This window comes from Panthera leo, chromosome B4 (genome assembly GCF_018350215.1).
Source record: "Panthera leo isolate Ple1 chromosome B4, P.leo_Ple1_pat1.1, whole genome shotgun sequence".
Taxonomy (NCBI): Eukaryota; Metazoa; Chordata; class Mammalia; order Carnivora; family Felidae; genus Panthera; species Panthera leo.
The window spans coordinates 59,308,661-60,436,446 of NC_056685.1; the positions used below are offsets into that span (position 1 = coordinate 59,308,661).

A 1,127,786-nucleotide genomic window follows, 5' to 3' on the forward strand; every position below is an offset into this window, starting at 1 on the left:
AGTTTAAATGACAACCATTCAAATGCTTCAAAATGGTCATAGCAAACCCCATCCAGACCTTAAACCTTGGCGGTAAAAACTTGAGAGTTTAAAGACTCTGGAGAGAATTGTTTGTTCCTATGGGGGCAGGGACCAGAGATCAACTTGCAAAGCATCTCCCAGAGTCTGGTGTCCTGTGCTTTCATTACCGTCAGTTTGCTTTAACATTCTAAATGTATAGTCTCAAAAAATATTACGAGCACGGCAGGTTATTTTCTCCCTCCACAAATCCTGGTTGCATAATTTAACATAGAAACAATTTGGGGAAGAGATTATTATCTTTCTACATGTTGAAAAGCTCTTACTGATACAGTTTAAAACGTGCAATTGAAATGCTGCATTTTCTTGGGCATTCAATAAATTTCTTAGTTTTTTTTTCCTAACTGCAGAAATAGGATAAATAAAACCACTCAGTTCCTTAAGCACAGCAAACATGAATCAAAAGCTTTTACTCCTTATTTATAAAAGGAAATGTGACCATCATAAGTTTCTCAATATTCCCTGTCACCTTTAAGCACTTTCATTTATTATTCTCAATATATTTTAATAGCATACATAGGTTCACAAAAATTCCTCCCTGGGGCTTCCTGTCAGCTTTTACTTCCCCCAGTCTTTAAAAAGCTTACACTATACATGACGTAAAACACATTTTGAGCAGGTTATATGAAAATCCCCTTTTGTGCTCCACATCGACAGAGCCCCTCCGAATCTCAGAGAAAGCAACCACATCTCAGTTGTGCTGTCAGCATGAGGGGCGGAAGCTCCAAAGCACGATGTTCGTGGAGCTGTAAATACATTGTGTCGCATGTGATAGATAAGAGAATTGCCCCGTGACAGCTACGGTTTGGAAGCATTAACATTTTTCTTTGCAACCCTCATTTTTAATCTTTTCCATTATTTTCCTTAGTAAAATGCAGCCCCCAGAGTCTGAATACCTGTATCACTAGCCTCTATGCCATGATGAAAAGAAAGAAGTCCCAACCAACCATGATGAAGGTTGCAGTCAGTATTTAAGACAAAACAGACTCCCTCGCTGATTTAGCAAAAGGTAGTTCTCTCTGCGCCACACCCCACCCCTTTCCACCCTGCCTCCCGTCCCCTCTGCTTCCATGTGAGCAAGCTACTTGGAGTTACATTAAGAATGCGTGATGTGTGCTTTCCAGCTTTTAAGTTTGGTCTCCTCAACCATGAAAACAGTTATAAATTGTTCTCAGAGCTAAACCACTCCACATCTTGGCACTTGGTTGTTTTTAACTTTCAACAATAGGCACTGTTCACTCCCCTCCATCTCAGTTCTTTATTCAGTGATCAGGCAGGACACTGATGAAAGGCTAGTCACGGCTTCCCCCCCATGGTATCAGTGTGGTGGCATGTGATGATTCACATGGGGTGTGTTTGATCCGAGAAAGCCCAGTCTCTGCTTATTCTTCCTTTGTTCTGTCATCTGGGGGAAAAGAGAGAGTGTGTTCAGCTCATTTTCTCACTTTTCCCCAGTGCTGGTGGGCTGCACAACTTGGGGGTAAATTTCCCAAGCACCTACAGTCTGTGTCTGGCATCATATAGAATCTATTTATCTTTAAAAAAGGGAAAATGTTTTTTTTTTAAGTGAATTTCCACAAGCAGAAAATAAGCAAACCCCTCTCTGTGGTTAAAAACAGGAACCATGGTTCTTTTAGAGCGGCTCTTTGCTTGTCAGACAATCGTCACCGTCAGCCTAGTCTTTTTAATAGCTACCACAGTTACTTTTGATAGTATTTTTACTACCACTAATAATTTTACGCGATGAAAGGGTTGATTATAGCATTGAAATGACAGATTCTGAAGATGATCTGCCGTTCCGATGTATTTAGTAATGGCTAGGATGGCACAAAATGCCAGTTTCTATCAAAAAATGCAAAGAGGCCCTTGTACTTTGGCGTTTACTCCTCTCCCCCACTTCCATGGGTGCAGAAGGGGCACACAGGTGGTAATGGGACAAATGGAAGCCTCTACTTGCGGGGATGTGGTTCATACAGCACAGTGTGAGGGTTCCTCATTGGAATTTACAGTTCCCTGTGAATAACAATCTGGCCCCCAGGAGTGTCCAGGTCTCTCCACACTCCCCTCACTGCCCTTCACTCAATGGTGGTGAATGATTCAAGCTCACCCAGCTCTAGCCCCGGCTCCCTGAGCACACTGACCTGCTCCTTGAGCTCTGCTAGCTGACCAGACAGCTGTTTGACCAGACTCATGGTGGATTCCAACTTCTCCTGCAGGTTCCGAATCTCATTTTGCTCGCTGTCACCTTCATTGCTGACGAGGGACATGGCTCGCATCCGAGGAAACCAGTCTAAATTCTTCTCCTAAAAGCAAATACGTGTTCAAGAACAAGGGAGTGATGGAAGGGAGCCTACAGTTCTGTAAAGAAGGTTTATAGGTGTTCATTAGTGTTAACATTTATTTTTTTAAGTTTATTTATTTATTTTGAGAGACATGGAGACAGCACCAGTAGGGGAGGGGCAGAGAGAGAGGGAGACAGAGAATCCTGAGCAGGCTCTGCACTGTCAGTGTGGAGCCGGGCGTGGGGCTCAAACTCCTAAAACCATGAGATCATGACAGTAGGTGAAACCAAGAGTCAGATGCTTAACCAACCGAGCCACCCAGGCGCCCCAGTATTAACATTTAGATCAAAGTTTCTTAGTATTCAAAGCAAAAGTTACTCTTTCTGGCCAGGCCTGCTGGTGGGAATGAAGTGAGGGTTAAACATTGGTTTTCATGAGCTGGGGGAAGATTTTAAATATTGGCTCCAACTTCCTACAGGCTCCCACAAAGGTCCCAGATAAAGCATTTAGAACAGCACCCCGATCCCAGAGGGCATTCAGTGAATCCTGACGAATGATGAGGTAGGGTCAGGAGGCTGAGGACAACAGATCCAAGTACGTGTGGGTACTGCAGGCATAAGCTGTTTCTCCTCCCCCGGCACGGGAGAGAGAGGGGCGGCAGGATAGGAGGGTGGTAAAAGAAATGTTTCGGTTCCAGCCACCCATGCTGAACTGGTTTACCCCCCACTTCCCCAAGACGGGCTCTGAGCTCCACTCAGGCAAGAAGGAAGTGGAAGGGCATGGCCCTGGGTTGTTCTGTCTGCTCCCTCTGGAAACATTTTATTACAGTGAGGATGAGGTTTCAGAGTTACACTTCCCCAGAGGGCAATAGCTGGTACCACTTCTGTTTTTCTAGGCAGACTGGGTGTAGGGGTGTGAGTATGTGTGCGGCCCTCTACTGCTGCAGAAACGAGTAGTTAACCAGATGCCCAGCTCTCTTGACAACTCGCTTGCTTAATGTCATAGAATCACTGTGCATTACTTAGATTACACTTTTCAAGGCTCAAAAGAGCTTGCAAGGTAAATCATATTTGCCCCACTTTACAGATGAGCCGCCCCAACAATTTAACACCCATTGGACGAGCTAGGCAATGGCCGAGCTAGGATCTGAAGCCAGGTGAGCCTTTCTTTCCACCACCAACTGGGTATGCCAACCTGCATTGCGATTCACCTACCTGTTTCTCCAGGTAACCTCCCAACATCCCTGGCAGTGATCTTCCTGCTTAAGATCACTTCCACTTTAGAAAAGCCCACCTCAGTGGCTGCCAGGACTTCTGCCTGGCCAATCACTAGAATGAGGGTCAAAAAAGTACTTTACCCGCCTGAGGAAAGGTTCAACTTATCTCTGCCCTTCTGTTTCAGTCTCGTCTACCACTTTGTAGCTATTGTCACTACCGGGAAAACAGCAAGTTCTTTATAGTTCCCTACCCCCAATATAATGAAAGGACAGATAAAAAATTAAAGATAAACATATCAAAAAGTTTTAAACTGAATTTACACAGCTGTAGCTAATTAGCATTTCAAAGGAGAATGGTAACATACTGGAGTGCACAGTGACAGCCAAATTCATTCATTCAAGCGATCCTTCCAACATCTATCTATCGCCCAGGATTTAGAGGTGAAAATCAGATAAGACAATATGTCTGCTCCAAGGGGCTTCTGGCTTAGGACAGGCTTCCGTGAAAAGGAGACTGTGCATTATGCACATCAGAATCCTCTGGGGTTGCTTGTTAACATTGCAGATTTCAATCCCACTACCTCTTTCCAAATCAGAACCTCTTTGGGGATGTGCAGGATTCCTGTGTGGACCAAAGTTTAAGAACCCTGGTCACTGGAGACAAATAAGATGAATGAGAACACCTGGAGTAGTGGCGGGGTAGGAAGATGGCCCGAAGGGGAAAGGTTTGAAGTAGCTATTGTGGGAAACAGGAAGAAGAGCCAAATGCAGGCCCATTCCGTGCTTGTAGGGCAGGATGGATGGCCTAGCAGACTGTGACCCCCACAAAAACCATTGTTTACCAACAGCCCGGGTGGATGTGTATCTGAGACAGAGAGCCAGACTGATACAGGATGGTGTGTCCAGTATCAGAAAGACAAAGGTATAGGGAAGCTATAAATGTCAGCGAGGGGCTGGCTGGAGTGAGGGACATCAGTGTGTGGCCTGGTAGGCAGGATGGAGAAGAACAGACCTGGGCCCAACTGCTCTGTAAGCACTCAGTCCTTTCAACAATCCCCTTAACTTCAGTTCTCTTATTATTTAATATCTATATTCTCTGCAGTATCATCTACTGTTGGAGCTTTATAGATGAGGAAACTGAGGTTAGCAAATGGCTTAGCTGGGACCCCAACCCAGACCTGTCTGCCACGAGGCAGCTCTCTTGGCAAGACAGAAGGTGGAACGATAACATTTAAGATTCTGAATGTAGGGGCGCCTGGGTGGCTCAGTCAGTTAAGCGTCTGACTTTGGCTCAGGTCATGATATCACGGTCCGTGAGTTCGAGCCCCGCATTGGGCTCTGTGCTGACAGCTCAGAGCCTGGAGCCTGCTTTGGATTCTGTGTCTCCCTCTCTCTCTGACCCTCCCCCATTCATGCTCTGTCTCTCTCTGTCTCAAAAATAAATAAACATGAAAAAAAAATGTAAAAAAAAGATTCTGAATGTAGAACGACTTCAGGAAATGAAGATTTTAGGATGAGAGTGCTTTAAACCTGCTAGAGTATCAGCAAACTGGGGGAGTTAGTATTTAATGGATATAGAGTTTTAGTTGGGGAAGATGCAAATTCTCTGCAGAGGGACATAGTGACAGTTGCATAGCAATGGGAATGTACTTAATGCTGTAAAACTGTATGCTTAAAAGGGTTAAACTGGTAAATTTCATATTATGTGTATTTTACTACATTTTTTTGAAATTGCTGGATTTGCAGGGGCTGATCTTTAGGATGAATTGTGTGCAAAGTCCCTGAAGTCATCCTGAAGGAGGTCACTAGTTGGGTGGATGAAGAGGCTGTGGGTGGCCAAGGGCCAAAATCTGGTCCCAGATATGACCAGGAGCTACTAGAAGGCAGTGACGGGAAAGGCTTGAAAAAGAACATTTTCACGTGAAGGTGAAGATGTGATGGCTTCTCAGTGAAGGGAAACACAGTCTGCTGACCCTCTTGCAGGGCTCTCAGTATGGAGGGGTTGGGGAAAGAGGCAGCTGCCACCAAGTGGGCTAAAAGACAAGGGGCGGTCTTGGGAGAGCCAAGAAGGCAGCATTCTGGGATGCAAGAGGTGGTCTGTACCATGACAGGGTTTCAGGGCAGGGGACAGGGCAGTTGATGGGCCAGAGGGCTGGAGAGCCTCAGACGGCTGGGCCTGGAGCGAGAAGGTCCCAGCTGACATGGTGATACCCAGGGTCGGGATGGTGGAAGCATCAACTTCCAGAAAATTTCCGAAACAGAAGCACACCATTGCTCCGAGGCTTAGCAGACTGCAGAACATCTTCAGAGAACATAGGTGAGACTCTGAAGCCACCTTCGAACAAATCCTATCACAGGTGTCCCGGGGCCGGGACTCCCTCTCCCTACACTCTCTTTCTTCACCTGTTGTTTTGTCCATCCATTCATTCACTAATTCTTCCTATGTTGACCATGTCTGTGTTGGGCACTGGCGAAACCATGGTAAGTGAGAACCTCATGGTCCCTGTGTTCGTGGAGCTGGTACTCCAGGTGGAGAGTAAGGCTTCAGCCAAATGCTGATGAAAGCCACGGACAGCTCGTGCTTACAGGCCCTGTGCTCCTTTCTTGGAGTCCCATGAAGCTGTTCTTTTCGAATCCCCTTCTGGTCCTCCTCCTCTTTCTTTCTCTTTCTGCTTGTTTCTTTCTCCATTTTTGTCTGGGTGCTGGTGTCTCCATCTATTCTCTCCCACTTCTGTGATTGTTGTTTCATTCTAGCCTTCCTCTCTACATCAACTGACCACAAACTGAAACTAAAAGATCATGTGTGATTAAGACTTTTTTCAATATTGAATGCTTTGTGGACCCTTTTCTTAATTTTTAAGGAGCCCGACTTAAGTGGTTTACATCTCTCACTAAAACCGAAAAAATAACCAAGTTAAATTGTTTTCTGTCCTCTTTTTACAACTGAAGCCAGTCTTTTAAAAATAATTTTCACAACTGATGTTTCTTCAAATTAATGAGGGAAGTACATTTTTTTTCACCAAAATAACTCAAGTACAATAGTGTTCTCAGAGTAAATCCTGCATAAGCTTTTTTGTCAAAAGTGGATCCTAAGGTCCCTCTCTCTGCTCTAATGGCAGATAGAGCAGCTTCCATGGAAGGCTCGGACCAAGGAGGGTGAGACTCTGGATATTCACCTGAGCCAGAGCCGCAGGACAGACACACGGAACAGGACACCACTTCCTTACTGCGCTAACTTGTAATGTGTCCGCCATCTAACAAAGCAGCTTGACTTGATTCGTTATTTCTCAGTTACTCATATGTGCTATGTACATCTTGTGATCATGCACATGATTAGTACATTCCCATGTTGACTTTTGTTAGTCAATATGAAATCATTTCCTTCTTTCACCAGGAATGAAAATATTTGACCACAGGGTAGCATAAAGCAGATTAACTGTTAGATTCTGTGGTTACAATGTATGAACTTGGTAACTGGGTGAGTGGAAACTCAGAGCTTCTTGAGGGTTCTAAAATGCAAAGCTCAGAAATGAACTAGTCACGTCTCTGAGAAAGGACTCACGGAGCATGCCAGCCCCCACCCTCTAGCTATCCCTACATTCTAAAAATAATGAATCTTTCTAGGTGACTAGAAATGTAAGAATCTTTCAAAATAGTACTTCCAACAGTCAGAGCCATTGGACTTATTTACTTGTGTAGTTATTCAATAACATGATTAGGGTGTCAGTGTCCCTCAAGGCTTGCTGTGCTATTCTTACATTTAGTTCTTCAGAGTGATAGCCCCATTTGTGTGAAAGAGGCAATGTGGTATAATGGAAAGAGCACTGACCTAAGACTCAGAACACCTGGTTTTGGTTTTAGCTCAGCCCCAAGCCAGCTCTGTGATACAAAGGGAGGGGGGCCTTACTCTCTGAGTCCCAGTTTCCTCATCTGTAAGACTAGAATGATACCCCAGGTCATCTCTATGTCCCCTCCGGCTCAGCATTCTGTGAGCTAGGAATTCAAGGAAAGCTTTACAACTCAAAGTGCTGAGACAAGCCTTGAGCTCGCCAAGTGAGCAAACAGAAACATTTCAGCTAGACGCAACCTTGAAACCACATAACCCAAGCTCAGCATATTATAGTTGCCCAGGCTGAAACCTAGAAAGTTTAGGTTTCCTTGAGGTCTTATATACAGTGACAGATGTCCCTGCACTTGATTGCCCCTTCTGGACAAGCTTCTCCACATTACGTACTGGGATAGATTTTATATAATCTATCCCCGTTGATGCTTAATCGGCCACAGACTCAAGGACATGTAAGATTGTGATGATTTCTCTCCACATCCTAGTGAGATTAAGAAGTAATGTGAGGGGCGCCTGGGTGGCTCAGTCAGTTAAGTGTCCTACTCTTGATTTCGACTTAGGTCATGATCTCACAGTTCGTGAGCTGATCTCACGGGCTCTGCACTGATGGTGTGGAGCCTGCTTGGGATTCTCTCTGCCTCTCTCTCTCTCTCTCTCTCTCTGTCAAAAAATAAATAAACTAAAAAAAAAGAAGAAGAAGAAGAAGAAGTAATGTGACTGATTTCAGTGAGCCAAGTTTTGGTGAAGTTGCCTTATGTGTTTTTAGCTCTACTAGGTACACATTCAAAGTTGCCAGCTGGTAAACTGAATAGAAAGCAAGGGTATATTCTATCCACACCATAGTTATAGATCCCACTTGTTGGCTGCCTAGCAAGTGTCAGGCACTTTAGCCATGCTATGGCCAATAACCACAACAACTCCATAAGTTAGAGATTGTTACCATGCCCGTTTTACAGACGACAACACTGAGGCAGGAAAAGGATCAGTTACTTGCTCGAGGTCACACAGATGGAAAGTGCCTGGGCCAGGCCTTGGCCTCCACCCTGTGCTACTGGAAATCTCATGTTCCTTTCAATACACGGGACTATTTCTCTACATCTAACAGAGCGGTCAGTGCTTAGCTTCTGACATTGCCAAGGAAAACGGACTACAGTGAGAATATAATAACTTGCACCCCTTGGTTGCCTCTGAAGCCTGCTAAAGGCTTACTTATTGAACGTGAGAAACACAAATTCTTTAGGGAGGGCATCAGATCCATATGCAGATACTTGATGACAATGCATCAATGCTTGACATTCACAGCGATTTGCTGAGTGCTCTAAAATACTGCTAACGAGGGGTAACACACTGAACATACCACGTACTGTATTGTATTATGATGGGGTACCAATAAATCATCTCATACAGCCCTGTTTCCACTTTCTCTGCTGAATGTGCTGTCCCAAGACCATGTTTGCTAAGGTCTTGCTTCTTCCCATCTCTCTCTCTTCTAAGCCTCATGTTTATACTGCATTTTCCGATCTGCAATCATTTACGATGGCTCCTAAGCTGACAAGTGTAACCATTTCCCCAAAGCCTCAGTATGACCCCCTGCATTCCTCTCTTTGCCTTCTGGTTTGAAGATGTCAGCAGAAATGGCTCTCCAAAGGAACACTAGCAATGCAAATACTACTGACTTACTGGAAGTAAGTCGGAAGGTCCCTGAGGGAAAGGCACCATTGCTGCTTTCCTGGAACTTCAAACCTACAAAAACAACCTGGAACAAGGATTCTTTCTGAAGTGGAAGTAATCATTTTGGCTACAGGGGAGTGCTTCAAGTACTCCATGCCAGTCTCAGCTTAATGACGTAGCAGTGTAGGGCACTTCTCACCCTCTCAGCAACATGGTGACCTTGATGACAGGGTAGGCATTACCTCAAAAACTTAAGGGACACCCAGGACACTGGCATCTGGGTTTCTAGTCTCATTCCCAGTCTTGAATATCCCACCTGCATATGACAAACATTGCTCAATGTAGGCAACAAAAAGGCTGGTTCTCATGGGGGTTCAGAAGAAGGAAGGGTGAGCTGGAAAATATACACTTGTCTGACAAGCTTTAGGAACTGGAGGTGACAGAAAAGATCTAGCTGTATCCTTTGAAGTTACAACACTATTCCTGGATTGGACAAATTTAGAAAAATAACATGTTATGGGACTGGAAGATTCGTTTGCCTGTCCTTATTAACTGTATCTTCCTTCTGTGGCTCTCTGTTTATTCTGTATCTGTATCTCCCTAAATTCTTCCTCTGCAACTGACGGGTTCTGACAAATGTAACGTAGAGTACCAAATTTGTGTGGTTTGAAAAGTTTTAAATGTGTTAGTTACCCAGAGCAAATCTGTATCGAATGATTTTGCAAAACAACAAAATCTCTTTAGAGTGTCATTGTCAGATGTTCAAATATGTTTAAAATCTAAATGCTCAGATATCAGGTTTGCATTATGTACGTGACAGTGGTTGGAACATTACAAAGCCCTATACAAACATAAAGTATCCTTGGACCGCTGGGGCCATACGTGTACAGGTGTGGGCCCTTACCTTGTGCCTGTGTAAGGCACCTGACAGATGCTCAGTGAGCAACAGCCACTGCTTTCGCTGCTCTGCTCCTGCCTGACCCCCTTCCATGGCATCATCTCCAGGGTGTAGATGCGAAGGGGGCTGCTGGCCTGGGAGCCTGCCAGGAAGTAGTCACTGCTCCGGAAGGCAGGGAGAGAAAAAGGTCCAGTGAAGGAGAGGTGTGTGCTTGTGAAAATGACTTAACAGGGCTGTTTGTCCCAGCAGGGCTGCAGGTTTGGAATCAAAAAGTGACAGGTGGGAGGGACTGGAAGCCGGTCCTATTCTACAGCCCCTCCACCCCCCACCCCCCCCCCGCCTTTTCCTATGCAGCATAGCTGAGGTGGGAGTGGGCATGACCTATGGCCAGTGCAGGGAGAGCAGGGGGTGGGGGTAGCGGGGGTAGCGGGGATGCTCAGCACTGCATCACGGCCTCGCAGGCTCCAGCCTCTGCAGGGGTGGAAGCATGAAGTCCCCTCTCTCTGTGGCTTCCTCACCTCAGGGAGCCAGGGTGAAACAGGGGAGCATGGACCTCCTTGACGGAAAAGCGGGTCAAAACAGTTCAAAAAAGTTTCAAAAAAGTCAAAACAGCTTTACAAAAGCTTGTTAGGAAGAGTGTTAGGCTCTGGAGTTTCAAAGACTCATGGGTCAAGATTTCTGTCATCAGACGTTTCCAGACTGGTGGAGGCACTAGGTAGTGGTAAAGGTAGCAGGTAACGGGGACTGTTCTCCTGCAACGGGCGGGAGGCACTGCAATGCACCAGGCTGACCAGAAAGTCATTCCCTAGGGGGGGGTCTGCATGCCAGATGGTGGGCCTTGGCTATTTAGGAGGTTGAGAGAACTGTGATCTTCAAAGTCCGCCTAACCAGGTAACCTGAAAATGCACCAGTGTTTGAAGAGCAGGGCTCTGGGTGGTGACCTGAAAAACAGGTGAGGATACAGGTGTGATGAGATCCCATCAGTTTAGCTTTGTGCCCGTGGTGGCTAGTGGCTGGTCTCATCACGGACAACAGGCTGGACTGTGAGCAGAGACCTCGGCCCCTGAGAACGTACCTTGTTTCCCATTCCTGTTCCCTATCCTTCCCTCCTTCCCGGCCTCCCTCACAGATTCCTTTTCTCCCTGAGGTTTCCTGAGTCAGTTGCTATTGTTTGCAATGAGGAACCCTGGCTGGTTACAAGCTTCAAGAAATTAACAGGGCCAAGTGCTACTTAACATTGGCCAGTTTTGTCCAGAATAAAGGCTGAGGGCCTTCTCCAAGTCATACAGCAAATTAATTATGACATAATAATTATATTCAGTAGCATATAATTAGATAATAATTATGATATTAATTTTTATGGAATTAAGTAAAAATAATTATCATGGATGGACCCAAAGAATCACGTAGAAGAGTTTTATCAGTGTTAGTGGTAATAGCAACAAATGGGGAATAGTTTAAGTGTCAACAAAGTGGTCAATGATCAAATGTATTATGACACATCACAGTACAGTGAGCTATAGAGCCATTATATTATTTAATGATCCTGGAAAAGATTCATAATAAATATTCTTATGCCTTTCTTTATCATGGAAAATTCCAAATATTAAGTTTGGTGACTAGACTATACACCCATCATCTAGTTTCAATGATTGTTAATTTACAACTAATCTTGTTTTATCTATACCACTTCCAGGTTACTCTCTCTCCAATTATTTTCTGGGCCACCCCCTAGGCCCTCACTTAGTCCTGGATGAACCTCTTGCAAGTAGCAAGGGGACACAAAACAAATGTCAGGTCTCAGTCCCTCTGAAATTCCTCACATTATCTGTCTTCACCTTCCTCAAAGTTGTGTTTCTTTGACTTTGTCATGGACAATCCTCTGACGCGTGGCTTTCTCATCCCCTTCACCCATGTTTATTTGTTCTCCGTACCAGGAGTCACCTTCTAACACACCATATAATATACTGATTTATTGCATGCCATGTCTATGGGCTCTGCTAAAATATGAACTCCATGAAGGCAGGAATTTGTGTCTGCCTTACTCATTCCTCTAGCTCAAGCACTGGGTATGGTAATGGGAATATTTAGTAATTGTCTAGTAAACTGGTCAATGGTTAGTAAATGAACAAGTCCTGGAAGCCTGGTGGGAGCCACCTTGCTCACGCCAGAGGTTAAACCTCTGTGGCACCTCTATAGTTCTCATCAGTGGAGGGGTCAGGGATAAGCTGGATTTGGCATATGATTTTAGGCTGAAATCTCTACCAAGGAGAAGACAGCTAGCGATTTTCATTACCTGGCTGGTATCTGATCTTCATTTTTCTTTTCTTTCTTTTTTAATCTTTATTTATTTTTGATAAAGAAAGAGACACAGAGCATGATTGGGGGAGGGGCAGAGAGTGAGAGGGAGACAGAATCTGAAGCAGTCTCCAGGCTCTGTGCTGACAGCACAGATGCAGGGCTCGAACCCACAAGCTGTGAGATCATGACCTGAGCCAAAGTCAGACGCTTAACTGACTTAGCCACCCAGGCGCCCCTGATCGTCATTTTTCATTAATTATTTTCACATCCTGCATCCAACCATGCCTGATGCTTCAGTTATTGTATATTTATCTCGTCTCCCCTCTCCCTGCCCCTGGCAATCACCAACCTCTTTTCTGTATCTATAAGCTCATGTGTTTTTTTTCTTTTGGTTCCACACAAAAGAAGGATCATTCTGTATTTCTCTCTCTGACTTACTTCATTTAGCATAATGCCCTTGAGGTCCATCCATGTTGTCACTATGGTTTCACTCTTTTTTATGGCTGAATAAAATTTCATTGCATATGTGTATGTGTGGCCTCTCTCCCCCCCCCCCCCCCCACCGTGTGTGTGTGTGTGTGTGTTGTAAAGTAGTGATCCAGTTTCATTCTCTTGCATGTAGCTGTCCAATTTTTTCCAAAACCATTTACTGAAGAGACTGTCCTTTACCCATTATATGTTCTTGGCTCCTTTGTTGCAAATTAATTGACCATATATGCATGGGTTTATTTCTGGACTCTTTCTTCCATTCCATTGATTCATGTGTTTGTTTTTATGCCAGTGCTATACTGTTTTAATTACTATAGCTTTGTAATATAGTTTGAAATCAGGGAGTGTGATGTCTCCAGCCTTGTTATTTTTTCTCAATATTGCTTGGGCTATTTGGGAATTTTTTTGTGTAATTCCATTCAAATTTTAAGATTATTTGTTCTATATCTGTGAAAACTGCCATTGGAATGTTAGTAGGGATTGCACTGAATCTCTAGATTGCTTTGGGCAATATGGATGTTTTTTTTAAAAAAAAATTTTTTTTAACGTTTACTTATTTTTGAGACAGAGAGAGAGAGAGCATGAACAGGGGAGGAGCAGAGAGAGAGGGAGACACAGAATCTGAAACAGGCTCCAGGCTCTGAGCTGTCAGCACAGAGCCCGACGTGGGGCTCGAACCCACCGACCGCGAGATCGTGACCTGAGCCGAAGTCGGACGCTCAACCGACCAAGCCACCCAGGCGCCCCCTGGATGTTTTAATAGTATTCATTCTTCTAATCTGTGAGCACGGAGTATCTTTCCATTTATTTGTGATTGCTTCCATTTCTTTCATTAATGTCTTGTAGTGTTCATTATCTCCTTGATTAAATTTATTCTTTTTGATGCAATTGCAAATGGGATTTTTTAAAATTTCTCTCTGATAGTTCATTATCAGTGTACAGAAACACAACAGAATTTTATGTACTGATTTTGTATCCTGAAACTTTTCTGAATTTGATTTGTTCTAACAGTTTTTTGATGGCGTCTTTAAGATTTTCTATATATAACATCATATCATCTGTAAATAGTGATAGTTTTACTTCTTCCTTTCTAATTTGGATACCGTTTATGCTATTATTGCTTATGGGGCCATCAATTACACAGAGGACAAATTTATGAACTGCTTAGTTTATGAACTTTTGGTTATCCACTTCTGATTTATTCTTATACCTTCCATTTGACAGAACCTGTATGACATGGGCACGTGTCACATATTGTTTGTAAAATGAATAGCTGATTAGGAGTTGTTGCATATGGTACTAATGAATATAGGTAAGCAAGGTAACCTGATTTTTTCAATAAGATATATTATTAGTACAAATTGTTTCTCTTTCTTTTTGTTCTTTACTAATCCAAATCAAAAATCCTTTTTTTTCTCTTTTTCTTCAACATATATTTAATGAGCACCTACAAGGTAGTAAATACTGTTCCAGGTACTGGCTAAAACAGTAAACAGCTCAGAAAGAGTCCTTGACCTTTTCGAGCTTATATTCTAATAGGAGATGAATGATGGAAGGGTGGGGAGATGACAATAAATAAAGATAAATGAAACAAATTCAGATAGGGATAAATACTATGAAGAAAATGATGGCTTGAAAATTATCTTGGTGAAAGCTTGGCTTCTTCTTTGCCAATTTGTATGCCTTTTATTTCCTTTTGTTGTCTAATTGCTAAGGCTAAGACTTCCAGTACTATGTTGAACAACAGTGATGAGAGTGGACATCCCCGTCAATCTTGGGGAAGAGGCCCTTACTGTCAGCTGGGCAGACCATGAAGGCTGCTGTGGGGAGATGATGTCTGATGGATAAGAAGGAAATAGCTTTACACAGAAATGAGGGGACAGAGTTTCAAGCAAAGGAAATCATAATGCAAAGGTCCCAGGGATGAAAACAATGCTGGTGTATTTGAAGAAAAGAAAGATTTGTGTAACAAGAGTGAGGCACCACGTGAGACACAGAGAGTGGTAGGAGGTAAGAAGCCAGATGTGAACAGGCATGAGTTATGGACAGCCCTGTATACAGAGGGAGATACAGGAGGATTTTGGCTCCCAACAGATGAATGGCAATTCCTGGTTTACAGCAAAAATACATACACACATACATTCGTGTACACACACACACAAATACAATAAAACTTTGGCTGCTACATGGAGAATGGACATGGTAGAGACTCTCATTGGGAGACACTGTCTTCAGGTGGGCATTAATGGTGGCTTTGGCAAGAGTGGTAGGAGCGGGGCTACCGGAATAACGTCAGCCAAGAGGGCTTCAAAGTCAGTAAATGGGTGTTTGAAAATGTATACTTGACAGCACCATTTCTTGCAGGATAAGATTGCATTCACAGAGCTTGAAATCTCTCATTAGCATGATTAATGTGAGCAAACAGACTGGATAGTCCAGACTTTAAATGAATTACTGGGCCAGAACCTCAGGGCTCTTTCCCCGGAGAAGAGAACTGGGTCATGCCATTATGTTCCAACAACTATATTCAGCGATACCGTGTTGGTAGCTTGAGATCAGCCACAGTGGGAGTATTGACACCATGGAAAGGGGCAAATGCTACCATCAGGGTTTTCCCGTTACAACCAGAAGTGGTTGTTGCACATTAAAAATCACACTACTGGATTATGTCCTTTACTAAAAGAGATGAGGGAATCCTTAAGGATAGTTTAAATTAAACCACTGACCCAAAGTGATATACCAGATGATCATGGCAGAACCAGCATGACAGTGGAAGTCTCCTAATACACCAAAGACACTCCTTTTCTTAAAGAGTACACTTAATCATGATGAGCAGTGACTAATGCATAGAACTGTTGAATCACTATATAATACACCTGAGACTAATGGAACGCTGTATGTTAACTATACTAGAATTAAAAATAAAAAAACTTAAAAAAAGACTCTTGACCTTAAAATATGCCATGATTTGAATTTACTTTTGTTGACTGGATTCAGGGTTTAATAATCTTCTTTCTGAATCTTTGTTATTCTGTATTTACATAAGTACTTTGGATATTACTCTCCTCGATTATGATAATGAAAAGCATATTTACATCAAGATCATCCTGTTTTTAAAATTAAAAAATCTCAACAATAAAAACAAAAAGTGCAGTTTATATATCCAATATGGTTGGGAAAATGCTGAGTAGCTTGTGCTGGCAGCAGACTCAGAGTGGCCTAGAGAAAGAGAAATCTGAGCATTTGGGGGCTAGGCTCTTAGGGCGGGGTCTGCCCAAACTTTATGATTAGAGTCTGTCTGGATATCGTTATGTGTTCATCTTCTAGAAGCAATCTTAAGAGACAGTTTGGGGTTTCAAGCCATGCTGAGGTTCAAATAACAATTGTTTTGTGCTTTAATCATAAAAATGATAATTTGATTTAGTGCCTGTTTCAGTTAATCTACAAGTTGATAAATTTCCTTCTAAAAGGTCACTCAGAAACGTTTTCCAAGTCTTATCTGATATCTGATATTTTGATAGGACTCCTCCGATATTTCTCTCAAATACAATCATCATATTCATCTCTGTTTTATGTGACTAACTAGTAGAATTAATAATAATAGATTTATATGTAGAGTTCAGAGAATATGTGTCTGTAATTTTCTATATAGTGTCTCTAAGAATGTCTATATAGTCAATGCAAAATATCTATATGGAAAATATTGTATCTAGAGAAAAACAATTTCCCCAAATCTTTTAACACCAGAGTCAAATGCAACAACAAATGAAATTAAAATCTGTCATAACTGCACCGACTACTGTGTGAACTGCATTGCCTTTTTTCTCCTATGTGTGTGTATGGAGCACACATGTTTGTGTCACACAAAGAAATAGGTAAATCTTCTAAAATACTACTTAAATTCCTCCTTTGGGACAATAATAGTAATAACAATAACAGCAACAACAACAACAGCAACAGCAACAACAAAGAATATTCTTTTTGTTCCTTGAGAACATGCTAATGAATGGTCACCAAATCTCAAAACCAACCAGCACAGCTCAGTGCAGAGTGCACCCTGTGGTTATCATAACTACAGAACTTTAACCAGTGTAATTGGATTATACTAAGTTTGTAGCTGGTCTGCTCACCAGCTGATGTTCTTTTACTAGTCCCTCACATTAAGACATTTTCTCAAATTGTTCTTTTAACTTTGGGGCTATATTTAAGTCTTTCCCTTTGTCCTCCAAATGCTCCCCAAGCAGAGGAAAAGAGCTGGTGGTCTGCAAAGTGTTGTGTCCTCTGGGCTAGCAGTATCGGCACTAATTGGGCAATGGTTAGAAATGCAAGTTCTCAGGCCTTACCCCCAGTCCTGCAGAATCAGAAACTCTAAGGTTGGGGCCCCCTGATGTGTGTTTTAACAACCCTCTGGGTGATTCTGAGGTGTACTAAAGTTTGGTAACAACCACTCCAGATAACTCAAGACCTAACCAGTGATACTTTAACATCACTAGTCATTGGATGAAACTTAATGAAAATCCTTAATTGTACTCATGTTACACACTGATGGGATAATCACACAATTTGTTGTCTAAATAGGGATACATCTGAGCATAAAAGGAATGTTATTAAAAATAATGCAGAGACAGGGGCATAACCTGGACCATTATAGTCAAAACTATGGTCCCTCTAGGTTCCATTAAAACCTGAACTATCACTTACGGTATCTGGACCAGTTAGTTAGGAGAATGAAAGAATTCTGTAACAGTATCTGAGTGGTCTTTTATAGATTGAAAATTTCATTTATGTATGTAAATTGCTGAGGACCCTTTTGAGGTACAATCAGCTAGGAAGTCGTTAAGTATTCTGGTCATTGTAAGTTGCCTATAGAAACGCGTTTTGACACATTTCTCATGGAAGTGGTCCATATTTGCCACTCTCATTTCATTATGTCCCATCTCTCTTTTTTTCCCCTTATAAAATGGATGTATATTAGGGCTCTTGGGTGGCTCAGTTGGTTGAGCGCCTGACTCTTGATTTTGGCTCAGGTCAAGATCTCATGGTTCATGAGATCAAGCCCTGAGTTGAGTTCCATACTGATAGCACAGAGACTGCTTGGGATTTTTTCTGTCCCTTCCCAACTCATGCTCCCTCTCAAAATAAATAAGCTTACAAAAATAAAAAAATAAAATGGATGTATGCTAACACTCCCTGAAATTTCTCCTTGATTTCCCTTTTTAGAAAATCCAATTTTTTCCCTTAGACTTTATCATTGCTGGTCTCTTTACCAGCCTCTGAATTGTTTCAAAAGTCCATCACCAAAGAGCTAGGGCATGGTCAGGATAAAGATCTGGAGTGGTTCTTTTGCGTTGACATAACACAGACCTAACAGTAAATTCAAAGTTGGACCAAGATGGTGTACCAGGTTGCACAAATTTTATTCCGAGGCCAAAATTTTCATTAGCATCAAAGAGCTAAAATTTCTTCACTAGATTCTTCAAATAGGACATCATGTGGATTGGAGGATGCTGAATTTAAAACATATGAATTAGGTCTAAATCAATATGCTCTTCTGGGATAGGAGCAAGCAGGTATGATGTCAAAATGGGAATGAACTCCCAGTTAGAGGATAGCTTTCAAGAGTATAGCTGTGACCACTGTCTAGCTGGCTCTGGGACTTGGACCAACTACAGAATGGCACACAGCTTAAAAAGAATTTCACCATGGCCTTCAATGCATCAACTGCTGACTAGCTGAGTCAATGGACCATGTCGTCCTGAACACGGTGAGGAACAGCAGCCATAGGTGATGACACACAACCGTGCCAAGCAGCTGTTACATGGTGAAAAGAAGTGAGGTAATTTCAGGTAGGATGAACAAGAGGGATTACAACAGATGAAGCAGAGCTATGGGCTGCTGGGAATGCAAGCAAGGCTGAAAGAAGAATATAATATACTGTAACTTCAGAGGATGGTGGTTCCTTTTAGATAATGGCTCCTGGCTAATTATAATTACACAATGCCAAGTCACAAAAGGCACAGAGTTTTGGTGAACAGGAATTGCAGCCATGAGCCAGAAAGCAGTTTTACACAAATGCAACGCGGAAACAATAGCTGATCCCACAGTAGGTGCTGTATACCTAATGTTTCATAAACAAAGTCCTCAATTTTTAAAAGTAGGTTATTCAGGTTTGATGCATTTTATCCATGTTTCCCTTTTTGAAACATTTCCCTGATTATTTGTTTTTACAAAGTCAATCTGAGAGAAGACTAAAAAATTCAAACAGATACTAAAGCAATTCTTACATGTAAAACTTGTTTCTGACACATGATGGAGCCAGTCAGATGAAATCATGTAATGCTTGGTTCTGATTGGCTATTGTATACAGGTACTCGGTGCTGTTGAGGACTCAGATGCTGCCCTGAGACATTTTACGATCAATATTGGCTGACTTTGAAATTGCTTCCTGATTTAAGTATATATCTTGACCCCTCAATTAGATGGTGCACATCTTGAGAGTTGAAACCACACACATACACATACACACACACACACACGTTTATGGCACCCATAGCAGCACAAGCTACCCCTAACCTTACATTTTCTCCTCCAGTTTCCTTCTACCTCTGCTGCCTTCCTCCCACTGCTGACTCACCCATTCCCAGATCCATCAGTCTCCTGGCTGGGACAGTTATTGTATACTAAGGGATCAGACCGGTCTTTGTCCCTGGTCCCTATCGGGATACTCCAAGCCCTTGGAATTTTCCCAAATGATAGAAATGTCTTTGTTCTTCACAAGCCCCTTGGATCACACCTGACCAGCTTTAGGATAGGGGATAGTCACCAAAAGACCAAGTGCACATGATTAAAAGGTTGGGACTTGGGGCTCACCTGACCTCGGGGGAGGGGAAGGAGGCTGAAGATTGAGTTCAATCATGTTGCCCATGACTCAACAAATCAGGCTTATGTAAAAAACACCTAATAAAAACCCTAGACACTGGAACTTCTTGGTTGGTAAACACACTGATGTACAGGGAGAGTGACACATCTGGATTCTATGAGGAGAGGGCATGGAAGCTCCCCCCAAACTTTGTCCCATCCATCTCTTCATTTGGCTGGTCCTCCTGGTTTATATCCTTTGTAATAGAACTGTAATTGTGAGAATAATGTTTTCCTGAGTTCTGGGTCTTGGTCTTGTGAATCATTGAACCTGTAGGGATGGTGAGAATCTCTGAATTCATATCTAGTCCATTAGGAATGCAGATGACCTGGGGACACCCAAAGTGTGGTTGGTGTCTGAAGTAAGGGCATTCTTGTTGGGGATCACATCTTCTAACTTACGAGGTTGACACTGGCTCTCAGTGGTTAGTGCCAGAGTTAAGCTGCAGTACTCCTAGTTGGGGCTAAAATGGAATACGTATGTGTTAGAATGGGCACCAACCCTGTTCACTGTCTCTGGTTGTGGGCCCTGTGGCTATCGGCTGCCGGTGGCAAGAAGGGGCAGGGTGCCATGGTAGTGATGGCGAAGGGGCCCTGCAGCCTAGATAAGTGGGCTAGGTGGGCATCTGCTGTTGCTGGTCTGAAATTTAGACATAGTCAACATTCGATTGTAGTGTTGTAAAGAGAAGAGCTACAGAAGACAGAACATACCCAGAGACCTGTAGCTATATACACACTCAGATACAACCACGCAAGGCAGAAGGAAATACGCAGGGTGTGTTTAGGGCAAAAGAATGAAGTCAAAAGGATGCTGTTGGATTGAAATCTTAAATAAGTTCTCTCTTTACCCCCTACCCATCCTGCCTTTGGGGTCAGGAGCAATTGAAAATCGACCAGCTTGTGAATGTTCTGTGGATTAAACTATTTACTCTAGTATGTTCTACCCATTTCCTTGTCAGGAGTGAATTTTGTGTACTACACATAATTAACGTTGAACCCAAAAGTGAAAGCACTGATATATTTTTTAGAATAAATTTTCCTAGTATAAAGTCTAAACCCCTTTCCTAGACTGGGGGGCCTGGCATGATCCTGTCTATCCCTCTCCCTTCTCACATCCTTGGTCACCCTTTGTTGTCTTGCCGGTCCTCTTGTGCAGCCCATTCCTGTCAGAGACTGGCTCTTTCAGGTTCTAAATCTTTCCATGGCTTGCTCACTCACTCCCTTGACAGAGCACCAGCATGGGGAGAGGCAGAGAGAGAGTGAGGGAGAGAGAGAGAGAATCCCAAGCAGGCTCTGTGCCAACAGCACAGAGCCTGACGAGGGGCTTGATCTCACGAACTGTGAGATCATGACCTTAGCCAAAATCAAGAGCTGGACTTTTAGCAAAGTGAGCCACCCAGGCTCCCCAAGTAAGCAGTGATTTAAAAGGGAAGGGTTCGGGGGGCAACTTGGTGGCTCAGTTGGTTGAGTGTCTGACTTTGGCTTAGGTCATGATTGCACGGTTCATGAGTTCGAGCCACACATGGGGCTCACTGCTGTCAGCATGAAGCCTGGAGCCTGCTTCAGATCCTATGTCTCCCTCTCTCTCTGTCCCTCTCCTGCACTTGTGCACACTTTCTCTCCCTCTCTGTCTTTCTCTGTCTCTCTCAAAAATAAATAAACATTAAAAAAATAAAAAGGGAAGGATTTTGGAGGCAGCCCAATCTCTGTCTGAATCTCAGGTTTGCCTCTCATTAGGTGTGTGATCAGAGAAGATTATTATTTAAGTTTCTTTCCCTGAAGATGCAGATAATAATGCTTACCTTTTAGGATTTCTATCAGGATTTGATAAAATGATGGAGAGGAACTAGGGCGATGCCTTTCTTTCGTGGGGAAACAGAGAACAACATGCATAACATGCTTTTGATGGGGGGAGAACAGGATGAGAGTTGGGGCAGGGCAGTGTGGGTGTAGCACGTGGGGACATAAGGTTAGGGGCAAAGAGGACAGAGAGTGGAAGGAGTCATCTGTAACTGGCCTCAGGGGACTACGACTTCCTGAAGTCAACAGGTTTTCAGGGATAAGAGCAAGGAGTCACCTGATGCGAGGTTTTAAATTTTCCCACGTCAGTTGCTATTCGGAAGTTTCAGAGGGTTTTCCCCCCACTGTGCCCCACCTCAAGGCTTAGTAACCTTGTACGAATGAGGAGCCCATTCATTTCTTCCATATCCCCAAGTACAAAGCGTCCACTTTCGAAAACGTAAATTCCTCAAGTCAACTTAGCTTTCAAAATCAACTGCTTGAAAATCACGGGCACACCACCCCAGAATGGGAAAATTCTGTTTTGTTTTGTTTTTTCTCAGTTTCTTTGCAAGAGCAGCCTGTGGTCAGGTTTCCTAGGGGGTGGTGCCCACACAGTCAGAGCTGACCCATTTGTGTATCTGGACTGTTACTCTGAGAGAAAGCTGTGAAGCTTTTTTTCCAGGGTGTTTTAGCCCTTCTGCATTTTACTAAACACACTATTAATCCTCTTTTACTTCCTCCCTTTTCTTTATCTTACCCAACAGGACGCAGAGAACCTCTTCCACACATCAGGTTTATCTCTACCCTCTCCTGTTCTGGCCTCTTTGTCACCTCTTTCCAAGGCCCGCTGTTTTGGAGAAATGATACTGACCTTTAGCTTTGCCTGGTCCCAAAGCCCATGGGCATGCGATGAATTGTGTTAAAGAAACCTTGCCCTTGAAGCCATTTTTGGCTTCGCCATAACTTTGCACTTAAAAATTAGATTATAGGGGATGTCTGCACTTTCGCCCAGTTTGCGGCTTCAGTCTACTGCCAGAGAATGCATGCCTACCTAACTTTGGAGCTGACAAGACTTTTTAATGCCCTGACAAACAAGATTTATTTGGACTTAAAATTTATCACCAGGAATGGAAAATTGATGGTTTTGCCAGTTTTAGTAGCCAAGACTTCCAAGGTCCTGTTGAACTCAAATTTATCCTTAGCTCACCAATTGATGTTCTGCTACATCCTATAAATGTCACTGGGCAGATATGAAATATACTTTTCTTTCTATTAAGATTTTAATGTAATTTGATCACATCTTTGTGTGACAGACATAAGTATTTTTAAAAGATATTATAGTTGTTCACCCCAAAGCTTAATAATTTTTTGGAATCTCGGTCCTTATTTAGAATTTAAAAGAAGGCTACCAATAGTCTCACAATTGTGTTGGGTTGGAAATGGCACTTTCTATTGGAATTATAGCAACATCTATTCAATATTACTTAAGGCATTTGGCTATGATATACATCTCTGGTCATGGTTTATGTATCCTGTGAGATTTAACAATTTTCACACATTTTTGTTCTTCAGAGTAATCTTTGTTACCCTCCCCCGTCCCACTGCTTCATAACTCTTTTTTAATTTGTTGAAAATGTGGGGAATGATTTGGTAATACCACTATATAATGCTGATTGTATTAGTTTAGATTGTGCACAACTACCAACTACTTCTGGAAAAAAGGTAATCTAATTATTTTAACTTAAGATAACAGGTGTCTTTAGGCTAATGTGACATTTATAAAAGAACCCCAAATACATTATTTACTATTCATTTCAAAAGGCTTCTTTCCTAAAGGCATAACCGCAGGATTTTTTAAAGTAACATTTTCCCCAGATGCATTAAAAGCATGCATCATTTTCAATACAAATTTTCAATACAAATTTTCAATACAATACAATTTTATTGTATTGTATTGAATAATAATCATTCAATTTTCAATACATTGAATGTATTGAATTTTCAATTCATTCAATTTTCAATTGAATCAATTTTCAATTGATTTTCAATTTTCAATACAATTGAATTTTGTATTGAATTCAATTGTCATTGAATTCAATTTTGATTGAATTCAATCAATTGAATTTTCAATACAATTTTGTATTGAATTGTATTGAATTCAATTCAATTTTCAATACAATTGAATTTTCAATTTTCAATACAATTTTCAATTTTCAATACAATTTTGAATTGTATTGAATTCAAATTTCAATTTGAACTGAAATTCAATTTTCAATTGAAAATACAATTTTCAATACAAAATACATTTATATGCAACGTTCCAAAGACATGCCTAGTGTAAAAAGTGAGAGAGAGATTATTTCGATGTGTTCTATCAGGTCAGGCAGCTAATTTAGAAAAATCTTATTTATACTGACAACCATTTTATTGCAAAGTCAAATCTTATAGGACGAAAGCAGCTGATGCAATGTGCAGTGTAAACTTCCTACCAGCTAGATCCCACTTTTAATACAGAGTCTCCTGAGCTCATTCCCTGAGTCACGGTATCACTGCCTCACTGCATAGAATTCCACTGTAATAAGTACACTTACAACCGCTGGAGCAAGGCAATGAGATGTTTCTGATATGCCCAGCTTCCAAGTGGCTTGGAATCCAGGGGCTGGAGGGCACGGCATTCCCAGGCTTCCAGCTGGGGTCAAAGTGCTAGAGCTCCATTAAAGAGGCTGGAATTACCTGTAGCCACATGTCACCAGAGGGTGTAGAGCAGCCTACCTGCCCTAGCTCATCGACAGCACTGGACGCGTTCTGCCCCAGAGCTGGCCACTGGCAATTTATCTCCAGTCTGGGCTGAAGATCAGACCCTGAGCTCACAAGGATGTGTTCTTCATCAAAAAATAAAATGATTTACATAGTGCTTCTGAAACGTAAAGGCCATCATAACATTTTAGAAAACGTCCTTCCGGGTTGCCCTGCTATCACATACGCGTAAAGACCACTTAGATTTTTTTTCTGCTTATTGGCTGGCACGTGCGGCCCAGCAAGCGCTCAGACATCTGGAGATGGATGTGCACATGCAACAATGTGGATAGACTTTTACCATCATCACTCCCATCTGCTGATTAGTCACTGATGACTTATAATTGGTTTTTATTACATCTCTCATATCACACCCTTTTCCTTTACCATAGTGCTGCCGGGGGCCTTAAAACCATCATCATGGGCTGCTCTTTTGCTCAAACACCATCACTTTCTAACCTATCTAAATCTATCTCATCTAAACTCTTTGGTCTCGTGGTATAACATTAAAGCCCTACCATTATGGAGACACCCAACTTCACTGACAGCTACCTTCACTTGTATTCTGCTTAGTATCTCACCCTCTGTAATCACTTACACTCTGTGTAATCACTCTCTGCAATGTACTTGAAGAATGCATAATTGGGAGGGCAAAAGATAGGGAGCCTCCTGGCAGATGATCTTGGGTGAGTCACTTTTGTTCTCTGATCTTCCCTTAGGAGAGGGATTCCTGAGCTGGACTGGGAGATAGGACTAGTTCTTTGCAGCCCTTAGAATCTCTAAAGCTCAGGCTTTGTCATCTCAACTCCTACTTAGGTTTGTGGGCAAAAAATCAGAATAGATATGAAAGGAAAAGTAGAGGAGAAACGATTAATAACATGAAAATTGGTACTATTTCAATCACATAATACTTTAGATAATTCATTGCTCTTCCATATTTATTCTTTCATTCTGTTCTCTCATAAACCCTGTGAAGGGCAGCCCCACGTGTCCCCAAGACACAGGAGAGAAAATTAAGGTGCAGCTGTCATTGCCTAACCAGTGTCACAGACATAATGAGAAAGTCAGAACTGGAATAGAGGCTTCTGATTTCCAGGTCCCAAGACCCTTTCTTGAGATTGTGAAGTATTAGAATCCTTTTCATGATCATACTTTAGAAGAGAGTCCTACATAATGCTCTTAAGTATAGACACCTCTAAAATGCTTGAAGTTAGCCCTAAAAACTCAAGACAAATGCAATGTGTATAATGACACCTTACAGATAAAATGTCTTTCAGCAAAGAAAAACCCAACAATGAATTAATCAATGGGATTAACACATCTAAAAGCAACTACATCGGTCAGGAGGAAGGCAGTTCGCTAGGAAAAAATAAGGCAGAAGGCAGCAGAACTGGTTTGTGTGCCCAGCACTCTCCCGGGGATATCTGGCTAGGCTCACCTGCTCCTCATGGAAGATGAAATGAAAGTAGTCGTAATAACAGTAAGTTAGAATAAAAAATATGATGGCCCGGTGCCATCATATTTACATTAAAATTTTTTCTGTATTTAAAGGAACTCCACTGTCCTGGTTTTTTCCCTTCCCCGCTTTGTTCTTCTCTGTAGCATCCATCATTATCTAGCAGACTTTTTGATTACCTGCTATTGGAACATAAACTTCATGAGGGTAGGGATTCTTGTCTGTTCTGTTTACTGCCACTCCTCAGTGCCTAAAATAATACCCAGCACATGGTAAGTGTTTAATAAGAGGGTGAAAATGAATAACAGAAGAATGTATTTTCACAATAACCCTAAGATAGGTGCTAGTCCTGACTCACTTCAAGAGAAGCAAACCGGCACATGGAGTGATTGTTTCACAAGGTCACAGAGCTGGTAAGTGGTATAGGCAGAGCTCACACACAGGATTAAACTCCAGTCTATAGCTGTGTGCAGCAGCTTATCTTAGTCTGATCCACTAAGCATTCAAATCATGCAACCAGCTAACTCCCTTTGCTCCAAACCTCTGCTCATTAAGCAAACTTCTGATTATAATCTGGCTCCTCGGGGGAAAAAAACACTGACCAGCCATCATTCATGTCTGTTCCACTTGGAAATTATAATTTATCTTGTTAAATCAATGCACAGGCATTCTGATTTATCCACATTTCTGTCTCTTGACTCTGATTAGTGTGTTCCCACCTCAATTCATTCTGTGTCCTCTGATGGCATCAAGTATCTGAGATTGCAAAATTTAGTTTAGCACAGGATCTAGAACTTTATCACATAAGAAAGTGTGTCTGAAACGCTGTCTCTGGAAAAACCACCTGGTGATCTGTGGTTGGTCAGCCTCCCCAGGTGACAGAATACTGGGATAATACTGTTATCACTGTATTCCCATCTGACCCAAGATAAAGCATTTCTAGCAGAGCACTGTTCTGACCACAGTTAGCTTGTATAATTTGGGAATGACAGCGATGAACATGAATTGTGAAATGAAGCTCATTGGTATCATGCTGGCTCAGCCGGAGTACAAAAGCAAGCCACGGTTTTATTTCAGGGTTTAGTGGCAAGGTTAAACTGGAAACTCTAAGCAAGTCAGACAGTTTTCATGCCTGAACACAGAGGACCTGAAGAAAGGCAAACGAACAATGCAGCTCGAAAGAGTGAAAATTAAATCTAAGGCTTAGTAATTCCCATAGCCTGAGTGCCTAACGATATTCTTAATATAAGAGTAGGGCATTGCACATTCCCCAAACATGCGAGGATTCAAGAAATGACTCCTGCAATCTTAATTATGCGAACCTTTTTTTTTTTCCTTTTGGAAGCTGTTATTTTTTTCCTTGACATATTTGTATTCCCAAGACACAGGAGTTCAAAGTCATAGATCAGAATTTTCATTAAGTACACACGACACACTTGAAACTTGAAATTGTTCATGCTTGTGTACCATGATATATATGAGTTTACAGTTTTAAATCTTAAAATAAGTTTGTTCATTTGCGCATTACTCTAGAAGGTAAGGAGCATAAAAGAAAATGTTCTCTGTAGGAAATAAACTGTGGAAAATATTTGCATACTACTTAAAACATACCATGTTTTAATTTAAAAAAATCTATCATTTAAAGGGTTTAAATAGGATGCTTCTTAAAAACAACTTTATCTGCTTAAGACAGTGTTAAATGATGAGAGCAGCTGAGGTGTTCAGGCATTAAGAGTCAGTGAGTGTGCAAGGGGAAACCCTTTCACCAACACTGGTCCCACAGCTGGTGCCCAAACAGAAACCATTTCTGATGTGAGTATTTTGGGGTGATAGAGTATTATTCTTGCACATTGTCCAATTTACCACGAATACTATAAATTATTTTAAACTAGAAAGTAAAAATATACATAGGATGTCTTTAAAAGGACACAAGAGAAATCTATTTTAAATTAATTACCAGTTAAATATCCTCTTGTGCTTGCCAACAGGTTTTCAGTGATTATGCAACAATCCTGCATTAGTTGGTCTCTTTTTCCTAGTTGGTCTCATTTTCCTACATTAGTTGGTCTCTTCATGAAACAGGTTAGCTTGCTTTCCTTGTTCTTTTTGCAAACTCTAAAGACATTTCTGTGTGATGTAGAAAATGTAGTTTCTGTTAGCTTAATGGCTAATTACAGCAACAGGCAGGGGAAATAAGAAAATCTAACTAAAACTGCAAGTAAGGAATGAAGGGCTATGTGAGCTTTAACTATAATTTCACACCCTGTTGCAACTGTTTTTTAATAAAGCCTTTGTCGACAATTCCTTTTGCTAATTTTAGTTTGGTATTTTGATGTTTACTAGAGATATATTTTACAAAAAGTAGCTTTGGGTTATGTTTATGGCTTTCATTAGCAGAGATGTCTTTATCGAGAGTCTCCCAACTACAGTCCAATTTTTGCTCTGTCTTCAAAATAAACACATTCTTTAGTTGTTGCAATAACTAAAACACAATCTACCATATTCTTCTTCACCATTGTTTCAGGGTTTCTTTTAGGATAAAAAGATGAAAGAGAATGCAAGTTTTTTCAAGAACACCCCTCTTCCTGTTGTACACCCCCATTCATGGTCATCATCAGAGGGTTGCAGTCACTTGATCTGGGAGGGTTTACTTTGCTTGAATGTTTGCTTTTGAGAAATAGCAATAAAGACAATCTATTGAGCGGTCACTTCTAGAAAGGATGCCTGTATTGGTAGCTCCAATAGCCATAAGGAAAGAAAAGTAATTTTATCACCTTTGCTAATTTGGGAAGAATAAATTTTCTGGCTCTATAAAACCAACATTATGACTTCTTTTCCATGGTGAACAAAAGAAGAACATAACACGACAACTTTGTCCTACAGAAGAACACTTATATGCCATCTGAACTGGGATTGATTAAAAGCAATGACAGTTAACCATGGTCTTTAAGGATTACTCAAAACCTCAACTTCCCCCAAATTTCCAAGCTATAATGCAATAATTGATCTACTGAATTTTGTGGAGTGACTAGAGGCTTCTATTATAAACAGATTGGATGAACCCAATTTACAATGTTATACACATATGTTTATTTCTGAAAGCCCTTTGAAGCAACTGTGTAAAATACTACATCAAGGATTGTTGGAAATATTGAAAGATTTCATAATGTAAAAATAATATCAATGTCATTTAAATTGAACAAAATGACTCCTTACTATTCCATATATGTTTTAACCATCTTCTCCACAAACTTGGTCAATAAATACTGCATGAAACAAGCATTTTGCACTTTATCCCATAGATGCAATTTGCCAACCTGATTGATTTCTTTCTCTATAAGCTCACCTGATTTCTACATACTCAATATATTTTCTCCTTTATTAAAAGTGATGTAATCTTAGCTCCTATCACATTCACATTCTCCAAACTACCGAGAACAAGAGAGAGATGAAAAGATGAAGATAGGAAAGGATAAGGTTTCACAAAGCAGGCTTGCAATGGAACATAAAAATCTGACAAAAATTCGTAAGGCCAGTTTGGAAGATTAATGAAACAATGAATTTATATGAAGAAAATAAATCTGGCTATAGAAACAAACTAAGACCCATACTTGGAAAAACCAAGAGAGAGCAATCAAGCAGTAGAAATAAATTATTTATTCTGGGAAGACTCACTATGTTACTCTGATTTGAATAGATCAAAAAAGTTGCATGTTGCCAGATGGAGAAATTACATTTACATGTGTTCACTCATGTTTCTACCCAATTTGCCTTAGTGCCCTGTCTTTCACTAATGATAGAAGCTAATTACTATTACTTCTTAGGTAGTGCTTGATTAGACAAAGAGTAAGAAAGAAAAGAGATGGCTGACATGGGTTGTTGATCTAAATCTGACTCCAGCTTCACCTCCATTTTCTTTGCCATTTCCCTGTACAGACCAGAGCTGGCAACCTAATTATAGCCAACCAAATGGTGATTTTCAGTGATGAGTTATGTCCTGTGAATTAAATTTAGTTGACACTGTAGGACTGCTTGGTGCCCACTTGAATGAGCAGATTATAAGGTTGGTATATGATCCTCCTAGAAACTTTTGGCTTCCAAGTCCATCCAGACTTGTGGTTTTGATTTTTAAAGCCAGAGAGTATCAGAGCTCGAAGGGTGTTTTAATAGATTTGGTAGACTGAATTCAACCCTTTTGTTTTTCACAAAAGAAAGCAAGAGGAGGTTAAATAACCTGGATAAGCTCTCTTGTGTGTCTTAATTTCTAACTCAGTCTTCTATGTACAAGAGGTCGATTTTAGATCTATTAGGTCCTCTGATCAGAGGTTCCACTTGAATGTGTGTAGACTAAAGGGTTATGATGAATGGGAGGAAGCTCTTCATTACTGGAGGTCTTCAAATAGTTTTAAGAGTCAAGGTAGACAGTACTATCTTTTCTTTTTTAACAGATGAGGACATTGAGGCAGAGAGGTTAAGCAAATTACCCAAAGTCACATAGCTAGGGAGTAGCCACACTGGGATGTAAATTCAGTCAAATACCTGTGCTTTTCTTACTACAAATTTTTGTCTTCTAGTCATCATCTGCATTATCAGGAAGCTAAACTAAGTCACTAAGGAGATATCATTACTTATTTCTTGTTCATTTCTTTGTTCATTCAGCCATCCATTCAATCAGCAAATATTTGCTAAGCATCTAGTAAGTGCCAACCACTGTTCTAAGTCCTGATGATAGAACAATGAATGAAACAAAGTTGTTATAATACAGATTACATTCATATAAGAGAGACACACAATAAAAAATATACAACATAATGTCAGACTGCAGTAAGTGTTTTGGGAAAATAAGAAAGCAGCATAAGAGGATTAAGAATAATAAAGTGGGGAGAAGGGCCCCTTTAGAAAAGGTGACCAGAGAAAGCCTCTCTGAGGTAGTAGCATTTAAGCAGAGTGATGCAGGATCTGAAAGATAAGTATAATGTTGCAGAGTGAGAGAAGAACAAATATAAAGGTCCTCAGGTGGAAACAAGCCTGACTTACTATAGGAACAGCAAGGCCAATATGGCTGGAGCCAATGAGTGAGGGAGGGGCAGAGAACAGCAGGTGTCAAAGCATATAAGCCTGGACAAGAAGTCTGCATTTTACTCTATGTACTAGGAAGCCAGTGGAGGGTTCTGAGCAGAGGAGTGCCATATTCTGATGTACATTTTCAAAGTTATCACTTTGTTCTCTGAGAGATATTCAGTAGAGGGACAAGTATAGATGCAGAAAGGCCAGCTTCATGGAACTTGTAGCAGTTCAGGTCAGAGTTGAAGGTTATTTGGACGAGAGTGGTACAAGTCTCAAGAAGCAGTAGATTCATATCTGTTTCACTGGATACTGTAGGTAGAGGAGATATTTTGATGAAGTGTATGTTGCATATAAGAAAGAGAAGAATGAGGAGGTCTAACCTTCGGTTAAGATTTAAAACTTCTTTCAGATTAAGTGCTTAAAAAAAAGCAACATGTGCATGTGCAGAAAATGGGGACTACATCTACTGCCTAATAAGCATATGACTGGTATTTGCCCCTGATTCTAGTGAGGGAGGTTCTAAAACCCTTGGGAACTTTCTACTGCTAGAAGTGTCTTTGTTATTCATGAGCCCCCTGGATCACACCTGAGCTTCTGTTAAGGGAGGAGACACCTCAGGATGGGGGCTAGTCACTGGTCAGGACCCATGATTAGAGCGTTGGGGCTTTGAGTTAGCCCAGGCTCCAGGAAGGGGAATGGGGCTGGAGACCAAGTTCAGTATTGTGGCAAATGATTAAGTCAATTGTGCCTATGTCATGAAAGTCCAGTGAAAACTCTGGGCATGGGAACTCAGTAGAGCTTCCTGGTGGTGAACACATTGCTGTGCCTGGAGGACAATGGGCCCTGTTCCACTTAGAAGGGGCACAGAAGCTCTGTTTGAAACCCACCTACGTCGCACCCCATATGTCTCTTCATTTGGCTATTCCTGATCTATGTCCTTTCTTATAAAACTGTAATTGGAGTATAGCACTTCTCTGCATATTGTATGTCATTCTAGTGAATTCTCAAACCTGAAGGAGTCATGGAAACCCTGCATGTGAAGCCAGTTGTTCAGAAGTGCTGGGGGCCTGAGGACACCCAAAGTGCCATTGGCATCTGAAGTAAGGGCAGTCTTGTTAGAAACTATTCCATCTAACTTGTGTGATCTGAGCTAACTCTGGGTGATAAGCATCAGAATGGTATTGCAAATCTTGTTCTTGGGTTGAGCTTCTGTCCAATGAGAGCAGAGTGAGGGCAGTACTGCTAATGCCAGGATGGCACTGCACAACAATAGTTGGTGTCAGTATAGCATCTCCAGTTACCGCCGCTGTGCAGGACAGAATGGACCTGGGGAGAATGATTCATCCAGAGTCCAGTCATAATGGGAAGGGAGCATTTTAGTCCCACTACCCCTCTGTCATGAACAGTGAACAAATCCATGTAAATATTACATGTTAAAATTGATTTACCATGCTAAAATCTCTCGCCATTTTCCTTTAGTGTGTTTCCCTGCATGTGGAACTTTCATTCAAATATCAATAGCTCTACTGATAGTTTTACATAAACAGACATTTGTTATTTCAGTTAGCGAACATGTGTCTTATATACCATTTCAAAAACTCTATCTTCAGTTTTGATCAGTCTTCGCTCCTAAATCCAGTTTTGTTATTTCCAAGAACCAATGGAATCGTTGCCCAGGGTCCCAATACATGGAATGGACTGGCGACCAAAGTCACTATTTCTCTGAATGTTTTGGGGGGAAGAATAACTACTGATATTTCAGTCAATAAAAGTATTCTTCTAGTCGCCCAAACTCAAAGCCTTAGCCTTCTTTTCCTTTCTCCTAAAGGCACTGTCAGTAAACATTTTTCTCATTTTATCTTGCACATGGAATTAGGGAGTTAAAAATTAGTGTGGACAAACATCAGAGATTAGTTATATCATGCATTCAATTCAACAAACATTTGCTGGGAGCCTTTTTATTCCAGAAGCTATTCTAGACTAGCTACTGGGAACAGTGACAAGGACGGTCAAGAGTCCAGAACCCAAGGAAACAAAGACATTTTATAAAAGTAGATACATGAATTCACAGGGAAATAATTTCAGGTAGTGGTGCAGATTTGGGGTAAGATATGACAAGATACTCATAGAGGGCCCGGGGTCTTCTTTAGTTGGGTTGGGCAGGAAAGGAGGATTTTAATTTCTGAAGATAAGCATTCCAGGTGAAGGGAAGAGTGGAAGACAAGTTGGCAGAACTGGAAACCTCAGAACGAAAGCCACGAAGGCTGGGGACAGGGAGGGGGTGGTCCCACCTGGTTCATGGTGGCAGAAAGAGGACAACAGCCCATCCTTGCTCTCGGTCAAATCCAGACATCCCTTGCTTTCTGTTACAGGTTTCTTCCATCACATTTTCCAGTAGTGTGTTGGCCACTGGTTTTCCTTCCTCCAGCCTCTTGTCCTTTTACTACATTTTACTACGAACTATTTGACACTTCATAAAAAAAATCCTACTTAAAAAAATCATATGCTCCCTCTACTTGAAAGTCATCAATGTCTCTCTTTTGTTGGTGGGCTCAAGCAGAAACTTCTTACCTTGAGCAATTAATTACTGCTACCATTTAGCCCCATCTTAATCCTGGGGGTGGGTCTACCTGTGCTTTGATATCAGTTACTCAAATCTGCTTTCTTTCGTACCCAGTGTCTTCTCCTCAATCTGCAGGCTAGCCCCTCATCTTTAGTTCACGAAATGTCGCTGCCTGGTGTTATCATCCAACTTTCAGGATGATCTATCATGCTCTACCAGTTAGGCCCTAGATTTGTGAAGCAGAGAATTTATTTGTCTCATTTGTGCTCCCTACCATATCTAACCCATTGCTACAGATATTATAGGCACTAAATAAAAGTTGTTGAATAAATAACCATTTTTGAGCTCTGAAATGCTATTCTGATCCTCAAACACTTATACATGCTTTAAAATTGAATATAACATTTACCACATGTCAGATACTGTATAAATATTAACTTGTTTAATCTTCATAAAAACCCTATATGTAGAGATATTCACCCATTTTATGGATGAAGAAGCTGAGACATAGGAAGGTTAAGTCACCTGCCCAAGGCTCTGAAAGTCCCCAGTCTGTGTCTAAAGCACTCAGCCATGCTATCTCTCTCATGCACAAAACACCCCTCCACCAATTCCCTTTCAACACACCTGCCTCTGACTTTATTCTTGGTTACTCAGGCACAAGAAAACAAAGTGAGGAAAACATGATACTCTCAAGTAAGAAGCAATTTTACAGTCCCCCATAAAATGAATTTCCTTATTATTTATCTGTCAGCACTAAGTCTTTGTCCTTTACAATGATATTTTCAAACTGGCTTTAGGAGTCCTGCATAGTATGAGGCCCTCAGCTCAGGAAACAAATTCTCTGAGGCCCTGAAGCACAGGTGCAGCCCAAGACGAAATTTCTCAACCTCTGCCAGAATCACAGTTTAATTTTCTCTCCGAGCATTTAGGCTTCAGGTCTTAGAGGAAAATTCATGATCTGGTGCCTTAATCGGTGTTGTCTTACAGAGATGGCTGTCGCAAGGAGGTGTAATCATGTGAACAGTAGACCCTGGGGATTTAACAAACTCCAGCCAGGGCTAGGGAAGGGGTCAATTCATATATATCCTCCCAGTGAATACAATGGAAATAGTCAAATTCTGACCACTCCAAAACTCCTGCTACAATTACTTCTCATTTGTAATATAAAACACAGAGTAACATACTCAAAATTTGATATAGAAATTCTTTAAGATATTCGATTGTCAGAACTTTCAAACTAAGACAGAAGAGACTTTGGAAACCATTCAGACTCTCATTATCAATGAAAAACTGATGTGCATGGGAGTCAAACCTCTTCTAAGTCACAGGTAGAACCAGGGCCAAGGACCTTTATATCACAACTCGGCACCAGATAGCTAGAAGAAAACCCTGGGCAATTATCTCTTTGTAAAGTTACAGGCACCTCTGCAAATAAACCACCCTTAAATTCAGCTATTTTTGTATTTCAGATTCTGGTGACCTGGTGTTTTTATGTCAGTTGCATTTGAAATGCTAATCAATAATCTCTGAGCAACATAAACACCTTGAAACCTTTCTTAAGAGTTCAAAATGACAGTAGAACACCAATGCAGAAGGAAACTTAGAGAGCTAGAATATTCGTTCTAAAGTAAAATGTGTGTGCTTTATACTGGAACTTTTTCAAATGCTGAAAGAAATGAAAAAGGTGATTACATGACTGCAAGTTCTTCACCTGAAGAAGCTTAAAAGGTACTCTTTGGAAAATGAAATAGACTTCCTTTGTTGCTCCCATCACAGAGCCAAGAAAAAGGCAAAGCTTGCCCTTCTCATTCCCCGAGGTGAACATGTCAGTAAGTGAGGTAAAATCTGTTCTTATACAATCTTTGTTCTGACTCAATGACAACTCCTACTACTCCCTTTCACAATGTCCTCGTGTGCTCTCGGGCACACTCCTGACAGTATCTCACCATACTCTCTGTCCTAAAATAGCTTGTAAAACTTAAATGGATTCATCAATGGTTCCAGCAATTAAAATAGTTAAGTGAGCTCTTGACGTTTGGGTTAACAAAGAAACAGGTGCCAAATGGACTTCAGTTTGAGTCAGGCCATGAGACAGGAAGGTTCCCCTGCCCACTCTGTCCTGGTGGTAACGCTCATTTAACCATGTAAAAACTGTGGTGACTTTTTAGGATCTGTCTTCTGCTCTGAACAGGAAACTCTGTGACAGGCCACATCTGTTCTGATGTCCTCTGTCCCCCTTTCCAGGAGCTAGCACAGTGCCTGGGACATGGTAGGTAGTAAGTGTTCATTGAACAAATAAAAGTTGACCGTTGTTTAACCTGTAAGAGGACCACTATGCAGAATCAGTAATGCATTTGAACACTAAAAGGCTTAAGAATACTCTGAATCTGCAAATTAGTATTTACATTTAGCTATAGTGAGTAGCTAAATATTTTAAGTAAAGTGGAAGGACCATTTAAATATTATAGAGCAATAACACTGAACCAGACATCATGTAAGGCACTAGGATATATGGAACTTTGTTTAAACCATCAAGAATCTTACTTACCTTCATTTACAGATGAGGAAATAGACTCAGAGAGCTGGGGTAATCTACCTCAGATGCCATTATTTCAAAACTCTTTGCTCTCTAAATCCCCCAAATGAGCAACAGACTCCACGAACATGACATTAAATAACTAATCTTTGACATACAAGTATTGAATCACTTTTGTAAAGTTCAGCAATTTTTCAGGAATTCCCTTAGCTAAAACTAGTCCAAAATCTGATGGCAATTAACTTGCCTGATAACCTTACCTAACCCAAGAGCAGTCTTTCAGCTTAATTACCATCTCAACTAATTACTCATGTTATGGCATGGGCTATGCAAGTCTATTAAAACCACTAGACAGAATTCATGGTGGCTTTACGGTACACAGCTCTCATTCCCACAACTTACATTTTGCTGGTATCTTTACTCTCTGGAAGAAAGCCAGAATTTCTTTTTTTTTTTTAATTTTTTTTTCAACGTTTTTTATTTATTTTTGGGACAGAGAGAGACAGAGCATGAACGGGGGAGGGGCAGAGAGAGAGGGAGACACAGAATCGGAAACAGGCTCCAGGCTCCGAGCCATCAGCCCAGAGCCTGACACGGGGCTCGAACTCACGGACCGCGAGATCGTGACCTGGCTGAAGTTGGACGCTTAACCGACTGCGCCACCCAGGCGCCCCGAAAGCCAGAATTTCTGAATAAAATGTATCAGTCCTAACAATGTGGACATGATTATTCCAGAAAGCCAATGGAGAATTGAACAAGATCTTACAGTAATGACTAGGACTGGGAAACAAGAATTTTCTTCAGCACAGTGGGAAGAAATCCTTTTATTAAGGTTATGAGAATCAGAGATGTGAACATCCCTTTAAGTTCAAAATAAATGACTTAGGATGGGCCTCTATTTCAAAGAGGCACTGAACAAAATACAAATCGTTTTGCTGTAAACATTTGGGTTTGCAGCATAATTCCATATTAAAACTTATTAATCAACGTTGGGTCACAAAACATCCAAAAAACTGACTTCTATGTTCACTGGCTGATGGATGAGAAGTTAAAATCCTCTTTCAGAGTCCTAGGAAAATCATTTTCTCCTTTCTGGGTCTATTTTTTGTTAAGTAAAATCTATGGGGAAGACTCTTGATACTATTATCAGCATCATCATTAGTTATTAGTGTTGATTAATGGTTATGCTGCTGTATCTTTTAGTCTAAGGGCATGTTTTGTTTTTTTTTTTTCTAATTTACTCACTAAATATAATTTCCCTTGGATAGCTTTGTCCCAGTCCCAAATGTCATGTATCATGTATTCTCTAGTGACGTAATAAATATTTATACTCATTTAATAAATCTTAATTGAGTATCTACTATATACCAGGCACTGTTCTATGCTCCTGGGACACCTTAGTGAATAAAAAAGACTGAAATCTTATCTTTGTGACACTTTATCTTTTCTAGTGGATTGTCCATTTTAGACTTCTCTCCAGAATTCCAGACTCTTTTTATTCAGCTTCTTGTTGGTCATAATGCACTTGGAGACCCAAATTGGACCTAGGCACTTGGATACTATCTGGTACACTGAGGTTATAACATTTCTTCAACTTACTCCTGTGGACCCTTGATGATTTAGGTTGAGCCCCACTGCTCCACCCGCCACCCCTAACTATCCAGGGCCAGAGACCTAAACCACGTTCCCCTCACCTTCAGTAAATGCTCCACCCGCATCCTTTCACATCTATCATTTCTTCTCAATCTCCAGTGGCCTTTCATAGCAGCTTTCATGATTGTTACTGGGGAATGAACTCTTTCTGCCTATTCTTCTTCTTGCTCCAGGATAGCCCCTTGTCTCCATTTCTTGTTGTTCCATGGAACATGCTTTCTAAAATACACATCTGACCATGTCTCTTTGGTTTAATATCCCTGAAAGGCTTCCTTTAGCTTTCAGGATCAAGTAAAGATTTCCAAGCACACCATGCCCTTGTGATCTGGCTCCTGGTGCCCCCATGGTTAGCCCCACTCTTTCTCTAGACAGACTCAACTGTTCCATTCTCATTTACCTGACTTATTTGAGCATCTGGCATGACCTTATGAAGCCTCCCTTCCCTCCATACCCATGGCAGGCTCTACCACTGCACAGAGCCATCACCTCTCCTTTAGTACGTAGATTTCTTTGTCTCCTAGATTTCATCAAAGCCTCCTGAGGGAAGCTAAACCTTGAACCCTAAGCAGCCCAGCACCTGGAGCACAGTAAGCACTCAGCCTGTGCTTGTTAAATGAACAAACCATTCACCAATGGGAAGTACTTTACTGGCCTGCTTTTTTTAAAGGCATTTTATATCTTACTTCAACTATTGCAGCTGAAGGACTAAGAATTCTAATTCCTTAAAATATTGGAGAAGACTTTTCTCCTTCCAAAGGATGTCTTTTGGTTTTGGGCTTTTTCCTACTTTTTCTCCAATACTTGACTTACATATATTTGGTCTTCGTTAAGTTTTGCCTCATTCTTCAGTAGGTGAAGCACAGAGAAAGGTAAAATCATAGACATTGGCCCCAGAAAATTTTGTATTTGGGCCCTGGTTCAAACATTTATTTGCCGAGCACCTTGGATAAGTAATGAGCTTCGTTGAGCCTCGGTGTACATAAAATGGGTATAATTAAATAACATGCAAAGCTGCTAGCACATATACACTTAGATTCCTTTCTTCCTGACTGTTCACACTTTCCCTTTAAGATACACACCTTGCCTGGAATATATTCCCCTTCTGTCAAAATCCTTTGTAAGGCCCAACTCCCCTCATAATCTTCTCTGTGCAACTGCCCCTAGTTCTTTTGGCCAGAAAGACCTGTCCTGTCCTCAGGGCTTCTGTGGCTCCACGTCTTATTCATTCTGTTCAACTAATCTATGCTGAGTACCTACGGTGTTCTGGGCCTTAATTTAGGTGCTGGGAATTTAGGTGCAGTGATCAAATCAGATGTATAAATGCTGAAGTCGTAGTGGAGAGGAATAAACACATCAATAAGTGTAAAAACAATTCTAGGGTCAGATTAATATAGGTGCTCTAAAGGGTGACAGGACAGAAGTAATTGGAACAGGGGTGTCAGGAAAGGTGCCAGGCATGGAAAGCGTTAGCAACAGCAACTGCAAAGAGAAGGCACCCCCGTGCCAAGGCTCTGACCAGGGAAGAAGTGTGAATTTCCAAGAAAAAGAAAAGGACCAATGTGGTTGAATTATAGTTGGCTAAGGAAAGTGGAATGAAGCAGACTGGGGCCAGATGGTATAAGGGGCCACGGGAAAGAGTTTGGATTTTATACTAAGTACCACTGAAGGGTTTTAAGCAGGGGGGTAACCGTATAATTTAAGATTTCTCCAGATGCTGTGTTTGTATGTCCATTATACCTCTTACTAGAGTTCGGATTTGCACTATAGTTTCTAGTGGACGTAGCTGTCTTTTCCATGACGGTGTGGTTCTGTGAGGGCAGTGACGATGTTTTATTCTTGTTTCGATCAGCACCTGTGTACAGCGCTCCTGGAAAATTCTTGCCAAATTAAATTGAAATATCCTGCAGCCTCTGTCTTTCTTGCCTGCAATTGTAATAATTGTAATTGCAGTACTTCTAATCGCTGTAGGAAGCTTGCAGTTGCCAACCCGCTCTGAACGGGTACATTTTTCCCATTTGAATTCCTCTCAGGCCTTCCTGCAATTGTAGGGATGTCAGCTGACTTCCTGTCTCCCTGGCCAGGTCTACTCCCTGCCCTGAACTGAATGTTTATAGTCCCCCCTCTGCAGAGCACGAGGCCCACTCCTTGGGGGTGCTGGGTGCAGCCGGCCTGGCCCGCTCTCAAAGGAACCACGGCTCCTAGCTTTATGCACCACACAGCATCAGATAATAACACAGTATTTATTGACCACTTGTATGTGTCAGGCACATTACAGACGCAGTGTGCTTTTCCACTGGCAGTACAACTTTGGGCAAGTAATCAGTCCTCTCTAAGCCTGCTTCCTCATGTGCAGAATGGGGACAGTATTAGCAGAGTGCTACCTAGGATTGTTACAGGGCCTCAGAAGAGATCCCGTGTCAAACACATAGCACAGCACCTGGCTCACAGTCAGCCCCTCATCAAATGTCAGTTATATTGTAGGAGTACTGTCAGTACGCATGATTTTATTTGGTTCTTACAGCAACTCTGCAAAGAAAGTCTTATTATGTCCAGGGCCCACATTTATCTAGTATGCATAGATACGGCTGTACTGGTTGCTAAAACCATTGTAATATTTCCTAGTTGCCAAATTAGCCACTGTCCCAGCCTTAAAATCCCCCTCTCCCCCTATGACCCTGCAGCCTTCTCTGCCCAGGTGCTTCCCTTGGGATCCCTGCCTCTCTCTTCTCTCCAGGATCCAGAAACCACAAGGACAGGGACAGGGACAAGGTCCCGCTCAGCAGGAGGCCTCCCAGATCCAGCCACATTCAGCAGGTTTTATTCTGAGCGCTGACTGGCTGACTGCACTTATTTCATTGATGGGTAAAGTGAAGTTTGGGGTGGGGGGGAGGTCAAGTCACCAATCTTGTAAATGGAAATCCTAAGAAGTCAAACTTCAGAATCTATTACCTAGGCTGATTCCCTCACACTGAGCTTCTCCTCCATACTGATTAGGAAAACTAACAAAACAATTTTTTGGCTTTTTTAAAAATTTTTTTTTTTTTATTTATTTTTGAGACAGAGAGAGACAGAGCATGAACGGGGGAGGGGCAGAGAGAGAGGGAGACACAGAACCGGAAGCAGGCTCCAGGCTCTGGGCCATCAGCCCAGAGCCCGACGCGGGGCTCGAACTCACGGACCGTGAGATCGTGACCTGAGCTGAAGTCGGGCGCTTAACCGACTGAGCCACCCAGGCGCCCCAATTTTTTGGCTTTTTGAACTTGCAGAACTATCTCCTGGACACCAGCAGTTTCAATTTCTGATCAGTTCAGGAAGGAGTCAATGTTATCTCGAGTCAGCGCCTTGCTCTAGTCTTGATTCCCCATCCCACTCCCATCCATGAATCTCATTTAAACACGATTTGGCCCAAATTCTTCACCCTCACTTCTAGCACTGAGGAGAATCTTTGAGATGATGACCCTATGGATAGCCACACTGTTAAGTACTTACCATTTCTATCTCTATTTTACAAACTAAAAAGAAGACAAGAAAGATGTTAACATGCACAAAAATGTGGTAACTCATGGATATTACATATGACTACTAAATCAAAAATTAGAATAATGTAGAGGGTAGACCCCACAATGACAAATGAAATCCAGAGTTGGGAACTGAAAAGGACCCTTTTTAAATTGAAGACACGTGTCTGGACTTAAAATATGGAAAGTGAAGGTGGTGTCTCCCTCAATATGCATATTTACTTCTTAATTGTGCATTCTGAGCTGCAGAGACCCCCTTGGTTTGTTCTGAAATGTAAACATTTTTAGCAGTGTCTTATGAAGTTCTAAAGTCTTTAAAATAGGTTTTAAAGATTGAGCAGTTACATAATTGGCTTAATTAGATCCAATTACACAATTAGCATAAATTGGAAACAATAGAATCAGAACATATAATTTCATAGTTATGACACATAATAATAATGCAGAAATTAGGTTGGCAAATGGTGCTAACACAGGAGGTTTGCATACAAATCCTAGAAGATTCGATGTCTTCCATGAGCCCAAACATCTCCCCCTCCAACAGTTACTGCTCAAAATGCTTAACAATAAACAAGACTGATTTTGAGATCTAGACACAGAAGACAACATCTGGAAAATTGTTACTAATGGGTGACTAGAGAGATTTCTTTCCTATCTCACTGAAAGGACCATCCCTCTTTCTGAAGTCTCAATAGATTATTGTAAGGAAGAATTCATTCTTTTTTTTTTTTTTAATGTTTATTTATGTTTGAGAGAGAGCAGGGGAGGGGCAGAGAGAGAGGGAGACACAGAACAAGAAGCAGGCTCCAGCCTCTGAGCCGTCAGCACAGAGCCTTACCCATGAGATTATGACCTGAGCCGAAGTTGGAAGCTTAACGAATAAGCCACCCAGGCCCACCAAGAAGAATTTATTCTTTTTTTTTAATGTTTATTTATTTTTGAGAGAGAGAGAGAGACAGTGTGAGAGGGGAGGGGCAGAGAGAGACAGAGACACAGAATCTGAAGCAGGCTCCAGGCTCCGAGCTGTCAGCACAGAGCCTGACGCTGGTCTAACTCACAAGCGGTGAGATCATGACCTGAACTGAAGTCAGACGCTTAACTGACTGAGCCACCCAGGTGCCCCTGGAAGAATTTATTCTTAAGTATGAGTTACATTGCAAAACCTTCCACTGTGCATGCCTCCGCCTCTGCCAGGAGAGCAGCCTCAGGCACACTTCTGAGCACATGCACGTGTGGGAGGGACCGGGTTTGAGAAACACTGCAAGAGGGGACTAAATCGTCTTTTCTCTCTCATCAGCCACGTGATTTCTAATCATACTTGGATCATTCATCATACTTGGTTCCAGTGGCCTAAGCCTTCCTGCTGCATCTTTGTCTTCTGATTTAAAGGAGGGGAAAGATGACATTTGACTAATGAGAAATTCATGTTCCAAACTCCTTGCAGCTCTTTTGGTGTATCTTTCTGTAAATTATGTACCACAACCAGAGGGCTAAGAAGAAACCATTCATTTGTTAATTGACTTGTTACTTTATTATTCACTCGCTAAACACTTTGAGCTTCCTGGGGGAAAGAGACTATTTCTTACTTATCCTTATGTATCAAACCCATACATCGCTGCTAGGATATAGGAAGCACTCACTGTTCATGAAATTGACTTTAAGGCATATTACAGATATTATTACCTGCCCTGCTATTACAAAGAACCAAGGGCTACTCTATTCCTGCTTGTGGCCTTCAAGAAACTTAACTGTTTTTAGTGTCAAAGCAATTATTATGTTAACAAAAGCATGAGTTCAATTGTCCTAGCTGACATCTCCATGCTAGCCGGAAACAGTTTTTAGTTAAGAGCCAAGTCAGTGGAAGAGTGTAAGAGTGCCGTGTACTAAAATGAGAAAGTGATCTCAAAAACCCATGCTCATGGGGGGTGGCCAGCCAGGGTCTTGGTTGCAGCCCAGTACCGCAGAGCACACGGGCAAGGCAGCAGTTCTCTGAACATGCACAATACCCCTCTCACAGACACCTGCGGTTTTGATCCCGCTATTTGCCAAATTAAGTACTAAATATCCCCAAAGGCCCCTGTCATATCTCAGCAAATGAACACTGAAAATCTGAAAATGTCCTCAAAATGTTAGAGAAACATCTAAAAGCCTTGGGCATTTTTTCTAATGATCTCTATTTTGTTTGTTCCTCCTCAGTCATCATCCTCTGGGTAATGGGAGAAGCCAAAGGGCTTAGTGATGCTCAAAGGCCATTACTAGTACAGGCTGGAGGATTTATCCTTTTATACCCTTCCCTCCGTTTATTGGGTTCCCTTTCATTACTTTTACTTTCCAGCATGGTCCTTCCTTTTCCCTTCTCATTTTCTGTTCCCCATAAATACTAGCTCAAAATATCAATTCTCTTATCAAAAATGAGGGCTCGCTTGCTGAGAGAAAATATATTCCCCCGATACCTTGATCACTCACATCTCCCCTAACTATATCCCAGAAGATGCTTTGTGTTCACTCAGATACTCAGACAGTGGTGAGACTCGAACAACTTAATGTCGCATCTGAAGGCAAGGGCAAGGAAGGTTTAAATTTCTTTTCATATTTCAGAGTCTTGAGCCTATCACTGGGTGGATGTAGAGGAACAGGTATATTTAGATTCTAACCTCTAGAAATAAATGTATTTACAATGTATGTTTTAATGCATATTCATATAAATATTCCTTATTGACATAGTAATAAAGTTGAAGCACTAAAGGTGACAAACTATACATGGAAGGGAGAGAAATATCCCCCAAAATGTTGTTATTTTTTAATATAATTAATTGTCAAATTGGCTTACATACAACACCCAGTGCTCATCCCAACAAGTGCCCTCCTCAATGCCCATCACCCATTTTCCCTCTTCCCCCACCCCCGTCCACCTTCAGTTTGTTCCCTGTATTTAAGTCTCTTGTGGTTTGCCTCCCTCTGTTATATTCTTGCTTTCCTCATGTCACCAAAAGGAAGGAGGAACTTCCTGAGGGTCCCAGAGTACAAATCAGGTGTACTTAAGCAGTGTGGTAGAATTCATATGAGTTGTCTGGTGAATATGAGGAACTTCCTCATTTTCTTTTGCATAAACACTTGAGGGTAAGAGCTACATCAATTATGAAGAATTTAAAGCTTTAAAGTTCTGCTGATAAACAAGCACTTAAATCAGCTCGGTAAATGAAGCTATTTTTAAGGACAAAAATAAAGGTGGTAGGAAAATGTCTGGAAGGTTTCCTACCAAACTATTAAAAGTAGTTACCTCTGGCTTGGAGACAGAAAAGATATAGAGTTTGAATTGAGTTATAGATGTGATTCAACTTGCTGTGTGCTCTAAAATCTCTCTCTCTCCTCTCTCTTTCTCTCTCTCTATGTAGATCAGGATTTCAAGGCCATAATCTCCACAGAGCTTAGAGTCACAGATTTTCTATATTGGGTTCATTAGCTACAGATTTTTTGAACTTTTCCAGAAAGGCTATTCCAGTAAGTGAACACTCTTTGGTGCAAATGACTTTTTGTTTCCATCAGTACTGAGCTTAATAATTTCACTCTTCCTTCTCCTGGCCATTGAAATTCAGAAACAGTGCCTGTTGTCTTGGATGTGCCCTGCTTGGATGAGAATGAGACAGTTCAGATTGGAATGAGTTTATGAGCTCTTCTCCCTCCCATCACGGTCCTGGAGAGAGCCGATGGAATAGGATGGGCAGAAACATGGATAAGTGTGTGGGCACTTAAAAATTCAGGTACAAGTGCCTGGCCAAATGCTGATTTTAATGTTAAGGCTTAACAGAGGTCAACACTGTTTTATGGTAAAAGCCACCTGTGATTTCCTTATTACAAAACCCCAAAGCTCTGTCTGACCTGTCTCTTCTTTATGGCCTCTCTACAGCAACTGATGCTGTTGAAATTGACATTGCAAGGCTTGTCTCTTGCCTTTTGACATACTCTGCTTCCTGGTTCTCCTTTTGCCCTTTTTATTGTCTTCCTACTTATTTTATGTGTCTTTCTTCTTTCTTCCTGAATGGGGATCTCGCATGTCCTGTCTCTGGCTTTCTCTGCCTTTCTCTCTACACAGTCTCCCTTCTCTCATTTCTCTCTAATTTGATGGCTTCAACTGTTACTCCATGTGGACAGTCACAGTGAAGACTGTCAATTACCGAGTACCTCCAGTATGCTAGCCATGTTTAACGTATCATCTCACTGATGTCACAGCAATTTTCTCCCTTTTGGATGAGAAGACAGAAGCCTTGTATGGTAGGTTCAAAGATTTACCCAAGATATCGCAGACCACACAGCAAATAAGTGACAGAACTAAGGCGTAAGCCCAGATCTTTTGGGCTCTAAGGCTCATGTTGTTACTACCCTGTCCCTCCTAATTTATGACTTAGCTTCTAGTATCATTTTAAAATCAAAAGTGTTCTTTTCTGACCAGCTTCTGATCTTGCGCAAGGCCTTCTGAAACTGATACACCACCTTTCTCCCAGTGACCAGGCTCACAATGTCAGGTGTCTTGGGCTCATATTGGCCCCCACCCTAATCTCATCAGTTGCCAGATAGCACCTCTGATTTCATCTTTCCCCTCTCCCAACCAGCCTACGCACCACTGCCTGACGACTGTTCTAGGCCACATCATTCCTGTAGTGAAACCCTCCAGTGCCTTCTCATTCCTAATGAAATGATGGCCCAAACGGACACTCACTACTCAAAAGTCCAGTCTACTTTCCCTATAATATCTCTCAGAGCTTCATTACAAGTTGACTCTGTGCCACTGAAACTGGGCCGGTGTCCCCCAATTCCACCTGTATGCCTTTGTGCCAGATGCTCCCTCTTACAGGAACTCAATCCATCAGACACTCCCAATCTGCACAAATCCTACTCTGTCTGATGGACTGCCCCCCAACACACCCACACCCACACACACTCTCCCTTCTACCACCTCCCAGTTGGATATCACTCTATATCTTTAAGCCTTTACAGATTTTCATTTGTTCCACCCTCGAGGAACTTGGCCTGTTCTACTTCTGGTTTGTTATTCTCTTCCCCCTCTTATTAAGCTCTAAGTTCCTTGGCAGAGAAGGAATGTGTCAGACTCTTCAGTGTATTCCCCAAAATCTTTTAGTCCAAGGGACAGAGTGGATGCCCAGTAAATACATACTAATTATATTTACTCAAATTTTGATAACATACAGCAATATGAGGTTGCATTTTAAACTTAATGCTCTATGTGTGGGGCACCTGGGTGGCTCAGTCAGTTGAGCATCTGACTTCAGCTCAAGTCATGATCTCACAGTTCGTGGGTTCGAGCCCTGCATCGGGCTCTGTGCTGACAGCTCAGAGCCTGGAGCCTTCTTCAGATTCTGTGTCTCCCTCTCTCTCTGCCCCTTCCCTGCTCATGCTCTGTCTCTCTCTGTCTCTCAAAAATGAATGAACATTAAAAATATATATATAAACTTAATGCTCTACATGTCTTTTCTCCAGTAAACAGACACAAAATATTTCACATTGATGGTCTCGAGCATCTCAAGATCAAGAATGTATAAATAATGATTATGAATGCCTATCTTCAAACTGATTAGCTTTTTCCCCCTAATGTAGAAGGGAGAGAGTGCAGAAAAGGAAACATGGAGAAAAAGAAACAATATTAGGTTCTGCCCCTGTCACATAAAGAATGACATCATAGTAGGATGCAAACTACTATGCACATGAAACAACTTATAGGAGGATGTAAGTCAAAAAGGAGAAAACATGAAAAATGCTGAACAATAAAAATTCAATTTACATGTAGCTCTGCTATGACACATAAATATTGTCAGGTAAGACAAATTACTGCAATATTTACTTGTAGGATGTTACCCTCCAAACATGCTCTTTGGTTGCTCCCTCTACTGCAGTATATGTCTTCCTATGTGCATGACCAGCTCCCAGAAGGACGGACACAGAGTCACTGTCACTTGGTTCTCTGAAGCTTTGGAACTGGTGTTTACTAAATGCTATCCTTGGGACTGGGCAGCAAGGAGGGTCATGACTCTTCTAAAGCCTCATTCTCAAATAGTGAACACTATCTTGTAAGAAGATTTTTGAGAAAAAAAAAATCCAACATATGGCCATGTTTATTATAAGAATACATGAATTTATATTGGATGCAATAATACTAAACATGTGTCATGATACCCTTAAGTTGTAACTTAGGCTTCTTTTTAAACCACTTAGTTTTAATCTTCTGTGAAACAGAAGGAACTCCAAACCATGGACAACAACAGCCTCTGCTACTGATCTTAATGAGGAGTTATAAGCAACTTAGCATGGCAGAATCAGTACCAGTCGTTACTGACAATCCAAATTGTATAGACAGGAAGACAGTGTTCTCCCATTGAGATCAAATGTCATACCCTTCTCAAACATGGTTAAATTTCTTAAACTCTTGATTTCCGAAATTCAAAGAATTTCTTAAAGCGTGAATCTTCTGTTCATATTTGCCAATGGGAAAGTTCCAGATTTGGGGAATTGAGACATTAGCGAAGACATGAGGTCAGGAGATGACAGACATGACTGAGATGGTACTACTCACTGCAGAGAGAATTCTTCAGTAAATATCATCTGTGCCCTGGAGACTTAGATTTGGTTTATATAACCAAGAAGTCCATTAGAAACCAGTGAGTTAGCTAGCCTGAGGATTCTTCAGTGATTGACAGTCCTATTTGGTAGTTAACCAAATGATTGGGAGAACTTTTCCATTTTGGGAGAAGGGTAGGGTAGAGAAGGGGAAAGTATACAAAATGCAACATAGTCATGGGTTAAAATGCTCTGATCACTCACCACAATCATTTGAGCCACATAACTTTCAGGCCCAGTGTATTCAGTGGGGTCTTTAACCTTCACCAGGACTAGGAAGTACAAATAATGCCACATGTTGTGTTCTGACTTGATGTGTTCCTCAAATGAAACAGTTTTGTTATCAAACTTGTCCCTCTCAAGTCCTGCAAGACACAGAAAACACAATGTATGTGATTTGTCATTTAATCAGCATGCGCTTCCCAGCATAAAAACAAAACATAATAATTATGTGGAAAAAATGCTTTCTGTGAGTGTGCCAATTTAGAATGTTATGATTAAAAACAACACAGTACACAAGACCTCCAGAAAAAAAGGCCATAGTTTATAGATTTCTTCTCAACTAACATTCTCCAGCCTCCTCCACCCCCTGCCCAATGGGTCCTTAGAAATGTGCGGTCCTGTTATAGATGTAACATTGGAAGATAATTTAAAATATAGTCATATCAAAACTGTCCAATGAAACTGGACCACAAGTCTAAGCAGAAGAAGTAAAAATGATTGTGCAATAAAAGGCATGCTTGCTAATCAGGACAGGAAAAAAAGGTATTTTATCCAGGAACTTGGGTAAAAAGGGGAAAGTCAGCTGCGAGAGTCATCTTGAAAACCACTCGTAATCAGTGAAGGGCAAGCCAACGTCCACGGTGATCTTTTCTCCGAGTGCAATAAGGACTCTGACTTATCCAGCCTTTAGACTACTGTGTTCCTGGCATTTTGAGGAGGGGATGGTCTGTTCAATATCCAGGGCAGATTTTCAGCTGCTGGAAGGACACTGAGGAGGCTTCTGCATAGCAAGAATATTTTCTTTCAAGGGCTGAAGAGTAGATGAAAGAAAGTGAATGGAGATGAAGAAAAACATCTATGGAAAAGTGAGTCAGATCGCCAAATAAAATGGGATGTTGGGATTCAGTCTGGTTTTGCAGTTCAGATACTGGAGAAGAAACTAGGAAATTGGATTCCAATCCTGGCTCTTCTTTTGTAAGCATTTTTTTTTAAGCCATTCAGGCATGAAGAAGACTCTTTAAATAGTAAGATATAACATACAATAAGTAAAAAAAAAAAATCTATCCCTAGTGAAAGGGTGACCTTTTATATTACCTTACTGGACATTTTAATGGAAAATACCATAAAATTAGATGAGGCCAATGGTGACGCCTCATCTTATTTGACCCATCATCAGCTCAGCATGACCCAAATAAAATCCATATTCTTCCCCAAAACTACTCCACCCACAGTCTGCCTCTTCATTCCATGGCAACTCCAGGCTTCCAGTCGTTCAAGCCAACTGAGGAGTCATCCTTGAATCCTCTCTTTCTCTCATCCATATCCAATTCATGTTGAAATTCTTTTGGGTCTACCCTCAACATAGATCTGGAATCTGGCCACTCCTCCCCACCTCCACAGCCTCCTCTCTTATCTGAGCCTTCATCATCTCTCACTTGGACAGCTGCATTAGCCTCCCAGGCCTTCCCGTTTTCACTTTAACTCTCTGTGTTGGCCTATTCCCAACACAGCAGCCACAGCGATACTTCAAAAACCTAAGTAGAATGTGTCTCTCTTCTGTTCAAAGCCCTGCAGTGGTTCTTTTCCAACTCAAGGTAAAGGTCAAAGGCCTTACAATGGCCTATGAGTAGGGTTGCCAGATAAAATACAGAATTCTGGGTTGATGCCAGGTTTTAATTTCATATAAATAATGAACAATTGTTGAGTATTAGTATATCCCATGTAATATCTACTTGCTAAACTGGAAATGATTATGCCCTATAGCCTCTCTAACCTTGTCTCTTACTCTCCTCTCCCTTGCTAACTCTTATGCAGCCACACTGGCCTCCTTGTTCCTTGCATGCAGACTCCTGCTTCAGGGCTCCTGGACTGGTGGCTTCTTCTACCCACAGAGCTCTTTCCTCTGATGTCTCTTTGATGAACTTGCTCACCTTTTGCTCAAATCTCACCTTCTCCGTGTTGCTTAACTTGATCGCCCTATTTAATTCTACAACCTGTCCCTTCCCTTTTGCCAACACCCTCAATCACTCTTTCTCTTTTATCCTCTTTTTCCTAGGGTGCTTATCACCTCCTAGCAGACTGAACACAGCCATATCAAAGTTGTGAAATTAAACCGGACCACAAGTCTAAGATAAAGAGGTAAAAATGATTGTGCCAGAAAAAGCCTGCTTGTTAATCAGCACAAAAGAAAGGAATGCAAATTTATCCAGGAACTCAGATAAGAACTTATTATGTTTATTATTTATTGTGTGTCTATGAGCAGATATATTTGTCTTTTTTTCTTCAACAACAGTCCTAATAGCTTAGATTGGTGTCTGGTTTATCGTCAGCACTGAACACAATATTTATTGAATGAATTAAGAATATTTCACTAATAAAATGTTATTCCACTTGGGTGACTATAATCAAAAACAGATTAATAACAAATCTTGGTGATGATGTGGATGAACTGGAGCCCTCATACCCTGCTGGTGGGAATCTAAAATAATGCAACTTAATTTTAATTTTAATTTCAATTTTAATTTTTATTTCCTAAAGCACTTTATTTTTTATATATTTTTAAAATATAATTTATTGTCAAGTTAGCTAATATAAGTGTATACAGGGTGCTCTTGGCTTTGGGAGTAGATTCTCATGATTCATCACTTACATACAACACCCAGTGCTCATTCCAACAAGTGCCCTCCTCAGTGCCCATCACCCATTTTCCCCTTCCCGCCCCCATCAACCCTCAGTTTGTTCTCTGTATTTAAGAGTCTCTTATGGTTTGCCTCCCTCTCTGTTTGAAACTATTTTTTCCCTTTCCCTTCCCCCGTGGTCTTCTGTTAAGTTTATCAAATTCCACACATGAGTGGAAACATATGATATCTGTCTTTCTCTGACTTATTTCACTTAGCATAATACCCTCCAGTTCCATCCACGTTGTTGCAAATGGCAAGATTTCATTCTTTTTCATTGTCAAGTAGTATACAGTTTGGCAACTCCTCAAAAGGTTAAACATAGAGTATGACCCAGAAATTCCACTTGAAGCACCTAACCAGAAGAAATAAAAACATATGTCCACACAATAACTAGTACATGAATGTTCACAGCAGCATTATTCATAATAGCTAAAAAGTAGAAGTAATCCAAACATTCATCAACTAATGAAAAGATAAATAAAATGTGGCATATCGTACAATGGAATTTTCTGCAATAAAAAGGAATGAAGTAGTGATACATGTTACAACATGAATCTTGAAAACATCATATTAAATAAAAGAAGCAGGTCACAGAAGGCCACATATTATATGATTCCATTTATGTAAAATGTCCAGGATAGGCAAATCTTCAGAGACAGAAAGTAGATCAGTGGTTGCCGAGGACTGAGGAGGAGGAAAGGTTGGGGGTGGGGGATGGTGGTGAGGGCTAAGGGGTGTGAAGTTTCTTTTGAGAGCAATGAAAATGTTCTAAAATTAATTGTGATGATGGATGCCTGACTCTGAATATATATACTAAAACCCACAGACTTGTATGCTTTAAATGGGTGAGTTGTAGGGCATATATCTCAAAAGAGGTACAGAGAGAGAGAGAGAGAGAGAATGTTAAAGTAGATGTTCCCAGAATTCAGTTCAAACAATTACCTTCCTGTTGCAAGGTACATAGGGCTATAAAAACAATGTGTCTACTATCAATTAATCTGTAATATGGTAGAGGAAACAGAAAACTTGTGTTATATCCTGAAGTGGTGATAAATTGCCAAGGAAGCACAGAGGAGGACAAAATGAATTGTGACTAGGTACATTTTAAAAGGTTTAAAAGAGGTGTAAAGCTTTAAATGTCTAGCCTTGAAACAGGATTATGGCAAGTGGAAAAGAGATGAATGGTAATAAAAGCCAACTAATTTTTATTGAGCACCTATTTGTGCTGACAACAACGTAAAGATGTGTAAATATGCTCTGGTAATTACAGTAATCCAATCTGACCTTTTAGCACATGAGGAAACAGATTCAGAGGAATTTGGTGAATTGCTCAAGTTGACGCCTCAGTAGTGGAAAAATCGGTCAGTGTTTAAATAAAAACTTTCTGGCTCTAAAGCCATGTTCTTTTGCCTCCTGGGCGGAGGAAATGGCGGGGCAAAGCTACAGGTAAAAGTGGATCCCCTGTTTGGGGGAGCATCAACTCCTCTGAAGGGAACATTTGGAAAGGAAGATGAAATGGTGCATTTGGCACAAAGCGTGAAGAGCTTTAAGCACAAAGCAATGGAGACTGCACTTTATTCTGAAGGCCTCTGAGTGGAGACCAGCATGTTCAGAGCTGTGCATCAGGTAACTTTGTGTGGTAGGATTTAGAGGAAGACTGAGAGAAGAGGCTGAGGGTGGAGAGGCCAGGGGACTAGGGCAGTGAGGGGTGTAAAAGAGGGGAACTGCTTGTCTTTCATCTTCAGTGGTTCTTGCTCGCTAAACTTTATCGGCCATTCTCATGGTTTCAACCGGCATCATACTGGTGAGGTATCTCCAGCGCTGACCTTTCTTCCCAATTTGAGGTTCTATTTCCAGCTGCCTACTGGGTAAATCGTGCTGGGTAGCTTATGGGCATGTCATGCTCTTCTTCTTCACCTCTGTTAATGAAGTCTTTGTCAACCAGGGAACTTGAAGTCATCCTCGGACTCATGCTGTGACAATCCACCCTGTGCACATTTCTTAGAGTGACTCTGACTTTCTCGCCATTCTCCAAACAAACCAAGTCCTTTGAAAATTCTATGCCTCCATCTCCTCCCTTTCCTACCTCCTACCCTTCTTCAAGACCCAGCTTAACTACTGCCACCACTGACTCTCACAAGGCACAACCAGCTAGTGGATCCTCTCTGTGCCCATAACATTGTTATGAAAATTTGTCTATTTCTATCTTAGCCTCTAGCACCGTACCGTCTGACTTATTTTTATCAGCACCAGGCATAGTATCTGGAAAACAGTAGGCATTCAACTAACATTAACAGAGTAACTGAAAAATGAATAAGACAGAGAGAGTAAAGAGAAGTTTTGGAATGAAAATTTAAGAGGGCTTGATGTCCAATTAGAGGTATAGATTTAGAAGCATCAAGCATGACCCTAAAGTCTGACCTGAATGACTGAATATATGGTAATATCACCACAGCAAGAGGAAAAAAAAGAGAAAGAAAAGACTGGGGGAAGATATGTTTGCTTTGGGGTGTGTTGAGTTTACGATGCCTGTCGAACAACCGGTGTTGGGCTGCTAGGTCTGAAGCTAGAAACTCTGAACAGAGATGTCAAGGTGTAAATATACTAATTCAAGGATAAATGACATAAAATTAACAATTAAAGCCACGGTATTGGAAGAGATGAGCAAGGCAAAAAGAAAGGAAGGTAAAAGGTACTTTGTGTGCTCAACACAAACGTTTCAGAATACCTATGTCGTATTTCCCACACAATATGACTAAGGCGAGGGCACATACCCACCCACCACCCAGGTGTGCCTGTCTATTCCTCTTCTCAGCTTTATTTTTCTGCATAGCCCTTGGCATCATGCATTCTATGTACGCTGGAAAATAAGCTCCATGATGGCAGTACACATTGTCCAGTTGTGCTCACTGCAATATCGTGGCACATAGTAGACACTCAATAAGTAATCACTGAACAAATAAATGCATAAATGACCTTAGTGTGTAAGTACAAATAAAGAACCAATATACTGAGAGAAGAACACATTGCCCCCCTCTGACAGTGCAGCCTTTATCTCCTATGAAATCACCTAGAAAGATCTTTAATTCTAGGCACCAGATTCCCATCAATCCTTTCTCCATTCTGTTATTTTGTCACATCTGCTCTGCCAACATCTCCCTCTCACTGGATTTTCAGCCACTGGTAATTCAAAATTAATAACTAATATGGATATCAGTGCCAATTTGTTCCTGTGCTTTCTGCCCCAGCTCTGGCATCTGCTCATCATCACCCTATCATGACCGCCTTCTGGATCACTAGCAATTGTTTTCTGAGTCATAATGCTCACACATCTGGTCATTGCCTTCAGGGCTAGGAATGTCCCATCTGCTCTCTTCGCCTGTCGCAGAACCTACTTCCTCCTCTGTTGCTACTTGGGTGTCACTTGGTACGTGTTGTCCTGGAGCCGATTCTCTCCTACTGCGGAGATTTTCTCCTCTGTTGTTCGATACTATATCCCTCTTTGGATCACAGTTTAACACCCAACTCTTCTAAGAATCATTTACCAAGTAATAACTATATCATAGCCTACTGGTACAACCCCCAAATATCCCAACTGTTCAAATCATTCTTTTAACTAAGTTCTTATAATGTATACGGTACGTGTTAGATCTTACATATGGTAAGCAATTCCAGGAACAGATGCATATCTAGATATACATTATCATAATGCTTTTCACACATTTCTGCTAAAGTTTCTTTGAGGGCAGAGAGCAGAGAGCCTTTATGCTACTGAGGTCACAGGGATTAATAGCTGAAAGTGCCTGAGATTGCTTTGCAAATTTTTCTTTAATTCTACATGATTTTATTTAAAACATTTTTTTAATGTTTATTTATTTTTGAGACAGAGACAGAGCATGAACGGGGGAGGGTCAGAGAGAGAGGGAGACACAGAATCCAAAGCAGGCTCCAGGCTCTGAGCCGTCAGCACAGAGCCCGACGCGGGGCTCGAACCCACAGACCGCGAGATCATGACCTGAGCCGAAGTCGGACGCTTAACTGACTGAGCCACCCAGGAGCCCCTAATTCTACATGATTTTAAATGTTCACATTAAATTTGTTTTACTTTGTAGCATTCTATTTGTTCTAATATAGAAAATACTCTTGGGGTGCCTGGGTGGCTCAGTTGGTTGAGTGTCCAGCTTCAGCTCACGTCATGATTTCACAGCTCGTGAGTTCAAGTCCTGCATCGGGCTCTGTGCTGCCAGCACAGAGCTTGGAGCCGGCTTTGGATTCTGTGTCTCCATCTCTCTGTGTCCCTCCCCTGCTCATGCTGTCCCTTTCTTTCTCTGCCTCTCTCTCTCAAAAATAAATAAACATTAAAAAAAATACTCTTTACATTTATTCTTAGGTTAAAGTACTTAAATGGCCTCTCAAATTTTAGAATAAATGTGAAGCTTCTGGAAAATAGGCCATGTTGATCTAATATCTCCTTATGCCTCCTGATAGATGACCCAATATCTCCATGGGAATGCAGATGCCACAGAAACAATACCCTGAATGTGACAAAATTTAATAACTTGGAATTGTTGCACCCAGGTTTTTTGTCTGCAGTATATGTCAGTTTAGTATTTACCCACTTTATCTTCCTTTTGTAGGTTATAAGTCACATAAATATAGAGATAATGTGGGGTGCCTGGCTGGCTCAGTTGGTTACGCATCCGACTTTGGCTCAGGTCATGGTCTCATAGTTTGTGAGTTTGAGTCCTACATCAGGCTCTGTGCTGACAGCTCAGAGCCTCAACCCTGCTTTGGATTCTGTGTCTCCCTCTCTCTCTGCCCTTTCTTTGCTTGCTCTCTGTCTCTTCCTCTCTCTCAAAAATAAACATAAAGAAAATTTTTAAAAAAATAGAGATAATGTTAATTTGGGCTGATTTATTGAATAGTCATTCAGCAAATATTGATGAATGGTCCCCAATACATACTATGGAAGCATAAAAATAAATAAGGCATGAATCTGGATCTCTTAAAGAAGGGAAATTAATGTGCATTGAAGGCTTACTCAGTTAAGCATTGAGCTAGGAATTTTGATATATGTGGTCTCAATTATACTCCCCAAACCCCACAAGATGGCATTATATTCCCCACTTTCCAGATGAGGGAACAATAGTTCAAGGTGAAAGGAAACTTGGCCAAGATCACATATCCAAGATGTGGAACCAGTGTGCCTACTTAACTATAAAGTCCATGCCCTTTCTATGATATGACAGTGCATAGCATCCAAGAGAGATATGACAAGAGACAAAATACATAGAGTACCATGGAGCAAAGTGTGATGTGAGGACTTGCTGCTGGTTAGTGAAACCAGAGAAGGATTCACGGAATAATGGCATTAGAGTTGGTCTTAGACAGAGGGTTGGAGTTCAATAGCTAAGGAGTTTGGGCATTCCGAATGGAAATACTATAACTGAGAGTCTCTACATTAAAGATGAGTAATGCAGTTAGGCTGGAAGTTGAGCTACAAACAGGAGAACATTGGGTGAAAAGGTGGGCAAAAAAAGAAGGAGGCTGATTGTGGAGCACCTCACAGGCTAGAAAATTTGGAATATTAGAGTTACAGACTGTGCCATGCTATTGATAGCCTTTTGAGTAAGAAAATGATGAATTCACACTGGAAAAATTAATCTGGCAGCATTGAGCAGGATATTTTGGATGTGAGCCAAGGTGAGCCTGCAAAATCAAGGTGTGGCTGTGGAATGTGTGGAAGAAAGAGAGTGAGACTGGGAGAGCAGATTCCTTAGCACATGGTAACTAGTGCACCTAGAATGGGAAAAAGGAGATGTTAAAAATGATGGAGAAGCTCCCAGCCCAGATAACTGAAGGCACTGTGGGATATCATCAGCTGCAATGTGGAGGTCAGGATAAACTGGCAGGTCAGAGGAAGACGATGGGAAGTCGGGATGCACTGGTTTTTAGACATGGTAAATTTGGCTGCCAGGAAGTCATGCCTGCATAGATGTCAGTCAATAATTGAAAACAAAGGACAAAAGCCTGGAGAGAGGTTGGAGCTGTGGTTGCACATTTGGCAGTAATCTGCATAAAGGTGGTATTAAAGAGGAGGGCAGAGAGAAGAGACAAGAAGTCAATGATAAAGTCCGAACTGCTTATCCAGTGGTTGGAAAAAAACATTGGGCCTTGTGATGGAACCAAAGAATGAACAATCCAAGGCAGAAGAAAAGGTCAGCAGGAAATTAATGGGGAGAGTTGAGAAAAACATTCAATTTTGTGATGAGGGTTATTGTGATGTTTTAAGGAGTGTATAGGTTATAGGTTTCTTTAATAACTGTGAAAAACCAAAGAGAATTTTGACAGCAAAGGGAAAGTTTAGAGGAGCAGAAATAGTGGTTAAGTGATGGACTTGTTTTGCTATTCATGTTTCTTGTTAGAATACAGGAGATAGGATCACGTCCTCAAATGAGGCTCGATTCTTACTGATACATTCTTCCAAACAACCCTTTCTTCCAAAGTTGAATACTGACATAATAGATATTATGATCATGAAGAAAAGGGTTTACATGAATCACTGTCGAAGCAAGATCCTGTGACACAAAGAGAGATTTTCAAGGGCAGCATCTTCTTTTCCCCCATGGGACTCATGCTTCCATACAACATTTCTCTTCCCTAAATCCCCCAAATTATTGTACAATATCTTCCTTGGCTCCATCCCAATCTTGCTTCTCTCCATCTAATTTAGATCTAGAAAGACAAGACTCTTTTTGCTGCCTCATTTCCTTCCAGCAAGTGTCCCTTCAGCATTGTGCAACTTATCCTTGTGGAAAGTTCTCCATCTTTATCTTGAGTCACCAAAGGCTCTACTTCAGTTAATATGTCTCTGGCCTTCTCTGCTTTGAAATAGTTGATAATCAGTCTCTGTCTTCCCAAGGATGCACCCTCCCCTCATGTCCACATGCCACACATTCCTGGTTCTCCTCACACCATTCTGACTGGACAGATTTGTGTGTGTGCGTGTGAGCGTGTGTGCGTGTGTGTGTGTGTGTGTGTGTGTGTGTGTTCCTCTTTCTCTCTTAACTCTTCAGTGCTAATGTTTCCCATGCTAACCCATCTTCTTCTCTTCCCCCATCAGAAGTCTTTCTCCACACTTCTGCTCCACACACAGACTGAAGATTCCCCAACTGCTGTCTCTTAGTGCAGACTCATTCTCTGAGGCTCAGACCTATGTTGACCTCTGTGCTGGGTGTGTCCCACTGGGGTGTTCAATGTATGCTGCAATTTCAGTATTTCTGAAGCCAAACTCAGCATATTCCTCTCTAAATTCTTCTTCTTCTTTTCTTCTTAAACTCAACTGTTGGTACTACCATCCACCCAGACACCCAACTATCTTTCATATCCATTTCTAACCACTGAGACTTAAAAATTCTGTCCCTAAATATTTCATGACCCAATCCTCTACCTTTAATACTGCCACCCTAACTCTCCTACATCACGGTTTCATTACTTTTCACGTGGACTACGTCCTAACAAACAACCTCTCATAGCTGCCCTATTGCTCTAAAACAAAAATTAGACCCTGTATTCCTCTCTTTAAATTCTTTAATGATTCAGCATCCTCTATAAGTCTACAGGATAAAGTCTAAGTTTTTTTTAACATAAAAGGCCACATATGATCTGGTGAATCTCTTCCTTGGACATGCCCTGCTCCAAAATTCATGCTCCAGAAACACTGAGCTCCTTAGAGTAACTGAAGACTTTCATTGTGCTGTTCTCATCCTCCATGCCTGTTCTTATGCTGGTCACTCTACTTCTACCCATTTTAATATGACTAATTACCCTCCATTTTTTACCATCAGCTCAGTGACCATTTCTCCTTGAAGCCTTTCCTGACTCTTTCTTGACTGTCCCTTACCACAACCTGAAGGGGTATAACAACCTGTGAGCTTCTCTATTATGTCTCTGAAAGTGTTTTTTTTTTTTTATTTTTTTTTTATTATGAAATTTATTGTCAAACTGGCTTCCATACAACACCCAGTGCTCATCCCAACAGGTGCCCTCAATACTCAATACCCACCCACCCTTCCCTCCCACCCCCCATAAAGCCTCAGTTTGTTCTCAGTTTTTAGGAGTCTCTTATGTTTTGGCTCCCTCCCTCTCTAACCATTTTTTTTTCTTCCCTTCCCCCATGGTCTTCTGTTAAGTTTCTCAGGATCCACATAGTGAAAACATATGGAGTCTGTCCTTCTCTGTATGACTTATTTCACTTAGCACAACACTGTCCAGTTCCATCCATGTTGCTACAAAAGGCCATATTTCATTCTTTCTCATTGCCACCTAGTATTCCATTATGTATATAAACCACAATTTCTTTATCCATTCATCAGTTGATGGGCATTTAGGCTCTTTCCATAATTTGGCTATTGTTGAGAGTGCTGCTATAAACATTGGGGTACAAGTGCCCCTATGCATCAGCACTCCTGCATCCCTTGGGTAAATTCCTAGCAGTGCTATTGCTGGGTCATAGGGTAGGTCTATTTTTAATTTTTTGAGGAACCTCCACACTGTTTTCCAGAGCGGCTGCACCAGTTTGCATTCCCACCAACAGTGCAGGAGGGTTCCCGCTTCTCCACATCCTCTCCAGCATCTATCATCTCCTGTTTTGTTCATTTTAGCCACTCTGACTGGCGTGAGGTGATATCTGAGTGTGGTTTTGATTTGTATTTCCCTGATGAGGAGCGACGTTGAGCATCTTTTCATGTGCCTGTTGGCCATCCAGAAGTCTTCTTTAGAGAAGTGTCTATTCATGTTTTCTGCCCATTTCTTCACTGGGTTATTTGTTTTTCGGGTGTGGAGTTTGGTGAGCTCTTTATAGATTTTGGATACTAGCCCTTTGTCTGATATGTCATTTGCAAATATCTTTTCCCATTCCGTTGGTTGCTTTTTAGTTTTGTTGATTGTTTCCTTTGCTGTACAGAAGCTTTTTATCTTCATGAGGTCCCAATAGTTCATTTTTGCTTAAATGTTAAATAGCCATGATACTTATTGTGTTTGTACTCCACAATAGACTGTGAATACCCTGAAGACGGGCATGTCCAATTCATGTTTGTTTCCTTGGAAGACAGTTCATTGTTACAGTTCATTATTTGGTACACCTCCAAGTGTTAGAGGAATGTTGGAAAAGTTTGGAAGATCCACTGAGGAGAATGAGATAGTTGACAAAAGGTGAACCAAGGAGGAAATGGGATTTATTGAAGGCCCAATTGGAGTTATAGAGGATAATGTTGTAGTGAAGCCTTCACTCTTGTTTTGTGACTTTAAGCAAAAGATTCTTTAGCTCAGCATGGTAAAAAAGATGGTGAAGGTAACCTGGACTTGGTGATTATTCAAGGAGGAGGAAGGATTCTAGGGTGCTAGGCCAGCTACAGAGACAACCAAAGCCAGAAAGGGCTGTGGTATATTGAGAATAGGGTAGAGCCAAAAGGAATGATGAGGCAAGGAGAAAGTTGGATGAGTCTGAGAAAGCTAACACTGGGAGAAGGAGAGGAGAGTATGGGGTGTGAAGTGTGGTGTGTGTGTGTGTGTGTGTGTGTGTGTGTGTGAGAGAGAGAGAGAGAGAGAGAGAGAGAGACAGATGAAAAACTGAGAGAAGTTACAGTCAGTGAATAGAAGTTCAAGCTGCTAGAAAAATCATCTGTGGATTCACAATCTAACAAAATAAAATAAAAATCATTCTGTCATTTAATCAATATGTTATTGTGATTAAAAATCTGTTTTCCAGTTGGTGTAACCTTTTGCAACACATTCTACAGTCAGAGAATCATACAAATTGCAGAAATAATGACAAGATAGCTTTGAGATATAATTCATCTATTTCTGGAAGCAGAGAACCCTAGTCCAATCCTCGGTTACATAGTTTTTGTCCAGCTTTCATTTTGAAATTATTTTTCCCAAAGCATGACAAATAAAAATCACTCTAGCCCCTCCTTCCTCTTGGACAGTTTCTTCATCTATTATTTTAGTATTCCGAGAACACTTACCACAGATGAAACATGTTGTCTTTAGAATTTCTTCCTTTTTCTGTTTTTCACTTCTGAGATCAGCAAAAGTATCAATGATAACACCAAAAATCAAGTTAAGAACGATGATGATAACAATGAAATAAAAAAGAAGGTCATATACCACTCGGGCAGCAAACAAGGGCTCCTGAAATAGGATATTTTAAAAGTAGATCAATATATATACACATTTTCAAGGCAAGTTGATTTGGCATATTGTCTAACATGGAGAATATATTCAATTAATGTTTCCTGAATAAATACAAATGGTACTCCAAGTTGGAAAAAAAATGACACACACTTTCTATCTTCATATTCTTTTCCTTAAGTGTCGTGAAATAAACATCACATCTGTTTCCCAGAAGCCCTTGTATTCTCTAGGACTTCTACCCCTCCCAACAATCAGACACGTACCTTTTCTTTTCTTTTTTTTTTTTTTTACTTTTTATTTATTTATTTATTTTTTATTTTTTAATTTATTTATTTTTATTTTTTATTTTTTTTCAATATATGAAATTTATTGTCAAATTGGTTTCCATACAACACCCACTGCTCATCCCAAAAGGTGCCCTCCTCACTACCCATCACCCACCCTCCCCTCCTTCCCACCCCCATCAACCCTCAGTTTGTTCTCAGTTTTTAAGAGTCTCTTATGCTTTGGCTCTCTCCCACTCTAACCTTTTCTTAAAAACCACTTCCCTGTATGATTTTGCTAACTGCATTTTGGCACATTGGGACCCTATCCCAGAAGCTACATGAAAAGCAGACAAGTAGCCATTCCAAAAGTCAGTGATTAGGGAGCTGAGAAGGACTTGCCAGTTTCTAGAGTAGATTTTGTTCTTGGCCTTATAGGGTCAAGGACACACAGCTCCAGGTTACTTCTCTTTGATGGACAGTATGAAAACACACATTAGAGATTCTAATCCAGCTGTTTCATAGATGAGGCACCATTAGATGAACTGACAATACGCTACAGCTGGCCTGTTGGAGAACTGAGATTTTTTTTTTATGTCTCCAGCCTGGCGCTTGAGAGTTTTGTAGCTAATGAGAAAATTTTCAGCCTTGCCATTTTAATATATGAAATCATGTTAGAATTTGTTCAAATTTTATATTCATCATGGATAAATAATGGTGGCCATTACTATTCAGAGACAAAGAGTAAAATCTTCATGCCTGAGAAGACTGATAGACAAGGAGCAGCATAGTTTCTGTTATTTATGTAACAATTAACTCCTGTATGAAGTTTGTAGGCATGATCTCATTGCTGTAATACAACACACAGTTCAAATTTGGAAACTTTTCATGACATACATAGATTTTTTTAGTACATTAGCTATTTCTGTGTAATTCTAGCATACAATGAATTGGTTTTAATGGCCACCATTATACTTTGAAAACAAACAACATGATATGGTATCCTGAAAACAAAAACAATACTGTTAATGCTAGTAAGAAGGTTTTAAAAAAATGATTATGTTCAGGGGCGCCTGAGTGGCTCAATTGGTTAAGTGTCCAACTCCCAGTTTCAGCTCAGGTCATGATCTCACAGTTCCTGAGCTGGAGCCCCCCGTGGGGCTCAGCGCTGACAGTGTGGAGTCTGCTTAGGATTCTTTCTCCCTCTCTCTGCTCCTCCCCTGCTCGTGCTCGTGTGCTGTCTCTCTCTCTCTCTCGAAATAAATAAATAAATTATAAAAAATGATTATATTCTCCTTGAAAAAATGTTTTTTTCTCCAGCTTACATCTTTCGATGGCCTTCTCAGAACATCTCCCACGCCGCCGCCATTCCTGAGGCCCTGGTTCAGGACAGTGACAATGCACATAAGGAGCGTGTCACACGTCCTTTCAATTCCATCTTCATACTCTTCATCTGCTATGAAAACACACAAATTAAACACCGCAGCAAGCTCATGTTTTTAAATATGCTATCGTCTACTTCCGAATCTCAATTTCATTATAATTGTGCCACGACACAATTTTTTGAGATCACACAACATGCATTAAATGTTGCAGCATGTGACTGACACAGACTGAGAAGGTCACACAATGGGATTCTGAAATATTTGTCTTCTTCCATCGGTGAAAAAATCACAGGATGAAAAGTACAAAATATAAGAAAGCTAGTATGCCTTGTGCACTGTGTCGTGTGGGGAGGCTGTGGTAAGAGCTCAGGAAAACAGCTCACCCAGGAGGCAAAGATATTGCAGGTGAAGGGACATGTGAAGGCAGTTACATGGGCGTGGCTTCAAATTCTACTCTGTCCCAGTACTGAGACTTCAGCAGTCACTTGACCTCAATATCCTCATCTATAAAATGGGGAGGTCTGATTAAGGGTGAAACCCTTCAGAACCTTATATTTAAGATATGTAAAACACTGCACAGAGATTAGCATACACCTAGTAGGTGCTTAAAAATTAGAGCAGATATTATTTCATTACTTTAGCTAAGCATCTAAGCTATTTTATTTATATATTTTTTTTATTTTAGAGAGAGAGAGATAGTGTACACACACACACGTACACACACACGAGTGGAGGAGGGGGAGGGAGAGAAGGGGAGACAGAATCTTGAGCAGGCTCCATGCTCAGTGTGGAGGCTGACGCAGGGCTCGATCTCACAACCTGAGCCAAAACCAAGAGTTGGATGCTTAACTGACTGAGCTACCCAGGTGCCCCTAAGCTCTTTTAATGTTGAGCATTGAGCTATGGACAAGAATCACAATGTATTTATGTGAACAATTTATTACATGGGAATGTACTTATGTGAAAATATTTAGTAAGAGATGGGGAGACAGAAAAGATACAATGTGACAGAAAAATTCCTGGTCTTATTTTGTTTAAAGGTAAAGTTACCAGACTTGGTAATTATTTCCCAGGCATTTAAAATAGTGAAAAGTTCATACTAAATTGGATATTAGAATCAGGATTTTCTAATATTGGTAAGTGAGCAGAAACGTATTTTTCTTGTTACAAGGTTAAAGAACCATAAAGGTATTGACTTTTGGACTTGTGTGGCCACAGTGTGTATGTCAAAGCAGGAGTATGGAAACAACCAGAGGGAAAAAAAAAGAAAGAAAGTCTAATTTTGTCTACATGATCCAACCAACAGCCTGTTTGGTACTTTGTTATAAAAAGCTTGATCTTCCTCTTGTGAACTGACTTTAACTTCACATGGATAGGGGATCCCAATACTTTCACCTTATTCAGAGCTGTTTCTTTTTAAAACATAAACACATACCTTGAGTGGAAAGCTGAAGTCAGAGATGGGCAAGTATCAAGCTCAGCTTCAAAGCTAGCAGCAGATTCTGAGCCAGACCACTTGCCTTAGAGGTGAGCCTTGAGGCACATTCTGATTGAGAAAGTAGAAGAAATAAAACTGCTTTTGGAGGAAGGAGAAATGGGGAAGAGGTGAGGCTCGCAGGGGCAGCAGCGCAGAGGAAGAGACGAATCAGACAGAGAAATCTCAGCGTGCAACATGCTAGTTAGGTCTCTGACACCTGAAGGTGGGTTCTAATGTGATGGCTAGGAAGACCATAAAGAAAACTGGTTAGAAACGCATGAGAGGGGGGCACCTGGGTGGCCCCTTCACCTAAGTGTCCAAATCTGGATTCCAGCTTGGATCAGGATCTCATGGTTTGTGAGAATGAGTATCAGGCTCTGTGCTCACAGCATGGAACCTGCTTGGGATTCTCTCTCTCCCTCTCTCTCTGCCAATCCCCTGCTCTCTCTCTCCACTCTTTCTCAAAATAAGTAAATAAACATGAGAAAAAAAAATAGAAATGTATAAGGGAATTAAAGGAATTTTAAAAAGAGAAACACGGTTTTCCAGTAATGAGGTCATATGGAATAGGTCTATATGCTACTTTGCTATGGTTAGACTTTCAATCAAAGCAACCTTATATTTAGTGGAGGGATCTGGGTTCATATATTTAATCAGAAACTACCTGGTCATGTCACATAAGTGCTTACTAATGACTTAATATGTGCCAGATTGGTCAGTACATAGAAGCCACATGAAAGTCCTCCCATCTCTCCCCAAGAATTTAAGAATGAGGTTGTTCATTCTGTCACAGGTGAGCTAGTAAAATACACACACAATTCACATGATTAGCCATTGTGAAATAAAATTCATTGGCTGCAAATATATATAATGAGAGTACTGACCTTCTGTGTGGCATATAAACAGGGGGAGAATACCCAGGTCAGGTCAATGACAACAATTGATATTCACTCTATAATATCCGGTGCAGAGGCATGCTAGTTTTATATAGCAGCCTCCAAGAGCTTGGTTTTAATAAGGCTCTATCTTTGTGAGATGGATTTATTCACAATATGTTAAGCCAAGTTCCCAGGCCTTCAGGCTGAAAGCCAGGCCCTGAGTCATAGTAAATTCACCTAAGTAAATGCCACCTTGTGGAGACCTACCTACATAACCACCTTGCCTTCTCTATGCCAAACCTGTCTCATCTCACTACCTCAACAGACCCTGTGCTAAGTGCCGGGTATACAGGTGAGGAGAGCAGAGTGTGGGGGTCCCTAGGAGATTTGTGGCTTCCTAGGAAAGATGTGTCAGCAGGTGAACAAAGACAATGCAATGTGCAGGCAGGGTGGTATGCATCTCACAGGATGGGGGGCATTGGGGACAGCATCTTGAAGGAGGTGGCGCCTGAGTTGAATATTGAAAGAGATATTGCCTGGCTAGTAATATCAGCAAAGTAAGACATTCCAGGCAGAGAAAGTGGGATGAGCAAAGGTCAACAGGCATGAATGCATATGAGGTGCTTTTGGAACCGCAGGTGTATTGTAATGACCGGGCCTTTGGTGCATGTAGACAAGTGTGAGAAGAAAAACAGGAAGGGGCCTGTTTATTATGGAGAGACTCACACACTCAGATAAAGGGTTTCAACTTTATCTGAAAGCCAAGAGAAGCCACTGGAGAACTTTAAATAGGGGCAAGGTGGTTTATCAACTAGCTGATGAAACAGTATGAGATAGAATATTTACTTAAATAATAAGGCAAATTCACATGTGTTTAAAGCCACAGAAGTGATACAAAGAAATCAGAATAGAGAAAGAACACTTAATACTAGGGATAATGAGAGGGGAGTCCCTCTAATGACTATAGCCTCTGAGTTTGCCTTGAATATTCGATGGATTAAAATAGTAGCAGAGAGGCATTCACATGGTATGGCCACAGAGCCCAAGAGGTAGAAAAACATTCACCTATATGATGAAGATAGAAGATCAAATAAACCAGTATGTAGAGGAGTGGAAGATAATTCTGGGGAGAGAAACTGGGGGCTCTCTGTGAGTTTGGGTTTTATTTGGCAGGCAATGGAGTATCATGAAAATCATGCATTGGGGTAGGGGAAAATATACCCAAAGCAGTGATTTCTGGTAAGCAGTCTAGTGGTGATACAGTAGGTGAATTGAAGAGAAGAGAATGCCTGGAGGTAGAAAGACCAGATAGGAGGCATAATGTGTGATGAGCCTCAACAGGGTGATGGCCATGAGAATGAAAAGTATGGATGAACAGGAGGTGCCATGACCCTAGGCATGAGGGAGAAGGCAATGTTACACATCCTACTGAAGCTTCCAGCCAGAGCTTACTTGGGAATGGATGGTCCCATTAAACCACAGAAATTGACAACTGAGAAGGGGGAGCTGGATGTAAGGTGTTATGATGAAGACAAAGAAAGAATTTCAGATGATTTCTGTGTGTGTAGATGAGAAGATGAGCAAACATTTTTAAATTTGTTAAATGTTTGTTTATTTTTGAGAGAGAGACACAGAGCACAAGCAGGAGAGGGGCAGAGAAAGACGGAGACACAGAATCCGAAGCAGGCTCCAGGCTCTGAGCTGTCAGCATAGAGCCTGATGTGGGGCTCAAACCCAGGAATTGCAAGATCATGACCTAAGCCAAAGTCGGGTGCTTAACCGACCAAGCCAATCAGGCACCCCAGAAAACATTTTTAAAAGCTACAGAGCACAAGACAGCTGGGAGAGTAATGTGACCTTAAATTCAGGAAGAAAATAACTTAAAGATGGAGAAGGCACAAAAAAGTGTAAAAATTACAGAAGAGTCAAAGGCAATGAGAAGCAAGAAAAGGTCGATGGATTGAACATTAAGGTCATCAGGAAACAACGGGAAGATGGTAGACAGTGAAACAGAAGACGACTGATGCAGAAATCAAGGAGAGAGGGTAGGTCAATTGTTTTATAGGAAACTTTGGTCCTGAAAGGAAGGAGATGGATTAGTTTGTGGGGATAACAGAGAGCAGAGGAAGGTTCAAGCAGATGGTAGCAAGGAGATTTCAAATGCAAGAACAATAATCTAGCTAATGGTGGCGAGGGGGTAATGATGAAAACAGGCAGTTATAAAAGAAGCGACAGCACAGGGGCACCTGGGTAGCTCAGCCAGTTAAGCATTCAACTCTTGATTTTGGCTCAGGTCATGATCTCACAAGTTTGAGCCCCATGTTGAGCTCTGTGCTGGCAGTGCAGAGCCTGCTTGAGATTCTCTCTCCCTCTCCTTCTGCCCCTCCCCTGTTCTAAATAAATGGATAGATACATAGAGAGATAGATAAATAAATAAATAGGCTTTATGGAAAAAAAACAGTGACAACACATGCTTGTGTACAGGCAAAAGTAAAGAATTCATGGAAATAGATGGGCCATGTGGACACACTTAAAAAAACTAAATATATACCTGTAAGAAACTGAGGACACACTTGGCACATGGGGGGTAACAAACGTAGGTATCATAATTTCATTATTGGTGATAGAGGGCTACAAAATCTTATACAAAGTTATAGTTTTAGTATAACAAACTTGATACTTGAACAATATGGGGTTAAATTATCCTCCTTTTCAGTTGAGTATTAGTAAAATAAAGTGGTTTTTCTTAATTCATAAAAGAAATTGAAGTGTTTTATATGAAGAAATGAATAAAAATATATTCGATTGGCTCCGATCCGAGGTGTTAATCTATAAATTTTTTCAAATATTGGGCATGCTTGAATTAAGAGCTGTTAATAAGACTATTTTTTTCTGTTTTAATAATTAAATTATCCATTTTTAATGATTTTTTAGAAACAACAGATTATCACTGAGATATATATCTGAAAGCCTGAGTGCAATTGAAAATTTCTTGTTTGTTAGTTTTAAACTTTAACTACAATCGCTTCATTATGGAAATTCTTTTTTTAAAAATTTTAACTAGAAAGAGAGACTTAAAACGCGGGGCCCCCAGTGGGAAGCCAAGACGTAGACTGGCACTAAGGCTGATTGGTTTCTGCTATTCCTCAGTCTTTTTCATTAAAGTAAAATACCAAAACATGTTACATTTGAATTACTCATTAGTGTGAGAAATCTGTGAACTTCCTCCCTTTTCTGTATATTCAAATGACCTTTCCTTGGAAAATAATTGTAACTGTGTTTTGTAAATTGCCTAAAAAAGCCCTAAGCTTTCTAGAAAATCAGTTATTAAATTTTTCTGGTGTTTCTTTGGTGATTATATTTGTCTAAGAATTCAGGTAGGTCTGCAGCAAATGAAATAAAAGTTCTTTTTATTTTTTTTTCCGACCACAGTTGGTTGCCAGTTACCGTACAAATGTGCGGCTCCTGGGACAATGACCCTACCGGCATCTGCTGGAACTTCCTCGGGGACCGGCCGCTGGGCTTCCCAGTCACCACAAGGCTTGTTATTCTGCTACTGTGTATGTGTCTGGGCCTTTTGTAACACAGACCTGCTGTCCACAAGGTAACAAACCAAGGCCGTCACAAATGCACACTAGGGTTTGCAAATTAAAATTTAATTCTGATTGTAGACATAGAAAAGTTATTTTTAAATCTCAGTGGCACATGGTGCACAGCAAACACCAGGTTCTGGCTTTTATTCACTTCTGCAGTAAATACATGTGGCCAAGGGCTAGAGGATCAAATCTGTGGACTTTTCAGCCCAATGAATTTTATCACTTAACCGTGCCAAACGCAAAACGGGCACAGGGGAAAGAGTAGGCACATTAATACAGGCATTCCTGCAGTTTTAAAGACTGCTTTAGGAATGATTGCCATCAGCTCTGGCTCCCAACAGTGTTCCTGTCACCCTCTGGGGCTGACATTCCTCTGCTGTCCTCATCTCCATTCTCTGGGAGCTTCCCTGCAAAGTCATACCTGCCTTTCCCTGCTCCCAGTGCAGGTGGAGCCTAAAAAAATGGAGACTTTGCTTCTGGCATAATAAGCCAGGAAGAATTGTCCCCATCTGTCTATCCCGAAAAGGGAAGTTCTCTTCTTTGGGTAATATATGAGGTGAGTCACAGGTTGTAGAGGTTTTTATGAGAAGCCTTTTATGAGTTTGTATTCAGAGTTGTAAATCAATATCCAAATGGACTTTGTGATGGAACAGAGTTTCTCAACCTCAACACCATTCATATTTTGGGCTGGATGGTTCTTTGCTGAGGGGGGCTGTCCCATGCATTGTAGGATGTTTAGCAGAATCCCTGGCCTCTATTCATCAGACGCCCCTAGCATTCCTCCCAGTTAATCCTTTAACTAGAAGACAATAAAACTTAGAAGACTGGAGGACAGGCCCTGGAACTGGAGGTCTAGCTTAGTCTACGAGCTATTGTGACCTTACTTAAAGTTTGTGTCCTTCAGTGTTTTTACGTATAACGTGAGGATAATTAAGAGCATCTATCTACACCCTTGACATGCCTCAGGGCCCTCACCCATGCTGTTCCCTGTGCCTAGAATGTACTTGCACTACCTCTTGGTGTGATTGGCTCCTTTTCATGCTCCAAGTCTCAATTTAAATAATCCCTCCTCAGAAAGGCCTTTCTGTTTGCTCTACCTACAGCCAAACTCTCTTGTGATTATCTATCATAGCGCCGCTTGTAGGACTCACCATATTTTATGACTTTTTATGCCTCCCCCTCAGTGTTTTATAAGTTCCATAAGGACTAGGATCATGTTTGTCTATTCAATACTATGTCTTGAACACCTAACATGGTGGCTGGCCAGTAGTACAGGCTCAACAAGTATTGCTATATGAAGGAATGAATAAGGTTTTATAATTATAATAATTAATTGATTATTAAGGTTTTATTAATTATTAATAATTCTATATATAAATATATATAGAATTATTAATTATATATAATTAATAATATCATCATGTGTACTGAACCGACTTAATGAATTTCTGGTTTTACAAAAATATTCACTTCACTTTTTTTAAAACGTTAAGATCAAAATGTCACAATTAGTAACAGCACATAAAACAATTACAATAGAATGCCTGGTTGGTTATCAATAACAATTGTATAAAGCCTAAAATTTGTAAGATTGTACAGAGCTGGGCAACCACGTCCTGGGACATGCTCACAGCACATAAGACCGGGAAGATCTCACTCCAGGACAAGAGCCTCTGGCAGCTATTTCCCCGAGTCTTAGGAGCTTCTGGCTCCCATGCTGGGGATGAGCATCACTAGCTCAGCCACTGTGCTGGGCCCCTGGGTCTCCCATCTTTATGGTCTCTGGCAGGAAGAATGCTGGCTTTGTGTTTGGTTCACTGGCAAAGTAATATTCTTTTCTTAAAATCAAACTATAGGTAACGTATATTTGCTTTAAAATAAAGGAAATAATTGTAAGGTAATATTCAGAGACAGAAGAGCAAGGCAGGAATTGAGTCACTATATACTTGGGACACTATTGTTAGAATATTTGTGCTAAAAAGAAAGTAAAATTTTTAACCCATTATTTTTCACACTGTTAAGGAGAAAGAAGGCTGTATTAAAAAGAAGATAACAAGTTCTAGTGACAATAGATTGAAGTTCAAGATGGGGTAAAGATCCTAAGAGCTATTTAGTTTTACACAGCTACTTAAACTATGCCCAAGTTTTTAAAATAGCTATGATATTTCTTTTTAAATCATGAATAATAAGAAGAGAGGAGCATTTATAGACCTGAATTTGAGATTGTGATAGATTCAGCAAACTGCTGACAAATAGGCCTGATGCTGATCCCCAAGATAACATACCAAAACGGATCATTGAAAGGATGGTGTGGGAAGAAGGAGGCGTCAAGAGAAACCAGCATGGGTTCACACTCACCTCAAATTGGGGACGTGACAGACATGTGTCTGGGATTTGGCAAGGAGACTCTGAGGAGTCCCATGATTTTTCTTTTAAAGATAGAGAAACATGGGCTCACTGATAGTTTATTTAAGACAGAGTTCTCTGTGGCTGAAGAACTGCACAGAACATGACTATGTCAGTCTGAAAGCATGTTTCTAGTAGCATGCTAAAGATTTTGAGCTTAGCACTGTCCTATGTAACATTTCTAGCACTTTTAATGAAAATCTTCCTTTGCAGAGGTGGGCAATTTTGTTTTTCAAAGAGGCAGATGGGAAATGTTATAGGCTTTGTGGGTGACATAAAGCCTCCATTGCATCTTTTTCTTTAAAGAAAATACTTTTTAAAAATGTTACAACTAGTCCTAGCCCAAGGACTGTACAAAAACAGGTGGCAAATCAGATTTCCCCGCAGGCCATAGTTTTCCAATCCCTGTTCTACAGCTTATCAACTTGAGGATGACATAAGAGAGAATGAGCATATTGCTTAACAGAATCAGGATCCATAAAGATATCATGAGCCCTGTGACAGGTTAGAACTAGAAGGTGCTGGAAACCTAGAGTTCAACCAGGCAAAACAACTCCTTGTCTATTTCCAGGACAAACTGAGATGGCCTTGGATTAGGGGTGGCAGAAATAAGTAAAAATAAATGCACCGTTTTATGCTTGAAATTCCAAACTCCCAATTACATGAGTACAGGATAGGCATTTATGGCTTAACAGCTGAACCAGTGAAGAATGGCATGTTAGCCAAGAGTCAGCCAAATCTGGGTCAAGGGTATGGTGTGATTCCCAATTCCACTATCCAGAATAAGATAACACCACTCAGCTTCTTGCCTTGGAGTGTTACATCAAAAGTCACTGCTGTTATATGTAGGGAAGGCTGAGGAAATTGGAAATGTTTAGACTGGAGGATGCATGTACCAGGATTTTAGAAATTGCAGAGCACAGTAAAGCTACACAAGCATGGAATGAGCTGGTTTGTTGTTTGGAAGCCTTAGCCCAGTAGCCAGGACTTAGGGGAGGAAAGAAGCCTGGGAGGCAGTTGCTCACAGTTCCTTTGACTACTGAGACATTAGGATGGAATGTACATGTGTTTATTTCTCCCCTTAGGTCATAAAGGTTGAAATGTTTCATTCGCCAAAGGGCACATCCATTTTTCCTCATGCAACAATCCAACATCTCAAGGAAAAAGGCAATTTAGGAAAGAAGCCCCTATCATTATGATCAGAGAAACAGTGTGCTCCCAGATGGAAAGGGGGGACTCTGTCCTCACACTGTGCTTAACTCTTCCTTCCATCATCTCCCCTGAGTCCACTGTTGCCTTTCATAGATGTAATACAGACTGGATCCACTCCTTTTTTATATATAAAACTCTTCAAATATTTAAAGATATATACTCCCTAAATCACTGCTGCTTCTGGAAAGAGATCACTAATTCCTTCTACAGTTCATTAAATTTCACATATGCCATAGTTTCCAAACCATTGAGAACAATTTAGAGTTTCAAAAATTCTTTTTATGAGCATGGTTCCCATTTGCTCCTTTGGAAGCAAGGAAAGTATCATATTCTCTCTGTCTGTCTGTCTGGTCCCTCACCCCCTCCCACTCTGGGCAAACCATGTGAACAAAGTCCAGGAAATTTGCATAACATATCTAAAACAGAGAGCTAGAAAGTGGGAAGTCCAGGATTATACCAAGTCTTTTGAGTTCCAAGCCTGTGTGTTTCCAGATTCTCTGTTAAAGGCTATACATTTAAAAGGGTGTCAAGTGTGGTATGGGTTTGCAATTTGGTAATAGTATTTTTAGCAGCAGGTACCACAAGGTAAATCTGATAAATCCTCAAGAATAGGAATAATATAAGCAATGGGGTGGGATACAAAATGACAGATATGGGAATCCTTTCTCTAGTTTGAAACTTTTTGGTTCTTTTACCCTCCATGATTCTATTTCAATCCACCACGAAATTCTTAGAGCAACTCCCTTAGCAGTAATAAACATAACTACAAAGTATCAGGTTTGTACTGTTCTGGGGTCCTTTTTACAGACCTGTATTTGAAGCTGGTATTGTGGGTGAGCAGTTGTCCTTTTCACATGTTCCCATCATTGAAGTTAAAGTCATAGTAGGAACTTCATTACTCCCTGAGAACACACAAATTAGAATATGGTATAGAGACAAATACGCAAATGACAAGAAATGAACATATAGTTACAAAGGCGTATAAATAAAAATCACTACTACCTCAACTTAGCTGTGATCCTAAAGTCTTTTAGGAACTTGGTTTGGAACTCTGAACACAGTTTTGTGTATTGAAGGCATTTTATAAATAGGGAGTAAGTTCACAAGCCAACCCACTAAAAGCCTTTTATACCTTTTTGAAGTGGCAAAGATAAAGTATTAATAATAATGCAGACCTTAACCACCATGTACAATGTTTCCATGGCCAAATGCATTCAGGATTCAGACTTGGAATGACAGAACACATTTCCCCCAGAGCAGTTGGTTTCCCAGATTCTAAGCCACTGGTTAGTCCCTATAGCAGGTAGAGACTTTCAGGTCATGGCAGTTCTAACAGTACAGTTGGGGGTGGGGGGTGGGGGGAATCTTTCTTTTCTCCCTTAGTTCCCAAGGATCCATCTGCTTGGCCTATCTCCCCAGCCAGAATGGAACAGAAAATGGTAAACTTCGTATCTGTGCGAAAGAAGCTTTATAAGAAATTTTTTTTGTTGTTAGTAACAAATACAAAGTAAAGAGGTTCATACTTCTCAAACCGATTTTTCTTTTTTTAAAAAAATTTTAATATAATTTATTGTCAAATTGGTTTCCATACAACACCCAGTGCTCATCCCAACAGGTGCCTGCCTCAATGCCCATCACCCACTTTCTCCTCTCCCCCACCCCCCATAACCCTTGGTTTGTTCTCTGTATTTAAGTCTCTTGTGGTTTGCCTCCCTCCCTCTCTTCAAACCGATTTTTCAAACAGTCATCAAAGTCCGTGAGAAGGAGGGGCAGGAGTAAGTTCATTTGTATATACAAAGGATTGAAGAAATACTCAAGTGCATATCAGAGCAACATCACACCAAGTTATCCTGGTTCTCTGATGAGATGAGGGCAGAAGTGACAAACAGGAGCTGAAGTTAGGACACGTGATTGGGGGACGGACCAGGCCTGGGGTTGCCTGCAACCCAAGCCTTGGAGCTGAGAAAGACAGAGTCCACTCAGGGAAGGGAGGTCACACATTCACCTCCACCTTTCCTTGCCCCTTGACTGGGGCAAGCTCCGGGGAAAGGGCAGGTGCACCATCTGGTGCTGGAGAGGGTTTCTGGTGGTCAGAGAAGGAGAGAGATGGGGTTTCTGAATGTGTCCTGGTGGCCATTCTCTTACTTAATATTTATTGGCTCCATGCCAGGCTCTGAGGGCCCAGAGTCGAGGCCTCAGAGACCTGATAATTCGGGAATACCAAGAGGCAAAGACAGGATTACACTTGAGTGGAGGAAGTAAAGTACAGTTAACGTAATGGAGTGCATTACGAGAGAGACGTGAATTCTAGGAACAAACAAACAAACAGACAAACAAACAGAAAGTGTTTTGGAGAAGGATACATCTAAAGACATGGGATTCACACATAGAAAGATGGGGGGGGGGGGGTGGTGGGCGGGATTCCTGGTGCAGTTTGTTATGACAAAAGGCACAGAGGCCAGCGAAGGCACAGACATGGGAGCAGAGTGACCTGAGCATCCAGGCTATTGTTTTAAACCAAACATCTCACAGCCAGTGCAGATCCCAGCAGTTTTTGAATCAATGAGACACCGAATCAATCAGAGGTTACAATGAATGAATTGGGCGGGAAGAAGGGGCTGCAGGTGGGGAAGCCACCTAAGAGGTTCCTAGTCTCCTGGGTGAGAGGAAATGAGGGTGGGAAGCCAGAGGGCAGCACTGAGAAGGGGGAAGAAAGAACACGTGAGAAATACTGTAATCTCTGCTTGTCAACAGATCCTTCTCTCCAACTCCTTGGGCTTTTCTAAGACATGGGCCCCCCTCAACCCCGTCAAGTGGCAGCTGCTTCCTCTGTGGAGCGCGGGGCCCCGCGTCTCAGAGGTAGGATCTGCGTTTTCCTAAATTCCCGATGCCATTTGCAAATTATCCATCCTCCACTCTCCTATGTGTCTGCAATGCTCTGCCGCAAGCTCTAGAACTCCCAACCTTCCCTCCTTGTTCCCACCTCCTGGCTGTCCCATGACTATTTCCTACCCCCTGAACAACTGCACATGTCTGCCCTCCAGATTTCACTTGCTACCTAGGCTGGTTATCCTCAATAAGCTTTCACTCAACTTTGGGAGCAAATAGTGTTTGGTACTTGAAAAAACAAACTTGATGCTATTTATCAATAGACAGATGGTGTTACAAATTAAATAATTAAAAATATTATGAAAATAAAGGCGCTTTCCTCAGGGCACAATATCATATTCACTCTCAGCCCTATGCAACAAACATTCTCAATCTATGAAGAGTCAAGAGTTTAACTTCTTGTATACTAGATTTTCATAGTATTTACAAATGCTTTCTCTTATTTAACAGTTTTTCATGTAAATATGCACATTTTTAAAAAAAATTTTTAACTTTTATTCACTTTTTGATAGAGACAGAGCATGAGTGGGGGAGGGGCAGAGAGAGAGGGAGACACAGAATCCGAAGCAGGCTCCAGGCCTCGACAGCACAGAGCCCGACGCAGGGCTCGACCTCACAGACAGTGAGATCATGGCCTGAGCCAAAGTCGGACTCTCAACTGACTGAGCCACCCAGGCACCCCTAAATATGAACATTTTTTAATAAAGATCTTGACATTTTAGGTCTAATGCTGCCTATTTTGTAAGAAAAAAGGAAATATATTTTTATATTTCTTTAAAAAAAATTTTTATTTTCTGGGGCACCTGGGTGGCTCAGTCAGTTAGGATCCAACTTTGGCTCAGGTCATGATCTCACGGTTTGTGAGTTCAAGCCCCACGTAGGACTCTGTGCTGACAGCTCAGAGCCTGGAGCGTGATTTGGATTCTGTGTCTCCCTCTCTCTCTGCCCCTCCCCTGTTCATGCTCTGTATCTCTCTCAAAAATAAATAAACATTAAAAATTAGAAAAATAAAAATAAAAAATAAAAATAAAAAAATTTTTAACTTTTATTCATTTCTGAAAGACAGAGCATGAGTGGGGAGGGGCAGAGAGAGAGGGAGACACACAGAATGTGAAGCAGGCTCCAGGCTCTGAGCTGTCAGCACAGAGACTAACCCGGGGCTTGAACCCATAAACTGCGAGATCATGACCTGAGCTGAAGTCAGACACTTAACCAACTGAGCCACCGAGGTGCCCCTTTTTATATTTCTAAGGAAGAAATGTTCATAATGTCACTAACATCCTTTTTAATAACACAAAAATATTTATGACTAGAGTCAGAAAACAATAACTATTGTATACATTTGGATTCAGGGATTGTGATTGCTTCAGCTTCAGACTCTCCCTGTACTGAGTAACTCATTGTGATCATGCCTGGTAAATAAGAAATAATTAAAACCTGAAGATTTTTGTTTATGATTCACAGATAGTTTGGGGGGAGTTTGAGAGGCTACTTACAAATATGAGCCCTTTCTTTAAATATATATGCCTGTAAAATTCTGGAACAAGTAACATTTATGGGAGAACAGGAAAGACAGTAACAAAATATTTCACGTTCCTCTGAATAAAGATGAATACCTAGGTATGAAATTCAGTCTCCAGTTTAATAACTTTCAATCTATGTATATGACATTTCTACTCTGTGCTTTGATCACTTAGACTTAATAACAGATCTAAACATCACCTAATTATCCCATATTCTAAGCAAGAAACTACCATCTGTCATCAATTTAATAATCAAGAAATGTTTGTTAAAGGCAAGAAAGAATATTGTTTATAAGTCACCACTAATTATGTCATACCTTTAAATTTAATGGCTTGAGGGGAGAGTCATTTTGTGGTTTCCATTCTCTACAACTCATAGGCAGCAGAATCACCCAGAGAAACAAACAGCAAAGTGCAGAACTATGATTTGTATCCAGCAAAGCAGGAGAGGAGGAAAAAGAGTAACAAAGAAATTTAACCCAAACAACAAAAGGTAGGAAAGGGGGAAAAAAAGAAACCATTAGAAAGCATGATAAATAAAAATTCAAAGTAAGATGGAAAGAATAAGCCCTATCACCACAAGAATCACAGTAAGTCTAAGTGGATGATGTCTAACCAGTCAGAAAACAGAAATATTGTACAGAAATTGTGATAGCCACATACTGATGAATTGAGCTCCTTAATGACAGCATGTTGAGCATTTTTTCAATACCAAATTTCTTACTTCCTGATGGTTTCCAAATCAAAACATTTATCATTTTCAATTATTTAAGTATAATATGATGTACCGTGAGCAAACATATGTGGAATAATGGTTGTGAATGATGCTAGATGTTGTTCTTGGGGGGAGACAGGAAAAAAGAGGAAGAAAAGATTCCAAAGCCATTCTCCTACACTGAAGTTGTTGACTGTCTTCTAGAAAATAGTTAGCATTGTTGAAACTTTCTCACTGAAACTGGGCCCAGATGATGTTTCTTAAATCAGGATTTCTCTATACACATTGACGGCTAAAAAACCGCTGAGGAGTATTGGACATTCATGAGCTCTCAGTGAACAAGAACATGTTTTCAAGGAAACATTTCCTCCATTAGTGTTTATCTGTAATGCTCTTAAGCTGTGTACAAGTCATGTCTGCCACGAGAGGAAGCTCATTTGGTGGTAATAGCAATACCTGTAACGGGAGTTCTGTTTTTCAGCCTATCCACTTCCATTGTGAAGTCATCCTTCAGAAAAAGGAATCCAATAATGGAAAACAGGTAGACAAGGATGAGAGCCAGGACTGCAGTTAGAATAATGGAGCGGCCATTCCGTGTGACACTCTTTATGACATTGAGCAGAGTCTCTTCTCTGTACACCAAATCAAACAGCTACAAACACAAAACAAAACAAGAAAAAAATGCAATGGAGCAAAAGCTGAATAAACATAAAGGTAATTATGGATACAAATGCAAGCCATTTTAGTTTGTCTGCGAAAAATAACAATCTAAGTGATACCTTAAAGGTGCACCAAAATATGTGTTTCTTCTACAGTTGGAATGTATTAATAAACTGTTTTTCAATAAAGATAACTCTAACACGGCATATAATGTGCATATGTGTGTTGGTTTCATAACCAACATAACTTTAATTTTGTAAGATACAGAAATAGCATAGTGTCACATTTGAATTTAGAAAAATTATAATACTATACTTAACCAACTTAGTTACTTATTCCTTATTTTTAATCTTACTGATGTTCTGCAGTTGCTTCTGGAATACGTAAAATGGCTAAGGTGAGAATGCTGAATTACATTTGCCTAAGTGATGAATAATTGACAGATTCATTAAATGTATTGTTTAATCGAAGGATTAGAGGAGAAACTACCAGAACAATTTGATGAGCCTGCTGCCATAGAAAAGATAGGAAATTTAAAAATATTTGAGGAATGGAAATGCATTTCCTGGCTACAGGGACATAACAAAGACAAAACCTATTATTTTAGTATGTACATTTGGAAACAGAAGTATAAGCAAAACTATAGGACACAATTTGTTAAATTTCCACTTCCTCTAATGGGTTATTATCCATTTTGTGTTTAGTAGTAGAGAATCTATGCACTGGTCAAGAACCTAGGTATGTGTTTGCTGTCTGGAGTCCACACCAAGGGCAATTTTATTTATTGCTCTATTATTAAGTTGAAATTATACATAAGCAAGTACATGTTATATTATCAAAAGCGGGTTAAAAGCAATAAATTAACATTCACTTAAAAAGGCATAAATATCTGTTTGGAAATGAATACTATTTTGGAAGTTGGAATAATTAAGGTTTGTCTCCTGCTCTCTGAGGGCACTGATTAGAATTTCTGAACTGGTTGAAATGATCCATTACCAGTATCACAAATCCCTTTGGAAACACCAGGGCCTTGTTTATACTCTGTTTTGCTGAGTACTGAGGGTTATATACTTACTTTCCAATTTAATTCTAGTCTTGCAAATAATTGCCATAAAGATATTACCTTATTTGTTCACCTTAGGAAGTTGATATTTTATCATGATCATACATAAAAAAAAGTGTTTAAATATTTTGCTATCTGCTTATCTTCTGGAGGGAGCAGAAGCTTCCAGAAATAAAGTCAATGTTCCTCAGTACAGACAAAATTAACTAATGCAAATTCAACTTCCAAATTATCGACACTCTGACTTAACTTACTTAAGCATGTCATTGACATAAAGGAGATATTCCTTTACTTTAACTCAATAGTGGCTTAAAGAAAAGGTTTGGCAATGGACTCTAGGTCACTTCTGAATGGTTTCTAAAAGTTTATCACTTCCAGAAGCCCATGGGATGCTTACTAAAAATGCTTATTTCTGGGCCCCATTCCATTCCCATGGAATCAGAATCTTGGGAAGGCAAAAAAGGTATTGACATTGGGCAGGTTGATGGTTCTTTCTATTTATATCTGAAAGGAAAATGGCTTTTATTATTTTGGATAAAGTATTGGTATTTGTGGATGTAACTAGGAATACATATTCATGTATTTTTTAAAATACAATACATATTTTAAAAAATACTTAAATGCCATTTTGGCATCACGTCCATTATAATTTCCTTCTAGTACTCTAAACATCAAAATGGACAATATCCTTGGGGTGCCTGGGTGGCCTAGTCAGTTAAGTGTCTGACTCTCGATTTTGCCCAGGTCATGATCTCATAGTTTGTGAGATAGAGCCCCACATGGGATTCTCTCTCTCTCCCTCTCTCTCTGCCTCTCTCTTGCTCTCACTCTCGTTCTCTAAATAAATAAATAATAAATAAATAAACAAACTTTTAAAAATGGATAATATCGTTTTCACAAACAACCTGGTGAAAACAAATTAGCATCAGTATTGTAAGATTTGAAAGATAAAACACAAGAAGAAAATACAACTGGAAAATGAGGTTAAGTAACGTAAATTAAAAGTAACATTACTATCAATAGCTAATATAATAATTCAAATACACCTTCATTTTGCCAAATGCCTTTTCTTGGAAAACATAAAGATTTACATACATCATTTCACATGTTTTTTTAATATTATCTCTTTAATGAATCTTGATAGTACGAGTCTATCATCCTCTCCCTATCGATTTTATAGACGAGAAGGGTTGAAGCACAAAAACATTACAGAATGTTTGTTATATATCACAGTCCGGTAAAAGTGCTGAGTATAATAAGACTTTATATATCACAGGCATGTTTTAAAAAGTGGATTCTTTATGGAAAATTAGAGCAGAAAGGGAATTCATTTGGATCCCTGGAACAGAAAAAAAAATCTACTTTTGACTGTTGAATAATCTAACTTAACTAGCTAGAAGATAGTTGTGTATCACGGGGGCTCTTTGAGAGTAAATAGAAAATTTGCCTCTTTTCAGTCTTCCTACATGGGTTTGCTAGAAAACAGGAAAGCAGTAGGCAATGGATTTGTTCCTCATGACCCAAGCAAACAGGGCCATCGTAATGTTTTTAGATCTTTACCTTAGGTTTCAGGAATTATTTTACTGGCTAGTGCTCTCCACTGCATGCCAGCCATGGGTGGGAGATATAAATAAATTTCTCCCATGACATCGTGATATTAACCTGGTAGTGTTTTAGGTTTCAAAATATTACCACATATTTATACTGTCTCCTCTCCTAGTTTATGGCTATCAAAGAGTCTATATATAGGAAGTAAAATGGATAACGTGAAAAACAAAAAACAGACCTCTAGAAGAAATCTGCAAATCCATTTAATGAGTTAGATACATGGAGATAAGCTTAGCAACAAAGACACATTAAATCTGAAATGAAGACTTAAAACAACTCACTATGTTTTTTTTTTACTAGGTTGGCAGTTTCTCCCTCATTTTATGTATACGCCATTCTAAAGTCACAATAATATTTGTTGTTGTAAACAAAATGCAATGATTCCAGTACTATGAAAATATATCCCCATACTTTCCCCCTACACTCTGTTCGAGACTCTCTAAATGTAAAGCGAAGTAAGGATTTGGCCGAAACCAAAAGCAGCTGCTATATGAAGCCTGGGTCAAGAGGTGGGGTCGTTAGTGACTTCTCAGAGAGGAAATAAAGAATTCCACCACTTATGTGGTTTCTCAGAGGAAAAGATTAAAAATAATAATAATTCACACTTTTCCTAGGAAATTCTAAAAATAACATAATTTGTCCTAAATGTCAGGCCCTGCTTTAAAAAAAAAAAAAATCAAAGGAAGAGTCAGCATTGTGTATTTTTTCAGCATTGATTGTCCACACGGAGAAGTACTCACCAGGAAGCTATAGAAGAATTCATGGACAAAGAGGCCCAGCATGCAAACCAGGACATATGCCACGTGGTAGAGAAAGGCCATATCCAGGATGACCGCTCGGTAGCCTCGGGTGAAAGTGCCACGATTTCCCACAAAACTCACCAGAAACACTATTTTATTACAAAGCTACAGGGAGGAAAAGATTAGATTTTACTGTCTTATTTATCTGGAAACTCACAAAAATAACAGTCATTGGCAAAACCTATTATTCACGAGTTCTGTGGTTTTCTTTTCTCATTTTTTTATTTGGTGATTTTTCAGCACTGCTTACAAATCTGCATGTAAACGTAATGTACACAAAAGTTGTATTGTCTGCAGTTCCAGGGAAAATGAGAATGATGAAGAGCCCCAGCTGGACAATCGAGGCAGACCTGAATTTAAACCCTGGCTGTCTCACCCCTGTCGCACCCTGGTCATGCAGCTGCAGGCCTGGACTGTTTCTTCGGAAGAATTGGAGTAAAGGAACTCCCACCGCATAGACCTCTTCAGAGTATTAAACAATTCATAATGCATTTGAAACACTTAGTACAATGATGCTTTAAATACTACTCATCATATTTTCCATATTAAAAATAATATATGTAATATTTTTATTATATTGGGTATGTAACAGAAAAGTATCTTCTCTGAAAATATCCAGAAAAGATCTATCCTTGATTTTTTTAGCCTAGACTTTCTCTACTGAATATTATTTTTAAAAAGCAAGCCATTAAAGGTGATTCTTGAATTTAATTTAAATACATGAAAATATGAATATACTTATGCAGTTAGGTTAAAATAAATATAATGTATGCATATATTTTCTAAGCTCCATGTGAAGTAATTATTCATTAGATATTTTGGAGTGTTTATTATGCTTGGTGCTATGTATTTGTGTTTAAACTATTTAAAATTGTCTTTTGTGGTGTAACTTTGGAATATAGAAATTTACACTGAGATTCTTTGGCAATAACAGTGATCTGTGTGGTGACTTCCAAAGAACACAGTTATCGTAAACTTAGTGTCATATATTTGGTTCTGGAGTCACTACTTTATTTATAAACTAAAGAGACAATTCTGCCTCTTAGTCGTCATGGAAAGAATTATAGATTTCAAATTTCAGTTCTTCCAAATTGTTTCCTGAGTTCTTCAAGTTATCTGATGGCACCATATTTGTCTTTCTAGTCCAAACTTAAGTGAGGGAAAACACGTTGCTTTTTGCAATATTGTTGACTTTAGCTATATTATATATTTAAAAAATTGCCTTATGGAATGATTTAAAATAACATAAGAAGGAGCATAACACTTTGAGGCAGAAGTGAAATTTAAGAGATGGGAAAAACCTTTTCCTTCAACTTTCTGAAGTCCAAATCAATACAGACAAAATGAGAAATGTGTTAACAGTCAAACTGAATCAATAGCATAGAAGTTCAACCTTCCCTAAAATTTCACCATGCTAATTAACTATCTTTTCAATAATCAGTATTATCAGTTCTTCCATCGTCTTTTTGAGAACTTGAATAATGTCAAGCAGAAAGTTGTACTTCATTATTTTAGTATTTCATCATCAGATCTTTATTATTAAGCATTGTTACAGTATAATGGATGTCTTTATGATTATTATCCAAGAGTAAGTTTAATATTATAAAAAGTCATCATTTAAAAAACTCAGGAAATATATACAAATATATACAGGAAATATATACAAGGTGTTCAGATAAGTGTCCTATTTGACAATAAACAACCATGAAGATGGTGAAATACAGAATGTCTAGGTGAAGCAATATTCAATGTTTTACTCTTTAAATTGTTTTGAATGGCTATTTAAGTTCAAATTATTTGCCTTGATTCACCCACTATAGTTTATCAATACAAAAAAGAAATAATAAGTTCTGTAAAAAATAAAGTTAAAACCTGGAATTATGACTTTTCAGAAGGGTGGATATGTTTAAGACAAATTGTTCATGTGTTGTTTCCTGATCTTTACTTCCCTAAACTGGATCATTAAAAAATGATTCAGGAAAACTATTTATAAATCTATACACTGAGGAAAAACAATACATTGAATTCAAGTTCTCAAAGCGATACACTTCAGTTCTCAAATAATGCAAAAGCCTTATTTCTGCCTAAAAAAGCCACTGCTACTTTTGCATGAAAAATAAAGGTTTGCCTTCTTTGTTTACAGGTTGATTTTTATTTTCCTCGAACTTTGATCTAGAGCTTGGTGTTGATGGATATGTCCCTGTTCTCTTGACTACGTCTCATACTAGAGTGGAGTTGATATTGGCAGTGACATCCATCTACTTCTGTGGAGATCAGAAGGAAGGAAATTGTCCTTTGTTCATACCAAGGAGAAATAAGTATGAGAATAAGTGATGTGGGTAGGAAAGAAGTTGAACTCTGTTTTTTCCTGCACCGTGACCCTGAAATGTATACATTGTTTTTATAGAGCATTTCCATGAAAGTTGGGAATATTTATAGTAACGAAGAAATTACAAAACTTATTCTCCCTTTTCATGCCATGACTCGCTTGATGTTGTCTAACTAGTCCTTCATTTGTCAATACTGTTACCTAGGCAATCTTCGTTTCTGAGGCAAGGGTCTGTGTGGGCAATGATAAATAGAGGGAGTGGGAACTTGACAAGGTGGTTAAAAGACCAGCCCCTTCTGAATTGGTGCTGAGAAGAGTCTTGAATCAGCATACTAATCTAAATGACCACAACTGTCCCACATATTTTTAACATTTTCCATCTATTCTTCAAAATTGCCTTTCACTGTACATTTTGTTGAGGATGAGGTGACTCGGGTGATGGTGGGGGAAAAGCAGGCAGTCGGGTAGGGAAACAGCATCAATGTAAGCTTTCTGTGTGGCCTTTTGAAAAATGATTTACCAATAGGTTTTCTAAAAGCAAAAACAAAATTAATGTCCATTTGTTAATTAATGTAGAGTGAATCAAGTTCATTAATTTTAATTGGGTAAATTAATTATATAGTACAGTACTGTTTTCATATATGCTTCATAATTCACTGATATGTCTTTACAGGACTTTTAACAGTGCAGCAGAATAGAAAGACACTGGACTAGAAGTTGGACCATCTGGGTTCCATTCTTGGCTCTGCCACCAGTTGCTTTAGTAAATCTTCCTGGTCTCTGTCGGATTCTGTATACTCATTTCTAAAATGAAATGCCTGGAAGTGAATAATCCTTAAGGTGCCTCAACGGTCTAGAATTCTATGGGATGTCCTTTAAATTTTACTGTTCTATGTGATTACAGAAATTTATAGCTGCCTTTATGTTATCCTTTTTGTCTTATTTGGTTCTATGTCCCTGATCAGGAATTCTATCCCCATCTTACGTTGTGCCTAGGGGAAAACAATAACCTATTTTCCAGGAGTAAACTATAGCATCCCCCCACCCCCACTGAAAAAGGCCATCTAGTATTTATTGAAAAGTAAAATTGAATTTATTGAACTACACATTAACTACATTACTATATTGTCATCAACCATCATCCTTACTAAAACTGATGTGATTTGATTCAAAACTCTCCATTTCAATGGTGTTACAAAAAATCTCCATTTCAGTAGTGTTACATCTTACACAGGATACGGTTGTATGGTCAAAGCATAGGAAAATCTTCAGGTAGTCAATATCACCCTGGAAATCTTTTAAACTGCTGACAAAACAGTATCATAAACAAGGGTGGTGTAAACTATACTGTCTTTTAATAAATTCAACACATGCTAGTCCTTCCTCCAGCAACTGAAGCAGTTTTCTACTACTACAACTGAATATCAGAATTAGTTATGAGCATTTAGTGACCATATTATATGAAACACAGGCTGTGTGTGTGTGTGTGTGTGTGTGTGTGTGAGAGAGAGAGAGAGAGAGAGAGAGAGAAAGAGAGAGAGAGAGAGAGAGACAGACAGAGAGAGAATGCTTTGACTCAGAATATATAATTGAATTTGTATATGTTAAATGAACATATGGTGGGCTCAACATTATAGCAGTAACATGAGCCCTACCAGGAAACTATCTGCAGGTAAGTAACTAAGGGCATGACACTACTAAATTTGAACACTGTGGCTTATTGCTAATAGACAGCTATCTGCGAAACTCCACCTGTCTCTCCTGTCTGCAAAATGGCAATACCAAGTTTCGGCAGAAGGAAACACTTTCACCTTACAAATAACTGTAGAAAGGCAAATAATTTACAAGTGCCCTAAATAAATTACACATTTCCAGGCACTACTACAGAAGAAAATAACATTGTACATAAGAGTATTTAGAAGATATTAAAAGATCTTACACAGGTATTTACTGCATTATTAGAAAAAAATATCTAAAAATGTAAATAATAAAAATTAGTGGAATGGTTAAATACATTATATAGCATCCATATGACTGGGAATATTATCATTATTAGTGGTATAGAAATATTAGGTGATCCAAAATTTATAAAATGTGTGTTTATATTTACCAAAACAATATGTTAATTTCCATTACAACGTAGACAATGAGAAGTAAACTGTACTGGGTTAGAAGGTATGCGTTTTAAGAGAAAAACACCTGAATATTTTGAAACATCTTAAACATTGAGAGAACCCTTGTGACAAGACAGAGAAATTAGTTGCAATCTAAACAAAACTTTGATTTTAGAAATGAGTGAAGATGATAAAAATGGAGCATCATAATAAACAGAAACTGATAATATTAAATGCTCAGAACAGACATTGAGGTTTTTCCTTCCACTTGTTTCCTGTTCCAGAAAAGTGACTGTCTACATTTGCTTAACATTATGAAAGACACTGAGTCAGAAACAAATAACTCTCTGTGAACCGAAACACAATTACTTTTACGATTATGGTACCAATGTTTTACAATTAAATAGCACCTCACATATTAGGAGCTTGATAAATGGCAGCCTTTTTTGGTATTATAGCATCACTGTTACTGCCCTGTTCTAAATCTTCACACTCAGCTTTTCAACAAGTGGTGGGTGAAGACTAAGCTTTAATATCTTCATTTCACTGATGAGAAAAATTACACTCAGAGGCTTGATCTGCCCATCTCGAATTCTGATTCTCCTTAAGGAATAACTGTCAGGTAGATACTTGCTTTTGTTTCTCCCTACTTCTGATACTTATAATTTTAGCACTTCTAGTTTTACCTGTTACACAATGCAAACTTTTAAGTTCCAATTAAGTAAATAAATATATTAAATCCTAAGTTACAAAATAGGGCTGATTAATGTTTGAATTTTTTTCCTGCCTCCTGGGAAATGGTAAAGCACAGGAAGAAGCCTGTTATGTTAAAGGTTAAGGTGAATGATTATTGGCTAAAACATTTTATTAATCTGTACAATATCAAAACTATAGATAAAACTTCTATCAATATTATCAAAATCACAATTATTCTATCCAGTTTGTTTGTTTCAAATTAAAGTTGATTATTTTCTTTGTCAAAATACCCTGAACTACCAAATTATAATGGGGGTGTGCAAATGGATTTTTTATGCTGTGAGAAATAGAAGAGTACTCACAGATTCATACAGTTAATAAGAAAGATACATTTCCATGTATTTTCTCCCCATGAAGAAATTAAAGTACAATACTTGCCTCTTATATGAATTTTCATTTCCTGTAATGAAACTATTCTCACCAAACCTTAGGCAGAAATCATCTTTTTAACCTGTCCCCAAGGGGGAAAGGAAAAATAATTCCAAATGTTTTTGGTTTCCACAATAGACATTAAAATGTTTTTCCTTATCTCTTTATATGTTCTTGAAGCTTCTGTATGGCAAGAACCACATTCTCCACTTCTTGGTGTTTTCAATGTCTATCAGATAACAGAGGCCCAATAAATGCTTGTTTTTTTCTGGCCCAACTCTAGCTAGCTATTATTTCAACTTATCAAACTTAGATTCTCTTTCTTGAATTAATGTCTTATTGAAGACCAGCTGCCATTTTATGAATATTATTTGCTTCTTCAAATAATCTGGCTCAAAATTGAATGTATTTTTTTAAAATAATAAGCCAGACTTCCTTAATTCAAGTTTTCTAATAGATTTAGAAAATTTTATTTTATTTTTTAATTTTTTTAATGTTTATTTATTTTTGAGAGAGAAAGACAGAGCACGAGTGGGGAAGGGGCAGAGAGAGAGAGAGGGAGACACAGAATCCAAAGCAGGCTCCAGGCTCTGAGCTGTCAGCAGAGAGCCCGACGTGGGGCTCGAACTTGGAAATGGCGAGATCATGACCTGAGCCAAAGTCGGTCGCTTAACTGACTGAGCCACCCAAGCACCCCAATTTAGAAAATTTTAGATAAATCCATGAAGATTCTTCAATTAGCTTGGTTGGCAATATTGCAAAATTAGCTTATTTTCAAAACATTCAAAGTACAAGTTCAGTTCAAGTAAATAATTTTTGAGTGTTTAAGTAGTAGGCATGAAGTGGGAGAAAAATGGAGTTGGGAATGAGGAGGGCAGGATTATACCATGAACATAACAACCCCTGCCCTCAAAAAGCTTAGGAATCGTATATTTGGTACTTGACAGAATTCTTCACTGATAGATCTCTTTGCATGTACAGTAAACTTCCCTTTATTGACAGTGATTGAGGAATAACTGGTAATTTGGTTGCCTGAATGTTCTAACTGGGACCTGTCATATATACCATGTTGAACCTTCAAAGAAGTGTAATATGCTAATGGACAGAAACACAGACTTGGTCATTCTATCTCAGCTTTATAATTCTCAAAAGTTTGGTTGACTATTTCATTTGTTCATTCTCAGTAAATACTTGCCATGTATTTTATGTACAAGGCACTGTAAATGTAGAAGAATACAAAGATAATTTTTCACTCATTCATTCACTCACTCATTAGTTAATTCATTAAAGAAATATTTGTTAGTACCAATGACAATCCAAGACACTGAATGGTCAATCATTATCCATAAGAAATGTATAATGTAGTAGGGGAGATAAGTCATTTATGCAGATACCAGAATATAGGACATTATGTTAGAAACACAGTACAAGATATAGACAGTGCTTCAGGTATTCAGCAGACATATTAGCAATATACTAATTGAACATTTTTTCTTTCATTGACCTGAGGATTTGCCCTTTTCTTAATATTCCTTTATGGATATACCATGTAGAAAGCTGTCTAATCCCTTTAAAATTTTATCTCTTGAGTACAATTATTGCTATTTGTATATGCTAATATATACATATATAATATATATGCTAATGTATACAATAATATGCTAATAATTGTATACATTAATGCTATACATTATTGCTATACAATAATAATGCTATACATATTGCTATACAATGGTACTCTGGCTTACTTATTTTAAACCTACCTAACAGAGGTTTGAAATGTGCTCCTTTGTTCTAATATTTTAAAATTTAGTGAAAAAAATATTAATTTCATCTATGTCTTTCACAAGTTTATAGGTTTTGTTCACATAAAAAGAGACCAATTTCGTATTTTCTCATATAGCAATCCTTTTTTCTTTGATCATTTTATAAAAGGTACTTACTTCTAAAATTCTACCAAATATAATTTAATCTTTCTTGGGTGGTTTAGAAGTCACTTTAGGATGTTAACAGTGGCTCAGAAGCATTTTTGTCAATAGCTTTGGGTATAGAAGGCATTAAAACTGGATTGGATTAAATTGATTGCAGAACTGGGTCACACCTCAAATGCCACCTTCTTAAATATATCAAATTTTTACTTGTCATTTTTTTCTCCTCAAAATCAAGAATGTACAAATTAAACTCTCATTAATTTGGATTCACAACACATAAGAATTTACTATGCATACCTGAGTTAAAATATATAGTTACACTTTTATAGTTAGTACATTTTTAATTAATTTATAATAGGACAAAGCTAAGTAAAGTACTTACATTAGCTGCACCAAGAAGTATTAATGTAGGCCCAAGACCTATTGTATATATTGATCTGAGCATTACTGACACAAGAAATGGCCGAATACCCACAGGCTTGGAGAAGAAAAATAGCATCGATGTGCAGATTGCAACTGCTATCCAAAGTAGAACTGAGAACAACGGGGAAAGCGTACCTGTAAAATGTGGAAGAAGTTTATTTTTACTGAGGACAAAAGTAGAAAATGTAAAACTCTTTGCCACTCCACCTTATATAACAATAGCAAGTCAAGTCATAAGACACTGAATTTCATAACAACCCACTCTACACACTATATATTTAGAGGCAATGTCTCTGAACACATCCCTCATTATTACATTTCCAGAAAGTTTGTGGTTATTTTCAGGATGTTTAAATACTCCCTAGTTAATGTTCCTTCCATTAAGTCGGAGAATTGTTCATCTTTCTCTCCTATGAGAGTTATCGGTTAAATATTTCTTCTGCTAGATGTAGCTCACTTGGGAACCTTAATTCAAAATTTAGGATTAATGACTATTAAGTGTGCAGCTACATCATATGAAACCAAGTATTTTTTTCACTGAACTCATACCTTGCTTTCTTCTATTGTTATGAAGCTTCTATATTATAGATTCTTCTAAAGAATTCAGAATGTAAAATATCCAGTCTTTAGCGGCACCTGGGTGGCTGAGTCGGTTAAGCATCCAACTTCAGCTCAGATCATAATCTCATGGTTCGTGGGTTTGAGCCCCGTGTCGGGGTCTGTGCTGACAGCTCAGAGCCTGGCGCCTGCTTCACATTCTGTGTCTCCCTCTTTCTCTGCCCCTCCCCTGCTCACACTCTCTCTTTCAAAAAATAAATAAACATTAAAAAAAAAAAAGAATGTAAAATATCCAGTCTTTAATAAAATAGACATAAGCTTTAGCTGTTAACACATACATGTGTATATATGTGTACGAATGTGTATATGTGTGTTTGAATGTATGTTCTGAGACGCAACTCAAGTTCTAAAAAGATGGTGAGCTATTTAAAGCCTCAGAAAACAAAAGTGGCCAAACACTTAAAAAAATGAACGCCATTACAAACAAAATTTCTTTAGAAATTACCCAAAACAAGTTTAAAAAATATATTTCCTTTCTAAAAAAGTATAATTCATTGATATTTGTACTCACTATGTGGATTTGAGGAATCCCTGGGTGAAGGTTGGGGGTGCTGGATTTGCAGAAGTAAAGTAAGGGGCCACATTCTTGGGCTGATTAGATCAGCTGTAGGACCTCAAACACGGGTCTATTGGCTAATGAAGTCACAGGAGAAACAACAAAATGGAGATTTTCCACTAGTTATTTCTTTTGGCCAGTTTCATTATTTATAAAATTCACTTCTGCATGCAAAACACCACAAATGCTTTGGTGTGTAGAGTTTCTGTATTATCACTGACACCCTGGGATTATTTGAATTCCTTCAATGAATTCTGTGTAAGCCTTTAGTTCATAGTGAGTGCTAATAGATCAAAAATAGGTAGGAAGAGTCTGTTAGACATTAAAAAACAAAACAAAGCAAGTCAGGAAGTAAACAGCATTAGCTGTTTTTTTTTTTTTTTTCAGTGTTTATTATTATCATGTTGCCTCAAACAAACAGTGATGAAAGAAATTTGGGAAGAGAGAACTGATCTAAGTTCCTCACCATATTTATGATCTGATTACATGACTTTGAAGATGGGGAAAGAAGAGGGGATACAATTCTCTGGAAATTAGCCTAATTCCCATCTTCTGGCAATGCTAACAAAATGGGTACCCAATTCATGTTTATTATTATGTTGGCTGATTCACACTTTATGTCTACCAAAACATAGCCTGACCACCAACAACCCTAGCTTCACAGATCTCAAAGATCCATGGAGACCATAGTGCCTTCAACTTTCTCTCATTCTTATTTGGACTCTGTCAGAATGTTAGCTTTGTAAGAGTGATCTCTGGGCCTATCACAAATGTGGCATGCAGCAATGAGTAAATATTCATTGATTAAATGAATAAACAAAAACATAATCTGTGAGCTCATTTTGAGTCCATAACTAAGTCTCTGGTTAAAAATTTGCTAGTTGTGGAGCTTCACTCTTAAGTTTACTAAAACTGCCAACATCGATGTTCATTTAACAACTTTCAGCCAGTCACTGGACTCTTCAGTATAATTCACAAGCAGTGGCTTGGTGCAACATTCTTATTTTATTTTATTATTTTTAAATTTTTATTTATTTATTTTTGAGAGAGAGAGAGAGAGAGAGAGAGAGAGAGGCAGAGAGAGGGAGACAGACAATCCCAAGCAGGCTCCACATTGTTAGTGCAGAGCCCAAACCAGGGCTTAAATTCATGAACCATGACATCATGACCTGAGCAGAAATCAATAGTCGGACGCTTAACTGAGCCACGCAAGCACCCCATGACATTCTTATTTTAAAAATCCTAGTGTTGACACTAATAGTTACACTGCTCATTGTTATTTATGCCTGATAGGCTAAACACATCTTGACTATTCTTTCCTAGACAGTATCTGGCCTGCCAAGATTTCCCCTAGATTAAATAAGAAAGTATTGTGTGTGTTTTTTTAAGTTTGTTTGTTTTTTTGTTTGTTTGTTTTGAGAGAGAGACAGCAAGAGCAAGAAGCACATGCCCATGAGTGGGAGAGGGGAAGAGACAGAGGAAGAGAGAGAATCCCAAGCAGGCTCCACGCTGTCAGCATGAACCCAATGCAGGGCCTCGATCCCACAAACCAAACTGTGAGATCATGACCTAAGCCCAAATCAAGAGTCAACATTTAATTGCCTGAGCCACCCAGGAGCCCTGATTAAACAAGAAATTGTAACCATGCACTTAAAACTGGACATTTGACCACCAAAAGACTGCTAGAACTGATACATGAATTCCACAAAGTTGCAGGGTGCAAAATCAACAAACAGATATGAGTTGCATTTTTATATACCAATAATGAAGCAACAGAATGAGAAAGAAACTGATCCCATTCACAACGGCACCAAGAGGCATAAAATACCTAGGAATAAACCTAACCAAAGATGCAAAAGATCTGTATGTTGAAAACTATAGAAAGTTTATGAAGGAAATTGAAGAAGATACAAAGAAATGGAAAAAACATTCCATGCTCATGGATTGGAAGAATAAATATTGTTAAAATGTCAATACTACCCAAAGCAATCTACACACTCAATGCAATCGCAATCAAAATTGCAACAGCATTCTTCTCGAAGCTAGAACAAGCAATTCTAAAATTTGTATGGAACCACAAAAGACACCGAATAGCCAAAGTAATACTGAAGAAAACCGAAGCGGGGGCATCACAATCCCAGACTTTTGGCCTCTACTACAAAGCTGTAATCATCAAGACAGTATGGTATTGGCACAAAAACAGACACATTGACCAATGGAATAGAATAGAAAACCTGGAATCGGATCCCCAAATGTATGGCCAACTAATCTTTGACAAAGCAGGAAAGAGTATCCAATGGAAAAAAGACAGTCTCTTTAGCAAATGATGCTGGGAGAACTGGACAGCAACATGTAGAAGAATGAAACTAGGGGCGCCTGGGTGGCTCAGTCGGTTAAGCGTCCAACTTCGGCTCAGGTCATGATCTCACAGTTCGTGAGTTCGAGCCCCGCGTTGGGCTCTGTGCTGACAGCTTGGAGCCTGGAGCCTGCTTCACATTCTGTGTCTCCCTCTCTCTCTGCCCCTTCCCTGCTCATGCTCTGTCTCTCTCTGTCTCAAAAATAAATAAACATTAAAAAAAAATTTTAAAAAAAGAATGAAACTAGACCACTTTCTTATACCATACACAAAAAGAAACTCAAAATGAATGAAAGACCTCAATGTGAGACAGGAAACCATCAAAGCACTAGAGGAGAAAGCAGGCAACAACCTCTTTGTCCTCAGCCACAGCAATTTCTTACTCCACAAATCTCTAAAGACAAGGGAATTAAAAGCAAAAATGAACTATTGGGACCTCATTAAGATAAAAACCTTCTGCACTGCAAAGGAAACAATCAACAAAACTAAAAGGCAACCAATGTAATGGGAAAAGATATTTGCAAATGACATATCAGATAAAGGGCTAGTATCCAAAATCTATAAAGAACTCACTGAACTCTACACCCAAAAAACAAATAATCCAGTGAAGAAATGGGCAGAAGACATGAATAGACATTTTTCCAAAGAAGACATCCAGATGACCAACAGACACATGAAACGATACTCAACATCACTCATCATCAGGGAAATACAAATCAAAGCCATACTGAGATACCACCTCACACTTGTCAGAGTGGCTAAAATGAACAACTCAGGAAACTATAGATGCTGGCAAGGATATGGAGAAATGGGAACCCTCTTGCACTGTTTGTGGGAATGCAAACTGGTGCAGCTGCTCTGGAAAACAGTGTGGAGGTTCCTCAAAAAATTAAAAATAGAACTACCCTATGACCCAGCAATAGCAGTACTAGGAATTTACACAAGGGATACAGGACTGCTGATGCATAGGGGCACTTGTACCCCAATGTTTATAGCAGCACTTTCAACAACAGCCAAATTATGGAAAGAGCCTAAATGTCCATCAACTGATGAATGGATAAAGAAGATGTGATTTATATATACAATGGAATACTACTTGGCAATGAGAAAGAATGAAATCATGCCATTTGCAGCAACATGGATGGAACTGGATGGTATTATGCTGAGTGAAGTAAGTCAGTCAGAGAAAGATATATGTTTTCACTCCTATGTGGATCTTGAGAAACTTAACAGAAGGCCATGGGGCAAGGGAAGGGGAAAAAAATAGTTACAGAGAGGGAGGGAGGCAAACCATGAGACTCTTAAATACAGAGAACAAACCAAGGGTTATGGGGGGGGTGGGGAAGAGGGGAAAGTGGGTGATGGGCATTGAGGAGGGCACTTGTTGGGATGAGCACTGGGTGTCATATGTAAGCCAATTTGACAATAAATTATATTTTAAAAAATTGGGCATTTGATCGCTTTGTAGAAAGAACTCAAAGAGCATCTAATGTAGTACCTTGCACATAGTTTAATGCTAGATACATATTTGTGAAGTTAATAAACTTAAAAGTTACTTAAAATGGCAATATTGCCAATTGTCAATAGGTGCAATCATATTCTGTAAGAATGGTCACATTGGCTTCAGGCTGAAGATTTAATGCAAAAATAGTAATAAATTTAAACTCTGACAACAGTATAGTACAAATTGTCAAAGACAGTTTTTACCCACTAAATGTGGGAGGGGTGACTCTTCTTAATATTTTATATTTGTATAAATTTTCCATTATAAGCATTGTTACTTTAATAATGGAATTTTTTAAAAAAATTCACTCTACATATTTTTAAGTCTTAAAAAGTATGAAGTTTGTCCTTTATGGGAGAAAATTCAAACAGCAAACTTGGCGACCTCAATTCAATTCACATAATGGGAGTATCTTATCCATTTCATAGTAACTCGTTTATAGCTTACTGTACAGAACACGCTGCTTCTTACCTCAAGTCTCTCTCCATTTCTCTGCCTTCCATGTAACCTCCTAAGACTTTCCTGTTTCTCCCACCTCATTCCAGCTAAAGTAGACATCCAGCCATAAATCCATGGGTGGTCTTCACTTATTGTGCCTTACTCATTTCTTCGTCCCTTAATTAGACCATAAGCTCCTTGAGGGCAAGGACAGCTTTACCAACCTCTGTGTCTTTAGGGCCTAGTACAGTGCCTGGCATATAGACACACTTCCTCAGTGGTTGTTATTAAATTGAATGAATTAAAATAACCTTGAAGAACTTAACTTTCTTTAACACAAAGCACTGGAGGGAAAAACAAATTGCACTCTAAATTTGAAACTGATTTAGGAAAAAAAAACATGTTCTCTGGATATAAGAAATTCCCATAGCAGCAATTTTCTCCACTAATTAGTCTGCCTTTTCCAAACTGGGCAGGGGCAGTTGGCATGGCAAATGTTCAGCTTCTGGATGGACATCTAGGATATTCTCTAGCACCAACAGCTGCAGCCATAACCTCATTACTCAACTCTGGGCACAAGTTTCCTTTTTAGAGAGGCATATGTTAAATAAATAAACCAATCAACCAAACAAAGAAGCCAAAACCAAAACCAGTAGCCATACAAATAAACCTTGCATTCCTGAATAAATGTAAACTGAGCTCACCCTTCCTAAACCTGGCATCAGTCATCTATGATTCCTGGTGGAAATGACCAATCAAAATCAATCCATACCATTGGGAAAGGTCAAAGGGAAAAAAGGGCTTCCTCTCCAAAAATGGTAAAGAGGAAATGAGAGAAAATACCCAAAATATTTAGAATGGCATAAAAAGTGACCTGTGTTAACTTCTTTTTGTTTTTACATCTAACAAAGTTTCCTACAGCCCAGTTACCAAGTTGAATCGTGTGGGACAGAGGAGAGCGGTCAAGTGGAAATGCCTTCAAGAGCTCACAGTTTCATGCTGAGAGGTCCTCCATTTCCCAAGGGTAAGAAATGTTTATCCCAAGACACAGGACCTTTCAGTTGCCCAAAGAGGCCTTCCTCAGCAACTCCTCACTGTTCAGGAGGAGATAGATCAAAGCTAGTCCATTGTCTCTCCAGTCAGAAGCCACACATTCCTGTCAGGTTCCCTCCACATAACCAGGAAAGGTAGTGACAGGATTGTTACTGCATTGAATTAGCCAGAGAAGGGAAAATATAATTGGTTCAGAAGAAAGAACACTAGGCAACATTTGAGAATCTGCCTCTGTTCTCAGAACATGCCTAAGATTAACACTCAGATCAGGGTTTCAGTCTCCTCCTTGGCACCATAGCTTAACCTGCAGTCTCTTGAGAATGCCCAAAGCCTTGTTTCCTATCACCTTAGACTGCAAACCAGTCTAGGGAAGCCTATGGGAAAGTAGCATTTAATTAAAGGGGAGAAAAAAAGTATTTCTTTGCTTCAATGTTTGAAGATTTTTGTTATTGTTTTCACTTGTTCCTGAATCCAATCTGATCCTCAACCAAATGTATAGCAATATAGTGTTACTCTAAAGTGTTACCCATCAAAAAAATTGCCATAGTTTTTGTAGTTGAATAAATAAAAACTACTGCATAATATTCCCCCAAACAAACAAACAAACAAAATTCAAACTGAGCTCTTCAAAGCCTGGCAATGAAAGGCAATGATCTACAGCAGGATTTGGGGAGAGAGTGCACTAAGCTGATCCCCTGAGAATCACCTTCCCCTTAAGTACCTCCCTTTAATTACTTCTTTTATATTTATTCTATTTATTTTATTCTCAAAAACTTTTTTGAGAAAGAAAGTACACATGCACATGGGGAAGGGGCAGCAGGCAAGGGGGGAGAGAGAGAATCTTAAGAAGTAGGGCTCTATCTCAGGAACCATGAGATCATGACCAGAGCCGAAATCAAGAGTTGGCTGCTTAACTCACTGGGCCACCCAGGTGACCCTTCTGTTAATTATTATACACCACTACTATGGTTGAAGGGAGACAATGCACTCTCAGTTAATATTACAATCCAACAGTACACTAGGTATATAAACACCAGTAATTCCCAGTTCATGTGTGATCAGGCTGGAAAACATGGTTGGAGAAAGCTTACACAGCCCATTGCCTCTGTCAGCATCCCTGTCCTCACTGCCACAGTAGCCACAATGACTCTGGAACAGCCTGTAGGGTGTGGGGTTGGGAAAAGTGGCTCATTATGACCAAAGCCTTTTTTTTTTTTTTTTTTTTTGGCACAGGATTTCCCAGGTGATTTCATGATCAATGTCTATACCCAGAATCCAGGGACTTTAGAGTTGGACAGAATCCTCATATTTATCTTTTCTTTTTTTACTTTTCATTCCAAAACACTTTCAGATTTATATAACAGCTGCAAATATAATGCAAAATTACTATATCCCCCTCACGTGGATTCCATCTTACATAACCATATTACAGTCATGAATATCAAGAAATTAATGCAATACACCATTTTTTTATTTTTATTCATCTTTTCTTTTTTAAATTGAAGTATAATTAACATGCAGTGTTATATTAGTTCCAGGTGAACAATGAAATGATTTAACAATTCTATACATTTTTCAGTGCTTATCAAGATAAATGTACTCTTAATTCTTTTTCTCTATTTCACTCATTCCCCACCCACCTCCTCTCTGGAAGCCACCAGTTTATTCTCAGTATTTAAGAGTCTTTTTGTCTGTTTTTTTCTTTGTTTGTTCACTTATTTTGTTTCTCAAATTCCACAGATGAGTGAAATTATACTGTATTTGTCTTTTTCTGACTGACTTATTTCACTTAACCATTCATTTTTGGATAAACATGGGTTCACTTCCATATCTTGGCTATTGTAAATAATGCTATAATAAACATAGGGATGCCCATATCTTTTTAAATTAGTATGTTCATTTTCTCAGGATAAATACTCAGTAGTTGAATTATTCTATTTTAACCCTATTTTTAACTTTTTGAGGAACCTCCATACTATTTTCCACAGTGACTGCACCAGTTTGCATTCCCACCAACAGCGCACAAGAGTTCCTTTATCTCCACATCTTCACCAACACTTGCTACTTCTTATTGTTTTGATTTTAGCCATTCTGACCCGTGTAAGGTGATATCTAATTGTGGTTTTAATTTGCATTTCCCTGATGATGAGTGATGTTGAGCATCTTTTCATATGTCTGCTGGCCATCTATATGTCTTCTTTGGAAAATTGTCTACTCAGGTGCTCTGTCCATTTTTTAATTGATTTTTTTGGAGGGGAGTGTTGAATTGCTTATATACCTTGATAATATAAATCAATATATTTTGAGTTTTTGAATACATTTATTAAGGGATATTAACCCCTTATCGGATATTTGCAAATATCTTCTCCTATTCAGTAGGTTGCCTTTTGGTTTTGTTGATGGTTTCCTTTTGCTGTGAAAAAGCTTTTTATTTTGGAGTAGTCTCAATAGTTTAATTTTGCTTTTGTTTCCCTTGCCTGAGGAGACAGATCTAGAAAAATATCTCTATGGCTGATGTCAAAAAGATTGCTGTCTATGTTTTCTTCTAGGACTGTTACAGTTTCAGGTCTCACATTTAGATCTTTAATCCATCTTGAGTTTATTTTTGTGATAGCGTAAGGAAGTGGTGTAGTTTCATTCTTCTGCATGTGGCTGTCCAGTTTTCCGAGCACCGTTTGTTGAAGAGACTATCTTTTTCCCATTGCATATTCTTGTCTCCTTTGTCAAAGATTAATTGACCATGAATGCAAGGGTTTATTTCTAGGCTCTCTATTCCGTTCCACTGATATATGTGTCTTTTTGTGTGTGTATGTGCTAGACCATACTGTTTTGATTATACAGCTTTGTAGTATAATAGAAATCTGGGATTGTGATGCCTCCAGCTTTGTGCGGCTTTGGATATTCCACCACTTTCGTCGTCCTATAAAATTTTAGGATTATTTGTTCTAGTTCTGTAAAACATGATGTTGGTCTTTTGATAGGGATTGAATTATATCTGTAGATTGCTTTGGGTAGTATGGACATTTTAACAATATTGGTTCTTTCAGTCTGTGAGCATGGAATATCTTTCCATTTCTTTGTGTCATTTCCAGTTTCTTTCATCAGTGTTTTATATTGTTCAGAGTACAGGTCTTTCACCTCCTTGGTTAAGTTTATTCCTAGGTACTTTATTATGATATATCACTTTTATCTAATCTATAGGCCTTATTCAAAATTTATCAGTTGCCCAATTAGTATTCTTTATCTGGACCAGGATCACATATTATATCAGTTGTCATATCTCTTTAGTCTCTATTAATTTGAAACGTTCCTCTATCTTTATCTTTCATAAGCTTAAAGATTACTAACCAATTATTTTGAAGAATGTCCCTAATTTGGGGTTTGTCTAAAATTTCCTCAGTTTATGTATTTTTGGCTAATACTGCCATGTCCTTGTCAGTGGATCATATCAAGAGGTACTTGTTATTGACATCTCATTACTGGTGACATTAACGCTGATCATTTAAAGTGATTTCTCCAAATTAAAGTTATTCTTTCTCCTCTCGTAATGAATAAGTATGTTGGGGTAAAACACTTTGAGACTATGTCAATATCCTGTGTCTCATTATGCGTTTTCATCTAACATTCACCTATGAATTTTAGCATCCATTAAATGTAGTACTAATATTCAATTGATGATTCTTACTACAGTATTGTTTGCCAAATGGTGATATTCTATATCCATCATTCCTTCTACATTTATTTTTAATTTTTCTTTTAATGCTTTTTTTTAAAGTTTATTTTGAAAGACAGAGAGCAAAGCAAAAATGGGGTGGGGACAGAGAGAGAGGGAGAGAGATTTCCAAGCAGGCTCCGCACTGTCATCACAGAACCCAACACAGAGCTTGAACTCACAAACCACGAGATCATGACCTGAGTCAAAATCAAGAGTCGGAAGCTTAACTGACTGAGCCACCCAGGTGCCCCTCCTTCTACTTTTATTAATTGGAATACTATTGTAAGGAGGAGCTTTCTTTTCTCATGATCCATATAGACTCCTAGATTCTCATTTTATTGCATGGGTTATTATGTATTATTGTCAATACATTTTTTTTTCCTCAAAATTTCTGCAGATGTGGTCACTGGGAAGCTTTGCAAGTTGGATCTTGTGTTCTTTGACATGTCTCCATCATTTTCATGTACTTTGTGGAAGGAATGTTAATGCTCAACTAATCCACCTTTAAATCACCTCCAAGTGCTCTTGGCAAGTAGTCACCCAAACTATGTCTAACAAAATCCAGCATTAGAGAACTTGCATGTCCAGCACAGGATTATCCTTCTCCAGACAGTTCTGATATCCAAGTACGCTTCTCCGTTTTGACTTTGTTTTCTCAGTCTTCCTAGCTACGCATAGTGTACAACTGAAGGTTAAAGACTGAGCTAATCCTGACCAAAATTTTAACTTTATTCATAGAATTATAATTAAATAACTCATCCAGAACTGTAATTAGGTTAGCCAAACATGACCTTGGGATTCCATATTGCCAAAATGGCAGCTCATGCCTTCTCTTCTCTCTTAGCATCAGTGCCCCTCACTCGACACGGACACCTAAGATTGAGCCTCTACCTTGGTTACTAGTATTAACTATTACCCAGTCCTTTTGGAAGAGTAAAATCTGCATCTTCACATGATGATGAGGCACCATGTTTTTCAGTCGTGTTTTTGTTAGTCCTATTTCTTTCTGACGCTGAAGCCTTACTCCAAACTGTACTATACATGTGGTTTCAAGTGCTTGCTCAATGACCAGCTGCATCAGCAATACCTTGGGAGCTTGTTAAAAAATACATATTTATGGACTCCTCTCCTGAATTATTGGGCAAATCTTCTTAAGCCTCAGATCTTCATCCATAAAGATGAAGTGCTTGCTTTATAGGATTGTCAGGAAGAGTCAATGAAATTATGTATGTGAAGTGTTTAGCATTCTGCTCGACCCAAGCTAAATAGTAAACAACATCAGCTGCTATTATTATTATATAAATATTACTGCTATAACTGTTACTAGGCAAGTATCAAAAATGTATCAGATATTTTACTTTCTCCTGAATGAGTAAAAAATAGATGTCTAGAGGGGTGGCATTGCCCATTACCATTATATTTCATGTACAATAGGTGGCAGCAGAGGCTATATACATTGGCTCTAGTGGTCAAGTAAGGGATACCATAGAATGGAACTCAGAAAAAATAATCTTCTATATGAAGATTTGTCATCTTCCTGTTATCTATATGCTCCCAACCCAATTATCTATGTAGAAAAGTCCTGGATTGGAAACAAAGGAGTTAACTTTCTACTAAAGAGAGGCTACCATTTTTTAGCCTCTCTGGGATTCCATCTCTTTATCTGTCAAATGAGGATTTGATATCAGAGGATTTCCAGAATTGCTTCCATATCTAAGACCTTATGCTTCTATTAACTGAGACTCTACAACCTACTCTCAACGTTCTGTGTGCAGATGATACCAATTTATCATTTCATGCTGGACTTCTCTTCTTACGAGAGTTACATTCTTCTCTGCCAAGAGGGCTGTCATCACTAAATAAGACTAAACAGTGAAAAGAAAGCTGTTTCCACTTCCTGGTGTATTTGCAACTTCCCACAACGGATGGCCAAATATTTGCTATGTTTTCTATTTCACTCCTCACCCATCTGCTCCACTGTTGAGTATTCTTCTTTCAGTACAAGCATGCCTTCTAAAATATCAAACTTTTTTAAAAGGCATTCAAATTATACCTAAAGGTTTGGATTTTGATGTCTATTAACTGTAAGAGAGCTTTGAAATAGCAAATTAGTCCTGGATTCTCATTTCCCTCCATGCTCACTTTCAGTTCATCTGAAATCGGCTTAAATACCTGTTGCTCTCATTGTACTATTATTTTCACTGGGCTTCCCTTTGTTGTACTAATATTTAACAACAGTGACATCAACAACAACTAAGCTTCATGGAATGCTTGCCAGGTACTGTTCCAAATGCTTTACCTACATAGCATCTCATTCAATTCTTACAATAATTCTATGAACAGGTGAAATATAAAAGCACTTTGTGGTTCTTGTTTATTAATGTTTCTCATCTTTTCCTTCAATCAATTCTCTCCACACACATTTCAGAGCTATTTACCGAATGTATCCAAAGCCTGCAACATATTTTCCCATGCGCTTTGGGAGACTTAAACAAAACTTTCTTTCCACAGTCCCACCCTTCAGCATATTCCACTTCTACTTCCCATTTCATGTAAAATGAGATATCTCTTATCTTTGCTTTTGTAAAACTTCATTTATTGTTAGTTTAATAATATTAATTTCAGTCAGTCATCATGTAGACAAGTCCTAGATTGGAAACAAGAATTAGCTTCTAATCTGAGAATGTGAGATATTCTCTATGATCATATTCTGCTCTATGCTGTACATTAAAAAAATTTTTTTTCAGAGTCCATGTGTGTTCACTATCGAAAACTAAAACAAAACAAAAAGAAAGGAAGAGAGCAAATTACAAATTCCACCATTTAAGGTAATCGTAATGGATATTTTTGCAGAAACCTCTCATTTTCCCATATATTTATATAATTAAGATGATACCATATTAAAAATGCTTTCAGTAAGACTAATCAGGTAGAAATAATAATTCTTTTTCATTGCTTTGTTTGCCAGTCTAGCATACCTCTAATAGCTCTTCTGTATATGAGGTTTTGGAAAACTAACATTTCTATTGACCATTGTTTTCTGCCTAATCTACTTACCACCATTGTCTACTTCCAATGAATACAGAAAAGTTTATGTAACAAGAATTAACTTATTGTTATTTTGAAGCTCTAACTAGTTAAGGGATGTATTTTTAAGAGTATTATTTTTAGAACTTTAAAATTATTTATCATTTAAAGAAAGACAAGCACTTGCCTTCATCTCCATCATCCCCAAATGGGTAGAAGAGAGCAACAGCTAAATTGATGAACACAGCCAAGTTGAAGGAAATGCTCCCCCACAGGGATATGTGCCTTGAGAACCAGAACAGGGCAGGGTTACCTAGTGAGCAAAAAGTGTGATGGGACAAAACAGAAGAATTAATTTTGATCTCAACACAAGAACCCTACTGAAACAACATTTTACTAAATTGTGTTTTTGTAAAGTAGTATAAAAGCACATTTAAATAAACATCCAAAGTGACTTATTTAAGAAAGTTTATAATCAGTACCATAAGGGAGTTTTCTATTTGATTCCTTCTTTATTCTTCAGCCAATTTACACCCAAGCCATTATAAAGGGGTGGGTAATTTTGCAATTGCTAAACACAGTCAGAAAAGGTGATTCTGTAATAATTCCCTCTGACACATCCCTAGAGCAGATTAGGGGAAAGACAGGTTAGTGGATGCCTGGGGCCCCCCTTAACAGAACAGTATGTATCACTTTGTAAGTCAGTAATATTGATTAATTGGTCCCACTCCCATGCCTTACAGTCAAAAGAAGAAGAAGAAGAAGAAGAAGAAGAAGAAGAAGAAGAAGAAGAAAAGAAGAAGTAAAAGAAGAAGCAAAGAAGAGAAAAGAAAAGAAAAGAAAAGAAAAGTAAAAGAAAAGGAAAAGGAAAAAAAAAGCCCAAACCAGACTCATGTCTGATGAATATTCCTATGACCCAAAGTAACCTGAAATTCTGAACCTTAATAGCATGGTATAATACTGCTTACTGGGAACTCATGATTTATAATATCTAAGTTTTATTTATTTTTGAGAGAGAGAGAGAGAGAAAGAGAGAACGATTGGGGGGAAGGGCAAAAAGAGAGGGAAAGAGAATCCCATGAATGTGGGATCAATCCCATGAACTGTGACATCATGACCTGAGCTGAAATCAACAGTTGGATGCTTAACCAACTGAACCACTCAGGTGCCCCTTACAATATCTAAGTTTTAAACCTTAACACTTCCTAAAAACTTGGGTTTTTAACAGCAGAAAAACATGAAAGATACAATAGGAAGTACTAATAAGTGGGAGAGGCTTTACTGAATATTTTCAGAAATGAGATTCTGTATTTATCTTCAGAAATGAATTAGTAGGTGCATCTACTAAATCTACGTCTCCTAAATAACTGAACAAATATGAAATGCATACAAATTTGACCACATGACTTTTTCAGAGCTTGTCCATTCTCTAACTCTTACTATCTAAACATCACATCTAAAATATTGGAGTTACATGAGGGAGAAAGGAACATCAAATTTCAAGGAGAAATTATAAACTTTTCAAATTATGTTCTGTGAATTCCAATCTGGGATCTGCTGCTCACTTATAAACTGCACTTCCCTTCAGTATATGTTGTTTTCCTTCTCTTGGAATAAAGGATCCCAAAGCTGAAACAGGCTATGATTTGCTATGGCATTTAGTTGACTGATGTATCTTAAATTGTAAATATCTGCATCTCCATCATTTTTATTAGGAGTCTTCATTTTAAAAAGCAGAATATTGGGGCACCCAGATGACTCAGTTGGTTAAGTGCCCAACTCTTGACTTTGGTTCAAGTCATGATCTCGTGGTTCTTGAGATCGAGCCCCACACTGGGCTCTGTGATGGCAGCATGGAGCCTGTTTGGGATTCTCTCTCTCCCTCTCTCTCTGCCTTTCCTCCCTCACATGCTCTCCCCCCCACTCAAAATAAATAAACTTAAAAAAATGAAAAGTTGAACATTAAGACAAAATAGAAGATGTTGATACATACATTTGTAGTACATCCAATGAATCATTCTATCTATAACCTCATAGTAAGTTGCTTCCAAACTTTAAATGTAAGATGTACATTGAAATTCATTTTAAGATTTGTTTTTTAATAATTGATAAAATATTTATCCAAAAAAGAACAAACCCCACAAGCACTAGTTCATTATTCAACTTAGTTTAGTCAGGGATAAAATGTGTGCTTTTCCAATGTCCCAAATAAAATTGTTGAATTTTCATGTATGTGTTCTAGAGACCCTAAATTTTCTCTGAATTCCATAAGGTTCTATATGGCAAAATGCTAAGGGAGAGTCATTTCTTTATTTTTCAAATATTCTGATAAGAAAGCCTAACAGTGGATACCATAATCTTATAGCCAAAGATGGTATGTCACAAGCTCCACTCAAATCCATAAACCACACTCAGTAAAGTTCCTAGGAAACTGGAATGATGAAACACTGTTGAATGGAGGTATTGAGAACATATGCCTGCTGGTCTGGAAAACATCCCCCAAGGATAGGAAAGACCTAATCTAGAGTTCCCCCCTAATAATTTTTGTTTAAAACTCATGATATCCCTTATCTGGGGAAGCAAACTAAAGTGTATTATAAACTTTAAAATGTTGAAATTTTAGGTGTGCCTCGGTGGCTCAGTTGGTTAAGTGTCCAACTTCAGCTCAGGTTCTCATGGTTCTCAAGGTTTGTGACTTCAAGTCCCACATCAGTTTCTCTGCTGTCAGCACAGAACCCACTTCAGATCTTCTGCCCCCTCTCACTCTGACCCTACCCCCCAAATAAATAAACTTTAAAAAAAGAATTTAAAAATTTTAAAACTCAATATTTGCATATAGAGTTGACTGCTGTGATGTAAGTAATGGAAACTGTATTATATTAATTTGGGGGGAGGGGAGGGGCAGAGGCGAGGCAGAGAAAGAGAATCTCAAGCAGGCTCCACAGTGTGGATCCCAACACGAGTTACAGTTTCACAACTATGAGATTATGACGTAGGCTGAAATCAAGAACGATGCTCAAGTGACTGAGCTACCCAGGCGCTCCTGCATTATATTAATTTTTAACTGTAAAGTTATAACATTGCTTTATTTTTATACAAGTGCCATAGAATTTTTAGTCTGACTTGGCAAGGTAAAGATATTTTGAAAGAAAGAATGACTTTCAAGAAAACATTAAACAATCTATTCACTCATAGGATCTTAAGATAAGAGAGGACAAGCATGCTGGTGCCGATGTCTCTCCATCCCATTCACTGATCGTTAAGGCCAGTCAGAGCCCATTCAAGGACAGCAGACTTGCAGCTGTTCAGCAGTTGAAACATACAGCTGCAAGCTTGCATTTCATAATATTTATAAAACTACAGGATCAGCACTAAAAGATGATCTAATGTAGTCTTCTGTTTCTGTTAAGCCACAGGTGTCTCAGCTCTCACTCAGGTGTGGACTGAGATTATATTCTTAAGCTTATAAGTGATTTGAGTACCATCAAATGGCAAGAAATTAAAAGCCAATTTAGGGATGCCTGGGTGGCTCAGTCAGTTAAGCGTCCAACTCTTGGTTTGCGCTCAGGTCATGATCTCATAGTCATGATCTCATGGATCAAGCCCTGCGTCAGACTCTGCACTAACAGCATAAAGCCTACTTGGGATTCTCTCTCTACCTCTCTCTCTGTCCCTGCTCTACTCACACTCTCGCTCAGAATAAATAAATAAGCTGTAAAAAAAATTTAAATGAATCCTGTTATGTATCCTAAAGTACCAACTTATCTACCATTATGCTCAAAACTAACCATTTTACTTTATTGTACTTACTCCTGATTTTCTTCTGCCACTTCATTTCATTGTAGAGATCTTCAGTTTGCTGGAAAAAGTCATTCACTTTACTTCCTTGTTCATCCCTTTCAGTTGTGTTGAACACACGGCTCTTGGATTCTCGCGTAAGGTATTCACATATATTGGGGACAGGAAAAACTATTTGTTCCATTGTCCTATCATGCCGAACAATCTGAAAATATTAATGTGCATTTGCTTTAGCTTTTGGGCACTTCAGTCTTAGACTATTTTGTGTTTTTAGCATGAGTTTATGAATGATATTTTATTAATTAAGTTTGAAAAAACATGCCAGCATGAAATCCCTAGAATAATCCTTTAGTGCACTACTTTTCATTGGTGTCTTTAAGAAAAATTAGGGACACCTGGGTGGCTCAGTCGGTTAAGCATCCGACTTTGGCTCAGGTCATGATCTCACAGTTTGTGAGTTCAAGCCCATGTCAGGCTCTGGGTGGACAGCTCATAGCCTGAAGCCTGCTTCAGATTCTGTGTCTCCCTCTCTCTCTGCCCCTGTCCCACTCACACTAGGTCTCTCTCTCTCTCTCAAAAGTAAATGAACATTAAAAAAAGAATAAATGAATAATAAATAATAAATGAATATTAAAAAATAATAAAAAAAGAAAAATTAACTGATGACTGTATCATAAATACTGTTATAAATAACAAAACCCCAAATCTTTATTCTTTCTGGAATAACATTAAACTTCTGTCACCCATTTTTTATTTTCATGAGTTACATCAGAGAATTAAGAACTAAGTGATTGGCTGCATAACCTTAAACACAGCACTTGGTATATCTGCATCTTATTCTTAGCTTGTTCTTCCTAAAAAGATCTGTTGGAGACCAAATGACATACTCAACGTGATGTGCCCTGAGTTCTATAGAAAAAGGTGCTTTATATCATTAAAATGTTTCCTACTCATGGCAAAACATATTTTTGTAGGTATAATATCCATTTAAATATATAACTAGATGTAAGTACTCCTTATTTTCAATTTGTCTTATTTGGTACTTGTGACAGTTTAATGTTAGACTAAACAAAACAAAAACCAGCTGAATATTTTCATACGAATTCACCATGCAACAAGGGTTTGTTTAGACTAAATCTCAAGGTACATGTTTATATACTCTGCTTATCCCTCAAGAATGAATCAGGATTGGTCTAAGCCAGAAAGGCCACCCTACTACTCCCCTTCACCACAGGCTGGTATAGTGGGGCAAGCATGTGACCTAGTTCCAGGAAATGAGGCATAAGTAGAAATATCCTGGTGGCAGGGGAGAGGGAATCAGGAAAGATTTTGCTTCCTGAAAAAACAGAGAGTCACATGAAAGAAACAAAATAATAAAGCCAAAAAACTAAATACAAAATACAAAAAACTCTTGTTTTGGCCTGTATTCTTTTTCTTCCCACTTAGAACAAAAGGTAATAGAAGGGCATGATGCTTAAAACTCTGGCAGCCCTTTTGCAATCTTGAGGTGAGATATCACCAGCATAATAAGGAAGACACAAAGTACGATAGGAAAGGCTTGCATGTCTGAAGACATCACTTGAGTTATTGAATCAATTGTAGAACTACCGGTACCTACAGATTTCATTTTATGTGGGATAATCAAATATTTTTATTGTTCAAACAATGGTCAATCTGGTGTTCTGTTACTTGTAATATAAGCTATCCTAAATGATATGTAAATATGCAAACTAAATGCTAGAATACTATCATATAAACAAACAAAAAAGGGGCACCTGGTTGGCTCAGTCGGTTAAGCATCCGACTTTGGCTCAGGTCATGATCTCACAGTTCGTGGCTTTGAGCCCCATGTCGACTCTGTGCTGACAGTTCACAGCGTAGAGCCTGTTTCAGATTTTGTGTCTCCCGCTCTTGCTGCCCCTCCCCTATTCATGCACTATTTCTGTCTCTGTCTCTGTCTCTTTATCAAAAATAAATAAACATTAAAAAATGAAAAAAAATACACACACAGAATGAAATTTAGTAGCAGTAAATAAAATTCCCAAACACAGGTTAAAGAAGTCAATTATACAAAAGAAAAATTGGACCTATTTATATTGCAGGGGGAAAAAAACGTTGTTTTTTTTTTTTCTTGATCCAAAAGTATAAAACCATAAAAAAAAATTCTCAGGATGCATTTAAGAAATAGTGTCTGTATACCATGATCAAGTGGGATATACTCCAGGGACGCAAGGGATGTTCAACATCCACAAATCAGTCAATGTGATGTAGTACAGTAACAAAATAAAACATTAAAATCATATAATCAGTTCAACAGATGCAGAAAAAGCATTTGAGAAAGTTCAACATCCATTTATGGTAAAAACTTTCAACAAAGTGGGTATAGAGGGAACATATCTCAACATAAAAGCCATACCTGACAAAGTCACACAGCTATCATAATATACCAACAGTACAAAGCTGAAAGTTCCTCCTCTAAGATCAGTACCAAGACAATGATGTGTTGCAATCAACATTAATTCTTCTGTTTTGTCCCATCACACTTTTTGCTCACTAGGTAACCCTGCCCTGTTCTGGTTCTCAAGACACATATCACTTTTATTCAACATAGTATTAGAAGTCCTAACCAGAGCCATTAGACAAGAAAACAAAATAAAAGGCATCCAAATTGGAAAAAAAGAAGTTAAATGGTCACTATATCTAGAGGACATGATATTAGGTATAGAAAACCCTAAATACTCCAACAAAAAAGTGTTAGGAATACTAAACAAATTCAGTAAAGTGGCAAGACACAAAAATTAATACACAAAACTCTGTTGTATTGCTATGCACTCATAATGAACTATCAGAAAGAGAAATAAAGAAAACAACCTCATTCAGAATTTCATCAAAAAGAACACAACAGTGGCTCCTAGGTGGCTCAGTCATTTGAGCATCCAACTCTAGATTTTGGCTGAGGTCATGATCCCAGGGTCATGGGATCAAGCCCCACATGGAGTTCTGCACTGAGCATAAAGCCTGTTTAAGATATTCTCTCTCTGTCTGTCTTTCTCTCCCTCTGCTCCTCTCCCCCACTTGTGTGCTCGCTCTCTCTCTCTCTCTCTCTCCAATACCTAGAAATAAATTTAATCAAGGAGCTAAAAGATCTATGTATTAAAAACTGTAAGACACCAATGAAAGAAATTGAAGAAGCCACAAATAAATGGAAAAATATTTCATGCTCATTGTTTGGAAAAACTAATATTTTTAAAAAATATCCATACTACCCTAAGCAATATACAGATTCAATGCAATCCCTGTCAAAATTTCCATGATATTTTTCAAATGGAACAAACACTCCTAACAAAAAAGGAACAGTCTTAAAATTTGTATGGAACCACTGAAGACCCCAGATAGCCAAAGCAAGTTACAGACAGAAATTACACTCCCTGATTTCAAACAGTATTACAAAGCTATAGTAATGAAACAGTGTGGTATTGGCATAAAAACAGAAACACAGATGAATGGATCACAATAGAGACCCCAGAAATAAATCCATGCATATGTGGTCAATTAGTTAACCATGAAGGAACCAAGAACACAAAATGAGGAAAGGACAGTCTCTTCAATAAATGGTTTGGAAAATTGGACAGCTACATGCAAAAGAATGAAACTGGACCACTACCTTACACAGTACACAAAAATTAACTCAAAATGATCAAAACTTAAACAGAAGACTTGAAACCACAAAAAGTCTTAGAAGAAAACAGGTAGTAAGTTCCTTGACATAGGTCTTGAAGATGATGATTTAAATCACATGACAAAAGCTAAGGCAACAAAAGCAAAAATAAACAAGTGGGACTACATCGAACTAAAAAGCTTTTGCACATCAAAGGAAACCATCAACAAAGTGAAAAAGCAAGTTACTGAATGGGAGAAAATATATGCAAATCAAATATCCAATAAGGGGCTAATAGCCAAACTATATAAAGAATTCATACAACTCAATAGCGGAAAAACCCAATCTGATTAAAAAATGGGCAGAAGATCTGAATAGATAATTTTCTGAAGAAGATAGACAAATGGGCAATAAATACATGAAAAGATGCCCTACATCATTCATCATCAAGAAACTTCAAATCAAAACCACAATGTGATATGATCTCACACATGTTAGAATGACTATTATCAAAAAGACTAGAAATATTAAGTATTGGTGAAGATGTGGAGAAAAGGGAACCTTTGTGCACTCTTGGTGGAAATGTAAATTGGTGTGGCCACTGTAGAAAACAATATGGAGGTTCCTCAAAAATTAAAATTGGAACTACTATGTGATCCAGCAATTCCACTTTTGCATATTTATCCAAAATAAACAAAAATACTAATTTGAAAAATATCTGCACCCCCATGTTCACTGCAACACTATTTACAATAGTCGGATTATGGAAACAACCTAAGTGTCTGTCAATGGATGAATGGGTAAAGAAAATGGTGGTATATATACACAGAGGAATATTTGCCATAAAGAATAACAAAATCTCACCATTTATGACAACAAATGAATGGACCTCAAGGGTCCATTTATATTATTCATATAAATGAAAAAAGTCAGATAGAGAAAGACAAATAGCACATGATCTCTCTTATATGTGGACTCTGAATATAAATAGATACATACAATAGATATACATAGATACAGACAATAGATTGGTGGTTGCCAGAGTCAGGGGACGGGATGTGGGAAAAATGGGTGCATTGCTTTTGACTTTTTAAAAATTTAAATCAAAAATTAAAATTAAGATTAATTTTGAAAAATAAATAGAGCCTTATTTATTACAAACCAAACTATTCAGTCCTTTATGAGATGCTATGTTTGATTCTGGTTGTCACATTTTACAAGGGGGCACCTACAAACTAGAGGGATTGCTGCAGACAAGGGGGATGTATTAACTGTAAAAAGCCAAAATGGATAATGTTTTCAATATATTTATTCAACAAATGACTATTCACTCCTTAGGTAAGGAGCTCTGGGGAATTCAAAGTGAAAAAACATCATGAATCCCAATCTATAGGAGGCTATAGCTTAGTGATCATCATGGGTCTTCAAATGGTACAGCCAAGCTATCATGCTGATGGAGGAGCAAATGTTCTGAACACTGGGTAAACATTAAAGTGGGCTGATGTGCACTCTTTATAAAAAAATAACTTTCTAATTATTCAAATTGTTCAAAATTGGATCTGTTTCCTTCTGAAGTAGTGAGATCTCTATCACAGGAAGAATTGGAAGTGGAAGCAGGATCATTACAGAATAATTTCTCTTTGGATGGGTGACCCACAAGGTCCTTCAAATTTCCCAGTGTCTTTCAGTCTATAACTTTAGAAAACCTATTATTTTCAACAATAATCATTATTATGGTGGTGCTCCAGGCACAGTGTCAGTTTTGGAAACATAGAGATGATCAAGAATGGGCCCTGTCTCAAGGAAGGGACAAGTGATACATAATACACATATTCCAATATGATATATTTAACAGCATGATCAAACTGTTGTGGGAGGTGCAGTGGGATGAAACTAATGAATGCCTGATAGAAGGGTGAGAGGCCTCTCTGCGTGGGGCATATGAGCTGGTCTTCCAATGAGCATGAGGACTGGTCAACATGTATAAGTTAGATCATCAGTCCAGACTGTTCCTTTGAACCCTGGACTTCTGTACCCAACTTCATGCATGCCTCAAAGTCACCTCAAGTTCTATTTATCCAAGAACCAACAAATGGTCTTCCTTTCTCTGGGGTCTCAGAGCTAGGCCCCCAATGCGCAACACCAGTTCTGCTTATTTATTCAGACCAGAAGCCCAGGGGTGTCCTTTTCCATACCCTTTTCCTTAGGTGATCACATTTTATAAGGAGCATTATAAATATCCTACACACACACAGAGACGTGCACGCACGCATGCGTGCATGCACACACACACACACACACACACACACACACACACACGTTTTTCTCCAGTGTAGTCATCTTCAATACCATCATCTTTCACAGTTGTTCTTTTGAAAAGAGACACCCCCACTCATATGTTCTTTCACATCTTTCTTTCATTTACTTCTATCTGAAATTCTGTGCCCAATCTTTAATGAAGAAACTTCTACTCAATCTTTAATATATTTTTTTGGCAACTGTCTGTAAAATCCATCCTGAAACTCCCCAGGCACAGTTAATTGCTGTTTTCTCTACATTTCCTTCGCCCTTTGTTTATGCACTTATTACACAGAATTATCTTCTGTATGTGATGGAGAGTAAGTGATCTGCTAACAAATTACTAAAGTTGTGTATTTGCAGTGAAATACCTCCTCATTGCTGGGAAACCAGTAAAAATCCAACCTCAAATGATAGCTGCCATCTCTCACACAGGTATTAACTGGACCCTTCCTCTGACCCACCCAGCCCACCTCCTATTCCTACCTCTTCTAATCCTGTAGCTTTGTACTGTGACTTCTGGGACCTTCCTCAGAACCTAAGTGGTTTGGTGATAAATTTGTATCAATTTCCCCAGCTTCCTGACTTGGCCAGCCTCTCTGTCTCTAAGCACCTGATGCAATAAAGAATGTTTCTGCTTCTGGTCCAGCTCATGGGTTCTACCAGGGTCAAATCTCCCACCAAGGCTGCAGTATTATTCATGTCTATAAACGTGAGCAAGAGATCCATCCTGTGATATGAGGTAATAATGCTCATTATTCCAAATGTTTGGCAATAGGAAACAACAAGGTGTAGTGATAATATACCCTGAGAGTTAATAGCAGTGTTACCCATCATGCATTCTGCTGAAAACTAAAAAAATACCTGCCAAAGTGAATAAATGTATGAATGTAAATTACGAGTGACAAGCGTCAACTACTCTGCTCACTTCTGCCTGATTAGCTCTGCCAACTAGTGTCAAAATGATACCATAGCTAGTAAATGACAGCCAGATGGGTCTCACAACACATAATGATAAGTCCATGTTGACCTCCACCTTCTGAGTTGCCACCAGCTATTAAATAATGTTTCATTTAGGGGGTAGGGCATCAATTGCTGCATACTGAAAATGGAAACTGCTATAAATCATTCCAAGTTTATGCTATCAATATGAAAACTTTATAGCGCCTTCCATACTTTTGAACACTGTCTTACACAGAGATCTCTTTTAATTAGCCTTTTAGAGTTTTGACCGAGCATGCTTTTCTTGAATGATACTTCTATTATAATAATCTTTTCATGAAAACACCACTGCTCTGCAATGATTGCTTCTATGACCAAAATAAAACAAAAGTCACATTAATTACAAAAGAAAATTTAGATATAGTTCTGGCCAAAAGCTAAAGACTGCTTTATCTGCCAAAATCAAAGACTGCTTTGAAAGATATGCACCTCGATTTCTTATAGATGACTCTTCACATCTTATCTTTTGATATATACTTTTCCAGTTTATATTTTTAAATTCTGCTTCATTGTTCTAGGAAACAATTATGAAAATGTCCTGAAATAGAAAGTGAACATATATTTTCACAGTTGATCCCTTTCAAGAAATAATTGATGGTTACCTCAATCTGTGCAGTGTGATTGGCATAATATTTTAAGGCTTCATCCCCATCATCTGGATCTGATCCTGGTTTGAGCATCTGTTGTAAGAGTTTGTTGTGACGGGCCAACTAGAGGGAAAGAGAAGAGAAAAGGATTTAGGTCTCTTTTTCCCCCTTTCCTGGGATTAAACTTTGAAATTACTTTGTCCACTTGTACACATAGCTTCACAGTTCTGGGGTTAACGGTGATTAATTACACTTCAGTAAGGCATGTCCATTTGAAAGCTATAAATAATGAAACTATAAGGATCAGCTGTTATTACCATATCAATTTTACATTTTTTTGTTTGGCAATATATATGTTCCTCTCATGAGAAGACCGTGTCTCTCCCAGAGTAGGTGTTCACTTACTATCTGTTGATTAAATTTATATCTTAGATAAATGTATAATTGAGCCAGGAAGAAGAAACACCTGCAGAGATATATAACTGATACTCCCTATAATAGATTTAAAATACATGCATATCTAAAACAACTTGATCAGCAGTGTGATACTTCAGTAGGTAACAGTACCAATATAAATGGCAGCTTCTATATACACAAATAAATAGGTATTTATATTTCAGAGGAATTTCTCTTATAGAATCTAATCAAAGCTCTCTACATTAGCAGTTTGTACTAAAGTCCTATGCTTCTGAATATTCATATGTCAGAATTCATACTTTTCTCAGTTTTATTAGGAGTGGAAATGGCATTTACAGAATAAAAATTTCACCACAAATTGTCTTAAACTTCTGTTGATAGAAGTAATCTTTCTCTCCCATTTGAATGTCTATGACATTTGTTGCCAGTTCTCTCACGTTGTAAATAACTAATACATGATGCCTTCACATATCACTTTTATGGCTGTCTTGAACAATTCCTGAAACCCTGCAATGTCTTTAACCTTTCAGGTATTCTACTTATGCCTCAAGTTTCCTGAGGGCTTCTAGTAAAAAGAATCCACATATAATTCTTATTCCTGGCACCATTCCTATCTCTTACCCTGTGCCAGCCACTAATCCTAAACACTTAAGTGCATGGTCTCATTTGATCCTTCTAGGAAATCCTAAAGTAGGCACTCGTATTATCCCCATTTTACAGATAAGGAAACTGAGGCACAGAGCATTTAAGGGAGTTGCCCATGATAATGTCTCTAGAAAATGATAGAGCCAGTATTGAACTCAAGCAGTATGGTTTCATAGTATTCTTATCAACTTACAGAGCAATAAATAAGTCTTTGTACTATTCTTAAGATGTTAACTCAAATTGTGATTATTAAGAATGGAGATAAATTTTAAACAATAATCCAGGACCTATAAAACCTCATAAACATTATACTTGTAAGTGGTAACGTGGTAAATTAAATATTCATTCCATTGATGCTGCTCTAAAGCAAATCATTTCCAAAGCTATTATTTTAGATTGGCTTTCAGGGATATTTATAATTCACTCAAGAAAACCATTTACATTTCATTCTTGACTAAATGTGAATTACACAGATTTTTATTACAAACTGTAGTCATGAAATTTGTTGTGACTTATAGGTGCTTGTAAAATTCTAAATATGTTTCAAAGGATAGAATTATTATAATCATTTAGGCACATTAGCATGTGTTTTAAGAAGTTTGTTGAAGGTAAAATTGGCATGACTTGTTTACAGTTTGCATCTAGGGCATGAAGGAGTTAGGATTGACCCCAACGGTATAGACCTGAGCAACTGAAGGCTTAGAAATTCCAGTAACTAAGGAAAAATGCAGAAGGACCATATTTAGGGAGAGAAAATCAAGACTTTGATTTTGGACACATGAAACTTTATATATCATGCAAAAGGAGACGATGAGCAGGCTGTTGGATGGACGTGTTTATCAAGAGTTCTGTGCAGAGTTCGGGAATGGAACTATGTACCGAGGTGTCATCAGTATATGTGTCATACTTAAAATCATGAGCTTAATGAGATGACCTAAAAGTGAGCTCAGACAGAGAAAAGAGATCCAAAGAACACCAATAGAATTTAGGAAGAGGAGGGGAATCAGAAAAGAAGACTGAGAAATTTGCGCCAGGGAGGTGGGAACAAAACCAGTGAAATCAGGGGTCCTGGCAGCCAAATGAAGAAAGAACTTCAGGATGGAGGGAGTGATCATTTGTGTCAAAAGTTGATGACAGTTGAATCAAATGATGACCAGGAAGTGACAGTTAAAAGTCACTGATAACCTCGACAGCAACAGTTTCAGAGAATGGTGGACAGCAAAGCCTAATGTAACAAGTAAGAATGCGTGGATAAGAAGTATAAACAATGAGTATAGGCAACTCTTGAAAAGCACCACTATAAGGGGGAGCCAAGAGACAGGGTGGTAGCTAGACAAATGGATAAGGCAAAAGGGAGGTATTTTTAAAGATGAGAATTGTAACATCATGTTCGTTTAATTTTGAGAGAGCTGGAACGTTTGCTAAAGCAACATCTTGACTAGGTGAGAATGGAATAATCTAAGATGTAAGTGGAAGGTTTTTGCCTTAGATAGAAACAAATTCAACCATACTGACAGCAGAGCTATGGGCGCAGAGTCAGGAGGGTGTTAGTTTTGATGATGGGAACACAGAAAAGTTTTGGGTTTTTTCCTGGTTACTTTTATTTTCTCAGTGTAGTAGGAAGCTGATAATGAGGATGAGAAAGGAGGTGTTGGAAATTTGAGGAAGAGAAGATATGAGATGGTGAGCTAGGGAAAGTGAACACACTTGGAAAATGTAGTAGGATTGTCAGGAAGTCCTAAGAGCTCCCTTTCTGTGATGGTGAAAGCGAGGTCAGTAAGCATGTTTGTGTGTTTTTCTCCAGTGAGGTTCAGCTGTCTGGGTCCAGGCATAAGTAGACAGCATTGTAATTAATGGGATTTGTGGTTTTTCAGGACAAGGTCAACAACACACCAAAAAGAGATACGTGGAAATTAAGAGTCCATGCTAGGACTTTCAATGGGTCCATGGAAGCTAAGCTGAATTACAAAGGTAATGAAGCCAAGAGGGACAATGAAAAGGTGGTAGGATCAATGAATTGTAGCTTCTAATGTCTTTAAAAAAATGTGTTGCAGTTGAAGTGCTAGAAGAAAGTACTAGTTAGAAAAGGCAAGCCAGCCTGAGATACTTAAAGTGGAACTCACTGATGGGGGGCAGGGAGCAGTGACTAGTAATGATCAGGTTTTAGGTGTAACCATATATCTATCATCTGGTCTCCATCACCACACTGCCCTGAGCCACCATCTTCTCTCACCTGGAATATTGCAATAGCCTTTAACTGGTCTCCCTGAGTCACCCTGGTCTCCCAGAGTTTAGCCTTAACACAGGAGCCAGAGTCATCTTTTTGGTACAATCATGCCTCTTCGACTCAAAACCCTCCAATGGCTGCCATCTCAGTTAGAGTTAGAGCCAAGTCTTCACCATGGCCAACGAGGCCAATAGAATCTGGCCTTGTTACACCTTTCTCATTACTCTCCTGGTACCTCCCCAAGATCCCAGCCCTTCTGGGCTCCTGACTGTTCCTTCAACCTGAGAAGCGTGTATCCATCTCAAGGCTTTGTAGGTGTTCCCTTTCTGGATCCTCTTCCTCTAGACACCTGCATGGTTTGCTTCCTCACCTTCTTCAGGACTCCTTTCAAATACTGGCTTATCAATAAACATGCTTTGAATAATGACCTCGTCCATCTTTCCTAATACATCCAACAACATTTCCTCCTTTATTTTTCCCCATAGCATACTATGATCTGACATACCATATTTTATTATCAATGTCTTCATTAACTATCCCTACCACAACAGAGTAAGCTTATGTTCTTAGAGAACAGAGATTTTCATCCATTTTGTTCACTGTTATATTTCCAAGGCTTAGAACAGTGTCTGGCACATAGTAGATATTCAATACATGTTTGTTTAATAAATTAAATATAAATATCAGAACTCTTAAATCATAAACAAAGGATAGCTTTCCAATGTAAGACATTAATTTGAATAATTTCTTATAAATTTATTTATTAAAAACTTTTACTTCTTTATAGTTACTTTATAGTATTAAAATTAACATAATGATTTTAAGAAATCAACAATGCCATTTTATGTGATATAATGAATAGTACAAATCTATACAGATAATTTTCATTTAGTATGTACTACTTAACAGAAACAGCAGGACTTCTCTCTTTCCTGCAGTGTTAATGAGATGATTCTACATTTTCTTGTTTTATTGAAGATAATGGCACTCTCAAAGACACTTTAAAAAAATAAGATGTGGAGGCCTCTCTCACATGTTCAAACATTTAAAATAAAATTTATTCATAATTATATGTGTAACCTACACATACATTGGAAAATTAAAAATATATAATAAGAAAAAACAAAATAGAAATAACTGTACCATTTTTTTTCTGCCTGGATATCTTTTACATTATTTTGTGACTGAGAGCCTTTCCTGACTAATTAGCCTAGTTTGCTCTTGCTTGTTCTGTGTTCAGATGGTGCCCTGTAACATACCTATATAGCAAAATTTCTCATATTGTATCTTAGTTAATATTATGTCTCTCCAAGGAAAAGGACCTTGTCTTAACCTCTACATTCTCAGAGGAAAAAACAGAACTTGGTACACCAAATAGACACAATAGATATTTGCTAAAGAAACAAGTTAGTGAATGACATTCATTATGTATTTATTGGGCAAAAACTCTTAAATCTCGATGAAATATCTCTCTGTTTCCTCCTTGATAAAATACAAAGGCCAAAGAAATATAGTTAGACATCAGATGATGGTAGAATTCCCAGGGTTTGTAGAAATAAAATACTTTAATATTCTGTTCTTATTTCATAGTTAATTCATGTACTTATATCTCTTCTGCTGTATTGTAAGCTATTTGGAGAAGAAGGACCTGAATACTCAATAAATGTGGGCTTGAACCCTGTGAAGCAAGGATAGCATCCCTATTTTATAAACAAAATACAAAAGTAAATAATATCTCAATGATTCTGAAACATGTGAAAATAACTGGTATCGATACAGAGCTCTCTGCTCCAAGTTTACAGTGTACTAGAAGCACAGTATAAATTCTCAGAGACCAATTAACATATGCTCAATAGTTTGGGGTTTTTTTTAAAGATTTAGTCCCCTTTATATGCACTCCTATTAAAAATGTTACCCAGAATGACCATGCTGCCAATCATAAACATCAGTTTTTTCTTAGTGATGGGCTCTTTACTTTAGCCAATTTTCTCTACCATTCCCTGCCACATACTTTTTTATATGACACAAATAAAGAAAAACAACCCCAGAATTCAAAGAAGCAACAGCATCATTTAATATCATGTGCTTTGGAAACCAAATGTGAAAAAAAAAAACAAAACGGTAAGTTTCTAGACAAGTATAGCACATCTGTGGAGATCCATCACAATGAGAAATGTAATTTAAATCTTAATTAAAAACTTGAAAAGAGTTAATGAAGACATACAAGGACAGTCATCTTATGATATATAACTTTAGCTCACAGAGACCCTCACAACAGTATTTGAAATTACCTGATGTCACTATACAACATGGTCTGGAAAACCAACCATCCATCAATGTTACTAATAATGAGAATCTGAACATGGGCATCATCACTGAATACTAAAAAGGAATAATGTTACAGTTAGAAAATCTCTGGGACCTAGAAATACTTACAATCCACAACAGTCTTTATTAGGTGAAATTGTAGCAATCGTTTTATACATGGCATGGACATGATGCCTACATTCGCCATACCTGCTTGGTAAATGGTGATGAAAGAATTTTACCAATAAAAAACTCTTATTAGCTCATTACTACAAACAGAAAAACTAGCCTGAGATAATCTATCCCTTTCATAATATTAAAGTTTTAAAAAATGCAATGTAATACATGTGCAGATATATGCATATATATATCAGGGAGAAAGAAATCAAAACATTGGCAGTTAGTCTTATAAAAGAATAAAGACATAACTCCCACAAGGAAAGACTCCCTTGAATGCATAGAGATCTTTCATTATGTGTTGGGGGGGAAGGAAAATCATGCACTTCATTACTAGTCATGACATATTTGCAATTTAAATACATATACAACTTTAAACAGGAATAAAAATTTGTGCATGTATATAAAATACATACACACTCATAAGTACCATATACACAACCATATACACAAACATATATAACCTACAGCTAAGTCTTTAAGTAACACCGTGCAGCTTTTTAAATCCAAGATTAGGGAATAAAGATGACAGATTTAGGCTTTTTATTTTTAGCAGCACCCCTTATTAAACCATTCACATTTATCTTCCCATCATTAGAATTCTGATTCATTTCAGTTTTGGTCCAAATAGGGATGGAGTAAAAAAAAAAAAAAATCAAGCAATTGCACTTGAATGATATTCAACAATAATTATTCTTTGGCACTTCTCATGTGATTTTTTTCATGTGAGTTCCACTTGTATTAATTGGTAAAACTGACAGAGCAACTGCCTTTCCAAAGATCACAAAGTGCGCTGGAGCCTGAAGTCAGAATAATTGGCTTGTACGTTTACGTTAATAATTGTACAATGCTTTTATAGCAAACACTCTTCCTGTTAGAAGCAGAGAGAAATCAGCAGGAGAAGATAAACTAAGGTGTTTACCTTTTCTAACATGCTTAAAATACACAAACCTGTTTTCAAAACATGTATCTTTCTCTGATTTGGTGTTTCTTTTATGTAGAAAGCAAAAAACACTACTGTGGGATTATAGAGATAAGTAAGACTTATTCTCTTTCTTTAAGCAATCTACTTTCTAGTTGGAGGAATGAAAATAATTATAGAAATGTAATTAATATGAAGGAAAATACAGGCAGGAATGCAAGAGATCACATTTGGTGGTAGCACTAGGAAAAGAATCATGTAAAAAATGCATCTGATAAAGGTTTTAAAGAATGGATAAAATGTCCATAGGCAGGAAGGGGGAGGTGAGGATGTCATGAGGAAGCCGTTCTTAGGGGAGATGGGGACATGCATGAAGAAAGTCACAGAAGATGGGTAGAGAGAGACAGGTCTGGAAGGTGCAATCATACTAAATGCCCACGTAGGAGTTTGAGCAGAGAATACTATTGAAGTTGAACTGTGTCCACCAAAAAGACATACTCAAGTCCTAACCCCCAATAGCTGTGAGTGTGATCTTACTTGAATATAGGGTCTTTGCAGATGTATTCAGTTAAGATGAGGTCATACTGGATGAAGGTGGGTCCTAATGCAAAGACTAGTGTCCTTGTAAGAAGAGGGAAATTTGGACACAGACACAGACACATAGGGAGAATGCCATGTAATAACAGGAGACAGGGACTGATACAAGGCCAACAGCACCAAGGGTTGCTGTTACCAGCAGAAGCAAAGAAGACGCAGGTGAGGACCCTACCTTAGAGCTTTCAGGGAAAGCATGGCTCTGCCAATACCTTCATTTAGGACTTGCAGCCCCCAGAACTGGAAGGGAATAAATGTCTGCCATTTTAGACTATCAAAATTGTGGTAATTGGGGGCGCCTGGGTGGCTCCATCGGTTAAGCGTCCAACTCTTGGTTTCAGCTCAGGTCATGATCTCACAGCTTCGTGGGTTCAAGCCCCACATTGGGCTCAGTGCTGGCAGCACGGAGCCTGCTTGGGACTCTCTCTCTCTCTCCCTCTCTAGCTGCCCTTCCTCCACTCGTGCTGTCTGTGTCTCTCTCAAAATAAATAAACAAACTTAAAAAAAATTCAAAATTGTGGTAATTTGGTACAGCAGTCCTAGCATGCTGTATCAGTCTGTTTGGGATGCTAAACAGAAATACCAGAGCCTGGATGGCTTATATATCATACAGATTTACTTCTCACACTTCTAGAGGCTGGGAAGTTGAAGGGAAAAAGCACCAGCAGATTTGGTGTCTGGGGAGAGCTCACTTCCTCATAGACAGGCGTCTTTTCACTAAAACCTCATTGGTGGAAAGGGCAAGGGATCTTTCAGGTCTCTGGTATAAGGGCATTAATCCCATTCATGAGGGCTCTACCACCATGACCTAATCACCTCTCAAAGGCAAAAATTCCAAACACCATTGCACTGGACGTTGGGATTCAACATACGAATTTGGGGGTGGTGGGTGGCACAAACATTCAATCTATAGCAGAAGCTAATACAAATGCAAGCCATTAAGGAATTTTTCTCTTAATTTTGACATGATAAACTAAGATCTTCTTATTCTTTTCCCCTTCTATTAGAAAAAGAATTGGGGGATAGAGAGAAACCATTTGAGAATGGTGCCAACTGTCCAGAGCTGCTCTCAGTACTACAAAGTCCCTTATAAAGAAAATAACCCAAAGAAGAAATAACTGTCCCTCTAGAACATTGAAACCAGGATTATGATTGTATTCGGAGAAGGGTCAAACTCATGTTAAGAAGAAAAGGCTTTCTCACATGAGACTGAACTGTGTGGTCTCAGCAAGAAAATATTCACTGTGGCAGGGTATGTGCACTTAGACCCTTTATAAGCATATAAACTTCTGGCATTTCTAAAAGAGAGGATCACTTGCTCTCTACTTCAATCAGTAAATCAAGGCTGCAGGACCCCCCCAGTAATTTTCAAATTAAATCTGAGGTTAAATAGTGAAAGATGCAGAAATGGTGGCATTTCCAGAAGAGGGTGAGCACATTAGAGAGTTGGGGGTGAGGGGTAAAGTGAGGGGAGAAAATGTGGACGAGTATTACAGACATGGGTTTGATATTATGTATACAATATCTATATAGTATTATAGATAAGGCTATGGGAAGCAGACGAAAGTACTGATTCTCCACCAAAGAGTGTAAAGAAATGGATTAGCTGGAAAACCTCAGTCTTTCTTAAAGTTAATGCTAGTTCTTTTTTCTCCTTCCCAGACTTTCTTGTTCCCTAGTCAAGCATGGTTGTCCATAATGTCTTGCAGAATTTGGATTTTAACTAGAGTGGAAAGAGAAAGACCTAATGTTTATTTTTCTGGACTTCCAAAAGAATCTGAAGAGCACGCCTCAGGGGCGCCTGGGTGGCTCAGTCAGTTAACCATCTCGATTTCAGCTCAGGTCATGATCTTGTGGTTTGTGAGATGGAGCCCTGCATCGGGCTCTGTTCTGACAGCCTGGAGCCTGCCTGGGATTCTCTCTCTCTCTCTCTCTCTCTCTCTGCCTCTCCCCTGCTCTTGCACACACACATTCTCTCTCTCTCTCAAAATAAATTAATAAAGTTTAAAAAACACACACACAAAAAAACAGAGAATGCCTCAAAGAAAGCATGGCCAAGAGGAAAGCATAGCAATGGAGAGGAAGGTGAACAGAGGGAGTGTCACTCTGAGAAATACAAATCAGTAAGCCTGGGAAAGAGACGACACAAACCCCTGAGCACCTTGAGAGGCAGTTGTAGAGGACGGGTGGACTGCCAGACCAACGACCTCAGACACAAAGGAAAGCATGAGATCTCAGGACTGTTTCCTCATACCTACAACCATAGGGAAGTAATGACCTGGTTCCTTCCCTCCTCCTACAGGACTAAAGTAGCCTAGAATGCCAACATTACTCTATACTTTATCAAAGGAGTTGATAAAGGAGCATGTTTATAAAAGGAGTTTAAAAAATATATAGGTTTTATTCATCCAATATCCAAAATAAATTCTTTACGGTTCTTAGAAAACAGTTAATTTTTTCCATTGTGGCCAAACTAAGACAAAGATGGACAAAATGACAAGAAATTCACCAAAACCAACCAACCAAACGGACAACCCCCGCACCCCTCCCCCAAAAAAACCACTCAATTTTCAGATGGTCTGGACTCCTATTCATTAGGGTCTATCTAAAATCACAGTAAAATCAATAAAAGACCTTTCGTTATTATAATGAAGATACGTTTGATAGCTCAAACTTCAAAGCAAAGCAAAGTAGGAAAGAAAGAAAAAACCCCCGACATAAATGGCCCACCAGCAACAATGCATTTTTAAATGATTTAAGGTAGTAGGTTATATTTGCACTATGGTTTTGACATAAAGCATTCAAAGTGTTGCTATGAAAACTCCAGCTTTCCTAGTGGTTGCTGAATTTCATCCTAATGGAGTGGTTTTCAAAATGTGGTTCCTGAACCAGCTGCATCAGCATCACCTGGGAACTCCTCAGAAACCCAAATTCCTAGGTACTGCCTCAGGGCCCTTTAGAATCAGAAACTCTGTGGGTGGGGCCCAGCAACCACTTTAGCAAGCCCTCTGGGTGATTTCAATCCTGACTACATTTAAGAACCACTGTCTTCTTGGAGAGGAAATTTTACCACCAGGACCAATTTAAATACTGGACAGGAATCCACTTTCCATTTAAATCTATAACTAAAAGGGGCGCCTGGGTGGCTCAGTCGGTTAAGCGACCCACTTCAGCTCAGGTCACCATCTCGCTGTCCGTGAGTTCGAGACCCGCGTCGCGCTCTGGGCTGATGGCTCAGAGCCTGGAGCCTGCTTCCGATTCTGTGTCTCCCTCTCTCTCTGCCCCTCCCCCGTTCATGCTCTGTCTCTCTCTGTCTCAAAAATAAATTTAAAAAACATTAAAAAAAATTAAAAAAAAATCTAAAACTAAAGAAGCAACGGGTTTTAAAGGAGTTTTTTTTTTCCCTTCCCTACAAGAAAAATGTAAACAATATTAGATAGCCTTAATAACAGTAATTTCCTGAACAATTTTTTTTCAATTGTAACTGAGATCAGACGTATGAAAAGTATTCCATTTAGCTTTTAAAAATTGGTCATTTATCTACTATATGATTTCACTCATATGTAGAATTTAAGCAACAAAACAGATGAACATAAGGAAATGAAAGGAAAAAAAAGAGAGGGAGGCAAACCATAAACTCTTAAGGACAGAGAATAAATTGAGGGTTGATGGAGGGGTGCTGGGTAGGGGGATGGGCTAAATGGGTGATGGGCATTAAGGAGGGCATTTGTGATGAGCACTGGGTGTTATATGTAAGTGATGAATTGCTAAATTCTACTCCTGAAAACCAATGTTATACTATATGTTAACTAACTGGAATTTAAATAAAAACTTGAAAGAAAAATAAATTATAAGTAAGTAAATAAATAAGTAAATAAGTAAAAAACCAAACAAATAAATAAATATTGGTCATTTATCACTCATAGCTTTAATTTCTGAGCTCATTTTACACTTTTAAAAATATTTCTGTACTAGAACCCCATTCAAGTAAAAAAATTGCTAATAAGGAGGTTTCTATAATATTTATCAAAATATATAGTACACGTATTAGTTTATAAAATTAGTTTATATGCTTATTCTCATGAAAAGAGTAGATGAACAAAATTACCTTCTAAAACAAACTTTTTCCCTACAATTATTTAAGTCAAACTTATTCTTGAGTTTGATTTTGCTCAACTAGAACAGGTCATACTTTCTTTTACTTCAATACTTCAAAAGCTATATATATTAGAATTTTATAAAAAATTTTTTCACTTTTAGAAAAAAATACCTGTCATTTTATATTTTTCATGCAAAGTTTAATGAAGTATCATGCTTAATTGCTTCTGATATCATAGTAAGAATATACATCAATATTTTCTGAATGACTAAAACTACATGAAAAAAACTACATAAAAATAGTAAGTAGATCATCTTATCTGAAATCAGTATTTCACAAAAATATTCTACATTAATCATCGTTGTAGTGTCCTATTCAAAACGGATAAAATATTTGGGGGTGAGAAGCAAAAAATGAAACCAATTCTCCATGTTTCGTGTGATTATACAAAACACAAATAAACATTAATAAACAGAGAAAGTAGCAACTAATCTCTAGGAAACCCCCAAATGATGTACACTTGTAGTTTTTATTTTTGTTCCGTAGAATTGATGAAACACAGATGTTCATCCAAACTCTATTTCTTTCTGATGATCATAAAGATAAGTCTTCGAAATTTCTGGGTCTTACTATTCCTATAAGGAAGTAATGTATTTATTTCTTCAGATCCAGAGACGAGAGGATAAGACTACTTTGGTAGCTCCATCAAGCATTTACAAATCAGCGTGTTGGATATTTCCCATCCGCGTTCCCTCCCGAGTGATTTTTCAAATGTGGTCTGGATAGGAACAGCAGAACACAAGGATCCTTCTCTATGACAATTCAGATGATGATATGCGAGTGTGAAATACTATTTATTTGATTTTAGTGTGTCTCCCTCACCTAAACTATAAGTTTCAGGATGACAGGAATTTTGTGTTCACTGTTGTATCCCATGCCTCCAGAATAGTGTCCAGTACCGAACAGGTCCTTAATAAATATCTATTGAATGGATGGATGGCATAGAATGTTCCTGTCTGACCTATTTTTAATGGTATATGTTTCTAATTTTCCAGAGGAGATTGATTTTTATGAAATGTTGAATTACAATTTGTAAATGTGAAAGATATTTTAGTTCGTATTTATGGAATAAAGTGATTAGTCATTTACTTACAACATAAAGAAAATAAGAATTATACTGTCCCTTATCTCTTCAAAAGCATTCTAATTCTTTCACTGTTTCTAGTGATTCTTTTTTTCCAAGGCCAGCACAGAGAGGTGAAAAGAAGCATCTTTTTGAGACCTCTGACCATATTAAAATAGGTCTTGCAGTTGACTGAAAAAAAAGTTAGGGTCCTTGCTCTCAAAGCAATTGTTGGAGAGAGTGGTCTTATCATTCACACCGAGGGATTACCTCTGGTTCTGCCACTGACCTTTCATGGGCACACGTACAAATCACTCGACCTTTCTATGTCTAATTTACCTAGCTGTGAGAAAACAGTAATACCTACACTATTGTATCAAAGAGAATTACTGGAGGATCTGTGTTCTTAATGTTCCTTATGCTCCTGGACCGATGAGGCTTTAGTGAAGAGCACAGTATTACTCATTACTCTCCCCTATGATACACCTATTCTAAGAATGAGTCAATTGCTTTTCTGTTGCTCATAGACATGACAAAGCCACTTTCAAGTGGGTTAATTAAAGGCTTGGAATGATAATGATGAGTTCCACAACAGTTCTCACACTGCCAGTGTGCTCAGGAATCCAATCTGAAGTGTGCAAATTAGCCAGATGTAAAATCGGGGGGGGGGGGGGGGTGGAATGTGGGGAATTGAGAAGAAGCCCTACAAGATAATTTTCAGGAACTTTAAGCTCAATTGCTTGAAAGCATTTCAACCTCAGGTTGTTATAGCTTTCTATTTCCAAGTTACATCAGACTGAGAACTATCATGCGAGTGCTGCCTCGATGTTTAACTGTCTAATCAACAGCTGCTTAAAAAAAAGGTCAGCTTTTGTTAGAGTGGTTCTCAAAAGTGAGAGAATTATTGCTCAAGTGAACTTCTGCATTTCAAAGGCAAACCTAATAAAGGAGGAAATGAGGTGGCAAGGTGAATTTCAACTCTAAGTAAGGATACAGATCACTTGAATCAAAGTGAAAAGAGACAAAGAATTTTGAACAGATGTATTTTGTTACTTGTTCATTCTGTGACATCCAACACCCTTTTAAATGCTATCTAGTCATTCAGAAGTTAAATTGCCCAGGTTGTAAATGAAAATACAAAGGAGGGCATGAAAAGAAGGGAGGAAATACAATTTAGAGACAAACTCATTTAGGAAATCCTGTTCTACTTTCTCAGAAAATTATACAGCTAGCTGGTAGAAAAGACATTTAAGGGTACAGGTATTGATCACAAACATAGATGCTATAGACAGTTACTGCCTGTGTTATAAGCTTCTTTGGTACTATATGATGAGGTCACGAATTATCTATAAATGGAACATAAAATTGTTAGATCCATAAAGCATGTTATATGCAATTTTTATACAACGAAGGACTCATAATCCCAATCCAAAATAACAAAAAAAGTTTTCCTTATAACTTAAGCAATCATGAGCAAATACAATGATGGGTGTATGTCTTGTATGCTCGTTCTAAAATAGTTCATGAACCCCTGATGTGTGCCCAGTGATTCCCCAGGAAATGGAGTTATAAAAGTGAACAAGACAGTCAAATCTTCAGCCTTTATGGATTGACTTTCTGGTAATGGAGAAGACACAAACTAACGAGCAAATGCTAAGAAGAAAATAAATCAGAGGACGGGAGTAAGGAGCACCGGGCAATGGAAGTTGCCATTTTATTATTATTTTATTTTATTTTATTTTATTTTATTTTATTTATTTTATTTTATTTTATTTTATTTTTAAGCAGGCCAATGCCCAGCAAGGAGCCCAAGGCAGGGCTCCAACTCATGACCCCAAGATCAAGATGTGAGCTGAGATCAAGAGATGGATGCTTAACCAACTGAGGCACCCCCAGGAAGTTACCATTTTAAATCAAATGATCAGAAGGGTTTAGCAGAAAGCTAAAAGGGAGAAGAAACAGTAAATTCAACAACACAAAGCAATACTTCTTGACTTCAAAGCACAGCCATGAGACCCGTGTGGCTTGAGCAGGTAAGGAGGAAGGTAGCCAGAGAGATGGGTGAAGGGGGAAAAGGGGCCAGGCCATATTGAGAGGCTTTTGAGGCCAATGCCAAGATTTGAGTTTTGCTCAGAAATTGGATATTGGGAAGTTATGAGCAGACAGATGACATACTCTATTTAAGGGCTAGTGCTGTCACTGTGTTAGAGAAGACATAAAGGCAGGCACAGGTGAATGGAAGCAGGGAGAACAGACGCTCATTGCAATAATCCCAGTGAGAGATGGCAGTTTGGGACCAGGTGGTGGTGAGGAATGTGGCCAGATTCTGAAACATATAGTGCAAGAAGAGGGATGATGCCAGAGATGGCTAGGGAGTAGGACTGCATAGTTAGCATCATGGGCTCTGGAGAGACCTGGGTTCAAATCCTTTCTATCCCACTTGTTAATCAAGCATCGTGGACAAAGTAACAGCCTCACTGAGCTTCACTTTCTTCTTCAGCAAAATGAGGTTAATAACAGTGCTTTTTAATATTTACCTATGAGATGATTAGATGAGACACCGCACCTCATACAGAGTAAGATGTTGCTAAATGTGAGCTAACATAATAGAAAGAAGGAAGAGTAATCAGGAACATGACATTAAAATGTCTCCTAAGTCATGCCAGTGGGTGCATACTCTGTTCTATTGGAAGCTACTGAAGTGTTTAATGAAGAGACAGACACTTTTGAGAATAATCCCTTTGACTTCCCTGTGGAAAGTGACTGAAAGGACTCTAACCAGAGGCAAAGAAACAAGAGGCTGCTGCAGTTGTCCAGGCAGGAAACGAGGATGGCCAAGAGGAGGAAATGCAGAAAGAGTAAGAAGCAGAGAGGATCCCAGCGACATTCAGGAGGTAGAACCGAGGGGATGTGCTCTCTGGATGGCAGCCATGGAAGGGTCAAGACGAATGCCAGCTTTCTAGCTTGATAACTGGTTAAAGAACCATGCCACTCACTAGAAAGAGAGCTCAGAGTAACTCTCGGGAGGGACAGATGAGGACTTCAAGACTTAGCTTCCCTGTGCCACAGTGGGCTCAGATTGCCACATAGAAGAAAGGAGAATGTCAGGGCCTTGGGGGAAGCTAGCAAGGGCCTGGCTGCCTGTCACCACCAACACCAAAGCATTGATCTTTTCCTGATAAGTGTGTTCAATTTATTGCTTTGGAAAACTTCTCCTCAGTCTGTGTCAATGTGGAACATGTGGGAGTGCTCAACTTTAAAAACAAGTTAAATATGAGGCACTTCTAGAATCTGTGATGCAGTCAATAAAATTAGGGGCGACGGAGGGGAACAACTGCAAGGAAACCTTGCCCTAATAAATTGTTTTCTGTTAAAGCTATAAAGAGGTATGCTGTTTATTCCTTTTGGAGCTCATTTGTGGGCCCTCTTGCAGCATCCATTTAGAGCCTGATGCTGACGCTGTCTGAATTCGAGCCCTACCTTGCCCTAATGAGCTTCCGGAGGGTTGATGCGCCTCTCCTTCCTGCCTCCGTCTCAGCAGTCAGAGCGGGAAGGCCTCACTGCAGCTCCCAAGCCCACTGACATTTCATTAGCACTGTTGCTGCGATCCCAGAGCACGTCTTACCAGATGAGAGCCATGAAGCACCACCCAGGGTGGGTACAAGCTAAAACAAATCCCCGTCTGACAGAACAAGATGTGCTTTTGCAAACTGGAACCTGTGAGTATTTCCTATTGGCCCTTTACTGATACTGTTTTTTTGGTAAGGCCACGGAGCTGAAAGGAAAGCAAGGATAAATACGAGGAGGCTTAGGACATCTTGGAGGACGTTTTAAACCAAACACATACCCGCAAACACACACCACTTCTTCTGAAGAGTAACTGTAGTGTATTGAGGGTTATCAATAAAGTTGCTCAGCGGGACAACAGTGAATTGTAATGGCACCATTGTTTATACCTTGTTTTCCCTCCCCTCCATGTTTTAGAACTAATATTTCACTTCTGTTCTGCATAAGATTGGGGTCAGAATGGGACATTTTGGCTGAGGTGCTTTGAATCATTGCTCCTTTGACTCTAATGTACACTTTGGAGTGTATCTACTTTTTAGGTAGTAATCATTCAGCCTCCTCCGTTTGCTGCTGCCCATTTGGGGCCCCCAGCACTCAGTGTGGATTGCTCTTGGTAAGACTGTTGGTGACCTGCTGAGTGCCAAATCCCGGAATCAGATTTATGGCTGCACCTTGTGTGTTGAATTCTTTGGAGCCCCTGGTCCCTCCCCTTTGTGAGTCTGCGTCCTACCTCACGTTCACATCCCGTTCCTCAGACCACTCATTCTCAGCCCATTTCTGCAGGTTTCTCCTCGTCCTTTCTTTTAAAGTGTGATATTACTCAGAGTTCCATTCTCTTCTTTTTTGAACATTTTTTAAATGTTTATTTATTTTTGAGAGAAAGAGTGTGAGCAGGGGAGGGAGAGAGAGGGAGAGAGACACAGAATCCAAAGCAGGCTGCAGGTTCTGAGCTGTCAGCACAGAGCCTGATGAGGGGCTCCAACTCACCAATGGTGAGATCGTGACCTGAGCTGAAGTTGGATGCTTAACTGGTGGAGCTACCCAGATGCCCTCAGGGTTCTGTTCTTGATGGTTTACCCCTCTCTTTCCAGTGGTTCTTCCTGGACATTTGCAAAATGTTGGCAAAATCTCAACTACACCCACCATTTCCAACAGCATCTATACTAACGTCTCTGTACATCGATGTTCCAAGCCTGGCTCTCTTTTCTGAGAATCAAGTACATGTAATCAACTGCACGTTGTACACCTCCAACCTAATGTCCCCTAGGTTCTCAGATACCAAAGATCTAGAACCAGGCTTCTCCTCTCCACACTGTACCTCCAAGCCTTTTCTATTTCCAATCTTGTGAAATGCACCATCATCTACTCACCCACCAACTCTGTACCTGGGAGTTATCCAAGACTCACACATGATTCCCACTCTCCTCATACCTTTCCCACTCATTAAATTGGCCAGGGATGCAGCAGTGCTTGGGTTAAGGAGGTGGTGATGGCTTCTCCTTGCCAAGATCTACACACCCTCCGGACCTGACCCTGCCTGCCTACCTCCTCAGCCTCATCTGTGTCCCTCTCCCTCTTTTGCCCGACATTCTGGCCTTCTCTTCATATTTGGCCATTAGAGACTTTATATGTAAAGCAGTAGGAGGCTTGGGATTCTCACATTGCCTTATAGGGCCAAGGAATAGTTGCCTACAAAAGAGTTATGGTTTTCATTTGTTTTGGTGCAAGTTTTTAAAAGGTCTCTTCCTATTACAAAATAGCAAAGATCAATTCCTATAATTTCTGAGAAAGGGTGGTTTAACAGAAACGAAAGTTAGGTGATAATCAAATTAGCCTGATATCTGGAAGGTGGAAAGCACAAAAGTAGAAGGAAGGGAATGAAATGAAATAGCTGTATCTGGATCAGGTGATCAGGCTCTCAGACAATTAGGGAAGGAAGCTGAGGAGGGAGAAAATCTGGAGTAGCTTTTTTGAAACTTTTTGGCCTGCAGACAACTCGAGTAAAAATATCCAGGATGTATTGTAAAAAAGCAATTTGGGGCTCTGACCCAGACCGACTCAAAGTCTCTGGGGATGGGGTCCAGAATTTGAGGCACACTACAATTTGAGAACCACTGCTTTTGACCTCAACTTTAACACACAGTTTGTCCCAAGTTGTATATCAGATGCAAACAGAAAACTACATTTTTCCCCAGCTAAGTTTCTTCAAGTTTGACCCCTAATTCTCTCTCATTCCAATTGCTTCTGCCTTCCTGTTCCCCTCTTCTGCTTCTGCTACTTGATTCATGCATACTCCTGTTTCATACTTCATTCATTCATTTGCTCAATTTGATGAATGAACATATGTCTGCCCCGTCGATTGCTTAGTCAATTCTCATTTATGATCAAAATCTCACTGTTCACAGAACAATGAAATCAGAGTCATAGCAATGGAAGGAAAGAATGGCCAGTGTGCTCTCTTTTATCCAGTCAGAAACTCTATGTCTCTCTCTATGTGTGTGTGTGTGTGTGTTACACTCACATACAAAATGAGTTAAACATTATAAATATAAACATGAAAAATACTTACAAACACATGACCTATTGATTCTTCTGCATAAAGATACTTCAATGTTTGGGGCACCTGGGTGGCTCAATCGGTTGAGCGTCCAACTTCAGCTTGGGTCATGATCTCACAGTCTGTGAGTTTGAGCCCCGCGTCGGGCTCTGTGCTGACAGCTCAGAGCCTGAGGCCTGTTTCAGATACTGTGTGTCCCTCTCTCTCTGACCCTCCCCCGTTCATGCTCTGTCTCTCTCTGTCTCAAAAATAAATAAACGTTAAAAAAAAAAAAAGATACTTCAACGTTTTTCACATTTTTATTTATTATTGAGAGACAGAGAGAGACAGGGCATGAGCAGGGGAGGGGCAGAGAGAGAGGGAGACACAGAATCTGAAGCAGGCTCCAGGCTCCCAGCTGTCGGCACAGAACCTGACGTGGGGCTCAAACTCACAAACCACAAGATCACGACCTGAGCCAAAGTCGGACACTTAACTGAGTCACCCAGGCGCCCCGTGCATAAAGACACTTCAAATGTGGGACACACGGGAAACTTTTTGACTGTGAAGATTGTAAAAATCATCTAAAGCAGGGTTTGGAAAACTACAGCTCATGGGTCAAATCGGACTTGCCACCTGTTGTTTTTTTAAGTGAAGTTTCACTTTAACACAGCCATGCTCATTTGTTTACGTATTCTCTATGACTGTTTTTACAGTAGAATGGCAAAGTTGAGTATCTACAGCAGAGACAGCCCAAAATATTTACTATGGGACCCTTTGCAAAATGTCGGCAAACTCTTTATAAATGTAACGCATATTTATGGTTTGCGGGTCTCATACAGCTGACAAGATGTTAAAATGATAGAAACATAGAGAAATAGATACACACATACATAGGTTTCTAGAAGCTAGGTTTTGAACCAACCAATTTTATATGTCTAAAAATGATTCTATTTTATCAATAACATAAATCTTAACAAGGGACTTTCCAGAAATTTCCCCCGCTGTATAATTTCATATAACTACTTGGTTGTGACGTAGAAGGGGGACTTTTTTGGTCTGGCCGAGGATAACTATTTCCCCTTCTGAAACTTGACTTTTTAGCCCAACAGTTTATCTTCCAGAATGATTTTGTTATAATGGTCTGTCATTTTTCTGTGCCTCTGTAAGTAATTCTGAAATTCAGAATGTACCAATAGCCACAAAACACAAGTGCTGAGCAAGCTCACTACATTACTAGTAAGATTCACATCCCTATATGAGTCTCTCAGCTCTTAAATCAGAAGAGAATTGTTTTCATATACTAGCTTAATATGTTCTAGAACTGGATCTACTGACTAAAAGGTATTATTTGGATCTCTCTCATGCCATCCTGTCTTATACTTCTACAATGCGTCTTCAGAATAAAGTGTCAGCTGTATAGTTTATCTTTCTTACATTTATGTTTTAGCTAGAAAAACAAGTTAATCAATATGCATAGGCAGATACATGCAAGCACGTGTATAAACATGCAGGCCCAGAATATTATTCAGTGCTTTGATGTCAATGTTTTTATACTGGCTCATGTGTTCACTAATTATATTTTCTCTTGGGTTCATTTTTAATTGATTTATCTTTAAACACTTGCTTAATGTCAGGGTATGAATTAGTGCATGAATAAAAGTACAATCATTAAAAGATCTTTTTAAGACTTGTAATAATACTTTTGAGTCAGTGGATACCTTCTAAGGCAGATTTCTGTGCCATTTGTTTTTGTGTTATTGTTTCAGCATTCTACAAGATCATTAATATCTCATTAATTTTATGGCACCATAAATAAGAACTAAGTACCCTAAGGAGCAGTTTAGCAGAAATTTATGTTATGTCACATTTCAATATATATTTACACTTAATTATTTTTTGGTACTTAAAGCCCTCTAGAATTTGCTAAGATGTGCCCTCCACTGCTACTTCTCACATCGGCACCACACTGTTTCCTCTGTCCCTTTAATGTAATGTCCCAGAGCATTTAACCTCCGCATACGTATTATGGTGAATATTTCCTCTACTCATGCTCATTCTTTCCCTATGATGGAGAACCCCCCCTCCTCACTTTTTTTCTGCCTATCTAAAACTCATCCATATGTAAGATTCATCTAAAATATCAGCCCCTCCACAAAGCCCATTGCAGTAACTCCAGCCAAGATTAGCTATTTCCTTTTAAGTCATCTATGGCGCTCACTTGTTGACTGTAATAGTCACTCATCCACTTAATCAATCAAGAGTATTTGTCATATCAAACACAAGTATTATGTTATGCGTTTCGCAACACATTCATGAATAATACATAACACCCGCTTTTACTGAATTCGGAGTCCAGAAGAGAAGACAAACAACTAAATAGGCCACAATAATTCACTGATAGATGTAAGCACAGTGTGCAATGGGAACACCCAGGAACAGACGGGGTAAAGTAATGATAAGGAGCTCAGGTTCTGGAGTCACAGTGCCTGGATTTGCATCAGAGTTAGAAAAACTGGGAAATCTAGAGTTCCATTATGGATATGTAAAGTGTGAGATGCCTAAAAAGACATTTAGATGCAGATCTCAAACAAGCAGTTGGATGTACCAGTCCGGTGTTCAGAAGAGAGGCCCACGCCGAAGATATAAATTTGGGACTTATTGTGGTACAGCTGGTGTTTAAAGTCACGTGACTGAATGAGATTATCTCCGGAGTGAGTGTCAGTTGAGGAGACAAGAGATCCATGGAATGAGTCCTAGAACACACTGACTAGAACACTTCTGACAGAAGCAGGAGAGAGCAATAGGAACCAGTAAGAGAAATTGAGAAGGGCCAATAAGGAAGCAGAAAGACCAGGAAACTGTGCTGTGTGAAAGCTAAGTGGAGGAATTATTTCAAAAAGAAGAGAGTGACCCACTGTGTCAAATGTTAGTGACAGGCTAGATAAGATGAGGAATGAGAACAAATCAGATGTAACAAGACGGCAGTCACTGGTGACCTCACCATGAGCTGTTTTGGTGCCATGCTGAGGATGAAAGCCTGGCAGGGATGGATTCCAGAGAGAAGAGAAAGAGAAGAATTGGAGATAGCAATTGTGTACAATCTTTTGAGAAGTTTTGGTATAAAAGGGAGCAGAGTAATGGCCCAGTGGACTAGGGGCTTTAGAGAAGCAGATTTTCATGCTTGAATGCTGAGCAAATGATGGAATGATCGAGTATAGAAAGAAATTATTCTCTCTCTATTCCTCTGGCTCTTCCCTTGTCTCTGCCACCAGCTCACTTTCCGAGGCCCACTCCTAACCCGACACCCCAGGGCACTCCAGATATACATATTCTACAGGAGCTGCCACACTGTGATTGTTTTTATGTCTCCCTGTAACGAATGGTAAATTTCATGAGGGTAGAGACTATATCTCATTTGCACACCTTAATCTTCATGTCCATGGCACAGATGATACCTGTAGATTATCTGCCCCCGAAAGGAGCAAATGATGTAGTCACAAGGAGAGACCTATCCCCATGAGAATGCAAGCTCATTGAGGGGAGGGATTTTCGTCTGTCTGCTCACTACTTTATCCCGAGCACGGAACAGAGCCTGGTTACAGCAGGTAACCAGTAAATATGCACTGAATAAAGAACGAATTAAGAATGAATTTAGCTGGGGAAAGTTATGAAAGGAATTCTGATGAGACTTAATGTCTATGGAGCACTTCCTGTGCACCAGGCTCCATGTAGATGCTGGACGCATGGGCTGTTGATCGAAAAATTTTCAACCTTTATATTACATTAAAATTTTAATTGAAAATCTGCTTACTTTTTTTACTACAGAGAATGTATGGCAACAGGATACAGCAAGATTTTTATTTATTTTTTTTAATTTGGTGTCTGAGAGGCATTTTTTATTTCCAAATTATACTAGTGAGAAAGGCCTGCTAATCCCAACCTCTGTCACACCACCAAAAATTAATATTACTACATGAGAGTTCCCTCAATGAATTCCTCTTAAAATTAAGTGCAAAGAAATTTTGTGCTACACCAATAATCAACAGGAGTGGCTTTTTGTTGTTGTTTTTTTGCATTATATATGAATCATGTAAAGTATTTCTCTTTGCCTTGGTTGCCAAGAAACACAGAATAATTAATGCTCAAAGTAGCATTAGTTAATAATCATGCATTTTACTACCTCAAACTGCTTTGTGAAGGCAACACAGAAAAATATCTTTTGGTAGGGGGAAAATAGTTGATCCCGAATTTTTTTTTTGGAAAGAATTTCTTTTAGAAAAGAAAACTTACAATTATGCTAAGTTTTCAGGCAAAGTTCCTTCAGTTGCTTATATTTCTACATATCTGCTGCCAAGACTTAACAATAGTTTTTCTTCATGTAGCTGGGCAATTAAGTTTAGTCCATTTTCTGCGATTTTAGTAAAATAATCTCTTGACATTAGAAAAGGTTTTTTTCTACTAAGTTTACATATTGGAAAGTTTCTACATTATCGAAGTCTCTCTACGAAGTGACCTTACATATCTACTTTCACAATGACTATTGTACTGTAAATACTTCCAGTTTATTTATACTCACTTTTGATTGTAACTCAGAAGTGCTGAACATTATTCATCCCCGAAGACTGAAAAACAGCTCTGTGCACTTGTATAAAATCTGGTGTGTTCTGTAGAACTGCTTAGAAAACACCATCTACCATGCTGTCCTATGCCCTTACATAGTTTTCTTTTAGAATTAAATACCAGAAAAAAGTTGGCCATTAACGAACTGTAAAGATGTTAATTGTATTGCACATGATTTTTCACTCTTGGTTACCAAGAAGCTCAGAGTCCTACTGATAAGCAGTAAGAATATCAGCCAAGACCCTTAGCATACTTAGATTCCTTTTCCTTCTCAGGGCTTTTGATCTTGAATTCTAACAATCTAATTATACAAGTGCATTTCTTACTTGACCTCAGATTCCTTTCATGAGTAGGAAAGGTATAAATAAATATGTAAATATCCAGGAGCTGGTTAGTTTCTCTGTTACATTATTTAAAACATAATCTAATCCGGTAAAAGAGCCATCATGGTCCAACTATTCTCTAAGTGTCCATAAAAGTCTCTGAAAGTTTACTCTGGAAACACAGTTGATGGATACCCCTCAGATTTTTATAGACAAGAAAGGTAAAGTCAGAGAAGTTGAGTGACGTAATCAGCTAATGGAGAAAATGGAGGGTGAATAACAACTAAGCTATTTGTATAATATTCTAGCCAACATATTACTGAGTTACAAGTGCCTCTGTGAGCTGAAAAGCCCAGCTGTGTTTTCTACTTTCTGCACTACAAGCAATAATAAAGATGAAGTAATTGTAAATCAGTTAAAACCCTTCAAAGATATTAAAGATGGAAGTTATGTATCCAATTACAAACCCATCCTTCTGTTTCTACAAATAAAGTAAACGAAGCAATGCTGATTACTATATATTAACATAACAAAATAGAAATTGCAAAGAGGTGAGTGGCAAAGTCTCTAAGGAAAACATTTTAAGTAGTCTGAGTAATATATACATTTCATTCCACTTCAGTATAAATTAAAATTTAGCTGCTTAGAGTATGTATATGCGCATCCCTTAAAATGAATATAGCTCAAGCAATTGCAGCTCTGAGGTCAAATACTTAAGGAAAAGAAAATGGATTAATGAGGACTATCAGGACATCCAGCAAATTCCTTCAGCATAACGTAACATTAAGAATCCTAGTCCTTGAGGGGCACCTAGGTGGCTCAGTCAGTTAAGTTTGACTTCAGCTCAGGTCATAATCTCACTCAGGTCAAGATCTTATTCAGGTCATAATCTCAAGGTTCACCAGTTCAAGTCCCACAACAGGCTCACTGTTAGTGCAGAGGCTGCTTTGGATCCTCTGTCTCCCTCTTTCTTTGCCTCTCGCTCTCTCTCTCTCTTTCTCAAAAATAAATAAACATTAAAAAAAAAGATTTGGGGTGCCTGGGTGGCTCAGTTGGTTGTGTGTCCAACTTTGGTTCAGGTCAAGATCTCACGGCTTATGAGTTCAAGCCCCACATCAGGCTCTGTGCTGCCATTCAGAGCTTGGAGCCTGCTCGGGATTCTGTGTCTCCCTCTCTCTTTGCCCCTCCCCCACTCTCGCTCTCTCTCAAGAATAAATAAACATTAAAAAATTTTTATAAAGGGGTGCCTGGGTGGCTCAGTCAGTTAAGCGTCCGACTTCAGCTCAGGTCATGATCTCACTGTTTGTGAGTTTGAGCCCCGCGTCGGGCTCTGTGCTGCCATTCAGAGCTTGGAGCCTGCTTGGAATTCTGTGTCTCCCTCTCTCTCTGCCCCTCCCCTGCTCACGCTCTGTCTCTCTCTCTCTCTCTCTCAAAAATAAATAAAACATTAAAAAAAATTTTTTTAATTAAAATAAAAAAGATTTAAGGGGCGCCTGGGTGGTTCAGTTGGTTGAGCTTCCAACTTTGGCTCAGGTCATGATCAAGAGGTTCGTGAATTCGAGCCCCAGTTTGGGCTTTGCGCTGACAGTCCAGAGACTGCTTGGGATTATCTATCTCTCTCAGCCCCTTCCTGACTCGCACTTTCGCTCTCTCTCAGAGTAAATAAATAAACTTAAAAAAAATTTTAAGAACCCTATTCCTTGAAACATGACTATTCCTACCATTCGTTCTCTCTCTCCTGAAAGGAAAGAAAGAGATACTGTCTTCTATTGGGGGCAGTGTAACAATCCAAGCGTTTAAAATATGTTAGGAAATGCTATGTACTTTTCTGCATGGAAAAAAAAAATACATATAGAAGCACCCCTGCCTGATATCTCCAGCTTTCCTATTAGACTTTGAATTCAGTGGATATGGTTGAAATCAGAGCAGACATAAGAAGGAGCCAAGATATGGCAAAGGCTTTCTAAGTTGCTAGAATTCAGATTGATGCTGTAACATAACAATTATGTCGCTCAGAAATAAATACATATCTACCAAACATGAAATGTTAAGCAGAAAAATAATTGCTTCCACTGAACTTGGCTTCATGATCCTTACACCAAACTAACAATTAGAGAGTCCAATTTCAATCCATTTCCTGGATTGCATTTTTTATTACTCCCATTAACCATGAATTTGAGAGGTCATGTAAGTGGAAGTAATCCAAAGAGTCTTTGTTGCTTGGTGAAAGATATGTAGGTGCCCATTAAAGGATTTAAATCTAATATGTCAAGTATTTTCCCCCAAGATATTTTTCTTTGTGGAAAGTTTCCTTTCATTTTTTTAAATGAGGCCTCATGGGTGCCCCGATTTGGAGAATCTACTACTAATTAAGTAGCCAAGACCTACACATATGAAACAAAGAACAATTCTAGGATGATATACAGCATAGGCTATTATGAAAGTATGTATGCAGTTTGGGGTGAACATTACAGCTGTAGGAATTCAATACAAAGAGAAGATCATTGTTGGTTGGATTCATCTAAGAAATGGGGTAAGTCCATCTCAATTTGAAACCTTAGAAAAACTAATGTAGTACTAAAATGAGTTTTAAGAGAAGGAGATATTTTATTAGTTCTGAGGTGGCATCATGAACAAAAGTAAGAAAAGTGCCTGGAAAATATTATATGGCTGTGTCTATCTATGTAGAGTTTGCTGATATGATTGGTAAAGGGTGATCTACAGAATTAAAAACTCCATCAAAGTTGAATAAGATCTTGGCTCCCAGAAAGCTAGTACCAGTTTGGTAGGATTATTTCTATTAATCCTACATAGTACCTGTATTACATAAAAATAATATCAGCCTGCATGCATTTTTGCAAGAAATTATTCCCCCAAACTCATCTTGAGTATGTGCTATATGCTAAGGTGTAGCTGGCACAGGATGAGAAAAAAAATACTGCCTGTGCACACAGAATTTATATTCCAGTGGAAACATTTATCATTAGTTTTGATCATGATAAGGATGATGATGATAACAAGAAATTACATTTATTCAGTTTTTTAATTATAATACTGAAATTATAAACACTGACATTTTAGAGTACATCATGTCTTAATCATTAATTCATTCGTTTATTCATTTTTCATTCATTCATTCATACATTTGTTAAACGCCTATAATCAAGGTCTTCACAGTTATCAAAGATGTTGATTTAATTCAAATGATTACAATTCATTTCTTATAAAGACATGAGCAGCTATCACACAAGAGCCCTACCAATTTTCCCCAAAGAAGTTCCTTCCTCTAAAATATCTATGGTGCATTTTTGCAGAACTTGTTGCCTCTGATGGAATGTCTTCCCCCTTTATCTATCCTTCAAGATTCAGTTCAAGTGTTGCCTCTTCCATGAACCCTCTCCTGACTCCTAGGGAAAATGTATTTTGTGCATGCTTCCATTTTAACAAAAGCATATTAAATTATGATTTATCTATCCCCCTGTTAGAGCTGCGAGCTCTTAACTGCGAGCTCCTTGATGGCATCTTTATTCATCTTTCCATTTTAGCAACTGAAACGATGCCTAATGTAAGAAGTGCTCAATGAATATTCTTGAATGACTATCTTATAATAAAGGAGACTTAGGTGCACTGTACGTGATTATTATAATATTTGAGTGCTAACAGCTGGTTGAGGGTCTAGTCTCACAGATCTTCTGTCCCTCTAAACACGCCAAGCTCATTGCCACTTTCAAGCCACTCTCTGCTCTGGGATGTCCCCCACCCTCCCCATTTCATACCGCTGGCATTAGCTTTCTCACTTAGAGCTAGCTTCAATTTCAGCTCCTCAGAGAAAACCCTCCTGATCCCCAATCTACAATGGCATTTCACCACTGTCTTTCATCACACCCTGTTCTCATTCACCACAGAGCTTATATCACACTCTCCTGTCTTTCTGGTTTGTCTACTCTTCATTGCTCCCAGTCAGAATGTAAATTCCCTGAGAGCTGATCTCTTAGTTTCCACTGCTGTACTCCTACCATCTAGCACAGTGCCTGCCATCGAGTAAGCACGCAAGAAATCCATGCAATTGAATGAAGAATAAATGAGAAATTTGGATCCTCTTTTCCATAAGTGGCAAACTATGGCTTATGGGCTACGTTCCACTTGCTGGCGAGCTTTGTTTGGACTGCTCATGTTTTGTTTTTTTTTTTTTTTTTAATACTGAATGAGTTGTCAAATTTAAAAATTAAAAGATTTTACATTTTTCAAAAATTTCAAAATTCAGGTTTCTGTTGAAATGTTGAAAGAAGTGGAAATCTAGGGCCTACAATCCCAATTGGAAAGTCAGCAGAGGTGAGTAATGGTTGCCTGCTTTGGACGAGGATCACCAGACTGTCCCAGCCTCACCTGCTCCCTCAGCACTCAGTCACATGCCCCGTCTGACCATGAAGGTGGTCTCGATTTGGCCCTGACCTCTTCTGCTAAAGCTGTCTCTGTGACCCATGCTCTACATCACACTCACATGACTCCTATAAACCCTGTCCTCATGGACTGCTGTTACTACTAAATCTGAGACTGTATCTTCAGAGATAACTTAGCATCAGAACTTACTTTTTTATTATTTCTGCATTATGACATGGAAAGATTATATAATCAAATACAAAACTGAATTCATTATATACCAGAAGAAAATCTAGGTGAGTGTTTAAGAGATCTCAACGTGGCAAAAGAAACCTATCATTAAAACATTAAAAAACAGCGCAGGTCATGATCTCGCGGTCTGTGAGTTTGAGCCCCACGTCGGGCTCTGTGCTGACAGCTCAGAGCCTGGAGCCTGTTTCAGATTCTGTGTCTCCCTCTCTCTGACCCTCCCCCGTTCATGCTCTGTCTCTCTCTGTCTCAAAAATAAACGTTAAAAAAAAAAAAAAACATTAAAAAGCAAATTAATCAGGAAAAAGTAGATATAACTACTATGACTAAGATTTGTTACTGTTAATTAAAATTCACTAACAAAAAATGGACGCTGTCAGAAGAATGGATAAACACATTTTCAAATAATTCACAGAAAATAGAAATATCAAATAGCATTAAAAGATAGTCCATTTTATTTATAATCCAAAAGATGTGAATTAAAATGAGATTCCCTTTCGGGGCACCTGGGTGGCTCAGTCGGTTAAACGTCCGACTTTGGCTCAGTTCATAGTCTCACGGTTTGTAAGTTCAAGCCCTGCATGGGGCTCTGTGCTGACCGCTCAGAGCCTGGAGCCTGCTTCGGATTCTGTGTCTCCCTCTCTCCCTCTGCCTCTCCCCTGCTCATGCTCTGTCTCTCTCTGTCTCTCAAAAATGAATAAATGTTAACTAAATTTTTTTTAATGAGATCCCCTTTCATCTATAATTGATTAACTCATTTAACAAACATTTGCGGAGTGGTCACTATGTTCCAAACACTGTAAGTTTGGCAAATATTTTTTTAAACGGTAGTAATTTTAGGATTCAGTAAAATTAATACCATCACACATTGTGAAAAACAATTTTATGATATGCATCAATAACCATAAAATAGTTCCTATCCTGTGACCTAGTAATTAAACTTCTTGGAATTTATCCTAGGGAAGTAATCAGTGTAGCAGACAAAGATTAATGTATGAGGATGTTAATCATAGCATAATTTATAATACCAACACATTAGAAATCTAAATGTCCAACAATAGGAGTGATTAAATAAATTATGGTACATTCAAATGATGAATGATTATGCACACATTAAAATTATGTTTTCAAAGACCATTTAGTGACATAGGGAAATGCTTACTAAAACTTTTAAAACCTATATTTTAAAAATAATTTCGGGGCGCCTGGGTGGCTCAGTTGGTTAAGCATCCGACTTTAGCTCAGGTCATGATCTCACAGTCTGTGAGTTCGAGCCCCGCATCAGGCTCTGTGCTGACAGCTCAGAGCCTGGAGGCTGCTTCAGATTCTGTGTCTCCCTCTCTCTCTGCCCCTTCCCCACTCATGCTCTGTCTCTCTCTGTCTCAAAAATAAATAAAAATATTTAAAAAAAATAATAATAATAATTTCATATAGCCAATTATAATGATCCCTTCTTTCTTGCCTCATGAGACAGAAAGAAGTTTCTCCATATAAATCTTAGTTCTGGTAGGTATTAAAATAGAAGGTCTCGCATGTTCACTGAAGCATTATTTACAATAGCCAAGATATGGAAACAACATAGGTGGTGGTGTATATATTTACACAATGGAATACTATTTAGCTCTAAGAAAGAAGGAAATCCTGCCGTTTGCAACAACCTGGATGGACCCTGAGGGCATTATGCTCAGTTACATAAGTCAGAGAAAGACAAATATCATATGATCTCTTACATGTGGAATCTAAAAATGTGGAACTCATAGAAACAGTGTAAGTATGGTTGCCAGGGGTTGGAGGTGGGAAAAATAAGAAGATGTTGGTCAAAGGATACAAATGTACGGTTATAAGATTAACAAGTTCCAGGGATCTAATGTATAGAGTGGTGAATATAGCTAATAATACTGTATCATATACTTGAATGTTGCCAAGAGAGTATACCTTAAATGTTCTCAGCAAATAAGAAATAATGATGCAATGAGATGAAGCTAATGGTTGGTGGTAATCATTTTGCAACACACAAATGTGCCAAATCAACACATTATACACCTTAAACTTATACAGTGTTATGTGTCAATTATATCTCAATAAGGTTTGGGGGAAAATAAAATAAAAAAAAATTTCAGACACAAAAAACAGAAATTGCTACATGGGATCAGAAAAGCAATATGGTTTAATACAAGTTAAACATACACAAAGCACTGAAGAATGTCCTAGATTGCAGGTAGTGACTATTCTATAGAAAGAGAGGAAAGATGGGAGAAGGAACAGGAAGAAAGCAAAATATAAAAGAACAAGACCACAGCAGAAAGAAGAGACAGAAATGCGTAAGGAGAACATGTGGAGGACAGAAAATCAAAAAGGACACATAGCTGAATTTTAAGGAAATTCTCTGCACACACCATAGTATTAGAACTTAAGAAATTCCCTTTTTGATGTATTTATAGTATTATGTAGATCAGACAAGACACTTACAAGAAGCATTATTTGTTTCTTGTAACACCAACCACAGGAAGGGCCAAAAAGGATGTCATGGCAGAAAAGCAGAACTACCTCAATACCATGAAAAGAATAACAACAAAAATTGAAAGTCTCAGTGCACCAAAATAAACTGTCTGTACAAAAGATGATTATAGTAAAACAAGGAGGAAGTTGAACCTTGGTTTTAGAATTACTGAATTGTGCAAAGGCAGAAACCAATCTGCATGGTCATCAGTGTTCAGGAGGCAAATAATTCCATGTCCACAATGAAAGCAGTGAAACCTGGGCTCCACCAAACCCTTGGAGCACAGCTACATGGCTCCTCCTGAAGCCAAGTATACACCCCCTGCTCTTTGCATTTGTGCTTCGGTGAGGGAGCTGTTTGGGTAACAGATTCATAATGCACTTAACCAAATATAACATCCAAGCCTAGAGAAAGCTGAAGGAGTCACTTGTGGAAAGATCAAAAGAGCACAGAGGATTCTCTTCTATGAGTGAAAACTGAATTTTTCATTAAAAGATGGTGGGAAGAGTCACCCAAGAGAATGCATTTAAAAGTAATAAGGTAACAATGTTCTGCGTCACTGTAACTAAGAGGACAATTGCGTAACCCGACACTGTCAGCTGCACATACCCCGTTCCATATATTTTGCCATTCCTACCCCGTTTTGAGTTCCTAGAAGAATGTGCATGGACTCTCATTTCATATTTACTCCTAACAATTTAATCACAAGGCTTAGAGTGTTCAGCAATTCCGAATCTCCTTCCCTTTACCCCTCTGATGTACTCCCTCTTCCTGAAATCGGGCTTCATTTATGTATATCCACACTGTACCATCTTGGTTCTGCAAACTGTTGCTTTTTCAACGTTTTGGTTTTGTGAAATTGAGAAACCTCTACATATCCATGCAAGCCATTTTCACATCTGTAATTTTATCTCTTTGTTTCAGTAAGTTGTTTTTATCCCCTTGTTCCCTTTTTTTTTTTTTTTTTTACTACTTCTGAACTCCCACTTTTGGACAACTCCACCATAATTTTTGAATCTAAGCTATTCTCTTCAAGAACTGTCATAAACTTAAATCCATCAAGACCATTGACCCTTGCACCATGTTCGCTTTTAACATTGTTTGTATTTTGTGTCATTACCTTTCAATCTGTGACTAGCTCTTGCATTCTTTATTCTCATTCTTCATTCTTTTCAACATCCCCCATAGCCTGTTTTTAAAATTTGTATTCTCTACTCTATACTTAGTCTGCTTAAAAATGAACTGACCTAGAAAAGTCTCTTCTTGACCTTGACATTTTTACTATTACATACATCATACTGGTAATCTGAGGTTGCATTTTTAAACCTCCTCTTCATGGATCTGGGTGATTGGTTCAAACATCTGCCATTCTACTGGTTCCAAGGCTGCCTTAGCTGGTCTGGTTGTTCATTTCCCATTGAAAGGCTGCAAGGTCAGGACTTGTTCGTGTAACTGCTCACTCGGGCAGAGGGGACAGCCTCTCCAGACAGAGCAAAATTAGCCTTCAGTCAAGAGCACATGGGTGGCTGGACTCCTCTACTTCCTTCTTCTAAAATTTTCACTGCTCATTCTCGCCCATTCTTCCCTGTTGTTTTCCTTCCACCATGCTACAGCTTGTGAAATAACTCCTTGCCCATGTCCATGTTGGGCCATCAGGTTTCTCTATTCATTCTAGTAGCCAATTTGATTTTCATTCTCAGCCTGTGATTTTTTTTCTTTCCATTCACATTCAATCTTTAGTCACTCCTTTTCTAGACTGACTCAATTCCTATTATCTGAATTTCTCTTTCTCTCAAAAACACCTTTTCCACATCCTAAACCTCTGTGTTCTACTTCCTTCAACTTGCCCTTCATTCCGTCCTTTATCCTTCAATACCTAAAATCCTCTTTTGTCTTTCTAGCTATAATCTATCTGCCCTTACCTGTTTCCATTCTATATATGCATTTTGCTATACTATGAGAGACCCAAAAATCTTGTCAGTGATTGAAATGTATTAAAAAAAAACAGAGCAACCTCTTTTGTTAATATATCCTAGAATGTGACACCTTCCCAGAATCTTTTGTAAAAGTTATATTCAAGTTTACGTATATTAGATAGTTATGCAAAGAAGAGAAGGGCAAGAAGTGTCTAAAGAGCAACCTTTCAACACCTTAAACTTACATAGTGCTGTATATGTCAATTATATCTCAATAAAACTGGAAAAATAAAAAAAGTAAAAATAAATAAATGTACTCAGGATCTTACTTTATATCTACCAATGTCTGTTCAATTAACTGTTAAGATGTATGGGAAGAAGGAAGAGGGAGAGGTTGACAATGTGAGAAAATGACTGGAGAGAAAGACTGGGAAAGTCCAGAAAGTTTGGACTTTAACCTGTAAAAAAAAAAAAAAAAAAAAAAAAAGAAGCTACTATGGAAAAAATCAAATTGGCATTGTGCATTCAATATTTTTAACTTTTAAACAAATCTGTGTTAGAAGATGCAAATTTCAAGTTGATCTTCATGTTAATAAAATTAAATTAATCAAACAACACTTATTAAGCACCTATTTTCATGAGGTACTATAAAATGAAAATGGTTCCTCTAAAAGAATTTAAAATTTAGCCTAATATCTGTTAGAAGTCCAATGGAAACTAATTACAGGCTGATACTTACAGCTTCTGTATGAAACATGCCAACCTACGACTCCAAGAGGCCAAAAGCCATCCTCAAGGTTTATCCTGATTAGACCTGAACATACCCCCTTCCTTCACACTCTCTATTTTCTCAGCCTCTCCTCCTCTCTCCTTCAAACTGCCGTTAGTTGCCATGGTTTTCCTATTTTTCAGGCTCTGACCTGGGACTGTTTCCTCCCTCCTGGCCCAGCAGTTTTTGGTGGCAAGTATAATTTTCTTGTAGATCAGCCCCTAGCATAACTCCCGGAACACAACTGGGCATTCTGAGAGCATTTTCTTCTCCTTGGCCCAGAACAAGGGGGCAGGTGCTGAAGAAATGAAGGGACCAGAACATGAAAATATAACAAGCCATGGCACAAAACACAACTGTTAAGATTAACAAAATAATATTGGACATAAAATGTGATACCTGATGGGCCAGAATATAGATATTGTGTCCAACATCTTTTGGGGAAACACCGTCATCTCCTCCATCATCATCCCCATGGTCACATTCCAATCCTTGGTTATAGGCGTTCTTCATCACATCCACCTATCAAAAAAACAAATAGGAAGAACAGGCATTTTACGTTGTCTATGAGGTATAATGAAAAATTGGAACACTTCTGGGGCACCTGGGTGGCTCAGTCGGTTAAGCATCCGACTTCAGCTCAGGTCATGATCTCACAGTTTGTGGGTTTGAGCTCTGCATCGTGGGTTTGAGCCTGTTTCAGATTCTGTGTCTCCCCCTCTCTATGCCCCTCCCCCACTAGCGTTCTGTCTCCCACTGTCTCAAAAATAAATAAACATTAAAAAAAATTTTTTTAAATAAAAAAATTTTAAAAACTGGAACACTTCCAAAGACTTGAAAACTACGAAAGAACTATAAATGAAAATGGCCTTAGAAATCATCTTTATTTAAATAAACATGAACAATATTTTCTGTCTTCCTTGAACATTTTTGCTTTGATGTTTGAATACTGACAATGCCAAAGTTCCAATGAATTAGGCAACTCTAGAACCCTGAGACACATCCATTATTTATTAAGCTTCCACTAGGTACAGGGACAAATGGTGCTGGACGTCGTCCTCTGTACTGAGGACCCAACAGTGGGTACAACACAGTATATGCTCTCAAGGAACTTACTGTCCAGTGGGAGAGTCAGTACATCAAGAGGTGAACACAACAGTTCTACGGCAGCACTAAGTGTGAGGCACCTAGTGAGCACACAGTAGGTACATGAACTCAGGCAAGAGACTGATGGGGGGCCACAAGAAGGAAGTGGATCTTGAGAATAAGGTGTTGTAGGCAGAGGGCTATTGTACATTGCTGCTGTTGAATGAACATGTAACTCTTAGCCCCATTTAACCATAAGAATAGAGAATGTCTTGGTCCTCTTAGTCCACTACCTACAGATATGAGGCTCTCAGTAAATATATGTTAAATAAAACTGTATCTTACATTTTTATCTGCCCTCCTCAACTTCATTCCTCACTATTAAAGAGAGAGCAATGCTTTTGAAACCCCATGCTTTCAAGGACAAAAAGGGAGAGGCAAACCAAGAAACAGACTCTTAACTATAGAGAACAAACTTATGGTTACCAGAAGTGAGATGATGGGGGGGGGGGTGGGGGAGGGGCGGTGAAATAGGTGGTGGGGATTAAGGAGGGCACATGTCGTGAAGAGCCCTGGATGATGCATGGAATTGTTCAATCACTATATTGTGCACCTGGAACTAAAATAACGCTGTATGTTAAATATACTGGAATTAAAATTAAAAAAAAAAAAGCCCAGTGCTTTTAAAGCATGCTGATATTACTTCATAATTTTTATGTTACAAGCGAGGAGGAAAATATAACTTCTACAATAATGATCTCTGTGGAATCCCCAGTCAAGTCTTCAGATAATTTTCTTTAGGCCAAGCATGGTGTAACATTTCAATGATACAAACAAGCACAGAAGGAATTGGTTTTATTCTTATTGTTCAGAAAGAGATAAAAATAAAATTTTCGAGGAGTACAAACATTTTTCACATAACTTTCTCAAATATTCCAATACACAAACTAAAGAAAACTTGCTTTTTTTTCTGGCAAAAAGCATTTGCAGACAGTTTAATAGACTGTGACAGTTTGATTAAGAAAAGTACTTAGAGGAGCGTCTGGGTGGCTCGGCCAGTTAACTGTCCAACTCTTGGTTGTGGCTCAGGTCATGAACTCACAGTTTGTGAGATTGAGCCCCACATCGGGCTCTGCACTGACAGCATGGACCCTGCTTGGGATTCTCTCTCTCCCTCTCTCTCTCTGTCCCTCTCCTGTTCATGCACTCTCTATCTGTTTCTCTCACTCAAAATAAATAAACTTAAAAGAAAAGTGCCTAGAGTGGATAAAACCAATGAAGTAAGGACCCAAATCACAAAGGTCTTTTGCATCATGGGAACTCCTGAGTTACTTTTAAAGGTAGGTTGTGATGTGCCATCATGCCTGGTAGGGCAGTGAAAGCCACTAGACTTGTTTCATGACATGCATACTACAAATTTGTCCCTTTTTGGATGCACATTATTAGCACAGTTTCAAAAGTTTTCTTACCAGTTCTCTGGGTCTCATGTTAAAAAGAATTCTTTCCGCATTCTCACTGTCGTGTCTGCTTTCCATGATGGCCAGCAAAAGCTTGGAGGCATTGTTCTAGAGATACAGATTTAGTTAATGCACATGAAAAGTCTATTTCATGGATTAACAATCCCTGCATTTGTTTTGATTGACATTACCAGGAGCATTTTTTAAAAAATAAACACAATTTTAAACTGCTAATTTCATTTGGCTAACTAACATTTTAAAATAGAATGTTTTTAGGGGCACCTGGGTGGCTCGGTCAGTTTAGCATCCAACTCTTGATTTGGGCTCAGGTCATGATCTCACAGTCATGGAATCCACTGAGCATGAAACCTGCTTAAGATTCTCTCTCTCCCTCTCCTGCCTCTCCCCTGCTCACCTGCACATGTGCACACGCATATGCTCTCTCTCAATAAATAAATAAATAAATAAATAAATAAATAAAAACAAAAAATAAATTAAATAGAATGCTTTACTTCATTGTCAACACGAAATAAAAATAATGAATCATGAGAGGTATGTTACAAAGAATATTTTAAATATTGGTGAAAGGGTGTTTTAAATACAAAATTGACTTTGTACGTAATGCATTAAAATATAATATTTTCCTTCACTATTTTCTAAATAGGCATTGCCATGATGCCATTTTAATAAGAAAGTAAGGTGAGGGGTGCCTGGGTGGCTCAGTCGGTTAAACATCTGACTTCAGCTCAGGTCATGATCTCATGGTTCGTGGGTTCAAGCCCTGCATTGGGCTCTGTGCTGACAGTGCAGAGCCTGCAGCCTGCTTTGGATTCTGTGTCTCCCTCTCTCTCTCTGCCCCTCCCCTGCTTTCTCTCTTTTTCTCTCAAAAATAAACATTTAAAACAATTTAAAAAAATGACAGTAAGGTGAACCAGTAGCAACAATGTATTTTATAGAAATGGTATATAATTTAAAGAATTTAGTGTAATAGTTTGTAACATGTTAGCATATTAGCATACCAAAACTTTAAATAAATTTAAGCAATAATTGCTGAGAATTAATCTAAAATTCTAAATTCACAAGTTAGAAGTAAAATATAAATTTACTGATAATAGTTTATTCGTCTCACTATATGCCAGTATATATGCATCATGTTTATCATCTGGGTTGTTGAAGAATAATATTTTCTAATTTTGTTTAATAGAGACTAAAAATAGTTTATGTTGTCTTTAATGTTCCAATTTGGTTTATAAATATGTATTCTCAAACATTTAACCTATGGATTCCAAAAATGTTTCTGATATAGTTGATTTATGATCCAAAGAATTACAGAAAGTCTTATTACACAAAGCACAATATCCTCAACATGTGGGAAGATGTTTCTTTACACTGTTTTCAATAGCACCGCTCCAGAATTGTGGCCACCTGTGAAATGATAAAAACCACCTGGGAGATATTTCTACAGTGTTTTTGCAATATTTATTTCGATAAAAATCTCAACTTCCACACAATCTTTGATAGGAGCACAAGAGAAGTAGAGTCAAATGGCTTTAAGATGTTTCTCAGTGAGTCAAAATTAACATCTTACAGGATAAAAACCTGAACTGAATCAGTTGCTTGATGTATGCAGATATTCACTACATAAATTTTGTTAATTTTATACAAATTAATTTTATCGAGTAGTTTAATACTAAATTCTCTCCACTTTTCTCTTTCACGAGTACAGCCTAAAGACTGTCTTTAAATGACTAATATTAGTAGCAATGATGTCTGATGATGATGGTAGCAATGTCCTGAAAAAGCTTTAGAATTTTGTAAGGGAAGTGGCATTATTTTTTTTTTTCTGTTCCAGTTTCAATTTTTAAGGATTGGTACTAAATCCTAAAAATCCATTTTTATAATCTAGCATCCTATACAAACAACGTACCTAAAAAAAATAAGGTTCCAGGATTAGTGGAGCTGAGATCCTCAGACCAATCTGAACTGACCCCACAGAAGTTAAAGCTAAAACCTTGGTAACACTCACAGTATTCTCTAATGAACCTTACTTAGCAGGCCCAGTACATAATAGCTTAAAAATACATCCAACTTCAGAATACCATTGGCAAGATGATATTTTTTCCAACCAATCTTCTTTTTATACTATGTTGGAAGAATAGAAATCTTGTAAATGACCTACAGAAATCTGAATCAAATTGAAAGTACAAGAGCCTACATACACTAAGAAATCAAATGTGTGTGCCAGTGTTAACAGAAGATTTTCTTCCAAAGGGAGCTAGGGACCTTTATAAAAAAAAAAGCTACCTATTGACACATTCAACACTTTACAGTCACAGCTCAGCTATGAAATATAAATTAAAAATGAAAGGATAAGACATATGCATAAAAAATTCATAAACCTATATAGTAAATGAGTATATAAAATTAAGTACAGTTAAAATTATAAATAATTAAGCAATTAAATTTAAGAATGACTGATATAAAATAAAACTTAATTTAGCACTTTTGCTATGGCATACTCTATGTTATGGAGAATTTATAATTAAAAGCATTCTACCCATGGAAGCCCCCTAAAATTTGCCACTTTGTATTGCTCTGCTTTAAAAACATTGTTCTCATATTGGCCATTATACATAAAGCTTCATAGATTGTTTGGAAAGGTATATATGCCTTGTTCCTTAAGTAGAAGACTATATTTTAAATATTTCAAGTTAAATCCATCCCTCTGGTATTTTATACATATCTTGATTTAGCCAACTGTCATATTTTGAAAAGATATACATAATAGTGCCTAGTAACATAAGTGAAATTTTAAATAATCCTTTATCAAAAAAGCATTTTCATTTGAATAGATAAAAATATTTATATACGGTTAAGTAATACCCCATCATTTAGTTTTTTAATAGGTCTGGATTTGTAAATAATCTATACGCCCATACTTTGTTCTAATCGATGAATCACTCAGTATTTCCCTCCATTAAGTTATATCAATTAAAAATGAGTTTTTAGGCCAATAAAGGACTTTAAAAGCCAAAGGTCAAGGCTTCTGTATGTTGTTTTTTTATGAATTATGATTAAAGATGAATATAAGATGAAATAAACATTTTTCTTGTAACTCAACCTAAGCTATCTGTCACATGGTCCTAGCTTGGCTTCATTAACTAAAGCATGATGTTAACGAAGAAAAGGATACAAGTTCAATCTATGTAAGGATCATCTTCATTCTATTCTATGAACAGAAAGACTGAAGGCTTATACATATTGCCAATGAAAACAGTGAAAAAAATACAAATTCATCTCGTCTATGAAAAGAAACATTTGCTTATTAGGAGCTCTTAGCACAATCTACACATAAGCACAACATATGATTCCATTATATATCTAAATCCATATTTAGAAACAAAATTATAGGGGTGCCTGGGTGGCTCAGTCAGTTAAGCATCTGACTTCGGCTCAGGTCATGATCTCATGGTTCATGGGTTCAAGCCCTGTCTCGGGCTCTGTGCTGACAGCCCAGAGCCTGGGGAGCCTGTTAGGGAATCTGTGTCTCCCTCTCTCTCTCTGCCCCTCCCTCTGCTCATGCTCTGTCTCTCTGTGTCTCAAAAATAAATAAAAATGTTTAAAAATTTTTTTAATAAAAAAGAAACAAAATTATAAAAATGTCATTCCTATTCTCCCTAGCCATAAATTTACCTACACAAAGTTTAACTTAATTATACTTGCTGTGATATTGGATAGACCTGTCTTTACAGAAAAATTGTATTCAACCAATTTTTTTTTTACCTCTTTAACACTAAACACAATAATGTGGTCTTTAATAATTCATCTGTATTGAATATCATGCCTTTGGATTTGGGATTTATATAGCTTCTTGTGTATATTCATTTGTCTGTTTCCATTTGAACAAAAACTTGATGAAATTTTTTTTAAATGCCATTTTCTTCCTGATCTCTGATAAATGTAACTGCTGGGAAGTATGTGCACAGCTTAAGTTAAGGCAGCTTCTCAAAGGGAGTGTGAAAATAGCTCGCAGTATTTGGGGAAAAAAATAAGATTCTGATTTAAAAGAAAACAACTTTTAGAAGAGAGCAGAATAAAACTAGAATGCAGCCCTTTTTTAAATAGTCTAATTCATTGTGACTTGCTAGATAGAATTCTGTAGTCAAGATGAATTAAAAAATATATGGCATGATGAATTTTTAACACCTTATCTTCCTCTATATAATAAAAAGTGTAAAATAAAAACAAAGGGAAGTAGTGAAACAAAGTAGCTACTTAAAAGACCTTTCAGTAAAGTACCCTCTAGCCAAACATTATCTCGAAGCTTGTTGGACATTTCATTAGGAATTTAGTGCACATTGTGCTTTTGCTATTCCTTTCTGTCAAGTCATTAGCTGAAAATAGGATAATATCTGGGGTTTTACAAGAGCTATTTGAAGATTCAGAGTCAATTCAGAAAGCAAGTTTTATATAGAACATGTCACTCCCTATCCCCGCCCCTCCACATAGTGGATTTACTCTACCTTTAGTTGGAGCACCAGATCCATTCGATATTTTCCAAGAGGGTTTATGTCATTTAGAATCAAAGCAATGATGATATCAATCCCATTGGATTCATGAGTAGCAATACACGTCTAGAAAGCAAAATGTTTGTAAACAATATTTTATTTACAACATAAAACAACTAGAAATTATCTAACATAAAATAACAGTCACCTTAGTTTTTTTGACCTTTAAAATATAATTAAGATTTAACTTTGAAGTCAAGGATTTAAGTTTCCTTTGTTCTTTTATATAGAATCTTTTAATTGATTAGTTTTGATTAAATGGCTTTGAATGCAGAACACTGAAAGAGACCGTGTGTAACAGGTGTCTTTTATTTTTAACATGTTTATTTATTTATTTTGAGAGACAGAAAGAGAGAGTGAATGGTAGAGGAGCAGAGAGAGGGAGAGAGAGAATCCCAAGCAGACTCCGTGCTGTAAGCATAGAGCCTGGTGCCGGACTTGATCTCACAACTGTGGGATCATGACCTGAGCCAAAATCAAGAGGAACGCTTAACCAACTGAACTCACCCAATAGGAGCACTCTATGTATTATAATGAACTCACCCAGGGACCCCAGGTATCTTTTAAAATGAACCACTTTTATAGACTTTCAAAGAATTTCAAAAATTAAGTTAAATACTCTTTCAACCAACAAATTCCAATATTCCCTACAATAGAGGAGTGCCTTAAATTCAGAATTTTAAGACCTGATCTCTCCTGGCTAAGAGAATATTCCCATTTATGAAAGTAGTGTTTGTGATATGCCTAAGGTCTGCAAGTCAATGTTATTGGCACTGATGTAGCATACCAATTTATCTGGTACTTAGTACTCAGTGAGTCACAAATGATGTTGCCGCACGTGCTGGGTGGCAGCAGACAAGGCATACAGGTGCCTTCCAATGTTCCGGGGACATCCTGTCCATGATGATGGCTAATGAAAAGTTGCAGATTCCTTAAACCTGAGTGATTTAGAGAGGAACCTTACTTGGGGAAAGTTTATAAAACATCCTGAGAGATAAATATCAGTATTTTGAAGTTAAGGTCTACTGTGCCCCGATTCTGAACTTAATTCAATTTATAGAACTTGAAAAACAGAAACCTGTGGGTTGGAGTTTGTGGAATTACATGTTATAATGCAGCACCCAGTCAAGGGGGTTGAAAAATGGAAACTCGGGTGGAGTTAAATGAGCAAGAGTAAAATCAAGGTAACTCTGGAATGACTGCTATTTTTCAGAATGGGCTTCATTTCTCCTTTTGCACAAAATTTTTTTCACTCCCATGACACAAAGGAAAGGTGTCCTCTATTCATCTTCTACATTTCCTGAGGTTCTGATCATTAAAACACTTGCTAGACTTAGAGGCAATCGATTTGCAGATCATTTCTGGAATTTTCTGGCAACCTTCTTTTCTCGCACACATTTTCAGAGCACGGGGTTCAAAGTAAGTATATTTTTAGATATGGGATTCATGTTCATTATTATTACTTATATTGTTTTATTATGTTATTTTATTATTAGTTTTTACTTTTAGAGCTTACCTGACTTAATAAATGATTTTTAAAACTCAATTTCATCCATTTATAAGACCAAAAGTGGGGAATATGTGTTTGGCATTACAGGTATACATGTTTTCACCAACAACAAAACCAAATCTCTAAATCTACATATTTTTCCTTAACTTTAAATCAATAGTTAAGTTTTCTTGTATCATTACCCTAGGAGACTGAAATACAATCCAGGAAAATCCAGGGCAAAATCTGAAAAGTCCTTTATCAGGGAACATGTGCATTGCAGAGGGGAGAAGAGTATCCTCATAACAAATTCTTTATGTCAGCAATTGTTGAGTTTTTATCCTACATACCTCTGTATGTATGCATATGTGTGTGCACATGTTTATGCATTTTTTGTGCATATGTCATATAGTTTGCAATAGAAAAGCAGCAGTTTTTTTCACACTTCTTTCTACGTTATGCACTGATGTTTGGTCCCAATGGCTACTTTAAAATTTATTTCCAAAGACGTTTACAACCCGAAAACTTTTTCTTTCAGGGTGAATCCATGCTTGCAATGGTAGCCCCATAATTAAGTGGATGTGAATGGTCAATTAATAAACTCTAGGGTGGCTCCCCTCCCTTTACTAGTTCACGTGTCCTATCTTCTACTCCCACAATGTGTCCTTGATATCCAAGAAAATGGAATCAGGCAAACATTCTGGAAGAGAGAGGTAAAATTTCACCCCGGAAAAGGTAATACAGTCAAAAGCGCACTCTTTTTAGACTCCATCAAAATCCTGAGTTTTAGGAACAGCTCTACAATTTACTGATTCCATCACTCTGAGACAATAGAACATCACTTAACCTCTGAGTCAGAGCCTATTCATCCACAAATGGGAGCAAGAAGACCTATTTCCTAATTTTGTGAATATAAAGGAGATAATATATACTGCCCACTGCAGTGCAGTGGAAGGAGCCAAAGGGAGTGTGTTCTACGAATCCTGGAAAAGAATCATTGAAGATGAAAACTGAGCAACGATGAAGAAATGCCTTTTACTCTTTTTGGTAGGTCTGATTTTTATCTGGAACATTTTCATGGGAAATTTCTTTTACAATGAAATTAAATAAAAATATGGCATAGTATTTGCTAGTCTATAATTCAGTCTTTGTATGTTTTGTGAGAAAAGTAAAAATATCTGGCAAAGCAAGAAGAAAGACCTTTTAAATGTAGACAAAGGTTGGCTCCTTCACCAATTTGATCCTTTTGCTAATTCGTCATGAATACTTTTGCGTGAAGAGCTGCTTTCACGGTTACCTGATTTTCATGGCATGGGCCCTGGCAATACTCCGTCAAGCTCTCCAGAGTCTGGTTGACCAGCACTACATTCTTCTCATTGATGTAGAGACCCAATAGGCCCAGGCCACCGGTGGTACTTCCACAAATGCAGTCCAAAAACTGAAGGGTCTCACAGACAAGGTTATAATTTGTTTTGTTGTTTTGATTCCGCAAGAAGTTCTGAAGGCAAAAGAAAATATACCTGAGGGGTTAAAAGAAATCACTGTGCTAATTGTTTTCAGCTCTCTCACTATGTGTGTTTTTCTAACTCAAAAATATCCCCGTGGCAATGTGGAATGGAATTGCTTTTTATAAGAAAGTGTTCACATTTATTAAATTTCCCCTGGGTTTAAGAAAAAGACTCTTAAGTTTTTCCTCAAGAATCTAAATTTCTCAGTATAGTTCATAACAAACATTTCTCAGTGTCATTATCTTCAAACTATATGGACAAGGCAAAAACAAACAAACAAACAAAGAAGTAGTAGGAAAAGGAGAAGGGAAAAAGAAACTAGAAAGAAGTTCTTTAGGGAAGGAAGCAATCAAATTTTCAAGTAAAGGATCCCTCGTAAACAGTGCAGCTTCAAACAGTGGATGATACAACCGTTATGGAGGGCAAGTTGGAAGCACCTATTAAAATTTTCAGTTAATATACAATTCCACTTCCTAAGTTACCATATTATATCTATATCTATATCTATATCTATATCTATATCTATATCTATATCTATATCTATATTATATACCATATATATGGTAACTTATATGTATATATATAATACATGCACATAAGACTACAAAGAGGTTCCCTGCACACTGCTTATTAATAGCAAAAACTGGAAACCATACCATACCTATTATAATGCAACTGGTTTAACAAATAATAGTACATCTAAACATTGGAATACTGCAAAGCTATAAAAATGAGGTACTTCAATATATACTGATATAAACACAGTCTAGTAATAATTTCGTAATAAGATGTATTACTAAATGAAAAAAGTAACTCGAAGAACATTATATAATCTAGTTTTTTTTTAAGTTTACATGTACAGATCGATATGCTTCTATGTACGTAGAAATTTCTCGAAGGAAGTACAACTGTTAACGTAATTTCTTTGGGAGAGTAAACCTGGTGAAAGGGGAGGCAGAGAGGGAAAGTTTTATTTTTATTTTATTTATTATTTATTTTTATTGATTTATTATGTAATTTACTTATTTGAATTTATTCCAACCACTTATCTTTGTTTAGGGGTTTTTTTTGTGTGATTTTTTTCCACTTTTTTATTGTGGCAAAATAGATATAAAATTTACCATCTTAAACATTTTTAAGTGTATAGTTCAGTGGTATTAAATATATTCATAATGTTGAGCTACCATCACCATCATCCATTTCTAAACCTCTTTTCATCTTGTAAAACTGAAACTCTATACCTATTAACGTCTCATTCTCCCCTCCCCCTCCCCCTGGCAACCACTACTCTACTTTCTGTCTCTGTCATTTTGACTACTCTAAATATGTCATAAAAATAGAATCACACGGTATTTGTCTTTATGTGACTGATTTCATGTCACTTGGCATAATATCTCAAGGGTGATACATGTTGTAGCCTATGTCATAATTTTCTTCCTTGGTAAGGTTGAACAGTATTCCATTGCACCCATATACCACATTTTGTATACCTATCTGTTGATGGACATTGGGGCAATTCTATATATTAGCTATTGTGAGTAAGTCTACCATTTGTCCTATTAAAACAAAGGTTTTTTTTTATAAGTAGCATTTTCCAAACTGTTTGATCCCACACTCCTGTAAGAAAAATATTTGATCAGATACTATGTATCTATCTGCTACATGGACAGACCAAGTGGATCAGCATAAGCATGTAGGCATATATCCAGTATCTTCCCTCTGGAAGTAATACGCTGGTCTCTGCCCGGCCCAGGTCTGCAGCAGCCCTCTCCACGATGTGGTCCACAAGACTCATAGCTTCTACCACTTATTAATTCCTGAGCTTCTCCTCTCCTTGAAGGATATTTAATGCAATTTACATGAATCTACTATCTCTTACCAACTCAGAACACCTGCACTCTAGGCTCTTACTAGAGAACACAACTTCAAACTCTGCTCTCTCTAATCCTGGACATATGCTGTTAGAGACTATTGCACCTTTCACGTAATTATGCCACAGTGACATAAGCAGTGTGCACCAACAACGAAAAAAACAAGAGGCGAAAATTCCTAAGCACTGCTAAGTCCACCTACTTGACAAAGAAAAATGTACCAAAGAAGATGTAAGACCGGGATCATATTCATCTACAAAGGTATCAACCTTTACTGTCCTAAAAAATCCTCTTGTATATTAACTGTCTCTAATGAAGACATAAATATACTCTGTATCTTCACTCAAGATATATGAATTGAAAAAAAAAAAAGATATATGAACTGATTTGGAAATGATGAAAGCCCCTGTATTTACAAAACCATGAGAGGTATAGTTGAGGCAAATGTGACCTTACTCAACAAATACCAGAATATTAGGAATAGATAATGCTGAGGCTAAACAGATGTGAATTGAGGATACAAAGGATGATACTGTACAAGCCTGATTTTTTCACACATAAAGGAATTTTCCCTTCATTTTCCTTCACTTAGATGCAAAAGTTTCTTCCTGGCTCAGAAGAGCACCATTGGTTTTATTGATTATCTCTCCAGAGCTACACATTAGTTTCATTGGAATTTAGTTACCTACAATCACAGGCTGTATTCTCAACTATTACACAAAATAGAACAAATACCTGCAGCTCCCGGTTGTGATTCTCACACAGCAACTGCAGAAACCTCAGTATGGGCTGCATGATGGCAATTGCAGGACTCATGGTTACTTCCTCGGCAGACTTTTCCTCGGCATTTCCTGCTTCGGATCCTGCACACATCATGTCGATTTCTGGATCCATTTCTCTTCGGTAAGCACAATACGCTTTGGAGGTTGCCGAAGAAGCTTCTGTTAATTGCCCTTTCATTCCCTCTTTTAAAAGTAATGATGAATCTCTCACTGAAATAAAACAGTACTCTTAGATTTCTGAATTAGCTTCCTTTTGCCAATTAAAAAACAAGACCTCCAGTTACCCAAATACTCTAACAACTGAATCAAAAAACATTTGACAAGAGGTGCAACAATTTCTCCCAAAATAATCTAGCAACTACAGAATTAAATTTGCACAGGACATTAAAAAAAAAAAAATCTGAATGTTCAGCCAATTTCAGAAGGGCTTGTGTCTTTCTGATAAATATAAAATATGAGAATTCTTGAATACAAGAAGGTGGGGGAAAATATGGCAAACTTCAAAATGTTATGTTTATATGATTTGTATTAACTTCACTGATGACTTTGTTATTCCAAATACCAAGAATCTTTCATTACAGTAAGGTGCTGTAACTCCTATTCTTAAAATTTGGGTTTCATGAATACTCAAAAGGTTTGGGCAGTTGCTCTTTACCATGCCTTCCACAATGAAGTCAAACTTTTCAATGTCACTTGTTCCTTTGCGTTAATAATGCCTTGTTTGAATTTGGTCCTACAAAGCTGTTTCAAGGTCAGCCCCATGGCCATAGGATTTTAAGGATGGAGCTCCATACACAGAACCACAGATGGGATATTGAGATGAAGGTAAGTGAGATCTAAAGGTGGTGTGACCTTCTTTTTTCTCTATTCCCCCACGTACTCAACTATCTCTTTACCTCTCATTCGTGGACCAGATGTCATCAATTCATTGTCATCATCCCTTTTTTTGTTACCTAAGTCTATGGTATTAACGGTCACTGTTGATCTTATCTCTTTCTGAGCAGCCTTCATTCGGTCATACAGAACTTTGAAGAATTTTTCTGATTTTTTTTGTTCATGTAATTGCTGGTAGAAGGAGTACTGCAAGAAAGCATATTTTAAGATATCAACACCCAAGGGGAGAAAAATAGTGCTTTCTTGCTTGAAATAAATATAAACATTATGAATAAAAGCACACATTTCATGTGCTGCCCATTATTTCATAAATTAGCAGCCTTTGCCAGTCTCCTGTACTATTTAACATATACTAATAATAACTTGTGTTTGCTTAGCACTTTCCAGTAAAATCCAATATATTTTCCTGTTATTTAATTCACCTTTAGTGATTATTTTATTTTAAAAATTTATAAGTGCATTGTAAGAAGTTGTATGCAAGGAGTGCCTTGATTTTTATAATATTGTAAACTCATGTCTTGATTCAACACATATTTATTGAGTGCCTACTATGTGCCAGGCCCTTGCTACTACGAGGCATAGAGCAAAAAGGAAAAGCCACCACAATCCCTCCCCTCATAAGTGTGTCACCTAGAGTGGAAAACAGCCACTAATCCAATGATCATGCTGTCTAAATGCGGGTTTACGTAGAGTTACAAAGAGTTATTTTTCTCTTTATCTAAATTATAGTACATTTAATTTAGAATGTGTTACCATGGCAGCCTCACTCACAGGAACCCACTGATAGATAGGCCCTAAGTTTTTTTGGTACTTCATTAGCTACACTGCTTTGCATGGGGTCTAGGACAAGCCTGCCATAAGATGCATAAAATGGATTCTGCTTTAAGAGTGAATAATGATGTAGAAAGAGCTCAACACCAAAACAATGATAAAATATGTCTTAGTGAGAGGTAGAAATACTAAGCCTTGAGAATATCTATCTAATCACTGTCTGCTTAGTGACTTGTGGCAGTATCCAGAAGAGGTAGGAGATGGGAAAGGTGATATGTACCAGGTAAAATAGAATTTGAAATAAAGTAAAAAAAATAAATGAAAATAATTCTAGTAACTATACTGATGGAAAGAAAGTTATATAACCTTAATGAGAGATAGTGTGAAGAAAACATGAAAAGTAATGACTACCTAATCAAGTACAATGAACCATAATCCAGCAAATGGAAACAACTAATTCTGGTGAGTTTGGCTCCTGTACATAGGCTTTCTTAAAAGAATGCTTAGAACCATGACCCATAGGTCCTGGGACTTGCAGGTAAAACTAATGACATCAAGTCTTGAAATGGATGTCTGTCCTGCAATTTTCAATGTGAACAATGTATGAGTAAAGAGCAATTTATGAAGACTTAGGAGTCGCCTTCATACCTAAAAGGTGGAAGCTCTAAGCAGGAGGCTAGCAAACCCTCAAGAAAGCAGGACAAAAAGCCACAGTAACCATAGCAACTACAGGAAACAGTCACACTGGTTCCATTAATTCAAAGGATAAATGCAGCATTTACAGACCTCTACAGTCCCACAAATTAAGCTGATGCTTAAATCCTAATATTTTCAATATAACCAGGTTAAAAGGTGAAAGGAGTTCCCAATATATTAATGAGGAAGTTATAGGAAATTTGTGGCTCTATTAAAGCAAAGTTTTATAATTTATTTAGTTCCTTGAAATACATGATCTCATTGATACTTTCAATACAACTGTGTGATAGAGAGTAATCTTATTTCCATTTTATAGATCAATAAGATAAAGTTTAGTAAAGGTAAATGACTTGCCCAACATTACATAACTAGTAAGTGGTAAAGCTAGGATTTCAATCTAGATTCTCTGTCTTTAAATCATTAAATTTATAAAGTAACCTCTTAAGCTCAAAATAATTGGTCATTTACATAGACCACACCTTTTTAAAACCAGGGCACTACAAAGCTGAACAGTGTGTCTTTAACAAAAATAAAAAGTATGTTTTATATATACATATATAATCTCAACAGGCAGCATAAGGATTTCCCTTGTAGAAGATATGGTTTTTGATTAGGAAACTGTTTCCATAAGCTTGAGAGTATAAGGGGAAACTCTTGAGGCTTTTTTCAGGAACCAAGGATGATGGACCAACAGATCTATATGGGAGAGGAAAGACTTTCCCCCCAAGAAGGATGGGGAAGAGTAGAAGAGCGAAGGCAGAGAAGGAACATGAAGTGAGGAACTAGAGATGAAGTGGGCTTAGGATAATGACGCAGGGTGAATCAGCCAGCAAAATTTACCAGGAGTCAGGAAGTAGAAGGTTATTTCAGAAAGGAGATGTTTATAGTGGTTAAGAGCACCAATCCTGGAGCCAGTCCACATGGGTTCGAGTCCTGACTCTCCCTATAACTAGCCATGTGAGCTTGGTAAGGAGCTTAGACTGTCTACCTCAAATTCTTCTTTGGTAAAATGAGATGATATATGTTACCCCACCAGCTGTTGTGAGAATTAACCAAGTTAGTACATATAAAGCACTAAGAACGGTGCCTGGTATTTAGTAGGTATTATCTTCATTATTGTTATTGGTGTTCAGTTTGAAATTAAAATAGAAATACCTCTCCTATCCTCCCCTTCAACCAATCTTCAATAATGTACATTAGACACATAAATTGGCTTATGTAGCTAGAAGGGTATAAAGTAAGGAGGGGAATCAGATTCCTACCCCAGTACTATAGACGTAGGAGTGTCAAGTCACTAGTGCTTAAGGGCACCGTGACAATGTACAACCCTCTGGGGACTGCCAGGAGTCTTGGGGAGGAGTGGATTTTAGACTGCTAAAGGTCAAGGAACAGGATTCAAGTTGACCTCAGTGAGGCCTTTTAGAGACAGAAGCACACAGCTGCTCTCTGGGTTACACCATGATATAGTTAAGTGACAAACCTAAAAAAGGGATGGCTGGTAAATGACATTGTCATAACCCATCTTTAAAAAAGGCTTTCATATACAAAAATAATTTAATGCTTTTTCATCAACAAATATTTGCTGAATGGCGATAAAGCACATAAATGTCAGAGACCGGACATGATCTACTTTAAGAAAGATGAAATTTAATTGGAGAGGCAAAATGCCATACAAATAACAACAAAACAAAGTAGCACAGGAAGAGTGCCAAATAAATATTAAGGAAACAAGTGTTATGGGAGCTCAGATAAAGGAGTGGTTGTCAAGGCCCATGCCAGATAAGGAAGATTTTGTGAAGGGGGTAGAATTTGATTCAAACCATTCATTCATACAGCCATCACTCCTGAACATTTACTGGGCCAGACATGGTGTCAGACACAAGGGATCCAAAGATGAACCACATGGGGTCTCAATTTTTTAAGGACTTTCCATTTTGTAGATCAATAAGATAAAGTTTAGTAAAGGTAAATGACTTGCCCAACATTACATAACTAGTAAGTGGTAAAGCTAGGATTTCAATCTAGATTCTCTGTCTTTAAATCATTAAATTTATAAAGTAACCTCTTAAGTTAGAGCCTGGTGCACACATGAAAAGGCACAATAAAGTGGCCAAAAATGTCACTGAAGGCATCTGCAGGAAACAGCAGGAGCATATAGTAACCACTGGACAATTCTGCCCAGGGGGACATGGGATCAGAGAAGGCTTCCAAGAGAAGCTCATGAGTTGGGTCCTCCTGGAGGAGAAAACAACGTAAGAGAAATAACACAACACATATGAGAAACGATGAAGAGCTTAGTATAGCTGGTGTGCAGGAGACAGGACAGAGGAGGGAGGAGGTGGGATAAGAAAGGAAAATGGGAAAATGTAAAGAGATTAAATCATGAAGATCTTATGGACTTTGTTAGGGAGTTTACCTTTATAGGGCAAGTGACTGATTTTAAGCAGAAGAAAAACATGTTTTTTGGAAAGATAGCTTTGGAGGCAAAGTGTAGAATGATTTGGAGAAGCACAGAACTGGGATCAGGGATACCTCCTGAAAGACACCATGGCCCAGGAAAAGATAAGAAGGATGGATAATGAAGGCTGGATACGGAGAGATCGAAAGCAGAGTGTGGGTATGAGACATGTTAACAGGGCAGAATCACAGAGATTGGCCTTCAATGAGACGTTCAGGAAGGGAGTGAGGATGAGTAGGCTGAGGTCAAGGTGGGTTTTCAACTTCTGGCCAGATATCCGTGTGGATGGACTGCCAGTCACTGAGGGAGGCAAAGTAAGAGGAGAAGTGGGTGGATGGAGAATAAGAGTGGATTCAGTGTGGGACATGTTGAGTTTAAGGTACCTGTGGGACATCCCACAAGATATTTCTGGAAGATAGCTGGAGGTAGAGTCTATTGGTGCACAGAGTGGGGAATCATCAGCATCGAATGGAAGTTAAAGATGCAGAAATGAATGAGGTCAGGCTGAAGGAACAAGCAAAATAAACAGAGGAGAGCCCAAAGAAACTTGGGAGACATCAGGATTCAACAGTTAAGTAAATCAAGAAGAGCTTACACAGAAGGCTAAGAAGAAATGGCAGGAGGTGAGAAGAGAGTGGTGTCCCAAGACCTAAGCTGAAAAGGTTTCAAAACCAAAGAAAAAGTCATCAGTGACAACTGCCACAGAAACATCATGTGAAAAGGGACTAAAAGGTATTTGAGGGTTCAGGGAACTTGTCAAGAATCTTAAAGTAGAACAGGAAGCTTCTGACAGAAGCTGGGTTATTCTGTAGCAATATGAGGACATAAATAGACGTACATATGTATGGAGGGTGAAAGATGATCTCATCTGATGACCCTATGTGGTCCAATAACAGGAATCTAGAAGATACTTTATCGGCAAGGATTGCTTCTATCTTGAGATGCAAAAAAAAAAAAAAAAAAAAAAAAAAAAAAAAAAAAAAAAAAAAAAAAAAAAAAAAGAATTCCTTCACTACTGTCTGGATAATCTACATCTCATATTATGTAGTTGCCTAGACAATTTCTTTAGAAAGTCCCAAGTGAATATCTGGTTGTGGAAGACAAGACTACTTCCAAGAAAACCCACACAAATCCCTCCACCACCCACTTTCCCCAACGTCCCTCAGAGGAGTTTGTGCTGAAGCTTCACCACCACAAGACTTTTCAAAATTTGTTTTTCGACTAAGAGGGATCGGCGTTTGGGAGATGCTTTTTGGTCACCGTGACATCTGTTGCTCATGAGGCCTTTATTCCTAAAGCCACCTGCTATTAGATATAGTGAAACTTCTGTTGTTCATTGCATCTAGTGGATTAATAAAGGAAAATATCCTGGCTTTCAATTAGATAGGGTTTCTATTTGCCATGAATAGGAAAGGTTGATTCTGCCATTTCCAATTAGCTGTAAGCATAGCTTCCTTCTCCAACCGAGACAAACCTGGAAAGAGCAGGTTTAGTGAGTGGCAGGACAAGGAGGAAGATGTGTGTTCTCTGGGAACACTCGCCAGCACTGTCCTCTAGCTCACCCAGTGTGCTCTGCCTTTGGGAGTGCAGGAGCCCAGGGGCAACTGGTAAGAGTTTCAAAGTGAAGTGTGTGCTTTTTGAGAAAGCGTGGCTGATGATCCCTGCATGCAGGTGGTAACAGCTTTCAACTCTCCTCTCCTAGGATAAATGAATGAATGAAATTGTTCTTCTCTCCCTGGACCAGTGAGAATTCACTTACTCAGAGGGATCAGGGTAATAAGCACTGGGAGATTTGGGGCATCGAGTAAAGGTGCTATTCTAAACTTCTAGAAAAGTAAATGGAAGGGGATGTGCTGATAGGGGTGGTCAATGTTACTAAAACCTGATTGATGCCAAATACTGTGTGAGGTGTTTATATATATTAGCTCATTGAATGAATCTATCTATCTATTTTTACATTTAATTCTTAGATGAGTCAAAATGTTGTTTTTCTCTGCTGAAAGTTCCCCTCAACAAATCAGAATTTCTGGTATGATGTTAGAAAGGATGCTTCTGAGGAATGTTCAGCTTCACTGAATAATTTGTGAAGGTCTGTAGTTTCTACAGTAAATTAAATAAATTTATAAGGAAAATATGAAAGTTGCTAGGTTTTTTTTTTAAGATAGTCATGAGAAGGTAAGAGAAAAAGACATTACTTTCCTTGGTTTCTATGACAAGTAAATAAGAAATACAAATAACCAACATAACGCTCATCATGATAAACAGATACCTGAGTTTGTGTATTTCCTCCTTCGAGCAAGGCAATGCCAAGTAAAATTCCTTCTGAAAAAATTCTGTCATTTTTGGTGTTCACTATAACATCAATGACAAGTTCAGATGCACCTTCTTTATCCAGTAGACACTGAATATCTGACATTGATATCCCCATCTTATCTGAATCTTGTCCCGAAAAGCTCCCTGTGATTAGCAAAAATAAATAAGTAAAACTTAATTACAGACATTATTAGTACGTAACATTTTTGAATTCTTAAACCTTAAAAATATTTATCATTGAGGGCGCCTGGGTGTCTCAGTTGGTTAAGTGTCCAACTTCGGCTCAGGTCATGATCTCACGGTTGGCGGGTTCAAGCCCTGTGTCAGGCTCTGTGCTGACATGACAGCTCAGAGCCTGGAGCCTGTTTTAGATTCTGTGTCCTCTTCTCTCTCTGCCCCTTGCCAGCTCACATTCTCTCTCTCTCTCTCTCAAAACTAAATAAACATTTAAAAAAAATTTTTTTAAAAGAATATTTATCATTGGAATTTTTTCCCTTCCCCATTAAATATAATAGGGGCTTGGGTTTAAAAAATGTCAAAAGTTTGTAATAGTGCTTTTCAAGTGAATTTTTTATATTTATGCTATTTTAAGTTAAATACCAGCATAGCACCAGCAGAAAGACATGTGACTAGAATCCTAGAACGAGGGGCAAATGATCAGTCTTACCTCCCCCTTGTGCAGATTTGCTGTAGGTTCCAGAGAGGTGTCCATTGATACCAACTCCATAGTCTCCTTTAAAGTAGCGATTCAGGAGTATTTTTCTTAATGTGTTGCCCTAATAAAAGGGATAAGAAAAGTGTTTCTTATTGTTTCTCTTTCTAATGAAAAGGGAAAGTAGCGGTACATTAAAATGCCCACTCAAGATGCATTTTATCAATGGTGTTGATATGGAAGAATTAATTTTATATAGAATATTTTCCGAGATGAAAATTTGCAAATGCTTCCTAAGAAAATGATTTTGCTTCTCCCAGAAATAAAGAACAAACTAGAGTACTTTCCATGAAATGTACTGAGAAAATCACAACAGATTGTACTAAGAAAATCTATGCACTATAAATTTAAGATTGCCTCAAAGGCTGAGGGTCCTAGTGTTGTTAAGAATATTAGTGATGCCTAAAGAAGACACAGTTTAATAAACACCCTGAGAATTGGAAACCAAAAGCCCTATTTAAGAGGAGATTGGTAAATAGAGTCAGGAAAGTGCTGGGTATACAACAGGTGCTCAAAAAATTAAGCTTGATAAGACAGAGTGAATATATTTAAATTCCAAGGGCTTTATTCAGAAACTGATGGGCAAAAGACAAGTGTATTCCTTTATAAAATATGTAATTCAGAAGTTCCTAAGTCTTCAATGTTATACTGATTACAAGACATTTTAAAAATACTATATTTTGGGGCACCTGGGTGGCTCAGTCAGTTAAGCATCCGATTCTCGATGCTCTTCAGCTCAGGTCAGTATCCCAGGGTTGTGGGATTGAGCACCGCATTGAGCCCCACTTTGGGCTCTGCACTGAGTGTGGAGCCTCCTTAAGATTTTCTCTCTCTCTCTCTCTTTCTCTCTCTCTCTCCCTCTCTCCAAATCATGCTCTCCCTCTCTTTCTCTTTAAAAAAATTAAAGTAAAAAAAATAAAATACTATATTTTGTTGGTGTACCTGGGTGACTCAATCGTTTAAATGACCAACTCTTAATTTTGGCTCAAGTCATGATCTCATGGTTCCTGAGATCGAGTCCCTGCATAGGGCTCCATCTGCTTGGGATTCTCTCTCTCCCTGTCTCTCTGCTCCTCCCTGGCTTATGTGCTCTCTCTCTCAAAACAAATAAATAAACAACAACAAAAAAAAATACAATGTTTTGCAATATAGTTCCTTGATGTACATAAGACATACAGATAACTCTAGATCTTCCATTTTATTGGTCTTATTATTTCAATAGACAAGTGATTTTAAGGTATTATTAAAGAATACTTTTAAAAACTAAATTAACACAGCAACTACTGAGGTGTTAGTCCCATCTTGTGGGTAAGAACACTGGGGCCCAAGAGCTCAGGTAACCGGATGTAGATCGTGCAGCTAACAGGTGGTACAGCAAAGAGCTGAACTCAATGCTTGACAGAGTCGCCCAGGCCATTTCCACACACGGTACCCAGGGTCACTCCCCAGGCACACCTTCCAATGCTGTGACACTTTGACACGTGGCCCTCACCGTTTCCTCTCTCTCTCTTGCTCTGGTTAGACCTCCTTCTCATGCTCTGAGGTTTCATCCTCAGCTCTCTTGTCCTGCTGCTCTCCTCGCCTTCCCTCTCCCTGTCAGCAAATTTATCTGATCCCTGGTTGCATAACCACTTCTGCAGTCTGACTGCCAAATGTCTTTCCTCCAGCTCGACCTGGCTCCCCTAAGCTTTTCATCCTGTTTCCACTTAGATTTCCTTATCTTCATCTGGAGTTTCTACTGGCACCTCAAACTCAATTTGTCACAATGGAATGACCTCCTCTTTTTTATTCTTTTTTTTCTTGGAAGTATAATTAACAAAATATATTAGTTTCACGTGTACAATATAGTGATTCGCTAATTCTATATATTACTCCGTGCTCATCAAGATGAGTACATTCTTAATTCCCTCTACCTATTTCACCCATCCCCCCACCCACTTCCCTTCTGGCGACCACAAGTTTGCTTTAAGAGTCTGTTTTTCTGTTTGTCTCTTTTTTCCTTTGTTTGCTTGTTCATTTGTTTTGTTTCTTAAATTCCAGATATGAGTGAAATCATATGGTATTTGTCTTTCTCCAACTGATTTATTTCACTTATCATTATACCCTCTAGGCCCATCCATGTTGGTCAAATGGCACAATCTCATTCTATTGTATGGTTTAGTAATATTCCATTGTATATATATATATATATATATATATATATATATATATATATATACACACACACACACACACACACACACACACACACCACCTCTTTATCCATTCATTTATCTATCTATCCATGGACACTTGGGTTGCTTCTATATCTTGGCTATTGTACTCCTTGTTTTCTTTCATAGTCTTTTTTTAAGATTCTTTATTTTTGAGAGAGAGAGAGAGAGAGAAGGGACAGAGAGGGGAAGACAAAGAATCCCAAGCAGGATCTGCCCTATCAGCACAGAACCCGATGTGGGACTTGAACTCACACACTGTGAGATCACAACCTGAGCCTAAATCAAGAGTCGGATTCTTAACCGACCGACCCACCCAGGCTCCCCTCTTAGCTATTGGAAACAATGCTGCAATAAACATAGGGGTGCATGTATTTTTTCAAACTAGTGTTTTTGTTTTCTTTGGGTAAATACTCACTAATTCAATCACTGGATCATATGAAAACTTACTTTCATTTTTTGAGAAACCTCTATACTGTTTTCCACAGTGGCTATACCAGTTTGCATTCCCACCAGCAGTGCACAAGGATTCCTTTTTCTCCACATTCTTGCCAACACTTTTTATTTCTTGTAATTTTGATTTTAGCCATTCTGACAGGTGTAAACTGGTATCTTATGGCTTTAATTTGCATTTCCCTGATGAGTAGTACAATCTACAGATTTAAGGCAACCCCTATCAAAATACCAATAACATTTTTCACAGAACTAAAACAAATAATCCTAAAATTTGTACGGACCCATAAAAGACCCCAAATATCCAAAGCAATGTTGAGAAAGGAAATCAAAGCGAGAGGTATCACAATTCCAGATATCAAGTTATACCACAAAGCTTTGGTAATCAAAATAGTGTGGTACTAAAGAACAAAAACAGACACATAGGAGATCCCAGAAATGAACCCATGCCTGTATGGTCAATTAATCTATTAAAAAGGAGGCAGTAAGATAAAATGGGAAAAAGACAGTCTCTTCAAAAATGGTGCTGGGAAAACTGGACAGCTACATGCAAATGAATGAAACTGGACCACTTTCTTACACTACATACAAAAATAAACTCAAAATGGATTAAAGATCTAAATGCGAGATCTGAAACTATAACACTCCTAGAAGAAAACATAGGCAGTAATACCTTTGACATTAGCTGTAGAAACATTTTTCTAGACATGTCACTTCATGCAAGAGAAATAAAAATGAAATAAATTATTGGGACTACTCCAGAATAAAAGGCTCTTAAGCAGCAAAGTAAACTATCAACAAAACAAAAAGGTAACCTACTGAATGGGAGAAGATATTTGTAAATGATACATCCAATAAAAGGTTAATATCCAAACTATATAAAGAACTTCTACAACTCAACACCAAGAAAAAACAAACAACCCGATTAAAAAATGGGCAGAGGACCTAAACAGACATTTTTCCAAAGAAGACATACATATGGCCAACAGACACATGAAAAGATGTTCAACATCACTTATTGTCCTTTCTTAAACCTGTTTTCCTTTCAATTTCAATTTATTTTTACATCAGAACCATGTTGATCATTTAAGGCCCCAAACCTAAGAGATCATCTACTAACCCCTTATCTTGACAATGATTTGTGAAATCCTACCTATTCTATCTTTTCAGGTGTAGCTTCCAATAGTGTCTTCGCACATAATATTTTAACTGAACTGAACTATATGATGATTTCTCAACCACAGTTTTCTCAGTCTTTCTGCTTTCTCATATGTCATGTTCTTTTCTTCCACCTTATGGATACCACCTATCCCCCCTCTTCATTCTACAGATATTCATTAAGTACCTACTCTGTTTTAGACACTATTCTTTTTTTTTTAAGTTTATTTATTTTTGAGAGAGACAGAGAGTGTACGAGCAAGGGAGGGGCAGAGAGAGAGGGAGAGAGAGAGAATCCCAAACTGGCTCTGCATTATCAGCACAGAGCCCAGCACAGGGCTCAACCTCACGATTCACCTGAGCCAAAATCAAGAGTGGGACACTTAACCTACTGAGTCACCCAGGTACTCCTAGACACTATTCTAAGTGAATAATATGTAATCTTCCAGTCAAAGTGTTTACAATAAGGTCAGTACCATAATAGGCACATATATTAGGCCCTGTGGAAGCATGTAAAACTTTGAAGAGGCTTGACTTTGAAGAGGCTTTATATGCAAATCTCCTCTACTAACCATACAATCATCAGCGCAAAGCTGTCCTGTGCATAGTCGATGCACAACAAATATGCCCTAAATGTCACAGTGCCAAGAATTTTAATAGACACTTAGAGTGTCTGGAGTTCTTTATCCTTAGAGTGACTTTTATTTATCGATAATTAAAATTTTAGCACACAGACATTTGCCATTGTTCCCTATTTCATGTTTTCTTCCTTTAAGACTTTTTCATATAATATTATAGTGAGTAAAGGTGATGCCCAGTCTTGGAAGAAATAGAGAACCTAGAGAATACGTAAGAAAAAAAGAGTCTGTCTCTTTTTTCTATTAAGAGAAAGCCTTTCGAGTTGAACTAATTTCATCAGACCAAAAAAAAAAAAAAAAATGATCTTTCCAAAAGGAAAGGGAAAACAAAATAAAATATTTCTTTGAAGTCAAATGGGCTTTTGCTGTGCATCTTGTTATAGCAGAAGGAGATGTTCTAAGAGAGCTTTGAGACCCATTAACTATGGAGCTATAGTTGTATGTTGGGAAGAAAAATATGAGAATATTTTTACTTAAGTACTAAATTTCTATAAAGGGTAGCTCAGTTTGTTATAGTAACCATGCTTCTCACCTCTACAGGCCAATGTACTGCTTCTCACTCAAACTCTGTAAGATACAGTTGGCCCACCTACAATAAATAAAGCTGAAAAACATGAAAATGCAGGCCTGTTTTTCTTAAAATCACTCAAGTCCGTGTCACTGTCTGGAAGAGAACCTGCTGTAAACAGAGCTCCTGGGTCCTTGTGAATTAGCTCTCTTTTTAGTCTATGTAAGAGAGCCTTTTAACCACATTACTCCAAGAACCCAACCAAAAGATAAGACAATGGTGTATCTTTTTTAAAAAGGAGAATAGAAAGCTGCATTTTATCCTTTGTTTTTAAAAATGCCCTTTATATTGCGAGAAGAATAAAGCTGTTCAAAATCAACTGCAGAGTAGAAGTGTGTCATATCAAATTAAGACAAGCCTCATATTTGCTATTATTCCTAAATTTTCTTTGGGAAGATAAAATAAAATCACAGATACTTGTCAGATTCATAAACATCAAAATCAAATGAGTAATTTGATTTTTTTAAATCTTTCTTATCCAATTCCAGCCTTGTCAACAGCATCCATTTTCTAACTATGTAATATTCAGAATGCCATGGAAGGAGGAAAGGACTTCCTCTATCCCTGTTCTTAACTCTGGAGCCACACTGCCTGGGTTCCACTTCTCTTCATGCCACATATCAACTGGGGGACCTTAAGCAAGTTATTCCATCCCCCTCGCCCTCAGTCCCATAACTGTCAAATGGAATAGTCATAATGCTTATCCTCCTTGGGTTTCTGTGATGATTAAATAGGTAAAAACTTATAAGATACTCAGAATAGTTCCCAGCACATAGGAGGTGCGACGTAAGTTGTGCAGAGCTGGTGCTATTGCTGCCAGTATTGATATTATCCAGATCACACAACAGTGTTCGATTTACAAAGTGCTTTTGTACAGACTTTCTCACTTCATACCAAACCTTCCCATGTAAGTGACAAAGTTTCTATATCCACTAACGAAAGAGCAAAAATAATAAATGATAAACTACCTGAAAATCCTAATTCGTCCACTATTAACCAGTCCTTGGAATTCTGTCTGTGTGAGCTAATATGTGTACACTGCACTATATAAAATGGACCTTTCTAGAAGTCCAACTAAAGTGGAAAAACTCTACTGTGGCTCCAACTCCGTGGTTTTCAACAGACACAAACTTCGGCACTAAAAATGAACAAGAATAGGTGCAGATGAATGGGACTCTATTGTTTGTCTTAGTTATCCTCGTTTAAGCTTTGAAAACTCCCGATATTGCGACATGACGAGTCGAGCACAACTGATTTCTTCTGCCAAACACCAAATTCTGACTTGAGGATCAAGGCAAGTCCTGTGTTCACACTTGTCTTAGGGTATCCTTAGTGGCCTGCACTATCGGTGATGGGTTACAGTGGTGATAATTCAGATGACAGTCATTTCCACAAATTCCTTTAACTCCAATAAATTAATTTTAGAATTACTGGCAGAAATTCTGGTGCCAGGGTTGTAAATTCTGGTGCCATGGAGCTATAACTGTCAAGGCAGAAATTCGGGAAAGAACGAAAAGCACATTAAGCCATTTTGAAAAGAATTCTACAACAATTGAGAAGTTTGACTTCTATTATACTCACTCTTCAATTCCAAAATGAATTCCTGACTGGGCTTCCCATGGAAGGTGTCCTTGCTGGATGAGGCCAACTAGCAAGAAATGTCCTTTCCAGTCTTTTCAATATCAGAGTCAATTCCAGGCCACAAGACACAGCTTTTAGCCAATGTCTTCATGTGAACACATCCCAGATGTGCTAAATGTAATGGAGCCAAGATAACTAACAACCACCTTCTGAAATTACAACAAAACATCTCCATAAAAAGACATCTTTTGTGGCCAGAGCAATCATGCTGACAGTTTGTGAATATCTGGGAGGACCGTTTTTTTTCCTGGCCACTTCCTGTTGCACCAACTCCAGTGTATCAAAAATTAAGCTTAGAAATTATTTCTTTTCATGGGTAGAAAGAATAACAAAAGTTTACTAGTCTTAGAAAGGACCAAGGATTTTCTTTGATTTTCCAGAAAGCACAACACTGTTTGCCATAATAGGTTAATAGATTTAAGAGTGAAAAGTTCAAGGACATGATATTTGAGGTACTGAATCCACATGTGTTCCCTTTCCCTTGGAAAAATGACACATTGAAATAATATTTTTTCCACTGTGGAAAATATAATGAAGACACCATCAAACCATGACAACCACAACCGGAATCCTCGAAAACAAGTCCTCCGTTGGAAATTCGAAAGGTAATGACAACTGCAAACTGGAGATGCTTAATTTAGGGTTTTCCCTCAAAGACTATCGCTTAGCTACTAATCAGTGTGGATGAGATCTGTAAGGAAGTTATTGTATGTACCTGTAGACTCCACATAGACTCTTTTTAACATTAAACCTGGTTTAGCCTAATTGATATTTCCTTAACCTTTTTGTTTAATGATAGCATGTCTGCTTAGATATTTTTCCTCACTTGAATTCCCAGGGGTAAAAAGGTACATTTTTAATTTCAAATAAATTCTTGCAATAGCTGTACCCTAATTGGAATTACATTAGGTCCATGATTATACTCAACTACATCTTCAAGGAACTCCTTTGGGAAAAATGTAGCCAGTCTCCTATAATCTAGCTGTCTAATGGTTTGAATTTCTTAGTCCCTGACTCCAAGCAGTGAAGTCCATTCCTACCCTGGATGCTTCTTCCCAGCTTTCACAAGATGAAACACACAAACTTCAACAGGAGTAGTTATTATATACATCCACAAAATGCTCTTCATCAATATAACAACATAATCATTGTAATCTTGAAAAACATATGGATGTCTCAACAATTCTAGGAAAAGGGCTTATAAAAAAGACTGGAAAATGTTAAAACAAATTATTCATACACTACTGTGGCAATATACTTCTATCTTCCTTCCTTTTTTTTTTTCTTATTCATTGTAAGAACATCCTGCATTTCTACCACATGTCAGGAACTGTTAGGAAAGGGAAGGGGGCAAAAACTTCGGCAGCATATGCTGAAAGAATTTCCAAATATGTAGAGTTAAGGCACATGGCACTGTTTTTCAATATAAATAATCCTCACCAGACCATTTGATTCCATTTGTGAAATTTAAACATTTAAACAGTAAATCATATGTAAACATTTGATGATGATGCTGAAGCTAAAAATGACTTCGGTCATCACTCCAGAATGATCAAAAAACCTAGCCTCTCAGCAAACAGGGTTGCTGAAAAGGCTGTGTTAGGGGATGAGCCTGCACCCCATAACTAGCGAGGAAAAAAGGAAACTATTTCTTTTCTTGGGGTATAATAAAAGCCTCTCGGTATTTGATTTCCAAGAAGCACGCTGACTGATATCAAACTCAATGGACTCAAACACCTCAGCAATTTAAATACAGGGTCTGCTTAAATTCAGAGTTTGAGAACATATGCAATCCCTCACCCTTGGTACTGGAGAATGGATTTTTTTTTTCTGCTTGTGATTGGTTAGTGTTCTGTGTAAGCAGTCTTTATCTGATCTGCAGAACATAAAGCGTTGAAAGAAGGGTAAATAAACAAGAAATAAACAGGTAAGTTTTAGCTACCATTTCACTATTGAAGTCCAACTACCAGATTCACACATCATAAGTCACTACCTCATAAAATTACACTCAAATGGCAGTGCGCACAACCACTAATACTAAGCCCATAATCCCTTGGTACATAGTGTAGAAACCTACTGAGCGCTATTTGTTTCTGGAAAAATGGGATCAATATGCTGCCAATGCAAGCATGTGCTCTCACACCAAAGGTTGGGAAAAATGGAATTTCAAGTGGTCATTTCAAAGCTTCTGCAAAGACTATGTCCCTGAGGGATAATACAGTGAGGTATGTAGTTCAATAACAGACTCAGTTTATGGGAGGTCCCAGAGAAAATGAGAGGATAAAGCAGGAGTGGGAAGAGATGAGAATAAATGAGAGAACCAACTCGGATCTGAATAACAATATGAAGTATAATGGGAGAGGTTTCCTCTCGAATAATGGGAAGGCTCCTATTTAGCTTGCTGTTTTAAATCCTCACATGCTGTGGGGCACTTGGGTGGCTCAGTTGGTTTAGCATCCGACTTTGGCTCAGGTCCTGGTTCATGGGTTCAAGCCCTGCGTCGGGTTCTGTGCTGACAGCTCAAAGTCTGGAGCCTGCTTCATGGATTCTGTGTCTCCCTCTCTCTCTGCACCTCCCCCACTCATATTCTGTCTCTCTCTCTCTCAAAAATAAATAAAACATTAAAAAAACAAAAAAATTCAAATCCTCACCTGCTGTGATTCCTGTTATATTTCCACAACTATTTAGTAAAGATTGATATATGCGTACCACTTTGCAAGCTGGTGTCACAAGAGGTAAGAAACATACAGAAAGACACAGAAGACCAGCACTCTTCAGCCTTGCATAGACCTGCCTATTTCTCTAAAGTCTCATGTTCCCAGTGCCATCTATGAGCTCCAAGCTGTGAACTACTGATCATAACCAAGAGAGTGTTGGCCCACAGGGCAGTGAGAGGAAGACATGACCTTGAAGTTGTCAAGGGAACAACATTGTAGAGAATCCTCCCCCACTCCCCTGAACACACACAGAGTAAGGAGGGGGGAGGGCGGGGGACTCATCTCTTTTCCCATATACAATGAAAGAAATTGTCTTTAGAAGGGAGGAAGAAAACTAACGCATTACTCATAATCAGTGCAAATATTTTGACAAAAGAAAGCCAAATTTTAACAAATTCAGAATATATTTAGAAGTTCCTCAGGTAGGAGAGAAATGTTTATGGAGCTGCTGGAATGATGAGGAGCTCTGCATAGCACAATTTCAAAGGAAGATCTTGAGAATTAAATGAGATAATATTTATATACACAGCTTGACATGGAATAAATTTAGTTTATGAAACTCTGGGAATGAAAAGCCTGTATACTTAGTAGAAAAGATGATGTCTTGGAGACCAATGCAATTGGTTTGGATCCAGGTTCTGCCACTGGCTTTGCAATCTCAAGAACTTTATTTAACTGCCCTGACACTCAATTTCCCTATCTGTGAATAATAATGTCCATACCGCAGGGCTATATGTAAAGTATATATGAAAAGCTTTAAGTCCTTAATCTATAATAAGTGCTAAGTAAACAGTTATTATAATAGTTTTTAATGTTTACAGGAAAATAAGACTTGTCAAACTCACAGCATGTACAGGACATTACAATGCCCAGTGCCATGAAGACAGAAATAGCTTTACCCACTCATATCTATATCCAGATCTGACCTTCCACAAGTTTTTAAGAGAAGGAAAATGAAAACAGCATTAATTCTGAAGAATATTACTTCAGAGCCAATTTGATCAGTAGGTTTTTTTCATAAAAACAACACCTACACGTGCGTAGGTTTCAATCATCCCTACTGCATGCACAAAGTGGAATTCATCAGAAGCCAATTGAGACCAACTTTTCTTAAAGTACCGTCAGTAGGAAAACCAATGTTCCATGTTCCTGATATTCATTTTTAACATGAGAAATATAAGGTTATTAAATACATTTATAAAATTATCATGCAATAATCGTTCATTAAGAAAGGGTATACTTCCTAACTATTCTCCTTATATTCATTTGGTGCCCCTCTAATTCATTTTGCACTCAGTATTCAGAGGCTTTTGAAACAACAGAGAACTAAAATTCAGAATGCAGTAAAACCCTGGATTGCGAGTAGCTTGTTCTGTGAGTGTTCCCCAAGAGGAGCAAACATGTCTAATAAATTTTAACTTGATAAATGAGCGATGTCTTGCAAAAGGAGTATATGATGCAGAATGTCACATGATCACAACTGAGCCAATGGTTCTTGAAATTCGTTTTGATACATGAGTGCTTTGGATTACAAACATGTTTCCAGAATGAATTTTGCTCACAAACTGAGGTTTTACTGTATATGAATATATGAATAATGCTTACAAATCAATGAAAAAAATAATCCAGTAGAAAAGTGAACAAAAGAATTGAGCTGGCATTTTATATTTATATAAGTACCACATCACAGGCATTCATACAAGCATTGATAGCAAATACAATGACAACAACAACACAAAAACAAACAAACAAATCAACCCAAATACCTACTGACAGGAAAATGGATCAATAAATTGTGGTGTATTCCCAGAGCAGAATATTATACAATGTAAACACGAATGAACCAGAGTCTCACAGCAATATACAACCACCTTGATGAATCTTAGAAACATAATATTCAGAGAAAGGGGAAAAAGCAAGTCCTAGTGTGGTATTAAAATGTGAGCTACCTGTTGTCTCTGGAAGGGAAGACAGAGTACATAGGTAGATACAAGGTATTGATAATTTTTTCATTCTTTACTTGGCTGAGGGGTTCATGGCTCTTCATTATATTACTATGCTTTACAATTAAAAATGATGTTGTCCCTATTATTTCGAATAAATTCAACATCCTATTAAAAGAAAATACTCAAAAAATGTTGAATCTCAAAATGGCAATAGCTTCCTACATTTGACGTTCTGTTGCTTTTCACCCCTCTGAATACTGACCACGATCCATCACATGGCTTAGGCGAGGATCCAGGATACAACACCCACAAATCTTGAACCGTTATCCACATTGTTTTCTCAACCAATCCACATCTTCCTCCCGCCACACAAGCCATTTAGTGTCTCACCATGTTCCCTTCTGCCTCAGGACATTAGCAGATAATGTTCCCTTTTGCCAGTCATGCTTTCAGTGCCCAACCCCTCAACACCAATACTCCCAACTTTGCTTACTTAACTCCCACTCAACTTTAGGTCTCAGCTCATCCATATCAGGGTCATCCTCTCCAGCTGCACCAAGTCAGCTCTCATTCAATCGCCTCAAACACCACATGCTTCACCATGTGTTTGAGTTATATATGTATTTATTTCAATCTTTGAATGATCTCAGTATCCTTCTACTGGACTGTAAACACCACGAGGATAGGGACTGCCTTTTTCTTCTTTATTTGCTGATCAGTGACTCTAAGATCTATGCAAAACTTGGCACATTAACTACTCAATAAATAATTTTGAGTAAGTGTATGAAGAAATGATTCTGCATTAGAGATCACCATGTTTACCAACAAAATTTGATGCTGAGTGCCATCTATTTAAAGGCTGTGATATACATTGTATATCATGTCTTATAACTTTGGCAAATATTTGAGATGCATTCAATGTTACTTGCAAACTAAATATTTTTAGTGTATAAGCTCATTAACTATGGTTCTATGGCTGAAAGAAGGAAATTATGTTAGAATCCAATAAGCGAAATGTTAGAAAAGACTTAAAAATAAAGATGAACAATTTCTTTGAATTGTCAGAAGGTAAAATATGAACTAATGGTCACAGATATGACCTAAGGCAAAAGAACACATTAATATGCCAAGAGACTAGTCAAGGCCTTCCTTGTTACAATATGTCTATGGGAATAGGATTTTTTATGTTTTATTGACAAACATAGAAACCACCTTGATCACACACAAGGCTGTGACTTAGCGACATAATTTCTAGTATTATGTGAATATGTCATTTCAAAATATACAAAGCCACTATTGTCTTTTTAAGATATTATGTTTGGGTGTGTCATAATTTTATTTATTTTATTTTTTTAATGTCTATTTATTTTTGAGAGAGAGACAGAGCACAAGTGGGGGAGGGGCAGAGAGAGAGAGGAAGAAACAGAATCCAAAGTAGGCTCCAGGTTCTGCACTGTCAGCACAGAGTCCGACACCCGGCTCGAACCCACAAACCATGAGATCATGACCTGAGCTGAAGTTGGAAGCTTAAACAACTGAGCCACCCAGGCGCTCCTAGTGTGTCATAATTTTAATGCAGGATAAAATTAAAGATAATTCTTTTATTTCACTTTTCCCTCATAAAATGAAAATCATTTTCTTTCTTTAGTGTTTGTTGTTATGACATTAAAAAAATATGTAGACCTGATTTTGATCATTTCCTGCATCAAATTGTCCATGAGACCATATATTTTGCCTGCTTTAATATCTAGTATCTTCCCCCATGAGCTCCTCATTGTGTGCCATGTTAATCATAATTTTCAAAGAATTTCACAGTGAAAAACTATGAGATAATGATTTAGAGCTAGTGGAAACTAGGAATTCCTTAAATATTCATCAGTGTTTCAGAGTACCAATACAATTATTGCCCACCCCCTCCAAACAAAAGAGGTATTAATTCAAACAAACCTAAAGCTGCCTGAGCTGATTAAAGGCCATATGCCTAACTCAGGAGCAGACTTTTTCAGAAAGTCCTTGAGTAGGTTTATTAAACACTAGGTATCCTTAAACACTAGTAGGTCTTTTAAACCCTATTTTTAAAATCATTTTGATTCCCTCTGGCATATACCCCAGCAGATATTACACTACCTTATATATCTAAGACTGTAACTAGAATCCAGGTACTAAAAAGGTTATTTTCGATAACATGCAAAGCACATTTGTTGTTATGAAAAGGTAGTTTCTTGGTAAAGCTGGGGTGCCAGGCATCTGCATTATAAACACAATTTTCACAAGCTTATGAATCGCCTGCTGATGTCGGCTTCCGAAAGAAACAAAACAAAGCATCCTTGGGCTGAAAAGAAAACTTACACACTTTAATAAATATGATTTGAGGTAAACATCCAGCTATTTTTAATTAGTACATTGAAGAGGAGAGGGGAAAGAATCATTTCAGTGAACTATAGGTTGCTGATCTCATACCCCTAAACTAACAACTACCTCTCTCCACTTTTCCTGTGTGTGGTCTGGGTAATATACCATTTTTTTTAATTCCTAGTTATTAATGCATATTTGTAAAAGGTACTTATCAAGTCTTGAATTGTTAAAAGTCTTGTTTTCTCCCCTGGGTATAGGTAAGCATAGATGACTGGGTTGCCTCCAAGGCAGGGGGTAGAGGGGGCAAGAAGTGCACATCACACCTCCTTCTCTATTATATTTCAATCTCAATGATTCTTTTTAAAATTTTTTTTAATGTTTATTCATTTTTGAGAGAGAGAGACAGAGCACAAGCGGGAGAGGGCCAGAGAGAGAGGGAGATACAGAATCGGAAGCAGGCTCCAGGCTCTGAGCTGTCAGCACAGAGCCCGACACAGGACTCGAACTCATGAACAGTGAGATCATGACCTGAACCAAAGTCAGACACTTAAGTGACTGAGCCACCCAGGCGCCCCTCAATCTCAATGATTGTAACAGACATTTTTTTCTCCACATTTTAACATTTCTGAAAGACAGGTCAATCCAAAATCAATAGTGTGTTATAGCTCAATTGGCAGTGCTCTTTATCTTTCCAGCAATACAACTGATGGCAGATTAGAATTGGAAGATATATTATATTGAATGGATTTAATCTGACATTGGAAACAACTAAGGTTCAGAGCAGGTGGCATCACTAACATACCCATTTTTCAGTTCACATAAAGCAAGATTAAATTAAGCCAGAAATTTAGGAAATAATTTTTTAATCAAACTATTTGTTTTCAGTGTTTGCCTTTGTTCATTGCTCCACATTCTATACGATACTTCAATTTACCACCAACTTAAGTTTTGATGTCATATGTTGAGTTGGGCCCGCATTAAGATTAGTAAAGAAAACAACAGTATGGATAGAGATAAGAGGTATATTTACTTACAAATCAAGAGCAGTGGATAAGTGAATAAGTAATATAAATTCATTTAATTAATTTAGAAGCTTGCACAATACTAAATTGCTCTCCTTAAAAAAAAACCTGCCCCTTCATACCCCTGCATATCTGCTAGGATGATTAAGATAAAAAAGAGAGACAATAACAAGTCTGTGGATGTAGAAAAATAGGGACCCTTATACATTGTTGATTGAAATATTAAATGGTACAACCACTTTGGAAAACTATTTTACAATCCCTAAAAATTGAACAGTTATCATGTGACCTAGCAACTCTCGAGAGAGAGGGAGAGAAAGAGAGGGGGGAGGGAGAGGGAGAGTCCTGGGGCTATACAAAAGAGAAATAAAAAGATACGTCTGCACAAAGACTTGTACATGAATGTTAATGGAGGCAGTATTCATAATAGCTGAAAAGTAGAAACAACCCAAATGTCCATCAAATGCTAAATGGGTACATAAAATGTGGTATACCATACAATGGAATATTATTTGGCAACAAAAAGGGAATGAGGTACTGATTCATGTTACAACAATAGATGAGCCTTGAAAATATTGCTCTCAGTGGAAGAAGGCAGTTATAAAAGATCACATATTTTATTATTACATTTACATGAGATTTCTACAAGAGGAGAATCCATTGAGATAGAAAGTAGATTAGTGGTAGCCAGGAGTTAGGGGTGGGAGAGTGGAGAGTGATTCCCAGTGGGTATGGGGTTTCTTTCTGGAGTAATGAAAATGTTCTAAAATAAGCCAGTGGGCATTGTCTGCAAATCTGTGAATATACTAAAAACCACTGAACTGGATACTTCAGCAGGGTGAATTTTACAGTGTGTGAATATCTCAAAAAAGCTGTTATAGAAATAGAAAATCCATTAGATTGGTTGAGAAGACTGACTCTTTAAGTATTTTCTAAAAACACATCTTAAAGAAAATAATGTCAGTTCTGTCCAAATTTTTGCTAGGCAGCCGAGGCATTAATACTATTTGCCACAAAGTCCCTTCCGTTAAATGCATCTGTACAACAGATGTATTACAATGGCACATGTTTTGAATGTTACATCTGTTAGTAAAATGTAGAGGCTCAAACTGCTAATTAAAAATGAAAATGTACGTGTCAATTAGAAGCCAATTTCTTGTTAAAACTGCCTAATGGCTAAGGCACCAAAATCGAGCTAGTACCTAGGATTATTTGTGTCTTGACCTGTGTGGGAAGGCAGTCCAGTGCACTGAATATAGGCTAGACAGTTTCCATGGATACCTCACATTGCTGGAGGTGTAGAAACTAAAAATTATAAACAACTTCACAAAAATTATGCTTCAAAAATACATTAACAAAAAAATACTAATCTTCCTGATGAAAGATGTTAGAATCTATTTTGTTGACAAGTAGATAGGGGATTTTTTTTAGGGAGAGGGAGCCAAAATTTTTAAAAGGCTGGTTTTTAAGTTGCTTTATAATTCATAGGAGAGAGAGAGAGAGAGAGATTCAAAATGCTTCTATCATCATAAGGTTTACAGCAAACCTCAAGAGTTTTAAAGATGTTTAGCTTTTATAGGAACCAACTAGATTGAATTATCCCAGCTGAGTTTAATTAATCTGGCCACTGCATACTAATATGCTGATCTTTCCAAATAAATGTACACTGTAATTACAACCAGGTTACTCCGCCCACCGTCCTTTTGCTCCTTCCCATGAAATAAGACTGCATATCTTCCAGATGTAGCATAAAAGCCACAGTGTTATTAACGAACCATTTTGGAATCAGACAAAATAAAGCATAAGAAAAATACATGTAGTGTCCATAAGAAAAGGAGATATTTCCCACACCACTTTGTTGAGAAGACCTGACCACACACCTGTTTGTTCATACCGTTAACAGGTTAGAGAAGGAAGAACAAGAAAGTTATAGCATTAGCTTTTTCCATGTCCCCAAATCTCTTCCACTATTAGGCAATCGAGTTGGGATTTATTCCCAGAACTCAAGAGATAATCAGCGTGCGTGGAAATGTAGCTGTTTTCTATGGACCATTCAGTCCAGTCATTACATGAGCTCCAGCATAAATGAGGGAAAAGGACACAACTTGTTTTAACAAAGGAGACAAATGAATCAGTAAATCTGAATCAAATTAAACCAATATAGTAAAACCTTGACTTGCCAGCATAATTCGTTTCAGAAACATGCTTGTAATCCAAAGCACTTGTATATCAAAGTGAATTTCATGAACCATTGGCTCAGATGTGATCATGTGACATTCGGCGTCAGGAACTACTCCTATTGCAAGACATGGCTCGTTTATCAAGTTAAAATTTATTAGAAATGCTGGTCTTGTGGAACACTCACAGAACAAGTTACTCACAATCCAGGGTTTTACTGTATTTGGTTATGTATAAGGACAATTTGACAAATATTTCATTCAATGCTCATAGCAAACTAAGATATCACCTAGCTTAGCAGCAAGAGTCAACTGTGTTATTCTGTTCGCAAATATTTTTGAGAAGTATGTATTTGTTTTAATTCAATGTTAAAGACAACCTTGTGAAAAATTAGAAAATGTTCATTCAAAGTATTGGGGAGAGGAATTAGTAGCAGAAAAATGCAAAAAGAACATTCTCTAGAGAAATAACTATATTAAATAGAACTCTGCTCTAATCAAGTTTTCTTTACTGTTGTCAACTCTCTTCCCCTACTTCTTATTCACCATCATTTCGATTCACTAAAATTCTTCCTGTTTTCTCAGTTTCTTTTTACCTGAACTGTAACCAAATTCTTCCGTCAGTCCCTTTTGCTTCCATATGTCTAATTGTTTTAAAGGTAGAAGAGTATCACCCCATCAGCAGTGCGGTGGCCTTGAAACCTGTTCCTCCCTGCCCCCTTCCCCCCCCCCCCCCCCCCACTGTGCATCATTGCAAGGCTCTTCCTGCTTTCTCCAAAGACCCACATCTTTCAGGTCTCAGGTTCCATGTCACCTTCTTGGGAAAACCATCTTCTGGATATTTCTGCCCTAGCCTCCAGGGACACACTCTTACAGCACTCAGGACTTCTCCTTCAAAGTAATTAAATAAAGTCACCAGGGTGGCTCGGTCAGTTAAGCAACCAACTCTTGAGTTTGGGTCAGGTCATGACATCATGGTCACGAGATCCAGCCCAGTGCTTGGGCTTCTGCCAAGCAGGGAGCCAGCTTAAGATTGTCTCTATCCCTCTCCCCCTGCCCCTCCCCTGCTCACGTGCATGCCCTCTCTCATTCTCTCTCTCTCAAACAAAACAAAACAAAAACAAAAAAAAAAAAGAGAGAAACTAGTCAATCCTTGTTCATTTCGGTTGGTACCTGACTTTCTCACTAACCCCTCAACTCTATGGGGGTATATTAGGTTGTTTAGCAACACATCTCCAGTACTTAGCAGACATTCAATAATTTTTTGTAAGTATATTCTGTCTCATCCCTTTTTCTCTATTTCCAAACACCTCTGTTTTCTATCATTTTTATGACTTCCTAACGAGAAAATTTCCTTAGAATCAGATTCCTGTTTTCAAAATCACCTAAAAAGTCATACTATGAAATAAATACTATCCATCCTATTTTGGCCCGTTGGACAGAAAATAATCACTTGGAAGCACTTGTGGGACCAACATACAAACATCTGTGTGGCCACGTTTGGGACATGTGTGGGACCAACGTACAAACAACCGGAGGATGGTAGGGTGGAAGGGAATTTCCACATGTCCACTCTAGCTGAAGATGAAGTCTTGAAGCCCAAGCCCTCTCTGTCTTCCACTCTGACCCTTTAGACTTCATCAGTGTCTTTAGCTCTGACCTCTGACTTCCTGGATGCCTTTGCACACAGGCTTGCCATTCTTGGCAGTAACCTCCCGTGCTTTGCAACTTCTGTCATCTGGAAGAAGCTCCTGGTACCTCTCTGCCTCAGTTACCCTTCACCTCTTTCAAACCTCCACTGAAAACATCCCTCTGCCCTTGTCTTACCTCTCAGTGAACAGAGAAGGGAACCAATTATTAACTCTGAAGCATCTGAGCAGACACTTTGCAGGAAGGCACACTGCAGTATCATCGTAAAGCACAGTGTGCTGCATTTATGCCCAGGGGATTTCTCAGGTTTGTGAAAGCCATTTCCATCCTACATTTTAAAAGCCTCTGCTTAAGTCAGAATTAAGATTCATTATGACACTGCCATGATGCTAACATTTTAACTCCCTGCAAAAAGAATCTTAGTATAGCTGTTCCTTCCAGAAAACATAACATTTTTTTTTGGCAAAAATCCATGGTTAAAAGATACCATCAGATATCCCTGCCCTGTAAAATTTGTCATTACCAACACAAGAGAGTAAAAGACAAACACTCTGGTGTACTGCCAGAGGAGGCAGAGGCTGACCAGCTGTTCACCAAATCCTCTCCCTCTGCATACAACTAGACTACACGGCCCAGCCTTCTGTGCAGTCAGGTGGGGCCACATGACTGAGGATGAACAAACTGAAGGTGAGCAGAAGTGACACGAATCTGGCCCACGTGGGAATCTTGCGTTCTTTGCAGCCTGATGCAAAAAGGTAAAGGCAGCCTAGGAAGATGCAGACCCCCAAAACAGAAGGAACCTAGGGCTCCAAATTGCTAGGGGAGCTAAGTAGGGGGGAGTACTGCCCAGCGGAAACGCTCACGTTGGGATTTTAACTTTTCTAACACTGATGTAAGTAAGCTTTTATTAGATTAAGCCCCAGAGGTTCCCAGGTTTATGTTTCATCACCTAGTGCTACCATAAACAATATAAGCTAGTGAGGGTCAGTCGGGATGGGCAATCGCCAGTCTTGTCCTGGGCAGCTTCGGTTGTGACTCTTCTTAAGGTATTTTGTCCAGACCCACTGGTGTCTGGAGAACTTCGGACTCTGAGCACAAGCTAGTCACGAAGCTGCCGTGAAAAGTCATCTGGGAATACAATTTCATCAACACGGGAGTCTCTCCAGGTGTCCCTTAACTTGTCACAGCATTCCCTCTTTCCCATATCTTTGCCTGATCTCTGCTAGCCAATTTTTCCATGATCTCTCAATCCCCAGTACTACAGTTCACACACACACACACACACACACACACACACACACACACACACACATTCCCTTTCTCTCTTTCCCCTGTAGCTGTCCCTGAATAGGTCCAGTTTAGATCATAAAAGCTACTCAGAAGGAAAATCACCTGACTGCAGGCCACATGTACATTATCAACTGTTTCAAACTAGCTTTCAGCTATTTTCCACCAACCTTGTCATTTGTCCGTTTTCATTTGTCCTGCCTTTGAACCTCTGAAAATATTTTCCTTCCACGGTGATAGCTTAAGGATTAATACGCCTCTGAAAGTGCTCAGAAATCCCTCAATTAACTTTATATCCCAAGAACAATGTGATACTTATGCACAATATGAAGTAAGATTTTGTTTTTAGTTTTTTTATGATTCTACCCACTATGGAAGAAATACGAGCTAAATTCCTTAGTATAATCAACCCTCATATAAAAAGCTTCTAGTTAACTGTAATTTTTTCTAAATGAGAGAGAGGAAAAAAGAAAGAGTGAAGCAAAGAGAGAACAGGACAAATGAATGGATGGATCATAGTGGCTGGAGTTCGTATCAGTTTAGTTTGATACAGAAGGAATGAAGTGATTATTGCCATTTCTTCTAATAAAGTCCAGAAAATGATTTACAGGAATATTTACTGCAGTCATGATGTTTTTTGGCCTTGAAATAAATCCATACAAAAGATATTCTTCTGTACTGGATCAATCAAGTTCCAGCCTGGCTAGAGGTGATGATAATTATTGGAAAGTAAATTGTTATGTTTTCGTCTGACTGCCTGTTGCCTTGGCACGTGTTATTTCCAATTCTGTCTGGAAATAATAGTACATTAAGCCATCTTGGGTGACTTATATAACCAGCTACTATCATTTGGAAATTGCCAGCTCCAGTAACTTGCCACTGTATGCATAGTTATACGGTTGGAACACTGACTTCAGTTCATTTATTTTCTGAGTGTTGCTGAGAACTATATTTTAAAGGGAAATCCATTTTAAAGCTTTACTTTTCATCTTAATCCAACCTAGTTTAACCTTGGTTACTAACAATCACCAAAAAGGAATAAGATTTAATGAACATCTGACCTTAAATTTTTTATTTTAATTTATCAATTAAAACTTGCCTTGAAACTATGATTAATTCTTCAGGCGAAGTATAATTATCTACCAGTGTCTGGATTTATAACAACAGACTGAAAAAAAATAGCCCTCAAACGGGACAGGTCTGTGTATTTTCCTATTAACTAAAAGTAAGATGGTAGAAAACTATTCTCCTAAACAAGGAAAAGTTTAACAAATATACAAATTAATTTCTACCCCAGGACTCAGTAACATATTCTGCACTGTCAAAAGTAAGAAGACATTTATAAGAACAGTGAAAAGGGACCATAAAATCTTACTCAGATTGAACCAATTTGCTCCAGTACTAGCAGGAGAATAAGAGAAAGAGAAAAAAAGAACTTATGGGTTAAAAAAAAAATGGAAACTGCAGGGGTAAAAATAACTCAAAAATCCCAAAAGCTTTGTATCATTTATTAACGAAAATAATCTTCCTGCACTACACAAATACTACCATCAAATTTCAATACTAAAGTTTTTGGATTTGTTTGTTTGTTTGTTTGTTTTTAAGGAAAGGAGAAAGAGAAAAGTAGCATCTCTCTCATTTTCTACAGTGACTTTTTTGGGGCAGTCTGAACATTATTTTGCTTCGACATTTGTACAGCACCTGCTGTAATTACTGTATTACCAGTGTAGACTATCAAAGCCCTAATATAAATAATGCTATTCTTTAAAAGCACATAGTGACTTCCAGTGTATGCATGGCTAATTAATTTATCATCATTCTACTTCCCTGTAAATCAATAAAATCAACAAGGAGAATAAAATGAAACCCTGAAAATTCCATTTTCAGTAGAAGGAAAAGACAGATATAATCTGAAGACTACAGAGGACATGTGAGTCCTGCTGCCCATGTCAGCAGCCATCAGGCAGAAACCATGTAGGACAAAGCCAAGGGAGGAAACAATAACAGCGGTAACATGGCCCAGCAGCAGCACCAGAAAGGAAAAGCAAAGTGAGATGTCCTGAAGTTAAGAAGCCCATCAGAAGTACAAAAGCTCCATTCCATATTGTATCACTAGAAGTCAGAATGGGGGTGAGGAAAGGCAATGTCAGAAATGCAGAGACACTACAGCTGAACAGGAATCAAGAGAGCAGCCATATTTATAGGCTATGTCCTATCTTTGTGATGGCAGAAAAGGAAAGAGCTTTGGGAACTTCAAAGACCTCCTGTAAATTGCTGGTTGTATCAACAGAAAAATATATAAAAAGGATATGAAAGTATTGAGTAATGTGTAGAAGTGTTGAATCCCTGTGTTGTACATGTGAATCTAATATAACATTATAAGTCAACTATAATCCAATAATAAAAAAAATTAAATCCCTTGTGTCTGGAAAATAATAAACTCTCCTTAAACAACTTTTGGGCCAGAGAAAATTCAAACTAAATTTCAGAATTTCTAGGAAACAACAATAAATAAATTCCTATATAGAAAGAAGACTATAGGAGATAGCTAAAGTAGTGCAGGGAGAAAACTCCAGAGCCTTAAACATTTATAGCAATTAAAAGTGAATTAAATATCATATTCAAAAATTAAAAACAGCAAAAATTTAAGCCAGATAAATTTTTAAATATAGAAGTACAATGTAATGTGTTACAAAAGGAAGTAAATATTATTTTTGTTTCCCTTTCCTTATGTTCATCTGTTTCGTATCTGAAAGTCCTCATATGAGTGAAGTCATATGATTTTTGTCTTTCCCCGACTGACTCATTTCACTTAGCATAATACCCTCCAGTTCCATCCACGTAGTTGTAAATGGCAAGATTTCATTCTTTTTGACTGCCAAGTAATACTCCGTTGTATGTATATATATATATATATATATATATATATATATATATATATATATATATACCACATTTTCTTTAAGGAATCTACTCCTGAAATCATTGTTTCGCTATATGCTAACTAATTTGGATGCAAATTTTAAAAAATAAAAAATAAAATAAAAAAAAAGGTTTTAGAGGAAACACCCTTGAAAGAAATAAATAGTCTCTGTTCAGAACAACAAAAAAAAAAGAAACAAAGTAAGTGGCACTAATAAATTTTTGAATACTTGCCTTTTGGGAAGAAAAAAGAAAAATATTAACCATCAGGCAACCCAGTAAAGAAAGAAACTAAAACGCTAAACCACTAAGGAGTACACTGCAAAGGGGCAATAACCAAAGAAACAAACAAAAAACATATAAATGATCATAAGATTCTCTATGATAAACAGAGTTTTCACATCTCCATATAAAAATTTTCTTGAAAGCCAAAACGAATAATTTTCTAGAAAATATAATTTCTAAAATTGAGCCAAAATGACGCAGAAAATCTCAAAGGACCGTTTCCAACAGAGGAAACTATCAAAGAGCTAAACACCCAAGAAGTACAAAGCCCAGATAGTTTCACAGGGAAATTCTACCAAACTAAAGGAGAGTTCATTCCAATGTTCTTTAACTGGTTCAGAGCAGAGGAAAACAAGAAAATCTTCCAAATTCTTCTTATGAAACAAGTAAAACTGATATAAAACCCTGACAAATAGTGATTAACAATCATGAATCCCTACACCCTTCTTAGAGTGTGTGTGTGTGTGCGTGTGTGTGTGTGTGTGCAAATTCCATGACCCACTGGACTTTGTTCCAGGAATACAAAACTCAATATTAGAAACATTAGAAAATCTATTATCAATGTAGGATATGTAAGGAAATATATTGCATAGTATATTAGGTGTAAAAAGAAAAGTCATATGGTCATGCTTGATGTTGAAAAGCCATTTGTCAAAATTCAACATCATTTCTGATTTAAAAAAATAATCTCAACAAATGGATACTTCCTTAACAAAATAAAATATGTTTCTCTTATCCCCAAATCCAGCATCATGCTTAATGGGATATATTAGAAGCACTCCCAATAAGGCCGGAAAGAGACAAAGATGTTCACCATTACCATTAATATTTAACATTGCGTTAGATGTACAAGCCAAAACAATTAGCAGAGACAAATGATTTTAGAGATAGAAAATTTGGAAACTATCAGTATTTGCAGATGATGTCATGTTATCCTATGAACACCAAAGAGAATAAAGTGAAAACCTATGAAAACAGTAAAAGGATCTGTTAAGGTAATGAAATTTAAAAACACAAAGACACTCTCTGAGTACTGATACAGCAAGATCAACAAGATATATGATTAAGTAAAAAGAGCAAGGTGCAAAATAGGGGTATGATAACTAATATGATTAGGAAGATAAGATTATATATTTATGTTTGCTTGTGTACGTATAAGAAACTACCCGCAATGATTATCTAGGTGGAGGTGGGTGGCAGGGTGGGAAGTTCCTAAGGGCCATGACGGTGAGAGAGAAACTATTCTCTTTATATTTTTGTACCATGTGGTATATTACCTAAAAATTTAAAACACTTGGAGAAAATTTTCTTAAGATTCTCAAAGACACTTGAGCATGCCAGTTATTAAGCTATTGCCTCTCAGCTCCAACAAGGCCCTTGTGATGGTGGGGTTGGAATTTTATAAATCACATTTCTTCTTTGGTGACTGACTACAGGCAAGGCATGAAAGGGGAGCTGCAAGGCTGGAGGAAGACACTTGTTATTTCTTGCCTGCTTCTGTTGAGCTTCCTGTTGACTTCCTGGTTTTACTTCCTGTTCCTATGAGTTGCATTCCAGCCATACATTATTCTGGCAGGGGTGGTTCCTGCCATAGCTAGTTAGTTAACCCAGTATGTAGTTTTTCTGTTGTGCCTTTCCCTAAGAAACATCTGTACTTGGCTTTTGCTGGAGATCTCAGAAGTCTGCATCCAGCCACACAAGTCCCCTCTTCCGCATTGTTAACGTTTTAGTAATTCCAATCTCTTCCCTTGGCTCCAGCCCTAGAGGTCATAGCTGCTTATTAAATTTGCTATCTGTGTGACACTTTAGTGTTCTCTTTCCTTTCTTCAATTCCCAGTTAGCAATTCTTTATATTAAATAATCTGTTAAAATAACTTGTGTTTATTCTGTTCCTCACTCAAACCTGACCAGTATAGCAAGCAAATCTTTCTTTTTATTTTTTAAGCACATACTATTATGAATTTGATTAGGTATTCATGGGAATGGATCTTCTATAGGCTGATAGAACTTTTAAAAATCATAGCAGAACAATTCAGGTGCTGGGGAGAATTCATTTACATAAGGAACGAAATTTGTTTCTTTTTGGAGTACCTTGATAAATTATATACTGGACCAAACTTCATCATATTAATGTTGCAATGTTAGCTACTGTGAAAGAAAATACATTGAAGACCCCGAGTCTGCCCTTCAGTAGCTTCCTTTATATGGTATAAATCCTCAGGAAGAAACCCCACCTAACCAACCTGTATAATGCTGATTTCACTTGTTTTATTACCTGAAGACATTTTGGCGAGGCAGTGCATTTTCAGTAGTTATGCAAAGCTGACATTAATATTTGGTTCATTTGCAAAGAAAAATTTATTCACTCATGACTGAAGTTCACAAAACCATAACACTTTATTATTATTTATTTTTATAAGTACAACACATGAAAAATTATTGCTACTTATTATGTAATACTGGTATTATGTAAATAATAAAATTAAAGCAAAAAAAAAATGCCTTAACTGCTAGTCATACACTTGGTAAATGCACTATGACAGTTGAAGCATTAAGAATGTGTTTCTCGAAAGTGCGTGTTCTGCAAAGTTATCTGTACCCTGCTTGTTAACTTAGAACTGTCAAAATTTTTCAGATTCATTGTGTGCATTCAGAGCCCCCTCTGGAGTCTATTCAAAGCCTGAGCCATGATACTTTGGTCATGAAACATGTAGATTCACAGACTTAATTTGGCCTTTGAAGACATTCCCCTTTAAAACACATGTTTGTCGTACAAAACAAGATGATCTTCGCGAAAAGACGGCAGGGGCGGGGAAGGGAGGTAAAGAAAAGAAAGATGTTCATGGAGCCCCAGCCTCAGCAGTGATGGATTATATATCATGTTTTAAACAAACAAACAGGAAAAGGTGGGGGCGGGGGGAGACTCAATTATGGTAGGGTAGGGGATGAACTAGTCCCTTTTTATTATTTTCTAAAGAAGCATCAGCAAGTTATATTCACTGACGATAACGAGCCATCACTCTATCACCAACTCATTAAACCAACTCTGAATTCATTCATTAACAAAGTTACACCAGCTGGCATCAATTTAAGACCTAGAGACTAGCCTTTTTATAGCAGATGTCATTATTGAATTACATTTCCCACTATATTCTTTCAACTATTAAAAACTGCTATGCTAGCCACAGAATATTTCATGTCTATTCTATAAAAATATATTTTTACTAAAGTTTTACAAAGAAACAAAAAAGGCTGAACTATATTTTTACAGTTTGGTTTGAGTTTGAGTTTATAGGTATTGTATATATGGAGATTATATATTTATATATAAGGAGGATGAACAGAAAAAAATATATGTGAAGTACAGCATAAATAGAGATGTTCTAATGCTATCTCTACAGTTCAGAATATTGGACATGAAGTAGCTACCAATTCTGATCTTACATCAGGATCATCTGGAAAGCTTTTTAAAAATGACAGATTCCCAGGCCTTTATTCCAGGCATAATAAAATAGAATTTCCTTGAAATATGGGCTAGCCTGGTATCAGTCCCTGGAACTGCATTTGGGGGCCATTATTATAATGGGATGAAAAGCTTACAATCTGCTGTGGAACCCTCTCCAGTCACCTCCTTGCACTGTGCCTCTGGCAGCTCACCGTACCTCTTTATAAATCTGTTTTTCAATAGCATCTACTGCAGACGGTTAGAAAAATTAATGAATGGTAAATACACGTGCCTGTTAAATCTCACAAAATTTAGATAATCCACTAAAATAAAAACCTGTTAAAATCTGGGATTTAATATGACTCAGTAGGAAAAAACCCACTCGTGAATAGCCACTTAGATTAAAAGTCAGGATATAAGGTTACATTGAGCAAATTTGTGTCCTGAAAAGGTTTTCAAGAGATAGAAATAAAAGCCTTTTTCCAACAAGGAGAAAACAAAATAGCACTGGTTTTGCTACAGTTCAAGCCCTCTTCACCTAAAATCACAAAGGAACTGTACACCTAATCCCCATCGATATAACAGAAGGGAAGCTCTCTGTATAATATTTCAGGGCCTTAGGCTTCAACTCAGAGTCCCTAATGATTCTAATGAACATCAACTTCTTACCAGGGCTTTTGGCAAAAACCTTAAATCCTATTTGGAGGAAAATGGGGGTAGAAGGAGGAAAGTCAAACTCACATCATTGATTTTGGTGATTTCCCAGTGTCTCTTTAAAGCCCTTAATATGATAATAACCCTCAAATTCTTCCCAAGATCTCAATATCCCAACACTTACTATTACCTTCTCTCCTCCATCCAGATCTCCTTTTGTGAAAAGATATCAAAAGGTCTCAGTCAAACAATATGAGGTTAATTTCTGATGGTTCCCAATTCCTTAAATTGATCAACTATAAGTTCGCAATGAAAGTAAATCTGCTCACTATTAAAAGGCTACTTGAACTATTGAAAATCCATTCTAATAGAAGTTCCTTCCCCCCACCAAAATTATCACTCTGTCAATTTCTTTACTCTCGTTCACAGATCACGGCATTAAAAAAAACCACCGGCAGCCATTAAGCAGATTCCCCCAAACAATGGCAAAACCTATAAAAACAAATAACAACAACAAAAAACTATTGCTAAGTGTCTGTAAGAAAATATTTTTTCTCTAGTCGTGACAGTTGGGTTTTTCTGCCCCATTATCTTTCCAGGTTACATAATGCTTAAATTCTGCTCCTCCGTGGCATGACGATGTACATATAATGCAAATATCCTTGCTCGAATTACAATGGCAATTTATCAATTTATGTGCAGCTAATCAACCCATTTGCTTTCTAGTGTGGAGCAGTAAAAGCTTATCTCATGCAGACTCACGGATCGTTCAAAGCAATCTAATTGAATTTCAGGGCCAAGAGCATTGCACAACACGTGATGTGTCTCCAGTGGAACACAGTGCCAGACACTGCAGGCGTTACATAAGCCCATGCTGTCGTTGGCAGAGGACGCCTTCTTAGCCGCCTCGGTGGCTTGGCAGTTTGTGTCTCCTCCAATCATGCCCTGCAGTTTTAATCTGCACAGAGTGTTCACATGGACAGTCACATGTTTTGAGACTTTCATAGCCGCAAATAAAACAGGGACCATTTCCCTACTGGTAGAAACAGTTCATTAGAACCAGTCATTCAGCACACAAGATTTACCAGGATAAAAGACACATAGAACACTGCAGCTTCTAAGCAAGCCAGAGAGAAAGCACATATCAAATATTCTACTGTACTTTCCAAACAACCATATGGGGAATAATAAGAAATACGTATAAGGGTTTCTGTCTCCCTGCTAATATTTGGTCTTCGACCCTGGTTCCTAACAAGAAGCCCCTAAAACTCTTGTAATTTCCTGAATGACAGGAGCATCTAACACAGAGCTCCTAAATCCCTTGCAATTTCCTGAGTGACAGAAGCATCTTTCATTCTAATGAGGCGACTCTTGGTGGGCTGCTGGATGAGGGTTGGTCACCATAGAGACTAACTCATGATCAGAAGTTTGGAACTCTCAGCCCCCATGCCCCATTCTCCGGAGAGGGGAGAGGGACCGGAAATGGACTTAACAACTGATTGTGCCTACATGATGAAGCTTCCATAAAAATCCCCGAAGTATGCATCTAGAAAGCTTCCAGGCTGGTGAACATGTGGCGGTACTGGGAGGGTGGTGTGTCCGGAGAGGGCATGGAAGCACCACTCCCCTTCCCATCTACCTTGCCCGATGTGGCCCTTTCATCTGGCTATTCCTGAGTTGTATCTTTTCACAATACACTTGTAATTTAGTAAGTGAACTGTTTTTCCTGAGTTCTGTGAGCCACAATGGCAAATTATCAGACCTGAGGAGAGGGTCCTGAGAACCTCAGGTTTATAGCTGGTTGTTCAGAAGCACAGGTGATGACCTAGACTTATGATTGGCATCTGAAAGAGGGGAGCAGCCTTGTGGGTCTGAGCCTTTAGCCTGTGTGGTTTGACACTCCACATAGTGCAGAACTGAGTTACACTGAAGGACACCTAGCTTGTGGTGGAGAATTAGTCGATGGGGAAGAAACTCACACATTTGGTGGCCAGAAATAAAGTGTGAAGGTAAAGGAAAACAGTGTGCCTTTCCTAGACACTAAGGATATATGTTATCTCTGCCATTTCAAATGAATTTTCAAATGGGGAAGGCAGGCGAATAACATTTTTAGCACACGACATAGAGTCTGGCCAATTGTCTCACATGAGTCGTCTATTCCTCAACATGAGCCACGGGGGTTCCTAGGCTTGTATTCTCATCATTTTATATCCAAGGATCAATTAGAACATGCATTTTTAAAGTATTGAGTAATATTACTATGCATTTTCAAATATTAAGTAATTTTCAAGTAATGCTATTAGATTTATAAATAATAGAGCTATTTTTTCATACTTTTATTTAAATTCCAATTAGTTAACATAAAGTGTAATATTAGTTTCAGGTGTAGAATTTATTGATTCATCACTTACAGACAACACCCGGTGCTCATCACAAGTGCCCTCCTTAATCCCCATCACCCATTTAACCCATCCCTCTGTCCACATCCCCTCCAGTAACCCTCAGTTTCTTCTCTGTCGTTAAGAGTCTGTTTCCTGGTTTCCCTCTCTTTTTTTTTCCTCCACTACGCTCATCTGTTTTGTATCTTAAATTCCACATATGAGTGAAATCATGGTGTTTTTCTCTAACTCTTATTTCCCTTAGCATTAATACTCTCTAGCTCCATCCATGTCATTACAAATGGCAAGATTTCATTCTTTTTAATGGCTGAGTAATACTCCATTGTATAAATAAATAAATAGATATTGAGCTATTATATACACCTAGACATTTAACCTTTGCCTTCTTTCCATTTTATTACTAACCTGTGCCCTAATATAAAACAAATCTCTAAAACTAAGAATAAAATGTACTAAGAAAATACATTCCTAGCCATATTTTAATTTTTTTAAGCATATCTGTGTGTAAGATCCTGAACCCAGGCACAGAGTAATATCTGCATTTTTTTTTATGAATGAGATAAGTTTGATCTATGCCAGGGCTAATAGAACTTCTATGCCAGTTCTAATAGAATTTTCTGTGATGGTAGAAATGCTACATGGAGAGAATAAAAATGAAAACAAAGTATAGAAGCGATACTTTTTCTGGTTCTAGGATGTGTCTATAGCTCTACCAATATTAAAATATTATAAAAATAAATAATGTAACATTACAGTAACTAAAATTAAGCAGGCTATCAATTGTATAAAAGTATCACCCTGCATAAAATGTGACTGTTACTTTAAGTAGCTAGATTAAGAAAAAAAGTTGATTTCCTGTGACCTGAATAAATATTTACGACTGTGGAGAACTCAAAATATGTGGGATACAATAAAACATTATTTTATATAATTTAAAACTGTGGACTTGAGAAATTCTAAGATTGGGAAAAAGCGTTTGTGAGACGGTGACACCTACTGACGCATTGTAATATTGCAGCCCAGCTTTACAGGCTTTGTCCACCAATCTCCTCAGAGACAGGAAAAGGAAATTTCAAAAGATTTCAAGGCAAAACACCAGTATCTCTAGGGTGAAGAGAGTGCAAACATGGAAGGCAAGGAATGGCAAAGAAGAGATACTTCTATGTTTGTGCCAATTTTTCTATTCATAAAGCTCCTCAAAGCCCAAGTCCTCATTCCCTTCACTGCATAATAAGTTCCTTTGAGTAGTTTTTAGTTTGGGATCCATGTCCGACATAAAAAGTCCATCCTTTTAAATGAATGGCCTTAGAAATACATCTCCTAAGCTCTCAGCTGGACTGCAACAATCCTCTCCAACCTGACCTCTCAGCTCACAGCATTTCTCACCAATGGTATCCGCAGGATTAACTCTAAAGAGTCACTCCCTGATTAAAACTCTTTCTCAGTGGCCTCAAGTTGACTGAAAGGTAAATTCTACTCCCACAGCTTTGATGTTAAGACCTTCTACAAGTTAGTTTTACTTTCCAAATTTATATCCTAGCATTAACAAAATAAAACTCTGCACCACATAAACAGGATTACTCTCAAACAGCGCTACGGACGATTTGTTCACAAACCACAGCCTGAATTATTTTGCATTTATTCTCTTGTCTTCTATACTATGCCCTACTCCTAACGTTCTCTGGTATCTTCTCTCTACAACCTGAACTCACCCTATCGGACCTGTTGCTTAATATGGTTCTTCTGCTATTAATCTCTTGTTTCCTTCTTTGAACACAATTCACACTCACCATTGACACTCTCACTTTCAGCCATTCTAGCCCAGCCCCAGGCCCCAAACTCCAACCCCAGCCACCACTGCTAATCCCTGCTAGGCTTCCCCGGCCCTAAAGCAGGAGGACCCCACTGCTACTGCTAAGATGCTACACACTGTCTCCAGCTCTTTCCTTGCACTAACCCAGCCTGGTGTGGCCTTTCTTTCTCCTCTGCTTACGCAGGCTGCCTTCTTTATTCATTTTACAAACAACTAGTGAGTAATCTAAGACTGTGATAATGCACAGCAGATTCAGTAATAAATACAAAGACAAGATTCTTACCCTACTGGAGTTGCAGGCCTCCTGAGGAAAACAAACAACAAACAAGTAAACAAGAACAAAAAATGAAACCAGATTCTAAAATGTGCTGTGAAAAATAATGAACAGGATATTGTAATAAAGAACAAATGGAAAAAAGTTCTGTTAGATAGAGTTGTCAAGAAAGGCATTTGAGCTGAGCATGTGATACTTGAGCTGATATCTGAAGGATAAAAGGAGTCAGGTGCACAAATAGGCAGAGGAACAGCATTCCAGACAGAAGGAATGGCAAACAAAAAGCCTCTAAATGGAAAGAGATTATCTTGTTTGAGGAACAGAAAGGATACCATTGTAGCTACACTCTAGGAAAATAAGGGAGAGAAGTTAAAAAGATGGCACAAACTAGGTCACATAGGGCCTTGTTTATTCTGGCAAGAGATGTGAATTTTGGGGGCGCCTGGGTGGCTCAGTCCATTAAGCATCCAACTTTGGCTCAGGTCATGATCTCACAGTTTACAAGTTTGAGCCCCGCATCGGGCTCTGTGCTGACAGCTCAGAGCCTGGAGCCTGCTTCGGATTCTGTGTCTCCCTCACTCTCTGCCCCTCCCCGTGCTCACTCGCTCTCTCTCTCTCTCTCTCTCTCTCAAAAACAAACATTAAAAAAAAATTAAAAAAAAAGAAATGTGGATTTTCTTTTAAAGAGCAATAGAAAAACATCAAAGGGTTTTAACAGGGGAATGACATAATGTGACTTATGATTTATGACTCTAAGTCTATAGAAATAATGGGTTGGAGGTTACAAACACTGGAAGCAGGGAGATGAATTAGGAGATCGTGGGATAGCCCATGCAGGAGATGATGATGTCTTCATTCAGGATAACAGGCTTAGGCCAGGGGACAGCAGGGCCGACAGGCAGCTGGGTGTGTTCGAGAAACATTTATAGGCAGAATCATTGGGACTTGCTGATGCATTTGCCATGTGGGGTGGGAGACAAAGAGGAAACAAGAATGACACTTAAGGTTCTGATTGAACAGCTTGGAGGAGGGGGATGCTATTTATTAATCAGAGGAATTCGGGGGGATGTGAGGAGGGCACACACAAACAGTTCATCCTTGGGTTATTTGAGGACCAGCTAAAATTCTATCCCATCCTGAAATTTCCTAGGACCAAAAAGCCCATAATGATCAATTTCTAAAAAGGTAACAGTAACACTCATTTCTAGTGTCGCAAGCTTTATGAATAATTCCTAAGAAAGGGCTTATACACATTCCAAATCTGTCAAAAATGTCTTTGGTTCATGACATCACATTCTGCCTCTAACACCTATATAATTCACTTAGCAAATAGCACAGGCCTAACATATTATTTATTTTTTACACGGACTCACATGGCATGCATTCTATACTGCAGCACAAACATCTGTGGAAAGTTAATTGCTGCTTCCTGTTGGCTCAGAACTTGATACTGTATTTGGTATGAAGGAGGCTCTGATAAATGTTTGTTGTTAATGATGAAGAGTATAATGTTTTAACAGTGGCATCCAATTTTGAAAATTCTACTAAACACTGCACCACCAGCCAATATGGTTCTGATATAGTTTAACACTCAGCATTTGGGGAATGGAAAGCAAATGCCTTTCAATTCAGGTATACTGGCAAACTTTTGGGGAAATAAATTCCAAATATTCATTTTAAAGAAGTTTTCTTGGGGTGCCTGGGTGGCTCAGTCAGTTAAGCTTCCGACTTCGGCTCAGGTCATGATCTCACAGCTCGTGGGTTTGGGCCCCACATCAGGCTCTGTGCTGACAGCTCGGAGCCTGGAGCCTGCTTCAGATTCTGTGTCTCCCTCTCTCTCTGTCCCTCCCCCGCTCACATTCTCAATCTCTCTCTCTCAATCTCTCTCTCTCTCTCTCTCTCTCTCTCAAAATAAATAAACATTAAAAAAAAGTTTGAAAAAAATAATTTTTCTTGAGCCAGTCTTTACTGAAACATGCCTTATGCTAGTGGTTCTCAAGCTCACAGAGAAAAGAAACGATTGTCAATAAAACTGACAATTACACATGGCTTAGCAGAAGCACATAGTGAGGTGTGACAAATGACTTGTTATTGATCAAGGTTTCTATGGGGAAAAGCTAAGACCTACTGCTCCTATAGTACAAAGTAAATAATATACATATACAGTATCTCTCATAAAAATGTGAACTTAGCATGGAGAAAGGCAATGGAACCCTATGTAATGAGAAAAGCTCCTGATAGGGAAAGGTAAATGGAGAAGTTCCTCACCTCATATGTCACAGGGGAAGGACTCCAATTAGTGACATTCTAACCTCTCTCTGCCCACCCACTCAGTCACTCACTCCCCTGAAAAAGGGAAGTACTTTATGTGATTAGTGAGTTGGAAAGAAGGAATGAGGGGATGCTTAGGAACACCTCTCCCAAGTTCTTTTCCGACCACAAGAGCATGTGAATTCTGGACCACTCTCTGCCATAGTCTTAGAGTCTTGTCCCTTTGGGGGAACGTGGGGTTGTTCCTGAGTTGGGGCAAAATACCACCAAAAACATCCGCAGATCTAAACTATGTTTTCCAGTTGGACACTGAGGGTATTAAGCTACATTCTGACTTTGATCTGAATGGTTCCTGTCTCTCAACTGTTCCAAATCCTGGGAGAGGGACGTGACTCAAAGAGCTTCCCAAAGCCCTAATACTAACATTAGCTTGAATTAGAGCTATACAGGGTGTTGAACTTTCTTTGGAAGCTACAAAGCTAATCATAGGATCCAACACATTTGCCTGTTCTAGGAACGCTGCACATATCGCAGGAAATAGTGTCTATCCTATCATCCTCTTCCAAATTCTTCCTTAGTCACTTATTATAACAATGTCCATCCTTATGAAAGCCCCAAGAAAGAAGTTGTACTGGAATAACATTTCTTCACCAGTCCCTGAAATCCTGCTCAAAATCACTCAACACATTGTAGAAGAGTGAAACTTTTTGTTACATACCTATCTTAAATTCAGGTTCACCACTCATGAAAGTCGATCTCCCTCCAAACTAAAACTGTATTTTCCCTTTTGATGTGGCTGCCACTTGCATGCTCAAAATACCTTGTAAAGGGGACATGGTGTCTTGGCTAGAATTCATTGCCTTAGCTTTCTGTATTCATTTGAGGAAGCCTGGCAGGAGAAGGAATAATTCTGCACTGAACCGGTTCAGTTCCATAATACACCTATTCGCTGTGCTGAGCACCAGGGGCACAAGGTAAGTAAGGCTCTTCCCATGGTCTTCTCCTTCACAATAAATGGCACCTCCATTCTTCCAGTTATTTGGTCCACACTCGTTAGAGTCATTTTTGACTCATCTTTCTATTAATACCTCCCTCAAATATTACGTGTCAAAGAGACGTTGTCTTAACAGCTCACATGAAACACAAACCCCTATCACTTTTCTCCTTCCCCTGCTTTTGCTCAAAGACAGGCATCAGAGTAACCTAGTATTAAAGAGCAAAGATCCTATTAACCATGCTGCCTGGGTTCTAATCCCAGCTGGGTCACCTGGGCCTGTCTGTGCAACCTGAGGCAAATGACTTAACATCTCTATACTTCAGTTCTGTCACTTATAAAATGGAGATTGAAATGACATCTATCTGATACAACTGTCATGAGGATTAAATATCTCAGTAAATTTTTATTATAATTTTTATTATAATCTTGGGGAGCAGCTTAATAAAATTTTTATTATGATGGGGGGGGGAGCTTAAGTCTACCCTCTGCTACTTCTGAATAGAATTTTATTTATTGTTTAGTCACACTCAGAATCTAAATCCAGAAAACAGAAGGAAAGTCAGAGAAACATGAGAGAAGGGACCTCAGAAGATATCTGGTTCAGTTTGGGTTTTTCATTTAACTTGATGGGTAAAGCAGGTGAGAGCCAAGGGGCCTAAGATCCCACAGCTAGTAATGATACAGAGAGAGCCCCTATGTCCCAGACCAGTGCTGTTCACATTGTACAAGGTTACCTTAAATGCCATATTTGGTCTGTGTACAGAGTCAGGTTGATTAAGTTAATGTTTAATAGTATTGTATAGTCAAGAATCCATAGATGATACTTTGTTTTCTCATACATGGGGCTCAAACTCATTCATATGGGGTCAGAATACCAGCTAATTTCCCAATCATTTGTTCTGGAATTTGTAGTTCTGAAGTCCTTACAAAAACAAAGACCCAGAGACCACAGAATACTTGAAATTATTTGGGTCATTCTTTTGTGTTCATGGTTATGTGATGGAAACTTCATTTTTGTGTTGCCAAACGTTAATAATCTTCTGATGATATTATTTGCTGAGGATCATTTTCACCATTAATCCTGGAGACTTTTTTCTTTCTTGATTGTTCAGGAGTAAATGTAGGAGGACTCTTATTCTTTAGCCCACCTATAGGGGCCAAGAACAACAGGAATCCACACAGCGAGAACCTCCACACACAATGTCTCCTGCCTTCTACTCCCTAAATCAGGAACTGTACTTGGTGTGGGAATCTCTGGGGTCGATCTCAACCTTAAATATCCCCCTACTAGGTTCTTAAATGGTAAGAATATAGTTCTGGATAGAAAGGCTACAGGTATGTAGCCTTGTCAAACACTGTAGTTTATCTACATTGGACTACAACAATACATTCAGAGAAAAAAAAGAATACTTCTTTCCAGGAATATTTTATTTTCTCATTTTGGGTTTTCCAAATGAATGCCATCCAATTTATAAATATTAAATCATAAAAATTACATCCAACAAAGAGCTGATGATAGATAAAAGCCAAAAATGAGCCTTTTAAGAGTAAACACTTTTATGATTCAATTTAAACCTACTTTTAGTGTTGAACTATCAACATTTTTAGGTTTGGATATAGCCACTGAAATCTCAGTATACTTGGTAAAATAAATCGACTACAACAAATTATTTTTTTGTTAAATACCCTTAAGAATAAAATGAAAGATAGATGTCTGGGAAGCAAGCAACTTCATTTCTGTGTGTGGCTCCCTTCGATCACCATAAATATTCATTGGGCTTTCCTAATTTTCCTTATTGTATTCTGCTCACTGAAATATCTGAGGCGAATGTGAACTACAAACATGTGTAACACTCCAGAGCATGAAGTGTGTAAGACATTTCAATAAATACACAGAAAATGCCAACACTGAACTATAAAATCCAACAAATGATTTCCACATTAAATTCTGTAACCTGCTTCTAACCATTTACCACATACTGGTCATGTGTATCAACTTGAAGTAAAAACCAAATTTAGAGAAATACTGGTTTTTAAAACTGCTTCTGGATTTTTCCACTCCCCTTGGCTTCGTGATACATCTCTAACAATACTCTGATGATTATTATTCTTATATGGCTTCAACTGACTCTCCACTTCCAGAATAATGAACTTCACTCTCATTTTTAACAGGTGGTATTTTCTCATTTACACCATTGATTTCCTGCTACCAAGTTCTATGTCTCACATTTACTGCATTTACATAAGCGTATGTCTGAACGATCCATGAAATTCCCTTTCCTCGAGAAACTAGTGAAGTAACCAATGACTTAAAATCTCATGGGAAAGATGATACCTGCATCAAAACACAAATGATCAATAATCTTAACTTGGCTATGCAAATAGCCACTTGTTGGAGGACGGAAGGAATTAGTCTGGAATGTATCCTGAACTCTATTTTTCTGACGCTGATTGTCCTAGTTTTGTTGGTATGAGAGAACTAGTTTAAAACATATAAGAAGCAGGAAAATTTTGCACCTAAGAAAATAAAACAATGGTACCTTAAAATAACAGAAAAATATTCTATAAACCAGGGTATTTACAAAAGTAATTAGCCCTGTAACTTGAGTCATTTTCTTTCTTAAAATAATGAGAACTTATTATTTTGTTGTTATCTCCCACATACAGGTGCAAAGAATAAGGCATTGAGACTAGGCTTAAAGTAGTGTCCCTGTTTGTGCCACATTTCTTTTAAAATTCACTTTAGCCTTATGTGGGTATTAGAAATAACTTTTTTTAATGTTTATTTATTTATTTTTGAGAGAGAGGGGGAGAGCGAGAGAGAGAGAGAGAGAGAGAGAGAGAGAGAGAGAGAGAGAGCGCATAAGCAGGGGAAGGGCAGAGAGAGAGAAAGAGACAGAATCCCAAGCAGGCTCCAGGCTCTGAGCTGTCAGCACAGAGCCCAACGCGGGGCTCGAACTCACGAACCAGGAGATTATGACCCAAGCTAAAGTTGGATGTATAACCAACTGAGCCACCCAGGTGTCCCAGAAACAACCATTTTAAAAACTGGTCACTTAGCAAACTAAATAGTAAAATTGTGCATGTATAGTTTACAAATACTTGTAAATAGTACGAAGCCCTCCTCCAGAAAAGGTACATTTTTTAGTGAAGGATTTTAAGTGTAAATTTTGCTCTGAGAGAAATACAATGATAAATTGCCAAAACAGTAGCCCAGAATAATTTTTTTTAACCCAACTTGTAAAAATACAGAAACTCCGAAGATCATATCTGAAACTTGCCATTTTTCATGACTGCTGACACATTTATGAAAAGTGCTCAGAAAATAAACTGGACTATGCTATTGAGAGATGGCCCGAAGCTGAAGAATGTAACAAATACTAAAATTAAACTTTTATCAAATGTTCCCATTTTTTGTTTTCAAAACCAGTCAGATCTACATGTTTCAGTTTTATTCTCAAACATCTACCCATGTACTTCTCGGTGTCACTGGAGCTTTTTTTTTTTTTAAGTTTTTATTTATTTATTTTGAAAGAGAGAGCCCAAGTGGAGAAGGGGCAGAGAGAGAGGAAGAGAGAGAGAGAGAGAGAGAGAGAGAGAGAGAGAATCCCAAGCAGGCTCCAAACTGCCAGTGCAGAGCCTGATGTGGGGCTTAACCCACGAACCATGAGATCATAACCTGAGTCGAAGTTGGATACTCAACCGACTGAGCCACCCAGGCATCCGGGTGCCCCCGGAGTTTTATGCCAATCAACTGTTTTCTTTTAACATCAGTCTAAGTTATAAATAAGAGAAAAGCAAAATCACTGTTCTATGTTTCTGTGTTGGTTTAGACTGACTTAAATAATAAAGTTTAGAAGTAACTGCCTCAATTTCTGTGGATGCCAGCCATCTGCTCAGGGCATTTAACTGCCCTCAACAAAATGAGCACAGGAGAAGCACACAGAAAACATTTGCACATGTCTTATCTATGAGTAGATGAAAGACTGAAGTGGTATTATGGGCTGAATTGCATCACCCAAAACTTCATGTTGAAGTCCTAAATCCTGTTACCAAAGAACAGAACCGTATTTGGAGACAGACTTTCAAGAGGTAATTAAATTGAAATGAGGTCATTAGGGTGGGTCCTAATCCACTATTACTGGTGTCCTTATAGGAAGAGGACATTTGGACACAGAAAAATGTACAGAGGGAAGACCACATGAAGACACAGGGAGAAGACGGCCAACTAGAAACAAGGAGAGAAGCCTGGAACACATTCTTCCCTCATAAGGAGCCAACCCTGCTAGCATCTGGATCTTGGACATCTAGCTTCCAGAGCTCCCAAAGAGCTTATTTCTGTTGTTTGCCAGTCTGTGGTTCATTGTTATGACAGCCACAGAAAACGAATACAGGCAGTATCATTTCATTCCTTTGTGTCTTACCACAGAGTGCGATATAACACTCAATAGGTATTGGTCATTGACAGAAACCATGCAAGTGAGGCCAGGCTTCTCTCCAAATAATCCTCTCTCTGGTGCTAATCTCTGACATGGCGGAACAGGGCTCAACACCTCCATCCTCCTACCTGCATGGAATCACTAGCTGCCCCAGCAGCAGCCTCCCTGGAATGAGCCCTGCATCTACTCCTCAACTTCTGGCCCAATCCCGGAACAGCTCCCAATTTTTCTGAGATTCTCTTTTCTCCCTAAAATAGAGGCACAGCAGAAATATTCAGTATGCTCTTTACAGAAAGTATCCCTGGCAAGGATTAGCAAGATGGTATGCAAACATGTGAATCTCATTTTATTCTCAGAAAATGGCAGATGTAGGAGAGAGCTGACTCTTGCCAATAGACCTCAGAGGAAACTGTGCTTGATCTCAACTGTGAGATACATTCCCAATCCCTGACAGAGCCTCTAGAGATAGCACAATATGAAAATCTCTTCTACTCTAAATATAATTTTACATGATTCTAGATGGAGCCGAGGACAAAACAATTTCATCGCACATTGATAAGCAACTATATTTTCCAGTTTATTAACTCTCCTTTGATAATGGAGTACTCTTAATTTAAAACAAAAATAAATAAAAACAACTAAGCCTCTTATGAAAACCTGACCATGAAGCATTCCTCTCAAGATCTTGTAAAGAGACCTTGTAATGTATTTGTAAAGACAAAGATGAATTCAATGTTGAAAAGGTAGTTCACTGAGGACAGAAGATCCAACGGCATCGTTTTCAAATAAACTTCCCTCTAAACTAAGCACCAGATGTGTTTGGTGTCCATGGCTTCACGCACATGACTATGCTAACAGGCCTTACAATCAAGTATCTGTAGGAAAGGATTCTGCTGTTTCAGTTGATTTATTAATTGAAAAATAATTGAAACAATTTAAACTGTGCTGAATTGCTGATTCTTAGAGGTAATAGTAAAATAAATCAGGAAATACCATGCATAATAAAAATGGGCCCCCACAAAGCTGCACATAGCACTTACAGTTCTTTATATGTGCTACTTGGAGCATGGTCGAGAACAATAAAACTTTGTCAACAGTGCAAAGTGTGCTCAGTGGAAAGTGCTCATTGTATCTTCCATCGCAGACTTTTCAGTTATCTCTTCATGCAAACGTATGAGTAGAAATTAACATGCATTGACTGCCACTAGTAAACATATTTACTAGGCGATTCATAGTCCAGTTCAAACTCCTGACCTAGCTCTAGCGCTCCTATTATCTGACTAAGAAGGAATAGTCAACTACCTTGGGACTAAATCAATCACGTGCTTGGGGAAGTTAAGTTTAAATGTCTTCCTGAGGTACTTCTAAGAGCTGAAGTGAAAGACTACAACATTAATGCAGAAGCAGTATTCCAACAGCAATAAATCACTTAGTTAAGTAAAGGAAAAGCAAGGAGAATTCAAATGTAAAAAGAGAGAGAGAGAGGAGAAGAAGAAGAAGAAGAAGAAGAAGAGAGAAACCACAGGTTTTTTAATTAGATATTTTAGCTTCCAGTTTTAAAATAGGCATTTTTCATAAGAAAATCCTTGTTTATTATATTGTGACACAATTATTTAAAGATGGTGCATATAAAGAAGAAAAGAAACCAAAAAGGAACAACTTATATGTCAGTCAAGATTTCAAGGATTAATATTTATGAAAACAATTGGCAAACAACAGTCCATGATGCAAGAACAAAAAATGTTGTAGCAGATGTCTTGTCAAAAGGCTGCAGACTATGAGAAGTAGCATACTCTCGTCCATATGTTTTCTCAGCCTTGAGAAAAGATATCCTCAGTCATTTCAATTTTGGAGAACACAGAGTGCCTGTGTATATAGTGGAGTAGAGAAGCTTTTTTTGTATGGGAACTTTGAGCCAAGATTTCTGGTTTCATTTGGAAAGAAGTGGCATACATGTTGACGTGGAACATGAACAGAAAATGAGCCAAATAACTCAAATAATCTAAATAACTCAATCTGTCAGGAAGAAATTGCAGAAGAAATTGGTGGGGTCATTGGTTGTGTCTTGGCCCCCTGGCATCCTTTCTACTATCTTTTGGCAACCACATTCTGATTCTCTTCCGAAAAACATTTCTTCCCCTCACCCATGCTGTTTTGTTGGGACTCTTTGTTTCTGCCTGGTCTTAAACAGCTGTTCCATAGCTGAACTTGTGACTATGAAATCTAGGCTTAATAAGCAGAAGAAGGGAGCAAACTGAGCAACTGGGAACTCAGAGGGGTCAGTGGATCTGACTAGGTAAAAGGATAGTCATAATGGGTGCAAACAAGGACGCTGAATGGGAGAAAGTAAAGGTCAGCCAGTGGGATGCCTGGATTGGCTATGGTGGAAAAGAAGCAGTTCTTGGTGACGAAAACTTCCAAGGTGTTACAGAAGATGTGGGTGATGGACATGGAGAAGAGAAGGTCAGAAGCAGCCAGCATGTGGGAAACACAGCCCATGAGAACTAAAGTCCCGTCTGATGATAGCAGGTCTGGAAACCAAAACACAGAATGTGAGCCAGGTTCCAAAGTCCTGGGTGGAGGAGAGGGAATGCCCAGAATGTTGGCAGATGCCGGGGTGATACAGTGAGAGAGGCTTAACCTCAAAGGAGTTTTGGACTTTAAGAGGGCAGAGGAATCAGGCTATGAGGAACAAGGAGAAGCAACAGGGACACCAAGTCTCTTCACATAAGAAAGAAACACTCTTTGACAGAGCTGCTGAGAAAGCGAGGAGGCCTTCACGGAGAGTGAGTCTTCATTTAAAGCAAGAAGGTGGAAGGAACAGTTGAAGAAGTTCAGGACACAGGAGCATTTCCTGAATAGGACAGAGCAGGAGAAGAAGAGTCTGAGAGACTGAGGAGGACAGAAATGGCAGGGTCGGGGCAGGGTCCAGTATACACTGGGGCCAGGCCTGGAAGGATTTTGTGCTTACCCTTTGTGCACTGATGGGTAAAAGCATGGTAGAATCGATACCAGCCGCTTCTCTCAAGAGAGTGAGCAACCAGTAGCCAGAGGTCGTATCTAACTCTATCAAGGCGATGAGGGACTCAGCCAGTCTGCACACAGTGCAGCCTATTCATTGAATGTATAGATGAATAAATGACTACACACCATGGTGGTAGGTAGGGAGAAGCCTAAAGCAAGCACCCCTCTCAAAGGTGTGCCCAAGTGTGAGATTATTGCTGGTTGCCACTTACCTTTCGGCAAGTACTTCCCTGATCGCTACACTCTGGTATGTTGAGCGCGAAATCAATGCAATACTTGGAGCAGAATTTAACTGAATGTCTCTGAGTCACTATCTTCACCATTCTGCCATCTATCTGATATTAATTAAAAGTATTTGATCTGATTATAATTGTCCACATGCTCTCATTTGGATTTCGTGCCACCAACTCATTATACCAAGGTGCTATGTTGTGTTCATTAACATATCATGTTGGTTTTCCCTATTCCAGAACAGAAGAACTAGTATAGTCTATAATTTGCATTTTGTTTAGAAATTCAGCCAACGGTCAGGAACAACTAAGTAAAGAGAAACCCAACAGTTGCGCTGAGCAATCTGCAAGTATTCAAAATGTTGTGTGTTGTTTCATTTTCAAGCACCAGACAGCATGTGCAGAAACCAAGCCTACCCTGAATAACTCAGTAAACAGTAGATGTTCAAAATCATTACACACAAGAAGAAATATCTTAAGGTTTTTGGGTGTTATTTTAAACAGGAAAATCATTTTCCTTTGAAAGCCACGGGTGACGGCCCTACAGCTTTGCAAATTGATACCAGAATAGAATGAAGACAGTCTGACATAGTGATGGTAAACACCAGCACTGGAGCCAGATGCCCAGTTTTCATCCGTTTTTCTTTTTTTCTGTGTGACTTTGATCAAGATCCTTAACTTTTCTGTGCTACAATTTCCTCAATGTGTTGTTAATGAGAGTTAAATGAAGTAACATTGTAAAGTATTTATGCAAGCAACTGGCTTTTATAACATAGTAAACACCATACAAGGGTTAGCTGTTACTATTACTTAGAGCATGTACCTAAAAGTTGATAAGAATACATTTCCTTTTTTAATATTTTTATTTTAAGATTTCTTGAGCCCTCAGATTCAAACTCCTATAAAAGAAGTAAAAGCCTCAGATAGTGGTTTCAAAAGGTAAAAGCAAATTTAAGTTATAATTGATTTTCCCCAGCATTACTTAATTCTCTGCCATGTGGAGAAGCATCACATGTAGAGTAGACTCAGAAAACCTTGATTCACATCCCTGTTCCGTCAGTTACTAACAGTATGGTTCTTACTAGATCATTGCACCTCCTGGGCCTTAGTCTTCCTATAAAATGGAGATTAAAAATTACTTTCCTATCTCTGAGAGTTACAGTGGGGATCCAAGAGCACACACATTGTTGCTTTGCAAATAGCTTCCCTAGAGATGCACAGTCAGCAAACTTAAGTAACAACAACATCAATAATAATAATGTAGCTTTAGTACCTCACATACAGATTATACACACACACACACACACACACACACACACACACACACACCGTCTCTGACGACCTGTTCAAATAGGAGTCCAGAAATAAACGTACTGATAGAAAAGGTAACACGTATCAGGCCCAATCTGCTCCACAACCTTTCTATGTCCCTTTTCTTCCTTACGATAGGAACAACACAGAGCAGCTCCAAATACCAACTTTCCCCGTGGCAGGAGATCCTGATGCTACTCGAGATCACAGCTGGACATTGCAGCTAATTACTCTAGCTAAACTCACTCAATGTCCCAGTTTGGATGACTGGGCCTCAGCCTCTCTCCAGAGCCCCAGTTGCTCCCATATTCCCTTGGTTTTCCAGGGGGCTTTTCCTGCTTCTTCTGCAGCCTGAATCGCTTTTTAGTTCTTTCTGGGTCCCTTTCAGCCCTTCCTGAAAGAGAAGCACAGTGGCTGGAGCCTTCCTTCCATTTGCTTGCCTCCAGATCTGGTCATCCTTCTTTAGCTCCAGCCTCCCTTGGCTGAGCTTCCATCATTACTGTGCAGGGTCTGGGGACCCTGCATCCACTCCTCCTTTTGCTTTCCAAGTCAGACAGCAACAAGGATGTCACAGCCACTCCAACATAGTGCTTGCTGCAAGATAATCTCCTCATTGGCCCTCTCTGCCATTGCTCTGTCCACTGCTGGCCCAACTCTGCATGCCAACTATTAAGAAATCTACTATTTCCTGGGCTACAAAGAGATGTAAAGTGAAACTTGAAGTGATAATTCTAGAAGCTACTCCTTGGATACCACTAGTGAAGATCAATGCATTGTTCTTGCAGTAGTCGATAACATTTATTGCTACCATGTGCAAATAAGTCAGTCCATGAACATTTATTGAGCAACGACTCTGTGCAGAGAACAATGCCAGACAATGGGAATACCCCAGTGAATAAGATCACCAGTCTATGCCCTCAATAAGTACAACACTTTATGGAGAATGGAGTGGGACTGAAGAGAGATACACAACCACACCCTCAAAGAATCTCAGCACTCAAGGCCTTCTGGACATTTCTTCATCTTATACATCTTATACATAGGCTAGATGAATAAGATAGATATGCCTATCAAGGAGTTTCTAGTTTATTTAAAATAACAACATAAAGAAAAAAAAACCTTCATAAAGCATGATAATAAAGGTTCTATGCTAATAAGACAGACAGGATTTTATAAGAGCTGAAATGTTCATAAACTAGAATAACATGGAGTTATAAGAAACGAATCATGGAATGCTTCCTGAAAAGTTGTTTAACTTAGATTTAGGTGGAAAGAACTAGCATCATAGTTTCATAATATATTAATTTTTATGTGCTTTTCTTTTTGTTCTTCTTTCTTTTCTTTAATCACAATACCATTTTTCATCTACAATCATTACCTACCAAATGTCTTACACTTACTAGAAGCAATGAATGGTTGGCTAAATTTTGAGTACTGATAATGTTTTCATCATGATATTTTAGTCATTGATCCCTACAGAATCACAGCATATCTCAAAAACTACTGAGGCAATGCTGTCAGATTTTAAAACAGAAAAGTAAAGACAAGGTGTAATTAAGAATTTTATAAATTTTTTAGGGGCGCCTGGGTGGCTCAGTCGGTTAAGCATCTGACTTCGGCTCAGGCCATGATCTCATGGTTCGTGGGTTTGAGCTCCGCATCAGGCTCTGTGCTGACAGGTTAGAGCCTGAAGCCTGCTTCAGATTCTGTGTCTCCCTCTCTCTCTGCTCCTCCCCCACTCATACTCTGTCTCTCAAAAATAAATAAACATTTAAAATTAAAAAAAAAAAAGAATTTTATAAATTTTTGCAACAATGAGGTTATAATGACTATAATTGGGTAAACTTAGCAATTTCATAGCTTAACCAGTCACCAGGCAGCTCAGCAATTGAAAGAAGTACATTTCTATAAACAATTATTGCTTTTATGTCCATCTTAATGATCATTGCCTAGATGAAAATATAATCAAGATTCCAAAGTGAAAGAGTATATTAATTATGTTCTTAAAAAGATCTCTTATTTTAAGGAGACATCAACATATTTTCATATTTCCAACCATCTAGTTATCTAAATTTAAATAACACACACACTCCCAACATACGAATGATTAAGATAGAACAGTATGTGTGCAACATCACTTCTTGTATGTACATAGTTTAAAACAGCATTAGAACATTGCAAAAAAAAGTTGCATTCACCTCTAAAATGTATTTAGTAAGAAAGTCTACAAAACACAGCTGATACTAAAAACTGAAATTTATTTTCCCCTAGCAAAACAGTTATTATCAAATTCTTAAGCTACTGTGCACTCTGTATAGCAATTCTACTTAAATTTGTTTATTTGCCTGCTAGAGAGTAAAATTAGTATGTGCGTAGAAGGTGAATGATTCTGCACAGACTCTTATGATAAGAGTAGCTTGATACAGTTTATAAATTTGCAACAATGTGATTACTGTCGAGACTGACAGGTCTGCATATTTGAAGTAGGAGGTAAGCTCCTTAGTATAATTCCTTATTCTTTTTTTGCTGCTCCTCAAAATATGAAATAAAAGATTAGTTACAATGATTTTTTTTCCTGCTGAGGGGAAGAATAAATTCTTGTTAACTCAGCTGACAGTAAATTTTAGAGTTAAAAAAAATGATGGAAGATATCTTAAAAATAATTGAAGGCAACATTTCTTAAAGACCTTTATTCCATATCACTCCAGATACCAACTTTTAAATCAAGAAGCCACTATCTGCCATTATTGTTCAATGTGTAAATACCACCTACCCCACCTGGGCATTGGTAAAGATCACAGCTCTCAATTAGATGCTGTGCTGTTTGTTGAATGCCACATTTCCGCAAGGGGCTGCCTATGATGGTCATCTTATAAAGCACTGTTTAGAACTTTTAAATCTAATATTCAGGGTACTAACAATTCAGACCATGATCACAGGGTGGGATGTGGGGAGCTCTGATACTGATCTGTAGGGCTGTTAACAATAAAACCCGAAAAAACCCCACAGCTATTGTGTCATAAACTGTTCCCAATCAACTTGGTCTGAAATCTCAAGCCTCTTCCTTAGCAGCTCACTGAATAAAAGGCTTATGCTTTCCAGTATATATGTATGCAAATTTTATCAAGAATAAAATCAAAGAACTCATTTTATTTAGCTGAATATCTGAGAAAATAAAAGGTTATGATTATAAGTCATATAACCTGTGTGGCTCCAATATGCTGATTAAGAGTGTGAGCTCAGGAGCCAAAATGTCTGGGCTGGTTTACCAGCTCTCTTCCGCCTGTTGGATGTGTGACCTTATACTCCATACCTGTTTCCTCACTAGTGAAAGGGAGGTAAGAGGACCTCCTATAACATGGGCTTGAAGATGAAAATAATAATACATATAAAGGATCAGGAACAGGATCTGATACACAGTAAGCTCCTGATAAATGCTGGGCTGTTACCATTTATAAAAACCAGTGGTTAAAACCACTCCATAGCTATTATAGAGGAAGTTTCTATTAATTCCAAGGATATTGGCATTTTAACCCGAACATTTTAAGAATATTGAATTTGACTAAAATATCTTTGTTGTCCTGTAGATTATATGTATGTCAGTGTAATTTATGAGTAGATAGCAATATATTCTCAGGGGAAATTATGACTGGCATTCCACATAGGTCAACTTCTCTGACTACCGCCTAAGTAAAGTAACTTTACCAGTTCCACAGGCTATCAGCGAATACTTTCAGGACTCATTATCTTTTCCAGTTCTAAACTACAGAAGCTACATGTTATGTATTTAGGATCAGAGTTTATAGGCTATATTTATGATTTATATATGTTTTTTTATGAGAGGAATAATTCATAATGCTCTATAAATCTTAATGGACATGTCTACTAAAGAGTGTAAGATGAAGAAAAAAAATCTTTAAACCAAACCAATCCTCTGAACAAAGTCCTTATTGTTTCCTGCTCCCCCTCATCAGCTCACCTCTAACGAACCCACAAAAGCTTATATCTCCATTACCACCTCAGGTAAATGCTTATCAGGTATAGACCTGAAATGTCTTTAAATACATAAAACAGGGGCGCCTGGCTGGCTCTGTCCGTTGAGCATCCGACTCAATTTCGGCTCAGGTCATGATCTCATGGTTCATGAGATTGAGCCTTGCATCAATCTCTGTGCTATCAGCAGGTGGAGGCTGCTTGGGATTCTCTCTTCCTCTCTCTGCCCCTCCCCCCAACATAAATAAACATTTAAAAAACATGCAAAATAATGGTGTGGTGCTATAATTACACTGCTCTGTTCAACAGCACACATATGCTATCAAGTTATGACTTTTTTTGTGGTAGAGAGGTCATAGAAATAAGAGTGGGACAAAATAGCTTAAAGGATCGAGAACATTTGAAATCTCACTGCCCTAAAGCCATTTTAAAACATTCCTTCTCTTGCTTCTCTCCCCAGATTGTCAACATACATTTTTATTTTTTTTATTTTTTAAATGTTTTTATTTATTTATTTTGAGCGAGAGAGAGAGAGAGAGAATGCCCGTGTGAGTGGGGGAGGGGCAGAGAAAGAATCCCAAGTAGGCTCCACACTGTCAGCACTGAGCCTGATGCAGGGCTTGAAGCCACAAACTGTGAGATCATGACCTGAGACAAAAACAAGTTGGATGTTGAACCAACTGAGCTACTCACGCACCCCTACATATTTTTTAATGCAAATAAATATACCAGCTGTTGTTACCTGTAAAATGCTTCCAAACATGACCAATCCTAAAGGGATTTCAAGGTTGTTAGAATTATATCCTTTGTAATTTTTTTTTTTGCTTTCCTACCAGAATCACCTAAGCAAACAATACTTACATGGAATTTTTATAAAACTCTAGTAATTTTTCCCTTTAAGGACTTTTTATATATAATTTTCATGTTTTATCCTTCAATAAAAATAAGTACTATAATTTATACTATAACATATGGTACATGTATGATCACTAGATGATTCACACAGAGACACACATAACAGAAAATTAAATTTTCCTCTACTTATAATAGTCTATTGGAAATCTTCAAGCTATTGCCCATCGTATTTCTCAAATTTTTGGCACAAACTAAGAAACATGAAACAAGGAACAATACTAAGTAAAATTCATCTAGGAATTGCAATCATAGTATTATAAAGTATAAATGTTTTTAAATAATTGACTACCACATAAAATGTAATTACATGATGATTCTACTTAATATATCACACAGAGAATTGGGGCGCCTAGGTGGCTCAGTCGGTTAAGCATTCACTTTTGGTTCGGGTATGATCTCATAGTTCATGAGTTCAAGCCCCACATCAGGCTCTCTGCTGTCAGCGCAAAGCCTGGAGCCTGCTTCGGATTCTGTGTCTCACTCTCTCTCTGCCCTTTCCCCACTCGTGCTTTGTCTCTCTTCCTCTCTCAAAAGTAAATAAACATTTTTAAAAAATTTTTTAAATATATCATACAGAGAAGGCAAATAAAATCAGAAAACTGAGATCTTAAAGTTGGAAATTGCTTCAAAGAGCATCAAACTCAACCATGAAGTAAATTTGTGCTTCATTGTTCTATTTTATTTTATCAGCTACACAAACAGACACAACTTCGGATATCAGAGACCAAAGAAACATAAATGTAAATGGTGATTTTTTTTAAGGTTTTAAATTTAAACAGGTGGAGTCTCAAATGTATCCCTGCACTTTTTGCAAGTTCATGGCACATCACTTTGCATTTATAAAAGACCTATATTAGTACCTGTTTTTGCTAACTGAAAGAACTCTGAAGATTTTCACTTCTACAACAAAAGGCAAAAGCAAAAAAGGCATTCAACATTTGCTTTGCCGGAGAGCTGGACAGCTCTTATAGAGGCAGCAGGGACCTCAAGCAGTGGGAATGGCCCCACCAAACTCCCTCCCTGGGAACCACACTCAGCATCGCGACATGAAGTCACCAGAGTTTTGAGTTGTGTCTGTGAGCACCTGTGCTTTGTTTTTATTTATTCTGTGCATTCATTAGCAAGGTGCGCCCTGAGGTATTAGAAAAGCCTTAGAGAGACTGTATTTTAGGCCTAGGAATGCATGAAAAATTTCCTTATAAATTAATGGTGCAGGGGTGCCTGGGTGGCTCGGTCAGTTCAGCATCTGACTCTTGATTTCAGCTCAGGTCATAATCTCAAGATTGTGAGACTGAGCCCCGCATTGGGCTCTATACTGAGTGTCGAGCCTGTGGGGGAATCTCTCTCTCCCTTTTTTTTTCTGCCCCTCTTCTGCTCTCTCTCTCTCTCTGTCTGTCTCAAAATAAATAAACATTTAAAATCGATTAATTAATTAATGGTAATCGCTTATTTATTTTACACCATTTTGGCCTATGAAAGGTTTTAGAGAACATTCCACTTTGGGATAGCAGAGGAAACCTGTATTAGGATAGCTAGTGTGAAAAACCCTGGTATGAATTTGCTGTTTTGACTTCTGAGAGATCTTTTGGAAATGCTTTGATACACAGATAGTAGAAAAACAGTTGATGGTAGAAATCCAGATATTAGACAAGATATTAGGTACCTTCTGTGACTTCACACCATTCCGAGTGTCTCCACATTACAAATGTGGAGATAACACCACCAGCCCCACGTATTTCCTAGAACTGTCCAAAGGTAGCAAAGTATTTTAAAATACTTTGAAAACAGCAAAGGGCTATAAATTCAAAGCATTTTTTGTTACATTCATTTACATTTATACTGTCCTACCCAGCAATTTTAATCAGCCACAAGTAAACACTCCATCTACGTACTACGTGTCATTTCTCACTGTCAGTAAAAGAATCATTGTGATATAGTGAATGGTGGCCCTCCACAAATGTGTCTATGTCCTAACCTCCAGAACCAGTGAATATGCTACATGGCAAGAGGATTTTGCAGATGTGATTAAGAATCCTAAGATAGGGGGAGTATACTGGATTATCTAGGTGGGTCCGATATAAGCCTAAGTATAAGAGGGAGGCAGAAGGGTCAGAGTAAGAGAAGGAGATATGACAATGGAGTGTGTATGTCTGAGAGAGAGCACGTGGTGGTGGTTGGGGGCCGGGGAGGTTGGAAGATGCAACGTTGCTGGCTTTGAAGATGGAGGACTGAGTCACAAGCCAAGGAATGCAGGAGACTCTAGAAACTAGAAAAGGCAAAGAAAGAAATTCTCCCTTACAGTCTCCAGATAGAATGTATCCCTGCCAATACCTTGATTTCAGGCTTTTGACATCCCAAACTATAAGGTAATAAACTTGTGTGATTTTAAACCACTAAATTTTTGGTAAATGGAAAACTAATACAATCATGAAAACAGCCTATGATCCTGCTACCGATAATCAGGCTTTTTTTTTTTTTTTTCCTGAGAGCATACAATGAGTGTAAAATAATAGTTTTGATCATTTTCTGAATCTATCGTGAGAGTCATTTCACCCAGAGTGGTGAATCATTTAACTCCCCTCCACTGACACGAATAATTGACCTAATTTAAGTCCTGGTCTGGAATTTGCTGTGTGACCTCAGGCAAATCACATAACCTCTCTGGGTCTCAATGACATTATTTATAAATACTTGGGCTACATACTCAGAAATAGCCTGAAGTGTCATAAAAGAGAGGCACAATGTATTTTGGTAATTCTATTGAGAAAGTCATCATCGCTGACTGGAACAACTGATAAGTACCACCCATCAGAGCTCCTCCACAAAAATATCACTAGGAGTTATTGAGGTTTGTCTGGATTTTAGCAATACATGATTCCAAATGTTCAGTGCAGGATAAGCCTGAGGGACATGTCAGGCACACATTAACACAGATTTCTGGAGGTAAATGGATGAGGAAGGGTGGGAGGAGAAAGCACTAGGGACATAAGAGAGAGTCTGGAATATGAAAGCAGTGCAGAGCCCCTGGAAGTTTCTGAAAGGCTTTTATGATCACTGCAGACTATTCCAGGAGTCGTCCAGCACGTGAGCTGTGGCATGTGCAGTGGCTCTTGGCAAGCTGTGTCACTCATCTCCTTATCCCCAGTGACCAGGCACAATAACCAGTATTTAATATGTCTCACAGTATATGTGTTAAATGACTGAGTGAATAAGCCCAACTAGCCTTTCTCATCTTAACTCCTCCCTAAGGGCTATGTCCTGGTGGTGCCATTCACATAATATCATGTCAATGGCGCCTCTTGGACTTTTGAAAACAGCATCTCTGCCTCCCTTCCAGCTCTGTCTCAGAGAGGCAGGCTACTGGAGTCTTGTAGGCAAGGGATAGTGAAAGCCTGAACCAGTGAGAGCAGTGGGAATGGAAAGGAGAAACAGGCACCAGCATGATTTAGGGTGGTTTGGGAGATACACTCAAATACTCTTGACTAGTCAAAGTAAAATCTTCTTTGATTTCTTTCTTATTTTCCTTGAGAATAGTTCAATAATAATCTGTTACATAAAAGTGCAACTCTTATCATGTATCTCCTGTTAACCACAAGTTACTATTACCGTAAACCTCACTCCTCTGTCAAAAATTTATATTGACCCCATTTTTCTATTTAGGATCTAGTACTTCAGTCAAAATCAAACCATCTAGAGCAATATTTTAAGGAACTGGAAAAAGACAACAAGGAAGTCTGAAATTTACCATTTTTTACAAGTATGCCAAAAACTCAGACCTATGAGCATTTTTCTTGAGTCCTAGGTCATAGAAGCATTTGCCAAAATAGCACTAACAACCTTTATTTCCATAATTTGCTTCCCAAAGATAGATGATATGATGAAGAGAATTAATGCAAAGCAAGAGTCATTTTGAGTATAAAGCAAGCCTCTGATTCAAATGGAGTATTTTGAAGTTACACCCCTTCAATGAATACCCAAGATGCCATTACATTTATTTTCTATGGATTAAGTTAAAAATGACAACAACAACAACAAAAAACCAACACTATGATCTTTTTGGAATTAGATAGCATATACATAAATTAATAAATAAATTCTTCCAATTTTAAATATATCAGATGATGAGTATTTATGGAATCATACCAAAAGTTATTAAGGAACATGTACACATTTTGTTTGATACCTAAGAGTTATAGGTATAGGTAGCTAGCTTAAAAAAAAAAAACCTCCCCTGGATTTATATTTTATACTTAAGTGTATCACCTTGGGTATTAAACATGCTGCTAGCTATCTCCTAATGAGCGCCTGAGCTGTCATTTTTAATAACAGAATGACAATTATTATCTCTAAGTTCTACTCCCTGAGAATCATTTGTGCAATACTTAATACAGGTAAGAATAGAAACATACTATTTCGCTTATAAAAAATAGTATTATTTTATAGTACCTGTCATAACATTATAGAAAATGGAACAGACAATTATTTACAATAAAAGATCAACATGTGCCCAAGTGCATGGGCCATTTCAATACTCAGCAGAACTTTATACGAAATTTTAATCATGAATCTCAGTTGTTCATTGTAAAAAAGGTCATTGGTCTACATGAGAAAAATACACATATTCAATATTTGTTTTATTATTAAAACAAATAACCCAAATATTTAGCCATTCTAATCTTAGTTGTTTTTTTTCTCAATTCAAAGCAGACACGAAAGACGAATGCCATAAAAACTGAGATTATCTAATTCATCTAAGTACACATGCCATCAGTACGTAATACAAGCAATCGTATCATAGCCTGTGTAATTCATTGGTTACAGTATTCTAGAAATTTTACTTGATTTTCAAGTACTAAACATTAAAACCATATTACCTCTTCCACAAAGCTGTCTTTCTTCTCTAGCATTTCTCGTAAAGTCTGGAGAATTTTAATGCACAACTTTTCTTCCTTCTCCATCAGTTTCTTTGTATGATTAATCAACCTGAAAGCAAAACATGAAACCTTAAATACAACAGTGATTTCTCTTTGAGCTATATACTAACATATACTAGAGGGAAAAAAACATCACACTATTACTTGAAAATATGAAGTAAACAAGATACCTATTTTAAAAACTTTTAAAATTACACTTAAGCTCATAAACTTTGTATTACAAACCATCCTTTCTTTTATAGGTGGTATATCTCAGTGCTTTTAAATTTATTCAAGTAGCGTACTTTTAGTGGGACACAATACTCTAAAAGACAATGAGACACTGATGATGTTTAATCCCATCGTATGAACTAAAGCAATTTGAGTAGTAGAGAAATATGAGTATTTGTAGCATATTACATTTCATTATGTTGTACTATATTATTTTCTCTGTACTGTGTTACCTTAATGATACAGGTGCTGTAGCAGTATACAACACTGCAACCTTAGCATAATGGGCTGCTTTCCAGTTTGCATTAATAATAATAATGTGCTATTTTTCACTGCTAGGACTTGGTAGAAATCGGCGGTTTTGTAATTAGAAGCAGAAAACAACAACAAAGTAACATCAAGACAGTCTATCCATTTATTTATTTTTTATTTTTTTATTTTAGAGAGGGATGGGAGAGGGGCAGAGGGGGAGAGAGGGAGAGAGAGAGAGAGAGAGAGAGAGAGAGAGAGAGAGAGAGAGAGAACCTTAAGTAGGCTCCATGTTTAACATGGATCCTGATGCAGGGCTCAATCCCATGACCCTGGGATCATGACCTGAGCTGAAATCAAGAGTCAGATGCTCAACTGATTGAGCCACCCAGGTGCCCCTCCATTGACTATTTTACTATAATTTGGGCATAAACTCTAATTTTGTAGTGGTAACCTTTGCACTGGTGTCCTCTCAGGAGAAGAGTTTGAGGATCACATCCTCAAGAACTCAAAACCAAGCAAAATATTTATAATCACTATTTATAGTTTAACATATATAACTCTTAAAAAGCTGGCTCCTACAATGACCCTGTGAGATATGTCTTCCTAGAAAAACAAAATGATGTCAAACATAATGTAATGGTCCCATTTCAGTGACATAACAGGAGTACCATGGGGAAACCCTGAGGAAAAGTGAGCTTTCACTAGATAATAGTCAGTGGTTATCAGGCATCAAGGTGAAGTACGAGGACTTCCCATGGATTCTCTCAGTTCATCCTCACAACAATGCTACACGTTCTATTATCAGGCTCATGAGAAAACTGAGGTCCAAAGAGATAAAGCAACTTGCCTGCAGTTACACAATCATTAAGTGGTGGGATCTGGAAACAGACCCACATCCATCTGACTACAGAGCCAAGATTCTGAAGCACCATTCTGTGGTGACACCATGCATTTACTAATCTCTTGAGTCTCAGAGTTACTGTGAAGAGAGTCCCCACACAGCCACCTCTATATGATATGATAAGTGTTACAGTACAGGTAATGACAAATACCATAAACTAGACAAAGAAATGATTACGTTCTGTTGGGGGAGTTTCCTAGGGCTGATCAGAGGTTTCAGTGAGGAGATAACTTCTAACAATGAAGATTTCACCTGGCAGAGAAAGGTGGGGAGGGAAGGCATCCTTCCAAAGGGCACAATATGAACAAAGGGCAGAGGCAGAAAGCTGACCATCATGTCCAGGACATGATAAGTACTCCAACTGCCAGCTGACACATGAAGACATGAAAGAAGACAGGGTAAGACATGCAATCTGAAAAGAAGGAACTGGGAATATTATGCTAAACAGTGGACTTTACTCTATAGAAAATAGGGAACCACTATTATCAAGGACCTGAATGGCCCTGCCCACATGTGAAAGACAACATGGAAGAGTGAGAACAAGGCCAGGGGTGAACAGGGCATGTGATGGGGTTATGATGCAAGAAGTAATAGAGAAATAAAATAGCCAGGACTTGGTAAGTAATGACAAATGGGAAATAGAAGAAGAGGAGGAAGGGCAGATCATAGACACCTGAAATTTATAGACTGGGTGAACAGATGGACAGCAATACTTTTCAATGATACCTAGGTCATGCTGAAGGAATAGCATGCAGGAAAGGAAAAGTGATTTCCTCTTAGACATGTGAACTCGGACAAGGTGTTCTAGATCCACGCGGTCAGGCTCAGCAGGCAGAATAATTCTTCTAGAGTTCTCCTTGCAAGGAAAATATCTGCCTTCCCGAAACTTCTGTTATTTGGTCTTTTCTTTCACGTAGTAGTCTTTGAATCCATTAAAATAGTTTTGGTGGGCATTGTCAATTTCTTTTTATTTTTTTCTCTCAGACTATTTTAATTTTCTTTAACTCCTCTTAGATAAATACTTAATTTACTAACGATTTGCAAAGAGCAAGCATAAGGGTGAATACCATCTTCTAGGGGTTTATACAAGGTATTTGCCCATTACGTAATGTTTGGTTGAGTAAAATCCATGGCCTTCTAATATTTTTTCTATGATCTATGCAAAAATAAATTTCATGAAACAACTCACCATATAAATACAGGTGTATTAAACTAACACAAAAGTTACTTTTACTATATGAGATGCACTCTGATTTTTATATCTTCCCCTAATTCATTTTTTAAATTAGTGGCTGCCTCTCCTTCTAAATTAATTTTTAAACTCATAAGTGAAACACATCCCACAGTGTGATAAACACTGAGATTATCCTTCATAAGGGAGGACTAAGTGGTGATTTGAATATTGTAACCAGATGCCTTAAAGGTTAACACCCACATTGACCTGTTCTCTCTTTATTCTCTTCTCTCTCCATATGACAAAATAGACATATGCATTTGGGTTCTTTCCTGGGATCTATCCCTCACATTCTCCAGCAGACCCATCTGAGTCAACATGTTCCAAGAATGAAATTCATTTGAGGAAGTCAGAAGCCCCACTAAGGCCTTGGACCTAAGCTGTATTCTCTAGCTAAGCTTTACCAGAGAGCTCTGCACAGTAATACAAGGGCTCTTGCATAGCTATTAATAAAGTTGGATTCTAATTTCATTAGATATCCTTGCAAATAAAACCCTTGGTTCTTCACAGAGTTAGGGAAAGGGTAGGATAATCACTAGAGCAGAAAACAGATATTCCCAAGTCGCTGGCCATACTAAAATCATAATAACACAAAAATCTCTTCTCTAACCACTAAAGTATGTGACATTTTTTTCCCATCTCGGTGTATTATCTGTAATATGTTCCCACTATTATTTCGCTCTGTTTCTCTCCTTTTAGATACCGGGTGTTGCAACGGATTTGCTTTCAGCACATTTGCAGCACAGGTCAATATTTTTTTGGCATTTTGAGTTAACTTTATATCATCTTTGCATAGATGTATATCTTTAAGATCTAGACTGGTGCCATCCAACATAACATTTTCTGCAATAATTGAAATGTTGCGTACCTGTGCTATAAATTTGTTGGCTACTAGTTACATATGGCTCTTAAGCACTTAAAATGTGGCAAATGTGACTGAGGAACTGAATATTTTATTTTTATTTTTTTTTTAATTTTTTTTAATGTTTATTTTTTTTTTTTTAATTTTTTTTTTCAACGTTTTTTATTTATTTTTGGGACAGAGAGAGACAGAGCATGAACGGGGGAGGGGCAGAGAGAGATGGAGACACAGAATCGGAAACAGGCTCCAGGCTCAGAGCCATCAGCTCAGAGCCTGACGCGGGGCTCGAACTCACAGACTGCGAGATCGTGACCTGGCTGAAGTCGGACGCTTAACCGACTGCGCCACCCAGGCGCCCCTGTTTATTTATTTTTGAGACAGAGAGAGACAGAGCATGAACGGGGGAGGGTCAGAGAGAGGGAGACACAGAATCTGAAACAGGCTCCAGGCTCTGAGCTGTCAGCACAGAGCCCGATGCGGGGCTCGAACTCACAGACCACGAGATCATGACCTGAGCCGAAGTAGGACGCTTAACTGACTGAGCCACCCAGGCACCCCTATTTTATTTTTATTTTTATTAACTTAAATTTTAACTTGAATAGCTATGTGTAGTTCGTAACTATTGTATTGACAGCCTCATTCTTGACACTGAGCCAGCCAACTTTTTTCCTCAAGAGCCAAAGAGTAAACGATTAGGCTGTGTGGGCCGTATATACAACCTATGTGGCCACCAGCTGACGCTGGTATGATAGCCACACAGACAATATGTAAATGAAAGTGTGTAGCTATGTTTCAAAAAACTTTATTTGTAAAAATGATCAAAAGGACCACTGTACCCTGAAGCCAGGGGTTGCCAGTCCTGTTCTAGATTATCAACCCTCTGGGATATATCTGTAGTATCATATGAATTTCCTGGAGTTAAAATTCTCATTTATTACCCACTTTTTATTTTTTATATTTTTATTACCCACTTTCTAATTAATATTCTATGCATTGAAATACATTCACAGGAGGTAAAGGATATTTCCCAAAGGCCCTATTTTTTATATTGAATTACTACCCAATATCTCTACTGAATTTTTTTTCTAATGGCTTCCACAGTCATCAGTTTTGCAGATACTCTGGACCTCTTCATTTAAAAATTCTTGTTAGGAGACTGGCAAGTGTCCAGACAAACACATTCTTTCCAGTCCCTATAAGACGGAGAGGGTCTAGAGCCAAGAATCCATGATTCAGGACATAATACAGAAACACCACCCATTCAACATGATTCTTGTAGTCAGTTCTTCTCATCCTGTATCTTGTTTTCTCTCTGCAAATCCCAGCTTTAATTGGAAAAAGCAAGAACACACTTCTTGTGTCCCCCAGTCCTTCCATTTCTGCCTCAGTGCATCACAGTCAACAGAGGGGGTTTTGAGACCTCTTTGAGCAATGTCCTCAATGACACAGGAATTAGCTGTGATGGATAATGGTCAAGGGGTTGGCAGCCAATTAGCTGTGATGGATAATGGTCAAGGGGTTGGCAGCCTCCTCCGACTGTCCATCCAGATACTCTTCCCAAGAAGACCAAGTACACCTGACCAGCCATCATGAGTGAATTACTCAATGAGCGCCCTCAGCATTATGATATGTCTCTTTTTTTTCTGGAGATGGTTACATTTTCTGTCAGAACTTGCAGCTCTTCCTTGAGAATTGCTCATTTACCACAAAAATGGAAATATTCTAGGATAAACACATCAGCTATACTAGATCTGACAATTCCACAAAAATGCTGAGAGAAACAAGTAAATGAGAGGGCTGCAGACGAGGAAGATCAAGGCAGCATGGCCGAGTGCTGGGCAGAGACGTCACAGCTCTTCATCTGAAGCATGCCTCAGCCTTCTCACCACTAAAATGAGGCTGAGACGTCAATCTCTCAGAGTGTTCATGCAGATAGATGATACAAGAGGTAAGCACACGGAGGACAACGATGCACACAGTAAGACCTCAATAAATGCTAGTTCCCCTTCCTTCCTCTCTGTTAAAGAAAATAAGTGACTTGAAACAGGAATCTTTTGGAAGGTCACCCCATATGGTTATAGCGAGGAATTAGAACCAAAAAAACAATTGCATGTGAAATTTTGTGCCCAATAATGACACATTTCATTTTCAGGAAATTTCAGCAAAATATAACTTGACCTTCATCAAAGAGAAATTTCAATTGAATCAAGTTAATTATTTTGGAAGTATATTTTAACATGCATTTCAGACCTTTCACGTACTCTGTGGACTATCATTATGTACCAGCAGAGTAAAAAGCAGAAATGTGTTAGAGGCCGTCTTGGTTTGGTAACACAAGCAGAATCTCCGATTGTACACACTTACTTGGACATGAAAGCACCACATCTTATTCTTGCATCACTCCCCTCAGGGAACAGTAGTTCTGGACTATACAACACATCAACCAACACCGAGAACTCAGCCTGCATCATTGGGCTGAACTGTTGTTCCAAGGAGGCCACGACATCCTGAGAAATAAAGCACAAGAGAACCCATGTGAAGATCTAAATCAGACTTCATACTTTTAAGATATGACAGGCCTAAGAATACTAACCAGAAATGAGACTTGGAATTTCAGAGATGCACCCTACCTTCCCATGGCATCAAAAGTCTGTGCTTTAAGTACAGTCTGGTTTTCTATATGAGTACTGCTTGGGCCACCTTTTTCATTTACAAGATAAGAGAAGGGTGGGTAGGTAGATGATTTCTAAGGATATATATACAAAGTGAAAAGTCAGTAAAGCCACTGTGATGAGCCCTATAGTATCTAGGATTTTAACAGAGACCCGGTAGGTATTCAGCAAATTAGGCTAAAGTGGGATATTCTTTGAGGAACAGCTAAAAAATAAAAAGATTCTCCATGTGTTTCTGGTCATCTAGAACTAACCATATCTTCCAACAGGGAAATTCCTTGATATGATATTTGAAGCAGTATTAGCACTTCACAGGGATTTTATGACATTTAATACTATTTCAAATTACTTTTTTTTTTCCAATTTTTCTAGAGAGAGAGCACACAGGCAGGGAGAAGGGCAAAGGGAGAAGGAGGGAGAGAATCTCAAGCAGTCTCCATGCCCAGTGCAGAGCCTGACATGGGGCGTGATCCAACGACCATGAGATCATGACCTGAGCCCAAATCAAAAGTCAGACACTCCACTGACTGAGCCACCCAAGTGCCCCTCAAATTACATTTTTTGATAGACATTACTGGTCACCTAACCAAGAGCTTTTCTTCACCCTTCTTGCTAACAGAATTCCCATGTTGTTTCTCAATTAGGGAGCAACGTCCTCAGGGAGATGAGGCCCCTCAGCCTAGGGTCATGGTTGATTAGTATAAGCCAATAATGGTCATTCCAGTTCCCCTCCCAGTGATTAGTCTAAGCATGATTACGTGACACAGTCCTGGCTAACAGGACATCGGGTGAGGCTTGCTAAGCAGAGACGGTGGTGTGTGTTAGGGGAGGAAGGGGCATACTCTTTGGAAACTACCTAAGGCTCTCAAGACAGCTTGAGAATGTGAACCCAAAATGTGAGGCAGCCCTCATAAGACCTTTGGAGACCAGCCTTAAGCTGAAAGCCAACAGACCAACAGTGTCAGTGCCCTGATCTATTGAGCTACTAAATTAACCAATGCAGGAAGAGTCCCAACTCCAGATTCCTTGCTATGTGGAATGATGTATTTTTTTTTTATTGTTTAAGCCACTTTTAGTTAAAATCGTGTTAATTATAGCTGAATGCCTTCACACCGACATGTTTCTAAAATGGTCTGTGGGCAGTGACAATTTACTGAACATTCTTTAATGACTAACGCATCCCTTTTTTGTTTTTAAAATAACTGTGTTAAAAGACAAAAAAAAATCTCACACAAAGCAATATTATTTTTCCTTTTATTTATTTATTTTTATTTAAATCCAAGTTAGTGAACATATAGTGTAATGATGGTTTCAGGAGTAATTTCACCCATACCCGTGACATATTTTGTTAAGCAGAAAACTGGTGTCAATTGTTTTTTGTTACTTTCAGCTATAGCAGCACAGATGGGGGTACCACCTCTCTTCATTTCTTATGTCTAGATTTCGGGAGTTAACTCTTGCTGGATTCTTTGTTTCCTTTTTAGCAAAAGTGACCATTTCTACTTCAACTATTCTAATAAGCTTTCTGAGAAAATTCTGACGACAGGTAAAAGAAACTACCAGGAAGGAAATAACATAAATCGGAAACTAGATATTATAAAGGTGGGAAGAAAATCTGCTTATCAACTATAACCATATTTAATAAAATGTCACTAAAAGGTGCCTATTTTTCAGATTACCTCTCTTCATTTTATTTACTAAGCAAATTGTGCTCAGGTTCCTATGATGTGAATTCTGTCTTCATCGTTTATTTTGATCATGGGCCAATATGTAATCTCTCTAACTTGTTATTCCCCCATATTAAAAGTCGAGATAATTATACTCCCAATCACATGGGTTTGCCGGGAGAATTAAAGGTAAGTATGTAGAACCTCCTCTAACACATACTGGCCTCTTTTTATTCCTTGATACATGTTTGTAATCATTACTGTGGAGTACCAGTTAGCTGCAATCATCACCCTATTAATAAACCCAGTGCTTATTTTGCTGTCCTCATCTTACCCAACCACTGCTAAGCATTTTACACACTTGCTTCTACTCTGTCAAACACTTTCTGCTCTTGGCTTCTGTGACATCATACTTTCTCTATTTTCCACCGCCAACTCCCAGTAGCTCCTGGTCGTTTCTTATGAGGGATCTCATCCAAGTCCATGGTTTTAATATCCTATATGTGCTTGAACATCCCACATTTATATTTCCTGCATGGACATCTTGCCAAGATGTCCACTCTGGATTCCTATTCAACTGCCTGTTTGACAAACCCACGTGGACACGTAAACAGGTATCTCGCACTTAAAATCCCCCCAAAAGAATTCCTGATTATAATTCTCCCATTCCTATCTTAGCAAATGATTCAATCATATCATATCCTCTATTCTTTCCAACACCCCACAACTCATCCACCCATCTACCAAGTCCTGCTGGCCTTACAACCAAACATATCCAAAATTCATCTACCTCTCTTCACTACTATCACTATCCACTTAAGCCACACTGCCACCATCCTTTGCCTGAATTAATGCAAGAGACTCACTGCTTCCATGTCTGGACCCTATAATCTATTTATCTCTCAAAATCCAGTAAGTAAATCATGTCATGCTTATCCTCTACTGAAAAATCTCCAATGATTTGCCATCTCACTTAGAATAAAATCCAAATGCCTTACCAAGCAAGTCTCTACATGACTGAGTTCCTAATTTCATAATCCTCTCTTCCTTTGCTCACTAAACTTCCACCCCAATGGGCTTCTCTTGGTTCCTCAAAACTGCCAAATTCATTCCGGTCTAAATACGTTTGAATTTACTATTTTCTCCCAATAAAAATCTCTGTCCTCAAATCTTTGAATAGATTATTCCTCTTCATTAATTCGAATCTCAATTCAAATGTCACCTCAACAGAGTAGAGTTCCCTGCTAAAAGATCTTTCTCCCAGTATTTCTTCACCATGTTGTTACCATGCTTTATTTTATTCATAGCATTTTTTTAAATGTTTATTTATTTATTTTGAGAGAGAGAGAGAGAGAGAGAGAGAGAGAGAGCACGTGTGCACACACACGAGTGGTGGAGGGGCAGAGAGAGAGGGAGAGGAAGAATCCCAAGCAGGCTCCTTGTTGTCAGTGCAGAGCCAAACGTGGGGCTCTATCTCATGAACCTTGAGATCATGCCCTGAGCCAAGATCAAGAGTCAGATGCTGAGCTGACAGAGGCACCCAGGTGCCCCTCATAGTTTTAATTACCTAACATTAAAGCATCCATCTAATGGGTGAGGATAGACCTTCCATGAGAGCACAGAGCCCACAGCTCTATCTCCAGCACACAGTAGCTGGTATCGTTTTCACCAAAGACATATTTATTTAATGAATGCCAGTGAGTGTTCCAAAAGAAGTCCAAGGAACTCCTTCTCTATGCTGTTCTACTCATTTGGCTCTCACGAACCTGACTCCTCTCCTTTTTGACCCTGCCATTTGTCTCTCTTACTTGGCCATTCTGCCACCCTGGCCTCTTACAAGATGTTCTTTGTTTTTCCTATCACTATATTCTCTCTTTTAGCAACACCATCTGCTGTCCTTGCTCCAACTAATATCTCCAAATATAGACTTAATTTCCCATACATTTCACAGTCTGTTAATGTGATTCAGCATATTATCAATGAACATGGCCAACCTCCTTTTACTGTATTCTTTCCTTCCCTGCTACAATAAAAAGTCTTAATAATATCACCCGGTTTCCAAACAGCATTGCCTCTTATATGCCTCTCACTGTCTCTCTCTTATCTCCATCTAGGAGCCACCAGGTCTGTTGACCCTGCTTTCATTATTGGATGCAAGGCCTTTTTCTTCATTTCATTCATACCGCCACCTGGCTGAGATATCTAGTGATTCTTAACTAATCTGTCCTCTTCTAGTCTCTTCCTGATAATTCTTTCCTGAAAACTAGTAACTGTTTAATCACTTATAATGACATTTCCACCAAATTTTTAATGACTCATAGCCTTCAAGCTTTTCATACTGAGTCTAACTTGTCTTTTTAATCACATATAACACTCAGCTATTAAAACTCTGGACCTCTACCAATTATTCTACATGTGACCTCTTGCAATATTTATTCCAGTTCATGTCTTGACTATTCTCCAAGCCAAACAATTTCCTTAAACCATACCCTAATTGACTCCATGAAATCGTCTACAATTATGTGGGTGGGAAGATTTCTGTTATGGGTTGAATTGTGTCTCCCTAACAAAACTCATATGTTGAAGTACTTCAGAATGTGACTATTATTGTATATAGGGCCTTTAAAGAGGTAATTAAGGTAAAATGAATTCATATGGGCAGGCTTTAATCCAATATGACTGATGTCCTTACAACAAGAAGCGATTAGGATACAGACATGTACGCGCACAGAAGAATGACCACAGGAAGACACAGTGACCAGGTGGCCACCCGGTCAAGGAGAGGGGATTCAGAAGGAAAGAAACCTTGAACTTGGGCCAACACCTTGAACTTGGGCTTCTAGCTCCAGAACTATCATAAAATAAATTTCTGTTGCTTAAACCACCCAGTCTGTGGTATTTTGTGATGGCAGCCTGAGTAAATGAATGTAATGTCTCTCTTTACTTGATGTCCCCAGAATGTCCAGGCCAAACACAGGATTGGGATACTATGTAAAAATTTGGGACTAAAGGTGGTTATATCATTTTCACCAATAGGACTAGAAGAGAATACTAAGAGATAAACTGAAACAAGGTTATGAATATTTAATTTATTACATGAGAATTTATGGTAACTTATTTCTCCAAATCTTATTATTATGGTATTGTTTTGATATTACAACTCATTACTATACTATCAAACACATTAAGTAATACATACTCACTAAAAATAACTAAACAACATTTACATAGAAGCTATGTTTTTAAAAAGAATAGTATTGGGTGCCTGAGTGGCTCAGTTGGTTAAGTGTCCGACTTCAGCTCAGGTCATGATCTCGCGGTTTGTGAGTTGAAACCCCCGTGTCAGGCTCTGTGCTGACAGCTCAAAGCCTGGAGCCTGCTTTGGATTCTGTGTCTCCCCTCCCATGCTCATGCTCTGTCTCTCTTTCTCTCTCAAAAACAAATAAAGATACCCCCAAAACCAAAATCACACTGTATACACTGTGTATTAGCCAACTTGACAACAAATTATATTAATAAATAAATAAATAAATAAATAAATAAATAAACAAACATTAATAAAAATTGAAAAGAGTAGTATTGGTAGGGAATTGTAAAGTAAAGCCTGGTCCCCAATTAGAATTTGACATTTCTAACCATATTTTATTTGTGTTACTACATATATTAAAAATTATAATTTAGAAAATAGTAAGCCATTGCATGCTATTATTGTACCTGTAACTTTTCAATGATGTTTCTATAATCCCAAGCAGGCCCTCCAAGAGCTTCCTTAAAACGTGGTCCAGAGCGAGCAGATAGTCTCCAACCCATAGCTGCTCTCTGCACCATATTAGAATGGCTCTTCAGGAAAAGAGTATTCACTTGGCTGTCCAAATCCACTGGAATGGCAATCCCGCGATTCTTTGCTGAAAAAGAAAGGTTTAAAATATTTTTCTCTTAATCTGACTAAAGCTTCTTACACATTACTAAAATGGTCTTATAAGCATAGAATAAAAAAGAAAAAAAATATAAGTTCTATGATGTAATGAACAGTATGGTGACTATAGTTAACAATACTGTATCATATATTTGAAATTTGTTAAAGAGAATAAATATTAAAAGGTCTCATACAAGAAAAACATTCTAACTACCTAAGGTGATGAATGTTAACTAAATATATTGTGGTAATCATTTTGCAATATATTCATATATTAAGTCATTATGTTGTATACTCTAAACCAATATATCAATTATATTTAAGTAAAACTAGGAAAAAAAGAAAAAAATCAAATCTTTAAACTCTGCCATTGAATTATTTTCTATAAATACAAAAGCATTTAACCTGAAAGTATTTCAATTCTTATGACCAATTATTAAACTGGGCTCATTAAACATTCAAGAACTTATTTGATTTCTTGATGATTAATGTTTGAAATGAACTTCATAGAGCATCAATATAGAAAAACAGTGTATAACAACCATGAAAATTTGTACTTTCCCAACTGCCAAGGAAAATATGAAACGAGACACAAAACACATGATAAAATCCTGCCAGTCCGCTCATTAGTACAACTGATGTGCATGTGTGTATGCACACACATGAGCACTCATGCAGAATTCCAGCTAGTGAAACGTCTTAAGAAAAAAATAAAAACTTGAAGAGTACTTAAAAATTTGCATTTGAAGAGGGCACGCGGTACATGTCCTTCTTCCCAAAATTTACTGAAATGTGTATTTCATCAGACTTACGTCACAGTACTAAAAAATGAGAATACTTGCCATAAGGAAAACAGAAATGTTGAGGCATTTTTACAAGCAGAATGAGGATATGACTGGTCCCTCAGAAAAGGAGAGAATATACACCGCTCTACAAGAGCTAAGAGTTAGAACAGGTCTTCCTCAGAATATAGTGAATGAACACCAAGAGTGGTAATGGGGTACAGGGGAGTCATCAGGGCAACTCGTTAAAGCATAGCATGTGAACCGCTGGGAAGCCAAGGCCCTCCTCCCTCTCACTAGCATAAGCAGAGAAGTTAGCAGCAGCAAGTTTTATCCAGAGGATAAAGTTAGGGAACTGCAGAAATGTTTTCTCATGAAAGTGAAATACCTGTCTGGAGAGAATGCCAAATGAAGGTGTCGGGACTTGACAGAGAAGCAGAACAGGGCTTGAAGTAACTCCAAAGATCCTCATCAAATAAGGAGTCGAATAGGGAAGAGAGAAGAGGCAGCTCCAGCAAAAAGAGAAAATATACAAAAGACTCTAACCCCTGAGCAAAGCTCTCCTATTTTAACACTTGTCAGTATTCTCAGCTGGTCTTCTGCTTCACACACACACACACACACACACACACACACACACTCCAAAGGAAAGCTTGAATCATTTATTCAGCCCCTCACTCAGAACTCTGGGTCAGACCTGTCATTTACACAGGAAATGCTAGTAGAGAAACCCCTCAAAACTGAAGTGGAGCCCATGTAGTCATTAAAGACCTTTATAACCATGAACACACCACCAAGAATCACAGGGAAAACTATCATCATTAAGAATAACTGGCCCCATGGGGTGTCTGGGTGGCTCAGTTGGTTAAATATCTGACTCTTGGTTTTGGCTCAGGTCATGATCTCATGGTTTGTGAGTTCGAGCCCCATATAGGCTCCATGCTGACAGTGCAGAGCCTGCTTGACATTCTCTCTTTCCCTCTCTCTGTCTCTCTCTCAAAAATAAATAAATAAACTTAAAAAAAAAAAAGAGTAACTGGCCCCAGTAAAAAACAGAAATGATTCAAAGAAGTACAAAAAATATTTAAATAATTCTAATTATCATCCTCGGAAAATGTGAGCATTAGCAAATTAGCAAATCAGAAAAATAAAGAAATCTTGGAAATGAAAATATAGTTGCACATATAAAGATTTCAAACTGGCTGAAAAAGAAAAGAATAAGAATAAATACCAAGTTCATAATCTGGGAATGTCGAAGAATCTTCTAGAACATAAAGCATAAAAGATGAAAAGGGAGAATAAAACAGAGAGAATATGAAACAGAAAGAGTCATCCAGGAAGTCAAATATCTAAAATGTATAAGTTTCATCAAAAAACGTAAGAGACAAAGGAAGGGAAAAAATTATTAAGAAAATAATAAATGACAATTTACCTGATCTGAAGAAAGACCTATGTCTTCAGACTGAAAGGGCCCACTGTGTGTTAAAAGGATTAAATAAGCAAGCATATTGACCATATTCTGATAAAAACTGACAATGCTATCGTGGGTTGAATTGTGCCTCCCAAGAATATTCAAGTCTAAATCATAGGTACCTGTAAATGTGATTTTATTTGGAAATAGGGTCTTTGCAAATGTAATCAAGTTAAGATAAAGTAATACTAAATTAGGGTGGGCCCTTATCCAATACAACTGGTGTCCTTATAAGAAAGGGGTAAGGGAAACACACACACACACACACACACACACACACACACACACACACAGAGACAGAGAGAGAGAAGAACGCCACGTGAAAATGAAAGCAGAGACTGGACGTACACAGCTTCAACTCAAGGAATGCCAAGGACTGCCAAGGAACACTGGAAGCTAAGAGAAAGGTATGAAGTCTCAGAGAGTATGGTGCCACTCACATCTTGATTAGACTTTCCACCTCCAAAACTGTGAAATAGTACATTTCTATTATTGTAAGCCACCTAGTTCTGGAAATTTGTTATGGTGGCCCTATGAAAGTAATATAAATGCCAATAGCCAAGAGAAAATGGCAAGAACTCCTAGGGGAAAAAAAATAGGATTCCTACAGAAAAAAATACTGGCACCAAACTTCTCACCATCAATATTGAAGGCTAGAATCAGTAGTATTATACCTTTAAGAGCTAATGGACAACAAACTTTGAAACTAGGAGTTTACACCCATCTAAACTGAAAATCAAAAGTGATACTCAAATAAAAACATTTCAGAACATGTCTCAGAAAATTTTCTCAAAACCAGCTATGAAAATCACTAAAAAAAAAGAGAGACAGGAATCCAAGAAAATGTCAGTGTGAATATGAGAAATCATGGCAACTGAGTATGAACCTGAAGAAGAGAATAAAGCAAGACACAAATGAAAGAAGATCCATTAAACATTAATGGCTGGAAAATTTCCTTCCAGTTGGAAAAGTTTCAATATCATTACATGACATCCTTGTCTCTAATGGTTACAGAGTGAAAAATATTTACATCTCATAATATTGTAAAGTCTGATCACTGATTTTTAAATTTTATCACCCTATAAAATATTTCATTATATTTCCAAATAGAATACAAATTCCATATATCATAACGATGTAAAAGCAATAATCTACCTAACAATAGTTAGAACATAGAGTGGGAGAGAAGAAATAAAAACAAAGTCAACATGTTAAGTTCCTCATTTTTCAGCGTGGAGATATGGACATTATTTACAGCTGTTAAATCAAGATACAGAGATGTAAGGATATTATTTAAAGTTACTGTGATTGGGGCACCTGGGTTGCTCAGTCAGTTGAGCAACCAACTTGGGCTCAGGTCATAATCTCACAGTTCATGGGTTCGAGCCCCACATCAGGCTCTGTGCCAATAGCTCAAAGCCTGGAGTCTGCTTTAGTTTCTTTGTCTCCCTCTCTCTGCCCCTCCCCCACTTGTTCTCTCTCTCTCTCTTTCTCTCTCTCTCTCTCAAAAAAAAAAAAAAAGAATAAACTTTTAGAAAATTTAAAAAAAATACTGTGATAGTCCCTGGAAGACTTTTTTAAATGAATGGAAGTAGGAAAGAAAGAATAAAGAGAGACAGAGAGAATACAGCTTCCTTCATATAATGGAAGCAGCAATAATACTAGTTATGCTGGTGAAAATTCTCTGAAGTTGAGAGATACTTTGAAACTTCTTTGAAAACAGGTAATTTTAGCTACCAATATAAAAAGTTACTGATTTAAACAAGAGCTCTAGCTGAAGTTTAAGGAAATAATAAAGCTCTAAGGCAACCCTAAACAATTAATTGTACCACTGCCTAGATTTCCCTAGTGAATGTTTTCCCGATATTCATTATAAACGTCCTTTTCTCCAAAGCATACAATGTCGCTGTCTATGTCCATCACACACAGCAGAGCAACCTCACTCCTGTTCCATCTGAAGGACAGACGGCCTCGACACCGCCAAGCTGCACATATTTGTGTAAATACTCAGTCCTGCGCCACGATCAAGCCCTGGCGAGACTTTCTTCCTTTTCTGGCTCCTTAACAAATAAGCTGGGCTTGCTCTAAACATCCGAAAGTCAAACAGAAGACAATACTGTTCTGTGTTCTTTTCTAAGCAACAAAAAAATAAAAATTGATAAACTTCAATGTTCCTCAAAATATATCATAGCCAAGTTTACACTAACATTTAAAAAAAAAAAATAGAGGAGGGGATTGGGATGTATCTCCCCTTTAGGAATCAGGTACATTAGGTACAACTGACCATCAAGGAAGTGCTGTTGCTGTGAATAGAATGTACACAAAGAAGTATTCAATGAATATTTTTCTTTTTTAAAAATATTTATTTATTTATTTATTTTTGGGAGAGAGAAAGAGAGAGAGAGCGCACAAGCCAGGGAGGAGCAGAGAGGGAGACACAGAATCCGAAGCAGGCTCCAGGCTCTGAGCTGTCAGCACAGAGCCCCATGCGTGGCTTGAACTCATGAACTGCTAGATGAGGAGGACCTGAGCTAAAGTCGGACGCTCAACCTTACTGAGCCACCCAGGTGCCCCTCAATGAATTATTTTTCTAATGACACCAGTGGAGATGCAGTCCAATGACAGCACTTCTATTCATCTCAGCAGGGCAGGCTTCTAATTAGCCATCTCAGGGGAATCTCACCCATCCCAGATGTTGCGGCCACTATTCCACCACGACCAACAGCATGGACACACCAGCTTCAGGAGAATTCACTGGCCCAGACTTTGCCGATAGGGGTTTTTGTTTGCTTGCTTTCCTCAAATTGTACTACTTTCATTGGTATTTTTCTAGTCTCCTATCTTAGCACAAATTGTACATTATAGATTAACTGAGTAAAATACACTACTCTGTCATGCCTAAGGTTAACTCTAGCCGAGGGCTAGATCACAATTTTTAAGTAATAAAAGAAAATTAACTATGCAATGGGGAAAAGAGAATTTGAGTTAAAATAAGTCAGCTGTGGAGATAATGATAAAAATTTTTCAAGCAATTATAAAAATATGAATCCTTTTAAAGATATGGCCTGACATAGATTCTCTACACTGTCAAAATATTATAAATAGTAATTCAAAAGCAAAGCTGACAATGCTAATTAGCTTTCCATATATTATTTAAAAATTAAAGCAGAAAAGAAAATTGTGACTAGAAAAAGAAAAGGCTTACAAAAACCTAAAAGCTAGAATGCAACCAAAAAAATAATCCAAATTTATCTTACTTTTGTTAAATTAGGGAAATTATGGTATGAATAGTACAGTATATCGACATGTGAACTAGGCTGTATTTTGGATTACTGGCTGTCCACTGCCCCCCTCTCTCTCTCATTAAGGGACAACTAATGAATTTACTACAGTCAGTCACTCTTCTGGCCTATAGCATTAACTCCAACTGTGTGCTTTAATGGAATGAGTCACGTTAAAGTTTAAAACATTTAAAAAAGAAATCCTCCTATTTCTCTTCTGAATTAGAATGCAATTGGGATCATACCTTGTTAATGATATTTTGTCAGAGAGTAAGTATATGGAGTTCTTAAAAAAACTAATGGTAGAAAGGATGGGTTGTTATTAATACATTTATCTTTTGTAGAGCTCTGCCTAGCAATAGCTAGTTCTCTAAAATGAGCTATCTTGACTCACAGGTATTTTGATGATTCGGCTAACCTACTAATTAGGCTTATAAATTCTGAAAATTCTCTGGATATGACTAGTCTTTGCAGTGATCTTAAGATATAATCGAAATCTACTTCTAATTATTATTCATTAAATATTGCCTATTGTGTGAAAATTTTTAATTAGACAACATCACTGATGGTGTCTGCCAGAACAAAATCTCTGAGAACACACATATTGCAGTGATGGGTGCCGTGGAAAAAAATGCTTAGAGAGATAAACTGACAGGTTGGGGGAAAGAAAGGCAACAGAAAGAATCAGCACTAATTAGAACACTTGGTTGGTTGTCTAGCCTGACTGTGTGGGCCCACAAGAACCACAACAGTTGGCCCACAAAGAAGGTGTGATGGGGTGGGCAGTGTGGTGTCTTTTCTGTATCATGTCATAATATCCATGGTAAGTCTCTATTGAAGCACGAGTGCTGTTAAATGTGAAGAACATTAAAGATACAAAATGCATCTTTCCTGTTTGGCACTCAACATACACTCAATTAATGCCCAAATTGAATAATTTTATAATTTTATGGGTTATGCAATAACTACTATTGGCACACCTGACTGATCATCTGGAAAAAATAAAGTTGACTCCATACCTTCTACCTTATAACATAATATATTCCAGACAGCTTGAAATTGTAAACAGCCACACCAAGAACACAAACAGACAGACAGAAAAATCAAAATCATGAAAATTCTCAACGGGAATTAAAAACAAAAACAAAACTCAGTCTGATCAAGGCCATTCTGAAGATGAAAGAAAACCTAAAAAGCCTGAAAGAAACTAAATTTCTGCATGCCAAAAAAATAAAACAAAATAAAAATTCAAATGACAAATGAAAAACTTTTTAAAAATGTTACTTATAGGCAAAGAACATATTTTCTTAATAAATTAATGATTGAGAAAGTATTAAGGTTAAAAAAACAAAACCTTTAGGGAAAGTGGGCAAAACACAAGTAAATCCACAGAAAAGGAAATATCAAGGACTCCATCATACGGACAGATTTTTTTCTTCATTCATAAAAAGAGAAACACATATATAACAATACTGTTATTTAGAATGATATCGTCTATAACAATATTTGTAATTATCTATAATGACATGTTAAAATTGGCAAAGATCTAAGAATTTGGCAACAACATGCTATCGAGGAGGAAGATGCTCTCCTACATCACTGGTGATATGTAAATTAAACAATCTCTTCAGAGGACAGTGTCTGTCAAAATTAAAATACCCAGAAAAAACTGAAGATTCCCCGAAGGGGAGGTGGGTAGGGGGATGGGCTAAATAGGTGATGGGCTAGGAGGGCACATGTGATGAGCACAGGTGTTGTATGGAAGTGATGAGTCAGTAAATTCTACACCTGAAACTAATATTACACTGTATGTTAACTAACTGGATTTAAATAAAAACATGAAACTAACTAAATAAATGAATAAAAAATAAATAACCCAGAAATCCTACTCCTAGGTATTTACCTTATTCTTCCTCATAGGCAAAATAATTTGAAACAAAATAAATATTCAGCAATGGGGTTAAATAAATTAGAATATAGGCCCATAATAAGATCTTATGCAGCCAATGACAAGAGTAGGATATTCATTCATTTACGTATATTCATCCATTTATTTTATTCATGTAATAAATATTCACTGAGTACCTACAGAGGCTCCAGGCACTATCTATCTCAGGCTCTAAAATTTTGTAACAGATAGGATACTTAGCACTGCTAGTTAAGATACTTATTCTGCTTTGTGATCTCTGTACATGTTGTTTACTCCCAATGTACTAGAAATTCATTGAGGACAGGAAATACAGTTTGACAGATTGTTTTTCCAAACAACTAAAATAATAACATTGCAGATAACGAACAGTCATTATAAATCCAATGAACCAATGAATATGTGAAAAATTTATAAGATTTTGTCCCATCTTGTAACTTATTCAGATTTAATTTTTCAAAAGTAATAATGACAGTTTGAAAAATCAGAATTACAGGAGTGCATTATGTCAAACTCATCACACAGTCAACTACAACACCATAGGTAGATTAAAATGGATTTGTTTGTTTAATAGAGACTGAATTTCTCTTCTCAAAGAGTTACTATTTTCTACATTTCAAATTTTTGGGGCAAAATTGGCTTGAAGATTGATGTTCATTATTCAAACCATTTGTAGAAGATATTTTACAGAATTTCCATTTGGAAAAAAGATTCTGTTGCCAACAAAGTACCCAACATTAATCCCCCCCAAATCATTTGAAGATTATGAAACACATGGAACAAAATTCTTTTTTAAGTGAAATAATATGGAAGTAATTTTTGGATGCTTTTTCTCAAAGTACTTCTAACATGTGCTATTGTGTCTTATGTAAAAGAGTAAACTGAGGAACAGGTACTGACCAAGCGCATTTAAAACTGTACATGGCCTTAGGGCGCCTGGGTGGCTCAGTCGGCTGAGTGTCCAACTTCAGCTCAGGTCGTGATCTCATGGTTTGTGGGTCTGAGTCCCGTGTCAAGCTCTGTGCTGACAGCTCAGAGCCTGGAGCCTGTTTGGATTCCATATCCCCACCTCTCTCTCTGCTTCTCCCCCGGTCAAGCTCTGTCTCTCTCAAGACTAAAATAAACATTTAAAAACATAAAAAACAAAAACAAAAAAAACTTTCCCTGGCCTTAATGGCCCTATCATTTCTCAAATCTCAGTGCATTTATGGTGTGCATTTATTCCAGAGATCCCCATCCATACTTGCTTCTAAACCAGCCTTAACTTACCTCACTGAGGAGAGAATGATAGAGATATATATATCTTATTCCAGGTAGCCCTCTGCCCCCTGCCTATGACATTACCTGGGAATTTGCATTTATTACCATTTAAGACCCTGTATCTTCCTATCAATTTCAAATTCCACATAACTTGGGAAAAAGTGTAGCAATGGAGGTAACTATCAGTAATTTCTGCAGATACAAATCACTCAAAAGCACCTCAGCTTTTAAAAGATTAGGAAGTTTATTCAGATAAACCTAATATGATATACATGGTACATTCACAACTGATCACAGCTTCAACTTTAAATGCTTATGAAGTTCTATCAGACAAATTGAACATGACATAAGGAATGCACAACTGATCAAGGCCTCAACACATTTGATAGTAACTGATAAAACTGTAGCATATTTCTGGAGTATTCATGAAGGAAAAAGAGACAAATGATAGGAAGCACTCTTTTTTCTATAAGGACTTCCTCCAAACCCTTACTAACTTAACTCACAATCTCCTTATATTCTTTTTAAGTTATTTGAAAGCTGTATGCATTCGTTTCACGTACAGCTTAAATTACCATTTTGATCTACATTTTGTGTCTTAAAGGCATAAAACAAATAATGCTTGTTGAAACTGATTTGACAGTGGGGCATCACAAATGCCTGGTAGCATGTGTCAGCATTGAAGATCCTGGCTCTGTCCTCATGTACCTGTGTGACCTTGGGCAAGCTGCCTCACCTTGCTGAACTCACATCCCCATCATGAGATGGGGTAAGAATTATGTCCACATCGTAAGGTTTACCACACCGTCCAACACTCAATAAATACTTACTGCTCTCAGCAGCGTAAGCACTAATGAAGGAAGTGCTCTTGTCTTTTACTACTTTTTGTATCTAATGTACAAATAATGAAGAGAACTAAGAATTTTTGGTAATAAATGAGTTGAGTTTATGTACTTGAGAGCACATTACAAATTGCAAAGTGTTATGTAAATGTAACTACACAGAAAGTTCTTGAGCTATGGTGGTCTGACTTACCAATTTTTCAACTTTACGATAGTGCAAAAGTGGTACACACTCAGTAGAAAAATCGTACTTTGAATTTTGAATTTGGATCTTTTCCCTTTTCCCAGGCTAGTGATATGCAGTAAAATCCTCTCTCACAATGCTAGGCAGGTGACAGCGAGCCACAGCTCCCAGCCAGCCACGTGATCATGAGGGCCCTGCACCCGTGCAACCATTCTGTTTTTCAATTTCAGGATAATATTCAATAAATACATGAGGGGCGCCTGGGTGGCTCAGTCGGTTAAGTGTCCGACTTCAGCTCAGGTCACGATCTCGCGGTCTGAGAGTTCGAGCCCCGCGTCGGGCTCTGGGCTGATGGCTCAGAGCCTGGAGCCTGCTTCCGATTCTGTGTCTCCCTCTCTCTCTGCCCCTCCCCCGTTCATGCTGTGTCTCTCTCTGTCTCAAAAATAAATAAACGTTAAAAAAAATTTTTTTAAAAATAAATACATGAGATATTTGGCACTTTATTAAAGAATAAGAGCTTTGTGTTGGATGATTTTCCCAACTGTAGGCTAATGTAAGTGTTCTGCACACATTTAAGGCAGCCTAGGCTAAGTTAAGATGTTTGGTAGGTTAGGTTGTATTAAGTGTATTTTTGATTTATGATATTTTCAAGTTAGGAGGTGTTTATAGGATGTAACCCCATCATAAGTCAAGGAAGATCTGTAATAAATATTTGCATTACAGGAGTGTGTTTACCAACTTATAAATGCACTGGACATTTGCTTTATGAAAAGAGTGTACTCTTGACTTTTTCTTAAATATGTATCCTCTTTGTTCTCTCCAATATTACAAATTCTTACATATATGAATTGTGTTAAATTGTAGCACCTCTTTGCATTCTTAAAGGGTTGGTGAAGCACAAAAATGATTTTGCACCTGAGTTGTAAAATTTCAGGTAAATCCCTACTCAGCAAGCCAAACTGCCAAGTTCTAGTTTATTTTTTAGGGCTTCCTAAGATAGGACTTCTGGGGGAACACAGTATGGCATACTGTGGCATACTCAGAGAAACCTGGATTTTAAACCCAACTCAACTACTTATTAATTGGACAAGTTATTTAACCTTTCTAAGCCTAAATTTCACTATCTGCAAAATTCCTAGCCCGTGAATTACTGTCAGTCAACAAACACTCATTAACCTGATCATCCAGACGCTTTCAGGACCTACCAGTCAGTGAATAAGGCAAAGTCCCTGCTTTCATAGTTTACATTCTAATGAGAGAAGCAGACAACAAGAAGGAAAAATAAATAAACAAACAAGATGGTTTCAAACAGTGTTAAGTTCTAAGAAGAAAATAAAATAATAGAATAGGATAAGGAGCAGGAAGAAGGTGGGACACTGTCTATGGAATGTTCTGGAACATTTCACCGAGAACTTACATTCTGAGCATATGACAATCGGGCCGAGGTGGGGGGATGCCGAGGGAGAGGATCCAGACGGAAGAAATGGCGTGTGAAAATGCCCTGAGATGAGAACAAACCTGGTGTAGATTAGAAACAGAAGGAAAGCCAGTGTGGGTGGACCAGCAGAATTGGGCGAGGAGTGAAGGAAAGGTAGAAAAAGAAGACGAGGCTCAGACGATAAAGGGCTTTCTAAGCCACGGTAAGGAATACAGTTTCAAGTGCAGTGGAGAGTAGGTGAGTGATAACGACTTGACGTACATTTTAAGATTGTTCTAACCGCTGTGTAGGGAATGGATGGTAGTGAGATGGGGGGTGAGGGATTCAGTAAGAAGATGCTTCTGTAGTCCACGTCACATGAAGGTGAATTTGGAGAAGAGTGTCACACAGGAAAAGAAAAAAGATATATTTTGGAAATGGAGCCAATAGAGCCTGAACAACATAGAAAAATCAAATGTGACCCCTAAGGTTTTAAAAGAGTACCAACTGTAAAATAGTTATCCTTTATATTAGGACAAAAATCTGCCTCTTACAGCTGACACATGTTAGTTATAACCCTTTCCCTGTAAAAGAAGTTCCTTATCACCTTCAAATGTCAAAAGATTCTTATGTTCACCCTCAGCTTTCTCTTCTTTGTCTAAATAGTTCAAATGTTTGCAATCACCATTCAAGTAAGTTGGGTTTAGATCACTTTACTACTGTGGAGGCTCACTTCTGAGCACCTTTCATTTTGAGTATGTTTTTCTATGAACAGCATCCATGCCCAAGCAAAAAGAGATGTGGTCTCACTATCACAAAGCAGACTTTGCTTTCTACCTTCTTAATCCCAGACAATAGTTTTTTATCAATGTCTTTGTGATCGGCACTTCATAATAATTGTCCCTCAAAGTCTAAGAGGGGAAATAAGGTTATGACTTAGGATGAGCTAAACTATGATCAAATAAAGACCATAAGAAAAGTGTGAGTGGTCAAAGGGGGGTAAGCTCAGCTCTAGATATGGGAGTTAAGAATGGCTTTTATGGAGAAATTAGAACAAAACATTTTGAATAATGGGAAAGATGCTGACAAGCGGCAATGGTGGAAACTGGAGAGAAAAAGAAAAAGAACCAAACAGAAATACAGAAAGTAAGTTACAGCGTGAGCAAGGCTAGGGCCTAATAGTTGAGTCTTCTGTCACATGAGTTGTGTGGGAACCAGCGGGCAAGGCAGTCAGAAAGGTAAGGTAGGGCTGTGCTCTAGAGACCATGAATGTTACAGTAAGAAATCTGTGCTCACAGGTGCCTGCGTGGGAAGTGTCTGACTCTTAGTTTCAGCTCAGGTCATGATCTCACGGTTCATGAGATTGAGCCCCGAGTTGGGCTCAGTGCTGACTCATGGAACCTGCTTGAGATTCTCTTTCTCCCTCTCACTCTGCCCCTCCTCCCTCAAAATAAACTTTTTTAAAAAAGGAAAGAAATCTGTTCTCAGTTTGTTAGACAAAGGGATGGTGCTGAAGGCTGGGGACTTTGTTGTTACTGTTTATAAACCAACAGAGAGAATTTCACTTCAAGAAGATTACTCTGGTAGCAGATTTATTTAAGTAAAGAAAGACAAGCGAGAACATTGCATTGCTACAGTGGTCCAGAAAGGAAGTCAAGGCTTTAATGGAAGGGAATGAAGGAGAGCTACAGATGCAAAGGGACAACAGAGATAAAGTTTCCAGAGCTTTATCTCGAGTGGAAAGGACAAATGAGGAAGTGAAAGAAAACATGCCTTCTCACAAAGATAAAACTGCGATTTTACACCAAAGCATCACCCTTCCAAACCTACCTTGATTACAGACTTAGGTATAATTAATTTTTAGACTCTTTATCACCCATGTCTTTATAGCATACAAAAAGTCACTAAAATATTCTGCTAAATCATAAGGTTCAAGCCAGTAGAGGATTGATAGAAAATGAAATCTTATAACTTAGAAAAAAAAAGAGATCTTTAGACTAATATGGTGCTGGTGACTATTTTAAATCTCCAACACTGGGCCATCCTGTTATGCAAGAACTGGTTTGACTGCACAAGAAATACCACTGATGTCAGAACTCAGACAGAAAGCATGGCGTGGGGTCTCACTTATGGCTCAAAGTTCTTCATCTCAATTTTCTTTAAGTTTATTTATTTATTTTGAGAGAGAGAGAGAGAGAGAGAGAGAGAGCGAGCGAGCAGGAGAGGGGCAGAGACAAAGGGAGGGACAGAGAATCCCACGCAGGCTCCATGCTGTCTGCACAGAGCCCAACTTGGGGCTCAGTCTGAGGAACCAGGAGATCATGACCTGAACCAAAGCCAAGAGTTGGATGCTCAACCTACTGAGCCACCCAGGCGTCCCTCTTCATCTCAATTTTTAACTGTATGAAGAGCACACTTTCCACATTCTGTGTAGGGCCAACTGGTATTTTTCCTCCATTGCATTTGCTAAATACTGAGGGAGGAAGAGGAGGAGGACAAGATGGATGAGAAGAAAAAGGAGGTGGAAGAGGAGGAGGACAGAGAGAGAAAGAAGGAAGAAGAAGGCAGGCGGCCTTAAAATGTAAAATATAGAAACATACTTGGCAGCTAAGACAATGTATTCCTATGTAAAAAAAAAAAAAAAAAAAAAAAAAAAAAAAAGCATCATCTTATTGCTTTGCTTTTCCTTTGGATTTTATCTTTTAATGACTAGAATATTTCCCAGACGATTTCATCCAAATAAAAATGCTTTTGGTAATGGTTCATTATAGCTTAAAAGTATATTATTAAAAACTAAGAAGTTATACTAAAGCATGAACAACAGAACCAGATACACCTATAATTTCACCACTCAGAGATCATCAGTGTTAATATTTTACTTATATCCTTCTGGACATTTTGTTATGTGTGTCTTTTTAAAGTAAGAATTAGGTTCTCTTTTGTGTCCTTCTTTTTATTATGGCCTCGTCCCTCATTTCTTCCTTTCTGTTCTTAAAGGATTCATTCCTAGAATCTGTAGGAGGAGAAGAGCAAAGTTAAGTGTCTGCACTAGGCAAGAAGGGCACACAGTCCTGACGTGATCCAGAGCTTCTGAGTCAAAAGGAAGCAGAGGTGCCTGTGTGGGAGGCTGCCAGGGGTGGCGAATCAGAACTTGGAGGGGTGAGGAGCATGTCAATGCTCAGGGACAGCCTGGCACAGGGTATCAAACGTGATGAGCGTATGCATGCGAAGGAGTGACCAGCAGAGTCAGGGATCACGCTGGTGGAAAGAAGGTCCCTCAGCAGCTCGAGGTAGACTGTGGGTACCCACAGGAAGTAAAGAGGGTCCCTTCATAGAAGGGCATCAGAGGCCAGGCTGCCAGGGGACACACCATTGTGGGGTCTGGCCTCGCATGTGTTACCTAAGCACAAGTAGGCTGTGTGTGTGGAGGAGGGTTCCTGACTGTTGAAGCATTATGCTTATCAGTTATGTGAGGAGAGCCAGCATCCCTAGAAAGGGAAGTTTTAAATCCAATAATAGTAAAGCTCTCTATTTATCATACATTTTTATAGCCCTCAATATAGCATTATATATTATATATAGTATATAGTATTATATAGTATATTATTCTCTCGTGTTTCTTGTTAATAACTTTTCTCTTAAGTATTTAATATTTTTATTGTTAGTGTGAATAATGCATTTTACACAGTGTAGTCTGTTTCGTTTTGGTATATAGAAAATCTATCAAGTTTACTACTTATTTATAATAAATAACTGAGATGAACTCTATTAGTTCCTTAGTTCTAAAATTTTAAAATTGATCCTCTTAGGTTATCTTAGGTTATTTATTCAAATTAAAATTGAGCAGTCATTAAATCTTGTTAATATACAGTCACTTAGGTCAATTTGCGGATGGAGGAAAGACAAAATTTAGATGGTCATTAATTAGTAAATCATTTATTCGTTTATCAAATATTTACTGAGCATACACTATAACTAACCCTAGTCAAGTTACCTAATCTAGATAGTTGTGTTTTTCCCAAGTGTAAAATGTAAATAAACAAAGAACCTATCCAGGCATTAAATGAGACAATGCAAGTAAATTGCTTAGCAATGCACAAGGCGACTGCTCAAGAAATGTCAGCGGTGATGACATACACTGTAAGTTACCCTTCCCAATGCCTGCAGAACCACCAGTAGTTGCGAGAGTGCTCAAGCTCATCTGTTTTTTAAGTCCAGTATTTCTCTTAACAGAAAGAAAGAAAGAAAGAAAGAAAGAAAGAAAGAAAGAAAGAAAGAAAGACAAAGGAAGGAAGGAAGGAAGGAAGGAGGGAGGAAGAAAGAGAAAGAGAAAGAAGGAAAGAAAGCAAGAAAGCAAGAAAGAAAGACAAAGGAAGGAAGAAAGGAAGGAAGGAACGAACGAACGAACGAACGAACGAAGGAACGAAGGAAGGAGGGAGGAAGAGAAAGAGAAAGAGAAAGAAAGAAAGAAAGAAAAGAGAAAGAGGAAGGGAGGGAGGGAGGAAGGAAGGAAGGAAGGAAGGAAGGAAGGAAGGAAGGAAGGAAGAAGGAGGGAGGGAGGAAGAGAAAGAAAGAAAGAAAGAAAGAAAGAAAGAAAGAAAGAAAGAGAGAAAATAGGAATTTATGAGAAACTCTCTCTAAAATCTACTAACCTTCCCTTAGCTATAATCCTCTCACCTTCCATTTCATTTGTAATTTCTGAAGGCTTCTATATACAACAAAACCTTAGTAAATACTGATGGATTTCAAACAACGTTGGAAAACCAAAACCCTTAAAAGGTCCCACTGCTCTATGAAGGTATTCGGATGCCAGGCTACTTAACAGAGGAAACAATTCTATAATGAAATGTGAGGCAACAAACTAAACTCCTTTCTGTAAAATCTTCTGGAGCTATGTTAGTGTCATATACAATATTAAATTTAAGTTTAGAAATACAAGAATTAAAAATATATAAATAAATTTTAAATTTTGGAAAAAAAGAAATAGAATAATTATATTCCCCTCCCCAAAAGTATGCAACATTCAGACCTGTTTGCTGCTCATTGCTCTTTCCCATACCTGCTTTCTTATTAAATTGCAAACTGGAAAGCCACTTGTATTGCCTACTAGCCAAAAGCCCAATTTCTTTAACAAAATGTAAAAATAGATAAGACCTGACATTCTGACTTACCCACTTCAGCCAAAGTTCTGATACAAGACTCCACAGATGATTTCTGTGCTGGATTTGGCCAGGTGCAATTGTAAATCCTGAAGGCAGATTGAAGCAGCTGAATAAAAACTGGCTGATGTGTCTGAAAACAGAAAGTATGCAAATAGACCATTAAACCATTCATGCTCCTGACATAGCATTTATGCATTATCAAAAATGTTCATCAAAATAAACTATGATCAGAGAGCCAAAGCATAAGAGACTGTTAAAAACTGAGAACACACTGAGGGTTGATGGGGGGTGGGAGGGAGGGCAGGGTGGGAGGGAGGGCAGGGTGGGTGATGGGTATTGAGGAGGGCACCTTTTGGGATGAGCACTGGGTGTTGTATGGAAACCAATTTGACAGTAAATTTCATATATTAAAAAATAAAAAATATATATATATATATAAATAAAATAAAGCTGATATAGGCAAAAAAAATAATAATAAACTATGATCAGGTCTTTTTGAGTGTCAGTGCCATTCACAGAATATCTCATTCAACAAATATTTATTATGTACCCAGCTCGTGACAGGCACCATGCCAGACTCTATAGAAAACCAATTATTTGCATTTTATATTCTTAATCAGAAAGAAATTGGCACTTTTTGAAGCCAATGACATGAATTTAAGTATTTACTTTAATAATCTCTGGTTTATTTCCCAGTATAAATAGAGGAGGTGTTTTGGGTTTGCTTGTTTGACTGATTGTATACTTTGGTTTCATATGACATGAAAGTACAGGAGATAATAATTATGACCTACAAAAACAATTTCATATGGTTCTAATAGTTTCAAAGTTTCCCCTAAAGAAAGTATAATTGAAATGGAATTTAAAAAAAATTTTTTTTACTGTTGATTTATTTTTGAAAGAGAGACAGAGCGTGAGTGGGGGAGGAGCAGAGACAGAAGGAGACACAGAATCTGAAGCAGGCTCCAGGCTCTGATCTGTCAGCACAGAGCCCTACATGGGGCTCAAATTCACGAACCGTGAGATCATGACCTGAGTGGAAGTCAGATGCTTAACCGACTGAGCAACCCACCGCTCCTGAAATGGTATTTTTATAAAAGTAATACACAATCAATGTAGCATATTTGGGAAACACAGAAATGAAAATCACCAATAATCCTACCATGTAGAGATAATCAGTATCGAGATTTTGAAGATATTTACTCCCTGAGTTTTTCTGTGTATACCTGCACAGAAACACACTCAGATTTGGATGATCCTATATTGCAATTCTGGGGCCTGTTTCACTTCATATTACTTCATAATCATTTTCCTTAGTCATAAATATTTCTTTTAAAACATGATTTCCAATTGCTATGTAATAAGCCACCCTACAGACACACCATAATTTATTTAGCTATTCCTCTATTCATGGACATTTAAGGTCGATATCAATTTTTAAGTACTATAAATGCTTGAATGAAAATCTTAGTATATAAATTCCTGCTAATTCTTTCAGGATAAATTACTAAAGTGGAATTATTGAGTCAGAATGCCTGTTCATTTAAAGAACTGTTCATTGCACTATTTGGCACACGGCCAATATACTGAAATGAATATTCCTATTATGCTTAGAGGGAGAAGGAATAATTCAATTTGAAGATAGAAGATGGGGCCTTTTTATTTAAAATAAAGTTTGGTAAACTCAGGGGCATAATAATAAAAAATATGAGAGAAAAATAACCTTCAGAAGTGTGATAAATGACTTCCTGGTTAGATTAAACTTTTTTCCTACTCAAACGAGGGAAGTAAATCATGCGTCAGAATGCTTTTGTATTTGTTTACGTTACCTGGAGGCTGGTACTGTTGTCTGAAAATGGGGAATTAAAGAAGCCGCTCACGATGTTCATTATTGACTCGGTAACACACTTCTCCAAGAAGATGTCTGCGTGTTTCCTGTCTGTGGTTGTGTTACAAACCTGGAGAGAAAAATAGAACAACTCAATACGTCCTATCACATCTTTGAATGCTAACTCAATACTGAGACCTTGTAGAAATTGCTCTGAAATTGTTGTTTATAACATTTCTTGTGCTTTTTAAAGTTGTTTTAAATAGACACATTTCTACCTAAAATCTATTAAAATTTTATCATTCTACTGTAGCTGCTCCTTTAAGTTTGGTTGTCATTTCATCCTTGGACCAGAGTTCTTTCATAGACCCCAGCCCCTTCCTCCTGCTCTGCTCCTACACACTCTTGCACACCAACCTTCTCCCTCTGTCCCCAAGCTTGGCTTTGCTGGAAGACACCCTTGTACACAATGTGAGCGAATCAAAGAGGAAACAGTCATTATAAGAAAGGGGTGAATGTGATTAATGGTGGTTTATATCTCTACATATTTTCACCTATAATACCTGGCCCAAATTGGAGATGCCAAGAGAAAATATTTGGCAAGGAAAATAGAAAGCTGAAAGAAGATAAAACTCTTTCCAACACTTTTGACCTTTTCATCCATAGATTAACTGGGAAGCATGGAAGTGTGCCTTTGTATGCTTCCTTCTTCATGTAAGCTAAGCAAGAAGAGATAATACACGTGCTAAGGATATATCAAAAAAGAACATAGGCCTGGTTCCTGCCCTGCTCTATGTGATTAAATGAGGCAGAAATTGGTCATTTTGTAACACAAACTACAAATTTCCAAGTATGTCAGGGGAGACAAATTGCAACAGTGAAGATACATGATTAAAAACAAATGAAAAAAAGCTGGGTAACAAAAAGAAACTTGAAGATAAAAAGAAGAAGTAGGGGAGGGTGGCTGATGGGTATTGAGGACGGCACCTGTTGGGATGAGCACTGGGTGTTGTATGGAAACCAATTTGACAATAAATTTCATATTAAAAAAAGAAGAAGAAGAAAGTGGGAGGGGGAAAGCATAGGGTGTGAGAACCTGAGGCAGAGTAACAGCATTTAAACATTCACACAGTGATGGTGGGGAAATATGGTGGCCAGATGTTCCAGACGTTCTTACACAATCCAAATTTCTACATCATTTTTTTCTTTTCAGTAAGGTGATTAATCAAAAGAACAAGTATAATTTAATTTGATATTGCTTTAAAACCTTTCACACAAATAAGTTCATGAAAGAGAAAAATTCCTTTCTGAAACGTGTGTCCCAGTGTTTTGGTTTGAAAAATAACAGTATTTGCTGAGTGGAGGTAAAAGAGCACAGGGATTGTTTTCCTTCTAGGTCATTTCCCATCAGGGCACTTCATTTTTCCCTCATCTATTAAGTGTCAACTACCTGGCAGGGTTGCATTAGAATTAATTCACAGTTATTGCAGAGAACAGTGCAATTAAAGGAAATAAATTATGTCAAATTATGTAATCTTTTGGTTAGTGTTCCAGCATATAACATAATGCCTGACATAAACAACATGGTCAGTAAATATTTGGGAAATGAATGAATCAATTAATTTTAAAAATGAAAGAATAAAAAGACTCTTACACTATTTAAGGTTAACGTTGGGTTAGGCTATATTTGTGGAACATCAGGACTAAAATCGAATGCGGTCCCAGAACTAATATAAAATTAGTTTTCCCATGATGGACATAAAGTAGGATTTATTTCATTTAGTTTCTTCCCAGCACTGGCTTTTATACTGAAATTTTCTGATTTGTAAGATAAAAATATATTAAAGTTGAAGAAGTAGCTGACCACTTCTATTATTACCAGCCCAAATAACCTTCTTCCAAATCCAGTGACATTTCACACAATAGTGTGGGGCTCTCCAGAGCTATTATAGTATCACATTGAATTGCCTGCAACTAGACATTTGCTAAAGAGCCTCTCAGAAATTTGCTTTAGTCAGTGGATTAGTAAAAGTAATCTATTTCTATACAAAGACTTTCCTCAAAATCCTGGGTAATGAAAAGTCTGGGTTTACAGAACTATCTGAATATATTCCTCAATGAATTTGAATCAGAAATTCAAATAAATTTTCAAGATATTTCTTCTGCCCCATATGAATGATAAAATTTTTGTACCTCTAGAACCTTGCATCCTACATCATAATATCATGGATAGTGAAGAGATGTAAGAAGCCACTTTTCTTATTAAAATTCTTTAAAACTTTCCAGGAAAAAAAAGAACCCAAAATATAACAGTATTTCTCTGTCCTTTTACCTCTTTCTACTGCCTCATTCCAATTGGAGGAAAGATTGGAAATGATTCAAAAACTGATATCACATTAACTTAACTTTTATGTGTAATTCATGTATTTTCAAAGTTTCAATCTATTTGCACAGATTATTCACATACCATTATTTCCTATAAGGCACATCCCACGTCATTCTTGAAACACTCACTTTAAAAGGTTATATTTATTCCATCATTTTAATGCACCATCATGCCTTAATCCATTTGGGGAATAAATTGAGATATATATAACCAAAAATACAAATCATTTTCTTATTTTCTTGGTTATTTCCTTCTTGCTAGTCTTTTGTGTGATTTCCCTAAAAATTTTTTGCAACCATAAAGAATTGTGCAAAATTATTATTTTTACTTCCAGATTTTTGGGGTACATTCCACCAAAAGAAGAATCACCAGATGAGGATATATAGATCGTTTTGTACTGTTCATGAGCTGATCCTCTAAATTAATAAATTTACAATGCTATCAACAACCTTTTTGTTCCCCCATTAGTACCAACCAGCTCTTGTGTTCAGGCTCCGGTTGGTTTCAACTGATACGGGGCACCAGCAGCAGAACAGAGTGGAAGAGAAGGAAGTCAGGTGCCTGCCAGGCCTCTGCCTCCAGCCCCAGCTCCTCCTCACAAAGGCTTTAGCAATGTCTGCATCTCTGGGGACAGCTCCTATTGAGCCCTTCTGCAGTGCCTCCAGTAACAATGGCACTGCCCTTGCCCCTCCAGGCCTGGGTGCAAACAGCTTTGCATTGTTCCCAATTCCTGAGTGCTACCCCGGGCCTTCTCAGTCCTTTACACACTGCCCGCATCTCCTGGAGTATGCCATCTGGTTCCGACTGTTCTACCAGTAAATTATCATTATTTTGCCCATTTAATGACACCTAAAAGTTATTTTGTGTTTCTGACATTGCTAATGAGGCCTGGCACTTCCCATGTAATCATTTCATGCCTATTTTGTCATGTACAGATGATCCAAATCCTCTAACCACTTTAAATAAGACCTGGATAATGACTGATACAGTATGTATCATTTTAACATATTTTTCATAGTAAGCCGTTTTTGATTGTCATTTCACATATATTCTCACATTCTGATTTTTTATTTAGAATGTTCATTCCATTACACTTCATTGTGTCAAATAATTCTTAATATTCAGAATTCTGAGCATTTTTTATTTTGATCATTTCTATTTACTTAATATAAAGAAGGAAAAACTCCCTTCCACAAAAGAAAAGGATATGCTATACGTTTTGCTCTAGTTTCTTACTAGTCTTTCTCCATCCCTGTACACATCTTGACTCCCATTAACTCTTCACACTATCTAGCAGTTTGCTGCTGTAGTGACCTGACTTATGGATTGTGATCAATTTTTCCCATTTTGATATCCAACCGTCCTCCAAAAACTTACTGAACAGCAATTTGTTGTCTCATTCTTAGGTTGCTTGAGGTTTGTCTTATAGCACGTCATTAATCACTATTTAAATATCTCTGGTATATTCCACGTGTCATTATTTTTAAAATATTTGTAAAATAAAATATTAAAACAATCCCAAACTCCACCTATTATTATTTTCAAGTTATTTGTTTAAATTATTAAACTATTATTATTTAAATGGAAGCTAAAGATTGGATTAGGAGTTAGAACAGTGAACCAAACAAAACAAAGTCCCTAATCTAGAAGAGCCTTTCTTCTAACCAGGAAAGACACACAATAGACAAACTAATAAATACATAATATAAGTGGAAAATAGAGCAGATAGAAGACTCTAGAGAAAAATAAAGGTCAGGCTGTACAGGGAGGAGTACAGCTCCTTTTTCATGCTGCAGGATGAATGGGCACAATTGAGGATTACTATTTTATATAACTTGCTTGGGGAACCTCTCTGGATAAGGTGACATTTTAATAAAAAACTGAAGGGAGGGAGGAAACAGCCCTGGAGGTTTCTGGGGGAAAGAGCAAGTGAAAATCTGTCTTCACCAGTAGAATATAAGTCCCTTGACACCAGAAACTAGTCTGACTTGCTCACCACTGCACATGCAGGCCCTCAGCACATAGTGGGTATAAAATCATTTGCTGAAAAACAAATATTAAACAATATTTCTAGACATAATTATGACTAACATTTCTCCCCTTGCATATAGAATGTCCCTTCTCCCTTTGGCTCTGAAAGCGACTGCTCCTCTTCCAAAGATGACAGGTGGGGTTAAATACATTATTATATGCTAGAGTAGCACTGTCCATTAGGACTTTCTGCAATGATGGATCTGTTTCTGCGATGTCCCATGCACATGCTTATTGGGCACTTGAAAGGTGGCTCTTGCTACTGAGGAACGGGATTTTCTATTTGATTTAATTTTACTCAATTAAAATTTAATTTTAGATGTGGCAAGTTGCTACCCTGTAGGATAGAGCAACTCTAGTGTCAGTAACATAATTGTGATCACAGACACTAAGGAATACTAGTCCTAAGGATTGTTTTTGTATTCCTCATTCACAGTAAACATGTTCCTTTGCATAGCTGAGGTCATGGCACATTTTTATTTGCATTTGCATTCCTTCACTCATGAGGCCAAAACCTCCAAACATTTGCTTTTTACACCTCCTTTTTAGGTGAGGCATCGGTTTGTACACTCAGTTGGCTTTCTCAGAATTCTAAATTCATCTTTTAAAAACATAATATTTTTCTTAATATCAGTATGTATTGATCATAGGAACCCTGAAAAAAATACAGAAAAGCACAAAATGGAAAGAAAAAATTATCCATAATACAAAAATCTAGATAAAACCATGATTAACCTCTTACAATCCTCTCTTATAATCCTTGTGCTCTACCATGTACATTTTACATAACTGAAATTATTCTAGATAACCAGTTTTGTATTCTTTTTATACTCATCATTGAACCATTAGCACCTTCCCACGTTATTAAAAATCCTCGAAAAATAATCTCAATGACTCCATAACATCAATCTTATAGATATATCATAATTTATTGAACTATTTCTCTATTATTAAAATTTGAAACTATTTCCGACTATCTATTATTATAAAAGCATGTTGAACTTCTTTGACCATAAATCTTTGATATCATTTCTAATTATTTCCCAAGGACAGATTCTTGGAAGGTAAATTATTTGACACATTAAAAAGGTATGAAGGTTTCTTTTAATGTACTACCAAAATGCTTTTCAGAAAGACGACATAAATTTACATTCTCATCAGCAAAGTATGTGAACCAACATTTAACATTATCTCTTTACTTTTATCTTTTTGCCCTTACAACTTTGATAGTTAGAAACTGGATCTTATTTTTCTTTGTTTTTTTAAAAAATTATTAGCAGTTGACTATTTTTTTCAGGGGTTCACTTGTATTTCCTCCTCTATAAATCATGAATGCCTGGGTCTTGACCATTTCATTATTAGATTTTGAGTGCTTTTCTTACCTATACATAAAAGTTCTTTATGTAAAGATTACTTAGGCCTTTTTAAAAATATTTAGTAACTTTTTCTATTTTGATTTTTTTTATTTATGCACGTGATGTTTTTATGTCCTTAAATTTGAAACTTTCAAATAGTGAAAAGTCTATTATTTTCCTTAGCTCTTCTCATTCACTGCTTTTATGCTTAAAAAGAACTTTCTCATCTAAAGACAGATAAATATCCACCTATATTCCCATCCATTTTTATTGTTCCACATTTATCTCTAAAATCTTAATCTAATTGCAATTTGCGCCATTGTATGATTTAGGTTAGGAGCGGAGTTCATTTCACCCCACATCGCCAGTGTCCTCAAATGTCATTCTGATTTAGTTCAAATCAATGATTTTTGTTGAATGCCTATTCCATGCCAAGAATGTTCTATGTACCTGAGGTCTATCGATGAATTAAATATATAAGAATCACTACCTTAATGTAGCTTCTATTATTACTTTAATAATCTAGCAGTAAGCAAACTATAGCCTAAGGGACAAATCTAGCCATATCCATTCATTTACATATTGTCTGTGGTTCCTTTCCCTTTAGTAATTGCTATAGCTGTTGTGATAATGGCCTCAAAAGCTGAAATATTAACTACCTTGCCATTTACAGAAAAAGTTTGCTCATCCCTGAAAGTAACTAATCACTTCCCTACTCTTGGGTAACAATTTCTTTATTACATAAATATCTTACATATGTAAAATCTGTTTATGCCTATTTATTTCATTCTGTTGATACATTGATTTAATTCTATGCTAAGACTACACTTATTTTGTTTTCTAATTCATCTCTTTAATATTTTTCACCTCAGTGGACATCTATTTATTTATTCCACAAATACATACTATCTACTATGTGTGAGAACCTGTTCTAGGTCAGGCGTGCAGCAATGAACCAAACAAAACCCCTTCCCATTGTTTGTTTCAGTAGAAAAAAATACAAATGCATATAAAAATGTCATATGGAGATAAGTTCTATGAAGAAAACTGGAGCAAGTGAAGGGGGGAGAAGAGGGAAGAAGCTGCTATACAGAAGGTAGTAAGTGAAGGGCTCTTGGAAGACTTTAAGTAGGAACATGAAAGAGGTCTTGAAGATACCTGGACGACCAGTGCATCCCAGGCAGACAGAAAGGTGTGTTTGGCATATTTGAGGAGCAGCAAGATGGCCAGTAGATGGAACAGAGAGCTAGGGGAAATTAAGTGGACACAGGGTAAACAGGGGAATAGCCAAATCATGTAGACATTTTACGTTCAGAGGAATCTAAGCAGAGGAGTGACCTGAGCCAGCATTCTTCTTCTTCTCCTTTTTAGTCATTATGGCTGTTGTACAGAGAATAGATGAAGAAAGAGAGCAAGCATGAAAGCATGGAAACAGGTAATGAGGTTACTGCAATAATCCAGACAAGAGTTAATCTTGGAGAAAGGTGGTAGTGAAGAACTGTTCAGAAGTAGTCATGTTTTGAATATTTTAGAGTTTGGAGAATTTGCTTAAGGAATGGATTTAGAGTATAAGAAAACAAAACTTACAGATAACACCAAGATTTTTTGCTTGAATGCCTAGAATGAATCATGGAATTGCCATTTAATGAGATGCAAAAGACTTGAGAGGGAATTAATTTTTAGTGGGACATAGGGGTAAATGAGGTTAGATGGCCAAGAGGAGATGTCATACGGGCAGTTGGAGACTAGACATCAGGCGAAGGTATTAAATCAGTCTGGTATTAAAGACAGGAGAATGATGAGATCAGCAAGCAAGTGATTGTAAATAGAAGGGAGTAAGTCCAAAGTCTGAGTCTGGCACATTCCAATATTTGGAAAGATTTGGGGGAAAGAGAAAAAAAAAACTTAAGAAAGTTGTGCCTGGATGGCTCAGTCAATTAAGCATCCGACTTCAGCTCAGGTCTCAATCTCGTGGTTTGTGAGTTCGAGCCCTGCATCAGGCTTTGTGCTGATAGCTCGGAGCCTGGAGCCTGCATCAGATTCTGTGTCTCCCTCTCTCTGTTCCCCACCCTCCGTTTCACACTCTGTCTCTCTCTCTCTCTCTCTCTCAAAAATAAATAAACACTAAAAAAATTAAAAAGTACTTTGAGCCAAATGCTCTCTCAAAAATAAATAAAAACTTAAAAAAAATTTTTTTAAACTTGAGAAAGAGTGGGCAATAAGGAGGGAGGCTTCACAACTGAAGGAAAAGTGCCACACAAAGGATAAGGTTTATAGAGTCTTTCTACTCTTCACTTCCCTGCAATACTAGCTAATAAGGCCAGACAAAAGGAACCCTTTAAAATAAGACTTGTCAATGGCTCCTTCAACTTAAGAAAGTCAAAAAAAAAAAAAAAAACAAACAAACAAACAAACAAAAAAACAAAAAAACTCTAGAATCAAATCATCAAGCAAAGAAAACTTACTCAATTCTGTCAAATTAGAGAATTTGGAAAGTGTGGTTCAAAGCGCATATAAATTCCGCCTTTACTCCTACTTCCGACCTATTCGGTAAGCTAAGTAACGGGCAGGAATGGCTCACTATTTGAAAATAAAATACTCCAATTTGTCCTGTTAAGCAGTGACTGATGGGACAATGACATGACACTACATTAGATGCACCTCTAAGTTATTTCTTGGTCTAATTTCATTCTGCCAATATGTCACTTAGAGTACCATTGGTCATTACAAAAATCTTGAAATTAATAGCAAAATTGGAAACTTCTTCAGAAGAAAAAACTACACTCTGAAGCTAACATTGACCATAGTCCACTCCTCTTAAGGTGCTTTCTAATAATGACTCAAATCCCCTGACTCTGCAAAGGAAAGTATTTCTGCCCTACGAATGCCAATTTTAGCCCAGTGGAACATGGACCAAAGTGAGCTGCCACTACATGCTCTGAAAGACAGTGGAACAGCTTTTCATGAGTCTAATACCTTTGCTGCCTACCTAAACATGGTGTCTTTACAGAACACGGATGCTGTCAGGAAATCAGAATGGAATTAAGTATGTGAAACATAGCACCAGTTTATTAAAAATGGTCTTTCAAAAAGATTTTCTTATATGGGTCTTAGCAAGATAAAAGACAAGGGGGTGAAAACAGGAATATGAAGGATATTAATAAAGAGTCTTTAGGGGTGCCTGGGTGGCTCAGTTGGTTGAGCATCCAACTCTTGATTTCAGCTCAGGTCATGATCCCAGGGTCAAGGAATCGAGCCCCATGTCAGGCTCCATGCTCTCTCCGCCCCCTGCCCATCGCCCCTGCTCACGCTCTTAAATAAATAAATAAATAAATAAATAAATAAATAAATATTTTTTTAAAAAATAAGACTCTTTAGAGAGCTTTACCCAAGAGCAAACAAAAAGAACCTGGTACAAATGACTCCAGAGAAACATGAAAAGAAAAGTGGAAGGTGGTATGAATGCCTCTCCATATTAATATTTCATTTCATTCGCCTTTTAAATAAGACTGTTCTCCAAACTTCTACTAAAATAGTCATCTGCCTTGTGCTGGCCGGACCCTGCCTGAAACACTGGGTTCCAGTCCAAATGTCATACTTTTAAAACACTGACAAATTAAAGAGAACCCAAAAGTGTATCTAAAAGAGTAAGGAGCCCAGAAACCATACCAGAAGAGGCACCACTGCAAGACATGAGCTGTCATAACAAATCTGAGGAGCTGTTAGGGAAAAGGCACTGGATTAGGCCGCAGCAGACTTCCCAGCTCTTGCTCCTAGCGAGGCAAGTCACCCCACGCTAGCAAATTAATCTTATTAACTTTAACAATTAAAGTTATGCAATAATGAAACCAGTTGTCTCAAAAAAAAAAAAAAATAGTGAGATCATTGTTACTGGAAATACACAGGCAGGTGCTGAAGACTGTGAACTATACGACTGCCAGTCTCTTCCAACCTTAAGATCCTATGATTCTTTAGGCCCAAGTTGCCACATACTTTCCCTCCAGATTCCCTCCACCATTTCTCACTGATGTGAATCAGCTGCTCTAGGACTTCATCACTTTATGGGAACATCTGAATTTAGCCCATCTCTATGTCAAGCCAGTATTGCGCATGTCCTGCTTCACGGGCATGGTTTCTGGCTCTCGCCTGCACTGCATGGTCTTCCTTTTGGTCATCCTCAACATTACTATTTGGCATAGGTATTGAGGAAGATTGTTGCAATTGCTTTAAAGGCTACATATAACCTTATAATAATCGCAGTGATGTTGCCATAATTTGGATGGAATAGATGATGTTACCAGCACTCTTAGTAAGTGCCACACATGTGCTAAGAGCCTTATACACATTATCACGTTGAATCCTCCTGGTAACCCTATGAGGAATGTGTTATTGTATTCATTTTACAAATATGGAAACTCAGAGTCAGAGGAGTAAGTACTTTGCTCAAGGGAACTGAGCTGGGAAGAGGCAGAATCTGGACTTGAACTTTGGTCTGCCTAATGCCTCTAAAGTACCTACTCTTACACTACTATATTCTACTGCAATGGTTCCCAAAGTATGGCCCCTGGACCAGCGGCTTCAGCATCACCTAGGAACTTGTTAAAAATGAAAAGACTCACATCTACTGAATCAGAAACTCTGGGGTAGAGCTCAGCAATCTGTGCTTTAACAAACTCTCCAGGTAATTCTGATGCTCACCGAAGCTTAAGAACTACTGATCTACTCAACTAGAAATTTGCCTAGAAGGCCACATTCTCCTTATTTTAACAAATTTTTGTGTTTGAATTTGAGTATGAGGTGGCTCCTTAATTTTTCTTCAAGAGGAGAAAGAGCCCAGTTATGGAAAAGTCCGGTTTCCTGTCCCTTCCCTGAAATAGGAAGGGTGATTCTTTGTCATTCTTAGTGAGGGGATAAGACAGCTGCTGTTTTAAAATATAAATAAGAGGAAAACAAGAAGGTAAAAAAAAAAATGCTTTTTGCAATATAGATAAGCTGTTGTGGTTAGACATAATGAATGAATAAACTAAAAAGATCTCAAAACTCCCCTCAAGGCTTTATAACAAATAACATTAATTGTCTACTTACTCAAAATAATTAAAATAAAAATCTTTCCTAGCAGGCACATGCTTTGAAAACACACAAACAAAAAAAGAATATATAGGTCTTAGCCTTACGAACACATCAATGAAAAGGGTGTTTCCAAGGTGGCATAACAAGTGGCAGTTACCATCAGCTTTCTATGGTTTAAAAAATAAAAATCCTTTTAGCTTTGCAGTTCATGCCACCTAGAATGTGACCTTGGTCTTTTCAAGCTTATCTTTAGTCCGTGGCACTGTGCAACTCTGCAAATCAGTCTATAATCTCTTTAATATCTTCCTGCACGCGCAGTTTTAAAGCTCAGTCATCGGCATATAAACCATCCTTTACTTCAAGGTCTCTAGAGATACTTGCAGCCGATCAGACACAAGGGCTTTCTCTAGGACACAGGGGTAAATATGAGTGGTACAAAAGTCCTGTGTAAAACAAGATGATTTCTCCACAGGTGCTGGTTTACCTGACAAAGGTAATGAGTGGCTTTTCATTCTATAGAAATGAAGTCAAATCGGAACTGCCTTACTCCACATGTGCTTGAACATAGTAGAGTTGGCTCATCCCACACCACAGCCAAGGTAAAACAAGCACACTTCACCTGAAAACTCTGACTAAATAAAAGAGTTCCTGGACTGGAATAATATGATTTATTTTATTTTCCAAGATTACTCTCAGATGTCTGAGTCTGTCTCGATGTTTTATCATACCCCCTTTGTCTTCTCTCCTTCCAGAAAGGGTTGTATGGAGGCAGTTAGCTAGTGGATAACAGTCAGCATCCATTCTTATAAGACAGTGGAAATATGGACCTCACTAATCCCTCTCCTCTAAATATATCTAAATGAGGCATAAAGCACTCAGGAATGCAGAGAGCCAAAGCACTGGGCCAGTCCACCATAAGTCATCATAGTTCTAGGGATTATCTATATACTATCTTCTATTAGTGCAACTCTTTGAACATTATATCCCATAACTTCAAAGGAAAACTAGAGAAGATCAAAAAATACTAACATAATAGAACCTGTATGTTTTGACAATTCAACATGCCAAAATGCAGGGGAGGGCCTAAGATAAACTAAATGAAATTAAGTGCTGTCTATAGAGAAGATTCCTTCCTTCCTTTCTTCAGTTGTGCATTCATTTACTCAGTTTTACTCAAAACCATATGCTGGACAATATCTAGAAAATGTCAACCAGCTCCACATGTCCTCTCCAATCCCCACCAAAAGTCAAACAAGAGGAAATGGACTCAGTAAAAAGCAAGAGATATTTTGACTGACAAGTGAAAATACCAGATGACTCAATTACTGGAGCACTCTCCCAAAGAAAATTCTGAATAGGCAACACTGAGCAATGCTAAGCCCTGGGTAGTCTGGTCAAGTACCTGTCTGTCTGAAAGCATGGGTCAAGGCTTCCCGAGATCTCTTCCGTCTATGGTTCATAATTGCACCCATGTTAAGAGGTTGAATACAAATTGACCTCTGCCAATATCTTCCTAACCACTGTAAAAATGCCACTAAAATCCCATTTCATAACAAAATGATATAGTCAGTTTTAAAAGGAAAAATGAACGCTTTGTTGCTACACACACTATACTGGGTATTTTGTGCACATGAACTCATTAAATGTCACAATCTTGTGAAATGCATTCACAACTTTTTCAATGTAATGGATTACATCCAAAGTTGGCGAGTTTAATTCCAAGTTTTCATCCAGATCTTTGATACCACCTTGTCAAAATATATATCAATAGCCTAACTAAACATGCAGTACTATTTAATGATGGAAGTGTAACTCACCCTTGCCATATCCACCAAGAAGTTCTCAAATAACTTCCAAATGTGGTTACTTGTGTAGATTTCTTTCATTTCCACTTCTGTGTCCACATAACAGTGATTAACGAAATTCACATAAGCAATTTTAACCTGTGCAAGTTTCAAATACAAAAGAAAGTTTGTTTTCTTGATTGTTCATTTTCAAATGCCAATTACGACAAGTTAAGTAAAATCTGAGTGACTATCGTGGACTATAGCATGTTTTGTTTCTACCTAGAAAGCATTCTCGTTTCCCTTTTTTTACTAAACCACTCCAGCCCCTGACCCAGGGTAAACACATGACCTAGGGGCCTGCTCCCCTGGGCCCGGTGATTGGTGTGCAAGAGTACACTTGACTTAAACCAAGTCTATTGTACCTGAGACACTGAGAGTCAAATGTGATCCCTTTCCCTGTCTTCTTTCCTCTCCCTCCCCATTTCTCTCTCTCTTTCTTTCTCTCCATCTCTGTCATTCCCCCTCCCCTCCACCCCTCTCTCTCTCTCTCTCTTATTACTAAAGTAGAACAAGGTAAACCTGAATTCCAAGAAGCCATCTTTTCCAGACGTGTGGAGGACAAACAAGCTCAGGAGAACGATGCAAAACCACAAAGGAAAAGGGACCAAGAGATGGAAGAATTCTGACATTGTTTGAATATCTTGACCCATCATAAGAACTATCCTTCAAATTTCCAAATACAAGAGCCAATAAAATTCCCTTTTTTTTATTTAAACCATTTAAGATAGGTCTCTATATTTTGAAACCAAGAGGATTCTAATATAATGTTTAAATGTATTCATTAAATACTGTTATTGCCATTCAGAAATATTTAAATTACTATTTCTGAGAAGAAACAGGCTCACAGTTTACAAAAAATTACATTATTTTAAGATGTAATAAAATTCTTTTCCATACTTAACAAAATGCCTCAAAAAGGACTGAATCTCACCAACATAGAGTGCTTCTAAAGTGTGTAGGGCAGTAGTTTTTCTTTTCTTTTCTTTCTTTTTGATGAAAATGTGATGTGTGCTATAAACCTCCCTCAAAAATGCATATAAAATACAAAATCATGTAAACAATTTCAAGGATTCATTGAATCCAACTTAGAACCATAAGGAATACAGGGCCAGCTTTCATGCCTTCAGTGCTTATCTCTACTTGACTCTGGTCAAAAACAAACCTTCAGTGACAGGGTGCCTGTGTCAAGAACTGATTATAGGAAAGGAGACATCGGAACCATTCAGTGCATTATCATAATCATCTTGACAGCAGCTTATATTTATCCATGGTTTGCTGCATGCCAAACACCTTCAGCATTTTGTAAGTAATATCTTACTTAATTTAATCCTCCAACAATCCTCTCAGATATATACTATCCTTGTTTCACTTAAAAATTGTGGAAATTGGGGCACCTAGCTGGCTCAGTCAGAAGAGCATGCGACTCTTGATCTCAGGTCATGAATTCAAGCCCCATGCTGGGTGCAGAGATTACTTACATAAGTAAAATAAACAAAACAAAATAAAATAAAGTTGTGGAAATTGAAGATCAGAAAGGTTAAGTAACCTGTTGGAATCAGTCACACAGCTAGAAGTAACGGATCCAGGATTCTGACTCATTCATTCATTCATTCACTCAAAACATATATTTTTTAAATGTTTATTTATTTACTTTGAGAGAGAAAATGATCTGGGGAGGGGCATAGAGGAAGGGAATCTCAAGCAGGCTCTGTACTGTCAGCACTGAGCCCTTCACAAGACTCCATCTCACAAACCGTGAGATCATGACCTGAGCCGAAGTCAAGAGTTGGACACTCAACCAACTGAGCCACACAGATGCCCCTCACAACATATTTATTAAGTATAGACTTAGGTTCAGACAATATAATGGTAAATAGAAACAACCTAGTTGCTATTCTCATCAAGCTTATAATCTTGAGAAAGGATGTGAAGGCTATAGACATGTGTTAACAAAATCCAAAGGCCAAATTTCAAATTGTAGACTCGTATAGACTCTATCTACTATGGGAGGCCAGGGAAGTGTTCCTTAAAGAAGTAATGCTTGAATCAAGAAGGATGAAGAGGAGCAAGGTAGGTGAATATAAGAGGTCGGAGTGGTGTGGTCAGAAAGAACTGCATGTGGGAAGAAGCACAGTGAGCTTCAGGCCTCAAATAAAGACAGAACCCATGAATTTAAGCACTACACTATGCTTCCTTTCTTTGCCATCTTCTTTCAAACTAATCAAAGCATGAAGTACCTGTCATATGAAGTGTCAATAATTCCACAAAATTTCACAAAAATATATTTTTAAGTTCATCACTACATAGCACTAGTTGGAAGTAGGGAAGTTAATCTAACACATTCTTAAGTCACTCTAACTTAAAATGTTTGGATTTACTAAAGGAGACAGGGATGCTATTTCGAAGGGACACATGCACCCCAATGTTTAGAGCAGCACTATCAACAATAGCCAAAGTATGGAAAGAGACCAAATGCCCATCGATGGATGAATGGATAACGAAGGAGTGGTATGTATATATACAATGGAGTATTACTCGGCAATCAAAAAGAATGAAATCTTGCTATTTGCAACTATGTGGATGGAACTAGAGGGTATTATGCTAAGTGAAATTAGTCAGTCAGAGAAAGACAAATATAGTATGATTTCACTCATATGAGGACTTTAAGATACAGAACAGATGAACACAAGGGAAGAGAAGCAAAAATAATATAAAAACAGGGAGGGGGACAAAACATAAGAGACTCTTAAATATGAAGAACAGAGGGTTACTGGAGGGGTTGTCGGGGCGGGGGATGGGCTAAATGGGTAAGGGGCATTAAGGAATCTACTCCTGAAATCATTGATGCATTATATGCTTACTAACTTGGATGTAAATTTAAAAAATAAATTAAAAATAAAAAGTAAAACTGATTGGAAGGACGGGAGGGAAGATTTGAAAAAGGAAGGAAGAAAGGTGGATGGGACGAGCAGGGCACTGTTATTTTTCTTCATAAACTTTTTGCTACAACCTGATTCTTTAAAAAAAAATGTTTGGACTTATATTCAATGCATCACACATTAATGAACTTTGCAGCAATACAACAGTAGAAAAAAAAAAAGAAATTATTGCAATATACATTCCTGGAAGCCTCATTAATCCTGTTGGCAGACAACCAGTTTTTAACAAGTTTTTTTTCCCCTATTATCAGCCAAAGAAGGACAGAGAGCAAAAAACAGATGTGTGAATAAAGCAAAATGCATGTCCATATTTCCATGAATGCATTTATTCCGTAAAGCAAGGTAAACCTACAGAGTCTAATCGATGATACTGCTGCCCATCCTGGCCTCTCCTATTGATGACCGTGAATTATTTATGGAGCATTTTTTACATTCTCAAGAACATACCACAGGTTACAAGTAAATCTGTTTTACCATCTTGACATACTTAGAATTTAAGAGACTTATAGTAGCTCCCAGTAAACCAACAGTGTCTCTACTTTGAAAAATGGATCATCTTTCATAGCTTCTTGTGGAACTGAAAAAGTAAACTTGTTATGCCCTTTTAAGTTTTTCTAATTACATAGCTGAGTACAATTTCTTGACTAAATACGTCATCTCGTTATAAATAGTATGGGGACTTCGGCACTTATGGACTTTATATTAATAACAATTCCATGGCTGCTAAGCTTTTGCCAGGCTTACCTCAGGGATGCAGTCATCATGGGTCACCACCCTTACTATGTCGTCCAAGGGCAGAAGGGAATTGCACTTGATTTCAGTGTAGACATTTTTCCCCTCTGTACATGCTGCCAGCAGCTCCACCAGCGTGATGTGGTAAGCTAAGGGGCCACTCTCATCCCCTCGGTCTCTCTCTGAACACATCATATGGAGAAGGATGGGAAATGAGGCTCTATCATTGTAAAATATCAGCACATCTTCACCCCCATTTATCAACTGAAACGATAATAAGAGAATCTACATAGCAGTCCAAATCGAATGTTCATCTGTGCAGTTATTTCTAAAGGCTTGGTCTATCTGGAAATACATGCATCGCTTTGTAAAAACACAAATAATGTTGCAAAAGCATAACTATACCAAGACAGAGTAGTAAAAAGATTCTGGTCATGCGCCAAGTGATTATTTATGAATACTATCAAAACCAGCCAGGGAGATATGGGGAGGATGGATAGGGACAAGAATTAAGTGACATGGATGATAGTTAATCACTCACCAGTGAGTTACCCCCTGAAATTAAACCTGCAAAATATTTGAATAAACTTACTTTCCTCTACTTCAAATAGAAGATGCCGTTGCCAAAGACATGAGAAATCTCATAAGTCTAATCTTACTAAAACAGAATAAAATATCTCCACTCCCTTCAATAGTGACAGAATAAAAAGGCAAGTATCTTGGGGCACCTGGGTGGCTCAATTTGTTAAGCATCTGACTTCGGCTCAGTTCATGATCTCACAGTTCGTGGGTTAGAGCCCCGCATCAGACTCTGCGCTGACAGCTCAGAGCCTGAGTGAGGCCTGCTTCTGATTCTGTGTCTCCCTCTCTGTCTGCCCCTCCCCCACTCGCACTCTTTCTCTTGCTCAAAAATAAACAAACAAACAAACAAAAAGCAAGTACTTTGAGCCAAATGCAGCTCAACAAGAATCTGGAAGTTCCATGTGTCATGGGCAGCAATAGGGAATGGAGGTAAAAGTGGAGATGAGAGAAAAAGAACACTTAAAAAAAGAGAGAGAGGGGAACCTGGGTGGCTCACTCAGTTAAGCGTCCAACTTCAGCTCAGGTCATGATGTCATGGTTCACAGGTTTGAGCCCCACATCAGGCTCTGTGCTGACAGCTCAGAGCCTGGAGCCTGCTTTGGATTGGGGTCTCCCTCTCTCTCTCTCTGCCCCTTCCCCCCACCCCCTCTCAAAATAAATAAATAAATATTAAAAAATTCAAGGCTTTAGGCTGAATTAATTTTAAGATTTCTATGGGGCAGGAGGGATCACATCGTGTCAATATAGAAGTCTTCCCCCATTCCCAAGTTTAAAGTATAGAATTATGAAAATCCCCTCATATCAATATAATCTATTACGTGACTGTTTAGTCGCCATGGTTGAAAGCAGCCTTAATCCATATAGGCCTTTAGAGAACCATTAGGTCACAGAGAAATGATTTACCCAAATGGGCTCAATTTCTCCAAAGTACCACTTGGTTCCTGGTGAGTAACTTATTCATTGCATAAACCTCACTCAATGTCAAACATCACAATGAAGAGGGCAAAATAAATGAGGTACTTCAACAATTTGAGTTTCTTAAGTTTTCAACTTACTCTAAATACCTACGGTTCTACCTATAATAAATCACCAATGGATAATTTCTATTAATTAATTTAATTCCCTTCAAACCTTTCTACAAATGGTAGCAGAGAATATCCACTCTATATTTGAGGAACAGAGTATCAAAAGGCAGTGGGAAAGCAAAGTTTAAACCATTGTTGTTACATACTGAAAAAATTTTAAATATAAAATGTATCGCTTCCCTTCTAAATTATAACATTTCATACAATTTTGCCATTTAAAATACATAAATTCATTAAGGATCAAAAAGAAAAATAAACTCTTGGAAAGTTATAAAATCAACATACATTATGTTCCTTCACTAGATCTAAACAAAATATATTTGTTGCTGAAGTCGTCAGGATTCAATTGCTTTCCAAACCTTTATTGTGGGGGGTTTTCTACACTATACATTCACAGAAAACACCTACTTGACCCCATTATTTCTGGGAAGCTGCTTAAAATGCAAACTGAGAACATACCTCTGTCATTACCATATCCTGGCATTTCTTCACATATTTGCCATCTGCTTTTACAATCGTTTGCAAAAACCTCAGGTACTCCACGTGGCGGCCATGTGTCTCAATGCAGTGCACAAAGTGTTGTACTACCCTCTCGCTGATCTCATTGCAGAGATGGTAATTGTTCATGAAGATGTGCCGCATGGTTTCTGCTTCAAGGAGCTAACCAGAGAGGAATGTGCCCTTGTAATTCTGACACGATCAATTTTCTATTTTACTCTACTTAGGCTAATTTCCCTGCTTGTGATCAGTTTTCTACTTTATGCAAAGCCATAGTGGGTTTCCTGTGCAAGTCTTCTACGAAATGCAGTGAGATCATTCACCATTAAAAGAAAACTGAGCTCACAAAGGAATTTAGTTGGAAGAAGGAGTTGATTGTCATAAAGGTCAGCATGTTGGCAATGGTATTCTTGAGATTAATTATTACTCAAAGTTAGCTCTTCCCCAGGATCCGCCAACACGCATTTTACAGAGTTAACTCTACCTTTGAGTTTTCCATATTTATCTCACTCAGGGCATTTCAGTTAGATCTTTGTTCTACCATATTTTTTCCCTAACATTAAACTATATACATATAAAGGAAGTTGTCACTTTCAGGTAAAATTCATGTAATATTTCAAGTGTCTGTAAATGTTTCCTTAATGGAAATAAAACATATTCACTTTTAGGGAGAGAACCTCTATGAGGAAAAAATAAGGTGGCAAAGGCTAATAAAATTCCATTCATCAATGCTGCTAAAACAAATTTGATGGAACTTTTCTATAAATATTAGAAGTCACTAAAATACTTACACCAGGAGTTAAAAACAAATTGAGATGTTTGTGAAGGAGAACTTGGTTCTGTGGATTTCCCCGACAGAAATTCTGCAGGAATGTGTGGGCCAGATGCATCACTTCATTCATCTTTTCGTCATTCTGTAAGCGAGAGAGTAGCAATGATATGAAGAAACAAACATACCATAATACCAAATATTATGAAAAAGAACCTTCTTTCCCACATGTATTCTTTTTCCTCTCTGCCACTGTTCTATGCTCCCCCTCCTCTGTGCTCTTGCTGTTTCTACACCTCTCCAGGTTACCTCACTGTTACCATCCCCCACCTCCACCATCTTCTAGATGTTTCTTACCTCCTCTTTATTTCTCCTTCTATTACCTGTTCTGCTCCACACTCTCAGCCCCTCTTTGTTTTTGTTGGTCCCCAGCCTTCCTGCTTGTTCACTACCTTCACCCAAGTCTGCCTACAGCTTCATCTTCCTCCCCTGCCTCTGTGCCCACAGCTCACCTGTCCTGCCTTCCTTTCTCTCTGTCCCCTGGACCTCTCTGTTCCCTCCTCTCTGCTTTACCCCAAATCCCTCTTACCCCTCCCTTCTCTTGGACTTGCTCTCTTTCCCAGTACTTCCATGTATCTGGATATTCCTTTTTCTTGCTTCCTCCTCTTTCCCACCTTCTAGATTCTTCTCCTTCCCAAACTCTTCCCTTCCTACTGTTTTTCCCAGCATCTGTCATCTCTCATCCTCTTGCCTTGTCCCTAGTCTCTTTCTTCTCTCCACTCACTTTTCCTCCATTCCCACCCATAAATTTCTCTTTATATATATTTCTGACCTCATCTCAACTCTACTTCCCCCTCCCCTGCTCTCTGCCCTCACCTTCTATGTACTTTGTCTCTTATTTCCATCTCTTTGTTTTCCTGTTCCTCTTTGCTCTCTGACCCCCTCCCTTCCCCAGTCTTTTTTGGGTCCCCCTCTATCTTAACACATGTACTCATAAGTTCTTTTCCTTATTTACTGTCATTTTCCAAAGTCCCACGACACTATCATTCACTTATAGAAATCTCAATAAGAAATGAAGTCTCGAAATTCACAAAGAATACAAAGTTCTCTTCTCAAAAGTGGTCTTCAACAATATCACTGGAACCACCTAAGTTTTTTCTGGGTAGTTGATTATCCGATCTGTCATGTAGGCAGTGTCAGAGAACATAATGTACTCATATTTTCAGTAGTAGTTTTAATAAATAATTTAATGTTTTCTGTTTTTCCTAATCTAAGAGTCTATAGTTTATGCTATCTATAACTAACTAAACAGCCTATGATCATTAATAGACCCATTTCCTCATACTTAACTGGAGAATAAATAAAACAAAAAAACTTCATTCCTAACTGAAAATAGAAAATTTTAATTCAAAATCTACTAACACTTTCCTTCACTTGTGTAATCCAGGGATAGATGAAAGGCATCAAAGAGACTTCAGCCACAGGAATACCCAATTCCCACTGAAAAGCTGGCCAGTATAGAACACCAGGGCCAGAACTACCGTATCTGACATTTCTTTGAAACTCTCATCTTATTCTTTTTATGTTTCTGAACAAGGCAGCTCTTAAAACTGAACAAATCAATCTATAAACATAACATAGTAGTAAAATACTGAATGCTACAGATATGTTATTAGAAAAAGGGACTTGATGACATGTCCAATGCCCACGTTACAATATCAAAGATGAAATAATTTGGATAATAAATGCTGAGGATTTAATACCTTTTGTTGCCTTTCAATAAATCTTGTATTGCATTCTATGCATTGAATGAATTATGCCACCCAAGGAATGATAGGATTTATAAGCTTACCTGTTAAAAAGTAAGCTGAATAGGGGAGCAAGCCTACATAAGGAGTGAAAGTCCAAGTCAGGAGAACATATGCACCAGGAAAGGCCTGGCAGGGCATGGTGGTGCTTGAGAGATAAAGGGGCATCCACCCTGGCGTGGGGGGTTGTCAGAGCCTGAGGTGCGGAGGGTGTCCACATGGAGTAGTAGGCAATAGCAGTAATGGAAGATTAGCTATTACAAAGTACTGACATGGGTAACTGTTTCAATACACACGTATGTTCCCTGGATTTGTCTATTTAGAGAGCCTAGAGGGACAAAACCCCAAAAGCAGTAAGTACACTTAATTTTCAGAACTTTGCTTCTAAACACATACTTCCCCAAACAGAAGCAGGGCCACTTAAAGAAATGGCCGACTCCAGAGCTGGAACAAGAAAAATGCAAGGTGACCTTGGAACGTTTTAAGGTGCAAAAAGCAAGAAACTATTCAAAGAATGATGTGGCATGTTAGAGGACAGAGAAGCTAATTCAGAGGAGTCCCAGTGGGCAGACTGGGGACAATTTGAGAATCAAATAGATAATTAGAGAAGCCTAGAATAACCTACTGAATAAAGAGCATCCACAAGTTTATACTGATCAAAATAAATAAGTGAATAAATAAATTGAAAGTTTGATGAAGAATGGTGTATTTGCTTAGTTTCAGAGCGCCTCTCCACAAAAATACTTATTAATTACCAAGGGAAAATGAGTGCTTCACAGTGGAGAATCCTGGCAGACACCGCCTTAATCAAGTGATCAAAGTAAACACCATCAGTAATGGGATCAAAATCAGAATCATGTGCCTCCTGATAGGAAGTGGTGGGAAGAATGTAGCCTCACTTGTTATGTTCCTGCCAAAGATGCATAACTGAATCTAATCATGAGGAAACATTAGCTGGCCCAAATTAAGGAACAGTTTTCAAAAGAGCTGGTCTGTCTTCAAAAGTGTCAATGTCATAGGAGCTCCAAACAGCACCTGTTTCTCAAGTGGACCTTTTTGTCACACAGGACACATTTCAGATGATGAGAAAAATGTGACCAGTGACTGAGGCTTAAGTGGCAGTAAAGTGTCATGGTCTTTCCTGACCTAGAAGGTTGTTGTGTGGTTATGTAGAAAGAAGAATGTCCTTTCTGTAGGAAGCACACGCTAAAGGGCTCAGGGCTGATCAGATCGGCAACTTACTTTCAAGTAGTTCAGGGAAAAAAATTCTTGTAACTTTGCTATATATGATAGCAGATCATATCAAAATTAAAAAAAAAATTTTAAGTAACTAAGAACTAACCTTTTCATAGGGTATCTGCAGAAGATCCAACACCACCGAATGGGCTCCCATATTTTTCAGTAATCGTTGATGTTGATTCCGACACTTTTTATTCTGTACACAGAGTTTACTTAGTCTAATCAAAATCTTGAAAAAGAGGAAAAGCATTAAATATAAAAGATATAGTATTAAATATGATACACAAGCAAAAATTATTTGCCATGCAAACATAAGCCCATATAAAAATGGTGGACATCTGCTGACCTCCTTCACGATCCGGTAGTTATTACCCCTATTGCTGTCAATCTGAGGTTTCCTTGTTCCATCCTGCACTGGACTTAAAATGCTTGATTCCTAAAACAAACACAAGTATGCATTTTTATCCCATATATAACTTTGTAATAAATAATGAGTATATTATAAAATGTTCTTAAATGTTTCCTTTGTACTTTTTTATCCCATAAAAAGTTCCTTGGTTTGAAAGAGTCATGCAAATGACTATTTCCAAATAGTCACCAAATTACAAGATAAACAGTATTACTGATAATTAAAGGATTAAGTTAAAAAGGAAAAGATAATACACATAACGTTATCAGTGTATTTCCTTATGCTAAACATATCAGATATATCATTGCTTTATATTGCCTATAGGAGAAAGAATAGTAAAAATCCAGGGCATAAAATGTGTAATTTCATCATCAGGGATAAACTACAGGGAAAAAAAGAGTGAAGAATCATATCATAACAGCTGAAAAAACACTGCAGGAATGGAAGGAAAGAACACTTTAACCCAAGAATTCCCTGCCAGGTTACCATGACATCCTTAAGAGTCATGACTTGGGGCCAGCAAAGCATGTAAAAAACCATGAAAATGAAGAAAAGAAAAGAAAATTTAAATTAAAAATAATATTCTAAAGTAGTAAATTAATAAAGTTTCCTAAGAGGTCCCAAAACACCAAAATACTTCATTGTGACAACAATTATTTGTAGCAGTACAATAAAAACACAAAGATAGGGAGTGACATATTTTATTTTTTTTTTTAATTTTTTTTAACATTTATTTATTTTTGAGACAGAGAGAGACAGAGAATGAACGGGGGAGGGTCAGAGAGAGGGAGACACAGAATTCGAAGTAGGCTCCAGGCCCTGAGCTGTCAGCACAGAGCCCAACGCGGGGCTCGAACTCACGAACCACGAGATCATGACCTGAGCCGAAGTCGGATGCCCAACCGACTGAGCCACGCAGGCGCCCCAGGGAGTGACATATTTTAAATATCAACTCTCGTAATCATTAAATAAAAATAAAATATGTCACAAATAATTTAATAAGTGAACATTTATTAAGACTTCACACATGCCTGGTAACAGACAAAATGAACAGATCGAAAAGAAATAGAATATGTGGTCCTTCCCACATGAACAGTACAGTCTAATTAGGAAAACTGGGAAAACATGAAAATAAAGATTTGAACTGAGCAGAATTCACTATTCAGAGAGGGAAAGGGAGAAAAACTATAGTTTTAGACAGCTTTATGAAGGAGGTCAAGTTGAAGCCAAGGTCTTGAAAGATGAAATTTATTTAAGTATGAGAGATGTGTGGAGGTAGAGGAGCACTTGTTAAGTGAAGAGGTCACTGCAGCCAAAGGGCTCTGCAGAAAGAACACACAGAATAGTGTATAGAGAAAGGCAAGAACTGTCCGTGCATCCTGTAGAGAACCAATTAGTAGAGTGGCGCCTGATTACCTTCCTGATTTACAACACATACAAAATGGCACTGGGATGAATGTCACATCCAACTTGTGTCAAACAACACATTGAACTCCTGACTATATTGATGGTGTTGGGTTCTCACAGTTAGAGGGGACCCCCAATCTAAACCCAGGGAAAAGAAGTGACAAACATATGCAAAGCCAGCCAATGTAATTTCATTTGTCTCCAGCTGTTGTCCAAAGCCGTCTCCATGACAAATCACAAAATTAATGCAAACCAAGAAAGAAAAGAAACAAACAAACAGACAAACCTTTGTGTGCTGGTCAAAGAATTCTGATGATGGGGTGCCTGGGTGGCTCAGTTGGTTAAGCATCCAACTTCAGCTCAGGCCATGATTTCATGGTTCCTGGGTTCGAGCCCTACATCAGGCACTGTGCTGTCAGCTCAGAAACTGGAGCCTGCTTTGGATTCTGTGTCTCCCTCTCTCTCTGCCCCTCCCCCACACTCGCTCGCTCTCTCTCTCTCTCTCTCTCTCTCAAAAATAAATAAACATTTTAAAAAAAGGAATTTTGATGAAAGGCTTCAAGTAGGGGAGTGACTCTACCAGTGCAGACCCATTACCACGCCTTAGTAAACTTTGTATTCACCTTTGCTTTTGTCAGGCAAATATTGCCCAAGATGGAGGTTCCCAATCTGAATGCCAACCTTAGTAAATAACCTCTCTCACCATTTTACAGAGGCTATGAACATCTCCTCTTTTCCATCTGCAAATTCCAGTACCATCTACAAACCTACCTTCCCTGCTGGGTCTCAGAGGAAAAAACAAAACAAAACAAAACTTCTCATGCATGGCTTTTAAAAATTCCATCTCCCCTGCCTCCTCTCCCTGCTTCATTTCTGTTTCCTGTGCGTGAGCAGTTTCTACTCTCTACTGATTCATTCTCACCTCTTTAAAAATATGGCTAAGTTGAGGCTAAACTACCATTTTTAAGTGATATGCCCAACCTTGGAAGAAGTCATGCATCTCAGATTATGGCCCCTACTACATTTCCAAAATAAGGGACGCCTGGGTAGCTCAGTCCATTAAGCTCCAGACTCTTGGTTTCGGCTCAGGTCACCATCTCACGGTTCAGGGGTTCAAGCCCCACATCAGGCTCCATGCTGATGGTGTGGGGCCTGCTTGGAATTCTCTTTCTCTCCATCTCTCTCTGCCCCTCTCCTGCTTGCTCTCTCTCTAAATAAATAAATAAACTTAAAAAAAATTTTTTTAAAAGAAAAGAATACTCTCTACCACACTGTACTAAAATTGCTTTGTGTGCCAATGACTCATAATTACCAAAACTTTCTTTAGCATTTGATTCTGTAGTTCACTACCATTTTCTTTAAACCCCACTCTCTTTTCTTTATCATGCCACGATATTCTTCAAGATTACTTTCTACCTTTCTGACCACCTTATCTCTTTCACTCAATAGTATTATAATTGCAGAAAGTAACGGATAGGGAACAGAAGCATTCACAAGGTTGCTGTTGGATTGTAGGATGGTATCACCCATCTATCTATCCTCGAATAGATAGGTGCTAGGAGGGAAAGGAAAGCAGTCCAACCTCCACCACAGGTAAATAAAAGAGAAAAAAGAATGCGAGAGAGACTGTCTACAAGACGTCACTAAGCAAATCCTAAAAAGTTGTAGGAGGAAGTGTCAAGCTATATATGTAAGTGAAGCCAGTGCAGAAGAGGGAAGGAGCCCAACTGCTGATATGAATGGAAACCATTTAGATTGAAAAAGACAGGAGGTCAGAGAATGAGACAGAGTTTCTATTTGATAGCAAAAAGTATTGATGAGAAATTGAAATTGTGAAAGCTAGAAATATAATTAAATTTCTTTTGTCTCTTAAACGTGGAGGTTGAATTTTTAAAAGGCCATGTTCTTTTTTTTCTGGAAGAGAAGAAAATTAAAGACAACCAAGTTTGTACTACAAACTAGGATTAAGATATTACAAGAGTAAAGAATGACAAATCTCCTAGGGTGGAAAGGAGATCTTTCTGATATATGTCACCTTTATAAAAAAAAAAAAAATCAGTTGAAAATACTGGCAAAGCTTTGGCAGGTATATTTAAGTCTATTTTTTCAAACAATGACCTGAAGGAAAAGCAGCTGTCTTGTTTTAAGAAAAGTAATCTCAGGCAAAATGTACTACATTACAAATCTATGCTCTTTAGTTCAGCCTGGGGAAAGACACGGACAATGCTAAACTCCCTAAGTATGGGAATTATGAAGAATAATTATTTTAATTTAAAATTGCCAGCAGTCAACAAAAGGAGGCAGCACTAGAGAATTCAAAATCAACCCCTTTTAATTTCAGAAAATAATTCAGTGTAATTAAATGGAACAAAAATATTAACCCAGAGAACATCTGGATGATTCCAAAGCAGATCAGGGGGATTTAAAAAACATGGAAATTGTATAATTACAGTCACATTTGAGTTTTTTAATTTTGATGCCAAAATGCTCTAAGTCAAGGTATTCCAAAAGTTTTCCTCCAGAAAGGGCAGAAATTGATTATACATTTTAAATCCTATATAACTTTGATCTTAGGTTAGTGGCCAACTCTACAAATCCCTGCCTTCATTCTAGTAAACAAAATATTAGTAAGCTACAAAAGGTAGAAATGTAACTTATGCAGAGCCCCAAAGCTGAGTAGGCTCAGAAAAAAAAAATGCGTAACACTAAGAACAGAGCCATGCGCATAGTAGATACCCCAATTACCCTTTTGGCAACAGTGATGAAAAATAAAAATGGCTCTCCAAAAGTATTTGCACTTTACTATAATTATTTCCTATCATCTAGAAGAATTTGAATTTATTTCCTCTAATGGAATATGGGAAACTGCTTAATTCAGTGATTTTATAGAGGAAGGTAGATTTTTAATTGCATAGCATACACTGTAACATAAAGCAGTAGGTTCAGAAACAATATAGCAAGAATAGTCTAGAAGGATCTAGACATTTCTAGAAGAGTCTAGAAATTGGATGGAGAGCAAGGTTCTAGGCAGACACTCAAAGAGCGAATACTTAAACAAATACTGGTTCTGAATAGAGCTAACCCCCAAAATTTATCTTGCATCAGTCAAGGAAATGCTTTTATATCAATAGCAAAAATCATAAAGGGAAATAATTTTATATGAACTATATGATGAGTTAAATATTGGCACCAGTTAATGGGAATCTGGCTCCTTAATTTCCACAAGGGCAATCATGCTTGTAAAACAACAACAACAACAACAACAACCTTCCAAATCCTACTATGTAGAACTGCCTGCATCTGCGGCTGCATTATTAAAATAGCTCAGTGCATGTCTTCTCTTTGTTCCCACCCCAGTGAAGTTACAGGATGTCCTTCCTCAGCAATGTTGTCAAGTCAGCAAGACTGCAAAGCATTCTGCTCACCATCTGTATCCCTAGCCTTCTCTTCCTGTAACCATTATTCAACTGAATCAGTGGCATCATTTACCAGTCACCATCCTCCCAACTTCAGAAGTCAAATGCCTTCCTTCTCCCTTCCCAGATTCTTCCAAAGCATGGGGAAAAAAATCTAATAATCAATATTTTTTATTATAATTTAGTTTAAAGCCCTTCATAATATATGTCACCTTCCTCAGACAACAGAATGATAACCTCACTGTGGGATGGCATTTTTCTCCCTCCCATCTAAGAGTAATGTCATATACCAGTCATTTAGGAAGACTTCTAGAGGGTTGCAGATCCCTAAAATCACCCTAGATCTACTTATCTGACCTTGGATGTAAAGCTAATTTGGACAATTATGGGGTCATGGTTGACAGTTTCTGCTTCTGGTTGACATGTAAGGCTGCTTGAAGACTTGGCCCAAGATCTACAGTTTGCAGAAGAGATGGTGTCCACCATCACTGGCAGATAACTTCCCTTCAGACTTCCTTCAACTCAAATCCAAATACTTTCCCTTCTAGAGGGTAAAAACATATTCCTAACCTTACCCCAAACCCATTTCCTTTCCCTTTGTCCCAAGACAAATACAATATGGACTCATTTGACAGCATTTTAATTAGTATTTGATGATGTTTAATCAGATGTCCTAGAAAACATCCCAAATCTCCTTGGCCATCTATATCTCTGATAAATAAGGTACCAAAAGAGGGTGTGCCACTAGAGGGCACTGGAGGGAATTTAGGAAAACGGAATAAATGGATGACAGGTCTTTTCAATGTAAACTCATAGTTGTTTTCATAAAAATGCATCAGGAACCCATTACAGTATAGCAATATATAACACTTTTTACAATACTGTATTTATACTATAATACTTTTTAATATAATCCTCACCAGTGATATAAAACATAGAAAGGACAGGCAACCCTTTTGTCAACAGGGTGACACAGAATAACAAAGCACAGTACAGAAAATGAAAACAGCAATATAATAGAGTCCTTAGAGACTGTGTCTGATGCCTGAGATGCTGTGTGAAAGAAGCTTCCCTAGAAACAATCATATCACAACACTCCCTGATGTAGCTGTGAGAAGGGGGATGTACACACAGAATGTAAAGGAAAGCCATCAGCACCTTCTTTTAGACTCACTCTTTAGCAAGCAAGCATTACAGAAACGTTAGTGCCTGGTCCAATGACATCTGCTCTAATGTGAATGAATCAACTTCTATCATATTCTTATAAGCTACTTGCTGAGGAAAAGAAACCACATAAAAACTTAGAATTCTCACTGACAACTTACATGAAATTGCGAACAAATGGCAAAGTGAAAAAAAAAAATAGCAAGACAGGAACTGTTCTCTATAACAAGAAGGGAAATACTAAGTTTATCCTAAAACAGCATTAATTTTAAATGTAGGCCAAAAGACAAGAAGGGAAAAGACTCTTATAGTAGAAGTAATTCAAAGAAACAAACTCAGGGGATGTAAACATTACATTTAAGAATTTGCATTATAACCAAATGGAATGAGGATGTATAAAAGTAGCATTTGGCTCAAAACCAAAAATTCATTTTCAGATGGGTATCTTGTGAAAGGACTTATTTTTGTGGCACTCACCTAAGCAATCACCTTCAGTAGCATTTGCTCAGAGGCAAAGACAGGATATGTAATGTTATATAAACAAATGAAATAAATATACAACAAGGTCGGTGGCAAAATTTAAAAAATGGAGATAAGAAAACAAATTCCAGAAAAGGAAAATTCAGGAAAGCATGCCCCGAAATCAATGGACAAAAGTTCTTAATGCAAATGTCACAGTGTCCTTCATTGGGCAGGACATGTAGGAAGGTTCTGTCTAAAGCACATGGACTCCATCTGTACCAAGTCATGAAGGTTAGAAATTGTACCCGTTGCTTTTGTCAAGAGTTAGTCAATCAGAAGTTTTGTTGAAGAAACAAAGTTTATGTAGAACTATTTTCCTGCTGTGCAGAATCAAAGTACTAACACTTGGAAAAGCACAATTTTCTTTCAAGATATCCTTCTAGAGGGATCTGCCTCCTTGCCTTCTTGCTTATCAGAGAAAAAAGATCAGAAGCAGTAGGCAAAGAATGGAAACCAGTTTTTGCTTTTAAAGAATAATAGCATATGGAGGTAATAGAAAAACCATGAGACGAGAAAGGTGTGCCCAGAGAGAAATAGAGAAAAAACAATGGAGGGAAGGGAAAAAAAGGAAGGAGAGAAGACAGGAAAGATTTAAATTCATTCTCTCACTAAGATAAATCTGCAAATGAAAATTCAAATACCTATGAGGAAAGCTGATGCTAAGAGAACAAAAATCCTTAATAATGAGTGTGTATCATTCCCAGTGAAATGCAAAATCTTCAAGGACTTATGTTTAAAATAATCATAGAGATAAAGTGAGGAATAACATCTCTCACACCACGTGGACTCCTCTGTGATTACCACATGCCCAGGGTGACTCCATAGCATCCCTTAGCATAGAGAAAGAATAGTTTCATTGGGCAAGGGGGAAAGCACAAGCTAAGTGTCAGCAAGAAAGGCACGTGTCCCCCATCCTTCCATCACCCCACGTAGGGGCTGGGTACTATGCCAAACAGCAGCATGGGTCTAGATTTCTGAGCAACTGCTCCTACTCCACCTTGTAGTAACTTCTTATGGGGCAAGTGTAAGAGCAAATCTACCAATGAAGGTGCACACTAACGTCTTGGGCACTAGGCTGTCTGGATTTAGGCGCCCACTGTTTATAGGAATGTATCAGGAACACCACCTAGGAGTCCATAGAAATTGGACGGTTCTGGCTGAGGACCGGAGCCATAGTTCTGCCCATCAGAAGCTGAACTGGGTGCAGACACTCAAAAGAGAAGACACTGCCTCCCACACTCCCTACTCTGACCTCCAAAACAGTCCAGCCAGCTTGTTGTTTGGAAATCCAAGGATATTTTTCAGTTAATTCTGTTCTTTACATTACACATCCATTAAAAGAATAGAAAATTATGAAATTAAATGGGCAGATATAAATCTAGAATGCATGGATGTGAAGGGCAATCCTGACTTAACCCCTTTGAATATGTTTTTCTGAATTAATCCCTCTTTCCTATGTTTAGAATTCGACACATATTTGAATGTGATGAATTAGTAATACTACTGATATTTGGCATCTTGTTCTATTCTAGCCTTTAATCTTTCAACAAGGAGAGTATAGTCTTCTAATGCCCTGGAAAATAAGTTTAATAAAAGAAACTATAACATACAACAGGTAATAAAACTCATAGCTGCTAACGACCAAATCCACCCCATCCTCTGCCCTATTTATAAGAGAATCAACTACAATAATAGGAGAGTTTGGGATCATATGCTGAGATTTGTTAGTATTAGTAGATGGATTGTCAATTCACATTTCTTGCCCAAGGTAAAGGTGTCTTACCATTAAGAAAAAAAAAACCTTTCATGTTATGTTATAAGAAACATGTTTTATTACTAAGATGAAGAACCACATTTAAAAATAAAGAATCACATTAATGTTATCTGGTCTTCTGATATCTAAGCAGGCACAAAGACCCTTATGAGCCATTTTAAAACAATGCTAATCATTCTGTGTTTAGACCCTTTGTAAAGATTTACTGAACAACAAAGGATTATTATCTGTTTTGGCCTGCTAGAGTGCATGCTGCCTGCTACTGGCTGTTTCCATTGATATTGTGACATATTTCACCCTGTTGACAATAAATTGTCACGAGCTTTGGCAGTTGGTTCATTGCAAAGCATAGCTTATTTGGCTGTGTATGTTAGTAACTTTGTAGTTTCTCACTTTTTTCTCCTTGTATTAGGCTATTATAAATGCAAAACTCTCCTGTCTTTGCAATCTACCCACCTATGTATATATATTTCTACCCCTGCTGCCCTAGTTCATACCTGTATAACCTCACACCTCAATGTAAGCAAGAGGCTCCTACTTGGTCCCCACCTTTAGTCTCTTGTTCTGCCAGACTAAACTTTCCAAGATAGTATACTCACCTCCGAACCCAAGAAGTTTCAGAGGCTCCCGGTTTCCAGACACTTCAAATACAGACCACTTATTCCTGTTGAACTCTGCTTCTCTTGCTACTATTCTTTAATCTATTAGCTAATTAAGTGTTCCCAACCCTTCAAAAGAGTGTAGCTTTCTCCAAGTCCTCAGGCCCACGGTGACTCCTCCCTCATTTTTACAAACACAGTTCAGTATTTAATCATGCATTTTGTCACACTGTTTGGTACACGTTCGTTCTTTGAGGACAAGAGCCATATCTTGAACATTAGTTCTGATTGCGGATATTGAATTTCAAGGAGGGAAATGAGAAGTTTAGGTGTGTACAAAGGCTTACATAGGCATGATGGGGAAGAAATTGAAATTACACTTTAAGCAGAATGTTCAAAAGAAGGATTTTGCTCTAGAGAGGCACAACAGTAATCCAACAGAGACAGTTCAGATATGGTCCACATTGCCTCAAACCTACATCAGTAAACAGATATTAAAAGGACAAATTCATGGGCTCAAAATAAAGAAGAGTTTGAAGAGTTTAAAGAAAACTTAAGAACTGTCCAATATGACAAAGTAGAAGTGTGGAGAAACCCCTCCAAGTACAACATCTAAAAGTGATAGATAAAACCTTTTAAATATCCCATTTTGGAAAAAAAAATCCTTTTTTAGTAAAAATTTAAAAAAGGAAGTAAATAGAGGCCAGAAAACATAAAAATTCATCAAAATTTCCAAGCAGTAGTTAACCACTGGATTCAAACAGGACTGGCCCTCAGGGCATCTGTCCATATCTTATAACCTGGAGACTGAGTTTAAATATGTCTCACTCACACAATGGAAAGCAAACAAAGCCTGAATCCCAAGGAAGACAGGAGTTCTGATTAGAGACCCTGCCTTCAAACCAGGAATCCTTAGAGGAGATATCCAGAATAATAAACCAGGAAAAGATGTGGCCCAAAGAAGAACAAAGGGATACCTGACTTGGCCTTGGCTTGGTCAAAGCCAAAAAACAAAAAAGAATTCTCCTGAGCTCCTGCATACAAAGACAAGCCCATTTTCACTTAAGATTTGTGACTAGAGGGGCACCTGAGTGGCTCAGTAGGTTGGGCATCTGACTTCAGCTCAGGTCATGATCTCACAGTTTGTGAGTTTGAGCCCTGCATCTGGCTCTGTGCTGACAGCTCAGAGCCTGGAGCCTATTTCAGATTCTGTGTCTCCCTCTCTCTCTGCCCTTCCCCTGCTCATGCTCTGTCTCTCTCTGTCTCAAAAATAAATAAAACATTTTAAAAAGTTATAAAAAAAAAACATTTCTGACTAGAATTCCCACTATTAAAGGGCCCTCAAAGGTCCAAAGCCAAAAAGATTGTTTAATACAGTTACAAAAAATAAAGCAACCTAAAGTGCCTCACAGAAGCAAATGAAATTTTCTCTAGATTAAACATAACCCTCAGAGGAATTACACATATAAAGTTCCATAGGATATAAGTTCATAATAAATTTTTTAAATTACTAAATATCTAAGTAAACACATTCCCATGGACTCCTGCAAGAGTCGCAAATTTAAAACTGCAAACGACCCTCCTATTACAAAACAGCTACATCCTAGATAAAGAACCTATTTGAAGTACATTTCTGTGCTCACAGAAAACAAAGGAGAACTCCAAAACCCCATCTTCCATCTACTGGGGAAAAAAAAAAAAAAAAAGAAACGAAGAAAAGAAAAGAAAAAAAAGTAACCTGAAACCAAATCAGAACTCTAAGCTTCAAGGCAACATGATAAGGTTTCCTGAAGGTAAATGCGAATGCTAGCAACACAGATGAAGTCAGTTCTAAGCAAGTGTCAAATTCGGGGAACTAAACCTGAGACTCCTGCCTTCAGACAGATGTAGGAGAAGAAAGCATCGTGGTCTCAGGCCAGCAGCGACCCCTGGCATCAGGCCAAGGCAATCACAAATACAAATACTCAGGAGAAAAATATGCCCAATTTCAACCCCCATGCCCAAAGTCAAAAACATAAGAGCTCAAATCCCACACTCGAATGTTGACAGCAGCATGATTCGTAACTGCCCCAAACTGGAAGCAACCAAGATGTCCTTCAATAGGTGAATGGATAAACTGTTGTCAATCCAACAATGGGGTGTTATTCAGTGATAAAAAGAAATGAGCTAGCAAGTTACAAAAGGGCATAAAAGAACCTCAAATGTGTACTGCTAAATGAAAGAAGCCAGTCTCCAAAAACTGTATGTTGTGCGATTCCAACCATACGACATTCTGGAGAAGGCAAAAAAATAAAGACAGTAAAGAGATCGGTGGTTTCCCGGACTCGGGGTTTCACAAGGGAAGAACAAACAGGTGGAGCACAGAGGATTTTTAGGGCAGTGAGGCTATTCTGTGTGATACCATGTGTGACGTTATGCATTTGTCAAAAGCCATAGAATTTTACAACATAAATAGTAAAACCTAAAGTAAACTTATGGACTTTAATTAATAGTGATGTATCCATATTGGCTTATCGAAGAATAAATGTGCCATATTAATGATAATATGACCATGGGGGAAGTATATGGGAATTTACTGTACTCTGTGCACAGTTTTTCTCTAAACCTTAAACTGCTCTAAAAAAGTCTATTAAAAAAAAGGTATGAGCTCATAATCAAAGATGATCAAATATATGAGGAAACAGGCAACATGAGTGAGAAATATAAAAAAATACCCAAGGTATTCTGATCCTGGAATTATTATACACAGTCTAAAAAATAGCCATATGGAATCACAAAAATTAGCAAGCAACAAAAGATGATCAAAAATGACCAAAAGGATTGTTTTAAAAATCAAATTGCAAGTATGAAAAAATATAATGACTGAAGTTACAAGCTCAGTAGGTGGACTGCAGATAAGACATATTTAAAGAGAGACTTATATGAGTCTAAAAAAATTATTCCAATTCAGCACAAAGTCCCAGGTAGGGAAAACATGAAAAGGAAATTAACAAATATTGAAGCAATCATAAATTTTAACATACACTTAATCAGTTTCAGAATTAAAGCACCACTATTCAACAGACAGCAAACTTTTCAACAGTACCAACGGAAGCCTGAAGACATGAAATATTACCATCAGAAGTGGGAGAAAATATCTTTCAACCAATAAAAGGTGTTTTCCCAGAAAAAACTAATTTTAAATTTATAGGCATCAAATAAAATAGCCTTAAAACATGTCAACTAGGGGCACCTGGGTGGCTCAGTTGGTTAAGTGTCTGACTCTTGATTTCGGCTCAGGTCATGATCTCATGGTTTGTGAGTTCAAGCCCCACATCAGGCTCTGCACTGACACTACAGAGTCTGCTTGGGATTCTCTCTCTCCTTCTCTCTCTGTCCTCTCCTGCTTGTGTGCATGTACTCTCTCTCTCTCTCCCTCAAAATAAACACATAAACATTAGTTTTTAAAACATGTCAACTATACACAAATTTTTTAAAAAAGTTAAGTGGAAGAAAACCAAGCAAACAAAAATAGCCTTAAAACATACAAAGTAAAAATTAATAAAACTACAGGAAAAAATTCATAAACCTACTATTGTAGTGGAAATGTCAACAAATCTCTCTCAATTACAGATATGTCAAGAAAACAAAAATATTAGTAAGTAGATAAATGATTCAAACACAAGAAGCTTGGGGCACCTGGGTGGCTGGGTTGGTTAAGCGTCCAACTTCAGCTCAGGTCATGATCTCATGGTGCGTGAGTTCAAGCCCTGCAGTGGCTCTGTGCTGACAGCCCCGAACCTGGAGCTTGCTTTGGATTCTGTGTTTCCCTCTTGCTCTCTGCCCTTCCCCCACTCACACTCTGTCTTTCTCTGTCTCTCAAAAATAAACATTAAGAAAAATTTTAAACACAATAAGCTTGACTTACTACCCATATACAAGGAACCCTATGCCTGTTCACATTCTTCTCAAGCCCACATAAAACATTTACAAAACCTGATGGTATATAATAGGCCAAAAAGCAAGTCTCAACAAATTTTGGATAACTGATGGCATCAGAACCACGTTCTCTTGCCACGAGTTAATTAATTAAGAATTCAATAACAAAAAGGGATAAATTTTGTCTAGACATTTGGAAATTTAAGAACTCATTTCCAAGTAATTCTGGGAGAAAGAAGAAGTCATAATGGAAATTTTAAAATATCTAATATTGAACAATAATATAAATGGCATTTGTCAAAATTTGTGGAATGCAGTTCCTTAGAAGGAAATTATACCGTTAAATTTTTTAAAATCTGAAACATAAAAGGTTATAGCAGAATAAATATAACAAAATAACAAACCAAAAGCTCAACAAAGCCAAAAATGGATTCACTAAAAAGGATGATCAAAATATGTGCAATGCTGGTAAGATGACACATGACATTGTGCATTTGTCAGAACCCACAGAAGTATACAACACAAATAGTGAAATCAAAAGGGGCAAAAGAAAAATTTAACACAAGTAAACAATATCAGGAATAAAAAAGGGGTCTGAAGCTAAAGAGATAGAAGAAATGTTAAAAGATAATGAAAGAATATCAATAAATTTAGGCCAATAAATTTGAAAACTAAAGCATATGGCCAGAAAAATAAAACAAACTGACCCAAAATAGAAAATTTGAATTAATTTATATCCATTAAAGAAATTGAATCAGTAGTTAAAATCTTCCCACAAACTAAATCCAAGGCCCAGGCAGATTCACAGATAAGCTTTGTCAAACATTTACAGAATAGGGCTCAGTCAGTTAAGTGTCTGACCTCAGCTCAGGTCATGATCTCATGGTTTGTGAGTTCAAGCCCCACATCAGGATCCATGCTGACAGCGTGGCGCCTGCTTGGAATTCTCTCTCTATCCTTCTCTCTCTGCCTCCGTCTCACTCATGCTCGCTCTCTCTCTCAAAATAAATAAATAAACTATAAAAAATATTTTTAAAAACATTTATGGAATAGATATCTAATCATATGCACAGAAAGGATTAGATCTTGCAACTCACTTTATTATGAAATCAGTCTAACCTTGCTACTGACACTTGACAGGAACAGTACAAGGAAGGAAAATTACAGGCCAGTCTCACTGACAACATAGATGTTAAATCCTAAACAAAATATTAGCAAACTGGATCTAGCAATGTAAAAATTATCACCAAGATATATTTATTTTAGAATGCAAGGTTACTATGGTAGAAGCTCTATTTATGAGTCATGCTATTAAAATTAGCAGTGCCTGAGTGGCTCAGTCAATTAAGCATTCGACTCTTGATTTCGGCTCAGGTCATGATCTCATGGTTCATGAGATCGAACCCCACAAGCCCCGCAGCGGGGTCTGCGCTGACAGCAGGGAGCCTGCTTGGGATTCTCTCTCTCTCTCTTGGGATTCTCCTCTCTTTCTGCCCCTCCCCCTTGTGCTCTCTTTCTCTCTCAAAATAAATAAAAATAAACATGTTTTTTAAAAATTAGCAGATTAGGGGAGGATGGGTGAAATAGGTGATGGGGATGAAGGAGTGCACTTGTGATGAGCACTGGCTGATGTATGGAAGTGTCGAATCACTATATCGTGCACCTGAAACTAACATTACACTATATGTTAAGTAACTAGAACTTCAATGAAAACTTTTTAAAAATTAGCAGATTAAGATTACAGAAAAAGAACATAATCTTGATAAATGCTTACACTGTATTTAATTAAAGCCAGTAACCATTCATGGTAAAAATTAGCAAACTAGAAATAGAAGGGGATTTCTATAATTGATAAAGGGTATCTACAAAACAAATGGATAATAAACATTATGTTCAACAGTGAAATATTAAAATTATTCCCTTAAAGATCAGAAGCAAGACAAGGATAGCAAGACATTATCTTTTCAACATTATACTGGAAAAATCTTACCAATACAACAAAGTAAGAGAAAAAGAAATAACAGATGAAAAGATTGTACGCAAGTTTGAACTTATAGGATAGGATAATCATGACTTGCAGTCAAAAATATTTTTAGCCTTGGGGCGCCTGGGTGGCTCAGTCAGTTAAGTGTCCAACTTCAGCTCAGGTCATGATCTCTCAGTCTGTGAGTTCGAGCCCTGCGTTGGGCTCTGTGCTGACAGCTCAGAGCCTGGAGAGTCTGTGTCTTCAGATTCTGTGTCTCCCTCTCTCTCTGCCCTCTCCCGCTCGCACTCTGTCTCTCTCTCAAAAATAAATAAATACTAAAAAAAATTTTTTTTTAATATTTTTAGCCTCAGTAGTAGGTATACATGGATTGGTAGGACCTAACTTGCCCATACAAAATTTAACCTAATCTAAAATGGAAGTGGAAGTGAAATGGCCAATAAGCATATGAAAATATGCTCAACCTCATGAGTAATGTCAGCAAAATCACAACAGAGAAAATGTGTCAATGCACCCAATTGTCAGAAATGGAAAAGCGAAAAAACCAGCAGTTATGAGGATAAGGAACTCTCATATATTGCTGGAGGGAGTGTCACTCAGTCTTTGGAAAACAACTGGCATTATTTGGTAAAAGTAAACACACTAGATGTTTTACACCTAAATATATATCCTGAAGTCTCTTTTTTAATTTTTTTTAATTTGAGGATAGTTGACACACAATGTTACATCAGTTTACGTGTGCAACATAGCGATTCAACTTCTCTCTATATTATGATACCCAGTGTAGCTACCATCTGTCACCACACCACACTATTACATTATCATTGACTATATCCCCTGTACTGTGCCTTTTATTCTGGTGGCTTATTCCTTCCCTAACTGGAAACCTAGATCTCCTATCCTTCATCCATCTTGCCCATCCCCTCTTTCTCCCTCAGTTTATTCTCTGTACTTACAGATCTGATTGCTTTTTGTTTGTGTGTTCATTGGTTTTATTTTAGATCCCACATATGAATGAAATCATGTGGTTTTTATCTTTCTCAGTCCAACCTATTTCACTTGGCATAATGCTAAGTCCATCCATGCTGTTGCAAATGGCACAATCTCATTCTTTTTTATGGCTGTGTAATATTCGTGTGTGTGTGTGTGTGTGTGTGTGTGTACACATACATACACCACATCTTTGTATCTATTCATCTATCAATGGACACTTAGGTTGCTTCCACATCATGGCTACTGTAAATAATGCTGCAATAAAAGTAAGGGGGCATATATTGCATATATCTTTTTGAATTAGTGTTTTAATTTTCATTGGGTAAATACCCACTGGTGCAATGATTGGATTATATGGTATTTTTATTTTTAATTTCTTGAGGAACCTCCATACTGTTTTCCACAGTGGCTGTATTAACATTGCTACCAACAGTTCACAAGGGTTCCTTTTTCTCCACATCCTTGTCAACACTTATTTCTTGTCTTTTTGATTTTTGGCTATTTTGACACATGTAAGGCGATATCTCATTGTGGCTTCAAATTGCATTTCCCTGATGATAAGTGATGTTGAGCATCTTATCATGCTATTCATCTGTATGTCTTCTTTGGAAAAATGTCTACTTATGTTCTCTGCCCATTTTTTTAAGTAGATTTCTTTTTTATTTAGAGAGAGAGAAAGAGTACGAGAAGGAGGAAGGGACAAGGGAGAGAGAGAGGGAGGGGGATGGAGAGAGAGAGGAAGAGAGAATCTTAAGCAGGCTCCATGCTCAGCACAAAGTCGGACATGGGGTTCAATCCCATGACCCTGGGATCATGACCTGAGCCAAAATCAAGAGTCAGATGCACAACTGACTTAGCTGCCCAGGCACCCTGGTCCTCTGCCCACCTTTAATTGGATTATTCGGTTTTTTGGTGCTGAGTTGTATAAGTTCTTTATGTATTTTGGATATTAACCTCTTAACAGATATATCATTTGCAAATATTTTCCATTCAGTAGGTTGCCTTTGTGTTTTGTTGATGGTTTCCTGTGCTGTTTAAAAGCTTTTTATTTGGGGGCACCTGGGTAGCTCAGTTGGTTGAGTGTCCGAGTTCTTGATTTCAGCTCAGGTCACGATCCCAGGGTCGTGGGATTGAGCACCATGTTGGGCTCTACACTGAGCCTACTTAATATTCTCTCTCTCTCCTTCTGCCCGTCTCCCCTGCTCATGCTCGCTCTCTCTCTCTCTCTCTCTCTCTCTCTGTCTGTCTAAAATAAAAGTAAATATAAAAGCATTTAAAAAATAAATATAAGCCTTTATTTTGATATAATCCCAGTAGTTTATTTTTGCTTTTGTTTCCCTTGTTTTAGGAGACATATGTAGAAAAATATCTACAGCCAATGTCAAAGAAATTACTGCCTGTGTTTTCCTGTAAGATTTTTATAGTTTCAGGTCTCACATCTAAGTCTTTAATTGGAAGAGTCTCTTAAACATGTGCATCGGGTGACATACAAAAGTTTTCAAAGTAGCATTTCTTTTGGTAGCAAATTTTCTTTAAAAATGCTAGAACTTTAAAAAATGAAAATGTCCACCAACAGTTAACTAGATAAACATGTGCATAAAATGTAATGCGCATTCTAATATATATTAGAAAAAAATCAATGGGTTACAGCTATATATAAACAAGGATGGAGGACAAAAATATACCCAAAACAGACTAAATGAAATATTTTTCATATTTTTTTGTTTTATTTATTTATTTTTTGAGAGGGAGTTTGTGTGTGTGCATGAAAAGGGGAGGAGCAGAAAGAGAATCTCAAGCAGGCTTCATGCCCAGTGTGGAGCCCCATGTAGGGCTCCAACTCATAGATTATGAGATCATGACCTGAGCTGAAATCAAGAGTCAGACACTGAAACAACTGAGCCACCCAAATGCCCTATGTTCCAGAAATACAAATATGTGTGATAAAACCATTAAGAAAAGCAAGGGAATAATCATAAACTCATGAGAATGATTTCTTCTGGGATATGGGGAGGGACTGCAGGGACTCCTTACCGGTAATATTCTATTTCTTAAACTACGTGTTCATTTCAGTAGAATGTGCTACCTCAAGAGCTATTGAATTTGCCATCACAGAAGGGTGGTTTGGTTTTAAGAAATATCTCATGTGAGGTATTCAGAGAGAAAATAAATATCACACAGGAATTGGACTTGATACCCCTATGAGTATATTTTAACCCTAAGATTTCATAATTCGATATCCATCATAGTCAACAGCACAATATGCTGTACATAAAAACCAATAATAATTATAACAAGCATTCACTGACTACTGACTTTGGCAGATGCTGTCGGCTGTTCTTTCTTGATAGTAGATTTCATTTTTGTTCTACTATCTATCCTTTCCCACTGTAATTTAGGGGAGGGTATCCTGGAGATTAAGGATCATCTATTACTTAGTCTGAATTAATCTTATAATCCATTGGTTTAGAGGTAAACATGTGGCCCTGCTTTGGTCAAGTAGACATGAGATAGAACCTACTAAGGGATGCCTGGAAAAGGTTTTCTTGCTCCTAAACAGGAGACTCAGAAATGCATGAAAATCATAGATACCCCTTCCTGGTGTTGTCACGCAGGGGCATAATGTCTAGGACGCTGCTGCCATGATGCAACCATGAAAAGACCAGTCTCAAAATTAAGTCTATTTGTGAATAATTACCACACTGAGAAATGAATGAATTAAAGCTGAAGCCTTACTTCTTGACGTGTTGGTAGATAACATGTCACCTTATTGTTTATATTTTCCCACCGGAGTCCTTTTCACTGACACGCCTTGTGCACAGCTTGCTCACTTAATCTTCACAGTATTTCCATGAGCTAAGTGCCATTATTGTGTCCACTGAATAGACTATTAAAAAAACACTTAGGGAATTAAAATAAGTTGCCCAAAGTCACACGTATACTTGGTGGCAAATTCTAGGGTATCCGACCTCAAAACCCATGCTCTCAATACCCTATCCATTCAAGGCCATCTTTCTGTGTCTGTAAGGGCTGAGAAGAAAATCCTGATAGACGGGAGTGTTCCATTATCTGGTCACATGTTTTTTCAGGTGTGAGTCAGTGGCGCTGGAGCAGCAGTGTCGGCAGCAACCAAAGAAGCTTCTTGACCTCTGAATCGTAGCTACGACTGTTTGACCTTGAAATCAATAGTCCAGGGGCAGCCTCCGAAGTGTACACCTCCAGACTTTCCAAAAATATAACTGCTTGTATTAAATCACTTCCTGCTTCAAGTGCCTAAAATTATCACCATTTTCTGAACTGATAAATCCTGTGCTTAACAAATAAATAAATAAATTCCAGCTTCATTGACTTATATTCGTCTGAAATCCCTAGAAAAATAGATTTATAACCCACACAGAATGCAGTTTTATTTTGAAGGCATCCTCAATCAAACACCTTCTCCTTTCTTACATCAAAACATTGCTTATTAAACTGAGAAGGGGGTACCCTGGATATTCACTACGATAGAGGGTCTTTCTCTACTTCTTTCAGTAATTAGGAACTTAAACTTCAGACTAGTGACTCACATCTTTCATGGAACATCTCACCTATACTCTTAACTGATTTTGTGCAAACTTTTACAAAGAGCATAATGCTTTTATCTCTGGTTTAGAGCTGTTCTTTATTTTTAAAAATCCAATGTTCTGGAAGGGGAAGCAACGTTATGTTTATTCCCTAGAACATGTACAAATTATGTACTTGCAAAAGGAAGAGGTATTCCAACCTTGTGAAAGCATAATACATCTCTTATTACCTTTAAATATTATATCAGAAAGCGCAGTCTTACACTAAAGAGCCTGGAATGTATCATCAGAAAGACCCAGGTTAAAATCTCAGCTGAGTCACGCAGAGCTGCCTAATAGTGACGAAATCCTTGGGTTTTCTGAGCTCCAGCTGACTCATCCTTAGAAATGTGATCTAACTCTCTCCAAAGTTTGTTGTAACATACAAAATGAGATACCGTGTATGAAAATGTCTGCTTTAAGACTTGATGTATAGCAGGTACTAAATTAATATGAAATGTCCTCTTATTTCTTAAATATGCTATGGAAGAACTCTACTTCAACAACAACAACAAATCTGGTCATGAAAGAAATTTATACGGAGTAGAAATTCTACATTCTAGTAACTTACATTATAAAATCACAGAAAAAGGTGCTAACAGATTCAGTCAAAAGTTTTGTGCAGATTAGTGGTAAGTGGTCCTGAGACAAGGAACCCACCAGAGGAACCCACCAGAGGAACTTCCCTTTCCACATGTTGAGGACTCAAATTATTTCCCACTCCGTCTTCACCTTTCACTACACAATACTTTGGGTATTCCAACAAACAGAGAAGCTGTGGTAGGCAGACCCTACCTAAATAGTCTACATTCCTACAGATTAAAAAACAACTAAATAAAACACTAGATAGGCATTTAAGAAATAATATCTTATCGATTACGATGTTGGCATTGGTCTGCTAAGTGTTACCATTAAAATACAGTTTTAAAAACTTTAGACGGTTATTTAGTATTTAGTGAAATGTGAAAACAGCAACTAATTAACCCACTGAAAACTAAAACCTATACAACAGAAGACATAGGATCACCATCTTACCACTCTTTAGAGCAAATGCAGAATTTTGCTATTTTCATGCTGTCACTAAAGCAGATTGTTCCAGTTAGCTATTTTTATGTATTATATAAGGATATGCAATAAAGAAAGGAATAATTTACAGGTTGGCAGTAAACAGCCACGGTGAATGGTGGTGACAAAACTTCACCTCTTTATTCAAGTCTATGCTTAGGACCCACTCCTTCTTTGTCCATCTGACTCCATCCTATTGTCCTGATTCCTGGACTGTCGGATGTATCGTGAAAAGGAGAGAGAGTGAAAAAGTAGGCAAATGAGCTAAGAAGTGATAGCAATTGGAGAGAACTAATCCCAAAATACAGGTGTAGGGAGTTAACTGATTTGGCAAATAAAAAGTTGATGCTGTATTACTCAGAATAAAATTTTTCTTTATGAACAACTTTGGCTAGATGGCATATGACTTAAGAAATTGAAAAATCATTATTTCCAAAAATATCTTGAAAACGAACCTCAATTGGCTCTTCACCACCTTTTACTTGACTTTCACCCATTTCTCCATTCTCATAGCTGCTGCTCTTCTCAACCCATAACTCAGATTTTTCTACAGTGAGTCGAAGCTGGTCTAGATCCGCCTTGATCTGCTTGTAGTTATCTACATCTTGATTGGACACCAGCAATTGCACCTGGAAACAGAAAACTCTGAACCCTTAATGTACTTAAGGAAATTCCTTCATTCCTATTTCAATTATGTCAAAAATCCCAGGTCTTTTAAGCTGTTCCTCAGTTGAAGTTTCATGTTTCTAGAATATTTGTGGATATTTTAGATGTATATTGAGCATGAAAACTTACCTGGAGGTATCTGTGAACACTAAGCCAATATATAAAGAATTATAAATTTTTAAAAAGTGAGTCCTAGCAAAGTGTTAAGGAGTAATGTAAAATAAAAGATACCTCAACTCTAGTTTCACTGCTAAAGTTCATTTCTCCAAGAGTCTATGTGATTGAAAAGAGGTAGAAATACAAAAATAAATGGAAGAAAATTCTGATACAGTCTAAACCTCATGGTATAAACTTTGATTTTATTATAATTTATGTGTATTATATGACATATCCAAATATATGCACTATTATGTCTATTTTTTTAGTCTTGGAATTATTTCATATTTTAATAGATTCTTATAAAACTTCCTAATGAAGATCAGCCCTCTATTAAATAAAATAAATATTAGTGAAACACATGTAAGCACTTAGGTATTATTCATGAATAGTCTCAAGACTGATGTCATTCAGATGACAAAGAAAAAGATTAGATCCAAAACAGTTCCTTTCTTTCACCTGTATACATTTTGTCCTATCCAAATTTATCAGTAAAGTCTGGGGTCAAAATAATAGCCGTGGCAACAAGATTCCTAATATGGTATTACCCCCCAGCACCTTCCTAAATCTTTGTGCCTGTCATTTACATTAAAGATATTAACTGAAAATCACTCGTGGGGAACTCTTTCTAAAATAGATCATGTCTTGGCTTAAGACAAGGCCACATCTATCTTTAAAAATAGAAAGCATCTCCAGGAAAAGCCTCACAGTCTCATTAACTCTGCAACCATGAAGTCAGGTTGGATGTTATAGACAACATTTTCGGAGCTTCTGCTCTGGCACCATGGAGGGGCTACTCAATCTTACCTGTTTAAATGCCTGTAAAACTTCGGCTCTCTGGCTAAAGTGCTTGAACAGTAGTTGCAGGGCCCCTGATAGCAGAGGCGGGTAGTCGTGCATGATCAGATGAATGAGGACCCGTAAAAATGTCCTGCCTCCTTCATCATCAAGTTGAACTGGATTTTTCTCCTTTCTATAAAACCAACAATGATTCTACAATAACTTATATTTACATAAAATCTATTCATAAGTGGTATTCAAATTATGTATACATTCTCAGAGCTATATATTCCTTTCCTCCCCAAAAAACTGGAAAATAAAAAGCAAAATAATTTTACACTTTTCTTCCCCCCTCATGTAACTGATCAAGAAACAAAGCACAAAGAAAAGCCTGTGTTATGTGTCCACGAAAAGCAGGAGTGACCAACCCTCCAAATATGTCCGAGATGGAGGGGGTTCCCAGAACGGAAGACTTTTCAGAGCTCGTACTGGGAAGGTACAAGGCCAACCAGGATGAGTTGCTCACTTCGACATAGACAAAGGCTAGAAATCTAAATCGATCCAAAAAATCTCAACTCTAGTACTGAGAAGAGATACTAGGAGGGATGTACAGCAACAGCTGACTTTCCCCAGAACCCTAGAGACCCCTCCTCCACGACAGGTAGTGACAGCTGGGAAAAGGATAAGGGCGTACACCCACACACACTCATGTGGACACAATCACCAGAACTGCTCTGGGTATTTGCTATACTCAGACACTGGGCAAGACCGCACTGGAGGAAGAGGTCCATTTACTTCAAGGTGAAAAATCATACACTGATTTATTATCTATCTCTTCTCGGGAATAATGAAATACTTGAATAGGAAAACACAACAATAACAACAACAAAATCCACCAAAACAACATGAAAACAAAGCTAAACCAAATGTTCACTAGAGATAAAAATCCTTTTTGGTTCCCTTGATTCTTCATTCTTGTTTGTCTTTCTAACCAAAGAAAATGCAACAAAGGGCTTAGTGTGAAATTTGTTTAGTTTCTCATGGCAAACCTATAACAGAAATGAATGCTAGAAACTCAGTAAGTTGTAGCTTAGACATTTCAAGTTCATTTTTTTTTCCTTTACTTTTCTTTTTTACTGCTATTAGTTTTCATTTCTGAAAAGGAAAGAAGCAACTTTAAAACAATAAACGTCGGGGCTCCCAGTAACAAAGGAGGGTAGCCATGCCAGAGGCACGTTTTCTTTAATCATGGATATTTCCAACAGGCAGCAAATAGCTTTATTTCTCACAAATAGTTAATGATAACATTGAAAGAAGTTACTTCCTTGCCTCAAATTTTTTTAGATTCAGGCAAGCGATGTTTTGCAAGACACAGTGCTACTGATACCAGGGGACTTAAAGGGCATTCGCGTGCTGTCATTATTTGAGGAAAGAAAAGCAAAAAGAATTCGGGGAAAAGTTCAATACACTGATCTCATCTCTCTTGTCTTTTTCCCCCTGGCCTATCTAAAAGAAAAGCTAGGCTTTCCTCTTCTACAGTAAATTAGCAGCTTCATTTCTGGCAGAAATTATGTTGCCAACAATAAAGGATCTAAAATTAAATAAATATCGGGAGGTAAACAATAGCAAAGTATCAATAAAATTCTAAGCAAAAATCGTATTCACAAGATAAAGCCACAGACGTGTTACTATACCTTCCAGCAAACATCGTTTCTGCCTGAGCTGCGATTTCATCTATATCAGGAACAATCGCTACAAAGACAAAGGGTAAAATCCATTCTTTATCTTATCATAATTAGGAGTCACAATATTTATATTGATATTAGCACACCTAAAAATATTTTGCCTTCATTCCTTCCTGCCAGGAAAAGTCAATAGTTTAAAAAGCCGCAATATAATTTCACTTACATATCAACGTTTTAAACAAAGTTTACATTTTGAAACATATATTGCTACAAAGATATATTTAGATCAGAAAGCACCATTTACAAAGTTGCATCACCTGTATAAACATATATATATGCATCAGCTACACACACACACACACACACACACACACACACTTATATAATTTAACTGGGTGATGACGTGGAAGGACGTTTTTTAAATATGTTTTTTAAAGAATCAAAATATAGCAGTAATGAACCTTGTAACTGTTACGGTATTTCCAAACAACATGGTCCTTTCAGAATGCTCCTCTTCTACAATTCCATCCCTTCTTCTTATGGGACATTAATTTTCTTATGTGAACCAATCGTGATTCCTCACCCATCCTCACCACCAATATTTTGAAGATATCTTTCTTAAAATAACACATTTAAATAAGTACATTATTTATTTCTCATCTCCAAAGCACAAAACAAAGCAGAGAAAGAAAGAAAGAAAGAAAGAAAGAAAGAAAGAAAGAAAGAAAGAAAGAAAAAGAATTCTCCCCAGAAAGCTCTCTCTTCCAGACTCAACCAATGAAAGAGATCAGGTAAATCAGAAAGAACTGGTTTTCTGGGGGTTCTCTCCCATACTTTACTGACACTTGGAGCTTCTATTTCCAGAAGTCTGGCTTCTGAGAGCCAATAATTTTTATGATACTGTCAATGCAACCGCCAGCTAGGCTCTCTGGTTCAGCCACGTGACTCCTGGAAATGGCCCTCTGGGGTTCTATACTTCTGGGAAACATAAAAACAATACTGTTGCAAATGTACCAGAAGTGACTTCTCACGTAGGCAAACTTAACCCATCTACAGAGGCATGCTGCCTTCTGGATGGTTCTAAGGAGTCAGAGAGCTGAGTGGTCTACCACGCATTTTTTTTTTAATTTTTTTTTAACGTTTATTTATTTTTGAGACACAGAAAGACAGAGCATGAATGGGGGAGGGGCAGAGAGAGAGGGAGACACAGAATCGGAAGCAGGCTCCAGGCTCTGAGCCATCAGAGCCCAGATGCCCGACGCGGGGCTTGAACTCACGGACCGCGAGATCATGACCTGAGCTGAAGTCGGACGCTTAACCGACTGAGCCACCCAGGCACCCCGGTCTACCACTCATTTTAACTACACACTTACAATCACAGAATCATTCCTGCCAAATCGAATGACAGGGAAAAAAGAGGAGGTTCCCTGACACTTTCATACTGGTTGCGATTAGAAGAACATTTCATATTTGTACACAAATCTGATCCTCAGAAAAAGAATTCAGTTACCTGGCTAAATCTTTAATACAGTAGTTTCTAGACTGCTGTTACTGGCCTGACCTATTCAGAAACATGGAAATGTAGTATTTCTTAGGTTTCATAAGGTATTCTCTACAGTCACAAAATTTTTACAGTAATTCTTACGCTCTTTCTTCACTATGCTCCTACACACGGAGATAAGAGTGGTTTTCATTCTTACATTTTTAAATGTGAAAAATTGACATATGGTACCAGTTCATAACCATGCAAAGTAAGTGCACGCACACACACACATCACCACCCTCATTCAGACCTTTGGGAGATACCATGTCTTTGTTCTTGAGCTGGGCAACAGCTTCCTAAAAATCACCTTTCTTCCCGAAAGCTACATTTCACACTGCTCTTTGATCAGGCAAAAAAGTCTCCCTTGGACTTTCACCAACACGGTATGGTGCTTACAAGATTCAGGCCCTGAAACTGGAGAGACCTCTGAGGGAATCCCTCCTCCACTACTTTCGTGACCTTTAGCCAGTAATTTAACCCATCTGACCTCGGTTTTCTTATCTGTAAAGTGGCACATAAACAGTACCTCTCCCTCATCGAATTGTGAAGGCTATAAAATTAACTGCATTCTGAGGACTTAGCACCAAGTAACTGCAAACATCCTCCAAGACGTTCTAGGCTCTGTCTCAGTTCCTTCATGTCATTGGTGGATATGGTTTCTGCATTTGTGTCTCCTAGAAATATTACTATGTCTTAAAATATGAACGCTACAGGGTGAATATTGTCACAAAGGAGGTACCTGATGGTAGTAATGTATCTGGAGAGCCACTGGCAGATGCTTCAGCGTTTTCATTATTCTCTCCAAATTCCTTCTTATATATTGACAGCATATATGAGATCCTATAATCCAGTCTGACACTCAGGATAAACTACAAAAGAGCATTAAAAACATAATTTTATTAGCATCATGTTTAAAACGACAGTTCATTACACCAAGAACAACGTAACTATTAACATTTCACACGAACTAATTACAAATCTCAGCTCTTAACACTCCAGTTGCATACATGCTCATCAGCCATAAAGCTAACAAGAGTGATGCATTTCCATTAGCCAATGTCAGTAAAATCCCAAAGCAGTTTTTTAGGAAAAAGAAAATGATTCCCCCGTGATTACTCTGAATATTCCAGACCAAGGTATCCAACGAGTCTGGATGAAGAGGTAATGATGACTATTTCACTGAGCATTTTGCGGAGGTAACATTGGCTCTAGGAGGAGACTGCTGGTGCTATGATTTTCATTCACGCACAGAGAGGCTAAACTTCCAGGTACTACAGTGTGGATTCTGGCTCTACCACAATCAGTTTGGGATCTAGGCTACAAAAGGACAGCTGAGGAAGCAGCATCCAAATATACCATGGATTAGCTTCATTGGTGCTTGCTTTCCCTTGGATTGTGTTGTTGACCTTGCCTCCTTAACTAACACGTTGAGAGACACTAAGGGAATAAGACAATAAGGTTCCTGCCTGTGCTGGGTACTATGAAGAATGCAAACACTTGAAACCCCTGCTCTCAAGAAGCCTATGCCTGAATTGGGAAAACAAAATATAGCATGGTTAACATAATTAGAAAATTATCGAGGGGCGCCTGGACGGCTCAGTGGGTTAAGCATCCAACTTCGGCTCAGGTCATGATTTCACAGTTCGTGAGTTCAAGCTCTGTGTCGGGCTCTGTGCTGACAGCTCAGAGCCTGGAGCCTGCTTCAGATTCTATGTCTCCTTCTCTGCCCCTCCCCTGCTCATGCTCTGTCTCTCTCTGTCTCTCAAAAATAAATAAAAACGTTAAAAAAGTGTCAAGAACTAAATCAGGCTGCACAGACTTCAGTGGAGATCAGAGAAAGAAAAAGTATGTGCTACAGATTTCTGAGTGGAGAAGGGAAACAATAAAGAAGTGGTTTAATACGAGGTTCCCTTCCATTCCAGCTTGCCTGAAATAAGCCTAGTTTAAGCTTTTGTTGCAGTAAAATTACTATTAGTGCCCCCTACACTCTCAAAAGAGCCTCGTTTGGACAATAACGTTTGGACAATTAACCAATAACGGACATGTATGGTACCATCTGACCTGATCTCCTACCATTTCTGTGACTCCTGTATCACACCCCTCCCTCCCTGGTCCTTCCCCCCTCCCTTCTTGCATTCTCCCTCTCACACTGCTCTGTTCCAATAGCACTGGATATTTCTTTCTTGCCTTCTCACATTTGTTCAGTGCCCACTTTACCTTGAAAATTCTCTTCCACCCAGAACAACTAGCCTTTGAGATACCCTCCAAGATCCAGTTTAAATCCCTTTTCTAAAGAAGCTTTCCCTGGTTCCCCAATCCAAACCAACTGTTCTCTTTTTTGCTCACCCAACCCATTATTTACACCTATTTGTCTCTTGGCTACCTAATACATCTATTATTTATTCTCTGTCTCTCTGTCTCTATCTCTCTCTCTCCTCTGCTAGCCGTCTATGCTCCTTATGGGCAACAAACATGCTTCATGTCAATAAACATTTGCTAAGCCAGGTACTAAGAAAGGTACCTGAGGGTACAAAAAAGTTGCCAAGGATATAAGACCTGCCTTTGAAGAGCATATAACATAGAAGGGTAACAAACACCAAAGAGTCTCTTTTACGAGCATGTGGTGAGTGCTACAATACATACAGGTTGAATGGATTCTAGTTAAGGGGATTTCAAAACAGGGGACAGATTGTGGGAAAACAGGCTGAGAGGGGGCCATTGGATTTGGTAGCCTTGAGCAGAAGGGTGGGGACAGAAACTGATTGCAGGTGCTTGAAAGGAAGGGTTTAAAAAAAAAACTACGTAAAGAATAAATTAATAAGACACTAATTGGTGAAATACTTATTACATTTTCGTTGAAGATTAGTGCTCATAGACTTGTATTTTATTTTTTTAAATGTTTCTTTATTTTGAAAGAGAGAGAAAGGGAGTGAGCAGGAGAGGAGCAGAGAGAGTGTGAGACAGAGAATCCCAAACAGGCTCTGCAGTGTAAACACGGAGCCCGACGCAGTGCTCGAAATCACGAACCATGAGATAGTGACCTGAGCCAAAACTAAGAGTTGGACGCTTAACCCACTGAGCCATCCCAGCACCCCTAGATTTTTATTTATAAATAGAACCAAAATAAAAACTTTCATCTTCCAATATATTTAATTGTGAAACATAAATGGAAGGTAGGAAAGGGACAAAGGGAAGAATAAAAACAAATGCAGAGAAAGATAGTTGAGAGAGGGCCAAAGATAGAGAGAATGAGAGAGAGAAATAAAAAGAGAGATACATAAAATATGGGGGAAAAGAAAGGAAGACCCCGTGAGGAGGAAGAGCTGGCAGGAAGCAGGAGACTTGCGTAAGGAATGTAGCTACAAAGAAATTCTTGAAGAGGTGTTCTAAGAAAGAAATGTATTCAAGAGCAGCACATAGGAACGCAGACAGAGTGAAGCAGACCCAGACACGGAACACAAAAATCAGAGTGAGGAAAGAGTTTCAACAAGAAATACATTAAAAGCCCGAAAGAGGCAGCAAAGAAAGGTCAGCCCTAATCTGTCCCACCGCAGTAGTATCTCCATCTCATCATTTTTGAGCTGTTAGAGAATGTTTTTCAAACGCTGATCTTCTGTAACTGAGGCTAAAATGAGGTCACATATTTTACAGGTTGTCCAGTGAGTAGGATGATGTTAAGCTATGGGCCCATTAGATCCGCAGGTCAGGTGATCACTACCTTTCTCAGTTTAAGAAGAGGAGAACTAAGTGATTTTTCAGGGTCATGAACACAGGTTTGGGAGGCCTGCCAATATTTCTCAGGATTCAGCCTTTGGAATTCCTGGAGGAAATGTGAAACCCTTTATGATTATAAATCTAATTACTTTAAATAAAAATGTACAGACCCTTCCAGGACTACTAACCCACTTCTGGTAGTTCAGTCTACATTAAATTATGATGAAAGACCTAGTAAATTGTATCCAGAATCTTAATAGACCCTTGAAAACTCCAGGCTCCATTCTCCAAATCTGGAATAAATGCTATAATTAAAGTATCATAAAACTACTTTCCAAACTTGAAAAAATATATAAGAATTCACAGCTACAGTAATAGGGAATTTATTCACTAAACCAGGGGGAATAAAATAATAATTTATCTCCTTTAAATTCACAGAGCTAGGTATTAGACTATGTTAATTTTAAATATATATATTATTCCTAGCCTCAAAAGCACAAAGATGGTCACTTATATAAAATACAAAAACCAATTATTAACATTTTGCTAATAATAAATAAAATTTTATTTCAGTTTCTTGCTACAGTGATAAACCTGGATACCCAGAATTACATATCCAATTCAATTAAAAATAGAAATAGAGTTAGAATTCAATCTCAAGTTTGCCTGCTCTGAAATCCTTAAATGAAGGTAAAATGAAATCAGGGTCAATACTAAATGAGAAAATGCATATGAAAGAGGTTTTGTCAACCTCAAAGCACTCCACAATCGTTAGATATCACCATTAATACATTTAATGGAAATGAACAAATGTAATTAATATGTTAAATAGTGTCATTAACTTAAAAGAAATAAATTAGATCAATAGCATTTCAGAATATTTCCACAGTGATGTGGAACAAAGTCTGTAAGAAAGTTAAACCAAGAAGCTCAATTAGGTGTTTGTCACTTTGCTTCCATTATGCAGCATACCTGTAAAATCTCAATAATCTTCAGTTTGGTGTCCATCACGGTCACGTCCTCAGGCTCTACAGGGCTTCCTTGCTTGCTGGGGTGGATGCTGGGCTGAACGTCAGGCACACTCATGGGGAAGATAGAGCCTCTACTGAGTACCATTTGGGTCATCATCTCTCCCACCCCATGGATGGTTCTCATGACATTGTTTCCTAGCAAAAGAAAAGCCCTTTAGTCAATACACACAACACCTGGGGAAACAGATATAATATCCAGTTGGTCAAAACCAGACTGGAAACATGACAGGAAAAGTAATGACATAAGAAAGAATAGCATCAACACTGTTCTGGCTCTTTCCTTACAGACATAGGGAAGGTCCTGACAGACGCATTTCAAACTGACAGATTTTAAAAATGAAAGTTTACTTTTCTCAGAAAATACTTTCAAATGAGGTACCAAGGATGAGTTGTGGTAGCTCTGATAACATCCAAGGCAGGTCCTTCTGGGACACAGTAAGTCCTCTCAACTGTCACACCAATAAGCTCTAACTTTTATAATAATGTGAAAGAACCCTACGATAAATGAGTTACATGAAAACATGTAAGTGGTGACTAGCATCCTAATCCTACCCTCAAACCAAGGACTTCATAGCTTTGCTTTCATAATGCTTGTGAGGAGGATTGTTATAACCTCATTTTAAGAAAAAGACAGTTTCATCTGGGGAAGAAGCATGTATTTGACGATACACTTCCCATTCCTTCATCCCATTTGAATAAAAAAATCATTATTCAAAATCCACAAAAAGCAATTATGTTTGAGGTAATCACAAAAACAATTTAGTGACAAACATGATCATTTTCGGGACATCTGGGTGGCTCAGTCAGTTAAGTGTCTGACTTTGGCTCAGGTCATGATCTCACAGTCTGTGGGTTCAAGCCCCGTGTCGGGCTCTGTGCTGACAGCTCAGAGTCTGGAGCCTGCTTCCGATTCTGTGTCTCCCTCTCTCTGCCCCTCCCACTGCTCACACTCTGTCTCTCTCTCTCTCTCTCAAAAATAAATAAGCATTAAAATTTTCTTTTAAATTATCATTTTCAAAAAGGCATCACCCTCTTTCTACATCTTCTGTGTTTGACTTCTCATTCATTTGTCCTCCAGTAAAATTGCATGTACACTCATTCCTTCACTGAGCATGAGCAGCTGTACCAAAGCAACCTCCTGACACTGCTCCAATTTATTTTCTCCAGCCTCACTGCTGTTTCTCACTTCTCAGTTCCTACAACAGGCAGGAAGGATTCAAAAGAACAATTGTCTACTTTTCTTTCAAAACAGTGGTCTTTACTTCCTGTATGTTCATGGAACTTTGCCTCAGGCAAAGGCCTAAGAATCTAGCAAATAATTTTCCTTTCCCTAAGAGTCTCAGGGTATATACCACGGAATAAATAAATACACACACACACACGCACGTACACCAGGAGAAAGGGAAATGGAAATAAGATGGGATGAGATAAAACTCTCAGCTCTAATTGAAGAGTATAATCTGTTGGAATATCTACATGATTGGAAGGCAAACCAATAAAGAAAAGGAAAATATTTAAAGGATGACCCCCAAAAACTCTTGATGGTCTTGTGCAGACCAACCTGCAATTATCATCAAGCCACTAGTAATCACTGTGAAAAGTGAAATCCCTTTTAAAACTTATTATCTTATCCATATATGAAAAAAATACATATAGTAAAGGGTAGTGCTCAAATAGTACACTTGTGAGGTGAGGTGGCAAATAAGTAACAATTTTTTTTTCTTGAGTGGCATTTTCCAGGCAGAAGTTAAGTTTGGTTTTCATTCTGAGAGTCTATAACCTTTTCTTTGACTGCTGTTTGCATAAACCAAAAAGCAGGCAGGCAATAAGAAAAAATATATGTGAAAGGTAACTTCCAGGTTTGGACGAGATTGAGACCACGGATTTGAAAGAGGCCTATTTTCTACCAGAACAACTTCGAGGAGAAGATTGCTGCATTGTCTGCGGTTCTCAAGCAATCAGAGCAGTTGACTTCTTCCAACCCCCGCCCCCCATGTTTGCCACGTGGACTGCAGGGTTGCACATCTGATTGTTGGTAATGGTTTCAGGTGACCACCATTTAACCAGTACATTTACCTGAATCTTGATTCGAATATGTATATGTGTTAGCCTCCAAGAGATGCTTTCTTACCACTAACACAGAACAGCCTCCTTTGTTATTCCTACCCCCTGATTCACACAGAAATCCTTGGCACCCACAGTCTCTGCATCTTATTTAGATTTGCATGGAAAATAATCATTTAATCCAAACGATTATTACACAGAAAGTTAGCCCAGACAATTCTTTTTCCCCAAATATAGATCCTGTCACCAAGAAATTAAAATCTAGAGACCAGAACCATAATAATACATAACACATGTTGTCAGTGACATGGACGGGTTCATTCCGGTTCCACCATATCCTTAGATGCCTGTGGCACGTGGTCACCACAAAACTCTCCTGACATCTCCATGTATGGCCAACTGAGAGGTCTCAAATTAAAAGATGCTATATTTTCTGGAGTTGCTTGGTGGTGATGAGAAGTGCTTAAATTGTGAACTATCACAGCTTGGAAAACTATAGTCAAATGCCACATAAATCACAGATGTGCAAGGCTCCCAAGTATCCATTTTTCCACAGACAAATTTCTGATTCTAGACTATTAAGATAAGTCACAGGCCATCAGTTTTCAATGCTGCCAAAGAAGAAATGTTACCATTTCTCTTCTCAACTATAATTAGTTAATACTACTAAGAAGTTTTCAGTGGAAAAGCTACTTTATTATCATATAAACCCTGTGGACAAACTAACCCCTAAAAGTCCAGCTTTTCTATGTCTTTCATTTTAACCCAGCAGCCAGAATTTGGATTTATGTATAAAGGGTGTTGAGATGGTTTGAAAAAATGGGTTTCATGTTTGTTAAGCAAAAAGAAGAAAGAAGGAGTTGCTTAGAAGTAAAAGCAGATGAGGATGCCTGGGTGGTGCAGTGTCAGACTCTTGATTTAGGTTCAGGTCATGATGTCATGGTCATGAGATCGAGCCCTGTGTGGGGCTCTGCACTGACATCATGGAACTTGCTTGGGATTCTGTCTCTCCATCTCTCTCTGCCCCTAAACTGTGTGTGCTCTCTCTCGAAATAAATACATAAACATGAGAAAGAAAGAAAGAAAGAAAGAAAGAAAGAAAGAGAAAGAAAGAGAGAAAGAAAGAAAGAAAGAGGGAAAGAAAGAAAGAGGGAAAGAAAGAAAGAAAGAGAAAGAAAGAGAGAAAGAAAGAAAGAGAGAAAGAAAGAAAGAAAGAAAGAAAGAAAGAAAGAAAGAAAGAAAGAAAAAGAAGGAAGGAAGGAAGGAAGGAAGGAAGGAAGGAAGGAAGGAAGGAAGGAAGGCAAGCAGATGGATTTTTCAGGTTCTTTTACTTTATGATTGTACGGATAGTTTTATTAATCCTAATTCCCTCAAGAGAAAAACTTGAAAGTAAGACAGGTATGCTAAATGCATAATGCGAATGGTGACTGGGGGTGGACTGAGAACACACTGTTTGTTTCTTTGTTTTTCTGATTGTTCTAATGAGTCAAGTTTCCATTACCAATTCCAGAGAAATAAAACGCAATATGAAATCTACATAACACTAAAGCTGTGCTGACCATGATTTAATTTTACCTATTCAGAAGTCATGTTACTGCTGGTGAGCACTACTGAGCTCAACAATCATTGAGAGTTTTGTGATATTCTAGAAAGTATAACTTGGTTGAAATTAACTTTATACCTATTGGTATTTTATTTAAAATCACCTTTATTTATTATCTTTTTCTATTAGAAATACTATTCTCTTTTAGATACATAAGAGTAGAAACAGTAATTTGAATTTGTTTAGATTTCAAAAAGGCATTTCTGGGATCTTCTCAGCATTTATAAGAGATAAATGAAATATTTGATTAGAAGAGTCTGGGAATAATTTTCACGGCAATTTAATTGCTCTGTGACTACTAAAGTCAGCTCAGCATTTTATAATAAAAGCCAAAAATATGGATAACCCAAAAAACCATTCTTACTTCCCTGAAACATACTTTCATAGTTGAATTTGAAAAAATGCATCTGCTGTTATCATAATTCATTTGAAACAGAATGATATTAAACCATAAAGACATGACTCAGGAAATCTTCCCTCCCTGCTCAGCAGCCTCTTATAAACCTCTACTTGCTGCTAGACGCCCACACTTTAGAATTGGAGCAGTTTTCTATTTTGAACATTCTCTGGAGCAGTGCTTCCTCCCAGTGGTTGAGGGTTTGGTTATAAAAGGACTTTTACACATGCAAAAAAAAAAAAAAAACCAAAAAGATTAACATAAGATGAAAGCCTTAATTAAGCTAGGGATACAAGCAGAATAATGGGTACCATGATATCAAAGTTAGATCATGGTATTGTAGAGAGCTAGATATCCAGTCTCTGTCAGGTTTTTAGGTTTTGTGCTGGACCTGGTGGGAATTTACTGTTCCTGCGCTTAGAGTTCCCTTAACCAGATGCTCACTTAACTTGCTTTCTCACACCTTTATGATTTCAGGTGCAACGTCACATCCTCAGATAGACTTCTTCTGGCCACTCTCTCTCTGAAAAAGGACTGCCATCATTCTGAACCCACGTACCTGCTTTACATTTCAGTCATGGGGCATTATCACCATCTCACATCATATTTTATATTTGTTTATGTGTTTATTGTATACTCCCCTCAGAAAAACATAAGCTCCATGAAAACAAAGATTCTGCCTAGTTTACTGCTCTATCTCCAACTCCTGGAATAGTACCTGACACACAGCAGTCATTCAATCACTGTTTGCTAGATTAATGCACTAATAAAAGAAAAAAAGATTTGATAAATGAGTTATTAAAAATGAGATTGACATTTTTACTTTAAAATTGGATCTTATTACATTAGAAATAGCCCATCTTTCATTAAGGTAAGTTTTTGCTTGCTTTCCTTTATACTTTCCTAAATTTTCTAAATTTTTTCAAAAAGTACGTATAATTTCATGTTACTTAAAAACTTTTCCATTAAATAGAAAGGAAGTAATAAAATAGATATCAGTGAGATAAGGGAAATAATAAAATCTGCCCTTATCAAGGGCAAATAACATCCCATGTATTTTGTTGGGCCAAATATATCCTAGTAGAGTGGGGGCTTGGGGGGCCCATCCCACTTTACTCAAGCAGAAAGTGGTTAAGCTTCTGATAGAGGTCAACCAGTAACAACATGCAGCTTTTTCCCCAATACCATGATGCTTTGCTAATAGCCCATCACCTTACAAGTTTCCAAACATTTTATACTAGAACTCAGAAAACCTACAAAATGCAGAAAGCAAAGATTCTTCTTTTAATATTGTTGTTTTTTTTTTTGAGTAGGCTCAATGCCCAACATGGGGCTTGAACACACCACCCTGAGATTAAGAGTTACATGCTCTACTGACTGAGCCAGCCAGGCACCCCCAGAAAGCAAAGATTCTAGTTAAAACTGTGTGCTAAATATGTCGAATTACTATCAATCATATAATAAACTTGGTCACATTATCCTCAAGTGAATTTATCCAACGAGTTTTTATTGTACATGATGGGCCACGCACTACTCGTAGCATTTTATTTTTATTGCACAATTTAATTTTAAGGATAGCTCTTGTTCAGAACGTATTTATTGTTTTTATAAATTTATTTTAATATTTTTTTTGAGAGAGAGAGAAAGAGAGAAAGAGAGAGAGAGAAAGAGAGAGACAGAGCACAAGTGGTGGAAGGGCAGAGAGAGAGGGAGACACAGAATCCCAAGCAGGCTCTGGGCCTGGGTGCGGCACCTGGGTGGCTCGGTCTGTTGAGAGTCTGTCAGATCATGATCTCATGGTTTGTGAGTTCGAGCCCCGTATTGGGCTCTGTGCTGCTGACAGCTTAGTGTGATCTTTCTCAAATTATTTCACCATCCTATGTACACGATTTTAATCCTAACAAAATATGTTCCAAGTCGTGTGAGAATAAGATTATATAACACGTGCAAAAAAGTCGTGAAGAATAAAAAGTATCACATAATCGTAAGATATTAGCTCATAATGAAAAGTGGAGGACATTTGTGCACTTTTGTTATATCTCTGAAAAACAGCCATTCTACTTTGCATCATGTTCTATTATCGTGGCCACCATTCTATTAATGAACGTGTGGTTCCATCACATAATCATAGCTCATAATTTCTTACACTATGGCATGATTGTCACACCTTGGAAAGGAGAAGTCCTTCAGAGAAGTGGTATGTAAAGAATACTCAGTGAACAAAATAGACAATATGACACCTAATTTTCTCCATTCTAAATAAACACTCACTGAATATAGCATGTTGATAACCCATTTACAGATTTCCAAAACCTTAGAATCAGAGCAAAGCAAAACCTATTGAAAATATATTCCCAAAATATAGTAATGTTATTATCCATCTTTTTTTGAATATCAAGTCGACTGCTCAAAAGAAAATTATTTCCCATCCCACCCACACCCTAAAGAAGTGTTATTCAAAGGATGAATTTAAAAGGCAATTCATACAAAACAGTGGTTGAGTTCTACATCCTACTTTGGATTTCATCACTGTCAAATACTGACAAAGCCATTTTGATATTCCAAACCTCAAGATTTTAATTTGCAAAACTGACTTTAATTGTTAATAATTGGTAATCCAAGCAATAATTGAATTTACACACTGTTTTACAAGCGAGATACAATTTAAAGACAATGAAATGCACAGATCTTAAATGAAAGGTTTCCGCAGTTCTGCTGAAGAAGAGCATACACCTATCTAAGCCACATGTCATTCAGATACCAAACATTCCCATTTACCCCCAGAAGCTCCTTTGTGCCTTTCTCTGCTTCATCTCCTCTACATTCCCCCACCACCATCAAGAGCAACCACTCTTCTGATTCATCACACCATAGATACATACATTTAATAATAGGTATGATTATAGTTAAATGATTGTAACCAAAGAGTACGAGTAAATTAATCATTGTTAAAGTACAGAAGGGTCTCTAGTTCCTTGCCGCTCTACTGTTGCCTCGACCAGGTAAGTATTTTTGTTGGTGATTGCTGAAGTCAGAGATAGCACGTTTCTTAAATGTAAAGGTAGCATGAAACAAGAAAGGATAGCTAATATAATGAATGATTCCATCAAATCCCCAAACTACATCAACAGGTTGAAAACATATGCTAAAATCAAAATATAAAATGTCCTGTACATAGATGTAAATAAAGCCAACTGAAGCATATGATGAAAAAAAAATGTGATGTGTCAGAGCACAAATTCAAACTTGAGTTGTGTTCAAGTTCCATGGGAATCTATTCTGTGTCACTATTACCCAAAATACCCATTTCACCTAGACTGCATTACAAAAGTAAAGTGTTCAGAATGAATGAGAAAATAACTGTCCTTGCCTCTACGCTGGTCAGGCCAGTGACCAGTGATAATTGAATCATAAGAGAAATAGTTAAAGAAACTGCAGGTGATGACACAGAGAGGAGGAGATGCTCAGGAAACACCCTGGCCATTTTCAAACGCAGAGAGAACTGACACGTGGAAGCCTTGTTCAATTTCAATGTGGCTCCAGGTAACAAAGAAGGACTGCTTATTGGAAGTTAGAGGGAGGTATATTCAGGATAATCTAACATATGAGAACTAATAACTGGAGTTCTTGGAAAGAAGAAACACTTGCCTTCTGCAGCAACAAAATCTTGGTCACTCAGGTGGTCAAGGAGATCCTAGATGACCACTTGTAATAGGTGTTATATGAAGATTTGAAGTTCATATATTGTTTAGATGATTTCAACAGTCCTTTTATATGCAAACATTCTATAAATTTATGTTTGGGTGCCAATAATGCACTTTATTGTAGATCCCTGGTGGACTCTCTTCAACAGATATTGAGAGAACTGGGGAAGCCAGTGTATTAACACTGAGGCATCAGACTCTGAGGTTCAAACTATATTTATAATTAGAGGAAATGGTTGGAGTAGAGAAGAGGTGTGGACAACGTAGTCCTCTTTAGTCATTCTCGTTATTTGTGAGAGCATCCCTCGGTATTGATTCTGTCCTATTAACTCAATATGGTAATATTAGTAGTCATCCTGGGTGCCAGGAGTCATTCATATCACTCCTAGGTAACTCCAGAGACCTTCAGAGTCACTTTTTAGCTGACACCTTTAGGAAATCAAAACCCTGAAAACCTACAGATCATGCCTTTGTTTCTGACAAATCCCACAGAAACACAGACAAACACAGAATGTGAGTCTTCTGCCTCTACTAAGTCAATTAATTATGAAGTTTAACAAAAATAATTTTATGTATTATAACTTTATGTGACTAACATCTGATTGAGAACCAAAAGGAAGTTACACAGGTACTTCGTGACTTGCTGTACTATGTAAATTATACATGCATCATACCCATTAAGTCCTTCTGAAATTTATTAACTTATACAGTTAGCAAGTGAATATTTCAATCATATTACTCTATTAAGATGGTGCATCAGAGGGCACTGAAAAAGCATAACATTAATCATTAAAGCTGCTAAAATAAAATCTCAGGAAGTATTTTAACATGAACTGGCATTTGTCATGTTCTCTCTCATTCACCGGAAGTTTGAAAAGCCAAACTAGAAGTTCATAAGTAATAAAAGAAAACAATCATATATTTGGAATGTCATGGTCTAACACATATTTTTGACATTCAAATACTTACATATTTATATAAAACATGTAATTTGCATGCATTCATCAAATGCGTTTCACTCAATAGATATTTTTGAAAGCCTAGTATGTATATAATAGTATATTATACACGGTACGAATAAGCTTAGAGAACCAGAAATAGAATCTGTTTTCACAGTTTTTCTCTCCACCTTGCTTCTCTCAGTCAATAAATCTGAATTATGATAATTATAGAATAATCCAAGTAGTAAATCTAAGAGTCATGAGCCTTTTATAAGTCTACTAGGAAAAGAAGACTTAAAAAAATAATTACAGAAATGAACAAAAGAAAGACACAAATATATATTTGGAATATTGGGATCTCTAAGAACCTTTGTCCTCCAAATGCATGCATATTTTATATAAGGCATGGCACTTGCATACATCCATCCTAATGATAAGTGAGTTATGAAAGTATATATGAGATGTAGAAACGTGTCTAGGAGAATAAAAGTGTTTAGAATTACTGGGGAAACAGCAAGAGACAGAGCTAGAGATGTCTGGTGCAGATTGTGAAGACCTTTGGGCACCAACTTAAGGAACTGAGTTACTCTCCAGAGATGATGAGAGCTAGTAAAAAAGATAGTATATGTGATTTAGAAGGATCCTCATACTGGATTGGGGGAGGGGGGGAAGAAGGCCCAAAAATGGAGTCAGGGAGATCAGTCAGAATTTATTGCAAGAAGTGAAGAGGAACATCGAGCTTCAAGAGAAATTTAAGTGGTAAAACTTTTAAGACTTGTGATTAAAACTTTGTTTCAGAGACAAGCCAACCATTCATGACGGGATGACTATCGATTTTAAAAAGTTTTCTTGATGTGACCTGTAAAATCCCTTCAAGTGAAATCGAAACTCTTTAGTAAACACCTACTGTTTAGTACTAAACTTTCTTGGGAAACTTGGAAAAAGTGGAAAACAAAGTCCCTGCAGATGAAGAAGTCATCTAAATAGAAAGTTGTGTAATAATAACAGAAAGAACATCAACTGTAGGGCTGTAGGGTATTTTTAAGGAAGTGAAGAAAAGAAACCTGAATTCAAAATTTGGCTCAGTAAGCTACAAGCTGTATGATCTTAGGCAAAGTATTTACCCTTCTATAATCTTATTTCCTGGACAAAATAGTGATCATGATACCTAATTGCTGGAGGCCAATATGGATTAAAAGTAAAAGTATGCAAAAGATCTAGAGGTGTATTAAATGTTGAATATAAATAATAAGTATCCCTTTATAGTAATCTTTTGCCAACGTGTGGCCTGGCATATGGTAGAAACTCAGTATATAGTAGACATATCACATAGTTATTCTCTACCTATTTTTAAACATGCATTTGATTTTTAAAAGGAACATGATCTCACATAGATCATCTATTTGAAACTTTCTCGACATATATAAAGAGGATTAAGCCCAGAAGGGGAAATAGTCCTTTTAGGCTTTATTGATAACTAAGAGAAAACTGGTCAGTTACAGGCACTTTTTCTAAAACTTATAAAAGCTTAAAGCCAAGGGGGGCAGGTACAGGGAGTATAAGACATTGTACATTATGCCAGAAAGAACTCAGAGGTGTAGTCAGCATAGTGCAAAGCCATGGGAGAACCAGCCTCAGAATCAGAATGTCACAGAAATCCTCCTTCATATCTGAAGAAGATGATTCCAGAAAAGACTTGCTTCCCAGAACAGGTTTCTGATGCTTATGATTCTGGGGCATTTGGAAGTAGGCAGCTTCTAGAAATTTTTTTTTTTCATATCGAGACCTTTGTTGTACATTTAAATGCTTTAATGTTTTTACTTTTCTCCCTAATCTCTATTTCCTAGAAGATCATAATCATTTTTATTTTTCTTCCTAATCTGTATTTCCTATGAGATCTTAATCTTGACCTACAAATTTTCCAATCATGGTACTTTTCTGGGAGATACCTATGGTGGACTCTGTGATGGTCTTGCCCAGATGCCCTTTCAGGGATGAAGGACAGTATACTGCCTCAGCTACTTGGAGGACAGCCCTCAAATGTCAGCCCTCTATGGGGACTGACTAGTCTGAAGAGTGCCACCTCAAGCAAGGCCACACACCCATTCCAGGGCAGCCCATGCAGGCATAAAGGCCCAGCCCCCACCCTCATTCCAATAGGAGACAATTCTGGAAGGACGTCCCAACAGCAGACCTCTCCCCTCATTCCAGAGCTTCCCACTAGGTCTGCATCACAACCTAATTTCTCCCTTTGCCCAGTCCTACTTCTTCCCATTCCATTGCACTGGTGTTGATCCTACGATTAAGCTAGTAAACCTTCATGCTAATATCCAGTTCAGGGCCTGCTTCCTGGGGAACATAACCAGCAATGAGTAACTCCAGAGGTTCAGGGACACTGGCATCATTGCTGTTGCCGTTGTTCTTATTTAAAAATTAGTGGAAGAATCTCAAGGCATTATGATAACATGCTCATCGGACACGGTACACACACACACAAAGGGACAAGAGAAAACCTAGAACCGTGAATAGGACTGCACTAGAAATACAGAATTTCTACAAATTTCCTTTACTAGAAATACATGAAATACTAGAAATACTAGAAATTTCCTTTACTAGAAATACATGGTTCACACGGAAAGAAGTAGGCAGAAGAGAACAGCATACAGGAAGTAGGGAGGTATGAGGAACAAGATACACACTGGAGATAAGACAGACGTATGTGAAGTAAAGGGACGTCACTGAAAGCAGAGTTGAAGGAAGACAGGTCAAAGAAGAAGGCCATCCAAAGGAGAATACGGAGAGGCAGAATGGTATCGGGAAAACATAAGTTCAGAAATCGCTGCAAGAGATTTTCAGATGACAAATGGAAACTGTGGTACCTTCCCCCTACAGGTAAACCTTGCTAACACTTCTGAGTACTCTGAACTCCCCTGCAAACAAATCCTTAATAGATACCTGGAAAGAACTCAATCAGATGAGAAATTAAAAGAAGATGAAGGAACACGTGAATGAGTCTTTACAATGAAAGCTGCCTTGTACCTCAGGTACTTCCTCTTCAGTTACGGTCTTTGTACTAAACCTCATTTCTGTTCATCCTCACTCCCAGCTCCCCATATATACGTCCTCAGCCTCACCCGCACCCAGGGAAATCCTTTCTTGCTTGCTTCCTTGCTTTTTTTGTGATCCACTCAAAATCTGAAGTGAACAAAGGCTTCTGGTTTCAAGGCATTCTAGCTGCTGTCTTCACAAAGAGGAATCACAGCTATTAACCAGGAGATATGCTTCATGGATATTGGCTCACAGGAGCGTTTTTGCAACACACTTTAAAAAGACACCATTCAGTGAGTGAATGAGAGTTACACACTAATCTTCAAAGAATCACAGTTTTGAACTGAAAGAGACCGTAAAGATCACAGTTAGACTAATCTAATTTCATAAAGGAAGAAACTATTTTCTGGCAGATATTCTGCCGGCAAATATTCTCTTCCTTTCCCACCCATATCACAATATTAAAAAATGTTTCTGCTCCACCTCCCATCTCAGTTTCCTTTCTTTTTAACAGCAACTATGCTGCCAGAAAAAGCATTTCAAGGTGGATCGTGTACAGTCCCTGCCAAGACAAAGCAAAAGTTAAACTGAAGAAAAAGGCTGGTTCTTTGCCGCTAGGCGGAGAGTTAGTTTGCTCTTACTCTCTTCCCCAAATCTCCTGAGGCAAAGGGGTGCCCCCAGACAGACATATATGCCAAGTGCCTCTTCCAGCCCGTCGTCTTATCTCTTCCCTACCCTGGGTTGGGCCCACAGGGCTGTAACTCACCCAGTGCAGCTCCAACCCTTTTAGGGCAGAAAGGTAATTTCAGGGCATTGTGGTTATCTGTTTCTTATTCTCTGAAACCAAAGGCACTTTAGCTCCGAGCCTGAAGCCTCAAAAGAAAGGAAATCCTAAGAGCAAATGGAATTCTCCATTTGACTTTTTTAGTGATTTCCCATTTTTAACATTATAACACATATGCCAAAAAAAGAGATTATCTGGTTACTGATTAGGGACTGGCCCACATTTCGGGGCTTGACCATGGAAACTCCCAAGAATTTGAAGTTGTAAAAAAGCAAAATGACAGAAGATTAAAAGAAACTGTTCAGCTCTGGTTTGGTCTTTTGATACTTTTCTGATATACTGCCTTTTCAAACTGTGGTGAGTTCAAGGACGGGGAGACAACTGTGAAAAGAAATGATGGTGGTGGCCTAGATGCCCTAACTAGGCCTGCATCGTATTCCATGGATAAGGCTTTCTTGCTCCCTGTTGGAGATTGAAATTTGAACCCCAGTTCCATTCAAACAACAAACAGACACATGGAAGGATACTGGCCAGATCACTAAATAAGGAGTTAGACCCAAACCATCCCCAGACTGTATCACATTCTGTACCCTGTTCAGTGGAGATGAGACTTACCCTCACCGCTCAGAGCTAACATGTAATGTTCGTTAGAAGAATGTGAGTCGTATTCACATGTCTTCCCAAATTTAATGACTCTCTAGGAGAACAAAATACACCCACCCTGCCACAAAAAGTGATCTTGATTAACCGTAGTATCAATCCTTGGATTGTACATCCTTCCATAAGCATAAAGAGAAAAAAAAGTATAATTTTTAAATAGAATGTAGTTTAAATAAATAAATAATAAATAAATAAATAAATAAATAAATAAATAAATAAATAAATAAATAAGTAAAATGTACTTTCAAAAGTATATTGAAAATATCTGACTTATCAGCCAGCATATGCATTTGCTTTTAACTTGTATACGTGACAAAAAACAGCACTGCTTGACATAATCCTTCCACCCAAAAGATCAATTACACTGAATGATGCCTGTGCACTTTAAATCACTGAGAGCAAATGATAGGTATTAGGCAAAGCAAATTGACTCAACAACATAGCCTGCTGGGAGCAAATACATTTGTTTGAAAACAGTATTTGTTTTCTTAAGTGAGAGCATAGCCAATGAAGAGTATTGGATTGATGGCTCTGAAGGTTAGGATCTTCTATTTCATGACAGCACAGGCCAGGGCAGTGCTGGCTCCCAGCGCCTCCATGTGGGGACACCTGCATAATTTTCTGAGCAGGCCACCTCTAGGGCACACAAATGAAAAGTTGCTTCGGAGCCTAGCCACTTCTGCTGAGCGTGCCAACTGAAAACCACTGTGTTGTTGAGCAGTCACGGCCTGGGAGCTACATTCAGACCCCCAACCAACTCCAGCGTGACGACAACTCACAGGGGCACAGAGGTGGGCTGTTACCCAGGACCCCAAAGAGGAAAACTTCTGTGATTGCCACTTGTCTAGCCAGCCATCCCCATCACCTCAAACACTAATTACCGACATCTAAACCTACAGGATTAAAAAAAAAAAAAAAAAGAATACTGCACACTGTGCATGCACACCCTCCTTAAGTCAGGTGCCCCTGAGGCCGGCAAGAAATGGAACTCCAGGAACTGAAAGCCCTTTCCTTCTGGACACACCTCTTCCTCCGCTCCCCTGGGTCTGACCTGCCAAACTGCTACCAAACACATTTCCCTGAATGTCCAACCCCAACTGTGCTGGAGCAGAATTAGTAAGTTGTAAGTAGATCAGAAGGATAAAAAAAAAGACCCGGTTCTCTTGCACAAAATTTTCCAGACATGGTATGAGAAAAGAAAACTATTATCACATACTTAAAGGAACTGCTTCATCTAGCAACAATGCTTATAAAATTACTTCCTGTTTTTAAAAAATCTTGCTTTGCAAATGACTTCCAATTGAATAAGGTTTCACTAAAATAGGAAAATATAATCCATATCATTTAACTATAAAAGCCAAGATGATGATACACTGAGTATTGTAATGTGGCCACAATGCTATGGCTCCCATGAGTTGTCCTTTAAACTAACAGTTATTTTTTTTCCCCCAGGTACTTTCTGTAGTCTGGGATTTCCTCTCTGGCATCAACCTCTGTCTCATCCTATACCACAGGAATTTTTCCCAGGCCTGAAAATCCTGTCTCCACATTTGGAGATTCCAGAAATGTGTTCTCTCTTGCTTTTTTTATTAAGAATTTATAGAGTCTAACAGAACTTTTGTTAGGAATTTATAGTCTAATACAATTCAGCTATAATAACACACTTCCTAGTAGAGATGCCAGATAATACTTTAAGTTTGAAGTGTCATCTTAAATACAATAAATCATTTTCCTACTTGGCTAATTATTTCAGTCATTAACTTGTTGTTTCGAAACACTTCCAAAATATGGGAAGAACTGCAAAAATAATACAAAGAACTCCTATAATATCTTCTGACCAGTTTTATGAGAGTCACAAACTCAGCCATATTTGCATCCTTTCCCACCCTCTCTCTCTCTTTACATATATCTTACATATCTTTCCTACACCCTTTAAGAGTTAGTTCCACACACCATGACCTTTTTATTCTCATTTCTTGACCTTTTATTTGGTAAAAACAAGTACATCCTCTTACATAACCACAGTACAATTATAAAATTCAGGAAATCTGATCCACTGCCACAACCTAATGTACAATTCAGATTCCAATTTCACCAATTGTGACAATAATATCTTCTGTAAATGATAGTTTCCCTGATCCAGAATCACATATTGTATCTAGTTGTCATTTCTCTTTAATCACCTGTTAATCTGGAACAGTTTCTTAGCCTTTCTTTATCTTTCATGACATGGACATTTTGAAAAGTCCAAGCCAATTGTTTCATAAAATATCCCACAATTTGTATTTGTCTCATAATTCTCCGTGATTAGCTGGAGATTCTGAATTTTTGTCAGGGACACTTACTAGGTGATGCTACGTCCTTCTTAGTGCATCATATCTAGAGGCACATGACATTGCTTTGTCTCAATTTCCTTTCATTTTAAACTCTATATTTTGTTTACTTACCTTAAAAATATCCATATTTATAAGATCCCACACAAAGCGTTTACTTAAAAAAGTTTATGAACCGAAGATTTAACCTCAGTAACAACTGTTTTAAAATATTAGCTCTCTGAACTAATACATAATCAAGTGGTACAAACAATAGGAAAACTACTTTCTTATGCTTTAACTCTTAGCAATGCTGCTAACTTACTAGCACATCTTGGGCAAGTTAATTAATCTCCCTGAATATGCTTTTCTATGTTGGTACTTTAAAATAAAACTTTCTAAAAATCTAATAATGCAAGTTAACATAAAATAAACATTGAACATTAGTAAAAGCAAAAATGATTCCTCGGGAAGGACTTCTAGAGGTTAGTGGAAGAAAGAAAGCACGGCATGACAATGTCTCTCAGAGGTATCATCTATAATTCAATCATAATTGTGATCAAATCATGCTTAACAACAAACTCTGTTTTCTCGCAGATTACATTAGGTACCCGATCATAGGAATGTATAAAAAAATAATTTACCCTGATTTGAAGGGTATCAAGAGAAGGCATCTTGAAACTATGGTCCTTAAATTCAAATTAATTTCAGTACACCAAAAACTAGGATAACAGAACTCTTGGGTATTTACTAGTAAGGGGATAAGCACATTCTTTCAGATCTCAAAAACCTAGCCAAAATCCACAAACTCCTTTCCACAAATTAGGAAAATGTATTTCCCCAAATGAAGAGACATTATTCTACTTGACATACCAGTCTCAAAAGGAAGAAACCTCTGAGTCTTGGTTGATGCAGTATGTATACAGAGATATTTCCCATCAATACAAAATGAACTTTCTTAGAGAATTGTAATTGGCTCACAAAAACTATTGTTAATCTATTTTAATACTGAGTAAAATTGTCATGTTTCATATTTTAATAATGGAGTAAAATAATGTGTGTCATTAAGCAGAAATCACTACATGGAAGGTAATCCATGTAAAACCACTTAGCATATAGAGTACTCAATGAATATTAGTTACCTAGAAAATATATGTAGATGAGCCAACAAATAATTAAAATTATCTAGTGCTACTTTTTACTTGGCTTCCAAGATATCACATTCTCCTGGTATTCTTTATTCACTGGTCTCTCTGCCCCAGTCTCTTGCTGACACTTCCTCTATTTCATAGCTCAGTATTGGAGGGTCCCAGGAGTCAATGTTTAGATCTCATTTCCTCCCGATCAATAATCACTCTGTAACTGATCTTATTCAGTCTGATATTTTGAATGATTTCTGTGCATTAATTCTCCCATTTATATTTCCTACCCCGACATTACCCTAAAATTTCATTCATATACCCAGCTGTTGACACAACCTCTCTACTTGGATGCCCCACAGGCATTTCAAACCTAACATGCCCAAACAGACATCCTGATTTTCTCTCCAACCCCCTCATCCACCAGTCTTTCCCACCTCAATAACAGTACCACATTCACCCAAATATTAATTCAAACCTAGGAATAATCTCTGACTGTCTTTCTCTTTCCACATTCAAGTCCTATCAGTTAAGACTGTAAAATTCCCAATTCATCCACTTCTCCCCTTGCCTACCACTACTCTCCTAGTTCGTCACCATTACCCAATTCCCCGACAGCTTCTTACTATGGTCTTCCTACCACTATGTCCACATCAGTATTCTCTGTTCTCTACTCAGCAGCCAAAATTATCAGATAATATCAGTCCCTTCTCAAATCCCTCCAAAAATTGCCCAACAGACTCAACAAAATTCAGATTCACAGGTCTGCAAGGCTCAACAATCCAGGCTTCTCCAACTTTCTGTCCTACTATTCTCCTCCTTCTCATTTTACCTCAGCCAAAATGGCCTTCCTGCTGCTCCTCCCACATGTCAAGCATATTCTGCCTCAGGGCTGACCTCCATGACATACGTGGGCCTCTGCTCAAATGTCAGAGGTTGTTCAGTCGATTCTGCCATCCTCCCCACTTACTCCTCTCCATATTGGCCTACTTTATTTTTCTTTACAACATTACCTGATGTAACAGTACATATTCATTTGTTTATTATCTGTTTCCCCCAATACAGAGGAGGGAGGGACTCTGCCTCTGTATTTATTAATTGTCCTCCTTGTGGCTAAGGACTTTATCTTCTTTATTTCCAGTGTGTAGAACAGTGTCTGGCATACAATAGTAACTCAATAAATTCCTGTTGAAAAAATTAACGAATGGTTCTCAGATTGCTGAAAGAATGATGAAGATATCCAGAGATGGGTGGAGTCCATGAGAAAATATGAGAATTAGAAACAATTTGAAAAAGTAAAAAATGCATCTTAGTGGTGTCTGGGTGGCTCAGCCAGTTAGGCATCTGACTCTTGATTTCAGCTCAGATCATGATCTCACAGTTCATGGGTTCTGGTCCCACACTGGGCTGTGTGCTGACAGTGCAGAGCCTGCTTGGGATTCTCTCTCTCTCTCTCTCTCTCAAAATAAATAAATAAACTTAAAAAATGCCTCTTACAGGGTAGACCTGGATATGACAGTGAAAAGTGCAAACAAGATATTATCAAATTTTGAGAGGACAAAAACTACTTTTCTTTATGGTAATACTCTGAAAGCAGACTGTGAGCACTGGGACCAACAGTCAAGATCAATTTCTAACATTTTAAGAATAGTTTAGTTCATAGTAAACTGAAGATTATAAAAGCATCACACCAAGAAATATCTTTAACACAATATCTCAACTCCTATGTACCCTCTGGGACTGTTAAGAGAAGCCTCTCACTGATGAGATTCAGGAAACAGAAACAGGATAGTCTATCAGCATGTCCCTGCTCTTTGATATACCATTGCTGTTCTTGGCTTTTCCTTTGCTTTCATTCAGATATTGTCCATAGACTTTTATTTTTATAAAATTTCAAGATTATATATAAAAGATGCAAGAACAGAATAGAATACTTATACACATTCTCATTTTTTCTCTGTTTGTTTTCATAGTGCCTCCACCCACACACCACGACTCTCTCTGAATATACACTATACATAATTTTATCATGCTATGTCTTAGAAATCACCATTCTGGACAATTTCACCATGTAGGACTTAGGTTATCTTTTATTTACAAAATGTTCTCTTGGATTGTAATTTTAAATACAAGTTCTGCTCCATGGTTTTATTTTTCTTCTTCAAAGGAGCTCCAATTATTCATATGATAGCTCTTCTTTGCCTTTCTTCCATTTCATCCACTTTCTCTCTGACTCTTTTTACTTGTTTCTCCATATCACTGACATTCTCATCATTGTTTTCCTGCCTTTCTTCAATGGTTCATATTACACTTTCATTCTAATCTACTCTTTTGATAATATAATTTAGTCTGTATTTCTAAAAAAAATAAAGTCTATATTTTATTCTATTTCTTTCCCAAATCCAATAAACTTTCATTTCATTTCTTCCTAGTTTTTTGGTCTATTTCTAACATTAGTTTTTGAATCTATGATTCAAGGTATTTTTCACATCCCAATGTCTGTTTTAAGATAGTTATTTCACTTTAGAGTCTCGTGTTATAATTTTTTTTATCTTTTATGGTTGTTTTCCAGAGAAGAATTTCCATCAACTGATATGTTTTGATTTTTTATTCTATTTTGCTCTTACAACAGTTTCATATAGAGGAGGACCAACTTCATATCTGCATTTCTTGGACAAGGTTGACAATGTGAGCTGGTTCATGTAATCTTTAGTTCAAGATCACCCTCTCCTGTCAGAGTGGTGAAGTGCAATTTCTTTAAAGTTTGGCTCTTGGTGGGGGGGCAATGGAAAGGAATTATGCACATTTCCTTCAATTTTGTGGTTTTCTTTTATCTTGTGGTACTCAGGATTTTGCCACCTTGCTTATTTTTCCCTTCACCAACAAGATTCCAAAGGGTGCCTCTCCTTCATCCCTAGGGATAAACATTAACCCTCCTCTTCCTGAGAGGCATTGCATTTCCACAATTTCTACCTATGCACTGTTAAGTCCCTTCATCTTTACTCAGTGCTCTTATCCACCTAGATTCTCTGTCAGTATTTTCACACTTAGCATAGACTTTCTCTTTCTGAGGGTGATTTGCACACAATCCCTTCTTGTCTCTTCAGCCCAGGTTTTCCAGAACCTTCTAACTGTCTACAAAGGCTTGCAGTGAGAACCTGGGAGAGAGCTCTACTGAAAACTGATGCTACTTTTCTACTTACACCTGAAGTTTGTATTGTCCTCTTTCTTCTTGTTCTGCTGAAGGTGAGGGATTTATGTGGTTTAATTTGCTTCTTATTGATCTCTACAGATTTTTGGAAGACGTAGAGATTCTTGAGATTTAGGTAGCAGCAATTAATTACTTCAGCTACCTGCAAGTTCCTCATTTAAAATCTTAACCAGATATTTCTTCCTTATGTCTGAAATTACATTTCTGGTTTCACTTTTTTAATCCTGTAGTGGACATTATAGTGGCCACACTATGCTCCACCCACGTCCCTTCTTCAGAGCTTAGGCACCTATTCCCCCAGTTGTTGAACATCATGGTGCTGACTTCCCACTATGCCTCTCACTAAGAGTGACCCCTGGCCGAAGGGAACTACCTTACCCAAGGGTACACTCCCCACTTCATGATAAAACCGTCAGTCAATGGCTGGCTAATGCAAAAACACAAAACTCAGCACCTTTGCCTTAATCTGTGACAACTACAAAGGGCCAGCCCTGCTCTAGGGCTTCCTATAGGATGAGCTGATTTGCAAGATGTACCTACAGGGTGGATCAGCTCCTCCATCTGCCCAGTCCTACCTTCCTCACTTCCTTGCAGGTGTATATCCTGTATGCACCCTTCAATATACTGCCTGCAAGCAATTCTCTATCTCTGTGTTTGCAAGGCATCCAACCTAAGATAATCACCATCAAAAGATTTTTTAATTGAGTTAGGAAACAGGCACTGTTGGAAGTACCTTGAATATATCGTAGACATTCACTAAATCTCACAAGGAAACTGTGAGGAAGATACTGTTGCTATCGTCTTCATATCTCAGACAAGAAAAAAAATAAACTCTTAAGAGAAGTACCTTGCCTAAGTTAACAAATGGCAAAGGCAGGATTTGAATACAGCACTCTAACTCAAAAACCCATTCTCTATACTGCCTCCCACACTGGTTTTGCATTCAGTGCTTCTCTGGCACAACCATTACTGTTCCAATTTTTTGTACATTTCTATTCCCTGCTATGAAGCATAGCCAGCATATGACACATACCAAACTGATCACAAATATTAAGATGTTTTTGATTCTTTAATACATAATATTTTCAATAGTAAATTAGCCATAATATTAGTTGCCAAAGACAGAACTCATTGATCTATAAATTTTTCTTTCAAAGCTTTAATTTAAAAACAGAGAAGAATGTTTAGAAATCCAGCCTATTAGCACACAGTGCTATCCTAGGATCAATTTTCATGTGTACACATACACTAGCAGGTACATGTCAATAACCACTTCCCTGTAGATATGTTTTCACCTTACCTCCAAAAAGATTATAACTTTTCTTAAAAATTCTTACCTCCATCTTGAAATTTGCTCAATCTTTCAAAATACGACGACATGGGGACCTGTACAATATCTAGGATAGCCAGAAGTGTTCTTGTTAGCCTTAGCAATTCACTGAAGCTATAAAATCCAAAGTATATAAGATTCCGAGCCAAGTGGACCACCTTAATAAAGAAAGGGAGGGGGGTGGAAAAGAAACAAAAAACATTAGAAACTGAAATTAACATTGGTTTTTTTTATAGCATCTCAATTAGCGCAGGTGTTTCTAAACTTTCTAATTCTTTAACACCTATGAATTGAAATGCCTACAAAAGCAAACACTGAACTCTGATTTATTCGAGCTTATGATTAAATCTAAATAGGGCCAGTTTGTCACCTCTATCAAAACCCAACATGACAAGATGAGGCACGTGGTCAACAGCCAATAAGGAAGCCAAAAAGAGAAGACTTTAGGTGTATCAAGGTGTTTAAAGAAACTTACACTGGAATGGTTTACTTAACTAAATATTAACTTATTTAAGTCAGTAGGATATCACTTAATAAATGGTTACATTAATGAGTTACTTTAATAAATGGATATTATCCATGAATTTGTCCAGAAATATATGTCCCTATGCTGCTTTGTGGCTTTCTGGATACTATAAGGCAATCTAGGTATGACAGTTTCCAGAGGGTCCCCAAGCTATGGTCTCCTTTCACATTGCACCAAGGATGGTCTGTGTGACCAACAGAATATGGCAGAAGTGATAGCACACTACTTCCAAGATTAGGTTATAGAAGATTGCAACTTCCATCTTGGGCTCTCTCTCTCTCTCTCTCTCTCTCTAATGGCTTGCTCTGAGTGCCATGCCATAAGGACACAGGCAGCCTATGGAAAGGCCCACATGGCAAGAAGATGAAGTGTCTGGTAAATAGCCAGCAAGGAGGTAGGGCCACCAAGAAACACATAAGCAAGCTTAGCAGCAGATCACCCAGCCCCAGATAACTGCAACCCCCGTCAACAGCTTGATTACACTTCCTAAGAGTCCCTGAGCCAGAACTACCCAATCATGCATTTCCAGATTCCTGACCCATAGAAACTGTGAGATAATAAATGCTTGTTCCTTTGGGCTAAGTTTGGGGGTAATCTGTTACACACCAGTAGATGCCTAACACACCAGGTTATCAAGTAATGGCATCTATTCTCTCGTTTTGTCACTATATTCCCCAAATGATATTAAAACCAAAGGTATTTCAATTCAGTTTAATGAGGCTAAAAATTTCATTTCCACGAGTCGGGGGCGGGGGGGATGTATCCAAACAAATGACAATGTATGCAAACTGTCTTTGTTCATTAAATGCAACAAAGTTTACATAAATGAACCCCCCCCCCAAAAATCCAGGAAAATAGTATATAACAGATAATTGTAACTAAAATATTTTGTATTGCACTTCAGGTATAATTAAAGCATCAAATCTATCTTTTAATCCATGGCAGAGGGATCATACCTTCATCAACCAAAATACCCAATTACCAAGACATCCTAAATATTAGAGGAAAAAAAATCTTTGATGCTCAATGTATCTACCTTTTCACAGAAAAAACTGAATAACCTCACAAATGAATTGTTTTTATAAAATACCTCAAATGTCAGTTTGTTTTTTTCTTTATCCCCAAAAGGAAAGGGCTGATTTACAACTTCTTTCAAGTATTCTTCAACAAATTCCATTGTCAGTGCAAATTTCCTCTTCATATCATTTCTGGAAGAGTCTGTTATAGAATCATATCTGGGAAGACAGGATGAATATGAAGCAAGTTAAATTGACTGAAATCATTTAAAACAGGAAAATATATATACTTTAACCTCCTGGCTTCTGAAGTTTAGGTAACTTAGTTACCTTTCTAGATGTTTCTACCATAATACTAAACACTTAAAACATTGTTACTCCTATCATAAATATGATTTGTTTATTGGTTTCTAAAATAATGTTTCTATTATCAAGAGTTGGGGGCATCTGGGTGGCTCAGTGGGTTAAGCATCTGACTCTCGACTTCATCTCAGGTCATGATCTCACAGTTCGTGAGTTCAAGCCCCACATGGGACTCTGAGCTAACAGTGCACAGCCTGCTTGGGTCTCTCTCTCTCTCTCTCTCTCTGCCCCTCCCCTGCTCCCTCTCTCTCTCCAAAAATAAATCAATAAATTTAAAAAAAAGAGCTGTCATTTTCCTCTCCAAAAAGAGAATTTTTTATTTTATTTTTAAAAATTTATTTATTTGTTTTTGAGAGAGAGAGAGAGAGAGCACCCACATGTGCTTGCACGTGCAATTTAGGGAGGAACAGAGAGAGACAGGGAGAGAGATAGAGAAACCCAAGCAGGCTCAGCACCTTCAGCACAAAGCCTGATGTAGGGTTCAAACTCACAGACCAAGATATCATGACCTGAGCCAAAATCAAGAGTCTGGTGGTTTTCTGAGCCACCCAGCCACTCTCCAAAAGAGTATCTTATTTGCATTTGAAAGACTAACAACCTGGGAATGAGCTAAATAGGTGATGGGGATTAAGGAGCACTGGGTATTGTATGGAAGTGTTGAATCACCATATTATACTCCTGAAATTAATATTACATTGTATGGTAACTAACTGGAATTAAAATAAAATTTTAAAAAACAGTAAAATAATAGGAGTGCCTGGGTGGCCCAGCCAATTGAGCTCCAACTCTTGACTTCAGCTCAGGGCATGGGCCCCACACTGAGCATGGAGCCCATGCTTAAGATTCTCTCTCTCTCCCTCTACCCCTCTCCCCCCTCACACTCTCTCTCTCTCTCTCTCTCTCTCTCTCTCTCTCAAATAAATAAATAAATAAATAATAAAACAGTAAAAACAAAAAAGACCAAAACCTGAGTTTGAGCACAGAAATGCCCTTCCATATACTTCATTTCAAAATTGAAGACATTTGATTTCAAGTTCATCTACTAAATTTAAAGTCCTCAAGAAATTTTTCCAAACATACTCATGAATTGTGATCTTTGTGGGGATTTCTGTCCAGAGCCTGGCATAGCGAACAGGTACCACAGACTCCTGGGGATCCCGGTCAACATGCATGTGGAGCATGAGGCGACAAAAAGACGCTCGGAGGTCAAATGGCAGGCTCTCATCCGACACACACCGCAGGATCAAATCGACAGAGAGCTGCGTAGAAATCTGGTTTATGGCCAGATACTGGCGATCTAAGCACATCCTTGCAAAGAGGTTTAGCTGGTACCTTAAAAATATTAAGCATATTACATTATTTGTCTTATCTTGAAAAAGTTCTTAAACAGCATAGTATCAGTCAGTGTCTACTATCTACTTTTATGACACCGAAACTTCCAAGGGTCTGTCACACTGGAGTCAAATTTTTTTGGTGGTAAGTGATCAAATGACAACAAATACAAGAAATTGTCTCTATGCCTGTTCAAGTTACAATTTCTGTTACTTGTTCCAGCAACATGTGTCTGATGGAAAGTATCATTAGGCTCTCCATTTTTGGTTTCCTAGGATTACACATACACTAAGCTTGAAGGCTATGGATAACGGCTCACGTGAAACCACCTCTCGCCTTCCCAGTCCCACTCGGCTCTGGCTCTATTATCTACATTCTAACCTTAGATCCACTCACTTCCCAAACCAAATGTGACCAAACCAGATGGCATCAGTTAGGCCAGTTCGTCAGCCTCCGAGATCAAGAATTAGCCTTGGCTTTGTTGCGATCGATACCTGTAGAAACCAGGGAACACGAAGCATGCTCTGCCTTTCTCAGATTCCTGCCATTTGGGCCTAACTTGTCCCCAGGGCATCTGCCGGGGTTTCTATACCTTCCACTCAAAGATACCAGCTAAGTTCTTGCTCCCAAGATACTGACCACCGGGAACTACCATCGCAACTTCTGCTGCTACCTGTTTCCAGTGAACTTTCATAACCAAAGATACCAGTTTCTCTCCAGCCCTAGGTCTCCACGTATTCATAAACACAATCACACTCCCACTGGCTAACTTTCTCCGAGGCCACCTCTGCGGCTGGATAAGCACACCCAGCTAAGTACCATCTCTCAAGTCCAACACTGGGGTCCCAACATGTCTCACATCTGCACCCACTCCAATCAGTAATGGGGGAAATTACACCAATTCGAAATTAGTGAAAAATCAGAAAACTGCAAGTGGTGTAGGTGGAAAACACAGATATTGGCTTTTATTTTGAATATTTTAAGTAATATTACATATTTTCACTACCTTAGTTTTGACAGGATTTTTTAAATTTCCTCTTCCTAGATATATGACTTCTGGAGGTTTCAGAGAATCTTCTCTCAAGGAATATGTAAGATTGACATTTATGATGATTCTTTACCTGTAATAGGTAAGAACTTCCAAATCAGCCTTGGTGCCCTCTTTCGCTTCTTGTGCAAGGTGTCTGATAGCTTTGCCGTGAGGTTCCTTGTTGCTGTCAATCCAGTAGAGCCAAACTTCTTCATCATCAATGTCATCTGAAAGGATGGCGCTCTCCAGGGGGTTGTCTACTTGCATTGAGACCAGCCTTGAAATAAATTATACATACAAAATCTATTAAGAAGCTCACTGACAGGGGCGCGCCTGGGTGGCTCAGTTGGTTAAGCATCTGACTTCGGCTCAGATCATGATCTCACGGTTCATGAGTTCAAGCCCTGCGTCAGGCTCTGTGCTGACAGCTCAGAGCCTGGAGCCTGCTTCGGATTCTGTGTCTCCCTCTCTCTCTGCCCCTTCCCCACTCATTCATTCTCTCTCTGTCTCTCTCTCTCTCTCTCTCTCTCTCTCTCAAAACTAAATAAACATAAAAAAAGAAATATGACAAATATTTCACAGTATTTCACTCACAAATATGACAAGGAGCTATAATGCTTACAAATGAACAGAAAAAGATTCCTCCCCTGCTTACTTAGTTTGAATGAGAATGTCTGCATTGCCTGGGCTCAACATAAATTTACAGATGAGTTCTTGAGTTACAGGTATAGCAGTAGTATTAGACACACACAGATCTGATAAATAATCCAAAAATCTGGCAAAAGAAAAAAAAATAAGTTGAACAGTAAGAAAACACATTTCATAAAATATCACAATAAAAATATGCTTGGGGATATAATGAAAATAACTTTTTCTATCTATTTTTAATATTACCTCCATGCCACATTTTTTAATGTGTTGCTTATCTATTGCATCATTAGAAACAAACTAAACATCCAATTATTTGTGTTTAATACAAAGCTTGTTTCAAAAAAGGATATAAGTTTGCTTCTATTTATTTGGTGATATTCATTCCAGAGCACTGTGACTTATTACATTTAGAAAATCATTTATCTGCCCTAAAATGGACTATCCAAGAATTGGATAACAAAACAAAAGCAGATGAAAGCTAATTCTGTAATGAGTAAAATAGGAATACAGCATACAGTTAATGAAAGTGAGAATGGCCTAGTTGAGTCAAAGCCCCATTTCTACCTTTTAACATTTATTTGCTGCACTACTTAGTAAAGAAAGCTGTCAATGTGCTTGATGTTTCTGCATTCACTTCTCCCACATAAAGCAGCATGGATCAATAGAAACTGAATTGGATGTAATACCCCAATAGTGACAAATATTACTATATTTTAAATATGTAATAGTAATATAATATTTCTCACTATTGGGGTATTCTTGGGCAAGTTACGATGTAGGCTTCTATTTTCTCATCTCTCAAATGTGGCTGACCATAGATAAACAGCAAACCTCACGGGATTGTGTGAGGACTTACATAAGACAATGTACACGAATACATTTTGAAAAACTATAAGTACTATACAAACATAAGTGATGAGAATGAAAGTCATTTATATTTAACTGTGTCTATAAAAGGTTTCCATCTCCTACGAGGTAATAAGTCTGTGATACATGATTATTATAACAGCAAGCTCAACATAATTTTGTCCATGAAAGCTAATGGTGTGAAACAACTCCAACTTTTACCACATTCTAAAAATAAAGCAAAAACTCTTTTCCAAAAAGCAAAAATAAAGCACTGTCCCCACTAGTAAAGAACACTGCATGAACCACTTCAAACCTTGGCTCACGATTTCTCCTGAGTAAACTGACAAATGTTTCTATTTCTTTTGCTGTGATATGTTTCTCTAGTAGTTTTCTGTTGTTGTGCAACAAAGCTGTGATGGTATCTTCTGCCAAAATATCATAGCCAATCTGGGACTGCATGACACAGAAATTCTTAGCAATATATTCCTGCAAAGAAGAAAGACTGTCAGAATGTACTGCAGCCAGCTTAGAAATAACAGGTTCTATTAGAGTCAGCAACATGGATTAATGTATTCATAACAGAAAACTCACTCAAATGTATTGTCAAAAGAGAAACAATAATCCCTCAGTAAATATGGCTTTTTGAGAAAGGAAATAAAAACATATGAACATATGCCTGACTTAAATTGTAACAGAAAATTATATACCAAAAATGTTTAACACGGGTGCTTACGTTCTGAAAGTAGAAGTGGGAAAAATAAACATAAGCCTAGTTAAAATAACAATTTCTTATGACGCGGTAACTAAAGGTTTTACCAGCCTAACAGAGGCCTTTCTTCTACCTCACAAAAAGTCATAACTGACTGTATCAAATAATAGAAAGAAAATGACTCTCTGATACTTTGTTTATGAGGCATGAGATCTATACTGTTACATGAAGATGCCAGGCAGACTTGCAGTGATTTCTTTTTTTGCACACATGCCAATTTGTTAAATCTTCTCTTTAAAACAGTGATGAAATTCTATACCATTTTTTATCTTAAAAAGCTACCAAGCAAGATAATATGATTAATCAGTCACTTTATTGACCAGATCATTCATCCAATAAATATTTCTTGGAAGCCTACTATATTCTAGGCTATTTGAGAGATTAGGCATATGGTGGTAAACAAGATAGATGAGTTCTCATGGAGCTTATATCCCAGTGTGCAAAAAGGCAGTAAATGAGCCAATAAATATGATCCTTTTAAATGTTAATAATTGAAAGAAAATAGAGGCATGGGGAAAGGTGACAACCTCAGATGGGGTAGACGCTGAAGAAATGATATTTGAGCTGGGATGGAAAAGATGGGAGTGATAAAAAGGAGACAATCATGGGGAGAGAAGCCATCTAGGCAGTAGAACCATACTCTTTATGTTCTATAAACAAAGGTGGCCATGGTAGCTACAGACTAGTAACTATGGAGAAAGCTAGAGCTGAAGTTGGAGAGGTTGGTCCTTGAGATCCCTGGTAAAGGACAAAAATGTTACTCTAAGAGCAGGAAAAGGCCATTGGGAGTTTCAATCATGCATTATTTAATCTGCTTCTCATTCTTCACACTGACTCTCCTATATTCCAAGCCGCCATTGCTCATGTCCCACATTCTGGGTACAAGTAAGAATCCCACACAACCATAGATAGACCCAGTAAGTTTAACTAACTCCTTCCACAATCCAAAGTTCTCACTTCCAATTTCTTGGGGATTCTCCTTGGGGATGTACCTCTGGTTCTATGATGGGAAAATTTATTGATTAGAAAGTGGGGTGTGGTTTTTTTTGCCTTAGGTAAAATTTACAGGAACCTATCTATTCCTTGAAAATGATACATGTTGGACAAATCTAATTATATTCTAGGCAGCAATTTTGTGGCCTTTCAAAATGATAGCTTCATATTGGGTAGCCAGTTAAGTAAAGTAAATGTTCTGTTGGTATATCATTTTAAAGACATGTATTGATTTATACACTTCTATGACTGCTGTAATCATGCTCTAGTATAAGGCAAACCTCCAAGATGTTTGATAAATAGATCAAGATGTTGATAAATCAGATCAATTTAGAGGTTGTCACCATATTCTATAAATAATAAACAGACACTCAACATTAAAGACTTGGGTTAACACTAAGTCACAAAAGAGCTCCCTATTAGGACTCTATACAATATAGAGTAGGATAAAGGAAAATAAGATAATTATGCAAAAATTAGAAAGTATTTCTACCTGTATTTTAAAAATATGTTCTAAAAACATCAGAAAGCTGCTCTATGCTTAATAAAAGCATTTTTAATTCAAAAGAAATGAGAAAAAATCTTATGCATCTATCACTGAGACTGAATTGGAGCATGCATGAGAACATGAGGGAAAATAAAATCTAACCCTCAGTAAATGCTGGACATTTATTCTTTTGTCACCTCAATGAACTACATCTTGGGGAGACATCCCAAAAGAGAAAAAGAGTGTCCCCCCACAGTCATATGCTCTAAAGAAACCCAGAAAGTAGGTCACCAAAAGTGAATAAACATTTACCTGGAGAAGTGATACACCTGGGTAGGGTGAACTAAGAACAAAGAAGAGGAATAATTATAGGCATAGAATGTGTGTGTGTGTGTGTGTGTGTGTGTGTGTGTGTGTGGTTTCCACTTATCAGGCGGATGAGTGTTTTCAGAGGAGAAATTGCACATACCTCAGCACACTAGGCACGAGTCTTCAGCTAAGACTAACAGGAGTGAGATAAAATTTGTGTGCCAGACGAAGAAAGGACATCAGTTAAGATATGCCACCCAGGGGGGCGCCTGGGTGGCTCAGTCGGTTAAGTGTCCGACTTCGGCTCAGGTCATGATCTTGTGGTTCACGGGTTCGAGCCCCGCATCGGGCTCTGTGCTGATGGCTTGGAGCCTGGAGCCTGCTTCCGATTCTGTGTCTCCCTCTCTCTCTGACCCTCCCCCCATTCATGCTCTGTCTCTCTCTGTCTCAAAAATAAATGTTAAAGAATTAAAAAAAAAAAAAAAAAAAAAAAGATATGCCACCCAGGGAATCTACTGGGGACTATCTGAACAACCAAAGCCAAGGAGATCTGACAATGAAGCATAGAGCAGTACTATAGAAAGAAGGTCCCTGAGACCTTTCCAAAGGCTAAGCACAGTCAAGATTGGTGTATATTGTGGACCTATGGGACTAAGAGCATCAGATAAACTCTGTAAACCTGGTGATTTTTCAGTAAATGCCGTCTCTCTAACACAACACAGCACCTGCATGTGGAGTGGCAGCCTACCTAGCAAAGTAGATATTTCCAGATGCAAGAAGAGAAAGGAGGCCAGGTAGAATACACTGAGCAACCTCTAAGCCCCCATCTCCACCCCAGATCTTCACAGAATAACATGATCCCTAATATTGAGTAGCTTCTGGGACATAGACTCTCTGAGTGCTGAAGATCCATCATTTAATGTTCTGGAACTTAATTTTTTTTTCCACCAAAATAGGAAGGACTCTACCTACTTTATCTTGCCATCTTAAAGGAATGCAGTGGCACTGGGGAAAATAAATCTGATGGCAGTATTTCCAATTGGAAAGAAGGCTGTTTATAACTGGGATTATATTCAAAAGTATTTAAGGATTTGTTTATATTATCCCCTCCCTCACTCTTTTGCTCTTTGCCATATTACTTATCTTCTAACTAGTTTGTTTTACATATTCTTTTTAGACTTCTCAAACTTGAAATAGAATTTCAAACCCAATGTATTTTAACATTTTTTATAAAGCAAATTCTTTGTTCTCACCAAGAAAGTTTCAAACTACTAAGAGGCCATAGTGTGATGACTAAGAGCCTAGGTTTGAATACTAGCTCCAGTGATAACACTATATAATCTTTGGTAACTTATTTAACCTCCATGTAGCCTCAGTTCCTCATCTTAACTCAGTATCACCTGAGTTAAGTTGTGAAAAGTGCTTAGAACTGAGCCTGGTAAGTAAACACTCAATAAATACCACTGACTATTCCCAAGTAACCGCTACCTTCTAGGCCTGACATCCTGGGCCTACGTGGCTCAGTCTGACCTGCCTTACCAGCCCTCTCACAAACTAAACTAATCAGTTTTCTCTCAAACTGGCTAAGAGAAACATGGGATGCTAATTTATAAAATAATGATTTTAAACAATTTTATATTACACAAATGTATATTATTAAACACATTGCAAAAAATTTTGTATTTTTAAGATAAAAATGATACTTGGGGCACTTGGGTGGCTCATTCAGTTAAGTGTCAGATTCTTGATTCCGGTTCAGGTCATGATCTCACAGTTCATGAGTTTGAGCCCCGTGTAGGGCTCTGTGCTGATGGCACGGAGCCTGGGATGCTCTCTCTTCTTCTTTCTCTGTCCCTTCCCCACACACGCTCTCTCTCAAAAATAATAAACACTTTTTTAAAGATAAAAATGACACTTTAATTTCATTTGCCATTGGTAATTTGCCATTGGCAATAGTCCAGGTTTCCTGTTCTCCATAGTTAGAACCATCTTAGGATGAAAGTGCCCTTGCTAGCATCCATCATTCTCTCTTCATAGACTCTTCTTCACTAAAAGCCTGTTCCGATACAGTTTAGGAAAATGATTGTCATCCTCCTCAAATGCTTCCTTCTCCAAACACGCTTCCTGGGCTCCCCTCTCCTGAATTCCCATGCCATCTTTTCTCTCTCATGTCCCCTCTTTGCCTCTCCCTCATGTTTCAGACATACATACCATATCTTCACCACCAGACACAGAACTCTTTGGCCTACACATGATGATCCAGAACCTCACATGTCAAGAAATGTCTCCCACCTCTTTACATAACACATCCAGCATGTCTCCTGCCTAGCAAAAGCTAATGTCATGCCCAAAGACTTCAGGTATCTTCCCCCAAAGGTTCTAACTGTACACGGAAGAATAAATACGTCTCATCACAAAAATACTCACAGGTCATTTTTTTGTGTGGCCAACATAAAACATTTCACTGCAGAGCAGAAATTCCCATTCCTATGTTATGTAGTTTGGAACAGTAACCAAAGACCCTTGCCCATACTTGAAATGTTAAATAGAGGCAAAGACGCAAGCCACCTCTGACCTGATTTTTCCTGTAGTCCTGCTGCGAATGTCTGAGCACGCGGTAACACAGCCTCAGCATGTACTTATAAGGAGCGTATCTTTGGTCCCCCAGATCTTCAAGTCTCAACATTGAGCCTTCTCCTGCTTTCTCCTTAAAGGGTGCTTTAAGAATCCCAAATACCTGTCAGGGGGAGAAAAAAAACAAAAAACAACCATCTATTCTGATGAATGGAGGTTCATGTTTTACAAATAAGCACAATGACTCAAAACCACTTTTGCAATATTTGAGCAGAATTAAGGTAAAGGAAAAAAAAGACTTAGAATACAGAAACAACACATTAAGAGAAGAAAAAAAATACCATGAAAAGGATTCCTTAAATTGACAAAGAACATTTAAATAAAACACTTAATTCTGTTTAGAAATTATATTTTATAAAATAAGAAATAGAAAGATGTTGGGATGTACCAAGTTACACGAACATATTCAAGTAAACTAAAATATAGTTCAATTTCTATGGCTTTACAATTACTTCTATTGTGTTCTATAACTTTCTAAAATCAAAATAATATAAAGAAAACATTTACTTTTCATCTGAAATTGACATCAGAATTTTAGTTCCAAATATTACTTCTAAACCTCTTTCCAAAAGAGTTTATCTATTGTTCCTGGTACATTAAGATGTCACCAAAGCATGGATATATCAGTATTCCAACAAATAAGGCACTTCATGGGAAACTGGTGATGACCAGTGACCAGCATTATAACAAAGGATAGCATCTGGGAAATATTTAATAAACATTAAGGAATATAACTCTTTTAGGCAGCAGGACAGCAGGTAAGGTCACCTAGGGATGAGCTGGTAGTATGAGTAAATTATGAAAGAGCACCTACACAAGGGCATGAGCATTAATACAAGAAAGCAAAATGGAAAGGAATCATCTTTTGTAGTTCATAAAATATAATACAAATTAAAGTTACCTCAATAATTTTATATTCACTAAACCTTGAATTTTCTATTTAAAATACTGAAATAAACAGGGCTCCTGGGTGACTTAGTCAGTTTTTGTCTGACTTCGGCTCAGGTTATGACCTTATGGTTCATGAGTTCGAGCCCCACGTTGGGCTCTGTGCTGACAGCTCAGAGCCCAGAGCCTGTGTCGTCACAGGCTCTTCAAATTCTGTGTCTCCCTCTCTCTTTGTCCCTCCCCTGCTCATGCTCTGTCTCTCTCTCTCTCAAAAATAAATAAACATTTAAAAAAAATTTAAAGACTGAAATAAACTACTAGACATGTTGGTTGACGTAATATTAATAAATTATTCAAAGTCCTAAAAGTCCTTGAAATCAAATGTTTTATACAAAAGAATGCTAATGTCAGAAAAGCCTTTGTCTCATTAGATTTGCAACCTTTATTTTCTTTGAGAGAAATGTTGATTTTACATTTTTAGACAATCAGCTATAGAATATTAATTGGCAATGTGTCTACTGTTTTCCTTTCCCAACTCCACAAGAACATGTATATTAATAACATGTTTTCTAATTTTTTAAATATCTTCCTTGAGTTCACAATTAATGCAGGAGCCCATTACTTTATACAGCAATTAACTGAATTGAAAGAAACACATAAAGGTAGGTATGCCCATATATGCATATTATCAGGAAGTGAATTAATTTACTGGTGTGTTATAAAACAATTTCAGAAGGACACAGTATAGGAGTAGATCTAGACTGCCAGGGGAAAAAAAAACTAGAATATTATACAGAGCACTTGTGAGCTGATGAGTAGACTTCCCTACTTTCTTAAGGAAGAGAGGGACAGAAGCAGAAAGTAGATGGAGATAGCATTTCCAAAGTTATCCTGTAGATTCTACCTAGAAGATTACCCCAGCACATTTTCTGGAGATAGTCTGACACTGTAGGTTTTCTGAGAGGTCTGCAGAAGGATGTCTCTAAGATGGCCATGGTGATCCCTGCCTCCTGAAATCCACAGTCTTATGCAATCCTGTCTCCTTGACTATGGGCTGGATTTACTGACTCACATCAGATTCAGTTATAAAAAAGGCTGTGGCTTCTATCTGGGTGTGCTCTCTTGTTCTCTCTTGGATCCCTCATTTCTAAGGAAAGCAAGATGCTATGGAGAGGTCGGTGTCTACAGAGAGGCCTGTGTGAGTGAGCTGGGAAGGGAAATCCTGTCCCATTCAAGCCTGAGATGACTGCAGCCCAAGCCAGCACCTTGACTGTGGTCTTGTGAAAGACCCTGAGCAAGAACCACCCACCCAAGCCACTCCCAGATTCCTAATCCACAGAAACTGTGAGACTACTATCTGTTATTTTCAGCCACAAAGTCTTGGGGTAATTTGTCACACAGTAATAGATAACTAACACGAGGACTTTCCTGATGCTATAATTCAAAACAATTCAATGTGCAAATTTAGTACATGAAAACATTCACCTGTGCCAGTATGTTTTGTTCCCTCATTAACTTTTGACGTTCTCGGTTTGGCTTAATGATAACAACATCCAAAACTTCTTGTCCGTTATTAAGTACATCAGCCACAAAGAAGATGAGGTCTTCTAATAATTTGGTTACAAACCTACCATAAAGTGAAAAAGAAACTTTACTCAAATTTTGGAAAATATTTTTTAATAAGTACTGAGGACTGAAACACTGGAACATTGAGAACATTTTATAATAAAAATTCTTTAATCAACAATATATCTAATTCAGTTAACATTTACCTAAATCTTTATGAAGAGCATGCCTTCTCCAGCTCCTCCAGCCCCCACTCCTGCTTCCAGTTCTAATCAAGTATTTGCAAAGACAATTATGACATACAGCCACGTGAGCCCAAACAGAAGATAAGTTGATAAGCTAACACCACCAGATCATTTTCTAGAACTGACTAGCAAAGAAGAGCATTTCTGCTTAAGGGAGAATGGCTCAATTTCTAAATTTCTAAATTCAAATCCTTTTTCTACTATTGACTCAAACTACATTTCCAATCTTCACCATACTTCTGCATTTCCAATGAACAGAATAGGAAACACTTAAATGATGTATGAACAGAGTCAGAGCAAGCAATCAGATGTTTTAAACTGTTCTGAAACTATTACCTGATCTATAAAAATCATGGCACTCTAAAATCATATATTAACGTTCACCTTTAACTCTACATTTTGGTTATTATTTTAACTATTACTTGAACTTCAGTGGCATTCAGAACCTAGTATGTCTTAAAAACCCTTCCTCCCTTAGCTTTCTTCTTCCTCCTTCCTCTGCCTGTTCTTCGTCATTTTCTACATGAATTTCTAAATTTGTTTCAATTTTTGAAAAATTTTGTCCAGCAAATATATATACATATATATTATCCATACACTGAGCATATTCATTCACTATTATTAGCATGCCCAATCATGATCACATCAATAATAAAACTATAGTATAAGAGATCAACAATTCCAAAAAAGTATAGAATGTATTTAGTTAAGAAGCATTTTGATCCTATCTCCAGATTTACCTCCTGAAAGAGAACGTACTTTCATAGAGTCAAATGAACATACCCAGAATCCAGAATTTAGCCACCTACAGGCAAATTTCAGCATACTTCCTAAATCATAAATTCCACTCCAAAATTTCAGGGATTCTATGCTTTCTTGGTGTACCTATGTTAAATTTGAACCCAAACTGTTTCTTTTCGAAAATGTGCCTGATAAGATTCACTCACATAAGCTCTGAGGACAATCAGAGAAATGTAAAATATGATTCATGTGCATTGAAATGTGGTGTTAATTTCTTTTGAAAAGCATAAATATATGTATTTTCTTTTTAAAATTATTAATATTCTTTTCCTCCTCTGTTTCAGATTAAGTGTATTCAGATGTTTAGATATCTAAGAAAGCACAAGTTTGGGACAACTACAAATCATTCTGTTTTAAAGTCTTCCAGGTGGCCTGAATTGGTGACAATTAATGGAATGATGATGTAGACAATTAAGTCTTAATTGAAAATCATTATACATTAACCCTGCTTGCACAGCGTGACTCCTCTGATGATGGGGCAATGGAAGGCAAGAAAACTAGTCTTCTCTTCTGACCTCAAAACTGTTGAAACTCTTTTTCTCCCTTTTCACCTCCAGCACCCCATCTGTGGTAAGCAATTGGGTTTTCTCAGGTTAGATCAAACTCCAATTCTTTTGTTTTTTTAATTTTTTTGAATGTCTACTTATTTTTGAGAGAGAGAGACAGAGATAGAGCATGAGTGGGGGAGGGGCCAAGAGAGATGGAGACACAGAATCCAAAGCAGGCTCCAGACTCTGAGCTGTCAGCACAGAGCCCAACACGGGGCTCGACCTCACGAGCCGTGAGATAATGACCTGAGCCAAAGTCGGATGCTCAACCGACTAAGCCACCCAGGCGCCCCATCAAACTCCAATTCTTTACTGAGAAGTGGTTTGGTCCTACTAATTCACCCCATTTTATTAATTTGCTTATACTAAAAACTTTCTGTGTGGCTTTGTCATATGCAGCAACGATAAATAAGATATAGTTTTTAAAAGACATACCTAAAAAAACAAAACATTTTGTGGATTAGGAACAAACTAAGAGAGACACAGCGATAAGCAAGGATAATGCTCAATCCCCGCAAGATAACTGGGACTGGAAGCACAGAGCAGGAAACTAAGTTCAAGATCTGAAAGCAGGTATTAAAGTAGGAATTTTCCACCTCTGAAGAGAACCTTAAAACTTGGGTGGCCCCTTTTCAGCTCTGGCTGTGCGGTAGGAAACTCACAGAAAGACTGGACCTAGCCACCTGTGAGGTCAACAGCTGAAGCCTCAAATTACCATAGGACGGGGAACTCTGTTCTCAACCATAAGACTGACAGAGGAGATCAGCAAAAGTAGAGAAAGGAAAAGCAAAAAACAGCCATTTAAGAAGAGCCTGCATATTCAAATTCCAAAGCACGTGAGGAAAATGGACATAAAGAAGGCCAGTCCCATCACATGTAAAAAATCAAGAGGTCGATTCATTACCAACAAAATGCAGGTAACAGAACAATTTCAAAATAACTTTTAAATAAGTCTTTTCAATCACCAAAGAGATAAAGAAAGATGGGGCGCCTGGGTGGCTCAGTCGGTTGTGCATCTGACTTCGGCTCAGGTCATCATCTCGCGGTCTGTGAGTTTGAGCCCCACGTCAGGCTCTATGCTGATAGCTGGGAGCCTGGAGCCTGCTTCAGATTCTGTGTCTCCCTCTCTCTCTGCCCTTCCCCCCATGTGCTCTGTCTCTCTCTGTCTCTCAAGAAAAAAATTATAATCATTTCAACAAAAATCTAATTCACAAAGGTAAACTATTCTATACACAAAGAAAAATTATTGATTTATAAGACAATATAAAAAATCAATGCAGAAAGCAGCACAGAGAGATATAAAAAGGCAAATGATAAAAGGAAAGTGAAAAGATAAAGAGGATGAATTAAGAGGATCCAACATGCATTTAATAGGAGTTCCAAAAGAGACAAGAGAGGGAAAAGGTAAAGAAGTAACATCTGAAAGAAAATACCAGAAAACTTTTCAGAATTAAAGAAAGATCTAAGTATACAGACTAAAAGCATACCTTAAATATCAGGTGGGAAAAACAAAAATAAAACTTCCTTATGTAAAATAATAATAATAATAATTAAACATAAATTCACAGACACAGAGAACAGATTGGTCGTGGCCAGAGGTGAAGGGTAGTGGGTGGGTGAGATGGGTGAAGGAAGTCAAAAGGTACAGACTTTCAGTTATAAAACAAATAAGCCCTGGGTGTGTAACGTACAGCATAGTGGTGACAGTTAATAATACTGTATTTGAAAGTTGCTGTGAGAGTAAATCCTTAAAGTTCTCAATACAAGAAAAAAAATGTTGTGACTCTGTATGGTGACAGATGTTAACTAGACTTATCGTGGTGACGATTTCACAATAAACACAAATATCAAATAGTTAGGTTGTAAACCCAAAACTAATATAATGTTGTACACCAACTCCACCTCAAGTTTTAAAAGTGTGTTAAAAAATTTCCTTGTAGGAGCACCTGGGTGGCTCAGTTGGTGAAGGGTCTGACTTTGGCTCAGGTCATGATCTCACGGTTCATGAGTGTGAGTGCCATGTCGGGCTCTCTGCTGACAGCTCAGAGCCTACAGACTGCTTTGAAGACTGTGTCTCCCTCTCTCTGCCTTTCTTTCTTTCTCTCTCTGTCGCTCTCTCTCTCTCTCTGTCTCTCTCTGCCTCCCTCTGTCTCTCTCTCCCTCTCTCTCAAAAATAAAGAAACATTAATTTTTTTTCAATTTCCTTGTAAACACATCATAGTAAAACTTCAGGACATCAGAGACAAAGAAAAAGTTTAGAAAATTACCAAAAAGTAAAGGAAAAATAGCCAATAAGGTAACAATTCTATCAGCAAAAAACTTCTTAATGGCAACAAAATATGTCAGAAAATCATTACCTTATAACTTTACTAAAGGAAAATAACTGCCAAGCTAAAATTCTAACACATAAAGTAGCACGTAAGAGTGGAAGTAAAACAAAGATTTTTTCATATATTTAAAAACTGAGATTTATAACCCACAGACCCTAACCAAATGTTTTAAAGAATAAATTTCAGCAAAAAGAAAAGTGAGCACAGAGAGAAGACATGAGAAGCAAGAAATAAAAGCAAGCTGAAGAAGTAAAAGATAACAAGAAATACAATTCATAGTAAAAATAATTTTTAGGAATTAAAACTTTTAATAAAAAAGGGGGTACATCATAATTTATATGACACATTTACTCCTTTGTAGATATCAACTATTAGAAAAAAAAATTTTTAATGAAAAGGATGAACACAGAACTATGATTCTAGACAAATATTCCAAGAAAGATGAGAAGGAGAATATCAGTGCATAATTAAACCATTCTGAGGTACTTTACTCCCATGAGAAGAAGAAAGGTTTAATAACTTCAAATTTTATAAGAAAGAATATGCAGCTAAAATGTGTGGCAAGAATAGTCATAATGCAATTGCTAGAGAACAGCAATAGGACCTAAAGCCTCTAAACCAGTAGAGGAAAAGAAAAAATGAGGAGAATTTACCAGCTTTATCAACCTAACAGAAAGAAGCAAGAGAGGGAACAAAAAAAGCTACATTAAGAAAAAAAGAAAGAATAAACCCAAACATTTATTAAATGAGAAATAATTGAAAGATGATCAGATTCCATTTTTGTAATTATTTTTGCAGTCTTGAGGTCTTTTCTTTTTTTTTTTTTTTTTGACACATATCATGCCACGGATTCACAGGGAATGGGTTCCATCAGCGCAGACTCTTCCCCATTGCTTCTCGCAAAGCGTGTCTTCTCTGGGTGGAGCAGCATGTGGTTTGGTTGAACCCAAGTATCTATCTCTTCCTCTTCCTTCTTAGTCTGATCATTTTCCTTCACACCCTTCAGGAAACTATCTCTGCTCTTTGAGTGCTTCATATGCTCAATAGGTACATTAATTCTCTCGGCAAGAATCTTGTCCTTAACTTGTTTGTTTACAACAACGTCAACAGCATGCTGGGTAACACTGTAGACTCTTCAAGTTTTGCCATGGTAACATCTGTGGGGTGTTCCTTTTTAAACAGAGCCAATTCCCCTGATGTCTACACTATCATCTTTCTTGCCGATTCTCATATATGTGGCTGAAGGAAGCACTCCAGGTTTCTAAGAGACCTGAGAGCACACAGCCGTGCCTCAACTCTTTCCCTTTGTGTTGGTCTTTTTGGCGAAATACCGGAAGATGAAGGCTCCAGACAAAAGGGATCAGATTAGGTGAGGAGTTAAGACAGTGGAGTAGTAGGGGGACCCTATGCTTGTCTCATGCCTCGAACACAGCTAGATAAATACCAAATCATTCTGAGCAGCCAAGAAAGTGATCTGAGGACTGAGAGAACAAACTGCACAAGTAGAGGGAGAAAAGAAAGAGATCAGATTAGATTTTTAAAATCTAGCTCTCAAAAAAATAAATAAAATAAAATAAAATAAAATAATAAAATAAAATCTAGCTCTCTGCCGCTCACAAGACACATCACTAAAACAAAATGACCAGGAAATCTGAAATAAATTGATACTTAAAAAGAAGCACCAGAGAAACACTAACCAAAAGGCAGCCAGTGTGGCGACTTTACTATCAGGCAAGTAAAAGTTAAGGAAAAATGATGTTGCTAAGGAAGATGTTAACTTTGAATGACAAAGGTATCTGATCTGAAACAAAGAAACAAACAAAAACCCAAGGATATCTGATCCGGTGATCCCATGTGGGATGACCACTATTCTAGATACTGAGCTTCCATCCTGGGGACTCGGAACCAACCTCAAACCAGTAAACAGAGTGAAGACGCGGCCGTAGTTTGTGCTGTTCACTACCACAATATCAGTGCATGTGCATGCTGCCTGGCCCAGGGCCAGGCATATACCAGGAGCTCAATAAACATGAATTAATTACATCTCCAAACTGTAAATGCTGCTGAGGAACCCCACATCTTTTTCTGTACCCTCAAAACTAACACACGGTGCAGAAATTCTGGTTTACGATTACATGCGTCACTAACTGAAAAGCAGTTAACCCCGCCTCCACTTTCCCTCCTCTCCCACCCCCACCATGTCCCCAAGACTCTCTATTTTGTTGGTGCAACTATGCACAATAAGATCAGAAACTCCACTGAAAACTATCGGAGATTGAGGATCTTGGGGCATAACACAGGAGCTTGTGCCTCCAGAGCCCATTCCTGGGGCAAGTAAAGGGTAAGCCATGAGAGAGAATTCAAACAACACAGGCATTTTGAGCTAGATCTGCAATATTCTAACACCTCCCCTTTGACCTTGTATCATTCTTTCTGGTTTTGAGTAAGAGAAGATCTAATAATAACTTCATTCTCCAGAGAGAAAAAAGTCAGAGTTGTGAGGGTATTTTCAGATAGAATTTTATATTGAATTCTAAAACAGAGAAAATAATATAAAAACACTCAACTATGCCAAGAAGTTCTATTGTATTGACAGGCAGCTTTGAGTGAATTGTGATAGGAGATGACTTTTCTAAAATTACTAAATCAAGATCAATAATTGCAACTTCATATTTCTCAAGCATATTTCTCTTTGCTCTGATGTTTCTCACTGTAAAACAGTGGGGAAAGAAGCAGGAACAATAAAAATGCACGATCCCTCATCCCTGGTCAGTCCTGGTCATCCCAGTCCTGAGAGCTCCATATGAATGCCTGCGAAATTGGTAAAAAGCTTTCTCTTGTTCAAATGTAAAGGTATGCAGCAGATCATCGGGTGGGCGGGGGGGGATATAAAAAAGGCTTGTGTTCTGGAGCACTGGAAACACAGAGACTTGAAAAACGCACACGACTGGGGGCATTTGGGTGGTTCAGTCGGTTGAACCTCCAACTTCAGCTCAGGTCATGATCCCAGAGTTCGTGACTTCGAGCCCCACATCAGGCTTGCTGCTCTCAGTGCAGAGCCTACTTTGGATCTTCTGCCCACCCCCCATGTCCCTCCCCCACTCTCCCTCTATCTCATAGAAATAAATAAAACATTTAAAAAAAAATTCAAAAACAAAACCACACATGATCGAATCCCCCACTTACATAAAATGAGAATAATGTCCATCTCAGGACTGTTTGAAGGAGTACATAAAATATGTTTACAGTACCAACACAAAATAGGAATGATATCATTGAGAGCTATCAGGATCATTCTCTTTCTCAACCATTTCCAGAACCAGAGCTGAAGAATCGAGGATCCAGTTTCTCTGCGGGAGTTGTAAGGGCAGAGTGCTGCACCCTGCAGATTATGTCCTGGCATATTTATTTCATGGTACCTGAACAGACGAACGTGTCTTGCATAAATAAGAATAGAAAAACATAAAACTTCTTTTAGGACTTTTAGAACTCTTAAATCCAAATATTAAATGAAGCCAAACAAAAGTATTACGAGTTTTTTATGAAACATTTAAAAGGAAAGATCAGCAAGCAAAAAAACAACTCCAAGCAGGCCGCCTGGGTGGCTCAGTGGGTTGAGCGTCCGACTTTAGCTCAGGTCATGATCTCACAGTCCATGAGTTCAAGCCCCGCGTTGGGCTCTGTGCTGACAGCTCAGAGCCTGGAGCCTGTTTCGGATTCTGTGTCTCCCTCTCTCTCTGACCCTCCCCCGTTCATGCTCTGTCTCTGTCTCAAAAATAAATAAACGTTAAAAAAATTTTTTTCAATAAATAAATAACTCCAAGCCCAGCTAAAATGGAAAAAAGTGAATATTCAACCAGATTTTAAAGTCCCCATTTTCATTCGCTCACCATGATCCACTCATTCAGAAGCAGGTGTGCCACTAGGGAGACCATTCTAAATATCCCCTTAGAGCCATTCATTCACTTGAGGCTTACCACAAGAGTTGATAACTGACTCTTGATGACTTAAGAGCCATTTAACAAAATTACTTACCTCCTTTCATTCTGAGTTATTGTACCATTTTCCAGCTTTTTAACTGTGGTCGCCAGCACTTTATTTGCATCATTGGCAAAGTCTAAGTCTCGGACCTCAGACAGCGGGACAGACACAATGGCAAATGCTTCTTTATCTTCTTTTGTTTGGCAGGTTCCAATCTGCAATGTGTTTTTTACACTAAGATTAGTTGTTTTTTAAAATCTGCAATATTTTTCTGGTACTAACACATCTTAATATTGTTTAAGAAATATAAGACAGGGGTGTCTGCGTAGCTCAGTCGCTTAAGCGTCTGACTCCTGATTTCCTCTCAGGTCATGACCTCAAGGCCATGAGATAGAGCCCTGCATGGGGCTCCATGCTGAGTGTGGAGCCTGCCTGGGATACTCTCTCCCTCTCCCTCTTCCACTCTCACCCCCCTCTCTAAAACAAATAAATAAATACTTAAAAAAAAGAAGTACAAGACAGGAATAGATCATCCAAATACAATAATTCCCACTTGCATCATCCACTATGAAAGACTGAAGGGACACACAGATTTTCCATGCCCATTCCTGCCTTGTTCCCAAAGCCCACTAGAAACACATCCTTGCACACTTGTCCTTTGCTTCAGTGTCAACAGAATAGAGAGAATGTACTCCTGGAATCTTCTCCCCTTTCTACATGCTGCTCCCATGCTTTTGGTATCTGTGCTAGCATCCTCCTGAATCACAGCCCCACTGCAGCCAAGCCACTTAGTTCAGCTACCTAAGCAACTGGCAGAATGAATACTTGAGGAAATGGCTTGTAATAATCTCTAATATTGGTAAGGACACATTGTAAGGGACATGTCAATCACCCCTGATCCTAATCATACATTTGTCTAAAAATTAAACAGTTCTCATAGGGTGCCTGGGTGACTCAGTCGGGTAAGCACCCAACTGTTGGCTTCAGCTCAGGTCACGATCTCACGGCTTTGTGGGTTCCAGCCCCGCATTGGGCTCTGGGCTGGCAGCACGGAGCCTCCTTGGGATTCTCTCTCTCTCTCTCTCTCTCCTCTCTCTCTCTCTCTGCCCCTCCCCTGCTCACATTGTCTCTGTCTCTCTCAAAATAAATAAACTTCAAAAGCATCAAACAATTCTCAAAAACATTTACCTTTAACATAACAGGCCTCTCTTCATCTGTGTCTATGGGGATACTGGTACTTGTTACCCACGTGTTGGTACATAAATGCCTTAACCGAACGTATGAGTTCCTAAAAGCAAAATAATACAAAAAACAGATGATTAAAAATTAGCACACTTATATATTAACATATTTAACAGTTTCATACATGATATGAATATATTAAAGACTAGTTGACTCAAGTATAGGTCAGTCTGGTTTAAGGAAAAAGTTCTGAACCAAAGACTACTTCAAAACATGTGGTATTATTACCTAGACCAGTGGTTCTCAAAGTGTGGTCCCTGGACCAGTGGTAACAGCATCACCTGGGCACTTGTTAGAAATACAAATTCTGAGGCTTTCATCCCAGTTCACTGAATCAGAAACTCCAAACGTAGGGCCAACAATGAATATTTTAGCTGCCTCTCCAGGCAATGCTGATTTGAGAACCACTGAGTGGCCATGTCAGTTAACACAGCTATCTGATCATAGTTTCTGTAGCGTAATCATTTGCGTGCAAAAGTATTCTTTCAGTGAGAGACTCTCATTATGATTTTGGGGGCAACTGTTCATGTAGAACTTGGTCAAAGTTGACAAGTAGATTTCTTCTTTTAACCTTCATCTTTTCTGTTAGGGTGGGTCAGTTGTTAGCTTGCAAAAGGGAAAACACCAGCATGTTAGTGCCCTTCTGTATCCCCATGCCTCTTCCATCGCATCTCTAACAACATGTTTACTTTTGAAAATAAATATGAAAAAAGTAAAAAAAAAAGTTGTGGTTTATATGTACAATGGAATACTACTTGGCAATGAGAAAGAATGAAATGTGGCCATTTATAGCAACGTGGATGGAACCGGAGGGTATTATGCTGAGTGAAATAAATCATACAGAGAAAGACAGATACCATATGTTTTCACTCATATGTGGATCTTGGGAAACTTAACAGAAGACCATGGGGGAGGGGAAGGAAAGGGAAAAAAAAGTTAGAGAGGGAGGGAGGCAAACCATAAGAGATTCTGAAGGACTGAGAACAAACTGAGGGTTGATGGGGGTTGGGGGAGAGGGAAAAGTGGGTGATGGGCATGGAGGAGGGCACTTGGGATTAGCACTGGGTGTTGTATGGAAACCAATTTGACTATAAATTATATTTAAAAATAATAATTGAAAAAATACAGTAGTGGCCTTAGGAAGAAAAAAAAAGTATATACAGCCAATCTTCATTATTTATGGATTCTGCACTTGTGAATTCAGCTATTCCCTAAAATGTATTTGTAACCCCAAAACCAATAGTCAGAGCACTTTTGCAATCATTCTTGGACATGAACAGAATGGCAAAAAATTTGAGTCCCCACTGTGCACATTTCCAGTGAGGCTGAACAAGGCAACACTCTGCCATCTCGTTTCTGCTCCGACTATAAATAAGCATCCTTTTCATGATCTATCCAGTGCCATGTTTTTCCAGATTTCTGTGCTTTTTGTTGATGAGTCTGCTGTTTAAAACAGCCTCAGGCATAGTGCTGCAGTGCTGTCCAGTGTTCCTAAGGACAAGACTGTGATGTGCCTTATGGAGAAAATACTTATGTTAGATAAGCTTCATTCAGGCATGATACGGTGCTGATGACTGTTAGTTTAACGTTAATGATTCAACAATAGATAAAAAAAAAATAAGGTGTCTTTAAACAAAAATACACACAGCACAAGATTACGTGTTATTGACTGATGAAAATATTGTGACCAGAGGCTCATAGGAACCTAATCCTTCATGTCTTCTAGGAGCAATGGCTCGGTATTTGCTATTTCAGTGTACCAGGAAAAAAAAACAGAACCAACTGTGTATGAACTGTGAGGGAATACTGAGAAAGGACAGCTAGAACTTGATCCAACTCAAACATTATCATCTTAGTGACCTTTTATTATTATCATTTCTTTAACAAATATGTATAAAATACCTGCTAAAACAAAAGCATTGTGATAAGTTTTCTGCCTCCAAGCTTCTGAGAGTTAAGTAGGAAATATAAGACATAAATAAATCCTACAACAGGAGGCAAAAAGCATTAAGACCATTAAGACCCAAATAAAATGCCAAGGGGCTCCAGGAAAGAGAGAGGCTCAATCAGCATCATGACTTTTTTCATTCATAAAGGCAGGTGCAATAGAGACTGATTTTCAAAACTGTAAAATAGCACAGGGGTTCCTGGATAGCTGAATTGGTTAAGTGTCCTACTTCAACTCAGGTCATGATCTCACAGTCTGTGGGTTCAAGTGCCGCGTCTGGCTCTGTGCTGACAGCTCAGAGCCTGGAGCCTGCTTTGATATCTGTGTCTCCCTCCCTCTCTGCTCCTCCCTTGCTTGTGTTCTCTCTCTCTCTCTCTCTCTCTCTCTCTCTCTCTCTCTCTCTCTCCCCCTCTCTCTCAAAATATGAATAAACATTTAAAAAAAGAATATTTAAAAAAAAAGAAGGTAAGAACATTCTCTTACCTTATGTTCTGGCTACCTCATTACCAATTCCACTTCCCCATCCCTCTCGCACTTAGGTCCCAAATGTCCTAAATTAGAGAGGCCATTTCTGAACACTAATACCTAATACAACTCTGCAGTTTTTTTTCAAAGCAGTTTTATTACCTGCTCTGGTATTGTATGTTTATTTTTCTATTATCTCTATTCCTCATTTGAAATTAAGTATAGAACCAGTTTGTTCACTGTTCACTTCCCAGTGTCAAGGGCAATGTCTGTTAAGTTCAGTAAAGGTTTGTTGACTGAATGACTAAAGAAATGAACACATGGATGAATGAATGAATGAATGAATGAATGAATGAAATCTGAAATTTGACATAATAGAAATAAATGATATAAGGATTAATAGAAATTCCCCTAGATTATTTTCATGTTAGAAAGCAAAGGCCATACCAGTAATAAGAATAAATAATCGTCATGAATTTTTCACAGTTTCTTTGGTCCTGCACATTTTAATTATTTATGAGAATAAAACAAACTATGTTAATCTTCTCACAAGAGAAGCATGATTTTTACACACTAGTTCACTTATGCTTACTCCACTGATATCACAAAAGTTCCATTAACGTTGTATTTTCATTCCTTACCTCCCACTACAATCACTCAAAGAAATGTTATTATTTAGCCGTATACATATAATTGTTTTTACCTTGGGACCAGGCAGTCAGCTCTCTGAAGAGTTGTGGCATCCAGTTCAAAGAGGGATGCAATATCGTTTCCATGGGGTACTGAGACTAAAGTGTACATGATCTTTTCCCCTGCCTGGCGTTTCTTCTTTGAAGTTGGAAGATCTCCATCTCTCTGTTGAAGAGGCACAAAGTTACCTACTTTTGTCAGGTTTCTTCCTAAACTCTTCAATGAATCAGAAGGTGGGATTTAAATGTGAACAGCGTCTCTTCATTGGATTATAGAGATGTCTGTTTTACATCATCCAAAAAGGGCAAGTGAAGCCTCACAATCTTAGAGGTAATTATTACCAAGTGATAAGTCACACATTCATGAGAGAAGGCCTGATCTGGGCAAATAACCAACGCACTAACAGTCATAAGAGTTGTGCTCCCTTACCTTGTCTTAAACCTACTTACAGAGTAGTTTTAACCATTCCACATTTAAGGCGAACAGACAAGACATAGTATGTTGAATCATCCAGATTTCAAAAACTAAAGAGTCAACATGGTAGTGTTTCAAAGTTCCTGACTAATTTCCAAAACATAACTGGGACATTATCCTGAAGAGAAAAGGAATCAACAGCAATATTCCCATTCAGTTCATCAACTTGTTCCATTAAATCTGCAAACATACTATCGTGGCATATCAAGTGAAATAAAGTGGGATCTTCACAAAAGAAGTCTTCACAATGATGTGAAACTCAGTCAACATTTCTAGTACACCCTCTCTTAAGCAAGTGGCCACACAAGAATGGTAATTACATATTTCTACTTAAACCAAGTCTCAATCCCTGTGGAAGACTATGATGAGGCACAAGAAACCAAAATGTGATAGAGCAAATGTAATAGAAGCTTGGTAATTACACGCATCCTATAAGTATACATATTTATCAAAAGAAACAAAATTCAAAAATGAGAGAAGAGAAAGAGTATCATTGTACTGTCACAGGAAGTTGAACAAAAGTGGACAAGAGAAGTGGTGTTCCAAAGGCAAATGAAAGCAGGCCGTGCCCAATGACACGCAGTTATTTAATGGCCACTATGACGATGAGATATTACAGCTGATCATTCCAAAACATTCACTCGAAGTTCCATCCCAAGATTGTGAATATTATTTCCCTTGTGGTTGCATTCTGATGTCTTCTGTAAATGGTGTGCAAATCGGTAGCACCACTGAATGTGAACGGGCAGAGGAATCACCAGGGTTCCTAAGCAGGAGCAGGGCTGTGAGCTGTTAAATCCCACATAGCCCAGAAGCACCTGGTAGCTCCTGTCATCTTTGACTAATATGTCTTCCACAGAGACTACAATTCAGAGTTGAACGAAGGCAGGGGTCTGGCAAACTCTCCCCAGATAGTTTGACCCCCCCCCCCATAATAGTTGCTTCTACTCGGTAAGCACAAACTATGTTTATTGATCAGGAAAAAGCATACTTAAAACTTTCTGTACATTATAAGTAGGCAAATGGATAAACAAACTATGGGACATCCAAACAGTGGGATATTATTCAGTGCTAAAAAGAAATGAGCTATCAAGCCACAAAGACATGACGCAGCCTTAAATGTATATTGCCAAGCAAAGAAGCCAAACTGAAAAGGCTACCTACTGTATGATTCCAACTGCATGACATTCCAAAAAAGGCAAAACTATGGAAACAATAAAAAGACCAATAGCTGCCAGACAGTAGAGGGGAGAAAGGAATGAAAAGGCAGAGCACATAGGAGTTTTAGGGCAGTGAAACTATCCTGTCTGATGGATGTGGATACATGTATGTGTAGTGGATACATGTCAAATGGTGGCTCCTTTTATCAAAACTCATAGAATGTACAAGGCCAAGAGTGAACCCAATGTAAACTATGGACTCAGGGTGATAATAATACATTAAAGTATGTTGAGCAGTGTAACAAATGTACCACTCAGGTGCCAAATGTTGATAGTGGGGGAGGCTGTGATTGTGTGGTGGCAGAGAGCATATGGGAAAGTGTACTTTCCACTGAATTTTGCCATGAACCTAAAACTGCTCTTAAAAATAGTGTCTGTTTAAAAAAGAAAAAAGCAGGATGAGAGAAAATATTTGTAAGACATATAGCTGATAAGGGGATTATACCTAGAATATATAAAGAACATAAAGAACAGTTACAACTCAAGACAACCCAATTAGGGGTGCCTGGTTAAGAGTCCAACTCTTGATTTCAGCTCAGGTCATGATCTCACAGTCTGTGGGTTCAAGCTCCATGTAGGGCTCTGTACTTACAGCACAGAGTCTGCTTGGGATTCTCCCTCCCTCTCTGTCTGCCCCTCCTGGCTCGCTTGCGCGCTCTCTCTCTCGCTCTCTCTCTCTCTCAAAATAAACAAATAAACATTAAATTTAAAAAAAAGACAACCCAATTAAAAATGGAGCAAAAGTCTCAGCGAAGAAAACAATCAGCAAAACTAAAAGGCAACCAACAGTATTGGAGAAGATATGTGCAAATGACATATCAGATAAAGGGTTGGTATCAAAAATCTATAAAGAACATACCAAACTCAACACCTGAAAAACAAATAATCCAGTGAGGAAATGGGCAAAAGACATGAATAGACACTTCTCCAAAGAAGACATCCAGATGGCCAACCAACACATGAAAAAATGCTCAACATCACTCACCATCAGGGAAATACAAATCAAAACCACAATGAGATACCACCTCACACTTGTCAGAATAGCTAAAATTAACAACTCAGGCAACAACAGATGTTGGCGAGGATGTGGAGAAAGAGGATCTCTTTGGCATTGTTGGTGGGAATGCAAACTGGTGCAGCCACTCTGGAAAAGAACGGAGACTCCTCAAAAAATTAAAAATAGAACTATCCTACAACCCAGCAATTGCACTACTAGGTATTTATCCAAGGGAGACAGGTGTGCTGCTTTGAAGGGACACACTCACCCCAAAGTTTATAGCAGCACTATCAACAATAGCCAAAGTATGGAAAGAGCCCAAATGTCCGTCGATGGATGAATGGATAAAGAAGATGTGCTATATTTTCAATGGAGTATTACTCGGCAATCAAAAAGAATGAAATCTTGCCATTTGCAACTATGTGGATGGAACTAGAGGGTATTATGCTAAGCAAAATTAATCAGTCAGAGAAAGACAAAAATATCATATGACTTCACTCATATGAGGACTTTAAGAGACAAAACAGATGAATATAAGGGAAGGGAAGCAAAAACAATATAAAAATAGGGAGGGGGACAAAAACATAAGAGACTCTTAAATATGGAGAACAAACAGAGGGTGGCTGGAGGGGTTGTGGGAGGGGGGATGGGCTAAATGGGTAAGGGGCATTAAGGAATCTACTCCTGAAATCATTATTGCACTATATGCTAACTAATTTGGATGTAAATTTTAAAAATAAAGAAAAAATTTTTAAAAATTGAGCAAAAGTTTTGAATAGACATTTCTCCATAGAAGATATTGAAATGGCCAATAAGCACATGCAAAGATGCTCAACATCATTACTAATTAGTAAAATGCACTAGGATAGCTACAGTCAAAGAGACAGACAATAGCAAGTGTTAGTGAGACTGTGGAGAAATTGTAACAGTACGTATATTGCTGAGGGAACATAAAATGGTGTGGCCATTTAAGAAGAGTGTGGCAGCTCATCAAAATGTTAAATGTATGACCAACAATTCTAACTGTAGGTAGCTATCCAAGAAAAATGAAAATACATTTCCACACCAAAACCTGTCCATGAATGTTCACAGCAGAATTTATAAAAGTCAAGATATGGAAACAACCCAAATGCCCATCAAATAAAGGATGAACAAAATGTGGCATATGCACACAATGGAATATTATTTGGTCATAAAAAGGAATGAAGTACAGATACATGCTACAACATGCGTGAACCTTGAAAACATTATGCTAAGTGAAAGAAGCCAGACACAAAAAGTCATATATTGTATGAGCCCGTATATGAAATGTCCAGTTTAGGCAAATCCATAGAGAGAGTACATTCATGGCTACCAGGGTCTGGGGAGGGGAGGATGGGGAGCAACTGATAATGGATATAGGATTTCTTTGGTAGATAATAAAAATGTTATAGAATTAGATACTGGCTATAGTTTTGGAGCTCTGTGAATGTATTAAAATAACCACTGATTGGGGCGCCTGGGTGGCTCAGTCGGTTGAGTGTCGACTTCAGCTCAGGTCATGATCTCACACTCTGTGAGTTCGAGCCCCGCATCGGGCTCTGTGCTGACAGCTCAGAGACTGGAGCCTGCTTCAGATTCTGTGTCTCCCCCTCTCTCTGCCCCTCCCCTGCTCATGCTCTGTCTCTGTCTCAAAAATAAAAATAAAAACATTTAAAAAAAAAAACACTGATTTACATTTTTTAAATAGGAGAGCTTTATGGTATGTGAATTACATATCGACAAAGTTGTGAAAGAGAAGGAGGGAGGGAGGGGAAAGGAACAAGGAAGAGAAGGAAAAAAGAGGGAGAGAGGGAAGGAAGGGGGGAAGGGAGGGAGGGAGGGAAGGAAGCAGGAAGTCAGAAGTATGCTGTTTCTGTGATGACTGCCATGTAGCTCAACAGGAAAACCCAGGTGTTATACTGAGACATGGGTGGCAAAGAAGCAGTTTTCCCTGGAATGGTGACACAAGAAGTGATAATTCTAAAGGAAAGAAAAGGAAGTTTGTTTTAATTATGTCCTCATAAGATGCAAACTTGGGGAGAAACACACCAGGAGCATTACAGTCACAAAGAAATATCACAAAAGAGCTTTTTTCTAGATTCTATAATGCTATTACAGCCAAAAGAGAAAACCACGAACATAATGAATGCTAATTAATACATGTGAGAGAAGAGTGCCTCATAACGTAGGAACACGGAAACAACAGAAAAGATCAGTCATTTGTAGAAATAATCCAAAGGATTCTTTCAATGTGGAAGCAAAGGGATTTGAGAACAAGTGGAACAAGTGGTTTCAGTGTTTTATTAGAAAGACACAATTAAAATATGACTTTAATTAAGGAAAATAAAATTTAATCAATCATATTGAGCCATGTTTGAAGACAGTCTTTATTAATACAAGATGATCACGTAACCTAAATAAGCAGAGATTCAATGAACAAAATTGAACAGTTTCTCTCATCACTGCTAGCAGAGATGCAAAAAATTAATATTCCTGTCTTTTTGGTGGAATACCATATCCCTAAAAAGAATATTTGTCATCTAATTTTCTGAGCCTCTTGCACACCAATCTTCCAATTATAACTTAGCTTTTGCTATGGATTTTCCCTTCAAAGAAAATACACTAACTAACCAAAGGATTTATATTTATTTACTTAGCAACTGAAAGGTGGCATGGAAGTTTATACATCAGTCACTTGTGAGTTCATTTAATATAAGTCAAATCCTAGTGCATACACTCTCCTTTTGGAATGTTCATAAAACTAATTTTCAAGACTTACAAAAAGAAAGCCGATCCAGGTTCCTAGATTGCCCTCCTACCACACCCCCTTTAGTATACCTCTCTGGGGTCTCCAAACAAGAGTAGTCAGGGATTTCTCTATTTTGACACTCTTATAATGAGCAATAAAATTTTTGCCAGACATAGAAAAACCTTGATTAGGGCTAATTAAAAGAGGTCACTCTGTATTATTCATACTATTTAAGACCTGTGGTTTAGTTTTAATTACATAGTATAAGTGGAATGCACAACTATACCCCCTAAAGGTATAGGTTCCTGGGGCGGGGGGGGGGAGATAAACTCCATTTATAAGTAGCATAACATAGATAAATTCCACCGATAACATAGATATTTATAAGTAGCATATTTATAAGTAGCATAACATAGTATTATTTTTTATATTTATATTTATTTATATTTATATTTATTTATTTATATTTATATATATATTACTTATATATATATTTATAAGTAGCATAACATAGATAAACATAGCATAACATAGATAAACTCCATTTATAAGTAGCATAACAATTGTTTATGTGTGAAAAGAACTTCTAACATCCATAGCAGTTTTTAAAGCAATGCCATACATTCTGCTTTTTATCTCTTGCACTCTGTTAATTTGCTTAACAAATTCTCCTTCATAAACAGTTCAAGGCAGCCCCTCAAAATCTGTAGAAAATAATACATGAATAATGAGTTATAAGTATGCAATCTTTTAAATGTATGGATCAGGTTTCAATCTATAAGACTGAAAGATGAGATCTATAGATCAATAAGATCTATAAAAATCAATATTATATTTCTACAATATGAAGGCAGTTCTGTTCAAAATTGTGTGCCTGTAGCTTTTGTTTATAAACCCACCTCTTTTTTAAGTAAGAAAAAAGCCACAAAAACACTAGTTCCCTATACAGAATTACAGAAGCGCGATGCCCTCCCTCTTGTGTCACGAAAATCCATGTAAGGTACAACAGAGCTTAGACAGGTGTTAGATTTAATATCAGCTAGGTATCCAAAATATTCTCAATTCAGGTAACGCAGAGCCTCAGGATGTTAACCTAGTCTGCTGGGCTCTTATAAAACCAGCAGTTTTACTTGGAAGAAAAGGCACACAGAATCTCGGTTCTACAAGTAGAAAATCCCCTTAGGAGGAGCCAGTCGAGTAAACCAATGGTTCACCCGGCTTCTCCCTCCGGTCCTGGGGCTGCCAGTGGAGACACAGCAGCTAGCCTCCTGGAACACCTTCTCTGTTGACTCATTTGTGAGTCATCGAATTTTTAGCGGAGACATCACGTTGCAATCTGTTGTTAGGAGCCAGAGACATTCTGTAAGAAATAATGTATGCATTTTCAGGGCTGATGCAGACCTGTGTGCGGCCACGGCCAAGGAAGCATAATGATGTGCAGGCATCTGTCTTCTTGGTCAGACTCTCCAGGGCTCTCACTGCTGACTTTATGTAACAGACACAACCCTGCCATTTAAAGCTGCAGACACTTCTCTTGCACGGTTCCTTAAAAATCTGTTACTCTTAAACTATTTCCTATGAGGACTCTTTTTCCTTTCTTTTCTTTATCACCTTACCAATGATGAATATAGAGTAAAAACTCATGGAAATGTGGGGGTCTTTGTTCATAATCTGGTCCCCCACCCCCCAAAAAAGTCTATGAGACAGAATTTTCAAATACATTTCAGCCAAGCATCATGGTTCCTAGAACATTGCTATTTATGTGTGTCTGTGCACAAAGACGTGGTTCTCAACAGGCAGAGAGTTTGGACCGCGGCGGGGGTCATTTGGCAATTTCCAGGAGCATCTTTAGTTGCCACAACTGGGGGCAGGGGAGACCACTACTGGTATCTAATACACAGAGTCCACAGATCTGCTAAACATCTTACAATGTAAAGGACAGCCCCCCCACAACAAATAATTTTCTGGGCCAATATATCAATATTGCTGAAATTGAGAGACCCCAGCATCGACAAAAGACACTCCCTTGAAAAATCAGATCACATTCCACATCAATACGGTAATGGGAAAATGGGTGGTGTTATTCCAAAAAAAAAAAAAAATCCCCTTCAAAGAGCCATTTGAAAAGATGCAGCCTTTCAAGAAGGAACTAATGACTGTCAGGTTCCCAGCTGGGCTTGACACAGTTCCAATGTTTACAGGGTCCCTGTGGATGCTGTACATTTGTAAGATTGGAAATAATAGGCTCCTTTGTAGAATAAATACAGCAATTTGGGTCTTAATGGGAGCTCTGACACACACCGCCGCATTTCAGTGGCACCATGCATTAACCTTTGAAACTTCAAAAATGGAAGGCAACATTTTGATAAAGGTTTCTAAATTACAGGAAAAAGTATTAACTGGATATTAAATAGACAACATAAGGGAAAATTTGGAAAGAAAATAATTAGCATGGTCACAGTGAACTCAGCATTACTGGAACCCAGATCTGGGGTGAGATAGCATTCTGTTTGGGGAAATTGATTTCGTTTTTCACAGGCTAAGCTCTAACTGCTCCTTTGTTTTCTTTTCTAGACAGAAACATAATTATTGCTAGGTGGCAAATGGTCTATAACATGAGAAGCCATATTGTTAGCTTTAGTGTTCCATATCTTCAGTTTTATTTACTTTCAAGCTAGGGATTAAGGATAGAAGAAAGATGAAATCAAATGTCTCCAGTTGGACATCTCTCTGAGATGGCAGATGAGATCCAGTCGTAAACTTCCACAGCAAAGCAGACCCACCTGTGCCAGATGCAATTAAAGTGCTGCTGGTAGCAACTGCTTCACAGAAAAGTACTCTTTCTCACCTTCAGAGGTGAATGAAGAACTTGTATCTCAGAATATAGAAGGAAACAAATCTACGAAGTCTAACTAAAAGCTTGATGGGCGCAAACAGCAAACTTCACCATGGATTCATTACCTATATTTTCTGTGCTGCTCCATAAACTTTCATACTCTATCACTCATACTCTCTCTCTCTCCCACTCAGCCCTGCCCAGAAGCATCAGAAGCATCACCAAACAGCATGTAGCTGAAAGGAGATAAGCTGAAAGAGATGTAATTCAATTGCACAATTCGAAGTTTGATGCAATGCCCTTTTAATCGAAACAACGTACATTTTTAGCCTACAAATATCTTTTATTCAAAAGGTTTCCCTTTATCTGATTGAATTTTAACCTCACGGCACAGAGGTGACGTATGTAGGGCAAGCATCCTCATCCCATTAGTCAGGTGGGAAATGGAGTCTCAGGAAGGCTATCTTACATGTCCAAGGCCGTACAGGTTAACCGTGGTGCTAGAAACAGAACTCCCTTGGCTGAAGAAGTCACATAGAATCTCATAAAAAAAGACCTTGAGAAAGAGAAAGGCAACTCCTGACATCCGACAGCTGGCCTGGTGTGATCGGGCAGGCTCAGTGCTGCCAAGGGCACCCTGACTCTCACAGCCAGGCCACGGTGTCCTCCTGCGAACGTGAACGATTTCACAGAACACCAACATCAGACAAGGCCGCTCCATGCCCGGGATGGATCGCGTCAAAACAACACTGCTCCATAATCATATCTGAATACTGACAACATGTCAATGTTGTCCAAGCCATAAAAATGATTCGATATCCCTTTCCCCTAGCTAAAATGAGTGTTTCTTCTTTAGCACTCACACCGTTAGCCTGGCTCTCATCGACCCTCCCTATAGATAAAAATGTATTAAGATACTTCCTCCTCCTGCCAGCATTCTTACCCACAGTGAGCCCCACTTCTTTAAATCCTCCCCAAGTCATCTTGTACAAGCCCAATTCCTACCATAGGTTCTTTCTAGCACCCTCTGAGAGGCCCCACAGTTCCCTTGGATGTAAATGCAATGTGCAATTAACCCCATTTAAGAACTGGTGTGTTCCTGGCAGTCATTGGCAAGAGACCATCGACCAGCTTATAGTAAGAACCAAAGACTCAGCTTTTAAACATGGTTATGGATGGTGTTTTCTAAATCATGGGGAAAGAAGAACCCAACAATCCTGGGCCAGCTTTTGAAAACCAAGGAGAAAAGAATCCACACAGGGGGAGAAAATTGAATTATAAATAAATGATCCAACCCATTTAATAAGCCTACTTCTATGTTTAAGGACATTTTGACACAAATTAAAGTACTCGTTGGGCCAAAGACCTGATACTTCAGTTTCACTTCTGTTGTAAACCTGATAGTCAGATGGAGAAAGAAGTCAAACAGGATTGACTCAGGTCCAGAAATTCCGATTTGATTCACCTTCCTCATATCAGTATCCTCATAAAACATAAAGCTGAGGGCCAGTGCAAAGACAGTAGTCATTTTGATTAAACGTTTCAACTCATTCTGTCAAAAGGTGGAATTTTGAATGCTGTAGTAATCATTCTTAGCAATTCCAAAAGAGATTGCCAAATTCCTAAGAAAATTAAATTATACACTGTGTCTATTTTACATCCAAATATCTAGCTAAATTGCTGAAAATACATATAGGTATATAGATACACCTTTCTAGCCAGCCCATCAACCAGGTTTTGTCTGCATCACACCAAATTGTCCTGAATTTCAGAACTTTCTATTGAATTAAGTCCTACTGTCCTCGTAACATCATCTTCTTTACAACGGTGATGAAAAAGCAGGCTGAATAATAATAAATATCTTAATGAAAATTGGCTTTTAAATAAGATTGAGATGTTTTTTGAATGGGATGCTTCATAATATCAGAAAAATCAGTCATATAGTTGTTTGATGCCTCAATTTCTCCCCGTAAATAGAACCCAAGTTATTTTTAATCAGAAAAGATTGTCCCATTGTGCCCTTTTACTATCATCATACCATAATTCAATTTGTCTTTCCTAATTTCTATGCACTTATGAAAAGTAAACCCAGACCCACCATACCTCCCAGATGCCCATGGCCATCAGTGCTCCATCATAAATGGCCTCCAAGTTGCCAGAAATCTCCCTAAATACCTATTACCAGACATCTATTTATAATGTCAGTGCATCATCTTTTACTTATTATCTGTGATTCATAGCCTCTAGTCAGAGAATCTCTCAGAATCCCTAGTCTTCAAATTTTCTATTAACTTTTCAATTTGTTCATATAAAATATGCACAATATTTTTGGAATTTGTTGGGGAAAAAACAATTCCACTCACCACAGTTTTTCCTTCATTTTGAGCATCTCGATAATCAGGATTAAGCTAAAAAAAAAAAAAAAACAGTTTTGAATTGCTATTAACAGCACATTAACAAGACCAATGATCTTCAATTCATTATTGTATCCTTAACTAAACTCAATATTAAAAAAAGCCTAAGAAAGAAACCATCACTAAATATTACAATTTAAAACATTACCTTCAAGTTCTAGCTGCAGGAGACATGAGCTAAAATGCCAAGTTTATGGCTTTTGTTTATATTAGCACAGTTGACATCTTTGCATAAGTGAGAGCTGACGATCTCACACCCTCTGAGGAAGCCTTCAAAAGAGATCATTTTGCCCACCACAAAATCTCCCACTAACCAACAACTCTGTTTTTTAAATTAGACCAAAGGAAAGTCTTAACAATGATCCGAGATCGTGCTCCACGTGCTCTATACATAAGAAAATCAAGCAAAAGAAGAGCCATATACCAGATATATATGTTGGATATGAGGGCTATTGAATGAGTATTGTGGGGTTTAGGGGTCATTCCAGTGAGGTTGATGAGTTTTAGAAATGCTGAGTGTTAATCCACATATTTCCGGCTGGCTGGAATCCATACCTCCTGACTCCCACCTGATGACACAGTCCCAAAAGGATGTCTGCATTGTACTGAAATAACCAGCTCATAATTTGTAAAACAACAGACTTGTAAGGTGTTTTTATTTAAATAATGAGTTGTTCACTCGATTTTAACCACTTCAATATGAATATGTTAGTGTATATAACATGTAACCACATAAAGTCTCCATTTAAGGGGCTCAGTCACTTAAGTGGCCGACTCCTGGTCTCAGCTCAGGTCATGATCTCACGGATCATGGGTTCGAGACCCGCGTCGGGCTCTGTGCTGGTGGCAGGGAGCCTGCTTGAGATTCTCTCTCTCTGTCTCTCTCTCTCTGCCTCCCACCCAGTTCTCTCTCTCTCTCTCTCTCTCAAAATAAATAAATTTTAAAAACTTAAAAAAAAATAAAGTCACCATTTAAAATGTAAGATCAAGAGTCTTTCTCAGAATGACACTTGGCTAGTGGCTCTGAGGAATGTCCTCTGTACTTAGTACCAAATATCAGTGAAGGTGCTGAAAAAGATCAAGAAGAAAGCAAAGCAAAGCAAAAAATCTCAATCCCATCAAAAACGAAGACTGAAAAACAACCTAAACCCAAATCTACCATGAATTGCCAGTAATTACAAAACAGTCGATGCTGGAGGAGAAGCAGATACCTCTCCAGTTTTTATCTCCTGGCATTCTTCAACCTCGCTTCAAGCTAACAGCCTTGTGAACACAAGTAAGATACATGCTGTGGTTCCCACTGTTTGTCCATCCACTCAGAGACCCCAAGTGTTTGCCCACCAAAAACCTACATAGAAGTGTCTACCGCTGAGGAGCCATTGTTAGACTGAGCGGAGACTGGTCTCCCCAGACTCCCATCCACTGTCCCACTACCTCTGTCTTTCCATGACCATCTAGATGCAACAAAGCTCAGAAAACAAATGGGCAGAAAGTCAAGGGAACAGATGATAGCAGAGGGCTTTCTGAGAAGCACTGCCCGAAGAAAGAGAAGAGAAAGGACTGTGGCTTTGTATGTGGGAATCACACTGCCTAACACTGTAGAAATAGCAGAGAATAGGAGAGAGAAGCAAGTGCAGGAGAAACCAGGGACACAGAGTCGCCATCTGCTGGGCCTGAGACCCGCACTGCAGTGTGTCCTTCAGTCGGTCCTTCAGCTGAAGACTGAAAAAGGATTGAGAATTTTCAAAAATAGAATAGGGGCACCTGGGTGATGCAGTCGGTTGAGCATCCGACTTCGGCTCAGGTCATGATCTCACAGCTGTGCCGACAGCTCAGAGCCTGGAGCCTGCTTCAGATTCTTCATCTCCCTCTCTCTCTGCCCCTCCCCAGCTCGTGCTCTCTCTCCCCGCCTCCTTCTCTCTCTGTCTCTCAAAAATGAATAAAAATTTAAAAAGATATTTTTTTAATAAAATGAAAAGGGGCACCTGAATGGTCCAGTTGGTTAAGCATCCCACTCTTGGTTTCAGCTCAGGTCATAATCTCACAGTTCGTGAGTTCAAGCCCCACATTGAGCTCCAGGCTGACAGCACAGAGCCTGCTTGGGATCCTCTCTCTCTCTCTCTCTCTCTCTCTCTGCCCCTCCCCACTCATGCATGCTCTCTCTCTCTCTCTCAAAAATAAATAAACTTAAAATAAAATAAAATTAAAATTAAAGCAAAAATAAAATAAATAAAAAATAGAATAAAAAGACCATCTACTCAATCCATCTGGCTCTGCACAGAGTCCACTTGCTGAGGATAAAAAGGAAGGAAGGAAAAAAAACAACAACATGGGACTGATTAAAAAGCATGTTAGAAGGGGAAATTCTTTTTACAGAGCCTTTCTGAATATTTTCTATGGTATAATGCAAAATAAATTTTCAGGAAATGGTTTGGCATATTCAAGAAAGCATAAGTAAACATTTCCTCTATGTAAAGACAACAAACTACACAACAAGCTAAAATATAACACAGAATTAATTACATAAATAATAATATTAAATATAAAGAATTATAAAAAGAAATTAAGAAAGATTTCACTAAAAATGAAAAGTGAATACAAAATTAAACTCCATGTTGACAGCAATAAAAATGCTATAGTAAATGAGGGATAAAAAAAAATAAACAGGCATCTCTCAATACAGAGGAAAGATATAAAGAATTAAAAATTAGGAAAAAGAAAATAGCCATGGAGGACCAGAGAAGGGCATATCAATTAACAGATAACCAGCGTCCTGAAAAGGGAAAGAGAAAATTAACAGAATACACAAGCAATAATCAAAGATAATACAAAATAAAGTTTTGCTCGGCTGACAAACTGTGTATATAGAGGTTACCATACCCCACGAAAATCAACTAAAACACCTGACACATTCATTTGAGGACAATGAGCAGGGGAGACAAAACATAAAACAACAGTAGGGACATAAAAGATGGCCAGAAATTAGGTTTAGACAAAAATACTTACCATATAATAGGAGAATGGATAAATAAACGGTGGAATATTCAAACAATGGAGTACTACTCAGCAATAAACGTGATGAGCTACAGATATAACAACAAGGATGGATCTCAAAAATATATATGCAATGGGATACTGCTCAGCTATAAAAAGGAATGAAATCCTGTCATTTGCAACGATAGGGATGGGCCTTGACAACATTGAAATAAGTCACAGAAAGTAAATACCATAAGATCTCACTTACATGTGGAATCTAAAACCAACTGAGTTCATACATAGAGAACAGATTGGTGGGTTGCCAGAGGTGGGACATGGGGACTGGGTGAAATGGGTGAAGGCTGTCAAAAGGTACAAAAGCCACTTACAAGAAAGTAAGTCGTGAGGATATAATGCCTACCATGGCGACTATAGTTAACAAGACTGTATTACATATTTGAAAGTTGCCAAGAGAATAGATCTTAAAAGCTCTCATCCAAGAAAAAAAAATTTTTATAATTACGTATGGTGATGGATGTTTTCTAGACTTAACTGTGGTAATCATTTCACGATGTATACATATACCAATCATTGTGTTGTACATGTAAACTAATATAAGTGATGTCAATTATATATTCTTAAAAATGTTGTAAGTATGTTGTAAGTACTCATATGACTCCATTTATATGAAATCTAAGATCAGATAAAACTAAACTGTGGTTAAACAAATCAGGAAGTGTGGGGAGAGGGCCCAAGGGAGAGGAATGGATAGAAAGCAGAAGCCAGCCAAGAGTCACATGACCGCAGTCTCTCAAGTTTTAGAACTAACAGTGGGAGGCAGGGGAGGGGGTAAGAAAATGGGAATCCAGTTACAAGTTGCCTGTTAGTGCTAGGCCAGCAGTTGGGGAGATTTGAGGCTGAACTTTCTTCTTCTATGGAGACACATTTCTCAGGCTCCTTAAATTCCCTTGAATTACAAATAAAAGAATTAATCCCAAAATGGGATTATTCTTGCTTTTGGAATCCAAGAGTGAAAGGTAGAAAGCCAAAAAGATAGTGAATTAACTGGTCCCCTGTCTACTGATTAATCAAACACAAAAAGACACACTTCTACTTGGTGGTGATGGCAGTTCCAGCATAGTGCCCGGGAGGGGTTTATCCGGCTGTTTTAGCCAAGTATCACTGTTTTGTATTTTTTAATTTGTTTTCAATTTGAAGAATTCAGATTTTTTTTCAAATTAAAAAACTGTGCATACTAAAATGCACATACTAAGTTACTTCCAAAAGATATGCAACATGTTTAAACATGGATATATCTTGTGATCAAAGTTTTTATTCATTAAGCATTGCAGTAGTTCACCACAGACACTGTGACGGAAATTCATACTGGAACCATGATGTAGCCTAACTAAAATGTGTACAGGAACGGGAAGTAACATACCTAAGTGAAACACACAATCACATATGCCCTCTGAAATACAAGTTATATTCTATCACAAAGACTTTCTGAAATTCAGTCTTCACATTTTTCATCCACTTTGGGTCACCCAGTTATAATCCCTAAGGGAAGTCTGGGAACTAAATTTCAGACTCTGCTCTGTGAAGACACACCCATGAGCTTTATAGAAAAGGTCACTCACCCAACCTTTCCACCTTGGAATTCAGGGTCCTCATAGGTAAAATGAGAAAAGTCTATGACCAAAGCCTAATCATACTAATTATATGTCATTAAATTTTATAACTCGAGTCTGTGGCAACAATACTAAAGATAGTGATAGATCAGTTAGATCTTGCCTCATCTTTGTGTCCCTCCAATAACTAATATGGAGTTATTGCTTCAGTAAATTCATTAAAGGATAATAATAATGAGGAGAAAGAGGAGGAAGCAGAGGGGAAGAAAGAGAAAAAGGAGGAGAAGCCACCCAAATATATCTATGACTATATAAATTTATCAGTATTAACTGAAGACCAAATAAATATATGCTTTAATGGATGTTTTAGTTATACTGATGCTTTCCTTCTCTAAATGAAATAATAGCAGTAATTATTAAAGTAATTAGACTAAGGATGAACCAAAAAAATATTATTTCTAATAGAAAGAAGAAGAAAAAAGACATGGTCATGTGAAGATTCCTGAATCTTTTAGGAGGTTAAAGGAAATATTTCCTTATGTTAAAAAATAAATTATAAATCTGGCATTGGAGAGAGAGAGATCTAATATGCTATTCAATCGTTTGTTCAATAAATATTAATAGAATATCTATAATGGGCAAAACATTGTGGCATATGGTATTTTAGCAAAGACAAAAAGAATGTGGTCCCTGACCACAAGACCTTACAATCTAAGAGGGAAAATAAGACATAAATACAGCTAGCTGTAATATAAAATAGAATGTGACAAGAGATATAAGATAAGAATGAATAATTTATAAATAATATAGGTCAGAAGAAGGAGGGATCCGTGGTGGGCAAATTTATTGAAGAATTATTCATGGAGAAGGGAGCATCTGAGATAAGCCTTGAAGGATGGGTAGAAATTTAACTTGCAGAGAAGGAAAGGAGTGAAGAATACAGGAAATGCAGGGAAGATAACGCCACATGGGTAAAAAATAAGACTTGTTCAGAGAAGACCGATAAATGTCACTTATGGAATACTTTTTATATCCTTTTAAAGGTTAATTCATTTCCCCTTATAATCATCATAGTAGAATGGATTCTTCACCCCCACTTTACAGATGAGCCCCCTGGGGCACATCAAGTGAAGTCCTCTGTGCAAAGTCACACCACTGGTGAGTGGCAGGGTCACTGGGAGCAGAGGTCTGACGATTCCAAAGCTACATCCTTTATTTACTATAGCATGTTACTTCTCTCCTGCTTCCATAACGAGGAGGGATGGGATCCAAGCCAGCCCAGACCAATGGGGCCACTAAACCATAGGCTAATGGGTTCACATCTTCAGAAAGATTTTGCATATCACTGGGGAAATGTTTGCTGAAACAATGCATTAAAAATCCTCATTGGCCATGCTTAGTAGGAGATGGAGACAAAGGATGGAAGAGGGAAAGTAACCAAGTGCGGTGGTTCAAGTGAGAGGCAGCAAAGCCCTGACAGAAATAATCATGCTGAAATGGAAAGGAAAAAGCAGACTCAGAAGATTTTACAGAGACAGAGTCAGTAGAATCTGAATGTGTAAACTGAGAGAGAAAAATATGTTTGTCATCACTTTCAAGTTTCTAACACTTAACTAAGAAAACTGCACTGTTTTATGGGGAAACAATTCAATCTTGGATACAGTTATTGAGTTTCAATGGCAGTGGGACAACTGAGATCAAATCCATGGCCCACTAAAGCCAAGGGAGTGAGTGACAGAGAGAGGATATGAAGAACAAAAACACCCAGTACTAAACCTTTGAAGGGAGCTCTCTTTTAAATGGCCAAAGAGGCTAGAAAGAAGTCAAGCAAAGCATGACACAAGTCAGAATAGAAAAGTGGCAGAGAAAGAGAGAGAGACACAGAACTATCATAAACACATGGGCAGTGAAAGCCACGATGGTACCACAATCAAGTGAAAGACAACCACAACTTTCCATGGAACACAACACCAACTGGACACAACACTTCTAATACACGTTCATTTTCTTAAAACAAAAAGGTTACTTGTTTTATGATGAAATGTGTTTTGATCAACTTTTATTATATGTAACATTAAAATCATCACTTGTGTATTTTTAAATAATTATCTATCTTCTTCTTTCCAATGACTGGCTTTTCAGAGACAACCTATAATTCTGACTGACAAGTCTAGAAAAGAAAAGAAGGGAAAAATAATCTTTATTGGATGCTAACATATGCCAGGCATGATTTACATTTCGACATATAACAGTTATGTGTGTGTGTATAGGGTCTCGTATATATATTCTTCTACTGTCCTTATTTATATATATGCCTACACACACAAACATACAAACCAGGCCCTTTTCATAAACTGTGGCTGATACAGTTGATGGCAAACTAAACATAGGGATATTTAAAACTATAGCCCTGAGATTCATAAGGTTCTATGATGATGGACAGGTTCTAGAGTACTAAGTTTTTAACTAATTAATTAAATCCAAAGTCAGTTGTATAGTCAGGAAATAAGTGTTTACTGCCATCTGGTGGAAGTCTGGCCTATCTACAAACAAGTAAGCTAGTTGTCTTTGAAAGGGCAATTACAAAATCTTTAACAAATATAATTATTTGCACTACCCAGTCTATCTTGTTTTGGAAAGGATCATTGTTGCTTTAATAATATCCAAAGAAAGAAAATGGAGAAGCAGCAGATCAGAAATTGTGATACTTGATTTATAATTGCTCCCTTGACTATGGAGGAACTATTTACTGAGGCTCTCATATCATCCCATTCAAAATATGATAAAATTACCTTCTCCCCCATTGATATGGTTGTGAACTCTCCTGTACCAATAAGGAGATATTGGGGTTTATTGATACAAGTAAAGGATCTAGGGAAAATGTCAATGAGTGTGCTTATAATTGTGCTGTGCATTAAATGCAAATGCAAACATACATGGCTGTTCACCTTCCTTCCCCTCATGTTACCTTATTTCTTGTTTGGCCCCATGGAAACTGACATCACAGGAAGACCTAACAATACGGTACTGTAAATGTACTGTAACACAGTATCTGACAAAGCCACAATTGGCTTCATTATCTAATTCACAATTAAATACTTTGTTCCACATTTTGTCCATGAGTTTCTAGCATTGGCTATTTCTCAAAAATAAATTTTGAATTACCCAAAACAAAATAGCGCTATATTTGTATTGCTATTCTTTTTGATTTATTTTTTTTAAGTTTATTTATTTTTTGACAGAGACAGAATGCAAGCATGAGCTGGGGAGGGGCAGAGAGAGAGGGAGACACAGAATCTGAAGCAGGCTCCAGGCTCCAAGCTGTCAGCACAAGGCCTGACGCTGGGCTCGAACTCACAAGCTGTGAGATCATGACCTGGGCCAAAGTCGGACGCTTAACCAACTAAGCCACACAGGCACCCTTATTGCTATTCTTAAACAGCTTGCAGTTTATGTGCTTTGTCTCCATAATTAAACTACAGAAGCCTCAGCATATGAAATGGTCTAATTTCCTTTGGATAGTGTCCCCTTCATTTCTATACAAGCAATCGCCTTACTGACATTTTTCTGAAAAACTTGGCCACCCTGGAAGTTAAAACAGAATATCATGTTTAGGAAGTATATGTTTAAGTAAAATTTTGAGGTTTTTCTTTTTTTTTCTTCATTTGTGCTTAGATTTAAGGTTGCAGCCCTTTAAACTCCCTGTGAGATTTAACATGGTCATCTATGGATATCAATAATTTTAACATTACACAAAATCAGTTGTCTCAGATGCGTACGCAGAGGAGATGTCCCAGTGACTGAATTCATATCATTCTCCTCTACACTGTAAACACACAATGATAAGGACCAACGGTTAATAACCTTTGTTTTCTTCACAACATCAAAATAGTGCTTCCACCCAGTAGGCAGTCCATAAATGCCTGTGTAATGTTGGTAAGACATAGGTCAAGGCTTCTCACCATTGGCACTATTGGCATTTGGGGCCAGATAATTCTTTGTGGTGGGGGCCATCCTAGGCATTACAAGATGTTTCCCTGCATCCCCAGCCTCTACCCACTAGATGCCAGTAGCTCCCTCTCACCAGTTCTGACAATAAAAATGTCTCCAGACATTGCCAAATATGCCCTGGGGGACAGGATCACCACTGGTGAGAACCACTGGTATAGATGAAGCAGTGCAAGTCTAGCATTGAGCCCAAAGACCATCATTATCTTGTTTTTTGTTTTTTTGTTTTTTTGTTTTTTAACTTTGGACAAAGTAAATCGCCTCTCAGAGCCTGGGTCCCTTCTTCTGTAAAGTGAAATGATTGGATGCAGACCTTCAATCTCTCTCTCTCTGATTGATCCTTTAGGTTATCTAGTGTTTACTAAATATAAATTAAATATTAGACTCTGTTCTAGGTTCAAGGCATCCCGTGGTGAGCCCCTAAACTTCACCCCCTTCAGTCATCTGACTTACAAAGAAATACCAGTTCTGGAAAAAAATTACAATCAATAATAGTAGGAGTAGTGATAGTAATAATAAACAATGCTACTCCACATTTTTTGTCCCCTCCTTCTCAATGGAAGGAAAGGGACTTAATACTTATTGAATACATTTTATGTGCAAAGTGCTAAACATTCCATATCTTCTTTAATCCCAAAATAATCCCATGAAATATATACAATCATCTTTTTTACACACAAGGCAACCAATGTTCAGAGAGGTCAAATATTTGCTTAAAGTCAGAGAGACTGTGAGCAGTATACATGGGATTTTTTTCCCCCACTACACTAGGCTGTCTTTGCCACACTGGCCAATATAAACACCATATACTCAAAGGCAATTCAAGAATTACATAATCCAATTTGCCAGAAATGCCTCAAGCACATTAAAAAGTAATATTTCAAATTATCAGTATGTGTGTTGAGAATGGAAAGGATGAGAGAAAAGGGCCTTTTCCCTGCCAAATTCTGCTCCTGTAATAGGAACTTCCCTTTAATGTAAAAACAGTTCTCTTCTCATCTAATTTTTTTTAAATAGACCTTTAGAAACCTGTCTAGTAGGACTTGCTTTCCCTTTATTACTGCTTCTCCTGCATGGCCATGATACGAAAACTCAGTTCACCTTTCCTTCCGCGTCCTGGCTCCCTTGTCATTCCTCTCCCCAAACCCCCCACCCCGGATTCCGGTCTCCATCGAAAATGCTCTCAACCACAGATGACTGTGTTCTTGCCAAATGCTGTAAATACATTTTGTTCCTGACCTTTTCGGTAGCACTCCCTCCTTCTTGAAAGCCTATCTTCCCTTGCTTGACATTGTGATTCAGCCTATTTGACCTTCCAGTTGCTTCCTTGACTTCTCAGGCTCCCAATCTGCTGTCCATCCTTTAAAAACTGGCATTCCCCACAGTTCCGCCTTCAAACATCTCCTCACTCTCCTCATACTCCCTGATGATCACACCCAGGCTGACGATGACTACATCTACTTCTCCAGGCGCACCAGTCCCCAAACTTCCAGAAGATGTGAACACTGTCCCTATCAGGCATTTTCACCTGTATACTTCACAGCACTTCCAATTAGACATAGTCAAAAGTGAATGGATTATTTTCCTCATCAACACTGCACCCCTTCCCATGTTCCCTAAATTGGTGAATGACATCGCCAGTTCTCCAAAGCCAGAATCCTACTCCTTAACCCCTAACATTCCATGGATTACCATTTTTTCCATTGCTTCCAATGTCCTAAAAATGTCTTCTCCTCTTCGCCTTCTTGCCATTACCAATGTCACCCCCTTGGTTCAAATCCTCAAAATACCCTGATGGTATCAGATCTTTCTCTCCTATCTGGGCTCCCTGCCTCTCAGGCAATCCCTTCCAGCTGCTTTACAAAGGCTCCAGAGTAGGACGCCTGGGGGGCTCAGTCAGTTAAGCATCCCACTTGGGCTCAGGTCATGATCTCATGGTTCTCAAGTTTGAGCTCCGTGTCTGGCTCTCTGCTGTCAGCCCAGAGCCCGCTTTGTATCCTCTGTCTCCCCCTCTCTCTGCCCTCCCCTCCCCTCGCACTCTGTCTCTCTCTCAAAAATAAATAAACATTACAATTTTTTAAAAACGCTCCAGAGTAGTTCTATCCACTGGAACTTTCCCTGTGATGATGGAAAATGCTCTGTATTTGTGCTACCCAATATCATGTGCTTATTGAGCCCCTTGAAATGTGGCTAGTGTAACTGACAAACTGGCTTTTTAATTTTAATAGTACTTATTTTAATTTAAATAGCCAACATGTGGCTAGTGACTACCGCATTGGACAATGCAACTCTAGAGTGGTCATCTTTAAACACAAATTTATTTAGAACACTGCTCTTTACTTTTAAAATAAAACCAATTCTCCTTAACTTAATATATATGGCCTGAAAAAAATCAGCTTCCTACATTTCTGCCCACCCCCCCACCTTCTAGCACCACGTCCAAACTCACACATATCCTGTGTGTGATACACATATGTATTATCCATATAAAACTAGTTTGTAGAATACCACACACCTCCTTGCCTGTGCAAAAGCTGTCCTCACTGCCTGCACACTCTCCTTGCCCACCTGCCTTACTCATCCACCAGGCAGCTCCTCCTCTAGCCTCTTCACCATTCCTTGTACCTCCTCGGCACCTTAGTGCTTCCCTACCAGCACGTCACTATTCCTATTGCTACAATACACTTATTGCACTGTACTCAGAGCTCCCTGAGGGCGGAAATTGAGTTTTCTAGTGACATCACTGGTGTCTACCAAATGTTTGCAAATAGGTGTCCAGCCCCAGCCTCTAAGGTAACTACTTAAATCGTTATTCCTATTACTAATTACATCAAATCCAAACCTTTCAATCAAAATCTTCAAGCAAAGGGATCTGTCACTCAATAATTCCTTTCAGAACCCCTCTCCTTGAGCCAAGCCTCCCTTTTTACATTGTCTGCCGATGATGTGGAACATTCCACAACCCTGTCTGTGCCTCCTTGATTGTCCTTCTGCTTCTCTACCAACCTGTGTCTATTACTTTCTTGGAGAACCAGGGAAAAGTTTGCCCCAAACAAGAGCCTCCTTTGGCTTACCTCACAACTCCACCTGACTGACATGATCCTGCCTCTGACCATCCTGTGGCCATTTATTGTACACTGTGTTCCAAACTAGAAGGTCAATTCTTTGAGGGCAGAGATTTTCTCCTCTGCTTCCTTTCCTATCTGCAGCATTCTCTACCATGCTATGCATTTATCAGGCACTTAAAAAGTATATGTTAAAGACGGTATGACATCTTAAAGAGGATGTCTGTTGCTGCTATGAATTCCAAAAATAATTATTCCCAACTCCTGCATTTTCAACATCCTATTATGTGTATCTTATTGTTTAAGTAGTATCTAGATATTAAAGATGAAACTGAAAGAGCAAAATAAATAAAAGCCATAGAGCCCTTTCTCTCCTATAAGTAAGGGTCTAATTAAACAAAATAAATAAGGCTAGGAAGTTACAAATCCACATGCTAGGAACTCCTTACCATACCTCAATGACATGAATAATGATTTGAAATTAAAGACCTGGGCATTTTTAAAAAGCAAAATGATAAAAAGGGTAAGCATTGTTTTTTCTTCTTTTTTTAAACATTTATTTACTTATTTATTTATTTATTTATTTATTTATTTATTTATTTATTTTTGACAGTGAGAAAGAGTGCAAGTGATGGGGTGGGTAAGAGACAGAGGGAAAGAGAGAGAGAGAGAGAGACAGAGAGAGACAGAATCTGAGGCAGACTCCAGGCTCTGAGCTGTCAGCACAGAGCCCAACGCGGGGCTCGAACTCACAAACCATGAGATCATGACCTGAGCCAAAGTCGGATGCTTAACCAACTGAGCCACCCAGCTGCCCCAACATTGTTTTTTAACTGTTGTCAGAGGCTATATCCATCTGTTGTGGAATTAGAACTGGAAGTCAATGTTTTTATCAAGTCATAGTGACTATAATAAATGTGCTTTTGCCACACCTGAAGACACTTTCACACCGTATGACAAGTGTGCTGAGATGTGACTGTACCAGGACCTTTCTGACCTGAGCTGACATATGAAATATAAAACCCCAACCTATGGATGCCAATATTCTAAAGCTAAGATTTTCTTTTGAGTTAGAATACTACACAGAAGCACCCATTCTGTTAAAATCAGTAGACAATAAATTCCTACTTTTCAATTTTCAGATAAGTATTTAATGCTTAATTCTCCTTCTCTCACCTTCTCCTAAAAAAAAAAAAAAAAAAAAAAAAAGTGCTATCTCAAGTATTAAAGGTCAAAGCAGAGATCCTACAAGTACACCAGAATCTTTAATGGACAGTATAGTATCTGGCATTTAAAGTCATATCCTCTAAAGATAGAATGAAAAGAGTCTTTCAAATTATTTTCAAGGAATGAGCTGCTTTCTATTTTTCAATTTTTAATGGACTACTTTATGTATTGAGGTCTTAGATCTTTATTAAAGTTAATAAACAATTTAATTTTCAATAATCTAGTCATTTGAATTATCAATGATACAAGTTTTAACTGTAGAAATTAACTAAGAAAACTAATAATGTTTAATCATGTCAGCTTTCTAGAGAATGTCCGTAGTTACAACAGCCATTGACTGAAAGCTGAATTATGGAAAAGAGTCACTAACACCAGATCCAAGAGAATTTTAATACGAATTTCTTATCTTTTAAAGGACATCCCGTAGACTTTTCTAATTCTTATTTTAGACAAGATTCTCCACCTTACTGTTTAATTTTACATCAAAGCATTACTTTTCAACAAAGTTACTTCAAAACATTCAAGGTGTAAACAGCCCATAAATGGCAAAGCTATACTTCATTTATTTGAACAGATTCATCAATAATAATAAAAGTATTTATATTTATACTATTTACTATACTAAATAGTAAATATATAGTACATTTATATAGTAAATTTTCTCATAATGAAATTAATCATGCCGGCACCACTTACCAGATGCCCACCATGAGGCACACATTATGCCAAGCCCTTTACCCTATTTAATTCTCTTAATACTTGTATTCTATGAATGTTGTGATTATCCCCATTTTATAGAGGAAGAAATTAGAGCTTAGAGAGATTCATTTGCCTAAATATGGCTCCAAATTCCTCTCAAATACAAATCCCCAAATCTTCTTCCTATCCTCTAAGCTTACAGAAGCCTGAATAGCTTCTTTGTACTCATTCATTCATTCATTCATTCAAGAAATAGTCATCAAATGCTCTCTAAGTTCCAGGCACTGCCCTAGATGCTGGGGACACAGTGGTGATGTAGAAAATAAAAAGAAAGTAAAAAAAATAAAAATAAAAAAATAAAACCCCCTGCCTTCAGAGAGCATACATTCCAACAGAGAATGTCAAAAAAATAAAATGTACCGTAAGTCAGAGAGTGGTAAGTACTATGAAGAAAATTACCACAGATTAATAGGATGTAAAGGGTAATGCTGTCGGGTGCTGGTTTACACAGGGGTCAGCACATTTACGGAAACTTCCTGTTTCCCATACCTTTTTCTCATCACTTCTGTGTCCCCACTTCCTTATCTTCCCTCACATCCAAAACCACAAGTTAGATAAGTCATACTAAAAATTCTAAGGCCAAATTCTGGTTTAGAATCCCAGAAGAAACTCTAAATTGAAAAACAGAAACAGACTTGAGGGGAGTAGAATGGATGCATGTTTTCATACATCTAAAAAAAACTAGTATCTTCAAAATTATTTTTGCATTTGATAGCCAAACATTAATTAAATCATTTCTAAAACATCTACGCTGTTGCTTCTTCCCACTCTTCCTATCTACCTGATTGTCAACATGCTTTTAGGATGTTGAGAAAGGAGAAAGGAAAGAAAGGAGAGAGGAAAGACCTTATTTGTTGTTACCATTTTTATTAGCAGTTTTAGGACAGTTCAGTGTCTCAGGAAGAAATGCCTTTCCTCTCCAACAGTTTGAACAATAAAAGCCAGTAAAACCAGTTTCTGTGAAAACGGCCTGAAACGATCAAGGCTCTACTACACCAAAAATGAATTGATCATGTCTCCAATGCAGACATTCTGAAAGAATGAAGCTAAATACAAAGGTTTAGACTGAATCGATACTCTCTTGCCCTTGACCTTAAAGGAAACCAACCAGTGTTCTGTTGTTACTGTTGTTTTAATTTTTAAGACAAAGATTATTTAAAGGCTTCAATTAATATTTACATCTTAAGAATAATTTATATGCCAGCCCAGATCATAATAGGCAATTGTCAAATTTTGTATCATGACTGTTCCTACAAATACAGCAATGTTTGGAGAGCCTAACTGCTTATGTCACTATCCAGAGTCGGAGATTTAATAGTACTCTATCTATTAGACTTACCTCTGCAGCTAAATAGTTCCCAGTTGCAAGGTGTTTAAATCTGAACAAGCTGTTCCATTGTCCAGCACCGCCACGGCAAGGGTCATGATGAACTACCTACAGACAAAAAGAGCAACAACGATAAAGGCTAAAAGATACTCATGTTGCTCGCAAGCAAATGCCAACATTTTACACAAAGTGCTTGCCTGTTAATACTAACTTGTCAAATCTAATATGTTTTCATAAGAGGACAATGTGGCAGAAAAACAAAATTCCCCCACAAATGAGCAAGAGACCTAACAGTTAACTCACTGTATGCATGCATGATGCTCATGCCTTAACTGTGCAAATACAGCCTTACTCCAAAAGACAGGTTTCCCAGGCCAAAACTGGAAATGCTGTGGGGTTTTTCCCCATTTGTTACTCAAATATTCTTTCAACAAATCCTATTAAAATCTTACTATGCACCAAGTACTCTTCTAGACAATAGGACGCAGCAATGAGTAAGACTAGAGCTTTTAATACATAAGATTTGGCAAGTGCTAGGAGGAAATAAACAGAGCGCATGACAGAGGTAGGGAAGGCTTCTTGAGATGTAGCGATTAGCACAGGCCACTCGGAGATGACATGGTGGCTGAAACCCGCAGGGTAAGAATAAACAGTCACGTAGAGAGATTGGAAGATATCATTCCAGGTAGAGAGAACCACAAATGCCAAGACCTGGAGCTTTCTCAACTAACTTAATTCTTGGCCCTATCCGTGGATGCTTTTTTACTAATACCATGTCCTTTCATATCTGTCCTAGGAACTGGCTGAGCCAGGAACTGGCCCAGATGCTGAGCCACCAGGCTCCCTGAGTACAAAAGAAGGTGCTCTGAAGCAGCCGCTTACACCAGGTGACCTGATGCACAGCAGCAAATCCTAGGCTTTACAGTCTGAAGATGACTGTGTTTGAGCCACAGCTCTGCCAATTACTAGGGTATGATCACAGCAAGCAACTGAACATCTTCAAGCCAGTTTCATCACGTCCAAATGATTTTAATTCATAAGACTGTTTTGAAGATTAAGTACCAGGAGAACTTTTCATTATTCTCCCCCAACAGGTTACCTTCCTTTGTTAATACTGACCACACTTAGACTCCTGCCCCCAGCCTCAAATTCTGTGTGCTGCTATACAGAACTTTCTAATACTTTCTGCTAGACTCCGGCGTCTAGGAATCCCCTACTCTGATAGCTCAAGTAAGATAATAATTATGAAAATACTTCAAAGTGGATGAAGTCTTAAAAACACTCTCCCTGTGATCAAAAACCTACCCATCCTAAAAGGCTAAGTTCTCAAATCAAACTTCTTCCACAAATCCTTTACAAATCACACTGGCTATACTCTAACTCCTTTGACAAAGACATTGATACCTTTGAGAACGCTCAAATCTATCAGCTGTCTCACATACATACACAGATTTTGCACACAAGTGCTGGAGGTTAACAAATAACTTGAAGCTCACCACAGATCGCAGGCTAAGAATTCCTTTCCTATACAGTAGTGCATCTAGCAATGCTTGTATAGCTCCCTAAAGGACAATTTGGAGATACGGAGTGTCATCATTTATCACAATGATTTTGCAAGGCTGCTCTTGGCATCATCAGGCATTGGCCAAGATACAAAAATCCTGCAAGTCACAGCCTTCTAAGTGATCCACTGCATCACAGGGGTAGGAAGCCTCATCAACAGGGTTCTGGAATCATTCCACTGGAACAGAAAGCAGAGAAAAGTAGAATAGAGCTTCTCTCTTTCTCTTTCTCCCAAAATAAATAAACTTTAAAAAAAAATTTGAAATAATAAAAATAAAGATAGGAAATATGTTTGTTGTACGATTTCATCTCCATTCTAAACCATGGCAGAATTATCCAAACCAAGCCTACAGAATTATTTTGATGTTACCATTATAATTAAGGGTCAGCTCACTGGAATAAACATCATACTTCCTCATTGTCTGTTTCAATAGTCTGTAATGTGTGCCGTTACCCCTCTTTCAGCAGGGTTACTTCCCTCTTTTTTTCATCATGTGAAAAATAAGTATGTTCTGTTATTACTTCTTCTAACACGAGATATAATTCAAGGGCCCACATTTGCCCCTGCTCGTTCATTTTCCTGTACTTGCATAGAATGTCTTCAGATCCTCATCTCCTACCACTTCTTTCAAGTCCAAATGCGTTTATTCAAGATACGTACAAATATTATACCTTCTAAAGTAATTATTTACATGTTGAAATACATATTATTTTATTACAAATCATTTTCCTTTTCTTCTTTATTTTGAAATTTAGGCATTTTATCAATTTTTAATCATGAAAATCTATAAATAACATTACCTATGAATTCTATTTTAAGCTATTAAAGGAAGTGCCACAAAATATATGCTGTAAAAGGGGAGTGATGGGTTTAAAATGATTGCAAATCACTGCTATAGCCTTAGATGTCCATTACATCAGGATGGAACTTATCAAATGTTGCCTCGTTCATGAGTAATTACATCTATCTTATCTCCTCCATGGTATAGAAAGATCCTTTAAAGAAAAATCCATACCTTACAATTCTTAATTACTCTGTCATACTGGCAATGACTTTTTAAAGGATGGATGAATTCTTAACTATGGGTCTCCTCATTCCCATAAAAATGGCATCCCCTGAAGAAATAAATGTTCTTCTCAGTTACTGTGAGGTTCTGATATCTATCTTCACTTAAAGTGAGTTGTCATATTCCAATCTTAACTCCAGTGCCATTTGAGGCACATTGCCTGCAGTCTGATCAATCTTCACAACATTTCCCAATGGATTTTTAAAAAGCAACATCTATATATGCTCTTATTAGATGAGAGAGAGAGAGAGAGAGAGAGAGAGAGAGAGAGAGAGAGAGATGCGCCAGAGAGAATAGGTAAAGGAAGTAGTAAGAATTCAAACTGATCATAGTAATGAGGAGGACAAGTTAGTTCACAAATATTACTCTTATCAACTTATCACAAATGATGCCTATAATAATAAAATAATCAGCCTAGTAAATCTGATTTACCAGTAAATTTATATATTTTTTATATAAATACTTACTAAAATCCAAAAATATTTACACACCTCTATTTCCCAGAGTGCTTTAGAACTAGTAGCAGAAGTGGCTGATTGACGCAAGGTTGTACGAAGGAAAATGTGTTGTTTTTTCTCATATTCATCGCAAGTCAGAAACTTCTCTTGTTCTGCATGAAACAATCTAACAACATCACCCTAGGAAAACAGGAAAATAAAACTGTATTTCCAAGAAAATTCTGAACAAATAGACATACGAAGCAGATATCTCTTTCTGGTTATTATACTCTGTACCCTTCTACTAGTTACTTGGCTTTTAATGATTATTTATACGTTCCAAAAAGAGGGAAACTCAATGAAACACTCAGTGTGAGTATTAAGGTCTATAACCATCTTCTGAAGTATGAATACTAGTGAATACACAGGTTTCGCATGTAGAATTTCAGTAAGACTACCTTCAGTTCTTCCGGCAAATGTTCCATGTAGCACATACTTACTCCTTTTAGTACATCCTCTCGATAGGAACTATATTTCATAAATAAAGTGATTTTCCAGCTCGTGTTGCAATTAACAGCATTCACCTATTAATGAAGACATGTTAAGTTATAAAACTATGCATTCCGTTTTGTACCAGAAATTACTCCTCCAAACAGTAAAAAGAGAGAAAAAAGATAACTTTGGACAATGAGGTATGTACCTCAATACAAATACCATCCAAAACTAGCAATCATTATCTACGTGGATCTTAGGAATATTAATTATTATAACTGGGGTTATGCTCATGAAAACAATAAATGAAGCCACATGACTTTTTTTTTCTCTCACAATGAATATAAAATTCATTTTCTTTCCACCTGAACTTACCTCTTTACACCCTGGATTATCCAGAAGCTCTATGTTGCTGGCATGCAGTGGTTGTCCTGCATTCACGGGCATCAAAACAACTTTGTCGCCTACGACAATCTAGGAATCAGAAATAAGTTGCAACCATGACACTGAGTGGATCTGTGGTGCTCCGTTTGAAGCTCAAAACAACTGCACAGAAGTCCTCATTATTGACCTAACACACAAATCTTAGTTCAATTCTTTTTCTCCTTGAGGTAAAATGTCTTCTGATTAATGATCATGTAATCATGTTCATAATGCCTATCAGCCTGGATTCATAAAGCCAGTGTAGATCCTTTTCTTATTAGTCTCCCATTTCAGTAAGAACTTTTTTTAATGTCGATAAATAAGACAATTCACCTCAACACGAGGTTCTTGCCATGTGCACACCAAAGAGAGTGAATACATCCGCCACAAACAATCTGCCTAAATATTTGAACCACTTCAAGCACGAGGAGAAAATGTCATACATGTGTATTATCTAGGGAATTAAAAACAAGTCTGTGAAATTTGATCCTTCCCATAATCTCAGAAATCTATTAAACATTCTAATGCCATCTGGATTCAGGAAATGCACAATTAGGTATGACCTGGTAGAAATATGTTTATTGTTTGGTCCTTAAGCACCTGGTTGACTTTTATCTTAAACAACCCAAACTAATATTGTTCTTTAAACTTGGTATTCATTTTTAAGTCAAAAAAAAAAAAAAAAAAACCTAAAACACTGACTCTACTGACTGGCTGGCTCAGTCGGTAGAGCACGCAACCCTTGATCTCAGGTCATAAGTTTGAGTCCCATGTTGGGAGTAGAGATCACTTAAAAGACTAATTAAAATACACATAATATTTTTTTAATTGGTTTTGGTAGAAATGCTCTAGAGAAGTAAGTCTAAGTTGATTTTTCATCTATGTTATCATTAACGATGACCAATTTACCCTCAAGAATTTCTATTCATAGGAGCGCCTGAGTGGCTCAGTCAGTTAAGCGTCCGACTTCGGCTCAGATCATGATCTCATAGTTAGTGAGTTCCAGCCCCGCATTGGGCTCTGTGCTGACAGCTCAGAGCCTGAAGCCTGCTTTGCATTCTGTGTCCCCCCCCCCACCCCGCCCCTCCCCTGATTGTGCTCTGTGTCTCTCTGTCTCTCAAAAATAAATAAATGTAAAAAAAATTTTTTTAAAGAATTTATATTCATAATTCAAATTGTGGGAAATAAAGTTATGTTTTCTTAATGATAACAAACAGTTTAATTTTGGAATTATTAAAGTCTCTCTTGTGACAATCCATTAGAAGACTTATTATTGTAGGACCTATACTCTTAATTCTCATATGAAATTTCTTACCATCTCAGAAATGAAAAACAATACCTCTCTTTGCATATTTTGTACCAACTGAATATGAGAATACATTAATTTGAGAGAAAACTGAAAAGCAAATCAGGACTCAGAAAATAAGAATAAACAAAACTTCTTCCTGTATCTTAACCTAGACCAAGGCTTTCAGGAACATAATTTCATATTTCCAATATAAATTAAGATTTTGTGGGTTATATACAGGAGTCTACATTTACACATAGTACTGCTGTCACAAACTATATCTGGAGATTCAAATATGATAGAGGAGCTTCAAGTTCACTATTCGAGCGAAGGGCAGTTGTTCTTAGTTTGCAGAAGTAGCTTCTAGAATTGGTCTCTCCTAGGAATGGTCTCTGTTAATCACCCGCCTTTCAAGTCATCATCAGTCAGGTGCTGGTGCCTAACTCACAAAAGCCACTGTAGAAGCTCTCTATGCACAGATAAGGGAACACCACCAAGAAAAGGTGTTAAGTGAGAGGGTGAGGAAACAGAGTGGGCTCTATTTGTGTTAAAAGGAGAGGGAAGGAGTAAAAGTACATGCATAAGAAATCTTTCCAGAGGTTAACTGTGGTGCAGGGAGCAAAAACTGGGGAGATGGAAAAAAGGGTAAGAGACTTTAAGTGAAACATCTTTGTATTGCTTTCTATCTGTGAACCAAAATTGGTAAGTAGTTTTAAAAATTAAATAAACAAAAACATACAAAAGCCAACATGACATAAACATATTTCCAACATCCCCTTCTACAACTCACACACACACACACACACACACACACACACACACACACTTCTTACTGCACATGACATCAAAGTGGCTCTAACTCTCAGAGCCAGACAGAAGTCCGCATCATCATCCATACCACAAATACTGGGATTTAATACACATCTTGCCAGTGCTGTGTCTGACCTTCCAATTTCTTAAGGAACAACTGGATTTGGTTTACAATGTCATTCTCATCTGCATCATATAAATATTAGTCAATAAGCTACTAAATATAATGATATATTTCAGCTGTGTCTTTTCAATTAAAAGAATATTTTTGTTTGCACCTATATCCACTGACCTAAGTCTTACTATTTTAGTGTACTTTTCTGTAAGCTTTGGGTTAATCCATATGTTCTATTTATTTCAAAACACCACCCATAAAGTCTTATACTGTATATTTTTTTAAATTTTTTTTTAACTTTTATTTATTTTTGAGACAGAGAGAGACAAAGCATGAACTGGGGAGGAGCAGAGAGAGAGGGAGACACAGAATCTGAAACAGGCTCCAGGCTCTGAGCTGTCAGCACAGAGCCTGACGCGGGGCTCAAACTCAAGGACCGTGAGATCATGACCTGAGCCAAAGTCGGACGCCCAACCGACCAAGCCACCCAGGCGCCCCTTATACTGTATATTTTTAAGAGACCAGCCATATAGCCAAAATGTTCCAAGCACCAAGGTTTCATAAGAATGGTATTCACAAAGAGAATCTAACATTAATTCACTAATTTCCAAGTCCTCTGTCTTGTTCTTGACAATGGTGACTTTGAGTAACCAAGCTGAAACAAAACAAAAACAAAACAAACAAAACAACAACTTGCAAATGAAACGGACAAGATACTAATCAAAAGAAATAAAAAGAACAGTAAGGGGTGCCAAAAAGAATACAAACATGTGAGAAATAATCCCTGTTCTTGGGGAACTTACACCTAATTGGATAAAGTGGTAAATATGGAACTTGGGGCTGATCCACCAATGTGGTCAGATGCCTTCCCAGATGCTATGTATTTAATACAGAACTTGAGGTTGCAATCATTTTCTGGCATGACACACCCACCCTAGTACAAAATCATCTTTTAAAAATCCCAATTTCAAAAGCACTTCTGTTGGTTCTAAGCAACAGCCATGTAAGATTCAAGTTGAGATTTTACTGCAAATAAAGAGCAATACAGTGCCACTGGCAGCTACCCTTCTTTTGAAGTGGCACCTGGCCTGGTGAAAAGAACACTGCAATAAAAACCAAAACACCAGGGATCTAGTCCTACCTTTGCTAGAATTCCAAGAGACCTAGTTTTGCAAAATAGCAAAATCTACTTGCTATTTGAAGAGGCTCTTTCCCTAAGAGTTGAATTTTTCTCTTGACTGGAGGAAGATCTGGGCTTTTCTCCTTTTTAAAATCTACCATCAAGGTTAAGAAGTAATAACTTCTTAGATCAAAGTTGAAAATTAAAAAAACAAACACTGAATCTTGGGAAAATAAATGAAAATGAAATATTTACATACTCTGCTATCCCCAATGACTTTCTAAATATTCAACAGCAAGGAAGAGCTTCTATACAGCTGAAAGTTGAGGGGTCCTTGAATCTCTTTTTCCCCAAAACCCATCCAACTGACAATTCTGTAAGATATGGCATAAGTGTTCTTAAATGATAGAAACCGCTCATTTTTGAGGATATGAGCGTTTTTCTCCCCAGACTATCATCAGCCTCATTTTTTCTTTTTTTAATGTTTGTTTAATTTTTAGAGAGAGAGACAGAGAGAGAGTACAGCAGTGAACCCAACGTGGGGCTCAAACTTACAAACTGTGAGATCATGACCTGAGCTGAAATCAAAAGCTCAAACAACTGAGCCACCCAGGCGCCCCTCATCAGCCTCGTTCTTAAGTTTCATTTCAGTCACCGAACATCTTATTGGATACTTACAACCTAAATCACAACTTACTAATTGCTAAATGGTAAAGTATAATTTTAAAAGTCCTTTGAACCTTTCAATTTCTTCTAAGCTTAATACACTTTTAAGAAAAATCAGCAATAATTAAATCACTTACTACGACATGATAGTATTTCCTACATTTTAGAATTTTAGAACGATACTTATTGCTAGGGAATGCCACCTATTCCTGGGGAAGAAAATGAGCATTGCTATACATTTAAGTGGCAAACAGAGGACTATGGGTGTGCTTATGTTTTCACAGCAACCTTAATCACACACAATAGCTACATAGTGGTGAGCAAAAACAATGAGCTGTTACAGCAAAAAGCAATGTGGAAGGTTGTTTTAGCCATGCTTTATGGAGCACATCTATATAAGGAGGATTTCTATATTGCACTTAACAATTACATTGTCCATTTTACCAAAATGGAGTGTTTGGGTGGTAGGTTCCCCCCACCCCAGGACAACTAATTATTTGAAATAGTTCATTACATTCAACTCTCAGTTGATCCTATAAAGGCATCTGGGAGCAAGAAGAGGAATAGACAGAATGAATAAGTAAACAGAATGAATTAATAAAATCCACAGTGAATCTAAAGGCCCTAATTTATCCAATCATTTCCTCATATTCCCTCAGAACTTGAGCTCAGGTTTTGCTTTTTTCACAGTTTGATTTTCATTGACCATCTACAGCCAGGGACACTACTCAGTGGGGGACTGGAGAGGGAAGCAAGCATTACAAGAAAGGGCACCAAAAGACATAGGTTGTTCATAAACTACATAGTCAGTCCCTAAATAATTGAGAGTTGATTGTAATTAACTACCTACTGAAGTTAAGATATATATCATGCTCACAGCACACATCACTTGATGCCAAAAAATAAACATGTAGGACTTATTTTTTTAAGGAATCCAACACAAGACTTAAAGTGCACTACATTCCTGCATGCCATGCGTCTCCCAAACCTTACCTAAAGAGGGTATCATCAGATAATTTATTAACCAAATTAAACCATGAAGCTTGCATCCTGTGGAATTGAATGTATATTTCAAAATTCACCAGAAAAAATATTCACTATAAAAGAGGACATTTCTAGGACAAGAAATATCCAAAACATATCTAAAATGTAATCAAACCACTGAGAAAACTATCAGAATAATTATATTTTTATATTGCTTGGATTTTATGTTAATTTTTTTAAGTCGCAACTATTTTCTTGATCACCTGACCCAATATTTGCAAAGTATTCTATTCATAAAAAGTTATTCAGCATTTATGGAGCATTCCCCATGTGCTAGGGACTGTCACTTGCTACTTCATTTATTACAAATGAAAATAAATAACAATGTATTGAACCATTTCACATAATTTTTATCTTCCCTACTCTATAAATTTTCTAGCAGAAAATACTTTAGCAGCTGCTAAAATCTACATGATATGACATACATGTATTCCAAATGTATTTTCAATACTGTCATCAACAAGCGCCCACCTATAGCTCCTCATACATTATGCATCTTTAAGATGTATAGACTGTAAACAGCTGACCATAGAGCCAATAAATGAAATACTGGCATAATGCATTGTTACTCTATTAACTCAAAGGGATAAACAACATTTCCTAAGCATAGCTTTCTCCTTACAACCATGCTCCCTCCTGATTAAGAAAGGAAGCAAACTTTACCCTTTGAAAGGTTCGGCCAATGTTAACATTACTTAAATTCTTTCACATGAATTCCAACTGGAAGATGATTTTTAATTAATTTCAATTTTGTCTTTTCGTGATTCCCCAGCACAATTTGCACTGTAAATAAATACTTTTAACCTATTAAACATATGACCATAAAAATAACGTGTCGATTGAAAACTACGTATCATTTCTTTGTGCTACCTGGATTCTTTCACTTATTAAGAATTATTGTCTTTATGAACATACTGTTTCTCTCTTAGTTTTATTTTTACATACATTGTCACCCTCGCTTCTCAGCTTCCAGAAGGGATGAATATAAAACCAAGACCCTTCATTTCCGGCAGCATCCAAGGACACACGCATGGCGTTCTTCTCCAATAAAGCAGGTAATCTCTTGTTGACAGTCAGATACTTGTTGCTTTTTATATGTAGCAGCTGTAGGGAAAAAGACATTACCACCTTTATTCTTTGATGTCCTCTGTTAATTACATGTGTATGTTTGTACCTATATCTTGAGCCCACATAACACCACTTGGGGTGCAAGTCAAACAAAAGAGGTCTTTTTAAACTTCACACTCACCATCGAATTTCCAAGCTGACTTTCTTTGGGTTCCTCTTCACCTCCACCCCCCGCCCCCAATGAACTGGGCACATGGAGAAATCAAACCAGAGGATACCTCTGAACCATTTTTATCTACTGATAAATAATAGGATAAAACCAAGCATCCCAAAGGAGACCAGGAAATTCCAAACATTTTTTCAATTCTTGCACAGACACAACAGAATACACGAAAAAAATAACCAAGAAACTAAAATAATGCACCAAACCACTTAGTGTTATTAACCATCCCTGCCAAGGACAGCCCTACTTCTTCCTGTGTGAGCAGGCAGGCTTTGCATCCTCAATAATCCCTGCTCACTGATCCTACTCCCTTCTCAGATGAGCATGGATGTGCCATTTCTCAGACTTTTTGGGTGCCATTTGCAAAACCTCTCCAAGACCGTATTCTACTGAGTAGGAAAGCTAAAACAAACAACCTTCCTGTCTATTATTACAATCATTCCAAAACAGAACGGTCATTTTAATATCCACAATATAAGAAAGAAATTTTCTCATGAACTGATGAAACCCTCATGGTCCAGCCCCACTCCTTTGGAATCCACCTTTTGAGAGCACATAGCTTGGCCCCTAACTGGTAATGCTAACATTTGCACTTCAGGTTCTTGACAAGAAACAACTTGCTGGCACTTAATTCTGATCAAAACTTGGTTAAGAAAAACTCTATTTAGGGAGGATTTCTCAAGGGACATGCAATCCACCCATGCCACAGGTATTGTATCATCGTTCATTAGATAAAGTCCTACATTAGGAGAGCTGCAGATTCAGGCACTCTCATCTTGTCCCAGCAGAGGGCCGCTTGGACAGTCCTGAACACTGGCATTTTGCCATTGGCCAAATACAAAACATCAGGCGATATTATTTTTTAAAACAGCTCTATGAAACACCTCATTGTAGTGCTTTCTGTAATAAGTTGTTAAGGCTAGCGCTTACTATATGAAACAGTGTCCTCTTTATGAGGGCTCATTGGAGGAATACTTCTCTGGTCTTCTTCCTGGGAACATGTGTGCTTCTAGAACCTGGACTTAGTTCTATGGTAAGGACTTCCTATGTGAGGGCTATAATATATTATGCTTTCCATACAGCAAGGTCAGCAACAAAAAGGCTTCTAGCCAAAGGTGTCCAGCCTTCAAAACATGGTATTTATAAACATGCCTCACCCTGACGTCACCTTATTCATATAAGCACTATCTTCCCTTTGACCCAGTCGCCTTATTTATTTCATTTTAGTGTATGTGGTATGTATTTTAAAAAATGTCTTCCATTCTTTTTGGAACAAGGTGGGGCATATTAACAAATAGCCAAGTAAAGAGCTGAAAGATCTAAGTGAAGCACAGGAGAGGAATGCAGCTGAGATAAATCAGTGGTGCAACTCATTGAAATAAATCTTTTAATAACAACTCAAAGACAATTCCCATCTGAAAGTACAACATGAACACTCCTCTCTCTACCAAATGCAAAGATAAAGCTTCATATGTTACATGTTAGTCCCACTAATTCTAAAGGAGGGTTTTACTATAGACCTTTAGAAAGTATGTTTCCCTGTCTTCCTCCTTTTGGTGGAATACCCTGTACCTACACCTGGATAAGTACACTTCCTATGTGTATGCTCACCAGACTTATTTGCGAACATACAGAATACTATGCTGAACATCAGCTGAAAATATCGCACAATATCCATAATTCCCATCAAAGAACAAACTGTTGTATCCCCAAATTTTAATGCAGCTTGGCATTCCTAACAGACACAAATTACCCATAAAATATTCACCTTTTTTTTAAAGAAAGTAAATAGACTTACTTGTATAACATTACTGTACTTCACAATTTCTCCCAACAGTTTCTTATTCTCTGATTCATTTTGTTTTTGTTCCAGTTCTGCAGCATGCTGGAAAATGGTTAGCAAATATTCATCGTGGAAACATAGTAAACAGAGTACAATAGTTGACAAAGAAACAAGGGTCATTTTAGGAACAAAGACGATAACCATGAATGAATTAGGCTGATTGCTCTACTCTTAGTGCTGGGGGCAGGGAACCAACAATTAAATGATTATAATATAGTATGATCATTCTCTCATGGTAATGCTGAAATGTGGCCAAAAATATCTTGGGATGCTTCTATGTTGGAAATTTCAGAAAAGTACCAGGCTCTTTGGTCTTCTACAATCAGCTTCAGAAGGAATATTGTTAGACAAACCAAGCAGAATATAGAAACAGTAGGTGAATTTCAAAAGTCTCAAAATAGTTTCAATTTCAAAAGTAACAGGAATTTTAATAACACACAATTTAAGTTCTACCAAATTTACATTCAGCCCAAACCAGAAGCAACAGACTTTCAGTTCTTTTTCTAGTCTTTCAGGAAAAAAATTAGGTACGATGCCAAGTAAAATATAACTGGATCTGATACTCCTACAGAGATTCTGAATGGTTTCCAGTTTGATGTGAATCTTTGAATTAGTCTGGCACACCCTAAAAAATAGCAGGAATATATTAGCTACATGCCAGGAAATCAGTGGTCACACCCTATAACTTAAGTCTCTTCCACTTTCAGTGTGCTGCTACCTCTATTCTAAAATCTCTGTGCATTAAGTGAAATCACTAAGATACAAAACAGATCACTTGTTATTGCTGTTCTTGGTCTAGCCTCAGCCAGACAAATGGCAACCTGGCCCTTACCTGTAATTTCTTCAGCAAGGCTGCCTCTGTGTGGTTCCCCTGTTTGGCTTGCTTAGCTTTCCAATATTGTTTCTGGGCAGAATATCGGTTCATAGGGCACACCTTAAAGAGGCAGTCTATGACAAAGCAACAAACAAAAACACTGTAACTAAGGCAACCAGCATTTCTTAGATTTTCCTTTGAGCCTAGCATTGGAATCTTGCAATCCCTGAGTAGAAAGATTAAGCCTATCTCCCAATCAACTCAAACTCCCCCTATAATATTCTTTCTAAATAATTATTTAGACTGTTAAAATACCTTCTTCTTCATTAGTTTTGGTTTTTTAAAGGGCACCATAGCTAGCGTGATTTATTTAAAAACCAAGTCAATGTAATCATTACATTATAAGATACTTCTTAATTATAATGGGGTACCTGGTGTTAGAAAGTGAAGAGAATGAGATTAGTGATTTTCACTGCCTTACCTGACCTTGCACCATTAATTATTCATTCATGGTATGTATCTTTGACAGCCAAAGTGATGCAAGAAGTAGAAACAATCAATAACAACAAAACCCATTTCAGTCATCCATTCCCCAAGTTTCCACATACCTGGGGTGAACATGGCATGGAACTCTGAGACGCAGTGTGTTATAAGGGAAAAACAAAGCAAAAACAAACAACAACAACAAAAAAACTAAACCAGGATTATAGTTCTAACTTGACTACTAAATATCAAGATAGGAAATCATAGTGGAATAATATAGCTGGTGACATCTCAGAGCCAAAAAGCTAAACATATTTTTTTCTTTTTAATGAGGAAATTGGAAATTTGAGTAAACCATTCTTCCATCACTAGTGATTTTGTATGTTTGTGAAATGGACTACAATCTACAATAAAGATCAACTCCCAAATTCTATGATAAAGGAGTAGTGATACAGAAAATCCAAACATTACCTTCATTTTTTTCACAAAAAATTGTATTAACTCAATATGACAAATGTACTTTATTTTGGTTGATGTGTTAATATTTAAGGTCACTCTCATTTTTTAAATATGTATCACAAAAATAAAATTCTGTCAACTCAAATACCTACTTTAGCTACATTCTTGACTATATATATACTCATTCTATTATTCTCTATTAAAATAATTATAAAATTGGCCATACAGAGAAAGACAGATACCATATGTGTTCACTCTTATGTGGATCCTGAGAAACTTAACAGAAACCCATGGGGGAGGGGAAGGAAAAAAAAAAAAGAGGTAAGAGTGGGAGAGAGCCAAAGCATAAGAGACTCTTAAAAACTGAGAACAAACTGAGGGCTGACGGGGGGTGGGAGGGAGGGGAGGGTGGGTGATGGGTATTGAGGAGGGCACCTTTTGGGATGAGCACTGGGTGTTGTATGGAAACCAATTTAACAATAAATTTCATATATTTAAAAAAATAAAATAAAATAAAATAAAATAATTATAAAATTAAATAATGGACTTGATCTCTTTTCAAATCTCTTATAGTTCTACTGGCATAAATTATCAAGAAATATGACTGTAGGATGGAAACCAATTTGACAGTAAATTTCATATATTAAAAAATAAATAAAAAAATTAAAAAAATAAAAACAAAAAAGAAATATGACTGTAGGTAGGGGCTCCTGGGTGGTTCAGTTGGTTAAGCATCCAACTCCTGATTTCGGCTCAGGTCATGATCTCACAAAGGTTTGTGGGATAGAGTCCCACATCAGGCTCCATACTGAAAGTGGGGCTGCTTGGGATTCTCTCTCTCTCTCTCTCTCTCTCTCTCTCTGTCTCTCAAAATAAATAAATAAACATTAAAACATAATGACTTTTTCTAGAGCTTTTAATCATAAACACAAATTCTACTGATTGTCCTCACCTTCCATATACAAACAGGCTACAGAAAACTAATTGTTAATTTTCTCGTGTAAAAGTTACTGATGTGGATGAGGAAATATCTTATACATAACAGGAAACAGACACCTTCTAAAAGGCACCACTAAAAGTAGGCTGAGAGACCATCACAATTACAGTATGATACAGATATTACCACTTGGTACATGTGTATGAACACCAAATAACTAGACCTGAAAACTGTTTCCCTTGGCAACATATTTTATAAGCCCTAAAAATATATTCTCCACATATTTGTAACTACAAAGAGAATATACAATTTTTTTCAAGCACCAGTATGGAGGCTGTTCACAGTTACCACAAAAACAATGTTCCCAATTTAATGCAGCAGACTATTCGGACTATCCTGTAGTAGGCAAGTGACTGAATTCTACATTGTCTTTTACAATGTAGACACAAATCCATATTCAAGTGGAACTGACTCCATAATCTGCAGTCTGTACTTCTGATTCCACCCATGCATGAAAAGAGAAAAATTATGTTCCTCTCCATTACTTCAGATTCCTAATTAAGTTCATTAGGAAATGGTCCTCTGAGTGAAAAAAATATTTTCACTAAATTCTAGATCACTTCAGTAGCATTCCTAATTAGCGGTATTTTTGGGTAATTAGCAAACAGACTGTGTGTGCCGTGGTCCTGATTGTTGTGGCTGAGGTTATTGTGAAATGAAGCCAAACATTCAGCCAAACCATGTTTACTGGTCTGCCTGTGTTGCTAGGTGCTAAGAATCAGGTCCTGTCCCCAAACATTCACAGTCTCGTGGATGAGACAGGCGTCTACCATGTGTTGGAAGTTTCACAATGGAGCTCAAGAGAAGGTACCATGAGGCACAAAGTTGCACGTGGCCAACCTCACCAAGGAGGTCAGGACAGTCCACCCAAAGGAGAAGACGCAAGGCATGGTTGAAAGAACCAACACCAATTCAGCACAGCGGCAAGAGGGCTCAAATGCACGGGTGTGGGGGGCATGCCAAACAGAGCCAACTGCCAGTACAAAGACAGAGAAGGAGAGTGCCAAAGGACCTGCTAAGTATACAGGAAAACCACAGCCCAGGCTGTGAAATGAGAATGGAGCGTTTGGTGAAGTCATGGTCTGTGGAGTCCTATGTGCTGGATGAGGAGAATGGACTTTATCCCTTGGAAAATGTCAAACTCTTACAGGATTTTAAGCTCTTACAGCATGTGAAAGATGATGTGAACAAGAGGCGAGGAGACCAGCAGAAAGCTCCCTGCCAGCGCTCTGGGAGCCAGCAAGGATCTGAATTTGGGCTGCATGGTAGCTGGGGGATAGCCACAGCTTCAGAGAAAGCAGCAGAAGCAACAAGCTTAATAACCTATGAGATGTGGGGTGGGGAGAGGTGAGAAGGAGAGAAAGTGAAGGTGGCCAGATGAACGAGCTGCCACCCACTGTGTCTGAGATGCAACTTCAAACGCTCTGATTTCCGAAGCTCTTTCCTCTTTCAGGGCTTTGGTTCCGTGGTCATCCTCAGCAGCCTCCCACGGATCACATCTCATTTCATACTACAGTAAATAAATAACCAATCTGTTTCTGTGTGGGAACTAGTATCTCAGGACTATTTTGGTTGATGGGAAAGAATGTAGGGCATACACAGACTTCTGTACAAATGCTTTTCTTGTTGATGGTGGTGATAGTGATCGTGATGGGTGTGTGTGTGTGTGTGTGTGTTTAATTCTCTCTTCCTCTTTTAGGAAACATAAAAAATCTACTGGTCTTGGGCTAGTCACATATTTTGTCCGATTCTAAATTGATTGCATAATAAAAGTGTTAATGATATGTGCCACACCTAATTCACAGGACTGCTGAGAGTCACAGAAAGAAAATCCGTGTGAAAGCACTCTGTGAATTTTAAAGCCTTCTTATAAATGTAAGATATTATTATTAATATTGCTTCATTGCTTCATTCATTCAGCAACAGCTTCGCCGAGATTAAGAGATGACTAAACCCTCACAGAGCTCCCAGCAAAGAGCAACAAGAAGTACAGGTCTCGGACTAAACCTGAACACAAACCAGAAATGCTCAACTCACAAGTGTATGCACCTGTGGTTTAAGAGCTGCCACAGTGTGTGATTGTATAAAATCCTTGAACTCCCTGAAATAGGACGGCAGTGAGCAGAGGAGGTAACCCGTATTACCATGCAATGCCTCTTAACGTATGCAGGTATAAGCCCTACCACCAGCAAGGGCGGAGCCTTTGAACAGACCTCCCACACTCTTCCTCCTCCAGGATAGGAATCCCGCTATTTCAGAGCCGCCCTCTCTCATCTGCCCCCTCCACACCCTGCCCTTTAGTATTCCTTGGTCTGCTCATTCTCTAAATTCAAACGTACATAAGAAAAAGTTTTCTGGGGGTTTTCCAATTAAAAAGTGGCTCAGTGTCGTTTGGGAATTAGTTGACAACATTCACTTCAGCATTTCGAGACTCAAGGAATAATTTTTAAAAGGGAAAGTTTTGCCTCATGGAGCAAACACTAAAAGCACAAATAAAAGGAAGTCATCTGAGTTAAATTTTTTAAGAAGCTTAACCTGAAGACCTAAGGCCAATAATTTTGCAAAATTATACAGTTCAGGAAACGTTAGTATTCCAACAAATCATGATATATTCAGTTAGGCAATATTATAAGGACAATGCCTTAGAATTAGAACTTTTTTTTTTTTTTACAACTCTGGAAGAAGGAAATTAAACACCCCGGAAGTGTTCGCTTTAAACTGAAAGATCCGGGGGCACCTGGGTGGCTCGGTCGGTTAAGCGTCTGACTTCGGCTCAGGTCATGGTCTCACGGTCTGTGAGTTCGAGCCCCGCGTCGGGCTCTGTGCTGACAGCTCAGAGCCTGGAGCCTGTTTCAGATTCTGTGTCTCCCTCTCTCTCTGCCCCTCCCCTGTTCATGCTCTGTCTCTCTCTGTCTCAAAAATAAATAAACGTTAAAAAAAATTTAAAAAAAAATAAACTGAAAGATCCGGCAGCATTAGGATGCTTATAAATTCTAGCGGTTTCTCCACTACAAAATATGGAAGCCATTCAAAGCATGGAGCACATAACGTGGATACCAAAAAAGTAACTTTCCCACACGATTCCACGTAAATCTTGCAGGAAAACGGTCTAAACCTCCACTTACAACACCTATCTAAATAGCTTTGAAATGTTTTGCTTTGTACCTGTAAAAGCACTTTCTAAAATATTGGTACCTAAGGCAGTTTCTGCACCCGCCAGAAACTATCTATAGTACTCCATTTGGGGCTCCTAAAGGCAAAGTTTAAGTTATGTAATGGCCAGCAACTTCCTTTGGTAATAGTGGAAAGAAAACTTTGTTTCATTTCTCTTCCCTCTGAAACATGTTGTAAGATTTAAATGACGCAAGACATATTAAACCGTCAGCAAATGCCTATCACAAAGCAGGCATTCAACAAATGGCTCTTTCATGGCAGCTTGTAAAATTACCTCATACTGATTACAGGGAACATGGTTGCCAAGGGGTTTATTATTTCCACGTGGAGAAAGGTGGGGAGGGAGGGCTCTAGAGCTTTCCTTTTTCTCTTTATGATATAAACAGGATGCAACAGAGTGCGATGAATATTATGGGACCTGCCCAATGATAAAATGGAAAGTAGTAAGAAAACTCTCCCTAGGGTACAGGAGAGGCACACAAGGGGCCATTGGACGCTAGTAATTAGAATTCAGAGTTGGTCGGAAGACAGGTACACATTCATTAGCTGAAAATTTAACTATAGCTTTCTTTTGTCTTTCAGTTTCTCTTACAATGTTAGAACATTGTAACAGTGTTTGTACAAAATTATGTGTTTGTATAAATACAGTGTTTGTACAAAATTATGCTTAGAGTGTGTTTTTAAAAGGAGTGTTGTTTTGTTTTGCTTAGGAGTGGGAAATTTCAAACCAAGCATCTACCTCCCTTGATCATGGCCTAACCCAAGTGTAGAGAAGGTATGTAAGAGAGAAAGTATACTCTAGAACGTTAGGAAGGCCAGAGAAAATTTATTAAAGGTGTTAGCAAACATTAAAGTTCATCGCAATACCTGGATGGACAACCATGAAAATGCAGAATAACTTCCTCTAGGCAAAAGTCAGCTATTTTACTGCTGAAGAGAGAGAGAGACAGCCTTTTGAAGTTGAAGGCTTGTACACTGCTGAAATGTCAGTACTCCAAGGGGCTTCAGATAAAATCTGACCTTTTCCTTCTCTCAGATAAAGAAGCAAAAACTCAGAGTGATTTACCTAGGTCATTCATGATAAAATCTCTAGATCAAAATAAATTATAAATGTGAACAAGTTCGCCCACACTTTGTACACTATACAGAGTCCTAAACATCAGTGGTAAAGATTATTTGAGACACTGAGAGTTAACCTGGATTGTTTCTCCCCAATCCCAGAGAGGGAAACTGAGCAAACTGTAATGAGCAAACCAAGTGTGGTCTCACCATCCCTACCACCAAGAGGCCAAACAGTCACCAGGGAAGGCGTCCAAGCATCCTATGTGTGGTTGAACACACATCCTAAGGTTTTTCTTAAGACTACAAAGTTGGTAAGGAATCAAGCTGGAATTTGGAGACCATCTGAACCCAATTCAATGTCTGTCTCACCGTGTGATGACACCATTCAGTAGCAGGTTTGTCATACAGAGGCAAAATTTGTCTCACTTGAAAAGCTGTTGTAATTGTACACATACACTTTGAAGCCAATTAGAACAAATCTAATCTGGGGTGCCTGGGTGGCTCAGTCTGGTAAGCATCCGACTTTGGCTCAGGTCATGATCTCACGGTTCGTGAGTTTGAGCCCTGCATCAGGCTCTGTGCTGATAGCTCAGAGCCTGGAGCCTGTTTCGGATTCTGTGTCTCCCTCTCTCTCTGCCCCTCCCCAACTCGTGCTCTGTCTCTCTCTGTCTCTCAAAAATGAATAAACGTTAAAAAAATTTAAAAAGAAAAAGAACAAATCTAATATGGCTTCAACACAATAGCCCTAAGTATGTGAAGACAGAATCCATCTGACATCTCTAGCTCATCTTTGGTTTAATTATTACATACAATGTCCTCAAAAAATTCCATTCTTATTACCAAATGCTAAGAATACTTCTTCACAATAGATGTGATTCCAGCCAATTAAAGGTTGACTTGTTAAAGCATTTATTAATGTATTTAGCAAGTATGTGCAGTGGTCAGAGAGTGAGATGTGTCTCAGTCTCCTTCTTACCGCAGTCTTACAACATAATACAATGTCTAGAGAAATGTTACGAAGATATATAAGTATGTTTACAACAGTTGTAATACTTCAAAAGAAACTAATGAACATGGAAATATGCCATCTAGGCATATGTAATTAAATAATTGTTAAAACATCAATAGGGATGTTAGCCTCAAAAACATTAATCACTTGATTCATACATTAATGGGTAAATACACAAAAACAAATGAAACTGCTAAGTTGCTTCATTTGGAGTGGGGAAAAAATAAAATTCAAATGCATCAATGCTAACTTTCATTCTAGTCAAGGCTTAAATTTTAACACTAAGTAAACCATTATACTACAAATAAGTGGAATTTCTATCAGAATATCATAATGTTTAATTTTAAATCAATTATCCCATTCTCAAAGTGTCATATGAACACTGATAATCAAGACTGTCAAAAACACACTGACTCAGAAATCTAAATGCAAGTTTATGAACCGAATTACACGAATATTAAGTCTGAAAAAAAACAGAAGTGAATTTATACATACATAAATGTGTGTATATGTATATGCAAATAGAATACAAATAGATATATACAATAGTTTTATATATAAAGTTTTATATGTTTATTTGTATTCTTATTTATGTGTATATTTCTATAGTACCTCTTATATATCAGAGGTTATCTCATATGTTTCCTCATTTAATTCTCCTAATTCTCCTAATTAGCTATTGGTTCCCAATCTGCATCATCTGAAAATCTGATAAACTTTCTTGTATATTCTTCCCAGCCATTGGTAATGACAAAGATGACTTCCTCACGCCTGTAGGGACGCTTGGGTGGCTCAGTCGGTTAAGCACCTGACTCTTGATTTAGGCTCAGGTCATTATCTCATGGTTCATGGGGTCGAGCCCCACATGGGGCTCTGCGTTGACAGTGAGGAGCCTGCTTGAGAGTCTCTCTCTCCATCTCTCTCTCTCTCTCTCTGCCCCTGCTCTCTCTCTCTCTCTCTCTCAAAATAAATAGATAAACTTAAAAAAAAAATAATCATAAGGTTTATTTATTTATTTTGAGAGAGAGAGAGAGAGAGAGAGCACCCCTGCGTGCACATGCAAGCATGGGGGGGGCAGAGAGTGAATCCAGAGCAGGTTCCGCACTGTCAGCACAGAGCCCTACGCGGGGCTCATCTCACCACCGTGAGATCAGGCCCTGAGTCAAAATCAAGAGTCAGATGCTTAACTGACTGAGCCACCCAGGCACCCCTAATTCTCCTAAAAACCTTTTGAGGTAAACATTAGTTTTATGAATGAAGAAAAACTTGGCACATTTTAGGTGTCTATCCTCAAGTCTCAAAACTAGTTTTTAGACTTAATCCACACCAATCTGTCTCCAAAGCCCACCACAATGTAACAGAAGGCACTCTGTATTTCTCCAAACACAAAATATGATAGTCTAGCTTTCCCTGGTTCCATATTCCAAGAGATACTGAACTTCTAGAAGTACCAAAAAAATTATTTTAAAAAAAGATGAAAGAATTTGCTTGCTGTTTGTTGTCTAGGTACTGAATTAACTGCTATTCTCATATGGAAAAACCTAAAACAAAATCAGTTCATTGTACTAGGTCTTTTGTGGGCAGTGATTTGTCCATATGAACAAACAGATGGAGTCCTAGTCATCATTATCATTGCTGATTTATGCCCAAGTGAGACCAACTTTCTATTGATTACTACCATGATAAAAGCATCTACTTCTATAGACAATTTAGGAGACAAGAATGGACAATAAGTTTACAACAGTGTTTTACAAACTGTAATTGTGCAAACCAGGTTTGAAATCAATTTATATGGCTTCAATCAGCTCTTTTTGAATGAAGTGAGATGGAATGGAACAGGAAGGGAACAGGAAGGGAACGGGAAGGGAGGGGAACAGGAAGGCAAGGGAACAGGAAGGGAAGGGAAGGGAAGGGAAGGGAAGGGAAGGGAAGGGAAGGGAAGGGAAGGGAAGGGAAGGGAAGGGAAGGGAAGGGAAAGGAAGGGAAAGGAAGGGAAAGGAAGGGAAAGGAAGGGAAAGGAACGAGAAGGGAACGGAAGGGAAGCGAATGGAAGGGAAGGGAAGGGAAGGGAAGAGGAGGGGAAGGGAAGGGAAGGGAAGGGAAGGGAAGGGAAGGGAAGGGAAGGGAAGGGAAGGGAAGGGAAGGACACTGTAAATAGCAAGTATTCTTTTGAGGAACTTGTTTCTGTTGTGTGTGTGTGTGTACGTGTGTGTGAGTGTGTGTGTGTGTGTGCGCGCGTGTATGTGCTGGCTTACAATGTAAAATGTATTTCTCACTGACAGATGCAACAAAAAGTATTTTTTTTTTCTTTTTTTTTTCTTTTTTTTTCAATATATGAAATTTATTGTCAAATTGGTTTCCATACAACACCCAGTGCTCATCCCAAAAGGTGCCCTCCTCAGTACCCATCACCATCACCCACCCTCCCATCCCTCCCACCCCCCATCAACCCTCAGTTCTCAGTTTTTAAGAGAGAGAGACTTTTTTTTAAAGGGACATATGCTTTTAAAAGTTCCAAATTAGATGGAGTATTTGAGTGACATTGAAGTTCTCATGATCTTTATTCTTTGAACTTCTGCTGTTCAATAAAATAGCACTGGTGTTCAAACTTTGTAGGTGCATCAACATGTTATTAGTTGTGCCTTTTATTTTGAAGCTCGAGCAAACTGTTTTGCTCAACTCTATCTTCATTTAGTTTTTTTTTTCAATATATGAAATTTATTGTCAAATTGGTTTCCATACAACACCCAGTGCTCATCCCAAAAGGTGCCCTCCTCGATACCCATCACCCACCCTTCCTTCCCTCCCACCCCCCATCAACCCTCAGTTTGTTCTCAGTTTTGAAGAGTCTCTTATGCTTTGGCTCTCTCCCACTCTAACCTCTTTTTTTTTTTTTTTTTTGTCCTTCCCCTCCCCCATGGGTTTCTGTTAAGTTTCTCAGGATCCACCTAAGAGTGAAAACATATGGTATCTGCCTTTCTCTGTATGGCTTATTTCACTTAGCATCACACTCTCCAGTTCCATCCACGTTGCTACAAAGGGCCGTATTTCATTCTTTCTCATTGCCACATAGTACTCCATTGTGTATATAAACCACAATTTCTTTATCCATTCATCAGTTGATGGACATTTAGGCTCTTTCCATAATTTGGCTATTGTTGAGAGTGCTGCTATAAACATAGGGGTACAAGTGCCCCTATGCATCAGTACTCCTGTATCCCTTGGGTAAATTCCTAGCAGTGCTATTGCTGGGTCATAGGGTAGGTCTATTTTTAATTTAACAAAAAGTATTTAAAGTTAATATTCTAAAGGAGTACATATGTGCACAAGTTAAAGTTAACAACTGAAAATTCAAAAATATATATATTATATATATACAAATGCATTATATTTGTATCCATATGCATTCTATAAATACAAATTACATGTATACATATTATATAAGTTAATACAAATGTATAATATCTACATTGTATAGATATATGATGTACTTATAATGGATATATTGTATATATAATAAGGAGAGAGACAGACAGAAAGAAATCCTGTGGTCAAGAGGAGAGGAGACCACCAAAGGAATGTTTTTTTGCTCTATGAATGGCTTCTGAAATCCACAAAAACTATCCTTTTATTAATTGCCATTTCAAATTTTTATATAAGCAATTACAACAGGCAGATGCCCCTGTCTTCCTCTTTTTTACCTCCACTCTGCTTAACCTCTGCCTTTACTAGAGCACCTATCCTGTATTAGTTACTATGTTTGCATCTAACCGCATTCAGCGCCTATTATCTGGTATATGGAAAATGCTCAGAATCTGCAGAAGGAAACTCCTGCCAAGATACCAGAGAAACAACCATTAGAATCTATTCTTTCTGTTCTGAAAGGTTTAACGGTCTTTTTTGTCTCGTATTAACATGCAAATACCTGAGAAGAGAACAGCTAAGATCTTGGCTCTCAGTTTAGGGCTGGAGCCTGATAGCTACCTGAGGTTGAGGTGGATTGATGCTACAGGCGTGAGGAAGGCACCTTTGTCATTACCAATGGCTGGGAAGAATATACAGGAAAGTTTATCAGATTTTCAGATGATGCAGATTGGGAAGCAATAGCTAATTTGACAGATAGAAATCTAGATTTTATCATCTCTACAAGGGCAAACATCAACACAATTAAACTGTAAACAAGCCTAAGTATAAAGTTTTGCATTTATGTTCAAAAACCTTCAACTGCTTAAGTGCATGATAGAAGGGAGCCAAAGCATTATTAGCAGGAAAAAAAAACAAAAAACAAACAAAGCCCTAGACCTTAGGCTTCAGTTCAAGAATATAATTACAGTGACCATACATCCCCACCCAAGACAACTCTGGTTTATGCCTGTTGCCTAAGCCTAATTATTAATTGTGTGCCCTTGCACTCTCAAAGTGTCCTGATAGCTTAGTGCCTGATAGCAAAGTGTCTCAAAGCTTACATGATAAAGTATATGATCAATCCAAATACAGCAAATGAACACGGTGATGTAGCGGCTGAAAGCTGATGCAGCCATTTTAAGCTGACTTACAGACGAATGGGATTGCAACCAGAGGAAGTAGGAACATTGTTGGGCTCAATTGTACTCAGACAGAATATTAGGCTGAATTATAGATGCCACTTAAAATGTGTAACAAATTACCTGTATCCAAAGTTAGGCAAATGGGAAGGCAAGCAAAATACAGAAGTCATGTCCTCTGAGGACAATGGTAGGAACTAGGAAATGTTGTCTAAGAGAGAAAACAAAGAGTAGGCATAATCTCACTTTTACAGCTGATGGTCTACATGTAAAAGAAGGAAGATTTTTTTCTCCATATTGATCCAGAACCAAAGCAAAATTTCTAAATGTGTAAGTATATTTATAAGTGTAGGGAGGCACGCCTGGGTGGCTAAGTTGGTTAAGCCTCCAGCTCCTGATTCTGTCTCAGGTCATGATCTCTTGGTTCGTGAAATCGAGCTCCGCGTGGGGCTCTGCGCTGAGAGAGTCTGCTTGGGATTCTCTGTCTCCCTCTCTCTCTGACTCTATCCTGATCTTGCTCTCTCTAGCTCTCTCTCAAAATAAATAAATAAATAAACATTTTTTTAAAAAGTAAGTGTAAGGAAAATATTGCTAGCAATCAGAAAAGTCTAAAAAACACAAATTAATCATAGGCATGTAAACTTTTATAATAACGTCCAGGCAGAGGCAGATGAGAAATGCTACAGAAGAGATCTTGCATCAGGAAGGATCCCCTTCCAAATACTACCTTCTGTTTAATATGATGGCAATTGTGGCAGGGGTGACTGGCATGAAAGGGTAGGGTTCATGTCCAGTATTTATGGATAAAAATCCCGGACCTCTCACTTTGCTCAGCTACGTTTATCACACCATGGTTTTGTTGGGCTTCTCCCTATTACAGAGGCCAGGAAATTCTGGCCCTGGATCCTGTAAGTCATGTACTAAATATCTGTCAGTATTAGGGTAAAATGCTCCAAGTTAAAGCACTATATAAATATTCATTATTATTATTTCCAACTTTACATTCCAGATGTGTAAACACAGTTGTGTTTATATCTTGGAGTTCCAGAAGCATGATGTTTGTTGTGATAGTCTGTCACTTAAATATTTTAATTTGGTAAGGTACTCCCCGATTAAAAGAAGATGAACAAAGAACCAAAGGTAGAAGGAATGATGACCAAGAAATACCTCCTCCCCCAACACACACGTGTGCACGTGCGCACACACACACACACACACACACACACACTCACACACACCACTAGCAGTTAACATTCAATAACCGAGCACTATGGTAAGAGCTTCCCATGGATTCTTTCATCTTCATAGAAAAACTGGAGACAGGTGGTGCTACCATGCCCCCTCTACAGTGGAGCATGAAGTTAGGTGCTGCCCAGGATCACAGAGTTAGCAAATGGCAGAGCTACGATTCAAAGCCAAACACCTAACTTCAGAGTCTGTGCTTTTATACTCTGGAGATGGAAGGGACACACACAACCCAGCTATTTTGCTTGTCTGGAAGCTGGAATAGCAAAATATTGAAGAATTGGGAGGTTCAAGGAAAAGTGAGACTTCCAGAAAACAGGCTGGACATGAGAAGTCGGAAGCAAGAGATGAGCTATCACATTAGCTGATGCAGGAGGCAAGACAAGGGAACTAGAAGAAACACTTGTGGTGTTTCCTTCTCCCTGCATTTTTTTGTCTTCTCCTTTCATATCTATTTCTCCTTTTTCCACCATAACTTCAAGTGTGTGTGTTGTTCTCTTCCCCCATGTCTTAGGATCTCTCTCGTTCCATCTTTTTTGTTTGTTTGTTTTATCAAGTTCTTTCCTTTTCCTAATCATTTTCTTCCTTTTTACTCTCTTATTTCACTCTTTCCTTTTTACTCTCTTATTTCACTCTTTCTCCAATTATTTCCTTTATTTCTTCTCTGAACTTTCTCATTACTCCTCTTTTCTTCCTTTCTCCCTTGCATGATTATAAAATTGTGCTTAAAATGTACTAGATTTTGTTCAGATAAGATTATATCTTTTGAATTTCAAATAAAAATCTAGATGAATTGAACATTTCTTATCAAAATTGAATTTAAGGGGCACCTGGATGGCTCAGTCAGTTAAGTGTCCAGCTCTGGGCCAGGTCATGATCTCACAGTTTGTGAGTTCAAGCCCCCCATCAGGCTCTGCACTGACAGCTCCGAGCCTGGATCCTGCTTCAAATTCTGTGTCTCCCTTACTCTCTGCTTCTCCCCTGCTTATTCTGTGTCTCTCTCTCTCTCTCTCTCTCTCTCTCTCTCTCCCTCTCTCAAAAATAAATAAATTTTTTTAAAAATTTGAACTTAAAACTAAGTTGCAAAAGCATAACATACATCTACCAGTGGACTTGGATTCAGAATATAGAAAGTACTCTTACAACTCAATAAAGAACACATACAACCCAATAAAACATGAATAGACACCACAAAGGAAAGACATATGGAAGGCCAACAAGCACATGAAAAGATGCTCAACATCTCTGGTCATTAGGAAAATGCAAATTAACACCTCAGTTACAGGGGTGCCTGGGTGGCTCAGTCAGTTAAGTGTCCGACTCTTGGTTTTGGCTAAGGTCATGATCTCGAGTTTCGTGAGATCAAGCCCCACGTTGGGACTGCATGGAGCCTGCTTAGGATTCTCTCTCTCCCTCTCTCTCTCTGCCCCTCCCCCACTCATGCACTTTCCTGTGCTCTTTCAAAATAAATAAATAAACTTAAAAAAAATAAACAAAACCCCAATGCATATTACTACATGCCTGCTCAGAAGGCTACAATTAAAAAGAACAACAACACCACATGTGGGAGAGGATGTGGGGCAGCTGGACCCCCGATATCTGATGCACATATACATTCTTACCCTCATTTGTGAGATGAATGTAAAATAGTTCAAATACTTTGAAAAACATACTGGTAATTTCTTGAAAAGTTAAACATATACTTAAAATACCCCATTCCCAGGTATCTACTCAAGGGAATTAAAACATATGTCCACACAAAGCCTTGTATGCAATGCTCATCTCAGCATTATTCATAACATCCCAAAAAGTGGGGGGCAGGGGGGACAACCCAACTGTAAATGTAAATGTGATGGTATAACTCAACAATGGAATACTACTCAGCAAAAAACAAAAAACAAAAAAAACACAAAAAAAACAAAAAACTTCTGATACATGCAACAGCTCAGAGATGTCTCAAAAGCATCCTACTAAGTGAAAGAAGCTAGACACAAATTTCCATTTATCAGAAATTCTAGAAAAGGCAAAACTATAGCATCCAAAAGAAGATCAGGGGTCCCTTGCAAATGGGGTGGGGACAAAGAATGACTACAAAGAGAGGACACTTTTTGTGGTAATGGAAGACTGATTGTAGTGTTGGTTGCATGACTGTAGGCATGTACCAAAACTCACTGAACTGAGCCCTTAAAATGGGTGGATTTTATTGTAAGTAAATTATTGTACAATAAAACTAAAAAAAAAAGTAAATAAATTACTGTATTTGTATATGGCTTTCAATCGCATACCTTTCCATGGATCGGTGGTTTCCCAAAAATATTCTTAAGATAAATGTTAAAGCAGGGGCGCCTGGGTGGCTCAGTCGGTTAAGCGTCCAACTTCAGCTCAGGTCATGATCTCACAGTCCGGTCCGTGGGTTCGAGCCCCGCATCGGGCTCTGTGCTGACAGCTCGGAGCCTGGAGCCTGCTTCGGATTCTGTGTCTCCCTCTCTCTCTACCCCTCCCCTGCTCATACTCTGTCTCTCTCTGTCTCAAAAATAAATAAAAACATTAAAAAAAAAGTTTAAGATAAATGTTAAAGGAATAGTAAGAACTCCTTTTTGTTGTTTGCATTCTGGTTTGCTGGGTACGGCAGCAAGAAGACGGGGGTGACTTGTTTGCTACCATAACAGGATTTAGCTGGCTTCCCCGCACATGGCCGCTCTCAAAAATATTTGATGATTGACTGATAAGGCACACCCAGTCTTGCAGCAGATAGATCTGGTTAAGCCTAGTGAGACAAATTTTCCTAAACAAAGCACAAAGTAAAATTGAGCCTTGTTTCCAAAATTTAACTTTAACCTGGGGAAACGAATAGGCTAGAATACCTTCTCATATGTGAAAGTGAGGAATTCAGCTCAGACCACTGAGTCACGTCAAAAAAGACTTGGGAAGGCTGACACCGAACAAAGATGAGACTATCGAAGCATCCAGACTAAAGACTGAATTGAACTAAAGCACATCAAATATGTTAAAATCCAAGAGTTCACAGGTACAAAAAAGTACTGTGTGGTCAACTTTGAATGCTAGGGTACCAGCTTGTTACTTTAAAAACAAGGAAAAGAAAACCAGCGCATTAGAAAAGGAAGACAAAATAAGAGGAAGTTGACCCAGCACCAACACAGCCTATGCACAAAAGCATGCCTGTGCTACCCTACAAGGTGGAAGACAGAAGCCGCACAGCACAGTGTAATGTGATCCCAGTCCAGCAGAAACAAACAGATCCACAACGTGCTTTTCCATGCTTGATAAAAACCCTGGGAAGGTAAACGGGTAACAGTGGCTCTCCGTGCAGAGCGGCAATGGGCATTGCAGGAGGGAAATGATCTTCACCTTGTACTTTCCTGTTACTTTTGTAAAACATCTCAAACCAGTAAGTTTTTAAAGAAAAAAATGTTCATTTTTCCAAGAAAAGGATCAAATTTATCATGGACTATTTAATTGTGTGCTTCATTTAGTGCACACATGTTCTCTTCCATTCTTTTCCATGAACTCTGATGCAGTAGCACCCAACCACTCACCCACTAAGAAAATACAAGACAGGAAACGCACCCAGGCTGAGGAGGAGCAGGTTCCTGGTAAGGGAGGGAACAGGAGGCGTGCACATCCCAACCGCATGCCAGCTGTCCCTGAGGCCAAGGCAAGGCCCTCTCAGCCTGGGAGGGTCCAGCTGAACTGCATTTTATTTCTTTGAATCTCTAGTCACGCAGTTTAACAAGAGTGGTGAAGGACACAGTTAGGAAACTTCTCAAATGGTCACAGAACTGAAAAGAATGAGGACTCCACAGTCATTACAATGACTTTTCTAACTGCTAATAATTCTTATGTCTTTTGCCAGATAGGTTAGACTGTCTGTATTAATCAGTTTTATATCTATGCATATATGGTCATTCATATGTCTACTTCTTTTGACAGGGACAGCTCAGAGCAGAAGATCTTGAAGAGTCAGGGTAAACGAAAGTACTGACACATTTTTAAGGCATTACAAAACAGAGAAGAGTCTTAATCTAGGCACCATGGACCCACAGTTTCCTGGAGGACCACAAATCCCCCGAAAGTGTAAGAAAAAATATAAGAAAAAGTGTGTGTGTTCACAGGGGCATTTTCTATCAGAGGGCCTATAGCTTTTATCACATTGTGAGAGGGGGAGATGTAGACCCCTCAAAAACCTGTAGCAACCACTACAGTAAGGAAATGTACCAATGTAAATCATGTTAAGCTCCCCTGCTGGTAACTGTATAAACATAGTGAGTTATAGGCAGGCATGAGCTAAACTCTGCCTTGTTAATCAACAGAAGAAAGAGAAGATTGTTGCAAGATGCTGGAGAGGGAACAGAAAAAGGGAGTCAGTCCCAAGTGTGTGCTCAGGTAGAGAAGAATTCCTAGAGCAGGTCCGCAAGAAGCCACAGGAGCTCCCAGCATCAATGTAAGCAAGCGTGCCAGAGTGATGTGGAAAGACAGAAAGAACAAAATCACACCTCCACTTCTACCCAAGGGATATAACTGCTTTTGCCCACCAAAAGACACGTAAAGGATGTTTACAGCAGTATTATTCATCGTAGCCCCCAAACTGGAAACTACTCAAATGATCATCAATTAGAGAATGGATAAATTGTGATACGTTCATACAACGGAATCCTAAAACAGTAATGAAAAAGAACAAACTGCTCCTCACGCAACAACATAAATCACACAGGCAGAGTGCTGAACAGGCGCCTTGATTGCAAACTCGAGAGCCAGCCTTGTATGCATCCCCTCTCTTGTACCTCAAGTTCCACGTAATAAAATCCCTGTAAGGCCTACCTTTAAAATATATCTAGAATCTGATTTCTCACCGACTTCTCAGCCTAACTCAGACTGCCATAATTTCTCCCCTGGCTATGGCGAAATCCTCCTACCCCGTCTCCATGTTTCCATGCCCACCCCTCTGCCTGTTAACTAACTCTCCACACAGCAGCGGGAGTGAGTCTATTAAAACACAAGTCAGGTCCGGTCCGTTTCTGCTCAAACCCAGACACAGGCCCCTGGCCTCTGCCACCCCTGACAACCTTCCTGACTTCATTTGCTACCCTCGGGGCCACTCACTAGCTCACCCCAGTCCCCCCACCTGCGTGCTATTACGGACACTTACGCAGGACCTCTGACCTGGATGCTCCCTCTGCCTCTGCCTTTTCCCCATGATGTCTGCAGAGTTGACTCTCTCTCCTACTCAGGCCTCCGCTGGAACATCAGCAAGGCCCTCCCTGCCACTGCGAAAACAGCAACCCCTTCCAGCCACACTCTGTTATGTTGCTTTACCTTCCTACATTGCACAGCACCATGAGATGGGTGCCTGGCACTTAGCACTCAAAGGATGTTTCCTACATGAGTGAACACACACATGAATAACTGAGTAAAAGAAATGCATGATGTTAGTTACATTCATTCCTGGATGTTGAATAAAATCCCACAAACTTTGGTACAATCTACATTTTTTTTTGTCCTAAATATGAATTATTTTGACCGAATAGGAAGTATAGGACACAGTCACAGGAGCCCGCAGTTTACTGGGTCCGATTCATGAGATGCCTAAAAAGTATGAGAAAAGCAATAAAGCAAAAGGAAATATGTTCTTTCTTGAGTATCTTACCATCTCCTTGGCTTTATTAAGAAAGTGGTTACTTTCAAAAGGAAAATGTGAGTATGGAGAAAAATCATTTTCAGGCAAAATGTTATTCACTTATAAATTATCAGAATAAGTTGTCTGTGAAAATCAGGCAAAAGATGGTAGGTGCAACTTTTTTCAGCTACACTGTTTCGCAAGCAGGAAGAGATGTTTCCCAGGTAGCAGCATTATAAACGTTCTCAAGGGTCATAGAGGCCTATCCTGCCTGCAGATTAGCAACGGCTTTGCCAGAACAGGCGGGCTTTGATCTTATCCAGGAATGACGAACAACAGACCTCCCGCGCTCCCTGCCTGCTAGATGAAAACATGAGAGCATAAAGGAGCCTTGGTGCTTCTTTCCTTTTATCCCTGAACAAACACAGACACAAAGCAGATGTGACTTCACTAAATATGAGCTGGTTCCACTGATGCACAGTTTTGATTGCACTTCTAAGGATCACACATCGTGATGCTCCCACTCTGTGTGACTGAATCCAGGCAGAAGGTGAAAGCAATCCTCGGCACCACAAACATAAAAGTGTATTTGAGGCAGAAATTCTGGATAGGCTAATGATCCGGTAAATGGTACGGGATTATTTTTCGAGAGCCCAAAACTGCAAAGTTGAACTATCGGCTCGTTAGAACAATTGCTACCAAGACAGCTGACTCACACTGCTTGAAGAATCACCCGTGAGGGACTTGCCAGGGCTCGAGAAAGAATAAATGCCGTCACAAAATCTTCACTTAGAGAAGGTAGAGAAGTCTACAGGAAAAACACAAGTGAACCAAGCAAAAATTAAGAAATATTTGCTTTAAAAAGGGGGGGGGGGGGGGGGAATAACAATAATATGGCCATCGTAATGTTGTTTTGTGGAACACAATTAGAAAAAAGCATTTAGATGCTTCTACCTGAACTATACAAAAACAATCACACCCGGCTGTTTTTTTCACTCACAATTCACAATTTAGTTCCATTACTGAGACTGCCACAGTAGATATTCAATAAATGCTAACTTAATTGAAATTTAATTCTAAAACATAAACCTCATTCTTCCAAGAAGGCTTCATGACTAAATCACGTCACAAAAAAAAAAAAAAATTCCTCCTCAGACCCCTAGAATACTTACTACCCAATAATGATTACAGCTGGTTTTTGCTGTTCTTTATTTTGTACATAGATGCTTATCTCCCCAACTTATTTCCCAACTCCCTCAAAATCAGAGACTGGGCATTACATTTCTTCTGAAACCTAATAATACCTAACCATGGGGAAACACAGAGTGGGATAAATATGAAACATCACACCCCATTCACCCTAAGTGAGCACAAACCACTCAAAATAGAATCTCTCTCTCTCTCTCTCTCTCTCTCTCTCTCTCTCTCTCTCTCCTCTCTGTCACACACACACACACACACACACACACACACGCGCGCGCGCGCGCGCACACACTTGCATGGCTCTTCATGAGCTGCTTCTTTGAAGACCCAATAAAATATGCATGCAAATGGAGGGAACCTGGAGAATGAGCTCATTCTACTTAGCCCCATACCCCACATTGGCTGAGCTTAGAGAAGACAGGGCTAGTGTTTCTGTGCTATTTAGGAAGCACTGGACGTGAGTTTGAATAGGAAATGGGAAGAAATAACCTGACAATTTGCCACTCAAAAACATGTAACCTTTCCTTCACTGCTACTTGGTCCTATTTAGTGTGGCATGCCTCCTTGGAGAGCTGGCTGGGCTAGTGACACATCCTTTTCAAAGCAGTCTATAGGAGATTTCCTCCAGACTCACACTACCTTGGTTTGCTGAGAACGTCACAAACTTAATCTGGAAATGCTGTTACATTCTTTATTACTGGAGTAAACATGGGCCATTTATGAATTTACACTCACCAATAAGATCTACATGGAGAAAAGTAGAGGACTGTCAAGGCAATTCACCCAAGTTGAGTATTTCAAAACAGTGCATTGTTCACTGAGATATCACCTAACACCTGTTAGAATGGCTACTTCAAAAGACAAGAAATAAGAGTTGGCAAGGACATGGAGTAAAGGGCACCCTTGTGCACTGCTGGTAGGAATGTATATTGGTGCAGCCACTATGTAAAACAGCATGGAGTTTCCACAAAAAAGTAAAGACAGAGCTATTGTATAATCCAGCATTTCCACTTCTGAGTATTTATCCAAAGAACCAAAAACACTAACTCAAAAAGATATACATACCCTCATGTTCATTGCAACATTTACAAGAGCCAAGTATGGAAATAACTTAAGTGTCCATCAACAGATGAATGGATAAATAAAATGTGGTATACACACACACACACACACACACACACACACACACTGTGGAATATTTGTTAGCCATAAAAAAGAATGAAATCTTGCCTTTTGTAACAACATGGAGATGGATTTTGAGGGCATTATGGAAGGGAACTAAATCAGACAGAAAAAAGACAAATACCATATTATCTCTTATATATGTGGAATCTAAAACAAAACAAAAAAAAAACAAGCTCATAGATATAAAGAACAGATTGGTAGTTGTCAGAGGCAGGGTGCTGAGGCTAGGCAAAACAAGTGAAGGAGTCAAAAGGTACCAACTTCCAATTTTAAAACAAATAAGTCATTTACAACATAGTGACACAATACTGTATTGTATACTTGCAGGTATTTTATTTTATTTTAAAACAAATAAGTCATTTACAACATAGTGACACAATACTGTATTGTATACTTGCAGGTTGCAAAGAGAGTAGACTTTAAAAGCTCTCATCACAACAAAAAAATATGGTGACTTATGTTAACTAGACTTACTGGGGTGATCATTTCACAATATATACAAATTCCAAATCATTATGTTGCACATCTTAAACCAATATAATGTTGTATGCCAATTATATCTCAATAAACAAACAGTGCATTATTGTATGTACCTGCCTTTTTTTTCAAAGATTTCAAGTGTTTTCTTCTCAGGGTGTGTGTGTGTGTGTGTGTGTGCGCGCGAGACCAACTGACAGACAGAGACAGAGACAGAATTACGTTTAGATTCTTAGTTAACTTGTGTCTAATTATCTTTGTGGCTACATTGGAAAACTATAAAAGTGAGAAAAACATGTTTCCAGGCTCCCTTTCAAATTCACAAAATTACTTTTTCTTGCTCAATAGCCAAATAATTCAAAACTGAGCAGTTGCCCAGGTCAGGACCAAACTGTCCAAAGAGGTAACCAATCTTCCAAAGTTTCTCTACTGAACTTTCAGCTAGTAAATTTCAGTTAGTAAATTTAAAATTCCAAAGAAAAATTATTCATGAAATTTGCATTTAGTTAGTTAGTTCTTGATTCTACAATTTACCCCACTCCCAGCTCAGAGCTCTAAAAACACCTACAATCACTTGAAATCTTTGTCTTCACATAATTGGTAATATTGTTACCCTTCCAATTCTTGGTTCCTTACTGATGCCATTACCCATTTTTTAGAGTAGTCACCTCCAACTAGTTGTGTATACAAGAAACCATATAAAACTACCACTTTGGTAGATTTAAGAAGTTCAAATTTGGTAAATCCTTACTTGAAATGTCTAGTCTTCTAGATGTTTGAAAGTGAACAACGTGTTAGAAGTAGAGAATTAAAATAACAACCCCCTTTAACTATTCTGTTAATTTACAGGAATGGTTGTATTTGGGGAATGGACGTGTTGAACCTGATGTGCTAGAGAGTGTGGTGACTGTTCAACTGGGGGGGGGGGGGGGGGGGGAGTGAGGAGAGAAGGGTTCTGTGCCCATGAGTCTTTAGACAAATTTAGATTGTCTAATCATTGTTCTGTAGGTGCATTTTAGTTAATAATACTGTGTGTTAAAGGAGAAACAACTCCTAATGCCCAAAGTATATTAAAAGTAGAGGTAGTAAAATAATCCCTTTATAAAAGCCCTTTGTTAGTTTCTAGGAAGGGCTGTTCTGGGAGTGTCTGTTAAACCACTTCTTGGAGCTAGATGTAGTCCTGTACTTACTTAGTCACTGAAATGGTGGAGGGAGCAGAGGAGGGGTGAGGGAAGGGCTTTCTTTCTGTTAGTATCTCCACATCTAGAAGACAGTTTTATGTAATAACTAGAGGTCTGTATGTGCACTTTTATGAAGTACCTGTGTTTGCTGTGGACAAGGTTCATTATTTTGTAATTTTTTTTTAATGTTTGTTTATTTTTGAGAAAGACAGACAGAACTTGAGCAGGGGAGGGGCAGAGAGAGAGGGAGACACAGAATCCGAAGCAGGCTCCAGGCTCTGAGCTGTCAGCACAGAGCCCAATGTGGGGCTTGAGCTCGCGAACTGCGAGATCATGACCTGGGCCGAAGTAGGACACCTCACCGACTGAGCCACTCAGGCACCCCGGGAATGCAGTATTTTAACTGTAACTCTGCCAAAATCTTTATCTAGAGGCCTGTTGTCTACTATGAAATTTTTGTCACCAAGAAAGGCAGGATTACGGGGCACCTGGGTGGCTCAGTCGGTTGGGCATCCGACTTCGGCTCAGGTCATGATCTCGCGGTCCGTGAGTTCGAGCCCCGCGTCGGGCTCTGTGCTGACAGCTCAGAGCCTGGAGCCTGTTTCAGATTCTGTGTCTCCCTCTCTCTCTGACCCTCCCCCGTTCATGCTCTGTCTCTCTCTGTCTCAAAAATAAATAAACGTTAAAAAAAAATTTAAAAAAAAAAAAAAGAAAGGCAGGATTACATTTTTTTTTCTTTCAGATGGAGTTGGCGTAGTGTATTCTTGGTTATCAAAATACTCATAGTTTTGGGACTTTGAAATGGTAAATATTCGTGGTGTGTAAAAAAGCATGATACATAAACATACGAGCTTAATTACATTAAAATGCTTAGTTGTGTAGATGCACACATGGGACCTAGAAATCAAACTGTAAACTGCTTGTGATTACGGATGACTTTGTTCTTTACTTCTTGTGTTTTTCAGTTTCCTTTTGTGCACATGTTAACTTTTTAAAAACTAAAAATTTTTAAGTCTAAAAAAAAGTAGTTCAAATTTGGTAATTTAACACAGCTCAAACCTAATATATGCTTTAAAACATCTTCAACTCCTCTGTTCTTCACGTTATTCATTCAAATAGTATGCAGTTTTGACTAATCAAATTCCATAAGGTTTTTTTGATACGTCTCTTGTTTCACTTTCATAGTGACCATTGTCCATTTGCTAAACTGCGCTGAAATGCACAGCTCACCACCTCTCGGGAGGACAACCTACCAACTGTGTTTGTGCCGGACTCCCCATCATTCACATCTCTTCCAGTTCAGTCTCAAGACCACCGGGTGAATTTCTTCCAATGCTGCTTTTAACATACTCTCCTGTTCAAGAATTCTGCATCAAATGGAAATGTATTTACCTCTGTTTGAGTGTCTTCCATCAAGTCGCCTGTCTCGTGTCATTACTTCACCAACCTTCCTTATTATCCTCCAGAAGATTGCCTATTCCAGGCCAGAAAACACCCTGCCACAAACCCATAGCTTCTTTTGCCTTCATAAGAGACTTATGTGTGTTAGTCTATCATCTGAATAATTCAACGTATCAGCTTTCCACCAGTTCGAGTCGCTGAAGAAAATACCTTCTATGGGAAGCCTTCCCTAATTAAAACACTCATTTAATGCTATAATATTACAAAGAGATCATCATTTCTCATTGTTTTCACATTTGTTCCCACCTGAATTTTAGATGTATTATCTCCAAACCACCTTCTCACTAAAACTTCAGTAGCATGATTTCCAAACTGCCTGCAGAACATATCCACTGGGGTGTCCCATTTTCCACAGGAGAGAAGACCTTCCTTTTAATTTTAGTGGTAATAATGATGGCCATTCCTTGATATTTGGGTAAGTTATTTTTTAAATTGCAAAAGAATGCTTGAGATTCTAAAATATCATTTTCCTCAGGAAATCCATGTGTGATGAGTCACTGCATAGGCCGGGCAAATCGTAAGTAGCTCAAAATACAAATTTTAGACACTATTAGCACAAAGACAATTATTTAAACCACAGGAACAGATGAAATTCAAAAAATGGAAGTAAAGGAATATGAAGGGAAGGGGCAAAACCTGGGGAAATTCATTCTTTTAAGTACATGTTGAGGTAAAAAAGAAGTGAAATTCATTGCTGGGATCTGACTGTAAGGTATCACACAGCACTCACATAACCCCAGCCCTTCTCCAACAGTATTAGCTTGATTCCCTATAAGGTTTTTATGGGTAATTATGTCTACTCCTCAGTTTAAAGATAGGAAACTTGAGGAAGAAACTGAACTCATGACTAGCTGGCATTGACTTATAAATGTCCTGGTCAGGAAATTAAAAATGGATTGTGATCCAAAGCAGCGATCATTCAGGCATAGTATGCATAAAGATTTCTGAAGGAAAAGTTACTGTTTATTTCATTATTTAAGATATCAAGCATTGGTGGAAAAAATCTAAATTAGAGCCATATTTTAGTCATAACAGATTTTCTAAGTGTAGTAATCACACAGTTACAATCCCTGGTTTTTTTTCCTCCTGGAGAAACAATGAGATACTGATTACGTTCCACTACATTCACGGCCTGCTCTTGATTCTATGAGAGAAAATAAAGGCCCTTGCTTTTAAATATTGTACCAGGATTTTAAGGATTCTAAAAATCACAACCAAGTATTATGTTCATTTTTGGAAACCAAGCCTACAGATCTCAGGGAATGCCAAAATTAATTTGTCCATCAGCTTCATATGTTATCAATTCCCATATATGTCATCAAAGAAGGAATAAACACCAAAAATTTCATTTTCTTTATTATGACATCTGTCCTCTATGACTCCCTAAATCACTAATCATTTTAAGTACTATGACTCAGAAACACAGTTATAGGAATCACTTGAAGATGAAGATGTACATAATTTATTTTTTTAATGTTTATTTTAGAGAGAGAGAGAAAGAGAGACAGAGTGTGAGCCGAGAAGGGGCACAGAGAGAGGGAGACACAGTATCTGAAGCAGGCTCTAGACTCTGAGCTGTCAGCACAGAGCCCGATGCAGGGCTCAAACTCACCAGCCACGAGATCATGACCTGAGCTAAAGTCAGATGCTCAACCAACTGAGCCACCCAAGCGCCCCAAGATGTACATAATTTATTAATCATGTATCTTCTCCCCCACCCTGCACTGCTAGAATAACCTTCACAATTGCTAATTAATACCTGCTGGATGTCCAACAGGGGTAAAATATGGAGCCAGACAACATGAACCATTAGAAAACAAGAAACGATCCTGCTCCTCCTAGAGAGCCTGGTGAAGAATAAGATAACCTATTTCTAACTCCTATTATGAACTTGAGAGTGACCTTACATAATAGTAGCACGTTTCATGCCAAATCAAAAGAGCTTAATCTCAGTTTGGAAAATATTTACCATAATGTTGAGCTTTAGGTTGCACAGTTAGATTTCCAAGCTCAATACCCAATAAATGCTTGATTTTCATTTTGCAATCTGGGTAGACAGTCATCATGGCTATAGACTCCAACATCCCTGCCCTTCCATAACGTAATATATCTTTAAATATATTTATAGTTAGCTCTGACACTAGACATCTCTCTAAGGGTATGTCACATTCACCACTCCCCTTGTCATCTCCTCATAGACAGTAAATTATGGAACCCTTCTCTTTGGGTAACACCTAGAGTAAACTAGAGATTTACACCTCATCTGAAGAGAACCATCTCTAGGCTGTACAGTGCCAACTAGATGGCCTTCATTTAAGAGATCTGCCTCACAGAGGTCCACTATACTTGATGGTGACTGATTAATAAATAGGGTGACCATGTGTTTTATTTTATTTCCAAACCAGGACACTTTTAAAGTTAAAAGAACCCCTGTAATTACACTGGGACAATAGGTGAAAACCAGGATTGCCTCTGAAAAAATGGGACGTGTGGTTATAAACAATGAGCCCAAACAGATCCTCTCTCTGCACATGAGAGAAGAAAGCCAGCAGAAACACACAGAGTGAATGCAGTAAGCAAAAATCCTGAGGCAAAAGGAAAGTTGGTAGGTAATCATGAATGAACAGAAGAGGTAAGACAGAAATGGAAAAACAACTTGTCAATGACATCAGGAAAATAGGTAATATTTCAGACACTGCGCTAACAACTTTAGATACCTTGTTGCCTTTAATCTCCAAAGCAATTCTATGAGACCGCTATAATCGCTTCCCACTTTACAAGTAAGTTAAGTTTGGATATCTGCTCAAGATCATGCAGCTAGTTAATATCTTCCAGGCAATGAAAATAGCTGAGTCGTCTTAATGGCTAAACACCAGAGCAGAAGGTTCCAGAAATGGTATGCACATTCCAGAAGATCACCCAAAGAGAGTAGTAGAGTGTGGAAGCAAATGCTAGAAATTAAATTTACATTTTTTATCTTCTATTTTAAATTTTATTTTTGTGTAGGTTCAATAGTATATATAAATCTGTATTAGAGTAATAAACACATAATCTATAAGTCAACACAGATCCATTTCACTCACTTTTTTCTGATGCGATCAAACTATTGAGAGACCACTGCCCTAGAATTCAGAGCAACAGACACCCACTTCTGAGGGGACATTTCCCACAGTCACTGGCATCATGAGGACTAATTTCAAGCTACTATAGCCAAGGTTGCAGCCATGAGGCACAGGTGGTGGTGACCCAGACTGATTCACGTTGTCCCTCGCTTCTCTATTACACGCTCTAACAACAAACTCCCATCAGCTCAAATACGCGGAGTGTGAAATATCAAAAGCATCATCTTATACTAGAAGCTCTAAAGGTCCTCAACCAACACTACAAAATAACATGATTTTAAAGCCAGACATGAAATTATTTTTACCACATGCATAATCCCACTGAATTACAGAGCTATGTGTCTATAGTCTTGACATAGTCAGGGAGGCCATGAGACTGAGTGGGCTCCAGTGTCTCGGTAGCCTACAGAAGCAAACCAAAACCTAAGTCAGAGTCAATGCCTGGGAATCCAAGAAAGTGAAACAAATCAAAAACAGCCAACCAGGCTTTCCCAAATTGCACAACACTGTAAAATATTAAACAATCAAATCATTGCTTTCCTTCTGCACCTTCTCTATAAAAACCTCACCCCAGCTCCTGTCGTTGGAACACTCCTGGTTTACTACTGCCCAATTCCAATTGATATTTGCCCATATAAACTTCAAATTTTTAATGTGCCTCAGTTTACCTTTTAACAGTCTGGAGGCATAAGCAGGATTAATAATTAACTACGATGGGTGAACAGTCTCCTTTTTAAAAATAGTTTAAAAGATTTCAATTTAGACATCTAAAAACTCATTTTAATTTCAACAGCACCCTTTTTTTAGTAATAAAGTGCTTTTTGCCTACAATGGCTAAGCTACTTTCTCCTATTACAGCCTCATTTGAGATAGTGACTAGTTATTATATGCATAATAACTTTTCAAATACATGAAAATGTTTCTTTAATTCAAGTGTTCTTCTTTCTCTATCTGATCCAAATTCATCTCTGATTTTATGAGACCCTCAGGAAGTACACTATGTTGTGATAATGCTTTAGGCAGAGTCCTTAAAAAAAATACTTCTTTGAGGGGCGCCTGGATGGCTCAGTTGGTGAAGCATCCGACTTCAGCTTGGGTTATGATCTCATAGTTCACGGGTTCCAGCCCCATGTTGGGCTCTGTGCTGACAGCTCGGAGCCTGGAGCCTGCTTCAGATTCTGTCTCCATCTCTCTGAACCTTCCCTACTTTCTCTCTCTCTCTCTCTCTCTCAAAAATAATAAATAAACATTAAAAAAAATTTTAAATACTTCTTTGGAATGTGGAAGATGGGAAAGTGAGGGTAGGAGCTGGCTGCTTAGATTCTCCTACTTGAGAATTTGTAGAAATTCAAAGACAGTTCTGGAAGTATTAAGAATAATTGCTTGTGTCTTAATCAGAATCCAAAGGACAATGGCAGTTACTAAAATTTGATTCTGAAGATAACTGCCCAAATTAACAGCCCAGGTGAGAACCTCTCCTATTGTCTCCTTTCCCTTCCATATGGCTTTCCCTTCCATCTCTTTCCTTGTGTCATGGAGAGCCAGTCTTTTCTTCATCCTCTTCCTACCTTCCTTACTTTTTATCTCCCACTTCTAACCTTCTTTCTTCATTAACTAGACACAGTATGTAAATCTATATTTTAAATATCCATAAATATACATTGATACCTTCTTTTCTCAATTTAAAAATACCAGCTGACCACTCTCTCTCTCTCAAAAATAAATAAACATTAAATTTTTTTTAAAAAAAATGCGGGCACCTGGGTGGCTCAGTCGGTTAAGCATCTGACTTCGGCTCAGGTCATGATCTCATGCACAGTTTGTGAGTTCGAGCCCACATTGGGCTCTGTGCTGACAGCTCAGAGCCTAAAGCCTGCTTCGGATTCCATGTCTCTGTCTCTGTCTCCCCCCACCCCCCGCACTTGCTCTCTCTCTGTCTCTCAAATAAACATTAAAAAAATTAAAAAATATACACAAATTGACCATGAAAATTTAGAAATAACCAAATACCATCTAGTACATAATAGATGATTATTAACATTAGTCCACATTATATTCCCCCCTTTGCTTGTTGTTTTTGCCTTGCAATTAGCCATTACTTGATTAATTTGTCCAGATCAATTACCCTTAATGAAGAAAAAAGGATTCCCCACCTTACCACTAGCCTTTTCCCAGTCTTTCTAGCCACAATGGCTCTTAAAAAATCCAGGTCTGTAACGTTTCTGTTAAAAGACACAAGTCCAGAATATAAAGCCTCTTGTTGGAAAAGAGGATGTCTAAGTCCTCACAGACCAGACTGTGAAGAAGAGCTCCAGGTATAGCAGGATATCTGATCCAGTAGCTGGACTATCCTTTTGAGTTTCGGGTTCCACTGAACCTACATACCCAACTTTCGAACTGGACACATGGATTTTCTATATTCTCCTGAGCTCAAATGAAATCAGCCAACATTTTTTTTATGTTTATTTATTTTTGAGAAAGACACACAGCATGAGTGGGAGAGGGGCAGAGAGAGAGGGAGGCACAGAATCCGAAGCAGGCTCCAGGCTCCGAGCTGTCAGCACAGAGCCCGATGTGGGGCTCAAACTCACAAGCCATGAGATCATGACCTGAGCCGAAGTCAGACGCTTAACTGACTGAGTCACCCAGGCACCCCTCAGTCAACATTCTTTTTAACTTTCTTATTAAATGACAAGGAAAATATCAAAGGAAATATTTACAAAATCTATAGTTTTTCCAACAACAGGTTATTGATACTCTATGGACCACCTCCAACTCTACACATGGTCTTCTCTGGGATCAAGGCCTAGAGGCCAGATTTAAACTCTGGGCATCGTAGGCCATTTGCATCATGAAGGCAGAAACAGTATCTGTATTATTTTGTAATAACATCTCCAATGTCTATCAAAGTACCTAATACTTAAAAAGGTTCAGTAAATACTTTACAAGTCAACGAATGATGCAGGCATATAAATTCTCACCTTTTGAATGAAATACCCATCCTAAGAAGTAGGTAATGGGCCATATCCATTACATGAACTAGCAGAAAGAACTTCCTTCTGTTAGTGACAAGACAGATATTCTTTCAAAATCCCCTCACAGAAATCTAACTTGTGTTACATTTGAAAACAAATTCAAATGAGGAGGGTTTTTTACCTTTTGTCCATGTAAAATCAAGACACAGTAGCAAACCCAGGTATGTTCTAAAATACATTATTCATTTCATCACAGCACAGCTCTTTGTCAAAGGGACAGAAACAGTAGTTTGTAACTGTCTGCTTTCCCTCAACAGCTGCTATTTAAATCGTGAGGCGCCATTCTGTTGCAAATTATATCTTACCTAAGGAAATTACACTAGCTTTGCAAACATCAACCAAATCTAGACAAATGAAGTACAAAATTACTGATACTATGAGTTGGCACATACAAGCGACCTAATGAAAGGTGAGAACAATGCCTTCAAAGACTAGCGCATAATTACGGGTGGTGAAGCAAGACTAAAGGACAGTGCACAAGACACGGGAACAGCAGCTCCTGGCAAGCCCAGAGGCAAAGTATGTAACTTCCACACCATCTTTTCTAGAGCTGCCCAAGATTACTGTTAATCTCTGCTACTGTTAACTTCCACCAAGCCCACGCAAAGTCTGAGCTAAGGAAACCCATAACAAGATGGAAGTCACCAGAATCAAATATGGTTACATCGAAATATCAAATATGAAATTAATTGTCAGCATCTCAAGGAAGAAAAGAAGGCAATCTTGACTTTATCTTAATATCTGCATCTCTGAGGGGCGCCTGGGTGGCTCAGTCGGTTAAGCGTCTGACTTCGGCTCAGGTCTTGATCTCGCGGCTAGTGAGTTTGAGCCCCGCGTCAGGCTCTGTGCTGACAGCTCAGAGCCTGGAGCCTGTTTCAGATTCTGTGTCTCCCTCTCTCTCTGACCCTCCCCCGTTCATGCTCTGTCTCTCTCTGTCTCAAAAATAAATAAACGTTAAAAAAAAAAAATTAAAAAAAAAATATCTGCATCTCTGATTCCTTATACTATAGGGGATGAGGTGAGGAAGAAAACAACCCTCCGTGATCCCACCTTTGCCAGTAACCATGCTAGTTACTTTACACAAACGATTTTATTTAATTTTCAAATAACCCCAGCATGTCTATATCACCATCATTTTACAGGGTGTATAGTGAGACAGAGTGGGATTAAGTAAACCCCAAAGTCACGTTCCCAGTAAGTGGCAGAGCCAGGGTCAAACCCTCAATTAGTCTGACTACATTACACCAATGCAGGAAAAAGAAGATGCCCATCAAAAACAGAATGCCAAAACTGCGGTTCCAGGAGAGAAGTGAGCCCTAACACTCTAAGGAATTCATCGTATACAACACTTTAACCTCTCTCCTCTGCATCTAGAATGGACTAATTACATCCCATCTTTTAGAGAACTGAGAAAACAGTCACTCACATTATCTGTGTTCTGTGATAGATGAGGAATCTGGGTGAGAAAGAACAGAATGTAGAGTCTGCCAGTTTCCTAGCAATGGTGTAAAAACATGTTTTCTGAGATCCGGCAATCCTACTCCTAGGGAAATACCCGAGCAAGAAGGTGCCATGGGCCTCTGGCAATCTAGTAAAGCCCTTGGACCTTTTCTCAGACTAATGTTTGATTACCTACACTCATAATTAAAGGCAATGAACCAGCAAAAATAATGCAACTCATGACAAAAAAAGGCAAGTGAAAATAAACATGTAAATTTTTTACATCCAAGTTCATGGACCCAGAAAACAATGAGACATGTACATTTAACTCAGAAATGCATGCATACATCATAAATAACAGGACGAAAGAGCAGGAATGGTTAACACAGAAGTCAGGATAGCAGTTGCCTTTGAGGGGGAAAAAAGGGGGGCACAGTAAAGTCAGGGGCACAAAGGGAGCTTCTGAGGTACTGGTAGGTTCTAGTTCTTAAACTGGTTGCAAAGCACTGGTATTGCTGTTTTTCTAATAGCACCATTAGTAAAGACTGTCCTCCCCACTTGGACTGCTTCCAAGTTGGACAGTGAAACTGTAGCATTTTTCCACCCTTGTGTTTACATGTGCCTGGGGAAGCAAAGAGGCTTCCTGATTACCTGAATGCTGCCTCTGACTGGGTAGAGAGTTCTGCCTGATTCTAAATTCAGAACTGGCACACCCACTGGGCCAAAATATTTAAAGCCTAACCTCCATACCTAGCCTCTACTATACAAAAGGTGAAATTTTGGTGTCCACCTTCCCTCCTTCAGCTCAATTTGTCCTTAGTGAAAAAAAAAAAAAAAGGGCTAACCAACTTTCAAGACTTATTATAAAACTACATAATCAAGACAGTATACTCGTGAAAAACAGAAAAATCGATCAATGGGGGCATCTGGGTGGCTCAGGTGGTTGGGCGTCCGACTTCGGCTCAGGTCACGATCTCACGCTTGTGAGTTCGAGCCCCATAGGGCTCTGTGCTGACAGTTCAGAGCCTGGAGCCTGCTTCCGATTCTGTGTCTCTCTCTCTCTCTCTGCCCCTCCCCTGCTCACACACTCTCTCTCTCTCTCTCTCTCTCAAAAGAAATAAACATAACAAAACAAATTTAAAAAGCAAAAAGAAAAATTGATCAATGGAACAAACTAGAGAGCCCAGAAATAGACCCACATGATTACAGTCAATTGTATCTTTGACAAGGGAGCAGAAGCAATACAAGGAGAAAAGACAGTCTTTTCAACAAATGGTGCTGGAAGATCCACATGCAGGGGGAAAACATGTAGACACAGACCCTACATCCTTCACAAAAGTTACACCCTTCACAAAAATGGAACACAGACCTAAATGTAAAACACAAAACTTTAAAACTCCTAGAAGACAGTGTAGGAGAAAACTCAGATGACATTGGGTATAGTGATAAGTGATAACTTTTTAGGTACAATACCAAAGGCACAATCCATGAAACAAAGAATTGATAAGCCAAACTTCATGAAAATAAAAACTTCTGGGGCGCCTGGGTGGCTCAGTCTGTTAAGCGTCCAACTTCGGCTCAGGTCATGATCTCGCGGTCCGTGAGTTCGAGCCCCGCGTCGGGCTCTGTGCTGACAGCTCAGAGCCTGGAGCCTGTTTCAGATTCTGTGTCTCCCTCTCTCTCTGCCCCTCCCCTGTTCATGCTCTGTCTCTCTCTGTCTCAAAAATAAATAAACGTTAAAAAAAATTTTTTTAAATAAATAAAAACTTCTGCTCTGCAAAAGATACTGTCAGAAGAATGGGAGACAAACTACAGAGTAAGAGAAAGTATTGCAAAAAAAAAAAAAAAAAAAACATATCTGATAAGGGACTACTATCCAAAGTACACAAAGAACTCATAAAACTCAACAATAAGAAAGCAAACAACCCAATTAAAAACTGGGCAAAAGACCTAAACAGACACCTCACCAAAAAAGATTCACATTATAACCAAATGAAAGGATGGTCGACATTTTATGAAATTAAGGAAGTGCAAATTAAAACAACGAGATACAACTACATGCCTATGAAAACACCCAAAATCCAATGCTGCTGGCAAGACTGTGGAGCAACAGGAACTCTTCATTCATTGCTGGTGAGAATGCAAAACAGTACAGCCACTTTAAAAGACCATCTGGTGGTTTCTTATAAAACTAAATGTACTCTTAACATCTGATCCAGAAATCATGCTCCTTGGTATTTACCCAAATGAGCCAAAAATCTTTGTCCACATAAAACCTGCACCCTGTCTATGGCAGCTCTGTTCATAATTGCCAACATTTAGAAGTAACCAATATGTCCTTCAGTAGATGAATGGATAAAGAAACTGGGACATCCAGACAATGGACTATTATTCAGCACTAAAAAGAAGCCCTCAAGCCATGTAAAGATATGGAGGAACCTTAAATGCAGACATACTAAGCAAAAGAAGTCAGTCTGAAAAGGCTATATACTGCATGATTTCAATTACATGATCAATGGATCAATGTACTGCATGCAATCAATATACTGCATGATTTCAATTTCCATTCTGGAAAAGGAAAAACTGGAAAAAGTAAAGGATAAAAGGCTAGAATGAGAGAAAAATTTGCAAATCACATATCTGACAAGAGATTAATATCCAAACTATATTTAAAAAACTCATATAACTCCATAGCAAAAATAAAGAGAAAAAAATCAACGTGATTAAAAAATGAGCAGAGAATCTGTATAGACATTTTCGCACAGAAGACATGTGAATGGCCAGCAGGTACATGAAAAGGTGCTCCACATCACTAGTCATCAGGGAAATGCAAACCAAAACCACAGCGAGATATCACCTCACACCTGTTAGAATGGCTATCATCAAAAACACAAACAATGACAAGTGCTGGTGAGGATGCTGAGATAAGGGAACCACTCTGCACCATTGCTGGGAATGTAAAGTGGTGCAGCCACTCTGTAAAACAGTGTGTACCTCAAAAAGTTAAAAATAGAACTACCATTTGTGATCCAGCAATCCCACTTCTGGATATATATGTGTAGGAAACAAAATCACTATCTTTAAGAGATATCTGCACTCCCAGGCACTGCACTATTTATAATATTCAAGAAATGGAAACAACCTATGTGTCTGTCAACAGATGAATGGATTAAAAATGTGGTATATATCAAATACAATGGAGTATTATTGAAATGGAGCATGATGGAATATTCTTCAGCCATTAAAAAGGAAGGAAATCTTGCCATTTGTGATAACAAGGATGGACCTTGAGGACATTACACTAAGTGAAGTAAATCAGACAGAGAAAAACAAATGCTGTATGATCTCACTTACATGTGGAATATAAAAAACCTGAGCCCACAGAAACAAAAAAACAGATTAGTGGTGGCTGGGTTAGGGGCATGGAGGAGAGAAGAACACAGGTACAAGCTTCCAGTTATAAGATAAATAAGTTCTGTAAGTGTAATGTACAGCATGATGACTAAAGTTAACAATACTCCATTGTATTTTTGAAAGTTGTTAAAAAAGTAAATCTTAAAAGTTCCCATCATGGGGTGCCTCGTGGCTCAGTCAGTTAAGCATATGACTCTTGATTTCGGCTCAGGTCATGATCTGGTTTCAGATCGTGGCTTCAAGCCCCACATCAGGCTCTGCACTGACCCTGCAGAATCTGCTTGTGATTTTCTCTCTCCCTCACTCTCTCTGCCCCACCCCTGCTCACTCTCTCTCTGCCTCTCTAAAAATAAATAAACTTTAAAAAAAATTATTTTAAAAAAAGGTTCTCATCACCAGAGGGGCACCTGACTGGCTCAGTTGGTGGAGTACGTGACCCTTGATCTCAGGGTTATAAGTTCGAACCCCACTTTGGATGTCGAGATTACCTAAAACAATAAAATCTTCCAAAAAAAAAAAAAAGGTCTCACCATAAGAAAAAAAATTGTAACTCTGTGAGGTAATGGATGTTAACTAAACTAATTAGTTATATATATATACATATATATATATATACACACACACACACACACACACACACACATATATACTAATTAGATATATATACATATTTATATCAGTTCATCATATTGTACATCTTAAACTAATACAATGTTGTGTGCCAATTATATCTCAATAAAACTAGGTGGAAAAGTATCAGGGGTTGATGGGTTAGAAAGGAGGGAAGGATGAACAGGTGGAGCACAGAAGATTTTTAGGGCACTGAAACTACTCTGTGTGATACTATACTGGTAGATACACATTTACACATTTGTATATAAATGTATAAAGAACACACACCAGCAACAGTGAACCTTAGTATAAAGTGTGGACCTTGTGATAATGATGTGTCAATGTAGGTTCATGAATTGTAACAAATGTATCACTCTTGGTAGCGGGTGTTGACAATGGGGGAGGATATGCATATGTGGGACATCTCTGTACTTTGCTTTCAATTTTGCTATGAAGCTAAAACTGCTCTGAAAAGGGTATCTATTTAAAAAAAAAAAAGAGCAGGGCTACTTTGGGGACTCTGCCCAGTTAGTTCTATTACTATATCTATATAATTTATATCCTAATACACACACATGTATCTATATACATACACAAAAAGGTATATACATTACATTTTTGAATGTATGCTTTACTTCACAATAGAAGATTTTTTTTTTAAGTAAGGGTATGGTGACTTCAAAGATAAATGATACTTATAAGAATTTCCAGCAATATGGGAAACTACTTATAAAATTAAATGAAAAAAGCAGAACATAAACCTATTAAGCCTTAAGAAAAATGGAATTAGCTTAAACAGCCCTTGGAAAACGTTCCCAGGGTCTGAAGTGAGTCCTTTGTAGGTGGCAAAGCCCAAAGTGTGGCAAAAACAACTGCAGGTAGGAGACAAACAGGAGGAAAAGTGATGGCCGGTCTAAGACTGGCAGCTCCTGTCTTTCTCCTTTCCTTTCTGCTTCTCCAACAAGTGATAATTATCAAGCAGGAGAAGCAGTTACCTTTGTCCTCTTGCTTTCTTCGTCCTCAGGAACATTTGTTTCAACTGTAAAATGATCCTAACACAATCAATCGGCCCTTCCAACAGAAAGCAGAAAAACTAATCATGGGCCCTGGATTGTGGATTCTGAATTGGGATACTCTGACTGAACAGCAAAGATCTGCACCAAATAGTAGCTGCTAATATTCTAGGATGACAGAAAGGATGTGTGGCTCTTATTTTTCCCATAATACTCACACTTTTTTTTTTACTTGAGATCTACTAACAAACATAAAGGAAAATATTTCAAAACATAAGGCAATGTATCCTCTTTGAATCCTATTCAAAACAAAATGTTACATAGTAACAATAAGGGTAGGCACATTGTTTTTTGCTTTGCTTTTAATTTTTAATGATGAACTACTTCATACATATAGAAAAACTATTAGCAAAAAATAAAGTATTCCAGACTTACATATTAGTCAGTTACTGAGTACCCAGTATATGCCAAGCACCAAGATATTTGCTAGGGATGAAAGACGAACAACACAGTTAGACTTTCTCCCTTTGTAAAGCTTTTACTTTAGTAGGGGAAATGTATACCCATGAACATGTATTGAAAAGTACACCTATTTCTTTGCGATGACGTTGACATTTCACCATTTACTAACCCATTCCTAAATTGCTGCATACTGTTTTCCCTTTGTAGCTATCATGAGGAGTATTATTTTAAATTTTTTCTGCAAATTCTTTGGCCACTTCTGGACTACTCTTAAGACCCAAGGGGAACAGAAGTTTTGACTAAGATTATCATGCCTTTCCATCTAGATCTGCTGTCAAATCAGACCATAAGGAAACTGACTGAACCAACCTGCAACAATTTTTATGTAAGTGGAACTTAAGCAATACCCAAGAATTTTGTGTGAAAATGCAACAAAATAGACAGTATCTTCTATGGGACATACATCAAAATTGGCTTCAAATTTTCCCCATCCTGTACAGACTCAACAAAGTTACATTAATTATACATTTTATGAGTCGGTAATACTTTTTATGAGATAGTTCATCATTGAACTTGTACTCATTCATGAGCAGGTGGAGATGGTACTTTATGATTTAACATTTAAGATCAGAACTCTTTGCTTGCTGGTTATTCCCCATTCTCCTCCCTTGGCAAAGCCTTATAAAGTATATCTGGTTCATTTGACAGTGTTTCAGAAAGTCTGCATCACTTTATACATTCTCCTTCAGTGCCCATTTCCACAAAGCTCCTCTCTCTTTTTTTGTACATAGCCTTTCTTAGAGCTTGTAATTTTTACATATTTTGGCTGACTAGACAGACATAATGGTACACCAAGTTGTTTCAACTTGGTAATTATTTGTGAGTCTTAGCACTTTATCACAGGTTGACTCCATACCGTTTGCCTTTATAACAGTTTTATTGATATATAATTTACATACCATTAAGTTCATTCCTTTAAAGTCTGTAATTCAGTGGTTTTGGTATATTCATAAAGTTGGGTTAACATCCCCATAAACTAATTTTAGAACATTTTTATCACCTCAAGAAGAAATCTTGCACTCAACACCATCAACCTTATGTCCTCTTCCCCTATCCCTAGGCAATCACTGATCTACTTCCTGTCTCTACATATTCGTCCTATTCTAGACATTTCATATAAATAGAATGCTACAGTATGTGTTCTTTTGTGACTGGCTTATTTCATTTAGCATAATGTTTTCAAAGTTGATCCATGTTATAACATGGATAAGTACTTCATTACATTTATGGCTAAATAATGTTCCACTGAAGGGATATATCATGTTGTGTTTACCCATTCATCACTTGATGGGCATTTGGGTTGTTTCCACTTTGGGCTATTATAAATAATGCTGCTACGAACATTGGTGTGCAAGTTTTTTATGTGGACATGTTGTCATGTCTCTTGGGCATATACCTAGGTGGTAGATGGTAGACGGTAGAGGGTTTGGCTAGGTCACATACTAACTCTATTTTAGATTTCTGGGGAATTTCTGGATTGTTTTCCAAAGTCAGGCACCATTTCATATTCCCACCAGCAGTGTATGAGGGTTCAAATATCTCCACATCCTCACCAGCACATGTTATTATCTGCATTTTTTATTACAGCCATCCTTGCAAGTGTGAACTGATACTTGTGGGCTTTATTTGCATTTCCCTGATGACTAATGATGTTTAGCATCTTTTCCTGTGCTTCTGACCATTTTTAAACCTTTTTTTTTTTTTGAAGAAATATCTATTCAGATTCTTTGTCTATTTTTTAATTGGGTTATTTATCTTTTTATTATTGACTTGAAAGAGTTCTTTATATATTCTACATACAAGTCCCTTATCAGATACATGATGTGCAAATATTTTCTCCCAGGCTGTGAGTTGTCTTTTCACTTCCTTGATGTTGTCCTTTGAGGCACAAAAGTTTTTAATTTTGATGAAGTCCAGTTTATCTATTTTTTTCTTTTGTTGTTTGTGCTTTTGGTGCAATAACTAAGAAATCAGTAAATAACCCAAGGCCACAAAAGTTTACTCCTATGTTTGCCTCTAAAAGTTTAATTTAACACTATGATGCTCTTTGAGTTAATTTTTGTGCATGGTCCTTTCACTTTTTTATCATTTTATTTTATTTTATTTGTTTTACCAAGATAAGTAAGTGCATTCTTTAATCTCCATCCCCTATCTCGCCTATCTCCCCACCCACCTCCCCTCTGGTAACCATCACTTTGTTCTTTACAGTTAAGAATCATGGGGCACTTGGGTGGTTCAGCTGGTTTAAGCATCTGACTCTTAGTCTCGACTCAGGTCATAATCTCAGTTTGTGAGATCGAACCCTACGTTAAGCTCTGTGCTGACAGCATGGAGCCTGCTTGGGATTTTCTCTCTGCCCCTTACCCCTTTCCCACGGGCGCTCTCTCTCTCTGTCTCCCTCTCTCTCTCTTAAAATAAATAAACTCCAAAAAAGAAAAAGAATCTGTTTCTTGGTTTTTCTCTTTCTCTTTTTTCCTTTGTTCCTTTGTTTCTTAAATTTCACATCTGAGTGAAATCATATGGTATTTACTTTTCTCTGACTGACTTATTTTGCTTAGCATTATATTCTTTAGCTCTCTCCATGCAGTAAATGACAAGATCTCATTCTTTTTTTATGGCTGAATAATATCTTATTATATGTACGTATATACACACATATACCACATCTTCTTTATCCATCCATCTATCAGTGGACACTTAGGTTGCTTCCACATCTTGACTATTTATAAATAATGCTGCAATAAACATAGGGGGTGCCTGTATCCCTTTGAATCAGTGTTTGTGTATTTTTGGAGTAAATACCTAGTAGGACAATTACTGAGCCATAGGGGGGGTTCTATTTTTAATTTTTAAGGAACCTCCATACTTTTTTCCACAATGGCTCCACCAATTTGCATTCCCACCAACAGTGAAAGAGAGTTCCTTTTTCTCCACACCTGCACCAACGCTTGTTATTTCTTGTGTTTTTGATTTTAGCCATTCTGACAGATGTGAGCTGATATCTCATTGTGGTTTTGATTTTCATTTCCCTAATGATGAGTGATGCAGAGCATCTTTTCATGTGTCTGGTGGCCAACTGTATGTTTTCTTTGGAAAAATGTCTGTTTATGTCTTCTGCCCATTTTTTTTTTATTATTTGGGTCTTTTTGGTGTTGAGTTGTTTAAGGTATTTATAGAGTTTGGATACTAACCCTTTATGGGATATGTTGTTTGCCAACATCTTCTCCCATTCAGTAGGTTCTCTTTTAGTTTTGTCGACCATTTCCTTTGCTTTGCAGCTTTCTATTTTGATGTCCCAAGAGTTTATTTTTGCTTTTGTTTCCCTTGCCTCAGGAGATATATCTAGAAAAAATGTCACTACAGCTGATGCCAGAAAAATTACTGCTTGTGCTCTCTTCTAAGATTTTTATGATTTCAGGTCTCACATTTAGGTCTTTAATCCATTTTGAGTTTATTTTTGTGTATAGTGTGAGAAAGTGGTCCGGTTTCATTCTTTTGCATGCAGCTTTCCAGTTTTCCCAGCACCACTTGTTGAAGAGACTCTTTCCAATTGCACATTCTTGCCTCCTTTGTTGAAGACTAATTGGCAATATAATTGTGGGGTTTTTCTGGGCTCTCTATTCTGTTCCATTAATCTATGTGTCTCTTTTTGTGCCAGTGCCATTCTGTTTTGATTACTACAGCTTTACAGTATAACTTGAAATTTGAGATTGTGATACCTCTAGTTTTATTCATCTTTTTCAAGATTGCTTTGGCTATTTGAGGTCTTCTACAGTTCCACACAAATTTTAAGATGATTTGTTCTAGTTCTGTGAAAAATGCTGTTGGTATTTTGATAGGGATTGCATTAAATCTGTAGATTACTTTGGGTAGTATGATATTTTGATAATATTGGTTCTTCCAACCCATGAGCATGGAATATCTTTCTATTTGTTTGTGTCATCTTCCATTTCTTTCATCAGTGTTTTGTAGTTTTCAAAGTACAGATCTTTCACCTTTGGTTAAGTTTATTTCTAGGTATTTTATTATTTTGATGCAATTATAAATGGGATTGTTTTATTAATTTCTTTCTGCTACTTCACTATTAGTATATAGAAATACAATGAATTTCTGTACATTGATTTTGTATTTTTTTACTTTACTGAATTCTTTTTGTCAGTTCTAGTATTTTTTTGGTGGAGTCTTTAGGGTTTTCTATATATAGTATCACATTATCAGCAAATAGTGAAAGTTTACTTCTTCCTTACCAATTTGGATGCCTTTTATTTCTTTTTCCTGTCTGAGTGCTTTGGTTAGACTTCTATTACTATGTGGAATAAAAGCGGTGACAGTGAATATCTTTGTCTCATTCCTGATCTTAAGGGGAAAGCTCTCAGTTTTTCACCACTGAGTATGATGTTGGGTGTGAGTTTTTCACATATGGCCTTTATTATATTGAGGAGTGTTCTCTCTAAACCTACTTTGTTGAGGGTTTTTATCATGAATGGATGTTGGACTTTGTCAAATGCCTTTTCTGCATCTATTGAAATGACCATATGGTTTTTTATCCTTTCTCTTGTTAATGTGATGTATCATACTGATTGATTTGTAAATTCCATGCTTGTATCTCAGGAATAAATCCCACTTGATCGCGGTGAATGACTTTTTTCATTTATTGTTGGATTCAGTTTTGAAGTGATTGCTTGAATTCACATAACCAGTGAAGAAATTTAAAAAGTTCTAAGCCTGGGACAGAAAGCTATCGTGATATGAAACGACTCTAGTTTTTTCTTTCCTAGTGGCCTAAAAAACTGTGTGTGTATGCCTGTGTATAAAAAACTTGGGTTTTTCTGGGGCACCTGGGTGGCTCAGTTGGTTAAGCGTCTTTGGCTCAGGTCATGATCTCGTGGTTCACAAGTTCGAGCCCCACATCGGGCTCTGTGCTGTCGGCTCAGAGCCTGGAGCCTTCTTCAGATTCTGTATCTCCCTCTCTCTCTGACCCTCCCCTGTTCACACCCTGTCTCTCTCTCCCTCAAAATAAATAAACATTAAAAAAAAATTTTTTTAACTTGGGTTTTTCTGAATATAAAACTGATATATGATCACTGAAAAAAATTGGAAAAATCTAAAGAGCCTAAAGGAAAAAAACCCACCTCTTTTCATGCCCCAAGGTTAACCATGTTTATCATTTTGGTGTATATCCTTACAGAGACAGGTACACAGGTACATTCGCAAAATATACACTTATACAGGCATATCATATTTTAGGTAACTAGAAATGTATTTATATGAACTGTGTATATATACATATATAGTTTCACAATAAGCATTTTTCCCAGTTCATATCCTCTAATGTCATTAAATATTACTTGAAAACATTAAATTCCCACTTAGGACACATATGATGTGTAAATCTTTTTCCTCCTTTTGTATATTCTTCCCTCTACTAAAAGTATTACTGTGATAAACACTGCACCTCATATGTTTCTCAAATTTTTATTTGGTTCTACATCTTTATACTGATAAGTTCACCCTTTCACAGATATTCATCACAGGCCTATCCTCCTGTAAGCACAGTGCTAGGGACACAAAGCTGAACCTGGAAAAGCTCACAGAAAATAGCTATTTCTCCCATCCCCTCATTTTGTTCTGCCTCTTTGGTACACCTGCGGGCATCCTCATTTCTAATTACTTTTCCTGACCACAGTTCTTGCCTATTCCCTGTGGATCCACTGCTTTTAACACATGCCTTTTCCCACAGCTCAGTGATATTTACTCCAACTCATGCTACCTGATTGTTCTTTTAGCAAAGAGTTCTCAAACTTGTTGGTACCGAGACCTCTTTACACTCAAAAATTATTGAGAACCCCAAAGAGACTTCCTTTGGTGAGCTATATCTGCCTATATTCACCATATGACAAATTAAAACTGAGCAACTCACAACACAATAAAACACAAACACATATGTCATTAGCCAACCAAGACGTGACACCACCACACTTCATGTAGCTTACAGAAAACTCCACTACACACTCAAGAAAGAGTAAGAATGAAAAAGGCAAATAGTGTGTAGCCTCATTATGAAAAAGTTTGATCCTGCAGACCATCCTGAAAGGATCTTGGGGACCCCTAACCTACAGAACCACAAGAAGGCCTTTGTCTTTCAACTTCTTGTGTTACCCGATGCACACGGTGCGTTGACCATCTCTTATGGCCGGTGGCAACCACAGGGGACTGTCTTCAGCTTGTCTGGTTGCCATACACCATGATGGCACGACTCACAGGGCACATGCAGGAAGTGCTCCTGCTTGCCTTTGCTTTCTCTGTAAAAGTGATCAGTTTCCAAGTCCCAAAGGTTTTATTCAACTAAGTGTTTCTAGGCTATTTAAATGATGAAATCCTGAATTTCAGGTTGTTAAGAAATTTTATTTAGGAGGGCAAGGAAGGACTGACAATACATCCAAAGAAGCCTCTAGAACAGTGCTGTCCATCTGTTGGGTTAGGAAGAAAGCAGGGAACTATCTTGTTCTTGTGGCTTACATATGTGTAAGCCAACCAATAGCGATACCAGCCTCTAATTTTACTAACAATGTTGGCCAAATATATAGAAAGAAACTAAGGTGAGAAAGAAATAGGGATTAAAGGACTTCCATTGTTAATGTCTTAAGTCAAAATATTGCATTTTCCCACTGGACAATCACACTTTTTTTCAACATGAAATTTGTGTATGGGATTTTTTTCTTTCATATGATAACATTACAGAACGTAACTCCCAACCTTGCCACACAATTAACTTTGTTTAACTCCCTTCCTTCCAATATTTGCCCACATGCAGGTATTTAATTACGCAGATACAATCAGAAAGAAAGTTGCATAACTATGAAGCTTCTTACAACAATCAATAATAGCTGCACTTGTGCTTTATGCAATACATCTATATAGACTCAAAAGAACAAGTTCCACAGTCCTGTTTCTGAACAGGAGCTGAAACTTCCAGCATTTAGAAAATGCTAGTTTAAAAGCTTTCAAGGTATCTATGCTATCATAGAAAGCTATCTATGCTTTCAAGATAGGACACTCTCTAGATAAGCCTATTATCTTCCAGTTCCGCATGGCCCTTGAGAGCCTGTGTGAATTTAAGTTTAACCACTTCTAAATCCATCCAGTGGAAGGTTCACACACACACACACACACACACACACACACACACACACACACACGTATGTGCACACACACAGCAGTCAGTCATGTAGCAATACATTAAACAAGTACCAAGCCTCAGTGAGTTCCTGGGGACCCACCACTTTCCTTTTCAGGGCATGTATCTCTCTTTGTAGGGGTCTCCAGTTGTAAAAGGGCAAGCAAGGTTTGGGAAGAACAAGGGTGAGTGAGTGGTGCATTGCCAAGCGAGGCTGGATCTCTACTGTGGAGGGCTGTTTTCTTAGATTTTTACCTACTTTATCCTCTAAAACACCAAGTTTCCAAACTACTTCCAAGTATTTGTAAAACAAACAATGCCACCCGCCAGCACCTCTTTGCTTTATTCTGAAATTACTGTATTTACTTTGAAAACCACAAAATGTAAACAACAGCACCTGATCAGAAAAGATCTTTAAATGGCTCACTCACTAAATCAACACCTGGGAAGGAAAGGCAGTTTACTTGAACTTGAATACACAATGTACAAATCAATCTTTTATCTGAGTAGTAGCTTGAATAGGTTAATGATTATTGAGTTTTGTGAAGATACACAGAGACTTTCATAAACAAAATATAACTTCTATTAATTTATTTAATACTCATCAGAGAGTGAAACAAGGCCCACGTACCATTAACCATAGAAGTACAATCTTAATTCACACATATTTCCACTTGATAAATATGTGTACAACATTCTCCCACATGTAGATACTTTATGCTATAAAGCATGAGAAAATTGAAGTGATTTGACTTTTTAACATGCCTTTCTATATGCCTACTACATGACAAGATGAGAAAAAATAAGAGAAATGGTTTAAAAGTCACTACTATTTACTTCACTGAAGAGTTTTTGAGTGGCCATAGGTTCAGTTCTACAAACAGCCCATGCTTCTTACCATAATGTATTCCTGGAAACTACATTATAAAAAGAAAGCATTTCCCGGGGCACCTGGGTGGCCGAGTCAGTTAAGCATCTGACTTCGACTCTGGTCATGATCTCATGGTTCCTGATCTTGAGCCCCTCATTGAGCTCTATGCTGACAGCTCAGAGCCTGAAGCCTACTTCAGAGTCTGTGTCTCCCTCTCTCTCTGTCCCTCCCCCACCCACTCTCTCTCTCTCTCTCTCTCTCTCTCAAAAATAAACATAAAAGAAAGAAAGAAAGAAAGAAAGAAAGAAAGAAAGAAAGAAAGAAAGAAAGAAAGAAAGCATTTCCCATAGGGAACTCCACTGGAATAATAAAATTGGATTATTTTCCTAAGGAATACAAAGTTTATAGTAAGTATAGCACAGGTAGAAAACCTCTAACCCTCCATATCATTTAGAAGAGCAAACATCCTATAAAAGTGATTAAAATAAATTATCGTAAAGATCATTCATTTCCCCCAAATTAATACTGTATCATATGAATATCTGAAGACCTCACCAAGGACAAAGAGTTCTGAATGAATAAGGTCTTTATCTTCCCACACAGCCAACCTTAGAGGTTAAAAAAAAAAAAAAAAGTCACACAAGTGTTGAATGGGAAGACTTTTTTTTTTTTTCAGTGAAGTCAAGAGAGTACTTCTGGGTCAACAGAACTTTTAACTACCTCAGGTCCATCCTATCTTTAACTGGCTAAATCCATCCCTCCTGCCTCAGCCTTTTGCAGAATGGCATATTAATGCAGTCATATATTACGTAGCCATTTGAAACTGGCTTCTTTTACTTAGATAACACTTTTGAGATTCATCTGTGTTGTTGGGCATATCAGTCCTTCATTCCTTTTTACTACTGAGTAATGTTCCATTATGCGGATATACCATTGCATGTATTGGTTATCCAAGACCAGTTGTCATTTTTATTTTTTCCGGTTTTTGCTACAAACATTCATGTACAAATCTTCGTGTGAACTTAATTTGTCATTGCTTTTAGTTCATACTCAAGAGTGAAAGTTGGAGGTCATATGGTATGTACACGTTTAACCTTATAAGAAACTGCCAAACTCTTTTCCAAAATGGCTAGGCGAGCCTGGTTGGCTCAGTTGGTTAAACGACCGACTTTGGCTCAGATCATGACCTTGCAGTTCGTTGAGTTCAAGCCCCACATCTGACCTTCTGCACTGAGCACAGAACCTGCTTTGGATTCTCTGTCTCCCCTTCTCTCTCTGCCCATGTCCTGCTTATTCATTCATTCTCTCTCTGTCTCTCGAAAATAAATAAACTTTCAAAATGGCTGTAGTGTCTTATACACCACCAGCAATGTACAACAGTCCTAGTTGATCTGCATCCTTGTTAACACTTGGCATTTTCTGTATTTTTTTTTTTAATTTTAGCCACTTTTATAGTGGTATTTCATGGTGGCTCTCGATACTGTGATGTTTTCTTGTGACACCTTATATGTTGCTATTGCCAGAGATTCCAGTTAGGGTCCTCTTTGCTTTTCACTCCCACAGCTTTAAAATGCTATCCATATCTTAATAAATTTCAAATCTCTATTTTTCCATCAAGATTTGTCTCCTGAGCCTTCAGATCAATATATCCAGCAATCTTCTAACTCTCTGGCAGAAAGGATTCCAGAACCAAGTTCAGTACCGTGGTAAACCGCAAAAAGGTCCTACATTCTTCCCATCCCTCTATGCGGGTCCCGTTGCAGGTGACTTTGCACCTCCACCTCTCAAAAGGCACAGCCAATGTCTCCATTCTTTGCATCTGAACTTAGCCGTATCACATTAGCACATGTAACACAGGCAGAGGTTTGAACACTGATGAGCACTGATGTTTGCCCTTTCTTGCTGTTGTCACACTATCCCTAGGTGAAGAATCTGAACTGGCTCTCCAGGTAATAAGATGGGGGTTCAGCCACCCCCATCAACAACCTATCCACTGGCAGATATGTGAAGGAAGCCATTCTGGACCATCCAGATGTCAAATACCTGCAGATGCATGAGCCAGTTCAGCAGAAACCAGCCACACCAGCTCAGAACAAAAGAATCAGCCAACGAACCTGCAGATTCATGCGTTAAACAAATGGATACTGTGTGAGCCACTCGGTTTGTGGGTGTTTTGAAGTAAGAAGGAAAGAACTTACATAACTGCCCTCCTCTATCAGGTAATTTCTTTCGTATTCCATATCTCAATACACGCTACTAATATCTACCACACTGCCAAAATCTGAAGCCTCGGAGAATTCTGGAACACCTGCTCTCCCTCACCACCTCCTACCCCACTCCCACATATCAAGTCCTAATATGGCCAAATATATCTCTTTCTTGCCATCCATAGCTACTAGCTTAGTCCATTATCAAATTTTCTGAACTATTTTAACAGTCTCCTGGTTGATATCCCATCCTGTATTTCCAACCTCCCCATGTAAAAGAAAAGTCTTTCAAAATTTCAATTCTGATCACGTCTCAGACTGGCTTAAAATTCTTTAATAGTCCTCCACTGTCTTAACATAAATATCAAATGCCTCAGTGCGACATACAAGGTCGTGAGGCATCTGACCTTCCTCCCGGCTCATCTCTGCCACTCTTCCACATTCTCCTAAGCTTTAAACATTCTTAAAAGCCACAAACACAAATGGGTCATGTCGCTGCACACCTCTGCACCTCAGCCAGAAATGCCTCTTTCTCCTCAAACCCCCTCCTTTCCAGCTAGCTAACAACCACCCATTCTTCCACAGCTCTAGCTCACCTCCATTCTTCCTCTGAATTCCTAAGCCACTTAAAATCCTCTTCTCTGTGCTTCTGAAGCCCCTTGGGCTTCAAAGCAATGTAGTTAATGGTGAAGGGTCAGGATTTCAATCAAAGCTTTGCTTCCTTTCCATTGGAAAACCTTGAACAAGTTATATAACTTCTCCATACCTCAATTTCCTCAGCTATAAAATGAGATGTGCCAGAGAATATTACCCCTCACCCCCAATACCCATTCTCTTCTTCCTTTTTAAAATTTTTTTTAATGTTTATTTCTGAGAGAGAGAGAGAGTGCAAGCATGAGTGGGGGAGGAGCAGAGAGAGGGAGACACAGAATCCAAACCAGGCTCCAGGCTCTGAGCTGTCAGCACAGAGCCCGATGCGGGGCTCGAACTCGCAAACTGCGAGATCATGACCTGAGCCAAAGTCGGATGCTTAACCGACTGAGCCACCCAGGCACCCCTCTCTTCTTCCTTTTGGTAATAGAACTCTTGAGTTTAGGTAGGCATGGGGCCAGCCCACTAACCACCACATTCCTCAGTCTCCTTGTGGCAAGATGTGGCCATATGTATAAGCTTCCTGTGGTTGCCATAACAAATGACTACAAACTTGGTGGCTAAAACAGAAATTTATTCTCGTGGAGTTCTGAAGGCCATAAGTCCAAAGTCAAGGTGTCGACAGAGCCATATTCCCTCTGAGGGCTCTAGGAAATAATACTGTCTTGTCTCTTCCAGCTTCTGGTGGCCCAAGGTATTCCTTGGCTTGTAGCAACGTAACTGCATGCTCTGTCTCTGTCTTCACATGGCCTTCTCCAATAACTTCTATCTTAGATAAGCCATTGGTTTTTGGTGTTGTTGCTGCTGCTGTTGTTTTATTTCTGGCCTAGCACCTACCTAACTCATGCAGGTAATAATATTTCAATAATCGCACTTATCTCTTAGGGTTGTGTAAAGATTAAATGGATTAGTAGAATGTGAAGCATTTCGAACATTACCTAATATAGAGTAAAAACTAAATAAGTGTTTGTGATCAGCAGCCGGGGTGGCAGTACAATAGGCTTGGTCACATGTAATTATCATTAGCTTATCTTCTAGAAAACCACATTTACTGGGATAATGGCTTAGTGCTTTCATCTCGGCATTATATTTGAAAGAATGCCAAGCATTCCGTCACTGTTTTAAGAAGACATGCAATTTAGCTTTGCATACCAACTATTATTACCCAGGAACTACTTTCATGAAGAGGTTCATACTCAGCCTGAAAACCTGGATGTGCCTCCCCCACGGGTACCCATTTTTTAACCTACAAGTCAAATGCTATCTTAATTAAGAAGCTTTCCTCACCTCTCAAAACAGGAAATTACAATCTCCATCCTCCTGCAATACCATCACCACACCTTTTTATTTAGCCTTTATCACTTTCTACCTTGTGTTATAATTGTTTACCAATACATCTTATCTCCCTCATTAGATTATAAATTCCTTGAGAGCAGCATTCATTTCTGACTGGCTTGAACTGTAGCAACAAGTTCACACACTGCACTGAGCACAGTGGATATTGAATAAATCTCTACCAAACATATCCCAAGATCTGACAGTATTGAAGAATACTAGCTTCAAAGAAACTTGCCTCACCACCTAGTAACTGTGTGACCTTGAGCAGATGACTTTACTTCTCTGAAGAGTGGCTTCCACGTTTGTAGAATGACACTATTAAGAATTAAACAAGGTAACATGGATAAAGGCTACCTTAAGGTCTCAAAGGTAAGAAATCCAACATTTAGGACTTTCTATTCTTAGAAAGAGTATAGTCGTGGCTATTAAAATTCTCACAAAGGGCATTTATTCAGTATTTATAAGGAAGTTAGACACACAACCAACTTCATACCCAATATTAGAAGAGAGATTTTTACACAAGAGCTAGCAGCACAGGAATTGGCCCATTGATACACGATTAGCAAGTGGGCAAGTCCCACTGGAAAGACAGTGGTCCTAACGCCATTAAACACACACATTACAAGTGTTCATTGTCTGTCCCTCACTTCTGAAGGGAGGGAATTAAACTTCACAACATAAAGCCACAAATCAAAGCTCACGTACTGTATTTATCTTAGATACACAATAATTGTGGGAGTGCTACCCTACATACCAATTTGTGAGGCTTCCAAAGCAATCTGGTTTGACCATTCAGAACCACAGCAAACTCCTCCAATAGAGACTGAAGGATTTTAAAGTGCGAACACTTTTACAACCCTGACTAGCTCCAACAGAAGAAGCAAAGAGGCAGTCTCTTTTCATTTCACCCTTTAGGCCTTCTCCGAAACCTCCCTGAGAAGAGTAAACTTAGTATCCAATTTCCACTGCCTCCTGGAGTTTAATATTAGCTGCAGAAGGTTCTTACTGTGATGACATACCATAATGACACATGATCGGCACAGCAGTAACATTCGACTAGAGAATTTTAAAGATATTTTTGTATTAAGCATGTAATGTTGGTTTGGAAATCCATTGGACTTTCCTAAACTTCTTTGTGTAGCAGGAAAGTATAAAATGCTAAAAAAGTCACTCGATACACATAGAAGTTTTCATCTTCTGCTATTCACCCTACAGATTTATATGTTAGAATGCACACTTGATACCAATGAACTTAAATTTAGAGTAGAATGTAAGACTATAACAAAATAGGGGTGCTTGGGTGGCTCAGCTGGTTAAGCATCCGACTTTGGCTCAGGTCATGGTCTTGCGGTCAAGCCCTGCATCAGGCTCTGTGCTGACAGCTCAGAGCCTGGAGCCTGCTTCGGATTCTGTGTCTCCCTCTCTCTCTGCCCTTACCCCGCTAGTACTCTTTCTTTCTCTATCTCTCAAAAATGAATAAATTGTAAAAAAAAAAAAAAAAAAAAAAAAGACAACAGGTCTACACATTGCTTTACATATTTTATGTAAAGTTTTTATTTATTTATTTTGAGAGAGTGCACAAGTGGGGGAGGGACAGAGAGAGAGAATCTCAAGCAGGTTCCACACTGTCAGTGCAGAGTCAAATGCAGGACTTGAACTCCAGAACCATGAGATCATGACCTGAGCCAAAACCAAGAGTTGGGGGCTTAACCGACTGAGCTATCCAGATGCCGCACATGGTTTTATTTTAAAACAGCTCATCAGCCAGCAATTTTGTTACACGCTGGGTAGCGTTAAGACCCCAAAACAAGCATCTGAAATTATATTGCCTTTAAGAGTTATAATTTTTTTTAGAACTTCATTCATTAATTCAACGAAAATTCATTCGGCACTGACAATATGCAAAGCACTGTTCTTGACCTTGGCAATTCCCCAGAATGCAAGGCTAACATAGTATTTACCCTCATACAGTTTATAGTCTAACTGCGGGTCTTTCAAGTAAGGAAACAGGTGCAACTTCCGAGCAGGCACAAGTGATGTGACTGTCTTCAGGCCCAAGCTCACTGACAACTGCAGTGGACAGTTCCCAGCATGCCAGCAGCCTCCAAACTCGAACCCCTCCATCTCCTTTATGAGAGCTTTCCCTGATACTTGGAGACCTTGCTCATTTTCAAAGAGGAGCAGCCCAGAAGTGTGCTGTGGAAGAGGGCCAACCCGTAACCCACAGAGGATAGAATTTGGCCCCAGACTTTCTGTCCGTGGGTAGGAGATTCTGAGGCATGGTCCCCATGGAGTCTCAGAGGACCCCAGAAGCACTGAGCTCTGGTTGCCACAGTGGTGGACATTCATGAACAATTTGTTGCCTTTTCTTTCTTTAGGCTCACTCTCCCCCACTCCATTATCCGTGCTGCAAGAGATCACCTCCCAAACTGACTACCTCCATCCACGCCTTCCAAGGTCTGATTTGTAGGGACGCTGACATACACATTCCTAATCTACTTCTCAGAGATATTCAAAAATACTGGAATAACACATGGATCACACATTTACCTTGAACCAACTTAACAAATTTCCAGGTGTCATAAGCCTGGGAGTTTGAATAAATAATTTGTATAAGAGTTAAGATCAGAGAGAGAGAGAGAGAGAGAGAGAGAGAGAGACAGAGAGAGAGAGAGAGTCAGAGTGAGTGGCAGGCTAGAATAATGAGCCAATCAATGCTAATAAGATGAAATGTAACAGATTCTCTGCTTGGTACCAAAGTACCAATTATACAGCACAGGAGGAGGAAAATGAGGATTAGAGATGCAAATGAAAACACATCAGGAATCTAGGTTGACTAACAGCTGGAGGTGAGTTAGGGATCCTGCCCAGGACTCTTGGGCCACAAGCACAGTATCCCAAAATAAGAGTCTCATAATACTGCACCCAAATGTACTACGTTCTCTTCTTTCTACAACCACCAAGAATTACACTGACCGGGGTTGCAGCACCTCTGGCAGTGGCCAGGCAGCTGGGCTTCCTGAAGGCTCTGGGCATGGGCAGCCAGCAGGCACCTGCACACGCCAGTCTCACCACCAGGATGCCCAAGAGGGAGGTCAGCTCCGCCGAGGGGACGGGAAGGAGGAGCCCAAGAGGAGGTGGGTGAGGTTGTCAGCTCAACCTGCTCCTGCAAAAGTGGAAGCGAAGCAGAAAAAGGCGGCAGCAGGGAAAGGATAAATCTTCAGACAATAAGTGCAAAGGGGAAAGGGGGAGCAAAGGGAAAACAGGCTGAAGGGGCTCACCAAGACATGAAAGAAGACTTGCCTGCAGAAAATGGAGAAACTGAAAACGAGGAGAGTGCAGCCTCTGAGGAAGCAGGAGAGAAAGAAGCCAAGTCTGATTAATATCATATCCCAGGTCTTATCGGTGTTTGCTGTCTCCCTTCTTGTACAACCCAGAGGAATATTTTTATCAGTTATTTTGTAAATGCAAGTTTTTTAGTAGCTCTAGAAACATTTTTAAGAAGGAGGAGATCCCACTTCATCCCATTTTTTTAAGTGTAAATGCTTTTTTTGAAGAGGTGAAATCACTTGCTGGGTGTTCATTTTTTGGTACAACCAGAAAACAGTGGGGTTGTACAACCAGAAAATAGAAAATACAGGAGGCTGTGATCGTCTTAGGTGCCAGCTTAACATTCCATGTATGGGATAGTTTTTATATCCTATAATACCAAACATACTAAAAGGCAATTTAGAGTCGGTCGTGCGTTTAATGTCTTGAACATTTTAAATTACTTGTATCCCCATGTTGTTTTTCGTAGAATTGTTTCCTTGATCTTAGCTCTCCCCTGTCAGAATTTTGTGCATTCTGTAACATCTTGGTGGTGGTAGCCCAATTTCCTAGCAACTTTGTTAATATGTTGTGCAAAATTGAACATTGAGTATGTAGTATATATGATATTAAATTGTGAATCAAGGGGGCTTAACAATGCAACAGCATATCAACATTTGAAGATATTGGTACTTGATGTACTGCTAAGGAAAATCTGCCTCCAAATTTTAAGCTGGAAGGTCACTGGAATAACTTTTGGAAAAGAATCACAACTACATGATTTTTTAGATTTTTGGTACATACATTAAGCATTGTGTACAAATTGAATCATCTGTACTGATCCTCAGAACAACCAATAAAAACTCACTTATGAAAGAAAAAAAAAAAAAAGAATTACACCAACAAATAGAAGCCCAACCAGAAAAGAAACAAGACAGTATAATGAAAACTGGAGAAATCACTGAAGACTTTGTGACTGGCCACAGGCGAAAGAGTTTTTAAAAATTAAGCCTGCAGGAGGAAAAATCTGCAGAAACATGATCATTCTAAACAAGTATTTAAAAGGGCTGTTGTGTGGAAGAGGAATTAGATTTAATCTGTGTGGCTTTTTAGAACCAACAACTAAAACTTATAGGAGGGCATAGTTCAGTACACGGTATGGCATAGTGATTCAAAACAAACAGCTCTGGAATCAGTGACATTAAGACAGCGGCATAACTTCTTTGTACTTGACTCTGTCAACTGCAAAACTGGGAAGAGCAACAATTTCCACTTTATAGGGGTATTGTAATTACCACATAATCATGCATAGGAAGCCCCAAGCACAGCGTAGCATGGTTTAAATGCTCAACCAATGTTATTTCAAATCTGAAATTGTTTCAGTCATCATCAAGTAATTACACTAACCCTAATTCTGAAGAAATCCAACACAGCAATTGTTAAACTGGCTCATACTGGTGAATCACTGTGTTACGCAAGGCTGACACGGTCAACTACACAAAAATCCAAAGGTACTACCTTGCAAGATGGCTTTCTCACTTAAGCACTTGTGTGTGTAACCTCCATGACTGGAGGCAAAAGGTGACAGTCCCAGCCTTCAAAGAGACTTCCTTGAATTATGTGAAGAAAAGGAATTGAGTTGAAGAAATAATCTTGTCAATCTTCTCCCAAGTCCCTGATTTTTCACTACCTACATTAGTGTTGCACAACAGAGCAGATTTCTCTATTTTAGCTCTAATTCTGGAAGCATTCTGACTGCTTCAGAATGACTTTTTGCTTGCTAGATGTGTCCACTTGATAGGCATGGTAGGTTACGAAACAGTCACATGTCAAATGACCACAGATCTCAAGAGCTGAAAATTGCAAGACCAAATGGGCCAAGGCCAACCCTGGGGAGTATCTAATCAACCAGAAGAAGGGGCCATCTTCTCTTCCCTCAGTCCCTCTGGGGGGGGGGGGGTGGCTTCCTGGGTTCTCTATTACTTCTTTTTTTTTTTTTTTTTTTTAATGTTTATTTATCTTTGAGAGAGAGAGAGAGTGTGTGTGAGCGAGAGGGGGTGGGGAGCAGTGAGAGGGAGACACAGAATCCAAAGCAGGCTCCAGGCTCTGAGCTGTCAGCACAGAGCCTGATGCAGGGCTCAAAGTCACAGACCATGGAATCATGACCTGAGGTGAAGTCAGACACTTAACCGACTGAGCCACCCAGGCACCCCTCTATTACTTCTATATTTTATCACCCTGATGGTAATAAAAGGACACACAGCCTCTTTTGCCTTGATTTATATTAGCTTCTCCTTCCAAAATAAAATGTACATGTATCAGTAGAGCAAAGACTTTAAGAAAAATCCACATCAGAGAAGAGCTTTCTACAGAGTAGGGGTTAGGGGTAGGGACAGAAGTATATAAAGGAACTAGGGGGAAAAAAAGGAAAACCAAAAGAATATAAATTCAACAAAAATAACTGCCATAATTTAGTATAAAGGAGGATTAAATTGTATATCAAAAAACCAGGACCAGTGATCAAACATGTTGATATTTTGTGTCCCTGATATGTTGCAAGAAGGGCAGTGAAGCTCAGTGGTATTCTTCTCAAACTTGACGCCAGTCTAATCATGACAAAAACATTAGGCAGACCCCAAATGAGGGACATTCTACAAAATACCTGGCCAGCATTCTTCAGAAGTATCAAGGTCATGAAAAATGAGGAAAGACAGAAAATGTCACAGACCAGATTAGACTAAAGAGCATGATAACTAAATACCCTGTGGGATCTTGAATGCAATCACGAATAAGGAAAGGCAAGTAGCCAAAAAATTAGTGAAATCCAAAGGAAGTCTCAAATTTAGTCAATAATAATGTACAAATAGTAATTTCTTAGCATAACCAAATGCACCCTGGTGATGTAAGATGCTAACCTAAGGGGAAACTGGGTGAAAGGGAATTCTCTATGCTGCTTTTACAACTCTTCTGTACTTCTGAATTTATTCCACAGTTTAAAGTTTATCTTTTAAGAAAATAGACAATATTTGACCATGAAAGGAATTTTGCACTCACAAGAGAAAGCCACTGTGCTTCTGTTAGTATTAGTCTGATTGTGTGGTGTCTACTGAAAAATAGCTATCAATCGGGTTTTAAATAGCCCTTGGGAAGTTATTTGTTAAAATTCAGCTTCCTCTGTTCATATGTGAGGCAATGTGACATAGTCAAAAGAATATTTCGTTGTATAATTGTGTGTATGGGAGAGAATCATTTTAACCTTTTTGGAACTTTGCCTCCTCATTCCAAACACTGGGGGAGTTGCAGTAGATTAACTTCTAATTGCCTAGAAGCTCTACAACCATATGATTCACTTGAACAAATAACAGACTGTGAAAAACAAAAATCTTTCCAAATTAATTTGAGAATACCATTTGTGTGGCTGAGGCGAGAGGAACTGAGGTGTAGCGGAACTGTGATATGCTATTGTTTCTTCACCTTATCTAAAAAGTAACAATAAGGGAGGGTGCTCTGGAAACTTGGCAGAGGAGTCTGGAAATGCAGGGGTGGTGATGCTGGGCGGCAAATCTATGAAAAAGCGATGGTTTTTAAAGCCAGAGGGCACAGGGAAATACACCACAGGCAGTGAACGGTGAAATGCAAGAGCTGTAAGAGGAAAAGTTATGCCGAAAAACATGACATCTGGGACAACAAGGCCTGCTTGTGGCTTCTGAGTAGTCTGGAGACCAAGGCAGAGGCAAGCCCAACTCGGAATTCTCCTCCATGGCTCTGCCATGACAGAGTTCCAAGAATCATCAGAAAAGAGTCAGAGCTTTAAGATAAAAGGAAACCCTAAATCCCCAATTAAAAAAAAAAGGGGGGGGGGCCTCCTTCTCCAATGATGAATGGAATAAGATAGAAAATAAGAGCAAACTAGTAAGGACAATGACCTAAAGTATCAGATTACAGGAAAAGCCAGCCTTCCAGGGGCGGGCTAGAGCACCTGAGTGATTCATACTTTGAGCCAGTGCCCGCTGAATAATGACACCAAGCATCTGTATATAATTACCTACCGGGTACAGAGTGTTACCATGGTGTTCCTTCACATACACTAAAATAATCTTAATGCTTTAAAACAATTCACTTCACTGGGAAAAAGGAAAAGAAAAAAAAGGTGGCCACAAACCCTGAAGGTTATCTGTGAAAGAGGAATCCCCCACCCCCTTACCAACAGAGGAGTAAGACTATCCAATCTCGTGGCAGTGAAGTGTGGAGCAGTCCCAGGAACCAAGTTTTGTCACTTGGCCCCAGGGAGAGTTTGGGTGTCTTATCCAAAACCATCTAATGGCTACTTTTTGGATGTCTAGTATGAGCAAATGCCTGGAAAACACACACAAAAAAAGAGTAGAATCCTGTCCCTAAAGAGGTTACAATCTAAGAGCAGAGTCAAATACGTTAAAAGGAAATACATGATGCCTTTCTATTATAAGTTAGCTATCATTTCTGTAATGATTTAAAACACTTTACATTTATTCTCTGGAAAGATTTAGGCCTCAGAAAGCTCTGTGTGGTGGGCATTGTTCTTGTTATTACCCACCCCTGCTCCCATCAGCCAATGACAAATGTCCTTTGAGGCTCAAAGTGGTTAGGTGACCTACTTACAATGACACAGCCAGTGAGCAGTACAGTCAAAACCCGAACCCCATGCTTTTTCCTGTTATAAACACAGATTTGTTGTCCCAGTTTGCCCTGAAAAATTTTCTTTTTATCTTTAATGTGCTACCACTCTACTCACCTGACGCACTGCTGACTCTCCTTCAGTGCAGTTTTATCATGAGTCCATCCTCAATGAGGACTGTGGAGAGAACACCTCCGCTGCCCAGGGTTAGCGGAGGGTCCCTAGTACATAGTCTTATGGTGCTTCCAATGGGCAGTGTATCTTCCACAGCCTGTTTTATGTTAATATCTCCACATAGAGGAAAAATCTGGATTTCTTATTCAAAGTGACCAATTTAACTCAAAAATTATCTATTGTTTTTGTCACTCTCTCCACAACATTCTGAGTTTAATGTTTATTTATTTTTGAGAGAGATACAAAGTGCAAACAGGGTTGGGGCAGAGAGAGAGGGAGACACAGAATCTGAAGCAGGCTCCAGGCTCTGAACTGTCAGCCCAGAGCCCAACACGGGGCTCGAACCCATGAACCATGAGATCACGACCTGAGCCGAAGTGGGATGCTCAACCAACTGAGCCACCCAGGTGCCCCCCACAACATTCTGAGTTTGGATAAAATGAAATATATATTCTTATAATGAGACTTGGATGGAAAGTGTCTATCACAAGGAGTGAAACAAGGGAAATACCTGTCAAATGTTGAACACATCCTTCCCCAGCGCAGGAAGCAGCACACCCTGACTTGGGTCTGGAGATCTGGGGAACCCCTTCCACTCTCTCTCTCTCCAGATTTTTATCCCCTATGAAAGCTGCTTTTCACCATTATGAAAAGGAATGCTTACACAGTGTGTTCAAAGTGAGTGCTCCTTCAAAGTTATTTTTATTATTGTAAGTACACACAAACTATGAAATTGATTTGAGAAGCTTGTAATTATTGGTTTTAGTTTGTCTAGGATTCTCTGCAGATTCCATTAATCCTTCCTTCATAACAGTCAAGTTATAATTGGTCTCCTATTATGACCAATGTCTCAGTTGATATATTACCAAGCTAACACAAAAATTATACTTAGAAAGGAGTTCTAAGACAATCATTAGTTATTACATGCCATCCAAAGTGACATTTTAAAAGCTGAGCTAACAAATCACTGTCACCCAGCTACAGACTTTACAAAGCTACAGTGAAGAGTTGATCATGAAACGCTAACATTTACAGCATAAGTCTCACAAATAAATATTCGGCTGTATTTATTGGTTTGAAAAGTAGCCTTTCAGAGTTAATTACCAAGATTTCCTTTCAACAGATAAACTACTGTCCAGCAAAACAAAAATTGAAACTCTTCTTCCAATGTAAATCCTCCTACATATAAAAGAAGAGAAACAATGGAGAAATTTTTGAAAAAATTTTCAGTGGACATATTTATATATGACAGTTTCACATAAAGTTTTAGCATGATTTATTTTAAGACAAAAAAATGATCCCATGCCCTTTGGCCACATAATACAAATATATTTTTATAAATATGTATATCTTAAATATGTTAAAAATTTATTTCTTACCTCTGAATTTCTTGGGAGGGTTCGCAAGGTCTCCTGCCTCCGGGTGCACCACACATCTGTCATCCACTAACCTAGAAGAAAAGCATGTTTACATCATTAACATCGTCATGTTCATACAGCACAGACTGCATGTGGCCATTGTATAAATATTTACAAAGAGTTTTAATACCATTTTCCACCATGAAAGTTTTTTACAATCATAAATTTATAAAAAGATTTAGGCCTTGCCGGCCTTATTCCTTACCATACAGACTGCTTCTAGAAGAGACCTTGATACATACTAGGTACTCAATGAATATTAACCAAATGAATAAATCATCTTTGTAGTTACAAAAACATACTTAATGCCTATTAAAATATTTATGAGTAGCCAACTTCTAGGACAATACCAAGAGAAAGAAGCTCTCAGGCACAGGACTTGAAAGCCAGGAGACATGAACCTCCTGATCAAAGAGAATTATCTAACTATCAAAGCTTCTTCACGAACGTTCATTTTCTTCATTGACTAAGTGGTAGGAATAACTGGATTTTTTCCAGGATATTGTGAGAATGCATGTAATTTACTAAATTTATGAATTCATTTCAAAGTAGGTGACCAAGTTGCAACAAACAAAAAACCATTATAACCAGAATCACTACTTTGCATCAACTCCAGCACAGAGTAAACCCCAATTTGTGACTCAGGTGTCCCCTTGACTTAGGATGATTAACCAAATCAAAATGAAACTTTTGGTTCCTGATTCATCTGGTTACCAAAAGCAGACACTTCCTAAATCACCAGATTGTTCTATGGCATCCAATTTCCACAAAACAAAATGCCAATTTGGTCGAGCAATATGGTTCTTTGATATTTCTTTCTTTAAATAATATACTTCATTCACACTGGTATACTAACATGTGGTTTTACAAGAGCTGCCAAGCATGCAAGATATTCCTTTTAAAAGTCTTTAAAACTGTTTTTCTTAGAAACAGGAAGTCACATTGGGTCAAGAGAAAGCAAACCCAAACCTTCACAGTATCCAAGTTCAGCCTATAACACTAAATATGAAAGGCTCATAGAGTCCTGAGAATGTCACAACATAATATTTAATTTTTTTTAATGCTGTGAATTAAAGGTCAGCTTTTCTAATTACTTAAGACATGTTAAGAATTCAAAACATAATGATCAAAGCAACCATAATCTTATCTAGAACACATAAAAGTTCTATGAAAAACAGCATTGACATTCTACTCATTCTTTGTGCACACCCGATTCCCCAGATATATAGGCTTCCACTATTATGCCCACTAAGAGTCCCCATCTGCATTCATTAATCATCAAGAGGAATGGGAAAAACTGAAGCTATAAATCAGATCACAGTGCATTTACATAAACACTATGCCTATCCATTACATGATAGCCCAGATTAAAACATAATAATTACGAATGATTTCAGTTCTAAGAATTGGCCCTGTTCCTTATATACAAACATCTGTGAAAATCACAAAATCATTTCATCATACAGCCTTAAATAACTGCAAATGAGAATGGAAGAAAGGGAAGGACAGGATAGGAATGGGGAAAAAAGCAAGGAAGTGTGAATCTGTTACAAAGCCATATACAATCATTGATGCTAAAAGTTACACAGGATTTTAATGGTAGTTATTGGCAAAACTTCTTCATTACCCCCCAACAGCCTCTTCTTAAGTTATCTCCAAGGTCAGAGTATTCATCATTTACCATCTTTCTGATAGTATTAATATCAGAAAGGTGTTTTACATGGAGGGGAAATAGCATCCTGGCTTTCCCATTACCATACTTTTCATCACATTTTCATTAAACTGCTTGCTTAATTGTCTGGATCTTCTAATAAATCGCAACTTCATGAAGTCAGGAACTGAATCCATCTTGTTTACTAGTATATCTTTGGCAACTTTGGGAATGAGTTACAGTAGATACTAAATATTTGTTATATGAATAAATGAGTCGATGAATAAATGAGACTTACTTCCCAAAAACTTTCCCTTTTTAGTCCCAGTTCTTTCTTCTGGAATGATGTAGACTAAGTTTTCTTATTCTGGGATGAATGAAACTATTTCTCTCTAATTCTTTTCTGTAGGGATATTTATCAAGGAGCTCAACATCCTTTCATATACCTCAACTGTCAACATGCCCCTTACACATGATCCTAGAAACTACCCACATGAGTCCAGATGTGTTCTCCAACGAATCCTCCCTAGAGGACCCTTCCCCACTTCTCTCTAATACTAAGCTTACAGTTAGTTATGTGTCCTAAAATCATGGCAGCTTCCATGGCAGACAGACCCACCTTTGACTCTCATTGGGTTTATAGCTAACCAACAATTCCAGGTCCTTTCCGTGTGTACTATCAGTACAGGTAGTCCCTCCCACCCACCACTGGGGCAGTTAACTTTTACAACCTAAGACAGGAATTTACAACTGAATAGGGATAAATACAAAGATCAACCTTTGGCCTCTGAGCAGAAATTATCTAAAAACCATCCATTCCATCCTTAGCTAGTTCATTTAAGAGACCCTGCCATGATCAGTGCCCATTTTAATCACTCACACACAGTATTTTCTAAATTTGGCTAATTGGCTGGATTGTGTGCGGAGTTAAAATCATCACCATCTTCATCATCATAATACAACAACATAATACAACAACAACAAGTTTCTTTGGTCCAGATCTACAGAACCAAATTTCTGGGGATCAGGACCAAGAATCTATATTTTTAAAAAAATCTCTCAGGGCATCTGGGTGGCCCAGTCAGTTAAGCGTCTGACTCTTGTTTCTACTCAGGCCACCATCTCACGGTTTGTGAGTTCAAGCCCCATACTGGGCTCTGTGCTGATGCTGACAGCACAGAGTTTGCTTGAGATTCTCTCTCTCCTCCCTCTCTGCTCCTCCCCCCGCCCAACTCTTTAGTTCTCTCTCTCAAAATAAATGAATAAACTTAAAAAAAAAAACTCTCACCTTCCTTAAATGGATCAGGAGTACCTATTCTTCACTCTCATAGTAGTCTAGGCTACCCTCCGTCAATAAAACTTATCTCACTCCATCATAATTTTTTACTTATATATAGGTCTCTAATGCTATAAATTATAAGTCCCAAGAGAGTCGGTCCATCTGTTTTGCTCACCATAATATGCCCAACTTTAAGCATTAGGCCTCAAATGTGAAAGGTGCTAAATAATCATTAATTGAGTAGATGACTGGATGACTTTTTGAATCACCGAAAAAGTCAATGATGTTATTTTTGGTATGTCAAAATTAACTGGAACCAACAAACAGTTGCCTAAAAGTAGATGTAAGGAAGGGTGGGAAACATTTCCCATCCAGATGTGTTTCTGAAAATTATCAAAAATACCAAATCCTGAAAAGGGCCAAGATAGCCTGTTCTGAATAACTATATCTCGTATAGCCCCTTCCAACCCAATATATCAGTGTACTTTTCAGTGGGCTGTATTTATTCTCCTCATGTCCAAATCAGGCAATTACAGATCTAGCCCAAAATGCTCAATCTGTCACTGAAACTCAACTATCATAAAACCCATTATCCTTCATATCTTCTCTTCAAAAGATCTTAACTGTAAGTTATTTGTTCATTCTAATTCATAAGAAAAAAAATTACTAAACTATTAGACCTTTCAAGATATCTCTGTAAGGAGATTTCAATAGCTACTTTGAATGATTTTACATATAAATGTGAATCAAAAATATATGTGAACTAAATTTTAATTGGATATATATATCCCCCTAGAGAAATCTTGCAAACATGCATCTGAAGATATGTACAAATGTGTTTGAGGCAGCATTGTTTGTGATAGCAAAAAGTGGAGAAAAACATGTCCATCAACAGTAGCATGGATAAATAAATTATGACTAAATGAACAATTTCATACAATAGATAACCTATTTTAAAAGTGAATAAACTGCAGCTGTATGCAACAACATTGAAAATCTCAAAGACATAAAGTTGAGCTTAAGAAAAAGCAAGTCCCAAACTAATAAATGCCATATATCTATACAAATGGAAATATCCATTTATATAGAAGGCATAAATAGGCAATACTAAACAACAGATATTTGAGAAACATGCATGGGGTATAAGTAAATTATTGTATAAAAATACATCCTATCAAATCTTTTTAAAGATTTCCAACAGAAAGCAAATTATTCTTTGATCTCCAGTCCCTTGTTATTCCAACTGCAAAGAAAATGCCACATAATGGGTAAAATATGTTAGTCATGTGAGTAAAGGGAAATCTCGCAAAAGTGGAGTAGGGAGGATAGGAAGGAGGATAGGAAGGGGACACTCAAGGTCAATTACACGAAGAATTGTCAATTATAGACCCCAACATAAAATCATCAACAGGAAGAATCATCAGTTACAGGCCCCAGCAAGGAAAGACACTGCATCTCCTGTAAGAAATCAACTACCCTTCAACTCAGCTAATGAGAAACCATCATCACCCTGGATTCATACTTTTCTCCACTGGACTTTCATCAAGACAACCCCTCCCAACTTCCTCCTCCTTCTCCATAAAATAATGGTCCTCCCCTTCGTTTGTTGGACTTGCCTAGGGCTCTGCCACAGCTTGCATGATCCAAATCTCAATTCTCAAATAAACTCAATTTTGCTGATAATTGTCTTAATTTTTAAAGTTAATAGTCACTATCTTTTTCCTTTAGAAACCATGAAAGAAACTATTCCTAGTTTGAAACTTAGTAAAATAAGTATTTTATTTTCCTGATATTTGCCTACCACATATATCTGATCCTTATACCACTAAGTGATACAGTTCATTTCTAATGAAATGACTCTGAAGCACATTTAAACAAAATGAACTTAGGGGGGAAAGAGGAAGTGGGGAATCCACAATGGATATTATTTTAAATGTTTACTAAGAATGGGGGTTAGGATTGTGGCTAGGTTCATAAGCATGATGGAATTGCCCTTAAAGTACTTGGAGAACTTTACCACAAATAACTTTATCCCCAACTCTGGATTCACTTTGCTGGCCATATCAATTTCTCTCTTAAATTATGTAATCCTCTGGCTTCTTACCTAAACTGTGCCTCCTTCCCACGCCTTCCCACCACCAGCCATCACCACAGCCCCCTAATGCCAGCACATATTCACCTGCCTCTTTCACCTTCATTTAGAAGCAGCACTAGAACAGAAGGGGATTAAAAAAAAAAAAAAAAAAAACTAAGTTTTAATACTTGGTCTGCCAGTACAAAAGCAGCTGTGTTTACACTGGTCATTTAACCTCTCTGGGCCTTACTTTTTAAATGGAGCAGTTGTGACCTCACAAGTTCCTTCCATTCCTGTAGCTTTTTCATTCCTCCTATTTTGTAACTAGGTTTGGCTTGCAGTATCATTCTTCAATAGCAAATTCTGCCATGTTTAATGTTTTACAAACTGCAATGTGAACACTTAGCTGTTCAGTATCAATTTTTTTAAGTTTATGCATTATTTTCTCATTCCAAGCAAAGTACCAGTATGCAATCTTGTTCTGTTCACTCATTGTCTTAGAACATGGTATTGTAAACTCTTTTTTTTTTTTTTGGGGGGGGGGGGGGAAGGAGACAGAGCAGGGGAGGGGGAGAGAGAGAGAATCCCAAGCAGGCTCTGCCCAACATGAGGTTGGATCTCACAAACCATGAGATCATGACCTGAGCAGATATCAAGAGTCCAACACTTAAACAACTGAGCCATATCATACTGGGCTCGGTATCATCAAATCTTAAGACCTTATCATTAGTAATATGGACATTTTTTACTTACAGTACTCAAGTTGCTCAAGTAAGGAACCAACCTATTCTTGTTTGTATGCCTATTAATTTGTCTCATAAATCAGGGAAACTGAAAAGGAAATTCTACAAATGTCTAATACCTTATATCTGATAGGTCCTGCGGACTTATCCCTGCACAAAGCCATAAACAATTAAAATCATGCAAAGAGGGGAAAAAAACATTGCCAAAACTTTCTGCCAAAAAGTGTTCTACCTGGGGACACCTGAGTCAGTTAAGCATCTGACTTCTGCTCAGGTCATGATCTTGTTACAGAACCTGGCCTGGATCACCCAGCAGAAGAACCAAGGGCACTGGGACATCTTGGAAGTCAGGAGGTTTATTTCACACCGGCAGGCTCCAAGGAGATCGCTCTCCAGAGTTCTGAGCCCCGGAGCGTAAGCATGGGGGACAATTTATAGTCTGTTACTTCTGCATTAGTGGCAATTTGGGGCACATGGCAAGCGGGGCAGGAAGAAGAACCTGGAAGGAGAATCTTCAGGCGGCGACTGGAATTTCCTTATCAGTCCCATCGGCCATCTTATAACATAATTTTTCCCTATCAATTTCAAGGTTCATGAGTTTGAACCCTACATTGGGCTCTCTGCTGTTGGCGCAGGGCCCACTTAGGATCCTCTGTCTCCCTCTCTCTGCATCCTCTCTGCACTGTCTGTCTCTCTCAAAAATAAATATTTTTCAAAAAGTGTTCTACCTTGTAAATGCAAAACATATGCAACATACCAAATGCACTCACAGCTATATTCCTATTTTGCCTGTCTATGATGACAAGAACTGATTTTACCTTTGTTTGCCATTTGAAATGTGAGGTTGCTAAAAATTAAACCAAGAAAATTTAACATTGTCTTCCCCTTTTATTTCTTTATTTTCCCCTTTTAGAGGGCTTACTACAATAACATTTTCTACTGACACAAATATTTTAAGAATGTTTAATTTTATATAGCAATGTTTCCATCATACATAGGTTTGTTGCTGCTGATATTTCTAAAACTGGTTCCTTCCAAAGTTGAAATTGTGCTTGCTCTTACGTCTTTAAAATGTTTACAGTTATTTTTCCATGAAAGATTAAATCAAACTAAATCACATATAAATTATAGCATAAACACTAAATTTTGAAGTACTACTGCATGGAAACCCTAAAAAGCACATGGAAAACCCTAAAAAGCACATGGAAACCTTGTGCTTAAATTTTTTGATCAGTGACATCACAGCCTGAGTGGCTTACAGACCTTTTAAAAAGGTATCATGTGGACTTCAAAGGCAATAATGTCTTGCACATATTAACCTTTTTTAGAAATCACTGCAAGAAGCCATCATTTTCAGAGTATAGATGGCTGATGAAATGGGGGTGGGGGAGAGAATGGGGAAATACTAGGTTACACGTTGCCTTTCAAAGAGAAACATGTGTATCTAACTGACCATGATTTCAGAAAGGATTTGTCCATATATTTTGAAAGCTTAAAGCCCTAATCCAGCAAAGAAAGAAATCATGACTTTTTCTTTTCAGATCTTCCTTCTGCATCTAATAAGTTCCTTTTCTTGATCCTCTCTACCCTGCCTCCATGCCCTGTTCGAATTCAGTAATATCATCAGTCAGTTTATGCAGCATTTTCTCCTAGTCTGCCTATTACTGTTCTCATAGAAATCAAAGCATTTGCAAAATGCCTTTCTCAGGATATGGATGAGCATCTCTACCAATTGAGGTCAATTATTTAGTGATGCTGAGTTGACCTTAATACTATCAGTTCTCAATCATCTGCCAAGAGCTAGAAAATCATTGGCACTGATAAAAGTGGCTCATGAGGCAAAATTCAGGTCCAGATGTTTACTTTTACCAGATTGGCATTCCTTTCTGAGTTTTTGCCACCTGGTTTGTCCAGAGTTTATAGTTGTTATACTGCAGATTAAATTCAAAGAAATATTTTTAAATATTTTAAAATATGATTCAAATCAAATATTTTAAAAATCACTAATAAGACAAGGCAAAAATTGCTATACATGCATCAGCAAAAACAATAGGTATTATAATTATCAACTAAAAAATAGAAGATAACTATTATGAATATTTTAAAACAAAAAGATATTTAAAAAGAGGGAGAGAAAAGAGTAAGGGCAATCAAAAATGACTAGACAGATCTGATAGAGAATGTCTAAAAATGAAGCATGGGGCACCTGGGTGGCTCAGTCGGCTAAGTGTCCGACTTTGGCTCAGGTCATTCTCTCATGGTTCATGAGTTCGAGCCCCGCATCAGGCTCTGTGCTGACAGCTCAGAGCCTGGAGCCTGCTTCAGATTCTGTGTCTCCCTCTCTCTCTGCTCCTTCCCTACTCGTGCTCTGTTTCTCTTTCTCTCTCAAAAGTAAATAAACGTTAAAAAAATTTTTTTAATGAAGCATAATTGTTGAAATAAGTAGGTGAGTTTAAAACAGTAAATTAGACACAGCCAATGAATAACCTGGAAGACTGGAAGATAAATCATAAGAATCGCTCAAAATGAAACTGAGGGCAAGATGGACAGAGAAGGTATGAAAGAGGGGTTAAGAAACATAAAAGGTAGGATGAGAAGCTTACCATGCATATATAATTCACATCCGGGAAGGAGAGGCTATAGAGAATGAAAGGGAAGCAATATTCAAAGAGACAATGGCTGAGAAAACGTCCAGAGCTAGTCAAAGATATGAATCCACAGATACAGAAAACACAACCTGTTAGCCTGCAAGCTTCTCAGAATCTACACTACAAGCCAGAAGACTTGAATCATTTCTTCAAATGCTATGAGAAAATTTAGCCCTCAAGTTAAAACTGTGTGTATCCATGGGCATCTGGGTGGTTCAGTCAGTTGAGCATGTGACTTCAGCTCAGGTCATGATCTCATGGTTCATGAGTTTGAGTCCCTCATCGGGCTCCGTGCTGAAATCTCAGAGTCTGGAGCCTACTTCAGGTGCTGTGTCTCCCTCTCTCTCTGCTCCTCCCCTGCTCATGCTCTGTCTCTCTCCCTCTCTTGAAAATAAATAAAACCTAAAAAAAAAAAAAAAAAAAAAAAACTGTGTGTATCCAGCAAAGTTAACTTTTGAGAACAAGGGTAATATCAAAGCATTATTATACAGACAAAAACTAAGAATTTACTACTAACAGACTTTCACTTAAAAAGCTATTGGGTTTATACTTCAGGGAGAAGGAATATTGTCTTATTAAAAAAAAAATACAACTCATTAGAAGAAATAAAGAAAAAACTGTTAAACATGAACAAATCTAAACAAAAATCATTGTATAAGAGAATAATAATGACCAACATGTGAGTTTAAAAAAGAACAGCACTAAAATACTGAACAACTGCATATAAGCAGAAAGCAAGTGATCAAAATTGAAAAGTCAGTCCCATGGTTCCGAATTGTACACAGTTAAAAGTTAAAATATCAATTAACTTTATACTTCCTTAATTATGTATAATTTTTAAAAATAAAAACTACTGAAACAACAGAAACAGAGCACATAAATAGAAGGAATAGAAAGGGAAGAATGGAATAAAAAGAAAAATAAGCAAAACTTCAATCCATCCCAAAAAATTAAGAAAAGGAAAAATCAGGGAAAAGTTATGATTAATACAAGGCACAAAGTAAGAGTGTAGAAATAAGTCAACAATAATCATAATAAATTTAAAACTTTAACTTATTGTTTAAAAGTCAGATATTCCCCCCAAAAAGAAGATTTTCAGATTGGATGGAAAAAGTCCAACCATATCCTACATAATTATAAGAGTCATCCTAAAACATAAGGATAGAAAAAGACATAACAGAAAAATGTTAATCAAAAGAAAGCTATGGTCGCAGTGATGCCATCGGAAAAATAGAATTTAAAAAAAGCATTATTCAGGATAAATAGGGACATTAGATAATGGTTTCAGTTCGCTAAGAAGGTATAACAATTCTAAATTTATATGTAATTGCCTCAAATTATATAAAACAAAATTTATAGACTACAGGGAACAATTAACAAAGACATTATTATAGTGAGAGATTTCAACACACTTCTCAATTACTGATAGGGCAAACAGACAAAATTTGGTAAGAATACATGCCTTGAAACTGATAAATAACAAGCCAATCTAATGGGCACATATAAAACATATCCACTACTCGTGGAAATATATAAAACTCAGTAACTGAAGTATTTTCTTTTAAAAATATATGGAACATTATTATACCAGGTCCCTCAACTGTTTTAATATTACTATATATAGTTTTCTTATTTCTCCTGTATTTCTAAAATACACCCTAAATTTACAGGTTTTTAAAAATATTATTCTCTTGGTTCATACTGCACTTATGTTTAGCTAAAAATCCATACTCACCCATCCTCCAGAGGCTTGGGGTCTCCTTCTATTGTCCCACCACATTTGATATGCACCCTTTCAAGCGGATATCTATTGCTATAAACAATGAGCTCTTCGAGGATTACAGGAATATATAGTTTTAAGTTTGTTTGTTTGTTTGTTTGTTTGTTTAAGTAATCTCCACCCAACATGAGGCTCGAACTCATGACCCCGAGATCAAGAGTTGCATGCTCCACTTACTAAGCTAGCCAGGCACCCATGCAGTAGATTTTTAATCTTTATATCCTCAATACTAGCACAGGGACTAGCATGCAGTCAGTACACAAAAAAACAATTGAATGAATGAATGGATACTTTAATGAATCAAGCAGGTGAAAAAACCAAATTGCAAAAGATGAAATGAGGCTGATGATAATATAGCAGAAAGATCACAGAGAGGAAAGATGAAATAAATATGTGATGATACAACTAACTGTTTATCCTTGGCTCACCCCCTCAGAAAATCATAAAGTAACATTTAATTATACATTCTAAAAGTGGATGGCTAAAAGAGACCTAAAAAGTAAGCCAATTAGTAAGAACTCCTAAGCAAAACATAAGAACATAAGTAAGCCAAAAGTATTTCCTTGGAAATCTTCAGAGCACAATTCAATTGGTGATTAAGCTTTACTGCTGTAAGGACATGCCTCTTCCCTGTTCCTTTACGTATGCCACCTTCTCTAAAAGGAGAGGACTATGAGATCCAACTACCACTTCCTGGCTAATCACACAAAAAAAAGAGAAATATACCTAGGAAGAAACAGTTGGCAAGAGAAGTTCCCTGGCCGGAAAAACCTCTGGCAACTGTAAACCAATTCCCACAATGATTCCGGCATGAGAAACTAGATTTTTTTTCCAGAAAGTTGGAGAGTATAACAATTACCTTGTTAAAATTACCAGCACATGACTCTTGTTTTGAGTCAATAAGGAACCAGTACATTTCTAAGAACTACCAGAAAAGGGAAGAGTTCAAAACTCTTAAAAAAAAACAAACAAAAACAAAAAACAAAAACAAAAAAAACTCCCAGAGACATAGCTTCCAACATTTCATTAATGGTAGCCAAATGTGAATAAATATGAGTTTTTAAAAAAACACAGATGTTATTTGATTTTTTTTAAGTTTATTTATTTTGAGAGGGAGAAAGAGCACACCAGTGGGGGAGAGGCAAAGAGAGAGAGAGAGGGAGAGAAAGAGAGAGAGACAGAGTCCCAAACAAGCTCCTAGATGTTAGCACAGAGTGTGATGTGGGGCTCAACCCCAAGAACCGTGAGATCATGACATGGGCTGAAATGAAGAGTTGGAAACTGAACTGACTGAGCCACCCAGGTGCCCCAAAACACAGATGTCATTTTAAAACACTTATAATTAGTATGGATGGAATCAATGGATATAAGACTCTCTTTTAAGCCATTTCTGTGCAGGAAGAAAATAATCCTAGACTGACATGTGTTACTGGCAAGGGTCTAATTGTGGCTGAAATGATAGATAGCCCCTCTTCTGGAGTGTTTTAATTAAAAGGCAGGGACTCAGTGGGAGAGAGTAAATGAATCCTTAACCTGAAAATAATAAAGCAACCCACAGGACCTCTGAAAGCAGAACCAACTGAGGACAAAATCAAAGGTAAACAAAAACTAGCAGAAAAGTCTGATAGCCAGAAAAAAAGTTATACATACATGCATTGTTAAATTATTTACCTTGTTTCCAGGTTAGACCAAAAAAAAAAAAAAAAAAAATCCAATCCCTGGAGGCAAAAATAGTAGTACTCTTAAGTTAAAATTTGTACAGTAAATTATATTCTTTTTAATCTTTTTTAACATTTGTTTATTATTGAGAGACAGAGAGACACAGAGCATGAGCAGTGGAGGGGCCGAGAGATGGAGATAACACAAAATCCAAAGCAGGCTCCAGGCTCCGAGCGGTCAGCACAGAGCCCGATGGCGGGGGCTCGAACTCACAAATGGTGAGATCATGACCTGAGCCGAAGTCGGGCTCAACTGACTGAGCCACCCAGGTGCCCCAATAAATTATATTTTTAAAAAAATTGTAATCAATCCTAGGCAATGAACTTATCTCTAAATACAAGTATATTTTTAACTCTAATACTAATTCTTCAGACAGCGATCATCATAACCACAAATAAAAGTTCCCAGAGACATTGACTTCTGCTGGAACAGGACAAAAATGGGGTAATGATAAATTTAACAATGTATGTTTTCTTTTGAGATTCTACTATCACAGTTATATCTATTTCATACCATGTGATGTTGGAAAGTTATTCCTCTGGCCTAATTATAAAATAGATAATATTAGTATTAATTTCATAGAATTGATTTGAAAATTAACTGAGCTGATAATGCAAAATACCTGGTACAAAGTTAACATTTAATAAAGGTTAGCAATCATCATCATCATCATCATCATCATCACCATTAACGATATTTACTATAAACATCCAGCACAGAGTATACACTCAATAATTATTTGCTTTCATCATCATTACTATTTATTATTACTACCAACTGTTGAAAGAAGTTCACCAGTAATCACTTCAGAAAAAATTTATTTAAATCCCTTCATCAGGAAATCTATTCATTCATTCATTCTACAAATATTTAGTAGCTAGTACATGCCAAGCATTGTTCTGAGAGCAAACAAAACCAGCACTCTCACAGGGGGTAGTGGGGAGTGGACCAATAATAAACAATAAACAGTAACAAATACATAAATTTTATAATGTGCTAATGGATACATGTGATAGAAAAAGAGGAAAGGTAAAACATGCTAAAAGCCTTGAAGGACATGAGAGGGGCACCTGGGTGGCTCAGTCAGTTGAGCATCTGACTTCAGCTCAGGTCATGATCTCATTGTTCATTAGTTCGAGCCCCGTGTTGGGCTCTTGGCTGACAGCTCAGACCCTGGAGCCTGCTTCGGATTCTGTGTCTCCCTCTCTCTCTCTGCCCCTCCCCTGCTCTCTCTCTCTCTCTCTCTCTCATAAATAAACACTAAAAGAAAAAAAAAGACACGAGGAAGGTATCTAGGAGAACAGCATTCCAGGCAGAGGGAGCAGCCAGTTCACACCTTCCAGTGGGAGCATGTTTGGGGTGTTCAAGGGCTGCAAGGAAGACAATGTGGCTGATGGCCGTGAGGAGGAAAGTGAGCTATTGGAAAGGTCAGAAAGGCCAAGGAATGGAAGGCCAGTTCTCATAAGGCCTCCTACATCATGGTAAAGTCTCCAACTTTTTCTCCAAGTGACACAGAAGCCACTCGAAGGTTTGGGGCAGAGAAAGGCCAGTGTAATCTGACTTGATTCTGAAAAGATCTCACTGGTGGCTGAGTTGAGCACAGACTAGTAGGAATAAGGAAGATAGTAGGGAGCCCGCTTGAGAGACTAGCACGGCAATCCTGGTGAGAAAATTGAAGAGCCATAAATGTGTTTCATACAAACTATCAATACTCTGACTAAAAAGAACAGCAGGGAAATTCAAAAGAGATGTAAATAGCTATTCTCTCTTTAAGGCCTACCATATTGGTTTTACAGTGGAATTACACATGGTAATATAGTATTTGCCATAAATAAGGTGCAGTTAAGACCTTCAAAGCTAAAAAACTAGAAGCATCTGGCACAGAGCAAACACATAATTATTACAAATTTAATTCAGTATATCTAAAATTTACCCAACTTCTTGTTATTCAAATATGATCTTTAATGGGAAAAATAACATAGACCTGTTGCTCATGAGGCACACTGTTACACGTTAATTTATATTCACTCATCCTTTCATTAAACACATAAAACTGACCACTTACTGTGCGTCAGGTATCACACAAGATTCTAACCAAATCTAACTGGGACTTCAAGAAAAAAAAAAAGGAAGAAAGTTGTGGAAGTATTCCCCAAAAAGTTCACATTTAGTTACTGAACATGAAAAACAGTCCAGGGTGAGAATCTGAGCATATTAGAGATCTAAGTTTCAAAAATTACCACTCTGTCAAGAAACTAATGGTCTCCTGCTTAGCATGGGTCCACAATGAACCAAACAAAAAAATTAAGAGCGTTATGCCTTTATTTTTTTATTATGTTTTTTATTTATTTTGAGAGAGAGAGAGAAAGAGTGTGAGCAGGGAAGAGGCAGAGGCCAGAGGGAGAGACAGAGTCTCAAGCAAGCTCCACACTGTCATCACATAACCTGATACGGGGCTTGATCCCACCAACTGTGCCAAAATCAAGAGTCAAACCCTTACCTGATGGAGCCACCCAGGTGCCCCAAGGACATTATGCCTTTAAATATTAAGCCATCTTAACTTATCCTAATATGTCTTTAAGTTTTGAATGTATTTAAATCTTAAGTGATATTCTCAAACTTTCATGATAATCATCAAAAAAATATTCCTCTTCTTTTCAAAGAAAAAAATATATGAATTATTAGAAAACCAATATTGAATGAAATACATAGTAAAGAATACTTGAAATTGTAGTCACTTGGAATCTTGGTCATTGATATTGAATGCTTTCTCCTGTAATAAAATACTTAGAAAACTATTTCAACGATACCTGTACATTTCAAAGTATGTCCTTCCTACTCAAAGTCAACCTGCACTGGTGCCATTTATGAGCCCTGCCAAGCACAGTATGCCCAGTCCATACTAATGTCCTGCTGGAGGGACCACAGGGAAAGTGAAAAGCCAAAGCCAGACTTGATATCACATCTGGTAAATCCAAATTCAACCTCTGCAGTCTGAAGAAAGCAGCCTTATGATAGGTTTCACTAGATTCCTATTATGCTCTCCTAGTTTTTTCCTCCTTTTACACAAATGTTGGTATTTATTCTCTTAATTATCAAAAATTCTGCAAGAGAAGTGCTTGCAGAAGCAATTCTTTTGAGGGCTTAAGTGTCTTCAATGATAACATCCAGAAAACCAGCTGCTCAGTAAAAGACACTCAATGAACCACTGACATCCTAAGACCACAATATCCACCTTAAATTAAACTATCATATATGAAGTGTGCCTTAGACATCTGTTGTGTTTTATTCTGCCTCTTAACCTTTTAGAAACTTCCCTTTCCCACCTAGTAATTCTTAACATGGTACAGTTAAGTAACAATGGGATCCCTCTACCACCCAAGGGAGGGTATGAGACCTAGGGTATGAGACAGCCCCAGCAGGGCCAAAGTGCCTCTACAGAAGCAGATATGAACAATGAAAGGAAAAGGGAGGGTTCTACCTCCTTCTAAAATCAAGCATTATGAGAGAAAGTGTAGGCCTAGAACGGCCAGAAATCATTTTTCCTCACTATGAATGGAAAAAGTCTGCCAGGGGCACCTGGTTGGCTCAGCCAGTTAAAAATCCAACTCTTGATTTCAGCTCAGGTCATGCTCTCTCAGTTCCTGGGTTCCAGCCCTGCATTGAGCTCTGCGCTGACAGCATGGAGCCTGCTTGGGATTTTCTCTCCCTCTCTGCCCTTCCCCCACATGAGCTTACACTCTCTCTCTCTCTCTCAAAATAAATAAACTTGAAAGAAAGAAAAGAAAAGGTCTGCCAGAGAGCAAGTCCTACAAGAAGGGAAGAAGTTAAGAAAGAAAGATAAAATCCTGGTCTCCTCAATTGACTCCTTGGTCCCTTCAACTGAACGCTTGGTCCCAGCTGAACCTGAAGCCAGACCCTCCTCGTGGACTCCCCGGTAATGCAAACCAAAAAGCTCCTATTGCACTTAAACTAAATGGGTTTATATCCCTTGCAAAAGAAGTAAATGAAGGTCTCATAGAGTACAGAACTGGTAAAGTATAAGCAACCAGAAAATCCAAATTATGTTAGCCACATACCAAATAAGTCCAAAATTTAAAATGTCCATTTGTCACTGATTCATTCAACAAATATTCATTGATTTTGAGCCAGGCACTGTTTTGGGCACTGAGGAAATAACAGAGTGTTATACAAACCAAATGCAAAGCTTACAGTTTAATGTAAGAGCCATTATTGCACATTAGGACAAGGGCTGCCAAACTTGGGTCCAACAATCCAACGGGTGATCTTCAGGGAGTCTTGAATGCCCTCAAACATGGGTAAACTCTTGTGTCTTTGTATACTCATTTAAAGTTGCAACATAGGGGCACCTGAGTGGCTCAGTCAGTACAGCATCTGACTTCAGCTCAGGTCATGATCTCATGGTTCATGAGTTCGAGCCCCGTATCAGGCTCTGTGCTGACAGCTCAGAGCCTGGAGCCTGCTTCAGATTCTGTGTTTTCCTCTCTCTCTGCCCCTGCCCCTCTCATGCTCGCGGTCTCTCTCTCTCTCTCTCTCTCTCTCTCTCTCTCTCTCTCTCCTTCTCTCTCAAAAATAAACATTAAAGTTGCAACATAAATTTCCTCAGATTCTCAAAGTGACATATGATTCCCAAAGATTAAGGAAAATTCTTAGAACATAAGCATACCTTAGAGTCAAGATGTCTTGAAGTTTTTATGGAAATTCTCATCCTTTAACCTTACATAGTTTTGTTCAAAGAAGACACATATTATTTAACAGACATTTCCCAGAAATATCACTATCCTTTTAAATATATTATGAAGCTAACTCCTTTAATAATTCCTTTTTTCTATGGAAACAAAACTAATAGCTAATAGCTGACTGCCTTAACCCCTAATATGCTGGAGAGCATCTCAAATATTAGCACTTAAAGGGCTGAATAGAGAAGAGGATTTAGAGACTCTCCTATATATAACACATATAGTCTTATCTTCTTAGGATGCTGTTTGTGGTCAACATATAGTTCAGTGATTTTTTTAAAAATTAGTGGGAAGCAAAGAACTCCTCAAAAGGAGGATTTCCCCCTACCATGAAGTTTTAAAGGGCCCAGCTTACAAATGTTGCTATCAATAGCCAACTTTATTTTTTTCCCTTAGCAATGTAATTTGAATTTGAAAGTTTCTATATTATAATTTAATAGAACTAAAGAGCAATCAAGTTGCAACATGCAAAATGTCAATAACTCTGAAAAGTCATGGGGGAAATTAATATGAAAAATCTTCTCTTGAAGTTATAATCTTCATCTTTAGAATTTTAAATCAGAGGAAAATAATTTTATAAAGATAAGCTCAAGAGAAGAACAGATATAACATGTTTTCACTCATATGTGGATCCTGAGAAACTTAACAAAAGCATGGGGGAAGGGAAGAGGAAAAAAACTAGTTACAAACAGAGAAGGAGGGAGGCAAACCATAAGAGACTTTAAATACAGAGAACAAACTGAAGGTTGATGGGGAGGTGGGGGAGAGGGGAAGATGGGTGATGGGCATTGAGGAGGACACTTGTTGGGATGAGCACTGGGTGTTGTATATAAGTGATGAATCACAGGAATCTACCCCAAAAACCAAGAGCACACTTTACACACTGTATGTTAGCCAATTTGACAATAAATTATATTTAAAAACTAAGAATAAATAATAATATGAATGAAAAAAACAAAGACAAGCTCAAAAAAGCTATCATCTTCTACATTCTGCCCATCATTTGAATGGATGGGAGTATCTCAGTACCTACTTTCTAATTCCTTTTGAAGCATATATATAGGCTGTTTCACACTTGCTCTTCCTGGACCCAAAAGGAAAGGTATATCCTTTTCATCTGCAAAATGGATTTTTACTAAACTGATATTGATCAGATTCTTGTCTGGTTAAGAAAGAAAAGAAAAAAGAAAAGAAAAGAGGAGAAAAGAAAAACAGGAACCAGGGTCACTGCTTTCCCTTCCTTACTCAAAAATGGTCTTCTGAAGATGTTTAAACAGCAGTTGGCTCATTGTGACTATTTTCTCACAAAAACTTCCCCTAAGAATGTGATTTGGTAGCTTTTATTTTGGCCTTTCCTACTCCTGGACTACCAAAAGCAGATTCCTTTTCAAGGCAAAACAACTTCTTTCTCAAGCTCCCGCCATTTTGGTGAGTGAAACTAAAGACCAAGTAATCAAATGTCCGCAATGATTTTTTTTTATCCTGCCCAGATATTCACTGATTCATATTTACCATGTACCCACTACCTTCACTCTTCAACAAAAGGTATATCCCTGGGGATACACAATCTCATTGTGTATTTTGGTAAGACTTTACATTTTGGTAAAGTCTTCCCAACTCCCTCCGAGATGGCATGACTTCCTTGCCTCCTGGGAGAGATGAGAGAAGAGCAATGTCACCAGCAGCCATTTTGCTCCAGGAATAAAACCAGGTATTTGTCTTTTCGTAGCACGTGCTCTTATTTATCTACATATGTTTATCTCATTCTTTCTCTTCTATAATGTTGAGCTTTAAACTTACCCAAAATATTTTTTAGGTTGTCTTTTTGAGGAACTGTGTTTAGGGTCCAATTATCTTGTCAAACTGATGGTTTCCAACCAAACTCCTAATCAAGAAGAAAAAGACAAACCTCCAGGGTCAACCTAACTTACGGGACATGCTATAAGGAACACATGTAGATTTAGTAATATACTCACTCTCTCCCACAAACCAATACAAGCTTTCAGCTTTTCATTTTTAAAGCTCTTCTAAATTTGCACATTAAGTCATAATGCTGTACATAATAACAAATTACATGAAAAAAATAAATACATCCATTAGGAGACAAACAATTCTTCAACTGTGTGTTGTTGCTGGGTTGTACACAGAGGGCTTTGTCACTGAGAGGCCACATCCATGCAGGATGGTGTCATCTCCTGCTAGGATAAGAAGAAATTATCCTAAATCATAAAGAATAAAAAACCTTCATGGTCTCACTTAGCCTGTCAGAAGAAGGTCTGTGAAAGGCACAGGATTCACTCTGAACCGAGATTTAGCATTACCAAAAGAACCCCTGTTCCTTTTTCAGTTTCCTCTCACGAAGCAATTTTTATGGATAGTCCCTACAGTAAATGGTCTCCAGAAATCCTTAGAGCTTTCTTTCCCCCACGGTGTCCTATATTTCAACTTTAAATTAGTGAAATGACATCTCTTTGGTCACTTGCTTTATTCAATATTCTAAACCACTGAGTTCTCTCTAAATGTAAGAGAGCCGGAACGCCATTTTCCCCTTGTCCACCCTCTTTAATTCTCCCCTTCTCCAAGCACAGCACCAAGGGATGTTCAGTCTTCCCTTCCTTTCATACACCAATCAAAAGCCTCTTCCATGACTGGAAAAACATCTAAATTCCAACAACTTGGCAGTGCTGGGGCTGTTACTAGGCCAGACTCATTAGCATTCCAAACATGGCCTGAAGAACCAACTGCTAAGTAGCAAAAGTTTTCTTTAAAGAGCTTGGAATTTAAAAACAGGAAAAGAAAGGATGTGATAGGAAGTGTTTTATTTTCCCTCCTTCAATATTACATTGCTTTTAATTTATGGATACTTTAATTTACACACATAATTAATTGTGTGGAGTATTTCACCCTTTAAACTTCACTGAACGCTGGAGCTAGAAGAAACAGCTTGACCAAGTATTTTTTTTTAACAATCAACAAACCCTAAATCCGCATCTGCTCGCCCTCTCTCATGTTTTGTTCAAAAAAAAAAAAAAAGTATACCTTAATGACACTCCAAAAACCATGACTGTTGAATCATAGTCAGATGATGTTTGGAGTGTAGTTTTAAAACCACTGCCTAAAACAAGATATGTAATTATATATATGGCATATGTATATGGCATGTATACACACACATATTACATATATGTAATTATATACACACACACACACACATACACATATATAACTAAAATAAATTATTTCTCTTCTCTGAATATGTTCCTTCATCAATAAACACAAAATAAATCAAGAAAATACTAGGTTATGTAACTAACTCAACATTATTTTTTTTTTTTTGTATCACTCCTACAGGGGAAATGTTTTGTGTCTTTTTAAATTATAGCAAATCTGGAAAAGGAAGCCATTGATATTTAAATGTGTAATATGATTCAACTCAGTAAGTAGGTTTAGGTGATGTCCTTATGAGTTTATCATTTAAAAAAAAATACAAAATTCTACTCTTGAAACCATTATTACATTATATGTTAACTAACTTGGGTTTAAATAAAATTTTAAGTAGACAAACAAATAAATAAATCAATCCAGCACCAGATGGCTTTTGTTTGGCTCAAAATAATAAATAAATAATAAATTGAAAAAAAATTTTAATACAAATTTTTAAAACATCTGGCATGTATCAGTATAGCTTTTCAAATATTCACACAGGTATAACATCATTTCGTACCCCCCAAAGAACCACTGAGGAACAGAGAACAAGTATAATTAGTTCTCCTCATTTAAAGATGGAGAAGTAAATTCAGACATTAAATAATTTGCCCAAGTTCTCAGAACCTCTTCAAGGTAGAGTAGAATTCAAACCTAAGCATTTAAACAGCTCTTTCCAAAACACACATTGCCTTTAAAAGTTCATTGTCAAACATCTATTTAATGGTTTGACTCAACTTTGAAATTAAACATGATTTCTAGATAATTATATCATAACCAACCAATTTCTTCAGGAGTTCAAAGTGGACCCCAATTTTAAATATTAAAATAGGAGGGAAAAAATGAGTTGAAGACACTAACTTTTAAGAGTTAGAAAATTTGGGGGGGGCACCTGGGTGGTTCCATCGGTTGAGCATCCAACTTCAGCTCAGGTCATGATCTCACAGTTTGTGAGTTTGAGTCCCATGTCGGGCTCTGTGCTGACAGCTCAGAGCCTGGAGCTTGCTTCGGATTCTGTGTCCCCCTTTCTCTGCCCCTCCCCTACTTGTGCTCTGTCTCTCTCCATCTCTCAAAAATAAATAAATAAATGTAAAAAAAAAATTTTTTTTAAGTTAGAAAATTTTACTGTGCTATTTCTGAAAAGATTACCCAAAGATCACATTTCAATATTACATATCAATTAAGAGCCATAATTCATATCTAGCTCTGGCACAAAATATATTGGTTTTACAGGAGAAATTTTTATTTGAAAGTATTTTAACAACAAAATTTTCTGATTTTTGAGATCTAAGCTAATGATTTTTTAATTTCAAACTCTGTATTTTATTTTTAAGTTTATTTTTATTTTTAGAGACAGAGAGAGCACAAGAGAGCAAGCACAAGTTGGGGAGGGGCAGAGAGAGTGGGAGAGAAAAAGGGAGAGAGGGAATCCCAAGCAGGCTCGGACAGGGGGCTCAAACTCACAAACCCATGAGATCATGACCTGAGCCAAAAATCAAGAGTCTGATGCTTAACCAACTAAGGCACCCAGGCACCCTTCAAAATTTGTATTTTAAATCCTGCCTATATTACACCCTGCTCTGTATACATCTCCACCATAATAATTAATGTGTGTATACATGACGTGCTGCAATTATTCCATAAAGCGGATAAGCTACTTGTACCTAAACAAATACTACCTACGTTAAAAGCAGATACACTCACAATAAAATTCACTTTAAGAAATAGAGATTCTGGGGCGCCTGGATGGCTCAGTCGGTTAAGCGGCCGACTTCGGCTCAGGTCATGATCTCACGGTTCGTGAGTTCGAGCCCCGCATCGGGCTCTGTGCTGACAGCTCAGAGCCTGGAGCCTGTTTCAGATTCTGTGTCTCCCTCTCTCTGACCCTCCCCCATTCATGCTCTGTCTCTCTCTGTCTCAAAAGTAAATAAACGTTAAAAAAAAATTTTTTTTTAAAGAAAAAAGAAATAGAGATTCTAATGCATATACTTTCATGATGAGATTCATTTATCAAAGCATGTTGATTCATGTGCTTATGAATAAGGTACTTACTTTGAAAAGTCTGCTTCATAAACTCCCTCTTTATTTTGTAACAACATTGTTAAGGTATCATTTAGGTACATTTAGATACAATAAACTGCTGTCTTCCCTCTTTGACCTCTCACCGTGACACTTGATTTCCTCAGAGTCCTTTCCTTCAAGAGCTGATGCCAAGGAAGTTTAGACCAGACCAGACCTGAGGCTTTAGTATGGCATGCAAAAGTACTCACGTAATTCTCCTTTTCGTCAGAAAGTAAACTCCATCTGAAACAGTGCTAGCATTAAAAAGCCCCAAAGTTGAGGCACCTGAGTGGTTCGGTCAGTTAAGCCTCCGACTTCAGCTCAGGGCATGATCTCACTGTCGCAGCGTTTGAGCCCTGCATTGAGCTCTGTGCTGACAGCTCAGAGCCTGGAGCCTGTTTCAGATTCTGTGTTTCCCTCTCTCTCTCTCTCTGCCCCTTCCCTGCTCATGCTCTGTGTCTCTGTGTCTCTCTGTCTCTCCCTCTCTCTCTCTCTCAAAAATAAACAAACATTTAAAAAAAATTGTTTAAATCCCAAAGTAACAAACTGGAAACAGAAATAGTCTTCTATAAGCACCAAAGATAATTAAAGTCTTCACATTTGAAAACCTGATTGGAAGGACATAGGAAATGTGGCTTCCTGGACAGTAAGAGAATCCTATCTGGCTGCCGTGGACACGTGTTGTCTTTGCCTTTCCAGCACCCACTGCCTTTCTCTGGCAACAGAACCCTGACAGAATAACAGAGATGGGCTCTTCTCCCACCCAGGGCATGATGGTATCATCCCTGTAAGCAGAGCATCTCATTCCCTGGCCACAGTGTTTGGCCAAAGATGGGACCATTATCCTAGTCACTGCAACAGTGACAACTGCACACTTCTGGAGTTCATGGAAATGAGGCACTCTTTTCAGCTCTGGGCTAAGAGGATAGGGTACTGTGAGGCAGAAGCTGCTAGCAGCCTGGCAGTCACCATAGGCAGAGGCTTGCCTGAGGATGGAACTAACACTCCAGACAAAATGGAATCAAGGGAAGGAGTCTGTAACAAACCTATGACTAGACCCTTCAGTTACCTTGATTACAAAGTTCTCTGCTGACAATTGTTCCAACCGGGTCTTCTGTTTCTTTCAATAAAAAAACAGCCTGATTAATAAAGCGTCTTCAAATTCACTAGTTCTATCATAACAAGGAATGTGACATTTTTGAGCTCTTATCCATGACTCTAGTCTAGAAATAGCAAACGAATACAAAGTGCAACATAAGGAATTTATGTTAGCTACAAGGAAGCATCAGGGAGAAACTTTCAAACAAGAGTTTATAAAATGGGAGGGTATGGGGCACCTGCCCAGTTGGTTCACTGTTGGACTTTAGATCAGGTCATGATCTCACAGCTCGTGAGTTCGAGCCCCACATCAGGCTCTGTGCTGACAGCTCACAGCCTGGAGCCTGCTTCGGATTCTGTGTCTTCCCCTCTCTCTGCCCCTCCCCTGCTCATGCTCTGTCTCTCTCTCTCTCTCTCTCTCTCTCTTTCTCTCTCTCAAAAATAAATAAACATTTTAAAAGTTAAAAAAAAATAAAGTGGAGGGTATAAGTGTTTTTTAATGCTTTAATTTATAAGGATTCTTCAATAGTTTGTGTGTGTATATATATATATATTAAGATTCCAGTAAATAGTAAAATCTCCTTTTATGGCATATCTAAAAGAAGGCTACAGCCTGCATCATTTTTTTTTTTGTTTGGTATATATAAGAGACACTCTCTATGCCTTTCAGACCCCCATGATTTTGTCTAAAAATCATTAGTATTCCCAAGATAAGAGGCCATCAAAATTTGATTAGTCACTGTTCAAAATTTAATAAGATTATCCTAGGCAAATTTGTTTATTTGCAAATTGATTAATTATCCAAATTAGATAGCAGTTTTTGCTAATCCCTCAACCATTCACGGAAGTTCATTAGGAGATCTTGGCCCATAGGAGACTAGAGAAGTATAGTAGCACCAGCTGTCCAGAGAAAAGTTGTGCAAAACCTCTATTCTCATGGCTCCAAAGCAAACATTTGTTTTTGTTTCAATAAATTAAACAAAATTGTTTCCTTTTACCACTATGTTCTACCAGGGAAGAAATATTAGCAACTAAAATAATATGTTGTCTTTAAAATGTAACAAGACTTAGGGTGCCTGGCTGGCTCAGTTGGTGGAGCCTAGGACTCTTGATCTCAGGGTGGTGAGTTCAAGCTCCACGTTGGGTGTGGAGCCTACTTAAATTAAGAATTTAAAAATAATAAATAAATAAACAAATAAATAAAATGTAACAAGACTTGAAAATTCTAGTCAAGGAAGACAGGGTATATATATATATAGAGAGAGAGAGCGAGAGAGAGAGAGAGAGAGAGAGAGATGCCAGATAGATACCATATATATATACATATAGATGCCATATATATATATATATATATATATATATATATACACATATATATACCATACATATATATGCCAAGCAATTCTAAGGTTATTACTAATGTTGGTACACTTCAGGTGTTCCCATTACATCAAAAAGATAGCAGGCATCAAATCACTAATAAAAGATAAATGTAGGTGCTTGCAATTTAGTGACGTGCATTATCAAAGTAAGGAAGAAAAAAAAGCCAAAACCAAAATAAATAATAGATAAGGCATCGTGCCTTTGAACAGCCTACTAAACAAACACCAGCTTAAATTGTTTTACTGCAAAATTTTATAAACATAATACAGCAGAACTTTCAACATCGATGCACTCTGAAGTCAACCAAGCTTCCAAAAGGAGACTCATGTTGATTTTTTGAATATTTATGGTTTCTACCCTATTTAATTTAGGCGCCTGATGCTAAGGGTTTGATTCTTACTAAGTGTTCCACATATGTTAATTGCCATTAATCTTATCACAATAGTATAAACTAGGCAATAATCCCACTCTACAGATAAAGAAATTGAGGTTTCAGGTGTTAAGTCCTTCTTAAGGTAATACCAAGAGGTACAGTGTGATTTGAAACCAGGTTTGTCTGAATCAAACACAAAATTTCCTGAGTACCTACTATCCGACAAATACTGTGTGAAGCATTAGGAACATGATTGTGAACAAAACCACACATGGTCTCTGCCCTTACAGAGTAACCTTAAGTAAAATTAAAACTATAGCTGTGATAAACTCTCTGAAGGAAAAAAAAAAAAGTATGGTGCTGTATGAGCATATAGAAAGGGAACTCACACAGTCTGGGAGATCAGGAAAAGTTTACTGCAGAAGGGTCACTGAGCTGAAATCTGAATAATGAATAGGTATAAATTAGGTGAAAGGCATGGGGTTAAGTGAGGAAACCTACCAGACAGAGAAGAAAATGTGTGAAAAGGCCCTGTGGTAAGAGGAAGCTCAGAATGTTTGTGCACCTAAAAAAAGGGGGAGGGGGAGGGAAGCATTGTGCCTGAAGCAGAGAGCCAGCAGAGGAAAGCATGGAACAAGATGAGGCTTGGATCTCAGAGCCCCAAAAAGCGTGAGGTTGTGCTGGGCTTCATGACATTTTATCCAAACATAAGCAAATGAAACAGAAACTTCTTTCTATATGTTTCGGGTTTTTTTTAAAGAAATTTCTAAATTTTTTTTCAATGTTTATTTATTTTTGAGAGACAGAGAGACACAGAGCAGGAGCAGGGGGAGCAGGGGAAGGGCTGAGAGCGAGGGAAACACAATCCGAAGAAGGTTCCAGGCTCTCAGCTGTCAGCACAGAGCCAGACACAGGGCTCCAACTCAACAAGGCTTGAGATCATTACCTGAGCTGAAGTCGGACGCCTAACTGACTGAGCCACCCAGCACCCCATGTGTTTCATTCTTAAAATAAAGCCTCAAAAGTCACAATGAATATTTTAATCTATGAAACATTTTAGGTCTGGTAAGTGAAACACTAACCAGAGATACTGTCCCTTCAGTGATTCTATGATAAGCTACTTTTCATCCCCAGCACAGCTGCCTGGCTCAGGCTGCCTTACATATGACCCTGATTCCTCCCATGTCTACCATTTCCAACCTTATTCTATTCTTGCTCTTTACCACTGTCTGATCCCCCTACAGCAAAACCTGATCATTTCACTATACTGCTTAAAAATCCTTCAATGGCTTCACATTACCTAATGGGGAATATGATCTGGCCTTTGTGTGCCTATCCAGTTTCATCATCTGTTAGAATATAGTCAAGCCAGGATTTGAGGATATCCAGAGAATAGGTTCATTTATAGATGCTCTATTATCACCATGATTCAAAATGGTTTCTTACCTGCTCATATTGCAATTAACTGAAGGCAGTGGGGTGGGGAGGAGGGCAATAAAAGCCTTCTTTAAAGGCCCGACTTCCAAGTATAGTCCATGACCACCCTGGCTGCAAGGGAGGCTGGGAAATGTGGTCTTTACTCTAGGCACCCACAAACTAAAATACTTCTGTTAGTATGGAAGAAAAGAAAATAATATGGAAACCAATTTCACAGTAAATTCTATTAAATAAACAAATAAAAAGGAAGAAAGGAAAAATGAATTTGAGAGAATAACTAGCAGTCTCTGATATGGAAACTGAAATTAAAATGTATTTTGCTAAGTTAAATTGGTCTCAAACTAAATGATGCAGTTGGCATCAATTCTTTAGAGTTTATCATATTAATTATAATTCCATTTTGAAAAAAAAAAGTGCAATATGAATGTTGATCTACTCTTTAAAAAAATTGTTTTAATATTTATTTATTTTTGAAGGAGAGAGAGGCAGAGCATGAGTGGGGAAGGAGCAGAGAGACTGACACAGAATCCGAAGCAGGCCCCAGGCTCTGAGCTGTCAGCACAGAGCCCGACACGGGGCTCAAACCCACAAACTGTGAGATCATGACCTGAGCTGAAGTCAGATGCTCAACTGACTGAGCCACCCAGGTGCCCCACACTCTTTAGAAAACTGTCATAGTATAACTTTATATGCCAAGGTAATTACTGCCTCTCAAAAGTCCTACATGACAATTTATCTAAACAATTCTTTATTCAGATTCTTCAATAATTAACAAAGTGTTATTATACTTGCAATTTGATAATATTTTTAAAAGCCTTTCTGAGAGATTCTTTAGCAGCTAAGACTGGAAATAAGCACTTGGTTTCACCCTAACAGATAACAATGACTTCATTTGTACTGATTGGGAAAGGAGGCTCATTCTTCACATGAATTTAGAATTAGAACTCAACTATTAAATCATGTCCTGCCAGGTAAATAGTGAAGAAAGGTAAATAGAGGCTCTATTTTCATTTGTTCTTAATCCTAGAAATGGATTAATTTGGTAAAGTTTTAAATAACTAACACTTTCATTGACAATGAGGCTTAATTTGATTTAAAAATGTCATAATATTTACCATTCCTAGCCACAAGCATAGAGTCCTTAAAACAACAAAATTCCTTTCTTTACATTTCCTGCCTATTTTAACAAACCAGGTTTGAAATTACCCTCTTTGAAAACATGGTTGAAGCCAAAAATCTACTTGAAATGCAAATGTTTAAGTAGTTATGTCCCTGATATCAGCAATGACCTTGAACACTTTAGCCAAACACAAGTAGCTAGTCCTTAAATCATTAACTTCTTTTGGATCCCTAATGTAACTGTGTTGATGCTTTGTATAATATATTTTTTAAGTCACTGTCTTTAATTGGTGTGATGTACTTCCACTGAATTAATGTGGATGTTACAGAAATGAAGCAAAACTGATCATGTTTTGTATCTTTCATCTCAAATGTACTTTTCTAAAAATATTACATTTTAAACACCTATCATAGAAGATCATGGCACATTAGAACTAAAGGAAATAGAATGACATTGTCTTACTTTTAAAATTTTCCAGACACTTATCCTTAAATTTCAAAAATAAAAATTACAAGTTGTCATTCCATTTTTCTTAAGTTCTATAAATTCTCCAACTATTCTCCGGTTTCATATTAGCAAATTATTCCCAACTAAACTTTTTTTGCCAAAATGTCTCCCTGGATATATCATATACTATTCACAAAGAGAAAGAGATGACAAATTCACCCTTTGCACACATTAAAAACAAAATCGAACTTTCTGAAATATCAGCTTTTCTTTCATGTGGCTATTAAACAAGGCTATGCACATTACTTTTTCTAGACTATAGGATGTATCACATGTTGGGCTAGGTAGGTGCAGAGATATGACCCAAGAGATTATTGAACTACCTATTATACTGAGGTTTAATGGCACCATAAAACTAATGGCAACTTTCATGTGTTTCAAAAGAATTACCTATATAGATTCTCAAAACATTTAATAAGAACAATTATATTGATTTCTTTCCAGAGAAGGACTGATGTTAACAGCTACTTAGAGATTTGACAATACATATATTCTCTTTTTTTATTATTCTAGAGAGAGCGTGCACACAAGCGGCTTGGGACGGGGAAGGAGGAGTGGAGAGAGGAAACAGAGAGAGAAGGAGAGAGAATCTTAAGAAGGGTCCACACTTAGCATGGAGCCTGATGCAGTCTCAATCCCACAACACTGAGATCATGACCTGAGCCCAATTCAAGAGTCAGATGCTTGACCAGCTGAACCACCCAGGTGCCCTGAGAATATATATATTCTAATTCAATAAATATTTATTGAGCCAAGCACTTGAGATACTCATTGACAAAACAAAAAGATCCCCGCCTTCAAAGAGTTCATAGACAGATGATAAACAATGGGTACATTAAATAGTAAATTATATTGTATATAATAAGATAGTAGGGGGGTAAAAGGGTAGAGCAAGATAAGGAGAATAGGAAAGGCTGAGGCAAAATGTGAAAGAGGTTACCATATGACCCCCCAATTCCATTGTTAGATATATACCCAAAAGAATTAAAAATATATATCCACACAAAATGTATATATATCCACACAAAAACCTGTACATGAATATTCATGGCAGCGTCATTCATAACAATTAAAAAGTGGAATCAACCCCAAATAACCATCAACGGATGAAGAGATAAACACACATGCTAAATCCTTCCAATAGGATATTATTTGGTGATAAAATGGAACGGAGTACTGGTACATGCTACAATACGGATGATGCTTGAAGACATTATAGTTAGTAAAATAAGCCCAGACACAAAAGGACAAATATTGTATGATTCCATTTATGTGAGGCACCTGGAATAGGTAAATTCATAGAGACAGAAAGTAGACTAGGAGTCACAGAGGGGAAGTGGGGAAAGTGATTATCTAAAGAGTACAGACTTTCTGCCTGGGATGATGAAAAATCTGAAAATGGATAGTGGTGATGGCTGCACAACATTGTAAATATGATTAATGCCACTGAATTTTATACTTAAAATGGTTAAGATGGCAAGTTTTATGTTATATGTATTTTACCACAATTTATTTAGAAAGGCACTTAGGAAGTTACTATTTACCTACAAAGTAGTGATCTAAGCTCACAATCCCCTTAGCTCTCTCCCCATACCACACTGCCCAGAAGCCAGCAGAAATCAGACACCTCTGCTCAGTGATTTCCGTGATAATCAAACCTGGCATTGTTCATGCACCTTAATGAATGAATAATCTGAGTGAAGACAAACTCCATCACTCAACATTATGAAATTTAAGAAGATGCAAAGTATAGGAATTGCTGGTGGATCCAGGTCATGTAAACGGAGAACCCAGAGAGAAGTTTCTGCTATTAAGATTCCCACAGCAGCAGCCTGTCTTACTGCTCAGTTGTTGAGCTCATCATTCAATTTCTTGGAGCTCCTCCAGTATCCTTATAATTAACATTTCCTTCTTTGCTTAAGCTAGCCAGAGATGGTTTCTGTTCCTCACAAACAAAAGAACCTTACTTCTAATATAATATAGACTTTTGATTCCTAAGCTTTATCCATGTGGGAAAATGATATGCAAGTATCTTTTGCTTTCCAAATCTTTTGGGCTTTTGAGATCAGATCATAAGAATGAGGATAGCAAAGGATACCGATAGATTCTTTTCAAGAGGATCCAAGACAGTTCAATACAAGGTTTGTAAATAATTTAACTAAATGTGAGTTGGAACATGAATTGGAGATCACTTTAGGCTCAGAAATGTGTACAAAAACAGGTCTCCTCCCCACCCCACTATTGGAAAGTAGAGCATTCCTATGAAAGCTTTTGCAAGCCAAAATGGCAGAAAACAAAGAAGCAATTACCATGACATAAAAGCAAAAATTCTATTTGGATTTCTTTCAATTAATGAAAATTAGGTATTAATGTAGGTCGTTTGTAAAGCAAAATGACATAAAGTAAACTTTCAAATAGCAGGAAAAACCTGCAATACACTTTGATTTGCCAGTAGAAAAGCCAATCAACGACTTTATGGTCCAGTTTTATTTTTTTGTTTCTGTCGGTTCTGTTTGTGCTCTATTTAGCTCTGATGATCCATGTAATTCCCTACATAATTTGATGAATCCTCTTTTCAATAACATTTGGAGAGTAGCAGTGTCTGCCTTTAGTGATTGTTTCAAAATTAGTCACTACCACAAGGTCTTAGAGGGCTAGATATCCAGGAAATTACTTAATTAAAAACTTCAGTTTTCTCTAGGACTCTGTTGAGGAATTGTTTTGGGTAACTAATATATAATAAAAGTCTAGCATTTTGTAATTTTCACAAAGAAATTTTTGTGAGGATATTTTAATAGGAGATCAAACATCTTACTAATAGAATCTCAATAACACATTTGAATTCTAAGAATTTAGACATGTATTCAGAGTATGCTTTGCTCACTTCCTAAGCCTTTCCCCTCATTCATGGTTATCTATAAATGCACCAAAAAAAAGAGGGCTTCATACCTACCAGAAAGGTATTCTATACCAAGTGTGAACGTGTGTGTGTGTGTGTGTGTGTGTGTGTGTGTATTGAACAGTCATAGGCAGTATGAAGCAAAAAAAACAAAAAACAAAAAACAAAACTATTTTTTTTTTTTGCATCCCAAGAAATTTAGAACTATGTTAGATAAAAAGTTGTCCTTATTGCCTAAATTTCCAGGGATCTGTAAGACTCTAATTAGGTTCATGATTCCTGAAGAAAAACTATGAAACACTGGGGACAAGGAAAAATAAGGGGAAAGGAGTAAATATATAATATCCTAAGAAGCTGGAAGCATTGTATAAATTCCCCCAAATAATTCCCAAGTTTCTTCTTTATAACATGCCCTCATTATCTCGGGTCTCAGTAAATTCAGTGTATGTGACAAAGATTGAAGGCAGTTTAAACAACTCAGAGGATCTGAGCCAAACTTAAACTTCTCATATTTGGAAATTAGCATAAAATATCTTCTTAGATCATGTCTTCTATCTTTTCATATCTCAAAAATATCCAATTGTTTGCTTCCTTTTTTGGAGCTATCAAAAATCGACAGTAAAATTTCACCAAGCCTCTTTTTAAATGAAGAAAAAAAAAAAACATCAAAAAAATATATATCAAGGGGCACCTGGGTGGCTCAGTCAGTTAAGCATCCAACTCTTGATTTCAGCTCAGGCCATGATCCCAGGGTTGTGGGACTGAGCCCCGCGTCTGGCTCCACGCTCAGTGAGGAGCCTGCTTAAGATTCTCTCTCTCCGGCTGCCCCTCTCCCCAACCCATGCCCTCTCTCTCTCTTTCTCTCTAAAATAAAAAAATAATATGTGCTCAAATTATGGGTACAGATTTGAGACAAATATCCATCCTAATGATCTTTCAAAGTTCAGCTTAAATACGACCTCCTCCTCGAAGCGCCCCCCCCCACCGAGATCACACCAGCAAGAAGCAACAGAATCTTCTTCTGACTTCTTTACAATATTGTTTTTAATCATCTTTATGACATTTGAAAAGAATTGCCTTATGCTGTGGTTATTCAATATCAGTCTCACCTCCATCACTAAATAGTTACTACGCTGACTTCACAAACATTTATTAAACAGGAACTGTGTGAGGTGCTAAGCATACAAAGATTAAAATAACAGTTCTTTACCCTGTGGCATTTATAGCACTGAGAGCAAAGAAGGTGCCAAATACATATACTCTCTCATAGGTCTTAGCCAACTTCTCAAAGGAATCCACAAACCACATAAGATCCAGCATATCTTCACACTGTATCCCAAGCACATAGTCAGGGCTCATTAAATATTTGTTGAGTGAATTAATGATTCCATCTGCAGCATGCTCCAGCATAAACCACCTCACAAGGAAAGTTACATGGACTTGATGCATGATGTAGACACATTTTCAATTTTATGATTAAACTTTTTTGTAAATAGCCTCATAATTTAATTTATTCTTATTCAGGGTTGGATTTCTGTGGGTGTGTGTTAGTATAAACTATAAAATCGCCATTGTTAACCAATGAGTGATTTGAATTTTGAGAGAGCTAATCATCCATTTCAAAGATACTTAAGAAAAATATTTCAATCATACCTACACAAAAAGAAATCCTTCACAAACTATCGCCTATAGAAGCTGACTCAGGAAATAAAAGTTTCATTGTGACTACTAAGATTATGAACATGAACAAGTCAGCCATGCTAAAGTGCTTACTTCTTACATGTATAAACAGACTTCTAAAATAAAACAAACTATCTATTTACTGTATAAGTTAAATCAATCATTCATAACTGCTCAGCATTACTGGTCAAACATTTTCCCATAATACATTTTAAAATACCAATAATAGCTAGGAACAAGTTGGGTTTACAGTAAACATAAGACCATCTATTTCAGTGGCATGCAGTTTCCTCGTCTGCAGTTTTCTTGCAGACTATGACCAGTACAATGCTTTATTTATGCTTTTTAAGATAAATACTGTCGACTAACAGTAATAAGAAATTGAAGACTCTTTCAAAACATCACTTTCACTTTGGCTAGCTTTCCCAACTGTATCAGTAATAGATGTTTAATTACAGAAACATATATAGAACCTGGGAAATATAGGAGATACAAAAATGAAAATGGAAATCACCTATCCATTCACCATGTGGTGCCATAACTGCTAACATGCTGTTCTATTTTCTGTCACTATTTCCCATGTATGTTGTTTTGTATTTTTCAAGTAGAATTATGGTTTTCTGAAGGCATATATTGAAAAATTTCCAGTCTAAATCTGCATGGGAGTGGAAAGATAACCACAAAAAAAAAAGGCATCAATACATTTGAAAAGCAGAGTTTTATCCATTGAATGAATGAATGAATGAATGATCATTAAAGTTACACTTCTCATTATAATCTGATGAGCAGTTACCAAGATCTGGTGTTAAAAAAAAAGGAGTAAAATTCATTCTGTTACTATGCCATAAATTTGTCATAGATGTCCACTGTTACTTCTTCTTCTATATTTGTATATGAAGACACACCCTCTGCCTGGAATTTCAGTTTTAAATTATGAGTCTATAGTATTCTGTCTATATTCTGTAAGTTACCCTTGTACCATCTGTATAAGGACAGTTCCAAGGGGACAGTGTGATTATGAAATGTGTTACCTATGCAAAAAATAAAATAAAATAAAATAAAATAAGCTTCTGTTAAACCTAGAAAAAGATCAAGCAGTTGCCTGTGAGTTTCAGTCTATCAGAGCCAAGCCAGGCATTTGAGGAGGGATGGTTGTTTACCTGACCGAGCTATCCACAAGAGAGGGTCTAAAAGCTAAAAGAGAAGTCATTTATGGAATGACTTCTAAGTTTAAGAAACAGTCCACTTTAGCTTAAAATAGACTTTATGTTCACCACTTGAGAAACTGTCTTTGTACCTGAGCAGATTTCAAGTTCCATAACATGACACTACTAACCCTTAGATTTTCCAAAACAGCTAAGTTTTCAAGATTATACTGTCTTCTTCCTCTCCACTGAACATGCATGCAAATATTCAATGGATTTTTAGATGTTTTTTATCAAAATAGCATATGCCTCAACCAAAACAAAGCTAAGTTTATACAGCTAGTTACAGCAGGAAATACTGGCTGTTAACTTGGAAGGGTTCTGTTGGAAAGACTAAAGATAATCTGCAAATTATTCTAAAATAGAAGTTGACTATAACCATGCCTTGCTTCATCTACTTGACTCTTTCTTCACTGATCAGACAGTCCTAGTAAGGGAAAGAATCTTAAAACTGTAATAAGAGTAGCATAATTCAATGACAGAAGAAAAGATAATAATAAACCAAATCTGCAAATATTTAAATACCAAAAACATTAAACAGAGAAAAAGATCAGGAAGGGAAAGTCAAGGGACTATAATTGGGAACAATAAAAGGTATGCATTTATAGTTTTATTCATCCGAGGAATTAAGGTAGAATTATAAACTGTGTGACACGCCATCACCCTACCTAATGTCCATCATTGAACATGGAAACAAAGGTACTGAAAAGTTCACTGAATTGGCCAAAAATCAAGCAGCAAGTAAAGATAAGGGCCCCAGTTTTTTGTCACTCTGGTTAAGAGATTATTATGATGCTCTGTAGTCACGGCATCAATGAGTGTCATCTGATAGTTTGCTGAGACTTTAACTAGTGGGTGTTGACTCTTGGTAGATCCTGCGAAGAAACCTCAAGCCAAAAGCAGCAATCACTTATACATATATAGACACACACACACACACACACACACACACACACACACTCATATGCACATGTGTCATTTACTAACCTTTCAACCATATGGAGAATAGACAATGAAGGAGTTAAATACCTTTTTACTGATTCTATCCCACCCACCCTGGAAGTCCTGCTATGCTCATTCCCACTGGATGGTACCTGATCACTGGTCAAGGTGATATTGACCTTGATATCATATTCAAGGTGATATCATATTCAGAAATATGAAGTGTCAGATGTGGCAATAACCAGGGAAGTAAGGCTCAGGATAAAGAAAATAAAAAGGGAAGAAGGAACTATTACCACTGCATTTAAAATTGTACAGCAGCTCCCAAAATTCCCTCCCTTCCTTTTAAAAAATAGAAATTATAACCCTAAAATGTACCATTAGCCAGAAATTTGTTTATTTAAAATATATTCACCATATTCATTCTACAGGATTTAAAGCAGTTTTCCTTAAATCAATATAAGTGTTTCTTAAATAGATGTTTAGATGAAAAATTAAGTTACAAAATACAAACTGGCCCCTTTTGCACCTACACAAACTGGGAGAAAAATACCTCAGTCAGCAACAATTCGGGATTCAGAAACATCAGGTACCTACTGGTTAAAGGATAACTGGAGAAAAAAGAGGAAATGCAAATCTTTGCAACTGGGGCATTCTAATTTCTCACACTAAGAAATCAAACTTGGAAGCTCAGTCACAGAGCCTAAGAAAATTCCTCCCACATTTCCAGTAGGAAGTATCTCTAAGAGGAGCCTGCTAAACTCTTCAAGAATGAAACTGATCGGTTTTTTAACAGAAAAATTCATTACCTTATTGCAAAACTTCCCCAAAGCAAAATGAAAATAATGCATATCCTCCAAAACTTCCTTACACACTAAATGTTCAAATCAGACAATATTTGTTTGCAGATGACTATCTTTACCAAGAATTACCTTGAAATGCTTATCCACTAAATTCTCATTAACTACTCTCTTAAGCTGAATTTGAAAAGCCATCATGCTATCGAAAGTGTCAAATGGATAAAGAGCTAAAACTTTAAGCCAAATTTTTAGCTCCACAGGTTAGAGAAAAAGAATATTCAATCAAAGCACCAAGCTTCACCAAGGGCAGCTTTTCTGAAGATCCTTCCTCACCTCAGAATCGAGCTACACAGAGGTCTTGTCATATTAACCTCAACAAGACTCAATTTGTTAACAGAAAAATAATACTACACATGTTCTGTAGAAACGCAACTTTCAAAACACCAGCAAGAAATTTGGATACAAATAAATATTTTCACAAACATACACTACATTAAAGGTCAAGAGCTTTCTTTTTCTCAAGGCTTAAAGATTATGATATGTCGCCAAAGAAACACACACTCGGCTGGGAATCTGGAGACAGGGTTACAGTTCCAGCTTTTGGCATTAATATCCTCTGTTTCTTAGGTAAGTCACCTCATTTCTCTTCCCCTGAGTTCCCTGATCTCTATAATGAGCAGGACAGAGTCCACAACTGCTGAAGCAGCAGCTTCCTGATTTACCACCTATAACTCTTTATGTGTATAGATACATAAACACATACCTTTGCTGAATGAGACACTACAAACACATGGCCTTTTGTTTGTCTAGGCTTTATACTCTATTCCTAGTCCTTTTTTTTTTTTTTTTTAATCATTTTGTCTACCAGTGTTAACTATTGTTCACAGGAACCAAGGTAGTGCTAATTACAATAGCTGACACATAAGTGCTTACTATGTGCCAGGTACTGTGCTAAGCGCTTTACATATATTAACTCACTTCTTCCTCACCAAAGCCCTGTGAGGTAGAAACCATCATTCTTCCCAACTTTAGACATGAGGAAACTGAGATACAGAGCGATTTTGTAACTTGCCCATCCCACGGTCATAAGATTCACACATGGAGAAGCCAGGATTTGACCCTAAGCATTTTGGCCCTGGAGCCCTTCCTGCTTACCCACCACCCAGAGAGTGAGTCTATGGTGGGGAAAGGTGAAGTGCAACAGAGTTCATCTGCAAAATGGTGCTGGGGGCACAAAAATGTCCTTGTGCTGTGAATTCTTTCAGGAACAAATGGTAGCTCATGAGTTACAAACCCAACATACACACTGGCCACTGATATTTTTTCTTACCCATTTCAGTTTCACGATTAACATTGACCTTAAAGGGAATCAATTATATCTACCTCCCTTCCTTCACCTACGGGGGAGATGCACAATTAACACAAACTGCGTAAGTACTGGTGACTTCCACGACCTCGGTCGAGTAGGCACCCACTCCGTTATAATATGGCTCACAGTCACGGTCCAAGGACACTGCATGTTAAGTCATGTGCCCTAAAACCTAACAGTGACCGGCCAGGAGTGGAAACACCAGTTCTGCAGCCTGAAATCCTAAAGAGTGGGCAGTCTGAAGTACTGAGACCGCAAGGTAATAAAAATTAAAAAAAAAAAAAAAACAAAATGCGTGCGCATGAAAACACATTGCCGCGTGCATATTTAAACTGCTAACTGGTATTCACAATCAGGACAGAGAGAAAATACTAGTCATCAAGGAAGTCCTATTTAACCAACTAGCACATGTTATGTTTATATAGCTATTTCCCCCATTCATAAGTCAGCTCGAATCTCAAGAGCCCTGCACTTGGCTGAGTTCCAGGAGAAGTTCAGGATTTCAGTGGGCCAAGGCCCGGGACAGGGGAAAAGCAGGTCTGCGTTCTAGAACCAGGAGGCCCTCAGAGACGTCTAAGGGTCACAGAGCTGCAGTCATCATCCCTGGGCTACCCCTGACGGCAAGTCCCGGTTTGGCAAAGCCGAAAGGAAATTACTTCAGAGAAGACGAGACGGTGAGCAACCCCCGCAGGGGCAAAGCCACACTTTGGCTCACCACGTCGCCTGAGTTTCATGTCCAAGGCCACGGACTTTTATCGACTGCCCTGAGAGACAGGGGCTTGGGGGTGGTCGCTCGCCAAGACCGGGAGAGGTGCAGTATTGTTCTACCTTTTCGGGAAAACAAACACGTTTAACGAAAACAACCCTTGGAGAAGCTAGCGAAGACTTCTTCGCAGGGCCTGTCTCGGGGCTTTTGAATCACTTCCTCCTTTTTTGATGCGTCTCTGAGCTTGAGATTACGAAGTTGCTGAGAAAGTCGTGCCTCTCCGGGCAGCTTCCTGCGAGCGAGCCGAGAGCCCAGCGCTGTCCGCGGGCGCACAGACCCAGCCGCGCGGCCCGGCCACCCCCCGGGCGGGAGCAGGGGGACGCGGCGGAGAGAGCAGGGGCGGGGATGGTTCAGGAGAGAGAGCGCGGGCGCTGCGCAGCCCGCGTCCCCGGCTTACCCCAGGGTGCTGATGAAGCCGTTGACCGAGCCCTCCGCGTACAGGGACACGATGTCCCCTATGTAGAGGAAGCTGGACATTTTATCAGACATGCTGCTTCATGCTCCAAAGTAGACGTCCCTCCTCTTCCCTGCGCCCTCGCCGCCCTCTCCGGGGAGCCGCCGCGGCAGAACGGAGCGCACAGCTGTAGCGCCGACAGCGGCAGCGAAGGGCACGGCCTGAGTGACCGAGTGTCGTGGCTCAGCCCTGCCCCGGCGCCGGGGAAGCCGGCCCGGAGCGAAGCCGCTGCGGCGGACGCCCCGCGACGTGCGCAGCCCTGGGGGTCGGGGGGGGGGGGGGGGCGGCGAGAGCCGCAGCCGCCGCTTCCCCGGCAGGTTTCCTGTTCCTTTCAGAACTTTTCTCTCCAACACCTCTGCTCCTCCTCCCGCCTCCTCCGCTCCCCCGCTCCGGGTCCCCTCCTCGTTCTGCGCCCCACCGCGGCGGTCCCCGCCGCCCTGCAGGAGCTGGTGGTGGCAGAGCCGCTCGGTCCCCTTGGGGGAATTTTTGGACCAGGTGGCGATGCCCATTGGGCTGAGGGGAGGAGAGGAGCCCGGGGAAAGGAGGTGGAAGGCCAATCAGTGAGCTGCGGCCGGGGGCGGAGCTGGAACGGGGCGGGGCGACTCTGGGGAGGCCGGGCCACCGGGGAAGCGGCGCGCTGCGGTGAGCCTCTGGCGCTGGAGGGGCGGCACGGGTCCCTAGAGCGAGGAAAAGGGAGATTTATAGCCGCCCTGGAGCTTATGGGCCTGGGGTACGACAGTCCCCTCCCGGGAAAGTGCATGATGGTGGGGCCAAGACGTTTTCCCTGGGCTTTTAAGGGAGCAGGGAGGGTGAGAATTGGCCTGGCGGGCGCGGGGGTCGCGCGCGGTGGTGAGCCTGCTAAACGCCAGGAGATGAAAAGGTGGAGCCGGGGTCGGATCGGTGGGGTGGGGGAGGGTAATTTGCCGACGTAGGGAGAAGAAGGTGAAGTGGGGGGTGGAGGGTGTGGAATAGAAATAGAAAATAAACACATAATAAAGAAAGAAAATAAAGAGAGGAAAGAGAAGGAGAAGGAAGGAAGGAAAGAAGGAAGGAAGGAAGGAAGCAGGGAAGGAGGAAAGGGAAGGATGGAGGGAGGGAAGGGAGGCTCTGTCTCTATTTGGAGTATGTAGTTTGGGTTTTTGTCTCAAGTATAAGGAGTTAGTGAAACCTGACCTGTCAGCTGATGTCCAGGTGGGTGCGAACTTCAATGGACGTAAACATCACTTGAGCCAGCAGTTTTGTGGCCAACCTGTGGAGGTGAACCTTCTCTAAGTCTCCAAGCCACGCCTCCTGCACTTCCTTAACCCCAACCCCAGGTTTAACCTTCCACCTCGGGAGCCCACCGTCACCATCTCCCAGACGACGTCTGCTGACCCTTAAAGCTCCAGCGGTGACAAATGAAAATGGTGTCAGGACGCCTTTCCACTTCTCTGTTGTGTTTGTATCCCTCATCATATCATTTTAGAAGCCTTTTGCTCTATTTTTCTGGGAGACCTGGAGAAGGCAAACTCGTTTAGGACACTAGCAACCCAATCAAAGAATTGCGACCCGAGGAATCTTCACAGAGCCGGGTTTACAGAAAGGCAGAGGAGCTCAGGACATGCAGAGTGGTGTATTTCAAACTGTGCAACTGACCAAAGCTTAAATTATAGTTCAGAGATGTCTTACAATTCATAGATGGTTTTGGTTGAGACTTACGGCCATACAATGGAATATGAAAGAAAAATAAGCTTAATGTTCAAATATGTGTGTTTAGAAAGCCTGCAGGAAAGAAGACAATAGAGTGTTAGACCCAGAATCCAGGAAATGCTAGCACAAGGCCTGTAAGTGTTGAGATAAACTGGACCCAGTCATTGTCCTACCATGCAGCTGACAGATCTCTTTACGTCTGCGTTCTCCTTTGGAAAAGGGTACTTAGCAACTTAGAAATGCCTCCTATATGATAGAAATCCTCCTCTGTCTACACAAATGATGTTACTGTTGGGGCCTCCAAGGCATTAAACATGAACTATTAAAAGAAACAGAGGTTTCTGTTTATCCAGGGGATTTGTATATGACAATCTATCACTCTCTATGTTGCACAGCCCTCTGCCATACATTTAATGGATGTTCAATTATTGGTCAAAGTCACAAATGTTTTTCCTTGGATTTTGGAACCTTCAAACACTCCTAGTGCAAATGTAAAATGGCATAACACTTTGAAAAACAGTTTAGGACTTCCTCAAAAAGTTGAACACAGAATTTCTATTTAACCCAACATTTCCGTCTCTAAGTATATATCCAAGAGAAATGAAAACTTATATGTACACAAAACCTTTACCCAAATACTCATAGTGGTTTTATTCATAAAACCCCAAAGTGGAAATTTCCCAAATGACCGTCAACTGATGAGTACATAAACACAAGGGAACATTATTTGACCATGAAAAGGAATGAAGTAGTGATTCATGCTACAACATAAATGAACCTTAAGAAGATTTTGCTAAGTGAAAAAAACCAGACATTGGGATCATATATTATTCTGTTTATAAAAAATGTCCAGAGTACACAAATCTGTAGAGATAAAAAGTAGGTTAGTGGTTACCTAGGGCTTGGAGTAGGTAAGTAAAGGGCACAGGATTTCTTTTTGGGGAGATGAAAATGTTCTAAAATAGATTGTGGTGATGGTTGCACAACTCTATGACTATTAAAACCTATTGAATTGTGCACTTTAAATGGGTGAGTTGTGGTATATGAATTATATCTCAATAAAGCTGTTACAAAAGTCAGTGGAAAAAAATAGTCTCAGGTTGGGGGGAACGGAGAGGAAAACCAGGTAAGTTTAAAAGAGACTCACTGAAAAATCATTCGTCACACTTACACTTGTGTTCAGTGTTTCTTTTCTTTAACTTGACCTTGTCCTCTTGGTCCCACCAGACACCTACTTTGGGCAAGGGTATCCTCATATCTAACTGCCCGGACTGGAAAAAAGGTGTCAGCATATGACTAAAAAGAATTCAGTGAAACCCCGGGTAGGGTAAAACACATTACTTAATTCCTTACTACCATCTGACTAACTATGCAAAGTAAAAAATGTCCAGCTTCAAATAGAAATCACCTTTTTCTTTTCTTTTTTTAAAGTAAACTCTACCCCCAATGTGGGACTGGAACCCCCCACCAGAGATCAGGAGTTGCATGCTGTACTGACTGAGCCAGCGAGGCACCCGTAGAAATCACCTTTTTCATCAAATGGCTTCACCAACCTCTTTAGAATCCAGGTACCAAGTCTTATTCCTTTCTCTACCTCTTTGTTCCTCTTCCATTATCTCAAATACATTTTCTTTTTATCTTGCCCCCATCCTTGCTCACCATCCTCATGGCAAGCCAGCACTCTCTCTTTACAAAGTTGATCTGATCAAAACTTTTCACACTTACAATGACACCCCATTGTCTACATAAAGATTTTCAAAGACCCTAACCCTACTGGAGTGAATATTAGATGTCATGAACATCAGTCCATGTAAATGGATCTCCTGTGCTGAGAATACGAGACACTTCACCATGTCCTAGCATTCTGGGTAGTGTATGATCTGGTCTCCTTTGTTTCTACTCTTCCACTCCTGATGTCCTCATGGAAAGCTAGATTCCCCACATACAAACTGACACTTTCAGTTCTATGTCTTTGAGTGTGATGTTCCCCTCTGTCAGAAATTCCTCTTCCTCCTTCCCTTCTCCCAGCTCTGCCTGTTCAAGCTCTACCTCCCGAGTGAAACTTCCAATACTGCCAAGGCCAAGTTCTTGCTCTTCATGAATTCCCATAGCCAGGCCACCCTGCCCATAACATTTGTGGGCCTCCGGGGCAAGAGTAATTGGAGACCCTTGCAACATAGTCTAAACATTAAAAGTTGCAATTTAAGGTAATAAACTGTTACAGGTGGTACAGGGAGAATTGGCCCACATTTCCAAGTCTTCCCACCGATAGTCCCTACAGGTAGTCATTCCTTGGCCACTCCTTGGGCCACCCCGGCACACACCAGATGTGCAGTCTACACTTGGGAAGATCGATAAGGGCTGGGATGTCAGATACCCAGAACATATTCTAAAAGTGGGAGGAATCTCAGGCTGCTGGTGGGCATGTCTCCTTGGTCCAGAATAGGGCCTTCTAGAACTCAGAGCTCAGGGCAGGAGTCTAAGGTCACATCCTTTTTAAGGTACCATTCAACACTTTCCACCTTGCCTTCTTGTTATTTCCATACACTTGAGCCTTACCAAACTAGAAGCATCTTGAGAATGAGATCAGTGTCTAATTCATGCTTTAGCCTTTATGGGGCTTAGCAGTCCTCATTTAGAGCTTCAATAAATAGTAGATACATAAATGTAGCAATAAATAATTGATGTGGAATTTTTGTAATGCTTAAGTATTTTTATTACCCCTGATAGGATCAATAGTAGATGTCACAAACATCAATTCAGCCAAATGGCATTCAAAGAGTCTCCTGTGCTAAGACTGTGAATCACTTTAGCAAAGGCCCAGTCATCACTGCCCTAAAAAATCTATAGGAGAGGTCATAAAGAGAGCATAGTATAATATTTAAAATGTTTACCCCCAAAAGATTGATTGTATTAAAAAATAAGTGTCCAGTAAAATGTTCTTCCATCAGAGATCTTTTCAGGGTGATTTATATTCACTCTTCACTTGGACATCCTCAGTTCAAGACTAGAAGTGAAAGGGATTATTATCCGGGATCCATCAACTGAGTCTTTCATGAATAGCTTTCTTCATTCCCCTGTCTTGTACTAAATATAATTATTTTTAATTTTTTAAAATGTTTATTTATTTTTGAGAGGGATTGAGAGAAAAAGAGAGAGAGAGAGGCAGGGGCAGAGAGAGATGGAGACACAGAATCTGAAGCAGGCTCCAGGCTCAGAGCTGTCAGCAAAGAGCTCCATGCAGAGCTCAAACTCACAGATTCTGAGATCATGACCTGAGCCAAAGTTGGACACTTAACCTACTGAGCCACTCAGGCGCCCCTAAATATAATTTTTAATATGTAACCGTTTATTGAGCAGTCGCCTCAATGAGGTACAAATAAAATATTGGTTTTTAAATAACTCCCTTGCAACAATCAAATCTATATGTTCTATTCCTTAGTGATATTTCAAGGACAGTCCTTGGATTTAGTTATTTTCAGTTATTAAACATTACACACATACCCCACTCCAGATCAGTTTAAAGTGTTGGTCTCATCTCTTCCAGACTTCCTTAGATAAATGAGGCGGTCATTAATTCCTTTACTCCTGTCCGTGCATTGGAGCTCCTTCCCTGTTGGGATAGGGAAGCAGGATCAGGATGAAATGGGCAAACATATCATTCTGACCTGGGTGTGTGATCTCAGATCCTCTTGACTATTGTTTGTCTGGTCAACACTGACTGGTTGCACTTAGGTAGGTGTCAAATGTTAGCTCTCTGTTGGACACATGAGTGATGTTTTTAGTAGCTCTGAAGGATTTCTGCAGTGCACACTTCTTTGAAGTGGGAGTGCTGTCCCTGGCCTGACTTCTTGCAAACCCCCTTAGCTCCATCACTGACAGTATACCCAAAGGCAGACCACACTCTTGGGTGGAATTCTAGCAGGTGTGGCCTCCTTTTGACCAGGGGAGATTCAGGCAGGGTCTGCCTTATGGTTGTACGAGCTGTGCTGTAGCACGTTGTCCAGTACTTAGAAGGGTCCCATGCTTGGCTTGATGTTTTGCTGGCACGATCCTGAAATTCTTATTTTTGAACAAGAGGTTCCACATTTTCTTTGGCACTGGGCCCTGCCAGCCCCAGACTCAGGCAGGCATCCCTACTGCACCAGAGTGGCCATATAAGATGCTCCACTGCTCCCCCACCATCCCATCAATTTTTCCCATTTCTCTCCAATCCTCTTTCCTTTTTCAGACAGATCGACAAGTCTCACATACCAAGTACCAAGCTGCCTCCAATTAGGAGATTCAAGGTCAGAGCTCCTTGTCTCATGAGTACTACCACTCCTTACAGGTTCCCTTCCAAAATATCCTCCACGGAGACAAGAAAAAAGCTCTATGACCCCTCACTACCTCACTAAGCTGAAAATAGGCAACTCTTTCAGCTCACCATAATCAATTATATTTTCTATGGAGAATCTATGGATTTGTTCTCTAATAAATATAAATTAGGCATTTATACTTCCTGCTGGGAAATTTGGGGCTAAAAAATGCTTGTGTACTTGAGATCTCCAGATATAAGCTGGAAAACGATAGTGGATGGTATTGGGGAGAATATAGAAAGATAATCTCATAACTATCCTCACCCACTGTTGTGAGCTAGATCCTGTGGCCACCACCCAAATATCCATCACCTTTCTCCCATGTCCAACAGCCTGAATTAACACCACACTCCAATTCCAAACATGGTTCCTGAGTAGTCTAAACCAGTGTTTCTCAAACTTTAGTGTGTATAACCATCCGGAGAGTTAAAACACAGATCCCTGGGCCTCATCCCCAGAGATTCTGATTTAGCAGGTCTGGGGTGGAGCTTACTAGCATTTCTGAAAGGGGAACTGTATGTGGCCACAGGTAGGAGGCAAGTTTGAAACAAGCATTCACTAATGGGAGGCCTTGCTAAGAAAATGTCTTATTTTTCTTTCTTTTTTTTTTTTCAATGTTTATTTATTTTTGAGAGAGAGAGGAAGTGAGCTGGGAGGGGCAGAGAGAGAGGGGAACAGAGGATCTGAAGCAGGCTCCATGCTGACAGCAGAGAGTCCAACGTGGGGCTCAAACCCATGAACTGTGAGATCATGACCTGAGCCAAAGTCAGATACTCAACCAACTGAGCCACCCACGAGCCCCTCATTTTTATTTCAAAATAATCTCAAACACAGAAAAGTTACACGGAGAGTACACAACTTTGACCCCAAATCAGCATTTTTATAATTTGTCATGTCTGTTTATCATTGTCTTGCTCTACACACACACACACACACACACACAATTTATTTTCAGAATTATTTGAATGTATGTTGAATACATCATACCCATGTATGTCTTAATAATTCATGTATTTCTAAGAACAAAGAGATTCTCTTACACACTAGTCCCCCCGATACATTCCAAGACCCCCAGTGGATGCTTAAAGCCACAGATATTACCATACCCTATATATGCTATGTTTTTTCATATACATACATACATACATACATACCTATGATAAAGTTTAATTTATAAGTTAGGCACAGTGAGACATGAACAATGAATAATAATAAAAGACCAATTATAATAATATATTGTAATAAATTTATGTGAATATGGCATCTTTCTCACAAAATACCCTATCATACCATACTTACACTTTTTCTTCTTGTGATGATGTGACATGACAAATGCCTATGTGATGAGATGAAGTGAGGTGAATGACATAGGCATAGTGACATAGTGTCGGGCTACTGACCTTCTGATGATTTGTCAGGAAGATCATCTGCTTCTAAACTACAGTTGACCATGGGTAATTGAAATCATCATGGAAAATGAAACCAGGGATAAAGGGGGAACTACTGTATATTCAGAGTACAACAATCAAGTTCAGAAAATGTAACATTGATCTAAAACTTTAATCTATTACCCATATTCCAATGTATCCATTGTCCAAACGGTGTTCTTTAAAGCAGTTTGTTCCTCTGGCACAGAACCCCATTCAGGATCACATGTAGCATTTAGTTGTCAAATCTCCTTAGTCTCTTTTCATCTGTACCAATTCCCCAGCCATCCTTTGTCTTTAGTGACATTGCCATTTTTTAAGAATACAGGCCCTTTATTTGTAGGATATTCCTAAATTTGGATTTGTCTTGCATCTCTTCATAATTAGATGAAGTTAAGCATTTTCAGTCAGAATACTATATAAGTGATGATGTCTTCTTCCCCAGGTACCATCTGCCCCCCCTTGTGATGATATTAATTTTAACCACTGTCAAAGACAGTGTGTAGGATAGGAGTTTAGGAATAATCTCAAACCAGATCTCTTTTTAAGGTATGGTTCATAAGAAACAATCTGTTACCCTGGGAAAACTCTGGAAATGCAGGCCAATCTCAAAGCAGCAGCAAGTCTGATTTTCCTGCCAAGAAGGCCGTCCAGCCCATCTCCTGACCCTTAACCTCTCTGTTTCCAAAGCTGGAGTGTGACATCAGTCTACTTTATTTCCCTACCTGCAGAGGCCAAACAGCAAGCTCCCCAAGTGGAGCCTTTGAAGTTCCTCCCACTAGACTAGATGTGAGTGTCAACCACCACCTTCTCCCCTCCACACCCGGGTCCTCTCCCATGCACTGAGGTGGGGCAGGACAGAACACAGACACAACTCACTACAAAGCACTTGCCATCACAAAATTCTCTCTTATCTCCAACAGCTCAACTGTTTTATATCTTTGGTCTGGGAGCAGGGTTTTTAAGCATTATAGCCCCAGTTTTCAAATATTTTCTTTTAAAATTTGCATCTTGGTCTCATTGTATTTTGAGGCCTCCAATGAGACTCCCAAATTAGCATCCTATTAAACTTCCAACTTATTTGATAGGGTCGTAGCTCTTAGAGGTATTTACACTACTTGCCATTGAATTGCTCATGACCTCATTCCTATAACAAAGAAGAATGGAAATTTTAAAGAAAAATATATGGATATTTCAAATCTTGCCTACTTCAATTTACAATGATTCTTCCTAAATATAATTTCATGCTTCCATCTATATATCAGGATAGCATTTATCAATCACTTCAGAGGATCTCATACCTCTATACCAAAATTTTTAAGAATACAACATCACATAGAACTGATTTTAGTTTTAATTTGCCTTTTGCCAGTCTTTACCAAAAGAATAATCACCAAGGTTTCATTTTCCTTAACTATAAAATGAGGGAAATAATGGTGCCCACCTCCTACGCTCCTTGTGAGGTTTAAATTAGAAAATACACTTAAAGGGCTTGGCACGTTACCTGCCACAAAGTAAGTGCTCAATAAATGCTAATTATTTTTGTGATTATCATTATCTGAGAGAAAAGCAATACTGAAGGTCATAAGAAAGCCAAATATCAGAGATATTGTGACCCATTCAAGAGGATGCACTAGTGACTGAGCCAGCACTAGCCTGTCTCCAGAGACTCTGAGTCAACAGCTCTTTCATTTACACATCAGTCCCTTCAGTAAACAGTAGTAAATGCTTGATAATTATTGAAATTTTGATCTCTTTCAGGGAGATTTGGATTTTTTTTTAAGTCTATAAGAGAAAGAAATCCAATTTTTAACAGGAAAATTTCAGACATAATAGGGAAAACAAGTTTTGAGACCAAAAGAAAGAGAAGTGGTTAAATTTCCAGCCTGGTGTTACAAAACCACCCAAAAATGTCACATGGGACCTCTGCCTTCTACAAGCTGACAGCTTTTATCTCTTCACGGAAGGGAGCAGATAAAACCCATACGGAAAACAGCCATCTGACACCAGAGAATGCTGTCATGCTTGCAGTCCCCTGGGTGATAATGGGGAAGATGTACTCCAAACTTTGACCATCCCTCACCTCTTACAAACTTCTGGTGATCATAAGGGCAGCTTGCCCTGTTAAGGTCCTAACATGCAAATTAAGAGAGACTTCTTAAACTGTAGTCCAGGTGCTAAGATCCCCCAGGATTTCTGAGCAGTTGCTCTTAAATGATTACTTTAGTATTTTAAACTGTCTTGATGAAGGGAAACAGACAAATAAGGCTAAACTCACCAGTAGTAAATGTCCATGGGAATAAAAGATTTGAGAACAAGTCTTGGTAGAGGGGAAAGATATAGACTGTGAGGAAGGAAACTAACATATATTAACAACATTCATGTTTGAATCTCTGTGCGGAGCACTCTTCATACAATATGTAATAACCTCCAGGAGATAATCACTATTTTAACCCCATTATTTAAATGTTTATTTTTGAGAGAGAGGGGGCAGAGAATCAACAGTGGGCTCTGCACAGGTAGCAGAGAGCCTGACATGGGGCTCAAACCCACAAATCTCAAGATCATGACTTGAGCTGAAGTCGGATGCTTAACCGACTGAGCCACCCAGGCTCCCCTATCCCCATTTTATAGCTGAAGAAACTGAGACTTAGAGAAACTAAGGAATCTATCCAAGATCCCCCAATTAGTAAGATACATGGAGAGAAAAGAGAAGATAGCACCATAATTCAGATAAGGGCAAAACCAGGGAAGATACTCAGAAGTCTTTTTTCCCACCCCCAGCCTCTTCCCCAAGTTTGCCTTGGTTTCCTCTCTTAAGTGTATATGGTAGGCATTGTAGTTCTGTGGGCTTGCTGTGTGCATTATTTCAGGCATATACCTCCTGGTTACCCAACCAAAACATGGGTTTGCTCAAGGCAAGAGCTCTGTCCTGTACTTCTCTTGCATATCCCCTCACACCCACACACAGTGCTGAAGTCATTAGTGCAGGAAATACTCTTGAATCCCGGTCATGCTGACTCCATTCCATGATCTGCTTAGGGCAAATGCTCTGGAAATGGGATCTTTCCATGGGCTTTTCAGTCTTTTTAAGTCATTTGGTGGTATGCGGGCCAAGTAAATATCTGAAGGACTAAGAGGAGCAAGATGAGTGTTTATTTAAATGATAGGCACATTTACAAAGCACCAAAGGAGTAAACTTCAGAGAGGTCAGAAGCTTGGGCCTCCTGAGGTGTGCTTCTGGAAATGTGACTTGCACTTAACCAGTCTCAGAGCCAACTCCTTAGAGGATGGGGAAAGGGAGGGGGGTAGGCTGGGGTGGCAGTGCTGTACCAGCTACGTGTGCAGGCAGGCACATGGCCACAGTCTTCAGGCCTGATTATTTGTAAGAATTAGATATATGATAAAGGAAACATCAAAAAGCAATGAGAAAGCATAAGATTACTCAAGAAATAATGTTGAGGTTATTATTTACTTATATGGAGAATACCAGTTTCGTACAGTTTTAGGATATCACATAATATGTTAAGATAAAAATAAATTTAGGTGCGGGTGCCTGGGTGACTCAGTGGGTTAAGCGACCAACTCTTGGTTTTGGCTCAGGTCATGATCTCACAGTTCCTGAGATAGAGGCCACATTGGGTTCCAAATTGGGATTCTCTTTCTTCCTCTCTGCCTCTCCCCTGCTCTCTCTCTCTCTCTCTCTCTGTCTCTAAATCAATTAATTAAGTAAGTAAATAAGTAATTGTTCAGGTGAATATATTATTACTCAATATTTCTAAAATATCCCCCCAAAATTGAATTTAAATTTAGCACTCTATGAATAAGTGATTTCTTAATTTAGAAATACATATGCCTTAATATAAAAATATAAAGCAATATATCAAGTAAGCGTGTTTCATACAACTTTTAATTTTTATGTCAAAACTCTAATAAAATTAAAAAGTAGACAACAAAATGAGAAAACTTTGCAACAACTGTTATATGCAAAAGATTGATTATAGGAAAGAAATCAAAGTAATATAATAGTGAGATATCATTTCTCATGTATCAGATTAGCAAAATATTTTTTATTATAGTAACCAATGCTGATATTGAAACAACCAATCTCATATCTTCTACAACCATTTTAAATGGCAAAATGGAACTACTGAATATATTCTAAGGATATAATCCTATATTTGAAAAATACTTTATTCACAATTGTGTTTATCATAATATGAATAATAATAAACCTTGGTGGTAAAGTAAATATTGCACAATAGCAAATGTAAGCTGTAGCAGCTGACATATGTAGCCAATAATTCTTATTAAGAATATGTAATAATATATAAAACGACTTATATCATGACTTTAAAAGCAGGATAAGGGCACCTGGGTGGCTCAGTCAGTTGAGTATCTGATTCTTAATTTCTGCTCAGGTTATGATCTCATGATTCATGACATCAAGCCCTGGGTCAGGCTCTGCACTGATAGCACAGAACCTGTTTGAGATTCTCTCTCCTTTTCTCTCTGCCCCTCCCCTGCTCTCTCTCTCTCTCAATAAATATATAAACAGTTAAAAAAAAAAATAAGGGCGCCTGGGTGGCTCAGTCAGTTAAGTGTCCGACTTCAGCTCAGGTCATGATCTCACAGTTTGTGAGTTTGAGTCCTGCGTCAGGCTCTGTGCTGACAACTCAGAGCTGGAGACTGCTTCAGATTCTGTGTCTCCCTCTCTCTGCCCCTCCCCAGCTTGCACTCTGTCTCTCTCTCTCTCAAAGATAAACATTAAAAAAAATTAAAAATAAATAAAAATAAATAAAAAATAAAAGCAAGATAAAAGTTCATACTGAGTATGGTCACTAAAATGTAGGAAAAATAAACAACAAAAAAAAAGACTTGCATGATAAAACTATGGGTAATGTTTTTTTACTTTTCTAATGTTTTAGAGAGTATATGTTACCTTTTAAATGGAAAATAAAAACACAGAAATAAATGACATCTGCTTTTAAGTTGAAAAATTTGAAAGAAGAAATTATGAGAAAGATTTTTCTTTTTTTTTAATTTTTTAATGTTCATTTATTTTTGAGAGAGAGAGAGAGAGAGAGACAGAGTGTGAGTGGGGGAGGGGCAGAGAGAGGGAGACACAGAATCCAAAACAGGCTCCAGGCTCTGAGCTGTCAGCACAGAGCCCGACATGGGGCTCAAACTCACCAACTGTGAGATCATGATCTGAGGCAAAGTCGAATGCTTAACCAACTGAGCCACCCAGGTGCCCCATGAGAAAGATTTTTCAAACAAAGTCTAAGTTAACACAGCAGAGTGAAGGCAGGACAGTAGAAGATGAAATCATCAGATTCGGTTGTGCAGCATACATGCTTGGAAACTTTTGGTTGTGGTGTTTTAATTAATCTTTTCCTATTAATGCACACTTTCAAGAAAATGTTGATCATGTTCTATGTAGTGAGGTCATTAGTAGAGCACATACCTTCAAAGCATTTAAGTAACTTAGTTTTTGCTGGGCCAGTCTTCTGTCATCTTTCTGAACATCTCAGTAGAGAAAGGTGCCAAGTGAAAATTCAAGAAGCCTGTAGAATTCAAATCCACCCTTCTTGGCAGAAATGGATTTAAGACCGGAATGCCGTTGTCCATAACAACCTTATCAGTGTTTGGAGTCTGCTTATTTCTGGGTACCATGTTCCAGGAAAGTATTGCCACTAAACTTGTTCCCATTTTTTTGCCTTAGCTATGGGCCTTGGGCTAAGCCATGATCTCCACTGCAATCTCTGCTTATCAAACTGGAACAGGCATGATATTGAATACACCTTGCAATAAATGACACAGAAATATTGATAGATAAAATGCTAAACTCTTTTCAATGGTAACCTCGTAGAGATATTCAAATATGTGGGCCTAAACTCAGCTCAATCAGATTGTATCGCTCTTAAGAATGCTTTAAGACACTTGAACTAATCTAATCTAGTATCTTTCCTGTAGAAGTGAAGTTTACACTACAGAACACTGTTTGCCTTCAAATACTAACCCATCACAGCTGCTTCACTCTGACTTTCATTTCCCGGAAAGGATGGACACCTGCCTAAGACGTCACTTCTTACCCATGTTTGTATGTAAACTATGCTATCACAACACCAAGTTTTGAACACATGCTCACTTCCTTGTAGACTGTTTAAGGGTCTGTCTTTGCATTATAGAATTTCTGAGAGAATGTATAAATGGCAGTGGGTAGGACCAGAGGCTGGCCAAGGAGTAGTGGTAGAAAGTTTAGGAAAACTTGTTAACAGCGCCTGTTCTGTTTACTTCTGATGAACATGCTAATTTACTCACAGGTTACAATTCTTCCATTCCCACAGCATTTGAAATATCCTTCCCATATGTCTAATACTAATACCTTAGTATTTGTTAATATTTTGCTGTCTCCTCAAATACACAGGCATACACATGCCCATGAAAATTTGTACCATATTGGTTTTTCAGCAGCTGTATTACAAGTCTACATTAACTTTACATTCTTAGAGTTTTATCATCTGTCTTGCAGTCATTAGAATTTTCTTCCAACTTAACATTTACATGACCTTTTTTTCCTTCACAGACTTTCGTGTTGTTGTCAGCCCTATTCTTAGACCAAAGACAGGGATATGGGGAGAGAGGAGATCTCATTTTCTCTACTCTCACCCCTGCTGCAACATAGCCCACCAATCCAAGTGACATCATCCACCAGCACCATTCATGTTTATTTCCAATAGAGCTTTTGTCCTTTCTCAAGAGCCCTGTGAAGGTTTACGTTGCATTAGATGCTTTCATGTTGCTCCACTTCTGGGTAATTACCCATTTCTTCCACCAAATTGATGGAAATATCAGCCTCTATCCCCCCCCCCCCCCCCCCCAAACTCAGTCTCTCTGTGCTCTTGTCATCCATGACTAGGTCAACCTGGAACCAATAAGACAGGGTTTGGAAACAAACTAATTGTGTTGTATTCACCTAAAAATGTTCTTAAAAAGCAAGTAGAGATGAACACTTTAGATGCTTTATTTTTTTTAATGTTTATTTATTTTTGAGACAGCAAGAGACAGAGCACGAGTGGGGTAAAGAAAGAGAGAGGGAGACACAGAATCTGAAGCAGACTCCAGGCTCTGGGCTGTCAGCACAGAACCGGATGTGGGGCTCAAACTCATGAACCACAAAATCATGACCTGAGCTATGGTCAGATGCTTAACCACTTGAGCCACCCAGGTGCCCCTTAAATGCTTTAAATATAACCATTTATTCAAAGTTAAAGGGACATACTAGCGTTTTATTTATTCCACAAATCTTTATTGACCACCTACTATGTGCCAGGAACTATGCACGCAGTTATTCCAGAAACTGTTTCTGCCCTCAAAAACTTTGACGTAAACATTCATTAGAAAATGCCTCCTGTTTTTGTAAGCCATGTAAAATTGGATAGGTATTAAGAAAAAGGAAAACACTGATATTAAATATCTTGTGAATTTTATGCTCCAGTTCATCATGCTTGCAGATGGAATTCTAAAATCAGAATCAAGGTAAAATTTGAATGAAGTAGGAAAAAATTACCCTTTAAACATTAGAATCTACTCAAGAACTGTCATACACTCAGCCTCCAAGTTATGAGGTCAGTCAAACAGAGGGAGGAGTATATGAACAATTCCCTTCTCAGGAACTACACCCACTGAGAGGCAGATGAAATCTCCCCCACACAAGTTGCTATTTTCCTCTTTATTTTCTGGACAAAATGTTAAATTTTCAGTTAAACTGGATTATATTTTAACTTCACAATAAAAACTAAGCTCGTGAGCTTCTTCGACTGTCACTTACCTCTGATAGGGATATTTTGTCACGTATGTTATTAAGAAATAATTTAAGGGAGTTGCCTGGGTGGCTCAATTGGTTAAACATCCCGACTTCAGCTCAGGTCATGATCTCACAATTTGTGAGTTTGAGCCCTGAGTCAGGCTCTGTGCTGACAGCTCAGAGCCTGGAACCTGCTTTGGATTCTGTATCTCCCTCTCCCTCTGTTCCTCCCCCACTCCCTGTGTGTGTGTCTCTCTCTCTCTTTCTCTCTCTCTGAAAAATGAATAAACATTAAAAGAAGAAAAAAAAATCATTTGACAGAAGGATGAGAGTTTAGAAAATTGGTTCTCTGAGGGAGAAAAATCAAACCATATATTGTCACCCATGAACAATACGCATAATGGCACGTGCCCGCCAAAGCATACATTTAAAAAATCCTAGAAACATATATTGTTAAGATAATTATTAATTATAGAGACTCTCAAGGATAAAAAGGCAGATGTCATAGTTTAAATGACAATTAAGGGATATCAAATATTTTTACCTTAAAAATATATTAGGGGTGCTTGGCTGGCTCAGTCGGAGGAACGTGTGATTCAGTCTTGGGGTCATGAGTTCAAGCCCCATGTTCAGCATAGAGCTTACTACAAAATAAAATATATATATATATATATATATACACACATATATATATACATATATATGTATATATATACACATATATATACATTATATATAATATATAAATATTAATTATATATTATATATAAATACATATGTATATATAATGTATATGTTTATATATATTTATATGTAAATATTAGGTCAATAAAGTGGCTAACCAAAAAAGTTGAACATCTGTATAAACAGTATTTTCTATATGTAAAAGCCAAACATGTTTTATTATCTGTTTCCATCATTTATCCCAAATTGAAATAGATTCATAAGTTTTCTGTGTGTGAATTTCTTACAATTAAATACTATTCTGGTGATATATCTTGATGCTTAACAGATGTGTTTTATCAGTTCTAAAGAAGACACAAGTGGGAATTTTTTTTTTAATTTTTTTAATGTTTATTTATTTTTGAGACAGAGAGAGATAGAGCATGAACGGGGGAGGGTCAGAGAGAGAGGGAGACACAGAATCTGAAGCAGGCTCCAGGCTCTGAGCTGTCAGCACAGAGCCCGATGCGGGGCTTGAACTCACGGACCGTGAGATCATGACCTGAGCCGAAGTCGGACACTTAACCGACTGAGCCACCCAGGCGCCCCTGAAAGTGGGAATTTTTTTAATTACATACACTTAAAACTTATAGAAAGAGAAAGAAATGCAAAAGGAATATAAGGGAAAGGAAGAGGAGACTTTAAGAGGGGTAATAATGGAGGGAGGAAGACAATGTATCTCAGGATGCAAGAAATACAGGGATGGAAAAGAAAGGAGACGAGGGAGGTGATATACTCTGAATCTCACTGTTTAGAAACTGGAGGAGGGAAGAAGTCTCACTGGCCAGTTTGAGGGTGGCACTGAGGACAGACAAGGGGTTTTGCCCTGCTTCCAGTTAGGGCTCCAAAAGGAGGCTGTCTCTCAAGCAATTGTCAGCCACACTAATGGGAGAGCAGTATGTCATGGCAGAGAAAAAATAGCAATCCCGTGGAAATGGACAGAGAAGGAAGTTTGAGAGCAGGTCCCAGAGTTTCTAGTCCATGTGGTATAGATGGAAGCCCAAAGTGCTGATTCTAAAGGTAAGAATGTGAAGGCATGTGAGCTGAGATGCAGTGGGGCTGCTAAGGGCCACTGTACAAATCACTTTCCGCTCTGGTGAAGGGTGAGATGATCCATAATCCACTAGGCTAGTGGCCAGATAGAGAACAGGGCAGAAACTCGGAGGGAACCTTAGTGAGCAAGATGATGCCAAGTCAGTCAAGGAGAACCAATGAGATCCAGTCAAGCTAAGTGAGTTACGATGAGTTACAGACCTCAGTCAAGAATGCCAACAGAGCCAGCAGCAACCTGGCAGACAAGAGACATTACCACAGAGAACAGAGAAGCCAGAATACAGAACAAGGAAACCCTCCCCCCAAAGCCACAAGGTCACAAAACCACATCCTGCCAGGTGAAATCTAAAAGGCCAAACATTTGACATGTAGCTAAAGAGATTATTTAAATGTATGTAACTGGATCAAATTTTCAACAGAAATGGACAGAAATCAGCTTTGTCCTAGTCATCCAGCAGATGGAGTGTTGATGAAGATCGGATCAGCCTTAGACAATTAAGTTTTATTTTTCTTTTTAGCTTTTTTTATTTTTATTTTACAAGTAACCTCTATCCCCAGTGTGGAGTTGAACTCGTGACCCTGAGACCAAGAGTCACCTATCCTACCAACTGAGCCAGCCAGGAGCTGCTCTTTTTAGCTTTTTTTTTTTTTTTTTTTTTTTTTTGAGATATAATTGACATAAAACATTGTATAAGTTTAAGATGTACAATGATATGATACAATGAAATTTTAGAGAAATAAAGGAACTACATTTCCTCTGCATCTCTGATTTGCAGCGTAAGTAAATATGGGGCCCCCCAAAATATGACTTCTCTGCTTATTAGTCAATGTACGGTATTTGATGATGCCAAACTCTGTTGTTTCTGAGCATTTGCAGAGAAATAAAGAATATGCTTCATGAACCTTCTTTGATCTCTGCAGCCAGAAGCAATCCATCCCTCTTCTGAATTTTCATAGCAGATCAGTTCTTGAAATGTGGCCCCTAGACATCGGAACTTGTTAGAAATGCAAATTGTTGGACCCTATCCCAGATCTATTGCAGCAGGAACTTGGGAGGGGAGGCAGCAATCTGTATTTTAACAAATCATTTAACAAGTATCAGAATATTTGCTAACATTTGAGAACCACTGTCAGCACTTTGTACCTCTTTTATGAGATCTATTACATTCTAGCATTATGGTTTTAGTTTTACTGTCCTGTGGCTCCCAGGTTAGAATATTCTATCTCATCAGACCATAAATATGCATTAATCATCCTTGTCACAGTCATTACCAAGCCCGAGTTATACTTCTCAATTCCTTGCAGATTTACCTCTGGGCTCATTGTTACTTTTGCTAACACTTCTCTGGTCATAACTCATAATACTTTCAATATCTATGTAAATGGTCTTTCTCACATCCTGGCTTCCAACTTAATTCACCCCAAGTCCTCTTCTTCGCTTCAGCTGCTCACTCTATAAGCATGCCATCAGTCCTATCATTACCAATGATTACAACCTACAATATCATTCCTTTTTTAATGTTTTTTAATGTTTTTATTTCTATTTGAGAGAGAGAGAGAGAGAGAGACAGTGCATGAGTGGGGGAGGGACAGAGAGAGAAGGAGACACAATCTGAAGCAGGCCCCAGGCTCTGAGCTGTCAGCACAGAGCCCGATGTGGGGCTTGAGCTCACAAGCCATGAGATCATGACCTGAGCCGAAGTCGGATGCTTAACCAACTGACCCACCCAGGTGCCCCCCACAATATCACTCTTAAGCAGCTTACTCCCTTACTGCCATATACTTCCTATCTTTCTAACCAACTGCAGCTTTAAATCCCCATAATCACACTGACCCACCACGAATCCATGGTAACCTGCCTCTCACCGGTCCTACTTTCCTGTCTTACTCAGTTGGATCAGAACTGATCGTTATAACCATTTCCATGCACTATTCTCAACTCTCCTCATCATCTCTTTTTGTGTTATTCACCTAGTAAAACTCCAATCCTGGTCAAAGCCAACACTCAGCTTGCTCTCTACCTGCACTGCTGATGTACAGTACCAGAGAAAAATGTAAGACTACACTGACCGTCTCATTCTAAATACATAACTACTGGACCTCGAGGGAATGTGGCAGTCATAACATGCTCTCTGAATCCGTTCGTTCCTCCAGTCTTCTAGATGACTACTTCAAACCTTCTGCTCTTTCTCCAAATGCCAACAGCTCCCGCCCAAACCTTACTTCCATCCTGCTGATAGCCTTGCCACTTATTTCAATGAGAGAATAGAAGCAATTTAAACAAAGCTTCCGAAAGCACCTGCCAACGCATCTATGTCATTTCCTGTGCCTTCTGTCCTCTTGTTATGAACTCACTCCTTACAGAAAATCTTCCGAACAGTTGTGCATATTTTCCGCCTTAAATTTTTCTCCTCCCATTAATTCCTGGAACCCTTTGGCTTTTCCCCATTAATCCACTGAAGCCACTCTTGTCAAAATCACCTGTGACCTCCATGATGCTAAATCAATGGTCTTCTGTCTTCATCTTTCTTGCCCTATCAGCAGCATTGTACACAGTTAATCACTCCCTTCTGTTTGATATATTTTTTCCATCTGGCTTCCAGGACACCATACTCTCCTGATGTACCTTACATTTCATCGCCTACTTCTCAAACTTTATTGGCTCCTTCTTGTATCCCGAACAGCTAAACAAAGGAGGACCCCAGGGCACAGACATTGAACCTCTTATCAGTCTACCTTTACTCACAAGTTTTCCACTCCAAGATGGATTCCAAAGTCTACATCCATCTGCCTACACATCCAGACTTGTTTGTCTAATAGACAACTTTCAGTCGACTGGCCAGCAGCATTTGACACAAGATTGCTCAGGCTGCTGTATGAAAAAAGGATTCAAGGGGATCAAGAAATGATATAGGAACACTAGTGAGAAGGCTAAGGTAAAAAGTAAGGTCCAGGTAAAAAGTAATATTGGTGTGACCTCTAGTTGTGGTAGACATGAAGAACAGTGGAATCATTTAAAATTAGATTAAAGGTGGAGTCAAAGGACTTGATGATGGATTGGAGGGAGGTGGGGAGGAAGAGAAAAAATTGTTATAAGAGACATTATCTCCTAATGTTCAAGGTCGTGACAAACTCTCAGAAAAATAAACCAAATTGTCCTGTGGGAAGGTATGTCAGAAGGGTAGTAGAATGATACTAACTCTCTAAGGCCAGTTATTTCCTAACAATCTCTTAAAGAACATAACACAGTTATATTTTTCATGTAATGCCCACTAATTGCTTATCCAGCCAGTAATAAATGCAGAACTTCATCTCAGGAGAAAAGTTTCACATACAAATATGTAAATATCTGATTTAAAAAAATGAAAAGAACTCTGAGGAGACTCAGGAAATGGATAAGCTCATGACTGTCATGAAGGCACAACTGAGCGCTTGTGATCACTGTACCCAAGTTCCAAGACATCTGCCTTTAAACATGAAACTGTTTAGGGGTGCCTGGGTGACTCAGTGGGTTAAGCATCCACCTTGGGCTCAGGTCATGATCTTGCCATCTGTGAGTTTGAGCCCGATGTCAGGCTCTAAGCTGACAGCGTCGAGCCTGGAGCCTGCTTCGATTCTGTGTCTCCCTCTCTCTCTCTCTCTGCCCCTCCCCTGCTCTCCCTCTCTCTCTCTCTCATAAATAAATAAACAGTAGAAAAAATTTTTTTTAATTTTGTTAAAAAAAACCATGAAACTGTTTATTGTACATGAGGTAAAAGGGCAATAAATGCTCGTGCACTGATTGTCTCAAGCTGAATGCAACCAATTTTTAGATGGCACAGTAAGAATTCTGAAATCGTTTTATTTTTCTCTTTTTATGGGAGCGAAAATAAGCCTAGCTCACATTTATTGTTCGTATATGGCCTGTTCATATATTACCTGTCAAATACCGTATGGTAACCTGTTCGTATAAGGCAGGTTACCATGGATTCGTGGTGGGTCAGTGTGATTATGGGGATTTAAAGCTGTAGTTAGTTAGAAAGATAGGAAGTAGACCATAGATTCAGAGAGCCCCTAATTCTTCATAAACACAGAATTTAGCTCTCCTTTTATCTTTACTGAAAAGCCCTTTTCAAATAAAATAATCAGGATGTGGAGGAGAAGGAGCAGGGGGAGGAGGAAGGACACTTTCATTGACACGGAAGGAAAGAGGAAGGTGTTGGGCACAGAAATAGGAGTGTCATTGGTTTGCTCACAGGAAGATGAGGGAACACCATCTGATTCCTTTTTTCTTAGCAAACTGGGGTGAGGAAGAGGGAGAAGCAGAAGAAAGGGAGAAGCTAAAAGACAGAGGGAAATGTGTGAAACCAAGAGAGTGAGAGGGCGAGAGAGGAGCTTACCAAGAAAATTCTTATTTGCAGAATGGAAAATGAAAAGATTGACAGGATGTAACGCTTGCTATGAGAGGGTTGCTAGGATGCAGCTGGGTTCATATTTCATTTTTCTCTGTTCAGAATGTAAAAATCTATGTAGGAACGAACGCCTGGGTGGCTCAGTCGCTAAGTGTCCAACTCTTCATTTTGGCTCAGGTCACGACGTTGCTGTTTGTGGGATCCAGCCCCACGATAGACTCTGTGCTGACAGCACAGAGCCTGCTTGGGATTCTCTCTCTCACTCTCTCTCTCTGCCCCTGCCCCTCCCCCTCCCCCCCAAAAAATAAATAAATAAACATTTTTTAAAAATCTATGTAGTGTTCAGGCATCAAGGAAATCATATGCTGTGTAAATAAACTGAATGTAAACTTTTAAAATTATAAGACTTTAGGTTTATTACTTTGAAACAAATAGCTACCTATTTGCTGCACTGAAAACAATAAGGAAAAAAATTAATCAACAGGAATTCTGTTAACTGTCACTTAAGCAAAACCATTTCCTTTCTTTGAAATCCAGCTGGAAATGTTCACAGGGCAAGGCGTTTGCCGCCAACCCAAGGTACAAACACTCATTACAGGACAAACAGAGGAAATTATTCCATCATAAATCTGTCAGTCATGAAAACAGGCCATTCAGACCCTTACAAAGCCCTTATCTGCTCACTGGTTCTCCTGCTCCTGCTATTTCTCTTTTCTTTCCTCAAGAAGGGACAGACGTTTAGTCATTGGAATCACAGGAACTTGATATGTGGGAGGGGCATTGCAATTCTTCTGGCTCAGGACTCTCCATATGTTTGCATTGCTTTTATATAAATCATCTCCAGTGAAAGTCTCCAGTGAAAGAACTCAGTAGCTCTGTAGGGCACCCATTGCATGCTGGACAGCTCTTCCTTCTATTGAACTTAACTCATTTCCCTGATGTGCGTCTGAGTTTGCCCTTTTATTTATTTTTAATTTTTTTGATTTTATTTATTTCTGAGAGAGAGAGAGAGAGAGAGAATGCAAGCAGGGTAGGGGCAGAAAGAGAGGAAGACACAAAACCTGAAGCAGGCTCCAAGCTGTCAGCACAGAGCCGGATGCAGGGCTCGAACTCCGGAACTGTGAGATCATGACATGAGCCAAAGTTGGATGCTTAACCAACTGAGCCACCCAGGTACCCCTGAGTTTGCCCTTTTAAAGGTTTTCACAACTCTGATGTTTATTCTGTATGTTATCCCCTCAAAGAGAGAAGACAGAGATCATACACTGTCCTGACTTCTTTTCTCTAGTAGATAATTCTTGTTCTTATTTCTATTTCCTCCTTCTTATGTTCTTTCAGAATATCTCTTTGATTGTGCCCCTGTTTGATTATATTTTCAAGTGTGCTGTTCAGAGCTGGATACAATTATCCAAGGATCTTGTCTGATAAGGAAGAGTAGAGTGAACCTATAATTTTTCCTTTGAAGTATTATGTTTATTGCTTGCTATATAACAAATATATTTATTACATATTATCAGAATGATATTCTATTCAAAATGTTAATGCATCTAATGATCCAAAACTTTTGGTGATAATGTCACACTATTGACTCATTGCGGCATGCTGAATAATGGTTCTTTAAAGATATCCATGTCCTACCCCTGGAGTCTGTGAATACGTTACGTTACATGGCCAAAGAACTTTGCAGGTGCCATTAGTTAAGGATCTTGAAAAGGGGAAATTATTCTGGATTATCTGGATGGTTCAATGTAATATCAAGTGTTCTTACAAGAAGGAGGCAGAAGGGCCAGAGTAAGAGAAGGAGATATGACAAGAGAAGCAGTGGTCAGAGTGACGTGGGGCCACAGACCAAGTAGTGTGGGCAGCCTCTGAAGAGCTAAAATAGTCAAGGGAACAAATTCTCTCCTAGAGCCCCCAAAAGAAATGTGGCCCTGCTGAATCATTTTAGACTGCGGACCTCCGGAACTATAAGAGAATAATTTGCATTCTTTTAAGCCACTCAATTTGTGACAATATTATAGAAACTAATACACTCATATTTAGCTTAAGTTAATGTAGGTCTTGTTCATAAATACTATAGCAAAACTCCATGTTACATTTATATGATTGATTTTATGGATATAAAAACAAAACCTTAGCAATTGTTTACATCAATTTTATTTTGCTTGCTTCATCTCTTCCTTTCAGCTGTCAAAAATGTATTAAGGAGCACCTGGGTGGCTCAGTCATTTAAGCGTCCGACTTCGGCTCAGGTTACGATCTCACCATTCCCAAGCTCGAGCCCCATGTCAGGCTCTGTGCTGACAGCTCAGAGCCTGGAGCCTGCTTCGGATTCTGTATCTCCATCTCTCTCTGCCCATCCCCCGCTCATTCTCTCTCTCTCTCTCAAAAATAAATAAACATTTAAAAAAATGAATCAAAACCTGACCGTGATACCCAAGTGCCCATAATCCTTCTATCATAATGGAATGTACTGATGGTTTTATAATCATTTCTTTCTCTATCATTAATCAAATCACCAATCAAAATTTCTATTAGGGGAGGACAAAGGAAAAAGACAAGAGAGATGTACCTCCCTCCAGATTTTAGAAATCATCATTTATCAATGACTTTGTTATATTTCACTCAACCTACATTTTTCAATTGTATCCAATTCATGAGACTTTCACAAACCTTGAACTGATTCATACCCTTCTGATAGTAATTCTATCAAAGATGAAGTCCCATGAACTTGCTCTTTGTGTATCTGTGCTGGTTTCTGGTGACCCCAGCTTTATTTTCTAGGTGCTCATAAGTCACTAGTTTTTCTAAAGTAATCAAGAATTTTGCCAGGACAACAATGCATTTATAGGCCCCGGTTTGATGAGTGTAGATACTTAAAAATTCTTTCCTAATATTAAGAAAGATAACAAAATATCTGCACATTGCTTATCTTTTAAAAACGATACCCATATACATATTAGATGAAGTATCTGTTCAAGTCTTTTGTCCAATTTTTTTGGAAAGGGACCGTTTATTTCCTTATGATTAATTTTCAAAGTTCTTTCTAATGTTCTAGATACAAGTATTTTTCAAATACGTGATTTAGAAAATTTTCCCCTGTCTGTACCTTGTCTTTTCATTCTCTTAAAAATGTCTTTCACAAAGCAAACCTTTTACATTTGATAAAATACAATTGGAAAAGCTTTTCTTTTAAAGATGGTGCTTTTGGTTTTGCAGCTAGAAACTCTTTGCCTATCCTCTCTCTTGCTCCTTGTGCCTGAACTAGAGACTTCTGGAGCTCTCACTCTGTCCACAACGATGTCCACATCCCAGTTTCAAATAGACTTGAATCATGCTGGGCAGTGCAGAGTTGTTGTTTTTATTTGTTTGTTTTGTTTTTTTGCTTTTTTTAAAATTTTATTTTAGAGAGAGAGTGAGTGCAAGTGGTGGTGAAGGGGAGAGAAAAAGAGAGGGAGAGAGAGAGACTCCCAAGCAGGCTCCACACTGTCAGCACAGAGCCAGATGGGGGGGCTCGAACTCATGAACCATGAGATCACGACCTGAGCCAAAACCAAGTATGACGCTCCACCAACTGAGCCACCCAGGCACCCCTATCATTTATCTTCACATAAACTTGAACACCAAAAAAAAGCCTGGGGATGGGCAGGGAGAGAAGCAGCAATATACCTCAGCCAGTGGCAGCTACAGCAGATGCTACCTTTGTCACGCCCACTTCTCCAGTCCCCTCTGCAATTAAAACTCCAGTTGCCGAGAATGAAGAAGAAAGAAGAGGCAGAGAGAAACCCCCACGGACCTACCAAGAGTTAGATGTCAAAAAAAAATTAGCATCATGGTTCTGGTTCTGGGATAGATGGAGCTAGCATGCAACCCGTGTCTCCCACTGTGTGCAGCTATAAAACCTGAAAAGCAGGCATGGAACAACTACCCGAGGATTCTGAAAAGTAAGTAGGAACAGGCAGATTGGGGAAGAAAGCCAGAATTTGAAGTAACCCGAAAATGGCAGTGAATGTACTGGTTTTTAAAAACTCTGGGGTGGCTGGGTAACTCAGTTGGTTGAGCATCCTACTCTTGATTTTGGCTCAGGTCATGATCCCAGGGTCGTGGGATCCAGGTCTGCTTGGGGTTCCGTGCTGGCATGGAGCCCGCTTGGGATTCTTTCTGGCCCTCTGCCCCTCCCCCACTCACATTCGCTCTCTCTCAAAAATAAATAAATAAATTAAATATATTTTTAAAAAAGATAAATGATAGACATCATGACATATATAAATCCGTTACTATAAACATTTAGAAAGGATATCTTTCTACATGAACACAATACCATTAGCACAGCCTAATACAATTAACAATAATTCCCTAAGACCTAGACCACATTAAAATTTTTTCAATTGTTCCCAACATGCAACTGACCAAATATTAGTATTTTAAAGGATGGTAACTGTGTAGAGGTAATCTTAGCTGGCATTCAGGAAAGGCCATTATCTTTTTTGTGTACAAACACCTTCTCAGTGCCCATAGGTCTAACTTCACATGTTTCTCCCATGATGCTCCCCTTCCTGGCATTTTAATCTCCAGCAAGGATAGGAAACAGAGGAGAACACAAATAACTTGCAAAATTTATTGTGGATAATCAGGGAATTAATCATTTTTAGCCTAAATCTATTATTAGTGAATACTCCATGTATGTTGAGTTAAAGATACTTCTTTATTGTGCTATGTTTCAAGCTGCCAGTGATAACTTTTTAATGGGTTATAAATCAGTTTGCTGGATCTGGACCGGCATCGTTTAAAAAAATAAATAGAATAGAAACTTTCAAAGCACATCCCATATAGTAAAGTGTTTTTACGACATTATATTTCAGTTTTCTGTATGTAAATTTACATGTTGTGATTTGCAATAGAAATATATCCCTTATGGTAAGCTGTGGTCAAGAATTTTGAAAGCCACACATCATAGACAATCCAAAGGGGCCTTGTAACTTAGAGAGCTAGCCCCTTTTCCAATATCTACAGAGAATACTTGGATCCAGAAGACCCAGTCTTTCTTTTTTCCTGTACCTCTGGCTGACATGAGATTTCCTACAGATTCAAATATCTGGACAGGTGGGGACGGTGAGTGGTGCACTCACCAGCTAGCCGGGCTTCCTCTCATATAGAGCTCAGAATACCGTGGAATCAGATGGTGTGCCCACAGGGAGAAGACAAGGGCTATAGACAGGAATCGGGACACAAAGCAGGAAAGAGAAGAAGACACAGGTATGAACCCTTAGGCCAACAGCCCTATCTATAAGTCAGCATGCATGGGAGCAAAGATGAGAACAAGCCAAACCATTCTTGCAGCACAACCTAGTGCACACTCTGCAGAGAGATACTTCAGGCGAATGATTGAGGGCCTGGGCTGTAGAACCCGATCCTCTGAGACCTAAGCCCTCTTCTCTTCTTACCAGTCGTGTGCCCTTAGAAAAGTGGACCTCCCTGACTCATTTTTGTCACCTACAAAATGGGAGGAAAAGAGTTATCATCTCCTAGGTTCGTTGTGAGGATTACACAAGTCAGTAAAGTCAGTACATGTACAAAGTGAGTACATAGCTTCTGGCAAATAAAAGACTCAATAAAAGTAACCATTATTTTTGAAGGGTTTGTGGAGGTGAGAGGGAAAGCAGAGAGTAATAAGGAGATGACTAGATAAGGGGTGCCTGGGTGGCTCAGTCAGTTAAGCATCCAACTCTTGATTTCAGATCAGGTCATGATCCCAGGGTCATGGAATAAAACGGGGCGTGGAGCTTGCTTGAGATTCATTCTCTCTCTCTCTCTCTCTCTCTCTCTCTCTCTCTCTCTCTCCCACTCTCTCTTCCTCTCTCTAAAATAAAAATAAATAAAAATGAGATGACTAGATAGAGCAAAATACAATGACTTTCAAATGTAATTACAATATTTTCATTTGACGGATGGGATTCCATATCAAGACAGTCCTGAAGCTGCTTATAACATTTTATTCTCTGTTAAATATGTCATTTGCTCATCATCCTGACTTGGCTGAAGTTACATTCATTGAAATCATGATATGCAGAGATAAATGAGAAGTTAATACTGAATTGAGAAGTGCAAATGTTGATTTTCTAGTATTAATGTCTTTAATCTAACACTAACGTACTTTAAAATTGCCTACATTTGGCAACATTCATCCCTCATGCTGGGTGTCATCTTCTCTGAAGAGTCCGGTTATCTAGGTCAAAGAGGACTCAGGCAAGCGGAGCACAGAGAGCACAGGAAGGAGTGTGGAATGCAGGGTGGGAAGGCAGCTATCTGTTGAGGATGGGTTGGTGCCAGGGGACATGTGGTTCCCAATGATGGGTCCCAGATTCTAGCAAAGGATACTGGGTGAATGAAAAGAGTGGGTGTGCCTTGTGGAAGCCCAGTTTTACTAGCAAGCAAAGAAGTCCTATAGGGGAATGCTATTGTAAAATTACAGTCTGTAGGTTAACAATTATCCACCCCTACCCCATGAAGGATAACTGCCCTTCCACCCTAACTCGAGGACAGTTAACAGGTAGATGATGTATTGTGAAAGCTCAGCAAACTATTTTTTCCCTCCCTCCCAAAGTATGAAAGAGGAGAGACAAAGCTTACTTTTAATCTCCTTTTTTTTTTCTTCTCTATCCCATTAACCAAACCACTATATATAAATCTGATAGGAAAACGATGTTGATCATACTTTATTTCTGAATGGTTACAGACCATACTCATGGCCACTTCCTGTATGTATTAATTATGAAAAAATGCCCTTGGCTTAAACAGTATTTTAAAGGTAAACCAGTTCTAGGATCCTTAAGGACATTATTCAATTTAATCTTTTATTTTACAAATTGGATGGTGGTATTCTTATCACATTCTTAATTTTTTTTTCATTTTAACAGTTTTTATTTAAAGTCATATATCACATTACTTTATTCCCGCATCTTCTCAATTGTTTCCTCATAGTTGCCCTTTCCCTTTCCTACTTGGTGAGATTTGGCTTCACGTTCAAGGATCTTTTTGGCATCTTTGTCCAGTTTTGGTCTAGTGATAACTACCTTGCCAGGGTGAATGTCCACATGGACAGCTGTGACATTCGCCTTCTCTCACTGTACTTGTTCAGGGTAGATGACGTATTTCCTCCTGTAAGCCTGGACTACTTTGCCAATTTGCTGACCTTTGTAGTGTCCTCACTCAACCTGTACTTTATCATCCTTTCAGATGGGCATGGATCAAATGTTGTACTTCTGTCTCAGCTCTTTGGAGACAGGGGAAGGCATAATCTTCCTGTGCATGTGGGAAGGTATGTCGAAATGCCTTTTATAGTTCTTGCTCTGGTCAGAAGCCACAAAGGGATTGAACTTCATTTAGGCCTCCAGCACTTCCTTAATTTTTACTTTCTTTACTTTTAAATGCAAGTATAAACTCCCAGCCCTTGGGAGGATTAGATGCATGTACATTAGACTATATACCTTTTTGACTCTCCTTTCCTGATATCGTTGCTCAAATGGAGCCCTTCTGACAAATTTTTATGGTCTCTACCCCCACATGGTCAGTCCCACAGAATCCCAACAAATCTGGAGTCCAGAGGAAAGGAAGATAGGGAGTGCATTCCTCATGCATGCATGTCTATTTATATATAGTATGCCTCCAGTATTTACGGCTTGTAACAAACCAACTGTAATCTGAAACCCTACTGTATAATAAACATTGTTAATAACCAACTCCTGGAAATTGCTAACTTCTAGAAAGACTGTTAAGCCAATTAAATTATACCCTTTTGACATATAATGAAAATTTCTTCCCTAAAGCCAATGTCCACATTTGAAATAATTTAATAGGAAAGAATTTTAAGAGAACATTCTTTGAACAAAGGGTAGGAGAGAAAAATGTCTAGTAGAAAAGAGCATTCTCTAGGCATATAATATTCAGTTGATCAAAAGCTGAGTGAACTTCATTTATTTTTCACAGGGTTCTATCATAGGACTGCTAGGTTGGTAAGACCACTTTGCTTCTCAAATTACAGCAATAATGCGAAGCCTCAGTATCCTATTACATGCTACACATTTTTGTTGCTAAATTACATAAGAAATATTGGTATGGTATTTTTCTTACTCTCTGGTGCATCATCTTGGGCCTCTATTCTCTTTCCAGCCTCACCCTTTTCCTTCACAGAAGCCATTGTCTGGTTTATATAAAAAGTGTCAGCTCACTGCCTAATTTTACAAAGGAGAAAACAAAAACTTAATTAGAAATAAGATAATAAACTATAAAAGGCTATCATTAGAGCTTTCCTTCTTTAATATGAAAAGATGTGTTCTAATCATTTCATTTCTTTGACTTTTCTTTTTCACAAAAGAGTGCTTTTCCGTACCTCGTCTTCTCATTTCACAGGAAATGTCTCCACACAATGATTGTATTTTCTGTCAGTTGGTCTGCCTTGATTGCGATCAACCCAGGTGGGTGGCTTTTTCTTTCTTTCTTTCTTTCTTTCTTTCTTTCTTTCTTTCTTTCTTTCTTTCTTTTTTTTTCAGAAGTTCAAATTGAGTACTGGCTTCTCTCACACAGAAACCACAAGTCTCAGTTTCTCCTATGTTGAGGCAGAATGATTCTCCCCATCTTATCAGCGGTTTGCTGACAAACTTACTATTTCATGATCTTTCTGTTTCATAAACTTGACCATGTTAGTTGTCATTAACCCACTGAACTGGTCAAGGCCTACTAGTGTTACCTGTATCTGTCATGAAGTCATTTCTTCCAGAGGTCTGTTGTGTACAGGGACATTTTGAACAGATGAATGGAACTTTTTCTCTGTAATAGGGGCTCCTCTCTGTGGCCAGTGACATAAGACCCATGTGAATTTCCATGGTTGGCCCAGATTCATTCCAACAGTGCCATCCATTATTGAGTACCAAATGCCTGATTCTAGAATTGATCCCAATTCAGTAGGAATAATATGATTGGGGTACCTGCTCCAAAATACCTTCTGCATGAGCCTTCTAAAATCTTTCTTTCCCGGAGGCATTTGGGAAAACTGTAAGACACTATGTAAGTGTGGGAGAACCCCTCCACACCAGACCAGATGTGACAACCTCAGTTCAGATCCTGGTTCTGCCACTTCCTAATTGTGTGACTTAAGACAGGTTGCTTAATCTCTCTGTGCCACAGCTTCTTCATGGACTGGTTATTCTCTGTCCTTTTGCCCCATACTGAACCCCACGGTGACTGATACTTCAATCCTATATCACTGAGATTCCCTTGATGTCAGGCTTCTAGTTGTTTCAGCCACAGGGAAATTGGAAGATGGAAGGGAACATTAGAGTGTTTGTTCCCTCAATACCTCATCGACCCCAAACTATTCACTTCACCTGCCATCTCACCCCAAGAGATGGCCACCAAGGCCACACCACCTTGGTCACACCACCAAGGCTCTGGCCACATCTCTCCATGACTGAAGACGGTTTCTCAAAATAGCTCTTCCTAGAATAGCTCCTCATCAGGCCCCAGTTACACCATTTCCTTGCTCCCCTTTTCAGCCTGTGAGTGGGAACAGCTTCTGAAGGCAGCTAGTTTGCTGGGTGCTTCAGTATCCCTGACTGATTCCCTTAAATCTGCCTACACATCTGCAAATAGTTTCTGCTTTCAATTCTCTTCAGAATTCCATCTGTGTGTGCCTCCTCTTTCTTGCTGGAGCCTTGACTAAGACCTCATAGGACTCTTGTAAGGATTAAATAAATTACAACATATTAAGTATTCAGATTCAATGCTGTATGATTGGCTGTTGTTACCACTAAGGCTGCCTTGTCTTCCTTTCCAACCAGTCCTGGGGGCCACACCACCGAGGTTGCCAAAATAAATAGGGGTCCTAGCTCTAGAAAGCCTCAGGCATCTGGAGGTCCTTCACCAACCCTCCAGGAGGACATTAGCACAGGCTTGGGTGGGAAAGCTTGAATAAAATTTGTTCAGCTACAGACGGGAAAATCACCAGGCTGGGGCAGGGGAGGAGTCAGAGGCGTATCAGAGGGTCTGAACACATTAACAGACAGAGGCTGAAGGACTCAGTAATTCTGGCAAGACTTGGGCTCCAGGAATTGAAAGAAGAGTCTTTGTTTGACAGGATACTCAGAGGGGATGGGCAGAGTGCAGAGGAGGATCAAATGCCTAAGACAAATTTCATCTACCTCACAATTTGGCCAAGGGCCAGCTGTTTTCCAAGTTTCTGAAGACAGGTGGAGCTAAGTGTTTGGGACTAACAGGATCTTATCTAAAAGCGAGCCAGCTGGCAGAGTTCACACTCACATATTTATACTGGTGAAATCCAGTTCAGGCAGGAACCGAGACCATTCTTTATTAACAAGACTGAGGACATACGTAGAGGATTAACAGGCTGTTTTCAGCGGTGGATGAGATACAGGCATTCAGGCCAGCCTGACAAGATTCAGAGTGAGCTCTACCCCTTTCTCATTGTGCAGGACTGGGCAAAGTCACTCAGGCTCTCTAAGCTGCAAATTTTTAGTTTGTAGAACTGCTAATAACAGATCCTACCCTGAAAGTCATTAGGAGAACTAAATCAAGAAATTTAGAGGCAGTGTTTTACATAGCACCTGCCACATAGTCAGTGTTCAAAAATGTTTTCCTTCATAACTGTCATCATCATGATGATCTCTATCATGGTTCTTAACAGTCAACTGGTACAAATCTTGCAGGCACAAGTTAATGAAAGAGTAACAGAGCTTATAAGGATCTCATGAAAGAAATGGAAAGTATTAAATCAGCCAACTTACTTTTTCTCCTTTTGTCAAAATAACAGATGCACAGAATCCCGACCCAGGAAAGTTGCAATTGTTAGCTACACCTCAGGACGGATCTGCTCTTTAGCATAGTGACTTACAAGTCAGGTTCTAGAATCAGCCCAATCTGAGTTCAAGTCCCAGCTCTGAGAGTAAGAGATGTGGAGACCTTGAGGAAGTAAGAGCTGTTTGGCCTTTGGGTAAATTATTCTATCTCATTAAGCTTCAGTTTTCTCATGTGTAAAATAGAAGAAGTAATAGTTTCCACCACATAGAATAGTTCTGAATATTGATAGGATGCATGCAAGCCTCTCATTAGTTTACTTCCAATGGAAGAGAGTTGTGAGAGTACAAATGTTAAGTAGAAGACATCCCTAAGAACATTTGGGAGATTTTACAATAAAAAATTCTGCCATAATGGGGATTGACTAGAAAGGAGCATGAGGGTCATTTTCGTGGTGATGAAAATGTTAACTTCTTGTTTTGGGTGGTCGCTGAATGGGTGTATGGAATTGCCAAACTCACTGAATTGAAAACTTAAGATCTGTTCATTTTATTGTATGAAAACTATTCGTCAATTAAAACAAAAAGAATAGTTATGAATTCTGCTCTGTGCGTAAGATTTTATCCCATTCAACTCTTTACGTGAAGCCAGGAAAATGTCATTGGTAACACTCACTTAGAGAAGAGGTGAGGGGGATGCTGTTGTCTACATTGTGCACAGTTAAAGGCTCTTGGTCATGAAAGGTACTATTTCTGCACAAAGCTCATTTACTAGAAACCATTAGGGGCAATAGAAGATCCTGGTCATGAGTATTGTTCATCGGATCCGTGGAAATAGTGAATTTATGGCTTACCTTCACGGATCTTACTTAGGGCATATGTCTATTACGGTCGAGACAAATGGCCAGGTCAGAGTCACACCCTTTACCCAACAGGTGTTTGTTCATATTGCAAAAAGTTTTTTAACAGTGTCTATAGCCTTACTATTACAGGAGTAAGGCATGTATACCTGATGAAAGAAAGGATGAACACATGAATGGATGGATGAATGAAAGAACAAGCATTTACTGAGTGACTATCATGCATCATCTTGGTTATTTAATGTAATTTAAATCTTACTAAAAACTTGTGAAGTAGAGTTATTATTCCCACTTTACAAATGAGAAAAGCCATGCTTAGAAGTTGAAGCAATCGGGGCACCTGGGTGGCTCAGTCGGTTAAGCCTCTGACTTCGGTTCAGGTCATGATTTCACGGTTCATGAGTTTGAGCGCCATATCAGGCTCTGTGCTGACAGAGCCTGGAGCCTGCTTCAGATTCTGTGTCTCCCTCTCTCTCTGCCCCTCCCTTACTCATTCTCTCTCTCTCTCTCTCTCTCTCTCTCTCTCTCTCTCTCTGTGTGTTTCTCAAAAATAAATAAACGTTTAAAAAAATTTTTTTAAAAAGGTAAAGCAATTAACCTAAGGTTCCAAGGTCAGATCATAGCAGATGGACCCCATGTAATCTAATATATCCTCAATAATTTCCATTTGTTACAAATAATATTTTTTCTTACGAGCTCCTATGTATTTTATTAGAGCTTATATGTATCAGTTAGCATACATCCAAACATTTAGTCTTTGTTTCAGAGGCTATTCCAGCTACCTCTGTTTAGGGAATTGATCAGTAGGAGGTAGGATACCACTAATACTAAGGTATTAGTCAATGTTTTCCCCTAATATTTTCTCCACTTCTTCATTCTTACCCTCTTTCAAACAGCAGATAGATTATTCTGAGTTCTGTTACTCCCGGGCAGAAGAGGTTAACAGCAGAGGAAAAATGAATTTCTTTTGGCTTTTAAGTCTTCAAACTTCAGGCCTCAAGGAGAATGGGAAAATATGCAGGGCATAAATAAGATATAGAAGTTTACTTGGTAATTTAGAGAATGAGTTCTCACCCAAGATTACACAAAGCTTTCCCAGGTGTGGGGAAAGGAGACATGCTAGAAAGAAGTCAGAGCATAGTGCTAATGTAGCCTCTGAACAGGGGCTGTCCCCTCCCCTTCTCCCCCACCCACTCAAGTGGGGGGAATTACTGAAGCTCCAGATGGGTTTGTGTGTTCTCAGATCAAAGGGAAAGAGCAAGAATGGCCTAAAAGAGAAACGACCATCAGGTGTGGCCAACAGATAGCTAAGAGGGTGTAGTCCCTGTGGGAGCCGCAGGGGGTGGAGGTATTATGTTCCCCTTGTTGGCCATCACAGTGGATGCCAGCCAGCATGGACAGATGATGGCCAGAGGCCAGCTTCAAACCTGACCGACATCCCCCATGCCCCACCTCTTATCACTTGGAACATCCTCCAGAAATTAGAGGCAACTCTAGGAAGGGTGGTAGGAAATCCTCAGTTTAGCCCAATTTAGCAGAGATTAACTTCTGCTGCATTGGAAGAATGAGGGCTTAAAACAGAAATTAGATTATAAAAAAAAAATAAATGTAGATTTCTGACACAGTGGACTTTGCAGACTGGCATTCATTTTGCTACAGTTATAGATGTAATGCGTACAGTCATACTTGAGATCGGCTGGAGAAGGGAACAGCACTTGAAGCCTGCAAAAAGAAATCTAGAGGAAGAAAAGAAATTCCTTTAAGACAAATGTTCCTTTCAACCTGACCCTGTATTTAATGCTACCATATTTATTGAAGTCATCGTATTAGTTTATATAGCCCCAAGTCTATCTTTGCCTGATAATTCCTGGACCTTCTTCCTCATAAGTTATGGGACCTTCTGCTTATACCCTTGGGAGTCTTTGATCACCTTAAACTTTTGTCCTGGAATTTGTTTATTTTGAAGCATAAGTTTTTAAGGGGAGAGTCCCTTATTGGTGAAATCCTTTGCAAAAATCCTTTGCAAAAAAACATGAACTAGAATATTCTTTTCATAACTCTACACTCCACAGCAGCAATTTGTTCTTACATAATGCAATCTCTAGTTTCCATGCATTACTTGTCAGGGGATGACCCAAGGATGACCATCCAGATAAGGCAAAAAGTAATTGGGGGAAGGGAGGTGACCACCAAGATGAGTGCTTTGAAAAAAAAATTATCATTTGAACCTTTGGAGACTCAGTAGCTCAACCTGACAGCTGGGTGGGTGGGAAGCAAAGGACAAGAAACCTGTTTCAAGGTTAGTTCAATGGTCTAGAAAATACGTATGGCGTTTTGGACTAAGATGGTAATGTTGACATACTTGATTCAAGAATATATTATATTTTGAAAGTAGAACCAGTAGGATTTGGATGTAGGGATACAGAAAAGGGCCAGATTTGATTCCTGTGGAAGAAGCCATGCTTACCTGGAACTTCACATGACTGGACAAATGTGCCTGAAGGTAAGTTTAAAAACTGAAACCAGCCAACTAGAAACCAAACAGAAAAAAAAAAAAAAAAAAAGGAATCGGGAATGAATACCTTTTTAACTTAGTGAAAATTGAACCTGTCATGGAATCAACAACAACCATAAAAATCTTGAGGTGCCTAGCTGGCTCAGTCAGTAGAGCTTGCAACTCTTGATCTTGGGATCGCGGGTTCAAGCCCCATTTTGGGGGTAGAGTTTACTTTAAAAACAAATGAAAGTCTAACAAGCTATTTAAACTACCAATAAAAATCCGCATGAAGTTTCATCTTGTTCAAAGGTTACATGCAAAACCAAGGTCCCCAAATTAATGCTGAACAGCCAGTTGGTTTTCCTACTTCACAAGGAGACTTCAAAATGCAATCACCTGGGGTTCCTAAGCGGCTCAGTCAGCTAAGCATCCAACTCTTGATTTTGGCTCGGGTCATGATTTCACAGTTCGTGAGACCGAGCCCCATGTCAAGCTCTGCACTGACAGGGTGGAGCCCGCTCGGGATTCTCTCTCTCCTCTCTCTCTGCCCCTAACCTAGCTCACACTGTCTCTTTCAAAACAAATAAATTAATTAAAAAAAAAAAAACAAAACTGCAATCACCTGACTACCATACACTACACCCCCCTGCTGGTAAGTAGGAAAATTACCTCTGGGTAAATGTATGCTAAGCGATGGGTGCTAATTTTGCCCTAAGCAAAATGTATGAGATAGGCTGAGTATGTCCTTTTATGTAATATCCCTCCTTTCCTTGATGCCTAACTCACTTCCACTCACATCGACTATCACCAGCACCCAGAGTTTGCACACAACATCCCATATACAGTCTGTAACCTAAGAAATAACATTTCATTTTCCTGGGACTCATGAAAACCCTCTTTTATGTCCCGTTTGTTAAGACAACTTAACTTTGTGACCTGACAGTGTGAAGCAAAGGGCCATGTACTTGAAACTTAGGTCTCTCAATAATGTGATGATTTTAACTAAATACAGACCTTTTTTCTCAGTAAGAGAAATTAAGTGTCAAAATTTTAGATAGGACTAGTGATGAGAAAGGCACACAGAGCAGAAGAATATGGTAGAAGATATGAAAAAGTAAAGATTTCTCATCATACCAGGCTATCCTGGCAAGCATTGTGCTCACAATATTCCTTAACTAGGCTTTCCCACTCCCCCACCTCCCTTCACCTGCTTCCCCTCCGGAGAATGGTGGTTGCCCTGATCTCCTGCTCCAAGAAAACAATGCATGGCTAGTGGGCCAGATGGCCAGGGCCCAAGAGAAAATATGGCAACCTTGCTTTTCCAGGAAAGTGCAGAAGAAAGCTTGTAAGCCTGGAGTCAGGTTTTCACTATAAACAATAGAGGAAAGGTCAAAGATTATTTCCAACCACAGTCACCAGGGAGACAGTCGCCAAAATACTTAACTATCAAACTCTGGTTTTATGCCCAGAGCTCAGGCAGAGAGAACACAGGGAAGTCCAGGTACTGGCAAGCAGCAAGAACCCAATTACAAGGTGCGTGTAGGGGGGGCTCTGGTGCCATAAGCCAGCACTCAGGGTTGGCTTCTGAAGGAGATAAAATGGTCTTAATGCTCCAGCAAGAGTGCTAAGCTTTACCTAACTATCATCCCTAAGAAAACTCCCAACATTCTTGAGTGCTAAGGAGCCTGTGTATAGATGGGCTTTTTAGTCTGTAGTGTATATTTCCTTACATGGCTGTATTATAAAGGGGGGGGGGTGCTCAGAGCTCACATCCAAGATGGAAAGTATTCTTTTTTTGAATCAAAACTTTATTTTTAAAACAGCTTTAGGTTTGCAGCAAAATTGAGAGGGAGGTACAGATTTCACATATACTTCCGGCACCTACACATGCATAGTGTGCCCCATCACAACAGCCCCCCCCCCCAGAGCGATGCATTCGTTATATTGATGAGCCAATATTGACACATCATAGTCACCCAAAGTCCCTCATTTACGTTAGGGTTCACTGTTGGTGTTGTATATTCTCTGGGTTTGGACAAATGTATAATGACATGTGTTCAGCATTACATGTGTTCAGCATTATGATATCATACAGGGTTATTTTCATCGCCTTAAAAATATTCTTTACATAAGGAATTAATTTTAAAAATAAGACTTTTGTGAACATGGAAATATACTAAAATTTGATTCCTTAGTTCCAAACTAAAAGTTTTCTTTACTTCTTTTTCCCACTTTATGTCAGACAAATGTACCAATGTTTCACTTATTAAGCGGCCTCCCTTGATATTAACATATTTAAGACTTCTCTGAAAGGTCAAACAGGGTCAAGTGATTATAGTATTTTCATCATCACATCATTCCTTGCTCCCTTTCCCACCCCACCCTCCCCCACCATCCATGTCTCTTTTATGTTAGGGAGATAATTTCCAGTGTGCCATTTTATATGCTCTGTTGTGACATGTATTACAATTCGGGCTGAAAAGCTCAATGTGAAACCAACAAAGTGGACATAGAGACACTTTAGATAGCAGTTTCTACCTCTCCTATGCAGGCCCTCATTAAACTCTAATAATGGAATTGTCTTTTTTCATCTGTCCCCCACCAGAGGACGACGGTGAACTGTCCCTACGGATGGCACAGATGGGATTGTTTTGCTCACTCTCGCATCCGTGGCAACAATGCCAGACCACAGTGGGAACTCAGTCAGTGAATAAGCTGCTATTTGAGATTTTGTCTTTGAGCATAGTTGACGCACAATGCGACATTAGTTTCAGGTATACTACATAGTGATTGCACAAGTTTAGACTTCATGCTAAGCTCACCACAAGGGTGGCTACTCTCTAGCCAATACATTGTTATTACAATATCATTGACCATACTCCTTATACGGTGCCTCTTATTCCTATGACTTATTCATTCCACAACCTGAAGCCTGTATCTCCCATTCCCCTTCACCCATTTGCTGCTTGTGAGATTTTTATACCGGCACTGTGAACAGAGCGAGTGGTCTCTCTGACCAGCATTCTAGATTTCCTGATCAGGACCTGGGGGAGGCAGGGTGCCATCACTGGCCATGAGCTACCCTCCCTATAGTGAGGAGGCCACATTCAGCTACTGCTTTGTCAGAGATAATGGAAATTTCCTTTAGCAGCCTGCAGTAAATCAAGACATGAAACATTTTTAAGCTGGAAGAAATCATGATCTACATTGGCTACATAAAGCATCAGCTGAGTATAGGGCTTCCTTCTTTTAATTCCTTTGGTCAAGGAACTCTTACTACAGCAGGTTTCATTGTGTTGCATGGAGGGAGAAACAGGATACAGTCCTCTATCTTTTTCTAGGACACAGTGTTTACCATCTTGCTATTGGCATTAAGAGTAGTTTATTCACATGACTTTCCTAAGTGAACTATTTTCTAGAAATATTCTCAGAAAACAATACCTGTTTCTGACCACAGGGTAACTGATCAAGTCAAAAGGGAAAAAAAGAAGGCAAAGAGAAATGTTTTCTCTGGGGGTCAGCACAGCACAGCTGGTTACATCCATCAGTGGGACTTTATGCCTTCCTTTCTATCCAATATCAGGTAGGAACCACTCCCAGAGTAGATCTTACACTGAAGTCAACACAACTTGTTTATTAACATTAAGTTACTATGCGGAATTTCATCCAAGTCTCTTTTAAAACTCACATTTCACATTTCAAAGTCAATGGTTATAGACCTTAAGGATAGTGAATCCTGAAAGCTGGCGAGTGTCATATTCTATGTGCCATGGAGGTCACAGAGTTAGAGCCACAGTCTCTTTTACCTGGTGATAAATTCTCAGTTATTCATTCTGCAAAACTTGGTCCAAATTGTGTGGCTTTTTCATCATTTGGCTCCTCGTCTTAAAAAAGAAATGCTACTGACAAAAATAAATTGCATCAACTTGGAATTTTATAAGACTATTCCATATCCAGACTATTCCATATGGCAGATTAGATGCTGTAAATGACTCTCCCAATAAAATAAATAAAATGTTGGATAAAAATATCTTTTAAAACTCCTGAGATGCAGGAAAGTAAGAAATATTCAGACCTTTAAACCAAGTCAAAGCACTCTCTGACAGCAAGTAACAGACTGACTCTCCCTGGGATCTCCAGCCTGAATTCATATTGTCACTGTGATCCAAAAATACAAAAAACAAAACAAAACAAAACAAAAAAAAAAAACAAAGTTAAGCAAAAAATGTTATTCAAAGTGGTGATATTGTTCCTTAGATGTCTAGCAAAAGAAAATAAAATCCAGGCCTCAAAATTTTGCATAGATAAATATCCAAGGAAAAGGAATAACTCAGTTGAATATTGCAAAATATAAGGAAGCAAGGCGCCATGAATAAGAGATGGCAGAAACAACAGGGAAAAAAGATCCCAAAAGTCTTCTGATGTTGGAACTATCAGGCACAGAATATAAAATAACTATATCTAATATGTTTAAAGGAATAGAAGTGAAGACTCAAAATATGAGGAAAGAACATGAGACTCTAGAGATGCACGAAAAGATTTTTAAAGGAAGCAAATAAAATTTCTAGAAGTCAAAAATTGAATTGATAAAAAGATCAAAAGAGAGGCACCTGGATGGCTCAGTTGGCTGAGCGTGTGACTCTTGATTTCAGCTCAGGTCATGATCCCAGGGCCATGGGATTCAGCCCCGCATGGGGCTCTGAGCTGAGCATGGAGCCTGCTTGGGATTCTCTCTCTCTCTCTCTCTCTCTCTCTCTCTCTCTCTCTCTCTCTTTCTCTCTCTCTCTCTCGTTCTCTCTAACTTCACAGAATTGTTAAAAGACACAGATCTGGTAAAAATAAACCAAACTAAAAAACAAAATGAGAGGAAAAAAGTCTGTACCTAGTTACAGCTGCAAACATCAAAAGATAAAAAGACATGCAGAGAGAAGACACATTACCCACAATAGAATAATAATTACTCACAATGAAATACCAATTAGGCCAACACCTGACTTTTCAACAGCAATGATGGAGGCCAGAAAATAATGGAATAATATCTTTGATAGGCTTTGATAAAACAGCTGTCAATCTATTAGTCTATACCCTTGAAGAACTAGGGAGAATTAAAATACATTTTCAGACAAATAAAAACTGAAACACTTTGCTACCAAAAGAACTCACTGAAGGAGTTTCAGAGGAAGGACTCAGTTGCAAAAGAAATGGTATTCAAAGACATCAGGACATCAGTGACTGTTTGTAATAACTGATAACATTGGTTGTAATGTAATAAAAGTCAATGGTAATAATTGGCCTCAAACACTGTGATAGTAACTTATAAATAGTGAGGGGTGGTCAGAATTAAAATATTCTAAGGGCTTTGCATTTTTTTAAAGTAAAAATGCTGAATAACTAAAGTCTGACAACTATTCCATTAAAATAGTCGGAATAACCACAAAAATAAAAAACAGAGTATATTAAAAAAAAAACACAGTGTATTACTTTTGAGTTAGTACACGTGAAAAAAATCAAATAAGAGGAAAGGAAAACTGCATGAATTTGAAAGGCAACAATATGAGGAGGGGAGGCAGAAAAGGTCACACAAAGAGCTATAATCCGAATATTTCAATAACCATAATAAATGAAAATGTATTGATTTTTTCCATTAAGAGAAGGCAAATGTCAGACTAGATTTTTAAAAATCCAGCTATCTAGGGGCACCTGGCTGACTCAGGAGAGCATGCGACTCTTGATCTCAGGGTGGTGAGCTCAAACCTGGTGTGGTGCCTACCTTAAAAAAATAAAAATAAAACTTCAGCTTCTTAAAGCTGGTACTCCAAAAATGTAAGAATACAGAAAGTTTGAAAATCAATGGAAACCAAACTGATCATCAATGAAATAAATCATTCACTGTCTCGTCTCCGAATTTTCTAGTTTTGAAATTAAGCTAAAAAGAAATGACCCCCACAGTCACCATAAATAAACACTTACTAGGCAATGCTACATGCAGGTATGTGCTGCTGAGGCACTCAGGGAAGAAAAAGAAGCAAACTCTAAACTTTAGAAGTTCAAAACGTCATGAATTCTCTAGCCATAGATTTTGTAATGGCATGGTTTTTATATCTTGCATAGAAAGTGTCCTTTTCTTTTGGAAAAAGTACCTTAAGATCAAGATTTTGAAAGTATGGGATCATCCTCTATTGTTTACTTCTGTTTTTTTTTAATTTTTTAATATTAAAAAATTTTTTAATGTTTATTTATTTTTGAGAGATAGAGCACGAGTGAGGGAGGGGCAGAGAAGAGGGAGACACAGAATCTGAAGCTCCAGGCTCTGAGCTGTCAGCACAGAGCCTGATGTGGGGCTTGAAGTCATGAACTGTGAGATCATGACCTGAGCCGAAGTTGGATGTTTAACCGACTGAGCCACCCAGGTGACCCTATTGTTTACTTCTTTGATCATCTTGTTCACCAAAAAGAATACAGAATCTTAAACTCTGGCAACACCTACCTTTCTTAAATTATAATTGCTATCACTTGTTTCAGAAAATAGAGGTGGGGGGGAGAAAACCCACCAAAGTTCCTACATATTTAAATGGACAGTGGCTTTGTAAGTGACCCAATTGCATATTCACAAGCTATCCACTAATCTGTTTCAAGATTTCTTGATATAATTTTTTTAAATATTTATTTATTTCTGAGACACAGAGAGCCAGAGCATGAGTTGGGGAGGGGTAGAGAAAGAGGGAGACAAAGAATCCAAAGCAGGCTCCAGACTCTGAGCTGTCAGCACAGAGCCTGACCCAGGGCTCGAACTCACGGACCGTGAGATCATAACCTGAGCCAAAGTCAGTCGCTCAACCAACTGAGCCACCCAGGCGCCCCGTTTCAGGATTTCTTTAAGAGTGTGTGTGATAAAATGGAATTTGAAGTGTTCCATCTCTTCAACCCTCTCGAGTCACTGAAGTGCTTCCCTCTTGAGACCCAAGTAAGCAAGAGTAGTTACTTCTGTTAATGCTCTTAAGATTGCCACAAAGGAGAACAATTCACTCTAGTAATGTTCATGACACCTCTAACTCATGAAATGCAAGACCTGAAAGGCACCATAGGGAGTTTTGAGTCTGACCCTTCTTCACTTAACAACTGAAAATCTGAAACCCAGAGAAACGAAATGATTTTCCCTAGGTGTCCCAGCTGGTTAATTGCATTAGGGACAAGAACCCAGATCTAACTCCCTCCAATTCGAAAACATTCTACCACTTTCCATTTACCATTCTTTGGGTAAAACCTAATTTTTTAAAAATTTTGAATCTGGTATATTTAACACACAGCGTTATGTTTGTTTCAGGTGTACAATATAGTGATTTGACAATTGCATACATCATCCGGTGCTCATCAAGTGCATGCCTTAATCCCCATCACCAATTTCACCCATCCCCCCACCCCCTCCCCTCTGGTAACCATCAGTTTGTTCTCTGTAGTTAAGAGTCTGTTTCTTGGACGGGGCGCCTGGGTGGCTCAGTTGGTTAAGTGTCCGACTTCGGCTCAGGTCATGATCTCACAGTTGGTGGCTTCGAGCCCTGCATTAGGCTCTGTGCTGACAGCTCAGAGCCTGGAGCCTGTTTCAGATTCTGTGTCTCCCTCTCTCTCTGCCCCTCCCCCATTCACACTCTGTCTCTGTCTCAAGAATAAATAAACATTAAAAAAATAAGAGTCTATTTCTTGGTTTGTCTCTCTCTCTCTCCCTTTGCTCATTTGTTTTGTTTCTTAAACTCCACATCTGAATGAAATCATACGGTATTTGTCTTTCTCTGACTGACCTATTCTGTATTACAATTTTAAATACCTAACGAGAAGAGTACAAACTGTCGACTGGAGGGAGCTTTCTATTTCCCAGACTCATCAGAATGATGGATTCTAACTTTCTTGGGTCATTATCTCCAAGATGCTACAGTGAAGCAAATGGCAATTTGTCCAGATCCACATTCCCTTTCATTCCTTCCTGGCACCATCATTGTATTCATAGGGAGTTCAAAGACGAACCTCAGAGCCCCAGCAGACAGGGGGAAAGGGCAGGGGTGGCTAATTTTCCAAAGGCAGCTTCAAACATGTTGCTAGTACTTTATTACATTCTTTCCCTAGTAATCATCTTACTGAAATGGTCTTTTTATATTTAGACAAGATGAAACCTCTCCTTAGTGTCGACTTTTTCTCTCCTCATCTGAAAGAATGTAGGAGAAATTAAAGAGGATATAAGATAAGTAACTAAAAGGCTTAAAGAATGGGAATGTTTCTTTACAGGAGACAAATGAGGTGAAAAAGAGACAGCTAGGTGGCGATTTAAATGCAGGAAAAAATACAGTGAGAGGTACTGTAAGATTGTCTCATTGAAAAGCAACATGTTAATCTTTAAGGTAGCTTCAAATTTAGAGTTCTGTATTATTATATTGCCACTAATAATAATAATAAGCTATATACTTGAAAAATTCTGTAAGTATGTGATTAGCTTTGTAAGAAACTGTCAGTGTATTTTTCAAATTGCCTGTGCCATTTTGCAACTCCATGAGCAATGTATGAGAGTTCCAATTTTGCCACATCATTGCCAGCACTTGGTATTGTCAACTTAAATTTTTTTAGCCATTTTAGTAATTATGTGCTTTTTGTATCCCATTTAAAAATTCTTTGCCTAATGCAAGGTCATAAAGGTGTTCCCTAAGTTTTCTCTAGAAGTTTTATAGCTTTAACTCTTATACTCAAGTGTAACCTTGATTTTTTCCTCTGAAATTTAGTGCACAAGACCAAGGAATGGGCCCAGGAATCCTTTGGAGGAAATATGGAGAGCACTGACAATAGTTGTTAAGGTGAGTAATATATAAACATATATGTATTTGCAATTTATAAATAAAACCAATAATCATTTCAACATTTCTTGACATTCTGTGTGTAATACAGATTTTCCTCGATTTATAATGGGGTTATGACCTGACAAACCCATTGTAACTTGAAAAGATTGTACGTCAAAAGTGCATTTAATACACTTAACCTGCCTTACGTCGTAGCGTAGCCTAGCCCACCTTAAACGTGATCGGAACACTTACATTAACCTACAGTTGGGAAAATCATCTAATACAAAGCCCATTTCATAATAAAGTGTTGACTGTCTCATGTAATGTATTGCGTGTTGCATTGAAACGGTTGTACGGTACGAGTGGTTGCATAAGTGAAGCAGTTGTTTACCCTCATGACCGGGACCTGCGGCTGCTGCTGTCTGAAATCATGAGACAGGGTCACACTGCATAGCCTGGGAAAAGATCCAGATTCTAAATTCAAAGTATGGTTTCTTTTTTTTTATTAAGTTTTATTTATTTCTTTTGAGAGAGACAGAGATGGCGCACAAGCAGGGGAAGGGCAGAGAGAGAGGGAGAGAGGGGATCCCAAGCAGGCTCCACACCAGCAGCACAGACCCCAATGCTGGGCTCAAACTCATAAATCATGTGATCACCTGAGGTGAAATCAAGAGTCGGAGGCTTAACCAACTGAGCCACCCAGGAGCCCCTCAAAGTATGGTTTCTATGGACTGCATACGGCTTTCAAACCATCATAAAGTTGAACCATTGTAAATCAAACCATCATAAGTTGGGGACCATCTGTACACACAACCATGAATTGTGGGCAAGGACGACTGTCAAGAAGTAGTAGACCCACTGACTTCTTTCTCATGCATTACCATTTATTTAAAGAGATGAGGCCAAAGAATTTGAATACTGATTCCAGGGGAATTCTACCAAACATTTAAGGAAGAGTTAACACCTGTTCTCTTGAAGCTGTTCCAAAAAATAGAAATGGAAGGAAAACTTCCAAACTCTTTCTATGAAGCCAGCATTACCTTGATTCCAAAACCAGACAGAGACCCCACTAAAAAGGAGAACTATAGACCAATTTCCCTGATGAACATGGATGCAAAAATCCTCAACAAGGTATTAGCCAACTAGCTCCAACAATGCATTAAAAAAATCATTCACCACGACCAAGTGGGATTTATACCTGGGAAGCAGGGCTGGTTCAATATCCGCAAAACAATTAACGTGATTCATCACATCAATAAAAGAAAGGACAAGAACCATATGATCCTCTCAATAGATGCAGAGAAAGCATTTGACAAAATACAGCATCATTTCTTGATAAAAACCCTCAAGAAAGTAGGGGTAGAACGATCAAACCTCAAGATCATAAAAGCCATATATGAACGACCCAACACTAATATCATTCTCAATGGGGAAAAACTGAAAGCTTTCCCTGTAAGGTCAGGAACAAGACAGAGATGTCCACTCTCACCACTGTTATTCAACATAGTCTTGGAAGTCTTAGCCTCTGCAATCAGACAACACAAAGAAATAAAAGGCATCCAAATCAGCCAGGAGGAAGTCAAACTTTCACTCATCGCAGATGACATGATATTCTATATGGAAAGCCCAAAAGATTCCACCAAAAAACTGCTAGAATTGATTCATGACTTCAGCAAAGTGGCAGGATATAAAATCAAGGCACAGAAATCGGTTGCATTCCTATACACTGACAATGAAGCAACAGAAAGAGAAATCAAGGAATCAATCCCATTTACAGTTGCACCAAAAACCCTAAAATACCTAGGAATAAATCTAAACAAAGAGGTGAAAAATCTATACACTGAAAACTATAGAAAGCTTATGAAAGAAATTGAGGAAGGCATAAAAAAATGGAAAAAGATTCCATGCTCCTGGATAGGAAGAACAAATATTGTTCAAATGTCGATACTACCCAAAGCGATCTACATATTCAATGCAATCCCTATCAAAATAACACCAGCATTCTTCACAGAGCTAAAACAATCCTAAAATTTGTATGGAACCAGAAAAGACCCCGAATAGCCAAAGCAATCTTGAAAAAGAAAACCAAAGCAGGAGGCATCACAATCCCAGACTTCAAGCTATACTAGAAAGCTGTAATCATCAAGACAGTATGGTACTGGCACAAGAACAGACACTCAGATCAATGGAACAAAATAGAGAACACAGAAATGGACCTACAAAATGTATGGGCAACTAATCTTTGACAAAGCAGGAAAGAATATCCAGTGGAATAAAGACAGTCTCTTCAGCAAGTGGTGCTGGGGAAACGGGACAGCGACATGCAGAAGAATGAACCTGGACCACTTTCTTACACCATACACAAAAATAAACTCAAAATGGATGAAAGATCTAAACGTAAGACAGGAAGCCATCAAAATCCTCGAGGAGAAAGCAAGCAAAAACCTCTTTGATGTTGGCCACAGGAACTTCTTACTCAACACATCTCCAGAGGCAAGGGAAACAAAAGCAAAAATAAACTGCTGGGACCTCATCAAAATAAAAAGCTTCTGCACTGCAAAGGAAACAATCAGCAAAACCAAAAGGCAACCGATGGAGTGGGAGAAGATATTTGCAAATGACATATCAGATAAAGGGTTAGTATCCAAAATCTATAAAGAGCTTATCAAACTCAACATCCAAAAAACAAATAATCCAGTGAAGAAATGGGCAAAAGACATGAATAGACACTTCTCCAAAGAAGACATCCAGATGGCCAACCGACACATGAAAAAATGCTCAACATCACTCATCATCAGGGAAATACAAATCAAAACCACAATGAGATACCACCTCATACCTGTCAGAATGGCTAACATTAACAACTCAGGCAACAACAGATGTTGACGAGGATGCGGAGAAAGAGGTTCTCTTTTGTATTGTTGGTGGGAATGCAAGCTGGTACAGCCACTCTAGAAAACAGTATAAAGATTCCTCAAAAAACTAAAAATAGAGCTACCCTACGACCCAGCAATTGCACTACTAGGTATTTATCCAAGGGATACAGGTGTGCTGTTTTGAAGGGACACATGCACCCCAATGTTTATAGCAGCACTAGCAACAATAGCCAAAGTATGGAAAGAGCCCAAATGTCCATTGATGGATGAATGGATAAAGAAGAAGCGGTATATATATACAATGGAGTATTACTTGGCAATCAAAAACAATGAAATCTTGCCATTTGCAACTACGCTAATGGAACTGGAGGGTATTATGCTAAGTGAAATTAGTCAGTCAGAGAAAGACAAATATCATATGACTTCATTCATATGAGGACTTTAAGAGATAAAACAGATGAACATAAGGGAAGGGAAGCAAAAATAATATAAAAACAGGGAGGGAGACAAAGTATAAGAGACTCATAAATATGGAGAACAAACTGAGGGTTACTGGAGGGGTTGTGGGAGGAGGGGTGGGCTAAATGGGTAAGGGGAACTAAGGAATCTACTCCTGAAGTCATTGTTGCACTATATGCTAACTAATTTGGATGTAAATTAAAGAAAATAAAATTAAAAGAAAAGAATTTGAATAATGAAAATGGTTTAAAAACAGCACACATTTAATGGAGAAGCATAAGGTTAGACCAGTCATTCTCCTTTGGAAAGGAGTTATATTCCTCTATGGCTAAGGAGATTCTTCAGATTATACAGGTCCCCACATCCATATGCTGAGGTTCTGGTACAAACTCTTTCTTCACCCATTGAGAATAGATGCATACTGAGCCACTGTTACAAAAGAACATATTTGATCTCTCAGATAAGTTGCTATGGGGAAAAGTCGTGAACTCTTATAAGAAGTGTCTAGTGACTCATGGATAGGTTTAAACTGGTCTTGAAGAAAGCATAGGGTTTGGATGGACAGAGAAGATGGAAATCATTTCAAGTATGATACTTGATAGAGGGGCAGGAAATTAACCATGAGATATTCACATTCCTGTGGGGCACAAGTTAAGGAAGGGAGATAAGTCTGAAAGGATAGATTATGGTGAAATCGTGGAATATGAACTCCATAAATTAGTCATTTTGTCTACCTTATTTACTTCTGTATGTCCAGCATCTGGAACAGTGCCTTGCATATTATAGGCCTTCGTGTATGTTGAATGAATGAGGCCTTGAATGTCAAATTTAACATTTAGGACATTATCTTCCAGCATCTAGACAGTGGAGAATAACTGGTGGTATTAATGGAGATATGCACCCAGAGTTCCAGCAGGGGATTGAGATGAAGCTATAGGAAGCAAGGGTATAGGGGGAAGGCAAAAGTTAAGAACTCCTAAAAATGTTCAGACAGAGGGTGAGGAGAAAGAAAATCCAGGAAGATAAAGAACCACTGTTAGATAATAAACAGAACAAACATAAAATATCACTTTATAATTTACAAACTCTCTCTTATGCATGATAACACGTAGGGCAGGCATTGCTTCTCCAAATTTTACAGAGGTAGAATAATAATATAAACATTAACAAAGTAGAGGTAAAAAAAAAAAAAAAAAAAAAGAGCCAAACCAATTGCAGAAACTAAAAGTAGTACTAAGAATAACTGGCTAGGGGCGCCTGGGTGGCTCAGTCGGTTGAGCCTGGGCTCAGGTCATGATCTCACAGTTCGTGAGTTCGAGCTTCGCTACAGGCTCTGCTGACAGCTTGGGGTTGGGGCCTGCTTCAGATTTCATATCTCCCTCTCTCTCTCTGCCCCTCCCCTGCACACACTTGGCCCTTTCTCTCAAAAATAAATAAAAATTTAAAAAATTTAAAAAAAAAAAAAATAACAGGCTAGGGAGTGCCTGCCTGGCTCAGTCAGTATAGCATGCAACTCTTGATCTCGGGGTTGTGAGTTCAAGCCCCATGTTGGGTATAAAGCTTACTTTAAAAAAAAAATCAACTGGATTTAGTAAAAATTAAAAAACAAAGTACAGGTTAATCAGTCTGGATCTAATCGGGAAATAGAAAACACACACTAATTTGAACAGAGGAGGTTATATATAAAAAGTTATTATTAAACTAGAATAGGAGAGTAACTACTTTAAAAGATGTAAAAAGAGGGGAGTCTGGGTGACTCAGTTGGTTGAGTGTCCAATTCTTGATTTGGCTCAGGTCATGACCTCAGGGGCCTGGAATCAAGCCTTCCATTGGGCTCCTCGCTGAGCATGGAGCCTGCTTGAGATTCTCCCTCTCTCTCTCTCCCTCCACCCTTCTCTCCCTCTTGTCTTCGCATGCTCTCTCTCTAAGAAAATAAAAAGTAATAAGTTAAAAACTAAGTTTAAAAAAAAAAGATGTAAAGAGAACTCAAAAGGATACCTAGGCTGTTGGACAGTGTCCAAGGAAGGGAAAACTTGGAGGAAGGCCCACTCCCCAAGCCTGGGTTTTAGACCTCATTAGAGAAGGTATGGTTACCCCCATGGAATAGCAGGGAAGTTTGCTGGGTTGCCTGAGCCAAAGCTGATCCACAGCTATTAGGCTGTGGGCAACAACCCTCTAGGGCACAGATGAGCCAAGGCTGGTCGGATGGTGCACAGAGAGAGTCCAGCTGCCACTGCTGACAGGAGGTCTGGAACAACCCAGCGTTGATGTCAAAGAGTCGTGAAGTGGTCAATTTGGCCTGGACCTCACTGCAAGATCACCAAGGGATGGTGTATGGCTGGTGCAGAGTGTCTCCAGATATCCCCCTCTACACAACATTGATGCACCTTTAAGCAGGAGTTTAACAAAGAAAATCATAGCGCACTGACACCAGAAGCCTCCTTCTTCCTGCAGCGTCTCTCCCGTCCCCTCTACTGGCATTGTGCTCACCATAATAAAGAAATGCTATAAACAGCAATCCATTAGCACAGAATAGATATAGGAACTGAAAAGGAATAAATTGGTGGCTTGCACCATGGATTATTTGACATTTTCAAGAGTGCCTGTATACAACTGAGCTGTTCTGAGCTGAACTGGGGTGCTGAGAGAGGATTGAGAGGGAGGGGGAGTGGAAGGAGTAGAGTAGGTAGCTGAAGGTTGACATAGCAACTCTAGAGCAAAGTGAGAGATTTTATGTCCCAGCATTTCCGTATAAAATCCCAGAAAACAGGAAAAGATTCTGATAAACCGAGCCCAGGTCTCCTACCCAAACCTGGTCTTTCCCTGTGGCAAGAGGCACTGAGTATCATGATTGACCAAGCCTGAGTCAGTCGCTCACCCCTTTGGCCACAGAGCTGAGTCACTGTGATTGACAGCTATATCAGATCATCATAAGGTGGGAGAGGGAAATTTTCCCAAAGGGAGAGTGTTATGACCAAAGAGGGACAGAGATGCTGGTGTCTATTACAGGGATGAAAATGGGATAAAGCTGTCTCTGAAAAGGGCTTTTTGTTGTTGTTGTTGTTTTGTGTTTCTGTTTTGTTTTGTTTTGTTTTTACTGTATTGTTACATTAATTCATTCTTTTAAGAGTCCCGTATTAATCTTAGGGCAGAGCTGGATGGAGGTCATGACAGGAAGCAGTGCAAAGTGAATGCTACATCAGAATGCGTCAGTAGTCTCCCTCTCTTACTCCTCTGACAGTCACCACAGAGCAGTCAATATTTTGAGATAGTAGAATTTTTATTTTAATTCTCCATTAATTGATGTGAATGATACATAAAAACAAAGCGATTCTAAACCTTAAATATTTCTCTGAAGATAGATAAAATCTATTTCCCCCTTCCCAAGAAGTACGCATGGGTTGAACTCCAATGTTGCTGCTTTTGTTTTGCAATGGTCTGAAGTTCAGTACAGTGAAATCCAGTTACCCAACTGGAGTTAACTATACCAAGGCAATGGATACCAGCAAGAAAGGTGTGGAAAACAATGCCAGTACCCATTTGTTCCTCGGTTGGATCAGAAGAGTTTCAGTGATACCAAATCTTGTGCTGGTTGTGACATCTGTGTCTATGAATATGCTGACTGTGACTGGGCACCCTTCATATGAAGAAATCTGAGTTCTTCATGGCATGCCAGATGCAGTTGCTATTATTGGATAATCATCCAATTTCTCCATATGCCTTCCAAGGGAAAACGAGTCAATTTCAGGTAAGCATCTAAGTAGCTCTTACTTATCTGCTCAGCATTGTTTCTTTATAGATACTAAAAATAAATAGGGCAAAAATTTTCCAACTTGATCCCTTTAATAATTTATATGTAGGTGTCTCAGAGCACTAAGAAAATTAAACTATTTTTAAAGGCTGATAAATAACAATCTACTATGAGGAAACCAGTCTGAGAAGAAAAATAATTCAACATTCTAATTTAATAGAATACAGCATTTTTTGACACATCTTAATTGTTAGTCATATTAACTAGTTGCTAGTTATAGTTATATATGTCATATATATTACATATAATATATAGTTATATATATAATTACTATATTGTATTATATATATATATATATATATATATATATATATATATGGTAATTTAAAAAACTTTTTTTGGTGAAATACTTAGCCAAGATTTTTTTTAATTTTTTTAAATATTTATTTATTTTTGAGAGAGAGAGTGCAAGCAGGGGAGGCACAGAGAGAGAGGATGACACAGAATCCGAAGCAGGCTCCAGACTCTGAGCTGTCAGCACAGAGCCCAACAGGGGGATTGAACCTATGAACTGTGAGATCATGACCTGAGCCAAAGTCGGACGCTTCACTGATGAGCCACCCAGGCACCCCTTTAGCAAAGTATTTTAATGAGTTTAATGATTATTTTGTGATTTGTACTCAAAGTTTGTGTTTTTTCTTAAGGACTTTATAAGCCTAAGATGAAAGAATGTTTTTTTTTAGGGTTTAAAAAAACTGTTTATGATTAAACTTGACAAAGACCTCAATATAGACTTTTAACTCTTGGTACCAAGGCTCTGCCAGAGGGACAGAGCAAGCAAGTTTAAAACCTCTTCCTATTGGCAAGTTCAGACACTGTTTCACGTGTAATTGAACAGGTTACACTCGTTCACAGCATCAAACTTCCAAGATGGCTGGAATTTGGTTCTCCTATGAAGACCTTGCAAGGACTGCCTTTAGAAGATGACGGAAGAGATCATCAAATCGTGGTGCTGGTGTCTGGAGATCTTTGTTTCTAGTGAACACAAATAGCCCCCATCATCTTTACCCTTCATGTGCTGGCTAGGAATGAAGTAAGGGGAGAAAGCTTGTTTTCTTCTCCAAATGGGCAAGTGTCTTCATTCAAAAGTAGCAGGGCAGTTCCGTGTGGTGCTCACCTTATGGACTTAGTCAAAAGAACCAGGCAGGCTTTGGAGAAGTAAAATCTTAGATTAGAGAAAGAGTGAGGAACAGAAGACCATCACAAATGGGAAGAAGAAGAGACATTTCACTGGAATCTTAAAGCAAAGTTTATTGTGGAAATTTATGGAATTGGAAAACAACCTCCTGAAATAAATGAAATCTTGAGAACTTAACTTTTATTTTTCATGTCATTTTACTTTACACTCAGGGACCATGCATTAATTGAAAGCAGTCCTTTCTCTTTTTCTCTTTCAAAAGGCAGTGTCCTGTATACATGCATGCCTTATAAGCACAGAATATGTCTCAATATTATGGTAGCAGTAAGGAAGAGAAACTGGAAGTTGGGCAACCAGTGTGAGGGGGTTAAAAAAGGAGCGCCTGGGGGCTCAGTTAGTTAAGTGCCCGACTTCAGCTCGAGTCATGATTTCATGGTTCGTGAGTTCGGGCCCCAAATTGGAGTTGCTGCCGTCAGCAAAGAGCCCACTTCAGATCTTCTGTCTGCCTCTCTTTCTGTCCCTCCCTGGCCCTCTCAAAAATAAACATTTTTTTTAAAGTACACTGTGAATTTTATATTGTGCTCATGCAGTATCTATGAAAAATTGATTAAAAAAACAGTTCTACATTTCGATTATTTTTTATTTTCTTCAAATAATTTTCCAATGTGGAAATAACCATGTCATTTGCTATTCCACTTAACCTAAATTTTTGAAGGTTATCTCTGCAAAGTTGCTTTTAATTTCTAAAAGGATTTTTATGCAAAACTACGAAGATTATAGTTCAGGCCAATAACACTAACTCCGACATAGCAACTCACAATTTGTAAAGTGCTTCCACATATATTATTGCATCTTTTTTTCATTGTTTTTTTCATTTATTTATTCATTCATTAGATAAGGATTTGGTGAGTGGCCACTATTTGACAGATCCCTGAACTAGGAGTAGGAGATAATATGAATAAACTGCCACTAAGGAACTCAGTCTAATAGTCCAGAAGGGTATGCAAAAATGTAAAAAATGATAACTAAAAAATTAGAATATAGAGTAATGTGTGCAGTTACAGCACCATATATTAGATATAGAGGCTAAATTAGTAGCTTAGTTCAATTTGGGGAAGGATGCTGGCAAAAACTTTCTGGATGAAGTAATGCCCGTGACGGATTTTTAAAGTTGAAGCAGCTAGCTAACTGGGAAAGGAGGAAAGACACTCTAGGTTCAAAGAAGGACTTGTTTCATGGTTACAAAAACCATTGGAATGATTTACAGGTATGGACCTGTTGAATCGGTACAAAAACCAACAGTTACAACAAACCTTGTGTGTTTAGGAAACCACATAAAATTTGGTATTGCTGGAACACAGCACAAGTTGGGGAGTGGCAGGAAATGAGGCTGGAGAAGTTAGCAGAGCCGGGACCTTACAAGGTTTGTGGGCTCCATAACAGTTACCACGTTTGAAAGTCTTGGAGATGAAGGGAGGAAGTGGAAGCCTTAAGAATGTATCACAAATATAATCCGTTCATTCGACTCTAAAAATAAATAACATGTTCCTATTCTTAAAAGATCTAGAATAATTTTTACACTTTTTTATACTTAATCTTTTGGTTTAGCAAGCCTGCTCATTTCAGTATTAAACTGGTGCTATCCCCCCCTCAAAGGCTTTTGGGATCTGTGAGAGTCACTGCTTGAATTTCCACTCAGCATAGCCAAGATCTTCTAGACGTCAGCATCATGACTCAACTCTGAACTGAAACCCAACCATGGGCGCTTCTACTTAAAAAACCACACTGAGTGAAGCACCTGGTTGGCTAGAGCGGTTAAGCATCTGACTCTTGATTTCAGCTGAGGTCATGATCTCACAGTCCATGGGATTCTCTCTCTGCCCCTCCTCCTGCTCACATGCATGCACATACTCTCTCTCTGTCTCTGTCTCTGTCCCTGTCTCTCTCTCTCTCAAAATAAATAAATAAACATTAAAAAAAAAAGAGAGAGAGACAACACATTTAGTAACTTCAGTGACCACTAACCAGTACTGCCATCTAAAAGGAGATCCCCTGTTGGTCTAGATGCAAAAAATATGAGATAAAGAAATATAACATAGGGGCACCTGGGTGGCTCAGTCAGTTGGGTGTCCAACTTCAGCCCAGGTCATGATCTCACCGTTTAGAGTTTGAGCCTCACATCAGGCTCTGTGCTGACAGCTCAGAGCCTGGAGCCTGTTTCACATTCTGTGTCTCCCTCTCTCTCTGTGCCCTCTCCCCACCCCACCCCCCTCAAAAACAAACTTGAAAAAAAATTTTTAATAAAAATTAAAAAGAAGAAATATAGCAAAGCAAAGTGATGGGAAGGATGGAAAGAAGAGGATACAGAAAGATAAAAGGAAGGGTGCAAGGGAGAAAAGACACAAGTAAGGTGAAGAGAAGGACACAGGGAAGAAAACAGGGAGGAGAAAGATAAGAAAGGTCCCGGGAAAGGGAAAAGGAAAGAAAGGAACAGGAAAGGCACGGTAGAGTAAAGGTCTTATCTGGGTGCCAGGAAACTGGCAAATTACCTTATATCAATTAATATTCAAAATATGTCTGCAAGGAAAATGTTATTTTACCTATTTTATTTTTAAAAACTGAGGCTCAGGGTGGGTGATGGGTAGTGAGGAGGGCACATTTTGGGATGAGCACTGGGTGTTGTATGGAAACCAATTTGACAATAAATTTCATATATTGAAAAAAAAACTGAGGCTCAGATCAGTTAAATAACTCAAAAGCATATAACTAGTCTAAGTGACAAACTGAACTTATAAACTTTCTAACTCCAAAACCCACAACTTTTCCACTAAAATCCCTACCTTCCAGTTTGAAGTCAGGACACCTGAAATGTGGATCAGGCTCTTACTCTGTGTCTTTGGGCATTTTAATTAGCCACTTTGAATGAGTTCTTCAACCACAAACTAAGGATTATAATAATTGCCATTCCTTCCCTCCTCGTTATCAGAGGTAGCAATGAGATGATGTATGTGAGAATACTATGGATACTCTGAAGAACTACATAAAATTAAGGGATTGCTAATAAAGCAATAATCCATGCTGTGTTATTCTTTTAAATCTTCAGCGTTAGGACTCAAGGAGACTCAAGGGAGTTTTCCACCATTATAGCTGAAATTACTGTTAAAGCAGCTACTGAAAGTCTTAGTGTTCAAGAGCATCTCTTTTTTGGTATATGCACTGGCAGACTATTTCACTTGGATCCTTCCTTAGTGACTATGAGTCCATTCACAAGCAAGATAAACAAGCACCTGTGGAAACCTCCAGTCTTGGCTGAAGATCCTAGGCATGCCTTTCCTTTATAAGGTCACTCTTTAGAATTCCACTGGTTAGCAGAGACTGTGGAATATGAGGTTTCTACGTTACTGACTGAGCTAATACAAGTTTTTCAATATCATGCTTCCTGTAAGTATCTTCCCCAAATATTATATTTTAAGATAGAAGTCTGGATATTACTTTACAAATCTCAAAGAAGAAGACCGAGACAGTTAGGGGCTATCTCAATCACATCAGTGAAATGTCAACAAAACCAAGCAAGCCTTTCTGTTTCATTACCCACCTTTCTCTGCTTCACTAGATCCCTGAAGATGAGGCATCATCAATTCCTAGTTTATTTGCTCCCTTAAGACAGTTTGCTCCTAACCCTGATCCTGACCTTATTCTAAATACACTAAGGTACATGGAGATTAAAAGCCCACTACACACGTTGGTGTCACAAAATCTCTTAAAGGAAATGACCTTGACAACAAACCTAGAAGGTTATTCCTTCTATTAATAGCTACTTCACTCACAAATATCGACTTCCTTCAGAGTAGAACTTCCACAGTGTCAATGTTATTTAGAAAAAAAACTAGACTTTACAGAATAGGCAATAAAGGAGCACACCCTGATGCACAGAATAAAAGTACAAAAGCCTCCTGTTTTATCTGATCTTGTCTCAGAATCGATTAATCAAGCTTGGCATTCACAAGCCCTACTTGCCTTCTCCAAGTACCCTCATTTTTCTTGGGTCCTCTATCTCTCAGGAAGTAATGCAAAATAGAGCCACACTTTCAGAAGGACTATCTTCAATGACAACATTTCTCAGCAACTGGAGTGGCCCTGTTCCAGCCTACCTGGAAAGATCTGTACAGTCATCTTACAGTTTCTTGACTCTTTCAGCATCAGCAAGGGAGACATTGGCAGCCTCGCATTTTCCCCTTGAGTTCAGCCAGTTGCACCTGTCAAGTCAGCTAAAACAAAAGCATCTTCATGAGCATAAACATATGTTTGAGACTCCTACAGTTTGTCACCAGATTCATTCATTCCCCATTCCTATGGAAACAATTTTACCTCTTGGCATGAGCGTAAACACAAACTTTGTAGGGGATGGCACATCTGACTCGACATGTGATATGATTATGAAAACCCAACCTTATTCTAAGGAGACCTCATCATTTACTCAGTTACATGATTTATCTGTTTCCTTCCTTTCTGAGCTTCCCAAACTTGCAAAGTCCTCTAGGTACCAGAAGGTATGAGCTCAAAGATTATAAAGCATGTTCTTACTCACTGGTACTCAGGCAGAGAATATTTAGCTCACAGCAAATTTTTAAGAACTAGCAAACCTTTTCCAGGCAACATGGTGTTTAACCTGGATTCTACTGAAATGGTGTTAAATCACCCACATAACTCCAAAAACGTATTCACAGCAAGATATGGGACTACTGGGGCACCTGGGTGGTCAGTCTGTGAAGTGTCCAACTTTGGCTCAGGTCATGATCTTGTAGTTCCTGAGTTTGAGTCCCACATCAGGTTCTTTGCTGTCAGCACGGAGCCTGCTTTGGATCCTCTGTCTCCCTCTCTCTGCCCTTCCCCCCGTTGTGCTCTCTCCCAAAAATAAATAAACATTAAAAAAGATATGAGACCTCTTATGACATTAACAGTATACAAGGCAAGTTTGTAGCAGTTGGTTAATTATCTATTTGCTCTATTTTTCAGTGAATCTTTATAGTAACAAGCAGTAACCAGCAAATGTTGGTTAAAATATTAAGATTAAAATAGAGTACCTAAATGTTAACTGCAGTGAAATTATGAGTTTTTAACTTCCTTTTCCATATATTTTCTGTATTTTCCAATATTTCTACAAGGAACATAGGCATTTTCAGGAGGAAAAAAAATAAGAATATACTACCTAAGAAATCAGCAAACAAATACAGTATTATCTTATGCCCCATACAAATTAAATACAATATTCAGATATGTCAAAGTTTCACAGTCCTGTAAGGAACTTCAAGCTATCAGTTACACTATGCTCTGTCTACTTATTATCATTCCTAAATTATTTCAGAAAGACACTAATCATAAGACATTGCAACCTTATGGTCCATCACAGATAAATCCTTGCTAACAAACTCAATTTCTATTGGTAAAGTTAAGACCATCATTTTTCATTTAGCTTCTGTCTCATGATATACTGTTAACACCTGCAGTACTGTGATTAAGAATTCAGTATCTATAGTCAGACAGGAGTTCAAAATCTAGCTCTATAATATACTATGTGTATGACCTTGGATAGTTACTTAATTTTATTATTTCATTCTAATCATTTATACATTGAGGATAACAGTTATACTAGTATATTTATTGTGAAGATAAAATAAAATATTCACTTAGCAGAATGCCTAGTGTATGGTGAATGTTTATGATATACAAGCTGTTATCCCTGGATTAAGATAATCCACATCAGAATGATTTTCTTAGAACTTGTTTCATATGAAAACCTACTTGTATGGTAACTTTCATGGACAATATTTAATTCTGGGGCATTTACTATGTTTGAAGTAAGCATCTCAATTAAATAGGTGCTCACCATTTTATCTGGATTCACTACAGAGTTTCCAGAAACATTATTTAGACAAAGTGCAACCAGTTTGTCTTTCAATAAATATGAATTGCTTCAAGCAAGAAGGATTCTGGCAACATGTGCTCTCCACTCTGAATCTCAAAAACCTGAAGACATGTCACACCCAGGTAAGCATTTCTATCATCAAGGAATGGTAAGGCTAATGAAATCTGAGCCTGTTTGAAGTCATCTCCCTAGGAGTCAGAACATATACTGTTAACTAGTCTCATGAAACATGCAGCAATGCTCAGGTCTCACTTTAAAAAAGTCTTTTTGTTCATCAAGTGAGTGCCCTATTCTCTCTTCTAGATTCAGTATCCTTTTTCCGGTAGCATGACACTACGCATCTTGCCAACTTGGTGCTACCCACAATATCTAACATTTTTTATTTTATTTCATTTTCTGAGAGACAGAGAGCAAGCCAGGGGAGGGGCAGAGAGAGAGAAGGAGACACAGAATCCAAAGCAGAATCCAGGCACAGAACCCTGTGCAGGGCTCGAACTCATGAGCTGTGAGATCATGACCTGAGCCAATAGTTGGATGCTCAACCAACTGAGCCACCCAGGCACCTCAGCTACCCACAGTATCTAAAGCAACCTACCCTTGTTGTATTGCAGCATATCCCCATTTTTCTGATAATAAGTCACTCCAACTTCCTTCTCAGACAACCCCACACCATGTCAATGCTGAGCTTCAGTTTCTCTCCAGCTTCTTTGAAATTAAATGTCTTAATTTAGTTAGTTAATTACAGCAAGCACTAGCTCATTTCTACACCTTTGTTCAATTATATGACTTTTATATGCTGAACTTTAAAAAAATTGCCCCATTTAGGGGAGCCTGGATGACTCAGTTGGTTAAGTGTCTGACTTCTGCTCAGGTCATGATCTCATGGTTCATTGGTTCGAGCCTCACATTAGACTCTGTGCTGACAGCTCAGAGCCTGGAGCCTGCTTCAGGTTTTGTGTCTCCCTCTCTGTGCCTCCCCTGCTTACACTCTGTCTCTCTCTCTCTCCAAAAATAAATAAACATTAAAAAAATTTTTCCCCATTGAGCTCTTAACCACACACACACACACACACACACACACACACACACACAATCAGTTTAGGAATTTGGGCCTGCTGCCCCCAGCCCAGATTTGGTTGCTTGATGAACTAATTTCAAGATTTTCTTCATACTTAATTTAAGACTGAAAGAATTAAGAAATTTGGAAACTAACAAATTCTATGAATATATTAAAGCAGCTTCAAGCCAAAATGCAAAATCTATTAACTGATTATGAGGAAAGATTAAGAAGGAAAGAAGAGGGAAGAGAAGAGGGAGAAAGAAAATGGTAGAAGAAGGTCTGACTGAGCTTGAGACAAATGAAACTGATTCTTGAGTAGATGGAGGCAGTATCCCAAATCAAAGGCTAAAAACAGAGATGAAAGAAGTCAGTCTCTTTCACTCATCTCTGGGGCTACTTATGTGGTACCCAAACACAAAGTGGCCTACTAATGCACACATATATCTACTGAGTATCAATAGATGCATTCCCACTTTCCTATACAAAGCAGGTCAAAAAATGAATATGGTGAAGCAAGTCAATCATCAAGACATCCTTCAACATTTAAATGAAGACTGGTATTTGTTGATATTTGTTGAAATTGGTTTCTTGTGTGCTCCTTCTAGGTCAAACCAACACATTTCCAAAAGTTGTTCATCCGATTCAATTGATAACATCAACTATTGGGCACAGACTTCATTTCCCAATCCTTCATGACACATTTTATGATCTGGAAGATGGCAACTCAGCTCACTTGATACTTGCCATAAAATCAGCAAATGAATATCCTTCAGGCCCAGACAGCTGGCTGCAATTTAATGCTTCTCATCAAATACTACATGGATACCCCCCTTTGAATGGATTTTCATTGTTTCCCTCAGGAATTGATTCTTTATGCCAGATTCTGGGGCCCTGGCTGCTCAGATGCTTTTCACCATTGAACTGAACCTGCCCAGAAATACTCCCTGCCACAGTTAAACACTCCATGCACAAAAAACAGTTTCTACCCATTTGTAAAGAAAAGAGAGAGGGTTGGTTTTTTGTTTTTTGTTTGTTTGGTTGGGGTGTTTTTGTTTTTTTGTTTTTTGGGTTTTTTTGGGGGTTTTTTGTTTTGGCTAAACTCACTGACTATCTAAATTCCACTGACCCTGAACAAATTGTATTAATGACCCTGAGACCAGGGTCTACTATTACATCCTGGTATAACAGTGCTTTATGTTTAGCCAATGGCAGTGTTCTGAAATGGTGTCCTAACAGAAAAATCCAGGAAGTGACCTTTAACCTACAGAGGGAGGCCTGATAGAAATGTCCATCCAAACTTTGCATATGCTATGTTACCAGAATACAAAATTGGCACAACAGAGAACATGACATATAATGGGATCTGCCTGATTCTGGAGCCAGACAGTGGGTCATTAATTGAAAACAGCATTCTTGCTTCAATTAGCATAGAAAATAGCCCCTAGATTAGAAATATCTTTCTGGCTCTGTTGGTAAGTGTATGTATACTGACTGGTAACAGCAGAAAGTGTAGCTTACCATTCCTGTAAGAAATAGAAGACTTTTCTTTTACCGCTGTCCCAGGTGTTTCAAGGGGGAAATTTAGTAAGTGATACTAAGGCCTTAAGATACCTTCAAGGTATTAAGGCCTTGAAAGCCACCTCTAATGGGTATGAAGTTCTGCCTTCCCCGCAGTGAGGGAGAGGGGTACCACTGTCTTCCCAGAGTCAGCCTTACAGAGAAAATGTAATCCCAGCCACAGAAACAAGAGCCACCATTCTCCCAGCCTCCAAAATATCAGCTCCTGTGACATTATGAAATGGAATCATTAGCCAGAGGAAAAGTAAGTAATGTTATGAGAAATCCACTCGCATCAACAACTGCATAAGAAACAGGGCTAATTGATACAGAAATTAGGTAAAATAAACAATTGATGAATCAAATTGCCAGAGAATGAGCAATAAATAATTTTATCCTCTGTGTTAATTGTATTAACACACTACCAGTTAATTCTAATCATTTATTTTGCCTTGCAAGCTTGGATGGCCAATTGCAAATTTATCTCCCCCAGGCCACCACTGCCATAAACAAATCATGTAAAGACTCATCCATTAAGAAAAGAAATTGCACCAGTGGCAACAGCATCTCCCAATGTGAAAAATGCCATCGATTGCCAACTCAAGTCAATCATTACAGTCTTCAGCACAAAGACACAAATAATTTAACACTAAATAATAAGTTCTATAATAGGTTAAAGTTTTACTATATATAAGCAAAGAATTATTAAATATTTATTTCTCCATTTTATTTTTACCTTTAGCATGCTAACAAACTCATCATATTGATTTTAAGGCTACCAAAAAATAACAAACCTTCCCTCAATTCTGTTCCCTCATAACAGGCAAGGATACTTTTGTTACAATGCCTCTGAAACAGCTGACCACACTTATATCCCCTACTTCTAACTTCCTTCAAGTAATAACTCAATAGCTGCAATGTACTTTCTACTTCTACCATTCCATGGAAATGGTTTTTTGGAAGTAATTGTCAGCATCTTGGCTGACATATCCTTTGGCTGACCTTCTCTTAGACTTCAGCCTTCTGAACATCTCTACAGGTCCTATGACATTTCTTTATTTCTACCACTCTGACCTTTATTTTTCCTTCTCTTCTACCCCTTTAAACATGATCCACAATGACTGTCCTTGAACTTGGTAAGTACATAAATGTAATATGATGCCAGTTTTTAAATAAGGACAATATATATCCCCCTCCTTTTAATATTCTAATTTAAATAAGTTCACTATTATCCCATTTCTTACAAAGGAAGAAATTATAGGGGCATTTTAACTCAATATCACTTTTTCTCCCTTAGAGCTTTTCATTTTCAATTGAGTCAGAGCAACAATGGAATTAATTTAAAATGTTACAAATAAGGGGCGCCTGGGTGGCTCAGACAGTTAAGCGTCAGACTTGGGCTCAAGTCACAACCTCACAGTTTGTGAGTTTGAGTCCCTCATCTGTGCTGACAGCTCAGAGCCTAGATCCTGCTTTGGATTCTGTGTCTCCCTCTCTCTGCCCTCCCTCCCTTGCTCACGCTCTGTCTCCCTCTCCATCTCAAAAATAAATAAGCATTAAAAAAAATAAAATGTTACAAATAACACTTCTAAGCAGACACTAAATTAAGTTTTCACCTTTCACTAGAAGGAAATTATTTCAGTATTCACAACTTCCTACATTTATAGTTTCTGTTGAATATTCAGACAGGATATAAAGACAAATATATGTAGTGAAGCATATGAAATTGCCAGTTTTCAGTTATGTTTTTTAAATAAAAATGGCAATTTCATATGGTTCAGTAGAATATGTTCATTTTAATTATGGAAAGAGATGAATGGAATAAAACTTGATAAGTATAAATGCAGATCCCAAAGTCTCCTAAATTAAATCTAATCCTTCAAATCTTCACAATATTATGGAAATTTCTAGATTTGCTCACGTTAGCAACATGTCCATAACAAAATTAGCATCTGGACACTTTTGTCCTCTACATAGGTGCAATTGTACTAGTAACTTTAATTGAAATGTGCCAGTAATAACAAGGCAAATAACTCAGTGCTTCATAAAACAATCTTGAACAAAATACCATAGACTGTTTTTTCCTCAACTAAGGGCACCTAAGTGTACCACAAGTCAGGAATACAGAGCAATATTCAAGAATTCAAACACTTGGTGACCTTCCTCCAAAACTAAGCTGTGTATTGTTCAGGTTGATTCTTAATACTTACATGAAGCATCAATGTCACGCAATCCACACATTAAAAAGTCTATGCTATATTAAGTTATAATGATGTTTGTGCATAGCCACATGGTGATTTTGAACAATATTCAAATAAAATGGAACTTTGTGGGGTAAAATCTCACAATATTTATGACTGTAATATTTTTGTCAAACATATCATGTGATAATAAGAGGATTGTGAATATTGTGTATTACACTATGATTACAAAAATGAGGGAGATTTACGTCGGTAGCATCTTTTTCCCACCTTTCTTGAAATATATTTGACATAGGGACGCCTGGGTGACTCAGTGGGTTAAGCATCTGACTTTGGCCCAGGTCATGATCTTGCAGCTCATGAGTTCCAGTCCCATGTCGGGCTCTGTGCTGACAGCTTAGAGCCTGGAGCCTGCTTCTGATTCTGTGTCTCCATCTCTCTCTGCCCCTCCCACACTTGTGCTCTGTCTCTCTCTCTTTCTCTCTCAAAACTAAATAAACATTTTAAAAATATTATTTAAAAAAGGAAATATAATTGACATAAAATATTGGGTAAATTTAAAGTGTACACTTGATTTAATGCATATACGTATTGCAAAATGATTACCACCATAGCATTAGCTATCATCTCTATCACATCACATAAATACCATTTCTCTTTTGTGGTGAGAACATTTAATATCTACTCTCTTAGCAACTTTCAAGTATATAATACACAGTATTACTAATTATAATCACAATGCTGTGCATTAGGTTCCCAGAACTTATTCCAGTCTTATAACTTGAAAAGTCTGTATCCTTTGACCAGCATTTCCCTATTTCCCACCAAGCCCCACCCCTTCCATTCTCTATGAAAATGTAAGACATATCATGCAGTATTTACCATTCTCTGTCCTACTTATTTCACTTAGCATAATGCCCACAAGGCCCATCCATGTTATCTCAAATGGCAGAATTTCCTTCATTCTCACGACTAATATTTTATTATATATAAATAACATATCTACTTTATCCATTCATCCATTGATGGACACTTAGGTTGTTTCCATATCTTTGCTATTGTGAATAATGCTGCACTGAACATGGGAGTGCAGATATCTCTTCAAGATTAGGTTTTTATTTCTTTTGGATACATACCCAGAATTGGATTGCTGGATCATATGGTAGCTCTATTTTTAATGTTTTAGAACCTCCATATTGTTTTCTACCATGGCTGCACCAGTTTACACTCCCACCGACAGATTTATAAGGGTTGCATTTTCTCCACATCTTCTTCAATACTTACTGACTTTTGTCTTTTTAATGATAGCCATTCTAACAGTTGTGAGGTGATGTCTGATTGAGGTTTTGGCTTGCATTTCCCCGGTGATTAGCGATGTTGAGCACCTTTTCATGTACTGTTGGCCATACGTATGTCTTCTGTGGAAAAATATCTGTTCAGTCTCTCTTTGCTATTTTTATGAGGTCTTTATATTTCTTCTTATTAACTCCTTATCAAATCTATGGTTTGCAAATATTTTTTTCCCATTCTGTAAGGTGCCTTTGCATTTTATTGTTTCTTTTGCTGTGCAGAAGCTTTTTTAGATTGATACAATCCCACTTGTTTGTTTTTTTTATTTTTGTTTTTGTATTTGTATTTTTGTTTTTGTTGCTTGTGCTTTGGTGATCATATCAAAAAAATCATTGCTAAGACTAATGTCAAGGAATTTTTTCCCTTCTTTTGTGTGGTGTTCTATGGCTTCAGGTTTAAGTCTGAAATCCACTACAAGTTAGATTTCATGAGGTAGGGGGCCAATGTCATTCTTCTGCATGAGGATATCCACTTTTTCTAAACATCATTTATTAAAGAGACTAGGCTTTCCCCATTGAGTACTCTTGGCTCCCTTTTACAATATTAGTTGCCCATATCTGTGAGGGTTTATTTCTGAGCTCTCAATTCTGTTCTATTGGTCCATGTGTCTATTTTTATGGTAACAACTATACTGTTTTGACTAAATAGGTTTGTAGTGTAGCTTGAAATGAGGAAATGTGAGGTCTCCAGTTCTGTTCTTTCTCAAGATTGATTTGGCTACTCAAGATCTTTTGTGGTTCCATACAAATAATACAAACTGTTTTATTTTGGTGAAAATAAATTTTTCACCATTGGAATTTCATAGGGATTGCATTGAATCCATAGATGGCTTTATGTAGTATGGACATATTAAAATTGTTAATTCTTCCAACCCATGAACACGAGATATGTTTCCATTTTTTGTGTCTTTTTCAATTTCTTTCATCAATGTATTACAGTTTTCAGTGCATAGAACTTTCACCTCCTAGGTTAATTTATTCCTAAGTATTGTATTCTTTTTGATGCTACGGTAAATGGGGATGCTTTATTTACTTTTCAGACATTTTATTGTTAGTGTACAGAAATGTAACTGATTTCTGTATGTTGATTTTTTATCCTGAAACTTTACTGAATTCTTGATTAGTTCCAGCAAGATTTTGGGTGGAACCTTCAGGATTTTCTCTATATAAGATAATATCGTCTGCAAACAAAGACAATTTTGCTTCTTTCTTTTCTGATTTGGGTACCTTTTATCTCTTTTTCTTGCTTGATTTATCTGGCTAGGACTTCCAGTACTATGTTGAATGGGTGATGAGAGTGGGTACACTTATCTTGGTCCTAACTTAAAGGAAAAGCTCTGGACCTTTCACCATTAAATATGTTAGTGGTGGGTTTGTCATATATGGCCTTAACTATGTTGAGATATATTCCTTCTATACACAATTTATTGAGCATTTTTGTCATGAAACGATGTTTTATTTTGTCAAATGCTATTTTACATCTATTGAGGTGATTTTTATCTTTCATACTATTAAGGTCATGTATCACATTTATTGATTTGTGTATATTGAAACATTTTTGCATCCCAGGGATAAACCTGACTTGATCATGGTGTAAAAATAATCCTTTTCTGAATATACTGTTGTATTTTATTTGCTAATATTGTGTTAATATTTTGTTGAGAATTTCTATCTATATTCATCAGATGTAGTTTTTTTTATAGTGTTTTTATCTGGCCTTAGCATGAGGATAAGGGGGCCTCATAGAATGAGTTTGGGAGTGTTCTCTCTTCTTCATTTTTTTGGAAGAGTTTGAGAAGGATTTGCATTACTTCTTTAAACCTTTGATAGAATTCACCAGTGAAACCATCTGGTTCTGGGCTTTTCTTTGTTGGGAGGTTTTTTATTACTGATTCAATTTCCTTGTTATTGGTCTGCTCGGATTTTCTATTTTTTCATGATTCAGTCTTGGTACATTATATGGTTCTAGGGATCTACCCATCTCTTCTAGGTCATCCAATTTATTGGCATATAATTGTTCATAGTAGTCTCTTATTTATCCTTTGTATTTCTGTAATATCAACTGTAATGTCTCCTTTCATTTATAATTTTATTTGAGTCTTATTTTCTTAATGTAGCTAAAGATTTGTCCATTTTTTGTTTTTAGTAAACCAGTTTTGAGTTTTGTTTATTCTATTGTTTTTCTCACCTCTATTTCACTTATTTCTGCTCTGATCTTTCTGCTAACTTTGGACTACAATTGTTCTCCTTTTCCTAGTTCCATGAGGTGTAAAATTAGATTATTTGAGATCTTTTTTTTCTTAATGCAGATGTTTATCACTGCAAACTTCCCTCTTTTGCATAATAGCATAAGTTTGTGTATGTTGTGTTTACATTTTCATTTGTTTCAAGATATTTTTTTATTTCTCTTTTGATGTCTTTGACCCATTGGTTGTTCAGGGATGTGTTAATTTCCACATATTTGTAAATTTTCCAATATTCCTTTTGATATTGATTTCAGTTTCACAACATGGTGGTCAAAATAATACATGTTGCATGATTTCAACCTTCTCAAATTTGTTAAGATTTGTTTTGTGACCTATCATGTGCTCTATCCCAGAGAATGTTCCATGTGGCTTAAGAAGAATGTATATTCTGCTGCTCTTGGATGGAATGTTCTATATATGTCTGCTGGTGCATTTGGTTTAGAATATAGTTCCAGTCAAATGTTTCCTTTCCATCCAGTCAGTTTTGTCCATTGTTGACATTGGGAAATTGAAATACCCTACTGTTATTGTATTGTTATTTCTCCCTTCTGGCCACTTAGTATGTGCTTAATATGTTTAGGTTGATTTGGAATGCATATGTATTTACGATTATTATATCTTCTTGATGAATTGACCCCTTTATCATTATGCAATAAACTCCCTTGTCTTTTGGTACTGTTTTTGGCTTAGTCTATTTTGTCTGATATAAGTATCGCTACCTGCTCTCTTTTGGTTTCTATTTGTATCGGATATCTCTTTCCATCCTTTCACTGATGAACCTTTGTGTGTCTTTAAAGCTGAAGTAAGTCTCTGTTAGGCAACATATAATTGGGTCTTGTTTTTTAATCCATCTAGCCACTCTATGTCTTCTGATTGGAGAATTCAATCCATTTACATTTAGAGTGTTGATAGGTAAGGACTTACTAATGTCATACTATTGTTTTCTGGCTGTTTCGTAGTTTTTGCATTCTTTTCTTCCTCTCTTGCTGCCTTCCTTTGAGAAATGATGATTTTCTGTAGTGGTTTGCTTTGATTCTCCTCTTTTGTGAATGTACCATAGGTTTTCACTTTGTGGGTATTATGAAGCTTACATAAAATATCTTATATGTATATCAGTGTATTTTTCACTGATAATAACTCCAATCACATACATCTCTATGCTTTTACTCCTCCCCGTTTTGGTTTTGATGACACAATTTACCTCTTTTTGTGTTAACATATTATTGTAGCTATAGTTATTTTTAATATTCTTGACCTTTAAGTTTTATACTAGAGTTAACACTCCATCATATTATAGTATTAGAATATTCTGAATTTGATTGTATACTTTCCTTTCCCAGTGTTACATATTTTCATGTTACTAATTAGCATCCTTTCATTTCAGCTTGAAGAACTCCTTTCAGCATTTTTCATAAGGCAGGTCTAGTGGTGATGAATTCTCTCAACTTTTGTTTGGGAAAATTCTTTACTTCTCCTTCATTTCTGAAGGACAGCTTTGCCACAGTGTATTCCTGTTGGGCAATTTTTGTTTTTTCTTTCAGCACTCCTGATAGATCTCACTCTCTTCCAGCCTATAAGGTTTCTGCTGAGAAAGATTTATGGGAGTTAACTTGAAAGTTACAAGCCTTTTTTTTTTTCTTGCTCCTTTTCAGTTTCTGTTTTTGACTTTTTTTAGAGTTTTAGTATAATGTATCTTGGAGAAGATCTCTTTAAGTTAATTTTGCTTGGTGACTTATGAGCTTCATGAACTTGCATATCCAAATTTCCTATCAGGTTTGGGAAGTTCTCAGCCATTATATTTTTAAATAAGCTTGCTGACCCCCTCCCTCTCCTCTTTCTGGAATTCCAATAATTCACAAATTGATTCTTTAGATGGCATCCCATAGACCACCTAGGCTTTCTTCACCCTTTCATTCTTTTTTCTTCATTCTCCGCTGACTGGATAATTTCAAAGTCCCTGTCTTCTCTCTTAGACACTTTCTTCTGATTGATCTCCTGTTGTTGATGCTATCACATTTTCATCTATTGAATTCTGTATCTCCAGAATGTTTCATTCTTAATGATTTTTCTTTGTTATACTTCTCATTTTGTTCATATATGGTTTTTCTGATATTGTTGAATTGTCTGTTTTCTTACAACTCATGGAGTTTTCTTAAAATAGCCATTTTGAATTCTTTGTTGGGTAAATCATATGTCTTTGGGTTCAGTTACTGAAAGATTATGGTCATCTTACTTTGATTGTTCATGTGCCTTAAACTTTTGCATTGCTGACTTTGTTTGCTGTTGAAGTAGCTGTCAACTCCTCCAATCTTTACTAACTGCCTTTAAAAGAGTGATAGATACTGTCAGCCTTCCCAGATTCTGAGGCTATTTCAGACCTTCTATGGTATATCTGTTCCACACTTCTTGCTCCCTCTTGTGGCAAAATTTTTAAGCTTGCATGCCTTCTTTGGATCCTGCAATGCACCAGGCAGAGTGCTGTCAGCCTCTCTCATTTTTCCAGAAGTGGCTTGAAAGCTTGTTTGTGATCTCTCTTTGGCCTCCAGATTTGAGCCAACTTTTTGCATGTATTCACTAGCTATCTATAGAAAGCTACTGGCAGAGTAGTTCTAAATGCAGCCATAGAAATATCCCCCCACCCACCATAGTAGAGCATAACAACAGTTCATATGTAGTATCTAAAAATGGAAATGGCAGGGGCGCCTGGGTGGCTCAATCAGTTAAGCGTCTGACTTTTGATTTCAGCTCAGGTCATGATCTTGCAACTCATGAGTCTGAGCCCCACATCAGGCTCCTCGTTGACAGCACGGAGCCTGTTTGGGATTCTCTCTCTCCCCTTCTCGAGGAGTCAAGATGGCAGAACAGCATGGAAGTTTTTTGTGTGTCTTGCGTCCATGAAATACAGCCAGACCATCACTAAACCATCCTATACACCTAGAAAACTGATTGGAGAATTAACACAACAATCTGCACAACCTGAACCACAGAATTCAGCAGGTATGCAGCACAGACAGGTGAACTTGGGGAGTAAGAAGCTGCAGCAGACAGGGACCCGCTTTTGCAAGCAGAGAGAGGATGGAGACTGGGGAGGGAGGTAGAATACGGGAAAAGCACCCCTCCATAAAAGCAGCTGGAGAGAAAGTGGAATATTGGAAACAGCTGCAGGAACTAAACTAACAAGGGAGAAAGGAGAGAGGAGACGGTTTAAATTCCATTAAGACTGTAAACAAGGGGAGCGCAAAGGCTGCAACTCCACAGCTCGATACCTGGCGGTGCTCTGGTGGGAAAGGCGAATCCCCAGGAACAGAGTGTGGTCCGGGAGGTTCTCAGGCCACACTGGGGAAAGCGGTTCCACTGCTGGAAGGCCATTTGGTAGAGACTGTTGAAGCCACCTGGTACCAGTAGACCCCAGAAAACGGCCACATTCACTGGTGCTGGAACAAGGTCGTTAAGGGTGAAGCCAGGTGCCAGATGTGTGTTGTGATTTTCCATAATCCCTGAAATGCTGCTGCTACACTATCTTGCGAACTTTTTCTGGGGCAGGCTGGCACATGGCCGCAGTCTCGGGCACCAGCAGCAGCAGGGTCCAGCAAGGATTCCTGGGTGCAGCCAACATTCGGCCATTGTTCATTCGGCCATTGGTCGGTAAGACCCTCCCACAGAGGGGAAGAACAGGTCAAAGCCGCAGTCCTTCAGAAGTAAGGGGATGGGGAAAACAGCCACATTTGAGACAAAACTCGGGAGAGAGGTACTGCCTGGGGCCTGGTCACACACAGTGAAAAAGCAGGGAGTGGACGAAAGCTGAAGACAGAGGACAGGTGCGTGATTTTTGATCAGGGAGAACAGAGTTCCGATACTAGAGACTGGGTGGCTGGGTGACGCCATTTTCACTGCTCCCGAGCATGCGCATACGCACCTATGAGCGACACAACAATCCACCTCAGTAGGCTAGCAGCGCCATCTAGTGGAGAGCGAAGATGTTACACTGAGCCCCGCCCAACTGGGCCAACCTCGCTCTTCAAGAACACAAGTCTCACTGCCTACTTAGTTTATGGACTATAAAGTGCTTCATAGTCTGACTTCTAGGGGAAAACAAAGTAATTTCAGTCCTATTTCAATCTATTAGCAGGTCCACCTATTCAATTTTCTTTCTTTTTTTTTCTTTTTCACTTTTCTTTTTCTTGAAAACAGAAAATTCATTTTTATTTTCAATTTTTATTAAAAATATTTTAATTTTTACGTTTTTTACTTTTGTGTAAATTTTTCAAATTCTATTTTACTTCCATCATTTTATTTTAGTCTACTTCAGCATATTCACTTTTTCAAATTTTCAATTTCCTTTTTTTTCTTTTTCATTTTTCTTTTTCTTGAATGCAGAAAAACTTCATTTTTATTTTAAATTTCTATTACAAACATTTTTAATTTTTTTCTATATTCTTTACTTTTGTGTAAATTTTTCCAAATTCTATTTTACTCCCATCATCTCATTTTAGTCTACTTCAGTGTATTCATTTTCTCAAACTCTCAAATGATTCCCCCCCACCCTTTTTTTCTCTAATCTGTCAAACCACTTCCAACACCCAGAACAAAACACACCTAGGTTCTAGCATCATTTATTCGATTTGTGTGTTTAATTTTTAAATTTTAATACTTTTTTAAATTTAATTTTAATTTTTCTACCTCATTAATTCCTTTTATCCCTTCAAAATGACAAAATGAAGGAATTCAACCCAAAAGAAAGAGCACAAAGAAATGACAGCCAGGGATTTAACCAACACAGATACAAGCAAGATTTCTGAACCAGAATTTAGAATCACGATAATAAGAATACTAGCTGGGGTCGAAAGTAGATTAGAATCCCTTTCTGCAGAGAAAAAAGAAGTAAAAACTAGTCAGAATGATATAAAAAATGCTGTAACTGGGCTGAAATCACGGATGGATGCTGCAGTGGCAAGGATGGATGAGGCAGAGAATCAGTGATATAGAGGACAAACTTATAGAGAATAATGAAACAGAAAAAAAGAGGGAGATTAAGGCAAAAGAGCATGATTTAAGAATTAGAGAAATCAGTGACTCATTAAAAAGGAACAACATCAGAATCATAGGGGTCCCAGAAGAGGAAGAGAGAGAAATAGGGGTAGAAGGGTTATGTGAGCAAATCATAGTGGAAAACTTTCCTAACCTGGGGAAAGACACAGACATCAAAATCCAGGAAGCACAGAGAACTCCCATTAGATTCAACAAAAACTGACCATCAACAAGGCATATCATAGTCAAATTCACAAAATACTCAGGCAAGGAGAGAATCATGAAAGCATCAAGGGAAAAAAAGTCCCTAACCTACAAGGGAAGACAGATCAGGTTAGCAGCAGACCTATCCACAGAAACTTGGCAGGCCAGAAAGGAGTGGCAGGATATATTCAATGTGCTGAATCAGAAAAATATGCAGCTGAGAATTCTTTATCCAGCAAGGCTGTCATTCAAAATAGAAGCAGAGATAAAAAGTTTCCCAAACAAAAATTAAAGGAGTTTGTGACCACTAAACCAGCCCTGCAAGAAATTTTAAGGGGGACTCTCTGAAGGGAGAAAAAAAAAAGACTAAAAGCAACAAAGGACCAGAGAACACCACCAGAAACTCCAACTCTACAAGCATCACAATGGCAATAAATTCATATCTTTCAGTACTCACTGTAAATATCAGTGGATTCAATGCTCCAATCTCTCTCTCCCTTGATTGTAGTCTCTCAAAATAAATAAAAATTAAAAAAAAAAAAAAGAGAGACTGCAATATAGATAAGACTGTCAACAGGTAGCAGGGCCTTTGCACACTGGAAAGGGAGAAGCATAAATTGAGAGTAAAAAAGGATCCCAGTCTTTGAGGGTACATTGTGGAGAAGGACTTTAGGATCAAGAAATAAACCAGGGGGGCACCTGGGTGGCTCAGTCAGTTAAGCGTCTGACTTCTGCTCCGGTCATGATCTCACGGCTCATGAGTTCAAGCCCCCTGTTGGGCCCTGTGCTGACAGCTCAAAACCTGGAGCCTGCTTTGGATTCTGTGTCTCCATCTCTCTTGGCCCCTCCCCCACTCATGCTCTATCTCTGTCTCTCTCTCTCAAAAATAAACAAACATTAAAAAATTTTTTTGTGGGGCACCTGCGTGGCTCAGTCAGTTAAGCATCTAACTTCAGCTTGGATCATGATCTCAGGGTTCACAGGTTTGAGCCCAGTGTCAGGCTCTGTGCTGACAGCTCAGAGCCTGGAGCCTGCTTTAGATTCTGTGTGTGTGTCTCTCTCTGCTCCTCCCCCACTCATGCTCTGTCTCTCTCAAAAATAAATAATAAACATTTAAAAATTAAAAAAGAAAGAAAGAAAGAAACCAGGGTCCCCAAGTGGGCACAAGTTGAAATCTGGGTATCAAGAATAAAACACAAAAGATCAGAACCCAAACAGAATATATTCAGGATTGGGTTTACAGCTCCTTAAATCTTTGAGGTGCTAACCAGGCCTGGTCATGCTTGTGTAGGATTTGTGTAAGCGTGTATTTACACACAATGGTAAGGATAAAAACAGCTCGAGTCTAGAGGAGAGGACCTATGGAAGGGCTGAGACCAAGACAGTAGTTGACAAAAGAGAGCAATATAAATTTCACTACCTTGACAAGGGAGCCCACCTAACCCTTGTTTAAACACCAGTCATTTTAACAGAATACTGACCTGTATGTTTAAATAAAGCTTTCTCTGTCCTCTACTCAACACTCAGGGAAAAATGACAAGCCTAGAATTAGCATTTAACACTGGAGTAACATGTTTCTTGTAGCATATTATAAGCCTCCAGGTGAAGAAGCACAAGGAGACTCACCAAACATATGCCATATAACCATGACACTTCTGAGATGTAAGGAGACCAAGATGCTATTCAGGGGTAAACACCAATAACCTAGTACCCTTCCTTTCTTCTAAGTCTATGAAGTAATCTTTATGCTTCTCTTTCAATACGAAAAGCCAATGGACAGTACATTTTTTAGCAGAAAAAAAAAAATGCAACATTATTTAAATGGGTAAATATAAATTTATACCAACTACCTAAAATTCTGCCTTTAAATAATTTAAAGTAAAATATAAAATAAAAACAACATTGTTTTTTGGGAAAGCACTGTATATGTTGCAAACTAACAGGAAATATTTTATGTTAAACATTGCAAATCTCACCTAAATCCTGATAATTTTAATTTCTAAAAATTGTTAGTCATTAAATCAACTCTTTTCTAAAAGAATACTCCAATATTTTACATTTCAGAAATTTTAATAGTTTTTATTTGGCAAAGAGAAGCCTAAGAATTTTTTAAAAAACATTTCCAGAGGGAACATTGTTTACCATAAAATAAATTTGTGTGATTTGGGAGGACAAATTTCAAATGTATATTTTTGATATATGTGCCAATTTTACAATTAATACAAAAAAGATAAAGTCAGTTGAAATATTTTAAAAATGTAAAAACCAGTCCAGGCAACATAACTATACAATCTTGCTGTAAAAGTACTTATATCAAATTCTGCCCAAAATATGTATGCAATATAGTAAATTTTAGTTCCTCAAGTCATTCTTCACTGCCGGCTGGCTTTGCCATTTTCTGTTGTCTCCATTCTGAAAAACAGAAGAGAAAAATGAGTTGCTAAAATAAAACATTCAATAATTGCCCATATTTTTTCTCCAACTTTCACACAAAATTAAACTGTTTATATATTCACAGGACAAAAGAACATCCGTCCTTTAGAAAAGGACTACAGTTAGGATTCTTCTGCTACTCTTACGTTCCTGGTTCCACAGACGGATGCACACTGAAGCTTAGAGGAAGTAAGTCCCCTTCCCAAGGTTTCATTTCAAAGGCTACTTTTTTCATGATACCTCTTCAAACTTAAAGCTAAGGAAAAAAACCTCTACCATTTAGTCAAAAATGTACTTCCTTTTCCCCTTTTCTAGTAAAGAAACTCCTTTACCAATACATTTTCAAGAGGTCTTCCAAAAAGGATATTAAAATAATCAGACTTGAGACTTGTTCAATTAAAGTCAATATTCCTAATACTGTATTACTTAACAGGAAAGTTTTTCTCCCCCATTATTTTATACAGATTCAGTGTTGTATATCAAGTGTTCCCCAATTTTCCCTCTATGATGCTTACTGAGCAATGAAATGCTCTAAGGAATATATATTTTCAAGGTTATGATCAACGTAATCAAGTCTTTTATAAGTACCAAGAACCGAAGGAAGTAGATTTTTTCTCTTTAGAGGTAACACATATCAGCTCATTACATTAGTAATAAAAAAATCACTGAACACTACAAATAAGCAACGTTTATTACTTTTAACTTAAAGCAATTCACAAAACCAATTTCTACAATAAATAATACAAACCCATTTTCCTCTTTAAGATGTTGATATAATTCAGCTCTGTTATTAACAGAGTTCAAACGTCCAGCAAACTCCTGATGTTTTCTGGAATTGGCAGTATTGATTCTATTACTCCACAGGGATAATAAGGACACTGGCCCTGGTGTTACAGTGTGAAAGAAGAGGAAAAAGGTGTAATAATTCATTACCTCAAAATTTACAAATTAAAAAAAAAAAAATGTATTTGAGAGAGAGAGAGACAAAGCGTGAGCAGGGGAGGGGCAGAGAGAGAGGGAAACAGAAGGTCTGTAGTGGGCTCTGAACTGTCAGCACAGAGCCCGATGTGGGGCTTGAACCGATGAACCATGAGATCATGACCTGAGCCAAAGTCAGATGCTTAACTGACTGAGCCACTCAGGCGGCCCCCAAATTTACAAATTAAAAAATTTTACCTTTAATTTACCATCGCTAATTTTATATAATTAAAGCAATATAATCTTTTCCTTATTCTAAATGTTTACGGGTCCCCAAGACCAGCTACTAGTTTGGTGATTTGCTGGAAGGATTCAATTAACTAAGCCAAGTTACAGTCACAACCAAGAATCACGGCAGCAACACAATAAGGATACACAGCCAGATCAGTAAGAGCAAAAGATACACTAAGCAAAGGGCAAAAGAATCCACTTGCAGGCTTTCCATGCTCTCTCCCTAGAGTGAGGGGTAACCCCAAGTGCATACTCCCTCCAGCAGCAAACATGCAGCCATGGATATACAATATTTCTTCCAGGAAAGCCCATTTGAGACTCAGAGTCCTGGGTTTTTATTAAGAACTGGTCACAAATGCATCCTCTGCCAAACTACAATTACCAAAATTCCATACTCCTAGGTGGAAAGTAAGTGTTCACCTCAGATGTAAGACAAAATAACTTCATCATTTAGGGAATGTTTTAAAAGCCAAGTTGTCAGGTGCCAAACAAGGGCCAAACTTGCAAGCAGGCTTTAAGATAACAGCTTCAAGCTTGCTATGTTATCTCTTCAGCACAGTATGAAAAGAGAAAGCACTGGCACAGCTAAAACAATTCTGAAAAGTAGAAAAAAGAAGACTTACTGCCTCATTTTAAGATTCTGCTTATAGTGATCATGACAGTATTGTATTGCAAAACGACAGATACATAGATCAATGGAACATTAAAAAAACAAAAACGGGTGCCTGGGTGGCTCAGTCAGTTAAGCATCTGACTTCAGCTCAGGTTATGATCTCACAGTTCATGAGTTCAAGCCCCGCGTCAGGCTCTGTGCTGACAGCTCAGAGCCTGGTCCCTGCTTCAGATTCTGTGTCTCCCTCTATCTCTGCCCCTCCTCCTCCTCTCTCTCTCTCTTAAAAATAAAATTAAAACAATTAAAGCAAAAACAGAAATAGACTTCCACATATCAAATTAATTGATTTCTGATAAAGATACAAAGGCAATTCAATGAAGGAAAAACAGTCTTTTCAACAAATGCTGCCAGAACAATTGGGACACTGCATACACAAAAAAAAGGGAACACTGACTCATATCTTCTACCATATGGAAAAAATAAAAAAATGAACTCAAAATGGTTCATGGCCTAAATGTAAAATCTAAGTACAGAAGTTATAAAAGAATATGTAGGAAAAAACCTCTGTGAGTTTGGGCAATGCAAAGATTTCTTATAGATAACACCAAAAGTACAACCATATAAAAAGTCTTGATATATTGGACCTCATCAAAATTAGAAACTTCTGTTCTGCAAGTCACTGTTAGAAACACAAACCAGACTGGGAGAAAACATTTGCAAACCACATATCCAACAAAGCATTTATATCCAGAAAAAATAAAGAATTCTCAAAATCTAAGAAAAAAACTCTTAAACAGTCCAATTTAGATATAACTATGATACCTGAATGAACCTTCTAGTAGAAAAATATATACAGATGGAAAATAAGCGAATGAAAAAAAGCTTACCATCATCAGTCATGAGGGAAATAGAAATTAAACCCACACTGAAAAACTACTTTATACCTGTCAGAGAAGAAAAAAATCCAGCAAGTACTGTTGGGGATACAGAACCACCAGAACTCTCACTAATTTCTGGTGCACAATAATCAGCCAGTTTGGAAAAATGAGATTCTAATAAAGCTAGTCACATACAATGGAATAAAAAAACTACTGACAAACACACAACACAGATGAATCGCAAATGCATTATGCTTTATCAAATAAGTCCACCTCAAAAGGCAGCATACTTTAAGATTTCACTTTAAATGGCATTCTGAAAAAGGCAAGATCATAGGAAGGAAAACACATCAACCATTATGAGGGACTGGGGACAAGGGAAGTATAGGGTGCTTACAAAGGAGCAGTACTAGAGAATCTCTGGGGGTGACAGAACGGTTTTATACCGTGACTGTGGTGCAATTGATATACAACTATATACATTGTCTAAATTCACAGAATTGCACACCAAAAAAAGTTAAAATTACTGCATACACATTTTCCAAAACTGAATGAACAAAAATACTTTTTCTCACTATAAAACTAATACATGTTCATTAGTTAAAATTTAAACAACATATAAAGGAGAAAATAAAATCATCCATAATACCACTGCTCTAACACCTATAAATATTCTAGTTTTTTTCAATGGCAATCTATATCAATAAAACTACACTTCAGTTTTTCTGCTATTGCGTTGTACAAAAAGCTGAACAGATTTTCATCCAATCCAGAAAGCATGTTTGGAATAGCCCAACCTTATATGTAGAGTATGTATCAGGCACAAAATTCACTTTGGACAGTCCTGGGAAGTCATTTTCCAAAACAGATGAAACTGAAGTATATAATACAAGGCCTGTATAAGCTGCTGCTCAAAAGAGACATGGTTTCTGTTTGAAACCAAGTTGCTTTTCATATGGGCCACTCTATATAGTGTTTCCAGTGTGTGAAGCATCAGGGATCTATTTAATTTAAAGTGACAAGCAAGTGTATGTGTGGATATGAACTTTTTTTTTTTAAACAAAATGGAAATAATGGTATATATGGTTTTGTAGCCTGTTTTTTTTTTTCTTTACGTCATTCATTCATTTATTCATTCAACAAACAATAATTGAACTTCTACTATGGGCCAGGACTGCATTGAGTGGTAGTGATATTAAGAGTAAATTTTTAAAAATCCCAGCATTGGGGTACTTGGCTAGCTTTGTTGGTAGAGCATGAGCTTTTTTTTTTTTTTTTTTTTGAGAGAGAGGTCGTGAGCAGGGGAGGGGCAGACTGAGAGGTAGACACAGAATCCGAAGCAGGCTCTAGGCTCTGAGCTGTCAGCACAGATCCTGACGCAGGGCTCAAACCTACGAACCACGAGATTGTGACATGAGCCAAAGTCAGAAGCTCAACCGACTGAGGCCACCCAGGTACCCCAGTAGAGCATGAGACTTTTGAGCTCGGGGTCATGAGTTCAAACTCCAGGCTGGATATGGAGCCTACTTAAAAAATAAAAAGCCCATCCTTTAAAATGTTTCCAATTAGTAGCTGAGGCAAGATGTCAATAAGCAATGTCAATGCAGGACTCTAAGTGCTACTCCAGTGTAATCCTGGGGTGCAATGGAAGCACCTAACTTAATTGTGAACAGAGATCAAGGAAGTCCTTCCTGAAAAAAGACTTGCTTAAGCTGAAATCTGAATGATACACTGGAATAAAGGGGGAAGAGGGAACATTAGCATTAGCAAGAGGAAACAGTGGGCATTTGTAGCAATAATTATTCTTGGGCTATATAAATTCTGCCCTATGGACACACCATCATTTAGTTATTTTCTTCCTAACAGTGTTTTGGTTGCTTGCAACTTTTTGCCACTAATAAATAATTTTTGGAGTTCTACTTTACAAGCAACATTAATGCATTGTTTAGATTAAACCTAAATTTCTCATCCTAATCAACAGTGGCATATTTTGGCCTATGAAAAATAGAACAATTTATCAAGACATTTATTTACTTTCCAGGAACCCTGGCAAATGCTTGAAAGCAAGTATGATAAGATCGCTCTTATCTCTGGCTCCAAAGAAATCAGTGAAAGGAGAATATTTTACATGTACCACTATATATATAGTATGTGTATATATATATACACATACATACATACATACACACACATACACACACTGTCTCTCTCTCTCTCTCTCCCCCTCTCTCCCTCCCTCCCTCCAGAAGGAGTATATAAAAACAAACAAGGCTTCTCTCTAGGATGAAATGCCAATAAGTGCAATATGGCCAGCCCCTGGGTCTTATTGCTTAGGAGAGGCATAGTGGCAAGAAACCAAACAATCCTTTTATCTATTTGTCATTTATCCTAAAAGGCCTAAATCTAGTTTATCTTCAAGACAACTAAAGCCTACAATGATTTCAGGAGCTCCCAAACCCAATTCACAGCCCTGCTACCCAAAATTCCTTCAAGAAGAAATGAAGCATTTCAGTCTATAAATAAGAGATAAAATGAAATGAAAACATTATGAGTTTTTTTTTTTACAGTGAAAATATTATTTATAATACCTTTACTGAAACTCACTGACACCACTTTATAGATGGGTAATGTAAGAGCTTTCCTTAAGTTCAGTAAGCAGTTTAGGGAAAAGAAATCTGTCTTCATTAAACCCAGCACACTTAGTATAGAGTCAGGAACATAAATGAATTCAAGTTCACAGAATTAAAATTTCTTAAAACACAGACTTTGTAGGGAAAGTGCTTATTTTCCACAGGCTTCATTAATGAAGGTATGACACTACTTTTTCATTAATGTCAAGAAATAAATTCACTGCCTGCATTTTCCAAGGCTGTAAACAGAACCTCCTCAACAACATCCGGGAACAGTTAGTAGCTCTTCCTCATATAGGCAACAAACAACATTAAATGACACCACAGAAAACAGAACTAAACTGGAAAACTGTTTACAAACACAGCTACCCCCACAGCTCTACCCTACCTTTTGATTTTTCTACTGGTGGAGCTTCATCCATCTCCACAAGGGGCTTTTTGTTTGGAGGTTCTGGGGAATCGGGTGAATCTTTAATGATCTCAGCTTCAGCCAACTCTTCTTTTCCACGTTCCAAGATTCCTTTTAATCTGTTAGAGGGACACACAATAAAATCTAAAGTTTAAATTTTACTGGTTTTATTATTTTTTATGTTTTTTTAATTTTTTAACGTTTATTCATTTTTTTTAAGAGACAAGAGAAAGAGCACAAGCAGGGGAGGGACAAGAGAGAGAGGGAGACACAGAATCTAAAGCAGGCTCCAGGCTCTGAACTGTCAGCACAGAACCCAATGCAGGGCTCGTACTCACGAACCACAAGATCATGACCTGAGCTGAAGTCGGATGCTTAACCGACTGAGCCACCCAGACAGATGTTCCATAGTTTAAATTTTTAGAACTCTAAATGGCTCTCAATAATTAGACTTTGTATACTGCTTTTAGTAAAAGATAGCTGCTCTCACAAAGTAAACCTAGAAACTAATGAAAATACAAATCTCAACCTAAAATCAGGTAAGAGAACTGACTGAATTAAACACAGATTTCCCTTTTCCTTCATCATCATAATTTAATAATTAATATAGTTGGCTGTAAAATATGAAAAAATGGGAGAAGATTTAAGAAGTTAAAATTAAAGAGGTCAGAAATGTGATCTTTGGAAGAAATGTCAGTTTTAATTTTTACAAATATGGACAAAATACTCTTTCAAATTACAAATAAGATTAAAAAAATGTACTATTTGTGCCCTAATTTATGTGCTGTGGAAATGTATTTACATTCCACAAATTAAGAACTTAACTCCAAGCTCATTTTGAGTTTCATCAGAGAACAGAAACACTTTCAACATATATAAAGATCGGTGGTGTCTGAAAGAGAATATTTCCCCCCATTCTTCTTAAAGTGAGCTGATTCTGTTTCAGAAGTTCAGTAGCCCTAAGAAAGAAATGAACTTCTACTGTCAAAGAGAATAAAATGTTCTACTTATTTTTGGATGAAATGATAGGATTTCTAGAATTAGCTTCAAAATATTCCCATGTGGGAGGCATAGTGGTGGTGCTGGTGAGGTGAGTGGTTGTGGACAGATACGAAATGAGATCTGCCATGAACTGTTAAAAATAAATGAGTAGCTATTTGTTCTGTTACTGTATATGTTTGAAATTTTCCACAGTAAACTGTTTTGTTTCTAAGGACCTTACTAACATTGCCATTATAATATTTACCTGGTTTTTTGCTGATTACTAGCAAAGAGGTAGAAGACAAAGCCAGCTGAAATGTTATGATTCTTTCATTTCGAAGACTTTCTTACTTTTTCTGATATAACCGTACAAATCACAAACTAAGGAAAGAGTGTATTACTGAGGAAGGGTTTCAGAAGTAAGACTATGTTCTTCCTCTGTGCTCCCAAGGATATCCTGTGCCTATTTTTATAGCAGCTCTTCCACCCTTTGCTGTAACCCATGACCTACATGCCTGTCTCTATCACAACCACTGTAAGTTCTTCCAGGGCAAGAATCTAATACCAAATGCCTGACACATCACAGGCACTCAGTATTTATTGAACAAATGAAACCATGTCTTTGATATTCATAACACATAAAGCAAATACTGATATCAAATATGGTATGTTATGATTTGCAGAAGTTCGTTAAAAAATTCAACACTACCTTTGCCCCTAAGAGCAAAACAAACAAACAAACAAAAAATCCCTGTAATTCTTAAGCCCAGGATATTTCAGATTTTAAGAATGAAAAAATTATAGTTAGATAATGAAACAAACACACATTAAGTGAACTACTATTACATGAATGTTTGAATGTGCTACATGCAGCATGTGATGTGCCAAAAGGCACCACGGTCCTACATTATCAACAAGTCACCTCTCCGAATCTTGCCAAGATTTCTCCTGTTCATAATCTTTCACTGCTTTCTCTGATTTGTCCTCTTTGTCTTCTCTCTTTCTTCCTCGTTTCTTTCGTTCTTCTTCTTCTGGGGGTTTGCTTCTACATGCCATCAGACATTCCAACACTCTTTGATGTTTCTCTGAGTTGTTGATATGAGCTCTGACAAGGGTTTCTAACTCATTCCACATGATACGGTACTGTTCGTCTCTGAAGTAAAGATTGAAAATGACGTTTTTAGAAATACTCTTTAAATAATATTGAAGTATCACTTGCTACTGGTAAAATAAAGTAAAAGGAATCATTAAACACAGACTCTTTCTTCTTAGACAGTGGTGTAATTCTAAGTTATAATGTATCCGATTCTGCTATTTTAGATTTTATATCATTTCATCTCAATCATATACGTATGAACACTTATGTATACACACACACACACACATATATATACCTTCAATCATATAAATTACAATATGAAATAAGTTAGCTTAAAAAACAGTCTGCATCAAGTAAATGTGATATATAGAGAAAGCAAGGGAAAAAAGCTACCTTTTAGGCCCTTTTCCTCTCGTACCAACTGTGGAAATAGGTAGAGGATCATTTTTTCTTTCCATATCAACTAAGTTGTATATTGTTTTTTGACAGTTTAACACATCTTCTTCTGTCAAAGATTCTTTCACAATAACACTGGCTAATGGAACTACCTGTTAGAATTTTTTTAAGAAATAAAAAGAAAATCTGTCTTGAAAAACAAATATCAAAGCATCTAGGGAGAACTTCAATTGATTTTAAACATCACCATAGTGAGATAACCTATATTCATCATTTCAATTTTCTATTACTAATTCTTTAACTGTAGCAAACTCATATATTTCATTCTTTGCTTGAGAAATGATTATCTGTAAAAAACATATAACTAATCAAAAAGAAAGGTTGAAAACTATTTAATACTTACCGCTTGCATGTTAAAAATGGTGGTTTGTGAAATAATCATAGGCCAGTAACGGGTGTGTTTTTCTAACTGATCTTTTGCTCGTTCCAAAGGGATCTCAAGACTTCCATCGATTTTATATCTGGGGTCTAGAAAAGGAGTTAATCTGTTTTCCCTCATAAATTCACCAAAATCCTAATGATAACCAAATAAAATAAAATTAGAAACTATTTTCTTATGTTTTAGTATGGATTACATGTAATAGTCTGTTGCCCTGATGCCTTCTCTCCTGTGATACGCAACAAAGTATTTTCTCTAACAGTTCCCTTACTAATTCTCCCCATCTTTTTGAACATGAAGTCTATCAGCCTTTATTACAATGGAGATGGAAGAAAGGCTCAAACATCAATGCATTCACGGTTCTTTCTACTTTTTAAAAACCAAGAACACTCATTTTTCTTCACTTCTATAATTTAACTCTTTTATATCATCTATAGATAAAGGAAGGAGTTAATCATCTTAGGATACCAATGCTTATTTAAAAATTACCTTGACATAACATCAAAATGTTAACAGTGGTTATCTATGAATGATGGAATTATAGGTAATTTACAGCTATTGTTTTTGATTAAAAAAAGATATCTATATTCTCTAAATTTTCTGCAAAGAATACTTATTTTCTCCTTATTAAAAAAGATATAAAAATAATAAATAAAAGCCTAATCAAAAATAATTACCTATAGTCTATAACACTTCTGTGATTTACCAAGTACATTCCTATATATGAATCACATTTAATTTCCACCACCACCTCAAAGTAGACAACCATAAAGTACTAAATATATAAAAGAGGAGGGGAACTGAAAAATTAAAATGAGAATAGGATTTCTACCCAAAATAGACACAATTTCTTTGTATATATCTTTAAACAACAAAAATTTAGTGTTATTTCAAAATAGCAATCCAAACATTGAACTGTTTTTATTTGCCATTAAGTTACCACAAGGTAAACTTCCACCTGAAATATTCAAGTCAATTTCCATTCTTTCCTATAATTCCAGGTATCAATGCTACCCATATACTTCTCGATATACACTGAATACATAACGAAGACCACATAGTGATAAATAGTTCTTTTGAGCAAGTATGGCAGGAAAGTCACCTAATTAAAATAATAAGTCATGAACTTCTCCAAACCCCATTTTGTCACAGAGCTTAGCATGTAATAAGCATTTAATAAATATTTGCTGAATGATGGCAGGCTCAAAACATAAAATTTATAAGTATTAGAATCTTACTGTGATCCGGTAGTCTGTAACTCTGCCTCCACATCCCTCACTAATTGAAGGTGGATCTTCTAGAATGGATCGAGAACTGCTAAGGACATGCAAAAAAATCTCTCCTCCATGGCTACTAAGCATATGACTAATGACTTTGGAACCTGACTTTCGTGGTTGCTCCAATAAAACAGAACGACCTGTCAAAAGCAAGATTACTCTATCAGTGATGAAGCTCATATAGGCTGTTATTTTTTTCCTCATTATTTATGTCTAGATTTTTCATTTTATTTATTAAACCTCATATTTTAGGCAGCATAGCTAATTCAGTATATCTGCATTTCAAGTCCTAAAAGTCTGAATTCTAGCCTTAGCTTTCTCTTGGTCACTCAAAGCTTACATAGTTGTACAGTTTTCCAAAGTAAGTATAGTGGTCTCTGGTACAATGTTTGGTTACATTCTTTATACATTACAAGTACATACAATCTTTCTCCTGGACATCAAGAAGAACAGTGAGACAACTGCTGGATAACTCTCTAGCTACCAAAGCTACACAACATTTGGGGGAGAAAGCAAAGTCTCAATGTACTTGCACAATACCTCCTTATCAGCACAGTTACCATAACTACTTTCTATTTCACATGACCAAAGGTTATTTAATCTACACGTTACACAGTCTTAAAATCAAATTTTGCTTAAATTTGACCCATCACATCAGTGGTTTCAAATCTAGTCAATCAGAAGAATCAACTGGAGAAGCTATTAAGAATTTAAATTTAGTAAATGGACTCCAATTTTTTTTTTTTTAATTTTCACACAAGGAAACCACAGACTTAAGAGTCATATAGGTAAGAATCATATGGCATAATACTGAAAATGCAATGTTTATTTATGATTAAGGTACAGTGTGCAAAAAGAGGTCTATATATACTTTGCAATTTAAAATTTAACAGGCCAGGGTAGTCTATATTATTCTACCAAAAAAATCAACTTAGACTCTAACAGCCAAATTTTAAAATTAAAAACACTTAAAAATATTTAAATAAAACTTTTTATGACAATATGGAAAACATAAAGTTATCTTATTTTTTTTAAACATTAATAAAATTTCTAAAAGGGTATTTACAATTAGGTAACTTTAGAAGAGTTTTCGAAGATAAAACAGTTTTAGGTTATCTTAAAAGAGCTTTCCAGAGTACAGATTTTCACATATCCTTACTAATAACTTCACTTGTAATATTTTCAGCCCAAACAATTAAATGTTGAAAATTACCATTTAGAAGAAAATTAGTAAGGCAGGAGGAAGGTCTGCTATTTACGTCTACAGGTGAAATTCGATAAGCGCCAGTGCAATAGTGTAATTCTGAAATGGGAGAAAACACTGATTTGAAAGAATATAAAGGAATTATTTCCACAATTAAAAGAGGGGGAAAAAATGTTCGTTGAGCCCCTAAAACAATGAAAAACATAAATTCAAAAATAAACTAATGATCCCTACATATACCCACTTTAAGAACCTCTTGATTTATCCTTTCCTTTTTCTTTTTTCCTTTCCTTTCTTCTTTTTTTAAGTTTATTTTGAGAGAGAGAGAGAGAGAGAGAGAGAGAGACCATGAGTTAGGGAGGGAAAGAGAGCAAGAGGAGACAGAGAATCCCAAGCAGGCTCCGCACTGCCAGTGCAGAGTCCAATGAGGGGCTTGAACTCACAAACCGTGAAACCACGACCTGAGCCGAAACCAAGAGTTGGACACTTCACCAACTGTGTCACCCAGGCACCCCTCTTTCAATTTCCTTAAAATACCTACCAATGTTATTTGTCCTGGGTGTGCACCACTTTAATGTTATCGTTTCTTTAAACGAGCCTTCTCTACTGCTGCCACCTATGTGAGTATCACCTTTAAAAATAAGCCAGAGAGACATTACAAAATAGATCACAAACTTCAAATCATTTACTTAAGTAAGACTTCCAAAACTGTTTAAACTCTGTAGGAGAAAACACCTCTGGGAGAACATCAATTCTATAAAGTATCCTAGAATAATACCAAAAGGAGTTTAGATATTAGCTCTGATTAAAACAAATATTCAATTATCTTCAAATTTCTCATTAATTTAATCATTTCAGTCACTGCACTGAAAGTCAACAGCAAAAATTTTTGTTTATTTTAATAATATACAACTGTTCTCCTCTGACACCATGAAATCATAATATGGTCAAATACTCAAAGAAAGTGTCAGGAATCTAAAATGAACTGAATCCTAATGAATTTATGAGGAGAACGATAAAATGAGGGATCTAGAAAAGAAATATAAAAAGATGTAACAATGAACATGTTTTGCCTCAATGGAGTCTATAGTAAAACAGAGTGAACAGATGTTAAGACAATAATAATGAACAAGTGAGGACTATAAAGTTGACAACGCTTTGAAGGAGATGTGTACAGTACCATGAGCGTCTATACACAGAGATCTGACCTAATCTAAGACACCAGGGAAGGTTTCTTTGAGAAGTGAAAAAACTAGTTTCAGTTGTCAAAGGATAAGCAGAAATTAAAGAAATGAAGGAAAGAACATTTGAGCAAGGAAAAAACAGCAGATGTCAAGATACTGTGACAGGAAGGAGCATGAAGTTTCTGGCCTATGCACTGAAACAGGAGTGGGTTGTGAGAGGAAAATGGAAAGGAGGACAGGCCAGGCAATGCAGGGACTGGTAAGACATTTAAACAGTTGGGTCTTTATCTAAAGGGTAACAAAAACAATAAAGGGTTTTAAGCTAAGGGAACATGGTCAGGATTAGCATTCTGAAAGCTATTCTAGCTCACAGGTCAAGAGGAGACACACCATTTTAAGGGGCTACTAAGGGATAGTAGGTAAGAAAATAATAGGCTGGATCAAGGAGATGGTAATGGCAGTAGAGATGCAGTTGTATGAATGTATTTGGGAGACACTTAATAGGTAAAATCAAGAAAATGTGATGATGGACTAGATATGAAGAATGATACAGAGATGTCTCAAAGATGACTGAGGTTTCTGCCTTAAACAACTGGGTAGACAATAGGGCCATTCACTAAGAGAGGGGACAGAAGACCAGTTCAGGGGGCAGGGCTCCTAAGTTGTTCTGGGAATGTTGAGTTATAGGTGCCGGAGAGACATCTAGCAGATATAATTAGGCAGTAGGGGATACAGGTCTGCAGCTTACGGAAGCTATCTGAGCTAAAGCGTAAGCCTACTCATCAAAGTCCAGCTCTAATGTCATCTCTGTAAAGCTTGCCTAAGTCACGGAGGCATAATCACATGCAACCCTCGTGATCCCACAGCACCCTATTCATAGTGCTACTACAGCATTTACAAATGGTTCCCTTGTGTCACACAGACAACATGTCAATTACTATCTTAGAGAAATATTTTGCATCACAAAGGATATTCTTAACATTTTTTTGTTTTAAAGTATTTTAAAAGTTGGTATTAACTCAGTTAGTGATATAATTTCCACACATATTTTCAAAAACAAGTTCTTTACAGTCCTTTGTTAAACATTAATACATCTGTTTATCTTAATAGTTTTTTTCACATTACAAATTTGTATTAGATTAATTTCAAGATTTCTTATACACTGAACAAATGTTACAACTGGTTGATGGATACTAACTTCAAAAAAGATGTATAAAACATTATCAAAGTTAACCATTTAATTCTCTGATAGCATCAACTTACAGAGAAAACATTAGAAAGGATTTAATCAAATGTCAAAACTTAAAGGCAATTTCACTGAATTTTTTAGGAATGGATGGATGATTAGTTCATCTAATCCAGCATCTTTATTTTATTAAAGTATGCAAACTCAAGTCTAGATACATACAGATCTTGCTAGCTGGTGGCAAAGCTTTAGCTAAAACTCTGATCTACTAACTCCAGAGCCTTCTCCCAAGTTATGCTAATAGAGTTGCAGAAATTATGATATTGGTGATGAGACCTACTGACTTGAATAATTTTTAGAAGAAAACAACAAATTTAGATTTCAGAACAACTGATCTTTATGCAGGCAAGTTGGAACTCTCTCACTCTTTCAAGTCAGTTCTTGTTCCTCTTGCTTTCCCAAGGTGGTTTGCTTGCAAAAGAGAAACTATGACATGACTGTACCAGCTATCTCAGTATTTGTTCCTGGAGGCTAGTGTTTCCCAAAGTAAATTCTACAGAACACTAGTTCCATGGCCATTAGTAGACAGTATTGTGGAATAAGTGTGGAAAGAGGTGGACTACAGCCAATCAGGTCTGTTTACTGACAAACTTCAGAAAGCTGTTAGTATGCTTTCATAGGTTAGATCTTACAGAATGAAACTTTTCAATGTCCTTTTCTTACCACTTTTCAGGAAATCCACATGTGCATCTTTGTGATGAAGTAGTTCCACATCATAATTGGCAGATGTATTAGCGTGTTGTTCTTCCTTAAAGTAAAATTTAAAATAATTTAGTTTTCAAAATAATGAAGTTATTATTCATTTTGCTTTTTGCTTAAAGTGAGATAAAATATACCCAACAATAATTAGCTATAATATTGGGACAGTTTGCTCAGTAATCTATTTAAAGATGCAATAATTTTCCAATGCAATATGAACTCTATGAAACTACTAGCTATATAGAAGTAATAAAGTATTTAATGATTTTTCTTACATCAGAATTAACATAAATGACTCTTCCAGAATTTTAGAGTTTTTTTCTCTAAATGCATTGTCTTGCCAATACATTTTATAAATATAACTGAAGTAGCTTATACAAATTCAAAGTGAAATAGCTGTTTAAAGGAGGAAATAGCATCTTTAAATACCTACAGGAAATTAGCAACACCAGTTATATAAAATAGTAAATACAGACTAATAAACAAGTTTAGTAACTTGTTTTCACTAAATAGTAAATAAGAACTTCAATAACATCAGTTTACAGGGAAAAGACAAAGATTGAAGAAAGGGTCACACAAGTCGCACACAAATATGATCAAATTTAAAAAACAAGGTATCTGTCACCCTCAGAGTATTTTTCTTGTACCTCATGAAACTATACATATTAAAATATATTATGCTATTTTACTTGATAATTTCTGCATCCAAACCATTCTATTAGATAAGGCTACAATTTCTATTAAAGAGCCAGCCATTTTATAAGGAGGAAATTAATAATGAATAGATTATACTTCTCATGAAATTCAGTGTTCGTCATATGGCGGCAAAACAATGAAATTGGACTTAAAACTGTGCTTGTCCTAGACAACTTAATGATGACATAATGGAAATAAACAGGTACCAACAGATTCCTAAGAAAATCCATTAGTAAAATCATAAAACTTACATCTTTGGTTTTTCAGCTAGAGTATAATAAACTTTTTAAAAACTATGAGCTATTTTTTCTATAATCAGGCCTATTAGTTACAAACACCTTCATACTAGATGAGCAAGAACAAAAATACAGGAAATAAAAGATCCACTAGAATGCACAGAGTAAAATCTAATAACATAACCAGGAAAAGAATCACAGAAAAAATAATCATTTAAGATAGAGATTGTATTTTGATGAAAATAATGAGAACAAAATTAAAAACAAAAAGCTGATATATAGTACTCTTACAAGAAAGAAAACTACAGAATTTTGTTCTGTGATCCTTTTTGTTGCTTTTCACTATGTACTGACCTGGTCAAAGACACTGAATGTGGGCTAGCAAAACAGAAAATATGATATGGGGAGAAAAAGTTAAGGTCCAATCAAAATAAATAATACATGTCAAACAAATATTTAAAAAGCAAACCAGAACTTTCAAAATAGCAAGAAAAAGTACTGCCTACCTTCATTGGAATATTTGTAATAGTAGTTGAAGCCAAGTCAAAATGTTGCTGTACCAAAATATTTAACTTGGTAGCAAGATGCCGTCCTGCACGAACACTATGAACTTCACTGGTTAAAACAGGGGATAACTACCAAAAAAAAAAAAAATATATGTACATATATATATATATACATATATATATATATATATATGTACATATGAAAAAAAAACCAACGTTAATGCATTGTGACCTGGTGTCAAATATTTTAGTTCAGTCTATAAATATTAAATATTTTTAGTTTTTGGAATTTGGAAAAAGTAAAAAAAGCCCATAAATTAACTATGATTATTATTTTAGCAAGAAATGTTCATGTATTTATTCATTCAACAGACAGGTACTAAGCAGACCTTACTACATTGTATGCCAGAAACTACATGAGCTATTAGAGGATACAGCAGTAAACAGGCAAAGTCCTTTTCCTCTTGACACTCAGAGTGCAAGTCTTTGATTCAAATATTTATTTTAACTTACAATTTTTACTTCTATTTATCTATATGCAAAATGGATTTGAAAGGGCCCACAGAAATACTGTAGAAAATAAGTAATTTTATGGAGAGGAAAAACACCTGCAGATAAAACTGCTTATTATAAAGAATACGGGAACTGCCACAAACATATTTCATCACGAATAAAAGCGATCAGGCAGCCAAAAGTTACTTTATGGCAAGATAAAGTGTATATATACATATATCTTATGTATAATATGTATACACTACCTATTATACCTATTATATCTATAATATCTGTTACAAATAAATGTTCAGTTATTACAAAGAAAGCCAACATACTGCCATGTTATCGAAAGAGGCAGAAAAAAGTTAACAGAAAAGGGGTTTACACTGGAAACCACCTAAAAACACAATGAAAGAGCTAAAGACCTAAAAATACCAGTTAGCTACAAAAAATTCAGACTAAGGTAATACTTCACCTGTTTATATTAACTAAGGCTAAGAGAAAAAACAGAACATAAGAACATACATGTTTAATTATATAAATACACGCATCTATATTTCTAAACACAGACCACTGATGGGAGAATATTACATGATTGAAATCCATTTGAAAATCAACAGACCCATTTTTTCCTTTAAAATTGTTCAAATTTATTTAAAAAGTAAAAGCAAGATTAAAAATTAGCTTTAGCTTTTTATCCTCTGGATAGGTAAAATTAATTTGTTATTAGAGTCTATTTTTGTTAAGAAGTGTATTACTCCTCTAATGAGGAAAAAAAGATTTTTATACAATAAAAAGTTATTAAAGCAAATGAAATCCATTACAGTAATTGAAATTTTAGCATCAATACACACTATGTATGGTTTTGCAACACATTTAATTAAACTTCAATAGGCAAGCAAGACAGAAAACACTTTAAAATCTACAATTATAACATGAAGAACCCAACTAGGTGTTTTGCCACAGAGATGGCTTTGCGAACTCTAAATATCTTCTTGGCAGAAAATGTTGGCAATGTGATTATTTTTATGCTAACCCTTCTCAGCATTTATTATTAATAAATGACAATGATCTTTTCTTCCATTACTTCTGCACTTACCTCCTTTTTAGGACGATCAGACACAAGGCTGTCTTCACCAACTGCGTAAGTATGGATCAAGACCAGTTCACACTTCTGAATCTGCATGAGACTTAAAGAGAAACTTTTCACTTAGAATCTAAAAACACATAGTATGTAAAGAAACCAGGTAGGTAGACTATTAAGAGTTTAATATACTAAAACAGTGCATCTCTATAATCAGATACCACTGTTAACTAACACAAAAGCTAAATATTTAGAAAAACTGTATAATTGCTGTACTTGTATGGACATTTAGTAAATATATGAATTTAATTCAAATGCACATATGATACTTTCTTGTATGTTTGAAAAACAGAATAAAGGAAAATGTCTTATAATCAGGAAAATTTTCCATAGATAACTACCACAGAGAAAATGAATATATTACACATTTGTTTCCCTTTTTTTTTTTTACTAATGATTTTTAAGGACAAAATCAGGCAATCCTAACCATTACCTATAAATGGTTATTTCTAAGAACATAGGATTTTCAATGCTAGAAGTCTTTTATTTTGAAAATGGTTTTAATTTTTGAAAAATTTTTATTTTGAAACTTCCAAACCTACAGAAAAGCTAAAGGAAAAGTACTATGCAATGAATACCCATACACCCTTAACCTAGATTAATTAACTGTTAGCTATTTTTGTTTTCCCTACATAAATATCAAATATACATTTTTTGACTAACTAGTAGAGCCAGTAGAGAATTAAAGGGAATACTACCAATTACTATTGAAATTATTGGAGTAATTATAATGAAATACATGACTATAAAATGGAATATGTATTTCACTGATGATTATACTCACTGATCTGAATTTGCAGCAAGCTTGTTATGCTCGTGAATTGTTTCCTGGACACAGTCCTCAAGCATTCGCACATGACTATCACTACGGCATAAAAAAGAACAAACTTTAAACAGTAAGAGAAAAAAATTAAACACACTATTTAGCTGTAGTATCTTGTTGTTATAGGCACTTAAAATTACTTCAGTGAGGACGGTCTTCAGTATGCTCAGTCACAATACCAAACAGCCAGCTGAAAAACTAGTGAGAAAAAGTCAGATTAACCCATACGATGACAATCTAAACAGCTTTCACTGAAATGACTATTTAAGAACTGGATAAATACAGCTTCAGTATTAGGCCACCTGAGATACGCTTAACCGCTAACATGCTGTCCTGTTTTTTTAAGTAAAAACTGCAACAAGACATTAAAATTCCCTCAGTGAAAGAATTACTGTGATTAATGTCTCACCTTTTTGCATTAGTAATGCAAATTATTCGTCCTCTATTTCCAACACGTTCTGCATTTTCCATTAGTAGAGTACGAGCCTCATGTTGGTATTCTGTAATTTTACACAGGGTTTCCACTGCTGCAACGAGACCATGCAGAATGCTGCAGCATTCTGGATCTGCTCGTGGATTAGGAGGCCCAACAGCAGCTAATGCTGCCATTAGCTAAGTAAAAGGGAAAATAATTATGTTGACAAGAGTATGTACAAGTCAGACAAAGACATCACAGGAAAACTACAGACCAGCGTACCTTAAAAATATGGACACAAATATCCTCAACAAAATACTAGCAAACCAAATCCAGCAACATATGAAAAGAATTATACACCATGACAAAGTGGGACTTATCGCAGGAATGCAAAGTTGACTTAACATCCAAAAATCAATTAATGTCAATACCAACACAATTTATAAAAATCACATGGTCATCTCCATAAACACAGAAAAAGCATTTCACAAAATCCAAGACCCTTTTATGATAAAAATACTCAACAAACTACAAATAGAAGGAAACTCCTCAAGCAGAAAATAGCATCTAAGAAAACCTACAGATAACATCATGCTTCATAGTAAAGCCTGTACATGTTCTCTCTAAGATTAGGAACAGAAGAAGGATGTCCACTCTCATCACTTCTATTTCACACTGTATTGGTGGGTCTAGCCAGGGCAATTAAGAAAAAGAAATAGAAGGAGCCAGAAGTAAAATTATCTCTATATCACAGATGACATGATCTTGTATGTAGAAAGTCAAATGGAATCCACTAAAAAACTGTTAGAAATAATAAGTCCAGCAAGTTGCAGGATACATGATCAATACACAAAAACAAATTGTATTGCTACACACTTGCAATGGACAATCCGAAAATAAAGGAAACAATTCTAATATAATAGCATCAAAAAAATAAAATACTTTGGAATAAAATCAACAAAAGAAATGCAAATTTTATACTCTTGAGAACTACAAAACATCACTGAAAGAAATTAAAGATCTAAATGATATAAAACATCCCATGTTCATGAGTTGGAAGACATAATATTGTTAAAATTGCAACATTACTCAAACTGAACTACAGAGTAAACATAATCTGTGTCACAATCCCAGCCGACTGCTTTGTAGAAATGGACGAGGTGGTTCTAAAATTCATATGGAATTGCAAGGAACTGAAAATGACCGAAACAATCTTGAAAAGGAACAAAATGGAAGGACTTTGCTTTGTATATGCATAAAGACACTCTGGAATGAGCCACGAAAAACTAATAGTGGTGGAGATAAATAGTGATGTGCTAGTACATCAGTTCCCCAAAGTGTGGGGAAAGCCCTCATCTGTAGTGTTTGCCAGTATCTATGGTTAAATAAAATACCCCCACCATGGGAGATGTCAAGATTCACTGAATGCAAAGTTGGTGTAAGCAGGGTCCAGCACGCTCATTGAGACAGGGGATGAGTTGGAAAGTTTTCCCGTTTACTAACACAAACATGTATGTGGAAGTGTACATATGTACATGTGTATGTATATGTATGTAAATTTTACTTCTAAACTATATAGGTATTACCTATTCATAAAAAGTAACCAGAAAAGAAAGAAAAAAGACTGTGTATAAATGACTATATAAAGTCTCTGGTACATAGGAGAAGCTCAATAAAAAGTAGGTTTATAGGGGAGGGATTCTGTGGTCCTGAAGAAAGTAGTAGAAAGCAAGTTTAAACTTTTAAGGTCAGACAGAGATGGGTTAAAATTCTGGCTCTGCCTTTTAATGCTGTGTGACCCTGGTCAGTTCCTCCTAACCTAAAAGTGAAAATACTAATATAACCTGTCCCACATTAGTATAATACTTGCAAACTTGATTTAATTTAGCCAACAAAAATCAGACCCAAACTCCTGAAATCTGACATTTTTTGGTGATAAAATTTAAGATGTGTAGGATAGAGTTATGTGCCATAACAGAAAGAGCCCTGGACCCAGGTATAGAAGTCAAACAACATATAGCCCCTGTGGGCTCCATTCCTTCACCTGCACAATGAAGGAGTCGAAGCAAAAGACACCTAAAATCCTTCTAGCCCCCAGATTTGTCTTTGATCTATTCCACTTGTTACTCATGATTGTGGACAATAACTAGGGAAAGGTGTGACATGGATAACCAAAGCTAAACATTAAATGTGTTAACACAGCCAAGATTATATATAATTTATACAACATGTCAACTATTTCATATAATCTTAAACACCAGTGAGCTGCTATACAGTTGCCTTCCGAACTAGACTGGAGTTTCCCCTTCTGTTCACGACTTAAAAACAGTCAGTGTGATACAATGTGCCTTCATGTTCAGAAAGCAGAGACAAGTAGCGATTCTCTTATCATTGGTATATGTGCCATTATGAGATGCACAACTTTTACTGCACTGCAGAGGTGCAGTAAGGAAAACCTATGCCAATTTGTACTGATTTTTTTTTCATACACAACAGAGAGACTTCAAGCTTCTTTCACAGTACCTCTTGAAAAGAAGTAAAGCAAAACACATGCCATTTCAAAAAGAAAATGCAAGGAGAATGTACAGAATCCTTAATGTTACTTTTTCAAGTAAAAAAAAAAAAAAAAAGAATAAAGAACATTCTGGAGTGATATAAATGCAAAGCCAAACCAATAAAAGCCTGCTGCTTGAGTGAGTTACCTCAAAAGAATAAAGGGTTAGATATGTTTACATACATGATGATACTAATCACAACATTTTAAGACCAAACACTGGGATAAACACATTTTCTTTAAAAATGTTCCGTTTAAAACACATTTACAACATGAGATTATCTCCACTGAAGACCATCCATTAACAAAAAATTTTAACATGAAATAATTCCAACAATGTATCCAAAAATTTCACTAATGCTGTCTCTCAGATACATCTTCATCAGTAAAGAAACCAATAAACTGAAGTCTTCCATCCAACCAACAATAGCAAAGAACATAAGCTACCACAAACCCAATATCCTTAGACAAATAATGTTTAAGAAGCACCAGGCCTATTAAGCGGCCAGCTAAAACTGGAGCAAAAGACTGCTCCAACAAGTTTTTCAAGACAAAAAAAACGAAGCTGTTACATTTCTGATACATTTATGATAAAAATATTGGGAAGTTTTGTAGAAACATGAGGAAAAGCAGCAACAGATATACATAAAATTGAGCAATTAAGAAGGAAATGATAAATTGTAAGAATAAACAAAGAGTCACACAAGAAAGGAAATAATATGTAAGACAAATCATTATGTTTTAGACCTTAAACTTATACAGTGCTATATGATACCTCAATAAAACCTAAAAAGAGAGAGAGAGAAAGGAAATAACCACATATACTACTTAGCTTAGCAGTAACACTTTATACAGATATTATAATGCAAATATGCAATTTTGAATTAACAAAAATTCTGACATAACAACACTGAGAAAATGAAGGAACGGCAGAAGGGAGGTAGAGGGGCATGGGTGGCAGAGAATATAAAAGTTAATTCCTCCCTAACAATAATGATAAAAAAATAAAGTTTAAATTGAGAATTCTATCAATAGCAGTAAAAATTTGTTATTTTGAAATATGGAAGTAAATACTAGATGAGTTAGAGTTGAAAGTTTGCTTCTAGGAATTGGGGAAAGACTGGAATGAAGATAGCTGGCTTTCCTTTAGTAGTAGTTGTTTTAAAACTATGTGCAAATACTATAGTGATAAAAAAAAATCTTTTAAATCATCTTTCAAGAAAGTATTACCACATTCAGATAATTTTAAAAATGGCCACAGCTCAAAACCTAACCATACCTCCTGCAAATTTTGGTCTTCTTGAGTCCAAGAATTTAAAACATGTGCTCCAGAGTCACTCACAATGAAATTCACCTGATAGATTTCAAAGACAGAATTAGTATTCACATCCAATTCCACTGAAATCACATCATATTTAAAATAATATGCAGTTCCTAGAACTGGTTTGCTGATTCATTCATTCACTTTATAGTTCCAGAATGCCTAGTATCTGCCAGGTGCTATCCTCGGCACTGGGGATTTGGGAATACAGTGATGAATGAAAGTTGTATCACTCACAATGTGGGGAAAGTCAGGGGTTTGCGGGTAGTGGTAAGACAGAGGGCAGTATGGGAAGAATACAAACAAATAAATGCACAAGATTATTTCAGTGAGTGACAAATGTTATGAAAAAGAAATTGGTTAGCTACTTTAGGTTGGGTGGTCTATAGTGGCAATTGGGGGGAATCCAAAATGACCAAAAGAAAACAGCCATAAATAGAGCTGGGGATAGAGAATTCCTGGTACAGCAAACGCAAAGGCCTCAAAAGGATGAAAAGGTCAGAACAGGCAAAGGGGTGGGGGGAAAGCTCAGAGAAATAAGCAGTAGCCATATCACAAAAGGCATTGAAAGTCAAAATAGTGCATTTGGACTTCAATGCAAACCAAAAAAATACTATCACAGAAGATGATAATGCTAGTAAGGATATATTAGAAAATACATAAAATGACGAATGTTCTTTTGGAGGAGGGTGAGATTCTTTCTTTCCTCTGGACTATATCATCTAATCCATGATCTTTTTTCCTACCATCCATGAAATACTAGTTTTGCACCCCTAATAAATGTGATAAGTAGCCTTCTCTCCTAAGCCTTACCTGACAGGGACATTTTACTAGCCACTTCAGTTACATTATCTCATTGAAATCTTACATCATAGGAAGTAGGTGTTATGCTTACATGGGAAGAACCAGACTTGGAGAAATTAAGCAATATGATCAAGGTCACACTGTGGTAGCTGATGAAGCCAGAATTTGAACCAAAGCCTGCACCCTAAATGACTAGTTATCCTCCCTTTAGTATTTTTTTACCCTACATAATGCACAATTTACTGAAGGACTAAAAACAACCTACATTTAATTTGGAATATATCTGAATATATAGATTCTCTATGTTCAGCCTTACTGTTACTGCCCTGCCTGTGCCAGTCTAAGAACTGGCTAGGTCCCAGCCTAGGCTGCTCCAAGTGAGACAAAGCAAATCATCCACTTGTGGCTAACCAAATGACTCTCCCAAAATAAAATAGCTGAAATGATGAAACCTGAAGGTAATTTTCATATCTGGAATCTATCAATCTTCAATCTCTCTTCTTGTAGATAAAAACAAATTCCTCTTAGCATTCTTAAGAGCATTTCTTTCTAACAGCCAAATCCTGCAGCAGTTTAGTGTGCATTCACTAACACTATGAGCAGCCAGCCTGTTTAGGTTCAAATTCTGGTTCTGTGTCTAACTTAGCTATGTGACTCAGGACAACTTTCCTATCTTTAGCTCAGTTTCTACATCTCCAACATGGCAATAATAAACACGGCTGATATTCAGATCGTACACACCAACACAATGTGATGTTGCCCACAGCCCACATCCTTTCTGCTTAGGCCAGCAATAGCTCTCAATGGTCAGTGCCTGTTCTATTCGGGTTATTATACACTTCAAATATTGTCCCAGTAATTACAGTAGCTACCTTATAGGACTGTTGTGAGAATTAATGGAGTTAATAAATATGAAATACTTTGGATATGACTGGTATGTGTAAACGCACCATAACTGTTAGCTGTTATGATGGTTATTGGCCCCAATTAAACATACATAACATATTAACTGCAAAGAAGAGTTCTAAATACCACATTTTTAAAGTAGTAAACAGTTTCAAGTTAAATCTATAGTAAATTCTTATATTAAAAAATGTAACAGGCAGTTAAGTCCATCCCCCCAAATCATGATTTTTCTTGTACTTCACACTCACCAGCTTTTTGAAAGGAAATATATCATACATTATTCTACAATATTCCATGGAAGATTCTACTGAGCAAGTCCACAAGGATTTAGATATGGGGGCCAAAGGGATGATTCCTTGGGTCCTATTCTTCACCAGCATATCAAACTCGACATGCTGTCTGCATGATTCTGCCATGTAAGGGCAGTGATCTACAACAAATACTGTTTTATGAGATTCAGAAAAAATCTTCATTTTGTTTTAACCTGTAAGGGATAAAATATATTAGCCAAATGTCTTATACATGACATTTAATATCCTTAAATTGTTCCTAATTAGTGTCTTTTCCTCAAAAAGATTTGGTAGGGAACATGAATAATCAGTATTCAAAGAAATTTATCCAACAAGATTTAATGAGGTCATGACTAGAAAGTAGCTATCAATTTGAGGGATAAGCTACACCATATTAAGCTGTCACTCTACCAGTCACAGGCAAAATTACAGTCCATACAAAATTTTGCTTTTTGAATGAACTTAAAATTGTCAGGAAAAAATGCTTACAAATAACCGTGGTCGATTGCCTTCCATAATACCAAACATAACAAATGATAAATCCTCTTCAAATACACTTCTAATGATTCTCCCTAATTGACATCACACACAAACCCCCAAACTAACCCAAGTCAGTAGTTTTGGGCTTCCCTCCAAAAAGTCTCAAGACTTCTGAAAAAGGCTGAGGGGAGCCAGAATTAACAGGAAAGGGGAGTGACAGCAAAAGGAAAGCCCCAAATATAAAAAACATCTCCTAAGACAACTGCATATCGGGTCTTCGCATTAGGATAAAGACCCCAAATTCAAACTCTTCCCCCTTAGTATTTGAAACACCATGGTAATTTACCATGTAGAACAGAAAACTTAGTTGCTACCATTCACAGAGCTGGAGAGGAGAAACTTTTAAACTTTTTCTTATAAAAACTCCCTTGCTTCGCTAAATAAAACCTTATACTGAATAGACAATCCACATTCAAAAAGCACATGGTAAGCAAAGTGTTCATCAAACCGAACTGACTTTATACGATCTAGCTATTTTCTTCTGCTTTCAAACACATTTCCCCTTCATGCAAACTCTTCTTTGAGAAACCTAGTCACATTCTGCTGGAGAGTGGGGGGTGGAAAGTACAAGGTGAGTGAATAGGGAAGACCTCAGGATAGAGGTTTGCTTACTTTCGTGCCTGGTCCTGCAGTGAAAACGAACAGAGGCTATGGACCACAGCCTCTCTGGAAAAGGCTGCTGGCTGGGTGGGGAGGGTCAGCGCACAGTCAGGAGTGTCTGGTACCAAAGACAGGGAACTATGCTTTCCCCGCTCATCTCCTAGCACACCGGTCCTTCCCAGGCTTCCTAAATGCAAGAGCGCGCGCGCGTGCGCGTGAACACAAACACTCACACACTCTGACTCGCGCGTGCGCAAAGCCCTCTTCCACAGCCCCGCCAAGCTGCCCTTCCCCTCGGTGGGCCAGACGCCCAGCTCGCAGAACAGGAAGAGGGCGGAGCCAAGAAAAAAATGCCTCCGACGCTCAAGATTTTCTACCGGCTAATTTTCCCAATAACCCATTGGGAAGATTGATCCGGGCGACCATAGAGCCTCCACAACAGCGAAGTACCAACCACAGCACCGCCTAAGCCAGCCACGCTCTCTTAACGCAAGGCCCTCCCACCAGGCCTCCACCCGGCCTCCCTTTCTCGGTTTCTCCACCCAGGCCGGCTTCCCCTGTCAAAACTCGCGACACTTTGCGAGAAGCCAAGCCAAAGCCTGAGTAGATTAATAGGGAGGGACGCAGAAGGGAACCGCCTCCACCTCTCGCGCATGTCTGCAAAGACCCGCAAATAAATCTCTGGCTTTGCCCCCACCGTAACGTGAGGAAGGAAATCTCGCGAGGTTTGGGTCCTCTGAGCGTGCAGGTCCGAGGCGGTCCGCGGAGGTTTACCTCCGGCCAGTGATGGGGCTGAGCTCCGCTGACCCCTCCAGCCGCCTCTCCACTGATGGTCTCTGCTGGGTCCTGAGTCTGCTCGCTGAAGAAGGTGAACAGACGAGTGGAGTCTCTTCCCTTGGGTGCGTAGGTCCCTGTTAGCAGAGGCTTTGAGTCCTAACGCCACTGTTGACGGCTGCGAGGGATTGAGACCAGAGTAAGTGGAATAAATCCAGGGACATGAGCGGGCAAAGGGAGTCGGAAGTTTCCTTCCCCTGGGCCGCTCTGGTGCTTTCCACCTCTTGAACTGCTTGCCCCCTGTCCCTAGCCGCTTCCCTGCGCTGGTTACCCGCTCCTTGGAGCGGTACTTCCTTTTCCCGGCCTCAGTTGTGAGCTCCTCTTTCCGGATCTGAGGTGCGGAAAGTTTCTTGAAGCTTTGGCCCTAACCCTGTGTGGACGCATCTTCCGTTTCTCTTTTCTTCCTGCCTAAACCCACCTGGGTGCTAACCATTGAGCGGAGGGAAGAGGGACCCTTTCGGTTTTGAGTTTACCGCTTTGCAGAATATATCATGCCTATAACCATTTCTTGTCTCTTGAAAAACTGCCCTCTCAGGAATACTACTCTTTTCCTGGTTTTCTTCCTTTCCAATGTATCCCATCTCTCATAATGGTACCAGTATCCATCCCTCTGTCCAAACGAGAAACCGTTGTCCCTGATTCTGCATTTCCACTTGCACTGAACTGTATTATTTCTTCCACCAGAATTATTGCAGGTACCCACCCTACCCCAGTAGTTTCGCCACCTTCATCCTTCCATACGGTTATTCTGAAATCTGTTTATGTCAGTCCTTAAACTTTGTCAGTAACCATATTGCTGATGGAATTAAGTCTTAATTGTGAGGCATATCATTTAGGGCCTTTTACTATCTATCCCAATTCATTTTACCTTTTTCCTCTCCTCTTACTTCTCCAAATACCTCGATATCCAGTCATACGAGAGAACTGTTTTTCCCCAAACATGTCATGCACTTTCACAACTCTGTGCCTTTGTGTGTGCTGTACCATCTGTTTAGAATGCTAACTCTTCTTCTCCACCCCATGCCCCACCTGTCAAGACCGAATTCATAGATCCTTGTTTTCTCATACTCCCCCAGGTGACATTAATAATGCCATTGTGCTCCCAGGGCACTTGAAACAGCTCTGCAGTATTTATTAGGTTGTATTATTTGTTCATGTATCTGTATCAATTTGAGCTTGAGTCTGGAATCCTGTCTTATTCATCTTTGTAACAAAAGCTGGTCCAATGCCTGGGGGTATAGCAGGCATTATTTGGATGTACATAGCAGGCATCATGTGTGTACACATTTGTAAATATGTATACTTGTAAATACAAGTTCTAAAGATTAATGATAGAAGTCCTTAGTGCCCTTAAATAGCCAGAAGGAACCTTGTATGTTAAAGGCCCCTGATCCGTTTTGAACATGAGAAACTGTACTCCTAACACAGAAGTAATTGTACTTTTAGTATTTGTTGGCTGAGATTATGCATAATGGGAAAAAAAACTAACCTTTTAAGTGATTTGCTATTTTATTTTACTAGTATCTGTCTACATTTGAAAAATAGAGAAATAAGTGGGTGAGCAAATTATTTTAGACTACAGATTGTACTGGGTGCGTGTACATCCATGTAACTTCCAATGACTCCTTGGCCCATAGGTTATAAATAACCAGTTTAGGTTAGTTCCTTGACTTGTCATACCTGTTTGAACCTCCACGTATATGCAACTTATATTTAGCTACAATTCTAAGGTAAAAAAAATTCTCCTATGTCCTTTTAAATCCTGTTCTTCCAATTTTAAAATTTTATCTTCTTCAGGGGTGCCTGGGTTGCTCAGTTTGTTAAGCATCAGACTCTTGATTTCGACTCAGGTCATGATCTCATGGTTCGTGAGTTCCAGCCCTGTGTCAGGTTCTGCACTGCTATCACAGAACCTGCTTGGGATTCTCTGTTTCCCTCTCTCTCTGGCTCTCCCCTGCTTGTGCTCTCTCTCTCTCAAATTAAATAAACATTAAAAACAAATTTATCTTCTTAATAAAGCTTCAAACGTGTTCATTCCATCATTTTCAAAGACCATAAAAAATTTTCTATGCTTTCAAATGCAGAAATATATTGTCGATAAAAGATGCTTATTTTTATATGTAATTTACATACACTCTTTCTTGATTTCTTTAGATTAAAAGTTTCTTTTTTTTTTTTTTAACGTTTATTTATTTTTGAGACAGAGAGAGACAGAGCATGAATGGGGGAGGGTCAGAGAGAGGGAGACACAGAATCTGAAACAGGCTCCAGGCTCCGAGCTGTCAGCACAGAGCCCGATGCGGGGCTCGAACTCACGGACTGCGAGATCGTGACCTGAGCCGAAGTCGGCTGCTCAACCAACTGAGCCACCCAGGCGCCCCTTAGATTAAAAGTTTCTAAGGAAGCCATAACTATGCTTTTTTATTTTTCTGGTTCCATATGTATCTGTTAATACTATGTACTAATTAATACAGTTAGTATGCCCGAACAATCCAATAAAATTTAAACTAGGTTGTTAATATTTAAGGACAGAGGCACCTGGATGGCTTAGTCAGTGGAGTGTCCCACTTCAGCTCAGGTCATGATCTCACGGTTCATGAGTTCGAGCCCCATGTACATTCACTGTTGTCAGCACAGAGCCCACTTCGGATCCTCTGCCCCCTCTCTCTCTGCACCTGCCCCACTTGCATGTGCATACGGTCTCTCTCTCTCTCTGTCTCTGTCTCTCTGTCTCTCAAAAATAAACAAACATTAAAAAAAGCATATTTAAAGAAATTTATGGTGTGTCAGTAGTCACGATATTTCTGTGTAGGTCCAGCTATGGGATAGTGGATTTGTGGATGAAAGAGAAAGAAGAGTGACTTGAATTTCTTTAAATTTTTCTTAACCAAAATGTAAAACTGAACAGCTGGCAGTTGGTATTTTGAGTGGGTGGTGGTTTCTCTTTTATCAGCAGCAGAATGTTCCGAAACCTCTGCCAGGAGTCTGCCAACATCTTTGGGTGGCAAAGTGGGCGAGAATGTGGCTAATGCAGGCAGGGAAAAACCCGCTTTAGAAAAATTCCACCTGTAAATTGGGCCTACCTATGGAAAATAATGTAAGTGCACTGTGACCAGTTATGACAAGCACTATAAAGATAGGCAGATAAATTGAAAATACTCTCTTTTTTTACTGGAGTCTATTTTTAAATATTTAAAACTTGCTAGAGAGTTTGGAAAACAATCTTCTTCCCACTCCACTTACCAGCCAAAAGAGGGGGAGAAAGCACAATGATTTTCAAAAAAGTTGGCAAAGTAAATGCATGTTATAAACTATTTTAAACTTCTGTTGTTTCACATACAGGAAATGAACACGCGGATTCTTAGAAACTCTGTGTCACTATTTTTCTAAAGTGTTAATAAAATTATGCTTTCAATTATCTGATGTTTATAATTCCTTTCTCTGAATAGGTATATTTTTGTAGTTATAAAACATATTTTAACTATAACTGATTTTGACAGTATTTCATTATGCAACCTAGAGATTTTTTAAAGTGGATGTTAATTTTAATTTCGAAAAACCTGTCAGTAAACATTAATCGATTTTATAATTAACTGTGATGCCCAATTAAAGTGGATGCTAGGCTTTTATTATTCATAAGGGAAAATAGTTGAAATTTTGTGGGTTTTTGTTTTTGTTTTTTGTTTTTTGGGTTTTTTTTTTTTTTTTTTTTTTTTTTTGGTCTTTTCTTCACTTACAGCCTCGTTTATTTTCTATTGCTGGCTTGATACTCAGTTTTTGTAATATCTTGGAAGTCCCATTGGTAAAGCATGGTCAGGGAATTTGCATTGTTTTTCCACCCGGGGAGACAGGTGGTTTTTACATGGCTAAAAGTAAACAGAGTCCTGAGGATCCACGTTGGCTCCTGTGTAGAGCACTAAACTCAGGATCAGAAATTCTATTTCTGGTACTAGCTTGGCTCCTTGCGTTTCCTCATTGATGAAATGGGAATAACATTTGTCCTGTTGACCGAAAGAATATAAGGTAGGATTCTTTGAGTTCAGACATCTACCAACGGTTTGAATTAGTTAAAATTAATAGCTAGCAGTTTGATCTAGAGTGCTCTGGATGTCCATTTAGTTGGAGAGAAGGTTGAATTAGGTTGAAGAGAAGGCTAAGAATAGGTAAACAGTTTTGAAGAAGAAAAGGGTAACTTGCTATATCAGATAGTAAGGGTGTATTTTACAACTGTTAACAGTATAGGCAGCGTGGTATTGTTGTGGAGATAGATAAAGAAAAAGACCCAGAGGTAGAATAGAGAGCTCAGAAACATACCCATACATTTATTGAGAAAACATACAATATGTGTGGCATTAAAATGAGTGGGGGTACTTCTTTCCACAAGAAAGAAGTGATTATGTGACATAGAGATGCTAATTATCATTATAATGGCAATCATATTACAGTATATAAATGTATCAAGTCAACATGTTGTACACCTTAAACTTACATAATGTTATATGTCAAATATATTTCAATAGAAAAAAATTCAGTGGCGGAAGAATGTACGATACAGTAAATGAGACTGGGACAACTAGTTGTCCCCATAAGAAAAAGGAAATATAAATAGATACCTTCCTTCTGCCACACATGCATATAGCCACCAGAAGAATTCATGACAAAGACAAAACCTTGGGGACAGGGAATGCATGATAGTTTTGTCCTTTAGGCAGTGCCAGATAATTGGAAACATTATATAACCTGTTGAGACTATCTTCTTTCAGTCAGCATAACGCCTTTGAGATTCATCTGTATTGTATCAGTACCTCATTTCATATGACTGCTGTACTACAGTACAGTTTTTCCACTCATTTCTCTACACGAAATACCCAGAAGTAGTACTGTTAGGTCATGTGGCAGCTATATGGTTAACTTGGTAAGAAACTGCCAAACCATTTTCTGAACTAGCCATATCATTTTGCATTTTCACCAGCATTATAGGATAGTTCCAGTCACACTGCATCCTTGTCAGCACTTGGAATGTCAGTACTTATTTTAGCCATTTTATTTGGGGTGTAGTGGATCTCATTGTAGTCTTAATTGCATTTCTCTAACGGCTAATGACTTTGAATATATTTTCATGTGCTTATTTGCCATTTATATATCTTTTGATTAAGTGTTAAAGTCTTTTGCTCATTTTAAAAATTGGATCATTTTCAGGGCGCCTGAGTTGCTCAGTCAGTTAAGCGTCCGACTCTTGATTTCAGCTCAGGTCATGATCTGACGGTTCATGGAATCGAGTCCCATGTCAGGCTCTGCACTTCTCTCTCTCTGCCCCTCACCTACCTGTTCCTGCAGTCTGTTTCTCTCCCTCTCTCTCAAAATAAATAAACTTTTTAAAAAATGGATCATATTCTTACTGTTAGTTTTGAGACTTTTTAAAGTATTCTGGATAAAGTCCTTTGTCAGATATGTGATTTGCAAATTTTGCCTCACATTCTGTAGCTTGTCTTTTCAGACTGTCTTAACAGTGCGTTCCCCAGAGCAAACGTTTCTAGTTTTGATGAAGTCTAGTTTATTAAATTTTTCTTTTATGAATCAATCATTTGGTATCATGTGTGAAAAATCTTTGCCTAACCCAGGTCACAGTGACTTTTCTCTGCTTTTCATTTTACATTTACATCTGTGGTCCACTTTGAGTTGATTTTTGGGTAAAGTGTAAGAATTATGTTGGGATTAATTTTTTGGCATATGGCTGTCCAGTCTTCTAACACCATTTGTTGACAAGACTGTCCCTTTGAAGTATCTGTGTACCTTTTTCAAAAATCAGTTGACCATGTTTCTGTGGGCTTATTTCTGACCTCTGTTCTGTCTCTGCCAATACCATGCTGTCTTGATTGCTGTAACTTTATAGTAAGTCCTAAAATTTGGTGGTATGATTTCTCCAACTTTGTTTTCAGAATTCTTTTGGCTATTCTAGTTTCTTTGCATTTTCATAGAAATCTTAGAATTAGCTTGTCAATTTCTACCAAAAGGCCTACTGTGATTTTGATTGGAGATTGCATTAAATCTACAGATCAGTTGGGGAAAATTAACATCCTAGTATGTTGAGTTTCCAGTTTATGAACACAATGTGTCTCCACTTATTTAGGCCCTTTTTGGTTTCTTTCATTAGCATTTTGTAGTTATCAGTGTACTTACTCAGTATGTTTTTTTAGATTTATACCCCAAACTTTCATTTTTTGAACTATTATAAATGTATTTTTTAAATTTTGGTTTCTACTTGTTCAGTGCTAACAAATAGAAAAACCATGGAATTTTTTTTTTTTTTTTTTTTTTTTTTTTTTTTTTTTTTGCACATTGATCTTGTATCTTGTGACACTGCTAAAGTCACATGTTAGCTACAGGAGTTCTTTTTTGGATTCTTTGGGGTTTTTTTTACATAGACTACATGTTGGCTGCTAATAACAGTTTTATTTTTTTCCAATCTATATGTCTTTTATTTCTTAATGACACCAGTATGATATTGAATAGGAGTGGTGTTTGGGGACATCCTTGTTCCTGACTTTACAGAAAACATTCAGTCTTTCACTTAGGTATGATATTGGCTATATTGAAAATGCCCCTTAAATAAACATTAAAAAATTCAAATAAAGGGGGCGGGTGCCTGGGTGACTCAGTTGGTTAAGTGTCAGCTTCGGCTCAGGTCATGATCTCACAGTTCCTGAGTTTGAGCCCCATTTCAGGCTCTGTGCTGATAGCTCAGAGCCTGGAGCTTGTTTCAGATTCTGTGTCTCCCTCTCTCTCTGCCCCTTCACTGCTCGTGTTCTGTCTCTCTCTGTCTGTATCTCAAAAATTAAAAAAAAAAAAAAAGAAAGAAAACGCCTTTGTCAATTTGAAGCAATCCCCTTCTATTTCTATTTGCAGAGAGTTTTTATTGCAGAGAATTTGTTGTTTTGTTTTTTTGTTTTTTTTCAAATGCACCAATTAGTATGAAGAAGTGTTTTTTTTTGTTTTTGTTTTTTTTTTAACGTTTATTTATTTTTGAGACAGAGAGAGACAGAGCATGAACGGGGGAGGGTCAGAGAGAGGGAGACACAGAATCTGAAACAGGCTCCGGGCTCTGAGCTGTCAGCACAGAGCCCGACGCGGGGCTCGAACTCACAGAGCGCGAGATCGTGACCTGAGCCGAAGTCGGCCACTTAACCGACTGAGCCACCCAGGCGCCCCTTGTTTTTGTTTTTTAATGGTGGATTACATTGGTTAATATTGAAATGTAGAAACAAACTTGATTTCAGGGATAAACCTTACTTGCTTATGGTGTATTATTCTTTCTATATGTTGCTGATTTGACCTGCCAGTATTTTCTTGAGAATTTTTACATTTATGTTTATGAGGGACATTGGTTTGTGGTTCTCTGTCTCTCTCTCTCTGAAGTGTGTCTGGTGTTGGTTTCAAAGTAATGCTGGCATCATTGTATGAGTTTGGAACTATTTTCTTACATTTTCTCAAAGAGGTTGCATAACATTGGTATTATTTCTTTATATGTTTGGTAGAATTTGCCATTAAAACCATCCAAATAGTGATTTTTTGCAGAATATTTTTAACTACAAATTTAATTTCTTTAATAGTTATAGGACTATTATGGAATAGTTACAGGACTATTAATAGTTACCTGTTTCCTCTTGTGTGACTATGTAGTTTGTGGTTTTAGGGAATTAATCCATTTTGTCTACATTATCCAATTGATGTGTGCAGAATTTATTATTGTATTCACCTGTCCTTTTAATGAGTTAGGAATCTGACCTGATACCCTTTTTTTCATTCCTGACATCAGTAATTTATATCTTCTCTTTTATTTTTATTTGTCCCTTCATCAGTTTTGCTGGAGGTTTATCCACTTCATTTGCTTTTTCAAAGAACTAGGTTTTGGTTTCATTGGTTTTTCTCTATTGCTTTCCTGTTTTCAATTTCATTGATTTCTGCTCTTTTATTATTTCCTTCTTTCTATTTACTTTAGAGTTGATTTTGCTCTTTTCCTGGTTTCATAGTTTGAGGCTTAGGTAGTTGATTTGAGATATTTTTAAATTGTTTTTTGTTTTTTTAATGTTGAATTTTGAGAGAGAGCAAGACAGAGCATGAGAGAAGGAGGGGAGAAGAGAGAGGGAGACCCAGAATCCAAAGCAGGTTCCAGGCTCTGAGCTGTCAGCACAAAGCCTGACATGGGGCTCAAACTCACGGACTGTGGGATCATGGCCTGAGCCAAAGTCAGACACTAAACTGACTGGGCCACCCAGGCGCCCCTGAGATATTTTCAATTTTCTAATAAAAGAATTTAATGCTACAAATTTCCTTCAAAATACTGTTATACATACATGACAAATTTTTTGATATCTTGTATTTTCATGTTTATTTAGATGAAAGTTTCTGATTTCCAAAGTTTTTTTTTTCCCTCCTGAGTTAGTTGTGTGTTAATTTCGGATTTTCTTATCTCTTTGTTATTTATTTTAGTTTAATTTCATTATGGCCATGGAACATAATTTATATGATTGCAGTTCTTTTTCATTTGTTAAGGTTTGTTTTGTTATCTAGGATAAGATCTATCATAGTGAAGATCCTGTGCACACTTAAAAATATGTATTCTGTTGATACTTATTTTATAAATATTAATTCAGTCCACCCCATTGATGGTGTTTGTTCATGTCTTCTGTATGCTTGCTGATTTTCTGTGTACAAATTCTATCGATTACTGAGAAAGAAATTCTCTATATGCTAGCAAAATCTTATTATTTGTCTTGTTTATTACAACCATCCTAGTGGGTGTGAAGCATCTCATTGTAGTTTTGATTTGCATTTGCCTGATAGTTAATCATGTTGAGCATCTTTTCCTGTGCTTATTAACACTCTGACTTTATTTTGATTAGTGTTTGAATAGTATATCTTTTCCGTACTTTTACTTTTAACTTACATATATCATATTTGAAGTAAGTTTCTATAGACTATTTACACTTGGGTTCCGATTTTGTTTTTTTAATTTCTATCTTCTGCTTTTTCTTTTCCCTTTTTCTTTTTTTTTTATTGAATTATAATTAATTTGCAACGTTATATTAGTTTCTGGTGTACAGCATACTGATTTGACAATTCCGTACATTACTCAGTGCTTACCATGAAAAGTATAGTCCCCATCTGTCACCATATATTATTACAATATTGAATATATTCCCTATGCTCTACTTTTTGTCTCTGTGACTTATAAGTGGAAGCTTGTCCCTCTTAATCCTCTTTATCTATTTTACCCATCCCCCAACCCATCTTCCCTCTGGCAACCACCAGTTCTCTGTATTTAAGAGTCTGTTTTTTTTTAATTTGTTTTGTTAGTTTTTCTTTTGTTTTTTTAGATTCCACATGTAAGTGAAATCATACAGTATTTGTCATTCTCTATGTGACTTACTTCATTCAGCATAATATTCTGTATGTCCATTCATGTTGTCACAAATGGCAAGATCTCATTCTTATGGCTGAGTAATACTCCATTTTATGTATATACCACATCTTTATCCATTCTTCTGTTGATGGACACTTAGGTTGCTTCCATCTCCTGGCTATTAGAAACAGTGCTGCTAGAAACATAGGGCTGCACATACATTTTCGAATTAATATTTTTGTTTTCTTTGGGTAAATACCCAAAGGAGGATTAATGGATCATATAATAGATCTGTTTTTAATTTTTTGAGGAACTTGTATACTGTTTTCTACAGTGGCTGCACTAATTTACATTCTCACCAACAATGCATGTGCTTTTTCTCCACATCCTTCCCAACACTTCTTATTTTGTGTCTTTTTTTTTTTCCTAGCCATTGTGACATGTGAAGTGATTACTTGTGGTTTTGATTTGCATTGCCCTGATGATAGTGGTGGTGAGCACTTTTTCATGGGTCTGTTGGCCATCTTTATGTTGTCTTTGGCAAAATGTTCATTGAGGTTCTTTGCCATTTTTAAATTGGTGTATTTGTGGGTTTTTGGTGTTGTGTAAGTTCTTTATATTTTGGATATATTAGCCCCCTATCAGATATGTCATTACAAATATCTTCTCTCATTCAGTAGGTTGCCTTTTGTTTTGTTGATGGTTTCATCCAGTAAGCAAAAGCTTTTTAGTTTGGTGTTAACCCCAGTAGCTTAATTTTCCTTTTATCTTGTGTGAGGAGACCCATCTAGAAGAACGTTGCTATGGCTGATGTGAAAGAGATTGCTACCTGTGTTTTCTTGTAGGTGTTTTATGGTTTTGGGTCTCACGTTTAAGTTATTAATCCATTTTGAGTTTATTTTTGTGCATGGTGTTAAGAAAATGGTTCAATTTCATTCTTTTGCGTATAGCTGTCCAGTTTTCCCAGTACCGTTTATTGAAGAGACTTTCTTTTCCCCCATTGTATATTTTTGCCTCCTTTGCCATAAATTAATTGGTATGTAAATAATGGACTTGTTTCTGGGCTATTTTGTTCTGTTGTTCTGTGTCTTGTTTTGTGCCAGTACCATACTGTTTTGATTACTAGAACTTTGTATTCTATCTTGAAATCTGGGATTGTGATACCTCCTGCTTTGTTCTTTCTCAAGATTGCCTTAGCTATTCAGTGTCTTTTGCAGTTCTATACAAATTTTAGATTTATTTTAGTTCTGTGACAAATGCTATTAGCATTTTGTTAGGGATTGCTTTGAATCTGTAGATTGCTTTGGGTAGTATGGACATTTTAACAATATTAATTCTTCCAATCCATGAGCATGGAATATCTTTTCATTTGTTTGTGTCATCTTTAATTTCTTTCATTAATATTTTATAATTTTCAGAGTACAGATCTTTCACCTCTTGGTTAATTTCATTCCTAGGTATTTTACTATTGCTACTGTAATTATAAATGGGATTGTTTTCTTGATTTCTCTTTCTGCTCCTCATCAGTGTATAGTAATGTAACAGATTTCTATGTATTAATTTTGTATCCTGCAACTTTACTGAATTCATTTATTCTAATAGTTTTTTGGTGGAGTCATTAGGGTTTTCTGTATATAATATCATGTCATCTGTGCATAGTGACAGTTTTACTTTTTCCTTACCAATTCGGATGCCTTTTATTTCTTTTTCTTTTTTTTTTTTTAACTTTTTTAAATGTTTATTTATTTTTGAGAGAGAGAGTGTGAGCAGGGGAGGGGCAGAAAGAGGGAGACACAGAATCTGAAGCAGACTCCAGGGTCTGAGCTGTCAGCACCGAGCCCGATGTGGGGCTTGAACCCACAAACTGCAAGATCATGACCTGAGCCGAAGCCAGACACTCAATCAACTGAGCCACCCAGGCACCCTATTTCTTTTTCTTATCTGATTGTTTCATCTAGAGCTTTTAGTACCGTGTTGAATAAAAATGGTGACAGTGGATATCCTGGTCTTGTTCCGGATCTTAAAGGAAAAGCTCTGTTTTTCATCATTTAATGTTAGCTATGGGTTTCTCATATATGACCTTTGTTATGTTGAAGCATGTTTTCTCTAAAATTACTTCGTTGACACTTTTTATCATGAATTGATGTATTTTGTCAAATGCTTTTTCTGCATCCGTTGAGATGATCATATGGTTTTTATCATTTTTCTTATTTAATGTGAAGTATCACATTGATTGACTTACAAATAGTGAACCACCCTTGCATCCTTTGAATAAATTCTACTTGATCCTGTTGAATGATTTTTTTTTAAGTATATTATTGAATGAGGTCTGCTAATAGTTTATTGAGGGTTTTTGCATCTCTGTTCAACAGAAATATTGACCTGTAGTTTTCTTTTTTTGTGGGGTCTTTGGTTTTGGTATCAGGGTAATGCTGGCATCCTAGAATAAATCTCAAAGTTTTCCTTCATCTTCCATTTTTTTTTGAATAGTTTAAGAAAAATAGGTATTAACTCTTTAAATGTTTGGTAGAATTCACCTGTGGAGCCTTCTGGTTCTGGACTTTGTTGGGAGTTTTTTGATTACTGATTCAATTTCATTACTAATAATTGGTCTGTTCAGATTTTCTATTTCTTCCTGGTTCACTTTTGGATGATTTTACATTTCTAAGAATTTATCCATTTCTTCTAGATTGTCCAATATGTTGGCATATGATTTTTCATAATTTTCTCTTAGAATCTTTTGTATTTGTATGGTGTTGGTTGTTTCTCCTCCTTCATTTCTGATTTTTTTTTTTTTTTTTTTTTTGAGTCTTCTTTTTTCTCTTGATGAGTCTGGCCAGAGATTTATCAGTTTTATTAATCTTTTCAAAGAACCAGTTCCTGGTTTCCTTGATCTTCTTTATTTTTTTTTAACTTTTATTTCATTTATTTCTGCTCTAATCTTTATTATTTTCTCCCTTCTGCTAGCTTAAGGTTTCTGCTAGTTTTTTTTTATAAGAAATTTATTGTCAAATTGGTTTCCATACAACACCCAGTGCTCATCCCAACAGGTGCCCTCCTCAATGCCCATCACCCACTTTCCCCTCCCTCCCACCCCCCATCAACCCTCAGTTTATTCTCAGTTTTTAAGAGTCTCTTATGGTTTGCCTCCTTCCCTCTCTGTAACTTTTTTCCCCCTTCCCCTCCCCCATGGTCTTCTATTAAGTTTCTCAGGATCCACATAAGAGTGAAAACATATGGTATCTGTCTTTCTCTGTATGACTTCTTTCACTTAGCATAACACCTTCCAGTTCTATCCATGTTGCTACCAAAGGCCATATTTCATTCTTTCTCATTGCCAAGTAGTATTCCATTGTGTATATAAACCACAATTTCTTTATCCATTCATCAGTTGATGGACATTTAGGCTCTTTCCATAATTTGGCTATTGTTGAAAGTGCTGCTATAAACATTGGGGTACAAGTGCCCCTATGCATCAGCACTCCTGTATCCCTTGGGTAAATTCCTAGCAGTGCTATTGCTGGGTCATAGGGTAGATCTATTTTTAATTTTTTGAGGAACCTCCACACTATTTTCCATAGTGGCTGCACCAGTTTGCATTCCCACCAACAGTGCAAGAGGGTTCCCGTTTCTCCACATCCTCTCCAGCATCTATAGTCTCCTGATTTGTTCATTTTGGCCACTCTGACGGGCGTGAGATGATATCTGAGTGTGGTTTTGATTTGTATTTCCCTGATGAGGAGTGACGTTGAGCATCTTTTCATGTGCCTGTTGGCCATCTGGATGTCTATTTTAGAGATGTGTCTATTCATGTCTTCTGCCCATTTCTTCACTGGATTATTTGTTTTTCAGGTGTGGAGTTTGGTGAGTTCTTTATAGATTTTGGATACTAGCCCTTTGTCTGATATGTCATTTGCAAATATCTTTTCCCATTCTGTCGGTTGCCTTTTAGTTTTGTGGATTGTTTCCTTTGCAGTGCAGATAGGCTTCTGCTAGTTCTTTTTCTAGCTCTTTAAGGTGTAAAGTTAGGTTGTTATTTGAGATTTTTCTTGTTTCTTATTGTAGAGCTGTATCACAATAAATTTCCCTCTTAAAACTGCTTTTGCTGCATCCCAAATATTTTGAACCATTGTGTTTTCATTTTCGTTTGTCTCCATGTATTTTCTTATTTCCTCTTTGATTTCTTGGTTGACCCAGTCATTTGAAGTAGCATGTTGTTTAGCGTCCATATATTTGTGGCATTTCCAAATTTCTTCTAGTTTCATACACAGTTGTGGTTGAAAAAAGATGCTCGATATGATTTCAGTCTTCTTAAATTTATTGAGACTTGTTTTACTGCTTAATATGTGATCTATACTGGAGTATGTTCTGTGTGCACTTGAAAAGAATGTGTATTCTGCTCTTTGGGATTACAGTGTTCTATATGTGTCTGTTAGGTTTGTCTGGTCTAATATGTCATGCAAAGCCATTGTTTCCTTGTTGATTTTCTGTCTAGATTGTTTATCAGTTGATATAGGTGGGGTGTTAAGAGCCCACTAGTATTATTGTATTGCTGTCCATTTCTCCCTTTATGTTTATTAATAATTGTTTTATGTATTTTGGTACTCCTGTGTTGGATGCAGAGATATTTACAGTTGTTATATTCTCCTGATGGATTGATCTCTTTATTTTTATATAGTGCTTTTCTTTGTTTCTTGCTACAGTCTGTGCTTTAATATCTATTTTGTCTGGGGTGCCTGGCTGTCTCAGTCAGTAGAGCATGAGACTTTTGATCTCAGGGTTGAGCCCCATGTTGGGTGTAGAGATTAGTTAAAATCTTAAAAAAAATTAAAAATAAAGTATTTTGTCTGATACAAGGATTGCCACCCTGGCTTGCTTTTTTTGTTTTTTGGGTTTTTTTTTTAATGTTTGTTTATTTTTGAGAGAATTTGCAAGTGAGGGAGGGGCAGAGAGAGAGGGAGACAGAGGATCTGTAGTGGGCTCTGCACCAACAGCAGAGAGCCCCACTTGGGGCTCAGACTCACAAACTGTGAGATAATGACCTGAGCCAAAGTCAAACTCTTAAGTGACTGAGCCACCCAGGCGCCCCACCCTGGCTTGTTTTTGGTTTTGTTTTTGGCTTCTATTTGTCTGGTATGTGTTTTTCCAGTCCTTTCAGTCTGTATATATGTCTTTAGGTCTGAAGTAAGTCTCTTGTAGGCAGCATTTAGATGGGTCTTGTTTCTTTATCCATTAAGTTGCCCCAATTTTTTTTTATTGGAGTTTATTTATGTTTAAAGTAATTATTGATAGGTATGTATTTAATGCCATTTTGTTAATTGTTTTTTAGTTATTTTTGTAGTTCTTCTTTGTTCCTTTCTTTGTCTCTTGCTCTCATCCCTTATGGCTTGGTGGCTTTCTTTGGTGTTATGCTTGGATTCTTTTCTCTTTATCGTGTGTGTGTATTAATAGGTTTTTGATTTGTGGTTACCATTAAGTCCACATATAAAATTTATGTGTGTAGCAGTCATTTGTAATTTAATGGTCTAACTTAACTAACTCCTAAACTTAAGTTTAAACACATTAAAAGCACTAAATTGTTACTTCCCCATCACGTTTTATGTATATGATGTCATATTTTACATCTTTTTATTTTGTGTATCTTGGATTTTTGTAGACATAATTGATTTTTCTATTACTGTATTTTAACCTCCATACTTGTTTTATAAGTGATTTATCTACTACCTTTATTACATACTTGTTTTCACCTGTGAAATAATTTCCTTTCTTAATTTTCTTATTTCTAGTTAGGGCTTTCTCTTCCACTCAGAATTCCCTTTAGCATACTTTGTAAGGCTGGTTTGGTGGCGATGAATTCCTTGAACTTTTGTTGGGAAACTTTACCTCTCTATTGTAAAGATAACTTTACTGAGTGGAGTATACTTGTTTGCAGGGTTTTTTCCTTTCAGCACTTTGAATATATCATACCACCCACTTCTGACCTGCAAAGTTTCTGCTGAAAAATCAGCTTATGGTCTTACAAGAGGGCTTCCCTTGTATGTAGCTGCTTTCTTTTCTCTTGCTGTTTTTAAAATTCTTTATCATTACTTTTAGCCATTTTAATCATTACCTGTCTGTGTGGACCTCCTTGAACTAATCTTGTTGGAGGCTCTTGGTGCTTCCTGGATTTGCAAGTGTGTTTACTTCCCCAGATTAGGGAAGTTTTCAGCTATTAGTTCTTCAAATAGGTTTTCTCTCCTTTTTTCTTTTCCCTTCTGGGATCTCTGTATTGCAAAGGTTATTATGCTTGATGGTGTCACTGCGTTCCCTTAACCTATTCTCATTTTTTATTCCTTTTTCTTTTTGATGTTCAGCTTGGTTGCTTTCCATTACTGTGTCTCCTAGATCACTAATCCATTCTTCTGCCTCCCTTAATCCCTTGATTACCTCAAGTGTGTTTTTTTGTTTCTCTTACTGAATTATTCATCCCTTGCTGGTTCTTCATCTCTTCCTTAAAGTTCTCATGAATTCATTCACTCTTTCTTAAGTTCAGTGAGTATCTTTATGACCATTACTTGGAATTCTTTATCAGGCATATTGCTTATCTCAGTTTCATTTAGCTCTTTTGCTGTGATTTTGTCCCGTTCTTTCATCTGAGACATAGTCCTGTGACTATGTTTTGTCTAACTCTCCGTGATTGTTTCTGTGTATTAGGTCAGCTACGACTTCTTGAAAGTAGTGACCTTGTGTCAAAGAGGTCCTGTGGTGGCCTATAGTATAATGCCCCCAGGTCAACAGAATCAGGTTTTCCAGCAGTGTCCTATATGGGCTGTATATGTCTTCCTGTTGTGACTGAGCCTTCAGCCCAGTTGACTGCAAAGCCTACTGTGGGCACACTGGGCAGGGTTTAGTCCCTGAGTTGTTGAGGAACCTGTGTGAGGCCCAGTTGGCTCATGGGTGGCAGGGTCAGCAGTCAGGCTACCTGTCTGCAATTAGCCTCTCTATGTTGGTACAGCAAAAGGCAGGGCCTTCTCCCTGCAGAGCCCACAGCAGCTTTTTTGGGGGCCTGGGGCCAGCAGTCAAGACTAGGTGTCTAGATTCCACCTCTGGCTGCACTTGCAGGTGCACCAAATGGCAGAGTACTCTTCCTGTACAGCCTGCTAAGAGATTCGGCTCTAGAACTGTGAGCCAGCTGGTATGTGAGATTATCTTTCCCCTCCACAGTGCAGGAGTTTCTTTGGAATGGCACCATTCCCTGCCCGGGCTGCTTGCAGGATATGGAGGAGCGGGAGTCTCTTCAGAGGGATGTGTGCCAAGATGGGTGGGTTGGAACAGGTAGGTGGCAGGGGAATGTGGGGGCAGGGCATGCAGTGCTAGCAAGTGTGGAGAGTGTTGGTGCTGGTTCCCGCAGGTGTCTGGCTATCTAGGCTAGGCAAGGGAAGGGAAGTGGCCCCCACCATCAATTTTTTCTTGGAGTAATCTCTGAAGATTCCTGCTCTTTCAGCACATGTCCTGAGATTAGTAAATAAGTCTCCTTCACATATACCCCAGGCACTTTTCAAACTGTTGATCCTGTGCCTGAATTATTTGTGATGCTTGCTCTTTAAGGGCAGGGACCAGTTTCCTATTGCCCTCCACCTCTTTTGTTAAGCCAGCTGATTTTTAAAGTCCCCAGAGTTAAACTCTACTGATTTTAAAAGCTCCAGAAGTTAAGCCCCGTTGGTTCTCATAGCCAGATGTTAATGGGAATTTGTCTTCACAGTGCATGTCCCCAGTGCCTGAGATGCCTGGGGTGGGGTCTGATACTCTTCCGTGCTTGTGGTGTCCCTCCCATTTGTGGTTTGTCTTGTCAGGGGGTTGGTTCCCAACCAGTCTCTACCTCTCCTACCTTTCCTACCTTTCCTACCTCTCTACCATTAACTGTGTAAGGTGTGTTTTGCCAGTCTTCAGGTGGTTTTTAGAGTTAGTTGTACAGATGTGACTGTTGTCTTGGTGTGCTCAGGGGACAGGGTGAGCTGAAGATTCTCATACTCCACCATCTTGGTTCCCCACCCTGGCTCCTGTTTTTTAATTCATTCTGATAATGTCTTTAATTAGTGTGTTTATAACATTTACATGTAGTGTAATTATAAATATGGTTGGATTTAGATCCAACATCTTATGATTTATTTTGTTTGTTCCTTCAATATTTTGTTCCTTTATTTTAATTCATCTCTTGTGATTTTGACTATTATCTCTGTACAGTTTTTCAAGAGGTTTCGCTAGGAATTTTATATATATATGTGTATATATATGTATGTATATATGTGTGTGTATGTATGTGTGTGTGTATGTATGTACACATAAGTATACATATATATGTATCTGTACGTATATATGTATATGTGTATGTACATACACATATACATATACATATACACACATACATACATATATAACTAATTACATATTAGCAGGCCCACATTGTCAAGTGCAGGGCTCAATCCCATGAATCATGAGATTGTGACCTGAGCCGAAATTAAGAGTTGGATGATTAGCCAACTGAGCCACCAAAGTACCCCAACATTTAATAATTTCAAGTGACATTTTGAAACCTTTTCACTTTATAGGTCCATTTACCCTTCCACTTTTATGTCATAGTTATATATTATATCTACATAAATTGAAAATTCTATCAGGTAAAAGTTATAGTTCTTGTTTTCAAACATAAGACATTTTATTTAAAAAAAAATTTTTTATTACGTTTCTTTATTTTTTGAGAGGCAGAGAGAGACAGAGCATGAGCGGGGGAGGGGCAGAGAGAGAGAGGGAGACACAGAATCCGAAACAGGCTCCAGGCTCTGAGCTGTCAGCACAGGGCCCGACACGGGGCTCGAACTCACGGACCATTAGATCATGACCTGAGCCGAAGTCGGACACTCAACTGACTGAGCCACCCAGGCACCCCCTCAAACATAAGACATTTTAAAACACTCAGAAATAGATCACTGTATTTGCCTATTTCTGTTCTCCTTTTTTCCTGATGCTCTAAGTTGCCTTCTGATACCATTTTGCTTCTCTCTGAAGAATTTCCTTTAGAACAAATCTATTAGAAATGAATTCGTTTTCTTCTGAAAATGATTCTTATTTCACTTTCGTGTATGTATGTTATTTTTCCTGGGTATAGAATTCTGGGGTAACAGTTCTGTTCTTTCTGTATTTTAAGTGTTCCACTTTCAGTTTCAATCATTTTGGCTTCTGGCCATCCTGATTCTGATGAAAGATTGATAGTCCTTCAAATTGTTGGTTCTTTATAAGTATCATTTGTCTCTTACTGTTTTCAAGAATTTTTCTTTGTTTTTAGTTTTCAGAAATTTGATTATGATGTGTCTCAGCTTAGACCTACTTGGATTTATCCTGTTTGGGTTTTGCTGAGGCCTGGGAATGATGAAGACAGGAAGATTTCTGAGGAAGAGATAAAGTGTTGCATAATTTAAGCTCATAAATAACTGTTCCAGCTAAATATGTTTCCATATTACTTTTTGCTTTCGTTTCCATATTACTTGATTGATAAGTTAGAATGTAGTTGATAGAAAATACAAACTATAATAGTATTTTAACTTCTGTTACTATTATGTCTTTTCAGCAGAGGGCTTTTTCAATCCGTTCATAAAATAAATATTCTAGTATATTAATGAATGTTACATATTCCTAGAGCATAGAGAGACAACCTTATAAAATCCACTGGGAGATGTTAAAAAAAAAATCCTTTAGGAATGGTTTTAGTCCTCATTTCGTCTTTAATATTTTTCCAGGGGCACCTGGGTGGCTCAGTTGGTTAAGCATCCATCTATTGGTTTCAGCTCAGGTCATGATCTCATGCTTTGTGAGTTCAAACCCCACATCAGGCTCTGTGCTGACAGTGCAGAGCCTGCTTGGGATTCTCTCTCTCCCTCTCTCTCTCTGCCCCTCTCCCACTCTTTCTGTCTCTCTCCCCAAAATAAATAAACCTAAAATAATTTTTTTAATTAAAAAAAAATAAAAATTTTCCAGATTTATCTACAAATAAAGCATGCACTGGGCCATATCTTATGCTATCCAAAAAAATTCTCTATCCATGTTTTGAATACTGTGGCCAGTTTTTTCCTATTGGAATGAAATGTTTCATGGAGTTTCTAGAGTCCATTTGAGGTTTCATCTGGTGCTATCAAGTCACCATTCTGATTGTGGCAGCTCTTATCTTTATAGATTTTACAACTTGATCATCCCATGTTTCTTTTTGGAATGTCAGACCAGATTTTGCGTGTCTGTGATGGAATCTTTGAACTTCTCCATAGATTTATGATTTTATTATTGTTTTATCTGAGGCCCCTGCATAAGGATTTGTGGTCAAAGAACTTAGTTTATAACACACTTTAAAGTAGTTCTATACTTACATATGTATATATACTAGTACATACATAGCATGTTAGCTTGTATAGTATTTTTATTGTGTGTTGTCTATTTTAGGTAGTGTCAAGCTATCAAATATAAGTCAGTTTGTCCCCTCTTCTCCCTCCCTGTTTGTTTTGTTCTGTTTGTTTTTGTGGGTTTATTGGTAAGGGGACTTTAAATAACTTGAAACTTTTACTCTGAAGGATCTAGTGTTTCATGGTAGTGGAGTTAATGGCAGATATGGTGACTTAAATATGAAAGGAAATCTGTATTATTATCCATCTATAGCATTTGGTAATTATCTTTGGAAGTTTGGAGAAAGGACAGGACATTGTTGGATGCTAATGTTTTCCTAGAAGCAGTATCTTGGACAGACACTGGATAGTTGTCCTTCTGTGTTTTAGCTAGTATGGGACATTGATGACTAATGACCCTTTTGCTTCTCGTTTTTTCAAGTACCTTTTGCTAAACCTCTCAAATCTTAGAAGACAAATCTTTTGGTTGTTTTATCTGGGGAGCCAGAAGTATTAATTTCCAGCTTGTTTAATTTTGGAAGCTCTCTAGAAATGTCTAGTCACATTGAAGATTTTGTAAATTGGCAGTTTTACCCTTTAATTTATTCTAATTGAATCCTATTATTCAGGTTTGAACTAGTACAGTAGACTCTAACAGTCACATTCTGTAGCAAATTTCTGTCTTCCTAAAGTTGATGAAATCCTTAATTATAGCCGTTAACTGGGATCCATATGAGAGTTTTAACTTATAGAGCTGGCTTCTGGCCTAGTAATTTTATAGTGTGATTTTACTTTTTGAGAAAACCCTGAAGAGAGTATGGCTCATATAGAAGGTAAGGTAAAACTTAGTATAAAGAGAAAATTTGAAGATAGTAAGTTTCAGGGGCACCTGGGTAGCTTAGTTGGTTGTGTGCCCAACTCTTGATTTCAGTGCAGATTATGATCTCACAGTTCATGAGATCAGCACAGAGCCTGCCTGGGATTCTCTTTCTCCCTCTCTCTGCCCACCCCTAGTTTGTGGCCTGTCTGTCTCTGTCATTCTCAAAATAAATAAACAAACAAAAAGATGGTAAGTTTCAGAAGGTTTACATTTTTGAGAGAGATTATTTTAGAATTAAAATTTGTTTTGAGGTCACTGCATACCAAATGGTGAAGCTAACTAACTGTTTCATATTTTGTCTCCTAATATTTTGAGCTCCTCTTAAATATTTATTGCTTTTAACATATCAAAAATTTCTGATAATGGCTGGTGCTCTAAGTAATATATTTTTTTTAATTACTTACTAAGGAAAGTGCAAGAGTTAGGATTATAATAGTTCCTGTAAGAAGTAGTTCCTCCAAAAGAAGGACACTTTGACGTAGCATGACACATAAGAGACCACTTTGGCTGGTCAGTGTGTGTTGTGAATGGGGTCTCAGGTCACCTAACTAAGCAGAGGCTAGGAAGGATCTCCTAGTTAGTGACTGAGAATCATGAACCACAGAATATAGACTAATAAAGTGACCTTTTTCACAAATAACAAGATGAGAGAGTGCCCTCATGAAGAGCACAATTTTTTTTTTTTATTAAAGATTTTATTTGGGGGCACCTGGGTTGGTTAAGCATCTGACCTCGGCTCAGGTCAGAATCTCGCTGTTTATGAGTTCGAGCCCCCCGTCGGGCTCTGTGCTGACAGCTCAGAGCCTGGAGCCTGTGTCTCCTTCTCTGTTCCTCCCCTGCTCATGTTCTCTCTCTCAAAAATAAATAAAAACATTTAAAAAAATAAAAATAAAAAGATTTTATTTTTCAGTAATCTCTACACCTAAACATGGAACTTGAACTTAAAACCCTAAGATCAAGAGTCGCATGCTCTACCAGCCGAGCCAGCCAGGTGCCCCAAAAGCACAATTTTTATACAATATAAAATGTATTCACTTGATTTGTGCTTCTTTTCCCCACCATAGATTCAGGGTGTTTTAAATACATTCTGATTATTTCTGCAAATCATTTATATATGCTTTAATTTTTTTACTATTATAAATTCACTTTCAAGCTTATGCCATCCTAACAGAAGCAAAACTGCAAGGGTTCTTAGATGTTTTTTTCTCCCCATGAACAGTCCTATAACAATTGCAGCTTAAGAAGCATATCTATGTTAACATGAACCTAAAATAATAAAATGGTATGCTGGCTTTGTTTTGAATCTTGATTTTAATTTTATAGGTATTCCTTTAGAAATGAGTTGCACAATTGAGAAGGCACTTGCTGATGCCAAAGCTCTTGTTGAAAGATTGAGAGATCATGATGATGCAGCAGAATCTCTGATTGAGCAAACCACAGCTCTTAACAAGCGGGTAGAAGCAATGAAGCAGGTTTGATTTTTCTTCTTTCTTGTTGATTCTTTTTTTAAAAAGCAGTCCTACACATTTATGTATTGCTTGAATCATAAATTTCTGCCTAATTAGTATTTAGGTATTTTTTTAATGTTCTATAGAATTTAAAAGTAGCTTGACTTCTATGTTTTAATTTTACTTTATCATATAATTTTGTCACATCCAGGTGACAGTATATATGCATGTATACTCTAAAAACTGTAGATTTGATCACTTGTTTTTCTGACAGAGTTGCACATTGGAGTTTAGAAAATATATGAATATATTAGGTTCAGATATATATGACAAAAACCAAATAATAACTTTTACTAATAGTGACACATACTTTTCGCTCTCCTATTTTTATAATGTAATGTTCATATTTTTCTCTGTAAAAGTACTTAGTGATGTTATTTAACAATGAAGTAGTTTTTGAAAATGATGTAAGGCAGTATCTGGTTTATACATTAGGCAGTTGTTGAATTTGTACTTACTACCTTGTTTTTCATTTAATGCTATCAATAAAAGAAGAAATGAAAAGGACTTCACTTCTTATTCTTTTATATAAGAACTTGCATGTAAGAATTTTCCAGTGGTCCATGGAGTTCAGCTATCATTTTAAGCCTTATGATAAAAACTTTCAACTCTAAGAGAAATATAAAATCTCTGCTATTATGATGGAAATCAGGGGAGATGTATATTCATAGCCTACTCTTGTGAAACTCATCCATTTTGTAAAAGGAAGCAATCCTGGGATGATGCTTTTAACAAAGCTACTAGAAATAATGGAGCAAATTTACTTGTTTTGTTGCCCTAAACAGATTACCTATCTCCCTAACTATACAGTTTGACTCATGCATTCCAGTAAACATATCTGGTATTGAGTTGTAAAAACAAAAGAGTTTGACAACTAAAGTTAAAAACCAAGAATAATTAATACATTACTAAGTGGAACATTAAAATGCCTTGAATATAGGGGCGCCTGGGTGGCTCAGTTCGTTAAGTGTCTGACTCTAGGTTTCGGCTCAGGTCATGATCTCATGGTTTTGAGCGTTTGAGCCCCACATGGGGCTCTGCACTGACAGTGTGGAGCCTATTTGGGATTCTCTGTCTCCCTCTCCCTCTCTCTGCCCCTCCCCCCACTCACACTGTCTCTGTCTCTGTCTCTGTCACTGTTTCTTTATTAAGAAAATAAACTTAAAAAATTAAAAAGAATAAAATGCCTTGAATATAAAGGAGTACAGTTTTAAAGTTAGATTCACATTAAAAATTTTTTCATTTCTTTTGCCCATGTTCTTTTACTATTATTATTGAGATATAATTCACAATACCCGTAAATAAAAGGTACCCTTTTGAAAGGTATAGTTCATTGGATTTTGGTACATTCACAGGTTGTGCTACCATGATCACTGTCTAATTCCAGAACTTCCAATCACCCCCCAAAGTCCACCTCTGTTAGCAGCCACTCCCTTGGCTTTCCCTTCCCTCTGGCAACTAATCTTTCTATCTCTATGGATTTGTCTATTTGGGACATTTCATGTAAATGTTGTTCTATATGTGGCTTTTTTGTGACTTTTTAAAATGTTTTTGTAGTTCATCCATGTTGTGGCATATATCAGTTTTTTTTTCCTTTTAATTGCTGACTTAATATTCCATCATATAAGGATATAGTGTATTGTGTCCATCAGTTGATGGACATTTGGATTGTTTCTATTTGGGGGCTATTACAAATAATACTGCTATGAATATTTGTGTATGTGTCTGTATAAACATATATTTCTAGTTATCTTGGGTATATACCTGGGGGTAGAATGGATGGGTCATATAATAGCTGTGTTTAACTTTTTGAAGATCTGCCAGACTGTTTTCCAAAGCAGCTACACCATTTTATATTCCAATCAACAATATAATAGTTTCTCCACATTCTAACACTTGTTATTTGACTTTTTGATTAAGATCATCCTAATGGTTGTGAAGTTGTATCTCACTGTTATATTGAATTGCATTTCTCTAATGACTAATAATATTAAGCATCTTTTTATGTGCTTATTGGCCATTTGTATACCTTCTTTAGAGAATTGTCTCTTCAGACCCCTTGCCCATTTTTTCCCCAGCTTTACTGAGATAGAATTGACATACAACATTGTGTAAGCTTAGGGTGTACAAGATGATTTGATACACATATGTATTGCAAAGTGATTACCACAGTAAGGTTAACACCTCCATCGCCTCACATAATTACCATGTATGTTGTGTGTGATAACATTTAAGATCTACTCTTATTAATTTCTAACCATAGAATACAATATTATTAACTATAGTCACCATGCTATACATTAGATCCCCAGAACTTATCTTATTTGCCCATCTCTTAATTGGGTGGTCTTCTTATTGTTGAGAGTTTTAAGAGTTCTTTATATATTCTGGATATTAAACCCTCATTAGATATATATCTCAGAAATATATTTTCAAATATTTTCTCCCCACATGTTCCTTTTTAATCTTTTCATTAGTATCAGGAAGAAATTCAAGAACTTAATGAAGTTGCAAGGCATCGGCCACGGTCCACATTAGTTATGGGAATCCAGCAAGAAAACAGACAAATCAGGGAATTGCAACAAGAGAACAAAGGTAAGATATATATAATCACTTCATTCCAGTGAACATATGATTGTAAAAACAACGGAGTTTGACCACTAGAGTTAAGAACCAGGAATGTTATAATGAATTAAGTTACTAAGTGGCTCATCAAATGCCTTGAAAATAAAGGAGTTTAAAAAAATTTTTTCATTTCTTTTGCACATGTTCTTTTGTTACTGTTTATTATTTGTTACTCTCATCCACATACCATTTGAAGAGGATAGTGCATTGGATTATAGTTAAAATTAGTTACATTTAGTTAAAAGAGAGCTTTAATTTACAATTGGACTATTAATTTGGAACCAGTGGGGCAATGGCCAACTAAATTTGCTCTCTGTTACTAATCTTATTTCTGGTCCATATGTCTAAAATCTATGTATTAGTTTTTATCCCTTTCCTATATATGAGTGTCTACCTTGCTTGGAGTCATCTTAGGTTCTCACCCTCAATATCCAGTTTGTACCATTGTTGTTACCTATGAAATAATTCCCTTTCTTTCTCTGTGGTCCCACTGCTTTGGCTTCTTGCTTAGGCGTTCATAATCACGTCCCTGAACTGCCCTCATTGGTCTCCCTGATGGCAGTCTCTTTTCCCCTTCAGTCTATCTTCAACACAGGCATCAGATTAATTTTTCAAAGATATATCTGATCATGCTATTCTTTTGCTTTAGAACCTTCACTGTATACTTATTTCCTTATCCGAAAGCCTTCAAAATTAACTCTAAGCCTCTTTTTCTTTTTCCCATACCTCTCTTCTCCATGAAACCTTTTTTCTTGCCATCCTGAACTAGTCCCTCAACACAGCATCCACTGTCATGCCTCCCTATTCAGAATGTCTTTTCCTTTATTTTTCAGCTGAAGAAATGCAAATTAATCTCAGTAATATAAAGCTTTCACCACTTTTTCCTCACAGACTTCTCTCATATATATTTGGGTAGAGCTCTATTCTGTACTTTATACATTGTATTATAATTATTTATGTATTGGCTTTCTCGACTAGACTGTGCGCTCCATGGCCTTTTGGGAGTTCCTAATATACAGCATTATCTGGTATTTAATTGTTATTCAGTAAATGTTTGTTGAAATGATTCTATAAAAATTAGTTTTAAATGGTTATTCAAAAAACTAATAAAGGACTCTATTTGGTATCCTTTATTTCTTTATGGCAAGATTTTTTCATATGTTTTCTTGCCAAAATACCCTCTTTATAAAGTTGCTTTTTTGATAAATGTAATTGGGAAGAGACTATTTTGTACATCTTTAACTCAAGTTTCAGTAAAATATACTGTTATTCATGTTGTTCTTGATAGAATTGCGTACATCTCTGGAAGAACATCAGTCTGCCTTGGAACTTATAATGAGCAAGTATCGAGAGCAAATGTTTAGACTGCTAATGGCTAGCAAAAAAGATGATCCAGGTATAATAACGAAGTTAAAAGAGCAGCACTCCAAGGTAATCCATTTTATAAACATAATTTGAAATGAAAAGAAGCACAAATCAGTTAACTTGTGTTGAGTTTTTTTTTTTGCTGTTGTTAAATCACAGGTATCTAACATGATACTGAATACTTCATCTTTCTGAAATTTTCTGCTTTTCCTTATTTTTTTCATTACTTGTTATATATTTTGATTATCCTCCTAACTCCTTTTGTCCCCTAATAGCTTTAACATACTTTCAAAAATAAATTTTATTTGGGAAGTTAAAGGTAAGTGTATTCAATTCAAAATTATTCTGTAAGGTTATCTGCTTTTAAGAAATATTTCTTCTAATATGTGTGTTGACATTTGTTGCAAAAACAAAAATTGAAATGCTGAAAACATTTCAGAAATCTGAAACCAGCTAAAGGTAGACTTGTTTTTCTTAAGACTATTTATTGAATGAGGCTACTTCATCCAGATTATAAATAATACTGAGTATGATGGAAAAAACCATGGGCGGCTGGGGAGGAAAAGAACCAACATCTTAAAATTTTGCCCCCTGCTGCCCCCAGGCGCAGATCAGTTAGCACCATTTTTAGAGACAAAGCCCAACTGGTTAGAAATTTGTGTCTTTCCCTCTGCTCATTTTACTTATTGACATCCCTGTGTGTTTCCTTTTTGTATGTCCCTGTGTTTGTTAGCAACTGCTATAAAGACAAGTAGAATAATCCTTTCCTATTTACATTTTAAACTGAGTTTTAACTGCTGGTGTGAAATAAAAATATTAGAATACTGTGATTTCTAGCTATTATCTGTATTGGATAATGGTGAGCTAACTATTAGTTATAACTAACATTTAAGAAATACTGTTTTAAGACATGTTTTCATCTTTCTCAATTATTGAAATACATTTTAGAGTCCTTAAGATAATTCTTAATTCTTCCATCTTAGTGCTTGTAGGTATTTTTAAGTTATTATTCTATTAAAATTAGATATCTAGTAAATCTTTGTGTGACAACTTTACATTATTAAGGAAGTTAGTAATAGATATTTCCTGTGTCAATAGTAAAATAGATTAATAAATAAGCGTTTAATGTTATCTAATTACACTATTCATCTTCTAACTGAAGGGGAATAACCTTGGATGTTTAAGTGGCAATCTTTTGAACATAAATTTATTGTTAGAGATCATTATAAAAACATTTAAATTTAATTGTATAACTTGACTGTTTCTTTTAAAGGTACAAAGATGAATTGATTTAAATTATTGGTAAAATAAATTTAAATTGATTTAAATTATTGGTATAATCTTGAGAAATTCCAAAAGCCCCTAGTGTTTAAAACCTAAGAAATTTTTTAAGATCTAAAGGGAATACGCTGACCAAAAAGTGTTTAGCATAAGATACTGCAGGTTGCTAAGTTGTCTGGTAGCAACTATGCCAGAAGCAAATGTTTTCTAAAACACATAAGATTTTGCCATTCACTAGAGCAATTTCATTAATCCGTAAAGTTAAACATTTCTTAAGATAGCTGTAAACCATCCTTTTTTACTATGGAGATTGAATTCATCTAAGTGCTGATCCTTACCTTCCATAAAATGACTGTTCAGTTACTTGTTGTTAATTCTAACTAATACATATTAATGTTTGTGATTTTGATTTTTCCCAAAAAGGAGACACTTCAACTCAAATAAACATTTATTAACACTTGCACTGGCTTAGTTATTAATCATAAGATGAATAAATACATATGTTCCATTACTTTGCCATAGGAGCTTACAGTGTAAAGGGAGATAGAAACATATCAAATATAAGATAGGATGTGATGAATCCTAAAATAGAGATATCATTTAATATGGGAATATGAGTGGAAGTAAGATTAGTTCTCATGAGGAGAATCTGGAAAGGTGTCAAGAAAGGAAGAAAAATCCCATCTAAATCCAGCCTTGAGTTATTATTAGAGGGGGGGAAGTGTCAACAAGCAGAAGTGGGTGAGAGACACTTGTGTGATAAAGGTGCAGAAATAAAAGATTCCAGGATGTGTTTAGGTATTGACACTCTGATAAGCCTAAACACAAAAAAATTTTATAACACATTTAGATTAACAGAGTTACACATAACAGCATTTTGGCGTGAGACCATTTTGAAACCACCGTGATACAGAATTTCTCCCTCACTTAGAAGTTTTTGAGCACAGATTTAAAAATCAGTAAAAGGTTTGAGAAGAACTCATTTTTATCCAAATACTCATTTTTACGTTATTTTTGAACAGATGCCTTTTTGGAAATCTTAAAAAAACAAACATTTCAAACAGTTGGCTAACACGCATGAACTAACACTCATCAGTTTTTAAATTACGGATAATATCCGTATTAACATTATAATGACTCTATACTACAGATTGACATGGTACATCGTAACAGCTCCGAAGGATTCTTCCTTGATGCATCTCGACACATCTTTGAAGCATCTCAACATGGACTGGAGAGGAGGCACTTGGAAGCAAATCAGAATGTACACTAAATAAAACAGTCAACTTTTGGGGTGTGGATGGAAGGGGGGAGGTCCATTTAAAACGTTCTTTTACATTGAATTTTCCTGCCAGTTTAAATCAACAAATAAATGAACTTGCTTTTAAGAAATGCTGTGCTTTTGATAGCCATGCAAAAACATTCAGTGTAGAAACTTTAAATCTGTCATTTCTCTGTGTATTGTATCATACACAGCCTGTTAGGTAACTGCAGGCTCTAAAGGTTGTTCAAGCCAGCTTTTCATTTTATCGCTGCAAAATTTTAGTAGTCTTTAAACAATTACCCTCTTTGGGAACATCAAAGATGTTTTCTTGGCAGTCATTTTAATCTAATTTCATAAAAATTTTGCTCAAACTGTTTTAATTCAGATTTCTGATGGTTAGTAGTCCTTCAGTTTGAGTTCACAGTTACCTAAAAATGCCTTTGTTTAGGTGTTATGAATTAATAGCATACACTATCTTGTCTTAACTTTGTTTTAATTGTGGCAGGTCTTGACTGAGCAAAGTTGAATAAACCTAAACAAGAGTTAAAAATGAGCATTTCAAGGATTATATCACTGACAATTCAAGGATTATGTTACTGACACTTTGTGCCTTTAAGACTGTTTCGAAAACACAGGTCTTAGCCTCTTGTGTTCATTAAAAGGTCTATGATGCTTCCCTAAAAATTTTATTGTAATAAATGAACTATCCATGAACTGGGTCTAGAAAAATACTACTCTGTTTGAAGTCTTGGGATTTTGTTTTGTTTCATGATTTTATTAGAACAGGCTCTGTCCTGAAAAAATTAGTGGAATCTTGTTTTCTTCCATTTTAAAGGCAAAGAATTATTTCCTTCCTGTACCGTCTTTTAACCTAAAAGGACAGTAAATGATAAGCTGAAAAAAGTGTTGGTGTTCAGAATTTTTTCATTATCCTTAATCTGCTGCTGCAGTTATCTGTATTTAACTTGCTTTTAAACATTATGCTCCCTTTCCAGAGGGAGGGGATTTAATCATTTTCAAAAAACTGTTTCAGAATATGACAAATGTTTGTCTTGACACTATTCTTGCTACCATAATCTAATCCAGGACTGTCCAATAGCACTTTCTGAAATGATGGAAATGTTATCTGTGCTGTTCAGAATGGAAGCCACCAGCCACATGTGGCTAGTGAGCACTTGAAGTGTCACTAATGCAACTGAGGAGCTGAATTGTTAACTTTTTAAAAGGTGTTTAATTTTCATTGACATTTATGTAGCATCATATTGGATAGGGTAGATTAGTCCTTTTATTTTGCCGCCTTTTGCATACTAGCATTGTATAGGTTTTTCCATTAAAATAATACAAGGACTTGCATTTTTGTTGGCTAGAAGATATTCTGTGGTTTGCTAAAGATACTGTTCTCCATATTTCTTTCACAGTTTACTAGTTTTGTAGGTTTTGGGGGTCGCCTTCAAATCCTTTTTACAAATAGGGTATATACGGCTATTTAAGAGACAAGGTTTGGGGGCAGTTTTGAGCTTTTATACTTGAGTTTTGACCTTAATATAATAAAGCCACCCTCAACTGCCAGTGAACAATGGTCTATAGAAGCTGTTTGTTGAGAAATGATTATTATTAAGTTTCTGCTGGTTTTTAAACCTTGTGTCTGTCTCTTTCACCTGACTAGAAGCTCCTTGAAAGCAGGAAACATGTCTTAATAGGCTTCGTATTCCTATTGCCTAGCACAGTGCCTGGCGCATCATGGGTGTGCAAAAATGAATACCACAAGATTGGAAAAAATTTACTTGCTGTACCAAATAAATGTGGATATCTATTTTATACCTAAATTATATTTTGAACAGTTTGCAAAGAAGGCCATTTAATATTTTAATACTTAAAAGCAGACTTATGTTCATTTTACTTAGTATTTATTATTATCTGATCTGTTATGTACCAAACACAGGCAAATATAAACAAGATACAGTTCCTGCTCTCAAGGAGGATTATAACCTGTAAAAGTTTTAGGTTGGATTGAGATCATCGCTTCTTGGCCTTTTGGCTAAGATCAAGTGTAGATTGGATTGAAATTAATGTTTAGGCATAGATAATAAAGATTTATAAATCATCAAGACTTTAGAGATAAAGAGATTGAATGTGTCAAAAATTTTTGTCTTTCCCATTACTTTAGTAGGTGTAGGTACAAAAAAGGAAAGGTTGTTGATCATTTGTGGTAAGAGGAATGTGAAATAGTACTCTTCTTGCTAGTGGGTTTAGTTGTAATTATGCTGCTTATCCTTATTTATAGTCCTAACAGAAATCTGATTTCAAAAGCACATTCATGGTCAGTCAACTTTCTTATAAATGTGTTTGATATATTACATTCATGTTAAATGGCAATGTAAGAATATTACATTCATATTAAGTGGCAAAGCAGATTTTTTTTTTTTAAAAGAGTATCCAAAAGTAAAAACAGTTATTTCACTGATTTGCAACTCCCATCTTTTTTTCAGGAATTACAAGCACATGTTGATCAGATAACAGAAATGGCAGCAGTAATGAGGAAAGCCATTGAAATTGATGAGCAACAGGGTTGCAAGGAACAGGAACGAATATTTCAACTTGAAGTAAGTTTTAAATTGTAAATTGGGTGAAAACTGTCCACACGAAGATTTATGCCAGAAAATACATCCCATTTAAATACATAAATATATACATCTTGGGAAAACTAGTAATGTTCTCTTTCTTAACCTGGATATTGGTTATATAGGTATATAATGCAAGACTATTTCAATAGTAATACAAGAGTCTAGGATCAGTATAGCTTATAGCAGTATTTGAGCAAATTGACATTTTTTGATCCTATGTGTTCCTGTTATTGGGTGAATATGCCTTTTAACTTAGTAATTTAAAAAATTTCTTTATTTCTATTGGAGATCATGGTGATGCAGGGAAAATTATTTTAATCTACAAATATTCTTTGGGCATTCATATTTTTCTGTGGAATATAAAAGCTTTTCTGTCTTTTATTGTGTGGTAGTGAAAGCATAAGTTATTGTTGAATAGTTCAAATCAGTAGACTTTTATACTTTAAAAGCTTCTTTTTGAAATGATGGTGGAGATACTGGTTATAGAGGGCCAAAAGTGATTTCAGTCTCTAAGCATAGTGTTCTCTCATTCTTTAAAACAGGGCTTAGCAAACTTTTTCAGTAAAGGACCAGACAGAAAATATTTTTTTGCAAACCAGACATTCTGTGTTACTCAACTCTGTGCTACTCAACTCTGTCATTGTAACACAAAAGCAGCCATACACACAAAAAAATATTCAGCTTACCTATGTTCAGTGAAGTTTAACTTACAATAACAGGCCTCAAGCCAGGCTGTAGTTTGCTGATCCTTGCTTTATACCATTGAAACGTAGAAAGTAAGACTGAGAACAAAATAGTTGTTAAATGTCTGCAAATTCTTACAGTAACTAATCTAGAAGAAGACTTGTTTATCAGTGCTCGATTTGACCACCTAACTATCCTTCTTGAAAAATCTCACGATCTACTCAACCAGCCCCACTGCTTTCAAATTCCAGTGAGGAAAACCAAACCTTTCCTGTATTCCATGCTAACGTGGAAAGTAGTAAAGGTACTAACTAAGGTCCTAAGAGGTTCTCATCATTGGCTTTGTGTTTATATCGATATAAATCTAGATGTTACTTTTCCTCGTCTATACTGTGATTATAAAATGAGGCCGTTTCTGAGGTTCCATTTACAGTTACAGCTGCATAAATAAGGCAGCTTTGACCTGATGGAAAAGGAGCACAGTTCCTACCTCTTTAAAAAAGTGTTCTCTGGATTCAAGTTTTCAACTTTGTATATTCATTTAGTCTATTTCTGTTCTGCCAATTATAAAACTTTTTGTCATACCTTCTTACGTTTGGCTTAAGATAGGTTTGTATTTTTGTAGCTATCTTGGTGACTACATCTTTTTGTTTGCCTTCTTTTAGCAAGAAAACAAAGGTTTGAGAGAGATCCTGCAAATAACTCGAGAATCATTTCTGAACCTTAGGAAAGATGATGTGTCTGAAAGTTCATCTTTGTCAGCATTAGTGACCAATAGTGACCTGAGTCTGAGGAAGAGCTGAAGAGCCTGTAAGTCTGTGAGCTTCTTGCAAGGCTCCAAATGGTCACTGGGACTGGCCTACTGACATGAATGAATTAACAGAAAAATCCATCTCAAGCAACCCTTTATTTTTTTTCTATAGTATGTACAGTGCACTGGCAATGACATTCTTACGCTGGCAAAAATGCAGAATTAATGGTTGTAGATTTTATTCCAAAATATAATTAAAAAATAGAAACTTTGTTAATTGGGGAACAAACTAAAGATTTTTTGAGTGACTGCTGAACCTAATAGCAGTACTGTTGATATTCTGGCTGATACTTGGATAAACATGAATATTCCCAATAAATGTTTGGGAATTCATAACATTATCCAAATTTTAAAATACACATCTTGGCACAGTTTTGTGAATGGAAGACTGTCATATTAAATGTTATTTCTCCTTGTTTGGTGTCAGAGTTAACAAATAGCTTATGTACTGTGAGATTTCAGCTTTAATGGTTGCCTGTCTACCTTCCCATTACTGTAAATTTTGGTCAAAGAAAATTCAGTTTGCAAGACTGTAGGAATGTTTCAAATGCACCATAAACAAAAGTTAATTTAATTTTAGCTGATTTGCCATAATTAAAATACTCCACTAACAATTATCCATAAGTTTAAGTATATGAAATATTTCAGGAATGAAAGAGAAAGAATATTACTTTCTAAGAAAGATCTTATAAGAGACATATTAGTAGGTTAAACTACTCCTTTGAGAGATTTAAGTTTTGGTTCTAAATAATGAAGATGAGATTTTTCTCTTCTCTGGTTGATCTTTAAGGATATTAGGTAGTTATTTTAGCTAAGAGAGTTGCAATGTTTGATATAGCAAGCTAGGTATGGTAATGTCAAAGTAAATTGGGAATTCCTCTGCCTCATTGAACCCTTTCTTAAAAGTATTCTTAAGAAATACAGAAAGTAAATTAAAATTTCAAAATAAAATTTGTTTTCTGGTCCTCATAACCTGTAAGATTTTTCTTATACTCTATCAGTCAAAGGGTGGGGGTGGGGATGAGAGGAAATCTGTAGATTTATAAATACTTGTTTTTTTTGTGTTTTTTTTTTTTTACAAAATCTATATCCAGTATGTAAATTTTTAAAAGCCACTAGAAAAAGAAATGTACTTTAACATCAATTGAAATCTAAATTTTTCTTATTTTATGATTATAGAAGGATAAAAATATCAAATATGATTAAATATACTAATTTATACTAAAATTAGCACAATAGAAAATTCTACTTTTGGGTATGTAATTTGTTAAAGAAATATTCACATGGTAGCTTTTGTGTATAATTTCATATATTGGTAAAATTCAAAGCTACTTTTCACTTTGGAATTTTTGTACATTAAGTTTGGAGTAAGTGGGGCTGATGTGGCTGATTGAAAAGGGCTAATGGCCCAAACACTGAATAGATTCTTTTTTCAGAGGCCTTAATTGATATTTTATAAATGACAGTTTTTATTTTTAACCTTTTCTATTGGTTTGGGGTAAAGAATCTGTTAATTTGGTGGCACATTCATTCATACAGTTTTTATCCCAAGTCAGAATTTAAAAAAATACACAGTTGAGATGAAGTCTGAGGCAATTCATTGAGGCAGCTCTATTATAAAATGTTTCTTGATAACTATTTTTTTATAAACAAGTTAATTTATTCTTGGTCTTCTTACTTGGATATAATTTTAAGATCTTGGCGTTTAAAGACATTTGCTTTGTTACATAGCAACAGTTTTCCATCCATATATTTTTTGTTTTTAAGCAGAACCTTAAATTTATGTCTGAGAGTGTATACTGCATAGGAGCCTATTTTATCAATAAAGGTGAGTGGTTGAAATTGATATGGTCTCCAAGTTAATGTGAGAACAATGCTTACATTTTATTTTTCTGGCATTTCATCTCTTACCACAAAACTAGTACTTAGCAACAACTTCTATCTGTATTTCTTAGGAATTGGCCAGCAACTTATTGCTGATCCAGCAAACCTTTTTATAATCATATGTAGTGGATTTAAGAGTGTCCCTGCTGCAGGGGCACCTGGGTGGCTCAGCATCCAACTCTTGATATGGGCTCAGGTCATGGTCTCACAGTCAAGAGAATTGAGCCTCTAGTCAGGCTCCACACTGGGCATCGCCTGCTTGGGATTCTCTCCCCCTCTCTATCAAAAATCAGTATTAATTTTTTTTTTTACAAAGTGTCCCTGCAAAGGCACGTCCAAGTGCTAACCTCGTGTATCTGTGAATGTGGCATGCATATATATATATATATCTTCATATATATATATATATATATATATATATATATATATCTTCATATATATATCTTCATATATAAATCTTTATATATATCTTCATATATATATATATATATATATATATATATATATATATATATATATATATATATATCTTTTCAAAGTTTATTTTTATTTTTGAGAGAGAAGTGGGGGAGGTAGGGGCAGATAGAGAAGGAGAGAGAGAATTCCAAGCAGGCTCTGCACTGTCAGCATACAGCCCAATGCGGGGCTCAAACTCACAAACTGAGCTGAAGTCAGATACTTAACTAAGCCACCCAGGCACCCCAACCATGTATTTTTTTTAAGTTTATTGGAGAGAAAGAGGGAGAGTGCATGTGCCTGTGAGGCAGGGAGGGGCAGAGAGACAGGGAGAGATAATCTTAAGCAGACTCCAGGCTGCCAGGGCAGAGCCCGACTCGGGGCTCAAACTCACGAACCATGAAATCATGACCTGAGCCGAAATCAAGAGTCGGAGACTTAACGGACTGAGCCACCCAGGTATCCCATACTGACCACATTTTTAATAGTTTTTGCAGATTTAAGGATCTTGGAATTAGATCATCTTGAATTTAGGATGGGCCCTATATCCAGTGACCGGTGTCCTTATAAGAGAGAAGGATATTTGAAACAGGCACAAGGAGAAAGCCATGTGAAGACAGAGGCAGAGAGTTATGCAAGCTGCAGAGCCCTAAGGTGCCAACAGAAGCTAGGAGAGGGGTATGAATTGAATCATCCCTCAGAGCCTCCAGAAGGGGCCAGCCCTGCTTGATATTAGACTTCTGGCCTTCCTGGTTTTTCAGAACTGTGAGAGAATAAATTTCTGCTAAGCCACCCTACCTGTAGTAATTTGTTACAGCAGCCCTAGAAAACAATGATCTATCATCTATCCACTACATGCTTTTTATTTTATAGTGGAAGTACAATTCTAAGAAACCAGTTCTACACAACCTCACAGAGTGTTTTCTGCTCATATTGGTATTCTTTAATATCAAGGTGACTTCCAAAATTTTCTATTTCTAAACTGCCTCAATGACCAGAAGATCACAGATCCATAACTCAATTATTGGTGATCACTACCTTTTTTGACAGAGTAAAATAGGAGTTCATTTTTTAGTGAAATATCAATGAAGAATAATCTCTAACTGAAATTTGAAGGGGCTTTCTTTTTACATCAGTGGCTGCCTCTCAGCCTCCTCTGTCCCTTTCTTCTGACTTTAAGCCCCAGGGCTCAGTCCTTATTCCTGCTCACTTCCTTGGTGATCTCACCCAGTCTCATGACTTTAAATACCACCTGTAATGCTGATGACTCCCAAATTTACAGCTCTCATGAACTCTGGACTCTTCCAGCTGTAACTATCAAAGATCTCAGACTTAACATGCTCCAAGCAGTCTTCCCCTCAGGCCTCTCCATATGCTTCCCTATCTCAGATGGTGACAACTCCATCTTTTCAGCTGCCAAGGCCAAAAACCTTCGTGGCATCTTTGACTCCACTTTTTCTATCTTGCATCCAATTCATCAGCAAATCCTATTGACCCCCCTCCCTTCTAAATATATCAGAATCCTACCATCTCTCACCATCTCTACTGCTTCCCCTGGTTAAAGCCACATTATGATAGTGTTAGAGTGAGCAAATTAAACCTAAGTATCATACAATAATGAAATAATTTACTTCCAGATTACTAATTTACTATCAATATCTACCCAAAGCAGTTTATATATACTGTGGCTTAAAAATTCTAGCAACAGGAACAAAAAAATAACTAAATTTACATAATAAAAACCTGAATGCTATACTGCAGATGTAATTACAACCATGTAAAAACTGCATAGCGGGTGGGGTGCCTGGGTGGCTCAGTCAGTTAAGCATCCAACTTCGGTTCAGGTCATGATCTCGCAGTTCTTGAGTTTGAGCCCCGCATCGGGCTCTGTGCTAAGAGCTCAGAGCCTGGAGCCTACTTCGGATTCTATGTCTCCTTCTCTCTCTGCCCCTCTCTTGCTCGTGCTCTCTCACAAAAAGTAAACATTAAATAAATATATATATATATATATATATATATAAATAAAATGCATAGGGGGAAATGTCCAGAAGCAAATAACATCAGTATACTTTCAACTAACTGTTTTACATACACTAGCCAGTTAGTTTTCTGTTGCCTGCAAACCAGTTTTTTTGTGACTATCTTTGTATAGATGTATCATAATTTATTCAACTCTTTCTTCTGATGGATATTCAGACTGTTTGAAATTTCTGTTAAAACAATGCACCCAGGGGTGCTTGGGTGGCTCGGTCGGTATGGCATCCAACTTTGGCTAAGGTCATGATCTCATGGTCTGTGGGTTCGAGCCCCAAGACAGGCTCTGTGCCGACAGCTCGGAGCCTGGAGCCTGCTTCGGATTCTGTGTCTCCCTCTCTCTCTGTCCCTCCCCCATTTGTGCTCTCTCTCTCTCAAAAATAAAATTAAAAAAAAAAAATGCTTCATTAACTCATGTGCATAATTTATGTACTGTGATTTCTGGTGTATAAATTCTCAGAAGTTGGTTAGGTTATGTTCCTTTTTGTGATCTTTCACATAAAGGAAAAAATAAATGTAGATGGTTAAAAATCTACCATACAGAAAATATTACAGTTCAAAGTAAGTCAACTTCTTCCTACAACCTGTGTCTTCCCAGGGGTAATTAGAAGTTTCTTGTCAATCAGAAAAACTTCCCTATAAATGTTTTTAAACATATTTACACACAAATACACATAATTGGAATCTTACACCTTGGTTCCTCAATTTTTTTTCATTTAATGCTATCCCTCACAAGTTTTTTTTCCCATATGAGCAAAAGGAAAAGAGTAAACCCACTGCTTTGGAAAAACTAAAGCCTGCAGAAAATTCACTACACTGAAATCAGTATCAGTAGGTAGAACTGGACCCGGAATAAAAATATCCTGAAACACAGGATATATACTTCTTGAGTATCAGATACTGCTAGGAAGGCTACATTTGGGCTTTCTATAAAACTAACAAAGCTGGGGCTCCTGGGTGGCTCAGTCGGTTAAGCATCCGACTTCGGCTCAGGTCATGATCTCACGGTCCGTGAGTTCGAGCCCCGCGTCGGGCTCTGTGCTGACAGCTCAGAGCCTGGAGCCTGTTTCAGATTCTGTGTCTCCCTCTCTCTCTGACCCTCCCCTGTTCATGCTCTGTCTCTCTCTGTCTCAAAAATAAATAAACGTTAAAAAAAAAATTTAAAAAAAAATAAAAGTAACAAAGCTGGTTAGAATCAGTGTTTCAAGAGTTTCTCCCTGTCACAGTGCAATAACCCCAAGCCTCAGCACACTGCTTTTGTCTGTATATACAGTTCAAGATGAATAGGGCTGGCCCTTGGCTACTTTAAAATGCCAAGGATTTATCAGCTGCATCTCCAATTTCAGCACCACTCAGTGGGCAAGTACACAGTGCTATCAAATCAAAGGCTGATGTGAGATCAAGTGAATGCATTCCTCAAATGTGAACTTCTTCTAGAATATGTTTAAGTCCTATCTCTAACTGAAATTTAAATAAGAATTTGAAGGGTAAAAAAAGACCTATCTCAAAGATTATAAGGTTTTTATTCCCAGTCTTGTAGACTCTAGACATACAGAATACAAGAGGTTAACAACATTCAGTGGAAAATCACTGGGATATACAATTGAAGTAATTCAGGAGGGAGAGCTGATCTGGAAGAAGAGTAGCTCTACTTGTGAAATGGAAGACTGTCCTATGTTGAAAAACCTTCAGGCATTAATAGGATGAGAGACTTTTTTCAGAAAAAAGCCTTTAATCCTGTCCATGAAAATAGTCCTCTAGAACCCCAGGCCCAGCCCTAGCAATACAATGTATTTCAGTTTTCAGGAATTTTAATATATGGATGGTCTCTCCAAAGGAGACAGCTAGTTTAAAAAACGTGTTGAGATCCAGTTCAATTGCTGAAAACACAGCCCATGGAGAACTGGGGAGCAAAGGCACACTTAATGTGTCTCAATTGCTTCTTCCATCTGTATCACTTTTGGATCTTCTATCTCCTTCCTTAAAGCTCCCAGACACGCATCCATGCTTTTCCCAGTGCGCCCACCACAAGTTCAGGCAGGGCAGAGCACGTACAAGCCACTCTGGACAGTAGAAAATCTATTAGCAGAAGGAGCCGTGAACCTCAGGTGAATAAGCCGTTTAGCCCTTAAAAACTTCAAAATAAAAAAGTAATTGTGGCCATTCTTCAATCTCCTTCCAAAAGAAGGAATTCACCCTTGGGGAGCAATGGAGTCAGGTATATTGTCTTGTATGCAGGTACATTAATAAGACTCTGGAACAGAAGGAAAGATTTTGAGGACTATGGCTTTTGTGGGTCACCCAAGTGTTCTGACCCACCTGCCAGGGAACAATTGCTAAATTCTAGGGTCTTGGAAGGAAATAAGAAAGGTAAATAAAAAGACAAGGTATGCCCTGGGCAGTTTTGTAGTATAGTCCAAATTTAACGAGGAAGATGGACAATGAAAACAACTACCATATGATCCAGTAATCCCACTCCTGGGTATATATCCAAAGGAAATGAAAAGCAGGATCTTGAAAAAATGTAACTCCCATGCTTATTGCAGCATTATTCACAACAGCCAAGACAGGGAAACATCCTAAGTGGCCATCAACGGATGAATGGATAAAGATGTGGCTTATATATACAACTGAATATTATTCGGTGGTAAAAAAAGAGAAAGAAATCCTGCCATGTGCAACAAGGATAGACTTGGAGGACATTATACCAAGTGAGGGAAGTCAGAGAACGACAAACACTAGATGATAACACTTATATGTGAAATCCAAAAAAGCCAAATTCCTAGTAACAGAGGATGGTGGATACCAGCAGGTGGGCGTGGGAGAATTGGAGAAACGTTATTTAAGAAAATTAGTAGACAAATTCTGGAGCCTAAGTGCACTAGGGATTATAGTCATCAATACTGTATTATGAACTTCAAGGTTGCCAAGAGACTAGATTTTAATTGCTTTCACAAAAAGAATTATGTGACACGATAGAGATGCAAACTAACTCTATGATATTAATCATAGGGTAATCATATTGTAGGAATCAGAGTAATATTTAATAAATAATTGTATCAAATCAACATACTGTACCTTAAACTTACACATTATGTCAATTATATCTCAATTAAAAAAAAAAAAACAACACTGGGGCACCTGGGTGGCTCAGTGGGTTAAGTGTCTGACTTGGGCTCATCTCACAGTTCATGCATTTGAGCCCCGCGTTGGGCTCTGTGCTGACGGCTCAGAGCCTGGAGCCTGCTTCAGATTCTGTGTCTCCCTCTCTCTTTGCTCCTCCCCTGCTCATGCTCTGTCTCTGTCTCTCAAAAATAAACAAACGTTAAAAAAAAATTAAAAAAAAAAAAACAAAAAAACACTGACAACCTCCTTCCTGGATCAAAATGCCAAAAGCTGAGAATGGGAGAGCTGACCCCACCAAGCACTCACCTCACCAAGCACCAATGTGAAGGGCTGTAAGGACTGGCTGGGCATACAGGTGGGAGAGACTCCACTGGAGGCTCTCCGTAGAGAAGAGAAGGCCTTGAAGCTTTTCTTTATGCCTTTAACCACAGTACATGGAATGCACTCTGCCTCCTTGTGGTTTTGTTACTCCTACTCATCCTCCAAGTCTCAGCTTAAATGTCATTTCAAGGAATTCTTCCCTGGCATCCCGATTCTACCCCCTACTCCATCAAAATTTTCACTGCCTACCATACCTCCTCTGTATAACTATTGAAGTGTATCTGTCTCCTCACACTCTAAGCCCTGAGATAGGCACCATGCCGGAATATTTTGCCATCTTCTTCCTAGTGCCCAAGGCAAGGCCTGACACTTAGGAATTTAACTCGTATTTATTTAATGAGTAAAGGGTGAGAGCCAAGTAAAAACGACTATCATTGTACGTATTTTCTTTATTTTGCCTATTAATACTGATGTAGCTTGATCCAGACCTGCCAACCTCCCATGTAATGACTATATGGTAGTCCCTGGGTAAGCCCAAATTTCCACTAACTTGAGCCCCTCTGTATCTCAGTTTCATAGAATAGTCCTCACAAACACGGTGGCCAAACTGCCCAGAGGTCTTCCAATCAACAGTCAGGGTGAAATGATTTATAAAGGGTATTAGTTTGCTAGGGCTGCCATAACATATCACGGACTGGGTGCCATAAACAACAGAAATTTATTTTCTCACCATTCTGGAGGCTGGAAGTCCAAGTTCAAGGTTGGGTTCCACTGAGGCCTTTTTCCTCTGCTTGCAGAAGGCTGCCTTCTCACTGTGTTGTCACCAATCCACCAGCAGAAAAGAGCTGAAAATAATTAGTGACTTACATTTTCATCATGATAGAGCATAAAGCACATTTGTATAGGGAATCAGGTATCCCAAATTTTGATCTGGGCACAGTTATTGATAAATATCCATATAATTGACTCCTTGGTTAAGAATTTACTCAGTTATAAAATAAGGGACCAAGTAAGATGATCTCTAAGGTCTGTTTCTGGTCTAACAGTCTAGCAATTTCCTTGGAAGAATCAATTTTCTATCCCAACCTTCTATAGATCTACTGATCCATGGCACGAGTTAGCTGCTGTGATTTAGCAACCTGGTAGCTAACCTCTAACAGATTGGTCAGAACCAAAACATTTAAGGAATAGTATAATTTTCTGGTAATACTACTACCTTTCTTCAGTTACACAAACCTGAAGTGCTAATAACCAACACAAATCAGCCCACCAAAGACGTCAGCTTTCCTTCTAACAAGGGATATAAATTTAACACACTGCCACAGATTTCCTTCATTTCCTAGTATTTCGCTTAGGCTTAAACCAAATTTTGTAAATAAAGATTTAATTCTCCAGATTAAGTAATTTTATACCTATGACACTTCTGTCATGTCTTCACTGCTACGGTACAAATACAGTTGGTGAGAAAAAAAAAATGTGTTAATAATAATGAGACTTTTTAGCATTTTTCTTCAAAATAGGTATTTATTATTTAAAAAAATGACACAAACTGGCATTTTATGACTCACAAATTATGAAAATTTTTTAAGTAATTTGTCTCGATCCTCCAAAAAAGTGTGCTCTGTCTTTACAGTCTTCAGTGGCAGTACATTTTGATGGTACAGAAAATAACTCCCAAACATTCCATATAACTTGTCAGAATGTACAAAGATATGGCAGAAGCCACAATCCCTACAGTAATTAAAAAAAAAATTCAAGTTTAAGTGTTACTGAAGTTATATAAACAGGGTTACATAATAGTAAACACCTGTGTGTAATTCTGCAATGCAAAAATGATTAGTTTTGTATGTTTTCGCTCTCTGTATGTTTAGTTTTATATGCTTCAGCCTTTCCAAAACAAATGCAAAAGCTGAAAATTTTCCAGTTACCTAAAACTCCAAAAATCTATCGTGCTGTGAAAAAACTCTTAAAAGCAGCATCGTTTAAATAGTGGTTAACTCACAAATGCGTATGCAACCACCACAACTACCCTCACTGTTACTCATTGTGTCAGAGTCACCAGCTTCCGATCCAAGGCAGAACCAGATGCCGTGAGGAGTGGGTACGCAGCCTAGGGCATCGAGGTGCTTGCTTGGGGCGGGGCGGGGGGGAGGGTCAAAATGGAAGGAACTTTCCTTACAGAATCCAAGAACCTGATTAAAATCAGCTCCTTTAAATTCTTTAATCCTTTTTGACCCCCTCCCTCCTCATCACTAAAATATAGATGGTACAAAGTCTTCACACAAAAGAGAAAATTTTTGACACTATTTTTACATCAATGCTAGTAACAACCAAGTTAGCAGAAAGAACTACAAAATGCAAATGTTAAAAGGTTTCCTTACTAAAGGGACTACAGATTAAGGTAGGCGCCAATCGGTTTCCTTAAAAAAAAAAAAAATTCAAACACATTTTAGAGATCAGAGGTCAACACTATTTTAAAAGGCCTTTAAAGAAAAAACCTGAGGCCGTTATATCCATATCTGATCTATGTAAATCACCCTATTTTCAAATAACGGACATAATTTAGTATTTAAATTAGCATTGTAAGCAATAAAGGACAAAAACAAAGTGCCTACTGAACTTATATACTTTATGATTGAGATGGTAAATGTGTGTTTTACCACAATTAAAAATAAACAAAAGAAGGGTACCTTTTGAGAACATATCAATAAGGACACCGTGAAACTGAAACTGTGCAAAGCACACATACATACGCCTCTGTTCTTATCAGAGTTGCACCGGAGACTGCTGCAGCAGGCTGGGCATACACACCAAAGCTGAGGCAACGCCTGGGCAGTACTTCGAGACCACACTGACCAACCCCCTTTGGCATCTACAGAAGCAGGGGTGTTCTCTCTCCGGCTGGCTGTTCCTTCTGGAAGAGCTCTTTGATCTGGGCTATTCGGCCATAGAGCCTCTCTCTCAATGGAGGGATGTGGTAGCTAGGGTCCAGGATGTTTGTTATTCTGCGCTCTCTCTCTCGCTTCCATAACTTGTATGGGTGGGGAGGAAAAAATGGTCGCCCTCTTTCTCTTCGAATCTGTAACGTGATTCCACTCACAGCAAGCATCCCCCATACTGCCAGGATAATAAAGTCTAAAAAAACAACAGAAAAGCAGTTTGAACTCTTGTCTCTTAAATACCTAACACAGATCTTAACATTTAACTTCTCATAGTTTAAATCTGTGTCATTCTTTCTCAGTACAATTAAGACTTTTTGGTGAGTTTGACCAAACATGTATATCTCCTCATTTACAAACCAAGGAATAAATAAGGAAGCTACGGTTTTATATTTTAAAATAGGAATTTCCTAATGATGGCATTTGAAAGTCCAGACAGGCTGTAAAGGAATCAGTTGTTTGGATCCTTGGAACTCCAACATTTTATGACCAATGCCCACAGGCATAGTTGTTGTGTTTTCCTGCAGGTGGGGTGGGGAGAAGGCAGTCATCAAGATACACCTCACAAACACACCATGGAACAGGAGATGCCACCTTGCTCTCTTTTTTCCCATTCCACTCAATATTGGGCCCCACCACACTCATAGGGTGGATTTAGAAATGCATGGAGAGAGTCAACACACTGTAACTGAGCTTCCAGTACAAGGCTTGGCAAAATGTCGTCTTGTATGTAAAATTTCCAAGACAACATGGATTTTGAGGTCTCTAACCATCAACCTCCTATCCAATGAGGGCAGGCTCAGCATAATAGAGGTAAAGATATTGCAATCACGATTGTGCTTAAATATTTTCCAACTCTAAGATATGCTTTTCCGTCTTCCATATTTTAACATTTCTGAAACCAATATATCTTACACTCACTGTGAATACTTAGTCATTTTCTCTTCCTCAAAAAGTTAATGGAAAACCTTTAACAGATAGAATCTTACAACTGTGGAAATGGCAACACTTCTAGACCGAAAATCACTTTTTCACTTTCAATTAGCAAATTAGCAAATTACATGCTGCTTTAAAGGAGGGAAACAAGGGAATAACTTTAAAAATTAGGCTGTCGTTCTCATCCCTCATCCCACCCCAATCTGTAAGGTGCCAAACAGTTTTGTTCTCAGACTTTTTCTCCCAACTGGAAATCTGACCAGGTAACCAAGTAATCCTGGTTGGGAAATTTCTTAACAAAATTCACTCAGTAGATTTTTAGAAGTGTGAACTTCCACCACTTACAAATTTAAATTATTTGCTCCTGTGGATTATAAGTTATCATTAACGGAAGGCTCTAACAGCATTTGTAGGGCGTGGGTTTCCTCCTTTTGTCTAGTTAGCCTTCTTTCAATTGAGTTACCAAGTGCCCTTGTTGGCACAGGCAGGCCAATATTCTTATTTGACTGTCACTCCAGTTCTTGGATTTAGTCTTACCATTAGTTTGAAAAGGCACATTTGTGAAAGCTCTGTGGAAATCCATGTTGAGTGCTCTCTTGAGTACATTCAGAGTGATATGAGAAAGGCTTGTGTACAAGTAACTGTCAAAGGCCAAGACCACCGAGTAGGAGCCAATGAGTCCACAAGTCAGTATGTTCAGCTGTGGAAGAGTGCAAGAGTTTAGGCATGGCCACTGGTAGAACAAGAAATTGTTTCTACGCCTCATTACTGGCCTCAATCACAAGGAATCACTTCTCCCTCAGGGCCCATGAAACAGGATCAAGTCTCAGAGCTGAATAAAGGCTACCTGGCAGGTTAAACTGAAAACCACCTTCGAAACCCATAGTGAGTTCTCAAAACAGAACCTTATAGAAAATGTCTTCCCTGTGAAAGAACCTCAGCAACAAAGTCTAATTACACAAAGAATGCTTCTTTGGAGAGACCGCTGAAACTAAGTACCCACCAGGCTGTGAATTATAGTGAGCCCAACCTCTCTGCTTCCACTGTCCAAAGCATATGGATGGTGGTGACCTGCCTACTCCACTTGATGAAAAACACTCTGTGATCATTATAATCAGAACTTCTCCTGCTTTCACAGTAATGAGGCTATTTAAAATTAATCATCTCATGAAGATTGTCCTACAGCTCTCCCCAGTAAATAAAACATGCAAAATGATGCAACACGTGAGCAAGTGAAGGCCCGGGACAATATAGTGAATGAATCTCATTGATGAAACACTCACTATTCTTAAGCAGCCCATGAAAACTACTGGAATGAGGACAGCTATGCAGGAGAAGGTCACCCAGAACACACCATCATCATGAAAAATCTTTAGGTTCCCTGAAAAAGCAAGAAGAAATCAAGAGTTAACAACAGGTTTACCAAGTTCAATTTCATCTTCTCAATATCTGAACACAGACACACATGGAAAGTTTATTGTAACAACCAAGGCATAGGCTGGCATTTAGAAATGAATTCTGACTTTTTTGATTTAATGGCCAATACAATCCCCTTTGAAGGATGTGTCTTAGAAGGTCAAGGGGTGGGATCAAGCAGGTAAATGCTCTGCATTTATTCCCAGGGAAATGCAGAAGAGGCTGGACGAGTCTAAACTCTTCCATTCACTAGCTGTGATGCTGGGCCTCACATTCCTAACCCATAAGATAAGAAGATTGAACTATTTTGTAGTTCAAACCATCCTCTCTTGCTCTATGCTTCTATCATTCTGTGATTTTGTACTGCAAAGTAAAAAGTGCAAGTAAATGGCATTCAGAGATAACTGTATGAAATCCCACCCAAAATGAACAGCAAAATCCTTTTACTAGATTTTTACCATCAATGCATTTCCTGTCCAGCCACTGCAGACTAGAAGATGTGACTCCTCACGTATCAGGAAAGATAGGAGCTAACCACTGACCGCACTCCTACTGAACCCTTCTCCAACATGCAGCACACCTGGGGTGACCCAGGAAGAATATATTAGAACTCCTATTTATAAATTAAGTTTAGAGGCGAGGGTATAAGCTGGAAAATTATTTGATACTGATACTGACACCATCATTCAGCCCAACTGGAAGTGGCCCCATATCTTAAGACCCATAAATCCCAGAAAAGGGGGAATTCCATAGTAAGATCGGACCTTGGGACCACACATTCTGAGAAAGCGAACTGCAACGTGCTGCAGTGAGGTGGATTTATGGGTCATATTCTGTAGTTTAACTCTATTAGCCTTCACAAAATACACATGCAGCTTAAAAAAAAAAAAAAAAAGTCAAGGAATCCAGGGATTGAAAACAGTAGTCGTGATGCCAGCATGTGAAGACTGACCCTTTCAGAGTATAAGCTCTTGGCTGGCTACATAATAAGGTGAAAACAGTAGCAATTTAATTAGATCTGAGAAGTTAGCCGCCAACTAAAATTTTAATGCCTAAAAATTTTTTAAATTTTAATGCTTAGAAATGTTTAAAATTTTAATGCTTAAAAATAGGACTTTGCATCCACCGGAGACACTGATCCTAACTGTCCTTCAGCAATGAGTCAGTTCATAAACAAACACATTAACTATTAAAAATTCTAACCAATCATCCCTCCAACCATTAACAAAATAAGGGAAGGGAGCTTATTAAGTAGTTGATTTAGTGCTTTAGAATAGGGCCCTGAATATGCATTTTCAACAAGCCTCCCTGTGAATCTGTCCTTTAGGCAAATCTAAACATTGCTACTGAGCATCAGACTATCTAGTTTTTATATATAAAGGTATCTAGTTTTTTTATATATATTGCTACCTGCAAGGGGGCCTGTGGGAATGAACTCATAGGTTTGCTAAAATCAGAACAAAGGGACTTGGAATAGTCAGTAAACACACAGGTTGTCAACTCTTTCTGGTCTTGGGGAAAAAAAGTCTTCAGAGAGCCAACCACACTCTGTCATATCATGCATTCTTAAGAGGTGACAGCCTCTTATATTCTTATATCTAACATTTCCATCAACTTTAATCTGAGGTTGATATATATGATATACACAAGAACTAAATTAACTTTAAGCTGAGGTTGATATATGTAAGAACATTATCACAAGAAGGAAATAGCCTAAAAGAGTACCTTAAAATATAAATACTCCTTTTTTTTCCTGCATTTTTGACAACAATCAGGAAATGTAAGTTATTATGCAACCGCAAAGGGCAGTAGAATGTGCCACTCAGGCATGTGGATTATTTTGAGCTGAAGGCACTCAAGACGAAGCAGAGTCAGGAAAAACTTTTATTGCTTCCTTAACTGCCTAAAAGAATGTAAATAGGGATCCTGGCCCAGGGAGAGAACAATTAACAGAGATAACTATTTTCTCTGAAAGACTTAACTGCCTAGCAGGGCAAACATCTGATTACCAAATGTCTGCTCTTCTTATCTTCTTGTCTTCTTGCTGAATTGCACCCCCAACCCCCACCATCTGAAACCCTGCACGCTTACCCCATTTCTTAGCTCCATATGACACAGAGGTCTGAAACTGCCTGCCTTGGGGTCTCATATTTTTCTGGGTCTCCTGTATATACAAAATTAAATTTGTTTTTCTTTTATTAATCTATGTCAATTTAATTATTTTACCAGCCAAAGAACCTTAGAAGGATAAAAAGGAAATTTTTCCTCCCCTACAAAAGAAAGTTAACTTAGAAAAGTTAACCACATTCTAAAAATTGACAGAAACTGAATTACTTTAAGAAAAAAAAAAATCTCTGACACCATCCCTGTGCTGCTGACCTAGAGGACAAGTAGGTACATTAGAATATCTGGGGTTTGGCAGACGGTGGAAATGAAAACCAGGAACAAAGCACCAGGTTCCCAACTCAGCTCCAGCAGAGCCATGCCCAGTTCATCTGTGGGATAAACGGAGCTTCTGCTCAAGATTCACCGTGTACTGGTACTCCCTAGAGTGCCACATCACACAAATTTCCAGAACTCAGGGTGCCTGGGTGGCTGAGTCACTTAAGCGTCCGACTTCGGCTCAGGGCATGATCTCATGGTTCTTGAGTTCAAGCCCCACATCGGGCTCTGTGCGGACAGCTCAGAGCCTGGAGCCTACTTCGGATTCTGTGTCTCCCTCTCTCTCTCTGTGCCTCCCCTGCTCATGCTCGGTCTCTTTCTCAAAAATAAAAACATTAAAACAAAACAAATTTCCAGAGCTCTACAGGTAAGGCCCCAAGTCCCTGAGAGGCAGTAGTTGTACCTAGAGAGCCCAAATAAAGGTCTTTCAAACAAAAAACTGAACACACAAAACATTACATATCTCCTACCCAGGAAAGCGAAGAACATCACTGAGGAGACGAGGAAGCCCAACACTAATCCAACACACAGCATGCAGAGCAGGAGGATTCCAAATCGCCACCAAGCAGCTACCAAGAAAATCCCACCAACGCTTCCAGCGACGGCTGTCAGAATCAGACGAACTGCACAGAAGAAGAAGATGAACTGTTTGACCAGAGGTGGCTTTTCCTACCACATGCTTCAAATACACAACACCATCACCAGAGCCAACCTTAGCCTTTCTGTAGGCCAGGTACTGAGGGGGTGACATGACACCAGCATGGCGGGGGGGGGGGGGTTGCCCAGGGAGGGGCTGGTCTGAGCCACGGGAAGCAGCAGATGAACTATACCTCCCAGGACACGTGACAGGTGTGGCTTGGCACAATCTATAAACAGGGGCTAAGGAAGAACGGGGGACAAGCATTCTGTTCAATGAGACAAGGCCGGGTTTTGTTTTAAGGTAAAGAAAATCTTAATATTTTTGATGGTTATAAATCTCGTATCTTCAATACACTAGAGAGCTAGAACACAGGTTTATAATCAACATGGCCCTTCATTTCCCTAAGTACCAAGAAATTCACCATGCAGATTAAAAACCCAGAGGAGAAGGTCTAAATAAGTAGTTTAGAAAAGACGTCTCCATTATGGGTAGCCCATTATTTACACACGTAATAGCACACACAATACTGCTCAAACTACACAAAGAAAGGGGGAGTGTGAACACAACACCTTTCCAATGCAACTATATTATTTTCACTTACCATCATATTTAATAAGTGTCAGTCTTGTAATCAGTATATAGAAGAAGAGTCCCATGAAGATAAAGCCTATGAAAAACAATTCTAGTAGCAAACCACCAGGAAAAAAAACAAAAAACAAACAAACAAGCTATGGTTATGTATTCTTTTTTACAGTGCAATTTAAATTTCTAACCTACAAACATATGCTTAAGCTCCCAGAATTTACACATATTAGGACATTTAGAGGAAAGAAATAATTACCTGAAAGACAAGAAAAATTTAGAAATCATATTAAAATGAATGCGATATTAAAGTACTAACTATTGGATACGCTCTTGCATAGAGGTCAGTTTCAACTGGTAAGTTGTTAACTGTTAATTTCATAGCTCACTCTAACATCCTCATACTTCCCACTGAAAACAAGAAGAGTATACTTTTGTCATTGTATCTGATCTGAATCTCATCACACTCAATTTGTTACGTGAGCAAAAATAAAAAGATAAAGCAAAATAACAAACTATTCTAAAGCAAAAAGTGACCTTTATACCTTCCTTTAATTCATCCTTTTTTGTCCAGGATGAATAATTAATCACTGTCTTCACCCACTAAAATACCTAATATATTTGGGACCTTGCCTGGGGCTTAAAAATTGAATTCTTTGTTACAGAAGCATTCTATACTTTGAGGAATGAAACATTCTTCACAATATTTTCTTCTCAATCAAGAAAAAAATATAGTAATTGAGAAAGAAATGCATATTTTAACTCGTAGTTTATTAAAGCAAGTTTAAAGAGTTTGAGATCAGGATTATTTTCGCTCTTCCTTTGATGCTCCAGTATACCCTTTGTTAACGAATTAAATTAGGATTTTTTTTTTAGTAATTGAAAACATTGTTACATAAAAGGCAGCCCAAAAATTCAAATCAATTCAGCGAGCATAACGTATACAGTCATTCCCCCCTTATCCGTGGATACTCTTTTCATGGCTTCGGTTACCCCGTGGTCCGGAAACAGATGATCCTCCTCCTGAGGTTCACCAAAAGGTCAACAGTAGCCTAAAGCTCACTGTGTGCCAATTCCTACCTACATCATACAACTCACATCATCTCATCGTACAGGCATTTTATCATCTCACATCAGCACAAGAAGGTGAGTGCAGGACAAGAAGATATTTTGAGAGAGGGGGGCCACACTGACATAACTTTTATTACAGCATATTGCCATAATTATTCTATTGCATTATTATTGTTAATTTCTTACTGTGCCCGATTTATAAATTAACCTTTATCATAGGTATGTATTACAGGAAGAAACATAGTATATATAGGGTCCAAGTACTGTCAGTAGTTTCAGGCATCCACTAGGGGTCTTGGAAAGTATGCCCCACGGATGGGGGAAGGGGAGGAACTATGGTATTTCACTCCCTGAATGGTTTTCACCGAGGAGATTGTGGGAGTTCCTGTTTGCAGTCTCAACCTCCTAGGACTAAGCAGACATTTCAATCTACATATAATATACCACAGACCTGCAGCATGATTTATAGGAAACATCGTCAACCACCAATACCAAAATCCACATATTCTTACACAGATGTCCTGATTTCCAACCAGTTATTTTTAGTTGGCTATCTGACCTAGCTAGCAACTGAAGAAGTTTGCTGCGCAAATCCAGTCTTGTTTCCCTAAGAAGAGGAAGTTATACTCCATCATTAAGGGAAAAAATTAAAAAGCACAGCAACTAAGTAAAATCTTTACTGAAAGAACCCCAGTCACAAATCTATGAAGACAGTTGGAGATAAGCAGTTACTTAATCTACTTAGAGGTCATAAATCTCCTAGCAGAATTTAAGCAAAAAAGACCACAGCGCCTGAAAATAGCAACTATAGCAAAATACCTGTTTTCCAGAATCTGTGTCCAAAGAAACAAATGAAGAGACCAAGCAGGGCAAAAAGGGTGAAGAACACTTTGGTTGACACTCTTCCTAAAAGAAACAAAAATTTAGTGGATAATAGATCCAGTTTGATCCTGGTATTAGAACAAAGCATCACGAAAAAAGCAAAGTGAACTGACAATAATTTATTTCACACATATATATATTATAAACTTACTTTAAAAATACCCTTGCCAGTCCTAACCAGTTATTTTATGTGGGCAATGAAGACCAATGCTACTGCTATAACCAAAAGAGGAACCAGACAATACATGCTTCCTGACAAGGTATGTAGCTCTATTGTGACATATTCTTGGGCTCTTGTGTGTGAGCGCGCATGCACGCACGCAACTAATAGTTCTGTTTCTTCACAAACTACAAGAAAAAAGGAGGGCAACAAGGGGGAGAACTAGGGATAAAAAGACATTTAAAAGACACATCAAGGGGCGCCTGGGTGGCTCAGTCAGTTAAGCGTCCGACTCAGGCTCAGGTCATGATCTCACTGTTCCTGAGTTCGAGCTCTGCGTTGGACTCTGTGCTGACAGCTGAGCCTGGAGCCTGCTTCGGATTCTGTGTCTCCCTCTCTCTCTCTCTCTGCCCCTCCCCGCTAGGAATCTCGCTCTCAAAAATAAACATTAAAAAAAAGTTTTTTTTAGGGGCGCCTGGGTGGCTCAGTAAGTTGAGCGTCCGACTTCGGCTCAGGTCATGATCTCATGGTTTGTGAGTTTGAGCCCCACATCAGGCTCTGTGCTGACGGCTCAGAGCCTGGGGAGCCTGCTTAGGATTCTGTGTCTCCTTCTCTCTCAGTCCCTCCCCAACTTGTGCTCTGTCTCTGTCTCTCAAAAATAAATAAATATAAAATAAAATAAAAATTTTTTAAGACACATCAACTAAATATGATATATAGGCCTCATGTGAAACCTAATTTAAATTTTTAAAAACCTGAAAAACAATTGGGATGATTGGGAAAATGCAAATACTGGCTGTTAATTTGATGCTATTAAAAAATTGTCTTCAGGGCGCCTGGGTGGCTCAGCCGGTTGGGCATCCGACTTCAGCTCAGGTCACGATCTCGCGGTCCGTGAGTTCGAGCCCTACGTCGGGCTCTGGGCTGACTGCTCAGAGCCTGGAGCCTGCTTCCGATTCTGTGTCTCCCTCTCTCTCTGCCCTTCCCCCGTTCATGCTCTGTCTCTCTCTGTCTCAAAATAAATAAACGTTAAAAAAAAAAAAATTATCTTCAAAATTTTTCACTGAAACTTATGTTGGTGATACTGTGGCTATTACTTTTTAAAAACGGCACTTATCTTTAAGACACACACATACACACACACAGAAATTGTGAGGAAAAGGACAGCCAGGAATTTGCTGTTAAAAGAAAATCCAATAATAAAGGAGGGCCAGGGGTGCCTGGCTGGCTCAGTCAGTAGAGCATGTGACTCTTGATCTCAGAGTTGTGAGTTCAGGCCCCACACTGGGTGTAGAGATTACTTAAAAAAAAACCTTTGGGGTGCCTTGGTGGCTCAATAGGTTGAGCACTGACTTCAGCTCAGGTCATGATCAAATGGTTCGAGACTTCAAGCCCCACATGGAGCACTGTATTGTCAGCCTGTCAGCACATAGCCCACTTCGGATCCTCTGTTCCCCTCTCTCTGCCATTCCCCCACTTCCACTCTCTCAAAACATAAAAACATTAGAAAATAATAATAGGAAATTAAACTAAAAAATAAAATCTTTAAAAAAATAATAAAGGAGGGCTGGGAGACAGAGACCAGGTGTGCATATAGCTGAAACAAAATAATAGCCATGAATCAAAACTGTTAAGGCTAAAAAACTGGTATAGGAAGGTTCTTTGAAGCTCATCGTAACAAAAAATTTTAACCAAAACTCACATTAAAATAAAAGAACAGGCATTACACTATATATTGCACATGAACAAATTACTGACCATCTTCATTATACATACCGCTTTTGAAAAAAATTGAAGCATTCTAACAATAAAGCACAATATGCTTCATGATGCCAAAGAATCCAAAATCTCATGGTCCTTAATAGGCACCAACTTATAAATAACATGAACTGAAAGATACAGCTTACTAAACAGAAAAATGCACTCACTAAATTCACCGTCACGACTCCTTGTGAGATAAACACAAGAAAATAACCCCTGAACTAAAGATGAAAACACCTGTACAATTTCATGTGAAAAATGTTTTAACCTGCCACAGATCGAAACACATAAAACACTTAAGGGTGCTCAGATGCAAATACCATGAAGAGCTACATTTAAGTAAGAAACACAAGCCAGAATTTGCAGGGTATGATACATACCCACACAGCAGTGTTTCTGAGAACAAAGCACCCAAAAGAAAGATGAAACAAAAGATAAAATGCCCTGTTCTGCTTATTTCAGACCTGTGGTTGAATGCTGTTCTATGACTTAATCTTTATACCACAAACATGGAGATTGCTGGGATAATTCTTTTTTAAATAAAATGTAGTGGCAGTTTCCAGTAAGTATAATCACCAAGGTTAGAAAGATCTGCTTCCCCAATAAAACCCGACACCCACAGTTAGATATTCCTCCATGATATTAGGCAGCAGAGAGAAACTAAACAGAACCCCCTATCACACAGTACCAGGAAAGGACAGAAAAAAACATCCAGGTAAAACCAGACAGCAGAAGGTTTCATAAGAGGTAGACCCTAGAGACAACACGAGAGGCGAAATGGGCATTTTGGGGGGCAGTGTAGACAAAGGAGTGAACGGATGGGGAGAATGGAAGACAGTCCAAGTGTAGAGGGTCTTCAATCATCACAGTATCACTCTAGGTTATGATACACAGGCCAAGGTCTTAATTAAAAGGCAATGTGGGGGCACCTGGGTGTCTCAGGCGGTTGAGTATCTGACTTGGGCTCAAGTCATGATCTGATGGTTTGCAAGTTTGAGTCCCACATCGGACTCTCTGCCATCAGCACAAAGCCCACTTCAGATTCTATGTCTCATTCTCTCTGCCCCTCCACTTGCACTCTATCTCTCTCAAAAATAAATAAACATTAAAAAAAAAAAGGGGGCAATGTGGATACTTCCTCCCTATTCAAGCTCAGGAAGGACATCCTCACATACATGGAGCTTAAAAATGAAAGCAACAACCGGACCAATGTTACTAGGAGGGGTCAACCCTAGGTTGGAGTAATAGGATCAGAGCTCTCCTTCTTAGGCTAACACATACAGACTGAGACCCAGGAGAGAGAGGCTTTCTGATTAGGAGGGCCTCTAGTACGGAAGGGCTCAAGGGAAGGGGAGTAGAGGAATGCAGATGAGATTAAGTCTATCAGTGAAAACACAAAATGTACATCTGCCTGGGTCTCCTACACTGTATCTCTCCAGGATCCTGAGCATGGTTGTGGAAGACTGGGTGGGATGTGATACAGCTCCAGCAGAGGAGAGGAAGCCCTGATCCCCAAACACAGTGGAGAGACTTCATTCTTTAGAGCAAAACTCTTTGATAGTGCTATTTGGACTCTTCTCCAATTTCTTTCCTCCTATTTGTTCTTGAGCATACTCTGGTAAGGCTTACCCTAGCACTCCAATGAAACAGCTCCAACCAACAGCCTCCACGTTGCTAAATCCAACGGTCATTTCTCAGTTCCTAATTTCCCGACCTCCAAACACTGGAGTGCCTAGTATCCTTAGACTCCGTTCCTTTTCTACATTCTCACTCCACAGGTAATGCCATTTAGTCCATGGCCTTAAATGCCACCTATTAAGCTGATGACTTCCAAGATAATCTCCAGCCCAAACCTCTCCCCTGAATTCCAGCATACATATAACCAACTGTCAATCCAACATGTCCATTTGAATGCCTCCTAAGGTTCTCAAACTGAACGTGTCCAAAACTGAACTCCTGATACATCCTCCCAAACCTGCTCCTCCAACAGTCTTTCCTGCCTCTGTGAATGGCAGCCCTAGCTCTCTAGTTGCTTGGGGTTAAAACGGCAGTCATCCTTTTCACCTCTCTTCAACCGCCTCATCTAACCCACCAGCAACTACTACTAACTCACTATTTCAAACTACATGCAGCCACTCATGGGTCAACTCTGGGACAATCTGAACATGAAAATAATGATAGTGATAGATTATAACCCAGAGAATTAAGAATCCATGGGTTCTTGTATATAAATACATAAATTAAATAGGGGAGAAAAGAAAGCTTTTCCTTACAATAGAATGCCAACTAATAACTATGAAAATTGATGAAATTAGAAAATTGCCATTTGGCAACCACCGAGTAATGAATGTTTCAGGCGAAGATCATGGGATGCTAAACCTAGCAAGGGAGAATTGAAGAAGGGGATATCTAGCTGCATTCAGAGTCCTGCCTAAAAATACTTAAAAGGAAAATAGTTACTTTACAAAGGAGAAACCTGGCAGACACCACTATCCGAATATCCAATGTTATCACCACCAGTAATGGGACAAATAAAGTGCCTCCTGAGTGGGACACAACATCACTTCTTTGTATTCCTGCCAAAAATGCAAACTGTGAATTTAATCACGAGGAAACATGAGACAAACCCCAACTGATGATCTTCTAAAAAAAGAAAAAAATTGCACCTATTCCTCAAAAAGATCAAGGACTTTTTTTTTTTTGAGGTTACTTATTTTGAAAGAGAGAAAAAGAGAGTGCGCGCAAGCAGGGGAGGAACAGAGAGAGGGAGAGGGAGAACCCAAATAGGCTCCGTACTGTCAGTGCAGAGCCTGATGTGGGGCTTGAACTCACGAACTGCAAGATCACATAGGTCAAGGTCTCGAAAGACAAAATGAGACTAAGTAATCGTTCCAGATTACAGAAGACTAAAGAGACATATCAGTTAAATGCAACATGTGATCACATTTTTTAAAAAAAAGGCAATTAGTGGAATGACTAATGAAATTTGGTAGCGTCTGTAATATTAAATAACAGTGATGTGAATTACTGTCAATTTTGTGAATTTGATCTTTTTACTATGCTTACATAAGAAAATAAAATTTAAGGGAAAAAGGTCTTCATGTCTGCAACTTCCTCTCAAACAGCTCAAAGGGAAAGGTAATGTATGTGCACATGAGCGCACTACAGAGAGTTACAAAGCAAATAGCATGATAACGTTAACATTCTGAGGAATCTGGGTGAAGATTATGCAGTAATTCTTAGTATTTCTTCATTTTTTCTGTGAAACTATTTCAGAATAAAATGTTAAATACACACATGCACGATCCTGCAACCCCTCAATGCCACCATTCTATCTAAACCACCGTCCTCTCTCATCTGTATTACCATGGCCTGCTAATCAATCTCCATTTCTGATCTTGCCCTGACTTTTCTCAAAAAAGCAGCCGAGTGATACCGTCAAAATAGGAGTCGGATCATGGCATTCCCTGCTCAAAACCTCCAAAGCCTTTCCATTTCACTCTGAACAGAAGCTGACTCCCGCACTGTGACCTACGTGGCTGCACCTTTCACCCTCCCCAGTCTCCTCCAGCCACTGTTCTCACAGAAGTTCTTCAAACACACCGAGAAGGCTCCTACCTGAGGACCTTTGTTCCCTCTGCCTGGCAGTATTGCTCAGACATACGTGTGGTTCCCTGCCTCGCCTCAGGTCTCTACTCAATGGTTAGCTCCCCACCATGGGCTTCCCTGGCCATCTCTCTCAAAATTCCCCCCTCACTGCCACTTGTTATCTACCTTCCCTACAAAATTTTCACTTCTTAGTGCTCATCAGTTTCTCACATGATGTGTATTTTACAAATTTATCTTGTCTGGCTCATCTCCCCTGCTGGAACATAAGCTCCGAAAGAGCAGGTGTCTTGTCTGTTTTGTTCACTGCTGTATATATACCTGTGCCTAGAAACAGATGGAATAACGTAGGGGCTCAAAAGGCATCTACTGAATGAAGACTAGACAAAAGCACTTTTTAATATTCTTATGTTCTGTATTGGTTGACATAAACCTGCAAAGTCGAAGAAGAAATTTCCAAGTTTAAATCCATATACTCACCAAGGGAAGAACAATTACCCTCCACGGCCACAAAGCTGCAAGCATATGTATGAGCAGGAACATAAGCAGCAGATGTATTTAGAAACGGATCCCGAACAACAACGTTATAAATAACACCTTGTCCTCGGAGGGAGGAGAAGGAAACAGTTGTCTTATCATTAGCTGTGAGGGTAACCACCTGAAGCCAAAAATAATCTGTGATTAGTGTTCAGATTTTTTAAAAAAGCTGTTCTATTATAATCCCACCTACATGTGATATTAAATTGTAATATTAAGTTATAATTCTTGTTTAAAATACATACCGACCCATTTAGCTCTGTCAAAAGATTGTCCTACACAGTTTATATACATGCTACTATAAGGAAGTTCTTACACAAAATGCTTCTAAAGTTTTTGTATAGCATCAAATGTCAACGATGTAAGTAAAAGTGTAAACACTAGGACAAAATTGAAAATTTTTTTCTCATATGCTAGATTATAAACACAAGGGCAAGAGCCAGATTTATTCTGCTCACTAGTCCTTCTTCTCTTCATACTCAGCACAATGCTTGACACAGAGTTAGTGTTCAACAAATGTTAGCTATTGCTACTAGCTATATAGAACTGTCATAGACAAGTGTTTACTAACATCTCACAGGACCCATTTATTTTTGTCTAACAGACTCTGCAGTAAGAAAACATTCCACATAGTTGTATTATGCAGTACTCTTTCACTTCAAAAACTCCCTTTTAAAGCTTGTTAATTTTTAGATAGGTAACAGAAGATATATGTTTTTAGATATATGTAACAGAAGAAACAAAGGCCCTACATGGCCAGAATACACAAATATGTTCCTGCTAATAAAAGTTAAAACATTTAATACTAGAGTTTCAGGAATAATTACAAGCCTCTTAGAAAACTTCTGTTTAAAAATATTGCTTAGCCTTCAAAAATATGTTTCTGGCAAAGGACTGGTCAAGTTCAACAAAATGTTAACATTACCTCCTACCCCCAAATTTTTTATTATGAATAATTCAACCTTATAGAAATGTTGAAAGAATAAAATGAACCATATATACCACCACTTATATTTAACAATTGTTAATGTTTTATATTTCTTTTTTTATTTCTCCCTCCTTCTTCCTCTTTTTCCTACTGAACCATTTTACAGTAAGTTACAGATACAACATTTCACTCCTAAATGCTTCAATGTGCACACTCTAAAACAGTGTTTCTCAAACCTAATGTGCCTGTAAATCACTGGTATTACTTGTTATAATCCAGATTCTGATTCTGTTGGTCAGGGGAGGCACCCGAGAGAGGGTCCACTTTTCTAGCACTCATCAGGTGATGTCAATGCTACCCATTCATCTACACTCTGAGTAGCAAGGCACTAAGTGCGAGGGTATTCTATAAATCCCTAATGCCTTTGCTCACCTAAGAAAATCAATAATCGCTTATAATCTAATACACAGTCCATATTCAGATTTTTCCCATATGTCTTTTACAGCTGTTCCCCACCGCTTAACCAAAATCCAACCATTTTATGCATGGTGTTTATCTCCAATCTAGGATCATCCTTCCCATCACTCTCTCCCACCCATCCAATGACCTTTAAGGAGATCTAAGAACAGTTGTCTTATAGGGGCATCTGACTGACTCAGTTGGTAAAGCATGCAACTCCTTTTTTTTTTTTTTTAAGTTTATTTATCCATTTTGAAACAGAGAGAGAAAGTCAGAGAGAGAAGGAGAGAGAGAATCCCAAGCAGGCTCCATGTTGTCAGCGCAGAGCCCAATGCAGAGCTCGAACTCATGAACTGTGAGATCATGACCTAAGCAGAAACCAAGAGTTGGATGCTCAACAGACTGAGCTGCCCAGGTGTCCCAGCATGCAACTCTTGACCTCAGTGTTGTAAATTCAAGTCCCACATTGGGTGTAGAGATTACTTAAAAATAAAATCTAAAAAAAACAAAAACAAAAAACAAACCAAAACAAAACAAGAGCAGTTGTCTTACTGAACATTCCACAATCTGGATTTGTCAGATTGTGCTCAAGGTATCCCACTTATTCTTTTATCCCATGTATTTTCTGCAAACAGGAATTACAATGGACTGAATTCAGTTAAACATATTTTGCTAGAATACTTTAGAGATGATGGCGATGATGTCAGATTGTGCCGTATGAGCATGTAACGCAAGCCAACCTGCCACAGTGAATCTAACTGACCACATGGATAAGATGGAGACCCTCAGATCATTCCATTTCAAAAATACTTTTCCCTTTCGCAATTAGAATTAATCTCAGCGTGCTATTTAGGCATCCTGAGAATATCCTGTTCCCCAACAATCTTTCATCTGATGATCCTTGCCTGAATTATTTCACTAGGGTTCAAAGAAAGGTGATTTTCTAATCCTAATACTCCTTCTACATATATTGGCCAGCATTATTCAGTAAAGAGCTTTCTCTCAACAACTAGGATGAATTTCAGTTCCTCTTTTACAAAAGGCAGGGTAAATTCCTTCCCTGTTATCAATTTCCAGAGTAATTTGGTAGAAGAATCTTCTCCAATGATAGCAACTGATGAGTTTTCTTTTTCTTTCCTTTTTTTCTTTTAAAAAAAAATATTTTTTTTGATGTTTATTTATTTTTGAAGGAGAGAGAGACAGAGCATGAGGAGGGAGGGGCAGAGAGAGGGAGAGACACAGAATCCGAAGCAGGCTCCAGGCTCTGAACTGTCAGCACAGAGCCCGAAGCAAGGCTCGAACCCGTAAACCACAAGATCATGACCTGAGCCACAGTCAGAGGCTTAACTGACTGAACCACCCAGGTGCCCCTCTTTTTTTTTTCTTTCTTAATATCAGTGTGGTCTTGTTTTTATTCAAAACTTATAAGCAATCATTATTCTTTTTGATGACTGAATTGTCCCAAAGTTGGCCAGTATAAACCTCTTCAAAGTCTCCAGTTTTTCACACATGTCCTCATTAGTCATGGAGGGTTTCCTTCAACTCTGGCATACAATATTCTAACTCTTAACTTAAAGTTAAAAAGTAACCTAAAAAGCTCCTCTTATATGAATTCTTGTATTCTTCATGAGAATACAAACAATCTTCAAAATTTTCTATGTAAAAAGGCAACTGGTAAACTTATCCAAAAGACCTTCCAAATTTGTGAATAAGCACAGTGAGTTTTCTTGTATAAGACTCCTTCTTAGCATGTGACCATGACATCCTAGGTGACATGGCAACAAAATGAGATCTTGCTCTTCAACAGACTGAGGCCCCTGGGCTAATCACGTATGCTCTGTTTCAGTCACTTCTTTCTATCTAATCTGTAACCTATCAGCCCTCTTGGAAGAATCAGAGCAGTCTATAAAAACTCTACCCATTAACCATTAGACTGAAGGATGAACCTGTAGGTTACACTGCTTTCAGGTACCTTTTAAGACATAAATCCTGCCCTCCACAAAAATGATCTATAGCATGAATCTCAAATTTTAATATGCATAGGAATCACCTTGGGACCTCAAAACTCAAATTTTGATTCAGTCGGTCCTGGGTGGAGCTGAGGAGTCTGTAATTCTAACAAACTCCCAGATGATGCCAATGCTGCTGGGGGTCGGTACCCTACACTTGGTATACCAAGAGTTTACAGGGGTTCAAAAGGTCAGAGAAAACTTTTGCTCCAAGTTAGAGGCTTTGAGTTTGGGTTTAAATATTAATGACAACGCGTGGGCACCTAGGTGGCTCAGTCAGTTAAGGGTCCAACTCTTGGTTTCAGCTCATGTCATGATCTCAGTCTGCGAGGGTTCGAGCCCTGAGTCAGGCTCTGTGCTGACAGCGTGGAGCCTGCTTGGAATTCTCTCTGCCCCTCCTCTACTCATGCTTTCACACTCTCTCAAAATAAATAAATAAACCTTAAAAATATATATATATTAATGACAATATGTACATCCTTAAACAGTTTCTCATTGTCTTTTGTCAAAACACTGTAACTTTACACTTGCCAAAAGTTTTTTTTTTTAACATTTATTCATTTTTGAGAGACAGAACGTGAGTGGGGGAGGGTCAGAGAGAGATGGAGACACATAATCTGAAGCAGGCTCCAGGCTGTGAGCTGTCAGTACAGAGCCCAACGTGGGTCTCTAACTCACGAACCGTGAGATGATGACCTGAGCCGAAGTCAGAGGCTTAACCGACTGAGCCACCCAGGCGCCCCAAAATGTAATATAATTTAAAGCACTTCCTCAGAAGCCAACATTACTCTGGGATATCACTAACAAGACAATAATGAAATAAAAGATAATAAAGTGAGAATCCCAGAAAGACCAAGGACACAGTAAAGAAATAAGCTCCAGGAAGCTTCTCCCCTTCCCAGCTCTTACAAATCTGGCCCACACAAATTGTTAAGAACCAGATTTACCTTGATAGCATTGGCCTCCACCTGAGGCACCTCGGCCATCCTCTGCAGATGCTTTAGCAACCCCTCTTCGGTGAGGTCATTCTCAGGCAGAAAATACTGATAGACATCATACAGCAACCTCCACCTAGAGTCCCGTTCCATCCCAATGTCACATGGCAGAGGATTTGTGCCTCTAAAGTCAACCAACAAAATTGAACATCAATCTCTTGTCGTGCATGTCCCATCTATAAAAGGAACCAAAAGCTCAAATTTCAAACTTCTGCATCGATTCCAATTTTGGCATTGTGAAGAAAAGTAACATACTGAGAGGCAGTATGGCTAAATAACCAGATGCTAATAACGTCAGTCAGGCCTGGAGTGAAATGTCAGCTTCGCCACTTGTTAGCTATGTGTATGTGGGCATGTCACTAAATCTAAATAACCCTTAGGGAACCCCTCTATAAAATAAAAACACCACCTCTTCTTAATAAAACTGTTAGGATTAAATGGACAAGAAGATACAGCATTCAGCACTATGGATGATGCACAAACAGCATTCAAATGTTACTCAATGTTAGCTATCATTACTATTAAAGTACAAACTAAGGCAGAGTTTTAATTAAAATAATAAAATCTTTACGAAAAGATACGGGTGTTTCATGGCTTCAGAATGCTTTCCATATTCAAAACTCTTTACAGAAACTAAATGTACGTCTAAGCTCACAATAGAGACTCAACATCTGGCTCTTCCTAAGAATGGAAGGAGCCAATGTTAATTGTGACAGCTTGAAGTATTACTTACAATACTTAAATTACCTCCATTCTGAAAAAAGAAAAAGTGAACAATTCAAGTTTACTAAAGAGAACCATGAATTTTGAGAGTTTACCGAATCTACATAGCAGCTGATCATGTATGTCCTAAAAGCAGTTTTAGGAGACAGGAAATAGACATACCTTGCATAGCCAAGGTTTGCTGGGGCAAATTTAATAGTTGTCTCAAAGAAATTATACTCCAAGTAAATGTTGGGATCAATATCTAAATCAAACTCCAAATTACAGCCTCCAGGGATAGGATCTGGATGAAAAAAAGTAAGTTACTCAACATAGAATTCTTATATATTCAAATCATACTCAGAAAACGAGAACTCTACTCTTATAAGAACTTCCCATATAGAAGCTAAATAAATATAATAGAGCTTCTGGTTTTACACTACCACATGAACTGAGATTAAAGAAAGAAAAGTTAATTGAGGTTAGCAAGCAATTTCTGTAAAGGGTGTGATTGGGAACATTTCAGGTTTCACACACCTGGCAGTTTCTGTGGCAACTACTGAACCCTGCCCTCATGGCACGAAAGCAGCCATAGGCAGTAATGTAGGCAAACACGGCCATTTCTAGTAAGACTTTATGTACAAAACATGCAGACGCTGGATCTGGCTCATGGTCTATGTTTGCCAACCCCTGCTCTAGAGTTGAAAAGATCTGGAAGCAGATATTCTTGAGCTGGTATCCAAGAATGGGCTCCAGAGGTCCCAAGAACACCCTGAAATTGTATGCCAAGTGTTGAATGTGTGCATGTCCTAAGGAGAGAGGTTTTCGTTAGATTTTGAGAGTCTACGAACCCACAAAAAGAGCTTAAGAACCCAGGGATAAAGGGGAAAAAACACTGCCAAAGAGAAAAGGAACTCCACGGTAATAAAGAAAGGGGTGTCCACTTTTCACATGCTTCTTTCAACACGAAGAAAGATGATGTCATCCTCAGTGCTGAAACAGTCTGTGTATATAAAGTAGTAAAAATAAAAGACTCACAAGATCACATATCAGAATAGCATTTGGATATTTAATTAAATACAAATTTGGGGTATTCCATTTACATTAATAATGTGGCTAAAACAGCTCTTTTTTTCTCATTAGGAATCCTATTCATGCCCTTAAGCATGACAAAACTTAAACAAGTCACTTGACATGAGCTCAACTCTATACGAAGAACTGTATATGGTGGACTCAAATGGAAAGGTTGAGATAAGACAGATCAAGGTAAACCAAGTTCAAGATTTACAAGATCTCAATTTCACACACTCATCCGATCAATCACTCCCATGGTTGGGTCCTGGTTTCCGTAAACTGATGGAATTCTGGTGCTTGACTTCCCCTGGCCAGTTTTGTAATAGAGAAACTGAATGTGTGCCTATGTTTCAACATTGCTCTTCTTTCATACTCCCCTTTTCCTGCATTTACAAATCTTTACCACACCCGAGAAAAGGATACGGATTGGAACTGAAGCCGTATTGTTCGTGATTTTTCTTTATACGCTGTCCTCGATAAAAAGTCAAAGGCTCTGGTTTTCCTTTTCTAAATAAATTACCCTTTGCTACATATAACACAAGGAGTGGTCGAAATTTCCTCACCTCACCTTCACTCCTCAAGCACTGTAATCTAGTTTTCATCCCCATTGTGCCACTAAAATGAGTGTCATTAAAGGCCACTGCTGACTCTTCACTGTGCTATCATATGGACACTTTCAGTCACTTCCTTGACTCCTCTTTAGTCTTATGCTTATTCCTCAGCAGTTAGCATCCCACGAAACAGTGCCCGACATGTGGTAGGCACCTTGAAAGTATCTGCTATTATGTTTTCTAGATAAGTCTCTAAGTACATGCCTAGACAATCTTACTCACTTCTCTGGCTTTTACTAAGAACCTTTTAGTTGGACATCTAACCTCAGCGCTCCACTCCATACCCTTAAACTCCCTACTATGCCCTTCCATCCAGATGTCCTGTAAGCATCTCAGATTCACAGTGTCCCTAACTGTAGTCACAACTACCCCATCCTTATCACCTAAACCAATCCAGCATCACAACTCTATCTCAACCCTACCTATTTTGCATCACTATCTCCCAGCTAGCCAAATGGGAAGCCTATGTTCCTCCTTTTCATAATCCATAACCACTGGTCATTGTGTCTTATCAGTGCTACTTTCCAAACACCTTCTCACTTTGAGCGCTTAAAGGTATGCTGAGTCTTGACTCTGCTATGCCCTCTCCAAATACTCCCCACACTGCTTCTAGAGTTAATGTTCTGATAGCTGAAATACAGATCATTCCTCTGCTTAAAAGCGCAATGCTCCTTCAGAATAGAATGTAAACCTTAAATTGTACACAAAGCCCTTCACACTCTGGCTCCAGCCACACCCCATATTCTGCCATTCTCTAAATACTCTCCCTTCTTCTCCCATGCCTTCCTCTGCCTGGAATAATCAGGTAAAGTGTTAAGGACTGTACCTTGCCTTTCTGTTAATGCTTTTTCAAGGGCTCCTTAAATTTTTTTTTTTTAATTAATGACTGCATTCTCCTATGCCCCTACCTGGGCTTTCAATCATCATGTAATTCTCTGATTCCTTTGCTGTTAAAATCTTTGATCCAATATACTGTACTTGCAATAAACACTTTTAAAAGGATTATAGTTTCCCCTGAATTTTCATGAAAAAGTTCCACAATCTGGAGAGTAAATAGAAAGTCGAAAACAGGAAGGTTACCTCTTTCTGAATAGGAGAGTGGAATGGCCATGTTTTGGACAGGCTCAGCATCTAAAGTCTGCAAGTACAAAGTGCACATACTCTGCTCTGGTCTAAGAATGAAAACCAGTCCTTTGTCAGTGCCTGTCCCTGAGGTATTGGGAAGGAGAGTCTGCAATAAGGTAAAAAAGAATCATCATGAATAAGGAGTTGAGCGAAATATTTAAATTCCAGACTTGATCTAGTATGCATGTGCTATTTCAAACTTTCTCAAAACAAGAACAAACACAGACCTTCCTTATATAATTAAAGAATTCTTTTCATGTCTATATATGGGTGCACACACGTACACATGGAAGAACTATTGAAGTATATGACCTTTGATAGGAATAGCAGATGCACAGTGAAATTCTCAAGTTTTTCAATTCCCCAAATTAAGATTTCCTATGTGAAGTACTAAGACTACTGTCAAAAGAAAAAACAATTCAGTAGAGAGTTTGGTGTCCTTTATTCAAGGAAAAACAACCCACAGACTGGGGGAGAACAGTGCCTTACAAGCAGTGGAGCACTGTTCCTGAGGCACTGGGGGCAAAAGTGAGTTTTATAGCTCACTTTGGCTAGGACGTCAGGGATTTCCTTATAAAGGCTAGCAGGTCCTATTTCCTAAAGCTAGCTAGCTAAAGCAGAGTTGTAGCACTGTGACTAGCATGCTAGGTTTATCTGACAGGAGAAGTGCAAGTTGACTCAGGTTTAGATTTGTGATATGAACCGGGCCAGTGAGCCAGCCTCCATCTCGTAGGTCCAATATACAAATTAACTATCACTACAAAGACAAAAAGATGAGCACTGTCCCTAAACTGGAAAGTTTTTTTTAATAAAATGAGCTATAATTGATATATTATAAACTACACATAAAGAATACTATAGGGGCGCCTGGGTGGCTCAGTTGGTTAAGCATCCGACTTTGGATCAGGTCATGATCTCAGGTCATGATTTCGGGAGTTCAAGTCCTGCTTCAGTCTCTGTGCTGATAGGGCGGAGCCTGTCTGGGATTCTCCGTCTATCTCTCTCTGCCCCTCATCTACTCACGCTGTCTCTCTCTCAAAATAAATAAACCTAAATAAGTAAATAAAATACTATGTAAGTATTGATATACATAAACACTTGTGGAACCATTATCACAATCAGGATTATCGTCCTTATCCTTCCACTCAACCATTCCCTAACTCCATCCCTTCACCCCAACAATCTGGAAAGCTTTTTGAATAACAAAATACTAAGTTAAGAGGTAGCAGATTCAGAGCGTTTTCTTAAAGCTAAGAAAAAGCAAGGAAAAAGCGTCAGATGGGTTTCAACTTGACAAGCCTAAGGGAAAATGACTCAAATACTAATTGAGGAACTGCAGAGTCAACAGTTTCAAAGAACCACCTGCTCTGATGACCTAAAACAACCCAAAGTGCCACACTTCCTCCGGAAGGGTATTGAAAACAGACACTATTCTCTTCACACGGACCACTCATCTTTAGAGCTATGTGCAATTCTGGTCATCAGTTTCTCAGGAGTATAAATAGAGTGACAACTATGGCCCATCCAAGAAAGGAAGATGATCATAATTCAGGATAACTAAAATCTGCTCTACATAAAAATGAAGGCCCAACATGCTGTTCATTCAGGCCACTTCAGTCGCATAGTTATGTGGACATTCCTTTGTCCAAGCTGTTTCCTCAAACGTAAAAACATGCATTAAGACTACTTTGTTGAGCTGTTGTGAGAATTAATTACATGGAAACCAAACACAGGGCTTCCTAACTAGGAGCCAGCCACAGAGGCCCAATGAATTTCCAGAGGTGCCCATGAAATTATACAAATGTATCCATGTTTTGCTGGGTAGAGGGTCCAGAGATTTCAGTGGATTCAAAGTCCATGGCCCCAGAAGAGCTTAAGAATCATCGACTTAGCCCCTAGTAAGCATGCAAAAAAAAGTAAATGCCTTTTTTCTCAATCCTTTCTCTTCTTTCAAATGTTCTTTGCTCTGATGTCATTAAGGAAATCATCTGTGTAGCATTTTACTATGTCTCCTATGAAAGGGCCTGAATAGGAAGTTTCCTTTGGATTTTAGTGCCAGAAAAAAAAACTTGGTTTCCCTGAGGAACTGGTGTGATTTTTCCTTCTAAGAAAGTTAAAACATTTAACAAGCTTTGATCTCTGCTCTGGCAAAATCTGAGTGGGGGCCATAAACACCATTAACTCTTGCAATTTATATAATTTATTCCTTCTTCTCCTTGATCAAACTCTTTCATTTCTAGCCTATTAAAACTACCAAATGCACTATCTCAAAACCTTTATGGCAGGGAAAAGAATGCAAGTATACCAAATATTTAGTATGAAAGGTAGTATGACCAATGCCTACAGAATATGTATGAATTGGACTAAGACCACTTAGTTTAGCAAATTTCAGAATATTAAAAGATAGGCTTATAGGGGCGCCTGGGTGGCGCAGTCGGTTAAGCGTCCGACTTCAGCCAGGTCACGATCTCGCTGTCCGTGAGTTCGAGCCCCGCGTCAGGCTCTGGGCTGATGGCTCGGAGCCTGGAGCCTGTTTCCGATTCTGTGTCTCCCTCTCTCTCTGCCCCTCCCCCGTTCATGCTCTGTCTCTCTCTGTCCCAAAAATAAATAAAAAACGTTGAAAAAAAAAATTAAAAAAAAAAAAAAAAAAAAAAAAAAAAAAAGATAGGCTTATAACAATAGATAGGCTTAGGACGAATAAAAAGCAGCATGACTTCATACACGCTGAAATGCATTTATTAGTCAAAGGGGATCATATAGGCTGAATAAAAATAGATTTATAAAAGGTTAATGTAAATGGCAGTTCCTTAATGAGTTAAGCTAATCCAGGGCATCTGAAACACTTCCCAAAGGTGAGGCTGAGGTTAAAGGGTTTAGTGATGATCTCTGAAATAGAGTCTTAAATGCTCCTGGAAGCACAGCACTAGGCTAGATGACCTGGGTGTTGGGCTTCTTTTGTTTCTGTGAGATTCCAAAGAATAAAGTTGAACCTACAAGTGTCTTAGTAAACACTAAATGGCTGCACAATGACGGAAACCCATTAAAACGTATTCAGAGGTAAAAATCATCAAGGACCCAAGAGAGTAAGAAAAGGTGAGAAATCACATGCCGATAGGAGACATCTGGCAGAGCCCACCCTCCCCCCAAATTCAGCACTCTCCCACCGCCTCTTTAAGTCAGAGGTCACCACACTCAAGAAAGGCCCAAGATGGGGCACCTAGGTGGCTCAGTCGGTTAAGCCTCTGAATTCAATTCACGTCATGATCTCACGGTTCATGAGTTCAAGCCCCGCATCGGGCTCTGTGCTGACAGCTCAGAGCCTGGAGCCTGCTTTGGATTCTGTGTCCCTCTCTCCCTCTCTGCCTCTCCCTCTCTTGTACTCTATCTCTCAAAGATAAATAAACATTAAAAAAAAAAATTTTTTTTTTAAAAAAAGAAAGGCCCAAGACACACAGACACATGCCTCTTAGCCAGTCTAAATCACTAAGTTGACTGGATCCAATCTTGATTTTTTTCTTTTAAGGGCATAAAGTTAAACATAAAGAGGAATCCAATTCTCATGTTTATACTAAATACAAGACCCTCAAATATGGTGTTTAAGAAATAACTCTCTGTACTTACCTTAGAAAAAGAAATTGTTGTATTCTGATACTGTGAGTGTATTTGGAAAATAAGAAAAGACACATTGCTGGAAATATGACGCAAAATGGCATCCTCTGGAAAGGGCCTGTTGAGCTCGAAGTATCTAAACTTCCCTACAGAAAATTCAAGAAGACCTACAATGGGAGAAACATTTCATTGTAACATCTGAACCTGTGATATCAATTTGTAGAAATCACATACGTAAACATACATGCATTGCTTATTTTAATTCTCAAAAAACCTGGGGAGATAAATAGTATTACTACTCCTATTTTACTGATGAGGACAAATTGGCTTAAAGAGGGGAAGCAGCTAGTAAATGGTGGAACTGAGAAAATGGAAGAGAGGTGTTTCAAAAGATGTGAGCAATACTTAGAGTGCTGAGGATGCCTGAGGATGTTCAAGAATGCCCAAGGTGTCTAGCTCCTCGAACCCAGAAAAATCTCCCACTGCAGCAGCGATAATAATTATTCAAAATAGAGCCCTGGGGGGCACCTGGCTGGCTCAGTCAGTAGAGCATGAGACTTCTGATTGTCCTGATCAAGCCCTTTGTGGCACAGAGTTTACTTTTAAAAAAATTCAAAAAACTAAAAAATTAAAAAACAAGGGCCCCTGAATTTAAGGTTTAACCTTGAGGAGGTACTAACAACTATGAATACACTGAGGTTAAAAACAGAACTTGGAATGCCTGGGTGGCTCAGTCAGTCGGCCAAGCGTCCAACTCCTGATTTCAACTCAGATCATGATCCCAGGGTCTTAGGATTGAGCCCTGTGTTGGGCTCTGTGCTGAGCAGGGACCCTGCTTGTGACTCTCCCTCACTCTCCCTCTGTCCTTCCCCCCACTTGTGCTCTCTCTCTCTCTCAAAAAAATAAACTATAAAAATAAAGTAGAAAAAAAGATTTAAGTTTAATAAAGATGAAACAGAGTTGGTGAGATAGATTATAGGTCACTAGCATTCCATAGTGGAACGGTTTTATTTTAAAAGGAAATTAAAGTCAGTGGGTGGCAAAGGAGAATACCCCAGACATTAAATAACTTCAAACCCATTCTTATGTACCATTTCCCAAACGGGCTAATTTTCAACACTTTTTTTTTTTTTTTTTAATACAAGTACTACTTCTGGATGATTAAAAAAAAAGACTATCAACAATGGCTAACCAAAAAAGCTGAACAGAACATACAAAGAATCCTACGATGAGATCAAAGGTTACTCTCCATAAATTCCCCAAATTCCACTGATGCCATTACATTACCTTCATAACTTTTTATAAGTGATAGAAAAAAAGCTATTTGTAGTTATGATTTAATTTCTAAAACTCCAGAGAAAATTTTAATACTGGTAACAATGACAAATGAAGATGGTATATTTCCTTCTATTTATGTTACTGGAAACACATTTTACATTTTATGTAGAACAAAACTCCAGCCAGAATACAGGTAAAAATATCAGGACGTATTTAACAAAATCTGGGTAGGAAAATCTAGAAAATGTGAGAGAGTTTTTTGTTTTCCTTTTTATAAAGGGAAACAAGAAAAAATTTTTTACATTTTCCAGGCCTTCCCATCATCATGATTATTTTATCAGGAAACCAAATTATCCATAAAATTAAGCGGATCTCAGTAAGTGGCCCTAAAAACATTGCATGTGATGTATTTTGGTCCCATCTATCCTGTCTTCCAAGTCTTAAAAATGTCCCCAAATTCTAGCCTGTCAAACTAAAAACAGTATGTTTGTTTTCCCAGGAATTAATTGGATTTCCATCATTTAACTATCTGTCCAAAGCACTCAATTCATTTTTCACTTTGCATTTCTTTTAACACCAGTGTGGTTAACATAACAGTGTTATATTAGCATCAGGTGTAGCACTCAGCTCATTTACCATCCTGCCTCTTCTAGTAATATTTCCAGTCTTTGTTTTGTTTTAGTTTTTCCCTTTTCTTCCCCATTTTCTCTATTTGACAAATATTTATGAAGTACTTATGGACTACTTGCTCTACCTACTGGGTACTGTGACCAAAACTGGTACAAGTAAATTTGTAAAGGTTACCCAAGATTTCTGTAATTGTCACTAAATTTGCCCCTAAGTATATCTTAGAAATGGTTTTGATAATCTGTGTCTATCTCCCCTTACACAGGCCTTGAATCAAGACTCTATGCAGAACCTTTAGAAGCCCTGGAAGAGATTAAAGATACCACCTAGTGAAGTCCTGTGTCAAGCTTTTCTTAGCCTTCCCTTAACCTATCACACAGGGGTGAAAATAAATCACAACTCAGAAAGACTTGGAAAACCAAAGTTTTCAGTGCTTTAAAAGGCAGTAAGGAAAGACAGGACCACAGAAATTGAAATACATAATTAAACAGCTGGTAACTTAAAGTAAATAGGGGTACTGAAAGTAGGTATCCTTGTGAGTATATGAATACATATTAAGTGATTTTTCTTTTCTTCACACATATCACTGTTTATCAAATTTCTGTAGTGACAGTGAGATGTTCTTATCAGAAAGAAACTGCACAATTTGAAAAAACTTCCATTTTTTTTTTTAATTTCTATTCTTGATGGCACTCAAAACACAGGTTCTACCTCAACACTTCATCTCAAATTTATAAAACAGGAACACACCCCAGACAAAATGATGACACTCTCAACACTCTTGTCACTCATTTTGTTTTTCCTGTAAATTGGTAATATTTGTCCAGACAATATCTAACCCTTATTATAGAAAGGTAAGAAATGTAGAGAAAATCAATACCTCCATCCAAGTATACTGTGCAGAAATAATCACTATTAACACACTGATATACATCTTTTAGGACTTAGGCAGATATCATGTAATATTTCTATCTACATAGATGGAAAAAGAAATATGTCTGATACAGCCCATTTAATAGGACATACTTATCTCTGAACATCAATACAAATAATTCTAGCTTTACCATTTTATTTTTATTTTTCATCCAGATTAGCTAGCATATGGTGCAACAATGATTTCAGGAGATTCCTTAGTGCCCCTTCCCATTTAGCCTATTCCCCCTCCCACAACCCCTCCAGTAACCCTCTGTCGTTCTCTATATTTTTGAGTCTCTTCTGTTTTGTCCCCCTCCCTGTTTTTATATTATTTTTGTTTCCCTTTCCTTATGTTCATGTTTTGTTTCTTCAAGTCCTCATATAAGTGAAGTCATATGATACTTGTCTTTCTCTGACTAATTTCACTTAGCATAATACCCTCTAATTCCATCCACGTAGTTGCAAATGACAAGATTTCATTCTTTTTGATTGCCGAGTAATACTCCATAGTATATATATATATATACCACATCTTCTTTATCCATTCATCCATTGATGGACATTTGGGCTCTTTCCATACTTTGGCTATTGTGGATAGCTCTTCTATAAACATTGGGGTGCATGTGTTTCTTTGAAACAGCACACCTGTATCCCTTGGATAAATGCCTAGGAGTGCAATTGCTGGGTCATAGGATAGTTCTATTTTTAGTTTTTTGAGGAACCTCCATACTGTTTTCCAGAGTGGCTGTACCAGCAGGCATTCCCACTAGCTTTACCATTTTAAAAGTTATATAATATTCCATTCTGTATGTAACCATTAATTATTCAACAAATCCCCTACTGATGAACATATAGGCTGTTACCATTCCAGCATAAATAGAAAATAATAGTTGTTTTTGTGAAAGAGTCTTCTAGAAAGCATATACACATATCAGGCAGTAAAACCTATTTGAGGTTTTTGCTGTGACAGTGTTAACAGATCACCTTTGATCTTAAATGGTTAAATTACCTAAGAAGTCTTGTTCTCATTAAGAAAATCAGAAATGAAAACAAACAGCCCATGTGAAAATATATAATGATCAGGACCATAACATTAAGTTACAGTCTCTGCTTCTGACTTCAATAAAAACACCTGGTTACAACTTTCATCTATTACTTCCTGGATTTCCAAAAGTTATGAAAAGATGACATCTCACTCACCCTCTTTCCCTAATCAAAAACCTGTAGCAAGAACCAGGCAGATGCCAGATAACAAAGGAGACACTGCATTCATAATTTAAATAACTGATCACTTGACAAAATAAGTAGGGGTATTAAAAGGAGGTGCCTCTGGGGGTGTATTGTAAATAATTTTTTCTTTGCACACTTTCAAATTTTCTATAGCACTCCTAAGGTGTCCTTATTAGAAGGAACTTCTCATACAGTGGTTATCCACCCTGGCTGTGTTTTACAATCATCTGGAGGTGCTTTTTAAAAACTATTGCTGGGGCGCCTGGGTGGCGCAGTCGGTTGAGCGTCCGACTTCGGCCAGGTCACGATCTCGCGGTCCGTGAGTTCGAGCCCCGCGTCAGGCTCTGGGCTGATGGCTCGGAGCCTGGAGCCTGTTTCCGATTCTGTGTCTCCCTCTCTCTCTGCCCCTCCCCCGTTCATGCTCTGTCTCTCTCTGTCCCAAAAATAAATAAAAAAATGTTGGAAAAAAAATTTAAAAAAAAAAAATAAATAAAAAATAAAAACTATTGCTGCCTAAGCCCCTATCCAGACCAGTTAAATAAAAATCCAAGGGGTTAGGGTCCAAGTGTCAGTTAAAAAACATTTATTGAAATAATATACATACAGGGGCACCTGGGCTGCTCAGTTGGTTAAGTGTCTGACTCTTGATACTGGCTCAGGTCATGATCTCAGGGTTCAGTTCATGGGTTCAAGGCCCATGTCAGGCTCTGTACTGACAGTTCAGAGCCTGCTTAGGATTCTCTCTCCCTCTCTCTCTGCCCCTCCCCTGCACGTGTGTGTGCGTTCTCTCTCAAAATAATAAACATTAAAAAAAAAAAAAAAAAGGAAAGAAAAGAAATAACATAAAGAGAAGTGCACATAGTTTACACTGCCAGGTGAAGAAACAGCATTCTACCATCTTAGAGGTCTTGTGGCCCGTTTCTATCACTAAGCCTTCCCTCCTGCCCAGAGGTACTGTGATCCTAACTTCCAACAAATTGATGGGCTTCATCTGTTTCTGAAATTAAGTGGAATCATACAGGATGAATTCTTTTCTTTCTAGCTTTTTAAAAATCAATACCATCTGTGAAATTCATCTAAGCTACTACAAGTAACCACGATTTATTCATTCTCATTGTTATATACTTCTTAAAAGGAATAAACCACAATTTACTTATCTATTTTTCTGTAATCAACATTTGGATTATTTCTAGTTTGGAGTTATGAATTATGAACTCCAAACATTTTTTTGTACGTCCTTTGGTACACATATGTACGCATTTCTATTGGGTAGATCATAAGAGTAGAATCATCAGGTAATAGGGTATACTTATGCTCTGCTTTAGTAGATACTACCAAAGAGTTAACACCACATGGTTTTGCCAACTCACACTCCATCAACCTGTGGAAGAGTATTCTGGCTGCCCAATAGTCTCACCAACACTTGGTATCATCTGTACCTCTTCCGGGTGCACGGTGGTATATCACTGTGATTTCAATTTGCATTTTCTACTAAAGAGGTTAAGAACATTTTGGTTTGCTTATTGGCCATTATTAGGTATTCTCTTTGTAAAAGGGTCTGTGTTCAAGACTTTCATCTGTTTTATTTGTGTAAAACAATTTTTTTAACGTTTTATTTTTGAGAGAGAGTGCGTACAGGGGAGGGCAGAGAAAGAGGGAGACACAGAATCCAAAGCAGGGTCCAGGCTCCGAGCTGTCACCACAGAGCCCAATGTGGGGCTTGAACCCACAAACCGTGAGATCATGACCTGAGCTGAAGTTGGAGGCTCAACCGACTGAGCCACACAGGCACCCCAAGACTTTTGTCCATTTTAAAAATCAGACTGTCCTGATTGAATTTTAGTTCTTTATACATCATGGGTAAATCTCCCATCCTTGTAAGTTGCTACCTTTACATTAACAGATTTAATTTTAATGTAGTCCAATTTCTTGGGGTTTTCTCTTATGCTTAGTCCTTTCTGTGTCATTCTAACCCGATCTTTGCCAACATATTCTAAGACTGTAAAGCTATATTCCCCATGTTAACTTCTACACCTTTGTTTTACCTTTGATATTTAAGTCTAAAATCAATCTAAAATTTAAAAAATAAGTCTAAAATAGATTTTTATATGTGGTATAAGGCAGGGGGTTAACAGGTTCATGTTTCCATATGTATACCCAGTTGACACAACAACCTTTATTGAAAATACCAGCATTTCCCTACTACTCTGCAATCCGACTTTTCACATAAGTCACCACATTTGTTGGTTTGCTTCTGGACTCTGACTTGTATTCCAGTGGTCTATTTGTTTCTCCTAACACCAATATTACCTTGTTTTCATTTCTGCCCCCAAATTTGTTCTTTCTCTTCAAGATTATCTTGACTATTTTTGGCCATTTTTCATTTCCATATAAATTTCAGAAAGCAGTTTGTCAATTTCCACACACAAAAAAAAATTGCTGGGAATTTGGGATGGCAACGAAGGTATTAAGGAGAAATGATACCTTTATAACACAAAATTTTCTGATTTATGAATCTGAGATATCCCTCTACTTATTTAGCTTCTCAATTTATCTCAAGAATGTTGTATGGTTTTTTTCTGTAGAGATCTTTACATATTCCATTATAACTATCCCTAAATATCCCATATTTCCTGATGCTACTGGAAATTCATTTTTTCTTTTAAATTTTAATTTCTAGTTGCCTAATCACCAATCTGCCTTTTTAAAAAGTTCTCCAAGTGATTCTAATGTTCATTCAGGTCTGAGGACTCCTAACACAATGTTTGATGAATTAGGAAAAGATAAATTTTTTTTTTCCTATTCTTAGTTATCTTTAACCTAACTTCTGTGTGAAAATCCTTTGTGAGTGTTACCTTGGCAATCTAATTGCCATTTCACAATTTTTATAGAAGATTGCATATTCACCAAACCATTTGTGGTTTGACTCTTGGCTATGCAGGGCTTTGTTTTATTTGACATTCTGGTGCCTAGTACAGTACCAGTCACATATTTGGCACACAATAAATGGTATATGATTTATGTCCTCAGGAAAGTAATTTACTTCCTCTGGGCCTCAGTTTCCCCACGGCGAAATGGAGGTCACATACTGCATACATCACTTGGCTGCTGAAAGTATAAAACACATAGGGAAAATTTCAAGCTGTCCAATGCTACACAATAAAATATTGTTATTAACTTCCATAAGCTTTCCAGTATTTCAGAAGCTCATCTTATTTAGAAAACAAAGAAAAGAAAAAGACATCAGACATTCAATTTGGCCCTACCAATAAACTATACATGTCCAGCGTGAGCATCAAAGTGAGAAAGAGACTACCACGGAGTGACAAAGAAAAATACTGAAAATCAAGACTTTAACAATACAGTCTGGCAGAAAATGCATTTAATTTCTACTCAAAAACAGACATGTATCCAAAATATATCCTGAATAAGTTAACAGGAACTTAACTTCTCCTCTAAGCCATCTGGAAAAGGATTCGCTAGCAACATTTTATGAGGCATAATTAGATCTTATGACTTTGGGAGTGGGAAGGAAAAAGACAGCACATCAAACGATATTACAGACAAATGGCTAACATGGAGACAGAGCACTCAGGCCAAGGCTCTCCTCTCAAAAACAATGGCTCGGCTTTTTCTGCCAAAGATGTTTTCTGCCATCTAACTAACCCACAGTCAGGCACTCTTCTATTGTTCATATGCCCCCTCCATTCTTACCCAGGGTAATTCTTCTTTCTAATAATTTCTTTCTAAAAATAGCTGCCTAATCCTAATCTTCTCCTTTCCTTTCCCAATCAGATCCTAAACTCAAACCTTAAAGTTATCCAACTCTATTTTTTTTTTTTTACTAAAATTTACCTCTCTGTGCTTTGACACAAATTCTAGATCTGTGAAAGCTTAGTTGTCATAATTCTCTTCAGATGAACTATTAAAAAAAAAAAAAACAGTTCAGATACTTTTTCATTTATGTCTTATGAATTTGCATTAGCCCCAGAAGCTGAAAGGAAACACAGAAATATACATACTACCTTTCACACCTTTTAAAAGAGATCATTTTCAACTAAGTATACAAATGGCCTGCTACCTTAAATTTAGCACTACAGATAACACAAACATAGGTATTAAATACAAAAGTACAGAAACAGAAAAGATGTGGATTACAGCCCTCCTGACTCAGGAGCCTTGATCAACTACAAATTCAATCTCTCAAATTCTCCACCTGTTAAAATGGAGACACCATCTCCATTACCTGCCTCATAAGGCTATTCTGAAGAATGAGAATTCACAGAATTAAGGGTAAAGTACCATACTCAATAGAATTTGGAGGGCAGCTTTGTTGAAGTGGAAGGGCCATGCAAATTAAAACTGCAGCAAGACACACTTGGGTTCAAATATCACCTGTGCCCCTAGCAATTGTTCACCTGTGTATTAAGCAAAATCCAGGGCCTCCGCTTCATCCTCTGCCAAGCAAGGAGGATAATTTACCTCCTGGGGTTGTGAGGATTAAATTACAATGCCATGGAAAGCACCTGGCACATACAGCACGTGGTGAACGCTAGTGCCATATTATTAACAAGGCTATTTTTTCTGCAAAAATATAACGGCCCTTTTCAGCTCTGGCCTTAAGTCCTCTGCGGCGATTCTACGATTCAGTTTGCACAAGAGCTTTCCAAACATGAGCAATGAGGAACACAACCACACTATTCAGAAAATACACTGGTTCAAAACTGCAATGGTCTCTTAAGCTCAAAATAAAAGAATGTGATTAACCTCACGGAAAAGCACATGATTACCATCAGCCTAGCACAATTAGTGCTTTTTTTACGGTTCATATTAACAAACCACGAGCTATTCACCAAGCACATGCCCTACCATCCAAAGTCCCATTCTGGGTTTACTTTTCCTTTCACACTCCGCAGAGCCTAACCAATGTGAAAGCATCCAGATTTTGGAGTGTAAAAAACCTCTGCAGCTTGGAGGAACATCATTCATAGAGCCCTTAGTTCTGCACCAAATCTCGCTGTCCAAGGACTCAGATATACCAATGGAGAGCAGAGGTGTTTTAATGTTTTAATTAAACTTACAAACATGGCTTCTCTCAAAGGGAGATAAAAACGTGTCTGAACAGGAGAGTTACTTACCTCTCCCCATTTGCCCAGCCTAAATTAGGAGGTTGACGGTGAGGCCTCCTTAGCATCGAGTTTCCTTCTGCAGGAAAGGACCCTGATCCATTCCCACCGGGTCTGAACTCATCAACTGCCCTGCTAGACGGACAGACCCCGAAGAGGGCTGCGACCTTGCAAGAAATGCAAAACCAACTTTGGGTTGCAGAAGTGAGGCGCCCCTGACCTTACCCTCGCTGGCGTTCCCGACGGCCTCGGCTCCACGGGTCACACCGGGTTTGGACGCCAGCATCGCCAGAATCAGCAGGCGAAGGAGACCCATGGCTGCCCGGGCCAGGCCCCGCAGCCTCACCGGCGCTACCCGGGGGCGCTCGCGCCGAGTTCCATCACTTTCGAGGTGCACACGCCGCACACCTGCCAGCCCCGCAGCGCCTGCGTGCAACGCCAGCCGCACGCCTCCACCCGTGGAGAGGTTTCCTGTTCCGGCAAAAACCCCGCAGCCCCATACTGCGCCTCTCCCCGCCCCCCTTACGTCACCGCCGCGGGTACCCTCCACGGCCTGCGGAGACCGAGGGGCGTTTCCAGCCGGCGCGCGCCTCCTCCCGGCGCCCGGTGGCGTCGCTGAGCGCCGCGCACCCCGCGAGTCCCGACGTGCCCGCGCGCGAGTGGGGAGTAGAGGAAACCCGGGGAAGTTCTGTGGTGTAACCTGCACTTCGCACTTTTGTATCTTTCTCAGTTACGAAAACCGCCGTTAGAGTAAAAAATAACTTTCTGTTGCGGGCTAACGTCTCCGGGCTCCTGTTCCCGTGTTTAACTGCCGTTTGCAAAAAGGGAAAACAGGAAGGAATCCGGTGCTCAAGACGCGCAAACAATGGGGTTTCCCTTAGTTGTTCAGGCCGACGTTAGTATGAAAATGCAGGAAGGAATTGAATTTGTGCACGGATTAGTACATTAGTGATGAGCACCACATTTAAAAATAAAGTTTCATTTTCTCTAAGCGAAATATCCTCGAAATAACCCAACTTCCTCTCCCAAATTTTATATATGAGCAATGTTTAAAGTACAGTAGTCCATGTGACAGATGGCTCGTGAGCTGATTGTGGAATTACGTTTATAGACTCAGTTATTTGGGGGAAGATTGCTCTGTTTTCTTTTGCCTGCTCTTCAAATTTTCATTTAGATATTTTAATGGGCAACTTTCTTGAAAAATACATATTCGATTATTCCACTACTAAATTAAAAACCTGTAGCAATCACCATAATCCAAACAGGCACAACATTTTTCCCGTTTTCCCTCTTCCTGGTCCAAATGTTCATACCTTTGGTGGCACTGTCTATCCCTATGGTGTTTATTCACTGCCCCAAATGCTCTCATTCCTGTAACCCTCAATAGATGAAATCTCAGGATGATGATAAGAACAATTATAATAAGGGTAGCATTTGAATCAAAGGATGGATTTAATAAACTGATAACTGATTAACTGAACCCTATTGGGGAGGCAGGATTAGAACCCTATCTCAACCCTATCAAAATGAAATCCTGAAGTATTAAATAAAACCATAAGGGAGTTAGAAGAAAAAAATGCTTTAAAAAAACAAAAACAAAAAAACTTGATCTCAGAATGGAAGGAACCTTTTTTTTTCCCAAAGAGTTTATTTAAGCAAGAATCTATTTGAATCTGAAAGCACCAAACAGGAAGTGGTTAGAAGCATTCAGGGAAGGAAATTTTTTTAAGTTTATTTATTTATTTTGAGAGAGAGAAAAAGCACTCGTGCGCAAAAGTGAGGAGAGGAGCAGAGAGAGAGGGGAGAGGGAGAATCTCAAGCAGGCTCAGCACTTTGAGTGCAAAGCCCGACTTAACTCACAAACCGTGAGATCTTGACCTGAGCCAAAATCAAGAGTCAGATGCTCAACAGACTGGGTCACCACCCAGGTGCCTCCTCAGGGGAGGAACTTTCTAAACAAAAAAAAAGCAAAGGAGGAAACAATACAGGAAAAGACTGGTAGATTTGGCTACTTAAAAATTTAAATTGGAGAGGGGGAGGCACCTGGGTGGCTCAGTTAGTTAGCCTCCGACCTCTTGGGCTCAGGTCATAATTTTGCGGTTTGTGAGTTCAAGCCCTGCCTCTGGGCTCTGTGCAGATGGCTAGAAGCCTGGAGCCTGCTTTGGAGCCTGTGTCTCCCTCTCTCTCTGCTCCTCCCCTGCTCATGCTCTCCCAAAAATAAATAAACATTTTAAAAAAGTTAAATTTAAAAAAAGTTAAAGTTAAATTTAAAAAAAGTTAAATAAACAAAAAAAAAAGTCCCTGGGGTGGCTCAGTCAGTTGAGTGTCTGACTCTTGATTTTGGCCCAGGTCATGATCTCACTATTGTGAGAGGGACCTGTGTCAGGCTCCCTACTGAGCATGGAGCCTGCTTGGGATTCTCTCTCTCTCTCTCTCTCTCTCTGCCCCTTTCCCACGCGAAAGCATGTGCTCTCTCTCAAAGAAAAAAAATGTTTTTCAAAAATCATGTTTTAGAAGACAACTGATTGTGAAGTATTTATGAAAATGCAAGTTACAAAGCAATAAATATATGTAGTATGACCTTTGTTTTCTTTTTATTCATGTTTATATGCACATATCTAAATGTTTATAAAAACATATCTAAATGTTTACTATTTTTAAGTTTATTTATTTATTTTGAGAGAGAGAGAACATGAACGAACAGGGAGAAGCAGAGAGAGAGAGGGAGAGAGAAAGAATCCCAAGCAGGCTCCATATTGTCAGTGCAGAGCCCGATTTGGGGTTTGAACCCATGAAATGTGAGGCCGTGACTGAAGCCTAACTCACGAGTCAGACACTTAACTGACTGAGCCACCCAGGCACCCCAACATATCTAAATGTTTAAAATAGTTATCTCTGAGTGAATGGATTAAGAATAATTTTTCCACATTTCTGCACTTTGTAAAAAATTCAACATTGAACAGGTATTGCTTTGAATAAAAAATTTTAATTTTTAAAAGATATGTATAATTTTAAAGATTTTCTTAGAAAAGCGTTCAGGATAACAGTCCACCTTCCTGAGTAGGACACAATGGTTTTCATGATGTAGTTCCTGTCCACCTCTCCAGGTTCATGCTGCAATTAAATTTAATTCCTCTATGTTAGCCACTGAATTAATTTCAGTTTCCTGAACTAACCCCATTCATTGTCTCCCCTTCATACCTTTGCATAGCAGTTCCCTTTGCCTGCAGAGGACAGCTGATGACAGATGTGTCAGCAATCAGAAGAGGGCTTTATTACCTTGGCCCTGAAATACTGTGACAGCTTGGGAAAAATATTGGCTGAGGTTCCTTGCTCTTGTCAGAGTTCCACTGGAAAGCTATGAATCAAATTGGCTCAGGAGCTTTGCAGGTAAGTTTCTCAAGCCACGAATTGAAAGAAAATGCAAAAACTGAGAAGATTCCCAAACCCCAAATACAGATAACTAGAGCCTTAAAGTCTGCTTAAAATTTAGAAAAGGAAGGAAGAAAAGCAACCTATCCTAGATTTTTTTTTTAGAAAACCCAAGATCTTGGATAGAGATGGGAACAGGGCTCCAGGGGAGAGGCAGAAAAGGCATTCTGTGAAACTCGCTCAACTCTTTTAACAACTTTTTTGTTTCTGTGGGTTACATTGTTTTGACAGTGTTTATTAAATATAATCCAATAAATGTTTACTTAGTAACTATTACATGGAAATTATTATGCTAGAAAATTTATTCATTTAGTCTGCAAATATGCATTCATTGGCTTCTATGTGCCATGCTAAATGCTGGGTGCTAGGTATTGGAAATACAGAGAAAATTAAAATGTTTCCTGTTCACGAGGAGCTCATGGTAGTGAGTTAGTGATGTATGAATAATCACACCTCGGGGCACCTGAGTGGCTTAGTGGGCTCAGTCTGACTCTTGGTTTTGGCTCAGGTCATGATCTCATGGTTCATGAGTTCAAGCCCCAAACTGGGCTCTGCTATGATAATATGGAGCCTGCTTAGGATTCTCTCTCTCCTCTCTTTCTGCCCCTTCCCCACTCAGGCATGCATGCATGCATGCATGCATGCACACACACACACACACACACACACACACACGTGCACACACGGCTCTCTAAATAAATAAATAAACGTTTAAAAAATGAATAATTACACCTCAATATGCCAAGTGCAATAACAAAAGTATAAGGAACAATTGTGATGAAGATTGGGAGCAATTAACTTAGTGTAGGTTTCCAGGAAGTTTTTCTAAAAAAACAGAAATGTTTAAAACAAGGTGAGTGGATGGTCAACAAGGGGATGAAGGGAGTCTAGTATACTAAATGCTTATTTATAGTATTTCAGCCCAGTGCTTGGAATGTTTTAGATGTTTAGTAAATTGTGACTGAGTAGGTAATAAAGGTAGTTAAGAGTCTAAGCTGTTAAGTTAAAGAGTTGTTAAAGATTTTTTTTTCTGAAAAAATAGGGAGTCACTACAGATTAAAAAAAAATCAAAGTACTTACCACAAGACTGGCTATGAGTTGATAATTGAAGCTGGGTGATGAGTACATTCGTGTCCACCTTACTATCCTACTTTTGTATAGGTTTGAAACTTTTAATAATATGAAGCTTGGGGTGCCTGGCTAAGTCGGAAGAGCATGGACTCTTGATCCTGGGGTTGTGAGTTTGGGCCCCATATTGGGTGTAGAGATTACTAAAAAAATAAATAAATAAACTTAATATGTAATACTGGGTTTCTACTCTTCAAACCATATAATCAGTTGGGGATGCAAGAAAAGCAAATGAAAAAGCATACGAAAAAGTGTAAAAATCATAAAATGGAAAAAGGAGAGATCCATGTGAACTCCAGTAATTCTTAAAATGTACATGAAAAAGGTAAAACTTTGAAAGATAGAGTATAAATTAAATGATGACAAAGAAATTGTTTTGACAAAGGTAAACAACAAGGAAAGAGGTAGACTAGTAGCTCTCAACTGGCGGAAGTTTTGCCCCACAGGAGACATTTGGGAATATCTGGAGATATTTTGTATTGTCACAATTGGAAGGGGAGTTTGCTGTTGTCACTTCATGGGTAGAGGACAGTGATGATGCTAAACATTCTACAATGGGCAGGATAGCATTCCAGAAAAAATAATCCAGCCTAAAATGTCAATAGTGCTGCTGTTGAGCAATCCTGAACTAGATACAAAGCAGTGCTTTTGGAAGGTGGGTTTTTTTTCCCTGAAGTCCACAGCTTCAAGGGATTCATAAACCCCTTTAAAATGTATGAAAAATTTCAAGCCTGGTCTGAGGAAAGGATCCATAGCTTTCATCTGATTCTTAAAAGTGTCCATGGCCGGAAAAGGCTTACAGAGCCCAGGAAAGACAAGGGTTCAGGGACTGTGGATGAATAATCTGATTATTTCACACAATATTATTGGGAGAGGAGGCTGGATTTGTTTGCTAAAGACAGATTACAGTGAATCCTGAAAACCAAGCCAAGATGGCTGTACATCAACCTGAGGTCTCTATGGAGCTACCGAAAATCTGTAAGGAAGATAATGAGAGGACAATAACTGAGTCACAACATGAGTTGTCTTGAAGTGGTTCCTCTGCCGTGGGTGCCCAGGTTTTCTTCAATCAGGCCACAAAACAGTATTCTCCTTTATGGGCTCTTTCATTCATCCCTCTATTATCTAACCAGGCACCAACCCATGTTAATATTTCCTTCAAAACGAGCCTTTCTTCTTTTCTCATCAGAGTTAATAACCTAGTCTAGGCCCAACCCATTTCATTATTGGAATTTCAAAGCCCTCCTCCTAATGAGCCCCTGGCTTATTCAAACCTAGCACCTAACATACTTCTTGGTACATGGCAAGCATTCAATAAGGTACACTCTCAACTGAGGGTGAGAAGAAAAGGTCAGTCACAAGAATATCCTACATTACAATTAAAACAAATTAGAGTTATCTCTTGTAATCCCATTATGGGGGGAAGTGCCTTACCTGGAGAGGTTCCTAATTAGGTCCCAGCAGGTATGTAGATTGGGGATTGAGGAGAAGTAGTGGTGAAGCAGAAGTAGAGCATCCCAGCTAGGGGTGGGGTAAATCCAACAAGCTGAGTTCTCAAAGTATAATTTCCCCCACCCTCTCCCAACTCCAGTAGGGTAATCAGGAACAATCAGCCCAAGAAGGAAGGTGTATGAGGTTGTCTCAAGTCCACATACCAGTCATTTGCTGATTCCAGGCTCACTTGTTGCCAGACTATCCTCAGGCTACAACTTTTCTTAGATACCAAGTTTCTCTCTGTCTTTCTTTAAGTAATCTCTACACCCAACATGCGGTTCAAATTCAGAACCCGGATATTAAGAGTCACACATGGGGCCCCCCGGGTGGCTCAGTCCGTTAAGCATTGGACTTTGGCTCAAGTCATGATCTCAGGGTTGGTGGTGTCAGCTGTGCTGACAGCTCAGAGCCTGGAGCCTTCTTCGCAATCTGTGTCTCCCTCTCTCTGTGCCCCTCCCAGGCTTGCACTGTGTGTGCCACTCTCTCAAAACTTAATAAACATTAAAAAACAAACAAAAATAAAGAGTCACACACACCTCGGACTCAGCCAGCCAGGCTTCCCAGATACCAAGTTTCTATCTACTACCTTCCTTCACACTTAAACCCTCAATAGATGTCGAGGCTAAGTCTAAATTGCATACCGTATCTGTTTAAAAATTGCCCCTGCTCTACCTACACGTAAGGCTTGTTTTCCAGGAACCTCCACTCTCCACTCCACTAACCTTCTGTTCCTCTCTGTCACACGAACGAGGTGCTTATTAGTTACCTACAGTCAAACCTTACCTCTTAACTCCAAATGCTCCTCTTCCGCCTCACCTTTGCCCACGGAAACCTTCCCTTTCCATCCATACTCTTCCAACACAGTCAATACAGCTCGATTTAGTATTTAATTGTTTCGGACGCTTTCCAGCCCATGTGTGTCAGCTCACCCAGCACACCCACACTGAGAATTAAACCACGCACCCAGTCTCCAACTTAGGTAGCGCTCGCCCCCCCCCCCCCCCCCAAAAGCAACAGAGAAGGCACGCTAACGCAGCCAATACGGCCTGGTGAATTTTAATTTGGATTTTTTTGAAGTTAAAATCGGTATCGCGACCCCCCAAATATTTTTGAGTTGCCTGCTGTGTACATGTATTGTGGGCCATCTGGAAAACCAAAGCAACTTAACGCAAGTATTCAAGGCAATGCCTTAAAATGAATACAAGGGAGGATAAGGAAAATTACTTTTAAAACCGCAGAATCTAACAATCTCCCCAAAGTGTCTAAAACCCCAAAGCCTCAAGAACAGTCTGTTGGACCCAAAAACGAACGGACTCGGAACAATGGTGAAATTACTCAAACTGCTCGGAGCAGAGCTCCGCGGCTGGAGCTAGCCTAACTAAAGTCTCCGGAAAGTCCCACCCTCCCTCTTCGTGGGGCGTGGAGTTCCTCTCGACTCCACCCCTTCCAAGAATGCTGCCCCGTGATTGGCCCGACGCGTCCTGAAGCTGCCCAATCGCGGACGAGCAGCTGCATTAGCCTCCTTAGCTTACGGGAGGAACATGGCGGATCGTCTCACACAGCTGCAGGACGCGGTGAACTCGGTGAGCAATTTGGGTCTATTAGTCTCTGTCTTCTCCTTTCCTAAGGTGAAGCAAGAGAGCAAAAGGGGCCTGAAAAACAACCCCGCAAGTGGGGAGCGAACTGAGGCAGGGCTTCCGCAAAAAGCGCCGGTGGCGACGGCGTGAGGCGGAGCGGCGTTCTGGGAGGTTTGAGGGCGGCTGCCCGCGTTGCGGAGGGCTGAGGGAGGAAGCAAGCAGCCTCTTTCGCCTGAAAAGTCGAGCATCTCTCTACCAGGACACTTAGGCGTCACGGCCCTGTCCTGTTCTCTGGGAGCAGTTTTCTTTTATTGTCAGCAGTGCTTACGAGATCCCTTGTCTTTCGGGGGAAAGGGGACAAGCCGCAGAAGCTTCTTTTTCTCTTATCGGTTTTGAGCCGCAGAGGAAAACCAGTGCTCTTGATTTTTGGATCTTTTTCATTAAATGTCAGCCAAGAGTATTCCTTCGCGAGGACTTTTCAGATTGAAGGGGGAGTGATGGTGACGTGAGAAGTTTTGTTTTATCTTAGTTGCTTCCTATGGACAAAGAGTCTGATTCCATCTCTTGGCGACTCCCTAGCGTAAATTAGTTTGGGGAAAACTGACATCTTTATGAAAGTGAATCTTCTAGTCCTTGGATAGGTTTCGATTTATTTAAGTCATCTTTAATGTGTCTCAAAAAGCCTACTTCCTGTTAAGGGCCAAATCATCCCCCTTACTTTGATCCTTCTGATTATTTTTCCTATTGTGCCTAACTGGCAAGTACTGAATATGCAAACTACAGGATTCGTATACTCATTGCCGTTAAGAGTTAAACAATTTCTCATCGGTAGTTATATTTCTCATTGTCATTCTATTTATAATAGACAGACAGGTAAACTGTCTGTGTAGAGATGATATGTTGACTGGAAAATCAAAGTATCTGGTCCTTTGCCAGTTTTGTCCACACTGGAAGCTAAGAACTTGGGATTATTCTTACTCCATCAATCTTCGTACACGTCAGGGGTGTGAATCTGATTGTGAGAAACTGGTCTACTAGTGCATAAAATGAGACCTTTTAGGACTGAGAGGGCCAGCCCCTAAATGTTGATAAATTCACCAGGATAAATTCTACTTTACAGTGACTTGTCTGGGCTGCCGGCCAGCGTCCCTCTGGGAGATATTACTTTGAAGCTTTTGAAAATCCAATTGCAATGATGCTGCTGGGTAGAAATGTTATTTTAGGAGAAATGTTGCATATTCATGCATGTCTTATAACTGGAAGGATGATAGGGCAAAGTGAATATGGCCTTAACTCCAGGGTAGGCATGCTGATAATTGGATTTTGGAGAGAAACCTCTAGGTTAACTAGTGTGAATGCCTACTATGTATGCAAGCACTCTCATGTTTACAAAGAAAGACTCCTTAAGGAGTTTACAGCCTAATTAGAAAGATGTCAGATACTCAAGAGACATTTAGATAATGCAAAAGTAGCATGTGATTAGGTATTTATAATGAATCAACTGTCTTAAGCTGAAAGTTGGAAGAGTGCTATGAGCTAAATAGCTAAGAGATTAGCATTGATCTGAATAATAATTATTATTAAAATAACATGTTTTACATTCTGAGAACTCTGTGAGGGCAGAAACTACGTCTCTTGTTTACTGTATCACTACAATGTTTATATACAGCGGTTGTCATAGAGTGGATTTTCGACAAATATTTGTTGAATCAGTGGATCTTGAGAGCTTTTGAAGGACAGAAGAGATAGCCACTGTGTTGAATAATTTTGTGTGTGTGCATCTTCTCTATTCTGCCAAACAGTGTTGTAATGTGAGAATGTCCCTAATTTAAAAATGGAAAATAAACCCTATTCAGGTTGCTAGAACCAGAATTAGAATCCACATTTGTACTGTTTCTGAGCCCTTGCTATGGCTCCATTACAAGTACCAAAACGTGAGAAAAACAGTATAGTCCGGAGTGAATTTATCACTAGTTAGGTATATATGAAGGAGTAGTAGAAAATGAATAAGTAGAGATGACTTCGATTGTTGAAAGCTTTGAAACAGCCTGAATCGTTGGAGATGAATCTTAAAGGCCATGATGGGATGAGCTCAAAATTTTTAAGCAGGGTAAAATAACATAGTGAAGCAGAAAACAAGGAGATTGTTGTAACAGTACTGATGTGAGATAATTGACTGAACTAAGGCAGCAGCAATGATAGAAGGAAAAGGGAAATAGTAACAGAAAGATTTGAAGATGAAGGGAACCTAAGAGTCTGAAATTAGACTGGCTAACTAGGAGATTCTTAATGCAAATTAGATATTAAACAAAGGAAACAGTTGATTTGGGGCTCTGGCCTTTTTTTTTTTTTTTTTTTTTTAATGCTTTCTTTCTTCTTTTTCTTCTTCTTCTTCTTCTTCTTCTTCTTCTTCTTCTTCTTCTTCTTCTTCTTCTTCTTCTTCTTCTTTTTTGATGTTTATTTATTTTTGAGAGCTCACAAGCTGGGGAGGGGCAGAGAGAAAGGGGAACCAAAGATTTGAAGCAGGCTGTGTACTGACAGCAGTGAGCCCGATGCGGGGTTCGAACTCATGTACCCCGAGATCATGACCTGAGCTGAAGTCAGACACTCAACTGACTGAGCCACCCAGGCACCCCAAGTTCGGTCATTTAAATAATGGTAGAGAAACTTAGTGGAAATGGCCATTCGCTGATTGGAAGTAAGGAATTGAGGTTCAGGTGGCACCTGTGTGGCTTAGTCTGTTGAGCTCAGGTGATAACCTCACGGTTGGGGAGTTAGAGCCCCGCATCAGCTCCCTGCTTGTCAGCACAGAGGTGGCTTTGGATCCTCTGTTCCCCTCTCTGTCTGCCCCTCCCCCGCTTACACGCTTTCTCAAACACTAACAAAAAAAGGAATTGAGGTTCAAAAGGTCAGGACTATTGAGGGAAGTTGGTGGGGGAAGATAGGAGTCTTAAGTTTGGAGATAGTGAGGAATTGGTATTCTCGGTCCTGAAAACTTAAGGAATACTTTTAGAACACTGTGAGTTTACAACTTGAGTCATGGAGAAAAACATTTCTGAATACTTAAGGGATAGTCTTTTTTTTTTTTTTTTTAATTGAGGTATAATTGACATATAACATTAGTTTCAGGTGTACAACATAATGGTATTTGTGTGTATTGTGAAATGATCACAATTAGTTTAGTTAACATGTCACCATATGTAGTTACAAAGTTAAATTTTTTTCTTGTGATGAGAACTTCTAAGATTAGCAACTTTCAAATATACAGTACAGTATTAACTGTAGTCACCATACTATACATCTTAACTTACTTATTTTATAACTGGAAGTTCATACCTTTTGACCCCCTTCCCTTATTTTGCTCACCTTCACCCCCACCTCTCCTCTGATAACCACCAGTCTGTCCTCTGTGTATGAGCTCAGTTTTTGCTTTGTTTAGATTCCATATATAACTAAGATCATGTAATATTTCTTTTTCTCTGACTTATTTCACTTAGCGTAGTGCCCTCAAGGTCAATTCATGTTGCAAATGGCAAGATTTCCCTTTTTTTTTAATGAACAAATAGTGTTCCTGTTGGTGTGTGTACCACAATTTCTTTATCCATTCATCCATCAATGACCTTAAGACTTCTTAAGGTGAAGTATTTTTCCTGCTATTTCTTTATACTTGTACCTACTTTAGTCTCAAAAAAGGGATCATATACTTTATATGAGTCACACATTTTAAAATTTGTCCTACGGCCATATTTAGATATTTGCCAGTCAAATTTGCCGTTTCCCACCACTGCCCAAAAAAGTCCTTATTTATGCTTGTAACAAATATTGGCGTATATTTCTCTTATCATTCTACTACCTTGGAAAGAAAAGAAAGATTATTTTGTGTTTCTTTTTATCTGTTTCAACTACATTGACACCAAACCTAGTTTCTTTGTGTGATTAAAACATTTAATCATTGTAAATAACTGGCTAATTTTATCCAAAATTGTTCCTGTTTTATTCCCTTGTTTAGAGATCGTTATTACAGAAACTTATTTTTGTTGCTATTACCAGTCACAGTCTTTAAAACTGAAAAATCCTTTCTAACGCTGATACATTTTCTTTGGCTTCAAGCTTGCAGATCAGTTTTGTAATGCCATTGGAGTGTTGCAGCAGTGTGGCCCTCCTGCCTCTTTTAGTAATATTCAGACAGCAATTAACAAAGATCAGCCAGCTAATCCTACAGAAGGTAAATAGATTATAGATTTTCTTGGCTTCTCTTAGTTTGACCCTCATATATTGTGATCCTTTAAAATTAAACTTATTGAGAAATATAGCTTCATTATGGCTTTCTTAAAAATCTGGTTGTTTGAGAATATTACTGCAAATTTTGTTATAAAATAAATGAATTTGTTACAGTCAATTTATATTACATCTCATATTTCTGTTCATGTCAAATAACGGATGGTTACTCCTTTAGAAATGAATGTGTGTGATTTTACCTGAATTTCACTTGAGGGACCTTCATAAAGAAGGCATCCCATTTACAGATTCCTTCATTCAAGTGACTGGCATATTGTCCTAAAAAATGAAATGATTATGTTTAATTGCCAATTTGAGTTAATAGTAAAGCTAATTCTCAAATATGTAACGGGATTGGTGTGTTAAAATTTAATCATTTGAAGCCCAGTACAGAAAAAGTTTATGAAATTTCCTGGTTTTATTAGCCTTGAATTTAGTTTCTGTTTCTGAAAACCTGAGATTCCCTAATACTCTAAATTAGTAATATCTTTCTTTAGAATATGCCCAGCTTTTTGCGGCACTGATTGCACGAACAGCAAAAGACATTGATGTTTTGATAGATTCATTACCCAGTGAAGAATCTACAGCTGCATTACAGGTAAAAATCTCTTTTCCTTTCAGAAATTTGCTAGTAGAGAATTTCGATTAAAGGTGATAGATTTTTTTTAAGATTTATTTTTTAAAGTAATCTCTGTACCCAGTGTGGGGCTTGAACTCATGACCTCGAGATCAAGAGTCACATGCTGCTCTGACTGATCCAACCAAGTGCCCCAAAGGAGATTTAACATTTTTTGTTATAATATTCAAAGTTTCCTTAAGATTAATATTTTTTTAATTTTTAATTTTATTTTTTTAATGTTTATTTTCAAGAGAGGGAGAGAGAGAGAGAGCATGAGCAGGGGAGGGGCAGAGAGAGGGAGGGAGACAGAGGGTCTGAAGCAAGCTGTGCTGTGTGCTGACACAGCAGAGAGCTGATGCAGGGCTCGAACCCACAAACCGTGAGATCATGACCTGAGCCGAAGTTTGGATGCTCAATCAGCTGAGCCACCAGGTGCCCCGAGGTTAAATTTTAAAATGGAAGTTTTGTTGATTGTGAAGTATTGCAGTCTGTTAAAGACCTTGCTGAATACATATAGTTGTCTAATTTTGAGTTATAAGGAAACTTTCTGTTTTCCTCTATTTGGCTCTTTTCCTAGCAGAGAATAAGAGGAGGGTGGCATTCTGGATGTGGAGTAGCATAGTAGTGTCCCAAAGCAGTATGGAAGAGAGTCACATGTAGACATCTGGAGATTTGAAATTTTCATTCTTTTAAATAATTCATACAGGGAAAACTCTTAAAAGTTATCTGATTTTAGAATTTCTGCCACCAAAAAAATCTATCATAATGTTTGCAGAGTCATCCAGATTTAAATGTAAATACTTCTACAGTTTTGTTGTTGTTGTTGTTGTTGTTGTTGTTGTTGTTGTGGTTGTTTTACCTTCTTAGCTTTCACGACAAGTTTTTCTCTCAAAAGATTTTAAATTTGTGTCTTACAAAGGCTGCTAGCTTGTATAAGCTGGAAGAAGAAAACCACGAAGCTGCTACATGTCTGGAGGATGTTGTTTATCGAGGGGACATGCTTCTGGAAAAGATACAAAGTGCACTTGCTGATATTGCGCAGTCACAGCTGAAGACAAGGAGTGGTACCCATAGCCAGTCTCTTCCAGATTCATAGTACCAGTATGTACCCTGTGTCTGAGAAAAGAACTATTTCAGTGCCATTAAGAATTCTGCATCAAATTTAGATGTAAGCCTTACCAACAGTTACAGAAACATTAAGCACTAGGACACGTTAACTTTTTAGCTATTTTTTAATAGTCTCTATTTTCACTCTTGATAAATAAGCCTCTAAAAATTGGAATTGAAACAGCTTTAAACCATCATTATACTATCATTTTTTTTATTATCAGAATTAAATTATTGAGGCAGATATTGCATTAATGGTTATAATTAAACAGATGTACTTTAAAATTCTATTGTGACATTTCTATCTTTATTCTTATCAAATTTCTATAGTCTTTTTACAAATCAAAATATCCCTTAAGCCAGAGGAGAGGTGGTAAGTGCAGAGATATGGGACATTTCAATTTAAACCGATGCCCTTCTGCCTCTTCAGAGATGACATTAAATACATTTGGAGCTTGGGCCAGGAAAGTTTCTGAAGCCATGTTTCTTTTAAGAAGCATGTGGCCGGATGAGAGATTAGATCACTTTTATGGAAACATTCCTCATTTTCCGGAACCTCATACCCATTCTAGTTCATCTCCACATGTGTTTCTACTAAGAAATTGTCTTCTCTGTAGAATTCCCATGCTATTATGACAACATTTTTCTTCATCCTGAACTATCCTTTTTCATAGCTTTTGACCTGCTTTTTCCTTCCTAATTTGTGTGGTGAAGTATGTTCCCTGAGTCATCAGTTCCTTCTCTTCCTTTTTATGTATCTGAAGGTCCTGGTTCTGACTTGTTAACCTGTCAACCTTTATTCCTGTGTTCTAATCTGACAAGAACATAATTCTACTACATTAGTTACTTTATCATTTTATGCATTCCACCTTACTTTGTTATTGCTAACATTTGTGTCAGTATTACCAAGTATGATTATGCATCCAACTTTTGGTTCTCCTCTAACCTACTGATTATTTCTACTAGAAAGCTGGAGTTGAAATGTATTCCACATTGTAACTGGTTCTGTCCCTGAGGCTACATTTTTCAGAATATCCTGAGCTCCATTTCCTACAATCTGTTACTATCCTGAGTTTAAGAAAGTGCAAGAACAGTAGTCTCAGATTCTGCTTGTCATTCCCATCATAATCAAGCTCTTCCACAGTTCTTGAAAAATACTGCTTAGAGGCACATTTTAACTCTAAAGTAAAATTTATACAGTCATTAATTTTTAAAGTTAAATGTTCTCCATACTAATAAATATTTAAAATGTTAGGTTTATTCTCTCTGGCATCACTTAAAATCATTTTACTTTTAGACACTAGCATGAGATAGAAGATAAGGAACTCACAAAGTAATATTCAAAGTACTGAACCCTATTCAATACAATTAACCCAGAGAGAGAAGAATGAAAAGTTCTAGCCATAAGCTGGTAGACTATTATTTATCCTTACCTGAGAGAAATTTTTTTTTGAAATTGCCTGTTTTTACCATTTAAGGTGTTACAGAAAAATGACAATGCACATATTGAACTATTCATAAAGAATGTATGGAATAATTCATAAAGACTGTATTTAGCAGCTTCTCTTGGCCATCATTTTGTGGACATGGCTGTTGGATAAGAAGTCCTCAAAGTTGAAATGGGGGTATGGGCAGTGATGATTTTGCTGTCCAGCACATGGCTTTGGGAGGACAAAAAACAATGGGTGTCTGTGTCTTTCATCTCCTGGTTCCTGCCTACCTTTCCCTTCTACCCAGATCTAAGTTGTTTTAAGGAGAAAAATTCTTAAAGATGGGGCCATGGTCTCTCTCTTCCAAAAGGACCATAGACCCAATATCGCTGTTGGAATTTTCTGGAGATCTAAAGGAAAGGAGGGACACAAACTTTCATGGCTTTGTTGGATATGGGTGCCCAAGTTACTGTCATACCTGGTCTACTGGGGAGAAGGGACACACAAGTTCAACCTTGGGTCTAGGCAAAGTAACCAGTGAGGAAGTTAAATATAACTTTAGGACTAAATATAACTTTGAGGCTGTCCTGGTAACACTGTGGTCATGGCTTCTATGAATGTATTATTGGAGTAGACACCCTGTACACTTGTCATTCCCCACACCAATTCCAGAAAAGATACTCCCATTCAGGACATGCTAAAGGTAGAGAGGTAGTTGTGTGACATGTAAAACAGTGCCCAACCCATCTCCCTGTCTTTTGCCTGTGGGTAACCTGGCTACCGACAATTTAATGAACGCTGTGCTCCTAGAAAACAGTTAGCAATTTGGTTCCTCCTTCCTGTTTTATTCCAGGCAATGGCTTATTGCAAAGAACCATCTTTTCCCATATGACTTTGTTCACCTGTGACAAAGCTAGACCCAGATCTCCAAATTCCCGTTCTTTGTCTCATAAATGGTTAGTTGATCTCTTTGTTCCCAAAGACCAATCTGGACAAAATACCCTCTAATGACTTGATCAAACTTTAGGCTTCTCCCCGCATAAGCCCCTGAATTTTAATCCACCCTCAGCTTGAGCCTGCACTGGATGTGGAATAGTCTCTCCTGAGTGACACCTCGCACAAATTAACTGATCACTAAAAGACTTTCCCTGATCAACTGTCCCATTATGTCACCTGCTTATCTCCTTCACACTCGGATTTTTCATTCATTGTTTATATACTCCTTTCTATAAAAAGCTCTGTTCCACCTGATCTTTGAGACAATTGCATATCTTATGGTCAGAGCATTCTCCTTATTTCCACAATCTTTTCCAATAAAGTCTTTCTGTACCTAAGTCTGGATTTGTTTTTACTTAACACCACTCACCTGTGTAGGACAAAACCTCATCTACTCTCATAACAGAGCCCTGGAGACTAAGGCTGGGGACTGAGGCACTCATTCACTGTGAAGTAATAAGAAAGCTATCAGAACATCTATGTGTATAGTTAGGATAAAAAAATATAAAGAAAATAATAAATATTAAAAACCCAACCCTGTGAGGTGTAAATAACTCAGATGAAAGAGGAAATTATAACAGAGGTTAGGACATAATTCGGAACTTAATGAAAATATTACATATAGAAACTTGTGGGGAGCAGAGCAGGCACACAGGGGAGGTGACCTCATGGCAGGTAACGAATCATCATTAGTCAAGATGTTCTTTAGCACCTGAGCCTCCCTGCTTTAAAAAGGAACCACCCAGTGCTCACTTTGGCAGCACATATACTAACATTGGAATGATACAGAGAAGATCAGCATGGCCCCTGTGCAAAGATGACGCGTAAAAAGGAACCACCCAAAGAGAAAGACTTTCGAAACCCAAGGCTCAGGGGTCTGCACAGCAACCTTAATAGGAGCTGTGAATCCAGAGCTCTTTGTAAACCTGACCAACCCATAATGGCTTTTGCACTGATAACCCTTTCGCTTTGGGCAACTTGGACTGGTTATCTACAGAGTGACGCTAGAGAATACAAAGAAACTCTAGGAAGCTATTGATAGGCACAGTTACACGAGGAGGAAAACATCTAAATGGTATTAATAGTGATGGATACCGAAGGAGCTTTGTTAAGGACTCTAACATCTTTGAATGAGTGTATGCACAGCACCATGCTTCTCATTCTAGAAAATGACAATGAGGAACGAGGTTAGCAGTTGGAACCAGGCCGCTAGAGTACATTTCATCCCTTCAGAGCAGCAGCATCGTTCTTTTTTCACAGCAAGAGCTTCTCAATTTTTTTCTTTTATTAAGTTCTTGTATAAAAGTGCCATGAGAATGAAAGTCATTTTTCGTTATTAAGTTTTACATACATAAAAAAAAAGTACTTAGTGCTGTTAAAAAGAAAAGGAAGAGAAAGAAAAAAGAAAAACTTGTGGCATCTTCTAAGCATTTAGGAGAAAATGCAAGTATTACCTTCCTTGCTTATATTAGGAAAGAAGAGGCTGAAAATTCATGAGCTAAGCTTCCAACTGAAAGAAGGACATAATAAAGGCAACATAAGAAATTAAGAACCATACCATGAGAAAATAAGGAAAGCCTAAAGTTGGGCTTCAAAGAGTGATAAAATCAGGGCACCTGGGTGGCTCGGTTAGTTAAGCAACCGACTCTTGAGCTCATGTCATTATCTCACAGTTCGTGAGATCAGGCCCCACATCAGGCTCTAGGCTGACAGCATGGTGCCTGCTTGGGATTCTCTCTCTTCCTCTCTTTCCCTCCCCTGCTAGCCCTATCTCTCTCAAAATAATAAACATTTTTTTAAAAAGAGTAATAAAATTGACAACTTAGGCAAGTTTGATTAGAAAAAAAGATGATGTAAACAATAAGAACTGTTAAAGTCCTATGCCTTGATTTTAAAATATTGAGAAAATTTGAATAATGTTATGTGCTAATGAATTTGAAAAGTTTTGATAAAAGGACTTAGAAAAAAATAGTGTAGTAAATAGGCTCAGCGAGATATATAAATCATGGTCATATAACCTTTAAAAAATTCAGTTAATAGTCAAAACTCTTCCCCACGAATAAAGCACCAAGCCCAGAGAGTTTTATTAGTGAGTTTTGTTAAACATTCAGCAAGAAAAATTCCAGTTTCACATAAAAGAAAGCTCATTACCAAAATCTCATGGAAAGTACAGAAGTAAAAATTAAAACCAATCTCAATCATGAATATGCAAAAATATTAGCAAATTAAAAGCCATTAGATATTAAAAAATTGAACGTATCACACATCTATGTTTAACCCCAGGGATACATGGCAGTTTTACCTTTATAAATTACTTTGTATTTTTATGAATTCTAAAATGCCCACCATTGTTTTTTCTTAATTGTATCTTAAATTGGAATATTCAATGGATAGTTGTTTTTTCCTTCCTTATTGGAACACATAATGGTATGCTTTATAATTGGTGAAATCTTTGATTTGATCAAAAATTGTAATTTGTCACAGTAGATTAAAATCAGAATTGTATGATCGTGTAACTTGACACAGGAAAAGCATTTGACAAAATCCAACATCTATTTATGAAAAAACTTTTTGCAAAGGAGAAACAAAAGAATATTTATTTATTTATTTTATTTTAAAAATTTGCATCCAAGTTAGCATATAGTGCAACAATGATTTCAGGAGTGGATTCCAGTGATTCATCCTCTCACCCAGTGCTCATCCCAAGTGTCTTCCTTAATGCTCCTTACCCATTTAGCCCATCCATCCTCCCACAATCCCTCCAGCAACCCTCTGTTTGTTCTCTGTATTTAAGAGTCTCTTATGTTTTGTCCACCTCCCTGTTTTTATATTATTTTTGGTTCCCTTCCCTTATGTTCATCTGTTTTGTATCTTAAATTCCTCATATGAGTGAAGTCATATGATACTTGTCTTGCTCTGACTAATTTTGTTTAGCATAATACCCTCTAGTTCCATCTATGTAGTTGCAAATGGCAAGATTTCATTCTTTTTGATTGCCGAGTAATACTCCATTGTATGTGTATATACCACATCTTCTTTACCCATTCATCTGTCAGTGGACATTTGGGCTCTTTCCATACTTTGGCTATTGTCGATGGCACTGTTATAAACATTGGGGTGCATGTGCCCTTTCAAAACAGCATACCTGTATCCCTTGGATAAATACCTAGTAATGCAACTGCTGGGTTATAGGGTAGTTCTATTTTTGATTTTTGGCTATCTACCTACCTAATCAATGCATCTAAGCATGAAAAGGAAATAAAAATTATAAGATGGGGAAAAAAGGAAACAAAACTCTTATTTAAAGATAAATTAATACCTGTAGAAAACCCAAGAAGATTCCATAGATGTATTTTGGAAGGGTTGTTAGACATGAAAACAATGTGCAATACAACAGCAACAAACGGTAGAAAAAAATACCTTCTGATACCATCTTCCGGGGTGCCTGGGTGGCTCAGTTGGTTAAGCATCCACATCTTGATTTCGGCTCAGGTCATGATCTCACAATTCATGAGTTTGAGACCCGAGTCATGCTCTGCATTGACAGCATGGGGCCTGCTTGGGATTCTCTCTCTCTCTCTCTCTCTCTCTCTCTCTCTCTCCCTCTCTCTCTGCCCCTCCCCACTTGCTTGCATGCATGCACGTGCACCCACTCTCTCAGAAATAAATAAACATAACATTTTTTCCATAGTATAAAAAATGATGTTTCAAGGAATAAGATACAACTAAAATGTAAGAGATTTAGGGAGAAATAGAACAAAAATTAAGGAAAAAATTGAAAACAATTTTAAAGTATTTTTTAAAAACCTAAAGAAATAAAGTAATACCATTTTTATGGAACAGAAGAGTCAATATTGTAAATATGTCAATTTTCCTCAACAGGTTTATAGATTTAATACAATTTTAACTAGGTTTTCAATTGAGATTTCTGCAGAAATTGACAAGTTATTTCTAAAATTTATGTGGAAGTACAAAATGTCAACAGAAATCAAGATACTTATGAGAAAAGATAACATAAGGACAGAGCTTGCTTTAATAATAATTAAGACAGCATATATTAGTAGAGGGATGGACAAACAGACCGATGGAAGAGAACAGAGATATCTAACAGAAATCCACACACATAGGAAAATCTGATTTGTGACAAAGGTAATGTTACAAATCACTGGAGGAAAGAATAAACTGGTGTAGAACATTGGTTATATGTATGCTGTATATTAAAGTCATTGCCTATGGGGTTTCTTTTTGGGGTGATGAAAATGGTCTAGAGTTACATAGTCATGACAGCTCTGTGAATATACTAAAGACACTGAATTATATACTGTAAAAAGATTAATTTTATAGTATGTGAATTATATGTTAATAAAACCGTTATTTAAAAAAACCCATGTCAGGTAGATTGAAAACATATGTGAAGGACAAATTTTTTTGAAGACATTATAAGGAAAATATTTTTATGATGTCAAGATAGGAATTTTTAAAAATAGATATGAAAAGTTCACATCATAAAGGAAAATAACACAAAAATTACAGTAAGCAATATGTGTCAGACACTGTTTCAAACTTACAAATATTAACTCATTTAGGAAAGGTTAAACTCAACTGCATTAAAATTTAGAACTTCTGTTCATCAGAACACTCCATAAAGAGAAAATGCAAGCCCAACTTGGAAGCAGTTATTTGCATAATCTGTAACTGCACAAAGGGTTAGTATCTAGACTTTGTAAAGCCCTCCTATGAATTAATAAGAATCAATTGGAAAAAGATGAATAATGCATTAGAAAAACTACAAAACAGTCATTTCATAGTAGAGAAATGGCCAATAAAGAAGCAAAAAATGCTCCACCTCATTAGTAATCAGAGAAATTTGCATCTGGCTTTCTAGGTCTTTAGGAAGGTTCACTTTTCAAGGCAGAAAGACAAAACATACTTATTTTTTAATTTAATGCTTTGCCAGCTTGATTTATAAATGTTATACATTTGGATATGTGGTCCATGGGTTTCCATGTATTCTTGACCAGAGCTACACGTTCAGGGCAAGCCTATAAATGTATGTTTATATAACCTAAAGAAAAGGAGATTCCAAAGGTAAAATTTAGGACAGTGATTACTCTCTGGTGGGAAAGGAATGCCATTTGGAAGGGCACAGAGGAACTCTTAAGGTAATGTAATAGTATTCTTGAACTGGGAGATATGTATTTAATAAAACAATAATGCAAACTATATTTAAAGGTCATGTTTTCAATAATAGGGTATATAAATCAGCTCAGTTTTAAGCAAAATAGTATATTGTTTCATCTGTGTTTGAACTTAGGCAAAACCGGTTTGCTCTTAGCTATTGTTGGAAGAGGCTGTTCAATCTTCCTCCACGTGGAAGGACTAACGTTCTGTCCCCCATATTCCTCAAAAGTTCAACAGTAGGTAGACTTTAGAGAGACGAGCTTCCTGTTACCATGTCCCTGTTTCTCATCCTGTCTCTGCCTATTTGGGATTTTCTTTTCTTTTCCCTTCTGGTTGCTCAAGAAAGGCTTCAGGTGGTAGGAAAACTCCATTAAGGCACTGATGCTGCAGGTTGGATCTTCTGAGACCAAACAGATAGCAATCTTTCACCACAAGAGGGCAGTTTGACCCTGACTTTTGGTTCTATTCATGAAGTAGTTGGATGGGATGTTTTGTGACCCAGAGGGATATATGGGGATTAACTAGTTGGGTAGCAGTAACCACAAATTAGGATTCCCCTGGAATCCACTCCAAGCTAGTGTCCTCCTGGTGTTAATAATTTGAATGTGATGAACAAATGTTGTTTATTTTCACCTGAAAACAAAAGGGCAGGGACACAACTTCATGGCTCATCATGGATTAAGTACTAGCTTTAACCACAAAGGAAGGTATTTGAGCACTTATTCTGGATGGTAAATTATCTTTTATGTGCATGTTTGTGTGTGTGTGTGTGTGTGTGTGTGTGTGTGTGTGTGTGTTAGACAGGCCACACATCAGAAATCTTGTACATGATACCTAAAGGGCAACGCTGTATGGAAAAGCAATGTAAAAACTACTTAAACATGGCCACTCATCAGTTGTGTGATCTTAGGCACGTTACCTGTGTCTCAGCACAACTGTAAAACGGGGGTAATATTACCAATTACCTCATGGGATTGTCATCAAGAGTAAATGAGTTTATACATGTTCAGTAGTCAGCATCATCCTCTAGGACATTTATGGTGTTTGTAGGAGCCAGACTAGTGAATTATATAGGGATATAATGGGAATCACAGTCCCTGTATCTTTTATGTCTTTAAGGGTAGCTTTAATTTCTGCCATTGTTCCAGGCAACACTGTATTTTATTTACAATATTTATAGTGACATAATATTTTTTCAAATATTCACAATATATGCTTTTATTCATAATACTGAATTTTTAAAAATGTATTATCTTGGCCAAGGTGGAGTGAGAGGGACAGTTTCAGAGCTTCCACTTGGCTTTTTCCACTTCCATAGCTCTTATGCTATGGGCTAAAAACTAATGTGGAGGACACCTGGGTGGCTCAGTCAGTTGAGCATCGAACTTTGGCTCAGGTCATGATATTGCAGTTCATGAGTTTGAGCCCTGCGTCGGGCTTGCGGCTGTCAGCCTGTCAGTGCAGAGCCCGCTTCAGATCCTCTGTTTCCCTCTCTCTGCCCCTCCCCCACTTGCACTCTCCCAAAAATAAATAATATTAAAAAAAAAAAAAGAAAGAAACTAATGTGGGAATTCTGCTAACTATAAAGTTTAGTGACCCGGAAAATGATCACTGGATGAGTCATGGAACCAATGGACCTACTATGAGATCTTGGCCAGGACACCATTTATTACTTATTATTAACTTCCCCAAGAGGGGAACCATCATAATGTTTTGGATCCTCTGGTATTAATGTCAAATTAGATCCTAGAGCCAATGTTCCTCAAAATGCCTTGGTATTTCTCTTTCCCTTGTATACAGTGACCTGACAAAATGCCCACGGGTCCCTTTGGATAAGTCTGGGAGAATTATCATAAACATTTGCTGTGGTATTATGAACCTAAAAGGGGGCTCAGGTTTGGAAATAGGGGAGAGACCAGGACTTTCTATTGAGGCAGATGCTCTCAGGAGTTTCATCATCCATCCACCCTTGGTTTCTTTTGATTTTATTGATTGAGCATTGCTGACCATTTTTCTTGCCCTTAAAGACCTCCATAGCTCTCTGAGTCAGGGTCCCCATTGTGAGCTACCCTGACTTTGCAGCTCATTATAATTGAGCCCATCTTGCTTCTGAGAGTTAAGCACTGCCACATGGCCCCTACTTTGTAGAGATCATTTCATTCCCATTCTAACAGGTAGCCCAGTTTGGTGCTAGTGTCCCTACCATCATCCTTAGCCACCAGTGTGCTAGCTGTGATGTGCTCACTTTTATCAGCTCTTATAAGAACTGACTGTTATATTTTTAGGAATTTTATGAGACAGTTGTTAAACAGATGTTAAACGTTCTAGGACAGGAGAATGATCCTATATTGATAAATCCTTTCTTGTCCAACTTTATGTTCTATCTTCTTTTTTTAGTTTTATTCATTTATTTTGACAGAGCGAGTGTGAGGGGGAGGGGCAGAGAGAGAGAGGGAGAGAAGGAGAATCCCAGGCAGGCTCCACACTGTCAGCGCAGATCCAGATGCAGAGCTTGAACTCACAAACTGTGAGATCATAACCTGAGATGAAATCAGGAGTCAGATGCTTAACTGACTCAGCCACCCAGGTGCCCCTATGTTTATGTTCTTGATCCTGTACCCTCCTGTCATGTCCCAGTTCCATACATATTTTCTCGGCTCCCGCCAGTACACCTTAGTTAGGTCCTACAGCACTTTTTCCTCCTCAGCAGGTCTAGCACCTCCTCAGGTGTTATATTGACTCTAGTTTATATGGTAGCTGGGACATGAGGTGTCATTGACTCTAGTTTATATGGTAGCTGGGACATGAGGTGTCATTGACTCTAGTTTATATGGTAGCTGGGACATGAGGTGTGGGTATATACTGGACAGATGTGGATGGGGATGGCATGTGTCTTGCAAAGCAGACATTCTGCATCATTTTCCAGGGAGTAGGTAGAGCTGGCCTTCAATAGGGAGGAGTAGGCCCCTTGTGTGCAGACCCAGAAGAATCTGAGGATTTAAGATTTTCGAGTGCTTTGACCACAAAGTCCCCATTCCAAATCTTAGGGTCATTCCTTCCCCATCAATGCCCTGATTTGCCTGAGTCAAGAATCAAATAAGAAATCAATTCTTATCTTTTTCTGCCTTTAGAATATAAGAGCTGAGTGTCCACTACCAAGGAAGCCTTCTGGCTTTCAAGCTTTGCCTTATATTGGTAATTAATACCTTTAGCCTTTCATTTTTTCTCTCAATGCATTGATTGATAGCACTTAGCAACAACCATCATATTCCAGTTCTTCTTCTTCTTCTTCTTTTATTATTTTTTTTTACAAATTTATTCAGGCACAATTGATGATAATAAACTGTACTTGGGGAGGATGATAACTGTTCACATACACATACACTCATAAAACCATTATCCAAGTCAAGATAAAATTTCCATAAGCCCCAGAAGTTTCCTCCTGCATCTTTTCAATCTATCCCTTCTTCCACATTTATCCTCAGGTAACTTTTGATCTGTTTTTAGTCACTATAGATTAGTTTGTATTTTCTAGAAGTTTATATAAATGGAATCATACAGTATGTACTCTTTTTTCTCTGGTTTCTTTCATTCGGTATAATGATTTTGAGATTGCACAGGTTGCTGAGTTTATCAGTAATCCATTCTTTTTTTACTGTTGAATAGTATTCCATTTAATGGATATACCAGATGTGTTTATTCTCTCACCTGCTGATGAATATTTGGGCTGTTTCTAGGTTTGGGTTTTTATGAACGCAGCTGCTATATACAAATCTTTGTATGGACATGTTTATTTATTTATTTAAATTTATTTTTAATGTTTATTTTTTTGAGAGAAAGAGACAGACAGACAGGCAGACCATGAGTGGGGGAAGGGCAGAGAGAGAGAGAGAGGGAGACACAGAATCCAAGGTAGACTCCAAGCTCTGAGCTGTCAGAGCCGGATGTGGGGCTCAACTCATGAACTGCAAGATCATGACCTGAGCCGAGGTGGGATGCTTAACCGACTGAGCCACGCAGGCAACCCTGTATAACATGTTTTTATTTTTCTTGAATAAATATCTAGGAATGGAATGGCTGGAGTATTTGTTAGGTATATATCTAACTTCTTAAGAAGCTGCCAAACTATTTTTCAAGGCAATGTATGAGAGTTTCAGTTGTTCCACACCGTCACCAACACTTAGCAAAGTCTTTTAACTTTAGCTATTCTAGTAGATGTATGGTAGTAATAACTCCCAAAAGTTTCCTCATGCCCCTTCAAAATTCCTTCCTTCATCGCCTCCCTGTTACTATTTCCTGTGCCCAGGCAACCACTAATCTGTTTTCTGTCACTATAGATTAGTTTGTATTTTCTATAGTTTTATCTAAATGGAATCATACAGTATGTATTTTGGATGGTTTCTTTCACTTAGCATGATTATTTTGAGATACATTTGTGTTGCAGCATGTATCAACAGTTCATTCCTTTTTACTGCTGCATCTTATTCTATTGTATGGATATACCACAGTTTACCAATTCTTCTGTCGATGGACATTTAGATTTTTTTCCAATTTTTGTCCAACACAAATAGTGCTATGAACATTTATGTACAAGTGGTTGTATGGACATATGCTTTCATTTTTCTTGGGTAAATACCTAGGATTACAATGGATGGATCATTTAACAAGGGTATATTTAACTTTTTAAAACAATCTGCAAAACTGCTTTCAAAGTGGTTGTGTGGAAATAAGAATGAGAAACAAAATAAACACAGAGAAAACCACATTTAATCTGTCATTGGAACATTTAACAATGAGTAAAAATATGTATCTGCATTTTCAAAGAAACTCCTCTATATAAGACATTTGTATACATTAAGACATTGCGCAAACGTGTAAGACATTTTGATAATAGATGTTTGAAAATATTTATATCATTATAGGATTCTTTTTTTGCCAAAAAATGATTTATGTCATCTATAAAATAATGCTACCTAAACACTTAAAATATCTCTAAAACAAAACTATTCAGTCTATTTTTAAATCTTCCAAAAGGTTCCTTTTGGACCCAGTTGTTTCAAATATGACATTAACAAATTTAATGTTTGCAAGAACAACTTATTGATATCTAGGGAGATAAATCTACTACACAAATGTAAAAATATTTTTATAATAGGTTGATGGACTGATTTAGTAAATGTAGCTAACCCTTCAATTTGACTCATAATTCTTTGAGTCAAAATTTGTAACTGGAACTTCATATCACTTTATCCCACAGTACCAAACCAAATTTTACAGAAACAAAGCTATTCAGTTACATTTCTCTTACTAAAATCTCTTTGGTGAAGGCAAAGAAGTGTTTTATTTACAATAAAATAAAACATTTAAGAAGTGTTTAATTTGTATCTCATCCTTTCAAAATATCTATCTTTGGAGGTGTGACCTATAATGTATAAAATGTATTACTATGGTACTATCTATGTACTTTATAAAGAAATAAATATGCTTATACCAGGGATATCAGCTCATTATTGCTTGGATGGGGTGTCCAATTAAAAAGTTTGCGGATCATAAGAGCACCTGGATGGCTCAGTCGGTTAAGCGTCCGACTTCAGCTCAGGTCATGATATCACAGTCATGGGTTTGAGCCTCGCATCAGGCTCTGTGCTGACAGCTCAGAGCCTGGGGCCTGCTTCGGATTCTGTGTCTCCCTCTCTCTCCCTCTCCCACTCATGCTCTGTCTCTCTGTCTCTCTCTCTCTTTCTCTCTCAAAAAAATAAACATTAAAAAAAGTAAAATAAAAAGTTTGGGGATCACAGACCTATGTGATGATGAAACAACCCATATACTTAAGTAAATATCAGGTCATCTCAATGGCAACGTTTAGTCAAATTATTTTTCCAGGGCAGTCCTCCTCTCAAGACAAAGACCTAGAAAGTGGTATTTTTAATCCAGGAGTTAATCTACTATATTATTATTAGAGAACAGTTTTTAAAGTGTGACCCACGGACCCCTGGGTCTGAAAAGTCGAAACTGTTGTCATAATAATGCTGACATTACTTGCTTTTCCACTCTATTGGCATTTGTACTGACGGGCAAAAGAAATGGTGGATAAAACTGCCGGAGCCTTAGCATGAATCAACTGGTCATGATGTTGTTTACTGTCTTACACTCACAGGAACACAAATAAGCCTATTTCATGTGAGAATGCCCTTCATGAAGCAGTAAAAATTAATTTCATTAAATCTTGACCCTCGAACGTATATCTTTTTATTATTCTGTAGGACAAAAAATCTCAAAGCACACATACAACACTTCTGCCACATATCCAAGTACTAAGGTTGTATCAAGGAAAAAGAACTTGTGCAATTTTTTTGACTTGTGAGCTCTACTAGCTGCTTTTTCCAGGGAACAGCACTTACTGATGACCGAGAGACAAACGATGGTTTTTCAGACTTAGGTAACTGGAGAGAGTGTCTCAAAAATGAATCAAGTAATCCTGTCACTTCAAGGAACACAACTGACAGCATTTGTTACCAATGATAAAATCTGGATTTTCCAGTGAAAATCCAGAAAGAATTCTGGAAAGCTTGTATCTTCCCCATGCGCTTGACAGCCTCCCAATACTTAAATATTTTTCTGATGTCTTTCTGATGAGATCAGTGGTGATTTAACAATTGTGACTTTTAAGTTTCTCAGGATTAACAGAAACCCATGGGGGAGGGGAAGGAAAAAAAAAAAAAAAAGAGGTTAGAGTGGGAGAGAGCCAAAGCATAGGAGACTGTTAAAAACTGAGAACAAACTGAGGGTTGATGGGGGGTGGGAGGGAGGGGAGGGTGGGTGATGGGTATTGAGGAGGGCACCTTTTGGGATGAGCACTGGGTGTTGTATGGAAACCAATTTGACAATAAATTTCATATATTGAAAAAAATAAAAAATAACAAAAATAAACTTGAAAACAAAAACAAAAACAAAAAACAATTGTGACTTTTAAAAGACTGTTTAATGAAATGTGTTAATATATGGAAGATCCGAGTAGCTCAGCAAACCAAATTTCCCCCAAATGGCCAAAGTTTGATGTTACAAAATAATCTGTGGGTAAAATATCATTTGAAATGCAATGGATTTTAAAGTAATGCGGTTAACAAAGTTCATTGATAATGATTTTGGATTCCACATGCAAACTGACTTTTAATAAACTGCCACTTATTGATTCTTAGTATAGTATCAAAGAAGAATATCCATAATTATCTGAAAAGGCAATTAAAATACTCTTCCTTGTTCAAATTGCATATCCAGATTTTCTTCACATATTTCAATCAAAATGGCATACCAGAATAGTTTGAATGCAGAAACAGCCATGACAATCCAGATTTCAAAATCTTTCTGTTCTAATTATTTTTTTGTCTTGGAAAATATGGTTAATTTCCATAAAATCTCTATTCATATTTACATATGAGTTTATTATTTTTATTGCATAATAAATCCAAACTTTACCAATTTCTCAGTTTTAATGGATATAATCTACATGACCAAGAGTTCTTTGGAATCCTCAGTAATATATTTTTTTAAATTCTTCTTAATGTTTATTTATATTTTGAGAGAGAGACAGAGCATGAGTGGGGGAGGGACAGAGAGAGTGAAGACACAGAATCCGAAGCAAGCTCTAGGCTCTGAGCTATCCACACTGAGCCCCATGCAGGGCATGTACCCACAAACCGTGAGATCATGACCTGAGCCGAAGTCGGGTGCTTAATGGACTGAGCCAGCCAGATGCCCCCTAAATCCCCAATAATTTTTCAGAGCATAAAGGAGACTTGTGACCCAAAAGTGTGAGAACTGCAGTCTCCAAAGAAAGATAAGACAGCATGCTTTCCTTTAGTTTGCTATGATTGGTTAAGGGTAGAGGTAAAAAGAGAAAATGCTCACATCAGATAGTGATGGGATAGATAACACAATTAGTGGTTACATTTTTCTTTTTACCCTCTTCTCTTGTAGTTGAGGTCTGTTATGGCTTGCTATTTTCTGACAATAGGGATAAACATTCTAAGTCACATAACCCTGCTGTGGGTGAAAGTGAAGCATTTCCTTATCAGTTATACACACTATTTATATTCATCATGTTTATGGTTTCAGACCCAGAACTGGCTAAAATTGGAAAATTCATCTTACATTACAATTTTCTTTTTCCACAGCTAAAAACTTAAGAAAATACCTAGATACCATGGTCATATCTATGATGTTGAAGTTATGGTTCCCAACCCACAATGAAGAAATTGCTTATTGAAAACAAGTGCTTTCCAAAGAAAGATCCAATAAGAGACTGAATATGTACTTTAATTTTAGTAGTGAGTTAAGCTTAACCCTGACATAGTATGCCCTTTCAGATGATGGCTTATTGTCCATGCTTCAGCAAATAATGTAGAACAGTACAGTAAATTTCTATCCTTCCTCAGAGCCCTGCTGGGAGAGATTTCTCCCTAACCCTGGCTGAGGCTCTCTATATTTATAAGAGGGATTAAATTTAATTCCCTTGATTTGTCCTTAGTATTTCTAACAATGGTTGATACATAGGAATTCAGAAAGACTTTTTCAGATTTGAGATGCAAGTTCAATGTCAGCCTTTTTTTCAGTTTGGCTAAATCAAAACAAAGGAATAGTTGCCAGCTAAAGCATACCATGCAGAATGCAGGACTTATATGGTGACTGAGCATTGAATTTTACTCCCACGATTTTGCTGGAAATTAGATGCAGCCACTGAAACTATCAGAAGCATGGGCTTTAGGTTCAATAGGCCTAAGTTGAGTTTAGGAAAGGTAGAATCTTACTAGGTAGTTTCCTGATTATTGCTGCAAGAACTTCCTGGTTGAAAGACCTTTGAAAAACTCTTTACTATTTGGAAGACACAAGACATAATGATTTGGAGCCTAGGCTCCAGTCTAGACATAATCCCTAGCCTAGGGATTTTGAACCCTGGCTATATCGCTTACAAGCCATGTGACCTTGATTAAGTTACATTGCTACTCTGTGTCTCAGATACTATCTCTATAAAATAAGAATAATGACCTACCTTACAGAATGATGTGGTTGATATGAATAATAAATGTAGCGTTTATATTGACACTCAAAATTCTTATGAAGTCTTTTGTTGTTCGTTTAAGAAAAATATAGGCTTTGTATCACCAGTTACATTAATCATTTTTATTTACCTTCTAGAAAAAAGGATAGGAGTGTCTGAGGTACACCTTTCCTTTGAAGTGCTCTGAAGGGATAAACTGGTTTCAGCTTGTTGACTCTTATTACAGTGCTAAAATGTGTATAGTCTTTCATGAGTGCATATTTGAGAACCAAAACTTTTACACTTAGGAGTGTTGGTTCATTGGTGAAATGTTAGTTTCTCTTAATGAACTTCACCAAGGACATGTAATTCAGTATCCTTACTTATAAATCTGATCTTTAAGATCCATGCTCAAAAAAATAAAATAAAATCTTATGACCCAGCAATTCCACTACTAAGTATTTATCTGAAGGATAAAAAAATGCTGATTTGAAGGGGGCACATGCACCCCTATGTTTATAGCAGCACTATCAACAATAGCCAAATAAAGGAAAGAGACCAAATGTCCACTGACTGATGAATGGATCTAGAAGATGTGGTGTATATATACAATAAAATATTACTTGGCCATCAAAAAGAATGAAATCTTGCCATTTGCAACGATGTGGATGGAAGTAGAGGGTATTAATGCTAAGTGAAGTAGTTCAGTCAGAGAAAGACAAATATCATATAATTTCACTCATATATGGAATTTAAAAAACAAAACAGATGAACAGAGGGAAGGGAAGACAGAATAAAATAAGATAAAAACAGAGAGGGAGGCAAACCATAGGAGACTCTTAAATACAGAGAACAAATGGAGGGTTGCTGGAGGGAGGTGAGTTGGGGAATGGGCGAGATGGGTGATGGACATTAAGGAGGGTACTTGTTGGGATGAGTACCAGATGTTATATGTAAGTGGATGAATCACTGGGTTCTGCTCCTGAAACCAATACTACACTGTATGTTAACTAACTTGAATTTAAATGAATAAATTAAAAATATATATATTAAATCTTACTCTTTCCTCATTTTTAATTTCTTCCCATTTTCTCCTCCCATTATGTGTTTTTCAGAACATCTCCCTTTTCCTTCTTAGTCTCTTACACACATATGCAAACACACATATTTACACACATACTTACACTCAGATAATACCACATTGATACCCATTGGGTGCATGTTCCCAAACATTTATATGAACTGTCCAAAATAGGCAAATCTATAGAGACAGAAAGTAGATTAGTGGTCACCTAGGGCAGGAGGATATGGCGATTGGAAGGTGATGGCTGAGGGGTATAGGATTTCTTTTTTGAAGTAATGAAAATGTAAGATTGATTGTAGTGATAGATGCACATCTTTTTGAATATACTAACAGCCACTAAATTGTATACTTTCAGTAGGTCAATTGCATAGTATATAAATTGTTATCTCAATGAAGCTGTTTTAAAAAAAGCTAACAGAAGGGAAAAAATGGAATAATAATAGTATGATACAAGACAAGGCAAGAAAGGAGAAATAAAGCAATAAAAACCGATGGGCAAATAAAAAAACAGTGGAAACAGTATACAGTTAAATCTGAGCATTTCAATAATTATGTTAATTTGTACTGGAGACTCTCTCTGAAAAAACATATATGGAAATGCAGTGGGCCAAGAATGTAGAAGTCAATCATGGAGGTGAAAGACTGGAAATTAAAACTATCATATATCAAGAATAACTTTATTTATTTTAATTATATATATATATAAACATTTATTCATTTTGAGAGACAGAGTGTGAGTGGGGGAGGGGCAGAGAGAGAGGGGGACACAGAATCCAAAGCAAGCTCCAGGCCCTGAGCTGTCAGCACAGAGCCCGACATGGGGCTGGAACCCATGGACCATGAGACCACGACCCCAACCGAAGCCAGATGCCCAACAGACCGAGCCACCTAGGCATCCCTCAGGAATGACTTTAAAGCTAAAATAAGACAGTGTAATATTGGGGTAAGTAGGCAAATTGTTGAATTTAGAATAGATCTATGTATATATAGTCACATGGTTTACAATCAAGAGCCCATTGCAATTCATTCAGTAGGGGAAAGGATGGTCATTTCAATAAATGGTGCCAGATCCACTGGATATCTATATAGAAAAAATTAGCTCTCATCTCTACCTAAAATATGACTTTGAAATGATCAAAGACCTGAATGTGTCCCAAATAAAGCTTTTCAAGAAAATATAAGAAAATATCCTCACGACTTTGGTGTAGACAAAAATCCCTTAAACAGGACAGGACAGAAAATATACTGTCCATAATAGAGAAGATTAACAAGTTCTATTTCATTAAAGTGAAGAATTTCTATTTATCAAAATATGGAATCAAGTGGAAATATAAACGATAGACTGGGAAAAGATATTTCCAGTACATGTATCTGACAAAGGACTCATGCTAGATTATATAAAAACTCCCACAATGATTTAAAAAAAAAAACAAAAAAACCTCCAATATTTGAAAATTAGCAGAAATTTATACCTCACAGAAAGAAGGTAGTCACATAGCCAGTAAGTGTAAAGGCTATCATCATGCTTAAATATCAAGAAAGCAAATATAAACTATAATGAAATACCAAGGATGAAATACCAGAATGTCAACACCAAGGTTTGGTGAGAATGTGAAACAAATGGAACTCTCATATATTGCTGAATGGAATGCAAATTTGTACAACCACTTTGAAAATTCTTTTGGCAGTATTTATTAAAGGCATACATTGTGATCCAGCAGTTTCACTTTTGAGTATGACCCAACAGACAAGAGTACTTATAACCATCAAAAGATGTGTATAATAAGAATGTTCATAGAAGCATTATTTGTAATAGCTCCAACCTGGTAAGAACTCAAATGTCCGTTGTGAGTTGAATGGATGAATAAATTGTGAATGAATGGTAAAGTGGTACAATAATAATAATACGCCAATAAAAATGAACAAACTACTATATCCATTAAATGGATGAAACTCACATATAAAATACTGAAAGAAGCCAGAGATAAAGGAATATGTACTATATAATATCTATATGAAATTCAAAACAAGCAGAACTGGGGCGCCTGGGTGGCTCAGTCGGTTGGGCGGCCGACTTCGGCTCAGGTTATGATCTCGCGGTCCGTGGGTTCGAGCCCCGCGTCGGGCTCTGTGCTGACCACGCAGAGCCTGGAGCCTGTTTCGGATTCTGTGTCTCCCTCTCTCTCTGACCCTCCCCCGTTCATGCTCTGTCTCTCTCTGTCTCAAAAATAAATAAACGTTAAAAAAAAAAAAAAACAAGCAGAACTAATCTGTGATAGAGTTCAGAATGCTCATTATTTTTAATGGAGTATTTACCGTGGCATGAGGAAGCCTTCTGGGATGCTGGAAATGTTCTAAATCTTAAGTTGATACGTATAAGAATGGGTTGTACTTTTGGGGTGAGCACTGGGTGTTGTATGGAAATCAATTTGACAATAAATTTCATATAGAAAAAAGAATGGGTTGTATGTATATATATGCATGTATATATACATATTTATATAAACATCAAGCTGTACATTTAAGATTACACTTACAAGTATATTAATAATATATTAATCTTATATAAGATTAAACATGCACTTAACTGTATGTGAGTTATCTCAAAAGTAAATGAATAAGTTGGTTGAGAGTTGTATCTGATTCAGTAAACAGAATGATGGTGAACAAAACAAACTTGACATATGATCTTATAGGTATCAATAAGAATTCTTTGGTGAAACATGGGAATGCAATATGGGATTTAAGTAATTATTGGGTCAGAAGTACACATAAAAAAATGTAAGGAATAAACAGCATCAACAAAGTATTTACAGAAAAAAGCAACAACTAGAAAATGGAAGAAGAAAGGTAGAGAGGATTTGGGCTGTTTGCATTTTCTAAACTATGTCAGGCGGAATACTATAGTCATAAAAGCTGTTATGCTTTCTGGGAGGAAAATCCCATGTGTGTATCTTTCTGTGTCTACTCATAACAATAGAAACAACTCTAGGCGTTTCCAACCTTTAGCCTTGAACGCAGAGAATTGTTTGCACAAGTGTTAGAGGGGCTGCAGGGGCAGAGGGGAAAGGATGCTACCCGGATAACAAGAACCACAGAACCACGGGAAGCTGCCAACCCCTAAGGTCAGAGGAGCGAAAGGGAAAGAGGTGCTGCCCAGCTCCCCTGAGTGCTGTGCTGCTGAGGCTTTTGGAGCACCGCTGTCCCCACCGCTGTGCTGGAATCACTGCAGCCGCTACCTTGCAGGAAGCCAGGAGTCCCACTGGTGGTTCAGGATCCCGGAAGCCACGGTCCGCCTGTACTGATAGACTTGCTGCGGCTGCCGCTGAGCTGGTAATTGTCCCCTGCCACTGTTGCCACAACTGAGCCACCATTACAGTGATCTGCAGCTGGCTGGAATGGCTTGCCACTGCGGCCGCCCACGCCAGGGCAGAAGAAGGAAAGTAAGGGCTCCTCTCATCCTCCTGCTTTCTAAGCTCTGGCCAGGACCTCCAGAGCCACCCCTAATCAGAAACCAGCTGATGAGAGAGTCTGGGAAATGTGGTGTCTAGGTTCCCAGCCCCTGAGATACAGAAAGGAGGATGGTGTGGAGTTGAGCCAACAAACAATTATAACAATACTCTGATAACAATGGTTGAAGCTGACTTATAATTAAATCCATTTCTTTACAGAATTTCCCAAAACCTTTAATATGTTACTGTGCTTTGACATTTTTCAAAAGGGAATTAAGGTTTGCAGTGCTTCTCAATTTTACATGACTAAAGACCTTAGTCTGCCCCCCCCCCCCCGCCCCAGAACATATTTTTCACATCTCAAACGAGGATCTCAGACTAGGATGAAAAACAGGGACAAACAAAAATGCTATTGTTGTTGGAGTATAACGAGGACATAGGAAGGTAGACTACATAAAAGATGCTTTCCTGGGGCGCCTGGGTGGCGCAGTCGGTTAAGCGTCCGACTTCAGCCAGGTCACGATCCCGCGGTCCGTGAGTTCAAGCCCCGCGTCAGGCTCTGGGCTGATGGCTCGGAGCCTGGAGCCTGTTTCCGATTCTGTGTCTCCCTCTCTCTCTGCCCCTCCCCCGTTCATGCTCTGTCTCTCTCTGTCCCCCAAAAAAAAAAATAAAAAAAAATAAAACGTTGAAAAAAAAATTAAAAAAAAAAAAAAAAGATGCTTTCCTAATACAAACACTGCAGAGGGACGAATTAGAGTGGTAAGTAACAGTACAAATATACCAACATTCTGGGTGGGGTGCCTGGGTGGCTCAGTCGGTTAAGCGTCGGACTCTTGATAGCGGCTCGGGTCATGATCTCACGGATCTTGGGTTTGAGTCCCATGTCCAGCTCTGTGCTGACAGCAGGGATCCTGCTTGGGACTCTCTCTCTCTCTCTCTCTCTCTCTCTCTCTCTCCCTCCCTGCTCTCTCTCTCTCTCTCCAAAATAAAGAAACATTTTTAAAAAATATACCAACATTCTGAAAATTGTACTCAAGGAATAGCACTGACAAATCCTTACCTTTCTTGGATATTGTTCTATAGGTCATTTATTGTTTTGGTCCCCCAGTACATGGACATCTTTTTTGGTGGGGCGAATCACAAGGAAGAAATAAGGAATGGAGGGCTCTGATTCATAACATGGAAGCTGAAAGGGAACGATAGTCTTTCTGGTTAACAGTTAATTCTAGTAATGTGAGCGTAGTCACTTTATCTACAAAGGTGCCGTGAATTCCAGGGATGAGGGTAAGTGTCCAGAGGTGGCAGGTGCCAGCAGCACAGCTGTGACTCTCCAGCAGGGTCAGTGCCAGAAGAGGATTCTACACAGATGACTCTTTTCGCAGGATCTTGGCTGTGCTTTGTCCACCTCCATTTCTGCCCACGTCTGTCTTTCTACCCTTCTTGCCTACTGTGTGACCTTTAACCCTTGCAAGAATTCTTTTTCTCCTTAACTGGATTAGATGTATTTTCTCTGTTTGTAGCCAAGAACTCTGAAATATTCTTTAAAAGCAGAGAAAATCAAAGGGAAAACTAATATTCTAACTTGTTTCTAACAAGCAAGAAAGGAAAGATTGGTTATGTGGGAGGAAGTTATATGAAATAATTGCATTCTATAAGAATTGATAGGTTTAGAAAAACAGGTTTACAAAGATTCAAAGAAACACCATATGTAAAGGGTAAAAAAAAGAAAATTCAAAACTAATAATTGCATAAAAGTGAGTAATTAAAAAAAAGTAGGAGAGACGTATAAAGGGATGGCTGGGATAAGGTGCTCCCTAAAGTACAAGAACAAGTAGAAGAATAAAAAGAAGGGACCCTATCCCAGTAAATGTATCTGTAAGAAGAATGTAGGTATTGGGGCACCTGGGTGGCTCAGTTCATCAAGTATCAGACTTTGGCTCAGGTCATGATTTCACGGTTTGTGAGTTCGAGCCCTGCATCGGGCTCTTTGCTGTCAGCACGGAGCCTGTTTTGGATCCTCTGACCCCTTCTCCCATTGCCCCTCTCCCCTCTCTCAAAAATAAACAGACATTAAAAAATTTAAAAAGAAAGAATGTAGGTATTATGTTCCCCACCAGGACCCCATCTTTGGGGCCAATGTACTTCTTTCCAAGCAGCTGGGAATACTGGCTGCTTTGGTTCACAGGTGTATCCCTCATTTGAAATTGCCCTGGGCTGCAGGGGACTGACGGGACCCAAGTTTACAGCCCTCCCAGGTGTGGCTGATGCAGGAATAAAAAACAAAACAAAATAAAACACCTTGCTCCAGTTTGGAATAATTCTAAGAACCAGTCCAGCTCCAGAGCAGCCTGTAGAATCCTGAGGCTTCAGTTATGACCACTTCTCTCACTGCCTAATCCTTCTTTCTTTACTTCCTTACAGCTGTATCTCCTGAGATCACTGTTCAGCAACAACCTGTATGAAAATCCTCAGAAACTATTTCCAGAAAACCCAATCCAAGGCAGAGATTAAAGTCCAGAATAAGAATTAGTTTGTGAATATTCTTAATAAAAATAGACTTTTAAGTCATGATCTGAACAAGAACAAGTGAAAGATAGGCCAGATCCTGGGAAGGACAATATAATGTTAGATTAAGGCAGAACTTGTGGACGACATGATCATTATGGTCCCTACCATATGTAGAACTTTATGACTATCAGTTTACGCAATTTCTACTTTCCCTCTGGCTTCTCTAGCAAGAAGGATTGTCTTTGATCTGTAAATTGAAAAACAATCAGCCTACAAAGAAAGCTCAATCCGATTAAGGCAGGTAAGATACGGGGTTCCTGGGTGGCTCAGTAGGTTAAGTGCCAACTTTGGCTCAGGTCATGATCTCACGGTTCGTGGGTTTAAGCCTTGTGCTGGGCTCTGTACTGACAACTCAGAGCCTGGAGCCTGCTTCGGATTCTGTGTCTCCCTCTTTCTCTACCACACCCCCTGCTCACACTCTGTGATAAAATAAAAAACATTTTTAAAAAATGAAAAAAAAAAGACAAGATAACAAGATGACCCCATTGTATTTTTATTTATTTATTTTATTTATTTATTTTTTAACGTTTATTTATTTTTGAGACAGAGAGAGACAGAGCATGAATGGGGGAGGGGCAGAGAGAGAGGGAGACACAGAATGGGAAGCAGGCTCCAGGCTCTGAGCCATCAGCCCAGAGCCCGACGCAGGGCTTGAACTCACGGACCGTGAGATCGTGACCTGAGCTGAAGTCAGATGCTTAACCGACTGAGCCACCCAGGTGCCCCTCACCCCATTGTATTTTTAAATGAAATCATTAACTTAAAAAAAGATACATGCTCACTGTAAGAAAGTGAGCCAGAGTTGTCATCAGCTCTGTCATGTGAAGAAATCCTTTCTGGAGTAGGATAGAATGAAGCCGAGAAGCTGAAAAAATTAGAGATAGGGACTAAGAGAGAGTCCTGGAGACTCAAGTTCATTAGATTACAGCTCCATCCCTGCCCTTTTCAATTACATGAACAAATAAGTCCACTGTTTTTGCTTAATTGAGTTCCAGTTGGTTTTTTTTTTCTTTTTAGTAAAAAGGACTGCAAAATAATAAGTTCATAGATGAGGATTTTGGTGCTCACTCACTTAAGTTATAAGAAGTAAACAGCAGATTCAGGCATCTCAGCCACACACCTATTTCTTTCCTTTTTCCTCTGTTGATGAGTAGTTCTCGATCTCTCTACTGTCTGCAGAAACGTGCCAGCGGCCTGTAGGAGAATCCCCTATGTAGATTTTATTATTGCTTCTAGTCATTTGCTTCTCTCCCACTAAGAAGAACATAACATCTTTGTAGTGCTTCACTATGAGAGAATATGCACATCAGATGTCCCTCTTCCCGTGGGACATCAAATCACACAGCTGCCCAGGAACAGCTCAAATGCTGACAAGTTCCATCTGGGGCAGGTGCAGGAATCACTCTTAGAGTCTTGTTCCCCACAGGAGTCAATCTCTTGTAACGACTTCAGAAACAGAGCTTCTAAGTCACCACAAAGTCACGCCCAGTGAAATAGTCACCACACTCAGGGAAGCTGGACACTAGACAGCCGCCAGCAGGTATCTATAGGGCATTTACAGTTCCTCCCAGCACAGATGCAACTTCTCAGAGATCATTTTTATCATGAGCGATGTTGCTGAGCAATACTGTTAATACAGTGGTCTAATCTGGAGCTCCAGGGGAACAGAGCTAGTGAGTTGAATAAAGGTCAAATTCTTAAGCAGCAGGGAAAACATTTTGTTAACCGTTTACCCGAATTGCCACACCTGAGAGCAGGTTTGATCCTACGCCTTGCTCCGACCAGCAGAATGTAAGTGGGGTGACTTTCGCCCTTTCCAAGCAGCAGCCTTACCAGCCATTGCATGGTTCCACTTTTACCCTCTTCACTCTGCCAAGAGACAAGGATGGGGCAACACCTTTGGCCCACGTCCCCAGATGAAGGAGACATTTGGAGCACAGCCATGGAACAGAGCAGCAGCTGCCAGAAAACCTCCAAGATAGGTAAAGATTTATTGTTGTAAGCCATTGTTAATTGAAGAGCTGTTTGTTACTGCAGAGTGACCTATGTGTGATGAATATATCCCCTTTATTTTTCGTTTTTAATATTGTAATTCCGTATGGTTAACACAGTGTTATATTAGTTTCAGGTGTACAGTATAGTGCTTCAACAGTTTTATATATTACTCTCTGCTCATCAGATAAGTGTACTCTTAATCCCCTACACCCATTTCACCCATCCCCCCTCCCCTCTGGTGACCATCTGTTCTCTATGTTTTGTTGTCATTGTTCTCCATATTTAAGAGTGTATTTTTTGGTTTGTCTCTTTCCCTCCCTTTGTTTGTTTTCTTTCTTAGAGTCTACATATGAGTGAATCATATGGTAGTTGTCTTTCTGTGTCTTATTGTGCTTAGCATCACACTCTCTAGATCCAACCATGTTGTTGCAAACGGCAGATTTCATTCTTCAAGGCTGAATAATATTCCATGACACACACATACACACCACCTCTTCTTTATCCATCCATTTGTGATGGACACTTGGGCTGCTTCCATAATTTGGCTCTTGTAAATAACATTTCAATAAACATAGGAGTGCATATATCTTTTCAAATTAGTGTTTTCTTTTTTTCTTTTTTTCTTTTTTATGGGGGGGGGGTAAATACCCCGTGGAATGTATTCCCTTTAAAAAGATGTAGGGTGGGAGGCAAACCATAAGAGACTCTTAAATACTGAGAACAAACTGAGGGTGGATGGGGGGTGGAGGGGAGAGGGGAAAGTGGGAGATGGGCATTGAGGAGGGCATCTGTTGGGATGAGCACTGGGTGTCGTATGGAAACCAATTTGACAATAAATTATATTTAATCTAAAAAATAAAAAAATAAAATAAAAACATGTAGGGTGGGTTTTATCACCCTCCAACCAGGAGTCCCTGAGAAAGGCCTGTCAACTAAGCCAGCTAGTTCTTTCTTGCATTATAGCTTTAATTATGATAATAATTTAAGAGGCTGATGGAAAGTTTCCCCCTTTTTTGTGTACTTTGGCTGTTAGGACAGTTCATGTAATGCCTGAAGGACACCATACTGTAGATTGTGAAGGTTTATTACTCTAATTCATCTTCCTCTTTGTAGCAGACAGGGTCCAGCCAAGAGACAGAAACTAACCAAAGTTATTTGACAGAAAGAATTTAATAGAAAGTACTGACAACTAGTATAAAATTGTCAACTTGGTAACTATAAAGGTAAAAAGGAATCTAACGTATCACTGTGGTAGCAATTGCAATAAACTGTTAATTACCTCGGGGTTGAGGGAACAAAGTCAAGAGGTTGCAATTACTAAAACATAGACACTTGGAGGAGAGGCCCTGTGGAGCAGAAACCCAGTCCTGTGAAGAGGCAGGTGCTGCTCAGGTGGCGAGTTTGGAAGAGGTGCCTCATGGAGCTGGGACTGACCTCTGAGTTAGGGTCTGGTGCCTGGCGTCCCCGAGAGGGCACGGTTCAACCAGCTCTGCTAATGTTGCGAAAACCGCAAACTAGATCTAATTTCCTCTTGGTGAGGAAGCGTTCATCCAGCAAGAACCACAGCAAACAGGAAGCACACAGCAAGGAACAAGTCTCTTCCTCCTCCAGCCTTTCAGTCTCCCTCCAGCGCCCCCTGTTGTCGGAGCCTAGCAAAGACCCCGCCGGCAAAGCTGAAACGGGGTTTGTAGAGCCCCAGCAAACCACACTGTGAGGCGTGCGCAGGGACACACCTGGCTAACAGGATGAGTGTGAGTCCAACCTGTGCTCTCCTCGCCAAGCGCTAAGCCCCTGCGTGGGCCCGTGTCATCTTTTCTAATTTGCACACAGGGGCCATGGAAGCTAGTGCACACACAGATTCAAACGTTAGCAACCAGTCTTCTATCTTCTAACTGGCCGTGAAAAGAATGTATTTTTATCGTAGGGTTCCAGGCAAACTTGCATGCAACTTTTTACAGTCCTACATAGCCCTCCCTTGAATACTGTCAAAGATTTGTGCAGATTTGTTTGAAGTGGGTTCCCTTTTCTTCCACCCTTTCTCACCATGTGTATATACTGCTTTTGATAGGCGATGTGGCTTTGGTTCTCTCCGTTCTCTTATGCTGGACTCTAGCTGTGCATCCACAAAGAGGCTTTTCTGCATCCATAGTCTCCTTATATTTTTTCTCCTGTTGTCTTTTCACTGGAGTGTGTGTGTGTGTGTGGGGGGGGGGGGTTGGTGAGCCATTTTGCTCTTGTCCTTTCTCTTATAGTCAGTCTTCTTATATCCTGTCAATGGTTTGATATTTTTATTAACAATTTAAGGCTTAGATGAAATTACTTTCAAATTCATTGATGGCACAAAAGTGGGGGGGGGGGGTGGCTAGCTAAAATGACAGATAATCAAACCAGGATTCCTAGTGATTTCTGTAGATTGAAATGCTGTGTTAATAGCAAAAAGATGAAATTTGTGAGTTAGAGGAAAACCGTAATAGAATTTAGTAGAAATAGAGTAAAATAATTGAAATAAAGACAAACCTCCGTATATTTTTTAACCTGGTGCCAATACTACTCCTTTGACAGCTTTAGAAAGGAATCATACCATTTCTGTAATAGGCACACAGTGGCTACTCCATAAATGTTTATACAATTTATATTTGACAAAAGATGGAAATAGATCATTAATTGTAGTGAGGGGGAAATGCTGTCATTTTCCTTAACCACTTTATGAAAATTTTGAGGAAATATGGTGAATTGTATATGAATAGATGTAGACATGTGGCAAAATATTAATAGAAATTATCTCTGGCTCAGGGCTGGTCATTTTTCATTTTATTTTACTACTGAAAAACTATCTCTTCCCTACTGTTCATGTGTTAACTTTGTAATAAGAGTAAACTGAAAAAAGCAACAGATAAAAATAACCAAATGGAAAGTGACCAAATATATTTGGAGTTTTAGGAATTTTTAAAAAAAGTTTACTTATTTATTTTGGAAGAGAGAGAGAGAGAGGGACAGGGAGAGAAGGAGAGAGAGAATCCCAAGCAGGCTCTGCTCTGACAAAGCCTGGGGCTTGAACTCATGAACTTGAGCTGAAATCAAGAGTTGGATGTTCAACTGACTGAGCCACCCAGGCACCCACGGAAAGGTTTGATATAAGACATATCTTCTTTACAATGATTCAAAATAAATAACAAAGCAACAATTGGAAATAAAAATTATCTAACATGCTCCATTAAATGAAACATAAGCGAGGAGTAGTTTGATCTAGAGTTACAGATTTCTGAAGGGGAGCTAAAAAGAATAAATTAGGACTCTATAAAAGCAATATTTATGGAAGATATTTCAAATAATATTCCATGAAACATCTTTGTTTATATGGAAAATATTTCAAAAGGGTAATTCACATGACAGAGAAGCAAAATGGTGGGAAAATGCTGGGTTCTTTTTCCACTCTTTTTTCTCACTTAAATAATTTATGGAAATACCCGGGGGCGGGAACAGACCTCTAAAATATATGTTTAGATGAGCAATGATAAGTATTTCTTATCAGATGTGAAGGAATACTTTTTGGTGGGGAAAGGGTCAAGATGAAATTTTGTTCTGCTCACCTTAGAATTAATAGATAGGCTGTTTGTGTGACTTACCACAATGTTACTATGAAAAGAGATTAAATCTTGGGTTATAGGTCCAGCCAATTTTGGTTCTTGATGTGTTGTTTGTTTCCTCAGAAGCTTTACCTGTTCCTCCAGTCTAGGTGAGGATCCTATTGTTTGCACTCTCTAGGATTGTGTTCTTTTTTTTTCCCCTTAGAACATGAACCTCAGTTCATAATTATACCTCCATTAGTGTGATTATCTGACTAATATCTGAATGTCTCATTTGAGCATCAGCTCCATCAGAACAGAGGCTGTGTCTACTTGTGTTCACTGTGGCATCTGAGAACCAAACTAAGTGCCTAAAACATAGTAAGCACTCAAATGTTTACTGAATAAATAAATGCGTAAATGAACAATCGTTCACATAAGTAATTAGAGTGGATTCCTGGGAGTGGCAGACAGGAGGAGGCAGGAAAGTTGGAGTCAACTTTTTAGGCACTATAAAAAATATTTTAAAGATATTTCTTGTAGATTTAGCAGCAGGAGATAAAGAGCCAATAAATTTGAGGATAACAGCATATTCGAATGAATATGAAAAATTCTTAGCTTTCTAGAAAAATCTGATAAATTTCTTATACAGATTGAAGAAGTTTAAAACTTTCTATTTTGAGCTTTAAGTGTTTTTCTATCTGCTTTATTGAGTAAAATATTTTCCTAACTTACTATCACTGGTTAACAAACTGTCTTTACTATACTATAAGCTTTGAAATAGAAAGGCTTATTGAAACTTTCAGTAAATAGAGAAATTAGATAATAAGAGAAAGAGGCTTTGCTTTAATTTTTTTAAATTTATTTTTATTTATGTTTTGAGAGAGCAAGCACATATGAAAGTAGGGAAAGGGCAAAGGGAGGGGGAGGGAGAGAATCCACACTCAGCATGGAGCCCATTGTGGGGCTTGATCTCAGAACCCACCTTGAGATCATGAGCTGAGTTGCAGTCAAAAGTTGGATGCTTAACTGACTGAGCCACCCAGGCACCCCTGCCTTAATTTTTTAAAAAATTCTTTGTAGTTTTCTGTGCTTTCTTTATTGATTCTTTAAAAAAAAATTTTTTTTAACGTTTATTTATTTTTGAGAGAGAGAGAGAGACAGAGTGTGAGCAGAGGAGGGTCAGAATCTGAAGCAGGCTCCAGGCTCTGAGCTGTCAGCAACAGAGCCCGACATCGGCTGGAACCCACAAACTGTGAGATCGCTATCTGAGCGGAAGTCGGATGCTTACCGACTGAAGTACCCAGGCACCCCTCTTTATTGATTCTTGATAGATTTTTTAAAATTTTATTTTTAAGTAATCTATACCCAATGTGCAGCTCGAAACTATAGCTTAAGATCAAGAGTTGCATGTTCCACCAACTGAGCCTGCCAGGTGCCCCTTGGTAGATTTTCTAAGTAAGAGTTTTGACATTTTTTATACTTTATTCAATACTTCTAAATTAAAAAAAAAAAAGTACTCCTAGTCCCACCATCTTATAGCTTTGGGGGAAAATACTATAAGATTTCCACTGCAGATGAAAATTTTTATTCACTCTGGAAAACTGGGTCATCTTCTTTTCAGAAATTGTCTTTTCTTCCTAAATCTGAGAACATATTCGAGGGAAGAAGTAAGGTAGAAAGTTTTCAACAGTCCAGTGGGAAATTCCCCAGGGGGACAAAAGAAGTAAGATAGCTAGAGAGGTTAGTTGCAGAGTTAGCAAGGTTGGAATAACTTTCTGGTGTTTTAAAAAGGTGTGCGAATTAGGTAGGGGTGGCTGGGTGGCTCAGTTGGCTTAGTGTCCAACTCTTAATTTCAGCTCAGGTCATGATCTCATGGTTCATGAGTTTGGGCCCCGCATCGGGTTCTGCACTGACCATGTGGAACTTGTGTGGGATTCTCTCTCTCTCCCCCATACCTCGTGCTCCCTCCCTCTCTCTCTCTCTCGCTCTCTCTCTTCCCCTCTCAAAATAAATAAATACACTTTAAAAAAATGTGTGTGAATTAGTGGGTTGATTCAGTGAGGCACAAATTGGTTTCACAGTTTTGTCAAAGAACAAAAATCAACTCATATTCCTTAAGTCCAACTTCCCTCAAATTAAAATATATTGACTTATAAGTTCCCCAAGGTACTGATTTATTGTGACTTTTAGGTTTTAGGTTCTCGGTGTGAGAGAGAAAGACAATCCCTATGTGGGTAAAGACAAACAGTTGGCATTTTCACAAGGATTTGACTTAAGAATCTGTTGAACACTTTAGAAAGGAGATTGGAGGAAGAAACACAAGGATCACAGATGAATCTGGAAAAAACAACTGAGATTGAGAAGCAAAGTCACACTTGAAGAAGGGCAAATAAAAAGTGATTTAATAAAATCTCCCTAATGATAGTACTGGTAAGGCGGTATATTTAACTTTTCTCTCTGGCTCTTGGAAAATGTATCCAATTAAGTAGTCATCGATCTTGCCTCATTAATAATGCCTAGAAACTTTTCATTTCTGTTTTCTGCTAGATTGTAGAAACTTAATTAAAATTATATTATTCATAGGATTTCTACTTTGGTCCTCAAATTTAGCATAATGAATTGTTTTAAAGGTTTGGTTATACTAAATAAGCCAATATAAAACTAGTTATCTATAACTAATGAAGATAAAAGTGAGAACAAATGATTAAAATATCAAAATATCCAAGCTGATAAAATGCAAGATTGTTGAAAATACCTTTCATTGCCTTAAGGTATCTAAGGGAATGGGATAAAAAAAAAATCTCCTCACTAAATTTGAGGTTTATGGAAGCTGTGATTATATTGAATTAGAGGAATTTAATATATTTCTTCATTTTTCATAGAGGCTCTCACACAGAAAATATAAATTTCCACAACCATAAAACTGTATTTTTACTAATTTTTAGTTTCCCTTTGTTCATAAGTAATGAATATTCTTGGAGATAACTTAGAAGATACAGATTTTGAAAAAGAAAAAAAAAAAAAAACCCGTCATTTCATCACCCAGAAATAACCACTATGAACATTTTGGTGTGTGTCTGTTCAGACTTTTTTTTTGCATTCTTTTTTTTTTTTTTTTTTACATTTTTTAATTTATTTTTGAGAAACAGAGTGAGACAAAGCGTGAGCAGGGGAGGGGCAGAGAGGTCAGGAGACACAGAATCAGAAGCAGGCTCCAGGCTCCGAGCAAGCGGTCAGCACACAGCCTGACGCGGGGCTCGAACCCACGAACTGTGAGATCATGACCTGAGCCGAAGTCGGACGCTCAACCGACTGAGCCACCCAGGCGCCCCTGCATTCTTATATGATATGTATTGTTTCAGTTAAAAAGTAGAATCATAATACATATTATTTTTATGTAACCATTCTTTTATACTTAAGCACATATTGAAAATAAATTTGTATTTCATCAAAAATTAAAAATTATTTTGATATTTTAACAATTTGCTTATTGTTAGACATCTAGTTTGTTTATAATCCATGATGCAGATACTTATTAGATATGTTATATGTATGTGTATTTTATATAAAAGACATTAAAAATTACTAACAATTTTTTCCACTGGATGTATGGGTAAAAATACTTCTGATTTTAGAGCTAAAATTAAGTCAGGATTAGACTTTGTTAGATAACATTTTAGTTAGCAACACTCATACGGTACTGCAGGTCCTATTCTAAATGATGACCTCATTTGAATCCCTCTAATAGTTCTATTCGGTACATACAGTTACTGTCTGCATTTTACAGGTGGGAACATGAGGCCCAGAGAGCTTAAGCAACTTGTCCAGTGTTACACAGGTAGTAAATGGTAGAGCTAATCTGGCCCCAGGGTGTGTGCTGTGAACTGTCCCCTTACAAGGCCTCCCTCTGTTGTCATTTGGGTTATCTGAGAAACGGAGTTTAAAGGGTTAATTAGCACGAGAATCTCCCAGAGAGAGAATTGGTGAGCACTGGGAAGGATCTGAGAGTGGGGTGAATCTTGTTCAGTATTTTCAACATTGAAGGAACCTAGAACTTCTTGGATCAGGACCAGAACGACAGGCCTCACTTATTTTGTTAGGACCAAAAGTGGAAAAGCTTATCTGAAAAAAATTTGTATCACCCTTTCTTCAAATCTTTCATGATTTTATAATGCAGCTTTCCAAAACAGTTATGCAGAATGTAACTTTTTTCTTCTTCCTTTCACCATTTTGCCGTGAAGTAAATCGAGTTAATATAATTTAATGAGAAAAGACTTTTCAGCTGCATTTATAGAGATGTGCTCTTTTAAATGCCCCCAAACTTTGCTATTTTAGGCTTTAATATAATCAATTCTAAGAAATCCTGTCCTCATAGAGAAATGACAACATCGTACTGCTTGTTTTCCATCAAAGTTAGTGAATACAAAGATTAGCTTAAAAGTCGTCTATCCTAGGGCCGCCTGGATGGCTCAGTCACTTAAGTGTGCCACTTCAGCTCAGGTCATGATCTCGCGGTCGTGGGTTCGAGCCTTGCATCAGGCTCTGTGCTGACAGCTCAGAGCCTGGAGCCTGCTTCGGATTCTGTGCCTCCCTCTCTCTGCCCCTCTCCCGCTCACACTCTGTCTCTCTCAAAAATAAATAAACATTAAAAGAATTAATTAATTAAAAATAGTCTATCCTACAGGCACCTCAAAACAGGCAACTAAAATCAATAACAGGCTTGCCCCACTGTGACAGTGAAACATGTGAGAAGCAACTGAAGAAATGCTCAAAGAACAGAATTTTTCAAGTCTCTCGGATTGCATGCAAGGCAAATTTAGCACGAGGGATTAGTTGTTCTAGGAAGAACAAAGACTCCTTCTGATCTTCACCGAGACTGCCCTTCTATGGGGAAGCTTGTGGCAGCTCCTTTTTGCTATTATAGCTACAGGGCCTGGAGTTCTCAATGATGTTTAAAACTGTCAGCACAATGTGTAAAATTTAATTCTGACAAGTTAATAAGCCTAGCCAGTGGTGAAGTAGGAGGAAGAGAGGAATTCAACCAGGCTGTGGAACCGTGGAGGGAGCACAAACAGAATAAATCACATCATACCATGTATTTTTAAAAATTTTTTAAAGTTAATTTATTTTTGAGAGAGCACAAGCTGGGGAGGGGCAGAGAGAGAGGGAGACACAGAATTGGAAGCAGGCTCCAGGCTCTGAGCTGTCATCACAGGGCCCAGTGCAGGGCTTGAACCCATGAACCGTGAGATCATGACCTGAGCCAATGTTGGTGCTTAACCTACTGAGCCACCCACCCAGGTGTCCCCATATCATATTTTAGAGCTATTTCAGATCACTTACACTAAATCAGAGGCACCTGCAGGAAAAATACATTTGATGACCTGAAAATATTTTGCTGGATTCTACTGGAAGTTTTATTTAGGGGAACACTTGGTTTCCATACTATCTTACTGCATCTCCTCTTTATCATCCAAGAGGACTGTCCTGGAACCTCACTGTGCGGCTAACAGTGCCACACTGTTCTCCTTTGCAGAGCCAAGAAGGGGGAGGAGTCTGGATAGGACCAGAAGAGGGTTCTTCCCCAACAGAAACATTTCTACAGGCAGTTTTACCCATTCTTGCAGTTGCCTTCACCAACCAAATAGTTCAGCAAGCTTCAGAGAAAGTGAAGTGACAGCAAGAGTCAGCTGGAAAACTCTAAACGATCAGATGTAAGCCTGATCAACATAACATAAATGTGTGGTTTAGTTTCACTTCTACCTGGCCAGAAGACAGGTTGATTACATGGTAAACATGACAAAGAGATGAGCTTAGAGAATTCATGGGGCTGTCACTTGCTTGGTTTGTCACTACTTCAGGATTCTCTCTCTAAATTTGAGACAGTTGAAGCAACATACTCTGAATATCAACCTAGATTTATTCTGCACATGGCCTCAAAACTGATAGAAAACACAGTCTTCTCTCAGGTGCCAGAAACATCTACAACATCTAGGGGTGAGTAGGATAGGTTCCAGCCCTTGTGGCTTTTAGAGTCTATGGGAGGAAAGGGCTCCTGGGTGGCTCAGTCAGTTGAGCATCCAACTTCAGCTCAGGTCGCGATCTTGTGGTTTGTGAGTTTGAGTCCCGCATCGGCACTGTCAGTGTGGGGTCTGCTTTGGATCCTCTGTCTCCCGCTCTCTCTGCTCCTTCCCAGCTTGTGCTCTCTCTCAAAAATAAATAAAAAATTTTAAAAAGGAAAAAAAAATAGAGTCTATGGGAGGAAACAAGTTTTGTCAGAGATGTGGCCTTCCTTTTGTGACCATCTTGATCATGCGTGGATTAGGTTCTGACTTCTATTTTTACTTTAGGCTTTCAGTAACTGATGGACTTGGAGACAACAGAATACAATAGCAGGTATCATTGATTACTACTTACTACCTGTTGTGTATATGTTATCTCATTTAAATCCTGACAACAGGCAGGGATGAGGTAGCCTACAGGGGGCAATGTGAAAATTAGAAATAGGTACCTGAGCATGGTACGATGTTGCTGGTGATCTGAACCCAAGTGGGATGTCAGCCCCTTGTCACCTCTTCCCTAGGTACTTTTGTGCAGTTCACAGGCTGCACGACAGTACTCGGCAGAAATATAGTTAAAACCTACTTAAAGTATCATCAACCTTGTTTCACAAAAAAGGAAACAGAGGTTCAGAGAGATTAAATAACCTATCCAAAATCATTCATTTAGTCATTGGCAGAGCCTTGACTCAAAGCCACGTTTGTCTGGTTTTAAAATCCTGTTATCCTTCTGCTCTTTCAATTTGCCTCCTTGTTCTTTTGCTAACGTTTACCAGATCTCCCACTGCTGATGCAATAAGAATAGAATTTTCAAAAAGCCAATTATTTCCCATGCATCTTCTCCATATGGTCTTGGAAATCTTCCCCTTCTATTCTGTCTTATTAACAATGTTCATATAGGTATCCTTTGCTTTTTGAAAGTTCGCATTACATTCCTTCACTTTTGCGAAAGACCTACATCGGTACCTGTTTTTGCTTACTGAAAAAAAGCCGAAGATGAGTTTTGCTTTTATGAAAAAAGGCAAAAAGCAAATATCGTGTTTGGCATTTGTTTTGCAACCAGCAGCAGGGAGTCCACCAGGCTCCTTCCCTGGAACCACACTCAGCATCAAGCTGCCAGAGCTTTGAACGGTGTCTGGGAGCATGAGCCTTTATCTCGATTTGTTTTGTGCATCTGTTAGCAGGATGTGTCTTAGGGTATCAGAAACGTGTAAGGGAGGCTATTTTGGGGGTCTGAGAATGCTCAAAAAATTTTCCATAGAAGTTAATGGTAATTGGTTCTTTGCTTTCTGCCTTTTCGGCTTACCTAGCATTCCTAGGTATCCTAGGAATGCTCTACTTTTGAATAGTAGGCGCAACCTGTAATAATAGCTAAATACTCAATTTTTATGGTTGGCGATGCAGTTTAAATCCAGCTAATTGAAACAAACAAGTGTTATTTTTAAGCCTTCTATGTATCTTGTGGGTGGAAGTAATACACATTTATGAGTTAATATGTGAATGTGTACAAAGACAATTTAATTTTTTTTTCAAGCGGTCTGCCCATTCGGAGGGTTTGCCTTCGCTGCTGTCTTTTAAGGCCACCCCTGAATGAAAATGTGGGCAGTCCATTGTCAACCTGTACCCACCTCACCAAGCAGATCCATCTGTGAACCAAGTTTGGGTTATTCTTCTTTTGTTAGGCGGTCTTGGGAAACCACCACGAGGGAGAGATGTCAGTCAGTACACAGCACGGGAATCCTGAGATCCAGGGGTCATCTTTCATGCAGCTGATCTGTGTTTTCTGTACTTCCTCAAGCACAGTCTCCAGCTCCCCTTTGATATATTGTCACCAGGCCCACCTCACCTTATAACTTGGGGATCTGAGAGCATCCAGCTCGTGATGGGCACTTCCAGCCCCACGGTCACTTGATGACCTATAGGGAGGTACTTGAACTACATCAGGGCGGGGTAGCCTTCCAGGGGCTGCACTTTCAGTGATCTACGTTTCTTTGCGGCAAATGGCACAACACTGCTTTGAGAACCCTAGATGTCTGCGCCGCAGTCCTCCCGCTGCGACTTGCCAAACAGCTGACATGACCTCCCTTCTTCCACAGGTATCCCCGCCACCATAGGACCTGCTGGTTCTTATGACCCAAGCAGCAAGGCTGCTTCTCCTGAAAACTGGACCAGCTGCAGGGCCCTCTCTTGTCCTGAGCTCTACTCTAAAGCTAGAAACTTTCCAGTTTCCAGCCACCTTATAAGTGGCTTGAAGCAGTGTGCCTCAGCATGGAATATTCTGCAAGCAGAGCCTAAAGAGGCCTAGAAAGGGATGCGCTTTGTTTATTTGTTTGTTTGTTTTTGTCTATATTTATTTTGAGAAAGAGAGAAAGCACGAGCAGGGGAGGGGCGAGAGGCAGAGAGCAAGAATCCCAAGCAGGCTCCGCACTGTCAGCACAGAGCCCCACATAGGACTTGAACTCACAAAACCTGAGATCATGCCCTGAGCCAAAGTCGGATGCTTAACTGACTGAGCCACCCAGGTACCCAGGTGCCCCAATGTGCTTCTTCTTTTTTCTTTTTAATTTTTTAATGTTTATCTATTTTTGAGAGACAGGGAGAGAGAGAGAGAGAGAGAGAGAGAGAGAGAGAGAGACAGAGAGAGCAGGGGAGGGGCAGAGGGAGAAGGTGACACAGAATCCGAAGCAGACTCCAGGCTCTGAGCTGTCAGCACAGAACCTGACACAGGGCTCGAACCCACAGACTGTGAGATCATGACCTGAACCGAAGTCAGATGTTTGAGCCACCCAGGTGCCCCAATGTACTTCTTTCTTACAGGTAGGAAGTGAATGAGGCGGTAACCTACCCTTTACTTTAGCGAGAATATCCCTGCATGTCCTGAACTAATCTGTCAGGCCTTTAGATCTTACAGGGTTCGTGTCTGACCCTCTGGATTATATATGTCTTATTAAGGCATCAGTGTGCAGGCCCCATCTTGCTCATTAATGTGTGTCCTCAAAATAGTGGACCAATGTAATTTTTGTAGAATGTACATAAAGTACAGGTCCCTATGACAGAAAATGGAAGAATCAACATCATCTTGGGGCAAGCCTGTGAATATATACTGTTGTATAGACTGCTTTTCATCCTTCTTTTTGATTGATATGGAAAGGAATATATGCACCAGATCAATAACCGCATACTGCGCGCCTGAGGCTGTGTTAATCTGCTCTAGTAAAGATACAACATCCAGCCTAGTAGCTGTGCTTGGGACTTCTTTATCAAATTCAAGTCGTACAAGATTATCCACAATCCGGCTTTTGTAGATGCCACGATGGTGTTTAATAGAAACCACACCCCTGCATCCTTTAAATCTTTGAGGTTGGTTTTAATCTCTGCCATGTCCCTCTGAGGTAGACATGGTTTCTTATTTACTAAGTTGACTGGATGGGGACATGGATAGATTCAGGGTCTTCCACTTAGCCTTTTCAAACTCCACTTGCTCTTATTCTAAAAGAAAAATAAAATAAAACTTGGATCTCACCAATTCTTTTATTTTTAATGTTTATTTATTTTTGAGAGAGCGAGCGTGAGAGAGAGAGTGGGGGGGGGAGGGGCAGAGAGCGAGGAGACAGAGTATTTCAACCAGTTTGGGCTCAGGGCTGACAGCAGTGAGCCTGATGCCCGGCCGAAACGTATCAACTGTGAGATCATGAACTGAGCCAGAGTCAGACGCTTAACTGACTGAGCCACCCAGGCGCCCTGGGTCTCACCACATTCTAATTAAGGAGAGTCATGACTTGAAGCTGGTATTTCAATCTCTAAACTTTATACAAGGCTATGTAAAGTCCTCGTCTTTTTTACCCCAGTGTTCATCATCTCAATTTACCTTTTTCCACTTGAGTGTCCTTCTAGCACCTCACCCAGCTGTTGGGCTTAGCCCTGGATTTCTGCCCCACGCTCCTCTGCTGTGGCCGGTGGGATGCCTTCTGGCAAATGTGCAGACTGGGTATAGGAGGGACCCCGTGCCCTTGACCAATGGGGGAGGGAACTGTGGATAAATCCTCCTGCCTTCTGTCCTTCTGGCAGACAATGGTGAGGTCTATTGTACCTGGCTCTTTAGAGAGATTTCTAGAGAAAACACTGTAATTTCCCACAGTGGTGGTCAGCTTTATGATACAACCACATCTTTGATTTGGCTTTCCTTCCATCCAATTTCACTCTTCCACATCCCTACTCCTGTTCCCTGGGGTCGCTTACTAACTGAAGTAACTGCATGCAAGCTCTTGTTTCAGGATCTACTGTGTGAGCTCCGTGTGGTACTTTTAATGTTAGGCTTTATCATGGTGTGGAAAATCATAAAATACATGTAGGCACTTAGGAAAACTCATGTTAAGAGCTACTACCCAGATCTACTACTAAGCTTTCTAGATTGTTCTCTATGCATATACTTAAAAAATATATAGCACAGTGGTGCCTGGGTGCCTCAGTCAGTTAAGTGTCCAACTCTTGATTTCGACTCGGGTCATGTTCTCATGATTTGTGGGCTTGAGCCCCATGTTGGGCTCCACACTCACAGCGTGGAAACTCTTTGGGATTCTCTGTCCCCCTCTCTCTCTGTCCCTCCCCCACTCACACATGTGTGTGTGCGCACTCTCTCTCTCTCTCTCTCAAAATAAATAAAGATTAAAAAAAGAACACAATTTTGAAATTCATTCTTATTTTATATATTGCAGACGTCTTTTCCTCTTTGTGATTTAAAAAAAAAATGGCTGTAGGAGGATGGCATTCTATCACATAGACCTACCACAATTGATTCAATACCCTCTCACATTTGGACATTAGATTTGTTTCCCCGTTTTGTTATTCTAAAGCAGTGCTATACTTTACATCCTTAAAGCTATTTACGAAGTAGCAACAGGTATGGTATCACTTACATGTGGGCTGTAAAGAGAAAGTTGATTTCACAGAACCAGGTTGCCAGGAGTTGGGGAGAGGGGAAAAATGGGGAGATGTAGGTCAAAGGGTACAAACTCTCAGTTATAAAAAGACGAAGTTCTGTAGCATGGTGACTGCAGTTAATAACGTGGTATTGTGTACAGATCGTCCCCAACTTAGTATGGTTCGACCTATGATTTTTCGACTTTATGGTGGTGTGACAGCCATACACAGTCAGTAGAAACCACACTTCAGAGTTTGCATTTGGATCTTTTCCCTTTTCCTAGGTTAGTGATATGCAGTATGATCCTCTCTCGTGATGCCGGGCAGCAGCAGCCAATACACTGACGATCAGCATCCGTACAACCTTTCTGTTTTTCACTTTCAGTACAGTATCAATACATTTCATGAGATATTCAACGCTTTGTTATCAAATAGGCTTTGTGTTAGATGATTAGCCCAACTGCAGGCTAGTGTAAGTGTTCTGAGCACATTTAAGGTAGGCTAGGCTAAGTTGTGATGTTCAGTAAGTTAGGTGTATTAAATGCGGTTTTGAGTAGTGTGGTATTTTCAACTTACAATGGGTTTATCAGGACATAATCCCACTATAAGTTGATGATGATCTGTATTTGAAAGTTGCCGAGAGTAGATCTTAAGCATTGTCACCGTTAAAAAAAAAAAGTGTTAACTGTGTGAGGTGATAGAAGTGTTAATTATCTCAATCTTGGCAATCATTCTATTATATATACATATGTGTGTGTATATATATATATATATATATATATATATATATATATATATATAAAATCATCATGTTGTCCACTTAAAATATGTACAATATGTATGTCAGTTATTCCTCAAGAAAGTTGGAAATAAAGGTTACTAGAAAAAGACATACGTTTGGAAATTAAGAAATACGTAGGTCAAAGAAGAAATAAAGGGGAAAATTTTTTTAAAAAAAAGAAGTAATCATCATATGACTTCACTCATATGAGGACTTTATGATACAAAGCAGATGAACATAAGGGAAGGGAAGCAAAAATAATATGAATACAGGGAGGGGGACAAAACATAAGAGACTCTAAATATGGACAACAAACAGAGGGTTACTGGAGGGGTTGTGGGAGGGAGGGTGGCCAAATGGGTAAGGGGCATTAAGGAATCTACTCCTGAAATTGTTGCACCATATGCTAACTTACTTGGATGTAAACTAAAAAAATAAATGAAAAAAAAGAAGTAGCTGTATATCATAATGGTTGAAAGCACAGGCATCAGAGTCAGGCTGATGAATTTAAATCCTAGATACTCTACTCATTAGTTATATAATTTTTAACAAGTTGTTCAACTTCTCCCAGGCTCAGTCTCTTTGGGTAAAAGTCAAGTAATAATAATAGGTCATACATCACAGGATTACTATGAGCATTCTCAATCCGTTTATGCAGAGTACTTAGAATAGTGCCTGGTGCATAACTGTTCAATAAAATTTAGCCATTGTTATTTTTATTACATTCACATTAATTCATAAAGTTAGAATTGTTTGGCCTAACCGTATGTACTTTTGAGGTTTTGATATATAAATTGCCAAATGTAAGCTTAGCATCAATATTCCCAAATTAATATACATATTGTCATTGCAAACAGTGGTATTTTCATGGGTATAAATATGTGTGTTGTTTTTAATACAAGAGGGTAAATGCAACTATTTTTAAAAATCACATATTTTTGATTTGGAAATAATGCCAGGAGCCATCTGGTTCCATCTTGTGTCAGTGAGGATAGACTAAGTTTATGCTATGCCAAAAAACAATCCCATAATCTTGGTAATTCAAAGTAACAAAAGTTATTTCTCACTCATGCTACATGTCCAAAGCCAGTGTGGTGGTGGCAGAAGGAAGGGTGTCTACCTCCTACACATTATGGACTCTGGCTAATGATGGTTCTGTCTTGGTAGCTGCTTCCATGACTCATGAGGTGGGAGAAAGGGAAGGTGGCAATACATACACTGGCTCTTAAAGCTCCTGCCTGAGTGTGACACACATTGGTTGTGCTCATATTCCATTCTTCAAACAAGGCATGTAGCCATATCCGACTTCAGCAGGGATAGGGGACTGCCATCCCATCGTGCACTCAGAAGGATAGAAGAATCAAGTGACTTGTGAACTGCCTGAATGACTAACAGACTTACTCGCTTTTTCGTTTATTGTCATTGTTAACTTACATGTTATTTACTTTTCAAAATAGGTAATATAGTCACATGGCTCAAAATTCAAAAGCTACAAATGTTAGAGTGAAAAGTCTATGTCTTTCTATATTTCTCCTTCACTGAAGCCAACCAATATTAACAAATATACTTTGTTAGTAAATGTGTGTGTGTGTGTGTGTGTGTGTGTGTGTGTGCGCGCGTGTGTGTCCATTTCCCGTTTGCCCTCAGATGCATTGTCTAACCCTTATGGATCTGCTCTGAGCTCTAGGGAATTGACTCCTATGAATAGATCAGCCATGTTCCCTAACTCTCTGACTCCCAGTTGAGTTTGGCCAATGTGAGGCACCAGTAGGAAACTGAAGGACAGGCAAGTGGAAAGTTGGGCTATTCTCCATACCCCCAATTTCCTCTGTTTTTGAGCTACAGCCGAGGTGGTGGCTGAGTCCCTCTATAACTATAGCTCTTGCTGGAAGCCCTTCTGCTGGGTCCTTATCTCTCACAGGGCTCTGGTAAAACTATCCCCTTCTCTTGCCCCATAAGACATGAGAATGGTAATGGCTTCCTGCCACCTCTAGTCCCTGGGAGCCTCAGCACCTCTCTCTTTTTTAGAAACAGCTTGATTGAGATATAATTTATATACCATGTACTTCACCCACTTGAAGTGTAAAATTCAACATTTTTTGGTATACTCACAGATTTATCAGCATCTTTTTGTGTTCCTTAACCTTGCTCATACCTTTTAAAAAGTCTCTACATCGCATTTTCTTCAGATTTTCATCCAAATGTGTTTTTTTTCTTCCTGGTGGGACGGCCTAATTGTATGCATTTGTACACCTAATTGGTATGGTGCCATCTCATAAGTAAATGAGAGCCAATTGTTAAATTTTTCAGGAATTTTGTGAGCTGGTTACTAAACAGAGCCACTACTGAAAAAAAAAGGTAATAAAGGTAATAAAAAAAAGGCAATCTATGTGGCGGAAATACTATATAATGATGTTCACATAGGCATGTTCATCTCTTCCCACCATGTATTCAGTGATGTCCCATTTCTGGCTTGGAGATGGCCATTGGGGGAGCATTTCCCCCCATAGAAATCAGCAACTGATACAAATCAGGACTTAATTTTTTATTTCATTGATTGTTTAGAATTCAGATAGAAAATGATGATAAAATGTTAATGAAACCTAAAAGTTTATCCTTGTGAATACAACAAAAAATTGAGGAAATATTCTTTCAGTATTTGAAATTATCTTCCAATTTGAAAAAAAAAAGTCACTCACTTCATTGATAAACCAGTGAAGCTTCAGAATTCATCTTAATTGTTTGACTTTCATCTTCCTTGTCAACCGATGTTCATGGAACCACACTTGGAGAACTGGTGGTTGAACAGCAACCAGCCCACCGCAGTGCATGCACCCACCCCCCCCACACACACACTCACACATGTAGTTTAGATACCATTCCATGTCACTGATAGAGCTTTCTCAATCTTTTAAAAGTTTGCCTTGTGTGTATCTTATTGATGGATAGCTAGACTGCAATCTTTTGCTGTTACAAAACAATGCTGCACCGAATCACCTGAGTCATCCGCAAATGCATTTTAATTTCTGTAGATATTGCCAGATTGCTGTCTGTGAAAAGTTTCATCGACTGATACTTCTACCAGCAATATATGAGAATGTCTGTTTTCCCACACCCTCAGCATATAGTGTGTGTTTTGTGTTTTGCCACATCATCATTGTTAATGATTGTTAATAATTCATCTAAGATTTAAAAAAAATCAGGCTTAGCTAATATAATGCATTAATTATTGATTTAATAATTATTAAATTCTATTTTAAATGATAGCCTCAATCTGATTTGTTTGAGAGAAGAACATTTATTCTTGGAGATACAATGAAGGAAGCGATCTCTTTCAGGAACAAACCGATCATGCCAGGAACATAAGAACCTGGCAATTTAAAGGAAATATTTGCAGGTGGCCTATCTTGGAGGCAGAAGGACACGGCGCTGTTTTTAAGAATTCTGCTAAAAATGGAATAAGTTAGATAAATATTAATATTTTGGCTCCTCTATTTCATGACACTATTGGAGCATTTTTCTAGTAGACACTGGAAAAAGTGAAAGGGAAATGTCAATTTACAAAAGAAATGTCCACACAAATGAAGTGATTTCATGGCAGTGCTTGACAGCCTGCACTAGAGTCTCCTGGGCTCCACACTACAAAGCCCCTCTGGGAAGTAGAGGAAAGATCCAGGCGAAGACAGAATTGTTTCCACGAAGGTGCAGTTAGACCCACTGTAAAGGGCCTAAGGGATCTGAGCATGGCCTCCACTTATCTGAACATATTTATAAGCTGAGGTTTGACTGGGAAACTGTTCATTCAGATCCTTTAACTCCCCCAGCATCTCTACCTTGCCTACTCTCTTTTTTTTACTTCAAAAAAAAAAAATAAATAAGGTCTTCTGTTCATATAAGTGCTAGAGGCTCAGTCCTTGAGCTTGAGCTGGAAGAAAGTACATAAAGATTAAGACCTGATTGGCCACATTTCCTTATTTATGTTGCTTATGGGTTGTCATCATTCCCTCCATAAGCAGGTGCTAGTAACTGATGTCAAAAATACCTGTATGTCCTCTAAATTCATGGGAGTCAGACTCAGGCTTTGTCTCCCAGCTCACTGCTCATTAGATCTGTGACCCATAAGGAAGTTACTTGACTTTTTGACCTTCAGTTTCCTCATCTATAAAACGGAAATAACGATAGTTTCAACCTCACAGGGTTATTTTGAGGAAATGAGATAATCCATATAAGATATAGAGGCTGTACTTGACATGTACATGCTATTGTTCAATATATATTATTGATTTTTATGGAAATATGTATATTGTAAATTGTATGTGCTCTTAAACAGTGGAAATTCAGTCACTCACAAGAGATTTTTCTGTTGCTTTTCTGAAATCCTGACCTAAAGAACTCCACTATATACTCCTACACAGAGATAATTGTTGAACTAGATCTTTTTTTTTTTTTTTTAAAGTAGGCTCCCTGCCCATCATGGACTCGAACTAATGACCCTGAGGTCAAGAGCTGCGTGCTCTACTGACTGAGCCAGCTAGGTGCTCCAAAGAGGGTCTAACTTCTTTCTTTCTTTTTAAACTTTTAAAAAAATGTTTTATTTATTTTTAAGAGAGAGAGAGACAGAGTATGAGTAGGGGAGGGGCAGAGGGAGAGGGAGGCACAGAATCTGAAGAAGGCTCCAGGCTCTGAGCTGTCAGCACAGAATCCAACACAGGGCTCGAACCCAAAGGCAGTGAGATCATGACCTGAGCCTAAGTCAGACACTTAACCGACTGAGCCACCCAGGTACCCCTGATCTCTTTTTTTAAGTAGACTCCATGCTCAGCATGGTGTCCCATACGGGGCCCAACGCAGAGCTTGAACTCAAGATGTTGAGCTGAAGACCTGAGCTAAGATCAAGAGTTGGACAGCCAACTGACTGAGCCACTCAGGCACCCCTGAAGTAGGTCTTGATTGAACAGAGCAGGTGAAAGTGGGAAAACGGTGTTCTTCACAATCACTATAATGAGCTTGATTTCTGTCTGAATCGGCTATGTGATATATTTGAGTTGATCCAGGCTTAGTTTTAAGTAACCATTTATTTTGCTGAACAAAATTAGAGTCTATGTGCATCTATTATAGCACACGTCCAGGGCCTATTTAATCTCCTTGGGGAAGTAATGTACTAAATGATACCCTGGTGTCTTAGAAGAGTTTACTCAACTGAGTAGGCTGTTTATTCACAAAGGGTAGGTTAGACCTTCTGGTTCTTTCTGCTGATTACGCATTGGAATCTAGCTGACCTGGAGGTTGGTTGTGATTAAGAGACCATGGAACACCTTTCTTTTGCCCACAGTTTAATTATATAGATTGAAAAAGTTTTGCAACGAAAGCCTAAATAAGACCTAAAATACATTTAACTCATGGCGGAAATATTCTCTCTCTCTCTCTTTCTCTCTCTCTCTCTCTCATTTTAAATGGCAGAGTAACTGGACCTGATTGGAAGACTGATCTTTGAAAAATAGGTTCAGTTGAAATTGAGAAATATTCATTGAGGATGTAATTATCGGCAAGTCCCTGTGCTGGTGGTGTGAATAATAATAAAATAGAGAAGGTGATGTCACTGCTCTCAAGAAGTCACCATCGGAAGCTACAGACAAATAAATGCAGAACCGACAATAATAAAATGTGATGAGTGCTACACTAGCAGTATGCAAAAAATGTCATGGGAACTGTGAGGAAGTCACTAATTCCACCAGGGTGGCAAAGAGGAAGGGGTTATGGAAGGCTTCAGAGAAGTGGCATTTGAATTGGATCTCAGAGGGTCTGCAAAAGTTTTGAATGTGGAGAATAGAAAGATAGAGAAATAGCCAGAGCAGGGACAGAGAAGCTCAGTGGGAGGAGGCGAAGCTCAGAAAATTTGGTAACAGGTTATGAACGGCGTGACGGTCTCCCTAGAGTGTGTGGGCTTTATCCTGAAGGCAGCGGTGCAGACTGAAGATTCTTAGTTGGGGCAGTGACCTGAACAGGTTTGGTTTGGGGAAGGTCATTGCAGAAGCAGTGATTGCGAGTGGAGAAGTGGGGAGATAAGTGTGCCAGGGGGGCCTTGTGGGCAGAGAAGAAGCCAGAATGATCACTCCGGAGAGCATCTAAGGGGAGATATGGATAGAGACAAGTGAAGCAGACTTGTAGGAAGTGATTTTCAGGATGAAGAAAATCCCAAAGGAAGCATAAAGAAGCAAAGAAAGAGAAGGGCAAGGAAGAGGAGTTGATCCGCAGTGTACCCCCTGTACACAGTTCCAGAGGGAAGGAAACAAAAAGAATCTGGTGGATTGGGCATCTTGCCTATTTTTAGTGGCCCTTTTGAGACCAGCTTCAACAGAATGAGCAGAGGGGAAACCAGATACCATGTCAGACATGGAAAAATATTTATAACGTACAGGAAATTTAAAGATAGGCGGGCGCTGATGTTGCCTCCCTTAAGGAGGGTAGTATTTAAGAGCAACTGATGGAAATCATGAGAAATCGGGGCCAAAAAAGTCTAATGCCAAAAACCAGACAGACGAAAAACATTTGCAGAATGATGTCATCCTGCCTCCTTGGATGATATCACTTTGTTCCTCAGATGTTTCACCCAGACTGTATGAGTCAACATCTATATTTGGGCATAAGGAGAACTACCTTTTGTGCTATGTGCCAATTCAGAAGTCTGTTTGTGCTAGTCTGGTTTAGCTCTGCCAAATTATTTTAGGCTCATGACCTCACCAGCAGCCCATGGTACTCTGTTTAATATCCCACAGCTTGAATTCCAGAACACTCGCTTTTGTGCAGTGAAATCTGAATTGGGTATTTTTCCCCTTTGCATTTGAAAGACACTAGGTTTGCATTTATAAATGCATTCATAGCTGATATCAAAAAGGTACAGTTGGAAATGTCAGAAGAAACCATACATAGATCCAAGAGATTATGTAGATTACTGGCATGACTAGAATAATAGTAATAGTTTCAATGGATTAAGTGCCAGACAATTTTCATAGATTGTCTCTTACTCTCACTGGAGCCCCAAAAGGTACCTGTGGTTTCCAGCTGAAAAAAATTTAAGTAAATTGCTTAGGTTTGCTCAGGCAGCAAATGGACGAGTAAGGACTCAGAGCCCGACCTGACCTCAAAGCTCATGTATTCTTGACACACTATGCTCTCTTCTCTAATATATCATGGTGTCCGTAACTGCAAAAGAGAAGTAAACTAAGTCCTATCAGCTATGTTCATGAGTGGTGGCCTAAACATTCATTTCTAGAAGCTCTTATAACATAGATGTAAATTACTTATCTAGCTTTTATTTGAAGGTAAATATTACAAATTATGTGTGTTGACCAAATTTAATAGTGAGTGATTATCTTCAGTGGGAGATCAGAGGAGAAGGCAAGAGAGGAAAGACAGAAATAGGTCTGCAGGGAAATTCAAAATTAAAGAAAACCTGGAGACGGTTTCTTATCAAATCTTGAAGAGGCATAAACTTTTCTGAACTATAGTGATTCTTAAGATAAATATGAGATCACTTTTCAGAATTTTAGTTCTTTTATATAAAACTGATTCAGATTCCCTGCAAGCAAGTGTACAATACTTATTTCAGAAAGAAAAGGAAACTAACATTTAGTTAGTGTCTATCCCACTGTACATAGTAGTTGCTCAGTAAGTGTGAATGAATGAATGGATGAACGTCTATGTTGTCCAACACACTGTGCTATGTGTTTCTTTTTTTTAAATTAAGGTATTTCATTTTGTTTTATTTTTTAAATATAAATAATTGTCAAGTTAGCTAACATATAGTGTATACAGTGTGCTCTTGGCTTTGGGAGTAGATTCCTATGTATTTCTATGCAATGGTATAGAGTTTTAAATAGGAGTTAAGGAGAGGGACATCGAGGCATTGATCTGGGCTTTTCCAGGTTGGAGTATTGATATGTGATACTATCATGGGGCTATTTCTCAAAGAATCACACCAATCCAAGAAATTATTTTAGGCAGGTTGTAGGGACATCGTTTGTTGTCTGTAATGATTCTATGGAACAGTGAATAGGAAACTACAGGAGGGGAGCAAGAAAAATACTGCTTCGAATGCCAATACTTGGCAAAGAGGCTGGCATGTGGGAGGCAGTCAACACATATTTGTTGTCCTATCAATCACTTCATAATCCGTGCAAGTCATATGTCCAACTCAGCTTAATGGGGTCACATTTTCCTTTATAGCCAAACAACACTCTCAAATTCTCATCCTCCTTGATGACAATGAAATTCTCAAGAGCAGAGGCCAATCTCCTTTCGCTCAGCATTTTATTGCTAATACTAACAAGGTACTTGACATATGGCAGCTGTTTGATGAATCTTGTTGGGCGAGTGAATGAAGGCTACATCATTAAAGATTCTGTCTCCAAGTATTTCTGGGGACACGCAGCTGGTCCTGGTTTTCATTGTCATCCCAGATGGAGACTGCCTATCAATCTTGGCTGCATAGCAATTGCTTCTCTGGGCTGCTGTGATCCCTTCATATACTTTGCTTAATCAGGGATCCAACTGCTCTCTCCATTTCCTGAAGCACTTCCTAGGAAGTTTTAGTGGCTTAGTAAATTTCACTTCACTCTTAAGGCTAACATGAAGGATTGATAACATTGCAAGGAAACCTAAAATTGTGCGGTAAATAATATTGCTCCTAGACTCCACAGGCCATGCCTCTCTCGAGGTCCCCACACTTTCTTCTTTAGTCTCATCAAGTTGTTGGGTGTATTTCTTCCCACTAAGGAGAGTTCTAGTTAATTCTGTCTCTTGTGGGTTGAATAGTGTCCCACTCCTCCACCCCCTCACCAACCAATTCATGTCTACCCAGAACCTGTGAATGTGACATTATTTGGAATGGGGTTTTGCAGATATAATCAAGTTATGATGAGGTCATATTGGATTAATGTAGGTCCTAAATCCAATGACTGGTGTCTTTACATAAAGAGGGCAGTTTGGATACAGAGACACAGAGGAGATACCAGAAAGAAAGCCATGTGAAGACAGGCAGAGATTAAATTTATGCTGTCACAAACCAAGGAATACCAAAGATTGCTGGCAAACCACCAGAAGCTATGAAAAGGCAAAGAAAAGGCAAAGAAAAGGCAAAGAAGTAACCTTCCCTAGAGCCTTCAGAGGGAACATGGCCCTGACAACAACTCCATTTTGGACTCTGAGCCTCCAGAACTGTGACAGAATACATGTCTTGTTTCAAGCCATCCAGTTCGTAGTAATTTGTTATGACAGCCTTAGGAAACTCATACACTGTGCCTGCTTCCTGAAACCAGGACTCTGAGATCTCTGCTGCCTCCAACCAGAAGAAATGAGAAGAAAAGAAAAAACAACAACAACAACAACAACAACGACGAACTCCCATCAAAAGAATCCCCTTAAGGGGCTCCTGGGTGGCTCAGCCTGTTAAGTGTCCGACTCAGGTCATGATATCATGGTTTGTGAGTTCAAGCCCCACATTGGGCTCCATGCTGACAGTGCAGAGCCTGCTTGGGATTCTCTCTTTCCCTCTCTCTCTGCCCCTCCCCCACTCACTCTCTCTCAAAAATAAATAAATAAACTTAAAAACAATTAAAAAAAAAAAGAATCCCCCTAAGATTATTTCCTTTTCCTCCTGCCACTGAAGAAGGCTTTTAGCATATTACATAGCTTATCAGTGAGAGGGGTGGCTCACCTCTGCAAGCCCCCTACTGAGAGAGGCTTCCGTTGGCAGCAAATCTGAAGTGACTCCCTAGCCGCTCTCTAGCCCATTACTGGGTTATATATCCTTCATGGCAATACCTGAAATATCTTGTTCATTCATTTTTTTATTGACTAAATCACGCCTCACCCCTAAAATTTAAGGTCTGTGAGAGTAGACCTTATCTCTTTGGTTCACAGCTAAATCCAAAGTTCCAAGAGCAATGCCTGGAACATAGCAAATCTTCAACAAAACGTACTCACTGACTGACTGAGTAACATTGCCAAATGCATAACTTAGAGTGGAGATGTTCACTCAAGAGAGAGGCTCTACTGGGTGTTATGTGGAAACCAATTTGACAATAAACTTCATATATTGAAAAAAAAATAAAGTGGTTGCAAGGAGGAAAAAAAAAGAGAGAGAGGCTCTATATCTCTCCTAGAAGGAGGAAATAATAATAGCGGTGGGGTATTTATGTTAATAGGCTATAAAAGGAGGACTGAGAAAGATTGCTTACTACAGTCGTAAGACTAGAGCTGAGTGTAAAGAATCTCCTTCCTCCTAAAAGTGAAGAGTAGACCTACAGACATCCAAACTTATCTTGGCTTTAAGGCAAAAGGATGCTTAGTTCGAAGCTTTTTGTTCTCTAAAATAGCAGGCATTGGAAAGTTGTCAAATAATGTGCTAAATATATGAACATAATTAAAATGAATTATTGACATTGAGACCTGATGTGATACTGAATTTACTAACTTTTGTCCAGGATTTTTTCTTCTTCCTTCCTTTTTTTTTTTTTTTTTTTTTTTTTTTTGCGGGTCAGAATTTTTAAAGCCATTCTAGGGGTGCTTAGGTGGCTCAGTGTGTTGAGTGTCTTACTCTTGATTTCGGCTCAGGTCATGATCCTAGGGGCATGAGATCAAGCCCTGCATCAGGCTCTGTGCTGAGTGTGGAGCCTGCTTAGGATTCTCTCTCCCTCTCTCTCTCTCTCTCTCTCCCCCCACCCCTCGCACCCACTCATGCTCTCTCTCTCTCTCTCTCTCTCTCTCTCTTTCTCTCAAATAAAAAGAAAAACTGCAATTCTGGGATGTTTTATCCTACTAGGATGTTACAGCATGGAATATAGTATTGGCTCTTAGAGTTCTGTATGCTGGAGTGCTTCGAAAAGACGAAAGTAGGATGGTTGGCACTCTCAGCTGAGGGCTGGGTGCATTAGGCAGAATGCTTTTCATAACGCCCATTCACTCAGAAAACACAGCCCATCCCCACCTGTCCTGAATAAGATACATTGGTCAGAGGCATATAAGCTCTCACATGCTTTTTATTTCTCTCCAATAAGTTCCTGCTTATTGAACCAAAACGCAACCTAATATGTTCTGGGGCAAGTCTTTGAAACAGTATATTGTCTGATGAAAGATGATTATTGTATTGCTGAAAAGTGGGAAACCACGTATGTCAAATATGTGTATTTTTCCACAGCATTTGATAATGTTGAGAAATCATTCTAACTAATCATCCAGGTGCATTATCAAAAACTGAACAAGGGAAAAATTGAAGTATAAAGAAGTTAAGAGAAAGAAAGCAATATGATTGACAAAGGAGGAAATGCCACACAGACTCTGGTTTTCGTCAATAGAAACACACCGTTTGTTATCTAATGCTGAATAACAAACTCTCCTTAAACTTTGTGGTTTACGGCAATTATTCTCGTGTATTTATGATTTTGCGATTTGGTCAGAACTCGGGAGACACAGCCTATGTCCGTTCCATTTGACGTCATCTGGGTGGTTCAACTGCTACTGGAAGATGGAGGGCCCACTCTCCAGATAGTTCATTCACATGGCTGGTCAGTTGGAACTGATTGTCGGCCATAGCCAGACAGGGTGTGTGTGTGTGTGCGTGTGTGTGTGTGTGTGTGTGTGTGTGGTGGAGAGGTGGGGCACAAAGTTAGACTGTTGGATTAGAGCACTAGGAAGCTAATGGAGCATGAGTTTGGAGGCAACAATACTGGAGGCAGGGAGTAAAGCTGGGGGCTGGTGGAGTGGTCCAGATGAGAGATAGTGACAGACTGAGTCTGGACAAAGGACCATTGTATAGGAAAGGACGGATTAAAGAGATGTTCAGGACATGTATTGTTATGATATATAGAATGTTTGATTATGTGAAATGCACAAAAGGAAAGAAGGAAATATACCAGATTATAAATTAATTATCTTCCCCCTGTAGTCTTCTTCCCAGGTCAGACCTAGGACGTTTGTGGGTGTAGAATCTAGGTAAGGGGCAAAGCAGAAATAAGGCCAAGACAGCCAGAGCAGCGAGGCTATTCTGCACAACCCTGAAAAATTAGAAACAGGGAGAAGGGGAGAATGAGTTTCCAAGGAGAAGTGTCAGGGAAGTTTGGGGGACTTTAGAGAGAGTAAAAAGACCGGTTAGAGTGGACGGCAGCTGCCAGGCATCAGGCACCATCTGTTATGTGAGTCCATAAAGACAGACCGGGAAAACAAGAAGTTTGGCTAGGTATTGATTCTCCTGAACTGGTGTTCTTTGAGGGAACCCTAAAGCGAATTGAGCTTTTCCACTGTTTTTCTTGTGAGACTGATATTTCTTGGGCTATGACTGTATGTTTGAATTCACCTATGTGTGGCTTGACATTTTGCAGCTTATCATTCCATGAGGGATGTGCAAGGAAAGTCCAGGAAATATCTGTGGTCTGCAGTTTAGATCCTTAAGTAGTGTCACCAACAGAGAATGGTGGAGGAAAAGCATGTGGTGGGAGAAGTCGGGGCGCATTGACTTGCAGTGTCTATGGTGATGGATTCCAATGGATATGTTGAGCAGACGGATTTGTGAGTCCGGGGCCTTAGAGGAAGGCGGACATTTGGGAGACTTAGCATTCAGGGAGCTGCTACAACTGTGAAGGTATGTAAGACCTGTCCAGGGGAAGGGGGACACATAGAGCAAAAAGAGAAGAGAGCTGGTGGGAAAATGGGAGAACATCAAGATTTGAAGAGTGTGCAGTGTTAAGAGTTGCTTAGGAAGGCGGCCAAGAAGAAAGAGTTAGAAAGGCTTAAGGGGCATCTGGAAAGTATGGTCTCACCAAAGCCAAGAGTTGAGAATTTCAGGAAGTAATTCACAGCATTACATTCAGCAGAAAGATTCACTAAAAATAAGGACAAAAACTAACCACTGGAATTCTTAATAGAAGGCAACTGATCACTCTGGCAAACCATGTTTTAGTGGAATGGCTGGGACAGAGCTATGCTGCAGGAACTGAGTGGGAGGTACAGAAGTGAGGACTTCCCAGAAGGCGTGGACTACGTTCAAATGTCTGGATGGGTAGGGGAGGACAGAGATGGCAGCAGAGACAGGGAAGGTATAGGGTCAAAGGAAGGTTTTGTGGGGGTTAAGACATTTTTTAAATGTTTATTTATTTTTGAGAGAGGGAGAACAAGAGAGAGAGAGATCATGCGTGAGCAGGGGAGGGGTAGAGAGAGAGGAGAGAGAGAATCTCAAGCAGGCTCCGCACCACCAGCCCAGAACCCCATGTGGGGCTCATACCCACGAACCGCAAGATTGCGACCTGAGCCCAAGTCAGACCCTTAACCGACTGAGTCACCCAGGCACCCTGGAAATAAAATACATCTAAAAAGGCAGTAAAATGCTGATAGTTCTATATACAGGTAGTTTTATTATGGGTAATTTATATTTTCTTATCGTTCACTTTGCCACATTACTAAATTTTCTAAGATAACATGCACTATTTTTAATAATCAGAAAAATGATAAAAATGACATTGTATCTGATGTTTGATTTATAAATTCTGATGACTATGGGCCGAAACCCATTAAGTTCTGACCCAATGTCACTCAAACACTCAAAAGGATATTTGAAGCTCTCTAAAAACCCTCAGAGCTCTGAAGTGATATAATGTCATTCCATGAAGAATGTTTTCCTTGGGAGGAAATCAAGCAATATTCCCAGGGTGTCGTTTTGTTTTGTTTTGTTTGTTTGTTTTGGCGAGCAGCCTTTATAACTGATGACTTTAGGGAATTTAGATAGTCCTGTTTAAAAATGGTAGGGTATTGGTATTTCAATTAGTTATGCAGTGGTTGATTAAAATTAAATTAATATGGCATATGTCTGCCTTTGCCACAGAACTGGTGATAAATCACATACAGTGATAACGTGTTATTGCTAATGCTGATGTTTTTTACCTTGGTGGGTGGATTGCTCATGAGTCTGTGTATCTGTGAAAAATGGCATGACTTTCCTTAGAATCAGAGCCACTCCCTATGTCTGATTACTTTCTTCAATCCTTTAAGTTTGGGTAGAATTTTTTTTTCCAGGGCTTTACTGTATTTAGAGATCTAGAATTCTGAGATCTGTATATAGGTGGGTGGACACGTATATGCTTCTTACTTCCAGATCACACCATCCAGGAGGACATAAGAGACTAAGTTTACTGGAGCCCTGTAATGGACAAGGCACTGTGCTACGTGCTGAGCCAAGATCCCATTCCTTGACCCCTAAGGTGCCTGGAACCCAATCTACTCTGGTGGATCTGTGGCAGTCCTCGCCCTTGAAGAAAGCCTGATCAGAGCAGCAGAAATTGCTTCGATTCAACATTTTTCATAGTGGAGGTTCAGGTCCTGACCTTCGGGAAGCACCGCCTTGTGTGAACTGTGTTAGAAATTACAGCCATCCTCAGCTTGTGGCCACTTCTTAGCTTTTTCTCACAGGCAATCCTATCCTTGAGGATGTCCAGGGCTCTCGCCACCTCACCAAGTCTAGCTGTCCCTCAGATCCTTGTTGAGCAGTGACCATGCCTGCCACACCACCCTGACTGCATTCATTTTCTATTGCTGCTGTAACAAATCACCACAAATGTGGCAGCTTAAAAATGAGACAGATTTGTTGTCTTAACATTCTGGAGGTGAGAAATTCCAAAACTGCCTTTATTGAGCAAAGTCAAGGTGTCTGCAAGGGCTGCTTCCTTCTGAAGGCTGTAGGGGAGGATCTGTTTTCTTGCTTTTTCTAGCTTCTGACACTGTATTTCTTGCATTTCTTTACTCGTGGGCCTTTCCTTCATTTTCAAAGGTGGCAGCATCCCATCATCAAATCTTAATCTCACTCTATTTCCACCTTCACATTACTTTGTCTCTTAGAAGATTGTGATTGCCTTGGGTCCACCTGGATAATCCAGGACAGTCTTCCCATCTCAAGACACCCAGCTTCATCACATCTGCAAAATCCCTTTTGCCATACAATGTAATAGTCACAGGTTCCGGGGATTAGGTCACGGACGGACGTCCTAACGTCCCTGGGGAGAGGGGAGTTGGAGGGGGAGACGGCATTCAGCCTACCATGCCATTTGCTGTTGGCCAGCTGCTACTATCATCAGTAGCCCTGAATGCAACACGTCAGTGCTTCTCGAGAGTGCTTGGTAGGGGCACCTGGGCGGCTCAGTCGGTTAAGCATTTGACTCTTCGTTTCAGCTCAGGTCATGAGCTCATGGTTTGTGAGTTTGGGCCCCATATCAGGATCCACGCTTACAGTGCAGAGCCTGCTTAGGATCCTCTCTCTCTCCTTCTCCCTCTGACCCTCCGCGGCTTGCACTCTCCCTTTCGAAATAAATAAACTTTAAAAAGAGTGCTCTGTAATATGTTAACACACATATGAGGTGGCATTTCCCCCCGCAGTTACAGGGCACGAGAGCTGGAAGTAGAACAATTTAGCTGGCTCTAGAGTCACACTGGCTGGATTTTAATCCTGGTCTCTGTCCCTTAACCGCTTACAAGCTGTGTGGCCCCAGGAAGGTTACTTGACCTCTCTAAATCTCAGTTTCCTCATCTGTAAAATGGCATCTGTCTCCCAGAGCTGTTGTGAAGGGTAAATGGGACAGTGCTTGTAAAGTACTTGGTATGGTGCCAGGCATATAGAAAAACATTCGATAGTTATTAGCTCTTATCAGTATTGTTAGTCTATCCTCCTCACATTACAGATAAAAAGAGGCTTAGAAATATTAAGCAGCTGATCTTTGCCTCACACTCTTGACCTCAGAATCTACAGACAAGGGAAAAACAAGTGAGGTGCTGGAGGTATTTGGGTCTGGTGGAGAAATCCCCTTCCCGCTACCTCTGCCCCCTTGCTAGTGCCATTCTCCACCCCATTCCAGAACATTCCACACATTCTGAGCCATAGTGCCACCATTTTTCCTTCAGTGCTTCCCTCATGCAGGGTGGCTCCCATTCTTCTGTCCTGCTGCTCTCCCTGCACAGGCCCTCAAACCTGTTTTGGAAACACTTGCTGCAGTTTTGATTAATGTTCTATAAAGTCTCACTGCTACTGCCTACTGGATTTGGGTGTCTGATTTGTATTTTATTTTATTTTATTTTATTTTATTTTATTTTATTTTTTTAACGTTTATTTATTTTTTGAGACAGAGAGAGACAGAGCATGAACTGGGGAGGGGCAGAGAGAGAGGGAGACACAGAATCGGAAGCAGGCTCCAGGCTCTGAGCCATCAGCATAGAGCCTGATGCGGGGCTCAAACTCATGGACCGCGAGATCGTGACCCAGGCCGAAGTCGGACGCTTAACCGACCGAGCCACCCAGGCGCCCCCAAAAAAAATTTTTTTAAAGAAAAAAGAAAAATACTGTAGACATAATTCCAAGTAGAAAAACTCCTATCCAATAGGAAGCTGTAAATGGTTCTAAAGAATACCAAAGAATGTGAAGTGTTTGCAGGGAAGGCAATAGATGATATTATTGCCTCTAAAAGGACTTGGTGTCCGAAGAAAACTGAGCTGGCCCATGAGGCAAACAGATGATGGAAATGTATCTGGAATGGGTGATTCAATTGACGGACATTTGGGCTCTTTTGATACTTTGGCTATTGTTGATAGCACTGCTATAAACATAGGGGTGCATGTGCCCCTTCAAATCAGCATTTTTGTATCCTTTGGATAAATTCCTAGTAGTGCAGTTTCTGGGTTGTAGAGTAATTCTATTTTTAATTTTTTGAGGAACCTCTACACTGTTTTTCAGAGTGGCTGCACCAGTTTGCATTCCCACCAATAGTGCAGTAGGGTTCCCCTTTCTCCACATCCTCGCCAACATCTGTTGTTTCCTGAGATGTTAGTTTTAGCCACTTGGACCGGTGTGAGGTGGTATCTCATTGCGGTTTTGATTCATCAAAAATTTTCTGAGAGCCACCATGCGCCAGGCATTATTCTAAGCACTGTGGAAATACCAGTAAACCAAACAAAGATCCCTGTCTTTTTAATCATGTCCATTCTGTGTGTGCTGTCTGTAATGTAGATCTTTAATATCAAACACACTCTGATGTGAGATCAACACATGTGTGATCAACACATGACGTGTCCTCCACACGATGTACAAGATATGCAGTACTTCCAATCTCCCAAAGTTCCCCAGATGAAGAGCCCAGGTATTGCCTTAATTCCATGCCTCTCCTCTCCCTTCTGCCACTGAGCATGAATCCCCATCTGGACCGTTTCCAAACCACCCTGCTGGAAGCATGACGTCAGCTCACAAATTGCGGCACCGAGTTTATAAACTTCAACTGATAAATGAGTTTAAAGCTTGGAAACCAAATAATTGCCCCTCGAGACTTGCAGACTAGACAACACAAATTGCTCACTGCTGACACAAAGATTCCAAGCTAGGGTTTTCCTTTCAGAGGCTTTAACCATGCTATTTAAGGGAACACAGATTTTACTTTTGCTCTGATTAAAACCTATTATAATAACATGGGTCATTGTTGGATAAGAACTCCTTTATTTCTCCTAATAGGAATAGTAACTTGGTGGTACACACACACACACACACACACACACACACACACACACACGCTATGTGGGTTGTGTGTATCCATGAGTGCATGTGTAATTGTGCAGTTTCTTTACCTGTTTTCTTCCATGCCTCACCTCTCTTCCCAGCTTCAGAGTTCTCCTCCTGGCTATCATAATTACTGAGCAAATAGAAACCTTACCTATCTATCGGGAGCAATCTCAATTAAGCAGATTATGAACTCATGTCCTGGGATTTACCACTTTCTTTGAGCCTTGAGACAAATTTTGCCCCACCCATTAGCCGAGTAGCAGACAAGCTGAGGTCAGGACTGTCTCCCTGGTTTTCCCAGCAAGCACAGGGGCGTGCCAGTGATGTGAGGCAGAGCAGGGCAGGGATCAGATAGGTGGAATGGGTAACTGGCCATGTGGTGTGATGTGAGAGATTCCTAAAAAAGGTACTGGATTGGGAAAGCCCTTCCTCTCTGCTACAGACAGGGGCTGTGGTGACTGGCATTGCTGTGAGGCAAGCCTCACCTCTCTGATTCTTCTTGCATTTGCCAACATCTCATTCCACAGGAGGTAAATCCAGGAAGGAGGCCTCTGTCCTTTGGTCTCTGGCCACTGGCATGACCCGTCCTGGATCCTAGGCTGACGACCCTGGCCTCCATGGATAGAATCCCCTTCCTTTCATCCTTGCTTTCATAAACATTTAACAGTGACTTCTAAGAGCAAGGCACCATGTGAGATTCTGAGGACACAAAACCAAATAACACATATGCCCCTTCTCTCAAGGATCCGATGAGAGTAAAAGCTGAACAAAGAAGTATGTAAAAAGAGACACAGATGAGGGAGCTCTTCGTGGCGATGGAGTAGGTCTGTATCTTGATCGCAACGGTGGTTCCACAAATCTACACAGGTGTTAAAGAGGCACAGAACTACACATATTGTTATAGTGTCAGTTTCCTGGTTTTAATATTGCACTACACTTATGTAAAACGCAACCACTGGGGGACAGTGGGTGAAGGGTGCCAGGAACCTCTCTATCTTTGCAACTTACTATGAAATTTAAAAAATTTTGGGGCGCCTGGGTGGCTTGGTCAGTTAAGCGTCCGACTTCGGCTCAGGTCATGATCTCACGGTCCGTGAGTTCGAGCCCTGCGTCGGGCTCTGTGCTGACAGCTCAGAGCCTGGAGCCTGTTTCACATTCTGTGTCTCCCTCTCTCTCTGCTCCTCCCCTGTTCATGCTCTGTCTCTCTCTGTCTCAAAAATAAATAAACGTTAAAAAAAATTTAAAAAAAATTCAAAAGATGTAAGAGGTAGTCATCTCATTTCCATTTTACACCCAGGAACAAAGGTTAAGGGAAGTTTAAAGATTTGGCCAAAGTGACAGAATTGAGTATGTGCATTAAGCAAATATGTATTTAGTTTTGGAGCCCAGCAGAGAAATTTGAGCTATTCTGTGAATGTAGGAGATCTTCACCTTAGCATGGTAATTACAGGAGTTGATGTGGATGAGACTACAGGTGGACAATGCTGGAGAGCTGAGAATGGCACCACGTAAGAGACTGGGGCGCCTGTGTGGCTCAGTCTGTTAAGCATCTGACTCTTGATTTTGGCTCAGGTCATGATCCCAGGGTTGTGGGATCGAGCCCTACACTGGGCTCCATGTTAGATGTGGAGCCTGCTTGGGATTCTCTCTCTCCCCCTCTGCCCCTCCCTTGCTCACATGCACTCTCACTCTCTCTCTTTAAAAAAAAAAAAGAGATAAATAAAGACACCTTGAAGGCATGTGGCCAGAGAGAAAGGAGGAAGCCAATGGTTCAATGTCATGAAAGTCCAGGGGAGAGACTACCCTGCAGAATCAAAAACTGCTGAGCAGGGCAAGAGAGAGAAGGACTGGTGTCCTTTGACTTTTGCCATAAGGAGGTTATTTGTGACTCTGGGGAGAGCAGTTATTGTTGAGCAATAAGAAGTGAATGGGAAGAGAGGGACTGGAGGCCATGTCCGTAAGATGCTGCTTCAATAAATCTGGTGTGAAGAGGAAGAGAAGGGGAGGTGAGTTCCACGAAGGCTTGCTTGTCTGTTTTAAGATAGGAGAGAGAAGGCAAGGGAGACGGGGAAGTTGAAGATGCAGGAGACAGAGGAAGCAATCGAAGAGGATGGTCACCGAGAAGGCAGAAGGGACAAGGTCAAGAGCAGGCAGAGATGCTGGCCTTAGAGGGGGAGGGAAGCCCTTCTACCAAAGAGGGGAGAAGGGAGGACGGTGCGTGTAGATGGAGATGGAATGCTAGAATTGTTGGTGGAGGCTGGACGAGTTCCTTTCAGGGAACTTCCCTGTTTCTCTGTAAACTAGGAGGCGAAGTCATCCACTGAGAGTGAGGGCACCGCAAAGGGCATCAGGGGTCTGAAGTGACTGGAGGATTTTGAAATGGTTGTTGAGGGGAGAGAGAGAGACAGAGAGAGGTGACTTGATAAGGATGCCGAGCCACACAAAGGCTGCGTGCGTGCGTGCTGGTGGCTGACCAGCATCTCTAGAGCACTCGCGGTTCTCATGCAAACATGCCTGTGGCCTTCCGGCGGAAGCCTGAGGCTATTACCTGGGTAGGAGCTTGGATGACCTGTGCATGCGACAGCTTGGAATGAGGGGGAATTAATGCCCTGAGAACAGTCCTCAGTCAACCACAGAGAGGAGTGGGGTGGGACGATTCAAAGGTGAGCTCTGCACAGTCTCTCCGGGGTCCCAGTGGGACTGAGCTCCAGTTACCCACAGTGACAACCTGCTCATCAACATACCTGCGTTGGCTCCTCTCCCCCTACCCTGTTTCTCTCTCCCTTTCCTTCCTCTTCTCTCCACCCCCTTCATTCCTCTACATGGAATTATCCCCAGACAAACCATTTGTATTCAGATCTCTGTCTCAGGCTCTGCCTTTGTGGGAACGGAACCCAAGATAAGGGTCCAGGTGAAATTAGTCATTATTAATTTATCACCATTACCTGGCAGAGTATCTATCTGCCAGGATAGGACACTCTAACATTGTTTGGTAGCCAAGGTATGAAAAAAGAATGCAGAGAATCCAAATAAACCATGAAGGGTGGGAGATTTTGCAACAGGTGCAATGAAGATAATGAGGCAAAGGAGTTTAAAATATTGGCAAGAGAATGTGTGAAATGGTCAATCGTTAGGTCTAAGATGAATAGAGGGACAGATTAGAGGACCTGAAGCAAAAGGAGAAACTATGAGAGTTGAACAAGCTGGTTGAGAGGATAAGAGAATGTGGCCAGAGAGGGAGCAGCACCTGATTTAGTATATTTAGAGATGGGGCCATTTGCGTCTGCTGTGACCGGGAAGGTGGGTGACTTTAGAGTATCAATCTACTGTATTTTATTGTAGATGAGGAATTTGAGAATTCCTAAGTCTGGAAATGGGATTCTTTGTCCACACAGACGCTTAAGGACAGGTAGTGGCTGATCCAAAGGAATAGTGAGGCCTCAAAGAATCAATAGCTGAAGCCATCTTTCTGCACCGATATAGATTTATATCCTTCTTTTTAAGGGCTGTATAGTATTCCATGGATGTTGTACCATAATTATTTAACCAGCCTTTCCTGAGTGACACCAAGGTTGTTTCCTATTTTTGAAAACTATAAACAAAGTGTGAATACATCTTTCCAAATTTGTGTCATTCTTTCCTTGAGGTAAAGTTCTGCAAGAAGGATCATTACCGAAGACTATATACATCTTATGTGTTATTATTTCTTGTCAGATTGCCCTCTGGAAAACAGGTACATTTTACATGTCCACAGAAAAAGAACAAAGTCCACCTTCTTCCCAACCTTGTCAATGTGTGAGTTTGAGAAATTAAAAAAAATCTTTGCCAAGCTGATAGGTGAAAATCATCTCAAAATTGTTTTAGTTTGCCTCTGTGAATATTAGTAAAGCTGAACATTTTTTTCATAAGTTTATCAACCATTTGCATTTTAATAACCTATTTATCACTTTTGCCCATTTAAAAAATTTTTTAATGTTTGAGAGACAGACAGAGCATGGAGGAGGGGCAGAGAGAGAGGGAGAATCCAAAGCAGACTCCAGGCTCCAAGCTATCAGCACAGAGCCCGACGTGGGGCTTGAACCCACAGATATGAGATCATGACCTGAGACAAAGTCAGATGCTTAACCAACTGAGTCACCTGGGCACCCCTGCCCATTTTTTTTCTATTGGAGTTTTAATTTTTCTCAATTTGTACAAATTCTATTAATATCATGGATATTAACCCCCCTCAAATTATTGTTATTTTCCTCAGTCTGTCATTTGTCTTTCAATCTTATATATGATTTTTTTTTTTTGGCCACATAAAATGTTTTCAGTTGTTTCTATTCCACATTATTTATTTTTTTCCTATTTTATTACTTTTATGTTTAAAAATGTTTCCATTTAAATCTTTGGCCTGCCTTTAATTTATTAAGATGCAGTGAGGTAATAATCTAATATTTCCCCCCTAACTACTGGTCAATTTTCCCAACATTTTTGAATGATCCCTTATTTTTTTTCAGTCATATGAATGTCAATTCTTGTCACATATTTAACTAGCACCCAGTTCTTTCCCATTTCCCCGCCCCCTGCAACCTGGGGCTCCATCGTATTGTCAGAGAATGAGACCCAGCCCAGTCCCCAGTTCACATACAGCCAGAGGCATTGGTGAGCACTGCTTCAGACCAAGTCCAGGAAGGAGGTGGGGAGGGGAGAATGGAGGCAGTGTTGCAGCAGTTCTTGGGGAACAGGACTCTGACTCATGCGGTGACTGGAACATTCATGGGCGGCTCCTTCGAAGCACAAAAATAAACGGGGATCTAACGGCACAGTGGCAGACTGCCTGGACCTTATTCCCTGGACTGCGGCATTGGGATGATGGCCTGTCTGTTCTGGCCATTGCTTTAGGTGCTGGCATGATGCCCACTTGACGTAGAACTGTGCCCTGATCACCCAGGGTTCAGGGTGACTAAGGATAGCTTCCTTAAATCCTTATCCAACCATCCCCTTCAAAAGGGAGTTATTTTTAGTGTTTCAGAAGTAAAAAGAAAGGGGACAAAAAAGTTTCATCTCTATCAAGGCATTCTGCTTAACATATATTCTCTATTTAAAAAAAAAACCCAATGACCCTTTTTTAACTGGAAGAGACAAGCATGCACGGACCTTCATGACTGTCATGTCTTGAATCCTTCCAGGAACCTCAGAGGCTAGTGATGCTTCTGCTGTTGCTCAATCAGGGCTGGTCTCTCCACTCCCGGGGATGCTGCTGGTCTCTCTACTCCCAGAGATGTCCCTACCGCTCCGGTGCCCAGAAGTAGGTTGTCCATCCCTGGAGTCCTTCGAATCCAATCGTTGTTGCCATTCCTGCTCCTATCTTCTACCACCAAGCCCAAGCTACCACCTGAGCCTCACTTTTGCTGATGTCAGAAGTCCTTGCTTTGAGAAGGGGTAGCCTGCCCAGCGTAGCTCCCTCTGGGCAGGCAAGGGCTGTCGTAGACACTTTATTTGGACCCTGTGCAAAGATGCCTAGCTGAGGGGTAAGTGTAGGCTAAAACTCAGTGCTCAACACAGCAGTCCTGGCATGGTGCTATGGAGGTGGGCAGGTGCTAGGTCTGCCTCAAGAAAGGTGTGCCTTTCACATGTGTACAAAGGCACTGTCTGTGCTGGTGGCAGTCCTGGGGTGGGGCTTGGAGACACTATAAGGTAGCCTGAAGCTATAGCCTTTTGCATTAAGAAAATATACCAGACCCCTTCCAGTATTTAAAGGGAAGGTCCTTGTCAGGTGCCACACGTTTTAGGTGCTTCTTGTCAGTTTCTCTCCTTGCCCTCTGGTGGGAAGCCCATCGTCATTGACTATACTTCTGTATTTTGAGTGACTGTGTGAACACATCACCTCTTCTTGCCTTTAGCTGAGGGATACCTATGCTGCCATGATGAAAGTGTTCTCTGAGATGAAGTATCCAGTGTGTGGTTCTTTATTAGCCCTCTTTTGTGACTTTCCAGAGGCTTAGAGATTTATAAATAGGACAGCCCATGCCATGAATAGGCGCAAAGAACATCCATGGACTTGTCAACCCCATACCCTTCTCTTAGAAACAGTCTCTCCTCCAACTACCCCTTGCCTTCCCTCTTATCCCCATGGCTAAGTCAGGAGTGTCATTTCCATCTGTTAGATTTTCCCTGGGGGTTTTCCAATGAAAATTGAGAAGGACTGTTCATCTCTAGGAATAAAACTATAAGTTTTTAAAAAGAAAAAGAAAAGAGTTGTGTATGGTTAGCTTTCTTCCTTGTAGAGATAGTTGATCTGCATGGAGAATGACGGTAGCCTGTAGGGAGAAGCAGAGATTCCAAATACAGAAGGAGAGAGTTCCGGCAGCTTTCCAGTCTCTGTTTCCCATTGTTCCAGGGGGTCAGCTGCCTCCCAATTTTCCCCATAATTTAGTTACTCACCTCCTTCTAGGATTTGGTGAACCAGTAAACCCTGCTTTCCATTCCCTTTGCTTAGGCTAATTCAAGTTGTGTTTCTATCACTTTATGACCAAGAGCTTTACTTATACAAAGGCAAATAAAGTACCCCAGGGATTCTTTGTTTTTCTAGACTCCACTGGGCCTGGACTATAGATATGACTTCACACAGATGAAAACACAGAAGGTCTATTGGATCATCTGTCATTTGGATTGCTAAATGGGACTCATTACCGGGCTGAAGTTTAACAGTGAAGTGAATAGTGAAGGAAATAAAGTCCAGAGGGTTTTCCGGTTCACAATAATGCTGATTTCCTGAGAAAACTGCTTGACCTCAGACAAGGAATTTACTTTTTCAAGAGAATTGTTTTGTCTTTTTTTTTTTAAACAACAGAGTGCTATTGTATAGTAGGCATTCTTGAGATGATTTTCTTTCTATACACATATATGAGAAAAACAAACAGGGATATGAGCAGAAGAAACAGGATTGTACATGCATATGTGTGAAGGACAGTATGAAGTGTCCCTGCTGAAATTTTGCTCATGGTTTCATAAGGCCAATGTTATTGTAAAGCTATTTTTCATGTTTGTATTAAAGACACACACGCAGTCACCATTTATCTTGGGAAAACTCTATGGGGGCTACAGGGTTGGACAAACAGTTCCTTCGCATGCAGTGTTTATAACCTTAGTCTGTAGGTATATTCCTGGGAAGAAATTAATGCAAGGACAATTGAAATAGATACTGTAACAAGGAAAATGAGGTCTTCTGGAAGCGCTGAGGGAAGAGAGAATAATTCCAGCTGGGTGAAACACAAATGGCAGATTTGTATTCCTTCCCCAAACTCAGAGAAAATGATCTACAAATCTAAAATGTCAGTTTATTATTTTTCGATGCCGGACAAGTTTCTAGACGCTTCTTTGGTTGTACATGAGCTTACTACACGGCCCTTAACTAACTCCTGACACTTCTTTAACTGAGAGTCTATTATACGATGAATATTTCTCAAAATACTTCACAATTGTAATGCTTGCAGATTTTATAAGGTGAGGGGAAGGCAGTGAATGGTTTGATGGATGAAGTCCAAAGGGCAAATCTCTTTTCTTACTAAAGAGCAAGGTTGGCATGTTTTGTTTTGTTCTGTTTTGTTTTTTAAGGGTCAGATAATAAATATTTTGGCTTTGCAGGCTGTGAGAATCCTGTCACACTACTCAACACCACTGTGTTAGAAGTAGCTCCAGGCAATACATAAATTATGAACATGGCTGTGTCCCAGTAAAACTTCATTTACAAAAAAAACAGTAGAGGGCTGTATTTAGCCTGCAGGCTGTAGTTTGCTGACACCTGAAGGAAGACAAAAGGGAAAGGAGAAAGGTTATGAGCGTTTAACAAAAAGAACCTACCGGTCCTGTGTTGCACATTATGGGGAAATATCAGATTGTAGACCACACAGTCCAAAGTCCAGTACGGTGGAGGAAATCTGTAAACACATTACCAACACATGACATGAAATGGGGTGACCGTCAAATAAGTGAGGACCAAATATTTCTGGTTTAGGAAAGGCAGAAGACATAGGATCTGCTCACCTGGAGAACGGGCAAGGGGCTGTGGGCAGGAGAGAACAAGGGACATTTAGAAGGAAATAAAGGCACATAGTTATGTGCCCACAACTTGCTTTCTGTCTTTGCCTTTCCCAGAGCCTCGTGGCTGGATGCCCACTCCATGATCAGTCTGGCCCTTGAGGCCGATCTCAGCAGCTGTAGATTCACCAACGTGGCTTGAAATAATGTCATGCTTCTGGGGCCCAGACTCTGGTGGCATGAGTGCTGGCCACCCCCAGGTGTACCCCTGAGATTCCTTCACTATAACATTTTCCAAACCTAGTATTGGCTCTTTTTTTTTTTTTTTTTTTTTTTGACAGACTTTCAGCTTTGCCTTAGTTTCTCCTCCTGAGTTCACCTGACCCAAATGCCCCTTTAGGACCAGGACTTTGGCAGCCAGACGGCACCTCCCAACCCATCCTTCCTGGAGCTGGATCTCACTCCCAAAAGTCTCTGCTCACAGGTGCAGGTCTGCTGTACCAGGGCAAATATCCACATAATTGACCCATGTCCCAACTGACTTCCAAATTATACTGGCCCAGTTTCTTCCTTCCCCAACTAAAGAAGCCAGATGGCTTACTCTTTTTACCTGCTGGCTCTCTGTTGCAGGAACTGCACATGCCTTGTGCCCGAGCCCACCTAAGTTGGTGTCACAAGCCTCATGCCCACCCAGCCTAAAATGGCCCAGACTGAAATAAGTTTCCAGGCCATACTCTGACTCCCTTGTTGCCAGTTTGCGGTCAAGATTCCCATTTGTCAAGTTAAAAAAAATAATAAAAATAAATAAATAAATAAATAAAAAGCCAACATTGATGGGATACAAGTAGCTTTTACCTATAATTATTGGTAGAGGCCACATGGAGCTGTTTTTTTTTTAATTAATTAATTTATTTTTGAAAGAGAGAGAGAGAGAAAAACACAAGTGGGGGAGGGGCAGAGAGAGAGAGAGAGAGAGGGAGATATAGAATCCGAAGCAGGCTCCAGGCTCTGAGCTGTCAGCATAGAGCCGGACATGGGGCCGAACCTACAAACTGTGAGATCATGACCTGAGCTGAAGTTGGATGCTTAACTGACTGAACCACCCAGGTGCCCCTGCAGCTGTTTAGAGGAGAGTGGGGCCACATCTGGGCTTGATGAGAAGTAACATGAGTAATTAGCAACGAGCCCTGTTTACCTCTCTGACATACAGCCCCCATCTAAGAACAACCTTGCTAGAAACCTCAGAGTTATCAGCCTACCCGCTTTGAGACTTTTGTCACCAGATCTCATGGAAGGATGGAAACAGGTGTGGATACTTGAATAGATGCTCCTGTTTGAAGAGGAAAATACCCAACACCTCTCACTTGGATCCTATCCATGGTCATGCCCTTGCTAATTCCAAATATGCACCATCTATCTACTCTGCAAGATATTTGATAGATGGTGTATGTTTTGGAGCATTTGGAGGCCACATCTGGACTTTTCAGGAAAGGCCACCGTGATGGATTAGCAATGTCCACCATGGGTTGGGAGGAAGGATGGGGAGAATGCTGGTGTGCAAACCACATATTTTCCATTCCTGCCCCAGACCAAGAGGGCAGTATCCTGAGTTATGTGTTTGGGAAAGAGGCAAGATGCTGCATCAGGGCCTCAGCGAGCAACAGCAATATGTCTTGTGTGGTCTCATGACCCTTGTGTGAATCATGAGCACCTCAGCCTGTACCATACGAGGACTTCCTTCCTAACAGCCCACAGAAGGTCACTGGAATTATCAGCCGAGATCATCTTGAAATATAGTATAGCAAGATCAGTTCAAATAACAAGATTGATCTTACCCTCTCAGCACTTTTATTCCAACTGGGCCTAAATTCCTTTTATAGCCTAGCATAACCAGAGAAAAGACTCTCCGCTGATATTCTCCCAATATCACCTACATCTCATAGGTATCCTTGTCTCAGATAAGTACCCTGAAAGGTCAAAAAATATTAAAGCAAAAGAGTGCAATGTGAAAAACCTTGTCACCTGTAGGTAAGGCCTTAGTCCTTAGGACAGGCCAGGGGGCAGAAAACCTCTGAATTCCCTAGGCAGGATTCCCTGTAGTGCTGAAAGTTTTTACTTCAATGATCTCAGAGGGCAGTATGAACCAAAACTGAGGTCAGCTCGATCTTATAATACACAATAATCAAAGAAATGTTAGTTAAAACAAAAGTGAAGTTATTTTAACCACTGAGATTAGCAGGGTTTAAAAATTTTTTAAATGATCTGGGGCGCCTGGGTGGCTCAGTCGGTTAAGCGGCCGACTTCCGCTCAGGTCATGATCTCGGGGTCCGTGAGTTCGAGCCCCGCCTCGGGCTCTGTGCTGACAGCTCAGAGCCTGGAGCCTGTTTCGGATTCTGTGTCTCCCTCTCTCTCTGACCCTCCCCTGTTCATGCTCTGTCTCTCTCTGTCTCAAAAATAAATAAACGTTAAAAAAAATTTTTTTTTAAATTAAAAAAAAAATGATCAGAGTTAGTAAAGTTATAGGAAAGTATACATTCTCATTTCCTGTTGTTGGGAGCATTAATTAAAACAACCTTTCTCTGCATTTTGCAGTTTGTATAAAATTTGAAATGTTCATACCTTTTGGCTCAGCATTTTTATTTTTAGAAATTTATTCTAAAGAAATAATTGGACAAGTGTATCTAAGTGAATGTATGATGATGTTAACTGCAGTGTTTTAAATCAGGAATAACATAAATGTCCAGTAATAGACTTATTTAAGTAAACTGAGGTACATTCAGATGAGATAATTAATATTTTAAAGAATATCATGAGAAGTATATATAAATATAAAAATACATAAATAGTTTATAAAATAGTGTGATAGTATGATTATAATTTTATCATTAAAATGTGTATTGTATGTAAATATTTATTCTAAAAAGACTGAAAAATATATATAGCACTGAGGGATGAGAAAATAAACTGTGGGCCATCCATATAGTGAAGTATTATGTGGATATTAAAAAGATGAGGTTGATCTATATGCTGATGGGGAAAGATGTCCATGATATATATATATATATATTTTTTTTTTAAGTTTATTTATCTTGAGAGAGAGAGAGAGACGTGTGTGCACGTGTGTGAGCATGCATGCAAGAGTAGGGGAGAGACAGAGAGAAAGGGAGACAGAGAATCCCAAACAGACTCCATGTTATCAGCGTAGAGCCCTACATGGGGCTCGATCCCACAAACTGTGGGATCATGACCTGAGCTGAAATCAAGAGTCTGGCACTTAACTGACTGAGCCACCCAGGCCCTCTCAAGTTTTTATTTAAGTTTCAGTTAGTCAGCATACAGTGTAGTATTAGTTTCCAGTGTACAATATAGTGATTCAACACTTTTACGCAACGACCAGTGCTCATAACAACAAGTGCACTCCTTGATCCCCATAATATATTGAGTATGAACTCATTTGTATTTTTTTAAAAAGTTTGTTAAAAGTTTCACAAAAACATCTCTGAGGATATACGTTTAACCAGTAACTGCAGTTCTATCTTGCGTGAGAAATGAAGGGGCTGTTCTGTTTATCTAGTTCTCCATGACAACTCACCTGAAAACATTGTGGCTTGAAGCACCATATTCATGTATTAATTCTCCCTGTTTATGTGGATCAGGAATTTGAAAGCTGCAGCTGGTGGTTTTATCATATTCAGAATATCATCAGACTGTGGCTGGGGTTGGGCCATCTTTGAACACTTGTTCATTTATACTTAGGCTGCTTGCACTGGAAAGGTCTGAACAGCTGGGTCTCCTAGAAATCTCTGGGTGTTTCATGGTCTCTCCAGTGTGGCAGCTTCAAGGTAGCTGGGCTTTTTGTATGGCCTCTGGCTCCAAAGATAAATGTTCAGAAAGAGTGAGAAACAAGCAGAAGCCTGCTGCCATTTATGACCTAGTCTTGAAAGTCACTTTTGACACTTTCTTCTAGTCAAAGAGGTACAGAGGCCTGTCCAGGTCTCAGGGGAGGAGTCTAGACTCCCACCTCTTTTCACTTTCTTTTCTTCCAGTTTTAGTGAGATACCACTGACATATAACATTCTATTCGTTCAAGGTATACGATGTACTGATGTTATATGTGTATGTATTGCAAAATGATTACCGCAGTTAAGGTTAGTTAACACATCCATCACCTAACATAGTTACAATGTGTGTGTATGTGGTGAGAACTTTTAAAATCTATTCTTCTAGCAACTTTCCAATGTACAATACAGTGTTGTGAACTATAGTCACCATATTGTATATTACATCCGAATGACTTATTCATTTTATAACTAGAAGGTTTTTTGTTTTGTTTTTTTAAGCTTTATATCCAACATAGGGCTTGAAGTCACAACTCACAACCCTGTGATCAAGAGTCATATGCTCTATCTACTGAGCCATCCAGGAGCCATGGAAAATTTATTCCTTTTAACCACCTTTATCCATTCCTCCCATCCCCACCTCCTGTCCCATCCTATCACAAGGGATGATGAAATAGCTCACTTCTTCACTTCAATTTCCTTTGTGCACTCCATCACCATTTTTGGTACTATACTGGTTACCTTAAAATCAACTATTAAAACACACATTAAGAACTATAAAAGCAGTAAGATAGGAAACATTTTACATAGGGAGGTGGACCCAATTATTTAAGCTATAAAGTTAGTGTGACAAATTATATTAGATTTAGTTGTCTTTAACATCCAATTTAAACTAAATGCCTCTCTCTCAATTCACTTCTCAAGGGAAACTTCAAACGCACAGTGGAGTTTATTGTGCTGCTAAAAATAAAATCATTATGATACCATATTAGAAATTGTAGTAGGGGCACCTGGGTGGCTCAGTTGGTTAAGCATCCAATTCTTTAAAAAAATGTTTTAACATTTTATTTTGTAAGAGACAGAGAGAGATAGCACAAGCAGGGGAGGGGCAGAGAGAGAGGAAGACACAGAATCCAAAGCAGGCCCCACCCAGGCTCTGAGCTGTCAGCACAGAGCCTGATGTGGGGCTCGAACCCACGAATGAAGATCATGACCTGAGTCAAAGTCAGATAATCAACCACGTGAGCCACCCAGGCGCCTCAAGCATCCAAGTCTTGATCTCACCTTAAGTCTTGATCTCCGGGTCCTGAGTTTAAGCCCCACACTGGGCTCCATGCTGGGTATGGAGCCTGCTTTAAAAAAAGAAAAGAAAATAGGGAAGGGAAATGGGCTAAAAATTGGAAGACCAAGGAACAGAAGAAAACAGAAGGCTCAGCATGGCAGAGACTGCCAGTGGACAGCCCAGCTTCCAATTGGACCCCCCTTACTATTGGGTACGGCAATGTATCCAGTCCAATAAAAGTATTAAGTTTGCCAACTTAACAAATAAAAACACAGGGCCCTCAGCTGAATTTGTCTTAGTATAAGCCTGTCTCATACAATATTTTATCTGGCATTCCTGAAAAGCTTATTTACCAACCTCCCTCATAGATATGGGTGATCAATGAGATGCCGGAAGAATCCGCCGCAATGGTCAGGATTACAGACTGAGAAAGGAGGTTGCTGAGCACTGATGACATCACAGAGCGACTGACCGTACAGGCTGGATTTTTCCTACAAGCTTCTTACTTGTGTAGGTTAGTTATTTCAGTTTTCTGTTTTATGTAATTAAACTCAATCAGTCCTAACTCAAACACTTTGTGTGCTATTGTCAAAGCAGTATTCTCTATCCAAGCAGAGTAGAAGAAGGTATCAGCAGAGGTTGGGGTTGCAGATAATTAGCCAAGACCCTTATGCACAGGTGACTGGCCTCAGAGAGGTCTAGAAACAGGCATCCAAGACTGGGTCAAGAAGGCTGGAATTCTAAAGCAAGGAAATTTAACCCTTGTAGAAAATGGGGTGGCAGGTAAATGCTTCCTTCTAGAGGGATCCGATCATGATGTCACATCAGTTTTGGTGAAAGACTACCTTGAGTGACATGCTGACTTCTATTGTCCCTACCTGAGACTGGCCTGGCTTCAGGGGGAGAAAACCATGTTAACTGCTCTTAGCTGCACAGGTTAGAGTGCTAAGTTACAGCCAATGTTTACATTAGCTAATGAGGGCTTATTATTTGCCAGCCAGGGTTCACCATGCCTTTTGTGTATTAGCTTATGCAGTTGTCCTAACAGTGCTAGGAGGAAAGCACGATAATTATCCCCATTTCACAAGTGGGTACAGTAAGGCACAGAGACAGTAGAGCTGAGATTTCAACTCAGACTACTTGCTTCTAGGGCTCTTGTTTTTAACCATTGTGGTCTGCTGCTGCTTAGCCCCTAAGTGCCAGCTCACAAACTTGTGTTGAATTATGATGACATTTTCACTGTGACAACATTTTCACTAATAAACAGTGATGTGAAACAAAGAATGATAATATAGTGAACTTTAAAAAATTTTTTTAACGTTTATTTTATTTTTGAGACAGAGAGAGACAGAGTATGAACGGGGGAGGGTCAGAGAGAGGGAGGCACAGAATCTGAAACAGGTTCCAGGCTCTGAGCTGTCAGCACAGAGCCCGACGCGGGGCTCGAACTCATGGACCGCGAGATCATGACCTGAACTGAAGTCGGCCGCTTAACTGACTGAGCCACCCAGGCGCCCCTATAGTGAACTTTTAAAAATAAAGTTAGATTCACTTAATGTAAAAGGCCATAATTTATTTTGAGTATATCCATCCTCCTGAAATGAGGACAATAGTAAGAAATTATTGTTAATCTTTAAAGTTTTAAAAACTCTTGGTAAATAAAAAGGAGCTAGCCCTACACAACAGTTGGAAAATTGATACCATGCATGTGCTCCAAGTGTGGAGGGTTTTAATACCGGGAGCTAGAGACCTACAGACTTTGGAAGGGCCAGTACAGTAAAGGACGCTCTCGCCAATGACCGCAGCCTGCAGCCCAAAGTGGGTCGTCCTCCAAGGCTCACCTGAAATCTACTTTTGTTTTTTTTATTTTTTTAAATTTTATTTTTGAGGGAGAGAGACAGACTGTGAGCAGGGGAGGGGCAGAGAGAGAGGGAGACACAGAATCCAAAGCAGGCTCCAGGCACAGAACCTGATGTGGGGCTCGAACTCATGAACTGTGAGATCATGACCTGAGCCAAAGTTGGACGCTTAACTGACTGAGCCACCCAGGCGCCCCTCACCTAAAACCTGCTTTTAAAGTCAAGACCGTAACGGAAGCTGGCACAAACCATCACAGCTGCAGCACCATCAAGGTGGTCTTGGCAGCCAACATTTCTGAAGCAGGTAGTTCGTTGCGGTGCATCTGGAGACTGCTGAGAACTGTGGATCCACCATCAGCTCACATACCTGCCTGTGGTGGCCTCCAAAGAGTGATAACTTTACCTTCTCTTCCAATGTCTACATCTCACTGCAGTGCTTCTCACTGACAGACCTGGAGCTACATGGGGAAGGGGATCCTGGAAAATGTGAATCTCGGCTTCTCTTTATAATGAAAGAGCAAGGAAATGATATCGAAAACAGACTATCCTAGGTTTGTCTCTAAGCTTTTTTCTTTTATTTTTTAAAATACATTTTAAAATTATAGTTTTAAAATTCTGTTTTATTTTTTAAAATCTGTGTTCCAAAACTGAATCTAGTGGGAATGTAGAATGGTGGAGCCACTCTGGAAAACCGTTTGCCAGTTCCTTGAAAATTGAGATATATTAGTACCACGTGATCCAACAATTGCACCACTGAGCATTTACCCCAAAGAAACAAAAATTTATATTCACACAAAGCCTGCACACAAATATTCAAATAGTAGTTCATTTGTAATAAACTGTGGTATGTTCATACCATGGAATGCTACTAAGCCATAAAAAAAATGAAATATTAAATGGAAAGATATTCCAGGCTCATGGGTTGGAAGAACAAATATTGTTAAAATGTCCATACTGCCTAAAGCAATCTACAGATTCAATGCATTACCTATCAAAATACCAACAGTATTTTTCACAAAGCTAGAGCAAATAATACTAAAATTTCTTTGGAACCACAAAAGACCCTGAATAGCCAAAGGAATCTTGATAAAGAAAAACAAAGCTGGAGATATCACAATTCCAGGTTTCAAGATGTACTACAAAGCCATGGTAATCAAAACATTATGGTACTGGCACAAAAACAGACACATAGATAAATGTAACAGAACAGAGAGCCCAGAAATAAAGCCATGCTTATAAGGTCAATTAATCTATGATAAATGAGGCAAGGATGTATAATGGGGAAAAGACAGTCTCTTCAACAAATGGTGCTGGGAAAACTGGACCCCTTTCTACACTTGATCTTAGCCAAAAGGCCGAGAAGCGATTACTGGACGACTTTCTAACACCATGCACAAAAATAAACTCAAGATGGTTTAAAGACCTAAACGTCAGACCTGAAACCATAAAAATCCTTGAAGAAAACATAAGCAGTAATTTCTCTGATGTTGGCTGTAGCAGCATTTTTCTAGATGTGTCTCCTAAGGCAAGGGGAAAAAAGCAAAAATAAATGTTTGAGAATACATCAAAATAAAAAGCCATTGCACAGCAAAGGAAAAAATCAACAAAACAAAAAGGCAACTTACAAAAGATATTTGCGAGTGACGTATCCAATTCGAGGTTAATATCCAAAATATGTAAAGCACTTACACAGTTCAACACACACACACACACACACACACACACACACACACACACACACACACACACATAGGTTAAGAAATGGGTAAAGGACCTGAATAGACACTTTTCCAAAAGAGACATACAGATGGCCAACAGACAGATGAAAAGATGCTCAACACCTCTAATTACCAGGGAAATGCAAATCAAAACCACAATAAGATATCACCTTACCTCTGTCAGAATAGCTAGAAACAAAAAGATAAGAAATAACAAGTGTTGGTGAGAATATGTAGAAAAAGGGACTCTCGTGCACTGTTAGTGGGAATGTAAATTGGTACAGCTACTGTGGAAGACAGTACGGAGTTTCCTTAAAAAATAAAGAAATAGAAATACCATACAATCCAATAATTTCACTATCAGGTTATCTACCCAAAGAAAACAAAAACACTAATTAGAAAAGATACATGCTTATGCATGTTTATTGCAACATTATTTATAATAGCCAAGACATGGAAGCAACTTAAGTGTCCATTGAGAGATGAATGGGAAAGGAAGATGTGTATGTATACATATATATATGGAATATTACATAGCCATATAGAGAAGGAGATTGTGCCACTTGCGACAACATGGATGGACCTAGAGGGTATTATTCTAAGTGAAGTAAGTCAGGCAGAGAAAGACAAACACCATGTGATTTCACTCATGTAGAATCTAAAAAAACAAATGAATAAACAAAAAGCAGAATCAGATCTATAAATACAGAGAACAAACCGATGGTTGCCAGAGGGGAGGTGGGTGGAGGGATGGGCAATATGGGTGAAGGGGAGAGTGGGAGGTACAGGCTTCCAGTTATGGAATGAGTAAGTCACAGGAATAAAAAGCACAGCATAGGGAATATAGTCAATCATACTGTAACAGCGTTGTATGGTGACAGATGGTAGCCACACTTGTGGTGAGCTTAGCATAACGTATAAGCTTGTCAAATCACTATGTTGTACACTGGAAACTAATGTAACACTGCGTGTCAACTATACTTAAATTTTTTTTTTTAAATAAAAAGAATAAAATGTTGATACATGCAACAACTTGAATGGATCATCAAAGAATTATGTTGAGTGGAAAAGGCCAGTTTCAAAATGTTACATACTGTATGTTTCCATTTATATAACATTATTTAAAAAATAGAACAGATTAGTCGTTGCTAAGGGTTAGGGCAGGATTAAGGAAGAAGATATCTGTGGCTGTAATAGGGAGGCATCAGGGATCCTAGTGATAAGCTACTTTGTATCTTGACAGTGGTAGTGAAGATATAAGTTTATACATGTGATAAAATTACAAAGAACTAAATACACATAAACACATAAATGAGTACGTGTAAAACTGGTGAAACTGAATTAGGTGGATGGATTGTATAAAAACAATTTTCTGGCTGTGACCTTGTGCTGTAATCATACAAGTTGGGGGCAACTACATGAAGAATATACATAATCTCTCTATATTATTTCTAACAACTGCAGGTGAATCTACAAAGACCTCAAAATAAAAATTCTAGTTAACTCTGAGTTATGGAACCTTCAGCACAGGATTTGAAGAAAGGATTCCAGCACCGAGCAGAAGGTGGGACTAAAGAAATGTCAAGACTTCTTCAGACTCTTAGGATTCTCTTATTTTTTTTCTTTCATTCATTCCTCTTCTGTTTTTCTTTCTTCCTTTTTCACATTTCCTTCTATTTTCTATCTACCAAGATAAGTGTAAGACTTCCCACTGGAACCCATTGCTGTTGCTTTATTGATGAAATCCTAAAACTCCTCAGTTTGGCTCCAGAACCCTCCATAATTTAGTCTCTGCCAACTCCTCTAGCCCGAAAGTCCAACAGTTGTCCTTCACAGTCCAGAAAAACCAAACACTGGATACTATGCTGCCTTCTACCTGCCAGTCCCTCCCTCCACCCCCTGTGGTGTTTTCTTTGACTTGCCTTTCTTCGGAAGACTCCATGGTGGTCCTTGATTTCACTTATTCCACTTTTTTTTTTTTTTTTTTTTTGAGACAGAGAGAGAGAGAGTGCAAGCTTGGGAGGAGGAGGGGGAAGAGAGAGAGAGAGAATCTCAAGCAGACTCCACACTCAGCACACAGCCTAACACAGAGCTCCACCCACACCCTGGGATCGTGACCTGAGCCAAAATCAGGAGTTGGACGCTCAACCAACTGAGCCACCCAGGGGCCCCACTTGTTCCACTTTCAACTAACCCTCTCACAGGGTTAGTCAGTCAGCTTACCCAGGCATAAATCTGTAAGTGGCATAAAACATGCCCCCCCCCACCCCAATCAGGAAATGTGGTGCTGGTAAACCTAGATTTTGATGTGCATCTCCTTATGTAAGTGGAGAAATTGAAATCAGTCCAAATTCTAATTTTAGTGCATGTAAGAAATCTGTTAGTTTGAATTTGAACATGTAAGAGGAAAACTTAATTTATTATTAATAATCCTTCACTGACTTCTAAGGAAAGTGGATCTCAATGAACTAGAGGATCAATCTTGGAGCCTTTGGCACGCAGCAAGACAGAAATAAGTAGAAACAAATGGTTGTTGTGCAAGTTTGCTACAAGAGCTGGGCAGAGTGCAAGTGCTTGGCCTAAGAGAGTTTAGGAGAGAAGAGGGAAGCTCCAAGAAGGTAGGGATCATCCTCAGGAAGACTTGCTGCTGCAGGGAGGAAGAGGGGTTTTCAAGCCAAATATAGAGATTTGAAAGAAGAGCACAGCTAAAGGACTCTCTCTCTTCCTTTTTTTCCCTTTTTGTGAAAAGCTATGCACTATTCCCCAGTGGAATTTTCAGGAAAATGTCTACTTGAATCACTTACTTTATCTTCATTTTTATTTGTTTTTTTCAGTGTTTATTTATTTATTTTTGAGACAGAGCACAAGCGGAGGGGGAGGGGTGGTGCAGAGAGGGAGACACAGAATTCAAAGCAGGCTCCAGGCTCTGAGCTGTCAGCACAGAGCCCAACGCGGGACTCAAACTCGTGGACTGTGAGATCATGACCTGAGCCAAAATCAAGAGTCCAACACTTAACTGACTGAGCCCAGTCAGGTATCCCTACCTTATTTTTAAATGGAGGTTTGTTTTGAGGAAACTTAAAGAAGATGAATATTCTGCTGGCATAAGGGTTAGAGACATGAAGAAAAAATATAAATGTCAATTTGCAGAAAATTAGTTTATCCTTCATGCGTGTGTGCGCGCGCGCACACACACACACACACACACACACACACACACAGTTAAGGAAATATCTTTAAGATATTGGTTTGAAGAGATACCAAGTGAGTAGCTTATGCAGAGTTCACAGATTCCTTAATACAACGGTACTTTTTATGGATTGCCCCGTAACACTTGACTTTCCATACACCAACTACTCCCAAGGAGTGAAGGATTTTCATGCTGGTACTACCTGCTGGATTATTGGATGGCTCTATTATTTCTGTTAAACAGTAGTTTGTATTCTTTTTAGAACGCTTTAATTGCATCTGGTCCTTATTGTTTCATAAAAATGAGTCAAAAACAAAAAAAAATACTAGTGTTAATACTTGTAAAAAGTATAAACCCATTCACTTGATACAACTGAGAAATGCATCCTCTTGGAAAAAAAAGATGATCCATTATAAGAAAATGACAAAATTAGTCAATCTGTGCCTAAAGAGCAGTCGAGATTGGAGCAGGGGAGGGGCACCTGGGTGGCTCAGTCAGTGAAGCCGAAATCGGACTCTTGATTTCTGCTCAGGTCATGATCTCACAGTTCATGAGATTCAGTGTGGTGCTCTGTGCTGACAGTGCGGAGCTTGTTTGGGATTCTCTCTCACTCTCTCTCTCTGCCCTTCCCCCACTCCCTCTCTGTCTTTCCAAATACATAAATATTTAAGAAAAAGATTGGCGCCTGGGAGTGGGAGAGCAGAGTGGAGCGCTTCAGGGAAAAAAGGGATTTGATTGAATAAGTGATGTGTCTGGCATTTGGAAAAGCTATTGCTGCAAGTACAGCAGATTGATAGAAAAAATTAAGGATTATGAACATTGGAAATTAAGAAAAAAAAAGAGGCAGTGGTTAACTCTAAAAAAAAGATGTAAAATTAAAAAAACACACACGACTTATCTCAACAGTAAACAATTACATAGTTATAATAATAATGCTGATTTACCCCCAGATGTGACCTAACTCTGTTGAATGAATGAGAATAGTGAAAGTAGGGTTAGAGCTTTATTCTCCATAAGAAGAAGTGGATAGATTTCTAAAATTCGTAATCAAGAAATAGCAGTGTAGGAATATTATTTCAAAATATGCCCAAAGGGGGAAAAAAAAGAAATATGCCCAAAGAAACAGCTAAAAGTTGCCTATCATGACAGATACCAGAATTGGTGAATGGTGAAACAGGAACTGCTGTTTTTTATTACAAGCCTTTTTTCATTATTTGATTGTTTTTTTATTTATAAATTTTTTTAATGTTTATTTTTGAGAGAGAGAGACACATAGAATCCGAAGCAGAGTCCAGGCTCTGAGCTGTCAGCACAGAGCCTGATGTGGGGCTCGAACTCATGATCTCTGAGATCATGACCTGAGCTGAAGTTGGACACTTAACCTACTGAGCCACCCAGGCGGCCCATTGCTATTTGATTGTTTTAACTGCAATGCATTATTTTGATGAGCAATTAATTCATTAAACAATACTTTTAATTAATTATGTTAACAATTGTTATTTATTAATAATTAATAATTATTTTATTTATTTATTAATAATTATTGGCAAGTAATTAATTAAACAATGTTTTAAAGTGGGGGACTGCCCATATCATCTCCTTTATGACTTTCATCTATTGTTCAAGAGGAAGTTAACTGTCATATGCTAGTTGTTTCCCTTTAACATGTAAAATACATGATATTGATAGATATCTTGCTTGAAGTTCCCAAGATGTGTTAACTGCTGGGAGCCAGATGTGTCATAGAGCACAAAGAGGTACGTGTCAATACCTAACTGTTACCTCTGCTCCTGCCTGAGTACTTCTGCCCTTGTGTTCTGACTCTGGCCCTTCTGTTAGCTCCAAAGTGGTATGTTTTAGTTCTGAGTACTTTGGCTTGGTTCTATGAAAGTCTATATCCTTCCTCGTTTGGTCTAAGCTAAGTTTACCTTCTCATCTTTCTAGAAACCTCTTCTCCTTTCCAAATTTTCTTTCAAACTCCACTTTTTCTTTCTTTTTCTTTTCTTTTCTTTTTTTCTTTTTCTTTTCTTTTCTTTTCCTTTTTTTTTTTTTTTTTTTTTTTTTTTTTACCGTACTTTATTCATTCACCCAACAAGCATTTTTTTAAGCCATTATTCTGGGTCAAACCCTATGCCACAACCTGGAGATAGGAAGAATATATGGTCAGAGGAGATAAATTTCTTAAGTTACAATTTGGATTTCTTTTAGAAGATTAGGGTGCCACTAACCCTCTTGTCTTCTAGGAACATACATGAAAAGATCACTAGGCAAATAAACAGGATGTGCACCACTCTCTCAATCTAGGCAGTAGCCACAAACCCTGCCTTAATGCAAGCCTGAGGTAAATGGCGGTGTTAGAGACTGCATTTGGAGTCTGGCTGCACTGGGGATTCCTACTTTGTACACTGATTAATAGACCTCTGTGCCTGCATATTCAGGCATGCAATTGTGAGGACATAGGCAGGACCTTCAGAACAGACCTTGAGTCCACTTATCCAAATAGTAAACAAAAGGCAAGGACCACGAGCCTCTTTTTTAAAATATTGGCTCTGGGCCCTGCCCAAATGTGCTTGCTGCCCCTACAGGAAGTAGAATCTGTTGGACTTGGGCTCAGAGTAGGAGGACAAGGAGTCTTCAACACCAGTCTAGCTTGCCAGTGAAAGTGCATCAATGGCCGTCCCCAACTCTGACCAGTCATTTCAGTTACTCCTATGAAGAAGAACCAAGAAAGGGCAAATAGAGAGAGGATGGAAATGTAGTAGTTTCTCTCTTCCTGAGATTAAGGCAAACACACAAGGAAAGGGGGAATGAAAACTTTTGCCTGTTCAGCAGTTTTCCTTACTCCTGTGTCTTCGTTCTTCTTTTCTTAAAAATAATTAGAAGCACAAAGATATAGAAGAAACTCAACGTTCAACTAGATCATGATTAAACACACTTCCTGTATTCATTAACATGAAAAAAATGCTAATAAAGCATATTTGTTAAATATATGTATGGCCACCCCTAAAATGCATACATCAGGGAGAATTGACCTCAGGATACTTGGGGGCCCAGTGTTGTGGGCCACATAATCACATCACATGGTATCCTTGAATGGTTGCAAGGATTGAATGAGTTAAAATGTACGAAGTGTGTAGAACAGTGCCTGGCATGCAGAGAGCCTCAGTTGCTATTCTTGTTGTTACTATTATTATTAATTTTTATTTGTGTAGCATATTATAGTAATTATCTCATTTGATTCTCACAACTTCCTGTGAAGGAAGTAGAACAAGTCACATTGCTGCCCTTACAGATAAAAGTTTTTCAGTATTCTATGTGTGCAATTCAGATTTTCTGATTTCTGGTTCAAAACCCCAAACATGGGTAGATACCTGGTTTTCCTTATTCAGAAATGTAACGATTGGATTTCTTGCCTTCTCTTTGGGAACCCCCAGATGATGACAAGGTAGAAATTTGAAATTCTTGTACTCTACTGGGAAAAGAAATGATCAGCTTGAATTATTTGCAGTATTTGGCTCTGCAGTTTCCTGGGCAAATCAATATGTGTTTTAGACAACTGATAAACATTTGCTTTTTGTCTTGCACAAGAAAATATTTCACATGCTGATTGTTTTATTCCTCTTAAGTCAGATGGTTATGGAGAAAGAGAGGGGTGTGAACAAGATGTCACTCCCAATCCCTTTCCTGAAGGAGGTTGACTTCGTCCATTTGGCAGGGCAGGTGGGTATCATCATCCTCCTTTTTTTCTTAAACACATCTTTTAGCTTTATATAGATAAATTATGTATAATATATATATAAATGCATATATAAAAAATACACATATGTATGTACATATGCACATACACACATGAATAAATAATTGAAAACATGCTCTGCACATTGCTCTTTAACCTGCTGGGTTTATTTAACAACATGATTAATCCCAAGAACGTTTTCCTATGTCCTATGAATTAGTTAGATTTGCATTCCACTGTAAAACCCAACATATCAAGGGTCAAACAGGTAGCAGTGATATTTGTTGTGCAAAATAAGAAACCTAGAGGTAGGCAGTCTAAAGCAGGTGTGATCTCTTCACGAGATGGACTCTGGCACCCTTAGCGTGCCATTTTAGACCTTGTGTTTGTTACTGCATTCTCACAAGATGGCTGCTCCACCCTTCACAGGGCATCTGTATCCCAAGGAAAAGGAAGAGAAAATGCAGAGAGCAAAAGGTCCATATCAGCTGAGACTGCTTCTGATTAAAGAGCTTCTCTGGAGTCCAACCTAACAACTTCCACTTACATCTCACTGGCCATATGGCCACGCAATGCCACCAGAAACTGCTATCACCCGTTGTGTTCTTTAGGAAGCAGATGCTGGGTGTAGTTAGGAATGTAAAAGGCTTAATGGGGAGTAACACTTGTGAAAGAAGCAGGACACCAAACTGGTCAGGAGGGCCATCATTCCCTAATGCAGACCTGACAAATCTCTGCCAGCCCAATGTGTAGCCCCAGGACAAAGATTGCCATTAGGGAAGTCCTGTGTTGGGTAGAAATGGTTAGGTCTTTATATTACCATCTTATTTAGTCATTGGCTAGGAGCTGCCTCCAGGAGAGCATGATCTCAGCTTGAAATTTCCCAGGAGCTAAAAAAATGAGTCAGCTAATTTTGAGACTCTCATACTCCTTGAAGTGTGTAGCAAGTCCTTTCTTAAAGCAAGGGGATCTGGGCGGCACATCTCTACATTTGCCACGCTGGAAAATGAAAGTTTTAATCTGGGCACACTGCCTTCCCAAAGATACTTGGAGTTCTGTTATTAGGGGAGAATAAAGGATATCATGTAGGTCATTGTTGTGTCTGATATGCTTCAAGTTTTCTACTCAGGAGACATGAACAGTCTTGTCAGATAAAAGCAGATTATTGAACAAACTTCCATGAGTAGTTGTGTGCCATGGTGGAAGGGTGTCCAGAAACAGAAATGTCATCTTCATTGGAGAGCATCTGTAGCTCATCTTCCCATGGCATCAAACTGCCTCTCATGTTGGGTAATTCAAAAAGAAATGGGGCTAGCTTAGAGGTGAAATGGTGGGCACAGGTAATGATACAAATAAACGTGCATAAGTGTTGCTGTTTGTCTCCTCTCCTAATTTTGTACTTTTGTAAAAGTCACTGGCATAATTTTGTTTTGTTTCGTTTTCCCTTTAGGCTTTTAAAGATTTGGCTCATTGATATTTTTAATTGGTAAACTGGGGAGAGACCAATTATTCAATCCTCTCTTTTGAGGTCGAATAATGCAGAGGCTCTTTGGATGATGCAAAGTCTCATTCAAAAAAGGAATTCTCCAGGGAAAACTGAAACAAGTGGGGTAAGAAATTTAGGAGTTATAGATTTTTTCCTTTAGGATGTTTTATCTCTCTCTGTTTTGCCGAAGTTGCTTCCTCTAATCTGAATATTTCTAATGCTATCAAGAAAAATTCCTTGTCCCTTGCAGCAGGAAATATGTTTCACATTCTCCAGATACAATGAAGAGTACTTATGAAGCTCAGAAAGGATGTCCTGAGTCTCTCCCTGTTCAGATATCTGGGCCTGTGCTTGGGCATGGATCTAGCTGTTTGATTAATTCTAAAAGACAGCCATGTGCATACAAGTAAATCCTCAAAATGTGGAAATGTGACATAATAGAGAATACATCTGGGTCGTAGCTAATCTTGGAAAACTGGCAAATAATTTATTCTCCTAATTAGTTTCCTTGAAGTCTAACCAAAGTTCGCTGTTTACCAGTAATTAGGATCTCCATTTCAGCTCCTTCTTTCACAGAGAGAAAGAGCATGATCAGTTTTAAATTGATAGTGAGTAATTAAAAGTTTTTAGATAATGTTTTTAATTAAAAATATATATTTACTATAGAAAAGAGAGAAAGGTACAAGAATGATTAAAATCGCTCCTAATTACACCAGCTAGAAGAAATCAACATAATATATTCTTTCAATCTTTCATAATATTTATACATTATGTTTTATACAGACAAAATGTGTATATGTATAAAAATGCATGTGAATTGGGACCACGCTCTGCACCCTGTTATGCTTACAACATACCATGAACATTTTTTCGTGTCATTCAGTTTCTTCTACAACACACTTTTCAAAGGCTGCAAGGTGCTCCATTGAACACATGTAACATAATTTATTCAGCTAATCTGTTATTACTGAACGTTTCATTTCTTTCTGATTTTACATTATTATAAATAATTTTGTGCTGAATAACCTTGTCACTCTCTCACACCCCTGGTTATTTCCTAAGGATAAATATATGGAAGAGGATGAACATTGAATATAGATACCCCTTGTTTCTGCCTGCTCAGAATTCCTTCTTCTTTTTTTTTTTTTTAAGTTGACAGAACTGACCTCCTATTCCACTACTTATCCATTTCCTTTCAGGAATTGCTTTTGCTCTCACCTGGGAGAACTTTTTGTCACATGTCCTGTTTCCTATCACCTCAAACACAGTGACTGGTCCAGGAGTGGGCATACAACCCAAGCAGGACCAGTAGGAGGGAATTTTTCTAAGTCTGATAATGATGTTTGGATAAAAACATCTCTTTTCTTCCAAAATTATGGACACCAAGGACTGTTTAAGGTTGGAACTGACAAGGGCCATCTATGCCACAATGATACCAACATAGGAAAAAGCGGAGCTGAGAGATGGAGAGAGAAGGGAAATTTCTGATGACATCATTTCAGTTTCTGGTTGCCCTAGACTTTTCCAATTACTTGGCCTAATCTAGTCCTCTTTTTGCTTAAAATAATTTGAACTGGCTTTCTGACTATAGGCAACCAAGACTTGACTAATGTAGATATCCTTAAGGTTTTGATACATATTTCCAAATTATTTCCCAGAGCAATATTGCCAAATAGACTTGCGGAATATGGAATTTTGAATTGAAGTGTAGTTGATATTGCTGCAACTTGCCAGTGTAGAATTACTGATAAGAATCAATCTTATCTCTTCTTTCCATACCCTTATCCCCTCCTGATTAAAAAAGCATTGCAGGCAAATCATGCTCAGGTGTGAGTAAAGGCAGGAATGTGATGAATATAGATCAAACAAGGGTTGTATTATGCCCTTATGTCAGGCTGAGTAAAGCCCTTGCTGTCAGGGAGGGGGTAAAAAGCTTTATGTACTCCTTAGCCAATTATATAGAGAGTCTCTAACACCTTTACTTTCCTCCCATCTTTAAAAGTGAAAGTTAAGAGAGGTCTTAAGAGGAGGCACTTCAAGAAAGGAGCTAAATTATTCAGGAGTAAGTTGTCAACTTCAAGTTAGTGAGCCAAGGAAGAGTATTTTAGAAAGAAACTCAGTGACTGAACTAGGTGGGACCGATGTTTGGGAGCCAATTAAAGAGGCAGGCTGGTGAGCAGCTGTGGGAGGAGGTGGATTGGGGAAATATGATTTTAAAAGGCTGCCAAAATAACACTGGCAAAGACAAAGCGACTCCAACGTTTCACTGGAATGACTTGGAAAGCTGTGCCTAATTCTGGTTCTCGTATCAATTGCTTATGTAGTTAAGGAAATGCAAATTGGTTCCAGTCTCACTGGAGTAGGCACTGCCTTCAAAAGGAAATGAAAACAATACTCTATTAACAGCAGTCCACTTAATTTGCATACTTTTGAGATATACATGTTCACTAGTGGTCAGCTGAAATTCCTGAATCAATTAATGTGCGGCCTAGTGCTGTTTCTTGAGAAACAGTAAGTGGTTTGTTTTACTCACCCTTTCATATACCTCCGAAAATGGTTTCTGGTTCATAGAATTACAAATGAACAAAACTGGAGAAAGAAGAGAACTTCAGAAAAACAGGAACTAATTGTTGAATGCTTTTAGAACATTTCCTGCTGGTCAGTAGTAGAAGTGAATTAGCAAGCAAATGTTTTTAACCCTACTTTTCATTGATTAAAAAAATAAGTTTATCCATATCCTGACCAAATCAATGTTGAACACACATTTATAGAATATTTGCTTCTAGGGGCCACTTGACTTTACCCAGGTCTTCTGGGAGGTTGAGAGTGAAGGATAGGATATAGCAGCAAAGGTATCTTTATTTTATTTTATGTTATTTTGTAAGTTCCTAGATTGCTCCATTGAAAAGACATCTTTCTATATTTCTGGAGAGCAGTTGGGTAGCCAGTGTTGCAAAAGGACAAACTCAAGGACAAGCCAGTTACACATTTTAAATTTTGGAAGCATTGTACCAGCTCTGAGAATGAGAAGGCATCTCCAGCCATCCATGGCTGTTTGGGTAAAGGAAGCACTGCTGTGGTGGTGGGGGCAGGGGAGGGAGCCAAAAATCAGGCAAAAGATCTGAAAAATTGGTGAAGTAATTACCTTATTCACCCTCTATCTCATCCTTTCACCATCCTTCCAAGTGCTTTGACCTAAACACAAACTTGAGCTGAGTTCCAGCTCTGCTCACTTCAGTATGGGGAATCAGAGGGGAAATTGTATCTGCCCAGAAATTCCTTCCCTCAACTCTGCTGTTCCAGTGGAAGTAACTAAAATAAAACACAGGTATAGCAAAACTTAAAAAGAACATAAGTTGTCTATGTAGAAAATCTGAAAGAATAGATGAAAGATACCTGTGGAATGCATAAGCTACTAGAGCAAGGTTGCAGGATACATGGTTAATATACCAAAGTCACTAGTGGTCAGCTGAAATTCCTGAGTCAATTAATGTGTGGCCTAGGGCTGTACTGAATACTTAGGTATAAACCTAATAAAATATATACAAGACCTATATGAAGAAAACCTCAAAACTCTGATGAGATAAATCAAAGAGGAACTAAATAAATGGAAAAACATTCCATGTTCATGGATAGGAAGGCCCAATCTTATCAAGATTCAGTTCATCCCAACTTGATCTATAGATTCAATTCAATTTCGATCAAAACCCAACAAGTTACACAGACAAAGAAGCAAAGGCAACACAGTGGAGGAAAGATACTTTTTCAGGAAATAGTACTGAAACAACTGGACATCTGCATGTAAAAAATTAATTCAGACACAGACATTACACCTTTCACAAAAATTAACTCAAAATATATCAGACTTAATTAAAAATGCAAAATTATAAAACTCCTGGAAGATAACATAGGAGGAAATCTCAATGACCTTGGGTGTGGTGATGATTTTTTAAATACAATACCAAATTCATGATCTATGAAAGAAATAATTGATAAGCTAGACTTAGTTAAAATTAAAAACTTCTGCTCTGTGAAAAACACTGTCAGGAGGATGAGAAGACACTAGGTGGGAGAAAATATTTGCGAAAGATATATTGATAAAGGATTGTTACCCAAAATACACAAAGAACAGGAGAAAATTTCAACAATAAAAAATAATCTGATTAAAAATGAGTAAAAGACTTGAACAGATACTTCACCAAAGAATATACACAGGTATAATAAGCATATGAAAAGATGTTCAACATCCTATATCATCAGGGAATTGCAAATCAAGACAACAATGCCAATACCACTATGCACCTATTAGATGTCTAAAATCCAAAACACTGACAACACCAAATGCTGGTGAGGATGTGGAGGAACAGAAACCCTCATTTATTGCTGGGAGGAAGACAAAATGGTACAGCCACTTTGGAAGACAATTTGGCAGTTTATTTTCCAAAAACATTTTTTTAATGTTAATTTATTTTTGACACACACACACACACACACACACAGAGCATGAGCAGAGGACGGGTCAGAGAGAGACACACACACAGAATCTGAAGAAGGCTCCAGCCTCTGAGACGTCAGCACAGAGCCCGACGAGGGGCTCGAACTCACAAACTGCGAGATCATGACCTGAACGGAATTTGGGTGTTTAACTGACTGAGCCACCTAGGCACCCCAACCATTTGGCAGTTTCTTAAAACACTAAACATATTCTCACCATATAATCCAACAAGTATGTTCCTTGGTATTTACCAAAATGAGTTGAAAAGTTATGTCTACCCAGACCACCCACAGATGTCTATAGCACCTTTGTTCGTAATTACCAAATTTGGAAGCAACCAAGATGTTCTTCAGTAGGTGAATGGACAAATAAACTGTGGTACATCCAGATAATGGAATATTATTCAGTGCTAAGAAGAAATGATCTATCAAGCCAGAAAAGATATGCAGAAACCCTAAATGCATATCACTAAGTAAAGAAGCCCATCTGAGAAGGCTACATATTGTATGATCGTACTATATGACATTTTGGAAATAAAAATGATCAGTGGTTGCCGTGGGCTACAGGATAGGGAAGGATGAATAGGCAGAGCATGGAAGATTTTTAGGGCAGTGAAACCATTTTGTACAATACTTTAATGGTGGATTACATTCATCATACATTTTTCAAAACCCATAGAATGTACAACACCAAGAGTGAAACCTAATGAAAACTATAGACTTTGGGTGATAATGATGCGTCAATATATATTCACCAGTTATAACAAATGCACCACTGTGGAGCTACATGTTGATAGTCAGGGATGCTATGCTCGTGTGGGGATAGGGAGTATATGGGAACTCTGTGCTTTTCACTCAACTTTGCTATGAACCTGAAACTGCTCTGCAAAATACAGTTCATTTTAAAAAAGAGTGTAAGTGATAAGTTAGTGAGAAAGGGATAAAAGTGTTAAGAACATCGGCTAGTTTTCACTCATACTGCTCTAAAACAAAGTTTGCTTTCTTCCCTTCCTACTCCATCACTACCTCCACCTTTTTAAGCATTCAGTCCCTTTGTTTTTCTCCATTTGCTCATCATTTATCAGTCTGATGTCATACTAGTATTTCCATATTTCAGGGTGGATACGCCTTACAGCCTAGGCCATGGGCAGACACGCCAAGATGGTTCCAGAATGATGGACTCATCCCTAGCTGAACATAATCCTATGTGTCTGATTCCTACCCGTTTGCTCCCAAACTTCCTGTCCTCTCCTATGCTTCCTTTCTGTCTCCGGCTCCCAAGCACTCTGGATCCAGGACCCCTTGGACCCACAGTACAGTGGACACGTGGGGCTGGACTGAGCTGGCCATTGCCAGCCCCAACCTTCTGAGGGGTTTCTTTTGCATTCACAAATAACCAGTCATCTAAACCAGGCCACATCTAAACCTGAGTGGGAGTGGGGCTGCAAGGGAGAGATCTACTACTTCTTTATTTCCATTACTTAGATTCCACTTTGGAGGGCTTTACCAGGTCCTAAAGAGAGTTGATTTGCAGCGTCTCTCAGTGGGCCTGCCACGGGTTACAGGGGTCTGTGAGATATAGGTAACTTTACATTTTTGCTGTCCTTAAAAAGTTTTAAACCATTTGAGAACTATTAAAAATTGTATAGCATTTGAAATTGTTTTTGCATGTTTATAGGTAATAATTATACTATACAAAGAAAACAAAATGTTTCCATCAAGCCTCAGATAGTCTCTCCCCAGTCCTCTCCAGGTGACGAATGGTGTCTGATGAATTGCATTTCCATCCTGGAAGTCAATACACCTGAGCTTAATCTCAGTTGCACTTAGTTACTTCATCTCTCAGCTTCCTTGTGTATAAAAAGAATTAGGGGTCTAGGTGATATGTCTCTTCCAGCTTTAAGATTTTATGATTTCTATACTTTGGATGCCAATACAAATGGTGACTGTTGAAGCCAACAGTTTCCTCCTGTATCATGCCTCTCTCAAAGTGAAACCTAAAAGCCAGAAAGGGTTTACTGGAAATGCCAGTTTTGGATTTCATCAACTCCCAGAGCAGACTGCCTACGGATCAGAAATTTTATATTGGGGGGCGCCTGGGTGGTCAGTGGGTTGAGCATCAGACTTCAGCTCAGATCATGATCTCAGGGCTTGTGAGTTCCCATGGGGCTCTGAATTCTTTGTCTCCCTCTCTCTCTGCCCGTCCCATGCTCAAGCTCTATCTCTCTCCCCTCCAACAATAAATAAATATTTAAGAAAAAGAGTGTTTGAAAAAAAAAAGGAATTCTCATCTTGAAAAGGGGCAGGTTCTAACTTGCACAGATGTTCTTTCCACTCAAACGCAGGCACTGTTTTTTGTGGAAATAATAGAAGAGTTTAGCCAGCCAGAGGCCCCAGTTGGAGGGGATTGAAAGGTTTCCCAAGGCAACCACTCCCAAAGGCGGGTAGGGTTTCTGTGAGCTGTTTCCTGCCTGAACAAACAGCCCCTCCCAAGCCCTCAAGGCTGACCTGGTTCAGGGACCACCCTTTGGGATCAAGTCCACTGTAGGGGCCAGTGAGCCTTGGACAAAAATAAATGTGAAGAAAGAGGTCCCTGGGGGGTTGACTCCATGACAGTCCCATGGCTTTTTAGTCTGGCAGTAAATAACCTGAGCCTGTGCCAGGCCTGGAACTCTCTCCTCTGTCCTGGTTTAAATATGTCAATGTGACACTGACAGGATTGGCCATGGGGAAATAGAAGCCAAGACTCTGTTGGTTGAAGTCCTGTTCTTGGCCAAATTAGGAGGCTGTTTGTCTTGGGGTTCTAGTTAGTTCCCTTTTGAACTATCCTCTCATATCCCTTTTTGAAGCCGTGGGCTGCCCTGGAAAACGGGCCCCTCTCCCTATCTCAGGCTGCCCACCATGCTGCCCGTGTGCTCAGACAAGGATCAAGGTTGGAAAGGATTTGATTAATTCAAACAACTTGGGAGCAGATGAGAATTTAGGACATCATCCCTCTCAAAAGAACTTTTACTTCATAGGGGCTCTAAAAGATTGTGAAGCCTTCAACAAAATCTCCAATAATGGAATTTCACACCTGTAGGACAGAGGAACTTGAATGGAGCACCTTTCTAATGCCCTCTAATCGTACCATGCTTTATAAGTCAAAGAAATAGTAATTTAATCTCAACCATGTACTAACACTGTTCCATCTACATTACAAACATCAACTCATTTATGCCTCACAGCCATATGAGGTAGGCACTTTTAATATCCCCATTTTATAGGTAAAGAAACTGAAAAGCAGAGAGGTTAAATAACTTCCCAAGGTCACACAGTTAACAAATGCTAAGGACAGGATTCAAATTCAGGCTACTCCTAGAAGCCATGCTCATAACCACGGTGCTATTCTGCTTGCTCTGTTTAATGCTTACTCCAATCCCATCCTAAAAGTTGAAAGTCTTTAAAAATTAGTTGTATTATTGTGTGGAGTTAAATATTTTTCAATGGGAGCTCCGTAATATGCTACAATTACATTAGTTATTATACCACCTATTTTCCCTAGCATTGCAGATTACCTTCCATTTTTCTCTTCTATGCTTTGCCTTGATACTTAATAGTTTTCATCATTTTAATCACACCTTCTAGCCCATGAAATCTTTTTTTCCTGTATTCCTTCATTGTGCTGCACACTTCATTATCTTGCTCAAAATCCTCCAATGACTTTTTTAAAAAAATGTTTAATGTTTATTTATTTTTGAGAGATAGAGACAGAGCATGGGTGGGGGGGGTGGGGGAGGGGCAGAGAGAGAGAAAGCCACAGAATCTGAAACAGGTTCCAGGCTCAGAGCTGTCAGCACAGAGCCTGACATGGGGCTTGAACTCACAGGCCACAAGATCATGACCTGAGCCGAAGTCCGGTGCTTAACTGACTGAGCCACCCAGGTGCCCCAAAACCCTCCAATGACTTTATAGTCACAGCTCACACTGCAGGATGGCTCTCATGATGTGGGCCTGCTAATGCCTCTAACCACCTCCCACTACTCCCAGTATCCTAACCTCAGTGGCGTCCTTCCCACTCTTCAAACACGCAAAGCTAATTTCTATCTCTAGGCCCTTGCACTTGCTGTGTTTTCTTCCTGAAATACTCTTCCCCCAGAGTTGCATATGGCCAGTTCCTCATTTCATTCAAGCCTCACCTCAATTGTCACTCCTCAGAGAGGATTTCCTTGTCCGCCTACCTGAGCTAACATGCCTGTCCTTCCCCTGCTTTGTTTGCCTTCCTAGCATTTGCCACTTCCTACAATTAGATGACATACATATTTGTTTGCTACTTTTCTGTCTCCCTCATTAGAATGGAAGTATTCTGGTGACTTCCTTGTTCACTGCTGAATCCCCATCCCCTAGGAGAAGGTCTAGCATGAAGTAGGGGCACAATAAATATTTGCTGGATAAATGAAAGAGTTTCTCTCTTAACCCTGCTTAATAGACGCCATGCTCGTACTTCTCTTCATTGCTGTCCTCAATTAGACTCTTGAAGTTCTATTTCCATTTTGCTGGAGACCATACTCAAGTAACTTGCTAAGAAAGGACGCATTAGGAGTAAAACTTCCAAGTTCTTACATATTTGTAAATGTCTATATTCTGCCTTCAACCTAGTCAATAGGCTTGACATAGAATTCTAGGCTGAAACTGATTTTCTTTCAGAATTTTGACAACACTACCACTGATGAGAAGTCTGAGGCATGCCTGCCTTTTACTCCTTAGATGATAATGATGTGCACGCGTGCGCGTGTGTGTGTGTATGTGTAAACTTTCTCAAGAAGCTGTTAGGATTTTATCTTTAATACATTTCCAGTGATATATCTGGGTTTTTTCTTTCGGTTTTCTTTCCCCTCCCCACTCATCCTGTTCTGCAATCAATGGGCTTGTGCAATATGAAGACAGCTTGTTTCTTCATTTAGCTTTTCTATTCTGTTGTTGTTCTTTTTTGTCTGAAATGCTTTCTAGCCAGTTTGGACTTTCTGGAATGATCCCTCATTTCTTAACGTTCCCTCTTCTCTTTTCCCTTAGGGTCTTTTTATTCTGTTTGGCCAAATGTCCTTGTGCCATCTTCCAAACTTTTTAATGTTTTGTTTCGGCGCTTGTATTTTCAAATTCCAAGAATGAGGTTTGTTATCTGACTTCTCTTTTCCCATGGCATCGTATTCATGTTTTAGGAATACAATGTCACCTCATTTTCTCTGAGGATTTTATTTCTGTTTTTTAAAAGTCCTACCCTGTTCCCTGCATTAACTGTTTTGTCCACGGCCACTTTTTCTGTTTATTTATCTTGATCTTTCTCTTTAATGTTGTAGGCTTTCATCAAATACCTGGCTATCTATTTATATTTAAGAATGAAATGATAGAAAGTTTAACTGTGTATCTGGGTGGGCTTTGCTGACTGGATGGCTTCAGGGGCCAGCCATTACTCTGGTGGGCCTCCAGACTCCTGAATGCAATGGGAAACACTGGAATCCAGTACCCACACTAGCTGCCCTTGTTCTTCTTTTAGGAAAGAACTCTCCGTTCTGTGGCTGATGATAAGATTGCCAGATTTAGCAAAAACAAAAACTAGGGCTCCCAGTTAAATTTGAATTTCAGGCAAATGATGAATTGTGTTCTAGGGTAAGTATCTCCCATGCAATCCTTGGGACACAATTATACCAAAAAAATAATTCATTGTGTGTCTGAAATTCAAATTTAACTGGACATCCTGTACATTACCTGGAAACCCTACCACAGGGGAGATGAAGATGAGAGGCTAATGTCTGGCTACCTACCTGACTCTCTGCCTAACACTTGGGAGAGGAGAGTAAGGGGAGAGTGATGGTTCAATTTACAGGCCTTCAAGATAACTGTGGATTTCCATCTTCCTGGGATCATAGCATGAGAACGATGAAGAGTTCTGGCCAGCTGGTCTACTCTCTCTCAGGCCATAGCCCCTCTGCATGTGTCCCAGCCTTCAAACTTAGCTTTATTTTTCTGCTGCTGCACTTTTTCACTTCAATATATACTGTAATGACATCAGAAGCTACCATTTTAAATAGCCATTGCTGCCTAACACACCATCCCAAAAATTAGTGGCTTAAAATGCCAACCATTTTTACTCTAACTCATGATTCCATGGGTTGACTTGGATGGCTCACCTGGGTAGCTGTACTTGTCCCGCTTGGAGTCTCTCATGCAGTTGTATTCGGTAGCAGTTGGGGCTGGACGGCTGGTGCCTTGATTTTCTCACCCCATGACCTCTCTTCAGTGGGGTATCCTAGACTTTTTCCCTGATGACTTCAAGCTCCAAGATGGAGGAAGTGGAGGCTGCCAGGCCTTCTCTTCTGAGTTCAGAAGTCCCAGAAAATTACTTCCTTTGTATTTTATTGGTGAAAGCAGTCTCGGCCTAGCCAGATTTGGGGAGAAAGATCATAAGCTCTAGCTCTTTTTTTTTTCAAGTTTATTTATTTATTTTGAGAGAGAGAGAGAGAGAGAGAGAGAGAGAGAGAGAACATGGGCAGAGGAAGGGCAGAGAGAGAGGGAGAGAGAGAGAATCCCGAGCTGGCTCTGTGTGTCAGTGCAGAGCCTGATGTGGGGTTCGAACTCATGAACCGCAAGTTCATGACCTGAGGCACAACCAAAAGTCAGAGACTTAACAAACCGAGCCACCCAGGTGCCCAAGCCCTATCTCTTCATGCAAGAAACAGCTTGAATGTACAGGGAATGGTGGAATTGTTTGGAACCATCTTCAAGCCTAGTTACCATAGCAACATTCCAAAACCAAACTCATCCCCTACTTTTTTTTTTTGTTTGGTATGTAGCTACAATTGTCATTCACTAATTTATCCAGGCCCCAAAACATAATTCTTCACTTCTTTCCTTGCTCTTGCCCATAGCCAATCTACTAAAGAGATTGTTTCTTCAAAATTTCTCCTTCTGTTTCATGATAGGATCACACAAAAAATACCTCTCTCATTTGTCTTTGCTTTTCTCTTTTCAAGGCGACCCCCCAAAGTTCTTATCTTTTTGACTTGGGCCTCTGCCCTGGCCTTTTAACTGAGCTCTGTGTCTCCTTTTCCCTCATTCAATAGTCCATCCATTCCCTCCCACCAGGTTAGTCTCCCTAAAGGATTTCTTTGGTTTTGTCATCTTCCAATTCAAACTTTTATGACCTTACTTTCTCCTAGAACGTCAGGTTAAAAATTTTTACTCCTAGGTATGTACTCAAAGAATACAAAAATACTAATTTGACAGGATACATGTACCCAGAATTTTATAGCAACATTATTTACAATAGCCAAATTATGGAAAGAGCCCAAATGTCCATTGACTGGTAAATGGATAAAGATGTGGTACACACACACACACACACACACACACACACACACAACAGGATATTATCCAGCCATAAAAAAGAATGAAATCTTGCCATTTGCAACAACATGGATGGAGCTAGAGAGTATTATGCTAAGCGAAATAAGTCAGTGAGAGAAAGACAAATATATGATTTCATTCATATGTGGAATTTAAGAAACAAAACACGTGACTATAGGGGAAAAAAGAGAGGCAAACCAAGAAACAGACTCTTAACTACAGAGAATAAACTGATGGTTACCAGAGGGGTAGTAGATGGGGGGATGGGTTACATAGGTGATGAGGATTAAGGGGTGCACTTGTTGTGATGAGCACAGAGTGAGTATGGAAGTGTTGAATCACTAAACTGTAGACTTGAAACTAGTATTACACTATATGTTAACTAACTGGAATTTAAAAACTTAAAAAAAAAAGTATATCAGAATTCCTAGTACATGCCAAAAAAAAATTCTGACTCCAGTGTTCAAACCCACGCTACTTGTCTAGCTTTACATTCTAGATTTACTTTCCTGGAACTTCTAGTCTAGTCAGTGTTCAGTGAACACATTGTTCCTGCTTCTACATCTTTGCCCACATTGTTCTCCCTGTCCCCGAATGTCCAATCCTTTAATTTCTCAGATCCCTTTTTGTTAACGTTTATTTATTTGTTTTGAGATTAGAGACAGAGAGAGCACGATGCGTGGGGGAGGGACAGAGAGAGAGGGAGAGAGAGAATCCCAAGCAGGCTCCCCGCTGTCAGCACAGAGCCAGCTATGGGGCTCGATCACATGAATCCTGAGATCATGACCTGAGCCAAAACCAAGAGTCAGAGACGCTTCACCAACTGAGCCACCCAGGTGCCCCTAATTTCTCAGATCCTTAAAGATTCACCCAAAATATTTTTTTATTCACTTGTTTATTCAATCTTTCCAAATCCATTTCTTTTTGGTCTTCTCTTTGCCAGGCATGATGGCAGCTGTTGGAGAAGCAGTGGTGAATGATATACAGTTCCTTCTCTCAAGGAGATTTTTGCCTAGTGGCAGAAACAGAGAAGAAAATAGGAATTTCAGTGCCTCCATACTATGAGAGGGAAGCCATAAGAGGATTTAATCCAGTCTTAGGTCATCGGGGAGATGAATCTAAGCTAGGACCTCACTTATTCTAGCACAGGTCATACTGATGTCACCGTCTTCTCTGAGATTACTGTCCTTATCATTCATTTGACTTTTACTTATGTGGAGCTTTGTACTGTTGTACTGAACACAAGGCATTTTTAAACTTTCAACCATAGCTCCCTGACATAATTTTAATGCTCTTAGTGACAGAGGCATAATCTTACATTTCTTTGTCCTTCTGCTCCACCTCCCAATTTAGAAGAATGTCTTGTATATTTTCTTCTTCTTTTTTTTAATGTTTATTTATTTTTGAGAGAGAGAAAGAGAGACAGAGCGTGAATGGGGGAGGGGCAGAGAGAGAGGGAGACACAGAATTCGAAGCAGGCTCCAGGCTCTGAGCCGTCAGTGCAGAGCCCGACGTGGGGCTTGAACTCTTGAACTGTGAGATCATGACCTGAGCTGAAGTCGTCGGACGCTTAACCAACTGAGCCACCCAGGCACTCCTTGTATATTTTCTAGTTAGCACCTGTGTGCCTACCAGAGCTTATTTTCGGTAGACTATTCAGTATATTATTCAGTACACTTGCCTGAATCCTTTCTATTCTCTCATTTTTTCCTTCAAAAAGTATTTATACCTACCATATATCAATAATCACTCTAGGTGCATGGGACATTGCAAGTGCTATGATAAAATGTGTACAGGATACAAACAGAGTATCATTGTTTCAGTTTCATCTTAAAGGAATTGTGATATAAATTAAGTGAAGGTAGTTTAATCACTCTACACAATAGCCATACACGTGGCTGTATACAAAAGCTGTTTCTTTCATTTTAGTTACCTTTTACTACTAGTGGTATGACTGTTGACGATGGGGATGGTTGCTGAGCATTATGGGGCTGTGGTTCTGTTGTTGCTGGGGTCAAGATCCAGTGTTCCTGGGGAAGCCATTCATTACCAGTTTTACCAGTCTGTTACTCCTCACAACATCTCTGAGAGTTCTGTTGATGTGTTTTTTGACATTTTACATTTTTCCTAGTGACCCTTCCTATTATGAACCTCCCAGCCCATTCGACCTTTAAAAACTTCTCTTTCTCAGCACTGTGAATTCTAAATTGGGCTTGCAAGAGGCTAGGAGCAACATATAATTCTGTTTACATAGTCACTTCTTCAAACAAAAATGACACGTTAAAATGTTTGATGGAGAATGCAAAAACCCACAGAAGTGGACCCAAGGCTCACTTTTATTGTGGGACAAAGTGAGCACTTAAGTTCACAAGTCCCCAAGGCCAGTCTATAACTTATTAACTAGTCGGGTCTCTGACTTTTATAGTCAATGTTCATTCATTTACCTTGAAAGAGAAACAGAAGGTATAGTTAGAGTGACCTATTGTTCTGCTTTGCCTGATATCGAGAGAGTTCCTGAGACACAGGGTTTTCAGTGCTAAAACCAAGAAAGTCCTGGGCAAGCTCGAATGGGTTGATCACCCCATAGATTTACACTAGAGGCATAAAAATAAGTAAATAAAGGGGATTAGGCCTATCTTGTAAGCATTGTTTTCTATTAATTTTATATTCCACATAATAAATATATACGTTATGTATATGTGTTTATATATATCTATATCTATATATACATATATAGATAGATATATGATACATATATAGATATAGATATATATACATATATAGATACATATATATCTATATCTATATATACAGATATATATACATATATAGATATAGATATAGATATAGATACACATATAGATATAGATATATATAACATAACGATTTCTGTTTAATTTTTCTTTAGCTGACTCATCTTTATTTCTTTATTATTTTTTTCATACATTTTTTTTTTAATTTTTTTTTCAACGTTTATTTATTTTTGGGACAGAGAGAGACAGAGCATGAACGGGGGAGGGACAGAGAGAGAGGGAGACACAGAATCGGAAACAGGCTCCAGGCTCTGAGCTATCAGCCCAGAGCCTGACGCGGGGCTCGAACTCACAGACCGTGAGATCGTGACCTGGCTGAAGTCGGACGCTTAACCGACTGCGCCACCCAGGCGCCCCTCATACATTTTTTTTAATGTTCATTTATTTTTGAGAGAGAAGAGAGAGAGAGAGAGAGAGACAGCTCACGCCAGGGAGGAGCAGAGAGAGGGAGACACAGAATCCCAAGCAAATTCCAGGGTCTGAGCTGTCAGATGCGGGGCTTGAACCCACAAACTGTGAGATCATGACCTGAGCCGAAGTCAGACACTTAACCAACTGAGCCACCCAGGTGAACCAAGTTGAATTATCTTACAATGAGAATAATGGGGCCCCTGGGTGGCTCAATTGGTTAAGCATCCAACTTTGGCTCAGGTCATGATCTCACGGTTCGTGAGTTTGAGCCCCACATCTGGCTCTGTGCTGACAGCTCAGAGCCTGGAACCTGCCTCAGATTCTGAGTCTCTCCCTCTCTCTGTCCCTCCCCACTCTATCCCTCAAACATAAATAAACATCAAAAAAAATAAAAGAATAACATATAGTGTGTTCACAAGAGTGTTCATTGCTTAATTAAATACCTATAAGTTACTTTGAGATCCTTTAAGGAAAGCATTAAGTAACTGTAAAGGTTTATAAATATGTTATTCTTTTTTTATTCAGTGGGACTCAGCAGGATTCAAAACACCTTACTGATTGAACAAAGAGGATTACTTTACTTTTTTTTAAGTTACTGTAATTCCCATGGAAGTTCACTAACAATATTTATGTAAAATGGAAGTAGTTCACAACAAATTGTTTTTATGTATGTATGTATGTATACAGATGGTTTAAAAAATATATCAAATAAGGAAGGTAAATGATACAGGGCCTTTGGACCTAAAAAACAAAATACATAGGCAGGAAGGAGGTAGTTGCACAAGTCAGAAATAAATGAAGCCACCTGGCTTTTGTAAAGAACAATAAGAAAGGGCCCTTTTAGAAAATAGGATCTATTCTCCTTGTACATGCATTCTAGGTAAGCACATTTCTATGAAATGTAATTAGTCCTAGTTACTAAAAACATCATGTTCTCCATTGACAGATACTGTGGTTTCTCTATGGTACTGTTCAAATGGAACATTTTACCCTCTTATGCTTAAATATTGCTGTGTGTATTTCTTCGTGACCACAGAAAAATTCAGAATAAAAAAATTTACATTAACATCTAATTTATTTTTGCCTAGCACCCCGGTAATGTCTTTAATAGCAAATTATAATAAAATTCTGATCAAGGAATACATTGAGGATTAAGTATTGCATTTAGCTGTGTTATTTCTCTAATCTTTTAAAGTCTGGAAACATTTCTGAGTCTGACCGTTTTTACGACATTACCAGGCGCCCCGTACATTTTGAAGAGTATAGGCCCGTTGTTGCATAATATCTCTCGCTTTTTGTTTGATGTTCTTCATGATTAGATTGAGGGTAAGAGGGTGATACAGAAGGGACGTGACCTCAGTGTATCACATCAGGAGGTAAAGTGGGATGTTTTGAAGGCAGTATTTTATTGGTGCGTGCAATATAAGAGCGCAGGCCCAAGGACAAAGTCTTCAGTGGGCGGGTTTCGGACGCTGCGGAACGTCACTCAGGTCCGTGGTTGCTGGGAGCACTGGCTTCAGAGAGCCTCCACAGAGCCCCTCTCCAGCTATGCCCACAGCCAACTCAACTGCCTCTCCATCCAACAGCTGGTTGAGGTTGGGGTACAAAGCCCCGACCCCTTGCCTCAATTGTGACAACTCTGAAGGGTCATCCCAACTCCAGAGCTCCCTGTGGGGTAGGCTGACGCTTCTACTGCACCTGCCTCTCAGTTCAAGTTCTCCTTCTGCCTAATCCTGTGGCGCTCTCTCTGCACCTGAGTGGTTCCAGAGATCACTCCCCAATTAATCTCCTGCACACGAATCCAAGAGTTACAGGGTCTTTTTCCCAGGAAACCTAACCTACAACCAGGCCATTATGTATGTGAGTGATAATAACAACATAATATATAATTTGATTATCAGGTATTACAATTGGTCTATTTTAAACATTAGAATGTTTAAGGTTCTATGAGTATCACTCCTCCTAAAAGAATTTTATTCCAGCATGATTCTACCATAGGAACTATTGTAATCAGAGACCAACAACGCAAAGATGTTAACAAGAGACTTTCTTTGGATTGCTTAGGACAGATCTTAATCCTTAGCTATGCATTTCTAGAAATTTAACTTTTTCAGAGATAATCAAACTCAGAGAAATTAATATAAACTAAGAGTAAATGGAACTCAGAAAAGAACCTGTGGCAATTTATAATGAAAAATATAATTGTCTAGCAAACCAAAACATTTCTGTTGACTAAGTAGCATACCCTTAATCCGTAAGAAAATGTCAATTGAAGTGAAATCAGACATTTTCTTGATGAGTAAAATGATTTGTCTGATTTCAATTTATCTGATTTATCAAATCTGGTCATCTTTGCACCCTTCAGCCCTGGTGGGACATACCTACAAGTAGACCAGATATTCATTTCCACTTACCATGGTATTCTGGCCCCAGACCATTTAAAATATACAACTTAGTGCTTATAAATATAAAACTCAACCTCCTAATGGTCCACTACTATCCACTCTGATTCTCCATACTATCGTCAGGGTATTTTTAAAGTGCGAATTGACCTGTCACTCTTCTGCCTGAAACCCTTCAACAGTTTCCTATTGCTATTAAATGAAGATAATCTCCTTAACCTTGTCCACAAAATGCTGTGTGGCCTAATCAGAAAAAAAAAAAAATCAATTTTTTCAAGGCCTATTTGGGTTACTTCCTCCAGGAAACCAAATCAGCATAAAATGTATGCGGTAAGCCTCTGAAAACAACAACCTGATTCACAGGGTGGTTGGAGAATGGAATGGAATGAGAAGCAGATCCAGTAACTTCTCCTCGACAATCCCTATCTTTAGATTTATAGAACTACTCAGCAACAAGACAACCATCAACAGAGCAACAACCGACACTAGTAATGATCTTGTCTGCCCCAGACCCTACTTGAATTTTCTATGTTCAAATAAGCCACAGGATTTGTGACTTACTTCCCTACAGTGAGGCTGAGTCTTGACCTCAGCCATAGCCCCAGGGCTGAAAGGGAGAAGAGGAACTTGGATGGCGTGCCTGTGAAGTAGCTGTCATTTTATATACCTTTTCTAATTTAGCTTTCACGACTGTACCAGATGGAGGAGAGGGTCTTTCTTACCCAGGTATTCATTCCCCGAATCCCCGGTGGTATGAGACTATTTGAAGAAGCAAAAGTCATTAAAACATTAAAATAATTACTAGCCAATTGACCTATTACAAAATGAGTCTCCACGCAAACTTCCCTTCTGTTTAACAGTAGGGTCTATCTCAAATATTATGCTAAGGTCTTAGTCTTTCTTGGGCATGATTAAAAATATGGATAAGGCCTAGCATGACCAAGCACCTGGGGAAGTGGGAATTTGACTGTACTGCTTGCTGGTTATAGTGGAAATTAGTACAATCTCTGGGTAGCCATTTGGCAATAAGTGTGCAAGTGTAAAATGTGCATTCTATTTCACCAAGTTCTAGGAATTTGCCCTAACGTTGACATTCGCTGGTGGGAAGAAAGAGCTGAGAAGGAAGTCCAGTTGTTTTAACTGCTTTAACATAGTGGAAACTGTTGAAAACAATGGTTTAAAATAGAAAAATGTGAACATCAAAGGAGGTCAGAAAACATTTTTTTTTCCAGAGTGACCCTCTCTATATGATTATGATGTAATGTCCAATGTAGACTGAGGGATGTCAATCCATAATATCATACAAGTGTGTCAGAAAAACTACACTAACCAAATCCCTAATGTGATTCAGCCTTTGCTCAGTCTAAGTACTGCGTAGCTGCAATTGTAACCTAATTAAAAATTTTTCTGCTGTGGTAAAGTACACACAACCAATTTTTTTTTTTTTATATTTACTATAAAATACTGGCTCTCCTTCCAACATCTTAAATTTTTTTGTAAACAATTATCCCCTGATAATGAGGACCTCCAAAATCTAAATTATTCCTGTTATGGATGAGTTAATTGAGGTTTAGAGAGTGTAAGAAATGTGCCCAAGACCACTAGGCTAAGGAATCAGCCTTTAGTCCAGATATGGACCCTAAATGTGGTCCTCCTTCCAACACACAGTGTGACTCAGGAGAGACCCTCTGCCCTGCTTGCCCATTTGGTATTCTCTGCCTCCGAGCATGGACAGTTTACTTCAGAACGCGGAAAATAGGTCTGCTAGTTGTACCATGTCTGAATTTCCCTCCAGGTTCAGCCCACAGTAGGAACATCTACTAGCATCCAGGCCATGTGGGGGTTTGCGTTAGAGACGTTCTCTATCTGGACTGTTTCTCCAGTCCTAGATATTTCAACATTAAAAAATAAAAATAAAAAATAAAGTAGATAATTGAAGGAGTAGGACTTGCACTTAGAGTCACTGAATAGGCTGTAAAAAAGGGAAAGAAATCCCCACCCTAAAAGATAGAAGGTATAAAAAAGAAAGCCCCACCAAAGCCTTTTGGTTTATAGATTTTCTGAGACCTCACACCATCTCGAAAGAGCTAATGCTAAAAGTCAAACAGACTTTGAAGCACTCATAATTACTTTTAAAGAAATCAATTTTGTTTCATATATTCCATATTAAATGGCTAATACAGAGGAAAAACCAAATAAAGTATAGGAACTCTATTCCTATACTATACACACATGACTTACAGTTAAAAATATGAGTGGTATCATTAAAATTCCTTTTAAAACTGGAAAGTAATCGCTTTTTAAAGTACAATAATTTTAAGTACTGGAATCACAGGATATGAATAGATACTCTACAACAAAGGGACTATAATAATTTTCTAGAATGTATTCACAGTATTTCAGTTTTTCTTGGGCTGCCTATATTAAACATCAATGGGTTTTCATAAGTTGAATTCGACTATTATGATGAAAAATAGTCTTTGGTGGGGCTTCTTTTTCTTACTTGAAAAAATGAAGTTTTTGTACTCAACCCTAAAATTAGGAATGGGGAAGACAGCAAGATTTAAGGAAAAAAAAAAAAACCCACAGCTTTTCAGTTTTAAAAAGAAAAAGACTTTTTAAAATTGAATTATAACGTTAGTGAATTTCTAATATCAGTGAAGATCATTTTTAGGAAACTGAAGGCACCAAACATATTTCTTTTTTTCTTTTTAACTTCAGCTTTAAAATCTTTAAACCATATCTAGTGTAGTATATATCATCACAAAATATCACAGTGCCTTGCACTTTTCTTTTGTAAGGAGTGTCACTGTCAGTTTTTCTTTAAGAGGTGAAGAAAGGGCACCCTATAATAGCATTTGGAGAGTGGTTTCCACATATACAATGCAATTTCACATGTATACTGTACAATTAGTACAATCGCCAAATATTTCTGGTTTTCTCTCCTTCTTGGATTATCAAGAGATTCTATCCTGGCTCCGTCTTATTTGTATAGGGTCATGCAACTACTCTCTGGCCAAAGAGATTTCTTGTAAGCAGAAATCTCTGCTTGAGACCCTCCAAACTGCTTTTCCTTCTGGCATGAAGACTAGCAATATTCAAGATGACAGCTTGTCCACTGGCCTGGAACCCTGAGTGACTCTAAGGAGCAAAGCCTTACTGATGACCTATAAAGGACATAAAGCATAAGCGGTAAATAAATCCTCACCATTTGAAGCCACTAAAAATCTGTGATGATCTGTTACTGCATTGCTTAGCCTCATCTTACTCATGCACTATATTTCCTATATCACAGATGGAAAATCCACTGTATCTTTATCTTTGTTAGGATCAGGAATTTGTAAAAATCAATAGAAAGCAGACAAGAGTCAAAGCAGGAAAGGTCCCATAGGGACTTTCTCTCTCTTCATGGATGTAAACATCACCAAAAATGTTCCTTAATTTCAGATAATCCATTTGGCTTGTAGTGACAAGAGAAAAACGGGTTCCATTCTAAAACATATGTTTTTGTTATATCACTAAATATTATTTAAAAAAATTTTTTAAATGTTTATTTACTTTTGAGAGTAAGAGAGACAGTATGAGTGGGGGAGGGGCAGAGAGAGAGGGAGACACAGAATCTGAAGCAGGCTCCAGGCTCTGAGCTGTCAGCACAGAGCCCGACGCAGCGCTTGAACTCACAAACTGCGAGATCGTGGCCTGAGCCAAAGTTGGACGCTCAACTGACTGAACCACCCAGGCGCCCCTCACTAAATGTTATTAATGGAAATGATAATAGTTCGCTTGAACTGAATGTGATTACGTTCTGGGCCCTATACTTGGTGCTTAATTTATCTCATTTAATTTCACTTCATCCTCACAGTGATCCTAAGAAGTAGCTATTGATATTGAGATCTTCCTAGCTTCAAACTAGTATTCTTTCCTTTATGGCCATGGGGTCTTATAATTTTCAAAGTGCCTTTACCATACATAATTCTGCTTCATCTCTTCAGCAACTATTGTGTTGATATTCTTCATTTTGCAGATGCAGGAACAGGACCTCGGGTAACTTTTTTGATCTGTGCTGGGTCATACAGTGAGTAATAGAACCAGGTCCTTGGAATCCAGTCCTTTTGGTTCTTTATTACACTTTGCAGAGCAATAAAAATAATGCAAAGAGATGGTTAAACACAATGTACTTTTCACTTTTCCTTAATGCTTTTCTTCAGGCATCTGATTTACATAGGTGCTTTTCACTTTGGGGTAGACATAGCCAAAATCTTGGAATGGTTTAGACCCTCTGTGATAAATAGTTTGCCATTTAGTCAAGCAGGTTAAAAATTAAAGCAGGCATCAACTAGAAGTCATTGTTTCCAGGTTTATAAAGTGCTTTGCAGAAGGCAATCTGGTGAGAGTTTTGAATGGATTGTCATGTGTTTGATTAAACGGTCCGGGCAAATACCCCTGAAGCTTACAGAACAGAGCCTTTATTTTCAAAGAAACTCAGTTGCATTTAGCCTGGCTGAACTAGCCCTTTGAAAGTCAGGACAATGACAAGAGGAGCCAGTAGTCAAACACTCTTAGGGTCAAACTGGAAAGGCATTATTCCATAAACTTTCTATTTTTTCCATAGTAAAAAAATTAATAGATTTCTATCAGGACAGCCTTCCAGGAGGACTGGAAGTACCTATTCTCTCTCTCTCCTTAAAAAAAATTTTTTTAATCTACTGGCATAACATTATACATCATAATTTTTTTTTCATAATCACATTAAGAGAAAACTTTTATTTTGTGTCTTTCATTTAAATCTTGAAATATACATATTATGATTATATATACATATATTATTTTTCAAATAATTTTCATACAAAAGATATTACAGTCTTGGTAACGTGCTTTAAAAGAATTTCCAAACCAGACAAAATATTCTGAACATCTCCTCATGTCAATCATTTATCTATATATGATTTCTAACACATACATGCTATTATACTGTATGGGTCCATAGTAATTTATTGCACCCATCCTTACTTTTAGACATCTAGGTTAATTCCAGCTTTTCACAGGTGCAAATAAATAATGCTGGATAAACAGCCTTGAAAGTGAATTTCTGCCCTTAACTCTGGTGTGTTTTAGGTGGTAGTCTTAAACCCATTTAAAGTATGGGGATTATTATCACAGTAATAGCTAACATTCACTGAGCATATTGTAAGTAGGCCAGTGACCTAAAACAAGTTTCTCTGTCTCCAGATTTCTTGTTTTTGCTTTTGCTCAGGAGTATTTTGTCTACCACTGGGAATCTGAGAGGCTGGCTTTGTCAGTCGCTATCTAGTGTGACCCGAGGTAAGTCACTATAGCTCTTGAGCCTCAGTTTTATCATCTGTAAACTGGGGATAATTATACCTAACTCACAGGCTTATTGTAAGGATTAAATGAGATATTACAAGCAAAGAGCACAATGCTTAGCGCACAGAAAGAGCTCAGTAAATGTTAGTTACTCTTTAATCTTAACATGGAGCGAATCAGAAATTAATATTACTCTTTTATTCATACAGAGAGGAGTGCTCAACCAGCTTGTCTTAATAACAATCTCTCTCTCTTAAAAAAATCTTTTTAATATGTATTTATTTTTGAGAGAGGGAGAGACAGAGTGCAAGAGGGGAAGGTGCAGAGAGAGTGGAAGACACAGAATCTGAAGCAGGCTTCAGGCTCTGACGTGGGCCTTAAACTCACAAACTGCTACATCATGACCTGAGCCAGAGTTGGGTGCTGACTGAGCCACCCAGCTGCCCCTCCTCTCTTTTTTAATCACATTTTTTATGCTTTAAAAAATCTCCATACCTGTAGCTACATCTCCATTCTCATTCTTACTATTCGTGTCTTTTATTTTTGTTCCTGAATTAGTCTTGCCAAAGTTTTTCCTACTTCCTTGACTTTTCAAAGAATCACCTTTTGGTTTTTATAAGTCAAGTTCAGTCTTTAAAAAAAATTCCCTATTGCATTAATATTTTATATTTACATTTACGTTCTAGAACTGTATTTGTTTTTTTAATGTTTTACTTTATTTATTAAAAAAAATTTTATGTTTATTTTTGAGAGCGAGAGACAGAGTGTGAGTGGGGGAGGAATAGAGAGAGGGAGACACAGAATCCAAAGCAGGCTCCAGGCTCTGAGTTGTCAGCACAGAGTCCAATGTAGGACCCGAACCCACAAACCACCAGATGATGACCTGAACTGAAGTTGGACACTTAACTGAGCCACCCAGGAGCCCCTATTTTATTTATTCTAAAAGAGAGTGTGAGCAGGAGAGGGGCAGAGAGAGAAAGAAAGAGCAAATCCCAAGCAGGCTCTGCAGGGCTTGATCTCATGAATCCTGAGCTCATGACCTAAACTGAAATCAAGAGTCAGATGCTTAATTGACTGAGCCACCCAGGTGCTCCAGAAATGTATTTGACTTTGTTAATCATAATAGAATTTACATCCATTTGAAAAATGGAATTATGTGTAGGATGTTATGTTTTGCCCTATAATACTTGGTGCACATAAGGGCCATGGGCCCCTGGAAGGGATTCTACACTAATCTTTACATCCTTCTACTTTCTTTAGGTTTCTTTTCTTTTTCAAGTTTCCTGAGTTAAGAGCTTGGTTTTTTGTTTTTACATTTTTGTATATTCTGTTAAATGCATTTAAAGCAATAAACTATCCTCCAAATACAAATACTGCTTTGACCATATCCCACAATTACAAAGCTGCATATATAGAAAAGCAGCTCTATTCAGCCAGTGGGAAGGTTTTATTAATAGTTTCCTTCTAGAGGCACCTGACTCAATTGGTTAAGCATCTGATTCTTGATTTCGGTTCAGATCATGATCTCACGGTCATGAGATCAAATCCCGCATGGGGCCCTACATGGAGCCCTGCATCAAGCTCCACAGAGCCTGCTTAGAGTCTCTCTTTCCTTCTCCTTTTGCCTGCCCCCCCTTCTCTCTCTCTCTCTCTCTCTCTCAAAAAAAAAACAACACAGTTCCCTTCTATTATCATTTACTGCAGTCATTTGACATTCATTGGTTACTTCCTATAAGGTAGTCCTAGGAGAGTAAAAGTAATACTGAAGAGTCACTTTGGTCAAAGAGCTTACATTTTCAGCTTACATGCTGAAAACAAAAATCAGATGAATTCTGAGAGCTGTAGAGGTTTTCAACCACAATTTTTCTCATGTTCTGGCCTACGATGTTAGCCTGTATATTGACATTTAGCCTAGATTTGGAGAAGAGGGAATAAGTGACAGAGGATAAAAATCCATGTACAACAGTAGGTTAATAAAGTTAGCAATGGCTATGGTCTGTATCTGTTAACTGGGTTTATTCCCTGAACTTTAATTCTAATGTCTGAGAATGTTGATGATTGCAGTTTTGGAAGGCCCTACAAATAATCTCTTATTTAGGCCATGAGTTCTTCATCTGGGTGAATGAAACTTAATGAAAAAGTAAATATATCCATTATATATATATATATATATATACATATATATATATATATATATATATATATATATATACCTACTTATATTTAGCATATATGTACATTCACATATTTTTTTCCCTAAAGTCTGTAAATTAGCATTTCTCCCATTATGAAAGTAGTCAGCAAACCACAGTAACATTAGCAACCTGTGACTTCACCCCAAGAGAAATCACACATATTTTCTACCACGTTGAAGTTGTTGCAGATATCTAAAATGTTGTTTAAATAATGTGCGTCATTACTGCAAAATTACTGTAGGTCTTGATCTTGTTATTTAATGCATTAATAAAGACACAAATATGTAACTGTTATCAATGGCTGTGTAATAAGTTACCCCCTAAATGAGTGGCTTACATAACAAATATTTATAATTTCACTGCCTCTGTGAGCCAGTAATCTGGCCTGATTTAGCTTGGTCTGTGGCTCAGGGTCCTTTCCCAGGCTGCAGTCAAGGTGTCAGCTAGGGCTGTGGTCATCTCAGGTTGTTGGCAGTTCTTTGCAGGCTGTTGGACTGAGTGCCTCAATCCTTTGGTGGCTGCTGACTGGAGACCTCTCTCAGTTCCCTGCCAAGTGAGCCTCTCCATAAGGTAGGTCTCTGTGTGGCAACCTGGTTTCCACCAGAGTGAGCAAGGGAGAGAGCAAGAGGTGATAGCAAGATGAAAGCCAGATTCTTTTTATAACTTTATCATGAGAAGTGACATTACGTCAGTTTTGATGTGTTTTCTTTTTCAGAACCGAGTCACCAGGTCCACACTCAAGAGGAGGGGTTGCACAAGACAAGAATACTGGAAATGAAGATTATTGGGAGTCATGTTAGAAGCTGTCTACCACATAACTGTATCACAAATTCACTTTTTAGTGTTTCAATAACTGCATGTTAATAAAATCAATTTCCTTTGTAGCCCTAGATGGTTTATTTTATGCATTTAAGGACAATATTCTGAAAAAGATCCATAGATTTCACCAAGCTTCCAGAAGGGCACATGGCTTTAATTTATTTTAGTTCAGGCACCTTCAACAACTTCTTGCAGGAGTTTGTTTAGAATAGCATCAGTTTAAAAACTGGAGGTTAAAGCTTTCGTCTCCATGTTATCCTCTTCTGATACCCTAGACTAGTCCATATTACTCTAGTGGTATGAAAAAAATGGCATACTGGAAAGTATAAAATTGCTCTAGAACATTCCACAAACTGTTCTCCATTCTACTCATTTGAATTAATGTATGTGCGAGTGTGGTGGAGGGAAAGAGGTGTATAGGCCTCTGTCAATCATGTTTGATCACAATGAAACTTCCTTATACTTGTACATGGCAATGGTCATTTGAGCCTCAAAAGGACCATATGATAAAGGTGGAAATGATTTCCTCAAGAATACACTAATTACCACAGTAGTGCTTTTTCTGTTACCAAGCAATGTATGAGAAAAGCACCGAGTGTAAAAAAAGAGAAGTGATGTCGTGAGGCTTCCCTAAGTCTTTTGCATCTATCACTTGCTCTTGGCGAAGTTAAAGATCATTATGTTTTCTGCAAGCACAGTACCAGCTTCATATATTGCCTTAGTAGTCTCTAAAAGCCAGGGGTATTTGATAACACCTCCAATATGCAGATCAAAGATAAATTTGTTAACGATAATTGGGAACGATTCTCTTATTTGGTTTGCCCAGCAACTTTTCTCCCCAAAGACAAATGCATCATCTTCACAAAGTCATCTCTTTTGAGTCATGATGCAGGGGTTTTCCTCCTGGTTCACCGATCCTACATAAAGGAGCCCAGTACTGTCAGATATTTTAGATTTTCCAAGATAACCTAAGCAAGTTTTTCATGTATGCCTCCCAGTTTTTTGTGGCGTTTCCAAATTTAAATCCCTTTCAAGTCTTTGCAGTGGAGTCATGGTGAGATGGAAAAGGGTCAAGGAACCCGGGTTACTTCTAGATCCCACAGCTAGTGTCTAAGCAACTTGGTCAGCCAATCCATCTTTGTTAATTATCACCTTTTCGTAATCTGCAAATTGCGTGGATTCGTGGGAATTATCTCTAAACCCCTTTCCATTTCCAACATTCTTTGCATTACACTGGGAAATAGTGAGAAATACTCTGTCATTTAGGACACGTGACTAATGTGGCAACATATTGGGCACTCTCATAAGAGGCCTGAACCAGTTTTGAGTAGATTAGAGGGAAGTGAGGTGAGGTTGATTACTGAGGTTAGTAGTGACAGTCCAGACAACTCCTCCAGGACCATCAGGAATTCACCAGGCGTAAGTGGGTGGGGCAGAGGAGCGAGCGTTGACGACAGAAGGCTACTTCCGGCTATGGCGCGTATGACGTCAGGGCCGAGTCGGACCGGCCTAGCCACCGAGAAGCCGAAGAGGGAGGGCTCGCGAGAGTTCAGGAAGGCCTCCCCGAGATTCCGGCGCGGCCGCGGGTTCCACCTCCCGGGGGCGGGGCGAGGGCGGAGCGGGCAAAAGGGAGCGGACGGGCCCCGGGCCGGCTGCGGTCCGTGCGGAGGCTGAGCCGGCCGCGGGCGCGACCGGAGGCAGGTGAGTACGCGGATGGGGCGCGCGGCGGCCGCGGCTGGTGGCCCCCCTCGCCGCGCCGGTCCCAACTCTGCGAGTAGGGGCAGGAGGAGATCTTATGTGTCTTTGGGTGTCCAGGGACGACTCGGCTAATGTCGGGGCTGGCAGTGTCTCCAGTGAAGCCCCAGCGACGGCCTTGGCCCGCCCTCTTGCTCCCCGAGGTGATACTAGCCCCGTGTGTCCGGAGGGTAGCCCTGAGCCTGAGGAGGAATCTTTGTGCTTCTCTGCTCTTCTCCCCTTCCACTCCTCGGCCCCCGAGCTCCCCGATCCCGGTCCCTGCCTGGGCTTCATAAACAATAACAAATGTCGCGGAACCTTTCCTGGTGCCCCGGGCTCGCCTGTCCCATGCCCTCCAGCCCGTGTCACCAAGAAGAGGTATTCTAGGCATGGCTCAAATTGTGGGGGCTGCTTGTGTACCATTCCTAAAAACTGATGCGTCAGATTGCTAAACATTTCTCGGATCGACACAGTAAAGCCGCCCAGCTCCCAGAAGCACGGAGTGTTCAACACCGGTCTCAAAATCTGCCCCTACCCCTGGCACCGTAGACCCTTCTTTTAAACATCATTTGCTCCCACTCCCTTTTTTCCTCTTTACTGTCGGGGACAAACGAGTGGTTGCTTGGTATGGGAATAGGATAGGTTGTACCCGATTGAGTAGGAGACGTTTCGTCTTTAAAAAGTTATCAGGTTGACAGCAAAAGAACAAACTTTATTTTCAAAACCGGTGGCCTCCCGTTTACTGATGCGGCTTTTGCTTTGTGGCATCACTTTTCGGGTTGCAAGTTTGGAGGAAAGATATAAAAAGAAATGAGGGGAGGAGGGGCGGGAAGAGCTGGGTGCTGGAAGTGGTGGCTTGTCCAAAAACTGCGATGCCGTTCTCACTTGGTAAAATGCAGAACCAATGCTCTTGTCTGTTTCACATAACTTGTGATAAGTTCTGATAGAAGCCAACTGCTCGGAAAAGGCCTGAGTATTAGCTTTCTTACTGCTAAAGTCTGAGGAAACAACTCTTAAGTGTTTTAATTTATGCCTCCTGGTTGTAAGGTGGGAGGGAGACCTTGTCTTTTAGGGGGTGGGGATGGGATGGGGGCTTCAACTTCTCAGGTCTCCCTACTTTAAGGCAGGATCTATTATTAAGTCCAGTTTTTTCTTAGGGTAGATATTTTTTGTCTCAGTCACATGTGTATATAACATACTGGGAACCTCTTTGTATTTGATTGGCCTTTCTTTGTATGCCTCAGGATATATAAAACAATTAAGTTTACTATACTCTACCCGGTAGCTGAGAGGTATTATATGTGAATTAGCCACTATTATGACTATTTGAGGAAGAGAAATTAGTCCAAAATATGATGTTAAATTGTGATTACATTTGTTCATTGCATAGGTTTATCAAAGCACTTTTATGTGAAAAATCTTGATCTCAAAAGTAAAAAAAAGAAAATTTGGTTTGATCTGGCTTAGCTTTGTGTTTTTCTCCTGGTTAAGATGACTGATAACGTTTCCCATTTGGCTGGGATGTGTTTAGGATGAGAAATAAATTGGATGTAGTTTTTGTACTCCTTTGAAAGGACCTGCTATTGAGGAATGAAAAACAAAAATTAAACTTAGAAAAGCCACCTTAAATGGGTGCAATTCTTTTTTAGCCTTCTGTTTTTTTTAGTTTATTTTAAAATGAGTCAAAGAATAGAGACTAGGAATATTTGTGCAAATGAATAGGTATCCTCAGAAGTTTTTATGCTGAAAAATTTATTTCAAAAGGTAGGACACTATAAAAACAAAGGAGAATTTGTAGAAAATGGCAACAAAGCAATGCACTCAAATCAGCCATTTGTTTTCAGAAAAGTTCTCTCAAAGTAAGGGCAACGTCATTGTGTAAGCGAAGTTGGATAATACTATAGAAAATGCTTTCCAGTGATCCGGAATAAGTTGGAGGCTTGTTTTGTGTGTGTGTGTGTGTGTGTGTGTGTGTGTGTGGCATTTTTTTTTTTTTAGGAGGAAAAAGGGAGCACATATCAAAGCCAGAAAGATTTGCATCTCAATGTAATGTTAAAATTATTTTATTTTACATAAATAGTGTAGGGTGAATCAAGCAAGCATATTGTCTTCTAGCATCCCCAGGATTACATTAAAATCAGCAGATGGGCAAGTTATGATTAGGTTAGACTTGACATATGCAGAAATTATGCTACTGTATTTTTACATTAAAAGTACCGTGGGCTTTTTTGAATGAAATAATGCAAGCAAGCTTTTAAGGCATAAGAAATTTTTAAAAAAATACATTAGTTTACAAAGATATTCTTAGTCAGCAATTTAAGTGTATTAAATGAGTCCTTCTTTCTTCCCTCTCCCTGCAAAATTTTATTTAAGTCTCAACAGAATATTTAGCAAGGTAAGACCAGTACATAAGTGCATTGGGTTACATAAAGCTCCTGTCTCCAGGTAAAAGTTTGGTAATTGACAGGGTTTGATTGTTAAGAACGTTTAGAGAGAGGGAGAAGAAAGACAGCAATGAACAATATTTGCTGTCTGGTGCACTCAGATGAGCTGTAGTCTCTATCTTCAAAGAGATGTAAGTAATCTACATTGGGAGGGAAATTTACCCAAATAACTGATACATGATGCATTTTGTAGAGAAGCCTAGGAGGGAGGGATTAAATTCTACTAGATCAGATAAGGAAGGTTTTGAGGAGGGAACAGCATTTGTGTAAATGATTTGGATGATTTAGTCATGATAATCATAATAAGTAAATACATTATATAATGCTGATTGCTGCTAAACCCTTATATGTACTAATTTACCTGGGTTTAATCCCTGTAACAACCATATGGAGTAGGTATTTTTTATTCTTTCCATTTTGCAGACAGAGTAACTGAGTTACCAAGACCAGCTAACTAGAAAATCATAGAACAAGGGTTCCAAGCCAAGAATTCTGGTTTATACCTGTCCCTGTGCTTACTCACTATCCTTATTTTCTCTTCCATTCTTGATGGTCTTTCTCAGGTCTGTTTCAAAAAATTGATTTTGGCAAATGCATTTCACTGACACATAAATTTAGAGCTCAATTTTCTAGAAAGACCTAGAAAGCTTCAAAATAAAGAAAACCCAGGTAAATAAGTTATTTTTGGAAAGTTAGGTAATCCATTTCAAAAAGTTACTCAAATGTATGCAAATTAAATATAACCACTGAGTGGGACTTTTGATAAATTTGACTTATTACTTAGTAGCATACCCATAAGGATTTAGGAATGGGAAATTGTAACTATATTAACTCCTTTCCCTAATGGAATGTTTGAATCATTGTATATTTTGGCTTGTAATTTTAAAAAATCACTTGGCACTGGGTAATTTTGGATTGAATTGGGAAGTTGGAATTTAGTTAATGGTTGATTGTTTCAGCCCCTTGAGTTTTTATTTCCACCAACAGCTCAATTTATTATTCCTGAATCAGGTTTTTTTTTTGTTTGTTTTGTTTTGTTTTGTTTTTAAGATTTTACTTTTAGGTGATCTTTATACAAAATGCAGGGCTCCAACTCAACCCCACGATAAGAATTACACGCTTTACCGACTGAGCAAGCCAGGTGCCCCATGAATCATGGTTTTGAATAGAGTGTTGTACATGTATAAAATGAGAGATGTTCGGGGCGCCTGGGTGGCTCAGTTAGTTGAGCGTCCAACTTTGGCTCAGGTCATGATCCCACAGCTCGTGGGTTCGAGCCCCACGTCAGGCTCTGTGCTGACAGCTCAGAGCCTGGAACCTGCTTCAGATTCTGTGTCTCCCTCTCTCTCTGCCCCTAACCCACTCGCATTCTGTCTCTGTCTCTCTCAAAAATAAATAAACATTAAAAGAAATTGAAAAAATAAAATAAAATGAGAGATGTTCAATCACTGATACTTTATGTTAGGGCAACTTTGAAAGCTCTTTGGGATTGTAAAATAAAAGGTGCCATACAAATGCATTGTGCCTAGTATAGGCCTACTCAAGAAATGCTTCTTTGTTGAATGAATAGTCCAAATGATTTTATTAATGAAGTTGCAAGAATAGTTCACATTTGTTATTGGTTATCTAAGTATTGGGATCACAGTAAACTCAACTGGATTTAAAGGTTAGGATAAAAAGTGTATCTTGGCAGTGGTAGGGGTACTGTCTACCGAAATGCAGACACTTCAGCTCCTTTGTCTGTGTCCTGATTGACCAAATTCCTAATAGAGTTCCAGAGGCACATTTTCTGTGATTGAGTATAGTAAGTGTTCTCTCCTTGTTTGATTTGGGTAGATTGTAGAAAACCTCCACAGTAGGATAATTCATGGTTGGTGAGCTTTAAACCTAACAGAAGGAGCAGAACTAAAGCCAAGATTTAAAGCTCATATACTTTTATTATTACAATTAGACAAAACAAATATATATACACACACACATATATACACATGTATATACATACATATACATATACGTACATATATATATATATACACATAGCTTAAATTAATAGTGAGGAAATATTATTTCCATTTATCACTGCCTGATTGACAACATTTTTAGGATCTTCAGCCCATAATTTCATGCAGATACTTATAAGACAACTATGCTTTGTTGCCCCCCCCCCCCCCCCCCAAAAAAAAATTAAAAGTTTCTCTAAGTACAGATTTGGTTTTGAAAGGTTATTTTTAGTAAAAAGGACTGTGAGTTGGTCCCTCAAAGGGAAACCAGATATACTCTCACCTCCTTGCTGGTAGAATTTTTTGGCCGTCTTTTCCCCTAATAGACTAGTTTTGTCTACATTGAAAATTTACTGAGACAGGCAGCCTCCCTCTTAGATGATCTGCACAGGCCTTAGGGAAGAGGTTAGCAGTGACAGGTCATATAGTGAGCTGACCATTCACACTGAAAGGCCTTGAACTTTAGCAGTTTTATGATAGTACTTGTACTATGCTTAGCTTTTAAATTGTTAAACTCCTTGCCTTCTGAATTAACACTAGACCAGTTGACAACCCAAAGTGATGTTAATTCTCTGGCCACCCCATGCAGGGTTTCTTGTTTTCCTTGTCTTCTGCTGATTCTTACTGATTCCATGGGTATAGACTTTTCACATATTACAGCCAATAAGTCTGATCCCATTACACAGGCAGCATCCACTGTTTTCTTACTTTTTACAATGATTTGCTGTCTCTAAATCTGATTCCTAATTTTGAAACATTTTCATTGTTTTTGCAATTACTGAGTATGATGGAGTTAAAAATACTTAACACCTAAAATCCATCACAAATACAACTTCCCCAGACTAAAGAGCAAATAATGGAAGCCTAAATGACTGTGCACGGTTGTTAATACCATCTAATTTTGGCCGGTAGAGTTGGTGTACGTTTGCTATGGAACCTAAGTTTCATTCTGTCTAGGAAAAGTTAAAAAAATTGAAAGTTTGGAAGCAGGCTTCTGTACACATCAGTAAGCACTTTTTTATTTTTATTTATTTTTTTTAGCGGCGGGGTGGGGTCTGTCCTGCTCTCCCTCCATACAGTCACTGCTATTCTATTTTTATGACTTCGAGATTTTGGCTACAGTTCTCTAGACTCTTCAGCAATCCTGGAGACACAGTATGTAATTTGTACATTTAATATGAAAAATGCTTTGTGTAATATATGTTTCTCAAACTTTGTCTCCCAGCAAGAATTTATAGACTGAGCTCACTGTATATCATCTTCCCTTCTGACGTATTCTTGGCTCTTTTCTCTTCCTGAATGTCACCAATCAGTATACGGGTCTAATAATAATTTTATCAACAATTAGTCACTCACTTATCACTTACTATGTACAAGACATAATGCTAAGTATTTTATGTAAATATTATCTCATTTAATCCCTGCAGCAACCCTATGAGTTATTATTTCTGCTTACACGTGAGGAAACTGGAGTCTATGGAGGTGAAGTGACCAGATTCATGTGGGTAGATAGTAAGTGATGGAGTTAGAAATTGATCCCTAAGTTCCAGTTTACTTTTCTCCTGTATTGCTTTATTTTATCTAATAAACTTCTCCCCTGCCGTTTAATTTACTTCCTTCTTCTAGTCCCACCTGAGTTTTCTTTCTTCCCTTCACTTCCTCCCTTTTTAAGTAGTTATTTACAGTTTTGCATGTCACACAAATTCTTTTGGGAAGAGTATACAGAAATACATCAGCTGTATTCAGATTTCCTGTAGAAGGGGACTTGCTCTTGGAGGGAGTTTATTGTAAGAATAATGCTTGTCGCACATTATATTTGTATTGTGCTTTAGAGTTTCTTAAAAGCATCCCCCCCACCCCTCCACTTTTTCTTACTTAATCCTCCTGGCAAACTTTAACTCAGGTCTTTAGATTAAAAGGTGCTGCAGGCAGTTTCCTAAGGACTGTGCACAATTGGTTGAGATGCAGTTCTTGTCCTCAGCAATTTTTTTTTTATTTTTTTATTAAAAAAAATTTTTTTTTTAATGTTTATTTATTTTTGAGACAGAGAGAGACAGCATGAACGGGGGAGGGCCAGAGAGAGGGAGACACAGAATCTGAAACAGGCTGCAGGCTCCAAGCTGTCAGCACAGAGCCTGACGCGGGGCTTGAACTCACGGACTGCGAGATCATGACCTGAGCCGAAGTTGGCCGCTCAACCGACTGAGCCACCCAGGCGCCCCTGTCCTCAGCAATTTTAATGCTGAAATAAATGACATAATCAAATGTTCTGACTTCATTCAAGCAAATTAAGAGCAAATAACTATCATTACAGCACGGCATTTTCTTAAAGGGTATTAAGGTTTTGAGATTTGAGCTTCCTTTTTGGTCAAAACTGAGAAGTTGGAATTTTAGTTCTGCATTTTAAATCATGAAATGTTAAACGTCCTCCATTCTTGTGATTCAGGTGAAGGATGGTCAAGTTGCTGCCTACCTCATGCTGCATACAATGGTTGCATCTGACTAAAATAATCTTGGTGAAGGAATGGGGTAGAGGGAGTACAGACAAAATTTCAATGGAGTTCGTAACCAGGGCTTGAGGAGGTGTCTTATAGTGTCACTATTGTAGGAAATTGTATGTAAACTTTAAAGAATGGATAAGCCACATATACTCAACTTCTTTGAAAGATCAGAGAGCTTATTCAATGATCCATCTTTGAAATTTTATCTTGTGCCAGTATCTCATTTTATTAAATTTGATTTGGACTAAAGTGTGGATTTTTTTCCTTAGTGAAGCAACTGCCCATTGAGTTGGCCCCAGTGTGGACACACCGCATCATGTTTGCCCTTCATAGTTTTTTTTTTTTTTTTGTATTTGTCAGCAGAGGCTGGTGGCCTGGTTTATAGTACTAGGAAATTGCCTTTTGTTGTGTTTTTACAAGAGATACATTTCATTTGGATACATCTTCCAAATCTGGTTGAGGATATTTTCCGTATGTCCACTATTATCTAGCCAAACAGAATAGACTTTTTCTATTTTTGTGGCTAGAGTGGAAAAATGTCAGTCCTGCATTGCATATATTTGACCCACCGATGTTCTTAATATTGGCAAATCCTAAAGGAATCGCAGACTCATAATGTTTTAGTGAGGTTAATCATCATAATTCAACATTTATCAGCTATTTGCAGGGCCCTGTGTTAGGTACCATGGCGAAATAGAGACGAGTAAAATGTGTTGCACTTCCACTTAGAAAGGTTCGATCCAGTAAGAGACATAATGTGTGGGTACAAATAACTGTAATTCAAACAGAGAGTGATAAGTGAGTGACAGGGTACTGTGGGAGCTAGAGGAAGGAGGGATGGCTTCTGGCTGCAGAGATTAGGAAGTCTTCCTGTGTAAAGTGAAATACGAATTGGCTATTTAAGAGTGAAGCACAGGCCAGGTAGAGGGATTAGCGTGAGTTGGATATTTCTCTATAACAGCTGATAAGTTGTATGTTAATTATTTACTTCTCTCTCTGCCTTGTTGGATTTGAGCCCATGGAGCTTAGAGAACAGGTGTTTTCAGCTTTTTATTCTCTGCATCATCAACTGCTCAACCTGGTACATTTAATTAAAGCCACACTTTAGTAACATTATAGTGGCAATAGTGTATTTGGAATGGATTCAAGGGAAGAGGGACCAGAAATGAGGGACCAATGATGAGATTAACCTATTTTTATTAATTTAATGTTTTTGATTTGAGTGTAGTTGACGCACAGTGAGTGTCACATTAGTTTCAGGTGTATGACATAGTGATTCAAGTTCTCTATGTGTTATGCTTGCCACAAGTGTAGCTGCCATCTGTCACCATATGACGCTATTACGGTGTCTCTATTCCCCATGCTGTGTGTTTCATCCTCATGACTTATTCATTCCATAACTGGAAGCCTGTACCTTCTACTCCTCTTTACCCGTTTTGCCCAACTCCCTCCCCCTCTCTGGCAACCATCAGTTTCTTCTCTGTATTTATAAGCCCGGTTCTGCTTTTTGTTTATTCATTTGTTTTGTTTTTTAGATTCCACATGTGAATGAAATTTTATAGTATTTCTCTTCCTAAATCTGACCTATTTCACTTAGCATAATGCCCTCTAGGTACATCCATGTCACAAATGGCCTGATCTCATCCTTTTTTATGGCTGAGTAATATTCCATTGTATAAATATATGACATCTTCATTATCCATTCATCTGTTGATGGACACTTAGGTTGCTTCCATTTCTTGGCTATCATAAATAGTACTGAAATGAATGTAGGCATGCATATGTATTTTTTAATTTGTGTTTTTGTTTTGAAGAGACTAATCTAGGAGATAGATGGTAAAGTCCTTTTTTTAAAAAAAAGTTTATTTATTTTGAGAGAGAGAGAGACAGCATGAGCAGGGGAGGGGCAGAGAGAGAGGGAGAGAGAGAATTCCAAGCAGGCTCTGAGCTGCCAGCACAGAGCCTGACACAGGGCTCAATCCCATGAACTGTGAGATCCTGACCTGAGCTTAAATCAAGAGTTGGACACTTAACCGACTGAGCCACCCAGGTGCCCCAGAGATAGATAATGAAGTTCTAAACGAGATGGGTTTGGAAAAGGGAGAATTGGATGGATGGGTGTTGCCCCTCCAACTTGAGACCTAGGGAGTTCTTTTGCTGTGAATTACCTGTGGGGGTACATGTCATGTCATGTACCAGGAGATACAGTAATAGAAAGACATGGTGCTCCCTCAGACAGCAGGCAGGCAACTAGAGAGCCACACTCCCAGGTATAGAAATAATTGCAATAGCACATAGCTGCTGTGATGAGGGAGCAGTAGGAGGAGCATCTAAGGGAAAGGAGCACCTATTTGGGAGAATCAAAGCAACCTTCCAGGGAGGTGGTAATGTGTGAGCTTAAACTTGAAGGCTGAGTAGGAGTTTTTCAGGCCAGCAAGCAGCAGGAGGACATGATAGCATAGAGATCCAAGAGACTGTTTAGAGAGCCACAAAAACCTGGGTTATTTTAGTGTTGGGACGTGAAGATGGATAGGATAAAATGACTTGTCTTAATAAAATAGCTTTTTATTTGCCATGTTTTTTTTTTTAATATTTATTTTGCCCAGCCCCTGCACACTGAGCTTTTGTAAGGAAGTATTTCTGTTGCCTCTTAAGCCTAGTGGAAGGCATCTGTCTGCTCTGCTTCCCATTCCTAGCCTGCAGGTATACTGGCAGTGCTAAATTGGTGCTAAATTGTCTCTCTCGCTTCCATTTTGTGAAATTAAACAGAAATAATTGATAACAATAGCCAGAGAGATAAAGGGAGGAAGCCGTGCACTGAAGACCTTTTCTCTGATGAATGCCTAGAGCCACTGGGGGTGTCATATAAAGAGAACTGCAGCATCAAAGGGTAGCTTCAAGAGCACTGGACTCAAGGGAGCAGATTGTGGTAGGAACCTAATTATTTACCTTTCCCATAAAGTTTTATGGAACCCGTGAAATTTTCCCAGAACTGTAATACCTAGTGCTAAAGTCCTTTTGTTCTGGTTTTAGACTTGATTTTTTTTTTTTTTCCATCTTCTCTACTCTGACCCTTACTATATTTTAGTAACTTAGCATGACTCTAAACTTCAACTGGTGTGAAACATGGAGTCTAGTGTGCCCCTCTCCCACCTTTTCTGGTCATTCAGAAACCTGCCCCTGCAAATCACGATTCCGAACTATGCAAACATAGTCTGTATCAGACAGCGGAAGTTAGGAAGCACTCCAAGTTTCTTTTTTACATGTTTTATTTCCTACAGCCATTTATTCTTTCTGTCCTGTGGATTGGTCACTAAAACAGAATATAGAAGTTGTTTTAGAAGGACAACCAAAAAGTTCATTAGAATTATATCCATTGTGGGCCACTTGGGTGGCTCAGTTGGTTAAGCGTCTGACTTTGGCTCAGGTCATGATCTCACGGTTCATGAGTTCGAGCCCCGCATTGGCCACTCTGCTGTCAGCACGGAGCCCACTTTGGATCCTCTGTCCCTCCCTCTCTCTGCCCCTCCCCTGCTTGTGTGCTCTCTCTCTCTCTCTCTCTCACACACACACACAAAATAAATAAACTTAAAAAAAAAAGAATTATATCCATTGTATTTCTAGGTCGGGGCTTAGCAGCTGTGTTAGCGTTAGTGCCATTGGTGGTAAAAAAGTTTATGGGCACTACCAAGAGGAAATTAAAGACAAGAACAGGAAAAGAAAAAGAAGGGTTACAGAGTGTTGGGGGAGGCATAGGGTAGGGGGTGGAGAAAAGGTGCCTATGGTTAAAGGGTCAAATACCTGTAACAGCAGTTCCAGGTGCCACTTAGTGGGACAGGTGCCATATTGTAAGATTAAGTTGAACTGCAAGTAGTCATGTTTGCAAATACACTGGGTGTATTGTTATGACAAAAATGACTGTTTTAATCAAATATTTCTGGATTTTCAAAATGTGTGTATATACCTGTGCCTCTGTTTTTAGAATTGAATGGAAAGGGTAACAGAAACCAGCAGATTTTAAATATTAGTGAACGTTACAGGTACTTTTCTGAAATGTAGTATAGCTTTTAAGATTTAAATCCACAGATTACGGCTAGCCCTAGTCAGGCAGAGGTGGCAGGAAGGGAAGAGTAAGCAAGAATGTGGTTGGGTAAAACTGCATTTTCTTTTTTTTTTTTTTTACGTTTATTTTTGAGACAGAGAGAGACAGAGCATGAACGGGGGAGGGGCAGAGAGAGAGGGAGACACAGAACCGGAAGCAGGCTCCAGACTCTGAGCCATCAGCCCAGAGCCCGACGCGGGGCTCGTACTCACGGACCGCGAGATCGTGACCTGAGCTGAAGTCGGAGGCTTAACCGACTGAGCCACCCAGGCGCCCCAAAACTGCATTTTCATACTACTCATATAACAGGTCCCACAGAAGGGAAAATAGGGTAAGAACCTATTTTCTAGAGCCTGTAGCCTCCTCTACAGGTAAACCAAGTACGCTTTGCTTTCAGAAAACAAGAGGCTTTAATTCTTCAAAACATTTCCCTACCATTGGCTAACAAAGTCAAAGAATAAAATTGGGTATAATTTTAGTTTTTCTGTAATGTGACAAAAAGTTATTTCTCGGATTGTGAGGAATACTGGATGGAGTTGAAAGTCTTTGACTCATTTTTCAGAGCTGAAAGATGCTGTATAGGTCATCTAGTTGGGTTCTTAACTGTATGTGTTCCCTCTAATCTCTGGGAAGTGGATGGTTAGTCTTTGTCCACATATTTTAGTTCCTTGCTAAAGGCAGAACACCTAAATTTCATTCCCTTCAGTGGCTGGTGTTCTCCAGCCTTCTGTCCCCTGTTCTTTTCTTCTCCTTCCACATGCTGTGGGATCTGGATGATCTCACATACTCTGATATCTTCAGTGACCACTCTGTGATGATCGCTTCCAAATCTGTACATCTTGTTCAGACTTCTTCTGAACTCGGGACTCCTCTGTCCATCTCTTTCTAGAATATTTAATATTTAAGGTGTAGACTTTTCCAGCTCTATAAATCCCAATTGTTTGTGTGTGTCCAGAAATAATGAGGATTAGGGAAATTTACTTACATTTAGCAAGTGACCAGGAGACTGATATAAACACAAGAATGCCAACTAAATTAACCTATTAAGATAACTGAGTAGAATGGAAGCTTGCATCATTTGGTCAGCATACTGTCACCCACAAGGACAGTCTTCATGGGAAGCATCACTAAGCCATGAGAGCCTAATGGAGCCTCTTTTTTTATAAGGATGCCCCTGCCCAGCGCTGATCTGATTGTGGGCGGCTCATTTCAGCCTCTGACAGTGCGATGGAAAGGCAGGCAAAATACTGCAGGTCAAACTCCTGCTTTTTCTCCCCCAGATTAATATAACAGTGTTCTGCTAACACGGTTTCTTTCACCAGAAGTAAACAAAATTGACAAGGTTTCAGCTTTCCTAGTTCACATTCTAATCCTGCCTCCTAGAAACTATACCCTGTTTGCTTTTGATTGGACTTGTGTTTCTAAATATTTTCAGTCACACATTTTCTTGGAATTACTTATGTTGATAGCTAAATTCTACCACTCTATTTGATTCATGCTGATATTATTCCCAGAGGGATGATTTAATTTTCAAATTCTGTGGGCATTTGCTTTGTCCCTGTGTGCTGACTATAAGGCATTGATTGCCGAGTCTTGAAAACTTCTCCAGGTATGAGCTGACCGATACAGGGTACAGTATGATTTTCACCTTCCTTGTTCCTGACCTTTTATGTCCATTAGCTCAGCCTGAGATTGAGACTGCATACATTTTGGGGTGGCCATTTCACATTTTTTAATTGATGTCAAGCTTTGTTCAACAAATATTTTTAGTTCTTTATGCCTATGAGAGTTTGTCACAATTTTTGCATAGCATTAGATTTTTTTTTTTAAATCCAAATATAATTCTTTACCTTTTCTCCATTAAATTTCCTTTGTTAAAGTTAACCTTCTACTAAAAATGTTTTGGGTTTAGAATCTGCTGTCCCCTTTTTGACTGTTGTCTCCAGATTCCAGTTTGGGATAAGGATTTTGAGAAGGATACATTTGATAAGGATAGGACTTTGTCGAGTTAATATATCCAGATAATATAATTGTCTAAGCTCAGCGAGTCTTGCAGAACTTATCTATGAGCACTCCGAATTTTGTTGCTTAATTGGTTATAGACATTCAGCCCATTTGTCTTCATCTTTCTCCCATCCTCCCCCTAAAAAGAATTGGAGAGTGGGGCTTGTTCAGTCCTTTCTGAAGTAACAGAGATGATTTGTCCTGTGGATTTGCCAGCAAAAGAAATAAAGTTGCTTGGCAAGACTTGTTCCTCCTGATTCCATGCTGAGTTTAGTGATCACCCATCTTTGTTCAAAAGCCATCTGCCTTATTATCTGTTCTAGAATTTTCCTCAGGATGGATGATAAGCACAACAGTTAGTGTTTTGTAATGTTTTGTAACATCTATGTTCTTTTGTAATGTTCATGTTCTTTCCTCATTTTGAAAGATTGGGCAGTTTCAGCACAGCTCTCTGGTCTTCATTTGTTCGTCAGAGTACTTAGAGCACTTGGCCGCGTTCATCCATGGGTCCATGATTCGCAAACTGATCAGCTGGCCAAGTCAGAAGATTTGCAGGGCATGCGGGTGGCTCTCTGATGGCCTTTTGTGTCCTGGGCTTTAGCTCCCTCCTTGGGCATCTACTTTTGGCCTTTGTTCCCCACCCCACTGTGAAGAGAGGCAGAGCCTGAGTGGTGGCTGATGGGTGTGCATCTATCTGACTGGGAGTTCTCTATAACACAGGGGTTGTGCTTCCCCAGCAAGGATGTCATAAAATAGAAATATGTAAACTGTAAAGTGCTGTGCAAGTGTAATATTTTAAAAGAGCAAAACAGAAGTGGTTTTTCTTTTCTTTTTTTTTCCTGTTATATGTTAACTACACCATTTACCTTAACAAACTTACCGAGCCCTATTGCACATTTTCCCTTCCAGACAGAAATTCAGAAGCCCCTTTTGTAGCCCTTTAATGGTTTTCTTAAGTTCACTCATTGTGGACATTTGACTTCCTGATACCATCTTGCGTTTCTTTCACAGGCATCCACGTTGTGCATGTCTCTTCTTCGTGTCTTCGAAAACTAAGTTCATTGGAGAGCTCTTTGTGCAACCAGTCTTTCCAGAATCTGCCCTCTTTCTCTGTCGTTCATACCCTTTCCAGTCTACAAACCAGAGCTCTATTTTCTTCTACCAAATCATTTCAAGTTTTACTTTTTTCCTACACAGCTAGGATGACTAGGGGCAATACTGTTTGGTTACACCTTTCTCCCCCATGTTTTCCTGACTCATTCTCTTTCTTTAATTCATTCTCTCTCTCTCACCCTTCTTTCTTGGCTACTTTTAGTGATGTAACTTTAGGAATTTTTACTCTAAAACCTAGGAGTTTCAACCTGGTACTTTATCACGTCCTGAATAGATCTAGAACATTTTCCTTATTCTTTTAAATTCATTTTGAATTTATAATTTAAATAGAGCTTAAGATGAATACTGTCTCTGGGGGAATAATCATGATTTCTGCTTCCTTTGTGTTTTCCTCACAACACCTAGTAAAACGCAGATATTTCACATAGGCATTCAGTGTAACAGGACCCAATGAGTGTGGGTTCTTATACGTGTAATTCAGGAGTAATCCAAAGTCCTTATGGCATCTGCAAGTCCTGTGTGTTGCACCACCTCTAACCTCTCTGAACATTTTTTCTTACCACTGCTGCTCACTCGCTGTGTTCTTGCCATGCTAATCTCCTTGCTGTTTCTTACAGATACACTCCTGCCTCAGGGCCTTTGCATTGACTGTTCCCTGTGTGGTACCCTCTTCCCCCACGTTTTGAAATCACTTTTTTCCCACCTCATTCAAACTTCTTTCTCCATGGAACCTTTCCTGATGATCTTATTTAAAATTTTAATGCCTCTCTCAACTCCTGCACTTTCTATCCCCTCCCCAACTAGAATGTAAGCTCCATAAAGGCAGGGATTTTATGTTACCTGTATCCCTCCTGCCAAGAACAGCACCTGGCCCATGGTGGATACTCAGTAAATATTACTCAAAGCTGGTTTAACTAGAGTTGTGTTCTTGAGAGCTTCCTGAAACATATTATGCATCTTCCCTTTAGAGTCTCAGACAAGAGTTACTTTTCTGGGAACTGTCTGTAACTTGCATCCTCTAATGTCCCACATTCCCATTCCCAGTCATCATCACAAACTTCAAAATTGCTGTCAGATTTCCCAGTACTTCCATTTAATCAGCTAATTACTTGCCATGGTCACATTCATATCCAGAAGGTTTCTTTCCTTACTTGAGAGATGGGAGGCTTAGCCAGACAGGCATTTATCAGATGCTGTGATTTTTAGCTGTCGAAGAATTCTAGCAGATGTCTCAAAAGTTGCAGTCCCCATTAAAACTCAGTTTACTTCTGTGTCAGCTTTAGTCTCTAGAATATTCCAAATCAGCAATTCTTTATGTTCTACCTTTCCGCCATTGCTCTAGTCCAGTTCAGAGTCCTATCACATCAGACTCAGTGTTCCTTAACCGTATCATATATACTTATTTGTGAAATGTCAGTTCTCTTGGAGCACCTAGGTAGCTCAGTTGGTTAAGCATTCGACTTTGGTTTAGGTCATGATCTCGCAGTTCATGAGTTTGAGCCCCGCATTGGGCTCTGTGCTGACAGCTTAGAGCCTGGAGCCTGTTTTGGGTTCTGTGTCTCCCTCTCTCTCTCTCTGTCCTTCCCCGGCTGGTGCTCTGTCTCTCTCTATCTCAAAAATAAATAAACATTAAAGGAATTTTTAAAACGTCAGTTCTCTTTCTTTAATACTCATATTTGGGGTATGTGTTTGCAGGGACCTGACACCACATTGTTGTTAACACCCTTCCTGTTTGTTTTTTTGCAACAAATAATTTGTTAGACTTTTCTCATTATTGTCATTTTTTTTTTTTTCAGAGCATAACCAGCTTCTTTCTTAGTTACAAGAATATCTGAAGTTTTTCTACCTTTTCTTCAATGTTAAGCTTAAGTCACTTGATCAGTGAATCAAAATTACATAGTGACTTCTGGGAATATATCCAAAGGAGAAAGAACACAAACTCAAAGTTGTCTGCACCCCCATGTTCATAGCAGCATTATTTACAGTAGTCAAGACAGGGAAACAACCAAAGCACCCACTGTTGGATGAGTGGATAGAGAAATTGTGTATGTGTATATGTATATACACACACACACTGGAATATTCAGCCATTTAAAAAAATGAGGAAATCCTACCATTTACAACAATATAGATGGACCTGAATATTGTTATGCTAAATGAAATAAGCTAGATAGAGAAAGACAAATATATGTGATCTCATTTATATATGGAATCTACAACAAAACAAAACAGACTAATAGAAAAAGTGTTCAGACTTGTGCTTACCAGAGTCGAGGGGAGCAGGGAGGACAGGGGAAAGCTGGTCAAAGGTACAAACTTCCGGTCACAAGCTAAGCAGGTACTAGGGATGGAATGAACGTCCACCATGACAACCACAGCTAACACTGCCGTATGCTATTTAGGAACCTTGCTGAAGAGTAAATCCTAAGAGTTATCTTCACAAGGAGAAAAACATTTTCTTCTTTTGCTTTTTCTATTTATCGTATCTGTAGGAGATGATGAATGCTAACTAAACTTGTAACAGTGATCATTTCACAACATATGTAAGTCACTCCATCACGCTGTATACCTCAAACTTACAGTCATGTATGTCAATGATATCTCAATAAAATAGGGGGAAAAATCACCTAGTGATTAGAAAAAGCTTTGCATCTAGCACTTAATTGTGTGGCCTGGAACAAATGAAATAACTTCAGTCTTCTAGACTTAATTTCGTATCTGTAAAATGGGGAGGATGGGAGCTACGGTAAAGTAATGCCTGTTTCGTAATGTATTTATCCTCTTCTCAGAATGAAGTGACATGAAGATGATGATGATAAGCTTTTATGTCGGGTTTGCTATTTGACAGACATGGTTTTAAGAGCCTGCATGTATTTTTTATTAATTTTTTTAATGTTCATTTTTCAGAGAGAGAGAGAGAGAGAGTGTGAGTGGGGGAAGGGCAGAGAGAGAGGGAGAGAGGGAGACACAGAATCTGAAGCAGGCCCCAGGCTCCGAGCTGTCAGCAGAGAGCCCGATGCAGGGCTCAAACTGGGAGATGATGTCAGACGGTTAACTAGCCAATGTCAAACAGTTAACTGACTGAGCCACCAAGGCGCCCCAAGAGCCTGCATATATTAACATATGGTGTATATGACCTTCAGTGTGTTTGACGTGTGCTCAGAAGCAGTCAGTAAATGCTAGCTTTTCTTAGCAACAGCAGCAGCAATTCTCTGTGTAAAATGTTCATTTTTCAGTTTTTGCAAGGTCTGCCTCCTCATCAGCCAAGAGTCTGTTACAGATCCTGTATGCTAGGGTATGAAGCAGACATCCAAGTACCATTGTACCATTCTTTAACACTGTACAGTTGCTAAAAGAAACCACAAGAAGCCTCAAAGTAATCCCTTCAAAAAACTTAACATTTTGGGGTAAGATCCAGACAAAAATAATGCCTTTGTTGAGAACCCAGTCATTGCGCTTTGAAATAGATACAAGTTATTTCTTTAAACTTAAAGTAAAATGTCACATTTTGTGAATAGAAATTTTGTTGAAAACTGGTTTTTAACACTTATATTTGGTGGATTCCATGTACATTTTAATTGAGTTAGCACAAAATGAGTAAGTTAAAATACCTCTCTACAAAGAAGAAAGCATTAGAGATTATGCTAGATGTTGACAGGTTAAGTATTCTGAAACATTACCTTTTCTGCAGAAGAAACCTCATGTTATGAAGTCATTGAATAGTTAGGTTCTGAAGTAGCTCTTAAATTTTACGGTGATACAGGTATGTGTATTTAAAGTAGACTCAATAAGGGGTGCCCGGGTGGCTCAGTCGGTTAAGCGTCTGACTTCGGCTCAGGTCATGATCTCGCTGTTCCTGAGTTCGAGCCCCACATCAGGCTCTGTGCTGACCGCTCAGAGCCTGGTGCCTGCTTCAGATTCTATGTCTTCCTCTCTCTCTGCCCTTCCCCCACTCATGCTCTGTCTCTCAAAAATAAATAAACATTAAAAAACAATTTTAGAGTAGACTCAATAAGACAGAATATTTGTTGTATCTGAAGTCTATCTGAAAGTCCATTTCACCCTGCATTTAGGAAAGTTCAGATAATAAAAGATGATGTAGAAAGCCCTTTCAAGACTCCAAAGAACTTCATAGATACGGGCACTACAACTATGCACATGAAAATATTTGTCAGCTGGCAGTTACCATCTCTTAATCAATAGCAGCATAACACCTGAGATTTGGTGACTTATGTAATATCATTTTATGAATAAGCAGGACCCTGATTAGGTTTTTTGTTTTATTATGCATTTCTCTTTGATATTCCCTCCAGTCAAGGCACTCTTTCAAAAGACCTTGTACCTGTTCTCATGGAGATTGGAAGGTGATTGAGATCCTCATTACTGTCCCCTTGAAAGAGACTTCAAGAACCCCAATTATCATTCCCTAGAACTCTCTTTGTCCCAGTTATGGCACATGTAGACCCTCTGTCATCACTACAGTGTTATACCTAATGGGCCTCCATATGTGGGCCTCCCCATGTGCTAAAATAGTCTCCTGTTGTATCCCTTAGAATGGTCCTTGACCTGTCCAGAGTGCTACAATGTATATAGCAATGTATGTAATGTAGGTAGCAATGTATGTAACCTGTAGTTAAAGAGAAACTGGGGGTCGAGGTGGTTACTTCACTCAACAAATATTAGCACTTTTGTTGTGCTGTGTATCGTGCTAAATACTATGGGGGACAGAATAAGGTATGGCCCTTGTCCTCAAGGAATATGGAATTTAATAGATGACTAACATACATGACAGTAAATCTGCTTATACAGGAGTGGAATTAAGTGCCTAATTGAGAGATTTGTAATAAATGCTAGACAAGTTCTGAAAAATGAAATGTAAATGAAGTTGGAGAAATCAAGAACAGCTTCGTAGAAGAGGAAAAATTCATGAGGCTCTTTAAATACAAATAGAGGGAAAAGGAAGGACTGTTTTTAAGTTCAGATATTCCAAGTTTGGTGGTAAGGTTGATTATGGTATGTCTGTTGGTTGATGAAGGAGGAGACTGGCGAATAATGGAAAAAAACTTACGTAGTCAGGGTCAAGCCAGATTATGGGGTTTAATAAAAGCCAGGCAAAGAGGTTTAGATTGGAGTGGTAGAAAGGAGAAGGCTTCAAAAGTTTTTGAGCCAAGGAATGACATCATCCAGGAATGATGTGATTTAGAGATGTCAGAGAATGGCAGCAGGAAGACCCCACCCAAAGCTGATGCACTTCTGTCACTGACAGTATGATGGGGCCTGGACTGATAAAGTGATGGAAATGAGAATTAAGAGTAAGGTGGAGTGGGAGAGAGGTTTGGACAGAGTTTGTTAATGAACTTGAAACGGGAAAGGGAGAGTTGAATGAAGGCTGCTTTCCAAGCTTTCTGATTAGGAGAAGGGTTGGTGCCATGGACAGAAATAGGGCTGCTAGAAGATTAGCTATGGAGGAAAAGTATGCATTTACTTTTGGATGTAATTATATGAGTTATGTGTAAGGTGTTTAGGTTGAAATGTTCAGCAGACAGCCAGAAATACGAGACAGCAGGTTGCATGAAAAGATAGGGTGTGTTAATCATCCATGGAGAGTATTGCTTAAAGGAAGGGGAAAGGATGAGCTCTCTCTGAGAATTCAAAGACATTTGAGGTTCAAGGACTGGCTTTCATAGATAGCTTCTGATAGATAAATCTGAAGAGATCCTGGTATTCGTGTTGATTGAAATTACTTTAAAAAGTAATTTTTCTTTTGGTGATAAAAGGCATGTCGAGTTATTTTAGGAAATTAGAAAATTCAAAAAGATCTAGAGGAAAAAAGATGACCATTAACAGTACTTTGGTTGGTTTTCTTTCTGGTCTTTTTCTTTTTTTTTTTTTTTTATTTTTTTTTTCAACATTTTTTATTTATTTTTGGGACAGAGAGAGACAGAGCATGAACGGGGGAGGGGCAGAGAGAGAGGGAGACACAGAATCGGAAACAGGCTCCAGACTCCGAGCCATCAGCCCAGAGCCTGACGCGGGGCTCGAACTCACGGACCGCGAGATCGTGACCTGGCTGAAGTCGGACGCTTAACCGACTGCGCCATCCAGGCGCCCCTCTGGTCTTTTTCTTATGTATATAAAGGAATAGGAAATATATACAAATGTATGTATACGTGTGATACATTTACATATATATGATTGTGTACTATCATATGCTTTTGTAGCTTGCTTTTTTCATTTAACATTGCATTATGGTAATTTCCCCGTGTCATGAATGGCTTCTTAAAAATCCTATTCTAGGGTCCCCTGGGTGGCTATTGGTTAGGCATCTATCTGACTCTTGATTTCAGCTCAGGTCATGATCTTGCAGTTTGTGAGATTGAGCCCCAAGGGGGGCTCTGTGCTGTCAGTGTGGAGCCTGCTTAGAAATCTCTTTCCCTGTCTCTCTGCCCCTCCTCAGCCCTCTCTCTCTCCCTCTCTCTCTCCTTCTCAAAATAAATAATAAATACACTTAAAAAATACTCTTCTTAAATAACTTTTCATCATGTGGATTTACCATTATTTAATCACAATTCTATTGTTAAACATTTAGATTGTTTCCAAAATTTTTTGGTTTTATTAATAATAATACAGTAGGGGCGCCTGGGTGGCGCAGTCGGTTAAGCGTCCGACTTCAGCCAGGTCACGATCTCGTGGTCCGTGAGTTCGAGCCCCGCGTCAGGCTCTGGGCTGATGGCTCGGAGCCTGGAGCCTGTTTCCGATTCTGTGTCTCCCTCTCTCTCTGCCCCTCCCCCGTTCATGCTCTGTCTCTCTCTGTCCCAAAAATAAATAAAAAACGTTGAAAAAAAAATTAAAAAAAAAATAATAATACAGTAAACTTCTGTGAAATACGTACTCGAGCTGTTACTTAGACATGAGCTCTCTGAAAGTTGAGACCTCTGTATCCCTGGCACATAGGAGACTGCCTGGACACAGTAGTTGCTTAATTTTTTTTTTTAATGTTTTATTTATTTTTGAGACAGGGAGAGACAGAGCATGAACAGGGGAGGGTCAGAGAGAGGGAGACACAGAATCTGAAACAGGCTCCAGGCTCTGAGCTGTCAGCACAGAACCCAACGCGGGGCTCGAACTCACAGACCGCGAGATTGTGACCTGAGCCGAAGTCGGCCGCTTAACCCACTGAGCCACCCAGGTGCCCCAGTAGTTGCTTAATTTTAAAAATTGTTATTGACAGAATGAAAGAAGACTATTAAATACTCCTTTCCTCTTAATTCTAATTCCGTGTATACTCAGGAACTGTCCATATAAGTCTGGATGTAATGAGAGTATTGGCCATGTATGGCCATAAACAGGAATTTTTACTTCTGTCACAGTTATATTTGTCATTCTACATTAATAAATTTGTTCTGGGGCACCTGGGTGCCTCATCTGGTTAAGCATCTGACTTCAGCTCAGGTCATTGATCTCACACTTCGTGAGTTTGAGCCCCGTTGCAGGCTCTGTGCTGACAGCTCAGAGCCTGGAGCCTGGTTCAGATTCTGTGTCTCCCTCTCTCTCTGCCCTTCCCCTGCTCATGCTCTCTCTCTCTCTCTCTCTCTCTCTCAAAAATAAACATTAAAAAATTTTTTTAAAATTTGTATTCTGATTTCTGTTGGGTCTTATGTTAATTTTTGTTTGCTTCTAAAAGATGGAGCTACCTTATTGACGCTGATAAAAGTCAGAGTTCTGAGCCTATAAGGCTTGTTGGATTGGGCCTGGGTTGTGGTAAATTACCAAGGTAATGAATGCTACCCTGTCAAGAGCCCTCTGAAGGAGACTGTCTGATAGCCTTCACCTTGTAGAGACCCATGACAGTAGCACATTTCCCCATTTGAATCCCTGTGATACCCTGAAAAAATAGACATTTGACTCTTTTCAAATAATATTTTAACATATTTGAGATACAAAGACATTGTGTTCAACAACTTTTTCCTTAAAAAATATTTTAACATATTTGAGATACAAAGACATTGTGTTCAACAACTTTTTCCTTAAAAATATATTTCACTGTCCCCCAGAAGTTAGTTTCCAAGAATAGTGTATGCAAAAGTTTATGATAGTCATCTAATCATAAAGAGTTTTAAAAATAAATGTGCAGTGTTTATATTTTCTTTCAAAGAACATTATCATGTTTCCCCCGCCTATGGTAAGAAAAGCATATTATGAAGAATTTTCCAGATTCAGTTCATAGATTCATTGTACCTAGGGAAAACTTGAGTAGAAAATTAGAGAATTTCTTATTTTATCACAAGACTAATAGAAAAACCTTTTAACTGAGAGATCTGATTTGAAACCTAGGTTTTTGTGTTGGAGGCTTCTATTGAACTCTACCTATATCAAATAAGACCCTCTGCCTATTAGTCTACCATGACCCTAAAAGCTGGAGAAATATTTCTTTAGATCCTATCTAGATCTTTTCTGTTGCACTTTATGCCTACTTCATGTTTTGCCCTTACAGTAAAGCGGTATCCATGTTCCTACAACACAGAATGAGCATTCACTTAGTCCCTAAGCGTTCTATTTGGTTATGGGTTTTGATTGAGACTGTCCAGGGTCTGTCTTGGACAGGTCAGTTACCAGAGACTTAGACATCTAAAATCTTTTACTAGACTGTTTTTCTCCTGCTCTGACCTGAGTCTTGGGGGTAATATTGTATCCAGTGTGACCTCCGTGTTATAAAATGTTTCCCTATTTGTGTTATATGAAACACAAGTCCTAAAAGAATCAATTACTGTGTGATTCACCATGTTAAAAGATTCCAGATCAAAGAGTTTGGGAAATTCTGATGGTTCTTCAGGAGATTTACTTGTTTAATCCATTATTCCTCCAATTTATTTCACTCTTAGAAGCCATTTTCCTTCAGACATTTAAGAAGAAGTGTTTTCTAGAACACACGTGGACAAAAGATGCTTTATATCATTACTTTGTTGTTTTTCTGCTTGTGAATGAGTTTGACTCCATTGTAAATTTTCAGGATTTTTTCTGTTGCAGATTTTAAGTTATTTCTTACATTCTTCATTCTAGTTACTTTCTTAGTCTGAAATGTCTACATTGTTTCAATGATGGATGCATTATGTAGACTTACCCACAACTCTTCTAAAAGGAATATATTAAATTGTTTTTGTTTAAATTTAAAGTGTGTCAGTAGGAGAACATAAGAGAACATACAATGTGGGGTGCCTGGGTGGCTCCGTTGGTTAAGCATCCGACTTCGTCTCAGGTCATGATCTCGTGGTTTATGAGTTGGAGCCCCACGTCTGGTTCTATGCTGACAGCTCGGAGCCTGGAGCCTGCTTTGGAATCTGTGACTCCCCCCCTCTCTCCGTCCCCTCCCCAGCTCATGCTCTGTCTCTGTCTCTCAAAAAATAAATAGACATTTAAAAAAATTAAAAAGAAAAAGAGAACATACAATGTATCTGTGCAGTGTAAGGAAAAATAATGAAATAACCCCCTAAGTAATTTCTAGGGAGGTTAAGAAATATAACTTTGCTAGTATCCCAGAAGCTTCCCTTATGCCTTTCCTTCTCTCAGTGGTAAACCACAGTTGTCTTTAATTTTTGGTAAGCGTCCCCTTGCTTTACTTATAGTTTCACCACCTAGAAATCTATCCCACTGAGTGAATATTATTTTTTAGGTTTGCTTGTTTCTGAACTGTATATAAATGGAAACACATGGTGCATATTTTACGACTTGCTGCTTTTCCCCCCAACTTTATGTTTCTGAGGTTCATCCATGTAGTGGTACTTTGCCCATTTTCTCTGTTGTATAGTTTTCAATTATATAAATATACTACAATATTTGCTGTTGTTGTTGTTCCACTTCTGTTGATGGTCATTGTGTTGTGTTTTGTTTTGTTTTGTTTTGTTTCTTATCTGTAAGAACAGTGCTCCAGTGGCCATTGTTAAGTAATGCCCCCTGTACCACATGTGTATCTTTTTGGCATATGTCTGGGAGTGCAATTGCTTGGTCATTGGGTGTGTTCCACTTTACTGAGTAGTATCAAACTGTTCTCTAAATCAGTTGTTCCTTCTCCAGCAGAGGATGAGAGTTCCTATTCTACTTCCTCAGCAACAATAGATATTGACAGCCTTTTAAGTTTTTGCTGATCTAGGGGCATGAAATGATACCTCATTGGGGTTTTAATTTTCATTTCCTTGATTAGAATTGTAGATGAGCATCTTTCTTTATGTTTATGGACCATTTGTGTTTTGCGTTCTGTGAAATTCCTATTTGAGGTTTTTGCTCACTTTTCATTTTCTTGTTTGTGTTTTTTTAATTGATTCATAGAAATTCTTCATGTATTTAATATACACTCATATTGGTTTGAATAGTGCCTAATACATAGTAAGAACTATTTAAGAATAGCTATTAATACTATATTACCCTTGCTATATTTAACTCTTTGTTTTTAAGTGTTGCAAATACCTTCTACTAGTTGGTGGCGTATTATTCATTCTATGATGCTAGTGTGGTTTTTTCTACCTTAGTATTTTAATGTTTATAAATTTTAATATGTATGAGTTAAGTTTTTTACAAAATCTAGAATATGTATTCATTAACCATGGCACATTCATGGCGCATGTTATATTTCATAAACTAATTTTTCAATCTTCAGTACTATTTTTTTTGTTGTTGCTGTTGTTTTTTTATTAACCCCAGGGAAAATTAAGCTATTTAATCCTCCGCTTGAATTACTGGAGTTTTATTTTCTTTATTGTGGCCTAGTTGTAGATGCATCTGTCTCTCCAAGTGCAACGTGTTTATTTTGAATACAAAATATTTTCGGCTTCATAATTTCAAAAGTTTAATACTAGTAACTTAGAGATGGCTTGAAATCTGTAACAGTTGCCCATAAGATAATTCAGATGAATCCTAAACTATTATTAGAGTTGAGTTCCTATGATGTTAAATCACAGACTTAAGTTCTTTGAAATATGTAGCTTGCTGACCAAACTGTCAGTGTATTATTTTCTTTAGGTTAGTGGCAGTTCAGAGATCTAATGATCTTTCAGTAGATTTTCTGCATGCTGGAGGATGGCAAATGGACATGTTAAGAGTATAAGTTGTCAAGTTAACAGTGGTGATAGAAATGGTAATAATAGTTTCTTCAAACTGACCACTTAACTATGTTAAGTCACAAGGACCCCTTTGATGAAAAAACAAAGACTCAATGAATTTACTTCTCCAAGATCACACAGCTAACGAGTAGCATCACGGATTCACTCAGGCAGTCTTGTTGCAGAGTCTTAGAAGTAGATTCATAAGATATATAGCAATTGGTATCTGAAGAAGTATTAATTTTTAGTTTAAGAGAAGAATTCACCTAAGCCTTTTTTTTTAAAGTTTATTTATTTTGAGAAAGAGAGTGTGTGAGTGTGAGGGTTGGGGGGTGGTGCAGAGAGGGAATTCTAAGCAGGCTCCACGCTGTCAGTACAGAGCCCCACTCAGTCCCATGACCCGTGAGATCATGACCTGAGCCGAAATCAAGAGTTGGACGCTTAACCGACTGAGCCACCCAGGTGCCCCCCTAAAACTTTTGTTTTTTAATGTGATAGTGAAAGAATGGGACACATTTTCCATGTGGTAGATGGGTTCAAGTGCTTTTAGGTTAAGAGGATTTTCCTCCTCATAATCTTTATTTTGGATTTAAAACATTCTCATTGGTTCATGAAACAAGTTTCTTTAGTTTGCTGTTATTGCTTTGGCTATTTCAGATACGATTTTCATTCAGCTGTGGTTTCTTTATTCAGTTAACTCTAGATCAAGTACTTAGGTAAGTTAAGGTCAGTACATTTCCTCTAAAAATCATAGGGCTAAAACAAGGTATAGCTCCTTGCCCATTCTGTTTTGAGTAGAATTAGCACAGAGTTGGGACAACCATGTATAGGAGGCAGAGTTAGTACTGAGGTGATCGGCTGTAGGGTATTATGCTGATGACTCAGCTAGGGTGTGTATCTTAATGGAAAAGTTTTAAAACTTTGCTATGGGATTTAAATGTTAAGCTTTTTCCTCTACTCCTTCCCTGTCAAGGACAGACTAAGAAGGTAGCTCCTTTCCCGCCCTTGTATGGTCATAATAAAGGATTGCAAATTAATTAGCCACATTCAAGGCGTCACACAGATTGAATTCCATATTTGTCTTGGAGGGAAGTCCAGACTTCTGTTTAGGGTGATTGAATCTGTGCTTTGTGAGACTGGGTGCAACTTCCTTGTATTCAAGGGCAGGATCATCTTGTCAACAGCCAGATGCCTTACAAGATGTAAGTCACTTGGAAGAAAGGAATCCCCCAGTTTTTAGTTTAGTTTAGTTTTTTTAGTTTTTATGTTTCTCTCTACCCTCCCCCCCCCCCCCCCTGTTTTTTTTACTACCTCTGCTCCAGATACACATAGTGAATCAGAGAATTATTGCACCTGCTTGCTACTTGGGAGTAGATTCTGTGAGGATTAATTGTAGACATTGTTTTCTCTGTGGGCTGAGGACAGAAACTTGCTCTTTAACCTTTTCCCAAGTCTCTGATAAGTACTGAAAACTTTGGAAGTTCAATGTGGACTGTAGAAGAAACAAATAAATATTGGGAAAACAAAATAAATGCACACATCAGAAATTTTAAAAATGCTATCTTCTAAATTAGCTCCTTTTATGATTTGAGGTGAGGTAGCCTTGATGTGTCAAAAAGAAACTTTACTGGCTTTTTTTTTTTTTTTTTTAATAGAACCTCATGACCTTTAGGCTATATTGACAAAACCATTTTGTGTTTGATTTGATTTGATTTGATTTTTTTTAAAACAATGGTGGGGCGATTTGATACTTTGCTGATTCACATGGAGTGGTTATGATTTTTTTCATGGAACAGGTCCAGCATAAGAGGTAGAGCGATAGAGACTCTGAACTAGGAGCCTGACTTGATGGTTCCATTTCTAAATGTGTTACCTTAGGCAAGTCTTGTCAACTTTCTGAACCTCGGGTTTTTCACCTTTGAAACAGGGATAATAATACCTGTCTACCCACCTCACGGTTTGTGAGAGACAGTCAGTCCTGCATGGTGGCAAAAAGTTGTGGGCTACTGAGTTTAACAGGCTTGTTTTGGTTATATAACATTGGATAATGTTATACACATCTTTTCTGAGCCCTATTTTTTTCCACTGCAAAATGGCAGTAACTTTATGTACCCCTTCTTAGGGTTACTGTGAGGGTCAAGATCAAATGGTATAGATTGAGTGTGTATATATGTATAAAGTATATATAAAATGTTAAACATATTATCTGGCACATAATTAATGTTTAGTTACTTATGAATTACATATTCTTATTTTTGTCAATGACATTTGGGATGATATTAACATTTTTAAAAGTTACAGGTTTGGAGTAGAATAAAATTGGTAAGTTTTAATGTTTAATACCACAGACTGCTGAGAAAATCTGAAATTACAAGAAGGTAGTAATTAAAGGGCACAATTTTCTAATTTGAGTAACAGTCAGTAACAGCAGGACATTGTCTAGATGATCTACTTTTTCTGTGCTTTACTTTTTATTTTTATTCAACTAAAGATAATGGTTTCAGGAAAAATATTACTTTTGTTTTGTAAAACTTGGAACAAAAGTTTATATGGTTTGTAGTACCTAGTACTGATGAGTACTTCTAATACTTTTCTTAGAAGTACCCTTCTTGGTTCTTAAAAGATACTATGTAATATATATGGGAAAAAAGTCTTCTATTATAGTCTACACATAGGAGTAGTCTAACTTTTAAATAACAACAAATTAACTATCCACTCCATGATTTTAAGAAATAACAGAGAGGATCATTGCTGATATTGTCTACAAATCTGGGGGGATGAAGGGAGGGTTATAGAGGGGCATAAAAGTCACCTGAAAAAGAATTTCCATCTTCCCTTACTTAGGCTTTCTATCAAATCATTGCCAATATCCAGTGAGCAGAGACTTAACCACTGGTACCATATGACCCTGTGTGTTTCATTAGTTCATTAAAACTTGTCGCATTCAACACATAACCCACATTTATTAAGTGCCTCCTATGTGCTACGCACTGTGCTTGAAGCTGGTACCCCACCAGTGATAAATAGATATTATTTCATGCTGTAGCTTGTATATTATCTTGAAAGCTGGTGCGGGGGCGGGGAGGGGCTGGGGAATATAGTAGAATATCTAAAACCTGCATTTCTAAAGCTGTAACAATATCTCAGTGATGTCCACTAATACTGCCTTGGATCAAGCGTCATCATGTCTTGCTGGACCATTGTAGTTACCTCCTAACAGCTAGGTGAGCGTCCCTCCCTTCTTTGACTCCCTCCTTTGTTCCCCAAACACCACGAACCACCACCGAATCTATACTCCTGCTCCAGCAGTTTGTCTAAAGTGTAGATTGGATTGCATCATTTCCAGGCTTACAATCTTTAAAATGGCTTCCTTATCACTTTTCAAGATACCATCCAAATTCCTTGGTATAACATTGATGCTTCTTTTCGGTCTGGTCCCTACTTTCTTAGCCAGTGTCCTCTCCTGCCACATAACTTTCTCTCTCCTTCTACATATAAGATTATTTACAATTCCCTGCTCTCTCACACTGTGAAGGCCTTTGGCATTTTCAGCTCCATCATCGCTATCTTCTTACCCATTGTATTGTCATTTGTTTATACATCTGTCTCATGATTCAAATGGATCTGGAAAACAGGGATTCTGTGTCATTTAACTTTGTATTCTGCCCACATGTAGCACTGCCTGGCACATCATACACATTCCCTAAATGTTTGTCAATAAGTAAATGAGGGATCAAAGATACTCCCAGTTGGCCATAGTGTATCATTAATAACGTTTGCAGTTATTTTTTTTTCATTTAGTTTATTTTTTTTAACTTAGCAAGTTAGCATATAGTGCAACAGTGATTTCAGCAGGTTCCTTAATGCCCCTACCCATTTAGGCCACGCCCCCTCCTGCAACCCCTCCAGTAACCCTCTGTTTATAACATTTGCAGTTCTTAATTGTATTATACAGGAACGGCAAGTCAGTTTTATAAACCCAATAATCATGTTATAGTTAAAAGGGAACTTAATATTACCTCATCCAACCCTTTCATTTTTTTCAGATGGGTAAACTCAACACTGAAGACACTTGAGTGACTAAGATCAGGGCACACAGCTGACTAGTGGTAGCGTCAGGACCAATCCTGGCCTGTCTGATCCCCCTGCCATGCACCGGTCTAACACATTGCAATGGGGCAGGACTTTTAGCACGGTAAAAATTAAATAATTTATTTTAGGTTTTTTTTCCTAAAAAAATTATTATGGAAGAGTTTAAATGTATGCCCAAGGAGAGTATAATGTCTCCCCATGTAGCATCACCAGCTTAAACAGTTATCAAATCGTAACCAGTTCTGTTTCATCTGTACCCCCACCTACTCCCTTCATATTTATTTTGCAGCAAATCCTTGATGTGTTGTTATTTCATCTGGAAATATTTTAGTATGTATGGGATATGTTTTTTAGGCCTTTAAATATATATCTATATAGATGTCTCTGGTATTCTGGGAAGTCATGATACTTCAAACAAAATAATGAAGCCTCACTGCGGACCTTGGTGCCCCCCCCCCCCGCCCCCGTGAGTGGTGGTCTTCTGCCCTGCTTCTCTCTCCGTGCTCTACCCAGCTGTTCCCAGGGCCGCTCATTCACTGCCCCCTTCTTCCTGACATCCTTTGTCCCTGGAGAGTTGTGCTTTTTTATTGAAACTCTGTTAGATGGAGGTGTAAGGAAGACAGGAGATGGTGACAATATTAATAAGGAAAATAGTAGAAAATAAGATACCCTATGGTGTTATGAATTGTAAACATATGCAGTTATACAGAGAAGTATAAGGAACGTCCACGTGTCTGCAGCACAGATATTATTATTTTGCCAAATTTGCCTTGGATTTTATTTGAGTAACAAAATACTATAGAGTTTGAAATGCCTTTTATCCTCCTTCCCAGAAATAACCATTATCCTGGATACAGAATTTTTATCATGTTCTAGTGCACGTACAACCGGTTCCAGTGTGGTACATCGAGTAGTGTCCTGCCTTTTACAAAACAATTGTACCTCTTCCATTTGACCTTCACCACTCCTTTTTAAAATTTGTTTTTATTTTTTATTTTAGAGAGAGTGTGTGAGCAGAGGAGAGGGCAGAGGGAATGAGAAAGAGAAGGGGAAGGTGAGAGAGAGAGAGAGAGAGAGAGAGAGAGAGAGAGAATATCCCAAGCAGGCTCCAGGCTCAGTGCATAGCCCAAAGCAGGACTCTACCCCATGACCCTGGGATCATGACCTGAGCCGAAATCAAGAGTCAGGCGCCCCTGACCTTCACAACTCTTAAAGTATATGGGGAACTATATAGAGTATTAATTTCACTTCTAAAAATTCACAACCCACCAACCTTCCCAGTTTCACTTAATAAAAGCTGTAGGGTATCAAGTGAAGTAATGTTTTATGATTTGCAATGTATCTGATTAGAAATGGAGTTCTGAGGCTCGTGTGTGAAAACGTTCACACCCTGCTGTGTTCTCTGCTTAATTTAAAGTACTAATAATTACCTTTAAGGAGTATAAACAGCATGAAGGACTGGAAGGAACGAATTTCAGAGGGTTAAATAGTCTTAACTACCTGATTTTAGTGAAACTGCCTTAATACCAAATGACAGGTAAGTTTTCTACTCGTTTTCAAAGAAAATGCCCTTCCTAAATACCCAAATAGTGCTTGCTGGCATGTCAGTGTGGTAAAGAAACTACTCAGATGCCTTGCTTTGCATTATCTAATAATGATTTTAAAATTAATTAACTTTGGAGTTTGCATATGATTTAAATTAAAAAAAAAAAAGGTTCCTTCCACCCTAATTCCTCCCAACCAATATTCCAAGCTTATGTTTAGCAGTGTTTTTTTTTCTTTTTCCCTCTCCTTGGAAGGAGATACAGTGTTCATCCTGTTTATTCAACTAAAAAAAAAAAAAAAAATTTTTTTTTTTTTTTTTTTTTTTTTTTAAACAAGTCTAGTGCCGGTAAAATTTTCTGACTCAATAATTTTGGAAAGAGCTACCTCTTTCCACAAATAGATGAGCCCACATACTAGGTCTTCTGAGTGAACTAGTAAATTTCCATGATGTTAGGAGACTGGGTGGAGGTTTTCGTGGAGCAAGTCTTATGGAGTGGGGACTTTTCAGGTCGCATATGGGAGAATAGGATAGGGTTCCGGTACCAAGTAGCCCCTGGAGCCACCAAATATCTGGAGGGGTTTTCCATTGGGTTTATCTAGTGCTGGCCACAGTTCGAGCATATCATGTGGAGTAGCTACAGCAAGAGCATTGGGAGATGCTTGCCTGGAGGGTATCTGCCCTTTTATTAGGGTGCTGCAAGTTTGGAACCAAATTGAGATCATCACTATTTTTCCTCACATGGGCTTTTAAAAAAATCGATGTCATTACATTTTGATTACTGTGAAGCATTCAGGTAAGCTAGAGAGAGCTGAGCTACCCAACTTACTAGTTTCCATTGGGCACGGCAGCCTGCACCGATCTTTCCCCGTTCTGAAGAACTGTTTATGTCAGAAAGGCCCACCCAAGCTTATTTGTCACATGCACTAATTGTTTCTGTGAGTTAGTCTTGCTTTTTTCAAAAATAATATGGGATCTGGGGTGCCTGGGTGGCTCAGTTGGTTAAGTATCTGTCTCCTGATACCGGCTCAGGTCATGATCTCATGGTTGTGCGATCGAGCCCTGCGTTGGGCTCTGTGCTGACAGCGTGGAGTCTGCTTGGGATTCTCTCTCTTCCGCTCTCTGCTCCTCCCCTGCTTGCTCATGCACATGCATGCTCTCTCTCTCTCTCTCTCTCTCTCTCTCTCAAAATAACTAAAAACTTAATAAAATATATTATGGGATCTTAAAGTACTCATGTCATCTCTCTCACTATTTGGGTCTCTTCGTACCTGCAGAGGGTCTCATGTATAGCAGGTGATAATGATGCCAAGTATTTGCCAGTGGAACTATTAGCTTAGCTTGTTTCTTCTATTTTTCTATCTTTGGTCATCCTGAGGCCCTGTCTTGCAAACACCACTTCCTAGGTTCGTTGAATATCTTATTTTGTTTTCTGTAATCAATAACAAACACTGTAAGTTTGGATGCAGCTTTTTAAAAGGGTCAGTAAAAAACCTTAACCTTCAATCTGGATACTTGTCCCCCAGGTGGCAGAAATACCTTGGCAGAAAACCGAAATCAAAATGGTAATTTGAAGCCATAGGCTAATGCTGGGTTAGTTTAAACCATATTTTTTCCTCTTTCCAAAAAGAAGATACCTGGTTAAAATCCCAACAATATTTTTTTTTTAATTTTTTTTAATGTTTATTTATTTTTGAGACAGAGAGAGAGAGAGAGAGAGAGACAGCATGAAAGGGGGAGGGGCAGAGAGAGAGGGAGACACAGAATCGGAAGCAGGCTCCAGGCTCTGAGCCATCAGCCCAGAGCCCGACACGGGGCTTGAACTCACGGACTGCGAGATCGTGGCCTGAGTTGAAGTCGGACGCTTAACCGACTGAGCCACCCAGGCACCCCCCCCAACAATATTTTTAGTTGAACTTTAGAGCAGATTCTAAAATTCATATGAAAGAATGTAAAAATTTGGGGGAGGGGAAACAAAGGAAAAAGGAGAGAGGCTTGCCTAAGCAGGTGTCAAAACCTGTTTTTTTTGTTTGTTTGTTTATTTTACAGCTCTAAAAATAAAATAGTTTGGTTTAGGTGTAAGAATGAATGAATGAATGAATAGATTGATTAATGGAACAGAGAAGAGTCTCAAAATGGACTGTTATCAGATGGTTATCTAGTGCAAAAGTTCTGTGGATGGTCATACTTATACCTAAGCCTTTGTGCGCATATTTTTTTCTTAGCTTTTGAAAAATGCCCACCAGGGGCACCTGGCTGGATCAGTTGGTAGAGCATGAGATGCTGATCTCAGGATTGTGAGTTCGAGCCCCACTTTGGGTGTAGAGATTACTTAAAATCTTAAAAAAAATAAAGATGTACAACATGATATTTAAAAATAAATAAATGGCACTGTACACTTAAGTACGACTCTCTTTAGTTTTGTGAAAGTGTGGGATGTTATTTTTCCACACATTTTATAATGGAAAGAGGCAAGGAAAGTCAAATTTGTAATAATGAGCCTGGTGCGTTCAGTAACAAAGTACTCCGTAAAGCAGGGCTTACCCGTTTGAAAATAAAAGTCAGATGAGAGACAGTCTAGTTAAATGGGTTGTGAGCTTGGGCCCTGATATGAGGCAGACTGGGTTCCACTTACTAGTTGTATGTCTTTGGGGTGGCGACTTAACTAAGTCTCAGTTTCCTCATTTGTGAGTCTGGAAACTTCTACCTCACGGAATTGCTGTGGAGATGAAAGACTGTCATGCGTGGGAAACATGTAGCAGTGTACCCGACATAGAAGTAGTGGATTAAATTTACCCACGGTTTTATTTTTACTAATTAAACGTCTTTAAAAGCACTGTGAAGGGATTCCATTTTTTTTTTTTTTTAATTCTTAAATAAATGCCAGTCATGAAGATTTCAGAAGGGCAACTTTATTCTCCAGTTTCGCAGTTGTTTTGAGAGAGACAAGCAGTTTTTCCCTTAGCAAAATGGACTGAAAATTTAAGAAGTTTGGATTAATGCAATGACAAGAATCAAAAGAAATCAGTGCTGATTCTAGCTACATTTTTCTTATTTGCTGTGAGAATTGGGGCAAGTTAATTGCTGCAGTTGAAGTTCTTAATTTTAATGGAGAACTTGAGAAAAATAGTTGGGTTTGAATTTCAGCAGGAGAGATTTAGGTTAGATGTAAGAAGAACTTTCTAATTGTAAGGCTGCCAAACAGATAAGAGGGTCTCCTTGTCACCACTCTGGAGACTTTTCTGGCTTTCTGAGGTTATTTCAGGGATCCTGGGAACCCATCTAGACGCAGCTTAAACCTAGACTTCACCCCTAATATGGCAACTTTGCTGGGTTTCTGACTGCCGCTCAGTGTTGGTTAGTCTTCCTGCTCACGCAGTAAGCCATTCTGGTACTTTTCCCCCTATTTAGACAAAGAGATGAGGACAGCATAGGATAGACAATACATATTTTAAATAATCGGTGAAATGATTGCAAAGGTTCCCAAAAGAGATGATAAAACTCTTTAAACGCTTTGTACAGCTTTTTGGGCAAGAAGGCATGTTGAGTGGGAGGAAGGTTAACATAGCCTTGTTTCTGGTAGGATGTGCTAGTTGAGACTTTTAAGTTTCTATAAAACCAGGAACTATACTGTGATTTCAGGTTTATCAAGAATAAGTAAGCTGATCATGTGAGAAGTGACCAGTAGTTCTCTTGAGTTGTCTTTAGGAGGTTAAAAGATTTATTTTTGGCTTTAGCTTTGTTGAACTAGTTGAGTCTGATCATAAAGGGTAGGAGTGATGTTAGAACAAGAGAACCATAGTCCGGGAGTCAGACAGGGTTCAGATCCCAGCTCTGCCACTTTTTAATCGAGGGGCCTCTGGCAACTAACTTAACTTCTTGGAGCCTCAGTTACTCAATTGTTAAATGGGGAAATAGTACCTACCTCATACAGTTGTTGTGAAGACTAAGTGAGGTAATGCACACAGTATTGTCTGGCACAGAGAAGGTAAGGTGCTTAGTGAATAGTAGCCATGATGATGACAGGATTGGTAGTGACAATAAGGACATTGGTTGGTTGCTTCCCAGAGAATCATTATCTGTGAGGGGAAGTTTTCTGCTGAAGAGTAAATTGGCATGATTTTAAAACAGAATTATAGGGGCGCCTGGGTGGTTCAGTCGGTTAAGCGTCCGACTTCGGCTCAGGTCATGATCTCATGGTCTGTGAGTTCAGGCCCCGCGTCGGGCTCTGTGCTGACAGCGCAGAGCCTGGAGCCTGCTTCGGATTCTGTGTCTCCCTCTCTCTCTGACCCTCCCCTGTTCATTCTCTGTCTCTCTCTGTCTCAAAAATAAACATTAAAAAAAAATTAAAAAAAAAATAAACAGAATTATAGGGGTGCCTGGGTGGCTCGGTTACGTGTCCAACTTCGGCTCAGGTCGTGATCTCATGGTCTGTGAGTTCGAGCCCCGCATCAGGCTCTATGCTGACAGCTCAGAGCCTGGAGCCTGCTTCAGATTCTGTGTCTCCCTGTCTCTCCACCCATATCCCACTTGTATTTTTTTTCTCTCTCTCTCTCAAAAATAAACATTAAAAAAAAAAAAAAAAAGAAGTCATATGTGCTGGTCTAAATAAATAGGGCCTAAACAATAGGGTCTTAATGTAACATCCCAGTAACAGAAATCTTAGTTTGGAAAACTGTTTCTACTTTACATTGTCAACCTTTGAGTCGTCTGACAGCTTTGATTTGATCTTACTGATTTATAGGAAGGTATCCTGCTTCTAATATAATAACTATAGTTCCTGCATGAATTAAAGCCTGCTTTAACTTATTTCTTAAGTTGTATAAACTGAAATTATTTAAATATTGGCTTTAAGGTATAATTTAAGCTATTAAAATAGCTCAAAGTGAGCTTTGATAATTATATTGTTAAAATATAGTTTGACACTGTTAAAGAGTGAATTTTTCAATACAAGATAGGGCAAGGAACTTAAATCAGACAGCTTATAAAAGAAGTAATAATTATTTAAAAATATGAAAATATGCTTAAGTCATTTTAGTCAAAGAAATATATAAGCAAAAGTAAAATTTTCTTTAAACCTATCAGGCTGGCAAAGATTAAAAAGATGGACAGTGCCCAGTGTTGGCTCTCTCATATATTAGACATCTGTTTGTCTAAATGTAGGTGGTCAGTTGGCCCTGTCTCTGGGAAGGACTCTTGCATGTGTATCAAAATTTAAAATGTGAATATTCTTTGACTCAGCAATTGCATGTCTAGAAGAATATAATAAAGAAATTAGAGAAAAAATGCACAATCTGTGATCGACTACGTTCACTGCGGTATTGCTAACAATACCTCCCCAAAATGGGAGCCATCTAAACGTCTTTTAATGGACATTGGCTCAAAACTATGGCACTACAGAAAATGGAGTGTGCTATGCTAAGTTCAAATCCTAGTTCCACCACAGTTAGCTGTATGATCTTGGGCAAGTTATTTAATACAGTTCAGTCTTTTCTTTCTTCCTAATATGTAGGAGTATTAATGGCACATCCTTTTTAGGGTTCATATGAGGGTTAAGTGAGATGATACACAAAAAGCACAGTGTCTAGCACAAAACAACTCATTGTATGTTGGAAAATGTTATTACCGTATGCTTCTTAAAAAAGGTAAAGTGTATCTGTTTATATTAAGACAGTAAGGGAAAAAGCAAGTTACAAAACAGTTTATATGAGCCATTTTGTAGTAAAACCATATATATGTGTGTGTGTGTGTTTGTGTGCATTAAAATTTGGGAACATCATAACAACAGTTGACATTTAATGAGCACCTGACTGAGGCTCAGGCACTCTTCAGTACTTTTACATATATCATATATCCGTCAACCACTTTATTAAAATTCGTTATTTAATTAAAATTAAAATAAGTGCTTGGAACAATACCTACACTTTGTAAAGTACTTAATAAACACTAGTTTTCAATTCTCACATGCTGTTATTATCTGTGTTTTGTAGATAAGGACACTGACACCCTGAGAGCTCTCAGAGTTCATAAGTGACAGAGCCAGAATTTAAATCCAGGCAGTGTAATGCCAATCTGTTACCCAGCAGTTAAAACTGGATATTATGGGAGGTAGGAATGTGAGGTCACTTTCATGTTGCAATTTATATACTTCTGGATATTTTCACATTTTTACAGGAAATGTTTTACTTTCATAAATAGAAAAAAGATATTTCCAGTTTGAGAAGAAAAGAAGTATATTTTTATATTTTAGAAACCTTATTTCATGTTATAGAATACCTACGGCAGATTCCAGACTTCTGAATATATGTCCACTTAGGTATGCCTTCAGGCTCAGGTGTCAGGGACGAGGAGTGCCCATGATTCCATAGGGTATAACAGATTTTGAAAACCTCACTTTGGGGAATAGTTTTACAAGGAAATAATTATAGATAGAGGTAGGGTTCAGGCTAAATTTAGATCACTTAATAGTGGTTAACTTCTGTCATCGAAATCCTAATCGCTTTCAAGAAAGCTTTAGTCATAATATTTTGGTTTTTTAGAAAGTTTGCAGTAAAAAATGTCATTCTTCAGTCATCCAAAAAGCAGGCAGAAACCAGTGATTTGATCCACAGATCTGTAGTCATAAGATAGTGAGCAGTGATTTAGTGTTGGACATGGACATCGGCATTAGAGCTAATAGATACCGTGTAGTCTGGGACTTGGCCCCGGCTGTCAGTGTTCAGACAGCCAGCTTCTCTGCAGGGTAATTCAGAGTCCTAGACCCACCACCATGCTCTGTGGACTCTCGGCTAGATGGGGAGCTCCACCTGAAGGTCGTGTAGCTGGTGCTAGTCCAGGCTTTTCCACCAGATAGCCATGTGACCGTGGGCTGTGCTTGTGTAAAATGAGGGAGATGGGCTGGATCACATAGCTTCTGTTTTCAAGTTCTGGGGTTCTAACAGTCTTGTGCGTTGGTGAACTAAATTTGCCACCTTAGACCTTATGTGATGAAGTCTAGAAAATGCTGAACAGAATTGTACTCCTACACTGATTTATGGGAGGATTTGCCTGTACACTCACTTGAATTACAGGAAATCCTTGATGACAGCTAACTATACAATTTGCTTTTTATTCCATTTTAGGCATTTTCCCCCTTCTCCTATATTTGTTTTCCAAATAAAATCAGGATTGTGTTTTAAAGATCTCAAGTTGGAGGCACTTGGGTGGCTCATTCAGTTAAGTGTCTGACTTCGGCTCAGGTCGTGATCTTGTGTTTGTGGGTTTGAGCCCCGCGTCGGGCTCTATGCTGACAGCTCAGAGCCTGGAGCCTGCTTCAGATTTTGTGTGTCCCTCTCTCTCTGCCCCTCCCCCACTCACTTTCTGTCCGTGTCTCTCTCTCTCTCTCTCTCAAAAATAAACATTAAAAAATTTAAAAAAAAAATAAAGATCCCAAGTCAATAAAATGGTCTGACCCTGTTTGATAGTTAGATAATCAACTGTTCAGGTATTAATTACTAAATTAGTTAATGAAATACAGGTCAATAGCACTAAAAATGTTTTTTTCTGCTTTAGAGATTTTTGTACTCTGGTGTCTTAAATGAGGTGGATGCCTTCTGGGTTTTCTCACGGTTGCAGAAAGCAAGTCATACTTAACACAGTATCTGAATCTTATGAGTCACATGGTAAGTCTGCTTTTAGCTGGGGGCAGTTTTCGTTGGTCACTTGTGATGGTCAAAAAGCCTCTTGGGAGAGTTTAAATGACTCAAAATAACTAAAAGTACCTCAGAGCTACTTACATCTTAAAACTGTAAGCTCAGTGATACCATGTTTTATTTTTAGTCTAATCCAGTTTTTGCCCTCAAAAAGCACTGCTGCTTCTTGCTCTTATGTTAAATTAGTCTGATCTCTTTCAGTGAATGGTTGTCATTTGACAAGGAGCAGCAAACAAAATAATACAGTAATGATTTTAAAACTAAAAGTAAGGCATCTAAAAGAAACTGGCACAGTGGAGGAATCCACATCCCTCCTGAGCCTGTTGAGTGATGAGGCTGCTTTGCGTATTTTTGAGTGTATGGGAAAATTAAACTAGGAGTTTATATTTTTAATTAAAGTCACGTTTGGGAAGTTTGTATTTTACATCCTCACCTACACTTAAGCCTGTTTTCAAGTTTCATTTTGGGTAAATGTCAGTCTGTTCCTGTCTCTGTCTCTCATTCCCGTTCTGATTCCTGTTAGAAGCTTCCTTTTAAGAAAGTGAAAGATGGGAGTTCAGAGATCAGCTCTTATAGTCGGGCCACTGAGTGACGCAAGTGTTTGGGCTGCTCCCCAAATTTCCTTTACAGTGTATCGCACCGCCTGTCAGCACTCGTCGTTTTCCTGCGTCGTCCCTTTAGTTTTCTCTGGTCCTACCAGACCTTCACCTTTCAGCACAAACTAGGCATTTTTGGTTGTTCTGGTGTGTTGAATCAGGCTGTGCGTCCTTTAAAAAAGGAGTAAAGGGGAGTGGGCACCTTTAAAGCCAGAGCATTCATTTTGTCTCTTCTTAGAATCTTGGAGTAGCTCCCTTACCTGAAATAAGACTTGAAGTTAATTTAGGGGAGATTTGTGCTGCTCTGCTTTTTGATTCTGTGATGGGCCTTTGGAGTCCCCAGTACAAAAGCTGTGTAAGAAGAGAGTGACAAACGGTTTGAGCCCTTGTGAACATGCACAAGTAGGAGCCACTAAAAATCTGTTTTCCTAAAAAGTTAAGATGCGACTAGAAAACTTTTCAGAATTCTCATTAGCCTTGTGGTGTATGCTTAATTTTATTCCATGACTCAGACTCTTTTTGCTGTTCGTAGTCCTCCACTAAACCAGAAGTGAGAATTTGGTTCATAGGAAGAAACTGCCAAGTACAGTGGTACCTGGAAAACCACCTTCGTGGGCTGAAAAATTTGGGTTGATGCCCTTTTGCTGCTTCTGTGTCTACCCTCACACAATTACTCTTACATACTTTTTTTTTCTTATTATAAAAATCATTGGTTTTCCTTTATGGAAAAATTGGAATATTTAAAAAATGATAAAGCACAAAATTTAAATTATCCATAATTTCATGCCATAATTGACTCCCTTTTTCCTTTTTCTTGAGTTCATATATAACCTCTAGATAGAGTTTTGTATCCTATTTACTTAATATTATTTCTCATGTTAAATATTTGGGGGAAATTTTCTTCAGTGTTTCTGTGGTATTTCTTGCTATCATAATTCCATCAATCATTTCACCTAATTTAAATTTTTTTTAAGTTTATTTATTTTTGAGAGAGAGAGAGAGCGAGAGAGAGAGCGTAGGTGGGGGAGAGGCAGAGAGAGAGGGAGACGCAGAATCTGAAGCAGGCTTCAGGCTCTGAGCTGTCAGCACAGAACCCGATGCAGGGCTCGAATCCATGAACCATGAGATCATGACCTGAGATGCTTAACTGACCAGGGGCCACCCAGGCGCCCCTCATTTCACCTAATTTTAAACATTTGTTTTATTTGCTATTTTAAATAAGGCTTTGATTTAAAGACAACTCTATAAATTTTTGCTGCAGTTGTTATTACTTTGTTATAATAGATTCCTAGAGGTGAAATTATTATGTCAAAAAACTACAAAACTTAGTTTCTTAATACAGATTGCTATAGTCCCTACCAGAAAGTATTCCTACCAATTAACATAAGCACAGGGAGTGATATCATCAAGTTAGTGACATAGATTGTCCCCAACTTCAGCCCCCCTCCAAGAAGACCAACTAGCAACTACCTGTAGACAGCACCATTATAAAAATCCCAGAACCCAGGGGGTGAGGCTGTCTCACAGAGACTGAGAAGAGCCACATGCTGTGACCTTATTGTCCCTCCCCCAGGCCGCACAGTGCGGCACAGTGCTGTACCGAGAAGGTCCCCCTGGGCCTATGGTTTTTCCAGTGGGTAAAAGGAGAGCCCATGGTTGACATCCAGCTCCTCCACCATTGTGGAATACATCTGGGGATGTCCACTCGGGGCTCACCTCACAGGGATCCTTGGGAAAGTCTGCAGGACTCTACTGCTAGGGATCAGATAGATAGAGAAGGGGGATGGCATTTACACCACCCAGTGCTCAGATCTTGGTGGCCCACATTCCTGCTTACAGTGGTGCCTGAGCAGAGACCCCAGCCAGCTGCTCTGCCTATCTGCAGTGCCAGGACAGTGGCCTTGTTTATTAGGGATCTTAATGGACAGCTCTGCCTTATTTGGGTTCCTAGCCAACCATCCATACCAAGTGTGGGGCCTGTACTATGGCCCCAGCCATGCAGGGAAGCACATTCACAACCCTGCCCAACTGTTCAGTATAGCCTCCAGTCCCACCTAACCAAGAAACTAGGCCAAAGAATCTGTGCAGCCACAGGGCCTATCCTACAGCCCTACTTGGGCAGGGAGCCAAGCCAGAAGCCCTGTTAAGTATACTGTTAAGTGTAGCCTCTGTCACTGCATAATCAGGGAACAGTGAGCCTGGATAGCCTTGTAGCCCAGTCTATGGTACTACCCAGCTGCTGAGCCCACCCCACAGCCCTACCCTGCAAGAGAGCACAGCCTATGGCTCTGCCTGATTGTTGAACACAGCCTCCCCAGGCAGGGAGCCACCTGTCTAACTGGGAAGCATAGCCTGCAGCCCCACCTGATGCAGAAGCCTGGACAGCAGTCCTGTCCTTCTGCGGAGCACAGTCTCTAGCCCATCTAACTGCGGGACACAGATGGAGATCCCTCCCAACCAGAGAAGTCAGCCAGCAACCTTCTCAAACAGTGGAGCATGGCCAACAGCTTACCTGATGTGAAGTACAACCTGAGACCTTGCCGAACCTCAGGGCACAGCCTGCTGTCTCTTTGATTACAGAGCATAGCCAAAGGCCTTGTCCAACCACAAAGGCCTGTCTGCAGCCAACCTCAACATGGAGTTCAGCCAGCAGCCCATCCAGTCAGGAAACACAGCCTAAGACCCCACCCAAACAGGAGTGATTGCAGTGCCCAGACTATAGTCCTACTTAATCTGGGAGTCCAACCGTGGCACCACTATGCCAGGGAACACAACCTGTGACCACACTTGGCCAAAGGTAATTGTAGAATTCAGCCAGTGGCCCCACCTGGTCAGGGAGCCCTCTCCTTGGCCACGCTTGAATATGGAACCCAGCCAACAGACTCAGGCAACCACAGAGCCCAGCTAGTAGCACCCACCCTAATGTCAGAGCGTGGGCAGCAGCCTCACCCAACTAGAGATCCTGATAGCAAGTCCTACCTGCCCATGGATACTACCAGCTGATCTGTCCAGTATCCCAAGCTGGGCTGACTGGTGAAGGTCTTTTCCTGCTGAACCTATAAAATCTGGGGAAAGAGACCAATTACCTAAATGGCAGATACCAACACAAGGAATCAAGGAACATGAAGAGAGATGCTTGGGTGGCTCAGTTGGTTGAACATCCAACTTTGGCTCAGGTCATGATCTCATGGTTTGTGAGTTTGAGTTCCACATTGAGACAGCTCCATTGTCAGTGTAGAGCCTGCTTGGGATTCTCTCTCTCACCCTGTCTCTCTACCCCTCCCCCACATGTACACTCTCTTTCTCTCTCTCTCTTTCAAAATAGATAAACTTAAAAAAAAAAAAAAAAGAATGTGAAGAATCAGGTAAACATGACACCACCAAATGACACTAATAAATAAAACTCCCAAAAACTGACCCTGAAGAAATGGAGATCTGTGAACTATCTGATAAAGAATTCAGAATAATTCTCTTAAGTTCAGTGAGCTACAAGAATACACAGACAGACACTTAGATGAAATTCAGAAAATAATGCACATACAAAATGAAAAGTTCAATGAAGTTTTTTGATAGAAACTATTTTTTAAAAAACCCAGAAATCTTAGAGCTGAAGAATATAATGAACTGAAGAATTCAATTGAGAGCTTCAACAACAGACTTGACAAAGCAGGGGAAAAAAAAGGATTAATGAATTGAAAGATAGGTTATTTAAAATTACCTATTCAAGAAGAAAACAAACGAAGAGTGAAGAAAGTCTTACAGGCTTATAGAACACAATAAAGAGATGCAAATATGTATTTTGAATCTGTATATTATTATGAATGCCCAGAAGAAGAGAAAGGGAGAGAAGTGCATTTAAAGCAAGAGTGGCAAAAAACTCCCCAAACTTGGGGAGAGAAATGGATATCAGATTCAGGAGGTGCAATGAATCTCAAATAGGTTGAACCCTGAAAGGGCTACCAAGACACAGTAATTATTTGATCAAAAGCCAAAGAAAAAGGGAATTTTGAAAGCAGGAAGAGAAAAACAACTTGTCAGTACAGGGATGTTCTCATAAGACTATATGTGGCTTTCTCAAAAGAAACTTTGCAGTCCAGAAGTCAATGGGATGATATATTCAAAATATTGTAAGAAAAAAACCTGTCAACCAAGAATCCTATATGCCCTAAAACTGTCCTCTACAAATGAAGGAGAGATAAAGAATTCCCCAAATCAACAAAAGCAATGCCCGCCCCTAGATCTAATTTACAAGAAATGTTAAAGTTACATTCTTCAAGCAGAAGTGAAAGGATGTTAATTAACATCATAAAAACATACAAATGTGTAAAACTCACTGGCCACATTCTTAAATGTTAGAAAATAAACACTGTAAAAATAAGCATAACTACAATAATTGTTAGTGTTATTGTTAAATTTGTTACTAGCTTCAAATCGGGTGTTATAAGCCTCCAGATAACCACAACCACAAAGAAAAACCTATAGTAGAAACACAAAAGGTTATGATAAAGGAGTCAGAGTATATTACCACAAAAAAAGGGTCATCATTCATAAAACAAGATAGCCAGAGAGGGGGCAAAGAACAAGGGATCTACAAAACAAAACAATTAACATATGGCAATATTAAGTCCTTACCTATCATTAATTAACTTAAACATAAATGGAATAAATTCTCCAATAAAAAGACACAGAATGAATGGATTAGAAAGACAAGATCCAATGATGCACTGCCTACAAGAGACTCATTTAAACTTTAAGGACACACACAGACTGTAAATGAAGGGTTGGAAAAAGATATTTCAAGCAAATGGTAATCAAAAGAAAACAGGGGCAGCTATGCTTAAATCAGACAAAATAGGCTTTAAACTAAAAATGGTCAGAAGAGACAAAGTCATTATGTAATGATAAAAGGATTAATTAATTGATAATATATAACAATAGTAAATAATTATGCATCCAACATCAGAGCACCTAATCTACAAAGCAAATATTAACAGAACTAAAGGGAAATAAATAGCTATGCAATAATAGTTGGGAACTTTAATACCTCCTCTTAGTAATGGATAGATCATCCAGACAGAGAATCAATAAACAAATAGTAGATATGAATAACATTAGAGCAAATGGACCTAACGGACAAAAACAAAAAACACTCACAACATATGTCTTAACAAATTGAAGAAGATTGGAATTATATCAAGTATCTTTCTGACCACAGTAATATGAAACTAGAAATCAGTTAACAGGAGGAAAGCTGGAAAATTCACAAATATATGAAAATTAAACAACACACTCATAGACAACAAATGTGTCAAAGTAGAAATCAAAAGAAAACAATTTTTAAATATGAAACAACTGAAAATGGAAACCCAACATACTAAAACTTATGGGATGCAGCAAAGGAAGTTCTAAGAAGTTTATAGTGATAAATGCATCCACTAAGAAAAAAAGAAAGATCTCAAATATCATAGCTTTACAACTCAAGGAACTACAAAAAGAAGAACAAACTAAGCCCAAAGTTAGCAGAAGGAAGGAAATAACACCAGAGCAGAAATAAATGAAATACAGAATAGGAAAACAATAGAAAAGTTTAACAAAACTGTTGGTTGGTTCTTTGGAAAGGTACACAAAAGTGTGAAACCTTTAGCTAGACTAACCAAGAAAAAAGAGTGGATATTCAAATAATATTAGAAAAGAAAGAGAAGATATTACAGCTGATATTATAGAAGTACAAAGGATCGGGGGCTCCTGGGTGGCTCAGGTTAAGCGTCCGACTTCGGCTCAGGTCACGATCTTGCGGTCCGTGAGTTCGAGCCCTGCGTCGGGCTCTGGGCTGATGGCTCAGAGCCTGGAGCCTGTTTCAGATTCTGTGTCTCCCTCTCTCTCTGACCCTCCCCCGTTCATGCTCTGTCTCTCTCTGTCTCAAAAATAAATACACGTTAAAAAAAAAATTAAAAAAAAAAAGAAGTACAAAGGATCATAAGAGACTATAGTGAATAATTAAACACCAAAAAAATGGGCAACCTTAGAAGAAATGGATGAATTCCTGTAAACATACAATCTACCAAGTCCAAATCCGGAAGAAATAGAAAATCTGGCCAGACTGATAACAAGGAAGAAGATTGAATCAGTAATCAAAAATCTCCCAACAAAGAAAAGCCTAGGACAGAGGTTAATATCCGAAATATACAAGGAACTCATGTAATTCAGTATCAAGAAAAGTAAATAATATGATTAAAAATGGACAAAAGGCTTGAAGATATTCTTTGGAAGTGAGGTATTACTTTACACCTGTTAGAATGAGTATTATCAAGAGGTGACAAGTATTGGTGAGGATGTGGAAGAATAGAAACTCTTATACATTGTTGGTTGGAAATATAAATTCATATGGAGGTCCCCCCAAAGTTAAAAATAGAACTATTATATGATCCAGTAATTTCATTTTTAGGTATCTGCAAATGAAGTGAAATCATTGTCTCAAAGAGATAGCCACACCCCTCTGTTCATTGCAGCATTAGTCACTATAACCAAGACATGGAAGCAACCTAAGTGTCTACTGATAGATGACTGAATAAAGAAAATGTGGTATTTCGATATAATGGAATATCAATCAGCCATAAAAAAAAGGACATCCTGACATTTGTGACATGGATGGACCTGGAGGACATTATGCTAAGTGAAATAAGTCAGAAAGAAAAAGACAGATACTGTATATCACTTCTATGTGGAACCTAAAAAAATATTGAACTAGAAATAGATTGGCGGTTGCTGTGGGTTCAGGGGTGGGGCAGTTGGAGGAGGAATGAGGAAAGGTGGTCAAAGTGTACAAAATGTAAATTATAAATTCTGGTGATGTTCTGTACAGCAAGGTAACTATAGTTAACAATACTGTTTTGTATATTTGAAGGTTGCCAAGAGAGTAAATCCTAAAAATTCTCACCACACACAGAAAAATTATAACTATATGATTTGATGGATACCTAATCTTATTGTAATTATTTTATGATGTATGTATATGTCAAATCATTACTTGGTACATCTTAACATTATGCAGTGTCAATTACATCTCAGTAAAGCTGGAAGAATCCACACAAACAAGCATAGATGGTATATGAGAAAGTCATCTCATGGTAGCCTGGACCAGGAGGGTTTGCCCCTCTAAATTATGGCTTTTTTCATAGAGGGAATATATACATTATTTTAAAGTTTCCATGTCTGATTTACTTGGGAAAATTGAACATTTTCCAGAAGTTAGCTATTTTTATTTATATATTGTCAATCAGTATTATTCATTCATTATTAGGGTTCTTATTTTCTTTTTACAACTTTAATATTTAAACAGCTGTTATATGGTTTTAATAAATTTTAAGAAATGAATTTATTTTTAGCATATACCTTTATACTTCAGTATACTTTTAATACACATTGTTATTTTGCAGTTTTTCCCCCAAATACTGTCCTTTAAATCTTGTTTGATATCCATATATGTATATTCTAAATTTTTGTATAATGATGCCTGGCACGATTTTTATTGTGATTTCTTTTGAATACATTTCTTATCAGTTCAAAGATCAGACAGTTACTCATCTGTATTTTCTTGTAATTTTTTTGAAGTTTATTCTTTTTACTTTATTTCCTGTTGTTGGGTTTTTTTTTTCCTTTTTAGTTTTTATGTTCGCCCTTTTGAACCATTTGAAATGTATTTTGCCCTTTGGAATGGAATGAACATCTGACTTGCTTAAATAGATAACCAGTTATTTCAACACCATTAATTGAATAATTCTTCCCTTCCTTCCACAGTCTATGATTAGATTTCCTCATGAAAAGGCCAATTTTTTTTTTTTTTTTTTTAATCACGGGATTCTTAGGTATTTTATGGATGTTGTTCTTTATCCCCTTCTCCTTGCTACTTTTGTGAACAGGATTATTTTTCATTTCTAAATGTAAATCTTTAGAATTATCATTTTAGGGGTGCCTGGCTCAGTCAGTTGAGTGTCTGACTTGGGCTTGGGTCATGATCTCACAGTTCATGGGTTTGAGCCCTGCGTTGGGCTCTATGCTGAGGGCTTGGAGCCTGGAACGTGCTTCAGATTCTGTGTCTCCCTCTCTCTCTTCCCTTCCCCTGCTGCACTCTGTCTCTCTCTCAAAAATAAACATTAAAAAAATTTTTAATTATCATTTTAAAGCATAAATTTTGGGGTGCCTGGCTGGCTCAGTTGGTTAAGTATCCAACTCTTCATCTCAGCTCAGGTCTTGATCTCAGGGTCATGAGTTCAAGTGCCATGTTGGGCTCTGTGCTAGGCATGGAGCCTACTTAAAAAAGAAAAAAAAAAAAAAGCACAAATTTTAAACTGAGTCTGGTAACAACTTAGAATCAGACGAACTTATTTTCTTTCCCTACCAAGTTAGCTCTTCTTATAATTCCTATTCTTATTGATGATATCACCATTTACCCACTTATCCAAATCTGAAACCCAGAAGTAATTATAGATTTCAGTCTTTCCAGCTAAATATCTGAGCCTCTACTATCTTAAATTAGGCCCTCATTGTTTTATACTAAGCCAAAGATTGTAATTTCAAATGCTTACCAGAAGCAAGTAGGTAATAAGATGGGTGAAGGATGCTGGGCATAAGGGAGTAGACAGTTGGTGGGCTTTGGCACTATGCCCTGTCTTGCAAGGGGGCTGCTGCTTCTCTGTTCCAGGCAGTAATGTGGGCTCATATTTGACCAATCTGATTTTTCAAGAAGAACCAGAAATCTGAGTTCTTATGTGAAATCTTCTAAGTCACAGTGCAAACCAAACAAAATATGACCAGAGCCACAGTTTGTAACCCATGACTGTTACTGAGTCCCCCTAACCTGATTTATATTCCTTCCATGTAATCTCCTCCCAGACTTTTTGCCAACCTCCCTGTACCAGCACAATCACGTGAAGTACCAGTCAGATGGGACTTCAGAGGTGGTTATGTAACCCAACTGACATGAGTTTGCTCCTTGGTGACTTACAGATAGAAACTACAGTGGGTGGACTTGTCATACAAAGTAACTATATTTGCAGCAAATAAAGAGACCGTGGGGGAATAATGTCCAAAGCTGTGATTCCCCAGGCAAGAGTGAATGAGTTCCTTTTATTTAGGGTTAGGGTGAATATTTAGAAAGGGAACCCTTGTCATCGCATGTGAAGTGGGCATAAGGTCACACATGTGCCTCAAGGAAACATGCCTAGACATGCATTATAGGTTCTGTTAGTGAGGCTTGTGCTCCTCCTCGGTGGAGAATTTAGCATTACAGTGAGGTAGAGGTCGCTGTCGGTCACCGCATGGTCCAACTGCGCAGGTGTAAGCCAGTGGTTAAGCTCAAACTGGTCTGGGCCTCCGAAGTTCTTCCCCCTGGCAGTCGTTATAGCTTGAGGGGTAGTTTTGGTTTCCATCAATGGATGCTGTGCCCTTTGGCTCCTTTGCCTGAGTGAGGAGATAGCTGGAAAGAACTTAAGGAAAATGTGGGACAAAGGTGGGTGGGTACATGCAGGTGGGCAGTAAAGGTCAGGTCTTAGGGTCTTGTTGCTGACAGGAGGGTTAACTGCATCAAAACAAGGAACATTCTTAGAAGAGTTCTTGCTACTTGGGTAAGCACTGAGTAATGTTGTTTGTTGGCTGTCGCTTTTCACTTAGTTAAAAGCCCATTTGTGCTTAGGGTAATTTTTAACATGGCAAAAAGGTATTTTATCATGACTTCTAGCTGTCCTTCCCCCTTCATCTCCTGCTATTTCACTGAATATACTCAAGCCATCTGTGTACTCACGTGTGTCGGTCTTTTTGGTGCCCTTCCACCTCTCCCTCCGCTGCCCTGTCCCTCTGACTTGTGAACCCTTACTCCTCCCCACTCACCCCAAGTTGCAGTTCAAGTATCTCCTCCTCTGTTAAACCTCTGACTACTCTTAAACCCTTGCAGAGCCAACTTCTCCCTTCTTTGTGTCCCTGTAAGATCATGAATAGGGCAGGGACTCTATTTTATCCTTCTTCGTATTCTCAGTAATCCGTGCAGTGCTGGCATATAGTGTAAATTTGCAGTAAATGTTAGCTGGAAAGACTACAACTAGTAAAATTTAGTGCTGGGCCTGGAATCCTCACCTGAGTGAATTTCTTGCTCTTCAGGTTATACTGCCCAGAGAAAAGAAGCTGTGGCTGCTGTGTCTTTAGGGACCTGGTATATGCGGTATCCAATCTGTTGTAGCCTGGGGCTTTTTGGTCGCAACTAAATGAGTGTAGAAACAATTGTACACTATAAAGCAATACAGTAGCGTTAAGGATACTCTTTCCTCTGATATGTAGTATGTGGCAACTAGGGTGAAACCCCCAGTTAAATAGTATGTTTTGCCAGTCAGGTAAAGCAGTTCTGTTTTCCTACTTTAGAAGCTTGATGGTAAATGGTTGGAGACACCACATCTATTTATAGGTAGCCTGAGTGCCAGATTTGTTATCTCCTTTCCCCAGGCTTGATAAACGAAAGAATGTTGGACTTAACTATTGGTAGTGTCTCCATTAATGAATAGGGGAGTCTGGAGAAAACACGTGAACAGGAAATTCAAGGGCACCTAGTGTTGTTTTTATCAGTCCAGGAATTGTAGACTTGCAAATTGTATCCTGTTCTTTTTCTGAGGAAAGAAAGAGCTTTAGTAATAGACAAAGAACAGTGTTAAATCCATTAGAGGAATAAATTTGCAATATAATAAGTGCCACTCATCTAGATCATTCTTTGTAATAATTTGGTCACTTCTGTTCTTGGTTTTGTTTAATTTGGAATTTTTAAAGCCTATTTTGTCTGGCTGGAAGGAAAGAATTTTTTCTTCTTTTTAAGGCTACTTTTTAAAAGATATTATTTAATCGAGATCAGGGGTGGGATATTTGCTTTTTCTGTAATTGTATCCCTCAAGTAGGATTTGTTTCTGAACGTTAGCATAACACTAATGATTCTGTAGTTTTTAATCCAAAGGAAACTATTATATGTGAAAATATAATTTAAAATCCATTAGAGTTGAGTTGTTATCATCATTTACTGAATGCCTACTGTGTGCTCAATACTTTGCCAGTTGTTGAGTAGACACAGGTTTTGCTCTGCTTTGGTTTTTAAACAAAGTATACATATTTGCAGGTATGTATGTATAACTAGAATGGAAAGTATTAATCATGATCAAATTATATAGTTTGTGTGTGTGTGTGTGTGTGTGTGTGTGTGTATACACATACACATACATTCCATACATACGGAACTTGTTTTTCATTACTTGGTATCCACCTTTGGGTTTTGGAGTTAAATTCATTACATCTTTTTTTTTTTTTTTTTAATTTTTTTAACGTTTATTTTTGAGAGAGAAAGACAAAGTGCGAATGGGGGAGGGGCGGAGAGAGAGCGGGAGACAGAGAATCTGAAGCAGGCTCCAGACAGCAGAGCTGTCAGCACAGAACCCGATGCGGGCTGAAACCCACGAACTGTGAGATCATGACCTGAGCCAAAGTCAGACGCTTAACCAACTGAGCCACCCAGGTGCTGCCGTGCCATGTGACTTTTCTAAGCTTCAGTTCTTTACCTTGCAGGGCTGTTGTAAGGAGGAAATGCAGTCATGCATAGAAAGTGCCACTCTCTTGAATCCTCTGGAGGAAAAGGGGAGAAATCAGTGAATAAAATATCACAAAATTCCTGATAGGCACGACCATTCAGTGTATGTGAGTTGCCTTTGTTTATCGTGCAAAGCTAATTTGATTTGCTGTAGGCTGTGAAGAGACATGAATGATTTTAAACAAGTGACACAATCAACTTCTCGTTCTAAAAATCTTTAGAGTAGTCCACAGAGGAACAAGTTTGTGAGGCTAAAATAATAATGTTGTATTTGGACATAATGACTTTAAGACTCTTGTAGTACCTTGAGATGTAAAACCAATAAGAGGGCAGTGGAACTAGGAATTTGTCATAGTTAAACTTATTATTAACCTGCACTTGATTTGATTGATGTTGAAGAACAAGAAAGGTCTTTTGGTCCATTCCATTATCCCTGGAGTCTACTGCAGTTCAAATCCATACACAGAGGTCTGTATCTTCATGTAATTAGGGAGAGGTGGGTGTTGGGGTATAGGTTGGGGGAATACTTCCCAGCTAACAGTGCAATGTTGGGTGCTCACTGTTGGCAGTCTGCATCTTCTCTAGGTCTGTTATGATCTCCATCCAGATCAGCAAAAACCTCCTTAATGCATGGAACCATCCTAGTCTTTTTTGGTCCAGATGTAGACTGTAGTAGGCAAGTTTCTTACGGTCGGTACCACCCACTGGTAGCAGCCATCACAGTTCAGTCTGTGCCCCCTGTGAAGCAGTCATTTTGCTACATTCCTTATCTTGTCTAATTGTCCAATTATCTTCTTCAAACCAGTACTATGTTTGGCTTGCCTGGTGGTTTTTCAAAGATGGCACTTGAGTGACTAAGTAGACCGCAAGGCCCAGTTAAGGCCACAGAACATCCCTATTGTCACCTGGCTTGATTCATACATTTCTGTTTTCTGCCTGGTTCAAATGAGTATCATTTGAAAATGAAATGGACCTTATAGTCTGGAGACGTATACTGGACCTTGTTATAGAGCTATTTGAAATGACATAGAATTCAGAATGAAATAGGGCACCCTGGACTCCATCCAAAGGGGGCTTGTTTTGAAAAGTTGTTTTCCCATAAAACATATACATAAGAATTACTTCAGACTGATTTTGTGTGCATATTTGATCCACTGCTTCATGTTTCATAGAATTTATATTCTAGAAGTTGCTTCTTACTATTTAGCTGAACTACATTCACTCTTAGGAGACTTAACATTGAGTGCAGGCATATGTATTAGCCAAATCTTGTGGATTTTTTTGCAGTGATCAATAAAACAACAACAAAATACATCGAACCTTTCTTGTTCTGAATGCTTGTTGACTACAGCCTTTTGTATAAAATGTGTCCATGTTGTGTGTGGATTGGTGCTTCCTTACTCTTATTCATCCCTGGTTTTGCCAACACAAAATTAATTTCTATTGCTTTGGGAATAGTGTATCTTCCTCTTTCTTTACTAGCACTGTCTTCTTTATAATGTGGAAAACTTGGACGTTTTAACTGTTACAGTAAAGTTTTGCTTCGTAGGAATTAAACTGTCTCCAGAGTTTACTATGAGGGATAGAAAGTGTTTTTCTACTGAACAATTTGTGTTTATATGTTGTTTCAGTGTCTGTTACTATGGCAATGACGGCAGGGACTGCAGCCTCCTTTCCTATGAGCAACCATACCCGGGAAAGAGTGACTGTGGCCAAGCTCACGTTGGAGAATTTTTACAGCAATCTAATTTTACAGCATGAAGAGAGAGAGACCAGGTATAGTAAAGGCTAATCAGAATTTTCTGTTTGATTTAAGAAGCTCTTATGCTGCAAGTGGAGTGTAAACACATTGTCCATTAATAATATGAATATTGTGGGTCCCTGTATGCTGTTTTTAGGTTTCCTCTACTGACAGTGCCTCTAATTATCTTAACAGAATGGTTTCTTGTCCTCTGCACCCATATCCTTCTATCACATGTCAATGATATTTTAAATAAAACATTCCCAGCTGTGAAATTATAATATATCCTTATACTATAGGAGTAATTAATTCTAATCCAAAAGCATGTATAGTGGGAATGAGGGTGGAAGAATAAAAACATTAATGACGTGTTATTCTGCCTTCAGAAAACTCTATTAAGGCAGGTAATGCACATAAATATTACATGACAGAAGCATCACTAAGAGAAGCTCAAAGAAGGCAGAGATTGCTTTTGAGTAAAGCAACTGGGAGGGCTTCATAAACGGTGATGGCATTTATCAGAGCTCTTAAGGAAAGTATTAATCATACATGCAGAAAAGGGAGAAGGAAGAGATAAAAGAGCAGGAGGAAGGATATTACAGACCGAAGAAATCACCCTCAGTGCTGGGTCAAGCAAGAGTCAGTTTAGCTCATGCTGGATTTCAGCATTTCCTGGGACCCTTGACTGCTTTGTTAATGTAGATATCCTCATGGGAGTAGAGAGCCTTGAAGATTTTTGAACAGAATCAGTGATCATGGGTGTTTCTCTAGAGGAGTACTTTAGTTGTGATGTACAGAATGGATTGTGGGTAGAGAGAGAAGGAACAGGAAAGGCTAATGATGTAGTCCCAGCATGTGGAAAGGAGGCTTGAATTAGGATCATGACAACAACAGTAGAATAGAATTTAGAAGTGAGAAAGATTGACAGAAGTGGTGACTAGCCAGAGACGAAATGTCAGATAGGTCTAACTACATATCAGACAAGCTGAACAGAGAATTGAACTAGAAAATAAAACTTCAATAATTATTCAGAAGTCAACTGGAGACACAGAGTAGGAACGTATGAAGGAGAGTTAAATATGGAGCAGAGTGAGGAAAGCTAACGTATCTTTAACCAAAGTTCCTAAAGGAGGAGAAGAAAGGGGTTGGAGCAGAGGCAGGTTAAACTAAGAGTTCACCATTGGCAGAACTTCCAGAAGATTCAATTTAGGCTGAAGGAAGGTGATCACAAACAGAGCTAAATATAAATGTGTGGATAAATCTCAACACAAATTGTATGAAAACAAAAACAATGATGATAAAGTCTTATACATTTTTTTAAGTAGATTAAAATATTTCCCAATGATAGGCTCTCAGGAGGGAAGTCAGTGGAATTAAAGTGTTGCTAGAGATCTGTGTATCTCCATGATAGAGATACGACGTACAGAGGAGTAGAGATTGATTCATTTCAGACTAACAGAGTTTGTAACTTCCAAACTAATGAAAGGAAAATAATGAAATGAGGAAAACAAAACCCCAATTGAAAATAAGGCGAGGGAAAAAGCAAAGCTGAAACGCCAAAAAGTCGACACAAATAGAGACCACGCAATCAGTTAGAAACGAATGCAAACATATGAGTAATTACATTAACTGTAAGTACAATGAAAGTCTCTGGAAATGATCCAGTCGCCAAGGAGAGTAAACGAAGTAGAAGAGAACCAGGGAAAGAAAGACTACTTTTTTAGGAAGCAGACACTTAAGTTATGCATCAGAATTTTGAAGGCTTGTTGTCTTTTCTTGATGAAATCTTTGAGTAATTCAGTTTTGCCCTCTATTTCCAAACAAAGGAAAGTAAAAATAAAAGTATCTGCTGTAACTTAAAAAAAAAAAAAAGGCAGTCGCAGCTTGGTGCCATGCAAGTCATATTAAACAGTTAGCTTGTATTTATTAAAAGCTTGGACTTTAGGATTACATGTGATAAATTTTTAAGGCTTAACTAACTGGATAAATATATAAGCCAAATAGAGTACCAATCAGAACAAAACATCAGAGCATTTAGGAAGAAAACTATTTTCTTTGAAAGGTGCACAGGAAGTCACAGGTCTTCACGTTTAGATATGGTGGAAACGTACAAAGGCTACTGCCTCTCTGTCCAGAGTCAGGGATAATTTCATGAAAAGTTGGTTTTGGCAAGGATTGAGGAAAGGGGACAGTAGAGATGTGACAGAAGAGTGAAGTTGCTTGTATATTGATAGGCCATCCCAGATGAATGGTCCCTTACACTGTGGATTCTCTCTACAGAGGAGAAAGCTCAAAATCATTCAGCAAGCAGCCTTGCAGCGCCCAGAGAGGCATGGTAGCAGGCACAGAGCTTATTCCATTCTAAGGGTTGGGCTTAGAAGAACAGTGTGTAAATAAAAGATTAAAATCAGTATGATAAGCACCAAGATGTCTATTACAAATGTTGACGAAGTAGGCAGAGAACATGTCATTACGTGTCGTTGCCATTGGGGTGCTGATTTATGAACAGGCTTTAGATATTTTTGTTATGAATTTTCCATAAGAATGGTGGGTTAGGAAAGCGCCTACCTTCAGACATATTATCGTAAAGGACAAATACTAAAAAATGTATTTGATGATTTCAATCCTCAACCCTTAGATACTCTCCCATGTAGTTAAATCCTGGAAAGTCAGTCCTATTCTAACATAGTCCAACACCAATTAGGAAGAGTACTCTCAGGTTCATATTCAGGAAAAACCAATATGATAGAAATAAAATGCTTAATATTCTGTTGGAAATGAGCTGCAAAATTTGTATCAGAGCCATCTCCCTAGTTCCTAGTGACTTAATTCATCCAGTCATCCCGCCTTCCTCCCCATCCCCACAGTGCTTAGTTTAACTTACTTCAGTGGTGTCATTTAAAAATAATGAGTACCTGAACTTGACTATACCTAGAAAAGCAAATCTTCTGGTGGTTAGTGGGTTTTTTTATGTACATATATGACTCCAGTTTTCAAAGAATTAGAATAAAATACACTCAATTGCATTGAACATTTTTCTTGATTAGGAAATCAAGCTTAGACTTGAAATGAAGGACTTACACAAGCTCAGTTAGCTAATAAGCTATTAGAATTGGGATTCAAACAGGGATATCCACCTTAAATATTTATACTTTTAGTCACTATAGTTACCTTTATATACTTCCAATATAAATATTGATAAATGTTAATGATTTTGGTGGTTTGAATATTAGATAACAGATTTCCCTTATTAGAACATTAGTCATCTTTGCTAATCATTGATTTAAGCAGCATTAAGAAGGAAATTTTTCATTTGGCCAGTATGAGAAAGTGATTTGAAATCTGGGTTGGGTTTAATTTTGAGAAAGAAAACTATTCTTAGTGATTATTTTGATTCATCTTTAAAGACTTTTTTTTTTTTTTTTTATCATAGCAAACTGAAGGGGTAAACTCAAATAAATAAGTGAACATTTCTTAAATTGGAATAGTTAGGAATGTATTTAAAATTTAAATTATTTTTTCTTTGAAAAGGCAGAAGAAATTAGAAGTGGCCATGGAAGAAGAAGGATTAGCAGATGAAGAGGTAATGTTAGCTGTAATTACTGCGACTGTAGGTAACAGTACTCTATACTTGAAAGTTGCTAAGAGCGGATCTTAAATGTTCACACTAAAAAAAAAATTACTTATGTGAGGCAATGGATATGTTAACAAGCCTTTTTGTGGTAATCATTTTACAATATATATGTGCGTCAAACCATCGCGCTCTAAGCTTGTGTTACGTCAATTGTATCTCAAGAAAGTTGGGGAGGGAAAGACTAATTACTGTATAATGGCAACCCCAGTGTCTTTGTCCTCTATTGATATCAGATGATTTTATAACTTAGGTAACATGGATTTCATCATTTGAATATGGACTTCTTTGTTGCTATGATGGAGATCTTTAAAGAGGCAGCTTTTTTTAATTCCAAGAATATAGATTTAGTGAACAGTATCTATAGTATCCTGAGAGCATGGAACAAGAAGAGAGGGCTCTAAGAAGAATCCGTGAATTGCCAGATCTTCTCACATTTTTTCCTGAATATATCTTAAAACCCTCTAATTCTCTAGTCCAGTGCCTCTACCCTACTTTATTTTTTTTAAGTTTATTTATTTATTTTGAGAGAGACAGAGACAGAGACAGAGAGAGCACGTGAATGGGGGAAGGGCAGAGAGAGAGATGGGGACAGGGGATCCAAAGCAGGCTCTGCGCTGACAGCAGAGAGCCTGATACCGAGTTTGAGCTTGAACTCATGAGTCATGAGATCATGCCCGGGGCAAAGTTGGACACTAAACCGACTGAGCCATCCAGGCGCCTGCCTCTACCCTACTTCAGACTACTGTGTAGTTTACTTAAAGAACAATTGCCCCCAGCTGGTGTCTTCCCACCTCCAGGTTTTCTGCATACACTATCCAGAGTTTCCTGTCTGAAAACAGGTTTGAGAGGCGCCTGGGTAGCTCAGTCGTTAAGGGGCTGACTCTTGATATTGGCTCAGGTCATTATCTCCTGGTTACTGGGATCCAGCCCTGCGTCAGGCTTCAGGCTGACAGTGCAGAGCCTGCTTGGGATCCTCTCCCTCCCTCTCTGTTCCTCTCCTTCTCATGCACACATGCACTCTCTCTCTTTAAATAAATAAACTTAAAAGAAAAATAAAAACAAGTTTGATCACATCACTCTTTTGCTTAACACCCTTCATGGGCTCCCAAGTACTCTCAGATAAGGGTAGACCCTTGAACATTAATGTGCAAGACCCCTCACAGTTTGGCCTCTGCTTTGTCTCTTCACCTCGTCTCTTGTCACCCACCTCCATGCTGACCACCAATATTGTGTTACTTTAACTTCCACACTCTTGCCTGTGGACCTTTCATCTGCATTTCTGCCACTTAGAAGTTCCTTACTCCTGCCCAACTCCTCTTATTCTTTAAGAAGCTCTGGGTCTCGCTTTGGGCCTCAGTTCCACTGGGAAATCTTCCCTAATATCTTGGGGTACTCTTCCCACATTCTGCATTAACAGAATATTAATGTGTCCATGTGTCTGTGTCCATGTGGCAGCCTAAAATATCTCCCCATAGTAGAAACTCCATAATGTCTTACTCAGCTATATACCTCCAGAGCTGGCAGGGGCTATAAGAAATAGTTCGTGAATAAATGAACAATGACCTTTCCGTCAAGGAGTTTACTGACTGGAAGGAGAGATCATGTATGTGTGTATATAAATATATGTATACATGATAGGTTCTGGCAAACTTTAAAAATACAGGGATTTCCCCCCACCTAATTCAGGGGATCAGAAAAGGTTTGGGAAGAGGTAACAGTTGATTTGAATATTAAAAAAAATAGGTAGATTTACACAAGAATTAATAAATACATATAAAATAATGCAGAACAATGAACTATGAAGGATGCAGTAGAGGAAAGAGCATGGTAAACTGACACCATGTAGTGGAAAGGCTAGCCTTGGGATAGCTTACTGAGCGATGTACGCTTTATTTTCTAGGCAGTAGGGGGGTACAACCTAGATTAATTTGCTCAACAGTTTCAATGATCAGAAAGGAATTTCTATGTTCAAAGAGCAGTCTAACAAATGATGACTTGAAAGCAGTTATTTAATCTTCCCTGTACCTTTCCTAGGACTTTACCTGTATTTTTCTGTTGGAAATGTTTAAGTTAAATAAAACATATTTAGTGATTTGTACTACAGGTGGTTACTTTGTTAATCAGTTGACTCAACCTAGAAAATCTAAATTATTTACATAAAATTACTATAATATTTTAAAAACTCATTTAATTTATATCCTTTACACTTTAAGTGAGAAAGGTAATGGTTTCGATCTGTATTATAACCTATAGAGAAAAAATAAGGCCAAGCACATCTGTCCGCACATTTATTTATTAGTATTGATAACTTTCTTATCCTTAATAATCATATAATTGTATTAATGTACATTGTACATCATTATATTGATACAGAAATCTCAAGCATAAGGTCCTAATTCAGAATTTAGAGGGAGAAATTATAAAAACAGATGCCCAGGGGCCAACCAGATAACACAAATGAAGGAAGCTGGCCGGCTTGGTTTCGCGACATCTTAGGTTATATGTTCTTTTGACCCAACACACTTTATCTGCATATTCAACTCCTAAGAATATTCTTTCACTTCCACAAAGAAATAGATTCTTTGTTTTTCTCTTTCTAAAATATTTGGTCCTCCACGTTTATATTTTGATAGAGACATACGACCTTTCACTTTACTAAAAGAGAACAGGAGCACCAGTCCAATTCTGCATGTCCCCTGATGACTGGCATCAGTGGTGGATGCTGACAAGTTAGAGACCTGATGTCTATCGAAGGGGGAGTGACTGCCACTTTGGCCAAGTGTGGCCAAGTTCCTGTTTTTCAGGAGAAACTGGAAATCTGGACTTTTATGTGAAATCACCTGCTTTTTAAAATATCGGCAAATAATTCAAGTGTCCTAAAAACAACTTGCAGGCCAAATCAAATATTTTTGAGGTTGAATACAGTTTGTAACTCTCAGTTTGCAACTGCTGGTCTGCACCAGGAAGTGCTGAATACGTTTAGAAATATTTTTGGGGCGCCTGGGTGGCTCAGTTAGTTAAGTGTCTAAGTGTCTGACTTCAGCTCAGGTCATGATCTCACGGTTTGTGGGTTCAAGCCTCATGTTGGGCTCTGTGCTGACAGCTCAGAACCTGGAGCTTGTTTGGATTCTGTGTCTCCTCCTCTTTCTCTATCCCTCCCCCACTCCCACTCTGTCTCTCTCTGTCTCTCTCAAAAATAAATAAACATTAAAAAAAATAAAAACTATTTTCCTAAATTCTTCTGAAGAACTTGTAGAAAGTGTGATATGATTTATACCTACAAATAGTGCCCTTTAATAACTATAAAATTTCTAACATTTTTCTGTGAAGATATTTTAATTCCACAAATGCTTATTATTAGGCCCATGCTAGGTCCTAGATTATGTCAAAGTCTATAAAATAGACATCCTCTCTTATCCTTAATATAAAATATGTTGGAGCTATCATTATGTGGGGTGGATTTTTTAAAAATAAAATTGTTTTCTAAAAATCTAGTTTTAGGGGCACCTGGGTGGCTCAATCGGTTGAGTGTCTGACTTCAGCTCAGGTCGTGATCTCGCAGTTTGTGGGTTTAAGACCAACATCGGGCTCTGTGCTGACAGCTTAGAGCCTAGAGCCTGCTTCAAGTTCTGTGTCTCCCTCTCTCGCTGCCCCTCCCCTGCTCAGTCTCTGTCTCTCTCTTTCTCAAAAATAAAATAAAACATTAAAAAAACCTAGTTTTAAAATGAAAAGTAATATTTATCCCTAATTCATTTGTAATAGAAAATCTTGGTGAAGTAATTTGTGAAAGTTATTTGTAAAAAATAAACCATATAATGTGATCATGTAGAATGTCTCTGCAGAATTGAAGTTGCCAACTGAACTCTCCCATCTCAGAACTTCTGTGTACACTGTCTTATATAAAAACTGAACATCCCACAGATCAAGAGTTTGAGGAATTGAGGAACACCCCCCCCCTTTTTTAAAAGTTTATTTATTTATTTTGAGAAAAAGTGTGCAAGCTTGGGGAGGGGCAGAAAGAAAGGGAGAGAGAACCCCAAGCAGGCTCTGTGTTAGCACAGAGCCGGATGTGGGGCTTGATTTCAGGAACCTGAGATCATGACATGAGCCAAGATAAAGGGTCAGATGCTTAACCAGCTAAGCTACCCAGGCACCCCAGGGAACACTCATTTAAAAAGGAATGGAGAAAGGAAGAAAACGATATGTCTAATTTCATCTTACTTAAGAATTACCATCAGACATGCAATATTATTCACTCTCATGGAAAACCAAAACAGACAAATTTAAGCTGCTTTTAAAGGGAGCCATGAAATGTTAAATGTGTTTCCAGATTTTGTTGTCCTGTTTGGTGAGAAAAGATATGATTACCACAAAAATGTTACTTGTTTTTCAAGGCTGTTTAATTTACACAAGTCATGAACAGGTATATCAACGTGCTTTTTCATCAATATATATATATTTTAGCTTAAGTTTTTTATTTTAATTCCCAGTATAGTTAGCATACAGTGTTGTATTAGTTTCAGGTGTACAATATAGCGATTGAACGATTCTATACATTACTCTGCTCATCATATCACCAATATATTTTTTTAACACTAGCTTGCTTCAGCTCCCTCCAGACTGCAACACTGATTTTAAGACTAATAGATCATGAAATAGGTTTTTCATTTTTCTTTTTTTAAAAGTAACCTCACAATGTTATAGTCATGTCCCATTTTTGTAAAATTATATGCTCTATATACTTGTAATTTTCCCTTTTTTGCCATTAAACAGCTGTACCCCAAACTATATAAACATTGTTTGCTTGCTGCATTACACGACCTATCAAATATTAGTGAAAATTATTTTCTTTAGTGGCCTGTCTTCTGTTGATTTTGAGCACAGTTTATTAAAGTATGTAACGAGGTCATCTTTTTCATTTAGATTAGACAAGTTTCTGAAACTACACCCAACTCTACTACATTTTATAGTCCATAAAGTCAACAGTCCAGAACGTCTTCTGAAATTCTTACATTTATTCATTTATATACTTAAAACAACCCCCCCAACCCTCCTTGCTGCTTTGAAAGACATGATACTATAGTGCCACCATGTGGCCTTTTTAAATTATAGTCTTTTTTTTTTTTTTTTTTTTTTTTTTTTCTTTTTCTGGAAGGACACAGGAGGCGGGGGCAGGGGGTGGGTAAATTATAGTCTTAAAACAAGCTACATTTGGGGGTTCCTAGGTGGTTCAGTTGGTTAAGCATCTGACTCCAGCTCAGGTCATGATCTCACAGTTCGTGAGTTCAAGCCCCGTGTCGGGCTCTGTGCTGACAGCTCAGAGCCTGGAGCCTGCTTCAGATTCTGTGTCTCCCTCTCTCTTTGCCCCTCCCCATTCACACTCTGTGTCTCTCTGAAAAACAAAATTAAAAAAAAAAAAAAAGCTACATTTTTTGGGGTTTTTTTTTGTCTTATTAGTATTTCAGTTATTTTTTAAAAATCACTGAAGGAGCATTTTTGAACAAAAAGTAATCTTCACTGTTTCCTCCTTTGATATGAAGACATCATTTCTGGATTTCATCTTCTTAGATTAACTTTGTTCAAAGTATCAGAATTCCATTGCACTGGGGATACACATTTACAGATTCCCAGTTAATTGATAGCTTGCCATACCTTTTTGAAAGCAGATATACACAGGAGTAGTAAGAGACTACTCAGTGGTTATACCTTGTACTGTGTTTAAAAGCAGTGTTTCTGAGCTGTTATGGTCATTTGACTTGCCTTTTCTTCAGAATGGAATTCCTGAAAGCCTGGTAGAGTTCATTTGAAGATGAATAGGTGCTTAATTTTTTTGGTTTTGCTTATTCCCACTGTATGTTGCCTCAACTAGGAACTAACAGAATGTCAACAGAGTTTTGTTTGGTACGGGGAAAAATGAGGTTTAGAACAATGAGATAAATGCCTATTCCAAATGTAACCTTCAGGTATTTCATAATGTTTCTTATTAATGGCAGTTATTTTTTGGTGACTTTTAGAGACTGAATTATGAAATTACTGACTTGAATATTTTAACAAATTCTTCATGTAATCATTATGTTTTTTGGCAGTTTCATATTTTTAGGAAGTTGTGTGCCAAATCTCAAGGAGTTTATTAAAATTTATCTAAGAAAAAATTCTGTCAAAAGCAAATCTCTATGGAAACATGCTGTTTGTTATTTTGGTGTCCTAAGTCTCAGTAGTTGTCACAGAACAGCCTTGGAAATTAGGGAAGTGAAGCAAAGTAGATTGCCTGACTGTAAAATTCATTATCAGAATACTATTAGCATTTCCTAAAGTTTAATTTTTATTTATAAATTAAGTTAGCATGTAGATGAAATATGTGATGAGCTCATTAAGGTGAAATAGTTAATGGAATCCACCTGAAGAATAAGATTTATCAATTGTTAAGAATGAAAAAGTTTCTTAAGATTGCTTTATTCTTTCCAGGCTTAACAAATACTCGACTTTGGTAAATTTAAGATAATATTTAAGATACTTTACTCCCATTTTTATATATCTCATCTTTTAATAATATTTAAGATACTTCCATTTTGATGTATCTCGTTTTTTAACACTATAGCCTTCACTGAAAACAAAATCATCTTTTTAAATTCTTTTTTTAATAGAAAAAGTTACGCCGATCACAGCATGCCCGAAAGGAAACAGAGTTCTTACGTCTCAAGAGGACCAGACTTGGCTTGGATGACTTTGAGTCTCTGAAAGTTATAGGAAGAGGAGCATTTGGAGAGGTTACTTCTTTTTTTTTTTTTTTTTTTTTAATGTTTGTTTATTTTTGAGAGAGAGACAGAGTGCAAGCAGGGGAGGGGCAGAGAGAAAGGGAGACACAGAATCCAAAGCAGGCTCCAGGCTCTGAGCTGTCAGCACAGAGCCCAACACAAGATCATGACCTGAGCTGAAGTCGGATACTTAACTGACTAAGCCACCGAGGTGCCCCGAGATTACTTCTTTTCTAAAGGCACTGCTATTGAAAGTATCTATCTTCATTCAGATAGTTTAAAATATATATTAAAATAGTTTAATATAGCAAAATAGTTTAATTTTAATGAAATTCCTAAAATATAAGCAGTGGCAAATTGCCACTGATCTCTTTAAAGAAACTTACCTTTTGCTCCTAAATCAATAGTAATGACCGTTTAACATTGATAGTATGATCAATTTTTACGTTCTAGGTGCGGCTGGTTCAGAAGAAAGATACAGGCCATATCTATGCAATGAAGATATTGAGAAAAGCTGATATGCTTGAAAAAGAGCAGGTATGAGTTCTTTAACACATGTAACCAAAGGAGCACCACTGACTAGGTGTTAGAGTAAATGTAAATATTGGAATTTATAAAAAGGAATCTACATGTCTTACTATATATAGTCCTATTAATTTTTTTGATAGCTTGTTTCATTGTTTCTCAATTCTCAAGAAAGTTAAAATTTCTTCCAAATTATAATCTGAAAACGTCTTAGGGGCGCCTGGGTAGCTCAGTCGGTTGAGCATCCGACTTCGGCTCAGGTCATGATCTCACGGTTCGTGAGTTTGAGCCCTGCATCGGGCTTTGTGCTGACCGCTCGGAGCCCGGAGCCTGCTTCAGATTCTGTGTCCCCCTCTCTCTCCGCCCCACCCCTGCTTGTGCTCTGTCTGTGTCTTTCAAAAATGAATAAACATAAAAAAAAATTTTTTTTTAAATGCCTTAGTCTGTTTAGGCTGCCATAAGTGCCTAAAGTGCCACAGACTGGGTGGCTTAAACAACAGAAATTTATTTTCTCACAGTTCTGGAGGCTGAAAGTCCAAGATCAATGTCATGGCAGGGTTTGCTTTCTGGTGAGGCGCACTTACTGGCTTGCAGATAGCTTCCCACTAAGTGCCCTTGGTGTGTGCACAGAGAGAAAACGTGAGCTCTCTGGGGTCTTTTCGTATAAGGACACTATCCCCCTCTCCCTCCATAACCTCACTTAACCTTAATTACTTCCTTAGAGGCCCCATCTCCAAATTCAGTCACCCTGGGGGTTAGGGCCTCACCATAGGAATTTGGGGGGTTTGGGAGGGACACAAACAGTCAGTCCATAACAAAATACCTTCTTTTCTGACTTCAGTGAAAATAAACGACAGTTCTCAGCTTCCTTTATCTGTGTCACATTAGAAGCAAGACCGGTCTCCTGAGAGTTTGCTGATTTTACATATTTCCAAAATCTGTAACCCCTCTAATTTCATACTCCTGGACTCTCCATGTTTCCTGTGACTTTAACGCGGTTTAAGGGTTGGTCATAAATCTGAAAACATCAATAATATTACTTTATGTACTCACCTCTGTCTAGTCTGGGTGGACACTCTGTAGAACCCTAAATTGATTCTATATACTAGGGAAGGACTCAACAATGGAGATATAGAGGGAAGATAACACCTCTCTCTACTTAATTCTTTACTTCAGCCTTTTAGTGTCTGCCTAAAGCTTACTTACCAGTTCAGCTTCTTATTGAACAGGTTGAGGAAGAGGTTTAGTCAAAAAGACCAAAGTACATGTCATCATAGACTCTTTTGATTCTTCTTTGTTTGCTTCCACTTTCTTCTCAGCCAGGCAGCCATGGTGGAGGGAGCAGGACCTCCCAGTGGTGTACCACCGGCTGCTGGGGCGGGCCCACCAGCTCCTACCTTGCAGATGAGGCTCCTGATGTTGATGTTGGCCAGAGCCTTTGCCGACAAACCTGGCCAGAAAGGTTCAACATCTATACCTGCTGCTTTAATGAGGGCATTGATCCTATCCTCCGTGACTGTCACTCATGGTCCTGCAGGATGAGGGCTGAGTAGGAGCAGGGCAGCCCCGAGACGGAGGCCATGGTGCAGATGAGTGCTATGTCTGGCCCGGTGCTAGTTTCTGGATGAACTGAGGGCCTCACCCCAATGTGGCCTTAGCTTCCTCTGAAGGACCGAGCACCTTAGTGGCAGCTGAGGAAAGCCCCACCCGAAGCTTACTTGGCTATTACAGCAGTATACTATTGATTTTCATTTAAACATGGCCCTCTTGAATTTTCACTGCGTTCTTTCACTATTTCTAGTCCATGCACTCAACAAGTATTTATTGGGTGCCTGTGATGTGCCAGATGTGCCCATAATGTGCTCTAGGATCTGGGAATACAGTGGTTAACAGGACAAACCTGATCCTTGGTTTTTCTTTTCTTTTTTGATCCTTGTTTTTTTCTAGTAGTGGGGAGATAGGCAGACAGCTATTTCAATTCAAATAGGATTGAGAAAGACTATGACAAAAGTTTTAACAAAAGGGTAAATCAATGCAGATGACCTGGGTTTAGGAGGATGAATTAGATCGGGGTTGTTTCTCTAAAGAGGGAATATTTGATGAAAGACTGAGTAATGAGAAAGAAGGACAGATAAAGATCTGGTAGAGCAAATATCTGCAAATGCAGAGGCCCTGAAGCAAGAATAGTCTTGTCCTGCTCAAAGAAGAGAAAGAAGCCACTGTGGCTACAATTCAGTGCAGGGAGAGTGGTGGGAGAGGTAGGCAGGGACAAGATTACGCAGGGATTTGAAGGCCAAGGCAGAGCGTTTGGGTTTTATTCTAAATGCGAGGGGAGGACACTTTTGTTTGAGCAGAGGAGTGGCATTGATGTTTTACAAAGATGAATCAATCCCTTTGCTTGCTTACAGAAGAAACAAGAGTTGAAGCGGAGAAACCAGTAAGAGACTGTGTGGTACCTCCAGCCAGAATGTGATTGTGGCTTATCCTGGGGCTGCAGCAGTGAAGCTGAAGAAAAGTCTGACAGATTAAGTGTATGTTTTAGTGGAAGAGTCGGCAGGATTTTCTGTGATGTCCTCTATATTAGGGGATGAGAGGAGGGGTAAGGGTAGTGAGGAAAAAATAGAAGAAGCAGGATCATACCTAGAGTTTCACTTAGAAACGGGGTACATGATGGTGTCATTTCTGATTTAGAAAAGAATGAAAAAAGAACAGGTTTGGAGATCAGGGGAATGAAGAGTTCTCTTTTGTGACATATTAAGTTTGAGCTGCCTGTTAGATCTCCAAGAAGAGGTATTGAGTTGACAGTTGGCTAGAATACAGAGAGAAGTTTGACTAGAAATATCCTTTGGAAGCCATCAATATATTGATCATATTTAAAGTAATTGGACAAGATGAAATTTCCTAGAAAAAAAATCTGGATAGAGAAAGAAAGGGGGACTGGATCCAAGCCCTAGAGAACAATAGGCAGAAGAGAGACCAGCAAAGGGGACCAACAGGGAACATCTTATCAGGCAGGGGAGACTGTGAGAACATGGTGTCATGGAAGCCAAGAGAAGAAAGTGTTTAAAGGAGGGAGGTGAGTGGTCAACTATGTTGAATGCTGCAGAGAGAGTACAAGGAGGAAGACAAGCCAGTGGATGTCCCAATATGGAGATTAATAGCTCAGCAAAGACATTCCCAGTGGATTGGGGGGCAGAAGCCTGACTGAAATAGTGTAACAGAAAGCAAAAAGGAAGCAAGACATGGAGAATGTGAGCACAGATCAATCTTTCATGTGAAGCAGAACAAAGAACAGATTTGTAAAGTGGGATTTAGGGTAAAGAGGATTTTTTTTTTTTCTTTTTAAGACAGAAGTGTTTGATGCTGATTGGAAGAATCCATTAGAAAGAAAATTGAAGATGCAGGAGAGAGCAGATAATTATAGGAATGCACTGGCAGACAGAAGAGTTGATCTTTGGTAGGAGTAGACATGTACCTATCCACTAAAACAGGAAGGAGAGGCAGAGAAAGTGGGAACGAATGCAGGTGGTTGATTTAGTAGTGCCAAGTTCCTGCCTGAGTGTAAATAAGTGAGGCCATCATGTCTTAGTAGATAGCCAGCTGGAGGTGTAAGGAGAGAGAATTTGTGAAATAGTCACAACTATTGATTTGAATGGTGTGAAAGCTAGGGAAATACAGTTGAATACCCATTGAGATCGGCAGTCAGGAATGTAAAGTGAAACCAGTTAGCATAGTTGGGTAACTTTTCTGTAGTAATACTTAGTTGCTCTGGGGTAGGTACAGAATAGACAGAAATTTGAGTTTAATCAGGGTTGATGTTTTCCCAGGCAAATACAGTGGAGGAAGAGGACGAGGGAGTTTAAAGCATTTGTAAGAGTGATCCTAATGATGGAATCTAGGCTGGATAGAAAAAGAAATGAGATTGTGAGGAGACTAATAGAGAAAAAGTGGTAGAGTCCATGGAAGGGAGATCGAAGTACAAGAATAAGAGATCTGGAAGGATAAAAGGTGGAGATCAGAAAGAGAGTTCCTTGGGGCACTGGGTGGCTCAGCTGGTTAAGTGTCCAACTCTTGACTTCGGCTCAGGTGATGATCTCACAGTTCCTGGAATTGAGCCCCATGTTGGGCTCTGCACTGACAGTGCAGAGCCTGCTTGGGATTCTCTCTCTCCCTCTCTCTCTGCCTCCCCCTCACTTTCACATGCACTCTCTTGCTCTCGCTGTCTCTCACACTCTCTCAAAATAAATAAATAAGGATCGAAAAAAGGGAGGGGGCTCCTGGGTGGCTCATTTGGTTAAGCCTCCAACTCCGGCTCAGGTCATGATCTCATGGTTTGGTTCCTGAGGTCAAGCTCCACATCGGGCTCTTTGCTGCCAGCACAGAGTCTTCTTCAGATCCTCTGTCCCTCTCCTCTCCTTGCCCCTCCCCACTGCGCCCTCTCTCTCTCAAAAAGAAATAGAAAATAAACATTAAAAAAAAGGTCCTCGAAATTGAGATTTTAGAGGGGATACAGTTATTGTAATGAGAAGGTTACCATGGGTGGCTGACCAACATGCAGTGGTGGAAGAGATCAGTGAGGATGAGGAAGAAGTCAATAGATAGGGTAGCTGATGGTTCATCCTTATGGATGTTGAAATCTATCCATGAGTGGAAAAGATGGAAAGGAAGTTGGTGAGCCATGAGCTGAAGTCATGAATGAGAGGGATTGACTGGGAGTTCTATAAATGATAGCTGTGAGGATAGATTATGGCTGATGGAGTTTCACAACATGCACTTCAAAAGAGTTGCAGAGAAGGAAAGTGTCACAGTGGTTCAGATGCAGCATGAAAATGAGCAGGAAACCTACCGCCTCACCAAGTAAGATGTGAAAGAAAAGCAGGCCATTCCTGAGAACTCCTTGTGCAGGAAGACAGAACTCTCAGCAGACAGCCTAGTTTCAGTCAGGATAACAAGGTGATAGGAACCATCCAGAGGTGAGATGATAGGGGACTTTTTTGAAGACAGACTGATTCTAGAGGGAAGAGGTATAGAACTCAAGGAAGGTTGAAATACTGAATTGTATTAGAGAATTACAGATAATGATAAGAATAAAGGTCTGGGTCAAGATGTAGAGCCTCAGAGACAAAGAGATTAACAGGATCTAACTAAGCCATATGGGATTAGTCCTGGGTAAGGTTTTGGAGGAAGGACAAAAGGAGCAGTTCAGTCTTTAGGTACTAACCACATGTGGCTACCAAGCACTTAAGTATAGCTAGTCTGAATTGAGATGTGCTGTAAATGGAAAATACATACCAAAACTTGAAGATTCGGCACAAAAAAACTCAATAATTTTTTATATTGATTATGTACTGAAATGATAACATTTTGGATACATGGAGTTACATAAACTATATTATTAAAACTAATTTCCCCTGGGGTGCTTGGGTGGCTCAGTCAGTTAAGATTCCGACTTCAGCTCAGGTCATGATCTCACTGTCTGTGAGTTCAAGCCCCATGTCAGGCTCTGTGCTGACAGCTCAGAGCCTGGAGCCTGCTTCGGATTCTGTGTCTCCCTCTCTCTTCCCCTTCCCCACTTGTGCTCTGTTTCTCTCCCTTTCTTAAAAAAGTAAAGACATTAAAAAAAATTTTTTTTAAATAAAGAAAAAAAATTTCCCATTTCTTTTTTACTTTTTATGTGGCCACTAGAAATCTTTAAATTATATATGTGGCTTGCAGTGTATTTCTATTGGATAGCACCAATCTTGAATATTTTGCCAGAGATTTAAGAGCTTCTGACCATTTTTCATTCCTATGCAGGGAAAATCCCACCGGAGCCCAAACATCCAGTCTATTTTGCATTGTGTTATTGTTTTCCCCCCCTGTAAATTAATCTGCCTTTGCCACCACTGAATTTCATTTTAGAAAACCTTTTCCCACTCAATTCTAAAAGGTCATTACTTTAAGTTTTTATTACATTTACTTTAATACTAACCAGTCCACAAAATTTAGTAGCACATTATCTCCCTGATATTGTGGTACCAGATTACTGTGTGTGATAACTTCCTATTATTTGAAAACAGGACCATTGTGAAAACATCCTGTAATCTGACTTTAAAGCATTTAAAAATAATCAAGCCAAGTTTATGATGTAGTTTTTCCTGACAGCACCATAGATGCAGCATCAAAGGTTTGAGGTTTTTCCTTTACTAACCTAGAAATGCTTTGTAAAAGGCAATGGCTAAGAATTTTGATACCATTTTTCACTTTATGAAACATAATCCATAGAGGTTGTAAGGGTTTTTGATGCCAGAAAACAGGTTCTTAGTTTTCAACTGTTGTTCCTATGCTTTGCCCTCAGAGCATTTATTGCACCAGGTAATAAATACAGTAATCCCAAATATGACATTTTAAGCAGATCATATTTCATTATCATGAAAAGATTTATGAAATCTGGGTTCTCATGTGCTTTGGGCCAGAATTCATAATAATGCACAATGGGAATAGTAAAAGGATAAAATCAAATATTATTGTTGATCTTTGAAAAGAATGTATAAATATATTAATGCAAAAGCATCTGAAAATTGATTATACCAACCCAACAAATTACCGTTTATAAAATTTTTCAGACTTAAAATGTTCACATAGAAGTGTTCCTAGTAATTGTGTGTCTGACAAGTCAGTAGCAAAACCCCCAAAGGTTACACTAATTTGCTGTATATCATGTTTATAGATATTCTAGAGGTTTTCTAATTAACAAAATAACATAAAGTTATTATAGTTAGCAAAATCATACAAAATTATTATAAATGTGTCTACTTGTTACAAAAAAAATGACCAAATGTTTAACCACCACAAAAGGCCCTTTCTTTGACCAATAACAGTTAAAACTAGTTTGCTGAGGACCATGACTTTGTCTTACCAATCTGTAAAGCATTGCTTACTACTTTTAACTTGTAAAAGTCAGGCCAGGGCCTGAAATGTGTATGACAAAGCCAAGATCCTTGGCAAATGGGGATTCTGGTTGGAAAGTTTTTGGACTAATCATTTTTCTACCTCAGAGGCCTCAGCTTCCTATAATGAACTTGTGGATTCCACTTTTCCAGGCCTAAAGATAAAAGCTAAAATAAACGGTTTCTGGAGGTTCTCCATATGTAATGAGATTATGAACATGCGTATGTATTTCAAATCTTTTCTACAACTCCCGCTTCCCTTCACAACCATTAAGGAACTGGATGGATAATTGTAAGAGGTGAACTGGAAAAATGTATGATGTGTTGCAATTATTTTTTCAAAATACATTCATCTAGGTGGCCCATATCCGAGCAGAGAGAGATATTTTGGTAGAAGCAGATGGTGCCTGGGTGGTGAAGATGTTTTACAGTTTTCAAGATAAGAGGAACCTTTATCTGATCATGGAATTTCTCCCCGGAGGTAAAAGCAAACATGATACCAATGACAGACTGACGCAAGCACATCTTTATATGTAATTATTATCCTGTCGATTAGGTTCGCTGTTACATTCCTAGCTGTGAGGTTTTACAAAGGCAGTCATGGTTTTCCTCTAGTTCCTCCCATAATCTAATTTTTACCACAAATCAGATTATTTTGAAAGAATGATAAATCCTTTTTAAATTTTAAATACTACCATTTTATATACTACCATTCTGGGTTTACAGTATATAATTAGTTAGATTGTTACAAGTCTAGAGTTAAGAACAATAAAGTCACTAAGGAAAAAGACCAGGGCGCCTGGGTGGCTGAGTCGGTTGGGCGTCTGACTCTTGATTTCCGCTCAGGTTGTGATCTCATGGTTTGAAGCTTGAGCCCACTGTCAGCCTGCTTGGGATTCTCTCTCTCCTCTCTCTGCCCCTCCTTTGCTCGTGCTCTCTCTCTTAAAATAAAGAAAATAAACTAAAACAAAAAAAAAAAAAAAAAAAAAAAAAAAAGAAAGAAAAAGACAACCCAAAACCCAATGGGCAAATGATAGACAATATACAGAAGGGAAACTCAGGCTAGTCTATAAATATATAGGAAAGTATTCAACTCTGCTTATATTAGGGAAATGCAAATTAAAACAAGAATGAGATACCATTTCACACTCATCTGGATAGTAAAAACATTAAAAGTCTGATGAGGCTGTGGGAGAAACTGGCCTCTCTTCCACGTAAATTAATCTCTAACTCTTCTGGAGAGCAGTTTGTAGATACCAGTGAAGTGAAAAGTGCATGTGTCCTACAATCCGGCAATTCTACAACCAGTGTATTCCCTGGAGATTCTCCCTGACATGTGCACAACAGATTTGTGAAAGATGTTCGTTGCAGCATTGTTGTGGACAGTGAAAAGCTGCACACAAAATAAATGACCATTAGTAGACTGAATAAATATGGCATGATTAGGTGATGAATTATTTTACAGTTGTTAAAAGTCAGGAGCTCTATTCGTTTCAATAAGAAAATGTCGGAAACAGTGGAGTAATAAAGCCAGCTGTGGAATTACATGTACCATTTATGTAATTAAAAAAATATGTAAAAGGCTGTAAATTCATACATCAATATATATATATTTCATATATATATATATATATATTTCATATATATATATATATATATACATATATATATATACACTTCATATATATATGAAAACATGTTTTAAAAATAAGCTAGAACGTTACCCACCAAACCAAATCCATGATCATGGTTACTCAACAAAAAGGGAAAGGGGAATAAAATGGGATATGGAGGATGAAGAACACTTCCACATGTTTGTTGTTTTTTAAAAGACTTGAACTATCATGAAAAATATTAACAGTTGTCATTTCTGAATTGTAAATTCACTATTGTTTGTTCTTTGTCCCCTTTTAAAGAAAAAATTCCTGGAAAATAAAAGAGTGTCTTTTAGTGGGATGATGTTCTATTTTTGCTGGACTGAAGAGCGCTGAATATTTTTGGAACTTCAATTTGAAAGAATACATCCCATTTCTGGCGTGCTTACTCTGATTCATTTTCATAGTTCAGCATATTATCCTATTCTGGATGTTGAGTGGAGGATATCACTTCATGATCATCTCTGCTCTGATTTGACTTCACATACTTTCTACCTTAAAATCATTAGATGTCGTGAAACTTTTGCTAATGCAATGTAACTTTTTTTACTTGGCCCTAGAAACGGTTGGAGATATACTGGGTGGGTCATAAAATGTGAAAATCAGGCATAGGTTGTAGAGATGCGGAGAAAGCTTGAGGTGTTTCTAATACATGATACTTATTTTTCTTTATTTAGGTGACATGATGACATTGCTAATGAAAAAAGATACCTTGACAGAAGAGGAAACACAGTTCTACATTTCAGAGACTGTTCTGGCAATAGATGCAATCCACCAGTTGGGTTTCATCCATCGGGATATTAAACCAGACAACCTTTTATTGGATGCCAAGGCATGTGAATAAACTGGTGAAATATTGGGTTGCTGATTATTTTGTGGAGTAATAGAGCTGATTTTGTGATTGGAAATGGGCAACTACAATTTATGCCATCACTCAACTGTGTGATGTCATAGAATGATGTAATAGGACAGGACTCCGGAGTGAAATGACATCAAGGGAGTATGGCTATCTTTATCTTCTAACATTTTCTACTTTTAAAAATCATCATCATCAAATATTTTTAATTTTACATATCACCTATATGAATTTTAAGCTAAGAATGTTTATAATGATTGCATTTAAAAGAAAAATTTATAATAAGGCTTTCTTTCAAAGTTAATATAATCTTGATTTTACTAGTTATTTTTTTTTTTTAGGGTCATGTAAAATTATCTGATTTTGGTTTATGCACGGGATTAAAGAAAGCTCATAGGACTGAATTCTACAGAAACCTTACACACAACCCGCCAAGTGACTTCTGTAAGTTTGATTTTTTTTTTTTTTCAGGTTAACATAGTGTAGCTGGTTGTTAAGAACTAAAACTTCTCTCTCTCCCCTCACTCCTTAAACCAATGTATTTTACTTGTATATGTTTGAATTTGTTTTTTTGGTAGAGTTTTTCCCTCATGATTACAATTCTCTCTTGTTGACATTAGCATTTCAGAACATGAACTCCAAGAGGAAAGCAGAAACATGGAAGAAGAACAGGAGACAACTGGTAAGTCAGACATGTCTTTAAGAAAGGTTGCCCTAGTCCTCAAATTTCACTGGGGTTTCACTGGATCATTTTATATCTTCACAATGATTAGCACTTACTTTGTAGCAATGATAGAGCTTCTTCTGGAATCACGTAGTTCTCTTAGTTTCTGTGTAGCATTGCCTTGCCCTTAAAGTGACTGCTAATTTTAACTCTGTGATTTAACTTTATTTTATGGCTCATATCTCTTGTTAAGTCATCTGTTTACTAGTAATTAGCACTTTATATAAAACTCACTGACATGAGTGTGATTGTAGTGAATGCCTTGTGTTTTCCATTTTTCATACTTGTTCTGAAATAACATATCAATTAGCATAAGTAAGGTCATTGTGTGTCTCTAAGAACTTCTTTATAGATAAAGTAAATAGGAAGTTTGGCATGTTAACAGTATTGCAATAAAGCAGATAAAATAAAATTAGAGAGCAGACTTTACTACAGATAAACTCCAATACTTTTTTTAATGGAAGTTGGATAAAACTGTGTTTACCCAAACTATTTCTCCTTTATTACTTAGCAAATATAAGAATTGTTTGTGCCCTTTCCTCTTTCCCTTTATGCTATTAACTAGGTCCATAAACATTCTCAGGGTTAGGAATGTGCCTTTTGACTTTGTTTTCCTGATTTCTTATACAATGCCTGCCCATATAGACACTCTGTAAATATTTGTTAAATTCAACCCAATGATGACAAGGAAACTAATTCAGTATTTTCTCTGAGTATTGGGTAAGGCAAATAGACTGAAAGGTCTGATACCCTCTCAAACCAATAAAATGACCTGTGTATGATTGAGCTCATTCTATCATTGGCCCACGTAGTTAATTGCAAGTTTTCTGTGTTTGTAAAAGCATTTCAGTGTTTTTAAAAGCTTTAAAAAAAATTTTTTTTTTTTTTAATATTTGGAGCTGTGAATTAATCACAAAAACTTCCTTCTACTTTTAAATGTGCCGCTTTCAGATCAGATTTTACAACTGAGAGAAGAATTGCAGTATTTCCTACTTTTAAGGGGAAAAATGAATAGTGCTTAAAAATATGGTGGGAATTCTACTTACAGAGCGTTCACAGGTGATTACTGCTGTACATGTTTTATAATTCTCATGGCCATCATCATGACTTCTATCAATGTTTATTTACCAAGGGAGAAGTAGAGGGGACTCAGTATTTGGGGCAGGAAATTCTTTAAATCCTGTATCCTACCCTCCCATCCCCTCCCCAACCCCTCTCTGCTGCCCCCTTCCAACTAAATGCCAGTCAGCAACCCCCATCAGGTCATTGGAATGATGAAATCTGCTGTCACACGTTTTCAAATAGTCCCTAGCATTCTGCCCTTAGTTGAGAACTACTGCCTTAAAGAAATTGTCTTTGTAACATTTTATATGAATTAAGAATGAAATGCCCTGGAATTAGGTTTATAATGAAAAGACTGGATGTTTTATATATGTAGCTGGTTGCACTTTACAAAGCACACTCCTTTTCTTGTTTCGTCCTCCTATCAATGGAGTTAGGACAGGTATTATTACTCCCATTTTCTGTAAGCAGAAGCTGAGGCTCAGACAGGTTGAATAACTTGCTTGAGAACACATCAGCGGTGAGTGGGGAACCCAGGCCCACTGGGCTCAACCTCCTTATTCTTTTTGAAATGGATTTTAACCTTAAAAATAAAACAATTACTTTACCAGCAAAAATGGATTATTTGAGAATAACAGAGAATTGCAATTTGAGACATACAAGCTATGGCGAAACCATTGGCCAGTCCAGCAAAGAAAAGGAATGGTATTTTAAGAGAAGGACGAGGATTTGGAAGGGGTTGTTTTGAGCAAAAGTCCATTGGAAAAGAGCAAGAGTTCAAGGTGGTGAAGGTTTCTCCTTGGCGGAGTTGCAGGGCAAGTTTTCTCATAGGAGATGTAGTATCCTCTCTTCACTGTTAGGGCTGTGATTGAGGATTCTTCTGATGGGATCTGTAATTGACAGCGGGTAGTATAGCTCCCCCTTCTAGTATCCCAAGTCTGCTTTAGTGAGCTCTCCCTTTCTCTCCCTTTACTAATTTCCACAGGATTTATGGCTAAATATATAAATAACTTCATTGAGCTTCTTGGGAGGGCAGAAGTCATATCTTAAATAACATATTATCTGGCTTGGTTCCTATCACTAAGCTTTCTACATGATAAACATGCAAAACAAGTATTAAATGAAAAATTAACTTCTGTATATATTGCTTTTTCCAGTAGTGAGCCATTCTCAGATCTTTCAAAAAATATTTAAGTGTGCTGGTTTGATAAGCTCTTCCTTTGCAGGCATATTCCACAGTTGGGACACCAGATTACATTGCTCCAGAAGTATTTATGCAGACTGGTTACAACAAATTGTGTGACTGGTGGTCTTTGGGAGTGATTATGTATGAAATGCTAATAGGTATGTTTTACCATCTGCTTATGTACATACTGTATAAATTTCTGTGAGTGCCCCTGATTAAACATACTGCTGATATCATGGGCTAAAATATCTGAACTCTTTGAAACCAATTTTTTACATCCCCCAATGTTAAATACATGATAAATACCAGTGAGCTCTGTAGGGATTCAGGAAGAGGGTATGTAACCAGAATTCCCCTGTATCAAAATTATATCTGCATGGCCTTTCAGGTAAAGGGGGCAGTGCTTTAAATCCTTTATTTTATTGCCTTTATTAGCAATTTGATTACAAATTGATGAATGGGGACATTTTTTACTATTGAATAGAGCACTTAGGACTGTTGTGTTTCTTGTGGCACATATGTAGTAGGTATAGAATATTTGATAATAAAAGCTGATAAAACTTTTGTTTTCTCTGATATGTAGGATATCCACCTTTCTGCTCTGAAACTCCTCAAGAAACATATAGAAAAGTGATGAACTGGAAAGAAACTTTGGTATTTCCTCCAGAGGTTCCTATATCTGAGAAAGCCAAGGACTTAATTCTTAGGTTAGTGGTTAATTCCTTAGAGGAGTTTGTCATAGTTTAAATCATCACAGGTACCTAAAAGATTAAATCTCATTTTACTTTTGTGGGAAGAAAAGGATCACCGTTGATCTATACAGTCAAAGAGATCAATAAAGAAATGGTGTTTTTTTTTAAAACTGCAAACAATTGGGGCGCCTGGGTGGCTCAGTCGGTTGAGCGTCCGACTTCAGCTCAGGTCACGATCTTGCGGTCTGCGAGTTTGAGCCCCGCGTCAGGCTCTGGGCTGATGGCTCAGAGCCTGGAGCCTGCTTCCGATTCTGTGTCTCCCTCTCTCTCTGCCCCTCCCCCGTTCATGCTGTGTCTCTCTCTGTCTCAAAAATAAATAAACGTTAAAAAAAAAAATTAAAAAAAAAAAAACTGCAAACAATTAAAAGGAAGCATGCAGCAAAAACAGTAAGAGTTAAGAAGATTGGAAGGGGGTGGGGGGCCTGGGTGGCTCAGTAGGTTAACTTGGTTTTGGCTCAGGTCATGGTTGAGCCCTGAGTTGAGCTCTACGCTGAGAGCACGGATCCTGCTGGGGATTCTCTCTCCCTCTCTCTCTCTCTGCCCCTCCCAGTACATGCTCATTCCCTCTCTCAAAATAAATAAATAAACTTAAAAAAAAAAAAAAAAAAAAGGAGGGAAGAAGACTTGTATTGTTTCAAAGGTCACTCCTGTTGGAATGCAGTGACGCTATCTCATTAAAGAGAAAAGGGGAAGAAAATTGCTACTTTATATCATGAGTCTATGTAGGAAATTGTTTCTAAGCAAAGGATTTCATTCTGTTTCTCAACTAAGATGAAGTATTTGGTACTGTTGTGAATGGCTCCAAGAAATATAAATTGGGACAACCTATGACAACAGCTAATTGACAGCATATTATAAAAAAAAAATCTTTAAACTGTATATGAGCTTTGACCCAGTAATTCTAAGAATTTTGCTTGTGCAGATGATGTGTGTAAAGATTTAGGTAGAATATGTTTATCATGATAGGTTTTTAGTAATGAAAACTTGAAAACCACCGAAGTATTCAATAATAGTGGACCGGCTACATAGAGTGTAATATTTCTATATGCAAATTTTAGAAAATGAAGTCAAGAAAGAATATTTAATAGTTTTGGGAAGTTTTCTCAGTATATTAAGTGAAAATATATAGCCCTAAAACAGTGACTACTATACTAACATATTTTAAAAATCGTAATAAAAGACTAAAAGGAAATGGTTTCACACTGTTTACAGTAAGTTATCTCTGTACGGTGCAATTACAGAGGATTTCTATTTTCTCCCACATTTCCCACAATAAACAGCTAACTTCAGTAAACTGAGAAGAAAAATAAGTGTTTGAAAAAATGCAAATAGAGTACTTTAGATGTAATTTGCATACCATCATTTCTCTGTTTCCATTTTCTAGATTTTGTATTGATTCTGAAAACAGAATTGGAAATAGTGGAGTTGAAGAAATAAAAGGTCATCCTTTTTTTGAAGGTGTAGACTGGGGGCACATCAGGTATGTTCATAGGCTGTGAGTGGGAGAGGTCTTAGTAAAAACGGGTTTTGGTTTTTTTTTTTACTGGATTTACCAATCAATTTGTCTTTGGTTCTACTAGATTAAATACAAGAGGTAACACGGTTATAATGTTGTTAAATCAGTGTTTTCTGGGTTATATGGGGTGAGACTTTCCTGATGATAGCTAAATGACTCATTTTAGCTAATGTCCACTTTAAGGGGAAAACCACATATTGTGCATCTGTTTCAACTTTTGTATTCAGAGTTACGTGATACAGGCTGATGTTAGCACAACAGAGACGTATTTATATTTCACACTACAACCCCTCATTTTTGTCCTATTACATCACACTGTATACTGTACCTCTCTCTAATATACCATTTTCTTTATGAAGTTATAAGAAGATACAGTGCCTTTTTTAAACATTGTGGGCAAAAGTGAAATGAAACAAGTAACTTGTAAGAATTTGCTTGTAGTAGGGGCATCTGGATGGCTCAGTCGGTTAAGCGTCTGACTTCGGCTCAGGTCACGATCTTACCATTGGTGGGTTCGAGACCCGTGTCGGGCTCTGTGCTGACAGCTCAGAGCCTGGAGCCTGCTTCGGACTCTGTGTCTCCCTCTCTTTGCCCCTCCCCAACTTGTGCTCTCTCTCTCTCTCTCTCTCTCAGTCTCTCTCAAAAATAAACAAACGTTAAAAAAAAAAAAAAAAAAGAATTTGCTTGAAGTTGTTCATTGTGAGCATTGGTCTTTATTCAATTAATGGCCAAACCACCTTCAGTAGTTCTGGACTGTTCTCCACACAGTGACAATTTAAGAACATAAATCTGATCGTGCTGTTCTCTTCCTTCCCTTTGCACTTAGAATAAAATTCAGGATCCTTAACTGCTTTCAGGACTGTGGGGTGTGGCTCTTTCCTCATCTGTAGCAGTGGCATCTAGTGTGGTGTTTCCCACTCCTCCCACCTCAGGGCTTTGTCAGTTGCACTTCATTCTACTGAAATGCTCTTCTCTCTTCCCTGTTCCTGTCCCTACTCCTGCCCTGCTGGGCCAGCTCCTTTTCATCTCTTAAGACAGCTTCTGTGTCACTTCAGGCAGATCTTCGCTGGAACTCCTACAATGTGCTAGGCATAATAACTGTAATAATAACTAGTGGTTTTTGATCACTTATTGTATGTCCAGCACTATTCTAAGTACTTTTGTGCTTTTTTAATCTTTTTTTTTTTTTAATATAATTTATTGTCAAGTTGGATAACATACAGTGTGTAAAGTGTGTTCTTGGTTTTGGGGTAGATTCCCATGATTCATCACTTACAGACAACACCCAGTGCTCATCCCAACAAGTGCCCTCCTCAGTGCCCATCACCATTTTCCCCGCCTCCCCCACCCCCCATAACCCTCGGTTTGTTCTCTGTATTTAAGAGTCTCTTATGGTTTGCCTCCCTCCCTCTCTGTTTGTAACTATTTTGTCTCCCTTCCCTTCCCCCATGGTCTTCTGTTAAGTTTCTTAAGTTCCACATATGAGTGAAAACATATGATATCTGTCTTTCTCTAACTGACTTATTTTACTTAGCATAATACCCTCTGGTTCCATCCACATTGCTACAAATGGCAGGATTTCATTCTTTCTCATTGGCAAGTAGTATTCCATTGTATATATAAACCACATCTTCTTTATTCATTCATCAGTTGATGGACATTTAGGTTCTTTCCATACTTTGGCTATTGTTGAAAGCGCTGCTATAAACATTGGGGTACAAGTGCCCCTATGCATCAGCACTCCTGTATCCCTTGGGTAAATTCCTAGTAGTGCTGTTGCTTGGTCGTAGGGTAGTTCTATTTTTAATTTTTTGAGGAACCTCCACTCTGTTTTCCGGAGCAGCTGCACCAGTTTGCATTCCCACCAACGGTGCAGGAGGGTTCCTGTTTCTCCACATCCTCACCAGCATCTGTTGTTTTCTGAGTTGTTAATTTTTGTGCACTTTTAATCTTATCCTCATAGTAAATCTTATAAAATAGGTACTATTATTATCATGTCTATTTTACAACTGAGGAAACTAAGGCATGGAGAGGTAATTTGCCTTCGGTGCCACAGGTAATAAATAATCTAGCAAGAATTTCCTAACTAGAGTTGGACCAAGGTAGTTTGATTTAGGAGTCCTGGTTCTTCTTCTTCACTGCTGTGCCGCATTATTCTGTGCCTACCTCATCTCACTGAACAGAAGTAGGATTCCCCCCTTTTTACAGTTGGAAGGACACTTAGAGACCACTAGTCCAATCTCTTACCTTGACAGTAAGGAAATAGTTGTAGAGCAGGGACTTGTCTGTCTAAGGTCACGCAGCTAGTTAATGACAAGAGATTAGGACACCAAAGTCTATGGTTCTTTTCACTAAACTAATATAAATTTATTAATTTACCACATTAACTATGAATAACTTAGAATGATTCTGGGAAAAATATATTTTTACATAACAGGCTTTGTTAACTTAGCACCTAATACATCGAGTCAAGTGTTTGTTGAAAAAAATAGAAATGGATATTTCCAATAGAAATGGATAGCTTCATTTAGCTATTTCTGTACTTAAACATTTTTATCATGATAAGGCATTTTCATGACTAATTTTTTTTAACCTGATGTCCTTGATTCCCTTAAAATTTATATGGTTTTGGATTTAGATTTCATCACACATGTCTAGTCCTTTGACCTTATGAGCCTCTTAATTTCCCAAAAGTGCTTTTTTTCCCCCCAAATATCTTTTTTTTAAAATAATCTTTACACCCAGTGTGGGGTTCGAACTCATGACCCCAAGATCAAGAGTCACATGCTCCACTGACTGAGCCAGCCAGGTGCCCCCCTCTACACATGACTTTTAACGTATGGATCCTCTACTAGAAGAATCCTGTTTCTGAATTACTTAGATAGAATCCAGTACCCACAATGTCCAGCATACTTTATACAATTATAAAATCATTTGGACAAAATCTCTTCTGTTCTAACTTTCCCTTTCTTTACCTCTTATTTTTCTACTTAAATAAAAAAACAGCATGAGAAAGTCTGGGTACAAAGAAATGAAACTCCAAGTAAATGGTAATGTTTTAATAAAATACCATACTCAACTATGAAATCCACTTAACAGTGTTCAAGGCCACGATAAATTTCCTTGGCTCTTCTGATAGCTACAGAATAGCATGCAGAATTTGCAAGTAGAGTTATTTTTTGGAAAATCAAGAGTTCAGGAAAATTTACCATGCTACTTGATACTTTTTTGTAGGGAAAGGCCAGCAGCAATCCCTATAGAAATCAAAAGCATTGATGATACTTCAAATTTTGATGACTTTCCTGAATCTGATATTTTACAACCAGGTAAGATACTGTAACACAACTAACACTGATAACAGTTGATGAAGATGCTGCCATTTTCACTAATGAAATTCCTTTGCTCTTGGTTAATTTTCCTATCTTTCTAGTGCCAAACACCACAGAACCGGACTACAAATCCAAAGACTGGGTTTTTCTCAATTATACCTATAAAAGGTTTGAAGGGTTGACTCAGCGTGGCTCTATCCCCACCTACATGAAAGCGGGGAAATTATGAACGCAGATCACATTCGCCCACAACCAAGAGAACTCAGGTAGCTGCATCACCAGGCTTGCTTGGCGTAGATAACAAGACACTGAAATACTCCCGGACAGTGGTGCTTCTGAGCACAAGAGGAAATTCTACAGGATTAGGATTTCTGAGACTACTACAGGAATTGGTTGGCAGTGCCAGCTGGCTTTTTTTTTTTTAATATTTTATTATTTTTGTTAACTTTATTATATGAAGGTACTGGAATAAAAGAAACGTACATCCCTCTGTAACTGCACTGCCTACATGCGTATTAAGGTCCATTCTGCCTGTGTGTGCTGTGGCTTTTGTACTGTAACACCTCTAATCGATTCAGGAGAAACATATCATTCAAAGCAGCGTAGGCTAACCTGTAGGTAGCACCACAGTATCGCTGTTCTACTGCAAATCTTATGGGTCTAGATAATCACAAAAAAAAGCCATCTTCCATAGTTGGTGTTCAAATACTTGCCCTATTGGTTTGGACATATGTAGAATGAATATATCTGAAGACAATTTCTGTAATGGTCTTAAGAAATTTTAGAAAGGAAATACACTGGTTCTTTAAAAAATAGACTTTATCATCATGTTATTTCACAAACTCCACAGTTGGGAGTGACAGGTTTATAAGAAGGAGGAAGTTTAACACCTTCACTCAAGCACTCCACTAATATATTTACTTTGCATTCAGAAATACTGATGACCTTTATATACGTAGTCTGTATATTCATAGGGAGATGTACTGTATTATATGAAATGTAAAGTTGCTTTTCTTGTGACAAAAGGACTTCTTTTTTAACAAGAGGACATGGCATTATTTTGATTTGATTATGGTGAGTTGAATTTAAGAAACGACCATGAAGGCTGCTTGTAGAACTGGTGTATTTTTATTAAACTATTTTTTTAAATGTCAATCTTCTGATCATGTAAATGGACTTACGAAGAACAAAGACCTGTTTACTTTGGTTTTCTAGAAAGTTGTTACATATCATGGCCGGTTAACTTTTATTTCTTTTGGTGAAAAATTTTTCCTTTGATAGTACTTGTATTATTGTGCCATTATTTTCTTACACTCCAAATGTACCAAAGATCCTGAACAGAGTGGGTGTTCACCACCGAGTAGATTTTCCTTTCCTATGGGAATGCCATATTCGGACACGACAGATCTTTGATAGAGGTCAAGCTTATTCAAGGGCAATATTGTTCATGTTCAGCTACATCACTGTGGTTAACGTAAGTGAAATTAAGGAAGTAAACACAGGTGGGGCAGAGGGCGGGTTGTGAGGAGAGGATGGGGGGGTGCCTTCAGCATCAAATTCTTCAGCTATTTCCCTAAGAATGAAATAATCTTTTCTAGCTCAACGCTTTAATTCTAAAATGACTCTCTGAGGTTCTGGTTTCAAAAGTACTAGTTGAGGAGCAACATTTTATCAAAGAATGGCCTAACATTTGTCTTAACTGTTAATTGATAAGTTTTTTTTTTTTTAAAGATATAGCAATTACAACCATTACAAATTATCTGTGATCAAAATCTAAAATGATGACTTATTTGTAGGTGTGTTCTTCTTGATGGGGAAGCACTGTATAGCATCATTACGTACATCTACAGAAGCTTTTATAAACGTTGCTGCGAGGTAGCTCCACAGTGTTTCAGCAGGGCCATCCTGGGGTTTGGGTTTTGTTTTTTTTTCCTCCACCTAGTCTCTCTCTTTCCTTCTTCCTTCCTTCCTTCCTTCCTTCCTTCCTTCCTTCCTTCCTTCCTTCCTAGTATTTGTTTGGTACTTACTATGTGTTCATCTAATAGTTCATCTCCATTTTTCTTGTTTGGATCATGTGGCTGAGTAGGAGAGAACTATTACAATTCTGGGGTTATCTCAATTTGACCAACTCTGGTCAAATTATATTATAACCACATCTGATTTTTAAAACTCTGTAACTTCTCACTTTTATAAGATTTTCTCACCCCACCTCATCCCCCCTCCCCCCCCTTTTTTTTTACAGACTGTTTTGCTAGTGTGATAGTGAATGAGTAAGATAGGAGGAAATTACATCACTCTCTAGTTGTAATATAGTAATTATTTCAGTATAGAAAAGTGTCATTAATTCAAGTTGACAGAGAGAGAGAGCTGAAGTTTACTATTTAATCGAGTAAGAGTAGAGCATTTTGGTTTCTATCTCCCTCATTTTTCTTAGCAGTAAGAACTTGGAAATAGTTATGGTTTCTTGGCAGTGGAAGGGCAGTTCTGGAAAGTTTACTTTGTTTAGAGTCTCATTATTCCCTGGAGTTGACAGAGTGATTCACAATCTTTGGGGTTTCCTCCTTGTCAAAAGCATTTCTTAAGTGCCTATCTAAAAGCAATTAAAGACTGTGTCTGCCCTTTGGAAGCTAAGAATTTGATTCATGATGCAAATTAGCTAGATAATTTGCAAAGTACCCCTCAGATTGAAGTTTCTCTATTATACACTTAACCATATTTCAGGTGAACCATTTAATTTAAATGACAAACCCAATCTAATCAACTGGGCATAATGACATTTTCTTTAAATTAGACTCTATTTTGAATTAAAGAGTTTTATTATAAACTGTGTGTTTTTGGTTTTTCTAAGTATATAGAAAGCTTGTATAATTCAGATTTATTGATTTCCTGATTTAATGTAGACTTTGACTTTTTTATTAAAAAAAACCTTTGTATTAAAGCAAGTTATGTTATTTTTCTTTTATGCTTTTCTTATGAACATAGCTTTAAAGTCTTTAAATTCATTGGAGCATAGTGCTATCTGAAAACAAGGAATTTCTTATCAATCAACCTTTTCTGAATGGAATGTATAGCCGATTTAATAAGCTATTAGTTGAATGGAAAATAACACGTGGAATACTCAAAACTTTTTTGGTTGCTAAGGCTTAAGATAGGGTATCATTTATTTCCATAATAGAATACTCTTTCTGTTTTTAAAACATCTATATATCTTCGTGTAAATCTGTGAATTTAAATTAAGTTCATTTATTTTTGGTGTTTTATTGTAGACAACCATGAAACGATCAAGCAGTATCTACCGGTTAGAAGAACTGGTGATTTTTCTTTGGATGATCTATAAATTAATGAATTGAGATTTGAATCAGCAGAGAGACCCCCTAGCATCTAAACACATTCTCTCTGAGTTGTTAAGGTCCAGAACATTCAGAACAACTGTTTTTCTATAACCATGACTATTTCCTCTTGTCTTTATTTCACATTTATTTTCTCTTTAGAAGTGCACTTATTTCTGAAAAGTTTTAATGAAACAAACACTTAGAACAAACGTAAATACAAAACACTTGGGACTACTAGATATATTTTAGATTTGTATGAAAAAAATGTGAGGGCATATTGCTACTTTAAGAAGAAATTGAAGTAATAAAAATAGATCTTAGTTATTTTTTAAAAGCAATATAAATTATTCAGCATTTGTCTTGAAAAATAATCATTGGGCTCTCAAGTTCTGTGTTTAGATACTGAGTTTCACAAAAATGTTTTGGTGGCATCAGGCTTTTTTCATTGAAGGTAAGAAAAGAATAAAAACTATGTTTATAATATTTCTATTGATGAGGTGTTTTGGTTTTATTTTCAAGTTTTGAGACAGGTGTTATTCAAAATTCAAGAAACTATTTTGTAAATATGTGTAACTTTTCCACTTAAATATCACATCGAGAACAAAATGAATATTTGAAGTTTCAACTGCGTTATGTTTGAACAATCAAAGTAGTCGTACAGGTTTGTATACAACTACCCCACCTAGCCAAAATTAGTTTGCAAGCAGAATTGAAATTGAAAATGCCTCAAAATTAAATTTAAAATGTCTCAAAATAGCATGGAAACTAGTGATGTAAGTAGCCCAAGTACCCAGGTACCATGACATCCTGTCCTGTGGGTGGTGATGATACTCCTTCCACTGAGCTCAGAGGGAGCCTGTCAGAATCCTGCTGATCCTAATTGTGCTCCTTCCTGACTTACATCATTCAATAATGCCGTTGTGAAGACAAAACAGTGAAATAACTGAATGTGAAAATTTGGACGTTGGAGCAAACTTGGAGACTAAGTGCATCTTCTTTCAAGAGCATCTTCTGATAAAGGGAACTCACATTTGTATACAAAGTACTGTCACTAACATTATTTTGGTTTTTACGACCACCCTGAAATACACATAATTATGATTTTATAGATGACGAACATGAGGCTGAGCATGACTTAACTCAAACCCAGGTAATAAATTGCTCGTGAACCCAAGTCCAGAGCTCCTTCACTCCCCCCAGTCATACAGCATGCCTCATTGACAAATTACCTCATGTGCTTCTAGACCTCAGAAAAATACATGGGAAGCTAGTGACAGACTTGTCACTTTGGGTACTTTAGACTGCAAGTGCCAGAAGATGCAAGTCAAGACGGCCTTAAAAATAAGGAAAATTATCTCATGTAACATGAAGACACAAGATAGGAAGCTTCCAGGGTAGTCAATGTGGCATCTGAAAATATCAAGAGCACAGGTTCTTTCCATTTTTCTACTTTGTTAGTAGTGTTAGCTTTGTCCTTGGTCTTGTTTTTCAGAAAGGCTAAATGGCTATACAAGGACCCTAAGCATCAAATCGTTCTACAACACATAAGTCCCTAGAAACTACTTGGGGCACCTGGGTGGCTCAGTTGGTTGAGCACCTGACTCTTGATTTCAGCTCACATCATGATCTCCTGGTTCATGGGATTGAGCCCCACGTCGGGCTTCACGCTGGCAGTGCAGAACCTGCTTGGAATTCTCTCTCTGCCTCTCCCCAGCTCGTGCATGCACACTCTCTCAAGATAAATAAACTTAAAAAAAAAAAAAACTACTTCTTGCACCCTCTTTTTAAAATAAAGGACAATCTTTTCTAGAAGCATTCTAAGCAATGTAACCCCCACATTTTATTGGTCATGATTATGTCATCCATCTGTTCCTGATGACTGACTTAAAACTGATCAGGATTCACATCCCTGGTACCAGGGTGAGGCTTACCTAAAGCCCATGGCCACCTGATACCAGAACCAACTGGACTTCTTTTACCAAGCTCCAAGATAATCAAAAGGGTACCATACATGTTTATAGCAATGGTGCTCACCTTAAGCCACTGTACCTGGATGTTCTTGCTTGTTCTCCCATTGCTACATATGAACTGAAAGCTGATCCATTAACATGTCTCCTGGCCCATCAGAAACAGCAGTGCTAAGTACCACTGTGTAGATCACAGCTCAGCTACTATAATCTCAGGTTTCCTGTCCATTGGAGAACCAGGCATAGGGGCGGGTCTCTGGACCTCATACAAACAGAATAGATGTATGCATGGCCCAGTGACCAGGGGTTGGTCTGTTTAGTGCTTTTGCCATCCCTCCCAGCTCCTAATCATCTCTTCATTGGTCCATCTCCCCCTCTGCTGTTAATATCAGTAATAGAGATGCTCATCAATGTACTTCCCCAAGATCCAACCAGGAGTGGGGTGGCCTAATTAATTTTGGCTCAACTGCCTTGTCTAACCTGGGTAGAGGGGCTTTGACTAATAGAAATCAAAACATTCCTCAGGTGAGCTTGTGCTAACTACCACAATATTTCTCTCAATTACCTTACTGTTCATATTAAAATGTTCCTTATGAACCCCTTGAACATAGGATGACTTCTCCGAACAGAGGAACCCATAACAGGAAAGGAAAACTGTCCTTTTCCTTTCTTGTCCTCTTGGGTAAGATAATCATGAATAGAACTTGAAGATCACTCCTATCCAATTCCATACAATATGAGAAGGACTGAGGAGGATCAGGGATACCATACTTCAGAGTGTTCAAAACCTGCAAACGTAAAACTTAGTTCAGCTTTTGACACTTATCACACACATACAAACATAATCTCTAAGGGAAAAATAACATTAAGCAGTAACTCCAATGTATAAAGAGCTGTCCACACAACCACGCTTGCCCCTTTTTGTATTTTTCTTAGAATTTTAGTTTATTGCTACTTCTGGTCTCTGGCTAGTAGGAATACATATACAACTTACCCCACCACAACCTAGGCTTAGGAAAATGGATTTTTGACAAGTTGAAGCCATATTTCTTGAAGTAGAGTAGTCAAAACATCTCAACTAGGGAGCTTATCCGAAACAAGGATTTAGAACTACTAACTCAGCATCTCTAGGGGCAGGTCTGAAATTCTGCACATTATCATGAACATCCAACTTTGGGAACCACTGAGCTAAGGACGCTGGTTGGGCTTTTCCAAAATGAAATAATACCCACCTGACCAATTGCTGTGAGAATATCTAAATGACATGATGGATGCACAGTGGGTGAAGTACAAGTCGGTGCTTTACAGCAGAACCTGGTCCACGGCAGCGCTCTATAAATTGTTTGTGAACAAGTGCATTAAATAACTGCATGTTGTGGGCAGCCCTACTTTCCACCTAAGGCTGATCGCTACATGTTCCCATTTTTAATAACAGAAGTCAACTCCAAAAGCATTGAAAAGGAGAGTAGGCTTCACTAAAGTTGCTACTTTCCAGGGCAATAATGTAAGAGGTTTTCATTACACAGTGAAGTTCCCTTAATACCCTTTTAAAAGATTTTTCTCAAATTTCTCCGTGGCAGGTGCCGCTGCCTCCTTTCCCCTTTCTCATGAGTATACCCTCCTGCACTTACCTTCTTGGCTTCCTTTCCCCTTCATAAGCCAAGCTCAAGCTATCTTCTCCACACCAGATGCCCACAGTGGGCCCATCTACTCCTCTAAACACATTTGGCCTCCCTGTTTCTCCCAGCTGCGCTCCCACTCATCAACCTGCTTAGCAAAAACAAGAATCTTCCCCAGTATTGACCCTCCATAGAATGCTGGGGGGGCGGGGGAGGGAGGGTGACAGGGAAGAAAAGGTAGTGGGCTTTTTTGTTTTTTAATTTTGAAAGAGAGATAGAGAGAAAGCAGGGGAGGGGCAGAGAAGGGAGAGAGAGAAAATCTTAAGCAGGCTCCACACTGTCAGTGCAGAGCCCGATGCAGAGCTCAAACTCAGGAACCTGGAGATCATGACCTGAGTTAACGCTTAACCAACTGAGCCACCCAGGCGCCCTCCAAGAGTAGTTTCAAATGATAATAATGTAATTATTTTCTCCAGTCACTTAGGAGCTCATTAATGGGTAGTTACTTTAATATTTATGCATCATTGGTAATAGTAGCTTTAGTGTAACTACACTCAAGCAGGTGGATTTTTCTTTCTTTTTTTTTTCTTTCTTCATTTTTCCTTCTTTTCTGCCTCCTAAACCAACTAAAATATCTACATGGTCTTAAGGAACCCTCAAACTAAATCACATAGTTACAAAAAATATAAATTACATTGTTACAATCCCATCAGGAGGTTGCCAAGTATAGGAATTTATAGAGGCAGTGGTTACAAATCCCAGTATGGTTCTTGCCTGAGTACTTGGCAGTGAAGCAAAATTAACCAGCCAACTAAGGTCACCCTAGGATTAGCAATGATTCCTGAAGAGCAATGTTGTCCCTGGGCTTTGGGTGAGAAAACGTCATTGACCATAAGGAACTATATATATATATATTTATATCACATCACGTGTTCTGCAAGTTATGTTTCAAATCATTTCTCCCACATTTTGCCCAAGGATTTAAAAAACCACTGTTTGGAAATGAGAGATTACCTTCCCATTCATTTCTCAAGATACAAGTTTTCTACCTCTGTCTTATCCTATGAGTTGTAATATAACTATTCTTTAAAAAAAAGTCCTAGAACGGAAAGCTCTGGAGCATAAAGAAAAAGTAGCCAGTAGGACTTAAACTTGAACATTAAGGGGAATGCCCGTTAAGCTTGAAGAGTGATTTGCTGCCACAGAATCCTGTATGTTCTCCTTGAGCATTACTTCCTGCTATCATATTTAGGTTCTGGCTTCCTTTTCTTTGGCTTTCAGGCTTTGGGTGAAAGTGAATCATCATTTCTAAGAAATGAGGACTGCAGTGATTCACCGGCAAGTGTATTGGGTACCATAGTATGAACTCCTAGGAAGATGTGACTTTTACAGTCTGGCTTCTCCCATCTACTGAGTGATCCTGGCCCAAATGCTCATCTGTGAGCCTGTGCTTGCCTACTGATAAGACAACATTGACAGCTGTCCAGCCACCTCACAAAGGTTGTTGTGAGGCTCACATGAGATGACAAAGGGAAAAACACTTTGTCCTCAAGACAATATATAGTCTGTACTGTACATTTTCACCAGGGCCCTAAAATTCTGTTTCACCTTTAAGGTGACATTTAACCCATGCCTGGGTGTTAGAATGCCTCCCCACTTGGTAGACCATCTCCAGACTGTATATGTATCTGGAAAGCCAGGGTTTGAACATATTCACGGACACCTGGGCCAGATTTAAGACTCCTCTGTGGAATTCCACAGGCTCCTCTGTGGAATTTTTCTTTTTGAGCGGCCAGCGGAAGCTGGTGGATTCAGGTAGAGTTCCAAGTCAAAGCTGGGACTGAGATGTTTCAAGAGTGGTTTTGATTAGGGAAGTGCCTTGGAGTGTGTTACCGAGGGCAGCGGACTTTTCCCAGCATCGACTTGCACCTCCAGCAGCGTAAAATCCCAGTCCGCCCTTAAGAGGGCAGCAGTTTCCTCTGGTCCTGCCTACTGCCCGGGAACCTTGTTCCAACCCCGTTGCCCTGGTTTAGTCCCAAGTAGCCCTCAGGACGCATATGCAGCTAGTTAAGACGCTATAATGAAGACTGCTGGTGGGAAAAGTAGTAGATTTAGGCTGGTTGACACAAAGCGTTTGTGTTTTCTCTGCTGTTCCTTTCCTCCATCCCCCCGCCCCAACCTCTACTAGACAAACTGTAACCCAGGCACGGGTCTAGGAATCAGAGGGCGCGGAGAGAAGCAGCGTCGTCCGCACAGGATGGAAGGTTGTCAAATGATCCCCAGAGGATCCTGCTTCTGGAGTTACCCAACCGTTGCAGGAGCCAAAACAGCTTCCTCGGCGACCCCTCTCTGTCATCGCACCCTTGTCTCTGCAGCGAAGCCCTTGCCTAGCCCTACTGTGTACCAGGGAAGTTTCTCTTCCAGCTCACCCACGGACCCCCAGGACCCCCACCTTGCAGCGATCTCCTTTTATCCTTTATCTTTGCCCCCAAGGGAAACAACTCCGACCCTCCCAACACTCAGACTGTTTTAACCTCTTTTTAAAAGCCAGTTTCCAGAAAGGCTCCAGGTGCAGCCTCGCCGGCCTTTGTGCGCCTGGCCTGCCGCCGCAGGGGTCGGGGGCGGTGCCACCGTGACTCCGCCCTGCGCCCGGCCCGGTTCTCCGGCTTGGAGCCCCGCGCAGCCGAGACCCGCGGGCAGGCCAGTCCCAGGCCGCGTGCTCTGCAGTCCGCGGCCGCCGCGCTACGAGCCCGCGCTGCTGCGCGCCCAGGCTGCAGAGCTCCCCCGGGGCCCTCGTCCCCGTTACGGTGCCGGCGCAGGGCGGGCCCAGTGCTCTCTATGCCGCCAGCCCCGGGGCTGCGGAGCCGGCCGGTTGGCTCCTGCGATGGCGGCGGAAGGGGAGGCTGCGGCGAGAGGTGAGGCTTCGGGCGGGCGACCCCAGGTGGGTGAACGGCGCCGGACGCGCGGGAGCATCCCTCGCCGCGCTGGGGGCGAGCGGTGGGCGCCGCGACGCCAGGTGCTGGGCACAGTTTGCGGAGAGCTCTTCTCGCCCCGGCATCACCTCCGATTGGCTCCAGGACCAAGGTCGTCCCTTGGGGACACAGGTGCTGCGCGGCGTCCCGCGCGTCCTCCCGGGGAGAGGGAGGTGGGGGAGTGCCCGGGGTCGCCGCCGGTCTTGGGGTTACCCGCAGCCTCCCATCTTGGCCCCGGCTGGACCTTTTGGCGAAGGTGACCTGGAGAGGGACCCTCTGCCGACCACCGGGGATCCCACTTCGTCGTCTGCAGGGACTGCTGCGGGGACTTCTTAGATTTCGTTTTTTGTAGGAAGCTGTTGTCATAAGCCATTGAAAGAACTCGGGTCCTGCGAGCCTGTATCCTCTGTGCTGGAAACACTCAATCTCCCGGAACCCGTTTCAAAAACTGCCCAGCGGTGGGGCGGGCAGGGGGGGCAGGGGACCGCGTGGAGGCGGGTCCACCGCACCTCTCACTAGAAAATGACAGATTGCCCCGCAATAACCCTCAGTCAGCGAGAGGTGGCCCTTTTACCGTTGCTGCTTTAGGAAAGCCAACGTTGGAATTCGTTTGTTTTGTTTCATATCTAAGTGGAGTTTTCGTGAATTGAGTTGGAAGCGTTGCTGTTTCTTTTTCCTCCCTCCAGTATGCATACACTGGCAACATTGTGTGGTCTTGTCCATTGAGAGACCACTTGCAATTCTGGGATGATTATAGAGTATCTGTTTGGTCAAAAGGGAGTCAGGGAAAAACAGAAATAACTAAAGGAAAACTGAGTGGCAGAGAGAATTTCAGGGACGCCATTGATTTAATCCGCACTGTCCTTTTGGAATATGGTGAGGAGTTGTGATTTTTCTCTGAGATACAGCAATGAGAAGAGGTGCTCTTGAAAACTTTATACAGCTAATGGGGATTTGGATCGTGGGGAGATTTCCAACATTCTGTCATGTGACTATGTGAAGTCTTTCTGGATGACATAAAGATGTGGGTAAGCACTGTTTTGCAAAGAGAAGACAGTATATATGGTGTTAAGTTCAGACATGTCACTGGGGTTAAGTTATTTATCCTTAGCTTTAGTTTCTTCATCTGTAAAATGGGGATAATTCTAGTATCTGTTTTATAGGGTTGTTAGGATTAAATGAGATATAAATGCATTTAAGTACATATAAAGTGCTTAACCCAGTACTTGAGAAATAATAAGTGCTCCACAAACCTTAGCTTAATACAATTATTAATTTACAGCTCCCATTTGCTTTGTGAAATTGACGAATCTTGTCTGGTTAATTAAAATGTTATCCCACCAAGTTAAAATTGGCCAAATTGAAGAATATTTGGACTTTACTGAAAAAAGAGAAACCTAAAAATGCACCCACCCATTCAAAGAGCGGCCTTCATCGCAAAAGCCTTCTGGACTTACAAGATTTCAGGCAAATAGCTTATTGCTCTTTAGCTGAACACCAAACATGCAGCTGGGAATGATTAAAATTAATCCTTCTTAGGTAAGAGTAGCAAAGTTTCAGTGGGGGCTGGGAGGGCCAGCATTTATTGAGGGCCTGTTACATACCAAGCATTGCATAAGAGATGCCTTCCTTAGTTCATAGCAGCCCTGTGACGAAGGTGGCATTATCTCCATTTTGCAGATGACATGAGAAAACAGGCTGGCCCACAGTTGCACAGCCAGAGAAATGACAAAACTGGACTCAAGATCTGTGGCTACTGGCCATGCTGCTTTCCTTTCTTTCCTGTCTCCCTGGGAGGCGCTAATGAGCGATGTGCGCCCTTTCAGACCCCACCCCCCACCGCCACCTGTAGATAAAAAGGGTGAAACACATGTTGTTACACATTCCCCTATCCCTGGTGGGAAAACAAAACAAAACAGGTGTCTATCAGAATCCAGGACCATGTTTTCCTTACACAAAATCCCTAAAGATTTCTTTTCCCTAGGCAGTTTGACGTTAAGGTCCTGGGAGTAAAATACCAATCTAAAAGTAGTGGGGAGAAAACCCTCCATGGTGGTTACCCTGCTGAGAATAACTTCAGGGCTGCTTTTGCAGATGGCTGCCAAAAATCAGCTGGTGCCTAACATAATTGCCTGCTCAATTTTTTGACAGGCTTATGGTAAACACCAAGGTTAAGCAAACTGCCAAATGACTGGATGTCCTCCTGGCCAATGATTCCAGAATTCTTGGAGTCAGGGCCAAGGCAATCATGCAGGAGAGGCACATTTTCAAGATGGACCACCTGAGATGGTTTGGGGTCTTGTTGTCTGTGGGACAGCTCTCTCGCCTTCCCTTTCTTACTAGGGCATGTTTTCACCTGTGATGTTATCAGACAACTCTTTCTAAGGCATAGTTCTGCAATTATAGTGGCTTAAATTCATTTTTGTGACTCAGAAATTAAAAAAAAACAACATGTCCCAATCAACTTTGCATAAGCTGCCACTCCTGGCCTGGACCCTTAGGCAAAGCTTGAGCCTGAGATGCGTTACTCAAGATAAACCAGGATGGACTAAAACTGCTTTTCACATGTTTGGGGCAAGGTTGTGGAGCAGGTGGGAAGTGAGAGGAAAAGAGAGAATGGGGGGAGGTAGGGGTGGAATAAAGAGAGAAGAGGGGAGAGAGTAAAGGCGCAAGAGGGAAGGAAGGCGGAAAGTGAGGGAAAGAGATGGGGAGAGGAGAGGAGAGGGTGGAGGGGAGGGGAAGGAAAATGAGAAGGGGCAAGGCAAGGAGCTGGGAGAGGGGAGAAGAGGGGAATGAGGCAGGGTAGAGGTGAGAGCATGGAGGGGGGTAGGGACTGCCAGCTCATCAAAGTTTGACTCCAGGAAAAAATAAAAAGACATTTAATGTTTAAAATATGTAGGGAAATCCAAAATATTAGTAAACAGTGATTTCACTTTTTTCCTTGTGGCAAGACCCTTGGTTCTAAAAAGCATGGTCTCTTTCTGTGCTGTAAACATTGATTACAGCAACCTTTCAAAATCTCTCCCTTTACATAAAGTTCAGGAAATCATAAATTAGGTAATAACAGCTCATTCTAGTAGCCCTGACTTCAGTTGTCCCATTTAGTTGAAGACCTCCAGCTTTCCACTGTGACAGCTGAGTTACACAGCTGCCTGGGGTCTGGGTCACGAGCCAGCATCAGTACGGTCATCAGCAGTATCAGGGACTCTGAGCAGGTGCCCTGCAAGAGACAAGTGTACCTGAGACATCTGCCTGCTCATCTTTCCTCTCCTGGTTTCTGCAGGCCTGCTCCCTGCAGTCTGTTCCCCCCACCAAATCCCAGCCTGTCTGTACCCTCCCCCTGCCTCACCCAGTGCCTCCCTCCTTCCTGGCAGGAGCTGTGAAAACTTAAAAGAACCTACAATTTAAACTCTTATTGGAGCTGGGACTACAGCTGGAAGATCTTCTCTGCAGTTGCTTGTAGTATTTCTGGATATTTACTGATCATTTATGAAGCGCTTAGCTGTGCTTATGCCCATTTCTTCTTATGCCCCCATTTTCTTCTCTTGTGTGACGTCACATTTAGCAGTACTTCTCAAATACCCTTTAAATTATATCACCTTAGGCTATAATATCTCACCTCCCAATTAAAAAAAAAATTTCAATGTATTTATTTTTGAGAGAGAGACAGAATGTGAGAGGGGGAGGGGCAGAGAGAGAGGGAGACACAGAATCCAAAGCAAGCTTCAGGCTCTGAGCTGTCAGCATTGAGACCGACACGGGGCTCGAACGCACAAACCATGAAATCATGACTTGAGCCGAAGTCAGTTGCTTAACCCACTGAGCCACCGAGGCGCCCCTCCAATTTTTAAACTTAAAATATTTTAAAATTTCTTAAAATATTTTAAATCAGTCCAGTTATATAATATTAAAATTCTCATTTGAAAATACTTAAATATTGTTCGGTACGATAGGAAATTTGTCATTTATCCAAATAAGTTATTGGTATCTCATTTCCCTAGTCTTTAATCTTACCATTTAAATCTCTAAATAATATCTTTACAGAGAGATAAAAACAGAAGCTGGAGGAAAAGGAAATATGGAGAGAATCATTTTTTCACTCAACATGGTTTGCATTACAGGATATTTATTGAAGGTGAAGATTATTGCCAGAAAACAGTAATTGCCAATATATTCAAAATGTTTTAGTTCTGATATTTTATGTATTTTTTTAAGTAGATAAGAAATACACTTTACCATATGTTCCAAACATGTTGCAGGCAAAGTGGAGAGTCATCCACTGGCTTTTTCTTCCAAAATATCTCCATTTTGTCTCCCTATTATGTCCTGTAGTCTGTTATATGAGGGCGTCTGCCTTTCCCCATATGTTTTAAACTTTGCTCCCTGCAGGTGTTGCTCAGGCTGTTGTCTGCTACTGGAATGCTCCTGCCCTCCAGATGGGCATGTGGAAGTCTTACCTTGTCTTGAAGGCTGAGCTCAGGTGTCACTGTGTTTTTACTTGCCTGTGGAGGAGGACAGCTGGTATATAGGGAAATGAGCATGAGCTTGGGAACCAGGCCATTGGGAATGTGATCACCAGTTTCATTATTTACTAGATATGTGACCTTGGCCAAATTATTAAACTGCTCTGAGCCCCAATTTCCTTGTCTATAAAATGGGGGGTAAAAATGCTTAACTTGGAAGCTTATGTGGGAATTAAATGAGATGATTCCCAGAGCCTCTCCTCTCCCCGTTATGGAAATGCTTCTCCCCTTCTATTTTCACACTGTAGTCTTTTTGTGGGTCTGTTGTAACATTTGGGCCTGCTTGCCCCAAGTTATTTAGGTAGGTTTCTTAGCTCCAGCCGTGGTTGCCCATTCCTAGGAGAACAGGGTTCTTACTCATCTTTAAAATCTCCAACTCCTTGTACCTGTTAAATGCCTAATAAAGGTTTGTTGATTTTAAATAAATAACGATTGGTCTAATGTGTGGACAGCGCTGGTTCATTCATAAACTATCCATTAAATACAAACTACTGTACTAAGCACACAGAGATGAAGAAATGGATAAAGAAAGAAAAATGATTCAAGAGCTTATAAATAGGTAAAAAGCAGTCAAGGTATATGTAACAAGATAGAACCTAGTAAAATCTCTAGTTTAACTGCTGAGAGTGAGCCTCACTACCCAAAGGAGAAATCACATCTAGTTCAGCGGGGAGGGACTCACAGACTTTAAGAGAAGGTGCTAACTTTAGTATCAGTGGGTAGATAATTCTTGGGGAGGTAGCCAAGAAGAGGGTCTTTCAGGACAGAGAATAGGAGATATGCAAAAGTCATCAGTAACTAGTTCTATGAAAAATGCTGTTGATGTTTTGATAGTGATTGCATTGAATCTGTAGATTGCCTTGGGTCGTGTAAACATTTTAACAACCTTGATTCATCCAGTCCGTGAGCATGGTATAGCTTTCCATTTATTTGTGTCATCTTTAGTTTCTTTCATGAATGTCTTATAAGTTTTCAAAGTATAGGTCTTACACATCCTTGGTTAAATTTATTTCTAGGTATTTTATTCTTTTTGATGCAATGATAAATGTGATTATTCTCCTAATTTCTCTTTCTGCCAGTTTGTTATTAGTGTATAAAAATGCACCGGATTTCTGTGTATTAGTTTTGTATCCTGAAATTTATTCTAGTAAGTTTTTGGTTTTTAGGGTTTTCTATATGTAGAATTATGTCATCTGCAAATAATGATAGTTTATTTCTTCCTTATCAACTTAGATGCTTTTTATTCCTTTTCTTTGATTGCTGTGGCTAGGACTTCCAATGCTGTATTGAATAAAAATGATGAGAATGGATGGCCTTGTGTTGTTCCTGATCTTAGAGGGAAAGCTTTTAGTTTTCCACCATTGACAATGATGTTAACTGTGGGCTTGCCATATGAGGCCTTTATTATGTTGAGGTATGTTCCCTCCATTATCCTTTTTTTTTAAAAAAAATGTTTATTTTGAGAGAGAGAGCGAGTGAGCTAGAGAGCTATAGGGGAGGGGCAGAGAGAGAGGGAGAGAGAGAAGCCCAAGCAGACTCTGCACTGTCAGCACAGGGCTGGACATGAGTCTGATCTCATGAACCTCGACACCATGACCTGAACCAAAATCAAGAATTGGACATGTAACCAACTGAGCCGTATAACCACTTTTTTGAGAGTATTTTCTCATGAGTTATGATGGATTTTGTTAATTGTTGTTTGTTTTTTTTTTTGGCATGTATTGAGATGATCATATGGTTTTTTTTCTTAATTTTGTTATTGTGGTGTTTCACATTGTTTGGTTTGTAGACATTGAACCATCCTTGCATCCCTGGAATAAATCCCACTTGATAGTGGAGAATGATTTTTTTTTTTTTTTTTTTTGAGAATGATCTTTTTAGTGTATACTTAAACTTGGTTTGCTAGTATTTTGTTGAGAATTTTTACATCTATGTTCATTAGAGATATTGGTCTGCAATTTCTTTTTTTTTTTATAGTGTTTTTTTCTAGTTTTGGTATCACAGTACTGCTGGCCTTATAGAATAAATTTAGAAGCATTTTTTCCTCTTTAATTTTATACAATAGGTTGAGACAGATAGATATTAACTGTTTTTTAATGTTTGGTAGAATTCATCTGTGAAGCAGTTGGGTACTGGATTTTTGTTTCTTGGGGTTTTCTGTATTTTGTTTTTTGTTTTGTTTTTGTTTGTTTGTTTTTGACTACTGATTCCATTTCATTACTAGTAATTGATCTGTTCAGATTTTCTCTTTCTTCCTGATTCAGTTTTACAGGATTGTATGTTTCCAGGAATTTATTCATTTCTTTTAGGTTGTCCAATTTGTTGGCATATAATTTTTGATAGTAGCCTTATAATCCTTTGTATTTCTGTGCTTTCCATTAACTCTCCTTTTTCTTTTCTGATTTTTATTTGAGTCCTCTCTTTTTTTTTTTTTTTTTCTTGATGAGTCTGGCTAAAGGGTTATCAATTTTCAAAAAACTAGCTCTTGGTTTCATTGATCATTTTTATTGTTTTGTTTTTAGTCCCTATTTCATATTTTCTGCTCTGCTCTTTATTGTTTCCTTCCTTCTACTACTTTGGGCTTTGTTCTTTTTTCTAGTTCCTTTAAGTGTAAGGTTAGATTGTTTAATGTTGTTTTTTGTTTCTTGAGTTGGGCCTATATTGCTCTGAACTCCCCTCTTAGATCTGCTTTTGCTGTGTCCCAGAGAGTTTGAATCTTTATGTTTCCATTTGTCTCCATGTATTTTTTTTATTTCCTCTTTAATTTCTTCATTGACCCATTGGTGGTTCAGTAACATGTTTAGCCCACATGTTTGCATTTTTTATAGGTTTTTTTTTTCTTGAAATTGATTTCTAGTTTCATACCATTGTAGTCAGAAAAGGTGCCTGATATGATTTCAGTTTTCTTTGATTTGTTGAGATCTGTTTTGTGGTCTAACATGTGATCTGTCCTGAAGAATATTCCTTGTGCACTTGGGGGGGAAAAAAAAGTATATTCTGCTGTTTTTGAATAGGATGTTCTGTATATATATGTTAAGGCCATCTGATCTAATGTGCTGTTCCAAGCCACTATTTCCTTATTGGTTTTCTATCTGGATGATTTATCCATTGATGTAAGTGGACTTGTAATGTCCCCTATTGTGTATTATTGTCAGCTTTTCCTCTTATGTCTGTTAATATTTGCTTTATATATTTAGGTGCTCCTATGCTAGGTACATAGATATTTACAATTGTTCTATCCTCTTGTTGGATTGATTCCTTTGTCATTACACTTTATTTTCAGTTTTTATGTAACTTAAATCTGAAGTGGGTCTCTTACAGGCTTACAGGCAGCATATAAATGAGTCTTTTTTTTTTTTTTTTTTTTTTGCGCTATTCATTCATGCTGTGTCTTTTAATTGGAGCATTTATTCCATTTACAGTGAAAGTAATTATTGATAGGTTTGTACTTGTTTAATTGTTTCCTGGTTGTTTTTGTGGTTCTTCTCTATTCCTTTCTTCTTTTCTTGTTCTCTTCACTTGTGATTTGATGACTTCAGTTTATGCTTGAGGTTTTTCCATTAATTTTTTGCGTGCTTGTTATAGGATTATGGTTTGTGGTTACTATGAGGTTTCTATGTGACATCCTGTGTATATAGCAGTCTATAATAAATTGGTCACTTATGTTTGAACACATTCTAAAAACACTACATTTTTTTAATTGAAAAAAACTGTTTAATGCTTGTTTATTTTTGAAAGACAGAGAGTGAGTGTGAGCAGGGGAGGTGAAGGGAGGATCCAAAGTGGGTTCTGTGCTGTCAGCAGAGAGCCTGATGCAGGTTTGAACTCACGAACCGTGAGACCATGACCTGAGCTGAAGTCAGATACTTAACCAACTGATCCACCCAGGAGCCCCTATTTAATTATTTTTTTTAATGTAAACTCTACACCACATGCGGGGCTTGAACTCATGACCCCAAGATCAGGAATTGCATGCTCTCCTGACTGAGCAAGCCAGGCACTCCAAAACACTGAATTTTAACCCCATCTCCATGTCCTATATATATGATGTCATATTTTACATCTTCTTATTTTGTTTACCCCCTAATTTTCATAGATATGAGTAATTTTACTACTTTTAAAAAAATTTGAGTATAGTTGACATGCAATGTTATATTAGTGTCAGACGTACAATTAGTGATTTGACAAGTTTATACATTATCTTTTTACTATATTTACTATAAGTATAGTTACCATCCATCCCATTACATTGCTGTTACAAAATCACTGACTTATGCTCTGCTTTATTCCTTTGACTTACTCATTCCATATCTGGAAGCCTGTATCTCCCTCTCTCCTTCACCCATTTTGCCCAAACCCCCACTACCCTCTGGCAACCATGTTCTCTGTATTTATAGTTCATATTCTGACTTTTGTTTGTTTATTCATTTTTTATTAGATTTTATTTATGAGTGGAATCATATGGTATTTGTCTTTTTCAGTATGACTTATTTCACTTAGCATTATATGCTCTAAGCCATCCATGTTGTCTCCAATGGCATGATCTCATCCTTGTTTTTTATTTTTTAATTTTTTTTTAATGTTTATTTTTGAGAGAGAGAGCGAGCACGTGTACGCAGGTGAGGGGAAGAGAGAGAGGGAGACACAGAATCCAAAGCAGGCTCCAGGCTCTGAGCTGTCAGCACAGAGCCCAACGCAGGGCTCGAACTCACAGGAACTGAGATCGTGACCTGAGACGAAGTTGGATGCTTAACCAACTGAGTCACCCAGGTGCCCAGATCTCATCCTTGTTTATGGAGGTGTAGTATCCCCATTGTCATATATACCACATTTTCCTTATCCATTTGGCTTTTGATGCACACTTAGGTTGCTTGCATGCCTTGGCTATTGTAAATAATGCTGCAATAAACATAGAGGTGCCTATATCTTTTCGAGTTAGTTTTTTTCCTTTCCCTGGATAAATACCCAGTACTGGAATTATTGGATGATATGGTATTTCTATTTTTAATTTTTGGAGAAACCTCTATACTTTTTTCCACAATGGCTATACCAGTTTGCTTTCCCACTAACAGTGCATGAGGGCTCTTTTCTGTCCACCTCCTTGCCAGCACTTGTTATTTCTTGTATTTTTGGTTTTAGCCATTCTGACAGGTATGAGGTGATATCTCTTTGTGGTTTTGACTTGCATTCCCTTGTTAATTAGTGATGTTGAGCATCTTGTCATATGTCTGTTGACCATTCATATGTCTTCTTTAGAAAAATGTCTATTCAAGTCCTTTGCCCATTTTTAAATTGGATTATTATTATTATTATTATTTTTTGGTGTTCAGTTATATAATTTCCTTATATATTTTAGATATTAACTCATCATTGAATATATCATTTGCAAAGATCTCCCATTCAGTAGATTTTCTTTTTAGTTTTGTTGTTTTCTTTTCTATGCAAAAGCTTCTTATTTTGATGTACTCCTAATAGCTTATTTTTGCTTGTTTCCTTTGCCTTATGAGACGTGTAGAAAAATATTGCTATGGCTAATGTCAGAGAAAATACTGCCTATGTTCTCTTCTAGGATTTTTATGCTGTCAGGTCTTATATTTAGGCCTTTAATCCATTTTGAGTTTATTTTTGTGTATAGTGTTAGTAAGTGGACCACTTTCATTCTTTTACATGTAGCTGTCTAGTTTTCCCGGCACCATTTATTGAAAAGACTCTCTTTTTCCCCATTGTGCATTCTTGCCTCCTTTTTAATAGATTAATTGACCAGATAAATGTCTGTTTATTTCTGTGGTTTCTGTTCTGTTCTATTGATCTATGTGTCTGTTTTTGTGCCAATACCATACTGTTTTGATTAGTACAGTTTTGTAGTGTATCTTGAAATTGTGATATCTCTAGCTTCATTATTCTTTATCAAAATTGCTTTGGCTATTTCAGGTCTTCTGTTGTTCCATATACATTTTAGTTTTATTTGTTCTAGTTTTGTGGAAAATGCTGTTGGTATTTTGATAGAGATTTATTGAATCTATAGATTTCTTTGAGTAATGTGAACATTTTGACAGTATTAATTCTTCCAATCCATAAGCATGAACTATCTTTCCATTTGTTTATGTCATTTTCAGTTTCTTTCATCCGTATTTTATAGTTTTCAGAGTACAGGTGTTTCACCTCTTTGGTCAAGTTAATTCCTATGTATTTTATTCTTTTTTGGTGCAATTGTAAATGGTGTTGTTTTTTAAGTTTCTCTTTCTACAATTGTTGTTACTGTATAGAAATGCTACCAATTTCTGGGTATTTTGTATCTTGCAACCTTTCTGAACTTGTTGATTACTCCCTATAGTTTTTTAGGGGAGTCTTTAGGATTTTCTATGTATAGTATCATGTCATCTGCAAATAGTGACAGTTTGCCTTCTTCCTTACCAGTATAGATGCCTCTTATTTCTTTTTCTTGTCCGATTGCTGTGTCTAGGACCTTCAGTACTATGTTGAATAAAAATGGTGAGAGTGGACATCGTTGTCTTGTTCCTGATCTTAGAGGAAAATCTCTCAGTGTTTCACTGTTGAGTATGATCTTAGCTGAGGGTCTTCCAAATATGACCTTTTTTATGTTCAGGTGTGTTCCCTCTAAACCCATTTTGTTGAGAGTTTTTATCATGAAGCGGCATTGAATATCGTCAAATACTTTTTCTGCATCTATTTAGATGACAATATGATTTTTATCCTTTGTTTTGTTGATGTGGTGTATGATGTTGACTGATTTGTGAATATTAAACCATTCTTGCATCCTGAGAATAAATCCTACCTGATCATGGTAAATGATTTTTTTTATGTATTGTTGAATGCAATTTGCTAATATTTTGTAGAGAATTTTTGCATGTATGCTTAACAGAGATATTGGCCTGTAGTTTTGTTTTTTGTGATGACTTTGATTTTGGTATCAGGGTAATGCTGGCCTTGTAAAATGTATTTGGAAGCTTTCTTTCTTCTATTTTTTGGAATGGCTTAAGGAGAATAGGTATTAACTGTTCTTTAAATATTTGGTAAAATTGATCTGTGAAGTCCTCTGGTCCTGCGCTTTTATTTTTTGGTAGTTTTTGGTTACCAATTCAATTTAATTACTTGTAATAGGTATGTTTAAGTTATCTATTTCTTCCTGGTTCAGTTTTGGAAGATTTATGTTTCTAGGAATTGATTTCTTATTGATTGTCCAGTTCATTGACATATATTTTTACATTTTCTTCTCTTATAATCCTTTTATTTCTATGGTGTCAATTGTTACTTATCCTCTCTTATTTCTGATTTTATTTATTTGAGTCCTTTCTCTTTTTTTCTTCATGAGTCCAGCTAAGGTTTTTTCTCTTTTGTTTATCTTTTCAAAGAACCAGATCTTGGTTTCAGTGATTTCTTTCTGTCTGTCTGTCTCTACCTAATTTATTTCTGCTCTGATTTTTATTTCCTTTCTTTTACTCACCTTGAGCTTTATTTGTTCTTCTTTTCTAGTCCCCTTAGGTGTAAGGTTAGATTGAGGTTTTTCTTGTCTCTTGTTTCATTCTTTTGCAGGTAGCTGTCCAGCTTTCCCAACACCATTTGTTGAAGAGACTTTTTCCCCATGCATATTCTTTCCTCCTTTGTGAAAGATTAACAGACCATATAATCATGGGTGTATTTCTGGGTCTCTGTTCTGTTCTACTGATCTGTGTGTCTATTTTTGTGCCAGCACCATACAGTTTTGATTACTACAGCTTTACAGTATAACCTGAAGTCTGGAGCTACTTAATCTCTTAAACTTTTATCCCTTTTTACAGAAAGAATAAAGAAAGATTAATAGTAAAAGAGAAATATAAAACAAAAAATGAAAAAAGAGAGAAAAAAGAAAAAGTGAAAGAAAATAAAAGAGGAGAAGAGGGGTGCCTGGCTCAGTCGGTTGAGTGTCCAACTTCGGCTCAGGTCATGATCTCCCAGTTTGGGAGTTTGAGCCCCATGTCAGGCTCTGTGCTAACAGCTCAGAGCTTGGAGCCTGCTTCGGATTCTGTGTCTTCCTCTCTCTCTGCCCCTCGCCTGCTTGCTCGCTCACTCTTTCTCTCTCTCTCTCTCTCTCAAAAATAAATAAAACATTAAAAGAAAAGAAAAGAGGAAGAAAGGGAAAAAAACAAGAAAAACAAAACTGACCAAAAGTAAAACAAAAGAAGAGAAATTTTAAAAAGAAAAAACATAATAAAATAAAAAATTCAAGAATACAAAATAAAAACAAACCAGAGAAACACAAAACCATGGCCTGTTTTTGGTGTCCCAACAGCACAGGGCAGCTGGTGTGGGCTTGCGGATCCTAGGCTTCCTGATGTTTCAAGCTCCTTGAGCTAGACACTGCTCAGTGTGTGCTTTTAAGGTGGAGAGTGCCGCGGTCCCTTTGCACCTTTAAACTGTCGCTTTTTTTTTTCTTGTGCCGCAGTGTGACTGGTGCTGGTGTGTGCTTGAGGACCCTGGGCTTGCCTGAGGTCTCAGGCTCCCTGTGATGACTGGATCCACCAGTTGTGGCATCTGGACCTGCCCCTTTTGGCGTCCAGAACCTGCCCTGGTCTGCACTTTTAGGGTGGAGGGGAGAAAATGTTCCCATAGTTCTTCTTCCCTTTTAAACCATGGCTTTTTTTCTGTGTCCCAGCACCAGCGGGCTGGTGTGGGCTTGTGGATCTGGGCTTCCTGAGGTCACAAGCTTTCCGTGATGATCTGACCCACCAGTTATGGCATCACGACCTGCTAATTATGGCATATGAACCCACCTGTTGTGATGTCCAGACCCTGCTCCGGTTTTGGCTTTTAAGGTGGAGGGGGAGAGAGTATTCCCACAGCTCCTTTTAAACCTGGCTTCTTTCTCTGTGCCCCAGTGTGATTAGGGTGTGGGCTTGTGGACTCTGGGCTCGCTCAAGTTGTAAGCTCACTCAGATAATGGGTAAGCTCACCCATTATGGTATCCAGATCCTGCTCCAGTCTAGGCTGTTAAGTGGGGAACACAACTGTGTCCTTCAGTCTCTCTGACCTGGAGAGTGTTCCAGAGCTCCTCCACCTCTTGGCAGATTTCTAGAGCAGTCCCTCCTATATGCTGGTTCCTCTTTTAAACTGTGGCTTTTCTGTGCCCCCAGGGACAGAGGGGTCTGTTCCCAGTTCCTCAGTGCTGTCTCTCTCCCCACTTCTGTTCACGGTGTTGGGGTGGGGGTTCTCTTTGTTACTGTGTCTCTCTCTTCCTGTTCTCTTGCCATTCTCTCTATCTTTGTTCAGTAGCTCTTCAGTCAGCCCTCAGTTCTTCTTCAGGAAGAATTGTTCTATTAATAGGTGTAATTTGGTGTGTTCCCTGGAGGAGGTGAGTTCAGAGTCTTCCTACGTTGTCACCTTGAACCAGAACTCTAATTTTACTACTTTTGTTTTAGCTTTTATACTAGTTTTATAAGTGATTGATCTACTACCTTTGCTATATGTTTGCTGTGACCAGTGAATTTTTTTCCTTTTATAATTTTCTTACCTCTAGTTATGTTCTTTTTTTTCCTGCCTTTGAGAAGTCCCTTAAACATTTCTTGGAAGTCTAGTTTAGTGATGATAAACTCCTTTAACTTTTATTTGTCTGAGAAACTCTTATCTCTCCTTCAATTCTGAATAATCTTGGCAGGTGCAGTATCCTTGGTTGAAAGGTTTTTGGTTTTTTTGTTTGTTTTTTCCCCTCTTTCAGTACTTTGAATGTATCATGCCACTGTCTTCTGGCCTGTGAAGTTTCTGCTAAAAAACCAGCTGATTGCCTTATGGAGTTTCCCTTGTTCTTAACCATTTGCTTTTTCTCTTCTTTGAAGATTCTCTCTTTAATTTTTGACATTTTAATAATTATGTGTCTTGGCTTCTCCAAAGAAGACGTCCAGATGGCCAACCGACACATGAGAAAATGCTCAACATCACTCATCATCAGGGAAATACAAATCAAAACCACAATGAGATACCACCTCATACCTATCAAAATGGCTCACATTAACAACTCAGGGAACAACAGATGTCGGTGAGGATGTGGAGAAAGAGGATCTCTTTTGCACTGCTGGTGGGAATGCAAACTGGTGCAGCCACTCTGGAAAACAGTATGGAGGTTCCTCAAAAAATTGAAAATACAACCACCCTACAACCCAGCAATTGCATACTAGGCATTTATCCACGTGATACAGGTGTGCTGTTTCAAAGGGACACATGCACCCCCATGTTTACAGCAGCACTATCGACAATAGCCAAAGTATGGAAAGAGCCCAAATGTCCATCGATGGATGAATGGATAAAGAAGGTGTGGTGTATATATATATACAATGGAGTATTACTTGGCAATCAAAAAGAGTGAAATCTTGCCATTTGCAACTACATGGATGGAACTGGAGGGTATTATGCTAAGTGAAATTTGAGAAAGACAAAAATCATATGACTTCACTCATATGAGGACTTTAAGAGACAAAATAGATGAACATAAGGGAAGGGAAACAAAAATAATATAAAAACAGGGAGGGGGACAAAACAGAAGAGACTCATGGAGAACAAACTGAGGGTTACTGGAGGGGTTGTGGGAGGGGGGGATGGGCTAAATGGGTAAGGGGCACTAAGGACTCTACTCCTGAAATCATTGTTGCACTATATGCTAACTAATTTGGATGTAGATTAAAAAAAAAAGTTAATAAAAAAAATTATTATGTGTCTTGGTATTGAGGGCTTTCTGTGCTTCCTGAACTTGGATATGTTTTCGCTTCTCCAAAGTTTAGGGGAGTTTTCAACAGTTATTTCTTTAAGTATATTTTCTGCCCCTTTCTCAATCTGTTCTCCTTCTGGCCTCCTGTAATGCAGATGTTGGTGTACTTCATGTTGCCCTGAGGGTCCTTTAACCTATCTTCTATTTTAAATTCATATGTGTTATCTATCTATCTATGTATCTATCTATTTTGTTGTTCAGCTTGGATGCTTTCCCTTAGCTTGTCTTCCAGATAGCTGGTCTGTTCTTCTACATCCTGTAGTCTGATGCAGGTTTCCTCTAGTGTGTTTTTCATTTCAATTATTGTATTTATCAGCTCTGACTGGTTATTTTTTATATTTTCTATCAGTTTCTTAAAGTTCTCACTGAATTCACACACTCCTCTCATCTGGTGAACATCTTTTTTACTGTTTCTTTGAACTCTTTATTAGGTAGATTGCTTGTCTCCATTTTGTTTAGTTCTTTTTTTTTTTTTTTTTTAAGATTTGTCTTATTCTCTCATCAGGACCATATTCCTGTGTCTCCTTATTTTTTCTGGCTCTCTGTGTTTATTACTATGTATTAGGTATGTCAGCTACATCTGGTCTTGAAAGTAGTGACCTTCTGTAAAAGGCATCTGTGGGGCCCAGTAGAGGGCTGTGACCTCTACAGGCATGCTGGTGGGCAGGGCTGGCTTCCTTCTCCCTGGCAAGTGTCTCCTCCTGGAGAGGTGCTGGACCTGACAGAGGCTATCTACCCAGTGTTGCAAGGCAGGAGCCCCTTTGCAGGAGTGCCGGCTGGGGTGAGTGGGTTGGTAGAGCAGGGCAAGTGGTGCCAGTATGGTAACGGAAAGTATAAGAACTGGCTCCCACAAGCTTCTGGCCAGCTAGACTGAAGTAGGGCAAGAAAAATGGTGCCTACCAGTACTTCCATTCCCAGAGAGAGCTCCCACAGATCCCCGCCCCTCTGGCACGCATGCCTGAAGTTAGTCAGTGAGTCTCCTTTGTGTATAACCCAGGTACTTTTCAAACAGTTGTTTCTGTGCTGGGTCTTGGACTGAGTGATACTAAGAGTGGAGTCTCAGTTTCCTATAGCTGTCCATCTCTCCTGAGTTAAGCCCTGCTGGTTTTCAAAGCCAGATGTTATGAGGGCTTGTCCTGGTGCAGGTCTCAGGGCTGGAAGTGCCCAATGTGGGGCTTGATCCCCTTGCTACCTTGGGAGCACCTCTGTGCCTGTGATGTCCCTCCTGCTTGTGGGTCTCTGCCACACCAGTGGTTTCATTCTCTGCTGCATCCTTTCCCCTCCTGTCCTTCTTGACGTGGCCTTTTCTTTACTTCTTTGGCTGCGGGAGATCTGCTCTGCTAGGCTTCGGGTTGTTTTCAAAGTGAGCTGCATTATACGTAGTTGTTGCCTTGTTATGTCTGCGGCAGGAGGTGAGCTCGGGATCCTCCTATTCCACCATCTTCCTTAAACTGTAACCATTGTATCTTTTATAGGTTTTCTGTGGGGCATTCGGCGTATCCAATCATGCCAGATTAACATTAATCATGATAATAGCATGCATCATGGTTCTGTTTACTCATCAGCTGCAAGAATTGTATTTTCCCAAGTGTAACGATGATGTGGGTATAGACCATCCAAATCTAAATATGTTTTTCTGCTTTTTGGAAAAACATGTTGACATTCAAAATGCTGAACACTGTATTCTTTTTATGCATGAGGATCAATCCAGTCCGGAACAAGTTAGAGGACTTTCCTGTTTCTGATGAACTCTACTCCCTTGCTTTTGCCTATACCTGGATTAGGTTATAATGCCTATGAAATGTTGACCTTTTCCAGAATAGTCATAGGGAATAAGTCTTCAATGTTTATATCACTCTGATTATATTCTGTATCACAACTGAGTGGTTTTCTATGACTGATTTCCTTATAGTCATAATGGGTGTTTCGACTACCCCTTGGCCCCATTTCAAAAGCTTAGTATAGACTGGCCTCTAGAGCTTTAACCTTTTAACCTTTCCTTCAATGCTTGCTAGATTTTTGGATGTGCTGCCATATCTGTTAAGTGCTGATATCCAAAGCTGAACTTCTATTGGGAGGGAATGTGGAATAGTGGCCTGCTTTTGGCTTTGAGAGGATCTGAACTCTTTCACCTAATTATTGTGTGATCTTTGGCATGTGTATCAATTTGGGTTCAACCAGAGGAACAGAACCAGTAGGAGATGTGTATATTAAGAGATTTGTTGCAAGGAATTGGCTTATGCAACTGTGGGGGCTGACTGGGATCCACAGGGCAGGCTGTTAGGAAAGACAGGCTGAAGCAGCTGTAGGTGGGCAGTTTCCTTCTCTTCAGGGAAGCCTTCGTTCTATTAAGGCCTTTCAACTGATTAAATCATACCCACCCGGATTATCTAGAATAATCTCCCTTATTAAGGTCAACTGACTATGGACTTTAATCACATCTACAAAATACCTCCCTGGCAACACTTAGATCAGTGTTTGGGTAACTGAGGATCCTAGCCTGGCCAAGCTGACCCGGCACAAAGACTATCACAGCAAGTTACTTCACTTCTCTGAGTCTGTTTCCTCATTTGCTAAACCACCACTGTAGGGTTGTTGTGAGGACTGCATCAAAGAATGTAGGTAGGCAAAGGGCATGCATAGTGCCTTGCATGTAAAGATTCAATAAAAGATTATTCTGTTTGTCGTGGTGGTGGTAGTGGGGGGTGGGTGACATTGGTGGCTGTGGTCTCACCTACAAAAGTGACTCAATCCCACTTTTTGTCACTTTCCTGATCATTCTGCTTCACTGCAGTGGTTGGCTTCCTAACTGGTGCTCTTGCCTCAAACTTCTCATCCATCTTTTTTTTTTTTTTTTTTTTTTTTATTTATTTTTTTTTTTATTTAAACCTCAAGGTTGTAATGGAGTCTTCAAGTAGCTCACTACTCTCCATCTCTGAAAAAGTGTCTTACTGAAATCTGGACACACTATGTTTACAGCCTTCCTCAATGTATCAGTCACTATTCCAACTATTTTCTCCAAAAAGGCCCCACCTTGCTTGCTAAAAGCTAGTCGGACAGAGGACTGCCTTCTGTGGCATGAAAATTCATTCTAAGTGTATTTTGTTCTTTTTGAATTTCTGTAGTGATTGAAAGTGGACATACTTGAGAACCGTTTCTCCGGAAGAGGCTATTGTATTTAAGTTTTGCTTCTTTTTCTTTTATTTATATATTTATTTATTTGACAAAATGACTTCTTTTGTTCCTTTTTCCTCCTCTTTAGGTACTATTGTAAATTAAGAAAACAGGTATCTTTTTAGGATATTCTTCAAAAATTTTATAGTGATCTTTATCTTAAGATCAAAAGTAGTTTTTTTTCCTAGATCAAAACAGATACATAAGAGGCAATACTTAAATATAGTAGAATCGAATAATAAATAGAAATTTAGCTAGGAAAATGTTTCAGTTCCCCAACCCATCAATAAGAAACAACATGTGAACAAATAAATGAACTTAGGAACCATTTATAGTCTATAGGAATGACAGCTTTGGCATTGAATGTCACACAGGCAAGTGAGTGGGCCATGTCCTTTAAGGCTTAAAATGAACCGGCGAAGATCTGGTTATCTATGTGACACATCCCTTCTACTAGTAAGGAGGGGCCAGTGATTCCCAGGCTTGCCCAGTGCAAAGGCTTATATATTCCAGAGCATGTATGAGTTAGGATATGGATTTGCTTATATTCCTCCTACTGGAGTGTGTACTAAACATAACCTTAAAATGCACAGGTGCCCTGGACCTCTTGCACAGTATATACTAAGGCTCTCCATTTCTGGTTATGAGGGCACAGTGTTCAGAGTGGAACACAGACCAGTTGAATATGAGAGAGATAGGAAGTTTATGACTTTCAAACCCCAGAAAGAACCAAAAAGCCTGTTCTCCAGTTTGTAGCACAACCAGGTAGAAAAGATGTGGTAGGAAAGAGCTGGTGTATTCCCCTGTTGGGATAGTCACCTGGTGAGCAGAACTTGTCAGCTGTGATCCTATCGTGTCCTGCATATTGTTCCAACAGTACATATTCATCAAGCTACTATGAAGCAGGCACCGCATTGTGGGGCTGGGAAGGTGGCATTGACCCAAAAGACGTCTGTTTCATGGAACTGAAAATCTAACAGAGCCTCTGTGTATCCTGGGAGTTCTATCAGGTATTAACCCAAGGCTGGAGTGCTGTTGGCATTGTGGTGAAATGGCGGGGAGGGACAAAATTGGGAAAGGGCAATGTTCAGGCGTACCAGGGAATAAAAGTGCACAATCTTGAGGCATTGAGGAACATGGCCCACCCACTTCCCTGTGTGGCATTCAATGCTAGCGACATCATTCCTATAGACTGTAGCAGTTCCCAAGTTCACTTTAAGACATGAGGCCCAACAATCCAAGCAGCTAGCACAGCTTAACCCCCGAGGCTCTCTGACAACTGTGCATGGTTCACAGTCTTACTCCCAGACCACCGTCCCCAACCCAAATAGGTCAGTTTTCCCATCTGTTGAGTGATTCTCTGAGTCCATTCCAACCATTCAGAGCTCTTCCCTAGTGTCAACATTTTGCTATCCACTGTAACTCTTACTTGGGCTCTCACTCTGCCTACGCTGTATTTCATCAGAGTGAGTAAATTTCCCACTGTTCTCTCTGGATTTTTTGTTCAACACACCAGCCAGACATTTGGTTTGACAATGTAAATGTCATGCTGGTCACTTTTGCAAATGGCATATTTTGAGGAGGCTTAGTCAATTTGTTAGATATAATCTGAATCCAAAAAGATGCTGTTAGGGTGGTGCCAAAGAAGATTAAACTTAACAGCCAAAAAAAGGGCCAGTATCTAAGTATAAAAAAGAAAAACTGCAGATGTGTGAAAAGTAAAGATGTGGCTTAACAACAACCTGAAGCAAAGACAGATTTGGATTTACTCAAAGAAAGCCCTGTTGGGGAGTCAGAAGACACAAAGGTCTGTCCCTTCTCCATCAATTTCTGGCTGTATGATAAAGGACAAAGAACTTAATCAACTGTGGAAATCTTTTTCTTTCTTGAAAACAGAGAGAGTTATATTAGACCATCTGTAACACCAGTTACAGTTCTAAAATTACACTGTTTATTCATTCATTTATATAAAGTAAAGGTCCAATATATGAAATAAGAACTAATGTAGTCCTATAAATAATGAAAGTATAGGCAAAACATTATCAATAAGAGTTCTGTCTTCTCTGTGGGCTAGACAACTCCTGGGTGTTCTGTTCTGATCACACCACACGTCAAAGGATTTTTTTAGTTTCAAGTATGTGCAGAACAACCAAGCTCACGACAGGGCATCCTATGGGTGATGTTTGAGGGAGTCACATGGTCCGGTTTAGGGAAGAGAAGGATTTAGGACAAAAGTGTGCGATATTGTGGTTTTCAGCCAAAGTTTGAGGAGTTCTACAATACACAGACTATCTCAGATGACACCTCCTTCATGAAGTCTTTATAGGATGTTGTGACCCAAACTCTTCCAAAGACAATTCTGTTCTAGCTTGTAGTTGGGTTATTGCTTTACTTGTGAGACTGAGATACTTGAGAGCAAACACCATGACGTATTCATCTTTGCATCCTCTCTGGCTTCTAACACAATTCCCTGTACAATTCCCCAGCTGAACTGAAAACTTGTTAGACTTTTTAGACATAGGATTGATGGTTAAAAATTACAGAGAGATATTTTCGTCATCCAAGGAGTAAACTTTTCAAATAATTGAAATGTCGTGAAATCATATGAATTACGGTGAGATGGCACAATGCTTTCATTTGAATGGATCAAATTAAGGCTGACAATGTCCCTTTTTGCTGAGAATATGAAGCAAACTGAAACCCTCCTACACAGCTGGTGGAAATGACACAAAACCCTTAGGGACACAGTTTGGCAGTTTTTCAAAAAGTAAAACACAGACCTGTCTTAAAAGCTAGTCATTCTACATCTCAGTACTTACTAAACACAAATGAGAACATTTGTCTACACAAAGACTTGTACCTGAATGTTCGTTTACAATAACCAAGAATTGGAAACAAGCCAAATGGCCATGAGCAGATGAATTAAATTGATAAAATGTCAAATGTCCCAAAGGAGTAAGGAATAAAAAGGAGTAAACTACGAATATGTTCAACAACATGGATGAATCTCAAACTCATTATGGGGAAAAGAAGCCAACTCAGGAGGGCATATATCATGTTCTATTTATAAAGTCTAGAAAATGCCAACAAATGGTTAGGTAACAGTGAAGTCACTCTGCCTGGGGTTGGTAGTAAAGGGAAGGGTGGACTGCAAAGAGCAGCTTTGGAGAAGCCTTTCTCCAGTTTCTTTTATATGTATTAATCTTATGGTGGTTTTTGAATACAGAAATTTTAACTTTTTATTGTAGTAATTTCTTTCATGGCTTTTACCTTTGGGTTCACCCTTCAGAAGGCCTCACTTTAAGATTATGTAAATACTCACATATTTTTTCTTATACTTTTATGATTTCTCTACATTGAACTCACTCATTCATTAGAAATTTATTTTGATAAGTAGGTAGAAATATAGATTTAATATATTATGAACAGTTAGGAATTGACCTAATACTAGTTCTGGAACAATCCATCGTTGCCCCAGTTATTGAGTGTGGGTGATGTGTCAGGGATTGGGTTAAACTGGAAATACAAATATGGTCCCTGCCCTCAAGAAGTTGTGTCTAATGAGGGAGACTGGCTAGTAAGAAGATAATTACAGTGAAGTGGGATAAGTTCAATGATGGCATCAATTGCAAAGTGTCACCATATTACCTAAAAGGGGCCTCAGTCAGGTGGCGGGTTTGGGGGCAGTGGTTGGAGAAGGCTTCTTGTAGGAGTTAACATCTGACCTATGTCTTGACAGGAGAGCTTATGTTACTCTGATTTGGGAATAGGGCATTCCAGGCAAGGGAGGAATAGGCCCAGGGAGGCAGAGCCATGAGGGAATGCGGTATGACTGGGGAGTGTCACCTAGTGCCCTGTGGCTGTTGCCTGGCTCATGAATAAGAGAGCAGCATGGGATGAGGCCGGTAGCCAGGCTGTGCTATGCTATGCAAGACTTTATATTACAGGTCATCTTAAATTCAGTGGAGAGCCACAATAGAAGGAAATAATTAAATCTGTTGGGCAATAATCACACTGCTAGTTGTTTGCATATTGAATAGTTTCATTGCACACGGCTTTTAACCCAAGCAGTGATCACAGTTTTGAATTAAGTATATGATTAGTCATTAATGTCTCGCATTTCCTTCTTCCGAAGGTGTAGGAGAAATTAATTTTTTTACTATTAGATAGGATTTTCATGTGGAAATCTGAATTATCTGGCACTATATTTCATATTTACTCTAGCTCCGCAGACAGCCTGACCCTTAATTTGACTGGGACCTTAGTTATTTATCTTTAACAGTTACACCATCGTTTCATCTGATCATTTGCATGAGGATGGAGATAGATGCACATCCGTGTCCATTTGGGTTTCTACCTTGCCAGGAGCCCATTATTCTCAACTCGGGTAAATAAGTAATGTAGTACCCGATAACACACTTCATCCAACGAACTTCACAGATTCTAAAAGGATTCAACATTGACCTCATTCTTTTTCTTTACAGAAGCTCTGTAAGGTAAGTCTAGTCTGTATCAGCCTTTATTTCACAGCTGAGGAAAGCACAGAGAGGTGAAGCACCTTACCTAGAGCCACCTGGTGAGTCGAGGGGGCTCGGACAAACGTGTGCTTGCTGTGCCCAGTGCCGTGTCACTGTTCCCTGTCCCACGGTCGGCGGAGGTGGTGGGCTACTCATGTTGTATGTGGAACAATGTTACTGCAACAGGGACTTCAACTGGAGTTAGGATCCTTGGTGGATATTTTATGAAGTCCATACAGTCAGGAAGTTCTGCCTTTAGGAGAAGAGTGCTCAGCAATCAGTAAAGTTTTTCAGGATCCACTTCCTCCCAGTGAAAAAGCAGGTGCCTTTGGCAGAGTAGGGGCTGTTCCTCACCACAAAAAACAGCCCTTTGTGGACTGTAATGTCACAGTTAGAAAGCATTAAACATGGCACCTCACTAATGCTTTCAATCAGTTATCCAGTGTGGCATGTAGAGGTGACTGAAGTCATGTGGCTGCCACTTTCTGAAATCCATACACTTACCCCTCCCCCTCATCCATAAACAGATTCTCTATAGGCAGGTGACTCCTGTGGAAAGTTTTCTCTTAACTCTCTTGAATACTTTGCCAACAGATCTCTCTTTCACATACAGTTTAGGACAAGAGTCAGTCTGGAATCCTGTGCAGTTGATTAGAAACTCTCTATCCCTTCTCTTTAGGAAAACATTAAATGTTCTGTGAAAGTGGCTCAGTATGTTCTTGTATCTTAAGCAACATTAAGTTCACAGTATCAGCAGTTCGTATTTGTTCTTTGGGTTTAAAAAACAATATAAGGGTTGCACACATGACTCTTTAATTTTGTATACATTTATCCTTTCAAGGAAATGCCCAAGGCTCGTGAATAACACAGAACTTTTGTGGTATGGTTTTTTTTTTTTTTTTCCTGAATTAAAAAGTAACGTGTTAGTCACAGAAAATTAAAAAACTTTTACTTTCAAATGTTAAATTAAGGAAAATATAAATGTTTAACCATATTTTTAATTTTCTGTATTCAGATGCTTTGAGATATGGAGACTGCTTCTCCCAGGATTAATCCATTTCTGGAGATAGTAAACAATTTGCCTATGTGTGTACTTTTCCAATTCAGACCAACCTATCCAGAGGCTCCATCCCAACGACCTCCTTTCTTTCAGATCTCACACTCTGGACTACTATCCAGGTGTCCTGACTGCTCCTGGGCCAGCTAACAGACAGCTAGAGACACTCCCTTTGTCCATGGCCTGCTGAAATTTCTCAAACTAGCCAATCCTAAGGCTGTTTAGCCTGTCCACCTGTTCTCCCCCACAAAATAACACAATAATGACTCTTGCCCACAGACACCCTCTCTCTCCCTCTGCCACCTGACTGACCCCGGTGCTTCCCCATGTGCCACTGCCTCCAATGGTGTGCCTGCCCCTCCTCTTGGGAACTGTGAGAGTTCTGCCATTTTGTTCGCATCACTTCCTGATCTGTTGGCTTTACTGGACCCCAAATCTCCTATTCATTTACTATATTTTAAAGCAATAAAGAACACAAAACATGTGAAATTTAATATTGTGTATAGTATTTACCATTTCATAAATCATTTGAAAACACTATTTAAAGGCTGCAAAGAAGTCCATCCCATGATTACATTTAGTTTTTTAGTTGATGCTTTGTTGATACCTTTAGGTTGTTTTCAGGCTTACACTGTTGTAATGTTTTAACAAATATCTATGCATAAAAGCCCTTATGTGCATCTTTAATAATTTTAGGATAAACTCAAAGACATAGAATTTCTGGATCAAAGGATGGAAATGGCCTTTTAGAAAGGTTATATCCATTGTCATTCCCACCAGAAGTCTATGAAACTACGAGAGTGTCTCTATTCTTACCTCTTCTTCTCTAAGGCTCCTTTGCCAGTATAACAATTTATCAGGATTAATCAGTTTGAAAGGGGAAAAGTATCTCTTTTTTCACTTCAGTAATTCCCTGGTTATTTGTAATGTGATCAGCCCAAATTTGAAGGTACTGATCATAAGGGAATTGTGGAAGCTACCCATTCTCTTGTGTATTTCGGAACCAGGAAGTGAGGTTGGAATTATCTGAGCCTCGTTGCCATCTTAAGAAATTATTCCCCACTGTCAATTATTTTCATGTAGGTTTTCAGCTTATTTCACCCTTTTCTGTCCTCATTTTAATTTTTTAAATGTTTTTATTTTTGAGACAGAGAGACAGAGCATGAGCAGGGGAGGGGCAGAGAGAGAGGGAGACACAGAATCCAAAGCAGGTTCCAAGCTCTGAGCTGTCAGCACAGAGCCCGACGTGGGGCTCGAACCCACGAGCAGTGAGATCATGACCTGAGCCGAAGTCGGATGCCCAACCGACTGAGCCACCCAGGCGCCCCTTCTGTCCTCATTTTAATCATCTGTTTCTCTTCAGGATGTTACCTCTGTATATTCTTAGACATTTTCCTCTCCTGTCCATTCCCTAATGCCATCCTGGGTAACTTTGGTCTTTCTTCTCTCTTCCCACATACTCTGTCTTCACTACTGCATCTCTGTGGGCACCTTTTATGTAGAGCCTTGAATCCCGAAGTCTGAACTTCTCCCTGCTGATTATAGTCTCCTATTTTGACCCTCTCCCACTTATGCAAACGTTCCAACCACCTGCCTATTCTTTTCAGCTTCTTCTGGGTTGTCTTTTGCTTTCCTACCCAGGCTGTACTCCGTGATGGAACATTTTACTGTGATTTGGACATCACTTACTCATTTGTCCTCTGACTTTCTGCATACTTCCCTGGCAAGGGACTGGCCTTGGGCAAGTAAAATTGTCTATTTCCTCTGCTTTGGTTCTGCAGCTATTGTGTAATCATGGACAAAATCACATGCCAGCAAATGCTCTGCATCCGTGGAATCTAGGAGTATGTGGTTTCCCCTGTACTAGTTGGAACTCAAAGAAATTAACAGAGTCTTAAAGTAAAAATTAACAGAGAAAATAAGGCTAACTACATTTTCATTTATGAAGTCTGAGGTAGTTAGACTTTGCCCCAGGGTCTTCTACCTGGGTTTCTTTCTCACCGTATCTGAGCCATCCTCCCCTAACACGATGTCATCTTAAGAACCATCCTTAGGACTTACCTTTTAGATATTCTTGCTAATTTTGAAGTCATGGCCAAAAGAATAAAATTTCCTCATTACATAGGAGAGATTGATCCTTCTGTGATTTTACAACAGCATGTCTGAGATACGTGGTGGTTGATCCACGGGTGGAATCCTGCTATGCTCCATATGAAAGGGTTTTGGCTTTCTCTGTCTGTGCTTGGCATCAAAGCCTTATTTTCCCAGCCCAGCTGGAAAGGGTTCAGAGTATGGCTCCGAGCACAAGCCTCATTACAGAAATAAATAGGAACCCAGGTAAGAAACTAGCCATTCAGGTTGGGCAAAGGTAGAATGCATTAGAGTGAAAGTTGTAGCTTTTTAACAGGAAGACTAATTCCTAGTAAGGTAAACAGTACAGATGTACCTGCTGCCTTATGAGGACTGGCCCAAGAAATGGGCTGAGATGCAGTGCTAGGTAACTTCATTAGCTCCCTGCTACCTGGAAATAAAGCTCTGATTCTGTCAGTGGGACATCCAGGGTCCTCCATGAACTAGTGCAATCTACTTTTCCAGCTTGATTTCCTAATGTTTCACACGATGTCAGGTCGTACTAATGTACTTGTTATTCCCCAGTAGTCCATATATATGCCCTTTTCTTTCTCAGTTGTATGTCTTATAACAATAAGTATATTGTATATTTTCTGTATTTGGAACAATATACGAAAGTAGAGAGGAAAAAAAAAATCCTTTGATTGGCCATTTAGACAAAACACCTGAAAACATTTCACTGTGTCTCTTTCCAGGCTTTTTTCTCCCCTGAATATACATTTTCTTTGTATCTTGTTTTACATAGTCTCTGTGCCTTTCATCCTGCTTTTTAAAATAAACATTGCACAAGCATTTTTCATGTTCATAAACCTCATAAACAATACTTTTATTTTATTTTATTTTTTATCAACAGAAGCTTATTTCTTATAATTCTGTAGACTAGAAGTCTGAGGGTTTCAGCACGGTTAGGTTCTGGAGAGGATGCTTTTCTGTTTGCAACCTGCCAACTACAGAGAGAGAATGAGCTAGCTCTCTGGCCTCTAGATAAGGGCAGTAATTCCATTCAAGGGGGCTCCACCCTCATAACTTAAATACCTCCCAAAGGCCCCACCTCTAAACAGGATCACTTTGGGGATTAGATTTTAACATATGAATGTGGGGGGGGAGACACAAACATTCGTCTGTATACCGACCCCCCCCCCCCCCCGCCCCCGTCCAAATAGATTTTAAAGGAAAAATTATATCCACTTATTTCTTCCTCAAATTGCCCCAATATATTGTGTCCATCCACTCAAGAAAGAGCGCTCTCCTTGCTGTGTTATGTAAGGAAGTGCGGGCTGGGCAGAGGGAAAGGGAAGTGATGGGGGAGCAGCTAGCTTTTGAGATTATCTATGTGACAGTATCAAAGCCTTCACTTTGGGAAACCTGTCAGATAGCTGAAGCTATGACTCTCCAACCTTACAAATGATGATAGATGTAAGAAATTTCTATGGAAAAGCTACAAGGATTGAAAAAAATGTCTGTGCAAAGGGGCCAGATACCCAGGCAGCAGGGCAATGTGGCGACTGAGAAAGAGTTAACGTTTTCAACCTGTTTCTTAGGTCACATTAAAAATTCAAAGCCCTCTCACTTTAGATTGAATAATGGAATGTTAACTTTTTTTTTAAAGTTTATTTATTTTTGGGAGGGGGAGGGGCCGAGAGAGAGACAGGGACCAAGGATCCAAAGCTGGCTCTGTTCTGAGAGCAGACGCTCGGCTCAAACTCACCAACCGTGAGATTATGACCTGAGCCGAAGTTGGAAGCTTGACCACTGAGCCACCCAGGTGCCCTGGAGTGTTAACCTTAAAAATAAAACTGCCAGTTATTTTATTAGCAAAAGATGGGTTTACTCAGGAATAAAGGAGAATTACAAGCTGGGACAAGCAGGTTGCCAGAAAACCGAGGGCAACTCTCAAGAATAAAGGAGAGGCATGCACTTTTCTAGAGGAAAGAGGGAAGTCGTGAAGGCTGTTGTAAACAAAAGTCCATTGGAGTGAACTGAAGCTGGCAGTGGAGTGGCTTCTCATTGGCCCGACTGTGACTGTCTCTCATTGACTGGCTTGTTGGGGGAGGATAGAAAAGTAGCATCCAGGTGCAAGGCCCGTCTCTTCCTATTGGGTCTGCAGTTGAGGAGTGCCAGGGCGTCAGAGCATCCCAGCTCAATCTCCATTTTAGTGACTGTTAATCCACGTTTTGTGACTTTTAGTGGATTTTAATCCATGTTAGTGACTCCATTTTAGTGAGGTTTCCCGTTATTATTTTTCACAGGGGCAAATGCCGAGTAAAGCTTTATTTCAAATGCAGTAACTGGACGGAGCCACGAGAAAATAAACTTTCCTGAAATATAACTTAGAATTGCTTCTTGGTCTTCCTTCACCCAAGCCACACCCATTCGCCAAAGATGCTGCACTTTTCAACAAACAGAAAGGAATAGTGGAGATGCCACCAGTACAACCCTATTATCATAGGAAGAGACATTAAACGTCAGTTTTTTTGGCACAGAAAAGCAGGATGCCAATTTATTAGTGGATGCAAAATATCTCTATCAGAAGACCTTGTCTGGGCATCCATATGGTTTCCTTCATTTTTCTCCTTGTAGGTAGACCCAGGTAAAAACCCTGCTTTTAAATCAAAATTCAAATTCTCCTCTTCTCCCAAGGTCACGGAGGCTGAAATCACAGGAAAACGATAATGGGTGCAATTTTTCTATAATAGTAGGGTATGTGTTGGGGTCTGAAATTGAGTTCAAAAACAGTTACAGTGTGAAGGGTCTGTCGACACATTCTGTCTGAGAGAACAGATGGAAATTTGGAAAACGACACATTTAAGCCCCTGTACCTTAATATCCACCCTTTATTTTAAGCAGGATAGTTGGCTGGCTTCAGAGACTAATGTGGCTAAATACCCGCTCTTCCTCAGGGTTTGGCTGGCTGTCGGGATTGACAACACAGGAAAGGAGGTCACTGAGAGACTCTTTCCTGCCTCCTCTAGGCGTGGTCAGAATTCATAGATAAATAAATCTTGAGGGGCTTTCATGAAATCTCAGTAAATCTAAGCCTCATCCTTATTTTGAATTTTCTAGGCAATCTGCATTCTGCATGGTGAATGATGGTCTAGGGATCTGGTTTCTGGTCAGATAGGGCAATTTAGTGTGCATTTTGTTTCATATGTGAAAAGGTAAAATTTATTTTGAAAAAGCCCAATTTTATCCATCAGACTTGTACCAGGAGGTGCATTTTCTAAAACTTGACTCTGATAGGTATTCATTGATTGAATAACGAAACGTTGTTCATGACGGCATAGGATTTTACTGAATTGCCACCTGTTCATAATGTTCTCTTAGCCTGAAAACATGCTTTTAAGCATTATTCCCTTCCCCCAAACAGAATTAGGTGCTCTTCCCTCTGTGTTCTTGCAGCATAAACTTGTACCTGCATCTAGATCTAACTTCATTCTGTGTTTGGTTTATGTCTATACACCCCCATTTGCACAAACGTATTTAGGATCATAAGCTTCTTGACAGGAAGTACTAAATCTTAACCTTTTAAAATATATCCCCCACCTACATTAAGCTCTTAATAAATAGTATGAAATAATAGAATATTTTTTAAATGTTTGTCTATTTTGAGAGAGAGCGAGCATGAGTGGGGGAGGGGCAGAGAGACAGGGAGAGAGAGAATCCCAAGCAGGCTCCACTCTGTCAGTGTAGAGCCTGACATAGGGCTCGATCTACTAACAGTGAGATCATGACCTGAGCCAAAATCAAGTGTTGGACACTTAACCAAATGAGCCCCACGGGAGACCCATTAATAGAATATTTTTAATCTCTGTTGAGCAAAAGCTTTGGTTTTTATTTGTTTTTTAAATTTATTTTTAATTTACATCCAAGTTAGTTAGCATATAGTGCAACAATGATTTCAGGAATAGAGTCCAGTGATTCATCCCCTATGTATAATATCCAGTGCTCATCCCAACAAGTGTCTTTTTTAATGCCCCTTACCCATTTAGCCCATCCCCCCACCCACAAGCCCTACAGCAACCCTCTGTTTGTTCTCTGTATTTAAGAGTCTCTTATGTTTTGTCCCCCTCCCTGTTTTTATATTATTTTTGCTTCCCTTCCTTTATGTTCATGTTTTGTATCTTAAAGCTTAGCATAATACCCTCTAGTTCCATCCACATTGTTGCAAATGGCAAGATTTCATTCTTTTTGATTGCTGAGCAATACTCCATTGTGTGTGTGTGTGTGTGTGTGTGTGTGTGTGTGTGTGTGTGTGTGTATACCACATTTATTTTATTTTATTTCTTAATTTTTAGTTGTTTTAACGTTTATTCTTGAGAGATAGAGTGTGAGTGGGGGAGGGGCAGAGAGAGAGAGGGAGACATAGAATCTGAAGCAGGCTCCAGGCTCTGAGCTGTCAGCATAGAGCCCAATGTGGGGCTTAAATTCACGAACCACAGGATCATGACCTGAGCTAAAGTCCGACACCGACTGGGCCTCCCAGGCGCCCCTATATACCACATCTTCTTTATCCATTCATCTGTTGATGGACTTTACTTTGGCCCTTTCCATACTTTGGCCATTGTTGATAGCACCGCTATAAACATGGGGGTGCATGTGCCCCTTCGAAACAGCATACCTGTATCCCTTGGATAAATACCTAGTAGTACAATTGCTGGGTCATAGGGTAGTTCTATTTTTGACTTTTTGAGGAACCTCCATATTGTTTTCCAGAGTGGCTACACTAGCTTGCATTCCCACCAGCAGTGCAAAAGAGATGCTCTTTTTTCGCATCCTCACCAACATCTGTTGTTGCCTGAGTTGTTAATTTTAGCCATTCTGACTGGTGTGAGGTGGTATCTCATTGTGGTTTTAATTTAGACACATCTGGATGTCTTCTTTGGAAAAGTATTCATGTCTTTTGCCTATTTCTCCTTGGATTATTTGTTTTTTGGTGTTGAGTTTAATAAGTTATAGATTTTGGATACTAACCCTTTATCTGATATGTCATTCAACAAAAGCTTTTTCATGATTTGTGTATAGTACTGTCTACAGATGGTATTATTCTTTAAAAAACTTTAATGTTTATTTTTGAGAGAGAGAGGGAGAGACAGAGTGTGAGCAGGGGAGGCGCAGAGAGAGAGGGAGACACAGAATCCGAAGCAGGCTCCAGGCTCTGCGCTATCAGCACAGAGCCCGATGCAGGGCTCGAACTCACGAGCCATGAGATCATGACCTGAGCTGAAGTCAGACGCCCAACCGACTGAGCCACCCAGGTGCCCCGATGGTATTATTCTTAATAGTGCCAAGTAGTACTTTATCCAGTAGTGACTAAGCATCTTTCAGTAGAGGTCCGTGATAAACAGTTTTTGATTTTCATTATGATGTGTTACCACAAACCTATAAAATAATTACTTCTTGTTCTAGAAAGCGACTTCAGACTGCCAAATCCCATATTACACAGTACCTTTATTCCAATGGACAATCAAGTGTATTTTTCCCTCTGTCAGAAATAAAACAGAATGAAGTAGTGGTAGGAAGGAGGCCTGCTCATTTGTGAAATAGTACCGTGGGGAACTGCATATTCCTTACTGTGGGAATTTTATCATTTCTGGCAGTCCAGGAAGGTGAATCTGTTAGTTCTGATTTCACATCTCTTTCAGATTCTCTTTTGAATGTCTAGGGGTAATGAAATGAAACGCAGTTCATTCTTTCAACAAACCCTATTATTATGTGTCAGGCACTGTCCTAGGATTTGGGGAGATGAGATGATGTGGTCCTCGAAACTTTCCAGTCCTGGAGCTTACTGTGGATCCCAAAAATCTTTCTTTTGCCTCTTTTGTGGATTCTATGAGCTGAACACCTTTTGGAATCCCGAAGAGCAGAATCTTATTGAAACAATAAAAAGTACCAGAAGCAATAACATTGAGAAGTGCAGGCTTTTAGCACCGAGAAGGACACAGCATCACTTTTGTGGCATCCTTGGCAAAAGTGCATAACCTGAATTTAGTCATAAGGGAGTATTAGACAAACTGGGTGACATTCTACACAACTGGCCAGTAACTTTCAAATTTTTTTTTTTTTCAACGTTTATTTATTTTTGGGACAGAGAGAGACAGAGCATGAACGGGGGAGGGGCAGAGAGAGAGGGAGACACAGAATCCGAAACAGGCTCCAGGCTCTGAGCCATCAGCCCAGAGCCTGACGCGGGGCTCGAACTCACGGACCGCGAGATCGTGACCTGGCTGAAGTCGGACGCCCAACCGACTGCGCCACCCAGGCGCCCCTGGCCAGTAACTTTCAAAAACCTCAGGGACAGAAGAAGACTGAGGAAATGTTAAAATGTAAAGGAAACTGAAGGGGTTCCTGGGTGGCTTAGTTGGTTAGGCAACCAACTCTTGGTTTCAGCTTAGGTCATGATCTTGAGGTTCGTGCAGTCCAGCCCCATGTTGGGCTCTGTGCTGATAGTGTGGATCCTGCTTAGGATTCTCTCTCTGTCTCTCTCTGCCCTTCCCCTGCTCATGCTCGCACTTTCTCTCTCTCTCAAAATAAACTAAAAAAAATATGAAAGGAAACTGAAGACACCAAATGTGCCATGTGACCCAGGATTCAACCTGAACCAGCAAAAGGATATTAGCAGGGCGATTAGCAAAATGTGAGTATTCCTGGTCTTGGGGTTAAGTAAGATATTGTCATTTGGGGAATCTGATTAAAGGGTGTATGGGGGTTCTTTGCATTATTTTTATGGGTATGAAATTACTTCAAAATTAAAAGTTTAACATTTTTAAAAATTATTTTTAATTTTTTAAAACATTTTTTAATTAAAAATTAAGAGGCATTGAACTCAGTGCCTTTTCTTGATGGACACCTTATGCATCACTATGGCTCATTACTATGGACTCTTTTTTGCTGGACTAGTTACTTAGCATCACTGTTCATTTCAAACAGATTTCAAATACGTTGTTGATTCACCCAAACAAACAAATGAAATTTGCAGGAAATTACTTCTGTTTTATTTTATTTAAAAAAAATTTTTAATGCTTATTTATTATTTTTGAGAGAGAGACAGTGCACAAGCCGGGGAGGGGCAGAGAGGGAGACACAGAATCCGAAGTAGGCTCTAGGCTCCGAGCTGTCAGCACAGAGCCTGATGTGGGGCTCAAAATCATGGACTGCGAGATCCTGACCTGAGCCAAAATTGGATGCTCAACTGACTGAGCCACCCAGGCACCCCTACCTACTTCCATTTTAAAGAAATAGTCTCAGATGTGTTAAATGACTTGTTTCTCCCTCCCTCCCCTCCCCTGTCCTGAATAAACAATTTGTAGTGGATAAACCAGACTAAAACAGTTTTGGGGGCATGGATCCTCAGAAATTAAGAAGCAAATGTTTATATTGCACAAATTATTTTTAACACAAAATTATTCATAGGATAATTTAAATTTTATGTAAATTTTAACATAGCACACTACTGCACTGAAAATAGGTAGTGGGACAAAAGTTTTTAAGTTGTATGAAAAATATAATTTTTCCATCCTGCCATTGCATTCTGTGAACGTGTGTGTGCCTGTGTGTATGTGTATTTTCTTTCAAGCACAATATCACATTCTAAATTTGATCCCTTTATAACTATGAGCCTGAACCAAATGGCTGCTTGCTCTCCCCTACTTATGATTCCCAAACAGCTGCCCATTTCCCCCAGTTTATTTCATCTTTGAGGAACTGATACTAAATGCTAAACATTAAAAATATTGTTAGATTGATGACCATCACCAGGGAGATGCATGTAGGACGGAGTGAGATAAAATGCTAATGTCACATTTTTAAGTTTACTTATTTATTTTGAGAAAGAGAGAGGGAGAGAGAGAATCCCAACAGGCTCCATGCTGTCAGTGCAGAGCCTGAGCAGGGAGCTCAATCTCACGACCCGTGAGATCATGATCTGAGCCAAAACCAAGAGTCAGACGCTTAACCGACCGAGCCACCCAGGTACCCCTAAATTCTGAATTATTTTATTGAGTGTTAAATAACACGTATTACCCAACTCAACATCAAAAACACCAACAATCCAGTTAAAACATTGGCAGAGGACCTATTAGAAAGTGGGGGAGGGACAGTAACGTATCCCCCAAACTGAGAAGGCACTTTGAAACTGGAAAATGAAGCAGGCGATGCCATACAGTTTACACAGTCTTATTCAGGGTAACTTAACTGACATAGGGGGAATTGGGAGGAGGATGATCCATGCAGTCCACATAGCTATTCTTCACAAAGTCCAGACCTTAGTCCACAGATTTTATAGAGTGAGGGGATATGCGGGAGGGCACTGTAGTGAGATGAAAGGGCTCGCACACACCTCAGAAGGCTTTCATGCACTTAACTGACAGCTACCTTTTAGTTAGATCTTGTGGCACCACCTGTACATCAGGAAAGAAGGAAGTCTATGTTATCTCTAACAGATTAATGAGAGGCTGAAACAAGCCTTCCCACCATCCTAGTCTTGGCAGGCATGTCTAAGGTATGTATATTAATATCCAAGTGGCCCGGAACACATAGCCCCAAGAGAGGCCCTTGAGCAAACATGAACAAGATGGAGGGCCAAAGACGGAGTCAGTATTGTTAGCACTCTTACAGTACATGAGTAGACATTTTTCCAAAGATATACAGGTGGCCGACAGACAGGTGAAAAGATGCTCAGCATCATTAATCATCAGGGAAATGCAAATCAAAATCACAATGAGATATCACCTCACACCTGTTGGAATGGCTAAATCAAAAGACAAAAAATAACAAGCGTTAGTGAGGATGTGAAGAAAAAGGAACCCTCATGCAGTGTTGGTGGGAACATTGGTACAATCACTGTGGAAAACAGTATGGAGGTTCCTGAAAAAATTAAAAACAGAAATATCATCTGATACGATAATTCCAGTACTGGGTCCTTACCCAAAGAAAATGAAAACACTGATCAAAGAGATATATGCACCCCTATGTTTACTGCAATATTATTTACAATAGCCGAGACATGGAAGCAACCTAAGTGTCCACTGATAGATGAATGGATAAGGAAGATGTGGTGAATACACACACACACACACTCACACACACACACACACAAATATTACTCAGCCATAAAAAAGGATGAGATCTTCCCATTTGTGACAATATGGATGGACCTAGAGGGTATTATGCTAAGTGAAATAGATTGAGAAAGATATATACCATACAATTTCACTCATGCAGACCTAAAAAACAAAATAAATGAATAAACAAAAATAAACCTATAAATACAGTGAACAAACTGATGGCTGTGCCAGAGAGGAGGCAGTTGGGGGGATGGGCAAAATGGGTGAAGAGGAGTAGGGAGTACAGGCTTCCAGGTATGGAATGAATAAGTCACAGAAATAAAAAGTAGAACACAGGGGATATAGTCAATGGTATTGTAATAGCATTGTATGGTGACAGATGGTAATGACACTTGTGGTGAGCATAGCATGACGTATAGAGATGTTAAATTATTATGTTGTGCACCTATAATGTCACATCGTCAACTATATGCAAAAAAATTTTTTAATAGGAAAATAGTATTATAGAAATGTATAAATGTTATTTTTCTTGAAAAAAATAACATATATTATCTTCGCCATTGAGAGGTAACAATTTGGTGAGGAAAGACAGTATCAAAATATTGAAGGATACACCTTCAAAATGGGTTCAACAAAAGCAGAATTAACTTTCAGTTCCTCAACGCATGGTCTCATCTTCTAAATGAGAGGCTGAAAGTAAACTGGGAGGTTAAAAATGAAATCTTCACTCTTTAAATTGTGAGTCACCTTTTAACAAAAATCTGTGTGATCTTTTCATTCAGAACTAATTAGTCCCACTAACCCATATTTTCCTTTTGTTTAATGAAAGCCCTCTGTTTTGAATTCACTTCTACTGACATAGCCAAATTTGATGGGACATAGCTAATTAGGGGGCAGTACTCCCCCACTCGTTAGGGAACATACAACTAAAGACCCTCAGTGGTTTAGATTTTGATTTTGTGAAAAGAAGAATATTATTCTGCCAGTCTAAAGATGGTCCATTTCTTATTTTAAAAGTTAGTAAGGCAGTAGGATTGAAATATGAAGATCATGTTTCCTAGAATGAGAGGCAAAAATATCTTTATTTTTGTTTTGAACTTATGTGAGGGAAACCGTGTGCTTGCTTGAGTGTGTTGGAGGCTGGAGGTGGATGGAAGGGTCTGGTATAAACCATGGTTCATAGTTGGTGAATTTTTCCCCTTGATTTGTCACTTATTGTAAGAAACTCACCACATTTTCTGTGGAGACAGATGGTGTTCTGCCATTCAAAGTCCATCAGATTGAAGTCTGGTAGCTGAAATCATAATTAATCTCATGTGTATCTGGTGATCCTGAATCGTTCCCATTAAGAGAGTCCAAGCCTAGAAGTCTTGCAAGACCAAAAATCAGAAACTTAATTCCCAAGTGGCCAACAATCATTGATAAAATTATTCTCCCCACTTCTTTTTTTGTTTTTTTGTTTTTAATGTTTATTTATTTTTGAGAGAGCGCAAGTGGGGGGAGGGGCAGAGAGAGGGGGACAGAAGATTCAAAGTGGGCTCTGTGCTGACAGGCCGGCAGCAGCAAGCCCGATGTGGGACTCGAACTCACACGACCATGAGATCATGACCTGAGCTGAAGTCAGACACTCAGCCGACTGAGCCACCCAGGTTGCCCCTCTCCCCACTTCTTTATTGTGAGATATACTGTAACCTATAGAGGTTTGTAAAAATTATATACGTAGTTTAAGAAATTAAAAAAAAAATCTGAACTCACACCCAGGTTAAGAAATAGAACACAAATTCCTTAGATGCCCCTGTGTGTCCTTCAGTAATTGAATCCAGATGCACCTTCTCTTCTCCCAAAGAGAATTCTGACTTTTGACTTTTGTGTTAAGTGTTCCTTTGCTTTTCTATATAGTGTGGCAACCTCTGTAGGTATTGCTAAAAAAAAAAAAAAAAAAAAAAAAAAAAAAAAAAAAAAAAATTAGTTTTACCTATTTTTAAACTTTATATAATTTTTTTTTAAAAAAATATGCTATAGGTTTTTTATCTGTCACTTTTTTTGGCCCAGCATTACTAGTTTGAGATTCATCCATGTTGATATCAGTACTTCATTCATTGTTACTGCTGTTAATATTTCATTTAGTAGCTAAACAGTTTATATTTCTGTCAATGGAAATTTAGCTTCCAGTTTTCTCAGGTTTTTGTTTTTGTTATTCAGCTACAAGCAGTGCTTGTACGTGTCTCCTCATATGCATGGAGTTTCACTATGTACCTAGACCTGGAATGCTGAATCATATGTTATATGCAATATTCAATTTTTTAGGTAATAACAAAAGTGGCTTCCAAAGCGGTTGTAGCGATTTACATCCCCACTTAGCAAAGCATCAACCTTTCATTTCATTGCTCCACATCGTCACCTACATCTGGTGTCCTCAAACTTTTCCATCGTAGCCATGGGATGGGTAGATCACCACTGTTTACTCTGGCTCTTCCTAATTGCTAATGAGATTGAGTTATCTTTCCATTTGTGTATTGACAATTGGAATTCTTTTATGAAGTGCTTGTTAGTCTTTTATCCAGTTTTCTACTGTGTTGTTGCTTTTTCTTGTTGACGCAAAGGCATTCTTTAGACAGTCTAGATATTAACCCTTTGTTGTTTATATGTGTAACACATATCTTCTCTCAGTTTGTGGCTTGTGGTTTCATTTTCTTTATAGTTATCTTTTGATCAACATTAACTTAATTTTAAGAAGATTGAATTGATCAGTCTTTATTGGTGTTTCTTTTTATGTTTTGGAAAGTTCTTTCCCCACCAATAAAATACTGTCTCTCCTTTAGAGTCTTTTCTGTTACATTTTTACCTTTTATATTTAGGTCTTTACTCCAGCTGGAATTGGGTTTTATATTTGGTATAAGGTAGGGGGTCCAGGTTTATTCTTTTCCATAGAGAAAACCACTTGGCCTAGGACCAATTACTAAAAAGCTGTTTTCCCCACATTGACCTGAAATGCCACCTCAGACATTTAGCAGATGTCCATTTATACGTGTCTGGGCCCTCTCTACTTTTCCTTTGGTTTGTCTATACTTTAATTACTATAGCTTTATGAATGTCCTGATATTTGATACAGCAAGTCCTTCCACCTTCCTTGTCTATTCATGACCCACTGCACTTCCATATACATTTTATATTGTTTATGAAATTCTACCAGAAAAAAGTCTTTTGAGAGGAATTCAATTACACATCTATTTTAGGAAAATTGACAACTTTGTGATATGGAGGACTCCAATCCAATGGCATATCTTCCCATTTACATGGATGTTTTTTACTGTTTTAAATAAATTTTTATATTTTCCTTATACAGATCTTTTTTGTTTATTTTGAACTGACTGAGCCACCCAGTCACCCCAAAGATCTTACACACTTTTATTAGATTTCTTCTTTAGGTGCTGTATATTTTTTGAGGTTATTGTAAATTGTGTCTTTTTAAGTATCTTATTGTAAATAATATTTTTATTACTGGTGAATAGAAAGGCAGTTGATTTTTATATATTGATCTTATAGATAGCCAACTTGCTACACTTTCTTTTTTTTATTTTGTTTTATGTTTATTTGAGAGAGAGAGAGCGAGAGAGAGAGCGAGAGAGCAGGAGCAAGGGAGGGGCAGAGAGACCAGGAGACAGAATTAGAAGCAGGCTCCAGGCTCTGAGCTGTCAGCACAGAGCCCGACGCGACGCTTGAACTCACGAATGGGGAGATCATGACCTGAGCCAAAGTCAGATGCTCAGCGGACTGAGCCACCCAGGCACCCCTACACTTTCTAATTTTAATCATTTATCTGTTGATTATTTTCTGTTTTCTATATACTCAGTCATATGATTTATCAGTAATAGCAAAAAACATTTGTCTTCCTTCCCAATTGTTTTTTTTTTTTAATTTTTTTTTCAACGTTTTTTATTTATTTTTGGGACAGAGAGAGACAGAGCATGAACGGGGGAGGGGCAGAGAGAGAGGGAGACACAGAATCAGAAACAGGCTCCAGGCTCCGAGCCATCAGCCCAGAGCCTGACGCGGGGCTCGAACTCACGGACCGCGAGGTCGTGACCTGGCTGAAGTCGGACGCTTAACCGACTGTGCCACCCAGGCGCCCCTCTTCCCAATTGTTAAACCTCGTATTTCTTTTTCTTTCCCTACTACACTGGCAAGTCTTCTACTATTGTGTTGAAAAGGAGTAGTAGTAAAAGGTGTTCTTGTTTCTGATTCTAAAGAACACGCTTTCAGTATTTCTTCATTAATATTTCTATATCTATTGAGATAATCACATTTTCCCATTAATCTGTTGTTCTGGTTAATCATAGTCATTGATTTATTAATATTAAACCAGTTTTGTATTCCTGGAATAAAACTATCTTGGTCATCCTGGGTGATTCTTTTTATACATATCTGAATCTTGCTAACATTTTATTAAGATTTTTTGTATTTGTCCATAAATGAGATACCCTGTAATTTTCTCTTATTGTACTCACATTGTCAGGTTTTTAATTTTAAAATTATGAAATCCTCACTAAAAAAGAGTTGGGGGCCAATATATTCCTTCTTTTTCTGTATATTGGAATAGTTGTGTAAGAAAGATATAGTGATATTCAGGTCTTTGTTTTTTTTAGCTTCAGTTTTTGTTGGTTAAAATTCTCTAGGAATTTTTTCATTCTATCTAAAATTCCAAATATTTAGAATGTTGTTCATGAGGGGCATCTGGGTGGCTCAGTTGGTTACGTGACTGACTTTTGATTTCGGCGCAGGTCACGTTCTCATAGTTTGTGGGATCGAGTCCTGTGTTGGGTTGCACGCTGACAGTGTAGGGCCTGTTTGGGATTCTCTTGCTCTCCCCGTATCTGTGCTCCTCCCCTGTGTGTGTGTGCATGCCCTTTCTCTTTCTCAAAATAAACTTCAAAGAAAAGAATGTTCATGAGATTTTTAATCTTTTAAATCTTTTTAAATCTTTTAAAAATGGTCTTTTAAATCTCCAGACCATCTAAAATTATGACCCATGTTCACTTATATTTACTTACGTCCTCTTTCTTTCTTGAAAAATCTTGCCATAGAGTTATTAGAGATACAGTCTTTTAGAAGAATCCATGTGTGGCTTTTTGATGTGCAATTGTTTGCATTGTATTTCTTTTAGTTCTTTGGATTTTACATATCTTTTTCTAATTTCTTAAGATAAAGGTTAAAATTTCCTTCTAAGTAATGCTTTCACTATCTCCACATATTTTGATGTATAATATTTTATTATTATTATTTAGTTACATTTTATAATTTTATATTTGAATTCTTCCTTATCTGAAGGTGTTATTGGTATATTTTTTAATTTTTAAAGATACAGGGATTGTCTAGTTATCTTTTTGTTACTGGTGTCTAGCATAATTACACCAAGTCACTAAATGTTTGATGTATGATAGTCTTTTGAAATTGTTGAGACTTGCTTTTTGTCCAGTATATTGTTAATTTTGATAAATGCTCCATGTGTACCCAAAACAAACAATGGGTTTGAAGCTCCTAGGGATAGTGGTCTGTATATGTCTATTACACCAAACTTGCCTATTGTGTGGATTAAATTTTCAATATCATTGTTTTTGAATGCTTGATCTATCGGTTACTGCTAGAGATGTATTAAAAATCTGCCACTATTGTAGAGTTATTGCATTCTCCTTGTTAATACTACTTACACATTTTCAGTCTATGTTGTAACTTATAGATATAAATATAAACTTGTTATATTTTAGTAAGGGAATTATAGTTATTCAGGGAGGCCCACTTTTGGACTATAGGTTATTTTTATTTCTGTGATTTTGATTTTTATATTTTATTAAACATCTGATAAGCCACGTTTTATACAAAAAGGATTTTATTGTCATATTTAGCAACTTAGGGTTAAAGATATTCATGTCCCTTGACCTTGTTAACTCATTTCTGGGATACTATGCAAATAAAATAACCAGTAGATAAAAAGTTTTTGGTACCATAATATATATTTGTGACAGTGAAAACAAACATAGATTCTAACAATAGCAGAATGGTGACATTTGATTTTCCCCCTTCCTTTCTACTTTTCTATGTTTTCTATACTTTCTACAATTCTTTTACAATTAAATGGGGAAAATAAGCTTTAAAATATGGACTAACAAATACATTTCTAATATTTGAGTGTATGTAATTTGTCTTTAATTCTATGTTATGTTGTTATTTAGGTGATATCTTTAAAATAACAAGATAGTAAAGCCATTTAAAATGTGATAGGGATATGTATAAAGTGGAAGTTAATGTTAAAGATAGATGTCCTATTGTGCTTTATCTGTCATAGATAGAATGCTGATAGAAAAGAACGAGTGCATTGCTCCCATGGTTTCCAGTTATGTAAGCCCATGGACAAAACCAACAGCTATCGGATCCCTCAGCCCACATGTGACAGAGCTCCCAAGAAAACGAAAAGGAAGTGATTCAGACCCATCCCAGTAAGTGAATTTATGAAATCTTTGATTCTAAGGAAAAAAGAAAAAGATTACTTTGCAAATCACTGATGATTTTCAGTTTACATGGTGACATACGGATGGGGACAATTATTTCTCCACCCAATTGCTTCCTCTGTTACTGTCTGATCTGGAACTTTTCCATCGAATTCTGAAGCGTAGTAGATATCTAGGGGAGTCAGCTGGAATTTGAAAGATAAAGGAACATAAGGTTAATTTGTTTAACATTTATGGTCATATCAAGATACTTACCTTCCTATTTGAATTGCTTAACTATGAAGAGAACATCTTCCTGCATGCACTTAAAATAATAATTACCACATTGCTTCTTGCCTTACTCATCATTTATATAATAACCAGCCCTTGGTTATCTGTGGTCAGTTAAATCATATAAAACTCTTATTTTCCATGTTTATTAAGCCAAATAGATAATAAAGCCAATGTTGAGGATACTTTCTATCTCCTTGTTTCTTTTGTTGCATTAATACAGCTCACAGCCCCCAAATATTCTTTAATGAACTCCCCAAAGCTAGGGTTTGTATGGTGAAATTGATAAGGCAAGGTAAATATTGCAATCTAGAGTACTCCATTTTAGGCTGGTACTTTACATAAATATGATAGTTGATGACAGTTTTTCATGAAAGAAGGGAAAATTTTTGAGTAGGGTGACAAGATGAGAACATAATGAAACATTCTACTTCTTTTTAAGCCTGTTTTTCCCAATATACTTTATAATTTAGCTAAAATTCCCAAGACAGCAGAATCAGTGTTATTCAAATGTAAGTACCAGTGTACTTCCCAGCCCCCCTCTAATTGACTTGAAAGTTATCTACAGGTTGTCTGTATTCTCTTATACTCTCCCAGTAATGTGAATAGTCATAAAAAATAACTGCAGTTGACCAAGTAACTGTCTGGCATTGTTTGCTGATCAGTTTGTAGTCCCCACTCAGCTCAAGCTAGAAGTGATTGATTATAAGTTTTATGTTCTTTCTTTTTCTTCAGAATCATAAGCACCATTGTTCTTTCTTAGGATCCAAATAAGATTGTGGCTGTTGAAGTAGATCAGTGAGCGCTAGAGGTAACACAGTTTTATGTCACATATGGGGCATGGATGAGACCTTACAGTGGTTTGGGGAATGAATGGGGAAATGGGGTCATTGGTAGGCGAAATAACAGAAACATGCAAAATACTGACAGATAGTGATCTTTTGGCAGAAGACAACACTAAAGATTAGCCAATTGCCCACATTTTAGAAACTGAAGAAATCAGGAGTCAAAGATATCAAGTGACTTGCCTAACATTACACAACTAGTTAGAATTCCTGATTGTTAGTGTGGTCGTTTCTTCATTACACTGTTTCCTGTCTCTCTGCAATTGGATAGGGTAGCTTACTTCTAGCACATGAGGATAATTATGCTGTCCATTTCCCAACATGTATGGGTAGGTGACCCAAGACCTCCTTTCTTCCATGTCAGGAATCATGACAAAAAAAAAAGAGGTGGAAAAGCTTTCTCAGTACCCTTTTACCTATCTTCTTTCAACAAAGAAATAAATATCAGCAACCAGTGGCAGCAGGTAAGTCCTGGAATTCGACCTGACATAATTCCTACTTGAAGAAGGTGAAGAGGAAGAGAGTCGAAAGAGAGTATACACCCCACTGATTTGCTCATTATCTACCTTAGAGCTTCTCCATTCTGCCCCAATCCTTCTTTCATTCCACCATATTCCATTCCTCTGATGAAATGATGGATGTCAAAGTACTTTATAGGTTTTACAAAATACTAATTGTGTAGCATTTTTCCCAGAGACTCAGGGTGTGAAAGCCGTTCGGTAGATATGAAGTTGATTTCGTTGGTGGAGCCTCAGAATATTGGGTATTTTTAAACAAAGAATGTATGAGAATGTTACCATTTTTGCAGCACTCTTGGTTTTGAATGGAGAGCTGGTTCTCTAAAATGGTCATGGATGAAGACTCCCTGGAATGTAGTCATTACAATTTCTTGAGTACCTACTATGTGACACCCAGTAGACTGGGAGGAAGAAATACAGATTAGACAAAAGAAACGTGTACAAATTAGAAAGGTACAGATAACTATTACACATGATAACTGTCATAACATACACCATGGGTCCTTTGGCAACAAAGACAATTGGGCATTTAAATGAGATTGGGATCAGTAGGGAAGGACAGCTTCCTGCAGAGGTTGACTTAAGCTAAGTTGTAAATGAAGAATGGAGGTGAGCCATTCTCTGCAGGAGTAAAGGAGGTATTTTACATAGAAGGAAGAACTGTTCAGAAGCACAGGGCACGAAATATGAAATAACACTCTTTTAATCAGGAGATGTGGTTTGCACAATAAAGCAGAGGGCGTACACAGAGGTGGGTGAGCTATGAGACTTGAGGGATGCACGTGGACTGGGTAAAGAGATCTGTTGAACCAAAGAGTATAGAAATTATCTTGCATGCAGTCAGGAAAACAGAAGGATTTTAAGGATGAGAGGACTTGATCAAATTACATTTAAAAAAATTGTTGGCCTTGGTACGTTTTTTATTTAGTAAAACATATATAACATAAAAATTGCCATTTCAACCATTTTTAACTATACAATTCAGCGGCATTAATTATGTTCACAGTGTTTTGTTTTGTTACATTATTACTACTGCCTATTTCCAAAACTTTGTTATTACCCCAGTCAAACTCTGTGCTCATTAAATAATGATACTCCATACCTCGTTTCCCTCAGTCCCTGGTAACCTCTAGCATATTTTCTAGTTCTATGATTTTGCCTATTCTAGATATCTTATATAAGTAGAGTCATGCAATGTTTGTCCTTTTGTATCTGGCTTATTTCACTGGGCATTACATTTTCTTTTTTTTTCTCAATATATGAAATTTATTGTCAAATTGGTTTCCATACAACACCCAGTGCTCATCCCAAAAGGTGCCCTCCTCAATACCCATCACCCACCTTCCCCTCCCTCCCACCCCCCATCAACCCTCAGTTTGTTCTCAGTTTTTAAGAGTCTCTTATGGGCATTAAATTTTCAAATTTCATGTGTGTTACAGCATATATCAGAATTTCATTCATTTCTTTTTATGGCTGAATAATATTCCATTGTATGTATATACCACATCTTTGTACCATTTTTTAAATTTAACTATAATTGACACACAATGTTACATTAGTATCAGATGCACAACACAGTCAACTTCTCTATGCATTATGGTGTGCTTATCACATAGCTACAGTCTGTCACCATACATCCCTATTACGATATCATTGACAATATTCCCTATGCTGTGCCACTTATTCCTATGACTTACTCATTTTATAAGTGTAAGTCCATATCTCCTACACCCCTTCACCCATTTTGCCCATCCTTCCCTCTGGCAACCATTAATTCTCTGTATTTATAAGTCTGATTCTACTTTTTGTTTATTCATTTGTTTTGTTTTTTAGGTGCCCCATGAGTGAAATCATATATTTGTCTTTCTCTTGGTCTGACTTAGTTCACTTAGCAAAATACCCTCTAGCTTCATCCATGTTGTTGCAAATGACCTCATCTTTTATTTGGTGGTGTAATATTCTAATGTGTGTGTGTATGCCACTTCTTTATCCACTTCTCTATTGATGGACACTTAGGTTGCTTCCATATTTTGGCTATTGTAAATAATGTTGCAGTGAACATAAGGCTGCATGTATTTTTTTGAATTAGTGTTTTGGTCTTATTGGGTAAATACCTAGTAGTGGAGTTATTGGATTATATGTTATTTCTGTTATAAATTTTTTGAGGAACTTCCATACTGCTTTCCACAGTGGCTATACCAATTTACATTCCCACCATAGTGCATGATATTTTCTCTACATCCTTGCCAACACTTTTGTTATTTCTTACCTTTTTAATTTTAGTCATTCTGACAGGTGGAAAGTGGTATCTTATTGTGGTTTTGATTTGCATTTTCCTGATGATTAGTGATTAGCTTGTGTCTGTTGGCCATCTGTATGTCTTTGGAAAACTGCCTATTCAGATCTTCACCCATTTTTAAATCAGATTGTTTGCTTTTTGGGTGTTGAGTTGTATAAATACCTTATATATTTTGGATATTAACCCCTTATTAGATAGTCATTTGCAAATATCTCCTCCCGTGATATAACAACAATTGTTATATTGTTGGTTTCCTTTGCTGCACTAAAGCTTTTTATTTTGATGTAGCCCAATAGTTTATTCTTGTTTTTGTTTCCTTTGTCTTAGGAGATATGTCTAGAACAATATTGTTACAGCCAATGTCAGAGAAATCACTGCCTATGTTCTCTTATAGAATTTTTATGGTTTCAAGTTTCACATATAGGTCTTTAATCCATTTTGAGTTTATTTTTCTGAATGGTGTTAGAGAGGTCCAGTTTTCTCAGAACCATTTGTTGAAGATACTCTCTTTTCCCTATTGCCTAATCTTGCCTAATTTGTCATAGATTAATTGACCATATAATGGTGGGTTTATTTCCAGGCTCTCTATTTGGTCCCATTGATCTATGTGTCTGTTTTTGTGCCAGTACCATGCTGTTTTAATTATTATAGCTTTGTAGTATATCTTGAAATTTGGAACTGTGATACCTCCACTTTTGTTCTTTTTCAAGGTTGCTTTGGCTACTCAGGGTCTTTTGTTGTTTCATACAAATTTTAGGATTGTGCAAGTTCTGTGAAAAATGCTTTTGGTACTTTGAGACGGATTGTACTGAATCTTTAGATTGCTTTGGGTAGCATGGACATTTTAACAATATAAATTCTTCCATTCCATGAACATGGAATATCTTTCCATTTATTTCTGTCATCTGTAATTTCTTTCATCAGTGCCTTATAGTTTTCAGAGTACAGGTCTTTCACCTCCTTGGTTAAGTGTATTCCTAGATATTTTAGTCTTTTTGGTGCAATTTTAAATGGGGTTGTTCACTTAAAATCTCTTTCTGCTAGTTTGTTATTAGTGTATAAAACTGTAGCAGATTTTGGTATATTTTGTATACTGCAAATTTACTGAATTTATTAGTTTTTTTTTAAACATTTATTATTGAGAGACAGAGAGACACAGAGTGTGAGCAGGGGAGGTAGAGAGAGGGGGAGACACAGAATCTGAAGCAGGCTCCAGGCTCTGAGCTGTCAGCACAGAGCCTGACACAGGGCTCGAACTCACAAAGTGCAAGATCATGACCTGAGCCAAAGTTGGTTGTCCAACCAACTGAGCCACACAGGCGCCCCTAAATTTATTAGTTTTAATAGTTTTTTGATGGAGCCTTTATGGTTTTCTATGTTATGTCAAGTCATCTGTAAATAGTGACAGTTTCACTTCTTCCTTATCGATATGATTGCCTCTTATTTCTCTTTCTAGTCTGATTGCTATGGTTAGGACTTCTAGTTGAATAACAATGGTGAGTGGACATCTTTGTTTTGTTCCTGATTGTAGAGGAAAATCTCTCAGTTCTTTACCACTGAGTATGATGATGGCTCTGGGTTTTCATATATGGCCTGTATTATGTTGAGGTGTGTTCCCTCTAAACCCACTTCGTTGAGAGTTTTCATCATGAATGGATGTTGAATTTTGTCAGATGCTTTTACTGCATCTATTGAGATGATATGATTTTTATCCTTAGTGTTGTTGATATGGTTTATCATGTTGATTGATTTATAAATAATGAATCATCCTTGCATTCTTGGAATAAATCCCACTAGATTGTGGTGAGTGGTCCCTTTTAATGTATTGTGGAATGTAGTTTGCTAATACTTTGTTGAGAATTTTTGGATCTATATTCATCAGAGATATTGAGATATTGGCTTGTAGGGGTTTGTGTGTGGGTGTGTGTGCGTGTGTGTGTCTGGTTTTGGTATCAGGGTAATGCTGGCCTAGCAGAATATATTTGGAAGCTTCCCTTTTTCTGTTTAGAATAGATTGAGAATAGGTATTAACTCTTCTTTAAATGTTTAGTAGAATTCACCTGTGAATCCATCAGGTCTTTAACTTTTATTTTTTGGTCATTTTTGATTACCAATTCAATTTCATTACTAGTAGTTGGTATGTTCACATGTTCTTTCTTCCTGATTTGGTTTTAGGAGATTGTACATTTCTAGGAATTTATCCATTTCTTTTAGCTTGTCCAATAATTTTTGCTATATAATTTTTTGTAGTGTTTTCTTATAATCCTTCTGTATTTCTGTGATCTTATTTTTCCTCTTTTGCTTCTGATTTTATTTGGGTCCTTTCTCTTTTTTTTTCTTGATGAGTCTGCCTCAGGGTTTATCAATTTTGTTTATCTTTTCAAACAACCAGCTCTTAGTTTTATTGATTTTTTTTTTTCTATTTTTTTCTTAGTCTCTCTATCATTTGTTTTTGCTCTGGTCTTTATTCTTCCTTCCTTCTACTCAACTTCCTTCTAATTCCTTCCTTCTACTCACCTTGAGCTTTGTTTCTCATTTTCTAGTTCTTTTAAGCATAAGGTTAGATTTTCTTTTTTGAGCTTGCTTTCTTTCTCTTTTTTTCTCTTTTTGTTTTGTTTTTGTTTTTTGAGATCGGCTTGTATTGCTCTATATTTTCCTCCTAGAACTGTTTTTGCTGTGTCCCAAAGGTTTTGGACTATTGTATTTTCATTTTTCTCTGTGTGTTTAAAAATTTTCCCTTTGATTTCTTTATTGACCCATTGGTTGTTTAGCAGTGTGTTCTTTAGCCTCCATGTGTTTGTGTGTTTGTTTGTTTTTTAATGATTGATTTCTAGTTGCATACTGTTGTGGTTGAAAACATGCATGGTATGGATTTCAGTCTTCTGAAATTTATTGAGACTTTTGTTTTTATGGCCTAACATGTGATCTGCTCTGCAGAATGTTTCATGCACACTTAAAAACAATGTGTATACTGTTATTTTTAGATGGAATGTTCTGTGTATATCTGTTAAGTCCATCTGGTCTAATGTGTTGTTCAAAGCCAGTGTTTCCTTGTTGTTTTTCTGCCTGGATGATCTACCCATTGATATTTGCTTTATTTAGGCGCTCCTATGTTGGTTGTGTGGGTATTTACAACATATCCTCTTATTGGATTAAGCCCTTTATCAGTATGTAGTGGCCTTCTTTGACTCTTGTTACAGTCTTCATTTTAAAGTCTATTTTGTCTGATAGAAGTATTGCTATCCTGGACTTCCCCCCCCCCCCCACTTCCATTTGCATGGAATATTTTTTCTATCCTTTTACTTTCAGTCTATATGTGTTTTGGGGTCTGAGGTGAGTCTCTTGTAGACAGCATTTGTTTTTTTATCCATTCTGCCACCCTATGTCTTTTGATTACAGTATTTAGGCTATTTACATTTAAACTGATTATTGGTAGGGGCGCCTGGGTGACTCAGTCCGTTAAGTGTCCGACTTCGGCTCAGGTCATGATCTCACGGCTCGTGAGTTCAAGCCCCACCTCGGTCTCTGTGCTGACAGCTCAGAGCCTGGAGCCTGTTTCAGATTCTGTGTCTCCCTCTCTCTCTCTCTGACCCTCCCCCGTTCATCCACTGTCTCTCTCTGTCTCAAAAGTAAATAAACATTAAAAAAAATTTTTTTTTAAACTGATTATTGGTAGGTATATACTTATTGCCATTTTTTTCTCTGGTTGTTTTTGTAGTTCTTCTCTGTAGTTCTTTCTCTTGCTGTCTTTCTTTGTGATTGATGAGTTTCTGTAGCATCATGTTTGGCTTTCTTTTTCTTTTTTCATGTCTATTGTAGTTTTGGGGTTTGTGGTACCATGGGGTTCATATATAACATCCTAAGTAATAGCACTCTTTTTAAGTTGATGGTCATTTGAGTTCAAACACATTCTTAAAAAAGATTTGTTTTGCTCTTTCCTCCATGTTTTATGTATATGCTGTCATATTTTATATCTTTATTCATAATTTTCTAACATCTAATGGCCATTTCTTTTCCATTTAAAGAATTTCCTTTAGCATTTCTTATAAGGTTAGTTCTATGGTAATAAAATCATTTTGGTGGTGGTAGAGGGAGGGGGAATTCTTTATCTCTCCTCCAACTCTGAATGATAATCTTGCCGGGTAGAGTATTCTTGGTTGTAAGTTTTTTCCATCTTACTTTGAATATATCATGTCACTCCCTTTTGGCTTACAAAGTTTCTGCTGAAAACTGAGCTGATAGCCTTTTAGGGTTTTTGTTGTAGGTAAATTTTTGTTTCTCTCTTGCTGCTTTTGAAAATCTGTCTTTGGGAGTGCCTGGGTGGCTCAGTCAGTTAAGCATCCAACTCTTGATTTTTGGCTCAGGTCATGATCTCATGGTTTGTGAGATCAAGCCCTATGTCAGGCTCTGGGCTGGCAGCACAGAGCCTGCTTGGGGTTTTCTCTCTCTCTCTCTCTCTCTCTCTCTCAGTCCCTCTCCCTTCCTCTCTCTCTGTTCCTCCCCCACCCATATTCTCTCTCTCTCTCTCTCTCTCACACACACACACACACACAAAATAAATAAATAAACTTAAAAAAAAAATCTCTCTTTTTAAAGTAGGTTCTATGCCCAGTGTGGGACTTGAATGTCATGACCCTGAGATCAAGAGTAGTGTGCTCTACTGACTGAGCTAGCCAGGCACCCCAAGTCACTCTTAATCTTTAACCTTTGACATTTTAATTATTATGTGTCTTGGTTTGGACCTCCTTGGGTTCATCTTGTTTAGAACTCTGTGCTTCTTGAACCTGGATGCCTATTTCCTTCTCTATGTCAGGGAAGTTTTCAGCTATTTTTTCAAATAGGATTTTTCCCTCTCTCTTGCTTCTTCTAGGTCCCCTATAATGAGAATGTTTTTTCACTTGATGCTGTCCAAAAGATCCCTTAATCTACCTTCATTTATTTATTACTATTTTCTCTTTTTATCCTTTAGCTTATGTGCATTTCATTACTCTGTCTTCCAGATCACTGATATGTTCTTCTGCATCCTCTAAACTGTTGATTCTCTCTAATATATTTTTTTTTTTATTTCAGTTATCATATTCTCCAACTCTGGTTCTTTTTTACATTTTCTATCTCTTTATTGAGGTCCCAATGAGTTAATCTACTCTTCTCTGCAGTCCAGTGAGCATCTGTATGATAATTACCTTAAATTCTTTATTAAGCATATTGCTTACCTCCATTTCATTTAGGTCCTTTCTCTGAGTTTTTGTCTTGTTCTTTCCTTCAGAGTATATTTCTCTATCTCCCCATTTCACTTGACTTCTTATATTTGTTTCTATGAATTAGGCAGATAACTACTTCTAAACTTGAAATAATTGTCTTGTGTTATTCCCTATGTAGACCTTGTGTACTTGGTGGCTTTCACTGGCTGGAGATGTGTCTAGCATGAGCTGGGTGTCCCAGGACTCTCCACACAGTGGGTACCCTGGCAGGATAGCTGAAGTGGGTACAGGTCAGTGCAGTCCCTGCACTCTTCATGCAGCAGGTGCCCTGGCAGGATAGTGGGTTCATGCAGGAGTTTCCTAAGGCTGTACACCCAGAAGGAACCTTGACAGGATAGTTGAATCTGAAGTGGGTTTTATTCGGGGCGTCCTGGGGCTCTCCACAAAGAGGGCACCCTAGTAGGACAGCTGAAGCTGAAGTGGTTATATATCGTGGGATCCCAGGGCTCTCCATGCACTGGGCACCCTGTCCTGACAGCTAAAGCTGAAGATGCAGGCCAGTGTTTCAGATTGTGTACACTGAGGGCTCTCTGGCAGGACAGCTGAAGTGAGTGCAGGCTGGGGTTTCTGGGGGCACTGCATGCAGGGGGTGCCCTGGTGGGATGACTAGAGTTAAGGCAGTATGTGGACCAGGAGACCCCTCAGCTCTATACACAGTGAGTGTCCTGGTAGGATAGCTGAAGTGGGTGCAAACAAGTATGTTCCAGGACTGTCTGTACAGAGAGTGACTTGGAGAGGTGATGTACCTGGGCAGGGAGGGGTCCTGGGGTGCTCTGCCCAGGGGTTGCCATATATCACATTTGGTTTATTCATCTGTTGTGCATTTAGGTTGTTCTTATCTTTTGCCTGTTGTGAATAATGCTGTTATGAACATTGGTGTACACATATCTGTTTGAGTCCTTGCTTTAAGTTCCTTCGGGTATATACCTAGGAGTGGAATTGCTGGGTCATATGGTAATTCTGCTTAGTTTGTGAGGAACCACAACTATTTTCCACAGTGGCTGTACCATTATATATTCCCACCAGCAAAGTGCGAGGGATCCAGTTTCTCCATATCCTTGCTGACACTTGTTATTTTCCATTTTTAAAAAGAATATAGCTATCCTACCAGGTGCGAAGTGGAGCAGAGTTACATCTTCAGAGAATCATTGTGGAAAACAGCATGAAGGATGGGTTGAAAGGGGAAAATCCAGCAGGCAGAGAAAATAGCTGAGAAGTTCTTGCTAGGGGTTGTTTTCTGAGCATTGGTCTAAGAGAGTAGCTCTGGACAGCAGGACATGAAAAGGGAGAGACCTATTATGACACATTTAAAAGAGAATTAATGACTGTTGTTTAGGGAGAGCAGGCGTGCAAGAAGTGTCCAACAAGTTTTCTGACTTGGTTACCTACATGGAGGATGGTATTATATGTGGAGATTGAGGGATAGATGATGAATTCAGTTTTGGACACAATGAGAATGTATTATTTCTGGGATCTTCAAGTAGGCAGTTGGATGTGAGGGTCTGGAACTCAGGGTTGAGTCCTAGTCTGGAGAAAGAGATTCACACATCATTAATGTACAGACACAAGTGCAGGGATTGGCATGGATGCAGTCACTGGGGGAGGTGTGTGGAGTGGGAAGACTTGGGGGCTGAGGATATACTCTGGGGGTACTTGGGCCTAGACACAGTAAAGGAAGGAGGGAATCCTACCACAAATGTGAGAAGACATGGCTCTGAAGTAGGAGTATGTCAGAAACCAAAGGAAGAGGGATTTCAAAAGAGGAAGGCATGGAGCGAAGCAAATCGGGGAGATGTTTGGATTGTATTTGCTCCCAATTTCATTCGTCTTTGTTTGATATAGGGAGAAGGCCTACATTTCATTCAAAATGCAGTTAAAGTAGTTTTTAAGGAAAACTTGCACTGTATTTTGAAAAAAATTATGTCTCTGTCATATAAGATGCTACACTAAGAAAGTGCATCTAAATAATGCGAACATTATTGATATCAGAAAGCTTGTTAAATCCATATGCAAAAATATGACTATAGACCAAATGCCAGTACGGAGAAAAAAATATAGATAGCAAATTTACTAATTGCCTAGGTTTGTGCTGCAAACAAGAAGTGAATTGTTTGGCTAACACAATCATGCCTTTTTCCAGTTCTACCATGGACCATGAAATAGTGGTATATTTGGCTTTCGTAAGTACAGTAGGTTGGGATTTCACCAAAGAGGTGAATTCAGTGAGTGAGTTCATTCGCCAAAACATCTATAATCAAAAAAAAGCATGATTCATAACAGCTAAAGTTTGTCTTTTGAAATTGAAGTAATGTGTATGTATATACAGTTCCAGACCAATAGGAAGAAAATCATTCACCTGTAAAATTATTTTCTGTTTTATTCCCTAAGTATGATGTTAGACTAAAAGGGGAAAAGAGAAAAGAAGCTGACTTAATCTAACCTAGTTTTTTGCTTCAGAGACCAATCACAGAGCAGACTGGAAATGATGACAGCAACAGGAGAGGCTTAATGGAAGACATACCAGCCTCCTGTTAGGTATATGACCTTGAGCAGTCATTAACCTTAGTGGCCTCAATTCCATCCTCTGTAAAATGGGGATGGTGACAACTACATGATTCTCAAATGTGAGAATCAGATAACATATGTGAAAAAATATATACATATATATAATCTTTGGTTACGAATTCCTTGTTTGTTTGTTTGTTTGTTTTAATGTAATTTACTGTCGAGTTAGCTAACATATAGTGTATACAGTGTGCTCTTGGTTTGGGGGTAGATTTCCGTGATTCACTTCTTACATATAACACCCAGTGCTCATCTCAACAAGTGCCCTTCTCAATGCCCATCACTCATTTTCCCCGCTCCCCCACTCTCCCCATCAACCCTCAGTTTGTTCTTTGTATTTAAGAGTCTTTTATGGGTTTGCCTCCCTTTCTGTTTGAAACTATTTTTTTCCCTTTGCCTTCCCCCCATGGTCTTCTGTTAAGTTTCTCAAGTTCCACCCATGTGAAAACATATGATATCTATCTTTCTCTGACTGACTTATTTCACTTAGCATAATACCCTCCAGTTCCATCCATGTTGCTGCAAATTGCAGGATTTCATTCTTTCTCATTGCCAAGTAGTATTACATTGTATATATAAACCACATCTTCTTTATTCATTCATCAATTGATGGACATTTGGGCTCTTTGGATAATTTGGCTATTGTTGAAAGTGCTGCTATAAACTTTGGGGTACATGTGCCCCTATGAATCAGCACTCCTGTATCCTTTGGATAAATTCCTAGTAGTGCTATTGCTGGGTCATAGGGTAGTTCTATTTTTAATTTTTGAGGAACCTCACAATGTTTTCCAGAGCAGCTGCACCAGTTTGCATTCCCACCAACAGTGCAAGAGGGTTGCTGTTTCTCCACATCCTCGCCAGCATCTATAGTTTCCTGGTTTGTTCATTTTAGCCACTCTTACCAGTGTGAAGGGGTATCTCAGTGTGGCTTTGATTTGTTATTTTCCTGATGATGAGTGATGTTGAGCATATTTTCATGTGTCTGTTGGCCATCTGGATGTCTTCTTTGGAAAAGTGTCTATTCATTCTTCTGCCCATTTCTTCACTGGATTATTTGGGGGTTTTTTTGGTGCTGAGTTTGGTAAGTTCTTTATAGATTTTGGATACTAACCCTTTATCTAATATGTCATTTGCAAATATCTTTTCCCATTCCATAGGTTGCCTTTTAGTTTTATTGATTGTTTCCTTTGCAGTGCAGAAGCTTTTAATCTTGATGAGGTCCCAATAGTTTATTTTTGCTTTTATTTCCCTTGCCTTCGCAGATGTGTCAAGTAAGAAGTTGCTGTGGCTGAGGTCAAAGAGATTGTTGCCTGTTTTCTCCTCTAGGGTTTTGATGGTTTCTTGTCTCACATTTAGGTCTTTCAACCATTTTGAGTTTGTTTTTGTGTATGGTGTAAGAAAGTGGTCCAGTTTCATTCTTCTGCATGTTGCTGTCCAGTTCTCCCAGCACCATTTGCAAAAGAGACTGTCTTTTTTCCATTGGATACTCTTTTCTGCTTTGTCAAAGATTAGTTGGCCATACATTTGGGGATCTGATTCCAGGTTCTCTATTCTATTCCATTGGTCAATGTGTCTGTTTTTGTGCCAATACCATACTATCTTGGTAATTACAGCTTTGTAATACAGGCTAAAGTCTGGGATTGTGATGCCTCCCACTTTGGTTTTCTTTTTCAACATTACTTTGACTATTCAGGGTCTTTTGTGGTTCCATACAAATTTTAGGATTGTTTGTTTCAGATTTGGGAGGAATGCCAGTGCAATTTTGATTTGGATTGCATTGAATGTGTAGGTTGCTTTGGGTAGTATTGAGATTTTAACAGTATTCTTCCAATCCATGAGCATGGAATGTTTTTCCATTTCTTTGTATCTTCTTTGATTTCCTTCATAAGCTTTGTATAGTTTTCAGCATACAGATCTTTTACATCTTTGGTTAGGTTTATTCCTAGGTATTTTAAAATATTTTTGACACAGTACGACAACTATGAAAGCTATTTTTTATTTAGACAGTGAGAAGGAAAAGCATCCCTTAAGTTTTTATCTTAGTGGCTCTTTTTATCTGGCATATTTATAAGCATCTCTTTATAAAGTTCACTAATTTTTCTATAGAGAGAATGAATTTTTAAGCAAGAAAATATTAAAAACTCAAAATATGTCAGATAAATATAATAGTTCAAAGGTAAGCTAAACTTGGAAAATGATAATTGTTGAGTCAAGAGGGAAATTTGGCAAGATGAATCAGAAACCTTAAAATAGTTATCCATAACATTGTATTTCTGAAGGGTTATCATGGGAAAAATAATCAAATATGCATGCACCACAATAGTATTAGCTATATTATTTATAATATTGAAATATCCAGTAATAGAAAATGATTAGATTATGGTTTAGCTAACCAATGGGCTATTTAATCATTTTCAGTCCTTTTCCCCAAGAATATCTGATGGTGTGGGAAATATTTGTGTTACAATGTTAAGTGAATAAGACAAGCTATAAAAAATTATACACTATTATCTGAACTTTATTCATTATATGTAATATTCTATATATTATACATTCCATATATAGTATATATTCTGTTTCTATATGGAACACACATCTCCATAAATAGACTATACACACATACACACCATATCTAAATTAAATAGTCAAAGCTGTTTTCTGTATGTATCTAGATACATGTTTAAGAAAAAGACTGGAAGGAGACAGTAAAATACTAACCATGATAATTTCCAGGTGATATTATGGGTACTTTCTTCTGAGTTTTTCAAGTCCCCCCTGAAAAATGATGCATTTGGAAATATATTTTTTAAATATGTATTTTTAGAAAACAACTTGCCTCTTTTTCTTTCTCTCCTTTATAACCATGGATTAGCTTTGTTCTACAGGTGTATTTATATCTAATGATCAGCATGGATTCTTATATTGCTGTCTTTCACTCTTTTGGTTTTCTGAATGTCCATTTCTTTTTTTTTTTTTTTTAATTTTTTTTTTTCAACGTTTTTTATTTATTTTTGGGACAGAGAGAGACAGAGCATGAACGGGGGAGGGTCAGAGAGAGAGGGAGACGCAGAATCGGAAACAGGCTCCAGGCTCCGAGCCATCAGCCCAGAGCCTGACGCGGGGCTCGAACTCACGGACCGCGAGATCGTGACCTGGCTGAAGTCTGACGCTTTACCGACTGCGCCACCCAGGCGCCCCTGAATGTCCATTTCTAATAGATTCTTTAGGAAGGGCTCATGGGATCATTGTAGCCTGAAAGTTGGCAAGTTTATAATAGTTTGTTTGCAGCTTTGTACTTGGAGGTCAATTTGGGTAGATATAAAATCCTGGACTCATATTTCCCTTCCTTGAGTGTCTTAAATTTGGGCACTAAGAATTGTTGAAAAATCTACTAACAATCTTGTTTTCTTTTCCTTATTAGTGACTTAGCCTTTTTGCCTGGTTATCCAGTGATTTTTTTTTTTCTTTAAAGTAGTTTTAACTATGGGGCACCTGGGTGGCTCAGTTAAGTGTCCCACTCTTGATTTCACAGTTTGTGAGTTCGAGCCCCACATTGGGCTCTGCACTCTCAGCACCAAGCCTGCTTGGGATTCTCTCTCTCTTCTCTCTCTGCCCCTCCCTCGCTTGCACGTGCTTGCTCTCTCTCTCAAAATAAATAAATAAACTTTAAAGAAAAATAAAGTAGTTTTAATTATGATTCCTTGTTGGCCATGCTAACATGGTTATGGTATCCTTTCAATATATAATTCCGGGATTTTTTCCAAATTTTAGAAAAATGTTCTGGAATTATAGTTTTAATGTTTATTTTGTTCTATTGTTTGGCATTCTTTGCAGTCTCAGTCATATTTATATTGGGCTTATTTTTGTTTTTTGTTTTTTACACTTCTGTGTGTATCACTTTCTATTGAATATTTTTTAAATCTCATTTAAGTTTTTTTTTCCTTATTGAAGTTCAGTTGACATACAATGTTATATTAGATTTGGGTGTACAACATAGTGATTTGGCAATTCACACATTCAGTGCTCACTATCATAAATGTAGTTATCTGTCACCACATAACATTAGTATATTATTGATGATGTTCCCCATGCTGTACGTTTCATCTCTGTGGCTTATTTATATTTTATAACTGGAATTTTGTACCTCTTAATTCTCTTCACCTATTTTGCCAATCTTCTCATCCACTTCCCCTCTGGCAACCACCAGTTTGTTCTCTGTATTTAAGAGGTTTTTGTTTTTTTGTCTGTATTGATACATTTGGAAATATATTTCTTAAAATACATATTTTTTATTTTTTTTCCATTTTATTATTTTATTTTTTTTAATATGAAATTTATTGTCAAATTGGTTTCCATACAACACCCAGTGCTCATCCCAACAGGTGCCCTCCTCAATGCCCATCACCCACTTTCCCCTCCCCCCCAACCCCCATCAACCCTGTTTGTTCTCAGTATTTAAGAGTCTCTTATGGTTTGCCTTATTCCCTCTGTAAGTTTTTTTTTTCCCTCCCCCTTCTCTTCTCCCCTGATCTTCTGTTGAGTTTCTCAGGATCCACATATGAGTGAAAACATATGGTATCTGTCTTTCTCTGCCTGACTTATTTCACTTAGCATAACATTCTCCAGTTGCTACATCCATGTTGCTACAAATGGCCAGATTTCATTCTTTCTCATTGCCAAGTAGTATTCCATTGTATATATAAACCACATCTTCTTTATCCATTCGTCAGTTGATGGACATTTAGGCTCTTTGAAATATATATATTTTAAAAACTACTCAGCCTGCATGATTTTTTAATGTGGAAAGTATTCTGTCACCATCAGTATATTTCATTTTAGCAGTGGTCTGGTGACTCCATTTCTTTTTTTTTTTTTTTTTTTTAATTTTTTTTTCAACGTTTTTTATTTATTTTTGGGACAGAGAAAGACAGAGCATGAACGGGGGAGGGGCAGAGAGAGAGGGAGACACAGAATCGGAAACAGGCTCCAGGCTCCGAGCCATCAGCCCAGAGCCTGACGCGGGGCTCAAACTCACGGACCGCGAGATCGTGACCTGGCTGAAGTCGGACGCTTAACCGACTGCGCCACCCAGGCGCCCCATGGTGACTCCATTTCTTAATGAATAACACATACACATACATACACAAACATACATGTATGTATATATTCCCACACATATATATACATTTGGCATAGTCTGCTAGGGAATATGCTACTGTGAATTTTTTTTTTTAATTTTTTTAACGTTTATTTATTTTTGAGACAGAGAGAGAGACAGAGCATGAACGGGGGAGGGGCAGAGAGAGAGGGAGACAGAATCGGAAGCAGGCTCCAGGCTCTGGGCCATCAGCCCAGAGCCCGACGTGGGGCTTGAACTCACGGACCGCGAGATCGTGACCTGAGCTGAAGTCGGATGCTTAACCGACTGAGCCACCCAGGCGCCCTGCTACTGTGAATATTAATGTTATTGGCAAGTGATCAGACTTTCTAGTCTTCAGTGATATTTTTCATCATCCAGATGAATTTTAACAAAATAAATTCCTTTTGTTTAAAGGTCTGAAATTCTTAATTCATTTTTAGGCTATTTTCATACAGCTGCCGTAAAATTTTTGGTAAAGCCATCAATTGTTTAAAAATTATTCTATTTAACATTATTCATATTAAAATTCTATTTCTCAGGATTGGCATGAGATCATTTTTAAGTAGAGCACCAATTATTGTTCATTGTCAGCTGTCGCCCTGTTGGGGATCATGTGCCTGTAGCCTCGGGAGGAGAACCACCGTTTGTGTCAACAGTGATAATCATTTCTGGTCATTAGGAGCTCAGGGTAGCATTCGTAACTAAACCCTGAACAGGAATTAGGATGATGGTACTTAATCTCACATTTATTTCTCTTTCAAGAATTAAATAAAATCTGTTTCATGTCGTTTGACATTTTATCCTGCTTTTTTGTAGAAAGGAAGATGGTGAACAACACGTACAAATGAAGTCCTTCAGGTACATTAAATTGTGAGATTGGCACGTGGTGGGTGGAAAAGGCTGCACATGCAAACCTTTAGCCAAAGTGAAAGGCAACATCAAGACAGAATTGGTTCACGAATATGAGGTTTTTCTATCTACTTTCTTTTCTATCTACTTGAATAACATTTTGTCTTAAGATGCCTCTAAATTTTTCTTACAAGAGCTGTTTATTTAAATATTTCCCTTAAGCACTAGAGAAGAGTGGGTTCCTTATATAAACAAATATAAACAAATATAAACAAAATATAAACAAACGATTACTTATGAGGAGCTTCTGATGGTTAGGAATTCATCGTCGTAAAATTCTCTGTCAGTTGTTTCAACGTAGTCTCAACATCAACAGAAATTTTTCTAGATCTGGCCACCTGGCCGCATCTCAGTGTTGCTTTTTCTTCATTTATTCTGGCTTTTGATGTGATTTACAAAACTCTGGCATGGGTCAGAGTGGCAATAACAGTACACAGAATTAAGAGCCAGAGCCCTGCTGCTCCATTATGAAGTGAGCAACCAGCCTCTGGGAAGCATGCCTTTCCTTCATAGGATCATCCAGATGTCTTGTCAAGTGCATCTCCTTGAAGAAAAGAACTTTATTCAAATGCTAGCTATTGTGCCTTCCTCTGGGTTCCCTGGTTCCTACCATCATCATTCATTGTTCTCCACAGTGGCCTTGGTCCCACCTGTCTCTAACCCACAGCTTTGAGAGCACCCTGTCTGCTGTACAGCCGTGGCATCGGGCATCTCTGTCCATTGCTGTTGTCCGTGCTGGTGGGTAATACCGGTAGAAATAAGAGGTGATCATTCTAACACGAGGATAACTATAACATTCTTCTAACCATTAAATTTTAATCTAAAAATTACTCGTGAATAGACCAAAGTATGAGTGCATAACTAAATTTTATGTGAATACACATATAATTTTAACTCCATCCCGTTCACTCAAAAGGTCATAGTTTGTTCCAGGAATGGCATTACCCAAGTGTGAATGGTTGGGGGAGAGGGAAGTATTATCTCCATCAGTCTCCTTCAGTGTTCTCCCCTCCCCCACTCTTTTATGTAGAAAAATTACATTTTCTTTCATCTAATTTAAAGTTGCCGTAGGGGCGCCTGGGTGGCTCAGTCGGTTAAATGTCCGACTTCAGCTCAGGTCATAATCTCGTGGGTCATGGGTTTGAGCCCTGGATCAGGCTCTGTGCTGACAGTTCAGAGCCTGGAGCCTGCTTCAGATTTTGTCTCCCTCTCTCTTTCTGCCCCTTCCCCACTCACGCTCTGTCTGCCTCTTGCTCCCAAAAATAAGCATGAAAAAATTTTTAGAAAATAAAGTTGTTATAGAAATAGCTCCAAGCAAGTCTCCTACTTCTTACCCATCAGATTGTCCTTTGAAAACTCTTCTTACTTGGAAATTCTGGAGTTGCCATGATCTGAGTATTCTAAGAGAAACAGACAAATGCTTACAGTTAAGCGTGAAGAGTAAAATAGCCTAATTCTTGAAATGTAAGATCTACATTTTCCCAGCTGTGTAAAATGTCTTATCAATGGCATCTTCCTGCTAATTGGCAACGTTTTTCTTGCCTTCTGATGTATTAACACTGAATTTCCAACAGATGGTGGCTTAGGTTTGGTGACATATGGTAACAGTATAAAAGGTACTGAGGTAGTGGAGAGAGGGAAGTGATTAATCATGCAGTAGTCATAGAAAGTTTTCGGGAGAATAACCGAGCTGGGTTTTGAAGAAGAAGTAGGATTTTTCTATGAATATAGAAGGGAAGGATATTCTAAGCCTAGTAAAGAGCAAGTCAGTGGAGATGTGAGAGGACTTGGCATGTTTGAGGACTAGCAAGTCATTTGGCGTTGCTACTAAATAACACTTGGAGAGGTAGGGAAAGCATGGAGAGATGGAACAGACTGAGGGCACAAGCCAGGGCATGGTGAACCTTGAGATGTCATTAGGGAGTTTGGCTCTTCCTCTTAGGCAGTGGAAATGTATTTAGCAGCTTTATGCGGAGGAATTCGATGACTTCATTTGTTTTAGAATAACTTTGGAAGCGGCGGTTTGTATAGACTGGAAGAGGAAGACACTAGAAAGTATAGCAGGTTAAAAGGCTTTTGGGGATAGTGCAGTGAGCTATCGCCTAATGAATTAAGGTGGCGACTGATGGATGGAGAGGAAGAGAAGACATATTTAAGAACTAGAACCTATAGGAATTTGTGATTATGTGGTTCCTCAGAGTAAAGAAGGAAGGGTTCAGAATGACCCTAGTGATGTCAGCAACCAAGATAAACTCTATAGAAGGAGTAAATCAGGGGTAATGGAGGAAGGAGAAATAAAATGGGGCAAATTGCAAAGAATGTATTCAGTGTGGGATTACTTGAGGCTTAAGGCGCTTGTGAATCACATAGGTGTGTAATTCAAGTTCTGAAGGTCGGGGCCTGGGTGAGGTATGAATGAGGTAGGGATTTCGTAGTAAGCAGCTTATGTACAATTGTAAAGTCTTTGCAGAAAGGAGGTATCTCAGGGTGAAGCTGTAAGGTGAGGAAAGAGTATAGCCAAACAGGGAATCTTGGGGACACCACTGTTTAAGGATCGAAGAGCTGATAAAGAGACTAAGGGGACTGAGCTGAGCAGGAGGATGGAGGAGCAGGAACGGTCCCAGAAGCCGGAAAAAGAATAAGAAATGTCAGTACTGTCAAATTCAAGTCAGGGATCAGCAAGGAACTGCATAAAATAAGGACACTAGAAATAGTTTCAGTGGGTCAGTGTCTGTGGGAGGTTGATTTTAATAGATGGAAAGCCTGTGAAGTGAAAGACATAGTGGAGATGGTGTTCTTCCCAGGAAGCTGGCTGAGAAGGGAAGATGGCAAGGAAAAAAATCCCTAGAATTGGGAAAAGGTTGTTTCCCCCCGCCCCCCGGATGGAGAGATTTGCACACACTTGTAGCCCCATGGGAAGGAGCTGTGGAAGAGAGTGACCTTAAAATGCTGATAACTGCAGGGGCTCCTGGGTGGCTCAGTCAACTTCGGCTCAGGTCATGATCACACAGCTTATGAGTTTGAGCCCCGTGTTGGGTTCTGTGCTGACAGCTCAGAGCCTGGAGCCTGCTTGGAATTCTGCATCTCCCTCTTTCCATCTCTCCCCTTCTCTGTCTCTGTCTGTCTCAAAACTAAACATTAAAAAAAAAAAAAAAAGATGCTGATAACTGCTGATGATAATACCCGGCAAGAGTGAGCTGCAATGGAAGGCTACTCAACTCTTCCTCTGAAGACAGGAAGTTATAAAACTACCCACGTGGTTCTCAGACACATCTTAATTCTTGAAGGCTTGCAGAAATAAGATAGGGAGGAAGGAGCAGGGGTAGTTGGTGGGGTGAAAGCTCCGTGAATGGGCACCGTCCCTGTGCTCAGCAGCGCCCTCCTCTTCCCTGAACTGCCAGTGCAGGGCCAGAGTTGGGAGCTAGGATCGAGTGTGCTTGGGGGCCTCCTCTGGCTCCAGCTGGTGCCTCTGGGGGAACCGTGGGTCTGCTCATTGTTAAAATAAAGGAGGTTCTTTTCCTTCTTAGAGAAGCTCATAGTCAAACTGAAAAGCGGAGGAGAGATAAAATGAATAACCTGATTGAAGAACTGTCTGCAATGATCCCTCAGTGCAATCCCGTGGCACGTAGACTGGACAAACTGACGGTTTTAAGAATGGCTGTCCAACACGTGAGATCTTTAAAAGGTGAGTTTGGAAGTGGCTTCCACACTTGGATTTGTGAAGTCCTCCCTGTAATCAAGGTACTTGATTCATTCGTTCTGTTGTTATTGGCTACTGAGATTCTGTACAGATGTGTCTTTCAGCTTTATAGGCATCAGTTTTTTATAGGCATCAATCTTGATACTTGCTGATATTCTGTATGTGGAGAGAACACGACTCTAGATATCGAAAATCTTGGTTTCACTAAAAGCTTTATCTGAAGTGCACACAGTACATTTTTCCATTTGTGTCATCTTCCAAATCTTTTATCAATGTCTTACAGTTTTCAGAGTATAGTTCTTCCACTTCCTTGGTCAAATTTATTCCTAGGTATTTTATTATTTTTGATGCAATGCTAAATGTAATTGTTCTATTAATTTCTCCTTCTGCTAGTGTTATTAGTGTATAGAGGGGCAATGGATTTTTGTATATTGATTTTGTATCCTGCAACTTCACTGAATTCATTTGTTAGTTCTAATAGTTTTTTGGTGGAGTCTGTAGGATTTTCTCTGTATAGTATTTTGTCATCTGCTTATAGTGACAGTTCTACTCCTTCCTCACCAGTTTGGATGCCTCTTCTTTCTTTTTCTTATCTGATTGCTGTGGCTAAGACTTCCAGTACTGTGGTGAATAAAAGCAGTAAGAATGAGCATCCTCATCTTCTTCCTGATCTTAGAGGAAAAGCATTCATTTTTTTACCACTAAGGATGAAGTTAGCTCTGGGTTTGTCATTTATAGCATTTATTATGTTATGTTCCCTCTGTACCCACTTTGCTGAGTTTATCTAAATATTGTGTTTGCCAAATGCTTTTTCCTGCATCTGTTGAGGTGATCATATGATTTTTATCTTTCATTTTATAACATGGTGTATTTTGATTAATTTGCAGATACCAAACCATCCTTGCATCTCTGGAACAAATCCCACTTGATCGTGGTGAATGATCCTTTTAATGTATTGTTAAATTTGGTTTGGTAGTATGTTGTTGAGGATTTTTGTGTTCTTCAGGGCTATTGGTCTGTAATTTTCTTGTTTTGTAGTGTCTTTATCTGGTTTTGCAATCAGGGTAACACTGACCTCATAGAATGAATTTGGAAGTTTCCCTTTCTCTTCTATATTTTGGAATGATTTAAGAAAGGTAGATATTAATTCTTCTTTAAATGATTGGTAGAATTCAGTGATGTAGCCATCTGGCCCTGGACTTTTGTTTATTGAGAATTTTTTGACTACCGACTCAATTTCATTGCTGGTAATTGTTCAGATTCTTTTTTCCTGATTCATTTCTGGAAGATTGTAGGTTTCTAGAAATGTATCCATTTCTTCTAGTTTGTCTAATTTGTTTGCATAGAATTTTTTGTTCTACTCTTTTTCAATCCTTTGCAATTTTGCAGTGTTGGTTGTAACTTTTTTTTGTTTGTTTGTTTATTTTTTGTTTGTTTGGTCTCTGTTTCATTTATTTCCACTCTGATCTTTATCATTTTCTTCCTTTTACTAACTTTGGGTTTTGTTTGTTCTTTTTCTAGCTCCTTTAGGTATAAAGTTAGATTGAGATTTTTCTTCTTCCTTGAGGTGGGTCTGTATCACTATAAACTTCCCTCTTAGAATTACTTTTGATACATCTCAGGGATTTTGAACCATTGTTTACATTTTCATTTATTTCCATGTATTTTTTCCTTTCCTCTATGAGTTGTTGACCCATTGGTTGTTTAGTAGTGTGTTTTTTTAACCTCTACACATTTGTGTTTTTCCAGGTTTCTTTTTTTAATTGATTTCTAGTTTCATACTGTTGTAGTCAGAAAAGATGTTTGATAGGATTTCAGGTTCTTTTTTTTTTTTTTTTTTTTTCAGTCTTCTTAAATTTATTGAGACTTGTTTTGTGGCCTAACGTGATCTATCCTGGAGAATGTTTCATGTGCACTTGAAAAGAATCTGTATTGTTATTTTGGATGGGATGTTTTGTGTATGTATATCTGTTAAGCCCATCTGTTGTACTCTGTCATTCAAAGCCACTGTTTTGTTATTTTCTGTCTAGGTGATTTATCTGTTGATATAAGTAGGGTGTTAAAGTCCTCTACTATTATTGTATTACTGTTAACTTCTCCCTTTATGTATGTTCATGTTTTCCTTGTGTATTTAGGTGCTCCTATGTTGGATGTATAGGTATTTACAATTTTTATATCCTCTTGTTGGAGCATTCCCTTTATTATTATGTAATGGCCTTCTTAGTTTCTTGTTATTTGTTTTGAAGTCTATTTTGTTGATATAAATATTGCTACCCCATCTTTTCTTTTGCTTTCATCTGCATGGAATATCTTTTTCCATTCCTTCATTTTCAGTCTGTGTCTTTAGCTCTGAAGTGAGTCTCTTGTAGGCAGCATATAGTTGGGTCTTGTTTTGTTACCCATTGAGTCACTCTATGTTTTTCGATGGGAACATTAGGTTTATTTACATTTAAAGTAATTATTGATAGGTACATATTGGCATTTTAAAAATTGTTTTCAGGTTGTTTTTGTAGTTCTTCTCCATTCCTTTCTTCTTCTTCTGGTCCCTTCCCTTGTGATTTGATGACTTTCTTTAGTGTGATGCTTAGATTTATTTCTCTTTATTTTTTGTGTATGTATTATAGGTTTTTGGTTGTAGTGACCGTGAGTTTCATATATAAAATCCTAGTATAGAGCAGCCTATATTAAGGTGACGGTCAGTTAACTTTGAACACATTCTAAAAGCACTACATTTGTACTCCCCCTCTCCACATTTTATATATATGATGTCACAGTTTACATCTTTTTTTATTTCGTGTATCCTTTGATTTTTATAGATATAATTTTACTACCTTTGTCTTGTAACTGTCATTCTAGTTTTATCAGTGGTGGATCCACTACCTTTACTACATAGTTGTTTGTTGTTGTTTTTTTTTAACATTTTATTTATTTTTGAGACAGAGACAGAGCATGAACGGGGCAGGGGCAGAGAGAGAGGGAGACACAGAATCAGAAGCAGGCTCCAGGCTCTGAGGCATCAGCCCAGAGCCCAACGCGGGGCTCGAACTCACGGACCGCAAGATCGTGACCTGAGCTGAAGTCGGACACTCAACCGACTGAGCCACCCAAGCGCCCCACTACATAGTTGTTTTTACCAGTGAAATACTTTTCTTTCATAATGTTCTAGTTATAGCCCCTTCTTTTCTGCCTAAGAAGTCCCTTTAACAAAAAATTGTACTTTCAATCACCTTCCTTAGATTTCCACATGTGGTAGAACAGTGGCTTCTCTACTCCAACTAGCTGACTGTGTGCAGATCCGAAGAGCAGGCGGTGGGGAAAAGAACGTATAGCCTTGATCCCTTCAATGCCATGCAGAATGGCACAAGCGTGGGGATACTGCTTGGCAGGCTTCCTTTTGGGAGTGTGACTGGAGGTCTCATTTTCATAACTGTTGTGAAATAAGATTCTCTTTTACCCACAACTGGATCTTGCATAAGTTGTATGCAATATTTCCTTTAAGTCTTTTGGCAGTGAACATTTGCAGGCTCAACTGAGGTCGTTTGATTGCAACCCTAAAATTACCCAACAATTTTCACATTTGTAAGGCCCTGAGGGAGGAGGACCTAAGGGAAAAGCCACAAATCTATCGATTAATTCAACAATCATGCACTGGGCAGCAAATAGCTTCCTGTCTACGCTGGGAACTTGAAAAGGAAGCAAGATCTCTATGCTCTAGGGGTTCACGGTAAGCAAGAGCAACAGACCCCGGCAGAGATCATTAAAACCTAGTGTGATAGGGGCACCTGGGTGGCGCAGTCGGTTAAGCGTCCGACTTCAGCCAGGTCACGATCTCGCGGTCCGTGAGTTCGAGCCCCGCGTCAGGCTCTGGGCTGATGGCTCGGAGCCTGGAGCCTGTTTCCGATTCTGTGTCTCCCTCTCTCTCTGCCCCTCCCCCGTTCATGCTCTGTCTCTCTCTGTCCCAAAAATAAATTAAAAAAAAAAAAAAAAAAAAAAAAAACGTTAAAAAAAAAAAAAAAAAAAAACCTAGTGTGATAAATGCTACAGTGGAAGTATGAGTGACAGGAGCAGCAATAGAAGCTCCGTGGGGATGAGACACTGTCTAAATCCAGAGCAGATTCTGTGGCATGGAGCACAGGTTTTTGCCCTGGGCCCTTGTAAGCTGAAATGCGGTGATCAAGTACTCCTCGCACATCCTGAGCATACCCTTTAGTCAGTGCTGCCCACAAGTGAGAGGACTTAAGGCCACTGGGTCTGTCTGCATTCCAGGGCATTTACCAGCATATACCCCCAGCTCGCACCACAAAAGCCTAGACACGGAATCATCAGAGGGCTGCAGGTGGATCGTGTTATTTGGGTCCCTACATAATTACTTTAAAGACAGAAGGATGGAGAATAATTTTTTGTACTATACTCTCAACAGTGCTTCTCAAATTAGCTGGGTGGAGGACAAGTGTTATCCACTCCCATCCATTGTGAAATACACTTAATTACTGGAAAAAGGATCAGGGCTGGGATCCACAACAGTGTCGATTCCATAAGCGTCTAAATGCTTGTTCTTAGTTTCTGTACTCACCTGCCACAGTTTGCTGCTGACATTGGTCCGCAGACCACACTTAGAGTAGCCCTTCTTTTCATCATGTACCTTCAGAGAAACTGTGGGCATTATATGTGTGCAATCATAACACTGGGGCCCAGTAGGGTACAGTGGTGCATGCATATGGTCCCAGAAGTAAACCTCCTGGGTTCACGTCTTGGCTCTTTGACTTAAGAGCTGTGTGACTTACTCCCATTATTTAACATTCTAATCCTCAGCTTCTGTATCTGTAACAGGGATAATGCACTTACCTGATAGGGTCGTTGTTAAGAGTAAAGAATAATATATATAAAGGACAAGCACAGTGTTTACTCATGTTGGAGTTGGGGGTAAGAGGAGGAGGGGGAGGAATAGTTACTGAGATTTTGATCATTTTAACCTAACGAACACTGTCATAAAGGTGAGCAATCATGTTTCCTCATTGGTTTTTGCCAGCAGAAATCTGAGAATCCAAATTCATTATCCCTCATTGGCACATGTACAGAATGTCACGGCATGCATTTTATTAACACACCTCACCCTAGCTTTAGCTCTCCCCTTGCTCCCCTCATTTTCTCAAGAGCACGTCCTCACTCACTGTCAGGGCTCGCCTATTCTGGCCAATTTACCCTGACAGGGTTTCCCCAGCATCCCTCTGCCAACCTTGCTTCAAGCCAGACAAGCAGATATCACTGGTTTGCTCAAATTGATGTATTGCTGTACCCTGGCCTGGAACGCAGTCTGTATCTTTCAGCTCTTTCTCAACTTCCTCCCACCAGGTTGCTGTGTAGTAATTATAACAAGAAATCGTTTGAGGGAATTCTTGGTGGCCTATCTAGAAGATAGATTCTGAAAAATAGATTTTTTTTTTTTTTTAAGAGAGCATGAAATCTGGGGAGAGACAGAGAGAAAATCTTAATCAGGCTCCATGCTCAGCACAGAGCCCCACATGGGGCTCGATCCCATCACCCCGGGATCATGACCTGACCCAAAATTAAGAGTCGGTCATTCAACTGACTGAGCTACCCAGGTACCCCTGACAGGTTTTCGTTTACTTATGCAACGCTCATAAGGGTGCTACCAATCTGAGAAAACGTTATCAAATCATACCATGAGGTGTTTTTTATTTTCCCTCCTCCCCCCCCTCCCCCATCACTTAGGTATTTTGTGAGTTTGAGCTGCAAATCCATCCAAGGACCAGTATGTAGTTAAAATATCTCAAGGTAGAGGGGAGGACCCTCTCAGGGCATTAACCCATCTTTCTCTTGGAAAAGCAACTTTTCTTGCAATCCTCAGGAAAAAGGCTTGGGGTTAGGGATGTTGAGAAGAAAAGGGAGGGAAAGTTCATTTACCTGTGAATCACCCTTGCCTGGAGGTTATCTGGAGACTGGGCACCTAGGCTTGGTGGACTGTCCCCTGCGCCCCCTTGTGGCCAGAAAGGGCTTTCTCCTGTCAAGGTGGGTAGATGCCTTCAGGGCAAATGTGATTTGGTGCTTCCCTTACTTCTCTCATTCAAACTTTGACCTAGGTTTTGACCTGCTGATTCCTTATTTTGCCAGCTGTTCAGTTATTTTAATACAATATACTCTTTGCTTAGGGCTTGAATTATTTCGTTTATATTTTATACATATTTGTATATTATCAGAAGTCTCCCTATGATTTTTAAAGAGCTATATGGAAAATTTTATGAATCCATAGAAATGGTTTAAAATTCTACAGTTTTCCTCTTTGGGGTAATTCACATGATCAGTTTTAATAAGCTAAGAAATTACAGAAATAACTAGATTGTTGAATATTGTTGCATGTTGTAGTGTTAGAGATATTACTCTTTTTAAATACAGCTCCTACTGTCTACACATCTAAGTATAAGGGAATAAGTAGTTCTAAGAATTTACAGCATAAAAGCAGGACATTTTAATCTAGTAATAATGAAATAATGATCACAATAAGGTCTTAGTGCTAAAAGAGAAAATACCATTTTCAATATTGGCAGGAGCAACAGTGCTAATGTTCACTGAGCACTTACTACGTTTCCAACTCTACACTATTTTCCATAACTTTTGGATTTATTTTTAGGTATGACTAATTCTTATGCAGGAGATAATTATAGACCTTCATTTATTCAGGATAATGAGCTCAGACACTTAATCCTTAAGGTAAGTAAAGAGATCTATTTGTCTAAGCTGCATTTGTCCTTTCTACTTTGCTTGAGTAGGACACAGACTTTCTTCAGTTTGCTTCCAGTTGTAAACACACGGGACTCTCTATTACACCACATTTCCCTTAATACAAAAATAAGTTGCACAAGTAACCGTGTCTTAGCGTGGGATGATGAAAGTAGAGATGGGGTAGGTACTTTCCAATGTACAGAGCAAAGCTTGTCTTTAATGCTAAACTTACACCACCTACTGCACTCACCTCCTATGCCATGGGATCTGTTCCCCCGTCACCACCACCTTCAAAGTCATCTACTTCATATCCTATTCCTTCAGGATTCTGTTCTCTGAACATTAGCCAGTTACTATTATGAGCTATCATTTGATGTTTTGACATTTCTGTTCTCATCATTACACATGCATGGGTTTTCAGATTCACTGGTCTAGAGGTTTATTTGACATGGAAAATATGGCCATGTCATTGGCTTATCCTGCCTGCCCCCAGGAGGTGATAAGTGTCTTGATCTTGTGCTATGACTCCTGGCCTTTAAGCCGCAGAATGATTAAACGGAAAGATTCTTTATATATATGTGTATATATACTTGTCCCTTTTTCTTCTAATTTTTTTTAAATATGAAATTTATTGTCAGATTGGTTTCCATACAACACCCAGTGCTCATCCCAACAGGTGCCCTCCTCAGTATCCATTACCCACCCCCCAGCAACCCTCAGTTTGTTCTCAGTTTTAAGAGTCTTTTATGTTTTGGCTCCCTCCCTCTCTAACCTTTTTTTTTCTTCTAATTAAAAAAAAATTTTTTTTTTTAATGTTTATTATTGAGAGACAGAGAGAGACAGAGTATGAGCAGGGGAGGGGCAGAGAGAGGAGGAGACACAGAATCCAAAGCAGGCTCCAGGCTCTGAGCTGTCAGCACAGAGCCCGATGGAGGGCTCGAACTCACAAACCGGAAGATCATGACCTGAATTGAAGTCGGACACTCAACCAACTGAGCCACCGAGGTGCCCCTCTTCTAATTTTTTAAAAGCTTATTTATTTTGAGAGACAGTGAGGAAGGGAGAGCAGGGGAGGGGCAGAGAAAGGGGGAAAGAGAGAGAATCCCAAACAGGCTCTGCATTGTAAATGCAGAACCTGATGTGGGGCTCAAACTCACGAACCCTGAGAACATGACCTGAGCTGAAACCAAGTCGGACACTCAACTGACTGAGCCACCCAGCCGCCCCTAAAAGGCCCTTCTTTTATTTGAGCAGCTGTATGTATGTATTTATTGGGGGGGGGGGGGGGCGGGAGTGGTGCAGAGGGAAGAAGAAAGAGAATTTTAAGCAGGCTCCACACCCAGTACAGAGCCCAACTCAGGGCTCCATCTCATGACCATGAGTTCATGACTGGAGCTGAAATCAAGAGTCAGACACGTAACTGACTGAGCCACCCAGGCACCCCTGAACAGCTGAATTTAAATATGATATTCCTGATAGAAATATAAAGGATTTTTTTTTTGAATATCAAGATTTTTTTTTAAATTTTTAATGTTTATTTATTTATTTATTTATTTTTAATTAATTTTTTTAACGTTTATTTATTTTTGAGACAGAGAGAGACAGAGCATGAATGGGGGAGGGTCAGAGAGAGAAGGGAGACACAGAATCCGAAACAGGCTCCAGGCTCTGAGCTGTCAGCACAGAGCCCGACGCGGGGCTCGAACTCACAGACCGCGAGATCATGACCTGAGCCAAAGTCGGACACTCAACCGACTGAGCCACCAAGGCGCCCCAATGTTTACTTATTTTTGAGAGAGACAGAGCATGAGCAGGGGAGGGGCAGAGCGAGAGGGAGACACAGAATCCAAAGTAGGCTCCAGGCTCTGAGCTGTCAGCACAGAGCCTGACACGGGGCTTGAACCCACAAACCGCAAGATCATGACCTGAGCTGAAGTCAGACGCTTAACCCACTGAGCCACCCAGGTGCCCTGAAGATGAGGATTTTTAAAGTTAGAAAAATGTATAATATGCTTTGGAAACTTTCTCACCAATCTTTAGGTGTTTCTTTCATTCATAACTTAATATATACTGGTTCTGCCCTTATAGAATATGTCTGCCTAAGTCACTTCATGTTTGTTTCCAGTTAGTAGAAATTAATCAAGGAAATGTCCAGTGGAGTGCCAGACTCATCCTGTGTCCATACATATCCATTTCCATATAGGTTGCTTCCCAAAGGATGTCCTGGGCAGATTTTAGTGGGAGTAGCTGATGTTAGAATTTTTTTAATTTAGTTTTAAATGAGCGGCACCTTATCATAATTCAAAAAGTATATCTATCGTAGGATGTCTTCTCTTTTCCTTGTTCCTAGTCTACACAGTCCCTTCATCTCAGAACATCCTCGGGAAAGTGTTATGGATGTGTTTTGATATCTTTATAGTTTCTGTATGCGGTATAGAATTTGGTATAGGTGTTTTTTGTATTAGAAAATCTCTCAACCATATATTCCATGGCTAAACTTTCCATGTCAAAAATGAGTTTAGATTGGAGTTCATTCAATTTGATGTTCTTCACAAATCCTTTTACATCTTAAGAAAATTTCCTAATTTTACTAGCTCTATGAACACTCTTAGTTTTTTTTGTTTTGTTTTGTTAAGTTTGAGAGACACAGAGAGATTGTGAGCGGGGTAGGGGCAAAGAGAGAGGGAGAATCTCAAGCAGGCTCTGTTATGTCAGCACAGAGCCTGATGCGGGGCTTAAACTCATGAACTGTGAGATCACGACCTGAACCAATTCAAGAGTGATGCTCAACCAACTGAGCCACCCAGCTGCCCCAACCACTCTTAGTTTTATCGCTACAGCAATTTCACAGTCTCTGAATGTGTGTAAGAAAGAAGATATTTAAAAATATTTACTTTTATATTTTTAAATCCTAGACTGCAGAAGGCTTCCTATTTGTGGTTGGATGTGAAAGAGGAAAAATTCTCTTCGTTTCAAAATCAGTCTCCAAAACACTTAATTATGATCAGGTATCCAAAACTGAGGATATTTTCCGCCTGATGTTTAATTTTTTTTGAACAAACACTTATTTCTGGGTTCTCTTCCTGAACCCTGTCTTCCCACTGTGCTGGGAGCTGAGGTTTGCTTGATTAGAAGAACTCCAAGAGAGATGGAAAGATGTATGGAAAGAGTATGGGTGTTTATTACTGACAAGAGTGTTCACTTCTTGACCTCCATCAAGTTAATTTTCCTGAGCCTGAACTTTCTCTTAAGTAAAAAGGGGAAATGGTGGTTACGTGGGTCTCTTAGGACGTAAACACATAGCTGTCATATTTGAGACTGTCTGAAAAATGTTAGTTGCCCTTCTGTTTCCTCCAAAAGACAGCATTATTATATATTATTAGGTTATATGCATTGCATGTTAGCTTTTGCTCTAATCTCTGGCAACAAACTCTAAAATACATCTTTTATTTATCTAGCTTTGTAATCTCTTTACCTCCTCATTCCTGAACACCATTTAATTTAAATTAATAATACTTGCCAGTAATAAAAAAGCTACTCAAAAGCTATAACACTAACAATAATCCACCAGAGTGAATAAACTAGCACCTGTGGTCTCCTTTATTCATTTTAAGTTTATTTATTTATTTTGAGAGGGAGAGAGAGAGAGAGAATCCCAAGAAGGCTCCTTGCTGTCAGTGCAGAGCCTGACGTGGGGCTCGATCTCATGCACCGTGAGATCATGCTATGGTCTCCTTTAAAATAGAAATCAAATTGACCACGGGTTTAATCTTAAATAACTCACATTAATTTCACCTATTTTCTCCCCAAACATGAAAATTTGGAGAGATACAAGATTCATAGATAAAAAGAAGAGGTGTTGCGAACTTACTTATGGAAGGAGTAAGAACCCAATGAATCATACAGCTGGTTTTAGCTGCCTAAGGGACACAAAAGCAGGGCAAGACGTGGTTATTTTCCAACAGAAGATAGAGAACACCACGCACACACACATGTGAAGGTAACAATTCAGGATAGCACATAAGTTCCAAATTAGTGACATGGAATCCAGTCCCCCTGGGCACTGACTACTCAGGAGGACTTTGAAATCCCCACCATCATACGGGGTCTGGTCCTCAGCTTTTAGACTCAAAAACCAGGTTTTCTTTGAGGCAAAGAGTTATGGGTATAAACTTCTATCAACCAATGACACAACAGATTGATTTATAAAATGCTAGTTTTAAAAATATGAGATATCTAACTGCCACCAGGCTAATTGTATCAGCTGGTCCATTTGTTCTGCCTTCTATAATATCTACCTAGCTAATAAAGGATTTCACAAGAAGGGTAATCACTGTGGGTCAGGGAAGGCTTCACATACAAAGTAGAATGTCTGCTTAGGCTTTAAGATGAGCAGACAAGGGAAGGAAGACATTTCAAGTTGAGGAGGGAGTCTGGGGAGTAAAAGGCAATTGACTAGAGTGACTAGGGAATTTTGAGTTTGTAGAGAAAGGAGTAATGAATTCTAGATGATAAGACCATACAAGTAAAAGCATAGAGTAGGAATGCTCTACATATTGGGAGAAGGGGAATGGGAAGTGGAAGGTGTTCCAGGTTTGATTTTTTTTTTTTAATCTTTATTTATCAGAGAGAGGGGGAGAGAGCGAGAATCCCAAGTAGACTGCACACTGTCAGTGCAGAGCCCAAGGAGGGGCTGGATCTCATGAACTGCCAGATCATGACCTGAACTGAAACAAAGCGTTGGACACTTAACTGACTGAGCCACCCAGGCACCCCAAATTCTGTTTTTTAATAGTATAGTGATTTTTTTTTTTAAATCTGAGTCACACCATAAAATTACAGATTCTCTGTGACTTCCATATTATATTATAATGACAATCTCTTTACTTTTACCACGTAAAAAAAGTTTAAATCATAATAAGATTTAGAAGTAACAAATGAATTGGGGGACATTCACAAGAGTCCACTGAACATTAGCAATTACGTGTCTGTGATTTGTGTGTTTCCAGATAGGGTTTTGTGTGCATGTGTTTCTATCTACAAGTCACCCTGCTTTTAACACTAAGTTAATGTCACACAGTGCAGTAGATGTGTTTTTGAGCTTAAGAAAAAGCCACTCTAACAGTATTTACCATACATTTATATGAAGAAATGTAGAAAAATTGTGGTACTAATTTTAAACAAACATCTACCTTATAAATAGGCTAGCTTGACTGGACAAAGCTTATTTGACTTCTTACATCCAAAAGATGTTGCCAAAGTAAAGGAGCAACTTTCTTCTGATATTTCACCAAGGGAGAAGCTGATCGATGCCAAAAGTAAGTGCTCATCTCAGTATGTCTGTGATTGTATGTAAATATGATACTTACTTAAAAGCACAACTATATAATATTTTGAAAATTAGGCAATTATGGTTTTATAAAGAGGAGATTTAGTAAACTTTACGATCATTAACCTCAGAGCTCAAAAAAACAGTATAACTAGAGAATTCCTTCATATTTGTATGAAGATGCTTTGGGGAATATGTGATTATTTCATATTCACTATTTTTCATATGCTAATACAATCTTTATAAGAAAGCATCATTTGGGATTAAAAACATTGCTGGAGTTTCCATTATTCAGCTACTTACTGATAAACAATTCTCTTTCTTATATGGGTTAGGTTTACTCAGTTTGAAAGACCTTGTTAACTGTACTTTGGAAGTGTAAATATTGTTTATCTTCTCTGAAAAGACCTCCCTGAAAATGCTTAGTGCCGAACAGTTATTTATACTATACTGATGCTTTATGCCATTGATTACTACTATAGTTAAGGGTTTTTTTCATTAAAATTTTTTAAAATTTCATTTCTTTTAGATTTCCTTTATTTCTACACCCAGGGCAAAAAAAGGAAGATAAATTACAAGTGTTTAGAAGGTATAAAAATACGATTCCTTGACAAATGCTCTTTTTGGTATATTTCACTTTGTGGTTTACGGTACAATGATGCCATTGCTTTAACCATTTTTCTTTTTCAATTTTCAACACATTTGAAATGTGTCCCTTGACATTTCTTATCTATATGAAAATTTTCTTTTCCACCTGTTCTCCTGCCCCCTCCTGCTATGAAAGCTGATTTGCAAGTTCATAGTAATTTCCACAGTGGAAGGAGTCACGTGTATTCTGGCTTGAGACGATCCTTTTTTTGTCGGATAAGGCGTTGTAAAATCTCTGTCAAAGAAGAGCATGAATGCTTATCCACCTCAAAGAAAAAAGGTATCATCATCTTAAGATGTCAATGATTTAAGGCATGCGTATAAAATTAGCGTCCTAAAAACTTTCTATACAGAAATAGTAAAGTGTATGGTCAAGGCAAATAATTGAGGCCAAAAGCATCAAAGGAAATAAGATTGTTTTTTAACCAGAATTACTAAGACTGGCTCATCATATCTTTCAAATTTATCAGGTAACTACATATTTTCTTTATTGCCCAAGTTTTTAATGGTGCTGTTGGAATCACATGGCAATCAAATGGGAAGAGATTGAAATAAAACTTTTGTTATGAAATACCATTGTTACTTTTAAAATATAAAAGGTAAGTCCTTAAAGAAAAACTGTAATAGTACAAGAGCCCGATTTGATTAATTGGTGAAAGTTTCTTAAGATGTTTCAGGGGTAGTTTCAATTCTTTTAGTTCTTTGGTAAATATTTCTAGTTCTGTTTTCTTCTTATTCTTTTATAGGTTTTGTCCTATTTACATTTTGAACTGAGTTAACACTCATCTGTTTTACTTAACCGAGAAATTCCAGGGACTACAAAATGTCTCACGCTTTTTTGCCTAAGAATATATTAACCTATTATGTATAGGATTTCCTATGCAAATTTTAATGTGAGATTTGCTTTCATATCCTTTAAAAGGATATTTATATAGGGGCACCTGGGTAGCTTAGTGGGTTAAGTGTCAGACTCTTGATTTGAGCTCAGGTCATGATCTCACAATTCGTGAGTTTAAGCCCCACATCGGGCCCCGCACTGACATTGTGGAGCCTGCTTGGGATTCCCTTTCTCTCCCTCTGCCCTTCCCCAACTTGTGCTCCTGCTCTCTAGCTCTTTCTCTCCCAGAATATATAATATCTCAGAGATATTTATAAAAATCTCAGGATATTTCTATAGAGCCGGAAGATTCTATTTATTTACAAGTTTTGGTCAAGTGTTTTTTGGTGACCACCCAAAATGATAATCACTAAATACTTATTAAGTATATTTCTGTGCCAGATCAGATACTGTGCTAAGTGTTTTAATTCCCATGAAAACACTATTCTTACCCCTGATTTAGAATCAAGAAGAGAGACTTGAAGAGATTCAATAACTTGCAGAAAGGGAACTAGGCAAGACTCACACTCAAACCTAAATCCCCTACTCGTCTGTTACACTCTAAAGAAACGTAAGTGGAATGAATCAGCAGTCATAAGAGAGGAACTGTTTTAATCCATCAATTGCTGCCCTCTTGCCCTTGGCTCTGAGTGTAAGAGTTGCCCCCTGGGGGTGAAGTCATAACTGACCTGATAATGAAGAGGCTGTGGAATCCAGCTGACTGTGATCAAATTTGGCTTTATCACTTGCTAGCTCTGTAGTAGTGAACAAGTTTCTTAATCCCTCTGAGCCAAGTTTCCTTATCTATAAAACGAGATTATTCACAGGATTGTATGTTTTGTGGAGTAGGTAAGTGCATTGATTCTGGAACCAAACTGTTGAGGTTTACATCCTAACTTGTGATTAACTTTGTGACTTAAGATAAATTACTAAATCCTTCTGGGTCTTACTCTTTTCAACTATAAAAGGAAAATTATAGAACTTCCTAGGGTAGTTATTAGGATTAAATGAGTTAATATATGTGATGTGCTTACCATGGTTCCTAGCATAGTAACACTAGATAAATGTTAGGAGCTGTTATGAGTATTACTAGAAGTAATGCATGTAAACTCTTAGGACCGTGCAAGCAGATGATGTTGTCATTACCTCAGGGTGCCTGTTTTCTCTGCCTTCCTTCCCAAGTCAGCCAATTCATCTTATATTTGACATTGCCATATAATGTAGAACTAGTCTCCAAGGGCAAGAATATTCCTTCTGCATGGATGGTCCAAGGAGTCATGCTCCATGTAGACCCTGGACTGTAGTACATTTTACCCTTAGGATTTAACTGGAAGTAAACCAATATCATATTGGGTAGATCCAACCATAAGTGAATCCCTTAGTCTATACAGCAATCCATGTGAGAGAAAAACATGGCAGCCAATGCAACTACTTTAACATGACTGAGATCTCGGTGGTGTTTTACACAAGTTGTAAGTTGAGTAAAGTCTAAAATTAACAGGTTTTGTAAGTGTTTTAAAGATTAATTGTTCTGGTCCAAGATGGCGACATAGGGAGACCCTGAACTCACCTCCTCCACAGACACACCAAATCTATGCTTATTTATAGAGTACTTCCTCCTAAAGAAGATCTGAGGGCTGACTGAACAGCTTCTGCACAATACAAGACCACATACAGAATGGCACAGTAACAAAGGGAAACCCTAGCCGACACTGTGAACTGTAGTAGGGAGGAATAGTACTGAGGGACTCTGAGGAGATTTGTCTGCCCTGGGACACACAAAAAAGCCACACTTTAAAAGTGCAACTAGAATATACAGGAACCAGCCCTACAACCCTGTCAAATGGCAGGGAGCTACTGGAACTCTCTCCAAGTCAGAGAGGCTGATGAACACTATGGTTCACATTCCTCCTCCAACTTGATAGTATGGATGAGAGCAGGGTCTGAGTGACCTAGCTGGCCTTCTGCCTCATTGAGCCCCAGACCCCTAGTCTACACCAGCCCGGTTGTCCCACTAAGGCAGCTCCACAACAGTGCAGAACAGGACACCCATGGTCACCTCACTACAGCTCCGGCTGCTTTGCCAAGGTGACACAAGTACAAAGCACACTGGAATACTCCAGGCCCACATCACTTCAGTTCCAAACGGTTTGGTAGGGCTTCCTAGCGCTCTGGGAACACCTGGTCCATACCCATCTCCACATCATTTGCTCTGCTAGAGCAACTTGTATGCTGAACCCTCCCATACTGTGGCTTGCACCCACTTCAGCTTCAGCTATCCTGCCTGAGCATCCTCTGTGCAGAGAGCCCTGAGATCACCCCAGCCCATGTCTACATTTCAGTTTCAGCTATCCTGCCAGGATTCCCTCTGTGCAGAGAGCTCCAGGACCCACTAGCTGGTATACACTTCTCTTTCAGTTGTGCTACCAGAATACCTTCTTTGTGGAGAATCCAGGGACCTCCCTAGCCTATGTCCACTTGAGCTGTCCTACTGGGGCACTTTCTGTGCAGATGGTCCTAAGTCCACCTCAATTCATGCCCAGTTTAGCTCTGGCATCCCACCAGGGCAGTCCCAGCATGGAGTGCCCTAGGACCCCCATTGACACCAGCTACAGTTCCAACCAGCCAAAGTCGCCAGATACAGACTCCACACAGGGAATGACCATACACAAGACCATTCCTTCAAGTTTAGGAAAAATAGCTGTTCTACCTAATTCATAGAAACAAACACAGAAAGTCAGGCAAAATAGGGAGATAGAGGAATGTGCTCCAAATGAAAGAACCTCAGAAAAAGAACTAAATGAAATGGAGTTAAGTAATATGCCTGATAAAGGGTTTAGAGTGACGATCATAAAGATGTTCACCAGATTGGAGAAAAGAGTGGAAGAGCTCAGTGAGAACTTCAACAAAGACAGAAAATATAAAAGAAAACTATCAGAGTTGAAGAATACAATTTCTGAAATGAAAAATACACTAGAGGGAATCACCAGATTAATAGATGCAGAAAAACGGATCAGCAGTCTGGAAGATAGGGTAATGGAATGCACCCAAGCTGAAGAGCAAGAAGAAAAAAAGAACTTTAAAAAGAGAGGATAGGTAAGGGATCTCTTCAACAACATCAAGCAAACAAACATTCACATTATAGGAGTCCCAGGAGGAGAAGAGGGAGGAAGGGAGGGAGAGAGAGACAGAGAAAAGAAAAGAAAAGTAAAGAAAAGAAAAGAAAAAAAAAGAAAGAAAGAAAGAAAGAAGCAGAACACTTATTTGAAGAAATCTCTATTTCAGGGAAGGAAACAGCTGTCCAGATTCAAGAGGCACAAGAGTCCCAAAGAAGATGAACCCAAGGAGGTCTGCACCAGACACATCATAACTAAAATGTTAACAATTAAAGATAAAGAGATAATTTTAAAAGTAGTGAGAGAGAGAGAGGGGTGCCTGGGTGGCTCAGTCGGTTGAGCATCCGACTTTGGCTCAGGTCATGATCTCACAGTCTGTGAGTTCAAGCCCCACGTCAGGCTCTGTGCTGACAGAGCCTGGAGCCTGCTTCGGATTCTATGTCTCCCTCACTCTATGACCCTCCCCCACTCATGCTCTGTCTCTCTGTCAAAAATAAATAAACATTAAAAAAATTAAAATAAAATAAAAGTAGTGAGAGAGAAGTAATGTGCCACACAAGGGAAACCCCGTAAGGCTATTGGCTGATTATGGAGTTGAAATTTTGCAGGCTAGAAGGGACTGGCATGATATATTCAAAGTGCTGAAAAAAAATCTACAACCAGGAATACTCTACCTAGCAAGGTTATCATTAGGAAATGAAAGAGAAATAGAGTTCCCAGACAAATAAAAGTTAAAGGACATCATCACCACTAAACTAGCATTACAAGAAAAGTTAAAGGGACTTCTTGAAGTGGAAAAGAAAAGGCCATACTTAGAAGAAAATTATGAATATCAAGATATAAAATATGACAACATATAAATAAAATGGGGAAAGGAGTAAAAATAAATATTTTAGAATATGTTCAAACTTAAGTGACCATCAACTTAATATAGGCTGCTATATACTTAGGATATTATATATGAACCCCATGGTAACCACAAACCAAACAACTATAATAGGTACATATAACATAGAAAGCCAAGCAAAACACTAAAAGTCATCAATCATAAGGGAAGAGAGCAAGAGAAGAACAGAGAAAAACTACAAAAACTACCAGAAAACAATAAACAAAATGGCAATAAGTACATACCTATCAATAATTACTTTAAATGTTAATGGTCTGAGTGTTCCAATCAAGGACATAGAGTGATTCCATGGATTAAAAAAACAACACCCTTCTATATGCTGCCTACAAAAGGCTCACTTCAGACCTAAAGACCAATACAGACTTCAAGTGAAGGGATGAAAAAAAGATATTCTATGCAAATAGAAACAAAACAAAAACAAACAAAAAAACCTTGGGTTAGCAGTACTTGTATCAAACAAAATAGACTTTAACATGGAGACTGTAACAAGTGACAAAAGGGGCAATACATAATGATAAAGGGATTAATCCGAGAGGATAGAACAATTGTAAGTATTCATGCATCCAACATAGGAATACCTAAATACATAAAGCAAATATTAACAGATATAGAGGGAGAAATGGACAATAAAATAATAATAGTATACAATACAATATATACACAGTAATACAAAAATAGTAGAGGACTTTAACACCCCACCTACATCAATGGATAGATTATCCATGTAGAAATCAATAAGGAAACAGTGTCTTTGACACATTAGACTAGATGAACTTAACAGATACATACAGAACATTTCATCCAAAAACAGAATACACATTCTTTTCAAGTGCACATGGGGCATTCTCCAGGATAAATCACATGTAGACCACAAAACAAGTCTCCACAAATTTAAGAGAATAGAAATTATACACATATCTTTAACAACCACAACAATATGACACTAGAAATCAATCACAACAAAAAACTCTTAAAAACAAACACATGAAGACTAAACGATATGCCACTTAACAGTCAATGGGTCAACAAAGAAATCAGAGAGGAAATTTAAAAAAATACATGGGGACAAATAAAAATGTAAACACAATGGTCCAAAATTTTGGAGTGAAAGTACTTCTGAGGTAAGTTCATAGCAATACAAGCCTTCCTCAAAAAAAAAAAAAAAAAAATCTCAAATAGTCTAACCTTACACCTAAAACAATGAGAAAAAGAATAAAGCCCAAGGTGAGTAGAAGGAAATAATGAAGAGCAGTACAGAAATAAGTGAAAGAAAATCCAGAAAAGATCAAAGAAACCAAGAGCTACTTCTTTGAAAAGACAAAATTGATAAACCGTTAGTCAAACTCCTCAAAAAGAGGTCCCAAAACAGAAATGAGAAGAAGTGTCAACCAGGCAATTAGAGAAGAAATTTAAAAATATATGGAAACAAATGAAAATGAAAATACAACAATCCAAATGCTTTGGGATGCAGTGAAGGCAGTCCTGAGAGGAAAATACATTGCAATCCAGGCCTATCTCAAGAAACAAGAAAAATCCCAAATACAAAATCTAACAGCACACCTAAAGGAAATAGAAGCAGAACAGCAAAGATACCCCAGACCCAGCAGAAGAAGAGCAATAATAAAGATCAGAGCAGAAATAAACAATATAGAATCTAAAAGAACTGTAAAGCAGATCAATGAAACCAAGAGTTGGTTTTTTAAAAAAATAAAATTGATAAACCTCTAGCCAGGCTTCTCAAAAAGAAAAGGGAGATGACCCAAATTGATAAAATCATGAATGAAAGTGGAATTATTACAACCAATCCCTCAGAAATACAAGCAATTATCAGGGAATACTATGAAAAATTATATGCCAACAAAATGGACAACCTGGAAGCAATGGACAAATTCCTAAACACCCACACATTTCCAAAACTCAAACAGGAAGAAATAGAAAGCTTGAACAGATCCATAACGAGCGAAGAAATTGAATCAGTTATCAAAAATCTCCCAACAAATAAGGGTCCAGGACCAGATGGCTTCCCAGAGGAATTCTACCAGACATTTAAAGCAGAGATAATACCTATCCTTCTCAAGCTAGTCTAAAAAATAGAAAGGGAAGGAAAAATTCCAGACTCATTCCATGAAGCCAGGATTACTTTGATTCCTAAACCAGACAGAGACCCAGCAAAAAAGAACTATAGGCCAATATCCCTGATGAATATGGATGCAAAACTTCTCTATAAGATACTAGCAAATCGAATTCAACAGCATATAAAAAGAATTATTCACCATGATCAAGTGGGATTCATTCCTGGGCTGCAGGGCTGGTTCAACATTCGTAAATCAATCCGTGCGATACATCACATTAATAAAAGATAAGAACCATATGATCCTGTCAATTGATGCAGAAACAGCTTTTGACAAAATTCAGCATCCTTTCTTAATAAAAACCCTCGAGAAAGGGGGATAGAAGGAACATACTTAAACTTCATAAAAGCCATTTATGAAAATCCCACAGCTAATATCATCCTCAATGGGGAAAAACTGAGAGCTTTCTCCCTGAGATCAGGAACACGACAGGGATGCCCACTCTCACCGCTGTTGTTTAACATAGAGTTGGAAGTTCTAGCATCAGCAATCAGACAGCAAAAGGAAATCAAAGGCATCCAAATTGGCAAAGATGAAGTCAAGCTTTCGCTTTTTGCAGATGACATGATATTATACATGGAAAATCCGATAGACTCCACCAACAGTCTGCTAGAACTGATACATGAATTCAGCAAAGTCGCAGGATACAAAATCAATGTACAGAAATCAGTTGCATTCTTATACACTAATAATGAAGCAACAGAAAGACAAATATGGAAACTGATCCCATTCACAATTGCACCAAGAAGCATAAATTACCTAGAAATACACCTAACCAAAAGATGTAAAAGATCCGTATGCTGAAAACTATAGAAAGCTTATGAAGGAAATTGAAGAAGATATAAAGAAATGGAAAAACATTCCATGTTCATGGATTGGAAGAATAAATATTGTCAAAATGTCAATACTACCCAAAGCTATCTACGCATTCAATGCAATCCCAAAAATTTGTATGGAACCACAAAAGACCCCGAATAGCCAAAGTAATTTTGAAGAAGGCCAAAGCAGGAGGTATCACAATCCCAGACTTTAGCCCCTACTACAAAGCTGTAATCATCAAGACAGTATGGTATTGGCACAAAAACAGACACAAAGACCAATGGAATAGAATAGAAACCCCAGAAGTAGACCCACAAACGTATGGCCAACTAATCTTTGACAGAGCAGGAAAGAATATCCAATGGAAAAAAGACAGTCTCTTTAACAAATGGTGCTGGGAGAACTAGACAGCAACATGCAGAAGGATGAAACTAGACCACTTTCTTACACCACTCACAAAAACAAACTCAAAATGGATAAAGGACCTGAATGTGAGACAGGAAACCATCAAAACCCTAGAGGAGAAAGCAGGGAAAAACCTCTCTGACGTCAGCCGCAGCAGTTTCTTACTTGACACATCCCCAAAGACAAGGGAATTAAAAGCAAAAATGAACTATTGGGACCTCACAAAGATAAAAAGCTTCTGTACAGCAAAGGAAACAATCAACAAAACTAAAAGGCAACCAACGGAATGGGAAAAGATATTTACAAATGACATATCGGACAAAGGGCTAGTATCCAAAACCTATAAAGAGCTCACCAAACTCCACACCCATAAAACATAATCCAGTGAAGAAATGGGCAGAAAACATGAATAGACACTTCTTTAAAGAAGACATCCAGATGGCCAACAGGCACATGAAAAGATGCTCAACGTCGCTCCTCATCAGGGAAATACAAATCAAAACCACACTCAGATATCACCTCACGCCCGTCAGAGTGGCTAAAATGAACAGATCAGGAGACTATAGATGCTGGAGAGGATGTGGAGAAACGGGAACCCTCTTGCCCTGTTGGTGGGAATGCAAACTGGTGCAGCCGCTCTGGAAAACAGTGTGGAGGTTCCTCAAAAAATTAAAAATAGATCTACCCTATGACCCAGCAATAGCATTGCTGGGAATTTACCCAAGGGATACAGGAGTGCTGATGCATAGGGGCACTTGTACCCCAATGTTTATAGCAGCACTTTCAACAATAGCCAAATTATGGAAAGAGCCTAAATGTCCACCAACTGATGAATGGATAAAGAAATTGTGGTTTATATACACAATGGAATACTACGTGGCAATGAGAAAGAATGAAATATGGCCTTTTGTAGCAACGTGGATGGAACTGGAGAGTGTTATGCTAAGTGAAATAAGTCATACAGAGAAAGACAGATACCATATGGTTTCACTCTTAAGTGGATCCTGAGAAACTTGGCAGAAGTCCATGGAGGAGGGGAAGAAAAAAAAAAGGTTGGAGAGGGAGAGAGCCAAAGCATAGGAGACTCTTGAAAACTGAGAACAAACTGAGGGTTGATGGGGGGTGGGAGGGAGGGGAGGGTGGGTGATGGGTATTGAGGAGGGCACCTTTTGGGATGAGCACTGGGTGTTGTATGGAAACCAGTTTGACAATAAATTTCATATTAAAAAAAAAAAAACCTGCCATATTTTATTTCCTGGGCAAGACATCAAGTTTTTATAAAAAGAATAAAATGCTGAGTATGCATTCCAGCCATAAAAAAAAAAAAAAAGAAATGAGAAGTAATTGCTAACAGCACAGAAATACAAAGGATTATTTTATTTGTATGTATGAAGAATTATATACCAACAAATTGGATAACCTAGAAGAAATGGATAAATTCCTAGAAACACACAATCTTCCAAAACTAAATCAGGAAGAAATAGAAAATCTGAACAGAACAGTTACTAGTAATGAAATGGAATTGGTAATTTAAAAACTCCCAACAAATAAAAGTCCAGGATGGATTAACAGGTGAATTCTATGTAACACTTAAAGAAGAACGATTACCGGCACTGTGCTGACAGCTCAAAGCCTGGAGCCTGCTTCAGATTCTGTGTGTGTCTCTCTCTCTCTGTCCCTTCCCCACTTGTGCTCTGTCTTTCAAAAATAAATAAATGTAAAAAAAAAAAAAAAAAAAGAAAGATTACCTATTCCCCTCAAACTATTCCAAAAAAATAGAAGAGAAAGGAATGCCTGCAAGTTTATTTGATAAGGCCCGCATTACTCTCATACCAAAACAAGACAAAGACTCTACAAAAAAAGGAAAATTACAGGCCAATATCTCTGATGAACATAGATGTAAAAGTCCTCAGGAAAATATTAGCCATCCAGATTCAACAATACATTAAAAGGATCAGTCAGCATGATCAAGTGGGATTTATTCCAGGGATGCAGAGTTGACTCAATATTTGCAAATCAATGAACTTGATACATCACATTAATGAAGATAAAAATCATGATCATCTCAATCGATACAGAAAAAGCATTTGACAAAATTCAACACCCATTCATGGGAAAAACTCTCATCAAAATGAGTTTTAAGGGTACATATCTCAATAAAGGCCATATATGGCAAACCCAGAGCTGATGTCATACTCAGTCATGAAAAACAGAGCTTTTCCTCTAAGATCAGGAACAAGGATGTTCTACTTTTGCCACGTTTATTCAATATAGTACTGAGAGTTTTAACTACAGCTATCAGATAAGAAATAAAAGGTATCTGAATTGGTCAGAAAGAAGTAAAATGGTCACCTTTGCAGATGACATGATACTATACTTAGAAAACTCTAAAGACACTCAAAAAAACTACTAGAACTCATAAATGAATTCAGTAAAGTTGCAGGATATGAAATTTGTATACAGAAATTTGTTGTGCCTCTATACCCTAATAAGTAGCAGAGAGAAGAATTAAGCAAACAATTCCATTTATAATTGCATGCAAAACACTAAAATACCTAGGAATAAACTTAACCAAGAAGAAAGACCTGTTCTTTGAAAACTACAAAATATTGGTGAAAGAAATTGAAGATGACACAAACAAAAGGAAAAACATACCATGCTCATGGATTTGAAGAATTAATATTGTTAAAATGTCTATACTACACAAAGCAATCTACAGATTTAGTGCAATCCCTATGAAAATACCAACAGCATTTTCACAGAACTAGAATAATTCTAAAATTTATGTGGAACCATAAAAGACCACAATAGCCAAAGCTATCTTAAGGAAAAAAAAAAAGCTGGAGATATTACAATCCCAAATTTCAAGATATACTACAAAGCTATAGTTACACAAACAGTATGGTTCTGGCACAAAAATAGATGTAGATCACTGGAACAGTACACAGAGCCCAGAAATAAACCCACCACTTATATGGTCAATTAATCTACAACAACAAAAATAAGAATACACTATGGGGAAAAGACAATCTGTTGAATTTATGGTGCTGAGAAAACTGGACAGCTACATGTAAAAGAACAAACATGGACCACTTTCTTACACCATATACAAAAATAAAATCGATTAAAGACCTAAATGTGAGACCTGAAACCATAAAAATCCTAGAAGAAAACATAGGCAGTAATGCTTTGGGCATTGGCCTTAGCAACATTTGTCTGGCCAGTTATGTTTCCTCAGGCAAGGGAAACAAAGACAAAAATGAACTATTGGGACTACAGCAAAATAAGTTTGAGGGAAATCATCAACAGAATGAAAAGGCAGCCTACTGAATGAGAGAAGGTACTTGCAAATGATATATCCAATAAGGAATTAATATTAAATCATACAAATAACTTATACAACTCAACATCAAAGCAATAATCAATTTTAAATGGGCAAATGAATAGACATTTTCCCAAAGCCATACAGATGGCCAATAGGTATATTAAAAGATGCTCAACAGGGGCACCTGGGTAGCTCAGTCGGTTAAGCGTCCAACTTCAGCTCAGGTTATGATCTCACAGTTGGCGGATTCCAGCCCCACGTCAGGTTCTGTGCTGACAGCTCGGAGCCTGGAGCCTATTTTGAACTCTGTGTCTCCCTCTCTGTCTCTGCCCCTCCCCCGTTCATGCTGTCTCCCCCCAAAATAAACATTTAAAAAGAGATGCTCAACATTACTAATCATCAGGGAAATGCAAATCAAAAACACAATGAGATATCACCTTATACCTGTCAGAACGGCTACAGTCAAAAAGACAACTGTTGGTGAGGATGTGAGAGAAAGGAACACTTGTGTACTTTTGGTGGGAATGTAAATTACTTGGAAAACACTATGGAGGTTTCTCAAAAAATTAAGAATAGAAATACCATGATCCAGTAATTCTACTTCTGAATATTTAACACCCCCCTCCCAGGAAATGAAAATGCCAATTTGAAAAAAAATATGACCCCTATGTTTATTGCAGCGTTATTTACAATAGCCAAGATATGGAAGCAACCTAAGTGTCCATCAATAGATGAAGGGATAAAGAAGAAATAGTGTACACACACACATACACACAATATGGAATATTAATTCAGCCATAAAGGATGAGATCTTGAGATTGCAACAATATGCACGGATATAGAGGGTTTTATGCTAAGTAAAATAGGTCAGATTAAAGGCAAATACCATAGGAATTCACTTATATGTGGAATCAAAAACCAGAACAGACCCATAAATACAAAGAACAAGCTGATAGTTGCCAGGGGAGAGATGGATGCTGGGGAGGGATGGACGAAGAGAAGTGAAGTGGGAGAAACAGGCTTCCAGCTAAGGAATGAGTAAGTCATGGGGATAAAAGGTACAGCATAGGGAATACAGTCAATAATATTGTTATAGTGCTGTATGCTAATTGCACTTGCGGTGAGCATAACATATAGACTTGTCAAATCCCTATGTTGTACACCTAAAACTAATGTGACATTCTGTGTCAACTATATTTCAATTAAAAAAAGGATTTTCAGAAAAATTTGTCTTCTGGGAATAGAAGAGTTTCCAAATGGTCTAATTTAGCACTGTATTTTAGTCATGTCTTTGCCTTGGTGCACGGCTAGTAACCAGTGTAACCATACTTTTACTTCTGTAAAACTTGATTTCACCCTCAGTGCTTCTAAACTTTGCAGCCTCACAGGTTTGATTCTCAACTTCTCTATTCTTTCTGAGAACCACTGTTTTAGGCTCCTCTCTCAAGTAAGAGATTATCTAGGAGTAGAAGAGGAGGAGAGAGCAAGGAAAGTAGAGGAAAACAGGTGCCCTGGGCAGCAGTGTCCAAGATTGGTGCTGAAATTTTGTTGGTGGAGATTCTTCCTCACTTGCATTTTCTCATAGCTTCTGTCATAATCTTAGTTAAAAAAAAAATCCCTGCAAATTTGCTATGCTTAAGTAAAAGTGGTAGAGAGGCTTCTGGGTAGCTCATTCAGTTGAACATCCAACTCTTGATTTCAGCTCAGGCCATGATCCCAGTGTTGTGGGATCGAGCCACACATCAGGCTCTGTGCTGAGCATGGAGCCTGCTTAAGATTCTCTCTCTCTCTCTCTCTCTCCCCTCCCCACATTCCTCACCCCCATTGATGCTCACTCTAAAAAAAAAAAAGTGGTAGAAGTGTGATACCATTGCCAAACATAGTAGTATCTAATTAAATAGATTTTGGTCAGTCAATAATTACTGAGTACCTACTATGTGCCAGGCACCATACCAAATGCAAAGGATACACTAAAAACAGACAAGTCATTGCTCTAGTGAACATTGTATTATAGACACAGGAGGCAGCCAGTCAACATGCAAATTAATGAATATTTTAGGTAGGGGAAAGTACAATGAGATCAATAATATGGAATAATGAGGACAGGGACTAGAAAGAGGTAGTTACTTCAGAATACTCAGAGAATGTCTCCTTAGGTGACATTTGATATCTGAGACCTGGATAATGAGAAGGAGGCAGCTATGCAAAAATCTCTGGGAAGAAATTCCTAACAGAAAGGAGACACTTGGCATTTGGGGGCACTTGGCAAAGAACAGTGTGACTACGTCCTAGATACAGGAGGTAGTGATAGGAAGGGAGGCAGTTGAGACCAACTTTGGAGACCCATATGGGCTAGGGACCAGGTGTGCTGGTCATTGTTCAACAACCAGCTCTCTGAACGCAGTTCTGATATGAATGTTGGTTGACATACTTTCCTTTACAGTAATAAGGTGAAAGTGAAATCATAAAGAAATGTTGTCAGGACATCACTCATTTTTTAAATTATTAGTGACTTTGCTGAAATGATAGTTTTTTAATATTAGAGGATTATTTACTCAATTTTTGTGCTATTTACTATATAACAACTAAAGGCACAACATGCTTTAACGTTTAATCTTCATTATTAATTTCTCCACCATTTTCATAGGTCTAGACAATCAGGGGAAAACAACTAAAGCCCTGATCTGTAGCTGTGCCAATATCTGTGGTGTAAGTAGTCACTCTTTTACCCACATGAGGCCACTGAATTTGGGACCGGGAAGGGATGCAAAGTAACACGCCATTATATGGTATTGTGTTAAAAAAAGAATTGTTTTTCAAGAAATACTTACTAAGTACACAGTATGGGCCAAACACTATTCCATTTGCTGGGGCCAAAGTAATGAACAAAACAAAAACTTTTTTGATGGTAATAAGTGTTATGAAAAAAAAGAAAATAGAATAAGAAGTTAGATTTAGAACGAGACCTTCACATCACTCTTTCACAATGTGTTAAAACATGGTCTTAAAAAATAATAAGCCAGGGGCGCCTGGGTGGCGCAGTCGGTTAAGCGTCCGACTTCAGCCAGGTCACGATCTCACGGTCCGTGAGTTCGAGCCCCGCGTCAGGCTCTGGGCTGATGGCTCAGAGCCTGGAGCCTGTTTCCGATTCTGTGTCTCCCTCTCTCTCTGTCCCTCCCCCGTTCATGCTCTGTCTCTCTCTGTCCCAAAAATAAATAAACGTTGAAAAAAAAAAAATAATAAGCCATAATTATGTAGCTTCATTAAGATGTATTCTAATTTTTCAAGAACAAAAGTTTTACCATGAATAAAATGTTCTTAAAACAATGTTTTTCATCTTTTTTCTCTCATATTTTTAATTTTAGTTTTTGTGTTTTATAATACACATAATATATTGGTATAAGAGTAGATATATCAAGTGTATGCACATGAAAGGGCTTAAAATTTTTTTCATAGCATGCACAATAAAAAGTGTTTGAAGGCCACTGCTTTAGCAATTAGATAAGTAACAGACGAGCCTCGGGGGTGCCCCTAGGAACATCTCTGCATTTTTAATAGGCCCCTAACCTGCTAGTAAGGAAGAACATTTCTGTGTTGTATTAGGTCCAGTGGGAGCTAAGTGGCCATTATGCAATAGATTATGAAGTACCAAACTGGACACCCTGAGTATTCTCTCCGCCTTAGGATCTCTTGTGAACACCACACGAGAGCCAAGACATGTAGACCAGCTGAGAGATTTCATTTCAAAGGATCCGTCCCCTAACAAGGCAGACCCCACAGCATGATCAGTGGCAACATGAAAGGTTTAAGAGGGCAGTTTGATAACATGCTTCACCATAGCAAAAGTTTATTCCTGAATTGAGAAGGTGCCAGCATGGAAGAGAAGATTGAGCCTGTCAAGCCTATAACTCAGGCACCTACCCAGATGGTTTACCAGCCTTCGATCTCTGAAACAGAATACCAGCAGCAACATGAGGCCACCCTACTGGAAGGAATGGAGAATGCAAGCCTAGTGGTAGATCCAGAACCATTAAAACACAGGCAACACCTCTTTCCAGGAAATCTTCCCTTTCTGGTTGGGTTAAGTCCCAGGTAGCTACTTTTGATAGGTAACCCATTAATAATCCTAAGCTCTTTGCTGCACTGTATCACAATAATTTTTTGTATTTGCATCTCACACTAGAATGAGAGTTTCATATGTTTCTATGACATGTGACACATTGTAGACACTCATTTACTGAAAGCTTAAATGACCATCTTCTTGGGTTTTGTTTTGTTTTCCCTGATTGACCACATAATTGCTCTCAGATCCACAACAATGAAGAATCCAGTGAATTAATCTACATTATAATGTTTTTGTTTCACCCAAAAAGCAATCTAAACATTTTAAAAGATTTGACCCCAAGAAGTTTCAGTCATGAGAGTGGGGCCACCATGATGTAATTAGTGCCCATGTAAGAAGAGACAGCCGAGAGTTTACTGTCTCACATAGTGAGGTGGTAGGAGTCTACAAGCCAGAACAAGAACCCTCACCAGAACAGAACTCAGCTATGCAGTCATCCTGATCTCAAAATTCCAGCCTCCAGAGTTGTGAGGAAGTAAGTCTGTTGTTCAAGCCACCCAGTCTGTGATGCTGTGTTATGGGAGCTCTGGCTAAGTAAGATAGGAAACAACTTGAATTTGAACATAATTCTCATGAGAAGTCAATCTGGAAAGGCTCTGCAGTGGGAACCAAAGGAATCTGGGTCTGGTTGAAAAAATCTGTGTTTATTGAATAGGCATTTTAAAATTTGGCTGGAAATATGGAACTACAAGTCGTAAGATGGTGGTAGGACTCTACCTTGTCAAAATTCTATGCCACCTTAGATTTTTTGTTTTAGCCTTTGTGGAATTCTAGAACTGAATATATACATTCTTGAAGGATTTTTCTTAGATAAGGGCACCCAAGTAAGTGCCAAGAGAAAGAGAAAGGGCACTTTCTGTGTCTAGTCTCTTAACCCTTTGCAAACACACAAAAAGGAAATAAGATGCTCTCCATGGACTGCATAGTTTGTTACAGTATTGTGAAGCATGGTTCCATTACAGTATTTGAAAATACTAAATCTTCCCTGATGAATATGGATGCAAAAATTCTCAATAAGATACTAGCAAATCGAATTCAACAGCATATAAAAAGAATTATTCACCATGATCAAGTGGGATTCATTCCTGGGATGCAGGTCTGGTTCAACATTCGCAAATCAATCAACGTGATACATCACATTAATAAAAGAATAGATAAGAACCATATGATGCTGTCAATCGATGCAGAAAAGGCCTTTGACAAAATTCAGCACCGTTTCTTAATAAAAACCCTCGAGAAAGTCGGGATAGAAGGAACATACTTAAACATCATAAAAGCCATTTATGAAAAGCCCACAGCTAACATCATCCTCAATGGGGAAAAACTGAGAGCTTTTTCCCTGAGATCAGGAACACGACAGGGATGCCCACTCTCACCGCTGTTGTTTAACACAGTGTTGGAAGTTCTAGCGTCAGCAACCAGACAACAAAAGGAAATCAAAGGCATCCAAATTGGCAAAGATGAAGTCAAGCTTTCGCTTTTTGCAGATGACATGATATTATACATGGAAAATCCGATAGACTCCACCAACAGTCTGCTAGAACTGATACATGAATTCAGCAAAGTCGCAGGATACAAAATCAATGTACACAAATCAGTTGCATTCTTATACACTAACAATGAAGCAACAGAAAGACAAAGAAACTGATCCCATTCACAATTGCACCAAGAAGCATAAAACACCTAGGAATAAATCTAACCAAAGATGTAAAAGATCTGTATGCTGAAAACTATAGAAAGCTTATGAAGGTAATTGAAGAAGATATAAAGAAATGGAAAGACATTCCCTGCTCATGGATTGGAAGAATAAATATTGTCAAAATGTCAATACTACCCAAAGCTATCTACACATTCAATGCAATCCCAATCAAAATTGCACCAGCATTCTTCTCAAAACTAGAACAAGCAATCCTAAAATTCATATGGAACCACAAAAGGCCCCGAATAGCCAAAGTAATTTTGAAGAAGAAGACCAAAGCAGGAGGCATCACAATCCCAGACTTCAGCCTCTACTACAAAGCTGTCATCATCAAGACAGCATGGTATTGGCACAAAAACAGACACATAGACCAATGGAGTAGAATAGAAACCCCAGAACTAGACCCACAAACGTATGGCCAACTCATCTTTGACAAAGCAGGAAAGAACATCCAATGGAAAAAAGACAGTCTCTTTAACAAATGGTGCTGGGAGAACTGGACAGCAACATGCAGAAGGTTGAAACTAGACCACTTTCTCACACCATTCACAAAAATAAACTCAAAATGGATAAAGGACCTGAATGTGAGACAGGAAACCATCAAAACCCTAGAGGAGAAAGCAGGAAAAGACCTCTCTGACCTCAGCCGTAGCAATCTCTTACTCGACACATCCCCAAAGGCAAGGGAATTAAAAGCAAAAGTGAATTACTGGGACCTTATGAAGATAAAAAGCTTCTGCACAGCAAAGGAAACAACCAACAAAACTAAAAGGCAACCAACCAAATGGGAAAAGATATTTGCAAATGACATATCGGACAAAGGGCTAGTATCCAAAATCTATAAAGAGCTCACCAAACTCCACACCCGAAAAACAAATAACCCAGTGAAGAAATGGGCAGAAAACATGAATAGACACTTCTCTAAAGAAGACATCCGGATGGCCAACAGGCACATGAAAAGATGCTCAACGTCGCTCCTCATCAGGGAAATACAAATCAAAACCACACTCAGATATCACCTCACGCCAGTCAGAGTGGCCAAAATGAACAAATCAGGAGACTATAGATGCTGGAGAGGATGTGGAGAAACGGGAACCCTCTTGCACTGTTGGTGGGAATGCAAATTGGTGCAGCCGCTCTGGAAAGCAGTGTGGAGGTTCCTCAGAAAATTAAAAATAGACCTACCCTATGACCCAGCAATAGCACTGCTAGGAATTTACCCACGGGATACAGGAGTACTGATGCATAGGGGCACTTGTACCCCAATGTTTATAGCAGCACTCTCAACAATAGCCAAATTATGGAAAGAGCCTAAATGTCCATCAACTGATGCATGGATAAAGAAATCGTGGTTTATATACACAATGGAGTACTACATGGCAATGAGAAAGAACGAAATATGGTCCTTTGTAGCAACGTGGATGGAACCGGAGAGTGCGATGCTAAGTGAAATAAGCCATACAGAGAAAGACAGATACCATATGGTTTCACTCTTATGTGGATCCTGAGAAACTTAACAGAAACCCATGGGGAGGGGAAGGAAAATTAAAAAAAAAAGAGGTAAGAGTGGGAGAGAGCCAAAGCATAAGAGACTCTTAAAAACTGAGAACAAACTGAGGGTTGATGGGGGGTGGGAGGGAGGGGAGGGTGGGTGATGGGTATTGAGGAGGGCACCTTTTGGGATGAGCACTGGGTGTTGTATGGAAACCAATTTGACAATAAATTTCATATATTGAAAAAAAATACTAAATCTTAAGCAAAAAGACCTACATATAGCCATAGGTTAAAACAAAAATCCAAGCAGCATTTTTAAAGAATGTCATAATCAAACTTTAATCTTCCTACATGATTTCTAAATGGAATTATTTTAAGTTAGAAATGTATAGAAAAGACAGGGAAGATTTTTTTTTTCTTTTTAAATAAATTTGGATAGTCTTCCTGGAAAACTGTATCTATTTCAGTTGCTAAATTAGAACTAATTCACATTTGAATTTTGTGATGAGTCAAAGGAAGTGGCTCTGCCTGGCAACAACCATGTTGGTAGACAGGCTTTTGGACAGAGCAGAAGGGGCCTGAAGTCTGAATTCAGTAGGGGCTGTTGAACACCTGTGCAACTGGAAGCAAATTCCTCAATATTTGAAGAATATATTTAGAGAGAGAGATTTTAAAGAGGTAATTAAGGTCAAATGAGGTTATGGAGTGGACCCCTAATCCCGTTTGGCCAGTTTCCACATAAGAAGAGGCAGAGACACCAGGGATGTGCACACACAGAGAAGGGGCCCTATGGAGACAGTGAGAAGTGAGCCATCTACAAGCCAGAGAGTGAGGCCTCAGGGAAACCAAACCTGCCAATACTTTTGTATTGGACTTCTAGCCTCCAGAACTGTGAGAAAATAAATTTCTGTTGTTTAAGCTACCCAGTCTATGTTTTTGTTATCGCAGCCCTCGCAGACTGATCCAGTGGGCGTAAGAATAATACCACCTCACAGGAGTTAGGATTACATGTGGCTGATGCTGCACTTGGCTCCTAGTAGATACTTGATAAATGGAAGCCATTATTTGTGGCTCCGGAAGAAGGAGAACAAAATAAAATTCTCTTCTTCAGCAAGAAAATCAGTAATTATTTAAAATCTCTATGCCACTTTGATGGGGCGCCTGGGTGGCTCAGTCGGTTAAGCGGCCAACTTCGGCTCAGGTCATGATCTCTCGGTCCTTGAGTTCGAGCCCTGCGTCGGGCTCTGTGCTGACAGCTCAGAGCCTAGAGCCTGGAGCCTGTTTCGGATTCTGTGTCTCCCTCTCTCTGACCCTCCCCTGTTCATGCTCTGTCCCTCCCTGTCTCAAAAATAAATAAAACGTTAAAAAAATTTTTTTAAATTAAAAAAAAACTACGCCACTTTGAGTAAATGCCTAATTTAATCTGAATAATAATCCTGTGCAAACCGTCTTCATCTTGCACACGAGGAAACTGAAGCCTTCAAAGGCTATGTAATTTGTCTAAAGTCACATAGAAAGTGGCAGAATCATGAACATGGCTTTAAAATCTGTATTCTTCCCACGATGCCATGCTACCTACGAAAGCAGCTTCCTAGATGCCAAAAGGTTACTAATGAAAGAGATGCATTCTAGATGTGTGCAGCAGACACACAGCAAGGGGTTGGCTTTTGTGGTGGGAATGTATTCCTGCCCACACATGGATGCCTGCAGTCAGAATCAAATATCTTTTCAAAAGAGACTTTTTAATCTGCTCAAGCACTTGAACCAAATATTCACTTAATATTCCAGAACTCTGTGCCAAAGGCATACGGCTAATTTGACCTAAGGAATAGTAAGGCCATGTGTTAACAATTGTATGGCCTTTCCTTGCAGTGCCTGGTTTGAGGACAACTGAATGTAGACAGACATGTAGACAGATAACTGGGTCAGGATAAGGTAACTGCAAAATTGAACCTTGATTGGCCACATGTGTGGGTGGATTCCCACACCTGTATTCTACCTTAGCCAAGGAGAGTATCAAATGAAATAATTATATTTTACAAACACACAAAATCGAATAAAAATACAATTTTATTTTATAAAAATACTAAAAATATATTTTTATATTTTATAGTTGCTTCTAAATGTTCTTTCCGGTAATAATTAGCCCATGGGATTATGTTTTAAGATCACTTCCTATTAATGAGGAAAGCTCATACTAAAGGTGTTTTTCTTCGTGTTTACCATGACACATCACTTACATTTAAGCTTTTAAATTATTAAGACTATTTTTAGAGCAGTTTTAGGTTTACAGTGAAATTGAAAAGGAGGGACAGAAGTCCTGTAGAACTGACACATGAATTCAGCAAAGTCGCAGGATACAAAATTAATGTACAGAAATCAGTTGCATTCTTACACACTAATGAAGCAACAGAAAGACAAATAAAGAAACTGATCCCATTCACAATTTCACCTGAATCATAAAATACCTAGGAATAAACCTAACCAAAGATGTAAAACATCTGTATGCTGAAAACTATGCAGAGCTTATGAAGGAAATCGAAGAAGATGCAAATAAATGGAAAAAAAATTCTGTGCTCATGGATTGGAAGAATAAATATTGTTAAAATGTCAATACTACCCAAAGCAATCTACACAGTCAATGCAATCCAAATCAAAATTGCACCAGGATTCTTTTTGAAGCTAGAACAAGCAATCCTAAAATTTGTATGGAACCACAAAAGACCTTGAATAGCCAAAGTAATATTGAAGAAGAAGACCAAAGCAGGAGGTTTGCTTTGTCATCAAGACAGCATGGTATTGGCACAAAAATAGATACAGACCTATGTAATAGAATAGACCAAGTATGGCCAACTAATCTTTGACAAAGCAGGAAAGAATATCCAATGGAAAAAACACAGTCTCTTTAACAAATGGTGCTGGGAGAACTAGACAGCAACATGCAGAAGGATGAAACTAGACCACTTTCTTACACCATTCACAAAAACAAACTCAAAATGGATAAGGACCTGAATATGAGACAGGAAACCATCAAAACCCTAGAGGAGAAAGCAGGGAAAAACCTCTCCGACCTCAGCTGCAGCAATTTCTTACTTGACACATCCCCAAAGGCAAGGGAATTAAAAGCAAAAATGAACTATTGGGACCTCACAAAGATAAAAAGTTTCTGCACAGCAAAGGAAACAATCAACAAAACTAAAAGGCAACCAACGGAATGGGAAAAGATATTTGCAAATGACATATCGGACAAAGGGCTAGTATCCAATATCTATAAAGAGCTCACCAAACTCCACACCTGAAAAACAAATAATCCAGTGAAGAAATGGGCAGAAAACATGAATAGATACTTCTCTAAAGAAGACATCCGGATGGCCAACAGGCACATGAAAAGATGCTCAACGTCGCTCCTCATCAGGGAAATACAAATCAAAACCACATTCAGATATCACCTCACGCCCGTCAGAGTGGCTAAAATGAACAGATCAGGAGACTATAGATGCTGGAGAGGATGTGGAGAAACGGGAACCCTCTTGCCCTGTTGGTGGGAATGCAAACTGGTGCAGCCGCTCTGGAAAACAGTGTGGAGGTTCCTCAAAAAATTAAAAATAGACCTACCCTATGACCCAGCAATAGCACTGCTAGGAATTTACCCAAGGGATACAGGAGTGCTGATGCATAGGGACACTTGTACCCTAATGTTTATAGCAGCACTTTCAACAATAGCCAAATCATGGAAAGAGCCTAAATGTCCATCAACTGATGAATGGATAAAGAAATTGTGGTTTATATACACAATGGAATACTACGTGGCAATGAGAAAGAATGAAATATGGCCTTTTGTAGCAATGTGGATGGAACTGGAGGGTTCCAGTGAAATAAGCCATACAGAGAAAGACAGATACCATATGTTTTCACTCTTATGTGGATCCTGAGAAACTTAACAGAAGACCTTGGGGGAGGAGAAGGAAAAAAAAAGTTAGGGAGAGAGCCAAACCATAAGAGACTCTTAAAAACTGAGAATAAACTGAGGGTTGATGGGGGGTGGGAGGGAGGGAAGGTTGGGTGATGGGCATTGAGGAGGGCACCTGTTGGGATGAGCACTGGGTGTTGTATGGAAACCAATTTGACAATAAATTTCATATTAAAAAAAAAAAAGGAGGGACAGAGATTTTCCTTGTAGTCCTACCCCCACACATGCACACACCTCCCCCATTACCAACCTTTCCCACCAAAATAGTACATTTGTTACCAAGGATTAACCTACACTGACACATCATCATCATAATCACCCAAAGTCCACAGTTACCTTGGGGTTCACTCTTGGTATTGTATATTCTGTGGGTTTAGACGAATATATAATGACATGTATCCATCATTATAATATCATACAGAGTAGGGACGCTTGGGTGGCTCAGTTGGTTAAGCATCTGACTCTTGATTTAGGCTCAGGTCATGATCTCAGGTTTGTGAGTTTGAGCCCCATGCCAGGCTCTGCACTGACAGCGTGGAGCCTGCTTAAGATTCTCTCTTCTTCTCTCTACCCCTCCCCCGCTCACTCTCTCTTTCCCTCAAAATAAATAAACATTAAAAAACAGTTTAGAAAAATATATACAGAGTAGTCTCACTGCACTGAAATCCACTGTGTTCTGCCCTATTCATCTCCTCTTACCCCCTGCCACCACCCCTGGCAACCACTGATCTCTTGCCTCCATGTTTTAGTTACACTTAAAAGTTTAAAAAATGTTTATTTATTTTGAGAGAGAGAGAGAGCACAAGCAGGGGAGGGGCGGGGGTGGGGGGGTGGAGAGAATCCCAAGCAGGCTTCTTGCTATTAGTGCAGAGCCCGATGCAGCCCCATGAACCATGAGATCATGACCTGAACCAAAATCAAGAGTCAGAAGCTTAACCAACTGAGCCACACAGGTGCCCCTAGTTATACTTTAATTTAAAAGAGTCACTAGGAAGTAGCCTTTTTATGCTAATTTTTGAAACTGAACTTAAGATTTATGGAAAAGCCATTTCTCATGATTGGCTATGACACACTCTAGTGAGGTTTCATTGTAATGTTCTGATTTTGTGTGTTTGAGATTTTCCATAATAAAAACTTTTTAAAAAATAAGCCAGATTGACATTAAAAACATTATTTCTGCCTGATTCCAACATAAATGTTACAGATTCATACTTTGAAAAAGCTTGTAAGATAGGAATATTCATGTGTCTCTGCTCGTGAAGTCAAGGGCTGATGCAGAACGGATGGCTACCACCAAATATCTTGGGTGTTTCTCGAACCTAATAAGATACCATGCAGGAGTACACCCAGAATCCCATTGGCTCCTTGTGTAAGTGTGGCAGATGCCATCAGTACACCATGACCTGTCCTCTTAGCACCTACCACTTCAAGGGCATGGCACCTTGTTTCCAATGTCGAACCTCTGTTAGACTCTACTAGACCTTCTCCCTTATTTAGAGACAGTTCTGCCTATACTAGCTAGGGGCAGACCTCAAGTGCTAGGGAATGAATGCTGCCTGTGAGCATCCCTCATCCAATGCCTAAAGGGAGCTGATGGATAAACTTCCTAGCTCTCTTCTCCTTCAGATTACTTAGTTCTGAGGCTCTTGTTCTACATTTTTATTTCCCAAATACCCCCCGCACAGATATAACGTTGGTTTTCCAAAGTGGCAACTTGCTAGAGAACATGTCTTTTATTAGCTTCCTCCTTTACCCTGTCTCATCCTACTTCCCTACCAGTGTTCCTGGGATCACCTCTCAAATATGCTTCTTGTACCAGAATCCTTGTCTCAGGCTCTGCTTCTGTGAGAATTTAACCCAAGACAGCAAGATATCAAGCTGAGAGACCTAGCCCTCAATCTGAAGAAAATTTTCACAAAGGATTTTGAAAAGATGTCCTGTAAACGAAGACAGTGTTTGGGTTAATATAAAATTTCCTCCCTCTTCAAAAATCATGGAGTAGGCTATACTTGAATCTACCCTTTGGAGCTGATGTAAATAGTTTGATGAGGATTGGGGCTGATGACCCCAATATTTAGGTAAAAATCTAAAGAATTCTTGAAATAAGAGGTTTTTTATGGGATTAAAACAATACCTTAGATAATTGATTGAATGGATTACAGTGGATGGAATTACATAATCCCAACTAAAAATGTGTCAATGAATAAATATTCACAGTGAGGACTGTGAGACAGATTAAGTTGGAAATTTGGTTGGCAACCCTGTTGTTAGAGAAGAATCAAAGCAAAATGCGAGGTTCTGTGTGATGAAATTCCATATGAATGTGACACTTTTTTAAACCTACATTTTTAGTTGAATAGAATATTTTTAGTCAGTATCATTTGTAAATTTGCAAGCTAGTGTCATCAGAAATGCCAGACTCAGTGTATATAAGCTTTTTTACTTTTGACTGCTATCTAGTTTTAATATTAATAAAAACCTTGTTTTTACCACTTACCATAATTCCTTTATGGTATCTTGGATGTTATAAAGAAAGAACTTGGTAGGATTCCCAGGTTTGTCATTTAACTACTTGGGTTGATTATGGTGCCAATAAGCAGAATAGGGAGTAAGTGATAAAGATGTGGTTTGGCTGCATAATATTCCAGTGTGTGTGTGTGTGTGTGTGTGTGTGTGTGTGTGTGTGTATCTCACATCTTCCTTATCCATTCATCTATTGATGGATACTTAGGTTGCTTCCATATCTTGGCTATTGTAAATAATGCTGCGGTGAACATGGGGCACATATATCCTTTCAAATAAGTATTTTTTTTCCATTGGGTAAGCAGTGAAATTAACTAGATCATATGGTGCTTCTGTTTTTAAGGTTTTGAAAAACATACTGTTTTCTACAGTGGCTGTACCAATTTGCATTCTCACCAACAGTGTATGAAGGTTCCTTTTTCTCCACATCCTCACCAACACTTGTTATTTCTTAGGTTTTTGATTCTAGCTATTCTGACAGATGTGAGGTGGCATCTCATTGTGCTTTGGATTTGCATTTCCCTGATGATTAGTGATGCTGAGCATCTTTTCATGTGTCTGTTGGCCATCTTTAGGTCTTCTTTGGAAAAACGTCTATTTAGGTCCTTTGCCCATTTTTAAGTTGGGTTGAGGTTATCAGACAAAATGAATGAAAGGGAGTGGAAAATACAGGCTTCCAGTCTTGGAACAAATAAGTCATGGAATAAAAGGCACAGTATAAGGAACACAGTCAATGATATTGTAAGAGCATTGTATGGTGACAGATGGTAGCTACTTGTGAGTATAGCATAATGTTTAAACTTGTGGAATCACTGTGTTGTACGCCTGAAACAAAAAAAAAATTAAAGGAAATATCTGGATTGAGAATAGAAGAGACAACTTATAATTTAAGGCATCTGTGGACCATGGAGGAGGTGATGTCTGATAGGTGATGAGTACAATGTCCTATACACGGTTTACAAGAGCTAAATCTATCTGTTCCCTGCTTTGTTGTCAAGCCACACCCCCATCACAGACCATGCCTTCACCCACATCTGACACTCTCTGCTCTGGGTTTACACTGGCTGTTCCCTCTGACTGAAACACCTTTTTGTATTCCTCCCCCTCCGTCACCCAGACAACTCATGTTTGAACACCTTCTAAGACAGAGCACTCACAGCTCCACCCTTTTCTGCTGTGACTTTGGCATTAACTCAGTTTCCTGAGACAGTGGTGCTAATATAGGAACACCACTGGGCTATTAGAATTAATTATACATCTAAAGCACTTAAAACAGCATGCACAAGAAGTGTTCTCCAAGTCTTTGCTCTTACTGTTAGGTGCTGTCTTACAAGACAGCCCATATCATCTTCTGTTAAAAAAAATCCTTTTTTAAGATTTGTTGTAATAACAGTCTTACCAAATAGTGCTGATTTAAAACAATGAGTGTTCTGGTCTTTTGTAACTCTTATCACAAAAAACTGTTTTAAATAATTTTTACCAGGCTTTCCCCTCCCGTCTCTTTTAACCTGTAAATTGGTTTTTTGTGTGTGAGTTGCCATAATCTGTATACTGCTTATCTTTTATGCAGTATTGCAGTGTTGTATCTCATTGTTTTAAGAATTTCCTGATATTTGAAGGGCACTTGGGTAGCTACTTGGGTAGCTCAGTTGGTTAAGCCTCCGACTTCGGCTCAGTTCATGATCTCATGGTTCCATGAGTTTGAGCCCTGCATCAGGCTCTGTGCTGACAGCTCAGAGGCTGCTTCAGAATCTCTGTCATCCTCTCTTTCTCTGCCCCTCCCCTGCACAAATGCACGTGCTCACTCTCTGTCTCTCAAAAATAAACATTTAAGGGTCACCTGGCTGGCTCAGTTGGTTAGGCATCCAACTTTGGGCTCAGGTCATGATCTCTTGGTTCGTGGGTTCGAGCCCAATGTCAGGCTCTGTGGTGATAGCTCCAATTCTTTGTTATTTTGATTGGGCCTGTTAAGTCTTTTCCTATGAGTTAATTGAGAATTTTCTGAAAAGTGAAATCAAATCAAATTTTATTTTTATACCTTTTATGAATTTCTCCAAATGTTCTCTATTTTTTATAATCTATTATAACCATAGATATCTATTAATCAGTATAAGTGCTAACATAAGAAATTTAAGAATGTATGCTGTCTTGTATAAATTTTTGAATATGAATTATACCAAAAAGTTAGTAAGCCAAAAATAGTACCTTTGTGGTTAAGAGCAAGGGAGCTTGAAGTTTAAGTTTTTCTAACAGATGTGAATTGCTGTTATTTAAAAATTTTTTTTAACGTTTTTATTTATTTTTGAGACAGAGAGAGACAGAGCATGAACGGGGGAGGGGCAGAGAGAGAGAGGGAGACAGAGAATCAGAAGCAGGCTCCAGGCTCTGAGCCATCAGCCCAGAGCCCGACGCGGGGCTCGAACTCATGGACCGTGAGATCGTGACCTGAGCCGAAGTCGGACGCTTAACCGACTGAGCCATCCAGGCGCCCCAACTGTTATTTAAAAAACTGACTTGGAGGGGTGCCTGGGTGGCTCAGTCAGTTGAGTGACCGACTTCAGCTCAGGTCATGACCTTACGGTTTGTGAGTTCAAGCCCGACGTTGGGCTCTGTGCTGACAGCTCAGAGCCTGGAGCCTGTTTCGGATTCTGTGTCTCCCTCTCTCTCTGCCCCTCCCCCACTCATGCTCTCTCTCTGTCTGAGAAACATTAAAAAAATTTTTTTAAAAACTGACTTGGAAATATACTTAGCTACAGGCCTATTTAGACCTAAAGTAATCTTTTAACTTTTTATTGTAGTATGTATAATTTAGTTGATGAGAAAAATAACCCATTAAGAATAAGGTTATTAAATGTAATTGATGATTTCTTTTCAATGTAATACCTTTCCCCTTTCGTATTTTAGCATCAAGAATACTTTATAGCACAATTATAACTATTATAAATGTCAAAGAAATTTAAGAGTTTATTCATAATAACACAAATGTTTTTTTTTTTTTTAACTTTTGAATTAGATCATAGAAAATTCTGTACTATCCATTGCACTGGTTACTTGAGAAGCTGGCCTCCAAATATTGTTGGAATGGAAGAAGAAAAGGACAGTAAGAAAGACAGTAGTAATTTTACCTGCCTTGTTGCCATTGGAAGGTTACATCCATATATTGTACCACAGAACAGTGGAGAGATTAAAGTGAAACCAACTGAATTTATAACCCGGTTTGCAATGAATGGGAAGTTTGTCTATGTGGACCAAAGGTGAACATTTATTTATTGCCATAATGATTAGCATTCAATGGGATACTTAAGGCTATTAAAGATGTACCTTGATAGTACTGCTAGATTGTTAAGGCTTCAGAATAGGAAATAAGTTTAAATGAAAAAAGAATGTGGATATGTGCATAATTTTGTTCAAGTCAAAAAATAAACTTGGAATATTTCTGAGCCAGTGGTGCAGAAACTGAGCATGGTCTGTGGCCACAATTTTATTGGTGAATGGTAAAAGAGTCTACCCTGGGCTGGGGGGGATGTCCATTCTAGCCTGGGTCTAGGGCAGCCAAAGGGGGGGCCCGGTGATGCATATGGCTTACTCATCCCCTGTCACTTTCCCACTATTGTGACTGTATGTGGACCTACAGTCTCTGGAAGGGAATGCATTCACCAAGCTGAAGTTTATTTTCGGTTTTAAAACCAGGGCAACAGCAATTTTAGGATACCTGCCTCAGGAACTTTTGGGAACTTCTTGTTATGAATATTTTCATCAGGATGACCATAGTAATTTGACTGACAAGCACAAAGCAGGTAGGCATTGAGTAGGGTAATTTTTTTGGTACTTTTTAATTATAGCTTCAACTCATTTTTCATCCCTGTGAAATCTGAAACTTGAATTAACCCTCAAGGGATTGATTTATGTAACAGTAGACCGTTATGCTGATTATTATCCTTTCTTGTTAAGTTCTACAGAGTAAAGAGAAAATCTTTACAGATTCATACAAGTTCAGAAAGAAAGATGGCTCTTTTGTAACTTTAAAAAGCCAGTGGTTTAGTTTCACAAATCCTTGGACCAAAGAACTGGAATATATTGTGTCTGTCAACAATTTAGTTTTGTAAGTAACTTTTATGTTGTTAAGACCTTTATGTTGATTTCAAATAAGTGTCATGTCTTTTCTTGTCTTGCTAAACCATTAAAGTTGCATGATCATCTGGCTTTATAACTTCAGTACATACTTTTTGTAATTCATTCACTGTTGATTGGCGTTACTTCTCAGAATTAGGCTGAAAGTTTTCCCTTTTGGAATACATTTCTTTTTGCTTGGTATAAAATGTGATAGTAAATGCATTTAAGTTCTTTCTTCCTACCTTTCATGGCCTTGTCATGACCTTCCAATAAATGATGTGGTTGTAGCTTTCAACTATATATCATCGTAAGAAATTGTTTTGTCCCACAGATCATTTTTATAGACATCTTCTAAGCCTGAGGTACTACATGTGATTGTGTAGGAATATTTGGCCGAGGGATAAGCACAAATCCAGCCTAAGCACTGCTTGCCAAACCCTGGCTATGTCTGTGTCAGCTAACTTAAAGGAAGAACAACTTTCCCTGCTTTGCTTAATAGGATAGCATAGCCCATTTTAAGTATCATTATTTTTCTGTAAGTTTTTCATTGTAATTGCTGTAACATTAACCCAATTCTGTTTCCTGATCTACTATACTTAGGTTTTTAAAAGGCCCCCAAAGCTTGGCATTCCAGCACTATCCCCTGTTTATCATTCCAATAATCCTTGCCTTCTTATCATTAGTATACAAACCGAGAGTTTGTAACTGAGAAAATGTACCTTATAGGGTAATAGGACATTTAGCAAATGTCCTGGTACTTAGCACATAAATACTTTGATCTCTAGTGGTGACATTAACAATAAGTATATATAAAACAAAAAGGTCAAGAACTAATAAAGCCACTACATTAAAGCTCTACTTATTTAACAATTTCCTTCACCTAAAAAAAAAAATCACCTATGGTGTTTCTTCATTCTAGGGGACATAGTGAGGTTAGAGAAGCATCGTTACTTCCTTGCAGCTCTCAATTATCAGAAGGTAAGCTTGGTTTTAAATGATGGGGATTTATTACTAGGAGTGTTGTTATTGTTACCATCTTTTTCTGTCTTGGAGAGGGAAAGATTTCAAGGTAATATTGCAAAGACTTGTAGGGCTAAAGTTATCCTCTTTAGAATTTCTACAATTCTTTGATTACCCTTCCATTATACTCTTACACTGTATTGCAATTAGTTGTTTGTTCACCTGGTCTGCCCCTTGATCGAGTTCTTCAAGAGTAGGAATGGTATTTTATCCATTATCTATCTAGTGGCTAGCATAGTTCCTTGTAGTTTGTGGCACTCAATACATATCTGTTGAGCAAATTAATGAAAAGTATTAATGGGGAGTTTTTGCTTATCTTGGCTTTTCACCACAAGAATATTTTATTCTATTACTTGTATAAATAAAAACAGAAATATGAAGGAATATTAAAAATAAAGCAGTATTACTCTGGCTTCAGTGTGGAGATTAAAATGGGAAGGAACTGTCTGTGCTCAAGGGTTACAGGTCATGATTATACCCTCAATGATATTCTACACATTTGACTCCTATCATTCTTCATACACGTCTTAAGCCATCATGAGTTATGTTTGTAATGCAAGCATAAATATTTCTAATATTTTAGGATGTAGCTAGTCTGTTTCTTTTAAAAAGGAAAATGGGAAATGTATTTGAATTGAGATAAACATATTAACCAAAGTTATACATAACTTTTTAGAAGTCTTCAATTGGATTTTCCCTTTTGTTATTATTTAGAATCCTCAAAACCATCTTATATTAATGTACCTGGAATGTCTACTGGAATAGTACTTGGCCCTGGTAGTATTGGAACAGATCTTATAAATGAAGCCCTGGACTTACAAAGGTAATGTTTTATTGCTGCAAATATCTTCACAAGTGAAATTATTATACTTATAAAACCAGTAGTCAAAAATCAGTAAGTTTCCTATATTCAAACAATAACCAGTTCAATAACATAATGGAAGAGAAGATCATTTTTATAGTAGCAACAAAAAAAGGTTAAGTATTATATGGGGCACCTGGGTGGCTCAGTTGGTTAAGCGGGCCAACTTCAGCTCAGGTCATGATCTCATGGTTCGTGGGTTCCAGCCCCATGTCAGAGCTCTGCTGTCAGAGCCTGCTTGGGATTCTCTCTCTCCCTCCTCTCTTTCTGCCCCTTCCCCCCTCAAAATAAAGAAATAAACTTAAAAAAATAAAAACTGTAAGAAGTGTATCAAGAACACAGGTATGGATTTTTATAATCTTAGTTTAGAAACTCCTTTCTAAACATCACAAAAAATCTATAATTCATGAAGAAAAAAGTTAATTATATAAAAACTCAAAACTTAAGCATAATAACCATTCTGAAAAAGGTAAATAATAAATTGCAGAAAATGTGTGTTTCAGGTGATAAAATGAATATATCTTACTATAGAAGTTTGATAGTATAACATTATTAAACTTCATTTAAACTTTATAAATAAACTTCATAACTTTATTAACCTTTATTTATATTAAAGTTTATATAGGGTATAAATAATAAAGTTATTAAAGAATTGTTTTAAATTTTATTCATTTTTTTTAACTGAAGTGTAATTTTTTTTTCAATATATGAAATTTATTGTCAAATTGGTTTCCATACGACACCCAGTGCTCATCCCAAAAGGTGCCCTCCTCAATACTCATCACCCACCCTCCCCTCCCTCTCACCCCCTATCAGCCCTCAGTTTGTTCTCAGTTTTTAAGAGTCTCTTATGCTTTGGCTCTCTCCCACTCTAACCTCTTTTTTTTTTTCTTCCCCTCCCCCATGGACTTCTGCCAAGTTTCTCAGGATCCACATAAGAGTGAAAACATATGGTATCTGTCTTTCTCTGTATGGCTTATTTCACTTAGCATCACACTCTCCAGTTCCATCCACGTTGCTACAAAGGGCCATGTTTCATTCTTTCTCATTGCCATGTAGTACTCCATTGTGTATATAAACCACAATTTCTTTATCCATTCATCAGTTGATGGACATTTAGGCTCTTTCCATGATTTGGCTATTGTTGAGAGTGCTGCTATAAACATTGGGGTACAAGTGCCCCTATGCATCAGTACTCCTGTATCCCGTGGGTAAATTCCTAGCAGTGCTATTGCTGGGTCATAGGGTAGGTCTATTTTTAATGTTTTGAGGAACCTCCACACTGTTTTCCAGAGCGGCTGCACCAGTTTGCATTCCCACCAACGGGGCAAGAGGGTTCCCGTTTCTCCACATCCTCTCCAGCATCTATAGTCTCCTGATTTGTTCATTTTAGCCACTCTGACTGGTGTGAGGTGATATCTGAATGTGGTTTTGATTTGTATTTCCCTGATGAGGAGCGACGTTGAGCATCTTTTCATGTGCCTGTTGGCCATCTGGATGTCTTCTTTAGAGAAGTGTCTATTCATGTTTTCTGCCCATTTCTTCACTGGATTATTTGTTTTTCAGGTGTGGAGTTTGGTGAGCTCTTTATAGGTTTTGGATACTAGCCATAACCAATTTTTAAAAAGAGCTTGGGGAATAAAATAAGTAGTAAAGAATTTGGAGAGTAGACTATAAAAATTATAAATGGCCAAAAACCTTCAACAATTGCTCACCCCTCCCCACACAGTTAAAAATATATACAGCTGGCCCTTGAACAATATGGCAGTTGGGGATATCACCCCTCACAGTCAAACATCCGCGTATAACTTCTGACTCCTCCAAAGCCTAACTACTAATAGCCTACTGTTGACTAGAAGCCTTACCAATAACATAAATGGTCAATTAACACATATTTTGTATGTTAGATGTATTGTATACTGTATTCTTACAATAACATATGCTAGAGAAAAGAAAATATTCAGAAAAATCATAAAGAAGAGATTTTGTTCCAAGGGGGTGATGTTAGAAGACCCTGAACTCACCTCCTCCACAGACACACCAAATCTACACCTATTTATAAAGAAGTTTCTCCTGAAGAAGAGCAGAGGGCTGACTAAACAGCTTCTGCACAATTGAAGATACAGAGACCACATAAAGAATAGCGAGAGAAATAGAGACTCAGTAACAAAGGGAATCCTCACCCTTGACACTGCAAACAGCAGTGAGAAGGGATACTGTGAGCAGATCATCTGCTGTGGGGCACATAAAAAAAGTCATGGGTTAAAAGGTCAACTAGAATATACAGGAACCAGCCGAGAACTCTGTCAAATAGCAGGGGAACTGCTGGAACTTTGTCCAGGTCAGAGGGGATGGTGGCCGCAGTTTATATTTCCCCTCCACCTTGAGAGTGTGGATGGAAGCAGGGTTCGGCATTCTGGGTGGCCTAATGCTTCAGTGAGCCCCATGCCCCGAGCCCACACCAGCCCTGCTGTACCACCAAGGTTGTCCCAGTATAACACATGCCAGAACACACCTGGTCAGTGCTCACTACAGCTGCAGCTGTCTTGCAAAGCTGACATGGGTACAGAGCAGCCCAGAATACTCTAGACCTGAACCACCTCAGTTCCATATGACTTACTAGGGCACCTCTGGTCCATAGCACTCTGGGGCCACTTGGATCGTGCCTGCGTTAGCTTCAGACATCCTATCAGAATGCCATCTTCACAATGTGCCCCAGGACCCTCAGACTCAGCCCTGCCTTATCTTTAGCTACTCTGCCAGAGCCCCAGGCACCCCCAGCTTACACTGCCTCTTCTCTGCTGTCCTGCCAGGGCACCCTCTGTGCAGAGAGCCCTGAGACTACACTGGCCCATGCCCACATCAGCTCCAGCTATCCCACCAAGGCAGCCCTAGCTCAGAGTGCCCTGGAATCTGCACCCATGCTAGCCACAGCTCTAACCAGTCAGCGAAAGTCACCAGGCACATAGTCTACACAGAGGACAACCATACACAAGCCCATTCCTTCAAGTTTGGGAAAAGTAACTGTTCCACTTAATTCATAGAAGAAAAAAACAATAAGTTAAAAATGAGAAGACAGAAATGTGTACCAAACAAAACAACAAGACAAAACCCTAGGCAAAAAACTAAATGGAGATAACCAATCTACCTGATAAAGAGTTCAAAGTAATGGGCACCAAGATGCTCACTGGACAAGAGAGAAGAGTGGATGAACTTAGTGAGAACTTCAACAAGTTGACAGAAAATATTAAAATAATCAGAATTAAAGGATACAATGACTTAAATGAAAAGTATAATAGAGGTAATCAGCAGTAAATTAGCAGATGCAGAAGAATGGATCACTAATTTTGAGAACAAGGTAGTGGAGAGCTTCCAAGCTAAACAACAAAAATAAAAATAGAATGAGGACAGGTTAAGGGATCTCTTGGACAATATCAAGTGAACAAACATTTGCATCATAAGGATCCCAGAAGAAGAAGAGAGAGAAAGGGGCAGAAAACTTATTTGAAGAAATAGTAACTGAAAACTTCCCTAACCTGGGGAAGGAAACAGACATCTACGTTAAGAAGGCAAAAAAATCCCCAAATAAGATAAACCCAAGAAATCCACACCATGACACTTTAGTTTTTGATATCTTAAATTGTTAAGAGAGGATTTTAAAAGCAGCACGAGAGAAACAACTAGAAACATATAAAGAAAATTCCACAAGGTTATCAGCTGATTTTTCAGCAGAAAATTTGCAGGTCAAGAGGGAGTGGTATGATATATTCAAAGTGCTGAAAGGAAAAAACTACAACTAAGAATATTCTACCCAGGGGTGCTTGAGTGGCTCAGCTGGTTAACTGTCTGACTCTTGATTTTGGCTAATGTCATGATCTCATGATTCGTGATTCAAGCTCCTCATCAGGCTCTGCACTGACCGTACAGTCTGCTTGGGATTCTCTCTCTCTGCCCTACCCCTAGTCTCAATCTCTCTCTCTCTCAAAACAAATAAAGAAACATTTAAGGGGGGGGAGGGGTATTCTTTCAGCAAGATTATCATTAAGAATTGAGGAGAGGGAGGGGCGCCTGGGTGGCTCAGTCGGTTAAGCGGCCGACTTCAGCTCAGGTCACAATCTTGAGGTCCGTGAGTTCGAGCCCCGCGTCGGGCTCTGTGCTGACAGCTCAGAGCCTGGAGCCTGCTTCCGATTCTGTGTCTCCCTCTCTCTCTGCCCCTCCCCTGTTCATGCTCTGTCTCTCTCTGTCCCAAAAATAAATAAACGTTAAAAAAAAAAAAAAAAGAATTGAGGAGAGGGATACCTGGGTGGCTCAGTCAGTTGCGCGTACAACTTTGGGCTCAGGTCATGATCTCATGATTCACGAGTTCAGGCCCCGTGTTGGGCTCTATGCTGACACTCAGAGCCTGAAGTCTGTTTCAGATTCTGTGTCTCCCTCTCTCTCTGCCCCTCCTCCACTCATGATCTGTCTCTCTCAAAAATAAAACAAACATAAAAAATCTTTAAAAAAATAAGAATTGAGGAGACATAAAGAGTTTCCCAAACATAATTAAAGGATTTCACCACCACTAAACTGGCCTTATGTGCAATGTTGAAGAGAAATTTTTAATCAGAAAAGGCCATAAATAGAAGAAAATTGTGAAAGGAAAAAATTTCACTGGTTAAAAAATACACACAGTAAAGGTAGTAGGTCAATTACATATAAAGCTACTATGATGGTTAAAGAACAAAATTAATAAAATTAATAATATCAACAAATTGGTTAAGGGATACAAAAATTAAAAGGTATAAAATATGATATCCTACACATAAAATATGAAAGGTGGGAGTAAAAATGTAGTGCTTTTAGGATGTCAAGCTTAAGGGGTGCCTGGGTGGCTCAGTTATTTAGGTGTCCAACTTGGACTCAGGTCATGATCTCGTGGTTTATGAGTTCAAGCCCCATGTTAGGCTCTGTGCTAACAGTGCAGAGCCTACTTCAGATTCTCTGTCTCCCATTCTCTGTGCCCCTCCCCTACTTGCTCTCCCTCTCTCTCTCAAAAATAAATATTAAAAAAAAATTAGAATGTCAAACTTAAGAGACCATCAACTTCATATAGTATACATTGGATGTTATATGTGAAACTCATAGTAACCGCAGCCAAAAATGTATAAAAGATATGCAAAAAAATTAAGAGAAAGGAATCCCAGCATAACACTAAAGAAAGTCATCAAATCACCAGGAAAAGAGCAAGAAGAAAAAACAAAAAACTACAACAACCAGAAAGGAAGATACAAAATGGCAATAAGTACATACTTATCAATAATTACTTTAAATGTAGGGGCACCTGGGTGGGTTAAGCATCTGACTTTGGCTCAGGGCATGATCTCATAGTTCATGAGTTTGAGCCCTGCATCGGACTCTCTGCTGTCAGGATGGAGCCCGCTTTGGATCCACTGATCCCTTTCTCTACCCCTCCCCTGCTCACTCTCTTTCTCTCAAAAATAATCATTAAAAAAATAATAATTTCTTTAAATGTAGATGTTCCAATCAAAAGACATAAGGTGATTCAACAGATAAAAAATTAGAACTATATGCTGCATACAAGAAACTCACTTCAGAGCTAAAAACATACAAACTGAAAGTGAAGGGATGGAGAAAGAGATTCCATTCAAATGGAGGCAGAAAAAAAAAGGCGCTGGGGTAGTAATACTTCTATTAGACAAAATAGACTTTAAAACAAAGACCATAGCAACAACAAAGAAGGGTGTTACATAATAATAAAGGAATCAATCCAATAAGAGGATATAATGATTGTAAATATCTATTAAACCCCACATGGAAGCACCTAAATATATAAAGAAAATATTAGCAGGCATAAAGGGGGAAATTGACAGTAATACAATAATAGTAGGGAACATTAACACTTCACTGACATCAGTGAATGAGAAAACAGTGACTCTAAATGACACATTAGACCAGATGGACATAAAAAAAATATATACAGAATATCTCATCCCCAAATAGCAGAATACACATTTCTTTTATTTATTTAAAAAAAAATTTTTTTGATGTTTATTTATTTTTGAGAGAGAAAAAGACAGACTGCGAGTGGGTTAGGGGCAAAGAGAGAGATACAGAAGCTAAAGCAGGCTCCAGGCTCTGAGCTATCAGCACAGTGCCCGATGCGGGGCTTGAACTCACTAGCTGTGAGATCATGACCTGACCCTAAGTCCGACACTCAACTGACTGAGCCACCCAAGCACCCCTACTTTATTTATTTTTTAATGTTTATTTATTTTTGGGAGAGAGAGACAGACAAACAGACATGTGAGCAGACAGAAAGGAGGGGAAGAGAGAGAGAGAGGGAGACACAGAATCTGAAGCAGGCTCCAGGCTCTGAGCTGTCAGCACAGAGCCCGACACTGGGCTCAGATTCACAAACCGTGAAATCATTACCTGAGCCAAAGTTGGAGGTTTAACCTACTGAGCCAGCCAGGTACCCCAGAATACACATTAGATGCACATGGAGCCTTCTCAAGTATAGATTACATGCTGGTGCACAAAAGAATTCTCAATAAATTTAAAGAAATTAAAATTATATCAAGCATCATTTCTAACTACTACAATATGAAAGTAGAAATCAATTACAACAACAAAACCCTGGAGAAAACACAAACTCATGGAGGCTAAACAATGTGCTCAACAACAAGTGTATCAATGAAGAAATGAAAGAGGAAATTAAAAAATAACTAGAAACAATAGAAAATGGAAACACAATAGTTCAAAATCTTTGGGATACAACAAAAGTAGTTTTAAGAAGGAAGTTTATAGTGATACAGGCCTACCTCAAGAACCAAGAAAAATCTCAAACAATGTGACTTTACATGTAAAGGAACTAGAAAAAGAAGGCAAAATCCAAAGTTGGTAGAAGGAAGGAAATAATAAAGACTAGAGTGGAAATAAATGAAATAGAGACTAAAAAAAGCAAAAAACACAAAAAGATCAGCAAAGCTAAAAGTTGGTTCTTTAGAAAGATAAACAAAATTGATAAATCTTTAGCCAGACTCATCAAGAAAAAAGAGAGGACTCAAAATCAGAAACGAAAGAGAAGTTGCAACCTACACTACAAAGGAATATAAGAAACTACCATGAAAAATTGTATGCCAACAAATTGAATAATCTGGAATAGATAAATGCCTAGAAATATACAGTCTTACAAACTGAATCAGGAAGAAACAGAAAATCTGAACAGAGCCATTACCAGTAATAAAATGGAATCAGTGATCAACAAAATCCCAACAAACAAAAGCCCAGGACCAGATGGGTTCCCAGATGAATTCTACCAAACATTTAAATATAGTGTTTTGAAATTTAATTTGTTTAGAACAATTAGTTACATCATGGGCAGCACCCCATAATCAATTACATTAGTATTTATGCTTTGAGAAGTATTTACAGATTAAATGGTAAAACATCTGGGAGGAGAGGAGAGGAGGTTGGGGTGTATACATTAAATAAGATTTGGAAAAGAATTATTGATCTTTCGTTGTATTATCTACTTTTATATCTTTTGGAAGTTTTCCATAATGAAAGTTTAAAGATCTATTTCTGGAGTGAATTGTTACAAATATTAGGAGGGTAGAGTAGGATAAAATATTAGCTTTATATCAGGTCAGACTTGGCCAAGTTCAGATCAGTTCTAATTTTGGTGCCAAATAAATTATGGGAAATCTTTCAGTGTTCAAAGCCTTTTTGATTTTGGAATTGTAGAGAAGGGTCCTAAAACCTCACAATATAGAACAATACGGAAATTTGTTCAGACTAGTTACTTCTCCTATTTGCAACTAGGCTTTGGGGGGGGGGGGCGGGTAGGAGACATACAAGGGGGAAGAAATTTTTGCTTTTTATTTTCTACCTGTTCATACAGTTTAAATTTTCATATTAAAAAGTTTACATTGAAAAAAACTCAGACATTTGTCATGTGGCTACTGTCTGCCCAATTTTATTGAATATTGAATACTTGCAATGTGCTATATACTTTTAAGAATTGAAAGTATTATGAAACATATGCACAAGAATATGCATATGACCCATCATACACTTTGATCATAAATCTCTTAACACTTAATATGTAAAACTGAAAGTACTATATAGTATATTATTAAATGCTTGAGTGTGTAATTCGTACATTCTTGGCATTTAATCCTATACTGAGTTTCACTATAGGATCCAGGTTTCCTTCTAGATGTAAGATTTTACAACTAAATGGCTTAAATGCTGAAAACAATTTTATCAGCAAAAAGCATTTTCTTTTTTAATTGTGGCAAAACATAAAAAGCTTAACATTCCTAAATTTATAGTTGAGTAGCATTAAGTACATTTGCATTGTCATGTAATCACCACCACTATCCATCTCTAGGACCTTTTACCTTGCAAAACTGAAACTCCCATTAAACAACAACTTCCCATTTCCCTCTTCCCTGAGCCCCTGGCAACCACCATTCTACTTTCTCTCTCCATGAATTTGACTGCTCTAAGTAGCTCTTCTGAATGAATCATATAATTATTCGTCCTTTTGTGAATGATTTCTTTCACTTAGCATAATGCCTTCAAGGTTTAAGCAGGTTGCAGCATGTGTCAGAACTTCCTTGTAAGGCTGAATAATATTTCACCGTATATATATGCCACATTTTCTTTATGCATTAATCTGTGGATCCCTGTGTTGCTTCCACCTTGTGGCTATTATGAATGTGGGTATACAAGTATCTGTTCTAGTCCCTGCTTTCAATTCTTTTGCATATGCACCCAGAAGTAGAACTGCTGAATCATATGGTGATTGTATTTTAAATTTTTTGAGGAACCACCGTTCTGTTTTCCATAGCAGTTGTACCATTGTACGCTCTTACCAGCAGTGCACAAGTTTTCTGGTTTCTCCACATCCTTGCCAACACTTGTTATTTTCTGTACATTGAGAGTTCTCTTGATGGGTGCGAGGTGGTAGCTCGTTGTGGTTTTGATTTGTATTTCCCTAATGATTAGTGATTTTGAACATCTTTTCATGTGCTTATTGGCCACTTGTAGTCCTTCTTTGGAGAATTATTTATTCAGGTCCTTTGCCCAGTTTTTCACCGGGCTGTTGGTTGTTGAGTTGTAGGAGTTCTTTATGTATCCCGGATAATAACCCCTTATCAGATACAGGGTTGGTAAATATTTTTTCCCCTCTCCGTGGGTTGCCTTTTCACTCTGTTCATAGTTTCCTTTGATATACAAAATTTTTAAATTTTGATGTGACCCAGTTTTGTTTTGGTGTTTTGACACCATCTAAAAAATGATCACCAAAGTCAATGTCATAAGGCTTTTCCCCTGTTTTCTGCTAAGAGTTTTATAATTTTAGGTCTTATGTTTAGGTGTTGGTCCATTTTGAGTTAATTTTGTGTACGGTATAGGGTAGGGTCCAACTTTCTTCTTCATGTAGCTATCCAGTTTTCCCATGTCATCAGTTGAAGATTATCCTTTCCTCCATTGAATGGTCTTTAGATCCCTGCTGAAAATCATTTGACCATAGATGCTGGAAGGGCACTTTAAGAGAAGTGGAACTTGAGGCACCCATTGACAGCTGAATACCATTAGAATGTCTAGGAAGCAGTGGGGAGGGTGTTTATCCATGGGGGCACCTCAGCCAATGTATAGAGATAGGTAGGAGAAAGCACGATGGTTTCAGCATAACAAGGAGTTTGTGAGAGAAGTTGGGTTGCTGAGCAGTGGGGAGTTTTAACCAAGGAGAGGTCACATGGTGAAGGGACTTAAATAGCAGGTTTCTGCCCAGGTGACTAATATGAAGCTGTATTTTAGATTAATGTGGAAATGAAGTCCAGGGATGGGGGTGTATCTTTAACCTAAGGCTAATTGAACAGGTGGTGGTTTTAAATAATGAACTATAGAATGAGAAACCAGCAAAGCTATTTACATGGGCTGTCCTATGAAAAATCCCCAAGACAGGTCACTGATTTTTTTTCACTTGTGTTTTATACCTAATTCATTTCATTCCTGCGTTTTAATTTCTTCCTCTATAATTTCTTGTCAACTAGTTTTTTGACAATAAAGACAGTTATGCTAATGCCATTATGAATTTCACATAATCGAGCACTTAACTTTATACGATACTGTCCCAGTTTTGAAGAGACTAATATTGTCATATTGTCTTGAAGAGATTTATGACTAAAGCATATGATTTTGTTTGCGTTGTTTTATGTTTCATTGATTTTGTACCTGGGGATGACTTATTGTAGTAAAAATGTGACCATTTTTCACTTAAAATAAAGGTTGTGGGATGTTAGGAAATCTTTCTTTACTCTCAGCTCTGTTGTCTATAAGGAACTGATAAGGAACAGATTCTTTATGTGAATGCCTATTTTGAACTGTATTACTATTCAAACCTTGCCACATGCTATATTAAGACAGGCAACATGACTTACCTAAGAGCTCTTACCCTCGGAGTTTTAGGTTTCTATTTACCACAGGCTACTTTTCAGAGGCCCATAGTAAAAAGTTAGTATGGCACTGAACAAATTAGTCTAATTGTGAAAACTGTCATGACATTCAGTCTCCTGTTTTTCACTGTATTTTTATCAGTAGATTATGCATTTGGAGGAGAAAATTACCTTATAGATAGAGAAAAATTTTATGTGTCACTTTTTAAAGGTTACAGTCTTCTTCCTCCCTTGAGGACTCAAGGCCAGCAGATTTAATGAAAGATTCTCACACTATAAACTACAGGAAAGTAAGTACGGTAAGTGTTAATATTCATGAAATATTTCTTTTGAGAAAAGATGCTGTCCTGTAAGAATAAACTCTTTCCATGGATTTTAAGAGGCAACATAGAATAGTGGCTGACAGCATACTATCTGGATCTGAGTTGTGACTCAGACATTTATTGCTGGGCAACCACAGGCTTGCTATTTAAACTCTGTGCCTCAATTTCCTCATCTGTTAAGTAGGGATAATAATAGCACCGAACTCTTGGAGTGCTGTGCAAATGAAGTGATTTTATGCCAAAACAAACAAAAACTTAACAGTGACTGGTACACAACCTGTGACCAATAAATGGTAGCTATTAATGTTATTTTAATGGGTTCTAATTCAGTGGATTAAATAAATGTACTCCTTATGGTGTGGAGAAAAATTACTATAAGCTACTATTTAATTCAATTTAACATATACTAGCTATTTGAAATGCATGGTTACGTTTACAAAATTGATTAAATGTAGTCCTAAATATCTGGAGGAGCCATCTACAATATAATTCTAATGTATCCCAGACAACAAAAAGATCTAAAGTGGGTCTATAAACTAAGCGGTATAAAAATATAAGAGAAATCTGACCGGAAATTGAAAAAATGTCTTTATACACATGTCCTAAGTCTTTCGGTCTAGTATTTAAGTTTTACTCCTACATTTAGCAAATGTTTATTAAGTACCCCTTTTTTGCCAGACAATAAGCTAGAAGCAGGGAGTTACGGCATTCCAACATAATCTCCAAGTAGTGTGCATTATATAGACATTTCATAGATCAAATTCACCAACTTAATAAGAAAGTGTAGGTAAATGAAGTATTTTTTTTCACTGAGCATTACTGCATTTATTGAGTGTTCAAAATAAGGTTTAAGAAACCATACATTGCTTAAGGGTATTTATATAGGTGCTAAAATTATAAAAGTAACAAGAAAATCAACATAAAACTCAAGACTGTGGTGACTTCAGCAGAAGAGAAAAGGAGATGTGATCGGAGGGCAATTGCCAGGCTAATAAAGTGTCAGTAATATTATATTGGTAAATGATGTATATTGATAAGCTACATTAAATATTGAATTGTGGGGCGCCTGTGTGGCTTAGTTAGTTTAAAGCCACCCAGAGGCTTTAAAGAGGCTTAGTCAGTCAAAGCCTCTGACTTTGGCTCAGGTCAGGTCATGATCTCATGGTTCCTGAGTTCGAACCCTGTGTTGGGCTCTTTGCTGATAGCTCAGAGCCTGGAGCCTGCTTCAGATTCTCTGTCTCCCTCTCTCTCTGCCCCTCCCCTGCTTGCTCTCTCTCTCTCTCTCTCTCTCTCAAAAATAAACAAACATTAAAAAAATTTTTAAATACATTCAATTGTTTGGCTTGTAACTCTGCAACAATATGAAAACTTGTTGGTAAAAGCCTCTAGTTTAATCCATTTCCCACTCCAAAGCACTATTTCCCATTGTAGTTTCATGTGCGATAGTTTTATGATCATTTTCTTTAAAAAAAAAGCTTTTCCTCCTTAATCCAAAACTTGTCCTTATAACATGTACATTCAGTTATTGTTATAAAGAATGTGGACCCTGGCGTCAGGTGGATGGGTTAGAATAATGGCCCCAACACTCTGGGCAAGCTTTAGCCCTCAGATTTCTGACCTCACAACGTTTGAGACACGAAAGGAGAGGCTGCTTGTGGGGTCCTGGCACATAGTACTGGGCAGATGCAGGCTGTCATACTGATGATGGCAGTGGTGGCACTGCCATCAGGCCCACATCCGACCATTGCTAAGAGGTCATTATTTCACTCAAGTAGGAGCCTTACTATTTATTATCCTGTCTTTTCAGATGTCAAATAAGGAGCCGATTCCACGAAATCCTTCTGAAATAGGGGAGCCAGAGGCTCCAAGGCAAAACCACAGTGCTGTTCCTTCCCATAGTCACGAGCCACTCCTTGGTAGGTTTTCTTTGGCAACCACCCACTGTCTTAGTTTACCTAATACTTTCTTAATCATTATATTTTCAGACTTAGGAGACTTCTAGAGAAGCAAATAGTTAAAACTAAGATTTTTTTCAAAATCCTAAATGCAATAAATCACACTCTTGACTTTAAGGTGTATGCTACCTAATGCACCTGTCATTGTAAGTTCAGTTATTAACTGAATCAGTTATGGGTATCGTTAATACATGCCATTTAGGTAAAACTAAGGTACTTATATCTAGGGAAAAAACGTCCATTCCCAAGAATAAGAACTTTTGAATGATACCAATCACGAAGTGTTTAAGATGTAATTATTCATTTTAACTATGTTTATGCAGACTCAAATCAAGTATACAGTTTTATACCATACATAACTAACATTGATCTACTAGAAACGTATGTTAAAGAGAATCAAAGAAGTTGAAAGAAAACGAACATCAGCTTCATGCAGAGCCACATATTCATCATCTCAAATTGTATTGTACTTTGAAAAATTTCTAGAAAACTTTGGCTAATCTGTAGCTGTGTGTTAACCTATAATCTCTAGAACCTTTTCCTTGTATCTAACTTATAACTCATTTCTATGGTTTCTTATTTCCTTTTTCAATAAAAATCTGGGCATTTCCCCTTTTATAACATTTTCAGATTTTTGGAAGAGGATGCTTTTGTATCCATCTTCTCATTCAGATTAAACAAATACAAGGCATTTTTTCCTTGGCATTTTCACAAGGCATCAGATTAAAGTTAAATCTATCCTTCCAGGCTCTATACATACACATGCATGAATTCTGGCCCCTAGCTTCCAACTGTCTTTTACCACTGTTGTTTTCTATTAGAAAATTCATAGACTAGCTCACTTAGGTGTATCAAGTGAGTTATGTGCAATTTCTGTGACAGCACCTTGTTATAAAAAGAGGTGACCCATTTAAAAATGTATCAGCCTTCTGCAATTTAAGACAGAGGTTTTGCCTTCAAAATTACATTGTATAGTGTTCTTGCCTTTCTTTTTAGTTTTCTTCAAGTTTTTAATTCAAGTTAGTTAACATACAGTGTTACATTAGTTTCAGGTGTACAATATAGTGATTCAGCACTTTCATACATCACCCTGTCCTCATGATGGCAAGTGCCCTCCTTAATCCCCATCACCTATTTCACCAGTCCCCTTGCCTACTTCCCCTCAGGTAACCATTAATTTGTTCTCTACAATTAAGACTCTGTTTCTTGATTTATATCTCTTTTTTTGCTTGCTTTGCCATTTTTAATGATACTCCTCTTTTAACCTCCAAATGTACTCACATGAGTCTGTATTTTAATTTGATAGGCCAAGGTGCCCAGCTGGATTTTGATGCCCTGTGTGACAATGACGACACAGCCATGGCTGCCTTCATGAATTACTTTGAAGCAGAAGGGGGCCTGGAAGACCCTGGGGACATCAGTGATATCCACTGGACACTCTAGCATTTGATTTTCTAACTCTAAAAATTAGGAATGTGATAAAGCATTTCATTTACAAAAAAAAAAAAACTGTACAATCTTCTGCTCTGTATTGATACTGTTCTTATCTTTTATTCCTATTAATGGTCTACCAATTTTTATAGATTTGCACCTTTCACAGCAGTATGGGGGAAATGTGAGGTTTCCCTTCACAAAGAATGGCTCAGTGTTTCCTACAGACCCCTTGGCTCAGTGAAATGGCTTAAAACCCACTAGTTGCTGTATTTTTGCTAAAATATTTCTAACCAAGAATATCACATACACTTTGTTTTGGTTTTGTTTTTATTTTCTGATGCAATTTTTAAGTTTGGGGAATTTAATATATTGTGTCTAAGATTCATTTATAATTGATTTATAATAGCAGATTTATGTAAATTGGAACATCACCATTTCCTGTGTATTTCCTTAGTTGAGAATAGGGCTTAAATATTTTAAGAAAACCGAGTACTTGAACATGTAAGAAATGATATAATCGGTGCTCATAATTGTAATGAATACAGTATTCAGTCGTTGTAGACTTGGATACAGGGTATTTATGCTTAGTGAAGCACTTGAGATAGACTTTAAGTGAGATGATTTATTTAAAACTCAGGAAAAAAAAAAAAAGAAAAGAAAAGCTGGGAGAGTTCCAACTTTGCTTACAGAAGACCTTAGTCCTAGTTCTTGGTAATTAACCTTTGCATGTAAGAATTACTGTTAACATAACCAATCAAGATTTTCATTATATCTAAAACCAGTTTTTGATGCAGTAAAGGTGCTTAGTGAAGGATTAGCCATGGAGGAAAAAAACAAGCCCAGGCAGGATAAATGTCTTGTGTAAAGTCACAATTAAATTCGTATTTTTGAAATCTTTAATGTGTATAAACCAGTTTCTTTATACACATTTGAGGAAGCACTGGTTTCGCTGGTTAAATGATGAATTGACTGACCCAGGAAATAGCTGTGGCCTTCTAGATTAGGCAATTATGGTTACTGTTGCCTGTAGCCAAAGGTAGTTATGTAAAGGCTAAGTATAATTTTGAAACTATGAGGCAATGAGAAAGAATGTAAAAACCAATTTTCTAGCTATCATTACAAATTCGGAGATCATTTTTTAACTAGTAACTGAGGTGGCTTAAACTGAGTACAAGAAGAATATTTAAGATAATACATGTATATCTACCTTTTTGAAGATCATAATTTCATTATATCTTATGTTTTAATTGCTCTTTCTAGTTTACCCAGTGTTTCCATATATATATATATATATATATATATATATATATATATATATATATATATTTTTTTTTTTTTTTTTTTTTTTTTTTTTTTTTTTTTGGTGCCCCACGAATGGAAAGTAAGATAGGCTAGGAAACTAATGGAGAAGCCTGAGGCTCAGTAGGGAATCCAATGCCGTTTTCTTCCTCTAGGTGGTGCTCTACCTTCCAACAGATCTCCCTCAGAGCCTCTCACCAAAACAAAGCATTATTTTGACTCTGCATATTTCTTTAGGCTGTACGTAATAAGTTAGAACTTTTGTCAGACATGTTAATGGCAAACATACCAACAGGCAATAGGCCAAAAGCACATGTTCCCTTCAAGCGGGACAGCTGCAGTGGCCATGTGGGCAACGGTGTATCACCGTGTCCTGCAGCACTTACAGTATTCCAGCAATTTTAGAAGGTCAGCCCCACTCCTGGTTCTGGAACTTGAGACACACTCAGGTTTAGAATAAGCCAAAGAAACCCTATGAGATGAAGGACCTTGGTTTGCAACAGCCGAAGCATGACGGTTCCATCTGAAGAAGCAGGAATGAGTTGCTGTTCTTTAAGTCAGAGGCCTTACCGACATAACATTTTTGTGGGGCTAAACCATTGCAGGTTGGGCGTGGCCTCTAGAGTTGAACTCAGCCAGTGGTAGCAAGATGGGTCACTGTGCTGGATGGCCTTGAAAGTGGAGGGGCTTTATGATGCAAGGATCTGGGAGGCAGAATTTCTAGAAGCAGGCCATTGCTGCCTGGCATAGTAACAGTTTTTCCTCTTTGCAAGAGGAAGCGTTATTCCATAGAACAGTGGACAGATAGCCAATTGAATGCTTTGATCCTTTAATAATCCACTCTAGTATTTTTCTGTAGATCTTGTCCTGGATCCAGAATCCAGTCCATGCAGCGTATGATAGCTGTAGCTCTCCCAAGATTAGTGTTTTCTCCAAAGTGTGTTGCATTTATGTTGAATTGTTGTTAGGAGTGATATTTTTATGGTTTGCCCTATAACGAATTTTTCTCCTATTCATTAATTTCCTGCATTTCCTGCAATTTCAAACATCTGTACATTGAATGAAATCATAAAAAGAGTAATTTTTTTTCTAAGAATTACCTACAATAATGGAGTGGAGTGGGACAAGAGCCTAGAAGCTGAAGAGCCTACTCAGCCTAAATTAAGCTGTGTGACCTCACATAAGCCATTTAAATACTCTGTACCTCAGGCTCCTTGTCTGTACAAGAGGCTTGACCTCTAGGTTTACTTCCAGTTCTGATTCTGTGATTCTAATCTACAGGACTTGAGTATTAGGGTCAGACTCTAGAACTGTGCAGTCCAGTATGATAGACACAGGCCATGTGTGGCTATTGAGCACTGGAAATGTCACTAATGCAAATTGAGATAGGCTTTAAATGTAAAATGCCAGATTTCATACACTTAGTGTAAAAAAGGGAATGCAAAATATCACATTATCAATTTTATAATGGAAAGCCTGGCTGGCTCAGCCAGTGGAGCATGTGACTCTTGATCTTGGGGTTGAGTTCAAGCCCCATGTTGGGCGTAGAGCTTCCTAAAAATAAAATTTAAAAATAATATATAAAGGGGCACCTGGGTGACTCAGTCAGTTAAGCATCTGACTCTTAATTTTCGCTCAGGTCATCACCTTATAGTTCGTGAGTTCGAGCCCCATGTAGGGCTCTACGCTGACAGCATGGAGCCTGCTTGGGATCCTCTTTTTCCCCTCTCTCCCTACCCCTCCCCTGCTTGGGATCCCCCCCCCCCCCATAAAATATAAAAAATACATTTTAAAAACCAGTTTTATACTGATCACTTAGACAAGTATTTTGGATATACTGAATTATATAAAACATCAACATTTTACTTTTTACTTTTTTAATGTAGCTACTAGAAAATTTTAAATTACATGTATGGCATACATTATATTTCTATTGGACAGTGCTGCTCTAAAACATTTTATTAAATGGATATTATTGAAGTAGACCAAAGGTTATACCATAACTATGATATTTACCTTTAACTGCTATAGCTTAAGGAACAATTGTTTATTGATCCTTGATTTAGTACAAGTAACTGAACCTCTATGTGTCAAATTTAAAACTTTTTTGAAACTAGTGAACCTGAAGATGCTATCAGATATTTTATTAGATGATGATAGCCTGAAATCAAACTTGGGGTGTATGTTGACACTCTATTGTAGTCACTAAATTTGGAAATCTGTTGAAAAATTGAAAGGAAAATAGAGCATAGAGGCTTTTGGTAAGTAAGTGGGATTAAGGTATTTCATTACAGTTTCTTAATGGGAAAGGCTATATTTATTAGTCATATTTTTTGAGGAATTTCTGTAGAGTCTGGGCACAGTAAATGAAATAACCACTACCTAGTTATTGGACCATGTTTAGCAGTGTCATTTCAGATCCTGCTCTAAAGAGATATCTACCACTCAGGTAGGTCATTGTTTGGCTCAGGAATTGGAAATTCAGATTTGCCAAGCAGTTACTGGCAAGGCAGGGAAGCCATAATGGAAAACTGCCATGTGGCCACTAGGTGTCACTTTTCCATTTCTGTAGTGCATAGTTTTCATTAATTTTTCCAAGTTCTATGGGGCCTAGGGGAGGTATTTGTGACTTGTGTTTAGATTAGGACTGTGTCTCTGGTGTGGGCTGTTTTATGAGAAATGCTTTTTAAGAGAAGTCTGGGAAGATGCTTCCCATGTAAGAACTTTGGTTTAAGGAGCTTTCCAGATGTGGCTCCAGTAAAAGGTGACTTTAGACTTTAACATGGAATATGCTTTCTGAATTCATTTGAGTGTGTATATGTGTCACTGCTCCTACATTCCTATGCTTAGCTTCGTCTTTTATACAATTTTTACCTCTTTTCCAGTTTACTTGCTCTTGTCTGTATATTAGTATTTTAAAAATTTTGTGGTAATGAAAAGAGTGAAATTAAATATATTTTGTAATAATTACTAGTTTGAAGTTTTTTAAACTTAATATTTAGACCTCTTCCAAAAAAGGTATATCCTTAACTACTTTCTAAAGTGGAAACATAGGGGTGTCTGGGGTGGCTCAGTCAGTTGCGCATCTGACTCTTGATTTTGGCTCAGGTCATGATTCCAGAGTTGCGGGCTTGAGCCCCATGTCGGGCTCTGCGCTGAGCATGGAGCCTTCTTGGGATTCTCCTCTAGCTCTCCCTTTGCCCCTCTCCCCTGCTTGTGTTTTCTCTCTCTCTCCTTTCAAATTAAAAAATAAATAAAATGGAAATACAGACAAGAAAATCCACTCTTCTCAAACCACTGGGCAGAGAGATAGATTGAACTACATTACTCTCTGTATATATTTGTGCATGTTTATGAAGATATGCTAACTGCTGTAACCACCTTCTTCCCCATAAGACACTCAGAAGTTCCCAGCACATATTGTTCTTCTACCTGGCAATCTCAATGGAAAGAGAGCTTCTCTATTTCCTAGTAATTCACACAAAAATGTCCATTGCTTGGGCCTTTGGATCAACTTGGTTCACATAGATTTTCCTGTGGCCACCAGGCTGGAGTATACAGATTGGCCAGGTTTTAGTTACATGACCAAACTTGGATTTAAAGGCACCCTTGAAAGGGAAATGATGTCAAAAACAGCCAGCTGCCTAATGGTCTAGGGCCAATGGAAAGAATAGAGACATATGCAGAAAGGGCAATGGAAAACTTGTAATTTATAATAGTTGATGATTTCTGAGAATTGTAGGTTTAGCTATCTGAGTGTGGAGTCTTATTTTTTTATTGTTCTTTGGGGGAATGAGAGGGTAGTGAGGAGTAGCAAGTTGTGTGATGTGTTTTTAACATTGGTCACCTTTTTCGTTTAATACCCAGCCATTAGTTGCTTTGGAAGACCCTGTCTGTTGCTTAAGTGTGTGGTTAGGGATCCATAAAGAGTTGTCTTAAGTTCTTGTCCAGCTGTGTGTCTCTGGCTTAGGATGTATTTTCTTAGGCAGTCCTGGTTCTTAAGCTCACTTTTAGGTAGTGTTTTCCATATTTATTCCTGTCCAGGAGGAAATCAGTCCCATTTACCTTGGGAGTAAATACATTATGGTGTTTTTTGCTCTTGGTTTTTGGTTTTTTTCAAAAGACAATGCTAAAATGAGAAACCTAGATTACGGACACATAACTTAATAGAACTCAAAACATCTCATTTACTCCAGCTCCAAATATAAGAAGATCCTGAATTCACCTCCTCTCATGGACAGACCAAACCTACAGTGCAGGAGAGGAGACAGTGAAGCAGGCCTCTCAGAGTCCTTGACACTGTTGCATCCTGCCCCATCCTGCCACAATCATAGTCTGCCTTGGCCCAGGATGGATGCTACCGTGGGCTCAGCTGGGCTGCTGGCCCTAACTGTGCTCTGCCTGCTGTGGATCCCTGAGTCTGGCCTGCAGCCTGTGAGCCTGTCTCCATCCCTCTGTGCAAGCCCCTGCCCTAGAGCATGACCAAGATGTCCAACTACTTGCATCACAGTACCAGACTAATGCCATCCTGGCCAATGAGCAGTTTGAAGATCTGCTAGGCACTCCCAAGAGCCCTGATCTTCTCTTCCTGTGCCACGTATGCATCTATCTGCACCATTACTTCCAACAAGAGCACATTACTTTCTGCAAGTTTACGTGCAGGTAGGTCCAGAGGGCTGCAGGCCCATCTTCAGCAAGTACTGCCACCTGTGGTCTGAGAGCCAAGCCTACAAGGAGCTGCCGTTTATGACCAGGGTGTGTGCATCTTTCATAAGGCCATCATCGCTGTGGATGGAGTGAATTTTCCTATGGATCCTAGTAATGGAAACTGTAGAGGGGCAAGCAGTGGATGCTGAAAATGTAAACCTATTAGGCTACACAGAACATCTAGTTTCAAAACAATTATAACTATGTCATGCAGGCTAAAGTTAAGAGATAAAGACCAAACGCTGTGGTGTGACTACAGTAGTTGAGGTGAAGGAGATTTTAAAGACTTCTCTAGTAATCATTCCAAGCACACCATTAACCTTCACACCAATTTCTGGCTGCCTATGTCCTCATTGATATTAATAGGCAGTAAATCATTATGGCTTATTATGGTGAGTGATGCTCCAAAATTAGTCTTGGTGAAAAGTTATATTGCTGAGAAATGGAAAGATCATCTTGGCAAAAAAAAAAAAAAAAAAGTTAAGCACTGGGATATGAAGTTCTGCCATCTTAGAGTAAAACTGATTCTAGCCATAGTAACTCCTCTCAGAGTCAGACATCTGGCAGGAACTCTAACTCCCTGCAAGCATGCAACTACATCCTGGAATGCAAGGACATCGGTGAGCTTCATGGTAAGACTTGCATTGCTGGACTAGCAAAGGAAAATTGCATGGTTGAACATGATAATCTGTTATTTACCACATAAATCACATGGAAATGGTTATTACCTCTATTTTCTGTTTTCTGCTCTTTTTTCTCTTTCCCTTTTTTGTGGTCTGAGTTCAGATCCTTAAATGCATTATTTGTGTTCTACTTAACAACAACAATAAACAGAATTATAATGCAAATGTGAAAAGTTAAACGGGAGAATCTTAAAAGCAGCAAGAAAAACAACTTGTTACATATGAGGAAACCCCAATAAGACATAAGACTGTCACCAGATTTTTCACCAGAAACTTTGCAGGCCAGAAGGGAACGGCACAATGTATTCAAAATGCTGAAAGAAAAATAATTCTGCCAATCAAGAATACTCTATCCAGGAAGTGTACCATTCAGAATAGAGGAGAGATCAATAGTGTCCCAAACAAAAGTTGAAGGAATTCATCACACTAAGCCAGCCTTAGAAGAAATGTTCAAGGGGACTCTTTGAGTGGAAAGGAAAGACCATCAGCAAGAGGAAGAACTGTAGGAAGGACCAAAGCAGTAAAATTAAATCCAGCTATAAAAGTCAGTCAAGGATGAAAAGATACTGAACATCACTCATCATCAGGGAAACACAAATTGAAACCACAATGAGACACCACCTCACACCTGTCAAAACAGCTAAAATTAACAACATAAGAAACAACAGATTGGCAAGGATGTGGAGAAAACTCTTGCACTGTTGGTGGGAATGCAAACTGGTGCAGCCACTCTGGAGAACAGTATAGAGGTTCCTCAAGAAACTAAAAATAGAACTACTCTACTATCCAGCAATCACACTATTAGGTATTTACCCAAAGGATACAAAAATACAGATTCAAAGGGGTACATGTACCCCAATGTTTATAGCAGCATAATCAACAATAGCCAAACTATGGAGAGCCCAAATATCCATTGACTGATGAATAAAGAAAATATGATATATACATAGAATGGAATATTACTCAGCCATCAAAAAGAACGAAATCTTGCATTTGCCATGGCGTGGATGGAGCTAGACTGTATTATGCTAAGCAAAAAAAGTCAATCATAGAAACACAAATACCATATGATTTCACTCATGTGGAATTTAAGAAATAAAACAGATGAGCATATGGGAAGGGAGTAGGATGAGAAGAGAGGGAAACAAACGACAAGAGACTCTTAACAACAGAGCACAAACTGAGGGTTGATGGAGGGAGGTGGGTGGGAGATGGGCTAGATGGGTGATGGGTACTAAGGAGAGCACTTGTTATGATGAGCACTGGGTGTTGTAGGTAAATGATGAATGACTGAATTCTACTCCCAAAACCAATATTGCGCTGTATGTTAACTAACTAAAATTTAAATTTAAATAAAAGGAAATTTTTTTTAAATAAACAATAAATAAAAATTAGTCACAAGGTTCCCAAAATAGAATGATGTAAAGTATGGCATCATGTACATAAAACATGGCAGGAGGTGGTAAAAATTTAGAATCCTTTTAGAATGGGTTCAAACTTAAACAGCCATCAACTTAATATAGACTGTTATATGCATAAGATATTATATATAAACCCAATGGCAACCACAAATCTAAAGCAGGTAATAGATATGCAAAAAATAATGAGAAGGGAACCCAAGCAAATCACTAAAGAAAACCAACAAACCACAACAGAGAGCAAGAGAAGAATAAAGAACTACAAAAATAACCATAAAACAAGTACCAAATGGCAAGAAGTACATACCTATAATAATTACTTTGAATGTAAATGGACTGAATACACTAATCAAAAAACAGTGGATTACAGAATGGTTAAAAAAAAAAAAAAAAGAGCAAAACCCATCTATCTGATGCCTGCAAGAGACTCATTTCAGACCTAAAGACACATACAGAATAAAGGAGAGGAATAAGGACATGTTTATCATGCATATAGAAGTGAAAACAAAGGTGGGGTAACAATATTTATACTGAACAAAATAGACTTTAAAGCAAAGACTAGTGGCAAAGAAGGACACTACCTAACAATAAAGGAAACAGTCCAACAAGAAGATATAATAATTGTAAGTTTTTATGCACCCAACATGAAAGTACCAAAATACATAAAGCAATATATATATATATATATATACACAGATATATACATTATGTATTTACATACATAAATACATAAGCCTAAGGGAAGTAACTGATACTAATACAATAATAGTAGAGGACTTAGGCACCCCATTTACATCAATGGATAAATCAACCAAACAGAAAATCAACAAGGAAACAGTGGCTTTGAATGACCTATCAGGCCAGATGCATCTAACAAATATATCCAGAACATCCAAAATACACATTCTTTTCAAGTGAACATGGAAATTTCTCCTGGGAGATCACATAGTAGGCCACAAAACAAGTCACAACAAATTCAAAAAGATAGAAATCATACTATGCATTTTTTCATAGCAGCCACAATGCTATGAAACTAGAAATTAACCACAGAAAATATCTGGAAAGAACCCAAATGTATGGAGTTAAATAACTTGTTACTAAACAATAAGTGGGTCAACCAAGAAATCAAAGTGGAAATAAAAAAATACATGGAGACAACTGAAAATGAAAACATAATGATCCAGAATCTTTGGAATGCAACAACCGTTGTTCTAAGAGAAGATTTTATAGCAATACAGGCCTGCCTCAAGATGCAAGAAAAATCTTAACCTAACCTTACACCTAATGGAGCTAGAAAATGACCAAACAAAACCCCAAACCAGTAGAAGAAAGGAAATAAAGGGTAGAGCAGAAATAAAATAGAAACAAATAGAACAGATCAATGATACCAGGAGCTGGTTATTTGAAAAGATCAACAAAATTAGCCAGACTCATCAAAGAGAGAGAGAGAAAGAGAGAGACAGAGAGAGAGAGAGACTCTAATAAACAAAATCAGAAATGAAAAAAATATACCACAGAGATACAAAGGATTATAAGAGAATATTATAAAAATTGCATGCCAAAAAAATGGATAACCTAAGAAATAGGTAAATTCCTAGAAACATAGCTCAAGAAACCAAATCAGGAAGAAACAGAAAATTTGAACAGACCAATTACCAGCAAAGAAATTTAACCAGTAATCAAAAAACTCCCATTAAACAAAAGTTCAGAACCGGATGGCTTCACAAGTGAATTCTACCAAACATTTAAAGAAGAGTTAATACCTATTCTTCTCCAACTATTCCAAAACATAGAAGAGGAAGGAAAGTCTCCAAATTCATTCTATGAGGCCAGCATTAAAAGCCAGATAAAGATACTACAATAAAGGAAGAAAGCAAGCAAGCAAGCAAGCAAGCATGGACTCCAGGCCAATGTCTCTGATAAACAAATGTAAAAATCTTCAACAAAGCGATGCCTGGGTGGGGCTCAGTTGGTTAAGTGACTGATTCTTGATTTTGGCTAGGGTCATGATCTCGCAGTTCATGGGTGTGAGTTGCACATCAGGCTTTCAGCACATAGAGCCTGCTTGGAATTCTCTCTTCCTCCAGTCATGCTCACATGTCTGCTTTCTCTCGCTCTCTCTCACTCTCTCTCAAAATAAATACAAAACTTTAAAAAAATCTTCAACAAAATGTTAGCAAAACAAATCCAATAATACATTTAAAAAAATCATTTACCATGATAGGGTAGGATTTATTCCTGGAATGAAAATGTGATTCAATATTCGCAAATCAATCAACGTGATACATCACATCAATAAGAGGAAGAATAAGAACCATATCATTTTAATAGATGCAAAAAAAGCATTTGACAAAGTGCAACATCCATTTATGATAAAACCCTCAGACAAAGGTTTAGAGGGAACATATCTCAACGTGATAAAAGCCATATGTGAAAAACCTATAGCTAACATCATAATAGTGAAAAACTGAGAACTTTTTCCCTTAAGAATGAGAACAAGACAAGGATGTCCACCTCTCACCATTTTTATTCAACATAGTATTGGAAGTCCTAGTCACAGCAATCACACAAGATAAAGGAATAAAAGTCATCCAAATTGATAAGGAAAAAGTACAACTGTCACTATTTGCAGATAATATGGTACTGTATAGAAAGAATCCTAAAGATTCCATTAAGAAACTAGTAGAACAGATAAATGAATTCAGTCAAGTCACAGGACACAAAATCAACATACAGAAATCTGTTGCATTTCTGTACACTAATAATAAAGTAGCAGAAAGAGAAATTAAGGAAACAATCTCAATTACAATTGCACCAAAAAAAGAATACCCAGGAAGAAACCTAACCAAGGAGGAGAAACACCTGTACTCTGAAAACTATAAAACACTGATGAATGAAGTTAAAGATGACACAAACAAACGGAAAGATATTCCATGCTCATAGGTTGGGAGAACAAATATTTTTAAAATGTTTATACTACCACAAGTAATGTGCATATTTAATGCGATCTTTGGGGGTGCCTGGGTGGCTCAGTCAGTTGAGCATCCGACTTGATTTCAGCTCAGGTCATGATCTCATGGTTTGTGAATATGAGACCCACATTAGGCTCTGAGCTGACAGCATGGGGCCTGCTTGAGATTCTCTCTCTCTCCGTCTCTCTCTGCCCAACCCCCTCTCATGCCTTCTCTCTCTTTCTGAAAATAAATAAACATTTAAAAACCTTAAAAAAAATGCAATCCTTAACAGAATTCCAATGGCATTTTTCACAGAAATAGAGGAAGCAATACTAAAATTTATATGGAACCACAAAAGAAATTAATAGCCAGAGCAATCTTGAGTAAGAAGAGCAAAGCTAGGGGCACCATGCTTCCCAATTTCAAATTGTATTATAAAACTACATAATCAAATATTAAGGTATTGGCATAACAAGAGACACATAGATCAACAGAACAGAAAACCCAGCCATAAATCCATGGATATATGGTCAATTAAATCACAACAAAGGAGCCAAAAATATACAATGAGGAAAGGGCAGTCTCTTCAATATATGGTATTAGAAAAACTGTACAGCCACATGCAAAAGAATGACATTGGAGCCCATCTTACACTACTCACAAAACTCAATTTGAAATAGATTACAAATTTGAATCTAATAAACCTCACTCTGAAAAGCTTGTGCACAGCAAGGAAACCACCAACAAAAACTATTAAATGGGAGAAAATATTTGCAAATTACATATCTGATAAGGGATTAATATCCAAAGTATACGAACAGCACAGACAACTTAATAGCAAACAACAAAATCACAAACAATCCAATAAAAAAAAAAAGGGCAGAGTATCTGAATAGACATTTTTCCAAAGACATACAGGTGGCCAACACCTACATGAAAAGGTACTCAACGTCACTAATCATCAGGAAATATAAATCAAAACCACAATAAGATACCACCTCACACTACTCAGAATGACAAATAGCAAGGGTGTGGAGAAAAGGGAACCCTTGTGTAACTGTTGGTCAGAATGTAAATTGATACAGCCTCTATGGAAAACAGCATGGAGGTTCCTTAGACAATTAAAAACAGACACAGTAGGGGCACATGAGTGGCTCAGTCAGTTAAGCATCTAACTTTGGCTCAGGTCATGATCTCAAGGTTCATGGGTTTAAGCCCCACATCGGGCTCTGTGCTGACAGTTCAGAGTCTGGAGCCTGCTTCAGATATCTCTCTCTGCCTTCTCTCTCTTCAGCCTTCTCTCTCTGCCCCTCCCCTGCTTCTGCTCTCTCTCTCTTAAAAATAAATAAAACATTTTTAAAAAATAAAAATAAAAAGCAAGAATAATAAATGTGATATGAGTCCATTTATTAACAAAAAAGATACAGTAATTCTACTGCTAGGTATTAACCCAACAGAAATGAAAACACTAATTCAAAAAGATATAGGCACCTCTATGTTTATTGCAGCATTATTTACAATAGACAAGATGTGGAAGCAACCATGGTGTCCATCCATAGATGAATGGATAAAGATGGTGTGGTATATAAACACAATAGAATATTATTCAGCTATGAGAAAGAATGAAGTCTTGCCATTCATGCAACATGGATGGACGTAGAGGGCAAGATGCTAAATGAAATAAGTCAGAGAAAGACATATACCATATGATTTAACTTATATGTGGAATTAAAAAAAAAAAAAAAACAGAACCAAACAAACAGAAATAGACTCACATATACAGAGAACAAATTGGTGGCTGTCAAAGGGGACAGGGATTGAGGATGGGTGAAATAGATGAAAGGGATAAGGAGGCACAAATTTCCAGTTTCAAAGAAGTCACAAATTGGGGGCAGGAGTTAAGATGGTGCAGAAGTAAGGGGACCTTGGGCTTCCCTTGTCCCTCAAACACAGCTGGTATTGAGGTCAGATCACTTGGAACACCCAGGAAATTGGTCTGAAGACTGACAGAAGGATCTCCACTGTTGGAGGAAGACAGTGTGGTGAGTTGCATGGAAGTGAATTGGGGGAAAGAAAAAAAAGGTGGTGTCATGAAGGGGGGAAGAAACTCTTTCAATAGAGAGACAAAAGGGAGAGAAAGAGAGTGGGGTTGAGAGAGTGTGGCACCAAGTTCACATGAGAGAAAAACCTCTCTGGACCACGAACTGGGAAGCAAGAGGTATTGAGTGCCACAGGTGTTTTGCAAACAGTGTGTGGAGCTCAAACTCTGAGGTTTTGGAAGTGCGTGACTTTCTCTGGAGAGAAGCTATGGTACACGCCCTTGGAGAGAAGGAGGGCACTGGCCACAGAGTGCATAGCATGGTGTAGAAATCTCAGGGTCACACTGAGAGAGAATATTCCCCTTCCTGCAGTACATTTGTCCTCTCCAAGGACAAAAGACCCTGCAGGCACCAGCAAGATACCTTTCATCAGCAGGGGAAAGAATGGTGCACAGAGGGCAGATAACCTGGTTGCTACTTTTTGTGGTACCACATTATAGATTCCATGCGCTGCACAGGTGTAGGACTGTTTTTCTGGGACAAAGGACACCAGACACAGCATGGAGAGTCTCTACTTTGGAGGAGGGGGTAGGTCTGTGGTGCTGGGTGCTTTAAGATTTCGAGTTTTGAAACCCAGCCACGCACTAAAGATAAAATGCAGGAGAGCTGTGCTGTAGGGCATGCTGACTGTCCCCGTCATTCTGTGAGAGCTTACTGAACAGCAGCGTTGTGAGATCCCCTGTCCAGGGATGAGACAGTGAGGTGGCACTATTTCTCCCTTAACATCAACACGGTGGGACTTGAGAGAGCAACACAGTGGCCCCCAGAGGAGGTGGGACGCACTTACACCAAACTCTTCCACCCTGTGCCTGGCAACTGCTCATTTACTGAGGCAGAACTGACTCTGGGCCAGCCCAGTGGGCCCCTCCTCCAGAAGATGAGCACAGCACCCCACATGGACAAAATGTGCTGATCATAGAGTGCTTCAAAGTGTCACCTGCAGTTCTGGTGGAAATAGGACCAGACTTAGTTTCTTCTTCCTTTTCCTTTGGAAACCAGGCCTATAGCTTTTGTTTGTTTGTTTTCATTTTCTTCTCTCTCTCTCTCTCTCTCTTGGACTGGGGGGTGGAAGGGGGGAATCAGGCTTCTTTTTCTTTCTTTTTTCTTCTTTTTCCTTGGAATCAGACTTAGAGTTTTTTGATTGCCTTCTTGTTTTGTTGTTGTTGTTTTCTTTTTCTTTTTTTCTGGTCAGGTTTTTTTCCTTTTTTTTTTTTTCTAGGCTTCTTTCAACAAACAAATCAAAGCATACCTAGTTAAAGTTCCAAAAACTCCCCACTGCAAGCAAGGAGGAGCTCTGCAGAGGACTGACCAGTGAGAAAGAGCAGCCAAAACACAACAGCAGAGTGCACACAGCACACACCAGAGACACTTCCTGAAGTGCCAGGCCCTTGGCAGTGTATGATCCCTTTTTAATATAGTAGTACCCTCAGTTGCAGGAAACACAACAAGATTTCAAAACATGCAAAAGACAGAAACTTAGCCAAAATGACAAGATGGAGGAATTCTTCCCATAAGAAAGGTCAAGAAGAAATCACAGCCAAGGATTTGCTCAAAACAGATAGATGCAATATATCCAAACAAGAATTTAGAATAACGGTCCTAAGGCTACTAGCTGGGCTTGAAAAAAGCATATCAGACACAAGAGACACACTTGCTGCAGAGATAAAAGGCCCAAAAACTAGTCAGGCTGAAATAAAAACTAGTTAGCCTGTAACTGAGATGCAAAACTGAGTGGATATAGTCAAAACAAGGACTAAAGCAGCAGAGGAAAAAAGAGGTGATGTAGAGGATAAAATTATAGAAAGTAATAAAGTTGAAAAGAAGAAAGAAAGAAAACTATTAGATTACAAGGGTAGAGCAAGGGAAATTAGTGATTCCATAAAGTGAAGCAATATTGGTGTCATAGGAGTCTCAGAACAAGAGCAGGAAAAGGGGGCAGAAGGTTTATTTGAACTAATTATAGCTGAGAACTACTATAATATGGGTAGGGAACAGGCATTCAAGTCCAAGAGGCACAGAAAACTTCCCTCAAAATCAGCAAAAACAGGTCAACACCATGACATATCAAAGTGAAACTTGCAAAATATAAAGATAAAGAGAGAATTCTGAAAGCAGCTAGGGACAAAATATGCTTAACCTACAAAGGTAGGCATATAACGTTAGCAGCAGACCTGTCCATGGAAACTTGGCAGGCCAGAAGGGAGTGGCAGGAAATATTCAACGTGCTGAATGGGAAAAATATGCAGCCAAGAATTCTTTATCCATCACGGCAATCATTCTAATAGAAGGAAAGATAAAAAGTTTTCCAGACAAACAAAAAGGAGTTCATGACGACTAAACCAGCCCTGCAAGAAATTTTAAGGGGGATTCTGAGTGGAGGAGGAAAAAAAGACCAAAGCAACAAAGCAAGAAGAGACTTGAGAGGACCAAAGAACATCATCAGAAACACCAACTCTACAGGTAACACAATGGCACTAAATTCATATCGTTTCGATAATCACTATGCATGTAAATGGACTAAATACTCCAATCAAAAGACATAGGGTATCAGAATGTATTTTAAAAAACCCACAAAACAAGATCCATCTATATGCTACCTACATTTTAGACCTAAAGACACCTGCAGATTGAAAATGAGGGGATGGAAAACCCTCTATTATGTTAACAGATGTCAAATGAAAGCCAGAGTAGCCATACATAAACCAGACAAGTCGATTTTAAAACAAAGACTGTAACAAGAGATAAAGAAGGGCATTATATCATAATTAAGGGGTGTATCCATCAAGATCCAACAATTCTAAGTATTTATACCCCCAACTTGAACACCAAAATATATAAATCAATTAATAGCAAATATAATTGAATGATAAAAATGCAATAATCGTTGAGAACTTTAGCACCCCACTTACAACAATGGACAGATCCTCTAAGCAGAAAACCAACAAGAAAACAATGGCTTTGAATGACACACTGGACCAGATGGACTTAACAGTTATATTCAGAAAATTTCATCCTAAAGCCTAAAGCAACAGAATACACATTCTTCTCAAGTACACATGGAACATTCTCCAGAATAGATCACATACATACTGGGTTACAAGTCAGCCCTCAACAAGTATAAAAAGATCAAGATCATACCATGCATATTTTCAGACCACAATGCTATGAAACTTGAAATCAACCACAAGAAAAAATTTGGAAAGCCCTCAAATGCATGGAAGTTAAAGATCATCCTACTAAAGAATGAAAGGTTACCCAGTAAATTAAAGAAGAAATTAAAAAATACATGGAAGCCAATGAAAATGAAAACATGACAATCCAAACCATTTGCAGCAAAGGCAGTCTTAAGAGGGAAGTATATTGCAAGTCAGGCCTATTTAAAGATGCAAGAAAGGTTCCCAATACACAACCTAAGCTTACACCAAATGGAGCTAGAAAAGGAGCAGAAAAAAAAGCCCAAAGCCAGCAGAAAAAGAGAAATAAGATTAAAGCAGAAATAAATGACATAAAAACAAAACAAAAAATCCAGTAGAATAAATCGATAAAACGAAGAGCTGATTATTTGCATGAATTAACAAAATTGATAGGCCCCTAGCCAGACTTATCAAAAAGAAAAGAGAAAGGACCAAAATTGATAAAATCATGAGTTAAAGAGGAGAGATCACAACTAACACTGCAGAAATACAAACAATTACAAAAGAATACTATGAAAAATTATATGCCAACCAACAAACGGCAATTTGGAAGAAATGGACAAACTAACAAAACTGAAATAGGAAGAAATAGAAAATCTCAACAGATGTATATCCAGCAGAGAAATTAAATCAGAAATCAAAAATCTTCCAACAAACAAGAGACCTGGGCCAGATGGCTTCCTAGGGGAATTCTACCAGACATTTAAGGAAGAGTTAATATCTATTCTTCACAAACTGTTCCAAAAACTAGAAATGGAAGGAAAACTTCCAAGCTCATTCTGAGGCCTGGATTACCTTGATTCTGAAACCAGACAAAGACCCCACACTAAAAAGGAGAATTGCAGACCAAATTCCCTGATGAACGTGCATGCGGAATTCTCGACAAGATACTAGTAAATGAAATCCAACAATATGTTAAAAGAATTATTCACCATGATCAAGTGGAGTTTATTCCTGGGCTGCAGGGCTGGTTCAACATTCACAAATCAATCAACGTGATACATCACATTAATAAAAGGGTAAGAACCACATGATCCTGCCAATAGATGCAGAAAAAACATTTGACAAAATACAACATTCTTTTTTGATAAAAAAAAAAAAAAAAAGAACCCTCAAGAAAATATGTGTGGAAGGAAAATACCTGAACACCATAAAGGCCATATATTAATGACCCACAACTAATATCATCCTCAACGGGGAAAAACTGAGAGCTTCCTCCCTAAGGTCAGGAACAGGACCAGGATGTCCACTCTTCCCACTGTTGTTCAACACAGTACTGGAAGTCCTGCCTCAGCAATAGACAACAAAAGAAATAAAAGGCCTCCAAATTGGCAAGGAAGAAGGCAAACTTTCACTCTTCACAGACACATGATACTCTATAGGAAACCCAAAAGTCTCCACAAACTGCTAGAACTAATACATGAATTCAGTAAAGTTGTAAGATATAAAATTAACATGCAGAAATCTGTTGCATTTCTATACACCAATAACAAAGCAGGAGAAAAAGAAATCAAGGAATCAATCCCATTTGCCACTGCATCAAAAACAATAAGTTACCTAGGAATAAACATAACCAAAGAGGTAAAAGATCTGTACTCTGAAAACTATGAAATGCTTATGCAAGAAATTGAAGAGGACACAAAGAAATAGAAAAGCATTCCCTGTTCACAGATTGGAAGAGCAAACATTGTTAAAGTGTCTGTTCTACTCAAAGCAATCTACACGTTTAATGCAATCCCTAACAAAATACCACCAGCAATTTTTACAGAGCTAGAACAAACAGACCTAAAATTTTTATGGAAGCACAAAAGACCCCAAATAGCCAAAACTATCCTGAAAAGGAAAAACAAAACTGGAAGCATCACAATTCTGGACTTCAAGCTGTATTACAAAGCTATAATCATCAAGACAGTATGGTACTGGCACAAAAACAGACACATAGATCAATGGAACAGAATAGAGAACCAAGAAATGGACCCACAACTATATGGCCAGCTAATCTTCAACAAAGCAAGAAAGAATATCCAATGGAAAAAAAAAAAAAAAAAAAAAGACAGTCTCCTCAACAAATCTCAACAAATGGTGTTGAGAGAACTGGACAGCAACAGGCAGAAGAATGAAACTGGACCACTTTCATACACAAAAATAAATTCAAATGAGAAGATCAAAGACTTCTCACCTAAATGGGAGACAGGAAACCACCAAAATCCTAGAGGAGAACACAGGCAGCAACCTCTTTGACCTTGGCCGGAGCAACTTCTTACCAGATACGTTGCTGAAGGGAATGGAAACAAAAGCAAACATGACCTATTGAAATTTCATCAAGATAAAAAGCTCCTGCACAGTGAAGGAAACAATCAACAAAATTAAAAGTCAGCCTATGGAATGGGAGATGTTTGCAAACAACATATTCGATAAGGGGGTAGTATCCAAAATCTAGGAAGAATTTATCAAACTCAACACCCAAAAAACAAATAACCCAGTGAAGAAATGGGCAGAAGACATAAATAGAAAATTGTCCAAAGAAGAAATTCAGTTCGCTAACAGACACATGAAAAGATGCTCAATATCACTCATCATCAAAACCACAATGAGACACCAGCTCACACCTGTCAAAACAGCTAAAATTAACAACACAAGAAACAGCAGGTGTTGGTAAGGATGTGGAGAAAGAGAAACCCTCTTGCACTGTTGGTGGGAATGAAAACTGGGTGCAGCCACTCTGGAGAACAGTATAGAGGTTCCTCAAGTACCTAAAAATAGAACTACCTTACCATCCAGCAATTGCACTATAAGGTATTTTTCCAAAGGATGCAAAAATACAGATTCAAAGGAGTACATGTATCCCAATGTTTATAGCAGCATTATCAACAATAGCCAAAATATGGAGAGCCCAAATGCTCACCAAATAATGAATGGACAAAGAAGATGTGGTATACATACACAATGGAATATTACTCATCCATTGAAAACATGAAATCTTGCATTTACCATGATATGGATGAAGCTAGAATGTATTCTGCTAAGCAAAATAAGTCAATCATAGAAAGACAAATACCATATGATTTTACTCATATGTGGATTTTTTTTTTAAGTTTATTTATTTTGAGAGAGCGTGCATGTGGGGGAGGAGCAGAGAATCTCAAGCAGGCTCCACACTGTCCATGCAGAACTCCACAAGGGGCTCGAACTCATGAACTGAGAGATCATGAGCTGAGCTAAATGAAGTTGGACACTTAACCAACTGAGCTACCCAGACGCCCCTCATATGTGGAATTTAATAAACAAAACAGATAAGCATATGGATAGGGGAGGAAAAAGAATAGAGGGAAAGAAACCACAAAAGACTCTTAAGGATAGTGAACAAACTGAGGGTTGATGGAGGGAGGTGGGTGGGAGATGGGCTAGATGGGTGGTAGGTACTAAGGAGGGCACTTGTTCTTTTTTTTTTTTTTATATTTATTTTGAAAGAGAGCACAAGTGGGGGAGGGGCAGAGAGAGAGAGAGAGAGAGAGAGAGAGAGAGAGAGAGAGAGAAAATCCTAAGCAGGCTTCATGCTCAACACAGAACCCAATGTGGGGCTCGATCTCACGACTGAGAGATCACAACCTGAGCTGATAGCAAGAACTAGATGCTTAACTGACTGAGCCACCCAGGTGCCCCAAGGAGAGCACTTGTTCTGATGAGCACTGGGTGTTGTATGTAAGGGATGAATCACTGAATTTCACTCCTGAAAAAATATTGCACTATATATTAACTAACTAAAATTTAAATAAAAGAAAAGTCACAAGGAAGAAAAAATACGTCACAAGGATAAAAAGTACAGCATGGGAAATATCAATAATAGTGTGGTAACTTTGTATGATGACAAATCACAACTGCACTTATCATGCTGAGCATTGCATAATGTGTACAACTGTCAAATCACTATTTTGTACACCTGACACTAATATTGTATGTCAAGTATATTTCAATAAAATTTAAAATTAAATATAGAACATATGATTCAACAATTCCACTTCCAAGTATTAGCATAAGAAAATGAAAATACTAACTGGATAAGGTATCTGCACCCCCATGCTCACTGCAGCATTATTTACAATAGCCAAGACATGGAAATAACCCAAGGGTTCATCAATGGATAAACGGATAGAGAAAATGTGTTGTATTTGTATACATACATACCAATGATTATTCAGTCACAAAAGAAGAAAATCTTGCCATTTGTGACAACTTAGGTGTATCTTGAGGGCATTATGCTAAGTGAAATAAATCAGAGAAAGACAAATACTGTATGATCTCACCAATATGTGAAATCAAACAAAACACAACAAAATCAAGCTCAGAGAAGAGATTGGTGTTTGCCAGAGGCAGGGTTGGGGAGTAGGTAAAATGGTAAAGGTGGTTAAAAGGTACAAACTTCCAGCTATGGAATAAAAATGTCCTGAGGGATGTAATGTGCAGCATGGTGATTATAGTTAATATTATTGTATTGTATATTTGAAAGTTGCTAAAGGTAGACCTTGAAAGTTCTCATAAGAAAAAAAATTATAACTGTGCATTGTAATGAATGCTGAATAGACTGATGTGATCATTTCACAGTATATGAATATAGCAAATCATATTTTACACCTGAAACTAACGTAATGTTAAGTCCATTGTCTCAATGAAAAAAAATTATTTTATACTTGGTTGATAGAGCAATAACCCAAAAGGTTTTCCATCTACCAGAATGGACATCTAGACTAATAGCACATAATTAGCTGATTGTTAACATTATTTGGAGGCCCACCATATTCTATTTGAGTAAACAAAAGTCAAGAAAAAAGTTATAGTGCCTGAAATAGTCATTCTTGGATAAGGGGAAATGGAAACATACCAGGTTATATGTAAAATAATCAAATTCATATTATTCACAGTAAAATACTGTTCTATTTCTTTGTAGTAATATTAGCTTATTTTAATTATTTTTTTCAGATTACAAAAGAATTTTATATTCTCTGTTGAAAATTCAGGGATACAGGAAAGTGCTAAGAATAAAATAAAATCACTTATAATTTCACCATAATTTTCACCAGTGAAAAACCACAATGAACTTGGGTAATCTATAAATTCTGATTATTTTTTAAATTAAAATTTTATAAATAGGATTCTATTATTCCTATATTTTTGTATGAAATTAACACATGTATATTGGTTAAAAGTCATTTAGTATTTAAAAGCATATTATAAAAAAAGTCTCTAATTTACATTAATTCTTGTTATCTAACTTGTAATTCTTGTCTAGAGCAACAATTTATGACCTTCTTTTAACCTATTTTAATACTGATAGTTATATTTCTAAATATGCTTTGATTACTGCTTCTTGATTTGCCCAGAATGGGTGTAGAACAGGGAGTCCACAATTTAAATATTCCCCTAATGATAGAATATTTAGGGTATTTGGAAAGTTTTACTATTATGGGTAACATGTCAGTTAACATCCTTTGACACAAATGTTTGCTATTTTATTAGGATGGATTTCTTGAAGTGTAACTACAGATCCAAATTGTCCAACTACAATACAGAAATTTTGTATCTAGTGTTCTTTCCAGAGTTACTTTTATGTGGTTAAATAGGTCAGTCTGTAATTCTGCTTTTATACTCAGAAAGAAAAACTTCACCCCAAAATCAGATGAAAACATACCTACATTTCCTTCTAGGTGTCCTGTGGTTTCATACTTCTACACTAAAGTCTTTGATCTAGCTGAAGTTTTAGTCTGTAAGGAGATACAGAAGTCTAGTTTTTCTTTCTTAAATATGAGCCTCTTGCCCCAGAAACATTCAGTGACTTGTCCTTCCTTTCCCTACTGATTTGAATTGTTACTTTTACAGACCGTTAAGTTCTTGCATGTTCTAGTTCCTGTTTGGAAAGGGGATGGAAGTGGTAGGGATGCTGTTTGGGTGAGGAGGAGCTTCTATTAATCTGGCTATCGTTTCATCTGTAACAAACTGCTTAAATTAATTAAATAACAGAGCTCGATAATGATCTTTCTGTTATTTGCAAGTGTATCACTGTTTCTTCTGAAGGGTTTCAGACCATTTTGAGGCCACTCCAAAAATTTGCCACTTTGGCACATGGATTCTTTTGAGCTGAAAGCACTTGAGAAACAGCACATGTGGAAAGGTCTCTGCCCTCCCGCTTTCTACCTGAAAGTGGGACACAAGGTTTTCCCATGAGAAAGGTGCCCTCCCTGCATAAGAAAGAAAACAACATTCTTAGCAGAGACTGGGAGTTGCCGGTGAAATGGACTTGCACAAAACAAAACAAACAACAACAAAAAAACCCTACTAAAATAACCTTAATTTTCCATTAGTTTCCCCATATATTTACTAGTCTCTGTCCCAACATTTTTTTTTAACATTCATTTATTTTTGAGAGACAGAGAGAGGCAGAGTGCTAGTGGGGGAGGGGCAGAGCAGAGAGAGAGGAAGACACAGAATCTGATGCAGGCTCCAGGTTTGAAGCTGCCAGCACAGAGCCCCACGCCCGGCTCGAACTCAGAACCGTGAGGTCATGACCTGAACCAGTCGGATGCGTAAGCAACTGAGCCATCCAGGCGCCCCGTCCCCAAATTTATTGCCCCTAGCTCAATTTATCATATCTTGTCACACCCCCACAATGTATTGTTCTTTGTGTAAAAGGTATGTAAGTTTGGGGCCTAAAGCCTTCCTTGGGTCTTCATTTTCCTTCTGAAGATTCCCATGTACACATTAAAATATTACATTTGTATGACTTTCTCCTGCTAATCTGTCTTATGTCCATTCAATTCTTAGGCCCAGTCACAGAACTTACAAGGGTAAAAGATAGTTTTACCTTCCCTACACTTTTTTTTTTTCCTGAAAACTTTTGAAATAGAAAATATCTATATACTTATAAGATACTGAAAATAGTGGTTTCTTCTCACTTTAACATTTCCTCTAAATTTTTAATTTATCAGGCTGCATTTGGATCACTGAAAGTCAATGAGTTACATTTCAGAAATGATGTTGATGGATTTAGCATTCTTCTATACTTTCATTATATATAGAATACATTTATTCTTGGAACGGCCTAATACTACAGTCTGTATTCTCTTGAGCTGTTGATGTTCTAAGAATATCATCTAACCTTTATTAAATACTTACTATGGCAGGCAAGTTCCTAAACCTGTATTAATGTGTATTAATTTAAGCTGCCTAACGACTGTGAAGATAATGTTGGTATTATCCCATTTTACACATGAGGAAACTGAGTCTCGGAGAGTTACGTAATTTGACAACGTTACCCAGTTTATGCATGGTGGAGTCAGGATCCAGACCCACTACAGCCCTGCCTGGTGCTCTTAATCCTGTGTTATGATAAACCCTTTGATTTATTGTGGCATTTTCAGGGTCTGCTTTTCCCCCACCCTCCTTAATTCAATGTACAAAAATCTCTAAGTATTTCTCTCTTTTTAAAATTTATTTATTTATTTTTAAGAGAGAGGAAGAAAGAGAGAGAAAACAACTGGGCAAGTGGCAGAGAGAGAGAGAGAGACAGAGAGAGAGAGAGAGAGAGAGAGAGAGAGAGAAAGAGAGAGAATCCCAAGCAGGCTCCACACTGTTAGCACAGAGCCGGATGTAGGGTTTGAATTCATGAACTCAAGAGATCATGACCTGAGCTGAAAACAAGAGTCAGACTCTCAACTGACTGAGCCACCCAGGCACCCCTGTTGAAGTATTTCTTAATTGTTATAACAAAATCACTGTCTTAACCATTTTTTGTTAGGTGTGTAGTAATGTTATACCACATGTAATACATTAGTATTGTTATATACATGTATATAGGTTACATGTTATAGTATCTATGTTATAGTATACAATGTTATACTAATGTAATAGTCATGTTAACTGCATTCTCATTGTTGCGTAACAGATCTCTAGAACTTTTTGATTTTGCAAAATTGAACTCTGTACCCACTGAACCACAATTCCCTGTTTCCTTTCTTCCTAGCCCCTGGCAACCAAAAGTCTACTTTATTTCTATAAGTTTGACAGCTTTAGATGATATCTCATCTAAGTGGAATCATACACTTTTTTTGTGAGTGGCTTATTTCACTTAGCAAAATGTCCTCAAGTTTCATCCATGTTGTACCATATGACAGGATTTCCTTCCCTTTAAAGCTAAATAATATTCTGTTTAATGTATATACCTCATCTTTATTCATTCTTGGCTATTGAAAATAATGCTGCTGTGAACATGGGTATGCAAATATATCATCAAGATCCTGCTTGCTTGCTTGCTTTCTTTTTTTAAAATATGAAATTTATTGTCAAGTTGGTTTCCATACAACACCCAATGCTCATCCCAACAGGGGCCTCCTCAATGCCCATCACCCACTTTCCCCTCCCTCTACCCCCACCAACCCTCAGTTTATTCTCAGTTTTTAAGAGTTTCTTATGGTTTGCTTCCCTCCATCTCTAACTTAAGATCCTGCTTTCAATTCTTTTTGATATATACCCAGAAGTAAGACTATTGGATCATATGGTAATTCTATTTTTAAATTTTTTTTTTTTTTTTTTGAGAGAGAGAGAGAGAGAGACACAGCAAGAAGGAGGGGCAGAAGGAGAGAGAGAAAGAGAATCTTGGGCAGGCCCAACACAGGGCTCAATTCCACCACCCTTGGATCATGACCTGAGCCAGAATCAAGAGACAAACACTCAACCAACTGGGCTACCCAGGTGCCCCTCTGTTTTTAATTCTTAGAAAAACATCATACTATTTTCCATAGTGGCTGCACCGTTTTACGCTGCTATCAACAACACAGAAAGATTCTGATTTCTCCACCTTCTTATCAACACTTGTTATTTCCTGGGTTTTGTTGTTGTTGTTGTTGTTGTTTTTAATAGTGGACATCCTAACGGGTGTGAGGTGCCATCTTGTGGTTTTGATTTGTATTTCTGATTAGTGATGTTAAACATATTTTCATATGCTTGTTGGCCACTTGTGTATCTTTTTTGGAGAAATGTCTATTCAAGTATGTTGCCATTTATGCATTCCAGTATAATTAATATACAGTGTTAGTTTCAGGTGTACAATATAGTGATTCAACAACTCTATTATTACTCAGTGATCATCATGATAAGTATACTCTTAATCTTCATCACCTATTTCACCCATCCCCCCACCCTGCCACTTCCCCTCTGATAACCACCAGTTTGTTCTCTGTATTTGTCTGTTTTTAGCTTGTCTTTTTCTTTGTTCATTTGTTTTATTTCCTAAATTCCATAGGAGTGAAATCATAGGGCATTTGTCTTTCTCTGACTTATTTCATTTAGCATTATACTCTCTAGGTCCTTCTGTGTTGTAAATGGCAAGATTTCATTCTTTTTATGGCTGAGTAATATTCCACTGTATATATACACCATATCTTACTGGTCTATTTGTCTGTGGATAGACACTCGGGTTGCTTCAATAATTTGACTATTGTAAATAATGCTGCAATAAACATAGGAGTGCACATATTTTTTTTCAAATTAGTGTTTTCACATTCTCTGGGTAAATACCCAGTAGTGAAATTACTGGCTCATATAATAATTCTATTTTTAATTTTTTTTTTTTTAGGAAACTCCATATTGTTTTCCATAGTCGCTGCCCTCATTTGCTTTCCCTACAGTGCACAAGAATTCCTTTTTTCTTCACATCCTCACCATACTAGTTGTTTCTTTTGTTTTTGATTCTAGCCACTCTGACAAATGTGAGGTGATATCTCATTGTGCTTTTAATTTGCATTTCCCTGATGAATGATGTTGAACATCTTTTCATGTGTCTGTTGGCCATCTGTATGTCTTCTTTGGAAAAGTGGACACGTCTTCTGCCCATTTTTTGATTGGATTGTTTTGGTGTTGAGTTACATATGTTCTTTATATATTTTGGATATTAACTTTATTGGATATATCATTTACAAGTATCTTCTCCCACTCAGTAGGCAGTCTTTTGGTTTTGTTGATTGCTTCCTTCACTGAGCAAATTTTTATTTTGATGTAGACTCAATAGTTTTTGCTTTTGTTTCCTTTGCCTCAGGAGACACATGTAGAAAAACGTTGCTACAGCCAAGGTCATAGAAATGACTATGCATTCTTCTAGGATTTTTATTGTTTCAGGTCTAACACTGAGGTATTTAATCCAATCCGAGGTTTTGGGGGGTGTATGTTGTAAGAAAGTGGTCCAATTTCATTCTTTTGCATGTAGATACCTAATTTTCCCAATACAATTTGTTGAAGAGATTTTTTCCCATCACATATTCTTGCTTCCTTTATTGTAGTTTTTTTTTTTACCATAATGGGTTCTAGATGACACAAAACCAGCCACTTTCGCAATAAAGGAAGATGTGTCTATTTTTTCATTTTTTCTTAACTTCTTCGCGAATTCCTAGAGCTTTTCCTTATATTGTGAAAAGGCCCTTTCCCCTTTTATTGTGAAAATGTCAATATGTTAACATGCTGGGAACATCCCATGTGAGGCACCTAGGCTTTCTTTTTTTTTAATTTTTTTATTTTTTTAATATATGAAATTTACTGTCAAATTGGTTTCCATACAACACCCAGTGCTCATCCCAAAAGGTGCCCTCCTCAATACCCATCACCCACCCTACCCTCCCTCCCACCCCCCATCAACCCTCAGTTTATTCTCAGTTTTTAACAGTCTCTTATGCTTTGGCTCTCTCCCACTCTAACCTCTTTTTTTTTTTTTCTTCCTTCCCCTCCCCCATGGGTTTCTGTTAAGTTTCTCAGGATCCACATAAGAGTGAAACCATATGGTATCTGTCTTTCTCTGTATGGCTTATTTCACTTAGCATCACACTCTCCAGTTCCATCCACGTTGCTACAAAGGGCCATATTTCATTTTTTCTCATTGCCACGTAGTATTCCATTGTGTATATAAACCACAATTTCTTTATCCATTCATCAGTTGATGGACATTTAGGCTCTTTCCATAATTTGGCTATTGTTGAGAGTGCTGCTATAAACATTGGGGTACAAGTGCCCCTATGCATCAGTACTCCTGTATCCCTTGGATAAATTCCTAGCAGTGCTATTGCCGGGTCATAGGGTAGGTCTATTTTTAATTTTCTGAGGAACTTCCACACTGCTTTCCAGAGCGGCCGCACCAGTTTGCATTCCCACCAACAGTGCAAGAGGGTTCCCGTTTCTCCACATCCTCTCCAGCATCTATAGTGTCCTGATTTGTTCATTTTGGCCACTCTGACTGGCGTGAGGTGATATCTAAGTGTGGTTTTGATTTGTATTTCCCTGATAAGGAGCGATGTTGAACATCTTTTCATGTGCCTGTTGGCCATCCGGATGTCTTCTTTAGAGAAGTGTCTATTCATGTTTTCTGCCCATTTCTTCACTGGGTTATTTGTTTTTCGGGTGTGGAGTTTGGTGAGCTCTTTATAGATTTTGGATACTAGCCCTTTGTCCGATATGTCATTTGCAAATATCTTTTCCCATTTGGTTGGTTGCCTTTTAGTTTTGTTGGTTGTTTCCTTTGCTGTACAGAAGCTTTTTATCTTCATAAGGTCCCAGTAATTCACTTTTGCTTTTAATTCCCTTGCCTTTGGGGATGTGCCGAGTAGGAGATTGCTACGGCTGAGGTCAGAGAGGTCTTTTCCTGCTTTCTCCTCTAAGGTTTTGATGGTTTCCTGTCTCACATTCAGGTCCTTTATCCATTTTGAGTTTATTTTTGTGAATGGTGTGAGAAAGTGGTCTAGTTTCAACCTTCTGCATGTTGCTGTCCAGTTCTCCCAGCACCATTTGTTAAAGAGACTGTCTTTTTTCCATTGGATGTTCTTTCCTGCTTTGTCAAAGATGAGCTGGCCATACGTTTGTGGGTCTAGTTCTGGGGTTTCTATTCTATTCCATTGGTCTATGTGTCTGTTTTTATGCCAATACCATGCTGTCTTGATGATGACAGCTTTGTAGTAGAGGCTAACGTCTGGGATTGTGATGCCTCCTGCTTTGGTCTTCTTCTTCAAAATTACTTTGGCTATTCGGGGCCTTTTGTGGTTCCATATGAATTTTAGGATTGCTTGTTCTAGTTTCGAGAAGAATGCTGGTGCAATTTTGATTGGGATTGCATTGAATGTGTAGATAGCTTTGGGTAGTATTGACATTTTGACAATATTTATTCTTCCAATCCATGAGCAGGGAATGTCTTTCCATTTCTTTATATCTTCTTCAATTACCTTCATAAGCTTTCTATAGTTTTCAGCATACAGATCTTTTACATCTTTGGTTAGATTTATTCCTAGGTGTTTTATGCTTCTTGGTGCAATTGTGAATGGGATCAGTTTCTTTATTTGTTTTTCTGTTGCTTCATTGTTAGTGTATAAGAATGCAACTGATTTCTGTACATTGATGTTGTATCCTGCAACTTTGCTGAATTCATGTATCAGGTCTAGCAGACTTTTGGTGGAGTCTATCAGATTTTCCATGTATAATATCATGTCATCTGCAAAAAGCGAAAGCTTGACTTCATCTTTGCCAGTTTTGATGCCTTTGATTTCCTTTTGTTGTCTGATTGCTGATGCTAGAACTTCCAGCACTACGTTAAACAACAGCGGTGAGAGTGGGCATCCCTGTCATGTTCCTGATCTCAGGGAAAAAGCTCTCAGTTTTTCCCTGTTGAGGATGATGTTAGCTGTGGGCTTTTCATAAATGGCTTTTATGATGTTTAAGTATGTTCCTTCTATCCCGACTTTCTCAAGGGTTTTTATTAAGAAAGGGTGCTCAATTTTGTCAAAGGACTTTTCTGCATCGATTGACAGGATCATATGGTTCTTCTCTTTTTTTTTGTTAATGTGATGTATCACGTTGATCGATTTGCGAATGTTGAACCAGCCCTGCAGCCCAGGAATGAATCCCACTTGATCATGGTGAATAATTCTTTTTATATGCCATTGAATTCGATTTGCTAGTATCTTATTGAGAATTTTTGCATCCATATTCATCAGGGTTATTGGCCTGTAGTTCTCTTTTTTTACTGGGTCTCTGTCTGGTTTAGGAATCAAAGTAATCCTGGCTTCATAGAATGAGTCTGGAAGTTTTCCTTCCCTTTCTATTTCTTGGAATAGCTTGAGAAGGATAGGTATTATCTCTGCTTTAAACGTCTGGTAGAACTTCCCTGGGAAGCCATCTGGTCCTGGACTCTTATTTGTTGGGAGATTTTTGATAACCGATTCAATCTCTCTGCTGGTTATGGGTCTGTTCAAGCTTTCTATTTCCTCCTGATTGAGTTTTGGAAGAGTGTGGGTGTTTAGGAATTTGTCCATTTCTTCCAGGTTGTCCAATTTGTTGGCATATAATTTTTCATAGTATTCCCTGATAATTGTTTGTATCTCTGAGGGATTGGTTGTAATAATTCCATTTTCATTCATGATTTTATCTATTTGGGTCATCTCCCTTTTCTTTTTGAGAAGCCTGGCTAGAGGTTTATCAATTTTGTTTATTTTTTCAAAAAACCAACTCTTGGTTTCGTTGATCTGCTCTACAGTTTTTTTAGATTCTATATTGTTTATTTCTGCTCTGATCTTTATTATTTCTCTTCTTCTGCTGGGTTTAGGCTGTCTTTGCTGTTCTGCTTCTATTTCCTTTAGGTGTGCTGTTAGATTTTGTATTTGGGATTTTTCTTGTTTCTTGAGATAGGCCTGGATTGCAATGTATTTTCCTCTCAGGACTGCCTTTGCTGCGTCCCAAAGCGTTTGGATTGTTGTATTTTCATTTTCGTTTGTTTCCATATATTTTTAAATTTCTTCTCTAATTGCCTGGTTGACCCAGTCATTCGTTAGTAGGGTGTTCTTTAACCTCCATGCTTTTGGAGGTTTTCCAGACTTTTTCCTGTGGTTGATTTCAAGCTTCATAGCATTGTGGTCTGAAAGTATGCATGGTATAATTTCAATTCTTGTAAACTTATGAAGGGCTGTTTTGTGACCCAGTATATGATCTATCTTGGAGAATGTTCCATGTGCACTCGAGAAGAAAGTATATTCTGTTGCTTTGGGATGCAGAGTTCTAAACAGATCTGTCAAGTCCATCTGATCCAATGTATCATTCAGGGCCCTTGTTTCTTTATTGACCGTGTGTCTAGATGATCTATCCATTTCTGTAAGTGGGGTGTTAAAGTCCCCTGCAATAACCACATTCTTATCAATAAGGTTGCTTATGTTTATGAGTAATTGTTTTATATATCTGGGGGCTCCAGTATTCGGCGCATCGACATTTATAATTGTTAGCTCTTCCTGATGGATAGACCCTGTAATTATTATATAATGCCCTTCTTCATCTCTTGTTACAGCCTTTAATTTAAAGTCTAGTTTGTCTGATATAAGTATGGCTACTCCAGCTTTCTTTTGGCTTCCAGTAGCATGATAAATAGTTCTCCATCCCCTCACTCTCAATCTAAAGGTGTCCTCAGATCTAAAATGAGTCTCTTGTAGACAGCAAATAGATGGGTCTTGTTTTTTTATCCATTCTGATACCCTATGTCTTTTGGTTGGCGCATTTAATCCATTTACATTCAGTGTTATTATAGAAAGATACGGGTTTAGAGTCATTGTGATGTCTGTATGTTTTATGCTTGTAGTGATGTCTCTGGTACTTGGTCTCACAGGATCCCCCTTAGGATCTCTTGTAGGGCTGGTTTAGTGGTGACAAATCCCTTCAGTTTTTGTTTGTTGGGAAGACCTTTATCTCTCCTTCTATTCTAAATGACAGACTTGCTGGATAAAGGATTCTCGGCTGCATATTTTTTCTGTTTAGCACACTGAAGATATCGTGCCAAGCTTTTCTGGCCTGCCAAATTTCAAAAGAGAGATCAGTCACGAGTCTTATAGGTCTCCCTTTATATGTGAGGGCATGTTTATCCCTTGCTGCTTTCAGAATTTTCTCTTTATCCTTGTATTTTGCCAGTTTCACTATGATATGTCATGCAGAAGATCGATTCAAGTTACGTCTGAAGGGAGTTCTCTGTGCCTCTTGGATTTCAATGCCTTTTTCCTTCCCCAGTTCAGGGAAGTTCTCAGCTATAATTTCTTCAAGTACCCCTTCAGCACCTTTCCCTCTCTTCCTCCTCTGGGATACCAATTATGCGTATATTATTTCTTTTTAGTGTATCACTTAGTTCTCTAATTTTCCCCTCATATTCCTGGATTTTTTTATCTCTCTCTCTCTCAGCTTCCTCTTTTTCCATAACATTATCTTCTAGTTCACCTATTCTCTCCTCTGCCTCTTCAATCTGAGCCGTTATCGTTCCATTTTGTTTTGCATTTCGTTTAAAGCGCTTTTCAGCTCCTCGTGACTGTTCCTTAGTCACTTGATCTCTGTAGCAAGAGATTCTCTGCTGTCCTCTATACTGTTTTCAAGCCCAGCGATTAATTTTATGACTATTATTCTAAATTCACTTTCTGTTATATTATTTAAATCCTTTTTGATCAGTTCATTAGCTGTTGTTATTTCCTGGAGATTCTTCTGAGGGGAATTCTTCCGTTTGGTCATTTTGGATAGTCCCTGGAGTGGTGGGGACCTGCAGGGCACTTCCCCTGTGCTGTGGTGTATAACTGGAGTTGGTGGGCGGGGCCGCAGTCCGACCTGATGTCTGCCCACAGCCCACCGCTGGGGCCACAGTCAGACTGGTGTGTGCCTTCTCTTCCCCTCTCTAGGGGCGGGATTCACTGTGGGGTGGCGTGGCCCGTCTGGGCTACTTGCACACTGCCAGGCTTGTGGTGCTAGGGATCTGGTGTATTAGCTGGGGTGGGTAGGCAAGGTGCACGGGGGCAGGAGGGGCAGGCTTAGCTCGCTTCTCCTTAGGTGATCCACTTCAGGAGGGGCCCTGTGGCAGCGGGAGGGAGTCAGATCCGCTGCCGGAGGTTTGGCTCCGCAGAAGCACAGAGTTGGGTGTTTGCGCGGAGCGAGGAAGTTCCCTGACAGGAACTGGTTCCCTTTGGGATTTTGGCTGGGGGATGGGTGGGGGAGATGGCGCTGGCGAGCGCCTTTGTTCCCCACCAAGCTGAGCTCTGCCGTCCGGGGGCTCAGCAGCTCTCCCTCCCTTTGTCCTCCAGCCTTCCCGCTTTCCGAGCAGAGCTGTTAACTTATGACCTCCCAGACGCTAAGTCGCGCTTGCTGTCAGAACACAGTCCGTCCGGCCCCTCCGCTTTTGCCAGCCAGACTCGGGGGCTCTGCTTGGCCGGGGAGCCGCCCCTCTGCCCCGGCTCCCTCCCACCAGTCCGTGGAGCGCGCACCGCCTGGCCGCCCTTCCTACCCTCTTCCGTGGGCCTCTCGTCTGCGCTTGGCTCCGGAGACTCCGTTCTGCTAATCCTCTGGTGGTTTTCTGGGTTATTTAGGCAGGTGTAGGTGGAATCTAAGTGATCAGCAGGACGCGCGGTGAGCCCAGCGTCCTCCTACGCCGCCATCTTCCCTCCGACCTCCTTTATTATAGATTAATGACCATATAATCATGGGTTTATTTCTGGGCTCTCTAGTTCTATTCTATTGATCTATGTGTCTATTTTTGTACAAGTACCATACTGTTTTGATTACTGCAGCTTTGTAATAGATCTTTTAATCTGGGGTTTGTGATGCCTCCACAGTTTTGTTCTTCTTTCTCAAGATGGCTTTGACTCTTCAGTGTCTTTTGTTGTTCCATACACATTTTAGGATTATTTGTTCAAAATCTGTGAAAAATGTTGTTTGTATTTTGATAGGGATTGCATTTAATCTATAGATCACTTTGGTAGTACGCATATTTTAATAATAGTAATTATTCCAATCCATAAGCATGGAATACCATTCCATTGTTTGGGTCAACTTTAATTTCTATTACCACTGTTTTATAGTCTTCTTGAGTAAAGGTCTTTTACCCTCTTGGTTAAATTTATTCCTAGGTATTTCATTCTTCTTGGTACAGTTATAAATGGGATTGCTTTCTTGATTTCTCTTTCTGCTAACTTTGATAGTAGTGTGTACAAACACAATGGATTTCTGTGTATTGATTTTTTACCTTGCAAGTTTACTGTATTTATTACTTCCAATAGTTTTTTTTGGGGGGTGCAGTACTTAGGGATTTCTATGTGTAGTATCATGTCATCTGCAAATAGCGACTTTTCTTTTTTTAAATTGTGACAGTTTCACCTCTTTCTTACAAATTTGGCTGCTTTTATTTTTTTTTCTTATCTGATTGCTGTTTCTAGGACTCCTATTGAACTGAATTCTGTAAACCTTAGAGAATTTCTTGAAACAAGTAAGGAAATTTAATTTACAAATCATTACTTTACTGAATTTATACCATTGCATAAGAATTGTAAGAAAAACCATCCCTCTAAATATCTAAAGGAAATGTAACAAGTACATAGCATTTGTGCCACCACTTTCTTTACATGCCTGCCAGACATGGCTTAAGAAATATCCTACCTTATGGGGTGCCTGGGTGGCTCAGTCGGTTAAGCCGCCGACTTCAGCTCAGGTCATGATCTCATGGCCCGTGAGTTCAAGCCCCGTGTCGGGCTCTGGGCTGACAGCTCAGAGCCCGGAGCCTGTTTCAGATTCTATGTCTCCCTCTCTCTGACCCTCCCCTGTTCATGCTCTGTCTCTCTCTGTCTCAAAAATAAATAAACGTTAAAAAATTTTTAAAGAAAGAAAGAAATATCCCACCTTTTTTTTGCTGAACCCAACTGGGTCTTACAGCCCTTCTCAACACAGAGCTCCAAGCAACCACTTACAACTGACAACATATTAGATGACATCTATTTGTTATCCTGTCCTTGAAAACATTTAGAAAAACACATCAGGTAAAGCAAAATTCCTCAGATATGCCACACTGAGAAAGTCATAGCTGCTGATTCGTAATGATTACAAGCGTCTTAAACTCATGGAGAAATCCTCCCAGAAAGAAGTTACTTATCTGATTAATCTAGCATTTCCTAAACTGATATGACCACAGGCCTTTTCCTCCTATTATTCCTACTATAATACCATGACATTTTTATGAAATGGCTATTTGAAATACTGAAACAGGTCTCCGATATTTCCCATACAATGACCATTTATAATATCGCTGTCAGTTCTCTGAAAAATGTTAACTTTAGCTTATCTTGCCTCTTATCTTGTGGAATTTGGTTCCCAAAGAAAGGTTTAGTTTTTAAAGGTTAAAAACATTTTTTAAAAAAAATACAAGAATACTACCTTATCTTCAAACTCAGAGTGAAATTTTCCATAGCATGAGAAAATAAATTCTAAGACACTATTCAATTTTGAGTGATTATTTTAAACCAAAAGATGAGAGAACTGGAATAATTAAACAAATGTAATTATTAATAGGATATCTACCTAGAATTTTATACAAATGAGGAACATGGCCACTCAGGCCTACTACCTGGAACCTAGCTCTCATTTTAGCTTAGATAATTAGGTGTTTAGCTTAGATACTTAGGTGTTTAGCTTAGATACAGCTTTGGTGAGCCTTTATTAAATTGGCCCTTTTCAAAAGATTATAGGAAATAAGTCATTAAAAATCATAGCCACGGTTGCCGTGAACATGCAAGTTTGAAAAACATCTTAAGGTTTAATGTTTTTCATTCTCAGATATGTGTGTTCACAGGACTACCCGACAAAGTAATTTAGTGTAGCTTTTTTCAAACAGTAACATACTACATGGGACTGAAACCTAAGAGATTGTTTCTTAAATATGACCTAACTTTGGGGCGCCTGGGTGGCGCAGTCGGTTAGGCGTCCGACTTCGGCCAGGTCACGATCTCGCGGTCCGTGAGTTCGAGCCCCGCGTCAGGCTCTGGGCTGATGGCTCGGAGCCTGGAGCCTGTTTCCGATTCTGTGTCTCCCTCTCTCTCTGACCCTCCCCCGTTCATGCTCTGTCTCTCTCTGTCCCAAAAATAAATAAAAAACGTTGAAAAAAAAATTAAAAAAAAAAATATATGACCTAACTTTGAGACAGAAGAATTTATGCAAATTAATGTATACATCCACGGTGGTTCTTCAAATGTGGTCCCAGATAAGTAACAGCAGCATCACCTGGAAACTCGTCAGAAATGCATCTTCTTGGGGGCAGCTGGCTGGTTCAGTTGGTTAAGTGTCCCACTCTTGATTTTGCTCACTTCATGATCTCATGGTTTGTGAGTTCTGGCCCTGCTGTCGAACTCAGCACTGACAGTGTGGAGCCTGCTTGGGATTCTCTGTCTCCCTGTCTCTACCCCCCTTCTGCTCTCTGTCTCTCAAAATAAGTAAACAAACGTTAAAAAAAGAAATGCAAATTTTGGACCTCACCCTAGGTCTGATTCAGAAACTCTGGGAATGGATCCCTGTCAGCTGTGTCTTAACAAATCCTCCAGGTGATTCTGCTACACACAGGTTTGAGAACTGTTGCTCTCATTTTTTTTAAACATTTTTTATTTTATTTTTGAGACAGAGAGAGACAGAGCATGAACAGGGGAGGGTCAGAGAGAGAGGGAGACACAGACTCTGAAACAAGCTCCAGGCTCTGAGCTGTCAGCACAGAGCCCGACGCGGGGCTCGAACTCACGGACCGCGAGATCATGACTTGAGCTGAAGTCGGCCGCTTAACCGACTGAGCCACCCAGGCGCCCCTGTTGCTCTCATTTTTGTCTGCTAGGAGTTTGGTCTCTTACCTAGACTCGTTGAGGCTTTTCATTCTGTGTGATCTTGGTAATAATGGAATTTCCCCACATTTGAGGAGAACACAGAGACCATTTTCCAAATATAACCTCTAATGAGCAATCAGAAATGACCCTCCCTCTGTAGCAAAATAGAGTACAGAAGTTGTCTATGTATTTTTAGAACCCCAAAAGAATTTGCTAGCATTTTCAGGAAAACAAACCAACTACAAAAGATTCATTATTCTTTGTCACTAGATCTAGATGATTGGTCTATAAATAACAAATTAAAAAATAACAGGATAACAGTGTAACTATGAAGTTGACTAATATCTGTGGCACTTTGAGAAAATAATGGAGCCATTCCCAAGCTATGAAAACAATCCCAACTCATATAAATAGAAAGAGGACATTTTAGGCAGTGGGGCTGCCTCCCTGATAAATAAAAGGGCATCTTTGCTCTGGGGATTAGAGGGACATCCCACACCATGGGCAAGACTCAGTGGCTGAGCTTCTGTAGGAGGCTGTCTGCTATGTGGTAGTGTCACCTGGTACCGGGGATCTGGTGGCTTGAAGTCTGTAGTCACAACCACCACATTCCAAGTGGTTCCTGAAATCTACCCACCCTTTTATAGACCTTCACATTCACCTTCATAGCAGTATGACTGTGCTAAAAAAAGTGGGTTCCCTAGCCAGTCAGGTCTTTAAAATCTTTGGAAATATTTCCACTTTGAGGGACATTTCACAGTTCCCAGATTACAACGACATTCTCTAGAGCAGGGTTTCTCTACCTTGTCAGTATTGACATTTTGTGCCAGGTAATTTTTTTATGTGGGAGTCTATCACATACACTGTTGGATGTTTAGCAGAATCCCTGGCCCATACCCACTAGCTGTCAGTAGCGATTCTATTTTGGCAAAAATGTCTCCAGACATTGCCAAATGTCCTGAGGGGGAGGATGCATAATCTCTTCCACATCCCAAGTTGAGAACCGCTTCTGCTGAAAGCTATATTCTTTTTGTTAAAGGGGGTAGAAAAAAAAATCCTCCCTTTTTTAAATTAAATTTAAAAAACATTTAATGTTTATTTTTGAGAGAGAGAGAGAGAGAGAGAGAGTGTGTGTGTGTGTGTGTGAGAGAGAGAGAGAGAGAGAGAGAGAGAGAGAGAGAGGGAGAGTGGGAGCAGATAGAGTGAGACAGAATCTGAAGCAGTCTCCAGGCTCTGAGCTGTCAGCACAGAGTCCAGTGTGAGGCTCAAATGCACAAACCAGGAGATCATGACCTGAGCCAAAGTTGGATGCTTAACCGACTGAGCTACCCAAGCACCTTTATTCTATTCTTTAATCTTCATTAAGATGACCACTCCTCTGATCTCCCCCACCCAGTTTTTCCCTATTTATCCCCTCTCCTAATGCTTCCTTTACCCTTTCCTTCCCACACACAGAATCTTTACTCCCTTCCATACATAGTCTGGTCTTTTAAGGCTATCCTTCACTTACACTTTGCCAATGTTCTCAACTCCTTGGCCCTACTGCCTTTTGATCTCACTTAATTTCAGAAAATCCCAGTTCTGGATTAGTTCAGTTCTCTGACAACCCTAGGATAAGAGGATTCTCGCACAGAGAGATGGGACACCAAGGCTTTTCTAAGAAGCAACTTTATTCATCGTGCCAGCACAGACTCAGTGGGTTCATTCCCAAAAAACTGAGCCCCAAGAACAGTGGGGTGTAGCCTTTTATGCAACTTCTACTTCTTTGTCTCCCACATATGGTGACATATAGTCTGACTGGACACAGTTCAAGTTATAGAGTCGTGTCAGAGTTACACATACGTGTGTCAGAGTCGATTGGGTCACGCTGCCTTCCTTTGTTCTGAGGAGGTCTCCACCACATTTCTTAGGGAGGCACTCTACCACACTAGTCCTACACCAGGGCTACCAAATATTGCTTGAGAAAACTGTAGGTCTGTATAAATTCATAGTCTTCCACCAATGAGCCTCAGTGAGGCAACACAAGGTTCTTGTTTCTCTTCACATACTTCAAACCTTTCCATTCCCACTTTGAGTGGGGACTCTTAATACACATTTGGAAAGGGGTTCAATGTTAACAAAAAGCTTTTATTTGATTTGATTCAGGGTTTTTTTTTATTAATACTGCACTTTGAAGAATGGGAAAATGTGTGAGTGGAGGGGGAGTTTTTATGGAGAACTCTAAGGAGTGACCAAGCAGATCTATGTTTACCCTGCTGTGATGAGCTCCTTCCCAAGCCCTGACCATGAGGGGCACATTGAGGATAGATTTTTCAGGAGAGGAGATGGGTAGACAAGAAAAAAAAAATGGTGATGATGTCAAGGATAAGCTCCCTAGGGTTTTGTGAGTTCACTCTCTATTGAAAAATTTAAAACATAATAGATGTCAGGAAGATGGTAGAGTGAGAGGATCCTGAGCTCACTTTCTTCCACAGACACACTGAGATTGATAACTGCATCTCTACAACTAATCAAAAGATGGATATGAACCCTGGCAGACAGATCTTTCACAGCTACTTGTAGAGAGAAGGCCAGATGGAAAAGGTGAGGACAGGTAGAGTCACAGTTGGGAACCAATCCTTCAGCACAACCAATCACAAACAGAATGGACATCACAAGCAGAGAAAAAAGGATCAGAACCCACATCGGTACCCTTGGCACTGAGGATACACTCAGGGAAGATGAGTCCCTATAATACCTGGCCTTGAAAATCAATGAGGCTTAATTCGGCGGGCTTTGAAAATTAGGGGCTCAACTCTAGGAGAGACAGAGGACAATAAGAAACCCAGTTCGTGCCCTTAAAGAGCCAACATACTAAATAACTCAGCCCAGGAGATAGCATAAAGCAGCAGTTTGAATAGCATCTGAGGTATATGTGAAGCAGATTTATTGGCTGATCTTAGTATGTGTGCTGAAGGTACAGGGATCTGCAGATTTCTCCAGGAACAAAAGTGATGGAGGGCACCATTTCTTTCCCCTCCTCTAGACTAGAGGCTGGATGTTTTGGGGAACCAGTGCTAACACTCTCCATCTACTGTGCTAGCACCACATGCAACACCCTGATATTCCCGTGCAGAACTGCCCACCTCTGCAAACATCCCTTCAAAGTGGCTCCTGTCCCACCACATCTGGAAGGCAGTCATGGCCTGGACAAGTGCCACTCCAAAGTGACTGCTTCCCTGGGTGAGGGGGTGGGGGTGGGAGATAACCCCCCACAGCAGCATGCCTCCAATTCCTGTAGCTAAGAGGTCTGCCTGCTCTCATTTTGGTGTGCCGGCAGCTGTGTCAGAGAGGCTAACTGCAGACAGATAAGTTGACTGCCCACACAACCCAACAATGAGCTAATGAAAGCCACAGCCAGATCTCTCAACAGCACAGGGAGCAAACTCTACCCAGTGTATTCACAGCAGGTAAGTCAGGTCACTCACTGAGGCCACCTGGGCTAAAGGCATTCACAATTCAGCCACAATAGAAGGGCACATAAATCTCACATAGGGGAGACCCCTGTGCACCCGATTCTGCTGACCAGGGGATAATGTTGTATAGGGTACCACAAGATGTCTTAAACACAAAACCATTACATTCAAGACCAGGTGATATAACTGACCCACCTAATATATACAAATGAACACAGAGAGTTAGACAAAATGAGACAGAAATATATCCCAAATGAAGGAACAAGACAAAAATCACAGTAAAAGAGCTAAATTAAATGGAAATAGGCAATATAGCTGATTAAGAGTTCAAAGTAATGGCTATAAATATACTCACTGGACTTAAGAGTGAATTCGGAGCTAAAACAAAGAAAATGTTTAAAACACTGAACTAATGAATTCACTAACTGTAAAGAATAATACACTAGAGGGAATCAACAGCAGATTAGAGGATGCAGAAGAATAGATCAGTGATCAGGGAGACAGGGTAATGGAAAGCAACCAAGCAAAACAGTAATAATAATAATAATAAATAATTATTATTATAAATGAGAATAGGTTAAAGAAACTCTGCAACATCATCAAGCCTAATAGCATTGCATTATAGGCATCCCAAAAGGAGGCAAAAAAAAAAAAAAAAAAAGAGGGGATAAAACTATTTGAAGAAATAGCTGAAAACTTTCTTTATCTGAGGAAGGAAACAGACATACAGGTCCAGGAATCACAGAGAGCCCCAAACAAGATGAACCCAAGGAGGTCCACCCCATGACACATAATTAAAATGGCAAAAAGTAGTGGTAAAGAGAAACTCTTTAAGGAGGCAAGGTAAAAGGCAACAGTTACATACAAGAGAAACCCCATAAATCTATCCGCTGATTTCTCAAAAGAAAGTTTGCAAAATAGAAGGAAGTGGCATGATGTATTCAAAGTGTTTAAAGGAAAAAAAAAAAGAAGCCTACAACCAAGAACACTATCTGGGAAGGTTATCATTCAGAATTGAAGGAGAGATAAGAAATTTCTTGGACAAAAGTTAAAGAAGTTCATCACCACTAAATCAGCCTTACAAGAAAAATTAGAGAATTCTCTAAATGAAAAAAGGTCATAACTAGAACAAATTACTAAAGGAAAACATTTTACAAGTAAAAGCAAACATAGTCAAAGTGGAAGATTAACCACTTATAAAGCCAGTATGGAGGTTAAAACTTAAGAGTAGTAAAAACCACCTGTATCCACAAAAATTAGTCCAGGGATACACAAAATATTAAGATTAAAATATGAGGCATCTGGGTGGCTCAGTTGGTTAAGTGTCTGACTCTTCAGTTCAGGTCATGATCTCATGATTTGTGAACGTGAGCCCCGCATCAGGGCTGTGCAGAGCCGGCTTGGGATTCTCTCTGTCCCATGCATTCTCTGTCTCTCAAAATAAACTTTTTTACACAAAAACATGGAAAATGGGGCAACTGGGTGGCTCAATCGTTTCAGCATCTAACTCTTGATCTTTGCTCAGGTCATGATCTCACGGTTTGTGGGTTCAAACCCCCATATCAGGCTCTGCACTATCATCAGTGCACTGATAGTGCAGAGCCTGCTTGGGATTCTGTCTCTCCCTCTCCCTGCTCCTCCACTTTCTCCTTTCACTTTCTCCTGTTTCCTATGTCTCTCCTAAGTGCTCCTCTCACTTTCTCACTATGTCTCTCTCTCTAAATAAATAAACTTTAAAAAATTTTTTGAAAAATTTTTTTAAAAATTAAAAAGATGTAAAATATGACCTCCTACACCTAAAACCTGGGGGTGGGCAGTAAAAAATGTAGTGATTTAGAAGGTGTTTGAACTTAAGTGACCATCAACTTTATAATATAGACTACCACAGAATACACATAGAATGTTATATATGAACCCAATGGTCACCACAAGTCAAAAACCTATAATACACAAAATTAGGAGAAAGAAATCCAAGCATAACACTGAAGAAAGCCATCAAACCACAAGGGAAGAGATGAAGGGAAGAAGGAACAGAGAGGAACTACAAAAATAACCAGAAGACAATTAACAAAACAGAAATAAGCAAAAGCCTATCAATAATCACTTTAGAGACACTTGAGTGGCTCAGTTGTTTGTGTCCAATTCTTGATTTCGGCTCAGGTCATGATCTCACAGTTCATGGGTTCGAGCCCTGCATTGGGCTCAGTGTTGACAGTGCAGACCTGCTTGGGATTCTCTTTCTCTCCCTCTCTCTCTGCCCCTCCCCCACTCACCTTCTCTCTCTCTCTCTCTCTCTCTCTCTCTCTCTCTCTCTGTCTCTCAAAATAATTAACATTAAAAATATCTTTAAATAATCACTTTAATAAGTGTACAAAATGCTCCAATCAAAAGACACAGTCTGACTGAATGTATAAAAAACAAAACCCATCTATACGGTGCTCAAAGAGACTGACTCCCTTCAGACTTAAAGACAAACAGATTCAAAGTGAAAGGATGGAAATGCCTTGGAATGGATGATGCCAATGGAAGCAAAGACACAAACAAAACATCAGAAAGGTGGAGTAGCAATAGTTATATCAGACAAAGTACACTTTGAAATAAACACAGAAGATAACAGAGTAGGCTGATCACCTCCTCCCATGGATACACCTAGAAAACACCCACATCACTGTCACGAATTCAGAAAATGACCCAAAGATTGGCAGAACAGACTCTCCATAGCTAATAGTAGAGAAGAGGCCACATTGAAAATGGTTAAGACTGTAGGGACACAATAGGAAACCAAATAAACACATGAGACTGTCCCCCGGAGGGAGGGGCATCAAGAAAGCATGGAAAAGAGAAGAGAGGACACCCCACCCCGGACCCTTAGGTATGGGGACTCACACTGGGAAGACCAATCTCCATAATATTTGGCTTTGAAGACAAGAGAGACTGACAACTTGAAAAATCAGTGGGACTAGGTCTGGGAAGCAGGGGAGCCATAGGAAACAGAGTCCCACCCTCAAAGGGCCAGCACAATAAAGAGCCCTGCTGAGATACAGCATAAAAACAGCAATTAAAAAAAAATGCCTGAGGGATATGGGAAGAAGATTTGTTTACTAATCTCAGAAGTATGCTGGAGGGCCAGGGATATTAGGAGACTTCTCCAAAAGCCAGCCAGCACCATTCCCTCCTCACTCCCCAGATTAGATACACAGATACCTGCAGGAACCAGTGCATCACAAACACTCTTCACCTAACTTGTTGACAGCATGCCCTGCCTCCACGCCTTTCTGTGGACTCATCCCATCCATCCTAGCCTGGGCAGGAGTTCTCCCAGGTGGCTATAATTCCCTTCTTGCATCAGACCTTCAGAGACCTCGCTGGCACTGTGAGCCTCACCCCTATGTTCTCCTGCAGATCTGCCCCTTCCAATACACACTTGGCAGGAATCCATCCAAAGTGGTACCACAAGCCTAACAGCATTCAAGCAGCCCCATCAGGAGCCAGTACCACTCCAAAGAGACTCCTGACCCAGGGACAGGGAAAGATAACCACACACACCAGTCTCAATGTGACTCCAGCAGTGAGCTGGGGGCAAACATCAAGTGTCAGCAGGCCCTGCCCATCAATAAAAGATTCTCAAGGGACAACACAGGGAAAATTCCCTGTAGTTTGGTGCTGCTGCATCTCTAGCCAACACCTGGTCTGACTCAACTCAAGCTCACGGGGGCCTCAGACTGGCCCACTAACAACACAGGGATCAAACCCTGCCTGCAACAGACAAACAGAGCCATTGTAGACAACTGACCATAAGGCAAATATGGTTCAGCCACAATAGTAGGGCACACATAAGACACATAGGAGACACCCCTGAAAGGCCAGATTTTGGTAAACTGGGCACGATGCATGGCACGGCACTACCAGACCTCTTCTTCATAAAGCCACTACTTTCAATAACAGGAGACACAGCTGACTTTCCTAACACACAGAAACAGACACAAAGTTAGGCAAAATAAAGAGACAGAGGATTGTGTCTCAAATAGAAGAGGGCAAAAATCACAGCAAGAGAATGAAACAAAATGTAGGTAAGTAATATGCCTCATAGAGGATTTAAAGTAATGTTCATAAAGATATTCACCGGACTGGAGAAGAAATGGAGCATCTTAAGGAGACCCTCACAAAAGAGATAGAAAACAGAAATTTGTCTTTCTCTGACTTATTTCATTACCATAATACACTTCAGTTCCATACACATTGCTGCAAATTGTAAGATTTCATTCTTTTTGATTCCTGAGGAATGTTTCATTGTGTGTATAGAATATATATATACACACACATATATGTCTATAATATCTATATCTATATATCTATAATATATAGATATTCTACACACACGCACACACACACAGCACACCTTCTTTATCCATTCCTCAGTTGATGAACATTTGGGCTCTTTCCATAATTTGTTGATAGTGCTGAAATGTTGGGGTACATGTGCCCATTCAAATCAGCATTTTTGTATCCTTTGGGTAAATACCTAGTAGTGCAGTTGCTGGGTCATAGGGTAGTTCTATTTTTAATTTTTTGAGGAACCTCCATACTGTTTTCCAGAGTGGCTGCGCCACCTTGCATTGCTACCAACAATGCAAAAGAGATCCTCTTTCTCTGCATCCTTGCCTCCACATCTGTTGTTGCCTGAGTTGTTCATGTTAGCCATTCTGACAGATATGAGGTGGTATCTCATTGTGGTTTTGATTTGTGTTCCCCCAATGATGAGTGATGTTGAGCATCTTTTCATGTGTCTTTTTGCCATCTGGAGGTCTCTTTTGGAAAAGCATCTATTTACGTCTTCTGCCCATTTCTTCACTGGATTATTTGTTGTTTGGGTGTTGAGTTTGCTATGTTCTTTGTAGATTTTGAATACTAACCCTTTATCTGATAGGTCATTTGCAAATATCTTCTCCCATTCCGTCGGTTGCTTTTGAGTCCACAGCTAATATCATCTTTAATGTGGAAAAACTCAACTTTCTCTCTAAGGTCAGAAACAAGACAAGGATGTCCACTCTCACCATTTTATTTGACATAGTACTGGCCACAGAAATCAGAGAAGAGAAGGAAAGAGAGGCACCCAAATTGGTAAGGAAGAGGTAAAACTTTCATTGTTTGTAGATGACATTGTACTATGTATAGAAAACCTGAAAGACTCCAATAAAACAATTCTAGAAATGATTAACAAATTTAGTAAAATTGCATGATACAAAATCAATATAAATAACTCTGTTGCATTTCTATATGCCAATAATAAAGAAGTGGAGAAAAAAATTAAGAAAACAATCCCTTTGGAGAACTATCTATTATGCTAATGGATGTCAAAAGAAAACCAGAGTAGCCATACTTATAACAAACTAGATTTTAAAACGAAGACTGTAGGGGCGCCTGGGTGGCGCAGTCGGTTAAGCGTCCGACTTCAGCCAGGTCACGATCTCGCGGTCCGTGAGTTCGAGCCCCGCGTCAGGCTCTGGGCTGATGGCTCGGAGCCTGGAGCCTGTTTCTGATTCTGTGTCTCCCTCTCTCTCTGCCCCTCCCCCGTTCATGCTCTGTCTCTCTCTGTCCCAAAAATAAATTAAAAAAAAAAAAAAAACGTTGAAAAAAAAAATTTAAAAAAAAAATAAAACAAAGACTGTAAATAGAGATGAAGAAGATATCTTCATTAACAGGTCTGTCCACCAAGAAAATCTAACAATTATAAATATTTATGCCAACTTGGGAGTACCCAAACATATAAACCAATTAATAACAAACATAAAGAAACTCATTGATAATGATACAATAGTAGGGGACTTTAACACCCCACTCACAGCAATGGACAGATACTCTAAGCAGAAAATCAACAAGAAAACAATGGATTTGAATGACATACTGGACCAGATGGACTTAACAGATATATTCAGAACATTTCATTATAAAGCAGCAGAATACACATTCTTCTCAAGTGCACAGGGAACATTCTGCAGAGTAGATCACATACTGGGTCACAAATCAGCTCTCAACAAATACAAAAAGATTGAGATTATACCATGCATATTTTCAGACCACAACGCTATGGAACTTGAAATCAACCAAAAGAAAAAGTTTGGAAAGACCGCAATACATGGAGGTTAAAGAACATCCTATTAAAGATGAAATGGGTTAACCAAGAAATTAAAAAATACATGGCAGACTTCAAACTGTATTACAAAGCTGTAATCATCAAGACATATTGTCTTCACAAAAACAGACACATGGATCAATGGAACAGAATTGAGAACCCAGAAATGGACCCACAAATGTATGGCCAACCAATGTTCAACAAAGCAGGAAAAAATAGCCAGTGGAATAGGGACGGTCTCTTCAGCAAGTGGTGCTGGGAAAACTGGACAGCAACATGCAGAAGAATGAACCTGGACCACTTTCTTACACCATATACAAAAATAAACTCAAAATGGATGAAAGACCTCAATGTAAGACAGAAAACCATCAAAATCCTAGAGGAGAAAGCAGGAAAAAACCTCTTTGACCTTGACCACAGCAACTTCTTACTCAACACGTCTCTGGAGGCAAGGAAAACAAAAGCAAAAGTGAACTATTGGGACCTCATCAAAATAAAAAGCTTCTGCACAGTGAAGGAAACAATCAGAAAAACTAAAAGGCAACCAATGGAATGGGAGAAGATACTTGCAAACGACCTATCAGATAAAGGGTTAGTATCCAAAATCTATAAAGAACTTATCAAACTCAACACCCAAAAAACAAATAATACAGTGAAGAAATGGGCAAAAGACATGAATAGACACTTCTCCAAAGAAGACATCCAGATGGCCAACTGACACATGAAAAAATGCTCAACATCACTCATCATCAGGAAAATACAAGTCAAACCCACAATGAGATACCACCTCACACCTGTCAGAATGGCTAACATGAACAACTCAGGCAACAACAGATATGGAGGCAAGGATGCAGAGAAAGAGGATCTCTTTTGCATTGCTGGTGGGAATGGAAACTGGTGCAGTCACTCCACAGTATGGAGGTTCCTCAAAAAGTTAAAAATAGAACTACCCTATGACCCAGCAATTGCACTACTAGGTATTTATCCAAGGGATACAGGTATGTTGCTTCAAAGGGACACATACACCCCTATGTTTATAGCAGCACTATCGACAATAGCCAAAGAATGGAAAGAGCCCAAATGTCCATTGATGAGTGAATGGATAAAGGAGATGTGGTATGTGTGTATACACACACACACACACACACACACACACACACACACACACAATGGAGTATTACTTGGCAGTCAAAAACAATGAAATCTTGCCATTTGCAACTACATGGATGGAACTAGAGGGTATTATGCTAAGTGAAATTAGTCAGAGAAAGAAATATCATATGACTTCACTCATATGAGGACTTCAAGACACAGAAGAGATGAACACAGGGAAGGGAAGCAAAAATAATATAAAAACAGGAGATGGACAAAAACATAAGACTCTTCAATATGGAGAACAAACAGAGGGTTACTGGAGGGGTTGTGGGAGAGGAGATGGGCTAAATGGGTAATGGGCATTAAGGAATCTACTCCTGAAATCATTGTTGCACTATATGCTAGCTAACTTGGAAGTAAATTTAAAAAAGAAAAGACAGCAAAGACAGTCATAAGAGGGAAGTATATAACAATCCAGGCCCTCCAAAAGAAGGAAGAAAGATCTTAAATACACAACCTACCCTTATACCTAAAAAGCTGGAAAAAATAACAGCAAATAAAGAGCAAAAACAGAAGGGAAATAGGAAATAATAAAGATTATTTCAACAATAGCAGAAATCGATGATATTGAAATTTGAAAAAAGTAGAACAGATCAACAAAATGGAGCTGGTTCTTTGAAAGAATTATAAAAATTGATAAACTTCTAGCCAGACTTATCAAAAAGACAAAGGAGAGGACCCAAATAAATAAAATCACAAAAGAAAGAGGAGTGATCACAACCAACACCGCAGAAATACAATTAGAAGAGAATATTATGAGCAATTATATGCCAACAAATTGGGCAATCTGGAAGAAATGGATAAATTCCTAGAAATATATAAACTACCAAAACTGAAACAGGAAGAAATACAAAATTTGAGCAGACCCATAACCAGTAAAGAGATTGAATAAGTAAAAAAATCTCCCAACAAACAAGAGTCCTGTGCCAGATAGCTTGCCAGGGGAATTCTACCAGTCATTTAAGGAAGAGTTAATACCTATTCTTCTCTAATCATTTCAAAACATAGAATTTGAAGGAAAATTTCCAAGCTCATTCTATGAAGCCAGCATTACCCTAATTTCAAAGCCAGACAAAGACCCCACTAAAAAGGAGAATTATAGAACAATTTCCCCGATGAATATGGATGCAAGAATTCTCAAGAAGATACTAGTAAATGAAATCCAACAATACATTAAAAGAAATATTCGCCATGGTCAAGTGGGGTTTATTACTGCACTTCAGGGCTGGTTCAATATCCACAAATCAATCAACATGACACACCACATTAACAAAAGGATAAGAACCACATGATTCTGTCAATAGATGCAGAAAAAGCATTTGACATAATACAGCATCCTTTTTTGATAAAAATCCTCAAGAAAGTATGGCTAGAAGGAAAATACCTTAACATCATAAAGGTCATATATGAATGACTCACAAATGTCATCCTCAACAGGGGAAAAACTAAGCTTTTCCCTAAGGTCAGGAACAGGATGAGGATGTCCACTGTTACCATTGTTGTTCAACATAGTACTGGAAGTCCTGCCTCAGCAATAGACAACAAAAGAAATAAAAGGCCTCCAAATTGGCAAGGAAGAAGTCAAACTTTCACTCTTCACAGACACATGATACTCTATGTAGAAAACCCCTCCAAAGAAAACTCCACAAAAAAACTGCTAGAACCGATACATGAATTCATCAAAGTTGTAGGACATAAAATCAATGTACAGAAATTGGTTGCATTTCTATACACCAATAATGAAGTAGCAGAAAGAGAAATCAAGGAATCTATCCCATTTGCAATTGCACAAAAACCCATAAGATACATAGGAATAAACCTAACCCAAGAGGCAAAAGATCTGTGCACTGAAAACTATGAAATGCTTATGCAAGAAATTGAAGAGGACACAAAGAAATAGAAAAACATTTCATGCTCATGGATTGGAAAAACAAGTATTGTTAAAATGTCGATACTACCCAAAGCACTCTACACATTCAATGCAATTCCTATAAAAAACAAAAAACAAACAAACAAACAAACAAACAAAAACCACCAGTTCTTCACAGCACTGGAACAGACAATTCTAAAATTTGTTTGGAATCAGAAAAGACCCCAAACAGCCAAAGTAATGTTGAAAAAGAAAACCAAAGCTGGAGGCATCACAATTCTGGACTTTAAGCTGTATTACAAAGCTGTAATCATCAAGACATATTGTCTGCACAAAAACAGACACATAGACCAATGGAACAGAATTGAGAACCCAGAAATGGACCCACAAATGTATGGCCAACCAATGTTCGACAAAGCAGGAAAAATATCCAATGGAAAAAAGTCTCTTCAACATTGGTGTTGGGAAAACTGGATGGTCACATACAGAAGAATGAACTTGGACCACTTTCTTATACCATACATAAAAATAAATTCAAAATGGATGAAAGACCTCAATGTGAGACAGGAAACCATCAAAGTCCTACAGGAGAAAACAGGCAGCAACCTCTTTGACCTTGGCTGGAGCAATGTCTTACTAGACAGGTCTCCGGAGGCAAGGGAAACAAGCAAAAATGAACTATTGGGACTTCATCAAGATTAATAGATTTTGCACAGTGAAGGAAACAATCAACAAAACTGATGGGCAACTGACAAAATGGGGGAAGATATTTGCAATGACCTATCAGATAAAGGGTTAGTATCCAAAATCTATAAAGAACTTATTAAACTCAACACCCAAAAAACAAGTAATCCAGTGAAGAAATGGGCAGAAGACGTAAGTAGATGCTTTTCCAAAAGAGACCTCCAGATGGCAAAAAGACACATGAAAAGATGCTCAACATCACTCATCATTAGGGAAACAGAAAACCACAATGAGATACCATCTCACACCTGTCAAATGGCTAACATGAACAACTCAGGAAACAATAGATGATAGCGAGGACACGGAGAAAGGGGAACCCTTTGCACTGCTGGTGGGAATGCAAACTGGTGCAGTCACTCTGGAAAACAGTATGGAGTTTCCTCAAAAAATTAAAAATAGAACTACCCTATGACCCAGCAACTGCACTACTAGGTATTTACCCAAAGGATACAAAAATGCTGATTTGAAGGGGCATATGTACCCCAATGTTTATAGCAGTGCTTTCAACAATAGCCAAATTATGGAAAGAGCCCAAATGTTCATCCACTGGTGAATGGATAAAGGAGATGTGGTATATAGATACAATGGAATTTTACTCAGCAATCAAAAAGAAGGAAATCTTGCCATTTGCAATAACGTGGATGGAACTAGAATGTATTATGCTAGGTGAAATAAGTCAGCCAGAGAAAGACAAATATCATATGATTTCACTCATGTGAAATTTAAGAAACAAGCCAGATGAACATAGGGGATGGGAAGCAATAATATGATAGAAACAGAGAGGCAGGCAAACCAGAAAAGATTTTTCAATACAGAGAACACACTGAGGGTTGATGGAGGGGTGTTAGGTGGGGAGATGGGCTAAATGGGTGATAGACATTAAGGAGGGCGCTCGTTGGGATGAGCACTGGGTGTTACATGTGAGTGATGAATCATTAAATTCTATTCCTGAAATCATTATTATGCTATATGTTAACTAACTTGGATTTAAATTTTTTTAAAAAGTGAAACCCATAATAACAGAGTAGAATGGTCATTACTAGGGGCTGAGCGGTTGGGGTAAAAGGGAGATGTTCTTCACAAGGTATAAACTGTCTGTTAAGAGTAAGTTCTGGAGAACCAATGTACAATTTGGTAATTATAATGTACTGTATGCTTGAAATTTGCTGAGATAGTAGATCTCAAGTTCTCATCACACACACACACACACACACACACACACACACACAACGGTAACAATGCAGATGATTGATCTATTATTTAGCCTGGTTATGATAATCACTTCACAATGTATACATATATCAAAACACTATACACCTTAAATATATGAAATTTTGTCAATCAACTAAACTAGAAATAAAATAAATGTGAATATACTAAAAACAAAAACAAACCAAACACTGAATCAGTTGAGCAATGATAACATGTGTAATTTACATTTTATTTTAACCTAAAAAGTATGCCTCCACTTCTTAGTGCTCGGAGTTAGGACCACAGCATTTTTGAGGGGGTCCATTAATTGGAGTTCTGCAGAAACCACACCAACAATTTATCATTTGTGTTGTCCAATTTGAATTTCTGCAGGTGAAGCAATAGGAGTGCAAAATCCTATTAGGCTTTTTTAATCCAAATGTTTACAGTTGTATTACCCACACCTACTTTAACAATAAAAAGTGCAAAGTGCCTGGGTGGCTCAGTCAGTTGCATGTCTAACTCTTGGTTTCAGTTCAGGTCATGATTTCATGGCTTAATGAGTTTGAGTCTTGCATCGGGCTCTGTGCTAATGGGCTCGGAGCCTGCTTGGGATGCTCTCTCTGCCTGTCCCCTTCTGTTGTCTCAGTCTCTCTCCAAACTAAATAAACTTTTTAAAAAAGTGCAATTCACCATTTTAAGATTTTTTCCAAAGCTTAGTTTTCATAAAAATAGTTTATTTTAAACTCTTATTCCATCATTTTACATTACTCAATACAATGAGTACAGCCAGAATGAACAGGTCACAAAAGGGGGAAAAAAAGTGTTCCATAGGCGAGAGAATCTACGCGGGGCTCTTGCCACAACACCATTTCCTTCCATCAAGCCTACCAGCTCTCCTGCATGCATAGCCATCCCTTCCACCCTCCTTCCTGTCAGAACGGAAGGGGACTCCTCTCCTTGAACATAGTCCTTCTCCTGGGTCCTGCATCTGTTCTCCCAACACCTCAGGTACTTCTGCCTATATCCTATTTTCAACATCTCCTTCTCTTCTACCTATTTTCTGGGATCTCATCCACTCCTAGAGCTTCCCTACCACTTAATTGCAAATGATTCTTAAACCCGTGATTCCATCCTGATCTTTCTTCTTTTTTTTTTTTAACGTTTATTTATTTTTGAGAGAGAGAGAGAGCAAGTTGGGGAGGGACAGAGAGAGAGAGAGAGAGGGAGAGAGAGAGAGAGGGAGACACAGAATCCATAGCAGGCTCCAGGCTCTGAGCTATCAGTACAGGGCTGGATGTGGAACTAGAACTCACAAACTGCAAGATCATGACCTGAGACGAAGTCCGCAGCTTAACTGACTGAGCCACCCAGGCGTCCCAATCCTGATCTTTCTCCTTATACCAGAACTTTATGTTCAACAGCCTAATAATCAAAATATACCTATATATTCCAGAGAGACCTTAGTCTCTACATTTCCAAAATGTGATTCATCATTTTGCCCTTCCTTCCCAACCAGCTCTCCCTCCATTGTCCCTACTTTCCTGTAGAGTATCAAGATTTACCCAGTGTCCAAGCCAGAAACCTATAAGATATCACTGATTCATCACTCCCCTTACTCTATACATCCAATCAACCACATCATTCATTTGATAAATATTCCTTGATGTGTATTAATTTGTTAGAGTTTGGAATTTCCTATTTAGTAAATAAAAATACAGGACATCTAAAAAAATTTTAATTTCAGACAAACAATGAATAATTTTGTAGAGTAATTATAATCCATACACTATTTTTGACATACTGTTACTAAAAAATTATTTCCTGTTAATATGAAATTCAAATGTAACTGGGCATCCTACATTTTATCTGGCAATGTTATTATTATAGGTTTTCAATTCCAGTTATGCATTGGTTTAGGATACCAAAAAAAAAAAAAAAATCAAAAGCCATAATTGCAAAACTGGTAAGTTGCGACACAAGCTATCTAGGCTCAATTTATTATAATTAAAACTAGTTCCTCAGGATCCACATAAGAGTGAAAACATATGGTATCTGTCTTTCTCTGTATGGCTTATTTCACTTAGCATCCTGAGAAACTTAACAGAAACCCATGGGGGAGGGGAAGGAAAAAAAAAAGAGGTTAGAGTGGGAGAGAGCCAAAGCATAAGAGACTCTTAAAAACTGAGAACAAACTGAGGGTTGATGGGGGTGGGAGGGAGGGAGGGTAGGGTAGGTGATGTGCATTGAAGAGGGCACTGGGATGAGCACTGGGTGTTGTATGGAAGCCAATTTGACAATAAATTTCACATATTAAAAAAAAAAAAAACTAGTTCACACACACAAGTTCCAAGATAAGTATTTTAACAGTAACTCCGCAGGGACCCATGTGTCACAATAAGACTGCCTGCTATTCCAAAAGTGTCTTGCAAAGGCTTCCATAACAAAATACCATAGACCAGGTAGCTTAAACAATAGGAACTTATTTACTCACCATCCTAGAGGTCGGAAAGTCCAAGATGAAGGTGCTGGCATTTTTGGTTTCCAGTGAGAGCTCTCTTCTGACTTATAGAAGTCTGCCTTCTCCCTAAGTCCTCACATGTAGTGAGAAAAGAAATCTTGCAAGCCCTCTGGTGACTCTTCTTATAAGGGCACTAATTTCATCACAAGGCCCCACCTTCATGACCTCATCTGAACCTAATTACCTCCTAAAGGCCCTCCCTCCAAATACCATCGCAATGAGGCTTAGGGCTCCAACGTATGAATTTAGGGGGACCCAATTCAGCTCACAAGGCAGAGCTTACCTAGTTTATAAATTGGCCTATCCCTGACCCAATGTCACTTACCAACTTTCATCCAGAAACTACCCTACGGCTAACCAGCATGCTCACCTGCCTGCTTTGAGACACTACTTGGATTCCATTAAGATGGTATACTCCTTTGCTCAACAAGGTTAATAAAATCTGATGTGGAGCTAAAACCACACCATCACCTCTCTGCTTCCTAATGGTAGCCTCTATCCCTTTTCCTACTTTTCTCCCTCTAATCTAACTGATCTCAAACATTACCACTCAAAGGTGATCCATCAGAGTCACCTAGGAGGGCTTGTTAAAACCCAAACTGCTGTGCCCATCCTCATAGTTCCTGATTCAGTAAATGTGGGACAGAGCTGGGGAATTTGCGTTTCTAACAAGGTCCCAGGTGATACCAAGGACCACACTTTGAAAAGCTCTGCCTTAGAGATCCTCTTTAATTACCTGATGTGGGGACTGAGCATTGGTATTTTTCAAAGCTCTCAGGTGATTCTAACAAGCAACAGGATTGACTGAGAACACTGTTGTAATGCATTTTCCAGACTACAGCCAGTATGCTTTTTGGAAAGCCCAAATCTGAAAAAGGAACTCATCAGCTGAAAACTTTGAATGGCATCTCACTTGCCCTCAGGATTAGACATAGCTCCTCACCAAGTCTCACAGAACCTGCATAATGTGCTTCCAGCTAGCTTGTTTGCTGTTGCCTCTAGTCCCATGTCGTGCTAGCTCACCATTTCATGCTCTACAATCCAGGTTTACTGGACTGATAACAGTTCCCTAAGTTGATCTTATTCTTTTCCTCCCTGGGTCTTTGCACGTTCTGGGGAAGTTCTCACCACCACACCTCTGCACCTGGCTAATTAATCTTTACTTTCTCTTTAGGGCTTTGCAATTAAGAAGTGTCATCCATGGACCAGCAGCATCAGCCTCTCCTGGGCACTTGTTAGAAACGCAGAACCACGGGCCTCACTCCAGACCTACTGAATCAGAACCTACGTTTTAACAAGATCCCAGAGTGATTCATATTTACCTTAAAATTTGAGAAGCCCTGTTTTTTAAGCTCCTCCAGTCCTATTTTCTCTGGACTGATGTTTCTGATCCCCAATGACTCAGGCAGGTGCCTCTCTCTGCGCTTGCACAGTAGCCTTCACTAGTGCCTAACACACTGCACCTGTGTGCACCACCTTCCACTGGCCCTTGAACTCTGTGGGGGCAGGACTGGATGTTTATTTATCTTTGTATTCTCTACGCTAGCACAAGACCTGGCACATAACAGATGCTCAAAAATAGTTGCTGATTAAATGCTTTTGTAAACAAGTAGTGAATATATCAGCTTTCGAGTTTAAAGAGATTAGGACTTAAATTCCTGCTTTGCCGTTCACTAGGTATAGAATTTGGACAAGTGACTCACCTCTCAGAACTTGTTAGCCCCTGGTTAAATGAGAGTAACACAGACTGTCCCACAAAGTTTTGTCAGGATTAACAATATAGTGGATGTAAACCCAGAAACAATGCCTGCCACGTCAGAATTGCACAAGATGTAGGAGTGCTTTTCTCCCTTAGTTCTCCCAAGTGGCTAGACTTTACTGAGTTTAGTAGAATCCTAATTGTTGGCATGGAAAAACTGGCTGTACTTGAATGTAATGCCATTTTTCTTCCTGTTTTTCCCCCCACTGCAAAAAAGCAAAAACAAATCAATAAAAGTGAGAATTGACCTGGAATCAATGTTTTTCTCTGCTTTGTGTCAGGAAGACAAAACTCAAATCTGGGCCACCAGACATGCTGGTCATTAAGGACCGACACAAGGGATCCCAGCCAGGCTATGGGACCCTGGGATTAATTGTTTAGCCCTCTCTCCCCATCTCTATCCCCCAATATCCTAAAGAAAAGTAAATAAAGAAACTTTTTATAATGTGATTAGAGGTGGGGCAGCAAACAAATGACCTTTAGCAGAATGATCTGCTTTCGATATACTAACTAAAATTTGCACTGAGAAAAGTCTTGTAGTCTTTTTTAAAATTTATTTTAAGAGAGAGCAAGCAGGGGAGAGACAGAGAGGCTCTGTCTGCAGGCTCTGCACCATCAGCATGGAGCCCTACGTGGGACTAGAAGCCATGAACCGTGAGATCATGACCTGAGCTGAAACTAAGAGTCAAGCATTTAACCACTGAGCCACCCAGGTGCCCCAAGTGTTATAGTCTTTTTGATGATTCACCCTGAGGCCACTCTCACATCCTCCGTCCTCATTCTCCAACCAACCACATGACTCCAATCCCTTCAGCTTCTGGCTCCCAAGCTTCTTCTAATAGTTGAACTAACAAGGACAGAGGAGTGAAATTATCAACACCAGAATCAAAGGGTTAAAAGAACAGAGGGAGTTTGAAAGAGGAGAAAGGGAAGGGAAGGAGGGGGACCTTTCTGTTGACTGGAGATTTGACAATATGTTGGCCGTAAAGTCACCCCAGATCTTGGCTATTCTACGGGTTTTATTTGGGTCAGAAAACTATTTCTTGACCTGAAGTCACATTCTCCTGAAGTGTTAGGCTAGACTGGCTAACCTGAGGATGGTTTTGTTATAGATCATCCTCCACTTCCACAAGAGCAGAATATAAAAGCTAGAGTGACTACATGTACCACAAATGTCTGAAAGATGTTTCTTTCAACTACTATATACGAACCAAATATTTTGCTCTGGTCTTTGCATAAACATTTGGATACACAAACATTTTTTATGCTTTAGTTATCTTTATGTGTGTGAGGGTCAAAGTAATCCATCATCCGCTGCATACTTTTGAAAAATTAATGGGTAGAAACAACTTGACAAGCTTTCTTAACTGGAAAAGCTTCTCTGCAAAAAGTAAATTATTGAAATTAATTGTAAATAATACAGCGTAATGGTTAATTTTAGGTGTCATCTTGGCTAGCTATGGGGTGCCCTTAGCTAAACATTTCTGAGTGTCTCTATGAAGCATTTCTGGACAAAATTAGGATTTGGATTCATGGACTCAATAGATTGCCCTCTCCAATGCATGTGGGCATGAACCAATCCATTGAAGACCTGAAAAGAACAAAAAACGGAAGAAGGAGGAACTTGCCCCTTTTTTCTGCATCACTGTTTGAGCTAGACATTTCATCTCATCTTCCACCCATGGACTTGGATTTACACCATTAGTTCCTTCTGGTGCTCAGGTTTTTGCACTCAGACAGGCTTTTCTGGGTCTCCAGCAGATGGCAGATCTAGGATCTTCACATCCCAAGATTTATTATGAGGAATTGGCTCATGTGATTATGGAGGATGAGAAGACCCATGTCTGCAATGTACAAGCTGGAGACCCAAGGAAGCCAGTGGTGTAATTCAGTTTACGTAGGATGAGGTATATATATCTTATGGCTTCTGTCGTTCTGAAGAACCCTGACTTATACAACAGGAAACTTCTTGTCAAGACTGGATTAAAAGAGTGACAGAAGGGAATAATGAGGCTCCTCTCTCTGCTCTGCCTTTCTGGAAACTTTTTCTGCATTGAAGAAACTTGATTTAAAATGTATTGTGCCTTGATTGAGTTAAGCATAACTCTAGAGAGGATTTATGCAGACTTTGTTCTCATCTGGTACCTCAAAGGCAGGGGAAGGAGGGGAGTTAAAATCCCTGATATAAATCCATCAAGTAATCCACTAGTAACACAAATCTGTCTCACTCTCCTCTGTGCACATTGTAAACTCCATTTCTCTGGCTAAGTACCTCTATTACTCCTATAGTAGAACCACAGGCTCTTAAAAATCAGTCTTTTCCCTAAACTAAAAGAAAGGAATGATGCAGTTGGCTTACATGTCTGACTACCTGGATCTCACATCTCCAGGTAAGCCACTTCTACAGGGTTTTTCAGACCAGCACATCTGGCTTCATGCTTTGCTGCCCACTTCTCTCTCTCACCTCTGTCTTTCCCTTTATCTGCCAGTTTTGGCTCCTAGCCCCTATAGACCAACTAAAACAGTCTCTTGAGGCAATCTTAGCAAAGGCAGTGAGGAATGATTTCTGTGGACCTCGTGCAGGAACATAGTGTTCATCCAAGGTTCAGTTCTGTTCCTTTTAGCGGAGAAGTCTGTGGAGGTCAATTCCCCCTGGCAGCCTCAGCAGGTGCTATCCCGAGGGTCACTTAAGGCTCATGAACCTCTCTCTAGACCTGATTCAGGCCTTATCACTTCCTCGAGTATGAGAAGTACTCTATATCTTCAGTGTGGGCTGACCCACTCCACCCGACATCCCTGCTCCTGCAGACTGGGCTGGTTTGTCTGACTAGCACCACTGGACCTGACTTCTGTTTCCTCCGAAGCCCAGTTTTCACTGAAGTGCTTGTATACTCATCATAAATGGATGTTGTCAATTACCTGATACTTCTTACCTAAATAAGTTTGTTAGAATCTAACACTACACAGTCTAGCACTGGTACTTCAACAGAAATTGCCTGATGGATATGTGTGTCAATTCACATTAATCTATACTCCCCACATCACCCCCAACCCCTTGGGAATCCATATTTATCCATGCTTATAAATCAGCATACTCAGGCTCTTATCCAGAGCCGTCACAGAGAGAACAGCACCGAATCTTTATCTAAGACTGGAACAGAGAATTCCTTAGTTCCTGAGGAGATATCAGAAATATGTTTATTGGTGAAGGATGATTTCTGTAGTTGTTTAAAAATGGCATTTCAGGCAAATTAGACTGCTTTATAAAATAAAATAATGAAAATTATAAGCAAATATTAAGGTTAAATGGGCTAAATCTTTCTAGGTAGAGGTTTCTTGGTGTTTTTGTTATGCTGGCTTTAGAGAGTGAGTACCCCAGTGGTGTATCAGTGAAGGAGGTTATCTTCACAGAGAAGGAAGTGCTGTCCTGAATGATTCCTTGGGGGAATTAAAAGAGAAATTTTAGAACTGTTGTGAGACACTGGTATTTTCCAAGGAATTCTAGATTTTTATAAGCTTTATGAATTGCCAAATTGAGGCTCTCAATAATCTCTTCTCATGTGAATAATTGGAAGATACAAATACATGTCATTTATTACTAAAGATAGCTATTTACCATCTGCTTTTTCTCCTTCTTCCAGTATTTAAGATCACATTTGATTCCCATTATTTGTGGTAGCTATGTTCCATAAAGTCTTTGAGAACACTGCAAATTAGCAATTACTGAACGGTTTTCCTAGGGGAATAATAGGGTTAGGTTCCTGTGAGCCTCGGGTCACAACATTTTCATCAACCACTCGATACATAACTTTGTTTTATGTGTTATGTGTTTTGTGTTATGTGTTTCTATTTAAAGATACCATGTTTAATGTATTTTGTTCATTCATTAATATTGAACCACCAGCCAAAGGCACTATAACTCATGCTTGAATGAAACTTCCATGTTTTTTCTCTGTAAAGCACATCACAGCCTCCTTGTGCAAAGGAACACCAGACCACACTTTAGCACTACACTTGAGGGCCAATTTAAACCATGAGATCACCAATAAAAAGCACAAAAATGCAAAAAAATGACACAATAAAGTCCACTCAAGTCCACAAATAGAACACTCGTTTATAGCATGAGAGTTAAAACAAGAAGGCAGGGCACCACCCTGTCCATCCTCAGCTTTGAATATGTCAGATGACTCAAAGTTTTCACTGTTCTGTGAAAATCCACTAATCACCACAAAAACACCAAGAGTATTGATTTGGGGGTTTACAGATAAATTTTAGTGAGTAAGTCAATTCACAAATATAGAAATTGTCAATAATGAAGACAGACTATATATTCTTGGTCCCCGGCCACCTCTCCCCTAAGTATCTTTGTTCTTGGTCTTCTCTTCTGGAACACTACTGGGCCTGCTTTTCTGAAGCAAAGTCCTTAACTGGAGCTTTTTCCTCTCTACAGATAGTCACCTGGTAACTGTCACTCTCTGCAGGGAACACTTGTCAGCTAGCATGAGTTAGATGCAATAAATGCAGTCACATTTAGGCAGTCATAGCTAATATAATACCTGTTCCAGAGATGACAATCATTTTGTAAAATCTATTTGTTCCTTGATCATATAGAATGAAACTTTAATAGAAGGCTTGCAGAGTGCCGAGTAGATATTAGAGGAAATGAAGATAGGGAAGGCACATTTCTGATACCATATCATATAAGGAATCACGTACTCTAGGAACTGAAGTTTCTTTCCTAGGCCCATGGTTATAAAACATGTCCGACAAAGTCTATGAGTCTGGATTTCTGCCTGGTGTCAGAAATCTCAGAACGTGAGAGTCTACTGCCCATTCTTTCTGGAGTCTCCACAAATATTTCAAGCTTCCATCCCAATGTTAAAGGATATTGGCCCCAAGTTTTCAACCAGACTGGAGCTGAGCACATCTATGACACAATAGGAGATCCCTGGCCTGAGGGTGTATCTTCCAGGAGCTGGCTGGACAGGAAAGTGTTCCATGACAGGCTTTCAGATGTGGTCAAGATTCTTCAGCATGGTTTGGGTCTTCCATTTATTGTTTGAAGGTTTATCATTGCAAAAAGTCACTTCTAACAGAGCCTGCTGAGATAAAAGCTGCCACCCCATCCCATGCTGGGAAATATAAGTGTTATTTCAGTGGCTATGTACACAGCTCTGTAAATCTATATCTTGGACTAAAGCCCAGCTAGAGAATGAAACATCCCCTTGCATGTATTCCCTGAAAAACAGTCACGTATGCTCAAACATAAAAGAATGGCAAGGGTGCCCCTGGCAGCTCCCCACCTTGCAGAATTTCAAAACTGCCTGTGGCCTCACCAGAATGAACTATCTGAACAAAAGGAGGTGGAAAGAATGAGAGGAGAGTGGATGCTGACTGATTTCTTGGCCTCTCCTTCCTTCCGCCCCCAGCCTCCTTCCCTACAGATGTTTTTGCTGAACTTCTGTCAAGCCTTCTTGGCTTACTCTTTGGCTCTTTCCCCAGGGAACTGTATCCAAGCAAGCATGGCAAGTGTTGCATGAATCAAGAAGAAAGATTGCCTTTTCCTAGCTAAGTCATTTTAGCTTTAGTTTACTTTTTAAACAACACTGTTTTTTTCCTAATTACGGAAGCTGTCAGGCCCATTGTGAAAAAGTATTGAAAACTGCAGATAAGCAACAAAACAAATAACAAAAATCAAGTATGATCCCACCATCCAAATTTAATCATCATTGACACTTTTATTGTTTTCTTTTAGCCTTTCTATATGAATCAGTATGAATAAATATGTTTCCAAAGGGATTATATTGGGTATAATGTTTTATAAACTACCTTTTCCCTCACTTGGCAATACATTCTAAATATTTTTTTAATGTTCATTTTTGAGAGTGAGAGAGAGAACACAAGTGGGGAAGGGGCAGACAGAGAGAGACACAGAATCCAAAGCAGGCTCCAGGCTCTGAGCTGTCAGCACAGAGCTCGACGTGGGACTTGAACTCACAAACTATGAGATCATGACCTGAGCTGAAGTCAGACACTCAACTGACTGAGCCACCCAAGTGCCTCAATACATTCTAAATATTTTGTCATGATATCACATATCTTCAGACCATCATATTTTTATTTTTTTTTTTTAATTTTTTTTTAACGTTTATTTATTTTTGAGACAGAGAGAGACAGAACATGAATGGGGGAGGGTCAGAGAGAGGGAGACACAGAATCTGAAACAGGCTCCGGGCTCTGAGCTGTCAGCACAGGGGCCCGATGCGGGGCTCGAACTCACGGACCACGAGATCGTGACCTGAGCCGAAGTTGGCGCTCAACCGACTGAGCCACCCAGGCGCCCCAGACCATCATATTTTTAAATAAACTTTGTATTTTAGAGCAGTTTCTAGGTTCAGAGCAAACTTGAGTGGAAGGGGCAGAGATTTATCAAATGCCCCTTGCCCCACATATGCATAGACTCCCTCATTATCAATATCTTCCAGACCACCAAGCTGCATGGCCTTCTAGTATTCTCATTCTCTTAATCAAGTCCTACTGTTGAATGTTCACATTATTTCCAGGGATTATATTCAAAACACATAGAAAACATGTAAAAGCCAGCAGGTATGGATCAACCAATCAGAATGACCAGCCCATCAGACCACACCTGGGTTCTGGAGACCCCAGACTGTACCACGCGTGAACTTAAGTTTAGTGTTTAAATGGAAGGATGTTCTAGAGCAGGACTTAGAAGGCAGGCAGTTCTTGCAGGGAGGGCTTCAAGTAGCATCTATTTAACCAGTACCAGCAAAAGATTTTCAATATTTTAAGAGTCTATATTGTTTTATAGATGCTAATTTTCTCCATATCAGAATATTAATTAAAATTACAAATAGAACAGCTATGAACATCTTTGCACAGATATATCTTTGCACAGATCTCTGATTACTCCTAGATGGAACATGTACTGAGTCAAAACATTTGATACATTCTTAGGCCCTTTAGGATATTCCTAAATTGTTTTTCAAAAGTTAACACAATTTACACTTTTACCAAGCTTAATACGTTTTTTAAAAAGAAAAAAATCTAACTTAACCATTAAACCTTGTGGGGTTGGTGTTTTGTTTTTTGTTTTGTTTTGTTTTGTTTTGCCTCTTTGTTCCTTTCAACCCAGTATGTCCACTCTTAGATATGCATCCAAGAAAAATAGTCTTGTATGTGCAAAAAGAGGCATATACAGGGACATTTATTGTAGTGTGATGTTCACAGTATGAACAACAACCCAACTTTGTTCTTTCCCAAGATTGCTTTGGCTACTTGAGGTCTTTTGTGGTTTCATACAAATTTTAGTATTACTTTTTCTAGTTGTTATTTTAATAGAGATTGCATTAGATGTGCAGATTGCTTTGGGTAATATGGACATCCTAACCATATTTGTTCTCCCAATTCATGATCATGGAATATTTTTCCATTTGTTTCTGCCACGTTCAGTTTCATTCATCAATGTTTTATAATTTTCAGAATACAGGTCTTTTACCTCCTAGGTTAAGCTTATTCCTAAGTATTTTATTATTTTTGGTGCAATTGCAAATGGGGCTATTTCCTTAATTTCTCTTTCTGCTACTTCATTATTGCTGTAAAGAAATACAATAGATTTCTGTACATTAATTTTGTATGCTGTGACTTTACTGAACTTATTTTTCAGTTCTAGTAGTTTTTTGGTGGAGTCTTTAGGGTTTTCTATAGTATCACGTCATCTACAAATAGTAAAAGTTTTACTTCTTCTTTACTGATTTGGATGCCTTTTATTCCTTCTTGTCTGATTGCTGTGGCTAGAATTGTAGTCCTATGTTGAATAAAAGTGGTGAGAGTGGACATTTCTTATTGTTCCTGATCTTAGGGGAAAAGCTCCAAGTTTTTCATCATTGAGTATGATGTTAGCTGTGGAGTTTTCATAGAAGGCCTTTATTATGTTGAGGTATTTTCCCTCTAACCTACTTTGTTAGAGTTTTTATCATGAATGGATGTTGTACTTTGTTGAATGGTTTTTCTGCATATATTGAAATGATTGTATGGTTTTTTTTGCTTTTCAGTTTTTTTTTAAAGTTTATTTATTTATTTTGAGAGAGAGAGAGAGAGAGAGAGAGCAGGGGAGGGGCAGAGAGAGAGGGAGAGAGAGAGAATCCCAAGCAAGCTCTGTGCTGTCAGCATGCAGCCCAATGTGGGGCTCAATCTCAGGAATTGTGAGATCATGACCTGAGTCAAAACCAAGAGTTGGAAGCTTAATGACTGAGCCACCCACATGCCCCATTGTTTTTGTTTTTTTTTTTATCCTTTCTCTTGTTGATATGATATATCACATTGATTGATTTGCAAATGTTGAACCACATTTGCATTCCTGGAATGAATTCCACTTGATCATGATGAATGATTTTTAAAAACATATTGTTGGGGCACCTGGGTGGCTCAGTCGGTTAAGTGTCCAAGTTAGGCTCAGGTCATGATCTCACCCTTTGTGAGCTCGAGCCCCGCATCGGGCTCTGTGCTGACAGCTCAGAGCCTGGAGCCTGCTTCAGATTCTGTATCTCCCTCTCTCTCTGCCCCTCCCCCTCTCGTGCTCTGTCTTCTGTCTCTCAAAAACAAACATTGAAAAAAATTAAAAAAAAACCATATTGCTGAATTCAGTTCTCTAACATTTTGTTGAGAATTTTTGCATCTATGTTCATCAGAGAAATTGATCTATAGTTCTCTCTCTCTTTTTGCAATGTTTTTATCTGTTTTTGTTGTCAGGATAATGCTGGCCTCATAGACTGAATTTGGAAGCTTTCCTGCCTTTTCTATGTTTGGAATAGTTTGAGAAAAATTAGTATTATCTCTTCATTAAATGTTTGGTAGAATTCACCTGTGGAGCCATCTGGTCTTGAACTTTTGTTTCTTGGGAGTTTTCTGATTCCGATTCAATTTCATTACTAATAATATGTCTGTTCAAATGTTCTATTTCTTCCTGATTCAGTTTTGGAAGGTTTTATGTTTCTAGGAATTTATCCATTTCTTCTAGTTTGTCCAATTTGTTGGCATATAATCTTTCTTTTTTTAAAAAAAAAAAAATTTTTAACGTTTATTTATTTTTGAGACAGAGAGAGACAGAGCATGAACGGGGGAGGGTCAGAGAGAGGGAGACACAGAATCTGAAACAGGCTCCAGGCTCCGAGCTGTTAGCACAGAGCCCGACGCGGGGCTCCAACTCACGGACCGCGAAATCATGACCTGAGCCAAAGTCGGCCGCCTAACCCACTGAGCCACCCAGGCACCCCGGCATATAATTTTTCTTAATGTTCTCTTGAACAAGAGGGAGAATGGATGGTTAAAATACTTTATGGAAATTGATGGTGTGAAACATTACACAATGATTAAAAAGAATGAGGAAGATGTACAAGACTGACTTAGAAGGTCCTGAGACATAATGAAAAAGAAAGCACGTGTGGGACATAATATGCAGTATGAGTACAGTAATAGTATATAAAAAGCATTTGAATATGTAACAATGTATAAATGTATATATGTATAATGAAACTATATATGAGTATGTCAGTATCTGGGAAGAACACACATGGAAATATTGGGGTTTCTGAGGAACAAAGTAGGATTATAAGGTGGGTAAAAGGTTTTCTCATTTTTTAGTCTGTGTGTTTTTATCATGTTTTAATTCTTATAATGATAAACTTTTCCTATTGTATGATTTTTAACAATAGCCTTTAAAATATGAAATAAAGAGATTGAACTTGGTTGTTTTACTTTTGTATTTTGTTTTCTTTTTTTTCTCCTAGCAGAAGGATCCTTTCCTCCCCAAACCTTGAAGTAAAATTCCAACATGTATGATACCTAAAATCAATGCTGGTCTAATTACAAACCAGCCTCAAGGGCCTGAGGTCTCTGCATCATATAAGCCCCCCACACTTGATATCATACCTTGCTGTCACTGTTTTGAAATTCTTATTAATTTTTAATAAGGGGCCCCATTGTTTCACTTTATATCGGGCCCCATAAATGACGTAGCCAGTCATAACCATAGATTAAAACTCTCCACGTTCCAAGAGTGTTTTGTGAGTTTTCAAAGTGTCAGAACCACTGAGTAGTACTGCACTGAGTAGCCACCTGGGGATTAGAGCCATGGAAGTCAGCCTCCTAAGAGTGTTCTAAGAAACTCTGCACATCCAGGTCCTGAAGTCAGAGCTTCAAACGACCGAGATTGAAATATATGGGCTCGAGTCTTTGCAGTCAAAGACATGCCAGTGCCAGACGCATCTGTAACTCTTCCAATGCACAACGTTTCTTTCTTTATTTTTTTAAATTTTTTTTAATGTTTATTTATTTATTTATTTATTTTTTAATTTTTTTTAACGTTTATTTATTTTTGAGACAGAGAGAGACAAAGCATGAACGGGGGAGGGTCAAAGAGAAGGAGACACAGAATCTGAAACAGGCTCCAGGCTCTAAGCTGTCAGCACAGAGCCCGACGCAGGGCTCGAACTCACGGACCGCGAAATCATGACCTGAGCCGAAGTTGGCCGCTTAACCGACTGAGCCACCCAGGCACCCCAATGTTTATTTATTTTTGAGACAGAGAGAGACAGAGCATGAACGGGGGAGGATCAGAGAGAGGGAGACACAGAATCTGAAACAGGCTCCAGGCTCTGAGCTGTCAGCACAGAGCCCGACGCGGGGCTTGAACTCACGGACCGCGAGATCATGACCTGAGCCGAAGTCGGCCGCTCAACCGACTGAGCCACCCAGGCGCCCCTCACAACGTTTCTTTCCAAATGCCTTCCTGATTTCTGTGGAAATTCCCTATGATTACTGGTAAAGCCCAAATCTGCAAATGATATAAAAGTGAAAACTTTTTAACTAGAACCCTTGGTTAAAATCAAAATGTAATCTTTTCATGTTATCTTGTTATCATGTTATCTTGGAGGCGATAAGATGACTGATGTTTCAGGTACAGGGAGATGATGAGAAAATCTGCATCCTATGGTATTTTTTTTTCCATTGGCAGAAAAATTAAATTTCCTTCTTAGGGCTTACTTTCTTGGGCTTCAAAAATGATTTCATTTTTCTCCTTCTATGTCAATGGAATCAAGTGAAAGGAGATTTTGTGGGCAGAAAAGATTAATTGTATTTCTGTCATGCAAAAGGAAATGAAATGAGTCTCACAGGGCTTGTCTCGGAAAACCCACACCAGTGCTTAGAAACCTCTGATTCATTTTCTAACAGCTTGCTCAGAAACCATGTATTCCTTTCTAATAAGCTGCCTGAAATTGCTGTGTTCCTACAGCATGACTTGAGTCATGTCATGTCCTTTGACGGGAATCCTTACTAAGTCCCCATTGCCGGCAGGCTTGTCTGCCTTCCTTCCTTTCTTTCCTCCTTTCTTAAATCTGCGCTGTACAGAAAATCACAAAAATTCCTGCCACTCCAAAATAGCCCCTTTTAACCTGTGGGTGAACATCCTGCAAATTATTTCTCTATGAAAAGATAAAATACCAATTATGGCTATAAATATGTATTGACATGCATGGGTCTTTCCTCATTGCCTTCTCTTCCATTTAATTGGTTAAAACATCAATTAAATGACATTTGCATAAACTATCTCTTCATCAAATTCCAAGTTCGAACTCCTTACATTGGCATTTAAGACGGGTCCCAACTCCGCAGCAGATTTTCTTCCCTCTTCTTCATTTATCTGAACAACATTCGATTCAGTCACACTTATTACGTAGTCCTCTTTAAAAGTATTAGAAATGCCCCTAGGTAGGCATCCTTCCAATAATCCCTTTGCTCTGCAATGCTGCAGCAATCCTATAAACGTCACTCGAGTCCTGCCATGCATCATAGACTGACTGTTACTGTTACTTATCTTTTTCTAAGCTGAAGGTAAAGACTGTCTTGAACATCCTTTCATCCTTTGCCTTATTTAGCATAGGGCCCTAGATTCAGTAAGCAGCTGATAAATAGTTGATAATAGAGCTAAGGATACTGTTACCACCACATAAGGGGACTTGACACTGATGTTTTATTCCTAAATATCTGGGAAGCTTGTAGGCACTACTTTCCCTAATCTTTCTCATTATATGTGTTCTCTATCGCTTCCTTTAGCTGCAAATCTGACATCACTCTTGTTTAGGGTCTAATAAGAGAGTTTTGGCTTCTAAGACCTTTCCTTCCTATCATGGGACAGAGTACAATCTTCCTCCCCGTCTCTCTCTGTCCTTTTCTCTCTTTCAACTGTTTCTTTCTTGAAAACAGTGACAATCATTTTATTAAAGGGCTGGAAGCCAGGGGCTTCCCAGATGTAGAATGAATAATGTTCTCCTTATTTTGGTGGTCAAGATATTCACCACCTGAGGTTTGGCATATTTTATTCCCCCAAGCTGTCACTTCTCTTTTTTAGTGCCTACTGTTTTCCAGGGGCTGTACCGAATGCTTTACACAATTATTCTGCTTCCTACTCACAATGAGCCTGCGAGGTAGACATTCCCCTATTTTGTTCATGAGAAAAGGGAAGCTCAGAGACACTGAGTGACTTACAGATATCTCTCTGTCCCGGCAAAGGTTAAAAAGGAGTACTTTCAAAGCAGATTATTTGACCTAACTCCTGGCTTCATAACAATGTTAGAGAGTGAATTAATAAAATATGCAAAACCTTCCATGGAAAGATGCTCATTAAAAGGTTCTGATTCCTTTGAGAACATAAATAAACACATATTTACTCCTTTATAAGTTTAATTCCTGAAACCTCTGGGTCCTCAATGAAGCCTTTTGTCAATACATTCAAGACATAGGTTTTTCACAGGGATCCAATGCCCTTCTTGATGTAAGTGTCACATCTCATGACTTGCTGGGCTGGAGGTGGCCTGGTGAGGGGCAGGGAGGATAAACAGGGACCAGTTGGGACAGATGCTGGGGGGCTAGACCCAGATTCAGGCCTCAGGAGCAGTCTTTCTGAGCATCTAGAGATTATGACACTGGATGAGAAGTAGTTCAAGAAAGCTGCCCAGTCATGATACCCAAGATGCAACAGTAGGGATGCCCTATGACTGTGGTTGCTAAAGCTTACAAGATCTTCATGTGTGCCTGCAAGTTCACTTACATTACCCAAAATCTTTAAAAAGGATTTCCCAAAGTGTGGCCCATAAAACACAGTGCTTTGAATATAGAAAAACCTCTGGGATCAAACAAGCGTGAGAAACAAAGTGTATTATTCCCACTCCACCAACGAAATTAGATGATTAAAGCCTCTAAAAATATGAAAAATAAACAAAAAAAACCCTTGTAATCAAGAAGCCATATTGAAAACACTTAGGACATGAATATGTTACGAACAATAGAAATGGCAACTCTAGTAATTGAAATTCTAAGAAATTTTTGTTAAAAGAAGAGAGTTAAGATGGTAGTTCAAACACACAGAGTGAAAGGCTTTTTTCCTACAAGAGCGGAAACATGACAAGGTTTTCACACGGAGGCAAAGCAAAAGTGCACAAGGCAGAGCTTGCTGCCTCAGATTTATGTCTGTTTCCTCAGAGAAATTGCGAGCTCCTTAAGGGAATGCCAGAGGTGGAACTCAAAAAGAGTTTCAGAAATTGCTAGAGAATTGATCATTAATGGCTACCATCCCCAAGAAGGAACAAGGGTGGGAGTCAAGGCAGCCTGAGGAAGAAGAGTAGAAAAGCACTTGCTCTGAGGTAGAAAGGGAGTGGGAAAGGATGCAGAAAACATACGGATATTCTGGAGAGGAGGCTACACAAAGGAGCTGTCTGGCAGTGAAGAGAACTCCCATCAGGTGGCTTCCTTCATTGCAATAGTGCCGGAGGCTGGGTCACTGCTCACAGAGGGAGCCGGCTGCATTTTGGGAACAGGGCAGAGAGGGAAAGGAACTGAGCAAGACAGAAAACAGCTGTTAGCCTCATATTTTGGGGAGGCAACAGGAAATGTATAAAGTTTTGCTGAGTAACTGTGAGAACCAACGTGAAAAAGAGTCATATACAGTGGTCTTGAAGGGCATGGTCTCTGGAGCCAGACTAACCAGGTTTGGGTTTGAATCCCAGATCCCTCCCTTTTTGAAAGGTGGTAAGAATTAAACTAGGTAATATATGTAAAATGCTTAGAAGAGTTGCCTGGCACATTAGTAAGCACTCATTAAGTATTAGATGTTATTGTTGTTGTTATTAAATTGTGAAGGAACCACTTATAAGAATCTTGTGATTTTCTCCCTCTTTTTTTTTTTTCTTATGATTTCTTTCTTAAAGAAGCATAGGGTTTCTTGGAACAACCATAGATATGAACATAGTCATGAAATGAGGCAAGAACCCAAGGCTGAAGATTGGCCCAGCGGGTACTAAGGGAAGTCACAAGATGGAGGAGTCTGGGTTTCTTCTTTTTAAAAACAATTTTTTTTTAATGTTTATTCATTTTTTGAGAGACAGAGAGAGACAGAGCATGAGCGGGGGAGGGGCAGAGAGAGAGGGACACACAGAATCTAAACCAGGTTCCAGACTCTGAGCTGTCAGCACAGAGCTCGACATGGGGCTTGAACCCATAAACCATGAGATCATGACCTGAGCTGAAGTTGGATGCTGACCTGACTGAACCATCCAGGCACTCCTGGAGTCTGGGTTTCTAATTAGGTAGAGAGCATAGGAAAGTCTAGGAGAAAGTTGGGACATGTACCTTGAGCTTTTAGCTGAGGAAATACTCAGGGTGATGACGAGACCTAAAATATTGACATAGAAAACATGGCTACCATATATACATTTATTCCATTGCTTTGACAAACATTTTTTGAGTGCCTAATGCCAGCCACTCCTAGTGCTGGGGTACAGTTGTCCACAAAGCACACAAACATCCCCGTCTTCATGGAGCCTACATTCTGGCCAGAGGACTAACAGCCACCCACAATACCCTAAACTCCCTCCTCAAATGATTGCCTTAATCTTCTTGACAAACCAATTAGGAAGGTATTATCCAAAACATTTTTTCAGACAAAGAAATTAAATTCTGCCACAAACCAATTAGCTAAAGAATGGCAAAGCCAGGTTTGAAACACTGATCTAATTTTAAAGTTCATGCCTATAAAAATTTGTATCTCCATGCTGCTGAATAATTTTGGTGGTTGTAGAGGAAAGTTTTAAGAGTTGGGGGCTTCGGATCCCTGAAGTCACCACGTTAGGCCCTTCCAGTGGGTGCTGAGTTCCTCAAGAATGATGGGAGAAGATGAGGTACCAAGGGAAATGTACATTTGGCACTGAAGTCATAGAAGAAGTGAAAGTGGGTTGTAAAGAATGGTAAGAGGAAGTATGGATTTCAAAGGCAAAGAGGTGACGGAGCCATCAAATAGGAGTAGCCCTGGTTCGCAAGATCAACTGCTTCCTCGTTCCTGCTAAGTGGGAGGAAAACGGGAGAAGTCATGTCCTCTGTTGTAGAAGATTTTACTTAAGTGTCTTATTCAGACAAGGAGGTGAAAGGACAGGCATGGCAGAAGCATCTGAGGCTGGAAAGGCATCCCAGAGCATCGTGTCCGTAGGCAGATGGACAGAGGGCTGAATTTAGTTTCCAATAGTTAGCAAAAGCAAGGAAGCTGGGAGATTAGCTGGAGATGTAAGTTAAAAGAAAGCAGGCGAGCTCTGTACACCTGGAACTTTGTGAGAGGGGGTTGAAGGGTTGCACATGCTGCATTCCATGCGGAATGTCAGAGAGGACAAGTCCAACTGCAAACTCGCCTGCCTAGGTGTGTAGCTCTCACAAATGGCCTCTTCTAGGGGAAAGGTGGATCTGGCCTCACCAGAACTTTTCAGGGAAACTTAACTGTCCCCAGTCTACCCCACTGAATTGAGAACATTTTGTGATTACCAGATTGAGAAGAACAAGGATATTAGCAGGTATATACTATTTCACAGCTGTACCGTCTCATCACAACCTTGCCAGGAGCCTTGACATCAAATCCTTGATTATTGGAACCATGCTTTAAAATTCCTGGGACCCCAAATTGTCCGGTTAGCAGAAACTGAAGAGGGCAATCTGAGTGGTCAGGCCTGGAGAAAATCCCCCACAAAATGTAAGTTAGAGATCTCATCAGCTGTCCTTTAAAATAGTTGATCTGTTTCTTTTGATTAATGGTTCTCCAAATTTATAATGTTAAAGGTTTTGGTGAGGCTGGGGGAAGGAGGAGGGGTTCATTCCAGTTGCACCAAACAGCCCTAGAGACCAAAGGTATAAACACATAGCAACGAAGAGATAGGGTGTAGGGAGGAGAAGAGGGATTCTCGTTTCAATGGTCTAGAGCGTAATATTTTCAAACTTTCATACATATATGAATCACCTGGGATCTTGTGAAAATGCAGACGCTGATTCAGTGAGACAGGGTAGGACCTGAGATTCTGCATGTTTAGCAAGCTCCCAGGTGGTGCTGATACTGCAGGTGTGCAAACCACACCATGAGTAATGAGGACCTACACTACATAACTCGTCAAGAGTTAGTTTCAGGGGCGCCTGGCTGGCTTGATCAGTAGCACAATGTGACTCTTGATCTGGAGGTCTTGAGTCCAAGACCCACACTAGGTGTAGAGATTACTAAAAAAAAGTTAGCCTCAAAAGATAGCTTGTTTTTGAGATGAGAAGGTTATTAAGTAACCCATCAAAACATATTGGGCATCAAATGTACATATAACAGTAGGATAATTGCCACCTTCATAGCCAGAACTTGCAGGTTTAAATCTTGATTCTACCATTTTCTAGCAATAAAATTTGGGCAAATCATGGACCATCTCTGAGTCTCAGTTTCTGCATCTAAAAAATAGAGGCAAGGGGCGCCTGGGTGGCTCAGTTGGTTGAGCGGCCGACTTCGGCTCAGGTCATGATCTCGCGGTCCGTGAGTTCAAGCCCCGCGTCGGGCTCTGTGCTGGCAGCTCAGAGCCTGGAGCCTGCTTTCGATTCTGTGTCTCCCTCTCTCTCTGCCCCTCCCCTGCTCATCCTCTGTCTCTCTCTCTGTCCAAATAAATAAACATTAAAAAAAAATTTTAAAAATAGAGGCAATAAGATCTGCCTGGGTTGCCTGACCATACAGGGTGGATGTGAGGATCAAATGAAACAGCTTAGTGAAAGTTCTTAAGAAACTGAAGGTGCTGCACATGTGTAAGCAATATTATTCCTATTATTATTATTATTTTGAAGCTAAAGAAACCTGACTAATAGCTCCCATTTCTACTCTTATTCACTGTATCTAGTTGATTCACTCTGGCAAACACCCATCATCACAGAAGAAGGTGATGGTCTAGAACAAGTGTTGGCAAACTTTTTCTGTAAAGAGCAGGATCGCAAATATTTTAGGTTTTGCAGGCCAGGTAGTAAATATCTTAGGCTTTGCATGCCAAATTTACATCGCTCTTGCAACCATTCAACTCGGTCATTGCAGCACAAAACAGTCATAGACAATATGTAAAGGAATGGGTGTGGCTGTGTTCCAATAAAATGTTATTTACAGAAACAGGGGGCAGGATGGATTTGGCCTGCAGGCTATAGTTTGCTGATTCCTGGGCTAGAAAATCTGTGTTGTTCAATATGGTAGCCACAGGCCACATATGGCTAATTGAATTTAAATTTATTTAGGTTAAAAAGTTTCAATTCCTCGGTTGCATTAGCACATCTCAAGTGCTCAGTAGACATAGATGGCTGGGACCTACTGTATTGAACAGTGTAGAGAAGATTTCCAACATCACAGAAAATTTTATTCGGAAGCCCTGAGCTAGATCATCTTTTGGGGTGGGGAAGAAATCCCTTATAAGTAGCTGTGAGGACGTGGAAATTCTGAGTCTTAGTTTGGCTAGTTAACCAGTATGACTCTAAGTAAATCACACCATCTCCCAGAGCTTAGGACACATAAAACAGGAATAATACCTTCCTCACTGTGTTGTTGTGGGAACTGAATAAGATAATATGTGAAAAGCATTGTAATCTTGTTAGGTGCTGCACAAACATAAGCCATCATTAGGATTCTGTTATTTGAAATAAGAGAAAATGTATGGATGCAGAATTGGTGTAGGTACTTGAATTGAGAGAAACAGGTTTTCTTTTGAATCACCCAATGGAAACTATTAGGATGTCAAAGAATTGTCAAAGTCAGGAAATATTATTTGCACAGTATTCTAGTTCTTGGACAGGAAAGAGACATGAAACCAGGCAGATTTCATGGCCATTCATCTTTCAAAGCTAGGAACTGCCTTAGTAATGCTCAGCACCTTCAGGAAACAGATGAAACTGTCCAGATAGGATCTGTGATGAAATTGGGCAGGTCACAGTGTCCCTCCTGAAAGAGATCAAAGTTTCAGTCTTTTTTGTCACTCTCAAAGTTAAGAAGGATGGAGCTATCTCACATCAAAGGTTCTAGTCTTTCCCTTTGCTTCTCCTTCACAAGGGTCCCCTCTGTACCACATCCACTGTGGATCCCCCCCACTGGTCAAGGACAAAGCTCAGTTTTGCCACAGAGTGATGGCCAGGGTGTTGGCTGCCCAGATGGTTCCAAAATATCTGTGGTTCCCAGAGCCTCTTTCCTCCTACCATTCCTTTTTCTTTTCTCTTTAATTTTTTTTATTACATTTATTTATTTTTGAGAGACAGAGTGAGATAGAGCGCAAGTGGGGCGGGGTAGGGGGAGCAGAGAGAGGAGACACAGAATCGGAAGCAGTCTCCAGGCTTTGAGCAAGCGTTCAGCACAGAGCCTGACGTGGGGCTCGAACCGACAAACCATGAGATCATGACGTGAGTCGAAGTCAGACACTTAACTGACTGAGCCACCCAGGCACCCCTCTTTAATATTTATTCATTTTTGAGAGAGAGAGAGAGAGAGAGAGAGAGGGAGCTTGTGGGGGAGGGGCAGAGGGCGAGGGAGAGAGAATCCAAAGCAGTCTCCACACTGTCAGCACAGAGCCCAACAGGTGCTTGATCTCAAGAACAGCAAGATCATGACCTGAGCTGAAACCAAGGGTGGGATGCTCAACCAACTAAGCCACCCAGGCACCCCTCCTCCTACCATTCTTAATCCCAGCCATAGTTCACCCTTCTAGGAAAATCCCTGCTATCCTTTGCCTTTCATTAGCCTATATTCCCCCTCGGTCCCTCGGGGTTTCTGTCTCTCAGGGTTCTGGGGGGCCAGGATACCCTCCAGAGAAGAAGGTATATCCTTTTGGTGATGGGTATAATCCCTTTGATTTCTGCCAATAAGTGGGAGTTATGTTTCATAGGGATCCTTTCTTATAGCTTTTCACATGAGCTTTCTAGAAGCTTCCTCACATCTCTCTGCCTCCTTTCTATTTCCTCTCCCCTTTCTTTTCCGCACTACCTCACTACTCTAACACTTAACTCCTCTGCCCTCTGCTAACACTTGCCTATCTGGCTGGAAGGAAATGCCCCTTATACACAGCTGGTGGTGGTGTACATTGTTTCAACCTTTAGGAAAGCAATTTGGAAATATTTTTCTAAGTCCTTAAAGATGCATATACACCTCGACCTAGTTGCTTCACCTCTAAGGAAGTATTATAAGTAAATAATAGAGATGTGCTGAAAATTACTAAGCAAGGATATTCATTACTATATTATTGATATTAAAAAATTAGAAATGACCTAGTTGTCAACAACAGAAAAAGAATAAAACAAATATCAAATTTAGAAATAAAAATAAATACAACAAAATATTAGGAGTGGTTTTGTCTGGATATCTCGGGTATCTCTGGTCATCTCCAGAGTACCAGTGATTTCTATTTCCTTCTTTCTCCTTTTCCATTTTTTGTGCGTATACATGATCAGAACGAGATTATAAAAACCAACCCATTTCCCTAGCCTGGCTCTTATACATTGCTCTATAATATTCCCATTCAAGGATTTAAAATACACGTTTGTAGGCTCAGACAACCCTCATGTTAACCAGAGAAGTCCTAAGAACAGCCACACACACAGACTTTCCTGTATATATCTGAACAGAGAAACCTAAGAGCTTACTTTGGGGTCCCTTATAACTGATGGCCAGTTTTGGAAGGAGAGGGGTTGAGACCAAACTTCCTGAAATAGGCCTGTTATCAGTGTATCAGTGCAGGGAATGTAGTTGCCATCCTGCTAAGAAAGCCCTCTTGTTGCCATCATTGTCCCTGCAGTGCTGAAGAAATGGCTCTTATGAAGCTAAGTGACAGGATGTCTCTGCAGATGAAGACAGTTGGAAAGGAACAACAGTTTACTGAGAAAAACAATGGCTTTCTCCAAAATACGGATGTGGCTGAAGGTGCAATGCAGAAGTAAGTGAGGGCTGAGCTCTCAGGAACAGTCTCTGTCTGGAGACTTAGTTGGGACAGTAGGATGCAAACAATGAGATTTTCAAGTTCAGGGGTGGGGTTGACATTCTTCTCTACAATTCTTTTAATTTTGACCTCATGAATATTTATTGGAAGACACTAAAGGGGCCTATGGTCATAAACCAGGTGGACATCAGTTGAATAGAAATGGTTAAGGCTCTAATCTGAATTTACAAAAATACTTTTTTTTGTGCTTTTATTATCTTCATGTGGAAAATATATAAACCATTTACAATACTTTCTAGAGTAGAAAAAGCACAAAATATTCAGACAAATAAACACACGCATTGGTTAATACATGATAAAAATGTGTTCTAATATAAACCAACAGTTAACAACCTTTTTCAATAGGAAGAAATGTGTTAAAGTAAAAGACTTCCCAGAATCCTCATGTGTCAAAAAACCTATTATGACATCAACGATGTTTTAATTTTTTTAAAATTTTTTTTTTAACGTTTTATTTATTTTTGAGACAGAGAGAGACAGAGCATGAACAGGGGAGGGTCAGCGAGAGGGAGACACAGAATCTGAAACAGGCTCCAGGCTCTGAGCTGTCAGCACAGAGCCCGACGCGGGGCTCGAACCCACGGACCGGGAGATCATGACCTGAGCCGAAGTCGGCCGCCCAACCGACTGAGCCACCCAGGCGCCCCTCAACGATGTTTTTAAATGCATTTACAATTTATTAATACCAGTAGTATATACCTTTGGAAACTTTAAGCAGTATTTCTGGAAGCAATATTTGTTCAGTCTATAGAAATGTTTAGATTCCCTGTATAGATTCCAGAACCCCTTTCTATACAGGGTAGGTGTAAAGTGTACCCCACCTCAGGGTTCAGGCCATAGACCTCCATCACAATGTATTGCGATTCACTCAGATGTATACGGGAGTGTGTGTGTACATATCCACACACATGCGCTCCAGATAATAACAGTAATCCAATAGGAAATGGGCAAAGAATTTCAATACATTACCATAGAACAGGAAATACAAATGGGTTTTATACATATACGCAAAAATGCTCAACCTCGCTAATAGAAAAAAGATTAAAACTAAACAGAGATACCAGTTGAAGCATATGGGATTGACAAAGGTGAAAAAACTTTAATAATACATGATTGTAGAAAAGGAGTGGAAAACAGGCACTCTCATCATTTTTGTTGGAAGTGTAAATGGATTCAACCTCTTTAAGGCATAACTTAAAATCTATGATAAAATCTTTGATAAAATCTGTCACAATTTAAAATATATGTATCTACTGACCCAGCAATTCTATTTTTAGGGTTATCCAATAGATATATTTGTACACATACATACACATCGACCCATGGATGTATAGGGATATTCACTGCAACACTGTTTGTAGTTAACAATTAACTGGAAATAATCTACATATGCATTAATGAAGAACTGATTAGCAAATTGGTATATGGCCCCACAATGAAGTACCACATAACCATTTGAAAATGAGGCAGCTCCCGGGGAGCCTGGGTGGCTCAGTCGGGTAAGTGGCCAACTTTGGCTCAGGGCATGATCTCACGGTTCGTGGGTACAAGCCCCATGTAGGGCTCTGCCCTGACAGCTCAGAGCCTAGAGCCTGCCTCGGACTCTGTGTCTCCCTCTCTCCGCCCCTTCCCCGCTTGCACTCTGTCTCTCTCTCTCTCTCTCTCTCTCTCTCAAAAATTAATAAACATTTAAAAAATAAAAAATAAAAATAAAATGAGACAGCTCTATATGTACTAATATGAAATGGACTCCAAGAGGTTGTTAAAAAAGAAATATAAGGTGCAGAATAATGTGTATAATATCCTCTCATGTATATTTAAAAAGGCTTATATATCTACATAAACATAGCTTGTTTATGCATGGAATCTCTGTGGAAGGAGAAAAAAGGAACTAGTATATGTGGGGCAGACATTAGGCAACTAGAGATCAAGATGGTAACACAGACTTTCTCCATTCTGCATGGTCTTTTGAACCACACAACACTTTTCAACTCTACTTTTTTAAAAAGAGTATTTATTATTTGTTTATTTTACACACACACCTGCACGCACGCAGGCACACAGCTGTAATGGCTTTGGAATTTGCAATCTCACTGTTCAATCACTTATTGATTCAGTCAGCAAATACTTATCCCGCCTCTCTATTCCTGTTTTGTGCAGTATACCATGGTAGACATTATTCACACAGGGTGAAATCAGTACTCCTTGGAGCCGGGAAAGATTCCTGTGTTCTCCCTCTAGAGATGTTTAGGTCGAGCCTAAACTATAGACCTAAGGCATAATAACAGCATCTGTTCTGATTGTGTGGCTTGCAGTTTGCAGAGGGAATTTACCAAAACGGACCGCATATTGGACAGATCAGATGATGAGAACAACATTTTCTCTGAAAAGCCTCAAAGTGACTTCCATCATGTGACAGAGACTACAAAATGGGTAAGGGAAGATGTAAGCATCACAGTGGGTGAAGAGAGGAACTTCGTATCTCAAATCTCAAGGTGGCAAGGAAAGATATTAGGGTTTCTCCCATAGTAGGTGTGGGGTGTTCAGAGCTTGAGACCAGGAGGGAGGGAGCGTCTCCTCTGAGGGCTGCTGTTATCATGTGAGAGATTTGCTAACCTTTCCACACAAAAGCACAAAAACATCTGTGCATTCTCTGTTACTTTTGTCCTTGGGATTTGTGAAATAACTGTGACATTTTTCACCCTAGAGTAAATTGCCGTGTGTAAAATCGCCCTCTGCTCACAGACTGTCTTCCAACAGGAAGCACCAGAGAGATCTATTTACTCTTAATTCAGGCTGAACATCTCCCAGTCTTTGAAATTCAGTCACTCAGCTGACATGGAATGGAGGAAATTCCAACAAACGCCAGAGATTGTCCCGGGAAGGGTTTATGTTTTCACTACCATCTAGATCAAAGCGGAGGCATGGCTGAGACAGACCCAGTTTATTATCGATGAGCAAATCTCTCCATAGATCCCCCAGGCCATTGGCCTTTGGTTTCAACCAGCCAGAAAAACATAAAAGAAGGCTAGAGTGAGAATGTCCACACCCAGGCTTATGCAGCCCCCACAGGAAGCTCAGGATTCATCTCTTTGTCTACTTCTCCTTTGAATATATTTTGGATTCAGGGCTGGCTAATTCTGTAAATCCATAGAAGGAAAAGTCCCAAAAGAATATTGTAAGCTGGACTTTACCTTTGAGGACTCTTCAGTAAGTAAACATAGAAACAAAGAAGTAGAAGGGGATACAAGGCATGAGGGGATGGAGTTAGAAGTTGGAGAATAGATATAAAGAGACAGACAAGAAGTGAAAGGAAAGACAGAAAGACAGCCAGCCAGCCAGCCAAACACCTTTTATGGAAAAAAAGAATAATAGGTACTGAATTAGAAGGGGAGACTTATGATGCGGTTTTTTAGCAAGGCTGAGGATGAGAAAAGGAAATCGGGAAATTAAGGTGTGAGGCTCTATGATCTTAGGGAACATGAATTGAAGGTATTACTCTATAAATAGTATCATCTGATTTTTTTTTTGGAGGGGTCTTGTCCCTGGATTCCAAGGGCTGTTACCATTAGACCCACCGAATCCTGTCAGTCAGTGAACATCCCTTGTGGACTCAGTATAGAATAAGTGTAATTAAAGAATAAAATTATTCACTCTGTAAGAGTTTACCAAACAGTCCACATTCTCAGGGTATAAGGCAAAAAGACTATTTCTTACAAACTTCAAGTCAGAGTATCTGTTTCACAAAGGCTTTAAAATTTTTTTGGCTATATTTCTTTATGTCAATTTATTTATAGGGAAAATTCTACAATCATATAAAAATAAATCACATGCAGTTACACAATTAATGTGTTAATAAATTAAGATCTTTGCCAATAAAAGGACAAATATATGACTTCTTTAGGAAGAAGCAGTTTTGTCTTATTCCCTGAAAGCAAACCAGAAGGTCTTTAATTTGCATAACTTCACATTTTTTTATGAGACCATGAGATTTAAAGGTTCAGAAAAAGGACAGAGTTAACAGAAGTTTTTTAAAAAATCAGTTGGCTTAATTAACAAAATAGACTTTAACCAGACTGCCAAAATTGCCGTATCTAGCCATCAAAACCCCCAAAATATTTAGAAACGAGTATTTTGTCTGGTTTCACATTTTCCAATCTCTGGCACTGCTATGTATAGTGTTGATTTCGGATGCCAGGTGAGTAAGCACACTTTCCTATTTCCTGCTTTCGTCTGCATCTCTCACAGGCAGAATGCATTTGCCTACTACTGAAGTCTATTTATTTATTTTCTGTAACTGGAAGTTTGTACCTCTCCACCCCTTTACCTACTTTGCTCCTCCCCTCTGGCAACCAACAGCTTTCTCTCTGTATTTATAAATCCGTTTCTGTTTGTTTTGTTTATTTAATTGTTTTGTTTTTTAGACTCCACACATAAGTGAAATCATATGGTATTAGTCTTTGTCTGACTTACCTCACTTAACATAATGCCCTCTAGGTCCATCCACGTTGTCACAAATGGTAAAATCTCGTCTTTTCTTTGGTGGAATAATATTCCCTTGTGTGTGTGTATGTGTGTATGTATACATACATATAATAAATATGTAAATAAACAAATAAATAAATCAGTTTCTTTATTTGTATTTCTATTGCTTCATTATTAAGTGTATAAGAATGCTACTGATTTCTATACATTGGTTTTGTATTTTGCGACTTTGCTGAATTCATGTACCAGTTCTAGCAGAGTTTTGGTGGAATCTATTGGGTTTTCCATATATAATATCATGTCATCTGCAAAAAGTGAAAGCTTGACTTCATCTTTGCCAATTTTGATGCCTTTGATTTCCTTTTGTTGTCTGATTGCTGATGCTAGAACTTCCAACACTATGTTAAACAACAGCAGTGAGAGTAGACATCCCTGTCGTGTTCCTGATCTCAGGGAAAAAGCTCTCAGTTTTTCCCCGTTGAGGATGATGTTAGCTGTGGGCTTTTCATAAATGGCTTTTATGATGTTTAAGTATGTTCCTTCTATCCTGACTTTCTCGAGTGTTTTTATTAAGAAAGGATGCTGAATTTTGTCAAATGCTTTTTCTGCATCGATTGACAGGACCATATGGTTCTTATCTTTTCTTTTATTAATGTGATGTATCACGTTGATTGATTTGCGAATGTTGAACCAGCCCTGCAGCCCAGGAATGAATCCCACTTGATCATGGTGTATAATTCTTTTTATATGCTGTTGAATTCGATTTGCTAGTATCTTATTGAGAATTTTTGCACCTATATTCATCAGGGATATTGGCCTGTAGTTCTCTTTTTTTGCTGGGTCTCTGTCTGGTTTAGGAATCAAAGTAATGCTGGCTTCATAGAATGAGTCTGGAAGTTTTCCTTCCCTTTCTATTTTTTGGAACAGCTTGAGAAGGATAGGTATTATCTCTGCTTTAAATGTCTGGTAGAATTCCCCAGGGAAGCCATCTGGTCCTGGACTCTTATTTGTTGGGAGATTTTTGATAACTGATTCAATTTATTTGCTGGTTATAGGTCTGTTCAAGTTTTCTATTTATTCCCGTTTGAGTTTTGGAAGTGTGTGGGTGCTTAGGAATTTGTCCATTTCTTCCAGGTTGTCCATTTTGTTGGCATATAATTTTTCATAGTATTCCCTGATAATTGTTTGTATCTCTGAGGGATTGGTTGTAATAATTCCATTTTCATTCATGATTTTATCAATTTGGGTCATCTCCCTTTTCTTTTTGAGAAGCCTGGCTAGAGGTTTATCAATTTTGTTTATTTTTTCAAAAAACCAACTCTTGGTTTCATTGATATGCTCTATAGTTTTTTAGATTCTATATTGTTTATTTCTGCTCTGATCTTTATTATTTGTCTTCTTCTGCTGGGTTTAGGCTGCCTTTGCTGTTCTGCTTCTATTTCCTTTAGGTGTGCTGTTAGATTTTGTATTTGGGATTTTTCTTGTTTCTTGACATAGGCCTGGATTGCAATGTATTTTCCTCTTAGGACTGCCTTCACTGTATCCCAAAGCGTTTGGATTGTTGTATTTTCATTTTCATTTGTTTCCATATGTTTTTTAATTTCTTCTCTAATTACCTGGTTGACCCATTCATTCTTTAGTAGGGTGTTCTTTAACCTCCATGCTTTTGGAGGTTTTCCAGGCTTTTTCCTGTGGTTGATTTCAAGCTTCATAGCATTGTGGTCTGAAAGTATGCATGGTATGATCTCAATTCCTGTATACTTATGAAGGGCTGTTTTGTGACCCAGTATGTGATCTATCTTGGAGAATGTTCCATGTGCACTCGAGAAGAAAGTATATTCTGTTGCTTTGGGATGCAGAGTTCTAAATAGATCTGTCAACTCCATCTGATCCAGTGTATCATTCAGGCCCCTTGTTTCTTTATTGATCCTGTGTCTAGATGATCTATACATTACTGTAAGTGGAGTATTAAAGTCCCCTGCAATTACCACATTCTTATCAATAAGGTTGCTTATGTTTGTGAGTAATTGTTTTATATATTTGGGGGCTCCTGTACTCGGCACATAGACATTTATAATTGTTAGCTCTTCCTGATGGATAGGCCCTGTAATTATTATATAATTCCCTTCTTCACCTCTTGTTACAGCCTTTAATTTAAAGTCTAGTTTTTCTGATATAAGTATGGCTACTCCAGCTTTCTTTCCACTTCCAGTAGCATGATAGATAGTTCTCCATCCCCTCACTCTCAATCTGAAGGTGTCCTCAGGTCTAAAATGAGTCTCTTATAGACGGCAAATAGATAGGTCTTGTTTTTTTATCCATTCTGATACCCTATGTCTTTTGGTTGGAGCATTTAGTCCATTTACATTCAGTGTTATTATAGAAAGATATGGGTTTAGAGTCATTGGTGATGTCTGTAGGTTTCATGCTTGTAGTGATGTCTCTGGTACTTTGTGGTCCTTGCAACATTTCACTCACAGACTCCCCCTTAGGATCTCTTGTAGGGCTGGTTTAGTGGTGATGAATTCCTTCAGTTTTTGTTTGTTTGGGAAGACCTTTATCTCTCCTTCTATTCTGAATGACAGACTTGCTGAATAAAGGATTCTGGGCTGCTCATATTTTTCCTGCTCATCACATTGAAGATTTCCTGCCATTCCTTTCTGGCCTGCCAAGTTTCAATAGATAGATCTGCCACTAGTCTTATCGTCTCCCTTTATATGTTAGAGTGTGTTTATCCCTAGCTGCTTTCAGAATTTTCTCTTTATCCTTGTATTTTGCCAGTTTCACTATGTTATGTTGTGCAAAAGATCGATTCAAGTTACGTCTGAAGGGAGTTCTCTGTGCCTCTTGGATTTCAATGCCTTTTTCCTTCCCCAGATCAGGGAAGTTCTCAGCTATGATTTGTTTAAGTACACCTTCAGCCCCTTTCTCTCTCTCCTCCTCTTCTGGAATTCCTATGATATGCATATTGTTGCGTTTCATTGCATCACTTAGTTCTCTAATTCTCCCCTCATACTCCTGGATTTTTTTATCTCTTTTTCTCAGCTTCCTCTTTTTCCATAATTTTATCTTCTAATTCACCTATTCTCTCCTCTGCCTCTTCAATCCGAGCTGTGGTTGCCTCCATTTTATTTTGCACCTCATTTATAGCATTTTTTAGCTCCTCATGACTATTTCTTAGTCCCTTGATCTCTGTAGCAATAGATTCTCTGCTGTCCTCTATGCTTTTTTCAAGCCCAGCGATTAATTTTATGACTATTATTCTAAATTCTTGTTCCGTTATATTGCTTAAATCGTTTTTGATCAATTCGTTAGCTGTCACTACTTCCTGGAGTTTCTTTTGCAGAGAATTCTTCCGTTTCATCATCTTGGGTAGTCCTGTGGTGGCTCCAAACTGCAGGGCACTTCCCCTGTGGGGTCCAGAGTAACTTCTGTTGGTGGGAGGGGTTGCAGTCAAACCAGATGTTGTCCCCAGCCCACCACTGGGGCCACAGTCAGACTGGTGTGTACCTTATCTTCCCCTCTCCCAGGGGCAGGACTCACTGTGGAGTGGTGTGGTCCCTGTCTGGGCTACTTGCACACTGCCAGGCTTGTGGTGCAGCCTGGATGGGATCTGGTGTATTAGCCGGGGTGGATCTGCAAGGTGCACAGGGGCGGGAGGGGCAGGCTCAGCTCGCTTTGTCGATGGTGGTCCCCTGCAGGAGGGCCCTGTAGCACTGGGAGGGAGGCAGGCCCATTGGAGGGACGGATCCACAGAAGTACAGCGTTGGGTGTTTGTCCAGTGCAAGCAAGTTCGGTGATGGGAATTGGTTCCCTTCGGGTTTTCAGCTGGGGGGTGGGAGAGGGAGATGGCATTGGCCAGCGCCTTTGTTCCCCCTCCAAACTGAGCTCTGTCTTCCGGGGCTTAACACCTCTCCCTCCCGGTGTCCTCTCTCCCTCCCGCTCTCCAAGCGGAGCTGTTGATCTATAACATTCCAGATGTTACATCCCGCTGGCCGTCAGAACTAACTCCGTCTGGCCCCTCTGCTTTTGCAAGTCAGACTCAGGGCTCTGCCTTGCCAGAAGGGCTGCCCCTCCACCACCCCGGCTCCCTCCTTCCAGTCCGTGTAGTGCGCACCGCCTCTCCGCCCTTCCTACCCTCTTCCGTGGGCCTCTTGTCTACGCTTGGCTCCAGAGAGTCCGTTCTGCCAGCCTTCTGGCGGTTTTCTGGGTTACGTAGGCAGATGTGGGTGGAATCTAAGTGATCAGCAGGACACAGTGAGCCCAGCGTCCTCCTACGCTGCCATCTTCTCTGGTCTGTACCACATCTTTTTTATCCATTCATCTGTTGATAGACGCTTAAGTTTCTTCCATATCTTGGCCATTGTAAATAATGCTGCAGTGAACACAGGAAGTCTATTTCTTTTAAAACCATGTACTGAACATCCACTGTGTTGTAGGCACTGTAAAGTGTTGAGACTATCTCTACCTATCTAAAATCCTTTCCCCTCACACACTAGTTGGGACTCAGACAAGAAAATGGCTCTGCATGGGGCACCTGGGTGGCTCAGTCAGTTACTTCGGCTCAGGTCATGATCTCGCGGTCCAAGTGAGTTCAAGCCCCGCGTCGGGCTCTGTGCTGACAGCTCAGAGCCTGGAGCCTGTTTCAGATTCTCTGTCTCCCTCTCTCTGACCCTCCCCTGTTCATGCTCTATCTCTCCCTGTCTCAAAAATAAATAAAATGTTAAAAAAAAATTAAAAAAAAAAAAAAAAGAAAATGGCTCTGCATGATAAATCCACGCCGGAAGTAGCAGATGTGGTACAAAGTACATGGCAGGTGCTGTACAGGCAGATGACCAGGAAAATGAAAACTGAGTTTTGAAGGGTGAACTGGATGAAAGAAAAGCATTTCAGAAAGAAGGGACAGTACATGCAAAGACAAAGGGGCTAAAGAGAACTTGTGTTCTGAGAGGAAGGGTGGAAGAAAAGGAGCGATGAGCAAGCAGGCAGGCAGGACACTATGGGGGGAGATAGCGCAGGACGCAGGCTGTAGCCAGGGCGCCAATAGGATTCAGGAAGTGATGAGGACCAAAGCAAGGCACTGACTAGCAACCATGGAGATGGAGAGAAAAGGACACAGGTTTAAAAGATAGGTGCTATTGGGCTTGGACACCAAGTGGTGTGACATGAGCAATGAAGAGGGAAAAGAATATCTCCCATGAAAACTCAAGGACATCTTTCAGGGTTCCTGCAGAGGCATCGAGATGAATAGGGAGAACATATGCAAGGATGGGAACCTGGACAAGGTAGAGGGGAAATACAATAAGTTCAATTTTTTGCTTGATGAGTTTGAGGTGCCTATGGAACACCCAAATAGAGGCATATGAGCTTTTCAAAGAGCTGCACATAAATGGAAAGTAATGCCCTCAGGCTTTGTATTTCATGCAAGCGCACTTTTAGTTTATTATTAAAACACACACACACACACACACACACACACATACACACACACACACACACACCTCTTTATTTGTTCAATCCTGAAGCTTTTAAAAAATATTTCATTTCTACTTCCTGGCTTTGACTCTTTTGCAGTGTATTAACCATTACAGTAAACCAATTGATGAAAATGAGAAATGTTGTAGATTTTTTTGGACATAGAACCCTGGAGATGATCTGATCCAATTTTGTTCTTCCAGAACAGGAAACTGAGCTTTAGAGTGGTTAGGTGGTTCCACAGCCACAGGAGTAGAACAAGGCTTAGAACTCAGGTCCCCCATACCCAGTGAAGTGTTCTTCCTCAACATCACAGTGTTGCTGCTGCCTTTGAATAGGGTGGCAAAAGATTAGGTAGGAAGAAATTGAAGTTATGGATGTTTTTATTTGCAAAGAAGTAGCTAAGCAGAGTTATATAGCACTCGGAAAATCTAGCCTGTTTCTTCATCCATAAGTGTGATAATAATCCTTACCTCACTGGCAAGGTGCCACTGGGCCATGAAGTAACAGGGACGAGACATTTCTTAATGTGAATCCAAGGACTAGATATGATGAAAATAGTCATGGCCTTGGAATCAGAAAACCTACTTCAAATTCTAGTCCACATACTTATTGGCCATATGGATTGGTTTCCCAAGGCTGCTGTAACAAATTACCACAAATTTGGTGACTTAAAACAACACAAAATGTATTCTTCCATAGTTCTAGAGGCCAGAAGTTTGAAAAAAGGGATCAGCAGGGTCATGCTTTCTCTGGACACTCTACAGGAGAATCCTGCCATGCCTCTTCCAGCTTTTGGAGCCTCCAGGCATTCCTTGGCTTGTGGCAGCTCTGTCTTCTCATGACTTCTTCCTCTCTGTGGGTGTTTTCTGTCTCTCATTAGGACACCTGTCATTGGATTTAGAGTCTAGGTAATTCAAGATAATCTCATCTTAAGACCCTTAACTTAATTATATCCATAAAGACTCTTTTCCAAATAAGGTCACAGTCTCGGGGTCTTAGTATTAGGACATGGACATATCTTTTTGGAGGGACCACTTAATCCACTATATCATATAACCTTGGACTAATCACTGATATGAATTCCCTAGGAGATTTCAATACCTGACTTTATCCACTGAAGTCCATCATGGGAATTAAAAGAAAGAATGCACATGAAAGAGGTTTGTAAAGAGTTATGTGAATGTCGGTTATTCCTGTTGACATGGCCAGTAATTTATACAGACATTTCAGTAAGAGACTGATCTGCACTCCAAATTTTTCTCCTCTCAGTTTAAAAATAGTTTTGCTGAAACACAAAAATTTCAGACCAAAATTTCAGACTTCCTTAAAGAACAGAGAAATATTTCACAATGTAGTCACTAAAGAAGAGAAATGTTCAAAGATAAATGATTAATTGTGTGCATGAACAGAAGTGAAATACCAGAAAATGGTTTAAATGTTTTTGTAGAACAAGGCAAAGAATAAGGAAACAAAGAAATAAAATTCATGGGTCAGACTGATAGAGTAGGCTTTTCCCCCCTTATAACTCCTTATTATGAAAAATTTTAAATAAAATGAAAACTTAAAGATATACAAGGATCAATCATATACTCCCACTTAGATTTTGAAATTGTTAGCATTTGTCACATTTGCTTTATCTTTTTATTTTATTTTATTTTATTTTAGAGAGAGAAAGAACGCGAGCAGGAGAAAGGGAGGAGGGAGACAGAGAGAGAGAGAGGGAGAATCCCAAGCAGGCTCCATTCTCAGTACAGAGCTAAAAGCAGGGGCTCAATCCCACAACCCTGGGATCATGACCTGAGCCAAAATCAAGGGTCAGATGCTCAACTACTGAGCCACCCAGGCACCCCTGTTTTATCTTTATATATGTAAATAGATGGAATTTTTTTTATCCTTTTTAAAAGTAGGTCAAAGACAGCATAAGACTTTACCCTTGTTTATTTCAGTCAGCATCTCTAAAAATAAAGACTGTCTTCTGCATAACCAAGATTCCATCATCACATCAGGAAAACAGCAATAATTACATGATATAACCTAATATCCTCAATTCTCTGAACATTGTAATTTTTTCAATTGGCCCTCGAATGCCCATACTTTTATTTATTTGTTTGTTTATTTGCTTATTTATTTATTTATTTATTTATTCATTCATTCAGTCAGTCAGTCAGTCATCCATTCATATTTGGTGCCAAAACCCAGAAAATGCCTATACTTTTAAAATCAGCATCTAAACAAGAGCTATGCAATGCATTCAGTTGTTTTATCTCTTTAGACTCTCTTAACATAAAACAGTCCCACCCCCTTTTATTTTTCCCTGATACTGACTTTTTTTGGAAACCAGTATGTTGAGTGGAGTGCTAGAGTCCATGATCATGTGGAATTCTGTTACCCGTCGGCACTGAAAAGAGTCCTGCATCTGGACCCTAATGTTCTCTGCGTCCCTGCTGCAGCCTTCCTCTGTCAATGGAGCAAGAGGGCATGTCTGCTTATTTTATAAATGCATTAGAAGGCTCCAGGTTCACAGAGGGCTTGTCCCCAGAGAAAGGGTCATGAGTAGGCTAAGAAGGCCATCACCTCTTGTGATAACACCCTTTTTTTTTTTTTCTTCTTTGCTTCTTTCATAATCTTTGCCAGAATATGCCGGAGCTGGGTGCTGAGCATCACCAGGACCTGCAGAACGAGCAGGATGAGCAAGAAACAAATCAGGTTCAACATGAGGATCCTCAAGTGCCCACATCTTTGCAGTTTTCAGAGGAGAGCATCCCTGAACTGTAAGCCTTGAAACAAGAAAGAGGGATTCTTGATAATACTTTGTGGGTATAATGCTATGTGAGTATGTCAGTCAGAGAAAGACAAGTATCATATGGTTTCACTCATATGTAAAATTTAAGAAACAAGCAAATAAACAAACAAACAAGACAAACAGGGGAGCTTGGGTGGCTCAGTCGGCCGAGCTTCCGACTCAGGCTCAGGTCAGGATCCCCCAGTTCATGAGTTCAAGCCCTGCGTAAGCCTCTCTGCTGTCGGGCGTGCAGCCTGCTTCGGATCCTCTGTCCCCCTCTCTCTCTGCCCCTCCCCAATGGTACTCTCTCTCTCAAAAATAAAATATTTTTTAAAAAGACAAATAAAAATCCAGACTCTTAAGTACAGAGAATAAACTGGTGGTTGCCAGAAGAGAAGTGGGGGGGGGGGGTGAGGGGCAGAGGAGGGTGGGGGAGGGATGGGTAAAATAGACAAAGGAGATTAAAGTGTACACTTACTGTGATGAGCACTGAGGAATATATAAAATCCTTGTTTCGTTATATTGTACACTTGAAACTAATCTAACACTGTGTGTTAATCATACTTCGATTTAAAAAAGAAAAAAAATAGTATTTTGTGGCAAATAAAATGAAATTTAGCAGACAACTAAGGGAAAGACTGGAAGATTTAAAATCCATACATGTTTTAAACCTTAAACACTCACGTGCCCCAGGAACTACCTACACATTCCAGTAAGAATGCACAGTAAGGACATTTCTAGAGATGTAGGCAGAGCCATGGGGTTCTCTTTGCAACCTCTTCTTTGGAGCCTGGAATTAATACATATCTTGTCACTCTCAGATAATTCTCTAGATATGAAAAGCATCATAATTATCAATAGAAATGTATCGTTAAGGCCTTGTAGAACCTTTCCCTGTTGCATAGCTCTCTTCTTCCAACAAGATGCAATCACTACCCTAACATTCATCAGGTAGTGTAATACTTAACATTCATTCCATACAGGGAAATTTAAAAAATACATCATTTTTTTTTTTTTTTTACTAAATGTAAAATGCATTTTATTTCCTCCAGCCTTATGGCGATCTAAATGGCTATCATATAAATGCTTTCTTGAGGCCTAACTGCCTACCTGGCCCATTCTGGTGACAGAAAAAGAAACAGCATTCTAACTTGCCATTCAAGGGAAGAATTTTTCTGCCTTAAAACTGACCATAATAATATTTCTGCAGGAGTCAGGAGAACACGCTCTTCCAGCTAAACCACTGGAATATACAGATGGGTTTACAAGTGAGAGAACTTGGAGCTGATCACATAGACTGGATGGAGAAAATGAACAATATTATGCAAAAAATAAACCTAACAGAAAACACAGTGAAGAGGTAATTTAAAATTTTCTTTTTAATGTTTATTTATTTTTGAAAGACAGAACATGAGTAGGGGAGGGGCAGATAGAGAGGGAGACACAGAATCCAAAGCAGGCTCCAGGCTTTGAGCTGTCAGCACAGAAACAGATGTGGGGCTCGAACCCACGAACATCAGATCATGACCTGAACTGAAGTTGGATGTTTAACCAACTGAAACACCCAGGCGCCCCTCACAGTGAAGAGGTAATCTTAGGGTGTTGGGTTTGGCCAGAAAATAGTGAAAATTTTCATAGCTTCAGAAACTCTGGCTTTAAGGTAGTAAGATCTTTTACAAAGTCTTCAGAATAGGAAGTGCCAAGTCTTATGTTTAGAGGTCAATGCCACAAAAATCTCAAAGCCTAAATCACAGTTATCTGTGTCTTTGCTCTCTCTTCTCTCAAGGAAAGAACTTCCTTCATAAGCTCTTTTTTTGGAGCTGTGTTAATAGTCACCAAAGGGAGGTCTTCAAGTCCCCAATAACCAGCTTTAGCCAGTGTTGTCCAACGGGATCCAACTAGCATAACATGAAAAAAAATATATTAAAAAGTATAGTTGTTAACGTATATCTGAATTTAACTGGAAAGTTTTAAGCTGGAACAGAAGTGATGAGACTAATTGTTATTTATCTAGTCACTGGTATAAAGAGATTGGGCTTTGGAGTCAAAGGTATTCCTTCCATCAGTGTTGTATAGTGTTCAGGGTACAGAGATCATATTTTGTTAGATTTAGGCCTAAGTATTTCATGCTTTTGGTCCATTATAAGTTACTTGAAATTTTTCAATTTCTAATTATTAATTGTGAAGATATAGAAATACAATTGGTTTTTGTATATTGGTCTTGTGTCTTGTGACCTTGCTAAACTCATTTGTTAACTCCAGTAGTTTTGTAGATTATTTGGGATTTTCCACATAGATAATCATGTCATCCGCAAATAGAGCTTTATATCTTCCTTTCCAATCTGCATACCTTTTACTTCCTTTTGCTACTTTATTGTATTGGCTAGAACTTCTAGTATGATGTTGAATAGGAGGAATGACAGGAGACACTGGACATACTTACCTTGTTCTCTATCCCACAGAAAAAGCATGAGGTGTGATGTTAGCTGTCTTGATGGTTTTGTTTTGCTTTGTTTTGTTTTTGAGATTGGGAAGGTGTTTTCTATTCTTAGTTTACTGAGATGTTTTTAAAATCAGGAACGGTACTAAATTTTTCCAATAGCTTTTGACGCGTCTATGAATGATCATGTTATTTGTTTTTTTTTTTTGTTTATAGTCTCCCGATATGGCAAATTATAATGAATGATGTTTGAATGCTGAGCCAGCCTTGAATTGCCAGAATAAACCCCACCTGGTCATAATATATTATTCTTTTTATATGTTGTTGGATTCTGTTTACTAAAATAGAACTTTTGAATGCATATTAATGAGAGATATTGGCCTCGGTTTTTCTTTCTTGTAATGAAAGAAACATCCCAGAAAAAACTGGGATATTTTCTGGATGAATTTGTGTAGAACTGGCACAATTTCTTCCTTACATGTTTGATTGAATTTACCAGTGAAGCCATATTGCCTGGGTATTTCATTACAGTAAGATTTTTAACTACAAATTTAATTTATTTAATGATATACAGGACTCCTCCGGCTACTGAGCTCTCCAGTATATATTAGTGGTAGGTTGTATCTTTCAAGGAATTTGCCCATTTCATTTCCCCTCAGCCTTTCCAAATGGTAACATTTTGTCCAACTTTAGTATACCATCAAAACCAAGAAACTGACCTTGGGACTATAAACAGAGCCTATACAGATTTCACCAGTTATATGTATTCTCATTTGTGTGTGTGAGTGTGTGTATAGTTCTGTGCAATTTTATCATATGGGCAGCCTTCCATAGCCACCACCACATCAAGATTCTCAGCTGTACCATTGCACAAGACTCCTTTATAGCCACAGCGATTCCTTCCCACCCACCGCTAATACCCAGCTATGACAGATCATTTCTACATGTCTATAATTATGCTATTTCATCAACGTTATATACATCAAATCATGCATTATAAATTTTTTTCACTCAGCATAATTTTTTTGAGGATCATCCAAGTTGCTGCCTGTATGAATAGTTCCTCTCCTTTTGTTGCTCAGTAGTATTCCATGGTATGGAGAGAGAGAGAAACAGAGACAGAGACAGAGACAAAGACAGAGAGAGAGTTTGGTTAACCATTCACCCATCAGAGGACAAGTGTGTAATTCCTAGTTTTGGGCTATTATGAATAAAGCTACTTTGGACATCCATGTACAACTTCCTGTGTGAAAGTAAGTTTATTTTTCTGGGATAATTGCCCAAGAATGAAATTGCTGGGTCATATGGTAAGTCTGTTTTCAGTTTTGACAGGCACCGCCAAGCTATTTTCTGGAATGACTGTCCATTTTACATTCCTGCCACCAATGTACAGGTGACCCAATTTCTCCAGAAGCTCACTAGCATTTGGCATTATCACTATATTACATCTTAGCCATTCTGATAAGTTTGTAGTACTATGTCATTGTAGCCTTGATTTGAATTTCTCTCACGGCTAAAGGTGCTGCGCATCCTTTCATGTGTTTATTTGCCATCTGTGTATCTCCTTAGGGAAATGTCTGCGCATGTGTTTTGTTCATTTCTTCATTGGATAGTTTGCTTCTTTAAAGCTGAGTGTTGAGAAGTTTTCATATTTTCTACATGTAAGATCTAGGGTATGGGACAAGCAAATCCACTTACAGAGTCTTTGGCCAAACAAAAGCTTTAAATTTTGATGAGGCCCAGTTTATCAGTGTTCCCTTTTATAGATGTCAAGTGGAAGAAATCTTTGCCTAGTCCTACCTCCCAAGGATTTTTTTGTGTTTGTTTTTTCTAGAGATTAGGTAAGCTTCCATTTTAATCATTTAAATTTTCTGCTCCTGTATCCAATTAGGCCTTACATTTTTGTACTGCTCTCTTGATTATTTCGTGTTTTTTACTTTCTTGCATTGCATTTGTGACATTCATTCCAACACAGCCACGACCCAAGAGTCCTCTGAGGTAAGAAGAGGATTTCATTCTTGAAAGATCAAAAAAGATTGTCTCTTGGGTGATTTTTCTTAGCCCATGTGACTTAGTCCATCTCTTGGTCTGTCTGCAGCTTATTAAATGAGGTGGTGTCCCTGGAGGGCCACATTGAAAAGCTGGAGTCACAAAAGGACTTTGACCCTGATAAGGGGGCAAACATTGAGGTAAGTGGGAGGCTTGGAAGAGACGATCTGGGAGGCTCTGGGGACTCTGTCACCTCTTCCCACCCCTCCTATTGTTTAACAGGTCGTAAGAAGAATTAAAACCTGTCTTTTGTCACAAGGAGCAATGCTCTCTGGTGGTCAGTTCGTGTGGGTACCGCCAGTTTTATCCTCTGAAGACACAAAAAGGCTAGACTTATTTTTTAAGTTATTTTATTTTGTTTTTTTGAGAGACAGAACACGAGCAGGGAAAGGGCAGAGAGAGAGACAGAAGGACACACAGAATCCAAAGCGGGCTCTAGGCTCTGAGCCGTCAGCACAGAGCTGAATGCAGGGCTTGAACCCACAGACTCGAGATCATGACCTGAGCGGAAGTTGGATGCTCAACTGACTGAGCTACCCAGGTGCCCCCAAAAAGGCTAGACTTTTTAATACTCTCTGGAAATTCAGTTAGATAGGCTTATATCTGGATGCCATGTGAAGACATGATGAGTGCCTTAAGGGAAGACTTCTCTTCCTTAATCTTTGCATCCCAGCACAGTTGAGAGAAGACACCCAGGAATTAAGTATTTGTGAGTAACTGCATCCTTAAAATGAAAGAGATATATTCGTGTTCACCTCTGATGCTTTTATGAAGAGTTCTTGTGTTGGTTTTCATGATCTCCAGCTTTTCTATTGTTTTCCTGCCTTGCATTTCTTAGAGACTCTTTTCTGAGAAAGGTTTAATTTCCCCTTTTTAAAGAGTCAGAATGTTAGAAAGGTAGTAACCAACTTTGGATAAGAATTAGAGCTCAGAGCCCTGGCCGATAGTATTTCTAAACTTCGTGCCTTTGAAAAAAATTCTCTAAGAAAGGAAAAAAATCTGTGTCTAGCTACTTCCTTTTATTGAAATCGCCAGCCTCTGCTTTAGCTTAAGCCAAAAAGCTTACATTAAGTGGATTTTGGAGAAAATAAAGATGAAATAGCTCTCTTATTGTAGGAAGGTAATGTTTATTTAGACCCCTCACATATTAAAAGCCATCTATAGATAGCATAGATTAATGCCAGGGGAAAAAACTACTTTCAACCATGATTTAGTCCACTGCTTTGAAGTAGCAATCTCATTTTGAGCTAGTTGAAAAGTTAAGGTTTTTTTCCACTATCCTTGGGCTTTGGAAATCGCAAACTATGAAAAAAAGGAAGGGGACAAGGGCCAAGAAATATTCTGCCTTGGGAAATTTGCTCCAAAGTCAGCTGTGTTACAGGGATGTGAATTTCAGCAGGAGGTAGGGATAGGGTGGGGTAGATATTAAAAGAATGATGAGAAAGATAGAAGAGAACAAAAATAAATGAAAGGGAGATTTGAAAACAAACCAACAGAGGCTTGGAATAATATGAAAAGGGAAGGCATGACAAATAGATAGGGAGATTTTCTATACAGGAGATGCACAGCTTTGTACACACTTAAAAAAAAAAACAGGCATGACTTAAAAACTGTAATCACCTCCACTAACCACCAACTCGTATGTGGATAAACTGTGGCACATGTGTTATGATAGACTACTACTCAGCAATAAAAAGGGTGGAGTTCTTACTCATTCAACAACATGAATGAATCTCAAATGCATTCTGCTGAGTGAAAGAAGCCAGATCCAGAGGACTACATAGTTCATGGTTCCACCTGCATCACATTCTGAAAAAGGCAAAACTATAGGAACAGAAAAGAGACTTGTGGTTGCTGAGGTTGGGTGGGGAAAGGGAGAAGGGAATTGATAAAGGGGCACAAGGAAATTTGAGGTGTGATGGAAATATTCTGTATCTTGTGCTGATGATTATGTCAAAATTCATATAACTGTAGACTTTTATTTTCATTTTATTTTACATATGTATTTTTCATTTTTTATTTTATTTATTTATTTTGAGAGAGACAGAAAGAGAACGCAAGAGACAGTAAGCATGAGTAGAGGAGGGGCAGAGAGTGAGGGAGAGAGAATCCCAAGCAGACTCCACACTATTAGTGTGGAGCCTGATGTGGGGCTTGATCTCACAAACCATGAGATCATGACCTGAGTGGAAATCAAGAGTCATATGCTTAACTGACTGAGCGACTCAGGTGCCCCCATGAACTATACACTTTTATTTTTTTATTTTAAAGTGTATTTATTTATTTTGAGAGAGAGAGAGCACAAGCAGGGTGGGAGCAGAGAGAAAGGGAGAGAGAGAGAGAAAATCCAAGCATTCCCCATGCTGTTAACATAGAGTCTCATGTGGGGCTCGAACCCACGAATGGTGAGATCATGTCCTAAGCCAAAACTGAGAGTCGATAGGTCGCTTAACTGACTAACCCAGGCATCCCTGTACACTTTTAAAAAGTGAGTTTTGCTGCATGTAAATTACACCCCAATGCACGTGGCTTTTAAAAATGGATGCCAGGGGGTTGCCTGAAGGGCTCAGTCATTAAGTGACAGACTTGGGCTTGGGTCATGATCTCACAGTTCACGGGTTTGAGCCCCAACTTGAGCATCAAGTTCTGTGCTGGTGGTGTGGAGCCTGCTTGGGATTCTCTCCCTCTCTCTCTGCCTCTTCCCCACTTGCACTTTCTTTCTCTCAAAAATAAATAAATAAACTTAAAAAAATAACTGTTTAAAATAAATAAATAAAAATAAAAATGGGGGTGCCTGAGTGGCTCAGTCGGTTAAGTGTCCAACTTCGGCTCAGGTCATGATTTGGCAGTTCGTGGGTTCGAGCCCCGCATCAGGCTCTGTGCTGACAGCTCAGAGCCTGGAGCCTACTTCAGATTCTGTGTCTCCCTCTGTCTGCCCCTCCACCTCTTGCACTCTGTCTCTCACATTGTCTCAAAAATGAATAAACATTAAAAAAATTAAAAATAAATAAAAATAAAAATAAAAATGGGCACAAAGTCTGTCCTCAATAAGTCTAAACAGTGATGGGAAAGGCTGTGTAATGAATAAGAAACTTTAAATATAATTGCCACAGAAGCAAAATCAGTAGGAATGGCTATAGGTTTACTCTGGTGAAGAGAAAGTGAAGATTGTTAGAAATATAGAAAGAGCAGTCAAGCAAAGTGTGGACAAATTAAAGGAGAAATGCGTTAATAAAGTTAAAATAATATCACATGTATTGGCTCATTTATATCTCATGAAGAAATGGAATGGCTCAGAAAGGCATGAAGGCAGGAGGGAAAGATTGGTAAAATCACTTAAAACACACTTAAAACTCACACACACACACACACACACACACACACACACACACACACACACAGCAGAAACAAATTTAAAGACCTTTACGGTGAAGAAAGGACTTTGGGGTAGCCTTTGGGTGTTGCCTGATATTTAACCCCTAAATCCACGAAGCTTTCTGAAATCTCCAGGTCAACATCTAAACTTTCATTCGGAGATTGACTCCTATCTTTTCTCTTTGATACAATTATCTCAGATAAGTACTGTGCAAAAGATATTCATTATATAAATAAACCAGGATACCAAGTAAAACGCGATTGTAGTATCACAGCTCCTTTCTAAATAATTAAGTCATACAATTCAGGGGTTGGTAATGAATGAGCTCGGTAAAAAAAAAAAAAAAAGGGTATAGACTATACATTCTCGAGAAGCTGTTTGAAGGTAAATACTCATTCCATGTATGTAATCAACACAATGCCTAGCCCAAGGGCCACTTACGTAGGATGTGGCCAACTCAATCTTGTTGATTTGACTTAATGTTGATTTTGGAGATCAGAACTCAGAAAAGTACTGAAAAAACAGTTGTTCTTAAGTCTCAAAATTTTTGACCATGAATGAGCTTTCTTCCAAAAATCGTCTTCATTTTGTTTCAGTTCCACATATCATTCATTACAACTTTTGATTTATGCCCTTTTGTTTTAAAGGAGAAGATCATGGAAATTAAGAAGCAATTAGAAGAAATGGATAACAAATGTGTCCAGGTAATGATAAAATGGCATTACAATTAAGGAAGAAAAACAGTTCTTCAAAGACAATCTCAGATTTAGAGAATTTTGGTGAATGGAATCCAAATTTCGATGAAAGATAGACTCAGCATTTTAGACCTAGCATGGAACTGTCTTGTAGCCTTTACTCTCCTGTTCAGAAGAGAACAGCATAACTCAAAAACATGACGTGATCTGCCCACATTCCCAGATGAAAAGACCAGTCTTGTTCTTGCTCTCCCATTAAAAAAAAAAAAAAAAGTATATGTATTTTTTCTAACAAAAGTAGGGCATGCTTATTTTAATAATTAAAATTTAGAACTATTTCATATAAAAAATGAAAAATAGGGGAGCCTAGGTGGCTCAGTCAGTTAAGTGTCTGACTTCGGCTCAGGTCATGATCTCACAGCTCGTGAGCCCCACATCGGGCTCTGTGCTGACAGCTCAGAGCCTGGAGCCCGTTTCAGATTCTGTATCTCCTTCTTTCTCTCTCTGCCCCTCCTCTGCTCTCTCTCTCTCCCAAAAGTAAATAAACATTTTTAAAAAATGAAAAATAATCCCACTCCCTCAAAGATAAACACAGTGAACATTTTAGCATATTTATGTTCTTCCAAATTTTTGTATACCTGTATCTACATGTTGTTGCAATTGTAATCAGATTATATTATATATAGTTTTGCAACTTGGCTGTTTTTCACTTACCATTTTTCTTCAGCAACTTTCTATGCCACTAGATGTCATTTTTACCTTTTCACTGTCTATATAATGTGCAATTTGATTTTGGGATTTATAAAATTTATTTTATTGGATATTTGGGGCCTTATAATAAATGTTGGCTATTATAAACTTTGCCTCAGAAAATCTGTATCTTTGCTTGCTTGTGCAAGTACTTAAGCAAAATTTCTGGAAATGGCACCTCTAGCACCCATCTTCCTTGAATCCCAGAACACTGTTCTTCCTACTATAGCTCTGCCTTTCAAAATCTCCTGCAAGTCTATTATAGAATGATTAATTAAAAACCCGTTGAAGAGTTATTTACTCCTGACATATGTATGATTGGGATTCATGTCTTAGAAGGTTTGCTTTCAGCCTGTCTCTTGAACTTACTGATAGGAACCAACCAAAACCATATGTTGTCTCTAACGACCTGTAGGAGACAGGATGAAAAGAAGAATCAGACATTATTTGTGGACAGCTCTTTTGCTAAACTATAAAGTCCAAATATGCAAATTAATATAGTGAGAACATGTACTCATATATTATAAATTTTAAGATATTTAAAGGAAATGCAATTTTCTTTTTTTTCTCTGAAACATACTACGTTTCTCTAATTAGTGCCTCGGAAGTATTTTAAGGCACAAAGAAAGAATAATGAATAGAGAAAAAGATTTATAATAAGCTGCTATTGTATAAATTTATACTTCTAAAATATTAAAAATAACTATGCTAATCTTTTGGTTATTCCTCCTGCAATTTATCATGATTATACTATGAATTTGCTGTAAGAGGAAGGATTTTATTGAGTAAAAGCAAGTTTCAAAGAAGCCACTTTACGACTAAGTGGTGTCAAAATGAGTGACGTCTTATGGTATAAACCAGAAAAATCTAATTTCCATTTCACCCAGAATTGTGCATGTCTTTTCAGGAAGATGCTTGTAATGAAGCTCATGCATTAAAGGAGAAACTCATTGCAAGAATAAAGGTAAGATTTCACAGTTATGCAAGTTCAAATAATGATAAAATCTAACTATAGGGATGATTCTTTCTCTAGAAGTTGAGATTGTGCCACATACTCTTTCTCTTTCCTGATCACTTTTTCCTCCCTTTCCTGGGCTTCTTCTTTGGGCCAATGGGACACCTCACAGGTCTGGTGTACTCCCCAGACCTCACAGCCCTGTGCTGCTTCTACATCTCCTCCATTTGGAGCTTATCCTCCAGGTCGACAAATTATGCATTTTTCAAGGCTCAGCTCAAATGTCATCTCCTCCTCCAGACCTCCCCTAAACTCCCCTAGCCAGAAAAATGCTTCCATATCTGAACCTCTCCCACAAGATCTTGAGATAAACAGGAATGCGTAAAAGAAGCAATGAATGACTGAGTCAACCTGTCACTTGTTCAGAGATGCCTAATCGTCCCACCTCTAGAGTAGATGTCCCACCAACAAACCTTGGCTACTCTGTCTCATCACCTTATTTATTTTCTTTTTAGCATGTATCAGAGTCTATAATGTCTAATCTAATGTATGTGTGTGTGTGTGTGTATATATATATATTAGATATTATGTTTTGTTGTTTATTGCTTGTCTCCCAGCCCCTATTAACATGCATGCAATTTGTTATCCATTTGGTTTAAAAATGCACATGTAATAGAATGCATATTCCTTATCTATTTTGTTAACCACAGAATCCTAGAATGGTGCCTAGTAGGAGTCACTTAATATGTTTTGCATAGATGAACAAATTGAACAGATGAATTCAATACAAGAATAATTATCTTCCTACATGAATAATCCAGTAGTTAAAGATTAGCATGTGGGTTTCGTTTAATTTTCTACTGTGGTGCTGCTACCTTATTTTGTGAATGTGTAAGTCTCTTTCCATTAGGTGGGTGTGCACCTGCCAACGATTTCCTCACGTGACTCATATGGGATTGGCAGTGTGGGCTCCTGAGGTATTCTGGAGGAAAAGCATGCTGCATCTACAATAAGACTAGCAGACCTCTAAGATCATTGTTTTAAATGAGAGTTGATTGCTATTTTTTTCCAGAACTTTTACAAAGACATGACTCTGCTAAATACAAAGCTGGGGATGTACCAAAGGCAAGAAGGGAAAACAGACTCTCAGAGCCCTGAAGAAATGGGAGTGGAAGAAAGAGAACCTCTGCATCCTCAGGCTCCATCCCCCCCTTTAGGGGAGAACGCTCCTTCTGGCATTACAATGTGGTAAGTCAGAGAAAGGAGACTTTGGGGCTGGACAAAGGCCCCCAAATGTATGAACCATAGTATGATGAGTTGTTGCAAGGGTTGACTAAAAATTTGTTTTATCTTCATTTATAAATTATCTATTCTTGTTCTACTTGTGTATTTGTTTATTGGAGTTGTAGTGTTTATTGGAGTTTTTTGTATCATTTTTAGATATAGATCTATTGCATTAGATCTAAAAATACAAGTATATATTTCTTTATTATTGTTTAGGTAAATATGTATACATACATCTTAGGACGTTGTCTTCAAGGTATGATGCAGCCTCCCCCACCAAAGGAACATACCTGCCAGGCAGACTTGAAAACCTTTGTTCATCACACAAGAGGCTTCTCCCTTGTATGGTATTAAAGATATACATACTAGCAAATCTGACTCTTTGGATCCCTTTCTGAAGATGCCACAACATCAAATATACCTGGAGCAGTACCCTCCTGTAAGAAAACTTGTCTGATTCTTTATCCCCAACTACCAATCCAAGTAGATGTTCAGCAACCTGTCTTGCACATACACTGTACCTTGCACATAATCCTGACACAGAACCCACAGTATATCATTGCAATTACATTACTTTATTATTATTATTTTTTTTTTACTTACTTTATTATTTTTAAATGCTTATTTTTTTGTTTTGAGAGAGAGCGAGAGAGCATAAGTGGGAGAGGGGCAGAGAGAGAGGGGGAGAGAGAATCCCAAACAGGTTCCATGCTGTCAGTGTAGAGCCCGATGCAGGGCTCAATCTCGCGAACTTTGAGATCATGACCTGAGCCAAATCAAGAGTCAGACGCTCAACCGACTGTGCCACCCAGGTGTCCCACGCAATTACATTATTTTAAATCTGTCTCCTCCTAGTAATTCATGAGCTGAAGTTAGAGATTTTAGTTATTTTGAGACATGGAATATAAAACATCTCCACCAGGCTTAACAGATATTAAACTACTAAGTAAGTGAGGAGTGATGTCAATGAAAATAGTGGAGTAAAGACCCCAGAAAATTTCCTCCTCCATAAAATCAATGACAGAGCTTGAAAAAAAAATAGAATCAACTTTTTCAGAACCTTGGAAATTAAGGATTTAGTATCCAGAATATATAAAGAACTCTTATAACTCAACAACAAAAAGAGAAACAAGCCAATATTTTAAATGAGCAAAGGACTTGAATAGACATTTCTTCAAATAAGATACACAAATGGCCAAAAAGCACGAGAGAAGATATTCAACACCATCGGTTATTAGAGAAAGGCAAATCAAAATCACGTGATACCACTTTACATCTCTAAGATAACTATAATTAAAAGAACAGCATTGGAGAGGATGTGGAGAAATTAGAACCCTCAGACATTGCTAATGGGATCGTAAAATGGTGCAGTCACTTTGGAAAACAATTCGGCTGTTTCTGAAAATATTAAATATAGAGCTATCATCTGACCCACTCCTAGGTATGCACCCAGAAGAACTGTATGTCCACACAAAAACCTGTACAAAAATGTTCACAGCAACATTATTCATAATAGCTAAAAAGTAGAAACAGTACAAATATCCATTAACTGATGAGTAGGTAAACAAAATTTGGCATATCCATACAATGGAGTATTGTCCATATACAAAAAAGGAACAAAGTACTAACACATGCTACAACATTGATGACCCTTGAAAACATTATGCTAAGTGAAAGAAGTCAGACACAAAAGGCCACATATTATATGATTTCATTCCTGCGAAATGTTCAACATAGGAAAATCCATGTAGGCAGGAAGTAAATGAATAGTTGCCAGGCTTTAAAGGAGTGGAAAATAGGGAGTGGCTGTTCATGGGTACATTCTTTTTGGGGTGATGAAAATTTCCTGGAATTAGATAGTGGTGATGGTTGTACAACCCTGTGAATAAACTAAAAGCCACTGAAGTATACACTTTCAAGGGTAAATTTTATGGCATGCAAATTATATCTCAAAAAAACAAACAAATAAGTAAATGTCTTTTTATCATCACTTGCTTGCATTAAATGGGCAGATTACAGTTCAGTTGAGTTGCCCATCTTTCATCACGTCATTACATTCTAGTTAAGATTGCTTAAGACTTTGACCAATTTCTTGTCTATGAACTGGAAACATACTGGTTCCATTGAAGCATATTTATACATCATATTTTTGAGAAGGTTTATGTATCAATATTGCTATTTTTAGGCTCGGGGGGACCTCTTCCTGGTATCCTCAGTTCTCTTACAGACCTTCCACTAACAATACGAGCATTTTTTGAAAGAATAAAGGTTTTATGCATGGCAAGTCTTGAAAAATATATATAAATGAATAAATAAACAGTATTAAAAAGTCAAAGGAATGTTTTTATTCTTTAAAGAACATAAATTCAAAGTGAATAAAATATTTAATGACACTAATATTTGGTTCCGTACCGATGATACGAAAAAAATGATTTTGAATTAGTAGCTATGATTAGTTCAGAAAAGTGTCTGAACTTTTAAAAAACAAACATTACACATGTTCTTTTAGTTGTTTACTGGTGGAAAATCTGAAAAATATTTTGTTACATTGACTTGCAAATAAAAATCAAACCATTCAGTAGTGTCAAGAAATAAATTTGAACCTAACCCCACCTGGAGTGTTCACTTAAGGAAAGAAAAAACTGGAAGAACACACTCTAAACCGAAATAAAAACAAATAAAAAACAAAACTAACAAAAACTAAGAAAGAAAAAGAAAGACAGAAAAAGAAAATAAAAAAACAGAAAAAAACTTAGCTGATTATAGGGGCACCTACATGGCTCAGTCAGTTGAACATCCAGCTCTTGATTTTGACTCAGGTCATGACTTCAGGGTCGTGAGATTGAGCTCCACATCGAGCTCCATGCTGTGCATGGAGCCTGCTTAAGATTCTCTTTCTCCCCCTCTACCACTCATGCTCTCTCCCTAAAAAAAAAACTTAGCTGTTTATATTAGGGTGATGAGATTATAACTTTTTCATTTCTCTGTTTTCCAAATTATCTGTGATTCAGGAAAACAGTTTTTCTCTTAAAAAAAAAATAATGTTAGGGGTGCCTGGGAGGCTCAATTGGTTCAGCCTCCAACTTCAGCTCAGGTCATGATCTCACGATTTGTGAGTTCAAGCCCCGCCTCAGGCTCTCTGCTGTCAGTGCAGAGCCTGCTTGGGAAACTGTCCCCCTCTCCCTCTGCTCCTCCCCCACTTGCTCGTGCACTCTCTCTCTCTCTCTCTCTCAAAAATAAACATTAAAAAAAAATAATGTTAAATTGTGTTCCTTTGAAAATGTACCAGTATGGTACTTCCAAAGGTAATTGGTTTTGGAATTTAGGAAGAATGGTGTTCATTTACTAGCTATGTTTTTGTAGTGAGTTGTTTTTCTTTTCATAAGAAAGAACAAATCTATACTTAGCGCTTCTTGAGGGAAGGGCATCTTTGCTTCATCTTAGCAGTCTCTTCTGACTAGAGTATATTATAAAAGCATTGGCTGTTTAATAAATGTATGAAATAGAAGCAATCATTTGTGTAACTACCAAGAGGCAGCCAGTGGCAATAATTCCAAGCACTTTGGCTCAGGTTTACAGAATCCTCTGAGTTGGATCACAAACTAGATCCATAGCTGGCTTTAACTGCGCTTTAGATTTTCTCTTCTGAAATTTATTGTGGATGGTAATTATCTACAGGTAACTGGATTATCTGGGACGTTTCTTTCTTTCTTTGTGTTTTTCTGGATCTGCCAGATCTTCTGCCTTAATCAAGTATTGCATGTATAATTAAAAAATAATAACGCAAGGATTTAAAGGCAAACAAAATACATCGTAGGTACAGCCTAGAAGAAGGAGTCCTTAAAGACTTGAGAAAGCTTCTATTGCTTTAAAAAGGGTAAGTCAGGTGCCAGGACAAAACTAGTGATAGAGCTGGATTCCATTTGTCACTTTGTATTTTATATCACCAGGAAAATCTAACTGCCTGTTCTTTTATTTCCCTCCAAATCGGCATCATTTACCTCACAAGTGAGGTCTTTACCTCAATAATCTGCTAGTGTGTGAGAAGTCCATTTCGAAGGAGAGAACCTCATAATATCCAGGGTTTCATTGTTTCGTGGCTATAGAACCTTAGAATTCCAGCTCTAGTCCTAGGATGGACTTACGTGCTTATTTATTCTAAGCTCCTTCTTTTGCGGATGTTAACTGGGGTCAAGAGAAGTTCAGTTATTTCCTTGCAGTTAATAGGACTACCTGGGTGGAGGAACCAGGAATCACATCAGTGTGGTTTTCTGCACAATGTTCTTAACACAGATGTCTTCTTTTCTTGTAGGAAACGTGCACTGAGGATTTTCATCATGTTTTATGTCCTCACCTTCACTGGACTTTCATGTTACATACTATTTTTTGATGCTACGTTTATCTTTGAAAGCCTGCTCCCCACAATGCTTGGGCACCGCAGAATGTGGGAACTACGGGAGATCATCAGGCCTTTCTTGAACTTGCAAGTGGAAGACTTGTTACCCTCCTAAAGATATAGAAGTTACTGTTACCCTACTGACTTTCTCCTTAATAAAATTCTGGCTGTTCTTGTATTATGGTGGTTGACATATTTTTCAAAAAATACTATTGGATGTTCAGCAAAGGACATTATAGTTAAAAGGAAATTGGTTGCTCACAGACAGAAAAAATGAAAACAGTTTATCTTTACCCTTATGACTCACAATTACTTCTTGAATCATTCCAGAGGTTGTTTAAACATTTACTTCAAACCACTAGCCTCTCCAACCCTGGGAATCTGAGACTATCCGGTATTAGCTTCCTCAGTATTTGCCCCATTTTGACCTTTGATTCCTCAAAAAGGAAAACACAGAATTCTTCTTCATCAATATCAGTTTTACTTCAATTGGATTGGGGCCATATTTTGGTAGTAGTGGATATTTCTTGGTTTTGCTCCTAACATTCATTTTTCCTTTTAGTAACAGGACCCTAATTTTGCTTTGAAAGAACTATCTTTACCCAGTGAGCATAATTATAGTGGTCTTCCAGTCAGTGTCCCCTTTCTTTCTATTAACAACAGTTGGGAATATATTGAATCAGACATTCTCTAAGAATGAGAATTTTGTGGGGTGCCTGGATGGCTCAGTTGGTTAAGTGTCTGACTCTCGATCTCAGCTCCGGTCTTGATCTCAGGGTCATGAATTCAAGTCCTGAATTGGGCTCCACACTGGGTGTGAAGCCTACTTAAAAAATAAAATAAAAGGGGCGCCTGGGTGGCTCGGTCAGTTGGGCGTCCAACTTCGGCTCAGGTCATGATCTCACAGTCTGTGGGTTCGAGCCCCGCGTCGGGCTCTGAGCTGACAGCTCAGAGCCTGGAGCCCGTTTCAGATTCTGTGTCTCCCTCTCTCTGTGACCCTCCCCCGTTCATGCTCTGTCTCTCTCTGTCTCAAAAATAAATAAACATTAAAAAAAATTATAAAAAATAAAATAAAATAAAATAAATAAGAATGAGAATGAGAATTTTGAGAAGAATCATATAAAAAAGACAAATGATTTGAAACTTCTATTTTAACTATTTGAACTACTCTATACCTTTTCCGCTGAAGTTTGTCAGAGTTGGTTCTGTTGCTTATGATAAAAGAAATTTTAATTGATACAGAAGTTTTGAATGCTCGACTGGAGCGTTTTTATCCCTAATTGTGTAGGTAATGGGGAAATTGTAAACTTTATCTGCAATATGAAAAACAGTTATAACTGAACTGTTTAAGATTAATAGAACCATAAAGAATACATTGGCTTTAGGAGAACAGAAGGGATGTGACGGATGAGTTAAAAGGCCATTCAGTGGTTCAGGTGAGTGAAGGATGGGGAGACAAGGATGGAAGGAGATGAGGGGTGAAGCAGACATTGTAAGGATGGGTTCTACGACACTGGGTTGTGCAATGGATGTGGGGTTGGAAGGGTGATAAGGAATGTGGTCCCAATTCTCACACTTGAATGGATCTTGAAGGATGGATAATATTTTCATGCCAGAGATGAGGAAAAGGCATTTCAGAGAAGAGAAACATCTGAGTAAAACTTAGAAGCCATGAGTATAAGGCAGAGTAAGGAAACTTGCTAGAGTATATTACTCAACATACCAGTTTATATAGTCCTTTCAAAAAGCACAGCCTCACTCATTTTTGTGGTCTCTGGAACAGTGATTCCCAAATAACTGGTCCATTAACTGAATGCATCAGAATCACTTGGGGAGCCTTACACATTGAAGATTTGCAATCCCACCTCCAGATATTTACATTCAGTAGAGCTAATGTGAAGTCCAGGCACTTTATTTTTTTAAATCTCCCCAGCTGAATATAATACAAAGCCAAATTTGGGAACCATGCCTTGGTACCCTTTAGGACAATGCTGTGCACATAATAGATACTCAAGAAACACCTACTGAAATAATCTAAGTTATATGTTTTTCTCTTTGTGGTCTCCCTATCACCTCATCAAGTGCTACATTTAATATTTGTTCAATAATTTCCATCATAGCCATTTTCCCAATGATACCTTCAACTCCTTTGCTATCTTTTTGCTTTAACATTCTAGAAATCACCAGGTCCTTCCAATTCTTCTACAGCAATTTTTCTCAAACAGCCCTCATTCTTTACATTTATAATGTTTCTATTCTGATAGCCCTTATTATACAAGTGGATTACTGCTAGCGAAAGCCAGCCTGTTATTTCCTCTTCTATAGACTATCATATATATGCACAATGTTAGAAAAGAATAGACTCCAAATGCCAATTTCATCCTGATATTCTACAACCAGAAAACCGTATCAGTGTCTAGAAATGTGAAATGTACTTCTGAGTGTTTTTCAGGCCGTGATACTGAACGGAATTCCACCAAGAAACATTCAGTTATACAGTTGTCTGAGCGTCACCTCCAGAAATTCTAAATCTTTAGATCTAGGATGAATCTCTAATATCTTCCATTTTAATAGATTCCCCTAACAAGTCTTAGGACTCAAAGTTTAAGAACCACCATACTATGCTATGAGCAAAAGGTACCTGGGATTCCAGTTTGGCTGAGATCCCATACAATGTTAATCAAGAGGGGACTCCTTTTTAGGGGAGGGAGAAGGCAAGGGTATGGATGAGGAAATTTCCAGGACAAACAGTAAAGGGAAAAATCCAAAAGCTCTGGGAACAATGAGTAATATATTCAAAAGGTCTTGTGATAGTGAGAGAATATGCTGACAGATTTTTTTTTAGAAGTCACAGATTTATTTTCAAATAAAGGGACTACTCAGACCAATTGGTAGACAGAACTGGGTGTATGTTTTTTGATAATCTTCAGGAAAATTCCCATTGCTGGATACAGTATCTGCTGATTTGTTTGTAAAACCAAAAAAAGAAGCATTGAGTTTAACTAGCTCAAGTAAAGCCAAAAGTGCTGCAATGACCATGTAACACTAGTGATGAAAATAATGTAGGGAACTAGATTCTTTTAAGGAATAAATTCATATTGTACTGACTTCTCAGATATACTTTATTAATATTTAAACTAAGGTGGAATAATTTTCACTAGGGGATGAATAGCCTTAAAGTGGGAATGATACTATTTTCATATCAATTTATTTTCAATTTATCAACATCTCAAGCTGGAAAGCTGGGTGTCACAATGTTCTACTCCACTGAGAGAGAAAAACATTTAGTAAAGTACCATAGTATTAAGATGATATAAATGGCTATATGTGGCAATTCAGTTAACTGCTTTGTGTGGTTGGGTTTTATTTCAGATCTTTTAGACACCACCTTCAGTTGAGTCAACCACTATGCTCACAATCACTTACCAAAAACATCAGAATCACTTCACAAATACGATCTTGGTTTTGGATTAGGAGGACAGAAAATAAATGGTCACAGAATCTCCATACGTCGTTTATTTTTTAGTGAAGGCAGCAATGCTGTAGTGAAGGAAGCTTTAAATTTGGATTTGAAGTTACATTAGAGTCATGATCTGCTGCCAGCCGTGTGTTTGGTAGGGTCACCTAATCTCCACCCTCCCCCTGCTCTGAAGGGGATCTAAGCACTTGTTCCCCAGCTGCTCAGCGTATTGGCTGCTGAGAGTTCACAGCTAGGATCTCCCTTTGGACTTGTCTTTGGTCAAAGAGATCTCCTTCACCTAAGGCTCCTCTCCTTTCCCAAGGGTAGGCTACATCCAACAACTGATCCAGGCCAGGGTACATTTCTGAAGCGCCATCCCAACTCAGAGCTCCCCATGAGATCCATTAAAGCTGTAGTGCAACTATTGTGTCGTAGTTCAGCTTCTCTCTCTGCCCCGTGCTGTTCCCATCATCCCCTTCAGAGGGAATGATCTAGAAAGTGCTCCTCAATAAACCTACCCTCAGATCGGGATCTCAAAGTCCATTTCCCAGGGAACCTGACCTAAGACCCCAATAAAAATAAATGAAGACCAATTAACTGAGAATAAGCGAAGGCTAGTTATTTCAAACTTGCAAGGAAGTCAGCCACCTTCACTTGTGTCTTAACAGAGACTCAAGAAAGATAGAGTGGGAAAGCTTTACGGTGAAAAAAGAGGAAGGCTTCAGGTATGTGGCTATTGGCATGAGGAAGATGTAGCTGGGCTAACTAGAAGCAGGGCATCCTACATAATGGTTAGGGGTGCATATTTGGCTGTTTCCGGTTGGTCCTAAGCTGTTGGTTATTAATCACATCTCTGTTTACACATGTAAAAATAGTGGAAAATAATACCTGCCTCATGAGGCAGTTGAATTAAAGGACTTGATGCTTAACAGGTTGTAGGGTGTTGTTTTTATTATTACTGTGGACAATATTTTTAAATATGTGAGATTACCGAATTAAGAACTTTGGGTCTGACCTAATAGGGAAGAAATGAATTTGAATATACTTCCTGAGGTACTATTTCTTGAAATGAAAGTGACTGGGCCACAAGTTTTGACTCCTTTCTTTCTCACGTTCTACTTGAGGTCTAATAGGAAATCTTTTGGTTCTACCTTAAAACACATGCAGAATTTAAGCACTCCCACTACCTCCCTGATACCAACTGCCTTGAGTATCACCATTATTGCAAAAATTTTCCAATTGTCTCTCTGATTCTTCCTAATTCCACCCTTGCTCAGCAGTCAGAGTGATACCGTTTTAATGTACGTCAAATCAAATCACCCCTCAGCTTCAAAATCCTTCAATGGCCTCCCATTTCTTTTAGAGTAAAACCAAAATCTTTACAATGACCTTCAACGACCTATACTTGGCCCTCTCTTGGCTCTCACATCACCCTGTTCTACTTGCCCCCTTGATCATACCACTCCAGTTTCACTGTCCATCCGGCTATCGCTGGAGCACATCGGTCACACTCTCACCTCAAGGGCTCTGCCCTGGCTGGTCCCCTTGCCTGTCAGTCTCTTCTCTGAGACTGAGAATATTCACATGGCTCACTTCCACATTGCCTTCAAATCTTAGCTCCAATGTCATCTTCTTGGCTATCATAAAAAAGGCAGATAGTAATAAGGATTGGTGAGGGCGTGGAGAAATTGAAAACCTGATATAATGCTAATGGCGATGTAAAATTAAATAGCCTCTTAGAAAAACGGCTCCTCAAAAAGCGAATGTACAGTTACCCTATGACTCAGTAATTTCACTCCTGGTGTATAGCCAAAAGAAACAAAAACATAAGTCCATACACAGACTTGTACATGAATGCTCCTAGCAGCATTTCATAATAGCTAAAAACTAGAAACAATCCAAATATCCATCAACTAATGAGTGAACAAAATATGATATGTCCATACAATGGAGTATTTATTCAACTGTAAAAAAAGAATGAAGTACTGAATCATGCCTCAACATGGATTACCCTTGAAAACATTATGCTAAGTGAAGGAAGCCAGACGCAAAGGCTACATATTATATGATTCCATTTACATGAAATGTTCAGAATGGGCAAATTCATAGAGACAAGATAGATTTATGGATGGGGGTGGGTGGGGAGGGAGTAACTAATAATGAGAACAGCATTTCTTTCTAGAGTGATTAAATACTCTGGAATTCGATAGTGGTGATGGTTGTACAACCTTGTGAATATACTAAAGATTACGGAATTTGTATATTATAAACTAGTGAATTTTATGATATGTGAATTGTATCTCAATTTTTAAAAATATCATCTTCATGAGACTTATATGGTCATCATGTTTCATATTGTAATCTTCATCCCCTCTCCATCCTTCTCAATTGCTCTTCTCTGCTCTATTTATTTTCTGTGACTTTTAACATATATATATATATATATATATATACACACACATATATATATATACACATATATGTATATATACATATGTGTGTGTATATGTGTGTGTGTGTCTGTGTATATATATATATATATGTATATATATATATATATATATATATAATTTATTCATTTATTAGGTCTATTGTTCACCTGTCTCTTCCTGTTGAAATTTAAGCTCCATAAGCGCAGAGACTAGACTAGGACTATAGAGACACTACATTATCTATATACATAATACAAGAAAATACATCCATTTGAAAGGGGGGATGCTAGCATCATAATTACTAAGAAAGATTATTTTGCTCTGAAAGCTAAAAGGCTGAAGAGGAATGAGTTATATCCAGGGTGAAGGAGTCAAAGTCTAAAAAGTTCAGGTAATCACGAAGGAGAAAAATCTGTGAGGTTTGCACCTGAATAAAAGTTTAGAGGAAAAAGAGAAAAACATGCTCCACATATGGCAAATGAGTTTCCCAGTTATGATGACTAAATTCATTCACATAGACTATGGAATCACCTAGGCTAGAGAGAGCAAATTGGTAGGAACAAATGTGATAAGGGGTCCAGGACTTATTGGATCCCAAGGAAGCAAAAAAAAATTCACTAGCAGGGGGCACCTAAGTGGCTCAGTCACTTGAGAAGCTGACTCTTGATTTCAGTTCAGGTCGTGATCTTACGGCTTGTGAGTTCAAGCCCCATGGTGGGCTCTGTACAGGCATGAAGCCTGTTTTGGATTCTCTCTCTCTCTCTGTCCTCCCCTGCTCATTCTCTCTTGCTCTCTCTCTAAAAATAAATAAATAACATTAAAAAAATACTTTCACTTAAAAAAAAATTCACTGGCAGGTGGAATTGAGCTGAAGGTTACACTGCTCACTTTGGATTAGAAGTAGATAAGATGGTATCTTCAAGTTAGGGGTTCCCATGCCTGTGGCCAAGCGGAACTGGGTAAAGATAGAGATTTTCACAGGACATTTCGTTTGCAATGAGGGATGATGCGTATGAGGGTGAGAGAGGATAGCCCCTTTGTCATTAAAGGGCCTGTTAGTCACCTCAGAGGTTATTTTCAATTTTGGCATAACTTCATGAAGTCTGAAACCATCTTAATTTGTAATTATTTTTAATTTCAGTTTTTGAATCTCTTTTTCTATGGGTATTTGAGGAGGCTCATTAATATTCAATATCGTAGAATAGTTACTGACCAAGTGACATATCATTTCTGTTTGACTGCGTAGGCCGATGGCTTTTTCTCTCTTTCTCCTCAATTTAAAATTAACTGATTTTGCTGCTATGATCTCCAAGTGATACAGCCTAACAAATAAAGCTAAGTTCAGAAGAATGTAGCAATATTTTTTCCAGCTGCCATTCCTCACTTCCACTTCTTACTGTAGAGATACAGTACCCTTGTCCTGTAGGACTCTGGATCAGATCCTGATTGGCCTAAGCCAATCATAGTGGCCCTGATCCCTTTGTTAATGATTGGTTTAGAAGTAAGCATGTGATTAAATTCTGACCAATGATACTTGAAGGTATAACTACTGGGGGAGGGGAAGTTTCTGCGCTGTTTCCTTTATCCTAAAAGGAGACAGTAGAAAGAAAAATCTCTTATTTACTTTTGGATGTCACTGTGTGCAGATTTGATGCTTGAAATTCCTTAGGTCATTTTGTAGCCATGAGGGGAATGTACAGTCTAGTTTGGGGTTGAAACCATTATTAGGGCAAAGCTGATAGATACAAGAGATAAAAATAGCCTGGATGCTCAATGGCATCAGTGAACCACTAACAACCTAGTCTACAGTCCTATTGTATATGTCTTCCTACTGTTCCAGACTCTTAGATTTAGATCTAAGAGGAACTGAGGAGGTGGAGGCAGAGGTGGATGAGATAATTACTTTTCAAAGTCCAGTTTGATTTAAATATATATATACATACATGTATATGTATATATGATGGGAGGTTTTTATTTTCTTCAGTAAGAGGATCCAGACGAATTTTAATTTATGGTTAGCTGCTATCTTGGAATTAAATGATAGCAAAGAAAAGTTTTAATAACTGTATCATCAAGTACATAATTAAATGCATTTGAGTGATATTTGGGTGAGGTAGAAGATGAGCCTACTCATGTTTGAATTCAGTTCTTTTGGTGTTTTATCAAAGTCCTGTGTTGTTTATGTGGTTATTTTCCTTTCCTGAATAAGAACAAGCAGTAATGTCTGTTGTGACATTGGCGTTTACCAAATGAAGAGTACTTGACTAATAAGCAGTCTCAGACATGGCCAAATGTCCTCCTGTACTTGTACTTGATGAGATCCAGGCCTTCTCAAAATGATACCACATGTGATATTCTGTCTGCACTACACAGCTAATGTTCTTATGTATGGATGCAGGAATAATTTGTTTCTTGTTTTCTTATTTTTCTTCTTTGAAATTTGGTCAGTGAAGCATTAGGGAGAAAAAGAAAAATCTTTCAGAGCAGATCAAGTGACTAAAATGCCCTGGGTTTTGGAATTTTTAGTGGCATAAATTCCTTCCAAAAGCGAATGGTGTTTTCTCTGCATTTGGCAAAGTGAATTCTTACCTCTCAGATCAAGGTAATCTCTCCAGGGAAGAATATGGCTGATTTGAGGGGAGAAAAGTCCTGGAGCTCCTGAGACCTTCACAGCCTCTCACACTCAAACTGTCTTGTGCCTCTGTGAAAAGTGTTGAGGAAAAGAGAGCAATGAGTGCTTTTTAAAAAAATTTAAACCCACGTTAATTAACATATAGTATAATAATGATTTCAGAAATAGAAATAAGTGATTCATCACTAAACACCCAGTGCTCATCCCAAGTGCCCGCCTTAATGCCCATCACCCATTTAGTTCATCCCCCCACCCAACACCCCTCCAGCAACCCTCAGTTTGTCCTCTGTATTTAAGACTCTCTTATGGTTTGTCTCTCTCCCTGTTTTTATATTATTTTTTCCTTCCCTTTACCTATGTTCATCTGTTTTGTTTCTTAAATTCCATGAGTGGAATTAAATTTCTTAAATTCCATACGAGTGAAATCGTATGATATTTGTCTTTCTCTGACTGACATATTTCGCTTGGCATAATACACTGTAGTTCCATCCATGTTGTTGCAAATGACAAGATTTCATTCTTTCTTTTTGATTGCCAAGTAATATTCCATTATACACACACACACACACACACACACACACACACACATACACACACACACACACACTGCATCTTCTTTATCCATTCATCAGTCGATGAACATTTGGGCTCTTTCCATAATTTGGCTATTGTTGATAGTGCTGCTATAAACATTTGCGTGCATGTACCCCTTTGAATCAGCATTTTTGTATCCTTTGGATAAATACCTAGTAGTGTAATTGCTGGGTCATAGGGTAGTTCTATTTTTAATTTTTTTGAGGAACCTCCATACTGTTTTCCAAAGTGGCTGCACCAGTTTGCATTCCTATCAACAGAGCAAAAGTGTTCCACTTTCTCAGCATCCTTGCCAACATCTGTTGCCTGTGTTGTTAATTTGGCCATTCTGATAGGTGTGAAATGGTATCTCATTGTGGTTTTGATTTGTATTTCCTGATGATGAGTGATACTGCGCATGTTTTCATGTGTCTGTTAGCTATCTGGATGTCTTTGGAAAAGTGTCTATTCATGTCTTCTGCCCATTTCTTCACTTGATTATTTGATTTTTGGGTGTTGAGTTTGATAAGTTCTTTATAGATTTTGGATACTAAATCTTGATCTGAAATGTCATTTGCAAGTATCTTCTCCTATTCCTTTGAGTTTTTCTGATTGTTTCATTCACTGTGCAGAAGCTTTTTATATTGATGAAGTAATGAGTGCTTTTTGACTGCAAGACTACGAACACATCAACATAACTTCCTTCAGTGGCTTTGCAGATAAGGCTACAATCAACTTTAGGGCAGATTATCTTCAGCAAAATTCTATTCTCTAGCACAAGAAGAACACAAATGTAAATAATAAATGTAACAATGATTGTTATTAACTAATAATTTAATAATACACATACAATAATAAAACATAATTATATTGTTTATCAAGTGATTACTGTGTTTCATGCATCATGTTAAATCTTTCATATGCATTTTATTATTTGATCCTCACAGTTCATTGATAAGCCAAGTATTGTTGTTATGCCCATTCTTATGCATGAGGTAATCGAGGCACAGAGAGTAGAAGTCACTTGTCAATAGTCCCACTGTGAATGGTAGAGTCAATATTTGAATCTAAATCTGTCTGGATGCAGTAGCCTTTTCATGTGACACATAGCCTCCCCAAACCGGGTTGTAAATTCTGTGACAGCAGAAACAATGCCATGTTAAACCCTGTGTATTTAGCATCTAGAACATTACTTAGAAGACAGCAAGTGTTGGGATGCCTGAGTGGCTAAGTTGGTTAAGTGTCCAATTCTTGGTTTCAGCTCAGGTCATGACCTCATGGTTCGTGAGTTCAAGCACCTCATTGGGCTCCATGTTGACAGCATGGAACCTGCCTGGGATTCTCTCTCTCCCTCTCTCTGCCCTGCCTCTACTCTCTCTGTCTCTCAAAATAAACTTTAAAAATTTTTTAAAAGAATACAGCAACTGTTTGATAAATATTTATCAATGAATCAATGAACTAACATGTTAAGTGTCAAGTTCAGCCTCCACAGTGCAGTTGCTTTCAGATACCACCTGCCACATTGCCCTTCTCTGGCATCATCTCTGCCACTGAGCACTACTCCCAGAAGTCACATTGATGCAAAGGTCATTGACATAGGATTGGAATGGCCAATGGCCCACTTTTCACCCAGATTGAGCTACAACCTTTTCTGCTTCCTCTTTGTCTACTCTCCAAACTGAATCCCCCTCTGGAAGTCAAAGTAAGTCTAAATCCCATTACTTATTCTAGTACTCAGAGGTACACCAGAGATTAAGGTTGTCCCCTCGACCTTTCCCAATTTCTGGGCATGAAGCCCACACGGCCTGTCCCAATCTAGACACTTGTGTTTCCTTTAGTTTCTGGATAGTGACCTTACCACATGCTCAAAACCCAGATTTGGTCCCATGACTTGTTTTTCCTTTGGAAGAGCTTTTGCTACATGTGACTGATGAGTGAGCACAGCAAATGGTCACATTATCTTGTTTAAAAATAGAGGCTTAACAGTTGGAATGCTTTTGTCTATAACAGAATACCTAAGTAATATTGACTTAAAGAATAAGGACATGAGGCGCCTGGGTGGCTCAGTCGGTGAAGCATCTGACTCTTGATTTCTGCTCAGGTCATGAGCTCACAGTTCATGAGTTTGAGCCCCCCGCCAGGCTCTGTGCTGGCAGCATGGAGCCTGCTTGGGATTCTCCCTCTCTCTCCCTCTCTCTCTTTCTCTGCCCCTCCCCTGCCTGGGCTCTCCCCTTGCCTCTCAAAATAAACAAATAAACATTAAAAAAAAAAGAATAAGGACATTTATTACATCACACGACAAATGTCTGTAGCCAGGTTGGTTCCAGGGTCAGTTAATTAAGCACCTCAATGATGCCAGTGCTCTGAACCACCTTATCTTCCATTCTCTTGGCTTTCCCTTCATGTCCCAAGATGGACCTTCACTGTGAAGAAGCTTGATAAGCCAGGTATTGTTGTTATACCCATTCTTATGCATGAGGTACATAGAGGTAAGTGGCTTGTCCATAGTCCCACTGTGAATAGTAGAGTCAGGGTTTGAATCTAGATCTGTCTGGATGCAGTAGCCTTTTTATGTGACACACAGCCTCCCAAAACTGGGTTGTAAATCCTATGACAGCAGGAACAATGCCATGTTAAGCCCTGTGTATTTAGCATCTAGAACATTACTTAGGAGATAGCAAGTGGCTACTGCTGCACCAATGTCTTCGTGTGATACAACATGCAACAAAAGAAAAGAACAGGGACAAATCTTTCCTAGAAGCTCCCAGCAGACTTCTTGGGAACCATTGGGTACGGTAGATTATAGGCCACCCAAACCAATTACTGGCCCTGATCTGCCACCCTTCCCACTCCCCTGTACTGTGAGTTTAAGCACAATGAACCCTTCTCCTGTCAAGCTGTCATGACATAATAGAAAGAAATCAGGTATATACAAAAGGTTAACGGTTATCTCTGGGGGGTGAGACTTTTTAGAAAATGTTATACAATGTACATGTACTACTTTAAAAAATACTTTATTTCAAAATAATTTCAAACTTATAGAATATTTGTAAGAAAAAAATGAGGAACTTCCATATATCCTTTGCCCAGATTCATCAATATTTAACATTTTGCCACATTTGTTTTACTAACTACTCTATTTTTGTTGGAACCATTTGAAAATCTGCATATATCATTCCCTTTACTTTATAATATTTGAATGTGTATATCCTAAGAACAAGGATATTCTTTCACAGACCAATAGTATAGTTATAAAATTTAAGGAGTTTAACATTGATACATTCCTTTAATCAACTACCCATATTTTAATTTTGTCAATTATCCCAATACTGTCCTTTATAGAATTTTTTTCCTATACAAGATCTAGTCCAAGATCATGTATTATTTGTCTTTTTTTTTTTTTAATTGAAGCATAGTTGACATATGGCATTATTAGTTTCAGGTGTACAACAAAATGATTCAATATTGGTATATACTGTGAAATGATCATCACAATAAGAAATATGCAATACAGTGTTATTAACTATAGGCACCATGCTATCCATTATATTCCCATGATTTATTTTATAACTGGAAGCTTGTACCTTTTAACTCCTTCTTCTCATTTTGCCCACCCCCATCTCCTGCCTCTGGCAACCACCAATCTGTTCTTTGTTTTTATGAGCTTCTTGGGTTTTGTTGTTGTTGTTGTTGTCTGTTTTTTGTCTTAAGATTCCACATATAAGTGAAATCATAAGGTATTTGCCTTTCTCTGTCTTATTTTTACTTAGCATAATGCCTTTAAGTTCCATCCATGATGTCACAAATGGCAAGATTTTATTCTTTTTTATGGCTGAATAATATTCCATTGTATATATACCACTTTTTTTTTTTTTTTTAATCCATTCATCGAGTTTGGACACTTAGGTTGTTTCCTGTATCTTGGCTGTTGTAAATAATGCTGTAGTGAACATGGAGGTGCAGATATTTTTTTGAATTAATATTTTTATTTTCTTTGGATAAATGCCCAGAAATGGAATTACTGAATCATATGGTAATTCTATATTTAATTTTTTGAGGAACCTCCATACTGTCTTCCATAGTGGCTACAATTTACATTCCCACCAGAGATGCACAAAGGTTCTCTTTTCTCCACATCACAGCCAGCATTTGTTCTCTCTTGTTTTTTCATAACAGCCATTCTACCAGGTGTGAGGTGGAATCTCATTGTGGTTTTGATATGCATTTCCCCATATTTAGTGATGTTGAGCATCTTTTCATGTACCTGTTGGCAGTCTAGATGTCATCATGGGAAAAATATCTATTCAGATCCTCTGCCCATTTTTTAGTCAGATTTGTTTTATGCTATTGAATTGTATGAGTTTTTTAAACATATATTTTAGATATTATACTCAAATATTATTTCCCATTCGATAGGTTGTTTTTTTCATTGTGTTGATGGTCCCCTTTGCTATGCATAAGTGTTTTAGTTTGATGCAGTCCCATTTTCTTACTTTTGTGTTGCCTTTGTTTTGGTGTCAAATCCCCCAAAATCTTTGCCAAGACCAATGTCAAGGAGGGTACTGCCTTTCTTCTAGGAGCTTTATGGTTTTAAGTCTTACATTCAAGTCTTTAATCCATTTTGAGTTGATTTTTGTGTATGGGGTCAGATAGTGGTCCAGTTTCATTATTTTGTATATGACTGTTCAGTTTTCCCAACAGCATTTATTGAAGAGACTGTCCTTTCCCCCATTGTATGTTCCCGGCTCTATTGTCATAAGTTAATTAGCCATATATGTGTGGGTTATTTGTCTTTTTAATTTGCTTTCAATGTTTCCTTCTCTTTCCATGCCAGTGACATTTGTTTTGTTGTTGTTTTTTAAGAGTAGGCCAATCATTTTATACAATGTCCTCAATTTGGGTTTGTTTGATGTTTCCTCATGATTAGATTCAGATTATGCATCTTGAGCCAGAATATCACCTACATGGTGTTGTGTCCTGCTCAGGGCATCATATCTGGAAGCATACAAAGTCCATCTGCCCCTTATTAATAATGTTAACTTTGATCACCTGGTTACATCTGGTTTCCCCACTGATGCATGATATTTCTAATCATAAAGGAATGTCTTCTTAAAAACTAATACATTATAAACGATCACATTACAACAACTGGGAACTGAGTTTAAATGAAAAACTCTATGCTATGCTCTCTTGATCATGCAAGGAAAAACTGCTACACCCCATCAATAATACTGAATTTGAGAGACAGGAATGGGACTTTAAAGCATCACGTTTCAGAAAAGAAGGTTAGGGTCTGGAGAGGTGAAGTAACCTGCCCAACATTAGTATCAGAGCCAGGACTAGGACCACAGTACAGTCCCTGATCTGCCACCCTTCCCACCCCGCTGTAGCTGTGAGCCAAAGCACAGCAAATGCTTTCCGTGTCCAGCTGTCACCAAGAACTCTTTTCTTTAAAAGAAGAAAGCTGGTGCTCCCCCTCACCCACCTCCTTGCCATTCCATATTATGATACTCCCAAGTCCTTAGTCCAGACTCCAGATCTGCTCATATGAAAACACTATCCATGTCCAAACTGGAAATGGGTTTCCTGTTTTATCATTTAAATGAGTTACCTTACTCCCCAGTTATCTCCACAAACTCACTTCTCACTGCTCATGCTCACAGCTTGGAGCCAGCAAAAGAATGAGATAAAGCAGCTACACAATGGTGTGTTGGATGTATTCCACAGAGGTGTCTTTGTGTAACTTGTGAGGGGAAGAGTAGTGATTTTTTTTTTTTTTCTGGCTAGAAACAGTCAACTGTGCTATTTTGAAATCTACCAAAGGCAGACAGTCCAACAACCTATAATTGTAGAGAGGGGCCATCTTTCCTGGCAGCCGTGTCTGTGTGTGTATGTTGTGAAAGGCAGTACTGGCCCAGAAGTAGACCCAGTGCCAGGAGAGCTGAGGTTTCAACCCTGTGCTATCATTTTACTAATAAATTTCCTGTATTGCCATCTTATTTCATGATAGCAAGTACTGACCTTTCTGTGCCTCTGCTTCTCCTATTGGTGATAAGAAGAGACAGACACTCTCACATACTTACATGGGTATTTGTGAAGGCAAATAGAGAATAATGAATGGAACAAATCTTAGAGGCTCTTCCACTAACTGGTTGTTATGGGACTGTTAGGAACTGAATTGTGTTTCCCTACCTCCTGCCCCTCACCCCCATTCATATATCAAAGACCTAATGCCTACTACCTCAGAATGTGACTATATTTGGAGATAGGCTCTTTAAAGAGGTAATTAAGTTAAAATGAGGTCAATAGGGTAGGCCATAATTCTGAAGACCATGTGAAGACAAAGAAAGAGGGCAGCCATCTACTAGCCAAGGAGAGAGGCTTCAGAGGTAACCAAGCCTGCTGACACTGTGGTTGGACTTCCAGCCTCCAGAATTGTGAGAAAATCAATTTCTGTTGCCTAAGGCACCCAGTCTATGGTATTTCATTTCATCACTTTAGCAAATCAATGCGGGTATCTTGGGAAATATACTCCTTCTAGAAAGGATAAACTGTAATCTGTGGGACCCAGTGTAAAGGGGCCTCTTAAAAAATTAAGAATTTCAAGATGGTGACAGTAGAGAATTAAACCAAGTATGAAGCCCCTCTAAGTGTGGGCCCTGGGTGACTCCACACATCTTCCACCCATGAAGTCAGTTCTGCTTCTAGACTTCAGTTTCCTTATCTGGAATGTGGTGATAATAACTGCACCTACTTTAGGTTTGTTGCGAAGATTAAATCAGATTCTAGGACTACGTTCTCAGAAAACCTGAAAGGGTAACCAAGAAAGGTATTCAAAGTTTAGCATTAAATGTCTTGCTGAGGTTGAGTCACAGGATCACAAGAAAGAATAGCTTGGTTTTTTTCTCTATGGTCAGTGAGATATTAGTTGGTGGGAGGGGAGAGTGTGCATGGAGGGGGGGCAGGGACATTTCAGAGCTGAGAGATTCTGTTGGAGTGAACAGTGCAGATTATTTGGTAATTTGCTTATTTTATAGTCTTAGGGCCCCTGGTGCAGGGCATATGATTTCTTTCTCCTCACTCCCTCCTGCTCCACTGGAAGTGGTATTTGGAGCCTGGAGCTTCTGAGTTGCTGTCTGACTTTCTGACAAAAGTGTTATTATTTCCACACATATGACTCTCTTATTCTATAAATAAATAAAGCTTTAGAAGGCAACTGAACACAACTCTCATGTCTAAAATAGGACAGGACAAATAAAGCTGATCCTTATAAGATTAATCCTCATTAGGAGGGAAAGTCAGGGGATTCTGAGTGGCATTTTGGAAGGGGTGATTATTTTCTTTGACATATTTATTCCCTTGTAAGAGCATTTAGAAGCCAGTGTGTTGAACGAATTAGAATAAAACGCCCAGCACTAACAACTTTTCAAACAATTATAGCATAAAGAAATAATTTTTAGTCAACACATAAAGTTCTAAATCTTCTGCTGGTATCTCAGCAGATTTCAATTTTTTGCAACTCCACCTCTACAAAGGCAGGTTTGAATGTAGGCTCCAACTCTTTCCTTTCTTAACATGATGATGGAAGCACTGATTCACAATATCCACTGACGGCCCTTTAGAAAGCAAAGCTTAGAGGCTTGCTAATGAGCCCCATGAGAAAGCATCACTGGGGCGCCTGGGTGGCTCAGTAGGTTGAACATCCGGTCATGATCTCGCAGTTTGTGGGTTTGAGCCCTGCATCGGACTCTGTGCTGACAGCTCGGAGTCTGGAGCCTGCTTCAGATTCTGTCTCTCTCTCTCTCTCTCTCTCTCTCTGCCCCTCCCCTACTCGCCCTCTGTCGCTGTCTTTCTCAAAAATAAACATTAAAAAAAAAAAAAAGTGGGGCGCCTGCCTGGGTGGCTCAGTTGGTTGAGTGTCCGACTTCGGCTCAGGTCACGATCTCACGGTCCCCGCATCGGGCTCTGGGCTGATGGCCCGGAGCCTGGAGCCTGCAAGATTCTGTGTCTCCCTCTCTCTCTGCACCTCCCCCGTTCATGCTCTGTCTCTCTCTGTCTCAAAAATAAATAAACGTTAAAAAAAAAATTAAAAAAAAAATTTCAACCATAAGAAAATTCAGAACTCAATTAAAAAAAAAAAAAAAGAAAGAAAAAAAAAGGTATCACCTGTCCTCGTATCTGTGGTCACTCTCACAAATAAAAGCAAAATGGGGTTGATTGAGAAAAGTTTGTTTTTTAATGAACAAAAAGAGAGTAGTAGCATATGCCCTGATTTTTTTTTTCATTACAATTAGAATAAATCTAAATTCCTCCAATATCTTAAGTGATCTGGCTGCTTTGTGAGAGGTGGTAGAAAGATAAAACAATATTCAAGCTTCTTTTCTTTTGGTCTTTGTTCATTGCCCCTATAATCATAGCCTCTTCGTTCTAGTTGCTTAGGGAAGGAATGAGGTAGAACAGGGTCATGTAATTAATATAATTATATTTAATTAATATGTAATGATAATTGCATGTTGAAAACTAACACATTCTAAAATTCCCACAGAGCGTGGAAAAATATACCACCAAGACAGACTGAGCCTGACTCAAAGTGAAGTCGCAAAGAAACGTGATTAAGAGACAAACTCCATCTTGATCACCAGACCACATCTTCGGGAATTCCACCTTATTTCGGAATAAAAACACTTCACTTCGTGCCATTTCTTTCAGGGAAGGTAAAATGGTCTCACATTTATGATCTCATTTGAAAACACAGTATTAGATTATTTCAAGTGTTCATACTATCTCAGGTGATGGAGATTCAGAACGAGACTATCTGGGGAATGAAGGAAATGCAAGAAACCACTGAACCATCAAGCCTCATAAGAACTGGAGCCTGGTTAAATATCCAACAGTAACTCTGTGTCTGTCGTTCTTGTTAACTCAGCTTTTCTCTGAGCACACAATCTAGTCCTAAATTGGGTTCAATCGTGCTAGCATGTGACTTCGGGCAAGTCAAGCTTTTGGTGGCATAGTTTCCTCATCTCTGAAATGGAAACAGACCTCGCCAGGTTGAAGTTAATATATTTCAAGCATTTAAAATAGTACCAGAGACACAGAAATTGGTGTTTCCTATGATCATTACCATTTTTTAAAAATTTACATCCAAGTTAGCATATAGTGCAACAATGATTTCAGGAGTAGATTCCTTAATGCCCCTTACCCATTTAGCCCACCCCCCCCCCACAACCCCTCCAGCAACCCTCTGTTTGTTCTCTATATTGAAGAGTCCTTTATGTTTTGCCCCCTCCCTGTTTCTATATTATTTTTGCTTCCCTTCCCTTGTGTTCATCTGTTCTGTGTCTTAAAGTCCTCATATGAGTGAAGTCATATGATTTCTGTCTTTCTCTGACTAATTTTACTTAGCATAATACCTTCCAGTTCCATCCATGTAGTTGCAAATGGCAAGATTTCATTCTTTTTTTTTTTAATTTTTTTTAATGTTTATTTATTTTTGATAGAGAAAGAGACAGAGCATGAACGGGGGAGGGTCAGAGAGAGAGGGAGACACAGAATCTGAAACAGGCTCCAGGCTCTGAGCTGTCAGCACAGAGCCCCACGCGGGGCTCGAACCCACGGACCGTGATATCATGACCTGAGCCGAAGTCGGACGCTTAACTGACTGAGCCACCCAGGCGCCCCAAGATTTCATTCTTTTTGATTGCCGAGTAATACTCCATTGTATTTCTATACCACATCTTCTTTATCCATTCATCCCTTGATAGACATTTGGGCTCTTTCCATACTTTAGCTACTGTCAATAGTGCTGTTATAAACATTAGGGTGAATGTGCCCCTTCGAAACAACATACCTGTATCCCTTGGATAAATACCTAGTAGTGCAGTTGCTGGGTCGTAGGGTAGTTCTATTTTTAATTTTTTGAGGAACCTCCATACTGTTTTCCAGAGTGGCTGCACCAGTTTGCATTCCCAATTATAATTTTTTATTATCATTGTTATATTTTCTATTACTTCTACAGCTATTTCCCCCTACTCTTACAGTGTCTACTATCTCATGGCTCTGATTGCTGCCTTTTCTGTGTGTGACTTTCAGCATCTACATCTTTTTGCTTTGAGTTGCTGACTTTCTTCTGATCTCTTTCTACACTTCATGCTTCTACTTACTTATGCTTCTGCTTATTGCCTTTTTTCGACGTGCCTCTCTGCTTCTCTTTGCTTTTTCTATTCTCTGTTTTTTTCCTTTAATTTTTTTTAATGTTTATTTATTTTTGACACAGAGAGAGAGACAGAGCATTGAGCGGGGAGGGGCAGAGAAAGAGGGAGACACAGAATCCGAAGCAGGCTCCAGGCTCTGAGCTGTCAGCACAGAGCCTGATGCAGGGCTTGAACTCACAGACTGTGAGATCATGACCTGAGCTGAAGTCGGACACTCAGCTGACTGAGCCACCCAGGCGCCCCTATTCTCTGTTTTTTTTATGTGCCTCACATTCAATGTCTTTTTTTAAATGTTTATTTATTTTGAGAGAGAGAGAGAAAGAGAGAGAGAGAGAGGGCACAAGAGGGGCAGGGGCAGAGAGAAAGGGAGAGAGAGAATCCCAAGCAGGCTCCATGCTGTCAGCGCAGAGCCCAACGCAGGGCTCTATCTCATGAAGCACAAGATCATGACCTGAGCTGAAATCAAGAGTCAGATGCTTAACCAACTGAGCCACCCAG

At 38.6% G+C, this 1,127,786-nt stretch overlaps 8 protein-coding genes, 2 long non-coding RNA genes, 1 other non-coding gene and 4 pseudogenes across 25 annotated transcripts; 10 read left to right on the forward strand and 5 right to left on the reverse strand.

Annotated features, from left to right (window-relative positions):
- Nucleotides 1-1,322: 1,322 nt before the first annotated feature.
- Nucleotides 1,323-486,940, reverse strand: ITPR2 (inositol 1,4,5-trisphosphate receptor type 2). Of its 2 annotated transcripts, none has more exons than XM_042946117.1 (57): nucleotides 486,656-486,940; nucleotides 448,722-448,792; nucleotides 389,707-389,822; nucleotides 388,830-388,916; nucleotides 386,686-386,844; nucleotides 380,650-380,748; nucleotides 380,283-380,366; nucleotides 379,837-379,983; nucleotides 376,728-376,823; nucleotides 361,672-361,716; nucleotides 351,025-351,176; nucleotides 347,855-347,954; nucleotides 346,721-346,881; nucleotides 338,681-338,822; nucleotides 336,249-336,410; nucleotides 331,429-331,601; nucleotides 330,271-330,390; nucleotides 329,707-329,892; nucleotides 328,334-328,585; nucleotides 326,965-327,109; nucleotides 325,356-325,506; nucleotides 304,097-304,290; nucleotides 300,150-300,279; nucleotides 297,877-297,934; nucleotides 296,210-296,375; nucleotides 295,036-295,209; nucleotides 274,074-274,163; nucleotides 273,831-273,956; nucleotides 270,703-270,825; nucleotides 269,873-270,073; nucleotides 267,759-268,010; nucleotides 264,046-264,171; nucleotides 251,388-251,516; nucleotides 249,568-249,688; nucleotides 233,031-233,221; nucleotides 227,342-227,484; nucleotides 221,459-221,567; nucleotides 167,743-167,851; nucleotides 167,032-167,219; nucleotides 160,840-161,023; nucleotides 159,897-160,153; nucleotides 157,080-157,280; nucleotides 154,249-154,359; nucleotides 149,738-149,833; nucleotides 147,582-147,704; nucleotides 113,824-113,931; nucleotides 106,276-106,468; nucleotides 102,653-102,778; nucleotides 89,158-89,333; nucleotides 81,217-81,381; nucleotides 77,602-77,797; nucleotides 72,828-72,920; nucleotides 62,390-62,517; nucleotides 60,633-60,798; nucleotides 47,906-48,066; nucleotides 2,220-2,381; nucleotides 1,323-1,483 (listed from the first exon to the last, which is right to left on the reverse strand). In XM_042946117.1, the coding sequence occupies exons 1-57, from the start codon at nucleotides 486,745-486,747 to the stop codon at nucleotides 1,397-1,399; spliced, it is 8,103 nt and encodes a 2,700-aa protein (XP_042802051.1). In that variant the 5' UTR covers nucleotides 486,748-486,940; the 3' UTR covers nucleotides 1,323-1,396. The 2 variants fall into 2 exon arrangements, with proteins under 2 accessions (XP_042802051.1, XP_042802050.1); XM_042946116.1 differs by having other exon boundaries at nucleotides 62,390-62,520.
- On the forward strand, nucleotides 442,125-443,681 carry LOC122224365 (annotated as a pseudogene).
- A 28,170-nt stretch (nucleotides 486,941-515,110) lies between the features above and the next one.
- Nucleotides 515,111-515,545, reverse strand: LOC122225599 (annotated as a pseudogene).
- A 45,588-nt stretch (nucleotides 515,546-561,133) lies between these two features.
- Nucleotides 561,134-587,822, reverse strand: INTS13 (integrator complex subunit 13). Of its 4 annotated transcripts, none has more exons than XM_042946121.1 (17): nucleotides 587,807-587,822; nucleotides 585,851-586,086; nucleotides 583,851-583,925; nucleotides 580,012-580,214; nucleotides 579,564-579,644; nucleotides 578,735-578,825; nucleotides 577,141-577,269; nucleotides 575,667-575,751; nucleotides 573,115-573,204; nucleotides 572,583-572,672; nucleotides 571,331-571,509; nucleotides 570,057-570,227; nucleotides 569,651-569,805; nucleotides 569,081-569,311; nucleotides 567,157-567,296; nucleotides 562,187-562,322; nucleotides 561,134-561,417 (listed from the first exon to the last, which is right to left on the reverse strand). In XM_042946121.1, the coding sequence occupies exons 2-17, from the start codon at nucleotides 586,073-586,075 to the stop codon at nucleotides 561,378-561,380; spliced, it is 2,121 nt and encodes a 706-aa protein (XP_042802055.1). In that variant the 5' UTR covers nucleotides 586,076-586,086; nucleotides 587,807-587,822; the 3' UTR covers nucleotides 561,134-561,377. The 4 variants fall into 4 exon arrangements, with proteins under 4 accessions (XP_042802055.1, XP_042802054.1, XP_042802052.1 ...); XM_042946120.1 differs by lacking the exon at nucleotides 587,807-587,822 and adding an exon at nucleotides 587,677-587,692; XM_042946118.1 differs by lacking the exon at nucleotides 587,807-587,822 and adding an exon at nucleotides 587,045-587,352.
- On the forward strand, nucleotides 587,791-622,563 carry FGFR1OP2 (FGFR1 oncogene partner 2). 5 transcript variants are annotated; one of them, XM_042946127.1, is made up of 8 exons: nucleotides 587,791-588,005; nucleotides 609,879-610,027; nucleotides 612,541-612,658; nucleotides 613,977-614,119; nucleotides 616,485-616,598; nucleotides 619,088-619,201; nucleotides 620,572-620,716; nucleotides 622,488-622,563. In XM_042946127.1, exons 2-7 carry the CDS (start codon nucleotides 609,893-609,895, stop codon nucleotides 620,707-620,709), a joined length of 762 nt encoding a protein of 253 aa, XP_042802061.1. In that variant the 5' UTR covers nucleotides 587,791-588,005; nucleotides 609,879-609,892; the 3' UTR covers nucleotides 620,710-620,716; nucleotides 622,488-622,563. The 5 variants fall into 5 exon arrangements, with proteins under 5 accessions (XP_042802061.1, XP_042802060.1, XP_042802064.1 ...); XM_042946129.1 differs by lacking the exons at nucleotides 587,791-588,005; nucleotides 622,488-622,563 and adding exons at nucleotides 593,222-593,238; nucleotides 608,728-608,744 and having other exon boundaries at nucleotides 620,572-621,118; XM_042946126.1 differs by lacking the exon at nucleotides 622,488-622,563 and having other exon boundaries at nucleotides 587,792-588,005; nucleotides 620,572-621,118.
- An 8,024-nt stretch (nucleotides 622,564-630,587) lies between these two features.
- On the reverse strand, nucleotides 630,588-666,677 carry TM7SF3 (transmembrane 7 superfamily member 3). Of its 3 annotated transcripts, none has more exons than XM_042946123.1 (12): nucleotides 666,424-666,676; nucleotides 657,035-657,189; nucleotides 653,369-653,519; nucleotides 650,787-650,907; nucleotides 649,854-650,025; nucleotides 645,454-645,631; nucleotides 639,384-639,470; nucleotides 637,513-637,593; nucleotides 636,742-636,894; nucleotides 633,697-633,794; nucleotides 632,951-633,113; nucleotides 630,588-631,673 (listed from the first exon to the last, which is right to left on the reverse strand). In XM_042946123.1, the coding sequence occupies exons 1-12, from the start codon at nucleotides 666,512-666,514 to the stop codon at nucleotides 631,411-631,413; spliced, it is 1,713 nt and encodes a 570-aa protein (XP_042802057.1). In that variant the 5' UTR covers nucleotides 666,515-666,676; the 3' UTR covers nucleotides 630,588-631,410. The 3 variants fall into 3 exon arrangements, with proteins under 3 accessions (XP_042802057.1, XP_042802059.1, XP_042802058.1); XM_042946125.1 differs by lacking the exon at nucleotides 666,424-666,676 and adding an exon at nucleotides 662,443-662,623; XM_042946124.1 differs by lacking the exon at nucleotides 637,513-637,593 and having other exon boundaries at nucleotides 666,424-666,677.
- Nucleotides 666,678-673,760: 7,083 nt separating this feature from the next.
- MED21 (mediator complex subunit 21) lies at nucleotides 673,761-696,933 on the forward strand. 2 transcript variants are annotated; one of them, XM_042946132.1, is made up of 5 exons: nucleotides 673,761-673,835; nucleotides 677,940-678,054; nucleotides 678,605-678,705; nucleotides 679,646-679,827; nucleotides 695,615-696,933. In XM_042946132.1, exons 1-4 carry the CDS (start codon nucleotides 673,794-673,796, stop codon nucleotides 679,820-679,822), a joined length of 435 nt encoding a protein of 144 aa, XP_042802066.1. In that variant the 5' UTR covers nucleotides 673,761-673,793; the 3' UTR covers nucleotides 679,823-679,827; nucleotides 695,615-696,933. The 2 variants fall into 2 exon arrangements, with proteins under 2 accessions (XP_042802066.1, XP_042802065.1); XM_042946131.1 differs by lacking the exon at nucleotides 695,615-696,933 and having other exon boundaries at nucleotides 679,646-680,121.
- Nucleotides 683,005-683,116, forward strand: LOC122225689. Its single transcript, XR_006205303.1, has one exon. It is a non-coding gene; the product is annotated as a U6 spliceosomal RNA (small nuclear RNA).
- Nucleotides 696,934-740,232: 43,299 nt separating the features above from the next.
- Nucleotides 740,233-760,332, forward strand: LOC122224372. Its single transcript, XR_006204730.1, has 4 exons — nucleotides 740,233-740,492; nucleotides 752,001-752,146; nucleotides 756,674-756,773; nucleotides 760,089-760,332. It is a non-coding gene; the product is annotated as an uncharacterized LOC122224372 (long non-coding RNA).
- A 20,024-nt stretch (nucleotides 760,333-780,356) lies between these two features.
- Nucleotides 780,357-789,528, forward strand: LOC122224371. 2 transcript variants are annotated; one of them, XR_006204729.1, is made up of 5 exons: nucleotides 780,357-780,582; nucleotides 784,120-784,316; nucleotides 785,149-785,199; nucleotides 786,379-786,446; nucleotides 789,360-789,528. It is a non-coding gene; the product is annotated as an uncharacterized LOC122224371 (long non-coding RNA). The 2 variants fall into 2 exon arrangements; XR_006204728.1 differs by having other exon boundaries at nucleotides 780,359-780,578.
- A 1,472-nt stretch (nucleotides 789,529-791,000) lies between these two features.
- STK38L (serine/threonine kinase 38 like) lies at nucleotides 791,001-873,809 on the forward strand. The gene is made up of 14 exons (XM_042946134.1): nucleotides 791,001-791,164; nucleotides 843,622-843,766; nucleotides 847,263-847,314; nucleotides 854,010-854,132; nucleotides 854,574-854,657; nucleotides 861,932-862,055; nucleotides 863,907-864,061; nucleotides 864,427-864,529; nucleotides 864,706-864,767; nucleotides 867,098-867,215; nucleotides 867,641-867,764; nucleotides 869,194-869,289; nucleotides 872,560-872,651; nucleotides 872,756-873,809. Exons 2-14 carry the CDS (start codon nucleotides 843,633-843,635, stop codon nucleotides 872,881-872,883), a joined length of 1,395 nt encoding a protein of 464 aa, XP_042802068.1. The 5' UTR covers nucleotides 791,001-791,164; nucleotides 843,622-843,632; the 3' UTR covers nucleotides 872,884-873,809.
- LOC122224374 lies at nucleotides 855,817-856,508 on the reverse strand (annotated as a pseudogene).
- An 8,437-nt stretch (nucleotides 873,810-882,246) lies between the features above and the next one.
- Nucleotides 882,247-1,004,100, forward strand: ARNTL2 (aryl hydrocarbon receptor nuclear translocator like 2). Of its 2 annotated transcripts, none has more exons than XM_042946136.1 (16): nucleotides 882,247-882,487; nucleotides 924,107-924,257; nucleotides 941,984-942,025; nucleotides 945,604-945,761; nucleotides 952,426-952,505; nucleotides 955,433-955,525; nucleotides 957,721-957,835; nucleotides 958,631-958,774; nucleotides 986,898-987,138; nucleotides 987,575-987,681; nucleotides 987,836-987,986; nucleotides 988,917-988,975; nucleotides 989,732-989,840; nucleotides 1,000,560-1,000,647; nucleotides 1,002,479-1,002,587; nucleotides 1,003,933-1,004,100. In XM_042946136.1, the coding sequence occupies exons 1-16, from the start codon at nucleotides 882,457-882,459 to the stop codon at nucleotides 1,004,067-1,004,069; spliced, it is 1,815 nt and encodes a 604-aa protein (XP_042802070.1). In that variant the 5' UTR covers nucleotides 882,247-882,456; the 3' UTR covers nucleotides 1,004,070-1,004,100. The 2 variants fall into 2 exon arrangements, with proteins under 2 accessions (XP_042802070.1, XP_042802071.1); XM_042946137.1 differs by having other exon boundaries at nucleotides 924,111-924,257.
- Nucleotides 1,004,101-1,005,672: 1,572 nt separating this feature from the next.
- Nucleotides 1,005,673-1,010,772, forward strand: LOC122225365 (annotated as a pseudogene).
- A 63,846-nt stretch (nucleotides 1,010,773-1,074,618) lies between these two features.
- On the forward strand, nucleotides 1,074,619-1,108,155 carry SMCO2 (single-pass membrane protein with coiled-coil domains 2). 2 transcript variants are annotated; one of them, XM_042948452.1, is made up of 10 exons: nucleotides 1,074,619-1,074,823; nucleotides 1,079,087-1,079,224; nucleotides 1,081,603-1,081,720; nucleotides 1,091,885-1,092,021; nucleotides 1,093,243-1,093,392; nucleotides 1,096,571-1,096,661; nucleotides 1,100,545-1,100,601; nucleotides 1,102,250-1,102,306; nucleotides 1,103,370-1,103,545; nucleotides 1,107,894-1,108,155. In XM_042948452.1, exons 2-10 carry the CDS (start codon nucleotides 1,079,097-1,079,099, stop codon nucleotides 1,108,090-1,108,092), a joined length of 1,113 nt encoding a protein of 370 aa, XP_042804386.1. In that variant the 5' UTR covers nucleotides 1,074,619-1,074,823; nucleotides 1,079,087-1,079,096; the 3' UTR covers nucleotides 1,108,093-1,108,155. The 2 variants fall into 2 exon arrangements, with proteins under 2 accessions (XP_042804386.1, XP_042804385.1); XM_042948451.1 differs by having other exon boundaries at nucleotides 1,074,620-1,074,999.
- Nucleotides 1,108,156-1,127,786: the final 19,631 nt, after the last annotated feature.

What these genes read in the sequence shown, in the direction of transcription:
- ITPR2 (XM_042946116.1), bottom strand. Translation starts at nt 486,747, where the DNA reads ATGTCTGATAAAATGTCCAGCTTCCTCTACATAGGGGACATCGTGTCC. An exon ending in CCCTCCCAAGAAATTCAGAG is followed by an intron (nt 389,823 to 448,721) that starts GTAAGAAATAAA and finishes GCTTTGTCATAG; the next exon opens with ACTGCCTCTTTAAGGTGTGC. An exon ending in CAGAACTTTGGCTGAAGTGG is followed by an intron (nt 233,222 to 249,567) that starts GTAAGTCAGAAT and finishes TTTCTTTTTCAG; the next exon opens with CAAAGAATCGCGGGATTGCC.
- INTS13 (XM_042946121.1), bottom strand. Translation starts at nt 586,075, where the DNA reads ATGAAGATTTTTTCTGAATCTCATAAAACAGTATTTGTTGTAGATCAC. An exon ending in ACCCAGGACAAATAACATTG is followed by an intron (nt 572,673 to 573,114) that starts GTAGGTATTTTA and finishes CTCCCATTTCAG; the next exon opens with AATTACACTATTGCACTGGC. An exon ending in ACCAGTAGAAAAATCAAAAG is followed by an intron (nt 562,323 to 567,156) that starts GTAGGGTAGAGC and finishes CTGTAACACCAG; the next exon opens with GGCCAGTGTCCTTATTATCC.
- FGFR1OP2 (XM_042946127.1), top strand. Translation starts at nt 609,893, where the DNA reads ATGAGTTGCACAATTGAGAAGGCACTTGCTGATGCCAAAGCTCTTGTT. An exon ending in ATTGCAACAAGAGAACAAAG is followed by an intron (nt 612,659 to 613,976) that starts GTAAGATATATA and finishes TGTTCTTGATAG; the next exon opens with AATTGCGTACATCTCTGGAA. An exon ending in AACGAATATTTCAACTTGAA is followed by an intron (nt 619,202 to 620,571) that starts GTAAGTTTTAAA and finishes GCCTTCTTTTAG; the next exon opens with CAAGAAAACAAAGGTTTGAG.
- TM7SF3 (XM_042946123.1), bottom strand. Translation starts at nt 666,514, where the DNA reads ATGGGTCTCCTTCGCCTGCTGATTCTGGCGATGCTGGCGTCCAAACCC. An exon ending in GGGTAATTGTTCTTCCCTTG is followed by an intron (nt 639,471 to 645,453) that starts GTGAGTATATGG and finishes TGTTTCTTTTAG; the next exon opens with GAAGAGTGTCAACCAAAGTG. An exon ending in TCATGGGCTGCTTAAGAATA is followed by an intron (nt 633,114 to 633,696) that starts GTGAGTGTTTCA and finishes ACTCTTCCACAG; the next exon opens with CTGAACATACTGACTTGTGG.
- MED21 (XM_042946132.1), top strand. Translation starts at nt 673,794, where the DNA reads ATGGCGGATCGTCTCACACAGCTGCAGGACGCGGTGAACTCG. An exon ending in TGCAGGACGCGGTGAACTCG is followed by an intron (nt 673,836 to 677,939) that starts GTGAGCAATTTG and finishes TTTGGCTTCAAG; the next exon opens with CTTGCAGATCAGTTTTGTAA. An exon ending in GCCAGCTAATCCTACAGAAG is followed by an intron (nt 678,055 to 678,604) that starts GTAAATAGATTA and finishes ATCTTTCTTTAG; the next exon opens with AATATGCCCAGCTTTTTGCG.
- STK38L (XM_042946134.1), top strand. Translation starts at nt 843,633, where the DNA reads ATGGCAATGACGGCAGGGACTGCAGCCTCCTTTCCTATGAGCAACCAT. An exon ending in CATGAAGAGAGAGAGACCAG is followed by an intron (nt 843,767 to 847,262) that starts GTATAGTAAAGG and finishes TTCTTTGAAAAG; the next exon opens with GCAGAAGAAATTAGAAGTGG. An exon ending in GCCAAGGACTTAATTCTTAG is followed by an intron (nt 867,765 to 869,193) that starts GTTAGTGGTTAA and finishes TCCATTTTCTAG; the next exon opens with ATTTTGTATTGATTCTGAAA.
- ARNTL2 (XM_042946137.1), top strand. Translation starts at nt 882,411, where the DNA reads ATGCCGCCAGCCCCGGGGCTGCGGAGCCGGCCGGTTGGCTCCTGCGAT. An exon ending in GACTGACAAGCACAAAGCAG is followed by an intron (nt 987,682 to 987,835) that starts GTAGGCATTGAG and finishes TTTCTTGTTAAG; the next exon opens with TTCTACAGAGTAAAGAGAAA. An exon ending in TAGTCACGAGCCACTCCTTG is followed by an intron (nt 1,002,588 to 1,003,932) that starts GTAGGTTTTCTT and finishes TTAATTTGATAG; the next exon opens with GCCAAGGTGCCCAGCTGGAT.
- SMCO2 (XM_042948452.1), top strand. Translation starts at nt 1,079,097, where the DNA reads ATGGCTCTTATGAAGCTAAGTGACAGGATGTCTCTGCAGATGAAGACA. An exon ending in TGGATAACAAATGTGTCCAG is followed by an intron (nt 1,100,602 to 1,102,249) that starts GTAATGATAAAA and finishes ATGTCTTTTCAG; the next exon opens with GAAGATGCTTGTAATGAAGC. An exon ending in AACTCATTGCAAGAATAAAG is followed by an intron (nt 1,102,307 to 1,103,369) that starts GTAAGATTTCAC and finishes ATTTTTTTCCAG; the next exon opens with AACTTTTACAAAGACATGAC.